This window comes from Podarcis muralis, chromosome 12, assembly GCF_964188315.1.
Source record: "Podarcis muralis chromosome 12, rPodMur119.hap1.1, whole genome shotgun sequence".
Taxonomy (NCBI): Eukaryota; Metazoa; Chordata; class Lepidosauria; order Squamata; family Lacertidae; genus Podarcis; species Podarcis muralis.
In genome coordinates, this window is record NC_135666.1 from 24153428 (window position 1) to 25153624 (window position 1000197).

Consider the following 1000197-nt stretch of genomic DNA (forward strand, 5'->3'; position numbering starts at 1 on the left):
TGCTCCTTCCATGCGTAAGACTGATAGCGCGCATGCGCGTGCACACATGCATACACTTAAAACTCTGTAGATAGGGAACAAGAAGAATACCTGGAATTAGATCTTTACATTCTTATTTCCTAAGTAAAGTTTCTCCCTGTGTGTAACAAATTGGTCTCTGATAACATCTAGACAATCTGAACAGTTTTTTTAAAAAACAATCGGAGACCAATTTGTTAAAATCCAGACAATCTGAAGGCAGTTCTATTGAAGCAATTAAGAGCCTTTAGCCTTGGTAGTATTGGGGGTATACCATAATTATATTTACTTCACCAGTGCCACAAATCTCTGGAGTCAACAGGAAGATTCCCTGCTCCCTTCAGCCAAGTACCTGATTGCAGTCTCTTTACTTCCTCCCATGGAAGTGAACGGGTACCAGGAATTTTGCTTGTGATCTATAATCGAATGGCTGTTGCCATTCCCAGCCCTTCTGCTTCCATGTGATTCAAGGAGCCCTCAATGATACTAGTCCATCTACCGGGGGCGGGGGAGTGCAATAGCTCAGTGGCAGAGCATCTGAAGGTCCAAGATTCAATCCCTGACATCTCCAGGTAGGGCTCTCTCTGAAACCCCAGAGAGCCTATCCAAGTCATTGTAGACAATACTGAGCTTGGTATAAGGAAGCTTCTTCCTATATTCCTATGCCACACTTCAGTGGTTCTTCAGCTGCTTGGGATGGTGCAGCAAAACTGCTTCTCACCCATAAACCTAAGCATCTCTGTACAAATATCACCTTTACTGATTGAAATAAACTGCTCGTGTTCCACCCCCCAAAAGAAACCATGCACTAGCCACCGACATATTGAAAGAGATTGAATGAATTCCTTCTCTTCATTTAGTCTTCGGGCTCTCTCTCGAGAGGATGTTTGGTGTTCTGGAAGCCCTTGTTTTGTATTTGAATTTAGTTTTAGACAACGTGTCTCTTCCACCATCTGTCTCAATAATGAGCTCTGACTGCCAGTGTAGTTACTTTTCTCTGCCCATTTGGGATGGCCCATCAAAAATCAGTGCCGCTGATGACTCATCTGTCTGCTAGCTCTGCTATCGCAAATGGAACTGACACCCCTTGTTACAAACACAAACACAGCTTAAAGCAGGCGCGTCAACTTCGCTTCCGAAGACATTTGCTCCCCCAACAAGGATTTAGAGTTGCCTTTGAAGTCACACACCAATAATGTGATAGTCTCCCCAATAACACAAGAGATAAGGCCATGGCAGCCCTGTTCTCCCAGCTCAGATCAGAGCAAGGATCTGTCCAATCAGGGCTACAGGAATCCTGGGCTCCTGTCATTATCACCCCTAAGAGGAGTGTTTCTTTCAAGATTCATAGTCCTCCCTGTTTTTCTTTCCCAACCAACACTCAGCATTCTATGCTTCCTGAGCATTCTCAGTCCTCGTAAGATGTTTGCTGTTGCTGTGTGTGACCCCATTAAATGCTAAATTGGCATGTACTTTGCAAACTTGAGTTTTCCCCAAAACATGCTGCCACATTGTCTTCTTGTTTCCCATTGGCCTCATTTTGAGCTCCAATCCTATCTGCGTTCACCACCTGAATTTGCTCTTAACAGAGAATGATGAAAATGAATGATCTTAGATAGCGCAGCTCATTTTATTATTCAGCATTATTGATGCACGTGCCCGCTAGAGATGTCAGATAATTCAGATGAAAACAGGAACAGGAGCAGAAATTGCCAATATTTGTTTATTCATTCCACGTCCAGAACGGGAATCAAACCAGCAAATACAATTGGCATTCACTGTTGTTGTGGTGGTTGTTGTTGCTGCTGTCTGCCCACAAACAACACATAATTAATTCTGTCCCTCTTCTCCCCACATCCACATTGCATTTTTTTTTGCATTGAAATGAATAGGGTTGAATAACATGACAATGTACCCTATGTAAATAATTATTTACATTATGTAAGTTACATAATTTCAACACAGCAAAGAGTAGGACAAATGTGGTTTTTGGCAAAAGAGGAACGACGGCAGAATGAAAACATTGCTGCATGGGGAAAAAATATAGGACAAAAGTGAAAACAATGCCTTCTAACATCCCTAGTGTCCATGCCAGGATGTGTCCTGGCATCCGTTTTCAGGATTTGCCCAAAGCTACTGTCCTTGCTATCTCCACGTTACGAGGCAGAGGGACTTCTCGGTAGTAGCGCCCGCCCTGTGGAACGCCCTCCCATCAGATGTCAAGGAATTAAACACCTGACTTTTAGAAGACATCTGAAGGCAGCCCTGTTTAGGGAGGTTTTTAATATTTGATGTTTTATTGTGCTTTTAATTCTGCTGGAAAACCCAGCCAGATGGGCAGGGTATAAAGAATAAATTTATTTATTTATTTATTTATATTATTACGGGTGTGGTATTTTTGACCACTCTTATGGGTTTTGTTCTAGAGAAGTCACTACCACTAGTTTGTCTAATAAACTTTTAAGAACTGGTGTTTGTTACTTTGTTTTGTGGCAATGAATAATATGCTGTGTGGTATTGAGCTTTTGTCCATCTGGAATGCATTTGAAGGGTTGAGTCAGTGGTGGGTCTTGGGGCCTCAAATTTCAGCGGCGCCCTGTGTGATGCCAGAAGTTGGCTACTGTCACACTTTATTCTAAATCATAGCTGTGGTGCCCCCGGTGGCACCCCTGAGGCTATCCACCCAGGGCAACCCAACCCAACCAGTTGTGCACCCCTAAATCTGCCTCTAGTGGGGTGCATACCTTCCAAGTGCCCCGGAAAAAAATGGGACACATTTTTCCCTCAAGACATCTTGGTGCCCATTTTGGGTGCTGTGATCTTGTGCACTCTCACCCTGGAAAAGTGCTAGACCAGGTTTCCTCAACCTTGGTCCTCCAGATGTTTTTGGCCTAAAACTCCCATGATCCCTAGCTAGCAGGACCAGTGGTCAGGGATGATGGGAATTGTAGTCTCAAAACATCTGGAGGGCTGAGTTGGAGGATGCCTGTGCTAGACGCTAGTCTAGAAGGATGAATGGGGCTGGCCCACAAGTAACCTTATATATTCAGTAAGGAAATGGACTGTGTGAAAACTCAGTAGAATTTCTTCCATTTAATAGGGCAGGTGTGGCTAACCCTTTCCAGCCCAAGAGTCGCATTACTGATAAGCCAGCCATCTGAAGGGCACACATTCTTCAGCCCCCGACTGGCAGGTGAGGTCATGTTGTTGGTGCCACCACTAGAGGCTGCCCAGTTGGGCATGTGTGTGTGTGGGGGGGTGACCTACGACAGGGCCTGTTCAGTGGTGACTCCCTGGTTGTGGAATTCTTTCCCTAGTGAGGTGCATCTGTCTCCATCCTTAAGTTTCAGGAGGAATTTGAAAACATTCTTGTCTACCTAGGTATTTCATGGTATTTCCTGTTCAACCCCAAGATTACTGGATATAGTGCTATTTTTCTAGAAAAAGAGGTGCCAGAACTCAGCAGGAACGCTTCCCTTGTTCTGTTATAATGGCAATGGCCATGGAGAGGTGCCAGAACTCACCTGAGATGCTGGAACTGTGTTCTGGTGAATTCCCTCGGGGGGGGGGGACCCTGTCTGGATGGAGTATTGTTGTAAACTGTACCTGCTTTTAGTTTTTAACTGTTTCTAAATGGTTTTTGTTTTAAATTGTAGATTTGTTTGCAGCCCGGGGCTCCTTGGGAAGGAAGGGCAGGGTGTAAATTCTTTAAATAATATCAGTGGTGGCTTTGGCACATATACCTATGTGTCCCCCCCCCCCCCAACAGCACACACATATACCAAGGACTCAGTGCTGGATCCAAATAATAGGGTGAATGAGAGTGATTCTACACCTCCCCAAGTCAAACTGTGATGCCAACAAAGTCAGATCAGGAACCCACAAAGCTAGGGCTGCCATAAATCTGGAATACGGCAGTCGGAAACAGTATCCGGATGGAAATTGCTGAAATGTCCATGTTGGAAGTGTAGATTTTGGTGAATTTCCTTAAAAATAGCTTTAAAACTTCACTTTTTGTGAGTTTGCCCCCCCCCCCAAAAAAACCATCAACAACTTTGTTAAAGAAAGCTTTTGTGTCCAGATTTTCAAATTTTGAAATATGGCAACCCTACACAAAGCCTCATGTTGCTCTGCCATTTTGTTTTCTGTGCTCTCTACAATTGCTGTGCCTCTTTCTTTCTCAATGTTAGGTTAATGGGTTCTGCATGATGTGAGGCTAGCCAACAGCTCCTGTGGAGCACTGAAGAACTCTGGATTATTTCCTTTTAAGCATTTCGTTAAAGCAGAACAGTGAAGACTTTTTAAGAGTTAAAAAACCTTCTTTAACTTTTAAAGAAGTCATCCACTGCTCTGCTTGGAGGGGTAAAAAAAATAATCATCTGATACTCCTTCAGCACACTAGAGACATTATTAAAGGTAGACCTGCCTTTTAATGCTTACTGGAGGACATCTCCTCAAAACGCAAACAAGCCTCATGAAAGCTGAACTGGATGGGGTAAAGCTGCTGATTTTTAAATATATATTTTAAATCAGCAGGCAAGAATATACAACACTCAGCCGCCTCTGAATAGATTCTGGAATTCTAGTTGGCCTAATAAAAAAGGTATTGCCCTTATATGGATTATGCAGGAAAATGAATCCCCTTTACTTCCCTCATTAAAAACCAACAAACCTGGACCTCCAATTTGGCAGGCCTCTGCGGTGGATTTTGTGCCTGTGAATTTCATTTGCTTCTGCCAAAATGGAAAAAGGTTATACCCACTTTTAGTTACCCAGTAAGAGTGAATGGGAAGCACAGAGCCCCATTTTATATAAAGTAGCTTATGCATAATAATAATAATAATAATAATAATAATAATGTCACGGCTAAAAATTGGCCGCTGTTTCTTTAATGCTAAAAGAACTAAGTCAGCATGAGTCAGCGGCCTACAATGACTCATGCAACCTTTCACCAAATTGTACCTGTATATATAGAGTGGTCAATGTTAGTGTTGGGTGTGGGTTGGTTGGATGGTAGAAAGTTGGTTGCGTTTGGTGTGTGTAAAAGCCGTTGGTTGTGGTTGAAGAAGACTTTTTAAGAATAAAAGCAGCAATACTCTGCAAGAATACTCTTTCTCAGACTCTTTTGTGCCAACTAAGGTCTGAGGACTAGGCAAAGGAGTAAAAAGGAGGTCAGAACCTTTTTTTACTTCCAAACACTGACAAATAATAATAATTTTTATTTATACCCCGCCCATCTGGCTAGGTTTCCCCAGCCACTCTGGGTTGCTTCCAACAAAAGATTAAAAATATATTAAAACAGGCACCCCCAAACTTGGCCCTCCAGATGTTTTGGGACTACAACTCCCATCATCCCTGACCATTGGTCCTGTTGGTTAGAGATGATGGGAGTTGTAGTCCCAAAACATCTGGAGGGCCGAGTTTGGGGGGGTGCCTGCATTAAAACATCACTCATTAAAAACTTCCCTAAACAGGACTGCCTTCAGATGTCTTCTAAAAGTCAGGTAGTTGTTTGTTTCCTTGACATCTGATGGGAGGGTGTTCCACGGGGCGGGCACCACCACCGAGAAGGCCCTCTGCCTGGTTCCCTGAAACTTCGCTTCTCTCAGGGAGGGAACCACCAGAAGGACCTTGGAGCTGGACCTCAGTGTCCGGGTTGAACGATGGGGGAAGAGACGCTCCTTCAGGTATACCGAGTCGAGGCCATTTGGGCTTTAAATCATATCAGGGGGTGTTATATACAAAAAGCAGGTACAAAGTATATCTTGGGGGACACACACATATACCACATACAGACTACATGCAGTTGCCACATGTCATGCGACACTCATGCTCCTCCCCCTCCCCGCCCTGTGATTGGAGACAGGGGGATCCCATCTTTTGCTCTTCACAGATCATTCTGTGGTTACCAGTGAGAATGAGATGTACCAATAGCCTGATGTTCTTCAGCATGATCAAACCTGTGGGCTGCAAGTTCGTAACTTTTGTATTAAGGCTATTGATCACTTGTAAAACTGCACAGCATTACACAGCTGATTTCATTGGCTGGTTTTATTCTTGCCATGTTTTCATGTCAAGAATGTCCCTCCATCCCTCCCTGTCAAGGGTTTAATTCGTAATCACGCCACGAACAATTATCCCATGGAAAAACGGCATGTCATCTTGTTACATAAGATGATTCCTATCTACGCCACTGACAAAGCTGCATTCACATTTTATCTGCTGACGTACTGAGGTTTTTTGGTATTTTTTTGCTTCATCTGGATTTTAATGTGCCTTATTACATCCACCAATCTGCTGAGCATTTTAAAAGACCACTTGGCTAATGTCAGAAACACTATAGTCATCATCCTAAAAGCACCAGTCTGCTAAGCATCTAAGGATACTGCAATCCCAAATAAATATTTTGGTACAAATTAATCTTTTCATGTAAACCTTTCACTAAAGAGCAGCTGGTCCCTACACAGTTGCCAAAGGAATGTAACATGCTCTTTCTGCACAGCAGACCTCACCGCTGTTACGATTGTGCAAGCAGAAATTTTATTTACTGAAATATTTCTTAACCGCCCATCATCAGATGATCCCAGGACAGAATGCAAAACAATGACTAAAACTGTTCATACAACATGCGAATGCAATCATTAAAAAAACAAAAAACCCCAACAATATACAAGAGACTGCAAGAGAAAAGACAGGTTAAAAACAAAGCTGAAATGTAGAGAAAATGGCATCTAAAACAGGTGTGGGTAACTCTGAGCAGTCTTTTCCACTGTCAAACAGCTCACACCATCAGAAAGTTATTCCTAACCTTCAGTCTAGCTCCTTTTTATTCTCATTTGAATCCGTTGGTTTGGATTTGACCCTCCCCAGCAACAGCAAGCCAATTTGTTATACCATCTCTCTGACAGCCTTTTAAATATTTGAAGACGGCTCTCTCACATTTCCTCATAATGACCTCTTCTCCAGGCTAAGCATACCCAATTAAACATACACAAACACACACCGAACAACCAAGCCACTAGGCCTTAACAGTATGTGCAACATCATTGCTGGATCAGAATGATCACCATTAAAAACTAAAGAGAACGCTTACGAAACATTTAATTCTGGATTTGTCTCCCTGTCCAAATTTGTGCTTCCAATTATAGCAGCAGGATTCTTTGCCAACACTGACACTTAACCACAGACGTTGGAGTAAAGAATCATATTTGTATCATTTTCAATCCAATCAGATTAAAAACATGGGAAGTATACCGTATTTTTCGCACCATAGGACGCACTTTTTCCCTCCCAAAAAGCAAGGGAAAATGTGTGTGCGTCCTATGGAGCGAATGCAGGCTTTCGCTGAAGCCTGGAGAGTGAGAGGGGTCGGTGCGCACCGACCCCTCTCGCTCTCCAGGCTTCAGGAAGCTATCCGCTAGCCGTGGGAGACCCAGCTCTCCCACGGCTAGCGGACCGCTGCGCTAATCCAGAAGCTTGGGGCGTGCGGAGCACAGCGCGCCCCAAGCTTCTGGGTGCCGGCAAGGTCTCGCTAGCCCTGGGAGAGCCCCGCGACGTTGCGTGGCTCTCCCAGGGCTAGCGAAGCGCCGCGCTAATCCCGAAGCTTGGGGTGCGTGGAGCTCAGCGCGCCCCAAGCTTCTGGGTGCCGGCAAGGTCTCGCTAGCCCTGGGAGAGCCCCGCGACGTTGCGTGGCTCTCCCAGGGCTAGCGAAGCGCCGCGCTAATCCCGAAGCTTGGGGTGCGTGGAGCTCAGCGCGCCCCAAGCTTCTGGGTGCCGGCAAGGTCTCGCTAGCCCTGGGAGAGCCCCGCGACGTTGCGTGGCTCTCCCAGGGCTAGCGAAGCGCCGCGCTAATCCCGAAGCTTGGGGTGCGTGGAGCTCAGCGCGCCCCAAGCTTCTGGGTGCCGGCAAGGTCTCGCTAGCCCTGGGAGAGCCCCGCGACGTTGCGTGGCTCTCCCAGGGCTAGCGAAGCGCCGCGCTAATCCCGAAGCTTGGGGCTTCGGGATTAGCGCTCCGCTCAGCCTGCTTCCCGGAGCGCCAGGCGCCCTGAAAGCAGAGCTCCAGGCGCTTCGGGAACACATCCGCAGCATGGGGAGCCTTGCAGGAATTCCCCACAGGGCTCCCCACGCTGCGGATAGCAGCCTGCTGCCTGGCGGGTGGGGCGCCCTGAAGCAGAGCGCCCCTCGCGCCAGGCAGACATCCGCAGAGTGGGGAACCTTGCAGGAGTTCCCGACAAGGCTCCCCACGCTGCGGATAGCAGCCTGCTGCCTGGCGGGTGGGGCGCCCTGAAGCAGAGCGCCCCTCGCGCCAGGCAGACATCCGCAGAGTGGGGAGGCTTGCAGGAGTTCCCGACAAGGCTCCCCACGCTGCGGATAGCAGCCTGCTGCCTGGCGGGTGGGGCGCCCTGAAGCAGAGCGCCCCTCGCGCCAGGCAGACACCCGCAGAGTGGGGAGGCTTGCAGGAGTTCCCGACAAGGCTCCCCACGCTGCGGATAGCAGCCTGCTGCCTTGCGGGTGGGGCGCCCTGAAGCAGAGCACCCCTCGCGCCAGGCAGACATCCGCAGAGTGGGGAACCTTGCAGGAGTTCCCGACAAGGCTCCCCACGCTGCGGATAGCAGCCTGCTGCCTGGCGGGTGGGGCGCCCTGAAGCAGAGCGCCCCTCGCGCCAGGCAGACATCCGCAGAGTGGGGAGGCTTGCAGGAGTTCCCGACAAGGCTCCCCACGCTGCGGATAGCAGCCTGCTGCCTGGCGGGTGGGGCGCCCTGAAGCAGAGCGCCCCTCGCGCCAGGCATACATCCGCAGAGTCGGGAACCTTGCAGGAGTTCCCCACAGGGCTCCCCACGCTGCGGATAGCAGCCTGCTGCCTGGCGGGTTGGTCGCCCTGAAGCAGAGCTCCCCGCCCGCCAGACAGACATCGGCCAGCCCCACAAGCTTGGGGGACAGCAGGGAGGCGCAGCGCCACTATCCCGCTGTTCCTCGACCTGGTTCGGTTTCCCTGACCTGCTTTTGGGGGGGAAATAAAGGGGAAAATTTTTTCCTTTATTCCCCCCCCAAAAAACTAGGTGCGTCCTATGGTCCGGTGCGTCCAATCGTGCGAAAAATACGGTAGATGACCACAGTTAACTTCATTCCATTCTTGCTTCACAGGAAAAGGCAGAATTTGCCATAGTGAATCAAAGGAGGCATGAATGGCATTTCCCTATAGATATCAGTACTACATGGTGACATGAATATGCCTATTGACCAAAGGAAATGGATCCAGTGTCCTGAACCCTAGGCCTACCTGGTGGCAAGCCAGTATGTCAAGTCCCCAGTCCAGGGTCAATCCACATGTCAAAGGGAAGAAGAGTCCCACAGAAATCCTGGAGCACCCAAGCTGAGGTCCATCTACATGGGCGGTTGGGCAGAAACAGCACCTCAGCTCTGCTGCCCTTTAGTACTTTGCATGCTGGTTGCAGACCTGGGCTTGATGAGGCAGGTGAGCCTCACCTGTTTCAAGCCAACTCCAGGTGAGGAATCATACGCCTCCTCCCGGAGCTAGTGAGCCCCACCTGGGCAGCTAGGGAACTGGGCTGTGGGCGCTTGCCTGCCTCAGCCTCCTGGAGTTCCCCTTCCGCTGCTCCCTGGAGACAGGGGCCCCTCTGGGTCCTGCTGTTCTGGTTCCTGTGCATTAACCCCCATCCCCTTGTCATCCTCCATCACCCTGTGAGTACTTCCAACACCAACCTCTCCTTCCCCATCCCCAGCTTGCCCCAGTGTGTCCCAGTCCTGGCTACACTCTTTGCTGGCATCCTCTTCCTCTTCCCTGTTGTCCTGCCAGTTCATGACACCCATGTATTTTCTACAATGCAATGGAATTAATGAATTGCCCCAATACTCACATACTGGTTATTACCATAAAACCTAGACACTGGTGCTTTTTTTTGGGGGGGGGGGGAGTAATAACCAAAGATTGAACCTGATAACATCATTATTTTTATTTCATTTAAATTGCTGTATATATCTTTTGTATTATTTCAAATTTTTGTTTTTCTAACAAGCAGATAAGCGTATCTAGGCTGCCTGTCCCGTCCCACTGTCTGCTGCCAAATGACACAGGCATTTCCCCGTTCACGTCAGTAGCATACAACATTGTAAAATTATCTACATGTGGTTTATTCAGTTATGGCCCAAAGGCACAAACCCACTGAGTTCTCCTCTGAACGTCCCACAGAGAGGAATAGAAGCGTTTGAAAGCAACACAAGATAGCCCATGCCCAAGATGTTCACTCTCATGTGACTCTTTCTTACCACCAGAGGTCCTTAAACTAGACGAATTAAGAGCAGTGTCGTGGAACGCATCTGTTGAGAAGGATTAACACTGTGCCGCAATGGCCATAACGGGGCTCTGGAGTGACATGAATTTAGTAAGTGGTACAAGTATCAAGCTTGGCACCATGAGCAAAATATGCTGTGCATCCATTCATGCGTCAAACTAACAGGAAGCGAACATTCAGTAATTGTTACATTAGGCCCATTTTTATTGGTGATTCATAATTTGCTGTCTGGTATTTGTGATCCGTAAGAATGAGCATTTTCCAGGATTCTACATGTGGTGCCTGCCACCTGAATTAACAGCCTGTGGCAATCAAAGATGCCCAGAAGCAAAATCAGAATCCTTTGGGCAGCTGCAATGACTCCATGGCCTTTGCAGGCTCCACAAGATAAGATAGGGTGGCTGAAGAATGTCAGTTTCATTTGCTACACCATTAATTAGCAGTACAACTGCTGAGTTTCTGGGACTAAAGACAAAATGCATCTCCCCATATCTTATTAGTACATTTGTTATTACAGAACATTACCAGCTATTGAAAACAGGAGGCTGTGTGATTGCATAATTTGAAATATTATTTACTCCTCACATTGCTGCATTCGACAAGAGGGTGTTTCCCTGACTTCCTTTATCACTATTCTCTTATACCACTGATGGAAGGTATTCAGTGGGTGTAAGAGAGGGAACCTTTGGCCCTCCTGATGTTATTGGATTCCAGCTCCTATTCTCGTTTATCTTCATCCAAGCTGATGGGAGTTCAACAGCATCTGGACCATGCGTCTCCATGCCATGGCAAAAGCATGGCGGGTTCTTGTCCATGAGATGTTGCTTGCAGGTGACGCAGCCTTGACAGCACTCTCTGAGGAAGCTCTACAGATTCATCAATCATTTTGCACAAGCCTGTAGGGACTTCACACTCACCATCAGCCTGACAAAGACCAACATCTTCGGTCAGAATGTCACCAGCACTCCACGCATCAGCATTAGTGATCACACGCTTGAGGTGGTAGATGACTTTGTCTACCTGGGTTCCATCATAACCAGCAACCTCTCCATAAACAATGAGCTGGACAAGCAAATTGGCACCAATGGCTTGCACCTCCAAAAGGATATGGGAGAATGTGATGCTAATGGCCGATACCAAGATGGAAGTCTACCAGATGCCCTTGAACTCTGATAACTGACTGGATGAGAGCCAACAAACTGAAGCTCAGTCCAGATAAGACTGAGGCACTGTTACCGGGTAGTTCCCTAGACCAGGTAGATGGGAGGTTGCCTGCTCTTGATGGGGTTACATTCCTTCTGAAAGAGTGGGTACGTAGCTTGAGGATGCTTCTGGATCCACCGCTGCTGCTTGAGGCTCACATGGCCTCAGTGGCGGAGAGTGCCTTTCATTAGCTGTGGCAGGTTTATCTGGACAGGGACAGCCTAACTGCTGTTGTCTATGCTCTGGTAACCTCTAGGTTAGATTACTGCAATGCATTATACATGGGGCTGCCTCTGAAGACAGTTCGGAAACTTCAGCTGGTGCAGAATTCAGTGGCCAGGTTGCTCACCAGGGCAAGACAGTTTGAGCATATAACACCAATCTTGGCCCGACTGCACTGGCTGCCAGTCAGTTTCTGGGCTCAATTTAAAGTGCTGGTTTTGACCTATAAACCCTTAAATGCCTCAGGATTGCAATACCTCAAGGACTGCCTCCCACCATATGAACCTACCTGGACCCTGTGTTCATCATCTGAGGCCCATCTTCATGTGCCAATTCCACAAGAGATCCAGGGAGTGGCAACATAAGAACGGGCCTTTTCTGCAGTGGTGGCTCCGTTTGTGGAATGCTCTCCCTAGAGAGGCTTGCCTGGCACTTTCATTATTCATCTTTAGGCGCCAGGTGAAAACATCCTTCAACCAGACCTTAGGCTGTTCCACATCCAATACCTTTTTAAGTGTGTTGTGGGAGGGGTGTGCTATTGGTTTCTTCTTGTTCTTCTTCTTCTTATTATTATTATGTATTTTGTTTTTTTTTTAATCTTGTATTTTTATGTTGTGAAGAGCCCTGAGATCTACAGGTGAAGGGTGGCATACAAATTTAATAAAATAATAATAATGCTAATAATGCCTCTAGTTTGTTTAATTGGAGGATACCGAGAGGTGTGTTTACATTTCTTGCTCCGTGCTCCTTTGCCCCATGCCCTATCACTGGCCCCTGGAAGGTTGCTCAGAAGGGAATGTGGCCCTTGGACTGGAAAAGTTTCCTCACCAGTAATCTACTTGGCCCTCAGGTGAATAAACTTCTTGTTTCCTTCTCTACAATACAGCTGTCCACCCAGACCTGTCACTGGAAGAATGGGAGGCCCCTGCACAGAACGAGTTCTGGTTTGTTACCAGGAAATGGAAAAGTCCAGGAATGGAAAATGACTGGCTTTTTAACAGTTTTGTAGTTAAACCACTGCTTTCAGAAATGTCCCATCTTCTTCTGGATGACTAGTGGACACACAGCAAAATGAATCCAACAGAGGAAATAATGAATACAGAAAATACAGTATTGTATTATTTACTGAAGGAAATAACAAGTAAAAATCATGGAGGTTTTGTTTCCCCCCCTTTAAAAAAACCAGAACCATACAAGTATTGATGTGAAAATGTAAAGAACCGTGTTATAAAGGTGCAACCTGAAAAGGTATCTGAACAACCTGAAACTACTATGATTCAAGTGCTGCTGTTCATATGGAAGGTGAAATTAATGAATGGGTTTCACAATGCAATAATGTCCATACAAAATCTGAATAGACATTTTAGTAGCTCAATATATATTGCCCCCTTTCCATCCAAAGGAATATTTCACTGGGAGTTTTCTTTAAAAAAATATTATCTTTCCCAGTCAGGGAAGGAAAGGGTTTTGTTGTTTAAGAAACCGTGGCTTCCAGAGGCAGGCAAAGTTATAGCACTGCAGATAAATGAACCACTTTCCCTATACAACATAAAATCTTATTTTAATATTAAGGATTATTTTACAACTCAGTGGAAATATGCAGCAATGCAATATATTTCCATCGTCCGGATGGCAAAAAAGCACTCTTAACAGTCACAAGAGCCTGCCTTGTGTTAGCTATAAAAAAAATAGATTTATATATATATATATGTATTTATATATATATATGCATGTATGTATGTATGCAGCTACTATGTGCATTAAACAATACTTCTACATGAATCTGCAGGGATTGCAACACATTTAATGTTTGTCTTGGGGAGGGGTGCGGTGGAACCAACAGCACTGTTCTCAAGTGACCTGTGACAGAATGGCAAGAGTTTAAAATGGTAATAATTTCCTTTTGTGTTTCAAGGCTGTTTTCCCCCTGGCATCAGCCAGACACATCTACCATTTCTGTTTCAATCCACATTTCAGGAGCATAAGCAATATCCCTGAAACTATCAGCTAAATACTAGGCGTGGTCACTCCTAAGCGACTTACTCCCAAGCAAGCGTACCTGGCAGTGCTGACTCCGTCTCACTTTTGTGAAGATCAAAACTGAATATTAGTCCAATTTCTCTGTATATTCCAGCAGGACAGCCCAATTTCACCATAGTGAAAAACCTTATCGCCTTTTTTTTTTTTTAGAAAAAACCCCTGACAACTCTCTAATGCTTTGTCAACTATAGAAATATAGTTGTGATCAAAACAATAATAATCACAGTTCATGGGATATAAACCTACAGAATAGAAGAAGGATTCTTGTTGTTTTCAGATGTATATCATGTTTCTGCACTTGGGTGGAGTTTTCTTATTTTATTTTTAGAAATGAAAATTGCATTACTCATGAACTGTAGAAAACTGCTTAGCTATGTTATCTGCATCAGATTGATCTCACCAGCAGCCTTGTCAAACGAGAAGCATTGCCTCTGGGGCTGAAAGGATAACCCACCGGTAACAGCTGGAATAAAAACACCGTCACTGCACTGGATCCAGAAGGGAAGCACTGTTCTGAACTAAAGCTTTATATCCCGAATCACTCTACATCTCCGATACCTAGAGAGCATGGCAATTGTGTTCATCATTCTCCTACTGTAGGTGTTTCTGAGGGGTGCTACTGAAACATGGCTTGGTGATTTGCTGTGAGGGGGGCAAAAAAAATCTTTGAAAGGGTAATTGGGTATCCTAGACACTTTTCCTTAGAGAAAGTTTATCCAGAACTCCATTCTGTCTCTTTCGGGTTTACAGCAGCTTAGATTTCCATTTCTTTCATCAGAGGCAGCGTAAATGTCTCACACCTGTAGGCCAGTACTGGTGATCTGCCTTAGAAATCCTAGCACTGCTCTGACACAATGAAGCCTTCCTTTTCGCCAACCGGTTCCACTTCAGCATAGGCAGGGTGTCCAGAGCCTCTTCGAAATTTCATTGCAGGCCATCTGCTGGGGCGACGCTAGAAGAGTGGACACACAAACAAAGGCAGTCAGATTCTAGCAGAAGCTGTCCCTAGCTCTACATCAGTGGTGGCCAAATTTGGGTCTCCAACTGTTTTGGGACTACAATTCCCATCATCCCTGACCACTGGTCCTGTTAGCTAGGGATGATGGGAGTTGTAGTTCAAAAACAGCTGGAGACCTATGTTTGGCCAACACTGCTCTACATTAATCTATGTAAAAATGTAGGGTCAGTTCCAGAACTAGGCCACATTCACACCACACATTTAAATCACCACCATACAGTTGTATGTGAAGGGTGCTGAGAGTTATTTGGTGACCCCCTATTCCCCTCACGGAGCTACAATTTTCAAGTGGTTTAATCCTCTTCCACCAGGGAACTGCGGAAATTGTAGTTCTGTGAGGGGAATAAGTGTCTCCAAACAACTCTCTGCATCCTTAAACTACTGTTTGTTGGGATATTAATCAATGGGACTTCAGTTAGTCATTATGACAATAGTTCTATGTAACTTGCCTGATGACACACTAATGGATTCTAGAATTTCAGCAAAGCTGTCTAGGAATGTTCATGTTCTTTGTGTAAACAACCATTTCTGATGTTGTATATCAGAAATAAAAATAATCAGTTTATGTAAGATGGGATGCAGCTGTCATACAAGAAGTGAAAAATCCTGCAAGTTACTTTAAAAACTTGAAAACTGTCCAAAGAACATCTTTCCACTCCTTTTCATGTGTGAGATATTATGTTTTTTTAAAAAGTTTTGCTTCTGAAGTTTCTCATTAATAATAACATAGGCAAACAGTCAGGGTTGTCTAATTGTACCTGTCAAGCCATGAAACTTTGATAAGAGCTATTATTAGTTCACTTGACTGAGCTACCGATCCAAACTCAAATATTTCAGCTATTAATTGATAATACAAATAAAAGTTAATTGTCCTGGCGGGATTTGCAGTTCTTCACACTCCTGCAGTCCAGGAGAAGCCAAATTAATCTCTCATCATTTTTAGACTTAGCAGTAGCTAGTAAACTAAGAAAAGGTAAAGGATGGGGAAGAAGTATATATTACAGACCTACTTCACGAACACTGATTAAATTTTATATACTGCATACGAGTGGAACTTTTTTAAAAATTAAAAAATGTATCTACAGAAGATGTCTCTAGGACTGGAGCTCCAACTATGGGCAGTGGATAGGATTTTAGCTCCATTCCTCTCCCCCCCACAAGAACAAGGCAATTATGCAATCTGCTGGAGTACCAGGGTAACTGAGGAACTCCCTTTGCTCTGGAAACTAAGTGATGTAATCACTAGGTTATGAAGTCTGTGACAGTTTAGTATAGAAGCAGTTAGGAAAATGAGGGAAATAATGAAGCACAGGCTGGGTACTTTCTTCTTTTTCTTCAATGAGGGTCTTACTTCACACTAGCTGTTCAAATGGTAGCATTTCAGTTAGCTAAAGATTAATTTGTTAAAGCTCAATGTGTTTTACACTTTTTCTTTTAATTCTCCCTGGGCCTATGATTAAAGGGGCAGCCACGATGAACTGCTGAAATGGCCATGGGACAATTATGACAAAACATTATCTACTTTCTTCACACATATCTTTGTCAAACTACATGTGCTTTTTGTGGTTCTCCTTATGATCTCTGTCCTGCATTGCAATGGTGGAATCTAGGATTTTGAAATTGGTACCAAAGATGACAGATGTAATCAGGAACCAAACAAACCAAAAGTTTAAAACTGAGTGCGAGTGTTACCGAGTATACTTAGAAAAACATTGTTCCCAAACAAAATCCTTAATATGCTTTGATTAATTTTCACAAATTAGATAACAGACAGATAATGTACGCCATGTAAGATCAGTGAACTAAAAGTTGAGAAAGGACACAGTTAAAAAGAAAAAGAAGAAGTAAGGACCCACAGTGAGGTGGAGGGAAGTCATCTCTAAAGACTTAAGATAAAGTGTGATTTGATGTTGAGTTATTCTGGTTTTTCTTTGTGTACCTTATTATATTTTGAAGAATGAATGGAATAACTGTACTAATAATCAAACTCAATAAAGAATATTGGGAGGGGGAGAATCTTAAAAAAACAAAACAAAGCTTGCTGAACTGAACTAAACTGAATTTTCCAACTAGATCAGCTTATTGCTTAAGTGTCCAGATGTCCTTAAAACAGAAATGAGCTACTTGTTATTTGCCTTTTGAAAAACAAACCAGCCGGCTTCTCTCTTTGCCATGCACTCAAATGAATACTATAAGCACAACAGCAAACACACCACCAACTGGGCAGAGAACACCAATCGAATTAAGAAGCTCTCCTGGATAGCCTTCTAACATCTAACAAAGATATCCAGTCTATTCAGGTGTTAGCCTCACTGAGTACTTGGGGGACTTGTGCAATGAGACTCTCGGGTAAGTGAACATAGGACTGCAGCCACAGAATGCACATGGCAAGCATGGCTGCAGAACACTCTTGTCTTCCAAACAATGAAAACAGCCAGTTAAGGTATTTATTTACGGTGAAAGTGTTACTAAAAACAATGGGAGGGGGAGTGTTATGTGATTTTGTATGCGTGCACAGCAACCCACTGGGACTGTAAAAAAAGAAAGTAAGTTCTGGATGCTGTGAGCAAGTAAGTAGTGGGAGAGATCTGTTATGCACATGCCACAGGGAGATAAAGATTTGGGGATAAGTGATGAAGGAGAAGATTGGTGATAGAATAACTGAACAGATGTGCTCACTGGGGTTTAATGATTTCCACATATTGCGCAAGCAAAGGAATATGGGTATATTGGCATTTAATGACTATTTCCCCCATGGCTCCTGATGAAACTGAGAAGCATATTGTTATGCCTTATAAGGAGCTATATAATTTTTTATGTACACCAATAATGCTGTACATTTTACCTACTACAAGAATTCAGTTACAGCAATTACGAGCGCTGTGTATGCTCTGATTCAATGTTAGTTTGCTGAGATTCTAAATAATCTCTTTATATGCATTTCCTTCCATGAGTTTATTCCACAATAAGCTCATAATGTCTGCGGTGGAGATCATTTCAGAAACATGTTGTTTTGTCCACCAATGCACACAGAAAGGGTGCCTGGAACTATTCTGCATGCTGAGAGGCTTGCCAAACCAGAAACATAACAGTTTATCAAGGGGGTGTGTGTGTCTCCATTACATTAAACATCTTTTTTTTTGTTATTTGCTGCATGCAGAGAAATGTAAATTATGAGGGGCCTTCGCTAGATTACTTGCAATTTTACTACCAATTTACTAAACAAATTCTTGTGATAACTTGCTACATTACAATATTTATTAAAGGGAAAATGATAGTATTAGGGCTAATCAAGCAAACAAACAAACAAGTTTCATTTTCATTTTTGGGAACTACTGAGTCTTCTCTCTCCACCTCCATCAACAACCCCACAGTTCTGTCACTGTTGCTGGTCATGGAGCCACTCCCCCCTTTAAAGGAAGAGGGCTCTACAGACTGGTGAAAGAGCTGTGCAGATTCCAACGAGACACGTCTACTCAAAAGTAGTATCATTTGAGTCTAGGGTTGTAGATTAATGCTCATATTGAAATCATTTGGCATTTGATTTGTTGATTCATCCATCCATCTATCCGCCTAGCAACGATGTTGGCATTCCCATGGTGAAATTGCCTTGATGACGATCAGCATGCAGAATGGTCCAGTAGCTGTGGAGGTGGATTGTGTTGCTTATGTGAATTATTTCTACCTTCAGTTGAACCCAGTGAGGCACAACCACTTTACCCACACGAGTAGAGTACAATAACACTGAGAGCAGTGCTGTGTGGTACGAGAATCTTCACTCCAATTCAGCAGCTTGTCCAGATGAAAAGGCTTTTCTCTTCATACCTGTCCCTTGCATGCAGCTGTGCGGTGGATGCATAACTTCTGCTTGCATAGGCAAGCATTAAATGAGTGACGAACATACTGATTGGTTAATCCACTGAATTGCATATCCGCACAAGTGGCCATCTGCTTAGCCTTAGACACTCGCATGCGCATTCAAACAGCAAAGGAATGAAATAGATAAATTATCCCTTCTATACCTAGATGTGCTTCCACATACATTGGATGGTGCCTCTGCAAAAGACAATGGTCTGAAGACCCAGGACACAGCCCTATTGCTGAAGCTAAGCAGGCTGGACTCTGTGAGTTGCCTGCAAGAAACTCTGCTAGGAAGCCACACATAAGCTGCTCTAACCTCTCGGAAAGAAGAGCAAGGTATGAAAAATAAAGAAATGCAATTCCTACAGAAACCAGCAGTCACATGCATCACGTTGTTGCCCACAGCCGTGTCTGGAACGAGGCTACTGTCTACTTTGCTATAGGAACAGTGATAGTTCGGTGTTTTCTTTTCGTAAGACACAGAAAATATGCAATAAAGGCACACTGAGTTAAGAGGAATTATTTCCACCATTATTGATGGCATGTGTTATACTGATATTAACTAGTGTATCATGATGGCACAGTCACATTAATATGGTCAACTATTGCAAAGATGATTCAGAGACAGGGTTGGAGACAGACTACTTGACCTCAGAAATTTATTCAGCAGGCAAGTCAGATCTGTCACTTAACATGTCGTTTTGGGGAAAAGGTCATGCTCAAGTTCGCTGCACTTAAACTGGCTTGAGATACACTCCCTGCCTGTTATCATACTGCCCAGCTAAAGGCCAAGCATTGTAAATCAAAGAAGAACAATAGCAACACGACAGGAAAAGACAAAAGCCAGCGCTTATCAGGACTCTGAGAACACTTCAGAGTTTCAGCTTACAGGAAGCAGCCCAGCCTCTGACCAGGTTATAGGTGGAAGATTTGGTGATCTAGTATGACAAACACATCTCACCTCAATAAAGAAGAGACTGGCTGCTGACGTCGGATGGTGGTACATATAAACTGTCACAAGTATTGCCGCTGCAACAATCAGGACCAGTATGAAAATCCCAACAATTAAACCTGCGTGAAGAGTCCCGCTTTTTCTCTCTGCTGCGCTGTCATCTGTTGAGGCTGTAAAAAAGAAGAAAGAACACCATGAAACTCCAACCCAAATGGATTAAGCTTGGCAAGATTTCATTTTGTTTCCCTCTTTCCCATACACACAACAAGGTTTTAGCCTAGGAAACTGAGACGCCTCTTTTCCTGTGAGATACATACTCATATATTGCCAATGAAAATGGACAATTTCCAAATGCTCTCTTTACATCTAGCTCAATAAACAACATTAATATAGTTTAGGGAAAGAAGTTGAGTAAGGCGGGAGGCAGGAATGGGGCATGATCAAGATGTAGAGCTTGGGGACATCCAAGGAAGCTAGATATGGAAAGAGTAGGGCAGACAAATGAAAGCACTTATTGACACAGTGGTCCTGCAAGAGATAGTGATGGTCACCAACTTGGATAGCTTTAAAAGAGAATTCATGGAGAATAAGCCAAATTCAATGGCTACTAGCCAGATGGCTATGTTGTATTTTCACTGCTGGAGGCAGTGTGCCTCTGAATGCCAGTTGCTGGGAATCTGGTCCTGCCTTTGGTCCTGCTAGTGGGCATCCCATAGGCTTCTGGTTGGCCCCTGTATGAAGAGGATGCTGAACCAAAGGGGCCTTTGGCCTGGTCCAGCAAGGCTTTCCTTCTTTGTACACGAAATGTAGGCATCCCAGTGTTTCCAAATTAAACCAGATAATGAATCTACATTGTGTTTTCCCACTAATGTATGCCCCGCTGCCTACAGACATACATTAATTGAATACTGCAGGTCATCATTACATCTTGCAAGCTTCCAAGTTACGAGCTATCGCAAATCTTTCTGAGGAAGAGTCAATAAAATTGGGCAAGTGCAGAGCATCATCTCCCAAACTTCTGTGCTACAGAGGAGCAGATGGGCATTAAATGGTCCTCAAATATTTTGATCGGAACAGTGCCTAAGTACCATATAAAAATGCTGCCGAAAGCCATCCCGTTGCTAAACTTTTATGGCAACACGTTCCATGTTGTAATACGTTGACAGTTGAGAAAGGGACAAATCAGAGCAAGTACCATCAACAGCAAAACAGTCTTCCAAAAGCTAGCCAACCAGAACTCTGTTTAAAACTGATGCCATGAAGTTTAGTACATTTAGCTAGTTTCTTGGCGTCTGGCTGCCAGTGGCAAAGAACAATTGTGGTTTTGGATGCTCTGCACATCTAATGGGATACTGAAAGCTTAATACTGGGTAGAATAGCCTGTTTTGCCATAAATAAAACACTGCATGGGCATTTGACCAACAAAGCCAGATAAATAAGAGTCATCAAAAGAGGTCTGGAGTTCTGAATGAATATTATTCAAACCCAGGAGCGCAATCCTATGGTTCCTGGAAGGGGCTATATTGGCCACTACTCAGCTGGGAGCTGTATGCAATTGTGGCTCCCTGGTGAGAATACATGAACGGTGCATGGGTTTTCAAGCTTATGTCTATTGCATTCAGAGCATGCCCTTAAAACATTTTTAAACATTGCACTGGCACCAGGAACAGCTGGCAGGGAAGGGTGGTGGCATGCACCTGGCTTAATGGCATTGATGATGTTGCAGATTATTGAGAAGAAAGCAGGAAGCGAGGTTGGTGCTGCACCAATGGAACAAATCTGGTTCACCCATCAGGGTGTTCTTCTCCCACCTGGTAAACTACAGTGACGTTGCTGCCCAGAGGCCCCATGCACAACAATGCTACTCCATGCTGGCTGCTCTTGACTGACACCTGCTTTCCAGAGTCTTGCTTGGGGCCATGGCTTTATTTGAGAATAGGCTACACAGCAGGCATGCCACAGCAGTACTGTGTGAAAGCACTCTCTTCTAATCCAAATCAGACAGACCACAGACCCCTGGATCCTAAAACTTGGGAGATGGGCACTGCCCAAGTGGAATTTGTCAGCAGAATTGCCTTTGGTTTTTCCAACTGGAGGACTGAATTTTTTCACTTTCTCTTCCCAAATGAAGTTCTCAAAACAAGTGTCCCATTTCCTTGTTTTAGAAGGGCAACTGCCAACAAAGCATGGTGGGCTCCTGTATTTGATTTCTGCTGTTTGAAGTTTTAGGATCTGTTGAACCAATCATTTCATTGGCATGCTGTCTTTCAAAGGTCAAAACCATGCTCAAGGCAGCTTACAACATACAAAAAAAATTACATACCTACAAGCATAACAAAAGTAGTCATAAATAATAAGCTAAACATCAAAAAGTACACAACCAAACTGAACGATTTCCACACAAATCACTAGATACAAAATAAAGATACATAATAATAATAATAATAATAATAATAATAAACAATACCCTAGCCCCTGCCTCCCTGCACCTGCTTACTGCTATTCTCTTATATGATTCTATAACTGATGGATAAGTTGATTTATTTAATTGGGTTGTTGCTGTTGTTGTTATTATGTTGTTTTATAGTATGTTGGGAAATGCTCTGGGATTCTTTTGCAAGAAAATGGTCTCTAAAAGTTTTGTTATTAATAATTTTTGCTGCTTTTGTGCTGCCTGGAGTAACATCCATTGACAGGTCACCACCAGAAATGAGGGGCCTGAGGCAGCAACACTAGCCTGTCACCATAAAGATCTTAATAATGTGGCATGGAAGCAGTCCATTTGTGGTGTATTTCTGATTCCCACCAATAAGGAGCTACTAAATAGGCCCTAACAAGGAGACTGACACATTTTCGAAGAGTTCACAATTTGCAGTCCAAATCTTCCTGTGGCACTGGTATGTGTGAGTTAAACTTCTTCACAGTAGATACAAGCAAAGCTCTATTAAAAAGAGATTCAGGCCACAGACATCTTAGATAATGCCGGATTTCAACAAAACCACAAGCTAAGAGAGTAAGAACCATAAAAACTAATCCTATCCATTTGATATTCATACAGTGTTTAGCATCCAGGTTTGAAAATGAGAATTCTGTCACTTCCAGACAATACAAATGCCAACATCTTGTCAGTATTTCTGCCAGCCTCTGCTTATGAAGCGCTCCCTGTATATTGGACAAAGGGATCAGCATGCCAAATGCAAAAGGAACGTGAGGTACGTGTATGTGTGATTTTTAAGTGTCAAATGGTATACAAACAAATGATCTGCATAACTGAAGTCCCATAAATTGATAACCTCAAGGTTAAAATGTAAAAGGGAAATCATTTTTACTCTGTTTGCACAGACAATGAAAAAGGTTGTCAACTTTGAAAAAATTTTCGCTGGCAGAGATGGCACCAGACAGTTTCCTTACAAAGTAGTAGAAAAGAAGGGAAGGAAGAAGCAACCTCAGAACCTTTTGCGGGTGAAAATAATGTATTACATTATCTGATGTTGCCAGGACAATGGAACCCTGTTTGGCTTCTTGAGGCTCCACTCCTCACCATCTCTGCAAAGTTCATTTGACCACAAGAGAGTGCACTTAAGTCTCTGACTGCTTTTGATGAAAGCGCTGATGCTGATGCTGTGCTGTTTTTGCTGTAATTATTTGTATTATTTTAATAGATTTCTCTCTCTCTCTCTCTCATTCCACGTTCATTTTTTTAAAAAAAAAATATTTTTCTTCTATGTTTTTAGCTGTTCTTATTTTTATTTGTAAGCTACCTTGAGTCCATGTCAGGGAAATAGATGGGGTATTAATAAATACGTAATAACAATAACAACACAAGGTTGGTATACATTATTGGCAACATCTGATACAAAACAACATGCTCAGGAATTCAATAAACAGGTAAGTTGCCTTTTTATTACATACACAGGGAAAGGAAGGTCTGGACAACTTTCCAGATTCAGCTACTAGCAACTGCAGTTGAAGGATCTCAGGTAGCAAGAAAATGAAATAATTCTACCTGAAGACCAAAGTAAACAGGATGCTAAAGCTAAAGGAGCCAGTGTAGCTATGAGACTCCAGAGAAGAATTATAAAATCTTTTTCTTTGTACTATTTCGCAATCTAAATTGTCCGCCCACTGGAAGCTGCTATTTCTATGTAACTGTATTTCCCCCACTAAGGATGAAATTACAATTTGGAGGAGAGGGTTAGATCAGAAAAACAGCATTGGGATAAAAAGTCCACACCCACCCACCAGATCCCTCAGTGATGCAATCAGGATCTATTTCCACCCCCTTCTGCTTTTAACTTTAAAAAGACAAACAAGCAGGGTATCCAGTAATGGATTTCCCTTCTGCCTGTAACGTGGGGCTGAAAATTTCCTAGTGCTTTATTTTTCCAAGGAAGATTTTCCATTTCAAAAGTTGATTAGTGACAATGAATGGATGCCCATTGCAAACACATTATTATGCAAGGTTGGCAGTTTCAAAGTTTTGACATTTGTTTATACTCCATACAAGTAAAATAAACATGCTAAATTAGATCACTCTCCAGGGCACCACATTTTTTTATGATGCAAACTGGGGGGTTTTCTTATGTAAATAACCCAAATTTGCATGGGAAAATTATAATTCAAAATTCTCTAGAAAAACCACTTCACTGCTTTTGTCAATCCCCTGCTGTCTTACTTTAGATGGCAGAAAACACCAACAGGCTCCACAGTTATAACCCAAATTGCATCCTGTGGACATTCTGAAATCAGTTGTAGAATGAATGAAATGAATCCACTATCATTCTGAGTCTCTCTCTCTTCTCCATTATAAGACCCCAGCCCCCCAAAATGCAGTAGTAATGTTGCATGGATATCACTGAGCATTAGTCTACAAGGCAAGATCAGAAAGCAACAAAGTACTATCCAAAGAATTCTCCTTCTATGAACCAAATGAAAATTAAATTGCAATCCTCAGATCTTTTACCCTAGAAAAATTGTCTCTGGAATCACAATAATTGCTGCAGAACTATGTTATTTGCAGACCACATCTCAATTTCTTTTGGGATTACAAATTCTAAAAGAGTAAACTGATCAAGGAGACATCTTTTATTTGACCTGCATATGCAGGCTTTTGAATGCAACAGAGATCTTCTGCTGGCGTTCTGCATATTCTCAATCCTGGAGGCTGTTCTGATGCAAAAACAAGTTTAAATTCAATGGCAGTCATTTTCCACCTTGCCATTTATATAACTGCTTTTCAAAGCAAAATAAGATTTTGGCATCCAGCATGGAGAAAGAAAAGTTACATTCCCATCACTTAAGGAAACAAACCATAGTGATTTGAATAATCTCTTTGCTTAATTTCTGCACTATTCTGAACACTTTCAGCAGCAAAGGCTGCAGTCAAAAACGGTGTTTAGTGAAGCGTGTGTGCGGGGGGGGGGGGGAGCTCGGAAAAATCTGGAGCAAATCCAGGCATTTTATACCAACACACTTTTGAGCAAACTCCAAAACCCCATGAAACAAGCTGAAGTGAAAGCAATTTATCAGAGTGACTAGATTAAATTTCCTCAAAGTAACGATTATTAATCTGGGAGGCTGCTTTCCCAGGATGAATGACTTCAGCACTTTTCTCTTCCGGCAGAGAATTTAAACAAGCCCTTTGTTAAGAGAGAAAGAAGAGTAAACACCCAGCTCATCATTCCTTGAAACAAATAGCACCACTTCCCCAAGAACCTCACCATGAAAAAGCACTGAAACCTAGCCATATCAAAACAGAAAATGCTGGAGAATAAACAAAGCAATTTTACAGCGCGCGCGCGCACACACACACACACGTATGTATACATATAGATATTTACTTACAAGTTTATATTATTTTTAGCAGTTACCAAGACTGCTGATAGCACTAGCAGTGAAAAATGGTTGAGATGAGCCAAAAAGTGATGGATGTTCATTCAACAGTCATGCAATGTACTGGAGAGCCAGTATGGTATAGTGGTTAGGTTCCTGGACCAGGATGTGGGAGGGCCTAGTTCAAATCCCCACTCCGCCATGAGGCTCCCTGAGCCAATCTCCATCTCTTGGTCTAGCCTACCTTGCAGAATTGTGAGGGTAGCGTGAGGAGGAGGAGAACCTTGAGCTCATTGAAGGAAAGGTGGCACCCAAATGTAATAATACGTAAAAACATTTACCACTCCACCTTTCAGGAGGGTTGGGGCTGGATTTTGAACCATTCAATTATCTATCGAGGGCTCTCCTCTTCCTTTTCCTCTTGTGCTTGGCTTTAATTGTCTCTTGGTTCAGAAGTGCATGCAAATGGGTTGCTTGTGCACAGACCTGATTACAATGGAAGGTTTTGGTAATTCTCCTACAGATGCAGCTGATTACGGAGTCTGATTTCAAAAGGGTATATAGCATTTTCAGAAGAAATAATCTTGTTGCTCATATGAATATAGGTCCAGTAATTAACACTTCTTTGAGATAAAGGAATCTGGTGCCAGAAAAGAGTTTTGGAATACAGAAGCGGGTGCAGTTAAGAATCAGCAATCAGTAGACTGATGAAATGAACAAAAGGAGGAAAAGCAGGGATCTGGGATGATGCCAGAAGGAAGGGTGAACAACATGAGAAGATAGCAATGAGACCAGGAAGCAGTAGTGGGCAATGTGGTGGAGCAGAGTTACTAAACCAACATTCTGGAATTACTGACACTACTTTTCTGACAATAATTTTCAAGGCTTTACATTTTCAGGCGGAGCAAGGGGTGGACCAATCTGTCAGTTTTGGTTTCTCCTTCTTCCAAGCTTAAATTCAGTTAAATTCAGTTCACCAGATTTCCACTTTTTTTGCAATTAAAAATAAGTCCTCACAAAAATTCAACAGCATTTTAAAAGTGCACCTCTTCTAAAATACACATTTTTGTATGCAGTTTTGCCTAACATACACATTTCCGAAAGTGATGTATCCTAATGTTGTTTTCACATATACGTGCATCTTAATACACATTGTCCCCATATATGTGCAATTTTGTTCCACATATTTTTGGGGCTGCAGAACTGCATTGCAAAATTCAGAGAAGTGTGAATTTCAGAGGATAGCTTGTTTCTCAGTTCACGTATTGCTTCTGGAAGTGCAAACTAAATAGATTTGCATTAAAAGACAAACTGAATTTCTCCCTCACCCCTTCTTAGGGCAGACCCAGACAGAACTGCTTTGCTGCCTCTACCAATCAACATTTACAATATTCCAAAAAAGCTGAGCTGGAGGACATATAGCGAGACAGACTGTACCTTAAAAAGACAACACACATCTGGATAAACTGTATTTCGAAAGGAGAAGCCAATAAAAGCAATGGGGAATTTACAACGAGAAACCATTCAGCGTTCCCATGGGGGTTTAATGCTTTTAATTACAGGTGATTTCCCCATAAATATAAAATAAAATAAAAAGGTCAGAATAGTTTGACCTAAGCCGGCAGTAAGATTTAAAATGTAATTAAGTCACCATGTGATAAATTATGGCCTTAAGTGTTACAGTGTGAAAGGAATGGCAGGATTATTAAGAATCCTTTGGTTGTTTCTAATCAAGTATTGACTGTGGCGCCCCAACGGAGCCCAAGTAACGACACAGCCTCATTGATCAGATATAACTGGCTTCTCCAATTCGATAAGAGTTTAATAGAGGATCTTATTTTGGGAAAGCTGATGGCTTTTTATTTGTCTGGCTTGGGATTGTCTGCCTGAAAGGCTAACAAAGCTCAGCTAGAGAAGTTTTATCAGCCTAATCTGAGAGCTAGGATAAAAAGCAGCGCATAATTGAGGATGTACCATGAGCAGAGCCCCCAATTTAAAAGGTAGCAGTTAGCATTTAGTTCTTCCTCCCCATTTTGTTTGTTTGTTTCAAGCAGTACTGGGAAGAAAGCAACAGCATAAGCAAAGCTCTCTACATAACTACCGCTTTTACAAGACTGAAGTGCCCCACAGACATTCAGAGAAAACTCAGGTCGTAAACAAGCTGAGTAAAGACTGACCGGGTCGGGAGGGAATCAAGCGCTTCTAAGCTGAGTTGCATGATTACAATAATCACGAGAAGTCAGCCATCCACAGACTTGAAATTCCATGCTGCATAATGTAGAGTTTTACAGGTCGTCACTGGAGGCAAGCAAACCAGCCCCTTTGCCCACACGCTTCTAGCAAAAGCTAAGGCCATGGAAATACTCAGAAATCTGATCTCATATATCATCACTATATGTACTTGGTTTGCTTTTGCTTTGATTTCTTCCTTTGGGGAAAAGGAAGTCCATAACAGGAAAAGATCTATTGCTGTTTTCTGTTAACACAACAACAACAACACATGACTGATTTCCAGTATTATAAATTGCATGCAGCAACTCTTCTTTAGACCCGGAAAGCCACAATCAGAACATACTGAGTGTTGAACACTCTGACCTTTGCTGTGAAATGTGCTAGAATGAAGCGCAGATGAGAAGCAATTAAGGGCTGATTTGCTCTGTCTTCAGAAAAGGGAAAGGGAGGGGGGGGAGAAAGCTTCCGAAGCATGGTTACTAGCAGAACATAAACAACGGGACTTAAAAAATAAACAATGAAATGAAAAGGAAATGAAAGAATGAGTTGGGCGGGGGGGGGGATTACTGACTCCTAAAGCATCCTTGACATTCTGAAACACAGAATTAATTGTGGTTGACTGATGAAGAGCTACAGTCCATCAATAGGGATGGGAGGGTTGTTGCTGGCTGATCAATGTTATTATTCTGTCCCAAATTTCCTCTATAGTGTCAGGAGTTGAGCAATGTAGTCCTCTTTGCCTGCCTAAGCTGACAGGTCCTGGACACAGAAGTAGTTTGCAAGTGAAATGTGTTTTGCACTAGGAACATCAGAGGCACATGCTTGAACAGAAAGATGAGAATAGAAGCCGTATCAACCTCTGTGACCATATGAACACAGGGAATGAGCACTTAACTTTTGGGAGTGTGCAAGGATGTGAAATGCATTAACAAGATACCTTGGGTGGGAAGGAGATTCTTAAGAGACAGTGCTCTTTTAAGGAACCAGACAGAAGAAAGGGTAACTGTGGTAGACAGAATTCTGGAACCTTTATGAGTTCATCAGATGTGATCTTAGGCCAGGGATGAGACCATCCAGATGTTGATAGACTCTTAAATCCCACCACCCCTGATCACTGGCTATGCGGCCTGGGGTTAATGGTAGTCCCCATCCCTGGCCTCAACAAAAACTAAGTCATGGAGGCATGACTGACAAAATTTTCTCTATTAGAATGTATTTTCCTACATCTACCTTTGTTTTCCTAGTTAGGCAAAGCAGGGCATATACTCCATAAATCAATAAACCAGTGTCAAGTATGTTTGACTAATTGGGGAAATGAATTATGCATTTAATAATGTCAATAACGTAATAACGTACTGTGTACTCTCCTAGAATGTCTTCCATAGTATTGTGGTACCAAATAATAATAATAATAATAATAATAATAATAATAAGGCAAGTGAATTTTCCTGTGGGTTCAGGACAAGGTTTCTCTGAGACAGATTAATGTGGTTCCATGGAATGTAGCTGACATTATTTGAACACAAAGATTAGCTGCTCTTACCTCCATTATCTTTTAGGTGTAGCGCTATCTTGGTATCATCTAGAAAAAGAAAATCAAAGCTATTAGAGCACAGAACTTTGCATAAAGATCTGATATAATGCTTTACTTGTGATTCTTATTATTTCCAGTTTACCTTTGGTATTCTATTTGGCCCCACATTCACAATAGGCTGTGCACATCAGTAATTTCAGAGCATTTCTGTACTACAAATATACAGTAATTTGGCATTCTCCAGTTTTTTGAAGCAACTAAAGATTCTTGACATCAAGAGGAGCTGGTGTTGTGCTCTCCAGTTTCAAATTCCCCAAATGAGGGGTGCTAAGAACTTGTAACACGACTTGGGAATTCAAAAGTTATTTTGATTAATTTAATGTAATTTAGTTTTGCCTGGTAAGTAAACTGTGTGCAGAACTGCATGGAAATCATTAAAAATTATTGCCAAGGGCCTGCAGTTGTTGTTATTTTAACATTACCTGTCATTTTCAGATGGTAAAAGTAAAATTATTTTGTTTTTCCAAAAGTAGTTCATGTGCTTCTTCATCAAAAATATACTTACAAAGCTAAATGTTGTCCAATCACAAAAAATAATAGCAGTTTCCAATTCTTCACAGCAAAAAACGGTATTTTTAAGGTCTCTCACTGAAGAAATGTGCAAAAATTAACTTTCACCCTGACCCCCTAAAATGACATGCCCTGCGTGATGCCAGAATGTTAATGTTACCTTTGTACAGTAGGGTGCTTTTCTTCCACACTCACACAACTCCTCTCTAGCCTCTGTTCAGGCAAGCATGAGGGTTGATCAGAGTTTGAGGACAAAACTCCTCATGGCAGGTGCAGGGTGTGGCTCATGAAGAATTCCATGGATCAGAGACAGAGGCCAGGAGGTCTGCATTCAGCCACTGGCCCTCCCTTGGTTTGTAGTATCTTTGGATCAGAATCATTACGCGAGGATTGCTTTCCCCCAATGTGCTGATGTCATGTGAGGTTTTCGCCCTAGGAAGCTTAGTACAACAGATAACCCCTTCCAGTTTAAGTTACCTTCTGTGGGTAGGCTAGTTGGCAGATGGGATGTCGTGGCTCCTTTGGTAGTGGTTAAAACTCTGAATCTCATTGTTGTCTGCTGGATAGCAGTAGTGGTATGAGGAGGCATTTGCGTCGTGTCTACATTCTTCTCACAAATCTTATCTTTAGACTACAGAGCGGGGAGGGGGGGAGGGGGGAACACAAACAAGAAAGGAGAAAATTGGTTCTCAATGAAGGCCATTTGTCTCTGATCTACAGACATCTAAAGCAAGCACAAAATGTCAGACCGGAGTGAGTGAAAATGGAAACCTTAAATCAAGACTTAAAAAAAATAAAATAAAGACAGAATACTCTCTGCCTTGATTAAAAAAAAAAAAAAAAGGAGAGAGGCCATGCGGAAATCTATAAGATGGGTGAGGATGAATTGCAGTGACCAGGTTGGAGGAGGGAAGGATCTCTGGGCATGCTCAGATTCTCTGCTATGCTGGGAATGCTGATTTGTCATGGAAGGGCCACATACATTAGTGGCTCTTGCACTACACAATTCCCTTCATCCCTGAACATTGTTGGCTGGGGTTGATAGTAGGGTCCCATGCTGACTACCCCTATTTGTCATCATTACTTCACATGCTCTTGTTACGGAAAAGATGTGCACACATCTTTAAAGTTGTTAAATGTATCCTTTTGACTTGACAGCTCAGGGAAGTTACCTAGCTTTAAAAATCATATAAAATCAACTCCTTTGCTAGTTTCCTTCATTCCACCGCCAATTTGCTTCATCGGTCCCCGCCATAATCCCTCAAGCGGGAGGTCACGTACTCACAGGAAGGTACTCATAGGTGTCAATCACTGGGCAAAGGCACTCCTCCGGACTTGCCCAGGTGGCAGACTATGCAAACCAAAGCTCTATTGTCCCTTTGTAGTAGGTGCTTAGAATGTACTTTCCAATACATATCCTGTATCCACCTGTTGCCCCAACACATTCCTCCTATGTTAATCATGTATAACCCTCCCTTTTTCTAATGTAGCAATGATGTAGTGATGATGCTTAATGAACTGTATGCTGGGATAAGATAGAAACTTTTAAAATCCTTGTCACCCCATCCTCGGGGTTCAAAATTCCTCTTTGAACCTGTCGCACAATAAACTTTGGTCTATAGCTATTTGCTCTGGTTGGTGACTAGACCTCTTCCTTTATTCCGCAGGTGCCTGCGGGCTCTGCCCGATGAGCTGGGTGACTGAGCAGCCTCGCACATAGATTTTTCCGTAACACTCTAAAGTTGAAACCTAGGCCTTCCAAACATAATCCAGGGCTAGTCCATCAGTATCTACAAAACAATTGGCAGGCTAGTATTTTGGTACTAAGCCACTCATTTTGCTACTGTCCAGCATTTATAACACATCTCATATTTTCCAATACCATGAATAACTAATAAAAGGAAACATTGCTAAATCTTAAAAAACAACAACACCTACTTATCATATTTAAATGTCATTAACAGCTATTCTAGCATGCGTTCCAAAATGACAAGGTCATTATGCATGGACCATACTCTGGGATTCAGCATCCATGCCCAAAAGATGCTGTTAGGGAATGTGACGGAGGGGCACACTTGTAACCAGCATCAGGTGCTCATGTCAATAGTAATGGAGCAGATGTCCAGATGTCAACCTTGATTATCTCCAGGGGAAGCTGATCCCCCAAATTCTCCTTTCAACATTGGTTAGCAGGGGAAAGCTGTATCTCTGGATCAGGACCATAATCTCAGGTTTGTTTGTTTATGTATTTATTGCCCCAGCTGTTCACAAAAAATATCTATTAAATATGGGATGTCAAAACATTACCTCTTCAGGGCATCCACCATCTACCCAGTCTTGCCGATGACGATCAAATCCACTGGAACATCTTTAAACGATGGTAAGGGATTAAAGCAATCCGGATGCAAATGAAAAATAGATTGGTTGGATAAAGAGGGAAGGGGGGAGAGGGAGGGGGAAAGTAAGTCCTTTACTGTTAAACCTTTATGATCAACAGAGTATTCACTTCATTTAGGATGATATTCCAAGTCAAAATGATTAATTCTCCCTATAAGGAACTAATTTTCACGATTAGACAATTTGACATGTCAGTGTCTTTTTGCTATGGATAGTTAATTGTTTCATTTTACTATGCAGCAGGAGATTAAGGTTTGATCTCAAGCCTGTGGATTTAAGCCAATTTAATTTATTCTGTCCAGCATTTTCCCTTCATTTTGTATAAAGCCATACTACAAAGAACACACTGTACCAAGCAATACGGCTCTGTTTCATCATACTAGGCGATCAGAGATATCAAGGAATCCATAAATGTCTGATCAGTGCATGCCAGGTTTTAGGCAAGAACCCATCCAAAACAGTCTCAAAAGCAACTTTTGAAGAAATTCTTTCCTTGAACTTTTCATTTTTTTATTGCAAAGACGTGGGATGGCCATAAACTTTTACCCTAATTAACTGAAAATTAATGAGGTTGACACCAAATTATAGTGTATGATATACAAGGAGTGCATTTTCAAAGCAGCTGGTAGAATTATGCTTTAATTATTCCCAGGGAGCATCCAACAGCGGAAGAATTGTCATTAATTGTTTTAAGGTGGCTTGAGATCTTGAATAGGAAAAAAGTGCTGCAACTATGTAACTTATTAAACAAGAAAGTGTGGAGTAATCAAGCTCAACTTACACATGAGATGTTGCTCAACTATAGAAATCAACCCAGCGCTATATTGACAGAAATTATTCAACGCTTGCAATTTTTTTAAAAATAACAAAAGCAAAACACATTCATTTATTTTGTTTCATCAACCATGGCTTGTTATAAGCCACAAAAACTGGCTCACACCTTAACACTCAGCTGAGAGTCTTTGATGAATATGAAACTAAACTAGGCAGAAGTCCTGCACTAGGGGCGGGGGAAAGGAAGGGAGAAGCAGTGCGCGGAGATGTGTACACACGGTGTTAGACCACGGTTTAGCATGCAATCTTATCCACACTTACCAGGAAGTTAAGTCCCATTGCACAAATCAAGGCAGCTTTCTGCACTACTGAAGCAGGAAATCTCTGTCTATTAACTGCCTGCCTACACTGCATGAGAGGAACTGAAATAATTCCTGACCAAAACATGTGGAACAAGCAAGTTATCTGGATTACTCTGCCCTAAGGAACTTGAAAGACCTAAGGGCACTGCTTATTTGACGTTTTCTGCTGAGGCACTGGTGAACCTAAAAAGCCTTACTGAAAAGCTGCATTATCAGAAGTGATAGTTTTGGCTCCAAGTGAAGCTATCTGCAAAATGTTTCCAAGGCATATGTCAGAGAACCATCCGTCACAGAGCATATAATCATTGTTGCATCCCCAAATTACGACTCTGTAAGCTATCATTACAATGTATTTCCTGCTTAGAACACAACATTTAATAAGCCTTTCATTTACTGGCACAGCGATAATTCCCCATTGCCATGAAAACACCATGGTAGATTTGATTAGTTATGCCATTTGTACCATCTGTCAACACAGCCGTTTTATAACAACTTCATTCTCAAAGGATGACCCAAGTCTGCTCCTGGAGAAGCAATTAACAGACCACATTTGAGGACAGGGGAACAAGGGCTTTATTTGAAGGGGAGGGGGGGGAAACCTGAGGATTCTCTGCTTCTCTTGTTTACATGGAACACAGAAATGTGATGTTAGGAGTTGCAGTGGGACGTTAAGAGATGTTTACAGACATAATGGTGATGGTTTGATTTGGCTAGTGGCTCTTGATAGGGAAGCACAGGGAACAGAGCAGATTTATTCCAGGGTAGTGAATGTAAGAGACAGAAAGAATCAGTAAACATCTTGAGGTCTCCTGGGGGGGGGGGTCATTTGTCCCTATTTTTGGCACAGAAAAATAAGGCTGAGTGTTTATTTACTATGCTACCTGAAATAAAAATATTCTCCTTTTATAATGGTGAGAAGAGGGAAGTCAAAAACTACCAGCATCTTTAGAAGTTTCTGCATAATGGGATGGATTCAGCATGTTTCATCTGAGAATGTTTCCTGCCCACCAAAGAGCTGTCAAGGGCAAAGGGGCGCTGCCAGGAAACATGTGGCAACCCTCATTTAGACAACACAGCCAGAAACAACTTACAAAAGGGGTCAGTAGTGGGGCAGGAGACCCACGGCTTGGACCCCCAGGGCCATCTCTTTATAATAGCCATGGTCTGTCAGCAACAGAGAAACGAAGAGATTCTAAGCAGAACTGTTGACTTTAGACTAGGAGAGAGACTAAAGGCTGTTAAGTGGCATGTACTGTCTCAGAATTTGTTAGTTTGCAACAATATGTGAACAGACTTCTGGGTACGCTGAGGCCTGTACATATTTTTGTGGTTGGAAAAGTGGGTGAAGGATTAAGTGTATTGAGGAGGGACGTATTTTTTGAACATCGTTCTAATCAAATGCTCAGCTGAGTCCACAATGAATCTTGTTCCACAGGAAGAGAAGAGGTATTTTTAAAGTCTGGGAACTGTTCTCAATGGTATGCATGTCTGCTCAGAAGCTGATCCCATTGATTTCAAGGTAATCCCAGGTAAATGAGCTGAAATGATAATACTAGCAAAATCGAACTGATGATTTATCAGAAGGAGGGTAACGGGTATCAAATAAAATATAATTTCTAAAAATGCTAGTGTTCAGCATTGTAAACGCTAAGACACTAAAAAGTAGACAGCATCACTCTGTCCTGTAGGCCAGATTAAAAAGGTGTGTCTTCACACCCCACCTAAAATTCAGTAAGGAGTGAGTCAACCTTACCTCTAGGGGGACAGAGTTGTGCTGAAAGGGCTCTACAACTGAGAAGGCCCTTCTCCACACCACCTCCCTATATGGTATTATTGGCAGTGGGATTGCAAGGAAGGTCTCCTCAGAAGATCTTCAGGCACAGGTCAGCAGATAATGGGAGAGGTTCTTCTTCAAGTACATGGAGCCCAAATAATTCAGGGCTTTTTAACTGGACAAGAAAATTTTGAATTGTGCCTGGTAGCATATAGGCAGTGAACAGTGTGCAATATTGGTCTTATATGGTCCCAAATAAAACAACCACTCACACCCCTGGTGGCTGTGCTCCACGCTAGGTGTAGCTTCCAGACAGTCTTTACAGATTTCCTCATGTACAGCACATTATAATAATCTGAACAGGAGGTTACCAGGGCATGGTACTTGTTGCTAAACTATTCCAGTAATGGCTGTAGCTGGCACATTCCTTGCTACTGAGGTCACCTGAGTATATAGTGCAGAATCAGGAAGTATCACCAAGCGACAAATCTGTTCCTTCAGGTGAGGGCAAACCCATCTAGCACAGACCATAGTTCCAAATCCTCAACAGGGATCTGTCTACCATCTGAGCCTCTATCTTGCTGGAATTCAGTTTCTGTTTATTTACCCTGATCCAGCCCATTACTGCCTCCAGACACCAATCCGGCACTTGCACACCTTCACCTGGAGAAACAAGAGCTTGGTGTCATCTGCATATTGCTTCCATGCCATTTACCAACAGCGGTGTCTAATTCAATGTGAATATGAGTTACTGCCCTCAACAAGCCTTGCAAATCTGAAATCAATGGAACCAATTCATCAGGATTTAACCCAACATCTATTAATTTTCATGGGAACTAAGTGGATCCAGAAAAAATTGTCTGTTGCTAATTTTGTTTAAAGGATATTATTAGTGAGTGTTCACATTCTATGACGACCTCAAGCCTGACTCTGACCATCAATCATTTATATCCCATCTTTCAGGATATAAATCCATCTAATCCTCATTCATAAGAATACACACTATATTGATGGGCTGGCTACGTTTGTAGTTGCCACCAGATTTAGGGTTGGAACAGACGAATTCTTCTAGATAAGGCCAAAGGTCTGTCTAGGCTAGCATCTTGTTTCCCAGATATGAGTACAAGAGACTTCTCTTGTTGTTGTTCTCCAGTGGCTGGTATTCAGAAGCATGGTGCCCCTGGTCTTGGAGGACACATATAGCCATCACAACAAGTTCTGAGCTTTGGAAGTTCTCAGAGATCATGAGACTAGGGAAGATCCTCCCACTCACCTCTTACTTGGGGCTGGGACAGGCACCATAAATGTGCTCACCAGAATAAAAAAAAAGCCCATGCTTGCCGCTGGCAAGAGCATTAGCAGATCCATATTGAATGGCTGCCCTCCTATTCCAGATGTGCAAAGCCTAGACAAATCGGAAAGGCCGATTGACATAGGCAGATGAACGCAGTAAAACTCTTAGACTGATTTAATCAACACAGACAAGAAACAAGCTAAGGAAAGCCTTGAAGGTTCTATGACAGATGGTGTTTGTTCATTGAGCTTGGATGGTGTGGGCTCTAAGTTTAAGGCACACTGGAGTTTTTTCCTTCCCCTCTGGGTTACATTTGTCTTTAGATGAATGCAAAGTCAAATTAAAGTGAACACACAGCAAAAACAGTCAAATGCTGATTACTGATGAATTATAGAAGAGTAGGGGCTCATCAGTTTTCTCATTAGGAATACCCATTAGCACTCATTACACCTAGAGGTGGGAAGCAAATGGTTTAATTACTGCTATTATATAATGCGTGCATTGGAGGAGTCAGCAACAAAAAATATCTAGGGTGGCTTTTCATGTAACCTTTCGTAGTTCATGTTGTTACGGGAATCTAAAATGCACCCATTTTAGCACTGGAGGAGAATTTCGTTTGCTCTGTGTTATTAAGTGAAGCAACCTAATTCTACCCTTGTTCCAAATGGTTTGGAACAAGATTATCCTTCGGATGATGCACTTCTCTGAATTTTGTGATACTGTTCTCTGCTTAAAGGTGAATGTGTAAACGGATGTGTATTTTATGATAAAACGTGTTTAGAAATGCACGTATTATGATAAAATACAGACTGATCTGTCCACCATTAGCCTGCATGTAAATGTTTCCCCATTTCATTTAAAAATATGTAGGAGAGGGAGCATGTTTGCATATTTCATTGGCAAGTTGCCTGCTTAGTGCACCTATCCACCTTGCATGACAGATCCGTAGCAGTTGTTGTTAAATTTATTACCCGCCCTTCAGCAGCATGTCCCCGGACAGGTTGCAACAATTTAAAATTCAATATTAAAAACAGTTAAGACAAATCACAGTCACAGGAATATAGCACATGTGCCTTTAGCTATCTCTGTCCAAGTACAAATCAGCATGGGAGAAACTCTGGAAAACAAAAACGCAGAAGCACCATGGGAATGACCAGATGCAACTGGACCAGTCTCCCTCAGAGGAAGTCATGTGCTATTACAATCAGGGAGGCCGCGCATAGCTAGTTTCCCACACAGTGTTTATGCTGGTCTCCAGGCTGCATCCAACTTGGGAAGCACTTCCACATGGAGACACATAAATATATTCAGTCATAGACAGAAAGGTTTATGAATGCATGAAACATGTACCTCCAAATACTAAAATATATAGAAGATAGCTGGGAAATTACCTGCTTTCAGAGTGTTTGCTACAACTTTGCATTGGGCCATAAGGACCTTATGAGACCTAAACCAGGCTTGGCTAACCCTGGTTCAAGCCAAGGGATGCATGGGTCCATGATCAGCAGTTGAGGGGCTGCATGTCAAAGTTGGTGTGCCTGATGTATAAAATTGTGTGTGGCCATTTAAAAAGGGGGAAATTTTGCTGTGGTGGGGGCCACAATAATCTTTCGGAACCACACCAGAAAACCTATAAGTGTGATCACTCTCCCCCCTTTTTAATGGCTTTTTTTGTGGGGGAAGAGGAACTTTTTGGTATCACAGTTTCAAATTGTGGTATCATGGGAAAAGTCAGTGAAAATAAATGAATTTAAAATTAAGGAAGAAGACCTGAGCTAAAAGTGCAGCCCCGCTTCAAAGATATTTGGTATCGTCCAAATGCAAGCAATCCATAAATACAGCTGATGCCAATCATATGAGCCTACTATATTGTTCAGGGTATATTGAAAGCTTGCACTCTCTCATATCAACAGTTCTGTGCACAGCATAATCTGTATGTGTAGCCATAAACACCCACTCTAAAGAAGGCAGGGAAAAATCTCACAAATAATCAGAAAAGCTTCCATATCACAGGAAGGTTTATTATGCTCCTATGAAATATGCCTGATGGATCTCTCTGATTCAGATCCAGATTAGCTCCACTGTCCTACACAATTGTCATAATATCAATACTGCATTTTCAAATAAGTATCTACCTAAGTATCTACCTGTGACCCTACAGTTTTATGCCCCAGTAAACTTCAATATAATAACTTTACAAAGCATCACCTGTGCTACTGCCATTTACATTCAAGTCCATGTTAGCTTAGTGTCTGTTTATAAACTTAAACTTAATTTCTTTCTTGGGCAATTACCTTTATTTTCGAGAGAACTAATTATTTCATTAGTATGAGCAAGCAGGGGACACGTTGCTTGCCCTTTAATCAAGCCTGCCCATAAACACTTTTGCTGTTATGGATGCTCAGCAATGGTATATCAGTTAGTACTTCTGTATACATGCTTGGCTAAACCTAAGAAAATTAGGGCAGCAAATTAGGGCAACCAATCACATCAACGACAAGTGTTTGATGAGACATCTAGAGTCAAAGCAAAACCCTTCCAAATTGTATGTAGACAGCTACAACGAAGACCAAAATGGGAAAATAGTAGTGGCAGAGAACCATTAGCAACTTCAGATCCTCACATATAGCAATATAGGCTCCCCCCCCCCCCCATGATAAGATCCTATGTGTAGTTTTATAACAGGGATAAGGAACCTCTGGCCGTCCAGATGTTGCTGGACTCCACCTCCCTGCCCATTGGCTGTTCCTGACCATTAATGATGCTGGCTGGGGTGATGGAGTCCAATAATGTCTGGAGGGCCACAGCTTTCACATTCCTGTGTTAGAAAATCAGGCAATCAGTTTACTAAAGGTCATTACAATTATCGTGACAAAACACGCAGACATCCAGTCAATAAAAGCTTTTATACAACTAAGGATAAGAGGTGCCTCTCACGAGGAAGCTCATTTTCCTCTGCAAAAGCACATTTCAGGTTTTGTGCCACTACAGCAAAACTGGATACTTCACATGTTAAGTGTTTGTCCTTATTGCACAGTGGGAATTTTATTTTCATCATAAATTATGGGCTTTTGTTCCTGATTTTTTTTTTTAAAAAAAGGTCAAATGGGAGTTTTAATTTTTATTCTTTTGCCCTTTCCTTAGCTGTAAGGAACTTGAAGAAAATATTCATAGGAAAAGAGCAGGTCATATATATGGGACAATGCAAAAGATAATGCCTAAATCTTCCACAGTTTGCAGTCCAAACAGAGGTGCAATTTGGGGGTGGGTGAAGAAGAAGGTGTAGATGAAACCATGCAACATAAATTGATTGCAAACAGAAACAATTGCAGACCTGGAAACATCTTTGTTCTATTGGTAAATAAATGGCACAGGATGAAATTTTCAAAGCCATAAAGGCTCTTTGCAGTAAGTCATGGAAGGTAATGTCAAGGAAACAACTTTTCAAAATGTGTCTCTCTTTAAGATGTTGAAAACAAGCCCAATGTCTGGATGGGTTCTACATCCTGTTCAATATAATAATCACTTAATTTATTTTTAATAGTTTGCTGCACACATATTAGATACACCTTTTTAAAAAAAGGTTTTGCAGATCCAGTTCCAAAAGCTGTAGTTTATGGTTCAATGAAGACCATTGGCTATTTCTGTCACTGCATTTTGGCTGTTCCAAGTAGCATTTCTTGAGTAATCTGCTAATGTCCATCTATTCTCATTTAACCTGTTATATGATAGTAGGTAAGTATATATGCATTGCAGTTGACATTAACCTGAACCCTACTCTAACCTGAGTTGCTAGAATACCTGCTCTGATAACTGCCTCCTCTGGCATCTTGGGAGAAAGAAAAATGCTACTTGCCTGTAATTTTTTTAAAAAAATTAAAATCCAATTCTCAGAGATGGCAGGGTAAGGTGGTTGCTCCACTCTACTTTGTGAAGTAGAGCTAAACTCTTAGAGCTAGTCTAGATGCGCAAAGAAATGCATGTGTGGAGGTGTCATGCCAGTGCAGATTACGGGACTGGAGCATTACCACACACTGCTTGTGGTCACATTTCTAGCTGTGTTTGTTGAAGAAGAAGAAGAAGAGTTTGGATTTGATATCCCGCCTTTCACTCCCTTTAAGGAGTCTCAAAGTGGCTAACATTCTCCTTTCCCTTCCTCCTTCACAACAAACACTCTGTGAGGTGAGTGGGGCTGAGAGACTTCAAAGAAGTGTGACTGGCCCAAGGTCACCCAGCAGCTGCATGTGGAGGAGCGGAGACGCGAACCCGGTTCCCCAGATTACGAGTCTACCGCTCTTAACCACTACACCACACTGACAACCACATTGTTGCCTTATTACAATCTCATCTCATGCTGCTTAACTGCAATACCCCACTGTTACACCTCTCTTAGACTCCTGATCTTCCCAGAATGAACTCAGGCCCTGGTCTAAACTCGGATGAGCAGGTATGCTGGTTTTTATTTTATTCTAATACAATGTACCATCACAAATTGCCGCCAAACTCCCCCCACCCCATGCTGGTTTGATGCTAAACACTAATTTGTGATGTTGGAAAGGGATCTTTGGTTTTCAAATAAATGTTCTATTTTGATGCAAAAGGTACCATTTTTCCACAACAGGAGCTAAAACTCCAAGACCATGTTATTTGATGGAAATTGCAGTTTCTAAAAGCAGTAATACTGTGAATGAGGAAATGGACAAATGCAATGAAACAGCAGTAATCAATTTAGAGGCATTTCCGTTCTTACCCATAGAGATTTGTGAGTAGGCCACCCCCACCCTGGCACACTTTTCTTTATTGGAAGCAACGGGACAATGACATACTTTACCAAAGGCAATCATTTACAACACACAGCATGCTCTAAAAACACAGGAGATAATTTTGTGGGGTTTTAGCTGTTTTTAAAAAGCAAAACTTCTCCCCCACCCGCTGCCACCACCATGAAACACAGAGACACATACACCCCAACATCTCTGCCAGTTCTTCCCTTTATCAGTCAATGTGGCAGTAGGAAAAGCATGGGGGCTAGTGAATTCTTTCTAGCTAGTTTTCAGCTCAAATCAGAAATGATAATCACCAAACCATTGCATAATGCATTGTGGGGATGTGGGGGAAGAGGTTGGGATCTAGAATTTTAGGGGTCTACTTGTGAGGGCCTCCAGCCATTCGCTCTACAAGTGATCAACAGCTCCAGAGATAGCCAGGTGGGGAGATAAGAATCTGGCCTGCTGGGCCAAAAAGGTTCCTCACCCCTCCTCTAGAGGAAGCATCCTGAGAGGTCATGGGAACTCAGGATCCAAGCTGTTGACCCTCCCGAGGGAAACCTGGATCCTTCCCCAAATGCTCACAGATTATTTCAGACATCTGCAGTCTTGGGCACTGGAGGGAGAAGCTATATTGGGAACTGTGCTGGAAAGGACAGAACTGTGTGCCTGAGTGCATATGGACCGGAAGCTACAACATTAACCAAGATGGCTACATCTTACAAAATCTTAGCACTTTTTGAACTTCCTTTGCTGATCAACCCAAATCATGCGCACTCAGATTCTGGTAACAAGGATTAGGCTTGTAAGGAAGCTTTTGTTACACACAATGCAAATGGTTTGGTTTATGGGGAAATATGCACCGAGTGCTTCCAGGCAAAGGATAAATTTGGTAACAGGCCATTGGGATATCAAAAAACAGCTCGTTGGCAACTGTGCTTTTGTTTGATTTAGTGGATTTTCTTCATGAAGCATGAATAGGGATTACATTGGAATATGCCCTGGCATTTTGATGTCAATGAAGTTCTGAGAATGCTGCAAAATCGGGGGGGGGGGGGGAAAGAGACACCGCTGCATGCATCAGGAGCACCCACTATAACACAGTCAGGACATGGGGTAAGTTAGATTTCAAAAGTGGTGGGAGAAGCCTAATACAATACTGCTGCTTTTGTTACATGCAGGTCTGTTTGGCTCTGGGTCATAATCTTCTTCTATGAAGATATTTTATTTAGGTATAATATGTATAATATATGTCAAATATTGTTGCCAAAACTAATTGACAAATTAATTAACCAATCTCAAAGGGGAAAACTGAATGATACAACTCAACCCAAGAAGGGACACTCAGAATTCCAAAGAACATATGCAACCTTTTAATGTCAGTGACCCTTTGTCTGTTCTCTCCCAGACCCTCATTAGATCTCTGCAAGCCCCAGAAAAGCTAAAAGTCTTATTTTCTTTGTACATTTTCCTTTCACTAACGACAAGAATTTCTGAATCTAATTTCTTGGGCTAAAAGCACAACAAAACCTAAAGCAAAAACGAAGCACTAATACAGCCAGGCTTGCATAACAGGAGTTTCTGTTGAATTCATTCAAGCTAACCAAGGTCAGCAACTGGGGAACGTTTTAAAAGCTAAGACTGTGTAGAATGATTGTGCTCTTTATATTCCAGCTATTTTGTGACTTACAAATTGTCCCTACTGCTGCCATACTGGATGAAACAGTGAAACATTCAATGTCAGTCTTTCCCGATGACCCAAATGAGTGTACAATTTGTATACCTGACTACAGAAATAGTTGTAGCGTACACATGTGCAGTTACTCACTTGTAACACTCACAAATTTACAGTCTGTGTACCCAACACCTGAGCTGTAGAAACTACCAAGTGTAGATTCTTTTACACAAACACTTGTACCCATATCTGTAAAACAAATGAGCAAGTCTATTGTTAGCAGTATACAGTGGACCCTCTGGATATGAACTTAATTCATTCCGGGGGTCCATCCGCAACCTGAAAAGTCTGTATCTGGAGGTGCCGCTTCTGCACATGCACATGGCGCGATAGAGTGCTTCTGCGCATGTGCGCGCGGCGAAACCCGGAAGTATACACTTCCAGGTTTGCCGCATTCACATCCCAAAGTTTACGTATCCGGAGGGATACATAAGTAGAGATACAACTGTACTAGTGTTTGATTCTGCAGCAGTGGGACAATATATTGGTCCCACATGATGCATTTGTTTGAGGAGGGGAGTCAGTGATAGCCTTTCTTCAAAGGTTTCACCCAGTGGTAAATTTTGAAGTGCAGGAGCTCTTCATGACAATCACCACAGCCTTCCCCCAAGGATAGACTCTCAAAGAGAGTCTAAATATGTAGGCAACAGTGTTGAGCCATTATTTAACACAGATATGCATATACACATGAACCCACCCAAGAGCAGCAGTTCATAGCGTACTGCTCAGTTTATTAGGATAAGCATGAATGAATACAATCCTGTGCATAGTGTCCTGGGAGTAAGCTCCCTTGAAAAAAGAAGATGGAAATGAGATAGAGGCACAACATGGTGCAGATAATGTCGAGTAGGGGGCAGGAACTAGAGTTGTGGTGCTTCTCACCAGCATACATCTGTCAGTCACAGACCTGAAGGAACTGCATTTCACACAGCAGTTACTATCAGAAAAAGCACACTAAGCAGGAATGCACCCCCCCCCCACAACAAAATATGTAGGCAGATCAGCAAAGAGAGAGGACCTAGCTAAAGGAGAGATTTTCAATTTCTTGCAACAACTATGCAACAATCTAACTCAAGCAAAAGTGTGGCCCATCTGGAAATGCCCTGAATATTAAGAAAAGTCCAAGGACCTTTAAGGCTGTTCCAGTCTATTTTCTCTTTTGACATAGCAACACATTCCCAGTCTTCTAAACCATGGTTTAGAAGCCTATGGTAAAGGGTATATTGCCCTGGAGGTCAATTCTTACTGAACGAACCTTTCTCCCCAAGCGTGGAGTACGCTGGCTGGTCCTACAGGGATTCTGAGGAAGGAACCTTATTACTTTATATATCGCAAATTGAAAGGTCAAAACCATCACTTCAGTTGTCAGTAGGAAATAAATCAGCCCAATTAAAAGAATCCCTATGCATTATATAGGGCAAGAGAAAAATGGATTCATTATCAGTGCCATTGTATATCAAAGGCCAGAATTAACTAGCTTTTCTTACCTTTGGAGTTTATTGCACCAGCTGCAGTTGAAGCCAATCTGAGCCATGACACATGGCCCACAGCTGTTAAACTGGAGGCAGGCTGCAACAAGAAAAGACCCAGGCAGATAAAAACTTCACCCTGCAAATATTTCCTACCACCAATAGTTTTCTAAGGACTAAAATAATGTATTCTCCTTAAAATAATTGGTGAATAAGTGAGTTCCAACCATCTGTCATTAGAAACAGGCTACTATGACACACTATGGAAATAGGCACCACCTATGAAATATTGATCTTTGAGATTCAATTTTAATCCTGTCTGTAACTATACTACCATTTCTGCAAATCTTCATTTCTTGCCCAGCTCCTAAATTCGCCTTTTGCCATGAAAGCATTCAATTATTTCTTTATGTCTCTTTCCTTTTGAGGTCTTACATTTCGCGGCGTATAGCTAATGTTTTTGTCATATAGACGTAATAAGCTGGGGTAGGAAACTGTGTAAGAGCTGTAATTGGATTAAGAGGGGGGTGGGAGCCGACTCCAGTTTCTACTGATGGTTTGTCTAGCAATTTACATTCCAAGCTTTCTTTAAAGTGTGTGTGTGGATGAGATACAAAATAAGTGCTTAACACTACTTCCTTTGCAGGGCTTATTATGCACCCATGATCACTTGGTGATCAATATACAATGGCCAGATATTGGATGTTGGGATATACTGGTATTATGTAGAGAGTAACCAGTTAGGTATGTCTGCCATTTAAATGTAGTTCTTCACATTTTATTTTGTTCTGGTGTGTGCCCTGATGTCTCTCTCATGTATTTATAGTTTCCTTATTTAAAGTAAATATACAATAAACAAAGGAATTAATATTGAAAAGTACAAATGCAACAAAACAACAACACTGCAGTGTGTGGATGAACAGGAAGAAAATCATGGCTGCTTCATCTTCTGCCACTCCTGCTGTGTTGTGCTACTGGGAGCTAAGCCACAGTTTGGCTTACTTTTTGGCTTACCACTCACTCATGGTTTGTTTGGGGAGACAAACCATGAGCTGGGATGCAGATGTAACAGTAAGCCAAACCATGACTTAGCTCCCAGCACAGCAGGAGTGATGGAGAATCAACGAGGTTTAGCTTCTAGTAGCATGGCAGCAACAGGAGCAGAGAAGCAGCAATTTCCCCTGTGTGCGTCAACGTGCTGTACATTCAGCTTTAAGCCATAGTTAACTATCATTTAAAGTGACATGTGAACCAGGCCATCGTAGGCTAAGAGGGAAGATGTCTCTAAAGAATTTTAAAACTAATAGACTGTCTTTAAGAATGACATATATCATGTGCTTCTTGGTCTGTACTTACTGGGTAGAGGAATCATCTCAACAGCTGACAGATTGGTAACCTTTGACATTTGAAGCTCCACTCTGTGGTACTCATATATCGTTCTTCTACGGACATCTACCAGGAAGGAAACAACTTTAAATTCAGAAGTTGAACATGTCTGTTGCTGACTGCACTGCGGGAAGCAAGCTCAGCCAGTTTAAATGGCTTGGAGGTGGACCTGAGGGAAGACAGGCTTGACCCAGGTCCGTCCCCAAAATTCTGCCCAGCAACCTGGCCGTGATTGGCCGATTCAAACTCAAAGTGACAAGGTGTCCTGACACTCCTTACAGCTGGCTGAGCTGGATGACGTTGCCAGCCAGCTGTGCAGGAAGTTTTTGCCCTGCTCCAGCTTGCCTGCGGGCGTGCTGGGTCACAACCGCTGCTTGCCACCAAAAATGGTAAGCAGTCTTTTCTGTCATGGTGCCCAGAATACGGCAGGTCTTATCCAGCTGGCTCTGGATGATTTTTGAGGATTGCTGGATGATTTTTTTGCAGGGCAGTCAAGACTCAATTGTTTTCACAGGGATTTTGTTGCTGAGTATAATATGATTTATTTCAATGCTCCTGGTGCATTTCTTTTGTTTGTGTGCTGCTATTTCATTCAGTTATTTCAGACATGTCGTTTGTAAGCCAACTTGTAAGCCTATTTGATTACTGCTGACAAGCGGGATAAAAAAAAATCCTCAAAATAATTAGGTATCATTGGTACAATATAATAGCAGTTTATCACTCAGTTTTGTTTACAACGTCCTCCTTTGTAATGCAAAACTTTCTCTGAAACTTGGGAGAGTTCACCGAAAAGTTTAAATGGAGGCCAGAAAAAAAAATCACGCATCAACATGTTTTCATTGTATCATCCCGCATTATCTCAGAAGTAATTTTGGACAGGATTATAGTTTCCGCTGGTATAGAACTGAAGCCAGAACTTCTCCTCAAGGCAGAATGTTAATTGCCAAGCCATGAATTGATTGCTTTGAAAGGCTTCTGCAAATATTATTTATGAGCAAAAAGATGATAAAAAATCAGCATCTAATTCTAGCTTTCCTATTCATTATTTTATTATTATAATCATGTTCAGGCCTGTATTACCTTCATGACTACAAGACAAGCTTGCATTTTCATGCTATAACACTGAGAAACTATGATGACCTTTTACTCTGGACTTCCGAGTTCTTACAAACTTCTACTGAATGCAATTAAATTCATATTCATGGGGGTGGGGGAGAGAAGGCACAATTTATAGGCAGGCCAGGAAACAAATTGCCTATGACTAGACGAATGGGGGATTATATTGCAGGAGGTAGGGGAAGGGTAATTAATGGTGGGGCATCCGCACCACACTGAGCATCAACCAGAATTGGAGAAGAGAGCAGAATCAGAGCAGATATGGATTATTAGATCTCACAGAGAAGCCCAGCATGAAGAAGCAACACCTAGTTGGATAATGAACCGGAAAGAGAGAATCAACCAATCTGCAGGATCAAGAAATCCAGATCAACATCATTGACCCCTTTCTCACTGAGGGAAACAAAGGGATCAAAACAAAGACCCACCCTCCTGGAAAAGGATTTTGATCAAAGGACAGTGCTTCACTCATATCCCAAAAGGAGCTGGTAAGCAGAATCCTTATAATCCTGAAAAGGATTAATCCATCTCCCAAAGAGGAAGGCTTCTTCTTCCTCCGGCTTCTCCACATTTTCTTTTCACTTTCCCAATATCTTGGCATGAGCAGCTGAAAAACAGGGAATGTAAGGAGTACAGGTAGCTGCCTCAGACAGAAGGCAGGCCCACACCCTACATGTAAAGCATACCCAACACACATTTAAAGCACTCGACTTTCCGCCAAAGAATTCTGGGAACTGTAGTTTGTTTAATGGGACTGGGAGGTTGGTAAGGGGAAAACTATAGTTCCCAGTATTCTCTGTGTGGGGTAGAAATGTGATTTAAATGTATGGTATGTGTCAGGGAACTGCCATCGGAGCCAAGAGTGGAGGTAAGGCTCCCCAACGATGCAGGAGAAGGGACCAGCAGGGAAAGAGAGAACACTTCCTTTGGGGAAGGAAATCGGCGTGACACCAGGAAGAAAGGGGAGCAGGGAAGGACTTCGGAGAGATGGCTCCAAGACTCTTCCACAGAGACCAGCGGGGAGAGCCCAGGACCTCCGCTGGCCACGCCCACTCTGCACAGAAGACTTCCACGCAGGGAGGCTAGGAGGAGACTTGGCGTCAAAGAGCTTCTATGTTGGAAGAAGTTCAGGAAACGCCCACTGACGGATTCTGCCAGTGACTGACACAGCCACGGAGAAAGGGCTGTCCAGCCAGGGAAAGGTTTAGCCAGACAACGTTGCCTAGAGCAGCAACCCCCTTACGCACAAGCAACCCCCAATTCCCTTTACAGTATGTAAAGTCCATTAAGTTGAAGAAGAAGAAGAAGAAGAAGAGTTTGGATTTGATATCCCGCCTTTCACTCTCTTTAAGGAGTCTCAAAGCAACTAACATTCTCCTTTCCCTTCCTCCCCCACAACAAACACTCTGTGAGGTGAGTGAGGCTGAGAGACTTCAAAGAAGTGTGACTAGCCCAAGGTCACCCAGCAGCTGCATGGGGAGGAGTGGAGACGCAAACCTGGTTCCCCAGATTACGAGACTACCGCTCTTAACCACTACACAACACTGGCTCTCCAGTTCAGTATTTCCTGCACTGACCAGCAGTAGCTGTCCAGGGTTTCAGGCAGGGGTCTCTCCTGGAGAGTCAACCTGGGACCTTCTGCATATAAAGCGGGACTGTACCACTGGGCCAGGTGATTAGGGGGTCCTTGACATGTTACCATTTGGGACCTTCTTTTTTTAGAACTATGAAAGAGGAGCCTTCCCATCCCATTTGCCCCACCTTGAGGTCTCATACTTCCACCTTACTTCCACTGCGGTACTGAAACCCAGACAGACAGAAACCATTTGCAGGAAAAACATTCCCCACACAGCATTTAAAGGGCTGCATTCCCCTCTCAGCTTAGTCTAGCTCACAGGGTTGTTGCAATGATAAAAATGAGGTTAGTGGCAAAGCCATGTCCATTGCTCCGAGTTTCTCAGAGGACAACAATGAAAATCAATCAGCAGATATGATTCCTCGCTTACCTGCAAGCAAGATGGAGCAGTGAGTGGCATTCTACTAATCTGTCATGTCAATGAAAGGATTGCCGTTAGCGTAGCGGGATTCCCCACCCCCCACTCTCTTTGTCTTGTGCCCTCCCCAAATCTGCTCTGGAGGGCTGGGGGAACCTCTAGAACAGACTTAAGGGTCAATAGGGGGAGGAGAAATGAAGTATTCCGGTCACACAAGTGGCAATCCTTCCGTTGATGGGACCCTGCCTTAGCGTGGCTACAACCCAGTGAGTTCAACAAAGCAGTCAGTACTGCCTGTTTAGCAGCAGTAATTTCTGTTATATACTGGCAAGGCTCCCTATACCCAGAGCACAGTGGAGGGTGCTTTTGTTCTTATCTTGTTTCATAGGCACATACTGGCAGGATGTGGCACAGAAACAAATCCACAAATTATTCTACTTAACTTCTTATCATGGCTGAGCACCATCATTGCCAATTAAATCAGCGTGTTATTTAGTTTAGGGCCAATTCTTTCAAACCCTCTTGATGAAAGGCCTCTACCCCCCCCCCCCCCCGCTTCTCTCTCTTTCCCTCAGATGTGAACGTAACATCCTATTAAGTGAATAAATTACTGCCACCCAGCCAGTCTGAATGAATTACTAGGAAGATTCTGGGCTAGATATCTATCCTGGAAGGTCTGATACCTGTCTGGCACTCCAAATGCACTGGGATAGAACATGTGTGCCGAGGCTAAGCTAATTTGGGCTGGATCTGAGAACCTTTGTTGCCAAGCGGGGAAGATTTATTCCCCCACAGTGACTTGCCCGTATGATGCACCTGCCAACACAGAGCATTGCAGGGATGTGTTTGAAATGAACTCCTGCCAGCGCCAGCGGCTTTAATTTGTTTCCCCCAAAGAAGTCGGGTCTTTCAGTCCAAAAAAGCAAGCCAATGAATACCTAAATAAAAATGATGGTATTGGCACTTCAGCTGAACCTTTCAGTGTTCCGTCATTAGCAAAGGTTAACTCAGGGCACACTGGCTTGGCATAAGCTTGCAAATTCTGAATGTGCTCCTCAGGAACAGTATGAGAAAGGGATTGTAGGAAGCTATTAGGCCTTTGTGACAACACCTCTCATCAGAAGGGAAAAGAAAGAAAAATGCCCACAGCTGAACTGCTAAGGTGACTGGCTCTAATAGTGTAAGGCTGAAATCCTATGCCAATTTATCTGAGAAGAAGCCCCACTGAAATTAATGGGACTTACTTCCGAGTAGACATATACAGGAATTTGGGAAGAGTGAATGTGTCCATTTCAGCTTCTCCTTTTTCTAATCTTAAATTCACTTTCTATATTTCTGTATCAGTTTGCATTTTAAAAAGGCCTCATGGATATTGACCAGCATTTTACTGCGACTTTCTCCTAATACACAGTTTTGCATTCAGTTTTGCCAAATACACACATTTCCACCCCAAAGCACTTTTTTCTGATATAATGCATTTTCGCTTGTTAGTTTCACCAATAACCATCAATAACCTCTTCACAGATAACTCAGAATCATACGCACAGAGAACTCAGAAACATAGGTCGGTGCCCTTAAGAAACTACAACCCCCCGAATTCTTTGGAGGAAGAATCTTGTTTGAAGTGGTATCATAGCATTTTAAATGTGTGGCATGACTGTGGCTCAAGAGCAGGCGTCAGCACTGCTGGGCCCCGCTGAGGCTCTGAGACCCAAACAGAGTATTCAAGGAAGCCAGGTACTAAAAATGAGCCTGACTAGAACCATCTTTTGTATTCTAAACCAAATCCCCATGACCCCTCATCAAACACAATATTAAAAGCTGCTTTTTAATGGATGAACACTTGAGGAGGAGGAGATGTGACTTGAGGCCGAGCATTACAAATATGCCACAATAAATCTTACAGTGTAGTGATTACTGTGAGCATCCTACTGGAACCAGGGACTGGCATATCATCTCAGAGGCCAGGATCCAGGAGACACAGATGTAATGGGAAAAGGGGATTCCTGGAGCAAGCACATCACTGCAAACTCATATTTCCTACTGACCTGTCAAAGCAGATCCACGTCCTTTAACCTTCTTTCTCCCTCACTTTGCCTCTCTGTCACTTGCCCAATACTGCTACTGTCAGAGCTGCCCCAGGTCCCAGCTCACAGAGGACCAACGCCAGTCCATTGCTATATTAAATAGTCTTTATTGAAGTTCAGTTTCTCTTTTACAGCCACGGCGCGCAGCTCTACGTCTTAAACCCTAGACCGCCGAAGCTCCGTCTGAGTCTCCTCCCCCCAGACATCAGTTTAAGACCCTAGCCTTGCTCCACCTCTTCCTCTGCTCTTTCCTCCTCTGGGTCCGCCTGTCCGCCGGGGTTTTCCCCTTTCTAGACTCTTCTGACGCTGAGTCCCCTGAGTCTTCCCCCTCCCTCCGGCGGGCTTTAGGACCTGGTTCCCAATCCGGGCTTCCTGCTGTCCCGCGCGCCTGTACATTTGAACTTGGCGCGCGCGTCCAGCCTGCCACCTTCCTTCTGACCGTTATACTGCTCCTGTCGCTGCTCCCCTCTTCGGGTATGCTAGCTGGGCCTGACTCCTCCTCCCTGCTTGCTGGAGGAGACGCTGACTCTGACCTATGGGACTCTTCCCCCCACTACGCTCTGGTGGGGAAGCTGGCCCTGATTTCCAGCTACTGCTCTGGGAGTCTCCGCTGGCCCCCTGCTTCTGGTGTGTCCCCCCCGGGACCCCCCTTGCCCTGGCCATCGGCGCCCCCTTCTGGGAATCTTCTGATTCACTGGAAAGGCTCATGGAATCTCTCGGGTCACTGTCATTCTGCCCTCCGCTGCCCTCAGATTCCTCCCCCTCGCTCTCCATTTCCTCTCTCCCCTGTGCCTCTGCTCCTGAGCCCCTGACATCCACCTTCCCCTTCTCTGCCTGGAGAAGCCAAACAAAGGTAATGCACAGCTAGGTGCTGGGCTAGACGGTGCTTGCGTCTGAGGATCTTGACTGAGTTGGCACCCTGCAACTTTCTCCAGTCAGTGAATGAAGAAGAAGAAACCATAGAGGGAGGATCAGGAAGCTAGAGAGTCAGGAAGAACAAGACTGAAGGCCTTGAACCTGCACTACAGCCACTGCTTTCAACGCCTGGCACCTAAATTGAGAAGGCAAATGTCACAGCACAGATGAGGAATGTGCTACCAAGCCCTCTTTCTTATATCTATATATAGGTTAACTGAAGGAAGTTCATGGAAGGAAAGTGTGATCTCCCTTCCTATTCCCCACATCCCCATAAACCCTGGCTGGAAGGTTGGGGACCCACCTGAACAATGTGGAATGGGCTACAGGAAGAGGGAAGAGCTTCCCCCAATCTGACCTGCATTAAGGAAGTTCAGAGCTTCTTCAATGTTGGATGGGTTGCAGGAGAAGTAGAGAACTTCTCCCAGTTGGTCTTGGTTTTTAAGGTAAGTTGAACTTCACAGAAAGCCTTTCTGGAGATTCAGCAGTCCTTCTGAACAACATGGGACAGGAAACAGGGAAGTTGCTTAACTTAAGGAAGTTCATAGGAAGAAAGCTTCCTGCTGCCTCCTTACCCCCAGCAGCTTCTGTGCCACCTCATTCAACATTTTTCATTAAATGCCACACCCTTCAGAGGTTTTTGGAGGGGGTGGGTTACAGGTAGTTGAAGAGGGTTGAACAAGATTGGAGACTTTAGTTACTTAATCTATTTTAGGCTCCAATCCTTAAGATCTGTTCCTCCAGAACCACCCACTGGACCTCCTTCCCTGTACTCCTCTTTGAGTTTTCCAAAGCTCTGCTCAATTATATTAGTGTGTGTTCACAGTGTATCTGTTTTCTTCACTCAGAGCCCAGGGGGATGCACTGGGTCTGTTTTTTGTTATATGGCTATATCATACATTTAAAGATTTCTGAGTGACACTCATCACTGAATGTCTTATGTTGAGTTTTGTAGAAGAAACCAATGACTGCACTGAATCCAAAGTCATTGATTTCTGTGAGTTATTATCAAAGAGATTAAAAGTTTGTTATATTCCTATCTATCTCAATTTTAAGAGGATAACTATACGAGTGAATGATTTATTTCTAAGACAATCATTTGAATTGATTCTTTCTTACAACCAAGGCGATAAACTGTCTCAATGTTTAGCCATCTATGGAAAAATCCTGTAGGCTAGATCAATATTTATACTGTCTATGCTCAAGATCACTTAACACAGATTAATTACCCCTTAGCACACCTTCACTGCCCCTTTGTTCACACAATCTGGACTATTAAAGGCAGGAGAAGGGCTAAATCCCTCCCCCCTCGAATGCATTCAGTGAAATCTAACAGGTGTGGATCCATGGTCCTAACTTAACTTTAGTCAGTGGCAGTGCTCCTGCAGAAAACGACTGTCTTGACAGTGAAGATTTTCTTTAGAGATTACTATCAGGCAACTTCCTGCAGGTTAATTTATATGCCAGTGTGAATATGCCCTGTGTGCCAAGGATCTCTGTTATAAAAATTCCCCATCTATCATAGCCCACATGAGTTTTTGACAGAGTGCAACAAATAAAAAATTAAGGACACTTAAAGGCCAATGGTTTAATCCCCAATGCCGAAAACAGTGGTGGCACCTGTGGCCACATTGCCCAGAGTGAGTCCCACCCTACCCCACCCCTGCCCAGTGTTAGTGGTCACTGAGTTATGGTAAAATTTTCGTGCCATGTGGCTTGATATTAGATAAATTCTATCCATGTCTATTCAGAAATATCCAAATAAGCCCAATGGGACTTAGTCCCAGGCAAGTGTGTATGGAATTGCAGCTTTATTCTCCTTGTGATGGTTGTCATCGCTCAATGAGTTACCACAGGGCAAATTGTCTTTTATCTACTCTATATCTGGGCTTCAGGCCAATTATTATTAATCGGGACTGTGCAGAATTATGTACTGGTCCAAAAATTCTTTTGCTAATTTATGAATTTGTGTACATCTGTTGTGCAACTGTTTCCATCCATCCATCCATCCAATTCTATACTATATCTGCAATAGAATCATAGCAATCTGTATGCCAATACATGTTTTGCTATGCCTCATCCCAATAATTATTTTCATTAAAGATACGAGAGTTGTGTGAATGGTCTTGGGATTTCTCCCCATGGCATTTGGCTCACAAAAAGTTGCCCCAGAGGGAAGGGTTGGACTTCTAGAATAAAGTGGGTAGGGAGAAAAGGATGGGGAAACTGGCAGAAAATGGGTATGGCAGTTGCAGGAGGTGGGGACTGGGAGAAATGGCCCTTTCCTGCATCACTGCATAATGTATGCCTCCCAGTGGAAGAATCCTCAGTTTGTTAATTTAATTATTTCATTAAAACCATACACCACTCGAATGTAAAAAAACCTCAAAGTGGTATACAAAAGATAAAACCATAAAACCAAGAAAAAAGTACAACTCTACTTTAAAAGTAGGGTAGGGCCTCTCCTGCCAATTTTAGGGCACAGGCATGCTAATAAAGAGAGAGACCCATTCTCTGTGGTGATGCCCTATCCGTAGAATGCCCTCCCTTGGAATCACATATGGTGCGTATGCTTTTTTATCATCCTGTCACCATTTGTTTGTTTGGGCATCTGTAGGCTCCTAGTGTTTACATGAAGAAGTAAGGTTTTATGGCTTTTATATACATTGAAATGTTAAAGTTTCTCCTGCGTTTTTATCTATTCCTTTTTATCTGATTGTAAAGAGCTTGCGATTTTATTTCTTGCCCAGCCTGGGATTCAGCCCTTTATGTATTTAGGTGTAAGGAGATATAGAACAATGCTTATATATCTCTACGCCTCCTGCAAGAAACAAATAGTCCAACAGAACCATCTAACAGGCTAAGGAAAACTTTCTCACATCTCCCTTATGCAATAATTGACTGGGTTGATTTATGGCCCGTTTAGCATCTTTGAAAAGACAAGAATGCAAGAACATGCACACTTAAGGAAAAGCTGACATAGGCTCTCTTTGGCCCAACTTGATTTATTTTGTCAGGAGAGTGGTATATTGCCTGCAGTTTCAAAAATATGTATCTGCTTTGCAACGACAGCGACGAATGAGCCTTTTCTTGAATATTACATACCAAAGGAGCCAAAAGAAACAATTTTTTTTAATAGGAAGTGGGATCCCCACCCATAGCTGTCAACTTACAGATTTGAAAATAAGGGACCAGCAGCCTCGAAAATAAGGGATCAGCAACCAAAATAAGGGATTTTCCCGGCACAGGTATGTTCAACTTCTGAGCCCCTCAGAGCCAAAGGCAGAAAGCCCAGCCAGCAGCCAGACGAAGCCTCAAGCGGTGGTTCCCACAGTGCAGCAACCCGGCAAAGGGGATACAGCAAGGAAAACCACCGTCACCTCTCCGCTGGGAAGCGCTGAGCAAAGGCGAGTCCCCAGCAACGTGGCTGATTTGATCGGCACAAGGCATGCAAGCTCCACCCCCCAGTCGTTCTTAGACTCCTTATTGGGTGAGCAATGTGGCCAAGCAACACAGTTGGAGCCTCCCTCCTCCCAGGCCGGCAGGGAGGGAAAGGAGCTGCTTCCTTTGAAACCCGGGAAATTTAAGGGACATCATCAATAAGGGACAGCAGCGGGACATGGCGCTAGGATAAGGGACTGTCCCGCCAAATAAGGGACGCTTGACAGCTATGTCCCCACCCTTTACAAAGAAGAATTCTCAAATAGCTGCCAGTACTTTTGTTTCCAAATCCTGAAGCTGTGGGGCTGCTGGCTGCCCAGCCTCCTGTGCCTCTGTTCAAGGTCCCTCTGCAACACGTAAGACCTTCTAGAAACAGCTTTCTAGAAAGGGATATCATTCCTTAGGCAAAGCATACCCTCCTACACCATGTTGACACATCAGGGCCACGATAGTGCTAAGCATGGAAGTGCCATGACAGTGTTGATTCTAATGGTCTGTGCTGTGATACGCAGCAAGGACACTGGAAAGGGATGGTCTGTAATCATTAGTCTGCCAACAAAAGGAAGAGTGAATACTAATTTCGACCTTGAAAGCTAAACCGGAGAGCCAAAGCAAAGAAGATGGTGCCCAAAGTATTATTAACACACGGTGAGACGTTTTCCTTGGTTTTTAATGAAGGTATCCTATATTTGCTCTAAACTGTGCTGTCTTAATGAAAGGGAAATCTGTACTGCTGAACAGTTACAATTATGTGAGCAGCTGGGATTAGTTAATTTCAACAAATTTACGTGACCAGCCGGGTATAGGCTCCTTAATCTCCCTTCAAAGAATGAAGAAACTGCCCATGGGAAAGACAGTGAAAACAATGTATGGAATTTTCTTCAAAGCAAATCTATTCCAGTGGTAGCCAGCACAGTGCCATCTAGATGTTGCAGCCCCATCAGCCTCAGCTAGTATGAAGGATGATGGTAACTGTAGTCCGACAACATCAGGAGGGAACCACGCTTGCTACTGCACGCTGTTCTGATAAATGTTGTTTAATTTATTTCGGCCAGCTTAGAAAGGCATCTTATGTCCAATTTCTTTGCATCTTCCAAAGCAAAATAAGAAACAACAACAAAACCACAACCATACAATTACTATTCAGGAAATCATGAAGGAGTATCCCATGGAATACAGAATTATACCATCTCCCCCTTTGGGCTTTATTGGTTCAAGACAAACAATGAAGCAATGAACAACTGTGGGAGTTGTAAACCAAAATGAAATTATATTTAAATTAACAAACAGAGACTTCATAAGCATTTTGTTTTCTGTTTAGTTAAAACATATTTTAGATCTCTTTAAATTTGTTTTCCACTCAATCATCCCCTCCCCTTTAAACACACACACAGGCTTACGTTACATTCATTAGCATGCATTAAAAAAAACATACTGGGAATTTGCTGGATCCTGTGGACAACCACAAAGGCATCTGACAGGCCCACCTTCACAGGGTGGTTGGTTGAACTGATCTGTGTCACTGAGACAGGAATCTGCAAGACAAAAATAGACAAATGCCATATGCATACCTATATATAAAATGCTCTCTTCTACCTGTACCCTACAATTTAATTGATAGAATCAAATGCTAAACAGAGTCAGAGCAATGCATCTGAACCCCCACCAATAGGCAGTTGCCCAGTGATGCCAACCTGTAATGGCATTTCTACTCACCAGCACAACCTAGAATTGTCTTCACATTATCTAGATTCTCTGTACAGCACCTTTAGGCCTTTTATTTTTCCTTTTAATGAAAGGGACAGCTGGATGGGAGCTGACGAAAATAATACTGAAGTGTACTATGAGATTTGGCTCTGGTTTAGTACTTCAGTTTTGATGGACTTGTTAATCAATCCCTCATAAGTACTTTAGCAATCACAATTTCTAGCCTACCTTTCAGTAATCAACGAGGAGAAAGTAAATTTACTTTGCGCCAGCCAATTATAGGCTTCATTGTCAATTCACTGCAGGGAAGAAACTCGCAAAACCTTGAAGTACAATGAATATTTTTTCCTCAAACAGTTTAGCTTGCTTATTGTGTAAACAGGCTCCTCTTAATGCTGTTTTGCTAACACCTAATACAATTCTGCACACAGAGCCACACAGAAACTATATTACATTGGGAAATGAAATCCGTTTCTATTACTGAATATTTCATAGAAACTCTGTTAACTTTTGTAAGCACTAAAAGTGATAACCCATTTTGGCTAAGAGAGGGAAGTGGACTAATATAGTGAATCTAAGAATAGTTTTGTTTTAAAGAGCTGTGATGTCTATTGCAGAAAGCAATCATTTAATCTTTGCATAAGCGGGAACAAAATAATGCTTGTAAGTAGTGCTAATGTTCAGTGCTGCAAGTCTTCCACACATAATAAACCACCACTGAAATATCTCTACATTATTTGGTGTAATTTTTTCTGAATTTTCCTAAGGCGACAACTCTTGCCTGCTCATTTAGGCAGTAATGAGCCTCCAGTCATATAATCACCAAGGAGCCATTACAGAAGTTGTAACATTTGCTGCCTTTGCAGAATGTATTGTGGGTGAGGAAGGAAACAGAAAATAGTTCTGGGATAGAATGTGAAGAGTTTCTTTGGCTACATGAACAAAGGTATGTGATGCTGGAAAGGAGCCAGAAGTGGCTGGATCCCATGATGATTTATCTTCTAAGAGACAGTAGTGACATTCAAGCATCACAACATGCTTTCATGAATTTTGGGCTCATGTGCTTCCCCTTCTTCCTCCCTTCTTTGCACAAAATGGGACCAGATTTAAACCTTCTGGTCACAGTTTGTAACAAAACAGTTTCTTGTTTCATCTGGATATGCAAAACTTTGCTAGTTAACAAACTAGGATATGGTTTGAACCTGGTTTGTTTGTTTATTTATTTATCATTACATTTATATCCCACCTTTCTTCCAAGAAGTTCAAGGTGGTTTTCCCACTCCCCATTTATTCTCACAACAACCCTGTGAGGTAGGTTAGGCTGAGAGGCACTGATCGGCCCAATATCATACTTGATTAATGAAAACATTCTATGCAAATGCTTTTGACTGTGGTTTGCCTTGTGCATCGTCCAGGAATTTCACCTCCAGCAGCACAATAGTTAATCATGGTTAACAATATTTCATACAGGCCACTGTTTCCATTTAATCCAAGAACAAGAAACAGTTGTTTGTAGAAACCATAGTGAAATCAGGATCAAACCAACTATGGTTTGTTACAAACTTTGGTTGGCCTGCAACGGCCTGCCCTCATTTAACTGCTCATTTTTGTTCCCCAAAATAGACACAGTGCTCATGTCTGCCTCCTGACAAACTTTACTGTGAACCATAGGTGTTGGAGAGGAAGAAAGATCAAAGCGCCCAGTCCACATCATTAGCTCATGCTGCTGTTTTGGCAAGGGCTGCCTACTGAGAAGAGCGATTGACAGTAGGAAAGTCCCATGAGTAAAGCAGGAGTGAGGAAAATACAAAGGGTGTCAAGAATGACTCAGAGGCTACTGCCAGAGGACAGCTGAGTGCTGGGACCCAGAAGGCAGGAGCTGAGTTGAGGAATCAGAACTGGAGGGACTAAACCAGGTGTCACTGCTAAGGCCCACACAAAGCCAAGCCAGAGCCAAAAACACCTTGCTGCCCAGACATAGTCCCAGACAGACAAGGAACTCCTTCTGGTCTAGGACAGCTTAATGACAAGCCTTGGTGGGCAGGGTCAATTCACAGCCTGAGACCATTTCACAAGCAACATGTTCTTCACTAGCTAGAGAGTATCAGCAAGATATTTCCAAGCTGCAGTTTTGATAACCCACCACATGGGGCAGAAGCATCCAGAACTAAAGTTTGAGAACAACAGCTCTAGAAGGTCCTGACATTGTGCCTTGTATTTTTAAGGGTGAATCAGTGCTTAATTTTCCTTTTAAAAAACTGGATCTACTATTTATGTTGATGCCGTGAACAGTTGACAAGAAAATCATTACGGTGTGACGAAAAGGCTAGGGCAGCATCTGATGACAGGCAATGGACAAGTTGACAGGAGAAATGATTTGTTTTCATGTTAATATTTATTGGTTGAAACAAAAACTTCCTACTACACATGAGAGTCATAGAAACCATACCCAGGAGAATGTTTTTTTCAGTGCCAGCTGAGACATTACTAGAGTTGGCTGGCAGGTGCAAGTCAGTAGCAGCTGATGGGGCAACCCAGAGCTGGTCTCCCATCACTGCAGCTCACCTGGGCTGGCCTGGGGTGGGGCGGTGGCAGGGTCAGGGCTGCCCAGATACAAATGTGGTGCCAGCCTGGCTTTTCCAACTGGTGCATCCATACAATCCTGACTTGGCCACCGCCCTGGCCCATCCTGGTAAGCTGCCACAGCGCTGGTGTCTGGAGGGCAGCTCTGTCCAACCACATCAGATTTTAAAAAAAATATTTATTAAATTTGTATACCGCCCTTCATCCAAAGATCACAGGGCAACATGAAAATACAAAATGAAGACACAAAATACACAATAAACAAAAGCAAAGCAAACCAGTAACTCCCCCTTCCACAAGAGGACCTGTATGGGCAATCTATCCAGAATATATTTGTATTTTAAGGAGTTTAGTGATCAAACTTGGTCATCTCTTCCTGCTTCTGTTTAATTCCCCTCTATATCTCTTGTTAAAGTTATTTGATGGTTGAGAGCAGCCTTTAATGTATATAACCTGGTGGAAGGAAGAAGTGAAAGTGATGGGTAACCTTCTGACCTTCTTTGATGGTAGACATTGTTTGGAGGAATGTGTGGTATTGGAAGAGGGGGCTAGCTAATTAATAATCTGCACTAGTTAGTCTGGCAAGGCATGTAGGCTAACAAGTTAGCTATCTTTAAATCGGATGGTTTTTGGGCATAGTTCTGAGATGCATGGACTGATCGAAGGGCTGTGCAAACGAAGGCTACTGAGATGTCACTTCGCCACTTCTTGAGAAATTCCCAGTGGCATATTGAAGTGCTTGCTTGGTAATGTATATAATGCTTGCTGTTTAGAATAAAATCTTTAACCTTTCACTCACTTGTGCTTGTATTGCTTCTGAATCTCATTAAAAATACCACCTTGCATTGGGCAAGACAGGACCTCACCTCTTATTTCCATGGGTGCTAAGCTTGTAAGCCAGTATGGTATAATGGTTAAGAGTGGTGGACTCGTAATCTGGTGAACCGGGTTCGATTCCCTGCTCCTCAGCCTCACTCACCTCACAGAGTTTGTTGTGGGGGAGGAAGGGAAAGGGGAATGTTAGCCGCTCTGAGACTCCTTCGGGTAGTGATAAAGCGGGATATCAAATCCAAACTCTTCCAAGAGGCTTGAACCCTCCAAACCAAACCCAAATCGTATGGCAGAGCACACAGAGCTATTACTGTATTGGCCCGAATATAAGTTGCACCTGAATATAAGCCGCACCTTTAGAATATAAGCCGCTCCCTTCCTTGCTGCTCCTGGCTACATACTTGGGGGGGGGGGAAGAGCCACGCTGTGTTGCCGGCGGCCTTTCCCTTTCCTTGCTCTCTCCCTTCCCAGCCTTGGGGAAGAGGACGGGGGACTATGCGCAGGCCGGGCGCTGCTTTGCCGCACTCCTGGCGCTGTTTGCCCTGCACTCCTGGCTGCATACCGTAAGGTCGCGTATATAAGCCGCACTTTAACTTTTCACGGTTGGAATTTGAGAAAAAAGAGAGGCTTATATTCAGGCCAATACGGTATATTTAACTAAAAAGACAGCCAAACTGTCACATTAAAGGGCCTAGGGATGTAAGCAGTGAAACATCAGGGCAAGTTAGTACACAATATTTATTCCATAAAATGGGATTGCCGGTTTCCCTCATGCTGTATCTTAGAAGAAGCTGCAGTAATCTTCTCTGATGCTATATTGAACACAAAGAAACTCCCTTGTGAGCAGAGTACTATTTACACCCATTAGATTGCTCTAACACCATCCAAACTCTCCTCTAAGCTTTCCATCATGAAATCAGCCTGGTGCCTTAATGTGATGTCAAGTCGCCCGGTGCCTGGGCAGAGGCTGCACAGATACCCAGAAACCCCTTTGCAGCTCCAGGAAAGGGTTGGTGTGGGAGGACGGGGTGCAACTGCATTCAAAAAGGAGGATTTGGGACCCCCAAATCCTGAATTCAACTAGCTCAGTAATGTTTATTTGCTCTAAATAAAAAAAAAATCACTGCAAGTAATCTTAAACAAATGGCATTATATCTGTACTCTATATTCAGTTAACAGTCAAAGTAATTTTCTGCACACTCTTTGTTCCTTTTTCTTTCTTGTGGGGAGAATAATTCCTCACTAAAACCTCTAACCACTGTGCCATACCTCCCAATGCTTTCAGCTGTAGCTTCTTCATTTCCTGGATTAGTTCTGGAGGCAGATTTGGTCTGTGTAAAAATGTTACTGGGAGGCAAGTGAGGCACCGTGTAGTTTTGCCTAGTCCTCCCACTCTCCTGGGATTACCCTGATTGTTCCCCACAGGAATCTCTTAGATGGGCAAAGAGCATCTGTCAGGGGCTCAGGAGCAGAGGCACAGGAGAGGGAGGAAATAGAGACTGAGGGGGAGGAATCTGAAGGAAATGTTAGTGATGACAGCCGTCCGAGGTCTCTGAGTCTTTCCAGCGACTCGGAGGATTCACAGAAAGGGGCTCCCATGGTCAGAGCAAGGGGGGTGCCTAGGGGGACACCCCAGGAAGAAGGGGCAAGAGGGGACTCAGAGAGCAGCAGTTGGAAATCAAGACCAGCTTCTCCACCAGAGCGCAGTGGAGAAGTCCCAGGCATCGGGATCAGGCGGCGCACCGCCAGCGGGAGGACATGAGTCAGGATTGGCCACACCTCCATCGGAGAGCGAGGAAACGGTCAAAAGGAAGGTCGGAGACTGGGCGCGCGCGCCAAGTTCAAATGTACAAGAGGGCGGCGCAGTGGGCAGCCCGGATAGGGAGCCAGGTCCTAAAGCCCGCCGAAAGGAGGGAGGAGACTCAGGGGGGTCAGCGTCAGCGTCAGAAGAGTCCAGGACGGAAGGGACCCCGGGGGGTAGAAGGACCCAGAGGAGAAAGGAGAGACGGAAGAGGTGGAGTAAGGTTAGAGTCTTAAACTGGTGTACAGGGGGCGGAGACTAAGATGGAGCTTCGCCGGTCTAGCCTCTAAGACGTAGAGCTGGGGCGCTCCGGTTTGGAAATGGAAACTGTACTTCAATAAAGACTTTTGTACATTACTGCCGGCTAGCGTTGGTCCTCTGTGAGCTGGGACCTGGAGCCAGCTCTGACAGCATCCTTTGAACAGTAGCATCTAGTCTTGGCAGAGAAAAAAGTCTTCTGCGTTAAGATGGCAGAGCACTGGGGCTGTCGCTTTTTAAATATTTCAGCTGCTTGAACGGAGCAGGATTTTAAATTTAGTAAATCATTTCTGTGCTTGAACTCACCTCTTTATAGCCAAATATGATACGTCCATCGTTGAGAAGTGTTGCTTGAAATGTGAAACTGCCCAGATTGTAATTATCCTGTAGATGTACGTGATCCCACTGGACAACCAATGCAGTACCTGTCAAGTCCAAAGTCGCGAAGAGGAGAGGAAAATGTCGTCGTAAATTATAGGGTAGCCATTCAGCAGCATTTGATACCATACAAAATGTAACTTTATAGCAATATTATCACTACTCCTACTATTGCTAAATAGGCCTTACAGTAGATAGAGCTTTATCTATTGTTCAGACATGCTTAGCCTACAGAAGAGAAGATAACTGGACTGAGGAGTGTTCAAATACACCTCCAAACATCAGCCACCGCCTCAGCGGAAAACAGAAGGGAAGGTGGCTGCAGAATCCCAGCCTCCAATGAAATGTGAACATGCTAAAAGGGGGTGTTTTAAATGTCAGAGAGCCCAAGACACTGCAAACAGGAACTGAGCAGCAAGAAAAAACAATATTTTTCACAAGGTGTGGATTATTGAGGGGGTATTCACCAACATGTTTCATGAACACTCCAAGAGGTACTCAAGCACCCATGGGTGACATGCTTGTCACTCCAACTCTATGAATTTGTCCAATCTACCCCTTATCTTGCAACAGCAAATTACAGAGTTGAATTAATACTGAAACTTTGTGAAGAGGAATTATATTTCCTTTAGATCTGTGACTAATGTTGTAGGGTTTGGAGTGGTGGTAACAATGATCCTCAAATGAACTATTATACCATCGGGATAATAAATGCCAGGTGCAGAACTGCCTCCATCCACAGCTGTGCCACCTGCCTGAATCTGAGGAGAGGTGATGGGCCAGCCAAAGCCTTCCTCCACTGGGATCAACTGCCATTTTGGCTTCACCTCTCCTTATTTTTCTCATCCCTCCTTGTTTCTTCTTCCTCTTGTATCATAGTTTGTAAGACATTGTTTTCCACTGCAAACCTCCCTGAGAGCTTTGGCAGAAAGGTGATACATGAATGAATGAAGATTCACACAAGTGGTACCTAAGAACATGATATATTTATTATGGGCTGCCTGGGCTAGTACCTATACATTGATGCTAGCCTACCAAAAAATTCAAGCTAGTTCTTAGGAAAAAAAATTCAGACTTGGAAGCCACAACAGGTCAGGGCTGAGTGCAACAATGATGCTACATATATATATATATTTAAACTCTCTGTGTGCAATTGTTTAAAATCTTGTTTCCTCTAAATCAAAACTGCTCACTTTCTTTCATCATAGGTTTTTCATTGTGTTATTTAGTTCATAACTCACTGCCTATAAAACTTAAGGATGTTTACCAAAATGCTGACACAGAAATGTTAATATTTAAAGCATTCCATTTTCACTCCGTCCATTTATTATGCATAAGATTATCTTTTCTTATCTACTGCAAGCTTTCAGAGTGGAAGGGTATTAAATAATATACATCATTGGTGGTAAACATTAACTACACCGGCTAAATAGGATCACCATGAATTTATGGATGATGCCCATATTAATAATGGTGTTGAGCATCTTAGTTGCACGTGTCCCACTATTCTTTACGCACATTGTTTTGTTGAATCCCCATGGACCAAACTGTAAGTCTGCACTCCTTCTGACCTACCAAGATGGATGCAGCCTGTTGTTAAGATTTAGACACTGCCCTTCATCTCAGGGTTGTTCACAAGATAAAAATACAAACTAAAACACAAACAAATAGTTAAAACAAAAACAAAGGCCTGGTTGAAGAGGAACCTTTTCACCTGGAGCCTAAAAATAATGAAGGCACCAGCTGAACCTCCCTAGGGAGAGCATTCCACAAACAGGTAGCTACTGCCGAAAAGGTCTGTTCTCATGCTGCTACCCTCTGGACCTCTCATGAAGGAAGCACACAAAGAAGGGCCTCAGGTGATGACTGCAGAATCCAGGTTGGTTTATATGGGGAGAGGCGTTCCTTGAGCTACTGTGGTCCTGAGCCGTTTCAGGCTTTATAGGTCAAATCCAGCACTTTGAATTGGGTTTGTAGCTAATTGTCAGTCAGTGTAGTCGGGCCAGGATCAAAGTAATATGCTCAAACCATCTTGCCGTGCTGAGCAAAGCCCTGGCATTGTGGCTTACCATGTGCTGGAAAGCCCCAGTTTTTGCAGCCTTGAATATAAAATTCCTGTTGTGTCTTTTTATTGGATCAGCAGCTTGAAAATGTATTCCTAAGTAACTAGTATGCCCTACAAAAGTGGGGCAAATCCTTTTTTAAAAAATATAAACAAGGGTGACAATGGGCAGTCTTGTCTTGTTCCTCTAGTTATTTTGCAATTCTCAGTCAACACATCATTTACTATCAATTTTGCTGACTGTTCGGTATATATTGCCTTGACTCCTCTTATAAAAGTGTCTCCACAGCTCATGTACTCTAAAACTTTAAACATAAAATCCCAGGAGACATTATCAAATGCTTTCTCTGCATCTAAAAACATTAAGGCTGCTTATGTTTCATTCCTCACTTTTAAATATTCTATTATATAAATTATATTCCTAATAATGTCCTTCATTTGTTGCCTTGGCAAGAATCTGGCCTGATCATGATGGATTACCTCTTTTAATACAGTAAAAGCGGGGCAAATCCTGATATCGTCCTGAATACAAAAGGCATTGAGTTGTATTCAATCAACTCTCACTCAGAGTAGACCACTTGAAATTACTGGACCTAAGTTAGTCATGGCCATTAAATGTAAGAAAAGCCTGCCGGGTCAGGCCAGTAGCCCATGTAGTCCAACATCTTGTTCTCACAGTAGCCACCCTGATACCTGTGAGAAACCTGCAAGCAGAACTGAAGCACAAGAGTACTCTGCCTTCCTGTGGTTTCCAGCAACTGGTATTCAGGAGCATTACTGCCTGACTGGAGGCAGAAGATAGCCACCCAACCCTCTTTTAAAGCCAACCAAGTTGGTGCCTCCTGTGGTAGTGAGTTCCATAGTTAAATGATGCGCTGCATGAATAAGTATTTTCTTTTATCTGTACCCAAACTTCCAACATTCAGCATTGCTGGATGTCGACATGTTCTAGTGTTACGAAAGAGGGAGAAAAACTTCTTTCTATTCACTTTCTTTGTGTCATGCGGAATTTTATAATCTTCTATCATCTCACCTCTTACTCACCTTTTCTCTAAACTAAAATATTCCCAAGGTCTTTAATTTCAACAGGTCTACTCTGAGTAAAGAATAGCTAAATGCAACTCCTCTTTAGTAAATATATGAGTTTATTTCAGGCATTTGCTTACAAAAAATGCCTTTTGGACTCTGAACTGACTCATTCCCTCACAGCATATGCTTTGATTCACATCTCAACAAGTTTTCCTTGTCAGAGTGACCTAACCACAACTCAAAATGGGTCAGTGTGAGTCAAGCTCAATGCACCATGGAGAGTATCTTAAAGCATCACGATAATAGTTTAACAACAACACGCTGTAATTTATTCTTGTTTCTTACTAGCACTTTGGCGGAAATAAAAAAAGCAAGTCATTTAAGGGGGGAAATTGAAGCATGTTCATTATGTTATCTTCAAATGGAACTTTTACAATCTCGCTGCATAAATTATTTCACTGCATAGCGCATCACTGGATGGTGTGAAACAGACAGACATGTTTGCAATTTACTTTCTGAATATTGATCGGGTTGCTTCTATTTTATTTAAAAGCAATTCTTCCATACAAATATTCATTTTGTCTCGCAAATATTTGGTTATTATGCATATGCAATATGTGCATATATAGGTCCACAAAATTATATAGCCTATTTGGTGATTTGACAAGAGATAGATATATATTCATTTCCTGGTAACAAAACCTGAGAGTACATTCCTTGACATGATGTTGCCACTAGAGACTCAGGAGGCCTCACTGTCGAAGATTGCCTATTTCCAGCTCCAGTTGGTTCACTGACTATGGCTGTTGTTGGACCAAGATAAGCAGGTATCAGCAATTCATGCTCTGATGACTTTGCACTCAGATTACATGGGGGTTCCCATGAAAACTATCTGGAAGCTACAGCAAGCTTAGAATGCTATTGGCATGTCATTAGCTGGGGCAGCAAGATGGGAGAATATAACAGCAATCCTAAAAGCACTGCATTGGCTTGCTAAGAATTACAGAGACCTAGGGTCATAACTTATAAAAGCTGAAATGACTCAGGCCCCAAGTGCCTCCTCCAATAGCCAACTCGATCCAGTGTTCCCCATGAAGATTCATTGTGGGGGATTTGGTAGAGATGGGCATTTTGGGTAGTGGGGCTTCAACTTTTGAGTGATTCAGGCAATATTTTCACCAGCCTCTTAAGTATGTGTTCCACCACTGTGCTGCCTCTTGGCTCCTCTTTTCCTGGTATGCTGTGATTCAATCTTCCTGAGCTAATTAACCTAGTTTCGCCATTATGCCCAACCTGGGAAACTCCAGTTATCAGGATCGGAACTAGCCAGGATCTTAATCCATGGCTAGAAGGTGGTTTAAAGGGCTTGAGAAGGTAGTTGGGAAAGGGCAGAGCAAGGCTGGCCCCCACAGTTAGAAAGATCATCAACATCCCAGATTAATAAGCCAATATACAGGTATCCATGCCAAGTACAGCATTCTATCACATAAAATTCTGTACTAGGTATTTGACCTTCGGGAGCTGTAGGTAAAGTAAGGCTTATTAGATTATTAAATAGGAGCACTTTGCACACCATCTTGATGAGGGTTATTAACTTCAGGCATGATGGTTTCACCTCTGGGTGAAAAATGACTCTAAGAATCCAAAATGGTTCCTATTTAATGTACTGATGGTACCAGAGGGAGCATATACTTTTGGAAGACTAGAGGGTTGTCGTTTTCAGCTGATGAAGTTAATTGAGATTCATGACTAAAGTAAGATTTAGGACCTTAGCATCTTGGGTGGATTATAATATTGGATAATGTTTGCCAACACAATCTACCAATAACATTTTAAACCATGGTATTTGACTCAGATGGATGGCTAGCCAGATGAATCAAACTTCTGAGAGCTAAATATTACAAACCATCTTCAGTGTTTATTTTCCTACAAAGGACAAAAAAAGAAGAGCTAAAGGATAATCTGGCAGAAGGATTAATACTTACCATTATCAAAGTATCTGACAGTCGAGTTTCTTGACACACTAGGGTCAAAGTTGGCCATCAAAGGTGCAATGTATTGCGTAGCTGTTAGCATTCGATGCACAACTTCCCCTGTATATATAAAACCTATAATAAAGAAACAAAAGAGCAGAATCATGTCAGCCACAGCTGAAAAGTTAATACATGCCAGAGTTAATTAGGTGCTGCCAGAGCTTCAAAGAGTTACTGAAGGAAAATTAATCTCATCACCAGGTTTTAATAATGAATCAAAGAACGGCAAAAGAATACAGAAAAAAACACCATAAAGGCCAAGAGAAGAATAGATTCCCATGAGGAACAAAAGTCAGGGGCCATATTGATAGGGAAATAATTCAGGCCAGTGTTCATCAGCTGGGATCTTCAGGCCACTTTTGAGAGGTGGGGAGAACATAAAGCCTGTTGCTAACATTATGTGGAAGACAAAGAGTCTTTCTGGTTTATAGTTCTGTCACTTTCACTGCAATTCCATGTATGCTTGCTCACTCACTCTGTTCCATGGAGCTAATTTAACTCTGTAAAGTGCACAGTATTTATTTGCGAGTGTGTTTGCTAATTATTACATTGTCAAGCTCATAAAGCATTTGCCCTCTTCTGCTTTAAATTCTAGCTCACAGTCATATCTTGAATTGTGCAGAGATACAGAATTTCTCTTAAGAGCTTTTGTGTACTTGAGCAAGCCCCTTGTGTTGCAGTTCCTAAGCACCCAATAACCAGCTGGCTGAAATGCTGTGCAAGAGCTTTTCACAAGTGGGTGGAACAACTCACCTATCAGCTGTTTGATATCATAATGATGCCACTTGATTGACAGGTGGCTTGTCCCATCCACCTGTTCAAGTTGGTGGGCACAAAGTATACATACTGCTATCAACACCTGTTGTCAGATTGCACTTGCTGTTTCATTGAAAGCAGGGATGGGGAATGTGTAGCCCTCGCTCCCCGATGCTGTTGGACTACAGCTCCCATCGTCACTGACCACTGGCCATGCTGGCTGGAAGTGATGGGAGTTGGAGCTCATCAACAACTAGGGAAGATCAGTCCCCCTGCCTCGGTCTAAAACAGCACAGCCGCATCTGACCAATGCTGCAGCTAGATTCACTAGGTAATACATTTTCTGCTCTCTCAGTAAATGTTGCACTGTGGATTGCTGCCACCCCTGCTCCAAAGTTACAGGAAGAAATAAAAAGAAAGGGAAAGTAACAAGATGGATAACTGCAAGCCAGGAAGCATTTCTGGGATCAAACGTCAACTCTAGTCATGCTTCAGTACAACTTGGAAAGAAACACAGGGTAAGTTCAAAGCATCCCACAGATTCAAAACTTGAATGGACTCCCGCTGAACAGGATATTTTATCATTTTCACTAATACCCTGAGTAAATCGCAAATGTAAACCAAGCATATTTTTGAATAGGCTTGCACAGACATTTGGCAAGAGCTGGCTTATACTGTCTATGACCCAGTTTTCTGATGGTTACATTTGCTCTCTGTTGATTCATTGTGGCCCAGCAAGAATGTTCCAAACCTACAGTTTCCTGAACTACTTAATCTTTCCTTTGTGGGAGGGGTTTGGCATTTCCGGAAAGACTCTACAGCTTGAAACATAAGACACTGTCTTCTCAACTGCCTGAGTAAATTAATCAAGTTACAGCATGGAAAGTTATTAAGGAGGGGATTTAAAATTGTATCGTATACCTTTACAGAAAGCCTTTAGACCAGGAAAGAAAAATTTATGAAAAGCACGGACTGATTAGGGATGACTTGCTGATACAAGTGCATTTGTCCCCCCCCCCCCCTGTTTTATCATGTGTTTGCTGCCCTGGGGTCATTTGAGAGGAAGAGTATAATGTAATAAATTATATTCAATAAATAATGATGATGATGATTCTAACAGTAATAAATAACCAGTACTACTGCTTTTATTTTTGTTATGTAGCATGATATAAAGTACTGTCCCTCATTCTGCAACACAATAAAACAGAACAAAATGCACACACCCAATGATATCGGATTCTACAGTAATTCTTACATTTGATGATTCGGATCCAAATAACACATGAGTTGTTCTGCTTGCCCAAGACAGATCCAAGTGTCTCAGCAGCCCACCACAATACATGTCAAATAAAACATGAAGTCATAGGGAAGGGCCATCGTTCAGTGGTAGAGTACAGTGGTACCTCGGGTTAAGTACTTAATTCGTTCCAGAGGTCCGTTCTTAACCTGAAACTGTTCTTAACCTGAAGCACCACTTTAGCTAATGGGGCCTTCTGCTGCCGCCGCGCTGCCGGAGCACGATTTCTGTTCTCATCCTGAAGCAAAGTTCTTAACCCAAGGTACTATTTCTGGGTTAGAGAAGTCTGTAACCTGAAGTGTATGTAACCCGAGGTACCACTGTAGATGCTTTGCATGTAAAAAGTTCCATCTCCAGTAAACCCAGAGAGTGCTGGTAAGGACTACTGGCTGCAGCCCTGGAAAGCTGCTTCCCATCCATGTTGACAATACTGAGCCAGATGGACTAATGGTGTGGCCTGGTGTAAGGCATCTTCTCATGGTCCTAACTTCTTTTGAAACTGAGGGGAGGCAGTTTGTGATAATGGCATGGAAGTCAATCGTGGTGGTGGTGGTGGGCATTTAGAAATCTTACTTGGTGTACCCAAGCTGCTCGGTGTACCTGGTCTCTGTATCCCAGCCAAATCATTAGCAACCTCAGTTTTGGGGGCCTGCTCGTTCCTTCACACACTTGTCCTCTCCCCACTTGTATGCATTTGATGAAGTGGACTCTAATCAATGAAAGCTTATGCTGTAAAAAAAATCCCCAAACTGTTATCCATCTCCCCGGATTCCCTGCATTGTTTTTATTTTGTCAGTTTCTGAAAAGCAATATCCTTGCACCTCTGGGCTAGTGTGCTGAAGCATGAGTGCATTGCTTGAAGAACCTTTCTTCTCTCTTGTGAGTCTGCCTGTCTAGTAAGGTTGGCTGTTGCGGCCCTCTGACATGTGCCATTGCCTTCTGAGGCAGAGTTGGTGGCTTTTCCTCTGGTGGCGCCTTGCCTTCCTGCTCTAGGAAATTTAAGTTCTCTTCCCCCTTTTACTTGTGTTCCAATGGCAACTCAAAAAATCCTTTTCTGAACAAGCATTTGATTCTGTCACTGCTTAATGTACCAATTTCAAAAGCTGCTCCTTGCTTTGCTGCTTAGTTTTGTTAATTTGTGTTTTGACAAATGGAATAATGCCATGTTTATATAGTTGCTTTCTTTTGAGTGAAGAGAAAAGCAGGGTGTTGTTACTTTTTTTTTTTAAAAAAAGAAGTAGTTGTGAGGTCTCCTTGTTCTGCTCAAAGTTGATTAGGTTGCCTAGGAATCGCTGGATTGAAAAAAATGACCTTATTTAAAATGTATAGGAGTTTTTGCATTGACTTAATACTGTGAAAGCCTAAGTTGGTAAGGCTCCACAGCCTCAGAGTCATATTTCAAGCCTACCTAGGGAAATCAGCTGTTTGTCAAAAAAAGAGTAATTTACTTAATATAATTTAGATAGTGCTTGGTAGAACCATATGTTAAAAGCTCTGGCTAACACAAAGGTCGGTGCTTAATTAGCTGGAAAAGCAATTGTCTGTCAGTGATGACAGCACAATGAAAGGTTTTGTATGACAGAGTCTTCATCTGGGCAAAGCTTGCATGGCTCTTTGAGCATGGAAGCCGATTTGATGTTATCGGACAGGTTGCAGCAGCATATAGAGTAGGCCGATAAGTGCACAGAGTGCCTTTTAAGAGATTCGAGGTCACTTCCTCCTCTCGTCCTAGGGCATTTGGAGACGACAACAATATTGCTTAGAAAATCACTAAATCTTACAGCCTTCCTCTCAGCTTTCCTCTGAAAATGCATCAGTCAGCAAAAACAGGATATAAGAGATGCACTCAAACCTTCCAGTCTCTTCAAATTTTATCATCTTTCCAGTTATTACTTAAGCCAAGAAAGTGTGAAGGCCCTTTGGGAGGAAAGGAGGGATATAAATTTTAACAAACAAACAAATAAATAAATAAATAAGCAAGGACATTTCTATCCAAAATTAATCGCACCAGGACACAAAGTGGCTGAAATATTCTGACCTGGCCTATTAATTAGATAATTCTAAATTACAGCCAGTGGAATATCTTACTAGTTTTATCAGATACCAGACCTACAACATGTTTGGAGCTGAGGTCCACAAGAACCTTCTCCTGCTTTCAGATAGGCTGGCTGAATGCAGAAAATTCACAGTTGCTCAGCACAGCAAACTACAATCTCCTCCAACTGCTAACACGCTGAAGCTGAGCAAGCTGTTTGCTTGAATCAAGCTGTTTGCCAAAGACAGACCTCTACCATATTAGGAAGTGCATCAGAGGTCCTACTGCCCCTCATACCTCCACAACTATTTGAGCACAAAACTCCAGTTCTCAAAAGCGTGCACTGCCTTGAACTCTACCAGGCCAGCCAGATGCAAGGTTCTTGTCTGATTTTTATAAGGCCATTAACAACCAGAATACCTCAATCTAGGATTTGTCCTAGATCATGGTCTGTGAGGGCCAGCAGTCTGGAAATAACTAGATACCACTGATGCTGACATTTCTACTGTAAAGAACACAGGTAGCCAAGCAAGGGAGCAGTCAAACCCATAAGCAGGTACAGGATAACCTGAGACTACTGCAGTCTGAGATCAGCTCTGCCTGTACCTGATGGACAAACATCTCAGACTGAGGAGCCAAGCCAGAGGTTTATAAAACCCTCAAGCCCGCCACCCCCACACCCAATTCTTGCAAAACTGGCATTTCCACTACCACTTTCTGGCTAATGCTTGTATAAGCATTAGGGATAAAAAGGGGGAAAAGTAAATTCAATGAAGTTTAAAAGTTGGTAAATATAACCCAACTTGTTACATTTAAGGCTTGACCTTTTTCGGGGAGAAGAAGCAGTAAATGGGGCCTACTAAAATGACAAGATTGCACACTTCTGTTGCGGTATACAACCTATGTAATTTTGTTTTGGCTCCTCCATGCTCAGATAACCAGCAGAATGTGTGTCACCACACAAAAGGGATGAGTTATAACAGAGGATGTTCTCTAAAGGACCAACACATAAATGGATTGAAAAGAAAGAAAAACGGGGGGAATTTTATGTAGGCGTTTCCTACACTATTTTTCCATAATAGAGAGGAGCTGCCTTGAAAGCAGAGCAGTGGGGTGTAAATTTTAAAATCTTTCTCCTCTTTATTGGTGAAACGGCACATTCAGGGTATGCTATTGCTATTGCCAACATGCTGTTCGGCTGCACCAAAGGACAAATACACAGGAATCATACAATAGTTAGAATCACAGAACTGTTGTCAGGGACTGGGCAGACGAGGAATGGTGGAGACCGCCTCCCCAGCCTGACCCTTCCAGGGAAGAGGAAACAGTTCAGAATTACAACAGGGGTTTGAGGGAGGCCATAGCTCAGAGGCATATGAGGGGAAAGGTTGGGAAATAATGGGAGAGGAGGAGCAGGCAGAGCCAGAGCAGCAGCTGACTGACACATTGTCACTAGAAAGAATTCCAGACCCACCATCTCCCAGAACCCAGCAAGCCTTAAAAGTAGGAGAGCAAAGAGCTCGAAGACAGAGGGCATTAAGCAGCACCTGTAGAGGAGGTGACAATGACGACGAATGAGGAAGTGGGAGAGAAGTGGGGTGGAGATTCACTCAGGACAACAGCATTATCCAAGAGGCTGTGTTCCAAAGCCTCTCTCTGTAAATACTGAATAAAAAGCGGATGGTAAGAAACGTTTCCTTGTCTTTGTACGTTCCTGGGCAACTGGCCGTGGGAGTTGCTTGCAGCTGCCTGACAATTGTAGAGTTGGATGGGACCACAACAGTTACCTAGTTAAGTGGTTTTCAACCAGTGTGTCATGGCATCCTGGGGTGCCTTGAATTATGGTCAGGGGTAACACTGGCCTCTGCCCCTCTTTCCTTCCCTCCCTCCTCTGATGCCCTCTTGTGTCTCTGCCTCCCAAAGGCTTGCACAGCTGTTTATTGCAGCAGCCCTAGCTATAAGCTCCACAGGCAAATGGTGCCTCTGGGAGGCATCTCTCTTTGGGGTGGAGTGGGGGGCAGCTCAGAGACCAGGGATGGCAGCAGCAGGACTCCCAAGGAGAGGGGAGGGCAGAGGAGGCTGAGGGAACACTCCACAAGGGAGAGTGTTTGGAAAAGGGTGAGAGGCTGCCAGCTCTGCAGGCAAGGGGTGACCCAACTGGGCTTCTGAGCCCTACAGGGGTGCCACAGAAAGAATGTAGTTGGTCAAGGGCGCCATGGACTCAAAAAGGTTGAAAACCTCTGATCTAGTCCAAAATCCCTGCAATGCATGAATCCTTTGCCCAACATGAGGCTCAAACCCATGACCCTGAGATTTAAGAGTCTCGTGCTCTGCTGACTGAGCTATCCCAGGAGTATCAAACTTATGAGGAAGGACCATAACTCAGTGCTGGAGTATCTGCTTTGCATGCAGAAGTTCACAGGTTCAGTCCTCGGCATCTCCAGGTGGGGCTGGGAATGTCACCCTGGACAGCTGCCGTCATTCAATACAGCTAATACTGAGCTCAACAGACCAATGGTCTGGCTACATACAAGGCAGCTTCCTGTTTCCCATAGTTGCTAGACTGCTTTCCAAGGATGGGTGCTCACCTACAGCAGCAGATGAAGGAACTGTTTAGTCTCAACAACTACTGTTAACATCACAATTATATTATGTTGATCTTTTCTAATGGAATATACTGTTTTGCGCTCAACCATTTCTAAGTGGTAAGAAGTTCTGTACACCACCTTCTGGAATGCATTGAATTGAAGCAGTTTTGAAGATTTGCTATGTCCTTCTGAGTTGTTTATTTACCAACCCTCAGATTTAGCAGGGATTGCATGTGCAGCAGAAGCAAACATATAGGGCAGGAGGCACTCATCTTAAAGCAACGTAAGTTTAGCTTAAACCAGCTCTCAGCACAGTAAATTTCATTTTGCTTTTTGCAAAGAATTACAGCCAGTCAGTTAAACCAGCTACTGATACTGCTGATCCAGAACAAACTCACTGTTTGGTGGAAATCAACTGAAAAACTCTACCAGAAACCAAGAAACCAAGTTGTGCCCCAGGTGACTTGCTGCTGATTTCAGTGAACTTCTCATTTCACAAAACTGTGAAGATTACTTTCTATGCCATGTTTTTAAACCAAGTATATGATTACAGTTTTCCCTGATACTGAGAGGACGTTTTCTTGATGACTAATGGCATGAAATCAGCCACCTGTTCACTTCTGTAGGATTTATTTCTAAGGAGGTAGCTTAAAGCTGCCTTGTGATGTGTGAATAAGCACGAAACAGATTTGTATACAATTTCATTTTTGATCTCGTATGTTTTTTATACTTATCAGCCAAATTGGGTAAATACACTTCTCCTGGCATAAACCCACATTACTTCTTCATTCAAGTTATACAGCATCCTGATATTGCATCAATGGCATCATGCAATTCTAGTTGAAATGCTACACATTACGTACAGTAATACTGTATTAATGTATAGCATGCAAATTATATGTTCAATAGTATTTTGAGCAATGCTGATAATATTTCACATTTAGGGATACAGCCAGTTATAAAAATTGAAGCTAAAATGTCAAATGCGCACTTCATAACAAAACCAAAGCTTAAATACATAAACATTAATAAGATGAATACAATTCAAAATGGATTTTGAAAGACTCATTGTAATGTTTTTAAAAGGAAGATGCAGATGAAATATATTTAAAATGGTATCATTAAAATTACAGTTCAGTAGACATTTATGACCAAATAATGGTACAGCTTGAATTTCAGCTTGCTTATTTTATGTCTAAACCTGACTGGACTCCACACAGTGTAGCAAAGGAGGAGGGAATGCATACAAAGTCTGGGTATCGAGATAACATATATATTTGGTTTTAAACCACAATGCTCAATCTCCTGTGAAACTTCTGCGGTTAAGAGCAGACAGGCACAGTAACACAAGTTTAACTACTTAGATTAAACTTCCAGTCTAGAGATTTCAAGGTATAAAAAAAACCACCACAAACTTTTAAATCTGAAAATTAACTACTATGTTGATAAATGGGAGCCTTAAAATAATCTGCACCATTTATGTCACATTGCAAGACTGTAGTTTTCCCTGTTATATTCATTGTCAGACATTCACCCAGTCATTCTAGAGAACAATGGTGTTTTTGTGGACAGAACTCTCTTTAAAAGGTTAGAACTCAATAGCAGCCTTACTCATATGGGTGGTTTGCCAGCTTGAGCCCGCGCTGATGAATTTGCTGCAAGTTCAGCGCAAGACCATGTTACATTAGTAGGGTGCCTCATTCGGTCTTATTCTCCCTAAATCACATTGCCTTTCCCCTTCAATAATTCCTTCTCCATCCATCCAGTAGCACTAGACACAGTGAACCTGCTGAGAATGTGGCTTTTTTTTTTGTCCTGGAGTAGGAATCACAGAAGAACTCAGCCAAGACTTTTAAGTGTAATAGGGAAATGAGCAAAAGGGAGCACCAGGGGAATAACATTCACTGGGAATCACAATGCACACATTAAGCAAAGGCAAGAAACGTTTTACCAGTGCTTAGTTTGAAGGATTCCCTATCAAGAACAGAAAACAAATATTTAGACAGAATGTTATTCTCACATCCTTTACTCTAGTTGATCAAAATCAAGATTTTGTAATGTTAGAAGCAAACAATGTAATTATTACTTTTATATAGTTGGTGTATTTATTATTTCGTTGTTGCTTCAGCAAGGAATTTGGACTTCACTCCTACGGAAGGACTGCGATTTTGTGCTCGACAATGTAGCCCTGGAAGAGTGCCATCGCCATTATAATTACACTAAGATTAGTGAGTTGGGGAAACAAAAAGACAGAAATGATTCCACATCCCTAAGACAATATAAGAGTGTTTAAGTAAGAGAATAATGAGCTTGGGCCTTGCACTCTAATAATGAGCTTGGGACTTGCACTCAAGATTGGGGAAGGAGTGAAGCAAAGTCTCCCACGCTCTCTTATATTGCTTTATTTCTGGACAGGCTAGAGATTCCTTTTGCTTTCTTTCAGCTGACTAGCACTCCATTTATAAACCTTTGTGCCTGGCCAGCAATGCCCACAGAACATCCTTGCAACGCCAGCATACAGTCACCACTTGTGATGAGGCAACCCTTAAGCACTGAGTCTTTGCATTGCGCTATAATGTTGGAGTCTATTTTTTCCCCCCATTCTCTTTTGAGAAGGATGCCTTTGACAAAAAAGCACACGCAGGCCACATATATATGAAGGCTCAGTATGCCAGCCAGCCAACTACCAGCCTATTTGTTATTTATTTATTTATTTATTTGCACACTTCCATGGAACATATCAAGCTGCATTGCAGCCAGGGTGGATTTGATTTAAATCAAATCAGGTAAGACTTGATATAAACCTTTTTTTTTTTTTTACAGAAAGGCGTTCTTGCTGGTATAATCTTGCTGGTATATATTTACAACCAGATGAAGGTTTCATTTTTAGAATAATAAATTTTCAGAGTAGTTTTTACAGTTATATCAAAAATTACTGATTTGGTTATACTATTAGAAATACATAGACAGATAATTATGAAATTATTGTGAGGTTTAATAAGTTAACTGATTATATTTGGACAACTTTTCTGCTGTACTTTATTGGAAGGAGAAAAATAACCATTTCCTTAATAACAATTTAAACTATTTATTTAACTAAAACAATACCATCATAGCAGATGTATCCATGTTTGTTAACTGATGTGGTTAAACATTTTTTTAAATAAAAAAACAACTTAGACTGATTTTCAGCACACATGAAAAACTTAAAAATAAATCCTTATTTCCTGGTGGACTTTGGACTATAATGTAACTTAAACAGAAAACTATCTTTAGAAAGCATTTTCTCCAAAAAGCATTTTATTTTAAAAATCCAATTTAAATAAAAAAAAATCGATTTCAATAAAAAAATCTGATTTAAATGGGGAAAAACTGATTTTTTAATATTTTTTTTAAAACACATTGATTTTTATCTACCCTGTTTGCAGTATATAACATACAATAAAATGGTCTATAAATATCTAAAGAACATAATTAAAGACATTGATAAAACGTCAGTAAATACTGGTTGGCTCAAGGGGGGAGGGGAATCATACTGTGAAGGCCTGTCTAAACAGTGCAGGTCTCAGAAGATGTCTGAAAGGGGGCAGGAACAGCTCCTGCCACACTAAACCAAACCACAGGAGGCTGGCGAACCACCAGAAGTGCCCCATCAGAAGATCTCAGTAACTGAGGTGGAGGGAGCATAAGGGATCAGATAGCCTAGAAGGGCTTTGGGGCCCAACTCATTTAGGGTTTGGTCATTAAGCCAAGAACCCTGTACCTTGCTCAGTAGCAAATCAATCAACTGATCAATTGTCAACCTATTATTTGATTGTTGTCAAGTATCATCAGATATTCCAACGATGCCACTGTGTAGGAGAACAGAACAGTGTGTGTTACATTGTCCTGCCCCTTTAGTTCGTTTGTTGCTCTCAGGTATAGTGGAGGATGGTGTTCTTCTACCATTAGTGAAGTAAAATTAAAGTTTCCGGGTACATAATAAGGACAAGGCACCGTCCTCCCTTTGCCTCAGGCAGCTAAATGTCCACTTCTCGTCTATGCATCTTGTCTATGAAAGCGGATGCCACAATAAATGTGTTAGTCAGTAAGATGCCACAAGATACTTTCTTGTTTTCTTCTTTAATGTAGAATTAATTGAGCTCACTAGCTGTTTAAAACACTTAAAAAAGAAAGGGGAAACCCATTTATTCTTATTAAATAAAATGATAAGCAGAAAGTGCAATATGTAAAGTCATTTTCATCTCTCCATTATGGGAATAAATAAATCTTTTCTTTTCTCCATATAGCAGCAAAGGCAGTAACAAGTGCCAAGGGTATGTGGTTAGCAATGACAAGTTGGCTTGTAAGTTAAATGTCAGGATTCAGTATTTGAACCAGTTGGTGTCTCAAATCCTTCACAGTTGTCACAAGGTCCCTGTGCTATTTGATAATTTAGGCAACCTTACATGCAGCCTCCCTTTTCTGGCATTTATCTGACGGGGTCAGTTTGCAGTTTGTGAATCCCCTGACGCTTTTAACATTACTACTTGTTAGCCCTGCTAGACAGACAACTTGGTTGAATAAATATCAGTCAAATCCCCTGTGGGGTTAGAAGCAAGTAGGAAGACCGGATTTGTATGTCTACAACCCAGTATGGTAGGAGTGTATAGAAGAACAAATTGTTTAATAAGCATTCAAGGCATTTACCGTGATTGTTTATCACATACATGTTCAGTGTACTGCTTTATGCAACCTGAAGCCAGATGGCAGGACAGATGGCAAACACGTGTTAATCCATCTACAACCATGCTCAGAATGCAACTAAAAGCACACTTTGTGTACTGTCATCCACACACTAACACTAACCCGGGAGCAAGCTCCATTGAGTAAGCATGCAGGATTTCACATGTAACTGTGCAACGACCAGAAGGAACACTGGAAAGAGATTGCATTTAGTTCTACAGATGAAACTTCAACTAGTAGCAAAAGCAGAAATTGACTGGGGAAAGCCTTCCACGAGAGACAGAGGAACAAGTTCCAGCAATGCTTCATGGCCTTCAAGTACCACGTGACTCTCCTTATTCCCGTGCCAAATGTGGGCAATGTAATCATATGGTAAGTTACAAGCAGTGGCAAAGCATCCGTGTTACCTTCCAAGGGAGTACTGTGAAATTAGAGGGTGCGTGCAGGGCTGTTTCCACTTCCCCAGTCAGAGTGCAGGTTACAATGTACTTATGGCTAGACTTAACACAGGGTAATTGTGGCATGTAGTTATGGCACATTTGCCGCAAAACCCCATTTGCTTTCCATGCAAAGAAAACATTTGTTTCGTGAAGAATCCAAGAGCCTTCTTAGGCTTGGGAACTCACATCGTAAGAGCTGATCAGTTAACCACAGTTAAAAGATCAACAGCAGGCTAGGTGATCATACACCCATTCATGAAGGGTAAGGCCCACAATGGTCAGGATAGCTACAAATTAATTCACGTATCAGAGAGTGTGTGCTCTTAATGTATTTCTGGGAAAGGCAAGTGGGAGAAGGCCATTGCACTCCTGTCCTGCTTCCTGGTTGACCATAGTAGGATTAAAATGTTGTAGTAGATGGGCCTTTCCTATGATTCTGCAGAGCTCTTCTTAATATTCAGATGCAGAAATCCTTCCTTCCCAACCAGGATTTTTTCAACAAATTTTGGAGTTAACAATAATCTTGTGGAAAGTCTGGTTAAACCTAAACTTTTTAAAAGAAGCAGAAGCAGAATGAATTCACTATGGAAAGGGAATGTTTCATTCCACTGCTGCTTCCAGGAACTTAACCACAATTAAGAAACATGTGCACTCTTCCACCAGAAGGCATTCCGGATGCCATACCTTTGGCATGCTCATCCCTCCTCACTTGTTCCCCAGACTCCTATGACCTCATGGTGACTCAGCAACAGAGGAGCTCATTGCTTCAACACATAACAACCAACTCAAATTCATTGCCCTAGTGAAGTTAAGTGGAGTATACTGGCAGAGAAGTCTAAGCTGAGCTGGGAAGGGAAGGGAAGCTGAGCATGGCTAAGGGCTGCACACGGACCGGCCTTCCCTCTTTTCACCTACTAAGCTTTTCACTCCAAATAAAGGCAGGAACAACTTTGCATTTATTCTGTTGCTATGGCCATATATATTCCACACCTTATCGAAGCCTTATGGGTACATGGACTGGAAAATACTGTGAGTCTTGGAAGAGCTGCTTTCTTGACTTCCAAGGCTATTTTCTACCTGGCCTGGGAGGGCTGAACAGACTCTTGGGATGGGGTATTGTTTAGGGAATTTTTTGGTTGTTTTTTTTTTTTTTTGCTCTTTTTCATATTAATTTTTTGCAACTTTATTTTCGGTTTGGTTGTGTAGTTTTGATGTTTTATTTATTGCTTAGGACTACTTTTGTTATGTGGTGGTGCAGCAATTAAACTGCTAGCACAGTTGCAAAGCTAAGCCGGGTCTGGTATGGATTCAAATAGCTGTCACCCTTCCCTTTTTTGTGTGGGAAATTCCCTTATTCCAGCGCCATTTCCTGCTGCTTCCAGCTGCTATCCCAGATTGTTAGACATCCCGTAGACTGTCCCCGGGACAGGTGAGGCTGCTGATCCCTTATTTTCAAATCTGAAAGTTGACAGCTATGATCCAAGATCTTGGACACCAAATTCTAAGCTGGGACAACCATTAGGATTAACATTTAACTACACTTGCCTAAAATGCATTACACTGTGGAAATCTATTGCAGAAGTATGAGGGGCGGGGATTCCTATTTTAAAGTGATCTGGAGGCAATTTATATCCTGGACCATAACTACATCAACTCTGCTTACATGGGTTACATGCCCAGTTGCAATCAATGGCAGTCAAAGATAAACAAGGCCAATGCAGCAAGGTGTCTTATGGTACCTTAAAGACAAACACATTTATTAAGGCATAAGCTTTTATTGAGTAGAGTCCATCAGGTGCATGAAATGAAATATGTACTTGGGAGGTATATATACACATTGAGGGTGGGAGGAATTGTAGGGAGTAAGGTAATGTAAATGCAAACAATACAGACAGTGGCAATTCTATTCAAGTAAAAGAGTTCTCCTTTTGCATACACTCTGTGTCCCTTGTGATGCTTTGAAACCAGAGATCCCAAAATGAAGAGGGTAGAGGGGGCTAATGTCACCCTAAGATTGAAGCGGGGGGAGAGACTGACTTCCATTGGGATGATAATCAGACAAACTGACAGTGGAACGGTTTCCCTCGGAAGGTTCTAGACTCTCCTTCCTTGGAGGTTTTTAAGCAGAGGTTGGATGGCCACCTGTCAAAGTATGCTTTAGCTGAGGTTCCTGCAATGCAGGGGGCTGGACTTGATGTCCCTTGGGGTCCCCTCCAACCCTATGATTCTAACCCACTTGCTGTTACAATTAAGGCTAATTGATAGAGGTGAGGGAGAGATGCAGCTCTGTGACGCAGCAATTGAATGCAGTTACTTGACTTGGGAGCAGAGCTTATCGGTGGAGGAAGGAGCCAAGCTGAGCTGAGAGCTAAGGAGAGAGGCAGACAAAGTTGAGGTTGAGAGTGAAGAGGATGAGCCCTTGACAATGAGTTTCTAGTTCTTCTGCCTGTTCTATGATACTCATGGATGGTGTCTTCAGTACAGCCGAGATCCTTTTTCAATTTAATATTTAACATTGGACATTTCTGAGCCCCATTCGCACCTCAAGACACTTCTGGAGTGCCTGTATGCAACATACATGACTATGTATCTTAGTAAAGGTAAAGGGACCCCTGAACGTTCAGTCCAGTTGCAGACGACTCTGGGGTTGCGGCGCTCATCTGGTTTCATTGGCCGAGGGAGCCGGCGTACAGCTTCTGGGTCATGTGGCCAGCATGACTAAGCTGCTTCTGGTGAACCAGAGCAGTGCACGGAAACGTCGTTTACCTTCCCGCCGGAGCGGTACCTATTTATCTACTTGCACTTTGACGTGCTTTCAAACTTCTAGGTTGGCAGGAGTAGGCACCGAGCAACGGGAGCTCAATCCGCATGGATTCGAACCGCCGACCTTCCGATCGGCAAGCCCTAGGCTCTATGGTTTAGATCACAGCGCAACCCACGTCCCTGTATGCAACATACATGACAATGTGTCTTAGAGACATGTAAATCAGCATGTAGAAACAGCTGCCCTGCTATAAAAAGATCCTTTGGATTTAACTGGTCTTTGAGAGGGAAAACTCTTCTGTCAGAAGATTAAAAAATGTGTCTGACACAGCTTTACCTGCAATTTTGTACAAACTGCAGAGTAGTCAAGTTCTTTTTTTATGTGGCACTATTTCCCTTTCCAAAGCATTCCTAGAAAATTAAACCCATGAAGCATGCAAAACTGAGAGAGAGAGAGAGAGAGAGAGAGAGAGAGAGAGAGAGAGAGAGAGAGAGAGAAAATGTGCCATTTCAAGTACAGGAGCCCTCAGTATGAAAAGCTGCTACCTTAGAACTATTATGATACTGCTTCCCTCCCAGTAAAAAAGAAAAGCTACACACACTATGTTTTTCTAAACCTCCGTATACAGAAAATGTTATTCTGGTGGCTGCTGTTTGTACAAGAGGCCTCCCAGCCATCACCCCCCCCCCCTTATCTACAATTTTTGTGTCAGGAAATATAAATTGTCAGAGGTCCCTTATATTTTAAAACCACTTTCGCCTTTCCTATTCTATTCTCATTTCTCACTCTGGAGCCTGACCGTTCCATGTTGCTTTCTATCTTTGAAAATAATTCTATCAAAATTAGCAAATGGCCTACAAAACAAAATTACACAGTTGCCAATAGTGACAGACACTACAACTCATGCCGCCCCCTCCCCAAACTTTTCAATGGCTTATTTTTTCTCAAAGCAACTTAGCAGAGATGAAGCATTTCTGATGGCTTAAGATGCATCTTCCCTAGGTCTCCTCCTTATCTATTTTCACAGAGTGGAAAAGGAGGAGAAAAAAGCTTTCTTGCTTGGAATTACAGAGTCCATAACATAATCTTCTGTGCACTGTACTTAAATGAAAATCAATAAAAGTTCAGGCCATAACTCTCCATTCTCGTTTTGTAAAGTCAGCCACCAAAAGCCTTCAACATTCAGCCTGTTTGTCAGTGTGTGGCTGACCCACAGTGTGACTGACATTGGAGATGTGTCTTTTTTAAAAAACATGACGACACCTAGCTAAGTGAACAGAGAAAAAGACAGTGCGGGCTGGGAAATGAGAGAAGGGACACACGAGAGCATAAACAGAATGGTATCATTCAGAAGATATGTGGTGTTTGCTCTTCCCTCACAAAACGATCAAGGAGAAAAATGTTTAGTCCACCACACTGCCTCTCTTTAATGCTCACTATTAGTGCTGAGAAACTGCTTACTGCTCACAGCACACCAGCAACAGATTTCTCTCAATAAGAGATTTTTCTTCTCGCTATTTATGTTTATTGCTCTTTTTTTAGTTGCTCCTTGCTTCTTCTTCCCCCGCCCCCCCTTAAAGCCTCCTTCATTCAGCCTTTTGAAATTGGGATTGCTCTGTGTATCAAAAGATTGCTCTATCAGGGCTGACATTTTGTAGCTCCTGAGGCAGAACAGCAAGTGGATCTCCTCTCGCCAACTTTGAAGGCACACACTACCCAAGACTCGCCAAGTTACTTGGGCACCTGAGGCAGATAACCCCACAAGTGCCGCTTCCTTGGGAGTTAAAATGCATCAATATAAAAGAAAAAGAAAACAGTATGATGCCCAGAATCGGCTGCTTTACTATGCCTTTCGGTAGGGCTGGCTGTGCGCTTTATAAAAAAGGTAAAGGGACCCCTGACTATTAGGTCCAGTCATGGCCGACTCTGGGGTTGCAGGGCTCATCTCGCTTTATTGGCCGAGGGGGCCGGCGTACAGCTTCCGGGTCATGTGGCCAGCATGACTAAGCCGCTTCTGGCGAACCAGAGCAGGGCACGGAAACGGCGTTTACCTTTCCGCCGGAGCGGTACCTATTTATCTACTTGCACTTTGACATGCTTTCGAACTGCTAGGTTGGCAGGAGCAGGGACCGAGCAACGGGAGCTCACCCCGTCACGGGGATTCGAACCGCTGACCTTCTGATCGGCAAGTCCTAGGCTCAGTGGTTTAACCCACAGCGCCACCCGCATCCCTTGCATGCGCTTTATACACCAGCCCAAAACATTTGCACCATTACATATCTTCAGTGCCACAGCTACTCGATGCACCCATTTGGGTGTTCAAAGATTCATGTCCCCCTTTTTTCAATGGGGAACACAAATCAATGTACACACTAAGATTTGCTTACTTTAATGAACACAGAAAGCTTTTCAGGGATGAGTGCCCACCTCAGAATCTATTCACTGATCTGCCACGGTGCACCATGCCACTTAGCATCATGCTATTATGTTATTTTGAAAATTTCTAAACTGAGACTTCATCCAAAGCATCAGTTCTGAGGAGGTGTGCATAAAAATCTAATATCAATACAATATCAAATACCATTCTAAAATATAGATGCACTTTTACTCTCGCAAGACTGAATGTATTGCCCTCGGCTGTACTTGAGGGACGATTCCAACAGATTCCACATGAAAAACACATGTCCCTGTGGAGATGGCAGTCCCAAAATGGTGGCACATGCCCTTCTGGCTTGCACTCTTTTTTTTTTTTGTCCATTCTGGGTCGCCCAACCACTGCCATAGTGTCCTTTCTCTTGGCAGATCAAGATGAGCAGGTGACAGCAAAGGATGCAAGGTTTTTAGCTGGGGCAATCAGAGTAAGATCCACCATTTGACTATTGATTCAAAACCCCAAAATGTATTTTATATAATTGACTTTTTATTTCTATTATATGTATATTGTATTGTCGTTTTATTGATATGGCCGATGGCTGATGCAAATAAAGATTCATTCAAATACAAAAAAGCCCCTCAATGTATAATATAGTAATAATATTTGAGAAGTAATAAACCAAAACTATTCAATCAAGTAAGACAGTTTAATAGTTGTGTGTGTTTTTTTTAAAAAAACAAAACTGGAAACATGAAAAAGAAACACTTTAACCTGCTACTGAAAATAATACAGCCTTACTTCCTTTGAGAGGTTATTTCAAAGCTGTGGCACCACCACTAAAAAGGTCTTCTGCTTTGTGGATGCATAATGCTCCTCTCCTACAGAGAGAACTTGGAAAAAGGCCTCATCTGAAGACCTTCATGTATGGACAAGTTACTTTTTTTCTTTTAGTAAGTTAATGCATTTTTACACTACTCCTTATCCAGCAAAGTCCCCTGCAGGCCAGCTCACACAAGATTAATAAGAATAATAGCTTAGATGAGAACAGTAGAAAGTGCATGCCATCTTGAAATGGCCTGTTTAATGGGGTAGTGATAATGACAGATTGCTTCACCTTTCTGCTTCTTCCTCTTCAGCTCACTTCTAATGGCTTCAGGGAGGAGAGGAAAGGAGCAGCCCAGTCCAAGCTGAAGAACCAGCAACTGGCTGACATGGTGATCCTGTCAGCTGGCAATTGTGGCTTCTTCTCTCCTACTCTAATCTGTTAACTGATTCTAACCCAGGCTTCCTCAAACTCGCCCCTCCAGATGTTTTAAGACTACAATTCCCATAATCCCTGACCACTGGTCCTGCTAGCTAGGGATCATGGGAGCTGTAGGCCAAAAACATCTGGAGGGCCGAGTTTGAGGAAGCCTGTTCTAACCTGTCTCCCTTTCAACCCATTAACTCAATATTTGGCCTGGTTTAAGGGGTGGGTCATGGTGACATTTACAGTCCTAAGCATCTATGGCAGGCATGGCCAAACTTGGCCCTCCAGCTGTTTTGGGACTACAACTCCCATCATCCCTAGCTAACAGGACCAGTGGTCAGGGATGATGGGAATTGTAGTCCCAAAACAGCTGGAGGGCCAAGTTTGGCCATGCCTGATATGGGAGCATCTGCTCCCCTCTCTTTAACAACTGCTGTAAACCTGAAGGCCCTTGAATTAGGGTTGCTTGGTCCAAACAAATAAGGTATTTGATATCTGTTGAGAACCTGTTGCATTCTTGGAATTCAGAAGCAAATATTTAATCTCAACTATGTAGAAACTTACTGGGTTTATTTATTTATCAACAAGTTCGTTGATTTGAGGGGGGTGATGGTTGAGCAGCAAAGCACATGATTTGTATGCAGAAGATTCCAGGTTCATTCCTCAGCATCTCCACACAAAAAGGTTCAGGTGGCAGGTGATGGAAAAACCCTCTGCCTTAGACTCTTGAGGGCCACTGTATATCAGAGTAGACAATACTTGGTAAGATGGATAATTCTGCCTGGTATAAAGCTAAGGATAGCCCAAGTTGCCTGACAGTATTGGGGGGCATATATGGTGGAAATGAATGTTCAGGTTTCATTTTAAAATCAAGCCTCTAGCTCTTTTGTCTGTAGAGATAGAAAGGAAAGTGTGTCGGGGGTATTGTAGTACCTCAATTGCTCACTCGGAATGAAATGGCAAGCTACCTACATTTATAAGTCCTGGCTGTTCTGCAATGATTTCCCAAACCCTTAAGCCCTCTCACCACAACATTTCAGGCCACCAGTGAAAGCATTCTATTTTCTGTATGGAAAAATGTTTGGACACAAGAGACTTCACTTTTTTAGATGATAATGTTAAGGAGACGGTTTTCAAGGTTATTAGGGCTCAACTAGACGTGACATAGAAGGGAGAGTCTATGTGGGCTTATATTTTTATTTCAAAGCAGCTGCGTGGGTTGCTAATTTTATGGAGGAAGCCGCTCTGGGAAGTGGTGAAGGAATTGTTTAGCCCTCTTGTGCCTTGTCTCCAATTTAAATTACTTTACTAAGGCTTCAATTAGGTCTACAAGGGGCAAAACTTGCAGATGCTGTACCTGTCCTTAGTGGACAGTACTTAAACCCAGAAAAAAAAAATTAATAAGCAGGGATGGAAGGGAATTTTGTTCAGGCTGCATTTTTAAGGGAAATGATCTAATTTGCATTTTATAAATGAATACATGGATTGGAACATAATTATCCTTTGAATTTCACACACTCTGAATATTGAGATAGGGCTGGAGAGAAAAGTACCATAATACATCACAAAATTATAGGATAAAATACATTTAGAAATGTGTGCATTGAGTTAAAATATGTTATTTAATTACATGTTTTGTAATAAACTACACATTTAATTATGAATTTTGGTACAGATTCAACTCACTCATTGATATGAAAAAGGATGGGTTTTTATGAATGGACACATGCAGAACTGACACACAGACAATAAATAGATTGATTCATTGATCCCATTCATAAATCAGAGTATCTTCTGGGAGGCCAGTGGTAAGAAGGGTACTTTTCACATATCTGCTGGAGATGATCAATGATTCAAGCCTGAATTCAAAACAAGTATATGAAAACTAAAGCGAAAAACAAAACTAGATGTCAGATTGGAAAATCTTTTTTTAAAACCTGCACATACATACATACATGTGTGTGTATCCATATCTCTGATGTAATTCTTTCAATGAATCAATGGTTATGAGCATTAGTTCCACAATATGAGCATGCACTCACAAGAAATCAATCAACAATGAGCCAATGCTAATCCTGAAGATTTCCTACTAATATGGAAGCCTTTTCTAGTTTACCCAGAAGTGAATAAGATCTTAAACCTCAGGTGTCTGTATTTACTTTTGTTGTTGTTCTACAGTATGCCGGTAATCCAATTCTACAGTATACCGGTAACTCCAACTGCCCCAATTCCACCGGGACTGCCATGGAAGCAATCATGGTTTCTCACTATGTCCCACAAATCCTGGTTTTTGCAAGCAGGGCAGAGGGGAATGTGACTGGTGCTGTGGCACCGAGCGCAGGGTTTCTGGGGCAGTTCAGCAGGTGCCACCACTATTATGAAGGCAAGAAGCAGAGGCGTGCACCAGATTTGGGCATCGCCAGGCACAACTGAAATTTCAGGCACCAAGGTCCGCTACTGATTGGGAAAGGGAGTGAGACTGGTCCCTCCTTCTCTTGCCTCTTACGAGCCCCAGCTCCTCTCCCTGTACCACTTCTCTCTTGGCTGCAATGCACCTCCTTAGGAGTAAATACCATTAAACTCAGTGCGACTTTCTGCTGAGTAAATGGGTATATTCTCAGGATTCTAATAGGGCTTTAAAAAACAACAACAAACCAAGCATCATCAACATCAGCAATTATTACTTCTACCACATCAACTTTGTTGGACTGGTCATGTGTGCTGACGCCTGATGATCGTCTTCCAAAGCAACTGCTCTATTCCAAACTTAAAAATGGAAAGTGTAATGCTGGTGGTCAACAAAAGAGGTTTAAAGACTCTCTCAAGGCAAATCTTAAAAAAATGTACAAACACTGACAACTGAGAAACACTGGCCTGCAAGCACTCCAGTTGGAGAACAGCCTTTACCAAAGGTGTCATGGACTTTGATGATGCTCGAACTCAGGACGCAAGGGAGAAACATGCTAAGAGGAAGACACACTTGACAAATCCACACCGTGATCAACTCCCGCCCGGAAACCACTGTGGAAGGATGTGTAGATCCAGAATTGGCCTCCACACTTACTTACGGACTCATTGTTAAAACCGTGTTTATGGAAGACAATCTTACTCGGCTATGAGTGATCACCAAAGAGAAGAAGAGAAGAGAAGACTTCTACTACTACCAGCAAATAACAACAAAATGGTTACATTGCAGAATTTTCCTACTCCACTACTTCCTAAAAATGTACAGGATAAATGCTGCAGAATTAACTGTAAGTGACACTGGGGTGCCTGCTGATTTGGAAATGGTATTCACAGCAAAGCCCATTTTAATTAATGCTCCAAATTCTTCCCAGATGTTTCAACAAAGGTTCTGACAGGTCCTTGACCATAAAACAGCTTGAATCCCAATGACATTCAAAATTAGGGAATTGGAGTTGCAGCATCCAGACTAGCACTGAGTGATAGAATAGAATCATAGAATAGAATCACAGAGTTGGAAGGGACCCCAAGGGTCATCTAATCAAACCCCCTGCAGTGCAGGAAGTTTTTGCCCAAAGTGGGGGTCAAACCCACAACCTTCAAATTAAGAGGCTCATGTTCTACCACTTAGTTTAGGCATACTGTTTGTTTATGTCATATACTGATATTTTTCTATCTAAAAATAATAATACAGTGGTACCTCGGTTTAAGAACAGTCCTGTTTACAAACTATTCAGTTTACGAACTCTGTAAAACCAGAAGTAGTATTCCGGTTTGCGAACATTACCTCAGTCTATGAACGGTGGAAGGGCACTGGCGGCGGGAGGTCTCATTGGGGAAAGCGTGCCTCAGTTTAAGAACGGATTCGGTTTAAGAACGGACTTCAGGAACAGATTAAGTTCGTAAACCAAGGTACCACTGTATCTGTTTAGGAAGTTACACATTTTTACACTCAAGACCTATGTCTCCCCATATAAACCAACCTGGACTCGGCATTCATCCTCTGAGGCCCTTCTTCACGTGTCTCCTGCCTGTAAGGTCCGGAGGGTGGCAACACGAGAACAGGCCTTTTCTGCAGTGGCTCCACGTTTGTGGAATGCTCTCCCCAGGGAGGTTCATCCAATCACCTTCCTTATCTATTCTTAAGCGCCAGGCAAGCATGTTCCTCTTCAACCAGGCCTTTGGCTGATTAATATTCTACAGCTTTTTTAATGTTTTTTTTTCCTGGGGGGGTTGTTTTATTTGTTTCTGTTTTAACATTTGTCAGGGGCTCAGGAGTAGAGGCGCAGGGGAGAGAGGAAATGGAGAGCGAAGGGGAAGAATCTGAGGGCAGCGGAGGGCAGAATGACAGTGACCCGAGAGATTCCATGAGCCTCTCCAGTGAATCAGAAGATTCCCAGGAGGGAGCGCCGATGGCCAGGGCAAGGGGGGTCCCAGGGGGGACACACCAGAAGCAGGGGGGCAGCGGAGACTCCCAGAGCAGTAGCTGGAAATCAGGGCCAGCTTCCCCACCGGAGCGTAGTGGGGGGGAAGAGTCTCATAGGTCAGAGTCAGCGTCTCCTCCAGCAAGCAGCGACAGGAGCAGTATAATGGTCAGAATGAAGGTGGCAGGCTGGGCGCGCGCGCCAAGTTCAAATGTACAGGCGCGCGGGACAGCAGAAAGCCCGGATTGGGAACCAGGTCTTAAAGCCCGCCGGAGGGAGGGGGAAGACTCGGGGGAGTCAGCGTCAGAAGAGTCCAGAAAGGGGAAAACCCCGGCGGACAGGTGGACCCAGAGGAAAAGGGAGCAGAGGAAGAGGTGGAGCAAGGCTAGGGTCTTAAACTGGTGTCTGGGGGGAGGAGACTCAGACGGAGCTTCGACGGTCTAGGGTTTAAGACGTAGAGCTGCGCGCCGCGGCTGTCAAACCAATAATGAACTTCAATAAAGACTTCTGTATATAAAAAGGAACTGGTGTTGGTCCTTTGTGAGCTGGGACCTGAGGCAGCCCTGACAACATTTTATTTGTGTTTTTATCTTGTGAACCAGCACTCCGTGATCTTTTGATGAAGGGCGGTATATAAATTTAATACATAAATAAAAATAAATATCTGATGCTGCTGCCACAGCTACAATCAAATGATATAACTAGAGTAAAGGTAAAGGACCCCTGGACAATTAAGTCCAGTCAAAGGTGACTATGGGGTGCTGCGCTCATCTCGCTTTCAGGCTGAGGAAGCTTGCCTGGTCATGTGGCCAGCATGACTAAACCACTTCTGGGGCAACGTGACACCATGATGGAAACCAGAGTGCACGGAAACACCACTTACCTTCCCGCCGCAGTGGTACCTATTTATCTACTTGCACTGGTATGCTTTAGAACTGCTAGGTTGACAGAAGCTGGGACAGAGCAACAGGAGCTCACTCCGTCGCAGGGATTTGAACTGCTGACCTTACAACCAGCAAGCCCAAGAGGCTCAGTGGTTTAGACCACAGCGCCACTCGTGTCCCAGTACTCTTTTAAGATCTTACAGTGATTAGGGGTGGAAACCGCTAATGCAATGCCACAGCCCCAAACCCTACGCACATTAAATGAATGCATCAAACACATATAAAAGGGCCAACTTTATCTCTTTGCATTCTAAAGATAAAATGAATTCCGTAGAGGGGGGCTGGGATTAGTTCCCTTCTAAAATAATTTGTGAATGTTATGTAAATAAATAAATACACAAATACGTTCTCTTCTAAAAAGGTCTCCTCTCTTTTCTTCTCTCTCTCTCCTCTCGCTCATTCAGTGTTTGCTGGCTTTCACTAGGCATTTAAATAAGTTCCTCTTCTAATTAAGCTTCTCCTGTGGCTTTAGTTTGTTTAAAACTGAACTTCACACAGTGTGACATGTTATTTTCTCAGTCATGCCCACAAGTTAATTAGGGAATGTGTGTGCTATTCTGATATTACCTTCTCTGTTATTTTAATTTAATGTTCAGAAACCTCTGCTGTTTCTACACAAGTGGGCACTCGTATCTCAGCAAACAAGACCCCAGATGTGAACATTTCTGGAAAAACAACGACAACAACAACAACAAATTAACAAACCTGAAGCTGCCCAGCTTTATTCAGAACAAGGTACAAAGCAGGCTTTTTCAATAAAGCAGTGTGTTTTTCTTCAAAAAGAAATCCAGCAAATATCCACAGAAAAGAGATACTGCGTGGCTTTGAGCTACAGAGTCAGTTTTTCTGCAACCAAACAGTCGTCCAGGTCCAGGCTCCATCTTTTCTCCCTCCTCTTTTTTAGAGAACGAAGCAAAGCCTCTGAGTCAGTGAAAAAAGCCTACCGTATATCCATTTACAGGACTTATTTGTAAGCAACGCAAAGCCAAATCTTGGCCAAGCAAGAATATGCAATCCGGTGGGTCAACCAGAGTGAAAATTGCAGCCACTTCACTCCTCCCCAGTCCTGCTGTGGCTATGCTACCTGGAGTTAAGCCATGGTTTGGCTTAGTAATGAAGGCAAATGCAGGTTTCATTGCCACCACCACTAAAATTGGTGCAGTCTTCTGGGGCCTAGATCAGGCCCCTGAACTGGGAGTTAGCCACTTTTGGTGTAGACAGTACTGAACCACATGGATGAATGATATCACTCAGTATTAGGCAGCTATGTTTAATATACTCCACTGCCCAACATCCCCACACTGAAGATTGTGTTCTGATGGTTACCTTTCTGAGCTAACGGGGACAACTGTCTGACTCAATATAAGGTAGTTAGGTCTGTTCTCGCCAATGAACTATGGTCTCACATAGTGGGACTTACTGTGCATGAATGTGTGGGTCAGCCCACTCCCCCAGGTGCTAACACAAATAATGGGCCAAGCCATCCCCTGCATCCTTTCGGCTGATGCTGAGCATGTGCTGGCTGGGGACCAGTGTTAGAAACTTGGATACATAAGCTAGGTGCCAAATGGTTTCTTAACCCAGGGTTATAATCGCCAAAAGGGAATGTTGGGTTGCCATTTTGGGGCCAGATGGCTCGAAAGTCGTATTTTTCAATTTGACTTTTGGGTTCCTGAATTTCATTCCAATAGTGCAGATAAAATATCATGGATAGAATTCTAGAGGATGTGTTGCTAGTGTGTGAAAACAGCCAAGATCCCCAGACATGCACCTCCATGCACTGGTAAGATTTAGACCTGCTTAAGTCTGGCAAGATTTCTTAATCAGGTGCCAACAGTCTATGCCCTAGGACTGCTGCATGCATTAAAAAAGGGAGAATAGAAGCGGAAAGAAACTTCCCTTCCCCAACATCTCTATAATGGGGGAAGCAATAGGGGAAAGTGCATAGGTGTGGAAACATGGAAGGATTTGCCTTGTGGGACACTGTATGGCAGGGAAAGGGAACTTGTGGCTCTCTGAATGTTACTGGACTCCAGCTTCCACCAACCTCAGCCAGCACGGCTAATGGGAGAATGATGGGATTTGTAGTCTAACATCCTCTAGAGGGCCAGTTTCCCTACTGTAGTGGTTAGCAGTTATAAACTTAGTTGTGCCACATTCATATATATTTTTTTGTGCTATGAAAGCAGTTAATAGGAATTTTGCACATTCTGCAATTCCACAACTATGCATATGGCTCCTGGGTGCAAAACCAAACATCCTGAGAAACTCAGCTTTCTTCCTCTTTCTTCCCCCAGATGTGTGTCCCACTGTGCTCAATGAGGGCTACCTTCCAGCATTTTTATTTTTAAAAAATAGGACTGCAGCCTCGGAAGTATGTGGGGAAACACCTGGTGGCATCTGAAAAGCTGGAGTGTTTTAGCAAACTTCCCAAGGGGGCTGCATAATACTAGTGCACAGCTCTTGTCCAGGGCTGGCAGGACCAGAATTATGCAAATGCCAGCAAATCAGTGCAAAACTGTTTAATTACAGCAAATGCTGGCTGAGAACTGTAGATGCTTATGCAGAAGAAATTCTTATTGCCTGTTCAGTGGACCAGACACAGGTGCATAGGATTCCAGGTTTAGGCAAGCTGCAAACTTCAGCCTTTTTTGCAATGGAATTTGGGTTACATTGGTACAAAGTTTTCATAGTCTATGAGCACAGAATATACACAGGTTATCATCAGCACTTCTGCAGGGCGCAGCAATTTCAGCTAAATTGTACAGCTGGGGAAACCAGAGCATGAAGAAGTGTATAGAGACATGCTGGAGGTTTCCGTTTGTATTATTTATAAAGTTAGTTCAGTGGGCTGCTGCATTACACAAAGTATCTGCAGAACGCTGATAACGGTTATGCTGGGAGGGGTGTTTGTTTTCTTTAAAAATCTGCTTTAATCTTTACCTGCCGGGCAAGACACTGTTTTGATCAGACTGGGTCTCGTTTGTCAATTTTCAGCTGCGTTACTATGGAAACTTCACAAAACATATGGAGTGTAGGCGATGCTACAGATCCATCACATTTGGGTAATGGACTGGGGGAGGGCAGTGCCAAAACCTCTTTTGTATCTATTGCCCACCGAAACTAAAGACATTCCTCAAGGGCTTTAAAAGGTTAAGGGGTTTTCCACGGATCTTTCGTAGCCAGTATAATGAGAACCTCCCGCTCAGTATCTCCTTAAGAATCTCTCTGCTCACTTCCCAACAAGGGGACTATCTTTTATTTGGTTCCTCGTGGCTTTATTATCGAGAAGCTACTCGTCTAGAGCCTGCTTATATGTCTTCCCACAAAACAGGGATTTAGGCTGGTGCTTCCAGTTCAGCCCTTAAACTTGAGTAGGAGACACACGAATGACTTCATGAACTATCTTTTGGATTTTTCAGAACTGATGACCGGGATAGGCTCCAATGCTTTTTAAAGCTGTAGTCAGCATACAATTATTTATAGTAACTGGAATGGAAACCCCTTTCTGAATTTCAGTAAAGCATGATGTCTTGAAATCCACGAATTATAAGAGGCGTTCCTGCAAAAAAATGTGGCAGCACAGAATGCTGTTGTTCATTATGGCAGCCACCCGGTTTGATTTCCACTCCCTGTATTTCCATTCACAGTCAGTATTCCATGCCCACTGGCACATTCTTCATTTTGAGTCCCTCCCCTTTCATGGCTTTTCTTTTTTTAAAAAAGTCTGGTATTTCTGCATACTTTCAGTTACCCCCCCCCCAAGAAAAAAACCCCCACCATTGCTGATACATCCCTTCTTATGTGTGAACAGTGCTGTTTTGGCTACATAAGCCATGGCACTCACAGCCTGACCAACAGAGCCAAAGAGAACATTTTCAAAGAACGCTTGGCTGCAGCTCTACTATGGAAATATCCAGCTTGGTTTTGAGAAGTCCACAGTTCAAACTGCACCACAGTCTCGCTAAGGCAAGCCATCTCCATCTCAATATGGAGTTAAGTCTATCCTCCCAGAGGTGATGTCAGAATAATTTGGATAGTGCATGTAAAGAGATTTCAAACTAATAATAATAATAGCTCTAGCTTTTGGTTGTTTTTAATTACAAGTCACCTTGAGTTTCCTGGATGACAGGTGGGATATAAATGTAAAAAAAAATCAAATAAATAAACAATTTTATAAACAAACAAACAAGCTATGAGCAGGAATCACCAAAAGAAGCTATTTGGCAAAGATTGAAGCTATAATAAAAGAAACAAGGGAGAAGGGGAAAAGGATACAGTACCCCCCCCTTAAAGTCACGAGCTACATTTTGCATCAGGATATTGGCAGTCCGTCCCACCAACCTCTTTTTCCTAACCTAATAATGCTGCAGATGTGTTTGTTGAGAAAACAGCAATAATGTAGGCATCTAAATATAATCCTTGGAGGCGGCTGCAGGGGTGTGTGGCGATAAATCTGCTTTTGCTGAAAGGCCAGCCTTCATTCTGTTTCTAAAGTAGGTAATAAGTGAAGAGAGTTTTCTCTTAAGTGCAAATGACCTTTAAGATCTAAGATGACTGCAAAATGGTTAATAATGAAATAGAAAGTGGGAAAGCCCTCTATTCTTCCTGACAGTTCATTTCAGGCTTGCAAATGTTTGTTGATTATGTCCAGCCAGCTTAGTGCTTTCCCCCCATAAGAGGTACTCTCAGCCCATATGACAGAAAAATGCCACCCACAGTTTGCCCATATCATAACACTTCTTTCCTTTAGCAGGCAGGCAGGAGAATACATTAGGCAAGGTGTTTCAAAACAATTTGCGGGATCTAATCAAAGAGTTACGACTACAACACTGAAGTGATTAATCAGATGACTAAAACATTTTGATCAACTCTAAAGGTGCCCTCAATTAATCTGGCATTTGAATAATAATGATAATATAAACTGCAACTTGCAAGATCCATATTGTTGTAATAATTTCGTCCTGTGAGAGAGAAAATAGGACAAGCGTCTTCTAAGATCATCCCTGTTGTGATATATACATGCAAACGGTAAAATGAAAGATTAGTCTCATTTGTTTTGTTTTTTCCTCTCATATGTAAACATAAGAAGAGTGATTCAATTAATTTTTAGAGGTAGCCCTAAAAAGGTTCAGGACCATAATAGCTCAAGGACTGTCTCCCTCCATATGAACCTACCAAGACACTGGTATCATTCTCTGAGGGCCTTCTTCGTGTGCCTCTTCCATGTGAGGTCCAGAGGGTGGCAACATGAGAACAGGCCTTTTCTGCAATGGCTCCCTGTTTGTGGAATGCCCTCCTCAGGGAGGTTTGTCTGGTGCCTTCATAATATATCTTTAGGTGGCAGGAGAAAACTTTTCTTTAAGCAGGCCCTTGGCTGAATGGCATCTAACACCCTTTAAAATGTGTTGTGGGAAGGGGGATTACTGGGTTGCCTTTGTTTTTGTTTTTATTGTGGATGTTGTGTCTTTCAGGTTGCAATTTTATGTTGTGAACCACTCTGAGATCTGCAGGTATAGAAATAATAAGAATAAAAATAAAAATAAGTGAAAACCTCACATCTTCAGATAAAGAATTGCCCTGTACACATTTTAAACCAGACTTCCCCAACCTGGTACCCTTCAGATGGTTTGAACTATATACCCTTCAGCCCCAACCAGCATGCGGCTGATGAGAGTTTTAGGCCGAAACATCCGGAGGGTATCAGTTTGGGGAAGGATCCCATCGTTCCTGACCATTTACCATAATGTCTAGGGCTGATGGGTACTGGAGTCCTACAACTACTGGAGAACCACAGGTCCCTGTCATAAGACAATATTCAGACACCTGCCTCCAAGTCCAAAACAATTGCTTAGGTTCACTAGCCTCTTACATTTGAAAAGTGCTATTCCTGTTTAATGCAAGATTAGATTTGATGGTCCAATTTAGCTTTAAAAAGTGTTATTGAAAGGGGGGCACGTGAACATGCTATACACTGCCCTATATTCTTGCTGCTTTTCATTATCTTTGCCGCCACTCTGACAACCCAATCCCACACCTGACTTCTAAGCCCATTGCCAATGCTATATTCTTCTCTCCTAAATGAAAACATCTGAAATGTTCTGTCAGGAAGACTTTCTATAATCAGAGAGCTGGAAGGCCTCTCGTGGTTTCCTAGGTACCAGAATTAGCATACACAGGAATTCCCCCATGACAGATATCCACCTCTAGAAGAACAGGATTTGATTAATTATACTAATAATGGCAGTGCAAACTGATTTACCTCACAGACATGAATCAAGTAACCTTGGTAAAACATGGATTGAGGGAAAGGATATGCTAATTGCTCAAGCCAACCCATGTGAGTTTCTCTCTCTTTTTTCCTCTCTCTCTCAAATTAATTGAGGGTCAAAAATCATCATTCAAGACTGCTTGGTAGTGAAATGCAAATGTTGTATGGATGGTAAAAACAAAATAAAAAAAATTTGGATTTCTTGATCTGTTATAGATATGATGGAGCTCTTTGCTTGCAATTTAGCACTGCAATATTTAAGGAGAATGCATCGTTTGAGCCCCTTAAAGAAGAAGCAACAAACTCTTTGTTGACATGATAAAAATTGGAAGTCCTCAAAAAACAAGCAATGACTTGGTTCACACTGTCACACACAACCACTGACCAAACCATTGTGATGCCTCAGGTTTGCATGTTCCTTCTTTTACCCCCTGGCATGCCACATCATTTTGGGTCATTTTTATGAGTAAAGTGACTAAATCATCATCATCATCATTCCTCTGGCACTCTTATTGATTCACTAAAACAGGGGTGCCCAAACTTTTTTCAAAGAGGGCCAGATTTAATGAAGGGAACATGCGTGAGGGCTGACCAAAGTTGCTGAGCTTTTTTTGGGATTTTACCCCAGGACATTTACTGCCACGCGGGCCAGATTAATTCAACCGGTGGGCCAGATTAGGCCCCTGAAACGGACTTTGGACATGCCTGCACTAAAAGCAGAGTTTTCCTTTATGTGTGTGTTTCACAAAACATAAGCCATAGTCACTTGTTCTCTCCCCCACTCCCCCAAAATGAATACCATTGCCTAAAGGGAGAGCAGGGGAAAAGAGGTGAGAGCACATCATTTCCACCTTTTCCCATATCCCCACAGCCTCCCACATGACTGAGACTGAATGTCTGCAGTGGAGAATCTGCTCTCTGTGGGTAGGCTCCCCACACAATTAAGAACCCTGATCTTCCAGCAGAGCAGGCACCCTGCTGCAGACATTTGACCTCCAACATGAGGGGTTTGCAGGAAGAGCAATGGGGACATGCAGTCCTTCTTCCTGTTCTGCATACAAATAGGGAACAGCGTGGTCTAAACCACTGAGCCTCTTGGGCTTGCCGATCAGAAGGTCAGCGGTTCGAATCCACAGGGAGGTGTGAGCTCCCGTTGCTCTGTCCCAGCTTCTGCCAACCTAACAGTTCGAAAGCACACCAGTGCAAGTAGATAAATAGGTACTGCTGCAGTGGGAAGGTAAATGGTGTTTTCATGCGCTCTGGCACTCGTCACGGTGTTCCGTTGCGCCATAAGCGGTTTAGTCATGCTGGCCACATGACCCAGAAAGCTGTCTGTGGAAAAACACTGGCTCACTCAGACTGAGGTGAGATGAGCGCTACACCCCATAGTTGTCTTTGACTGGACTTAACCATCCAGGGGTCCTTTACCTTTACCTTTGCATACAATAGCAATTGCATTGAGGGGTGTGTGTTTGTTAGTTAATAGAGCTATGGTTTGCCTCCAGAGCACAACTGGAAATTAAGAGAGATTCCAATGCTGGTTTAGAGGTGAACCATCATTTACTCAATTCTGAGGTAACAACAAACTATGGTTTGCACAAGTGAGAAAGTGCAAGAAGTAATCTGCATGCACACATGCTGGGGATTGCATAGGATGCCCTCAGAACATTGAGAAAGGTTGAGAAAAGTTTCTTCTTTTTTCTTGGACAAACAGTAGAAGAATACTGGATATTTCTTTATCTATATTTGGTCAGTGATGCCTACCTATCTCATCATCTCGAGAGTTTGCGTGTCTGGTTGAGCGAAGGAGTGCCAGACACTTTTATCTCTATCATTCCTAAGTATCTATGCCATCCTTTTTTTGCCCATACATCAACCTCTTCCCTCCATTACTAACCTTGCCATGAATTAAAAGCACACAACCCCAGCATTATCCCCTCCTAGGTCTGTTGTTAGCCATTCCCTTCCTTTTACAGAAACACCTCTTTTCCCTCTCTACTCCTCCATTTTAAAAGAGCCAAATGACAAAGCTCAGATTTGAAATCCTCTCCCCTCCCCTATTCCTTTTGAAAGATGGTCATACATAATGGCACCCCACGTATCTTTCCGTACAGGTGGGTGTCCTGCTTTGGTAACAAGGAGTTGTTTGCGCAACTTTTATTTTTATGGTAGAACACCAATTCTCATTGCAGAAGCGGAAGAAAAGCCGTTGTAGAGGCCTGCACAAAACACAGTCTTCTATGGGGCAAACTAGACATGGTTCAAAGCAAATCACATGCTGTTGTGTCATTCAAAGAACGTTACTAGCAAGTGCAAGTGAGGACAGGTTTTTGCAGGGACTGCGGGTGTAACAGCTTTCTCCTCTGCAGCCCTTAAATGCCATAGGAAAGTCGCTCCCTTTGGCATCAATGATAACCTCCCTCCTATTTCTAAGACCTAGGAGGATTTTCTTTAGTTGCAGCAGGGGAGCAAATGGGTAATCTTCTCCCTCATGCATAGAACCCAATGAAAATTGTAATCCTGCACCTACAATTAATAGTTTCTTTTAAAAAATAAATAAATGCGAGTTCTATGCTTAGTTCCATGTCTACTTTAACCCTATTAAGCCATTTCAGAACTGAAACACTTGCCAATTGATCAACCATTCACAGCAAACTCTTAGCCAATTAGCAGTGCAACTGATGCATTTCTAAGTGGCTTGATGGATTGTTGTTCATATGTAAAAGTGAATGAAGTGGTCAAAGTTTTCCTATAATTAAATCTATTCACTTTAATATATTTATAGACCACCTTTTAGGGTTAAACCTCTCAAGGCAGTTTTCAACATGTTAACAATCATCTATATCCAGTAGTTGCAAATCATGAAATGATGAAAAATGAAGTGTGTGATATGACCACACGGCCTTTATAGGTCAGCAACTCCCTTTGCCTCTCCCCCACCATGCATCTAATAGTGAGGGGCCAGGAAAGGTGTAGAGGGAAGACATTTATTTAAAATGTTAATAAAATTTTCTGATCCATGGTAAGCACTATTTATACCAGTTTGCTGACACAGAGGACAGGGTGAATTTGAATGAACTGGTGATCTGGCCTACCCTATTTTGGATATTTCAAGCTCTACCATAATTCTTTCTCTCTCTCTCTCCCTCCCTCCCTCCCTCCCTCCCTCCCTTTCAAGAAACCTGATTTAAAACATCTGAAACTCTTGTCCGATTATTCTAAAGTGAAATGGGTAGAAAGCCACTTACCCCCAGTTGCCACAGTAATTTCACGTAGGAAATGGCCATAAAATGGAAAATCGAACGATAGATTCACTCTCTGCAAGGAACAACACCAGAAAAGAAAATCAATAATGTAAGGAATAGTAGAGACCCCATTCACTTTAAACCCATTCACTGCTGCTTTTGTCTTAAGGTTTTTTGTTTGTTTTTTAACAGTAGCCTTATGCCATCCTCAATTTGGAATCAAAAGTGGAAACAATTCTGCATACCAGATAAAACTTGGAAACTTATATAGGGAGCATGTAGGGAACCCTAATTGCCAAGAGTTCTAAATCATGCATATAGAACACCTCCCACATCAGAAGCCCTGATCAACACAGAGGAGCAGGAGAAGCCGAATGGCTTTAGGGGTTGGGCTAAATGCTGAGCCCCTTTCACCACATTTTGGACCATGTACCATGCCTTGTCAGTAAATCCCACCAACACACATAGGAAGGAGTTGGCTGCAATCGACACTGTCATTACATAGCCTGTGTGCTGCCACCAGCATGGCTGCTGAATTGTGCAGAGGGAAGCAGTGAAGAGGCTGCCTAGAAGAAGCATCAGCTGTGGAAGAGCTCACAGCTTTATGGAAGGAAAGCACCAGGGGGCAGAAGCAGCAGGGGGCAGCTCTTCAGAAGCCGAGCTTTGTACACACTTCTGGTGCCAGTGTCCTATGCCAAGCACAAAGGCACACTTTGCAGCCATGCTCTCTCTTTCTGCTGGTATGGTATATTCTTCTTGGGAAAGAGCACAAGGGGGCCATTCTCTTCAACTGTAGCACAGAAGCAGCAGCCTTTTGCCACTATATTGCCAGGCTTCATAATTTGCTATTAATATATCCCAAACTGGCCTAGATTCTAACTGGGAGAAGAACTCAGAAGCTTTTCCCTTCCTATGAGTCTCCAACTCATGCTCAACTGCACTGCTTACCTTGTTGCCACTGCTGCAACACTGGCGGCAGGAGAAGGAAGGAAGGAAGGAAGGAAGGAAGGAAGGAAGGAAGGAAGGAAGGAAGGAAGGTTCTCCCATTGGTGCTGCTATGATAGCAAGTCAGGTGCCAGAAGCACTGGGAAATATAGTTTATCATGGAAAGCCTTTCTCTTGGGCCTCCTATGACAGCAAATTAGTTGTACTGGTAAATATACTTTTCTCATGGCTCCCAATAGATGGTTGAAGACTCACGGGTGGTGAGCAAAAGATGTAGAAGGAGGAGTTCAGCAGCTCCTGAGTCAGCCTTTCTCAACCTGTGGGTCCCCAGATGTTGTTGAACTACAACTTTAATCACCCCTAGCTAGCAAGGCCAGAGCTCAGGGATGATGGGAGTTGTAGTCCAACAACATCTGCGGACCCACAGGTTGAGAACCGCTGTCCTGAGTGCTGCGGGTGAGAGATTTCATTATACTTCAATTGGCTAAATTTGACTTCATTAGACTTGTGGTGGGGGCAACAGTCTAGGTTAGCTCACCATGCACATTGGTGGCATTAAAGTTAAAAATGAAATTAAAAAAACTGGCAGCACCTGTCAAATATCTGGGAAGTGATGTTGTTGTTTTGCAAATTTCAAATAAAAATAATCTTCCTTTCACATTGGAATAGCACTAAAAGGGGTAACAGGACAGAGTGGAAGGGCTGTAGCTGAGTGGCAGAGAATGCACCCAGTTCCCGGTTCAATCCCTGGCATCTCCAGGTAGGGTTGGGAGATCCTGGGTCTGAAATCCTGGACAGCTGTCGCAAGTAAATATAGACAACACAGTGTAGGGATCAATGGACCAATGACTCAGTATAAGACAGTTCCTCTGCTTCTTCCAAATAACGTTGCACATTCCATTCACTCCAAGCAATTGGCCATGTTTAAAAATCTTTCAAAAATTTTTTATTGTAACTAAGCTTATGTCTGTCTCATTTTAACTTTCATATTACCTCAGATTTAATTGGTTTTCCCCATCTCTCCAGAAAGGATTAGTTTCTCCATCTATCAGGTATTTTTAATGACTTATTTGGTATGAAATTAATCACTGAATATTTACAGCAGCTTCAAATTAGATTTCTTCTTCTTTTTCATTAGAAGCCAGAATTTGAAAGGGTTTATTTACACATATCTTGTTTAGAACTGGAAGATCTAATTCCATTTTATAAACAGATCATCCCAAGGAGGGGGTTGCAGGAGGAACTTCCAAGATACAAGATTTATACTAATTGAAATATATTCTCCAATCTGGTTATTTTATATCTTTTCACTGCTTATCAGTATTTAACAAGTAACATGGAATATTGCCATTGGAAAAGCCAATTTGGGGGCTTATCTGGTCCCAGAGCAGTCTCGGTAGGATTAAAGCAAAATAAAAAGTGATGTAAATCATGTCAAGATTGGTGGCAAAGTGGGCAGAAAAAAGGAAAATAAGACATGAATCCATGTTACTGGCAGTACAGCAGTTCCCTTTACACCTTTAGCAAGCAATTCTGCTGGTCTGTAGGTATTCTGACCATATTTAATGTACAATCCTATGGAGTTTTGGGGGGGTCCTCTGGTGGAGAAACCAAACAAAAGGTGGATTCCTTCCTTCCTTCCTTCCTTCCTTCCTTCCTTCCTTCCTTCCTTCCTTCCTTCCTTCCTTCCCTCCCAGTGTTGTGTGTTCCAGTTAGAGTGTCAGACTAGGACCTGGGAGACCAGAGTTTTAGTCCCACTCCACCATGAAACTCACTAGGTGACCTTGGACCACCTTGGACCTTGGACCACTCAGCCAAACCTACCTCACATGGCAGGGAGAAGAGAAAGAATTATGTATGAAACCTTGAGCTCCTTGGAGTATAGGTGGGATGTAAACTGAACAAACAATTTCCCTCCGACTGGTCCCAATAAATATGCCAGCTCCAGGGCTGCTGTAGTTTCCCTCTTTCTGTTCCTGAAGCACACACTCCTTTTCTCTTACTGCTCTCATTGCTGAAGGTGGATCAGCAATGGCGGCAGCCCTTCCTACCATGGTGTTGGGAAGGTTTCCAACTACTGACCTCCACCTCTGAATGCGGGCCACTTTTTCTGACCATGGAGAGGGCACCCAACAGGCTACAATCCATTCTCCCCATCATAGAGTTGCTCCCTTAGATTTTGCTTTAGTCATTTCCTTTTCCTACTAATCACAGCTGGCGCAGTGCGGCAAAGTTCCCAATACTGCCATTGCTACAGTTTACCTGTATGGGTCTGGGGCAGGGAGGCAGGAAGGGCAGTGAGACCAGCACTGTATGGGCACAGCAGTGCAGGTGCCAGACTGACTCTGCCAGTGTGTCTACACAGTCCTAACCTTGCTGCCACCCAGCTCCTTGCTGGTAATCTGTGGCGATGCTAGTGTCAAACAGCAGCTGTGTGGCATTGCCACACAACACCAGCCACTACCACTGGTGTGCAAAATCCAGATCCATGATCTGCTTCCCTCCCAGCTTGATTGCTGCCAATGTTTCCTACAATACAGCCCGAAAATAGTTTGAGAGGGAATAATACTCAAAGTGAGCTCTTACTAGAAAAAGTAATGGCCACGACTCCTCACACTTTTCACATAGCAGTTGGGGGGAAAGACTACATGGGCTTATATGCACTGCAATTCTAAGCATGTTTACTCTGAAGTAAGCCTTGCCAAGTTAAATTGAGTTGACTTTGCCAGATCCAACTCAGGATCACAGCCTCAATTGGCGTGGAACATGGTTCCTTGAAAACCACTCTTCACATATTCAGGTTTAATTTGATAGCCTCAGTTGCGGGGGGTGGGGGTGGGGAATGGCCAAAATTCAAAATGTTGGGGAAAGCTCAACTGCTCTTTTTAAAGTTCAGTTATAAAAAGTCTCCATGGACACCCTCAGATCTCTTTCCTTACTTACCAGCAAAAATAAAGCCAAGATTTTCACTTCAATGCTCTTCACTTCATCTTTCTGTTTTTTCCTTCCTTATTATAGTCCACTTATTCTGTTCTGCTATGAAGTCCCAGAACACACACTCCTGATACCTCTTAGATCTTTCAGCTGCCCTTCAAAGTTTACTTCTTCTGCAAGGCCTTCTTTAAACTCTACATTTCTTTACTTCTGCTCTCTGACTTACAAGGACCTGTGTGTTCCAGTATGTCCTACAGAGATATATGAGTACTGTAACTATTTTCAAAAGGAGAGTAGGGGATTGTTCTTTCACCCCAGCATGCCTCGCTACAACCTGGTGCCTTTTTTTTTTTTTTTTTTTTTGCCACAGGCACAATTTAAACCAGTTATGAGTGCAATCCTATGCTTATTTACTTGAAGTATGTATGTCCTTCTGTTTTCTCAAAGCAATGTGCATAGGATTGTAGTCTATGTCTACAAAACACATTTCCCTTCTTTCTTAAGACTGTTATAAGCTGCAGATGCAACCTATATCGTCATGTCCACCAACATCATGCCTTCATTTGGACATAACGTGATAATAAGCCACAGTTACTGAAAAAAATACTCACCCTCCCCTTTCTCTGGCTCAACCACAGAGAGATTGGAAGCAACAACTTCTTCATTTCAGCAAGATGTAGTTTATCACCTCCTTGGAACTGCAGTTAGTTTAAACTACAGTTTATTGAAACAGTAAACCACAGTTCAAACTAAAAACACTTCAGTCCAATTCAGATATAATGGCAAACTATTATTAGCTTATAGCAGATGCTTCCAATCAGCGGCGGAGCATATGGCCACGCTGCCAAGGGCGGGCGCACACCCGGGGGTGGCGTGGCGCAGAAGGTGCCCTCCCAGGTGCGGGATAGCCGCTCAGGTGCCACAGGAGTGGCGCACGCTCCCTGCAGCCAGGGGCGGAGTGAGCCATCCATGGCGGACATTTGGCGTGCCGCCCGCCCGCAACTCCCAAGCCTCCCCCAAGCTGTCAAAACAAAGGAGGAAAGGGCTCCCCCTTCCTACGCCCCTGCTTCCAATCTCTTTCTGCCAGCTGTGCCAGAATAGAGGGGGTGTGCTGTAGCCCAAGGCCCAAGCAGGCTCATTTAATAACTTTGAACTGTGGTTTGGTGTTATGTTTGAACTGGGTCTCTCCCCCCGACAACTCCAGCTTTTGTTGCTGATTAGTTTAAGAATCCAGCATGAATAAGGGTTCTGGTAAGACTGAAAACTTGCTCAGCCCTTTGTGCCATTTCAGTTGGTCCTAATATAGGCATTGTGCTACAGTACCTGTGCTTTTGTATATTTATATGCCTCCTGCGTATTTTCACAAGGGCACAAACTAATCCAAATACTTTGGTAACCGCAACTATTCTTTGAGATTAGATCCTCTTACGGCAACTCCCTCTCTTCCCCTTCCCTGTCCAACCTTGAACAAAAAAGCAGACTCTTTATTAGCAGAAAGAGGGACAGTTCTTGCTTTGCTCTCCTAAGCATCACACACATAGATCACGTTTTGCCTATAAAGCCTTGTTGTCTTGTGCTTTTTAATTCTGCCTCAAGTGTACTGAATCATAAAGGTCTCTGTATCTCACTAACTGAACTTGTTCCAATAAAATAGATAATCCTACAGTACCTTCATTGCACCTCTCATCCTCTGAGGCAGCCAAGGTGGCAAAACAAACAAACGAAACCAGAATACAAAATAACAAAGTTTCCCATGGGAAAATATATTTAAAAATCCCGAATTCAGCAAGAATGGAACATTTATAGATAGCTTATTGCAAATGTGTTTTTAAAAAGTGGAATTTGCAGGGAATTTTTTCTGGTCATCATTTCAGAAAACAATATTCTAACTCATTAATATCCTAGATTCAGTTTGGTTTAGGAGATTAAGCATCATTCACATTTTCCTATATTAATTCAGCCTTCTCAATTTAGAAAGCATCTGATGAATGAGCGTTTAACAAATTTAGACCCCCTTTTCCTTGTAAACTATAAGGAATAAGCCTTAAGAAGCCGTTTTTATTTTTATCACTTAATCTTTGCATGATGCAAAAATTGTCATTTACTGGCTAATGATGGAGATTCATCTCTTTACAAGGGCAGAGAAGACATTTCAGGCAAGCTCTGAACAAGACAGCCCTTAGATTTTTTAACACTCTAACAGTTTTATGATTCCTCCCCCCCCCCAACTTTCTCCAAATTTATTATCTTGGGAAGTTGGAAGAAAGCATAAAAAAGTGAAGTGGTGTCAAGTCCAACTAGAAGCCACATTTCTCTTCTTGCACCTGCAGGTACAAGATTAAAATCTTGATTTAACCATAATCAGTATACTGAAATTTCTTCTTTTTCTTTTTAGTTTGAATGGAAGGATTTCCTAAGCGGCATGCTTGTACGCTGAGTGGATTGCCAAGGTGACATTAAGCGCATATCTGATTGCACAGCCTCTTAGTGGGAAAGAGTCACATTAATTGTGTGAAGAAGCTTGGATCCAGCATCCGTTTGGAGAGTTTGGCATTATAAAACTATTACTCAAAGAATGCATAGCTACAAGACCATTCATGCAAAGGTGCTGAGATGCAAATAGGGGATCGAATTGTACACATCAAGTGGATAACAACTGGGTGTGATAGATTACTAACCAATCTCTTGGTAATTCATACCATGAAAATATTGAAAAGGGGAGGGAGGTGACTCTTGTGTTGCCTTTTGCTTGCAAGGTTCTCAAATGGCAGAATTGTGTCAGATGTTCTCCTGAGTTTGAATTCCTGCTTAGGCAACCGTCTCTTAAAGTTCTCACCAAGAATTTTTAAAGCAACACATGTGGCTGTGAGCTTGATGACACACACACACACACACACACAGCTTCTTCATGAGTATATACTGGTTTCTTCAGAAGCTACAAGTCAACACCACAATGGCCGTGTTCTACCTCCACTGTCTAAGGCAGTATGCCTCTGAAAACCAGTTGCTGGAAATCACATGTGGAGAGAACACTGTTACATTCAGGTCCTGCTGGTGAGAATAGGAAACTCGGCTCAATGGGTCATTGGCTTGATCCGGCAGGGCCTTATGTTCTTAGTAGAGGACAGGTACCAAGTCCCTGCCCCATCTGTTTCCATAGCCCCCCATATCTGCTGGCCTTTGCCTCTATTTCCAAAGGGACACATGAAGATCACGCCAAAGGTCTATGTAGCCCAGCATCTTGCTCATCTCAGAGGCCAATCACATGCCTATGGGAAGCATACAACCAGGACAGGAGAGCAACAGCTCCCTCCCATTGCCGTTCCCCTTCTCTTGTCAATGTTCATGCTCCAGGCCCCATTTCAAAAGATGCTGCATATGCAATTAATCTAAAATAAGTCACCATATGAAAGCAAATTGGATATTAGCAGGGCCAGTGTTCTCCCCCCTTTCCCCTTTGGATGGAGACTTACAGGGCTACTCGTGTGAGCAAAAACACTACTAACCAAAGCGGTCATCAGTTCCAATTCCCAGCAACTTAATTGGACAGCTACAACAATCAATGGCCTTTTAATTTACAGCTAAAGAGTTAATATAATTACTAACGTTTCTCATTAAAATGAGGAAAACAAACACATTTATACCATTCGCACGCAACGCTAAGCCAAGCCATGGCTTAGTGCCAACAAGCAAACATGCAGGCTGATGTAAAGAAGATCACGAGTGCCCAAATCCTCTGATCGTGAGTCAGAACAGCACCTCTGCATTCATACAAGCTTTTGGCTGCATCAGCAAACTCCAATATAATATACGCCATAATTTATGTCCCTATAATCTCTCACTTCAACAGAACGAATTCTCTATGCATATGTATTATATACCGATGAGTCACAACAGCACTCTCAGATTGTGCCTGTTAATTCACAAGTTCTTGTCGTACTCCCTCATCCTCATCACATTGGTTTCTTATTTTTAGGCTGCTCTAGCTCATGTTTAGCTTTACAGTCCTCACAAAGGCCTTCAAAATGCAAATCATTGGAACAATCCTTGCAACTTAATTGTTCCCACAACTCATCTGAATTCAGTATTATTTAACTTTGGGTCAAGTATGCTGGGCTGCATGGTTTTGGCTTGGAAAAGAGAGGCAGGCCTGCAAAAATGGTTGCAATTCCTTTGACGAAAACGTCATTGCTTTCTCATCTTGCTCTTCATCTCTTTCCCAATTCGCTTTCCAAGAGTGCTCAAGAAAAGATGTGTTGGCAGAATAGCCATACCATTAAGCATCCTTATTTGTAGCAGAGCTTGCTTTTTATTAAACACCCAACCATGTCTAGAAATCTCATATAACTGATACTGTGCTGTATTAGGTCCATTCTTAACTCAGGAAACTGCCAGACTCCAGCATTTCCACTTTGCTCCATCCATTTATTAGCTATTCTTTTCAGTTTGGCTGGGAAAAGAGAGCTTCTATAAATTATGTTGTGTCAGTCTAAATCTGGAGGGTTTATTACCTCCCTCTCCTCTTGAATCCTACAGAGATTCTCTTCCATCTACTGCTCTTCTCTCAGCCTGTCACCTGGTTGGTGAGTTTATTGGTCCTGGGAAATGATATGACACAACCCAATGGAGAGCAGAATTCTTCTAACTCCCTTATTTCTTTTCCACTCGTCCTCTCAACTGCAAATACTTTCTTCTGCATTTTTAAGACTTCACAAACTATCCCTTAAAGCTATTTACTTTGACTCCTCCCCCCCCCCCCCCCGGTGTCAGAATTCCATCCGATTGGTCTTCAGACCAATAGAGCAAAAATCCATTCCATCACACGACAATGGAGTTGTCATTTTTGCTACGGAATTTACATCCCCTTTAAGGTCAGTACTGATTCTTTTCTTCCAGGAGCTTCCAGTGCTCAGGTCAGCTGTGGGAATACCATTTTGGAAGTCTTACAGCATCCAATTATACTTGTAAGGTAGCGGCTTAGTTTAGCATTCTCGCTACAAGGAGTGCGTGATCAGAATTAACCAACACAGATCTTTGATGTGGAAATGGAATTATACCTGCCACCTCTGTTATCATTTGACAAGAATCAACAGCTGAAAAACAACAATATTTTGACAAGGATCTAATAGTTCTCAGAAACTCAGGTACCACGGCTCCTCATACAAATCTAAAGGGTAAATACAGGGCTGCTACATTTTAGTTCTAAATATGGCAGTTAAGCTAGTCAATTTGTAAGATAATTCGCCTGTCAAGTGAACTCGATGGCAAAACAGCCACTGACTTGAATGACACCAAGATTACATATATTTTCCCTCCCAAGGCATTTTATAATACTGCTGCAGGTCTGTTGAGAGATTTAATGCTCATTGACACTGGAGTAAGGTTTTCTGAGGGAAATATAATCCTACAGGCACATATGCCGGGCATTTTAAAGTAATGTGGGGAAACCCACAAAAAACACACACCATAGAACCAGTTACAGATCTGAGCTATTGGTTCAGAGGTGAACACCCTGGACTAACAATTATTCTACACACATTATAGTGTGTTGATGCCCGAGGTAAAACAAAAAACAATAACCAACCACCAAGTGGGGATATATCTTTTTTAAAAAAGGAGGCCATTTCAACTTTAGAAATCCCACAAGCGTTAAAAGCAAAAAGCTTAATAATCATTAAATCCTTTGCAAGCCACCAAATCTATTTTGCCTGTAAACTAGCCTTCTTCCCTGGCACAATATCACAACTGTTATGGTTACGATTATGATTTCGCATATTGAAAAATAATTCCCAGCCTCTCAATCCATTCTGGTAAAGCAATGGTCTAGCAATGCTGTCACCTCTAATGTAATATAGGGACCTAAGAAGAGTTTGCTAGATGAGGCCAATTGCCCATCCCGTCCAGTTTCCCTTTTTCACAGCTGCCACAGATGCCAATGGGAGGCCTGCAGACAGGGCCTGAGCACAACAACATTCTCCTCCTGTGGTTTCCAGTAACTGTATTCAGAAGCAGACTGCCTCTGACAGTGGAGGGAGAGGACACAGCCAGCCATTGCAGGTTTGAGTCTTCCCATTTCTTTCAATGGCCTGCTGTGTATCACAGAGGGAGCCAAGATGTCAACAACAACATAAGATTAAATAGCAATGCATATCAAATGCCTTACTGCAGCTTGCCGGTGTGTGTTGGAGAGGATCCCATGAATTTTCACTTTATCTTTCTCCATTTTGTCAATGTTCACCCACAGATCTCGGCTGGTAGAATCAAATGGGCCATATGTCCTTGAAGTATAATAATTGTGATCCATATCCTCCTGGAAGAAGAAGAAAAAAAAAGCCAAACGCAGATTTAAAACGATTCAATTTCCAGAGGGGGTTGGGGTTTTTTTAACTGTTTATAAATGCAAGATTTATTCATTTCCTGCAGAAACCGGTAAAGTTTTATTTCCTTGTCCCATAAATTAGGGTGACTGAAGAAAAAAGAGGGGGGGAAACCAGCACATTTTATTATGTGAATACTAAAACAGGAAAGCAGAGCATCAACTCAGCTTGTGATAAATCTCATTTTACAAATGCAATTTTTGCATCCTAATATCTCAGACAAGCAACTGCTGCAATTGCAGAAATAATTCTGCCCTCTGATGCAGGAATGGCCAATAAACGTTTTGGCAACAGCTTCCCCATGTAGCTTCATGTGTTAGTGACCAAGCTTTTTTGTGGTGGCCCTTAAGCTCCTGTCTGACATGACATTTCCTCTCCTCCTGTAGCCTTGGAGAGGGGTGGTGCTCTGAGTGTTGGCCAGCATGTGGAGCTCCAGTCTAGGGCAGGGATGTCCAGCTCCACTGGCTCTTCAGGTGACTGACAGTTGGAGATCTGCTGGGGGGGTGTCCTGCTTCTCCTCCAGGGAGACCCCTGGTACAGCTGACCCCTAGTTTGTTCCAGATAACCATCGTTTCATAGTTTAGATGAAATTTGGAACTATGGTTAATTGAAGACTTTCAGGTTTAACTGCTACATGCCAAGAAAAGAGAAGAGACTGGAGGTGGGTGGGGGTGGGGGTCAAATGTGTAATTCATATTTCTGTTTATTAAGCCAAGATATGATTATCTGAAAACAGCCACGTACGTGTGGTACTTTCATATATTTATTCAGCACAGTAAGGTTAAGGTAAAGGGACTCCTGACCATTAGTTCTGGTCATGGACGACTCTGGGGTTGCGGCACTCATCTCGCTCTATAGGCCGAGGGAGATGGCGTTTGTCCACAGACAGCTTCTGGGTCATGTGGCCAGCACGTCTAAGCCGCTTCTGGCGAACCAGAGCAGCGCACGGAAATGCTGTTTACCTTCCCGCCGGAGCGGTACCTATTTGTCTACTTGCACTTCGTGCTTTCAAACTGCTAGGTTGGCAGGAGCTGGGACCGAGCAACGGAAGCTCACCCCGTTGCAGGGATTCGAACTGCCGACCTTCTGATCGGCAAGCCCAAGAGGCTCTGTGGTTTAACCCACAGCGCCACCCGTGTCACAGTACAGAAACAGCAAAGGTAAAGGTACCCCTGCCCGTACGGGCCACTCGTGTCTGACTCTAGGGTTGTGCGCCCATCTCACTTAAGAGGCCAGGGGCCAGCGCTGTCCGGAGACACTTCCGGGTCACGTGGCCAGCGTGACGAAGCTGCTCTGGCGAGCCTGCACCAGCGCAGCACACGGAAACACCGTTTACCTTCCCGCTAGAAAGCGGTACCTATTTATCTACTTGCACTTAAGAGTGCTTTCGAACTGCTAGGTGGGCAGGAGCTGGGACCGAAAGACGGGAGCTCACCCCGCTGCGGGGATTCGAACCGCCGACCATGCGATCGGCAAGCCCTAGGCGCTGAGGTTTTACCCACAGCGCCACCCGCGTCCCGCGTACAGAAACAGTAGTTTCTAGTAATTAATGGTTTTTAAATAAGTTTCCTCTCTTTGCATTCTCTAAATATTTTTAAAAAGCAGCTTTGTGGTTTGTTGCTAAAAGCTGAAACTGGAGGCAAATGAAAGCAAAAATGGAGATCTGGAGCCAAAAGGACAAAGCCGCTTAATCTCATCGAAATTAGTTAATCATTTCATAGATGCAAAACTGCAATGCTATGTGCAGAACAAATCACCAACATTCTCAGAACTGGTGTGATTCCTCTGACTGATACTATCACAAGCAAAAAAGATTGTTTACTAGCTCTTTTGACAGGCACCATCTAACTGATATGCCTCTGATTTTCGCATCCCATCCCATCACTCATCTCATACCTGCAAAAGGTAGAAGGTATAATCCATTTTTATCTGAGGCCAACGGAAATGACAATGGAGACTCATGCAAGTTCATGCACAGCTATGCGAATCCACAGCACTAAACTCCCCTATGTAGTATTTCATATTCGCAAACTTGATAGCTTGATAATGAGATTTTTGAAGCTTTTCAAGGACTTAACTCTAGCATACACATCTCAAGAGATGCAGATAATAAATTTTGCTTATCTTGGGGAAAACACCTGTAATTTATGAGTGACCATTATGAAACATTGGTGCCCGCTGTTTGAAAATCAATACTGCTTTACCCTTCAGAAATGTTTTTTTAAAAAATTTACACTGAAAAGTCACTTGCTTGGGCTGTGTGGGCCTCTAATGCACAACTGACACATGTTTTTCACCGTGTGCCCACTCTGAGCAGCTTCTGATCTTACACCATCCTTAGACATCAGAGGAATACACAACTTGTGGCTCATTGAGCTGAGGTCTCTTCCTTGCCTTTGCCTTTGCAATCCCACACAAGTGGGTCTCTACACCTGGATAGCAGATCGTTAGTTGAGCAGATCTGCAGAAGTTCTCTTGGTTGCCCAGGAGACAGTCATGGCCAAGAGTGCACCTCTCTTTGGATAGATCAGATTTGGCCACAGTCATACATGCCTTACCTTCATCCAGATTGGACCACTCATGTAATGCATGAGATGCCTTTAAGATTGTTCAGAAAATTCAGCTGGTGCAAAATGCAGCTGCCATAACACTGAGTGAAACCAGAAAGCCAGAACTTAAAATTCTGATACAAAACTCCTTGAATTGGTTGCTGATTCACTTCCAAATCCAACCCAAAGGTTAAATCCACTGGGCTTTTGCGAATATGTGTGCTGAAGTGCTCTTGGGTGGTGGATTTAATTTGGCAAGTCATATGTTTTAAAATGATTTTGGGTTTCTTTTTTAAAAAAAATCTTACCCACCTTGAACATGACCAGCAGGAGATACAATCCCTTTTAAAAAATAAACTTGTCACATCGTTGCTGTAAAGTCCAAAGGGAAACTTGGGCAGAAAATATGGGGAAAGTTTTGTTATGCTTGTACTTGTTTCCTTTTTGATATCTGCACATCCAGGTGACTACAGATTCTGTAACACTGCTATGTGCCAGGCAAGTGCAACTCGCCTGAATCCATACCAGGGATGTTAGCATTATTGCTCTGATAGACAACTTGTGCTCCTGCTTCTAAGCTGAAGAGCCTTGGGGCCATTATCACACTACATTCCCTGATAGTTCTGCTTAAGAAACTTATAGAAGAGCAATCAGAAGGTGTGCAATGTTATTACTTGGGAACAGTCAGAAATGTGCCTTGGGGACACATGGGTTTGGTTAATTCCACAAAGTTTATTGCACATACGTCTGAGATATGTATCCAACACAGTTCAGAAGTTACATAGACAGAACGCAGACAGCAACATGAAAAAGGCACTTAGCAAAGGCTTGCTTTGATCCCTAAACTAGTAAAAATGTTAAGAGGAAACTTGTTTTTTAAATACATTAAATGCTTTCTTGAAAAAACAGCAAAGTAATAAAAACAAGGAACATGTAAGGAATCGTGGATCTCAGGAATAGACAGCACCAGGAGACACAGGCTCATCCAGACTTCCTTTTGCACCATGTTTTGCGACACAGGTCCAGGTTTCAAAAGCTCTGTGTAAGAGCTGCTTTTTTTGTCCTGGCACTTTCCCTAGGAAAACCCATGTTTTATTGTGGAATCGGAACAAATGACAATCAGGTTTTTCGTGGATCACTGTTTGTTCCGATTCAGCAGTACAACATGAGTTTTCTCAGGGAAAACACGGGAACAAATAAAAAACTGCTCAGACATTAATAATAATAAATAATAATAATAAATTTTATTTATATCCCGCCCTCCCCAGCCGAAGCCGGGCTCAGGGCGGCTAACAACACTAAAACAGTACAACATTATAAATACATTCTAAAAATTAATTAAAATACAAATTGATGGCAACCATAGACTAAAGCTTTGTAGAGATTGCCAAAGGAGGGAGTCAGGCTGCGCCCTGACCAAAGGCCTGGTGGAACAGCTCTGTCTTACAGGCCCTGCGAAAAGATGTTAAGTCCTGCAGGGCCCTTGTCTCTTGCGACAGGGCATTCCACCAGGTTGGAGCCGCAGTCGAAAAAGCTCTGGCTCTAGTTGAGGCCAGCCTAACCTCTCTGTGGCCTGGGACCTTCAAGATGTTTTTATTTGAAGACCGTAAGTTCCTCTGTGGGGCATACCAGGAGAGGCGGTCCCGTAGGTACGAGGGTCCTAGGCCGTATAGGGCTTTAAAGGTTAAAACCAGCACCTTAAACCTGATCCTGTACTCCACCGGGAGCCAGTGCAGCTGGTATAGCACCGGATGAATGTGATCTCGCAGCGAAGACCCCGTAAGGAGTCTCACTGCGGCATTCTGCACCCGCTGGAGTTTCTGGGTCAGTCTCAAGGGCAGCCCCACGTAGAGCGAGTTACAATAATCCAGTCTGGAGGTGACCGTCGCGTGGATCACAGTGGCTAGGTCAGGGCGAGAGAGGTAAGGCGCCAACTGCTTAGCTTGGCGGAGATGGAAAAATGCCGCCTTTGTTATAGCTGCAATCTGCGCCTCCATGGAGAGGGAGGTATCGAAGATTACACCCAAACTCTTAACGGACGGTGCTGGCACTAATTGCACCCCCGCAAGAGAAGGGAGTTGCCCCCTCAATCTCATATCGTCCCGTCCCAGCCAGAGGACCTCTGTCTTCAAAGGATTTAACTTCAACCGGCTCCCACGTAACCATCCAGCCACAGCTTCCAAGCATCTGATCAGTGTGTCTGGGGCCGAGTCAGGATGGCCATCCATCAACAGATAGAGTTGGGTGTCATCAGCATACTGATGGCAGCCCAGCCCAAAACTCCGGACAAGCTGGGCAAGGGGGCGCATAAAGATGTTAAAAAGCATCGGGGAGAGAATCGCACCCTGAGGCACTCCACACACCAAGGAGTGGCGGGATGACAATTCCCCCCCAAGCGCCACCCTCTGTCCCCGACCAGAGAGAAACGAGCGCAGCCATTGAAGGGCTGTGCCCTGGATCCCCACGTCGGCAAGGCGGTGGTCCAGGAGTTCGTGATCGACCATGTCGAAGGCTGCTGACAGGTCTAGAAGAATCAGCAGCCCCGACCCGCCTCGATCCAGCTGCCTACGGAGATCATCTGTTAAGGCGACCAGAGCCGTCTCGGTCCCATGACCAGCGCGGAAGCTGGACTGGAATGGATCCAGAGCCGATGTTTCATCCAGAAACCTACCAAGCTGTTCCGCAACCGCTCTCTCAATCACCTTACCCAGGAATGGAAGATTCGAAACCGGGCGGTAATTGGATAGATCTAAGGGATCTAATGATGTTTTCTTTAAAAGCGGGCGCACCACTGCCTCCTTCAGTTCCCCTGGGAATGTCCCGGTGCCAAGGGACAATGATGATGACATTGAGCTTTAAAGAGTGGATCTGAGCCTGAAAAGTGTAGCGTAACAGGAAGTCCAGATCAGCCCATGCCAGAGAAGGTAATTTTACTTTTGGTGCTGCCATGGCAGTCCACCAGAAGAAGGAGCCATTGTCCTGCAATCCATTGGGTACCACAAATGCAGCTGGCTAGAACAAAGTTCTTCAATTTGCTGATTCAGTGGTTGCCAGGCTATGGCCTGTTCACATTTTTATAAACAAATAAATAAAAGGAGGGGTAAGTGGGATTTCATTTGGCCCTATATATCCTCAGACTTTATCCTGACTCCCGAGTCTGAGCAACTTGCCCATAGAGAGGAGGTCAAGTTGCTTCAGATTCTTGCTCATCAGCATATCTGTCTCTCCATGCTAATGTCTCTCCTGCTTTACCTTCTGGCTTGCCTACTCAATGATCACCAGGGTTGACTGTTCCTCCAAGACAAACAGCTGTGACACTGTCCCAAGCAGCTTCACAGAAGCAGAACACAAGCTGTATAACGAAACATGTTTTTTCTGAATCATTGTTTTTTAAAAAATCTGCAGTTATGGTTAAGAATCGTTAAGCGATGCAAGATCTCATCTGAGCATTGTAAAAATGACGCCAAGCATTCCTCAAACGGTGGAAGCTAAGCAAAACAAAGCCTAACTAATCTCTAAAGCAACTCAAGAAAGAAGATTCCTAAACATTAGGAAGAACTTCCTGACAGTAAGAGCTGTTCGACAGTGGAATTTGCTGCCAAGGAGTGTGGTGGAGTCTCCTTCTTTGGAGGTCTTTAAGCAGAGGCTTGACAACCATATGTCAGGAGTGCTCTGATGGTGTTTCCTGCTTGGCAGGGGGTTGGACTCGATGGCCCTTGTGGTCTATTCCAACTCTATGATTCTATGATTCATGTCCGTCTGTATATGTTATGTACTGAAGTTCTCACCCTGGGCCAGCAGGGGGATACTGTAGATAGTTTTCACTCAGGTCCAAATATGCACATAAGGAATTGAAAGTGACGTTCAGTGATTGGATAGTTACAGGAAATGGTTACTGTTGCCTTGTAGTTGAGCTCTATATAAGTAGGTTGGCTGAACCCTTCAGCTCAGTTCTGTTCTAACCTGTGAATAAACAAGAGCTGTTTGAAGAATCGCTGTGTCGTCTGATATGTTCACCCACAACTTACACCTACTTCTTCCTTTGATTGGGTTACCCACAATCCTGCTTTAATTGTGTTTTTATCTTGTATTTTATTCTGTGAACTGCCCTGAGACCTTATGATGAAGGGCAGTATATAATTTTAATTAATAAATAAAATAAATAAATCATAATTAATCATATTGAGTGCCCGTGGATTGTAGTAAAAGAAATGTACAGCTGTTACCTACCTTTTAAAAATTTATAATAAGGAACCAGAAATTATTCCATATATAAGCTTTAGAACTCACAACTACAGTGTGTAGGATGCAGACATTAAGTTAAATGCACTCTTGAAATGGGACCTCAATCCATGCTTTTCTTTTAACAACCAGCAAATCAAATATTTAATTATAGCCTCTAGCTCAACAATCTAGGTTGTGTGTATAATAGCTGATAAACAGCTACTCAAGAACAATCAGCGTCAGTTCCAATTAATATATCATTAGAGCCAAAGGAATGAGAACTGTTTAATAAATGTAATAGGAGAAGCTTCATTTCTGACACTTCCACAAGAAATAATTTCTGAACACCTAACATTTTAAGTAAGGGGGGGGGGGAACCATCTGAAGGAAAGAGGAATGAACATTGGCTCTTAAAATATTTTGTTTGTGTATCTTGATGTTTTACTTGATGCTTCCAGAACATCTTTAAGGGCAGCCCCACATACAGAGATTTACAATAATCTAGCCAGGATGTCACCAGTACATGAGTTACTGTGGTAACAATATTCTTGTCCTAGAACATCTGTAGCTGGTAAAGATACTCCTTGCCACTGAGGCCACTTGAGCCTCCAGATAGAACACTGCATTTAGGAACAACGCCATTGTCTCAAGGGGACTGCAACTCCATCTAGAACATGCCATATACCCAATTCCTGGATATGAGAACCTCTGTCTTATTGGGATTCAACATGCTGCACGGTCAGGGGAAAAAACAATGCTGTCCAGGGTTGTAAAGACTGTGAAGGGAATAATTGGGTGCACTCTTCCCCCCTTGGATCAAATCTATGCTTCCAGGTGCCATAAGAAAGCTGCAGAGATAGTGCAGGATAGTGCGCACCCCGAAAATGATCTGTTTCAGCTTCTGCCTTCTGGAAGAAGGTACAGGGTCATAAAGACTAGGACTAGCCGCCTGAAAACAGTTTCTATCCAAATGCAATTTGGGTTTTAAACGCAGTGTAAGGTAGTCTTTATGCGAGTATATTGTATTCAATTATAGGGTATCAGAGTTTTTAGGGGCTAACCAGGCTGGGAGAGCTGGGATAGCAGGCTTGTGGGTTTTTGAATGTCTGATGTAGATTTTTTCAATTTCGTTGTTCTGTATGGGACAATGACAATAAAGATTATCGTATCGTAAGCCCTCATTCAGCTCATCACTCTTATTCGCTTTACACCTTCCACCTGTTAGGTTATTGTAGAAAAGAGGAAGTCTATAGATGCATCACAGGTCCTCATCCAGAGCTCTCTCGTATCTCTGTTCAAATTACCCCAAATCCCAATCTTTCTATTCATGGGTGCTAATCTCTTGACAAGGGGAAGATGAATCAATCATACTGTAATAAATGGTCTCATTTTAATGTTTGCAGAATGTAGCATTTAATGGTAGGAGAGGTGTTGCTGCAAATTTGTACTACCATTGAAGCATGCAACTCTTAAATGGCTACTTTATATAATAAAGTTTCCATAAACCGGTTTCTATTTTGTTCGAAAACAATCTTATCATTTCCACTGGTGGGTTTTATATGTCTCAGCATGGCATTCCTATACCGTAATACAGTCTACCATGGCTAGATTTATAGACATCTTGAAGAAGCGAAGCTGACATACTGTAAAGATTTATTTCAAATTGCCCTCTGAGAGATAGATATGCAATGCTGCAGGTCTTGTAAAGCAGCTAAGTACAGGGTAAAAGGTGTTGAGCAGAATCAAATATTCAGAACTACTACAAGATAGTGCTGTGTTTGGAAGGGGTGGGAGGAAGAGACCTCCACTTTAAGTAATAAAAAAAGCTGTCAAAATAGGGTTTTTTAAATAGCCAATTGCTTTCTAGTGGACATTTGAGCTGCTGTTTGGAGAAAAATAGGATAAGTCCTCTGAGTCAAAGGAGTAGGACAGGGCTTCGCCTTCTTGCAGAGAGAAGGGAGATATTTCTGGCTTGAGGGGGAACATATTCAATAGAACAGGGTTTAATAGAACAGGGAAGTTGTTTTGGAGGGTCTCTGCTGGTGTGGTTTCTAAACTCCGTTTTGGTTCAGATAGTTGCAAGCCTGAACCCTCAGCTTATCAAGTGCGTCTTTTTACTGTTAATACTGATTATCAATCTAACCATTATCATCCACTAGCCTTCCTCTAAAGAACTGAAGTCTGTTGAGTTAAGCCTGTACTCTATGGTTGAACTGTATCCATCATTACTTCTTTGAGTTTCGCTTTGTTAGATTATTAAAATACATATGCAGGTACCCAATGAGGTCTGAGATGCTCAGTGGCCGTGAAATGCTTTCTAAGTGAGGAGGGAACTGAGGGAGGGCAGAGGCGGAACAGAGTGGCTGGAAGCCTAAAGAGGAAGCCCTTCATGCTGCAACATTTTGATGCTGATCCCACACATACAGAACATACTAGGGCAGGGAGAGGACAAAATATTCGGTCTTTACTGCAAAGGTCACAAGTAATCAAATGAATAGTGCTATACTTTGTAAGCATCCCACGAACCACCCTTTAGAAATTATTAGCCTTTTTTCTCCTTCCTTGATCACCCCAGCTACAACAGTAAAGGTAAAGGGACCCCTGACCATAAGGTCCAGTCGTGGCCGACTCTGGGGTTGCGGCGCTCATCTCGCTTTATTGGCCGAGAGAGCCGGCGTACAGCTTCCGGGTCATATGGCCAGCATGACTAAGCCACTTCTGGCAAACCAGACCAGCGCACAGAAACGCTGCTTACCTTCCCGCCAGAGCGGTACCTATTTATCTACTTGCACTTTGACGTGCTTTCAAACTGCTAGGTTGGCAGGGGCTGGGACAGAGCAACGGGAGCTCACCCCGTCACGGGGATTCGAACCGCCGACCTTCTGATCGGCAAGTCCTAGGCTCTGTGGTTTAACCCACCGCGCCACCCGCGTCCCGCTACAACAGTAGTCTTGTCTAAATACAGAATGCAGACCTGTGCTTGCTTTGCCTGCAGTGCCTGGTGTCTATGCCATAGAGGAGGGGTGGGGAACCTTTGGCCCTCCAGATGATACTGAACTACAACCCCCATCATCCCTGGCCATTGGCCATGCTTGCTGGGGCTGATAGCCGTTGCAGTTCAGCAACATCTGGAGGGCCAAAGGTTCCTCACCACTGCCATAGAGGAACCAACCACCACACAAAATGAAACCATCATGCTTATAATTGCTGGATATTATTGAATGGTCTCTTCCCAATGCAAAAAGCTGCACTGTAATGACAATCCTAACTTTTACATATGCTTCATAAACAGCTGTGCCACCAGGGTTTTCAGAGAATATGAAACACTTCTGCTTCATTTTTCATGGTGGCTTCTCTTCTATGGTACGTCTAAAATTAATTTCACACTGTTTTAAGCAAGAGTGCTGTGTGATGGTCCACAAACATAAAATGAATTCTACGTCTGATTCCTTTTTCCCAACAGTGAATGTGACGGAAATATGGTAAGAGCTGACAATATTTGCAGCTTTGTCAACAGAGTAGGACCACAGCATCGAAGCTGCACAAAGCGCCACAGAAAAGTCTCCTTAGCACGAAGAGCTCAAGATAGACTACAAACACACAGACAGAAGAGGAAAACACTAAAGACAGACAATAATAGTTTATATAAGAGGTGTATGCCAGGGATAGCCAATGTGGTCTCCTTGATATGTTGCTGGACTCAGCCTTAACCATCAGGGCCAATGGTCGGGTATGATCCAGATCAACATCTGGAGGGCACCATATTGGCTACCTTGTTATCCCTTTGTAAGGATTTGCACTATCCACCCAAAACTAAGACTGAAATTCCCACTTTCTCTGGCTTCAGTTTAGACAGCTGCAGCATGAGTTCCTGGCACAAGAGAAAGATGGATTTCAGCTAATCTTTATGCTGTACATTCTTCAGATTGTTGATTATGCCAGAAAGTTCACTTGCTGTCACTTGATCACGGAGACTCTGAATATACAGAAAATTAAGTCCCTGCTAGGATCTTGGCAGTAAGGAAATTGCAAAGATGTTCATTTGCTATGTGCTCAGGTTTAAAAGAATTGCAGTGAATTAAGCCATTACAAGCATCTTGGCAGTAAGAAAGCCGCAAAGCTGTTTGAGGAATGAAAGTGAGGTAACTTTTGAGATGCTAATAGTTTCTTTCATACAAAAGCTTTTGCCATGTGAGAAAATGTGGCTTTGCTTGGAACAGAATTTTAAAATGAGCAAAACTGGCTTACTTGAAAATTGGCATACGTGAAGATTAAGGGTGCAGTCCTATCCACACTTACCTAGGAGAAAGTCTCATGGAACTCAGCTGGGCTTACTTCTTAGTAGATTTGTAAAGCACACTTACCTGGGAGCAAGTCCCACAGAACTCAGTGGGACTTACTTCTGAATAGACATTCATAGGCTTGTATTGCAAACTCCATTTTTAAAAAATACACTTATAGCAGAACCCTAGGCATGTCTATTGACAAGTCAGTCTCACTGAATTTAGAGGTACCTACTGTCAGGCAAATGTATGTATGAATGGATACACATCCAGGAATAAAAGCTGATGGGGTAATGGGAGGAATTCCAGATGACTCTGTGGTCTTCCTTGACAGATTTAAGATGCCCAGCATATGGCAGGGTATTAGATAAGCTGCTACACCAAAGTTATTACAAAATAACTGCTTAATTGCTCTCAAATGCATCCAATTGCTTGGTAGTTCTCCAGCCAAGAAATCAGTGAAACAAAACAGAAAGTTGTTATTAACTTCCTTATTTATCGATGCATAAACTAGGATGGCTATTTCCATCTGGACTATGAACTTAATTCTTAATTCTTGATAAGCTCAAAAGTTACTTTGGATTAAGTTATCTAAACTGTATTTGAATCAGTTGCTGGAACCAGGGTTATAACAGCATGAACTATTAGACAAAATTAACTAAAGCCCAGCTTTCAGTAATACCGTACTGGCCTGGAATATAAGCCTCACTTTCCCCCCAAATTCCAACCGTGAAAAGTTAAAGTGCGGCTTATATTTGCGACCTTACGGTATGCAGCCAGGAGCATGGGGCAAACAGCACCAGAAGGGTCGCCTGCCCCGCACACAGTCCCCGTCGTCTCTCCCAAGGCTGGGAAGGGAGAGCGAGGAAGGGGAAAGGCCACCGGCAATGCAGCACGGCTCCCCCCCCCCAGGAGCAGCGAGGAAGGGAGCAGCTTATATTTTTTTTTCTCCCCCCCCCCTCAAATTTTAAAGGTGCAGCTTATATTCAGGTGCTGCTTATATTCGGGCCAATACAGCACTTTAAAGGTAAAGGTAAAGGCACCCCTGCCCGTGCGGGCCAGTCTTGCCAGACTCTAGGGTTGTGCGCCCATCTCACTCAAGAGGCCGTGGGCCAGCGCTGTCCGGAGACACTTCCGGGTCACGTGGCCAGCGTGACAAGCTGCATCTGGTGAGCCAGCGCAGCACACGGAACGCCGTTTACCTTCTCACTGGTAAGCGGTCCCTATTTATCTACTTGCACCCGAGGGTGCTTTCGAACTGCTAGGTTGGCAGGCGCTGGGACCGAGCAACGGGAGCGCAGCCCGCTGCGGGGATTCGAACCGCCGACCTTTCGATCGGCAAGTCCTAGGCGCTGAGGCTTTAACCCACAGCGCCACCCGCGTCCCATACAGCACTTTAAACCTGCTCATATGAGCACATTAAGATGCCTTGTGCTGAACTGAGTTAAGGAGAATGTGTGGCCCTCCAGGTGTTGGATTTTAAATCCCCATCGGCTGTGGGCACCATGGCCAATGGTTAGAGATGATGAATAGCCACAGTTCCCTCATGCCCAATATGGCTTCAGTGCCATCTACCCTCTCAGCCTTGCTAGATAAGATCCTTTTAACTTGACATGCCAGGGATTGATTTGTTCATAATTCCTGGGTAGTGGACGCCTAAGACTTCCTACTATTACCATAACTTTTCTATTTTAAACTACTTCGTTGTCAGCAACGTGAACAACTTACTTGGAGAGAGGCCAGGATCAGAAGAATGTCTAGAGAAAGGGGAGGCAACTTCTCAGTAACTTAAACTCCAAGTCAAAAAGTATTCAGGTAGTGTGATAACCACCAAAACTGCTTGCCTGCTATACAGTTCTATGTTGCCTCAGTAACATATGAAGTCCCAGTGATATGGGCTGACATGGATCATATCATTCTTTGCCATCCCAGTGTGGCTCCCCACCCACAACTGGCCCACTAAGGTGGACATGAGAAAAACAGTTGTATCCTGCATGATGCCAGGGCACCAGAGCCAAGTGAGCCACAGAGGAGGTTTTTCTGCAACTACCCCACCACCATCTCCATCACATATGAAGTAGGCATAAACCAAATTGCAAGAATGAATGCGACAAATCAGTGATTCTGGACCATTCACGAGGTTTCTCCCTCATAATATAGCTGATGGAAATGTTTAGGATTGGTGAGCATGTGAGACAGGGCCTTCTCAGTGGTGGCCCCACAGTTGTGGATATTTGTTCTGTTAACAACCATTTGGCTGATTCATCTGGCATTCAAGAAGGCCTTAAATATGTATTATTTTACTAAAAGAGAATTCTAGTGATTTAAGTCATTATCTCTTTGCACATCTATGTCTGTATCCATTCAGTGCTTCACACTCTGCCTGCAGTTTGTTTTTTTTAATTTCTCTTTGTACAGTATATTACTTTGAAGGGTTTGGCCCTGAAAAGCAACTAAATCATAGTGGAAATAAATAAATCAAAAGTACTAGTTTAGGGCCTCTCCAATTCACTCTCTGTTTCCCTAACCCCTGTCTGCACCCTGACCCTTTCCAGTCTCGATTCTCCATAACTGTCCCACTCCCAAGCTTCTCTAACAGATTTGAAGTGTAAGGGCAAGCTCATTGTGACTTTGTGTGCTTTGGCCTCGTGTAAAAAAAAAGTGCTGGTTTTTAACCTTGGCTTTTATCTCATTTCCTGGGGTAAGTTCAAGCATGTGGTCCTTGGGATGCTGCCAGGCAGCCAAAAGTAGATATTAAAGAAGCTCAGATTTATTTATAAAACACTCATTTTGGTTTGTCAACAAATTCTCCCTTGCAGATTATACTTCCACACAGCATTAGCGAATCACATAAGAATATCTGCCTCTCCACACCAGATAGGAAAACATTTGCCTTGCTTTACGTAGCCTGGTTAGCCATCTAAGGTATTTTACATGAAATCTTTTTCTGTGAGCTGAAGGAACCTCTGACACAGCACATGCCTTGGCCCCTGGCATTTACTTCTCTGTAACACATTGGTGATGGGTTTTTTAAAATCCTGCTACAAATAGTAGGCTGAACTGTCATTCAAATCATCCAGACTCTCACAGGGGAAACTAGCAGGTCAGGGAGAAGCTGACATTCTAGTCTTCTATGTGCAGGGGGTTAAACACACACACACACACCGTATTTTTCCATACACAAGATCTTTTTGCTTTAAAAAAATTATCAAAAATTGGGGGTTCATCTTATACACAGATGGTATAAGGGGGTTCGGGTTTCGGCTCTGGTGTGAATGGCTTGGGCTCAGGTTTGAGTATGGGCTCTGGCTCAGGCAGCCTGGGCTTTGGTGCGGGTGGCTCAGGCTCTGGCCTGATTTCTTAATTGGGGTTTAAAAAATAGGGGTTATCTTATAGAGTGTCTTATACACAAAAAAGGCAGTGTGTATTAGGCCTGGGTGATATATTGGTATATCTCCCAGGACCGGTATAAGTAGCAGATCGCAAGCAGTTAAAGGAGTCCTGATGCTCTGCATGCGAGCAGCAAGAGGATCGGGGCTGTTTCAGCTGGGGGGGGGCTTCCCTACCCCCAGCTGAGTGGTGCAAACAAGCTGCATTGACCCAGCCTGTGAGCCTGGGTGAAATGGCCTCAGCTCTCAAGGTGAGAGGTGCGGGCAGTTTCACCCGGTGTCTTGTGGGCAGAAGCCAATGCATCTTGTTTTTTTCAACATTGCAAGGTATATTGAATCAGAATACTTGATGTGCACCGTGTTCCTGGAAACTGTGTTGATCCATATGCATATCACTGTTGGTTCAAATGAGTAGTTTGAAGAGCACTTGGGGCTGACCTTCTTTAAGCACCAACCCTCTTAAGTAAGGTAGTTTCCCACCCACTTCTGCTTCATGTTATTGCTGAAAGAAGCTGCTACTAAGAAACCGAAGAACGACAATAGGATAGTCTTCACTCTTTACCATTTCTTATAGTTCAAGGAGGGGTGGGGGAGCTCAAAGCTAGGAAATACAAATATAGTACCAGGTGGCTTTGGTCAAGATGAATGAAACCATAAGGAGTGCTGCAGCGGAGATCCATTGCTCTCTTGGGAGAGGAGACAGCAGATATCTATGTGGGTCTGCTTCCCCTCCTTTCCTTCTTCCTGTTCAGTTCTGCCTTCTAAACAAGGAGCTAAGTTTAGGACCTAAGCAAAGAGCCTGTGAATACATTTACTCTAAAATATCAATCAGGGCTGGGAGTTCACTCAAAATCACTTTGTATATGGGGTGAAAATGGGGGAATCAGAGAATGATGCCGCTTCCATGCAAGAAGACACTGAGTAGCATCCTTAATGCAGTAGCCATTTCAGCTTTTAACTGTGCCTTATATAATTTGAGTGTTATATTAGATTGTCAGTCAAATGTTCGGAATGTATATGGGAAAAACTTGGATGAGGGATTGCTGAGCCCTTGCATAATAAACAAGTTTGTTTCCCTGTCTCTATCTGGTACCACACAATAACTTTTCTCAGAGTTCCAACACGCCTTTCATCCCAGGTTCACTGGGCACAAATAACAAGCCCCCTCTCCTGTATCTCCTGCCCTTTTCATTCACTGCCATCACATGCTCCTTCCCACAGCCTATATGCTTGTCTTATTGCTGTGCATGCTGCACAATGCACAACTTCATTGGGCCATACATCTCATATGAACACCCTCAGGGTGGCTTGCACAGTAAAACTAAAACAAATATACTAAACAAAAATGTAAAAACATGAATAAACTGGGAGCATTAAAAACAAGCACAGCATAACTATTAATCAGTTGAACAAAGAAGAAATTGCTTTTGCCTGGTACTGAAAATTTATCAGAGGAGGCACCAGGTAAGCTTCCTCAGGAAGAGAACTCCATAAATGGGGTGCCAACACTGAGAAGGCTCTCTCCTCAGTTGCCACCTGCCTCACTGCTGATGGGAGAAATGCCTCAGATAATGAATGGGCAGGGCGATGTGGAAGTGATGCTCTAATAGCCTGGTCCTAAGTCATTAAGGGCGCATTCCTGGCAGGCCTTTGGGACAGATGTCCAGGACACCACTCAGCAGCAAGAGTTGGAGGGCCCCTGAACACAGCAGGGTTGGCTTGCCACATTTTGAATAAATACACATTGCGCTGCATGTAAAGTGCCTAGCTGCACCACTGCAAACTCATGCAGGGCTTTAAATGCAAGAACTGCTGCAACCACAGCTACTTGTCACAAAGGCAATATAATAAATGATTTAATATTGTTTTTCTAACTCACCCTGCCCAGTCTGCCCATTATTTGACTGATCTATTGTTTTCCCAGCATCTAGAACTTCAAGAGGTTATGTTCAGGCATGAGGTAAGAGAAAATCTGTGTCTTGGTTCCTGGGCAGAAGCTCTCCGTGTTAAAGCCTGCCCCTTCTAAGACTGCAAACCATGTTATTCAGCCATATTCGTATATCACCTTCCTTGAACCTGTGTGGATAGGGATCAGTATACAAGCCCCACCCTTTCGAATCCTCATGCACGTCACCCTGCATAAAAAAGGGGGTGGATTCCCTTGCCCCATGACCAATGTCTACTCAGGTTCTGGTTGAGCAACCCTTTTCCAGAAGCAGCAGAATCAAATCCAAGAAGAGAGCAGATTTAAAAGAAACACCTTGGAGAGTAGCAGAGGTCCTGTCTCGGAAGTCTGCTCCTATCATACAGTCCCACATTAAAAACACAGTGACTTTTGCAGTCCCCATTCCATTTGGCAAGCTCTTCCACTTCAGGTGAGTTACATGTGAGAAGCACTGCCCCAGGGGCTTTATGTCCATGTGCATAGCTCAGTCTGACTTGTGGGATACCCAGACAGTAGATAACAGGGAGAGCAATGAGAGCACAGTCCCTAGCTCTGCCAACTGTGAAAAGCCACAGACACAACTGATATCTTTCCAGAGAAACAAAGGAATTCCTTAACAATTGCCTAAGTTTCAAGGATGCCTGGGGAAAATAGGTAAACACGTAGTCATTTTTCTTACTTAAGCAGTTATTCCAAAAAGATGGGAAGGCAGCAAACAGGTGGCATGTGTAGTTTACATGCTTTCAAATAGGCAAACATGTCTGCAGATGCTGGCACCATAGAACCCCTTGAATTTAGGGGTCTGGTGTAAGCTCGCAGTTGCAACTCCTGCAACACATTCAACATGCAGCTTTCATTAATCCTGCCAACATCTGCAGACCCAAAGCTGCAGAAAGTCTGATATAGACTAGGAATAGCCAATGTGGCGCTCTCCAGTTAGAGCATTTTTAGCTCCCCTGTTATTGCAGGTGTGAGGAATGTTTGCTGAACTACAATTCCCATCATCCCTGGCCCATTGTTCATGGTTGCTAGGGCAGATGGGAGTTTTCATTCAGCAACATCTGGATGACCAAAGGATTACAGAAAGGACCTGCCTGTTATCCTTTAATGTCGGGTTTTTAATTATAATCAGTCCAAACATTTTTTTTGTATACAGGATAGCAAACGAGGTGTTCAGTTCCCATCAGCCCTGATCATTGGCTATGCTGGCTGGGCTCAACAGGAATCAGGAGTCCAACAACATCTGCGCAGTACCTCATTGGCCAACCTTACTATAAATATAATAATAATCTTCAAATTTATTACCCAGCCTTCACCAGCAAGTCCTAAGAATGTAAAATTCAGAATTAAAAACAGTTAAAACAAATTACAGTCACAGGAACAGGCAGCTACAACACCTATGCTACACAATGGTAGACCTAACAACTATGCTGTCTTTGACCTAGTGCATATTCTCATGCAAAGTTGCCTGACATCCTGAATCAGACCATAGGCTACTCTGCCTGGCAGTGGTCCTTCATGGTCTTGGCAGAGGTCTTTCCCTCCCTATCACTCCTTTTGCTTAGATACGTCCCATCCCACACCAGCTTTCTTTTAACCTTACCATGGAGAAGTTTTTGCTGGAATTTCCCTGGTGGATGAAAAGCTTCAATAATTGGGAGGGAAGTCTCTCTCACACACAAATGAACTATATGCTATTCATGTAATACCAAACCAGAACCCTAGGAAGCATCCTCATCACAAGACAGCTAAATCGCCAGCAGTTACAAGGGAAAGAGGCAAACAGCTTGGGGGAGATCACTAAGCATCTGTTCTGCATCAGGGGTAAAATCTATAAACAACTCTGACAGCTTTATGATGTCCAGAGCTCCTTATCTGACATTCACTGGTGGATACGCCAGTTTAATAGGGATTTTTCTCCATATGAAGAATTGCCATCTTAGAATATAGGTTATATTTTGCGCAAAAATAAAAATAACAGAAACTCATTTTATCTGGATTTGATTTATAATCCTTCTGGATCTCATTAGCAACTCTCCTAAAGTAGTAGCAAACTCAAAGTACATGGAGCCCTCTTCGTGTTTACATTCCACAACAGAGTTGAGCTAAAACCCTTAAGCAATCTGTGCTGCCATACATTCCCTGCAGAGTCCAATGTTGTGCAGTGGACCAAGCGCAGGAGCCTTAGGGTATGTTCACATTACCACCTAACTCCATATCCAGCATACAGTCGTACCTTGGTTTTGGAACAGAATGTGTTCCAGGAGTCCATTCAACTCCCAGAACCGTTCGAAAACCAAAGCATGGCTTCAGATTGGCTGCAGGAGCATCCTGCAGCCAATTGGAAGCCACGCCGGACGTCCGGCTTCCGAAAATTGTTTGAAAACCGGAACACTCATTTCCGGGTTTCGATTGTTCTGGAGCCGATTCGTTCAGGAGCAAAAGTGCTTCCAAGGTACGACTATACTCCCATGGCCAGTTTTTGAAGCCATATTCACACAACATTAGCCACAATCCATCTCTCTCTTGTAGTTATTTGACAAAAGTTAGTTCGATGAGATGTTTCACAAGCCAGCTTCAGTTTGATTAGAAAACAGTGTTCACTTTGTACTTCAGAATGGTGTGCTCATTTGAGACTGATGACGCACATGGGCAGAGAAGCGCACATGCGCAAAGTAATGCCTTAATGAAAAGGTGTTCCAGGGTCAGGGTTGCCGTGGCAACAAAACAGGTCATGCAGATTATCTCTGCTCCGTCTCTGATGTGAACAACCCCACGTAAATGTGGCTTGAAACACAGTGGGTGGGGTGGGGGGGGGTGCCTTTGCTGCTTTTTAAAGCAGCTAATGTGAACATAGTGCTGCTGCAATGGACAGCTTTGCCCATTGTTTACTGCTAAGATCTGGCCTCCCTCTCTGACCCCCCCAGCCATCAACCTTTGCTTCACCAGTGCTACTGAGGGGAAACCTCTGTACATTACAGAAGCAAAAGGTGTGGCAAAGTGGGGTTGTTCTGTGTCTATTTAAAGAAATGTGAGGTTTATGGATGAAATGGTACTCATCAAAATAGAATGGAAATGGTTATAAATTGTTGAGACAGGCAAACACAGGAACAAAAGAAGACCATTAGTACTGTCCACTCCAGGGGTGGGGAGTCTCTGAGTCTTTAGTCTAATTAGGCCTGCCAGGCCTTAATAGTGCTCAAGAAGGTTCACTGGTTCATAGTTGGGTTTCCGGGAACAACACAAAGTACAATTTTAGATCTTTAAAGCCTGGTCTCTTTTTGTCCTAGCTCTGTTTGTTAACTGAGCAATATCATCTGCAGTAAAGGCTTTAGAGAAGTACTAGGAAATGGAATATACCTAGGATGCTCAAGACTTTAGTATGTACATCAGGCTACCTGGAAGCACCATATTGAAGAACTGGCACAATATTCTAAGAGTGAATCTCAGCTTGAAATATCTTACTCTTTTATTAGGCATTCTTCCACCTATGAAGACCACATTTTTTCCTTCTTATATCCTAATAAAGGGTTGGTTATACCCTCCCCGCAAATAATAATACCTAGTCTTAGCAATGTTAATTACAGGAAATATCTTTTCCAAGCAGGAAGCGGCATTTTTGTATTAAAAATGTTTGCAATTGACTACAATGAAAAATGTTTGCTGTCAAACTGCACCAGCAAGAGAGTAGAATAAATAAATTCTTTGAAATGAAAAACTAAGCAATCTGGCTTCAATGCCCAGTTTGTTATCGACTCATGTCAGCTACCACATTCACCAAAAAGAATTAGAAATGAAGCTTCTTATATCTTTGCACAATTTTGGTGTGTGTGCGTGCGCGCGCACACACACACACACACACACACACACCCTGCAACCTGCAGCTGGAAGGATGGAAGAAAAAGACTTCACTGTATTCTTAGAGCACATTCTCACTAGGTGCTTAGTTATTAACTTTTATTCATTTTTTTGAGCTGCCCGAGAGCTCAGCTAAGTTTAGCTCATGCACCACAGTTTTGCTGCCCTTGCTATTTTAAATAAGTTTCCAGCAGGAGAGTTGAAGAGCAAAGAACTGCGCAACTGAGTGAAATTGTTGACCTCTTTCTGGAAAGAATACAGCACTTACCTACATTACAGTATGCAAAGCTGACGAGCCACACAAACAAAAGAACTGGGAGAAGCATTTGCTGGCTTTCAGAGAGGAAATACTGCATTAGCACTTGCTAATAAGCATGCAAGCCTGATGTGTTACCAGCTTTTCAATGGGACTAAAGCTTGGCTAACAAATCTAGGTGACTGAAACAAGTAGGGGAAAATTGTTTGTTTTTTTAATTTATTTAATCAATTTTTCGATACAAACATCAACCACAAAATACACATACAACAAAACCCGTAATAACATAATTTGACAATTCAGATTTGGATACACTGATATACCTATGACTACATGTTTTTTAAAAATATTTCCCCACCTCTCTCTCCTCCCCACCACTATCCGCCTTATCGCTTAAATATTAGTTCCAGGTTTCTTCATATTTATCCATTCTTATTTTGCGTCGACATGCAATTCGTTCGTATATAGCTAATCTGTCCATATTATCAATCCATGTGCTCAATGGAATCTTTTTGCGGCTCCTCCAATTCATCAAAACAAGTTTTTTTGCTTCTAATATAGCACACTACATCCATTTTTTTGACCCCTTGAAATCTCCCACGTTTCCGGAATATAATTTGGAATTAAATTCAGTTCCCCTAAATAACAATTTCTTTTTATTACTCTTGCTATAAATATCCTCACCTCGCACCAAAATGATCTTATCATCGGACAGTTAATCAACATATGTATTAAGTTCGCATTTTTACTTCCACATCTCCAGCAATTGTCTGCACTTGTTATTTTCTTCTGGTATCGTTTTCCTGGAGTCCAGTGGACTCTGAATATTATTTTCTGTTGAAGAAGTCTGTCTTAGATCCATAGAGGCTATTTCTGTTGATTTTATACTTGACTCCCATAAATCATTTGTTATCTGTTCCGAGCAGGGGGAAATTGTAGGCCCATGTGTGCCCACAGTGGAGGGTGTATTCTGTTTCATTCTGACGCGGAATGCTTTTGTCCCTGTCAACGTAGTGTTAGGGGGTTTTGACCAGAGGTTCAGACTGTGGCTCAATGCACCAACAAATCCGCTCTTGAAAGATTGCAAGGAAGAGCACAGTTGTGATCTGAACACATGGCAAAAGCCACACACAGTTACTTCATCACGGACAGAATTCAGGGTAACCTGAGCCTAAATCTAAGTCAGGCAATTAAACTGGCCCTAACCTAGCCTTAAAAAAGGCAATGTGAAATGGAGGTGGTCCCTGAAGAATGGCAAGCAGTGTTTCAACTCTGTCCTTTTTTTGTATAAGTAAATACTAATCCAGTGCGCAAGCCTCGTGTTCTGAGACTCTGCATTGCTGAACTTGATATCCTGCAGACTGGACATAAAAGCATAGGCAGTAATTAAAGTGCCCCATGACACTTCTTAAGAGAAAAGCGGCACTAATCCTGGCTTCCAAGCCTGAGACTAATTAAGATAAATAACAGGCTTCTTTCTACATTAACACAAAAAAGAAGCTTCTGATAAATGAGATTTGGTTCTTAACCTAATACCACACAAATAAAGGCCATTTCCCTGCTGCATTCCAGGCAGAATTTAATGTCTTGGGAAATCCACAGAGAAGTTCAAAAAATTAACTTGGGCATACAACAATTAATACACAAAAAAACTATTTTAACACAGGTGTGGGTAATAGGGTGCAGATCCTCAGCTCCCTCACCTCTCGCTGACCACTTTGGCAGGTGGGCAAGGCAGCTCACCTGCCCATCACCTGACTTTCCTGTGATACCTGATGACCCAACTTCAAAGGGAAAGGATCAGGAGAGCACACTTGTTTCTTTCTTTTCTTCATCTGCAGCCCAGCTTGAATTCAAACCAGCTTGCAAAAAAAGATCCCTGGCAAAAAGGGGCTTGCAATCAGTGCCAATCAGCTGATCAGTGCTTACTGAGGACTTTGTTTTTGACAGTGCTTGGCTGCAGTCCAGAGTTTCCCAAGCGCAACTGGTCCCAATGAGGTTTGCAGTCAACGCTGATCAGTTGGTCAGCACTGACTGCAAAAGCTGCTTTCAGCGGAAGCAGCTCCACTCGGGTGCTCCAACTGGAAGCACACTTTCAGGCGCTCAAATATTCCTTTGCAGCCACTTTTTACACACACACACACACACACACACACACACTACCATAATTCTCATATATTGTATCTTTAGCAGTTGCAAACAACAAAGCAATCCAAGTAAATATATAAAATATTATTTAGCGATGCACATTCAGCAGCAATGTTATATAGGGGGCACAAGTAACAGCCATTGATTTATCTGCCCCACAGCTGATATCATATATAATGGCAGGCGTGGTGGGCAAGTGGAGGTGAGTCCAGGAAAAACTGCTTTGCAGGTTAAATAAGGATCCCTGCCAGATCCAGTTTGCCCTGCAGGCTGGAGATTCTGCATGCCAAATTTAATACACAAAGGTTTTTCTTTTAATAACCATTGCATAAAGTGTCGTGGGTGGAATCTGTAGTCTCTGCTTTCCCCTCTTGCAGCTACATCTCTGGCAAGTTATGAGAAAAAGCAAAGTGTCTCCTAGTGGATTTAAGGAACAAGCAGTCAGATCTCGCACGTGACCTTGGATAAATGGCAGTCTGTCAGTAATCTCTGAAGCAGAGTGAGAAGCAGAAGAGAAATCCTGATTATTAGTAGCAACAGTCCTTCTCATTGATCAAGGCTTTACTCAAGGCCAGCACAGGGAACCCTGCCTTCACAACTACCCCCCTGTGCCAAATTCCTTGAACGTGTATCAGAGGCTTATCAGGACTTGCAGTGGAAACACTGAATCATTCACTTCTTGGAATGCATTTGTCTGACAGAAAGTTGATAAAAGCTAGGGCTCCCATTAGATAAAGCGCTAGCTTATTGTCTTTGGAGACAAGTTTAATCAAAGTTTTAATCAGCCAGCAGTGGCCCAAATGGTAGTTGCTTAGCACTGGAAACAAGCTTTTTACACTCAGTGACTGGGTAATTACAGTAAGACAGAAACTAATCCAACATCACAGGCCCATGACCGTGACCAGTTTATGGATACATGGATGCCATTTCAAATATATTGTGAGTTTGGGGGATTCCATTGTTGAAGTAGCCAGGCCAGCTTTTTGGTAATGGCCCTAAGTATGGATCTTAAAGGAAGTTGCTTTGTGCCAGAGTGCAAATGGGTGGACTCCCTCCTCCCTCACCTCGCTGGTAGTTGAAAGGACAATAGCAAGAGCTGAGGTGTGTTAGAGAACTGGCCTAGGATCAGGCAGAAGTCAGAGAGTGAGAGCCATGCTTGACTTCTGCTGGAATCCCAGGCTGTGCGAATGGGAGAAGCAATACCTTCTGGGGTGTTGATGTTGTGAGCCCCTTCATAGTAGACTCAAATGGTATATTTGTGTAAATAAACCATCTGTCATAAAGACACCACAGTCTCCGCTGTCTCTCATACCAAGGAAACTGAATCCTGGGCAAGCTCCTAAACCCCCTGGAATCTCACTTAGAAACTGGGGTGACGTGCAACAAGGTTTAAACAACAGGTTGTCTATTTTTCAACCCCCTAGGGGTACAAATATCTTTTTGGAATGATTGCAAGCTCCCCAACTGCCTGTGCTCCCTGATCTGAAAATGCTCCAAGGGAGAAGTTATCCCAGGCCAGCTTCCTTTGAGCTTTTTTAATTGAAGCACAGGAAAGCAGGCAGCCTGGCTACTGAGTGCTTGAGATCACTGTGGTCACTGATTTTGTTTTTAAGGTAAAATCTTCCTTTTATCTTAAATCTTTCTGTGTTGACTTCTTCAAAAGTAAAAAAGAATTCACTTAAGCAGCAAGAACAATGGGCAGCTCTCAGACACACTGTAGGCAGCCTCCTCACCTTCCCATGCTTACAGGAAAGCTGAGCTGAAGCCAGCATGAGCTTTTCAGGAAATGCAAGTACACAGAAAGACTGCAAAGTGCAGACCACCAGGGAGATGGTTTTGCAGGATGAAAGGAAGTATGATACTCACAAATACCCCTTGGCCACACTGAAAGGAAACTAAGTGTGACAAAAGCAAGGCACCCCATCTCTGAGAATTTCAATGAATCTTTTTCTCCCCTTTGAATTAATTTTTGAATGCAATTTCTTTTCTCATAAATGGATGGTGAATGTGTTTTTTATTTTTAAAAAAAAACTAAGAAGAAATTTTTAGCATTGCACTCATGAGAATTCCTACCACTTCTGCCCCTACATCTTCCTCAAGATACTTAGGAAGGGGGAGAGGAGGAGGAGGAAGGCGACAGTCATGATGGATGGTTTGCAGAACTATTTCCAGTCTTCAGATTGAACATTTTAAAAGCCCCAACCATTTTTGGGTTGAGCAGGAGAGCAGTCAACCAACCTCTACCAACTGTTCATAACCTCTCAGGTTATGATGAGGAGAAGTCAAAGAATGAGGACATTTACCAAAAAAATGTCAAATTTAGTCCATTAGGCTTGGGAAATGACCAAACCACATCCCTGTTCTTATATTTACCATGGCATGGGTGTAAATGTCAAATATATGTCTTGTGACTCAATCCCTTCTGACATTTAGTGGTACATTTCAAGAATCACTAAGAGCCTTCAATAAATGGCAGGCTTTAGTTTTGTTGCCATTATTTACCAATAGTTATTCACATTTCACATTTACTGGGGCAGGCAGGGCAGGATACAAATGTAGTAAATAACATAGGCAGTAAAAATGTGAAGTGTGAAAAAGTCTTAACAGCACCAGTTTTGTGACACAGCTGTGTCTGGGACTCTGCTTATAAATACAAGGTACTTGTCCATGACCCTTTCAAAATAAGTTCATGTATTGTGCAGGGATAGAAGTGCAGTATGTCAGATTTGAAAAGGTCCCAAAAAATGGAGTTTACATTCCCTTCCGATCATACAGCACATGAAATGCATTAGCTGACAAGAGGTGCTTCTCAAACTGTTCACAACATTTAGCTAATTCTGTTTAGCCACGACAAGCACATATTTCAGACTCCATTTTCTCCATTTTCGCCCCCTTAAACTGGGCTTTCAGCCATGTCTCTGTTTATTATCTTCCTTAAAGAGTCCACATAATTCACTGATAGCAGCATCAAACCTAACACAGCAGTCTCCGGAGGTTATGATGCTTGTTATTTACCTGGCAAACTAGTTGTAGAAATATTCATCCAACTTAGAAAAACATATTTATCTTAGGAAACTCAAGCCATGCTGACCCATTTTTTGAGTTAGCGATCAACGTGGACACATCTTGCTGAAGTCATTGCAAAAACATGATTTAGACAGATCCATAGCTGTCAACTTTTCCCTTTTCTTGTGAGAAATCCTATTCGGAATAAGGGAATTTCCCTTTGAAAAAGGGAAACCTTGACAGCTATGGACAGATCCGGTTTCTGTCCAGGCTTCCTGATTCTAAAGACTCTGATAGCCTCTGAGTGCCCCGTGAAGCCATTTCATGCTCTTCAATGTCTGCATGGCAGCCATTTTATGACTGGCACCTACAGAACTCTCTCAAAATACCAAATGTGCTCACTGGCTCAGAAAGTTTGGCACCCCTTGCCTACCAGTTTGGACCACACCCTTCTCTCAGCCCCTGAAACCAAGAGAAGATCCCTAGTGAGGCCTGAAAAAGGTACAAAGAAGGGTCATCCCGGCCCATGATATGCAATTGCGTGTCAGCAAGATACCTCATATGAGCAGGCTGAAGATCTGTTGCAGAAAAATAAATATTTTAAACTGGAGGTACAAACTGCTACCTTTGCAATTCCTTTTATCAGTGGGATCTATTTAAACTTTGAATCTCTCAGAACTTTCCTTAACCTTCAAGCTAGAACCTGAAGGATTAATTTCTGCCCAGATAACCACTTCTGATTTTCCCTTATAATCCGCCCCACCCCCCTAAATAGCTGTGTGGTGCTGCAATGTGCCATGAAAGCAACAAGGCTGCTTGGTGTGAGCGAGTCAGAAGGGAAACCCACCTCCGTCATTTCACCTATAAGCTAAGTTTCGGCACTCTAACAAGCGATTCTACTGTTGCCAAGAGGAGTTGCTTCATTCTAATTCTGGCTGCAACAGGGGAAGAGCATTGACACCTATTTAGGAAGGGGGAGGAATTAAAGAAAACAACAGAGACTGGAATTCTATAAAGGGGTTCTTGTCACTTTATCATGGGGGCAGGTTTTTCCATCAAGGGCTGCATTCACTTGAAGGCAACGTTGAGGGGGGAGCAGGGACATGCCAGTAGTGTGCAGACACACACACACACACACACACACACCGGTTCATACATCCATCCGCCCTAAGCATCAGAAGTGAACAGGGGCAGTAGCACAGGTGGGTGTCCTGAAGAAGTGAGGAAGGATGCGGTTGAATAAATGGATGGACATGTGGCAAAAGGGAAACATGCATAGTTGGGGGAAGCAGCAGGCCACCAGCCACCTGGACAGTCAGGGCAATGAGCTGGATGAAAAGACTTTATGTCTGGCTCAGAGTCTGTCCTGGTTCCTCCTGAGCCTTCAGATTCAGAGCAGGAGTGCAAACCCTCCAAGCGCCCCTATTTTCCAGGGACAGTCCCAGATTTACAGAAACCATCCCGGTTTCTGATTTGATTCCGGAATGTCCCACTTTTCCTTAGGACGTCCCTATTCTCATTGGAGAAATGTTGGAGGGGACGCCTCTATTTTCATCGGAGAAGTGTTGGAGTAAAGGAAAGTTTTCCTTCTGCCCATACCTGCTGCTGTGGCAATGTTTGTAATATTCAATAAAAGAGGCTCCCAGGGTCCGCCCTGACCAGACGCCTCATGTTGCACCTGCCTCTCTCGTCTCCTGTGATTTTTCATTCCTACATTGGAGGGTCTGGGAGCAGGGAGCACCAGAGAAGAACTTGGAAAAGGAGGAGGATGTGCAGCAGAGTCTGCTTGATGAAGCCCCCTGCCCCAGATGTGCCCAGACAGGAGACTCAGGCAGCAGCAGAGCTAGTCGCTCAGGTATCTGGAGCGGCACACATGCCGTGCACCCGGGGGGCGGAGCGAGCCACCCAGGGGGCGATCAGTGCAGCAATTGGTGCCCATTGAGGCAATTGGCACCCAGCAGGGCAGTGCGGCGATCCACTCAGGGGATTTTCTCACACATACCCCCAGGGATGACACCTGGGGCAGACTGCCCCCCGCCCCCTTCCTGCGCCCCTGGACCCAGGGACTGGGCCTTCCCAGCCTGTGGAGGACAAGAAAGGCTGAGAGGCCTAATCTGCTGGGACAGAGCAGAAGAGTTCTGAGGAAGAAGAATGCCCAGCCATCTCTCCCAGGGAGAGGCAACATATCAAGAAAATAGATTCGTTTCCCTCAGAGAAGACTCTGCCTCCAGGCCCAGAATGATTGCAGAAATGGAGTTTCTCAGGAGTAGCTGGGCTTTCATATCCATTGTACACTGCTGATAAGTTTTTCTGGGTGTTTTTTTTGTTCGTGTGTGTTTTTACAATCAACTGGTATATAAATATTTTAAATAAATATTAAAACACTGCTTGATGCAAGGCATCCAAGGAGGTGTTTGCCTTACTAAAATCATAGCAGGAAATCCAGAGTTGGAGCATCCTGAACAGATGCCCAGCTTCTGCCTGAAGGTCTCCAGCAAGTGAAATAAATGAGCACACGCACACCCCAAGATAGTTTGCATCACAGTCAAACTGCTCTTACTGTCAAGAGGTTTTCCCTAATGCCCAACTGAGTGCTGCTGAGCTTACTCCTTAAAATGATCAGTGCGTCTTACTGCACAAATACTCCTTAAGGTAAAGGTAAAGGTACCCCTGCCTGTACGGGCCAGTCTTGCCAGACTCTAGGGTTGTGCGCCGGGAGCCAGCGCTGTCCGCAGACACTTCCAGGTCACGTGGCCAGCGTGACAAGCTGCGTCTGGCGAGCCAGCGCAGCACACGGAACGCCGTTTACCTTCCCGCTAGTAAGCAGTCCCTATTTATCTACTTTCACCCGGAGGTGCTTTCGAACTGCTAGGTTGGCAGGCGCTGGGACCGAACGATGGGAGCGCACCCTGCCGCGGGGATTCGAACCGCTGACCATGCGATCGGCAAGTCCTAGGCGCTGAGGTTTTACCCACAGCGCCACCCGCGTCCCCTCAAATACTCCTTAGTTAATCTCAAAAATTCCTTCATGATCAGAATATTTGTGACCATTATTACAAGCTAGTTCCTGTTAGACCTTTTGCTATCTTAATCCACTGCAAAGTTCGCTATAAAGAAAATTAGACTAGCTAACCCAGACCTCCTACCTACCAAGCTTATTTGTCAATACTAACTTAACAAATGTAATTGGGAAGTAGGGGGGGAAGAGGCTTAGAAGAAAATAAGACAGTGATATATTAGTTCATCAACTGCCTAGGAACATATGACATCACGAGGTGAACAAAAAACCTGTTGGACGGTATATATAGATGTAAATGAATTACAATCCCATAAGAATTCTGGTTTCAGATCCAAATGCCAAGCTTCTTTTTTGATTTATGAATGGTAAAAAAAATTCACTTTCCCATTTTTCTTTATTAAAAGCACCCTAAAAGAAAAGGGAAGGTGAAGGATATAACAGAAATGCATGTGATTTACATTTGATTGTGATTAACATATTAAAAAATCAACACGCTTTGAAAAAGCTTCAACTCTTCTTTTAACTCTGCGTTAGGGAGACAAAAATTGTTCTCCTCCTTCTACACACACACACACACACACACACACACACACAAACCCCTTCTTGCTGCCTGAACACAGAGGATTTGATTATGCATAGAATAAATTGTATTCCCTGTTTAATGGCAAGGTAATTTTCTGGAATAAACTCTTGAAAAGCTTGAATGAAAACAATTTAATACAGCACCTGGGACTCTTCAGCATAACAGAATAGTTTCCTAAGAAGAATATGGCAAATTTGTTTTTCTGCAGTCCCTTAGGAACAACAGGAAAAACCTTTGCTTTCAATTACCAACTGGTCTCAGCATCCACGTAGAAATTTTATTCAAAGCAGCAACATACTATGCTCTGGAGTAGATTCCATTTCCATTACATTTTAATTATTGAACAGTAAGCTACCACAAGGAAAATGATATTGTCCACAGATAATTCCAACGCTTAATCTTGGTACTGGCGGAGGGAACAACCCCCACCCCCAAAATTCTGCAATATTTGAAAGTGCACAACTTACTTGCCTATGTAACTTAGTTGCATCCTCCCCACAACTTTCCTGTGTAAGTTCAACCCCAACCTTCCCATGCTCTGCAGAGGGCTTTAAGTCATGTCTACTTGCCTTAACAGATGTCCCAAGCAAGTGTGACTTGAAGCTGCCTGAAATGGCTTGTGTGTACGTACAGTGGTACCTTGGTTCTCAAATTTAATCCGTTCTGGGAGTCCGTTTGACTCTGAAATGGTTCGAAAACCAAGCCACGGCTTTCGATTGGCTGCAGGAGCTTCCTGCACTCACTCAGAAGCTGCAGAAGCCGCATTGGATGTTCGGCATCCCAAAAAAGTTCACACTGACTTCTGGGTTTGTGGTGTTCGGGAGTCGATTTGTTCGGGAGCCAAGCCGTTTGAGTTCCAAGGTACCACTGCATATTGGATGTGCAGCGAATGGGACCTCCCAGTGTTCAATGGAAGTGTGATTAACGGCTTCCACGTGCAAATAGCTGCACATGCGCAGAAGCCATTTCATGCAGCTGCACACTTGCAGAGGTTGGGGGAGAAGCCAGAAGAAATAATCCACGCATGAAACAGCTTCTGTTCATATGCCTTAAACTTTTTGTTTTGAAAATATTAATTCACTCCTGCCCTGCTCAGCACAGCACTGAGTCCGTATCCTCCATAATCACTCCTAAATGACACCCCTGTGTTGGCAAAGTCAGCTGTTTTATCTCTCTCTTTTTTTAAAAAAAAAAGAATCCTGTAACTGAGTCATTGTTGAGTGTGAATTGAACTGTGAAGGTAATCTGAGCTGTTTGCAGTTTTGAAGAGGGCTGGAAGGGGTGGAATTAGAAGCTGCTTTCATGTGCAATTAACTCAAAAGTTTTAAAGAAAGAAGATGCCCCCCACTGATTGCTGTCTGCTGCTTCCAGAGCTTAATTTCTAAACTGTAAAGTGACATGGCTTAATTGCCTCAAAGGTGTGATCTCTAACTCAATTGTGTTCCAGGTGGGAACGGATGGGAGGAAGTGTCTGCTTCAGAGACAGACACATACACTCTTGTTTTAATGTTTCTAGCCTGGCTGTCAACTTTGAGATTACACTTAACTAATAGGGATGGTTGATTAATCTGATATTTGAGAACTCCATTATGAACCAACGGATCCTCGCATCCCAGACTAAGGCTACCCTCTGGCTTCACACTTCCTGATATATATATGTATTTTAAAATGTGTGTTTTGAGAAAGAAAAATGGTTTCAGTTTGCTATTCACACAAGTGGTTAAAAAATAAATAAACCACAAATTACAGCAGAAATAGGACAGAAAAGAATTGAACAGTGAACGCCAGTGTCCATCCCTACTTACAAGAGAAATTACATTCCAAACTCCCCAACCACAAAATTTGCAGTTCCAGAGATGCTGTAATGGCAATCCATTCTAGGTAATTACCTGGTTCATATGACATGGTAAGTGTGGGACCAGTCTGGTCTGTGGCAGAGCATCTGCTTTGCATACAGAAGTTCCCAGGTTCAATCCAGGTAGGGCTGGGAGTCTGGGACAGGAAGTCCTTTTCCTGAAACCCTGAAGAGCTACTGCTGGTCAGTGCACAATACTGAGCTAAGTAGATCAAAGCCTTGACTCAGTATATGGCAACTTCCTGTGTGTTCGACTCCCAAGAGAAGAGCATGGAGCTGCTTTGCTCTTCCCCTGTCCCTTTCATCACTACGCTATGCATTGCTGAGCTAAGTTGGCTTAGTGTGACATCTAAGCAAGCGTAGTCAGATATATCAAGAGCGTTTATTGTGGTTGTTTTTCTATATACATCATGATAACTATAGCAGTGTTATGAGCACAGTTCAAGCAGCAAATCCCTTTTCAAGAAATGAAATCCCTGCCTTTGGAATTTATACCTAGAATGTAGGTCATTTAATTCTTGCAGCAATTATAACTCAGGGCAGTGGTCTGAACATAATGGTAAACCATGGCTTAGCATCACATCAATGAGCTGCAGCTAGCATCAGGCTTGTGCATTCCCCCATATCATCTATGCCTCCGGCATGCAGCAAAGAAAATGAGCAAACCCCTCTATTTCTTGTTTTAATCTAACCAGAGTTTCCCCACTACACCCAAAACTTGGAGGGGGGGGGGACTTTGGTTAGTTTAAGTTCTAGTTGGTGAACACTTCAGGATCTTACTAGAGATTGATCCTGTCTTGTTTAAATTATATAGAGTTTTTATCTAACTGGGATTCCCAGGGAAATCTGGTTAAGGACATAATATTCTGGTCTCCTCTCACATGTGCTAGTGGGAGAGAGAGAAGGAGGAGTATGCAGTCCCAGGGCTCCCTGCACTCTTCCACAGAAAGCTAAACAATGCTTTAGCATAACATCAGTATTGGCCTGGCATGAGAGCCCAGTGAGCTGGCCCTAATTTCTGGTAAACCATAGTGTGCCATTACATCCAGACAAACTATGGTTGCCTTCAAACCAAGCTGATTTAGAAACAAATGATAGATTTCACAAGCCATTATTTGCTCAGTTTGCATGTATAACCAAACGACAGTTCGCAATGAAATGGGCTGTCAGAGGGGGAATTGGAGCATGCAGAGGAAGGAGGGACGCCATTTTTTTAAAAAAACCTGTAACCTAAGGAAATGGGTGAGGAGATACTAACAATGTAAATCTAGCTACATTTTGGCGCTATATCAAAGTACATTGCATTATACTGGAGGAAAATGTCTGATTTTTTTTAAAATGGAATCTCACTTCGTAGGAATATCATTCAATATAAATAAGAGACTATAATCCAAAACATAAACAGCAAAATGTGAAAAAGAAGAGCAACTAAGATCAATGCCACTGTGTGGGGCTTTTGATGAGCATAAAGCATTGGGAGAAATGATGGTTATTCAGAAGAGGCACAAAGACACAGCTACCTCTACTGTGGTTATCCATTAAGGACCTCCTCGTATATCAAGAGTGGACTACTATGGTTGTTACAATAAGGATTTAGAATAGAAGCCACCCAGACATGGAGGCATTAGCAAGTTTCTTTATCGTGCAGCAAAGCCTTTAAGAAAAAAGCAATAGTGGGAAGGAAACTGGATCTAACACAAAAAGTTTTGGGCACAAAGCTTGTTAATGTGTGTATGTGTGTGTGTGTAGCATCGTTACACAGCAGGGAACCTTTTTCAGCCCAGGGCCACATCTCCTTCTGAGGGCCACATGCCAGTGTTGGGCAGAGCCAGAGGCAAAGGTGGACAGTGCAAATAATGTAAACATTACAACCTCTGACAGTAGGCCAGTTTCTACAAACTCACACACTCCTCTCTATGTGTTCAAGGGCGCATTCCACTCTGGTGAGAAGTGTGGCCTGGAGAGACACATTCAGCCCCTGAGCCTGAGGAGCCCCTGCTCCCTAGCCCCCAACAATCCCTATATGGTGAAAAGTTTTCATATCCCCTCCTCACCATGCAGGTATCTTAAGGCAACAGAACGAAGATCAATAGCTCCCTACCTCAATCTGGGTAGTGTTGTCGTGTGTGTCATCAAGCAGCAGATCTGTGAAGCCCCCAGGTTCTGAGGAGTCCTGCCCCACACTGGCTCTGTTTGTGTCAACTGACTTGAGGAACTCTGAATGCCGTTTCCATCTGTGGCTGTATCTGTAGGAATCCACGCGAATGTTCTCCTCCACTCGAGGAAAGCTTGGAACCATTTCATAAAATGCACCTATTGACAAAGAGATTTTTGTTGGGGGAAAGAGTTAAAGCGAGATAGAAAAAATAATAATACAGCAACATTCTTTTGATATGTATTATTTACAAGTGGATCTTGCAACAAAATGTTTTGGGGGTTTTTTGCATTTCTGAAAACTTTGGGGCCTCACTGAGACAACTGATACCTCACTCTTGTTCCATTTTATTAAAATATATATCAAATGCATTTTATTAACAACACTTTTCAGACAGAAACCTCAATGCTTCTTTATATGACAAGCTGCAGAAATATGGCATGTTAACTAGACAATCTTCTTACTATTGTATAGTTTGGGGAAAAACAGGAGAAAGTAAAGCAATACTTCTTTAGTTTTCAAGCAGTGAGAGATTTCTGATATGTCCAACTTTGCCTTCTTGCTTACAAACATGCACAGTATGTTTTATTTTGAAGTTACCTATCTATAGCTCTGAAAGCTATTCTGCTGCTACAGTTGACGTTAATCTGCTAGTACAAACCTTAATAAGAACTGTTCTTTGGGCCAATTCATAACTGAACACTGCCTTTCGGAGGTCAGTTTTCTGAATACATTCATTATAGGCAGCAGCAGTTTAATTAAAAAAAAATCAGTGATAACCTTGATCAGATGAGTGCATATGCCTTTCCAAATCTTTTTCCTAATAGCATGACTCTATGATAAATTCACATTAGGGGAGGAATGATTTGAAGGTATGGGCATTAAAAAAAAAAAAGATTTTTACTTATAATAGCTAAAATGTCTTTAGATGCATATAAACACAACACTTATTTAGTTCATGATGCTGGTGGCATTTTAGAATCATGCATTAAAATTTTCAAGATTCTTGAACAGGGATCACCAGATAAGATACTTTCTAAGTTTTCTTCTAGCTCCTTGAAAACCTTTTCATAGTCTATGTGGAACTGTGCCCACGCTGTTTCTGGTCTCAAGTTCACCTTCAACCACTTACACATTTTTAAACGCCCCCATCATTCCCTGTGTTTTCTGCTAATGTAGCCCAGATGGTACCATCAATTTGCACAACCAGCAGACTTGGTGGTGGGCAGGGTGCAGTGGGGGGGGGGGGAATGGCAAAGCTTGAAACATTTTTAAAAAATTTAAGTGCAGCTTAGCCTGGGAATTCTATGAGCATCCACATCTCTCTGGTCCTGCAGCAAAAACTGCACCTTAAAACTTTACTGAACAGGTAGCTGGTTTGGAATTATCACCATCAATTTATTTATTGCCTTTTACACAATCATCTCAAGGCGATGTACAGTAAAAACAGGAAATAGTAGTTAAAAAAACCCCAGCAGATGGATAGATATGGGGAAGTTTTTTATGTTTGATGTTTTTATGTGCTTAATGTTTTTGATTTGTTGGAAGCTGCCCAGAGTGTCTGGGGCAATCCAGTTAGATGGACGGCATATAAATAATAATGATCATGATAATGATAATATACAGTTATACCTCTTCTTGAGAACGCTTCATGTTGCGCTTTTTCGGGTTAAGAACCCGGCCAACCTGGAAGTGTTTACTTCTGGGTTTTGCCACGCACGCACACACACACACAGAGAAACATTCTGCGTGGTTCACACATGCGCAGAAGCGTTCTGCACGGTTTGCGCATGGGCAGAAGCACTCTATCGTGCTTTGCACATTCACAGAAGCACCACTCTGGTTATGGACTTTTTGGGGTGCGAATGGCACCCCGGAACGGATCGTGTCCGCAACCAGAGGTACCACTGTATATCTAAAACAAAACAAAAACAGGACAAAATAGATACTTGTCACTGAGGGACTTGCAAAATGAATGTGCAAGGCAATGCACAGTTCAGCCAAGGGCCCATGTGAATCACAATGATGATTTCTATCTGCACTGGCCCCCTTAGAATGAGGTTTGTGGCTTAACATGGAGAAAGCAATGTGCAGTGGTACCTCGGGTTACAAACACTTCGGGTTACAGACTCCAAGAACTTTACCTCAGGGTGAGAACAGAAATCGTGTGGCGATGGCGCAACAGAAGCGAGAGGCCCCATTAGCTAAAGTGGTACCTCAGGTTAAGAACGGTTTCAGGTTAAGAACGGACCTCTGGAACGAATTAAGTACCTAACCTGAGGTACCACTGTACAGATAAGCCTGCTGCACATAATAATATTCAAGTTGGATGCATAGTGATTTGGATCTACCCTGTAGAAACAACTGTATCTGCTTTTGTTTGCAGGCGTCCCAAACAATAATGGCAGTTTGTGGGAAAATGGATACAGCCATGTAAATAAAGGAAAATATTTTGCACATCCTAGCTTCCCCCTGCTACAGTATTAACTTTCTCTGTTTCTTCAGAGCAATAGCTGAATGCAGCTAATGACCTCTGCGGATAGAAAGACATTAGACTCACAGGAAATTTTATAAGGGACTTGGACTGTTATCACCGAAGATCTCAGAGTTTGCACTCAATTAGCACTGCAATGTCATTCAATTCAGCTGGAAAACAGCCAGATATTGTAAGGGCATCTGACAAATAGTTCCATCATAAGAGAAGGTAGGACTGATTAGCAGCAGCTTGCTTTGCAATTTATGTGGACAGAGGCAGTGCTGCAATAACACTCCGTATTTCGTGATTGAGAAGCACAGTGCCCGATGCACAAGGCTTTTGTTGTTTATAATCCCTTCACTCACTGCCACACAAGACGAAACCTTGCATGAAGCTCTCCCCCAGCAAAGATCTCACAGCACTGTTTTGGAAGGAGCGAGATTAGCAGCAAGGGGGTTTATAATGAACACATAATTAAGCCTGCGTTTTGCTCTAATGATTTTAGCAGTTGTCCTTGAGGTTTGCATAAAATTAGACGCTAAAGTGATTAGGCTGGCAATTTTATTCCCCGCTTATGTTGAATTTAAATTTAAGATCGGAGCCCTACCTCGGAGGAAAGCGGCATGAAGGGAAGGGGAACTGGCAGTCTTGACAAGCTCTTACTACGCTGAGATCAGTCAGAATTAATGAATGGTTTGTTGGCTGCATTCAGGGCCACTTGTGGCTGCTGTTGATCAATCCAGCCCTCTCCAGTCAGTGCAATCAATGAGAGAAGCACTACACCAGAAATGTGTGTGTCTTATAATTCACTCAACTCAGGCAGGTCTCAAAAGAATACTTGAGCAGAGAGGGTGGGAAGAAACCGCAATTAAAAAAAAGAAAAAAGAATAGCTACCAGCTAGGCCTTGTTCTGCTACAGAGGCATTTGTGCTAAGTTGCTTCCTGAGAAACCAAAAAACAAAATAGAAAACATGCTCAACTGTGAAAGTAGAAGAAAGAAGCAGATTCTATTTTAACCAATTAAGCTGAAAACAGATTCTTAATTTGTTTTTCAGGGCTATCCATCCCACAGCCTGCACCTAATACCGCATACAGCTTAAATTTGGAATCAAATAGAATTAAGCCCTTAAAACCATTTCAGGGGTCATGTGTGTGGAGAAAACAGGCTTTCTCATGCATACTCTTAACTGAATGTGCTCACTGTCTATGCAAATGGAGCTGCGCATGTTAGAAAAACCAGCAGTGGAACTTTTGAGGGGAATAGAGCTGGGGAAAAGCTGTACTGCATTCTCACTAGAAAGCATATTGTCTCAAGGGCTGCTTTCCTAGCATATCTCTCCGCATGGTCAGTCCCAGTAACTGTGAACAGCCAAATGTCTGTGGACTGATGTTTTCAATGGGAATTGAAATGGTTGCCTCAAGCAGTCTTGTGGTGGAAAGGAACTCCACGTAGGAAACACTGTGAAAACCATGTCTCAGAACCATATGCTAACAGCTTATTCCTTTTACAGATAGGTAACCGTGTTGGTCTGCCATAGTCAAAACAAAAAAAATTCCTTCCAGTAGCACCTTAAAGACCAACTAAGTTAGTTCTTGGTATGAGCTTTCGTGTGCATGCACACTTCTTCAGATACACAGATACAGCTTATTCCTTTGCACATCTACGCATTGAACCAATCACCACCTAACACAGTCTACAGTTTGCATGCTGCTACTATCAGAAGTACTTTCCTGGTCAGTAATGTCACATTCATGTACCCCCCTTTTCTTTTTTAAAAAACAAATCATTATTATTACTAAGTTTTTACATCAAGTTTAAGGCACATAAAAGTAAAATGAATAGAACAATAACAGTAACAAACAAAACAAGTGTGGGACAATAAAAATTTTAAATCAATGCCAAGCAGGTTCCGTATCTATGTCAAATGTAGTCCATAATATTCCACAAGCCACCTCTTTCAAGTGACATTTCCCCTAAATGAATATAGAAGCCAGGCACAGGGAGGAAAGTGTTCTATATCCAAATCTATAAAGTTGATTAATGCTGAGTTGGGCCATTGTTCCACCCAACCTATCTAGTCCAGCAGTCCATGCCCACAGTGGCCAACCACTTGCCTATGACAGGGGTAGCCAACATGGCGCCCTTCAGGTGTTGGGCTTCAACTCTCACCCTGCCTGTCCTTTGGCCATGCTGTCTGGGGCTGATGGGAACCGGAGTGCAACATGGGAAGCCCACAAGCAGGATTGTATGTTTCCCACTCATGCTCCCCAGGAGCTGGGATTCAAATCCACAATGTCTCTGATATGGCAGACATTATCTATTTATTTATACCCTGCCTTTCCCCCAACACTGGGACTCTATGCAGCTCACAGAAATAAAAAAAATAAAAATACAGATAAAGCACACATAGCTAAGAACATACGAAGGGTTATCGTTAAAAAGTAGTTAAGTTTTTGGGATTGAAACAATGCAAAGATGTATCCGCTAAAATGCAGATGATAATTAATTAATCCTAGACCCATAGAATTGTAGAGTTGGAGGGGTTATCTAGTCCAACCCCTGTGATGCAGGTGTGGGTCTCGAACCCAGAACCCTAAGAGTCTTGTGCTCTGAGCTATCCCACAGGTTAATAATAATGATTAATAGGTAGTACATAACCATCTCCTTTTTTAAAAAGCTCATCACTGCAACTTGTGGTGGCAAATCTCATCATTTACATCTGTATGTTGCATGAGGAAGGACTTCATTTTATCTGTCAGAATCTCTCACCAGGGTTCTTGTATTATGAGGGAGAAGCTTCTCCTTGTCTACTTTCTCCACACCTTCCATGATTATACACACCCATGCCACATCCCTCACATTACTTACTTGCCTTTTCCCTAAGCTCAGAAGTCCCAAGCTTTGTGACTCTCTGTTTTTAGGAGAGTCCAGCCTGGTACTACAACCTAGTCTGATTGATAATAGCTTTCCAGAGTCTCAGACTTTCCTGTCACCTCTGGCCTGAGCCTTTCTAGCCATTGGAGATTCTGGGGATTGAACGTCCTTTTGCATGCAAAACATTTGTTCTGCCACTGAACTCTGACCACAGAATTACAATGTGCAAGGAATAAATCACACGCTTATTGCAAGCTACAACATGCATGCAACTCCCATGGACTGTGCATGGTGCGCTGAGGGCCTGCATCAACTAGTGGCCACTAGGTGTCAGCAAACTTTTTCAGCAGGGGGCCGGTCCACTGTCCCTCAGACCTTGTCGGGGGCCGGACTATATTTTTTTTTGGGGGGGATGAACAAATTCCTACGCCCCACAAATAACCCAGAGATGCATTTTAAATAAAAGGGCACATTCTACTCATGTAAAAACACACTGATTCCCAGACCGTCCGCAGGCCAGATTTAGAAGGCGATTGGGGTGGATCGGGCCCCCGGGCCTTAGTTTGCCTACCCATGGGTTAGGAGGACAGCCTGAAGGAACGACTGGTGGATGTCACTGTGATATACTGAAAAAATAAAAACACAAATACAAGCATTTAGCTGTCAGAAGAAAAAATATCAGCAGACTGTTTGCTTAATTCCTAGAAGTGTAAACTGCCTATTTGCTCTTGGGCAGCTATTCTTGTTTTTAAATGGGCTGCCCTTTGCAACTAGTGCTTGGAGACACATTGGAAGAGTGTAATAAAACTGGTAATGTACAGAAACCTACCATATAGCTTCAAGGGATAGCACAGATTTTTAACTTTGCAAAGTGTTTTCTTAAACAAAAGAAAATGCTCATGGCAAAAAGAAATCCTGAATAAACTGGACAACTGGCAGGCCTTTTCCTTATGGGCTATTAAGCTCCTCTTGTGGAAAAAAATAAACAAAATAAGCTGTGCTTTAGAAAAGAGACAGACTCAAGGATACACAGGCAATGACAATAGATGCGTGATCACCGACACATGGGTCCTTTAGGATCTGAAAGGTCAAATGGGGGCAGAAGTGGGGGAGCGAAACAGAAGCAGGGCATCCACCAATGTATGCAGAGGCCGTGAAGGGAACCCATGTAAATAATTTTAATGGAATCTTAAGAGGTGGATCCAGACATAATGCCATTTCATGAACTAGCCCTGTGCTGGAGCACTGCCTCCTCCCCTTCGCTCCTCCCTTTTCACTCTCTAATAATAGCCACCCAGAGTGGCTGGGGAAACCCAGCCATATGGGCGGGGTATAAAGAATAAATTATTATGATTATATTATAACTTCCCCCCTCACTTCTGATCAAGGCTGCAATCTTAACCATAATCGCTCAGAATGAAGACCTATTTAATTTACTAGGGCTTACTCCTAGGCTGGGCTGGATGAATCCCAAGCCAGAATTAAGATCGCAGGAATAAATATCAACAACCTCAGATATGCAGATGACACAATCTTGATGGCAGAAAGTGAGGAGGAATTAAAGAACCTTTGAATGAGGGTGAAAGACAAGAGCGCAAAATATGGTCTGAAGCTCAACATCAAAAAAACGAAGATCATCGCCACTGGGCCCATCACCTCCTGGCAAATAGAAGGGGAAGAAATGGAGACAGTGAGAGATTTTACTTTCTTGGGTTCCATGATCACTGCAGATGGTGACAGCAGTCACGAAATTAAAAGACGCCTGCTCCTTGGGAGAAAGGCGATGGCAAACCTAGACAGCATCTTAAAAAGCAGAGACATCACCTTACCAACAAAGGTCTGTATAGTTAAAGCCATGGTCTTCCCAGTAGTGATGTATGGAAGTGAGAGTTGGACCATAAAGAAGGCTGATCGCCGAAGAATTGATGCTTTTGAATTATGGTGCTGGAGGAGACTCTTGAGAGTCCCATGGACTGCAAGAAGATCAAACCTATGCATTCTTAAGGAAATCAGCCCTGAGTGCTCACTGGAAGGACAGATCGTGAAGCTGAGGCTCCAATACTTTGGCCACCTCATGAGAAGAGAAGACTCCCTGGAAAAAACCCTGATGTTGGGACAGATGGAGGGCACAAGGAGAAGGGGACGACAGAGGACGAGATGGTGGACAGTGTTCTCGAAGCTACAAACATGAGCCTGACCAAACTGCGGGAGGCAGTGGAAGACAGGAGTGCCTGGCGTGCTCTGGTCCATGGGGTCACGAAGAGTTGGACACGACTAAACGACTAAACAACAACAAACAACAACACTCCAAGGTTAGGACTGCAGCTTTAGTGGCAAACCATATAAATCAGAATACAGCAAGCTATGGTTTGTGCAAACCATAGGTTGCAAGATCTGGATGTAACAGCAAATTATAGCTGGCAGCTAAAGCAGAAATGAGAGAGGAAAAGAAATCAGATGTGCAAAAGGAGGAATGGGTGTACAAGTTCAGGGATCCGTTCATATAGCAGCAAGCCAGTGTTTGCTGTTATGTCTGAAATGGCCCACAGGTGCACATTAACACACACACACGCAAATAATGTGTGTGTGTCTCTACAAACAAATTAAGCTAACATCTTATTAGTGATAATAATTCGCATATGTTTCCTAATTTTGAATTATTTATTATTCCACTTCTACTAATCACAGGTAGACTTCTTTCTTTAGAAATCCTCATTGCTACCCTTCTGAGATATCACAAGACACTGCCCAAAATCTTCCCATCTTATCTTAAAATACAGGGGAAGATCGTCATAATGCTTAATAATAATAATAATAATAATAATAATAATAATAATAATAATTTATTTATTTATTTATTTATTTATTTATTTATACCCCGCCCATCTGGCCGGGTTTCCCCAGCCATTCTGGGCAGCTCCCAACAGATTATTAAAAACATGATAAAACATCAAACATTAAAAACTTCCTTAAACAGGGCTGTCTTCAGATGTCTTCTAAAAGTCAGATAGTTGCTTATTTCCTTGACATCTGATGGGAGGGCCTTCCACTACTGAGAAGGCCCTCTGCCTGGTTACCTGTAACCTCAGTTCTTGCAGTGAGGGAACTGCCAGAAAGCCCACGGCACTGGACCTCAGTGTCTGGGATGAATGATGGGGGTGGAGACGCTCCTTCAGGTATACTGGGCTGAGGCCATTTAGGGCTTTAAAGGTCAGCCCCAACACTTTGAATTGTGCTGGGAAACATACTGGGAGCCAATGTAGGTTTTTCAGGACTGGTGTTATATGGTGTCGGCGGCGACTCCCAGTCACCAGTCTAGCTACTGCATTCTGGATTAGTTGTAGTTTCCAGTTCACCTTCAAAGGTAGTCCCATCTAGAGTACATTGCAGTAGTCCAAGTGGGAGATAACTAGAGCATGCACCACTCTGGCGAGACAGTCCGCGGGCAGATAGGGTCTCAGCCTGTGTACCAGATGGAGCTGGTAGACAGCTGCCCTGGACACAGAATTGACCTGCGCCTCCATGGACAGCTGTGAGTCCCAGGGTATGCATCTGGTCCTTCGAGGGCACAACTACCCCATTCAGGACCAGGGAGTCCTCCACACCCGCCTGCCCCCCTAAAACAGTACTTCTGTCTTGTCAGGATTCAGCCTTAATCTGTTAGCCGCCATCCATCCTCCAACCGCCTCCAGAAACTCACACAGGACTTAAGGGTCTACCCATTATCAAGTGGATGGAACAGGATATGTAGAGAGGGAGCCACAATGACTAGTGTCCCACATCAGTCTCCTTTGGGAAGGACTGTCAATCTGTATGACACACTTCTAGTCGCTCCTGAGCTTAATCCTATGAATGTTTACACAGAAGTTAAGTTCTACAGAGTCCAATGGAACTGCAAACTTTGTCAAGTACGAATCATTCACTCCTACTAATAATATGCCTACCAATAAAGCACTGGAACTCTATCCTATCGCTCAGTGTTTTCACATTGATCATGTGAGTCACAGCCTTTTAAAAAACATTGTTTCTAATAACCTTCTTTGCAACTGTTAAAACAAAATTGCTTCATCCACATTTATCACAGTGGCAGTTTACATTTTAGAAAATAAGAGATAACTAACAGCCAGCCAGCTGACTGCTCAAATAATATCAACTGACTGCTTCCCGAACCTTAGTTTTTAGAATCATTTACCATTTAAGAGAAAGTGGAACCATCTAATCCTCCATTTAAATGCAAATTCTCATTCTGCTCTTGAGGGGTTTCCAGAGAATGCTAACTCCACCTTATTTAAACACATTGGACATACACTTAGAGGGATTTTTTCCAGTCAATTACTGGATTATAAATACTTCCGCAAGATCAAGCACCAATGTTTAAGAGAGCCTCATCTATAATACAGGCGTGTTGGTTCTTCCCCTGCTTGGAAACCAGCCTACTCGAGGTTTCTCAAGGTTGTCACAAAACCATGCCACCCAGCAAGAGAGGGAACTTTACTTTTTGGCTTGGTCTTAGAACAGTAGCAGCCTTTTATACGCAAGAGCACTTCACTTTGCTAAGTGAAGTGACAGATGTCTAACTTTAAATTCCTGCTGCCGTTAATTAAGACATTTTACATAGGTGCTATAATTAAAAGCAAGGGAATGACACTGATTATTTCCCCACAACTAGGCAGGAATGTCTTGAAAGATAAGGCAAAGATTCATTTTCATAATGGAACAGGTCTTCGTATTATCATGCATTTTTCTCCCATTGTCATTATACCAGAAATTCTTTTTCTGCTTCTTTATGTGATAATGATGTGCGGTTGTAGCCAACTAAGTTCTGCTCAGAGGAGACGCATTGAAATTAATGGACTAAGTCAATCATGTCTATCCTTTCACAGAATCACAGAATTGTAGAGTTGGTAGCAACCACAAGTAGTCCAACCCCCTGCAATGCAAAAATCTTTTTGTTCAACATGGGGCTTTAACCCACAATCCTGAGATTAAGAGTCTCATGCTGTACCAACTGAGCTAGTAACACTAATGGATACAGCACATGGTCACCATAATATGGTCCATCAAGCCAAACATATCCAAATTAGCTGTCTCCTGTGGCCTTCCTTCCTTTGTTGTTGCTCCGACACCATTAAGAGCAGGAAGCTTTCAGTATCATGGTAGGTTGCCAGAGCGTGCTGGTGGTTCATGTTAGGCATGGCAAATCATTGGGGGGGGGGGGGTCAAACCTACATGGTGATTCCAGATATTGACCTTGGGATATTCTGAATGCAAATTGTGTTCTCTCCCACGGCACTATAGCTCCTTCCTTCTTGATGCACATTGTCCAAATATAAACGGTGGCCCAGTTTTATATTATTAACAACCATCTGCATGGTTCACAAGAATCTGGTAGCAATCTCCTCTATCAGAAGATGGCTGCTTATTATTTTTCATTTGATTTTTGTCCCATAGTCTGGAATCAAAGGAGAAAGAACAGTAGGAAACATAAACAGTGGTTGTCTGGAATTAAAAACTATGAATGCTATGTTAGCTGTACTAAGAGTAGACTGATTGATATCAGTGGCCTTGGGTCCACTGACCAACATTAGATATCACCCTAAATAGGGTATCCTTAAACAGTGACATGGAAAGGAAACTTTGGGGTTTCCTTCTTATTTGTCACAGTCAAAGTGAATTAGCCATTATTGTGCATCATGCATAGTAATTTGGGAGGGAAAACATATCGGAGGGGAAGTGGCCCATCTTATTGGAAGGGGGATAAAATTAGCCTGTTGGGGTTTGTTTTACCCCTAATTCTTTCCACCAAAGTTTGCATTTCTAACAAGCATATAGCAACGTTGACCCAACAGATAATTTCCATCCCTGCCAAAACAAGAACATGGCCAACAGACATCTTTCATCATCCCCTCCAGCTTCAGTTAAGGTAAAACATCAGCCAGCTATAAAGACCAAGAAATGTTTAAACAGCCTGGCAGTCTTTTGCCTAACAGAGTCCTTTTTTTGCCAAGGCTTCAACCCACAGACTGGCTGACAGCCCATCTTCAACCACAGAAGCCACCCTCAGGTTTGGAAAGAAACCCTTTACATCTTGTGGTAAAGAATGGATTCTGGAATAATCTGATTTGTCGAGTGCTGTGGAAATACACTGAGCCTTATTACATTCTACCTACTGCAGAACGGAGAACTTTAGAAATCACACTTAATTCAGGCCTGTAAACAAGACAGCCGCCTAATTGATTGTGGTGAGAGATAATGGCCTCCAGGCAACCCTGCAGATAAGCATTTGTGAATCAAAAAGAGGGCTGGCTCTTTTAGGGTTTTTATTTCCAGTCATCATTGTTCTGCCCATCACCAACATGGGTTAGAGTAGGTAAGAAAGCTAGTTAAAAGACTAACTTCTGTGACCTTATTTGCAAGGCTGCACTTAATTGGTAAGTCAAAATCGATTTTAGAAGGATGAGTGCAATCTTCTGACTTAAATTCATGGGTCACAAACTTGAGGGCCATTATTTGTTTTAAACTAGGACTGTCACCTGACTAAATAAATGCTAATCACAAATCCTATCAGTTTGAGACTGGTCCTAACTGGGGCCAGAGGCCAGAGGGTGACAGATTCTTCACTGCCCTTGGTGGTAGTGGGGGGCAGGCGTTATATTTTTGGGCATGCTAACTCAAAGCAGATTGTTCTCTTTAGGAAATGCATATCCTCCAACACGTTGAGTCCCAAAACTGGGACACACGTCTTCCCACCCACATGAGATCATGGACACGTGAGACCATGTGCCCCACAAGACACAGGCTCTCACAGCACCCAAAAATGTGCATTTTGGAGTGCTGTGTGAGATTGTACGCCTGAAGGAACACTTTTTTGCAGGGCAAGATCCTGGTGTGAGTACAAGGTCATGGCGACCAAAATGGCCGCCACGCTCCCACAGGGCAGGGGGAAATGGGATGTCCCAGTTTTTCTGAGACACTTGGAGGGTAAGCAAATGGGATGGGATTTGGTTCCACCACAAGCCTTATTCTGCCCTCATAATGCCCAGTTTGGGGGCTACTAACAGCAGCAGTGCCATCCACAGGGACAGCAGAGGAATCCATGGCAGCAGAGCACCTCCATTTGTGGACAATAGTGGAGAACTACCTCTGCTGCATCCTAACCCAACAGCAAGGATAGGAGATCATAGTTGCTTGTCAATTAATTGATTGATTCACTAGTTTTTAGATGATGTATGTATGCGCATAATTTTAGTAAAGGTAAAGGGACCCCTGACCATTAGGTCCAGTTGTGGCCGAATCTGGTATTGCGGCACTCATCTCGCTTTATTGGCCGAGGGAGCCGGCGTACAGCTTCCGGGTCATGTGGCCAGCATGACTAAGCCGCTTCTGGCGAACCAGAGCAGCGCATGGAAACGCCGTTTACCTTCCCGCCAGAGCGGTACCTATTTATCTACTTGCACTTTGACGTGCTTTCAAACTGCTAGGTTGGCAGGGACTGAGCAACGGGAGCTCACCCCATCACGCAGATTCGAACTGCCGACCTTCTGATCGGCAAGTCCTAGGTTCTGTGGCTACAGTCTAAAACCTGTGAGATAAAAGGCAAATCCTTGTTTTAAGATGGTTCTTACAATCTACAGTTTTTATAAAAATGAAGGGGTGGGGTGGAGATTTTGCTGCCCAATACGTTACGGTCAAACAGAAACATATTTAACCAATTGTAACAAATTAATTGGTTAATGGATGTTGCCCTGCTTAAAATATTTACATTCCACTTTCCTGAGGCTCAAGGCAGTTGATGTAAGACACAATAAAGTGGTTGCAGACCTTTCAAAAGGGCATGTGGAGGATCTGGTGTTGATAAGATGATTCCCATGTTCTATGGAACAGCATTCCTGATGAACAACGACAGGCTGCCGCTATCTGCACTTTCCAGGGGGGAAATGAATACACTTTTGTTCCAACAGGCTTTTCAAGCTGGGGACGCGGGTGGCGCTGTGGGTAAAAGCCTCAGCGCCTAGGGCTTGCTGATCGAAAGGTCGGCGGTTCGAATCCCCACGGCGGGGTGTGCTCCCGCTGCTCGGTCCCAGCGCCTGCCAACCTAGCAGTTCGAAAGCACCCCCGGGTGCAAGTAGATAAATAGGGACCGCTTACCAGCAGGAAGGTAAACGGCGTTTCCGTGTGCTGCGCTGGCTCGCCAGATGCAGCTTGTCATGCTGGCCACGTGACCCGGAAGTGTCTCCGGACAGCGCTGGCCCCCGGCCTCTTGAGTGAGATGGGCGCACAACCCTAGAGTCTGTCAAGACTGGCCTGTACGGGCAGGGGTACTTTTACCTTTACCTTTTACTATGAGTGTCCACTGTTAGGGTTTTAGTCTTGTTTGAAATGTATCTGCTATGTGTGTGTGTTGTTTAAACTGCTTTGAATTACATGTAAATTGCCTTGAGATGCTGGTTTAGAAGGTGATTAATAAATCAAAGATTACAATGATAATAATTACTATTATTCCAGCACCTCAGAGAAATGGCAAAAGAGCATTGTTCATCTCACACAATGGGTAGATCAGAAAAATGATGGCAGCACAAGCATTGAAACAGTGCCATGGACTGGTTGGACGCAGGGGAGTGGTGGAAGGAACCAACTGGGGAACCCCCAAGGGAAGAATGTCAGAGCCAGGGGGTTGGTGGTGGGACGACCACCAGCACCCAGAAAAATGCAGGCGGGGAGCCCAATTGCTACAGAGCTGGCTGAATATATTGTTACTTCCCTAGGGTACCTTCTGAACCGGCTTGAAGACAGCTGTAAGAAAATAACATTACAGCCCTCAATCTTTGAGGTTACAGAAGCGGGCAGAAGTACTGTCAGACCTGTCTGTTCCAAAAAGGGTTGGGACTTATACCACAACTTTAGCTGATGAAAAGAGACTTCTGGCTACTAAGGCTATCTGGTTCCAAGTTCCAAATCTGATCCAACGGAATAAGTACAACACCCACACCAAAGCAAGCAGAACTACCCTCAGGAGTAATAATATTTCCCACTAGAACCTCCTCTTGCCAACTTTAAACAATCCCTGTTCTAGGCAGCACATACAGCTTGGGCTACTAAGCAATGAACTTGAAGAAACACCATAAAATACATGATCTTCCAGACAGGTGGGAATATCTGTCTAAAACAGAATCTTGAAAAAATAGCACACTTCCACAATGCTTTTTATTTATTTTTTTGACATCCAGTCTGCTGCTCCTAGAAACCTTACAACATGGATCATCAACCGGGTGCCCATGGGCACCATGGCACCCACAAAAGCCTTCTTCAGTGCCCCCAGGATGCACCATAACTCCCAGATTCTAAGCGTTCATTAAAAAAAAATAATTGCATTTTTAGAACCTGAGACATGAGGCAAATCGTACAGGCACCATTCTTCCCAGTTTTGGGATGATAAATTAGCCTGCTCTTGCTCTTTTAGTGTTTCACCTGGGCAGGACCCCCGTCCCCCAAAAATGCCCTCCCTAGGAAAATTCCTACATGTTTGTGAGAGAGGGAGAGATGTACACATGTAGTCAGTGTGAAAGGGGGGAGTGAGTGTACATATGTATGTGTGGTCTGTGAGAGGTAGGTAAGAAATAGCAGCAGCAGCAGCAGCATCCTTCTAGTGCCCTCTGGCCTACTTGACTATGCCACTGCATTTTTCTTTTGCTCTGTCAGCCCTTAGACCCAGGAGCAGAGTGAGCTCTGCTGACAAAAATGTCTCTTGCCTGCTCTTTGGTAGACTCACGCCATACTTTTAAACTGACATACAGAAGCTCGGTACAGCAAAACCTGATAACTTCCGCAACGGAGCTGCATGGAACTGTGTCAAGCTGATGACAGTAATAGACGAAGGGAATAAATCTCCCTTCAGCTGCCAGTTTTATTAAATTCAGGATAATTTTGCTCCAGGCTCTACTGCCTTCTTTCTCTGAATCTGCACATAACAGCTCCTCCAAGGTTTTCCTGCTTAAGACAGTGCATGGCTTCAGAAACCACCGACCACTTCCAAGGACACGAACGCTGCCAACAACATTGGGTTTGACCAGAGTGCTAATGCCCACTCACTCCCTTTCCATCGGTGGTCAACCAAAGGATCGCCACTTCCTCCCACTCGGAAATTAGCAGCACAGAAACAACACTGTCACAATTCCATCCCCGCCAGGGTATACTCCAAGGGCAGGCTTCCATATGCAATCTGCTTTCTTATTACATGCTGCTTAAGCAATATCCCAGAGCTATTTTAAACATCTGTTTAGTTACTTTTCATTCCATGTACAGATAAACCCTTCTTCCCATTTAATCCTGTGGAGAGAGAAAATCTTAGAGAGAAAGAATATTTCATAAGAAAATGGGCATGGACTGAGAGAAAATACAAGTCTAAATTGTTTCTGTTTGCATAAAGCAAAGGTCAGAAGGAACATCCTGATATATAAGGCACTTTGGCTGTCTTCCTTCAACTGGTAAAGACATTTTTATTCTAGCATTTTTATTCCATTTTGCCTCCTAGGTATCTGGTGTAAAAGGTCATGTTTTATCTGTCTTCGCTGTATCTTCAGTATGTTATTATTATATTTCAAATACTTTTATTGTCTTTTATGACATTATGGTATTGTGATTTTAAACTGTTGGAAGATGCCCTAAATAGTGCATAGTACTAAAAATGGTAATAACTGTGATCCTTAGCAACTGTGAGGATGGCTGAGAATACTCAATATTTAAGCAAAAACAACAAATAGTGTTTTGGTACCTTGAAGACGTTAGAAATCTGATACATTTCATGAGATACACTGAAAGGGATGTTCACACATCAAATTCAATGAGTATACAATCTGTGTACACAAACAGTTGTGGTGTACATTTGTATGTACTGTACATTAACATGTAATGCTCAACAAATGTATAATCTGAATGCACAAGAAATGAGATGAGCAAAACTGTATGCTAAGTTGTACATGTGTAGAGACAATTTGCAAATGTGCTTAGTGTAATGTGCAAATAACTCAGCCCCATTCCTATGACTCATAAGTTTCAAACTCTTTTCAATTTTAAATTGTTGTGGCCCACCCTAGGATGGTGAAGGGAGAATAATAAATTCAGACAGACAAAACAACTTCATTTTCATCAGTGTTACTAATGCTAAGCATCAGTATATCTGATTGGGAGACCTGAGCTTGTATAGTATTTTTCTTTAATGATTGTAATGTGAGATTGTCAATGGAATTTTTTTTATCAATTCCAATGTCAAACATAAAGAGTTGGTGTTCTTTCATATGACAGCAGCAAGACAAATAGTTGCTTCCAAACTGAAAAAAACCCACCCCCTCCCATCACAGAAACATGGAGCCAGTATGTGTGGGATATAGCACTTCTGGAACACTTAACTCACCATTGGAGGGCAATTAGATGAATAACAAAGAAAGATGGGTGTGACTCCATATGGTCTTGATTTATATCGTTTATTAACAATAGTACAGCAGTCTCAGCCACAGTAGCTACCATGAAAAAAATATTTTGAAGTTTAGATTGAAGTATTCCCTGTGAATGTGAGCTAAATTTGTAATGCAAAATATTTTCCAAGTTTGTTTTGATGCCATGTGGCTGACTATATAGAAAACTTCACACGTATTTTTCGTGGAAGACAACACTTTGTGTTTGGTAACTGTTTTTAATATTTTCAATAACATTTAAGGGGGGAAACAGAGGTGGTAATAACTAAGTATTTGTTTATGAAGAAGTCCTGTGGTCTGGATCTAACCATCTTTCTGTGGTGTCATGTCAGTCAGCGAGCTGGGGTCTCACAGGATAGGTGTTGGGTCTGGACCAGCATGCTTTCGAAATGAGAGGAAGAACTCATATGCAGAAGTAGAACTAGAAGCTACTAGAACAGCTCTGCTGCCTATCAGGCAAAAACATCTCTTCCTATTGTTATGAACAAATCTTTTGGCAGTATCTTTAGCTGTAGGCATGACTGCATGAGCCCCTCCACCCATACTTGGATGACTCACTGGCTAGCTAAAAAAAAACATTTTATTTACTTACTAAGTTAGAAAACAAAATGTTTTAAACTAACATGGACAATACACTAGAGAGTTCCTTCAGAACTTCCTCTCCAGAGTTGTTTTTAGATTGTGCTCTAAAAATAATTAACCAAATGCCAAATGAATGGCAATATGTTCATGAGACACAGAAAACACACAGAGAGATTATTTGTAAAACACTATAAACCACTCCTGGGAGGGCAGCAGGAAAAAACAGTCAACAGCCTTCCAAGGTTAAGCACAGCCTGCTCCCCGTCAATCAATGCCGTGGACAGCGGACTTTGCAGCAAATATTGCAGAATGATCAGAGATGGAAATAAACCAGGCTCATCTTATCTGCAGAAAAGACCACAGCAAGGGTTGTTTACTGGTTAGTCTGTACTACTTGCATGCTGTGGCATTCATTTTCAAGACAGTACAGTGGTGCCTCGCAAGACGAAATTAATTCGTTCCGCAAGTCTCTTCGTCTTGCGGTTTTTTCGTCTTGCGATGCACGGTTTCCCATAGGAATGCATTGAAAATCAATTAATGCGTTCCTAGGGAAACCGCCTTCAGACCAGGTCCGGGGACAGTCTGTCCCCGGACCTCTTCTGAAGGCTGGGGGGGGGGGGGACAAGGGCTTTTCTTCCCACCCCCAGCATTTTAAAAAACCCTGGGACAGCGGAGGACTTCTCCGCTGTCCGGGCGATCTTAAAATGCTGGCGGGCGGCATTTTAAAATCGCCCCGGGAGAGCGGAGGACTTCTCCGCTGTCCGGGGCGATTTAAAAGCCCCTGGGAAGGCAGGCAGGGGGGACAAAGACTTTTGCCCCCTGCCTGCCTTCAGAAGGTGTTCCCGCCCCCCGCCCCGCTTCGGAACAGCGTTCCGAAGTGGGGCGGCTGGGGCAGGTCTTCCCGCCCCCCCTCCCCGCTTCGGAACAGCGTTCCGAAGTGGGGCGGCTGGGGCAGGTGTCCCCGCCCCCCCTCCCCGCTTCGGAACAGCGTTCCGAAGTGGGGCGGCTGGGGCAGGTCTTCCCGCCCCCCCTCCCCGCTTCGGAACAGCGTTCCGAAGTGGGGCGGCTGGGGCAGGTGTCCCCGCCCCCCCTCCCCGCTTCGGAACAGCGTTCCGAAGTGGGGCGGCTGGGGCAGGTCTTCCCGCCCCCCCTCCCCGCTTCGGAACAGCGTTCCGAAGTGGGGCGGCTGGGGCAGGTCTTCCCGCCCCCCCTCCCCGCTTCGGAACAGCGTTCCGAAGTGGGGCGGCTGGGGCAGGTGTCCCCGCCCCCCCTCCCCGCTTCGGAACAGCGTTCCGAAGTGGGGCGGCTGGGGCAGGTGTCCCCGCCCCCCCTCCCCGCTTCGGAACAGCGTTCCGAAGTGGGGCGGCTGGGGCAGGTGTCCCCGCCCCCCCTCCCCGCTTCGGAACAGCGTTCCGAAGTGGGGCGGCTGGGGCAGGTCTTCCTGCCCCCCCTCCCCGCTTCAGAACAGCGTTCCGAAGTGGGGCGGCTGGGGCAGGTGTCCCCGCCCCCCTCCCCACTTCGGAACAGCGTTTTAAAATGCTGGGGGTCGGGAGCGAAGCGCTGCCGACCCCCAGCATTTTTAAATCTCCCCGGGACACGAACGCTTCGCTCCCGACCCCCAGCATTTTAAAACCTCCCCTGGACAGGGGGAGATTTTAAAATGCTGGGGGTCGGCAGCGAACGCTCCCGACCCCCAGCATTTTAAAACCTCCCCTGGACACGGGGAGATTTTAAAATGCTGGGGGTCGGCAGCGCTTCCCTCCCGACCCCCAGCATTTTAAAATCTCCCCGGGACAGCAGAGACTGCTCTGCTGTCCCGGGGAGATTTTAAAACGCTGGGGGTCGGCAGCGAACGCTTCGCTCCCGCCCGCCAGCATTTTAAGATCGCCGGGGCAGGCGGGGGGAAGGCAGGCGGGGGGGAGCAAAGACTTTTGCCCCCCGCCGGCCTTCAGAAGAGGTCCTCTTCTGAAGGCCGGCTGTGGGCGAAAGTCTTTGCTCCCGACCGCCAGCTTTTCCCTATGGGCTTTCGTCTTGCGATGCAAGCCCATAGGGAAATTCGTCTTGCGAAGCGCCTCCAAAACAGAAAACCCTTTCGTCTTGCGGGTTTTCCGTCTTGCGAGGCATTCGTCTTGCGGGGTACCACTGTACAGTGGTACCTCGGGTTACATACACTTCAGGTTACAGACTCTGCCAACCCAGAAATAGTACCTCGGGTTAAGAACTTTCCTTCAGGATGAGAACAGAAATCATGCTCTGGCGGCGCAGCAGCAGCAGGAGGCCCCATTTGCTAAAGTGGTGCTTCAGGTTAAGAACAGTTTCAGGTTAAGGACGGCCCTCCAGAACGAATTAAGTACTTAACCCGAGGTACCACTGTAAAGCAAGTGTATTTGATGTTCTTGAGCGAACGTGTTGCACAACAGGTCAGAAGAAAATAGTAAAAACTCTGGAAAGAATTACAGTCCACCAGCCTACAGAAGCAAGGCTGAGGCCCACAGAACCATGCAACTAATTCTACATGGCCAAGGGTGACTCAGGCAGGCATTTTTAAAGACGTAGCCCAGCATGCCACATGCTCAACCACTTTTGAAAGTCACACTTGGGAAACAGATTGTGATACAGCCTGGGAGTCTGTTGTTCAACAGCAGGGAGGGGAGTCAATAATTCCATGGGGTGTGCCTATGTTATCTTTGGAGCCCTACTCAAAGTGATAAAATGATAATGAAAAGTGCTTTGTTCAGACAAAAAATGATCACAAAACTGGATCATGGATCTCGCTAAAACATAGAAAAGGACAAATCAGAGTTTAAAAATGATAAGTTATTTTTGTCCTGTCTAATAAAATCCTAATTAAATACAGCCCTGTCATCTCCTTTAGATACTGAATCTGTAGTTGGTAATGAAGCTAATTTGTGCTTGGCCAAGACTCTTACAGTAACTGATTACATACAGATGCCAGTTCTCCAAGAGGAAATTTTGCAACCACCTGTTTTCAATTTCAGGACTGGCAGTCTTGCACTTATTGGCATAGTGTGCGGGTGTGCCATCTGTTTGGCACAGCTTCCATGTTCAACCAACCAATCCATACTCAAAGAAACACAAACATCTACAGCACTTCCAGTACCAATGCATGCAGAAAGAGCCGTCTCTGAACACCTTCTCTCATATATTTCTCCACAGAAAAAAGAACCAGGTTTGGAATAGGTAACCTCAGAACAGAGCCAACGTGTGTGCTAAATTGCATACTGTGGGTCAAAACCCCAATTTCTGCTACGTTTGAATGGACATCTGCTATCCCTGAGTGTCTCTGAAAACTGCGGCAGTTGTTGGTTTACAGTCAAGCAGTGCATAAATTGCATGAAATAAAGTAACTTCAGGACAAGTTTTTCCTCTTTAGCTTGACCAACTTCCCCCACTCAACGAAGGGGAACATTCTCCATAACTCAATTCCTTTCAAGGAGTGCAATCCAGGGCTGGCTCACTTATGATGCAAGGTGAGGAGACTGCCTCAGGTGGCAGGATCAATAGAGGCAGCATATCCCACCTCCAAGGAACTCATCGGCTGCTGCTGCAGTCATGGCACGCTCCTTGGAGGACAGATCTGCCACCTCCTTGGCAGCCATTGCCTAATCGCACCTCTACAGTGGCTTATTGGGAAAAGGATGTGCTTCTGGTCTCCTATCCCTGGGGAGGAAATGGCGGAGGCTTCCCTCTGGTCTCCTGGGGTCTGCACCCACCCAGTGTGATTTAGAGTGCTCCCCACCCCATGACAGCCTTTGATTCCCACTTCAGCCACTGGATAAGGTTGATTTAAACCCCACTCGATTCTGACCAAACAAAACCTCCTCGAGCACAATGTACATCAGGAGGCTTAGTTTGGTCAGAATCGAGTATACATTTCTAGAGTTAATGCTAAATACATTACTTCAGGTAAATGAGCCACCATAGCTGATAGAGGGCTGTGAAAATCTGTGTCCCAGGCTTTTTAGACTAATCTACTATCTGAAAGCAAAGGGGCATATTGGTTACCAGGTGCGAATTTCCCCCACTATATAGCCAAATGACACCGAGAGCAGGCATCCCTAAACTCGGTCCTCCAGATGTTTTGGGACTACAATTCCCATCATCCCTGACCACTGGTCCTGTTAGCTAGGGATGATGGGAGTTGTAGTCCCAAAACATCTGGAGGGCCAAGTTTGGGGGTGCCTGACCTAGAGGGCCACAGGTTTCCCATCCCTTTTTTGAACAAAGGAGGAGATCCAGTGAATATCTACACTAAAAATATTTAATATTCTTTATGCTTACCAGTCCAAGACAGACGTATGATTAAAATGTTACTTCAGTCCACAGAAAATAATACTTGGAATATAATTTCAGTGTATTTGTTGAGGTCTCAAATGTACTGCCAGATTTATTTCAGCCAGAAGAGAGTGTGCATCTTAATTTTGAAACTAATTCTGACTCTGTCAATCAACAACATTATTACATAGCATCCATCAAACACAGCAGTCAACTGTGGGAAAAATGATAATTAGATTATCAAGCAAATAGGATCTATCCCCTTGGGGGCTTGCTATACATTAAAATGACATCACCTTTGGTCCAGAATTGTGCTATATTGAAGGGAACTAACTTACCATTATGTACTATTAAACTGAAATCAAATTTCATGGACTATGGCACATACTAAATTGGGTACCTACTTAACCTTAGGCATGTGTTTTAATGTATTGCCTCTAATGAGTTGTAAATATGTGTTTAATATACTCTTCTGGAAAGGTACAGAATGAATTACATGCTTAGGTTCCACACTATGAAAGAAGCACTATTCCAAACAAAGGCCAACTTAATACTAAGGTAGAAACCATGGACAATGGGGGTCAGATGTTGCATTTAATTGATTCACTACAATTCTAAGAGCTCCCTGTAAAGAGAGATTGATTAGTTAAACCACTCCAGAAGCTGTAGATCTGGGAGGGGAATAGGCGTTTCCTAAAAACTCTCAGCACCCTTAACAACCTACAGACCCCAGGATTATTTGGGAGAAGATGTAACTGTTTAAAGTTGTTTTACAGCAGTTTAAATATATGGTGTGAATGTGGCCTAAGAATACAGACTAATCCAAAAATGCAGAATGCAATAAAATTACTCTGGCATATGCAGCATATACTAATTTGCATTTGTAGACAGATAAATGATAGATGATAGATAGATGATAGATAGATAGATAGATAGATAGATAGATAGATAGATAGATGATAGATAGATAGATAGATAGATGATAGATAGATGATAGATAGATAGATGATAGATAGATAGATATAGATAGATAGATAGATGATAGATAGATAGATAGATAGATAGATGATAGATAGATAGATAGATGATAGATAGATAGATGACAGATAGATGATAGATAGATAGATAGACAGATGATAGATATAGATGCTAGATAGCCACAGATAAAACACGTGAGCCAATAGCCTTTCTTTTGATTAAAAAAACCAAAACCGAGTAATGTTAGAAAGTTAATCAAATGATAGATCTTATTCTAATTGTCCCTGCTAAATATTTTGCAGTTTTTGCTGTCACCTGCCATATATATCTGTCTGTGTATATGAATGATGGCAAGCCCCAAAATGCATGAGCTCACAATCTATAAAATGGTATTCAGCCACCCACTGAATATTTTTTCCCCTCACACTTCATGAATTCAGGAAAATTACCGTATCTGTCTGGAAGGGAATGTGGTCAGGCTTGAGAGTGGTTTTATTTATCTGGTATATTTATATATACCACCAACGTAAGAAAAGAATATACTGGCAATGAACAGCATAAAATCATCAATAACAATACATTCATAAAACAAGCACTGTCCTGACCAAAAGCAAGTAATTTGCTAAACCCTTAGCAGCTAATCTAAACCTACAAACACTATTAATAAACAAAAGATGGAGGCTGCTGGCTTCCAATCAGTGAATTAACATTTTTATTGGAAGTGCAGATGACAGACCCACACTATTATGAATCCACTGCAATCATCACTGAGAAAGAAATGTTCATTCACCACAACAGAGTGGATGGACAAGAAATAATTAGCATAATGTATGTGCTCTATGAAAACAACAACAACAACTTGTGGGTGTTACAAACTGCAGCTCCTTCAGGGAAGGGTTCTTCCTTTTCAGAGCATTCTGGGGGCATATTTCTTGAAAACCACTTAGAGGCGTTACTACAGGCAAGGACATTAAAAGACAAGGCTTGTCAGTGTTTTCTGTAAATCACATGACAATCTGTTCCATTTCTTATTCCCTTTCTCGTTCTTTTTCTTTCCCGAAAACTAGCTGTACAAAATTCCAATGGTTTGACTTGTAGGGAAAAGTCAAAAGGTCATACAGCATGCTCTAGTTTTCTACTCCAGGATGCTAGAACTAACATAAACAACATTTTCAAAGAAAATCTCTGTTTCCCACCCACAAGTGTAATTTTGAACAAGAACAGCAATAAAGGACTTTTTGAAGACTAAACTTTTGACCAAAACTGAGTCGGGGGGATGGGGGGTGACTGGCAAATAAAGTCTTTCCAGTTGTCTTCTTCATGGGCAAACCAAAAGCCTGACTTTATGTCAATTAAACTATCAACTATGGGAAGCCATCTGGCAGGAACCAAAGTTGCACTGACTTCAAAAGACTATGAAACCATTCTTAGCAGTTAACAAATCCTGAATTGGAGGTCTCAGAATGTGAACTCCACATACCCTGCAAGGACTTTTGAACTGACGCCACAAGGGCATCAATAGTGACAAGCGACAATGCAACACCAAATACTTTATAATTATTCAGTCCTTGATTTCAGATCGGCTACAGCAGGGCAACTTCTAAAATACAGCCACAGGCTTACCTGTGGTATATCTCTCTCTCCCTCCCACTAGAAATCTAGAGAGTCTGTGAAAAGAATAGGGTGGAGAGGATATGACTCTCCAAAATTATGAGAAGTAACATATCAGCAGTCCACAGGGAGTAATTATATTAACATCTGTCAGCAGAACCTGGGTGGTGCTTGGCTTTAAGTCAAGGGTTACCTCCCTTCTAGATAGGCTTTGTTCTCTCTAAGCTATCAGCAGGTCTATTCACTCACATGGGAATATGATAGTTCAAAACTTTAATATTTAGATTCGATGGAATGGTGATGAATAATATCCAATGTAATCTCCCTTCTGTGTGATTCCTACTTTTTGCTCAGATCTTCACACACACACACACACACACACACACACACACAGAGAGAGAGAGAGAGAGAGAGAGAGAGAGAGAGAGAGAGAGAGACCGGTGCTCTCGTGTCCAGGCATCTCAGAGTTCCCAATCCCAGCTGGCTTGAGGTCATTGCCTGTCAGCTGATTGCCACTGACTTCAAGCACTGCTTTTGGCAAGCACAGCAGGTCCAAGACATTTTGGCCCCTGAGGCAAACGACAAAATGGCATCCTCCCACCAGGGAAGAAGGGGCAAGTGAAAATCTACACCCAGAACAAGGTAGGGAATCAAATCAACCTTACCCAACAGTTGAAGTGGGAATCAAAGGCCATTGCTGGCGGGAGGGCTACAGTGCCCAGGTCAACCCAGTGGGCAGCCCCTGCCATTTCCTCCCTTGAGCTCAGAGGAGACCAGCAGCACCTCCTATTCACCAAGAGGCCACTGTAGAGGTGGCACTGGGGGTGGGGGGAGAGGGTGCTGAGGATGAAGCAGATCCAGCCTCCAAGGAGAGCGCCGCAGCTACTGCTGCCACCGCGACAGCTGCAGCAGGCGATTCATTCCTTGGAGGCCAGGTCTGCAGCTCCTGTGGATCCTGCCACCCGAAGTGGTCGCCTCATCTTGCCTCATGGGTGGGCCAGCCCTGTTGGCAGAGGTTGGCAATGCTGCAGCCTATTCTATTTTATTATTATTAAACTTTATTTGACAAACATTTAATTACACAACAAACCACATCACTCCATAGTATACTACAGAACACAACTATACATTGTATACATCACCATTAACTAATTTACAGAACGAAAAGAAAAGGAATAAAGGGGGGAAATGAAAAAAGAAAAGATTAAAAAGAAATAAAATTGACTTCCAATTAAACCCATTGTACTGTTGCTTATTTTGATTATTTTACACACAGCGTCATACTCTTGTTTTGTTTTCCTAGTTGTTATCCAGAACGCTTAATTGTTTATCACCTACTTCTTACGAGAATCAGTCGAGATCTGCCAGGAGATTTTTGTTATTACAATAATTTTTCAAATATTCTTTACATATTTTCCATTCTTTATGTACCTTCTGAGTCGGGTTTCCTCTAATTCTCTCTGTCATCCTATCCAACTGTGAATACTCTATCATTTGGACCTGCCATTCGGTTATTGTAGGAATCTTTTTCACTTTTCCAATTCCTTGCTACCAGAATCCTGGTTGCAGTTGTTGAGTACATGAAAAGTGGTCTGACTTTTTTATTTTATTTCTGATGACATTATCCCTAAAAGGTTTAATGCTGCAGCCTATTCTAGTGGACCTGCTGTCACTGCTGACAGCAAGCCTCCCTTGCCAAGAAACAAACAGGGATGCACTTGAAGGTTCCCAATTGTCTGTTGGAAGCTGTAGCTCCACCTGCCCCAAAATAACATGTGACATTAGGTGTGGAGCAGGTAGGCATGATTTGGGGGAAGCAGCCTTGCCGGCCAAACTGGGATCTGCCCTTGGGTCAGAGGTAGCTCAGTCCTGGATATAGCAATTGTGAATAATAGCTTTGATTGCTGGACCAGGCTCAGTGATGAACTAAGGGAAGGAGGAGTCCCTTCAAGAGGATCCTCTTTCCCCTCCCTTTCCTGATCCAGATTCACTTCTGCTGGCCTAAGGCAATCTACAGAAGTAGATCTACAGAAAGTCAAAAGGAAGACACTCCCTCCACACACACACACACACACACACACACACACACACAATAAAAAAAATCATTTATTAGTAATACTCTTATTTAAAAATGTTTCCATCTAATTTTATTCAGTCTGGACTTGTCATCGTGTCTTCCAGTCACTTTGCCCGTGATAGCTTGAGTCAGGCGTCAAACACTAATTGACCGTGCATTTCAGCAGCCAAAAAGAAAAGGGAGTATCAATCTTCACTTTCTTTGCAGTGCTAAATGAAATCTGAATACAACTGGCAAGCCTTTGATGAACATCGCTTTATACCAGAACATTCACTGTCACATTTCAAAGAAGTGGGGAGAGAGAGAGAGAGAAGATAATGGCTTCATTTCCCTTTATTCTACATCAAAAAGCAAAAGACTACAAGAAACACACTTCTCTGTGTTCTTATTAATACACTGGACGTGAATTCCAGAGAGAGAGAGGGAGATGCATTTAGGAAAGGCAATAAGATAGCAATGGAAATCCATCTTATGTTCTAGGACAGACTTTCCCAGCCTTGTGCCTTCCAACTCACATCAGCCCCAGCCAACATGGGCAATGGTTGGGATGACTGGAGCTATAGACCAAAACATCTGGAGAGCACCCTGTTGGTTAAGGTTGATCTAGGGCAGGGGTCTGCAACCTTTAAGACAAAAAGAGGCACTTGGACCCGTTTCCGAAGGGAAAAAAACTGGGAGCCGCAAAACCGGGAAGATGACGTCAGGACGGTGCGTGACTAACGCACGCACCGCCCCCATGGCACATCACAGCCAGTACAGCGCCCGCCACAGTGGGGAGTGTCGGGGCGCACAATGCGCCTCCTCCCCTCGCTAGTATCCTCCCTGGAGCCGCGGCAAAGGTGTAAAAGAGCCACATGCGGCTCCGGAGCCGCGGGTTGCTGACCCCTGATCTAGGGGATGAGCATAATATTAGGAAGAGTGTGCTTGCACTATTCCTGCTCAGCGATATGGAATAATCTAGAGGGCCACATTCAGACGGAAAGGATAATTCAACCATAAACATCATTACTGTCAACAATTTGGTTCTGTCTATCAGCAAGGCTAACAGCTGGTGTGTCATTCCTAATTGCCAACATTCCTAATTGACATGGCAAAACACAACCGCTCGTTTAAAAAATTAAATCCAATCAACAGCCACACAATACTGATGAGAATGACACTGGATAGCTACAATTCTGGACAAGAATGGAAATGTGTCCCTGATAGGTATCTAGCTGCTCTGTCTGCAGCAACAAAGCTTCACAGCAAAAGTTCTTCAAAACTTAAAACCTTTTCAAAGGAACTCAAAGCATCTTAGACTGGTATAGCCAAACAGATAAGGAGTGAATTTGTTATACATTCCACTGTATGCACAGTAGCAAGGAAAATCAGCAACACAGTCGGTCCTTAGACTAGACTTGTAGTTTTCCAGGGAGCCCTGGGATTCGTTAATGAGGTCACCAATGGCAAACAAGCTCTTACAGATCTTGTTTACCACCCCTGATCATCCCCAATAAAATGCATAGCCAATGTGGTAGCCTCCAGTTGGACTACAATTGCCAGTCAGCACATCCAAGGGATGATGGGAATGGCAATCCAAATAATCACATTTGGTTCCCCTGCCCTACAATTTGCAATGGAAAGAAAGTGTAAATCTAGGTCACACTCTCAGTTCAGGTGGTGAAATCCAACAGGAGCAACTAACTCCCCCTGGGTCAACTTGGACTCCCTGTAAAAGATCCTAACGTCTCTGGCATACACAGGGTTTCCATTGCAGCTGAATTTTTGCAGAAAGACTTCCTATAATACTTTCTTAGGCTATAAAAATCAACTGCTGTGTCAAAAGTATTCATTACCTCAACACCGATGGGTGGGAAGAGTCTTCTGGGAGCATCAGCTAATGGAGCAGACATTGAGAAACTAAAATATTTTGATCCTAAATTGTTATTTTGTCATGTAGCTAAAAGTAAACAATCTGAAAAAAATATCATTACAACTGGAGAGGGCAGGGAACAAGCTGCTCTTAACAATCTATAATTTTAGTGTGAGGATGTGGGATCCAGAATACATATTCTGAAGTCAATCGTTTTTCTTCTTCTTTTAATTGTTTCCCAAGGTCTATTCACAAAGCATTACGAAAGTATGAAAAGATTGGCTGCCAACCTGAAACATGTTAATTGTGTGCATTTGCACACAGGATTGGGCCACATAAAATAATGAAAAGTGACTTTTATCACTGGAATGCAATTTAAACTTGCCATGTCATTTAATGTACCAACTAAGAAGCTATTATGAGATAATTCGGAAATGGTTACAAAGTTAAGCATCAGATCGGATGGAAGTACCTTCCACAAAAACACAGAACACCAAATACAACATACTGGAGAGATCACATGTTATAAACATAACAAGATCAATGTTAGTAACTGAGATTACTAAGTCAAGCTAACAACTGCAATTACTGATAAATCAGCATAAATATATATCTCATTTTATACCATCTATTTTGCTAATCTGCAGAAACAACAAAAAAATTCCCAACTACATTGTATGGAAGATGCAGGAGCCAAAAATTCAAATGTCCTGTGTTCAGAGTGTTGGTGTTTTGCTTTTATTAAGAAGGGAAAGGTATCTAATAATGCAGTCCTAAACAAATTTTCTCACAAGTTAGTCCCCTTGAGTTCAGTGAGATTTATTCTTAGGTATTGCAAGGATTGCTGCTTAAAAGACTATAATTAAACTATGGCACATTGGGAAATCTATTCTAGATCAAACAAAGTGACTTATTGGAATATATCAAGCATGTAATTTTGTGATCTGTCCCATACGAGAACTGACACTGTCACAAACTGTTCACTGCCTGTTTGCAGCTACTTCTTTCACTGACTTTCTTCCAGTCTAATTTAGCAAAGTAAAAAGCATAAAAACAACAAAACCCAGCACTCCTTTCAAAGGCAAAGGTACCTCACATCGGCATTCATTAATTTATTAGAACGAGGGAGATGTTTCTTGCTTTCTCCATTCAAACAGTTTTGTCCATCCGAACATTTCATTTTTGTGTGATTTCATAATCAAAGGACTGCTGAAATCTGAAGCAAGGGCTTTTCTATGTAGGTCAGACCCTTATATTGGGTATATTTGTTTTTTCAAAAAACAAAAGCCAAATAGAAGCAGCCATAGGAAATGTAAGCTTGCCAGGAAAATGCAAGCAAGCTTTAATTTATTTATTTTTCCAAACGAACTATAATGACAACAACTGAAACCTTTGCTTAGATTACACTATAAGTCTCTTCACTTTCTTACCAAATTGATTGTAACGGTGGCCTTTGACTTGCCTGCTCAGAACCGCCACCCAAATATTGAGTGTGGCTGGACAGTTTTGAAGGCAAGAAAATGGGGAGAGTCCAGCAAGTTGCAAGTAGAAAACACAAAGGCTCAGTTCCAAAAATAAAAGCACCTCAAATTGGGTGATGTATTATAAAAGCCTCTCCCTTCCACAGGAATACAAATTACCTTTAGTACTGCTTTCTCCTCCAAATGAACCAGTCATCAAATAATTTCATTCCCTGGAGAGACTGTTTGATAGAGTTAAATACATATGAAAGAGTAAAGCATTACTGTAGTTCAAGATGTCTCTGTCAGCTGAAATCCCTTGGGGGCGGGGAGCAGGGAAATATGGTCCATTTCAGCTAAGGAGAAATAGGGAATGAAGAGCATATAAATTACATGCAAAGCAGAATAGACTTGAGCTCTGATAGATCCTGAGTACTAAATTCAAGCTGTTAAGATCAGAGCCCCAGAATAAGGTTGCACATTCTCAGATTTGCTTGACTTCGTGAGTTAAACTAGGGTTCTTCAAGGTACTGTGATTTCATAAATTGTGTCCTCCCTAAAAGAGGGAGGTGTTGCGGTGAGACCTGGAGACCGACCTCCTGTGTTGTGGGTGGGTAAGATTGGACAGCCACAACACCCGATTGGTAGGTCCCTCGATGTTGGGTTTACTCTGACCCAAAGCTTCCTCTTTCGGCTCATGCATTCGGAACACCCGCCCACCTCTCCCTACTTTTAGGGCTTTGCGCTTGACCTTGCTATGCCGTCGTGTGTTGTCTGTCGTTGGGACAGGGGCACGGCAGGAATTTCCCCCACTTGGCTGATTGGCTGTTGCCATTTGGGTTTCGCCTGCCGCGTAGCAAATTGTCACAACTTGTAAGGTTGCGGATAGGCTCTGGTTCAGGTGATAGGGATGGGAGAATGGTCTTGCCATCCCTATGTGAAGGGTATTCCATTAAAGGAATCCAAGGACTCAACTGGTTTGGGTCAACCCCCGAGAGGGGGTTGTGCCCATGCCTAAGTCCAGGGGGTGAACATAGTCTGTTCCCAGCTTTTCGCCTACCCAGGTGTTCACCCTTGGCGGACCTATGCTGGTGCCCTGGGTCAGCGCTGCCTGCAAGGGTGCAGGGAGCTAGTCGAACCAGAGCCTATGCAACCACTCACTTTCTGTAAGCAATAAACCTGTGGCCTAAATTCTGCCAAAAACCAAACTAAACTTTGAGTCAAGTGTGTCTTTATTTAGGGGGGAGGTATCTGGGTCTGAACACGCAAATGATCTTGGCCAGTTGTGAAGTGTGTCTACTCCCCCAAATACACACAAGAACACATAAAAAAGATTTCTACAAAAAGATGCACAGTTTTCACATTACTGCTTTAAACATAAGAGAACCACAGTGTAACTTTTAGGGAACTGAATTGCAACGCTGATATGCAACCTACATTATCAGGAGATACAGGGCAGTCTAAAGGAAGTATTTCTTCGCACACTACATAGTTAAAACTATTGAATTCACTAAATTCAAGATGCAGTGTTAGGCACCAGCTTTAAAAGGGGATTAGACAAATTCATGGAGGCTAAGGATATCAGTGGCTAATAGACATCAAAGCTCTATTACCTTGCCATAAACCATGCTCCTGCTAAAATTCCCCTTCTACACAACTAAGAAATGTACAAGAGTCCTGTCCTCTTTTTAACCTGACCACCTTACATGTTATTGCTCTCTCACACACATACAATAACCCAAATTTGAAGTAAATGAATAAAAATCACCTTCTGATTAATAAAACACAATCCTTTTGCTTTCAGACATCCCCACAGTAATTAATCCTGCCAGCTGCATGGGTACATTTTTCTTAAGAACCATGCACAAGTCTTTGGGTAATAGTAATAAATAAGTTTGCTGACTGAGACTTCAAAGCATCAAGTGACTTCGGTAATTTTGTCTTAGTTATTTGGAGACTTCTGCAGATGTTCCCCCAGCTGTGTCATAAAATAACCACAGGGGTGAGTGTAAGCAATAAATAAGCCTGCTTCACAAAATGGAAGGTAATTTTTAAAATTAACTTATCTTACTACCCACAGATGGTTCCATCTCACTCCTCAGAATCAGCTCCGACCCTCAACTTTTTTCATACTCCCCTTTGGGGAGTACACTGTCTGCTCCATTCACCATGGTCTTGCAGATGTGTGGTGAAAAGACCTCCTTTTAAGACCCATTTCATATAAGATGTTTTCTAAACATCTACACTTAACTGAGCACAAAACAAACAAATATGGGTGCTCCCCATCCCAGTTTTGGGGGGTTCACGAGTATATATTACAGCTTCAAGACACAAAATATGATTTATGCTAATAGGCAAATGTGTTTCAGCAATGAGCGGTTTCATTTAATTTCTTTTTAAGCATTTATACTCTGTCTACCAACCAAAGCTCTTGATGCAGCTTACATACAATAAATCAGGCATAGGCAAACTTGGCCCTCCAGATGTTTTGGGACTACAACTCCCATCATCCCTGACCACTGGTCCTGTTAGCTAGGGATGATGGGAGTTATAGTCCCAACATCTGGAGGGCCGAGTTTGCCTATGCCTGTACAATATATTTGAAAAAGAATAAAACAGGCAATAGGACAATCGTTAACAGCGTGGGGCAAAATTTATATATGAAATTTCTTCCCCTAGTTCTCCAATGTTTCAACAAGTGCCGTTCTACAGCTGACTCTCCTGGCCAGGAAATGTGAAGCAATTGGATATTAGGTGGCTGGTGCAGCTGTCTCTCACAGCCTCAGGCGATACTGATACTTGCTGATGCTGCCATTGCTGTCATTGTCTGGCAAATATTGAGGCCCACTTTTCACAAATAGCTGATTGGGTGGTAAAGCTGCTATCCTCTATAACCATCTACAGTGGTACCCCGCAAGACGAATGCCTCGCAAGACGGAAAACCCGCAAGACGAAAGGGTTTTCTGTTTCGGAGGCGCTTCGCAAGACGAATTTCCCTATGGGCTTGCTTCGCAAGACGAAAGCCCATAGGGAAATCTCCGGGGACCTGTTTTAAATTGCTGGCGGTCGGGAGCAAAGACTTTCACCCACAGCCGGCCTTCAGAAGAGGTCCTGGACCTCTTCTGAAGGCCGGCGGGGGGCAAAAGTCTTTGCTCCCCCCCGCCTGCCTTCCCGGGACAGCGGAGACTTCTCCGCTGCCCCGGGCGATCTTAAAATGCTGGCGGGCGGGAGCGAAGCGTTCGCTGCCGACCCCCAGCATTTTAAAATCTCCCCGGGACAGCAGAGAAGTCCCGCCCCGCTCGGGATGGCGGCGCAGAGCTGTCTGCCGTGCCGGGATCAGCGCAGCTCTGCGCGGCCATCGGGAGCCGGGGGCGAAGCCCGCCCCGCTACAGATGGCCGCGCAAAGCTGCCTGCAATCCCGGGACTGCAGGCAGATCTGCGCCACCATCCCGAGCGGGGCGCTAAGTCCCGCCCCGCTCTGGATGCCAGCGCAGAGCTGTCTGCCGTCCCGGGACTGCAGGCAGATCTGCGCCACCATCCCGAGCGGGGCGCTAAGTCCCGCCCCGCTCCGGATGGCGGCGCAGAGCTGTCTGCTGTCCCGGGATCAGCGCAGCTCTGCGCGGCCATCGGGAGCCGGGGCAGGACTTAGCGCCCCGCTCAGGATGGTGGCGCAGATCTGCCTGCAGTCCCGGGACTGCAGGCAGCTTTGCGCGGCCATCTGTAGCGGGGTGGGCTTCGCCCCCGGCTCCCGATGGCCGCGCAGAGCTGCGCTGATCCCGGCACGGCAGACAGCTCTGCGCCGCCATCCCGAGCGGGGCGGGACTTCTCTGCTGTCCCAGAGCTGTCTGCCGTCCCGGGACTGCAGGCAGATCTGCGCCACCATCCCGAGCGGGGCGCTAAGTCCCGCCCCGCTCGGGATGGCGGCGCAGAGCTGTCTGCCATCCCGGGATCAGCGCAGCTCTGCGCGGCCATCGGGAGCCGGGGGCGAAGCCCGCCCCGCTACAGATGGCCGCGCAAAGCTGCCTGCAGTCCCGGGACTGCAGGCAGATCTGTGCCGCCATCCCGAGCGGGGCGCTAAGTCCCGCCCCGCTCTGGATGCCAGCGCAGAGCTGTCTGCCGTCCCGGGACTGCAGGCAGATCTGTGCCGCCATCCCGAGCGGGGCGCTAAGTCCCGCCCCGCTCTGGATGCCGGCGCAGAGCTGTCTGCCGTCCCGGGACTGCAGGCAGATATGTGCCGCCATCCCGAGCGGGGCGCTAAGTCCCGCCCCGCTCTGGATGCCGGCGCAGAGCTGTCTGCCATCCCGGGACTGCAGGCAGATGTGTGCCGCCATCCCGAGCGGGGCGCTAAGTCCCGCCCCGCTCTGGATGCCGGCGCAGAGCTGTCTGCCGTCCCGGGATCAGCGAAGCGTTCACTGCTGACCCCCAGCATTTTAAAATCTCCCCGTGTCCCGGTGAGATTTTAAAATGCTGGGGGTCGGCAGCGAAGCCCTTGTTCCCCCCCAGCCCCCCCCAGCCTTCAGAAGCCCTTGTCCCCCCCCCCCAGCCTTCAGAAGAGGTCGGGGGACAGACTGTCCCTGGACCTGGTCTGAAGGCGGTTTCCCTAGGAACGCATTAATTGATTTTCAATGCATTCCTATGGGAAACCGTGCTTCGCAAGACGAAAAACTCGCAAGAAGAAAAAACTTGCGGAACGAATTAATTTCGTCTTGCGAGGCACCACTGTAATGGGATTTTCTTCCAAGCAGACATGAACAGGATTGTACTGCCGATCTGTTTCTTGACCAAACTGTAAGTGGGTTCTTTGATCACAGGGGTAGGCAACCTAAGGCCCGTGGGCTGGATGCGGCCCAATCACCTTCTCAATCCGGCTCACGGACAGTCCGGGAATCAGCGTGGTGTTTTTACATGAGTAGAATGTGTGCTTTTATTTAAAATGCATCTCTGGGTTATTTGTGGGGCATAGGAATTCATTTATTCCCCCCCCCAAAAAAAAATATAGTCCGGCCCACCACATGGTCTGAGGGACGGTGGACTGGCCCACGGCTGAAAAAGGTTGCTGACCCCTGTTTATCAACTTTGCTCAATCCATGGCCCTCCTGATGGTGGGCTGCAAACTCCCATCATCTCTGACTGCTAGATGGGGCTGCTGGGAAATTGAATCTAAATCATCTGGAGGGTGTCAGAATGGGGAAGGCTGGCCTTATAGTATGATTGAATGTTCACTCTCCCAAAAAGGTACTTCACACTGAAAATAAGCATGCTCTGGAGAAGGCTGGGTCAAAGCACTTTGCCCTGGCATTTGGTTGTCTACCCTTTAAAAATAAACTCCAGTCTAATGAGCCAGAGTATCAGCAGGACTACAGCAAATATTTTCACTGTGTATAGGAAAACACACACCATTCATTCTCATTTATGCCCAGCAGCACGTTGTGCTGATGCTCAAATTCCTCTGACAGAGCTCCAGAGCGTGACCGTGTGTGCATCTGCTTAATTCTTCAAACACAGACATTTCCCCTCTTGTACTAACAAAAAAGGCAGGCGGACATTACTACTTGTCAACATAATAGCGGACCAGGTATATTCAGTATCTTAAACAATTTTAAGTATCCTATGGGAACAATCCTAGCCCTCCGATGTCAATGCTGGGGTGAAGTTTAGGATGACGTGTAGGCCCCTCTCCATTGGTGGAGAGTAGTGCCCCTGGTGTGTGACAGAGGCCACTCAAGCAGGCAGGGGAACTATCATCAGTGCTCATCCCACCCGCCAAAACTGGCACAGGGCTCTGAAACAGCACTTTCTGAAACAGGTGCAGTGGGAGATGTGAGGCTGAGTAGACAGTGGCATGGCATGGAACGTGAAACTAGAACCAGGATTGTTGTTGGCGTCCATCTGTCTCAAGTGTATCAAACTCCTGCATTAGCAGCACCAAAGTGACTTTCGCAGAGTGCAAGCCTGGGCAGCGTGTATAGAGGTCCTGGGCTGCCCAGATGACAATACTGATGTGCTCTCGCTGATGTGGTCCAAAGGAAAGGAAAGCAATACATTTGGCACCAGCTTAGCTGCAGGAGCTGAAGCACAAGTAAAATCTGCAGCAGTGAGTTGTTGCATGGTCACTTTTAGACAATGAGTTACTGTTAATCTACTGCCGTTCCTGGGATTGACTGAACAGGTGATGAGCTGGCCAGAGGTCTGCTGAATTCTATGGTGGCCCATTGCCAGGTGAGGGGTGCAGGTTGCTTTGCCAGCCTGGAGCTGGTGCAGCAACAAGGAAGGAATAAAACAGCGCGCCCATACACACACTTTCCGTCTTGTCTGGCAGGAGCCAGTAGGGCTTCAGGTACAGTGGTGCTCCACGGCTCCCACCAGCCCAGGCAGGGTTAGTATTGCTGTGTGTTGCTGCTATCCTCTACACCAGTGTTTTTCAACCTAGTGTGCCACGAGATGTTGCCTGGTGTGCCGTGGGAAAAATTGAAAAATTCGAAAGATTTAAAAATAAAGTATTTTATAATTTTTCATATTTTTGTTTACTTACTATTTCATAATAAAGTAATTATAAAATACTTTCTTTGTGTTTATTTGATTCCTATTCAAGAGAATTACTTTATATATAGTCAATATAGGCACAGAGTTAAATTTTTTAACATTTTCTAATGGTGGTGTGCCGCGTGATTTTTTTCATGAAACAAGTGTGCCTTTGCCCAAAAAAGGTTGAAAAACACTGCTCTACACACAACTTACTTATAAGTAGACGTGCAGAGCAGTGAACCATTAAAGTAGCTGCAAGTCCCAACACTGAACCCTGGGGACACATCAAGATTTGATTAACTTACTCAGTATAAGGCAGCTTCCTGTGAATAAGCAAGACTGTTGGGCCATCTAGCTCACTGTTGTCTACACTGACTGGAAGCCACTCTCTGGGGTTTCAGGCGGGAGTATTACCCAGTTCTACTTGGAGGTCCCAGGGACTGAGCCTGGACCTCCTGCATGCAAAGCCAATGGCGCTGAGCCGTTATCCCAAAACCCAGGGCAAAAATCACCATGCAACTGAAAGTTCACTCAGCCTTCGCAGATGGATTTGTGCCTGCTTTTTTGTCTGCCAAGATCAGTTTTTAGAATCCAGTTTGCAAGCAATAAAATCAATGAAAGTGAAATTCCAAGCAAATTGCTTTGCAATTGGCAGGAGAGTTTACATAGTCTTCCATCCTCTGCAAAGGAAATCCCATGTGACTCAGGATGATTTAATATAAACAGGGAATGGCTTTGATACATATGCTGCCATCCCTCATATTTTCAAAAATGTTTTAAAACAAACAACATTTGGAAGAAAGCATGCCCTAATGTATGATCCTTGTCTGGGCACAAAGAGATACAGGCTATCAGCTCTATATGCTTTCTGATTCCCTACTGCTTTGCTGTAGAGTACATTTTTACTTTTCACATTTGCACATTTACAAAATTTAATCTACAAAGCATAATCGGGAAGGCTTCCAAGACATCTCAGCCCAAAATCTGATTTTGCTTATCTCATTTTCTGTATGTTTGTATTTATTTATTTTCTATTAAATTAAACAATTCCAGCATGTGGCTTATCTGATTAGTTCTTTAAATGGTACAGGTCCTTATATTGGCTTATGTCTTCTTCTTTTTAATGTTAAGAAAGATTTAACACCTGGAAAACTTATTTGGCCAACCACCTTTTCTTCATATGGAGCAGATGGAGGAGGCAAAGGCATTCACTCACCTCAGCCTGAAGTAAAGCGGAAGGTAAAAATTCCACATGGAAATCCAGTTTATGTAGTTCTCACCCCCCACCTTCCCAATTTCCATTTATTTCTTTAAAACATTTATATCCCACTCTTAAGTACTATACGACACCATGAGTGCATTCTGATGTGGGGTTATTGTGTTGGTTTCCCTGGTTATAATGCTAGTGTTTCTATGGCAGATTCTAATGCTCCTTTTACACTGCATTATCTGTTGTGCTATGGCACCATTGTACCTCTATGTCATGCTAAATTTAATTCACACCAGTGGCTGTGGTGTAACACAGCAGCAGACATCATTGCACATGTTGTGCTGTCCGAATGCAACCTAAATACATCACAGCAGATTAAGACAGCAATAAATTATGTAAAGGCCTGCGTAAATAAATGGGTCTTTAAGTGGTGCCTGAAACTCACAATGGTCCACTCCAGGCTTATTTGGAATGGGAGGAAATTCCACAAAAGGGAGGCTTATACTTCCATTTTTCTGGGGCAATGTTGCAGAAAGAGACAGGAAATAAAGAGGCCGGCATCCTTCCTCTTGTGTAAAGACTCACAAGATGTCCATCTTCCACAACTAATTGCTGTAGCAGATTTAGTCTCCCTACTCACCCCTCTCTAATCACCATCTTCTCAGGAAGACCACTTAGGCATCAACAAAGGAAAAAATGTATCAGCAAAGAGAGGACAACTGGAGATACATATTAGCACAGAATTTGCATATGCTAATTTCTATGTATAAATACAAATCTGGAAATAATTACTATATTTTAAATAGAAATATACCTGTGACAAGGGGCCCATCTGTACTATACTACAAGCAGTTCCATACCACTTTAAATGGCCACGGCTTCCCCAGAGAACCTGGGGAACTGTGGTTTGTTAAAAGTGCTGACAGAACCACAGTTCCAGAGTGGATTAACAATCAATCCCACTTCCCAGGAATTTCAAGCAGGCAAGAAATTCTGGTTTTCCATGCCATGATATTCTAAGACACATAATGAAAAAGAAACAAAAACAGTCAAGGAACAGAAAACACGCTGAAGAAATTATGCATAATTGGCAGGGCTTTTTTTTCCCATTCGGAACTCACTGGAACTCAGTCCCTGCACCTCTCAGATGGGCGCCATTGCCATTCTATGGGAACAAGGGAAGCGTTCATGGTGAGCTCTGGCACCTCTTTTTCTAGAAAAAGTGTACAGTGGTACCTCGGGTTGAGTACTTAATTCATTCTGGAGGTCCGTACTTAACTGTTCTTAACCTGAAGCACCACTTTAGCTAATGGGGCCTCCTGCTGGAGCACGATTTCTGTTCTTATCCTGAAGCAAAGTTCTTAACCTGAAGCACTAGCTCTAGGTTAGCGGAGTGTGTAACCTGAAGCGTATGCAACCTGAAGCGTATGTAAACCGAGGTACCACTGTAATAGTAATAGTAATGGCACCAAAGGAAGGAACGACAAACTACTGTCACCCCAATCCTTACCCACTGCTTCAGAATGGTTATCTAAATTCTGGCACTCTTAAGTAGACATTCTGAGGTTTAGGGCTGAGGTGCCAGAGAGTTATAGAGAGTGCTGGGACTTGTCCCTGCCCGCTCCATAGTATGGCCTGTCAGAAAAGACTAATAAAAAGAAGGGAGCATTTCACCATGACCTGTATTCAGCCATGCAGAGCAAAGGAAAGGAAGTAACTGTTCTTTGAGTGAAGAGAAAAGGGTTGGGGGTTGGGGGAAAATGCAAGCCTTGTCATCCATGGTTACTGCCTCCACATCAAGCAGTAAAAATACATCAGTTCCAACTGAAAGTATACAAGCTTAATAAATTACTGTTACTTTTTTGGGGAGGGAGAATGGTCAACAAAGGCACAAGTTGTAGGAAATGACAAACTCCAAAACAGAACACGCCAGTGTTCTCCCGTTATTTTAATATATGTATTACAATTTCTAAAAGGCTGAAATCTCAAGCATCCCTTTCATAACTTTTAAAAGAAAATGGCATGTGCTTCGGCAAGATAACATAGCCAAAAGGTGGGGGGAAATTGCAAACTTGCCTGGTTCATAACAAAAACATATTTTTATATCAGCCTGACTGCTATAGGCAATTTATATTCCTGCAGATAAGAGTCAGTCATTGTGATGTACTAGGCAACTTTTTCCATAGCAACTTTTGTCAAACTGTATATCCTGATGTACCACCTGTGGTCCTCCACTCGAAGTGTTTTGAAACGATATGAATGCAAGAGCACACAAGCTTCTAATTTTACTCAATTTATGGTCTTGGGGCTTTTTGTAAATGTATGCAGGTTCTTACGAGTTTGGGACATATAAGTACATGACTAAATAGGAAGTAGCAAACAGGTTGAAAACAGAATGCACATTTTACAGGACCCCCCCCCCCAATGTCTTGGAATAAATATAGAACACAGACCCAAGACCTTTTTCAGGTGTGCATTTTTTGAACAAACTTTCAATTTTGGAGAGGGGAGGGTTCTGATTTCTGCTGCATAAAGGTTTGGACACCCCCCCCGCGCATTCTCTCATGAGAAACCTTCGCCAGTGGTGGTAGTGAAGGAGGCAGAGTGAAAAACGGACAGATCAATGGATATTGATTCTTATCTTTGTACGATAGGCTGCACACCAGTCATGCAAAAGTCAGAGACGTCTGCACTCACCCACATCCTTCTATCCAGGCAAGCAAGGGACATTATTACAATTCAAGGACACATTCCAGTCAGGCAAAATGACCGGTGTGGGGCACAGAGTAGGGTCCTGGGTTGTGGCCTAGGGAGAGCCAGACAGGCTTGGAGAGGCAGATTTCTCTATGGGCCTGAGATTCTCAGCTCCTGCTCTAGAGAAAGCAGCGTGTAACATGCTATTGTTCATGACTAGCCTCATGTGTGGCTAATAACCACATAAAGTTGCCCCAACAGAAGGTCATCCATTGGCTTCATAAAGGTGTATCTGGAAGGTATACCTGCATCAACACTATGCATTGTTTATGGAGATGGACAGAGCGATCCTATAAATGTCTAATCACACGTCTGCATGTATAGGTTTCTCTGAATCCTGGAGCCCCGTGTGATCAAGGGAAGTCTACAGGAGTAAGCTTCCCTGCCAACTGTGTTTAGTGCCCAACACAGGGCACAGAGCCCTGGCCAGACAGACAGCACGTGTTTTACTGCACACAGTGTAGGTGGGATATTTAGAGAGAAGGGCCAAATAGGAATTTGATTAATGCTTCCATTTTTCTCTAAGCTGATTTCCCATTCAGCCAGACCCATACAAGACGTCCTATGTTTTGGGTCCAGGGAAACACTGGAGGTGTTGCAAGAGGGCTAAAGGTTAAACACATGAACACACACACACACACACACACACAGAGAGAGAGAGAGAGAGAGAGAGCAGGTTCTCCAAAAATCTTGGTTCTCTTACCCATATTTGCCACCAAACATTTAGATCAGGCTCTAATATTAAAGTTTTTATGCCTTTCAATGTTGTGGTTTTTTTAACCAAGAATAGCCACACATACCTTGACAACAAGAATATTATTCAGTAATAAAATACAACCGAAGCAAGTCCTATTACGGCATATAATGAGTACTGAGAATCCCCTCCAAACATAGCTTTTATTTTTCATAACCTTAAACCATGAATGCAATTGCTTAATTTAGTCAGTCTTTGGTAATAGCTGCTCATTAGGTCTACAGAAGCAGCATCAGAAGAAGAGGAAAAAGAATTCATCTGCCAGCACTGCTGTTAAATAGAAAATCACTTCTGCCATACCTAAAATACAATTTACTGTCAATACATTGCTGCAGACAATAAAGTGCCACGGCTAGTTGTATAGCAAATTAACAGGTAAAAGGAAAATGAGGAATATGAAAACCTCCTTCCTCGTGAAGACTAATCTGTGCAATAAAAATGCTTCGTGGTGGAGAAGGCTATCAATGACTACTAGTGCTCTACCTACACAGCTGGAGGTAGCAAGGCTCCCAAACACCAGTTACTAGGAATCATGGGAAGGGAGAGTTGCTCTTGTGCTGTTTCCCGCAGACATCTGGTTGGCCACTGTGAGTACAGGATACTGGATTAGATGGGCCATTGACCAGCAGGCTATTCTTATGTTTGTATGCTTCAGCTGACTAGAAAACCCCACTCAAGTCCCCCTAACTTTTCCAATAAACATGGGCATATAACCCTGTAGTATAAAGACAAACAAGAGCTTAATTCTCAATTGGGGTGCAGCTTCCAACCAGGAGAAGCCATGTTATTTTGCCCTTATTATTTCTGTGGATTCTAAACTGCTGGCACATTAGCAGTTTCTGCTCCTGGACCCAACAGTCTTCGGATTGAATGACACAGCAGGAGCTCACCATGGCATTTTTGCCATCTCCCTTTTACTTCCAAAATCCCTATCACGATCAAAGACCTATCCCAGCTTCTGCTTTCCTCCAGCAAGTGTATTTATCCTTGCACTTCCCATACCAGAAAGGGAAAAATAACAAATACTTCTGCACCAATTCTATTAGCTGTCTTCCCAAGCCTGATAATATATGAAAAACTAAGGGAGTTTCTCATAAGGGAGTTTATGAGAACAGTGCACCGTGTCTGAACAATGAGTTCATATTACGTTTGCCATGGAAATCCCAACAATGGCAACGTTTGGGGAAAACCAGTAAGAATCCCACCCCACAAAAACCTTTTAAGCTAATAAAACAAACCATCAATGTAAAAATTTCCACCCCCCCAAAAAAATACTTTTCTTCACCTAAGCATGAGCAAGGGATGAATTCTTACATAGTCTTACTCAATTTTGGACTATTCTTTTCTTCAAGATGACCCAATTCGCCTATTCCACTATATCAAAGAGGTTTACAACTTGGTCATAAAACCATCAAATTACCCATCAGTGGAATATTAAATAATTCCACTCTAGGTCTCAGAAGAGCCAGGCATTCTCAGCTATCCAGATGTAGCCGCTCTTATATTGCTCTTCTCTTCTCTGTGGTGCAACAGTGCTGAGGGCTGACTCCACACGTCTGCACAGGCTACCCCCAGCTTAACCATTTCAGATTCCAATATTCCCTCTGGAGGAACAACTTCAGATATATTTATGTTGCAAAACTATGAAGTTGCCAAATATTTTGAGCCCTCTACAATAAACCGAACCTGGTGCCTTTTTGATATCTTTCAAAGGATTCGGGATTGTGCAACTTTGGAGTAGCTTTCTATCACCCCTTGCATAACATGTGTGCCTTTTTAACCAGGCCTTTGGTTGATCTTATTGACATCCAACACCTCTTTTGAATGTTGCATTTTTGGGAGGGGGGGGGGTTATTGCTTTTGGTTAGATTTTATATGTTGTGGTCTTGTTGTGAACCGCCCTGAGACCTCCGGGTATAGGGTGGTGTATAAGTTGAATAATTAATAATAATAATAATAATAATAATAATAATAATAATAATACTGTATTGAAGTTTACTGTAGTGACTCCATACGTTCTAATCAGTGCCGGATTTACGTATAAGCTAAACAAGCTATAGCTCTATAGCTTAGGGCCCCACTCTCTTGGGGGCCCCAACAAAATTTAAAGGGGGAAAAAATTGGATGTACATTTCCAAAGTATAAGATAAAAAACAAATAAAATGGCTTTAGTTACCTATTCAGTCCATAAATTACCATATTGCATAACACAAAAAACAGTGACAATTTGTTGTTGACAAAGGACAGCTGGACATATAAAGGACCCCGTTACCTTCAGCAGCTTAGGGCCTTATCAAACCTAAATCCAGCCCTGGTTCTAATGCTCCCTTTTGGAAGAGGTATGGCCTGTGTTCAGATGCACAAAAGACAAAAGGCACATTCACATCTATAGTGAAAGCTGATGCAGAAGTAAGTCCCTCTGTGCTCAGAGGAGCTGACTCGCTTGTAAGTGTTTAGTTACTGTGTGCGCGCATGCAGAGTCTGGCAGAGTTCCCTTCAGATATTATTATATTTCAATTCCCATCAGCCCCAGGCAGAATGGCCAATAGTTAGAGGTGATGGGAGTTGCATTTTAGCAACAACTGGAGGGCTACAGGTTCCCCATTCCAACATTAAGAAGGTGGGGTTGAAAGTGTGGAGTTGCGGGAAGCCTCTCCAAATCTCACTACCTCTCAGCTCAAGAATTACTATTTATATGTTTAGTCAACCGTATTTTTTAACATTTAATTTATGCCTTTAGTGAAAATGCAAGAGCGTTTGGTGCAAGAAAACTCCCCAGAATCTTCTTTAAGTGGATTCCCTCAAATTAGTACAATTTGTTAATTGCTTTATTCTTTCAATAATTTATTAGCTTTCAAAACTGTTGTCACTTCCCCGGTTGGACCTGCCTGATTTGAAGTGGTTTTTACATTAGGCTGCTGATGCGGCTGGATGGTTGAGATAATTGCTGTCAGAAGTCCACATTCGTGTTTTAACAAGCATCTACATGCAAAACTGTGTGTTTAAAATCATGTTAGGCAGGCAACATTAGCACCATTAGCATTAAAGCCTGTTGTCAAGCAGTGCACTCCCTTGAAAGAACTTTGGAAACAGATCTAATAATTATTTCCCCCAAATTCACTGTGTAGCTCTACCAGTGAAAAGGCACAGTCTCTTAGCAAACTGGCTTTTCAGAAGGTGCATTAAATATATATCGTTTTCGGAAATCTTATCACACAAAGACAAAGGACATATTTTCCATCAAAAATACGCCACGAAAATATTTGTATTTAAGAACACAGGAAGATGCCCCACACCAGATCAGACTATTTGTCCAATTTATTGAAATGTTGAAAGATCCAGCCAATTCCCTCTTGCTGCCTGATAGGCTCGGAACTCTGTGCTGACATGATGTATGAGAATGCCCTTTGCGATTTTACTACAGCTGCTCATACAGCCAAGAAATGGTGTAGCAGCCGAAGGAGTGCTTTAACTCTTCAGCTGCTGGAGGATAGTTGAATAAATAGCTCTAAACAAATCCATGTAGGGTAACAAGGCAGTGATCATTCTTGATTGGATAGGACATTAAGCAGAGATTGACATTTGTGCAACTGGCAATTTAGTTTTTAAAATGTTGTCCACATATTTCCTAGCCACCACTCTTTTTGAAGCATCTCCTCTTTTACTGCGCTACCTTTTCTTTACCTAGTTTTCCCTCCCTCCCTCGTACATTTACTTTAGAAAACAGAATCAACACAAACCTTCAACAAAAAAAGATAAACAGTGATTTTTGCCAGCATACAAAACCCAGGCAGAGATTTGAGTGTACCGAGGGACAGATGATGATGGGTGCTAAGCAAACTTGCCTGGAACTGTTCAAGTGTGCTTTGTTCTGACTAAGTCCAGCAACATTTGATAGCAAGAAGCAGGCTGAATGAAATAAAAAGCCAAGGATTAAAATGGAAAGGATTATAAACTTAGAACAGAAAAAGAGACTGAGACTGCCACAGAAGTGATGTCCTGATAATGAAACTCGGAACCACGGCACTGTGCTACTTATATATCTAGTTCATCTTTACAAAAGTTATTAATATGGCTGGGATTCAAAGAGAACATTAGTATGTCTAAAGCACTTCTGAGATGAAAATTTTGCCAATTTCCCTTCCTGTCTGCTACAGCGTGTTATTCTGTGTAGCAGGTTGCAGTAGACCACTGGTCTTCAACTGGTAGGTCACGGTTTGCTCCAAGGTGGGTCACACAACAGATTTGCCAGTGAAGCTTGTCAATTCTAACATTAGAGGAATGCACAGAATTGTGCTGAAACTCAAATTTCCTAAATATTAAGGACTAGCCAACAGGATCTGCACTGCTCTTTCACCTATAGCAACATAGTACATTGTTGACACTGTTTTGTTCACCCTTTCATACTTTGGTTTCCCCCACTTTCCTAAAACTTTACAGTTGCTATCTCATTTTATTACATGAGTTCTTTCCCTGTACGTATCCCATGATGGACCACGTCTTGTTAATATTTGATGGACCACATATGTTAATGGAAACGACTTGGGTTTTTGCTAGGTCGGCAGAAAGAATTATTAACTCAAAACTCAACTCTATTCCCACCATCTAGCACATACTAAAGAACTGTAGAAGACACACAGGGCTGGCTCAAGACGTTTTGCCGCTTGCTGTCAAAAGCACGATGCCACCCAGACTCATTCCATCTACTGAAGCCAACCAGACTGGCAACTTCAGCACTGGCAGCAGGACAGCATCCTCCACAGCACCAGAAGACATTGGGCAGGACAGGCCACATGGACACAGAACTCTGTCCTCTTATGACCTTGTTGCTGCCTTCAGAATAGCACAAATCCAAGGCTAATTAGTACTGCTCATGCAGGGGGGGGGGAACAGTAAGGGAGACAGCTCTTGGATCACAAATGCATAACACACTGTATACAAGTCTCAAACGATCCCTCAGTGCAGGGGTAGCCAATGTGGTACCCTCCAGACATTGTTGGACTAAAGGCTCCCATCATTTCTCATCATTGGCCAAGCTGGCTGGGGCTGATGGGGGTTGTAGGCCAAAAATCATCTGGAGGGTGCCACATTGGCTACCTTAATTTATCAACACACATTCTCAAGTCCTTTGTTTCTAGTATTTCCCATCTGTTACTAAGCTACCTCCAGACAGTTGTGCATGCCATGTTCAATGTCTTAGCTTTTATCTACAAAGCTTGGCTGTGCATTATCTAAAAGGAAGCTTTATAGCTCCGAGGCAAGAACAGCAGTTGACAGCCTTTATGCTCCAAACAGAGCAGAACCATATAAACACTTGATGACCTCATCAGCCAAGCAATCAGAACGTTCTGAAGAGTCCGTACAAGACAGATGAACTTTCTCCTGTCTCCCTTTCACTATGAAAAAACAACAACCAAGAAACAGCTTCTGGAGAAAGAGAGGTTGAGACCAGTCATTGAAGAATCCATGTAGCTAATTAGGTTACACACATTTCTTTGGCTAGTGTAATTTTTTTTTTTAAGAAGCTTTTGTATCTATAAGGTCAAAGTCAGACATCAGGTTAACAGAATTAAAGGTAATTTTCCAATATTTTTTTTTAATAATGTGTAACTAGAGAACAGGACTCAGCACTGGTAGACAGTTGTATCAGTGTTATACTATCTGTGTGCATGTACAAACATGTACATAACTCACTCAGTAACTGCATTATCAGTGTTAGAAGCTGAGATATGAAAGCCAGGAGCTAAATGGCACCTTAAACCTAGGGTATAGGAACAACAGAGAAATGTCTAGGCACACTTTTTTATTACAAGAATACAAAGCTGAAAATGAATGAACTGCAGCTAAAATCTTATATTCATTTTTCACATGGTCTAGTCCTCATCTGAAGACTGCAAAAAACAAAGCCATGCTTCCCCTGCCCACCCCACCCCTAATATTCTTAAGAGGGTCTCTTCTCCAGTCTTCAGAGAGTGGCTGGAAGTGGGGAGGCAGGAAAAGGTCCTCCTTTCCTTCCACTCTGCAGTTTGAATCTGAAATCTTAGGCACAGTACTGCACCCAGAGCTCTGAAACTGCCCGCGCTGATGAAATTCCCTGTCACAAAATGCACCTAGAACAATAGGAGTTTTGAATGGTGTGCATCATGAATTTACAATTTGCACAGGTGAAATTATGCATGGCAGGCAAACCGTTAAATCAATTGGTCTGCCCAGTTCTGAGGGATCCTGGCCCAGTCTGTACATTTTGCAGCTCCCATGAGATCACCTGCAGGAATATTTGGGCTCAAGAATCACAGGGAGGTGCCAACAATAGGTTTTGTGATTAAAAGGGCACCCACAATCCCATGAATATGGCCACATGTGTAGTCCTATAAAAAGATACTAACGGTCTCGTGAGATCCCCACCAGGCTGTGGATCTGCTAAAGACCCATGAACTTCACAGATGGTTCTGTGTGAGCCATCAAAATAGGCCAGGGCACAAATTTCCATATACCACACACTTACTGGGTTTCTCCAACTTCCCTCCCCAGTATAGTCCCCCCAAAGGCCCTCCTGAAAGGCAGAGAATATACCAGAGACAGATTCAACATGGTGTAATGAGATGTAGCCAGAAGTGTACTCTGCCAATCCTTCCCTCCCTGAAGTTTTTTCCTAGCCATGACCCAGGACAATGTAGTGATGTAAACCTATGTGAATCAGCCTGAAGTCAGAGATAGCAGCTTCCAAATGCACTGTGGGGAGTGCATACACACTTTTAAATTAAGGGGGTAAACCTACAGAGCAGGATTTATTATTAATGCTAAGGATCTCTTGCTTCATTTTGGGAGGGGGAGGAAGTGGAAAGAGGGAGGGAGGGGTTTTACAAATGCTTGAAAAGGGAGGATTTGAGTATTCTGTCTTAAAACCCATAAATGGGAAAAATAAATACAATGAATATAGTGTAACAAACTAGACATATTAAGCTTTTGTTTGGAAAATATCTGTGGCTTCTGCCCTTTTCCCATGTCCTCATATTTGGAGTTAGGGAAGAATGTTCCCTCAGATCAGACTGGCAAACCTAGGTGGTTTGTCACACTGCCCATCACATTTTCCAATTATGTTAATACCTGTATGTAATTTAGCTGTGGCATTCCAAAGAATATAGTCTGTGTAGTCTTCAGAGCTAAGCAGCCAGAGGTATCTCTCAACTGTATTAGGTTTACAGCCTTCCTATGCTCTTCCCTGATTGCAGCCTGACAGCTTGTTTCAGCTCTCACAAACATTTAATGTTCTTTCATGTTCCTGCTGAAGTCCATGATTAAATAAGTCAAATATTGACACCAACAAAAGCAGGACCCGGCTCACACCTCCATCCCAGAATTAACCATGAACCCATTAAATAACACGTGTCTTTCAATTAAAGGCAGCACACAATTCACCCTGAGGAAAATGTCAGGTGACAGTAAAAGGCTATTTTCAAGGAGGCAGAACACTACCAGAAAATAGCTAGATTTCCAGGGGTGATATATGCAGCTATAACTTTGTGAGCCAGAATCAGTGTTGGACAAGAGTTCCTGGTTTGTAAGTTAGCAACTGCATAGAAACAATAATCCTGATCCATCTAGGGTGGCTAGTTACATGGCACCAAAACCAGGGAAATGGGCTGCACTCAAGGAAATTCTACTGGGAGTACATCCATTGAAATGAATAGACCCAAGTGAGGTATGTTCATTAATTTCATGGGTCTGCTCCGAGTTTGATGATGTTGGGAGAAACTCCATGCCTCACTAAAAAGAGAGAGAGAGAGGTATTTATAAAATTTTATAATCTAAAAGTCTAGGTATTTATAGATTTATAAATAATATATATTACCTATATGAAAAATGCAGTACAGTAGGGAAGACTGTGACCAGGCTAACCTGCATTCTTGTTCAGTTTACTTGCCAGGTTCTGACTGTTGATAGACAAATCTACGGTTGCTCTCCTATTCTTTCTTTCTTTCTTTCTTTCTTTCTTTCTTTCTTTCTTTCTTTCTTTCTTTCTTTCGGCTGCCCATCACCTCCCACAGTAAGACAGCCAGGCAGATGATGAGGCAGTTGCTGTGCCAACAGATCCAGCCCCATCAATGTAAGGTAGGAATGCTTGGACCATGTTTTGATTTTCATTCATTCGCTCCATGCTGACCCTGGGCCAGTTGTGCTCTGTTTATGAATTCTAAACTATAATTTGGGCTGAGGTTGTGTGTACAGTGATGCTCTTCCATGAAACATGCCGTCCATTCAGAAAACCAGTGAAGCTGAAGCCGTATAAACAAAAACTGAGCCACAACAGAAAAAAGATACAATAGCTGCAAATTTCCACTGGCATATTACCAGTCATCACAATAAGCCCTGCTGACGCTTTTTTTACGTATAGAAAGAGAGCTGAAAATGGAAAATGTAGCTCCATTTCCCTTTGCTCTCATGCTGGGAATATCAAGTGTGCACTGGCGACTGAAGTGAATTGATTGTTCTGGCTTATAAATGCATTTACTGCATTGGGTTTTAACAATACTAAATACTTTTGTGCGTGCCTCCCACCTCAGAAAAAAAAAATTCATAATCCTTATATATACAGAACAGCACAAGGATTAAGGATAATGTGCACTGCCTTGTGATTATTATTATTTTTAAATCACACAACCACCTGGGCATCATGCTTGTCACAGCAAAAGCTTCTACAGGCTATATAGTAAAAGTAAATCCTCCACACCAAACTCTATGAAAGCCTATCAAAAAAGCATGACTGGCGAGATATGATTGTGTTTGTCAGTCACATCAAAAGCTGGATTATTACTGCGTTTCACAGTGATGAAGGTCAGCACAAAACCCGTTAGTGGATAAAAAGAGACCCAAGTCTTCCAACACCGCAGGAGCGAACCAAGCTTCAACTACAGCATTCACTACGATGGGCAGACCAGCCAAACCTCAAGCGATGGAAACAGCAAAGGCAAGAAGACGTCTGTCATTTCAGTGACTCCATGAATGCAAGCATTATTTATTAGAACTAAGTGCAACTCGATCACAGCTGCGTTCTATACACAAAACAAACACAATGTTTCCCTCCACATTAACCACGCTTTCAAATTATATTAAACTTTGTACTAATATAACTGGAGCAGTCACTATGCCTCTAAAACATCCGTATTTACATGAATTACCATAATCAGTATTCTACTGCCTGGTCACAAGATACTACTGGATGGCACCATCAGTGCCACCAAAAGAATACAAATGTGAGCCAATGGCAACTAACTAGCTTATCTCTCTGCTTCTGTCTCTCTCTCAGAACCTACCTGTCTTGCAAGGTTGCTGCGAAGATAAAATAGGGGAGATCATGGCTGCCACACTGAGATCAGTATGAGAAAGACAAGGATAAACAAGCAGTGTCCCTCTTGTGATGCATGCCCATCCTCCTGTCTTCTTCCAACCACACTCAACCCAGAGCAGAAAGGATGGGGGTGGAGGGGGGCTTTCCAAACGTCACTTCCAACGTGGGCATGTGAGATGTGCCCTTTGTCATGGTACTGTTCCCAGACCTCATCTCTCAGCTGTGATGAGGCAAAAAATTGGGGCACATGAGATGCTATCCACTGCTGGAGAAAGGAGGAGGAGGAGAACAGGCACAGGCAAACTCGGCCCTCCAGATGTTTTGGGACTACAACTCCCATCATCTCTGACCACTGGTCCTGTTAGTTGGGGATGATGGGAGTTGTTGTCCCAAAACATCTGGAGGGCCAAGTTTGCCTATGCCTGGAGTAGAGACTATTCCATGCTATAGCTCACCATCCAGACACCACCACCAGGTGAGCGAGAAATGGAAGAACTCAACTGTTGCATTTTTCTATGTGGAAGGACTGTGGCTCGGGGCAGGGTGTCTCCTTTGAAAGCCTTGGTTTCAATCTCCAGGTAGGTTTGCGAGAGGACCCTGTCCAAACTCCTAGAGAACTGCTGCAAGTCAATGTAAACAATTCTGAGCTAGATGAAGCCATGGTCTGATGTGATGCAAGTTTACATGCACAACTGCATTGCTCTTTGTTGTAGGAAAACCTTGGATAACAAGCTGTGGATGGGCCTGAGTTAAATATGGATAATAATAAAAATTCTTCAGGAGGCAGTGGCTTTCCTTAGAATATCAGCTGACCCAGTTGCCCTCTAATGTTTGGGAAGAGGAAGTCTTGCCAAAGAGAGAGGGACTCTGCTTATTTAGTGTAGCCAGCAACAATCCCAGAGCTTGTAGCCAAAGAAGACATTTCTGTTCAGTAAGACTAGTTTCCATTTTGCTCAGTGGCTTAGTGCACTTGGCATTACACAGCTTGAGGCAATCCGAGCCAAAAGAATAAAACGCAAGAGTCACCACAGCTAACAAGCTTTACTTTCCCTCAAATGCCTCACCCAAACCAGTTGGCGGCAACTTGTTTTTTTAAAAAAATGAACTTCTCACTCGCTCTCATTTTCTTTACTCATCACAGCCAAACTTCAGTTTGGAGTCTTGCTGGGAACAGGAACATGTGCATTCGTTCTTAAGACCACCAAGACACAGGAAAAATCATGCCAGCTGATGTGTTGGCGGTTGTCACTCATTTGCAATAATCCATAAAAATGGCAGATGGAAACAAGCAGACCAATCTACTCCTGATATCCTAGAAAAGCAAGGGCCAAAAACTAAAAATCAGTTTGTATGCCAAAGTTATTTGAGGGACTGGATATAAACATAAATGACACCATGACATGCACATAATTAACTGTTCCTATACAAAGGATTTAGGCTGACTCACCAAGAATGGTTTTAATAAACGGCTACATAATTTGTTAAACCCCAGCAAAGTGTTAAAGCTGCTCTTCACGAAAACCTGGCAGTTCAATTGCTTGTTAATACGGCAAGTGCCAAGGAGTATGCTCCAGTACCCAGCAGAGATCAATAACCAGCAAATCAAGAACTCGGGCTTGAAAAATGGAAATCTACTATTCTCTGCTAAACATTGGATTGATTGGTATCATTTTCCAATACTCTATTTTTTTTAAAGCGTATTTGGCACCCACAGCATCGCAATAAACCCAATCCATCATCTGCCGCTCTTTCCTCTCCCCATTTGCAAAGCTGTTAACTTCACAAAGGTCACCAAACAATAGAGAAAACTACGAGCAGAGCCAAAACAACAAACGGTACAAAGGATCGTTTTATTTACTTGGGTGGACACATTAATGAATTTTGCTTAGTCTGGGAAAAGGCACAGTGCAGCCCTGGCAGAACTTGCCACGTACAGAGAGTGATGCAAGAGCTTTGCCAGTAGAATGTACGGTAAATGGTAATTAAGCAATTAAACATGAAAACAACGTGGGCCAGGTTGAACTAATGCTGCCTTATTCCTCTCACAACTTCTTCCGCCTCAGAAGTTGTTATACAGTGGTACCTCGGGTTACATACGCTTCAGGTTACAGGCGCCACTAACCCAGAAATAGTACCTCGGGTTAAGAACTTTGCTTCAGGATGAGAACAGAAATCATGCTCCGGCGGCGCGGCGGCACCGGGAGGCCCCATTAGCTAAAGTGGTGCTTCAGGTTAAGAACAGTTTCAGGTTAAGAACGGACCTCTGGAACGAATTAAGTACTTGACCCGAGATACCACTGCACTTCCAAAATAACACATGCCCTGTTTGGTTAGACCAGAGTCTTGCAATTGTCGGAGGGAAACTGGCCCAACTCTCTGGCCCCACACAGGGCAAGACCGCCTTTGCCCCGATCTCCCTTCCTCATCCCTCCTTAACTATACACTGACCCAATGCCCTACTATATGCTAGCCCTCTGTGTGCATCCAATTTTCCATGAGAATTGCAGACTCTTCTTCAGTGCCTGCAGCTTACTCTATCATGAAAGCATTCTCTATTAAATCCTCTACTCTCTCACTCTGCAAAACAACTGCCTAATACTTGAGTTGTTTCCTGTTGTTGGGTTTTGTTTTGTTTTTTGCTCCACACTTCAAAAGTCCTCCGTTGTACCTGCTTCTCTTCAACTCCGTTTCACCTCTGCAAGTTCACCGCTCTCCATCTTTAATTTAATTTAATTTTTTTAAGAGTGAGGGAAAGAAATTGGACAAGCAGTGTGTTACTTCCAGGCACTTGGCCCATTTTATGCCACTGTGCAGGTGAAATAATAGGAGACGGCTACGGAGGTGAATTCTCGTCTAAGGCCACAGGATTATCCATAGCTATGAAAGGTCAGCGTTATTGGTATACAAGAGTGTGTATTTCTGCATTGATTTATTTTTACAGCCTTTTCTTAAGGCTCCAAAAATTGTGGAGACCTACCAGGAGGAAATGTTTCCCAGGCTACTTCTGCAGCTACCTATCATTATGTGAACACCTACTGGACGAGATAAATGTTTAAAAGGATAAGATGATTACTAGCCTATCAACAGCTTGCAACTTCTAAAATAAATTGTCTGACCTAAGGTAGACCCAAGATAAACCCAGAAGGGTAAAATGAATGCTGGTGCTTCCTTCTTCATTATTTACTCTCTCTTTATTTGAACAATACTGCTTTTTTTTTTTTTTGAAAGCAGAGTTCAAATGTGAAAATGCAAACAAAATAAAAATAAATCTAAGACATAAATAGATACTCTTAAAAACCTGAGCCATTGATTGTACCTAACCTGACCCCTGATGCCCTCACAGGCCCCCATCTGCAGTCTGCAAAGCAATGCCATTTTACTGTGATAAATGGTCACTTCCCACAGCTAACACAAACTGCACGACAGACGGTGCTTCCCAAAGCCATCTTTTATCTCAAGTGTTTTAAAGAGAAATGTTTCTCTCTCTTTTTCTTATGTGGAGGAGAGATGGGGAGGGGGTGGGGAATCAATAACAAAAAGCCTTCCAGAAACCCCAGTAGTTTCTGTCTGGCCAGGGCAAAACAGGCAAATATGAAATAAAACATACAGCCAGAAAAAAATATCAAAAGAAAAATAACTTCCCAAGGATGGTATTCAACTAAGTTTCAGTGGACACACCGAAATTAACCAGCCTAATTTAGTACTGATCATTAATCTCAGTGGGTCTACTTTGAGATAACTTAATTGAATACCACCCCAAGTGTTTGACCACAGGGACCTATTAAGCTAACGTGTGAATGAGAGAATATTTTAAACCAGTGGTTCACAACCTATTTGAGACAAGTACAGTGGTACCTCGGGTTAAGTACTTAATTCGTTCCGGAGGTCCGTTCTTAACCTGAAACTGTTCCTAACCTGAAGCACCACTTTAGCTAATGGGGCCTCCTGCTGCCGCCACACCACTGGAGCACAATTTCTGTTCTCATCCTGAAGCAAAGTTCTTAACCCGAGGTACTATTTCTGGGTTAGCGGAGTCTGTAACCTGAAGCGTATGTAACCTGAAGCATATGTAACCCGAGGTACCACTGTATCGGATTGGAATAACTATTGACCAGTCACTCATATTCCCTTCTTAATGAAGGTGGTGGAGGGAGTCATGATGACAAAGCTGCAAGCATTCTTGGTTGAGGCAGATCCTTTCCAGTCTTGGTTCAGGCCTGCCTATGGGACTGAGCTGTCTAGTTATGCTATGGGATGCTGCAGAATACTAATTTATCCCCAACAGTACTTAATATCTGTATGAAGCTGCTGGGAATGGTCATTACGAGTTTTGAGGCAAGGTGACACCAGTATGCTGATGACACTCAAGCTCTCTTTTTCCATATCATATGAATCAGGTGAGACCGTGTGGGCACCAGACTGATTCCCAGACACAGAGTTAGGACGAATGAGGGAACGTAAGTGGACCTTGAATCTTGGCGAGATGCAAGCACTGTGGGCAAGGGGTTCCTGAGTCTGCTATTCCTCTCAGAGAGCTACAATTCCCAGACTTCCCTGGGAAGAGTGATTGATTGTTAAGGCATTTTGAAAGTTATAGCTCTGTGAGGATACTGGGGGTCTCTTAACAACTCTTAGTACTCTTAAACCACAGTTCTTAAAATTCTTTTGAGGAAGCCATGACGGTCTAAAGTGGTACCACAGTACTTTAAATGTATGGTGTGAATATAGGCAGAGTTTAAGGAGCCCCAGCAACTTCTGAAGAATATCCAGCACTAAGGCTGCGTGTTTTGCTTTTTTAAAACCTTCCAGTTTTGTTTGTACAGCTATGAGACAGCAGAAGAATGCGGCAACAAGACACTCAAGAAGTGGCCAGTAAAAATCAAGAGCTGTTTTGGATTCTCATTATCGATTAGGATTTTTAGGCCATCACTTCAATTTATGGGAGTGCTTCTGTCTATTTGACTGAAGATTGAGTATCACTTTCAGTAAAGTGTCTAGCAAACCGCTATGCCAATATAGGTAAATCAAGTGAGAGGAAATATCACACAGCCTTCAATAATTTGGAACAGAGTTATTTTGCAGCTGGGGTGAACAGCATCGTCGAGCATTTTGGCAGTATGTTCTTAATGCCTACCATTTATGATCTCAATTTAGGGCGCAAGGTAGCAATCCTTCTTTCTCACGTAATTAAACCTTGCTCGAAGAGGTATGCCTCATTTAAATCAATGAGCCAAGGACTGGGGGTGAGTGACAGAAATGCGTATGCAGGAAAAGGTCTCGGGGAGGCATGGAGATGAAAACAGAACAGATTGTTTTCCAACACATTCATTTTAGCAAATGATGATTTACAGATGGAAAGTCACACTCTTCCACACATGGTGCATGGGTGACCTACACATTTACTGAGCATATGCCTCTGACACAAGGCTGAGTTTAGAGTCAATTGTAAACAGACAATAACCTCTGATGGCTTAATTGTTCAACACAGAGCACTTTCCTTACTGGAGACAAGAAGAAACTTAAGGCTAAAAAGAGACAGAGATATCAATGTGAAGAGCCAGGAAAATGCTAAATGTTCTATAGCAGCAGAATGTAGCCTATTCAAAAGCAACAACAGATATAAATATTTATTACGGCAATAAGACAATCACTGCAGTTTCTAATTATGTGTGAGTTAAGTGTAACACTATAGTATTTAAGATTTAGCCAGGAAAATCTACTGATTCCAAAAGAGGGTCTAATAAAGCATAAGGATTAGAAGATTTAGCCTGTAATAGCAGTATTGTAAACACCTGCAATTCTGTCACAAATATGGGAGCATTAGGAGCTACCTAGAGACTGGAGAGAAATGGGACAGGAAGAGACACCACAGCTCAGTGACAGACGCTTTGCATGCAGAAGATTCAATCCATAGCAATGCATTTTGTAGATGTGCTGTGCCACTGTCTAGAGGCAGTGATGGACTGGATAAGGGCCAATAAACTACAGATGTATTCCAAAAAGACAGAGGTACCATGGATAGGCAGTTCTCAAGGTCAGAAATTTGGGATATTACCCATTTTGGATGGAGTTGCACTCACCATGAAGAAACATATACCAACCTGCCCTAGCAGGGGACCACAGGAACGCAGATAGTGCTGTGGTCTAAACCACTGAGCCTCTTGGGTTTGCCGATCAGAAGGTCAGTGGTTCGAATCCATGAGATGGTGTGAGCTCCCGTTGCTCTATCCCAGCTTCTGCCAACCTAGCAGTTCGAAAGTATACCAGTAGATAAATAGGTACTGGTGCGGGAGGAAGTAGATAAATAGGTACTGGTGCAGCAGGAAGGCAAACAGCATTTCCATGCACTCTGGCATTCGTCACGGTGTCCCATTGCTCCAGAAGTGGTTTAGTCATGCTGGCCACATGACCTGGAAAGCCGCCTGCAGACAAATGACGGCTCCCTCGGCCTGAAAAGTGAGATGAGCACTGCAACCCCATAGTCGATACTTAACTGTCCAGGGGTCATTTACCTTTTTTAACCTTAGCAGGGGACCTTCCAGATAAGCAAGGCTACTGTGGACACAGACAGCAGCAACCTCCAAGGTCACACTCCAGACAAACAGTGGCTCCAAAAAGGGCAGTCTAAATTTTGGCTCCTGATAAGCAAAAGGTTAAGATCAGGTCCATACAATGTGCTGGTAGCAAAACACTGCTCCAACAAGCTCACTCAGCCTTACTCGAGGCTTTTAAGCTAGAGCTACCAGAACCCTGATAGGGACGCGGGTGGCGCTGTGGGTAAAAGCCTCAGCGCCTAGGGCTTGCCGATCGAAAGGTCGGCGGTTCGAATCCCCGCGGCAGGGTGCGCTCCCGTTGCTCGGTCCCAGCGCCTGCCAACCTAGCAGTTCGAAAGCACCCCCGGGTGCAAGTAGATAAATAGGGACCGCTTACTAGCGGGAAGGTAAACGGCGTTTCCGTGTGCGGCTCTGGCTCGCCAGAGCAGCTTCGTCACGCTGGCCACGTGACCCGGAAGTGTCTCCGGACAGCGCTGGCCCCCGGCCTCTTGAGTGAGATGGGCGCACAACCCTAGAGTCTGTAAAGACTGGCCCGTACGGGCAGGGGTACCTTTACCTTACCAGAACCCTACCCTGAGCCCAGCTGCGGCCTCTTAAGAGGCTTCTGTGGAGAGTATTCCTCCCAAGGAAAGCCTTACTCCTGAGTAGCCCTTTACTCTTCTGCCACCAAGCACTCCTGACTATTAGGGTCTCAGTCTGCCTCTTGAGCTGCTGGTGGTTGTTCTGCGTCAGAGGCCCAGCTCCTTTTCTGCAGGAAAGGATCCTTCCCTGTCTCCTTGGAGAATCCCAGATTTTCCTCAGCTGTTGGTTTGGGATGTTTCCTGGGGAACCAGAGCATCCTAAAAAGAGAAATAATCTCACTGGGGCATCGCTACATAGCTTGGGGATAATCCACTGATCTTGGATCAGTATCTTCTCACCTCCAGATGTTTTCTCTTCTACTAATTTATCATTAAATTAATATTCCTCCCTAAGGAGTCCAGGATGGCAAACAGCGTGATAAAACAAGAAAAGAGCTCCACTTAAAAGTCTTGCTGGAAGTCAAAGGTCTTCAGTAAGTGCTGAAAAATCAACAGAACCATCACCTGTCTAATATTCATGGGGCGGGAACTCTGAAAGGTAGGTGCTATAGCACTAAAGGCCTAATACCTACATGGTGTGGAATGACCTCCTAACAAGATGGTATCAGGATCTTGCAGGGGTGAGATGATCTTTCAAATATCCTGGTTCCAAAATGTATAGGGCTTCATACACCAAAATTAGCACTTTGAACTTAGTCCAGTAGCTATTTGGCAGACAGTGCAATTCTTTCAGCAGTGGGGTAACAGGCTGACAATATCCTCCCCCACTGAGCAGTCAAATTGCCACATTTTGCACCAGCTGAAGCTTCCTTACAAAGGTGAAGGGCAGCCCTACAGACAGAACATTGTTTTGAGAGCAACTGGAACAGAATTGCAGCTGTTGACCATTTCTTTGACAATCGTCTTGCAGACCATTTGAAACCAGTTATGAAACAGATTAGAACCTCCAGTTCCATTGACAATCTATATGTTGGGGGAATGTCTATGTGTGTGGGGAGAGAACCTGTAGCCTTTAGATAGGATTACAGCTCCCACTTTTCCTGAATACTGGCCATGTTTGCTGGAGCTGATGAGAGTTGGACAACAGCACCTGGAATGAAATAGGCTCCCTAGTGTCCGTCTAAGTAAACTCTAAACAACAACCAATGGTTCTTTTCCCCTCCCCCAAACTTACAGATGTTTCCTCCCAATTAAGCAGCTGCATTACTTCATTGTCTCTCACAAAAACAACAAAAACAAATGCTTGGTCCTTTAATGCATTGAAGTCACAGTCTTACCAAATGAAGGAAAACCCACAAACTGCATGAATCATCCCATTCTCGTTGTTGGTTCTTTCTCAGATTTTGGCAACACTTGATCAAGACATTAGCGACAGCATCACATTGCTCATTCAATTAGATTCTATGTGCTGCATACAGAAGCAGAGAGGGCACATCACACCTATGCAAGGCATGCCGAGAAAGCATTTTGTTTGTCTAAACTCTTCTCCTTCAGCATATTTAAGCTGGAGAGTGAATTTTCACTGATTAGAATTAACTCTTTATCCTGCCTCCTGTCTAGAGCTCCACCCAAAAGGTTTCTTCTTGCAGATTTTCAGTGATCAACAGGCCATGCACTCTAGAAATACCAAATCAGAAAAACAATGTTTTAAGTATTAATGATAAATAAGTCAGCAGAAAAACCCAATCCTGCAAAGCTGCTACATGGGTGCATGCCAACACGAGAGATCGCATTTATTATTGCTGCTCTTGTTGTTGTTATTTTATATAACCCTTAATGCAAAAACAGGATTCTAATCTGTTTACAATGTATAGAATTTTAAAATATAAATACAGTGGAACCTCGGTTTTCGAACATAATCCATTCTGGAAGACTGTTCGACTTCCAAAATGTTCGAAAACTGAGGATCAATGGGCGGTCGGCAAAATCCATTGAAAAAAATGGAAAAACACACAGCAGAAGCAGTTCAGCTTTCAAGGCGCGTTCAAAAACAGAAGCAATTACTTCTGGGTTTTCGGCGTTCAGATTCCGAATTGTTCGTCAACGGAGGCGTTTGAGAATCGAGGTCCCACTGTATCCTGAACGGATCCATTAAAGCAACACAGTAATGATGCTCTTGTGCACTCCTGGACAGATGACTGAGCTCTCAGTTCCAATAGTGATGATCTCCTATTGGGGAAGGGGGAAAGTCTGAGCACCACCCCTCTGCTCTTTTCCCGGTACGTGATCCACGTTGGACCTCAGAGCAAAGTTCAGCTGAGAGCCTGAGATCCTTGCAGGCAGCAGTAAGAAGATCAGCTTGGACTAGAGCCATAATTGCACAAGCATAGCTGTGTTTCAATGGATATTCTAATGCATCTATATCTTATTGGACCAGTCCTGTAGAATGCTCTCCCAACAGAGATTCATCAGGTGACCACTATTTCAACCTTAGACATTTGCAGAAAACTGTACTTTGCTTCCAGGTTTATGCAGAAAACTAAGGAAAACATTTTCTGTGATATTTAGCTAGTGATCGGTTTTAATTATTGTGTAGCTTTTACTGCGTTATAATGGTTGTAAACCACTTGTAAAATGTTGTAAGATATTTGTATACATGAAATTTCATTTAAAAAATTAATGTGTCTGTGATACCTTCAATATATCCTGTCACAACTAAAGAGCTAGATTATTACTCAACACCCTCCCCCTTTCCCTCTCATCTTGACTTCATTAAATCTGGCACCTTCGTAACATATATATTTAGGTGCCAGGAGAAAACATTCCTCTATAACTATAAGGCTGTTTAACATTCTATGGCCTTTTAAATGTGTTTGTAGGAATTATTATTATTATTATTATTATTTATTATTTATACCCCGCCCATCTGGCTAGGCTTCCCCAGCCACTCTGGGCGGCTTCCCAAAAAATATTAAAATACTGTAATACATCAAAATACATGATGTATTTTGTGTTCTCATTTTGTATTTTTATGTTGTGAACTGCCCTTCGTCTTCAGATGAAGGACAGTATACAAATGAAATAAACAAATAAATAAGGTTTGTATTTGGCTTGTATAGAAAACATCATACTGTTAACATTAACCACGGTTGGTTTAGTTCGGATAACATGACAAACCGTGGTTAAAGGAGTTAAATGAAAGTGAATGCTTCCAATTCCTTTATGCCACACCAGCACAGAAAGAGGGAGTGGGAACACTGCAGCTCATTCTCATCACACTAAATTATGGTTTAGCTTGGCATCCAACCCAGGCCACTAAGTCCTAGTAAGTTTCACATCCTAACTCACAAATAGACCAATTATAAATTGGAAACTTCTGATTTACCCTGGTGTTTAAAGGGAAACATGCCAAGGCTGAAGCCTTCACCTGTTTAGGAGAGTTACTTCCTAATCTCACATGCCTGTGCCCAGAGTCTTTTCTACACTATTATACATGATCTGCACATGCCCCAAAATGCTGTTCTTTACTACTTCACATTTTACATGTAACCAGGGCCTCAAAAAAAGAAATAACACAGATTGTCCAACCTCCAACACCGAGCAATCTTGGACTGTGATCAACTCGTTTGTGCTAAAGCTGTCAGTGATTACTAAACAATTATATTAAATTAGCTTCCACAATTAGCAGTCAGTGTAAGCAAACAGAAGTGAATTTAGCATATGGCGTTCTTAGCAATTTCTGCAGAAAGCTGGGGGAGACTGATAAATATGCCACATAATAATAATCTGCATTCCGAGAGAAGCTTGGAAACCAGCAAAGTTCCACAATTAAAATAATTTTGCCTCCTCTCTATCAAAAAAAGTTGCTGTTAACAACCATTTATGCTACATTGGTTTCCTATCCTGAGGTGAAGAGAAGTCATCTTCTTGAAGATCCTTTCAACAAACACTGGGGGGTGGGGAACAGGCTTTGAAAGATGGTCTAACACACTACCAAACCAAAATGCTTATACTGTAAAGGATGCACTACTCTAATACAGTGGTACCTCGGGTTAAGTACTTAATTCGTTCCGGAGGTCCATTCTTAACCTGAAACTGTTCTTAACCTGAAGCACCATTTTAGTTAATGGGGCCTCCTGCTGCCGCCGCGCCGCCGCCACACGATTTCTGTTCTCATCCTGAAGCAATTTCTGTTCTCATCCTGAAGCAAAGTTCTTAACCCGAGGTAATATTTCTGGGTTAGCAGACTCTGTAACCTGAAGCGTATGTAACCTGAAGTACCACTGTACAACAGAAGCCCTTGCGTCAACTGAAAGTCAATTTGTAACAAGATTTGACTCTGGAGATTAAGATCTCCCAGGAGGAACAGCTTGCATTGGAGCACAGGTAGCTGCCTTATACAAAGTCGTAAAATCATAGAATTGTAGATTCTATGGGGCCATGGGTCCAGCCCCCTGCAATGCAGGAATGGGCCAATGGGTCAGACCAATGGGCCATCTAACTTGGTACTACATACACTGGCTGGCAGCAGCTATCCGGGGTTTCAAATGGGAAGTATATGATGATATACAATATCTTTATTGTCATTCTCCCATACAGAACAATGAAATTGAAAATCTACATAAAACATTAAAAAACCCTAAAAACTCTGAAACCCCATTTTAAAATACAATATACTATAGTATAGAGACTCCTTATGCTGCTTTTAGAACCAGAATTGCATTTGTGTAGAAACTGTTTCTCAGGCGGCTAGTCCTGGCCTTTATAACCCTATACCTTCTTCCAGAAGGCAGAAGCTGAAAGAGATTGTTTCCGGGGTGCGTACTATCCTGCGCTATCTCTGCAGCTTTCTTATAGCACCTGATAGCATAGATTTGATCTAAGGTGGGAAGAGTGCACCCAGTTATTCTCTCTGCAGTCTTTACACCCCTGGACAGCGTTGTTTTTTCCTTGGCCGTGCAGCTCCCAAACCACACACAGAGACCATAAGTTATCCGCAGTGCAATGGTAAAATGCCACCAACAGGTCCTTTGAGAGTGGTGAGTGTTGTTGCATTCAGGTCCTGTTTTTCAGCTTCTTCCCTCCAGCACCTGGTTGGCCACTATGAGAACAGGATGCTGGACCAGGTGGGTATTTCGCCTGACCCAGCAGAGATCTTATCTTTTTAACATGCCTTTTCCTCTTGAAATGTGGTTCCCCTGGCTGGTGCTTCTGAAGCAAGGAGCCCCTCCTGTGCGATTTAGAACTCTGATCATCTAGTAATACCCCAAAGAGGGATTGTTCAATCTTTGAAAAGTCTGTCTGTACATTCCAGCCTATTCTCATAAAAATAACAGTGATCAGCACCTTGTCAGTTTGCTTCATCAAGGACCCAACCCTTTTAAAGTTTAACCTTGTCGGAAAAGCTTGTTTTTAATGCTGCTGGGTGAGAATTAATGCCCACGTTTCAAGTGAATGACTTGAACTACATGAGTGTATATTTGCATGCTAACTCACTGAACATTTGAATTAGATGGTATTAACTCTTCATTACTGACTTGAGAACCTTTCAAATGAGAGGTAAGAACTTAATCCAAAATCAAACATGAGCTTACGCCAGAGCTGTTCCCAGGCACAGTTTGAGCTGTCTATCCTACAGTGTGCCAGGTGTGGTGATGGAGAAAAGGTGCGCCACTTAGCAATATTATCTGCCTTCTGCTGTACATAGAATCACAGAATTGTAGAGTTGGAAGGGACCCTGCGGATCATCTAGTCCAACCCCCTGCAATGAAGGAATATGCAGCTGTTCCATACGTGGATCAAACCTGCAACCTTGGCATTATTAGCACCATTCTCTAACCAACCAAGCTATTCAGTCCATGACCATGCACAAGAAAACCCAGTATTTTATTAAGGTAACTGTGTGGAAACATCCGCATGTTGTTCTCATGTCTGTCAATGTTCACAGAACCAAACACATCATTTCTTCTAGAAGTCCTCTTGTGATGTGAGTACTATTTTCCATCTGGCCTGGGAGTATGGAGCCCTGACTGATTCCAGCTAAAAAAGAAGAGGCAGCTGACTATATTCCTGGGCTGGGGTATTGCTTGGGGTGGCTTGGGGGGATATATATATATATATATATATATATATATATATATATATATATATAATTTTAGATCTTATTATGATTCATATCAACAACCTCAGATATGCAGTTGACACAAGCTTGATGGAAGAAAGTGAGGAGGAATTAAAGAACCTTCTAATGAGGGTGAAAGAGGAGAGCACAAAATATGGTCTGAAGCTCAACATCAAAAAAACTAAGATCATGGCCACTGGTCCCATCACCTCCTGGCAAATAGAATGGGAAGAAATGGAGGCAGTGAGAGATTTTACCTTCTTGGGTTCCATGATCACTGCAGATGGTGACAGCAGCCACGAAATTAAAAGATGCCTGCTTCTTGGGAGAAGGGCAATGACAAACCTAGACAGCATCTTAAAAAGCAGAGACATCACCTTGCCAACAAATGTCCGTATAGTTAAAGCTATGTTTTCCCAGTAGTGATGTATGGAAGTGAGAGCTGGACCATAAAGAAGGCTGATCGCCGAAGAATGGACGCTTTTGAATTATGGTGCTGGAGGAGACTCTTGAGAGTCCCATGGACTGCAAGAAGATCAAACCTACCCATTCTTAAGGAAATCAGCCCTGGGTGCTCACTGGAAGGACAGATCCTGAAGCTGAGGCTCCAATACTTTGGCCACCTCATGAGAAGAGAAGACTCCCTGGAAAAGACCCTGATGTTGGGAAAGATGGAGGGCACAAGGAGAAGGGGACGACAGAGGACGAGATGGTTGGACAGTGTTCTCGAAGCTACCAGCATGAGTTTGACCAAACTCCGGGAGGGAGCGGAAGACAGGAGTGCCTGGCATGCTCTGGTCCATGGGGTCACGAAGAGTCGGACACGACTTAACGACTAAACAACAACATGATTCATGTGGAAACGGTTTGATTTAGTTGTATACTTTTTGATGTTTTGTTTGTTGCTTATGACTACTTGGTTATGTTTTGAATTATGCATTTTTTCATATTGTAAGCTGCCTTGAGCATGGTTCTGAAAGGTGGAACACAAATAAAATTATGTATGTATGCGCAGTGCATTCCCTTGTATGTCTACTCTGAACTAAGTTCTATTACGTTTACTTGGTTTTATTCCCAAGTAAACATAAGCAGGATCACAGCCTGAAGTAAACCTGTTGCTTGTGCAAATCATGGGACAAAATAGTGTCTCCATCAGCATCCAAACTTTGAGTGCCTCCAGACTGTTGCTATTTTCAGGTGAGATTCAATCACATACCAGCAAATTCTGGTTGTGTAATTACAGCTGATCTAGCACTCCTGTGAAACAAACCTGCTTGCCCCCCCCCCCCTAAAAATCTGACTTTTTGCAATAAGGAAAGTGATGAAGTGATGAGGAAATGCACTGGAAAACGTGGGATAACGTTTGATTGATACTATGTTGTCTAACTTCCATGTGAACAAATCAGAGCAATTGCTCAATAAACAGCTGACATCATCTAAGTTGCCTGCAAACTTTTGGACGCACAATAAACAGGTTGTCTGCAAGCGACCTTTGCTCTATGCACTGCAGCACATGTCAGCAAGAGGTATGGCTTTATTGATGTTTCTTTCTGCTTAGACATGCAAATGCGCCTATTCCTTAGAAAAACAGTGTTCATTACAGGAAACCATCATTAAGACACCCATTCGTCAAAGAGCTGGGTGTACATCTCATGAGTAAGTGAGGTTTTGTAGTGTCTCATGATACCTTGTACAGTGGTACCTCGGGTTGCATACGCTTCAGGTTACAGACTCCGCTAACCCAGAAATAGTACCTCGGGTTAAGAACTTTGCTTCAGGGTGAGAACAGAAATCGTGCTCTGGCGGTGCAGCAGGAGGCCCCATTAGCTAAAGTGGTGCTTCAGGTTAAGAACAGTTTCAGGTTAAGAACAGACCTCCGGAACGAAATACAGTGGTACCTCGCAAGACGAAATTAATCCGTTCTGCGAGTCTCTTCGTGTTGCGGTTTTTTCGTCTTGCGAAGCACGGCTATTAGCGGCTTAGCGGCTATTAACGGCTTAGCGGCTATTAACGGCTTAGCGGCTTTAAGAAAAAGGAAACAAACTCGCAAGAACTCGCAAGATGTTTCATCTTGCGAAGCAAGCCCATAGGGAAATTCGTCTTGCGGAACGACTCAAAAAACGGAAAACCCTTTCGTCTAGCGAGTTTTTCGTCTTGCGAGGCATTCGTCTTGCGGGGCACCACTGTAAATACTTAACCCGAGGTACCACTGTATACTTAAAATTTTTGTCTCTGAAAAACAGCTAGAATTGTCCTTATATAACAGCTGTTTTGGGAAAGTCATTGCAACCATTTTGCTGAAGCAGAAATCCTTCACTAGCCCCAGTTACAGAATCCTTACATTGAAGCAGACCATTGGCCCATCTAGCTCAATACTGTCGGCACTGGCTGGCAGCTCACCAGGGTTTCAGGGAGAAGGCATTCCTAGCCCTACCATGTTTTGCCAAGGATTGCATCTGGGACCTTTTGAACATAATGCATGTGCTCTGCTGCTGAGCAACAGTCCTTCTCAGTTACTGACTTCCAAGGCAATAGTCACAAATAAATTACAGTGGTACCTCGGGTTACAAACGCTTCGGGTTACAAACTCCGCTAACCCGGAAATAGTACCCTGGGTTGAGAACTTTGCCCCAGGATGAGAATGGAAATTGCGCGCCGGCGACGCAGTGGCAGCGGAAGGCCCCATTAGCGAAAGCGTGCCTCAGGTTAAGAACGGTTTTGGGTTAAGAATGGACCTCCAGAATTAATTAAGTTCATAACTCGAGGTACCACTGTAATTAACTGAACAATTAATATATAAGGTCTGGGAAGGAGGCAGATTCTTAGCATACCTTAGGTGAAAAGGTGCCATTTTTAAAAGAGAATAGCAATGATAAAGCTTGTTTGTATTTAAAGAGAAAAAGAGGGAAAGAGAAAGAAATCTAATAAAAAGGGTTTTTAAAAAATCTCCTTGAGCTGTCAGGCTCTAAGGTTTAGCCAGTGCACACATCTTACTAACAATACCTTCCTGGCCAAGGTAGCAACAGAGCATTTTGCTGGTGCCATGCTGCTTGCACCCCGTGCCCTGGAGGACCAATTAATGGGGCTGCAATGTTCAGACCCAAGTATAGTGCCCAGCCTGATATTTCATCTCCCAAGAGCACTAAATGTCATCATCTAAGCAGACCAGCTGTCTGTATTCCAACAGCATGAAGAGGGGGAATTTTTTTATTTTTGGCAAAACTGATACCAGCCCCACAGCGCTGCAATGTCAGGTGGCAGCTGTTTCAGTGACAATTCCCCAAACTAAGGAGAGTTTTGCACTGGAATGTGTGCAGATGTTTTTGTCAGAACAGCTTCAGCACAAATATCTGCCTTGGCAAAAAACAAAAACAAACAAACAAAAATCCCCCTTTTCTTAGTAATTCTTATCTCTAGTTCCTGGGAAAAGATGTGGAAAATAATTCATTCTGTTTTTATCATGGCTAAAAACCCATTCAATAATTTTTGGTTTATTATTCAATCATCTGCCCCCCTCCCCCCCAAACCTCCATGAAATATTTTTTTGCTCCTCTTTCCCCTTTGCTGGCCTTCTAGGACCATTAGCAAGAGATAATTATATTTAAATATTTTTCATATTGTCTGACAAGGACTGGAGAGACTCAGGTCCAATTCCCTATCCAGACACAGGCTCACTGGATGATCATGGGCCTGTTACTACCTTTCAGCCTAACCTACCTTGGGGGACGCAGGTGGCGCTGTGGGTTAAACCACAGAGCCTAGGACTTGCCGATCAGAAAGTTGGCGGTTCGAATCCCCGCGACAGGGTGAGCTCCCGTTGCTCGGTCCCTGCTCCTGCCAAACTAGCAGTTCAAAAGCACGTCAAAGTGCAAGTAGATAAATAGGTACCGCTCCGACGGGAAGGTAAACGGCATTTTCGTGCGCTGCTCTGGTTCACCAGAAGCGGCTTAGTCATGCTGGCCACATGACCCGGAAGCTGTACGCAGGCTCCCTCAGCCAATAAAGCGAGATGAGCGCCGCAACCCCAGAGTCGTCCGCGACTGGACCGAATGGTCAGGGGTCCCTTTACCTTTAACTTACAGAATTGTTTTGAGAATTGAAAGGTGAGAACCACATATGAATCCTTGAGCAACTTGGAGGATTTAAACATAATAGTTAAATACAGCACAATCCTGTACATGTCCACTCAAAAGTAAGTGCCTGAGGAAGAACAGCAGATTTCCCCCCTCCTGTCCCACACACGCCAAGTCAAGGTACACAGTGTCCAAGGCTGGCCAAGTTATCTTGGCACTGAGGCAGATAATCTCGCAAGTGCTGCTTCCATGGAGTAAAGATGCAATTATTAAAACAAATGACAATTTGCTGTGCCTTCATGATATCCAGATTCAGATAATGGGAGAGCCGGCGCTGTTCCCTTATTAAAATAAGTACTGTTAGACCCTCCGTGAAACTAAGATGTCCCTTTTATTTACTGCATTCAATCCTGCTAGGATGTCAATCTCTACTGGCCTTTCATTGTGATATCAGTTAAAATAATTTCCCTTACATCTTATACTTGACATTTGTATTCCACTGAATAAAGCCATCTGTTAAATATGTGTTTTTTAAAAGCAGAATAACACATTTACACAAATAACGCCCGCAATTCCCCCCCCCCCCCCAAAAAAATCTCTAACCCTGTATTCAGGAAAAATATATTTTTTTGTTAGCCAAATTCCTTGGCCAAAGAAGAAGAAGAAGAATTGAGCAAGATAGGGAGGGTGTAGGTGGAATGCAACTACAAGTACTCTAGGATGACTATTAACTATTATTATTTTTAAATGCATACAGCTTTTCCAAAAATGAGGGAAATTCTAACAAGACAGACTGCAGCTGCATGAATGAGAGACTGAACTGTTTAAGGGCAGGGAGTCAATATGTCCTTCAGAATTAAACCAAAAAATCTATATGCACTGCAGAATTACAAACCCTTAGTGTTATAGGGAATTAAATTTCAGCACGGGGGGGGGGGGGGAGAGGGGGGAGGACAGGTGACCTAAAGAGAGATGTCACAGTCATCCATATCTGTCTCTTTGCCAGATAGCAGTCGAGGGCCAAAATAGCTAGCTATGGTATGCCACCATTCATACTAAGCACTGATTTAAATAAAATATTAATCATCTTAACGTTTTCTAGCTTGCATAATGCATTGCTTTTGGCTTGCCAGCGCTTTGCATTACCTATCCACGATGCCCATGAGAATTGGAACTATTTATTTCATTAATTACATATCCGGCCCCTGTAGGGACTACAAGAGTGGTTTAGAAGGCAATTGCACACACACACACACACACACACACACACACACACACACACTCTACTAAGGTCACAATGTGGCAGTAAGCCACGCCCGGGACTTATTTCTAGCAAAACTTCATTCAAAATCATTCATATACCGCTTAATATTTCAGAAACCTCTGAATGGCAGACAAGATTATGCTTGAAACAATGGTCAAAGCAGCTGGAGTGACATTTACAAAAATTGCAATGGAGACTGAATTCAATAACTATATCTATATCTATCTGACAAAGTGAGCTCTAATCCATGAAAGCTTATGCTATAGGAAATTCATTAGACTCTAAGATGTTGTGGGACTCTGACTCCCATCATCCCTCACCATCTGTCATGCTGTCTGGGGCCAATGGGAGGTCCAGCAACATCTGGAGGGCCACAGGTTCGCCATTCCCTGCTTCCAAGGGCCACAAGACATTTTGCACAGCTCTCCCTTGAGATGCAGCTAAATTTTTTCTCCTTTTCTTCTTGCCTCTCAGTACAGCAGTTAAAAAAAACCACAACTATTAACAGTCTATATGTGTATTCTCCTCCCTTACCTAATAAATTATGATGAGAAACAGCAACCCCAAAGTGAGGTGGCCAGCTCAGGATAGTAGTTATATAAATGGCTTTCCTGAAATGTACCCAACACCTAAATTATTCTGATTACCACTCTTTTCTAAAACTGGCTGAAATAGAGTTTTTCAGTACAGATGCCACTGTGATTTCAATTCCTGCTTTATTATGCCTTGGCTAAAGGTCACTTGCAAGGAAGTTCTACTGTTAGATCTGAAATGAAACATTCTGAACAAATATTTTAAGCTGGCAAATCTTCACCCAGCTAAATGACTGTTCAAAGGAGATTTACTAATTTTAAAAGGCATTCTTTATCACTGTGCTATTGAAAGGCACTGCCTTTTTTGCACCCAGATGTGAATTCCACTCCCCATCACCGCGCTCAACATGAAATGGCCACCCTGCTTTCAGTTCCAAGCCTTCAGTTCCAAGCTCTTCTCCTTCTGTACCTTCATGTTTGAACATTCCCCCCCCCCCCCCGCTTCTTTGTGTGCATTTTCAAAAACACACACAAAACAACACAAACTGTAACCAAAGATTGTTCTTGGTTTACCATTCGTGGTTTGTCTGGGGGAGACAAATCACAAGTCCAGGTCTGAACATAACAGTAAGCCAAACATAACATAACAGTAAGCCAAAGCATGGCTTACTTGTGAGTAGCACAGCAGCACCAGGTGAGGAGTGCAGCAGCCAGAGTCTTTGCTCCATGGAGCTGCTAATTTAATCATTGGCACGAAGCTTTTTTCGAGGAGGGCCAGATTTAATGAAGTGAAGGGCTGTGAGGGCCGACCAAAGAGCTTTTTTTAGGGCTGCAGTTGTTGGGTTTTTTTTTTGTTTGTTTGTTTGTTTTAAGGATTTTACCTCAAGAAATAAACTGCCACAGGGGCCAGATTAAACCAACTGGCGGGCCGGATTAGGCCCCTGAAACGGACTTTGAACATGGCTGCACTAAGCCATCTTTTTCGGTACATGTTCTTTATTTGAAGCAGAAAGTGGTGGCTGCTTCTCTGGGCAATTAACTTCCACCTTTTTGTTTTGGCGGCTTTTTTGCTTATAACTGTCATGGCTGGCAGCAAAGGGCAGGCTAGGCCAAGGATCCAAGACCTCAGGGCCTGGGGCTAGATCTCTGCCACCAGATTCAGAGCTTGCCTTCAGAATAAAAAAAGAAGCAATTTCCCAAGGAAAAGCAACAAAGCAAAGCATGCCCAGCAAAACTGGCCACTCCTCAGCCAATAAGTGAAGTCAGAGTTGTGATGAGTGAGTCACTTGTCTCACCAGGTGACAGGAATCCCTGAAGTCATAAACAGCTACTACAGTGGTACCTCTGGTTACGTACTTAATTCGTTCCGGAGGTCCGTTCTTAACCTGAAACTGTTCTTAACCTGAGGTTCCACTTTAGCTAATGGGGCCTCCCGCTGCCACTGCACGATTTCTGTTCTCATCCTGAAGCAAAGTTCTTAACCCAAGGTACTATTTCTGGGTTAGCGGAGTCTGTAACCTGAAGCGTATGTAACCCGAGGTACCACTGTACTTGCTATTTTCTTTCCTGACTGTTTGTATCCCCTTAGACTCTCCAGAGCAGGCTTCCTCAAACTCAGCCCTCCAGATGTTTTTGACCTACAACTCCCATGATCCCTAGCTAGCAGGACCAGTGGTCAGGGATGGTGGGAACTGTAGTCTCAAAACATCTGGAGGACCGAGTTTGAGGAAGCCTGCTCGAGCGCGAGTCCTCTCTTGTGTTCTGTTGCCCTTCATTTTTTCCGTGGAAACCAGGAGAAATCAACTGCTAGGGAGTACCTGTCTCAGAAGATATTTCTACTAACTACTAAATGCCACTACATAACATGTGGGTGGATGCTAAACACACACACACACAAATGCAAAACTCTGCAAAGATAAAGCCCAGGCAGTTGACATGCAGTACAATCACGTATTTGTTTACTCAGAATTAAGACTATGCTTAATGGGGCTTGCTCCCATGTAAGTTAAATTGGATATAGGATTGCAGTAAGACGGGCTGAAGCTGAACCTAACTGAGGAAGCAAAAAAGCATGGCAGTCCAAGCATCTAGCCCCAGCCACTGCCAACACTACCAGGTGTTGCCAGAAGCAGCATCTGTAGCCTGAGAGCCATGACCACAGACCAGCTTCTTATTCTGCCGCCTTCCAACATAGTCAGAGAACCCTTCCTGCAATCAACAACAGAGCACTGCCCCTCATGGGTGCTGCCATCTTAACATGGCAGCTGAACACAGGCCATAGGAGCAAAGGCAGCAGCTCCACCTGCTAGACCCTAGACAACAGCCCCGCCCCCCATACAACGAAGGCTGAAATGACTACAGGAAAAAATCCAGCAAGTGAAGCTCTCAGGGCCATAAACACCAGCATTGTAGGGCTGGTTAGCAAAGCAGTTTGGGGGATTGCCTGGAAAGCTGTCTTATGATGTACGTAGGACCAAGGGATGTGGAAGGTGAGCGAGCTTCTGCAGTGACCTGCAACACCTACGCCATGTTTGTCTTCGTGACTGAGAACCTGCACAACAAGACCTGCAACAAGCCCAACTGGCTGCCTTGCTGGAAGAGAAGGTATAGCAACTTGAGGCCTGCCTATCCACACTCTGTGCCATCGGGCAAGTTGAGGACATTCTCGCTTGACCAGAGTGGACAGCCCTGGAGCAGAGATGCAGGTGGGGTGCCCCTTAGCAGACAGGAAGATTGACCAATGTAGGAGACAAATCCCTCAAGGAACATGACACAAAGGAGCAGGACGGTCAGCAGCCATGCTGTGCCTCTGGAGCTGCAAAATTGATTCCATGTCCTCGCCTCAGACACTAATTCTTGGCCAGAGGAGCAAGAACAGCAGTTGCAGACCTCAGAATACACCCAGGTGGCAGTGGAAGATACAGTGCACATAACAATTCATGTCACTCCCCAGGGAAGGAAGAGATGGAGGGTGGAGGCAGCTGTTAGTGGAGGAATGACTCATGGTTTCAGTTGCCTTTATACTAATGCACAAAGTATGGGGAATAAGCAAGAAGAATTTGACCTCTTAATTCTGGATGACATATATAAGCTAATAGGCATTACTGCAACCTTGTGGTATGAGACTAATGAATGGAATCCAGAAATTGAGGGCTATAACCTATTCAAAAGGAATAGACCAAATTAGGCATTCAATCTGAACTTTTGTGGCTCTTGTCTGCATTCTCTAAAATTGCAATGCTTCTAATAAATTATTAAAATATGATCCTTCCTTCTTTCATTTTTCCACATAAAATGAGCGCAAGCGATTTCATATGCTGGCTGCTTTGGAGCAAACTGCATACTGCTTGAAAGGAAGGTTAATCATACATAGAGCATTTAATTCTTCAACAAAAGAGCAAGGTTTGCATTGTTTAAAGACATTGGTCAAATCTTTTTACTCTCGCTGGATGAAAAACAGGACACACCTCAATCGCCACTTTCATCCTCCAAATCGAGCAATATACTGCCCTACACACAGCAAGGCACTGCGGTGCTGTCTACAATCCCAGTACAATAGACTTTAGCTTTGCATTGCAGAAGCAGAAGTAATCTGATCAAAACCGCCCGCATGTCAAAGCTTTGGCATCTGGAAATGCGTGAACCGACAATGCACCATTTCAAAACGGGCACGCTGTCATATCTGCTGCTCGCTAAACTATGGGAAATGTTTGCAGAGAACAGAGGATTAGCTTTCCCTAGTAGATTCCTTCTGTTCATCCACTGTTGAGCTCAATAATGCAAGCCGGCCGTGAAATCAATAGTTTCCTGCTTGCACCTTTTCTCTCTCCCTCTTTGAAAGCAAGGCACAATGGTGTTTATTAAAGAGGCTCAAGAGCTGCCGTCAAAATAAAGCCGATAGGACTTAGAGGCCATTGATCAAAAAGGACGTCAGACGCATCAGAGGCCCTAGAACAATCTAACACCACCTCTTGTTTCAATGGAATCCCCAAACCATAGCAGGTGAGGGAGGAGGGGATTCATCAACATTCAGAGAACTGGAGAAGGAACAATAATGAGAGCTGGGCGCTGAGATCCTGGACAGGGACATTCTGTGTTCAGGTCTCACTTTGGCCATGAATCCACTCTCTCTCAGTCTCTGCTCTCCATCTGTGAAATGGTGAGAATATCAGCAGTTGTTAGAAGTACTGAGATACTATATCGAGGATGGACAAATCTGTCCACTTTAGCTTCTCTCCATTTCTCTGTTTTTCCCCTCAGTTCCCCCTGTTTCTGCAGCAATTTGCAATTTTCTTCTTAATTAAAAGAAAATCCTCATAAAAATGCAACTTTATTGTGTTTCTCCTAATATACACATTTTTGTATGCATTTCTGACTATAGGCACACTTTTGCAAGCCATTCCCACTCATATACAAAAGTATGTGTTTGTTATTTTCACTAACAGCTGCAACTTTATGCACACTTTCCGCTAATGCCTACAGTTTTGTTTTGCAAGTGGCGCAGCAATAAAACTGCTAGGACATTTGCAAAGCTAAGCAGAGTCCAGTATGGTTTCAAGTTGGATGGGAGACTGTGTGTTGAGATTTCTGCATTGCAGGGGTTTGGACTAGATGACCCTTGGGGTCCATTCCAACTCCACATCTCTATGATTCAGTTGGAAAACCGCATTACAAAATTCAGAGGAGTGCAAATTTCAGCAGATAATAGTGTTCAGTTTGCATATTGGTCCAAGAAGTGCCAATCTTATTAAAATACAAACAAAATCATCCCTTTATTGTATCCAACTTCATGTTCAATGGTCATTGAACACCCTACTGCGTAGGAATGCAGCCATACAGTTTACCTGGAAGTAAGCACCTCTTAGTTCCGAGGAGCTTACTCCAAAGTAAGTGCACACAGGATTGCAACCATGAAATCCAATCATATAAATATTTATTCATATGGTACCCATGTGTTCAATGGGGCTTCCTCTCAGGTAAACATCTGCAGGACTGCTGCCTTTCTTCCCTCATTCAATAATTCATTTTACAAGAATTTGAGGCAGCTTATTTAAGACAGAATATAAAAATCAATAATATATTATATACAACAATCAGTAAAGCATCCTAGACAGACCTGTAAAGCATGACAAGCTAATCTGTTAAGACTGAACAGCTTAAAGATTTTTCTGCTTAATGATGAGTGAAAAACCACCATTTTTACATGGTCTCATTTGCTTTTGTCAGCAGCTCCCTCCCTCCCCACCCTGTGTGGCTCATAGCAACATGTCTACTGGGTAACAGCAGACACAGGTGACGGTGGATTCATGAGTGAGATGAGAAACTACCTGGCTGCTTGCTCGAGCAGGGAGTGATGCTTGCCAGCTTACCCAACTAACACTACTTGGCCGGCTGCTGTGCAATTAACAGCAATTCCAAGTTGCTGAAATCAGCAGGTGAGACCGTTCATCGACTGGAGGTGAACATTATCGCCTAGTGCCTTCATCTCAAACTGAGGCAGAAGGCAGAAGAGCAAGAGCTTGTTTAAAAACCTGGTAACTATCTATGTAGAAAAGTGCAAGGTATAAAGCTGTAATCTCACTGGAAAAGGTTCATGTCAAGGACCATGAAAACATACTTAAGAAAAAAGATACAACACACAGAGATAATTACAGCCTTAGCGTCTTCTTCTTTTTGTGTGTGTGTGGGACATTAAGGCCCCAGGTTTCTGACAAGATGCAGCAGAAAATATAGGAGGAATAAAGGTGGACATGTTCCAAAAGCTTAAGCAGTCACTAAAGCATATACAGTGGTACCTTGTGTTAATTTACTGTCCCCCTTACGAATGCCGCTGGTTATGCGCTCCACTAACCCGAAAGTAGATGCCCCTTGTTGCAAGCGGAAGTTGTGCTCCGATGGTGTGGCAGCAGTGGGAGCTGCCATTAGAGAAAGCACACCTCATGTTACGAGTGGTTTCCTGTTACGAAAGGAGCTCCAGAATGGATTAAGTACGTAACACGAGGTACCACTGTATTCTAAAAACCAGCAAAAAGTAAATCGCAGAAGGCTGGGCAGTACTGACCCTGGAGGCCCAGACCCATGTGCCAGGCATTCATGTACCAACTAAAGCCTCTCCTGGAAAGAGATTGGCAGAGTTATTCATTCCCTGATGCTAAACTCCAGATTAGACTACTACAATGTAATATATGTGGAGCTGCCTTTGGATACTACACCCAGAAACTTCAACTAGACCAAACTACAGCTGCTACAAACTGGGACCAGTCAGTGCAAACACATCTCACTGGTTCTTAAACAGCATCACCGGTTGCCAGTCCATTTCCAAGCAAAACTGAATGTGTTGGTAATGTGACTTTGGACCTAGGTACTTGGAAGGACAATCTCCTACAAACCTGCTGCCATACTAAGATCATCTTCAAAGTCTATCTTCTAGGCATCCCCACATCTGAGGCTAGCCAGGCGGCTACAAAAGAGCCTTCTCGGCTGTGGCATCCCAACACAGGAATACCCTCTCCAGGGAGACTGTCTACCACCTGCTTTTATGAGTTTTTAGCACCATCTGATGAAACCCTTTTTATTTTCCAAGATCTTTTAAAACTCTGGCTTTACGTACTTTGTTCTGCTGCCATGATTTGTATGGGTTTTATCGTTCTGCTGCCTCTGCTGTTTTATGATCATCTGGTATCTTGGGAATTTGTTTAAACTGAAGAGTGCATATCCACTTCTAGATAAATTTCAAAAATAAATAAAAAAAGATCTACACTTCCCATCACCCCAACCTGGCACAGTGACAGAGCTACTATTTATTCCATATCTTCAGCTTGAAGGTCACTTTATTTGAAGCCTGAGCCAATCTTTTCATTGGTAGTCAGCTCGTTATTAATTTAACTATTAGCAGTTAGGGTCAATTTGCTGTTCTCTTTTCTGGCTTTATTTCAGTTTGATGCATTTTATTTCCCGCCCCCTCTCCCCAACTGCAGTTTGACTCCATTCAGATTCTACAGTGCATTTCTGGCTGCTTTTTCTTATATAGGAAAACTACATTGCCGTGCATAGTACCTACTTGATGATCAAAAGACTCAACTGAAGTCAAACTGTAACTAAGTAGTTTAGGCATAGACACTTACCAAGGAGTAAGTTGCATTGAACTCAATGGCGCTTACTTCTGAATAGGCTTGAATAACTTCCCCACAAAGTTTGTGCAAACTAATCAGGATGAATGGTAGTCAAAAGTCACCTGGAAATTACCTTTAGCTGCCCAGCATGAATTCTCTGTCTCTCTGCAGATAGGAAAGACTCAGCCATCAAAGGACATCAACCATGTTTCCTCAGCCAAGGGGAAAAGAGCAGAGCACTATGGCTTTCTAGTCCAGGATATATTTTTCCTCTCCCCACGCCAGAGAGCACAAGTGCACCAAATAAGAACGGTCCTCCAATTCATGGAAACACAGGGGCTAAGGCTATACAATGGAAATCTGCTTCCGCAATAAGAGTTCTGATTTCTCTTCTCCCTACTCCTTCCCCCTTCACACCTCCAAAATATGTTCTAGAGCAGTGTTTATCAAACTTGGGTCTCCAGCTGTTGTTGGACTACAACTCCCATCATCCTCAACCACTGGTCCTGCTAGCAAGGCATGAAGGGATTTGTGCAACAACAGCTGCAGACCCAAGTTTGAGAAACTCTGCTCTAGAAGCTCTCCCAAGTCTCTGGAGATGATTTTGTGGGGCTGCGGCAGGAAAGAAAGGAGAGATAATCCCCTTCATCTGAGCAGGTGGCCATTTGCATTTTGCTGGATTTCATCCAAGGCTTTGGAAAGGCTCCAGTAGTAGATCATGCTCCAGTTTCTCCCAGGTGAAATCCTGATCCCTGCTGCCCCAATCCAACCCAGCCAAATGGTATCAGGCAGTATGGCTGGGAAAGACCCTGGGAATTCACTGGCAGCTGGAGACAGTGGGCCAGTTGAACCAGCTACCTGACAGTGCAAAACAGCATCACATATTCATAGCTATGGCAGCTTGTAGTCTCAAGCAAAGGCACATATAGCATCGGGAGTTGTAGGCAGGCAAAGCATTTGTCACTCAGTGGCTTACCCCCTAGATGAGCAGCAAATTACACAGTTCCACCAGAGCAAGCAGCCGGAACACTTGGGGCGAAGGGGCAGCTCCCCAGCCGGTTATAAGGAGGCTAGATAAGGTCACTTTTTATTGACTAAGAGTAGAAACTACAGAGTCTGCTTTTCTGTTACATGGGTAGCCTGTAGCAGAGATAGGAACCAAAGCTACCATCTCTTTTATTTACAGCATTTACTGGCTGCCTTTCCAGAGACTGCTCAAAACCAGCTTCCCAAAGTCACTCACTGCAGAAAAGCCTCTCTTTTTCAAGGTGTCTTGTTAACAGTTGCTGAAATGTGTGTGTGTGTGACTGCATACCTGCAGAAACTGTAATGCTGAGAAATGCCATAAAGTCAAGGTATTGTAAAAGGTGAGAGTGTGGGGGAAGGATGGGGATGAAATGCTGTTACGCCACGAAGCAAATATCGCTGTGCAAGAGCCAGCAGTGCAGACATGTAAGATCACGCAGAGAGCAAGGAATAGACAAGGGCGGTGTAACCTGTCAGGATGCATTACGGGACAGGGGCGGCAGGCAAATAGAAGGTGAAAGCAAAGGCAACATGGCAAGACTCTGGGCACTGCGTAGAAATGTCCAGAGGCCTCTGCGGCATGCAAAACAAGCAAGCCATGATGATTAGAAGCAGCTCCTGAAAGAGCTGGTGGAGAGGAAGGGGTAAGCAAAGAGTGACTGAACTCATAAAGCAGCAAGCAAGCGGAAGAGGCACCCCTCTTCTGGCACATGGCTCTAGTGATACGAAGCATAATGCTCACATCACCGCCTGTTTATCTTGCTCATTCTTTTAGGAGAAGGGATGCAGTTCAGTGGTGGAGCATCCTCTTGGCATGCAAAAATACCTAAGTTCAAAAATGCCTGGCATCTCCAGACTGGGCTGGGAAAGACTCCTCGAGAGACATTGCGAGTCAGTGTGGACAATACTGAGTGAGGTGGACCGAAGGTTTGTGCTGTTGTGTTTTTGGAGCATCAGATCAAGCCAAGCAAAATCTCAGTGGGTTAGCAGAGCCCTCACAGGAGCCTAAGTAGCTCTTTGGATCCCAACCAATACAAACTGTATTGTTTTAAAGTCTTAAAAGTGTTATGTTGTGAACCACCCTGTGATCTTCAGATGAAGGGCAGTATACTAATTAAATAAGTGAGTGAGTGACTGAGTGAGTGAGTGAGTGAGTAAATAAAAGCTCGTTTACAAAAAAAATGTCCATTCTCTTCTACTAAATGCTCATTATTGCTCAGCCAATGCCTTTCAGATAGATTTTTTTTAAGCCACAGGAAAACACACTGTTCAGTGAACTTTCTACTAAATCGCCTAGTAGGTGGGCATCAAGGCTCTTACTAACATCATACATTTCTGTGGAAGGAAAAGGGAGAGAAATGCTACGTAATTCATGGGAAAGCAAAAGAACAGTCAAAGATTTGCTTTGGCAAACATAGATAAATGATCTAACAGGGTACCCACAATTGCAGACAGATGCAGGTTTACAGAGGGAGCCGTTTGCATTTCACAATCCCCAGCAGAAGAGATATATGATTTCTTGTTATATGGCACTCTAACCAGTTCCCCACTGCTGCCTCCGCTTGCAAATCTTAAGAAAACCAGAATGACATAAGATACTTTGCTGGACCTTCAGGCTAAACCACTACTTCCACAGTAGAGCTGTAAACATATAGAAAACTCCCAGAGGCCACAAAAGCCCTGACCCTAGCCCTGTTATTATGCATCATTATTCCTTCTCACTCTCAATTCCTGCTTCAATATAAAACAGGTTTTATAAGATCGTATGAGTATCCTCAGGAAATTATACCCCTTGGAAAGTCAAGATACCACTTTTCTTGCAAGCAGAAGCAGGTGCTTGGCAATTAAAAAGGACGCAAAAGACTCAAGAATTCTGAGATGACATCCCAGCTGATAATTTAAGACAATGAGTCTTTTCATTCTTCTTCCAACAAATATTACATAACAGCCAGTGATAAGAAAAAGAATACAGCGAGGAGCAAATATAAACTTTCCTTTCGATGGTCAAGTGGAAAGAGAGAAAAACTCCCAATTGCCAACTCCCAATAAATCTTCTTTACTGAGAAATGAATAATAAAGACTAATAATTATTGTTTCAATGGGCCTTTCTTGCTAGCACTGAACAAAAATTACTCAAAGAGAATAATATTGTGAAAAAAACTATTTTCTTCACATCTTATCACCCAGTTCAGACACACAAACAGAATAATCCAGACCCCCTTTTGCTCTGGGTTGTGAAAGGGAGTTCAGTTGAGGTGCCCTTCTGGACCCTGTCTGCAGAATCACAACTGCCCCACATGAAGCTCCCTGTTCCACCAAACCAATGTACAAGTGGCTGTAATGGAGCTTTCCAAGGGAGGGTCTGTGCTGGCCTGGAGTCCACTGGATCCTGGGCCAGTCTCACCACCATCACATAAGCTAGTGCAGCGATTTGCCCACCCTGGCATAACACCCCAGCCAGAACAAGCTGCAGAACTGGAAGTGAAGCAGTGTCCCCCTTCTGCTGAAGTTTGGATGGCAGCTTTACAAAAGCAGGAACAGTGGGTTTAGATCTAGAATGCCGTAAGTGGGATTCTCCTCCAAGAACAGAGTCAAATATAGGGTTAAATATTGAGCTGAGTCAAAACATAAAACTGAAGCTAGTTGTTATACCGTCTTCCTTAATTGCTATATTAATTAGCAATGCAGCATGCAGGAAGACTTGAAGATTCGAGGAAAGGGGAACATAGGAAAATGTCTTCTACGTAGTCAGATCGAAATAGTTCATCTAGCAAAGTATTGTGTAAACCGACTTGCAGCAGCCCTCCATGGCTTTAGAAAGGGAACAATTCCCATCCCTTCCTGGAGATGCTAGTGACTGAACCTGGCATAGGGGGTGTGGCATGCTGATAAAGCAAAGGTAAACATCACAGCTCTGGCATAAGAACAGAGAAAGATCCTGCTGGATCAGACAACGATCCATCTAGTCCGGGATCTGTATTCACGACAACACCAACCTAGAGGAAGCCCTAGAGGACGTCCCGTGCTGCGCGTAGGTGTCCGCAAGCCTTGCACGCCCCGGGGAACTCCTCCCGGGCGCGCACGGCTTGCGGGCGGCAGCCTGCAGCGCGGAGCACGGGGCGCCCTCCGGAGGACGTCCCGTGCTTCACGTAGGTGTCCGCAAGCCTTGCGCGCCCCGGGGAACTCCTCCCAGGCACGCACGGCTTGCGAGCGGCAGCCTGCAGCGCGGAGCACGGGGCACCCTCCGGAGGACGTCCCGTGCTTCGCGTAGGTGTCCGCAAGCCTTGCGCGCCCCGGGGAACTCCCCCCGGGCGCGCAAGGCTTGTGGGCGGCAGCCTGCAGCACGGAGCACGGGGCGCCCTTCGGAGGACGCCCCGTGCTTCGCGCAGGTGTCCGCAGCCTGCTGCCTGGCGCGTGGGGCGCCCTGAAGCAGAGCACCCCTCGCGCCGAGCAGACATCGGCCAGCCCCACAAGCTTGGGGGACAGCGGGGAGGCGCAGCGCCGCCATCCCACTATTCCCCGACCTGGTTTTGGGGGGGAAATAAAGGGAATTTTTCCCCCCTTTATTTCCCCCCCAAAAAAGTAGGTGCGTCCTATGGGACGGAGCGTCCTATGGGACGAAAAATACGGTAAGTTTCTTTTGTTTGTCTTGAATCTTCCAACATTTAGCTTCACAACGTCCACAAGTTGCACTGTTATGAGTGGGGCAGTGGCTTTGCTCTAGCCATTTTCTCCACCATGCACAATTTTACACACTTCTATCATGTGACCTCATACTCATTTCCCCCCTCTAAACTAAATACTGTTACCTTTCCTCATAGGGGAGCTACTTCATTCCTCTTCTAAACCTTTTTCAACTCAACAGTATCCTTTTAGAAGTGTGGCACCCAGAACTATTCCCAGCATTCTAAATGCAACCACACCAAAGATTTGTTTAATGGCATTATGATACCAGCAGTTTTATTTTCCTTTCCTTTCATAATGATCTCTAGCACTGTAATTTGCCCCCACACTGGTTCAACATCTTCATTAACCTATCCACTACGACCACAAGGTCTCATTCCTGATAAGTCGCCACCACTTCAGGCCCTATGAGTGTATACATGGAATTAAGTTTGCTTGGTTTTGCCCCAAGATGCATCAATTTACACTTGTTTACAATGAACTGCATTTGCTGTTTTACCATCCAGGTATGGGTGGTGCTGTGGTCTAAACCACAGAACCTAGGGCTTGCCGATCAGAAGGTCAGTAGTTCGAATCCCCACAACGGGGTGAGCTCCCATTGCTCTGTCCCAGGTCCTGCCCACCTAGCAGTTCGAAAGCACATCAAAGTGCAAGTAGATAAATAGGTACCGCTCCGGCGGGAAGGTAAACAGAGTTTCTGTGCACTGCTCTGGTTCACCAGAAGTGGCTTAGTCATGCTGGCCACATGACCCGGAAGCTGTCTGCAGATAAACGCCGGCTCCCTTGGCCTAGAGAGCGAGATGAGCACGCAACCCCAGAGTTGTCCGCGGTACCTTTACCTTTACCTAGGCCCGAGGAGTATCTAGAAAAATAGCATCTGATGCTTGTTGCCCCTGTTCAACAATACTAAGTAATACAAGACACACCTGTAATTGTTATATCTAGACCATAGTCTACCCACAAAGGATGAGTCAGGCCTTTATAAAGCCATGCTGATTTACACCAATGAACAACCTGTGCCCCTGACTTTGCTACTGCCTTCACAGGCAAAGCAATCTTAGAAGTTGAAAAGCAAATTACAACTTGCAGAATTAGAGGCAATATCCTGAAAATTGAGCTCCCATAAATTAGGGCCTTAGCTTGAAAGGAAGAAACAAGCTACAATAATAATTATTCAGAGGAAGAATATTCAAATTAGTCTTCTTGCTGCTCAGCTGAGGCGTGTGACAACAGTGCCTTTACACTTTATTTATTGAATGTGTCCCATTGTGAACAACTAAAGAAGAATAAGTATTGTAAAAAAAAAAAAAGGCAGAATAAATTTTAGCATTATATTGCATAAATGTAATGGCACTACTTATTAGAAGTGTGTTCCATGAACTTTTTAAACACAGCCATTACTGGAGACTGTAGCATAGCCTTGTGCTTTCAAATTAATCATGTTTAAGTTTCCTGTGGAGTGGAGGGCTATGAATACAAATGGAGTAAACCCTTAATAAAATTACCAAGGAGCAGCCGTGCTAAGTCTTGTGCAGCAAAAACAACCAATAGTCTCGTGGCAACTTAAAGAGCAGAACAGATTTATTGGGACAGAGAAGCTTTCTGTGGACTTTGTCAGATACACAAAAGTGGGGCTCATGTGGCGATGAATCTGCTAGTCTCGTAAGCTGGCACAAGTCTCAGGGTTGTATTTAGTACTAAAAGTCATTTTTGCTGGAGCCTTTTGTCTTTGATAACAGTATGTCGGGGTTGGAGAACCAGCAGCCCTCTAGATGTTGCTGGACTGCAGCTCTTATCACCCCTGGTTACTGGCCATGCCATCTGGGGCTGAGAGTCCAACAACATCTGGAGGACCACACTTTCCCCACCCATGGGTTATGTCAGAGGCTTCATCTCAAATGATGCTCTTGAGAGCATGGTAAACCTCCTTACACCAAGACAGACCAATGGCCCATTGAGAAGGAGTCTGGGAAAGTCGTAAGGTACAAAGAAGGAGGAAATGGAAGAAGCAGTAAATTACTAGGGACTGCACGGTGATCAGGCTTGTTAGGCACTGGAGATAGTTAGGCTGTTAACTAGCTGGATATGTTTGCAAAACCAGAATAGGGCCAAACCCCCAGCCCAGTTTTATTTGTCTGGAATGAATATAGAGATTTTCCCCACCCTGCTAATAATCATCTTTTATGATAAAGACTTCAAAGTGACTAGAAGAGTCATGATTTTATAGCTGGCAAGATCATTTATTTTATAGAATTTTAAAAATGATGAACAACCTAATATATTTAATTAGGTAAGAGATAAGATAGGCATAACCACCTCTCTCTTTTCCCAATAGCTGCAAATAAGAAAGCTGATAACTGAAATTCAAGGATCTCATAGTATTAATAATACGTTGTTAACGTAATCTGAATAATATGTTGTGAACACGAAGTATTACAAGGGCCTGCTATTTAAAATGTATGTAATCTTGATGAAAATGGAGACAAGAGACATCAGATCTAGGCTATTATGAGAAGGGTTCGGAACTTGAATTATTGCAAGAGCATGCTGTCCAAAATGTATGTAATCTTGATGGAAATGACATCAACTCTAAGCAATTATGAAAAGGGGATCTGAAAAGAACTGCCGTCTTAAAGAAAAGGAAAAGTGCAGGAATACATCTACGGCTGGTCCTAATTATTTCATTCAGACATCGCCATGAATCATAGTTTATTGTGTTGGGAACAAATGGCATAAAGTCTCAGGCTCACACACTTCCCCCTCCCCTGTCCTCGAGAAGGAGATCAGAAACTGTCATTTCTGATTTTTTGAAACTAACTAGAGATTGTCATTTCATCCAAACCCAGCAAACTGTGGTTAATCTTAAAAAGGGGTTGTTTGAAACAAGTTACTTCAAAGTATGCAATATACATATTTTTTGTTTCTACAAACTACAGTTAAGATTAACCAATGAATGCAGGGTTTGGACAAGTGAACTGCGGCATGATGAAGCTATTATATTTTTCTTATAAGTCAGATACTATACAACAATAGAAAGGTGAGAAAATATTGGGGAAGGGTTCCAGGAAATAACAGGTAATGAAACACCGGAAGACCTGAATGCTTTTTTTTCTTCCCACCTGACCTGGGAGCGTGGGGCCCGGACTGACTCCAACTACAAAAGCTGAGTCTGCTGAATAGAATCTTAGACTGGGGTATTGCTTAGGGATTTTTGTTGGGGTGGTTGTTGTTGTTCTTGATATTGATTTTTAGTATCTTTATTTTAGATCTTATTATGATTTGTGTATAAATTTTTAATTTGGTTGTGTACTTTTGGATGTTTTATTTATTGTTTATAACTACTTTTGTTATATTTGTAGTTATGTATTTTTAATGTTGTAAGCTGCATTCAGCACAGCTTTAACTGTGGAAAGGTGGCATACAAATAAAATGCATGCATGAATATATGTATTATGTAATAAAAAAGGATTTAAACCTGAAGAATTTATCAATAATTATTATAACAAATTTAATATAATCCTGGTTATTATTCAGCTGGTCTTCTTATTCTCAAATGTGATTAAATCCGAATAACTTTGTTTTTGTATTTCCCCCCTCCCTTTTGATGGATAGGTCTTATTTTTCTTTCTTGAAAAAATCAGTACGATACTACAACTGATACATTGACAATGAACAGATTATCGTATCTGCTTAATAAGACAAGGCACATATTAGTCTTTAGTCCATGTTAACACACCTTTTGCTTCTAACTTTGCACAAGCTATGATTAAACCAGAAAGACTAATTAGTTAAGAGTTTCATATTTCAGCCAAACCAGGAAACTATGGTTATCAGCTTCGGAACAAGGCAGGATATTAAACCAACTTCAAACCATGGTTTAATATCCTGGGCTTGTTCTGAAGCTGGTAACCATAGTTACCCCAGTTGGATGAAATATGGATGGCTTATTATCGAGAATCATGCAGCTCACGCAAAGGGAGGAGAAAGAGGACTGCATCCAGGTGGAAAAAACTTAGGCCACATCCGCACTACACATTTAAACAGTGCTATTTTTCTAGAAAAATAAGTACTGGAACTCCCCAGGAACGCCTCACTTGTTCTGTCATAATGGCAATGGCACTCACCTGGGAAAAAAGCCCCTGAACTTAGAGCATCATTATACCACGTTACCAGTCATGGTTTCCCGCCAAAAGGCCTAGGAACTGTCATTTGTTCACAGTGCTGAAATATGTTAAGAGACCCCATATTCCCCGCATAAAGTGACAGTTTTCTGAGTGGTTTAACAATCAATCCTTCCCAGGGAACTCTGGGAAATGCAGCTTCGTGAGGGGAAATGTAGCTTCGTGAGGGGAATAACTGATCACCCTTAAAAACAGCAGCACCCACAATAATTTGAGGAATATTGACTGTTAAAGTGCCTTAAATGTACGGTGCAAATGTTGTCTTATTCATCTCTCAGCTTGTTCAGTCAATCCACAATCCCCTGAACACAGCCACTGTATGTCTGAGTCTGAGCTAGTAATATATTGCCCTGGTCAGGCTACATACTACAGTAAGTCGGATGCTGGGCTTCCAGTCCATAAATTTTTGAACCGCAAACAAACTATTAATCTATTATGTTTATGGCAGCTGCAATCTGGCAGCCTGCTCTCTTAATTTAGTTCCCTAATGGATCCCACATTAACTAAGTAGCAAACTTGAATAAGAAATGTGTCAGGGAGCCAGGCTTTGCCGCTTAGAAAGAGACAAGCTCTTCACTCCCATCATCTTGTGACAAACTTATGTGTATGAAACAGCAACATTTCAAAGGGAAAATAAAATAAAAACCAACAAGCGTTTTGAAAAGCTCTTCACAAGCAGTCATGTTGCCTTCAGCAGTATTAAAGGTGCTTTGTGATGCAGGGATGCTTTAACATCAATCTGACAAAGGGATATTATTAATGGCTTCCAAAAAAAAGCCCTTATGAAAACAGTTCTCTTCTAAGCAGGCCCATCCAGAGCTTGCCTGAGACCTGGAGTGGAAGTCTTGTTAAAATAAAGTTATAAACTCTTGGCAAGACAGTGTAAGTCCAGCAGGCTCCCGGCTTACCCTCCGAGGACTGGGACAAGTGTACCTGACTGCCCCCGTCCCAGGCCTGCTTCTAAGTTGTTTTTTGTCAGAAAATCTTTATTAATTTTTCACATAAACAAATAAACATGAATTACATAACATACAAAACAAAAAACACTACAAATGAATAAAAACAATAAAGTAAGAAAAGATAAAGAAACAAACATAAACAATTACTATATATTACATTTACATGTCAAATTAAAATATATAACTTCCAATAATTCTCATATTCTTTGCACAGATTCATATTTTTTTGTTTTGTGTATGTGTGTGTATATATATATATATAATCCAATATAATATTTTATGTATTTCTTGCTTACCAGTATCACTCTATTTCTGCAAGTATCTTATTGTTCGTACAGTACAATTTTAGATATTCTTTGAATATTTTCCATTCCCTATATACCTTCTGGTTTGACACTCCTCTAATTTTCCCAGTCAGAAAAAGGTCTGCTTCTAGGTTACTGCTGTCTTTCATTTAAAAGCATAAGAGCCAAAGGCCTATCTAGTTTAGCATCCTGTTCTCACAGTAGCCAATCAGACGCCTGGGAAATGCCTCAAGCAGACCTAGAGTGCAAACAGCAGTTTCCCCACTTGTGATGCCAAGCATCCTGCCGTGACAGTGGAGGTAGCCATAGCTAAGCAAGGGATGGGCAGCAATACATAAAGGTAAAGGGACCCCTGACCATTAGGTCCAGTCATGGACGACTCTGGGGTTGCGGCGCTCATCTCGCTTTATTGGACGAGGGAGCCGGCGTACAGCTTCCGAGTCATGTGGCCAGCAGGACTAAGCCGCTTCCGGTGAACCAGAGCAGTGCACAGAAACGCCGTTTACCTTCCCGCCAGAGCGGTACCCATTTATCTACTTGCACTTTGACGTGCTTTCGAACTGCTAGGTAGGCAGGAGCAGGGACCGAGCAACGGGAGCTCACCCCGTTGCAGGGATTCGAACCACCAACCTTCTGATTCGGCAAGCCCTAGGCTCTGTGGTTTGATCCACATCAATAGCGCTATCCTCAAAGAGGTTCCAGCCTAATAAGTATCAACAAATATTTGATTCAAGCATGAAACACACACACACTTATTTCAACTGCTAACACCTTGACCCTGTCAAGAAACAGGCCCAGTTTAATTTGAAACTCCTGCATGTTAACAGACGCCACAAATATCTGCCTAATCACCATTTCCCGACTGAAGTATGGCAGAATTGAATAGAGTTCTACATGTCAACTTGTCCACTCGAGATCTGCATGACTGATAGCCTCATAAATAAATTGTAAAGCTTCAACTGTAAATTTTACAAGAGAGTTACAAACAAACAAAATTTATTATTTTTTACAGGAGAGAATAAAATAAAGGTGGCAGCAGAATACTATCGATCTGAGAAATCGGTGAACTGAATCCTGTACTGCGCGGTGATGAATTATAAGTAAAGGATATATATAAGCAGTAATTAGCAAGTGTTTCCTGGCAATGGGCTACCTGGAAACAAAGGAACAGATGTCTGGGCAACTACATACCTATATAGGATTTCATTAGCATCCAAGCTGCCATACTGAATACCAAATGGAGGAAACCTATGTGTTCAGATTTAAGTTGCATATAAACTGAATGAGCAGCAGTACAAATAGAATGGCAAAGTTGTGTGAACATTCCTGTCAGATTATTGTCATCTAGGCTGCCCTCAAAAACAGTGATTGCTCAACCCAAACCAAAATATTCATTTTTCACTGATAATTGGCTCTCTAGGCATAAAATGATGTTCAGATTCCTAAGCACCAACACACTAGAAATGCTTTCAGGTTAAAAAATTGCTACTCGCAAACTTAAAAGATTGCTTTCAAAAAGTGGGATTACTGTAGCAGAAATGTGTTGGTGTTTCTCATGTGTATGTGTATTGAGCACACATAAAGATATAAAATATAAGCTCTGTATCAGCAGCAGCTTAAATTAAACCATAGCAACCATATTTCGTTTACAAAAAATAATGTATCACCTCAAAAGGCAACACAACAAAACTGAGGGGGTCTTACTATATACGAGAAAGGACTAACTGACATAGCATGGATCAGATCTGGGTTCTGGAGAATTTTTATTGGCCTCTAGCAGGTCTATTCAAATTTTAATGCAGGTAAAAAGATGTGTCCAGTTTTTTTCATAAGTAAAAGGAGAGAGAAATTAAAGTTGTTAGAAGCAGGCATTTCCACACTATAATGTTACACCTCTTTTGAATTGTGTATGCAAGACATACAAACAAAATATGTAGCACAGGCTGCATTCTGTTGATCACTCTGTTCTCCAGACAGAGCAGAGAACTCTAGGACCAGAGACACATCTTACCAAATAAACTCAGCTCATCACAAGTGTAACCATTCAGTATTCAGGGTTTCACAGCTGTAGAGCATATATATTCAGATACAGTAACTCCACATACACATAATGCTAAATCATTCTTTAGGACAAGCCTATACAAACCTTAAGGCTCATGAGCTTCCAGAAGCTTTTGCTTCCATTCTGACTAACCACAGCTAAGCATGTCTGGCCAAACTGTGATAAGTCTTAACTATGGTTTACTCTAGAACAAGGCAACTTCAAAAACTGGTTTATGAAGCTAGCTTGTTTTAGACTTAACACTAAACTAGTTAAGCAAAAACAGAAGTGGAAATTTTCAGTCTCTTCAAAGCTGCGCTGGAGAAGATGAGGAAATACATGAGCCCAGGGCTCACGCACAGCATCATCCTTGTAACACTAAACCATGGTTTTGTGTCATGTGTGAATGCAGCCACTGTGTCTCTGAGCTCTATAGCTGGGAAATCCTAAATACTGAATGGCAGCAGCTTTATTAAGGAGCACAGATATCCATGATGGGCTGAGTGTATTTGGCAAGATACACTTCTGCCCCAACCTCCAGTTCACTTGCCTGGAGTAGAATGACTCAGAAAATGCAGAAGCTGGCCACATCCCTGCTTCATATTATAAACTGCACATATTTTTACAGCATACACCTTCCCAAAATAAGGTCCAATCCCTACAGTTCTAATGTTAAAATAAAATTGTTTCATGTAAACATTGGATTCCTATGGTTTGGTACAATCCTATATTGTTTCCTGGGAATAAACCCAACTGAGACTTATTTTTGAGTAGGCACGTCTGGGATTGTGCCATTAAATCTTTTCTTTCTTTGACTTCTGTTCATCAGTTTCAAAACAGCAAACATCATCCTAAGCTCCAATGACATGAGTCTACACAGCCAAGCAAGGAATGCGTTCAGTGGAATTATTCAAGTCTGTCTAGCAGTTATCTCATGGCAGAATTATTCTGCTCACTGTCAAAACAGCCATTCTTGGAACCATTCTGATTTTAGTGCCTATAAATTATAGCACAATCCTAGCATACATTATTGAGACAAAACAATTGGCTACCTTCCTCTTTTTTTGGAACGAAACACACACAGTAGCTTATCTAGGGTGACAAGAGCAGTGTCCTAACAGCAGGCGCAAGGTCTGGAATACAAGAATGACTGCCACTGATTGAGGTAGTTAAAATCAATATAATTGCATGAATCTCACACATTCAAAGAGAAGTTTCACATTTATTTAGTTGTTGTTGTTGTTGTTGTTTTAAAAAAGATTAATGACATACAGGCAACCCCCATTTTAGATGTGACCAATATGTGAGCGATCTCTCTCTCTCTCTCTCTCTCTCTCTCTCTCTCACACACACACACACACACACACATTCTCGAACCTGTAAGTGACCCAGAAACTTTATAAAAGATGTCCCTAAAAGGGTGGAATAGGGGCAGGGTGAAGCAGAACAGAACAGAGCTGAGCAGAGCAGAGTGTTTCCATTTATGCAGGGGTTACGTTCCAAGTCACTGTGCGTTTAAGGGAATGTTTCTGTTTGAGGACCTTTTCTCATTTAATTTAGTATTTGTTTTGTGGCAGGGCAAAGGGGGAAAGAGAGACAGTGCACATATTTAATGCAAGATGAAGGGAAATGTTGTTGCTATTATTTCCTGGATGCTTGTTTGTGAGCTTGTCAGTGAATTTCTAAAATGAACTTTTTGGGGCTCTATGCCTACCTGGACTGACTCCATATCCTTCCCCAAACCTGGAAGATATCCTTCCTGAACTCATCAATAAGAGGCTGATTGTGATTCCCCTGGTATGGTGTGCTCTGCGCAGAAACAGAGGCTATTACTTCACATTTTCAAAACAGAGTGATGCTGATGTGCCCTGGATCAAATGAAATAATCATTTTTGTCTGTTGGTTGGAATACTTTGCTCCTATAATTTAGAGGGGGAAAGTGTTTTGGACAACGAAGTGAGAGAAAACTGCACAGGACTGGAAGCAAATATTTGTCACATTTTAAAAGTTTCCGTGTGGTGGGGTTTGTTTGTTTTTTTGACAGTGGACGCGAAGGTGTAATCAGCACTAGAATTCAAAAACAGGTGTCGTGTGGTATGGCTTAATTGCTAAACAAGAGGTACAGAGTCAATCTTGTCTGAAAGTCACGGTTAGGCCCTCTTACATGAGACCTTTTCCCCTGTCCATAGATGTATAGAAAATAATTGGCTTTCTTTGGTGAAGAAACAGTAGCGCTCTGCACATGCATAATGACACCCCTTCCTAAATAAGTTATGTACAGATCTTATTGTGATGAAAGCAGCGAGGAAAAAAGTTGCAGCCCTACCAAGTCAAAATGTTACCAGGCACCACGGACTGTGACTTTTCTTATTTAATTACAATTGTAAATCTGTAGCTCTAATATATAAAAACCTCAGTGTGGTGGTGGTGGGGTCACGATATATGGTTCACACCCTGGCACATGTGTGATTTGTTAAGGCACTGCACACACATGGAAGCTAGAGCATTCTTAAAAGCTCTCTTTCTGGAAAAACTTCAGCATTTTTCCTAAGTCCTCAGAACAACTGGGAGTCTTAATTGCTGGCTTCGCTTCCAAACAAACATTCACTTCATCCAGTTTAACTTGCTCAGTGTTTAGTCTCACTGGTGCAAAGCAGGTAAAGCGAAACCTTTTGGTGGCCCAACTTCTGCCTCTCAGTTCCGGCAGCTGCCATGGCAAAAGCATCCATGATAAACCTTAACATGGAAAATCTTATGAACTGGTTAGCTTGGGAAAGCAGGCTAATAATGTTCAAGTGCACAGAGGGGATCGCAAAGTGGCTTTGAGACTACTTATGCCTCCTGAAACTGCAGCAAAGGCAGCAGTTCTGCCCTCTAGTGGGTAAATGTTAGCAAGATGAATTTATTCACAGAGATTTCGCAATCAGATCCTGCTAACAGTTCACAGCTTGATCTACAAGGAAGATTCATTTTGTGTTACAAACACAACACAGAAAGGCTAATAACAGCTAAGGCTGAAGAACAATTTTTTTTGTCTCTCTGAAGAAGAAAAACTACAGAAAACCATGGCACAGTTATATAAGGAACAAACTACAGTATATGATATATACTAATGCATATAAAAATGCCCCGATAATTTGTTTTTTGGGGGGTTAAAAAGGTGGTTTGAGAGGAGTGGGATTTAAAGCAGAGAGCAGAGGTGAAAGAGGGTGCTTAACCATTGTCCCTCAATGTTAGCACATTTGCAAAGCTGAGCAGGGTTCGGTATGGTTTCAAATTGAAAGGGGGACCGTGTGTCGAGATTCCTGCATTGCAGGGGGTTGGACTAGATAATTCTTGGGGTCCCTTCCAACGCTACAATTCTCTGATTCTATTCAAAATCTCTAGCAGCAATGATCATGTAACACAAATCCATAGTTTCGTGCTACATGGACAAGCTACAGCAACCCCAGCCAAAGTGTTGGGCTCACACACTTCCCTTCCTGTTTCAAAGAATGATGACTTGTTTCACATGAACAAAGAATCCTGGATGACCAGGGGTTATGAAGCTGACTTCTTTAACTTACCGGAATTCATTGCAAGCCAAGACTTCTGGATCATACAACACTTAAAATTCGCATTCCTAATCTCCACCGGAGAAGCAGCACACCATCTTGACTCATTGCTTGGGTTCCTTGTGCGTTGCCCACACAGCGTTCAACCTCACTTTAGTGTTATGTGGAAATGCAGCCACGCACAAATTAAGGAAATGGCAGGGTCATGATGCTGCTCTGATGTCACAAAACCTTCACAGACTCTCTGACATTTCAGGCATACAATTTTGTGATATCAGAGCAACGTACCCCATGGTTTTGGGGAGCGTTAATCTCAACCAACCGAAGCCAGAGTCCTGGCCCTTTTCAGGATTTTACCAGAGTGCCTGACAGCATCCAGTCAGGTTGCATTCTATCATCATGACCCTACCCCCAATTTCTTTCATTTGTTCCTGGCACAATTACAAAGCTTCTGTTTTCCAAACCAAATTTGAATGCAGCAGGCTGTTGACGCCTTCTTCACAACTCTACAGCCACGTGAAAGCATCCCAAATAATATCCAAAATGGCATGGGGGAAGGGTCCAAAAACAGGATATAGATTTGAGAGATTAGTCTGTGCCCCCCCCCCCCGAGTTAGGTACACTCAAATCCATTCATTTTAATGGGCTTAAGCACTCCTAATGCTAGGCTGGATTGTGGCCAATGTATACATTTCAAACTAAAAGTAAATTAATGGGGAACTGAATATTGAACATATGAACGTGCCTTATGCCAAGTCAAGTCATTGGCCTGTCTGACCTAGTACTGCCTACTTCAGGAGTATGTTGGACTACAAGTCCCATCATCCCTGATGATGCTGGACATGCTGGCTAGGGTTGATGGGAGCCGGAGTCCAACAGCACCTGGAGGGCACGGTGTTGGCTACCCCTGCCAGAATTTCTCAAAAGCAACGTGGTACTCTCCAGTTGTTGTGGGACCAACTCCCATCAATCCCAAGCAACAGGGTCAAAGATCAGAATTGTAGTCCAGCAACATCTGAAATATATCACATTGGTTACAGCTGATCTAAAGCCACAGACAGATCTTTCTTCCTGGCTCTGCATCCTGTATCAGCAACTGAACCTTGGACCACTTGCATGTAAAGCATGTACCTTACCACTCTGGCTTTCCCCCATTCATTCCTTGAGAATGAATGCGTGGAGTAGTGGTTAAGAGCGGTAGTCTCGTAATCTGGTGAACCGGGTTCGCGTCTCCGCTCCTCCACATGCAGCTGCTGGGTGACCTTGGGCCAGTCACACTTCTTTGAAGTCTCTCAGCCCCACTCACCTCACAGAGTGTTTGTTGTGGGGGAGGAAGGGAAAGGAGAATGTTAGCCGCTTTGAGACTCCTGAAGGGGAGTGAAAGGCGGGATATCAAATCCAAACTCTTCTTCTCCTTGGTGAACATGCAGGTATAAATATGCATGCCACCCTTAAGATTACAATTTTTCTGGGTGGAAAAACCCATGTGCTTCTGTGGAAGGCAGAACCCACTATTTGTAAAGCCTTGCTCCTGGCACATCGCCCTGCTGTTCAGGTGTTATTGAATCACAATGTTACGTTGTGCAGTGATATGCTGCCTGGCACAACATTTAGAGTCTCAGAGCTACAGGGGTCTAGAGAGACAATCCTGCGCCGCTGGAGAAAATGCAAGATTTGACATTGATTTCTGTGGGAATAGGGGCTCCATCTTGATAGGCAATCAAGAAGCAGTCTAAACCTTTGCTGCTTAAATATTTTTTACTTAACCTATTAAGGCCCACAGTATGAAGAAATCAATAGCGCTTAAATGAATAAATATCAGTGGTATTAGTAAGTCAGTCTGTGCCGCTATGGTGGTAGATATTATTAAACTTATTACATTTACAATTATAAGAGCTAAATGACCATATCTGATGCAGAATAACTGTGTTCTCTTAAACTGATTGATTGGTTATTATCACTGATCAGCCATCATAGGAAAAGTTTTATTATCAAGTGCTGAAGCTGGGATGGGAAACCTGTGATTCTCCATATGTTGTTGGGACTCCAGTTCCCACCATCCCTGACCATTAGCCATGCTGGTTGGGGCTGGTGGGAGCTGGAGTCCAATAACATCTGTACCGTCATAGATGCCGCCACAGATGCCCCATTAAGTGCTAAAGCTCATCACTTAACGATCACCACCACTTCCGTTCATCATAGCACTTCTATCTTTTCTCCTTAGCCTCACCTAGTATAGTAAGCACTCAGTATATTGACTTGTCATTTAACAATTCCCAAGTTTACCTGTCAACCCCCTTCTCCCTCTCCCAGGCCTTCTATTGTATCTTTGGGGCGCCAGATCTGGCACAGGGCCACCAAGGTTTTTCAGGCTCATTAGTCTGCTTTTTACAGGTGTCAATTATTCCATAACATCTGCTCACCTAGCAAATGGGAGTTCATGCCTGGTTATATCTTATGTATCGTTAGTTCAAAGAGCTTAGTCTGATGTTAATTTGTTAAAAGGCCAGTAACAGGAAAGACTGTGATGAAGGAATCTGACACAGGGAGACACAAGTGTTGATTCCTTATAATTGATTTGGCTGCATTCTCTGTGGCCTTCCAGCCAAGGACTCTGATATTAAAGGCAGCTGCCATACTTGTCAGACTATGTCCATCTAGCCTAGTGATTACTCTGACTGGCAGCTGTTCTTCAAACTGCTCTCCAACAGAGAAAGGTTTTCTGATGTGAACTCAGTGTGGCGTTAGAGGGGAAAGAGATTACAGTGAAAGACACACAGACGATGCCACGGGTGGCAAGACACTGGTCAGAGGAAAGATGGCTTTAAATCCCAGGAAATGGATCTACCAGGTGGCCTTGCCCAGCTCACGAACCTCCAGCCTCCGTAACCTCCATACTGGAAATATCAATGGCAACCATCCTTAATAGGCATTCATGTGTTTTTAAATTTTCATTTATGAATCGCTTCCCATAAAGCATCAATAGTCAAACATAAATATGATTTCTAAGCCCATACAAATAAAGAGTGAGATGCAAATCTCCACTTCAAAGACTTCTTGGAAGAGGAAGGTCTTCAACAGCAGGGAGTAGCTATGGTTAGGTCCTGCCACACTAAAATTCCCATTCCAACATGATGTTTAACAGACTTCCTGGAGAGATGGCATCTGCAGGAGACCCTGCCCGATGCAATGACTCACTGAATATATAAGGGGTGAGATGATCTTTTAGGTATGTGGTCCTGAGCTGTACAAAGCTATGTACACCAGCACTAGCACCTTGAACATACCCAGGTAGCTAATTGGCAGCCAGTGCAAGTGTTTCAGAAGCAGCCAGCGCTACATGATGGCGGTATTCTGCCCCAGTGAGAACCCCAGCCGCTGCATTTTGCACAGGCATCAACTCCCAATCAACTTCAGGGGCATCCCCACATGGAGCACATGGCAGTAATCTGACCTGGAAGTTACCGGCACATGAAGAACAGGGGTCAGGCTGTCTCAGTCCAGACTGCAGATGAAATTCTAAATTGTCACCAGTGGCCAGGCATCTTATTCCATTGCTCAGATCCTCTCACTCATTTATTACTCTCTCTGTAAGTTCATGAGGCTCCCTGGCAATCCCCATTCAGATATTGCCCTGGCTGAGACCAGCTTAGCTTTAACAATGTGACAGCATTATCATGTGCCCACAGACCATCCTCTGGCCCCCTAGCAAACTGTCTTTGGGCAAATATTAGCTTGCAGAAGGCAAACACTCTGAAGGAGCAAAGAGGGATTCTTCTTTAAGACAATCTGATGGCAAGCAGATATTCAGAAGCACTTTAAAATTATGTAAGCCCTAATACGCTTTAATCACTGCTTTGTACTCACAATCAAGATTGAGTCCCCTCAGCCCCACTTATGGCTGCTGCGCTATGCAACTCTTAAACAGCGGTAATAATTGTGTACAATCGAGATATGGTGGTTATTTCAGATTAGCCTTAGGTAAATGGGTAGGATATGTGCACTCTCACAGTTTGGCCCGATTTTAAGGTTCAGTATGCACTCTGTGTAGGTTAGGATAAGCACAGTGTAACAATTCTGCATAATGATTCTTAAGGTAAAACAACCTGAGCACCTAGCTGTCGATGTTAACAGATGCCACATAAAAAGGCCACATAATTATAGCAGCAACAACATCCGCCATACCATCAGGAGCTCATTCACTTGGACACCCTCCAATATTCCACACAACATCACTCATCAACAGCGACAGCCTTCTGGTGTCTACACAGGATGAACAGAACAGCCTCTAAAGATAAATGGACCCAGATTTGAAATCCGAAGCAGCAATGTTGAGAAAACTCATCATTCTTCATCCACCAAAAAAATCCTTCCAGTTGGAGATGCCAGTGCAATATGGTGGGAAAAGACCTTATTGGAAAATTTGATTCTATTCTCATTCAGGTCTTGACCAAAACCCAGGCTTGCTATGAATAGTCACTATTCTGATATGCCACAGGCATTCTGGACTTTTTGGATTTCATGTCCTTTTGCTTCTGCGGTGCTTTTTCTCTCTGTATACTAGTGCATGTGTGCGCACACTCATAGGTGCAACCTGCCAAACACATCTAACAGTGAGTGCAACTCCACAAAAACTAATGCCACCATAAATTCTTAGCTTTCAATATGCCACAATGCCCTTTGCTGCTCCCCACCCCCGGTGACAGACTAATGCTACAAACCTACAAACACTTCAGAATAAGTCCCACTGAACTCAGTGAGATTTGCTGCTGAGTAAACATGCACTGGATTTGTGGAAAATACTGGGGGGGGGGCATTATCCCATAGAATGCACACCACCTCCCCTAACTGCGTGAACAAACCTTAATAGCACAAAGCCTTTGATCTAGCCCTCTCCCCCCCCCCCATTTCCCTACCAGCTTAACAGCAGGAAATGAAAGGACAGGAAACAATATTGCTATATCTGAGAAGAATGTGAAACCTGTGTCCACTCTTTAAGGAAAAGCAACACCATCACCATTACATATTCACACCAGCCAATAATTTTTTTGTTTGCACCCTTGTAAGAACAGGAAACAGTACGGAAGGAATAGATGCTAGCTGCTGCTTTGAGCGCAAACCATCTTCTCACATAAAGGGCAGAAAAGAACAGATTAGCACTTAAATAAAAGTGTGGGGCTTAATAGAGGGAGAAACAGAGGCTCTGGAATCCACTCTCCCCCACCATCCAATGCACAGATAAAAGAAGGCAAAGGAAGCCTACTGGGGCCTCTGTTTTTATCACACGTATGGAGATGGGAGAGTCCCAGTGAAATGGTAAAGCTGCTTTGTAGGTGCACAAATGTTAACACTTCACATTCTACATTCTTGATGCAAGGATATATATTTTTCTGGCAAGGTTTCCATGTGCCTGTAGTAGTTGTATGGCAAGGAGAAGATAGAATGAGGTGGGCAAAACTTCATCAACTGAACTTCTACTTTCATAAGTAGATTGGAGGCACACAGAATTCAGCAACCCCACGCAAAAGGAGAGATCGGATTGCCCATTCTGGATAGGCAGGCTGGTTTACAGGTGAAGATGCCAAGGCACTTGGTGCTGGACCAGGAAGCAAAGTTCTGCAGCCAGGACAGGTTACCTGCTCCCACGGAAACAGGTGGAATCCACTCAATCCACAAGGAAGAAGATTCTGTACTCCTCTTTGGAGTCTGTTGAGATTTTCCTCTACCTCACTGCAAAGTCTGCCAGCAGCTGACCCTGAGCTATGTACCTAAGAACTCCTCAACCAGACAGGAATTCAACAGGTGTCTATTTCTCACCACATTCCAGAACGGTGGCAGAAGTTGCACCAGCCCTGACATTTTTAGCGGGCATGGCAAACAGCCCTTTAATAAGAGTTTGGAGGAACCAGATTAATCTGACACATCATTAAAATCACAGAGAAGGTGCCCTGAAGATCTTACCATCCCACACCTCTCATCTAAGGGAAGGATTCTTGACACACAAACCCACGACGTCTGCCCTCCACATTACACCCTTGGGGGACAAAACTAAATTCCATCACTCAGGCAAGCATGTGCCAGGAGGAGGAGCAAGCAAGGTACGCTGTGCAAACAGTGGCAAGTGCAGTGAAATGATCCAACTGAATCAAAACACACCGTGCCAGCCTACATGGCTGGAAAGGGCTATGACAGAATCATAGAATCATCAAGTTGAAAGGGACCACAAGGGTCATCTAATCCAACGTGGGGCTCAAACCAACAACCCTGAGATTAAGAATCTGGTGATCTGCCAACTGATGATAATGGATGTCAATTAGTCAGACTCTCAGCCATGCCTGGAACATCATTCCAGAAGCCATGGGGGGGGGGGCGGATTTTGGCCCTACAGGTGGAAACTGGTTGCAGTCCCCCAAGCCAAGAAAAAGAAACTCTGCACATGCTTCAAAGCCTCCTCCTAGCATAAAACTAAATCTCAGGGCTCAGAGAAATGGGTCCTCTCCTCAGTAAGGCGGGATCCACTCACGCCAAAGATATTTAACCCTACTTTGTCCAGGCAAATCTAGATTTATCACTTCGCCTGGATGAGGAAGAGCCAGCCCCCCCCCCCAGTGTTGCAAAGCGCAAGGCGGTGGTCGCCCGTGCAAAACTTCAAGCGCGACGGTGAACTTTGCCACTTTGCTTAACTCTGCCCACCAGCGCGCGCGCGCGCGCAGACACACGCGCCCCCAGCCCGTCCAGGCCAGCCTCCTCTCCTCTCCCTTCCTTACCGTGACTCTGCTTCGACTTCAGGGCGCCGATGAGCTGCAGCCGGTCCGCCAAGCACTGCAAAAGTAGCAGCACTCCCGCCGCCGCCGCCACCTGGGCTCCCGCCAGCTTCGCCATAGCGCCTCGCGGGCTGCGCGCTCGCCGGTCCGCCTCCCGCTGGACTCTCGGTGCGCCGCTTCGGAACGAAAAAGGCAGCAGCAGCAGCAGCGCTTAGGAGGAAAGATTCGCGCGCCTCCCTCCCCCTTCCTTCCCTTTAAATCCGGGGTGGAGGAAAGTCACTTTTTATTCCGATCCGATTTCATTGAGCCGGGCAGGAGAGGCGCCGACGGATCCCAGTCCCGACTGTCGCCGCCGCCGCCGCCTTTTTGTTTTTCCAGCCTGCGAAGCCAAAAGGCGATCTTAGTCCAACGGCATAATAACGAGGAAAGAAGGGCGTAAAAAGGGCGTGAGTGCGTTTCCCCGCGGGCGGGAGTGTGAACAAGCGAAACCGAAATCAGAGCCGACCACTAAGTACCAAAGTCGCCCAAAAGCGCGGGGGGGGGAGAGGGGGGAGTGCTTTAGCGTGCGTGTGTGTGATCCCCACCGAGTAACTCTCCCTTTCTTTGCTAAGCCTGAGCCGATCTCCAAGGGAGGAGGGGCGGCCGGCTTCAGAGCCGACGGCGATCCTTTCCCCAAACAAAACAAAACAAGAGCCCTTTCCCTGGGAGTGTCCTCGCCACACACGCGTCCTCCTCGCAGACCCTGCCCCCTTCCTCGCAAACTCCTCCAAGCCGTGACTTCCCGCCGAGCGATCCAGAGGAGAAATCCAGGGGGCAGAGTCTTAAAAGGATTTCGGAGACAAAACGAGCCCTGCGCGAGGACGGGATGGAGCGGGGACGAGGGTGGCTCTCCGAGGAGCCCGAAGGAGGCCGGGTCCAGCCCCCCCCCCCCCCCCGCAATTGCCTTAAGGCGATTGCTTGAGATTAGGCTGGAGTCTTTTTCTTTTTTAAGAAAAAAGAGAGGAGGCTCGCCGGCTGTCCAATTAAAAACAAAGCCAACGGGTAAGGGCGGGCGAGGGGCTGGAGGGAAGCGCCTCCGAAGCCACGCCGAGGTGGTCTCTCGAGGGAGAGGGCGAAGCAACGCCCGGGCAGATGCTGGATGCGAAATAGTTTGGCTGCTTGGGAGGCGGGAGCGGCGCGCTGGCTCGCTCGCTTCCCTTTGGCCAGGCAGCCGGTGCCTCGCAATGGGGCAATGGGGCTCGCCTCGCTCAGCCGCAGCCGCCCCGCTCGCCCTCCTCCCCCCACCTTCCTCTGCCGGAAGCCAGCTGCCCCGGCCGATGCTCTTCCCCGGAGGAAGACGAGAGACCAGCAGGAGCCGGGAAAGGAGAGAGAGAGAGAGCTCGCCGCCGCCGCGCCTCCTGCTGCTGCCTGGCGCTCCTCCTCGCAGCCGGCAGCGCTGCCTGGGCGCCTCCGCGCGACTCTGCCTCGCTGGGTTGGGTCTCCCAGCAGAGACGGGTCACACGCGCCCCTCCCTCCCTCAGCCTGCGCGGAGGGAGAGCCAGAGAGAGGCATCGCTCCTGCGCGGCGGGAGAGGGAGCAGCCGGAGGGATCCCCCAAACGAGCGCATGGGACCGGAGGGGAAATCCTCTCCGAGGAGGATTGGGCGCAGCCGAGAGAAGCCTTTCGAGGAGCTGCCGTGTCCCCTGGAAACCCCCGTCCCAGCTCTGCCTGCCTGCCGTGGGGCTCGTATCGCCCTTTAAAGCGCGCGGGAAACTAGAAATGTGGGGACTTGGGGTTTTCCTCAGGCTGAATTCCGAGCCTTTTCACAATCTGGTGGCGGGAGAGAGGGGAATCAGCTGCGAGGGAGGAAATAAAAGGAGCTGCTCGCCTTTCCTATGGCCAGGCTACACAGCTGCTGTTTGCAGCCCAGTCTGAACGCCTCCTCGCCAACCCCGTCGATGGTTTCTTAGGCACCCCCCTCCCTCCAAACCTGCTTCGCCCTGGGACGTGCCTATAACTATAACTCGTGGTTCTGATGTCCCAACGCTCCCACGGGGCACATTTCATTCAGGCGGAGGAGGGGGTCGTTGGCTAACGGCCAACAGGCAGAAAGGACTGTCCAACAATGCGATTATCCACACACACGCATCTGATCCATGGATTAACATCAAAATCCTTGCATTAAAGCTCACTCCTAAGGAACCAGTGGGTCATTAGGCTTTCAGATGCACTTTGAACAAAGAGATGTTCAAAGGGAAAGCTGCTTTTAATAACGCTGCTTTTGCAGGTACTATTGGTCTGGGTCTCATCCAGCATCTTTTCAGTACACTCAGTTAGGATTCAGCAGTCCAGTTGTACACTCTTGGGTATTCAGCATTAGCTTAAGGCGTGCAATAATCACATGCCCACTTTTGCAGCATCTTCATAGCATCCCAAGTCGCTCTTCGAATGCTCTCTTTATCATACCGTCCAAGTGTTTACTTGTGTAACACGCCCTACCATATCTTGCAGAGAAGCACTTCAGAGAGGGCCAAATCGTCGTCATTAGACTTAGTTGATGATATCTTAATTGACCCTCATGGCTCACTCCTGAGGTTGAGCTGCAACATGGAAGCCATAGGAAATGTTTCAATGTGGTTATTCAACCAGTGGCGGACTTTGGGCTTCACAGGCACCCTGTGTGACGCTAACATTCAGGCCACCCTCCCCACCTCTCGCACTCCATTTGGGCAGTCCCTCCAGGGTACTACTCAGTGAATCCACACAGGTCACACTACCGTAAAACTGCCTGTATATTCAACCACACCACAGTAACTATAGACGAGAATGAAGAGACCCTCACCGGTTAACCATCTAATGTAATGATGACACCACGTGACTGACAGGACAGGTCCTGCCCACCTATCAAAGTTGACCCCTGTGGGTAGGAGGAGAGGTCTGATTCAGCAGTTTGTTCCCAGCAAGAAACTATAAGCAGAGAGTTCAGCTGCACATTCTGCAAGGATTTGTTCCATGCTGGCAAAACAGCACCCATAGGATCTGCTCATCGGCAGATGAGCAGAGGGTACAGTCTTGTTCTCTGCAGCACCCAGCAGGGTTGAAACCTGACACACACACCCATCAAGTGATGGGCTGGTCTTCAGAAGATTGACAGGTGGTCCAATGTGGACCCTCTGGTGGTGCAAGATTGGCCTGTGGGCCAGAGGTTCCCCGCTCCTGCACTAGACGTGGAATAGATGTATTGCACATCTGTATTCCTGCCTGTGTTGTCAGGGGGATCCAACAGTGAGCATCTCTTGCACGCAACAGCTGCTGCATGGCATCTCTGCTATACAGCGCTATACACGGCTCCCATGTGTTAGCTGTAATGTAAAAATCAGCCATCAGTTCACTGTTGCATACCAATACTATGGCATTCTATTCACTTGTATGCTTTTGAGAATATCATCCTTAGTAATTAACAAGACCATTCACCTTTCAAATTGTAATTATATAAATAGGGCTGCAGTGCTTCAAACGTAACAGCTAAATACAGTCATACATTAGCCCAGAAGGATAAGCAGCAAATCAGATTTTATCTAAGCAAGATGTTTAAAGTTGCATCAATCTTATAATTAATTGTTTTACCCTTTCATGCTTTGGCATTCTGGCGCACTGAAGCAGAACTCTTAGCCTCTGTTGTCCCTTGATCTCTCTGGTTATTCGCTGTGAAACACGATGGATTTTTGTTTACAGGTTTGGATTTTTATCCGAAAGGATTTAAATTGATTTAAATTGGCAGAGTGGGGAGAACAAACTAAAAAAAAAAAAAAAAGTAATATAACCACAGTACGCCTCTGATATGCCAGACGCAAATGTGCACACAGAGATGTGGCTCCATGAATTAAAACAATCAAGGCAGCTTGCAACAACAAGAAATACACAATATAAAACTGTAAGAGCCCTGGCATTCAATGCCCCCAAGTAAGAAACGTGTGCACAGATATGCATACTGACCATACCATCTGAGTTATCGGTGAGAAACGTGGGGACAGCATCTGTCTGAAGGGATCCTATATGAGAATAGATACATGCATGGGGGGCTCCCTCCAGGGTGATGGAAACTGAATTAGAGGTTCTGAACCCATGGAAGAAATCCTAAATGTTGAGGGAGTGGCGAGGCATTCTATTCAATTCACATTTAATGGTGAAGCTACCTAATATGTACTCTCCAAAACAATGCAAGAACCAAAGCGTAGTCATCCCATTGAAATTTGCACTTCTCCAACTTTTTTGCACTTCTCCAACTTTTGTGCAATGCAGTTCTCCAAGCAAGTAATGTGTAGAAAAATACATACACTGGGGTAAAGTGTGCATAAAAAATGCATTCTATTAGTGAAAATAATGTACCAAAATGCATTATATAACTGGGAAACTGCTTCACAAAAATGTGTATACTGAGCAAAATTGCATGCAAACATGTATACTGTATTAGGAGAAATTTGCACCAAAATGCTAATGAATTTTTATGAGGACTTTTAAAAAAATTAAATTTTTTGAACTGAATTTAAGGCCTCAGAGGATGGTCTCAGGGTCTGGGTAGGTTCATATGGAGAAAGGCAGTCCTTGAGGTATTGCTGTCATGAGCCATTTAGGGCTTTATAGATAAAAAAACAGCACTTTGAATTGGGCCCAGAAAATAATTGGCAGCCAGTGCAGTGCAGGGTCGGTGTAATATGCTCAAACCATCTTGTCTCTGTGTGCAACCAGGTTACTGAATTCTGCACCAGCTGAAGTTAAGGTAAGCAGTTCTGCCCCACCAACTGCTACTGAATATTCCCTTTTGTATGTTCAATACAGAGGTACCTCAGGTTAAGAACTTAATTCGTTCTGGAGGTCCGTTCTTAACCTGAAACCGTTCTTAACCTGAGGTACCACTTTAGCTAATGGGGCCTCCCGCTGCCGCCGCACCCCCATTTCTGTTCTCATCCTGAAGCAAAGTTCTTAACCCGAGGTACTATTTCTGGGTTAGCGGAGTCTGTAACCTGAAGCGACTGTAACCCGAGGTACCACTGTACCCACAGGTACTGTGGGTGCTTAACACCTGAATAGGGCTAAGTTAAACAAAGACCAAGAGACAGCCGATAAAAGCCCAAGGAGTGTAGAAAACATATTCCAAGCTGCAAAAACAAATCAAAACACTAATAAACGTCATATGTAGCAGGAAGGTTTGATTATGTTTTTGGCAAATGTTGGGGTTCTGCTAAGGTTCCAGCAGAATGAACTTCACAAATTCTTTGCAACATGCTCATCTTCCACGCCCTCCCTTTCTTCTTTCCACTAATGCTTCAGACAATTACCTGCTTACTATTACAAAGCCAACAACCCAGGAGTCCATTTAACATCTTTTCATTTTTAGATGTTGTACGTATGACTTTGAAAATAGTGACTCGTATCACTATTAAACAATCCACTACCGTTTATTGAGATGTGCGTGCTTTCTCTTGTTACAATACATAAAGCAGAGCATGCAGTGTTAATTTTGCCATTGGAGAGAGAAGAAATTGTCAAGTGTCCTGGGATCCCCCAAAGTCTTTCAGCTTCTTCTCTTGCTAGTAGATCCGGAGAAAGATGGCAGCTGTTATGCTTCTTGAAGCCTGTTTGGTCTGTTAATGCAACATTAGCAGATTTATCTTTTTGAAAGTGAAATTCTTAAAGTGGGAAGTAATTGGTTTGATACGTTTAAAGAACACCTGCTGGGATAATTACCCATCTATCTCACACTGAGGATGAGAAGATGAATGAAATAAGAATTGCAAAAGCTTTATTGGCGCAATGCAAGATCAAGGATATTTGATGTTAAGGAATGAGTTCAATGTCTGTTTCAGAAATTAAGAGCCACCTTCCGAAGTTGCCAAAGGGTTTCCATTCATACAGTGGTACCTCGGGTTACGAACTTAATTCGTTCCAGAGGTCCATTCTTAACCTGAAACTGTTCTTAACCTGAGGTACCACTTTAGCTAATGGGGCCTCCTGCTGCCACGCAAATTCTGTTTTCATCCTGAAGCAAAGTTCTTAACCTGAGGTACTACTTCCAGGTTAGCAGAGTCTGTAACCCAAAGTGTTTGTAACCCGAGGTGTTTGTAACCCAAGGTACTACTTTATTTACCACCAGAGATTCAACTGCACATGTTGTCAGTCTTCCATGGGACACAGGATTAGGAAGGACTGAAGCGCTTTGGCCTTCCCATGCATTCTTATTCTATGAAAAATGAATGTGGACATGGACATGGGTGGCACTGTGGTCTAAACCACTGAACCTCTCGGGCTTTCTGATCAGAAGGTCGGCAGTTCGAATCTGCACGATGGGGTGAGCTCCCATTGCTCTGTCCCAGCTCCTGCCAACCTAGCAGTTCAAAAGCATGCCAATGGAAGTAGATAAATAGGTACCGCCGCGGTGGGAAGGTAAACAGCATTTCCATGTGCTGTGGTTTCAGTCACAGTGTTCCGTTGTGCAGAAGCATTTTAGTCATGCTGGCCACGTGACCCGGAAAGCTGTCTGTGGACAAACACCATTTCCCTCAGGCTGAAGCGAAATGAGCGCCGCAACCTGATAGTCACCTTTGATTGGACTTAACTGTCCAGATGTACTTTACCTTTACCTACCTATTCTGTGAAAGGAATTCAAAAAGTTAAGACAGCCTCACCCTTCCAGGTCCAGTCGGAGCAACACACTGCCCAAATTGACAGCGCATAACAAACAAGAAGTTGCATTAAATAGACTAGAGGAGGAAAACCACAGACCCTCCAGGCCTTTCTATCAGGCCTCAGATATTGTTTGGCTTGCCTGGAATGTGTCCTTGAACACTGATAGTATAGGATGGCTCTGAAAAATTTCAAGAGGCCAACGTACAAACAAACAAACAAACAAACAAACAAACAAGGCAATGCACACCCCATGGTACGTTGGGAAGTGACTGGAAAGAAGAAAGGATACTATAGATAACAGCAAATGTGGAGAGAAAGGAATAAAATAGGACATGGGGTGATAAAAGAGGGTATACAAGTACCAGGGTTAAGGGGCAGAGGTTATAAAAGGTCCGGCTTCCTTCTAAAGGCCTTAAAAGTCTCAGGCAATACAGTAACTTCCACAGCTGTTTATGATATCCGTCTTCAGGACCATAACACTGGTCAAGTTCCAAGCAGACAGAGACTGCTTAGGCCTGTAATTTTATGGTCGGCTTTAGGGAGCATTAAGATTACTTTGGTTTAATGTTCTGACATCTTCTATGAGTGTAACTCTCAATTCCTGGGTTAAAACTCCCATTGAGGTATTATTATTTCCTTGCATTTAGTATATATATTTGTTTAAGAGCTGTAAGCTACATAACTCTATAGTTTGGTCCTGAAACTTACATTAAACAGCTGATGCATGCATTTGCTTTCCAAAATATGCATCAGGGCCAATACACACCCAACCCACATGTGTGTGTGATTACTTTATGCATGCTTTTTTTAAAAAAAAAAACAAAAGTAAGAACTTCAACGACACAAAAAAGTAATGCGGCAATTGCCCCTCAAATATGGACCCAGGTTCAAATTCCTTCTTCTGTTGCCTTGCTGGGTGGACTTGGGTATGCTCTTGTGTCTCAGCCTCAGTTTGCCACCTATAAAATGGACCTAGTGTCACAAACATAGTACGATGGCAAAAAAAACCCACCCCAAGATCAAATAAAATAACTCCTTAGTGAACAAAACTGTAATTGCCAGTTGTTTTCATAAATATTTGAATAAAACACTCTTATGATTGGTGTTTTGAAGAATGTGCTTGCTATGTTCCTCCTCTGCATTTCCCCAAATATAACAAACAGCATCCAGGCTACGTTAAGTCGAATACCCTAGGGATAAATTCCTACCAATTAAGAACTGGGCTCAAATTCTTCCAACATTGCTCTCGCCCTTCATTGCTTCTTGCTTTCCCTGTTAACACCATCAATCACTAGGGGGGAGGAGCGGAGAAATCCTTGCCTCAGGTTCTTGCACTGCGCACTGCTAACTTCACTGTCTCTCCATGTGTCCAGCGGAATTTCTATTTGCTGTGTCATCTTGCATCTGGAAGCTATCCCCTCTTTTACTGTCATTCCACCTTTATTTCTTCCCACCACAATAAACTACCATAGATTATAGCTTTGCAAACTGTTTTTGACGTATAAACATCCATTACTGGGGTGAGTTGTTCCCCCAGCATTCAACTATTCTCACAGCAGCAGCAGCAGCAGTAGCAGAGGCAGCCACCAGTAGTTCATGGGTCAAAACCAGCAGCAGTCACTGTGTGAGGAGGACTGAGTGGGAAGAGAAATTCCTGTCCATACTTTTAAGCCAGGGGTAGGGAAACTATGTGGCCCTCTAGAACTCTCTATCTCTCTGGCCCTTGGAGCTCTCACCAGACCACACCCCATACCAGCCATACTTCGTGCCCTCTTGAAGTGTTTTTCTCTGGCTGGAATGTGCCCTCATTCTCTGATATTGCCTCTTGGTTGCCTGGATGGAAGATAGAGAGGGGTGTGAATGTATGGAGAAATCAGAGGCAAAAAAAATAATAAAAAAAATCAAATCACATTAGTTGCTTTGTTCACTTTTATTGCTGGCATTATGTCCCCCACAGAAGGTTGTGCAGAAGGGAAATGCAACCCTTGGTCTGAAAAAGGTCCTCCACCTCTGCTTTAAGGAGTGAGGGTGGGGGAGCAGCATGCAAGTCCGCAGTGGGCATTGGAAAATGCAAGCACACAACTGGATCAATCCTCCCAGGACACATGCATACTGCTGCCATCAGCAGCAATGACTGTTCCATCTCACCTACAGGCTTGCACATTGCTGGCTGCAGCGGCAGAGGAAGCAGCTCAAGTGCCTGGGGTGCACCATGGGGCCTCCGGAGTCTGCCTGCCTCCTCCCACTCAGCCGCCCTACAGCTGGGGGGGGCAGGGTGAGGCAGCGGGTGGACCATTTGGACAGCATGGAGCCTGCACACATTCAAGCCACCACGTCTCTCCCAGGAGAAATGCGTGGCTCAGGCGCACTGCAGGCCCTGCGGTGAGTGCTGCCTGGCATTTTGTTACCCCCCTCAGTGGTGACACCCAGGACAGACCGCACCTACCGCGCCCCTTCCTCCGCCCCTGGTTGCTGTGACTCCCCCTGCCTCCAGGTATGGGCAGGAATTCTGCTCCCCTTCTGATGACCACGAAGCAGCTGCTGGCAGCTTTGCCTAGCAAACCACTTCACCAGCCACTGTTGGGCAGCTGCTCTTTCTGCATGCGGGAAAAGGGAATGCTCTGGCATGATTTTGTATGACTCAGAACACTTTGCATTGCCTGAAGAGATCATTCCTCTGCCCCCTTAACAGTTGCTTAGAAGGAGGGCAACCTCTGAAAGGTACAAGCCGTGGTAGCCATGAGAAGTGAGTTAGTTTGCAGGACTCTTTCCATTTCCACACATTTTTGTTTTGTTTAGCATGAACTCTTGGGGGGTTTCAGCTTCAAGTGGGCAAACTGGCCTTGATGCCAATTCTCAACCTTCCCCAGACCCCACACCCCGGTACCGGTGTTGTAGTAGGCCAGCTGCTGGTTACAATCTGCTTCATTGCAGCACTGGTTCAGAGCTGGCTGCAGAGGCTGACAAGGTCAGGCACTTTATCAACAGTGCCACCACCGTCACATTAGCTAGAACATCTCAAGAAGGTCAGAGGCAATGTGAATGAATGTTTGATATACAACACTCTCTTCTCCTGCTGGTCAAGAGAACTCCCTGACGCTGTTTTCCCCAGGTTTCTCCAAAACCCTAGTGTTTGCATTGAATACATCTGCCATAAAATGTAGGCAACTCCTAATTCCAAGAGACACCTATTTCATTTTGGCTTTCTGGTGGTCCTTACCTACCTTATATTATTGGTCCAGCTTAGTAGGCTCCATCCTGACTTGTAGCAGCTAGTGGCTTTTTACCCAGAAATACCAGGATTCAAACCCAAACATGTGCCCATGAGATGGCCAAATCAGTTCTTCATTTTTCTAATCCTAAATTCAGTTTGCTACGGTTCTGCGTATTTTTTTATTGTTTAAAAAAGAAATTCTCATTAAAAATGGTCAAGTATTTGTATGTGCTTCTGACTCAGATACACATTTTTGCAAGCAATTTCCCACTAATATAATCAATCCTTATGTGTTATTTTCACTAATAGATGCAGTCTATGCACACTTTCCATCAACGTACACATTTTTGGTTGAAGAACTACACTAAAAAATTCAGTGAAGTGTGAACTTTGAAGGAAAGCTATGCTTTGGTTTGCATATTGTTTCAGCAAGTGTGGATTTGGTAGGCTGGTATTACAATGTGAACTGGACTGGATTTTTCTCCCATTTCTAGTTGTCACTAAGCTTGTCCCAGTTTTTTTACTGAGACTTATGTGGGGTGCCCCGACAAAAACTCAATTGCTGGCATTATCTGATTGCAGCCCCGAGTTCCCAGAAAACAGAGAACCATCTGACAAATCTGAGAGGTGCATTCATTTTTCCAGGTGAGAGACTAGTGACTTGCCTCTTGCTTGAAACCATGTATGTCTGCTGCAGCTCATTACAAGAAATGCCAGTCACAAAGCAGATAGAAGTGCCAGCATTTTCATCTGCAGTCGGATTCCTGGGTTTCAATGAACCCAGAATGGCAGCTGCTTTCTCACTACTCAAGGTCTGTGCCCTTGTGGAAATAACTACAATTCAGATGGTGTCCTTTCTGCAGGAAAGTGCAGTTTGGGAAACCTGGGGCACAGAGGAATGTGGATTCTGATGGTGGATTTGGTTTGCTTGTGGTAGCTCCAAGGAAGGGTGCTGCCAGACAAGGACTTAATTTGCAAGGTTGTTACAAATGGTTCACAGGTTTGGGCTTGGTTTTTTTCTTTTCTTTTTTAACTTACTGGATTTTTTCTGGAAAGGGTAGATGTGGATCAATAGGGGCAGTGGTATATGGACTGGCATTTTGATGCAAACACTTTCATGTGGATGCACAAGGAGGACCAATCCCATAATAAGCACTTGTATGGAAGCACCCAAAAAGATTCCACCACATGAGGAATGGACATATACATCAGGTCTTAATATGTGTTTGGTAAGTTAATTTTGAAACGGAATTAGTTCCAGTTCACATTCTCCAAAAAGTAACTAATTCAATTCCCAATTCATTCACGTGGTCCTCGGCATTCCTTCCCCTCACACCCTTCAGAATTTTACAAGCTTCTCTGCTAAAGTATAAATTATACTTAAGACAACTAAGAAAACACCAACATACTTTATCAATCAAAGAGCTCAGATTTCAGGCCAATTCATGAGTGGTGATGTATATAGAACCACAGAATCACAGAGTCGGAAGGGGCCACAACGGCCATCTATTCCAACCCCCTACAATGCAGGAATGATTTGCCCAACATGGAGATAAAACTCACAACTCTGGGATCAAGAGTCCTATGCATCTACATATATAAATGTGCACTATCTTCTCCAAGAGGAGTTACTCAAATCAGCTTATAAAATATTAAAATAAACACAACAACAACAACAAATCTTAATTAAACTAAAAGCAGCATCAAGAAACAACATCATAAAGGACAAAAAAGCAACAATTTGTAGGTAAATTACATTAAGCAACAATGGAATCCAAAGCTTGTTTTAGAAGAAATCATGTCAGATGTTGATGGAATACGAAAAAGGAGGGAGGGGACCTAACTCCTTGGGGAAGCGAGTCCCATAGATTAGGCATCACCATACAGAAAACCCTCTTGGGGTATTACAACAAGTTGTGCCTCAAGAGGCAATGGGACACGTCAGAAGGGCACAGCAGCTGATCTTTAAAGGATGAGCAGATGTTCATAGGAGGAGACAATCCTTCAAGTGGCTCACTGTACAGATATACAGATAACTTCCATACAGGAAAGCCATGTGTATCCTCATTCACACTAAAACAATTCTACAGGGCTCACATGAACCTCATGATGTGGATATGGAAAGGCATTCACAGCTGCATAGCAGGCAGAAAGCTGTTGAGGTCTGAAGATCTTGTTGGACGGAGAAGGGTCATTGCTCAATGGCAGAGAATACACTCCACAGGTTCAATCTCTGGCATCACTGAGTAGGACTGACTCCCTAGCCTGAAACCCTAGAGAGTTGCTGCCAGTCAGTGGATAAAATGAGGAGTTACTGGGCCATCCTCAGCACAGGAAATTGGTGTAAATCATGCCAGCTTAAATTGCGGGCATAAAGTATGCTGGATGCTGAGCTGCTGGGCCAAACGGATCTCAGCTCAGGACTGATTCCTTAGACCAGTGGTGGCGAACCTTGGCACTCTAGATGTTTTGGAACTACAATTCCCATCATCCCTAGCTAACAGGACCAATGGTCAGGGATGATGGGAGTTGTAGCCCCAAAACATCTGGAGGGCCAAATTTGGCCATGCCTGCCTTGACTTAGTATGACACACCCACCTGTGTGTCTATGTGAAAACTGCATGCCCTCCAGATGTTTTGGACTAAAATCCCCATTATCCCTGGCAACTGAGCCATGGTGGCCAGGGGTGATAGAAGTTGAAGAGCATCAGGAGTGGGGACAGTGTTAAGGAAAGCTGGGCTGAGGCATTTCAAGTAAATATTACCATGTTAAAAACAGGGAGTGCCCAAATCTAACTGCAATTCTAATATTTTACAGAGTGAAGTCTTCCATCTTTAATTCATCTTTCAGCTCTAGCTATTATTCAGGCAATAAGAAAACTAGGATAAAACATTTCAAAAGATACACATAATGTTTCAGGCTCAATAAATCCTTGTTATCTCTTGGTCTTAGAGGGGGAATATCTAAAATTGTAAACGCATTTACTCTACTGCATAGCACAAAATGGGAGGAATTATTAATGGCTAATTTTATCCATTCCTGGGTTGTTTCTTTTTACACGTAATGATGAAATTAAAATGATGTATCTTAAAGATACTTGTACAATCAAAAGAATAAGAAAAACCTGATTATGTAGGAGAAATTGTATCCTGTTTATAGACTGTTTCCTTTTTCTTCTGTTTTGCCTTAGCCACCTTTTTTTGCTTGTGAAGAATGGAACTTTGAAGAGCACAAGGCTTATTTTCACAGCCCACAGTATATAACTATGTCAAACACACTTCAAAAACAGTTGCAATCTTCTAGTCATTAAAGTGAATTGTTAATGGGTTTTACCAACTTGATAGCTAAATAAGGCTCCTAAAATGTTTCCCAGCAAAATCTCTTCTGAAGTTTTGTGAGCCTTGGATAAAGCTGCTTTATTATTATTTTTCTTGGAGGACATGAAGTTCTGCTTCTCAGTTATCATATTTATGCAATTCGGAGCAAGAAAGAACTAATTTATTTTAAGTGCAAAACCCCGTCAGCTACAGTCTCTTGCTATGACAGTGGATTTTTGTTCCTTGTTTGGGCTCTGAATTGGGCTATAGCTCAGCTATAGTAAATTGCAGGAGAAACTGCAACAGAATGTTGCAGGGGATTCTTCCCAGTCTGTAACAGGAACATTCCTCCTCAGGGCTGCAACCAGCATGGAACAGGAGCTTTTGAGAAGTGTATTAAATAAAGCAGTTTTCAAAGAGTCATAATAAAACTTTGTTGAAGAAGTATTGTGGGGTATATGACCTCAAACTGGAATTTTAAAAATGGCGTGTTGAAAATCAAATTTAGCTTTGTCAAGGAAAAGAGAGCTTTTATCTCATGAAACAGAGAGGTCCAGATCAGAAATATAGAAAACCTGATAGAGTGAGGATCTTTAAGTTTTAAAATGCTAAGATGTTTTTGTTTCCACTGTGCATAAGCAGGGGGAGGTAAAAGGTAGAAGCAAGCACACATTGCTTACAAATGCTAATTTCCTTAAGGCAACCATTCCGGTTAATGTTGCAAACTACCCAGGTTCAACTTGCAGCCATTGATGTTTGAAAGCAGGCTTCCTTGCTTGGCCTGATTTATTTCTAGTCTACCTCTCTGCTAAAGACCTGATCAGCAACTAGTGGCTAATTTTACACCTCGGACAGTTTTACGGGGTCCTGCCCTTTAGATGGTAGCAAGTATGGCTTCAAAATGTGGAAAGCCAGCTCTGCTCCATATGGTGGCCACCTTCTCCTTCTGCTGCCCCAGAGGGACCCTGAAATTCTGTCTCAAAATCCTCCCCCGACAACATCACTGCCAGTTGTGCTATTTAGCTTATCTGTCCAGAGTTGCTTTTGTCAGGTCTGTGCTAATTTTTGCCTGAGCTACAGCCATTAAAACAGGGGCATGATATGGGCTGGTTGCGATTGCGGCTGATACTCATTTGGAATTGTGGGGCAGAAGGCAGAGAAGCCAACAGTAGGTGGAGCCAGAGCCAAGGCCAGGCAGAGCCAACTCCCTCGAGTTTTTGCCCTCTTCTTCCCTGCTGAATTCTATAATGGAAACACTGAGACAGAGGAGGAGGCAGCTGACAGCGAGGGTCACCCTCTGGCATTAGTAAGAAGGGAGACAGTTGGGGGCCAGTTGGATGAGCTTCCATTGGCTGTTCATGCAATATAGTCAAGGAAGGGGAAGTTTTTCAGCCTCTCTTTAGTACAGGCACGTCCAACAGGTAGGTCGTGATCTACCAGTAGATCACTGGATGTCTGTGGTGGATCACTGGTAGATCATTGGCTCCCCCCAAAGAAGCTGAACTGTGGCTCCCCTAAAAAAAAGCTCAACGTTTTACTTCCTCCCTGAAAAAACTCAACAATTTTGACCCGAACCCCCAAAAAGGGGGTAGATCACTTCCAGTTTTTAACTCTGTGAGTAGATCGCAGTCTCTTGGGAGTTGGCCACCCCTGGTTTAGGACATTTCAGCCTCTCTTCTTTCATAATCAAAGATAAATAGGTGCTGTAGATGTGCACCATAAAGCTGGCCATTGAATGTATAATTATACATTCTGTTTGACGACAGGGTCTATCTATTTCTCTTATTTTTTCTAAGCACCACTGCTTTCCCATCAAAGAGTGGCACAATGTACCAATAAAGTGTTTCTAACGATGCCGGCTGCACCTTAATCTGCAGGGTGCTTTCTCTTTTTAAACTGCCTCTCTATCAACTTTCTATAACCATAGATTATAGAGAGGGATAAAAACACATGTTCTACATAAGGCGCCGTGCATACAAAGTAATAAATACTGTATATGTGAATTGCAGGTTCTTTGCCATTTGTGCTCCGAAGGAATGGGAAGTATAATAGAAACAAAATTCAGCCACGGACTAGCGGATGTGCAGTAGAGAGACTCCATTATCTGAACTGCATTATCTGAAAAACAGGCACAAAACCCTCTGGGCTCCTTTCTCTGCAGAGATGAGCCTCCATTACATTCAGCAACGGTATATATTACCACCAGACGGATGGTTACAGCATCTTTCAGTTACTTCTGCACCATCCCTAGTCATCTCAGGTTGTTTTCCCTTCCTCATCCATGAAAGCCCTGACCAAATAAAAAAAGATTTCACAGTGCTTTGAAAGCAGGTTGCACATGTGAAGGATGCAACAGGAAGCTTTGGGCTTCCATCCCTCCTTCATCATATGCAGATGAACTGAACTTTAGTCCAAACTGAGGATCACACAATCAAGCTACTCTTTCTCCTTAAAATAATAGGTTGCATGATGAGTGGGTCCCAGTGGTGACTGGTACCCATTGATAGGGCAGAAAGCAGGGAGACCAACAGTAGGTGGCGCCAACATCTGGAAAAAACATGTTTGTTACAGATTTTCATAATAGAACACTGCCTGGAGAATGTGCATTTTGCCCACAGAATGTACAAAATGCAGTTGAGATATGTGCTGTCCCTGAGGCCTGTTGAAGATTATGCATATTGACAAAGGAAGGTACAATATTTGGTTGAAATATGCTGAGTCCTCAAAGCTTTCTGGGGATTATACACAATGGCAGGAGGACGTACAAAATTTAGTTGATATATGGACATTTCCCAAAAACCTGCTGGAGATGATGCATATTGACCAGGCAATGTGCACAATTCCCTCTTCATGGCTGAGTTATGTGCACATTCTCCATGAGGCACAATAGCAGGTTGTTTTGCAAACTAACTGCTCAGCTGACATTCCCTCTAACATAAATGCAAGGTGAATACTGGGGCCTGTGCACATGGGCGTATTCATGCTGTTTCCATAGTAAGTAAGCAAATTTTTATTTATACCCAGCCCTCCCTGGCCAAGACTGGGCTCAGGGCGGCTAACATCAAATATCAAATACATTAAAACACAATCAAACAATTGGTTAAAATACAATTTAAAAAATAGAATCAGGATAAAATTAAATGACTGCCCACAAATTACAACCATAGGGGTCGGGAACCTCAAGTATTCATCAGGGCCAGCTATCCATGTTGGTCCCACATGAGCTGATAAAAGGGCAAAAGAGTAGTCTCTTTTGAACATTAGGCCTGGGTGATGTATCAATCCATTGTCCAGGGCTGATGTGAGGGCCAGAGTGCAATGGCGCCTTCACCCGGTGGTATATTATAGGTGGGGCTTGCCTGCTGGTGCCTTACCTTCCATCTCTGGCTGCTTTCTTTCTCCCTGCGCTGGGCACTGGCGGCAGTTCCACCCTGGCACCTTGCGTGGTGGGGGCTGATGCTCCTTGTTCCTCCCTCTGTGCAGCAGGGACTGATGGTGGAGGGAGCTGCTGCAGGTTCATCCCGGTGCCCCACAGGGCCGGGGCCGATGCTCCTTCCTTTTCAACATTGTGATGTATCACTATAGCATGATGTTTAGCTGATGATACATCGTAATGTTGAAAAGCTGATATTGCCAAGTCTTATTCAACATATGCCCCTCAGGCAAGCCCAGCGGACATAGTGAGGGGGCAGTATTCTCCACAATTACAGTGGTACCTCGGGTTAAGTACTTAATTCGTTCCGGAGGTCTGTTCTTAACCTGAGGTACCACTTTAGCTAATGGGGCCTCCTGCTGCCACCGCGCCGCTGGAGCATGATTTCTGTTCTCATCCTGAAGCAAAGTTCTTAACCCAAGGTACTATTTCTGAAGCGTATGTAACCCGAGGTACCACTGTATTCCTCCCAAACCTGTTGCCATACCAAAATTGGAAGAGCATGAATTAAAGGAGAGGAAGTAAGAGTGAATATATGCCAACTATTAATTAGGAGTAACAAGAAACACCATAAAGGAAAAGCAATAAAGAAATAAATAATAAATATGCACTTCCCATTGTTCATTAAATAAAGCAACAGTAGAAGTCGATAGAATCAGTGGCAAACACACATGTCCTAGGCAAATGGAACAGGAACATGAGTGAGATTGGTGAAACCAACGAGTATGAGGAGAGATAACCAGGACCAAAGCCACAAAGGCATTTAAAAATGAATCAAAGAAGTTTTATGTTCAATCCAATAAGAAAGAGGGAGCTAATGCAAAGCTGCAGATAAAGGAAAAGAGCAACCAAACTGAAAAGAAAGGAAACTTCAATGAGCAGAAGAAATCACAACAGGTATTAAAGGCTGCAGAGAAGAGGGAAACCATGTTAATGAACATTACAATAACAGGAGGTCCATGGGCCTCTGTCATGAACTGGCAGGATGACGGGGAGGAAGAAGAGGAGAAAGTAGATCCTGATGAGGGTTGTAGCTGGGCCTGGGACACACCGGGGCAAGCAGGGGATGGGGAAGGAAGTACTCACAGGGTGACAGAGGATGGCGAGGGGATGGGGGTCAGTGAACAGGAAGCAGAGTCAGAGGGGCCCCTGTCCCCACAAACATGGCAGGCTCTGAGGCGTGGGGAGCAGCAGGATGGCTGAGGCAGGCTGTGGCAGGCAATGGCCCACAGCCCAGCTCCTTAGTTGGCCAGGTGAGGCACACTAGCTCTGGGAGGAGGTGTGTGATTCCTCAGCTGGAGTCGGCTTGAAACAAGTGAGGGTCACATGCCTTGTCAAGCCCAGATGCTGCAATCAGCATGCAAAGTACAAATGGGAAGCAGAGCCGAGATGCTGTGTCTGTTCAGCTGCCCATGTGGATGGACATTGACTTGGGTGCTCCTGGACCTCTATGGGACTGTGCTTTGGGTTTGACTCTGGACTAGGTTTGTTATATTTTGCAGAGCAAAAAAGGGGACACTATGACAGCCATTCAAAGCAAGTAAATGGAATTTGTCTCAAATTTTACCCCTGAAAAAGAGGACGTGACCTGGGGGGGAAAAGGCACATGGGAACCCTACTCTGGACTGTATCCTGACTGCTAGATTTCAGACTTGGCTACTTGGATTGACCCTGGACTGTGTTTCCTGACCTTTGAACTTTAGCCTTTGCTTGCATGGATTGACACCCCCCCCCCGACTTTGAACTTTGAACTTGGTAGGCTGAGTAGGCCAGGGGCTCAGTACAGCCTCTGGACAACTGGAGCCTAGTTTAAACTGACCCAAGCATTGCTGAATGCCTAGATCAGGGTAAATATATATTTAGGTCCAAACTGTTCAGTTACGAAGCTTGGATCTGAGGAGCAACTGATATCATCACCACACTGACAAATAATTTGTTTCTACTGTAGCAAGGCTCTTCTCGTAAATTGATTCAAATATGGTTTATATTTCAGTAAAATGTAAACAGTTGTCATCTGTTGGTTGTTGTTTTTTTTAAAAAATACCATTTCCTCACCGTTAAAATATTCAGTCCCAAAGCATTTAGAAACTTACACCATATTCCAAAGAAAAGGTTAGGAGGAAGACAGCACGTCCCAAATGAGATTATACTGTTCTTCTTTTCTCAAAATCTGACTTCATTAGTTCAACTGCCGCTAGAAAGATTTAACTTGTATGAAATATTTTTATATGCCACATCTCTTAAGGACTTTGTAACTTAGAGACATTTCTTTAAAAAAGAGAGAGAGTTTATGGACTGATTTTCATAAATTAGCAATAAATTTATTTATTTAAAAGAATTGTAGTTTAAATACAGCCGCCAGGGCTGCAACACATTTTCTTCACACAGACCAACAAAATTTCTTTTTATGGACATTGAAGAATACAAAATTTATCCTATGTAGGAATGGGATCTACAACCAGAGGGTAGATCTACCACCTCAAGATGGACTTTGCTTTTTGAGGGTTATAACCAACTATATGCATATCCCTATAAAGACTTATGGATCTGGCTTCTTCATTAGTCTGAGCAACCAAGAGACTTGCTCTCGCGGCCTGCCTTTTCCTCTCCCGTCCAGGAACGAGGCCCTGCTGTATTTTCTTTCTGAGCACCCTGAAAGAGACATTTTCCTCATTGCACTGAATTTTCTTTGTCCCTCTCAGAATGTGTGGATCCTGTCATCTGTGTGTGAGTTAACAGCCAGATAGCTTACCTGATTCATGTACAGAAATTGTTTTCATGTTATCATACATCTTGGCCATTAGCAGTTCAGAAAGCCGGAGCTGAAATTGAATTATGCTGCCATTTGACAAGTTCAAAACAAAAATGTCAGGCAAGGGGCAAATATTAAGCTCATGTGTGTTTCATATGCAAGTGAGCTGCAGCCTTTTGTTCTTTCTGAGAGATGAGGAAATGTGTGCCTGGAATATGTAGATTTTTTTGTGGATTTGCATTCCCTACCCCCTTTCTCCTCTGTTATAACTGTTTTTTTCCTGGCAGCCCAAAGAGAAAAACGTTGCTTTTTCGGAAGGCCGGAAGGCCTTGAGTCTAGTGAGAGACTTGCTCAATTTGCTTGACATCTTTTCATTAATTACAACAGAAATTCGATCAGGGCCTAAGTGGCCACCTAAATGGCTTTATAATGCATTGGGACATGGGGAAAAAGTGAAAATGGTTGTAGAAACTATATCTCCTAATTTTCCTAAACTGTTATATATGTCCATTTGCTAACTTAGGCTGCCTAATCATTTCCTCCTTGCACAGAAGACTTGAGACAGCAGAAACAGATAGTTCATCATCAGAATGGACCACACAGCTTTCAAAATACACTGAGGGTAGCAACACCAGTGTTGGCTGTTCATCATCATCATCATCATTTGTACAGCACTTTCAAAATATTTCACATTCATTATGTATCTGGTTCCAATCCATCGGAATCCTGGAAGCCATGACTCAGGTTTGGGGCAAGTTCTCTTTGGTGAGAGAACAGCAGTGATTGGAGAAGGTAATAAACAAGAACTGAAACATACACACAAATGTCCATAGGGCAGATGAAGAAGTAATGCACTGAGGTATAAAAATAAAATGTGATCAGTACAACTGAAACAGTAGTAGCACCAAAAGAGGGAGAGGAGGAAGCACAGTAAAAACACATACCCCCAAACACCAAATACACAATAGGAAAGGCACAAGACCAAGACAAGGAAGGTAACTCAAGAGAGAATGAGACAGAACTGCAGGTAGGATTGGACTGAGGCAAAGGATGGGTCCTTCGCTGGAGAAGAGGCAAAAGGCTTCAGTGGACTCTGTTGTTCCATCCAGTAGGAGGCATCATTCCTATGATTAATGTCACCCAGCAATCTCAGGTAAAGCATATTTTTCAAATTTATTATGTGCTAACGTCAATAGATCTAGAGCACTCAGTGTCTCAAATCTTGCTCTAACTTTTGCTGGGAAGGGGAAATCAGTATGCAGTTCATGGTTTTGATACACAAGCCGATAACAACAAATCTTGTGGCAGCATTGCATTTTTTCTTTTCAATTCTTTGGCATATGCCTCAAAAGGAAACACAAGGCAGGATGCAGACAATGGCAAGTACAGTGCTGCTCGGACAATGAAGTATTTCCACCTTCCTAGTGTACCCCACTGTATCTTCTCTAGATCAGGAGACCTTTCATGATGGCATAGGATGCAACACGGGGGCTGCCACTGCATATACAAGGTGGGTGGTGGAAATCAGAGGCCTCCTCTTGCGCAAGCTAAACTGCCTTTCACTCGCAGAAAGAGCTCTCTGGATCACAGCCATTGTGGTGGCTAACTTCAAATGAAGAGACTCCTCAATAACCAGTGTCTCCTTGGCCTTCTAGAAATACTGCAATGGCTGTTTACCTAATTGAGGTTTCATGTACATGAGCAGTGAACACCAAGGTAAGATTTCGTCTGAAAATCCATTTGGATGGGCACTCTGCTTGTTGGAAGCTGGTCATGCACAGGATGACGCTGGCAATGCCTCTGAGAAGAGAGTGTTCACACTGGAACAGAGAAGCTTGCTGGCACCCTTCTTGGTTTGAAGGCAGAGGAGAGACTGACTTTCTTAAATAACAGTGGTCCATTTCTAAGGAGATTGCTTCCATTGGACTGTCAAGGATGAGGCAGTTGTCATTCTGGAAATATAAATGCATCTTTTGTTCTTTGTGCAATAAGTGTATTGAACAATGATTGCAGGATGGGAGAGATGAAAGCAGTAAAGCACCTATTATATTTCTTTCTTTCTTAAAAAGATGCTATCTAAATGCAAAAACTGAAGATGATTTCAGGTAAAAGTCCCACCTTGCTGCAGGGCTAGTCCAGAAGAATGACAGATCTCATTTCCTGTGACAGGAAACAGCTATAAAAATAGCACTTTCAAAAAAAAAAAAAATCCATTCAATTTCTGTATTCAGTTGAATAGTTATATATAGGAATCTATTTTTTAAGTTGTGTATCTGTGTGGTGCACAGCATCCAGCAGTAACATTGCTTAATTGGGTTGAGTAATACAACTATTATTATTATTATTATTATTATTATTATTATTATTATTATTATTATTTCCACAATTCAACCTTTGCTCACATTGTGGGGAATTTGCCCAAAGAGTAAAGACAGCTGCCAAATAACCGAGGGTGATTTAAACCAGGGATGGCTAACCTGTTGTCTTTCAGATGTTGTTGAACAAGAACTCCCAAAATTCCTGTCCATTGGAAATGCTTGTTGGGTCTGATGGACACTGGAGTCTGACTTAAACATCCAGAGGGCCACAGGTTATCTACCCTTGATTTAAATATGTCTAGAATTCCAAGCTTATTCTTGGAATTCTTACTTATTCATTTATAACCTACCTCCCCTCACCCAACATAGAACTCAAGGTGGTGTATGCAATGTTCTCCTTCCGCTTTTTATTCTCACAACCACCCTGTAGATCTTGGGAAAGTTGATTGGCCACTATCTTCGTAAGCAATCAAATCACACTGATCATATGCTCTGCAGAGCTTCCAGCTTCAGTTCACCATTATCCCTTGCATTGCAACAACTAAAACAGGGGATGAGATTGCATGGAGGTTGTGGCTGTGTTTGATTCGCTAATGGGCCATGGGTCTGACAAAGTGAAACAAAATATGTGAGTTTTCTTTCAAGTAAACCCGTTGCATTTACAGTTTACACACAGGAAAAGTACCTCAATCTAAGAATGAGTCGGTTATAATCTCTTGGATTTCACTGAAGGTTGAGACAAATGCAACCTTTCAAGTTCTAGAATTTAACATTATGAACAAGTTTGAGTCACTGTTTTTCAATAAAAGCAGAGAGAGAAAAGGCATGCCAAGAAAAGCCCAAATCCTGCTTTTGATTAAGTGAAACTTTTATTTATTAATCAACTGGAATTTGAACTGTTCAACCATGTAGTCAGTTGAAAACTAAAGTTACCAAGAGTGTTCCTTGCCAACATAAATATCACGTACGGCTATGCTTTCCCATGTGGGTGGATGCTATTTTGAATGAAGTGTTATTTGGAGAAGGTAATTATTCTAATATGAAAAATCATTCCATTTTCATTCAAGTGACTAATGCTATGCCATCATTCAATTTGATTTTAGAAACAGAAAAACATCATGGCAAATGAATCTGCATAAAGTTTCTGTCTTGTTTTATACCCACTTCCAGAGACATCTCATAGCGTCTGCTCTTTTCCTGTCGTGCCATATAGAGGGTTGGCAAAGGAAGCGGCCATGATGTCATTACTGCGAAACAGCTGAAAGAAGGGAGGAATAAGAAGTTTTTTCAAAACAAAGTGTCAAATTGCAATAAAGTATAACCACAGCAAATGAGATTTCTAAATAAAATGAAAACTAATTTCAGAAGAGAAGTTCATATAAGTTACTGCCAAGAATGGGCAAATATGTTGATTTCAGTTTCTCATTTCTCCACATTTGCGCATCAGCTTGTAATTGGCTCCCAGTACGTTTCCGAGCACAATTCAAAGTGTTGGTGCTGACCTGAAGGAGCGTCTCCACCCCCATCGTTCTGCCTGATTATTATTATCATCAGGAGGGATGGGAGGTCAGGACTCTGCAGGGAAGTTGATGGGACTCATAGATGCCAACTCCCTGGGGCCCTGGGTGCCCGAGCACCCACAAAATTCCCCATGAAGGGGTTAAAGGTAAAGGTAAAGGTACCCCTGCCCGTTCGGGCCAGTCTTGCCAGACTCTGGGGTTGTGCGCCCATCTCACTCAAGAGGCCGGGGGCCAGCGCTGTCCGGAGACACTTCCGGGTCACGTGGCCAGCGTGACATCGCTGCTCTGGCGAGCCAGAGCCGCACACGGAAACGCCGTTTACCTTCCCGCCAGTAAGCGGTCCCTATTTATCTACTTGCAGCCGGGGGTGCTTTCGAACTGCTAGGTTGGCAGGCGCTGGGACTGAGCAACGGGAGCGCACCCCGCCGCGGGGATTCGAACCGCCGACCTTTCGATCGGCAAGCCCTAGGCGCTGAGGCTTTTACCCACAGCGCCACCCGCGTCCCCCATGAAGGGGTTGGGTACCCACAAATTTCAGTGCTAGGGCTGTACACGCTGCACGACACCCACGGCCCTGGGCACCCATGATCCCAGGGCCAAGTTGGCACTCCTGATGGGACTACTATATTGACTCTGCTAGTGCATTTATGCAGCCCCAGCCTCATTGACACCTCCCTCTCCCAGTAAATGGCAGTGATAGCATTTCAAGGAGGCTATGCTTGTGGCTCTTGGTCACCAGGGAAACTGCCACCAGGAATTGCCTCAAGAATCTTTCCCCTGCTACCCAGAGCCTCTATATCTTTTTCATTACCCTGTTGTGTAAGCCACCAATTTGCATGTAGGAAGTACACATGCGAAGGATTATCCAATTCATTTTAACACCAAGGCTACTCCACACAGGCAATGAGAAGCATGTACAAGAGTGAACTGAATACAGAGCTGGGTTGCAAACCTGGAAGCACAGACTGATTATGATATGATAATGTTTCATTTCAGTCTTTTATATAGTTACAAAACTTGACATTCTTGCTAATTAGGGCAACCAAGCAGAAGGTCCCAGGATCAATCCACATTCAGGTAGGCTTGGGAAAGAAGTGTCTGAAACCCTGGAAAGCACTGCTAGACAGTGTTGACAATACTGAGCTTCCCATGTTCCTAAATGCAAAAGAGGACAAGTCTCCCCCATCCAAAATAGGTATGTAGAAGAGGGATCTTTTTCCAGCAGGTGTAGTTTATGGAACTGAAATTCTCTCTTCTACACTACTGTTAAAGGTGCAGAAGCCCTCTCCTGTTTTGCACCCTATAGCTGATGTGGCTGATGGGACATGGTTCTGTATCATATTTTCTAAATCTTTAATAAGATTATTGATAGATTTTATTTTATTTTATTTGGTACTTAAATGGATGTGGAAGAAAAGCCACACTGTGCATATTTACTCTGCGTACAAGAAGATGAATGTCAACCTCCAGGCAATGCACTCTTGTGTTTTAGTCATTGCAGACTGTTTCTAAAGCAACTGCCTTGCTGATAAGCGTAAGGTTGCCTGCCGCACAGCTTTGAGAGGAGTAATGGAGGATTGCATAGCTGAACTGAGCATCCTGTGGTGAAGCTTCTGGGCTTGGGCTGCCAGGCTCCATGTGGGGAAACTCGAGGATTATGGAAAAAGAAGAATGCAGCCATCACTCGATTTCTGGAAGATTTTGGAATTTATTTGTGATCGTACCAAATGCTTGCTATATTTGATAAGAAACACATGATATCATCCTTTTAAAAAGACACAAGGTCAGATCCAGGCTACGTTTGTTGCATGTTTCAGTGAGTTTCAATGGGAACTATGTACAACTATCACTTTCAACCGGTTGTTGCAAAATGTGGTGGTATCAACTCTGCTACTGAAGACTGAAGAATGAGGCAAATATAAAAGTCCATACCCAGATACTCATGATGCAGAACTGTGCTTTGCAAATCAGCCTGGTCAGGCTAGCTAAGTGCAGAGCCATTCATGCACAATGGCGACCCAAGGGCTGAGCCATAGGGGGCCATTGGCAATGCAAGAGAACTGTCCTTCCCCACGCCTGGCTCTGAGGAGTAGACAGAGACAGGAGAATTGGCAGGTTGCCAGGGTGACGTGTGTGTGTGTGTGTGTGTGTGTGTGATGTCACCAAAAAATGTCATTTTTGAAATCTAAAGATGTCCTGGGCACAAGAAGGAGAAAGTAGGCAGAACTCTATGCAGTGCAGACTGAGAGGCAGAACTGATTGCTGCTTTGGATGCCAAGCTAGCTGAAGCTACAAGAGGGGCAAGATATAATGTTCTGCACCCCCTATACTGAACACTTTAGGTTTAAATATTTGTAAAATAAACCATATTTCTTAAGTCACGACAGTCTCTGTCCCATCTTGACTCCCAATGGAAACATGACTCTGGGTAAGTGCCTGGAACCTCATGGAATCTTGCTCCCGCTTGGGAGGGATTGGGAATGGCACGCACCCTTCGTAACACTGTTCTACATTAATAAACTTTTTCTTTTGCATGAGCAGCTTAGACATATGCAGGTACTCAATGCAAGAAGCGCACCAAGGTGAACAAAGTTTGACCGGGTCAGAACCTCTAGAACCCATATTTAAATCCATTGAAAATGGATTCCTGCTCCATCCTTACATATGAACCACTTTCTTAGCACAGTAGCTGATGAAACCAAACTACTGTATTAGTATTCTTGTAACAATTAGCAAATGTACGCAAGGCTTTTATACGCAGCCCTGAGCAGTTTCAGAAGGATGAACTCCTCATCTACCGGTCGTGGATTGGAATCATTTTAACAATTCATTCTAGGGCACATAATTCTTTCAGAAAGCATTTTTAAAAGAACACTATTCACACCTACCTCCTGCTGTGCCTGCCACGGAGAAACACTGATCTGAACTCCCAGTGAGGCAGCATACTCTGTAGACTACAAAAGAGACAGGCATTAGCTTCGGGCCAACCTTTTTCAACAGTGAACAAAACAACAGTAATAGTGCCAACTCTATCAGTCCTAAAGCTTGCAGCTTTAAAAAAAAGAAAATAAAATACTCATATCATAAGCTGCCTAGGGAACCTGGTGTTATTTTTAGGAGAGTGCTAGCAAAGCCTCTTGGACTGCTGCGTGGGTCTGGTAAACTTTCTGAATGCACATATTGCTAAAAGCAGAAGAGCCAATGGCAATACATTGACATACCAGTAATTGGTCTTCTGCTCATTAGGACAGAAAATGGAAGGGAGATTTTAGTGTCCCAATCCTAAAACAAGCTGCAGTAGCAGGTAAGAAGTGAAGTTCCCCAAGGATCTCCATTGGCACCAGGAATTCTTAACTTGTCCATAAGTGACCTGAAGTTAGTGGTGGCCATGTTTGCAGATGACAACAAATAACGCAGGGGCAAACAAAAAAGGACTGCAAAGAGCTGGCAACTGTGGTTCAGTGTAGGTAAGTGTAACGTAATGGACATTGGGTCAAATAACCTTGACGCCACAAATATGCTGATGGGCTCTAAGCTAGTGTCCAACAGCTGTGGAAGCAAAGTGAATTCCATGCTGGGGTCATTAAGAAAGGGACAGAAAATTACGTAAAAAATAAGACTATTGTGATGCCTTTATGAAAATCTATGGTGTGACCACACTTGCAATATTGTTTACAGTTCAGGCCACCAAACCTTGAAAGGATGCTGCCACGGAGCTGGCAAGAAGGAAAACTAAAATAACTGAAGGGTCTCAGCAGCTCAAATACAAGTAAATAATGTTTAGTTTTTTTTAGGCATAGAGGGTAAGTGGAAACATGATAGAGGCTTATACAATTATGTCTGGTGTGAAGAGGTTTTGTCTTTCTCTCATAATACTGGGAGTTGGGGTCATACAATGAAGCTGAATTTTAGAAGATTCAAGACATAAAAGTTGTACTTCACACAGCACACAGTTAAAGTAGGGAACCTGCTTCATAGAATCGTAGAGTTGGAATGGATCTCAAAGGCCATCTAGTTCAACCCCCTGCAATGCAGGAATCTGACAGGTGGCCACCCAACCTCTGCTTTAAAACCTCCAAGGAAGGAGAGTCCATAGAATGTGGTGGTGGCCACCAACTTAAGTGGCGTTAAAAGGAGATTAGGCAAATTAAATGGCTCCTAGTCATGATGGCTATATGCCACCTCCAGGATTAAAGGCAGGATGCCTGACTATCAGTTGCTGGAGGAGCAACAGCAGGAAATGGCTATTGTCCTCATGTCCTGGTTGAGGGTTTCCATTAGGTACCTACTTAGCCAAAGCAGAGACATCACCTTGCGAACAAAGGTCTGTATAGTTAAAGCTATGGTTTTCCCAGTAGTGATGTATGGAAGTGAAAGCTGGACCATAAAGAAGGCTGATCACCAAAGAATTGATGCTTTTGAATTATGGTGCTGGAGGAGACTCTTGAGAGTCCCATGGACTGCAAGAAGATCAAGCCTATCCATTCTGAAGGAAATCAGCCCTGAGTGCTCACTGGAAGGACAGATTGTGAAGCTGAGGCTCCAATACTTTGGCCACCTCATGAGAAGAGAAGACTCCCTGGAAAAGACCCTGATGTTGGGAAAGATGGAGGGCACAACGAGAAGGGGACGACAGAGGATGAGATGGTTGGACAGTGTTCTTGAAGCTACCAGCATGAGTTTGATAAAACTGTGGGAGGTAGTGGAAGACAGGGGTGCCTGGCGTGCTCTGGTCCATGGGGTCACGAAGAGTTGGACACGACTAAATGACTAAACAACAACCACCTACTTAGCCACTGTGGGAAACAGGATCCTGGACTATATAGGTGTTTTTGATCTGCAGGGCTCCTCTTATGCTCTTAGAACAGGGTGCTTATAATGGGGCATTTTAACAGCTATGGCAATGCTATGTCACAAAACATGCTTCCGGGCTGGCTATGCTCTGCTATTGGACAATCATTACAGGCAGTTACCATGTCAAAAATCCTTAGAGTCACAATGTCTGATTTGTCAATTGCTCATTAGAAATGCAGTTACATTTTTAATTCAGTGATCAGGTTCCTTACAATACATGCACCACAGATGCAGAGAAAGAGAAAGAGAGGGAGAGATGCTCTTTGAGTCCCATTAAACAAGGGCATAATTTTGAAGAAGCTAAGCATACTTAGATACTAATGAAACAAATGGTTCAGGCAGCCCAACCTATGCATGTTCACTTAGAAGTTCCACTTTGCACAATGAGACTTATTTTCCAAAAAAAGGTGCACAGAATTGAACTCCCAGTTCAGTTCTTAAATCACACTAATTTTAATGAAACTTCTTCTAGATCGGCCTGAGTAACTTTCAAATATTTAAGGAAAACGAAAGGAATTCAATCAGAGCACCTTAGGCTATCTTAATTTGCACTGAAAAGATAGCTTCTGACAACTTCAACAAAAATGCATTAAAAAAAAATGCATTTAAAAAAGAAAAAAAGAAAAGATAGCTTCTGATTCTGACATCATCATGCTTCTATTTTTCAACCTGCCACTAAATGTATCCTGCCTGGATCTGTTTGAACAAACATAAGAGCGCAGAGATGAAATTGGAAGGACTGCAATGAGTGTATTTCTAACATAGACACAGACCTCTTACAAGTGAATGACAAAATTGCAACTGCATCAATCTAATCTAAAATCAGATGTGAGGAGGCTTTTACTGAAAGTAAGTGACACATCATGGTTAATTTTACTTAAGAGATGAGCAAAATCTTATCACATATTCATGAAAAGATAAAGGAAGTTTTGTTTGTCACTGCAATCCTGCACTGCAGTGCTGATCAGAGCATGGCAGAGAAGATGCAATAAACTTAATTTGCTTCTTGATTCCAAATAGTTCTAGATAAAGTCCATTTCATTAGTTTTTAATAAATAGGGTTAATAATTATCACAAGTGGTTGCAAAGTAATTGTAAATGCAGTCAGAGGAACATCATAGAGATTTAACGCAGAGCAAAGTTTCTGGCCCATAGTGTTGTTTGGTGTTTGCCTCTATTTTTAGGAAGCACAAAGGCGATATGCACCAAATAGGTTCCTAATTCCATTTGTAGGGTTTTTATAACAACAATAAGCTCTTTGCCACTAGCAAATGCGATTCGGGAAGCTCAAGCCAAAGAGTAAATTTTCTGCTACATTTGGTTTGCTCTCAGTACAATTTTGCTGCTGTACATATTTTGACACCTCGGTGACAGGATTAAAAAGAAGGCTGCACACAGCATTTCATGTTTCCGGAATTTCAGAGGAGTTGCACGAGTATCACAGGTGGAGTGAAGGAAATACTAGTCTTTTATGGATGCAACCCATCAAGCACTACAGTTATACAATTGCCATATTTTGCAAATCAATGCATCCAAAAATGCCATACCAGGTGAGATTATTTTATCCAGTGTTGTCTGCTCTGCTTTACAGTAGTTCCACAAGATTTCACTCCAAGGACTTTACTTACCATCTACTTTGTTTAACTGAAGACGCCAAAGATTGAAACTGCAAAGCATGTGTGATACCACTGCTACCCCCAGCTTCAGAGAGAATATGAACAGAAACTCACGCTGGCGTCTCCTGGATTTACCAGCCTTCGGCAAAAATAATAACTGTGGCAGCAGAGATATTCCTAGCACTGAATTGCCTTCAGAGTAGAGTTTACCAGTGTGCTGAGAATAACGTTGCAACAGGAATCTGTTCACAACTGCCAGTAAGAAATGTCATAGTTTTGAAACGCTTGTATTCTCCATTTAAATACCTTCACTGAGGGATCCTCTCATTTCATTTGATGGACAATATACTGGGAAAACAATTGTAGGTTTATTCTATCCATTTCCACATGTGTAGGAAAGGCTGCTTCACCCACCTTTACACTCCGTGCCTCATAAAGTGGGTTGTCAAATGCAGTTTTGAGGATCTCTTCCTGTTTCCTATAAAAAGACACAGTGTCAAAGGCTACTGCATGTTGAGACTACTTTAGGTTACGAAGATGACAGGAGTCAAAGGGGAAACAAGGACCAAAATAAATTCAGATAAAATGGTACCCTAGTAATTAGAATTATGCCATGGGAAATACAATAAAAATAGCTTCTTTTCCATCAAAGTGCTAAATTAAATGGACTTTCCAATCTTAGATCCTCCCCTGGAGGGGCAAAGAAGATTTTCATTGCATTCTAAATACCATTTGATGCGATTTGTGACCAAAAGGGTCACAATTTGAATATCATCATCATCATCTGAGCAAAACAATTTAATCCAAAACCTGTAATTCCCAAAGAAACATTCCAATGGAACAGAAAAATATCCCAGCTGCCCACAAAGGTCTTTCAAGTTGTTCATCTGAATCAAATCCGAGGTATCGTTTTTAACTGCAAACCTTCTGCAAAAAAAAACACCTGAGCCTGGTATTGGACCCTCTAAAGTTTCCCATATAAAAGAAAGCTCTATTTCTGCCACAGCTGCCAAAGTAATGATTAATTCTTGAAAGATTACAGTATATTCTTTTACATAACTACACAAGAAAATCAATGGATAAAAAGGGTATAGCTATTCCAGAAATATCCCAAATAATGTGGGAAATTCCCCCTCAGCCTTTTGTTTTTTTCATGTCTCTCCCCCTGCACCCTGCCAATATTATGGAGATCTGCATTTAGCCTTATATGTCTCCAACAAAAATAACTTAGGCTAATATGAATTTTGTGTTGTTTTGCCAGACTTATATATCATTTTAAAATGTTTCTCACAGATTAGTAGCAATGGTCAGAATTCATTCCTTAATATTCTCTTACATTTTTGCTGTTATAGCAAAGTCTTTGCTCTGTTTTCCAGCACAGAAATCCTTCCCCAATAAATACGTTATAGAGCTGACCTAAGAGTGTGTGGTCTACTCATTGCAAGAGGGGCAGAGAGAGGGTGGGCAAGAGCTTCAAAGCAGACTAAAGAGGATTTGCAAAAAGGGTTTAATAACCTATATTCCACACTATATTGCTGCTTAATTCTGAGAGTGTTTTTAACTCTGCTTGGAACGCTCTCCTGCTTGAAAGTGTGCAAACACCTATGTTCTAATTCTAGGCATCCAGATGATTCTTTTGTTCATTACCCACATGTGGATCAAATCTATTTTCCCCTCCACAATATCTACATTAGAAAAAATGATGCATGGGGAAAGGAATAGTCACCTGTCTTTTAGCTCCATGGTCCTGATGAAATTCACCAACACCCTTCCCTGGTGCTGCTGGTTTTTAAAGAATTGTAAAGAGGTGGCAGATTGCTGATGTCTTTTATGGCCTGGCCTTCAGGGCCAGCTGCTCGTTATCAGAATCTTTAAAACAAAGCAGCTTCTTACTACTGAAACGAGTGTAATTTAGAACACCCTCCACCCCAATCCACACTTCTTCTTTTTTAAAAAAGAAATCAGCTATGTTAGCAGTAACAAGCTCCCTAGTTGGAAAAGTAATAATCCATGTGTTGCTAGAAACCATCAATTGTGTGCAGAAATGGCTTGCTTGCCTTAACATTGTGGTTCGGACAAACAGCGGTTGAGTCAAAGTCACTTCAGTTAATTACATGGCTAGGACTCTAAAACCACATACCCCAACATTGTCCCACTGACCTTAAGGAGCCTTTTATTTGCAAAGCCATTTCAGCTGCCTTTGCCATTAAGTGCATTGATTTAAGTATTTTACCTGGACAGCCAAGTCTTAGGCTGCAACCCAGTGCACATGTACTGGGGAGTAAAATCCATGGGACACAGAGTAACCTCCATCCCAGTCAACTATATAGGATTGTGTTCCTAGACTATCATTATGCAGAGGCTTCACATACTATAGGCAACTCCCTGTTTGTGCAGGGGCTGCATTCTGGGTCATTGTATGCTTCAGTGGTCAGGCATAAGCCCGTTCGGCCCCTGTTCCACCCCTGTTCCTCCCGCTTCCATAGCTGAAATGACATGCACAGAATGATCACCATCTGTATTAGTACATTTGGGGTAAGTGGGTATGTATATGCATGTATGTATGTATGTACGTACGTATGCAATGCTTTTTTTCTAAAAAAAATGTTTAGGGGTACTCTCATTTTCCTACTCATATTGAAATACTGCCCCTCAATGAGGGGCAGTTTAGGGATATGTGTAGCCCTGTGTCTCCCCTAGAAAAAAGTACTGTATGTATGTATCTGTCTATCAATCCATCCAAGTTTGCCTCCAATCTACTGAAGTTGACTAGAGACACATACCCTTCTCAACCACTACATCCTAGACCCATTCCCACCCCCACCACCACTGAAGATTTCTGTCAGCAATTTTACTTGCTTTTTTTTTAAAAGAAAAAAACAAGGCTCTTCTAAAAAGTCCCAAAGAGTAATTTGAGCTAATCTCATTCTTATAATGTTTACTTGTTGTCTGACATAATACAGACATTCCCCTTATTGGAAATGATAGCTCATGGTTAAAGTAATCAGCAATCTAGCCTTCGCAAGGTCTCACAATTATGAAGCTGTGTTGCCACTTTACAGCAAGAAGGAGAAAGCCAACCCACGGCCTGCAACGTGTCCAAAGTAATCAGAAAATAGGCCAGAATATTATACTCATTCATATTATCGTACTTTGTCTATGAAAGGAAAACAGAAAATAGTTCCAACTTAGCAAGGCTAGAGAGAAAAAGCAGGGATCAATTTGAAGTTTGGGGAGAAAATGCCGGTGGCCTGGATTTCTGGAGAAAACAAATGTTTAGTGAAAGAGTTCAGTCAGTTTTTAAAAATAGTAACCAAAAATACTGTTGAGAGGAAAACTTAAATCATATTGGATTGCCAATGTAGAACACATGGAGAACTGGTTTTTTTGTGTCTCCCCCCAAACTTATAATATATAGAGTTACAAATAATTATTATGCAACATGCATTTCACAGCAGATATCTCATCCTTACCAACCAAAGTTGGAGACAGGCAATACAGATTACAAAAAAATTAATCAAGGCTTAAAGAAATCCTAGAATAGCAATAAGCATTTGGGTGCCCACTTATTGCTATTATTTTCTTTTACAATATCTCCACTCTTTCTTTTGACCCAAGTCCTCAATGCAACTTGAGCCACAGCTCTGTGGAAGCCACTGTTCCAAATGACAATCCCATATGACTGGGGGGCTGTGTCTGATTGGGCAATCACTTAAGCCAGGACTGATTGAAAGGATCTTTCCCATTGAAACAACAGTCATCAATAGAGTAGCATAATTCAGCTGCCGTCTTCAGCCAGATTGCATAGCTTCATTTAAAGAGAACCCTGGAGAGTTTTCTGCAAGATGTGTTGCTATTTACACAAGGAGGGACAAAATCCACACTATCCCAAGGCCTGTCACATTTCTATGCCCCTGTTTTCCATGTGCAAAATTCTGTTTCTCATTAATGCTTTGACCTGAGTGGTATGGACTGATGTCTCAAGTTATCCCTAACATTTTGCATTGTCCCAACCATCCCCTTGCTGCCTCAGAGCATAGTTTCAGGTGACCACATTCAAATTCAAGAAAAGGAAGAGTCATAGCTCCTGATAAAGCACAAATGTTGCATAGAATTTTTTAATTTTGGGTATTTTAACTTTTGTATGTTTCAAAGTATGGTTGTGATTTTTTTAATTGATTTTACTGTTTTTTTGTAAGCTGATCCAAGTTCTGCTGATCCATTTTCCATTTGAATCTGGGACTATGCTTCCCAAAGACCCTAATTTTGGTCTTGGAGTAATTCACAATGAGCTCTTCCCACCTGCAATACCTGCTGAAAGCTGTACGCAGATTGTTAAGACCTAATCGGGAGAGTAATAGGAGCAACACATCGGCATACAGCAGGCAAGATATCTTCCTATTACTAACTGATGGGGAGGGGGATTGCACCTGTTAGCTGTGGCACCATATCATTTATATAAAAGTTAAAAAGTGTGGGAGCCAATATGCAGCCTCTTGATGTCCTGAATGCTTCCAAGAGACCTCCCTTTAAGCCCACTCTGACTCGTGTTTCAATACCACGATACAGTTCAAGAATTAATAATAATGGTCGTGGGTCTATATTAGCATTTGAGAATTTCTCCCACAGTCTGTTACGATTGATTGAGTTGAAAGCAGCAGATAGGTCAATGAAGGGAGCAAACAGGTTACATTTGCTTTGATTGATATATTTGTTAATAATATGAGACAGTGTAAAGCACTGGTCAGTAGTGCTATATAGTGTGGACATTATGGAACTGGATGGTCCAATGGCCTGGCTCAGCATAAGGCAGATTCCTGTGTTCCTAACCTAGTGTACAATTCCTTTGTGCACAAGGATTCAGCCCCTCCATTGATGTGAATCAGGATCCTACATCTTGCTGCACACAGATCTCTGCACCAGGTTGCTCATGTAGGAGGACAAAGTAGGAGAAAGCTTGCTGTCATCTGAGATATGGAGAAGCCAGCCCCTACTCCATCTCACCTTCACTTGAGATGTCACCTAATAAGCAAGAAAAACCCTTTGAAGTGTGGGGGGGGGGATGCCAACCAACCTATGAAATAAACTGACCCCTCAGATACAAACTTTCAAAGGTGCACAAAAGGTTCCATAAATATAACTAACATGCTCTTTTATCAGTGCAAAGTTCTGCTGTGCACAATTTGAGCTGGGTAAAAAGGAATCTTATTTATTCCATTTATTCCATTCAGCTGATGAAACATGGGTCAAGATAGACTCCAGTCAAGTCAAGTGGCGCTTTTGTTGATTGGCTCAGAAATCCTGTACCTTTATATTTCTTGCTTGATTAGGCTCTTAATACATAGCCAGGTCCACCTCCTTCTACACTTCACTTCTTCCTCAGGCACTTTCTGCCCTTTTACATCATTTTCTACTGGGGGTCTCCGTATTGCTCATTATTGCCACTCCCAACTCCATCTCAAAGGACAAATGGTTTTGTTGTTTGCTTCTGAATAGCAAAAGAACATTCTATGCCGTTTCTTTGCATTCTGTCACACACATAGTCACAAACATATAATATGTGTCAAGGCATGTCCTTTGGGGAAAAGACTAAGGGGACTATGAATTAAAGCTCTCTTAGCTAGATGGTGAAGCAGATTTCTAGCTGACAATAAATGATTTTGAAGAAACTATAAATAGATAAAAGTGATTATTCAGAGAAGAGGATAATATGTGCTTTCTCCTTCCTACCTGGAAGTAAGATATTGTTACTCATTTATAACCTGCTATGCTCTTCATAGCTTCGAATTCAATTTGGATAAAAAGAGTAAATCAGGGATGCACTGCAATCTGTTTAAAACTAAGTGGGAGTCAAAATATGTGAATACAGATGGAACCACAACACATGGGAATTGAAGCTTTGGGCGTGTATTTTTTCTTACATATGATATAATTAACTTTATAATGATTTCCAACATACTCTGGAGCCTTTTCCTTCTAAAGAAGACACAAAGATGGAAGGAATGGTGTCAGAAAGCAAGCCAGCACTGTAATTGACAGGCCCATCTGCCAACAGAGTAAAGCCTGGGGTACCCAGCACAAAATCTGATGGGCCTACTTGTCTGAAATTTGGCAAGCTTCATTCTCTCAGAAGAGGCTAGCGTACCTGCAAATTTAATCCAGTTGTGTTTAAAAACTGTAAAAGGTAGAGGCACATTGTAATTTCCCCATTTAAATCAATGGCCTGCTCCTGTTATGGCTTAAGTTCTCCAGATCAGAGTGATTTATCCAGCAGAAGAACAATGTGCATTTAGAGAGATGGTTCATTAGATTCATAGCCATTGGCTTCAATGATTGATGCAGCTAAGTTGGATAAAATATCTTTGTTTTTTGGCATCTTTAGTTTAGGGGAAGGCCTTTGGCTCAGTTAACTGGCATCATGCCTTGCATGCAAAAGGTGTCAGGTTGACTCCCCAGTGTCACCATGTAGGGCTGGGAAAGACTATTTCCTGAAACCCTGGTCAGTGTTGACAGTATTGAGTTAGACGGATTGAGTTGGTGTAAGGCAACTTTGCATGATCTGGACGAAGTTGGTGGCACTTACCGTAATTCCCATTGAAATAATTGATAAAACTTAGTCACGACTTAGCTTAAATCTCACTGATTTTAATACAAAAGAAGCGCAGCTAGCTTAGCCTTGATCCACCCCACTGCATTTAATTCAAGCTTGAAATAAAATGAAAAGAGGATGGACACAAATATTTTCCTCCTACACACCAGTCAGCTGAAAGACATTAAAGTCCTTTACCCTCATTCAGTCAAATGAGGACAGCCGCCAATGAAAGAGGTAAACAGCTGCTGACTGCTTGCTATTTTCTAGTCCTTTGCTCCAAAACGAAATCTCTAGAGTTTAGACATCATTAATATGCAAAGCCTTGATATTCTAACCAGTTAGGAATTTCTGAACAAAAAGTTTGTTCACTGTGTTAACCAGAAGCAACAGGGTTACTCCTATATCTGCTTTTCATTGAGACAAAGACATGTCCTTCTGCCAAGCCACAGGGTTGGCTGTTGTTGAGTTACATCCAGGAAGAGTTCCAGTCCTGCAAACGACTTTTCCAGATGACTGACTGAAAACTTGGCATTTCACAAAAAAAGAAGCTAACGTGAAGCTTTCTTGGAAGCTACACTCTTACCAGGTGTAATGAAGAATATTTAGCACTGCAAGTGTCAAACCTGTATGAAATGGTAGTTCAACATAAAACAACAGTTCAGCCTCTTTGCCAACCACTATAGCCTGATTCTTTCAAAAACATACTTTAGGGTCATATAAGCCTGTAGGTCAGGGGTAAAGAACCTGTGGAACCCCGGATGCAGCTGGACTACAACACCCATGATTCCCGACCATTGGCCATGCTGGCTGGGGCTGACAGGAGTTGCAGTCCAGCAAAAGCTGGAAGGTCACAAGTTTCCCACCCCTGCTGTAAGTTTATCTCACTTCCAGGGCTTTCTTCAGCTAGAACTTGCCTGAACTCAGTTCCAGCACCTCTCAGGTAGGCACCATTGCCATTATAAGCAAGCAAGGGAGGTGTTCCTGGTGAGTTCTGGCACCTCTTTTTCTAGAAAAATAGCACTGCTCACTTCTGAATAGGGCATTCACATTAGCAATACATTTGAAGGGTCAGTCGCAACTGCTGAATCTATAACAGACTACAATAAGGTCTTCCTTTTACTGTGTACCTGTATCCAGAGGTTATCCTATGTTCTGCGGCACTTCTTAAGCCTTCCACCTGGTCTGTCCTAACCACCAACGTCAACCCACAGCACCCTTCAAGACAGCTGTCCACCACCCAGCCCAGCACAATCCCTTCTGTATTGCATATTGCATGAATTTATCTCCATACAATTTGCTTTTCATTATATAACTTTCACTTTTCTCATATGTTGCTCCATTAATCACTTTTTCTTCAAGGGGTGCAATAACTATAGACTAGACTTTCACAAAGCTTTATCTTAATTGACTTTTTCACCAGTAAAATACATGAAGTGGAATTAGAATATGGACACACAACACTTTTACATGAATTTGTCCTCTGGCACGAAGCCTTGAAGCTGAATTTCCTAGGTCAGATGTTCCTCCCGGGTAAATGACAGTGCTATGTTCACCAGCCAGTTGCCTCAAGCCATCAGAGCACTATCATGTGCATAGATTTATTTGGGTTTCTGTCAGTTATAAATTTTGCCTAGCTGGATGTTCTGAGGCACAGAAGAAACTTCAAAGGAAATAATTTCTGAAATTATCAATACAGCTGGTCCTACACACTTGGAATTTATATTTTGACATCATGGAGGTCAAGAGTCCTTTGCAAGTTTAATTTTATATAGCAAGTAACCTCCTTGGTGATGATGACACTCCATATCCTTGTCTGATACACACCCTCTGATACACACTTCTCTCACCAACATCAACTCACAGAAGCACTATTCCATAGCTCCCATTGCTCCCCAGCCCCCCACCATAAATGGGGGGGGGGGAGAATTCAGAATAAGCTAAAGGAAGAAATATCCTGGCATTCCCCCCTGCAATATAATCCCATATTTCCAAAAGGCATTGCTGCACAATAAATGCACCTGTACTTCTTCTCATTTATCAAGCACTGATAAAAACATGCTCAAGTTGTCACAGTAGCACATATTTCTATACCTCTTGAAGCTCAATGTTTTATTTATTTATTTATTTATTTATTTATTTATTTATTATTTTCACACTTATATCACACCTTTCTTCCAAGGAGCTCCAAGTTGTGCATACAACTCTCCCTCTTCCCATTTTATCCCCACAACAACTCTGAGGTAAATTAGGCTGAAAGACTGAGGCACATTTTTGACTGATTATGCAGAAAGGATATAACCTAAGGTAGGCGTATAGAGGGGGAAATTTCAAAAAGGAAACTAAAACAGAGTAGGACAGAACAGATGACCTGCAATGACCATACCTTCCCCAAGCAGGTGTGAATACATAAAACTGCCTCATGTCGAAACAGATCATGTTGGTCCAGTATTGTGTACTCTGAGTGGGAGTTGTTCGCCAGTGTCTTAGTCTTTCCCAGCTGGGCCACCTAAGATCTTTTCAACTAGCGATACAGAAGATTGAACCTCGAAACATATGCACGTGCCCAGCTTTGAAACACTCTCCGATTACTAGCATAAGCAAAGCTGACTGCGAGATCCATCTGGCATGCAGACTGCTCACAGACTCAATTCAGCACACACAGGCATGGCTTGAGAGTAAAGCAGAGCAAATTTCAGGCAGTGCTCTGGGAATATATAGAAGTCCGAAGTTGCTCCAGCAAGGAACAAGCTGAAACTGAGTCCTTCTGCAGCAGAAGGACTAATTGCTAGCAGTCCAATTGCCAGCAGCATCTGTGCTGCAAGATGCTGCTTTATTGAAAGGGGCCAGCCCTTCCCAGCCCTTCTCCAGTTATCTCCTACTCCTGTAGAGGAGCCTCAGGTCTTCCTGAGCCTTCTGCAGTGGAGTCCTCTTGAGTTAGAGGAAGGCAATGCCATAACCTTGGGGGGTGGGTACAGCCATGCAGTTTCATCTGGTAACAGTGGTTCTGGAGCTGGCCCTGTGTGCCCTTCTGTTTGCCTCCATCACCCCATGATGGTCCCTGGTCCCTGACACCATGGAAGCTAGTGTTCATTTGCTGCTTGATTTGCCTTTGGAAAGGTTTTGCAAAATGCCACAACTATCCATTGAAACTGCCCCTAAAATCAATCGTGCTGAATTTCTACGAGCATGGGGCTTCAATGTGTCTTTAAAACCACTCGTGCTCAAGCAATCAAGTTTCAACTTATTCCCCTTTGACCCTTCTATCCACTTGAAGTTGTCTAGGGTTGAAAAACTTTTGTAGTATTCTTGTTGGTGCACAGCCCTGAGGCAAGATTAAAAAGCTGAACTAAGAAAATGGGCTGCTATTCCCTCTGCTTTGTTCCACACCGGGGCCTGATTTTCTTTGTACACAATGAAAGACTTCACTTACGTTCTTGGCAATTTCCTCTTTGAAAGGATGCATGAAACAGCGACTGCAATTTCAATCAACAGGAAAGCTAATCCAATCCCTAGCCCAGTCCAAGTATCTGCAGAGACAAGCAAGGGAATGAGATAAATAAGCAAAGAAACGTATCCACAAAATTGCCTGAAGATATTTTATTGATTTGACTGGACTCACCATTTTGCAGGGAACCAGAAGATGGAGTCGGAGGAGACTTAGCCTTCATGTGGCAACGGTTTCCCTTCCACTCCTTTTCACACCTGGTGATGGCAGGTGGGGAGGATTGTGGTCAGACATGAAAAAATTAATATTAAATCTGCACCATAACATATAATGTGGCACAAACAGAGCCTAGTACAGTGGTGCCTCGCAAGACGAAAATAATCCATTCCGCGAGTCTCTTCGTCTAGCGGTTTTTTCGTCTTGCGAAGCAACCCTATTAGCGGCTTAGCGGATTAGCGCTATTAGCGGCTTAGCGGCTATTAAAGGCTTAGCGGCTAAAAGGCTATTAGCGGCTTAGCGGCTTAGGAAAAGGGGGGGGAGCGGAAAAAATTGCAAGACTCGCAAGACGTTTTTGTCTTGCGAAGCAAGCCCATAGGGAAATTCGTCTTGCGAAGCAGCTCAAAAACGGAAAACCCTTTCGTCTAGCGGGTTTTTCGTCTTGCAAGGCATTCGTCTTGTGGGGCACCACTGTACTTAAAACATGAGGAATAAGTTCAATAATGCAACTGAATTGAGCAATACATAATCTCAATGTCCATGTAAATGTGTGAATAAGAATTGCTTGGAATCTAGCTCAGAATTAACATGTACATCTTAAATGTCCAGAACAAACTGGAAGGACAGGAAAGCAGAACACGATAGCATTCATCACCATAGCCAGTTCCATGGACCTATTTTGAGCTAATGGAGAAAATATTTTGTTTACTAATTAAAAGAACAAATCTTGTTTCTCTTTTTGTTTTACTTCCCCTTCCAGGAAACATTAGGCTTTTAATTTTTTTTGCCAAATTGCCACTCCAAAATTAGGCAGCAAATTATACCAATTTAAACACCCCACAGTTTATACCTAAGTATTTGCATCTTCCCTTACTGCTGTGCTGACAGTGTCCTGGCAACCTGTGCTAATACAAACACCCTGTGTTGTGATTTCACACTACAGTGGTACCTCTACTTATGAACTGAATTCGTTCTGGAGGTCCGTTCTTAACCTGAAACTGTTCTTAACTAGAGGCGTGCTTTTGCTAATGGGGCCTCTTGCTGCTGCTGCGCCGCCGGCACACGATTTCCGTTCTCATCCTGGGGCAAAGTTCTCAACTCGAGGTAACTCTTCCAGGTTAGCGGAGTTTGTAACCTGAAGCGTTTGTAACCTGAGGTGTTTGTAACTCGAGGTACCACAGTATTAGTAAAGAGGCTCTAGTCCTACAGATGCTTTTCAGTCTTGACTGAAAAGTAACCAACCACCATATTGCAACCCCCAAAGTCTCTTATTTAGGGCATTTCTGGTTGTAATGCTCACTTTTCTCTAAATCCACTGCCTTTTTAAAGCTAGGTAAGATGGAGATGCTCTTAACTGTTTACTCCTTTGACCAAAGATATGGTACTCTGCTCGTTTTGGATGGGGTTGCATGTCCCAAAGTACTTAGCTCGAGGGTGCTTTTAGACCTGGCCCTTATCTTGGATGCATGTGACATAGGAAAGCCTTTTACTGACTGAAGCTGGTGCTTCAATTATGGCCCCCTTTGGACAGAAACAGCTTGGTCACAGGAGTCCATGCCCTACTAAACTCCAGTTCACACTACTGCAATATTTTGCATGTGGAGCTGCCTTTGAAGACTACTCAGAAACTTTGGTTAGTGTAGAATGTGGACCAAGCTTTCCTGTCTGGTACTAGCATCAGGGAATATATCTTTCCAATATTGAAAGAATTTCATGGGCTTCCTATTTGTTTCCAGGCATAATTCAAATCACTGATACCAACCTCATAGCCTTTTGTACAGTAGCCTGGGGTTTGCGTATCAGAAAAAATGCCAAATGATGTTGCCTGGGTATTAAGGTCTTCAGAAATAAACTTCGTGATGACCAAGTGGTAAGAGGACAACAGATCTTTTAAAATAAAAAAAATGGAAGACAATTCCACTATTATGTATCTAGTCTTAAAGGAAAGAGTGAGTTTCTTTGAATGTGGAAAAAATGTTGATGCACAGATTAAAGATGGAGCAAGCAGAAGACAAAAAGCTGCAGTTCTGGAAAGCTGGAAACTGGCAAGGGAAGCAATGAAATTAGATCTCAGGAGATTGGGTGGAACAGTGATGAAATCAGGGAAAGAATCAGAGCAAGAGAGGCAAGAGAGGGGGGGGAGATGTAGAGGGGAAAACAACAATGAAAAAATGAGAAAAACAGATCTGTGATTTTTTTTTTAGCCCTGTGATTACTCTTCTAGATAACCATTTCAAATAGGCAGCAAACCTGCAATTGTCAGCCTTGTATTTGCAAAATAACAAAGCAGCAACTTGATATATGAGCTGTTGCACAATATTCGGGGCTGCATGACCCCACTGTCTGTGCTTTTAGATGATAGGCATGAGGGCCCAGTTAAGCCAAATACAAATAATATTGTTTTACACTCCATACTTTGCAAGCAGTGAAAAATTTCAGAGGCACTACACATGTTCCACTTCACTTGGAGGAGAGCTCACTGGAGACTTAGGACTCCATTGCTGTATTTGGCCAATTTACAGGTAGTGCATCAGTGGAAGCAAGCAGTAAATATACAGGTTCTCATCAGACCTCCATAGAAAGGCACCTTGCACCCCTAAGAAGCTAATTCTCATCTCTCTCTCTGTCCCTCTTTGTTTCAAAATGCTGCATTTGATCCTTCACCCACCCACCCCAGCCTCTCATCATCTTCCAAGTCCTGGCAGTCTTCACAAAAATTTGTCAGCATTTTAGTGTCAATTTCTTCTAATATACCCATGACTGGCTGCAAAACAATTGCACTGCAAAATTCAGAGAGGCGTGAATTTGAAAGGATGGCTGTGTTTGGGTCCACCTCTTGTTTTGGGATGGGTGAATTAAGTAAGTTCACTTTTAAATGTGAGCGGAATAATATTTCTTCCCCTTCTCTGTGCTCACCTGAATTCTTTGAGCTGTGAGAAGTTCCAGGTGTACCTTCTCAGGTTTGGTTTTCTTTGGAAGGAGGTAACTGGAGATTTTTGGTTTCTTTACAACAAATAAATAGGTTGAGCATAGGAAGAGGTGAGTCTTGAAGGCTCCAACAGATTGCCAAATCCACCACTCCCACATCAAAACTCTAGGGTGACAAGTCGGTTGCAAGGAGATTACAGATCCCCAAGAAACTCAGCTTTGTTCTTAGTCTGCCTCAAAAATGCCATATTCTCCATTTGGTTCTTCTAACATTCAGACCCAGCTTGCCCCTTCCTGCAGGTCCTTGGTGGGGGTGTGGTAAGGAGGAAAGGCATGTCTCTTCCAAAACAATCTCTGTCTACATCCTATCCTAGTAATTCAGGAAGATATACCGTAGCAAATAGTTCCCATGGCAACAAATAATTCCCCAACAAATAGTGTCTGGCCACACTTGTCCAACCAACTTGACCACTTCAGCAGTCTACCTCTTGTCTAAATCACCCACTCTTACAATCATAGAAGCACATTATTTGGAAAACATCCTGAAGGTCATCCAGCCCAATCCCAAGCTTGCAACACAAAATTTTACCTATGAATTCTTATGCCTCAATACAACGGGCCCCGGTTGAAACCTACACTTGCCATGAATTCACTAAGTTAGCATTATACAAGTCACTCTCTCTAAGCCTCATTTGCACATCTGCAATTTGGGGATAACAACGATGACCTATCTTACAAGGTTAGCCTCTCTTATCACAGTGCTTTTTATCTTTTTGATGCCACAGACTAAGACAGCTACTCTCCTTGGGAGCATTTGTATGCAGAAACAGTACTCAAGCAATGGATGGTACATGCAGCCCTCAGCAGTTTGGTCAACAACAACAACTACTGCTCTTCTCTTGCCATACTTGGGCTACACTGAACACCTCTTTAAAATCAGGAAGGAAAATGAGTTGTTTTCTTTCACCCAAGTTACTGCTATTGGGCTCAGTGTCTTGAGTAGCAGCCTGATGGTACACAAATAATCTTGTGGAATAAAGATCTTCCAGGGAAGTGATCAAATATGTACCCTCTGTGGGAATTTGTTCATTCTACACTAGCAAGGAAAGGAAAGGTTCCTTAATAAGCCTCCTTGCCAGAGTCCAATTTATTTTGAAGACAGGCAATTGTCAGAAGTTACCAAGGAAATCCCCTAGGCCACAAAGCTCTAAAATTTCCACATTAAATACAAGCAATTAATTTGCCTGGACTAATTGCTTCATGACTAACTAGCGGCAGCACATTTTTGTAACTGTGCTTTATCATAAAAATGCCATCCATTTGCAATCTGAAGCCCAAAGATAACCATTTCTATACACAAAATATTTCAATATCCCGACAAGGAACATCCTTTTCCTGACAACATATGGCAGATGAGAGATAAACCAGCCAACAGGGTTCCTCCATTATCGTACATATCCTTATATCCAACTGCCAAAACGTTTTCTCCAATCTGCTTGGGAGGCACAGTCACACTGTAGGAAGAATGGTTGACTCATCCTGTTTGGACTCAACCCACAGGGCTGGATTTATAATGGTGCAATTTGGCAGAATGTTGGAAAGTGGGAGCAGGTTTCATTTTTTTCTTCACTAAGCAATCAGTAATCCCTGGGGTCCTAAAGAGTTATGGACCCCACTCCATGCACTTTTCTGACTGTATGTTTTTCAATACCATTTTACTTGAAAAGCTAAAATAGTAAAAATATTATTTTTAAAAAATCATTTAATAATGAAAGCAGTCCACAATGACCCACCCCCAGTGGCTACAGGCCAAGGGAGTAAACTCAGTTGAACACAAGGGGGATTAATATATCTAAAGCACACAATAATCAGGCCAGATTAAGATTGGTTGAAACCTTGGGTCTGCACTCATCTGAGTGGTGAGGAGAGAAAAATATGGCTATTTATAGTATCAAGATACACCACTCTGGTTAACAGAACCAAAATTTTACACCTAGGATACAAGCAGTAAATTTTCTTTTGCAGCCATTTTGTGTCTCCTATACTTTCACAACAGGTATGTAATGTAGGCTGGCTGAGTGTTGGTGACTGGCCTGATGAGAAAAATAATTCCTGTTACTTCTCAAGAAGCTACCATGGGGGAAGGGAAGGGGGAAGGAGAAGAAAAGATCCCATTGGATTATTTTTAGCTCAACACCCTCCCTTCAACAGAGAGAAGAAGAAAAAGGACTGTAAAAGCTATTGTTGCCTTCACTACCTTGACCCTTTATTGGATTTTGTGTATTTTGGGCAGACCACACCTGGAATTCTATGGTCCAGTTCTGGACAACACAATTTAAGATGGATATAGACAGGCTGAAACATGTGCAGAGCAGGGCAACTAAAATGATGAAGGGTCTGGAAACCAAGCCTTATGAGAAACGGTTGAGGGAGTTGTGTATGTTTAGCCTGGTAAAGAGGAGGCTGGCAGGATATATGATAGTCAACTTCAAATATCTCAAGGGCTATAACATGGATGATGGAGCAATCTTGTTTTCTCCTGCTCCAGAAGGTAGGGCCTGAACTGGATTCAAGTTATAACAAACGAGATTCCGCCTAACACCAGGAATAACCTTCTGACAGTAAGAGCCGTTCGACAGTGGAGTGGACTCCCTCGGAGATGGTGGACTCTCCTTCCTTGGAGACTGTTAAGCCGAGGTTGGATGGCCACATTTGTCATGGATGCTTTAATTGAGAATCCTGCATTGCAGGGGGTTGGACTAAATGACCCTAGGGATACCTTCCAACTCTACTGTTTTATGATCTCTGTTGGCTTCCTTCTGCACATTGCATTTGGCAGGAAGGTGTGTGGAGTATGACTGCTAGAATTAGAGTGATTTTGTTCATATGTACAGTGGCTGCTTAGCATAAAATTAGCAGACATAGAATGCATGTTAACTAAGTTCATGTTGGGCAGCAGCTGTGGATATAAGATGAATCCTTCCTGCTCAAGAGAGTCTACACCACACAAGTTCATGTGAAGCCAAAACTGTTCAGTCCAGGAGGAGGGTAGCTAGTAGGTTGTAGGGCGGTAGGGATGAGTCTAGGGCAGGGTGCTCTTGAGAGCTCCTGGGCCTTGGCCAGGGCCCAAACTGGCTGCTCGCTAGTGCCAACCCTTGGTGCACAGTCCGTAAACTCTCTGCATGCATCATTTGTACCTCCCTGAAATTTGTCTATGATGGAAGGACCTGCTGTGCCAGACAAGTTTAAACAATTTTGCATTTGAATATTATTTTACTTACGTATCATTTTAAATATTGTGCATGCTGGCCACCCAAAATGTGATAGGGCACAAATAAAATGCTGCTTTAAAGTATAGAAGTGAGAAAGCACCATGCCTTGTCAAATAATTTTTGAAACTTGAATTTCAAGCTGTTCATTTCATTCTTGGCCCTAGGATGGTTTCCATGAATTATTTTCTTCATCACATAAGTTGGGAAACTCCTGATCTCCCCTCAAAGTGTCATGTATTCTTAGGTTCCTAAAGTTTCAGTAAGTTCTTTAAAATTGCAGCTTTTGTTTAAGAAGCAGAAACACAAATGGAACAAAGATGTGCATGTATCTACAATAACCAGGGTTAATAAAGCACCCCTTTAAAGGTAATGCCTTTTTAAAGGAACTTTAAAAATTAACACCAGTGATTACATTTAAATCAAGCAAGTCCTTTAATTAACACTGGAAGGGCTTTCAAACAATCATTTGACTGTTCAAGACTGCTTCTTAAAAGTCTAGAGGGACTGCTTAGTTTGAAGAATAAGCATGAACCTCTGAATCTGTATTAGAAATCTATAATTGCCTCAGTCTGGCCTGTTATCATCATAGTCTGGAACTTTTTAGATGCACTTAGGTTGCTATCTTATATAATGCCTGCCTAATTTCCAGGGACATTTAGAGAAGCCATCCCGGTTTCTGATTTGATCCAAGAATGTCCCACTTTTCCTTAGGATGCCCCTATTTTCATTGGAGAAATCTTAGAGGGTATGGAGTTATTCAAACCCTGAGCTGTCTGAAGGCAATCCTGTATAGGGAAGTTTTTTAAAAAATAGTTTAATATTTTATATATGTTTGAAGCTGCACAGAGTGGCTGGGGCAACCCAGTAAGATGTGTGGGGTATAAATAGTAAAATTATCATTCTGGAACAGGACGTCCCTATTTTCATCGGAGAAATGTTGGAGGGTATGTTTCTGTATACATGCTTTAACTATTCCAAAAACGGTATATATATTTTTAACAGACTACTGTACATACATACATACATACATGCATGCATAATTTTACTTGTATGCAGTCTTTGCACCATTAAAACCCTGCTCAAGGCAACATACAACATGAAAAAAACCTACATAATTACAAACACAACAAAAGTACCCATGAACAGTAAAACATCAAAAAAATTGAACCAAATTGAAACAATTCCCACATAAATCATAACATCTAAAATAAAGATACAAAAATTAATATCAATAGCACGAACGCACACAAATTCATGTTATGTATATCTGAAAAAAATAAGTTAGTAAGCAAATGGAAGGTGGCTTTTGCGTTCATTTGGAAAAAATAAAAACAAACTTAGCCACCCATCTGCCTACTAGACCCTGATCAGCAGAGCCTGAGTTCACTGATTTTACCTGCATAATATAATAACACAGGTTTTTTTCTTCAGCTGATCCTGTTCCTAAACCCCAGTTCTCATTAGTGATTTCAGTTATAAGATGTCACAATTATTTATGCTGTTTACAGTTCTCTCCCTGCCCCTCAAAGCCCAGTGCTCTGCAAAAGCCTCTCTGAATATATGTCTGTAATGCAGGATAATACTTCATGCATCTGATAAAGTGAATTCTAATCAATGGAAGTTTTTGTCATAATAAAGGTGTTAGTTAAAGGTGCCACAAGACAGGCTGTCGTTTTTGCTGCAAGAGACCAACACAGTTACCACTATGGAAGCCATTGTTTATTTTTGTAATCTGCTTCTCTCCCCCACCACTGCACCCCCAATGTTCAAATTAATTGAAATCAGTTGAGCTATAAGCAGGAGTTGCCCTAATAAAGTTGCCTTCCAAACAGTCATGGCTCTATTACCTGCTAAATAATCATACAGCAGATAGGATATTGCAATATTCAGAGACTTTTGTCACATCTGCACTATAATGTGCTAGAAAGCAGAACATGACCATTCATCCCAGTCAAAGGATGCTAAGTATCAGCTTCCCACTGTTGTTTACCTTCTGGATATCTTCCCCATGAATGAATCTGCAGGGCCCCGATAACATTAATCAGTCTGTTATTTTATAGGTTCAAACAATGATGGTATTTCATTGTATGCATTATGTCACACATGTCCTAAAAACAATTCTGTGATATAATTCTGCGCTTCTTTCTCTTATCCGCCCCCACCCTCCAAATCTCAGTGTGGTATTCTTATCAGCTGAAATGGCCTGTTTCAATTGGAGCTTGCCAGAATAGGACATTACTTCTGCCAGGTGGATTGCACTACATATTGGAGAGAATAAATCATTTTGTCATTCCCAAGCAAACGTAAATTCATCTACTCCCACAGAAGACAACATCAAACAATAATGTCTGAGGCTGATTTGTTTTTTGTTTTTTACATTGGACCAAATAGATAAAGGGGGAACGCTGTATGTTCCCCTCATGAGAGGCTTCTTCTTTTAGAAATCACATTTTACAAAATGATGCAAAGGAAGGAAAGACACCTTTTCTGGTTTCCTCCTCTACATAAAAACAAATCCTGTGCAGCATAATCCCATCCATGTTTACTTGCAAATCCTACTTAATCCAATGGGGTTTACTCCCCAATCAACCAAGTGTGTATTGTGTAGCATTATGATAAATGATTGGGTTTCTTTCCAAACCTTTTCCTTACTTCTTTCTATTATAGGAAAACAGTGCTGTTTCACGATAATGAAAGGAAACCAGTAATTTAACATCCCCTTTCCCTTGGGTAGCAGGAAAGCAGTAAAATGGGTTGAACCTACATACATAAAGCCTGGTGAGGAAAGACAATTGGCCAGAGCCTCTGAACTGCTGACCGCCTCTGCCTCCTCTTTCCTCAAGATGAGTTACTTGTCCCTTTAGGTGGGGAAACTGCAGGACTGGAGTAAGGAAGGCCCTGCTAACTTTGTCTCAATTCTGTTAATAAGCACTGGAACCGATGAGCTTGCGTTTTGAAGCACTCCAAACCAAATGGCCCACCGCTAAAATAAATTATATGCAACATAACCCCATGCATGCAAGTGCCCCCAACCACCTAGTGTTGAATTGTGTTGCATGATTGGATTTGCAATGACAAGCTGACTAGAGATACAAATACTCCAGCTTTTGACCTAAGAAACCACAACATTCTGTAAATACCAGAGCAGCCGTGGTGGAGTAAAACTCTACAATGAGAAGCAAAGAGGATTAGGAAAAAAGAGAGGCTTCAGCCAAGTCCTACCAGGACAAATATATTGTCAGCTGTTGGCTATTTGTTATGGCCACTTTTGTGTGGAAGTATAATTATTTAAAGATCTGTTTGTTTTTATAAACTGGTGTTTAGAACACTCATATCTATCATAACTCACACCAACCAAGTCTTACATAGGGGAAAACAAAGTTGGGGGTATAAGCTGAAACTGTTTAAGGCCAAGGCCAACAACATTTGAGTCGCTGGGCATCAACAGGAAGGGAAATGATGAAAGCCAGTGGAGCAGGTCCAGTTTCAAGCAGAAGAGGGCAATGTTGCTGTGCTGCATATGTATATTACATGTATACCACATCCAGTAGAATTAACACATTTCACCTCTTTTGAGTGAGTATGCAGACTGCAAATCTAATTGTAGCTGGGGGGGGAGAGAATGCTTCTATTTCTGCATTTTTCAATCTAGGATGGGTAAGAAATATCCATGTTGGGGGGTAGGGAGTCATTATTTTGCTCACCTGATATTAGGTAAGGCAGATGAAAGTGCAATTACAGAAAGAACAGTAAGCTGTGATATATATATATATATATATATAGAGAGAGAGAGAGAGAGAGAGAGTGTTTCAAATACCTGAAATAAATCAGTTTATTCTGGCCTGAATATGAAATTACTAGATATCTATACATGATGTTTGAACTGATCTTCCCCCCCTTTCTACATGAAAAATTGGTCTGAATATTAAATAACAGGATTATTTATACAATGTTTGAACTGCTCTCTTTAAACATTTGACTAGAATAAGGGAAACTCACTCTACTTCTTGTCAAACCTTCATAGCAACCTGGACTTCAATGAAGCTGAAATTAGGGCTGAACCAAAAAATACTTGCTTCACACCCACATCACACATTTAAACCACACCTACACAATTTTAACAGTCATAGCTCCTCTAAACAAATACTCGGAACTGCAATTTGTTAAGGGTCGCCTATCCGTTCCCAGAACCTTTACCAAATTACAATTCCCAGGATTCTTTGGGGTAAGCCCTTATCATTAAAGTGGTATAGGAAAGCTTTTGGCTGGATATTACCTTGAACTCTGCAAGTAACAAATTATGCCATCTTTGAGGATGGCTGGTGCTGCAAACAGTTCTTAAACCACCTATTTCCTTGACAGCTTTAGAAATATTCCTATCACAAATGACCACTTGAGCTTCTCATGTATTTAAGTAGGCTTTGCCTAGCATCTGGTTTTCGTTTTCTTTCAAAGTATAGAAGAATGGAGATGTCAGTCATTAAAAGCAAGAGTTTCAGGTATACCAAGGCTTTGAAATGGTTCTTTAATTGCCATAGCTATTACATCTTTATGGTAAATAAAGTTTCTGTTTTACTGCTTCATCCATAGCCCTTTAAATGAGGCTCTTCCTACTTTGACAATATGCCTTCCATAAAAATGGTTTGCTGTGTTCTCTCTACTTGAAACAAATTTTGTGCCCTTGACACTTCTAGGCCAGTGATCTTCAATGGGTTGGTTGGGACACAGAAGTGTTGCTACCACCACCATTTTGTTTTGTTGGAAGGACAGTCTCCATCAGTTTATTGCTGGGCTACATCTCCTTATGTATGAGATTCTGAATATGGGTTCTATGTTGCTGGTTGGACTTTCAGGTAGATCCCATCTCTTGGCCTGCTGAAGATCACTGTTCTTGACATATGGATTTCTTCCATAATGGAATAAATTCAAGTCAAAATAGCGAAAATAGTTTGAATGGGTTTTGAAGTTTGTAGGGGGGAAAGAAAGCATAGCTACTATTCTGTACCCAGAGAACTTATCCTAATATAACCCTATACTATGAGAATATAAACAAGCAGGGTGAGGGTTATAAGGCTTCCTTATTCTAATGCTATATTTAATTCCCCCAACGAACAGTACATTATTATCACTCTTCCAACGAACTATCCACCTTGCTTTCATCACTTGTAACCACTCTTTAGACAATTTACTGCCCGACTGTATAAAATGAAATCCAGTATCTCATAAAACAAGATATACGTCAGCACCTGAACAAGATGTAGAACTCTTAATAAGTAGAGCTCCTTCTACATCCTGCCTTACGTGCACAAACTGCAGCTTTTTTCAATTTCTACATAGCAAAGTGAATAAAGAGGCAAAAGCACAACTGATTTATGTTTGTTTTAATCTAATGTTAAGGTATGCATCATCTATATTATTATTATTATTATTATTATTATTATTATTATTATTATACCCCACCCATCTGGCTGAGTTTCCCCAGCCATTCTGGGCGGCTCCCAATCAAGTGTTAAAAACAGTACAGTGTTAAATATTAAAAACTTCCCTGAACAGGGCTGCCTTCAGATGTCTTTTAAAGATAGGATAGCTGCTTATTTCCTTCACATCTGAAGGAAGGGTGTTCCACATGATGGGCGCCACTACCGAGAAGGCCCTCTGTCTGGTTCCCTGTAACCTCACTTCTCGCAATGGGAAACCTGTGGTGTGTAGGCCTAATCTGATCCACAAGGCCTTGCCATTTGGTCTGTAGTTTGGTCCATAGTTTATTCCTTAAAAACAACATCATCAACAACAATAACCCAACGGGATGGAAAGGGCCATGTCTTTTACGGTGGAAGTGTATATCCATGGATGTGGAAACAGTTGTTAGCTAAATTTCTCATCAACTACCTAGATCATTTACATCAGAGATGGAACTTCTCTCACCTTTGGTCTAAAGCACCACCTGCCTTTGTCAAGAAGCCAGGTTTAACAGGCCTCAAAATTCTGTAAGAATCATGAGGGAGCCCCTCAGTCCCCTTTCTACATTTGTCTTGAGTGTCCACTTTTACTCTTTTGGGAGCGATGTATTTCCTTTGTTTAGCATAGCGTTAAGTGGCCCACATGGGACATGGGTGGCACTGTGGTCTAAACCACTGAGCCTCTTGGGCTTGCTGATCAGAAGGCTGGCAGTTCAAATCCGCGCATCGGGGTGAGCTCCTGTTGTTCTGTTCCAGCTCCTGCCAACCTAGCAGTTCGAAAGCATGCCAGTTCAAGTAGATAAATAGGTATCGCTGTGGTGGGAAGGTAAACAGTGTTTCCATGTGCTCTGGCTTCTGTCATGGTGTTCCACTGTGCCAGAAGCAGTTTAGTCATACTGGCCACATGACCCAGAAAGCTGTCTGTGGACAAATGTTGGCTCCCTCAGCTTGAAGCGAGACGAGCGCTGCACCCAATAGTCACCTTTGACTAGACTTAATCATCCTATGTGGCCCAGGACTTCCACGTGGGAAAGATTTAGCCCAGGACAACAGAACCAAAGGAACAGTGGTCTAATTGGCAGTCAGGCCAGATTGTTTTGTTTTTCCTTCATTTCTGTTACCTAGAGCTAATACAACAAGCAGCACAGGTTCTTTACATCATGTACTGCTTTACATTTAAAGGAGAACTTTGAGTCAAAAGAACAGAGAGAGCTCTGCTGATTAAAGTCCAGAGCTTTCCAATAGCTCCCTCTGGGCATAAAATGAGTGAGTGGTTTGAAGCTTCGGGTATGCAAGCCTAATAACACATTTCAAATATATTGCCAAATACATTCAGAAGGGTTTACAATCAGTAACAGCCAGATAAATCCCATTTTGGAAAAGTAGCACAGGGAAAAAACCCAAAGAACAAAGCAAGCATCCTTCACTCACTATTAGTTATGTTAACTGTAGGGATGGATAAACCTGGCAATTTTGGTTCTCCCCAATTTCTCATTTCTCTTAAATTCAGTTCTCCAGCAATTTCTGTAGCAATTTGTGAATCTTTTAAATGAAAAAATCCTCATGAAAATTCTTCATCATTTTACTGCAATTTTCTCCATGTGTGTGTGTACAGTTTTAACCAATAAGCATTTCTCTGGTACAGCTGGTTTAAAAAGGCAAGTGGTAGACCAGTTTGAAGCCAGGCAGGGTAAGGTTGCACTCAGGCCCACCTGGAATGACCCATCCCTAAGCTTGCCCATGTTTTGGCCTTTTAAATTTAAAAATGACCACTTTGAATTTTGTGTGCTTTCCATCACCCCACATAGTCGGTGGAGGAGACATGTCATCCATCTTGCAATGGCCAACCAGGTGCCTAAGTCCACAAATGAGATATGAGCATGAGAGCACTCTCCCACTCATGATTCTTAGCAACAGCAAAGGATTCATCCCCTGCCATTGGCCATGGCCATGCCACAACCACCGCTGCCCATGGGAACTGTAAGAGGGGGTTTTGTGGCACATAATATCCCCTAATAAAATGCATTTTGGTGTGCCAGTCTTGCTAAGATGTGCGTTTTTATGCAAACTTTCTACTAATACATGCATTTGCTTGGTTGGAGAACTGCATCACAACATTTGGAGAAGTGCAAATTTCAATGGATTAGTGTGTCTTAGTTCATATATTAGTTTGAGAAGTGTCAATTAGGTAGATTCTTGTTTAAATACAAACAACACCACATTTCTCAGCTGGCTGGGAACTCTCTCCAGTATCAGAGACAGTCTGCTCTGAACACCTGTTGCTAAGAATCATGAGTGGGAGAGTGCTCTAATGCTCATATCTCATTTGTGGACTTAGGCACCTGGTTGGCCACTACGAGAACAGAATACTGGACATGCCTTTGGTATATGATCCAGCAGGGCTCTTCTTACAACTACCACTCACGGAGGAGGAGGAAGATGCAAATGTTTCAAGCAGTGTGGTCTACTGCAAAAAAGGGCTTTCCCTTTTGAACATAATTATTTTTGCTCAGCAGTGAAACTGCATCAGCTCCTGCTTCTATTTGCTAGTGTGCCTTTTTGTTAATGCGCCTGCTGCAACTAAGCTGCTATCCAGGAGGTTTCAATCAAAAAAGCCCCATTGCTGTTTCTCTGGTCACCCACACAGCAAAAAGGAAGTTGAACTGTTTGATGACATGGCTCTTATGGTTTGGGCTTCAGCCTTCTTTCAGGAGTCGGCTGCCAAAAGCTTGGCTTGCCCAGACAATGCATTGTAGGCAGTGACTTCACTGGAATTGAAGTGCTTAGGAACCAGGAACTAATCCATGGAGGCCACAGGTATGTCATATATCTTGTGATTAGGAGAGCATAACTTGCACTCCCATTTAAAGTTAGAGCAGATGTGCTTACTTTTAGGTGGGTTTTTTTGGCAGAAGCAAGCAGCTCCCCAGCTCTTAAAACTATGGCTTAACTAAACACACAAAACTTAAGCGTACATTGTATTTTCTTGTGACATTTCCTAGTCAGCAGCCCTCAAAGTAAACGTAGATGGAATAGGGCAGTTTTTAATCCAACAACCTTTACTCTAGCCTTTCCTTTATATGAATAGCTTATGGCTGTAGTTTGTTGTGGGTGGGGGTGGGGTGGGGGTGAGAGACAGACAGACAGACAGAGCTTAGACCAGTGAGAGGTGTTTTTTAAACAACCACTTTCCCTTCTTGCCAACTGAACAATCTGAAGAGAAATGGAAGATACATTCTAAAAGCATTAACTGTGTGGTGCGTGTTAGTACAATATGGATTACGTTTAGGCAAGCTGCAATGTCAGCTATTTACATTCCATGACCATTGGTGAGACATAAAGAATTTGTACTATGTTGTGCGCAGTTCACAAACCACTAATGTTAAAGCCAAAATGCCAGTGGTTCTGGATTGCATGATTCCTGAAACAATGTCACAAATGGATTTCTTACACTGGTCCTATGGCCTAGTGGGCATAGGAAGATGTCTTTTTCATAAAGGGCCAAACGATGCACAAGCCTGCCAGCCACCCACACCCAAAAAACCAGCCCCAGGAAGCTGCAAATTTAAATGGAGGAATGATAAGCAGGGGACATTCCTATCTTCTTGTCCTCGGGCCACTTTTCTACTCAAAACCATGTTCCTAGCTGCTTCTCCTCTGGAAGAAAACCAGTTTAGGGATTCCAACAAAGCAAACTCAGTGGGTAACAAATGTGTGGAAAGACTACTGAGATTGCAGAGGCTAGCCTTGACCTATAGATGCTGATGCACATGATAGCTGTACCTTCCCAGTCAATGCGTAATTGGTGTCAGCCTGAAGAGAGGGAACATGAGTACGTATGTGTGCATGTATGACTCCTTTCAATCAGGATTTCTGTCCCCATGGATGGAGCCCAATGCACTTACATAAAGGCCTCTACTGCTCATCACACACTCTACTGGTGTGTGTGGCTAGCACACTGTTGATGTCTAGGGGTTAGAGATAGCCCATGGATTCATGATGTTACAGAATGCCTAAATATGGGTATCACCAATGGGGGAAAGGGTTAAGCAGCTTCTCCTCCCTCTGCCTCTACACCATTCTTACATTCAGATTTGAAGTCACATTAGATTTCTTTTGACTTTTTTTAGACTTTTAAAAAATGGGGTGGAGGAACAACACAGGGAACTACACTTTAATGTCTGCTTTACCACACAAGATCTCCACTATATGGTCATATACAATATCTAATAAGGTAGAGAGTGTGCTTGCCTCTCTTGAATGATGAATGAACACAACTGTGGCCCATAGCAGCCAACCACTAGGAATGACCACAACCAGGACAGTAAGAAGTACTCTGTAACATTCAGTGACATAATACTTCTTAGCCATTAGACTGCTGATGGTCATCCTGATTGGAGCAAGGGCTGTGGCTTGGAAGCAGAACACATGCTTTGCATGCAGAAGGGCCCAGAGTCATTCTCCAGCATCTCAAGGTAGGACTGGGGGAAACCCATCTGAAATCTTGGAGAGCTACTGCAAGTCAGGGTAGTCAGTGCTGAGCTAGATGAACCAGTCCTAGGACTCAGCTACATTGGCAAAGAAAAAGCGCTTTATATGTGTTGTATATGCATTATAATACTGTGGCACCAGATGGTGCTTTCCCGTTTTTCCCAACCCGATTTCTCATACAAAGTTTACAATGTGTTTAACTGAAACGCTTCTTTGATGGGTCTAGACCCAGCCCCGATCTGACTTGAAATAAGGCAGCTTCCTGCATTCCTGTATGATTACTAGCCATTGACGGACTCCATGGATTTGTGCAATCGCCAATGGTTCCTAGTAATATCTGTGCCCACCCAAGTTTCCAACTTCAAATAGGTGTATTAAACTGATTCACATTTTTAAAAGTTGATAATTAAGAAAGAAATATAGTAACGGCAATACAGATGTATATCCACAATGTCTGAACAGATTTTAACTAGAGATATAAGGTAAAGGTAAAGGTACCCCTGCCCGTACGGGCCAGTCTTGACAGACTCTGGGGTTGTGCGCCCATCTCACTCAAGAGTCCGGGGGCCAGCGCTGTCCGGAGACACTTCTGGGTCACGTGGCCAGCGTGACAAGCTGCATCTGGCGAGCCAGAGCCGCACACGGAAACGCTGTTTACCTTCCCGCTAGTAAGCGGTCCCTATTTATCTACTTGCACCCGGAGGTGCTTTCGAACTGCTAGATTGGCAGGCGCTGGGACCGAGCAACGGGAGCGCACCCCGCCGCGGGGATTCGAACCGCCGACCTTTCGATCGGCAAGCCCTAGGCGCTGAGGCTTTTACCCACAGCGCCACCCGCGTCCCCCTTAACTAGAGATACTTTCACTCAAAAGTGCTTTAGAAATTCAGTAATGTGTCAGGTTAATGACCCAGCATTTAAATACTTTTAATGGAAAGATTATCAACAGCCATTGCAGTATATGATTTTTCTTGTCAGGGATGATTATCATCCCTTTAGTATTGCCTGACATTTGCACCTCTTGCTATATTATAAGTTGCCAGCAGAGAACTAGAGCAGCAAGGCAAATTATAACACTATGTTCAACAAGGAACTTTCTGTGATCCTGTGTATGCATCCTGATATTTACATTGCTTACTATGAATCTTGTTTGAATTTTGCAATTCGGCACATTTTTCAAACTTTATCTTGAAGGGGTGTCTAAGGATGGATGCTTGCCAAGATTATGCAGTCTGTCTCGGGCTGGGAGGAGGTGAACATTACAAAATAATTTTAACAGCAATTCGGTTTGGGTAATTACTAAAAACAAAGTTAGAATTCCACTGCTGCTTTGGTTTGACAATAAGAACAAGTTAGCAGTGAACAAATGTAGTGATCAGCCACTCGGTGCATAATTTCTCTGCTGTTACACAGCAAATATATATTTACATTTGTAACAAAAATCCCTAGCAGCAAAATGTGATCTGTAGACTATTTTGTGTATACATTTCTCTCAGCCTAGGGTATAAATAACAAACAAACAAACATGGAACAAATATGAGTGATGAATTCATATATAAGAAAACTCTGTGTGGGAAGAATACATAGATAGCAACAACTTTTCTAGAAGAAATGTAGACTGGTAGCCAATTAGCACAATGGCAAACATAAAACAAAAACAACAACAACTAAGTAATGGGAAAAGGTGTGTGTGAAAAATTAAAATTCAAGGAGCAGTGCCAGTCTGTCAACACTATAATCTGGCAGGGAAAGTTCAAGAAGTTTTACTTAATTTGCTAGATTTTGCATGTGTTAGGCAGTTCCTTGGCCACCTAGCAACGGCATAAAGAGTTTATTTCTCAGATATCTGAGCTCATGCTGGTTGAGCAGGAAGAATAGTAAAAAAAGGATCAGAGGAGCACAAGGAAGCCTGCAGCTCTTGAACCAACAGGGAGTCTAATAGGGGCAGACAGGCTGGTCAGAGGTCAGGACACTGGGCCCTAAAGCACAGAGCAGATGATAATACATTTTTCTCTCCGTGCAAATCCTTGCTCTCCCCCCCCCCCCCAACAGCAAGTGACTTTCTCAAAGATATGGCTGCAGCCAATCAAACTGAGCACCAAGGAAAGCTTTAGTACTGTAGTACTGTATTTTGTATTAATGGCATAAAGGACAAACATTTGGGGATTTGCTTGTTTTCCATAAAGTTACTCAACTCACAGACTTGCATTTGTTCTATGTGAAAACCCAGCTAAGTAGTTTGGGCTCAACAACCCTAAACTTCACTTAAAAACAAATAAATATGAGATTTTCTAGAATCTGTACAGGTATAGATTTGGTGGAAATCACGTTTTGGAATATTACACAGCCATATCAGAAAGCTAAATACTCTGGAGTCCACAGAAAGCCTTTAATGCTGTCTATCAAATATAATCACTACAACAAACCTCCAACCACTAGGAATAATCAAGATAAGGTAAGCAAGCTTAAGTCCCATGAAACCTAGTAGGTTCTGAAGCACATTAAACAGCATGAGAGCCATTGATTACAATGAGATTAGAGTGTACCCAACTTTTCCTAGGTAGCACTCAGTGGGCAAATTTCACTGATCTGCACCATATGTGCGACCTCCACAGATTTTGTTTCATATGGAGGTTGCATCAATGAAAATGAGTCATTTCTTCTTCTTCTTCTTCTTCTTCTTCTTCTTCTTCTTCTTCTTCTTCTCTCTCTCTCTCTCTCTCTCTCTCTCTCTCTTTCTGTGTGTGTGTGTGTGTGTGTGTGTGTGTTTAATATTCTCCATCAATTAATAAGAAATGGTATTCAAAAATTACAAAAGGGGAGAGAAAATTTCATTGAAATTCTCATAGCACACTCAGAGTTTTGGGTGTGCTTACCTTACTTTGAGGTGGCTGTGGATTCTTGGAAACACCCCTTCTTTAATTCTATAAATCACCTTCTGTAAGTCTCTATCCTTCCTAGCTCCCCATGCTTCTAGAGAACCCAAGGGCACTTCAGTGGGACTTGTAAGCGCAAGAAGCTGGGGAGATTGTCTACCATGCTCCCAACAGCTGTTCATTGTTATTTCTTAAAAGTAAAGTCTTTTTACATTCAAAGAAATTAATAATAATAATAAATAATAATTTTTTATTTATATCCCGCCCTCCTCAGCCGAAGCCGGGCTCAGGGCGGCTAACAACAATAAAATAATACAACATTCTAAAATCATTTCATTATAAAATTAATTCAAATCAAATTGATGGCAACCATTGGGCTAGAGTTCTGTGAAGATTGCCAGAGGACGGAGTCAGGCTGTGCCCTGGCCAAAGGCCTGGTGGAACAGCTCTGTCTTGCAGGCCTTGCAGAAAGATGTCAAGTCCCGCAGAATGAACACAGGAATGTGTGTTTTTTTAAGGTAAAAAAGGAAGAATTTCCCCTAAAAACACAATCAGTGAGTGCATTGATCTCAGGTGCTCAGTAGCCAGCCTTAGTGGGTTCTCATGCTTCAGTTAAAGCCTAGGGGATAAGTTGTGGGGTAACTCCACCTATGAGGCTTTTGGTTCAGGAAGTGTGAGGAAGGAGGCAGAGCACTCGAGAAATAGTTAATGGAAAGAGGGGGGAAAACCACACCATTCATGGCCACCTTGCAATGAGAAGGTAAGCTCAACCCTGAACTCAGCAGCGGACAGCCCGGTGGTTCTGCACTTGACCTTTTTTGGCTGAGCTGCTGTAGCGTACTGGCATGGCTGTATTAGCATCCATTAAAATCAACAAGAACCATCCAGGTATTACAGAAGATTTCATTGTTCATGGGCTTATTTTGATAATATTCAACAGTTCCTGTGTTCCTATTGGCACACATGTTGGATAGAAAACTGGCTGAAAAACAAACATTAGGTCAAAACATAAGGAAAACCTCTTTAAAATTAATATTCTCTGCAACTGATCTCTTGTGTGATTGCCATTTTTAATATTAGTCCCAAATGCATAAACAAACCTGTTTGGGATTTTTTTCTCTCTCTTGCATGCAAAATGAAAAATATCTTTGACTTTTTTACCCCCATTGCATGATTCCGAGTATTTTTAAAAAACCTACTTCCACCATCTCCTGTAATTGCACAAAAGAAATAATACTGAATAATCAATCAGCCTTCTCCTTTACAAGGAGAGTTACCCTTCTCCTCCCACAAAACAGCCTCTTCCACATCTTCTGTAATTTTTCTTTCAAAGAAAACAATTTTTCCTAGAACGTCGGTTAAGCTTTGCAATAAAGCCAATACTCCTAAGAGCAATCTGTGCCCTGTGAAGATCTATTTTCTTCCTAAGCCTCATTGACCCAAACCTTAATTGTATTGAGAGAGGATGTAAATCATCATGGGAGAAGAACTTTTGCAAGATCTAATGACCACTTTGGATGCAAAGGTCCTCATCCTGGTTCTTCCCACTGTTTGCAGTCATCTTCCTTCTTTCAGGAGAAGCATCCTGCCTTATAAACAGGCCTGTGTTTTTGCCTCATTGGATACAACTTAAAATTGTGGGAATCCAAGCGAAAATGCTGGGCATTTATCAGACAACCCACAGTATGCTTTCAGCATCCCAAGTACTGATGCAGCCTACCCCAGAGTCCTGTAAAGGGATTTGCAAACCTCAGCCCTGCAAGATGAATTCTCCCTCAGTCATCTTCCAAGGCTTTCGAATCACTCTCACTTTCCCTGTTCTCTAATGATTTCCTTTCCTTGTCGAACAGGCTTGCACTACTTTTGCATTAAGAATTCAATTATTTGGATCAGATGCTAAAAATATCTCCGGCTCTGATACCGCATAATCCGACAGGGCTGATAAAATACAAGCAAGAGCGCCTAAGGAAATATTTAGAACGTGCTGCTATGGTTACTCTCCGAGCAGGGGTGAACGCCTCTCCCAGCTTCAAAAATCCTTTAAGAAAAGATGCATATCGCTTTCATCAGTGGCTGGGCTTGACTTTGAAACTACTTCAGAAAAAAAGTTTTGTACTTCTTTGTAGAGAGGAAATGACCCAGCTATCAACCGTGCTGGAAGGTGGTAACTATCTGGGTCACAGTGCTGGCTCTGGGATGACTGATAGGCTAAATCTGGTCACTGGCCTTCCAGAAAAAATGCCACCCCGAAGAGAGCGGTCATCTGAGAGATCTTCAAAGCAATAACAGTCCCGCTCCTACGGCACTATTCAACACAAAGCTATTTCCGCTTTTCTAAAGTTACAGAAAAACATGACCTTGAATTGTTGTTGGCTCAGAAAAAGATGGAGTTTAGGAAGAAAATGGAGTTGGATTATTTTGAATGAATTGTTACACTCTTTACCTTAGGACACTAGATGTTGAGAAACATATTTCGCATTTGCAAACAGCCTCTAAGACCTAGGAATGGGATGAGCTAGGAATGGGAACATAAATAAATACGATAGGAGGATGAAGCAACCCAATTCGAAACTTCAAAGCTCTAATGGCAGGAGTATTCATGAGAAGGATCACGTTTTAGAAACCGTTATTGACTTTTTCCACTACCAATTAAATTTTCTTTAAAAATCCACTCAAATAAGCAGATTTGAGTAAATACGTTCAAAGCTCAAAATTTACTCAAGAAATGTAGCCTGCTTTTCTGTTAGTCATAGGTCTGAGAGAAGACTGCTGCCTTCTCAAAGTTTAATCATTATTTGCATTCATTCAATGAACCTGTGCATTTCTAAAAATTGTGATTATATGGAATGACTGCTAAAAATGTATTTCACGGGTAGTTGCTGCTTAGTATTCACCCTACTTTAGTGTCCCATAAAATAAATGGCACTGATATTTAACATCAGGGGTGTCTCATCCCACCTGTTAAAAGTTATTGCACATATCTACAACTGAGTGCGATTTTATTGTATCACAGTCTAATGCCCTGATACTGAAGACATTATTAGAAGTACATCCTACTGATTTCACTGGGATTAACAAATTGACCAAGGTGACAGGTACATAGTTCTGCAAGGACCGCTTCTCACATTATTTAATTCCTAGGGGTGTATAATCTGTGTTGGGTATTTGTCTGTGCAGGGTCGTTTGTGAAAGTATCTATTTTTCTCAGTCCATCCATCCCACTTCTATCCTCCAAACTCCAAAGGCCTCAAAGTGTAAAAGGAAATTTTGTTTCCCCACCCACAATGACCCTGTGAAGTAGGTTAGACTGAGGTCCTTATGTCCCTTGGGTACCCCCCTCCCATTTCCAGGAGTGGTGAGGCAACATGCTCCCCAGCATGGCCCAATGGCCCATGGAGTATTGGGGGGAAATCACTCTGCATCAGCAACAACAAAGGTAATTTAATTGAAACAAATGCTCAACTGATTTTTTTCCAATAACCTAAAAGCTGTAGGGAGACATTCTTTTAAAAGATTTAAAAATACAGGGAAATTATTTATTAAAACAAGATTAAAGGAAAATATTGAGTATGAACAGTTTAAATTTTTCCTTATAATTTACTTATATATAGGTAAGACCCCTGGACGGTTAAGTCCAGTCAAAGGTGACTATGGGGTCGCTTTCAGGTTGAGGGAGCTGGCATTTGTCCACATACAGCTTTCCAGGTGATGTGGCCAGCATACGAAAACGCTTCTGGCGCAACGGAACACCGTGACGGAAGCCAGAGCACACGGAAACGCCGTTTACCTTCCTGCCACAGTAGTACCTACACAGGCGGCAACTATTTTAGGCATGTCGAACTGACGTGCAACCGCCGACACGCGTGTCCTTTTGGACCTGGAAAAGGGAGGAATGAGGGCGGAACATGGCAAAATTGTGGCAGGGGTGTAACACAGCATAACAGGGCACAGCAGGCTTATGCATGATCCACAGATGTGTTTGGGGGCCAGGAATGGAACCCCTGTGCAAAATAGTTGCTGTCTGTACCAGACACTTTTTGATGTAAATACGGTTATAATATTAAGTGCGGTATTATGATTTCAGGTGAGACACAACAGTAGAAACTGATGAATACCTAAGTAGTAAACAAACATCTTGCATCCATGTAGAGTTTCTGAATGTAAAAAGCAATAAGAAAGAATAAATTATAGATCTGCTTCTGCACAAAATATCTGGCACTGAAGTTAGAAACACATTTCCCATCAATATTTGTGCTGGCTTTCTCCTCATGTATTCTTGTGAATTGACATTTTAACCTCATTCAAGTTTGTAATCAAGCCAAGAAAATTCAACTTTGAATGGCATTCATGCTGGCCTAATTTTGGAAGTGGTAGCAGGAGAAAAGGAAAAGTATTACGGATCCTCACATGGTTGCCTTCATAAAACGTTTATAATTATGCACCACCCTCAAAAAGTCACACATAAGTACTGGCTGCCTTTCCAGATCTTCCATCTGCTCTTAATTCCCTAACTTGAAACTCAAACAGGGTGGACTCATTAAATCAAGGCAATTTGAATTTCTGATGAGTAACATGAAGACAAAGTACCATTTTAATCCTTCAGTTAAACCATTTCCCATTTGTTCTTCAAATATTTTCTAAACAAAAGTTCCTACCATTTAAACATGTGGCAGTAATATTAATTAGAACTTTTTTCTACACAGCAGATCACTGAAAATATTTGCTCACATACATTTTGTACTATAGTATACTATCTGTTTAGAACAAGGATGTGGGCCCTTCAGACTACAACTCCCATCATCCCTGAGGCTTGTGAGAGTTAGAGTTCAACAACATATGGAGGCAAAGGTGACATTTCATTTCTCTCATCTCTGCCATATCTGACTTGCACTTGCACCAACACTGTTGCCTTGTGTCAAATCTCTGCACCAGTGCAGCATTTTGCTGTACCAGTTCCACACTTTGACATGTAACATAGTACTAGTATAATGATCCTGCACTTGATCATTTCTGCTTCTTGATTTGAATGGCAAACAGTAGGTCCCAAGAGATCACCTCTTCCCATATCAGCCTGCCCACTTGTTAAAATCAGGGCGAGAATGCTCTGTCCTATGACTCATCCAAGGCCAAAAACATGGCTGGGAAAAGGGATCAGGCTTTTTGCTACTTGTCTACGAAAATAAGAAGTTCCTGCTGGATCAGGCTGAATGTCCCTCCTAGTCCAGCATCTTGTTCTCATGGTGACCAAGTAGACATCTATGGGAAGCCTGAAAGCAGGACCGGAGCACAAGAGCATTTCCCCCTCTTATGGTTCCCAACAGTGCAGCAATAAAACTGCAAGCACATTTGCAAAGATAAGCAGGTTCCAGTATGGTTTCAAATTGGGTGGGAGACTACATGTTGGGTCCCTTCCAATACTACAATTCTATGATTCTATGAACTGGAATTCAGAGGCATACTGCCTCCTAAAGAAAGGGGGGCTTTTCTCTATCCATTAGGTCTAGTCATGACTGACTCTGGGGTTGCAGCGCTCATCTTGCTTTATTGGCCGAGGAAACTGGCGTACAGCTTCCAGGTCATGTGGCCAGCATGACTAAGCCGCTTCTGGCGAACCAGAGCAGCGCACGGAAACGCCATTTACCTTCCCGCCGGAGCGGTACCTATTTATCTACTTGCACTTTGACGTGCTTTTGAACTGCTAGGTTGGAAGGAGCAGGGACTGAGCAATGGGAGCTCACCCCGTCGCAGGGATTCGAACCGCCGACCTTCTGATCAGGAAGTCCTAGGCTCTGTGGTTTAACCCACAGCGCCACCCGCGTCCTTTGTCCATACCCAGGCATAATTTTATATACCTCTAATATGTCTCCTTCTACTTGCCTGTTCTCTGAACTAAGAAGCCCCCAAAGTTGCAGCCTTTCTGTATAGGGCATTGCTCCATCCCCTTGATTATTTTGCCTGCCCTTTCTGACCGTTTTCCAGCTCTGCAGAATCCTTTTTGAGGTGAAGCAACAGGAAATGCCAACAGTATTCCACATGCAGTCACACCATAGATTTGTAAAATGGCATTATGATATTGACAGCTTTATTTTCAGTTCCTTTCTTAATGATCCCTAGCATGGAATCCATCTTTTTCACAGCTGCAGAACACTGGGTCTATTCTCTCTGAAAGAAGTAAAATAAATCCCTTAGGGCCTGGAGGTTTTTTTTTTGAGCCCTGGACAAGGAAACTACTGACCCCAGAAGTGTTGTGCCTCCTTTGGCACCACTCCTGCCTGCCTCTTACTTTCCCCCCAAACATACTGTACCATAACATCCTTTTCATAACTGCCTAGGACTAAGGCAGTATGACAGCATGAATATTGTTCTGAAGGAAGGAAAACAGAGCCTTGGAACATTGGACATAATTTCATCAGCAAGGAGAGGGATGGCTGGCCAATCCCATCGACCTTGAAATAAATGTACTGAAAAAGAAAACAGAAGCAAAACTTACTGGCAGATGGGAACAGGTTCCTTACTGCATGTTCCTCCATTTTTGCAATATGCCTCGGGACAATCTGGAGGGTGAGAAAATAAGTTACAAAAATTATTTAAGTATGACAAGAGTTATTGACATATGTAAACGTTGGACATATTCATTAGACAATATACAATTGGAAGATTTGCCATCTAAAGGATAATATTCCATAACTGCCTGAGGTAAGTTTATATTTTATACTTTAAAAAAAATCCACACACACCCCAAATCCACAACCACACCCTGTTTTGCCTATGCAACTTAGCTTATATATTTCAATACATACATACAGTAGTACTAAATGTGCTGTATTGTCAAAGTCAAGCCCCATTTATTTCAATGGGACAATTAAACACATGCCTTTCTTCATTTATAAAGGGAATGGTCCAGCTGACTTCAACAGTACTAAATGGCTGGATCACACCTAATATTTCTATGTTACCATAAGAAGCTTTAGACACAGAACTCTACTATGCAATGTAGAAGGTGATATTGACTGGTTTACTGAGGCAAATCCTACTTTTCTATCAGTGCTAGCTCTGGGTTTTTTTGAGAGGTACTTGAGCAAAAGTCCCTCAGTGGAACTCCCCCCACCCCCTTGCCCTTCCCGCAAGTGCTTATTTCTGCCTCTGGACCCAATACACACAATGGCCCATGAAGAAATGGGAAGCGAGTGAGCCAGCAGTGGCAAGTGGCAGTTTCTCCTGCTCACTACCATGGTTTGCTGCTGCTCTCTTTCTGCGCCAGTGAGAAATGACGAATAGGTGGCACTGGCAAGAGGAACAGCAACAAGGCCAAGCAGGTGCAGCATAGGCCTTGCCAGGTGCCCAGTGATGCTGACCTCTGATGCTGACCCTGTTTTCTATTTTAAGTTTCAAATATCTATGCCCATTTAACATTACTCATTAGGGTTGTCAGCTTGCAAACCAAAGACTCTCCCATACTTTGACTCTAGCACTGAACTGGTAGATTAAAGAAGCTACAGGCTTTAAAAAAATATCCCTCTTTCTTTGATCACTCCTCCTTCCTTGTTTTTCTTGTACCTACTATGTAGCTTGCTACAGCAAACAAAGGAGATGGAGAGAAGAAAGGCACTGGAAAACATGGGAGAGAGAAGCCATAGCTGCTTTGTGGTACAGGGGAGTTTATGAGTTGCAACCTGGCAACTCTAATCTCAGACAATTTCACTGCCTTTAATGTGTTTTGTTTTGGTACAGCATGTATTTTCTCTCCCAAATATGTCTAAACACAGTTACACACTCAAAATGCACATAAGCGTTCTCCAAGATAAATTCAAAAACATTTCATTGCAGTGAACCCTTCATGATTTTCCACATCAGTGACTCTGAGGTGGTGGACTCCACCATGCATGGGAACGCAGCCCGCTTCATCAACCACTCATGTGAGTGGTTTTCTGTAGGCTAAAGAAAAATCCTGTTTATTGTGAATGAAATTTTGACTAAAAAATTGGCAGACTACCTGAACAGCTAGACTCATCAGGAGCAAAATCAATGCAATCTACAATGCCATCACATCGCCGAGAAAATGGAATACAGCTATTAGTCGATGGACACAACAAGGACCCATTGAAGCAATCTTTAATAGCTAAATGAAAGGAGAAACAAACAAGATGGTTAGAGAGCCTTGTTATTTAGTGATACAACATGGCAACAAGACAAATAGCTGGTTATTCACTTTAACCTTACAGAAATGTTATAGGGTCTGTTCTGGTTCCTAGTCATCTTTGTGGCAGCCCCTTTAAATCCAAATTGTTAGTTTTAATCTATAAAGTTCTAAACTGCTTGGTTCTGAGTATGTGCAGGAGTTTAATTTCATTCCTATGCTCCATTGTGTTCTCTAATTTCCCCGTGGAGATCCAGGCATGCTCTGTCTATGGAATATTTCTGACGACAACTGAAAATGTACCTGTTTAGCCAGGCACTTCCCTGTCTTTAATACTGGTTCTCAGCATTCCCAGTTTACTGTGATTGATTTTTGAATTTTGTTTTATTGAGCTGGTGATATTGTGTTATTTTATTTATATATGAAACACCTTGGGTTTCCTCCCCCCCCCATGGAAAGTATATAAATTATCAGTATGTGTGGGTGTGTTTGTGTATTATTACAAGAATAATAGATAAATAATACATTTGACAGTGCATGTGACATATGCGCAGCACTCTCAAAATATGTGTCATGTGACTGTGTGTACAAGAATTCTCAACAGATGCTCCAGAAGAGTTTATCTTTCCAGTGGAGATGCTTCAAATACTATCCCTTAAGGCCATTCTGTACAATGAATGTACACAGTTTGACCGCTCAGCAGTTGATGACTCAGTGGACTGTCTGAACTGACTCCATTGAAAAGTATGACATGGTTTGAAACATCTCTGCATATTGTATGCCATATGTGGTGGATCCCCATTTGCAGAATGCTCTCCCCAGGGAGGCTGGCTGGTGCCAGCATTATATATCTTTAGTTGCCAGGCAAAAACTTTCCTCCATACCTAGGCCATTGGCCTTTAACTATCTTTGGCCTTTTAGAAGTGGGGGAGATGTTTTTAATGTATTTCTTTTCCCCCTTGGTTTTTTATTTTTAAAAAATGTTTGGCTCTTTGGGTTGCCTTATATAATAATATAATATATATATATATATTTATATTATTTATTATTTATACCCCGCCCATCTGGCTGAGTTTCCCCAGCTACTCTGGGCAGCTCCCAATCAAGTGTTAAAAACAGTACAGCATTAGATATTAAAAACTTCCCTGAACAGGGCTGCCTTCAGATGTCTTTTAAAGATAGGAGAGCTGCTTATTTCCTTCACATCTGAAGGGAGGGTGTTCCACAGGGCGGGCGCCACTACCAAGAAGGCCCTCTGTCTGGTTCCCTGTAACCTCACTTCTTGCAATGAGGGAACCGCCAGAAGGCCCTCGGCGCTGGATCTCAGTGTCCGGGCTTATCTTGGGCAAGACAAAGTGACTAACAAAATTAATAAACTAAATTAAATTTAAAATGTGATGGTTGTTTCACATATGCAAATTGTTGCTTGATGTTTCATAAATATGCATTTGTACACCCTGTGAGGTAGGTTTGGCTGAGAGGCAATGACTGGCTCAAAGTCACCCAGTGACCTTCATGGCCAAGTAGGGGTTCAGACCCTGGTCTCCCAGGCCCTAGTCCAACACTCTAACCACTATAACACACTGGTGCTCTCTCTCTCCCCCCCCCCCCATGGCTGTAGCTTGCGGTTCTATGGTACTTGGTAGTCCCTGAAACCTCGATGGTGACTGGCAAGAGATCTGTCTGTTTTATTTTGTATGTACTGTATGCTTTGCTTTTTCAATATACAAAATTAATCACACTGTTCAAAAAAGGAACAAGAATATAACTTGCATTTCAGGACCAGAGATGTGTATGCTGTATGCCAGAGATGACTTTTATTTAACTTAATATTGAAACTATGCAGCTAGATGAAAATAATTACACATGGTCTCCATGCAAGTATTTATCCTAGCACCAATAAATCACCAAATATTCTAAAATGTTCTATTTTGTGCTGCAAAAATTAAAACACAATGTGCTTGCAAGCATAAAAATATCAAATCTATCCTGTTTTTTCTAAAGCTGTATACTGCCATGCTGCAGCATTCCACTATAATCTCTAAGATCATCTAACGTCAAAGAACTCTAAAGGGATAATCTTGGAGGAAATGTTTAAGCCTCCAACTAATTCATGATGGGATCACTGATCAACAGGATGTGACCCGAATGCCTGTGCTTAGTCTTCCAGAAACTAACAGCGTTCTGTCATTAGAGCTACTATAACTAATGAAATGTTCTGTAGTATTGTCTGAGATTATTATTTTTCAGTAGCATTGTTTAAGAGACTATGGACAGATTTCTTCTCACCTCAATGGCATTGTTGGTTGACTAATTTCACATTCAGGAGAATTGGTCTCAGAATGGGATAATGATTTTTTAAAAACCAAGGAAATGACAAATGTATGCACAGCTACAAAGGTCTGATATCATTTATCCATTCAAAGCCAGGACATTACTAACAAATTCTGAAAGTAGCTGCATCAGCAAATAACAATGGCGTATGCTCACTTCAGCAACAATACAATCTCTTTAATCGTATTATTACATACGAATGCAACAACATTACTACAGGCAAGTACCGGGCAACTATGAACGGCTGGGTGGTTGAGGGCAACTGTGTTAATTCAAGAATCAGTAGCAATAACTACAGTGAAATCACTGTAAATTCATCAAATGACACCGAGAGCCACTTTAGAGACAGGAATCTCAAGGCATTTCATGTGATTCAAATTTTGAACACAGAGCAGAAAAAAACTATTCAAAATAGCAGATAGTATGTCCCATTTGCCAGATCTAGCAATCTGAATTTACAGCAGATAATTACTGAACATGAACTTTGTGACTACATAATCTTTGAACCTTCTGACCACAACTTGTATCACCCCATAATGTCACATCTCAGAGTTTCAGACAGATCCCACACAGAGGTAAATCAAATATCCCTTAGCTTGACTGAACTCAGCATTTTAGCAGTATACGATAGGATTTAATGAATTAATTATTTTGACTTTGATTAGTTTGGAGAGTTCACCTTTGAGTAGGATTAGTTCAATTAGCTCAATTTATGAGGACTACTTGATTTTTAGTTAGTTTTTTTCAGTTAGTTTGGTTAATATGAACTGATCAGATTCATTAGTGCTGTGGTACGATTTCAGAAGTATTCAAAAATCATTTTGCAGCAAGAAAAAACAGTGGTGCAAACCCACTGTGGGACACATTTTTGCCAATGATTTTGATTGCCTTAATTGGTGAACTTCCAGAGGGGAATTATGGAATTATTAACTGAGAGTATGTGACAGTTTTAATTGTTCATAATTGTTCTTAAATATTTTTATTGTATTTTTATTGTTGTTTACATTTATGATTCCCCCTTTTCACTTTGTGTAATCTCCATAAAGAATCCTTTATTTAGCCGTGATTAAGATCTTTAATCCATATTGATTCTGCATATGAGACAATTTTTAGAATAATACTATAGCATTTAAAATATTAAACATTATGCTTCTTTAAAAGTAAGTATGCTCCTAAAAGAATCAGTTCCTCATCCATGATCACTAAACACTATCCAAACAAGCAAAACATTCTTGTAGTGTGTGTGTAAAATGGAAGTATGGTGAGAATGAAAAGCATAATGCACACAACAGAAAAATGAAAATTATTTCAGCATTTAATTATAAGAATAAAGATCAAATAGTATCACAATTACAAGCAATATATTTCAGCAACCAAATACAGTGGTACCTCAGGTTAAGTACTTAATTCGTTCCGGAAGTCCATACTTAACCTGAAACTGTTCTTAACCTGAAGCACCACTTTAGCTAATGGGGCCTCCTGCTGCCGCCGCGCCACCGGAGCACGATTTCTGTTCTCATCCTGAAGCAAAGTTCTTAACCTGAAGCACTATTTCTGGGTTAGCGGAGTCTTTAACCTGAAGCGTATGTAACTTGAAGCCTTGAAGCATATGTAACCCGAGGTACCACTGTACAGGAATATTTTAAAATTCCACCTAAATGTTAATAACAAAGGGGACAAACTCTGAAGGGATGGCAAGGGAAAGTTTGGGGTTTGGCTCTTTCCAAGCACTAATGCAACACAGAAGGGTTGTAAGAAGTCAAACTAAACACGGTCATTTTGATAAGTTATGGTCTCCGTATATCAACTATGTAAATAGAAATGATGTTAATGTAAGACATCCAGCCACTCATGCTTAAGGAGAGATTATGTAACAGATAGCTGAAGCCTTCACAATGCACTTAATAATTTAGTTATTTTACTATGTCCCCGCTCAACTTTTCTTTTCACGTGCAATTGATATAGACATGTAACACTCTACATGTTTTGTTGGACTTGATTGATGTTACTTTACTACAAATTAATAAAACATTATACTAAAAAAATAACGAGGGGAGAAGATGCACCTCACCAGGAGGTGCATTCTGTAAATGGGGGACCAGTACTGAGAAGGCCCTGACATCAGCTAGGCAGCACTCAGCGATGGAACCAACACCCTTCTAAGGACACCAAACATTTATGTAGGGGTAGGATAGGTTTCTGAAATAATCAGATGGCCCCAGTAACCACAAAGACAATCCTGTAGGGAACTGTGTACAGTTTTACCCTAAGTATTTACAGGAATGCTCAAACCTAGAAGGAGACTTTGGCTATTTTCGTTGTTTTTATGGATACTCAAGGAAAGTTTGTCACAGACAGATCCAAATCGCTACAAGTTTCTCAGCAATCTATCACCTGATACAGTTATTCTGTGTGCAGAAACATCCTCCTTTATGTCAACTGTTGAGTCCGCCATATGTGACTATTCAGAACGAGGGACTGCTCAGGAATGAGGTCTGAGCAGCTTTTATTCTCTGCATATAGTTAAGATATTGGCAAGGACTTAACTGTAACTCTAGAATTCTCTGGCTGTTTTAATGTTTATACTTAAGTTGCATTTCTTGCTTTGCAGTTAATGAATATTGCATGCAGTCCAGGTTCTCTGATACTTAAAAGTGACTTTTGTGAGGGACAATTAACACCATCCTATTAATATTTCATGATGCTAATATGACATTTATGTTGGATCCTGAATGCTAATGAAGTTTTTGTGGGTGCAACTATACTTGTTTCCACCACAGGGGATGGAGGTAGGGGAAAACAGACTCAGCCCTTTAAAAATAAAATAAAATTCATTAACACTTTGTCTGTCTTTCAAGGTTTATAGGGATACAACCCAGATCCTATTAAGGGGAGGAAAATAATTTTTCAGTCATTGCTGTCAGCAGTGAAGCCACACTCTACTTGGGCAAATGAGCAATGTATACCTACCTACCATTAATTCAATTTTTATTCCTTCTCTGTTTTAAATCACGCAGTTTTAAAAAATAAAATAAATACGTGAGATTCTTTGTAAGAATTTGGGATGGTGGAAGGACTGGCTAAGTACAACATTTGTAAGCATAAGCAGTAATTTCATGCTTCTGGAAGACAGAGCAGGAAATAAAATCCACCATATTAATCGCTATAATGCAACATTAACATATATACCCTACTATCAAGCTCTGCTGTCAGCACTGCTGGAATCCTCCTGTCTACACAAATCTTTAAATCACACATGGCAAGAATTTTGTGGTGGCAGTAGTAGTGGAGATGAGGGTTTACAAAGATCTGAGTGAAAGATTTTCTGATTGCCTCCCTTTTCATTCTGGATTTAAGTTTTATCTCTGCAAAACATATTCAACTGCACCACCCCAGTCTAGTGCCTGGTCTGGGAAAGGAATTTTCACTCAATAAAAACTGGGGCTCAAAACTCAGAAAAGGATCTAGGTGGCTTGCGGTACAGATCAGGAATTTATAACAGGAAGGGAAACAATATGCATTAAATGATAGGAGCCACATGGCTTGCTAGTTCAGGATAGATAACGTAAAACACACACATGTAGCAGTGTTATATGTCTGCCAGCCATCATGACAGTCGCAAACATTTAATACAAATGTGTAGCACATTAATACTAAAAAGAAATAGAACATGGTATATTGCTTTTCAGTAGATTACAGCATACTATTTTTATATTTTTAATAGGACTTTTCCCCAGGTAAGTGTGCACAGGATTGCTGCCTAACAGTGTAATCTCTATATAAATTTACACACAATTAAGTCCCATTGAATTTAACAAGACTTACTCCTAGAAAACTGAGTTTAGAATTGTAACCCAGATCTATTAATATGATGAGATTTTCTTATTTGTGCTCTCTTGCAGAAGCATGAGCAGAAATAAGTTCTATCTGTAAGTGCTATCTCATTCGCTTCCATGAGAGGCAGCACAAAGGGATTCAGAAAAATAGCTGCTCCCTCCCCTGAAGTAAATGAGCAAGTCCGCTCATACAAGTAGATTTATGCACCCATTTGTATATATACAGAACTCTGGAGTGAGGTCATCTTTTCTTTTCTTTGCTCGTCATTTTTGAACCACCAAAATTGCCATACATGCAAATGGGCTTACCTCCAGTGCCAGTATTCCAAATATACTGTATAAACAGTATTTTAAATTAAATTAACTCTTTTGAGTGGCTCCCAGTGGGCATACATGCGCCTCTACTAGGTCTTGCCAGTAACTGAGTTGCATACCTTATTTTGGTTTTTTATCTCTTATAAAATTATCTTAACTATTTTGAAACTTCCATCAGTCCAAGAATGCACACGCGTGCACACAAAGATGTCTTTATCACAGGTATTCAACCCAAGTGGTTTAAACTCAAGGAAAAAAATTGTTATATGGGAGGGTATCATGGAGCCATGCCTTTAATTTTTCATCCCCTAAAAGTCAATTCCACTTCTTAATAACATCAGAGGGCAGGGAAATGTAGACTCTTTATATGCACAAGATTGATCTGTTATTATATGGATGCTGCAAATGTTTAGAATATGTAGTAGCTGGATCCATTCCTATTCTGCTGTATCAAGTAGAGACTATGACCAAATCAGACCTTTAAGCATCAGTTTCCTAGCCCTGATAATTCAATAAAAATTGAGGCAAATTATAAATTATAATTTGCCTCAAATGTGATAAGATTGCTGTAGGGTGCACTGGGAATTTCTAAAGACCCCTGGGACTTATCTTTGTTATTCGTCCATGTGACATATCATTCAAAATCATGTTATACTAGTTGGCAGGGTCCCATGGACTGCAAGAAGATCAAACCTATCCATTCTTAAGGAAATCAGCCCTGAGCACTCACTGGAAGGACAGATCCTGAAGCTGAGGCTCCAATACTTTGGCCACCTCATGAGAAGAGAAGACTCCCTGGAAAAGACCTTGATGCTGGGAAACATTGAGGGCACAAGGAGAAGGAAACGACAGAGGATGGGATGGTTGGACAGTGTTCTTGAAGCTACTAGGAACATGAGTTTGACCAAGCTGCAGGAGGCAGTGGAAGACAGGAGTGCCTGGCGTGCTTTGGTCCATGGGGTCACGAAGAGTCAGACACGACTAAACAACAACAGTGGGCAGGGGGTCAAGTAAAAATAAATAAATCAAACATTACCCATAGAATCATAATATTTTACATTGATTTCGGGTTGTAGTTTTTGTATACAATGAACTTACGACAATTGGCTTCATCTTCATTGAACCTACAGTCGGCCACACCATCACATCTCAGGAGTGATGGGATACACAACTGGTTAGCACACTGGAATTCCGCTTCCTTGCAATGTCTTGGGGAACCTGTGGTAGGTTGCTCAGTAGGGCAGGCCATTTCATCAGTCCCATCAGTGCAGTCTTCCACTCCATTGCACTTTGCAGAAAGAGGCACACACTGCTTTACGTAGCTGCATGTGAATCTCTCACTGCCACACGTTTGAGGTTGTGGTACAATTGGTCCTAGGGGGAAAGGATATGGAATGTAATTTCAATTATCACATGACCTGCTTGAATTACAGGGCCAGGGAGCCTCCTTACCTTTTCAGGGAGCCTTTTTACCCTATCAGCTACTGTTTTCAGAAATCTGCAGAGTGAACTTAGGCTCCACACTTACATGGGAGTAAGTTATTTCTCACTGAGTAGGCATGCTTTGAATTAGTTTCAGCTTTTTAACCACTTCTTTCTGGAATAATGCCTCTGACATAGGAGATATTGAGTAAAAGGTAAGATTGCTGCAACTTGCTACACAAGCCTATGCATTTATATTTACAAGAAATTCCCACTGAATTCAATAGGGCATACTCCCAAGTAAGTATTTTTTTTTTTGGCGTTGTAACCTTAATTTCCTTTATAATCACAGGCAGTCAAACCTTTTTTCTTTTTTGTACTTATGAAAAAGAGTCATCCTCTTTACCATGAATAATGAGAGTGTTTAAATCCTTGGCAGAATTAGGGCCTAAGTATTTATGCCATTCTGACAACTTGCTCTTTGGAAGAAGAATTTAACGGAGGTCAGGATACATAAGGACCAAGGCTATGATTCAAGCAAGCTTATTTAGAAGGAGGTTTGAGAAAGAAATCAATTGGAGTACATCAAAATAAATGTGTTTAGGATTGAGAGGCCAATATAGTTAAGAATGAAAAGTGGTAGTCCTGAGATTCAGTGAAGAAATATCTGAAGGTTGATCAAATTCTTATCTCCATAAATCCAGTCCAAAGCTATACAATAAAGACTTGTGGGGTTTTTTTAACTGTTTGCACGTTTCTTTAACATTAATGATCCAGTATTTCTTCTAGCACCAAACTTTGGATGGAATTAGTTAGATCTTACTGTTGACATAGCTAACACAGATATATGCTATGGTATTCTTTGGTTCCTGGAGCAGAAAGGCAGTAATAAACATTTATATATAGTCTAAATGAAATGTTTCAATTTAGAAAAAATCGGAAGTATAACACACTGCTGTTTATTATGTGAGATAAATGAGGTTCTCCCCCTTCAGGATATTTTTAAGTATCAACATCTCAGGTAATAAACATACCCATTCACCCCTTCTTTGTAATTGCACTATCCTAAAATAGTATTAAGTAGAGCATGCTACTGCCAATTTGCCATTCAAAGTGGACAATGATGCAACTTCTTGTGTGAGTGATGGTGCCCCATTAAAAGAGCTACAATACTATTTATTATATTTTCATGCCCTTTACTCAAGCACCTCAGCTCAATGTACCGAGTTCTTGCCCATCCCATTTTATTCTCACAACAAACTCGCGATGCTGGCCAAGCTGAGAGAGCCAAGATCGCTCAGAGAGTTTCATGGCTGATGAGGATTTGAACCTTGGTTTCCTATCTGACACTCTTAGCATTTATACCACATAAAATCTAAAACCCAAGGGCTCATTTTCTGTGACACACTAGTTCCATAGAGGAGTGATCATTGTAACCAAAACACAGAGGACACAATCCAGGGAAAGTTTAGCATGCTGATGATGCACTGTGAACTAAGCACGGGAAGTTCCAAAATCCCATTAATTTCAGTGGGACTTTGGCATAGTTAACTTTCTCCAGTGTGCACCGTGTATATACCAACAAAGCAAAATTATATTTAAAAACCACAAATTTCTGCTTTGACGAGAACCAACAAACTCTGATGACTGTATCCATATTTACCGAAACAATGTGAATTTCTAATGAATTTAAGAGAAAAATGCTGCTCTTAAGGCCTTTGTCAAGAAAACATGTTAGGGGTGTGCATTGGCTCTGCGTGGGCCAACTAATGAGGTGAACTGGGATGGTGAACTGGGATTTTTTGCTGCCTTCCTGAAGGGCAATGTCAGGGTGCTCACAAAACCTTGTGTTGTTCTGTTGCTTTGTTTCTGGACTTTTTTTATATTGTATAGTTCTGTGTTTTACTATATATTTTTATCTTTCTCTAGCTTTTCTGTGGGCTTTGCTTTTTTTGTTAAAGAATAGCAGTGGAGGATTTTTAAAGAAACGACAACCCCAAAAGCTTCATTTCAGCTTTTTATAAAAAAAACACACAAACAAACATTGCTCTACTTTAACAATAAATAAACAAACTGCTAATCAGAACTCTACAGGCAGCATTCCAGACAGTCTTATGTTGTAAGATGTACTAGAGATGAAAAGCATCATGAAGAGAAGGCCACACAGAGGATACATAAACAGAAATAATTCTAACACAAATGGTTTATGGAGGGGAAACCAGGAGGTTGCACTTTGTAATGCAGAACTAAAACTACAATGCTTGAGAGCTGACTCAGAAAATTCCTAGTATGGCAAACCAGACAGGCCAACATTTATTCATTTAATTTCATAAAATTTATGCACTGCTTGATGTAAACAAAAAACTCAAAGCGGTTTACAAAAAGATAAAACAATTAAATCACAAAAAATACATTACAGGAAGCCTTCTGGATTGCACAAAAAACAGGTGGAATGGGAAAGCTGGAGTGATGGTTCAAACTTTTAAAACATATACAAGCAAGAATACACATCACTTGGCCACTTCTTAATTGTTTTAAGGTGAGAAAGAACAAGACTCCCACCCATCCCCTGTGCTCTCCCCTACTCATGAAGGATTATGGAGGGAAATGAATCATTTCTCCCACTAAAAGCTTCTGGACCTATTTCTCTGCAATTTGGCAGGTCTAATACAGTCTTAATGAGCTTCCATGTAATAAATAATATATTTTTTATTTATACCCCGCCCAACTATTCCATCCATTTTGGTCAAGGAAAACATTATAGCTGTTTTTGGATTCCCCATTATGGTGAATGGGGGCCACAGAGTTTTAGATTACACAGAGTAGCCTGGAACCCAAACCACAAAATGAAGTGATGAGACCACAAAATAACACACAAACAGATCTGAATCTTAAAGTGTTTAAAGCTACAGATACAACACAAATCTTGTGGCTGTGTCCAATGCTAATATACTAATATATGCTATTATACGCCAATGGTTTCTGTGATCCCCAAAGAAGAGCACAGGCTCCTAACACATCAGAGACTAAAATATTTTCATACAGCTTTGTACCATTATAGTAGTTTGTTGCTACTACTAGTAGGGGAGTACGGGAGGTGGGGGAGTACAGGGAGAACGGGAAGCTTTTTTGTGTGTTATTGTTTTCCTCTCTCTTAGCAAAGAATTATGGATGGTTTGGAAGTTACAGTACTAAATGCATCATTTCACTTGGGCAGTTAGAACTGCCAGCAATTGCTGATCACAGTAAGCCTAACTCCTTGGTAGGCAGTTGGCAGGTCCTCCAGATGATTTGTGCCCTCACTAGTAGCCAAAGCAATGAAGTCATGAACTAGGCTGGCACGCCACTGAACTCTGATCTGACTCTCGGGGCCTTAGCAACACTTGGAAATTACATCCTGTTAGACACAACCTTTCAGGTTAAGAACAGCTGACTGACTGATGGCTAAACAAGACATCTCTGTCTGCAGAGAGTACTTCCCAGTGGCTCCTCAATAGTGTCTTCTAGCAGTAGGGGTGGTTTCTAGGCATGATGCAAAAAAATATAATCCCCTCTTAAATTATGAAAATCCTGTGCATGATTATGTAGTAGTAAGTCCCACTGGGTTTAGGATTGCAGCTTTAGGATTGAATAAGTGGTTTGTTTTCAGATGCCCTTTTCTTCTAGCTGTCCTAAAGACATTTGATTTCAATATTAAATAATAAACATTGATAAAGTGCTTTCAAGTGTTGAAAAAGTTTGATATCAGCATAGGGACAAATTTCCTTGGTCAGGATTTAAATTATTTCCCACATATATCAGAAAAGGGGGAAGAGTAAGATGTACATTAAGTCAATATAATAATTACTAGACCTAGGGTGCAGTCCTAATGCCAAATCTGCTGGCGTGAGTGAAGACCTGGTACATCATTAGCTGAGCCGGGAGGTTTCCAGCTCAACAGGGCTACACTAACTTAAGTTCTCAGCCAGAAAAACACCGGTGTATTTCCTCCAAGTCAGCTCAGCCAGGACCCATGTGGATCTTAAACCAGTGCAAGCCTTGGAAAAGCAGTGTGGTGTGGGTGTGGCAGAAGGGAAGGGGACTTAGACTACAGTACATCCAAACCCATTCAGCAAGATCATGTGACCTGGGAACCAGACAAAAAGGGTGGTGTAACTCAAACACTATTTTAAAGTTTGCTTTCCCTCTCCCAGGCTTATACCTGCTCAACCAGCAGCAGCCCTACTTCTGAACAGAGTGTGGATCTGGCATATTTTGCCCCCACTTAATTTATGATGGCTTAATTCATGCCACCTTCTTGTGCTTACGATTGCCCTCTCATCCTCTTGAACAAACAGGGAAGGCACTTTTGAGGCAGCATTTAGCACTACTTGAGCACAATGGAAGAAAGTAGAGAGTGTGTGACAATGCAGGAGTACAAATGGATAAGCAATGACTAACAAAGCAAAAGCAAATCCAGTTTTTTTTAAAAAAAAAACATTTGGAGAAATCAAACAGGGAGGTATTTTCTTATTGACTGCAAGCTAATCTGTTCAATAGGATTTACATCCATATGTGTGCTTAGGATTTCATCCCATAAAAGGGAATTTAGACACACTATTTATTCTTAAGAGCTTTTTTCTGATCAAGAGAAATCTGCAGATCCAGAACTGCAATTAACAGCAAAATCCTGTGAAATAAATAGTGAATTTTCAATTATTCACCAGACCCTGAATTTCTATCCCTGTTTAGACTGTAGATACTCAAATTAAACAGATACAAAAAGAACAGTGCTCTTCTGCAATGCTGAATAAATCAAAATTATACCAGTTAAGGCTCCCAGCATAAGAAGACTCCCAGCTGTATTGAAACCCCAAAGCAACGGTCAAAGTGTTAGCATTCCATGTGTACCTTCATTTGCAGGAAAGAACTGATCTCTACAAGGACAAGTATCATACTTGACTGATCATTGCAATGTTCACAAAGTCAAACTTTCAATGTTTATGGGCTTCCTGACAGGGTTGTGAATTATCATGAGTGTTCACCAAAGCATTAAACAGGCTACTGATGCCTATAATTCAGGGAGCGAGTGCCCAAGGTCTTGCTTTTGGTCTATAAAGGAATAGGTAATCTAGTTCTAATCTACCCCAGAGGCCATCTGCTCGGGAAACATTAGAGTTTGATGGGACAGCATAGGCTTCCTGACTCACAGACAAATTCAAAGTGTCCTTCTTGCTCATGTTTCTGAAATCCCCCTCTAGATTGCATTTATGAAACAAAGCTGCTGTTGTAACAAATTGCAACACACCTCAGCAAACAAACTCTAACAGTGCTTGAGAGCATTTGAGGTAGAATGGGGCTGCAGATGTCCATACCTGAATCTAGACGTAGAAGCTGTTACTGTGGCCAATGCAATCTTCCCTTCATTTTGTAGACTTAAAGAAGAGATCAGGGAATGGAGCAGTCAAAAAAGGAAAGCAAGTAAACTGGCTACCCAGTTTTGATAGTCCAATTGTGAAAAGCAGAATTGTGAAAGCAGAATCTCAGCTCCCATTCAAGTCCCTCTGAATTTCCCTTTTGCTTTCATTCTGTTGCAGTGCAAGAAGAACATGAACTCAATTCCAGGGCCAGTCAGAACTTGACATCTTGGGCCAGCTGCCAGGATCCCAACACCCTGGCAGGGCTCCCTGATGATGCTTGCCTTGGGCACTCCTTTAAAAGTAAAACAAAAAACATTTCAATTTAGGCAATGGGACAAGCCTAAATGGGACACAGGTGGCGCTGTGGGTTAAACCACAGAGCCTAGGGCTTGCCGATCAGAAGGTCGGCGGTTCAAATCCCTGTGACGGGGTGAGCTCCTGTTGCTCGGTCCCTGCCCCTGCCAACCTAGCAGTTTGAAAGCACGTCAAAGTGCATGTAGATAAATAGGTACCGCTCCGGCGGGAAGGTAAACAGCGTTTCCGTGTGCTGCTCTAGTTCACCAGAAGCGGCTTAGTCATGCTGGCCACATGACCTGGAAGCTGTACGCCGGCTCCCTTGGCCAATAAAGCGAGATGAGCGCCGCAACCCCAGAGTCGGTCATGACTGGACCTAATGGTCAGGGGTCCCTTTACCTTTACTTTTAAAAGCCTAAATGTCATTTTAAATTCCTACAGTGGCCTAGAGTGGCATATATGCCCACTAGACCACTTTGATTGGCCACTTTGAACTGGCATTACTACAGGTGCCATATAATACCTGTTCTGTATTTGTAAGAACTTGATTGCTTAGCATGACATCGCTTACATTTTGGAACTCCCTGCCTATTGAGATCAAGCAGGTGCCTTCATTCTCCTCTTTTCAGCTCCTGAGAAAAATCTTATTTTTTCTAAGCATCTAACCAGATGCATACAAAGTTGAGGTGGTTTTAATCTGTTTAGTACTTAGTTAAAATACTAAATGTACATTTTAAAGTATGGCTGTGATTTCCCTCCCCCCTTCATTTTACTCCTTTATCTAGTCAGTGGAGGAACAGGCCTGCTGGAGAGCACTTTGTCTAGAACACCCTAAACACAAAGCTGGCCATGGCTAAATTTACACAGATATAGTTCTAGCCCACTCTTCATTTTCCAAATCATCTCCAAAATCAAGTTTTATTTTATTTCACTATTGAGTGCATTAGGTTTGTATGATTTGCCCAGAGGATTTTATTCCCCCTCTGATGTTACATATTGCAATTCAGCATTGCAGTAGCTCCAGGGACTAGGACTGAAGCTAGGCAGTCAAGGACTGAAATAAGAACTGCAGTCTGAGCTGTTACTATTGTGCAGTCATGTTTTGTCTCCAACCATCAAAGGAAATAGAAGCCCAGAGGACTATTCCCAGGTATGTGAATTGAACACTGCAATCCGTTGTTCTACTTCTTCCTGTTATTGTTAGCTTTGTTGTGTTGGAGTAGTAGGAAAGATCAAGGATCAAGCAAGCCTTTCAAATACAATTGACCTCTATTGCTACCTAATATGTCTGAAATAAACCCCACCTATGAGCCACTATAGCAAACTACAGGAGCTCAAGAGGTTCAAAAAGCCCACTTTGAACAGTGTCTCTACCCTCCAAATACATAACAGGCAGCTGAGCACTCCAAGATTCCAGAAAGTACAATGTAAGAAAAGCAATGACAAACCTAGACAGCGTCTTAAAAAGTAGAGACATCATCTTGCCAACAAAGGTCCGTATAGTAAAAGCTATGGTTTTCCCAGTAGTGATGCATGGAAGTGAAAGCTGGACCATAAAGAAGGCTGATCACTGAAGAATTGATGCTTTTGAATTATGGCGCTGGAGGAGACTCTTGAGAGTCCCATGGATTGCAAGAAGATCAAACCTCTCCATTCTTAAGGAAATCAGCCCTGAGTGCTCACTGGAAGGACAGATCCTGAAGCTGAGGCTCCAATACTTTGGCCACCTCATGAGAAGAGAAGACTCCCTGGAAAAGACCCTGATGTTGGGAAAGATGGAGGGCACAAGGAGAAGGGGACGACAGAGGACTAGATGGTTGGACAGTGTTCTCGAAGCTATCAGCATGAGTTTGACCAAACTGAGGGAGGCAGTGGAAGACAGAAGTGCCTGGTGTGCTCTGGTCCATGGGGTCATGAAGAGTCGGACATGACTAAACGACTAAACGACAACAACAGCAAAGAAAACATATAGAAACCACACTATGAAATGCTCCCTATTATGAACAGTAACTAAATACATTAAGGCTGAACATGACTCAGCACCACAATTTCAAATATACAGCACCCCAGTAGGTCAGTAACGGCAAAACTCATGTTGAAGAGAACAATATTCAGAAGCATCAGCAGATGACAACACCCAGTTTTACAATGAATAAAATATTGAAGTTACTCTGGAATTTTACTAGAAGGACACAAGATCATACTTTCTCACGAACATTAAAAAAAATGGGGGGGGGGGCAGCATTCTAGCAAAATTCCCCAGTCTAATGAGGTCTTGCTGTTTAAGAAAAAAAATAAAACCTCTGGTGAACTTAAGAAGTTGATAATGCTTTATTGCTTAGAGCTACCAACCAGCTAAATTGTGATTGCTTCCATTTAGAACATGTTGCCCTGGGAAACCTAAAGTAATTAAAGTGAGGCTGGAGAAGTAATAATGCAGAAAGAAAGACAAAAAGTCTGCAGCAACAAAGCAATCCTTTAAGGGAAGAGAACATTACAAGCAAAGTGAGACAGCAAGTTCTCATATTATTCCTTTATCTTGAGTTGAAAAAAATGTGGAACAAAGCTAAGTGCTGTGTGCAAAACACACACACAAATCCATTTTTAAAATGCAAAGCTTTTATACAAATATATGAAGAAAAATATGGGGAAAGGGGAGAAGAAAGTGTGCTTTACCTAAAAGGCAAAAAGTTAAGGAGCTGTTGCTTTTCATCAGAGAGAGACAGTCCATCCCCTCTAATTGAGCAGAATTGGCTGTAGAGTGTTCCTGCCTATTTTTTTTAAAAAATGAATGTAATTCCATAATAAGCCTTGATTAACTGGGAATGCTCTATGCCTGTTTCCCATCTGTACGTTTTCATGAGATCACAGTGCAAACTAAAGCTGGGCCAAGAATCTCTACCTCACTTCACTTTTGTGGGACCTTTTCTCCCACGTGAAAGTAGAAGAGGGATATTTGGAGGCACTGTGGGTGGGTGTGGAGAGAAGATTAAGAATGTCTAAGGGGTGGTCAGTGGAGGCACCTATTATTTTCCTCAAAAAACTGAGCCACTGGGAGCGACACATCGTATCTTTCCCGGGGCATTCTCTCCTAGGAATACAGCTGAACAGTCAAGCTGCTTGAAGAAGTGCTGGGCTCTTTTTTCAAAAAAGAAAAAAAAGAAAAAGGGAACAGAAGAGAAGAGAAGAGAAAGGGAGGGAGGGAACATCTTGTATTTTAGGCAAGACCTAAAATAAGGTTACCAGATGTCCCCATTTCCCAGGGACAGTCCCCAGATTTACAAATCAGTCTCCTAACAAAATCAGTTGAGGTTGAAAAGTGTGTCCGGATTCATTGGAAAAAACCTGGTAACCTTAACCTAAAAGTATTTAAATTCACTCACCTCCAAAAAGTAATCTTCATTGGGCATTTTTATCCAGTTCAACATAGTAGGGCAGCTTAGTTAGTTACAGCAATAACATTAACAAGTAAATATCAGAGTCAAGGTCATAGCACAAAGGATCTACAGACACTGGTGTTCTATATTATCATTATTAATTTCATTATTTAAATATAATGTCACCTTTATATTTACATTTACAAATATTATTTACAAATATTATTTATTTGCGTAGCCGAAACCATTACAAAACAAATATTTATGTTTGCTATTACTAGCACAGGCAGAGTTTCTCAGACTTGTATTCTGATGATGCTGGTGTTTTCACATTGGAAGTTGTGAGCAGTGATCCAAACCAAGAAACAGCTGCAATGCCATATCCATAATTCAAAGGTCTTCTAACATAATACACCATTGTGTTGGTGATTTACTGATCTCTCACTGTGGCGCCATACCACTGATGTCAACTAGAGTGAATGTCAACCAAACCAGCATCAGTTGGTTTTTGCTGCCAGACTAACAAGGACAAAATAGTGCAATTTTTGAAGCAGTTTGAGCAAAGGTTATGCACACAGTAAACCTTGGATTTATAAGACCTATCATCATCTAAAATATATATACCTGATTCATTAACAACCCTTCTGAGGCATAAAGTCCCTGACTGGGTTGAGTTTAAAAAGTTTATTCTTAAATAACTCCCCTTGAAATCATTGCATTTTAACAGTTCCCAACTTTGGCTGGAAACATGTATTTTCAGTTTCATATCCATGGAAGTGATTGTTAATAACCAAGGTCACAAGGTTATGGTTGAAAATAGCAATACAAAGTCAATTGTGATGCATGTGAACTATGCCGCAGAAATTAAAACAATTCTTTGTTTTTTTCGCAAGTGCAAAAGTTGTGCTGCACCACAAATATTTCAAGTTAATATCAGTATGAGGCTTCTTTCCCACAAGATATGTTTTTATCATCACAGACAAAAGAGGCATTGTTTTAAACATGGGGTTAAACAACTCACTGGAGAGAGAGAGGCGTTTTGCAATTGGAGGTCATAATTAGAGCAGAGCAACTAGTGGTATATTATTCATGAGCATATTTTCCAGCACTGCTATCATTTTTCACTTAGCCATAAGTGCCACAGTTGCCATCTGCTTATTGCCAATCACACACAAAATAGTCTTCTTAAACATGGAGAGTTAAACAAATGACTATTTGCACACAGCTGCCTCATTTACATTCAAATAAAGGCATTTACCTGGGTGATCATATCCCTACAAAAAAGAATGAATTTTCTATAGTGTGAACTACCTTCAAGAGGCCGAACTAGACATAATAATAGCAGTTCAGGCTCTTCAAATGCAGATCTGCCCTCATCAGATATAAATCCAGAGGACAAAGACACTCCAGGATAAGGAGCAACATGACAGGTGATACGCAAATTCTCGTTGGTTAGCATAAAAAATGGTAACACCACAGAGCTGTAATGCTGATAGGTAGATACTCAGACCATGGAAATACAAGTGGTAGAGAGGGCTCTGTGTGATGTCATTTCCCCTCCTCTCCTGGACAGAAAGAAGCAAATAGTACTTCCTGTTCCTCTCTCTCTTCCTGTGACCAGCCATGAGAACAGGCATACCCTGTCCTTGCTCCAGCTCAGGCAGATGCCTGAAGCTGGTTATACTGTCAATTTACATATTTTGCCTGCTTAGTTTTTACTGCTGTCAAACAAAAGCAAGATTATAAGTAAATTATATTTTTATATTTGTTACCTGATTCTTTGGTAAGCATGGTAAGAAAGGGAGAGCCAGCTTATTTCACACCTGATCTTGCTCAAAACTAGGCTTTGCAACCTACTTCCCAGGCTTTCAAATTTTGCGCCCAAGGGTAAAATCGTAAAATTCTGTTTAACCCACACATGCAGGTGCCTGGAAGGATAAATTGCAATTAATATATTCTCTCCTACCCATCAAAGCCTATCTCAGATGATGAACCTCTGCTTGTCCGTGGTTTACATTCCTGCAATCTCTTCCCCTTTCTCTCAGGGCTCAACCAGACTTCCGCTTGTCCTGCCGTCTTCCCCTGGGGAAACCCAGGTTTTATTGCTGAATTGGAGCAAATGTCAATTGGGTTTTCAGCGGATTGATGTTTGCTCTGATTCAGTGCTAAAGAGCAGCTTTTCCCAGGGAGAGGTAGGGCAAACAGAAAACTGCTCAGACCTGTGCCTAGAAAGCAGGACAAGTGGAAAAGTGCTTGGTCGTAATGCAGCTGAGCCCAGGATGTGGGTGTGTGTGTGTGGGGGGGATACATAGGGAGAAGTACTAAGGGGAAGTAAGTGGCAGGTGGCCCTGTCACTGTTTCATATGGCTTGGTCCTCAGAGATGCCTCACACATGTTTTTTTTCTGAAAGAGAATTACTCATGTTAGAAACACACATCAAATGCAATGACCACTTGAGTATCTTGGGGAGTCCAATCGTATTGTGTACAATAACATACTTGTTCCCAAAGTATTTATATCAAAGAGGGGACCTATTATAAATGTATTAATAAACAGATAATGAGTTAGGTACATGTGTCCAGTGACTTATCTGTAGAATTACATACCTCCTGATGCACATTCTGGTGTGAAAGTAATGTCATCGAGAGCAAATTCGATGGGCTCATTGGCTCCTACTTCTGCTTCAAATGCCACTTTGAAAGGACTATTGCTGGAAAGGACCACATTTGCATATGTCCATGTACTTTTTGTATTTCCAGTTGCTGCCCACATCAATATATCCATTCCAAATTCTTCAATGGCATACACCTATTGATAGCCAAATACAGAAAACACACCAATTTAGTAAGTACAGAAGTGTCATAATGCATGCCCAAGAAAGAAGGAATCACATATTCATGATAGCAATGAGAATATATTATATGGAGAGTGGAGGATAAAGCAGGAGGTATTTGAACAGGGAGAGAGAAATAGCTTGATTGATGGAGGGAGAAGCAGGTAGCAAAAGTGGGGCATTTCTAGCAACTGGATTTTAAATACTCTCCCATGTAGTGTTATGCCAGGGATGTTTTTAGGGTGTGTGGGGAGTTGCCAGCTGTTGGTCAAGAAGGTCTAGGAGTTTAAATAAAAAAAAAAGACCTATTGAAGTCTCTGGTACTTTCATCTCCAAAGGTTTGGGACCCTTATTTAGAAATGCATTGAAAATGTTGCTTTTATTTCTTCTAAAACTCACAGATACACGTTCAAAAAAATGGGTAAATATCTCCTAATACATATTTGCACATACAATATAATATAATTGATGGCTCAATACCAAGCTCCTTAAGATAGCGATGATAGATTTTATAAACATAGAAGCATTTATCAGTAAGCCAAAATAAACCATCTTCTCAGCCATCCTTTTGAGGTTTTATCCTTTCTTCCTCCCCTTAGAACTGCTATAGGATCTGATTGGCAGAAGTAAACTTGAATTTGCTAAGCAGCATTTCACAGAACAGCGTGGTATCACGTCCAAATCATGGGAAATAGTATAAAAATTTGCTGATCCACTCTGTGTTTTCCTTCCTCAAAAGTGAGATGGAGTAATAAAAAAATTAGTCATTTTTAATGAAATTGGCCTGTCCTCTGCTGTAATTTATTACACCCCAGTTCACAGCAATTTATGTAATATGAACTGCCTAACAAGCTGGAAAACTGAAATATTGGACATATATTATCACAAGGGGAATTAATTTTTGCTTTAACTTCCAGTATTATGGCAGTATGTTCAAGCAGCACTGCAGTGAAGGGATGCTGAACAGGGAAACTGCAATTATTCTCCTCAACTTGTTCTAGCTAGGTAGTAAAGTAACATGGGGTGCCAAGATCTGATACTGAGAATGTTAAGAAATAAATAGAGTACTGTACTGATTGGTTCATCTGACAGCCTCGCTCTTTCAATCTCAGTACAAATATGTAACAGAGGGGGGGAAATATCATTCCCTTTTTTGCATTGGAAGAAGTAGATTTTGTGAGTCTTGCTGGGGGGAAAAATACCTTTATATTCTTCTCTTCCTCAAAGGTTTTTATTGTGCAATCCTCTGCTTATCTACTGAAAGCTTCATTGGGATTTGCTCCCAGACAAGTCTGTATAGGGTTGCAGGCTCAGGGTGATACATAAAGCTCTCCTCCACTTTATCCCCACAGCAACTCTGTGAACCAGGATAGTCACCACTTATGCATGACCACTTATGTACGACTGTGTAGATGCACAGCATCAGAAAATATTTCAATTCTAACCTGAAATGGTGGGAGAGAGCTGGAAATTCCTTGTGGCTCACAAGGAGACCTTCCCCAGAGCCCAAAGTCCAGACAAAAAGAACCCAAGGGCTCCAAAATGGTGCACAGGAGCTCTCGCTGGCATTGTGCTACCTCACTCAACAGCTGTTGGGCGGGAGGCTGTATGTACTGCAGTGGGCTCCCCACTTACACGCATTTCGCTTATGTGTACAAGGGCCTGGAATGTAACTGTATGAGTCTGGCACTGGCTGTCATGACAGAAACGTATGTGTGGAAGAGGCTTCCACCAGCATGAATTTATTCTTTAAATTTGGGGAATATTAAATTTATTTCTGATGCCGTGGGCATTTATTTGACTTGCCTTAAAACTCTTTCTATTTAAAAATGTACAAGACTTTTCATTTGATCCTCACCACTTATTGTTTTAGGGCTTCTCGGATGTTTTGACTTTTCCCTGAAAAACAAGCACTTTGCTTTCTAGCTGCCTTACTGATATCTCTTAATTCCAAGACACTGTTGTGAGGTTGCTTCCTGCCTACGCACCAATTAATGTCTGCAATGCCTAAATAATAGGGTATCCCTGTGAAACACCTGGCACTCGCTTTAGGGAAGAGATCCAATAGAGATGCAATAGAAGAAGTGCTGTGCTTCTTCAACAGAACAGCAGACAGCATTACACCATGTACCTTTATACTTGTCCCTTAAGGAAAATGAATTTTGTGTTGCCAGAAATATACATTGAATGTTCCTAGGTTTTCATCTCCACTCTCCAAGTTTTGTATCTGTTGGTGCATTGATTGGTTGCTACTGTATTTCAGAGGCATTCATCCAGTGCTGCCTCTGATACATGATTTTACAACACCAGTATGTTTACACCAGAGAAAACAACCACTGGAAATAATTATTAAAGGTTTTTTAAAAAACAAACCCGACAAATCTGTTTATTATCATCTGCAAAAACAATGAGTCTTGTGATACTTAAAACACTAACTTTTTTTTTTTGGTAGACTTATACCATACCATAATAAATATGTTAGTTTTTAAAGCACCACAAGACTCTTTGAGATTTTTACTGCAACAGATGAACACAGCTGCCACTCTGGAAATTATGTAACAGGAACCTGATGCAAAGGATTTTAAAATAATAACTATTAAAAACTATATTACAAAGTCACAAAAAATGCATTTAAAAATCCTGGATTAATTTCATATACTGCCAAGTAACTGTGTATAATGTGAAAGTCCACAAAATTCAACACAGGAAAAACTCATTAATGGCTGATGTATGGTCCCTGGACTGGTTTGCACAAAATTCAGGAGCAACATAAAAGTGACCTTCAGCAGTCAATGCTCTGCATGTATTATTAAATAAGTAGAATAACTACTGCAAAAGCAATCCAGTAGTTTCTGGACGCTGGTAACAATATGAGGTTCTTCAAGTATCATATACCTAAGATCTGTAGCTTCAAGGACAAGGCTTCCATTAGAAGCAATCTTCTGAGTACACAGAACCTCACCATCATTACTAGAAAATCTTTCTAGTTCCAAACATGGAACACCAATACACAGCTGCTTCAAAGAAAAGCACAAGCCACAGAGAGCCATGGGAGTCACAATGGAGATGAAAACAGTCAAGGCTGCTTTGCTCCAGGTTTCTCCAGCAGCGAAGAACATGCAACTCAAATCACACAGCCAATGTTCAGCACACACACACACACCTTAGTAAAAAAATGAGTAGTGCAGGAATGAATGCAGTTCATTTACTGATAGTGGAGAAGTGTGATTCAGTTTGCATTTAAAGGTGAACCTATCTAACTTGCACTTTTTGAAATAATAACAGAACCGAAACAAAAGCCATCCTTTGAAATTTGCACTTCTCCAAATATTGCAGTGCAGTTTCCCAGCAGAGTAAGATGTACAAAAATTCAAATAATAAAATATAAGTTCATAAAAAGGGATATATTAGTGAAAATAACATACACTATTAGGGAAACCTGCTTTGCAAAAATGCTAATTTTTTCCAGTCTTAATGAGTGTATTAGGAGAAATCTGCAGTAGAATGCTGATGACTTTTCATGAGGATAAAAAAAAAAAAAGACCACCAACTGATATTGAAAAGTGGAGAACTGAATTTAAGACTGAAAAAATGAGAAATTGAGAGAAACTGAAATGGAAAGATATGTCCACCCTCAATTACATTACATTTCCATTGCATTCCACATGCAATATCTAGCAAAACAGATTGGTGTGAAAATAAGTTGATAAGTTGTTCTTGTATAAGAACATTATCTTGAGATTGTGTACAGTGACTGGGAGGGACTGCATGCACAGCTCTTCTGAAATGAGAATATTGTAGCGCTGCCAATGTTGACTTTGTTTTTTCAAGCAGGTTGGACTATAGCGTGGGAAATAATGGAACTGGCAACCAAGAAAAGGATGAATAATACAACTATAATCTACTAGATATTAAATTCCTTGTTTTGCTTACCTTTAACAATCCAATTTCAGGAGAATTAACTGGCCAAAACCAGAAGCGCAATGTGCATCTCCCCAGACTGGCTGGGAAGTACTGGGTGGTAACTATTCTTGTTCTGTCCCCTTTTTGTTGAGTAGATGAATTGACATACAAAAAAGTGTGCCCATTACCTTCAAGAAGACAAAAGAAATCCTGTTAGTATTAACAATGTTTAAAACAAAAGGAAACATTTTTCTCTTAGGGTGTCAGTTTCAAGACGTTATCCTGTTAAACTCTTAAGCGTGTTATTATATTCACAATCAGACTTTCAATGTATGCTTGTAGCTGAATGAGTGGGGATTTTTGATCCATCTGCTTGATAATGCAGATCCAAGGAATAGCAGTAGTTTTGGATTAATTTGAAATACAATTGTGACATTACGTACTACCAGAGTGACTAGGGAATGTTATCTTTATGAATCTAGCAGCAGAGGCTTAGTGCATATTCATACAACTATCTATGGGAAAAGCTGATTTCTAAATAAATAAGTAGATGAAGGACATTTTGCTGCCTGACTGGAAGGACAAGATGGTGCCCTCCCCCAATTCAACATAGAGAAGCACACCAGACAAGCAGTTGAATCTTCACTGGTGATGGAACAGCATCTTCCACCACACCTGAGGGCAGCAGGCTAGCTTAGGAGAGTAGGGCAGGCCTCATGGCACACACAACAGACAGGAATGGCTGGGAGAAGCAGCTGGAGGCTGTTACCATTGGTTTCCCCACATCCCAGCATCCAAGGCTGGCCGGGGGGGGGGGGAATGACAACAGGAACAACCACCCATGGCAAACACTTTGGGGGACACACCTCTACTCAATTGGTGAGGCTCTTTACTTCTCTACCTCCTTTCTTCCTACAGCAAAGGAGAAAGGGAGAGTGGGATGCAGATAGCCTTACCACTGAAGTAAATTTAAAAAATGGAAGTGGCACAGGAGGAGAGGCTAACACCACTATCACCATGAAGAGGAGCAGTGGCAGTAGTGGCAGGAGGAAATTAAGGAAAGGGGGGTGCCCCCCCCCACAGTGTGATTTACTCCTGAACCCCTCTAAGGATGACCCAGCCACCATCTTTTACCTGGGTGACCATGACCCTTTCCCTAATTGTGGCACTGCCCTTAGGAATGCAAAAAAAGGGGAGGTGAGGGGAAGTTCTGGGAAGAAGTTACTGAAAATCTGGAATGTAATGAATGAATTATTATTTTTTCTTTTTGTTTTTTGTATCTCTTTTTTGAAACTTTAATAAATATTAATTTATTTATTTTTTTAAAAAAGGAATACAAAATCCGGAATTGTGCTAGTAGATTCAGAGGACCATTTCATCACTGAAGATATGTCTAATCAATTGTGGCAAAAAAATATTATCAGGGACTGCGGTAGGAAAGATCACTAGATTATTGTGCCAATCATTTCTGAGACAAGGGAGTTGCGGTAAACACTGTGGTTTCCTTATGGGTCTAGAAAGCAACAAGGAAATGACAGGAATGGCGCTTAAAATGTTTATCTTTTCTAAAGACAAATCAAATGTTCCAGAAGGCTGTGAGGTTTTTTGGGACTGCTGTTTAATTATATAATTGTTTGGTACAGGATTCAGTTAGGTTTGGCAGTGGCAGTGTGACCAGTTTCTGTGAAAAGAAAACCACTGCTGTTAGACCTGCTTGGATTGTCAATTATATAGCATAATGAATGAAAGGATATATAATGAATAGTTAATAATTTTACTTATACAAATTATAACACTGACAGAAACACTCCACGGCCTTTTCCTCTCTACTTTAATAGTTAAATATTTTCCCTCTGTTTTCTAATAAAAAGGGGGGAAATACAGAGCCAAATAATGCTTCCAAAAGTTTCTGTTTGTTAGTTACTTATGTACAACTGCAAAACATGGTCAATACTAAGGACGTTCGATACAGAGACATATAGATCGTCTCCACAATGGCATTTTTTAATTCTTCAAAATATTGTTAGGTTTATTAAGCCCCTCTTGTTTCTTTCAAATTCCTCATCCTTATCTTTAATTAGAACAATATGTTTGCATCCGGTACTCAGTCTGTATGAAGTCATGCTGATGGCACTCCTCTGCCGGAAAAGAAATGCAAACAAACCTATTAAGACTTTGAGATTAGTTCAAAAGAAAGAGCTACCTAAGGAAGTTCTAACAAGTGCACTTCATTAGAAGCTAAAGCATCCTTAGACTATCTCTCTCACACTTCTGTGTGGGATAATAGAAACCATCATCTTTGCAAACCCAGGCACAGCGGGCCACCGGGGAGGTGGTTGGAGGTGTAGAAGCAGCAAAAATGACATGGCACCAGCTTGGGATTGAAATGGCTACAACTTTTATTGATTCCAGATTCCAGCTTTGGCATAGGCGATGGGTATGTATCCTGAATCAGCCAACCTGGTTTCTGGCTGATAACTTCATCAGGGTTGATATTGGGGCTAAGGATGCTCCAATAGGGTTATGCTCACTTCTCACTGCCTATCCTGGGCTATGAGTAGATACCCTAAAAAGATACCACTGGACAACTGTCACAAAGAAGGGTGAAGAACACTTTGAACTTCCTGAAGCAGGTTATCTAATGGTTTTTCAGTCCCTTATTCCAGGTTAAAGGTAAAGGTAAAGGTACCCCTGCCCGTACGGGCCAGTCTTGCCAGACTCTAGGGTTGTGCGCTCATCTCACTCTAGAGGCCGGGAGCCAGCGCTGTCTGCAGACACTTCCGGGTCACGTGGCCAGCGTGACATCGCTGCTCTGGCGAGCCAGAGCCGCACACGGAAACACCGTTTACCTTCCCACTGGTAAGCGGTCCCTATTTATCTACTTGCACCCGGGGGTGCTTTCGAACTGCTAGGTTGGCAGGCGCTGGGACCGAGCAATGGGAGTGCACCCCGCCGCGGGGATTCGAACCGCCAACCATGCGATTGGCAAGTCCTAGGCGCTGAGGCTTTTACCCACAGCACCACCCGCGTCCCTTATTATTATTATTATTCCAGGTTGAGGAAAGTTTTTTCAGTCATAGCACCAAACTGCTTTTTGGGCAACTTTCTGCGGACCACATTCCAGTGGTGGGCAAGGTCAGAAGCAAAGGGGGTGAGTGTAAATTTTCCCTTTGTACAGTAGGTTAGTTTCTTCATACTCAGTCCTCTATTCAGGTAAGTTCAGAGTTCAAGGAAGGCAGAAGCACTCAAGAAGGGTACAAAGCAAGGCTGGTGAAGGGTGTGGTCTGAAGATAGTTCTGAAGGTAGGATAAGAGAGGCCAGAAAGGATGGATTTGGCCCCTGAGCCTAAGCTTCCCCATCTCTATCTTATTTAAAGAATTCCAGCATACAACTGTCTAGGAACAAAACACCACTGGCTATGCAGTATCAGTGACCCCCATATTGTCCCATGGGGCAAGTAGCTGTCTTGGACAGAGTGTAGGAGAGAAACTGGGAAACTGGCATGGGGGAGGGGGATTATTAAAGCTTCCTCCCTGTACTGAAATGCCAGTCTAATCACTTTTCCTGGCTAATAAAAAATATTATTATTTTTTAATTTAAAAGAAAACCCTCACAAGATCCTGATTGCAAGTTTCCCACATGATGTGTCATTTGACTTTTTGTCTTCATTTGTCAGGTATCTTTACTAAGTACATAAACATCACCTTCCTGGAGCAAATCAACGGCACGTTTAATCCAGATCTGACAGTTTTAGTGGGTTTATGTGAAGGGGCTTAACAAGAGGCCATTTGGCTACACCTTCTAGTCTAGTCAATAGAAAGGTCTGAAATGGTTTTTGGAAGCTCAAGCAAGAGTGCTGTGTGGGGCTGCTTGAAAACCTTGAGTAAATGGGATGCCCCACCCTGCCTTGCAATGTTGAGGGAACTGGAGCAGGGCCTCAGAGTTCAAGCAAAGCAGAAACACTCAAGGAGGACCCAAAATTTAGCCTAAAAATTTGCAATGGATAAGGAGTCTATAACTGAAGCTCTGTTGGTCTATAGAAAAAAAGGCAAAACATTCTTTATAACATATATGATTAGTAATGTAGGTACAGTGGTACCTCGGGTTAAGTATTTAATTCGTTCCTGAAACTGTATTTAACCTGAAGCACCACTTTAGCTAATGGGGCCTCCAGCTGCTGCCGTGCAGCCAGAGCACAATTTCTCTTCTCATCCTGAAGCAAAGTTCTTAACCCAAGGTAATATTTCTGGGTTAGCGGAGTCTGTAACCTAAAGCGAATGTAACCTGAAGCGTATGTAACCCGAGGTACCACTGTATACAGCAAGGTTGGACTTCCCTTACATGCAAAGACGAGAACAACAGTAGGTCCAACGGTCAAGACGACAGTTTCTGCACATGTTCTAGAGCAAAGTGAGAGGCAGATGGGGCTCACCAACCTGGGAAGATAGCCCATCTAGGAGAAAGAAAACTGTGACCTAAACCTCAGCAGCCTTGCAGGATATCTTTGGGAGAGAAAAAGGCTAAGAAGTATACCCTACACAAATCTGGAGTGGAGTCCTTAAGATGATTGGATGGTGCCTTGTGCGCCTCCTTCCAGCAACTCCTGCAGCCAAGCTGGTGTCAAACATATTGCTGTGCTTTCCTGTGTACCACATCAGTGAGGCCGAGAGGGAGGTCCTGTTGTCTGGGCAGCCCAGGGCCTCCATACACACTTCCCAGGCTTGTGCCCTAGGGAGGTTACTTCCGTGCTGCTTATGCAGCAGTTTGACCATCCCCAGAGACGAACTCCATTGTCTCTCAAGACAGACGGATGCAAACAACAACAAATACTTCTAGTATCGCCACAATTGTCCCTACAGCTAGAACTTTTTGTCATCCACAGTAAACTCAAAAATAATAGCTCTATTCAGGCAAGAGTATAGTACACAGAAAATGTGAAGGGCGGTTCAGTGGCAGTCCTTACCTCCTTGGTTCATTCAGCAAACCATCTTTCTCTAGAGCTTATGTGCATTTGGCTCTGTACCTGACTTGAAGACACAGAGGTTGGGGAGACCTGCTACTGTAATCCTGTTCTGCCTTTCTAGGTATTTGGTGAGCCTTGTCACTATCTTTCTATGGAGAGAGTTTCACACATTCAGCTGAGAGCCATGTTGTATGTAATCAAGAGATGATCAAATGATGCATGTGTGAATCAGCTGGACTCAGCTGAATTCTTTTTCAATGACAGCTCTAGCCATCAAAGCAAAATACTTCCTTCATCATGCTTGTGTGATGACCCATGGAAGTATTTAGAAAATCCATTAGACAACTTGCACAAATAAGCCTACTATAACAGAAGATTGGATGCGCCAGTTGCCACAGTAGTCAACAATTGTTACACTATTTGTTACTCTTAATTCTTCATCAAAATAGGCCTAGAAGGGGGAAAGTTTACAAGCGCCACTTTAATTAACAGGTTTTTTTATTTTAAAAAATGCAGGCAAATGTACAGAAGGCATATTTAATCTACCAGAACAGTCTTTTCTCCCAAGGATTTCTGATTAATTAGTATCTTTATGTATTATTTAGCAGCCCATTCTTGAGAGATGAATAAATAAATGCACCCAACCATAGCAGAGCATCGGGAATGCTATCACCAGGGCTGCATTGAAAAGAACAACCTATAAAATTATACTGTCTGTTGTGAACTAAAGCAATGATGAAAATAGCTGATAACTGGCCACGTCAGGCTGTCTTATTTTATTCCCGTTCAGGCAGCACTGTCAGGCAAAATCCAATGCACTCTGTTTTGCCCATCTCTCCTCTGTCTTCTGTGGTGTCTTATTTATGCTTGCATTGTCACCAAAGAAAACAAAACATCCATTGGCATTTTCCAATTAGTTCCCGGTAGCATTTGCTCACCGTACTTTGCCTCCTTGCACAGCACACAAAATTGATTTCGTGTCCACCACTGACCTGGCTCATTCAGCAAATGGCTTGAGGATATCTGTTTCAGGAATAACAGCTTTCAATCATTTCCCCAAAACAGCGTATTACCTGGTGTGTGATCCTTGAGTGGACCTCCTGGTTCTATGACAGCTTTGCTGTGAACGTCCCAGTCAAATTCATCTTCAGGATCTTGTGTATATCCACACACAGCAGTCCAGTCATGGCCTTGTGTTTCAAAGTTACAGCTTCCTGGGACGGTGGTATATTGGCCTGGCAACACAAAGAAAACCACATTTATTTATTAACCTTGAAGCTTCCATTCGAGCCAAGGATGGTGCTTTGATAGCCCAACAATCATTGGGTCCTGTGCCTGCATGGTTTAAATCCACACCATTGGGGGGAGGGGTGGGGAAAATGGGTAACCTGGTGCATTGTTACAAGTGGACAGTCCCATCTACCTGTCAAACTGGTCAGATCCAGTTCTCCATCCTTGATTTATTTATTTACTTGTAATAATACAAGTCTGTTCACAAAGTGGTTTACAACCATTTGAAGATACAAAGGACTGCCTCTCCCCATATGAACCAATCTGGACCCTGCAATAATAATCTGAGGCCCTTCTTCATGTGCCTCCTTTGCGAGAGGTTTGGAGGGCAGCAACATAAGAACAGGCCTTTTCTGTAGTGGCTTCCCACTTGTGGAATGCTCTCTCCAGGGAAGCTCATCTGGTACCTTTATTACATATCTTTAGATGCCAGGCAAAAACATTCCTCTTCTCCCAGGTCTTTGGCTAATGAAATCTATGGCCTTTTAAACTGTGTGTTATTGCTTTTGTTTGTTCCTATGTTGTGTATTATTATTTTTTTATATTGAAAATTACCTTGTGATAATTAGATGAAGGGCGGTATAGAAAATCAATCAATCGATTAATTAAATAAATAAAAATGATAGCAATCCATACAAACTAAAATAATTCAACTAAAATAGTAAAAATAACATTTGAAACTTTATGAAAAGCCAAAGAAAGAAGTCACCACGAGTCTCCAGAAGCTCAGCCGAATGCAAGAGTCTTACCTGCTTACAAAAGGAGACTAGAGAGAGACACATCAGTTCAGATGGAGGTCAAAAATGATGATTACATTTTCCAAAATAATGATAGTACAACTTTGTTAGCTGGTGCAACTTTCATCGGCAGAAATCCAAATTTACATATGTTAAGATGATAAATGACCTCCCAGCAAAGAAGTATTGCTGCTTTGGGGGGAAACACTCAGGTTTTCCAGATGGTGAGAGAGATATATAAGCAGGTCTTTGCATAGGCAAAGCAGAAATATGTGCCAGCTTAAATAGTAAGAAGAAAACTAATGTTTGGACCTTCACCCAAAAAGACAGACTTGAGAGAAACCAAATATTTCACACATGTGACTTTGGATTCTCTTGGGCATTTCCCTAGCCTGGCTGTGACCTAGTAACAAGGCCATAATCATTGTGGGTGGCTTTGGCTGCAATCCTAAACACACAGGGAGTAAGCACCATTAAACTTCTGAGTAGAGGACTGCACTGTTATTGGGTGCCATGGAGGGAAGTTAACATACGAAAGGACCTGTAGCAGAAGCCAGATTTGGATCAGGTGCATCTGCACTGTTGGAAGTGTAAGATTCCTTATACACCCGTGAGAATTCAAACCAGTTGGCTTCTCATTCACTTCTTGTTGTTTTGACATAAATGTGAATCTTTCTTCCTGCTATCTTGATCCTTCTTCACTGGCTGACTTATTTAGTTCAATTTTCAAATGTTCTTTCTTTTCTCTGAATCCATTTATTCTTGCATCAGCTGTTGGAAACTAGATTCCATTTCATTGGATGCATCCTATGCTGGCAGGCATTTGTACATGCAGGGTCTGTTTTTGTGTCTCTGATATGGGGGCTGTTGCTGCTGGTGAGTAGATGTTGACAGCGATGCATTTGCTGCAAAACTCCCCCAGTTTTATGTATTTTTTAAAAAAAACAAAACAAAACAAAAACCACATGGATAGGAGGTCCTGTCTGTAGGGTTCCCAGAGGCACCACTCTGGCCCTTGGCTTAATTCCACAAGAGTCTTAGTGTAATTTGGCACTTCAAACACTGTGGACCTGCTCTTGCTCTTAGGGCTGTCCCTCTGGGAATGGATTGCTGGGCAAGTGAGAACAAGGGAAAGGTAGAGAAGGAATGAGGCAGCCGAGAGAGGGAAAGAACTAGGCAACCCTGCCGGGCCTCAGACTCTGCTCACCATCAGCTATAGCCCCCAAGTGATATTTCCTGTGGGTCAAAGGAAAAAGAAGTAAAACAAAAATAATGAATATATAGCTTGATAAAACAGAGCTACTTGCAGGACAACACACTCTCTTGTCTATTAAGGAGCAAGTGCTCGCATATATCAGGCATCGGACTAAATGATTTCTCTATTTAGACACTGGAAATGGATTTTGGGAAAATGTTGTGTGATGCATGAAAGCACCTTAGATCAAAATGTGGGAAGCAGTGCTAAAGGCTCAGATGTTTTCTGTGTATTTTGTCCATTCTTGTAACTGAAAAAGTTTAAAGAGCTAACTTGAATTTGAAAAGACTTTAATTTAAATTGATTTCCCCCCTCTTTGGTATCTGAAAAACTCTCGATTTCCCCACTTTTTATTATGTGACTATAAATGAATCTGGTCTTCAATTACAAACCACCTTGCCTGAGCAAAAGAAATCAATCTAAATAGGTGGGATTACTTTTGGTATCTTCGACAACCAACAATGCAATAGAATACTCCAGCACTCTTGTAGAAAGGAAACAACAGAGATTTATTCAGCATGCCAGATCAATGCAAAACCATAAAGCATAGTAATTGCAGTAGTACTTGTTAAATGTATTCCTAACCGAATGAACAGGGCAGTATTACTCTTGGCTAAATGGGATTGTTGACTCTGCTCAGACCTGAATGCAGGAGATGCCAGGTGAACGCTATTGACATAGCTTGTTACCATGCCACCCAGGTAGTCACAAGGGTGCTACTTCAGCCCTGAGAGGCACAGTTCTTCTATAAGTGTCAGAAAATCAAGAGCCACAATTTGGAGCTACTGGGAGCAAGCAGAGATTAAAGTGCCCTTCACATACAATGCCAGCAGTGTCAGAGCTACTTCCATATCGTGAGGTCCCATACTGCAGGAGACGACATGTGACTAATACAGACTGGCCTTTTCTTTCCAACCCAACTGGCACCCCAGGCATAGGGAAAGGTTCACATGAGTTACCTCTACTCGGCACCAGGGGGCAGAACTGGGAGCTTCTGGCAGCAGAGCCCAGGCGTTTTATTCACTGCACCATCAGGGCAGTTATCAAGCAGTGGGAGTTATTGCAATCATTTATGCTGTGCTGCAGTGCCACCAAACAAGACCACATGAACCAACAGGGCCTTTTAGGAATATCAAAAAAGCAACAAACAAAACGGGTCCTGTAAAGCATGTCTACTATGTCAGTATCTAGGTCTTTGCTGGGGGCCAGATATGGGATTGCTTCTTCCTTTGAATCAGTGTCAGACTCACTGTCAGGGTCTATGACAAATCCAAGTTCCAGCGCTCTTTATCAGATGCACTGAGCACCTCCCGTGCTGTGCATCTGATGAAGTAAGCTCTTGCCTCCCAAAGCTCACGGCATGATAAATGTGTCTCCCACGTGTCACAAAACTCTGCAAATTCTGCTGCAACAGACTAATGCGGCTACTCTTTTATAATCTCTGTCTACCGCGGAAATGGATGAGACTTTGAAATGCTTTAAATGTTGTGCCTTGCCATTTCATCACTACTAAAAAGATCACCTGGCTACAATAATTCAATCACAATATCTTGCCAGTGTAATTCAGCTTGCATTGTTTACAATAAATACTTAAGAGCAGTATGTGCTGGGTCGATGAAGTCAGCTGCCTGTTTGCACCTTCTTGACATCCTTTTCTTTTTGATGTAAACCAAATCTATTTACAGGTGACGGGGAAAGGACTGTTCCATTTGTCTCTAAAATTGCTTTCATTTCAATATGCCAAGCCATTTGACTAGATGGTTCATCAGCACCGAGGCCTGCTATTAATAAAACCCATGCATAATTGAATGCAGTTCAGCAAAATTGAAAGTGCTTTCAAGGTGCGCATGCAGTTTCCCTACATCACTACCACTGCTGATGTTTAAGGGGCATAACAACTGTGGGAGACTGTCTGACTGGAAGGCAGAAAAAAATGTTTTGAAGTTCAAATGGTTAAAAGGGAAACACTGGGGGCTTCCAGACAGCAGTTTATTGTGGAATCCTCGTTGCTCATGCAATGTAAGTTTTCTGCACCATCCACACCAGGCCATCATCATCTAAGTATCAACCCATTGTTTTTCTTAATTTAATCTGGATTTATCAGTTCTATGGAAAATTGATAATAAAATATGCAGTTATTTCTGATGCAGGAGCTCCTTAACATGTAACCATTTCAGTGGTTAACCTCTATTTCTGTTTCCTCTTCACCTGAGCACATCCCAACCATTTTGTTTATGGCAGGCCACTGAGACCAAACTGAAATGGACTGGTGCATTTAAGACAGGTTTACATAGCAAAATAATGATACAGCCACTCTTGGTCAGTTTATTCAGAGGTTAAAGTGAAAGGGGAATATAATTTATATCTCTATCTATCTATCTATCTATCTAACAAAAGGCTGGAGTGCTAGACATCAATTCTATGCGTGGCTAGGGATGACCATGGTAATCACCAAGGTTAAACCAAAAGAAATAAGTAACAAAACTATAAACCACAGATACAGCATATTATCTTATTTAATTCTACTTTATAAATACCTACTCAGGAATTGGAATCAAGCATGAAAGACCAACTAATTGTTCCCAAAGCCAACAATCACGACTTCTTGTTCACATGATATATCAGCCAAACCAACAAGGCATAACCTCCTACCAATATAATGAACCACACCAAACCATTTTTTAAAAAATCTCATTCTCTACCTCTAAATCATGTATTTCTTTTTAAAACCACAGAATAATTTGGAAATGGGGTGCAGCAGAATTCTGGACATCTACATGCCAAATGATACATACAGTAGATTCATCCATTTCTAGCTCATTCTTTTTTGACCTCTTACCATTAGCACTGCAAGAATAGCTGCTGTGAGATCAGAATATACAAAACTCTGTGAAGATTTACACCCACTGTCATGCTAGACAGCAGAAATGCATTCACTGAGTAGGAGAGGGGTACATGATTTACCAACCTGGAGAAACGGAAGGTACAAAAGGCCAAGTGAACCAGTCCAATTATATACAAGCTTACCCAGAAGTAAGAAATGTGTGTGTTTTTTTTAAAGAAATGAATTGGCAAAGTTTTTAAAATATTAGCATTATATGGCATATTTTTCTTCTGCATCAGAGTTTGTTTAATATGGGTCACTTACTGAAATTTGGGGTGGGCAGCGGTTGTGGTCAGGCATGGCACCCAAGGGTGGAAAAGTCCTTTCGCCCTTGCAGCCGGATGCTGGGATCCTCCTCAGCCAGGTGTGGGGGATGATGGCATAGCCCATCAGAATTCTGAATATTTTAGCCAATCAGAGCCTGGGGGGGGCAGGGCTTGGGTGGCAGACCAGAGTGAACAAGTGTTCACTCCGGTCCAGTGCTGGAGGATAAAAGCCGGCAGTGCTTGTGCCGTTTTGTGTAGCAGATAAAGCATTGAGTGGAATCTTTAGTTTATTTTTGGGTGCGAGGTGACATGGTGCACCACCCCGACCCCAAGCACGTGCAACTTCTCAAGATACAACCCCTGAAGGTGTCTCTGTGGAGGTTCTGTCCTGAAGCCAAGTGGGGAGCAGATGAGCTATGGAACTTCCAAGTGCGGTCTGGGGAGGGCCACTTTAGTTGACTTTCCTAGGCTTATTCCTAGGAAAGTGGTCATAGGATTGCAGCTTCTTTGGTGTAGCAAATGTATCCAGATATAAAGGGGGGGGAAGTCAAGGGGAGCCAGCTCAGAAGCAACATGTTCATAACAATCCTGTCCTGAGTAGCTATTTTATAGCACTTAAGCTTTAAAAAAACCAGCTTACATTAATGCAGAGAGATAGAAGTACTTACTGCAATCAGCTTCATCAGACAGGTCTTTGCAGTCAGCCTTGTAGTCACAAACAAGGTGAGATTCAATGCACTTCTTGTTCCAACATACGAAGTCGGTAACAGTAGGGCACACCCCAGAATCCTCTCCAACTGGAACCAACAGGACAGCTAAATCAATACTTTAATTAAATCAAAGAATGCCCTTTTTGATGTGTTTACCCATTGTGCACCATCACTTTAGTGATTTTCTGCTTCCAACAGATGTTATTCAATCCCGCTCACTTTTAATGATGGCTTGTACCTGCCTAGACTGCTCTATCGCCCATATTCAGAGCTTAATGGATGAGAAGCTTTAAGCAGACTGAAATTCAATTCAGCATGAGGACAACGCTTCATTTGCCTTGTTTGGTCTCCAGATGCATGGGGGGTATGATAACATTCATTGCCAGTAAAGACAAAAATACATAGAACAAAGACAGCAATGACGAGAAGCCCAATATGCATGCACAAACTCGGACATAGAGTTCCTCCTGTTTCCCAAAGGAAACCATTGCATCATGAGTTTTCAAGATTACGGAGTTCTCAGTGCCATTTGCAATGCAGAACAGAGGACTCCTACAGTTTGAGTAAGTCAGGAAATCTCTCTTTTGCCAGCTCCAGCTCCTGTATAGTTGAGGAAAGGTGGGGGCAGGGGCAAAGTAAAGCTTAGGACACACACAAACACCCAGCAAGGTAGTCTCCTGGTTGCTCAAACTAGCAAGCAAATATAAACAGTGAAAATAATTGAGCAGAAGGTTAAATGCAAGTACAGTACTGCATTTCAGTTAATCTGTTGAACAAACCCTACTTTTTATATTACAGTTATGCTATATCTTGAAAGCAAAACTTAAAATAAAACATGCTTGATAATAAAAAAGGATGATGATGATATGCTGACTGGGGTGTACAATAAATTTTAAACCCAATGCACACTGAAATGCTGTAATACTGAATACTGAAGGCAAGAAAAAAATGGCCTATCATAAAATCTGACTCAGATATACATATCTCAATATATTCATTTGTTTAGCGTGAAGGTCTGAAGGGATTTCAAAGTGTGCTTGGTTTAACACACTCAGAAAACGTCGCAGGATCAGCCAGAATTTCCAATCCTGGGGAATTTTCCAAGCATGTTCAACCTACTGCACTTAGAAGCTTCGGCAAACTGCTGTGCTATACATGTAAAAGTCTAAGAGGAGCCCACGTACCCAGAGAAGTTGGTGGCTGAACTTGCATGTGCACCCCTGCTCCCATGCATGTTCAGGCAGATGCCCAAATGAGGCTATAATATACCTGCAGACAAGTTTAAAAGACTCACTTTGAAATCAACTGATAGCTCAAGATTACACCCGACGACCTCCTCCCTCTCCAGCCCAAAAGCCATGATGGAGGATAATATTGAAGGAGCACGTACAGTTAGTCACAAAGGCCAGCCGGGGCGGGGGGCATGGAAGGACATAATAAAGACACCTAAAGCCAACTTGGAGTGCGCTGCTAGGAAAAAGTACAGCCGACATTTATCCTCCTCCTTTCCTGGCCATAATAGGCCATTTCACATTTGAATTTTGCAGGTGACTCCTGACAACTCCTGTGGTCAACAGAGGAGCTGACATCATCCACTGGCTGTGCGGGAAGCCAAAAGACAGCCCCTCCCCCTGATTCCAGGTGACCACACTGGGCCACAATCACCACTCCTGGTGAATCAGGTATGCGGTTCTTCTGACAAACGTCAGCGAACCAAGGCATCCCACAAGCATATTGACTGAGCGACAGAACGCACACCACACCTATCAAAGCGCACAACATGAGGCTACATCACCCTGTTCATAAAACTTAAGCGTTCACAAGAGAGAACTTGGTGCTGGGTAAACGGATGAAAGAGCAATGTGTATCCAAAATGAGCCAGCAAAGTGGCTTTATTGCTAACAATTGTATTAAGATATTCTGCTTCTGGGCTGAAAATACAAACATACCAGGAACGCCAACTGTACTACTACAACTGGAGATGTAAGGACAAGGCAACACACAAATATAAGCAACAGAGGAGAAGATGGTACCACAAGTGTAGGATCCTGAAACACACTTGAATCCCAACCTCAGCACTCCAAGATGGGCAATGAATTCAAATGCACAGAGGACATCTTCCTCTTCTTTCAATGTGGAGAAATTAATCTTTGGCTTTACTTGTGGACTGGTGGACACTAGTCATGATGACAATATGAAATATCCAAGTTTAGGGGTTACTTACATGAATACAAAAGCAACAGCAGGCAAGAGCAATTGCCTTCATGCTTCCCAGAGCTATTCCCCTAATATACACATGTGTTGGTTAGAGAACTGCATTACAAAATTCAGAGAAGTTTAGTTGTATTTCCGTTTGTGCGACTGTTTCTTTAAATGTGAATTTGCGATTTAAACCAAGCTTCTCCCCCGTCCCTACTAAATGCAAGGTATCCCTTTACCAGTTTTTCAGCTCTTGGCTGAATGTTGACATTTCATTAAGGAAGAAAGAAAATGGTTTTCACTCAGAATAGTGTTTGTCATAATTAGGAGCATTTTTTCATTTTAAATTCAGGATACTTTCACAAAAACAAGATAAACTGAACAAACTAAAAAGGATGCCAGAGAAAAAAATAAAATAAAATTTGTTTCCCCAAATATAATTCAACTAGTTTGCTCTGAACCAGCCAAGAGTAACATGTTGGAGAAACAGAAAGCGCAATGACGAAGAAATCTAATGAAGCAGTATAGCACTTGCATGCATTCCCCGTTTTCGCCTGCTGTGCTTCTCAAGTGTCCTTGCAAGGTAAACTATGGGGAGCTGTTGAACTACAGAGGAACGCCAAGGCACTGAAAGAGCTGCACAAGCTGTGGACGGCCAAACCCTTAGTTTGACCCCATAATTGTTTGACTCATATTGCAACCTACATATATTTATTTGGAGAGAGAGCTACGTTCCCTGCTTACTCTGCTTACCAGCTCCCCTCACATTCCCTAGACTTTCCCCTTCCCACCCCATGCAACTACCAATCCCCCTTTCACCTCCTCAAGCCTATTTTTTAATCCACTTCTCTCTTCTGTTATACTGCACTGCTTTCACCTTCACTCCTATGCCCGTGTCCCTCCTTCCTTTTGTGGAACCCACTCACAGAGTGTTTGTTGTGGGGGAGGAAGGGAAAGGAGAATGTTAGCCACTTTGAGACTCCTTAAAGGGAGTGAAAGGCGGGATATCAAATCCAAACTCCTCCTCCTCCTCCTCCTCCTCCTCCTCCTCCTCCTCCTCTTCTTCTTCTTCTTCTTCTTCTTCTTCTTCTTCTTCTTCTTCCACACATTTCAACTAACCCCATTCACCTTTAGTTGAATTATGGTGCCACCTTCCCCTCCTATTATGCAGCTCTGTTTTCATCTTTACCTCCATTTCCAGGCCGACTCTTCCAACCATTTTTGCAACCCCCTTTTGCAACCCGATTTTCGCCTTTATCCCTTCTCCTTCATTTTATTATCTCCGCCTTGTGCACAGACCACTCCCATTTCTGTGGCTCCTCCTCTCTTCTGTTCTGCAGTCCCCTTCGCACACACAAACCCATGATGATATCTGTTACTGTATCTTTAAGCTAAATAGACTCTAACGAGCAAGAGTGTCATTAGCGTGTTCAGTTAGAGAAGGTTAAGTTCAGCTGATGGCTGTATATGGGTGTTTGCTTCTTGAGGAAATATCCATTCTAAATTACTACATGGAAGGCAGCAGAGGAATAGAAGAGGATGTTTGAGTACAGCAAGAAGGACATGGATAGCTTCTCCTTCATTTCTCCCAGCATTCCCTTCTTGCTCCCCCCCCCCCCCAGTACTGCAAATAATTACTCTTAGTTTTAAAAAGTTATCCTTGGAATAATTGTGTGGCCTTTCTTGAAATTGCTATTTTCCCCCCTTGGTAAATGATAAATTATGATTTAATTCTATTCAATGCTTTTCTATAAAAGTTTTTTTGGGGGGTGGAAAAGAAACTATAATTATGCCTCAAATACAAAAAGAACAGTTGGGATCCTCTTGTGAGAAGCTTTGTGGGGAAATTATATATGCAAAACTTGCAAAAATATACTCCTGCCTGATGATCAATATAAAAAGCTGTAATATCAATGTCCTTCACTGCTATTGCGATGCATTTCATTTTCCTTACTGTTTGTTGTACCGATTCCTGAGATAATCTTAAGTGCTTTGAATGCATAGAGAGCAGCAGCAATGTATAAATGTATACATGCTAAGTGCTGGGTGAAATTGGTAGCTGAATAGCTTTAGTAGGTTAAAATCTATTAGAATTTTTTTAATGGGCATATGGTATTTTATATGACGTTTATAAAACAAACCACGTCTGTACAATCCTGGCCTGGGCTTTCTCCTTTCTCTGTTAATATGTGCTGCTCTCTCTTTTTTCTTGTCTTAGTAATTATGTCAGCCCCCTGCTGGGCCTTCTGCATTTATAATATACTATTGATGAGCAAGCCCTGAATAGTTTGTAACAGTCTGAAAAAATTTCACCCACAGCAAATGATCAATGACACTGGGGACAGATACCAAATGTAATCATGTTAGCACAAAGCATCACTCACAGTGGGAAGAATTGAAGTAGCCAACAGGAAAAAAAAAAATGCCAGCCATGCACAGGTGCTGTGATTCAGTGCATATGATAAAAATCAAAACTTATGAATCTTGGACCATGTCTGTGGCACACTCTCAAGAAGGATTATTATTATGATTAAATAGCTAGTCATGCAAATATTTTACCAGCTTTTAAATTATTGTGGTAGACATCAAAGTTAAAATTGGGAAGAGTTCTAAAAATACTTAACATATAAGTGCTGTCATGCTATGTTTTTAAGAGCGCCATTGACACACTACTTTCAAAATAGAGAACTTTTGAGTGTGGATGTGAATCAGGAGGTGAATAAAGTGTTGCATTGAAACAAAAAAAAATTGTAAAGGCAGGTATCTCTCTCCCTCTCCCTCTTTTTCTCTTGATGCTATATTGTTTCTTTGAAGGTTATATTGTTTCTTTGAAGGTTATATTGTTTCTATGAATGTTGCTCCTGTGAATCCAAATGAAAACAAGGACGATCACTTTTAAGTATAAAAAGAAATTAAAGGGAGGAAAACAAACAGAAAAAGAAGGCTTTAATATTTTGTTTGTTGATTTGGGTTTCTTTTTATCCTGCATTTCTTTGAATTAGATGTACTGTGGACAATAGTTAATTAGCTGTAGCTCTTCCTATCTTAAGGAATAATGAGCAACTGTGTTCTGAAGATGCACAGCCTGTATTAAATGAAGGAGGAGGCAAAGAAGAGGAGGTGTGAATGTTAAATCACTAATAAAAAGGATGACTGATGAATGAACTCTTTCTCTGAGAGGAGAACTTCTTAAAGGGAAAATGCCACATGCAGGAGACTATTCCACCAACAATTCCCTTCTTTAAAAGCCGTAAAGCGTTTAGTAACCAAACTGCCTTTGAATTCAGACGGTAACCTTTTATCTAAAGGGATCTTACAGAAGAAAACATCCTTTGTGGGTTGTGCCCTCAGTGATTCCCCTTTCCACTTTTCTATAAAGGCAACTGCCATAGTTTAAAAACTGTTCAGGAACAGAAAGTGAAGAACTTGGAACTAAGGTCTTGGATCCATGGGATGAACAAAATGTATATTTATTTATTTAGGTACAAGTTCAGAAAGATTTCTTGGAAGTAGAATTCTACCAAAGAGCAATAAAGCTTAGCAGGATTCCTCAAAATACATTTGATAAGCACTTTCATTTTCAGGTATTTTTGTATCAGGGTGTTTTGCCAGTTGATTAGATATAGGAACAGCACCATACTGTCAGTAACATGTGTGGCTATGGACAGCTGTTTCTGGGGAAAAGTTGATAAAGCATTTCCTCAGGCAGTAGCGAGAAGTCGTATCAAATAAGGTGTGCTATCAGTTCAAAAATCTGTGGGGATTTTTACTCAGCCAGGGCTAATCAGAAGATTTGTGTTGATTCTGACATAAAACAAGCTTAACAAATTATATTGACTCTTAGAGAATTCTGCCTGTAGGCAGTGAAGCCTTGGCAGGAGGATCCACACACAATTGGAAAGATTTGTTGGTGAAGACATTGAGATACAGATAATCCCAGCTGCGACCATAGATTTGTCATAAAGTCATAATATCTGAATCTGGCTTTCTACATTTCTGCGAATTTCTGTTTCTTGCTGTAGAGTGAATCACACCCCAAGAATGTGGTAGCAGACACTTGAGACAAAAAGGACTAATGTTTGGGCATCCATGTGTGAGAATAATGCAGAGGAGATAGAACAGGAGGGGGCAAAGCGGTGCCCGCCATAGGTTTTGGACTACATTCCAATGGGCAGCAATGAGAGGAATTGTAGTCCACCGCACCTGGAGGGCACCATGTTAGCTATTCCTGGGATAGAAGGTAAGGACACTGTCATAACCACCAAACAGAAAAATATAGCTGTGATTTTATTTTTTAATAAGCTGTAAATTTATTATTTAATATACTGAAGGCCTATGCTTCTTGAAACTGCTCGAGTTGATGAGTTGAACAAAGACAATGAACTTGGCTTAGTGTTACGTGTCAACCTGACCATTATTGCATTGCTTTAAAAAAACCAAAACATTTCTATGCATTTATTTTTTCAGCACATACCATTTTAAGTAAGAAGTCCTTACCTGTGCTGCAGTTCTCATAGACAATGTCATCTATTGCTGCTCCTCCTCCAAGATCCTTGATCCGAATGCCTTCAAACAGAACTTCAAAATTTCTCAGCTTCCCCAGATGTATTTCTGCTTTCTTCCAAAGGCCACCATAGTCTCCAGAATCACTCCAAACCTTTGAAAGACCACTCCCAGTCTTCAAAGAAAAGAATAAAGCTTGAGTGAATGCAAAACTCAGAATGCTAAATTTGCCTCTGCCGTGAGTATGAAATGTGGGTAAGAGAAAGTGAAAGTTACAAGAAACTGTTAGTTTAAGCAGGGCTAGTCATCATCTGCAAGGTACCGCCACAAACATCCCTGACCACTGGCCATAGTGGCTGGAAGTGTTTGGAGTTGCAGCCCAACAACAACTGGAGGGTGCCATGTTGGCAACCCCTGACTTACAGCAGAGAATAAAGACTGAAAGGGAATGTGCAAGTGAGTCATGCAACCACTGTCCTTGGTTCATGAAAAGAGAAAACTTAAACATCTATGGGTAAATGTGCAAAGGGTCACATTGCACAAGATTCCTGATGCATGGGAAATGATGTAACTCACTCAGGCATCCTCTACTTTCACTGTTGCATTACATACAACACAACTTTTATAATCAAGTCAAACTTTCAGGAAGGGGTTATGTTGGTCTTGAAGGAAGACTGGAAATCTTTACCTGTGCAGGTGAGAGTCAGGGTAATGACTGAGAGAGGAGACCCAGGTCAGAGCTGGGAGTAAAGGCTGCCACAAGTGAGAGGTGTTCCTACCATTCAATACATGTAAGCTAATTATAGTAAGCTTCTGTGAAATGTCCTTAGGGAACAATGACTTTCTCCCAAGATTTGTACACTACCATTTTGCTTCTGTTTTGGACATTATTCTCTCTGATCTGTACTTTTAAGCTGTTACATTAGGTTAGCATATTTGTATTGTTTTATATGTTGTTTTAGATCATGTATGGATTTATTTACATGCTGATTATTTTGTTCTTGCTTTTTGAATTGAGATATTATTGTTGTTTGTTTGATACATTGTGAGCCACTTGGGCAAATTTTTGTGGGAAAGTGCATATAAATAAACAGATGGTGACGATAAATCTGATTCTTCAATGAACAGACAGTTAAGTACAAATTGTCACGTACAGGACCTATTTTCAAAAGTGTTACATCATTCTTGATGCCTTTCCCAGCTGCTACTTTTTCAGGCTTCAAATCATCCAAGCAGCTAAAATGAGCAAATTTTCTTATTACATGGCAAAGCTACGGCTGGGTTACACAACACCCGCAATTTAAGGTGCCACAAAAGTAAAATATATTATGCAGCGCCTGGAGGCAATCTTTTTTTGGTCTGAAAATACACTACTGATTTTGTTAACATTTTCTGTATTGTGTACATAGGAGATTCACACAAATAGGCAATCCTCACAAAGCCTCCAACTTTGGGGTAAGGTGCTCTGACAGCATGCAACCCAAGGGCTAGATTATATTTTACTACAACTATAGGACTACAAGGGAACAACCCCATATTAAGGCAAGAATCCAGAATCACATACTACTTAAAAATACAACTTAACAAGTAATAGATAAGGGCACCTGACCAGATAGATCAGTTAGTTAACGGTGTCAAAGACACCAGAAGACAAAAAGGGACTTATGAATGAATGTGAAATTTACAGACATTGGAAATAGACTGATGGATCCATCCCTACCTGGCACCGGTGACCACAAACTCAGTAGCTAAGATGCATCATTTTAGAATAAATATTTAACATGGTTATACTCAGCATAATATATTTATAGTTATAATATCCAGCAAAAAAGCTAACACTATGTAGTTCAAATATGCAACCAGCAGACTACTCCTATGCACATGCTCAAGTCAACATTAGTTCAACGGCACATGAATGAACAGAATAATTTAACTGATTCCACTATATGTGTGGATAGAGATATATAAAACACTTCTACTAGTGCAGTCAATTCCAGGGAGTGAACACAGATTTTTCTGAATACATAGCCTTTGCTCTAGGTCTCTCTTATGTGCAGTTGATTTGGCAGCTATGGGATGATTAACAGCAAACTAAAACAAACAAGGCCCCAATTAGTACTTAGCTATAGAAACAATACGAATGCCAATGAAAATCAATGTTGGCTTACACAACAAATTTGCCTACAATGACTTCTGAACCTTCCTCACTTGGAATGCTAAAAATCCATTCATTATTCATGTCAAGGCCACATTTGGCCTACAACCAGTATCATTAAAGTGGATTGAAGCATTTAACTGAATGAGAATTACATCTTCTTGGACTGCAGTCATACATATACTTGACTGGAATAAGTCCCATTGAATTCAGTGGGACTTACCTTTGAGTAGACATGGCGGATAGGCTTGAACAGTGGCACACACTCCACAGCATGCATAATTGTCAGCTTGAGGTGCAGCAACCTCAGCTGGTAGAAAGTAAAATGGGTAGAAAGTACTCCATGCACAGAGGCTACTCATAAGGCAGCACTTGTTGCTTGCAATACAGTGCCTGCTACTTACTTACTTCTCTCTACACTCTAGTACCTAAACATGTCCTGTGTGTTTATCAATATATTCCTAAAAATTTGAAGAAGAAAACCTCTTTTCTCCTGAATGGTGAGTGCAAATGTACTCCCAGCTGCAGTATGGCCATCTTTGAGTTGGAGATTCATTCCCAGTGTCTGCAGTCATGGGATTGCTGTCTATCACATGACAGTGTATGTTTTCATTCCACAGTGTGGGACGTGTTCCATGAAGTGGGACTGTTGTCCTTTGTTCTTTCTCTCTTTGCTGTCTGATGAGAAAGAGGAAGGAGCTAAAGCAGAATGCTCCGAGTGTATTATATGTAAATAAACTTAGATTAGCCAAAATGCTGTGCTACTGGGTTCTGTTATACAAACTGCGAATACTTTGCAGATCCCTAAGTGTGCTGATGTCTCCAAGGCATCAGTCGCTGTGATGTTCGGGTTGGAGAAAGCTTTTGAACGATCGACCAGGAGGGAGACAACATGCCAGTCGGGCATGTGTCTCTGCCAGGGTCCTACATGAGAGTAGAACACTCCTAACACTTTCTCCTTTTTGCCTCCTCTTCCTCTTCTGTTCTTCCTCCTCCATAAAGCCCATTGAGTGCACTTTTCTCTTTTGCCACCCCACCACCATGATTCTAGAGTAGTCAGTGGGGTGGTTTACTAAAAAAAGCTAAACAATTTTATGGGTTTCAGGAATTTTACTTTTTGAAATATGGCAACCCTAGATATAGAGACAACTTAGACAAATTTGTCAGTGAAGTATGTGAGAATAACAAACTCCAAGGGACAAATTTGGATAGTTCTGCATCATGGAAGTGTGTGGGGGCATATATATATGTGAATACAAAGATTCAAAGCACTTAATTGCATCTATTCTTTTAGTTGTCTTTACACATACATGCAGTTTGCCCTTGAAATCTCTTTTCTGTGGGAAAACATTACAAAACATTATTAATAGGAAGAGTCTGATTAATTAATAAAAGAGCTAGCCATTGATTGGGGAATTAAGCAGAAGCTTTAACTGAAGTGGAAATTAATAATGGAAAATTATAATGCAAAATTGATCCATTTAAGTATTTACTGATAATAAAGTGAATTAGACATTTCTAGTATTGAAGCAGTAAGGCCCATAATCCTTTAGACACGTTTACAGATATGCTTTATCTGTTGCATAGGGAATAGCACCACTGAAATGAGTTCAGATACCAAAGGCCATTTGGATCAGATACGTAAATGGCTATTTTGCAAATCTTGTAAACATTTCTGGATCTGGAACTGCTGGAAGAGCCCATTACTATTACGCTGCTTAGCTTCTTCTGTTTCAAAATTTATAAATACTTAATAAAACATCAAATGCATGAAAATATTCAAGTATAAATAGGACAACATTCTTAAATTCTGTTTGAAAGGTTCGAAACCATATTTTTCAATATAACATATTATGGAGTTTGCTTGGAGAAGAAAAACAGATTCTACTTTCACCACAAGATCATTGTTGTCAGTTCTTTGGGGACTGCGAGTGCTTGAGCTATATGCATGCCATTGCTGTGTGCAAGGACACTATTTTAAAACACTGTGAGCACTGTGCACGTTGACAGTACCAATCACCAGCTGAAGGGAAGCCTTACTGAGAAGTTCAACTGGAACTTACCATATGGTCTGAGACTGTATGTGTGATCTGACTTTGCTCTGAGCCGTGAGTGTATCACTGTGGTGGACAGGGAAAGCCTACTGTGTGAATCACCTTAAATTAATTCCAGAATCCAGTGCCATATCTAAACACAATTAACCCCTTAATTCAGCGAATAATTCCCCATTGGGTATGATTGTGAGATGGAAAGCACACCCCTCCTTAATTAATTGGGCTACCCACATGGTCAATTCCATTTTAGGACAATCCCAGGAAGCTGATACACACAACTCTTTTCTAAACTGCACTGTCTCCATGATGGATCTCAAGACAGCAGGCTTCTTTCTTTCTGTAACAGATAGGTAGCCGTGTTGGTCTGCCATAGTCAAAACAAAAAAATTCCTTCCAGTAGCACCTTAAAGACCAACTAAGTTTCCTGTAAGACCTATTGCAGTCGTTAAGAGTCGTCAACAGGCTCATCACAGCTATCTGCCAATCACCCATTCCCACCACCCTTCTGAGTAATACCCCTCCCCACCTTCTCACTATATAGAAGGATCTGGCAACTTCTGTTTCAGTGTATCTGAAGAAGTGTGCATGCACACGAAAGCTGATACCAAGAACTAACTTAGTTGGTCTTTAAGGTGCTACTGGAAGGAATTTTTTTGTTTTTCTTTCTGTAGTTAGGCTTTAGACCCCTCCCTTACTTCCACCCTTGCCTCCAAGCCAGTGGCGTAGCGTGGGCTGTCAGCACCCGGGGCAAGGCAAGTAATTTGCGCCCCCTAACCCATGGATTTGCGCCCCCTAACCTGTGGATTTGCGCCCCCTAACCCATGGATTTGCCCTAACCCCAGATGTTGCGCCCGGTGCGGCCGGCCCCCCCTGCACCCCCCACACTATGCCACTGCTCCAAGCTATGTTTATTATTTCATCTGAGGGTTAGTCAAAATCCTAGGCAGAGAGATACCAGCCAGCATCTTTCTAAATAGTTTTTTCCCTGTTTTTGAATTAACTTAGTACTAGTGGTGCCTTTGCTACGCCAATATTCAGTGCCCCCCTGCCTCATGCTCCATTCTACATCAGAGTTATGGTACCCCTAGTGGTGTCCCTGAGGCTCCATGCCCAGTGTGACTGAACCCGTTATGCTCCCCTAAATCTGCCTGTTACTAGGGCTCAAGGAACAGAAATATCAAATCAGAATTAGCTATATTATTACCCATTCCATCACTGCCTGAGCCTATTATTCCTCTCTAGTTAGCTTCTTTGACCCTTATGCTTTTTATTTATTATTACATTTACTTATTTAATATATTTATTGAAGTATTTATATACTGCCCGCTCATAAAATGTCAGGACAGCATACAGCAACATAAAATCTGTAAAAGTAGTGAAGAACAATTGTTAACATGACTGGCTACAATCAGTAAGACAACCGACTATATACCACCTTTCTTTCAGGGAGGTTGAATCACCCAACTGACCAATGTAGAGAAGACTAGGGTGGAATCTACACACATATAAAAAACGTTCTGCATTTTTAAAAAGACATTGAATTTTCCATAAGGCTCACCATCGCCATCTAGTGTCACATTGTATATTGCACTCAAAACATACTTAATATGTTTTATTTGCAGCTGTATTGCTGAGTGCCAAGTTACTGTGGTATAGTGGTTAGAGTGGTGATTATGACCAGGGAGATGCAGGTTTTAATCCCCACTCTGCCATGATAGTCACAGAGTAACCTACCTCACAGGGTTATTATGAGGATAAAATAAGGAGGGTTTTTATAAGCTACCCTGTGATCCTTGGAGGCAAGTTTAATGAAGATATTTTTAATTCTGAGACAGTTTTCCAATAGTACTTCACTATTGTTTGTCCAGGTAACAGGATTTGTAATTTGTTAACATTTCTACTCCATTTGTGTTCCTGTCAACAGACTAAGTTCTCTCTGAAGTTTTTTTTTTTTTAACCCTGTTAGATTTGCTGACATCAAATCCCTGTTGTAGAAAACTGAGCTGGGAAATGATAGTGTAGCTGTTACCAACGTTTTGGAGAAATGTGTATTACTTTTGATGGAAGCTGAAATTAAAACAAACATTTCAGTAGCAATTCAATTGTAGCAAAAACCTATGGACTGTATTTTATAACCCTTTTCTTTCTTTACAATAAAAAATCAATAACCTGAAGACAGACTGGACAGATTAACATACACTTTCTTTGATTCCCTATCATTAGAGCAAGGAAATGTTTGTCTACAGCAACTGACATACTGGAAGAAAAAACAGTGGAAAAAAGCATCTCTCCATCTCACTCTTTTCTCTCCACAAACAAGTTAAAAAACATAGGCGCACTGTTTGCCTTTTGTCAGTCATCTGGACTCCCATAAATTATTTATTGTGATTTCCAAATCCACTTTATATTTCTTTCCAGGAATAAAGAGGTCACGCTGGTTTATGTAGTGAAATTTCTTCATCCTTTGCAATTCTTTGTTTATGCTTCCACCCCTCAAATCCCCAAAGAATGCAGAGAATAAAACAAAAGCGACACTTTGCCTCTGACCACTCTACTAAATCTCACCTAGTTGTGACCTTTACACATTATTGTCCGTTGGAGGCTCTCCAACACTGTAAATAATTCCCAGCTTCAAACTGTTCACATCCTCTCACACATAGCTCAAGCTGTCCGAGGAACGAGAGATGCCACAATCGAACATATAATCAGTGTTATTTAACTCCCCCCGCCCAGTGCCCATACATCTGCCAACAGAGGAAGTGAGCTTGGCAGAGGGGAGTCAAGGCGTGATAGGACTCGTAGTCCCTGCTCACCCTGCCTTGGTGACTGGACCAGCAGGTGCAGCAGAAGCAGCAACCCATTGGAAGACAGCACAGTGGTAGGGTTGGGAAGGGAAGGAAAAGGGGTCATCGTTCTGCCACCACTCCAGGGTTTCGGGTACATGGACTTCAGATGGATGCCTTCAACTCAAGAGGCCAGTGCTTAGCCTCTTCCAACCCCTCAACATGCATGTTGCATGCATATCATGAAGAGGCAGACGGTTGGGTTGGAGTCTGAGTGCAGAGTCCATCTCCATGCTTGGCCTCCTCCACCCATTCATGATTGGAGGAGCTCAGCCCTGCACCAACAGACATTGGGGGGGCACCTATGGTAGCTTGTCTTGGGTTAGGGGAGAGGAAAGTCATTCTGGAACAGGCCATGAAGTGGTCTTTGCCTGCCTGCCTCTCTCTCCTGAAATCTTGATCTTCCAGTTCTAAGTTCTCAGTGCTAGCATTTCTAGTCATTGTAGCTGCAAACCCAAAGTCAAAGAGAAGTACCCCAAAGAACAGGTGGTTGTTATAAAGGTATAGTGCTTCTGTGATGAATTTGGGACATCCATTGATGTCCCACCAATGCTGCTACAGTGGTACCTCTAGATACGAACAGAATCCATTCTGGAGCCCTGTTCGCATCTAAAAGCAAATGCAACTAGCAACGGCATGTCTGCGCACACATGCGTCGCTTTTCGCCGCTTCTGTGCATGCGCGTGACGTCATTTTAAGCGTCTGCGCATGCGCAAGTGGCAAAACCCGGAAGTAACGTGCTCCGTTACTTCCAGGTTGCTGCGGAGCGCAACTCAAAAGCGCTCAACCCGAAGCGCATTCAACCCGAGGTATGACTGTATTTGGATGCTTGTACATTTGAGGGAAACATGCTAGCATTTTGTGACTAGTAGGAGACAAACTAAGAATCAGAACAACTAAGGCTGCCTTGTGAGCTTCTGGTGTATTAGTGTGCCAGTCACTCACAAAGGCACCTTTGCCTCTGGAGAAAGCCAGCATCTGGAAATACCCTATTTATTATAGCAAAGGATGGCCATCAGTTACCAATTTTCAGCTTAACTTGTGGTCTTCAGGGACTCAAGCGAGAGAGGGACTTAGTACTTCGCATTTTAAATTGCATTATTTAATGCACATCATCTGTCAATATAAATTATATCCCAAACAGGAATAAAATACTCCCTCTTGTGGTGTGAGATGAAATATTCCACTAATTTGAGAGCATAATCATTTTCACATGGGAAAGGTATACTACTAATTTCAATCCATCCTTTTGCTGGATTGCTGCAATCTTAGACATAAGGGCCTGGGCAATGAGACTTACCTAGGAATAAGTCCCATTGAATGTTCACCTAAATCTCTATCTGTATGTGTGTGCCTGTAGCAAGTTATACACACACAGAATCATCACGCATGACAATCTGCATTAAGAATTCCTGAAGTTGCTGCAGGGAAGTGTCCTCTGTGAACACCTTTTGTCATATGGGCAGGCCCTTCAGTTTCACTTGTGAAGTAAAAAAGGTAAAGGTACCCCTGCCCGTACGGGCCAGTCTTGACAGACTCTAGGGTTGTGTGCCCATCTCACTCAAGAGGCCGGGGGCCAGCGCTGTCCGGAGACACTTCCGGGTCACGTGGCCAGCGTAACATCGCTGCTCTGGCGAGCCAGAGCCGCACACGGAAACGCCGTTTACCTTCCCGCTAGTAAGCGGTCCCTATTTATCTACTTGCACCTGAGGGTGCTTTCGAACTGCTAGGTTGGCAGGCGCTGGGACCGAGCAACGGGAGCGCACCCCGCCACAGGGATTCGAACTGCCGACCTTTCGATCAGCAAGCCCTAGGCGCTGAGGCTTTTACCCACAGCGCCACCCGCGTCCCTCACTTGTGAAGTACACAGTGAGAAAAGAGTCACGGCTCCAATATAGAGCTAGAAATGTTCAACCATGAGTAAATTCAACTGAGTTCAACATGGCTTACTCCCAGGTACCTGTAGACGAGGTTGCAGTTTTTTTGGGTTTTTAAATAAAATATTTCTGTCCAGCAATTCATTTAAAAAAACAACAACAGAGCAGTATACAATGTACATAAAACCATAAGATAAAAAATAAATCAAAAAGTTAAAATCAGAAATCAATTAACTGTGATGGAAAGATATAGCCTTAATTGCCTGCATAAGGATGGTGGACTAGAAATGCTCTTGGCATTGAAACAGAAGGTGGAGAAGATGTGGGAGGAAGGAGGATTCTTAACCCTTTCCTTGCACACTGTTTCTCCCCTGCACAATCCCACCCCACCCCGTCCCTTCAGCAAAGCAAGGCTCTGAGGAAAGGCAAGCTGGAGAAGAACTAAAGATCACTTCATAGTCAAGCTCAACATTACAACATTCATACTCCAAAACAAGGAATACTTTGCTGTTTGTGTTCACTTGCCAAGGACCCAGTTTCAAGTTGCGGGATATCTGATAAGCATTGGGTGAGAGAGGAGAAACCAAATTTGTTATTCTGCTGTCAAACTACAGGTTTAGGTGGTTTGATTTATTGAACGGTCACTTTTCTTTTTACGAAGGGGCTGCTAATTAGAGAACGCCATCACCACAAGTCTTTCTTTGTGAAATCTGAACATGACAAGGATACCAAACATCACTGCTTTCCTTAGATTATTTGTGCATACTAGATTATACATAGTGCTGCTTTCTCCCAAAATAGAATACCCTGTCAGAGCTAAGATGAGTTATTGCCAATAATTCTGTTATAAAGTGCCAGCGAACTCTCTATATTGACTTGTTATCAGCCTAGTGAATGACAATGTGCCAAGGGATGCGCATCCTCATTCATAACTCAAAGGAAGGTTAACTCTTCTGACCTTCCCGTCTTTTTTCATTTTTATTCTTGTCAAGAGCAGCCCAAAGAGGATCATTTGATTTCCTTTAAAAATCATTCTTCTTGCTGAAACCATCTGGGATTTTTAAAAATCCCTTTTGGGATTCTTTTGCAAGTGCAAAAGAAGAAAATCCAGGTAGTCCACACCTGCTTCTAACTAGTTAATGCTAACAAGGAAACGTCTAGCCATCCTGAGCTGCCCCAAAGTCTGTTGTTCACTTAAAACCCTCATCTCTGACCCCCACCTCTGGAACCTGCTCCAAGAAGCTGTATGTGGATCGTCTGCTTTTCCTTGGGCAAACCAACCAGATGGGCAGGGTATAAATAATAAAATTATTAGTAGTATTATTTATTCCAACTTTTATTGAGATTCCAGTAAAAGCCCCTTAAACCTCCTTCCCAAGTGACCCCTCTCTCTCTCTCTCTCTCTCTCTCTCTCTCTCTCTCTCTGCCTCCATTGTCTCTGCCAAAACCAAAATATAGCTCTTTGGAGCAGAGATTGGTATTTTGTTTAAGTTCCAGAGTACATGCACACTGATGAAACTGTACAGATAGCAGTAATAACACAGCCATAGTAGGCAACCTTCTGTAGACAAATTGAGGGCAAATGACATGTAATACTAAATCATCAGTCTATTAATTGCCTTCTCTATACCCTCTCAATATGATTTCCACATAAGGTAATTAAATGTTAAGAACAGTGAATACATCTGAAACACAACTAAATCCTAACAGAGTAGACACTTGTGCTAATTGGAAACACCTGTTGGAACAAAAAATATCTTCAACTGTTTCGGGGAAAGGATCATCTTGGCTGTGAGTCCTGGAAGACCTGCTCACTGCCTTACTGGCTTTTCCCACCCGGACTGGGAAGGCGAGGCCCTGACTGACCCTAGTTGCAAAAATTGGATGGGGGACCATGTGTTGAGAGCCCAGCATTGAGGCGAATTGGACTGGATGACCCTTGTAGTCCCTTCCAACTCTACAATTCTATGATATTCAATTGTATGATATTTAAAGGGCTGTCACATGGAAGATGTAGCAAGCTTGTTTTCTCCAGCTCCAGAGGCTAGGACCTGAACCAATGGCTTCAATTTACAAGAAAGGAGATTCTGCCTAAACATCATGAATAACCGCAAGAGCTGTTCAATAGTGGAATGAACTCCCTTGGAAATAGTGGACTCTCCTTCCTTGGAGGTTTTTAAGCAGACATTGGATGGTCATCTGTCATGGATGCTTTAGTTGAGATTCCTGCATTGCAGGGAGTTGGACTAGATGACCCTTGGGGCCCTTCCAACTACAATTTTATGATAAGTATTTATGGAATGAAAAGTTATGAGAGTCAAAGAAGATGTTACAGGAGATACACTGATAAGAAATGAATCAGTATGATCATCCTAAAACTTTTGTAGGCACAAATAGTACTGAAAGTGTGATTGCCTATGAATGCTCTGATAGCATCATGAACTCAGATCACTATGGATGCACAGTAAACTGGACATGTGGAGGGGTCCTAGCACAGTCACCAGAAAGGAGGAAAGCAAACCAAAACAAAAGCGTGAAACATTTTTGTATGTTATTTTCCCTAATATAAGCACTTTTATACACTTTGCTTTGCTGGAGAACTACATTGCAAAATTCAGAAAACTGAATTTCAAAGTATGATTGTGTTTTGGTGCACATATTGTTCTGGAAAATGTGAATTTTGTAGGCTCTCCCTCAAAGGCAAAGTGAATAGAATTTCCTCCCCATCCCTACTTGTCCCCCAGGTCTTCCTTCTGGGCTCCTGGCTCACCTTAGACTGTCGCTCGTGATCCTGCCTCAGCTCTTCTAGTATCAACCTATCTTATAAACTCATTGTAAAGATTATAGACTAAGAACGTGAAGTGTTTTTCATCTTTGTAAGTGCTATATAAATGCTACTGTAGAATATCTCCCTACAAGGATTTATCAGAGTGACTAGCATTTCTCAATAACTTGAAAGAATGCAATCTTTCCATTGACTTTATTTCTGAGAATAATCTCATATTGGTGCCATTTCTAAAGAAGCATTTCAATTTTGAGCAGCAGCGTGGTATTCTCACCTCAAATATTGTCAAAGTTCAGATCTAGCAATTACTTATATATTTATGCAGGCCTCTGTATTTTTAAAAAGTTAAGGGTCTATGTGCAGTCCCCTTTTAGCAGCCTTGAGCAACCATTTATACAAATGAGCAGAATAAATTTGCAGCACATTTTAGAAGATATTAAAGCCTTTGACTCCCACGGCAGAAGCCTCATTAATCTAACCTTCTGTCCAACGCTACAGGAGTCTGAATGCGGTGTTGCTCTGGCTAGGGTTCCAGACAAGGAAGGAAGGGATTTAAAAACTCACATGGACCCTCCTCCATCCCAGGGTATGAAAGGTTGTCATCTGGATATCCTCTAGGCTTATACCAAGAGACCTTGTGGAAAGTCCAAACAATCAACTACAATACATTTATAGTCCTAACCCTGACCTTGAACATTAATTAGGACACTAACTCAGAAGAGACGCCTGCCTTCATTTGGGTGGGGTAACTTCAGTTTTGCAACTCTTTTTAGTTAACCACACACAGAGACTGCAATCTGCATGCAGTTCTACCAACTTTGGATCAATAGTCATCTGAGACCACACCCACCCACAAAAAAACCCCTCACTTAGATCCATATCAGTAGTTTTGCAGTGGCGGGGACAATATTTTGGAGCATGTGTTCATATAATCACATGACTACTTCACCTTAAAATATTGCATAGGAACCTGGAATGTAAGAACCATGAACCTGGGTAAGTTGGATGTGGTCAAAAAGGAGATGGCAAGAATAAATATTGACATCCTGGGTATCAGTGAACTAAAATGGACGGGAATGGGCGAATTCAGTTCGGATGACTATCATATCTACTACTGTGGGCAAGAAACCCGTAAAAGAAATGGAGTGGCCCTCATAGTCAACAAAAGAGTGGCAAAAGCTGTACTGGGATGCAATCTCAAAAATGATAGAATGATCTCGATACGAATCCAAGGCAGACCTTTTAACATCACAGTAATCCAAGTTGTGGCGGGTGGCGCTGTGGGTAAAACCTCAGCGCCTAGGACTTGCCGATCGTCAGGTTGGTGGTTCGAATCCCCACGGTGGGGTGCGCTCCCGTTGCTCAGTCCCAGCACCTACCAACCTAGCAGTTTGAAAGCACCCCCGGGTGCAAGTAGATAAATAGGGACCGCTTACTAGCGGGAAGGTAAACGGCGTTACCGTGTGCTGCGCTGGCTCGCCAGATGCAGCTTGTCATGCTGGCCACGTGACCCGGAAGTGTCTTTGGACAGTGCTGGCCCCCGGCCTCTTAAGCAAGATGGGCGCGCAACCCCAGAGTCGGACACGACTGGCCCGTACGGACAGGGGTACCTTTACCTTTAATCAGTGGCGTAGCGTGAGTTGTCAGCACCCGGGGCAAGGCAAGTAATTTGCACCCCCTAACCCATGGATTTGCGCCCCCTAACCTGTGGATTTGCCCCCCCTAACCCATGGATTTGCCCTAACCCCAGATGTTGCGGCCGGTGCGGCCGGCACCCCCTGCACCCCCCACGCTACGCCACTGCCTTTAATCCAAGTTTATGCACCAACTGCTGGTGCTGAAGAAACTGAAAGTGACCAATTCTATGAACACTTACAAGACCTTATAGAAGTGACACTAAAGAAGGATGTTCTTCTCATTATAGGGGATTGGAATGCTAAAGTAAGGAATCAAGAGATAAAAGGAACAACTGGCAAGTTTGGCCTTGGAGATCAAAACGAATCAGGGCAAAGGCTAATAGAGTTCTGTCAAGAGAACAAGCTGGTCATCACAAACACACTTTTCCAACAACACAAGAGATGACTCTACACATGGACATCACCAGAGGGGCAGCATCGAAATCAGATTGATTATATTCTCTGCAGCCAAAGATGGAGAAGCTCTATACAGTCAGCAAAAACAAGACCTGGAGCTGACTGTGGCTCAGATCATCAGCTTCTTATAGCAAAATTCAAGCTTAAACTGAAGAAAGTAGGAAAAACCACTGGGCCGGAAAGATACAATCCAAACCAAATCCCTTATGAATACACAGTGGAAGTGATGAACAGGTTTAAGGATTTAGATTTGCTGGACAGAGTGCCTGAAGAACTATGGGTGGAGGCTCGCAACATTATACAGGAGGCAGCAACGAAAACCATCCCGATGAAAAGGAAATGCAAGAAAGCAAAGTGGCTGTCCAACGAGGCCTTACAAATAGCGGGGGAGACAAGGCAAGCAAAATGTGAGGGAGATAGTGAAAGATACAGGAAACTGAATGCAGATTTCCAAAAAATAGCAAGGAGAGACAAGAAGGCCTTCTTAAACGAGCAATGCAAAGAAATAGAGGAAAACAACAGAATGGGAAGAACCAGAGATCTGTTCAAGAAAATTGGAGATATGAAAGGAACATTTTGTACAATGATTACCATAATAAAGGACAAAAGTGGTAAGGACCTAACAGAAGCAGAAGACATCAAGAAGAGGTGGCAAGAATATACAGAGGAATTATATCAGAAAGATATGGATGACTCATACACCCCAGGTAGTGTGGTTGCTGACCTTGAGCCAGACATCCTGGAGAGTGAAGTCAAATGGGCCTTAGAAAGCACTGCAAATAGCAAGGCCAGTGGAAGTGATGGTATTCCAGCCGAACTATTTAAAAATTTAAAAGATGATGCTGTTAAGGTGCTACACTCAATATGCCAGCAAATTTGGAAAACTCAGCACTGGCCAGAGGATTGGAGAAGATCAGTCTACATCCCAATTCCAAAGAAGGGCAGTGCCAAAGAATGCTCCAACTACCGCACAATTGCACTCATTTCACACGCTAGCAAGGTTATGCTTAAAATTCTACAAGGAAGGCTCAAGCAGTATGTGGACCGAGAACTCCCAGAAGTGCAAGCTGGATTTAGAAGAGGCAGAGGAACCAGAGACCAAATTGCAAACTTGCGCTGGATTATGGAGAAAGCTAGAGAGTTCCAGAAAGACATCTACTTCTGCTTCATTGACTATGCAAAAGCCTTTGACTGTGTCGACCACAGCAAACTATGGCAAGTTCTTAAAGAAATGGGAGTGCCTGATCACCTCATCTGTCTCCTGAGAAATCTCTATGTGGGACAAGAAGCTACAGTTAGAACTGGATATGGAACAACTGATTGGTTCAAAATTGGGAAAGGAGTACGACAAGGCTGTATATTATCTCCCTGCTTATTTAACTTATATGCGGAATTCATCATGCGAAAGGCTGGGCTGGATGAATCCCTAGCCGGAATTAAGATTGCCGGAAGAAATATCAACAACCTCAGATATGCAGATGACACAACCTTGATGGCAGAAAGTCAGGAGGAATTGAAGAACCTTTTATTGAGGGTGAAAGAGGAGAGTGCAAAATACGGTCTGAAGCTCAATATCAAAAAAACAAAGATCATGGCCACTGATCCCATCACCTCCTGGCAAATAGAAGGAGAAGAAATGAAGGCAGTGAGAGATTTTACTTTCTTGGGCTCCATGATCACTGCAGATGGTGACAGCAGCCACAAAATTAAAAGTCGCCTGCTTCTTAGGAGAAAAGCAATGACAAACCTAGACAGCATCTTAAAAAGTAGAGACATCACCTTGCCAACAAAGGTCCGTATAGTAAAAGCTATGGTTTTCCCAGTAGTGATGTATGGAAGTGAAAGCTGGACCGTAAAGAAGGCTGCTCGCCGAAGAATTGATGCTTTTGAATTATGGTGCTGGAGGAGACTCTTGAGAGTCCCATGGACTGCAAGAAGATCAAACCTATCCATTCTTAAGGAAATCAGCCCTGAGTGCTGACTGGAAGGACAGATTGTGAAGCTGAGGCTCCAATACTTTGGCCACCTCATGAGAAGAGAAGACTCCCTGGAAAAGACCCTGATGTTGGGAAAGATGGAGGGCACAAGGAGAAGGGGACGACAGAGGACGAGATGGTTGGATAGTGTTCTCAAAGCCACCAGCATGAGTTTGACCAAACTGCGGGAGGCAGTGGAAGACAGGAGTGCCTGGCGTGCTCTGGTCCATGGGGTCACGAAGAGTCGGACACGACTAAACAACAACAACTTCACCTTAGCGCTAATGGAGGAAGCAGCAAAATCTAATTCATCTGGCCAACTCCTCCCCATCTTAAAATTATTATGTGAACTGAATATGGTCTCATTGCTACTTTTGAAAACACAGTGATATTTTTTCAACAGTTATACTTGCTAATTCCTTTGTATGGATGCAGAAAATTGCACTTTCATTCCAGAGGTGTCATGGGACATAAATAAAACATAGCATTAATGTGACCATGTTTATTTAGGACACATGTTCCCTTGTGTAGCCTGAGCATAATACAGTACATGGATTTCAGCAGCAATGTTTTCATCTAGATATGTTAGGTATTTTATTATTAATGTAGACATTATTTTTCTCATAAAAGCATAAGTTTTGGGATTTTGTTTTTTCCTCTGACAACAATTCTAGAACTAGTTCCTCTGACAGTTCTGGAGCACAAACACCATGACAAATTGCAATTTATTAGTAATTTCAGCAACATAAAATGTTGCTGAGAAAGGTAATCTGTCTGACTGAGAAAGTGCCAATTTTCTTTTGTTGCAAAACAGCTCTCTTTGCAGCCTCAAAGTAATTAGATACACCTCACACAGGCAACAATAGCATCCAAGAGCAGCATTTACACTGCAAGTATATCAAATGGGTTCTGCATTAAAGTGGCAAATGAAGCATTTTATGCAGAATATTGAAAAGAGAAGGATGTGGTGCCTTTTCAGGTAATGAAATACTAAAGGAGAACCCCAAATTCACAGGTTGACAAGCCAGAGGTTTCAAGAGAGTTGCACTTCAACTTTTACTTTCTCAAAATGCTGCCTGGCACTAAGGGTGTCTGGCTGATTTCATGAGTGGAAGGTCTGAGTTCCAATTCCACTGCAATGAAACTGAGTTTTTTTGAGACCCAGAGTTTTCTGTGAAAAAGGTCCCTGTTTTTAGGCTTTGCATCTCCAGTTGAAGGTTTTTCAGGTTGCAGGAAAGCTTTGGAGAGCCATTACTAGTCAGAATAGATGATACTGGGGTTGACAGACCTTTCTTCACACAAGACTGCTTCCTAGGTTCACTTCTTTGTATTTACTTCCTACCGAACCTTCCAGTTGTGGGATGGGCTGACTTTTTTTTAGGGGCTGGCTACAATCATTCTGTAGTTTAGACCTTATTAAAGCCCAGGCATGCCAGCTTGCCACCGTGACTGAGGGGAGACGGTGCTGCACAACGTGCTCTCATTACGCATGCACACCATGTGATGCTGCAAAATGCAGCCACTGTTTCAAAATGCAGTCAGTTTCAGCCCCACACACCATAGCCCACATTTCTAGTCTGCAAAAACACAGAGATTTTCAGAAGCTTTCCATCCAAACATTCCCACTGGAATTTTATACCAGCTTTTCATTAACAGTTTTACATCTGCAGGTATAGTCCCCCCGCATTACCCATATTTACAAATGTTTATATTGCTATGCTCCTTTTAGGCGTTTTGAAAGATCTATCCTTCCATGACTCTTTCAAAGTTAGCATACGAGGTGCCAATATTTCTGCATCATAGTTTCAGAGATTCTGTAATTTACAAGGGAAAATATATATATATTTAAAAAAACCTTCCCGCCCCCACAAAAAGTCTTCTTGGCAATCTGCCCCTAGTATGTCAATGGCAAAATACTATAGAAATAAATAAATAAATTGCGGCAGGGATATCTCTGGAATTCAGCCAAAACTCATGGGCAAATTGGTTTGTAATAGCAGTATGTCCTAAGGTACAACAGATGGAACTCCAAATGGGGCATCTGGTAGGTAGGAAGGCAGGCTCCTTTTCTAGTTTCTTGGTTGCATTGCTTTGCTTTGCTTTGCTTAGCTAAGAGACAAGAGATGCTGTCATTCTCATCAAAAGAAAAGCTGCCTGCTTTTCAGAGTGATGTGCAACCTGTGGCCTTCCAGATGCTGTTGCATACCAGCTTCCATCAGCCCCAGCTAGCATTGCCAATGGTCAGGGATGATCAGATTTGTTACCTAAGAATATTTGATGAGACGCAGGTGAGCCACCACTGACCTATAGGAATGAATACTGCCTGTATCCCTTTTGCTTCTTGGCACAAATTTATGCATCATAAAGGAGGGGGAGGAACAGCTCAGTAGGAGTGCAAATGTAAATTTGCCTTGAAATGAATTGGCATTGGTTCACACATCGTAAACCTCATTACTGTACTAAATGGGCTTGCAATGTTTTGCACGTGTACAATTTCATTTACTGCTGACATCTTAGCCTTATATCCCACTCTCAAAGAAGTTAACAGAAAACAGCTCAGCACAAAATATCACAATATTTAAAACAGCAACATATATCAAAATAATATAAAACAAGTCAAAGCTACATCCATGTCAAAACAGTAAAACACTAAATCCATTAGGGCTAACTGAGTAACAAGGGTCCTGCTTCTGGCCTTGATGGGAGATGCTTCTCCATGGGAAGAACCTATGAAACTAAGGATTATGTCATCCATGTGCTCTAAATTTCTGCACCCTCAAATGCATGGTAAATGAGACAAATGATTACTGTATGGAACACTCTTTCTCTCCGAAATAAAGTTTTTTCTGCCCTCAGTAAAAAGAATCCTAAAAGTTTTTATTATATATACAGAAATATACTGACTGTTTTCCACAGGCTAGTGATAGCATAATTCTAGAATATTTTTGTGACCCTCAAAGACACCCCTAATTTGTTTTTTGTTTTTAAGTTGTGTGGTTTCTTAAAATTATAAAATCCTGACCGCTCCCATGGGTCCTCTGCTGTGGTGCCATTTTTTAAAAAGCTGACTGTTCCTATAGTCCCCTCACCATGATCCCAAATGGTTTATTTGTGGCACCCCTACAACATCCCCTGCAAACTTGTCCTTTGATTTTATTTTACTTTTAAACCTAAACTTACGGGAATAATGAATGATGAAAACAGTTTTAAATAGTGTAGAATAAGGTTTCTGAAGGTGGTGTTGAGAATTGCAGTTCTCTCTACCACCACAGTTGCAGTTCAGCCATACCAGTTTGACATGAGGCCCCCAGAGGGTTGACCCATGTGTCAGTGTAGACCTTTGCCTATAAAAAGCCAGCTACTCCTGCTCGAAATGTTCCTCTCCCTGATCCTTTTCTGCTGGCCAGAAAATGACTGCAGCAGCCAAAATAAACAGTCCTATCCCCCAGCTTGAAGCTGCTTTTGTTGTCTCTAAAAGACCTTACAATGTGTGTCCCTACAATGCTGCTTGGCATTTGCAAGGCAGAGGAACACAGATTTTCTAGACCAATATATGAAGCCACGAGTAGTCAGAACAGCTTGTCTTTCATTCATATATCTATATATCCTGCCTTTTTCTTTTGAATGCATATATGTACACACACACAGAGAGAGAGAAAGCAGTCATGAAAATCTCCCCTGTAACCTCCAGATAAACCTCTCAGTAGCAGATTGAGAAGCAGCATAGATCCAAGGTGTCTCTCCACTACCGTGTCCCTGCAACCAAACATTGACATTCATGAACCAATTGATTGCCCAGGAGCCAAGGCGCTGTTCTGTAAATACATCCCCATTTTAAAATTTCAAGTCAATTTCAGCAAGCAAAAGTAAGGAATTAAAGCAATCAATTTCTTAGTGCGTGCTAAAAAGCACAATGCCATCTTTGAATGGTTAGTCTGATGAATGCCGACCAAGCAGGCGCAAAATTGGCACATATGCTTGCAATATATCTTGATTTTAATTATCAGCAGAGAAAGAATTTCAGGGCAAGGGAGCTCAAATGGCAACGGAACTGAGTTTTGTGAAGTGAGAAAAGCATGTGTTTCAACAGCACTGTTTGTACGCAAAGGGTCCCAAGTTCAGTCCCAGGCATCTTCCGTTAAAAGATCTCAGGTGGAAAAGGCTTGAGGGTCTGATTCAGAATATAGCAGCTTAATTTGTTTAATTGACTAGAAATTACTTAGAGACCAAACCCCAGGATTTTTTTGTTTTTTTGTTTATCTTCAACTGGTGCTGGTCTTCAACTGGTTGTTCAGGACCCTCTGCCAGTTTGCAGCCTGATCTAAGAGCATCAATACCACCCAAAATTGACAATGGCAGGGCTAGGAGTTGCAGGTGGTATCAAGAGGCAGGGCACAGCGAAACAGGACACACCATCCCTGACTGGTGCCCATCACCACATCTTATGGAAAAGAATTCCAGAGTTCAAATCTATACTTTGTACTACTTTTGTGAAGTAGTCCTTTCTGTTGTTTGTCCCAAGTCTCCTGTCAATCAGATTCATTAGACAATCCTCGGTTGTAATGTCAGGAGAAAAAATGTCTCCTCCACCCCACTTTCTCTACATCATATTCAAATTTATACACCTCTATCATATCTCCTCTTACTCGCCTTTGTTCCAAATTAAACAGAGATTACACACAGATGGCCAGGAATTGTTGCTGGCATCCACCTGTCTCAAGAGACAATGGTGTGTGCTTCCAGGGGTGAAGTCAAACTGCTGGAGAATCACAGTGTCTGCTGTGGTTGCAGAGACCGGTAACTCATAACTGCCTCCTCCCACATTGTTCTTGTTGTGTTGGCGGCACTGAAGTGTTCTCTCTGGGGCACAACTCTTGGCAGTGTGCATGGAGGTCCTGGGCTGCCCAGACAACAAGACCTCACTGATGTGGTCCAAAGAAAAGCAGAGCAATACATTTGGCACCAACATGGCTGCTACAGGAGTGCTGGAAGGAGGCATACAAGACACCATCCAACCACCTTAGAGACTCTGCTCCGGATTTGTGTAGTGTTTCTCTTTAGTCTTTTCTTCTCCTGAAGATGTCCCGCAAGGCAATGGGTACAGACTTTTTCTTGGAGTTTATTCCTGAAGCCTTTCTTACTAATTAGTATAGCCACAAGGCCACAGAGGTTTAGGGTTAGCGTTTTCCTTCTCCTAAGTGGGCTACCTTCCCAGCTTGACGAGCCCCATCTGCCCCTTGCTCAAGATTAGGGATGATATAATACACAGTTCCCAGTCGGTTAGTAGTCTGGGATCCAATCAGAGCATGAACGATTGCTAAAACATTCAGGGAAATGGGAAATGGGGGTTAACATTGTACTACATCTAGAATCAAAGGATTTGGGATCTACACAGTTAAGTGGGTACTGGTACATAACGAGTGCTGTTTTGAGGTAATAAACTCTCACACATCTGTAATGTAAGCTTAGTCAAATTCAGACTGTCAAGAATATAACACTGCCAAAGAGAAACATTTCAAATATGACAAACTGCATAGTATGTTGAACTGCAAGGCCTTCCCTGTTCACTGATCAATGAAATGAGTTTGCTAGCACAAGAGACTCCTATCTGAACATGGATACTTCTTGGTTAAATTAAGAACCCCTATTTGGGAATAACACCTTCTCTCTCTCTCTCTCTCTTCCCTAGACAAAACTAATATAAGTGAGAAAAGTGAAGAAAGTAATTGGTGTCGGTCAGGTAGTGGTGCCAGGGAACAGTTCAGGTGAAGAGCCAATAAAAGCTAAAAATAAGCCACGGGTTTTCACTTGACAGATGGTAGGGCAGTTTTATCTTTGCCCTGGCTCAGTAGCACAGGTAATATTTTAGCTGGTGAGATGGCAAAATGTACAAAATACAAGCCCAAACAAATAGCTTAAAAGCTGCATGATGCTTCAATTTTGTTCCCAGATGCATCGATTCCAGCATGATATAGGCTATGCCTTGGAGTCACAGCATGAGTTACCATCATTAAGACAAATGATCCCACCTTGATTGAGGGGAGCCAATGAGTGTTAGGCCAGAATTTGGCATGGTATACACTGGCCTTGACTGGATCTCCAAATAAACACTGCTGGTTTGCTATGTGGCACATGGACTGCTACATACCATGTGGAGTTGCTCAGGTACAATGTGACTTGTACTGAATGAACACCCTCAAGATGTGGGGGAAGAAGAAATAGGGCCAATGACGTATGAATGCAAAACTGCAATTCTGTATGAATGCAAAGAAAAGGAAAGATTGTACCACTATGGCCACAAAATTCATCTTCCTCAAACTACCTTATATCATATTAAGATCAAGTTTCTAAATCCCTGACTGACTAAAGTATGCTTGAAAATGTGTGCATAATGTTTGCTGACATCTCAGAAATCAGAGAGGTGGCTGCATAAGAGTTCGGTGGTTGGAGACAGGATTTCAGTGTCCATTAGCAAAATAAATAAAGCTGGCAAGTAGTTAGAAGGACCAAAGAGAGAGTTGAGGACAATAAGCAGGTGGCAGGCAGAAGCCTGAGAGGGAGAGACATGGTTGATTTCTGCTTGAATCCAAGTATGTGACTATGGGAAAAGCAAGACCTTCTGGGGTGTTAATGCTGTGAACCCTTTTATCAAAGGCTCAGGTTGTATATATGTAAATAAACCATATATCCTAAAAACACCACTGTCTCTACTGTACCTCATCCTAAGGAAACCAAACCCTGAGTAAAATCTTGCACTGCTCAGAGACTGGGGTGGTGTGCAACAATATTTTACTGAATAATTCATCTTTATGTGAGACAGAATAAATATGGACTCTCAGAATCTCGGCTTTTGATTTTTAGTCTGACATACATACAGCCCTAAATATGGTTTTAGATACCAGGAAGATATTAGTTAAGCCTTACCGCTCATAAATTTGTTTTCCTAACCTGCAGGAAGCTGGCAGCTGCAATGGGCTGATGCTTCTAATTAAAGAATCTTTCATTGGCTTACATTTAGATGATTGTTAAATAATGCAGTTTACATGAAAGCCTTATTTGACCTTTTTATACAATTAATTAGGAAACTAGTGTCTTCTACTATTTTCAGTAAAGTAAATTACTTTGGATCATCACCACAATTAAATGTAAGATCTCTTCTCCTTCAGTGGCTACCTTAGCTTTTATGCTAGACACGAGAAATTAAAAACCAACCATTTTAGCAAAGAACTGGATTATTTCTGTTGAAGCAGCTTTCAATTTCACTGAGATAATTTAAAACATATTGGCTTGCATCCAAACTGCTATTTTAGGCAGACCCAAGGGCTTCTGCATGTCCTGTCAGATTTTTGACTGTTTCTTCTCTTTGAACAGCAGATTTCCATGGCGTATCACAAAGGATATTTGAAGCTCTTGTCAGTTTCAAAAGCGGTTTGCCAAGCACCATGAGGGAGCTGCTGGAGAAACACAAGTCCAAAGCTCTCTTGGGCATGCATGTGGAACTAGTTGCACAGTTCTATGAGCTACTGTGCTTGATGTTCTAAGCCTGCTAGATTAACCAAAGCCATTGCTATGTAGTGGAACACTTCCAAGGCTCTGCAGAAACACACACAGCCCACGTCTCTAAACTATAGAATCGTTAAAGGACACAACTATCCTACTGGGCATCTATTAAATTTTAATTGCTAAGGGCTTGTGGATGCAAATTTGCTCATTTTGAATGGTAAAATGGGAATTAGAAGGAGAGATGCTTTGCTACCAAGTCTAGCCCTCTCCCAATCAGTGGCCTCCTGGCTGTGTGCTTACACTATGAGAGATGCTCTGGGTCTCCAATGGAAATGTTGAATTGTGGGTGGCTTTCCAGAGCCAACTGTTGCCGCCAAGTATATTTGCAGCTGGGGAAACAGGCAGATGGGAGGGGCACAATAGGAGTTGGTGATGGGTGAAAAGCAAGTGTCAATGCCAATGCTACTCTGCCTGTAATCTTTTGCCAGGTCTAGCTAGGCTCAAGAGGAAAACATCAAAGTATCTGCAGCCCTCATCATTCCAACCAGCAAAAGAGGAGTCATCTGCATTGTACCTTTCAGTAATCTTGGTTTATCCTTGGAAAAGAAGGTCATAAGTCCTTCTTTTATGGTGCTGTGGATTTCAGAAGCAGGAACCTGGCAGCTAAACACCAGCATTTTTGCACAGGAGAGTGTCTCTGCAGTATGTAAACTGATGCAAATAATTAAAAATTGAGACTTCTCCCACAAAGGCATTTCATACTTAATATCCAGCCATTATGGAGATGTGACCCTGTAGCCATTTCCTGTCTGCTTCCAGCAATTGTATGCTGAAAACAAGCTTTGGACACTTAAATCTGCTACCTGTTGAAATGACTAGGAAAGAGGAACAGTCTAGTGCAGCCATCTCCTACTTTTAAAGTGGATCCAGATCAAGAACAGGGAACCTTTCCTTTTCAAACATTTGCAGCAGGCTACTATACAGCAGGAAAAGGGTGGGGGGCTATAGTGAATGTGAATCTTAAATCTGCCAATCTTTTCAAAGGAAAAATTGGCCGATATTGAAAATAATCCCCAAAATCCAACTGCAGTTCTTACTACTCTTTTACCTGAATTTTGAGCCAGTCTATGGAAATCATACTTTTTACATTCTAAAAATATTCTTACTCAGCCATTTTTTTAGCACTGTCAGAAAACTCAAAAACACATTAGTGACCCTTAATCAAAGCAATTCAGTTTTGTGTGCACTGGAAAGGTTTATTATTCCAGGTCAGCAAAGCTTTGACTGAGTTTTAAATTGGGCAGTTTAAGAGTAGCATAAGATTCTCTTATGATAATTTACCTGCAATAAGACTAGAATTTCCATTTCTCATTCGTAGAAAATGCAACGCAGCCGATGATAAAATCCTTTGCCCATACTTTAAAGCAGTGTTTCCCAACCTTTTTTGGGCAAAGGCACACTTGTTTCATGATAAAAATCTCGAGGCACACCACCATTACAGCCCCGTGACGTCAGCGCGCAGCGTCACGCCGGGAGGGACGCACGAAAGTGTAAGTTTCAATTTTTTCCCCTCCCCCTTGCCTTCCTTCTGTGCCAACCGCCAAAAAGCCAAGAAAAAAGCCAAGACTTTAGGGCAGCAGGTCGACACAGAAGAAGCTCCTACCTAAGGACAGGTGCGACGGCCGTGTCCTCTTCTGCCACACTTGGCAGCCCTGCCTCACGGTCGTGACTCCCACCCTGATTTCTCCCCGCAGGTCGAGCGGCACAGGCAGCCCAATGTCTCCAGCCCAGACACAAGCCCCGCTTCCCCACTCTAGATCCTGAATGCGACCAAGTGCTCTGGACTCCCGAGCAGGGTGGGAAAGAGGACTCGCATCTGGTAGCCTCCGGGCTCCTCGCCTGCTCAAGGGATGGCATTGCAGGCAAGCTGCCGGCCGTCGCCATCGCCGCCCCCTCATGCGAGTGGACCTGCCCGGAGTGGTGGGCCGGGGGAGGCTCGCTCTCTGTGGGGATGTGGCCCGCATGTGCGGCCCCGCTTCCTCCTGCCCAGGGCTGAGCTCCTTACCCGCGATCTCGGTCTCGCGCACGCGGATCCCACTTATTCTGAAGCTCGCGCCACTAGCCGGGGCTCTCACACCGTGCCAGGGCGAGGCGGCGCGGCCCACTGACGTCATCGCGGCTCGCCGCCGCCCTCGACTTCCCTGTTCCCTCCCCTCCCTCGGGTTGCCGTGGTTACCGAGGACTGCAAGCTGCTCGGGCGAGCGTGGGGCATTAAGTGGGAGAAGGAAAATTAAAATTAAAACTCGTCTGAAGGCCGCCTCTCCGGATATCTTTCGAATTTTTTAATTTTTCCCGCGGCACACCAGGCAACGTCTCGCGGCACACTAGTTAGTTATTATTACTGATTTTCCATTATGACTGATATCTATTTACCTTTTGTTTCAATTAACATTTTGGATTATTTTGCTACCACTGCCTACAAGGAGTTGAAACAGATAGCCAATCAGATTCAAGCCTCAGGGAGGTCCCATCAAAGTTGGAAACTCAGTTCAGTACAGTGCATCAAATCCTTGGTCCAAAGTCAGCTACTGACACAGATTATTACCAGCATGCATGTTATAGGGGGGACGCGGGTGGCGCTGTGGGTAAAAGCCTCAGCGCCTAGGGCTTGCCGATTGAAAGGTCAGCGGTTCGAATCCCTGCGGCGGGGTGCGCTCCCGCTGCTCGGTCCCAGCGCCTGCCAACCTAGCAGTTCGAAAGCACCCCCGGGTGCAAGTAGATAAATAGGGACCGCTTACTGGCGGGAAGGTAAACGGCGTTTCCGTGTGCTGTGCTGGCTCGCCAGATGCAGCTTTGTCACGCTGGCCACGTGACCCGGAAGTGTCTCCGGACAGCACTGGCCCCCGGCCTCTTGAGTGAGATGGGGGCACAACCCTAGAGTCTGTCAAGACTGGCCCGTACGGGCAGGGGTACCTTTACCTTTACCTTTATGTTATAGGGAGGTGAAAAGCTGTGATTTCCATAACTCCAGAGAAAGCCCAATGTATGGTCTGAAAATGCAGCATAAACGAGATATAAAGTGAGGGTGGACATGTTATGTTCTGTGTCCCACCATTGATTCCTTCATGAGTTAGAGGGTGAAGTTCTGAAGTAGGGAGCCTCTTGTGTTGATGGAGGCTCGCCACAAGATTCAGGACCTGGATCTTGCAGGATTCTATTTCTTGCAGAAAGTCTCGACGAGTACTGGAGGCTCCCCCTGCAGAAATTTGCCCTCCAGCTTGTGGACAGGGAGGGAGGTGGAAACTGGGGGTGAGGGGAAGGGAAAATTAGCAGGCTTGGCCCTGCTCTCCCTTAGCACATGTTGCTTTTACACACTAGAATGCCTGAAGAGGATTTATGCTGTTTATAGTATTTTTACTTTCAGAAAGGAAGAATGTGGCTCCACAACTGTGTCTCCTGGTCACACCATACAACGTCACTATCCCCCCCATATCTCTCTCTCTCTCTCTCTCTCTCACACACACACACACACACACGGCTCAGGGGGGACCCCCCCAAAAAAAACCCTTGTAAAAAGCCTCTTTTTCTGAATCTAATTTCTCTGAATCATCAGTTCCGAGCACCTGGCATGCAGAATGATAGTGAGTGACATCAGAGAGGTAAGGAAGGATAGAGATGTCCCTCCATTCCACTGATGCCATCAGAGCATCAATAAAGGTAGGCAGTAGGAGATAACTTGAAGGCAGGGTGAGTGAGTGGGTGGGTGGGTGTAAGACAGGGCTGAAATTTCTCTCCAACTAAGTCTGAAATCTGAATCAAATATGAACTTTGAGAGTATGTAATGCTTGTTCTGCACCAAGGCAAATACTGCAAGACAGCCCACTGTGATATATATCTTGGTGGCGTCTCATCCTGAACATTCAGTGTCAGAACTGACCCCCTATTCTAGATTTTGCTCTAATGTTTCAGAAGACTGTGTATTTTCAACACCTGGATCTTGACCAATAAACAGGCTATTTATATATTACCTATTTTGGTTCCCGTCCCTTCCTTATGCTAGTTGAAAAAGGCAACAGCTGTGATGGCTGATGACACCTGGTAAGAAGCTACAGTGTCCAGGTGACAGATTCAGTATTACATTAATCCATTAACAGCTTTGTGGATTGTAGGAAATGTCTCCAGCTGGCATTATGCCTGGTTGCTCCACTAGCTGTAGGTCAGGCTATGGGGCTGCCCTTATATAGGCTAACTTTAGCTGGCTGATATGTCTTGCTCTCCAAAATGCCATTAAGATTTTGCTCATTTATGTTTAGATGCAATTAATTGACTGTGACAGGCAACAGCAGTGAAAATCCCTACTGTTTTCATGTTACCATTATGGGATAGCTACCTGAATGTATAAATATCCAAAAACTATGTCAATGATTATACAAATAAAGTAATTTTAGTGGTTGAGTAGCATATTGAGATTACAAAATACATGATTTCACTAAATTCAGAATGTAGTTTTGCTAGTAAAGGTAAAGGGAAGGGAATGCTACAAATTAATAAGCCTGGGATAAGAATAAAGGTCAATGTTAAAACAATGGCACTTGTGTTTTCCCACTTCACACCCTTTGCAGCCAGTTTGGGTCTAGTTTTATTATGGACCAAAGCTCTTAATCTGAAGCACGAAGAATCAGATCATTTTTCTGTACACGTGGAAGCTGTAGCAAAATGTATTAAAAGCAGGGAATGAGGTTTTGAACTCTATGCATTGGATTTTATGTGGGCTTGTCTTTTTGAATTATGCCTACATGTGGGCATCTGAGGGACTGGAGATAAAAGAGGTGCACTGTGAGTGAGAAGGGAAGGTGCACTCTCCCTACGCCATCCAGTATAATCCAGTCTTCCCTCTTGGGTTTACCCATTGTCAGGGAACTGCCATCGGAAGGACAGGAGGTGAAAGGGCTCGCTGAGGTTGAGAGAGACTCAGCAGCTGAAGAGGGAACCAGCAGGGGGAGAGAGGGAGCTCCGAGGGAAAGTGAGTCGGAGGGATGGCTCAGAGACACTTCCAGCGAAAACAGTGGGGAGGTTTCAAGACCTCCTATAGGGACACCCATTCCTCGCCGGAAACTGTCGCGCCGAGAGTCCAGAAGACGTGTTTCCGTTAAGGAGCTTTTATGCTGGAAGAGATTCCGTAAGCGCCCACTTTCGGATTCTGCTAGCGACTAACGGAGCCATGCTTGAGGGGCTCCGTCGTAGGCAGAGGTTTGCGGACTTGGCCAAACTCTGAGGGACTAGGATTTTACGCACAAGCTGCTCATCATCCCATCACAGCCATGTTGTTTTTTTATGCCTTGGCAAATATAAATAGGGATATTCTATGCAGTATCTTTTAGAATGTTTATGTAGGCCAGAGAGAAAGTATAGTAAAATACTATAAACTTCACACAAAAGCAGTATATTCTTGAACCCAAATGAAAGCACCAATGAAGTGGTATGTCAATCAAAATGGGGTCAAACATAGGGTAGCTGACAGTTGGAGACTTAAAGGAAACATCCCTTTGTGGCTTATTTCTGAACACAACTCCCCAATCTACTGTTGAAGCTATTTCTGAACACAACTCAACAACCTACTGTTGAAAATAGTAATTAAATTTGTATATATTTCATCGACTTAATGAGCGCCAGATGTTTGATCAAGGGAGCTGAGCGGAAGATAAAGATCTTTACAAAAACAAAAAATTGCGCATTTATTTTTCTCTAAGCAGCAATGGGATTATATAAATATAGTCATTTAAAATCTGTTGTTCTTTATATGAAATAAAAACATGATATAGACACGGTTGCCAAGTATATGACACTGCAAATGGCAAGGAGGAATGGAATGAGATGTTGAGTGACAGGGGATCTTGCCACTTGACTCCATTTTTATAAGTTCTAGTCCCCTTTCAACTGGAAATGCAGTTTGCACTCCATTTCTGTAATTTCCCACAACCCTGCTAGTTCCATTCTCACCTTCCCTAAACCTGAAAAGCCTTACTTTGGGGACTGAAGACAGAGCTAACATGAGGGGGCAGGCTGGCAATGTTCAGACAGGAAAGGTCCCACAATGCCTCTGTTTAGCTAAAAATACTGCACAAAGCAAACACGGTTGGGGGGTTTGTAGTTTTCTAACTATAAGTTCGATGATCCCCAGCAGGAAAGAAGCCACACCACATATCATTTACAACTAAGAAAAAGTCTTGCAGGTCTTTCTTATATACAAATGCGGCTTCAGCTGTCTGTTGCTCCTTTCTTTTAAGACAGATTTTTCCCGCCCTAAGACTGCACCAGGGAATGACATCATGGTGTAGCAGGCCGGCCCGCCCATGAGGCAGACTGAAGCAGTTGCCTTCAGTGCTGCAATCCCATGAGCAGCGAACCCTTCCCACTGCCAGGGTTGTGTGGCTGCTGCCACAGCCTCTGGAAAAATCTTTAAAAGCTTACGTGAGGCTTTGGTGGCAGCAGTAGCACCTTCCCATTTCACCTCAGGTGGCAGAACAGGATGGGCTACCCCCTGTGATGCAGCATAACTCCCATGAGGCAGTGGCGTAGCGTGGGGGGTGCAGGGGGGGCCGGCCGCACCGGGCGCAACATCTGGGGTTAGGGCAAATCCACAGGTTGGGGGGCGCAAATCCACGGGTTAGGGGGCGCAAATTACTTGCCTTGCCCCGGGTGCTGACAACCCACGCTACGCCACTGCCATGAGGCACTCTGTCCTTAATTTGAGGGGGACACTGGCAGGTTGCTGAGGGCAGCCTAGCCGACGCTTAAAACACCTGTGAATCTTTTCTTCTTTTAAGAAACAAACCCAAATCCTTGGCCACCTCGGTCCAAATGCTCTGAGATTTTCGCCCCTTCTCCCACAAGAGCTGAAAAAAGTTTGGACCAAATGTCTCAGCATAGCACTCCATTTAATAGTATAGGCAGCTTCCTCCAGGGCATATAGCAAAAGCTTTATCTTCATGGCAATAGCTGCTTCTTATAAACATTAATTTCCCAAAGTCCAACACCTTCATGCATCGCTAGACATTTATATCACACTGAGCTTATTAAGTACAAAGTAAGTAGTTTACTGTTATTCATGTCTAAAGTAGTTAAGTAAAAAGAGTGGTTCCACATAAAGTTTTAATTCTGAATATCTTCTGAGCAAATTTATTCATTTTGATTTTTCTGCACATGGCCATCACTGCCACAGCACACTAATTTTGAAAACACATCAATAATCGGAACAGACATTTATCACCTAGCTATTTGATTTATGGACTTGAGAGCTTTTGGGAACAGTATACACTTCTCATAATGATCCATTAAATTGAGCAGCTAGCTGAAGATTGGTCAGTGATTGTTAGACATTTGTGCTAATTTGGGCGGCGGCGGCAGCAGGGGGGGTATACTTCCTTTGTTTTGATATTTCTGATAGCTTATCACCAGGGGACTAAATATTGAAATTTCCATTTATCTTCAGGCATCTGAATTACTTTCAGCATAACTGGGCAAGGTTGACAATAATTTATTGCAGTTAATTTTCAAGCATAAAAAAATATCAGAATACATTTTGGTGAAGATAGCAAGGTTCGGAATTTCACAAACGGCAGGAGATTGTTCCACGTTAAACATGTAGTATATCCAAAGCCTGGAGTGAGGCAGGTTGTGTCAATGGGACTCCAATCATGTAACTAATAAAATGACCATTGGGAAACTTTACAGTGAGCATTCTGGAAAATAACGATCCCACACTGGGATGTAAGATTACTAATAGTGTGTTTATTTATACTAGACTAACAGTCTTGGAGCCTAAGTAAAATTAACTTAAGGAAGCCATGGATGAATGCAAAGGGGCTTCTGAGGCAGAGGGGGTGGGAAACGATCCTTCCATAAATGTTCATAACTTATCTTAAGTTCTGTTCCCAATTCTGGGAACCCCCACCTCCAGCATCCTATTCCACATTTTTGGAGGGTGGGGAGGGCAGTCAGGTAATAGAAAAGGGTATACTTTCTTTCTGAAAACTTCAGCTAACTTATCTTAGGATGGAAGTCATGGTTTGATTTGCCTTATAAATGCACCATTTCCTACCATATACACACTTTCCATCTGTTGCCATTGTGTGGTGTGCCTTTGAAGCACTTGCAAAGCTCTGGCAGTGCAGCTTTCCCTGGAGTGTCCCATTCAGACTATTCTGTATTTGCATCATAACAGAACCTGTGCACAAACAATAGTGGCTAAGGATAATAGTCAAGCAGCTAACCATGCCATTGGTTTTAATGTTTGTTTGATTGCTTTTAGAAAGTCAGGTGACACCTTTCCACCTGTCCTGCCAAGAATCACGATTGAATAATGCTTTCATCCATGTGGAGTAGCGAAGGTAAAATGTCATTTTTAAAGACAAGAGTGGCAGAGTGCTGGGGGAGAAGGAAATGCAGAAATAAAATGACACAGGTGTCTCTTTTATGTTTTCATTCTATTTATGTTGGCTGCTGAACATTTTCTGATGACAGATGCCACCATTTCAGAACTGCACGGTTACATATTGCTCTCAATCGACAGGGGACCATATACAAAGCTAACATTTTGCTAACATGAAAAGTATCAAAAAAAGTGACAGTTGTCTGTTGTTTGAAGGGAAACTGTTGCATGGCGAAAGTAAAGAGAAAAGGATGCAGAGGAAAAGCTCTCTTAATGAACAATTTCTTCATAATGAACAGAAGATAGAGGTTATGTAAAAGGGTATTTCCTCTTTTGCATTTGCATTTCATTTTCCTCTGCCTCACTTTATGGTAGGATGATGCCATTTTAAAAAATTGAATTTTTCGGTTTTCAAATTCCAAAAATGAGGGGTGCTAAAAAGTTTTAACATGACTCGAGAATTTAAAATCTATTTGGATTAAGTTAATATAATTCAGTTTTGCTTTGTAAGTAAAATGTGTGTACATTTGCATAGAAATCACCAAAAAGATTGCCAAGTACTTGCACTTACATTCAATATTATTATTTAGCATTACTGACATTTTCAGAAGGTAAAATTAAAATTATTTGGTTTTCCGAAAGCAGTTTATGTGCTTCTTCATCAAACGCAGACTTGAGAAGCTAAATGTTGTCCAATCACAAAAACAACAGCAGATTTGAATTCCTCAAACCCAAAAACCTATTTTTAAGACGTCTCACTGAAGAAATTTGCAAAAATTTAGTTTCACTCCCTAAAATGACATGCCATGATGTTAAAGGGTGCTTTCAAAGCAGCCGGGTGCAATGCAAGTTAAAAGTAAACCATGACACAATGTGGAATTAAAATGCTGCCAGACATTCATTGAGAAGAAGTAAGCTATGCAGTCACAATTCTGCATACTCTGTGCTAAATTATAACCATAATTCTTCTTCATCAAGGTAAACAAAATCCTGTGCTAAGAAACTATGACTTTTCTTGGGTGCATACTGTTTTGCAAATTCACTCAAGGAATGAACAGATTTTCTCCATTTCATTCCTTTCTCATTCTGTTAATTTGATCTGCCCTATATGCCACCTCTTTTAAATAAGGGTTTCTAAAATCAGTTCCAGACTCAGAGCATGCACACTTTGTGGCAACATGCAGTTGCTTCAATTCACTCCTATCTTTTCCCCACCCCCTCTATTTTACCAACAAATGTTCATGTGTGTTTTTTTGCAAACTAAACAATAGGCTTTGGTGACTAGTAGACCCTCTGTTAAGAAGCTTTTGTGCCACTTTGACAAAGAGAGTGGAAGTATCAATTATTTGACAGACGATGGGGAAGTGAAACTATTACCTTAATGAGAACCTGGATGCGTCCTGTTGCTTTTGAAGACATGTAGTACCAGAAACTCAGCATGCAAGTGGTGCTAGACTCTGCCCATCTGGAGCTCTTGAGAAGTGCTTTTTCACCTCTTACTCCTAGTGACATCGCTTCAAGGTAGAGGAATTGTCCTGGAATCAGAAATGATGCAGGATGTGAAAACGGCAACAATAATAAAACAGCCGGGGCGGGGGGGGGGGCGGGGAAAGAGAAATGGAAAAGTACCACTACAGAGCTTGTTGTACTAAGCAAAAGCTCTCTTAGCCACCTCTTATCACACAGAATATTTTTGGATGCATAATGGGAAACAGGGCAGCCACATGAAGAGGTCTGTGGAATGGTTAGAAAACAAGTTTGTTTACCTTTAAGTGTTGTTTTTTAAGTAGGCATCTATGCAGTCACATAGCAGATGCTGTATTGTGTTCCACCCATGCCCAAATGTAGGTGTAAGAACCACCTCCAGCACTGAACAGCTTCCATTATAGCCTCTTTATTGCTGAAAACCTTTATATGAAACTCTTACACCTGGCACGTATTTGGTAGTAGACATTCCAATAGGGACAACTTGGCTGCAATCCCAATAATTTATTCTTTGCCCAGACCAGCTTGACTTGGTTTCCCTAACCTTCTGCGTTCACAGGACAGCTTAAGATCCAAGATAATTTACTTCTACAGAAGCTCAGGCTTCAGTAATACAGTTTTGGATACAGCTTGTAGGCTTTGCAGACACAGATATACAAGTGGAAAGTATTTCTATTGCTCCAGCAATTCCAAGGCATAACAGACAGACTCACTGACTAACTAACGAGCTGATATGCCTTAATCACTTATATAGACAGCACTGGGCTGTTGTCATAGCAACTGGTTTGGCTGATTCCGCATCTGATGGCTTTTCTCCTACATGGGGTGATTTGTGACCATGGAAGGAAATTAAACCCTTCCTCCATGCCTAGTTCCTCTAACATAATCACTCTTCTGATCCCTATTCCAACTGTAATCAAGCATTTGTACATGTACAAATGTATACTCTTCCCATGACCGCGTGGGTACCCCAGCTTTCTTTGCTTTTCATTTGCTGAATTCTAGATTGCGACATCCTTGGGAAAGAGATCTGTCCCTCTTTTCTTTGTAAAGCTTTGTGCATGCTGATGGTGGCATACAATTCAACATATATTTTTGTATGGGCATAAAAGCTCATAATGGAGAAGATCCCTCATACCCCCCACAATGTGAATCTCACTTTGACATTCATTGGTTGTTTTAAGTCTGCAACAATATTGTTGGGAAATGAATGCTGCCATGCCAGCTCCAGGGGGAAAATCTAATCATCATTAAACACTGCAAAGAAAAGGTCACTTCTGACACTATAGGCATATTGTGTATTATCACAGCCATGGAAATAATGATGCTGAGGAACTGAGGGTTCAAACAAATAGCATGAAATATGACTTTCCAGTGTATGATGAAAAGAAAATCATTTGCAAAAATGTTTCAGGTGCCAGCCGAAACATTTATTACAAACAGAGTTCCTTTATGGAGCAAGAGGTACAATTATATTGATGTTTCTTTGCTTGGCCACAGGAAAGTACATAATATGAAAAAGGCATAGTAAATACTAGGTTAGGCAACCCTTTCAGCAATAAAGACTCTGGAGGTGATTTTTGCCCACATATGATCAAATCACTCTTCTAAACATGAAGGCTAGAAACTTAACATAAAAATGGAAAGCTGGAATTGTTAGAAGCAGATAAGCCACACAGAACAATGCTAGAAGCCGCTTGTCTCCTATGGACATTCCCAGCTCTTCTGTTTGCATCTCTTTCCTTTTGGATTACATATACATGCTATGGTTTCAGCACCTGGGCCTTTGCTTCTGCTGCTAGCTCACCCCTTAATTTTTTATGGAGTGATTACCCAGCTTCAGCTGGCAACCTAGATTGCTCACAGGGGTGTTGTGACAAAGGCTTGAATGTTTAGTCTTGACCCTGCAGAATTATTCACTCAGTGAAATGTCTGATTGGTGACTGGCTCAGCTTGTAACCTGGTACCGTGTGATACGGCTTCTCTTTCCCACCTGAGAAACAAGCGTGCAACTTCCCTGCACTCTGAGAAAGCAACAATTAAGAAGAGGCTGCTTTGCAAAACAGTGTTACAACTGCATTACAGAACAGTTTCCAGCATTAGGGATTTAACCAATTTAGATATTCATAACAGGACTCTAATTAGATTTAGAACTTGCCCTGTGTTGCATGGGATGGGATGATAAGGTTTGTGAATGCAGATAAATTCCCTGTGCTGAAGTGGCAACGTACCTTTCCCATTTCCAAGTGTGTGGTCTTTTGGAGGCCTGAGGCTTTGAGGTGAGCTGGTTCCTATAACCCAGTCGAAGTTATCCGCTAGGGAATTCTGCCAACCACATAAGCCATTTTCAAAAGTGCAGGAGGTCCCACATTCTCTCTCATCAGTATTATCTCCACAGTCATCCTCAAAATTGCAGCTTTGTTCTGGTCTATAACACTTGCCATTGAGACATTCCAAATAACCATGTGAGCAAGAGCCTGGAAAAAATATACACACAAACAGAAAGAGAAGAGAGAAGGATTTTGATGACAATGTATTCCATTGTTTCTAGCCAGACTTAATTGCTGGCGTTTTCTTTTACTGCAGAGTGAGGCGTTGAACCACATCAGTGATTTACAAAGTGCATGACAGGAAGTTCTGGATTACTCAATGAAGTGATTGGTAATAGTAGTCAAGCTTTTTTGAATTACGGCTTACTACCACCAACTGATTCAACCTTCCTCTACAACTCTCGCAGGGAGAGTTAAATAAATGTGCTCTATGGGTGTGATCAGTTCACACATAAACCTGAGGTTCAAAATGCTGACTAAAATCCAGAATGGACTGAATGGTCCGCTGTATACAGGAGTTCATTGACAGCTATGTAGATGCTATTTAGCATGAAGTTTGAAAACCATTATCACATTTGAAATATTTTGAACGCCATTTTTAGCAGAAATGAATTAAGGTAAGAGGAGGGAGGCGGAACAATCATACTTTAACTCTTTCTGAAATCGTTTAGCTGGAAGATAGTCCTTTTGGAGTATCTGGAGCTCAGACTAAGCTACACACACACACACACAAAGTATGCCTTGCCAAAGAAATCTCCATGAAAATGGAAGTGAATGGCACGTGGGGGGGGGGGCAATACAGGAATAACTTTACACATTAATAGGCATACTGAGCAAAATGAAACTACATAAACTATTTTTGCATGTGCTTGCACTCTCTGGTGGAGTTCTAAACCTACCAATCAAGAAGAAAAGCCTTTTAAAACCACATGCACTGAATTCAAGCAAACATGTGAGGACTGGGATGCTGCTGTTTTGTTTCATTTTTAAAAGGAAAATGAAAGAAACTAACTGTCACAGAGATACGCACACCAGGTAATAAGGAGAGCCAACCAAGGGGATGATAAGGAAAGCCAAAACAATTTCTTTTAAAGATAGTACAAAATAATTTTAATAACTAGTTTTAAAAATTGCACTCTACCCTGCAACACACTGGCCCCAAACTAGACAGAACTAGTTCCAGTTACAGATAGGTAGCCGTGTTGGTCTGCCATAGTCAAAACAAAAAAAATTCCTTCCAGTAGCACCTTAAAGACCAACTAAGTTAGTTCTTGGTATGAGCTTTCGTGTGCATGAAGAAGTGTGCATGCACACGAAAGCTCATACCAAGAACTAACTTAGTTGGTCTTTAAGGTGCTACTGGAAGGAATTTTTTTTTTTGTTTAGACAGAACTAGGCAATTAAGAGAACAATCCTGTACCCACTTTTTTGAGAATAAGCTCTGCTGAGTTCAGAAGGACTGACGTCTTGGTAGATATATACAGAATGTTGTTTTCAGTGTTTCCGCACTAATAAGAACTGAATGGGCATAATCCAAAGAAAGCTGAGTTCTTTTAAACCCTATTGATGCCATAGAACCATAGGGTTAGAAGGGTCCCTGAGGGTCATCTAGTTCAAACCCCTGGAATGCAGGAATCTCAACATGTGGTTCCCCCATCCAGTTTGAAACCATACTGGACCCTGCTTAGCTTTGCAAATGTGCTAGCAGTTTTATTGCTGCACCACCAGGAGGGTGCAGTTGGAACAATTTCCATTGAAATACATGGTTTGTACAACATAATCCTATGAATGTTTACTTGGAGGTATTATCCCACTGTATCCAAGAGGACTCATTCCTGAGAAAGTGTGTTTAGGGTGCAGCCTTGCAGTGCAATTCTACAGCATTGCTTGCTTCAAAATATTCACAGTATTATCTGTTGATAAAACAGAAGTCATAAAAGTGGTCTGGCTATTTAATGGACAGGAGAGACTCCTTGAAAGGGGTCAATATGTTTTTCCACAGCAATGATCACAGAAGCTGTTAGCAAGTGGACTTTTTGTTCTTACAGCGCAGGCACATTGACCATAATAGACTCCAAGGAGATGTTAGTGTTTCTAAGATAAAATCCATGAACTGAGGAGGATTTACAACAAATAATGATAATGACTACACAGAAACTTTTAGAATCGATGTAGTAAAAAAAACAACACACAAAACTTTTTGAAAAAGAGAATGTTTTATATCATGGTGCTGGACAGAATTTGCTTGGCCACATGGTATTCATGTCTTGGCAACATCCATAGTAGACTACTGCAATGGGCTATACTTGCGGATGCCTTGGAATAATACTTGGAAGCAAAGTAAGAGCCAGACTTCAGACTTCACCATATGGCACTGATGGAATCCCCAAAACATATTCCTTACATCCCCAATGCAACCACACAGATTTTATCTTCTTCTGTTGCTACTGCCACAGTAACAACAGCACTCCCCACCAGGCCTCCTACTGCCAAATCTTAGGAAGATGGTGACCAGAGACAGAGTCTTTTCTGACATGGTGACCAAGCTTTGGGACTCTGTATCCCCAATTATTCACCCAGTGCCTACTTCAAGCGCCATGTTAAAAAAGAGTTTGCATGCACTGCAAGGTCTTCAAAAGGCACAGTGATTTTGTTGCTTTATGGTCACTAGTTTTACTGTTTGACTCCTTCTGCTGTTGTGTTATTCAGTTTCTATTGTTTATTGGTTGCAATGTTTTAATTGCAGCTTTAATATTATTGCAAGTCACTGTGTTGCCCAGCAGTAATTGATGTAAGATATTAAGCATCACAGTGATTTCTTAAATTACAGTAATGCTACTCAGTGTTTGCACACTGCTCGATTTCTGAAACATAACAGGAATAAAGGAAGAAGTATATTTCATGTGCACACATCTACATGTGGGGATCACAAACTTCCTACCAATGAGGGGAATTTGCAGTGGTAAATTCTTATTTTTTTTTATAGTAATGGAGGCAGACCAAACTGCTAGATTTTGTATCTCCAAAGATTGGGCGTCAACCACTATACAGGCAACTCCCCACTTATGCGGGGGTTACGTTCCAGGGCCATGACACCTAAGTGAAATGCGCATAAGTGGGGATACCCTTACATAAGTGGGGAGTCCTCATGGGTCATAAGGAGACCCTCCTCAAAGCCTGAAGAGGATGTCCTCTTCGGGCTCTGGGAAGCATCTCCTTGTGAGCCAGAGGGGCAGCAGAACTTTGTTGAGGCTGCTCATCCTCCCTGTCTAACAGCCGACATGTAGGGGAGCGCAGCAGCAGTTGCTACCCTACACATCAGCTGAGCAGCCTCACCAAAGTCCCTCTGGTCTGGGTTCCACATCCGTGTACCCTGCTCCCAACCTCCATGCATTTAAGGTTCCTGTTTGCAGAGAGACTAGCCAGATACACCTAGGTCCAATACATGTGGTTCAGAACCCTGAAAAATAAGCTCATGCATACAATAGCCTGTACCGAAAACAGGACTCTTGAAAAGATGGAGGTCAAAGGGGGGGGGGGGACTTGTTCTGTTCTCACTGCACTTTTGTTTGTGTCCAGATTAATGACTGAAGAGGGCTACAGCCATCTCAAGCAATGCAGGAAAAGTCTTCTCTCTCCTGAAAATGATACACAAAAGCCAACACTTTTGTGAATGAACACACAGACGTAAAACAAAATGAAGAGAGTGGCAAACAAAGACCAAAACCATAAATTTTAAAATATATATTTCAGGTCATTTTTATACTATGTTCTTCTTTCTTTACAAGATGAATCACTTTACTTCCCATTCAACAAATGAAAGATAGGTCATAAGCTGTCTATGGCAAAAGGTGATTGCTTGTGCGGTAATAATAGCTACTGCAGTCACGTGTAAGCATTCCCTGTGAGTGGCGGAGCTTCATGCTCCAGCACCAGGGGGTGGAGAGCAGGTGGGGGCGTGGCTGGTGTGCGCCCCGGAGGCGTGGCGTGCCACCCGCAGGGGCATGGCACGCATCCTGGGGGCATGGCACCCAGCATGGGCGGCGGGCAAGCGCGATTGAACCCCACCGAGATCGTGCTGCTGGGGGCAGTGCGCTCCCCCTGCCCCCCTCTTCCTCCACCAGTGCCCTGTGAAACTGGCTATTAGTAACAGCTAATAATAGCTTCATTGTTGAAAGGTAGCAGAAGTCATTAATAGCCATTCCCAACTGTAAAAAAATGTTTCTAAGACACATGATGGCCCACATGATGCAAGAATTGTTGGAGCAGAATAGACCATGCCAGCCACACAGGCAGAACCAACCTTCTCCTGCCTTTTGGAGGTAGGAAGAAAGTTATATTACCAGCCTATTCCTTCAGTAATTTTACTTTACCTACCAAACCACTCAAGCTACAAGAGTAAACCTTGGGATTAATCCAGATTTAAGAATTACTAAATGGGTGTAATCTGTTTTCACCATCTGAGATAAAATTCTAATCAGTGGTTTGGAGAACAAAAATTTGGGGTTGTATTCTGCTGTACTTGAATTGGTGGGTTGAAACCAAACACCGGATTGTGGACTAGTCTAAAATGACTCATGAAAAGGAGCAGCATTGTAAAATCAGTTTCACTTAGTAGGAAAGCAGGGTTCTTTGAAACTATTCAACACTGGGACAGAAGATTCATTGAAAATGGCATGAGCACAAACAGAGTCTGTCCCTGTATTGCAGCATATGGTTGTAAACACGACTATCAGAATTTCAAATAAGGCATTTTGCTAATGGTGTCCACAGCAGGACTTGCAGATCATTTCTGTCTTGTAGAATGAAATTTACTGCTAACATTTGCACAGCAACATTTCGACTTCTATAGCAGGCAGTCTTTTTCTCCCTTTGACAAAACATGTATATTATAGTTAGTATGTATTGAGAGGCTTCAAGATAACTATACCAAGCCAAATGGGATGAATAGCATTATAAACCCCCAGTTTACACTGATATTTATGAAGTGGAAACAATAACAAGGTCACTGATAGAGGTTATCAGGAGAAGTGGAAGTATAAAGTACAAATATTTAAGCTTGCACAGAAGAGTCATGTTTTTCAGAAGGTGAAAGGTCTTCTCATGTAAACTCTGACAGATCTGGATATTGTAAGTTATTGTTAAAGAGATTGGGGGCAGGTGGACAAAAATGCTTTTGAAGAGTTTTCTACTCTCGCATTAAATTCTATTCATCCCACAATCTTTATTCCTAGAAGTGAACTGGGTCATATATTCTGTCTTGCAGCTCCGTTGTGAACAGACACAGCATGCTAAAGTATGTTCTCTTAGCAATACATGCCTGTTTGTTCAGAGAATACACCTAAAAAGTTCTGCTTCCCCTCATTATTTCTCACCAAGAATCTGACCCAGCATCCATGAGTTTTGTTGCAGTTGTCAATAAGCTAGCATTCGTTGAGAATCTAGCCTGGGTCTAATTCTATTATTCTGATTCATCTTCCCTCTCCCTATATTACAAAATAAACACATAGGTAAAATAAAATCACTTGATCCAGTGTCCATGTCTGTTTTATAACAGTGTAAACAAAATAGTTGTGTGACTATCCAAGCACGGTTTTTATCTGCTGTTATTGCTGTTGGTTTGCTTTAGTGTATTGTATTTTAACTTTTGCCAGCAGGGCCAATTTGCTAGTTGGCCAATTGGCATGGAGATGGCAAAGGGCTGCAGTTGGGAAGAGGTGGCATAATAGGGTATTTGAAAACACACCACATCCTTCGGAAGGTATGGCTGCCAATTCTGCTAGAGGAGAATCCCTAAGACACAGAGAAAGCAGCAAACTAAGCCAACCTGTGTGAAGAAGGTGATAAAGATTTGCGTCAAACAATCTTCCAAGAGAGAATCCATGGACATGAGAGAACAGAGATGGAGTTGCTACTGAAGGCAGAAGGTAACAGGAAGCTTGGAGGTTGTTGTGTCAGCTGACCAACGTATTTCAGGAAGCTTGGGAGCAGGGATGGGACCACTGCTGGGATCTGATGATGTTAGCCTGGCTGTTATTATTTTTATGGTGTGCTTTTTTAATAAAAAAAATTACTGTTCTGTCAGTTGTAGATTTTTCTAATGTCTAATTTACATGTGACTTGAGGGATGTGATTTTGATGGTGCTGTTTGGTGCTGTTTTGCTAATAATTTTCTGACTGTGAGCCAGTTTGGGAGGGCATTTAGTTCTGAAAAACAGCATCTAAGCTGAAAAATAGATAGATGATAGATAGATGATAGATAGATGATAGATAGATAGAGATAGATAGATATAGATTTCCCTCAGTAGGACTGCATCCTGCCTTACTTGATCTCTGCCTGAACTAACCCTCCTCTGACTAGAAATCAGTCTAGATGAGACCATTGCCTGGGACAGAACACTTAACAATTTTTTTAAAAAAGACAATAGTGTAAAATTAACAAGAAATCCATATTTTTTAAAAAAAAAATACAAAAAAACTATGGTGAGAAATAAATTTACTAAGAAGGACCAGACATGCACACCAGGATATAGAACCAGGCGCTGAAGAACGCAAGGAGCTCCAGAGACATTCAAAATAATATTTTCTTTGCCAAGTGCCTAAAACGACCATGGAAGATGCAAGAGGAACCTTTTTTGGGAGGAAGTTTTATAAGTTGGGTGCCACTACTGAGATGGCCCTAGCTCAAGCCTCTATGTACTGTAACTATGACGGCACAAGCATTTGGAGCAGAGCCTCTGAAGAGGGTCTTAGTGTGTTCGGGAGGTTCAGGATAGGATAGGTTTATATAATTGTTTTCTCATGATCTTTTCTTCTCCCTCTACTGCTTATACGGCTTCCTTCCTTGCTGTAAACACCTTGCAGGACATACTTGCTTATAGTTCTCTATACATCTTTTTCAGTTCATAAGATACCATGTACACAGATGGTGTCTTAATTGTAGAATCATAGAACCACAGAGTTGGAAGGGACCACGAGGGTCATCTAGTCCAACCCCCTGCAATGCTGGAATATTCCACCCAATGTGAAGCTTGAACCCACAGCCATGAAATTAAGAGTCTCGTGCTGTGCTGACTGAGCTGTCTATGTTCTAGTAGTACTAATAGGAGTAGTATTCAAAGTCATAAGTAATAGGAGTTAAGTATTCAAAGTCATAAGTATCCTCTACATAGATTTTGGGGAGTTAATCGTTTTCAAAAATAATGGAGGGTAGCACCAGTTTCCAAAACCAACAAACAATTATGCTATTTGTGTTTACATTACATATAATACATTAAATATTTAATTATATACAATACTCTAAAATTAATTATGCTTGGCTTTTTTGAGCATAATGTAATAGTTGTAACTCTTAATCAGAAGAAAGATCCTGTAGGAGACATGAGATGAAAATTGTCTTAAACAAAAAGGTGCGCTATACTTGAAATGTCCGAGGCATGATTAAGTTTTTGAAGTGCTTCAGTAAACAGATGGAGGGTGTTTCAGCTTGGGGGTCATCTCAATTTATTGAACTTAATTATTCACAACCTTGTCATTATACTGTTCAAATAAAGAACTCAGTCAATGCTGAATGGCTGGCAAACTTTATTTCTGGGAGCTAGAAAAAAACCTGAGCGCTATTTTTTTTTAAGCTGAGTTTTGTTGTCAGTGCAGTTTCCTATACTATAACATGCTGTGCTCAGCATAATAAAGATCAAAGAGATATGAGTCTTTAGTGCAGCTAATCCCATTGTCTCTGGATCTCCACAATTCCAGCAAAAAGTTCCATTAAAAGCACTGACCTTGAAACTTTTGAGTACCAAATCGTGGCAGGTGAACAAGAACGGGACAAAAGAAGTGATTAATGAGCTTCCTGCACAATTGTGTTAATCTGAAAGTGTTTAGAGAATATATATATATTCATACACACACTCACATATGACTAAAACCTTGGATATTCTATAAAAGGAAATGGGTCCCACATGAATGTTTGTAAGGCTTTAACATCCCTGGCATGATGATAAGAAATGAAAAGCTTTCACTGTCCGAAAGAATTGATTTAGAATTTCCAACCATCCCAAGAGTCTCCCAACTGCTTACAAACTGCCAGGTGAACGTGTCCAAGAAGCTTTTGTTTTATTTTTAAAATAAAGCACAGAACTTTGGTTCAGAGTCTCCAAAGCAGCAAGGGCGCTTTAAAAAAAATATGTCTACAACAAGAATAATAAATTTTCTTAATTCCCAGTGTAGTTTAACACCATATCGGTATCATATGCTAAACAAAAGGCCAATGGAGATGGAACATAATACACCTCCCTGTCAAGCACACCCATATCTCCAGGCTTCAGTAATTCCCTGTAATAATAAATGCCTTGTCAAAGGGGGCAGTAAATTGCAAGAAATATGTCTGACAATCACCATCAATTTTATTGCTTTCAGGCTCCAATTCTAAAGCACACTCACTTAAATACTAGGTTGTGCTGGAAGGGAAATAATGTTTCTCTTCAGGATCAGGGAACGTTCCGGATAAGTATGGGGATGTGGTCTAGGGTTCAATGGGAAAGGGAATCAGGTAGGAGCACCTAATGCAAGTGGCGCTCAACAACGCCCCGGGTGTCCTGGTTTTTATTTTTTTGAAACATGGCAACCCTAACAGTAGCGAAGAGGGGATGGGAAAGTCTCCTTGTGCAAACCTCTTTCTGCTCACAGTTCTTCGAAACTATGGCGGTATCTTTAGCTACTTTGATATGCATTTTAAACCATAAATGCAACATCGTTAAAAATAGACTTTTGCACTTAAAATTGTAAACAAGACTTTTAGAACATGCCCCCAAGAGCAACCTTATGCATTGATATGGGTATATATAACTAAGATTGTTCTGTTTCCTGAAGCACAGACTCATCAGTACTAAAGTAAAGAGTTCCATCAAGAGAAGTCAATAAATTAAAGGCTTTGACATCAACTATGGGCTGCAACAACCCAGAACAAATTGGAGTAACTGGATACAATCCTCTCCTGCACAAAACCACAACAAGCTCCTTATTTTAAGTGATCTCTTATTTTAGAGGATCTCATTTTAAAAGGTGTCCTGCATCTCAGCTCCATTTGCACACGGCAGATTTTGAATTACTTTGTCAATTACTAGGGCAAGGTCCTCATTTAACACATTTCAGAAAAGTCTGAAGTAATCCAGCGATCTTCAGAGATCCATTGCTACACAGGGGAAATGTTTGTGCAACCTGCAAGCATTTATATGTGATGGGGAAGTTCAAAAAGATTCTCCCTCTTTAAAGCGACGCCATATATTTATGCTTTTTCAATGACCACATCCCATCAATGTGCTGATTACTATATTGCCGAAATATAAAAGTGAAGTGGGGAGAGAGATCTTTCTTGACATTCTCAAGTAATTACCTGTTGGGGGTGATGCTGTAGGTTCGTCGGGCAAGAACCCTGATGATCGCAAGCATTCCCTTGTAAACACGATGTCATCAAGGGCTATATATCTGTAGCCTTTTCCAACACGCCCTTCAAAGGTGATCTGGAAGTCCTCATAGGCTTCTAATAGCAGCACTTTTCTTTTCCAGAAATTCCCCTGATCTCCAGAGAGGCTGAATAATACTTGGGGGGGATTTGATGCTGTCACCTGGTAGACAGTTAGTGATCCAGTGTTAGCTCCATACATGTGGTAGTAGAATATGACCTGAAATGAAGAGAAGGAGTAAATATGGAGCAGTGACTTTAAATAATACTCCCTTCATAGTGAAAACATGTTTTATGGTTCCATGAGAAAAGAATCCAACAGACTATCTGTCAGTGTGCAGTGGATTTGCAATATTTATCCATTTAAATATCTATAGTCCATTAATGATTTTACAGTAAAGACCAGCTTTTAAGGGGAAGGTGGTGGGACAGGGGAGCAGGAAGCAGTTGCACTTCTTAATAGAGATACTGAATTCTTGGAGACTGGTTCAGTATCACCCATGAAGTCTCATTTTAGATCCTTTCGTTGTTTTGAGTTAACTTTGTTGTTTTTGATTGTTTCTTGTTGCTTTAATGTGCTTCTAAACTGCCTTGAGAGTTCCACAGTAGGGCACCTTAGAAATCTAATAAATAAATAACTTCCTTTGAAAAATAAATGTTTATTTCCCACTACCAAATGTTTGGGGGTGGAATCCAACTGACATTTTAACCGCAATAATCTTTTTTATTCAAATATTTGTTTATCCTTGCTTAATTTCAATAGTTTATCAGAGGCACACAAATTATTCTGTACATTTTTTATCATAAGACATTTTCTACACCCAGCAGCCAAGATCCAAACACTAATGTCACTTAAGCAATGTATTTCATTCAGAACAAATGAAAGTTTTCAACAGAACCTATTTCCCTTTTTGGAGGTTCTACACTGAAAGCAACATAATACTGCTTTACAATAGCATTTGGTTAATTAAAGGAACAAGGTGATACCTATAAAACAAAATATTTTCTCTAAGGGACGCTTAAGTGATGTTTTATTCTTGCAATTAGTAATTAACTTCTATTGTTCCTGCTAGACATGCCTTCACATACCTTGCAATTTTTGCTCTTTCTGCTTACAGTCACACTAGTAATTCTGGCTTCTTGCCCTGGCAACTGAGGGCAGGAGTTTTTTATAAAGATGTAATGACCAGATGGTTCTTGCAAGGTATGATCAGCTACTGGCCCAGTGCCTGCTCTTGGGATTCCTCCAATTCTGAGATTCCAGTCAAAGTCGTCATTCTGATCTTGTTCCCAATCACAGAGATCAAACTCAAAATCACAGCGCCCAATGGACATACCTAACAAAACAAAACAAACCCAACAAAATTCAAAGTGTCTAAAATCGAAAAAGAATGCAAAATGCTGAAATTAGCACCATAATAACAAACATATTCTGCCTTTATCCTCAAAATGGAGGGAGTCTCATTTAACTAATGAACGGCTTTTTAACAGGTGGCTGATGTACCATCATGCAAAGGCTGATGGTGATAATGACATTATTTTAAAAGGAATTTAGATTAGCAAACAGCCTTTTCTTTAATTCAGGCTTATTTTACCCAATAGGTATCTAATTGCAACTTACAAATGAATGCTTATAAGATGCAATATGGGTAAACCAAAAATATCCGGTACCTTAGATATTTATTTCATAATATTTTGAGAAAAACAGAAAGCTTTAAATTTTTAATTGTTAAACCTATTGTTTTAAGTTTCTAAGTTTTAAGATTCAAAGATCGCAACAAACCAATTCTTCTAGACAAGCAAAAGAGAACAAACTTTTTATATATTTTAGTAACATACAGAATTATACTAGCTATAGGAATTAGACCATCAGAGAACAAGGTCAACTATTAAAAGAAACAGCAGGATGCAGCTTATTTCATATTGAAATTACCTGTGAAATTACTTATATTTGGACTTAACGTTACTTCAGTATAAAAAGAGATAATTAAAAAAGAGCAAAAAACAACTTGACTAGATATGTTCTTTCATATTCAAAGAGAAGGTACAATTTGAAAGTCCAGGCACAATGATGCTGCAGGCGGTGGGAAGTTGAAATAAGCACAGAACAACCATTTGGGATTAAACAGGCCACAAGTTTATTTATTAGAGATGTCATCAGGGTTTGGCGTAGGCATTGGGTGTGTATCCTGTATCAACCAGCCTGTCTGCTGTCATGGACTGGCTGGATGCAGAGCAAACCCCCAGGGGTAGAAGGCTCAGAAGCAGGGGATTTGGGGTGGGATGGTGATGCATGTTCAGAGAGAGAAGAGGGGGCAGACTGGAAGGAGGAAGTGTCAGAAGCTGCAGAAGTAACAGGGCTTAGTGAGCAGGAAGAGGCTGTGGCAGAGGGCAGTCTAGACTCAGAGGCAGGAGAGGAAGGATGGCAGAAGAGAGATATGAGGCAGGCTGCTGAAGAATCCAGAGAGTCTCCCCCTCCTGCTGTGACCAGATTCCTTCTGCCCTGGTCTCCCAGAACACAGAGAGAAATGAAGGGCAGAACGACTGGCTGCAACCATGGGAGAGCTCCAGCAGCTGGTGCAGCCAGTGGAGGAGGAAGTGATGTCATCCCATGCTAAAGCCAGAAAACAACCAGGCACCCCTGCAGCTGCACTGGACTGCCCTCTCTGGTTGACGGTAAGTGGTACTTCCATCTTACAACCAGGGAAATCTAAACTTATGCTGAAGTATTCTTTTAGCTAGCTAAATTAATGAGAAAGGGCTTTGGAGAATTGCAGAAGGCAGATTAAAGTTTCACAATGTATGTTTCCCCCAATATTTTTGTGTAAAAGAAAGTTGTATGGTCTTTTTAAAAAGAGGCACTAGAGCTACTTTAAAATGGATACCCCTCCCCCAAACAGTATTGAGGTTTCATTGGGAAACAAGGATGGATTGCCTCACACATACGTGCTTGTCACTTGATAACTGCTGCATCAAGTGAGAACCTCTATAATGGAACGAGCCATCATCAACTAAAAGAGGACAGCTGCACAAGAGGCAGAGAATCCTAGAACAGTCATTGGAAGGGACCCTAAGGATCATGTAGTCCAACTCCCTGCAATGCAGCAATCTCAACTAAAGCATCCATGACAAATGACCATCCAACCTCACGTATACATGGGTGCTTCTCAACACATTTTAAGGAACCTAAACGAACTTACTGCAGCTCACCTAAGCAGACTAAGAAAAGGTTTTTCACTTTCTTACCATTTAAAGATCCTCTACTCTAATCCTCAAACCTCCCATTTTATTTCATGGACTGCAACCTGAAATTGATGATACTAGAAATAAAGCTGGTATATCATATGTTGAGAAACTAAGGTGCAGTGGTTAGATTAGGACCAGGGAGTCTAACTCCACAAGCTCACCGGCTGTTCTCTGGTACATCCATAACTCTCAGCCTAACCTACTGTATGTCTTAGGGAAGTTGTAAGAATAAAATGGGTATGAAAGAGGCTTGTACGTTGTCCTAAGCTCCTTGGAAGGGTGGGATAAAATGGAATAGGTAATAATAAAGCCTGGTGCATGTTTGCATTCACAACCACAATAAATACATCTCACCAAGACTGGCCTTCCTCTGTCTTGGGCTCAAGCTCCAAAACAAGAAAAGTTTCCAAAACAAATACCAAGTATTATGCCAACACTTCCATCAGAAAAACTTCTTACTGCTGGTCCTCCTGGGCCCTGCTGATTTAAAGAATCAGGGCTTGATGCAAACATCAAAGAGTGAACCACCACATAGCCACTGCAGCTCCCAAATGCAATGATTATGTCAGCTTTAAGAGACTGATACTGAACTTCAAACAAAAAACTAAACAAAACTCAATCCAAACATTAGACGTTCATCACAGCTGGTCCACTTTCAGCATTGTCAACACACGGTTTCATAAATCTCAAGTGTGATTTGTTGTCAAGAGACAGTACAGACTACATTCTCATTTTAATTTTTTTAAAAAAAAATTCAAGAAATGCATTCTCTTTGTCATGCACTTCCCTGGAGGGTGAAATCAACGTGTAAGCAGGTCCATCCCAAGCAGTGCTTTGTGACAGTAGATTATCACAGCTAAGACGGCATCATCATTTGGCACACTTTGAACAATGACATTCCTCTTGGAAATGAAGTGAGCATAGCTACCTGATTATCTTATGTCAAAAAAGACCTGACTTCAACAATAGATTATATTCTAAATTTAATTACATTTTTATCTGCTGAGGAATTGTTCCACTGTGTCCATTTTTTTTCTTAGACATTCTTATTATCATCAAGATAAATTAATGAGGCATGTAGGGGGAGATTGGATCTAATGTTAGGTTAGGAATAACAGCAAAATAGTCACTGGAATGGGACAAATCCCCTTGAAAAATACAAAAATTTATTGCAAAGACTTAAGATAGGACCAAGTTGGTCTCCTTCTGAAAGACAGGTGGTAAAACCACCCGGTACACCTTAGTATCCTAGCCAGTGGCAGAGGTCAAAATTTCCCTTCTTTTGCCTCTGCAATTCCAGGATAACAGAATTTTATTTAAGCACAGGCTTTACTCAAGCTTACCCATAATGTAACTAAGGACAGTAGCATGTAATTTTGCCGTGTTGCAACGTGGAGTTTTCCCTTTTTTTGTTGCCTGTACTTAAAATTTTCAAATTAGCATTCCTTGTTAAAATTAAATAAGATATTTGGATGCATAAAATGCAGTGTTCAACATGAAACCTTTCTGTTATATTGGGAAATATTTATAAGATTCATTCCCAAATCTTTAAAAATGTTTTGGCATCGTTTTGCTTTGTTTTCTCGCAAATTTGAGAGCACCAAATCGCAATTTGCTGGGTACCTATGCAATTGCCCAGGCAGGCGCATTATGAGACCCATGAGAGTAGCAAAATGACCAGACTGTACAATGGTGATGGGATAAAATCAGGCCAAATTGACAGCAGCAGGCAGGGCAAGGGTTGGCATGGCATTGGTTCCCCTGATCAGTTCATCATTCCACAAGCCCCATGTTGATGGAATGGATCCACTGGGTTTGGATCGCCCCAACCCTATATGATGGGAGTCAGCCAGTGTTGAACCTTGCTGTGGTACAAGCCAAGCAAGCAAGGTCTCACTGGGGGACCAGGGTGCAGATTCCAACCAGGCACGTACCGAATTTACGCCTGGGTTTGTTGTGGTCAATCCTCCCCTCAGGCCTCTTATGGAGTCCCCTCTATACAGTGGTACCTCGGGTTAAGAACTTAATTCATTCCGGAGGTCCGTTCTTAACCTGAAACTGTACTTAACCTGAAGCACCACTTTAGCTAATGGGGCCTCCCGCTGCTGCCACGCCATGGGAGCACAATTTCTGTTCTCATCCTGAAGCAAAGTTCTTAACCCAAGGTACTATTTCTGGGTTAGCAGAGTCTGTAACCTAAAGCGTATGTTACCCGAGGTACCACTGTACTATGTTGATCCTGACCAATGCCATTTCCGCCCTCATACAAACAATGTTCTTCTGCCTAACAAAGGAAAGCCATAATTTCACTGAGGGAAAGGTGATAAAACCCCACCCAAGTGCCAATCAGGTTGAGAGAGAAAAAAAATTCTTTCCTGCCGTGTCAACCAACGACCTAAAATTGCTCAGTGAATGCGAGGGTGGGCATGCGGAAACCTCTCAAACAAAATGGCTGTGATATCCAGGGGAAGCAGCCTTATATAGGCTTTCCCCTCCCCTCTTCAACAAGGGCTCATTGGAAAGCTTTTTCCCATGAGCCCATCACACAGAGAAGATACTGGGCAAAGCCTTGCCGGGCAAAGGTGTCCTGTGGTTACTGGGAACAGAACGGGGCTTGGTGGACAGTGTGCATCTTCTGTATCCCCTTTTGGTCTGGAGAGAGCACACTGTTTTTGTGGGATTTGCCCTGTCATCTGTGACCACTGTTGCTTGATCATCCTTTCATATGCTGAAAGCGGATGAATGTCCTAGGGATATTAACTACTTTCTCTCTTTTTTTTGAAATTTTATCTTTTAAAAGTTGTTTTAAAAATACATGAATCAAAGCCCTTTGCTCATTTAAATCTTGGCCACTGGAGTGAACATGTAGCAATGTACAATTTAATTTCCGTTTTAACTAGCTGGAAGCAGCTTATGGTCAAGTTTAAGATGCAATAAATAGTTTATTAGCTTGCTTCTGCTCAGAATAAATTTCTATGAATATATAACCTCATTTTCACTTTTTTTGTATTTTAAAATATGGTTACCTGGTTCAAGACTTAGATTGCAGCAGCATCAACATGACATCAATTTGCTGAAAGAAAGTTACTGACGAAAATACGAAATGATTTCCAACAGCAAGTTTGGGATTTGTCTGTCTCTGTGGACCGCAAGGTGAGCAGCAGCAGGAAAGTCAAAGGGCATATGTTGGAGATTGTGGTAGGAATGACCTGCGTACACAGGTAGAGACATCCACACACCCTCACTTGCACATGACCTAACGAATCCAGTGGGCACACTGTTAACATACACCCACTCTTTCTCCGCCCAGGAAAGCAACAGGGAAGCATTTGCTGATGCTGAAGCAACATAACAGCACTAGATGACAGAGTGCTGGGGCAACAACATCTAGTTCCACATAGTTCTCTGAGGACCCTGTTTGATGCTGCCAAAACTCACCCCTCTCAGTGTCCGTGTAACAAATGAGAATCAGATGTGTTTTCATTACACTGGAACCCAATTCTCTAGAAAAGTATGTGTAGGGCTGGTTCCACATTTTATTTTGCAACTGTAGTAAAACCAAAATGCTATTGTAATAGCCCAGTGCCCCCCTGTGTCTTATCGCAAGCTGAGTAGCATCATACCAGTACACTAAATAACAAGTCGTTTTTTCTCATTTTACATTAATTAAGATAACAATCACATCATTGCCTGAAGCACATTATTTTATTTGGTTAATACAACTTCCAGGTGCCCTGGACACTATCACTAATATCGAATGGAATCACATGCACCCACATGTTCATACAAACAGCTGAGAGTTGCCAACCTCCTGGGTGCCTAAATCCCAAGGTTTAGGCAGCTGCCTCCTGCCAAAACATTTACTTGGGTGACGCAGGAGTCCTCGGGATTTTGGCACCCAGAAGGTTGGCAAACTCTTCGGTGGGGACATCTGTTTGTATGAACATGTGGGTGTATGTGAGGCAGACTCCAGTATAACAAGCATTTCAAAATCATTAATTTTGCTTTTCATTTACATTTCGGAACCACTAATGAACTGGCAGCAGTGCTACTATATAAATAATTCACTAGAGACTTGATAGCTTCTGCTCATTAAAGCAAGGAACAGCCGTACTCACTGCAAATGCTTTGATTCTCATCTGAGTTATCTGCACAGTCATTCACAAAATCGCAAAGGTTATCCTTTGGGAGGCAGTATTTGTTGGCACAGGTAAATTCATCAGAAGTACAGTGTCTGTCTGGGATCAGTAAGGGGGAACACTCCTGAAATGAAATATCATCCACTGCCACATCTCCCACATAACTGATGCCCCTTTTCGCCCTGAAGATAACCTGTGAAGTGGAGAAAGTAGAAATATAAATAGCCACATTCTGATACAAGCATGCACCTCTAGTAATGTTCCGATCCATATGATAGTGGTGAGCATCAGTAGCATCAGTGGGGTGAAGCTTCTCTCCCGACACCAGTATTACTAATGCTTACCAGTATGGAGATATGGAGTGGAAGAGCGGTGGAGAGTTCAGGGCTGGACAGGTACAGTAGTGGGATTGCTGCTGACAAGCCATTGGTCCTGCCGGGGCACCCACATGGCCCCGACTTGACCACTCCAAACCATCCAGGTAAGCAGCAACAATGCTGGAGCAGGAGGGCAGCTCCATCTATCACAAGTGCCACTACTGGTAAGAATGCTACATGAGAAACACAAAGGAGATAGCTGGTAGGGAGTGAACAATTCCAAAGTTAACATTGTTCATATTTTACTGCCAGAAAGGGAACAGGGAAGATTGGTACGATGCAGAATCACCATTACTTTCTAATACAAAACAAGCAAACATATACAGACAAATAGAAATACAATTGGGACTAAAAAAAATTAAAGAGTCTTGAAAATCTGTTGCCAAATTATTCTATTTTCCAAAGACTGTGATGCTGCCAACTGCGGTAAGGTTTTGACATCATAAAGCAGGGATTGGGACTCTGTGACCCTGAATATATTGTAGAACTACAATGTCCATCATCCATGACCACTGGTCATGCTGGCTGGGGTTGATCGTATCCGACAACATTGGGAGGGTCACTGGTTCCTTATTTCGGCCATAAAGCAACAATAAAGCAGTCAGTTCAAGTAACAGATTCTCTAAGAAACATCCTGCCTTCAATTTCTGCTTCTATGTGCCATTAATGAATGAACTTCATTCTACAGCAGAGGCATCATTTTGATTTTGATTGCTTCAAAATGCAATGATGTCTTAAGGCTGACATTACGAGCGCAGAACAACAGAAACATTAAATAGCTTGAAATAGTAAGGGAAGAAGGCAAACAAAATTGCACATACAGTACCTGAAAATAAGATTGAACACCTAAATGCACTTCAGCTCTGTTCCACTGAGGACCCTGGGGGCCACTCTGTGACCAAAGTTCAAAAGACATGTTTCCCTCTTTTCTGAGCACCTAAAAATTGAACAACATCTACAGTGAAATGAGCAACTCATGTTTTGCAAATCGTAAGACAAACAGTCTTTTAACAGCTTCAGTTTAGCTACATGTTTCATTTTTACATGAAAATAAATAGTTATAATAACTATCCTACAAATCTCTGAACATGCAGTATGTTTATGGTGAATGACTTTTTTTTTAAACAGAATCTAGGATAGCAGCCTCTTAACTCACACCAGCCTTTGATTTATTTACACATTCAAAGCATTAACCTGCAGTCAGATGTAGTGCTAGCAGGGAATGGCTTCCTTCTAGTAAGATCTGCAGAATGTGTCTGAATAATACCAGAACCACATGAGCAAGGCCAATGTTTCTGACCCAGTCATTGAACTCCTGGTCAGAATTGGTCTTTTGCATGTGGATCCAGTATTCACAACAGCAAGAAATTTGGCGATGGATCCTTTTCTGCAACTGAGCACTCCTCCTGTGGGGACATGACATGGGACACCAGAGACCATCCCCATGCTTCCCCTTGCACAATGTTAGTGGGGCAAGGAAGGGCAAGGAGGGAATAATGCCTGAAAAGGACTGGAGATTAGCACATAAGGGAGAGGATAAGAGCCCCAGAATAACAACTTTTAAATTTTGATTGTGTAAACAAGGCTTGATCATTTCCACTTCAACTGGTTTGAATAGCAAGTGATGACACTTGCCTTTGGTATGCCGAAGAAATAAGAAAAGCAATCCTAATACCAAGAACAGTTAAAATTGCTATTACCCCATGATTGTATTCAGTTTCAAAACTCATTTTAGTTTCGCAGTACATTAAACATCCAGTTGTTTGCATAAAAAAACTTTTGCAATCAAGTTCCAGAGCTCTTGTTTAGTTTGAACTTCAGAAGGTGCATGAGGTGTCCTCCTCGCTTCCTGCCTCAGTAAATATTCATTGAATTGTGACGGGTTGTTCCCAGGAGTCAACTGCCCTAAACATGCTTCACTGAAGCTAAAGTGTCTTAACTGAGTCAAACTGACAACATCAGGAGATGGAAGTATGGTGATGTATGTCAAGTTGTGATTCTAGACAGCAGTGACAGAACTGTACATCATCAGCTCCCCAAAACGCTTTTCCTCTCCAGGATTTATCACCAGGTATAATGATCTGCAGTTTTAGCTCCAGGACTATCTAGAGAGGCTTTTCATTTTAATAGGAGAAAAATCATCTCCCAGCTGCACATAACATGGCAAAATGAAATAACCATTCCCTTTAAATGGAACAGTTTTCATTGACAGAGAAGTCTCACATATCAACATTATTTCTTTTATTTAATTAGAACATTTGTACCCCACTCTTCAGCCAAAAAAGGCTCCCAGAGCAGCTTACGTATGATCAATTGAAACAGTCCCTCTTGCAGGCTTACAATTCCCCCCCCCCCCATCATCAATGACACAACAGGGGAAAGGGACAAGGAAGCAAAACGGGGTGGGGGGGGGGAGCAAACAGTTCTTAAACAATGACTAGCTGCCATAGAGACAGTTCAGGGGGTGATAACAGAATAAATGATATGAGAAGGGAGCTGAAGCCCAAGATAGGAAGAAAGGTGGTAAGGAAACACCTAGCTTTTTAAAATGAATTCAGCTCTCCGGGGGCTGAGGAGTTGCACCCGAGGGTACTAAAGGAGCTTGTGGGTGTAATCTCAGAGCTATGTATGCTACCTTGAGCTCCCTGAAGGGAAAGTGGGATATAAATGTAATAATCATTGTAATCATCATCATCATGCAGGTTGTGAATATTCTTCTTCTTCCTTTTTTTAGTCTATAAACTGTCTTTTTAGTACCTTCAGTGAACCCACTGTTGCCCCATTCATGTAGTTCCAAAACACCAGCTTGCACTTCGGTCCAGTCTGGGAAATTACTGGAGTGGTAATGTCAGCAGTATGTCCAAATTGTCCATTGGAACTGTCTGCATAGAGATACCAGCCTTCCTTAGTTGCCCTGAAAAGAGAGAAATTCACAAATCAAATGAATTCCGTATTTTTCGCCCCATAAGACGCACCTGACCATAAGACGCACCTAGTTTTTAAAGGAGGAAAACAAGGAAAAAATTATTCTGAACAAAACAGTGGATGTATGATTTTTGTGGTTCATGCTGTGGCCACAGACATGATATGTGATTTGACGGTGAGTTTGGGGGTAGACCAAGGCAAAAATCCTGAGAATCCATGTGGATCCGTTTTTTTGATGTGTCTAGATCCAGCCTGAGTGTTGTCTGTATGAACTGGCAGTGGCTCTCCAGGGTTTCAGGCAAGGGGTCTCATCTCAGGAGATGCCATGGATTGAACTGGAACCTTCTGTATACAAAACAGATTCTCTGTCACTGAGCTATGGCCCTTTCCCTAACATGGGTCCTGCTTAAGGAGCTGGTGTGGTTAATTGCCTGCCTAAGGCAGCACCTCTCCTCTGCCATTCCAATGAAAGTTCTATCCAGAGCCTGAAGTGCCTCTGTGTTGCCTCGAGATGCTGCCTGCTGTGTCTGCACAGGCTCTCCATTCAGTTCAGCAAAAAACACATTGAATGCAAAACACGTTTCACTCCACAACCATGAGGATTCCGAATGTTTTTAATTATAATTATTATTAACCAAAGATTCCATGCCACACCTCAGCTGAGGGCCAGACGTCACAAGATGCTTAACATGTTATTGGGAAGATCATCAGGTCCTTAAAAAGAAAAATAGCAGGGAGGGAGGTGCATATTTTCAACAGGACTGTAAAATATGAAAATTTTAAGGTGCCATTACGACAGAAGAAAAGCAATGCAAAACAATGGCTACATTCTCCACAGATGTAACTCAGATTATTCTGTAAGATATGCAATTTTTAATGGCAAAGATGACTGTGGCAGTGTAATCCTAGGCAAATTTACTCAGAGGTAAGCAACACTTACCCACGTGGGTGGCACTGTGGGTTAAACCACAGAGCCTAGGACTTGCCGATAAGAAGGTCAGAGGTTCAAATCCCCGCGAAAGGGTGAGCTCCCGTTGCTTGGTCCCTGCTCCTGCCAATCTAGCAGTTCGAAAGCATGTCAAAGTCAAGTAGATAAATAGGTACTGATCCAGCGGGAAGGTAAACGGCATTTCTGTGCACTGCTCTGGTACGCCAGAAGCGGCTTAGTCATGCTGGCTGTATACCGGCTCCCTCGGCCAATAAAGCGAGATGAGCGCCGCAACCCCAGAGTCGGCCACGACTGGACCTAATGGTCAGGGGTCCCTTTACCTTTAAGTAACACTACATTCAACATAGTTCACACCCAGGGTAAGTGTGTAGAGGATGATTTGCAACCTTAATACTTAGGTATATTTAGTCTATAAGAAATTAAGCCTGATGCAACTATAATACTACTGCAATCAATGCTTTGGGAGAAATGGGCTATGGTGAAGGGTAGAAGTGGATGCCATGCTCAGGAGCAGTTGGCCAGAGGTAAATCAGAATGAATACTTTTCCACCCTGGTCCACCACCCAGACTCCACCCCTCAGCTTGCCCCTGATAGGCCAGCCACCATGGTAAAGTCATTCTGCCCTCTGGGGGTTTGAGGGGCTACTGCGCCAGGTCTCAATCACCGCCCACCTCCAGACCAGGTAAGCAGCCATTCCTAATCTTTCTCAGTGCTCCAGAAGCTTTGCTACCTACAGGGCTGGCTCTGCAATGTGCCCTCTCCCACCAATATTCTCTAGGATCTTCCTTTTGCATGTGGAAACAGGAAGAAGCGGGGAGTGAAGACAATGACTCACTATGCTGACCACAATATGGAGAAAACATTCTTTTCCTTGAGAAAGCAGACGTCAACTGCTGCAAAAAAAGGCAGCAGCAATACAACAATGTGTTAATGGCACAAGGTTCATTCATAGCTTGCATTTAGAAGGACCGATTATTTTTAATCAGGCTTTTGAGTCCTATAAATTTTGCCTTAAGTAAGGTTCTGTGTTGCTGTTGCTTATTTATATAACTTTACTGTTTTTAGTGTATGCCACTCTAATCTCCTTGGGCAGGAAGAGTGGGATACAAATGATTAAAATAAACAAACACAGTGGTCCAAATGTATAGGCAGGCATGGCCAAACTTGGCCCTCCAGATGTTTTGGGACTACAACTCCCATCATCCCTAGCTAATGGGACCAGTGGTCAGAGGTAGTGGGAACTGTAGTCCCAAAACATCTGGAGGGCCAAGTTTGGCCATGCCTGGATAGGGTATGGGTGTGCCCAGAGTTCAGCATTTCAAACTTTCAGCTAAGTTTGCTAGGATACCAAAAGGGATGCCAAAAGGGTGATAATAATAATAATAATAATAATAACAATAATAATAATAATAATTACTATTAGCAATTGGACAGGGATCACCATACCCCCACCAAAAAAAAAGCCCCTTGATGTTACATCTTGATGTAACATTGTTCCGGGGGAATTCTGGGACAGTAATTCTAGCAGGTAGCTATTGATCACCTTAAGGGGCTCTAGTGTTACACTGGAAAAGTGGGAAATGTTTTAAAAGAATCTGCTGCTCAGTTACCAATGGTAAGCATGCACAAACCCACACTCAACACAGCTCAAAAAATTCCTTCTGAAAAATAATTAAATGTCCCCCTCATTTTTTTGCTACTTATAAAGTGGGTACCGATTTTGGGTGAAATTTCACAAAGTAATAATCTAAAATGAAATGAAGGCAACTCTTAAGTCAGTCTTAGTGGTAAAGAGATCCCCAACAATTATTTCCATTGGTCTGCTTATCAGTACACCAAGAATCATTTTATCCAATCCAGTGAGCATATTTCTCTAGTTTATGTGGCTATGTGCATAATACATGCATGTGCATGAATGTATTGCACACGGTCCTGTCCAAATGCTATGGTCATCGTAGACTTTTCTCTCAGTTCCGTCTTCCTAAACAGGTGGTAACCAGAGAAAGGACCTTCTCAATTATAGCTTCCAATTTGGAATGCCCTTCCCATTTGGTTTAGTGCCAAATTTGATTTATGGGGCTGAGGGGGAATGATGCCAGGCAGAAACATTTTCATTTGACAAGACTTCTAGTATACCCCCTGATTTTAATCTGCTAATATCTTACTGGTTTCCCCCCTGTTTATATTGTGTTTTTATGTGCTGCACTGTTACTTTGTTGCTGTGTTATTACAATGCTATTTACCTATTGTTAGTGTTAACCTGATATTATTGCTACCCTAAGAAATTCATTTAACTGAAGAATGGCATATATGTGTGTTAAATAAATAAATAGATCTGTATGTAAATATTTCCAAGTACCAATCAATAATGTTTAACTTCAAATATTTTTGCAGGTTATGAGGGTACAAAATGTAGGTTTGCATGCTCACCAGCAGAGAAAAAAAGATACATTTTACCCATCTGTGTCTTCTGTTGTTGTCTTTATTTTATTTTTAAATGATGCTTGCTGCTGTTTTGCCCTTGGGAAAATTCCTCCTGAATTGCTAAGTGGGCGTTAAGCACATTCTCTCTTTTCTCATGACAGTAATGCTTACGAGAGAAGACGCAGAGATACAATACTGTGAGATTTCTTTACCCTGTCTCCTGAGTTCTCTCATAGAGTATTTTAATGCGCTTCAATGATCCTATGAAAGAATGCTGTAAACTGTACAATTTTGACCTTGCTTTGTTGCAACCATTTGATTCAGTGTTTATCCCCATAATTCTTTCCTTACTTGGGCAAAGAAGGGAGCTCAACATTCTGAACATCTGAAGTTTTCAAAGTCTATATTATAAGTACATTTGCTTTGTCATGTAATTCAGTATTTTTCAACCAGACTATTAAGAAACAGTTTTTAAGAAGGTAAAAGCCATTTCGGAAGGTTATAATTTCTATGAAAGTTCAGCTCTCAGCACAGTTTACCAATTCTGTTCAGTACTTCCGTGTGCAGCAGTTGAGAAGTAAGTAAATGCAGATGTAGATTCCTATTACAGTTCAAATATTCAGAAAAACCAATATAATCTGTCAAGTATGAATTGTTTTTAAAAGGCAAGTTATTCTGTTACAGGCTATACATATAAAACCCAACTCTGAAGCATACTTTGCGGCAATGGTTTCATTGAAGTGCCTGGAGGATTTTCCACATTACCAGTTTATTGCACAATAAACACGCTTTCCCTTCTCATTTGCTGAGCACAGTCACCACGTGGCTTCTCTCAAAATTATTAGGAAAGCAGATTTCATTGTGCACCATAGCCACATCATTTCTGGCCTTGGAGAAAAAATGGAATTCTCTCTCCAGATAGTACATGAATGTTGTTGAAATGCAGTTGTACACCTTTAAGAACATCATTGGCAAGGACAAGGAGGAGTGATTTCACATGTGCAAGCTGGGCTTCCTCAAAGTCAACTACAAAAGAAGAAAAGGGTCCTGTGCTATTACAAAAGTATCTGGGTTGTTATCCAAATGTCAACTTGTATCTGGTCCTATGTGAAGGCCAGGGCTAGCATGGGTGTCTAAGCTGAAACCTTGTGTTGTCTTTTTGATGATTAAATATAGTCACTAGGGCATACAACAAAATTCCATTGTGCCATGCTACTTTTAAAGTCAGACATGCTGTTTTCCCATTCCATTCTTCTGCTTCTCCTCTCAAGCTTCCCATTTTTTAGTTTCTCAGGTTCAGAGTTTCTAGCTTCCTGTTTTCCACAGTGGTCACTAACTTATTCTAATAGCAGAAGAATAATATTTATTTATTAAATTTGTATATCGCCCTTCATCCATAGATCTCAGGTCGGTGCGCAACATAAAAGTACAATATAAAAAACACAAACTACGTAACAAAAATAAGAACAAAAAAACCCCAAGAATCTCCCACTCCCACAACACGTTTAAAAGGGTATGGTATGTTAGTCAGCCCAAGGCCTGGTTGAAGAAGAAAGAATGCATTGTTCTTTTACTTGTTTTTACCTTCAGCTAATTTGAGAGCACAGGCTTGGTTTGGTATGTGCTGGATTTGTTTTCCCTGCATCTTACATACAGTGTTTTTTTTGGCAACCTTGTGTTCTGATTCCGAAGCCTCTGGGTGCAATGCAATAGCTGCTTCATGCTATTTACTACAGTGTGGGATACCTTCTAGCTCTCTATATAGCCTGGGAATGGGATATTTAAACAATCACCTTGTCTTATTTGAACCAAGCCAAGAACTGATATCTACCGGGTACATATATTTATAAATGCATACATGTCTTTATACTGCATTTATGTTTTAACTGCATTGTAAGTTGTTTGGAGACCTTTGGGTGGCAAGCAACTAACAAGTCTACTAAATAAATAAACAACAAGCACAATATTGGACATCCTATACCATGTCCCAGTGCTGTAAGAAGTGTGGTCGCTGGCACAGTGATTTCCTGCCGTGCTGCTGAGGGTGTACAATGCTTGACCAAAGACCCATGAGCATTCTAACAAGCTGTTCGGGTTTCTATCCTCACCTGTGAATTTTTGGTGTTACCATATTATTTTTGCTGTTCTTTGCAATCTTATGGTTTCGGGAATGTTTTAAGATTGTCCCTGTTTTGTTCCCTCCCCCCCCCCGCCCCCGCTGCAAGCCATTTTGAGGAGTCTTCTACAGAAAAGTGTTTTTGTTTCCAAGAATTGTGAACCAAACAAACTAGCCATAACCCTGCACTCAGGGAGTGGCTGCAATTGCATATCATGCTAAACCATCAGCAATAGAATATCGATAAAGAGCAATGTGCTAGTCTAGTGCATACGCCTGCATCATTTTGCTTCTCTCTTCGTCAAGCTGGTTAACCATGGCATGCAAGCCAGCTCATTGTTTTCCAAACAAACCTTTATGCTAAGCAAAGGTTTGATCTTGCCATAATTATTGTGGTTTGTTTGGAAGAAACCATAAGTGTGGGTATGCACACCATGTTAAGCCAAGACTTGCACTTCGTCACTCCCAGCTTGGAAAAGTGAGAGGCGCAGTGGGAGCAATTCAGTGCTGTGCACAGAAGTTTTGTAAACGGACGTGGAAATGAGGTGACCTGAATTTATGATTCGAGAGACAGAAAATCCAGATTTGACTGATTCGTCCATCCCTATCCAGCACACTACTCATTCCTGGTGATGATAATCCATATTTTATAGCTTACTGCATGGGTAGGCAAACTAAGGCCCGGGGGCCGGATCTGGCCCAATCGCCTTCTAAATCGGGCCCACAAACGGTCCAGGAATCAGTGTGTTTTTACATGAGTAGAATGTGTCCTTTTGTTTAAAATGCATCTCTGGGTTATTTGTGGGGCCTGCCTGGTGTTTTTACATCAGTAGAATGTGTGCTTTTATTTAAAACACATCTATGGGTTATTTGTGGGGCATAGGAATTCATTCATTATTATTTTTTCAAAATATAGTCCGGCCCCCCACAAGCTCTGAGGGACAGTGGACCGGCCCCCTGCTGAAAAAGTTTGCTGACCCCTGGCTTACTGTGACATACACCCTTGGCCAGTGAGACCTGCCCAAAGGCACTATTGAACTTCACGGTTGAGAAGAGATTTGAATGCTCTTTCCCACAATGCAGCTGCTGTTGAAGAGTTGAGTTTGAAGTACATGACTTGATTGAAAGACAAAAATGAGTAGGGATGCAGAAACGGAGCGATTCACTTTCACCACTTTTGTGCATTATGCAACAACAGGGTTTTTTTTTTTTTTTTGCAGAAGATAACACTGATTGAAAGAATGCTAAGTAGGCAATGTAAATTAATGTCATATGTTCCATTACATGTTGAATAGAATATAGTCTGAAGTGACTATATTTAATGGAGCTTGAAGTATACATACCATTATATAGCAGAGATGTATGCACACATATGGGGAGAGACATCACTAACTATTGAAAAATGATTATGTGGAGGGTAAAGAACACTACATAAGAGCCATTTTCACTGCACAGATTCAAGTACTGCATTATAAAGAATACTCTCCAGCACTGTTTATGATCTCTGTTTCTTAAAGTGTCATTTGAATGCACTTCCATTAATTTCACACTATCTCAATGAGACATCTATCTAAAAATATACACTGTCAGCACATTCCGCCCCAAAGCAGCCAACATAAACACATTGCAGTGAAAAATATTTATCCTTTCATTCCACCCACTCACCCATACTGAAAAGCTAAATTGCAAACACAAATGCACTCTCAATGGTATATAATGCTGCTTTTAAATTTTAAGTATGCCTGGATTCATAATTTTCAGTCTACGATTTAAAGAGTTTCTACAGATTTTCTTTTTTTAGACCCTTATTGTTGTGTCCCACAAATCAACCTTATTTCTTTGGGAACTTCCACCATGAAGACATCGTCAAACAGCCTGCAAGTTATTGTGCATTTGGCATGAGACTGGCAAAAGATATGAGCTTTCTTCCAACCCTGTCCCTCCCCAAAAGGCATTCAGAGCACCAGTAGCAGATTTATAGGTATACACAGAATTAGAGCCCCTGTGGTTGAGGGGCACCAAATAACTGAGAGAATCTGTTTGAGATATGACTACAATGAACTACCAAATTCTAGTATTTCTAGTTTGTTGTGTTGTTTTCACTTATCATTTCTCCTGCTCCTCAATTAAAACCATTAGAGGCTGATCCAATAGGATCATCGTTGAACAGTGGTGGCAGACTTTGATTTCTTACTTTTTAAAAAAACAAACAAACCAAGTCTCTAACCTTTTTAGAAAGAAAGTTATGAAGCATAATGTGCAGATATCTAGCTAAGCAATTTGTGTTAAATGAACCAGCCTGGCTGCTCCTACCTTTCAGTGTTGTTAGCCAATGAGTGAAGTCAGAACTGGATTTATGCCAGATGTGGCCCTAAACTCTGAGGTTTTTTAATGAAGTCTCTACCCTTCTAGAAATAGAATTGTGCGGGCAACCTTCTAAGCAAGGAGAGTCCACTGACACAAACAGAGGGGCAAGTATGATGCCTCTGGTTCTGCAACACGGAGTACTTGCTGAAGTTCAGTTCCAATTGGCTATGACGTTAACTCCTCCCCTTCTTTCTGAAGCAAAGACGTTGCCTGGGCAGCTGTTGTGGGACAAAGATGGGAGAGCATAGGAGAGATAGGATGAGCTAGGTAAGGGGAGAGAGACTGTGTTGGCCAGCAGGTACAGTAATGGTTTTTCTCACCTGTCCAGCCCTAGGAGCCTTCATAAGAGAGCTGTTTCCAGAGGAAGAACTGTGAGGGAAGAGAGACTCTGTTTGCCATCAGAGGGCGGTTGGTTTCACCTGTGTAACCCTACTTGCTGCCCAAAGAACTTCCAGAATGGCATTGCTGCCATAGTCATTATAGAGTGAGATAGAGTGAGATATTATGAGTTATGGGGGTGTGGAGCGGGTGTGTATGATCTTAACAACAATTAGTTTATTTTTTGGTTGCTATTTTGTTAATATTGTTTTGTAGATTATAAATGCTGTTAATCACATAATGTGCTTTTTGCCTTAACTGCGGTGTTTAGCTTATTTTTTTAGTTGTTGCTTTGTTTACAATGTTTTTTAGATTGTAATTCTTCCACTGGTGACTTGTTAATTATTTCATATGATTTATGCTGTAGTTGTGATGTTTTATTGTGTTCTATAATGTTCTTGTTATGTATTGTTTGTGAGCCGCTTTGGGATTGATTTGAAAGAAAGGCAGCATAGAAATATAACAAATCAAATCAAAAGGAAATATGCTACTACCCCTTTGGGTTTTTGGAGGATGTTGGGGTTCGGGAAGGGCTGAGACTATTCCATCTCCTTTGCTTTGGCTGCCTATGGAAGGACTTTTTGAAAAAGGGCAGGGTGGGGGGAGAGGCTTTTTGAAAAGCACGCAGACAAGATATGCTGGGGCCTATTTGCCTCCTCTTTGTGTTGCTGCCTGAAGAGGGTTTCACTCACCCTCAGTAAACCCCTCTCCCACAGCGTTTGCCTGCGGAGGCCAGCTGTTCTGCCGGAGGAAAAGCAAAGTCCTCAGTGCAGGCCTGGTTCCTGGGAACCTGTGGTGGAATACAGTCCAGCCCAGGCAGGCCTTTCAGAGCTGCAGTGCCTCCTCCTCCTTTGCTGGTTTTCACAGGGATATTTACACAGGTCGGCCGGCTTTTCCAAAAATCCTGCCCTGACGTCTCTTGTGCTTTCACAGCCATGGGTGGCCTCAGCGCTCCACAGACCAGACGGAGAAGGTGCCTCCCAGTGGTTTCCTCTTTTTTTTGGGGGGGGGTGTGGCAGTTCATATCAGTAGCAGCGGAGGGGAGAGTGGTCGGCTCCCCCTTGCCCCAAACGTTTAAAGGGCCTCACAGAAGCCATAAAAAGGTGGATGCAGCATGAGTCTCGAGAGTTGGGGGGTTCAAGTCCCAGAGTCCGTGACATGGGAATGTGTGCTGATACCACAGTTAAGAAGAGCTGGGGAGAGGGGCCCGGGGCCCTGCGACTAGGGCAAGGGCGGCCCGTTGACGCCAGGGTGGTAGAAGGCACACTTGTTCTCGTACCTGCAGCTGCCTTTCATCGTGAAGTGACGGCAAACGGGGCGCTCCGACCTGTCATTAGGGGGGCCGCTGTTCCGCCTGCCGCCTCGTCCACGGAAAGGGGGCTCTCCGCCTCTGCCACCTCGCCCACGGTGAAAAGGGCCGGGGCCGGGGCCCGGACCAGGGCTGCCGCCTCTCATGCCTCCGTGGGGCCCACCTCGCATGCCACCGTCGGGAGGGTCCCAGTAGCCATCATTACACTGGGGAGGGGGTGGGCCCATCATTCGAGGCCCGCTGGGCACGCCAGGGCCGGGAGGCATGTTAGGACCAACTGGGCCCCCGTGGGGTCCAGGCATAGGTCCTGGAACTACAGGAGGGAAGAGCTGCATGTTTTTGGGCCCCGGGGGAAATCCGTTGGGGACTGGACCGGGCCCTGTTCCAAGCAGTCCGTGAGGAACTCCTGAAGGACCCGGTCCAGGCTGACCCTGCAAGTTGCCCAGCAGGTGCTTGATTTTGTCGGAGTAATCTGGCTGCTTCAGCAGTTCTTCTGTTTTGTGATTGTTGGAGCCACCCATGATGGAGGTGAGGATCTCTTGCACGTTGATGGAGGAGTTGGGGTTGGGGCCCTGCGGGTTCTTGCCTGCCCCCATGCTGCCCATGAGGTTGGCCAGGACCGGGGGCAGCTTCGAGCCCCCAGCTCCGTCCGGAGACTGCGAGGCGGTGGTTGGGTCGAGTCTTTCCTCGTAGGTAGTCTCATCCATGGAGCATTCCTCATCCAGAGGAATGAGCTTGGGCGGCACTGGCTCATAGGACTCTGGGTCAGGCTCATGAGGACTGTCGGGAACACTCTCTTTGGAGAGAAAGATTTCCTGCAAAATGCCTTTCTCGCGCTCAGCCTGGGTGAACTTTTCCTGGCTCCCGCTTCCTGGCTGAACCAGTGGAGAAGGCAAGTCAATAGGCTTCGGGTAGACCCAGGGGATCTTCTCCTCCATGGCATCGTGACTGAGCCGACGTGCTGTCTCAAAGGCCTCACGATCCTTCAGCATCTCTCGCTTGGCAGCTTCGCCAAAGTCTTTGATTTTGTTCACATTGACTCGCTCTGTCTCATCCAATTCGAAATAGAAATATTCCCGCAGCTTGCTTTCCTCAGGCCAGCTCACAGTCTTCTTCTTCTTGCCCTTCTTTGTCAGCTGGGTTGAGTCAACCGGGCTATCGGCTGGTTTGGAATCCAGCAATCCGCCCTGCTCAGAGGAGTTTGTCTCCATTGGCTCAGGAACCTCCACAGCTGGTACAGGGGTGCCAGGTCTATCCACATCCATTGGCTCTGATGCAGGGGTAAGCTCTGGTGAAGCTGGCTTGGTGGCACTCATTTCTTGCACTGGCTTCCCTTCAAAGGGGCTTGACTTTGCTGCAGTTGGAGACAAAACTTTCTTTTTCTTCTTGATCTTGATCCCTGGGACAGGGGCAGAGTTTAGGGCATCCAAAAAGCCCAAGCCTTCCATAGGTTGTGCGGGGATGATCTTGACTTTAATCTCTTTGGTAGTGTTAGGGGTGGTATTGAGGGGCTTGTATTTCTTCTCAGCAGGTGGGTTTTCTGCAATGGGAGTAGATGTGTTCTGTCTCTTCAGTGGTATTGGCTTTAAGTTGTATTTGTCCGAGGTTACTGCAGCACTGACAGTTTTCTTTACAGGAAGGAGGGATGGAGTCTCCATTTCCAGCCCAGTGGAACGGAACTTAGCATGGCTGGGTGCTGTAGTGCGGAGAGATTTTGGCTTTTCTTTCTTCTTCTCAGGGGTCTCTTCAGGCTTGGTTTCTGATTTGGCCTCCTGAGGCTTCTCCTGAACGGGTGCTTTGCCTTTATTCTCCTCCTTCCGCTTTTTCTTCTCTCGCTCTGTAGGCTGGGAGCTACTCTGGGAGCGGATGACACCCATCCAGTCGCTGACCAGTATTGAAGCCAGTCTGCGGAGCTCTTCATCCTCACTTGTCTTGCTGAGCTGCTTGACCAGCTTGGCAGTATTGTTTTGTTTCAGATGATCTACAGTAAGGGGTAAGTGTTGCAAGGTGAGCAGGATCTGCTGCAGGAGGGGCACGTTATTCGCTGCTTTTGAGCTGGTCAGCCATGTGTTGAGAAGCTTGTAGCCACCAACCTTGATGAATTTTGAGAGTATGTCTTGTGTTCTGGTCTGCAACAAGATGTTCAGATAGATGCAGCGACTGACCATCTTCTGGGCATCTTTCATTAAGTTGAAAATTTTAGTGATTCCTTCGTGTGTTTTGACTTCTCCATCTTTGCCAAGGAAACAGTCCAGTCCTTTCAGGAGTTCCTTTGGGTCTATCGGTCTGGAACCCATGGTTGGAAATTTATCCAATTAATTTTCTCGTCGACAGCGCCTCAAGATTTAGCTTTTTTTTTGGATTAAGCTGTGTTTTTAAAGAAAAAATAATATTTTTTAAAGAAAAAATAATATTTGGTTTTCATTTTTAAAAAATATAGCAACTTTTTGGACGGTCAATAAATAACAAAAAGTTGCCTATTAAAAAAATCAGGGAAAGTTGTTGCTAAATATTAATTTTGTTTATGTTTTTTAGTGGCGGTTCTCCTTCAAGGTCACAAAGAATTTTATCAGCTTCCCAATACAGACGATCTGAAATGTAGCTGGCTTTTTTTGTGTCGTCTCAGAGGCTCAAGATTGTGGGGGTATTTTTCTCTTTGTTTCGCGGAGCAAGTTCGACGGTGGTGTCTCAAGCCAAACCAAACCTTTTAACAGACCCCTCTCCCACATGTAGCTTCATCCACAGAGCCAGTGCAGGCTGATGGTTCTTCTCTTTCAGTTCCCTGACTCAACTGAGAGATGGGTGTTAATTCAGTGCCATCATTGCTTGAAAGTCACATCAACTACTGTGTCAGTCTCCACTAGTCCAAACGGAAGACTACAAAAATAGGAAGGCAAACTTTCCAATATCCCTCACACAAGAAACCCCTTGTTTCTGGCTTAGTGCTGGAGTACAGAATCAACTCCACAGAAATCAGAGCCCTTAGAGAATCAGATAATTACCATTTAATCCACAGTAACATAATTAACTGCAAAATGAATTTCTTGTCGGAAGAAAATTACTCAGGTTAATCTATGAATGCAATCACACACTATATGCACTATAGGTAAAAGGTACCCAGGCTTTTCAGCAGATGAGCAAAGAGGAATTTAGTTCATTCTGAGAAATCCTTGGTGTTTTGCAGTTAATGGCCAAAAAGTGATATGGAGTGCTGTGGAAGACTCGCACACATAACCAGAGATGTGCTTTGTCATTGAACTTCCATTCCCCAAAGGGCAAGCCACTGTTAAGTATAAAGGCAACATATCTCTTTGGTAGTGGTAGGGCTGCCATATATTCTTTTCTTGTCTTTTTTTGAGTTTTTCACTTTGAAATATAGCAACCCTAGGTAGTGGAAACTATTTTGCAGTTACACATACCAAAAAAAAACCAACAACCCAGGACAAAGCTCCAGCTGTGAGACTGTTTCCACTTTTTGAGTGTGGGTCACATCTGAATAGATGTTATTTGTTTTAGACGGATTTAAACTGGTTGTTGGTGGTGGTGGTAGTAGTAGTGTGTATTGGTATAAATTTTTAAGTTCTTCTTGCTACCCCTAAGATCTTTTGTGACTACAGTGACCTAAAAATGTGAGTAAATATAAATAAATAAATAACCTAATATAAATGTCCGTATAGTTAAAGCCATGGTTTTCCTAGTAGTGATGTGTGGAAGTGAGAGCTGGACCATAAAGAAGGCTGATCGCCGAAGAATTGATGCTTTTGAATTATGGTGCTGGAGGAGACTCTTGAGAGTCCCATGGACTGCAAGAAGATCAAACACATCCATTCTTAAGGAAATCAGCCCTGAGTGCTCACTGGAAGGACAGATCGTGAAGCTGAGGCTGCAGTACTTTGGCCACCTCATGAGAAGAGAAGACTCCCTGGAGAAGACACTGATGCTGGGAAAGATGGAGGGCACAAGGAGAAGGGGGCGACAGAGGCCGAGATGGTTGGATAGTGTTTTCGAGGTTACCGGCATGAGTTTGACCAAACTGCGGGAGGTAGTGGAGGACAGAGGTGCCTGGCGTGCTCTGGTCCATGGGGTCACGAAGAGTCGGACACGACTAAACGACTAAACAACAACAACAATATAAATGTACTTTTTACCAACAAAGGATATTGGGACAAGCCTGATGGCAGCCAAACTAAACATATTATAGTCACATAAATAAGCCAAGACTGGATGGTAATCAATGTGATTCCTGTTTCTTTCACAATGCCTTTGATTTTACTTATTTTAACTCACTTCTCTTCCTTTGAAAATTCAAAAAGCTCTCAGGTTTCCCACTACCTGATTAAAAACAGCATGGTTAATAATTCACAAACCAAAGGGCACCAGAGATGAAGAATTCCATATTTAACACAACAATTGCTGAATACTAGCTAAAAATCTACTGTTCTTCTTTGTTGTTGTTATTTTGTTGTGCTTTAAGTTTGGCTGCTTCTGACAAAGAGCTGAAATTAATTCACAATTCTTCTGTGGCTCATCCAAAACAGAGCACATCTCATTAACATTCCATCATAAATCCTCTGAGCTTGAAAGGAAAAGGAAACAATGGGATAAAATCTCACTCTCAAGTAATAAAGATGGAAGCAGACATTCCAGCACAGCATCTAATCACAGTTGGCATGATTTATTTACAGTTTTGCAACTCTTCTGTGGTTTGGCACAATATGAAATTGAGGTTTCACTTGGCAAATGCTTTAACAGTTCCAGTTTTTCCCACTTGGTCAGGGTATAAGATTATATGACTGCTTGCTGCTTTCGACTGTCATGTCAAATCAGATCCAGACCCAACAGAGAGCAGCTATTACCCCAATGACATTCAGCCAATAACTTAACAGAGTCTATCTGAGAAAACAGTGGGTGTCACTAGGGAAACAGCACCATAGGATGCCTGTTCCAATATAAGCCATATAAGAATTCTTAGAATCATTTCCACTAGCAGTTATGCACTTGATACAGCCTTATGTGAATAGCCCATCCACACAAATAGATCCTAAATGATCCAATGAGCCACAGTTTGGCTTACAGACAATTGCAGGACCTCATATTTATATACAAGCAAACACAGCTTGCAACAAAACACACACATTAAATCTTTTTATTGTTCAGCATATCATGCACAAATCCAAATAATCTTTTTACTAGGAAATGATGGTCTGCATAACGAACCCACCAGAAATCAATTGCCACTCCCCCCCCCCCCTTGAGTCCAAGGCAATTCCAGTGTTTGTTATGTGAAGACCTGGGAGAGTATGTGAGACATTGCCTGCCGCAGGTGCTGTATGAAGTCTGGGCTCAAAGTGTTTATCCTCAAATTGCGTCAGATTCAAGTCAGTAGGTGTGGTAATGGAATCAAGTGCACTATCCTGCTGGCAAAATGGGACCCCGCCCCCCACATGGCTCCTTACACCCCCCATTATTAGCTCAGTGAGTTCTGGAGCACCACTAGAACACCATGCTGGGGGAGGAAAAGGGAGATTGTTCCATTGGCCAAGCTTGCACTGATGAAATAATTGGAAAAGCATGATGCTGAATTCCTCCCATTGCCTGTTCTCAAACCTTCCTTAGTTGTAAAACCTAAGCATGCATCCCTTCTTGCACATGAATCCCCACCACCACTGTAAACCTGAGTTAAGCAATACATATGACTGATATTGAACCCAGGGCCTCAAAGGGAGTGTTCTTGGATTTTGACTGCCAGAAATAATCACAAACTCAAGTAGAACAGGTGGGGGAGGCACACATACCTGAGAACAGAGGACAGGGCACAGTGTGGACAATCCTTCAGCTCAATCCCAAAACCTTGATTAGGGCCATAGATCCATGGTAGAGCATTTGCTCTGCATGCAAATGGTCCCAAATTCAATCCCTGGCATATCTAGGTAGGGCTGGAGAAGCCTTCTGTCTGAACTCTGGAGAGCCACTGCTATACAATGTGCACCAACAGTCTGACTCAAAATACAATGTTCCATTGTTATAATGCACATATGTACCAGACTTTGGAGACTCTAGATATAATTTATATAATTTAAACACAAACACACACACACACACACACACACACACACACACTAAGAAATCCAGTGTAAAGATAGCGGAAGAGCTGTAACTAAGTGGTAGAAGACATGCTTTGTATGCAGAAGGTCCAGGTTCAATCTCCAGCATTTCTGGATATGTCTGGAGAATCCCATGCCTGAAACCCTGGAAAAACTCCGTCAAGTAAATTGTGTCTTCTGTTTCCAATTGTTCAGAACTATTTTAAGCAGACCAAAGCAGCAGCAGCACACTCACTGTTAAAATCTATCACAACTGGCTAAATCCACACAGCCCGAAAGAAATACATATAATTCTGAGTGGTTTGACCATTGCACTCACGTAGTATGATCAGTCAACGGTCTATGGCCCTCTCCACCTGGGTGGATGCTGGCTCCTTTTCCAAGGCCCCACTGGAATATATTAACAGTATGGGTTGAAGCTCTTGTTGCCACTTGAGCAGCAGGCTGATACCATTCACAGAAGTTTCCACTGTCAAAGTCACAAGCATCTGAGGCTATTGAAACAAGAAAGAAAAGAACATTGGAATTATATTGAACAATATAGACATGAAATGTCATTTAGCTAGTTTCTTTACAAGGCACTAGTAGTTGCTGTGTGAACGCTCTCACTGGTACTCTGTGTCAGAGAAATGCAAACTTTCTTATTGCAAGCAATAAGAGCCTGCCCAAAATGTTCTTCCCCCATGATGGTTTTTAGCCTTTTTATGATATACTGTATTGAAAGGTGTGTTCTAAACTGAAGGGTGGGATATTAAAATTTCCAAACCAACCAAACAACCAACAAAATGGTTCTGGCTGGCTACTGCTCTAACTATGATCAGCACAATTGTTAAAGCATGATTTTGTATTTGTGTCTCTTCCAAGAGAGCAGATTTAACATACTATTTTCCTGAATGTTTCTTTTATAGCTCTGCTTAAAAGCAACCCCTCCCCTCATTTCAAAAAGTTAGCTTTTGTAGTATTAAACAAAATATTGTTCTCCTTCTGAACAGTAGTAATAAGTGAAGGGGTTTTGTTCTTATAATAATTGTTCCTAAATTTAGGCTGTCAATGGTACTGGTGACATGACAGCCTGTTATGTTCCTAGGTATGACAACTGATGTGAAGGCTTTTGCCTTTTATAAATAAAGAATTCATTTATTCAATAAAACCACAAAGCTATTTTGAAGTCTGTGGCATCCCTGTCAAGTTTGAAAAGCCACTGTCTCCAGAATATTTATTTAACAAGAATGAAACAGAATATATATATTAAATTCATTAACTGTTATGGAACCATTAAGACCTACCATGTGTTATGCAGAGCAATTTTTTTAGGTTGAGCTTTTTTGTTATGAGCTATTAAATTGGCTCTATCAAGTACTATGAAATCAACAATGATTATACAGTGCTCCTGTAGGCTTATTTTGCATAAGAAACCAAGCTAGATAACTTAATGGCACATATTTTCAACTCATTGCTTCAAATTTCCATAGCCTTTTGCATGCAGATGAGTGCAAAGGTGCTTTGTAGTCATTGGTCAGTTTAGTAAACCAAACAATTATATGTAACTTTAAAAATGAGAAATGGGCAGAACAATGCATGCTGGAGACATTTCTTCTAAATTACTGCCATTTCAAATCCCAGCATCATACGAAAGAGCACACAACAGTTTCTTTGAGCGAAACACCTAAACTGAATTACTTTGAGAATGGGGAAGATACCAAAAAAAATTGAGATATGCACATAGAATAGCAATCTAATATGAACATGGAATAGCAACATGAAATAATCAGGTCAACTTAATGCATCAGTATTCATTAATAATTCTTATGCTCACCACAAGATGACTCATCAGATCTGTCAGAACAATCAGGACGGAAATCACACTTCTGGGTGATATTGATGCATTGGCCAGTGGCTCTGCAGATGAATTCTTTTTCTGTACAGTTGTTCATAGGAAGTGTCACGGGAATGGATGTCCCTGAAGGAGTTGTTGAATCAACTGGCAAATTCCCTTAAGAAGCAAATGGTTACAGTTATCTCTTATGAGTTTTGCAAATACCCTATTTTTTCATATATGAGGAATGGCCCTTAGCATGGAAAGCAAGCCCAATGAGAAGAGGTTTAACCTGGAGAAAAGAAGACTAAGCGGGTGACATTCAAATAGCTGGGCAGGTGTAGGTGTTTGCTCTTTGCAAGATCTAATGCACTTAAGTTATAGGAGGATAGGGTTTTTTTTGTTGAACAGTAAGCGATACTCCTTGACTCTAAGAGCCATTCAACAGTGGAACCAATTACCTGGAAAGGCGGTGGGTTCTCCCTCATATAGAGGGATAATCTAGCTCTGGAATTCTTGCCTTGAGAAGGGATTGGACTAGGTGGTCTACAAAGCTCTCTCTAACTCAACGATTCTATGACTTCTTCCAAAATAGCTATTCATTTTCCTGCATTCTGCATTTCTGGGATTGGGAACTTCATTTGCATGTGAACTATAAGTCACAATTTGGCCACACTAAAAGTTTTAAGTTTAGATTTCTCCTTACCGTTGTAAAGTGTGCAGTTCATAAAAGATAGGTCATCAATTCCAATGTCTCCAGTGAAGCCATCCCCCACAGTACCTTCCACCAAGATCTAAGAAAAAGCAATAATTAAAAAGCCATCTGTCACCGCCACTGAGAGGATTTCCACTTCTAATTACATGTTTAATATCCATTTATACCCCTCCCCTCAAAAGAGTACGATTTTGACTTTTTATGAAGCGCTTATAGCCTTTCTTGAGGATAAACTGTGTTTATGAGAGAAACTAATCATGATTAACTCTCCCTGGTGCGCCTTTTAATCACAAGGAACACTTAAAGCATTAGGGTGGTTGGCTACACAGCCATGTGTAAGCCCATTAAAATATCACTGTAATATAGAATTATGGCAAGATTCTATAGTTAGAGCCTCATCATTGTTAGCACATTCAGTAGTAATCATTACATAATTAATCATGGTTAATGATTTCAGTCATCATGTGTCTGAAGCATAATATTAGGGGAATACCATTAAAATGAACCAAAATGGAGATGCTATTATATTATTTGATGAACAGTAAAGAAATAGCATTTCAAGAAATGGTATTAGACTTTCTATATGGAGGTTCCCTTTAGATGTCACCCCAGCCACATGTGAGGCCTTATCCTGGAAGCACATGTATATGACTCAACTACATGGGCAGGAATGAATCACAAGAACTTCACATCATGCTGAAAATATGAAGGAGCTGCTCAGAGTGAAGGAGCTCCCAAATGACTAAAGAAGATCTAATAGATATCTGACTATAATCAATATCCGTGGTATTATGGTTTTTATCTTATGCTAAATAAAGTGGTGCAACCTAAATTAAACTCCAGTTCAAATACAATGGGTTGGACTCAACATAACACTAAGTTGCTGGTTTGGTCAGCAAAGATTTCTACTTGTGCAATGTAACATTCTCTCCATCTCCTTACCCCATGCACCCCATAAATCTGTTCTGGGGTTTCCCCTAGCCCTATGGAGAATATTTGAGGCCAGTGTGGGGCATGTGGGGGGAGAAGACATAAAGCCCAGTTGCACTGGCAGTAATGCTTCTGCCAGTGCTTTTATTTAGTTAAATAGTTATATTTCATTATGTCCAGAGTTTAAAGGATTTGCCTTGACAGAAAGACACCCAGGTAGCTCCCCAATTAAGCTGCCCCTGAAGTCTGGAGAAGCTTCGAAAGTGGCATGCCATATGAGATGTAAGGCACTGTCACTGGGAAGGAATACAAACAAAGACACTTTTTTCTCGTGAGTTCTTTTAGATCTTGTCCACAGTATTTTAGATTGGAGAGCTCATATTCTGTCTTAGTCTTGGACACTGTTAAATGCATTTGGGCATTCTTTATCAGCACAAAAGATGGAGAGCCTGATTATCTGGTCTGATTCCAAAATCTATTATTGGAAACAGTTAAAATGAAGGATTTATGCCAAGGGCCCTTCAACCTGGAGAGAACTAACCAGGGTAGAATTGTGAGAACACAGTCAAATAAGGAACATGAGGACACATTCCCAACATATGTGCCTGTGTGCGCTTTTCTTGCTTCCTTCCTACAGTTTCTTCCTTCCTACACACCCTAAGAAGTTTTAATATCAAGGCCTAACTGGATGAGATGACATTAAAATCCCCCGTCTCTTTAAATTTTATAAATTTCCAGTTTTGGAAAACGACAGATTAGCCTTTCCCAGTCTGGGTAGTACCATCCATGTAGATAGCATAATTTCCAACATCAGCTATGCAATACAGGCAGTAGATCAAAACTGCACATTCAGATGTCATGTGGTTTGGGGAAATGATTGAACGCCTATAAAACCCTTGCATGCACATGCCCTACAATAATGCTCTCGTCAATCATAAAAAGCAGACACATGAATCCCACAGTCTGGATAAACAGAAAGATACATCTTAGTTTCAATATTAGATTTCCATGCGCCATAAGCTACAGGTGATAATTTAGACAATACATCCATATTTTTCAAAACTAAAGAGAGAGTGACAGGAAAAAAATAAGCTGGAAAAGTGCAACTTAAATTGTAATGCAACTGATATTTTCAAAAACAAATGTTCCTCATCAGACATTTACATAAGATGATGTTCTTTTCAGTTCTGTATCATTGGCATTTAGGTGAGGGAATGAAGGAGGGGGGATGTGGTAAACAGATTCAGGTCAAATGTGGGAATGTATGTTTAGACATTATGTATTGCTACATCCTTTCTCCTACAGCTAATTAGTTCTTGTAAATATTTTCACTTTTGGAAAACTAGCAATGAATAACAAATAGGAAGGATTCTTGCAAGATACAAAAAGAATGAGTGTCTGTTTTTACACGCCAGGAGCTTCCCTTTGATAGGTAGGCAAACTCCAGTTAGCTACAATTCAGTGCAGATAAAGTAAATTTGCCAATAGAAGTGTGGATGTGGGAGAATAATAACGTAAAAGGAATTCATCCTAAGAGACTGTCAAAGGAAGAAAAATACCAAGACTGCATTACAATAAACATATAGTCAAAATTATTTGTGTACAATGCCACATTATTTCCAAAATTAGTCTGAATATTCAATTTGGGGTTTTCCTTTATTTAATATGTTACGGATAAATAATAGCCTTGCTTTGGGTAATGGGATATTGATTATAAAGTATAACACATTCTTTCAGGTTGGTCTTGGAAGCAGTGTACACATGATGTGTACACAATCCATATCTATCCTGTGTCTGTCCTAGCTGTGTTTTATGTTCAGTACTGTGTACACAGATCTGTATCTCTTATTAAATAGAGGAGCAGGCGGTAGCATGAACTGCTGGAGCTAGGTCTTCATTCAGGAAAGGGTACACTTGGCAAACCAAATAGAGGTGGCAAAAGACATTCTTGACTACCACTGTCACCTGCACATTTGTAACTGAGGCAAAATCAAGAGTACCTACCCCCAAACAAAAAAAACCTCTTTTAGAACAGGTTGAATACTTCTTCCAGACCCATCAGTACCACCAACCAATAGTAACTGTTTTGTCTGGATGTTATTTTTAAAATTAGAACTACTTACTATACATTCTGGACCTGCCATCATCTGACACAGTTGCCATCTTCTCCTGCCCATTTTCCACCCTTAACTGCATTCACAGACTTCAAATGAACTGTCATTAATTGAGAACATTAATTGATAAAATCCTGATAGTATGGTTTCTGCTGTTTCCAAACTGGGAGCTCTTAGATCCAAACAAGAAGTTACTTTAAGTGCATAGCAAGTTACTATGTGCTTCTCTTTTCCATATTTACTTACTGGTGCTGAGGTGGCCAGTTTTAACTGGGACTGCAGGACGAGGCAATGGGATGATTAACCTTTTCCTTCCCAGCTGTGATCCCAATCACACCCACACCCACCCCTGAGGCTTAGGGAGGGGCAAAGACCCACCACACCTGTAATCAAACACGTAAAAATATAGCACAACACAACTGACCCTTAGATATATCCAAGATAATTCTTACAAGTTGGCCTAAGCAATCTTGATTTCTGCTCTTCGTGATACATGGCAAAGAGGTTTTTCACAAAACTCCAAAGAAAAATTAAATGTTCTGCCATAGCTACCAATGTAAAGGTGCAAATAGTATCAGTTTCTTATCTACTTTTTTTTGTAGTGAAGAAAGATTTGTCAGAATTCGGTTCCAAAATGCAAGCCATTTTAAAAAGCATCTGCCAGCTGAGTATGTGCAAACCTCAGATTCCATTATATATACTGTACCATCCTCCAGGGAACTCATTTACCATGAAGCTAATTTCACATCTCATTTATTATCTGAATGAGGATAAATAGTTCCCGGTTTCTTTTAGCTCTAAGAACTTTGCAGATCCAGCTTGAATGAAACTTACAAGGCTCATACGTAGTTGGTCAAATATTACATAAGAAATAATTCTCTGTAAATGAGAATTATACATTATATTTAACTTACTGTATATTAAAGAGAAATACTGATTATTTTTAGAACAAATTGAACTTTCTGTTATCTAAAACTGCTGCAGTAAGGACAAAGCTGATGCTATGGAAATTCATAGGTTAATATGTCTCTTGGCAGATATGAAAGCAATTCCTTCCAACAGTAGTACGACCCATTCTTCCCAATTCCTCCATGAGTTCTGTGGTTATTCAGAATGTATAGTTATTTAATCTACCTTCTGAGATTTTGAGAAGTGAACTTTGTGTTTTATAGCTGCTGGATTTTTCTTTTACTTTTTTCACAGCTCGTTTTATTTTGCGGTTTTATGGTATTTTAATATATATGTGTGTGTTTACATTTCTTATTGTTTTAATTTGGGTGTATGTGTGCCATCTTCTATTTCTATTCTACTTTCAAAAGCAGAGTAGATTGTTTGTTTGGCCACAGAATGTGCACAGAATATTGGAAACATGAAATAATGAACAAGTGTGGGTCTTGATGTTGCAAGATAGACTAACAGGCAGCATGTGCTAACAGCTTCCATCTTATCAGCCTGAGGCCTAAAAGGAAGGGGGAAATTGTGTTGGGCGGTTAATTAATTCAGACCCCAATTTTCCCCAGATCCTGGAGTTGTAAGCCACTTTAAAGGACCACGGAGGGAAAGCCCATGTCCCTTTGCCTCTAGAGTGGCTACTGATTCATCACTTTAAAAAAAGGCAATGCATCACCAAAAAAAAAGGAAAAGGAAAAAAGAAGACATAGTTTTGTGTCATATCTGCATATGCTAATTTATTTATAGAGAAGCAAATCTAGAAATAATGACTATAATTTACATAGAAATATAATCCATTTTAGCAGCGTTTGGAAGACTGAGACTAGGTGAACTTTGTGCCTGCATAGTGTGCTGTCCAGGTACCAACGGTTGATGGACAACTTCAAGGCCCCTACTATCCCTTCCTATTTTTAAATAAGACTTGGGTCACACAGTCTTTCAAATAGAGGTCTGCCCTCTGTAAAGTAGGACACATCACTCCCCTAAGCTCCTCTGTCTCCTCTTCCCCTCTTTGTTGCAATTTAGTTGTTGTGCATTAGGAGCACAGACCAAGCTGATCTGGTGGTGGAAAGATGCCATGCAAGTCATCCCACTCCTGTTCCTGTCCTATCCTTGCCCCACCTCTGCCTTTTTCTCTATTTCTCTATGCTGTCACCATGATGCATCCTGTTGTGACTGAATGTGTTATACGCTCTAGGCAATTCAGTCTTTTCCAGATCTATGTGTTTACAGCAAAATGTAAACCAAGTTTTCTTGGATACTTTTTTCTACAGAACTGTGTAAGAGGAAAGACAAAGTAAAATATCTTTGTCTATAACACACTCATTTTCCTCCCTAAAGTTTAACGAATCAGCTATTTATGATTAATCATATAAGGCATCCTATAGCTAAAACTATTTTGAGAAACAAATGCTTAACTGGTTATACCGTAAATCATTAAATTGATCTAAGTAGCCAAGGCACAGAAAACTTTTCAGAGATAGGCCTTCATTCCTTTAAACAACACAGAAGAAACCATGAGATGAAAAATGAGATAAGATATAAGCAAATATGATAAATGCAAAGCAATTAATTTTAATCCAGTGTTTCAAAATTAAGAAAATTGACTTTAAAGTCAATGTCATTTTTCATCACGTTGTTGCTAATACCAAAAATTGGGTCTATTTTTCATTTTAACACAGTGGGAGTTGAATCAAAAAGTCTTCGTATTGGAACTAATTAGAAACTTATTGCTTCCTCCTCTTCTGTTTCCCCGCCCCATCTTTTCAGAAGCGACTAAATGCTTTTTTTCTGAACCCATTTTTTATGTTCCTAAAAAACTAAGTGATGTACAATGGACCCTTTCCACAGGTTCACAAGTCAAAAGTATTATGAAATGAAAGTTTGTTCAAAAAAGGATGTGAAGGCCTAGGATTTCACAGAAGATGGGCATCTGGTAGACAAGGATCTGACTGTAAGGGAGTTCACTTGCTCGCAAGCACTGTTTATGTAGACTGTGTGGCAAAACCTATTCAGCAACACCAAATGTTCCTTTGGTAAAGCCTTGCCCTGGACAATTCAGAAAAATTAAGTCTTGCTTACACCCGAAGATCAGGGGGACTGGCTATCCCTCTGTACTAAAAGTGTCAAGAGCTTGCTGTGAGCCACTGTTGTTTGCTAATTATCCCATTGTGATTGGAGACCCATGGACAGTTTTATGGTACTACAAACTTACAGTATGGGCAAATTTATTGTTCTGGGACCACATGAGCCATGTACTTACTTCTAGTTGTACTGTCAAATAAAACTGAGCTGTATCTCTTCCATTTTGTAGTCTGGATTTCTGTTCCAGTGTACATGGCTTCTTTGATGCAGACAACTTTCCTATTTCTGAGACTGCAATATTCCCCAAGAATAAGTCCCTTAGACCTCAGCTGGATTACATCTGAGTATACATGTATAGCATGTTGTGAATTTCATGTTAGACTTAAACAACATGAAAGTAAAGCAGTCTGACAGCAAATTATTTTGGCACAAAGTAATATTTTCTGTTAGTTTATGCTAGGGACTAGTGCAAACATCAAGTTTCTTCCAGCTCAGACTTTGGTAACTTGCCTATGGATAGCGATGTGACCAACAAAAACTGTATCTGCAGGACGTCAAGAGGAATCTAATATTTGAGAGTGTATGAATAAATATTTGGTTATTTAAATAGGTTGCTCTTTCAAGTACCGAATAATTCTTCACTCTCTAATGTTATGTAAATCATTGTTGCAGTTTTTCATGCAAAATTGCACACTAAATTCCCATTCTCAGCATTTTAGCAAATTCAGTCTAGGATATGTGGATAATGAGAATCACAAAAAGCAGCAGGGGTAATCAACTTATACGATGTAGCTATGTATGAACAGAACTTTGTAAGAGTCGTTAATAAAGACCTGCAGCAGTTATTATGGAATAATAAGATATTAGAGGCATTTTTAGTGGTTTCTTATAATTTGGCAGCGCCACATGGGGGCAATTAACACAGTTTCCAACCACACAGAATGGATAAAATCCAGCACATCTTAGGAGCAAATGTTAGGTGATAAACAAGCAAACTACTTGATGCCCTAAACTAACATTATGGGTACCTGATTACAGAGGCCTTTAGATTTCTATAGCTATTATTAAAGGCATAAGAAAGACTTTTTTGTATACCATTTTGTCACTGCTAGCCATTTATGTTTAATATATTTGATCAGTCTGAAACAACAGAGGAAACTCAAACAACTATATGGGGGGGGGGGGAGGAGTATAGAGTAGCACTGTACTCTGTGAATGAAACTTGCATCAGGAATTGATTTCCCACTGAAGAGAAAATCAAAGACTGAATGACACAGATCCAAAATTCCCTTCCATGGATGGAATGAGTTCACATTTATGAAACAGAACTTTTCCACCTATAACCTTCCACTGCAGCCTCCTGAATTCCACACCATATTGTGGCCTTCCCTCATTTTATGATCTTTTAGATGTGGCAGCCATTTTGTGCTATGCTACACCCCACACACAGCTATTTTATGACTGATGCCCACAACACTTCCACAGAATTCAAAATGTGCCCACTGGCCCCTAAAGGTTAGTGATCCCTTTACAATATATTTTGGTGTTAAATAGCCACAAAAGATATGCCCAGTTAATGTCTGGTCAGAAATTGGTTCAAAGGAAATGTGATCTAACAGTCAAACTTCCATTTGGAAAGGAAAGGAAAGGAAAAATCTTCATAAACGTTTCATGTCACTCTAAGCAAGCATACCTGAAATGGCTCTGAACTCTCAACGTAGAGCACTTCCTTTACCCATCTGTCGCCTTGATCGCCAAATGTTTGCCACAGCAGCTGCCCCCTTGTATTGCTCACAGTTCTCTGGGAAACTGCCAGCCTGTAAATGTGCTTTCCAAACATATGATAATGGAAGCGAAAAATGCAGCTTTTCTTTCCATGTGCAAAGGTAGAGTTAAAGACTGGGCTTAGCAAAGCGGCTTGGTTTTGGAACATCTGTGGCTCTGAAGACTCAATGTAAAGATAATGCCCTTTGGCTGTGCCCAAAGTGTGGTCCTTCATTGGCCCGGTGTTAAAAGTGGAGGTTGGCCCTTGGTTTCTGGTCCAGTCGAAGTCATCATCCACATCTTGTTCCCAGTTGCAGAGGCCAAGTTCAAAGTCGCACTGCAGCTCAGTTGCTGAAACCAGTGAATGTATATGTCTTTGATTTTTAAATGCCAGAGAGATGCCACATTCCCCTCCCCCCCCCCGGAACACCACAGGTCAATACTATATGTGGGGCATTCCGCACAGAAGAAACTGGTGGCTGCCAGTTGTCAGCTGCTGAGAGGAGCTCTACTCGCACACATGACAGCAGAGCTTCAAAAACAGAACTTTGTTGTTTTTAAAAGGGCTGCTGCCACTCTTGCTAACAGTAAACCTCCCCCCCCCCACTCTGTACCTTGTACAGATCCCATTTCCCAGAACTAGCCACCTGTGAATGCAGGCAGAAAATTTGGTGAGGCCACTTTCGCTCAAGCAATACTGTCATATGTATCTATTTTCGGACACTTTCAATGACGAACGATAACTAACTTACATTGGTTAGCGTAAACTAATGGGATGTGTTAAATTGTTAGGCTTCTCATGCAGAAAATTCAACTGATTTCCTACTTATTCTTAGCACTGTGCTAAGAGTGAGGCACCATTTAAAAGTTTGTAGGAAATCAGCAAATGTTAAGCCAAAGTGAGCAAAGGACTGCATTTTCTAAAATTCAGTTTCCACAGGCCTTGGTTTCTTTACGGGTGCAATCCTTCCCTCTTCTAAGTACTCAGTGTGCTAGGTCTACTGAAGTGAACAGAACTGTGATATCGCCTGAGACGCAAGCACAAGATTTACTCAGTGCTTGAAGTTGACCATTGCAATTTAAGGGGAAATGTTTCAATGTCTTACCGCATTTGTCTTCATCAGACCCATCTCCACAGTCATCAACAAGATCACACAATAACAAACTGTTGATGCAAGCCTTTGAGTCTTGGCACCAGAAATGATCAGGGCCTTCGCAGTTTAATGCTGGAGGTGGCATTGCACAGTTCTCAAATGTTATATCATCAATTGCTGAGACACCATCATAAAATCCAAGGCTGACTTTATCTAGAGATAATTGAAATGGGTGTGGAAGGCGGCCAAGTTGAATGAAACCCTTTAGCCACTGATCTCCTTGATTGTAATATATCCTCCAAAGGGCTGTAGGATCTTTTTGTCCATCAACAAGCAATTGCATTTCTGCTGCTCCAACTGATAGTCCATAGTTGTAATACCTGAGAAGGGAGTCTAAAAGTTAGGGATCAACACCAACAATACACTGAACAAATGCACACAGAGAGACCAAATTTGCTCTCAAACACCTTTTTTTGCAGTGTACCTATGCTTTGCTTGAGACACCAGGTTGTTACTTGAATTGGCGCAGTTTAATCATGTGAGAAGGATAGACTGTCTTTCCTGACAATTATTGTTGGCCTTTTTTTGACCCTTCCAATACTAATACTGCATATAAAGAGATTTACATACAAAAAACAAATGCAGTATCTGTATAATTCATTAATACTAAGCAGAATTATAGCTGAAATGAGTCTAACCAATTGGTGCTATTTAAAGCGCGTAAGATCAGGAACACTGGCTTATCTACTCTTAATCAGGCTTCAGATTTTTAATCATTTAAACACTTTGAATTTAAGAGAAGTTTGGATTTTTGAAGGGAATTTAAAATGTCATGGGCTCACACAGACAGAAATGGCTAAGGTATTTTCAAGGATACAGAAACTCAAAAACTACAATCAAGGAGTTCATGTTTCTTTGTTAACCACCCTGGTATGATCCTCTTTCTATTTCCTTTAAGAAGGACTGCTGGAAAGCTGAAGCCAGAAAGAACAAAACAGAAAAATTAGCCCCAAGAACGTTAAACAATCCAGTCAGAAAGAACTAGGAAATGATTTCTGACTGAAGTCCAAAATAAAATTAGAATTCACAAAATAATAGAGATGCTGTTGTTTAAATAGCACAAAATATTAATTAAATGATTTTAATTCAATTGAGTCTAGGGGCGGATCTACACTCATGATTTTTAACATTAAGTGTTAAGGAATGGTTTTGATAACCATATGGCCACATAACGTCCTACTTTTAACATTCATAATGCCTTATTAAAATGTGACACCAGAGGGCGCTGTAGAGCAACCAACAACTAGTAGTAGGAAGACAGTGTTTTGATAGAGGTAAGAAAAGGTTTACTTTAGAAGTATGCCCTGTAACATTTTCGAACAATATATCTAATATTGTTCTAATAACATTAAACAGGTCAGTGTAGATCCAGCCTAGAATTTAGTACACTACCACATGAAATACTTTGAATAGTTTGAAATCAATGATTATATCAGAGCAGTGGTGCAAGACTTAGTGCTATATCAATGTAATATGGTAACCATTGTAATAAACCAGGAGTTACCCTAGTAGAAATGGGCCATAATCAGAATATACCAAGTAGTCAGACGTAGAAGCTGTAAATGTGTTCAAAGGGTTTAACATTTTTCTTGGGTAGTGAATTTATCCAAATCTACCTTCAAAACAAATACTAAAAATGCATTCCACCTATTGCAGAACAAAGCACATACAATGACAAACACTGTCCTCTTTTTCATTTCAAAGGCAGCCGTGTCTTCCTCTAAACACAAAAATCAAACTTCATTCATACCAGAAGGTCATTGTGCAACCTGATCCAGCCTGGCTGAATTTGGGGCTTCGTAGCTGTGCAGTCTGTGAGAAACTGCTGCTGTTTCTTAGAATGAACATAAAGTGGCCTGTTAAGAAGAGCAAAATGAAATTATTTTCCCACTAAGTACATATAATAATCAATAATAATAATTTTATTATTTATACCCCGCCCATCTGACTGGGTTTTCACAGCAACTCTGGATGGCTTACCACATATCTAAAAAGATAATAAAAGAAAAAAAGCCACACAAATCTGTACTACATCCCTTGAAAAGTGTTCTGACATAAAATTGCACCTATGGATGGTTTTCCTACTTAGATTGATTGAGATCATGCCTGGCATGACTATGTAGCAACCTTAGCCACATGTCCTGTATTTACTTTTAAAATAATGCTTTTTTTCCTGGTTTGCCAATAAGTGCCAGGTGGCTGGGTCTAGGAGTCACCACCATTTTCATTCCTACAATGCCCCCAATATTGTGGGAAATTAAAATGGTGGTGGCTCCAAGACTTTGTCATCCCCTGATCATTAGAGTGCATTATGCTGCTGCCCACCATAACCACCAGGAAAACATCCCAGAGAAACGCCCTGATATAGGATAGAAACCACCAAAGAATATTGTGCTGTTGTTCCACTCACACCTGAAGCTGCCCATGGGTAAGACCTTACCGGCAGGTTGGTTATAGGTGTGGTCCCGTGCTGGAGCTTGCTTCTGGAAAGCAGGGGGTAGACCGCTTCTGGAGCTCCTTACCCAATCAAATGCATCACCCCTGGCTGTTTCCATCCAGCCACAGCTGTCTGTTTCAAAGTCACATTTAGGAGCTGTAATATATATATTTATTTTAGTCTGCATCAATTTATCTGACAGGTTAGCAACCAGTGTATACAGAAGGACAAGATGCAGTTGGAAGGGGAGGTGAATTGGAAGGTGCCTAATTAGAAAGTGCTGCAGCCCTGCAACCACCACACTACTTCCTATGCTGTTCTGGAGGGTTCCTCAACCTTCCAAGGCAGTTATTTGGAGGTGCAAGGGATTGCACAGGGAAGGGAGACCCAAGAGCACCTGGTTCTATGAACAAAACAGAATTTGCACAACTTGTACACTTAAAAACAAATTGGTGGGCCAAGGGATCAAATAAAGTCCATGCATGATCTGGAGTAGGCTTCCTCAATCTTGGCCCTCCAGATGTTTTGAGACTACAATTCCCATCATCTCTGACCACTGGTCCTGCTAGCTAGGGATCATGGGAGTTGTAGGCCAAAAACATCTGGAGGGCCGAGGTTGAGGAAGCCTGATCTAGAGTATTATTTAGCTTTGAATAGGTGTGTTCACAAGCTCCAGCTTTGCTCCTGTTTCCACATGCCAGACATGTGTGAATCATCCTTATCAAATCAGTTAGAACTCTATACAGCCCTGCTGTGAGTGTCTGTATTAAGAGAGAGAGAAGACTGTTTTAAGAAAGCAAAGCTGAAAGCAAAGCTGAATTCCTCCTTTGAAAAGTGAAGCTCTAGATATCACTTTCTGAGGTTCTGTTATTCTAACGAGTCATTTTCAATTTTAGTTTTAACCTGAGAAGTAGCCACAACTGTACACAAAGACATCAATAAAGACGCTGGGTGAAAGTGCTTCACCTTCTGTGTGGTTTGTCTTAATTAACTGATCCTCCTAATGAAATAGCCATAAGGCTATTGACATGCACATTTAAAGATCTTTAAGCATGAATTACAGATCAATGTGTTTTCACTTACAGCACAGGGCTTCGTCACTGCCATCTGGGCAATCAGGAGTGAAATCACAAAACTTGTCAGAAGTAATACAGTCTCCATTCTTACATGCCAACAATCCAGGTGGACAATAAAGAGATGAAGAATCAGAGGTTTCCAAGATGGTTGCCCCTTAAAAAAACAACAACACAGTTGCTTATTCTTGCCAGGAAAAAAACCAGCAGATAAAACTTTAAGTATTATCTACAGAACACATTTGCCATATTTTTGGCTCAGGGGTAGAGCACATACTTTGTATGCAAAAAATTCCAAGACTGAAATCCTAGTATTTCCAGATAAATGGGTCAGGTAGCAGGAGATAGAAAAGCTCTCTGCTTGAGACCCTGGAGATCAGCTCCCAGTCAGAGAAAACAGTACTAGACTAGATGTTAGTCCTGCTCAGAGTAAGTGGGCATGACTTTCTTAATCACATTAATTCCCGTAGGTTTACACTGAATAAAACATAGTTGAATTTCACCCAATGAGTAAACTTTTGTTGGCTATAACCCCCAATCCTTTCCTGCCTAGCTACACTTTTTCTTTCCCTTCAGCTAATGTATTCAATATATTCTTCAGTCTGCAGAAGTAGTGGGGTTTTAATTCAATGTTTGTTGCTGTATGATCAGGAGAAAGGCTTGCAAAATTGTCCTGATCTTGTGGGCCATCGATGGTCAATGGCTTTAGAAATCCATAGCTTAGATTCTGCAGGTTCCATGACAGTCAGAAGATTCTGTACCACATGCCAAATTCTGCACATACTGAATCACATAATAATGTGAGTCCTGCATTGGACTACATCTGATAAGACTTCTGTCAATTATTCTCCTGCATGAGGTGAGAACTGAGATAATCCCTACTCGATATTCCTTCACTGTTTTGAATACTGCTAGCTATTCACACAGGGCCCTTATGTCTAATTGGGGAATACTCATGTACAAACCCATGCACACAGGCTCAAACTGTGATGTCCAAGATGTCCAATATACAGTCTAGAGATTAAATATGTGATTTGAGTCTTTATGTACAGAACTGTATGTGCATATTGTTCAGTTTCTGTTAATTGGTTCTCATGGGAAACTTGCAGATTCTAGCTTCGCACAATTAACTCAAGGCAGTGTCAATTTACTCTTGGCAGAAAGCCCAGGTCTGCTTGACCTAGAAACTACTTACTCTGATTGGTTAACGACCAGCACTCAACTCTGTTATCTAGGGATTGCTAGCAGTGTGATGTGAGGTGTTGTTAGGAGTAGAAGTGCTGTGTATGGTTAAGAGAGAGAGAGAGAGGATTTATTTTGCTTTTATTTGTATGCAGAAACTCTGCTGGTTTTATTTTTTCCCTCTTTTAATAAATCCTGTAAATAGTTATTCTGAGTCTAGCTGACTAGTCATTACCGCCGTAACTAGCTTCCTCGCTGTGCAGGAAAACTCTGCTACGTTTGGGCTAAAGCCAATAGGGCTATGCCTGACACTTCAAAGTTCCATGACATATGCACCAACTGGGCATGATTGTAAGGCAGCATGGAGGCAAGCAAAGCTTGCCCCACCCTTCTTGAGGAGTTGGAACTTATTACCTCTCGGCAGAAAAGTATCCGGGACTGCTGTGTTATGGTCCTTTTAGAGACGTGGCTGGATCCCTCCTTTCCACAGGGACTTCTGCAGCTAGAAGGACGCTCAGTAATTAGAGCGGATAGAACCGCCGAATCCGGGAAGAGCAGAGGAGGAGGAATTTGCGTTTATATAAATAACAACTGGAGCTCGGACATTAAACAAATGGACACGCATTGCTCTCCTGACTTGGAGTACCTAGTGGTGAAGTGCCGCCCTTTTTATTTGCCACGTGAGTTTAATGTTGTTATAATAACAGCGGTGTATATACCTCCCGATGCAAACACTACTACAGCTATGGGCCACCTGCTAACTGCTATTAGCAGACAGCAGCGGGCCCACCCGGAGGGAGCATTTGTGGTTGCTGGTGATTTTAACCGAGCCGATTTAAGGACTGTGCTCCCTAAGTTCCACCAGTATGTTGATTGTCCCACTAGGGGGGGAAATACCCTGGACCGAGTATATAGTAACATCATGCATGGATACAAGACCAAGCCCTTGCCCAGTTTGGGGCAGTCAGACCACATATCTTTACTTATGATACCATCATATAGACCTCTCGTACGCAGAATTAGACCATCAACTAGAGAGATACGAGTGTGGCCAGTAGGTGCATCTGAGCAACTTCAAGATTGCTTTCGGAGCACCGAGTGGTCGCTTTTTGTGGAGAATAATGTGGACACATACGCTTCAACAGTACTGTTCTACGTTAAAAGCTGCATTGATGTTGTCACTACCACCAAACAAATACGGGTGTTCCCTAACAACAAGCCCTGGCTAAACAGGGATGTGTATCTTCTGTTAAAGGCAAGAAATGCTGCTTTTCACTCTGGTGATGCGCAACAGTATAGAGAAGCCAGAGCCAAATTGAAAAAGGGCATTAGGAACGCCAAAGCTATGTACTGCCGGAGGATCGAAAAACATTTTGAGAGCTCCGACCCTCGTCGAGTATGGCAAGGCCTGCGACAAATTACAAGGCAAAATATTAAAAACGAACTGGCTAGCAGCAGTGCGCACCTGGCTGATCAACTGAATCAATTTTTTAGTCGCTTTGAGGAGGGAACTGGAACTACCGTCACTACAGCATTGGCTACCAGCACATCATCAGAAACTACTACTGATAGACAACCATTTTTATTGCAGACCTGTGACGTACAACGTGCCTTTCGGAGCATTAACATTAGGAAGGCAGCTGGACCGGATGGAATCATGGGACGGGTTATTAGGGACTGCGCTGCAGAATTAGCTGGTGTATTTACGGACATTTTTAACCTATCCCTGTTGCAGGGTTCTGTCCCTACCTGCCTGAAGACATCGATTATAGTGCCAGTCCCCAAGCAGTCAGTGGTGGTATCTCTCAATGACTATAGACCAATAGCCCTAACATCTGTCATTATGAAATGTTTTGAGAGATTGGTGCTAGATCATATTAAGGCTGGTCTTCCATCCACTCTAGACCCGTTCCAGTTTGCATACAGAAGAAACAGATCTACTGATGATGCTATTTCCATCGCTGTCCATACTGTACTGAGTCATCTAGAACGACAGGGAACCTACGCAAGGCTGTTGTTTGTGGACTACAGTTCTGACTTCAATACAATTCTGCCAGACAGGTTATTTCTTAAAATGACCAATTTGGGTATACATCAGAAGATCTGTCTGTGGGTAAGGAATTTCCTGACTGATAGGCCGCAGACAGTGAGAATGGGACCTTACTATTCTTCTACTCTAGTATTAAGCACAGGAGCCCCTCAGGGATGTGTGCTAAGTCCCTTTCTCTATTCCCTGTACACATTTGATTGCACCCCACTGTATAAGTCCAACACAATCATCAAATTTGCGGATGATACAACAGTGGTGGGGCTCATTAGTGAGAACGATGAGACTGCTTATAGGAAAGAAGTACAGGGGTTAATTCAATGGTGTAAAGAAAACAATCTTATGCTTAACACCAAAAAAACCAAAGAACTCATAATTGACTTTAGGAGAAAGAAAAGTGTATTTTTACCATTGCACATAAATGGCGAGGAGGTGGAGAGGGTTGGTAGTTTTAAATACCTGGGCATTTATATCTCTGAGGACCTCTCATGGACTGCAAATATTAATATGGTTGTGAGGAAGGTGCAGGGGAGGTTGTATTTCCTGAGAATGCTCAGGGGACTGAATCTATCTCAGCACCTACTTCTGTCCTATTATCACAGTACCATCGAGAGTGTCTTAACCTATAGTATATTATCGTGGTATGGGAGCAGCTCTGAAACGGATAAAAAAGCTTTACAGAGAATAATTAAAATTGCCCAGAATGTTATTGGGCTCCAACTACCAACCCTGGATGAGATCTTCACGTCTCGCACTTTGAAGAAGTCACACAATATCCTGAGAGATCCCACCCATCCTGCTCACAACTTCTTTGAACTGTTGCCTTCGGGCAGAAGATATAGGACAATGAAAACACGAACCACACGCCTTCTGAATAGTTTCTATCCAAGAGCTCTGATTGCACTAAATAATGATCTCAGGGCCAGTTGCAAGAAATAGCAAGCAGGGAGTAGGAAGGAATGAGATAGGTTTTAGGTTATGTTATGCCTTTAATAGGTTATGTTATATTCTGGATTATGTTATGTTTTTATAGATTATGTCTGAATAGGATGAGAGTGTTGGAGATACGTGCAAATGTGTATGTGAACCCGGTCTTTGGGTGGGTGTTTGATTTTCGTTGTTGTGTATACTGTGTATATACGGACAATGACAATAAATTTATCTATCTATCTATCTATCTATCTTAGGGTATAATTGAGTATCTGTCATTGGCCATTGAATAGATGTAAACTCTGACATGCATGATTCTAAGACATCCTCAAAACATAGGTACTGATACAAAAACCTATACTTGGGAATCAGCTACACAGCTGTGTTTTAAGCACATTATACAAATGTGACACTAGATGGTGATTGTGAACAAATTCAATATATATTTTTAAACTTTAAAAAAAAAACATTTTCATAGCATTTTTAATGTGTGTCTAGATTCCACCCCAGAATGCACACAAAAATCAATCATATGGAACCAAACAAAAACCAAATCACAAAACCTCATAAACTTGTAATAAGCCTGCTGATTCCAGCTAAGACGGCAGCCCTTTATCAACTCAACTGGGAGTAAGTGCCATTGAACTTCACTCCATGGAACTTACTTCTGAGTAGACATGTATAGAATGACGCTGTAACTATACCATGCCTAAGTAATATATTTTTGTGGAAGTATAAACAAAGGGAGAACAATTAAATAGGTCAGCAAACCAATTTGAAAATGCTGCTCTGTACTTACCTTTTTGTTCAGTACTTGAAAATGATTTATAATTAGTCCTACAGGCCTTTGTTATACTGATGTCATCAACAGCAACAAAGGCTTTTGTTGACTGAACAGTGGCTTGTAGAATTATCTGCAATACCAATAAAATAACCTTATTAAATACTACTTATACACGTATGCTCTGTGTTTAAAAATTAAATACACTTGAAGTTAAATTCCATTTGCAAATAGCCTGGGATTTTTTCAAAAGAATATGCAACTATTTTAGCAAACAATACCATAGCTATGTCAATTCCTCAAGTCTCGTTAATAATCACACTTAGTATTGAACTACGGTATGTAATCTAAAAAATATTATCTCACTCCAAAGTCAAAACATAAGCCTCATTCATCAATCAATCAATCAATCAATCAATTCTTTATTGCAGCCCAAAGACCCAACAGAGTTCAATGCATACAATATACATTCATAGCATATAAAATACATTAAAAGCACACAAACTGCTTGGGCAGATCATAAGACTATGACTTTTCAGACTTTTGTCTAATACAAATTGATCTCTGATCTTGGCCACCTCAGACAGAAACTTGGCAACAGTCAAAGTCACACTAGGAATCCTATCATCCAGTAGGAACTTGGAATAGAAATGGCATAGAATTTCCCTGTAGATTTGCCAATAGTGGGTTACTCATATGTTGTCGGGTCTGCTTATAGTCTTCAGGACAGGAGAATGTGCTTCGTGCCTTCTACTTCCTGATTACTACAGGGAGAAAATCTTGCAAAGTAAGGAACAGCGGTAAATTTACCTCGGAGCATTTCCGAGGGGAACACATTAAATCTGGACATAGTAAAAAGTCTACGATAATTGACAACTGTTAAATTCTTTAAATATTCAGCTGTGAAAAACAACCCAACATACTGTATACTCATGGCATTCGGTGAGCAGGATGAGTATGAACAGGCCTGCAAATCACAGAAGGCAATATTCCACAATCTTTGTTTTACTGAATTAAGAGCAGTGTAATACCCCATGGGACACGGGTGGCGCTGTGGGTAAAACCTCAGCGCCTAGGACTTGCCGATCGCATGGTCGGCGGTTCGAATCCCCGCGGCGGGGTGCGCTCCCGTTGCTCGGTCCCAGCGCCTGCCAACCTAGCAGTTCGAAAGCACCCCCGGGTGCAAGTAGATAAATAGGGACCGCTTACCAGCGGGAAGGTAAACGGCATTCCGTGTGCTGCGCTGGCTTGCCAGATGCAGCTTGTCACGCTGGCCACGTGACCCGGAAGTTTCTGCGGACAGCGCTGGCTCCCGGCCTATAGAGTGAGATGAGCGCACAACCCTAGAGTCTGGCAAGACTGGCCCGTACGGGCAGGGGTACCTTTACCTTTTTAATACCCCATTATGTAAGAGAAGGTCTGAGGACAAACCAATTGAAGCATCTTTTGGGGCAATAAGTTTGGACCAACAACTGAAGTACTCATCCTGAGATAAATGTAGGAGTGACCCTGTGCCCAGTTTGAAAACACTGGCATTAAGCCAGTCAGAATTCTATTCAGTATTCCAAGATCAAGAGCACTGCTTGAAAGAATATCATGCACATACAATATACACAAATATCATGGCTTAGGAGATTGGGGGATATGGATCAGACTAGTTTAGAAGCCCATCATAACTATGCTAGTCATATATCATCCTCAGCAAGGGAATGCAGGTCACACAGAGAGAAACACGTCTAAGGTTTGCATTACTCTCTACTTCCACACCTCTGAACAGTAAAAACTCAAGAGGAAAAGAAAGGCAACTGAAAAATAGGGTAAAGAAGTGCATAATCCAAGTGGAAAGGGGGTCAATTTCACAACGCACAAACATCCACCATCCAAACATCTCAAGGGCTAAGGAAGGGACCATAAAAAGTCATTACATCCAATACCCAATTCATACAACAGGGCCTCAGCAACCATGTTAGCGGGACATAGGCTGCCTGAGTTACACGGCTTTCTAGATGAGCAGAAGTTGTTGTTTGCAATTCAGTTTGATTCTCCCATTAATTCATTTTTGCCATCCCCACCGAAGCCAACAAGGCATTTTCACAATGAGAAATAATATCTGTTGTGATATTTTGTGTAAACACATAATGGCTGACAGCTAACAAATAGAGCCACATTTTATTGCGGGGGTCACTGGAGGGCTATGCGTTGCCCTGTTGAGAAATAGCTGTTTGCTTAAGGGCCTCATAGAAGTGAAATATGACTGAAGCACAATGCTTAAAACAGAAGCCTCTCTTGCGCTATAAATATTTACGGTGTCCAAGATGAAGCGAAGTGGGCTTGTGCAGTAAGGGTGCTTTTTATGGTACATTAGCTCAACAGCAGACTCCACATTAGAATCACAGAGAGTTGGGGTGGAAGGGAGGAATGACAGTGACGTGTTCTGAGGAATTCATATGTCATTTTAAGAACTTGGCTAGAGAAACATTGCCCATCAGTGACAATACCATAATTGTCACTGGTGGGGAAGCTGCCAAGTTATTAACACACATGTATGGCAACTTAGGGCACTGTCAACAGGGTATAACATCCCCAGATAGGAGTGGGAAGGCCTGCATTGTCGCCTGCTCTCCTATGCTGCTCAACTCTCTGCTCCTCAGACTAGGAAAAAACTAACCTACACAAAGGAATGCAGCTAAGGAGTGGCTGAGTGGGGAAAGCCTTTGAGTCAGAAGCCATAGCCAAGTACAATTCAATAAATCTTGGCTTCAACAACTTCCTATTGGTAAGGCTCTGGTAACCTAAGCAACAGAGCTGCCATTTATGCCCACCTTTGCACACTGTTAGGGAAAGGGAGGAAGGTGCAAGATGACAGAGGAAAACTGAAGGTAGGGAAGATACGCTGCAGAGGAGGCCAACCAGGAAAGAAAGCATCCAGAATTCACCAGGCATTCTTAAGATTATTATTTTTTAAAGTCCAATTCAGCCCAGCCTGAGCTGAGATGTAGGGAGCTTGCCTATTCCTACTTATGTTGTTAGTTTAGACATAACATCATATTTGCCAGGTACTGGTATATTGCAGGGACGAAAAAAATGGTGACAACACTGTAAGTGGAACACCATAAATGAAGTTACTAAAAAGGCTGTGCATGATTAATGAGCCTGAAAGGATCAGTTTCACATAGACTATGATGGAGAACCCATGGTCCTCCTGTTGGACTCCAGGTCCCATTAGTGACAACAAGTATGGCTAAGGATGATTGGGGGTGTAGTTCAGCAACATCAGGAGGATCCTACTCCGGCTATGAACCTGATCTGACTCCTAAAACAATTTTATCTAGCCTGGCACCCCTACCAAGTCTCACTCATACCAAAAATAAAATATTTTTCAAACCTTGTAAGAAAATATATTCTACATCATCTTTTTAAATTTTATATAACTGAATATCAACATCATTGGAAAGCTCTTCCTCCTACTTTCCTACAGAGTCTGACTAGCTGTGAAGGGATTTAGCTTCTGGATGTGTGTATAGAAATCATAATGGCTCCTGAGAAACTGGCAAGCCCTTCTCTAAATGCTACTTACAACTATCTACTAGAATAAACATGATCTCTAGAAATGTGAAATTCTAAATTTTCTGAAATTGTTTCTAAACCAATCTTAGATACATACTATACCATACTATCTAGGAGCATTCTCCTTTATTTTTCCTTTCAGCTGAAGTAATGTATTGGGTTGAATCCATACCAAGTTAGTTGAATTTAAGTCCCACTTAAATCAATGGAACAAATTAGTTTTAATTTCAAATTATCTCCATAGGAACTAGGACAACCGGCTTAATCTGGATCCAGCCAACTACATTGTTATTGTTAAAGTTTTAAAGTTATTTTGCAATGAAGAATACCAGCAGCAAATAACCACTTGCGTACACTTGTACCGTGGTGCAGGTAAGGGGCTTACCTGAAAAGGTCCTACAATTTCATCGCCAGTGATATTTCTTAAAAGGACATTTGCTTTTGTCCACTGCATTGTGCTCTTGAAAGGCTTTGAGTTATGTAGGCTTTGCAAATCCCCATCAACAGGAGTTCGAAGAAAGACACTCAGCTGGGAATCCTGGGACAACTGATACCAAAATCTCATCTGTTGGAAGGATTTTTAAAATGAAATTATGAACCCCTTCAATAGATCACAGAACAATCAACTATGAATGAACAGTATCTTTCCACGTACCCTTTAATCACAAATCTAATGTAACTGACCTGCAAGCATCCTCCAGTATCCCCCAAAAAACGACTGGGCTTTTAATTTGTTATTGTCAAACACTTAGAAACTTTGAGGTTGCAGCACAGAAGAAGAACCTTTCTTTGGCCTTTTCTCAGAGTCAAGAGCTGGCAGAGAAGCTGCCAGTGCCTCTTGCAGTGGGGGAAATATGGGGAAGGGGCCAGTAGCAATGCTGCTACTGCTGCAAAGAGGAAGATGGGGAACACAAGGGGCTCTCCAGTGGGTGAGTTCCAGTGTCAGCAGGGGCACTGGCAGGGACATTGACAGTGGGGTGAGGGCATTTGTTATACCATGCCAAAGACCCCCTGAAATTTGGTGTTGACCCTGCCCAAGGGCGTCTTGCAGGCTGCTATTGGGGTGGATTGGGCTAGGACTGGGCTTGGCCCTCCAGGTGTTGTTGGTGTATAAGTTCCTATCCCCAACCACTGATGATGCAGGCTGGGGATAAAGGGACTTGTAATCTATCATCATCTGGAGGGGGCTACATGTTTTCCAACCCTGGGCTAAAAGCAACATATGGTCTAAAGTTAGTTGGCTAAACAGGAAGACAAAAACTGCTTATGCAAAGGACGGCAAGGAAATATCACAAAGTTACCTGGCAATACAGAGCATTGCTGGGGAGTTTTGTAAAGACTGGGCTGCTGAGGTGAGAAATTATAGGCTTAGTGTTTGCCTCTGGTGAGCCAGTCACATAAATAAAGGTTCCTGAAATATAAAATAGGGAGGTTGTTAGGAACATTCATTGCCTGAAAACATAAATGACATGAGCATGCCTTTAATGCACTTCTTGGGGACATTCTTCTTCAAGCCTTGTTGATAAGGTCTTATTCAGACCTAAAAATAAATTATGTCCTGTGCATACAAGCCTAGGTGTCTTTCTGGCTCGTGCACTTCATCCTCCCCTCTCCTCTGGCATGGAAGATCAGAAGTTTTTGCTTCCATTTTTAATGAACAACAGTTAAGTATTACGTCTGAATGCGGACAAACTGGTTACTCTTATCTAGGTATTGGCGAAACTGCCACATCAGTTTGCATTTTGCTTTAAGAACCTGTGAAAATTCATCAGCATTTCTGTGTGAATTTCTCCAAATACATGCACTTTTGTATAGAATTTTGCCTAATGCACACACACGCAAAGCAATTTCCACCAGTATAATGCTTTTATGTATATCATTTTCACCATTCTGTGCTTTTTTACACACACTTTAATATACATATTTTTATTTACATCGCTTGGCTAGAGAACTGCAAGTGGAAAATTGGAAGAAGTGCAAATTTAACAGGAGAACCCTTTTTTGCTTCAGATAACATTTCACAAAGTGCCAACTGAATTGAATCCCCCCTCCCCCCCGTTTCTGATCTTAACTATAGTTTACTGAAACAGGCCAACTTCAAACTATAGTTTATGAAGCTTCCTTGTTTTAATAAATCGTAATTATGATTAGCCACAGTTTAGAGGTAAAAACAATGCTAAATGTGGTTAGATTAAATTGGAAGCTGAAATTTCAGATCTCTTCCTCACGGCCACACCAGGAGTGGGGAGGGACAGCACACAAACTCAAGGCTCATGTATGAAACAACAGAACACTGCATTCAGTTTCTGCTTGCAGGTTTCCCATAGACATCTAGTTGACCACTGTAAGAGCAGAATGTTGAACTAAATGGGTCTTTGGTCTGATCCAGCAGGGTTCTTCTTAGGTTCTTAAGTTCTTCTTGTTTATTATTATATTTGTACCCAGTCATAGTAAGTTTTGTAAATTCTCAGCAAACTTCAGAAGCTGACTCTTAGACTATTAATCCTCTCATCCTTTCCAGTACCACTGTTCCTATCAGACTTTTACCCACCCCCTCCACCACCATCCTGTATGGCTGCTTTTTAACTTTAAATAAAAGGCATGAGAGCTAATCATGGATCCCCTGATATCTCATCTAGTTTGGCCCTTAGATTTTAAACCAACGAAAGAGACATTGCATGCTGAGTCATGGAGTGATTAATTGCTTTGCCCGAAGTACTCTTCTTCCACTGGCACTACTCAAAGAGATCGCTCTGGCGTTTATTGCTCAAACGCTGATTGATGCTGAAGGGGCCTCTGCTCCCTTTTCACCCATCTCCCACTATTAGCACAAGGCTTGTTTTCAGAGCTAGAAAACAGCAGAGTACATAAGGTCTCATCTGGGAAGACAAAAGTATGTTTCCATTGCCCTATACAGTGTTGCAAACTATGTTTGGAATTAATGTAGTGCACAGACGATCAATTAAATTGAGCAAACAAAGCAAATTCTGCATTACAACTAGTGCATATATACCGCTAATGAAGCTCTAGTCCTGAACAAGCAACAATAGCTTGATAACTCTGAAAGTTATCAGGAGGAAGAGATGAAACTCATTGTAATGAAAATGCCTTTCCCCCTCATTTACAACTGTTTCTCTTGGTCCCATGTGGTGCTGAAATTGACTAGACCATAGCACATTATTTTGGTTTAATTATTTCACTTGGAAGAGAACTGCAAATTTAAAGCTACATGAGACCAGTCCTACTTGGTCTTGAATGTGTTTGAGAGATTTAATGCATGCCATTAATAGAAAAATGTCTTTAAAAAGAATAATTTAAAGTTATTGAAATCGTGTGGAACCGTTGCCCAAAAATGGGCACCCGTGTTCTGCTTTTCTTCCTTATTGAAGCACTACATGATAATTTGCACGGATAAAGGATTTGTATGCCATGTATGCACCAAGGCGTTTCCATCTGCAGCAGCACAACTGGATGCCTTCATCTGCTCCACCTGCAACAAAACATGTATCTCCTGTATCAGTCTTTGCAACCACAGTAAGCACTGCAACCTTCCAAGAGTTTGACTTCAGCCCCAACGGCACACTCCTCCATTGTCTCCTGAGACAGACGGACGCCAGCGGCAATGCACTGAATTACCCATATACATTGAATTAACTGTATGTGCAGCTAATTATACATGCATGCCATTTCTATGTGTGTATGTCTGACGGGGTGCCTGAGCACACCCACCTCCTTCCCAAAGCTGGAAAAGCGCTAACTAGGCTTTGGGAAGGAATTCTAGGAACCTGTGAGAGCCCTGCACACCTCCTTCCCAAAGCCCAGCGTTTCGTTTACCCGGCTTAGGGAAGAACCACCCTGCTCTAACTAATTGTAGTTTCCCATTTCATTCCAACCAGGTAACTAGTTATCAGCTTCAGAAGAAGCCAGAAGATTAAACCATGGTTTAAAGTTGGTTGGATATTGTGGCTCTAGAAGCTCCTGGTTCAAATTAAACAGAGAACTATGATTAATTAGGGGCTTCCTGGTTTGATTGTGCATGTTGCAAAGGAAGGAGTGAAGAGGCTGCATGCATGGGCAAAAAGCTTATTCATATCTCAGATTATTATATTGAGGTATAATCATTTCAACTTGGACATTATCTGTTCTCAGCCACATTGAATCATCTATTATGTATGTTATTCAGTTTCTCTCATCAACCTGCCAGCACAGGCTAGTACTTTTAAAGCATGTTAGCAGTCTTACAGATCATGGAAGCCCAAAGCATGAGCTGGATTTTTTCTCAAGAAGCCCACAGGCTTGACATTGTTATTTGTGCTAGTGGGAGGAGGGAAGCTTAATTAAAGATCTAATCAGGACTGTCAAACTATCAGCCTGTGGATTTGAGCGACTACAGATATGCACTATGTAGGAGATAACATCTTTGAGAGTTTTTAGAACGGAGCATTTTAGATGACAATGGTACTGTTCTACTAAAAAAAAAAAAAAAAAAAAACCAGCTGGCAAGCTTCCACAGAAATCTACATCTTACCTATTAATGGTATACCAAAATGACCAATATTATGGAATGCCAGAGTCCTTTCCAGTGCTATGGTTCTGTGATTAAAGGTAAAGGTACCCCTGCCCGTACGGGCCAGTCTTGACAGACTCTGGGGTTGTGCGCCCATCTCACTTAAGAGGCCGGGGGCCAGCGCTGTCCGGGGACACTTCCGGGTCACATGGCCAGTGTGACAAAGCTGCATCTGGCAAGCCAGAGCCGCACACGGAAACGCCGTTTACCTTCCCGCTAGTAAGCGGTCCCTATTTATCTACTTGCACCCGGGGGTGCTTTCGAACTGCTAGGTTGGCAGGCGCTGGGACCGAACAACGGGAGCGCACCCCGCCGCGGGGATTCGAACCGCCGACCTTTCGATCGGCAAGCCCTAGGCGCTGAGGCTTTTACCCACAGCGCTACCCGCGTCCGGTTCTGTGATTAGGTGGACCTAAATCTCATTGATTCAGGAGCATTTAGGATTGACTGCTATCATTCTACACGACCCAAATAGCTGTCTGTCTTTACCCAGTGAAAGAAGAACTAACCTTAGAGCTGGTAGTAATTTGCACATTGGGCAGTGCCTAATGGCAAATCAGTCAGTGACAGCAACAGTAGGGACGAGTGAATGTGTCTTATTTCTGGTTCACATTACTTTCACAGGATTTTACCTATAATTCTGTCCTGTTTGATTCCTGTATTAATCTGAATTTTTAAAACATCCTCTCAAACTGCATATTTAAATGTGCATTTTTTACCAATATATGCATTTAAAAGCATACTGTTTACGTTGAAGCCACTGGAAATACAAAGTAATTTGGTCCCCAGACTGCATATTTGAAAGTTAATACATATATACATACAATGTGTTTGAAAGCTCAGAAAAATGCTGTAGCATGACTCACCCTTATTGCTGCTAGTTGTATGATCTGTTCCAGGAAGGAGGGAATCCCCAGAAGTTTGTGCTTTCATTATCTTCCACTGTACATCCTTTGTGTTCAGTGTCTTCCATTCGCAAAGGTCAGACTCAAAGTCACAGAGAGTGTAATTTGCTATTGAAAAAACAAACACAAATAGAGTCAAGGGGGTGGGTGGGAAACTGATACAAAAATGTCACTGCATTATTATCTAAATTAATCTGTCTTAATAAAGCAACCATTGGGGTTTCACATTCAAATCCAAAAAGTTTATTTAAAACGGAAACTATGTGAAGACTTTAAGACATCTATTGCCAACTGCAGCAATAAATTTAACACAAAAGTCTTTATTCAATATGAAGATCTTAAACTGAAGATTAAAAGTAGGGGATAAGTTTCCTAATGAATAACTCAGTTGGCACATATACACAAAAAAGCCCTTATGAGTGCTGTAAAACCATACTTTTTTCAATATAAAAACAACCAGGAATGACACCTGAAAAGCAGTTATAATTGCAATCAGGCTATCTGTATAGTAAGGGATTAGCCCAACAGTGGTTCTAAAGCACTGAAATGTTCTTGCATTCAATTTACTAGTTTAGGCTTGTTTCTAATATTCCTTTCTATAGCGTAAATGCTTTCACTCGTCCTTTTGGTACTGTACCATCTTTGGAACAGGTGATTTAACTTACCACAAGCTGCTGGATCTTCATCACTTCCATCCAAACAGTCCAGCTGGTAATCACAGGCCAAACTACTGTCAATCCATTGGCCACTGGCACAAGCAAATCGTTCAGAAGAACAAACCTCTGGCAAGTCTGATGTTGCGTTTCCCACAAAATGAAAGTGATGCAGGCAGATGGTGCTCATGTTGCTTTCGACTGTTCCTTCTAAAAGAAGCTGCAAGAATGGTTACTATTTTATATTTACCAAATTATTTCAATGGAAAGAGGAACAAATGGAGACTGAGGTGTTAACATGGTTAATGTATTTGCTCAGTGTTTCATGCAACCTCTTTTAACATTTGTCCTGATTAAAGTAGGACATGAGCCACAGATAAAGTCATTACTCATGTACCATATTGAATGCACTTTCTATGCACACAGGCCCAATTTTGTGCAACATGAGCATGCTAGCAGCACATCCACACACAAGCCATTAAAGGATAGTGTGCTAACATTACATAATAATGCTAAAAGTGTATGTACATGATATGGGACATGTGTGGTATATGCCATAGCTTGCATACTGTATGAAACAAGCCTATGCTTCAGTTAACCAACTGGATTGGGTATAAATTTTTTCTATGTGAAATCTAAGCCGCCTTCATGCAAGAATTACATGAAGGAGCTATGGGGCTGAATGACTGCTCCTGTGGTCTGTTGGCTTCCCCTTGCCACATGTCTAATGTATATGTATTAGGCATGAATATTTGTGTGCCTTCCACATGAGCTGGAATCCCAATCCTGGAAAATTCTAGTTCTCATTGAAAGCCTAACACCTAAAGGTCTATCCATATAGGGTTTTCCCTGTGGATATGCTTGCCTATTGCCCGGATGTCAGATACTGAGCCAGAAGAAGCTGAATGAGCTGAGGGCCAGGGGAAGCCCTGAAGCACCTTTCTGCAGATGATGCCCATTCATGTGTATAATGCACATAGGGGCTCCAATCAATGCTCAGTTAAAAGTTGTTAAGATTGTTGGCTGCTTATGAGGAACAAATCCACATGAAGTCACTGGGACTAACTTCCAGGTAAACACGCATATATTGATTTGGTTGCACTTTCGTAAAGGCCAAACAGGCTCATGTAACTCCATTTTCTAACATAATGTCCACTTGTGTAATATACACAAGCGGATCAATTCAAGAGCCCTTTAAAATGATGAACTGTTGAAATATATTCAATATTACAGCAAACTGAATGACAGCTGGTGCAAAAAGAAAGGACAAGTTAACACACACCAAAGCCATTAGCAGGGATGGAGAGGTAAGTACTCAGATTTCCTATCTTTACAAATCTCCTTCTTTGGAAAGCTCACAAGAGATCAGTATATAATCCATTTTGCTTCCCCGCTACAATTCAGTCAGAGCCTTCCTATAGGCCTTTAACCCCTACAGACGTGAAATAAGGTACTTTACCTTCCTAAATCTTAGTTATAATTGTGTCAACAGGGCCAGAGTAAGTCACAGTACACTGAGGTGAATTGCAGAGCAGATCCCAGCTCAAGTACTATCCAAATACATTGTTACCTTGGGTTACAGACGCTTTGGGTTACAAACACTTCAAGTTACAGACTCTGCTAACCCGGAAGTAGTACCTCAGGTTAAGAACTTTACTTCAGGATGAGAACAGAAATCGTGCGGCGGCAGCGGGAGGCCCCATTAGCTAAAGTGGTACCTCAGGTTAAGAACAGTTTCAGGTTAAGAACGGATCTCCGGAATGAATTAAGTTCTTAACCAGAGGTACCACTGTAGGTAAGCATTGTTGGTTGCCCTTTTCAGCCAATGCTGCTTCCTGATTTTATTTTTAATGGCTCACAACTGAAATTGTTGGTTTTGAGGACTGCCCCATTGCACTTCCCAGTACAATGAAGTCAGCACTGATGCGTACTGGCATGCCTTCACCAGTCAGCTTTGACATCCCTCATCACTTGCAAGGCTTTGGTTCAACCCACAGAAGATAGGCTGGGCATGAACAACAGATTAGGAGTAGAAGGATCTGTCCATTTCAGTTCTCTCAGTTTCTCATTTTTCCAACCTTATAGTTGGTTTTTCACATATTGCAACAATTTGTGATTATAAGCAAAATCCTCATGAAAATCCACTTGCATTTTAGTGTGAATTTCTCCTAATAAACACATTTTATATGTAGTACTAATATACACATTTCTGTAAGCAATTTCCCCATATATAATGCATTTTTGGATGTTATTTTCACCAACACCTTCATTTGTATGCACACTTTCCCTAATTTATGCATTTTTTAAAAAAATGCTGCTTGGTTGGCAATCTGTATTACCACATTCAGAAAAGTGCAAATTTTGAAGGATGGATGTGTTTCTATTTGCACATTGTTTAAAAAACTGTGAATTTGATAGATTTGGCTTTTAATGTGTACTGAATCAAATTTCTCCTCTGTCCCTACATTGAGAGACCAATAGGGAAATGATATTGCAAACCAAAGTTGTACATTCTCCTGCTACCTTAGAATATTTAAAGTAGCTGATAGAGTCTCTGAGTTGCAGTCTGGCAACTCTTATGGGGAGAGAGGAGGAAAACACTTTAAAAAAGAAAAGAAAAGAAAAGAAAAGAAAAGAAAAGAAAAAGGAATCAAGCATGGTATTTGACAGGGTCAGATATTTCATTGCTTTTATTCTCTGCTCTATATCCACAATGTATAGACTAGTCTATCTCCTAAGCAGTTCAGTTAACGCTCAATCAATTTCAGAATATATATATGTATGTATGTATGCGCAAAAAACCATATTGTTTGTAAATAATTCTCCTTTTAGGATTCAAATAAGGCATGAATTTCACAACTGGATGAAAAGTAGGAAGGAACATTGTACTGTACAATATACTCAGTAAAAAGTACTATTAAAAATAAGTTGGAAGGAAGTGAGGAATTACAAACAAAGTAATCCATTTTTGTTATGCTGGAAATTGATTTGACGCAGGAAATTGCCAGGAGGTAATTTTCCTGCAGCATGTTTTAAAGTGCCAGGTGTGCCCATAGTTTCTGAAATTCCATTCTGCCCTTTTAATGGAAAGCTTAATCCTGCAACAGCACTGGCTCACTCACCTAGCAGCAACTGGCTGGCTGAATTTAAAGGTGAAATAAATTGGAGCTGCTGCTGGCAGGTCCACTTCTTGTTACACTCCAGATGATTTCTATACTTGGTAGGCTTTGGGAGGGAGAGCCAGACCAGCGTGGTGGTTAGAGGGTTAAAGCAGGACAGAGAGAACAGGATTCAAATCCCCACTGAGCATGAAATTCACTGAGTGGTTTTGGCGCCAGTCACTATTTCTTGGCCAAACCTGCCTCACGGGGTGCCGAGAGGAAATAAAGGGAGATAATCATCTATGTCATATACACCAGAGCTCACTGGAGAAAAGATGGAATAAAACATATTTAAGAAGTACACAAGACTCAAGAGTTTTAAGTTAGATATGGTAACAGGCTTACTGCAACACAAAGTTATTTTCTTGCAGGGCAGCAGGTTTGCTCCTGGCATGTTAAGAAGGTCCTCAGTGCCCGATGGGCAGAATTTGTCTCAGGCTTCTCTGTGAGGTGTGGCCAGTGATATGGACTGGATTGTCAGGTCCTATGCATGTTCTGCTCCCTCCCTCTTCCCTGAAACCTGCAGCCTAGTCATCAAATACTTGGCGGAAACTTGAGAGTCAGTGGTACAGGCAGATCATTTTAGAATGTGGACTTAGTGGTTGCAATGGGCCCCCCTCTGGACAGACTTGTGTATTACTGCAGTTGTGTGGTACACCACAATAAACGTTTTTCTTCTCCCCCCCCCCTCCTGCCATTCGATGCTTAACAACTACTTCTAGATTCCTGATATGCAAAAAACCAAGAGGTTTACCATCCCTTATTTTATTTTATTTTTTAGAAATACACTGAGCATATTTAGTTTCTTAGTTCAAACTTGCTTACATCATAGTATCAGCAGGACTACAGGGGGGAAATGGGGTTTGCTTCTGCTGCCCTGATGCTAAACATATTGACTTGGGAATAAGCACTGTTTTGCTGTATAAAAGGATAATATCTTGGCAGGTAAACAATTATTATTAATTAATTAATTAATTAAATGTAAAAATGTAAAGGGACCCCTGACCATTAGGTCCATTCGTGGTCGACTCTGGGGTTGTGGCGCTCATCTCACTTTATTGGCCGAGGGAGCCAGCGTACAGCTTCCAGGTCATGTGGCCAGCATGACTAAGCCGCTTCTGGCGAACCAGAGCAGCGCACGGAAATGCCGTCTACCTTCCCGCCAGAGCGGTACCTATTTATCTACTTGTACTTTGACGTGCTTTCAAACTGCTAGGTTGGCAGGGGCAGGGACCGAGCAACGAGAGCTCACCCCGTCACAGGGATTCGAACCGCCAACCTTCTGATCGGCAAGTCCTAGGCTCTGTGGTTTAACCCACAGTGCCACCCACGTCCCAATTAAATGTATTATTATAATAAATTATAGTACTTATAATTAACATTTATTGAAAATAATGGATACCTGTCCATGTACAGCCACCCCAGCTATAAAACAGGGGAATCTGTTTGTTTGTTTCTAAAAAGAAGAAGATAAGATGGCAGGGAGACCAGTGCATGTCCATGCCAGCCTGAGTGCTGATGTGGGGGTCTCTTGGCTGTTTCTTCCACAATCGGACACTCTCTTTGTACTCATTTGGGGCTCCCTTGGGCTGGGAGGCTCTGGACTTTGATGCCAAGGTCCAGCCCTAGCTGCACCACTGCTTGAGATGCTTGAAAAGGAAGTTGTAGACCAAAGACCTTTGCCTGCAGGGTGCTTTCTGTTCTCTTACATGAAATACATTCTTCCAGCTGCAAGCATGCATTAGTTCATAGAAGAAAAATCCTAGAACATGGAATTCTCCATATATTCAGCAGCTCCTCTAATTCACTGGGATCAACTTTCAAAGTGGGGATGCTTAAATGTTTTTCTCTTACCTTGGTTTTTTTAAGATCTGTTGGTATCTGTATTTCTGCTTTCACCCACTCATTGTTAGTTGTTGCACTGGCTCTCCACAGCACCACTTGTTCATCCTGACAGGTATAAGACACATATATGTTCATAAATTTACATACATATTTATAAATGTGCATCCATTTTATCTATGGCTTCTGTCAAACCACTTAAGTTCAGCCTTCCCCCAGTCTGATGCCCTCTAGATGTGTTGAACTCCAACCCCCATCAAACCTGACCATAGTCATGCTGGATGGAGCTGGTGGATGTTTTGTCCAAAACATCAGCAAGGCAGCAGTTTGGGAAAGGCTGGCTTAGCCAAACTTTCTGAACCATAATCAGCCTGTCACTGCTGCCTGGAGAAACACGGCTTTCTGTACTTCGTTGCTGTGTTTACTGCTCTGATTGCATGGACTCCAGGGAAGACAAGGCATTTGCAGTAATTAGGCACAATAATTGAGCAATTATCAGGAGATATCTATGTAAATGTAAAATAAACTGCAATGGAAAGTTACAAGGCAGACAAAAAGACAAATGTGTGGTGGTTTCCCCGCATGAGACAAAAGGTTAATGGGAATCTACTCTGCCAATGCTCATGAAACTTTGTTTAGAAAACAGCACAATCTTATGAATTTCTACTCAGAAGTATGCCCCATTGAATTCAATGTGACTTACTTCCAGGAGATGAAGTACCTCTTTTCCTGTGCCTTACACCGAATCGTGTGCCCCAAACACAAGCCCTAAGCTTTTCTTTTGTATAGGTCAAAAAGAAGCTAAGACCATGGAAGCCAAAATAGCCAGAGCAGTTCTAGCTGTGCCTCCTTCCAGGCCAGGGTGAAGAAATATGGATCTTATAAGAACTGATTTCACTACGGGGTTGCATGAGAGACAAGAGGCTAAGAAGCTGCATAGATCATGGAAAGAAATATCTAAACCTGAGAGTTTCTTGGCAGGACCAGGATATGCCATAGGTTATACAGTGGTACCTCGCAAGACGAATGCCTCGCAAGACAAAAAACTCGCTAGACGAAAGGGTTTTTTGTTTTTTGAGCTGCTTCGCAAGACAATTTTCCCTATGGGCTTGCTTCGCAAGATGGAAACGTCTTGCAAGTTTGTTTCCTTTTTCTTAACACTGTTAATACAGTTGCGACTTGACTTCGAGGAGCAACTCATAGAACGCGGTGTGGTAGCCTTTTTTGAGGTTTTTAAAGACTTTGGTGATTTTTGAAGCTTTTCCAAAACTTTCCCAACACCGTGCTTCGCAAGACGAAAAAAATCACAAGACGACAAAACTCGCGGAACGAATTAATTTCGTCTTGCGAGGCACCACTGTATATAATTCTACAGGGTCTCCTGAGTTGGTGCCTTAAGTTGGAACATAAAGTACAAGAAAAAAAGGAGGCACTGGGCAAGGTTCCTATGATATCAGCTCTGGCCTATCCAGAGGGCTCAGATTCCCTGTCAATCACAAGATGGTGGTGTACACACCAATTCTCTTCTACAATGGAAATGTTCTCTGGGGCCTAATGATATTGCCCATTATGCTAAGGCACACTGGGCTAGGTCTTAGTCTCAGGACTCCGAAGCTCTTGGGTCAAAGTTTCTAACAGTTCAAAAAGCAGAAGTCTTATTATATACTTGGTGGCATTGCTGCCAGTATGGAATGGAAAAGAACAAGTTCTCTTTGTGCCCTGTCAGCTACTTCAATTTGTCACTGTTCTCTTAAGTTTCATTTGCAGGTTGAAAAATCAGCCCTGCCACAGTTTTCAAGGATTTGCTGCTCTTAAGGCAGCAAAGGATGGTGCTAGTTTGTGTAGTATATAGACTAATTCCTTAGGAATGTGACTTCACAGTTCACATAAACTCTAGAAAAAAATTAATTGGATGGAATGAAGCTATTCAGTAGTCAGAAAGGGTCAAGCTCAACCCCATTCAAGAGGTGAAAACTCCCCCTCTTTGTTATAATACCTCCAGGTCAGAAAGCCTAATTTTGTCTCCGTTCCCATCACAAAGGCTTGGAAAACACTTTCCACTCCTTCTAGGAAGAAAAAGTAAGTAATTTGGTAATAGATCATCTAAGTGTCACTGTGTTCTGAGCACTGCCCTACAGTTCATCAGCTCCATTGGTTTCCATCCTCAAAAAAATGTTCCTGGTACCTTTGTGGCTCAATTTTTGGCTGCTTTTTTGAAGGTTCATTTGTCATCAAGAACTCTGTGCCATAGGTTGTGGGGTTACATTAATTCCCCTAACCTCAAGATTTTGATCTTAAAACAGCAACAGCAACCTTGAATGCGGGGCAGCAAGAAACAGGGTGGATAGCGGATAAATGCTAATAGCAACTCTAGCTGAACCCACAAAGCAATTGTATTTTGACTGGGAAAAGGGCATAATGACTGAATCATAAAAAGTGTAAATAGGCTGCTGCAAAGAAAGGCCTGAGATCTGATAATGTATGCTGTCAAAATTATATTTGAGTATGTATATCAATGCCTATTTTCAGTTAATTGATTTAATCTCTGTGCAAAGTCTTTTAATCTCTTCCCTACTTTATTTACAAAAATTGTGCCTAATTGACCTATGATTTTGGTTAAGTACTTGGAGAAGAAGAAGAAATAATTTTAATAGAATTCTTTTGAGGCCACAGGATACATTGAACATATGTGACTTGCTGGCATAAAGAACTTAATTTGTTTTTGCTTTGTTTGTTTGTCCGTGGAAATGAAACTCCTAACTCGACTTGCAAACCCTTTCTTCCAGCTAAAGAAGAAGAAGAAAAAACCATGGTGCTTTTTTGCCTTTGAACATACAGGCATAATTTAGCTGGTGAGCTTTTTCCCTATCATTTACTCTTTTTCTACCACCTTTTCTCCATGCCATAGAATTCACAGATTTCTTTTGACTCTGTGAGCCAATTTACATGTTACAGCCCCACATGTAAGTTGCTGGGAAGGAAATCTATATGGTGGGTCTTCTGCAAGGGGAAAGTAACATCACCTGCGACATGGATTTTCTACATCACATGGTGAGCCTTCATACTAGTGCCACATATTTATTAGAACACAAAAAAAAGTGCCCCGTATCAAGTCAGATCAACATTCCATCTACTTCTGTATTGTCTACATTGAGTGCCAGCAGCTCTCTATGATTTCAGACAGGAACCTTTTCCAGTCCTGCCTGGAAGTGCAAGGTGTCAGGGAGAGGCAAACGGGAAAAGATGAAAGGATTGAACTAAAGATCTTTTACAGGTAAATCAGATATTTACCAAGGGGTTTCAGCCTCTCCCAAGTTTTCCTGAATTCTACATTTCCCCCCCCCGGCATGGGATTGAAATGTCCATCTCCTGTTTTCTGGGTCAGTGCTCTGTCCCTGTGAATCATTCTTCACAGTAGCTGACAATGATGTGCAGGTACTCTATACAATGTGAAAGATCTATATAGTAAATGGCATGGTGTGCTATCAGCTCCTTTGTGAAGCTACTACAAAAGCAATGCAGGAAGGTGGTAGACAAATGTATTCTTCATTGCCTCTCTTTCGATTCTTCTGGAGAAGGACAAGATCTATGTCCTGACAACAAATATCCTTTCCCATGCGGATGAAATTGATGAAATATGCAGAAATGGCTAAATTAACTAGTAGAATAAGCGGTTAGGAAGAAAGAGTTTTTAAGGAAGATTAGAAAAGATTTGCAGAATATTAAAAAAAAAACTATTGTAAACAAATTAAGGCGTTAGCAGGATTAGAGTAAATTTAGCAGTATAAAATTGAGACAAAACTGAAAAAGGAAAGAATACAGATTGATTAGATTATGCAGTGGAAAAGGGTAACTAAAACGAACTATTAAAGGGGAAGGGGAAGGAAGTTGATATTAAATATATGATATATGCTTTGGTGAATGTAAAGGTCTGTAAAATTAAGAAATTGTATTTTTAAAAAACTCCCAATACCCTTTCCCTACTACTAGTGGTATTGTTGTTTTTTCCATTTCGAAAAGAATCTATGAAATCATTAAGAGAAACACAACATTGAAGCCTGCAAAAACAATTAATCCTGTTTTTTTAAAGTGTTTGTTTCTGCAGACAAGTTCCATTCTTCCAGCTTTTCTGCTGGAGCTTAGTATATTATACCTTCCTACTGAAAATGCACAAAGAACTTCTTTAAAACAATGTGCTACTATTCAATGGTTTCTATAAAAGCTTCGTTCCTGTTCCTGGGTAACTGGATGAAAAAGGAAGGGAGATTAGGCATGCGCTGCAAGAGAAAGTCTGTTTTTCTGTCTGAAACTGAATTATATCCACAATTTTTTACTTACCGCATCAGTATAAAGGACTGCTTTGAGAACGCTGTTATCCACCATGGTGTAATGAAACCAAATATGGCAGTTTTCACCAAAGCAATGACACATTGTGCCATTCAGAGTTGGGCTTTCATATGATATGTTGACCCATTTGTAGTGGCCTGAAAAAGAATCTCTCCATTAGTTCTTCTAAAAATAAATGATTGGTTCCTTTAATATTGATGATGATAACAATGATAACAATTTATAGTAACCTTATTTCTAACCTACCTTATATCAGATGATCTCAGAAATGGCTTACAATCCATAAAATGACAACACAAAACCACAAAAATCAGTACTCATTAATAATTTTAGCCAACATAAAATCCATTGCTCAGCAGTAAGAATCAATATAGTTAGCTCAAATGCAACTGCAGTTCATGCTGCCAAAATGCTTGGTGCCAAAATGAAGCCAATGAGGACTGGTCCTCAAGGGGAGACCATTTCACAGCCAGGGTGCTACAGCAGAAAAGGCCTTCCCTAGCATCTCCACATGTATGCCCTGCTACAGGTGGAACACAGATTAGAGGGCCCCCCCAAGAGATTTTAATGCCCAGGTACGAGTATGTGAGGAATGGCACTACCTCAAGTATTGAGGTCTCAAGCCATTTAGGGCTTTAAACACCAGCAGCAACTTTGAAATCAGACCAGAAAAATCCTGGCAGCCATGGTCCAAAGATGGCTAAAGTGTGACTTTCCAGATGTTGCTGGTGTAGACAGTACAACCAATGATCAAGGATAATTGGAATTGCCATTCAGCAACCACGGGAGGGCCACATATTAGTCACCACCGCCATAGACTTAATGCTATACAGGCATCGCGTCTGCTCAGTGGCCAGTGTGTTGTCTCCATTGTAGCTTTCATCTGAAGAAGTCCTCAGGTCCTTCCACCCTCCTAATATGGAGCAATCTGCTTCCATTCTCTATGAGTTTCCACATATGATTTATACTGGAAATATAAACAAATATTTTCAAAATAAAATGTTTTCAGCTTTTAAAAAGCTGTTTTTCTGAAGAAAGTACCAAAGAAGGTGAGATCTAATCAGTGTAACACCCCTGCAGTAGTTTCATAGCAAGGCATATTGTGCAACCAAGTAGCAGAAGCACACGGGTTTACAGCTAAAGCTGTAATTTCAGATCTTTTTGACCTTTTGCTCCCGATAACAGCATTTCTATGGAGGCCTAAGAGAATGACTTGTGTCCTTCATATTCTCCTTTAACTATCTGAAATAAAAAGAGCAGACATCTGTTCTTTTAAAAATATGTGATCACTTCTTATTCTTGAATCATTGGACTATCCGGCTATTTTCAGAAGCTGATAGTTAAAATCTTCTAACACTTCACCCTTCGGCTTCTGTGAATATCATTATGGATGGGAAATATAGAGCTTGTTCTCAGAACAATTTCTATCAAACAGAAAAGATGGCCCTGTAGCCAAATGGGGCAATGGCAAATTCTAAAATGAGGTCAGGCATTTCTCTTTTTCCTGCTGATCTGCTGTGCATCGAGTCATTTAATTTGACCTTGGCACTAAAGTACACCGGACGGCGATGCTAATTTGAGTTGATTGGCAAGGCAGGAAAATTTTAAGGCAGTAGTATCCCTGGCTTTCTGGCATTTTTGATCATGTGGCTCGCTGACCTCTTCTTCACTTAACCCTGGTTCAAACAGAAGTTCAGGGCTCTTCTTATCTACAGGACAATCAGTGTCAGGATGGGAACATTTTCACAGCATCCTGCTACTGGAGATTCATAGTTTGTTGATATGAATTTTGAGATAGTTTCTCATTATTAGGGCTTAAGCTCCAGGAGTGGTTGTTCTTGTGTAAACCACAGGCCCTCTGTGCTGCATATTTCTCTTTTTCCTTCATGACAATTTAGGGTGGCCATTCATGCAGTACCAGCCCCCCGAAAAAAGAGGCCACAGGTTTGCATATGCTAAATTGTACAAACCGCTCTTCAAATAGTGGGCTGTCCTCTGTAAAGTAGGGCACAAGGCTACCCTATGCCTACTGCATAGGTTGTAGAACCAGGGCTACTAGCAGCACACCAACATGTGATTCAGAACACTGTACAAAAGAAAATATTGGGTGGCTACAACTGACCATGTCCTATATTAGCATTCAACATATTGTTGCACATCACCCCAATCTCTGAGAAGTGCAATATTCCAGGGATTTCAGGTGCTTACCCAGGGTCCATGTTTCCTTTTGGAAATGAGCCACAGTGAAGACTGTGGTGTCTTTATGATATTTGATTTATTTGCACAAATATACAACCTGAGCCTACGATGGAGGGGTTCCTAGCATCAACACCCCAAGAGAGTGTTGCTTCTGCCATAGGCATGACCTTGGATCCAAACAGACATAAAACATCACACTCTGCTGCTTTATTTCTCAGTCACATAACTCCTAACTCTCTAAGCTCCAGCTTTATCTGTTGAGGAAGAGGGGCCCGACTCATTTGCTGTCTCACACCAAGCCCCTTTCATCCTCTGTTTTCTTAATGGCTCATCTCCCAGACTATCACCTCACTTAGGAAACTTAGTCTGGCTTAATCAGCTTTTGACACTTGCGGATTCCAGGGGATTAGAAGTGTCTAGTACACAACTTACTACACATGGGTCTGATTAAATTCTAACACTTACCGACTCCAGGAATTTAGAAATGTCTAGCAACTATGAACTCATAACAGTATTGTCCATGTAGGTATATGGGAATCTGCTTATTTTTACTATCTGGCAATATAGCAAGGGTACTTTTACCATATACCTGCTACCAAATGAAAATGGGGAAAGCAGGGGTGCAGTAAAATTATTCTCACCATGCAGACTGGCTTCTAGATATTAACTTCCCATTGTGTGATTGCAGCACATTGCAATATGAGACCTCAGGCTAAATGATTACGATTGCCATCCATGCTGGTGTATAACATTGCTGTCATTAATATTCCCATGGTAGAAACAAAAGATATGATCACGTGAACAGATCAGCTGATCCGTTGCATTTAAAATGAGAGTTCTTTAAAGAATGAGAGTTAGAATGAGAGGTCTTTAAAGGCTGAACTACATGTTAGGTTATTTTGGGGGGGGGGCAGAGCAGGTAGTATACTTAAATGGCCATTTGTATTGGAAGGAAAGGCAGTTGCTATGCTCCGATGCACCATGTTCTCCCAATCTGGGTTAGGGCTCTACACCAATTCCCTGCCAACACCTCCCCCCCCCCCTTCCCAGCTGCTATTTTCCCTTAAAGCTCCTATATGTAGTTTGACCATTATGCAAAGAAAGAATTTTCTTAGGTACTGTAAATAACTTACATGGCACTGCTCTTGTTCGCCAGAAGCAGCTTAGTCATGCTGGCCACATGACCCGGAAGCTGTCTGCGGACAAACGCTGGCTCCCTCGGCCAGTAAAGCGAGATGAGCGCTGCAACCCCAGAGTCATCCGCGACTGGTCAGGGGTCCCTTTAACTTTTTACTCTGATCTTAACACCAACTTCAGTGGATATAAACAGATAAATGCATTGTCTAGTAAAGACTACGCACAGCAACAAATTAACAAAGTAATTCTTTGTATGTGTATTCAGAAGTCAGTCTTATTGAGTTCAGGATACCTTAATCCGAGGTAAATGTGCACAAGACTGCAGCCTAAGACAAAATAGTGGTTCCTGAATAAACACAAATATTCAATGATAGTAGTAAGTTCCTCTGCACTCAGGGAATAGGTTGACTAATATGGCATGGGTATTAATAGGGATTCTCCCCCCCCCCCCATTTCAATTTCCTTTTTTAGCAACTTGAGATCAAACAGCTCAAAGACTGTATGTAGGAGAAAAGATTAGATTTTATTCAAGCAGGTTTTTTAATCTCACTCATTTGTATGCATCTGTGTATCAAAAGCCCTTGTTAGAGAGTTATGCTTTGAGACGGCTATATCCTTGAAGCTCACTAGGCACAGGACCTTGCATCTCATTTTGGAGCTGTCAGTAAACTTTCCCTTGACAATAATTACCACTTTAAAAAGACTAAGTTTACAGGTCAGTCTTTGATGAATGAATGCTATGATAACCCAGCATGCATGTCCAAAGGGTAACATTCTAGGCAAGATAACATGAGCCAGATTTTGTAGGTGAACTCACAACAGAGCACTTAACATGTTGCAGCACTCAGGCGGCCACTGAGAAATGCTTCCACATGGTGAGGGGTCCCTGCAGTGGGTGAACGTAAGGGGCTCGGAACATAGATTTGCACTTGGGAATTCCCTAGGCTTATGGAAATACCTTTTGCCCAAAAATGATTTTCACGTGAGTGCTTCTCAGAACTTTCCATGCGAAGAGATTCATTATTAGATGTACTGGATTAGGGAATCTGTTCATTTAAAAGGAGGCAGAGAGAGAATATTCTCAAATCCTGCAAACCAGGGTTTATGCTAACCTCCATTGAATATAAAACAATATTTGTATTGGCTAGTAAAGACTGGCTGATTATCCCACTCTTTGTCTTTGGAAGCATTATGAGGGACTGTGAGAAACATCATATAAAAAGACTAAGGTGAAACTATGAAACTCCCTTGTTATTTTTGTTTAAGTAATCTTGTTATATTTATAGTATTGAAATGTAGTTTTTTTGGGATGTTATTATATTTTTGTTTCTCTAAGTTATTATGAAATTGTTTCCGTAGTGTTTCTTTGGAACACATCCCTGTTTTGCTGCAAGCTGCTTTGAGCAGTGTGTGTGTGTGTGTGTGTGTGTGTGTGTGTGTGGTGTGTACAAAAGTGCCATACAATTAAATTGAAGGAAGAAAGATGAATGAATGATTAGACTGCTGGAGTGAGACAGAGCAGACCCAGGTTCAAAGCTCACCTCCTTTCAACATAATCTATCTCACAGGGAGTCGTACACTGCCCTAAACTCACTTAGATGAAAGGTGGGATCAAAATGTAATAAATAATCAATGAAACAGCTCCCAGAAACATTTGTCATTAATTTTATGTAATCTGCATTAATTGGGTATTTTTTGACATTATTGTCAAATCCTGGCACCCAATGAAATGTGTGCATGTTTAAGGGGCCTTGTTTAATGTAGGATAAGTCAAGCCAGTGTAAACAGGAACTGAGCAGGAACAGCAAGAATGCACTGCAGATATTTGAGAGGATATTTATTTACTGAGACAATTCATGAGTGCCATAAGAAGCACTGGTGGGTGTTACTGCACTTGCAGGTGTCAGGTTAGCAACCCCTGGCATAGACTGTGGGATAGGCTGGCAGAGATGGGGACAGTGGGCATTGTTTAGCTCTTTCCCTTCGTATGATTAAAATCACATAGAGGGAGATGTGTGAACAGGGCTATGGACAAATTTTAATATCAGCGTCCTGTACAGCCATGTGAAAATGCTGCATAGACTTCCACTGGTAAATAGAAATACATTTATTCATTTGTTACACTTTCAGATTTTAAAGCAACGCCCTAAAGTGGCTTGTGTTTGATACAGTTTTGCTCTAAGGTTGTACATTCAGATGCAAGGAATTAAACATTTCTAATTTTCATACCAACTCATGTTACATGTTCTCAACTATCAATGAGCAGTGAGTTTAATCTAATCACTTATGGAGAAGGCAGAAAAAACAATGTATATATTTCACCAATTTAGATTTGGGGAATGCAGTCTAATCTGCAACGGTCGAATAATCTTAAATAGCTGGGCTTTGTTTTTTGTTTATGTTTTTACAGTGCAAAGGGAAGAAAATATTTGCTAAATACAACACTAAACCAGAAGATACTCTCTGCTGGGTGATTAAGATTTTTACTACATAATTCTATATGTTGCTAAAATGATGTGCTTATTCTGAAACTCTATAATTGTCCACTATATTTGCAAACAGCTAATAGGAAAGAAAAATCCAGTAAAGATACCAATTATAACAGCAGGAAAACAACAATACCGAAAATGCTATAAACAAACAGGTAATAGATCTTTTAACGTTAGGACAATTAAACAAGCGGCCGGCATTCTGTTCTTTAGTCCAAGGACTCCTTTGATGCAAAGCTCATCCATTTCAATAAAGTTCCAACTAGCGCAAGTGCCATAAAACTCAAGAGTTTAATAACACAGAAAATAGAAATCACACAGCTAGAAAAATATCAGTCAAGGTCAGGAAGAGAAGTTTATTATATGTATGAGTACATTAAAAGACCCGCAAATATTCTATAATCAATTTTGTTTCATGAATACTGTTGTCCAGTTGCCATCGTGATTTAATTTTATGCTCACTATCTATGTGGGAGGGGGCTTGAACAAAATTAGAAAAGAAAACATTTTCTTTGCAAATCTCAACCTCAGCAAGCCGCCTTTGAGAGGGGTATGTGACATTGAGAGGATTTTGTTTTGTTTTTTTGTGCTTGAGCTATAAAGCTGATCTCTGCTATCCATTTATCCTCGGAATAAATAGAAGGAAAAGAAACGCTTGGTGTCTGAGCCTATCATGAGTGAGACTGAACCACCTGAAACCTTGGGGTGCATTCCAGAAATTATGATGTTTCTATGCATCTTATACTTTTCTGACCTTAAAGTGCTTCAGCAGTTATTTTAAGATGAAACACTGAACTATATATGAACATATAAAGCTGCCCTACACTAAATGTGACAGTTGAATCTGAATGGCTCAGCATTGCCTGCTCTGACTGACGGCAACAGAGAAACCACAGATAAGAGTATAGGATCTTCTCTGTGCAAAGAATATGTTCTAGCGCTCTGCTGTGATGCTTCAAACTTAGTTCTGTTTATTTTAATAATGGTACCTGTCAGGGGACTGCCATCGGAATGGGGGAGGGAGGCAGCGGAATACCGAGAGCCTCCAAACCTTCTGAGAAGCAGCTCCTCGTCCAGCAGTGGAGAAAGCCACACTTCCAGTGGAGCGGGGGGGGGGGGGGATAACCGAGTGAAGGGAAGGCTTGAAGAGGCCTCTGAGAACAAAAGCGCCTCACCTAGCCCAGTCGGTCAGGAGGCAAATACGCCGCTTCCGTCGCCCTGCTTGTGCAGAGGTTTGAAACATAAAGAGGGGAGGTGGAGATTTGGGGTGTCCAAGTTTTTATGCTGGGAGAGAAACCGGAAAGGGGCACTCCCGGAATCTGCAAGTGACTGAGACAGACATGAACTTTGGGTTTCTGCACTGTACATAGTTTGCACCAAGAAAACCTGTAAAAGACAGGTCGGAGTCCTGCCTGGTTACTCACAAGCAACCACCACCAGTGCCTGACAGTACAGAAGCTACTTTCTAGATAAGGATGCAAAAACATATTAGCTCCTAAAAATATAGAGATCATGGACACAAGTGAAGGAAGCAAAATAACATGAGGCTAATTCACTTCTCTCTCCACGTTTAGGCCCTCCCTTCCTCAACAAGCCTTCAGCAACACTACACTATGAACCTAAGGAGGAAGGGAGAAAGATCCCACGCAAAGGATTTGGTCTTGGGCCAAGACAATTCCCTACAATGGATCTGCAGGCAACATGTATGGAAAGCAAACTCACTCACATATCCTTTTCACAGCCAAGGCTGGGCAGTCACTGCTGCAGCTCTTCTAAAGAGCAGAAAGTCTCCCTAGATTCCTCTCCAGCTGGAAAGAGTAACAGAAGTTGCAACCTAGGAATGGGATAAGAATTTAAGGAAGGGGTACTCAACTATGTGAGAATCCCTGCTCAGAATTCATACCACCTGCCCTCCATCACCTGCTGCCAAGATTAACTGGAGGGCAGGGTAAAGGTAAAGTACCTTTCAAAAACAACAAAAGGAAGTATAATAAAAATTAATTACAATTGACCAATGAGCAAACAAAAAGTGGAAACTGAACAAGGGGGAGCCTTGGCTATCATACCTCATACTCTGAATATGTTCCTTTCATTGAAATTTCTTATCTTTATCTGCAATTTTTCATTCAATAGTCATGAAGGTTCTTCTTTATATATAAAAAATGATTACCACAGGTTTCACATCAGCTGACAAATGCATATTTAATTCATTTTTATTACCAATGGTGTCATTGCTTCTATCTTTCAGAAGAACAGATTTTAAGCCATGATCATCTAATTCTTTCACAGGAACCCAGGAATCATGTTCTGCAGATGCATCAGAATTCCAGTCACACACGTGAATCTTAAAACTGCAGTTCTGTTGAACTGAATGAAAGAACAATGTGTTACTCTCCTTTAAGCTAATTGAATCTCACATTACTTTCATTATTGGGAGATTCATTGTTCCTTCAATTCCTCATATTCCCTTTCTTTGGGCTCCCACATAAAGAAAATATTCAGGGTGCCCCCTGAATCTGTCAATATGTTGCGGGAGGGATTCAAGCACATACCAGAATTTTGGAATTGCACAATTAAAGTCTGTTGCCCCAGCACAAATGCACTTCTAAAAAAAATGAGCTTTTACATTTTGGAAAGGTAGGACAAAATGCATTGCAATGTGTGGGACGAGCAAATCATTAGTGGGAGGAAAAGCAAACACCCCACAAGCAAATCAAGGTGAAAGCTTGTTGTTATATAATTGCCTCTTAAAATAATCAGAATAAATGCTCAATAAAGACTGGTTGTAGTCTATCTGCCATATAAGCTCTTTGGCAAAAAAATTAAAAAAAAATTGAAAGGGGCAGGGTTCTGGCAAAAATGGCTTTGGTAATCCCATCCGCCACTGAATGCAATGGTTTTGACTATACACGATTTTGGCTTTAGGCGTGAACCTTGGAACAGAACCCTTGTGTAAGTTTATAGGTGCTGTTTACAGAGGTGGTCCCTATCAGTTCAGCAGCATATGACCATGCAATAAAAATAATGTAGACTGAGCATTATATTGAAGAGATAGTTTTATAAATTAATTATAATAAAGCTATATTCAATAAATCTTACAGCAGAATCCTCCATGTGTGCAATTGAAAGGGATGCTGGAAGGATTACTGAAGTGCTCTTGATCTGGAACTTGGGTCTTGACTTCACAAGCATGGACTCTCTCCTTACACAGTGAAGTATCTGCTAAGAGCAAGATCAAAACTTTAAGAATAAAAGTTGAGATTCCTACATACAAAATCATTATGATGGCTACATTGAATTGAAGCTTGGTCACTCAAAATCTCTCTTTCGATTTTTCAACTCCGCAAGTAAGAACAGTTAAGATCCAACCCATCAGGTAAATCAGTTTTTCACAAGGCACAGCCGTGGAACAATGGAAAAAGCTCTTGGGCTCAGGGGGAAAGCGTGGATGAGACCTTTGAATATAACTAAGTAGCACTGCTTCTTAACAACATCAAATAATATTCTGGATATGTTTAAATCATGCACTTGAGAAATAGACATACAGAGATCTATAAACATGAATGTTCAGGGGGGGGACGGACTGCAGCAACAAGGGAAGAACCCAGCTCTTTAGAGCTATTAGAAGCAGCACTACTTGACAGGGAGGAATTGAAGAAACTTGTTTTCACCCTTTCTGAAAAGAACGTAGTGTGAAAAATAATATTAATTTATTGAATTTCTTTTGAATGGAAATAAAGCTACATGGAAAGGGCTAATAATCACCTTCACTTACACCATTCCTCCACTCAACACTGCAACCTCCCATGACCGGCTTTTTATTTTTAAAAAGCCAAGACTTTGGTACAGTATTCGCATTTGGATGTAATGCGTAGCGTAACTTGCCCCTGTGGAGCCCAGAGGCATTTCAGGGGAAATGAAAATGGCAGGTGTAGCTGGAGCTTCACTGCACAGAACACAACTGCCATACAAAGATTTTAAAAGGGTAAAGGGGGGGGGTTGCAGCTGTGGGCATTAGACTCAGTATTCCCACATTAATTGTTGAAACTGGGACTATTTGTTGTCCTCACCATTTCTTGCTGTCTTGGGCAGACATTTGGACACCCACTGCCAGACTGCTGAGCCTGAGACCAATGCCCTGAAGTTTGACTTGAATGGTACCACTATCTAATGCATTAAACATGTTTTAAAAACCTTCTGTATACAAGATTGCCTTCAGACAGCTTGGGGACCGGATAACTCCATACCATCCAACATTTCTCCAATAAAATAGGGACATTCTACCATACCCTCCAACATTTCACCGATGAAAATAGGGACATCCTACAGGAAAAGGGACATTCCAGGACCAAATCAAAAACCGGGACAGCTTCTCTAAAACAGGGATGTCCCTGGAAAATAGGGACACTTGGAGGGTTTGCTAATGGCTGCTTTGCATCAGCAGAATGGACCTTACACACTTTTACTGGGCAGGGCATCAACTTTTTTTCTGAACTCCTTACCCACCACAGTCCCCCATGCCACACAGCAAGCAACATTTAAGAATTGGAGGACCCTAGAGAACAACATGGGATACCACAGTAAAGCCCACAGTAAACAGTGGCACTTGGCAAAAATTGGGTTGTCCCATTGTCCTCATCCCCCCCCCCCCATCTTATTGAAGCAGAAGCACTAATGCAAGGCCACCATGGATATAACCTGAGAAGGATAGCATTTCCCTCCCCCCCCCCCAGCTTCACAAGCTTCTTGACAATGAATACTGTGCATTGCTCTACTATAAATTAATTTTGACAACTGGTGAAGCCAGAAAAAAAGAAGAAAAGAGAAATGATCAATAAATCATTTGAAATGAGAATTGCTTCAGAAATAAATCAGGGTTAGTAATGGGATGTTTATAATAGATCTATAACAATATTCCAAACTTATTTGAGCCGTTTTCTTGTAATCCTTACAGTTGCAAACATTGTCCCCTCTGGGCTACATGGCTAAGCACGGAGTAGCCAATCTAGTCGTATTACTTTTTTTCTCTTCTCCAAGGCATTCTACTTTAATTTTACTGATATGAAAGAATCAATGTGTCATTTGCCATCTCTAAGTACACACAGAAAAGATGAGCTCGTTGTGCATGCTAACTGCTTTGAACAACAATCTATATCACAGAGGAATGAAGCATAGAGAGGCCTGTCTCGTGGAAAGTCAATAAGGACCACACTTTATTATTTTAATTAATTAATTACATTTATATACCACCCTTCATCTAAAGATCACAGAATGTAAGTGACAGGGATGCCTGTACAATAAATAAACCCCTCCCAATCTCATGTCAATTAATTGTAACTTTAAAAAAACAACACCAGAGCTAGGCCAAAACCACAGGACAAGAGAACATATTAATAGAGAATAATATAGGCCTTGGGCTGAAACTTGTCATGCAGCAACAGAAGCTAAGAATTAAACTGAAAGAAGCAACAAGGAAGATTGTTGAAGACTGCAGGTGGGTGGGAGATACACTGGAGAGGCTTAAACCTAGGCATATGGGAAATTGCCGAAGCATTGTGATAGGAAGGAGCCAGATGCAACACCAATTATCTGGAGAGAAGCAAATTAGGGTGAGCAGGCCTAGAACAGAATCTCAAGGGTTCTTGAAAAAGAACAGTACCTGGAGTGGGAAATCGCTAATTTAAAGAGTGAACAGCATTTCCACAGAAGCCATATCTTGCAGATGTGACACATCACAGCAATTTCACATATCTGATTTCTTATTATTCAGCTCATATATACTTGTTTCCATCATTCTTTAACAAGAGACAACTTGCATATGTGAATCAGTCATTATAAATTAGTAGCATAAAATATTGCTCTATGTCAATCATAGAATCTTAGAACTGGAAGGGACCCAAGGGTCCTCTAATCCAACCCCCTGCAATGCAGGAACCTCAGCTAAAGCATCGATGACAGATGGCCATCCAACCTTTCCCCAAAAAGAGCCTCCAAGGAAGGATAGTCCACCACCTCTCAAGGGAATCTACCTTTTCAAAGAGAAAGCCAACACTTGGGCCTAAGTCATCAAATATTATGAACATATATACATGAATGAGTCTTGGGCAGATGCTTTATACCGAGTCAAACCATTGGTCCATCCAACTTACATTGTGCACATTTGATTGATTAGGTAAAGGTAAAGGTACCCCTGCCCGTACGGGCCAGTCTTGACAGACTCTAGGGTTGTGCGCTCATCTCACTCTAGAGGCCGGGAGCCAGCGCTGTCAGCAGACACTTCCGGGTCACGTGGCCAGTGTGACGAAGCTGCTCCGGCGAACCGGCACCAGAGCAGCACACGGAAACACTGTTTACCTTCCCGCTATTAAGCGGTACCTATTTATCTACTTGTACTTAAGTGTGCTTTCCAACTGCTAGGTGGGCAGGAGCTGGGACCGAACGACAGGAGCTCACCCCGCCGCGGGGATTCGAACCGCCGACCATGCGATCGGCAAGTCCTAGGCGCTGAGGTTTTACCCACAGCGCCACCCACGTCCCTTTGATTGATTAGGGTTGCCATATTTCAAAAGGTAAAAACCAGGACATCCCGAAAGCTGTTGAGCATTTTTTAAAAAACAAAAACACACACCACCCCACTGGCAATTTTGGAAATTCCCCCCCGGACATCTATTCTGCCTTTGAAATCCTCGTAATATCTGGGAAAATCTGGACATAAGGCTGTCCTAGATTGGTGGTATCTCTCCAAGGTTCAGATAAGAGCCTTTCCCAACCCCACCTGCAGATGTCAGAGGTTGAGTCTGGGGCCTTCTTAGAATCATAGAATCATAGAATCATAGAATCATAGAGTTGGAAGAGACCACAAGGGCCATCGAGTCCAACCCCCTGCCAAGCAGGAAACACCATCAGAGCACTCCTGACATATGGTTGTCAAGCCTCTGCTTAAAGACCTCCAAAGAAGGAGACTCCACCACACTCCTTGGCAGCAAATTCCACTGTCGAACAGCTCTTACTGTCAGGAAGTTCTTCCTAATGTTTAGGTGGAATCTTCTTTCTTGTAGTTTGGATCCATTGCTCCGTGTCCGCTTCTCTGGAGCAGCAGAAAACAGCCTTTCTCCCTCCTCTATGTGACATCCTTTTATATATTTGAACATGGCTATCATATCACCCCTTAACCTCCTCTTCTCCAGGCTAAACATGCCCAGCTCCCTTAGCCGTTCCTCATAAGGCATCATTTCCAGGCCTTTGACCATTTTGGTTGCCCTCCTCTGGACACGTTCCAGTTTGTCAGTGTCCTTCTTGAACTGTGGTGCCCAGAACTGGACACAGTACTCCAGGTGAGGTCTGACCAGAGCAGAATACAGTGGCACTATTACTTCCCTTGATCTAGATGCTATACTCCTATTGATGAGGCCCAGAATTGCATTGGCTTTTTTAGCTGCCGCGTCACACTGTTGGCTCATGTCAAGTTTGTGGTCAACCAAGACTCCTAGATCCTTTTCACATGTACTGCTCTCAAGCCAGGTGTCACCCATCTTGTATTTGTGCCTCTCATTTTTTTTGCCCAAGTGCAATACTTTACATTTCTCCCTGTTAAAATTCATCTTGTTTGTTTTGGCCCAGTTCTCTAATCTGTCAAGGTCGTTTTGAAGTGTGATCCTGTCCTCTGGGGTGTTAGCCACCCCTCCCAGTTTGGTGTCATCTGCAAATTTGATCAGGATGCCCTTGAGTCCATCATCCAAGTCGTTGATAAAGATGTTGAATAAGACCGGGCCCAAGACAGAACCCTGTGGCACCCCACTAGTCACTCTTCTCCAGGATGAAGAGGAACCATTGATGAGCACCCTTTGGGTTCGGTCAGTCAGCCAGTTACAAATCCACTGAGTGGTAGCATAGTCAAGACCGCATTTTGCCAGCTTCTTTACAAGAATATCATGGGGCACCTTGTCAAATGCCTTGCTGAAATCAAGGTAGACTACATCCACTGCGTTCCCTTCATCTACCAGGCTTGTAATTCTGTCAAAAAACGAGATCAGGTTAGTCTGACATGACTTATTTTTCAGAAATCCATGCTGACTATTGGTGATCACAGCATTCCTTTCTAGGTGCTCACAGACTGTTTGCTTAATGATCTGCTCCAGAATCTTCCCTGGTATTGATGTCAGACTGACTGGGCGGTAATTATTTGGGTCCTCTCTTTTCCCCTTTTTGAAAATAGGGACAACATTTGCCCTCCTCCAGTCTGCCGGGACTTCGCCTGTTCTCCAGGAATTCTCAAAGATGACTGCCAGTGGTTCTGAAATCACATCTGCCAGTTCTTTTAATACTCTTGGATGCAGTTCATCTGGCCCTGGAGACTTGAATACATCTAGACTAGCCAAGTATTCTTGTACTATCTCCTTAGTTATTCTGGGCTGTGTTTCCTCTGCTGAATCATTTGCTCCAAATTCTTCAGGTCGGGCATTGTTTTCTTTATCGGAGAAGACTGAGGCAAAGAAGGCATTGAGGAGTTCAGCCCTTTCTGTGTCCCCTGTTTGCATTTCACCATCTTCTCCTCTGAGTGACCCCACAGTTTCTTTGTTCTTCCTTTTGCTACGAACATACCCATAAAAGCCTTTTTTGTTGCTTTTAACCTCTCTAGCAAGCCTGAGTTCATTTTGTGCTTTAGCTTTTCTGACTTTGTGTCTACACGTGCTGGCTATTTGTTTGAATTCCTCTTTGGTGGTTTCCCCCCTTTTCCATTTTTTGTACACATCCTTTTTTAATCTTAACTCAGTTAAAAGTTCTTTAGATAGCCACCCTGGCTTCTTTAGGCACCTTCCATGTTTCCGTCTCATTGGTATTGCCTGAAGTTGTGCTTTTACTATCTCCCTCTTAACAAACTCCCAGCCATCTTGAACTCCCTTTCCTTTTAGTATTACTGTCCATGGGATCTCACCCAGCACTTCCCTAAGCTTTATGAAGTCGGCTTTCTTAAAGTCGAGAAATTGAGTCCTAGTATGCTTGGCTGCTCCTTTCCGCTGTATAGTAAACTTCAGAAGAGCATGATCACTCGCGCCTAATGATCCTTCCACTTCTACCCCACTAACCAGGTCATCAACATTGGTTAGGACCAGATCTAAAATGGCTGTTCCTCTTGTTGCTTCTCCCACTTTCTGGACAATGAAGTTGTCTGCAAGGGCAGTGAGGAATCTGTTTGACCTTATGCTCTTGGCTGAGTTTGACATCCAACAAATATCCGGGTAATTGAAGTCCCCCATTACTACTATCTCCCTTCCTTTTGCATGCTTGGCCATCTGTTCCAGGAAGGCATCATCTATGTCCTCCGTTTGGCTTGGGGATCTATAGTAAACTCCCACAATGAGGTCACTGTTATTCTTCTCTCCCTTAATTTTGACCCAAATGCTCTCACTTTGGCTTTGAGGTTCTAAATCTTGGATCTCTTCACAGGTATACACATCCCTGACATATAACGCCACTCCTCCTCCTTTCTTGTCTGGTCTGTTTCTTTGAAATAGATTGTATCCCTCCATTATTACATTCCAATCGTGGGATTTATCCCACCAGGTTTCAGTGATTCCTATTATGTCATATTTAGTTTGCTGTACCAGGAGCTCGAGCTCATCTTGTTTATTTCCCATGCTTTGCGCATTAGTGTACAGACATTGAAGTCCATTAATCATTCCCCCGTGTCTCTTATTTAAGGATTTTCTCCTCCCACCACTAGGTCTGCATGCTCTTTGCTCCATTCGGTCTGTGACATTTGGATGATCATCTTCATCAATTGATAGACTCCTACCTTCAGGAGCACTGTCTCCCTCCCCCACATTAGTCAGTTTAAAGCCCTCCTGATGAGGTTTCTGAGATTTTTTGCAAAAACATTCCTCCCAACCGTTGTGAGGTGCAGCCCATCGCTTGCCAGAAGTCCATCTTCAAGAAACTGCATTCCGTGATCTAAGAATCCAAACCGTTCCTGTTTGCACCATTTGCGAAGCCAGTTGTTCACTTCCACTATTTTTCCCTCTCTCCCTGGGCCACGTCGTTCAACTGGGAGGACAGATGAGATGACAATTTGTGCATTTAATTGCTTCAATTTCCTGCCCAGAGCCTCGTAATCTCTTTTGATCTTCTGGAGGCTATTGCTTGCAGTGTCATTGGTTCCCACATGAACCAAGAGGTAGGGGTATTTGTCAGTGGGTTTTATGATTCCTTGCAGTCGTTCAGTTACATCTTGGATCTTAGCCCCGGGGAGACAGCACACTTCCCGAGACATCTTGTCAGGCCCACAGATCACTGCTTCTGTTCCCCTCAGTAGGGAATCCCCTATCACCACTACACGCCTCCTCTTAGGTCTGGTCGGGGTTCTTCTGTGAGCTGTCGGTTCCAAGGTCGCCTGGACATTCCCAGAGGACTGCCTTTGCTCCTCGTCTTCATATACCTGATCGACTGTAATGAGGGAGAGATCCTCAAATGGAGTCTGCTCTTCGTCTTCCATGCTAGGGGAAAGGACCTCAAAGCGATTGCGTATTTCTAAACAATCAGAGCGAACCCTGGGCCTCCTACTTCTTTGAGTCACGTTTCTCCATATATCTGGCTCCTGTGTTGGTGAACTAGCCACCTTCTCAGGGGAGTCCCCTGTCTCTTCCTTGGTGGAGACGGTGTGCTCTGTTGCTTCCAAGAAGAGTTCCAGCTCTCTAATTCTTTGGAGCGTAGCTACACGTTCCTCCAGTTGCTGGACTTTGTCTTTTAAGAGGGCAATCAACATGCAATTGCTGCAGGTAAAGCTGCATCTTAGGCTGAATTTGTACAGTGTTGAAGGATGCCAGCCATTTTTCATAATGTGGTCGCTTTGTTGAACTTCTATATGCAGAGCATACAGTCTACCTCTGAGCTACAGAGAAAAAATGTTGATTCACGATAAATCTGAAAAACTGAAAACTAAAAAAGAAGGAAAAATCTACTTTGTGTTCTACAGTGCCTAGACAAGAGCTGAAACGAGTATTTTTAATTATTCAAAAACTAATCTTTTTCCAATTGTATTAACATTTCTAATATGATATTTCAAATTCATTCATTTCACATGAAAAGCCAAGTGGTTTATATTTGCTAGTGTCTCTTTAATATTTTGGTATCATAAAGCATCTTAAGCTATCAGCACTTACATATTATCAGGAATTATATACCATGTAACTTTCAAAGTCACCGAATACTAAATACTATTGTATGGCGGCATACAATAGAGTAAGCCCCATTTAACTAAGTAGAGTTTCTTCCAAGTAGACAGGTATGTGGTATATGTTAGTTCAATACTGTGAATTACTAAACACCATTACGCAGCAGCTATTAATCATAGCTAAATCATTGAAGCTAAGCTATCAAATACTGTCAAAAGGCATAGAAGAACTATAAAATATCATCAATTATCAACTGTCAGATAAGGAAATTTAATACTACAAATATTCAGCAAATATTTGGAAAAGATATGACACAAAACATTCACAGATAATTTTCAGGAAAAACTTGGGATGCAAATTCATTATAGTTTGCCTATGTGAACTCAAAATGGGTTGTGATAGGGACCAAGAGCTTACATATCAGGAGTCATTATCAAACAGACATTTTCCTATGCATATCAAGCAAGATTGGGGAAATGTTTAAATTCTCAAGATAACCTAGAACAGCAAGGCAGAGAAAGAGAAATATCTGTTCTAAGAGCAGAGGTTCTGTTTAAAGTCCAAATCTGCTATTACTTCATAGGGATAGAATTAAATATCTACTTCAGCTCTTTTGTACTTTTTTATATCCTTTCTTTTTATAACAGATTGGTCTCTTTAAAAAACATTTGAAACAAGATAGTAGGTTTTCTAAAAGAATATTGGCAATAGAGTGGGTTGACAGCTTTTTGAACCCCTGCGGTGCCATGAAATTACAAGCTGCACACCTGCCAAAATTCCTTCTTCTATACAACTACTGAAGATACAGACATAGACTCTTGCCCTTTGTTACATCTATTCACTCTAGCAATTGCATCCATTCAACCTAGCGGCATCTAGCCTGAAACTCAGTTTCTGAGGACCACTTGACACTTGACTTTTCATACTCAGGCATGATTATCCACACACAAAACACATGAGTGGCATTCCAAGGGAGCATTCATGTACTGTTAGGGGGGGGGGGCGGGAACAGACTGCACTTCACTACTCAAAAAGGATGAGCAGACTTATAACACATGAATGCGACCCTCTCAACAAACACAGCAGTTGTATATTGTGTACTGAAGGACCCATATCAGGCTATGAATATTGGGCATGAATATTAGGCAGAAGATAGAAAATGTAATTGTGGGGGGGGAAAGAACCCATTGGAGGTCATTTTTGCTGGTAGTGAGGAATGCTCCCTGTTATTAGACAGCAACAGCATCGATGTGATCTCCATCATTGGACCAGCAGAACACAGCTGATTTCCCATGGTAAGCATAACGTCATTGGGAGTGGTTGTCTCTATTGTGTTATGCCATGCTCCCCATAGTAGTCATTGTGTGGTCTGCCACACCCCTTCCAAGGCAGCTGTTTTGAGACTGGCATCCCTAGCGCTCTCGTCCAAAAGGTTGGAGACCCTTGATGTTAGCCTGTTGCATCAAAAACAACTAAGAATCTTGTGACACCTTAAAGTATAACAGATTTATTGCAGCATAAGCTGCATCTGATGAAGTGATCCCCAAAAGCTTATCTTACAACAAATCTCTTTAGTGTTTAAGGTGCTACAAGCCTGGCTCTAAATCCACAGCAGAGAAAGTGTACTTAGATTCAGATGCTTGGTTTTGAAATATGTATAACTAAACTACAGGGGTGGAGTCTAATATGTTCAAAACTCTTCAGAGGCACTGTTTGGCAGCTAGCAGACATTTGATAAAGGAATGTATGACATGCTTGGTACAAAATACATACCGTATATTGCTTATACAAATACAAATGCAGGACAGGTCAAACAAAAACATGCAAACATAAAATATATATACTATATCAGCAGTGCTTTTTTCTGGAAGGATGCAGGAGTACGCATACCCCTAAACATTTTGTGAATCTTTGTACTTTTGTCCATTTACTGTATTTATTTCCCCCGATTTGAACTATAAAATGGTGATTTTATTGAGTCAAAATGAGAGTACCCCTAAACATTTTTTTAGAAAAAAAGCACTGTGTATAAGGATTATACATAAAAATAAAAAATACATAAACAACTGCTACTACTATTTATTTTTGTTTCATAAATATGCATGTCTAGAGCACACTCATAAAATAATATAATCAATAAAAAGCAAGTACAACAAACTCTTAAAGCAGAACACACACAAACCTAAAAAGTATAATGCCCAGTTCCACAGGTATAACGTATGCGCTTTATGTATTATTTTCTTATTTTGTTATGTGAAATAAATCTCACACTACTGCCAAATTCCTAGGGCATTTGAGTTATGTTTGCTCTACAATGCAACAATATTGCTCAGAATCCTAAAAGGTGTAAGAAACTACATGTGTAGTGAAGAAGCGAGTTTTTCCTTCAGTCTCAGGAGACTCTGGTTGTTTTGGACTCCTGTGCTCACAACTGTTTGCTGGAGCTAAATTTATCTGAGACATAAACACTACATTCTAGAATATAACATGAATCACCTCACTAAAATAAACTGATGGGCCCCCAGTGCTGCATTGTAAGAGACAATTTGAGGTCATCTTTGAACTCTGCAACTCCAAGAGCTTAAATGTGCTTGGCAAATCTCCCAGTACCTTTTGTAGGTTTTAGTTGCTGCCTTGCACTCCACATTATTGCCAGTAAACCCAAATTATTGTAATGCAGACAGTTATTTGGGGTCACATATTTAGGGCAACAAAGCTCTGGCCCTGTGCCCCTGACATTTTTCTTTTACTGCAGGCTCCAGAAGGTCAGTATCAATGGAGCAGAGGTGCAAGGCAGATGTTTTATAAGGCTGACTGCAAAGGTTGGCATTGTTAGGCATCTGCCAAGGCCCAAATAAACAGGGGGCCCACTCCCAATCACCTCCTGAACCTACTCCTCCACTCACTGCTTGTACATCTCTCCTCTCTGGGAGAAATGAACAAGTTTTTGAGAGCAGCAGCTTCCACTCACCTTCCACTCTTACTCCCAGTGTAGACTGGGCTCAGGGCACAAGGCAAGCAAATGGGCAATAGCATCAATGATTAGGAGGAAGTGGGCTGCTAGGGGTAGGGAGGGGAGGACTCAAGAGCATCTTGTCCACAAGATCCCCCAAACCTGGACCCAACACCAGAAACAAGAAAAATATCACAAAAATAACAGATTTGCCTGGCACAAATCTAGGAGACCAGAAGGTATTCTAGAAAGAAGCACCAGCTTGTGGTCTGGCCATGCACATGTATAGTCCCAAATACATTAAAACTCATCTGTCACTGCCACCTTTTGTCAACATCAAGACTATGTGCTTTTAATTTTTGAAGTTCCTAGTGTACAAAATCACAAGATTGATTACTTGTTTGCATGTGGCAGGCATTACTCACTGAACTAGCTTGTTTTGCCAGCAAGCCAGCATCCAGGTACAATGACACATGAACAGTCAGATTCTCCCCATGGCATCTGTTGCATACTAAAGGTTCACCACAAGCTAAGATCAGCTATGCAAGTAAATTCAAAACAGATGCCTGAAATCCCTGGTTTATTAGTATCTACGCTTAGAATGTCAACAAGGCATTCTTGCTTTGTGGCTTTTTTCTTTTCCTAATTAAGCATCAGAGAAATAATTTAGTACAGCTACAAGAATGCATCCTTACCAAAAGCTAGCAGACATCCTTCAGTGACTGAAACATCATCAATAGCAATGGTTTCTCCTGGTGCCCAAGGTTCAAATATTTGTCCTTTGATGGAAACCTGCATAACCAGAATATTAGGGAGACATGGTTATTCAGTAGTAATACTGTCTATTACAATACTGAAGTACAGTGGTACCTCAGGTTACATACGCTTCAGGTTACATATGCTTCAGGTTACAGACTCCGCTAACCCAGAAATAGTGCTTCAAGTTAAGAACTTTGCTTCAGGATGAGAACAGAAATCAGGCTCCGGTAGCGCGGCAGCAGCAGGAGGCCCCATTAGCTAAAGTGATCTTCAGGTTAAGAACAGTTTCAGGTTAAGTACGGACCTCCGGAATGAATTAAGTACTTAACCTGAGGTACCACTGTATCTAAAATTATCTGCAAGGAAGCTTATAAGGGAGCTTGGAAGAAGCTGTAGCTCTCTCTTTGTTCCTTTCTAGTTTACCAGAAGGTCTTACGGCCTAACATAGATGTGTTCTTTAAACATGTCCTCTGTGCCCACTCCTTTTTGGCATCGGTGTTAGAAGCTAGGACAGGGAAACAGACACCAAAAATCCCCTCCATTAAGCCACTGTGTCATAGTGCTTAGAGTAGCATTCCCTACTACTTTGTGCCATCAATTCACATCATCCCTGGCCTTTGGGTGGTGTTGGTTGATGTCCAGATCTTCTGGAGGGAAGCAGGTGGGAAAGGCTAGTTTTAAGTGTCAAAGTTGGAGCAGGGAAACCCAGGCTCAAATTCCTGGTCAAGATTATTCTCCTACAGCCTAACTTAATTCACAGCGTTGTTCTGGGGAGAAAAATGGGTGGCTGAGGAACCTCGTATGCCACACTGAATGCCTTAGAGGAAAAGCAGAACATGAATATAACTACATCCCTGTGCACCCATTACTTCTATGCAGCACATAACATAACTGAGTACTGACCAGAAAGGATCTAAGCTACTAGGCCTACTAGAGATAGGAAAGATGTTGTTTTTTGAGTTTCCAGAGATTTTAAAAACTCTTTTCTGAACAGACGTTAGATAAAGGGCTGGTCCCTAAATGGAAGTTTCATTAATCTTGTTTGCTATAGGCTTGAAAACTGTAGTAATACAGTTCTGAGCACTGGTATAATTATAACCTATGCATATTAGCAAGTCTTCACTGCTCCTGTTTTATTGTGATTTTATACTTTTAGCTACCTTGTAAATCAACATGACTAAGAAGCTTGATATGAATAATGTGTTGGATCCAGCCTATTGGTTGCACTATTAGCCTATTAGTTTGCCAAAAGTCCTACTGATTTTAATGGGAACTAAGTGCAACTAAGCAAGCCATTATAAAGAAATAAATACATGTAGCAAAGCACAAGCCTAGACTTATAACTTCTTCAGGCATCAGGAAGGAAATGAAAAGGGATGCAGTAATACTATAGTGCCAGGATCCAATCCTGTGGGCTGTTAATTATCCAAAAACTTAAACAACAGTACAATTTTGTGCTAGTCAGAGGTCTGTCAGAGAGAAATTTCCTCTTGCATTTAGAGACAAGCAAGGCAGCATTGTACAGGATGGCTAATGGAGAGCAAGAATAAGTTTTCATTGGAATAACTAGAGATCTGACTGCAACTAGGTATCTACTCTATCTTGGCAGGGTATATTCTACATTTACTTTCAGGAATAATGCATAATATGGAATCCCGAAGGACATAATATTTATAATCCAAGAAGCTTGAATGTAAAGGGTTAGTATTTCAGTCTTCCATGATTTTATTTATTGCCCTACTGAATAATGACATACATATCAGAATAATCAATTTTCTTAATAGGTTGACTTCTGAGAACCAGAGAGTACCCAGAAGAATATACTTTTTACTTTTTTAGTTGGTATAACAGTATTTATTTTTACAGCAACCTAATTTACTATTAAATTAATGCTTTTTCTTCATAAACCAATATATGTATCTTCCTAAATTGTTTTAATAGGTTTAAAGAAGGCTGCTGCTTTTCTGAGAAAGTGGAAAGCATTAAACATATGTAGAGTCACTATTGTTGTCTAATCAGCACAATGAACTTGCACTTTGAAAACCTATATTGAAATCCCTGTCCAACTGACTGACATGGATCTTGGGCAAATCACTAAGAACCTCATTTTCTTTCAGTGCCAGGAAGGAAGACGAATAGGGTGCCCTAGGTGAGCTGCCCTACATGAAGCCCTAGGTGAGCTGCCCTACATGGCTCATAGGATATGTTAGGCTTGGAGGGGGATAAGTTGCACAAGTCTGGTTCAACATTCAAAGCAAAACGCTACTGAAAAGTAAGTGTAAGTGCATGGCTACTGTAAGTGGGTTTCATTATTATGTCCTCCCACTTCATATACTAGCATGTGACTATCCAGCTAATTTCAGTTTGAGTTACATGCATAATTACAAAATGAATGCTTCCATTAAATCATTGAGATAAGGTCAAGTAATACCAGCCATGAATTTTTCATCAGAATTCCACCTTATTATTCACTTGAATTAAATTTCTAGTGCAAGTTCTTCTCTTTAAGTTGACATTTCACTCATCCCAGTATTGGAATATGCCCAAGCAGCTTGCATACCTCGACATTCAGAGTACTGTTGATTGTGATCACAGCTCTTTGCCACTGATTTTTAATTCCTCCTCTTTCTTGCCATATGGTCCCCGAGGCTCTATCAGAATTGGTTTGGAGTCCCACTGTGAGGGTTCCATTTATTTGACCAATCCAATAGTAAAACGAAATCTAAGAAGGAAAAAAGGAACGGTCCAAGTGTGTCGGCAAACTGCAGTGACAGCAGGCAATATGAAGAGGAGATTGTTCAGTTACCTGGCAGGTGAGCTGGTTGCTAGCCACAAAGACCACTCTGCTCCTCAGAATGGCCGGAAATGGGATGTGTTCAGAGGACAGTGTAAGGAAATGGGCTATTGATAGGAAGAAAAAAAATAAGAAGTTGGTTTCCTGGACTTTGTAGAATTCTGGAAAACTCAGTATGAAAAAAAGAAAAGAAAATAGATAATGGATTAGGCAACTGGCCTGTAGCCAGTGCTGAGCACTGTGGGTTAGGACAACTGGGAGTCACACATCAGATGTTAAAGTGAAACAATCTACTTTATATTCCATGAACAGATCGATCAGGGCTGATATATTTCTTACAAGCTGAGAGTTCTTGGTACAAACTGAGCAGCAACTCAATGTCACATTTTCTCATACCCCTGCTTTCATGTGCTGCTGCTGCTTTTAGATTATATTAAGACAATTAAAAAGATGTTGCAAGGTGCATTGCAGTAAATCAGATTCCTCCTACAAACTTTGGGGTTCAAAAGCTTTGATGACTCCTCAGAAAGTACCTTTCTTACCTTCTTCCACTCCACCAGTTTTGCCCCCTTCTGTGCCAAACCCTAACTATATACAGCTTCTCCCTCTCTGTCCATCAAGCCACCACCCTCTCCTTTGAACACTCACAAGCCTGATTAGTGCCAGGTGAGTAAGGAACATGGGAACAAGGCCATCAAATCTATCTGCTCAGATATTCCACTGCTGACTGGGTCCTTATGTTGTGGATGACCTAGTAGAACTGAAACCAGCTGTGACCAATTTGAAATACCTGGCCAGTGGACTTTAATTTAAGGAGTGCTACTACTGCACCCACTCTCTTTATAGTTGTTTAATTTTTCAAGTTTACTTTCTCCATTTCCTTTACCTAAATCAAAGGCTGCATAGACACCACACATTTAAAGCACATAACTCCCCCCAAAGAATCCTGGGAACTGTAGTTTGTTAAGGGTGTCAAGAATTCTACTTCTGTGAGGGGTAAACTACAGCTCACAGGATTCTCGTGGGGAAGTCATATGCTTTATGATATGCACAGATCCTATTTGCTGTATGGTTGTATAGATGTGCAGTAGTTGTTTTGATAGGCACATGGGCATTGGTGTTTATAGCTCAGGGCAAGAGCACTGATGAGATAAAGTTGCTCGCAGCCTTTCAGAGTCTTATCAGAACAAGGCTGCCCTCCACAGGCATGCAACAGTGAATGTGCTAACCCAGTTGGAATAGATTATTTTAATTTGAATTCCAAGGCTATACACATGATTGTTTTTGTCATACAAAGTGACTGACTGGGGTTTTGTACTGAGGGATATGGATGGCTGTGTTACTGACTGAATAGCATGGTGTTTTTTAATAGGTTTTTATTTTATTATTAATATGCTGCATTGTATTTGTATTTTGTATATTTCTTTGAGATTCTTTTGAAAATAAAATGATTACTTGTGGCTAAGTGAGCCCATTGAAGCTGTTGGTCGATTTCTGGGGTAGGGCAGGTGCTGCTATGGCTGCTGTGGAGGGGTGATTCTCTCAAGAGATCTCAGAGGGCCTACATCCCACAGCCCTGCAAGATCTCAAAGAGGGACAGAATGCCAGTCTCCTTTTAAAGGACTGGCCACCATCCCATCCAGGTTTCTTCCTTCCTCAACCAATAGGGCAAATTTCTCAGCCCTCGCTTCCTCAGTTTTATACCCTCCCAACATTTTTTCGATGAAAATAGGGACGTCCCATTCCATAATGATAATTTTACTATTTATTAAATAGTGGGTAGACATAGCAGACGACACAGAGATTTCTCCAAGTAGTTCTTTATAAGTAAGCTGGAACTGAACTGAACAGCAAACAGCTCAGCCGGCCTGCTTTTATAGGCAGCCGCCTGTCAACATTGTAACAACAACCACCCAGGGTTTCCCGCCTAAATTAACTGATGTGGACCTGAGTGAAAACTATATACATGATACCCATGGTGGTCAGGGTGATAACTTCAATACATAACACTATTTATACCCAGCCATGCCAGACAGCTTCCAACATATATAAAAACATTAAACATTAAATGGCTCGGATGTCCAACATTTCTGCAATGAAAATTGGGACATCCCCCCATACCCTCCAACATTTCTTCAATGAAAATAAGGAAAAGTGAGACATCTCGGGATCAAATCAGAAACCAGGATGGCTTCTCTAAATCAGGGACGTCCCTGGAAAATAGGGACACTTGGAGGGTCTGCCCTCTCTTATCCTCCATCTGGGCAAGAGGTGTTACCAGACTTCAAGAGCAGGCAAAAGCACTCAAGCAGTTTACAAGCTAGGCCTGGTGAGAGACTGTGTGATTGTAGAGGAGGAGGAGCAGCCATGGGAGAGTCCCAAGGGCCACAGAGAGGCCAGGAAGGCTGCATTTTGTGGCCAGGCCTCAAGTTCCCAACCCTGGCCTAACCCTTACACAGAGACCAGGCTGCAATGCCTTTGGGGCAGGGCCTGGATTTTTGCCATGTACTCCTAGAGGTGCCTTGCCTTGGCACTCCTAAAGTGACCCCAAATTCCTTAACAGCAACCCCTTGTTGTGGGGTTGGGTTCAAATGGGACCTGGGTTCAAATTGTAGTGAGGTGGATGAGGGGAAGGAATGACAGCCCCCCCCCATAACAGTGTGTGGTATCTCTAGTGTATCAGCTTCTGTTGTCACCCTGAAAGGAAACAGCAAATAATAGGCAACTTAACAGAATTGGATGGGGGGGATAGTGAGGGAGCAAGAGGCAGGCATACAATTTGAACCACACCAGGAGTTTGGATGAAGGCCAAATAACCAAGTTAGACCCAGGTGAGCAGTCTGAATCTCTCAAACTTGGAATCCAGGTGTAGGCCTCAAGCTCTGCTCTTAGTGGGAGCTTTGGCTGAATCGGTGTTGTTATGCGAAGGCAGAGGCTGCTCTCTCCTCCACAGCCTTCTCTCAATGGTTCCTTCTATCTCCCTGCTGCTTTGTCAATGTTTTAAACTCTCCCTTCCCATTCTTCCTCTCTCCTCAGAAGCTCCTCCACCTCTCGCTCGATCCCCTCAGAGTCTCCTCAGCCAGAACCCTTGTGGCATATCCTAAGGGTCAAAAAAGTGCTGTGTTCAAGGCACCCTTTTGTAACTCTGCATCTCGCTGCCTAAAATCATTCCTGGGGCTGTCTTTGCTTTCTGCTCCTTCCTTTTTATCTAACTTCAGACCTTGGCCTGGACCCTGAACTTCAGGAATATGTTATCTTTGATTGGGTGAGTCACTCTTTTCTCATTTTGATTTCCTGACTTTGACCCCTGGCCTGCTCAGACACAAATCCACAACTTGACATTTACCAATTCCACCTAGGCTTGCAAGCAGTTACGTACTATTCTTGACCCAGCAAGACATATCACTGCAAACCCAGGAAAGTGGCAGGACATATCTTTTCAGAGAGTCACCCAGGGCAGGAACTATGACTGCCATGCATTACATCCAGCTTGAATAAAAAAAGAATTTCCTGAAAGTGCAGCTGAAAATTGACTGGTATTAAGTCAGAGGCTGTGACCGTATTTGAGTCTAATTCCCATTTGTAATGGGGCTACCAATCTCTTACTTTTGATGACCATTTAAATTCAATAAAATGGCCAAGACTACTTTAGGTCAGAAACCAATTTTATGCCTCCTAGTACACTTTCCAAGTCTTAAAATTACCAACTCAAGAAATGTTTAAAAGATGATGTCTTAAAAAAAAAAAGCAGAGTACTATAAAAGGATTTCTTCGTGTACAATGTAATACTGAAGATCCTTGTTTCTAGTGTTACCAGAGGTTCAAAGTATATCTAGAGGGACCATCAAAAATCTTCTTATGATGGTTAATTATCACTTGATAATATCTTTGGTCTCAACATAATTATATGCAAGAGAATTCTTCCCTTTTTGTCTCCATTGTTGTCCCTTATCATTTGACTTATCCCCCCCCCCCCCGAATACTCTGTGGCAACCATACTAAAACAAACTATAGGGTTCATGTTCCTGAAGGCAGAAAAGGGCCAGAAGCCAAACAGTATCACTGAATATATAAAATGTTTAGGTTTTCAAAGAAGACAGTTTTAATCCTCACAGAAAATAATAATTTGCTGTGTTAATTTGCTGAATAAAAAATGATAATGTGTCTTGTGGACTCCAGACCAAGAAAAGTATTACTTCAACAGATGCATGAAATGTTATCTTTAGTTGATACGTAGATAAATGTGTACACATATACATAAACTCTCAGGTGTAGAGCTATGCTGATAGGAATTGGAGTCTAACATCCAGCATGATGATAGATTTGTTTATTATTTGCAAGAGAGTAAGTTGCCCTTACCTGTGTTGTTCCCATTGTGGTCAGAATGAGGAGAGCCTATGATGTTCCTTCCGTTTCTCCTTATCCAGTCAACAGGTGATTTCTCATTGTTCATATTGCACAGATCACTTTCAAAATCACATTTTCCATAATAGGAACCTAATATTAAAAGGGTTATTTGCATACTTTGCATTCCATAATGAACACCTGCATTATACAAAATGCCATAATATATAACATGTACTTATTAACGTTTTTCATGAATAAAAAGCATGCCAATTCTGTTCTATTGCTTTCAAGTATAAAAGATCACAGGTCTATTTCATACATGTTAAAAACTCTGATATTACACTGCCATCTCTATCAGGCGGTTAGACATGGAAAGGAAGTTTACTCCACATAAAACAAATCTGGAATGACTGATCATCTCTCTGAATCTACCAGCATTTGAGCAAAAGCAAATGGTACTGCTAAGTTGTGGGCGAACATATCAGATGACACAGCGATTCTTCCAAAGCAGCTCTTTATTTGTAAGCTGGAACAGAACTGAGGAGCTCAGTCAGCCTGCTTATATAGAGCTCCAGAACAATTGTAACTGTTGCAACTTTCTAAAACTATCCAATCACAGAACGTCACTTTTCGATCCTTCATTTGCGTACAAACTATCCAATCACTGAACGTCACTTTCGATCCTTCATTTGCATAACTATGTACAGTATCCCCCTGCTGGCCCAGGGTGAGAACATCAGTACATAACAGGTACTATTTCAGATTTGCATTGAAACATACAGAGTCCAATTCTGATTATGAACATACCTTTAAGCATATGACCAAGCTGGATAACTGACTAGCAAATCAAGGAGAATTATTTTAGCCCAGCACTCCATTTGCAGGGAGTTTTCAAACAAGAGATTACCCCATTTACAGGAAGAATACCCCAGGAAGATCTCTGCAACCTGTTTTCCCCCCTGCACATCTTAATCATTGTACATGATAAAAGAAGACTAAATGGGAATAAAAGAAGATGGATGCAGCAGAACATCCTCCCCCTTGTAATAAAAATAATCTGTCTTTCTGTGCTTTTTCATCTATTCTGTATAAATGTTTAGAAAATTGAAGAGGCTAGCAAAAGTAGATATTCATAAAAAATAATTCTCGCAAATATTGCTAACATAACCAAGGCAGCATTTAGCACTAATGATTCAATATTGTACATGTCAGCAGCATTGCCCTTTCCTTTAGAGCAATGAAGATTAATCATTGAAAACAAGCATTTGGCTCAAACATTTGTAACTTCATCAACATAATGCTTTGCTAGATTGCATTTTCAGCAATATGTTCATAACATCTTCAAAAAAAATTATAATCATTGGTGGTGGAGAGGGAGATCTCTTAGGCTTGATCCTGCACATTTCTCAGGTGGGCAGTTGCAAAATATTAATGGAGAGGGAAGGCATTTTTAAAAAACCACACCAGCCTTAAAACAACTCTTACATCAGCATGCAAGATTGAAATGGTGCAGTGATGAAAGTCTAAAGGGCAAAACTGACAATGAACGGAACAGCATAATGTTAGGTGTATAGAATAATGTCATTTTACTTAAGCAATCAGCACTTTTTCCTTGCAATTTGAAACTTCCATAAAACCATTTATGCAGCTTGCCTATACCTGCTTAGTTGGGAGGAAATTCCAAAGGAAGCTTACATTTGAGTACACATGTGCAGGATCACACTGCCAAAAAGTGGCTTGTGCACTAAATATTTTCTGTTGAGTTTTCCTCAGTTTCCTAAACTATTTAAAGACATCAAAATATGATGCTCTTTTAATACTAAAATGTTTGCTGATTTATAATTCTATTTTATTGTATAGTTTTCACAATATAATACCTTAAAGGTTATCTAATTTATTTAGGGGTGACTCCAGAAAAGCTAATTTCAGAGAGCAGAGTAGTGTTTAAAACCAATGTTTGTGGAATAAGAATTTAATTTACACTATATACCCCTCAGAATCATCACTGCATATAATCAGCTTGGAGATAAACCTGTTGGATAAAACTGAAACATACAAGACGGAGCAAAATGGGTGAGTTGTTTTACACATGCTTCCCTACACTGTCTGAGATTTACACATCTTTTCATTGTTTCACAGTATCTCACATTTCTGTCTAAACATAAACTACTGCTTAGCCATGCCCATTTAATTTTCCAGGCCACAGAAGACACTTTAAAAAGTATCTAGTAGTATATGTTTGGGGGCTGGATGGAATGTATATACTTTAAGGAGAAACTGTTTCTCATTTTACCCCTTAGGTGAATAATTTTAAGTTATCTTGAACCTGGCTCAATATGCAATCACTCTGCCAGCCATTTGTCTTCCTCTTCTTACACAACTGCAAAGCAGAAGCAGCTTAGATATGAAAGTCAGTTCAAAGAGCTAATGAAAATGTAAACACTTGATGCCCATATTGAAAACTGATTCATGAAGATCTGAGCACAGTAAAATATATGGCTGACTCTCAGCTAGCATGTCCTACTCAAATGTAAGGTTTTTACCTCCCATAATATTGAAGTTAATAGCTTATTGAAATGCAGGCCACATTTCTTTAAAAGGACTTATAGCTATGTGTAAACCTTCCAAGATTAAAAGAGCCACACAGTCTATGAATTCTAGGTAGACTTCTTGGAAGGGGACAGGGCATGGAGAAGAAGCTACAGCTCATACCTTGAGCCCTTTATTATTATGAAAATGCAAACATACAATGGGGGGTGGGAATCATCATGACATGAAAATTATCATTAAATCAATCTATGTGGCAATATAATTCAAAATTTCTAGTAGCAACAATGCAGGCCAGATTTATATTAAAGAAAGCAATATATACATATTATTATTATTATTATTATTATTATTATTATTATTATTTATTATTTGTACCCCGCCCATCTGGTTGATTATATGAATATAATCTTGGTATTTCATATTCCAGTAATGTATAAACAAACTCTGCTTTTCAATAAACCGGTCTGCTTAGTGTCCATTTTTAAATCTCTTATAATGGCACAGTCCAAACTCACTGATAGTTGTCAAAGATTTCCAAGATGGCTGCAGTAAGTAAACTGGCTGTTAACCTTTAAATCTTAGAAGACATACATGTAACTTTTTGTCATTAAAACAGATGTTGTCTGCATTTGATGAATGATAGGCAAAAAATCATACTACAGTGGTGCCCCGCAAGACGAATGCCTTGCAAGACGAAAAACACGCTAGACGAAAGGGTTTTCCGTTTTTTGAGTCGTTCCGCAAGACGAATTTCCCTATGGGCTTGCTTCGCAAGTTCTTGCGAGTTCTTGCGAGTTTGTTTCCTTTTTCTTAAAGCCGCTAAGCCACTAAGCCGTTAATAGCCGCTAAGCCGCTAATAGTCGCTAAGCCGCTAATAGCCGTGCTTCGCAAGACGAAAAAACCGCAAGACGAAGAGACTCGCGGAACGGATTAATTTCGTCTTGCGAGGCACCACTGTAGTTAGAAGGAACTGGTGCATTGTGGCATGTGCAGTACATTTCTAAGCATGATTGCACAAGAATAAGGTACACTGTTTTAATTAGCATCTTATGCAGTTTGTGGGGGTGGGTAAAAATATTCCCAAATATTAGATGAATCCTTGGGGGCAGACAAATTCTAAGAATTTGCTGGGGGGGGGTGTCTATTTAAATTTGGCCAAGGGTCTTTCCTTATTTCCTTTTTTTGAATACTAAAAAGCACTTGGCATTCCTGGAACACAGCATTCTTAGGAGTGAAAGATGGTCTCACCCACCTCAGATTTAAGGTTAGGCCTCAACCCTGAACATTCAGAAAGTTAGATCACCAATCCTTTAATGTTGCCATATACCCCCAATCTACTTTCATGGAGGACATGATCTTGCAAAATGATCTTGCAAAAGTGAGGAGAGATATTCAGCCAAGTTTAGACGCTTATTTTAGAATGCTTTAACTGCCAAGCCTATTACAGCTTTTATGCTGTTATTTTATTCAATGTAGTAGATTTGTGTGTTTTTTTAATTGTTGCAGCCTGTCCTGAATGATGCAAAAGCAGTAGGAGGGCAGGTGGGGTATTGGTTTTCTAAATGATACTTAATGATACTTAAATAAAATGGGGACAATAACCCTGCAAATATAAATATGCACATAGAACAGTAATCAAGAGAAATATAAAATCACAAAATACCCAACCTTATCACAATCCCACCCACCACCCACCCCGCACAACCCCACCCCCAACTGTCTTCAAATGACTTCTTCCTTGGGGCAAATGTTCCATGATACTAAGGTCTTACTAAAGGCTTACCAAGTTACTTTAATTATCAATCTCTGGGTCTTTGATCTCTGACCATTTTCAAAATATGAACTTGATTTCTACAGCAATGTTTTACAAAACTTGTTTTAAAGCTGATCTGAGATAGGAACTAATTGCATCCAACTAATATTGGATTCTAGGACAACAGTGAGAAACTCTTGAATTGTATTGTAATCTATTTAACACCATAAAAAGGAAATGCACTAAGATTAGTGACATCTACTTACATTGTTCTGCATCACTACAATCCTTGCATTGGTAGGTGAAATCACACAACTCCACTGATGGAACCACAGAGCCATCACAACATTGAAAAATGTCTCCTTTAGAAAGCCAAAATGCTGCCAGATTGATACACAGCAAGGCACAAAAGTTGCTGGCTGTGTACATTGAAAACGTTTCTGTAGATACCTTGTCCTTGATGGAATTATTGCAGCAATTACCCTGCAAAATGTGTATACAAAAATGCCATTTCAAAATACAAACTGATTCAAACTTTGCAGGTCTAGAAGAAGTTTTCCTTCTAGTACGGCATGGCTTATGTAATGCGTTCAGTTTTCATATTCATACAGGTATAAACTTGGAAAATATTTAACCAGATTGCTCCACATTTTATGACAAGCTGAAGTAGTTTGTGGCTTTACAGTGCAACTCAGTTGCCTGGTGCTACAAAGAACATCAGATAAATTGAATTAACAGTGGCACACAGTATGCAAGACAGTACTAAAGGCCATTTCTCCTTATTAATAAAATCAAATGGCAGCAGCGATAAACTGATTAAAAAGTATGACACACACATTTTTAAATTAAGTTATCAGGTTTTTAGTAACCTCTCAAACTTAATCAAATTTCTTACAATATCATAATTCATTGGACCCAGGATTGACATATTGGATTGGCCCAAGTCCACATTCTTGCAGGGTAGGGGCATTGCTGGCTCCTGGAATTCCCCAACTTTTCTGTTCTTCCTCCTGGCTATTCACCTGCTTCAAGGAGGAACATGTCACGATTTACCAGAAAACAAACATCAGCCCTGATGAGAGACCCACTGATGACAGAAAGAAGGGAAGCACGGAACTGTGGTAGCCCCCAGAGATCATGGGGACTGTTGAGACTTAATGTCCCTTGAGGCAAGAGCAGAGAGTGTGTCACCCTGCCCAATGGGGCTTCAGTACTGGGAATTTGCATTGCCTCTTGTTGGGACCCCCATCTAAGTTCTGAACCTCACCATCCCCTCTGGAACCTCAGAAACGGTGACAACAATGGGTGCAGGCAGAAGTTGGTGTCCAACAATGAAATGCCCAGCTGGCAGCTCAGTTCTATGTGGAGGGAGGAAACAAGCCCCACATCTGGTCCAGATGCTGGACCTGAGCAGCTTGAGCTTGGTCTTTCTGGCGAGTAAATGGCAGCAGCCTTCCTAAAATGGCTGCCAGTTCCAATAGTTCCATGAAAAAAGGAAACCTACATTGTATCTATAACATAAAAGGATATGAAAAGACAAGGTGCTTATAATTTGGGGGACTTAAGAACGCCTTTTATTTTTTATTTTTTTAAGGAAAAGTCAACGCCAACTTGTTCCTGGAGGTTTCAGTGTTTTACAGAAAGGTTGTAGCCAGACATCACCTAGTCTAACCACCAGTTCCTAACTACACCGAGGAATTAATATACCTTTATTTCTAGTTAGTGCTATATTTTGGGCCAAAATGGACGAGAAATGGGCCACAGTGCTGGCAGTGGTGAGGTTTTTGGCCCACACCAGATGGCGTAGAACATTTTGTCCATGGGAAAACTCCTGCCCCAATCTTGGATCTCACACTGGTCTGAATGTTATGAATTTGACCTCTAATTTGTGAACATGGGGAGGGGCATGGGTAGGAAAGAGAGTTCTGCACTTTCTATCTCACTTTATTAAAAGTAATAAACCTGCCTTGCTTGGGAGGGGGTCAAATTCTTGTCAGATTAGTCCTAATGTTGAAGTTACCCAGTCTCTTTTCCCAAGCAAGACATTTTACAACCAATGCGGCTGCTGTGATGTACATTCCTTTTCTGCAAACATCATTCCTGGGTGGTACATCACTATCAAAGCAGGACCTAGATAGGGAAACACCAATCAAGAACTCCCTGGAGGGCAAGATCAGCCAGCAATATGACTCCTCTGGACAGGTAAATTGGTGCAATGAGGATTTGCATTGATAATGTGGAAACCCTTGCCTTGAGAACATAAATGCAGTCATAAAATCCTGGATAGTGCCTGAAGGTAGGCAGTTAGACCAATGGAAATCCATACAATTGCAAGGATAGAAATGTAGTCCCAGCAGCAGAGATACATCATTATACAAAAGTTTGAAAATTGCCCAAAGGGCAGATTCCACATGATACTCTGCTCTGCTGCAAGCCTGGGATGTCAATATCCCTCTGTAATTATATATCATATGTTACCTCTTAACATCCTACCTTCCGGCAGCAGCATGAGACTGTAGAATGTATTTTTGTAAGCACTTGGGTAATTCAATATTAGAGATTGAATAATATTAGTGTAATTTAATATTCACATATGGCACCCTTATGCACGAACCTTTAATAGCTAAATCCTCATAAAATATGAACATTCAAGTAAGCCTCCAGGATTAAAATTCCACCTCACTCCGTCTTTCTGCTTCTCTGCTCCGTGGTTCTTAGAAAAAGAACAAAAAAACTTGACATAAACTCCTTTCCCCTATGCATTAGCTTCATACCTGACACCTACTGTAAAAAAAGACTTTAAAAGTATTTCAAGCTTTTTAAAAATACAGTTTCAAATCCCAGGTGCTTTTTGTGGACTATTCTCACAAAAGGATTTCTAGACCGGGAATTATCTCAATGATTAACTTCTGACATTATATCAGGGATAGGAACCTGTGGCTTTCCAGATGTTGGTGGACTCCAGTTCCTATCATCCCTGACCCTTCCTCATGCTGGCTGAGGATAATGGGAGATGGAGTCCAATAATATCAGGAGGGCCATAGGTTCCCCACCCTGGAATATATACTTTGAAATTTATCTATTCTGACCAAAGAGAACAGCCACCCAAACTTTTGCATATTTTGGCAGTGATTCTCACGTACCTGGGAATAAGCCCCACTTAGCACCATGGGACTTATTTCTGTGCAGACATGTACAGAATTGCACTGCTGTTCCCAAGTTATTCCCAAGTAAGTGTCCACTAGAAGGGATGAGACCATGTTTTTTTAAAAAAACAACAACCTAGAGGTGTCACATTTTAGTGCTAAGCACATGTTATGCATGCAGAAGATCAGCCCTTGGCATCTTCACTTATAAAAGGGATCAGGTCGGTTATGGCACAGATCTTCATCTGAGACCTTGGAGAGCCACTGCCAGTTAAAGCAGCCAGTACTGGGCTAGATGCAATACTACCGGTGCTGCAGTCCAAATCTTTATTTCAAACAAAAGCGGAGACTGAGCTTTTTGCAAGAGTCTACTCAGGTGGCGCTACAGAGCCTAGGACTTGCCGATCAGAAGGTCGGAGGTTCGAATCCCTGCGACGGGGTGCGCTCCTGTTGCCTGGTCCCTGCTCCTGCCAATCTAGCAGTTTGAAAGCACATCAAAGTGCAAGTAGATAAATAGGTACCGCTCCGGCGGGAAGGTAAACGTCGTTTCCGTGCGCTGCTCTGGTTTGCCAGAAGTGGCTTAGTCATGCTGGCCACGTGACCCGGAAGCTGTACGCCGGCTCCCTCAGCCAATAAAGCGAGATGAGCGCCACAACCCCAGAGTTGGCCACGACTGGACCTAATGGTCAGGGGTCCCTTTTCCTTTACCTTTACTCGCGTGTACAAAAGAAGACTTGGCCAACACTTTAAAATTAAAATGTTATAAAAACAACAATATAAATCAATCAACCATCAGAAAAGTGGGGGAGGAAAACCAGATGAGGCAAATCAGATAGCAAAGGGGCCCAACATGCATGGAAATCAGCTGTGTGCCACATGTCAACCACCCTGAGATATTTGGACGAAGGGCAGTATATAAATTTAATTAACAACAACAACATGTGGCCCATGGGCATAGGCTCCCCATATGTGATCTAGATATGATTGGGGAATGGAATAAGGAAAAGTTTAAAATCAATAATGCTAGTTTTATCTGACAAAATGTATATGTTTCTGGCAGTATTGTTTGTCTCATGCCTAGTGAGGTAGCAGTCACCTTACCCAAGGAGAAAAGTTGTTGTGCTTGTAAGGACTGGAATTGTATTAAATTTAATAGGTCCTGAATGCCAAAACGTAACGCTCTAGCCTGTGTGCAGCACCTACGCTGTGCTAAGGAATCTGGAAGTGCCCGGCAGCACTGTACATATTTCCTTTAATATATAATCCCATTTGGCACTCCACTTAATTTTCAAAATTTATAAACATCGTGAACTGTAGAACATGCATTTGTCTAAGTGTATTTACAGAAAAACTGTTTCATTGCATAACAAGTGGAGGGGGGTGGAAGCACCCAAAACAAATCCTATTTTCAAAAGAATTCCAAAACAGTTTGCACTCACAACTACAGAACTGTGCAACTTGAGAAGGAGGAGAAGGTGGTACTGCAAATGCATTATATGCATATGGTAATCTGATTTCTTAAGATTAGGGGTGCTAACCTGAAAAACATTAACAGTCATTACACAGCAGGGGCCATGGACCAACTTAATGAGTGCCGTGACAACAAACTTGTTTATACTTCCCAGCAAAAGAACAGCTAGCTTCCAAATCTGTCACAGCAAAAAACATCAGTCTTCAGGAGGCAAGTATGGCTTTCAGCTTGTGTGAACATATGAACCTTTCTTATAGTTAGTCAGACTATTGGTCCATTTAGTCCCAGTACAGTGCACTTGGACTAGATCTTCAAGTCATGGGAAGGAGCTAGATCTATTACTTGAGATCCTTTTAGCTGAAGAATGCAGGGAGTCTTGTGTATGCAGTGCAGGTGCACTCCTACTGATGTATACCCTCTTCCCACCAATCGCCTCTACTAAATTGCTGCCCCCTGATGAGCTGAATCGATATTCTACACACCAATGCTTTTCAAATTGTTTACTAGGAACCCTGCAGTTCCTCGGCTTATCAGGGATTCCTCAGTGGAAAAGTCAGCAATTCCCAGAAAAATGGCTTGCTCACTGCTACCATTGTTTGTCCTTCCCTCCAATATGCAGTCATAGGAGAACGGTAATGAACTCTCAGTTTGCACAAAGTGAGACCAAAGAGACCATGTAAGAGCATTTACATGCGGGTGCCTCTCTCATTATTTAATCTTCATCAACAACAACAACAACAACAATAATAGTTACTTATTACTTATACCCCACCCATCTGACTAGGTTGCCCCAGCCACTCTGTGTGGCTTCCAGCATAATTAAAAAGGTACCCCTGCCCGTACGGGCCAGTCGTGACCGACTCTAGGGTTGTGCGCTCATCTCACTCAAGAGGCTGGGAGCCGGCGCCGTCCGAGGACACTTCCGGGTCATGTGGCCAGCGTGACGAAGCTGCACTGGTGAGCCTGCACCCGTGCCGCACACGGAAACGCCGTTTCCAGCATAATTAAAGCACAGCAAAATCTAAAACATTAAAAACTTCCCAAAACAGGGCTTCCTTCAGTTGTCTTTGTAAAGTTGTGTAGTTGTTTTATCTGTTTGACGTCTGATGGGAGGGGGTTCCACAGGGCAGGCGCCACTACTGAGAAGACCCTCCGCCTGGTTCTCTGTGACTTCACTTCTTGAAGTGAGGGAACCACCTTGGCAACCTCTCTCTGCCCAGGCCCAATGATTCCTCTTAGATGGACCATCAACACCTTTTGTCTTGTTAATGACTTTTCTCTTCAGTAGCCTGGCCAGGCTGGTTTGCATAAGCCAGTCCAGGGATTCCTTGTTTGGTTCTGCAGCTTGTATTTCTCTCTTCATATCCCAAATAATCAAAAATGTACCATTTTTTTAATTTTTTGGGTTTAGGAGGGTTCCAATCCCCAACCCATAGTATTTTCACCACCTTTCTGAAACTTTACGGCTGAGCTTGCCTATCAGTAAGGATGCCCCGACCCAGGAAGCATGTCATATTGTCATAGTGAGCCTGCAAATAACAAGGGTGCAGTACCCTTGGAAGGCTGCAATTCAGCTGGGTCTTAAGAAAACATGTGGGAGTTGTAGCCATGCAGTAGGGGTGATGATGTCAGTACATTAATCTTCCCATCAGGTTTCTCATTTTGGAAGAAAATTGTTCCTTTATAAATGTTTGCAATAGAATGAATACAGTTTTCAAATGCATTATTCATTTACCGTCAAGTTTTTAAGTATCCCACCAAGAAAATATTAAGGTTTAAATTTTTAAACTGCAATTCCGAAATACGGTTGTTTTGCAATGCAACTTATGATATATATCCTTCAATGCTGTTATTGACTGGAGTGATGAAAAGAAATGCCAAATCCTTTGCAGATACACCAATAAAGGGCTGTAAAACTTTCATTTTAACTCCCCCCCCCCCATAAAAATAGTTTGCAAATCACTTTCAGTATTAGAACTCCTTAAAGTATTAAGAGATTTGGGCCATGAAAACAGCTTTAATTGCTTGTATCCATGTGAAAACAAGGCAATTAAAGTCTATTATGTAAATACGATACTGTTTTAAAATGCTGATGACAAAATCACAATTAAGTAGGATGGGGAATTAGAGCATCTTGTTTTGATTACACAAGCCATGAGCTTTAATTTTGACACTCTGACAGGCATATAATGTAAACATTATATTTTAGTTTTCACTGATCAGCTACCTAGATCCATTGTAGACACTGAGGGTAGCTTCAATCTAACCACACAGTTCTGCTTGCTGATCTAATGGCGGCGATTACCTCTCCGTGAAATTCATATACAACATCACACTCACTATATGCATAGGAGGTTCATATTGGTATAATGATGCTCCACTGGGGCACTGTAGATACATGGAATGGCGTTAATGACTGATGACTGTCCATTTCCAAATGAGATCAAAGTAATGGAGCTGAACACTAGCTCTACTCATACAGTTGTTCTCACCTCCATAAGCAATTATGATTGTGCAAGCAGGAGAGAAGGGATGAATCTTAGCCCATCCCTGTCACCATTCCTGCAGCTCACTATATGCTGGAGGCTGAACTTCTGCAGCAGGGAGATTTCCAGGAGAGCCGTGATCTCTAAGCTCTATGTGGGTCCTACACTACCTCTACTGGTCTAGGCTCTACTGGCCTCTGAATACCAGTTGCCAGGAATCACATGTGTGCTGTTGCACTGAGGTCCTGCTTTCAGGCTTCCCATGGGCATCTGGATGGCTACTGTGAGATCAGGATGCTGGGCTATACAGGCCATTGACCTAATCCAGCAGGCTTTTCCTATGTTCTTAAATTCTCAAGAAGAAAAGACTTCCCATTACAAATCTGAGGAGCTGCAGGAATGGCAATAGGTATGGGATGTTAGCATCCAAAATGTGTATGTAAAGAGTTGTAGAACTCTGAGATGCCCTAAGCCTGAGGCAGTTATGGCTTTTGGTATAGCGGTGACAGCTAGTAGTACATACAGTTTAACCATTAGAGCAGCAGTTTTGTTGCGTTGTGCTGCTGTCTGCCTCAGAGTTAGTTAGTCTATCACCTACCCACATTGTATATTTAATCTGCAACTGCTAGTACAGTAAGTAAAAGTTCTGTGTTATTTAAACTTTAGAAGAAAGGGTCTTGGGTAGTTTATATGGGGGGTGGGGTGGGCAACAGAACTAATTAAAGGTACAAACAACCCAGGGCTGTCTTTCACATGCTCTGCAAATGGAAACTAAAATTTAATTCCCACCGTAGGGACATGGCAGGGGGGCAAGTGATCTTTGCTGTCCCCTTCATGCAATGGGAATTACAAGAGGATCAGAGGCATGAAAGAGTAACTGGATAGGGCTGCTATCAACTGTTGATGCTTGTTTTTGCAATCAGGGGTGGCCAACAAAATACTGTATCCCAGACTTAAATGTTTTTCCCTACATCTGCCTTTCACGCCTGCACAGGTGAAAACAATTATTTGCACCAGCAGTTAGCTCCAGCTTATTCATCATTTTTGTAGGTTTTTTGGAAGGCAAACATTTTTGTGTGATGGTTTATTTAGATACTGCTGCTTTAGTCTTATTTGTGTGTTAGTGGTGTGATCTGTAATTCACTTTTTAAAAAAAAGGTTTTATGATTCTTTTATTTTTATTAGTGTGCAGCCTAATGTGGGAAATAAATGTGCGGTGTATTGGTCAGAGTGTAGGACTAGCACCTGGGAGACCAGGGTTCAAATCTGTACCCAATCAGGGAGTTCACTGGGTGACCTTGGGCCAGTGACTGGCTCTCAGCCTAACCTACCTCTCAGGGTTGTTGTGGGGATTAAATGGGGTGGGGGGAGAATCATGTAGGCCACCTGGAGCTCCTTGGAGGAGAATGCTATAAACAAACAGAAAAACTCATCATTACCACCATGAATTGTCTAATGCAGGCATAGGTAAACTCAGCCCTCCAGATGTTTTGGGACTACAACTCCCATCATCCCTAGCTAACAGGGCCAGTGGTCAGGGATGATGGGAGCTGTAGTCCCAAAACATCTGGAGGGCTGAGTTTGCCTATGCCTGATAGAATGGTTGTGAGGACAAATGGGATGGGATTAGAGTATCTTGGAAGAAGACTGAATAATTATATTTATAATACCCTGGATTCAGCCAATTTTGTAATCATATTTAATCTCAACAACAAGCAAGAATTTATTGAGAGGATTTATTATCAGAATGGCATGTTCTATTGCATTCATTTGGAACTTGATGCATTTTCGTCCATTGTTAGTAATTATCTAGTTGGTACCATAGTATTTCTCATTGGCTTAACGTTAAATTGTTGGAACTTGGATCAGTCAGGGCGACCACTTGCGCTCTAGACCCTTGCCCCCTTGCCACAAGCTTTATCCAAACAAGCTGGGTATCTACTGGATTCAATCTAACTTGCTCATCCTGGTGGATCTTGCGTTTGGATTGTTCCCTAAGTCAACCACCAATTTCTAAGCCATCAGCACCCATGTGTTAACAGTTAAATCTACGATAGCAAAATGCATCCTAATTGATTTGATGCCCATTAAAATTTTATTTCATAAAATAAAGCACCAGAAAATATAATAAATAAATGATCAGTCATCCATCAAGGACAAGAAAAAAATTCACATGTAACATGAATTATTTAAAACTGAAATCATTCTTCTCATACTATGGAAATATCTTAATACCAATTAGTAGAGAGGGGGTAAAGTGGTGTTTCAGGAACACATAGAAATTTCATTTCAGTGGTTTTTCTCTATGTAATAAAAATGTTAAAATATCATCATTCAGCCCCCATTGGATTTATAGTGCCTCATCGTCATAATCCTGCATTTCCTTTTCTTGCTTTTATTTGTAAATTTTCAGTTATACACTCATATCATTTTCCATTCTTATACAGTGGAACCTTGGGTTATATACACTTCAGGTTACACACTCCGCTAAATAGTGCTTCAGGTTAAGAACTTTGCTTCAGGATAAGAACAGAAATTGGGCTCCGGCGGCGTGGCAGCAGCAGGAGGCCCCATTAGCTAAAGTGGTGCGTCAGGTTAAGAACAGTTTCAGGTTAAGAACGGACCTCCCGAATGAATTAAGTACTTAACCCGAGGTACCACTGTACAGTAGTTCTTTTGGACTTCCCACCCAGCATTCCATGACAGTTTTTTGTACATCTTAATTAGCTGCATGTACAAAAATACCTTCACCTTATTTTCCACCTTCCTACATCCTATGTATTGTGAACTGCTGGTGAAGAGGTAACCCCTACCTGGAATTTATATTTAAGATCATTTTTTTAAAAAAAATATTCCCCTAAATACTCCCACTCACTCTTCGTCTATTTATTATCTATATTTCTTATTTTAGATGTCATACTTGCAAGCTTAACATATTTGATTAGTTTATTTAACTATTGTTCTCTCCCTGGAATCTCTCTTTGTTTCCAGTATCTTGCGTATACTATCCTTGCAGCTGTTGTTGCATACAAGAATAAATTATGGGCTTTTTTTGGGTAACTCATTTCCAATTATGCCAAGAAGGAATGATTCTGGTATCTTGGGAAATGTAAATTAAAATATTTTTTCCAACATGTTATACACCATTTCCCAAAAATCCTTTGCCCGATTACATTTCCACCATAAATGTACCCTCAGCTTCTAGACATTTCCAACAGATTTTTGAGTCTTTTCTATACATTTCGGCCAATTTAACCGGTGTCAAATAACATCAGTATTGCATTTTTAGCATATTTTCTCTTATTTGATACCAAGCAGAGAAGTTCATTGCTTGGTTCCATGGTATGGGAGTGAAGAAGAATGGACACTGAGAAGGGGAAACATTATTTAAAACAAAGGCAAAAAATTGAGTAAAGTGGAGATGGAGAAAACCGAAAAGAAAAATGTGCTTTTAAACAATGGCAGAGGTCCGAGTAAAGTGCCTTCATACTATGCAATATTTGAGAACTCTGAATGCTTTATCCCTCTTGAATGTGGTGGATGAGGAATGGAAGGAGGAGAATTCCTGAGTATAATCAGAAAGACATGAAGACTCTGAAGTGGAAAAAGTGGCTGTTTTAAACAATGGCGGAGACTTGAGTTACTGAGAGGGGGAAAGTCACCATTTTAAACAACAGCAGAAGTTTGAATAAAGTAGAGCTGAAGGAATACTAAGACGATAACAGTGGTGATTCTAAACAATGGCAAAGGTTTGAATAGAGTGAGCAGGAGAGAGGGTGGGGAGTGGGTGTTTAAAACAAGGTTTAAGTAGAGTGAGAATGGAGTTTGGAAAGGGTCTGTCGTTTAGCTTTTTGACGTAGGTTTCTCTGTTGTATTCATCTCTGCTATTTCTCTTTATTAAAACTGGATTGTTTGTTTTCTTAAATAAACAAGCCCTCAGTGTCTCTCCAGTAAGTACATGGAGCTTCTCCATGCCATTTCTCGCACACCATCCCCATGTCCACCATTTCTGTTAGTAGCCATGGGGATAGAATGTTTGAATATCACCTGTACACATATAAGTTAAGACATGGAGGTGAAAACTGTGTGGTTGATTTACTGTAATGTAGCTGCAATGCCAACGGAATACTGCTTGAAATCTATATCATGATGGGAAATTCAAGCTGCCCAAATTGTGTTTTTTTGGACAGGATATAAATGATTCACAAAAATTAGTAAACTTTCACAACAAGAAACACAAGAAGCTATTTAAATATTTTGAAAAGTTGGGTCCAGTTGGAAGGAACACTGGGAAAAGAAGTGAAAAGATATCTATCTGTGTGATATGAGGGCATGAGGACTAAGAGTGTTCCTAATGGGGTTGCCTGCAATGCAACAGCTACACCTAGCAGAGATACTAGAATCTACATACAACACAAGCAGTATACAGGCTTTCATGGGATGAAGCAATCTCTCGAGAAATTAAAAATCAAAGTATTGCCATCAGCCATTCATTTTGGTCTATCAGCATCCCAGCAAGACCCAATACCAAGTGAAAAATGAATTAACCAGAACGGGGAAAATGGCCGTTGACTACTAGACAGATGAGCCCACTGATTGGTGTGTAGAAATGATTGTTGTACTCAAACCCCAATCCTTATTTAATGCTCTTAAGCATTAAAAACATTTGTATAGAAAGACATAGGTTTTTAGCAAGCAATCAAACCTTAGCTTAATTATCTGGAGTCAAAACATTTTTTAAGCTCGATATTACAACAGCTGGCTGTGGGGCAAATCCTGCTTGCAAAAATAAAACAAATAGAAATATAGGCCACTGACCACTTTCCTCACTCACCTTTGAATTTACCATTTCAGATGTCTCCCTTTTAGCCTACCTGGGTACTTCAAAAAGAGAATTTATCAGATTGTGTCAGGGTCCATTGGCTTCCTTTGGTTTTATTCATGGCAAAAATATAACATAACGTGATAAGGGATTACATGCATTTTGAAGACATTTAAGACAGCCTTGTGCAAACCTCATGTGGTTTCCCAAACGGTTTTTCTATCTTATATAGAAAGCAGCAGATTTCCAGAGAAGCCCAAATCTAAGGCTGATTCCCCTTCCAAGGAGTAATTTGGTCTCTGAAACCTACGTCAGCATGACCTTTACATTGTTTTGTTCATTGTTTATCAAGAAAGTTGGCACAGAGAAAGGGAAATATTGAATGATCAGAGCTCTGGTCATTCCTGCTTCTCAGAGAACTAGAGAAAGAGAGACCTAGAAAGTGGAAGTGGAAGTTAAAGAAAGGAAGAGCTCCCTGTGTGCAGATTCTGAGAAGTTTGCTTTATAATGGATTTCTTTAATTGCATAGCATCATCAGCGTTCATAGCTCAAGTTGTGGCCATTTTAAATCCCAGATGGGTGTCATTTTCGTACACACACACACACACACACACCCTTTAGTATTAGGCACACTGGTGCGGGGACGCTGTAGCTGGGCACACAATGGGTTTATTTAATTGCATAGCACCATTAGTGTTCCTAGCTGTTTGCAGAGTACCAGAGGAGAGATCCCTGCACCAAAGAGCTTAACAGTTAAAATGTGATATTGGGGGAAGTACATATGAAAGTGAGGGAAACTGAGGCTGGGTAAACAGAGAAAGACCATATGGTTACTTCTGTTGCAAGTACTTAGCACACTTCAAGACTGTCCAGACTATTTTGCAGTTGGGATTCAGTTATATAACAGCACATTCAATTAAAGTGGATTTGGAGCTTGTGAGCAACAAACCCCACTGCCAAAACAGGCTTATAGCAGTAAGGAATGTAATAGGGAAAGACACTAGAAAGTGTGAAATAACAATTGCTTGGTGTAACAACTAATAATTTCCCCACAAACTTTGTAAGAACAAATCAAATGCTCAATAAACAGGTTGTCCAGCAGCGACCCTGTACTTAGTTATCACCTAAGGCTGCACTCCAAATACTGCTTAACTGGACGTAAGCCCCACTGAATTCAATATAGACATGACTTCAGTTGCAGTAGGGTATGGAGACTACTGGCTGAACCGAAGTCATGATGAAAAGATGGCTTTTGAGGAGGGATCATTTTAAGGAAGAGTGATAGTATTGCACAGCTCTTCTGGTCTCAAGCAAATGGGACATGTTTCTACTTTAAAATAGTTGCAGTCTATTTCCTTCTTTTCTGCTGAAAAGGGTTTGAAAGTCCCTGTGGCCTAATTTCTTAAGCAGCTGGCTGCTTGAGCAAAATATGATAGTTTAAAAGCCCTACTCCAGCTGTTAAAGAAGCCCCAGTAGCCAATAATCCTCTTCATATTTTATGCTGATTTTTAAAATCAACTATTGCATAATGTTCCCTGTGCAAAGCAGTGGTTTTATTTTTGTCTTGCTTCCTTTAGGCTAATTTGATTTCCATCTCACTTATCCATTCTCCCTGCCCCTGCGGTTCAATTAGTGTAATATAAGTTGGAAAGGTACTTCAAAGATCATGAATGGCCAAGCACAAGCCCCAATGAGGTGAATGTTAGTTGAGTTATAAACTGATTGTATGTATTTGTCATGGCCTTTGGCTAGTACAATAAATTAATTGATTGATTGATTGATTGATTGAATGATACAGTTTTAAATAAATAAATAAATAAATAAAGGCATTGCTGGAGGGGAGGTATTTGCCTGGCACCAAAATGACAACAAAGTAGGCACTAGTTGAGCCTCTTTGGGAAGGACATATGATAACCAGGGTGCCACTACTGAAAAGGCCCTTTCACCCTTAACTACCTACTGCACTTCACCTGGCAGGGGCACTCAGAGAAGGGGGTCTGAAGATCTCAAGACCCTTTAGGTATCCTGATCCCAAGTTGTAAATGACATTCAATTAGAGCTAAAATAGACGTCAGTGGAGACGATTATATGTTTGTATGCAAAACATATGATCTTCCACTCAGATACGGCTATTTGGACTCCGTTATATATCTGGTCTCGAAAACACCCCCAGGTGCAAGTAGATAAATAGGGACCGCTTTATAGCGGGAAGGTAAACGGCGTTCCGTGTGCTGCGCTGGCTCGCCAGATGCAGCTTTGTCACGCTGGCCACGTGACCTGGAAGTGTCTCTGGACAGCGCTGGCCCCTGGCCTCTTAAGTGAGATGGGCGCACAACCCCAGAGTCTGGCAAGACTGGCTCGTACGGGCAGGGGTACCTTTACCTTTACCTTATATATCTGGTCAGCATTTTATGTAACTGTATTTTGACAACTACATATATGCAGACATGCAAGTCTCCTTCTTGATGCTTCCACTTTGTACACATAGTACACTTTAGTTTTGACAAGTCTTTGAGGTTAATTTATTTATGTATTCACAAATGTTTGTCTTTATATGGTTCGATGCATCCCAATTTTGAAGCTTCACTTTTGATGATATAACATTCTAGAAGAGCTGCATAGCACTATGTGAAGCACTGAAAGAAGATATAAAAAACAAGGCAAAGATCAAGGAGAAATGACTTTCTAAAAAGAGCTCAAATCTGAAAAGGAAACAGAATGACTGTGATACTCAAAAGCAAGAACAGCTGCAATTAAATCATGCAGTCCACATCTGTAAGAAGAAGAAAGTGTTCAATTCTTGGATCAAAAAGCCAGAACAGTGGTCCTGAAAGAGAAATTACATCTTACCACACATTAAAAATTGTGTTTTATTTGGAGATTTTTCCCACGTGTCTCCACATTGCCACTAGTGTACATTTTCAGCAGGAAAAAGTAGCACCGCAAGATGCTGTTCTCCTGAGACTGTACTTCAGAATACAAGAGGGAGATGATTTGTTTCCATATACAAAAAATAATAATCCAAACCATACGTGCACGGAAAATTAGCATATCAGGAAAAAGTCTGTTTGAAGTCTTCTAACACTGTGACTTTCCATGGGGCAAGAGGGTTTTGCTGAGGATAAAATATCCCGTCATGTTGTTAACTACCTCAGCTCTGAAGTGGCACAGTTCTCAATGCGTATTTTAATTTAATTTAATTTGACTGACAGATTGGCCCCACATTCATAAGTCAAATATACTTTTATTCACAACTCTAATATTAAATGCATCAATATCTCAAAATCTAGAAGTGTAAAGTGGCTTAAGGTGTGATATGGATTTGTGCGCCACTTGTTGACATTTTTCACGTTTGATTTGCTTGCTAATATTCCATCTTTCCTGTTCTCAGTCTCATCCCTCAGTTCTTCTTTTATTAGCTCACTGCTGACTTAACGCCTTTCTCAACTGATCTTATGCTTAATGAAAGTTTATGAATCCATGACTGCATCACAGCAGAGGTCAAAATCACACAATTCCACGGTCATATAACTATCTAAAACTTAGCAAGGTAATCAGTACAGGTATCACTTCCAGAAGTGAAATCTGCAACCAGGGAGGTCACATCATAGATAGTCAGAAAAAGAAGAAAGGGTTTTCAATCTAGTTCTGGCTCATATGAAGGGGAGTGGGTTTAACTAGTAAAGATAATTAAATGGTCAGTCTGTGAGCACTTGGAAAAGGATATTGTGATTACTAAGACCAGCTTGAGTTTCTCAAAAACAATCCATGCTGAATGAATCTCTCTCTCTCGACCATGTTTCAAGCTTGGTAGATTGGGAGAATGCTGTGGATGTGCTGTATATTGAGTTCAGTAAGAATTTTAACAAAGTCCCCCATCATATTCTTATGGAGAAGCTGGTAAAATGTGGGCTAGATGAGGTAACTGTTAAGTGGATATTGACAAGCTGGATTGTGTACAGAGGAGGGTGACTAAGAAGATCAAGGGTCTGGAAACCAATATTTATGTGGAACAGTCAAGGGAGTTGGGTATGTTTAGGGCTCCAGGCTTGGAGTGTCTTATTTCTTGAACTGGAATGGCTCTCATTAGTGAGTAGATCTGACTCCACTCCAGTGGGAAACATATTGCCCTATTCCAGTGGTGGTGAACCTGTGGCATTCCTGGTGTTTTTGAGTCCCAGTCAGCGTAACCAACAGTAAGGGTTGACATGAGCTCCTCCACTGCTGCACTCTTTACACATGACAGACAGATCTTGGATGACATATTGATTGGGATTCATAGGCATGTCAGTGGGATTTTTTACTTTCTTTTTTAAAGAGCAGATTCCCATGCCATCTACCAGGGGTAATCAACATGGTGTTATCCAGATGCTATTGTACTACATTGCCATCAAACCCAGCCAGAAAGACCAATGATCAAGAATAATGGGAATGGTAGTCTGACAACATCTGAAGGGCGTGTCTTATTTCTAGAAGTCCCCTCAGGTGGTTTGACATGTGGCACCGTGGGCTCCTGTTTAAGAAATGCCAACCCTTCAGTATGTGGAACAAGTAATGTTTTTTACATCCCAACCATTGGGAAAAATTCAACATTCAGAACAGGGATGGCTAACCTGTGGTTCTCTAGATTACAGCTCCCATAATCACTGGCCATGTTGATGAGAACTGAAGTCCAACGGGAACTGCAGGGCCACAGGTTCCCAATCCTTGATGTAAAATGTGTCCATAGGTTGTTAGAGGTTGCTATTTGAAAGTTTCAACTATTAATGTCACAGAGTACTCGTGGAGAGAATTAGACAAGGCATGTTGATATCAATATGAAAGGCATTTTTTTGTACAAGCAAATCTTTTCCATTTGCAAGAACTTTCCAACCTCTTTCTGTGCAACCATGTAATGAGGGCAAGTTTCATTTCCACCACTCTGCAGAACTAAATGTCTTAAGAATGAAGTAGAATTAAGACAGGAATATCATTATGACAATAAATGTTAAGCTTTAAACCAGAAAAGCCTCCCCCCCCCCCCAACGACACTACATAAAATATGAATGAATGTGACTTAAATTGGAAAATCATTCACTGTATAATACAAGTACCAAATAGGTTTATATGTGGGAGGTAAATGAGTTGTAAATGAAAGAGCAAGTGCATTGGGAATAAGGCAATGCTTTTCATGTTCCATGTTCCAAAAGTCCGAGAAGATCTTTCTTGAACTGTTCTTGTCCTTCACATGAGGAGGAAATATGCTGACTTTACAGAGCACAATCCTGCATGTTTACTTAGAAGTAAGTTCCACTGTATTTAGGTTCGGGTGTGTGTGTGTTATTTCCAAGTACGGTACATCTACATAGGATTGCAGTCTTAACCGAAGGGCAGGCATGCAGTTCTTATTATAGATTTCCAAGGGAGAAGATAGCATATGTGTATATATTATTTAATGCTAACATGGTATAAATGAAGGTATGAAGGGTCATATGCTCCACACAGTAGCTTCCCTGGAGTAGGGATGATGGGAAACCTCCAGTCCTATAGATGCTGTTGGACTACAACTCCTTCATAGGGCCATGCTGGCTGGGACTCATGGGAGGTGTAGTTCAACAGCATCTAGATGACTGGAGGTTCCCCACCCCTGCCCTTGAGTCATCTCCTTTTTATCTCAACAAAAATGTCAGTTTCATCTGAATTTATTGCCATGTCTACTTTGATATGCAACACTGCACAGTATGGAACTTCTTTGCAAGCTCTATAACACCCAACATACATTTATGGAAGCAACAATAACACCAGAAATGGGTGCACAGTGTAGGCTGTTGCAAAAAACATGCAGTAACAGGCACTAGTGAATTAATTTTTTTGCTGTATTGAAGGCATTGAGTTCCTTGCAACTAGGATGATCCTTGGAGATAATTCAGTGATTTGTGTAGCATGAGTAAGGGTAGCCACCACAAGGGGCTTCATAAGGTCTTATGTTTGCTACCCATGGCATTATGTTATTATATAAATACTGCTCAGTAGGGTTTCTTTTTGCTTTTTTAAGCCTCCAAGGTACCAAATGACTTCAAGATGCTAAATGTCTTATTGCCTCTTGAAAAATGAATGAATAAATCAACAAGAAAAATAGTTTCAAAGAGTCCTTTGGCTCTGAAGATAGTTTTAGTTCTATGTATAAAGTTAATATTTCATGGTACTCAGCAGTGATGTTGAAGTAAAACACATTTATACTTTGGGGAGATCCCTAGCTGATCAGTCACTTGCAGACGAGCCATAAAGCAAGGTCCGTGGATGCCAACGGCAAGCCTGACATTGAGGCAAGATGCTTCTAGAATGGATGGGCATTAAACTTTCATTTAAAAACACCACCACACATATACATACTCAGTTGAGGCATATGGTTCTAAATAGACCCAGCAACAGCAGCTGGCCAGGTTGGGCACTGGCTCAGGGCCTTAGAGGTCCAGAGGAAGATGTGAACCAGCCATGCAGTCACTTCCCGCCCTCCTTGCTGAGGCCTCAGACAGCTGTTTTAGTGGTGAATGAGTGGCAGTGACTGTTTCGAATGGGAGCCAAACTTGGTTCCCATTCACAGTGGCCATCTCTCCCTTTCCAACTTAATTTATCCAAAATGCAATGCCCAGGTCTATAGATCTGTTAAATCTTTTCATAGACCTACAGGCCTAGATGTTGCATTTTGGATTTACCCGAAATTGGTGTGTGCATTTAGGATAAATTAAAGTAGCATTTGGTCACTACAGATGGGAACAGAGTTTGACCCTCATTTAAAAATGGCCCCAGCACTGACCCACTGCTTAAAAAAGCTGCCCAGGGGTTCAGCAAAGCTTGGTGAGTGGTGTTGCTGTAGCCTTGGCAGCAACAGCAGTGGCAGAAGAAGAAAAATACCATGCATTGGGGGCATATGTTGGGGATGCCACCATTGGCAGTACCCTGAAGTCTGACCCCATCCCTGATTTTAAGCCATCGCTAGCCCATGCTCTGAATAATTTGTCTGGAGATCTGATAGGCCTGTCTCTGGGCTGGTTCATCATACCTCTGACTACTGGGTGCTCCGAATACGGGAAGCAATTCTTAACTTCCTACATGTTTAATATTTGTGTAAATCCCACTCAATGCATGGGAATGGAGAGGATGTTCAGAACTGAGCTGCAGCTAGACTGTTTTCTTTGACTGCCTCTGCCCACCCCGTTTCTCCTTCTGATGTCTGCTGTATTTCTTCCTTTGCCCATTTGAATAAATCCATCTCAGAGGTCTCATGCCTTTGCTTTGATGCACCTGTCAACACTGTTTTCTTCCCGAGGGTGTCATAATGCAAATCAGACGGCATTACAGCGTGACTAATGCATGGGTGCATTCCTGAGTGTGCTGCACTCCATTTCTTCCATCACTGCTTATTAGGTGAGCGCTGATAATGTTTTCAGCCTGACACACTTAATGATAAATGGAGCTTTTATTACCATCAGTGGAGGCATGCTTATTTTCAAGGTGCTTCACCTTCATAAATTAATAAGCTTCACTGCAGTTATTATAATAAAAGCGGTGGATATTTCTTTAGCATTTCCTGAATAAAATACACATCTATCTACATGTTCCAAAATACCTCCTCCTCCTCCAGTCCCCATGTTGTTGATTTTCGGAGTCCAGTTCAAAGTTCTGATGTTGAATGTACATCCTTCCATGGCTCAATGCTTGAAGGATTTCTACTGCCCAGACCCTGAGATTCCACAAAGGGAGGGAGAAGATTTCCTATATGGTGTTCTCTGCTGGCACAACCCCATATGTGGACTTCAAAAGGCACCTTAATTAAGAGTACTACAAGGCATGGAACAGGAAACCCATGAATCTCCAAATGGAGAAAGCTCACTGCTTATAAAGTTCACTATGAAGAAAGAGTAAAAAAGGACACAGGATTAGCCTCCTGGTGTCATGCCCCAGCTAATGATGTTATACTTACAAACAACTCAGCGGAAGCCACTGACAGAATACTGTACTAGTGTTTCAACCTACTGTTCACAAAGTTGTTTCTTGCAAGGGCAATAGCAGGAGCAGAAGTTATGGTGATTCCACAGCGCATCCTAGCAAACTTTTCAAAACAAAAATTACAGTAACAGGAAAACAGAAGCAAACCTTTGGGTGGATTTTCTTATGGTAAGTTATCAGAATGACAGTTTGGACTATGTTTACTCCTTATAAAGTCAGCCAGCCAGCCATAAGCTACAACAGAAACAATTAAGAATAATTACAAAAAAAATTATTTACAATAACGTGCAATCTTCTTTATTTACCACATTATGAGCAAGTAATAAACTGTTTCGGGCTTTTGCAGGTGCCAAAGCAAATCTTACAAGAAGCCAAGAGGAAGTCAGTTCCGTGCAACTCAGACCAACTGGCTTTCCCCTCAAGAGGTGAGTCTAAACATTTAGTTCTGATCACAGAGAAGACTGGGCAATGTAATTATTAATGTGGTACATCCTCCACAGAGCCACTGCCACAAGAACAGAATCCCAAATCCTAGGATATTACTGTTCTAGCAGATCTATAGGGCTGAGGTGCCAGTTATAATGAATATAGAATTATACTAATAGATGTAAACAAATGAGATAAATAGAGCTTTGGGACGATGAAGCAGTGTCTCCTGTGTCCTACAGGCTGCATTGCCAAAATGGCTGTTTCTATTATCTGCTCTGTCTCCTGCAGATAAATTAGAAGCAAGCAATAATCCACAAATCAATAATATACTAGGCTAGACTGCACTATCTTCAGAAGAAGAGAAGTGCCATGATCATTTTTTCCGACCACAGGATAACCCCCAAAATGATACCGAAAAGGTATGATCATGAAAACTTATAGAGGGGAGAGTTTTTCGAAAGAGCTGCTCATTTATCTTTTGGAAAGGTCTTTAATTCTGATTTTTCATTAGACTGATGCAGTATTTTTCTTTTCTTTTCTTAAAATGGGAGGGGGGAGAGAGAAGGAGAAGTTACAGAATACTCTAGATTTTGGGCTCTTAGCCCTTTGCTTAACAATATTTCAAAGCTTTACAGATCAATTGTATGTGCACAATGCAGAGTTGATAAAGAGAGCATTAATTGTTGCACACTGAACAGGTGAATATGAGCACAACAATGGCAAACCAAGAGGGTGGTAGAATTAAGCAGACATTTTTAAAAGCACCGAGTCTCTTTCAATGCAAACATTTTTGCTTAAAGAATATTTACAACATTGTTATTTTCCCTTCATGAGCAAAGAATTCAAGCATGAATTATGGCCAACTTTGAAGGGCAACTTTGTATCCCATCTTCCAAGTGCTGGTACAAAAAGTCAGACTCACAAGCAAAAGGAAGACTCTAAATGCCACCATAAAAAACCCAAATAGATTTTCAACAGCAAGTCAAACTGAGATAGTGGAAGTAATTAAGAGTGTCTGCAGAGTAAGCAATTTGCCTGGGAGGAAATAACATCCGCTACATATTATTTGCATACAATATGGGGAAGATGCTAATTTCTTTGTAAGCAGTCATGTTTTCAGCTTTGGTATACTGTCAGACACTAAATGATATAGATGTATATGAATGCTGACTCAGCAGATATTAAAGTATTCATTTACTAAAGTAAGGTAGAAGTTGGGATAAAGGTGGGTTGTAGTCCTTCTTTTATTATTTTCCTGCTGAATTAAAGCCACCCCATGAGTCCATGACAGAGAAGGCGACTCAGATTCAGATCTTTCATACTGAAGCCCAGCAGTCATTCTTTTCTGAATCACATTGGTTCTCATTGCTACTTCATGGCTACCAAGTACATTGCATACATCCCAATTTTCCCAAGAGACTAATTCCAGGGGTAGCATTTTACAGTCAAGGGGAGCAAACCAACATCTAGGCTCACAAACAAACAACCTACTCTTGATGCACCCCAAAGCTCATTCTTGCCAGCAAGCTGCAAAACTTGTACTTGATATTTTCCTCTTCACTGGTTGCATTTATAAGTTCCGAACTGTTTCTCTCCAGCCCACAAACACACATTTGCAAGTACTGTAAGTGGGGTGTGCCCAGTAGCTAGCAGCTGCTAGCCATCAAAACCCATCCATGCTCATTCAGGCAACCATCTAGCCATCAATGCAAGTGGAAAGAATATCGTCAGACATAAGCCATGCAAAAACTTAGCAAAAATGTCATTTTGCCTATCCAAACAGGATGCCTACAATAATATTTTCAGGCCCACATTTGCTTTCTCATTGTGCTGTGAGTCCCAAAATGAAACTATACATATTTAAATGACCTAGCAATCCATAATACAACATAGTCTTCTCAATTAATAATGTCACAGACTCTTGAGCTCAGCAGCAACTTCACAAAGCACTTCTCTGCCATGCACAAATAGACACACACACGAGAGAGAGAGAGAGAGAGAGAGAGAGACACAAAAGGAGGGTAGCAAGGGCTTTTTACTTAAAAGTACACTGAAGCTTGAATTTTGTGCATTGAATTTGAGAAGCCTTGTCAAAACTGAGATTGGATTCCCTCGTTGTAGACACCCTTTGTCTAGAATCAAACGAGATAATAAACTAAGATAGATGAAATATATTGTCTGCATAAAGAGCCTTCATCTTTAAATAAAAGAACCATAATTTTCTCAACACCTAGCTAAATGATGCATTAAACTATTTAAAAATATACACATTTAGTAATATTAATACCACAAGTTAAATTATAGCTGTATTTATGCTTGGTGATACCCATGAAACATATTTAAGCCTAAATTACTACCTGCATTTCCTTTGCTGAGTACTGTATTCTTTTTTAAAAAAAACAACAACCCGCAAACACCCATATTATCAGTACTCTCATGCATACATGCATTATTTTATTTATATTTTATTTTATTTATATTTCACTGTTCAAACCATGCTCAAGGCAGCGTACAGCATGAAAATATGATACATAACTACCACATAACACAAGTAGTCATGTTGTTGTTGTTTAGTCGTGTCCGACTCTTCATGACCCCATGGACCAGAGCAAGCCAGGCATTTCTGTCCTCCACTGCCTCCCGCAGTTTGATCAAAGTCATGCTGGTAGCTTCAAGAACACCATCCAACCATCTCGTCCTCTGTCGTCCCCTTCTCCTTGTGCCCTCCATCTTTCCCAACATCAGGGTCTTTTCCAGGGAGTCTTCTCTTCTCATGAGGTGGCCAAAGTATTGGAGCCTCAGCTTCACGATCTGTCCTTCCAGTGAGCACTCAGGGCTGATTTCCTTAAGAATGGAGAAGTTTGATCTTCTTGCAGTCCATGGGACTCTCAAGAGTCTCCTCCAGCACCATAATTCAAAAGCATCAATTCTAGTAGTCATAAATAATAATAAAACACTAAAAAAATACACAGCGAAACTGAACAGTTTTCATCTAAATCACAAAAAGATCTAAAATAAGGATACAGAAAACCAACAACAACAAACCCTCACCAAACACACCAACACAAAAAGTGGGAGTCAGTCAGAGCCCAGCCCCACCAGCCCAGGTGGAAAAAGGCCTGCAAAACAGGGAGCAGGACTGACAGCCAATATGTCTCTTTTATCTAATAGACTGCTAAGTTTGAGGCACTAAATATGCTTTATATTGAGCACATACTTGATGGATGGGATGATTGAATACCTCAGAAAAAAAACCATGACTTTAATCAAATTCTGTCAATTTTCTTACATTTTTCTTAACAGATCTGTGACCACATAATAAAATTTGAACTTGTTTGATTTGATACTAAAGCTGTATACACACCCTTGTTTATTCTGCATCCAGTCCACACCCACTGCTGGATTGGGAAGTGATGTACACACACCTTTAGCATTCTGAAGAAGTGTGCATGCACACGAAAGCTCATACCAAGAACTAACTTAGTTGGTCTTTAAAGTGCTACTGGAAGGATTTTTTTTTGTTTTGACTATGGCAGACCAACACGGCTACCTATCTGTAACTGTATCTATTCTGTCCTTTTTAAATTTTATTTTAAATACAACTTTTTCAGATGTTTCCCCACAAACCAACTTTGATCCAAATTTTTTTTGGGGGGGGGGGCGGGGGGAGAGAGCAACCTAACTGCATTTTTATCCAGTAGAGTTATTCTTCTGATCCTGAAGTTGTTCTGGATTTCTCTCCAAAACCATGAGCCCAGTTGATTTGCTGGGTACTGATACCTGCCGACTGCTGTTGTTTTAGTGACCTTGCCTGAAAAAGCCATTCCCTTACTGTTATTCCTAGCAGAATATTATTATGTGTAAGGTAATTCCTCGCACATAAGAGTGTGGCTAACTAAGTTCTACACTGAGTAGAGCCACTGAAGTGAACAGACCTAAGTTAGTCATGTCCATTAGTTTTAATTGGTCTACTCAGAGTATGACAAATGTTGAAACTATAAAACAATCTATTATTTTCCTCTGCCTTTCAGCTTTCTGATGGTATTTCTCATGACATGCACCATGCTGGTGAAACAGCTAAACTGGTAGAGGACAGATGTTCCAGATCCCACCCTGGCAAACATCTGGCTCATTATAGAGATCTCTCTCTATAATATTTGTTGTTGTTTAGTCATGTCCGACTCTTCGTGACCCCATGGACCAGAGCACGCCAGGAACTTCTGTCTTCCACTGCCTCCGCAGTGTGTTTGGTCAAACCTCTAGAATATATATAATTCAATTGAGTTAACCCACTACAACAGAACAAGGCTGTGCAGACAACATAACAGATTCAAAGTCATGATGTATTAGTTTTGGAAGGGTTTCAGACTGGTGTTTTGGATTTTTTTTTTTTAGACCATTCTTTTGTCTACAAAATGTTTGCTGCTCGTAAAGCATCATTTCCCCTTCCCTGCCTCCTCATACAAGAACTAAGTGGATTAATGAGTGTTTTCCCTTTATTTACCAGACAAAAATCCATGTTCTTTAATAACGGAATGTAAGGAAGATTTATGGACTACTCTGAGCTTCCTTTTGAGCAGCCAGTTCAACAATGACTCATTCATGAAGAATCTTCTTTCACAGACTGGAGTGTGCTATGCTGTGCATCTATGTAGAGGTAAATCCAAAACAGAATTTCACATTTTCATTGTCATAGCAAATGAACCCAAGAAAAATATATGTTGATTGTAAAATAAAATGCCCCACCTTTCATGGAGAAAGAGAGCATAGTGGTTAGAGTGTTGGGCTATGACCCAAGAGACCAGGGTTCAAATCCTCACTTGGCCACGAAGCTCACCGCGTGACCTTGCACCAGTCACATACTCTCAGCCCAACCTACCTCACAGGGTTGTTGAAAGGATAAAATGGGGAGAATGATGTAAGCCTCCTTGAGCTCCATGGAGGAAAGGTGAGATACAAATATGATGATGAAGAAGCAGAAGAAGATAGTTCTGTTTACAGTTTATGGGGGACATTCTGACAAGTTTTTTTGGGTGGGAAGAATTAAAAAGGGAGAGCTGCTATTGTTGCTGCTGTTGCAGTTGTTGTTGTTGTTAAAATGGAATTTGGCTGCCACCACAAGTTTTGCTTGGCCACCATTTCCCCCCAGACAATACCTCTGGAACAGCACATAGCATCATTCAAAATGAGGGACTCTTTGATCCACTGATAGGAGGATTGTCACAGCAACCAAGTACTTTTAAGCAAGCAAACAAGGGTTGGGGTATAAGGATATTTGTTATACTTACCCGTTGCATTTTTAGCTGTACATAATAGGTGTGTGCTTCAGAATTTAATGTGCAGAGAAGGTGTTAATATTACTAATTAAAATCTAGTAGATCGGGGCACAGCAAAAAGTCTTTAATCACACACTAACTGGGCTGGGGAAGCAGAGAGAGTGTAGGCAACATCTATTAAAATATAAACTTTGTGCTCATGAAGCAACTGATTGCGAGAGCAATGGCTAGAAGACATGCAAAAAACTTTTATTTTTTCAAAACAAAAAATGGGGTGTTTTTCAGACTTTTCCACCATTCAAAATCACAACTGGACGACTATGTTGTGTTATGTACATCCAGTGCTTTTTTTCTAAAAAAAAAATAATGTTTAGGGGTACTCTCATTTTCCTACTCATATTGAAATACTGCCCCTCAATGAGGCCAAACTTAGATTCACAAAATGTTTAGGGGTATACGTACCCCTGTGTCCCCCCAGAGAAAAAGCACTGTGTACATCTTCAGTGTTCGGGCATTGATCCCACTGAGGGACCAGAGCTTATTTTCTGGTTCTGTACTGAGACCATAACAACTTAAGCAGGAAAAGGTGCAGTACTTGCTTTCTGTATCTGGAGTGAGGGTATCTGTGTGCTAGGTTCAACAACATCAGAGCATTTTCCAGCTATTAACACACACTGATGGTGCCTTCTCTGCATACATAATATGGTCATGATCAGTGACCAACATCCTAATTCACGATTCACACTGTGAGTGTGTCTGTGGGTGTTTTTACAACTAATGTTTGCTGCTGATTCAACTTGTAGAAGTACACAAATGTGTTACTATGTTAGCCCTGTTGCAGACGTCAACCAACACAAGAGTGAGTGCCACAAAATCACCCTCCCCATTGAGTAATTGGGTAGGCAAATCGATCAAAAATCTTCTGATCAACTTAAAAGGTGTCTCCATTTAAATTAGGCAACTATTTTTTACTTTTGATGTAAGAACTGATAAAAGCTATAGGTGGCAGATTATTGGAAGGAAAACACTTTTCTCTCAGTCAGGAGGGAACCTCTTTTTTTTAAGATAATGCCTGCTGCAGCACAGGCAGGCATCAGCTAAAAAGGCCAAATAACACTTTTTTTCTTCAAAACTATTGTTTTATTCACATACAGGTGTATGCAGATTTAATCAGTTAATGAAATCCATTTACTGTAATTTGCTGGATTGGTTGACAACCCTAATGATAACAAAATCAAACCCTGATAATGCATCGTTAGGGATTTGTGTACATATCCCAATTATTGTTCCACAAATACCTGCCAATCAATTTCAATAAGAATGTAGATTTTAAAATAGCACCTCAGTCCCTGATGTGTGGGACAAGACTTTTGAGCCCAAGTGCAAATCTGCTCTAATTTAATTCCTATCAAGATAGCAAAAGTATACAATAACAAAAATGTCAAATCTGATTATCCGATTTCTTTCTCTTTCCATTGGAGCTCTAGCATGGATCAATTCTAAAACAGTTAAAAAGGATTCCATGGAAGCTTAATATTTTCTTCTGTAAAATCAATGGCAGGTCATAACCTAAGCATACTATTTTGGCTGAGATCTGCAACCCATTCAAATTGCATTTCTTGTGTCAAATGAAATGGGGCTCTTTTGAAGTTAACTTTTTGTAAGTACACTTTGTACTTACAGCAAGAATTACAAAAACAAACTCCTATTATGACAGCAATGTGTACTCTAGTATACAATAAAATCAATCCATTTATACGCTACACTGATTGTATTATTGACACCAAATTATTCATGGTGGAAAAATAAAAGGATGAGGTGTCATGAGGAGCTCCAGACACGGTGAGTGGGCTTTAAAATTGGAAATGCATTTCAATGTAAACATGTAAAATGATGTACACGTGGGCAAAAAAATTTCCAGCTTAACATAATACACAAATGGGGTTTGCACTAATTAGGGGGGAAAAAATTGGGATATTGGTGGATAGCTTGATTGAAATGTTGACTGCCATCTAAGGAGATCTGCCTAATGATAGGGCTGGAACTGCTGATAAAGAGGATTGATTTAGCAATCAGTATACAATGTTCACCAATTTGAGACATGAGTAGGTGTCGTAATTCATCAGTACAGTGGTATCTCGGGTTACATACGCTTCAGGTTACAGACTCCGCTAACCCAGAAATAGTACCTCAGGTTAAGAACTTTGCTTCAGGATGAGAATAGAAATCGTGGCCCTGCGGCGCAGCAGCAGCAGGAGGCCCCATTAGCTAAAGCGGTGCTTCAGGTTAAGAACAGTTTCAGGTTAAGAATGGACCTCTGGAACGAATTAAATACTTAACCCGAGGTACCACTGTATCTCCATTGTTTTAAATAATTAGCAATGATCTACCATAAGGGGGGATCAGTGGCCAACTTCTGTACCTTCAGATGTCACCTGGTTATGCCGACAATGTATTTTGCCACACAAACTGACCTGCTCATTAATAATCAGGCTTCGTATGAGAATAAATTAGGTGCCATATCCAGCAGTAAATAAGTGAGAGGTTGTACCACTGAGATGAACTGCATATGGATGTTTCATGCCCATTCACGTTTTTTGTGGAGCGCCTTGCAATCCCTTTTTGTTTTAACTACCCTGAATAATTGGGTGTCACCAGCAAACTTGGGCACTTCACTGGCTCACCCCTAACTCCGGGTCATTTATGAACAAGTTAAAACCTTAATTATCAAGCTGTAACCCAACTGAATTGCCCCATAACTCTCACTAATAGGATGGAAATATTTGGACTATCATTTGTTGGGTGTGGATTACTGCCAAAGCTATCATCCAGTAGGTATTTCTTGCCAGTGCGAGTCATCTGCTCTGTGCTAAATTAAACATGTATTACTGCTTGAATTGATTCAGTGTGAATTGGCAGGGCTAGCTCTGCACTCTGACATTAAATATTGGTCCTGGGATTTAATGTACAATGCACAGAGGAGGCATGACATTTAGCAAGTGATAGATACTCACTCCTCCCCATTTTTGCTTATGTTGCACTGGCAGCAGGACCGATTTATATTAACTAAAGCTGACTAACTACTGAAGAGAAAGTATCTTGGGAACATTCATATCATAAATGAAGTTGTTTCAGCCATTCCTGACCCAATGCTAATCACACATGTTGTTGTTTAGTCGTGTCCGGCTCTTCGTGACCCCATGGACCAGAGCACGCCAGGCACTTCTGTCTTCTACTGCCTCCCACAGTTTGATCAAACTCATGCTGGTAGCTTCGAGAACACTGTCCAACCATCTTGTCCTCTGTCATCCCCTTCTCCTTGTGCCCTCCATCTTTCCCAACACCCACACATACTCAACAACTAAAACCATTACTCCACACTGGAGGGTGGATTTTCATTTTGCATGCAAAACTCCCTGTAAGAAATGCATATGCTGTTTAATACTCGTTTGAGATTTAGGAATCTCTAGAAAATCCAATGGCTCGTGAATAAAAAAATCACATGGCAAAGCTAATAGGAAAACAGGACATCTCTTAGGGAAAGGGATAACTTCACTCCTATAGCTTCACTCCTATTGCATCCAATGTCAGGAGGGGGTGGGTTAGATTTGTCACCCAACCATTTGTCTCAAACGTTATTCTCAAACCCACTGCTTACTATCTCTGCCACATAACTCCCAACTGCAATTCTAAAATCCTAACCTAAAACACTGGCATTGTCTTTTCAAACTAACTCTCAGTTGAGGGAGGGAAGGAGTAAGCCCACTCATTTGCAAATGAAAGTTGCCCTTGATCCTAAACATTCATTATCCCCAGACTATCAGCTCATGTAAGAGGCTAGTCCTGGCTTAATTAGCTTTTGATGCTTGTTGATTCCAGAGGGCTTGAGGCATCTAGTACACAGTTCAAATACACACATGTCTAGCAACCAGTTTTAATTAGAATTTAATTTAATTCTAACACTAGCTGGATCTGGAATTTAGGGTGTCTTGCACCCGCAAACAGTATTTTAATGCTTGTGTAATTGGATTTTATACTTGTAAACTGCTTAGAAGGCTATTTAATAATGCTGCTGCTGCTGCTGCTGCTGTTAGTGGTGGTAGAAGCTCTGTTGGCATATTCTTCACCAGAAACTGCAAAGCTAAATACTAACTTGGATGGCAAATAGTTTAAATAAGGACTTGGGTTTGCTTTGCAGTAATATTTCCAATGTTCTTGTTCTTTAGCACAGAAATATTAAACATTAAGGTGTTTGCATTTACCTTCATAGCTGTAACACTCTTCTCTTTTTTAGACAACTCAACCTTTTTCCTTTTTAATAATAAAAATAATAATTCTTTCTCAATGTGACAAACATTTAGCTACCCAGAAATACACATACCATACTTTTCCGTCTATAAGACGCCCCCTTGTATAAGACACTCCCTCTTTGGGGGGACTCCATTTTAAGAAAATGAGGGGAGATGGCCCAAAGTTGTTGAGTCTCCCCCCAACGCAGCTGTGGTCAGGAAACACTCCCAGATTGTTTCCCATGCACAGTGGCATGGGGGAAGTTGCGCTCCCGCCAGTCATCCGGTTTGCAGCAGCGCAACCTCCCCTTATGCCACCGCACACGGGAAATGATCCAGGGAGTGCTTCCCACATACAGCGGCATCGGTGGAAGTTGCGCTCCTGCCAGCCATCTGGTTAGCGGGAGCGCAACCTCCTCTGATGCCACCACATGCGGGAAATGACCCAGGGAGTGCCAGCCGCATCAGGGGAAGTTGCACTCCTGCCAACAAGCTGACTGGCAGAGTGCAGCTTCTCCCCCACCCCCCATGCAGCTGCGGGCAAGAAACACCCCCCAGATCACTCCCTGCTCACTGTGGCATCAGGGGAAATTGCGCTCCCACCAACCGATGCCACTATCCGTGTATTGGACGACCCCAGTTTTTTGACATGATTTTTTAGTCAAAAAACCTCGTCTAATGCACAGAAAAATACAGTATTTCCAGTCACCTCAAAGCAAAACTGGTTCAGAGGGAAGGGATTGAATCAATCTCTTATTTCTCTGGTGGTAAGGAATAATATTTCTCCTTTGCCTCCTTTGCCTCCTATAGAGACTTGCTCTCTGTGGTGTTTTCATAAAAACCCTAACAATTCTCTGTGTTGCTGTAACACAAGTGCAGGTCCCTGGATTCTTAAAAACTAAAAATTTTAAGCTTTCTGCTACCCTGCAGGTAGCTACCCTAGAAAGAAGTGAATTTATTCTTCTCACTGGTCTCCTAAAACTTTTGCCCTTTCTCTAAGCATTCTCAGAAGGCAGGAACCGTTTTTCAAAAAGAGTCACGCAAACAAGCAGAAGGGCATGGCCGTGGATATTGCATCTATATTAGAAAACTGCTCTGCTGTAATGAAATCAGGAAAATTAAATGGAAGGGTGGATCAAAATCATTATAATCTATGCTAGCCTAATCATGTCAAAAATAAAAATAAAATGATATCTGTTTATCTGTTACCTCAGTCAAAATTCCTATTTTGGAAGCCAGCAAAGTAAAGAGCAGGGATAGGGAAACTCTGGACTTCCAGATGTTGTTGGTCTACAACTCCTATCATCCCTGACTATTGGCCATGATATCTTGGGCTGATGGGATTTGTAGTCCAATAATCAGGGATTACATAGGACCAGGGAGACTCTGGTTCAAATTCCTGCCCAGCCTCTCTCCGCCCAACCTATCTCACAGTGTTGTGAGGATAAAGTGTGGAGAGGGGAACCATGAGCTCTGTGTTGCTCTAAGCTCCTCAAAGGATGGGTAGAATTTTTATCCTACAAAGAATTTGTAGGATAAAAAAGAATAGAACAAAACATTTTGTCATAGGAATATAGTAGTTTGACTCACAAATTACATTTTTATATGTAAGCCTATATTTTAAATTAACTGCTACACATGTGAAGTGTGAATGTGACAAATATGTGGTACACTTATCAAGGAGCTATCATTGGCCAACAGCATAAAAATTTTACCTATTACCGCTGCACAAATGACTGATGGGTGAATCTGTCAACATTGTTTTTTCTCAGTTTCTCCTTTTTCCAATCAGATTTGGTTCGCCCCATTGCTATATATGTCTGCATTTTCGTTAATATCCATTAAAAGTCTGCATGAAAATTCATGTTTTGGGGGGTCCATTTCTCTCAGTATTTGCATTTTGTATGAAATTTTCCCTCGAATATATGAATTTCTCAAGCCATTTCCCCCTAACGGAACACATTTTTTGTATGTACCTTTCTCTAGTATAGATCTCTTTGTATACACTTTTGCAATAATATATTTTTACACATGTTCCTTGATTGAAGGACTGCATTGCAAAGTTTGGAGAAACAAGAATTTCAAAGGAGAGCTGTGTTTAGATTTGTGTATTGGTTTGGGACCTGTACATTTGGGAGGTTCGCATTAAAATGCAGCTGCTGAGTATTAAGACATCGTCCACAATCTGATACTAAACCAGAGATGGAAAAAAGGAAACCCATTTGAAATATTCCTAAAACAACTGGAAATCACAGAATAAGCGTGTTGGGTGTACAGAAAGCATAGCTAAATTATTTTGAGTAAATTACAGGCTGTGAGGTATTTGCTTTGCTTTCCTCTGAATGCTGGTGCTGAAGGGTTGAATTCAAATGAAAACTGTAAATACAGCAACCTGAACAGTAACAGGATAACAGCTTTCTTTGCCAGAAATTTGTAGGAGGAAGTGTTTGCAGGGATACCTGATGTGTTTGTGCCATCACAGGCTTTGTGTCACCCTGTGTACAAAATGAGAGGGTGTCCCAGAATCCGCTCTACTGTTTTAGAGGATTCTGGGGGCACTTTAAGAGCTTGCAAGAAGCAGCAAAAGAGTATGGGCTTAAGACGGTGCATTTGGTACCCACAGAGAAATCTCCTAATGGGCTACTCTTGGTGACTTGATTGGGTCCATGAATATAGCCCATAGAATGTGGACTGCCATGAAACACAACTCAAAATGGGAGACTCTTGTCAACCATTTGTACAGCAGTTTCTGAACTTCCTGTGCTACAAGAGCCCTGTGTGACCTTTGGGCATGGTCACAAAAAACTAATTTGTAAAATAACAACAACCACAGCAGCAACAACAAGAAGATGAGGATGTTGAGTAGTGTCCCAAATAAGATAATCTCTCTACATTTTGTACTGTCGCTGGAGAACTGCCAAATCTGCCAGCCCTACTTGGTAACTGGTTATATAGTGCATTTTTGTATTCTTAAATCATGTGCCTGAACAAAAGAGAAGAGTGTTACATCCTCCCTTGAATTAGAAAATGCTATTTATAGAGGATTTCTGGAAGTTTTACTGCATGGCTCATTACTCAGGTGTCTTTGTAACAGGTCAGCAAAAACGTACATCTTGCACACACAAAATGCAGTCCTGCAGAAACTAACAAGATAGTGAGATACCATATTATAGGCATTTGGGGGCCATAAGAGGGAGGGAAGAGGATAGTCTGAGAGAAAGCTTTGACTGTCTTTGGAAATGATGATACTTCATAAGCCAATAATCTATTTCCAGACCATCATCACACTTACGGTTTTGTGTGGGTGGGTGGGGGATTGCACAAAACATGTTTAGGAGTTTGATTCCTAGTCTGAAATGCATCTTCCAAGTCCAAGAAGACTTCAGCATTCTTAAAAAGCAGATTCTAGGCAGCTATTGCACGCAAGAAGGTTTCTGTCAGAAAATGGAATTCTTACTCAAATGAGAACTAAACGCAACCTAGCTCAGGCAAAAATGTGAACAGATTTTTTGTGGGGAGGAGGATAAGACGCCCTTCACTAAAAACATTAGGACTAACAAATAAATACAACAAATAAATAAATACAGCAATAATATAAATAAATAATAAACAATAAATAAATAATATAAATAAATAAATACAACAAATAAATACACACATATTGCTTTTAAAGTATTAAAATACATTTAAAAATCAGATAAGGGGGATAAGGAAATTGCAGGAAAGCTTTGCAAAAAATAAATCCTTGCATCTGTGCTCGCAGCAGAAGATGTAGGGAAGCTACAAGGACTCCCACAACTGAAGCCATTTTACAGTGTGTGGAAAGTAGACAGAGAAGTCCCCCCACCCCATAACACTAGGATTTGGAGTCATCTGATGAAACTGAATGGAGGAAGATTCAGGAGAGACACACAGCGCGTATTTGAGCTAGTAATTTGCTGCCATAAAGGCCCTGCTGGATCAGATCAAAGACTCATTTAGTACAGCATCCTGTCCTCACAGTGGCTAGCTTGATGGTTATGGAAAGTCTGCAAGGCAGACTGAGTGAAATAGCGCTCTCCCCACTTGCGATGTGGTGAAGACTGCCAATTTAGATGGCCTTGGGATGACCCAGACGGCATCCTGTTATGTTCTTAGGAAACTTTACTATATAGCCTTATGTTGGCTAAACAGCTTTCATTAGAAAAAGTTTACTCCTTTCAGTAGGCTGGTGAAATTAGTTAATTGGCCCTTTGCTACAAACTTTGTAGTGACTGGAATTTTTGAGTCAGGCAAAGCTATGGTTTAAGAGAAAGCGAAGCAACCTTGGCAACAATAAAGCTTTCTATTCAAAGCAGATAAGGTAATGGCCAGATGGGGGAAAAGAGAGGTGCAATAAAACTAAGAGGGTTAACTTCTGAATATTCATTGTTCTTCCCAACCAAATGAAATATCGCACAATGCACAGATTTGTAGACTCGCCTGGTGTTAAGACAAGAATGTTAAAACAGCTTTCAATCTTCTCCTGAGGTAACAGCACATGTGAGAGGGGAAATCGTTATTTCCATGGACTTTTTGATTCAGCATGCATGTATATATTTAATTTCAGAGATGATATCATAACTCCATTTTCCAGTCATCTCATGATAAAGTGGATAATATAGCACACTGAAGTCTTTATTCTCCCTCCAGAAAAGTGTTATTAAAGTTGAAGGACACATTCCAGAAAAGTAAATAAAAGCCCTAAAGCAGGGCTTCCCAAACATGGTTCACCAGCTGTTGTTGAACTACAGCTCCCTTCATCCCTGACCACCGGTCCTGTTAGCTAGGAATAATGGAACTTATACTCCACAAACAGCTGGAGACACAGGTTTGGGAAATCCCACCCTAAAGGATGGTTTGAAGTAGGGAAGTGGGAGGGGGTGTCCTGAGGAGAGAGCTGAGGGCTAGATGGAAAGGGCTGGAAGGCTATATTCAGCCCCCAGGTCTAAGGTCCCTCATCTGAGAGAAATCATATCTCAAATCTGCAATAGTTAATCATTGAGAAAACCCAGCATCTTGCACTACTAGTGCTTGATCTGAGCTAGTGCTGTTTAATGTTTAAAGCCCAACAGTGAACTGCAAATGGTGTTTAATGAATTTTTAAAATTAGTTTTGATCATCTGCAAAGGCCATTAGTGCAGGCTGGTGCAGATGCTAAACTCAGGGAAGACTGGACTATGGGAGACCAGACCTCAGCTATCATCGGTCTCTAAGCCACAGCTCAGTTTTGCACTTAAAATTGAGGAGTGCAGATTTGCTTCCCAAAGTGGGCACAGAAGATGCCAGGATTTGGAGCCACCAACTCCTTAAATAGAAAAACTGACCTAGTATTGGTCCCGAAAATGAAATTTTCAGGTGTCTGAATGCAAAGAGAATGCAAAGTAGATCTGCATTCTTGGTTATAAAAGATGTCAGTTGTCAAATGTTATAGGAAAGAAATAAAGAGCACTACAACCCCTACATAAGATGTTTACAACTTTACTCAGTTTTTGGATATATTATTTTCTAGGCTTCTTCCATTATCATGTTCCTCTGACTCAGCATTTTAAAGAGATTGGAATGTAATGAACTTTTGATGAACTAAGATATGGGTGGTTACCTCTAATGAATCATTGAGACAGAAGTTCCTTTCAATGAGAAGCTATTTGTACTAGAAAAAATGAATCAAGTTAAAGTTTTAATTGTTATTTCTCTCTTCCTTTTTCTCAAAAAAAGAAAAAGAAGTATAAACCAATCAAGACAGAACTTAGAAAAAGAAAGTTTGACTTAGACTTTGCTAGTAATACTGTAAAAACATCCAGAATGTAAACACCATAGGATGGATCCAGACTGAATTAAGTACTGTTGAAATCCATTGAATCAGTTAGGTGTGGCTTAAATCTTACTGGCTTATTTGGGAAATGAATCCTGCCTACTTAATCTGGACCCAGCCTAAGTATTATTATTTTTCAGATGTGCAATTTGTCATGAAATTGAACTGAAACACCTGCAATGCTATTCTATAAAAAGAGGTGCCAGAACTTACCATGAACGGCTCCCTTGTAATGGCAATGGTGCTGGAACTGAGTTCCAATGAGTTCTGAATGAGAAAAAGCCCTGCACCTAAGTAAATTCAACTGAGATGAACACTACACCATTCACGATCATCACCACCCCCACCCACCTTGTCTTGAGATTACTGGACCAATGTGAAAAGCCACAGAGAAGCTGTTTCTACACCAATTGGAGTTTAATCCCTGGTCACAATCTGCTATTCTAGTACAGACTCTTCCCTACTCAGAAAGTATATCAAATGCATCCATGGACACATTTCTAATGGAGGGAATCCAGAAAATTGCAGGCAGAGTTATGCCCATGCGATGGTTCTTTTTCACCTTCTCCATTCCACTGCGTCCCAGTACATCTCCTAAAAAGCCATTCTCAAGGGTCAAGGGATCCCCTACAGCAGTGTTCTTCAATCGTGGGTCCCCAGATGTTGTTGGGCTACCATTTCCACCATCCATGGCCATTGGCTAAATTGGAGTTGTCGTTCCACAAAATCTGGGGACCCAAGGCTGAAGACAACAGATGGAAGGAAGCAGAATAGGAAGCTTCAGCTGGAGAGGGAATGCGGAGGCCCCACATGTACAAAAATGAAGGGCCTTCTCTGAGCCCTGCCCAATGTCAGGAATTAGCAATCCCATTTATTGACCGATTTAAGCCCTATTTGAGTGTTGTCCAACCCCTTGTTGAACATGGGCGCAAGAAGCAGGGCTATATTGAATGGCTCTGTCCTGGACGTTGCACATGGTGTCTTGGTGTCTGCTTATACAGCCGTCATCCCTCAAGGGGGCCTCATGTTCATGCTGTATGTGTAGACATCAGGGAGTAGCGCACAACAGCAGGGTTGAAGCTACTCGGCTCCTCACTCCTTTGTTGTTTAGTCGTACCTTCTGCGCATCTACCGCCTCAGCAATCTTGTCATATTTGTGTTCCTTGTTGTTTTACATTCTTGGAGGCTCAGCTCTTTCTTTCAGAGTCCAGGTGTTCGGAAGTGTGCCATAGGACTAACAATCACTTTCTTTGTTATATTTATTGCAAAAGAAAAAGATGTCGGTGTTTGATTAGTGAACCTCTGGAAGATTATTACTGGATTTATTTTACCTCTGGGGAAATACTGGTGTGTTCATTTTCCACCGTGTTCATTCTTCACGACATCTTTTGTGTGTTTTTTTAAAAAAAATATGCAGCTAACCACAAGCTAGGCATTTTTTGAACTTGAGCAAAGGAAAAATGAGTGCCTCCCAGCTGCTCTAACTGTAAACGTAACAAAAATAATTAAAGGTAATTAAGTGTCATGTGTGTGCAGAGATTGAGAGGGTAGCTAGCAAGCAACTAAAGCGATTTTGCAAGTAGACAGATCTTATCTATCAATGCTCATGGCTAAAGGGAGAAGAGAGGAAAAGAAAGGAGAAATTATGTGCCTTTCGCTATTGAGGTACAGAAGTGGCTGACATGCACACATAGTAGCCCTTTTTGTTTTCAGCAGGAGGCAAGCATGGAATGATTACTTTTTCCCCAGTTCACATTAAGTGTGGTTCAGGCTGGAGGAACCTGGATTCAAGCCACGTCTTTCAGTATGTGGCTTTGATTACATCAAACTTTTGCACTTGTTTTTCAAAAGGTTGCACAGATATGATAATAATAATCTATCTCTTGGGGGTTTTTTGTTTGTTTGTTTTAAAATGTAGCCTGCCTTACCACTGTCCAAGGCACCTTTCATAAGAATTAAAATCACAGTATTAAATGCAATAAAAACAATACTGAAATTAAAACTAAAATGGCCTCCACATTCAGGACTATCAGGACATAGCTGGCCTCCCATGGTATGTTTGTCAGGGGAAGGCAGGACTGCCTCTCTCCTTTTGACAGCCATTTTGTGTTATGGCATGCACCTCCATAGCAGCAGCTATTTTGTGACTGGCAGCACTCTCTCAAAATTGTAAAATGTGCCTGCTGATCTGAAAAGGTTGGCGACTCCTGGTGTAGGGTGTGGCATGAACAAACATTTCACCTACCATCTCAGAGAACAAGGCTTTCAACCAATTCCTTTGTGAGAAAAGAAACCTTTGCTTTCCCTCAGTTCTTAAGCTCTTGAGGAAGGGGGGACTGGCACAAAATGCTTGCTGCTGATAATTGTGTGCAGAAAGAAGGCCTCATGACCCAGCGAACATAAGGCAACTGGCCCTCTGCCCTTTTGTTATTTAAAGCTATATTCTAGTGGAGGAAAAACCAGGCTGATAGAAATCAAATTCATTAAGATTCTGTGTCACTGAAATCTTGTCTAGTGATGGCTTTAAATTCTTTTCAGTTTTATCCCCTAAAGACCATTTGGAATGTGACCCTGGCGGCCCACACTTGTCTCCTTCAATCAGGCCCACCTTTCTTGTTATCTGCCACCTGTAGGGGTCTGGCTAAAGTCAAAGTCATTATTTCTGGATCTGAACGTCCTCATGTGGAAAAGACGGGGTGGGGGTGGGGGAGAGACAGAGAGAGAGAGACTTCTCTTGCTATTACATGAAGTCGAGCAATACAGGGGATGGGGCATGTTTGTATATCTTTAAAGAGATTGTATTGCAGATATATAAATATAAACATAATTTGGGGGTTCTGTTAGTTTAAAAAAAAATAGAGGACAAAAGCTTGAGTACAGAGGAGCATATTTATTATATCCAATTCTTTTTAAGGAGGTTGCCGGCTAATAGTATCTCCTCCTTGCCCTCACATCAGCCTCATCGCAACCCTAAAGTTGGACTGAAGCCCAGGTGAAGGAAAGGCCATATCTCAGTGATAGCGTATCGGCTTTGTCACCCAGTGCTGACAATACTGAGCTACCTATATGGAATTAATGGTCTGATTCAGTATAAGGCAGCTTCCTGTTTCCATTTAAACCACCCCATTATGGAGACCATGAGGATTTTAAACTTAATTTACCATCTGGCTGTTCACTGTGAGAACAAGATCCTGGACTAAATGGGCCACTGGACTCAACCCATGTTCTTATGAGTTAAGAAGGAACTTATTTCAAAGGTTCTAACACCACACTTAATGCTGAGGTTGAGAAGATAGGTGATAGGCAGACAACCCAAGAGATTTTTTGGTTCCAGCATTCAAAATAGAAACTATGCAAGCTAATATAACTGTCTGGAGTGTAACTGCATCCTATTGAAGTATGGGATGGAGCCTGTGGAGATCATGCGAATAAGGGCTATGAACTCTGCTCAGGTTGGGTTCCTTCCACACACACTGCAACAGTCGCAAGGCTCAAGTGCGTCTCTGCATGTTTATTCTGCATAGGGTAGGTTGGGATGGGGAATCAGTGGCCCTCTGGAAGTTGCTAGACTACAATTCCCATCAGCCCTAACCATTGATGATGCTGGCTGGGACTGATGGGAGCTGGAATCCAACAACATCTGGAGGGTCACAGTTTCCACATCCCTTGGACAGATAAAGGAAAAGATTGTGCACAAAGATTTTGTTGTTGTTAAGAGATGTCTATTCCCCTCACAAAGCTATGATTCCCAGAGTGTTTTTAATAAATCCCTTTTCCCATAGAACTCAGGTATTTTACTGCTTTAAATGCATAGTGCAGATTGGGCTACAACCAATAACTCATACAGTGTGGTATATGAAATAAGGATTTTATTTAAAAACGTACCTGTTTATTTTTTAATCATTTCCCCCCTGCAACATATAAAGAAACTCCCAAATGAAATTTATCTGCTTCCATTTTAGTTAATACTTAAAGCACTTTGGCAAAATAATTTATCTATTAATAATCACTGATACTTGAATATAAGATTGGCATTGATCCGGATCCTGCTTTTAAGGACATTTACCTTAGCAAAAGGCATTACTACTGCAGTGAGTCCCAACAGCATGCAATGATTCCCTATCAGGAGACATTAAATCATAAATTAATATGGGTCATCTGCAAATCCATCTGCTGCTGAGGAACTAAAGAGAGGCGTTTGCAAAAGGCTTTAGATTTAACTGTGTAGAATTTCTAAAGATTTACAAAGGCAGAAATGGCAATTTAGTACTTTGCTAGAAGAATGACCTTTTTTGGTGCGGGTCTCTGAGACTTTTTAAATCAATATTATCACTAATCCCAGAAGCAGCACAATATTTTGTTTCTACCTTTTCCAGTTTGAGTAGCATGGAATTCCAACCACAAATAAATGGCATTTAAGTTTTAAAAATAATATTGTAAAACAAAATGAAACAAAATGTTTAAAGCTCAGTACTCCTTTTTCTTATTTCTTAATTCAGATCTCCACAAAAGTCAGGCATGGAACTGCAAAATTTGAAAGGTACAAAAAAAATGCCTCAAGGCTTCCAACTGACAAGCAGCCCATTTTTAAAATTATTTTGTTATCTTCATACCTTTATAGCCTACCTTTCCCCAACTGTAGAACGACATCATGCATTTGTTCTTACAAGGTGACTTGCTGGATACCAAAAAAAAAAATCCATATAATATCAACTTTAGATTAGCCTTTGTGATTTGAAATCATTTTTATGGTTATATAAATAGGCTAGAGAACACAGTTTTCACTTTTATCTGTGCATCTAATTGGTAAAAAAATAAAGGACATGTTTTTAAAATTATGTTTTCCTATCACAATACCAACTTCTTCTGGCTTGCAAGAATTAAACAGATAAATTTCATTATTCAACGCACACTAGCAAGCAGAGTTTTGTGGGGGAATGTATGGGGGATCTCAAGGGACATGCTAATTCAGTGGTCCAGGTAATTACTGACAGGGAATGCTATAGTAAAAACATCAGAGTGGTTTACAACAAACCCTGAACCCTTCTTTTTTATTATTTCGGGATACAGATGATAGCATAAATAATTTCCCTGCATGCTATAGGGACAATGGGGGGGGGGGGAATTTACCTCTGAGGATATCTGTAATATCCATGGGTATATAAATCCTAGGAAATTTAAGGGGTGGTTCACAAGCCATTTATATTGATATAGTTTTAAAGAAATCAATAGGCTCTAGGTAGCAAAACAGGCCTAACTGCTATTTTAGTAGAATACTAAATGTCTGCATCATTCTTCGACACAGTACATGCCAGATTCACTGGAACCAATATGGTGTCATGGCTCTACTATTATTTCCATTCAGTTATGAAATCCAGTGAGTGGCCTTGGGCAAGTTGCAGTTGCTCAATCTAGCCTCCTTCACAGAGTTCAGATAGGAAGGGTGGGGTGCATAGAAGAGAAGTAATATTTCCTTCCCAAATGTCGGTTTTATGACTTGGTGCTCAAGTGTCAGCTGGGCATAAAATATTAAAACAGATACTCTTGGGGGAAGCAAGCTTGTAGTTAGTGGTGTCTAAGGTAGAACTGTAGCTGTTTCTGAAATACATGTCCATCACTTGTTGACTGATGGAACCTTATATAAATACTCATGACGTACAAGCCCAGAAGCATCATGGGAACCTCTTTGGAGTATGCCCAGCCCAGCCCAGATGTGCACATGGAGTGTGAGTCATGTCTAAGGACCACATGCATGTCAAGGGCCCACATATGTCAGCAACACAGCAAGCATCATAGAAATGGAACTTTAGCATCAAATTGTGGTACCCAGAACTGGACACAGTACTCTGGATGTGGTCTGACCAAGGCAGAATAGAGTCAGACTATTACTTCCCTTGACACTATACTTCTCTTGATGCAGCCTAGAATAGCATTAGCTTTGTTTTGCTGCTGCATCACACTCATGTTAAGCTTGTGGTCTACTAAGACCCCTAGATCCTTTTGTACTACTGGCAAGCCTGGTGGCCCCCATCTTGTATATGCGTAGCTGGTTTTTCCTACCTAAGTGTAGAACCTTACACTTCGTCCCTATTGAAATTCATATTGTTAGATTGGGCCAAGTTCTCTAATTTGTTAAGGTCACCTTGAATCCAAATTCTGTCTTCTAAGGTATTATCTACCCCCTCCCAGTTTGGTGTCATCTGCAAATTTGATGAGCCTCCCGTCTGTTCCTTCATCCAAGCCATCTTTAAAGACACTTAAATATCCTTTTCACATGTACTACTGGCAATCCAGGTGTTGTTTGCTTGCATGTTGCTTTTCTACAAGTTTGTGTTCAAAACAGCTCACAACATATCAATTAACAATAGGTACGCCAATCCAAAACAACAACAATAGAAACAATTGCAAATAACCATTGTCTCCATAAGTAAGCACATCATTAATATATAAATCAACACAACTTTGTAGGGGGAGGGGAATGCAAATTACCCAGTCCAACATCTTAAAACTATAATACAAGGCCCAATAGGTTTGAGTCTTCATCCTATAATGTTTTAGTCCTGAAATTTGTGAAAGTGGTTCAGCAAGCTTTTAGGACTTCGCTGATGATTCACATACTAGAATGAGCACAATTTAAGTAATTGCAATGAAATCAATTACCTATTCGTTAAATACTGAAATTATATTTGTTTGCTCTCTCCGGTTTTCCTGAAGATCCTTAAACAACTCTGTCTTGGAAACATAAACTGTAATTTGGCCTCCAGAGGAAAAAAGTGGGGGAGGCTAATCCCTCAGCACAATGTAAAATGCTTAAGCAGATGTTTATGAAAATCTGTGTCCTTGGGCCATGTATAGATTTGCTATGCTACAGTTGTCATCATAAGCTACTAAAAAATTTGCAAAGCTGCATTAAAGATTACCAAAGTTAAAATCCTAGAATTAGAGAACTAGATGACCCTAAAGTCCCATTGTGTCTAAACCTTTCCTGCATGGCAGCACCACCCAACTGGCAGGAGCACTGTTTACAGTAGGTGGTATGTGGGAGGCAGTGTGTCGCCTCCAGAATTTCAAACCACAGATCACCTATTATTTTGGACTAGTTCATTAACTCTACAGTCTACATATTCCCCCAAGAAGCCCTGTGTATTAGCAAAACGATTGACCAAATCAGCCAAAATGATTTACCTCTTTGTGGTCATTCTCTAGTTGAGATTCCATTATAAACAGAGAACCAATGCCATGGGCTCACTTTTTTAAAAACATATGTGCAAAAACAACAAGGAGTCTTGTGACACTTTAAAAATTAAAAATGTGTTGTGATGTAAGCTTTTGTGGACTACAGGTCACTTCACACATACATGATTTTGCTTGTGTGTGCATTGTGTGTGTGGTGAATTATAAACAGTGAGGTCAGAAAGATATGACATGTACAGGTGGTGATAAATCACCTTACTAACGGTGGCCATTCACAAAAAAACTAGGTGCTAACACACATCCTGGCACTGGTAAGCCAACATGATAAAAATCAGTTGTGCCAACTGAGTCCACAAGTGGTAGCACTGAACCTCTTGATGTATCCAGTGGTTTTATGTTGTACCCTCCTCTGAAGTTCCTTTGATTAAGGATGGCCAATTACAAAGTGTCCTGGGAGGCTGAAGTATTCCCCACGGGCCACGTCCAACGACAGATTCGTTTCCATTATTCTTTTCCATAGAGACTGGCCTCTTTGCACCATGTAGAATGCAGAAGGGCAGTGATGGTGGATGATCGCTTATGTCCCTTTGGAAGATGAGCTGGTAAATGAACCACTGGTGGGGTGGATGACATTACCGGGTCCTGTAATACTGCTGTGGATGGAGTTGGTGGCATCAGTCTGCCCCAGGGTCTGCTCCCTGTGTAGATATCCCTGTCATTGTTGCTGAGTAGCTGTTTTAAGCAGTGGTGGCTGGTGCCCATTGGGAATGATGGGGTGGAAGGCAGGAAACCTAACAGTAGGTGGAGCTGGAGCCAATGAGAGGAAGAGTTTGGAAATTCTAGCTTTGTCCCCATTCTACAAGTGCAATACTGAGGAGGAAGAGGAGGAAGCTGACTGGTTATATAAGAAAGAAGGCAGGCAGGTGTAGGTTGACTAAGGACAGGTGGAGGTTGTTGGAGCAGCCCCAATGTACCAACCTCCACTGGTTTTAGGTTGTGTGAAGCTCTTTGTAAGCAACTACAGGCCTTGCTTGGAAGAGGGAAATGTAATTGTCTGGGATGGGCTGTAGAAAACTGAACATATAGTGATTTAGGGAATATAGTGTTTAGGGAAGTTTTTAATGTTTGATTTTTTTGTGTTTTTAATATTCTGTTGGGAGCCACCCAGAGTGGCTGGGGAGGCCCGGCCAGATGGGCAGGTTATAAGGAAATAAGTAAGTAAGTAAGTAAGTAAGTAAGTAAGTAATAAATAAACAAATAATCTAATTTTGACTTGTAATTGACAACAAGTAGTGTTCTGTCATTTTTCTCTCCTCTAATAGATTGTTTGTGAGAAGTAGACTGTAGACCACAAAAGCATACGTCATAATAAATTTGTTTGTCTTTCAGGTGCCACCAGTCACTTTTGCTGCAAGACGCTATGTCGCTACCCCTTTTGGAAATGGTTACATATCTGTGCAGGTAAAATTATGTGGTCTGGATGCTTAAGTACATTGTAGAGTCCATTTAACTTTCTGAGTGTTACACTTCCGCAAATGTACTGCAGTTTTCATTACATCTGACTTGATTGGCAGGGTTTAGATAATTTGTTTTCTAATTAACATGGCTTTCTGCTTCATTCTGATTAGCTTCTAGCAGGTAGGTTCAGAGAACGCAGTTGGCGGCGACAGTGTTTTGCTCTCCATAGTAACTAACTTCCTGAGAGATGCTTAATTGCCTGATTGTCTGTTTCGGAAATGCTGCTGTTTTGGATGCTACCCTTGCATTCACTTAAACAGAAGAGCTCCTCTTAACCAGTTATACAGTGGTACCTCGGGTTACATAGGCTTCAGGTTACATACGCTTCAGGTTACAGACTTCGTTAACCCAGAAATAGTACCTCGGGTTAAGAACTTTGCTTCAGGATAAGAACAGAAATCGTGCTCCGGTGGCGCGGCGGCAGCAGGAGGCCCCATTAGCTAAAGTGGTGCTTCAGGTTAAGAACAGTTTCAGGTTAAGAATGGACCTCTGGAAAGAATTGAGTACTTAACCCGAGGTACCACTGTATAGAGAAGCAAAGGATAGTATAGCATGGGGTCTAAACTGCTGGTTGTTGGGCATGGTAGGTTGGTTTTATTTGTACTTATTTTATTTGTACTGTTTTTGCTGTTGTAAGCATTAGGACCTCAGTAAGAAATCTAATAAACAATAACAGCTGCTTTTGACCCTCTGTGTGCATGTAAGGATGCTGCTTACCAGAGCCGGTCCACCCACAAGGAAGGTTGGGGAACAGGATCCAGAGCGGCAGCAGATTCTGATGCAGATCTTTATTTTCTCCCCTTGTTCCTGTTGTAGATCTTCACTCACCCCTTATTCCCTGGTTCAGGGGGGTGTTTTTGCGGTTCACTTCAGGTGCCAAAATGTCTCAGGCCACCCCTGCTACTACTATAGAATAGAAAGTGGAAGAGATGAACTGAACAAACTGTTGCACAGCACCTTGATCTCTGAGCAATGTGAGATTCCAGGCATTCTAGGCTCTTACCCAGGGTTCATGTTTCCTTTGGAATGAGGCACAATGGAGACTGTGGTGTCTTTATGATTTATAGTTTATTTATATGTACAACCTGTGCCGGGACGCGGGTGGCGCTGTGGGTTAAACCACAGAGCCTAGGACTTGCCGATCAGAAGGTCTGCGGTTCGAATCCCCACGACGGGGTGAGTTCCCGTTGCTCGGTCCCTGCTCCTGCCAAGCTAGCAGTTCAAAAGCACATCAAAGTGCAAGTAGATAAATAGGTACCGCTCCAGCGGGAAGGTAAACGGCGTTTCCGTGCACTGCTCTGGTTCTCCAGAAGCGGCTTACTCATGCTGGCCACATGACCCGGAAGCTGTACGCTGGCTCCCTTGGCCAATAAAGCGAGATGAGTGCCGCAACCCCAGAGTCGGTCACGACTGGACCTAATGGTCAGGGGTCCCTTTACCTTTACAACCTGTGCCTATGATGGAGGGGCTCACAGCATTAGCACGAAAAGGTTCTTGCTTCTGCAGCTATCTGCAGCCTTGGATTCAAGCGGAAACCAGGCATGACTCTCTCTCTCTCTGGCTTCCCAGCCTGCAGCTTTGCTTCCAGCTTCCAGCTCACATAGCTCAACTCTTAACTTTGCCTTTGTCTTTCTAACTACCAGTGAGTTGAGGGGGGGGGGGCATTTGTCTTCGTGGCATAGTTGTGTTTGATTTTCACTGTTGAAAGTAATAGTTTTCTGCATATCATTGGACAAACAGCACATTAAAAGGATCTGGAACACACATGCATAGAAACATACAAATCCTTCTTCAATTAAAGCTGCAATCTACCCCTCGGTGAGCTTCACACTCTGCTTCAAGAATTAAATTATGTTCTTCAATTAGCTGTATCTTTCTTTCTGCAGTTCTAGTTTCCACTCCATCAAAGAGCTAGTTTACTAAATCAATTTTAGACTCCATTAATTCCAACTTTCCTTTTTAGCACTCTTCTAGAGCTCGATCTTCTTGTAGTAGTATTCTACTGTCAAACACAACTTAGTCTTTTTTTAAAAAAGTTTTACCAAATTTTAGCCTGCAGGCAGAAGTGTCCTAACGGATGCCTTACTTCATTTCATCTGGTCACCTGTATTAGTAGAAACTTGCTACACCATCCTGATGTATATCAAAATATGTTGTTACAAAAGTATGTTTTTCATCATATCAAAGACGGCATGAGAAAAGGGGTGAGGAAATTAAGTAATGTACCTAAGGCAGCTGTCAAGAATGGAGCTGGCAAGCTGGGTTGTAGATGAACTGATGAGAACTGGCTCAAAGTCTTTGTAAAAGCCATCAATAAGGATAGGATTCTAACCTATGAATCCAAGTGACAGACAGACATAGAAGATATCCTGTTATTGCTACAGCCCAGTTAGTACGCAAGAACATTTGCTGATCTCTTAAAATGGACCACACATAAATATACATAATTGGATTTCACTACACTTATTGACAAAACATATGAAGAGACTCAGTTGAAAAGCACTGTGAGTTCCAGAATACAAATGTTAATTCTCTGGCTTTTTATCTGTGATTCATCTGTAATTCACACAAACCCTGTTCTAGTCATTTAGCCTCCTCGCTTGATGCAGAACCCTGCAGATTATCACTCTCCAACTTGTGGAGGGCAATGCAGACAGTGGTGGAGAGTGGGTGGAGCTTGCTCACTCTTTGCCACTCTTCCTGCTCATGTGTTTAGCTATCCCAGAAGACAAATGACTGAATAGGGCTATAGACAAGGCATCATTGGAAGCTGCAGTCATAAAGTGAGGAACACTAGGCCCAGGATACCTGACGAACTGCCTTGTCCAATATCACCCTGCTTAATGACTCACATATTAATCTAAGGCCCCACTCCATGCCTTTCTGCTCCCTTAAAGTGGAGCAGATTGCCAAGCAGAAACTATGAGGTCCTTCTCAGCAATTGTGCCCAGGCTTCTGAATTCTCTGCTGTGGGAAGCCCAGGGCTGTTTTCCTGCAGATGAAAGTTTCTGCATTTGAATAGTGTGTAAATATTTTGTAGCATTAGGTAGAGGTATGCATCATATTCAGAAAAATCCTGAACCCATACACGCACAAAACTCATCTTCTGCTCCTAACACCTCCCTATTGTGTACTTAACATGGGATTTAATGTCAAGCTACATAATTTGTATTGTATGGGTTATTACCAGTACTAAAATAAAAGTACATTCCCCAGTTTCTTCTGCACATAGAAAATTGGGTTTGTTTTTGCCTCTAGTCTTCTCTAACTTAATGCTGCAGAGCTAAAGAAGACATGCTGAATAAGAGCGTAACATTTTTATAGCCACTTTAAAGGGCGGGGGGGGGGGATCAGCTTTATGGAACACTTCGCTTTACAAATGCATTTGTGTTTTCAGTGTGCCATGGATGATGGTCATCTGTTACTTCCTAATCAGCATTTTATTACTGGCCCAGAGAGGGTTTTGTTGGGTGGGTGGGTGGGAGGGAACCAATATGCTTTCAAAGCTCTGGGAAGACTAGATATTACCTGAAAATAGCATCTGCCAATATTTACATGTTTGATTTGAAGGTATGAGAATGTTTCTGATGTCTGATATGTGACCACAGAGCAAGAGGTAAAATGAAGTCACCAAATCCTGCTATCACAGTGGCCTGCCAGATGTCTATGGGAAGCCCACAAGCAGGAATTCGGTGCAACAGAATTCTCCCCACTGAGCCAAGTGGTGCTCAGAGACATACTGCCTCCAACCGTGGAGGTACAATATAAGCAGCAGCCAAGTAGGATGGTGAGAAATAAGCTTTGTGCTATAGAATTGTCCACCCCCACCATCTATATGCATCTACTATAAAATGCTGTTTAGCCTAAACAAACATGATGCTTCAACCAAGTTAATTAAGAATCAAGTATTTTACAGAGTGAAGGGCGCACAAACGAAGGCTAGTATTGACCTCTGTCAATATCATTCTAGATTAGAATAATGCCATCTGCCTTTATTTGCAGTTCCCAAGATTAGTCTCTAAGCAACCAACTCACTCCCTAAGCATGCAGGGGGTAATAAAAATGTCAGTGTGGTTTCCTCCATTCCTTGAACAACACTTATCACCATTACAATGGAGACAAAGACAATGTCTAGACTCAATGGACTAGTCATTGACACTGACTTGGGTTGATCTATAGACCATTTAAAGCCTACTGGTGATGTGGTTCAGATTTTAACTGCATATATTTTATGCTAACCTAAAATGTGAGATTCCCTGAAAGGCTCCAAATGTTTTTTCTCTAAAAAATTGTTCACTTTCTTTCCCGTTAATAAAACAAAAGAACCCCAAGATGCTCTTTATTCCTCATACATCAAATCTTATCTAAAAGGAAAACATTTTGTCAGAGATATTGCTTAAGGCAATACAATATATTTTTGACTGTCAAAAGAAAATCACTTTGATTAAAGTGTGCCCTTTTTTTCAGCCATTTTAATATTGCTGCTTTGCTGAGTGAATGCAGTGATACAGATCAACGCTTTCCCTTGAAATCAGAATTATTTCAGTTGCTGGTTGAGTGGGCCCCTATGCTTAGCTTCCACTTGATTAAAATGACTATCAGAGTGGATTTGCACCCTGCACCCCCCACAAAAATGAGGTTAATGTGTTTTGAAGCCTTAGAAGGATGAAGTCTTTTGTGTCAGGAGACATAATGGAGTATTATGGTAGCAGTCATTCCACACAATTGAAATAGTTTATTTCATATTCAGTACCATTCACCATGGCATTTTGCTAGCAATATCAAGGGGAAATGCTTCTCTTTTCATGATTTTCCAGATCTGTTATATTAGTCAGTAGCAAATGGTAGTCAATAGCCATTTCCTGGGTTTCTACCACTCTCTTCATCAGTACAAAGGTGAGTGGAGTATACCTGGCTCTTGGTTGGTGTAGCAGCTCTCTTTCCTCTTTGGGTGGACGTGATCTTCTCCATAATTCAGTTTCAATTGGCTATGCCTGGGATGGGGAACTTTTGGCCCTCCAGATGTTACTAAGCTACAACTTCCATCAGCACCAGCAAGCATGGCCAATGGCCAGGGATGGTGACTATGCTTCAGCCACATCTGGAGAGTAAAAGGATCCCCACCCCACGATGACTGGGGCTGATGGGAGCTAGATGAAGTTTCCTGGACTCAGCTTGGAATTATGACCGACATAGGCAGATGCTAACATACACACGCTTGCAATTCCTACCCCACAATCAGATCCAACTCCTTTACTACTGCTACCACATGGGCCACTGCTCTGGCAACAACTGCTACTCCAGCAATAGTCTAGAAGCTCTCTCCATATCCCCCATGCCAGTGCCTAGAACAAATGCTGCCACTGCAGCAAGTCAACAGTCATGGAGTTCAGGCTTGAGTAACGGAGGGCAAAGTCATAAAACCCTCAGGGAAAATAAATGATCTCAAGAATATGTATTGTTGAATGCCATCACAATCTCCAAGCGGTGCGAGATTCCGGGCTTTCAGATGTGTACCCAGGGTTTGTGTTTCCTTTGTGATATATGGTTTATTTACACATATATACAACCTGAACCTGTGATGGAGGGGTTCACAGCCAAGTGGGCCTTGCTTCCTCCAAAGCCTTGGATACAAACAGAAATCAAGCATCACTCTGGCTTCCCAGTCTGTTGCTTCCAGCTTCTAGTTCACATGACTCACTCTCCACTCTCCACTCTGCCTTTGTCTTTTTAACTACCTGTGAATTGAGGGAGGAGCCCCCACCCATTTGCCATCGTGCACTGAGCCCCTTCCTTTGTTTCCCTTAATGGCTTGTCACCCAGAAAGCTAGCTTGGCAATTCCAATGATTAGAGGAAGGCCCAAGCATTCAGCCTAACCTCCCCGCCCTTAACAGCATTATTAGAACAACTGCACATGTGAACCATGTGTGTATATATGTACATAGAATACAAAATGCAAATATTCAAAGCCAGTAAGTCATTTTTGTTGTTGTTATATTTGAGGACTTTTTTTTGGTTTTGTTTAACACTAGTTTGATATGTTCTCTCCAATTCAAAAATCCCCCTTTAAACTTTTAATAAATCTTCCCAAACCTTCAAACAGCAGGAGACTGAGAGATTTGTTTCCTGCTGCAATAAAATGTAGCTGCCAATTGCACAATGCATATAAATCCATAATAAATAACTTACTGGCAGCCTTGGCTCATTTACATATTCACTAGCATCTACAAGTCGTTCTTAAGGGTATAGAAGTACATATAAAATCCCCAGCAAGCCTTGTGTTCTTGATCTTATCACAGGGAAGTATGTCAACAAGCCCTAGAGCAGTTTTAGTGGGTGGAAAGCAGTTTTTAAAATGTTGCTTTGCTAGGAGCAGGTTCTACTGGAGAAAAATGTTATATGGAAGCTGGCAGGATATACCTAAGGGAACAGCAAGCAGACTAGGTAGACATTCTATTTTCCTTAGGCAGACTGTCCTGGAGAATATGCATGATCCTTGCAAGGCCTTTTTAAAATCTTAAATCAACTTGGAGGCAGGGCAGGATGGGGGTGTTCACACAAGCATTGCATTACTCATGAACCAAAAATACAGCCGCAGGCAAGATTTCAGCTTCTAGTAGTAAAAGTAAGCACTTAAGTCTCAGCAAGAAAAGCTGACAGAATGTTTGGCAGCGAACACGGAAGACTCTAGTCCTCACCAGCAGGGAGGAATTGAACATTGAAGTGGAAGCAGCTGGGAACCTTGGGAGGAAGTGATCATGTCCTCTTGGGTTTCCCGATACAGAGGCGAGGGAAAACTGAGTGTCCTTAGACATGCACTCTGGACTTTTAAGTTCTTTCCAGAGGTTCTATCATGTCTTTAATCCAGATGTGTTGGGCTATTTTGGAGCATTATTCTAACCCAGTGAAATCCATGAATATATTGTTACACACCACCCCAATCTCCACAAAGGGTGTGAGATTCCAGGGGTCCCAGGTGCTCACCCAGGATTGTGTTTCCATTGGGAGGATTGAGGCACAGTGGAGGCTACTGTCTTTAAGGAATATTATTAACCCATATTTACACCTGGAGGAGGTGCAGAACATTATATCCCAAGAGCATCTTTCATAGATTCAGCAAGCTTGTGTCTGAAACAGCAGTCAGACATGGTTCCCGGTCTCTTAGTGCAGCCTCCTTCTGCCAGCGCCTCATGGAGGTCTGGCCTGTGTTCTTCTCGCTCTTCCCAGCACACCCTTAATGACACTCCGTTGTTTCTTAATGGCTCTGCACTTAACTAGCCAGCTGGTTTGCATAGGCTAGCCCAAGAATCCCTGTGCAGCTTGTATTTTCCCGTCAATATCCCAAATATTATCTAGATTCTGACATTCATTTATTTCTTGGGTTTTAGGGGAGCATCCCCCCCACATTCATATATTCTTAATCCTTGACTAAGGTCCTCTTTTCACCATTTCAAAAACAAACATTTAGTGATAAATGTATAATGCCACACATTATAAAATAAACACAGTCTCTCCTTGCTGATCTATCTGTACAACGTCTCATCATGAAGTTTATTTGGGCTGCATTTGCACAATGGAATGAAGCACATGTTTCTCATTTGGTCCCCCAGAGAACTACCCTTTGATCTCTTTTGTCTCACCTGCCTTGATTCATTTTATGTCAAATGCTGCTTGACAGCACATGGCCTGACCAATTGGAATTTGTACACTGATGCTTCATTTGTCTCACTCTTTCATTTCATGGTTTCATCTAGTTCATGTGGCCAGTAAATGCTCTTAGGAACTACATTTGTAAAGCTAAAAAAAGGCTTCCTAGTAATCTGTTGCAAATTTGCAGTGATATTTCTGTGGCGGGCAGTATGAATTCATAGCATCATCACCATTTCATATATGGCCTCATCCTGTACAATTTCCTCTAATGCTGTCACTGCTATGGCCTTTTTTACCCAACTAGGCATTTCTCTCACCTCTTACTTCCTGCAGTTGTCCACAGTTCAGTCAGCTTTCCCTTATCTTTTCCTTTTAATTTTCCAGACAAATAAACAGACCAGTAGGTCTTCCTCATAACTTTGCATCAGGATGGCCAGATGCAAAAATAAACAGGATTCCTGCACCTTTAATAGCTATAAAGAGGAAGGAATGTCATCTACACCTGCTGAACTTTCCTGTCCTACACAACTATTAAAAAGACACAGGACCCTTGTCGTAATTTGCACCTGGCCAACTTACTCTAATAATCACCAGCATAATGAGCAGGACAGAACATACATGTTTGCTTGTAGAAGAATGTGATGGGACAGGATGAGACAACCCAATCTTTATTATACACTTCCTCATTCAATGAAGACAGACACAGAACTATTACACTTATTAACTGTGCCTGTTTGTACAGATAGGTTGTGTTTGTTTATTTATAGCATGCTAAGGATCTGCACACGACACACATCAAAGTGTCTCTTCTGTTAAAAGTAACAGCAATGACCTGTATTTATTTACACAAAAATAAGTACTGCTGTGCTCAGTGATGCTTCCCCAAGGAAATTGTACATATGATTGCAGCTTGTTCTATACATATTCTGAATAGTTTACTTTGAGTTGTCAATAAATTCCATAGAGTTCAGCAAGATGTACCACCTTGTAAGTGTTGGCAGGATTACAGCCTTACTCAGATCGAACAGATTCTGACAACAGGAATTAAGGAGTTGAACCTGCCGGAATCCAATACTGCCTAATATGCAAGACCAGACCAGCTGCATATTAAATATAAACAGAGGAGGCCTTCATCTCCATGATCATTGCCTTTTTCAAAATGGTAAATGGATCATATTCTATTCACTGATTTCCAGAAGCTTTATGGTTTTGATGCTACCATTAGAGCATGAGAGTATTGGGTATCAAACTACATCAAATTCTAGGCTGAATACTCCCACCTGCTGGTTCAGCTCAATCTCCACAATGCTTTTTAGCACTTTTAGGTATGAATTCATTAAGCATGCTGGATCTTTTTTTTAAACACAGGTTCAGGTTTTAAAAAATTTAAAGACTTCCCCACATTATTTATTTCAGTTGCAGTCTTTTATGAAACTTATACCCTATATCAGTAAAAAAGAAGCACAATGCAGCAAAATACATGTTAACTATTACAAGTAAATTCTGGCACAGCTCTACTGTGTTGGACAGAGTCCAAATTTAGAGTCAGAGCAAATGTATTCTTTGATGAGGCTTGATTTAGTGAAATGGCTGCAGTTTATTTTGAGAGTGAACGTAATCTAGAAACATTAAAAACGAAAAGTTGAAAACACTCTGCTGCAGATGGGCCTGCCACCACTTCTCCGAAGATGCTGAGGGTGTGTAGGATGGCACTAAAGTCTGGAGGATCTGTAAAATCTTGGACTTCATTTCATTGATATTTTCATTGAAGGAAGATTCAATCTGGCATGGCCTGGATTCAGCCATAAGAACAAAAGGCAATATACCTTTTTACCATTTTGTCCAGGAAATTTTACTGTTCTTAGTGAGATAAGCCATTTAAAAAATCAAAGTGACTTATGACACACCATCTTATGAAACCATCTGAAGAAATATAGTTGTTTCTCATGGGTGCCATTAATGTTCTTCCTCAAAAACGATAGTTTTGCAAGCTGCATTAATTTTTTATCAATTTAAAGCAGAGGTACTAATGGGGAATTTCATAGAGTAAGGCTGTTTCTCTTTCCTCCTGTGCTTTTTTCCTACAAACACAACTTGAGAGATAACAGCTTTGCTTACTCCTTATTTGGATTGATTGAACCTTTCTAGTGAGTTCTTACCAACCCCCAGTAAAAAGAAAGCTGTTGCTTGGGATTAATGTTTTTAATAAAACAACCCCCTCAAACATCTAATTGCAATGATTCAAAGTGAAAGTCACTAACAAATCATTTACACACACATTTATCTATAATGTCTACTGGGTTCTGTGTAGCTGTAAATAGATATGGTCATTATGTTCCATGAGTGTTCCTACAAAAGAGGGTGGGTGTTCCTTAAAATCAACTGCATCACAAAAGAACACAGAATGAAAGCAGTTTTTAAACAAGTTCCTCTCCTGCATGCAAAAAGGATGCCGCAACATCCTTATAACAACATTTATATAACGCAGTAACATTAGCCACAATCCAAAGATGCGCAAAACTACAGTTTATTATGCTTGGCGAGACCTTAGGCTTATTGTTTTCAAACCACAACATGCCACAAAGCAATCTAAGACTTCTTACTCTTTTGGGCATTTGGGGTCAGCCATTCAAAAGGAGAAAAGCCAACAATTTAACTAAAATAGCCTAAGCCTCATGTGTGACTGCAGCTATGTCTTTGGATCTTCGCCATGGCAGCTGTGAATTCCATCACAAAGTACCATAACATATCTTGACTGCATTATGCTGGTTGTGGTATAGCCTCTCTGTTAGCCATGAAAACATCCTTGAGAATCAGGATTTTGTTCATATGCAGAAGGTGTTTAAGGTTGCTGAATGAAGAACACCTAATAGGAAGTCAGGGTCAGTGAGTTAAAACAACTAGTTCAGAATCCAGTCACACAAATCTCTTGTTTAATAAATTTTATCCATATTATTGTCTTAAATCACGGCCCTTGTCATTCATTTGCTTAGAGTAAATAAAGTGTTTTACTGCACTTGCAAAAAAACCACACAAAAAAGAAACACCAACCATTAATATTTATTGGTGTTTAGCAATCATGCCACAACGTATATAAAATTTATTTTGAAAATGCTTTCTAAGCATTTCAGGTTTTGTCGCATATTCTTCTGGAGAGGTGTAGTAATGCCTGCCATTAAGTCGGTTGTTAATTATGTTGTTTTCTTTGCCAAACCTCTCTTCCCCCTTCTGCTCATGAGATTATGGATAGGAGCTAAATACTTTATTATGAACATATATTACCTCACGAGCTCTTTTAGATTTATTGCCATAATTGCAATCCCTAAGGATATGTTAATCTGCAATAAAGTTTACCTCGTTTATCCTTCCAACACATTCTTGTAGTGGTAGGTAATTTTTCCATTTTCTATATAGGATATGAATAGTTAGTTGCCCAGAGCCAAAGAGCTGAAGCCCAACCAACAGGTAATACCACCTCACCTTATTTGGCTTGCATAGCCTGAAGCAGCTCCCATATACCAAATAGTTCATTCACCACAGGCAGCAGAAGGTCCTCTCCCTCTTCCCGTCAGCTTCCTTATTAGTCCCAACTCTTTCCATAGCTCTTCAAGAGACACTTTGTCCTTGTGATCTGCAGCCCAATGAAACCTACCTTCAGGATGTATAATTAGAATGGACTAGTATTTGAAAATATAAGACATGGAGAAGATGCGGTCCATTTTGACGGATGGGCAGGGCCATGGCTTGGAAGTGAGAGCTGGGCCATACAGAAGGCTGATCGCCGAAGAATTGATGCTTTTGAATTATGGTGCTGTAGGAGACTCTTGAGAGTCCCATGGACTGCAAGAAGATCAAACCTATCCATTCTTAAGGAAATCAGCCCTGAGTGCTCACTGGAAGGACAGATCCTGAAGCTGAGGCTCCAGTACTTTGGCCGTCTCATGAGAAGAGAAGACTCCCTGGAAAACACCCTGATGTTGGGAAAGATTGAGGGCACAAGGAAAAGGGGACGACAGAGGACGAGATGGTTGGACAGTGTTCTCAAAGCTACAAACATGAGTCTGACCAAACTGCGGGAGGCAGTGGAAGACAGGAGTGCCTGGCGTGCTCTGGTCCATGGGGTCACGAAGAGTCAGACACAACTAAACAACAAAAAGACACGGAGAAGATGCTGTCCATTTTGACGGATGGGCAGGGCCATGGCTTGGGTGTTGGAAGCACAGTTTTATGATGGTTTTTCTCCTATCCACATGACTGGTACCGGAGACTCACACCTACATCTTCGTAGCTTAGTTGCCAAGTGACTCGAGACACTATTTTGTCCACAGTGCTATTTAACATCTACATAAAACCATTGGGCACAATCATCAGGAGGTGTGGGACACAGTGTCATCAGTATACTATTGACTCCCAGCTCTACTCTTCTATTAAATCTAAGTCAGGAGAGGCTATGCTGCACCACTGCACTTTATGGAGTAGATATGGGTCAACAAACTGAAGCAGAATCCTGCTAGGACACTGTGGGCAAGTGGTTCCCAGGTTCAAGAATTGGGGGATCTGCCTGTTCTAGATTGTGTTGAACTCCCTCTGAAAAAACAGATAAGCAGTTTAGGGGGGGTTCTTGGAGCCATCTTTGTCCATGTAGACTCAGGTGGCCTCTGTGGTAAAAGACACCTATCAACATCTATGGCTGGTGCATCCATTGCACCCCTTACTGGGCAGAGATAATTTGACCACTGTGGCACACACATGGGTACCTTCACCTCATGTGTGTTTGTTTTTGGCATGTCATTCCATGATGGAAAAAACGGTTGGATAAAAATGAATTAAATAAGAAATAAACAAACTTGAGTGAACCTAAACTAGTTCCTGGGATCCCATCTGTTTTTTCAGAAATTCCTCTCCCTCTTCTCTGGAAAAACAACAGATGGGATCCCAGGAGCTATTTTAGGTGTACGCAAGTTTATTTATTTCTTATTTAATTCATTTTTATCCCACCATTTTTTCCATCATGGAACAACATCTTACCAGGTTTTGGTATCATGAGTTAACAGGGCTTAGATTGGTGGGGGCAATATGATTAGTTTTCTAATTAGAGGAAATCTTATTACTGTTCTCGTTCCAAATATGTAAGTAGTTTTCAGCAGGGAACAAATCTGTATGTCTTTTATGAATGCATAACTCATTTTTTTTATTTCAAACACCACTTAGACACTTTTATGAGTCCAATGCCATTAAAACAGCTCAGATTCCCTCATTTATCTCTGCATTTATATATTTATTTTTTAAAAAAGTTTGCCTTTGCGAACTGAAAATGAAAAATCCTCCCTTAGCATTTCTAATCATATGAAGAAAGAGCTTATCAGATTCAATAACAGAATAGTTCCATTGCTTTTCTGCAGAAAAAAAACACAAACAAGCCATTTAATTATCAAATTAGTGAGAAGCTTGTTGAGTAATAATGGATAAAATGTTAGAACATAAAATAGCTAGAGAAAGTTATAAATGCTAGCAGTTTTGTCTGTTTTGTAAATGGATATACGGACCTTATTTTAGAGATGTGTTGCACTAAAAATTAATGAGATTTACACAGTAAAGAAAAACCTCCATTTTATGTAAGTTTGAGTCATACTATATATTCTTACAGTGGTAAGTGGTATGACCGCAGTATATCTGTGCTCATATTGTATCACAGAAATAGCATATGCAAGTAAACTAAACCACCTACAACAAGAATCCATCTCTCATATGAATCTACCTGAGTGTTAAGACTGGCATGAGAATCCCTGATTCATGTCCCATCACAATTGGATATATGGTGAGAGGGCAGGTAAAAACAGGGGAGCAGCATTGTTTAGATGATTCATTTATGGCCCCTCCCTTCAGATCTGCATAGAGTCCCATACAATAGGGCAGGAGGAATCCCTATTACAATTAAACACAAAGTATTGTTGTATCACATCACTTGACGCCTGCACTGATTCCTGACGTGCTAGGAGAGTATTGTTAAGATACAATGCAGGAGATTCCTGCTTAGCGCCCAGAATCCGAAGGTTAATTATTATCTATCTTCCTGGGGCATACACCCCCCCCCTCCAAGCTGCCATGGAGAGAAGAGTCTATTAAGACATAATTGAGGGACCATATTGAGAGGAACAGAAAATGAAACCTAGGTCTGCAGAATGTATCTCCTGCCATGTGTCCATGGGAGACTAAAAGACTTGCACATTTGCACACCCTGAACAGAGAAGTTGGGTTTCCCCAACCCTTCTTGCCCAAACCCTCACAATGTGACATATCAGGATCACCACCAATCAAGACTTCACCCTCCTTCAATTTCTCTGAAAGAAAAAGCCATACACAGTAAAAAAAAACCTCCATTGGTGGGAGTTTGGACCTAAGATAGAAGCAATAGTTAAGGATTTTGGTCCCTATTTTCCCTTCAAGAATATATAATCCCCCTCAGGATTTTTCTTGACCCTGAACAGGAAAGGTACTGTACATCAATAATTGCAGCCACATCAATAATTACACTTCTTGAGGAGCTGAGAAATCCTCCCTAAAGTATCTGTGAGCCAGCAAGTGTGTCGGCCTATCATGGTGCGTTTCCTGCAGGCAGATTATATTTGGGCAGAACTTCTGAAGTTAATCAAAAACTCTGTGTCTCTTTATAGGATCACATAGCCCTGCCCCGCCCCAATACCATGAAATAAAATAAAGGAAATAAAAGTATCCTCCCTCCCCAAAAAATTCTTCAATTAATATTTTAGTGATACTATTCTGATATGTGAGTTTCTCTGCCAGAATTTTTTTTTTTTGCTAAATCATATCTTACCATGAGTTCACTGTGCAGTTTTAAGGCAGATTTTCAGGGAAATGCTTCTTTGAGCTTGGTAACCACAAAAAAGAAAGTCAGAATGTCTTCATGCATTCATCTTAAGGTTGTTGGAAATTCACCGAAGTGAAAGCCCACTAGAGTGGCACCATTCACCTCCTGTTGACTAGGTGCCCGCTATGTGGCCAACAAAGTGAATGCTACTGTTTTAGCCTCTCAAAACATAAATACAATCCTTATATGCGACTGCCTTCATATCTCTGATAATTCTTTGATCGGTTCTTCTTTCTTGCTTTAAGGGACAACATCTTACCCTGAGGAAAGCTAACTGATCTGCCAACTCTTCCATTTAGTAATTAAATTCAGAATGTTTGTTTGAAAAGGAAGAATGAGCCAAGTGGTTTTGTGGCTGATAATATACAGGAGAGAGAAAGGCAGATGGCATGATGAGCCAATGATGGGGAAACATGGGAGGTGAGAGAAAACTGCAGTCATTGGAGAGATGAAGGCTGACATGTCCATTACCAAAGTCTGGGCTAGTTTTGACAGTATGAAGATTTAGTATGACAAATGAAGGGGTGGGGGTGGGGGTAGAAAAATGGACCTGACTTTAAAATGCAGCTATCTGAGGGAAAGAATATAAACCTTTAAAAATTGCTATAAGTAACACAAGGAAGTCACTAAGCTAAATGCTGCAGGACCAGCATACAACAGGGATGTGGAATCTGTTGTCTTCCAGATGTTATCAGATTCCAGCTCCCATCAGTCCCAGCCAGCGCAGCTTGAGATGGAGTCCAACATTCACTCCTCACGCCTGCTTTAATTTGTAGATACTGATGGTGTCTGAAGCACCTGTTTACACTGGACTGAACCCTAATAGTCTAATCCTAACCATGTCTATAGGGACGCAGGTGGCGCTGTGGGTTAAACCACAGAGCCTAGGACTTGCCAATCAGAAGGTCAGCGGTTCGAATCCCCAAGACGGGGTGAGCTCTCATTGCTCGGTCCCTGCTCCCGCCAACCTAGCATTTTGAAAGCACGTCAAAGTGCAAGTAGATAAATAGGTACCCACTCCGGTGGGAAGGTAAACGGCGTTTCCGTGCGCTGCTCTGGTTCGCCAGAAGTGGCTTAGTTATGCTGGTCACATGACCCGGAAGCTGTACGCTGGCTCCCTCAGCCAGTAAAGTGAGATGAGTGCCGCAACCCCAGAGTCAGCCACAACTGGACCTAATGGTCAGGGGTCCCTTTACCTTTACCTTTTAACCTTTTAACCATGTCTACTCATAAGTAAGTCCTATTGATATTAATAGGGCTTTGTCCCAGTTAAGAGTAATCCTATATGTATTTACTTGGTAGTCTAATGGACTCATTGAGACTTACTTATGAGTAGACATGGTTAGGATTGAGCTGTTAGCTGAGATCTAGCCTGTTATTCAGGTTGGGATAGCAGCTCTTTAGACTAGCTTCAGACACTATTTCAGGGGTAGATAAGATGATGATGTAAGCTGCATGACCCTCTGCAACATCAAGAGTTCTTGGGTCCTCTTTTCTAAGATATGTGGGCTTGTAAATGAAATCAGGACTCTAGATCCTGACATAATGGGCTGATCAAATATTTAAGGAACTTAGCAATATTTCTTAAGGTAGTGACTACAAGCTTCAGAAAAGGCTGGTCTTCACAATCAAGCACCGTTTAGCTCTATTTTATATGCCTAAATAAGCATGAAATCTCATCCTCTTGTGCCCTACATGATTGAACTGTGAAGTCTTCCTGTCAGGATCTAGAGTCCTGATTTCATTTAAAAACGTTTACGTTTTTAAATGAAATCAGGACTCTAGATCCTGACAGGAAGACTTCACAGTTCAATCATGTAGGGCACAAGAGGATGAGATTTCATGCTTATTTAGGCATATAAAATAGAGCTAAACGGTGCTTGATTGTGAAGACCAGCCTTTTCTGAAGCTTGTAGTCACTACCTTAAGAAATATTGCTAAGTTCCTTAAATATTTGATCAGCCCATTATACCTTGGGGGCGGGGACCCCACATTACAACTGAGACAGATAATGGCAATATGTTTTGGTTTAATTATCACAGAGCACAGAAGTCTCTTTAAGAAATGTCAGTGACCCTAAAGAAATGATATCAATTCAACACGTAGGATGATATCCAGCAGTGTTTCTCTGCGGGGAGCTATCAGAAAGGAAAGAGCTAATGTGCCTATATCACTTGCCCAGTGTGAGCCATTTGCACATATACGGTAACTCTTTGGAATACAGGCAGTAGGACCATACAGGTCCTATGAAAGTCATTTAAATGAAAACCCTTGTTTGCTGTGTGATTCACCATGGACACCAAGACATCCCTCCACACCTTACAATTTCTCCCATATGTGCATACAAATGCTTTGTTTTGATTTGTAGCCTAAAGAAGATATCATAAATGACAAACTGGAACCGTGTGTATATATTTTATAGATTAGGAATGTCAGATTTAATAGTGGGATTTGATGTACACATTCCTGAGGCTCTGTTCGACAGTAATGCAATTAAACATTGCAACAAAGTAGTAAAGTTTTATAGGCAGTAGCAAATAAATTTCCTTTTTAAAGGCCAGAGGCATTGCAGGGAGAAATTCAGTTCTGAAAAACAAGTTTGGCTTACCTGATGGTTAGGAATTTGGCAATATTATTTTCTTTAGGAAGAGAATGCTCACTTTTGAGCAGAACTTCAGAACAGGGTGGGAAAACAGAGATTAAATTAGAGCAGGGGTTCATCCCTGACCACTGGTCCTGCTAGCTAGGGATTGTGGGAGTTGCAGTCCAAAAACAGCTGGAGACCCAAGTTTGGGAAATCCTGAATTAAGAGTATTGTAGTGGTTTGTTAGGGACGCGGGTGGCGCTGTGGGTAAAAGCCTCAGCGCCTAGGGCTTGCCGATCGAAAGGTCGGTGCTTCGAATCCCCGCGGCGGGGTGCGCTCCCGTTGCTCAGTCCCAGCGCCTGCCAACCTAGCAGTTCGAAAGCACCCCCGGGTGCAAGTAGATAAATAGGGACCGCTTACTGGCGGGAAGGTAAACGGCGTTTCCGTGTGCTGCGCTGGCTCGCCAGATGCAGCTTTGTCACGCTGGCCATGTGACCCGGAAGTGTCTCCGGACAGCGCTGGCCCCCGGTCTCTTAAGTGAGATGGGCGCACAACCCTAGAGTCTATCAAGACTGGCCCGTACGGGCAGGGGTACCTTTACCTTTAGTGGTTTGTTAATATTAGGAATATTTCTAAATCACAATGAACATCACAATAGTACCACAGTGGGAAGAGCACAGAGAGAAGAAATACCTTGGTGCATCTGCAGCAGCACAACTGGACGCCTTCATCTGCTCCAGCTGGAACAAAACATGTCTCTGTCTCATATCGGTCTCTACAGCCACAGCAGGCACTGCAACTGTCCAACAGTTTGACTTTACCCCCAAAGGCGCACTCCTCCATTGTCTCCTGAAACAGATGGATGCCAACAGCGATACTGTATACAGCAACAAAATAAAACAAGTAAGAACTCATCCTTCTAGGAAAGCCTGTAAAAACAAATAAGTTTTTAGCATCTGATTAAATGCACACAGCGTTGCAGCCTATCAATAAGTTTTGACAGGTAGTGCGTTCCAAAGGGCAGGTGTTACTATCCTGAAGGATCTAGTCCAAGCTACCATGGAGCAAACCTCCAGCACACGTGGCCCCCTCTAGAAGGTCCCTTCTAGGTGTTCACAGTTATCGGCAGGTATATAGGGAATATCCTCCTCCCAAGTTGTCTTGCTAACTGTAAAACCTTAAATTTGGTCTCGAAGCATATTGGCAGCTCATTCATCTTTTTTCAGCCATAATTTACAATTGTTGATGGTTCCAGGCTTGTTCACCTGTATTCTCCTTTTGTGCGTAAGTCAGAGGGAGAGCTGCCTTATACAGAACCTGGTCTATGTAACTCAGAGCAGGATTTCAGACAAGGGCCTCTCCCAGTTCTACCAGGAGATGCCAGGACCTGAACCTGGAACCTTCTGCATGCAAAGCAGATGATCTGTTGCTGAGCTGCAGCCCCTCCCCAGCACTCAGTCAGTTTCATAGACTTCTGTCTCCATCGCCTTAGTAATTCCTCCATGTTTCAACATGTCCATTATAGAAGTGACAGTCCTGTGACAGCTCTGACCGCTCTCAATTAAAAACGACATTGATGGAGTTCTTCTATAACTGAATGTGTCTTTCTTATTATATCAATGTATATTTTCATAAAGCGTGTTAAAAAGTGACATAGTCATTGATGGAGGCAGCAGGGAAAAGCCAGTCCACAAAGATTTCTCTCACCAGAGCAACTGTGTGTCATGTTTTCTGAATGCTGAAATACATAACAGTGCTATTTTGGCAAACAGTATTATTTTAGCAAATAATAAATACAAAGCTATAGTATTAATAATATGACTTAGTGTTACCTGAATTCTACCTGAAATATTGCCTGCCCCTGTTTGGACCTTCATTTGTCTAAATTCCCTGAATTTTACTGGTTTTATAGTATTCTTTGTTTTAATGGTGATCTTTATTTTTAAGTTGCAGACTGCTTAGATTTATTTAAAAAGATATCTAATAGTAATTGGCTTATAAACACTTTAATTAGACAATCCATCAAAACTTAGAAACAAGGTAAAATACCAAAAATATTAATATCATTAGCATTTTCACATCCATGTGTTAAGTCAAACTGTAGCCCTCCAGATGTTGTTGTTTATTAATGTAAGTGCTGTGTAATGCCAAATTAGGCTACAAAGTAGTTTACAAGTAGTGCTTCTTCAGCATTGTTGGTGGACTACAACTATCATCTTCCATGGCCATTGGCCATGGTGATTGGAGGGCCACAGCAACCTCTGGAGAACCACATGTTTCCCACCTGCAGTTTAAGTCACATGGTGCCTACTATAAAGCCCCATTTCTTCTACTTCACAAGGGCTAATATCTAATTGCTAATTCTTTTACTATCAAGACTGTCTTTTCATAATCATTGTTGTTGTTGTTTAGTCGTTTAATCGTGTCCGACTCTTTGTGACCCCAAGGACCAGAGCATGCCAGGCACTTCTGTCTTCCACTGCCTCCCACAGTTTGGTCAAACTCATGCTGGTAGTTTCAAGAAGACTATCCAACCATCTCGTCCTCTGTCGCCCCCTTCTCCTTGTGCCCTCCATCTTTCCCAACATCAGGGTCTTTTCCAGGGAGTCTTCTCTTCTCATGAGGTGGCCAAAGTATTGGAGCCTCAGCTTCAGGATCTGTCCTTCCAGTGAGCACTCAGGGCTGATTTCCTTAAGAATGGATAGGTTTGATCTTCTTACAGTCCACGGGACTCTCAAGAGTCTCCTCCAACATCATAGAATATAGAGCCTATTTTCTGTCATCACAAAAACAGGACAGTTGTTCCACCTGCTTTTCACTGGAAGGCCCATGTTCTGTTCTAATCCTTTAGGATTCCCCCCTAAAAAGGACTATATTGGGGCGTGCTACCCTTAAACAGGGTTGGGATCCCTAGTAATGAAAAAGTTTGTTTCAGAGTATTGTGTACCTGGCCTGATGCCCCTGACCTATAGGAAGAGGACTTTAACTGTTGGACACTTCTCTGAAATGTAAGTAAACTTCAGGAGTACCTGAATATTGACTACCTTCTTCTACATCCGTCCATCTTTTAGTTAGAGGCAGCAGAAACATGAATTATTAAATATTAACTTCCTCATAAAGGAACAGAATAAAAATTAAAAGCCAATTCATTGCCAGTAAAAAAAAAAAGTGACTATCGTTTATTAGTAGAAGTTTCGTGGTAGAGGGTATTTTATTAATTTTATTAATTGACTCAGAGCTGGAAAGGCTATTGCAGCCTGGGGAAGATTGCATGTATAATTGCAGTAATAATTAGTTTCAAAGACTTTCGCTACTGAGCTGTACAGTAAGTTGAGTTGTTTAATAGTCTGATGGCAAATATACATAACAACAATGATCTTCCAACTCAGATGTTCATAGTACTTGGAACTGTGAAAAATATCCCTGAACAAGAAGAAAAATCCACATTCTTCATTCAAAGTATGCCAACATTTTGAGCCAATGAAAACTAATAAATTATGTGATCTGAATTAGACATATTATTGAGCATATTTTTGTTTTGATTTATTTGCATAATTGATTCTGCTTCCATGAAGAAGGGTATAACATATTCCACAGAAGATCAACAGCAACATCTAAAGCCTCTGAGATTCTGGATGCCTGCTGACCACCACCTGAATAAACCAATAGCCTTGGTTTTATCTCCAATCCCCCTTTCCAATTTAATTCCTTCCCCTCTCTCCCTACCCCTCTCCCCCCTTCTCTCTCACACAGTAGTCTAACTGGTCTGAACTTTTATGATGGAAGTTCAAAACCATTAAGAAGTTAGGCTCATCATTTAAATACATACTGTACTAGGTACCTGAACTACCTGGACCAGGGATGCCACTGATTCACAAAACACTTTTACTGGTATCAGATTCCCATAAATGTGTAGGGCATCACAGCACCTTTGTCTCCTTCAGAACCATACAATTAAGGTGACCACATATGTTCTGCAAGAGGCTAGTATTCTCAGGCCATCTTTTCTGCAAAGAACTCTGCACATTCTCTAAAACCCAAGACTCTACAGAAGTAGCTAAATTGTTGCTAGGAGAGTTAGATTGACTCTTTGATTTGATTTTATATTCTGTTTGTGTGATCTGTTTCCTCCTTTCCCCCCAATAAATGTCATATATACTGAAATTTCACTGTTCTGAAAAGTGTTTCCCCTGGAATTTCTCCTTAAAATCTTCCCTAGATGCTAAGCTGCATAGTTCTTAAACTACTACTTGTGTTCTAATGGAATTTCACAAGTTTTGTTTAAAGCCTGAATTCTCAGGCTTTGGGAAAGTAAATCTACAGCACCTTTGCTTTTCCCCCAGAAGTACGGTAGGCTGGATGGAGGGATCCTTGGCAGTTTGGCTTAGAAACCCCTCCCCCAACAACTGGAGTGCTTTTGTCATGCTAAACTTAATCTGCCTGGTGACACTTTATCTTGATAGTGGGGACAAAAAGGCAAGTCCACCAGGAGAAAACAATTCCCACCACCACCCCAGCAAGCGACCAGAAACAAAGAGTAAAAAGCAGAGCAAAGCACCAAATAAGCAATTGTAGCTGGCTAGAAGCTTAGTCACTGATGCATTGTAAGTAAATGTTTCTGAACTCATCTCTGCATCCACAAGACTACAAGCCTGGATAGTAGAAAACCCTGTATCCAATACAAATACCACATTTGCAATTGTCAAAGTTTATGGAAGACTCCTCGTGTTTAATAATTTAATTCAATCCTCTCAGTAATGCAGAGATCCAAGGCAAGAGAGGGTTTTTTAAAAATTACTATTTGAAACAAAAAAAACCTACCTGTTTTAAAAGCTGTTTTTAATAGGTAAAGGTAAAGGTACCCCTGCCCGTACGGGCCAGTCTTGACAGACTCTGGGGTTGTGCGCCCATCTCACTCAAGAGGCCGGGGGCCAGCGCTGTCCGGAGACACTTCCGGGTCACGTGGCCAGCGTGACGAAGCTGCATCTGGCGAGCCAGAGCAGCACACGGAACGCCGTTTACCTTCCCGCTGGTAAGCGGTCCCTATTTATCTACTTGCACCCAGGGGTGCTTTTGAACTGCTAGGTTGGCAGGCACTGGGACCGAGCAGCGGGAGCGCACCCCGCCGTGGGGATTCAAACCGCCGACCTTTCGATCGGCAAGTCCTAGGCGCTGAGGCTTTTACCCACAGCGCCACCCGCGTCCCAATACTGTTTTTAATACTGTACCTGATAAACCCAAATCCTAAGGTTTCCAACACTGACTGAATGCAATATTATTTGCATAATTATCTAAGTGTTTAAAAAACCTTGGTAAGCATCCTTCCCCCTGTTTTTGCAAAAAGAGTGAAGCAGAAAATTTGCAGCCTTGTTGCCTGGGTAGTTCAGTAACCGCTGATGAGCACAGCCATTAAAAAGTAAATAAAATAAAAAGATTCCAACACTATTGCAAATCAGTTCTTGGTTCTTTTATTCCTCAAGAGGCAGCTGAGCTGCTTATTCCAACTAAACAACAAAAGAAATGGAGGTATTGCATATTCTCTTGCTGCAAACAACTTACTTAACAGCCCAGGGGGAGAGAAAGGAAATATCCTTTTATAGCTCTGTTCCACTGATAACTGTTTCCCTTCCTTTTGACAGCAACAACCGTTCCTTAGAACGTTACAGAACTAAGGATAAAATCTCAAATGAGACATGGCACAAAATAGCAGGTTACCCCACATCTCAACTTTGTTTTATAGGTGAGCTGCGCTGCAGTGAGCACAGGTTTCTAGCACAGGGATGGGGGATCTATGGCTCAAATGTTGTTGTACCTCAGCTCCCAGCATCCCTGGCCACTGGCCATGCTGGCTGGGACTGATGGGAATTGGAGTCCAACAACATCAGGGCTAAATGGAGGGGCCATGGCTCAGTGGCAGACCATCTCCTTTGCATTCAGAAGGTCCCAGTTTCAGCCCCTGGCATCTCTAGGTAAGGCTGGAAGAGAATCTCTGTCTGAAACTATGGAGAGCTGCTTTGTAGACAATATGAGATGAAAGGACCAGTGGGTATGACTCAGGGAAAGGCAGCTTTGTATTGCTACAGTTTCAACTTTAGGTAAAGGTAAAGGGACCCCTGACCATTAAGTCCAGTCGCGGACAACTCTGGGGTTGGGTCACTCATCTCACTTTACTGGCTGAGGGAGACAACGTTTGTCCGCAGACAGCTTCTGGGTCATGTGGCCAGCATGACTAAGCTGCTTCTGGTGAACCAGAGCAGCACACGGAAATGCCGTTTACCTTCCCGCTGGAACGGTACCTATTTATCTACTTGCACATGCTTTCGAACTGCTAGGTTGGCAGGAGCAGGGACCGAGCAATGGGAGCTCACCCCATTGCAGGGATTTGAACCGCCAACCTTCTGATCGACAAGCCCCACCTTTAACATGGCACAAAATGGGCTTCATCCAGAAAAAAAACATGTCATGCTTAAATCTCATTGGAATGTGTGAGACCCATTACCAGGTAGTCATGATGGTTGATTGATGGGTTCATTTCAAGGACGTAATCATGACAACCTTTTGCTAGATTTGAATTGATAATCCCAATGGCAGCCACCTCCACCTATGTACCTGCTCTCTTTCTAGAGTTCTCAGATCCCCACCTGCTGAATTCATCAGCAAGGGGTCCACTAGTGTTCATCAGAACATTTGTATCCTTCACCACCGCCCCAGAGCATAGACTAATAATGCTATTCATCACTACGATGGGGGAAATCAGTGAAAATCAGGTGCCTTGCCTCGCACAAGTGGAAACACTTTCTACTAGTGCAAATCATTAATGGATACAACCCAAAAACATTTTGCTTTTTGCTTAAACCCCCGCCCCCTACTTTATCTGCATTGTTACCTTAAGGATTCTGAAACGCACCTTAACAGGCATTATGCAAACTTCAAAATAAATGTACTTTATGAAGCTGCTTGAGTAATTCCACCTTGCTGTTTCTTGTCTTTTTAGAGTGTTCATTTCCCTGCTGGCCTCCATAATTATTACAAGCTTTTCTTATTTTAATTCCCCTTGTCTTACTGCTAGAGGCCTTTGTCACCTGCTAGAAGGAGCGAGGAGGGTCAGCTGAGAGTTCATTCAGTTATCACGTCTGTTTCATTATGCTTCTTTAGTCTGAAAGCATCCAGGAGTTCTGTCTGTATATTTGTTATAATTATCGTCCTGACAACATCTTCTTGGTGCAAGGGCTAAGGCAGCCTCTTCACAAAATGTCTCCAAGGCAGCTTTGCCTCACAGGAAGCCCTCGCTAATTAAAAAGTGACAGTCTTCTCCATCTCCCTGAAAGTAGCTTGTGTCTCATCCCCCGCTTCCATTCTCTTCTTTTAGCTCGTTCCAGATAATTGAAAAATTAATTGAACTTATTAAAAAATAAAACATCTGGGTTACGGGTCAGGAATTGCAGCAGCCTTTGTAAGTGATCATTACAGCACTCAACGGCACTTAAAAATAGTAACATCTACTTCTCTTAGATCATTAGGCCCCTTTAGTGGTTAGGAGAAATCTTTGAGTATACAATAAATTGTGGCCCAGCAAACCTGTTGAAACCATTGAATGATTTGCAGGGTTGCACCAAGGACACCATGGCTGGAGGGAGAGGGCAACCCTCCCACGAGATCTCAGGGCCTCTTCATCTTTCAAAGCCTAGTGAGATCTTGGGGATGGACAGGCCGGTGGACACGCCACCATTTTAAGAGGACATGTCACCATTCCACCTTGGCTTCAGGATATAGATAATAAGGGGTACCTCCCCTTGAGGGGTCCTGAAGGATAAACAGCTCTCGGCCCTAGTTCAGGGGGACTGTGCTTGCCAGTCACCATCTCAAGTCATCAGTGGTCTCAGTTGCAGTGGTCTTGCACCACAGTGGGTCCTCAGTGCTGGTTAACTCCCCATACAATGCCCCAGTAGGTGTGTGAAGATGAAGGTCAGACTTCAAGGCTGCAATTAATCACATGGGCCTACATAGCAATAAAAGCTTGTTACATTTGTTTATTTTGAAGTATGTAAAAAGGGTAATTTGAAAAACCTTCCGAGTTTTGCTTGCTATTTTGAGTTGAAAGTTACTCACAGTAACACTCACCAGTGGGGATGCAGGCAGGTGATAACTGACCTTGTCAGTTGGAAATAACTTTGTCTCTTTCTTGGAACGTTTAACTTGCAGATACAGTCAATTACCTTATGGTAATGGTTGCTTCAAGGATTTTATTGCTTGGCTCCCTTGGAACGAAACACATATATTAGCCTAATTTAGGAGTGCTTTGTCTGAAGTTCCTGTGCTCTCTGTGTGCAGAATTATTGCAGCCTTAACTTTTTATTCAGACTGCAAATTCACTACAATTCCTTTTTTAAAAAAGAAAGAAAGAATGGAAACTGAGTGGATTTCTTCACTGAAACAAGAACTGCTGCACTTATCGCATCACTCTGAAATAGTGTTCATTCTTTCTGAAAGTGAAGGCTACTCATCAACAAAATCAAGACAGAGAAGGTTACTTGGAAACATTAACTGTAGGTATCCTACAGTAGACCTCTAATGTCTTCACTTACGGCTATTAGAAACCATTCATATTTCAGATTTTGTAGCTTTAGGGAACACTTCTAGGGAACACCAACAAGCCTGACAGTCATGAAACTCCTGCTTATGCAGGGTGTGGGATGTTGACTGGGCCTGTTGGGCCTCAGTGTGAGGATGAACTTTAGGCTCTATCCCCAACATCTCCAGGGATTGGGAAAGACTCTTATCTGAAACACTGGAGGGAGACTGCCAGTCAGTGTCAGTAATACTGAGCTAGATGGACCAACAGTCTGACTTAGTTAGTATAAGGCAGTTTCCTATGTTGCTGCTTTCCCTGTTCCTGGAGGGGAAGACCAGCAATAGGATGCAAATTGTATTTCAAGAAAACATATATGCCATTGCCAACCATCTCACTGGTAATAAGCTTCTGAGGAAAATGTTTCTGGGCTTTCCAGAACCCAGTTTGAAACCAGTATCCTAGAAGAAATCTGACTCATGTTGAGGGAAGAAAATGGTGAGGTAAAAGTAGAAATATTACAACAACATGTCCTATTGTCCTTAATAATGGAATATATATGGGTGCCAGATATTCAACTGGTATTTCTCTGCTGGCGGAAGGCATCAGGCAGCAAAATGAGAAGGGAGGCAATTTTCTGAGATTGTCTTTCCTTCTCGCAGTCCCCCAGCATCCAAATCTTCTCCAGAGTGCTGGGGGGTCCTCTAAAGCAGAGGGTATCTGGGGTGGGGGTGGGCAGGAGTCACCAAAAATGGCCTTTCTTCCTGTTCAACTGATGGACACCTTCCATCAGTTAAGGGACACCAGATGGATACACCCACAATGACCAAGGCCTGGTCCTACATGCAGCAGAATGAGGTGGGAAAACAGTGGTGGAATTCTGAAATGAGAGAATAGGATGCACCACTTCGGACTGCAGTTGTGGGGGAGAAATTACTTTTTAAACACTCCTCTAGGGTTCTGTAAATATCACTTTACTTCAGCTCCCATCATCCCCAATCTGCATGACTAATGGTCAGGGAGGATGGAGGTTGTAGTCTGACAATCTCTGGAAGGCACCAGGTTAGGGAAGGTTGCACTGAAACGTGGACATGCGCCATAGTTCCTGTTTACATGGTTGAGGCAGACCAGGGTCAAACTAAACAGGTTTGCCTCTGTCGTAGTAACATTGGCTCTTAATTTTACAGCCATTGGGAAGTATGCTGATCACTATGAATTACAGAGTTTACAAAATAATGAGTCTAGAGAACACTGACAGTAAACTCAAAGGATTTATTTTCTTACTGGGAGGGGCAGAGGAATCTACATTTAGGATAATCATTATGATAAGTGCAACATTTTTGGAGGCTTTGCAAAAATCAATGGCTACTGTTCACTTTATCTGACTGGATGAAATGGTCACAGCAGCAATTGAATTAGAAGGAAAGCAATTATTAAGGATCAGAGTACATATAATTTGTATCAGTACAAGATGCTTCTTTACCTGAAGTCCAAGGAAAGGAAGCAAAAAACAAAAAGGAATGGGAGGAATTACTGCAGAAGAGAGAGAGAAAACATTTGGTGAAGTATGTGGAACATCAGTGAATACGTGGAACTCCAAGCCAAGGTTGCGCTCGGTTATGGTGCAATCCTCTGCATGTTTACCCAGAAGTAAATCCTACTGTGTTCAATAGGGCTTACTCCCATGCAAGGGCATAGGACTAAAGCCTTGCAGAGCACTCCTTGGCATATTTATGCAGTAGTAAGCTCTACTGCAGGCATAGGCAAACTCGGCCCTCCAGGTGTTTTGAGACTACAATTCCCATCATCGCTGGTCAATGGTCATGCTAGCTAGGGATGGTGGGAATTGTATTCCCAAAATATCTGGAGGGCCGAGTTTGCCTATGCCTGCTCTAGTGGGGCTTACTGATTTTAACCAGGCAGCCCTCATTTCTGTTAGAGGGCATCATTGAAGCAATAAATTATGATGGCTTACTGTTTCATACATTCCATCCCTATTCTGCATTTGCCTGAAGAAACCACAAGAACTGAATATATAACAACTGTGTGTTTTCCCCCTAATAAAAAGAGCACATGCTGCATCTTGCTGGAAAAATGAAAATAAAAGAAACCACTGGGTTGGATCTAACTTGATTTCAATGCACCTACTCCAGGTATGACTAAGTCTGGACACAGCCCCAAAGCTGTATCTTGATTCTTTTTCAAAATGTAAATTGAAGTCTTGCTTCAAATTTTAAAATGTGCTGGAAAATTTGAGGAAATATAGTTAACTAACAAATATATCCTGTGCTCTCTTCTTCTTTTTTTAGTAAAAAAAAATTGAGGTGCCAGTAATCATACCTTGCTACAAGTGTTGTGAGTGCCAGCACAAAATGGCTGCCATGGGCAGACAAAAACAGAAGAAGATGTGGTGGAATTTTGCGCCAGTGAGTCCCATCCCATTCAGGGTCAACTTGTTTTTAATACAGAATTTTAAATTGTAACCCAGCCAGGGACCTGCTGGTGAAGGGTGGATACTATTACAACTACAGTACTAATATTATTTCATTATCACATGCATTTATTTGTCCTAATCGACAGAGCTATTTCAACAACATTTCACTGAAAAGGGTGCATTTGAGTAACTGACACAAAACATGTCAAAGGTTTCCCACTGAATCTATGCAAGTTTCCACTGGAACCAGTGGAATGTAGATGCCTGCTCTTCATCCATATCACAGGTCCGCATTGTCCCTTTTCCTAACATTAGTCTTGCAATGACTGAAGAGTGGCAATTTCCCTGTGGAAAAAATGTTATGATAGAATTTTATTCTGAGGTGTTCCCTTAAGAGAAGCCACAGTAAGAGAAAAATGGCAAAGAGAAGTGGCAATTTAGAAGCAACTTCCAGTAGGACCACAACATGTCTAGGACTAAAACATTTTTATCGTACTTTTATTGTACTTTTGGGGTTGAGTGTTTGGAGGAGGTGTGTGGGTGTGTGGAAGCAATTCCCTGCTAAGAGGCAGAAAAAGCTTGTGTTGAAAAAGAGATTTAAAAATACTTCAATAGAGAATTGCTTTCACTCCATTAAAAGAAAGAAAGAATTATGGATGTTTATTTACATTTATATTGTGTTTTCCTTGCATATTGTTCGTTTTCTTGCTTTGCAGATAATGAACAATTCTATACATATGTTTTCTAGCTGAGAACAGACTACCCTCCGTGATTAGAACTGTCACTGTCATTTGTAAAGCTAAAAAAGAAAGTTATTCACTGAAATCCCCAAACTATAGACAACCCCTCCAAGCCTTTTAACAGCCTGGGACCAGTTTACTTGAGAGATTGCCCCTGCCTATTCACAGTCCTTGCCACATTAAACACCTGCTGAAAACTTTGTTTCATTAAGTCTTCCTAGTTATATAATTTAGTAATGTACATTTGCTTTCAGAAGTTTTAGCTGGTTTTATATTATGCTTTACTGATAATTATTTTATGTACACTCTTTTTTTTAAAGGTGTTGCTGACTTTTATCTTTTTTGACAATTTTATTATGTGCACCACTTAGAGATTTTTCTGCATACGTGATCTGTATATATTTTCTAAGTAAATACTTTGCTCTCACACTTAGAAGCAATGGCTCTTGATTACATTTTTCTCCTCTTGTCCTGGGCTTTCAATCCCTGATCAGTTCTTCTGCCTGTAAAGCATAGGGTAATTGATTTAATTTGGAAGAACCATGAGGATTTTAGAGTGGGGGTGAAGCCATGTGTACTCTGTAAAGAAAAAAGGAGACAGGGTGAGGGAGGAACAGGATCAGGGAGGAGATACAAAGACAAATAGAAAGTCAGGCTGGGTAGAAGTCACATATGGATGGCAAGCGATGAAAAGGCAAAGAGAAAAAGCACCAACTCACCCAAATTTCACCATCCTCCAGTTTGTCCAGATGTTGCCACACTCCAGCATTAGCCTTACTGCAGAGCCTGGTTAAGACACTCCAGAACAGCCTCCATGGTACATTTCCATGAATGCATCCAAGGATATAGAGTACGGATAGGGAACTTGTGACCCTCCAGCTGCTGTTGTACTCCACTGCCCATTGGCTGTAGCCACCATGGTCGATGGGCCGGGATGATGGGAGTTGTAGTCCAACAGGATCTAGAGGGTCACAGGTCACAAGATCTAGAGGGTCCCCATCTCTGGTGTAGAGGAAGTAATGCTTGGCTCAGCATGACACACTGACAGTCACCACTTCCTGTCCACAATCCGTATGAATGTTATGGATTGAAAAGAAAGGGACATCATGTCCCAAGTGAATCCCTGGGAAGTGGTGGCTAAAAATACATAACAATGGGTCAAGGGGGTGGCTACTTTCATGTAGATTTCTCTATGGGAAAGCTCCACGTGGAGAGTTTTAAAATCATAGAAGAAGAGGAGTTTGGATTTGATATCCCGCTTTATCACTACCCGAAAGAGTCTCAAAGCGGCTAACATTCTCCTTTCCCTTCCTCCCCCACAACAAACACTCTGTGAGGTGAGTGGGCTGAGAGACTTCAGAGAAGTATGACTAGCCCAAGGTCACACAGCAGCTGCATGTGGAGGAGTGGAGACGTTAACCCTGTTCACCAGATTACAAGTCTACCACTCTTAACCACTACACCACACTGGCAAATGGAAAAGAAGAAGGAGGAGGTGCCTTATACCAGGTCAGTTTATTGTCAACTCTGCCTGGCTGCTGCTTGCCAACATCTCAGACAGAATATTTCCCCCATCACCTGGAAACGTTGGCCCCAGAACTACACAGTACCTTCCCAAGTGTCACATAGTCTCTCTTTTCTGGCCCACATAGATGAGGCTGCTCATGGCTGGTTTGTATTGCATATGAAGGCACCATCATGCATTGGTTTGGAGAAGATTGCATGCTGCTGCAAACCACCCTAAACAGTAGTAGCATGGGCATCTAAATGTGATGAAGCCAGAATGTCATCAGATAATGATGGGCCGAGAACCAATTCTTGCAAAAGAGTTGTGGTAAGTTGTCTTCCCACGTGCCATTTTATAAATAAGCTCTATGAGAGCCGCTGTAATGTTCTCCTGTATTCTGCATCAGGCTAGTTCCTGGGACTTGTTTACATCCTGCATCACACTTGTGAGCTATTGTGTCCCCTATTCATCCAAAGGGATAGCTTGCATTTTCTTCCCCAGCTCCCTGCTTCTTTCTCATGCCTACATACACAGAGAATAAAAACTGCTTTGAGAGAAAATGTCATACAACTGCAGTGTATGAAAGGTCATTACATGAATTACAAATCAGCTTATGCTGAATTTTCCACTTTTAAGTGCTGGCAAGGAAGTTCATCTTCTTTCCTTTTCTTTCTTTGCACTCTATTACGGTGCTTTTTTGCCATTCTGCAAAGAATGGGCAGCAGATTCCTTCTTAGACTCATATGTATGAGTACATTTTTGTGCTTCTTATGAAACCAGCACAAAGTGGTATAGGGACATATTTCATATTTCAATTTCTGTTTCTAATTTTTCCAATTTGAAGGTCAGTTCTCCACATTTCCACACCAGCTTGCAATTTCTTTTTTAAAAGTCCTCATGAAAATTCACCAGCATTTTAGTGCGCTTTTCTCCTAATAAACACATTTCTGCATGCAATTTTGCCTAGCTTGCACATTTTGGCATATTTCCCCTAAAAGCATTTTTTGTACATTTATTTTCATTAATCTGTGAATTGTGATGCAAAGTTTTATCTTGGTATTTGCATGTTTGAACACATTACTTAGCTTGAGAATTGGGGAAAATTTGAATTTTGAAGGATGGCTACATCTCAGTTTGTATACTGCTTTAGAAAGTGCCAAATTGGTTTTGCCTTTAAATGTAAACTGAATTGAGCTGGTGATATGTGGTAACTCACAGGACAGAAGGAAACTTTCCATTCCTACAAATAAGTCCAGTTAAACCCCTGAGCCCAGAGATCTGGGTCCACCTGCAGACCAAAGTGAACAAATGCTCACAGCTTAGTTATACAGATTTTTTTCTTCCAGAAGTGAGCTCAAAAGGATTTACTCCCTGGTAAGTGCGCTGTGGGTTAAACCACAGAGCCTAGGACTTGCCAATCAGAAGGTTGGCGGTTTGAATCCCCGTGACGGGGTGAGCTCCCGTTGTTTGGTCCCTGCTCCTGCCAACCTAGCAGTTCAAAAGCACGTCAGAGTGCAAGTAGATAAATAGGTACCACTCCAGCGGGAAGGTAAACGGTGTTTCCGTGCGCTGCTCTGGTTCGCCAGAAGCGGCTTAGTCATGCTGGCCACATGACCCGGAAGCTGTACGCCGGCTCCCTCGGCCAATAAAGCGAGATGAGTGCCGCAACCCCAGAGTCGGTCACGACTGGACCTAATGGTCAGGGGTCCCCTTACCTTTACTAAGTGTGCATAAGGTTGCAGCTTGGCTTAACTGTAGAAATGGATGTGGAGGGGGAAAGAAACTTAGTCAATACAGAAAGCTTCCTTTTGTCATATTTGTACCTCCCTTTCAAGGCAATAGAAAATCCCTCTTTTGGATAAATCACTGAATGCCACCTACTGAATTTGCTGAGTATTCTGCAGTTGTAAACACTATTGACAAATACTGAATTGCTTAATGATAAATTAGCAGTGTTTGGCACCTGCAGAATGGTAATGTATAGCACTAATGCAATGTCTAGACAGCTAAAGGAAAATGTGTTCTACAAATTGCAACAGAAATTATGGAGATAATTAACCTATGTTTAGTTCCACCACACATCAAGAATGATGCTGTTCTAGGCATTCTTTTCTTAGCATTTGGTAAGAAATGTCAGCCTTTTGCCTCTCTTTTCAAGTGATGTGTTTCATACATTTCTCTAGCATTCAAACCACACAGGTGTGTGAAGTCACTGGTCTTGTGACAAGTAATACATAAGACATCTTATACCTACTCTGGGAGCCTTTGGATCACTGCCACCCTGGTCAAGTCCCCAGTACCCCTAAGCCAAAGTATGTGTAGTTGAAATAGACACATATTCTCCCATCCCAGGAAGAGGACATGAATGGTTGGGTAGGATACTGAACAAGAGAGCTCCACGTTACAACATTTTGTTGACGACCTTACTTGTTCTCATGAACTGTCTATTTGAAGCATCTGCACTGAGGTGTATGTTTGTGTCTGCGCTTGCTGTGCTCCACCACAGATCCTGTAGCTGGCCCGTCCCCACCTCAACTTGCCCCAGTTGTTGCTCAGCTTGCCTCTGGTACTATGGCAGCATTGTCTGCCACTGTCTCAGACTGCACCCTCACTGTTTTCGGCCAGCAGAAGTTGGGCTTCCTGGATAGCCCCATCTGTCTGTCTGTCTGTTTATGCATCCAATGCTGTTAGCTGCACAGGGCAAGGAGCAGAAATTGCCCCACATCTGGCAGATCCTAGGCAGTACAAACAGGATCAAAAAGCTTTGTTAACAGTGTGTGTGCATGGTGTCATCTTCAGCTACTCTCTGTTTCGGGGGTTTCCAGGCTGTGGTCTGTGGACCATCGGTGGTCTGCAGCATGTCTGTGGATTTGTGGTTAAGGATGGGAGATGGCAAGTCCATCACATTAAATATTTACATTAATATGTTATTGTATTTCAATCACTTCTTTTCTTTCTTATATTGTATTTGGTTGTGTTGCATTTTATTCTATTCTGTAGAATTATTATAATACAATAACATACAACATAAGAAATAAAAATTAAAAAGAAAAGAAAAAATGAAAAATCTAGCGTACTGCTTTACAATTGCTACAACATGGCAAAAATATATTTTAAAAAATCATTAAGTGGTCCACTAAGACCCAGAGCAATTTTCAAGTGGTACATAGGAGAGCGGAGAGTTAGGAACCTAAAACACATTCACCAAATTGTGAGCACACATCTGGCAATCAACTGCAACAAGTAGGCAGGTCTTGCTTGTATGTCATGTGTGCACACAAGCCATTTCAAAAAGCGAGCTATACATTATGTTACATCCAGAGCATTAATTAGTGGGTACTCCTATCTAGTCTTCTCCTCCCTTTAAATTACAGTCTTGCCCACTGACATTTTCTTAATTTAAGGTGAATGACTCCCACCCTGCACCTCTGACCGCCTTTAAATTAGTGCTGTATAATTCCAACATTTCATAGCTAAGTCCTTTAGTGCCACCTCGAGGTCACAGCTGAAGTAGCAGGAAATAAGGCAATTTAAGCCCAAGGTGCAGCATTCAAACTCCATAGAAGCTACTGAACTGGATAGAATCCTCAGCATACCTCTGGGGTATAAAACAAGGAGTGGTGATCCTGAGACATATTAATATCATGGGATTAGGGACCTGTAAGAAACCTGAAGATCATCTCACTCATGTTCCTGCCGCAAAGCAAGAACCTGCTAGCTTGCTCAGAGCGACATTTAACATTAAACTGATAAGAGAACAGGAATGCAGGCACCTGCTTTATGCGATGTTAAGACTATGTGTCTAATTCTGACAGTTAGCAGCTCTTTAGGGCCTTGGATAAAGGTCTCTCGCATCACCTGCTACCTGATCCTTACACCTGGAGATGCTGGGGATTGAACTTTAGGGCTCCTGTATTGAAAAGCATAAAGGGACGCGGGTGGCCCTGTGGTCTAAACCACTGAGCCTAGGGCTTGCCAATCGGAAGGTCGGCAGTTCGAATCCCCACGACGGGGTGAGCTCCCGTTGCTCTGTCCCAGCTCCTTCCAACCTAGCAGTTCAAAAGCGCGTCAAAGTGCAAGTAGATAAATAGGTACCGCTCCAGCGGGAAGGTAAATGGCGTTTCCGTGTGCTGCTCTGGTTTCACCAGAAGCAGCTTAGTCATGCTGGCCACATGACCCGGAAAAACTGCCTGCGGACAAACGTCAGCTCCCTCGGCCAGTAAAGTGAGATGAGCACCACAACCCAGAGTCGTTCGTGACTGGACTTCACTGTCAGGAGTCCTTTACCTCAGTGGCGTAGCGTGGGTTGTCAGCACCCGGGGCAAGGCAAGTAATTTGCGCCCCCTAACCCGTGGATTTGCGCCCCCTAACCTGTGGATTTGCCCTAACCCCAGATGTTGCACCCGGTGCGGCCGGCCCCCCCTGCACCCCCCACGCTGCGCCACTGCTTTACCTTTACCTTTTTTTTCAAAAGCATGGGTGCTTGAGCTATAGGGCCTCTCTGCATACATCATGTTTCCTGATTCTCCATGTTGATTCACTGTCCAAAATACCCCTTTCTCATCTCTCCGCCTGCTCTTAAGTTCAGCCATGAGTGTTTCTGACTGCTGAAGAGAAGGGCTCTTACATTAGAAGCCAGAAACAATGGAGGTGACATAAGCATTCTTCCAAGTGGTCTGTTGTTTGCCCTCGTAGGTCATTGCTGATCATTGGGAGGGCCAATTCTCTTGCTCCATCCCCAGTTGTGCTGTGCATGGCACTGGCAGACCTTTCCAAGTAGACTGATTTGTCTACTTGGCCTTTTGCATCTAACCTGGTGGAGATGGAAAGGGGGGAAATAGGAACTTTGTGTATGTGTGCAGGCAGGATGAGCTAAGCAAGCAGTGGCAGGAGCTTGCCAGGAGGAGAAGATGGTGGCGGCAGGAGGAGTAGTTGTATCAACAGCTAGAGGAACAGCATCTGTGGTACAGCATGCAAATTAGTAGCGCCCACTCTCAGTCTCTCTAGCTGGGCTTGGCGGTGTAGGCACCAAATCACTTTCTTCTTCTTCTTTTTCAGCGATCACTCATAGCCAAGTAAGATTGTCTTCCATGAACAGAGTCTTATCAGTGAGTCCGTAAGTGACTGTGGAGGCCAATTCTGGATCCACTTGTCCTTCCACAGTAGGGACATAGGTTTCCAGGTGGGAGTTGATCATGGTGAGAGTTTGGAAGGCATGCCTTTGGTAAAAGCTGTTCTCCAACTGGAACGCTCACAGGCCAGTGTTTTCCAGTTGTTGGTGTTTATACTACTTTTTTAAGATTTGCCTTGAGAGTGTCTTGCCAACTCACTTCCATTAACCTCATGGGGAAAGGTTGCTTGAATATGTAGAATTGTCTCTGAGACAGCACATTGTCCCACGGAACACAGCACAGGCAGTCATTTTGCTACCAGTGTAAAGACTAAGGCTGTGAAAGCACAAACATTTACCTGAGGGTGTCACTGAACGAAGTATGACTTCCTTATAAAGACGTACCTGAGATTGCAGTTGGTTAACTAGCACTTGCAGTAACTGGCAAATTCATGCTGCCTTGCTGGAATTGAAGACTTTATACTAATTTTTTTAGTGTCAGATAAAGCTACTCTAAACCTTGTTGTTGTTTAGTCGTTTAGTCGTGTCCGACTCTTCGTGACCCCATGGACCAGAGCACGCCAGGCACCTCTGTCCTCCACTACCTCCCGCAGTTTGGTCAAACTCATGCTGGTAACCTCAAAAACACTATCCAACCATCTCGTCCTTTGTTGCCCCCTTCTCCTTGTGCCCTCCATCTTTCCCAGCATCAGGGTCTTCTCCAGGGAGTCTTCTCTTCTCATGAGGTGGCCAAAGTACTGGAGCCTCAGCTTCACAATCTGTCCTTCCAGTGAGCACTCAGGGCTGATTTCCTTAAGAATGGATGCGTTTGATCTTCTTGCAGTCCATGGGACTCTCAAGAGTCTTCTCCAGCACCATAATTCAAAAGCATCAATTCTTCGGCGATCAGCCTTCTTTATGGTCCAGCTCTCACTTCCTTAAACTTTACAAAATAAATTGAAGCAGAAGTGAGTGCTAGAGGGTCCTTCATCCACCCTGCAGGGAAAGGATCAGTTTAGGTCCCACATGTTCAGTTTTCTGGACTACTCAGAGATGTGTACGTCACATTTTGGATATAGCACCTCTCCAGCTTTACCTTTTAGCTCTTGAAAACACCTTCTGACATACGCAGTGTAAAATAAAACCATAACACTCTTTCAAAAGAAAAGACGAAAAATATCCTTTTTCAAACACATTCTTAGGTCAAGTTCTGATGTGCTCCAGAATTTTACCAAGTGATCCACGAAAAAGTGGTATGCAGAAGAGCATTAGTGGTAAAGCATCTGTTTGCATACAGAAGGTTTCAGGGAATGCCCCTCATCTGAATCCCTGGAGAGCCATTACCCACCAGTGTAGACAATAATGAGTTAGGTGGGCCAATGGTCTAAGTCACATCGTCCAGCTTACAAGCTAAGCATCATTTCTACAAAAGCTTGTATTCTAAAGAGAAGCTTTGCTAATTAAGCACTGTAGGCTAATTCTTTATCACACAAGGGCATTCTTGCTGGACTAGCCAGACAATCTAAATCCCTCATGGGATGGCGAAGAGTAAGGATTAGTATGCTATTTCTACCCACCACTGCAGGTACCCTTCACAAGTTGGAGGCATAATCATGGGGATGGGAATCACAGGGACCCTACCAGAATAGAGCAGGTTTCTATGGAATCCACTCCCACAAGAGGTAAGGACGATCACCAAACTTGGATAGTCTTTAAAAGATCACATATTCCCATATGAGAACACCATTGCATTCATGTCCTGCTTGCAGGCTTCACATAGCCAGTGTGCAAACAGGATACTAGACTAAGATGGGCCTTTGGCCTGATCCAGCAAGGTGTTTATGTTCTTAGAAGTTATCCCTCCAATTCATGGAGGGCAGCTGCACTGGGGTGCAGCTAGAGCACTCATCTCCACTCTCCCTCATCATGTTTTTCCCCTTAATGCTGGTTCTGTGTTCTTTTTTCAATTCAAATGGTGCAACTAATTTTTTGCCGTTGAAATATTCAAATTGCAACACACCAAAGTTAAAAATAGATGCACTGGTTCCAGTCCAAAGAGCCAGTTTACATGCATGTAAAATTACTGTACATATGCCCCCTAGCAGAGCTCTTTTACTGGCAAATCAGCCCCCATTTCCCTTCTTGCCCTTTTAAGAGTAAATATTGCACTCACTGCTAGCAGCATTTGTAAGTGTAAAAAACATAAGTCTTGCTTTACACAGCCAAGCACTTTAATTCACCCCAACAAAATAATTACAATGCAATACCATGCTGATCATTTGTTATAAAAAAGTGTACAAGATTGATAAACCACACTTCCATGTGAGTGATCAAATGACAAAACATTATCTTGGACAAAAAGGGCTATGTTTTTCAAACCCTGTGGCATCATAAGTACAGATTAAACACTGAATGCTTCCTTGCCTAATGGTAAATTCACAGTTCCTGTGCAGCTCTTGAGCAAAGCCAAGATGAAGAAGGCAGGGCAAATTGGAAAAATCATGGTATTCTCAACAGACAGTAGCAGTAAAGAAAAACCTCTTCCAATTTAGCACAAACATCCCTGAAGAATTTTTTTAATGACCAGGGACTAAGATCAGAAATAGACTTCATTTGAAATGTATTTGTTAAGATGCTAAGAAAAAAGTTCTAAATATATTTCAATAGATATGAAAACGTAGACTGGGAGGAACCATAGCTGAACAGAATACATGCTTTACATGCAGAAGGTCCTAAATTCAGCCCAAGGCATCTCCAGCTTAAAGAAGGAATAGGTTGCAGGTGATGAGAAAGACCCATGCCCGAGTCAACAATACTGGGCTACAGGAACAAGGAGCTTCACACATATAAGGCAGCTTAATCTTATCCCAACAAAGGTCTTCGGTTTGATGCTTAGCTTATACCTCTAACTCTTGCCACGTGTGGCCTTTAGCAAATATAACATTGCACATCTAATTTTACAGGAACATGTGCCTATATTCGACAGTGCAAGTCAAAGGAGTTGACACCATTAAGAGAAAAAAGCCCAGATCTCACTGCATGTTTTTTTTTGACAAGCCCAGTGATGAAAGCTACTGTACCGTTGCTTGGCATGCTATGGGCTGAACAGAAAGAAGGCAAAATGACATGAGGGTTCATCCCTTACACATTGCAACAACAGAGGCAAATAACAATTGCTTTCAAACTGAATTGCTGAGGGAGATGACAATTCCAAAGTGTGAGGGGATCTTTTCTTACAGAACACCATTTGCCCGGGGGCGGGGGTTGGGGGTTGGAGAGAAAAAATTGTGTGCACTAAAGTATGTCACCTTCACAGGGAGAAAATGAACCCAATGGAAATTCAGTTCAGCCCCAGTTGCAATACAGTATTTCTACCCCAATCCACACACAGGTTAAGCCACAAAGAGCAGCTGTTCTGCAGCCTCTGAAGTTGTCTGGCATTTCAGGGAAACACTGAATACAAGAGCTTTCACGTAATGCTAAGTGTCAGATCACATACATTACCAGCATTGCCTTAAGACAGAAAACAACCGAGAGGGGAATCAATTGACATTATAGAAGGCAGACAAAATGGTATTTAAAAACACCACAGAAAACAGTTACTGAAAAATTTACAGTGATTTCTTGGTGTGGGGACGACGACAAAGCAAACCACTTTAATGCATTAGATAATGCTTTTTGCAGAAAAGCTAGTTCAATTTGTGCCAACAGAGTAGTTATTTTCAAGCCTACATTTTGCTCTAATTCTCTCCAACGGAGATGTAGCTAGGCCTCATATTTCAAGGTGTGTGCATACTTTACAGACCTAATTCAAATAAATGATTTATGTGCCACAATCATCCAGAATCCGATTGTAGAACTTCACTGACAAGTGGAATACCCAGAAAAATTTGGCTTTTCCAAAGGATTGCACTTGCTTGGAAGGAGCAGGTCCACAGTCGGGGGGTGGGGGGTGGGGTGGGTGTTCCTGGATTCAGACCCATTACTGGAGGCCTCAGGGGCAAGGGCTCGCCATCTACAGTCCCCTTTTCACAGAAATGACTTGGCCACTGCACTCCATGTTCTAGTGACTTACAGACTGGATCCTTGCAATGGCCTCTATGTGCAGCTGCCCTTGAAAACAACTGGTCCAAAATGCAGCAGCCAGATTAATGGCTGAGGTTTCATTTAGATTTCACACAACACCTTAAAAACAGCTGTGTTGGTTTGCCAGTTTGTTTCCAGGTCCAATTCAAGGTGCTCATGTTAAGTGTTTAAAGCCCTGAACAACTCAGTCCCAGATATCTGAAAAACCACCTCCTCCTCTACAGATCCTCTTGTATGTTAAGATTGGCAGAGGCGTACTTAAACCACCCTAAGATATTCAGGGGTGCAGTGGCCTACGGGAGCACATCCACTGTGGCAGACCCCAAGTTGTGGAATTCCCTCCTTCCTTCACTATACATTTTTGGGGCAGAAGACATAACTCTTTATCTGCCTTTGACACCCTGAGATGTATACTTCGTAGGACCCATCCTATTTTTGTGATTGTGAGCCATTTTAATGCTTTATTTAAAACTGTTGCAATGCTCCTTGGCACCTTAAGGATGAAGGTTGGGTAATACAGAAAATAAATACAACTGCTGAATGTTTGGCTTTCACGTACTGTTATGAGACAATATTGTTAGAGAAGAGATACCTCCACTTATTTGAACACTTTCCCCTATTTAAACTTGCATTGCTAAAACACAATGCACTCAATTTGTCCTCCTTGCCAACATGCAGCATATTCACTGATTTACCAAAAATAAAAACAAAAAAATTCAGGTAAACCGAATATATAAAACACTTAGCAGTCAATTTAAGTTTTTTTCTTTTTAAAAAAGGTATATGTTCACCAAGTCATAAAATGCAATACATAAACAAAAAGGCAACAACAGCAAATAAATAACTTTCAATGTTAGAGAACTCCTGTAGTGTGCATCAATATTTGAACTCCGATCACCTGGAATCACGTTGTCTTTAGTACCCATAACCTTGGGATTCTTAAAGCTAATTGTTGCAGCATAGAAACAGGAAAGGAAGGAGACCGACCTATGTTAGAGGCGATTACTGTAAGCAGCAAGAATAAGGAGCATTTCCAATGGCAAATTGTTACAAGGCAGTCATTTAGCTTATATAGGAGAGCTTTCATATAGTCCCACTTGTTCATCCATTCAAGATTAGTGCATTTTAAAAATGTTAAAAAATACTTTTGAGTTTAAGTTCAGCTGCACTTGATTCAAGTGTTGCTTGTGGAGGTTTCAGAAGTTTTAAGTTAAGTTTGTTGCTGCCTCAGCAGCCAAGTGTACCGCAAAGGAGTTTGTCCATAGGTAAGTGTCACTTTGACTCCAGAAAAGAAGTTATCTTACTCCAATTCGGGAAGTCATCCATTCCAGGCCTTGGCACAATCTGAAAAAGGGGAAGAAAACCCAAGTCTTAATAATAAACATACAGGGTGCAAAATCACTATGCTAAGTGTCACCAATTGTACAGATTTTGCTTTTCTCTACTTAATGTTACCAAAGTATTAAAACCATCTTACAAAACGTGTGTTTTTTTAAATAAAATATTTTGAATCAAATAAATGTGAGTGTGCTGCTGGAAAAAACCACACACTTCTATTATTACGACAAATTGTGTGTTCAAATGCACATTGGTAATTGAAGGTCTTTCTGAAAGCTATCTGGGAATACTTTGAGGGATTGAAGTTTATGGCACAGCAAGCAGGTGATACTGCTTGGGAATTGTAGTAGGGAATCCATCCCAATATTGGATTTAATCCAAAGGGGTGGTTGCACAAGTGGAAGACACTTCTATTTGTGATACCCAGTGCCAGTAAATAAGGGTGTACGCCAGGGTTGTATTTTAGCGCCTCTTCTTTTTAATTTATTTATCAGTGATATGAGGAACCCATTAGCCGACTCACAAAAATTTATCCACTCCCCTCGTATAGCAGATTACCGCTGTCCTTTACTTCTCTACGCAGATGATGCGGTACTACTCTTTTACTCCAGAGTGGGTTTAAGGAGGGCACTAAAGATTTTTGCGACATATTGCCATTCTAATCATCTGACTATCAACCATTCCAAGTCCAAAGTACTGATATTTTCAAGGAGTCGAAAACTTTATTCATGGAAACTGGAGGGCACGAAAATCGAACAAGTACATAAATTTAAATATTTAGGAATTTATTTTCAATATAACTTAGGGTGGAAAGCGCACGTTGAATATCTTCCAAACAAGACAAAAGCCCTATCACACTCCCTCCTCTGTTTTTTCTACTCTGAGGGGGCCTTATTCATCCCTGCGGCCTTGAAAGTGTATAGCATCAAAGTGATGGCCACAATGGCCTATGCTGCACCTTTATGGGCTGCCTTTGCAAATCTCTCACCTTTAGAGTCACTTCAAAGCCAATTCTTACGCCGACTTCTAAAATTACCAACATGCGTAAGTAATGCGGCTATCCGCTTAGAAATGAAGATCCCCTCAGTGGAGTTAGTTATATGGAGGAGAGTTTTGATTTATTGGATATCCCTATGGCATAAACTCCCGAACCACTATCTCATTCAATGCATGTGGCGAGATGACTTCACCAATTTGTGGTCAGGAAAAATCCATGCCAAATTGCTGTCCTATGAGATCTCGCCCACTGAATTGCTCAAACTGGATCTAAATGTGGCAAAAAGGTGTATAAATCAAAGGCTGGATGATGTGGAGCTATACCAAAATTTCGTAGCTGGTGGTGGAGTCTGCTCGCCGTTAAATTTCAGCATAACCCCTATCTACTGCGCTCCGTCCTACTTAACATCGCTTACGGCCGCGTCTCACCGATATGCCTTCATTAGAGCTAGGTTTAATGTCTTTCCAACAAACGTGCTGAGACATAGATTCACTAAGGGCCAAGTCCCTTCAATGTGTGCGTGTGAAATGAAAACATCTGAATCTCTACATCATGTTATGTTTATCTGCCCTTTGTACAGTTCAGCCCGTGCTAGTATACTAAACTCCATAATCCAGCCTATGTCTGACAAATCAGTAGACCCACAGCTGGCCTGGGTTCTTCAAGATGTGGATCCTTATATTACCCTACAGGTTGCTCAATTCCTAACAGCCGTCCTCTCGTACAAGAGACGGAATGGAATGTTAGCTGATTATTGATAGTTATAAGAATTTTCTATAATTACATCAGATATTGATTTTAGTGTAGTGCCTAAAATTCTTTTAATCTTAATCTTAAACTTTTCTTATGAATGGCTAATATCTGTCCTTCTGAGTTGAGAACTGTGTTATACTACTTGTGGCTTGTACGAGTCCGCTGTTTTATTTTATTTTATTTGTTTTGTTGTGTTTCATGATGGGCGTAAAGCTGAATAAACATTTTGATTTAATTCTATTTGTGATGGGGTGGGAGCTGTGTGTCTGATTTTTCGAGATCAGGAGGAGGGGCACATGAGCCTGAGGTTTTGCTTGGGCTCATTCTAGCTTTCACACGTTTGGAGTGCAGCACATTGGTTATTCCTGTGCTAACCCATGGCTTCCTGTCGAGCATGAATACTTTCCGACAAGTTGCCAGTTTCTGTACACAAGCATTTATTTAACACTATGACTACTTACCCTTCTCCCGTTAGTGCACAACAGGACTGAATGTGCCATGGGTGATCCTTTATGGAACTAAGGGTGAGGTACTTGGAAATTTCAGCTGCCGACATACAGCCTTTCATATCTTGCTTATTTGCAAAGATGAGAACTGCAGCTTTCCGCAAATCCTGTAAATGACGTGTATTTAGAAAATGTATGTTTCCATGGCCCTAACAGCTACATAATCCTTGATTTTTTTAAAAAAAGAAAGCAAAAATAGATATTTTCCACTATATGTTCCACTATATTTAAGGTTGCTTTTGTTGCAATTCTGCCAACTCCATAAGCATAGGTTGTAGATTTGTCCCTGCTACACTTCTCCTTCCAAAGCATCAACTCTTATCACCAGTCTCAACACATTCAGTTAAAGCCAACCAAATCAGAATTCATTACGATGTATATGGAGACAAGTACTAGACTTTTTTAAAAAAAACCAATTAGGATGCAATCCCGTACCCAATTTCCTGGGTAGAAGTCTCACTGAACACAAAAGCCTAGTAAACATGCATAGGATTGTGGAGATTAGCTAATGCTCTTCATTTCTGTGGCTATTTTTTAAAAAGAATAGCTTGGATCCAAATATGCTGTTTCGAAGCAAAAGGCACTAGACTTACATAAGGGAACCACCCCCACCCCGCCTTCTTCTTTTCCAACCCTCTCTCCCCTATCTACTGCAGCCACCTGCATCTCTTGAAAAACTGCTCCTGAGGGGCAAGAAATCTTTCACACTGTATGGGATGTAGCAAAACTTGGGGCTCTGCCCATTTCAACTTGTGTAATATTTTGGGCAATGCTTCGTGTCCCAACTATTGTCTTCTTAGAATACACAGAGAATATAGAATATTGTACCTCATGTGCCAACATTCTGTATAGTTCTTCTTTTATGATAGATAGTCTCTCTCGGTCAATGCTGTCCACTACAAGGATAATAAACTGTGGAAAGAAAGAGGAGAAGGTGGGCAAAAAGCTAAAAGTAGCCACCATGTGTTCAACTTGCGCACTGGGAAATAAATGTTGTGATTCAAACCTGGAGATGGTGAGAGAGAGCTAGAGAGTCCTCGTGTTTTGCTAGGAGACCCTCCCTAGAGCCTGAAGACGGATTTTTCTTTTAGATTATGAAGGAGCAGGGCTCAAAAGAGGCATGCAGGGGCCTCTGCTGTTGCTGCGCTACCACGCTCATCACCTAAGAGGCAGGGAAGACGCTTTGCAGCAGGTCTCGCTTGCACGACTTTTCCAGCCTCTCTGCGGTCACAGAGCTTGTGGATATTTTTCTGTGTGTGGGGGGGGGGGGACATATTCTGTTTCCAAAGTGGATAGCAAAAAAGGTTTCTGTAAAAGCTGACAGGCTCCAGCGCTGAACCCAAAATGGCATGCAGGAGCCCTCTCTGCTGCTGCGCCACCCCGCTCAACAACTGATGGGCAGGAAGCCGTTCCCTGCAGTGGGCTCAGCTGTGCGGCTTCTCTGCCTTTCCTGGTGAGACTGAGGGCGAGGAGGGGGGGAGGAAAGGAAAGGAGTATCTGCTGCCCCTTAGATAGCTCTTGCTTGGCTCCTACCCTTCCAAACAAAAGGGGGAGGGGAAACACAGCCACTCAAAAAAAACCTTTCAAGCTCCCTACTTACACATATTTTGCTAATGGGGGAAGGGGCCTGAAACACAACCCCTGTGTAAGTGGGAAGGCCCCTGTACACAGTATTCTTTAATTTCCTACTGCTATCTGAGGCAGTACAGGGCAGGGAAAGTGAGCTCAATAAAACAAGATGACAATAGCAACAAGAGCTGTGTCTGGACCCTTGTTGCTTCCACACACACTAGAAAGAGCCAGGAATGCTTCCCAGTTCAACCCCGTCATTCATATTTGCCAGAGATCAACATCAAGAGCTCATTCTTATGGTTGGCCAAGGAAGGGATGAGCACTTCCTATGGTCTGAAAAGCCTTTCAGAGGCTTAATACAAAAAAACTTTTCTACTGCTTTCTCCTCAGCTACTTCCCTTCCTCTCTCTCGGATCTTGCCTTAAGCCTCGTGGGCCAAGGTGGATGGAACCCTCAGGAAATTGTCACACACATTTGCCAGCACAGTCCTGTGTCTTTTGGGTTGCCTAAATTAAGAACAGCATCAACATACCTCTGTATTTGAATAATAGGTATTCCAGGACGATCTTAAAGACTCTTGTCCTCCAATATCCCACATGAGGAAATGGGTGTTTTTAACTACTATTTCTTCAACATTGCTTCCTATAGTGGGAGAAGTGTGAACCACCTCATTCATTAGGCTAAAGGGGATGAAAAAAGTTGTATGTTTATCAAGGTCATCCATACAGAAATATGCCATCATAGAACAATTCCTGTCTTTGGATTAAAAGAAGATTGTACAGAAAATAGCTCAATCAGAATTTATCTGAAAATGCTCAATTTTATTTTTACTTAAATTTAAGCTCTTGAGAAAAAGGTTTTAGGTTTTCGTGAAATTCTTCCATATGATCACAGGTGTGTGCTTGTAACTGTTTAAGAAAATTCCGATGATCTGGAAGGCAGGTAGTGAGCTCACAGCTGCCTCTCATCATGAATAGGTATATCTGTGATCAAAGAGAGCTGCCAGCTAACTGTGTTAACAACCTTACCTTTTATTAAGATGGTTGTATATCCTTGGGCACAACCATGTAGAGGAAGTTAACTGTTCCTTCAGTAAGATGGTAAGCAATTATATACTGCATTCTATAATGCACCCTTAGAGTCAGGGTGGATTTAATTTAAATCAAATCGATTTAAATCATGATTTAAATCATTTTTATTTTTTTACAGAAAGACTCATTCTTGCTGGTATAATCTTAATATTTACAACAAGATAAGGGTTTCGTTTTTGGAATAATAAATTTTCAGAGTAGTTTTTACAGTTATATCAAAAAATACTGATTTATACTATTAGAAATACATAGACCAATAATTATTGTGAGGTTTAATAAGTTAACTGTTTATATTTGGACAACTATTCTCCTGTACTTTATTGGAAGGAGAAAAATAATCATTTCCTTAATAACAATTTATTTAACTAAAACAATGACATTATAGCATATGTATCCATGTTTTTTAACTGATGTGGTTAAACTTTTTTTAAAAAAAACTTAGGCTGAGTTTTAGCACACATGAAAAACTTAAACAAATCTTTATTTCCTGATGAATAGCCTTGGGCTATAATGTAACTTAAATAGAAAGATTTTTCCTCCAAAAGCAATTTTTTAAAATTAAATCCATTTTTTTTTAAAATGATTTAAATAAAAAAAATCATTGATTTTTATCCACCCTGCTTAGAGTTACATAATGCAAAACATTCTATATGTAACAAGATTAGCAAAGCTATTTGATAACTAGCAAGATTCTACCAAAATGGTTTCCCCCCTTTTCAGAGCTTATCTGTATCTTCCTGTAAGCAGTATCAGCCAGCTACCTGTTTGCCAGTTTTATAGCCACAGCTTCTGACAGTTATAATAGCTATTGCACTATAGTGAAGTAATACTTTCAAGCAACATTGTATTGCCAACATTATACTGTAACCCAAGTAGGTGATAGGTCAGCCATAATATTTTATCCTTCCACCAATGGTAATAGCTGGGCTGACTGATGGCTGTATAAACTCTCTGCATTTATGAATGAGTCATAATTAGAGAGTCTGACATACTGGAAGATCATAGGAAAGCTTCCATGTATCTGCTCAAGCCTGGAAAAAAATCAAGCTTCAAAGACAACAGGATTCCTAGACTTTTGAAGCTGGATAATTTCAAATATTTTGACAGACAGGCTGTCCCAAGTTATTTTTATGCTTAAAAACCCTGCTCCAAGTGTTGGCTGAATTGTGAACAGTATCATATCTGAAGGAATGAATGTTATCTTGTTAAAATACTTACAACTGGTATAGAATGGTGGTCTTTCCAGCATTGTCAAGGCCCACAATTATTACTTTGTGTTCTACAATACATAATAGTGAACAGTTGTAAGCTGCTGTAAACTTGAGGTTATCACATACTATAGATGATATGAAAGTGTAATACAATGATGCTTCTAGATTTTTCTTGGTGTAGTAGTTCATATGCCCATCTGGATAGCTATCAATAAGAATTTCCCATATACAACTAGGTAAGACAACCTCTACCCATATTTTCAAGAACTCAATCCCATCCACCCAAGTCTTTTCTGGCTCACCATAGATTAATTTTGCTGTGTTTTGCGATTAGATCTGAGCCCCCGCCCCATCCTTGTTACTCCAAACATGATGAGCACCTCCCTCCCCACAAAGACTGGAAGATGTATCTAGGATAGAAAACAACAGTGATCTTTTGACAGCCAATGATGCCTCTATGGCTGTTTTCCAAAGTCAACAGGTGTCATTGAAAAGCAAGTATGAATTACTTAGAAGCCCATGAGCTCATTACCAACCAAGACAAAGTTGGCAAATAAAGAGTGAAGACTAGCTCCTTGGAAGTCTACCTTTCCAAGCCTCAGCAGCCCATGATAAAGGTAAGATTGAGAGCTATCAAGCTCAGTGGTCTTCCCTCTTTCCCCAATGCAATTCTTGCAAAGATGTATCATTGCTAAGACAACCTACCACTGTCGCTCTCCACACCATTTCCGCTATTCTTACCAGTCTTTCAATGAAGCCATTACAGAATAAACTACTGCCAAGCAGGTATTGTTTTTGGCAGTAGTTTGAGAGTGGTGCGGACATTAGGTCTGCATATGGAAGCCGAGTGTTTCTACAGGGTGGCAAATCCAAGCAGCGTGTCTTAAGTGAGAAAACACCTCATGAAGTTCATCACACCCTGGTGGCCAACCACTAGGGCAAGAGGTTTTGCACACATCCATGGGATGAGCAAGTCTTGCATGATAGCTGTTGCATCAATCTCGTTACATGAAACCACTGTTAGTTTCTTTAGCTCAGAGGTCCAATATCAGCACCATGTAATTAAAACAATGTATGTTTGTGTGAATTCTTTGTGCAGTACCTTCAAGTTAGTGGAGTTATTGATTATGCCTCATAAAATGTTAACAGGTATTCCATTAAGAAAGGAATGCACTAAGGCAGCTTTGCATGGCACCCCCCACACCTTAGGAATGACATCAGAATGGCTTCTTCATGTATATATCTGGCATGCTATTTTAGCTTAAAGAATGCAAGGCAGATGCTGCATTGCTGGAGTTTTTAAAATTAAAACAGATTGCTGTTGTATAAAAATAGTAACCACCATGCCTTGGAGAACACAGATGCATTTATTTTGCGGGCAAAGCTTTTAAAATAAGATTAGACAAAAACATATATGTCTTGCAAATTTGAACAGAGAAAAGGAAAAACGATCAGCTGGCAATATGACTGTTCTCTGCAAATGCATTCAACAGGGTGTTTTCTCAAGAAACACAAAAGAAAAATGAAAGAAGGTGGTTCGCAAGTTGTTACAGACACTGCAACATTTTAACACAAATTTATTACTTCCTGCACAGATTTCACCAACAGCCAAGGCTGAGGAACTCATGGAATTTCTTTACATTTTGGGGAAAACTCAAACTCCAACTTTTTGCCACATTCCTGTTCACAGGTTCTGTATACTACCAGTTGAATTTGGTTGAAATGTGCTGGCACTTAGCATCTTACAATCTACAGGCTAATTGACTTCCTGGCCTCCCCATTATTCACCCTTGTTATTCATCATACCTATTTCTCCAGCTCACCTTCCCGCTGACTCAAAACCAGTCCTTGTTGCCCTGTTTATATTAAAACACCTTTGCTCAAACAGACAGGACGCTCCTACTCACAGCAAGTGGCCTCCTCTCCCCTAATTTCCCAACTTTACTGTATTAACTTTTCACAGTCCCTTCCTTTCTCAGCCCACCATTCCCCCCATATTACTGTATTTACCCTATTGTTACTCCGCCCTGTCAAAATAAATAAAAACGGTCCCCTCTCCCAACGCCACTCTTGCCTTTTTCGTACACCTCCGTAACATAGGAGATCCAAGACTGGGGGGGGGGGGGACACCCAAGTTCAAGTCCCCGCAGAAAAAGACCCCGAGTGGCCAGTCATACACTTCTTCCTTCTCGGCCTCAGCTACCTCCAAGGGCTCCTGTGAGCATACGGCGGGTGGGTAGGGGAAGAGAACCATGGACGATGCCCCCTCCTTCCTTGGGAGAAAGGGCTCAATAAATACCCCGCTTCCCACCCAATGCAAAGCCCTAATTGTTACAGACACAAGTGAGATATCTCCCCAGGTCTCTTCAGGATCACGACCCTCTCCCTTCCTCTGCGGTATTGCTGCCCTCCCTCAACCAATCTCCCCGACCCCCCTCCCCCGTTAAAGGGCAGCCCGGGAAACACCCCCCCCCCCGCCCCGAGACGAAACCCTCCGGGCAAAAATGCCACACGGAGCAGCAAAAGCAGCAGCCCCGGTAGCGGCGGCGCAGGTGCCCCTCCAGCCCCAGCCCCGCTCTACTCACCCTGGTTACAGAAAAGGCTCCACAGCTTGGCAAATATCAAGCCCATCCCGACTTGGCCAGCAGAAACCGCCGACCGCCTCCTCCTCCTCTTCCGCTGCTTCTGCTGCTGACGAGCGTCTTCCCTCCTTTCCGTCGGTTCTTTCTTCTCGTGGCCAACGCGGCGGATAAAGTGGGAGGGGCTTAAGCCCCGCCCCGCCCCCTCCTCCTCCTATTCTCGACCACGGCAGCGACGCGAGAGCCCTTCCGCAAGGCGCGCTGACGTCACCGCGTCCGCAGGAAAGACGCACGTTCTACGACTGCCGCTGACGAAAGGCCGAAACTGGGATTAGGGTGGCGGTTTCCCTCTCACGCGCACCCTCCCTTGACCTACAGAGTGTGGGGCGGGGTGTTCAGAGCACGGAATGGGCGGGCGTGACTTAGTCGTGGTCATTGATTTCAAAAGGTCCTGCTCAAAAAACGGTGAAAGCTGATACGCCCGCCCGGACATTACGTGCGAAACCTCATTTCCTCTTTTCTTTCGAGCGGCGCCATATGAGGGGCGCGAGAGCCGAGCCTTTTCTGTTGGCATTGGTTCAACCAGGCGCCGGAAGTGACTAGTATCGTTGCGGTCTTGCGCCGCTTCCCTTTGGACGAGGAAGGGGCAGGGCGGGGCCGCGAGAGTGACGTCATCCTCCGCTCCGGACGTGAGGGAGGCGTTGTTTTCCCACGCCCGTGGTGAATAGTTTTCCTCTTTCAGAAGGTTCCTGACAGGGACAGCCGGTTTTTTCCACACGGAGTTAGATTTTTATATATGGACTGATACGAATATCGCGCCCCGTGGCTTAAAGTCGATTTTCACTTCTGACTTCCGTTGCGGAAGATACTCGCATGGAGAATAGTGGCGGTCAAAGGCTATTTTCATTATTATTTTTTAAAGTTCGGACTGTAATCTACCGAGTCTCCACGAGGGCTCAGTTGTGCAAGTAAACTCCCCTGCTCACGCCACGCCCAACTCAGCACTTTGAAGTCAGCATATTTGATTATGTAGAAAAGGTGTAGGTAGCCATGTAGAAGCTCCTGAAGCCACAGTAGTAATAAGGTTTAATAGAGTCTGCTAGGTCCTAATAATTGGCATCCTGCGGAGGAAGACATTTGAGCTTTTATAGTGTAATTTGCTCCTAAAGTACACATGTAGACAATAATCAATCTGCAATTAGAGAATTATGGGATAACCAGTCTCATATAACTAACATGGTTAAGTTTAATTAATGCATGAAGGGGTTAATGCCATAGAGTAAGCTGCCCTGCCAAGTTTAGCTAGGTCACTCCCTCTCACCATGGGTGGGAGGTAATTAATGCCTTTGTTTGCCTTCTGTCTACCAGAGAAACTTAGTGTGTGAAGAGGCTAAGGTAGTTGCTACATCTTAGCTGCATGGCTCATACAAACCATTGTTGTGTTCCTGTACCAATAATTTAGGAAAATTCACCACTGTAACTGAGGCAAGTTGTACTGCCTGTGTTTTCTGACTGATGTATGGAAATCACATGAACCTGACCTTTGGAGAGTTTGTAAGTAAACCATTCCTAAATGTGTAGATTTTTCTATGCTGAGGGAAAAGGGAAACGTTGGAAGGAACTCACAAGGGCATATTTTAAATGGGTTTATTTCAACGCTTTACTTTGCTGCATGCTTTTGTGATTTTAAATCTCGTCAAAGAGCGCTTGGCCTCAAACTTGGATCTTAGCATTCAGGAAGTATCTTTTTAACCTATTTTTCCTTGCCAACCATTTAAGAATGACCCCAGAAAGCTTATAGTAGAAGGGAAATGTGATTATTTCTCTCTTCACCAAGTATTAACAGAATCAGGATGATTACAGAGGCATCAACAAGTGTAATAACTATATAGATTTATCAATATTGTTGACAGCACAAGTTTATGCATGTTTATTTGCAAGTAAATCCCACTGTGTTCAGTGGGTTTTACTCCCAAGTAAATGTGCATGGGATTGTGGCATAGGGCCATTACCCTGGGATTCATCTTCTCTGGCGATCACTCGTAGCTGCGTTAGATTGTCTTCCATGAACACGGTCTTAACACTCACCCTGTAAGTGATTGTGGAGGCCAATTCTGGATCCACATGTACTTCCACAGTTGGGACATAGGTTTCTTGGGAGTTGATCACGGTGACGGTTTGCCAAACATGCCTTCCTCTTAACATGTTTCTCTCTTTCATCCTGAGTTTGAGCATCTTCAAAGCTCATGACACATTTGGTAAAGGCTGTTCTCCAATTGGAGCGCTCGCAGGCCAGTGATTCCCAATTGTCGGTGTTTATAAAACATTTTTAAAGATTTGCCTCGAGAGAGTCTTTAAACCTCTTTTGTTGACCACCAGCATTACGCTTTCAATTTTTAAGTTCAGAATAGAGTAGTTGCTTTGGAAAACGATAATCAGGCATCCAAACATGACCAGTCCCACAAAGTTGATGTTGCAGAAGCATTGCTTTGACACTGGTGTTCTTTGCTTCTTCCAGTACACTGGCATTAGTTCGACTGTCTTCCGAAGCGATATGTAACATTTTCTGAGGACACTGTTGATGGAATCTTTTGAGGCGTTGGAGATGGCATTTATACGTGGTTCATGTTTCACAAGCATACAGTAAGGTGTAGCACAGTGGCTTTGTAAACAAGCATTTTGCTTTCCCTGTGAATGTGCCGGTCCTGAAACACACTGCAGAAAGCTGCACTTGCAGAGCTCAGGCGAGGCTGGATTTCGGCATCATTCGGCCCTTGTGGAAAGATAACTGCCCAGGTAGGAGAAGTGATTGACTCTTTCCAACATTACACAATTGAGTTGGATTTGTGGCGCTGCAGAGGGGGTTTTTATGCTTGTTGGTGCAGTACTTTGGTTTTTTTGATGTTGAGCGATAGGCCAAACCTTTCGTAAGCTTCTGCGAAGATATTTAGGATGGCTTGGAGGTCATCCTCTCAGTGTGCACACATGTTGTCCTCTGCATATTGAATCTCTTATGTTAGAAGTTATGGTAGCTTTACTCTTTGCTTTCAGCCTACTCAGATTAAAGAGCTTTCCATCGGTTAGATTTGATTTCTACTGCAGTGGAGAGTTTCCTTTCAACAAAGTGTAGGATCATGGTGATGAAAATAAGAGTTGGGGCAATAACACAATCCTGTTTAACGCCTGATCCCACTGAATGAATCACTTTGAGAGCCATCGTTATTTGCGATTGTTGCTGTCATTTTATCATGGAGGAGCTGAAGGATGTTCACAATTTAGCTGGGCAGCTGATTTTCAAGAGGGCAGTCCACAGGGCATTGCGATTTACCGCGTCAAAGGCCTTTGTCATGTTAATAAATGCCATATACAGAAAAATAAAGTGAGATGAGCCCCGCAACCCTAGAATTGGTCACGACTGGACGTAATGGTCAGGGGTCCCTTTACCTTTTTACCTTTAGTAGCTATTATGAGCTTCTTGGTTATTTTGGTTTTTGAATGTTTTGCTGTTTGCTGTAAAATATTTTGAATCCATGTATATTCATTAGGTCTGGAGAGAAGGCAGAAATATGCTGCAACTATGTTGATAATACATGCTCAGCCCAGGTGGAGTGAGTGGAGCTGGAAAACAGTGAGTGGAGCTGGAAAACACACTATCAAAAAACCCCCATAAAAATGGCACAGATCCACATTTCCTGCGAAATCTGTAGCCCTCCAGATGTTGACTATAACTCTTCTAAGCTTTGACCCTTGACAAAAATGGTTGTTGATGATATAAGTCGACTACAACCTCTCCGGAGCCACCGGCAGGCTTTCCACCCCACCTAACAATGCAGTTTCCTGGATAGGTCACTGGCAGGGGGCACACAGCCCTCCTGTGACAAAGGCTCAAGTACCATCCTGGGAGGAAATGATAAGCAGCGGGGGTGGTGGGTGGGGCGCACGACGTGTTGCAGCACATTTCTGCATTCAATAGGGCTCTGAGCATACGCAGAGTGCATGCCCCTGACAGCAAAATAACCACTGGCCTCCCTTCTAGATAGAGATCTTCACATGAGCATTTCAAACCGGACATGAATTCTAATCCGCTGCTATTTTGTGCCTCGAGAGGCGTCTCTGTGTGGTCGGCTTGTTGGCCGGTCTTCGATGCGATTCGTACACCCGCAAATTGTGAGCTGGGGTGGGGAGTTGAAATGAAAAGCACCCCTCTTTTGCGGGCACTGAAGGTTTTATTATTTTTGCGGGGGGGGGGACTCCCAACCCCGCAATAGTTACAAGTCTTTGGCTACTGCCTCCCTCGTTCCCCTCTTCGCCTGGTAACCACATCCTCCCCCGTGGGCGCCCACGTTCTGGAGCGAAAGCTTCATTACCCTGAACGGAGCTTACTCCCGAGGAACCCGAAAGAACTTCAGTTTCGTGCTCTGGGGAGGGGGGCCCTCCCCAAGTAGAAGGAGGGAGGGAGGCGGGGCTGGGCTAGGACGGGGCGGCATTTCCTATCGCCTCCCCGGATGAGGGCAGGAGGGAGGCCGAAGGCAGGGACTGGGCGCGGCATTGCTCGGGCGCTGGGGTAGGCAAAGGGGCGCGGGAGGACGACAGCAATGAGGGCCCCCGGGGTGGCGGACCCCGGTGCCTCAGCCCCAGCCCGGGGAGAAGAGGGGAAGCCACGTCCCGGTGTTCAATCCCCGCCGGGGTCGCTCTCGGCGCCCGGCAGCAGGTGGCGCCCCATCCGAGGCAGCCGCGACGGAGGCGGGCTCTGCTTTTCGGTTCCTGAGGGGAAAAGGGAGCCCTTTGCAAATGGCCTCCCTCGAGGACACACGCACACCCCTTTTAAAACGGGTGGAAAGAGGTGTGAGGCGAAGTGGACACGGGACCGAATTTAACATGTACTCCAAAGCCCCCCCTCCCCGTTTCAAATCGGATTATAATGTCGCCACGCCTGTTTTGCACCGACTAGAGGCGAATTAGGGGCTCAAATTTGCGTGAAGCAAATCGAGCAGCGGCATTTCCCAGTAAAGTGCAGGGTGTCTAGGCGTTTTGGGTAATGTCATGTGAACACAGGTGAAAAATCCAGCAATTTAAATCCAGCGAGTGCGCTACAGTAAATGGAAATGTGGACACAGCCGAAAAAGTTCGCGATTAGTAACTGCTCACTCCTGGACGAGTCTGGCCCCCCGAGTATTTCCATGCCAATCCAAGAGGGAAAAAGATGGATGCAATGATAAGATTATTGGCAGGCCATTTTTAAAAACGGGCTTGGAATCTTGGCCTTGTTCCTCATGCTTCCTTCATACTAACTGTTGTACAGGACCGTTTAGCTTATTTAGTGCCACTCATTCTCATAGAATATTAAATTATTGCTTCAATTATCATTACATTACATAATTTATGATACAACCAGATGCAACATATAGCAGACAAAATGCAGCTTATTACTGCTATAAACCATCGTTCACTTTGGGAATGGCACTGTTTGGCTGAATGTTAAAGTTGGTGAATTGACGATGTCTACTTATGTCTTGCCTTAATTTTTTTTCATATTCTATGACAATGTAGGAGAAAAAGATTATAAATGAAGCTCTTTAATCTGAATTTGTTTGGTTTTGAATTGTTCGTGTGAAAATGATTTTCTTTCTCCAGATGTGTTCCAAAAAGAATAGGAGACAGTAAAGACTATGTCTGTTTTCCCCAAAATCTCATTGAGGGCAAAGGTTGAAGAGTACCTGAGGGCTACGTTTAAAAACGATGAGGTAAATACTGTAAAGCGAGTCCAAGGAAGGAGATGTTTGGAAGAGGTACACAAGTGTGTGTGTGTGATGGCTGCTGTCAGGAATACTTTTAGTTCCAGCTAAGGTAGCTGCTCAGATGAGACCTGTCATTTACAGTGGTACCTCGGGTTAAGTACTTAATTCATTCCGGAGGTCCGTACTTAACCTGAAACTGTTCTTAACCTGAAGCACCACTTTAGCTAATGGGGCCTCCTGCTGCCGCTGCGCTGCCGGAACACGATTTCTGTTCTCATCCTGAAGCAAAGTTCTTAACCTGAAGCACTATTTCTGGGTTAGCGGAGTCTGTAACCTGAAGCATATGTAACCCGAGGTACCACTGTATTTATTTTTTAAAATTTAATGAGGCACACTTTCTCTCTTATTTTGGTATGTCCGAGTTAAAAGATTTGGGGTGGATTTCTGACCCCCGCCACTGTTTGACGGAGCTTAACGGAGCCACTGATGGAGCCCTGTTGCACACGCCAGCTAGAATGCAATGTGGGTGGAGGCAGCACGTGGATTACCGTGATGACAGTTGGGCTGGTTTGGGATCCAGTGGATCCTAGGTCAGCTCAGGCCCTCCCTGGAATTCCCCTTTGAGGACTGTCCACCAGCAGAGATTCTGTTGGTGGCACTTACATTTTCCTTCACATTTGGTTGACAGAAGAGAGAGCTCCATGCCACTCTGCGGGCAGAGACTGGCAGGGCTCAGTGGGGGTATACTTCTGCTGAATCCGCCCTCCCAGTCCAGCACAAAGGGAAGTTTGGTTAATCTTTTTGGCAAAAAAATATATTCACAATAAATGCTTTTTAAAATCATTCATCCCATCCACAGAAGATCGTGGTGGGTAACAATTTTAACAAAATCGATTTTTTGAACAAAACAGAAGATAAATCATGCTTGCTTATTCCCATTAAATTCTTCCCCATTTAGGCTGTTGCTCATCAGTTGGTTAATAATGTGTACTTTAATTTATAGCAAATCCTACATGGATTTACTTTTATCTTAGTACACATGTTTAGGATTGCCATTTTACCCTAATGCAGCCTGTAAGAGGTATCATGCTTAATTTTTGTTACGCAGTACGTGAACAAGTCAAGTGTCCTCCTAGGCTTGCCTACCCTTTCCTCTTCCAACATGACGGAGGGGAGGAGTTTGGAGGCTTCTGTTTTTGGTTAACCACGGATTGTCATGTCATCCTTACATACCAACAAATTGTGATTAACCCTAATTCTGGTTGGTTCTAAACAAGCAAACTTCAAACCATGGTTTCTGAAGCTTGCTTAGTTAAACCAACTGTATTTAATGTTAACCACAGTAACCATAGTTAAAAGTGGAAATTTCTGAACTTCTACCACTTTGAGAGGGTAAGGGGGGCAGAGTGTATACACCTGGGAAGAGGCTAGACTTACACCTATCTAAACCATAGTTTAGTGTGATTCTATCCAATCGTGATATACCGTGGCTTAACTGGCTTGTGCCTTGAGTTTGAATCAACAATTCTGTACTCCTGGGATTATAGTATAAGCCACTATTTTTGCTGATCTAATGTATTTCCTTCTCTTTTTTAAGCTGCTAACTGCTTTGGGTGCAGTGGAAGCCGAACGGAAATATGAATCTCTGTTAAATAATTTATCCCATCCACCAGCTTTCACAACTGTTCGAGTGAACACCCACCTGGCATCTGTGGACGATGTAAGAGGTCTGCTTTCTGAAGAGATCCACAAGGTCTGTGTAGTGTCTTCTTACTACTTGTCTTGCCATCAGTTAATTCACTAAAAGTGGTGCAACTTAGATTCTGTGTAGCAGGACATTATGAAATGCTGCAATATTTTTTCCTGCCTAGGAAGATCCAAGTGCCCCCTGTCCTCCTGCAAATAAGTAGCTTGATTGTTTGGAATTTAGAGGCAGCTTATGCATGGCAAGAGCAGGGTTACATTAGTATGGAGCCCATGCTAAAGCTTTTCTTGCCATGCCAGCTTTTAATGAGCAGGGAGTTTTTCATGCAGGGAAGCAGCAAATTAAGGGGGGGGGAAATGCAAACATGATTTCCTTCACGTTCAGTCTGCGGGTTTTTCTTTTTCTCTGTTTGATTTGGATCTGTGCCAGTTTCTAAGTGCACCCATGAACGAAGAAGCAAGGCAGCACGCTTTTTCTGTAGTCACTAATAATAATAGAAATGGATGGGTTGGTCATACCTGTATAAGGAAGAGTAACTAAAAACGATAACTCTGTATTTTTAAATTCTGAAATAAAGTCCATCACTGCTGTAACTATCTTGATTCATTAGCACTATGGCTATATTAGAGAGTCCATAATGTATTGTGACCTTAAACATTTCTGTCTAATGGAAATATTAGTGTTTTTTTTTTTAAAAAAAAACCTGTTTTAAATTGTTTAACTTGCCCTGAAACAACATGATGAAGGATGTTAAGAAACCTAGTAAGTAAATAATGACAAATAAATAATGTCAATGAATAAAATGGCTATAAAACACTCAGATCCTTTTCATTAACCAAAACTAAGAAATATACTTTTTTCTTCTTCCATATGTAGCAGTACACAAGTCTTCCTGTTCCAGTTCTTCGGCATCCAAAACTTCCTGACATCTTACTTATTCCTGTTATTGGGCCCAGGTCTGTGTATTTTAGAATTTTAATTTTAATGGAGTTTATCTGTATTTCATCTTCTGACGGCTCATAGACTGATTTGGAGCATGGAAACATGTGTGCTAGAGCAAATATTTAGAACTGGCATATTGGTCATTGTAAAATTGATAATGTTTTGCAGCAGAAGCCTAACCATGGGCTCATCCACATTTATCTTTTGCCCCTCCTTCTCTAGGCACAGGTCCATGCTTTAAAACTTCTACATCCAAGCACTGCCGCTTTCCCCAGGAAAACCCACTCCATAACACTGAATCAGAACAAGCAGTGATTTGGGTTCTCCATGTATTGCCGTTTGCTCTGATTCAGTGGGTTGGGTTTTTTTGGTTTTTTGTTATAGTGCTTGGACACGGAGCTTTGAAGCATGGACCTGTGCCGCAAAAGGAAGTCTCAATGAGCCCCATGTCTGCTCAGAGGTAAATCACATCAAATTCATTGGTGTGTCTTCCTGAAAAGTGGAGTTACGATTTCAGCCTTCCTTGCAATGCAATCCAGCTTGGCCAACTAACTCTACGGCTGCAGCAGGTACTAAGGTAAAGGTAAAGGGACCCCTGACCATTAGGTCCAGTCGTGACCAGCTCTGGGGTTGCAGCGCTCATCTCGCTTTATTGGCCGAGGGAGCCGGCGTACAGCTTCCGGGTCATGTGGCCGCTGACCTTCTGATTGGCAAGTCCTAGGCTCTGTGGTTTAACCCACAGCGCCACCCGCGTCCCTGCAGCAAATACTGCAGCTCGCCAAAAAGGTGGACAGTAGTAGTATTAGAAAGGCAGCTGAGAACAGCAGATGTGAATTATAATTGTGCTGATTGGTTTTTCTTAACTCTCTCCTTCCCCTGCCCCCAGCAGAAAGGATGTACAAAAGTTGACAAATGAAGTTATTGTTGGTGCACAGTGTGGGAATGCGGTGCTTCGAGGAGCACACGTCTATACTCCAGGAATCATATCTGCTTCAAAATGTATGTAACACCCCCCTCCACGCTTCCTTATCTTGTAAGACTGATGGAAAATAATACTTTGTAGTTGATAGCAGCTACCCTTTTTAAGTGTTAATCTCTCTTCAAATATCCAATACTAGATTGTTTAGAACTGTAGGTTGTGAATGTAAGATTGAATGCAAGTTGCAGCCATTGTCTTATTTCCCTACCATCCTTTGTTCTGAAATTCTGTAAAAAGGATTCTGTAAAAGAGTAGGTGCTACTACTAAATTGGCAGATTTGCACTATAAGAGAGTCATGTTCCAGTTGAGGAAGTTTATAAGTTATGTAATCAGTATTTAAAGAAGTTGTTAAGAAATGCATTTCCTAACAAACTTGATTATCCTGTCCTATGGTTTTGGTAAGAAAGGACAAAATCAGGAAACCAGACATTTACCACTGCATCTATTTCATTCCCTGCCTCAGACTCTGTGGTCCCTAAGCTTTAGTAACTTGAGTATTAACTATTCTTCCTTGTAGATTAGATGCTTTAAAAAGTTACAGAAGAAGTTGCCAAGTATGCATGCGGAATAGCCATTACTGAAGTTGTTCCAGAGCTACTCTTGACCTGAACAGATTCTTGTAAATAGTCGGGGCTCAAGTATGTGGCCTACTTGAAGTCCCGAGTGAGTTCTTGTGCCAAATAAAATATTATTTGAAATGTTCTCCCTTTCTTTCCTTAGTCATGAAAGCTGGAGATACTGTTTCAGTATACTCTGATATTGAAGAGAAGTGTAAAAGAGGGGCCAAAGAATTTCTCGGAAGCAAAGTTTTCATCGGAAATGGGATTTCTGAACTGAGCCGAAATGAAATCTTTAATTCTACTGGCCCACTGAAGTAAGTCAGAAATTGTAATAAAGTTTGAGAATAATATGTATGTGTTATACTTTCTGGATGTCCCATGATCATATTATAAAGTACCATAGAATGGGTAAAAAGATTGAGGCCTGTGCACTCCACACTGGAAACTGCATGGGGTTGAGTATCATCTCCCAGGCACCACCTTCTAGGGCAGTGGTTCTCAAAGTATTTTTCTCTGGGCCACACTTTCAGAATAAAAATTTGCTCATGCCACTGAATTTTTTATTGATAAGAAATACATTGGGAATCAAGAAGAAACAAGTCCTAGTAGTGGTCAATTTCTAACATAGAACACAGCTACTGCTCAGTTGGTAGAGGCTGAGACACTTAATCTCAGAGTCATGGATTGGAGCCCCAGCTTGGGCAGAAAGCGTCCTGCATTGCAGGGGGTTGGACTAGTGACCTTTGTGGTCCCTTCCAACTCTAAAGGTAAAGGAAAAGGTACCCCTGCCCGTATGGGCCAGTCTTGACAGACTCTAGGGTTGTGCGCCCATCTCACTCAAGAGGCCGGGGGCCAGCGCTGTCCGGAGACACTTCCGGGTCACATGGCCAGCGTGACATTGCTGCTCTGGCGAGCCAGAGCCGCACACGGAAACGCCGTTTACCTTCCCGCTAGAAAGCGGTCCCTATTTATCTACTTGCACCCGGGGGTGCTTTCGAACTGCTAGGTTGGCAGGCGCTGGGACCGAGCAACAGGAGCGCACCCCGCCGCGGGGATTTGAACCGCGACCTTTCGATCGGCAAGCCCTAGGCGCTGAGGCTTTTACCCACAGCGCCACCCGCGTCCCTTCCAACTCTACAATTCTCTTTAACATCCACATGAAGCCGCTGAGTGGTGCCATCTTCCAAATTTGTGTCTTTGTAAGTCAGGGTGTATAACTGCAATAATTTGAGACCACCTTTACATTTTTATCCTAAGAACTGAACCACCACATTAGCTTTGAAATCTGATGACAACTAGTCCACATACAAGAGAGGCAACTAAACATTAAACCAAGATTACAGAGAGAGAAAGTTAGAAGTTTATGCTGAGTTTATAGTACAGTGGTACCTCGGGTTACAGATGCTTCAGGTTACGTGTTTTCTGGTTGCGCACTGTGCCGAACCCGGAAGTACCAGAACGGGTTACTTCCGGGTTTCAGCGCTCACGCAGAAGCGCTAAATCGTGCTTTGCGCATGCACAGACGTGGCGCTGGGGTTTGCAAATGTGCCTCCCAAGGTTCCACTGTATATCTTGCAAATTTTCAATTTTCCCTTCTTTCTTGTGTTTATGAAAGTCAGATCAGAATCTGTTTAATTACTGGTCAATATTATATTGAAGTGTCAGATCTTTTATTAAAAGATTATTAGTATAATACAGTTTTAGAAATTCAGATCAGGATTTTTTTTTCTTCTTACCGGTGTGCATTGTGCCTTTCAGAGGGATGGGAATAAAAATGACAGAACCAATTTACCTTAGTCCTTCATTTGACAAAATGTTATCGAGTTATCTGTTTTTACAGGTAAGTCATATTAAAAATAACTATAGCTTTCTGAATTCTGAGGTCACAACCCTTTCTGTTGCATTCTAAGCCCCATTGAACACAGTTGGACTTCACATCTAAGCAAATAAGCTATTTGGGGGGAAATTAAATTAAAATAGTGATTTTCCCTATGTGTTTATGCTCTGTAAGTATTTTATATCTGACAAGCTAGGCGTGGACTGTTTTCACTGTGCTGTGAAGTGAAATGTTACCTAATTCTGTTTTTTGATTGCCTTTGGCAAGATATCAATAAATGACATGGACAGCTTCATCTGTAGTTCAATTTAGATGTAATAGGGCGATAGTGGACTTCAGTGGGTCTGAACAAGAGGTGATTCAAAACTTCTTTTGAGAAGTGCTTTGGCTTTGAAATGGCTTAGAGAGAACAAAAGATTTACAAAAATCGTATTTCCCCCACATTTTATGCCACTAGCGCATGCTCATATGATCCAGGTGGTGGTGATTGTGCTGACGGCCAATGGGTCCTAATAGCATTGTGTTGACAGTCCCAGATCCTGCTAGGTGCAGTTTTCTTCCATGCTTCCTCTCAGCAAATACCAAAGTGGGGGGGGGGGGCGGTCAGGAAGCATTGGTTCCTGCTCCCACCCTTTCTGTTTTAGCCTCACTTTTGCATCTGCTAGGGAAGAATTTGAATTTGCATTGAAGAAAAATGGTGCCTGTCCGCAATGTGGAGCATGATTGATGCCTCTGGTAAGTCGTCCCCCACCTCCCATTTCACAGGTTGTGAACATAGTGACAAAGTTTGGAGGGGATTTCATTTCAACATAAGCCTTGAATCCGGTCGCTGAGCTGACACACAACTCTGCAGATCTGTGTTGTTTCATCTTGTTGATCTAAAGTGGTCAGTGCATCCAAAGCAGAAGTCTTTATTTATATATTGTTTCCTATAAGGAAAGCTCTGCAATAAGAAACCTTGGTTTGATTTTGTTACGTTTCCCAAGAAAGGCCTCTGTGTGTGTGTATAGGTTCCACCAAGTTGAATTTGCATTTTGCTTTGTTTGAAGACAAATTTAACGTGTCATGAAACAAGAAATTACCTTCTGTTTTATCTGTCATTGCACTTTGTGGCTGCAGATTTCCACCACCCACATTTCCAGTATTATTTCAACTATGGAACACAAACAAGTGTTCTACTCCTCCTTCAAAACATTTGTTGACTTTTCTCCCATATTGGAAGCAAAAGCATGTTAGTTTGCTCTGCTGCAGCTTTGCACTAGGTCTTAACTAGAAGATTTAAGGGACACATGTATGCTCATCACTTGTAGCATTCGGTGAGAAGTTGAATGTATATGAATAAGTGATCACAGATGACCATCTCAGACAGAGTTTTATACCTCCTGGTCAAATCATACACAATACACATAATTTGGCTGAAAGTGTCATCAAAACATGTCATACCAGCCCCCTGTGTATCCTATTTTCCATGCTTCACCAATTGATTTATAATGCAAGAACACTTCAGCATATACATGTAAGCTCATGTAGCTGAGAAACAGATACTGCCTGATTACTGAGCGTGTGGAAAAAATATATTGATGAACACTGTGTTGTTAATGTTGTGTACCATTAAGCCAATATTATTGATTAATGTTTTCACCATGTATGTTATTAGGTAATATGTGTTTTTGCCCGTAGGCACCAGCAGTTTCTTCTGTATATATGTTTTAATGGAAAATTAATGCAATTATTTGTGTTTATATATGTGACTTAGCTGTGTATATATAACAGCCAGTCTTTAAATATGTAATATGTAATCTATTGGCTGTGCAATCCTGTGCATTTCTACTTGGAAGTATAACTTGCGTGGGCTTACTCCCAGGTAAACGCATATTGTCTTGATGTTTTTGAAGGGATGACACAAGTAGGTTGTGTGTGGAAAGAAGCGATTTGCAGTAAAGTGAAGTGCATTTAAAAAGTACATGGTCCGAATCTGTAGGACAATTTGGGAAACAAATGTAAATGCACAATTAGTGTAAAATTAGACACGTTATGTTATCTTATACATTTGGTGATTTGGTGACTTACTTTGCCCTTGCCCCAGAGGAAATGCTGTTCCAAGCAGGTAGCGTAAGTTTTGTGCTATAGGCTACTTTGCTGCAGCCTGTACTGGGGTTGAAGCCCCATCTTGTGTGTCCTCACTTCTATGCCATGGGAAGTGAAACCTTCAAGCATCTTGTCACATGCTTGGGGGACTGGGCTGCTGGAAGTGTAGAGTCTTACACTGCAGTTCAGCTGTGCACTGTGCTGCTCCTATGGACTCTTTAGATCCAGGCATTCATAGGCACTAAGCGCTGTTATTGATTGGTTGGTTGGTTGGTTGGTAGCTGCATGCATGGGTCACTTTCCTGTACAAGGGCTCTAAATCTTGCGCTTTGCACATGTTCAGTAGGGTGGGCAGAAGTGTATCCCATTAAGCAGAAACCTTTTAAGTTCTGTTTTTGACATTTATCTAGGAGATACAATGAAGTAGTGAGACATAATACATATTTTTAAATAAATCTTAACACAGTGCAAGTTTACAAGTTTGCTAGAGTTTTCCCCAAACACAAGAATCAAAACACTTTGTTTTGGAATTGAAGATTTTTAAATACGTTCCACAAGCCTCCCTGGGTCATTCCACGCCAAATCACCTGGTGCCATGTGCTCTCACGTCTCAGATTCTGTTCAAAAAATTTTCATGTGAAGATAACCATCAGATAACCTCAAATTAATTTAAATCAAATCAAAACAAAACAAAACAGCATCATTGACCATATAACATGTATGGGAAACAAAATAGCTTTGCACAAGTGTTTTACACAATAAAATGAACACCGTTCCAAGACATATTTTGTTTTTATTAAATAATTAATAAAACTTAATTTTTAAAATATGTTATAACCACAAATACACCCTTCTTATTTTTAAAACATAGCCATGGTTAGCCCATTCTACAAAAAAAGTAAGATGCATGTTTTAGTTGTGGTTTGCACACTATGGCTTATCAAACCTACCAAGGTAGAAAATGACTAACATTCACTTTGGTCAGTGTCCCTTTTCTGTGGCACTTAATACCATTTTTATACCTTATTTTGAAAGAGACCAAAGTTAGCTTGATTTTGATACCAAAATAAGCCCAATTGGTTGAAAAATAAGCGGAACAGGAGGTTTTTTTCTAAACTGACACAGAAATTGCATTAGCCTAAATCATGCAAAAAACGAAACTTTTCTCCTGTGCCCAATTTTGGACCATAAAATCTTTAAAAATTAATTTGAGGTTATCTTGTAAGTATGTGCACAGAAAATATTTTGAACACAATCTGAGATGTAAGAGCACGGTCGAGTATTAAAATCAGGTGATTTAGCATCGAATGACCCCCCTAGTAAGTGTTTAGGATTGCTGCCTCAATCAGTTTGGTTGATTATAATGTATTGGCTTCTAAGAAATACCATTTTCTGTCAAAATAGGTATTCCTTTCTCATGTCTATAGTTGCTACAATCAATCATGCTGTGAATGTTTTGAACACTGCTTACAGAATTAGAACACACACATGTACAGTTTTGCCTTTTATTTGAAGAAACAAACAATAGAATTAGTTTTAAGTAAGATATTCCTGTGTTGGTCATCATTGAAGCAAACCTAGTTTTTTTCTCTTCCATTACTAGAATTTGCCCTCTTCAGTTGTGAGTTATGTTTTAAATCCTCAGCCAGGACAGAGAATTTTGGACATGTGTGCTGCTCCCGGGGGGAAAACAACCCATCTTGCAACATTAATGTGTGATGAGGTAAGTGAAGTCACTGAGCATTTTCTGTCTCAGTGAGGAAAGTTTGACCTGTGCTTCATTAGCATGGCTTGTTTCACTCGTTTGCTGAGATCCACAGATAACTCAAAGTAGCACACCATTAATATTTGAACACACTGCTGATTTACTGGCTGATTTTTGCAGCATAGCAGAATTGCTGAACCAAAGATAAATCTTTCTGGGTTACCTATCACAACATATTTCGAACAAATAGATTTCATTTCGGTGGACATGTGATAGATTGGGGGGGAAAGTAGAAAAGTCTTGCGAGAAATAATACAATACAAATTAATTTGGGCTATTTTTAGTGCAGAAGCTTGGTTTTTAAAATCCATTTAAACTTCAGTACTTTTCATTGTGTAAAAACAAAGTGATTCAAATGAAAGTACTGAGTAACCAATCCGTCAACATGACATTATGGCCCACCATTTTCAATAAGATCAAATAATGAGTTAATCATGAGTGCTTTACGATCTGCTATATTCTGTGACTTGAGTTATTAAATTGCATGGAGTAGTTTAACAGCTTGTGCCTTTTGGAAATTGGCAGGAGCTAATCTAAAGGGACAATTTCTGCTTGTAAAGAGAAGGAAGGGACTTTAGATCTCTTAGAGGCACCCATCTTTCCTAACTTTGGGAGCACAAAACCTCTTTCCTTCATTCTCTTTCAATTTCCCCCATCTCCAGTCATCTCTCTCTGCCTCTGACAGTTGGGCCACCCCTTTTCACACTTTCTCATTGGTATTCAGGATTTATTTGTTTCATTTTAAAGAAATGTATACGCTGCTCTTTAGCCATACGCTCTCAGGGCAGCTGAGAGGACTGAGCAACTTCTCAGAAGACTATATTGTTTCTCTGAGCAGAATTGACCTATCTAGCCTTATTGACAAAGGTCATCACCTCTATCTGGAAATTACACACATCCCTAGAGACTAAGGAGGAGGTGGGGCTCCTGTAGTTGCATCATTTACTGCATAATGCTGGGCGAGCATTCTCTTCAATATCCAGGATTTACACTTTTCCACAAAATAGAACATACTTTGGAGATACACAGACAGCACAGCTGGAGTTGGCCCATGCTGAGGAGACTCCTGTATTCCTTTTTTTGTGCCCAGGGAACCTGGGGCAGCATCTTACTTTATCAGTCAGCAGATGAAGAGCAGCTCTTTTTGTGTGCCCAATCAAAGTGAAATGCCCCGATATGTCAGAGAGTCTTTTGCCCAGACATAGGGAAGGTATCCCAATAGTCCACAGCTCCGTTTCCATTTTACATCTGCAGATGTGGCAGTGGATGTACGAGACCAGGTATGTCCAACTTCCAAGAGACTGCAATCTACTCCCGCTATAAAAAAACTGGAAGTAATCTCCCCATTGGATTGACCAGAGGCTTCATCAAAGTTGTTGAGCTTTTTTGGGGGGGAGGATTGACCAGAGTTGTTGAGGTTTTTGGGGCAAGGATGGGCCACAGTTGTTGAGGTTTTTTCTTGGGGGGCGGATCAGGATCCCACAAACGATCATGATCAACCAAGGAAACCCAGAGATCAGCCGGTACATCACAGGACATGCCTGTACTAGACTGATGTCTCGCCTTTGTAGTGGATTGGTTGACAGCCAGCAAATTGCAGCTTAATCCAGACAAAACTAAGCTGCTGTCAGTGGGTGGTTCCCTGAACCGGATGGGTGGGACACGGCCTGTTATGCATTCTCTAAGATTGCTACATCCTGGCACACTCACTATGGGCCTCCTCATCAAACCATGAAATAAAATAGATGTGCTAGCTTGAGGTGCAAGGAAACAGGGTTCAAGGAGAGGAGCTGTCCCTAGTGCAGCAGTCAAAAAGCTTGCTTTCTGCCTTTTTACAATTTGTGCTCTGACATTTGGCTTCTCATGGGGTCCCAAAGAAGCCTTCTTGACATAGTTGTATCATGCTCACTGAAGTGTTCAGCTTTTCGGTATTCAATAAATTAAGAATCTGAGCAGGAAATATGGAAGTCCATATTGCATTTTTGACGAATTTTGCACAGCTGCATGTTAAATTAGTGTATTTTTCCATCCATTCAGCTTTAGTAGTCTACTAAAATGCTTATATTTTGGCTGGAGGAAACATAGGGCAAAGAGTACTAAGTACATAGAAAATTTACGAGACATTTTATCTTGCAAGAAACCGTTGAGTAAGTTTTAGTATGTATGAAACAAAAAGTACTCCTTTGAGAAATTTGGAATAAGGTAGTATGCATTTAGATGAATCATATTTCAACTGAAAAAGGGATTGTATATAAAATGTCAAGTAGGTTGGGAAGTTCAAGTGGGCTGTAGCATGATGTGCTTCCAGTTGTGACCTGTGCATTCTTTAGCAGGGAAACTTTGTTACGGCCAGCCATGTGTTGTGTACAGAAGAGCCATGCAATTTGTGATATGCAACAGCCTCCTTGACATAATCATATTTTGCTTACTGAACTGTTCAGTTTTTCTTTATGGAGAAATTGCTGGCATGAGGTACAGCCTGGAAGTTTTAAAGAAACAACCATTTTCGTACTGGAAAGTGTTTATGTGTGGTGTTGTTTGTTTCCATCAACTTGATTTAGTTTTAATGAACACATGTTTGCTAAGTCAGCATGTCCCATAAACATTTTAGTTAGCAGTTTGTACTATTTAAAAGATACCTTAAGAGGCTGTTATAAAAAAACAAAACAAAAGCAACAACCGCAAGATTTAAGCAATTGGAAGGGGCTGGAGCTGACTACATTATATGTTCTCCTGGAATATGCCATTCCCGTACAAAGAAGTCATTATGTGTAATGTGCAGATTGAATGGTAACTGCTTGGTCAAGCAGAGCAGTGGTTAAAGAAAGAATGAGAAACCTGTGGCCCTCTAGATGTTGTTGCTGGACTACACCATCTCCCATGGCAGTGGGGGCTGATAGGAGTTGGCAGGGCAACAGCTGACTGCTTCAGGTGGAATTGGCATTACTGCAGGTGCCACATAATACCCATTGCGCTTTTGTAAGAACCCTTTGGAACTCCCTGCCTATTGATATCAAGCAGGCACTTTCACTGTACAGTGGTACCTCAGGTTAAGTACTTAATTCGTTCCAGAGGTCTGTTCTTAACCTGAAACTGTTCTTAACCTGAAGCACCACTTTAGCTAATGGGGCCTCCTGCTGCCGCCGCACCGCCAGAGCACGATTTCTGTTCTCAACCTGAAACAAAGTTCTTAACCCGAGGTACTATTTCTGGGTTAGCGGAGTCTGTAACCTGAAGCGTATGTAACCTGAAGTGTATGTAACCCAAGGTACCATTGTTCTCTTTTCAGTGCCTGCTAAAAACATTCCTCTGTAGACAAGCCCACTCAGATGCTTAGAAAGTTGAGGTGATTTTAATCTGTTTTAAAGTATTTTAACTTTTGTATATTTTAAAGTATAGTCGTGAAGTTTTTCCTCAGTGTTACTGTTTTAACTTTTTGTAAACTGCTTTGAGAGTTTTTCATTTCCATTTTTCCATTTATTTATTTTTTTACAATTGAGTGGTATATAGGAGTTTATGAAACAAATAAGTAATAAATTCCTACCCTTTTGATTTCCAACATGTTTTTCAGGGAGAAGTAATTGCCCTGGACAAGACTGCAGAAAAAGTGAAAAAGATAAAGCAAAATGCTGCGTTACTGAAGTTGAATTGCATTAAAGCATTTTGTTATGATGGTACTAAGGCACTTGCCATTGGCAAAGGAGAGGACAGGCAAGGTAATATTATTTTTCTTTTCGGTGTTCTTGTTGTAGCTGTGTTTTCTGAGGAGGATCAGGATTTTTATCGTAATCCTTAAGATCCTGTTGTGACTAGGACTACTATTGCTTTAGTGTAATTTGGATGTTGGTTAATATCGACTTGCCATTTTATCCAGATCCTTTAAACCTCAAAAACCCTATATAACTTATAAATGGCTGGTAATTTGGGGCATCTTTCATAAGTGCAAGTGAGGTAGCAGTTGGCAGGTCAGGTTTCTTTTTGGTGGGTCTTCACACACAAATTCAGTCTTCACTCAACACCAGCAATACAAATTCGAGGAAACTGTCATGTGCAGCAACAAAATGTGACTCAGATCTTTCAGTCAGAAAGTAGGAGGGAAAGGACATTTTGCTTTCTATATCCAAACATAATGGTGATTTATCAGCAGTTATAAAGACTTTGAAACCAAGGCCAGCATGACTGTATTTGCAGTTTATACCAATTTAGCTGTGTTAAGCTGACGTCAAGCTCATGCTATTTAAATAAATTATTTTGTGACATTTCCCCAAACAATAGCAAAGTTAAGTATGCAACATAAATTAGCTATAGTTTTTTAACTGACCATGTTCCTCTTTGCAGAGGGACCTCCATTTTTACCAGAATCATTTGACAGAATACTTCTCGATGCTCCATGTAGTGGCATGGGGCAGAGGCCAAATATGGTGTATTCCTGGTCTTTAAAGGAAGTGACTTCTTACCAGCCCTTGCAGCGCAAGCTCTTCAGAGTGGTATGTATTTTGCCATAAAAACTACCAAAGAATAAGTAACCTGACCCTTGGGTCATCACTTCAAACACATTCTTGCGTTTAAGCAATGCTTCATTGAGAATTCTTACATGCATTACAGGCTCCTCATTAGGGCTGGCGATATCTGGTTTCAGCATCACAATATATCACTAGCTAAATATGATGATATCTCAATATATCACGATATATATCTGCAGCGGTAGAGGGCCTTGCTGGGCCTCCCCGCAGTGGCAGAGCGTGCGCCGTGTTTCCTCACAACAGCCGAGGGCCTTGAGGAGGCTCCCTGTGGTGGTGGAGGGACTTAAAATCTAAGGAAGAAGTAGATTTAATAAAAATATTAAATAAACTTCCATATAATATATATATAACAACTTTCATATAATATATTTAACATATTTTCAACTAATTTAAGAGTTGTTCAAGTGATTAACTAGTCAAGTTGTATCTGCTTCCCCACTCAGAGGTTTGAGTGGAATCTATGCATGCATAAGCCCCACTGAGTTCAACTAAACTTACTTCTACTTTCCTGTGAGTAAGCTTAATTGAGTTCAGTAGGGCTTGCTTGTGAGTAGAACTGCAGTTGCTTGCACTGCTTATTGAAAAACACCCTCCCCATCATTCTCACACAGTACCCAACCTTCCATTTCAGCATAAGGAAGCCAGCTAAATCTTCTTCCCTCCATCCCCCCCTCCACAGAAGGCCCCCCACCAAAAGCCCTCATCCCACAATCTCTCCCTTTTTTAATATGGAGGAAAGCTATTTAGGGGGAACCACCAACACAAACACCACCAGAAAATAAAATAAAAATCTCCTCTTTTTTTCACCAGTAGGGGTGAGTGTGAGGGAAGAAAGAAGTGTTTTCCAGTTCTTTGTTTACTTTGGGGCTGGATCTTTGGTTGTCTAGCCATGGGGGGTTTCTCCTGGATTTTAAGGAGGCTCTGCATAATTAGCTGAGCTCTAAGTGGAAAGATACCTGTGAAGCTTTATGGTTAGGAGGAAGGAGGGAGAGAGCAAACAAAGCAAGAGACAAGGTGCCTGTAAAGTATGTGTTCATCTGAGCTACCTCCTGGGAAGCTGTCAAGTCTCCACCTTTTGTTCATTGGTATATTTCCTTGTTGAGACACTTTCCAAGACGTTATTTCAATACAGGTATTCAACAATACGGCGATTTGTTGCACAGGCCTACTCCTCATTCGAAGCACCTCAAAAGCTTCCTCTGCTTTGTCCTTATATACTGAATTAAAAGGAAAGCTTTCATCAGTTGCATAGTCTTAGTCTGCAATCCTGGCTTCCCTTCATCAAGTTTCTCCAAGGAACTCCAGCTTACTAGCCAGCCCCAGCCCCTTCCAAGTACTTAAATCTTGTGTTGAAACCCACTCTGTGGATTTTGTAGTTTTAAATAACAGCTTCTTAATGTATCTTTTAAATTCAATCCAGTTCCTTGGAGGTGGGGAATGGGAGTGATTCATAGTTCTGTAGGGTTCTACAATAAATTATTGGGGTTGCCTGCGTATCTGCGAGCTATGATCCCTCTGCAAAAAAAAAAAAAAGAAAAAAGAAAAAGAAAAGGAATTGACCCATTAGCTCACAGCCTTGTCTTATTAGTACAAGGGAGGCAAGGGAAGTGCACACGGTTACACTGTAGAAGTTGGCACTTGGTCATCCTTTCTTGAGCACACCCAGTTCATGGCACATGCAAAAGTTCAGCTGGTTGGGGTTGCGCTGAGCTCCATTGTTCTCGAACCAATAGCAACATTGGAATAGATGTGTAACAGGGCTAAATCAAGCTCCCTATCTAAAACACATTGTTGTTATCCTGGCGGCAGAGTCTATGGTGATGTGGAGGCAAACCATACAGAAAGGCCAATCAACTCTGAAGCTGGAAGACAATATCTTTTGAACATAAATAGATCTAGTTAAATTTAGCACAGGCATTCTCCTTTGTTGGTAAAGATTCAGTTGATAAGAGATGTCTTTTCTAACCCTTTCTCTTTTAAAACAAAAGGGGTAGTGCATAATTTGTTCAGTATAGTCAGAGATGTTTGAGGATCACTGAGGGGTAGTTTACTTATCTGTTTGGCTTGTTAGTCTGCCCCATCTGTAGGGCTTGGGCATGATATTACTTAAACGTGCATAGAATAGTCCCCCACCCTCAAACATCAAACAGAATGACACCCTTGATAAAATTTCAAATTCACTGAAAGTGTAACCCTGGCTACCAAAATCCATCTCGGATGCTAAGCTCTTGTATTGACAGAAGTAAGGAGGATTCATTTCTGTTGAATTGACAAAGTTAGCGAATCTAGTGGGAAGATGGCTTTGTGCCCTATTTGCCTTGTCCCAAGACATCTTTAATATCACTGCTGTGCTCAGATGGAGGTTGGGAACATCAACAATCATGATTTATTCAGCTGTGTTCCCTTGTGTATTGGAATCTGCTGAGCCAAAAAGAAGGGAACTTTCAGTCGTGTCCTAGAACCCTTCAAATGTTTGTTTAAACAAGGCCAGCTTTTGTATATGCATTCCACTTTTCCTAAAGGAGAGACTAGTTTGGAAGTGTTTGTTTACCTTTTGATAATATTGTGTCTAAAAGATATTGTGTCTTTGTGAGACGTAAATCATCAAAAGTGTAAGATCTTAATTGTTAGATTTTTATCAACCATGTGTACTGGCCACATAGATTGACCCTTGCTTGTTAACTTGCCACTCTAGGCTAGTTGCCTATAATATTTGACTGCAGGATACAGGGGAGGCAGTGCAGTGGAGGACACTACACACTGGTACACACACAAGGCTCACAACACAAAGGCAGCTTGAAACAACATCATGAGAAGTTGTCCTTGGTCCTTTCAAAATGAATATGGACTGTGTAATTCTGCATTCTAAAAGTAAGTTTGCTTGAGAAATGATGGTATCCTAAAAATGAGAGTATTGTTTCCTTAGGCAGTGCAGCTGCTGAAGCCAGGGGGCACCCTGGTATACAGTACCTGCACAATTACGCTTTCTGAAAATGAGGAGCAAGTTGCCTGGGCACTGGAGACCTTCCCATGCCTTCAGCTTCAGTCACAGGTAAGAACATTATATTATTATTTTTTTAAAATGGCATCTTTCTCACTCATTACATGCTTGCTGACAGTTAAAAACAACAGCCCTGTCTTCTACTTGCTGCCACTCTGAGCTCTGCTCAGTTTCCTATGCTTATTCTGCTGTGGCTACTTCGGCTGCACATAGACTGAAATTGGAATGATAGAGAAGATTAGCATGGCCCCTGCAAAACGATGACCCAGAAATTAACGAAGCATTCCATATTCTGAAACACCTCAATGCGCCCAAATACACACACTCCACCCAGAACATGCAGAGCAGCCTCAGCGGGTGGGGGGGAGCCCCAAAGCTTTGGCATTCTTGTACTCAGGATAGCTCAGTCGGTAGAGAACACGCGACTCAGGGTCGTGGCTTCGAGCATCACATTGGGCAAAAGATTCCTGCATTGCAGGGGGTTGGACTAGATGACCCTCGTGGTCTCTTCCAACTCTGCAATTCTATGATTCTTTTATGCATTTAAGTTTCCCCACCCTCCCTGACACGAACACAAAACCAGCCATTGCTTCCCAAAGCTTCCAGTTCATCAGACAGGGAAGCAGAGACTTGATTGGAGACCTCTCCCCAAACCTTAGCCTTCCATGCCATCTTAAGAATGGTCATTGCCTGTCTCCATTTCTGTCCCAGTACTCTTACTAAAAGTGATTTCTAAGATCCCGCCAACAGTTAAGAGAAGGTCTTTTCCCAGTGAGGTAACTTCCCTGATCGTAGCGCAAGCTGCACCTCAAGTGCTTTACACCTGCTGGTACAGAATCAGACTCCTATGAGCTGGCAGAGGTTGCCAGGAAGGCCAGAACCCGCAGCACCATGTGGCCTGATCAACATTTTTCTGTCTCTGAGCTTTTGTTTTCCCCCTACAAAGGGCACAGGGAGGAGGAGCAGATGGACACAGAATACGCCTGCATTGACTTATCTGAGTCTGGGCACTCTGCTGATCCTGCAGGGAGAGAGGGCTGGGGAAACATCTGTGTGGATGAGCTTCTATGACTCTGTTGCCCTTCCCTGTGCAGGGCTCAGCAGGCTGTGCCAGTGCTTTATGAGTTGGCAGCTGTTTGGGAATCATTAACTAATGTAAATGTTAGTATCTAATACGTTTTGTAATACATGCCTACCAAAACACTGCATCAGATATGACACAAAACTCTGAAAAGTTGTGTATTCAGAAGGCATCAGATAATTGTGTGACTTCGAGTTTAATTAGTTGCACTTCGCTTCTCCCAGACCTTCACTAACAGTGGCTAAAGGGATTAGGTTTTAATCTTGCAGGATTAAATGGCTGAGACAGCCTCTAATTTGATAGTGGGTTTTGTGTATTTTTTGTAATCATGCTTGTCTTATTGCATGTCTACAGAAAATGCTGATGCACTGTTATGGCTATTTGTTACAATTGAAATTCCAGGGCATAAAGTATTAAAGTGATTCAATGCCATCCTTAGATGTAAAGACCAGAAGAAGCACTTGATGAACTGAACTGTTTGGTATGAGGCTTTCTTTGGTTAAACCTTTAACAGCATTAAGTGTCTTACTACATTTCTCTGAGGAAGGAGACGTGTAAAAGAAGCACACATAAATCAGGGTTTCCATTTACAAGGTCCCTAAATCTGTTATATATATATGATCTGCCTGATTATGCAAAAATCTGCTATTTTTGTGTGTATCTCATTGGCACCATGTGCTGGAGCCAGAAAAAGACTCTCATAGGCTGCCCCCCCATTCATTCCTTTTAATTACTGTATTTTACAAAGAAGCATCCTTCCTTGAACAGAAAGCTAAAGGGGGAGCTCTCTCTCTCTATTACCCAGGGACTTGGACTCCTCCCAGCAATAGGCAGTGGCAGGGAAAGATCACAGGCCTTTGGTCTGTTGGAGCTTGATGCTAGAGCCCCGAGGTCCTGCTGCTGACCATTCTCCAAGATCTTCCATCCTTCCTGGCCACCCTGCAAGGTTTTTGGGGTGTACAAGTATATGCAACAGTGACTATTAAGTGAAGCTCCACCCACTGTTACAGTGCAATCCTATACAGGTCTATTCAGAAGTGAGGCCCACTGAATTCAGTGAGACTTATTCCCATGTAAGTATGCATACGATTGCAGCTTGAGTCTCAACACGTTCTTGTCAGTAGTATCAGGATTTACTTGCCCTCGGGTCCTGGGAAAGCCCACCCCTGTTGGGTAGCAAAATAGTGTGATTATCTCAATATTTTCAGTACTGTAACACCTGTGCATCCATGTTCAGCCTTCCATCACTGATTTGCTGACACAACATGGCAACTCAAGCATAAATTAGATTGCATATGATGTTCATTTTTTAAAAAGTGGTGTTTCGTTAGTGTAAATTTCATCAGTGTTAACTGATAATGAGCAAATTATTTTCGGTGTTACTCTGCTGCCTCCTTAGTCTGAGCCTTTCTACAAATATATTTCCTTCCAGAGGAATGTAGCAAGGCAAGCTCCAGGACAGTTTAGATTGCAGTAAAAGTACTCCAAGGATGTGCCTACGGTGGTAGATTTAGAGGCACTGACCCTTGTGAATACTGGCTTTCATTTTCGGGTAAATAAATAATGAACTGCAGAGCAATTAAGCCCATTTGTTTTATTTTCCTCTCTAAAAGGAGCCCCATATTGGAGGAGAAGGCATGATGGGAGCTGGGCTGTCACCTGAGCAGTTGAAAAAGCTGCAGAGGTTTGATCCATCTGAAGCAGTTTTGCAGGGAATGGATTTTAATTCACTGCAAGAATTCAGATACGAAGATTTGATAAGCATGGCAAATAAGGACTGCATAGGATTTTTTATTGCAAAATTTATAAAAGTACCGTGAAAATCATGGCTTTAGAAGTCGACATAAAAAGCACCCTTTCTGTTAACATTTGGAGCATTCTGAACTGTACCTTCATGCTGCTGCAATGTTGCCAAGCCAACGGACTGACGACACAGTTGCCATAGCAGCAGCAAAATCTGCCAGCTGTTTCCTTTGGGAGAGATCCACAGGTTGGAGAAACAAGTCTGAGGGAAGGGGCAGCTTCAATTTGTAAAGCTCCATTTGGTTTTATATTAGCAGTAGGTCACTGATTCTAGAAACATGCTTGTTTTTCAGTTTGTCTAAAAGATTTATTTATTTTTTTAGAAAAAAGCTGCAATTAATGTACAGTAGAAAATCTGCTTTCAAAGTATTTTATCAGTAATTAAATACACTGTCACATGTTGTAAAACCTTATCCGAACTCTCAAATTGCTGTTTTTGAAAAACAATTTTATATTATTAAATGGCATTTCTTACAAAACAATATTAATCTTTTAAGTGATATTGTACATCTTGGTGCTTTAAATTATTAATCCATGTCTTCTAAGCAGATATCTTTCAAGGCCTAATCTTATTTTCCTTGTATCTTGACTTTCTAGCAGCATTCTAACATTCTGTTTCCGGCGAATGCAGATTTGTGAACTCCAAGATCAGCTGTCCCATATTTTATTCTGAGACTGATGTAAAGGAATACTATTAAGCTAACAGACCAAAAATTCCTTCAAGCGTCACCATCATCTTTGGCCCTAGAAGGAGTGGCAACTCAGAATCTTATCATTCACATTGCTTTTTATATTGTCTCATTTTTATTTTAAATAGCTTTTGCATCCTAGAAATGCTTCTATTGTAATATGTTTGTGATTTATAGATTTGCGTATTCCACTGCATTTCAGGAACCAACAAGTGGATACTCAATTCCAGCAGTAATTATTATTATTTTTTAATTATATACCACTTACTAGAACAAATGCCACCAAGCAGTTTAGAATGATGTAATATATATGGAATGGGGAATGTTGAGTGGTTAATGTGCATAACTGGCCAGTGTACAGATGCACCAGGCATCAGGGAGAATGTGCACATAATTCATCCATGAAGAGGGAATAGTGCACATTTTACAGGCAATATGCATAATCTCCAGAGGAACTTGGGAAATGCATATATATCTACAGAATCCTGTACATCCTCTGGTCATTATGTATAATCTCCAAGATCATTGGGAGGGGGGATATATCTGACCTTTGTTTTGTACGTTCTGCAGGCAGCAAGCACATTCTCTGGTCAGTATGCATAGTCCTATCTCTTGTTTGCAAGAGTGTAATCCGTCTCCTCTGCCCTTCTGTTGGTCCACTGACTAATCATGGCCCACAACAGATCTTCCTATTGATCAGCTGGTTAGCAGCAGGAAGAAGGGATCCATCTTTAATAATAATAATAATAATAATAATAATAATAATAATAAAATTTTATTTATATCCCGCCCTCCCCAGCCGAAGCTGGGCTCAGGGCGGCTAACAACAATAAAACAGTACAAAAGTACAACACAAACAACACTCTAAAATCATTCATTATAAAATTAATTCAAATCAAGCCACTGGCAACCATTGGGCCAGAGCTCCGCGAAGATTGCCGAGGGAGGGAGTCAGGCTGTGCCCTGGCCAAAGGCCTGGTGGAACAGCTCTGTCTTGCAGGCCCTGCGGAAAGATGTCAAGTCCCGCAGGGCCCTAGTCTCTTGTGACAGAGTGTTCCACCAAATCGGAGCCACAGCCGAAAAAGCCCTGGCTCTAGTTGAGACCAGCCTAACCTCTCTGTGGCCTGGGACCTTCAAGATGTTTTTATTTGAAGACCGTAAGTTTCTCTGTCGGACATACCAGAAGAGGCGGTCCCATAGGTACGAGGGTCCTAGGCCGTATAGGGCTTTAAAGGTTAAAACCAGCACCTTAAACCTGATGCTGTACTCCACCGGGAGCCAGTGCAATAACTTCTTTTGCATTCCAGCCCTTTACACCACTCTCAGCTGTTCCCCAGTCAGCTTAGCAGCACAACAGGGATAGTAGGGGAAGCTTTAAACCTTCCCACCACATTCCCCAATTATGATGGAAATTGCCCCCTGCCCAATCCTACTATTAAGCTTAGGAAAAAACAGCTTTGGGGCAGTCATCATAGGAATCACAGGATGTCATGGGCCAGGAGTCAGCTTCACCTGCTGAACAGCAGAAGGGGAAGAAGGCAGAGTGGCTCCACCTGCAGCTGATCAGGAGGAGAAGGCCCTGATGAGAACCAGCTGGCTTTCAGCCTTCTTAAGCAGAGTTTCCAGCAGCAGTCAGATGCTGGTAACGTTTGTAGTTCCTGGGCCTAACTTGCTGCTCCCTGCTCGTCTTGATCCTTGGCCACCTGCTCATCAGATTCTTTGACCTCTGGACTGTCTGACCACGTGGATTGCTGTTTGCCCGACCCTAGGACTGGACCTGACTTTGGATGCCGACTCTGACTCCAGGCAAGTACACCTCAGAGACCCTTTGGGTTGGCTGGTTTCCCACTGCGCTGAGCTCTGCATGATTTTGCTCAGCAACAAGACTATGACACGGGAGGGAAGTTTCAGCTTGCTGAGGAAAATCACCATCAAGTAGAAAGCTTGACTGAATCAATTTGGTGCTAGTTTTCTATACCATAAACAAGTTTCACTGAAAGCAATGGAATGAAACTTAGTAATTGAGTTTTGTACTGCAGCATGGGACTGAAATATCTAGATCTTCCCCCGCTTTATGTACACATAAAAAAGTAGCCTGGAACATTGTGTCCTGACATGTAGATACAGGAAGTCTTGTGTATTTGAGAGGGGAGATTCAAATGTGATCATACACATCCTGTCTGAAATGGGAAGGCTCAGCAACAGATAAATCGGGTGGAACTGTGTAAGGAAATAAACAACTATCTGCCTTTTAGAAGACATCTGAAGGCAGCCCTGTTTAGGGAAGTTTTAAATGTTTGATGTTTTATCGCTTTATTATTATTAATATTCTATTGGGAGCCACCCAGAGTGGCTGGGGAAACCCAGCCAGATGGGCGGGGTATAAATAATTGTTGTTGTTGTCATCTTGAATTTAAGTTCTATTTATTAATCTTAATTGGGCTTGGGCACAATTGGCTTTTGCTGCACAAAGCTGTAAGTTTTTCTGCTAGAAGTTCTAACTAAATTTATTTCTGAAGTTAATGTGAACTTGAGTCGTTGACTTGAGTGTAGAGGAGGTTACAACTCCCACAAACGACTCTTGAGGGCTGATGTAGTCATTGTGTGAGAGACGGCAAGAGGTTTGCTGTTTGCCTGAGCATCAGAGGCTGCTGCATTTCTATAGCGTGTGCACACATACACACAGTTGCATTCACTTGAATCCATAGGATTTCTTACAAGTATTAAAACATAGCAGTGTGGTTCACATATTCTTGTATCAAAAACATTTGGTTTAAGAGAACAAGGAAGGTACATATTTATGGACCAAAAGTACTTGCAAGTTTAAGTGTCTGCCTTAAGTTGCATGCTAGGTAAACGTTTTCCAGTGTAGCTGGCTTTACAACATAGCCTCCATCTGTCCACCCTTGCCTTTAGTTTTTCAGATCTGATACAGGTTGGAGTCATCACTGAAATTCAGGACAGTAGGAGTGCAGTGATTGCCTTCCTCCACACTGAGGACCCACTTACCATGTGTTTTCATTTGCATTAATGGCCTACTTTACTGTCAACAGGGCTGTATGTAGATGGGAGGGTGAAACAAGGTTGACAGATGCTATTAAGAGAAGGCATGAGTGGAGGCAGCCTGGCATTGAATTAAAGCATCTGTTTCACCATGAGTGAAATGTAAGTCAGCAAGAAAAAGGAGGCAATGACTAGGTCCTGCATTTATGACTAAATGTTAATAGGCCTAGCCTGTGCAACACATATATTACAGTAATGCTGGCTTGTTTTACTTTTGCTTAAACAGTTGCACTCTACTCCTTAACATAAGCTTTGCAAGAAGCTACTAGCTATTGTTTGAAAAAATCAGGGAGCCCAGTGTTTCCTGCAGAGGGCGAGAATTGGGAGTGGAAATCCCGAGGGGAAAATGTGAGTTTGTGGAGGTTAATATATAGAGTCTACTATGTAACATGACATGCTTGTTACTTATATGGCACAAAATGTGCAAGAATCTGTCGTGGCAAGAATGAATTTGTAAGTGCATTAACTCAATCAAGTAGAAGGGGTTTTTTAAATCCTAAAATTCCTTCCTCTTTATTCATTGAGATTTGTCTTTTTAAAGGAAATTTATTGAATTATATGAGCCCGAGGGTAGGAATTTAACTTGACTGTGACTCTGTGGTAACTAGCATACATACTGCAGTTTAATTCTGCATGCCTAGCAAGCCCTTTTAGTGTCTGGAAAGCCATTACATTACCAGTTTTGTTTCCAAACTTTTAGTGGAGACGAAACAATAAAAACAATATAAATTTCCCTTATAAATGTTTACCCATTCTTCATAATCTTGACTTAAGATCAAAAACCTTCTTAAATGTACTGTTGCATCTTCATTATTGCCAGTCAACATATTATTATTATTATTATCATCATCATTAAATTTGTATACCGTCCTTCATCTGAAGACCACAGAGTGGTTTACAAACATAAAAATACCAAATGAGAACACACACACACACACACACACAAAAGCAACCCCCCAAAAAACCCCCACTTAAAATGCCATGGAGTGCTAATCAGCCAAAGGCCTGGTCACAGAGAAACGTTTTCACCTGGCACCTAACGGTATGCAATGAAGGTGCCAGGCGAGACTCTCTGGGGGAAGCATTCCACTAAGTGCCTGTGCCAAGTGCCCCTTACCATACTTACCCCTACCCTGAATGACTATAATTGGGGAGCTTCTGCTCTTTCCAGCTCTCTTCCCAAGTACATCCCACAACTTTCAGTTCAAAAACAAATAAACAACCCTCCCCAAGGTTATAAAAACACACAAGTTAAAAAGCTTTTTAGTATTCAGCACAAATCCTGATTATTAGGGCAAAGGGCATTTGCCATTTTACAATGCTGTAAATAAAGCAAAGTTGTATATGCATAGCACTTTCTTCATCTGAATGTTTTAGCATTGATTTGATTATTTAAAAACCCTGTTGTATTCTGGCTGAATGTCAGGTTCTTAGTGAGCAGCTTCGTAACAGAAAAATGACCCATCACTTTGCAAGAAGTACAAGGCCAGCCTACCTCTTCTCTTAAGAGTAATTGAGGAAAACACATTATGGATAGGGTTATTAAGTACCAAATAGTAATCATTAAAAGATTATGAGCTATAGTACTCAGCCTTGACACCAATAGATTTGTTAGAATTTATCAGTTTGCTAATAGTGCATACTATGAAGAAATGAATAAACATTGGATTGAATCTAAACCAATTTAGTTGTACTTAAATTCCATTTAAATCAATGAGACAAGCTAGTTGTCACCTTTAAGACCTATTGATTTCAATGGAAACTAACATAGCAATCTTATATATTTCTATTCAAAAGTGTCATTGAGTTCAGTTGAATTGCGTCCATATAAGTGAATAGAATGGCAGTCCAAATGAACTATCTGAATCAAACCCATTGAGTTTCCAGTTCCAACTGGACAATTACAAAGTTCATAGCTTTATATGGAAGCTTGTTGCAGATGCTGAAGAATTTGAAATCCTGCCAAAGTGTTGCAAAGATTAACTTTAAGTAGAACAATAAAGAATAGGCTTTAAAAGCCAGATTCAAAGTATTAAGAGTAATGACTATAGCCAGGGGAGTGGGGGGTAGGGCTTTAGAATATTGGGAATTTGAGCAGAAATACAATAAATAGTGAGAAGCCCCCCACCAAGGAATCATGGGTGGAGAGGTGGGAATACTCTCCCTAATTAGAAAGTGTCTACAGAGCTCTGGGATAAATAGCTTCCTGTTCACCTAACCCTGGACATTGGCAGTCTAGCATTATATTGTAATTACCCCATAGCACTGTAGTAGGTTTGCGTGTGTGTGTGTGTGTGTGTGTGTGTGAGAGAGAGAGAGAGAGAGAGAGAGAGAGAGAGAGAGTTGCCGATGCCCTGAGTTCCTTCTAATTCTTCGAGTCCTGTTAAAGTCTCATAGTGCAGCAGTTACCAATTAGCTAAGTACTGCAGCTTCCGTTTTTCAAAAGCCAAGCCATGTACCCCATATTATTGACAATTTTTATTTCTCTTTGGTAGTTTTTGTTATTTGAATGGTGCCACAGACCCCCCTGGGTGGGTTACGCTGACCCCCCCCGATTGGGAACCACTGTCCACAAGGATGATGTGAATGTCTTTCCCACTGGGAATTCTGGAACTTGTTCCAGTCCCCAGCACATAAATTGTGTGTGTGGAGCACCTGTTTCTATTACCGCCTTCCCTTTTCCGACTGTATTAACTCGCTCTCATTACAAGTATACTAGCTGTACAGGGCAAACCTGAAATTCAGTTTGGAGTCTTGCTTGCTTCTGTCAGGAAGTTACAATAGCCTTTTAGGAACTTGCTAGAGGCTAAAATCCAGAGGCAAGTGTCGGAAGGCCATGTTAACCAGGATACAGAGATTGTCAAATATAGGAAAGTGGAGAAGCTACAAAAATTTATTTTCCAACAAAATAACTCTCCACAAGCAGTGTAAACTTTTCTTACTAAAACAAATACTCTAAAACACAAAAAGATTTTACATTTCCAGTGAAACACTCAGTCACATTTGCCTGTGTTTTTTACTTTCCTGGATCCTCAACGAAGAGCCAGCAGATTGATGCTTTCCCAATTACCTGTAGACATAAACTTCCTCATGTTGCTTGCCTGCAATTTGCACCTTTAGAGTTGCAGACAGAAGGAAAACCCTTACTCATTTTTGGAATAATTACATTCTCGGGACCAACTGATGTGCTATGATTCAGCCCCAATTGCCATATTTAGCTGCTCAAATGAGTTCTCTGCTGCCATGGCCAGTGTGGTGCTTGAAATCTAAGCCTGGAAGATCACACAGTCCTTCGATAAGAGGGCGTATTGAAAGTGTGGGAATCCCTTTTCATGAAAGTACAATTATGGTTTTCCTGACATTGTACTGTGTGTGTGTGTACAAATCGTAATACCTGAGCAGCTAAAGGTGGAAATTATGGTTGATTCATAACATATGGGTTGCCTATAGAGTCTTCTGTGTACCCTTTACAACCACTCCTGTCATAAATTGTTTTACACACAAACGCACACTTGCACCATGTCAAATGTGGCCTATCAAGTTGACAAGAAAAAACGTTATCTGTGTGCTCACTGCAATTAGTGTGTCCTGTTTAGAGCATTTATAGTGTCACATTATTTTTGCTGTAGATTTAAAAATGCAAAAATGATTTTAAGTTTGCAAGGACAATCCAACCTTTTATCCTAATGTATTCCTATTTACACTAAATATAAGCTTTCTGCTACTGAAGAAAGTGTGTCTAGAGTGAACCTTGTTAACAAATTTCCTGAATGAGGCTAGTTCCAGTTGCCAGTAATTCAAAAGCAAATCTGCTGACTTGGCATTAGGACTTTAAACAGTGTGGTCAATCTTATATAAGAAGGTGTTTGCAGAAATAACATTTATAAACTGTCTATACAGTACACAGTACCAGTACATAGAAAAGAGATTTTGACTTTATGATCCCCTGTGTGTAAGGCAAAACTGAATTCTGTCTCCAAATGTAGTCCACTAGAAGTACAATCAACAGAAAGTGGCTCTCAAATCAATGGCAAAATAGGTGCCTAACGATTAAAAAAAATCAAAATGGATGAGAGCTTCAGTTTTGGATGTGCTGATTTTGGCTTGCTGAAAAACATGGGAAGTTAATAAACACCAATTGTATTTTGTCTGAAAACACTAACAACACCTTGATGACAACAGATATTGTTCAAGTGGCAGCTACCAAAAACGGCTTTGGGGGGAGAAAAGCTTGGTACAACACCAGGGACTTCGCAGTTGTACTATGCCAATGTGTTATAGCACTAATCAAAATGAATATTCTATTTCATGCTATTGCTGTGATAGCAACAGCAATTTTTTTAAAAGCAGCATACAGGTTACCACATGTTCTGCAATGAAAACCCAGATTTGTTCTTTTTTAAAAAGGGGGTGGGGTGGGGCTTTGTCATACACAACTTCAAAAGAAACACAAAACTGCCAAACGTTATTGGTGACTGTACACCTCTCGCTTCCATTCTGCTGTATCATTGCGTTTTTTAGATATCACTTCCCCATCCTTGTCACAATACTGGTCCCTTGATTTATGACGGCTACGCTGCTTGTTGCCTTCGTTATGGTCCTGCTCTCGGTCCTTTTCCTTTGAGCGAAGCCTTGATTCTCGGTGCCTGTGATCACTGCTCCCATGGGACTCATCCCTGTGACTGTGATCTCGATGAGAATCATAGTGTTCATGAGAATAATCCTCCTTTGGCTCTACGTATGCTGAATCTCTGCTGTCTTGTGTTTCCGAGTCAAAAGTTTCTTGTCTAGGCAGGCCACGACTAGTTCCACTACGGTGGTTATGGCCTGAAGTGGAAGAGCGGTGTTGAGATTTCCTGGTGGGTTCGGCCCGTGCTGCTTCTTCAGCTTGGGAACCAGTTCGTTCAGGGGCTGATTGTTCATTCCTCTGATCTCCTTGAGAGCCCTGATTAATACAACAGAGTTGTAATTTCACACTGACAAATATTGAGCAGAAAACGCCTTATAAACCAGTAATGTCATGATCCTTAAACTGTTAAGCAGACATTTTTCACAATGCTATTCCACAGTAAGCTGTCTGAAGTCAACCTATGACTAACAGCTATGGTCAAATCTAGGAATACAAGAATTGGAACTTTTACTGGAGATACTGCTTTATAATACAAGTGAACCTTCATGCCACAAAGAAAACAAAATTTCACTTTGGCCCTGAGCTCTGGTGATTATATCAACTTTCAGAACATTTTTATTAGCCCCACCTCCCAGCACAGACACACCACACGGAAAATAAAGAGCAGAGGTGGGTGAATCAGGCATGAGATAAACCTGAACGATTTTTGAAAGCAAATATCAGCGCAAAAAAGATCAATAGCAAACCACAGAATGTAGGTGAATCAAGAGTTTTCATTTTAAAAACAGGATACTGTCCTTAAAATAAAAATTATTCAGAGGTTCAAGCTTGATAGCACTTGTATTATAACATCAATAATATCACTGCTGTGCTGTTTTTTAAGGCAGTTAAGCTTTTAAGTCCTACACAAGCATACTAGGGAGTAAGCCCCACTGAATTCAGCAGAACTTACTTCTGAGTAAACATGTTTGGATTGTGTTGTAAGTGCATTCTAGTTGTGGCAAGATGTCTTTTTAAACTGCCAATTTATTTTTGCAGAAGGGTTGAACTTTGCCACAAAAAACAAAAACAGAGTGAAATTATTGTTTAATTTCCTATCACATTACTGAAAACGGAAGTGAAAATTACCAAGCATAATCAAACCTAATCTTCATCAGCACAATGTTTTGAAATCACTGAAAAATGAACGGTTTTGATTAATCATCTTAACTTGCATCATTTTTTTACAATTTTCACAAAATCACTTAAAAGCAAATTCAAAAGATTTAGCTACTCCTAATGAAATGCTCATACTTAAGATATTATCCTAAATATTACAATTTCATTTTTTATTACAAAACTAGAGTTAAGGCAAGAGCAGAACTCTTTTGCTGTTTTCTACAGTCATAACTCCTAGAAAAAGTACTTCTACTTAACCTTATATAGACTACTTTTGGTCATTAATTCAATAAAGCCAGAACTGGGGGCTTTGCTTTAGGCTGGAATCTGGCTGTTGTAAATTGCACAACCTGTCTCCATTTTCAGATATTTTACTTATTTTAGGCTGAAATGGAACAGCTCATCTTTCACCTGCATCGGATCTGAAAGCTCAGAGAACACCTGCGATCTTTTAATACTGGGAATTAGATCCATTTTTGTAACACAAACAGCCACCACAGTGCATGTGCACAGCAGGGACTCTTAGAGGAAAGCCTTAAAACCAAATGGCACCCAAAAAGTACCTTTACCTGCAAATTAACATTTGGGCCTGGGTTGATAGGAAGAGTGGCGGTTGCCAGTGTGCGAGTGAGAAGCTCATTAGGAGGGTGGCTGCTAGCAGGGTGTGTGGCCTTCCAATAAGCTTCCAAATAGTCAGCCAGGTGCTCGCAAGCATCTTCAAGCTGATTCTCGTCCAGAATCACATCAAACATTTCCTGGAAATGAGATTAATTCAGTCAAAACAATGCAAAAAAAATTAAAAAATTAAAATCATCTAACGCCATAACCAAAGAACTATGGAAAACCATGTTCATAATATTCAAATCATTAAACTCATGTGACACTTAAAATCAGCCAAAGCTTTGCCATACAACACAGAAATTTACTACCCTGGGGTGTGGGGAATCACTATTTCCACCATTCTGGTTAAGATTTTGTTTTGATTTGGCAACTGAAAGTACAAGTGAGAGGTTTTGGCAAGAAGGGAAAACCCATTATTACAACAGAAAGCTAAAAGACCAGGTTATAGCACCCAGCATACAATATCCAATACTTGGGTACATAGAGGAAGAGACCATTGATGTAGGAGTTATTTATAGTGGCCTTTTGACCTGGATAAGGAACTGTGCTACATAGTGCTGCTGCATGCACTATTCATCCCCTCAAATCCACCTGGCTTGGCTATGTTGATGGATCTGTCTTCCAAAATCAGTAATTGCACCAATTGGGAGGATCCTTTCCCACTATTTGATTAACATGGTTATTGCTTTTAGAACAGGTTTTGCATGTGTGTAGATAGCTGAACTGTGGAATAATTAATTACAGAGATTTGTGAACTTGTGGCTAGAACTTGCTGCAAAAATGAACACACAGATTTAATTTCAGGTCATTTTCAATCAGTAGAGAAAGGAACGAGTTCCAGTTCCACAGCTCTACCCATATACGTTAAGAATAACTCACTGGAGGGCACTGAGCCAGTTTATCAGCTGCTACCATTTGAACATTAAGGTGCTTTGCCTGAGATTTGCCTCGGGATTTTATCAACCTTTGTAAAACCTGTGGGAAAAGAAGACCACAGTTAAAATATGAAAGAATGAAAATATAATGGAATCAATTTTGAACCATGTAAGAAACAGATTGCATGCATAGATACTGCAATGAGAGAAGTATTTTAAAGCAGGGGCACAGAAAACACTGATCAACTGTAGGGTGAGTCACAGTGGACCAGCAAGCAGCCACACTGCCCCTTTAAATTCTTTAAAATTTGTTTCTTTTGTGCATTCAGGGCCAGCGATTTCACCCCTCTTGAACTCTTATCGCTTGATATTGTGAAGCCAGATCCCATACAAAAGATGTCAATTGTATAATGTATCTTCCCCTTCCTTTGGGCTTAGTGAGAAATACGGCGGCAAACTGTACTTATGTACTGTTCATTAAATATATTTTACCACACAGTACTTCAAAGATGTAATTCATCAATATTTCCAGGCAACGCGAGTATCTCCACACCGCAGCATGGGACTGGAAGCAAAGGTTAGGCCAAACGTTGAACTACCAGTGGAAAATATTTACCTTTGGAGAAGTAATCTTTACATAGACTATAATGGGAGCCAGAGAGGTTTTACCAAGTTGAGCTGGATGATTAATAGTATCGGCATCAAGTACTACCAGCTGTAACGTCCTTGCTAATTCAAATATTCGTTCAATTTCACTCTGAACTTCAGCTGTAGAAAAGCAAAGAGACACTTGTTTATGGATGTGTTCGTTTTCCACACCCACTTTTTATATAGAACATAATGATTCTGTTTGGTAAAAGGTTGGAGAAGCCTAAATTGCCAACAGGTTATGGCCATTTCAATACCAGTCAGGAGTTCTGGGTATACGCATTAGAGAATGTTTCAGAATTTTCATCTCCTGCCCAATATCTTTGGATACTGGCCTTTCTTCACATTTTCATGCAGGTGGGTAGCCCGATCCAGTGCCGTTCCTGGCACCACTGAGGGCCCAAGAATAATCAAACTGAATGCTTTGCCACTCATATTGCATACTCTAAGGGCCATTGCTGCTGCCCTAAGACTACTGCGTGTCAAAGTAAAGAGAAATAAAACCACACCTTTCACTATCCCACATTGTAGCTGCCAGTAAACCATCTTCAACTGATAGTAATCAAAGTAATGGGTGACCAAATCCTACTCTCTCTGTTTCTATCAATATTTGTCGTCTTGCGCTTCTGTACTGGATTACTTCAACTTTTTAAAAAATTATTTTAATAGGCACTTCTCTTATCTGTCTTTGGCATGTCAATGAAATATACCTGCTAGCTGCCTTGGGAATATCAGTGATTTATATAGTTGTGATTTAAAAAAATAATAATGAAATGTATTTGCAGTGCTTTCAGCCCTTCCTCAACTGTGTCACTAGTTTTTGTAACATGAACAAAAGAGTCACAAGGTCTCAAGTGCAAAGGTTAAAAAAATGTCCAGAGATCTGCTGGAAATCAGAAATAAATGATCAAGAAGGGTTGAATAATTCACTAGAAAGCTGTCTCATATGTAACACTGGACCTTATGGAGCAAAAGCAGTCTCAAAAAGCAGTTCTTTAAAAGTGATTCCATACAAATTTGTGTGTGTGACTAAAGGTTATTGTGCCTGAAGCCTTTTCAAAGCAGTGTCAAGCGCTGTCAGTTGCTACTTTTTTCTGGAAGAGGGTAAGTATGGGATGGGAGGAAAAGGAGGCCTCCATCCTTGGCCTCAGTCAAAGCATAGCATTCTCAGTGGCGACTGAGCCAGGATACACAAAATGGCAACATTCCAGAGGTTGCCTTATATTTAAAACATTTTTACCCAGTTTTATTTCACATTAAAAGCTGCTCCCTCTTTCATGATGCAAGTCTATTTAAGAGCCAGGAAAGGTCTCCAGATTGCAACTGGGCAGTTGCTATGCTGGCAAGTATGTTTTAGCAGCAAGGTGTTAACATTTATTAAAACTTCAAGCGAGGATTAGCTCTTGGAACTTTCAGCAGGGTTACAGTCTTATAATTTGTAATTACAGTGGCATTTTTTGTGATATTTAGGAAGACAAAGAATCTCACATGTGGTGGATTGATATTTAATTTTCTGAAGACGCTGGTAAATTGCTACTCGTTTTAATGGCAAACAACCACACAGTTCAGCAAAAGTTGAATTATGATTTCAATGGGAACGTTAAGTACAAATGCTAACTGAAACCAAAGATATTAATATGGCTTAATTTGGCTAGATTGTGGCCTAAATTTGCAAAGGTGTATTTGGAAATATATATATGTTTGACCTTTTCATGTTGCATTTCACAAACTGAGCAGGAACAAATATAGAAAAACACATTAATTTAAGAAATATCAAAATATAACATGGGAAATATCTATCCATCTAGGCTAGGAACAGATTTTTAAGTTCTGAACAAAGGTGGTCCACACTAAATGCCTTAGCCCCAATCCCATCTAGATGCTGGTGGATCCACACCAGCATATTTAACTGGGCTTATATCAGAACTTTGCCTCTAGATATAAGCCACATTTCCTATGAATGAATCTCTCCCTCTCTCTCTCTCTCTCTCTCTCTCTCTCTCTCTCTCTCTCTCACACACACACACACACACACACACACACACACACTTACTTTATATATATAATATATAATATCAAATCTAATCTGACACAACTTCTGGATACTAGATCCTCTGTACACTTCTACATTTCTATTCTTTATTAACTTCACCAGATTTCACTTCAAACAACTAATGAGATTCAAATATGAGAAGCTGCCAGTCAATGAAATGAATGTCTTCCTAAAGAAGGAAGCTGTTCAAAAGAGAAAAACCACTGCCTAATCAATAAAAAAGAATTGTACACCAATACTGAACTGTCTTGAGGACAAATTAATTCAGTAAAATAACCCTGCTACTTATCATGATAATGTGTTACATGATAAAATACTTGACACAAAAATTGCTCCCATGTAAGAAATTTGTGTGAAGCAGAATTTTCTCCTTAACAGCTGAAGCCAAAATGTTCCCACCCCATCAGCAACCTGGTCCTGTGCTTCGGCTATAAGACTGTGGATACATTTTGATAATTTTAGTGAGGTCAAACAGGCGTGCAGTGTGAGGGAAACTTGCTCTTGGAATTTTGAATGCATTGGCTCATGGCATTTTATTGCATTTTGAAATGCAAAGAAAATGCGGTAAACAGTTTACTACAAAAATGGTATATTTAAAAAGCAATGGAAACTTTAGTTCCTTATAGTGATAGATTGTAATGCTATTAAGGGCTACCACCGTACAACGGATGTGGTTTTCATGCGTACAGTATCTTTTGCTAGAAACAAGGGATGTTGGATGAATACACATCAACTACACATTAGTTAAAATACAGTAATTTTTCAAACATTTGGAGGTTGGCTTTTCTAACACAACCGGCATGGCATGTATAGCAACAAAACAAGTAAACAAAGCTTCTAAGACAAGAATTTCAAAGCAAAGTTCCTCTAATATACATGCAAGAATGTGTGCATATATTACACAAAGGAGAACTGTTTCTACAAACAGCTATGTACAACTCTTTTCGTACTTGCACATTTACTATCTTAGACTAGTGCAGTACAGATTCCGAGTACACAATTTAGATATCCAATCTTGGTTTTTCTGAGTATTTTCCTGCCAACTGTGACTTGATTTCTGACATTTCAAATCATTGATACCCTCTAGAATAGAGAATTCCATACAGACTACACCAATAACTTGTTTTTACTGTTACAAAACCAGCTATCAGAAAGAGATAGTGGTTTTGTGATGTGCAATACGTCATGAACACAAAGACAAAAGCAAAAATAATTAGCAACCATATATACATACCCAAAACATCTGGAAAGGGAGGGCATTAATGAAGCAAAGAATGGAAAAACCCAAGAGAATCAGGTTCTTGTCCAAAGCATACAGAATGAGATAAGGTTACAACAAGAACAGCTAGAAATGTAACATACATGGGAACAAACAAGAAAAAGGGGGTTGGAGTCTTGAAACTGACTAAATGAAGCAAAAGCCAACTTATACAGATGTCATGTACACACAGACACATATATGGCTACTGGATTTTAACCATGTGTTCTGAGAAAAGCTTCCTTTCTCACACAAATGTAGATTCAAATAACTTTTCAACAGCTATTTGTTCTTGAAACACAACAAACATGCTATGCCCAGAAGTATTTATAAGAGGAAATGCTTGAATTGCTAATGACTTGACATGAACTTGGAATAGTTCTTTTTCAGCTGTGAGACTGTCCATGGTCCCAGTGTATGGTTTGAGGAAACATGATGCAAATACCTCCTGCAGCTAAGCACCACGTGTAGGTCTGATCAGTGCTTGGACAGGGGATTATGGAAACCCCATAAACACTGAATTGAGTTCTGTGACTGAAGAAAGGTGGAATATAAACTATTAACTAATAGGACTAATAAGAGAATTAGTGATTGCCTACACATTTAAGAATTAAGTGTTCAAAAGGACTAAGAAAACAGCCACAACAGAGTAAGAAGAGAGCGACATGGGGGAAACAAATACCACAGTTACATGGTGCCAAGAAGAGAAAAAAAGATAAATACTGACAAGGAAGATTACACATACCATGCTAAGCATATGGTCAGCTTTTGTTTGCTTGCTTGTCTTTGCTCTGCCCCCTGTTGTTGTTTTTGGGACATTGGTGGTGCAAAAGGGCTTAGTCCCCATGAGTTGGTGCCCCTGCTCTCATATCTTACAAGAAAGATGCCTGAACTTATTCTAAAGGTTTGTGAGATGCACATATGAAGCAAACCAGTACATAAGAATTTATATTAGATGGATATTTGACCAACTTTTGTAATACCATGGGCATTTTTTTTACTAAGCTACAGAAGGAATCTAAGAATGGTTTTGAAAAACCTGCTACTTTGAAACAGGCACATAATTTCAGCTGCACAATTACCCAAGAAGTACGTGTGTTACCTCAGTAAGATCTATGGATGTACCAAAATTGACTTCCACAGAGAGGCAGTGCCTAAACCTGACACTGTATGTGGAGTTATAGTGAATAATCCCCTTTTTATAAAATGAAGAGTTTTCAAGTTTTGGATTATTATAGTTAGCGATGACTTTTAATACTATCATTCCATTCACTTACCTAAACTTGACCTTGTATTGGACCGTTCTATTATCGCATGCTTGCTGGGATTGTTTAATACTGAGCGTTTGGCAAGCGAGATGTCTGCTGTGACCCGTGTGATTGATATACTGAACAAAACAAGAAAAAAAGAGTAGTGTTGTAATTCATTGTAGAGAAATCTAGGATACTTTTCGCACACCAAGTTAGGGCCTCTCCTTTTGGTTTGTTGTTACCCCTTCTGAGCCAAAAGGGGTTTTCACACAGCACTTAAAATCTTGAGGTTTCAGGCTTTATTCTTGCTTATCTGCTCCCAAGCAGTACAGTACAGTAGTTAACTTCGTGTGTGTGTGTGTGTGTGTTAATTTTGATTGTCAACTGCCTAGGCAAGGAACTTTTTTTAAAAATAAAATAAAGCAAGCATCAAATACAACTTAGATGCTGTAACTGCAGAAACAGTAACAGTGGTACAATCTCTGTACAGGAAATTTGCCTTAGAATTGTGTTTAAAACAGTTATACAACATAGCTTTATCAAACAAGTTGCCTTTCACAATGGGAATTATATTTTCTAGAAAAACACATGCAGCCAGAATGAACAACTAACTATAAAACAAGGGATCTGCCATTACCCTAGAGAAGATGTGGGAAGCCTTTGGCCCTCCAGAAGTTCCTGAACTACAACTTCCATCAGCACTAGCAAGCATGGCCAATGTCCAGGGATGATGGGGGTAGGAGTTCAGCAACATCTGGAGAGCCGAAAAGTCCCCACACTTGGAGGGGGGCATTTAAAGGAGTGGTTGGGAAACTGCCAGAAATGTACAGAAGATAGTTTAACAGAGACTTGAGACTCCTGCACAGTTTACCACTTGAAAGTGGAATCCAGGTCATAGCAAATAGTGATCATCATCTTTATCACTACACAACACATGCTTAAAACTAGCTGACTAGAAACAAAATAATTGCTAACAAGACTATATTACAATTATGAGGCTAGTTGATTTTAAAAAAACACCCCAGGGGTTGTGTACATTTGTGTTGCTGACATAGTAACATCTGATCCATCAGTATAACAGTGACTGAGGTGATCATTTGCAGTTCCCACTACCCTCTGCCCATTCCTGTATCCCTAATCTGCTTTTATTTATATGTTTATATATTTAGTTATGCATCCAGGTACCACTTTGCTTTTCTTGTTTCTGAATTGTTGGTTGCTAAAAACAGCTGATATACACTAAGACGTCAATCCTACCCAGAACTCCTGGGTAAGTAGGAATAGGACTGCAGCCATAATCTGCTACCTTCAATGTTTTTGAAAAAAGGTAAAGTGCAACATTAATTTCAAAACTAATCAAATAATATCAGTTTCTGAAGATTTGTAATTCATGTCAAATAACAAACAGAATTCTACACAGGAAAAATATATTACACATGAGGTTCATTGGTGACAATATTTTGCTATATTGCTTGGATAAAGCTTAGAAAGTATGCTTGTAACATTTGCAGACAACAGGAAAGGAGACAAACTTGTTCACACTTGAGAAGCAAGTTGGATATAGCATAAGGGGACGGATGAAAACAAAACAAAATCCATCTATGCATATTCAAGCCCTTAAGGCTTACATGGATGAACTTCAAGGAGAGGTCTTTCAGCTGTGATCTCTGGTAGCTTATTTCAAGAAGGATGTCAACAAACATGAGAAAACCCAAATAAGAGTAAAAGCAATTAAAAGAAAAATAAATCTGAATTCCATTCAGCTTTAGATATATGGCTTAGAAGTGGGGATGGGATTCAGTCTTAACTAATCCAACTTAGTCTAGATTCTTAAATACTTACCGCCCTTCGAATCTATGTTTTAAAAAATCAAATAATGCTTTTTGCATCATGTCTGTCACCTGAAAGTAAAGAAGAAACAAACCAATTTAATGTGAGATTGGAGAATTAATACTTTTACTCTTAAATGAACAAAATGTTGCCAACAACAGGTGTGGGGGAATCTAATAAAATTTCACACACTTCGGCAGCATCAAGGTAGGCAATACCTTTTAAAATCATTGAACTCGTTCTCATCCTCTCATATTTACACACAGGGGGGGAAAAGATACCTAATTAAATTAAATTTCTTACCTCATATCCCTTTAAGGAAGGCCCCACTAAGACTACTGGTCGCATAGAAGGCACTACATCATACGGAGGGATGTGTTCTGTCTGATAAAGAGAAAAAGCACTAAACTTCTAATTCCCACATAAAGGTTAATTCTAATATACTATTATTATTTTTATCTAGCTGAGGTTCCAGTGGTGTCACTGGGGGAAATCTGAGGTGCATTTCCCCCCCAGGGCTCTCCCAGCAACAACTTCAAAAGTATCAAAAGATTATTCATATTTGGGAGAATGTTTTAAAAATGCTTCCATCCAACCTTATTTGCATAGCCAGTTTAAATTATATTCACTCCATGTAACTGAAAGATAACCATCACTCTTAAAGAGTGGCAAATGGACTATAGCTATAGAACTCTATTGCCATCAACTTCTGGTAACTGAAGACTACTGTATAGTCAAAGCTGTTAGACAATTTAATAATAGAATTGAGGCTGTAGAGACAAGAGGCAAACAAAAGGTAAGAATCACCAGTCTTCACCCCTCAATATAAATATGGTTCATTAAACCATGATGATACCAATTTGAAATCTTTTTGATTGGACTTTTAAACTTATACTTTTATTTTCAAATCAACTGGCATATGAATTCACAAATACAATTATCTTAGCAACTGCTGAATGCTATATTAGCAGAATTCTAAACAGCAATCCTCTCTCAAAGACTCCTGCTAATGGTAATGCATGTTTTGTAAATTACTTGCTTGATTTATCATGCAAAAGTTATGAATGGATAATTGACCATTCAATGTGTAAAATGTGTCATACAATTATATGCAAATATGGTCAAAAGAGTTTTTAATATATAAAAAATACATTACCAAAACCACCAAAAGTGGCTTATTTAAAACATTGTTTCAGTTTTGCTTGTTTGCAGTGGGCAAAATGTTTCAAATTCAAAACCACCAACCTGGAAAAAGCTTAAAAGTAGGTATGCCAGATCTATTTTTCAAGGGCCTACATAGTATAAATACATCAGTCAACATCACAGAATGTTGTCATTGTTCATTATTTCAGTATTCAACATGTCCCAAGTGTAAGAATAAAAGCAATAAGGTAGAATACAAACATAAGAAAACAAAGACAAACATTAATACAGCAACAGCACAAAATGCCACACAAGCAGCAGTCTAAAACATGGAACACAGTTGTGTCAGTGTTTGTTTCTGCTTACATGTAAATTTGACACATAATTGTTAAAGTAAGAAGAATGAATAACAGTGCCCAAGGCATCAAAAGCATGTGAATTTAATTTTTGCATGCCAGATCCACTACCTGCTTAGAAGCGAAGCCTGTTGACTCTGCTGTGTAATTATGAATATATACTTTTGGAATTATTCTTGCTATAAAGATAAATAACCTGGTGCATGCATTACTGTATCAGCCCTCATGAATAATGTTACAACCCTATTATATTTGCCAAATCAATATCCCACTATATTGTATCTCTATGTTTTATGGTGGCTATCCAAAAACCAGCCTCACTCTAATAACCCTTGAAAATTAGGGTAGGTACAGATATTACCTTATTTGATGGAATACTGGTACTTATTAAAATCAGCTGTATGCTAGCCTTTAGCTTTCCCCAGCTCTAATTAAATATGCTGTCAGTGGCAATATGTTATGGGACTGAAATGTGCAACAAGAGACTTTCACCTCCATGTTACTGTTTCAAATTCATTCCAGATAGCTAGGGAGGGATATTTTTTTCATCTGATGGCTGTGCTTTGACTGTTACAGTGAGTTAATTAGAGTGTCTATCCAGACTGTGGTGAGCAAATGTCAACACATGACATGAATTTCTCCTGCACATGGCAATTTTGTTGAGATTTTGAGAAATCTGCTTTTTAAAAGTGAAAGGACTAAAAAAGAATTATTAGGTGTGGCTCTTAGAAATAGCCTTTCATTACTAAGGAAGATTTAGGCTCAGTAAAAAGATGAAAGTGAATCATATGTAACAGAAAATACACATGGGATCACAGAGGTGATGAATTAAAAAAAATATGGGATTTATATCTTGCCTTTCTGGGGAGAAAAAGTAAAACACCCAATGTGCCCAACGTTTTTATGTACTAGTACTCCGTAAAGCAGTGGACAATGTATCTTTCATATCAACTGACATATGTAGATAAGCAAGGGAATTTTTTAATTCAAGAAGAACTGAACAGTTCTGAAGACGACTGGACTGTTGTGAAGGTAGTGAATTTGTTGTTTCATTGAGCATGCCATAGACCACACTAGCAAAACATTGGTCTCTAGAAGAACATGTAGATCATGTATATATAATGCTAGGTGTGAATCTAAATTTTTTTTAAAAAATTGAGATTGCTTTAGTTAAAATAAACAAATAAATATTAATAGCTAGGCTTTGCTTTCCACTTGCTCATAATTGGCTGCTAAATAACAAATTCTAGTCAGGTCTTTGGGAGCATCTTGTAGTTCCCAGACAAGGGATGAAAAGAGTATGACAATACACCACATTTGTCAGCCTCCCTATTGAGTACCTTTTGACTATTGAAGGGAGTCCCCAGTCCTGTTATCTAACAGGCAAGATGCTATAGTCTGACTGCTGGAGGAGAAGGCAAGAACAATGGGAAAGAATTTATATATGACAATAGGAAAAACTCACAGTAGACCGCCAAAACAAGCCTGCAGTTTTCCACTGGTCTTGCTCATCTGCAGATTTTGCACCTAGTGGATTAGAAGTTTAAATACTGACTAAATTAAAAATTGCAAGTTCTTTTTAAAGAACAAGATGAGTATCTGTTTAGATTTAACAAAAATGAATTATAGTTATAAGACTGAATTACAAGTAAAAAATCTGGAAAAATGACAAAGAATAAGCATGCACTAGATCGGTGCATTATCTGGTCTTGTCAATTTTTGTTTACTTCTGTGGATGTTTAAAGAAATTCCCCTGGCAGCCTATTATTCCATCAAAAAGGAAAAGTACCATAAGCAACATTTGACTAAGTCACTCACAGGGCCTGGTCTGCCTGTTTCTACTGTACTGGAACAGCTAGCAGTCTGATAAGTTTCTTCCTTTGTACTGAAATGATTGCACTACATAAACTGTAGGTGATGCTAATGATGCCAGTGGCAGAATAAATACAACTCGTGTCAAGTAAACTTACCGATTTCTGCTTCTGCTTAGCTACAGCAGCATGGAAAAGAAACAAAGAATAACAAAAGCATGCATGTTATTGGCTTGTCAAAGGACGCAGACAGTCAACAGGACTCAAAATGTGACGCAGTGCAGGTGAGCAGGTGTACAGATGGCAGCTTGGAAGTAGGCGTTACCTTCTTAAAGAAGGGCATTCTTTTCTCTTTGGAGTGGGGTGATGTGACACTGTTTGCACTGGGTTTGGGGGAGCGATGGTTTGCTGGAATATCAATTTCTTCTGCATCTAAACCAGTGGCATCTATGTCTATAGCTATATATAGATAAACAATGTACAATTATCAGATGGCAGGGAGAGGAGAAAAGGGTTAAAAAGAAATAGTAAGCAACAGTATCCCAGGTCAGACGTCTGTCAGAAATATCTAACAGAATAAAAACAAAAGGGGGAATTTTAAAATGTACAATATTCAGGGATTAAATATAGGCATACAGATACAATTATATACAATTATAAATTGTATTTAATTTTTGTTCAATTTTAAGTTTTTCCAGCTTTACCAATACAAATGTATCCTTCATTATACTGGAATTTACACTTTCAAGAATGACTGAACCAACTTTGAATCCATACCCAAGCTCTCAAAACTAGTGACCTAGGTTGGGCCCTAGGCAAATCCCAAATCCAAGTGGCATAGATTACTTAACCTCAAAAAAGAATGCATATCACACATATTTGTGGCCTGTAGTATCTCCCCCCCCCCAAGTGACTAAAACCTACAAATGGGTCATGGAATTCAAATGAGTGGGTCATATTGCCAGTGGTGGTTAAGGGCAATTAACCACAGGGGGGTCTGACTTCTTGTTGGGATTGGAACCTGTTGATTCCTCTCATGAAAAGTTGTTAATCCCTATAATGATTTGACAGATCAACATTCACCTCTTGTGAAAACTTTTAATGTATCACATACAGAAAATTTTAAATGCTATAAAAAAATAAGTGTTTGATTATGTGAAACAGGCAAAAAACCAAACCTGTTTTATATAGCTGAAGTTTTAAAAGTCTTTTAAATGAAAGTTATCTATAGTCATCTAGGAAATGCTATAGCTGTTGAGGGCTCCAGCTGAATTGGCACCAACTGCCTTTGTTTAAGTAAAAACTGAACAATAAACTGAGGATACATTCCTATTATATAAAGCCTTACATCTTAAGGCAAAAGGAAGGAGGAGGAGGGAAAGACTATTATAGGACACTATGGAGCACACAAATGTCTTATTGAAAGGGCTTTCTAACAATTATATTGATTGGAAAAATTAACAAAGATAGATGACCAATTACCATTAAAGAGATGCAAATTCAATTGGAAAATGTTCAAGTATTATGTCTATTAGGCTACCAATTTAGGTCCATTTTAACAAGTTCCCAGATTAAACATGAAGCCACAAGACAATTAATGGCATATGAAAAAATAATAGTGGAAGGAAAAATAATAGCAAAACTGTTAATACCATCTTTGTATAAATCTATCATGGAGGTTAAATTTTGTTTCAGCAAAATTTCAGAAGGTGGTGAGAACTGAATTGGGATTTAGAAACTAAAGAAGATGCACAGAACAGGCTGTGGCCAAAAGTGCCATACAAATCCATACTGGCAACAACCAGAGAAAAAACCCTTAAAATTGTGCATGGCTGGTACTTAACCCGTAGCCATCTAGCATATATAAAACAGTGGGAGAACAGTTCTCCCACGTGTTGGAGAAGATGTCCCACTATAGGCACGTATCAGCACATGTGGAGGGAGTATGCAAAAACAGAAAAGTTTGAGGAAAGTAAATGTACAGAAATATATTTGATTACGAGGCAGAGAGTCCCCATGAACCTACGACTGGCTCTACTTAACTTTTATAGTCATGATATGTTGCAAATTTGAAACAAAGAACTCATAACACCTATTAACTGCTGCAAGAAAAACTACTGCCAGGACATAGAAATAATTACAGTTATTAACTACGCACCAATCTAACAAACAGCATTATTGGAAAAACTGATGCACCCACAAAAATAAAAGTAGCAAGAAGCCAAAAGAAACATGACACTTTTTATGCAATCTGGTGTGACTTTAGTGATCACACAAATAATGAGGCATATGGTAGAATAGTACCCACAGTTTGCAGCAGTCTTGCGCTCATGAAGTGCATATTTTAATTACCCTCTTCTCCCTTCCCTTCCTCCAAATTCTAATTGTTATTGATACAAAATACTTTTTATTTATGGTCACCAATCCAAGTAATACACATTATTATATATCATTTTATATCTGCAATAATTGTAATAATTTTGGTATACTGTATACACTTCGAAACAACTTTGTTAATATATTCAGAAATTTTAAAAGAAGGGTCTTTACAACAGGGAGCTGGGTTGTATGATGAACATGAAAGCAGTACAAACATCTCCCTGTCTTAACTCCCAAAGGAACATATATGTGTAGCAAAAATATGCAACAAATATGCAATATATTTAAGTTCTCTACGCTTAAACTTCTATGATGCTTCTCATTGTGGATTACCTAATGCATCGCTGGTGTTTCATTACTACTAATACTATTACTATTAGTAACATTGGCAACAGAACTCAGCAATTGCTTAGCCATTATTTAAGTGATGATTTGATACCAGGATTGTACATTAAAGGGAAGTGAAAGGCTGTAAACATGTTTCTAGTTTACATGCTCAATCAATTTTGTAAAAATAAAATCTGGATATATTGTTATTATCAATTTAAAAAGTCATGTAATTTAAAAAGTATTCCTCTAAGAGATTTTATAGATCTCAACAAAAATGTTTAATCTTTCTTCCTCTATTATTTATTAATTACATTTATATATCACTCTTCATACAAAGATCACAGGGTGCTTCACAAAATAAAAATACAAAATGAGAACACAAATCACATACTAAAACAAACAAACCCCCAAACCAATAACCCCAAAGAAGTTTAACCTGGGTGGGAGATGGCAGCAGCAGCAGCTGAACTTAAACTATGGCAAAGGACGTTGATGGGCCCTTCCCTTTTTGGAGTTAGGGAAGCTTCCTACCAAGGAGATATCAAGACTTAAGAAGAATGACCAACTAGTGTGGTTTGCGGGGCCTGGCCATGATGAGTGATTATGGTGAAGGCACTCAGTAGATGCTTGGAGACAGCCTGGAAGTGTTGATACTGTGACTGAAACAACACACCCAGTCACTTTGGAATGTCACCAACAAAGGTGCCCACCCCACCGAAAGGCCATCGCTGGAGGAACTGGATCCATACACTCTCTAGCCAAGCCAAAGCTATGGCCTGGCAGTTTCCAGGCCCACCCAGCCAATGACTGCTGGAGGGCCCCTACCTCTTGGCCCTAGGCTCTGCAGCATTCCTCCTGGTGCCCCATCAAACAGAAAGCACCAAGCTCACTGCTCATATGGCAAAGAGATTATCATTCAAGACAACCAAGGAAAGCTTTAGAAGCAAGGTATCAAAAGCAATCTTTTTAATATTTCAAAACATGTTTTACCACATAAACAGTCTAGAGGCTAACAAAATGTGATGCTGCCAATCCTCTTTCCATGATCTTAGAGATGATCTAAAAATATTTGTTTAATAATCTAAGAAGAGTCCTGCTGGATCAGACTAGCAGCCTCAATGGGAAGTTCACAAGTAGGACAATAACCCGGTCCTTGATGTTGTTTCTGGTGACTGTTATTCAGAGGCATGCTGCCTCTTACCTTAGAGATAACATACAGCTATCCTTCAAGCAGCCACTGATAGCCTTATCCATGAATTTCTCTAATTCCCCTTTAAATTGCTCTAAGTTGGTGGCCATCACCACATCTTTTGGTAGCAAATTCCACTGTTTAACTGTGTAGGAACATAATGCTCTATGTAAGAACATTAACCCCCTTCCCCCCAAAGGCCAACATGACTGCTGCTGGCATGGTTCCAGTAAACCATGTAAAGCCATAGCCTCAGCTATAGGCCTCTACCCATTTTACTTGCCTGGCAAAACTGCTGGTAGATGTACGGCATATTCCACATAACTGGACTAAGAGACTATCGCCTTCACAACTTACATTATCACTCTAACATAAATACATGAACTACCCAGAGTGATGCTCTTTAAGTTCTGCTCTACTCCTCATTACCAATTTTTACATGAATGAGTCTTACTAAAATCATCTGTACCCTGAACCTGTTAATTAAAAAATGAAAAAGGGTTGATTTCTCACTTCTACCGAAAAGTGTAATGTGCAGGAAGACAATAATTATATTAATTATTATTTATAATGTGAAAAGAGCAATGGCCCACTTACCAGATGATGGAGGTGTAGACTTTCTGGAACTAGGTACTACGTCACCCAAACTGGATGATGAATTTCCTCCTGATTTACTAGAGTAAAGTAAATAAACATTCACTTTTCTAATATAATGCTCACAAGGTATAAATGTGATGATGTTCAGTGAAAACTGTAAGATTAGTGGAATTGTTAGGAATTTCCACAGTGACCAAAGCTTGGTCCTGAAGGCCAAATGACATGATGCCTTTAATCTGTCTCTACAAAACAGAGATGATGATGATGATGATTTATTTCCCAGCCACTCTGGGCACCTCTCAACAGATATTAATAATGATAATAATAAAAAGCAATTAAACATTAAACTCTTCCCTAAAATGACTACTTCAATATTAAAGGGCCTGATATACCCTGGTAAGGGTCTACAGAAACAATATTTTTTTGACTGCATAGAGTTTGAAGATCATATTAAAATATTGTTGGTGGCTCTGAGTTGTCATGGCAAAAAACTGACAGATTAAATAAATAAATAAAACCCACAAAAAACATGGGTGGTGATGGTAGCTTCAATTAAAAAACCCCACACATCTGTAGTCAACCATCAGTCATCAAGGAATTAATATATATATATATATAGTCAACAATTTCTAGGAGGAAAAGACTACAGTGATTTAAAAGTTCTCTTTTCACCACTTCTGGCTATTATTGTGAAATGACAACAATAAAAATACCAACTTTCACAAATATAACTAAAGTGAAAATTTTATTCTCTCTCTGAAAGAAGTAAAATAGCAGTTAGCAGCTTATGACAATATTGAGGAAGAGAACCATGCTCAGGGAGTCTTAGTTCTACACATGTGGAGCCAATTCAGACAAGACTTGACTCCAAGGATTGTAGCTGCAGAGTGATGCAGAGAGGCCTTGGTTTTGTGCAGGGAGACTGAATTAGCAAGTTCCTGTATTTCTTTAATCTCCTTGCACAAAACTAAGGCCTCTCATCTATCCTTTACGAGAGACAGAAGGAGCATGTAAACTGCAAGCATGTTCATAGCCTTTCCCTTCAAAGTTCAATCCTGGCATTAAAGCTTCACTTAAGGAATGGCTCTGGTAAATAAGAGTGGAGAACGAGAACAACAGGATTTTTACACCTCACCACCACCAAGGAAGAAAAATATATCCAGGCTTTTTAATTTTAACAACTTTCCATAGATTAAATCACAGTCTCTGTGTAATTGTTATTGATTACCTGGAGTAAAATTTCCCTTGTTTAGCCTTTTGTTCATGCTGCAGCCTCATATTTTCTAATTTGACTGGACTTGGTATGAATCCTATTTCACAGCCTTCTTTTACCAATCGTCCTATCCACCAGTCGTTGTTAAATTTCTAGAGAAAAGAATAGATTAAATGAATTTAAATGTCAGAAGTTTTCCTTTTCGCTAATGCCAAAGAATTCTCCCCTCATCCTAACATATCACATTTACCATGCTGGTAACTGACCATGCTAGTAATTGCATATAATGTATCTACATAGTGTTTTTAAGCCTAGGAAGTAGATGTCTAAATAAAATATCATCAAGCATGTGTGAATGTAGATGGAGAGTCTGAGGGTTGTTAGATTTATCAGAATTTAGCCCTTAACCAAAATGAGTATGAATGTGGATGAAAGGATACAGAACGGAAAGATGTATATCTGAAATAAAGAAGTAAAAGCTTGAAGCTAGAATTAGCAGGCTGTAATCCAAAGAGTCATGTTGTACCTTAAAATTCCCGTCATGCAGTAGAAGACAAAACAGTCAAGACTGGTTTATTCATCTACTCTCTCGGCCAACTACTAATTGCTTTAATAAAAGGATTCTAAATCCGCTACACAGCAGGTGTGGAGTGAGAAGAGGGACCGACAACAGGATTAAGGAAGGAATGGGCAGGAAAAGTAGTATCTGACTCATTCCTGACGTATCAGGAAATTTAGAAAAGTATTTCACCCTGACAATGCTATTTCAAGCTAACACAGAATGACTTTTAGGTGTTGGAGAAAGCATGGGCTCTATCCAACCAAAATTAAGTGCTTTTGAGTTTCATTAACTTTGATGGGAGAAAATCACGCATGTGCAATGGGACTAGAGTACTTAAGTTTGGCTGCACGATAAGGACTGCACTACAAGTTTTGAACGATTAACCATCATGTCACCATCCACAAAGCAATCCATGTTTACTTAGTCCTGAAATATTTGGTCAGATGACATGCATTAACTACACATGAGGTGAAGCACCCATGTGTTAGAAAGCACATTATACTGAATTTCCATAAAGCAAGAGTAAATAATTTAAAAGAGAAAATGGGTGGTCTCTTCTCTAATTCATGGAAACAAGAGAAATGGAAAATAAGAGGACAAGAAATCCAGCAATAGATATCTCGGAAGACCATCGCTCAAGTGCTATAAACAAGCAAGCTGTACCTCCTCAGCAGTAACTCGCTTTTATTTTCGAAAAGGTAACCAATTTATACGAGCTGCCATTCAGATTTTTTCAAGCTGAAGTGTTGACCCAGCTACATTTTGGGATCCCAGTATGGATACAATCAAGTATGAGACAATGTGTGCAGAATTAAGCAGACACATGACAGAATACTGGGTGTGGATTAGCACTATAAAATATGGGCTGCATTGCCATTTTTGTTCCCAACCTTCAAATCTGTTTTCCAATTTACTTAAGGACTCCTATAAATCCAGATGGCTCCAACCCATACACAGTGAAATTAGATCTATTGGTATTGTCTTGGAATTATTGTATAATTCTAGTGAGCAATATATTTATCACAATATCCAAATTAGATTAGATTAATTATTATTAGATTAATATTGGGGGGGGGGGACATTGAGTCAGCTGTAAATAAAATCTGCTCCCCCAAGTTCTATGGTTTAAATACAACCAATAACAGGATTACTTATATCTCAAAGTTAATAATTCCAGCCCAACATAGGGCATTTACGTTAGCCTGACAATGTTTCTCCCTGAGCTTTTGTTAAAGGCAGGTATTTAAATATCCCTTGAAATGATAGACATTGTGGATGTTATTTGAATGTGCTGGACACTGTAGAACATACTCTTTTCTACCGTCCAGTGTACAACCAGTTACGTAAACGTGTGTTATCCCCCTTTTTGGGTAGTTTAACATCAGGGCACAATGAAAATATCAGATTCTACCTGTCTGATATTAACCTAGCGGTAATATTCTATCAATTGTATCTCTTAGAGTGGTGAATGGCAGCGGGAAGACACTCTATATCTTATATGGCTGCTTCTTTGTATATATTTTAATTCTTTTGTATATGAATACTTTAAAATGGTCTGTATCTATAATACCTAATAAAGGTTTGGAGAAATAAAAAGAACGGTTGGAAATAGTGCCACATTTTCTCAGGATCATGCTTTCCTTAATATGACTCCAATATAATACAGTGTATCTTTTTGTTTGTTTCATATGAATTACATAGAAATATATAGACTGGTTGGGTGGCATCTGTGTGTTTCAGGAGACAATGGAAGAGTGTGCCTTTGGGGGTGAAGTAATATATAGGGTTGTATAAGTAATTAATAGACTGAAAATAGTAATGTCCATATTTTCAATGCATCGTATCTGAGTAGGATTAACAAAGAATATAATGCACAAAAAGCAATAACAACAATAAAGAGGGGGAAAATATCAAAGCAAGAAATGAAAAGAAAAGAGAGGAAAATATATGAAGAGAGAGGAAGGAGTGGCAGTATTTCAACAACAGCATTATAACTGCAGATAATTGTCCTTCAGAAGGGATACAACCATTTGTGATTTATTCATGGTTCAGAAAAGACTGGTGTGCATACCAGACACAATTTGCATTCAAAAAGGAAGGAAGGAAGGAAGGAGTTACTCCTTATTTGCTATCAGACTAGGTTAAGGGAAAATGCCAATTTGTTATACTTGTTCTTCATTACACAGCCAAATACAAATACTCTTTCCAAATACTCTTTCTTTTGCTAACATTTTAATTTTTTTCAAACCACAAAATACTCTTTAATAGAATATTACATATCTGCTTTAAATGGCTATTACTGTCCTGAGTAAAAATCTGGCTAGTCTAAAAGAGTATCCAGATGTGTTACTATCTACAAGTTAGCCATTTCAATCACTTTATGCAGACATTATCTCTTATTTGCTGCTATCACGGTAAACTGCATGGACGCCAAAGGTATATTGACTTAGAAGTCTACTATAAGTGTCACAGAAACATTTATGTAGCACTTTAGCTTACAGTCTGAAAAAGAAAAAACGAGACAAAAGCAATTCACTGAATCTTCTGATTACTAAGGGCAAAGGCATTGCAGCATTTAAACTGACCCAGTTTGTACAAACCATGGCTTAGTGTGAATGAGCAAATGTGTGGTTTTCTGGAGAGAATATCATGTCTACTCTGCTCCTCCTCTCTTCCTGCTGCTACTATGGAGTTGGTTAGCATTATGTCCAAACCTAGGCTTATGTTTTATCTCCAGACAAACAATGAACTGTAGCAAAAAACAAAACAAAACCCTTGGCTACAGTTCATGGTTTGTCTGGAGTAAAACAAACCACAAATCCAGGTTTGGACATAATGCTATGCCAAACCATGGCTTAGCTCATGGCTGTACGGCAGCAGCAGGAGCAGAGATGAGGCAAAGCGGTTGCAATCTGGGAACCCAAATGTTTGTTCATGATGTATAAACATTACTTTTAAATGAAAATGAGAAAGGAAGAGTGGCACACAGTTTCTATCATATGTAAAGTCTTGCTGGATTCCATCCAGTGTAAATAAAGCAGCATACTTTATATTACTGCAATCACAGCTATAATTGCAATATAAGCTGTCTTACTTCTTTAACATGAAGAAAATCTTTCGCTTCAAATGAGATGGCCATGCCTGGGACTGGTACATCATCCTCGTGGGCTGCACTGTAGCTAACATTTGTCCGGACTGCAAATGCAACAGGTTTTGTCTGTAGAGCAAAATGAGAGAAAGAGGGTTGATATTTTCCCCGGCATTAAAATGTGCTTGTCTTCAATGAAAACACTGAAAAGTCTGGGGAGTATTTCATAAGAGGCAATCAAAGTGATGATATTATGCTGAGGATAGATGGCAGTTTTCCAAATAACTTAGAAGTGGGAGACCTGTAACAAATTTGATTATTCCAGAGGCACTTCACAAGGTCAGGGAGAAGACTCATTGCCTGTTGACAAGTTTCCCAGACTTGCCCACTGACAACGCTCCCAGCAAGTATAGTTAACAGTTACCTAGACATTAGAAAGTAAAGCAGCTTTGGTATCTCATCTGTGGTACCAGACAAGTCTCTTTTGTAACCTAATTATGAAGCTTATAAAGAACAAATGCAAGGAGTCTATTTCCACCAATTTTGAAAGTATGTTCATTTATATCCACCCTTACCCATTAAGTGACAGCATCTTTATGTGGTGATTGCCTACTGAAAACATCTATACATATTATTGGGAGAAATGGCTTCTCTGCAACAGGATTGTGGGGGGGGGGGGGGGATCAGTGATGGGGCTCTAAAACAAAAGGTTGCAATGTGGAGTTGTTCAGGATTCTAACTACCGGTACTTCCCATGGTTTTCTTCCCCTTACACCACCAGTCAGCGAGCATTCCAAGATTACTGGGGATGCTCACTGGACTGTTTTCTTGGGGGAGGGGATTACACCTCAATTTGGGGTTGCCTTGTCATTTTTTTATTTTTTTACTAAAGATGTTTTGCACTCCTGCAAACCTCAAAGTTACCCCAAGTCGCCTAATACCTTCTCTCTTATAAATAGGTGCTGCTGTTTTGGCCAGAAGACTTGAATCAGAAATAGAGGAGAAACTATGCAAAGTCAGGTACAAGTATGAATACATATGTATAAGGATACAATATATGAATTAGATGTGATTTCAATTCAGTGAACATTAAAGGTAAAGGTAAAGGTACCCCTGCCCGTATGGGCCAGTCTTGACAGACTCTAGGGTTGTGCGCTCATCTCACTCTATAGGCCGGGAGCCAGCGCTGTCCGCAGACACTTCCGGGTCACGTAGCCAGCGTGACAAGCTGCATCTGGCGAGCCAGCGCAGCACACGGAACGCCGTTTACCTTCCCGCTAGTAAGCGGTCCCTATTTATCTACTTGCACCCGGGGGTGCTTTCAAACTGCTAGGTTGGCAGGCGCTGGGACCGAACAACGGGAACGCACCCCGCCGCGGGGATTCAAACCACCGACCATGCGATCGGCAAGTCCTAGGCGCTGAGGTTTTACCCACAGCGCCATCCGCGTCCCTTTCAGTGAACATTATAGTATAGTGAATGTGATTCTCCCCTCTATCTTGCAAACAAGCAGATTCTGCAGTGAAGTTAACTTAGCAACTGGCAACAGGTAATATCACATGCTTAGAATATATAACTAATACGATTATAAAACTATTCATGTTTGTGGCCTTCATGGTAGAAATATATTATTTTACATTAGGAGTAGAGAACATTTTTTTCTGTTAAGGAGCACAGTCACCTGGGGTAATCCATTGAGGGCTACATGCAGATGATGAGCAAAAGTAAAAAATGTGCAGATTACCACCTTTCTGCCACTTCTTTAACAACCCTCTCCCTCCACAACAGACTGCCAGGGGACAAATGACTTTTGCCATAGGTCTAAACTGATATTTTACTAAAACTGGTATTTATTTATTTTTTAAAAAAGGAAAGAGGCTATTGTGAGTACTTGAGTCTAAAGCCATTTAGGGCTTTAAATGCTGGTACTAACACACTGAACATGTTATCTAAACTGGAGCATTTGAAGGCAAGCATCATAGTTCAGTGAGAACAGGTTCAGAAGCAAAAGTAGGCAGAGGAACAATAAATTTTATCTTTGTACAGGAGGCTACTTCCAACACACACACACTTCTCTCTCCATTATCCAGACAAGCAAGAGACACTATCAATGTTCAAGCACACATTCCAGACAGGCAAAAAACACTTGGGCTGCAAAGCAGAGCCAGTGAGGACTGTTGCCAAGGGAGAGGGTGTATGGCTCGGGGGCAGTTCTGAGGGCCAAATAAAAGAGGACTGCTGGACCACATCTGGCTCCTGGGCCTGGTTCCCACCTGTGATCTAAACATCAGATTCACAAATAGGATGCAATTTTTGCAGCTTGTATAAAGTACATCCACAAAGTTTAGGCAGATTCATCCAGAAGAAATTCTGGCATGGTTTGAACTGAACAACCTGGGCAAAATTTCATACCAGTGACTAACTGTGGTTTGGCATCCACACAATATATCTCCATTGGCAACTGTACCTCCAGTATAGCTTATGAAATGGGTGTAAATTTCAGCAGATGGCAATCTTAGTTAAGCTGACATCTCACAGAAGAAAGGGAAACAGCTTAAGAGAAAGTTATGATCAGGTGAAAGCACAAAGAATGAGATAAATTCTGGGTCTATATGAATTTAAGGGGGGGGACAGCTTTTCAAAGACAATCAAAAGATATCTATTATAGAATAGTGGAATCAAAAAATGTGATTGCCATCTATTCCAATCCCCTGCTCAGGGTCAGTGTTATCAGCTCAACAACCTGGCAGGGCCTACCACTAATACCTGCCTGCCCCTTTTAAACTCTGCCACAGTGCTCTAAACACTAGGCAGCTGGGTCTAGCTGCCATTCTCAGTTTTCACAATGACCCATCACAGCATCATTCTATGGCATTGCAGAAAATTAAAGTGGCAGTCCCACAGTCACCTGATGCTGCTTGGGAGAATTACCGCTGCCCACCAACACTGCCAGGGTAGTGTGCTAGCACTTACCAATTGGAGACCACTAAAGGACACTTTGCTCAGGGCCCCCTCAACTTGTAGTCAGCCTTTAGAAATTTAGTCAGATAAAAAACACTATACTAATGCTACCAAAGGGAAGTCCCAAGAGTTAGCTGTTTTGCATTAGTATTCCTTTAAAAATTATGTTTGGTTTGAGAAGTCTCATTTCTAAAGTTCCAGAATAATAATAAGCTAATTTTCTTAATTCACACATCTTCACAACAATTCTGTTAATATTGCCAATTTTATTCCCTCTTACTATGTGCGTCATTCACTCATATTCAAGGTGAGACTGCCCTATCTAACACAGCAAGGAAAATATTGTGATATGTATAATCAGCTCTCTAAAAATGCTGCATGCTTCTAGAAATTATCTGATAGTTCCCTTGGTATTTGTGCAATAGCAGCTAGGGACTTTCAGTGTTTCATATCAAAGAGCAGATATGAAAAAGAACAGGAAAAAAAGGATGTAGAGTTTTTCAAAAGAAACAGTCTCCAGAGAGCCTTTCGAAAAAGGGTGTTAACCTAAATATAGGCGCCACTGTAGATGTGTTGTTTCCACAGCTCTGCTTATAAATAATGTATATGAATAAAGCTGGAAAAGTGACTCAACATGTAAAAAAGTCAAGCTTCTTATCTTAGATCCTAAGAAGAGGTATTCAGAAACCAGCATTTTTGCACAGCAGCACACAACTAGATGTTTTGCACACGTATGAACAACTGATTAATGATTGAAAGGTAGATGGCAGAAGCAGTGTGTCTGATGATCATGGCAATTGAGCATGCCTTCAAAATGCTTTGTGTTTTATTGAAAGAGTTTCAAAGTCCATATTTTAAGAAAAACAGATATATTTATGTGGTAACAGTATCAGAGTACTATGCAAACATTCTGTAAGCTTAAGTCTCAAGCACACTTACAAGCTAGTAAACACCACTAAACCTAAATGCAGTCTGGATTTACAGCTCTAATCCTTCCCTGAATTGTGGGGTGGGGTGGACAGGTGAAGATTGTCTACCCCTAGAGACTATTGGGTTCTGGTGGGTTTCTGAATGCCCTAGGGCAGAGGATTTCAACCTGGGTACTTTGGCACCCTTGGGTGACTTAACAATTGGTATGGGGTGCTCCTCCTGCTGCTGCTTTCTGCCTTCCAATCATGTCCCAGATGGCTTCTCTCCCTCCGCTCACTCTCAAGTAGAGTTGGCTTTGAGGCACCTTACATGCACGAGGGATTTGGTTATGGAGCAGCCTATGCAAAGTGGGAAGTTTGCCTTATTTATTGTGGGGTAAGGGATGGAGACTGAGATCTCTTCAGTGGGGGGGGGGGGACTGCTCTGGTGCCTGCCTTCTACTCACAAGTAAATACTATCAAGTACATGAAACACCTGGATGGCTAAATCCAAGCACGTACATGGGGGGGGGGGGGTGTGGACAAGGGAAGAATGCCATTTGTGGAAGAGTTTTTATCCCTGCTCTGGAAAAGGGATTTTTTTCATTCCTTCTGCTTGCATGTAAATCCCATGTCTGTTCTTCAGGAAGCTCAAGGTGGTGTATGTGGTTCTTCTCCCCACACACCCCTTCTAGCTGCACAACCCTGAGAGGTAGGTCAGGCTGACAGGCAGTGATGGCCCCCCAAGGTTACACCCTGTGAAATTACAGCTGAGTGGAGGATTTGAAGCCCTGAAGGTGCCCCAGGCCCCCTGGTAGGTTTGATCATTATTCCTTCAGTTTTTCTAGCTCTTTAAAATGGGGCAACCAGATCTCTTTGCTTGATTGCAAAGCCACACATTTAGACAGAGACGGAGGTATCTGCAAGACATTTAATTTGCTCCAGAGCCTAGGCTTGGGTAATGTTTGAGGAAACCCCAAAGCCACAAAGTTTGGTCCTTTCCAGGGTTGTCTCAGGCCAGAAATAAAAGTCCCCCCAACCTGGCTCCAACTTATTTGATGCCATTATTTGCATGCTGCCCAACAAAAGATTAAAGGATTAAAGATAAGATATAAAACTGCGAAATCAAAGCAGCTGTCAACACTGATGGCATTCTCCTATGACTACCAGTAATTATGGCTAACTGATTTCTGTTTTGGCCTAACATTGCCTGCTCTTTTATTCCTTCTGCTTCAGATTTTCTTGCACCCAGGTCCCATGCTTAAATTTGCAATGCGGCAATATGGAAAGATGATTTAGATTGGCAAGCACCAGTAAAAATGGGGAACAGCTCAACTGTTCACTGGAGCAGGGTATTACCAATATGTTACCCTGCTGTTGAAAGAATTGCACTGGTTTATCACTAGTTGTTTGCCACTCTGGGCTTCTTGGGAAGGAAAGGAAAATAAAGGTAAGCCTCCTTCATGTGTTAATCACACAAAGGGAATCCATATGTAGAAAGGTAAAGCAGGATTGCACCGCTGACCCTGTTCCTGTGGTCATGAGACCTTTCTTGCTGTAACCCACCTGCCCCAGTTCCATTCATTGATATTGAGCAGGGGAAGTTTACATGCATAGATTATGTAGACTTCCATGGGAGATGGAAACCCGCATGACAAGGGTCCCAGTTCCTGTGGAAGCTTACACATGCAGAGGTCTCTATGGATAGGTTTCTCCTTTTCAGATACCATGCTCAATGTATGCATGAGCCACATGAAGAAGCCACGTGACCTCAGGAAAAGGCCCAGCCATGTGGCCCCACTGCCCCGTTCTACATGTGGACCCCCTTCATGAGATTAATATGTGAAGAGGCTGCAGCGAGTCCCACTTCTGAGTCAACACATATGGGACTGCATTGCCAAGGATTTAGAGTTATGAATGTTAGTCAATCAGGGGGAAAGGGGAATCATATTTAGAAACTAAAGCAGAAAATGTAGAAACTATTGTGTGCAGGTTTATATTCTTTGCAGGGAGTACAGCAGCCCATACTGAGGTAATTTCAGAAGTACATTTACCAATGCAATTTGGCACAATATTATTTAGGCATTAAGGTATAATTAATGGGTGAACTTCTTTTTTTAAAGCACTTGGTTAATTATAATTTTGCCCACTAAGTCACCACCAATGCTGAATTAAGGCCGCAAACCAAAACACAGTTACTTGGGATTAAATATCCCATCCTGAGTACATACATGGGAGTAACTCCTTTGGAACTCTGTAGGACTTATGTTCAGAGTAAATATGCACACCATTAATCTAATGGAATTTAATTATGAATAAACATGGATAGAACTGGACTTTAATTGGACTATAAATTGCTAAGATGCTAATTTAGCTCCAAAAGTTCTAATCCACCAGCACCCAATTGCAAAAGATTTATCAGTTCTCCTACGTTTCATACTTACAGAACTGCATGCAGTGTTATCTGTAGCCAGTTATCAAAACTCAGGAACTCAATACATTATTGTCCATGAGAACAATGCATTTATGGAAACCAGAGGTTTATTTTTCTGACCGATTCAAACAGCCCACAGAATTCCATGTTGATACTAGATTCAGAAACTAAAAATAAACTAAAACTACTTCAAATGGTCTAAGAGCATTCCTGTTGAGAGATAAGAACATGGAAGAGCCCTGCTAGATCAGTCCAGCATCCTGGCCTTTACTGGCCAGCCAGATACTTCTGTGCTTTCTTACAAAAGCTGTATGACAGCAACAGCTGGCCCCCACTGTCTGACACTCAACAATTGGTGTTTAAGAAGTTGCCTTTGAATGTGGAGCAGTCATTTAACTACTGTGGCTAATATCTATTAATCAATTTTTACTATCATTTCCTTTCCTCTTTCCAGCTCTATGATGTACTTTTTGAGACAGTGTGGCCAGAAGTGCACAGAGTATTCCAAATTGTGTTTACCTTAGAGTTACATAAAGTATTATATTACTGAAGGTTTTATTTGTAAGAGCTCGTTTCAAGGTTGAGGACCAAAATACTACCTCTCATGGACTTATTAGGTAGCAGCAGCAGGAGAGCCTGATGTAATATTATTCTGGGGCACTGGGGGAATTAAAAAAGAGATTTGCAGATATGGAGGCCCAGGGCAAGTGTCAACCCAGTGGGCTCTGCTGGAGCACTGGGGACCCAGTAACTGTCTAGGATGTCAGGCGGTGCCACCACACCTGATTTTTAATCCTTCCTTAGCAATCTTCATTGCTAAATTTGCCTCTCCTTATACAATTCTATCTGATTTATACAATGCATAAGTCAAACAGAATTGTGTTAGCAGAACTACAGGATCTATGTTAAAACTGAACATGTAAGAGACTATTCAGGAGCCCTACTAGGGATGGATGTTGTAGCTCAGTAGCAGAACATCTGCTTTGCATGTGGAAGATTCCAGGTTCAATCCCCAGCATCTCCAGGTGGGGTTGAGACTCCTGCATGAACCCTGGAGAGCAGCTGCTAGTCACTGAGCTAGTCAATGACCTGACTTGTTATAAGGCAACTTCCTATGCCCCTTTGCATGTATTCATATTCATCAAATGTTAAACCAGAGATTTAACATTTTATTCAATAGTTAAGAAACATGTTCTGTGAGCTCACTGCCAAATGTTTTGAAATTCATATTTATTGAATTCTTGTGAAAGTAAATTAGCATTGGGGGTTTTCTTCAGCTTGCCTATGGTATCATGATTATTCTAAGTGGTGGTGCTTTAATAAAACTGCTGATGAGCCATGATGATGAATTAATGAGTTTTATAAAAAGACGTTTGAGATCTTTATAGCTGTCAGTTCCAAATGTAAAAAACAAACAAACAAGGGACACTGTGGAGCTGTGGTGCATTCAGGACCAACCTGACTTCACAAGTAACCCAAACACTTGGAACAGCAACATTTTAAGGTGTGCCAATGAACAAAGAAAGGATGGTTTATTCTCCCAATGTGCCTTCACATCTTTCAGGCAGAATGATACACACATGCTTAAAGTAATGGAAGCTCCTGAAATCGTTAGGAAAAGAAACAAATATAGGTCAGGACTGCACTGACAGAGAGGCTCTTCAAACTATATTATCTATTATTCTATTTTGCTGGAAACAGACTGAAATCTGTTGCTCATGCAGAGACTTTACACTCAACACTATCAAATCAAATATCTGAACTACTGGTAAATCTTTTTTTCTAGACAACAGATTCTCTTGGAATACAAATGCAGCTAGTTTCTGCAGTCACTTTATCTGTCTTTCTCTTTGCCTGCAAGACAATGCAACACAACATACTACATAATAAGGTATTATGTACAGTCTATTGTTTGTTTAGTGAGCCCCTTCACTCCTTTCCTTTCCCACAAACCATGATTCAACCAATACATCTCTAATTAACCATGTTTTTTCTTTTATCCAAACTGGGAAACTATGGCCACATGGATCAAAATTAATCACAATCTTAAGCCATGGTTTGAAGTCAGTTTAATACCCTAGCAAGTTGTCAGCCAATGTGGTTTGGACAAACTATAGTTAACTAGAGGCTTACTGGTTTGAGCATGGCTTCTGCAAAGGGATGAGCAAAGGGGCTTCATGTGCAGACAAATTGCTTATACATATGACTGTATGAACCAGGCATTTGAGTTGCAAAAAAGGGCTTTCCCCACATGTTCGCTCTAAGTGTGCCAGAATGTATTTTACTGGTGAGAGCAATCTTCCATCTCCCAAGTATTATAAAATACCCCTCAAAATCATAATATGCGGGTATCATTGTTCATTCATACTGTTGTTAGTGTTGTAGACACTATATATACAGAATATATATTTCCTTGAACAAGTATTTTACTGACCTCAGTGTTTAACTGAAACTCTCCAGCATCACTGTTATCATGTAACATGAAAAACGTTGAGCATACCAATTATCATTATAAAGAAAGAGAAATAATTACATTTCTAAAAGCTATGTTTTCACATATGCCAGCACACATTTTTAGAACGAATTCATCCTTTGTAATCTCTCCACTTGTTATCATGGTGCTTGTTAAAATTTCTGTACTGTATAATTTGTTAAATAAGTACTGTATAAACATGTAAGAGTTTAAATGTCACATTGTTATGAGGCTTATGAATTCTTATGCACATGCAGCATTCTTTTTAAACTGCAAGCAGTATTTGAGATAAGGACAGCACATATAATAGTTTTAGAATTAAATGGGAAGGTCTTGTTGGAACACTGCACTAGAATTGCTAATAAGGCTAGTTAATTAAAGTAGCTTCAATATAAATTGCTAGCATTATTTGCTTTCAGGGTTGTTGTTTTTCCTTTTAAACCAGTGTCACTTGTAAGCAGGAAATAAGGAGAATTCTGCTTCATGAAAGTTATTGACTGTAAGAAGAGCCCTTCTGGATCAGATCAAAGGCCCATCCAGTCCAGCATCCTGTTTGCACAGTGACCAGACGCTAATGGGAAGCCCATAAGCAGGACATGAGCACAGTAGTAGTCTTCCCACTTGGTTCCCCAGCAATTCAGAGACACTGGTATGCTTCTGACACTGGAGGTAGCACACAGCCATCATGACTTCTAGCCATGGATAGTCCTCCATGAATTTGTCTACCATCTTTTTAATGCCAACCAAGTTGGTGACCATCACTATATTCTGTAGCATCACTGTATCCCATATGTGCTGTGCGCAAAAGCACTTCCTTTTGCCATCAGTCTTCCAAAATCCAGCTTATTTGGATGACTCTGGTCCCATGTACTAGACAAGAAGAAAAACGTCTCTCTACCCACTTTCTCCAATACATGCATAATTTTATATGCCTTAATCGTGTCCTCACTTTTTTCCAAATTAAAAAGGCCCAAATGTTCTAACATTTCCTCATGACATTAGCTCTAGCCGGCTGACCTTTCCAGTTCTACAACGCCATTTTTAGAGGTGGCAACTGGAACTGTACACAGTATCCAAGTATGGTCATACCATAGAATGTGCCAGGCCCTTATAGCAGTCGTTCAGTTGTTCAGCAGAGTGGGGGAAGTCCCTTTTGAGAAAACCAGGGTTGTTTGTGGCTTTTGGTTTAAGCGTTGTACCACCTTTCCAGAGAAAATGACATGGAAGTAATGGGTCTCAAAGTCATGACTAAACTTTCGTGGAACCCAAGTTAAACCAACAAACTCATTTTCTTTTATATGACAGCTAAAATTACTCCTTACATCCTGCCAACATTCTTCAAACTTTTCGGTGAGGAAAAATACAACTAATGAAGCTAACAACAATTTCCCCAAACCTTTCTTGTTTATATTTTTGCTTTCTGCACTCCCTGTTGTGGATAACAAGAAATATGGTAAGTGTTTTGGAGTAAGAGACAGCTTCATCCTGAAATTTCCTATCAAAACAGGAAACCACCCACAGGGTTTGCACACTGTGTATATGTATAACCTAAACCAAGCCCAGTCAGATATGTGGAGTAGGCTGAAGCAACTTGTTGTTTGAGATATCTAGTCATGCCTAACTCTGTCCCAAAATAAAACTCCCATATGACTGTGTAGGTAAATATTTGATGAACAGACCAACTAGAGCGTTCTTTTGAACAGATGGCCTTAGTAGGGGTGAACAGTATACTCAGCCAATTTTTATACTTACCAGGCTCTCCTAATGCTCCAACCAGTAAGAAACACTACTCTGAGTAAAAATTATATAATTTCAAATAGTTAAAGGGCCAGACCACCTTGAAATTCCCAACTGAGCATATGAACTCAACAAAATCTAAGAGAAGATATTTTAAGGTTATTAAATATTGAAGCAGTAGAAAGTATTTTTGGAACAGAGTGATTCTCTAAGGTACATTCAAGTTAAATTATTAAACTGAGCAAAAGTGTAAAAGTTATCTACTTCTGATATTTTACATTTTACAAATGGTATTAATATAGTAAAAGTCATGATAAAGATTATGTAATTAAATTTAAAAGTCATTAAATTTATAGGTCACGGTTCAGACTAGGTAAGGCACAATAATTTTGATGAGAGTTAAGCATCTGGTTAAATTCATTCTACTGGAATTAACGACCCTTAAAAATGCCTGAATAGCATTGACAGAGAACCATCCTTATTCCTTTACTTCTGAACATTTAAAATATATTTAGAAAATGCACAAAGTATTCAAATTTCCCACTAACAGAAAATACAGAATATGTGGCTGTGTGCACTAATTCATATTTTGTCCTCTTAATTTTTATCTCTAATTTTAACCACATCAAAAATAGATGGGAAAATTTTGGGCTTCTGAATATGTAACATTGCAATTATTCTCTAAGGTGCCACAGTATATTTTATCTTATTGGTCATGAAAATGAGCAAGATCCACATCTACTAGATGAACACCATAATCTAATGTGTCTGCTCAGTCCATCTCAACATGTGACAATGAAAACTTATCCTTCAAAATTCTGCAGTATGCTTGACACTTAATTTTTTTACATAACCCATGGTCCTTAAAATATGATGTAGATTCACTGAAAGAGCACAAAGTACCTTTGAAAACTAACGCCACATTTTAAACCATAGTGAACCAGTAAGATGAAATATGCTGGTAGCCCTTGGGAAAATTTGCACTTCTAAGGGGCTTTGGGGGCTACTCAGCACACCAGGAACTGGAGCTTTGTTGTTGTTGTTGTTTAGTCAAGAAGGGAGAAAAGGATCTCCTTCACTTCTGTCCCTGAAGCTGTTATGCCACTGCTTACCCAGCTGATAAGTGGGACTTCAAAAGGGAAGTGGGTTAGGGCAAAATATTTAGGAGGGGAAAAGAATCAGTGAGTGGGAGAGGACATGGGCCTAGGTTGAAAGAAGGCAAAGAATTGTCCCTTTCCAGTAAAGCAGCTAGTTCAGGATTCTCTTCCATGTCCAATGGTAAAGGCAGCATGACTTCTTCATTGTTAAGAAAATCTATTTCGATATTAACTGTTTTGTCTATTCAGTTTTACAGTGAACTACTTTTCCACTCACCCCCCCCCCCACATTCTAAGGATAAATCAACAATGAATCAGCTAGTCTTTAATGTATTATAGCACTTTGGGGAGGGGGTCTATTTTCCTACAGAGACTGGAAACACTAATGATTAAACACAATAACAACAGGTAAGACTAATCACTGCTATTCTGTAAAGGCCTCACAGTGGCAGATTGGTGAATGACTAACACTTGAGTTTAGAAATATGACTGTTAACTTATAATCTCTCACAAGTATAGTGTGTATAGTTTTGGTAGGCAGGTGGCAAGAGGTCCAATTATGTTCATTTTTAAGCTTCAAAAATGAAGTCACCTGATCTCTCGATCTCTCTCTGGCAATTCACAATAGTGAAGGTATTAAAATACTTTGCATCATTGCTTGCCTAATTTGCTGTTCTAAGTATCACTGCAAGTAATTATTTGACAACATAAGACATTCTCCAAAAGGTTTGATTTCTTCCACAGCTAATTGTAATATGTTAATTTTAAAGCCATTGCATTACATATTAACCATAATGACCCTATCTCCAAATGCACCTAGGAAAGATTGAATCCTTGGAAAGTCACTGAAAGTATAAAGCAGACTTCTCCAACCTCATGTCCCCTAGATACCATATTTTTCTGTGTAGGCAAAAAGTGGGGGTCGTCCTATACACGGATAGTGAATTTAGAGGGGGAACAGGCATGGGGGTGATTGGCAGTGGCTGTGGCAAGCGATTGGTGGGGGGTGGGGACCTCCCAAACAACTCAAGGGCAATCTCTGCAAAAAAAAGCTCCCCCCACAAAGCTCAGCAACTCAAGAAATATTGATTTCTTAAATTGGGGTTCAAAAAATGGGGGTTGTCATACATAGGGGCATCTTATACACTGAAAAATGTGGTATTTTTGACAACATGTTTCATCATAACTGACCATGCTGTCTGACCATGCTGCAGTTCCAAACATCTGGGACTCTATCCAATGTTCTCTGTGTGCTAGTGCAAAGGCTGTTGTGCAAACAGACAGGTGAGTTTAAATGCTGCGCAAAAGAGAAATCCAATGCAACAGTTGCACTAGTGTAAGCTTGCTGTACAACAGATTGTACAGAAATCTTTTGTACAACAAAGTTACAAGCAAACTGCTTAAATATTATTGTACAACAATGTTCTTTAGTACAAAACACTGCACCAGTGAAACAAGTATACTATTAAGTAATTTTTAACTTAGTGTTACATTGGATAACACTACTTCCAGAGGACACCTGGTAGAGGAAATATAATACTGAATTAGAAGGACCACATTTTTAATTATTTACCATATTCCAGATGCAGAGGAAAGCATCTGTTCGGTAAAAGGAGGGTTTTTGGCAGGTGCAACTTGCTACTAGAGATGGGCAAGCACTGGCTTGTTTGGCCCATAAATCAACTGGGCTACTTGAAAAACCATGTAGCCTATTTCCACCTTTTCTCATGAAACAGGGTATCTCCCAGGCTCAAACAGCAGTCAGGTCTGTGCATTCCAGGGACAGTCCACATGATCAGGCTGCAAAGAATTCCTTGAAAAGGCAGGCCAGCCCCATGCAGCCCAAGATCCTGTGTGCTTGCAAGCTTCACAATCTCTAGCTGCAAATGATGGAGGTCCGTGCCAGTCCCAATTTGACTAGAAGCAAGCTTAAAATGATTTGCCCACAATGAATTCAAGCCATTTTAATTGTTCAAGCAGCAATGCTTACATTTGATGAACTCCACTTTGAATATCTACGCCATCCCTAGTTCCCACACAAGCAAAACTTGCTTAAATGTCCTCTTATATAACTATTAAGAACTCAGAAGTTATCTCCTCTTTTGCAACAGGTTACTCTGCGAATGAAAGAAAATGGACTACAAATGTTTCTTATTACAATGCTATATAGAGTATTACCTAATAATAAAACATTGTTTCTTCACACATGTTTTCAGATGAATTTGTTTGTCTCTGGGGTCACCAACATGAAACTCTCTGTGTAATGTAAGACGTTGTTGCTTTTTATCATTATGTTTACATACTTCACTCTTGGATTTATGCATTACATATTAGTTTAGATCAGGACAAGATGTGTTAAGTCTTCTCCACCTTTTATGGTGGTTGTCCTTCAAAGGTTTTGGTAGGTTTAAAGAGTATAGAAGAGAGCTACCGTAAGTTTGCCAACCTTTTATTATTGGGCAGCACTACCCTTCTTTTGTAGATTTGGCCTGTTCTAGCGTAATCTAGGTATTCATTTATTAGCTTAGGCATAGGCAAACTCGGCCCTCCAGATGTTTTTGAGACTACAACTCCCATCATCCCTAGCTAACAGGACCAGTGGTCAGGGATGATGGGAGTTGTAGTACCAAAACAGCTGGAGGGCTGAGTTTACCTATGCCTGTATTAGCTGCATGCAAGGCTTTTTTTCCCAGCCAGAACTTGCCGGATATCTCAGATGGGCACCATTGCCATTCAAAGAGAACAAGGGAAGTGTTCATAGTGAGTTCCAGCACCTTTTTTTCTAGGGGAAAAAAAACACTGGCTATATGGGAATAAATTTGTAGTTTTTAGCATTAAAAGGGGAATGGTTTACTTAAAAACTCTTTTTAAGATAACCACATGTTGGCAGCATTTCCACAGTCGCATAGGAGTTGAAAAGATTTTACAATTCAGGAAAACTTGTTAACTAACCTTGAAACAAGAGAAGCAATGCAAACTTTAAGAGCCAAGAACACTTTCCAAAACAAGAACAGTTTCCTATTTACATGTATTTATGTACACCACTGCTTATCATTTGGGGGAGGTTTGTCCTTAAAGTTAGAAAGTAAAATGGACACCACTGATTATGTATTCACAAACTTTTTTATGTGCTCTTAGGTTTCCATCAACGTATTGTGCATTATGCATGTATGCCAACATTTTCTACATTTTTATGACAAAAAGAAGTGTCATCACATTAATCAGGATCACTATTTTCATCCACAATATTAAAAATAAATAACTGCTTTTAAATATCTTAAAATGGCAAGGAATTGTTAAATATGAGTATTGGACAATATACATTTTCCTGTCTTGTTTGTCATTTAGTGTTCAGTTAACATTCTTATTAATGCAAAAAATGATGTTAAACATTAACATCTTTGCAGTACTGAAACACCAGCTTAACACTGCCAGTGCCCTCCCACGTCCACTGTTTACAAGTTGTCTCACAGTCAGAGACAATGTCAGACCTGGAGATTATTCCTGAGCCTACCGAAGTGAGAACACCGTTTTGATGCATGGAAATACAGTTTTAAAAAGTCAAGGTCTGCTGGCAGTTTCTCTGTGAACTCCTACGGCAGCTTTGCTAGAGGTCATGAATATTACATAAGGGCTGTCCATGCATTCAAGTCAGCATTGCTAAGCCAAATTCCCATAGCAACACTCACATAGATTTACTCATCAGTAAGAGATGCATCAGCTTAGCATTAGTGAGTGCACTAATGCTATTCCTATTTCTCTGTAAATTCTTATCTGTTTTCTTTGAAAGTTTAATTTCACTGATAGTAAAATACATACTCTTTCCTAGAGCAGTTGATTTGTATCATAAAAATGCAGTCTGTAAGAGTAGGAAGAAACCGTCACATATATTCACAGCTATCAAACTCTGACAACCCAGACCCATTAGTTACTTCTCAGGGTGGCCATCATGGGAAAATACAAAAGTTACTGATCTAAATTTTGCAACCCTTTAGCAGCTTTCTGTCTCCATAGTTCAGAATTAAAGCAGGGCAGCTGGGAGAGAACACAACAGTATTCCTTCAGGGCGGAGCACATCAGATTCAGCAGGAAACCTAAAAAGACAGAGCTCAAAGGCTCTTAAATGGACCATCTAAAAAAGTGCACCTCAAAGGCCAGTACCACAAATTTGTCTTATTGCAAAGGGCTTGAAGCCTCCAAGCAATTGGCTATGACTATGAACAACAGCCCATTATTTAAGAATGTCATAGCATAAGCATTCCTCCCCCCCAAGAAATCAAGTGTAACATCCTCAAAAAGCTACCACTGATCTAGCATACCTTAGTTATGAAAAAAGGATCAGGCAACCTTTCCAAAGATTGGACCAAATCTTTAAAATTAGGTAAATGCTTGTTCCTGGAATCAATGCACATTCATCCATATACTAAGAGTGAAAACACACAACTTAAAATCCTCAGAATAACGTTGCAAAGCCTTTCCCTAAAGAAGAGACTTTAATGCTGAAGACCTTGATGATGCTTTAACATGACCTTTTAAATTGTTTATTTGGAAGAAGGTTTTAAACACAGGGTGGATTTTGTTGAACTTAGTTGCAAGCGGCAATACAATTTCTGAATTAGGTGGGAGATACATTTTAAAATAAATATATACACATATAATCAGACAATGAGAAAAATAGGATGAACAAGTATATGGAATATTAGAAAGATTTTTTTTTAAAGAACAGTGTGAGGCAAAGAGACTAGAGAATATAGATGTGAAAGACTACATTCTAAAGAAACTAAAGATATAGATAATTAAAATTACATTAAAATTATTGTACTAAGACATATATGGAAGGCAACAAGTGAAGTCAAAGGAGCAACAGCAGCATAAAAAGAGTGATGCAAGAGTTGCTTTTAAACAACATCCTTTTACCAACAATATTATCACACACATCTTTGGCCCCATATACTCACAATTCAAAATCACCAAAGAAAAATAGTAGTATTCATACGCAGGGAGAGAATCTGGGATTCCATGTTCTATATAAGATTCTGGAATATGTCTATATATTTACTGAAAAACAACTTTTCACTAGTTTGTTTTTCATATGCAAAATCCAAGTGCTTCGTTTTCCTATAAAACTGACTACAGTAGTCAGAACATACTAGGGGCAAATGAGCATTGTACTGTGCCTTTATCATGCATAGGAAAAGATGTCAATGATGATTTAGTAAGACAACAGGTTCTACTAGAAACAACATTTCCATTAATCTAGAGAGTGAAACAGCATCTTACCTTTGCCTTTTCCAGCTGCGTCTGGGCCTGTCGCTCTGCCTCTCTCCGCACTGCCTCTCTGTCTTCCTCAAGAGATACATCTGAATCAGATGGACGGCTAGTGTAGGAGTCCGCCGAACCCTGGACAAAAGGAATATATTACAAATGAAGAAAACTGTGTTGTGTTCTTTAAAAATATATACTAGTTCAGAATTCTTATTTGCAGCACTTTGATATAAATCCTCGTTTAACAAATTCTAAAAAGCTGTGATTCCCAATAGCATCAATGAGAAAAAGAATTACTATGTAAATTGCTTTAACCCTGAGGCTATTCTGAAAACCAGCATTCTTTCTCCAGCTCTATACTTGCTGTTTCTCCTTCATTCTAATCTGCATATGCCTTTTGCTATGCAGAGCTAGTTTCCGTGAAGTAACCGTAATGGTGCAGTGCAGAGCTGAAGGACGTGCAGCTGTTTCAAGGATAGCTTTAGATAAGCAAGCCACAAATAAGGCCATTTGAGTCTCACTAAAAGCAGCATTCAGATAAAAAATACGAAGTTGCTAAGAGAAATCCTTACACCTGAGAAGCACCTCAGTGCCTGCTTTAAACTATTAATTTTATCTTCATTGCAGAGCACCTCCTCACCTGACACTATCTTTCCCCATCAGAAAAAATAACACGGCACAAATCTCAGCCCTTCAGCAAAAACAAAGAAATGACCACAAATCAAATTGCAGCTGGCAGAACATGTCTGGAGTCAAGCACATGTCCAACCCCTGGTCACAATGCTAGAATAACTATGTAAACAACTTACATCTCAGATTTTCCTCCTTGTTGCAAGCAAAAGAATGGAAACTGCTAATTCAAACAGAATGAAAGCCTTCCCCCATCCCACCTGCAATGCAAAATATGCCAGCGAATTGAAATTTAGAGCTTACACAGATATCAGAATTCTTCAGCCGTCCTCCTTTGGCTCTTTTCAGAAGCCTGATCCAGGTGGCCTTCATTAGCCAGACAGCTTAGTTATTGTCCGCAGCTGCAGAGCCCAGCACTGATTCTCATAAAACATGTGCACACTGAACACCGCAGAATCACTGTTCTTTTCCTATCCATGCTCTGCTGCAAGCTCTTTCCTCAGTTTTGCAAGTCCTCAATGTCTCTGTTCTAGTGTAAGTAAATTTTTAATTTTCCCATGGCACCAAAAAGCAAAGATGTTTAATTAATTCAGTGGGGGGAATTTCCAGACCAAATATAATGTAAGAGATGCTACACTGATGCAATCCTCAGTACATAAAAAAAAAAAAAACCTGCCTTTGCTGCTGTTATTTGTTAACTGCCTTTGTTGCCTATTTTTTTAACTGTTTAGAATACAGTGCTTATAAAAGAATCTTTACAAATCCTGTGCAAAATGTAACATTTGCAAGTGCAAAGTTCATTTCATCTCTTCAGAGCTCGGTGTGTGGTGGGGGTGGGGCTAGAAGCGTTTCACATCACTGGGCATGCTCCATATGCACAGCCTTTTACGCAGATGCTCACATCACACTGTGTTGCTAGTCTATGTCAAATTACCACTTTACTTCTCAAGGGTAAACAGCTGGAAAACGGCAAGGTCTCTTGAAAGCAGAAATAGCTGCTATTGTGCTCTATTTTTTTTTTTTTGTAATATCTGTCATAAAATGTATTTCTTTCACTCAATCTCTAGGCTATGTCACATACTGCTCATTCCTGAGTTTTTAATGAGTTAGCATCATATTGCATAGACAAACACCACTTATTTTGCCAGATTAAGATTTGGATTCCCCCCCCCCCCCAATAGAGTACAGTATTGTGTTGATAATAGTAATTCGTGTGTTATCACGTACTGCCTTATGTTGAAGGATTAAAATGTATTTAATATTGTGCTGTCATGTGAGGAAGAGAGAGGAAGAATCCCCTATTACATATTCTCCATCCAACACCGTGGCCACTGTAATGGACAGAACATGGGGCATAGACCTGAACAAGGGATGGGGATCAGGCTTTTTGACCCATGATACCCTGAACCAACAATGGGTTTCAGGCCCTTGGAAGGCAAAAATGAACACTGCTAACACCTTTTTCCACTATAGCCTCCAGGTTTTTTAAGATGGTGAGCAAGTCATTTTCAGGGAGACCCCTTAACCTTGAAGATGTGAAACATGTAATTTTGCCTTTCTTCCTCTGACTTCCTTGGGCATTCTATGAATAGTGAGAATGGCGTTAGTGTTGGACCAGCAGACCCTTTGCTATCTTCATGCTTATGACAAATTCCTAACCAGTCCACTCTTTGGAGCTGTCCCTGCCCACCTCCAAACACCTGCTAGAAGCTGTGAGCAGAGGAAAAAGGAAATGCTCTGTAATAACCTTCACCCCTACTCCCCTTCTTCAACTCTGCTTCTGAATTTTTCACTATTGGGGGTGATAGCTATGTGTCTGTTACCATATTTCCCCGATTCTTCCCCTTTCAAATAAATTGCAGCCATGCATGTACATCATCATCATCATCATCATCATTATTATTATTATTATTATTATTATTATTATTATTATTATTATTATATTAAATTTATATACCACCCTTCACCTGAAGATCTCAGGGATATTCACAAGATAAAAGCACAAAATATTTAAAACAAAAACAAAACAAGCAATAACCTCCTGCCCTGTCCCCCTTCCACAATCACATTGAAAAGGCTGCAGAATATTAATCAGCTAAAGATCTGGTTGAAGAGAAACATTATTGCCTGGTGCCTAAAGATGTATACTGAAGGCACCAGATAAACTTTCCTGGGCAAAGCATTCCACAAATGGGGAGCCTCTACAGAAAAGATCCATTCTCATGTTGCCCCCCCTCTGGACCTCTTGTGGAGGAGGCACACAAAGAAGGGCCTCAGGTGAAGATAGCAGAGTCCGGGTTGCTTTATATGGGTAGAGGCTGTGCATGTGAAAGGTAAACAGGCTGTATTGGTAAATATTGGTGTGGAGAACAAACTTGTCGCCTAATGGTCTCTCACCATTAACAATCAAGCTTACCATTGCTTGTTTAATTTAGAAAATTCTCACTCGTCCAGTACATTTGCATTGCTGTTTTAATGGTTGTAAGCCACTATGAGCAATCTCATAACAAAACAATATATCATAATGATGAACAATCCAACTAATCAAACAAATTGAACTAGATACAAAATTTATTTCCAAGTGAACTCAATTGAAGTAATCATCAAAAGAATTAAAAAAACAATTGTCACTAATGCAATGTGTTCCTCCACGTAGATTCAGCATTATCAGTTACAAACGTCAAAGATTCCTGTGAGTAAAGCTATATACAATTAATTTGATTCTATATTATTTATATGCATTTATTTAAGCCAGAAAACATGAGCAGCAAATGCTTCTTGGAGCAACACACAGCCCCAAAAGGTCTGCTCCCCACAAAATGACCTAAATTAGAAAAAGCAAACCAGAACAGCCCCCCACTCAGAATTAGGCAACCCACATCCATAGAATTTATCCCACTAAAGCATCAGAAATAATCCTTAATAACAAACTAAGGAAGCCAAATGTAATCAGCAATGAGGCACAAATCCTGCTAATGGTCTATAACTAAGAGCAGGCTTCCTCAACCTCGGCCCTCCAGATGTTTTTGTCCTACAACTCCCATGATCTCTAGCTAGCAGGATCAGTGGTCAGGGATGATGGGAATTGTAGTCTCAAAACATCTGGAGGGCTGAGTTGGAGGAAGCCTTGCTAAGAGGTTGTTGACATTAAGAAATGATCATGGGAAGACTTGCAAAAGGCTTTGAGACAGTCCCCTCCCCCACTACATTTCAGCCTCTGAAGGCACAAACAGGAGGGAGGGTTGAAAAAAACTCTTTAAAGCATCTGCCCCCTTCTCCTTCAAACCCTGGAGCAAGTTATCCCACCACCTGCTGTCCACTCATTAAAATGAGGGGGGAGGCTTAGTGCAATACCACTGATTCTACTTACAGATAACAATTTGCATTGAAACTATAAATTAAAAAATGGGAAATATTCAAAGTTTAAATTTTTATAAGCAATATAAAAGAAAATTGTAATATCAAACTATACACTTCCTAGTCTATACATTGAATGGCAAATAATTCCAAAGCTAACTAATGGCACACTGCCATTTAAGAATTAAAATGCAGGGATTCATATCCAAAACGTACTTGGTTGCAAACAACAGTATACAAACAATTCATCATGGGAAGTGAAACCTCTCAGGGCTTTTATTCATTTCTCAGTAAGAAGATTCTATAATTGCAGGTTCCAATGTCCCAGTAATTACACTAGTCATTACCCCTAGGTAACCTCAGTTTTCTCCTTCCCTAGAAACAGCTGATTATAACATTTTATCTGTTGAAGGTTTCTTTAAACAAATCTAGTATGTCACAATCCCTATTTACAGTTTCTATGTGCCCTTTCCCCCCTGATTACAGAATTTGGGAGTCTTGTGGGAAATCATCTAAATTTGAAGGGCTCGCAATCTAACTACTGAATTTAGGAATTATAAAGCTTTATATATTTCCCAGTATTTAGTCTACATACCAGGCACCTCTGCATCATCTCCCCATACTACTAGAACTTAACAGCGCTAACACAATCTAAAGCAGATCAGCATTCATCAAATGTGTAATACTTCTCAGCAGGAATGTAAACACAATGGATGTTTGCTGAGTTTTTCCTACTAAGGTAACTAGTTCTAAGATAACATGGAGACAGTTGGCAATGTCTTCTTTTCTACATGCCAGATGCTGATATAAACCTCCTTGGGTTAAGAATGGAAGAGCATTTTTCACAAAGTCAATGCAGCAGTGAAATTGAGGGCCCATGAAGACAAAGTACCTTATACATGTTAGGCTGTCAAAATGCATCTGGGTTACAGCCAACGTTTTGGATGCGTCTCAAAACAAAAGCAGTCCAAATGTTAAAACCAGAGACAAATATTAGTCCATATGCTCACCTTTTAACATATAAACTAGCCTAGGGGAATGGATGAGTGGTGAATGCTTTTAGCACTTGCATAACAATGGTTCATTGAACAGCATAAACATACCAACTTAGGCACTGATGTGTGAGAAGGTAGTCTATGTTTTTAAAATACAGAGTAAATTGGGTGATCTCAAGAATGTACAAAGGGTGCTTTTAAAGTTCTCCAAAATCAACCCTATTATACTCACAGCAATGTGCTTTGGTCCCCCATCTTTTAATTCATTTTAATTAAATGAATTAATTAATCATTCTAATTTTGGTTCCTCTGTTTCATTTTTGTTGGGTTGGTGTTGGGTAAATGATTAGTTGGGGTTGGCGGTTACCGTATTTTTCGCACCATAGGACGCACTTTTTCCCTCCTAAAAAGCAAGGGAAAATGTGTGTGCGTCCTATGGAGCGAATGCAGGCTTTCGCTGAAGCCTGGAGAGTGAGAGGGGTCGGTGCGCACCGACCCCTCTCGCTCTCCAGGCTTCAGGAAGCTATCCGCTAGCCGTGGGAGACCCAGCTCTCCCACGGCTAGCGAAGCGCTGCATTAATCCCGAAGCTTGGGGCGCGCGGAGCTCAGCGCGCCCCAAGCTTCTGGGTGCCGGCAAGGTCTCGCTAGCCCTGGGAGAGCCCCGCGACGATGCGGGGCTCTCCCAGGGCTAGCGAAGCGCCGCGCTAATCCCGAAGCTTGGGGCGTGCGGAGCTCAGCGCGCCCCAAGCTTCTGGGTGCCGGCAAGGTCTCGCTAGCCCTGGGAGAGCCCCGCGACGTTGCGGGGCTCTCCCAGGGCTAGCGAAGCGCCGCGCTAATCCCGAAGCTTGGGGCGTGTGGAGCTCAGCGCGCCCCAAGCTTCTGGGTGCCGGCAAGGTCTCGCTAGCCCTGGGAGAGCCCCGCGACGTTGCGGGGCTCTCCCAGGGCTAGCGAAGCGCCGCGCTAATCCCGAAGCTTGGGGCGCGCGGAGCTCAGCGCGCCCCAAGCTTCTGGGTGCCGGCAAGGTCTCGCTAGCCCTGGGAGAGCCCCGCGACGTTGCGGGGCTCTCCCAGGGCTAGCGAAGCGCCGCGCTAATCCCGAAGCTTGGGGCGCGCGGAGCTCAGCGCACCCCAAGCTTCTGGGTGCCGGCAAGGTCTCGCTAGCCCTGGGAGAGCCCCGCGACGTCGCGGGGCTCTCCCAGGGCTAGCGAAGCGCCGCGCTAATCCCGAAGCTTGGGGCTTCGGGATTAGCGCTCCGCTAGCCGTGTCTAGGCTGCGGATAGCAGCCTGCTTCCCGGAGCGCCGGGCGCCCTGAAAGCAGAGCTCCAGGCGCTTCGGGAACACATCCGCAGCGTGGGGAGCCTTGCAGGAATTCCCCACAGGGCTCCCCACGCTGCGGATAGCAGCCTGCTGCCTGGCGGGTGGGGCGCCCTGAAGCAGAGCACCCCTCGCGCCAGGCATACATCCGCAGAGTGGGGAGCCTTGCAGGAATTCCCCACAGGGCTCCCCACGCTGCGGATAGCAGCCTGCTGCCTGGCGGGTGGGGCGCCCTGAAGCAGAGCGCCCCTCGCGCCAGGCATACATCCGCAGAGTGGGGAGGCTTGCAGGAGTTCCCCACAGGGCTCCCCACGCTGCGGATAGCAGCCTGCTGCCTGGCGGGTGGGGCGCCCTGAAGCAGAGCTCCCCGCCCGCCGGACAGACATCGGCCAGCCCCACAAGCTTGGGGACAGCAGGGAGGCGCAGTGCCACTATCCCGCTGTTCCTCGACCTGGTTCAGTTTCCCTGACCTGCTTTTGGGGGGGAAATAAAGGGGAAATTTTTTTCCTTTATTTCCCCCCCAAAAAACTAGGTGCGTCCTATGGTCCGGTGCGTCCAATCGTGCGAAAAATACGGTATTTTAATTTGGGTATAACTGTAAACCTCTTCTTCTTCTTCTTCCTCCTCTTCGTTTGTTGCTTGTATAGGATATCTTGGTTTTTTAATGTTTGACGTTTTGTTGTGTTTTATATGTTGTAAGCCACCCAGAGTTGCTGGAGAAACCCAGCCAGATGGTTGGGATATAAAATAATATTATGATTATGATTCTGAAGTCATTCTCAGATCTTTTGCAGTTCAACTAACCCCATGTTTCCTGGGGCTTCGCATAGATACAACTGACTAGGGATGCCCTCTAAATAAGAGTTACAATATTATTTCACTAATGCTATAGTAACTATTTCTAATAATGATGTCCTGGAGTTTGACATCTGGACAGTGAGTAAAAGATATTACCCATACCATCCATTTAGAAGTAACTTTTTACAATCCTAGACAAAATACCTGTGAGGTTTTAATTAGACCTGTGAATTAGAGAGAGACTGGCTAAAGGGAAGATAGAGCGCAGGCAAGGAAGCACTTGGTATTAGCCAGGTCTTTCCAAGATTTCAGACTTGTATTTCTCCACGGTCTTTCCAAGTTTTCACCAGCTTTGTATTGGGGATGATTCAAGAATTCTACAAAAAATCTCAGAAGTCCCGGAGGGGGAGTACATAATGCCTTTTCATGGAAAAGCAATTCCTTTCATCTTTTCATTATGCATTCTTACCCACTAGTACACTAGCTACTGACGTAGGGCAGAAAAGAAGGGGGGAATTAAGGCTTTAAATATATATCACATATTTTAAAATTTAAATAGATTTTAATTTATTTTAGTACATTTACCTTTAAAATGACTTAAAATATTTGAATGCAACAATAAACCTACACATGCAATACAATCCTATGTTTGTTTATCCTGAAATAAATTCAACTGAGTTTAATAAGGATTACTGCCAAACAGGGGTGCATAGGAACATAGCCTCATCTCTTAAAATTAAATCCATGATCTCTTCTCAGAGACATTACCATAGCTTTGGTACTATGAAGGAAAACATGACAGGGCCATCTCATTATGCCCTATTCCCTCCAGCTGACTCCTCACTCCTCCCAGGCCCATAATACAAGTCCAAGAAAACATAAAGATGTGAAGATGGTGATCCTTGTCCTTGTCCTACCCCCTCAATGCTCCCCCAAGGGGGGGGGGAGCTTTGCCCGCCCCTACTGGTCTCAGCTAGCACAAGTTGACAATCATCAGAGGTCAGGCTCTCTCTTGGAAAAGAATGTCAGCTTCTGCAGGTAAAAAACATAGCAATACAGTGGAACCTCTGTTTTTGAGTTTCTTGGAAGTCGAACGTTTTGGAAGCCGAACACCAAAAACCTGGAAGTAATTGCTTCCATTTTCAAATGTGCCTGGGAAGTTGAATGGCTTCCAAGGCACATTTCTCAATTTTCACCACAGACTTTCCCGACCACCCATTGAGCCTTGGTTGTTGAACGTTTCGGAAGTCGACTGGTCTTCCAGAACAGATTACATTTGACAACCGAGGTTCCACTGTAACATGGAGTAGGTACCAAGATGGAGCAAACAGCTCACCTGTTCTGTATAATGTTCTGCCTGCCACCCCAGAGACTATAAATCTTCTCTAAATAAATACTATATTCTACTGTTTTCATGGTTCATATTAGTATGCAGACTCTGTAGAAGGGTTTGGCGATACACAAGAAAGTCAGGAGTTGAGCCTCTCATTGTGCTCGATCCCCTTACCCAGTGTTCAGTGAACAATGTTATCATCCAAAGTAAGATCAGTTAATGAATGAATTAACTGGACCTTACTTTTGAATAAGCATGTTCAGGAATGGGCAATGTATGATAGTTCATGAATCCACTACTGGTACAATTTTACCTTTGAATGCTATGCACGTATACTCACAGAACTACATCCTGGAGCAGGGAATTAAAAGTTGTAGCCTTGGGTATACACCAAGATGAACAATAGAAACTCATTCTAAACTCTGAAGCACCAACATTGAAGATTTCTGCCTCAGGTAATAGGTGAATTGTACAATTAGAATAAAAGCTACATTTCAGATGAGACGGCTCATTTATTAGCCTGAAGGAACAATTTTAAATTGTACAAAAATGTAGGTCAACTGGATTAATTTGTAAAGATCAGTAATGCTGAATACAAGCACTTTTTTTTGCTCCTATGACTAAACAAAATATTTTGTTTGTTTTGCTGTACATTATAAAACTACTGGCAGAAATCATGCTGACAGAGGGACATCGCTATCACGTCTTGCCACGCTACACACAACCTACCAGCAATGTAAACCATGGTGACACAGGCAGGAAAACACCAGCATCCAGAAGCCTCAGGCATCCTTGCACAAATAAGTTCAATTACTCTCATACTACAGTTGTTGTAAACAGTCATGGGCTGCATGTGGGTCAACAAATTGAGGTTGAATCCTGAAAAGGCATAGGTGCTATGGGTTCCAAGTTCCCAACTCCAGGTGGGAAGACAGCTTGTTTTAGACAGGGTTGCTGTCTACTGGAACTGGAAGGAACAGGTTTGTAACCTAGGAGTACTCCTGGAGCCAACATTGTGACTTGAGGCCCAGGTAGCCCTTGTTGACCAGGACTGCCTATTTCCAGCTATGGCTGGTTGGTCAGCTATAGCCTCTTGGTGAGGTGACTTGGCCATGGTATTCCATTCTCTGGAAAGTTCCAGATTTGATTATTGCTGTGTGCTATAAGTGGGAATGGCCTTGATGATGACTGGTCCAAAATGAAGCAGCCACCTTACTAGCTGGGACTGCCTTTAGAAACCAAATAACCCCTGTTCTAAAATAGCTGCACTGGGTGCCAGTTCATTTCTCATGCAGTTCAAGGTGCAAAACATGGTGGTGTTTAGAGCCATAAATGATTTAGGCCTCAAATATCTGAAAGACCTTCTCTCTTTCTCTACAGACCCTCCCAGGTGTTAAGATCAGCAGATGTGGTCCTCTTGGTATTTCCTCTGCCCTCAGAAGGTTGGGGTAGGGGTGTCCTGAGAAAGGGCATTCTCTGCAGGAGCCGCTAAGTTGTGGAATTCCTCCTGCACAGAGGTGTGTCTGGCTTCTTCACCAAACAGCTTTCAACTAATGCTGAAAGCCCACGGCTTTGGACTGGCTTTTGCTACATGAGATCCATGTTTCCAGGGCCTTTCCTATTCCAGTGATTGCAATCTGTTTAACCATTAAAAAATTAAATTGTTGTAACCTGCCCTGGTAGCTGCCAGTAAAGGACTGGTAATGCATTTAATTGGGGAGGGGGGAAAGGAACATTGCAATGTAGCCTAAACATGTTGTAAAAGAAAAAAAACCAAATTAAATTGAACCTGTCCTGTATTTACTAGCATGAAACTATGAGCTCATTAAGGTTAAGCAATTCTAAGTCCCACTGAATATACTTCACTCTACCACTGAAATAAATTGAACTTAGAAATGCTTAATTAGGACTGAATCACAAAGAACATACTTGAAGACATGATACTAATTATAGTTTCTGGATTAATAACTGCTCTGGAATCTTCTAAATTAAGAGTGGCATATAAATGAGCTTACCACAGAAATATATAACAAACGATAAAGTATTTCTCTCACTTCAGCTACCACATTACCAGCACAGTAGGCGTTCAGGATAACCATAACAACAACAAAACAGCAATACAATTAGAAAGAGGAGGTGAAAGGCGACAATTTATAGATACTGCAAACATGGTTTTTGTTTCGTCAAGAGTATTTCAACAATGAATTATCTGTTTTCTAATTAGGACGGTGTCTTACCTCTTTAATATATATATAGTATGTGGGCCTCTATCCCAGGCACCCCCAAACTTGGCCCTCCAGATGTTTTGGGACTACAACTCCCATCATCCCTGACCACTGGTCCTGTTAGCTTTAGAAAGGAACTATCACCTTCAGGATCATAGAATCAAAGCAAAAGGAAATATTTCCACTAATAAGTTAGGCATTTGCACTATTTGAAGTACTGTAGTGAGCGGTCAAGATATTTTCATATTTGTTTCATATCTTGATATAGCCATTGCTTCTTTAATTTCTTCTTCTTCTTCCACATTTCATCTGTGATCTCAAGGCATAAAAAGGCAGTCCTTAAGGTATTGCGGTCCTGAGCCATTTAAGGATTATAGGTCGAAACCAGCACTTTGAATTGGGCACTGAAACTAATTGTCAGCCAGTGCAGTTGGTCAGGATGGTGTAATATGCTCAAACTGTCTTGCCTCAGTAAGCAACCTGGCCACCAAATTCTGCACCAGCTGAAGTTTCCAAACCATTTACAGAGGCAGCACCATGTATAACATATTGAAATAATCTAACCTAGAGGTATCCTGAGCATTGACAACAGTAGTTAGGCTATTCCAGTTCAGATAGGGGCACAGCTGGGCCACTAGCCAAAGCTGATGAAAGGCACTCCTTGCCACTGAGCTCACTTAAGCCTCAAGTGACAACAAAAGGATCCAGACGTAGCCCACAGCTGCCTATCTGCTCCTTCAGAAGGAGTTAAACCCCATCAAGAGCAGACAACCTCTCTGCAGGCAGCCAGGCAGTCTAGGGAACTGGCCAACAGTACCTCAGCCTTATCTGGATTGAGCTTCAGTTTGTTGGCTCTCATCCAGTACACAGTATGAGGCAGCCATCTATGTTCATTCATTGCAGACAACTTCTATTTCTCAGACATGGGAACCATTACCAACAGAGATCTGTCTTGATGGGATTCAAGTTCAGTTTATTTGCCCTTATCCAGCCTACCATGACATCAAGGAGCTAGTCCAAGGCCTGCTTGCCCCTTGCCCCAAATCACCTAATGACCACAAAGCTACTAATGACCACAATGCTACAGCAATTTTTTTTCTATTTCTATTATTATTTTAATAATAAACTGCTGTTTTTATTGTTGTACTATATTTGCAAGGAGTAGGTTGAATTTATATCACTGTGTTTCTAGTCTACACTACTGAGACTCAGAATTAATATTTTCCTGTAATTGTAATTAACAGCACGTTTTGAATCTAAGTGAAAACCCCTAATTTCTCTGTCACACTTCCGGCTGTACTTTGTTGTGCAGTGACTCAGAAATAATTGCTTGTGTGGGATAAGAATATGAAAATATTTTCTTCAATTGGGACCTCATGGGTTCTTAAACACATTCAACTTTATATCCCAACACCAAACAAAAAATCTGTAAGCCTAGGTGGGGGAGGGGGGTCCAAAATGGGAGGGGGAACATAAAAAGGGGAGGGAATTGAAATTTGGGAGGAAATTGAAAAATCTGAATGATGATCACAGTATTTTTACATATAAGAAGTTGTGTTTAAAATAATTTTATTAAAGCCAATTCATTCTACTGCAAAACTCTTATACTTAAGAAGCAAAGCAAATATTACACGTGGATGTTACTGTTTAAAAATATTTATATCCCACCTTCACATTACATACTTTAGGCAAGCAATAACAGTTAACTACTTTTTTCAAGGTTATTGGGATCCTTATTTATCTACTTGCACCCGGGGGTGCTTTCGAACTGCTAGGTTGGCAGACGCTGGGACCGAGCGACAGGAGCGCACCCCGCCGCGGGGATTCGAACCGCGACCTTTCAATCGGCAAGTCCTAGGCGCTGAGGCTTTTACCCACAGCGCCACCCGCGTCCCATAATATAATAATATATTGCTTCAAAAGATAAGAAAGGAGATTCCAATTAAACATCAGGAAGAACTTTCTGATGGTAAGAGCTCTTTGACAGTGGAAAGGTCTTCCTGAGAAGGTAGTGGACTCTCCTTCCTTGAAGATTTTTAAGCAGAGGTTGGATGGCCATCTGTCATGGATGCTTTAGTTGAGATTCCTGAATTGCAGAGAGTTAGACTAGATGATCCTCGATGTTACCTTCAAACTCTACAATTCTATGATTCTATACTAGAGAAGTAATTTACTTCAAAACATAATGCAAGGAAATTACTTTCAAATGTTGCAAAGCACAGAACGCAGAATACATGTTTCAGGTATTTGGTGCAGAATTGCACTTTGAGAGACTCCAAAGCATATTTCTCCTCCAGCATGGGGGCAAAGTCTTGTCTTTATTTTATTTATTTAACAATATATATATATATATATATGCAGGTTTTGGTGTCCTCGGGTGTCTTCCCGTGTAAAAGATGGGGTGTCTAGGCGACGTTTCGACGAGGTCTCACTCGTCATCTTCAGGCTGGTGTTTTCGGCTTCTTGTTACTGGAACAGAGCTCTGTTCCAGTAACAAGAAGCCGAAAACACCAGCCTGAAGATGACGAGTGAGACCTCGTCGAAACGTCGCCTAGACACCCCATCTTTTACACGGGAAGACACCCGAGGACACCAAAACCTGCATTCCTGTACCCGTGAAAATCTACGAAAGCATATATATATATATATATATATATATATATATATATATATATATATTGCTTGATTGTAGTAAAATCTCTATGCAATTGACAATATATGTTAAAATAAAAAGTTTAAAACTATTTAAAACATTTAAAGTTCACTGATATTAACAGTAAAAAAATTAAAACACCAACGTTTCTGGATATTTTAAGGAGGTGCGGAAAAGAGTACATGCAAAGGCACTTGCCTGATGTCAATAGACAGGGAATTCCAAAGTGTAGGTGGTACCACACTAAAATACCAATTTCTTGTAGCTGTATAACAAGTACAATGTGGCATGTGTAACAATGCTAGTTCTGCAGACTAAAGTGGTAGAGTGGACACACTTGTGATCCCGCAAGTAAACAGGTTACAAGCTACTAAAGGTTTTATACACCAATAGTAAGACCTTGAACTTGTCCTGGTAACAAATCGGCAACCAGTGCAAAACTCTGAGTGCAGGTATTATAATCTGACAGGGTATCACTCCTGTCAACAACTGTGCTGCAGCATTTGTACAACACTCAGTTGTCTCAAACTCCTCCATCTACTGCAGTAAAAAAAACAAACTGATGACTGTTTGTATGGGTCTATTTTTAATCAAGGAACAAACTAGCATGTGAAGCTCAAACTAAAAGAAAGGAATCAGAAGCTGTAACATTAATTCTGATTCAAGAAATAAAATTAAGATATATTAGATATATTATTTACCATGTTGGAAAGGGATCTCGTATTAATATATAAGATTCTAGGATGGCTAATTTTGTCTACTTTTATTATACTTGGTATGTATAATGATACTGTACTACTGATAGGTTCAACAGCACAGCCAAATTTACTAGGGCATTTATTTTATAATTTGTCCCTGAAAATATGAGTTATGCTTCTACATAATAATGTTGCAGCTGAAAGCATGGATAAGAAACTCTTCCTCTTGTTTATTATGACATTGTTTTTATTTATTTTATTTTTCCTTGTTTTCACAACTGGGAAAAGCTACTGCATATTTAGATACCTAAGGGTATAACAGATTGCACCTTCATCTCTAATAGAACAAAATGCTGTAGTCCTGAAAGGCAGTTTAAAAACATTCAAAATAAAATAAAGTGGCTATATTTGCAATTACTGTTGGGGGTTAGAAAGCATATCTACTTCTAAATTTTATAACTATACAAAAGATTATAAACTAAGTTTGGGTTAGACACAAAAAGTGAATATTGCCTGTATTTCAGTTTTTCACAAATACCCATTTCCCCATTCCCTCAAAAAGTGGGGTGATGGCATATTTCCCCTTATGGTTCAAAAATAATCAGAAATTTTACATGTCTACCCAACCCGCTTACATACAATATGTCTACAGCTTACCCCTTCAAAATCTTCATTGTCGTAAAGGTACATATCTTTGTCGAAGTTTATACTTCTTCACTGTGTTCATATAGTCTTGAAGTTCCTTAGTTTTCTCTTAAAAGTTCACTATCTTAGTGATATACTTTCTACAGCTGGGATAGGGAGCTTCAGTACTTGTTTCCCACGGTTGAAATGGTCTTTAAATATTGTTCTCTGATACAAAAACAAAACCTCTTGCTGTAGGCAGTTAAGGAAATTATGATTTGGCAAGCTGCACCAGTAAAAATATTCCACAAGCAAGAAAAGACAGCCACAAAGATGTGTTATCTTAATCCACTTCTATAAGTAGAAGTGTACAGTTGAAAGGCATAGGTCAGTTATTCAAAAGTCCCATGCTAATTGCATGTAGCTGGCCCTGCAATGATTGGCTCTAAGTATAGGGCTGTACTTGAAAAACAGCAAGAATCCTGTTCACTTAGTAGGAATAGCCAAGGGCTGTTGCAGTTCATCTCACTACAGTATGTGCACACTTTTCTTTCTATATAATCACTTGTGTACAAGATAGTATTAATGATCCAGGAAATGGGTATTTTGAGATCTCATCTGGTGACATGGCTGGCACTTTAAGAAGATTTAGCTCTCCAAAAGGGGGCAGATCCTTAGAGAGGCGAATTAGAGGCAGTCTCAAAAAGCAATTCACTTACAACCTTTGTCAGAACAAGCTGCTCATTAGGAGATATGGGGGAAATAATCAGAGCATCCCGTTTTCTAATCAAACACTATTCTGTTGCCTGAACTTTTTTCAGTTCTTATTTCCATTCCATCAGGGTATAAATACTGAAACTGTAAGAATCAAGTTAAACAACCTATGGCCTTTTAAATATGCCGTGTGTGTGTGTGTGTGTGTGTGTGTGTGTGTGTGTGTTATTGTGATGATAATATTTACAGGCAGCCTCCTATTTATGCGTGTTCAATATGCACATGACCGTGTATATGCACATTGCGCCGAACCTGGAAGTGAATTTTAAAATTGCTAAAACAGCCCCAGAAGATGTGTGAAGCAGTTAGAAAAGGCATGAAAACAGCACCCAGCAATCCCATAGGCCTTTGTAATTGCAATCCCAAGAGCCCTTGCACTGAGACCTGTGCAGAGTTGGAGTTTGAGGAAGGAGGTTGGGAGGGGGTGATTGTGGTGGAGTTTGGAGGGGGATTTTTAGCTGTTCTTTGAGATGGCACCTAAACACACAGCACCATTATCTTCCTCGAGTGATGGCAAACCCAAGAGGCAGCGGGTGGTGCCCAAGGCTGAGGAGAAATTGGAAGTGATGGACTGCATGAGCATGTGCTGTGGCATGCAAGTTTGGCAGGAATGAGTCCAACATATGTGCCATTAATATAAGGGAGAAGAAACTCCAGGTTTCAGGGGCAGCAAGTCCCAGTACACCTACAACTGCCAAGGTCCCTAGTCACATGTGGGATGAGGCATGAACCACCAGTGTATCCCATCAATGGCAGCACCTTGTGCAAGAAGGTTCTCATGCTGTATGCACACTTCAAGTAGCCTGCAAAGGAGTTCTGAGCCAGCTCCAGTTGGCAGACCTGCTTCAAACAATGCTTCTATTTGAAGTACATCAGCACCTGTGTTGAAGCCGCACCCGCAGATCAGGAGGCTGCCCAAGCATGCCCTGACCAGCTGAGGAGACACCAAGCATACCCTGACCAGCTGAAGAGACAAAAGCACCAGCTGCCCATCACCATGTTCCTTGGCAAGACACCATTACCCATACCAAGTGCATATGTCCCACAGTAAAGCATTTCGGGGTACTGGTCTACCCTGCTTGTCACTGTTTGCAAATCGTCCTCCAGTGATGAGGAAGACTATGGGGAAGAAGGCAGTAACTCACTGACAGGGTGAGGAAAAGAAAAAAGCACAAGAACGGTCCCAGACTTGCTTGGTAAGAAAGTAAGGAACTCACTGTATCTCCCTTAAATTAAAGGTAGTAGATCTGGGGTTCTGGTGGAACCCTATAGTGCTGCTAATTCTCCCTTAATTTCTTTTTGGACTATGAAGCACAACCCTCATCAGCTGTCCTCTCTCTCCTCAGTCCACACCACTCACTTGCCCTATTTAATACTCAAGTGTTTTGCCTGACTGGAATGTGTCTCTGAACTCTGATAATGGCTGTTGGTTGCCTGTATGAAGGACACTGAGGGATGTGTGAATGTGTGCAGAAAGTAACCTTCTGTACAAAGGTGAAATGCACATTTGTTGCTTTGTCTACTGCTGTCTCTGCTCCCACCCACTATTGGCATGTGGCCCCTGAGGTTCAAAAAAAGTTCCCCACTCCTGACATAACACAGCCTCCCTTGGCTTGTTAAAATTCCCAATGAATTTTATTCTCTTTCCATTACCACACTTTCTCCCCATAAGATCAGTAATACATTAGTAAACCTATGAATTTGTCTCAAAAACCTGACAGGTTGACTTTTTGTTAATATCATATAGTAATTGAATTATCAGGAAGTCTTGGTATTGGAATCTTAGCCAAAAGCTACAAAAAACACCAGTTACACAACTAGACACACTATAAATAAGTTTGCATAAGTTTGCAATGCAATGCCTTTGGGAAAAGCAACAGGAAGACACCACAGCTTTAGTTGGCAATATTAATAGAATAAACATATTCCTCTTAACAAACCTGATGCATTCATTTTCTCTCTCTCTCTCAACAAGCTTTTTATTTGGATCACTTTAACAAAGTGCATGGATTATATATAACCAGATTTAATACTGGGAAGCATAATTCAGTAAAAGAATGTCAGTAGTGTAACTTAACATGGGATTTATTTTATATACATATTTTTTTCTCACCTCTTTTTACCTGATGAAACAATATTCTGCCCAATTTAGTATTTACTGAAGTGTTGCTACTGCGGCTTCTGCATAAGCTCTATTGAAATAAACAGGCTTTGCAGCATCAGTGCCATTTTACATTTATCTGGGAGAAGTGACACATCTCTAGGCTTTCCTGTTGAATACGTTGCTGTCGTTTATCCATGATACTTTGAACAGCATTTCTCTTTATCACTGGGAAGTTCAACTCCAGAAATAGATGCTATCCATCTTATCAGTCCGCCAGACATAAGCCCCTGTTTTTTTCAATCCTTCTCTGGACTGCTTCCCTTCCTGTGCAGTATTAACTTTTGTTTTGAGCACTGCTACATTACTTATGCCTTTCCTAGTGACTAAAATACCCAATCGCAAAAGTGAAATCAAAATCTGACTCAAAATATACTTTGCAGGAATTCATTTCTCATTTTTATCATTTCTGTATCAGTGCCTACTGAGTATGGCATGTTGATGCAACTGTGCAAGAATAGTTTCCTTCATAAACTATTCCTCCTTTTATTACATTATGCATTTTTAATCACTCAAAGCAGCACCACATAGCATGGCAAGAGGGAAAACTCTGGGGTCAATTGCAGTCAGCGTCCTTTGAAATATATATGGTTGGACAGTGTTCTCGAAGCTACCAACATGAGTTTGACCAAACTGTGGGAGGCAGTGGAAGACAGGAGTGCCTGGCGTGCTCTGGTCCATGGGGTCATAAAGAGCCGGACATGACTAAACGACTAAACAACAGCAACAACAACAACAACAATATATATATGTAATTAAAATATTTCTAACCTGTCCACTAACAATTTATTTCAGGGAAGGATATAACCAATAAAACCACAGTTCATGATATAAAACCATAATCATATTCAGCATAAAATTAAGGCAACAGTAAAATGAACATGAGCAGATCACAGGCTAAGCACCAATCAAAAGGAACCAAATGACTGAGTACAGTGGTGCCTCGCAAGACGAAATTAATTCGTTCCGCAAGTTTTTTCTTCTTGCGAGTTTTTCGTCTTGCGATGCACGGTTTCCCATAGGAATGCATTGAAAATCAATTAATGCGTTCCTATGGAAACCGACTTCAGACCAGGTCCGGGGACAATCTGTCCCCCGACCTCTTCTGAAGGCTGGGGGGGGGCGAAAGTCTTTGCTCCCCCCCCCCACGGCAGCATTTTAAAATCGCCCCGGACAGCGGAGGACTTCTCCGCTGTCCGGGGCGATTTAAAAGCCCTCCCGGGAAGGCAGCCAGGGGGGACAAAGATTTTCGCCCCCCGCCAGCCTTCAGAAGAGGTCCAGAACCTCTTCTGAAGGCTGGCGGGGGGCGAAAATCTTTGTCCCCCCTGCCTGCCTGCCTTTAAAAGCCCTCCCGGGAGAGCGGAGAAACGCAGCGCGTTTCTCCGCTCCCCCGGGAGGGCTTTTAAAGGCAGGCAGGCAGGCAGGCAGGCAGGCAGGCAGGCAGGCAGGCAGGCAGGCAGGGGGGACAAAGATTTTCGCCCCCCGCCAGCCTTCAGAAGGCTGGGGGGGCGAAAGTCTTTGCTCCCCCCCCCCACGGCAGCATTTTAAAATCGCCCCGGACAGCGGAGGACTTCTCCGCTGTCCGGGGCGATTTAAAAGCCCTCCCGGGAAGGCAGCCAGGGGGGACAAAGATTTTCGCCCCCCGCCAGCCTTCCCCTCTTTTGAAGCAAGGGGCGGAGGGGAGAAGATCGCTTCTCCCCGTTGCCACCCCTTGCTTCAAAAGGGGTCCGGGGAGAGAGAGGAGAAGGCGCGCGCCTTTCCCTCTGTCCCCTCTTTTGAAGCAAGGGGCGGCAACGGGGAGAAGATCGCTTCTCCCCGTTGCCACCCCTTGCTTCAAAAGGGGTCCGGGGAGAGAGGAGAAGGCGCGCGCCTTTCCCTCTGTCCCCTCTTTTGAAGCAAGGGGCGGCAACGGGGAGAAGATCGCTTCTCCCCGTTGCCACCCCTTGCTTCAAAAGGGGTCCGGGGAGAGAGAGGAAGGCGCGCGCCTTTCCCTCTGTCCCCTCTTTTGAAGCAAGGGGCGGCAACGGGGAGAAGATCGCTTCTCCCCTTTGCCGCCCCTTGCTTCAAAAGGGGTCCGGGGGGAGAGAGAGGAAGGCGCGCGCCTTTCCCTCTGTCCCCTCTTTTGAAGCAAGGGGTGGCAACGGGGAGAAGATCGCTTCTCCGCGTTGCCGCCCCTTGCTTCAAAAGAGGTCCGGGGAGAAAGGGGAAGATGGCAGCATTTTGAAAAAACCTCGGGACAGCGGGGGACTTCTCTGCTGTCCAGGGCGAATTTAAAATGCTGGCGGGCGGCAGCGAAACCTTCGCTGCCGCCCGCCAGCATTTTAAAAAACCTCGGGACAAAGGAGAAGTCCCCCGCTGTCCCTGGGTTTTTTTAAATGCTGCTGGGCGGCAGCGCTGCCGCCCGGCAGCATTTTAAAATCGCCCCGGACAGCGGAGAAGTCCTCCGCTGTCCCGGGGTTTTTAAAAAAACCTCTCCGCCCCCCGCCAGGCTTCAGAGCAGCCTTCCGAAGCCTGGCGGCGGGAGGAGGTCCAAGGACAGTGGGCAAGACGCCCTGTCCCGGAGATTTCCCTATGGGCTTTCGTCTTGCGAAGGAAGCCCATAGGGAAATTCGTTTTGCGAAGCGTCTCCAAAACGGAAAAACCTTTCGTCTAGCGGGTTTTCCGTCTTGCGGGGTACCACTGTAATTTATTGTGTCTATGTCACTATTGCAGAACTTTCATTCCTTGTCTTTTAATTGCTTTCTCTAGAAATACGTAAATCTTTGAGAAAAAATGAATATATTGCTTTTCTAGCCTGCCTTTATTTCAGGATGAAATTCAGCATAATATACTTAGGTTTTCCAGGTGATATTCTATGCAGTCACTGATCAGACCTAGAACTGCAAAGTTTCAGTAATTCCATTGCATAATGCGCCTTCAGACCATGCTCTTTACATATATTGCACTTTCCCACATCGAAGAAACCAGCCATTTGGTGGAAAACGCTGTAGCTTACATCCACCATCAGGAAGTTGCAATAAAAGGAGCTCTGCTGGGCTTCAGGCAGTTAAACTGGTTTCACTACTGAGCTATGATCACCTTCCCAAAGGAAACTCTGATGGCCCATAGACCTCACATATGAAGAAGACCAGTGCTTTTTTTTCCTAAAAAAAAAGTTTAGGGGTGCTCTCATTTTGGGATGCAGGTGGCCCTGTGGGTTAAACCATAGAGCCTAGGACTTGCGGATCAGAAGGCTGGTGGTTCGAATCCCCGCCACGGGGTGAGCTCCCGTTGCTCGGTCCCTGCTCCTGCCAATCTAGCAGTTTGAAAGCTCGTCAAAGTGCAAGTAGATAAATAGGTACCGCTCCGGTGGGAAGGTAAACGGCATTTCCGTGTGCTGCTCTGGTTCACCAGAAGCGGCTTAGTCATGCTGGCCACATGACCCGGAAGCTGTACACTGGCTCCCTTGGCCAATAAAGCGAGATGAGCGCCGCAACCCCAGAGCCGGTCATGACTGGACCTAATGGTAAGGGGTTCCTTTACCTTTACCTTACTCTCATTTTGACTCAATAAAATCACTATTTTATAGTTCAAATAGGGAAAAATAAATACAGTAAATGGACAAAAGTACAAAGATTCACAAAATGTTTAGAAGTATGTGTCCCGCTGAGTCCCCCCAGAAAAAAAGCACTGAAGACGACTCACCACATGAAGGAGAACAAACTGTTATGGCTCTATTTGCTACCACTCCAAAAGAAAAGTATGGGCAAACAGATTAACCTGTTTCAACTACTTAATAGTATTTGCAGTTTTGTAAACTGCTGGTCATTCATCTTTCACACTGATAGTAGGAGAGCTGAAATTATTTATTTCTACAGTAATTGTGTTAGTTACTAAGGTTGCAATCCTATACACTTTTATATGAGTAGACATGCATAAGAATGCATTGTAAAATACTTCAGTTTGTTATATTCTCTGTCACTTTCCTGTATGTACGTATTTGTCATGGTATTGCTTAACATCTGCTGACATCAGAAATAAAGTTCATAGCTGAATAAAGTGCACCATTCACCTTGTAATTTATACAAGATGGGTTGTAAGAAGGCCAATAGAAATATTTATCACAGGAAAAAACACACTGGAAAAGGAATATATTAGTAAAGAGGTCACAATAAACTATCACATGACAGTTATAATAAAAATGTAATTCCTTAAGAGGTCTTGCTAAAATACTGATTTGATTCAGTTTCTGCTGCTCTTTCAAAGAAACTCTTCAACATCACTTAACAGAGTGTCCTTTACTCTCTTTAGGGGGAACATCTATTTTAGTAAAAGAGATTGGGCTTTGTTAGGATGAAACAACTTTTAATTTAAGCACAGAAGCGCTTTTGAGCAATCATAAATCAAGAATAGGGATACTAATAGCATACTTGGCCAGTGATTCGGTGATGTAATTTCTGATAAGACAGAAACAATATGTGTTTTATTTAAAAAGCTGTGGCTAAAAATATTCATATCTACAAATATATAATGGCCACATTTCTTTCCTCCTTCTTAGAGAGAAAAATGGGGAAAAGACAAATAGTAAAAAAATTCAATGACTGAAAATAAGGCATTTCCTTCCATAGTTAAATGTTACATAGTTATATGCAAAAGAGCAAAACAAATCAAGGATATAATATCAGTTTCTCAAATCACTTGTTCCATTTTATTTTAATAAATACTTTCTTCATGTTATCCCTGAGACTGATTTTAGGAATCCTGTCGCAATGTCTGTAATAGCAACTTCAAAAGTTCAAAGGCCATCACCCAATTCAGATGCAGCACTCTCCATCTCCTTATGCATACTCCCAAAATCCAGAAGAATGTGGAAAAATTCACACAAGTCACTAAGAAGCAATGTCTTTAGATATAAAGGTAAACTATGGTTTTGTGTTACATGAATTAGCCAAAGGATTGTGAGCCAAAGGCTTGTGAGTCAAAGGCCAAACCAGGTCAAAAACCATAGATTTTGCTTAACTTTTAAAAAAATCAGTTCTGTGTGCTATTTGTTTGCCTATGTTTTGAGATTACTTCAGACAGTTCTCTTAACTCTCCGTTTGTTTGTTTGTTTGTTTGTTTGTTTGTCCTCCACCCACCTAAGGTTGCAATCACTTAAGTGCAAGTTGTAGGCTTACTGTAGTTATAAGCAAAGTGCATAGCATCAAAAATTACATTCCATTTTAGCTGCAGATATTGAGTTATTCATATTCATACCACATTCAATGTTGATGGCAAGGTGTAATGAGAATTATGAACCGATCTTAGTATGTAGTTTTGAATATTAACCACATACACACACAAATCACTAGCCTTTTTTTTACAGCATATATATTATCCAAACTGTATCCTGAAAAAACAAAAATGTTACACATGCTCAAAAAGCTATAGCAAAAGGACATCTTTCCTCTAGTCCTGCCTTATTTAATGAAGAGAAACTATTTAAGTTCAATTCAGACACGTTCTATCTACTTTTCCTTCATACAGGTGCGTTATTCTTAGCTATACTCCCAAATTTAGAGTCTAGTTGAGCGAAAAGAGATGCAAATAAGAGGAAGAGTTTAGTACCACCTAACAGTGCTCCACTTCACTTTAGACATGATTGAGGAAAATATACAATTGGAGACAGGAGTATGATGACATCATGTGCAGTTTAAGTATGATATAGCTATACATTACAAAAGAACATAGAAAAGTGGCTGCTATTATGCATAGCTGAAATTGTTGCACTGCTAAATGATGTGATTCTTCTGCCTGGCCCACATCACTGATGGCAGCTGATGCTGGTGTGAAAGCGGTGCCCGCCTGATGCAGGAATAATATGATGACAAGCACTACATAATTATGGAGTCAGCATGGAAAAGTAATCACGTCAAAGCTGTTTTCAGTCTGTCTATAACAGGTGGTCACGCCAACTGCAGCACAAAGAACAGCAGGCTAGCTCAGCTGAGCTGTTTACCGAGCGGGAACCAACTGTGAAGTGCAAGGTTTAACGGGGCAAGGGGAGGCCCTTCACACAGCGGTTATCAAGCCTCTTGTGCAGTGCTCCTTCTATTAAACGTATGTTTTAGCAAGCCTTTGAAATGATATAGGTCTTGGGGTGAGAGCAGAGGGGCTTGAGGTGAGCTGTAGGGAAAGGGTGATAGGTGGCAGGGTGGGTGAGGTGGAAAGGGGGCGACTGATTTAAAACACAGGAAAAAAGGCTGTTTTGCTCAAAATGACTAGAAAAGGGTTACTCTAGGATTATTTTTTCTCATTTTATGTCATAAAATGAGTGAAATGACCATGTGAATATTTATATCTATATCTAGACTCCATTTACAATCCTGCTTACAATGGCAAAACAATAAACCTCAAGAAAGCTGTTTTAGAATAAACTGGTAAGAACTATTTAAGAGGCTTGCAAGTCATAGTAGAGGGAGAATGAAGCAGTAAAATGTTCAATCTGTCTGAAGTATACTTTGCTGTTTTGCATGGTGTTGTAAAGAAACTGCTGTTATAATATAATAATAATAATAATAATAATAATAATAATAATAATAATAATAATTAATAATAATAATTTATTATTTGTACCCTGCCCATCTGGCTGGGTTTCCCCAGCCACTCTGGGCGGCTTCCACAAAGACCAGAAATAAACTAATATGTCATACATTAAAAACTTCCCTGAACAGGGCTGCCTTAAGATGTCTTCTGAATGTCAGGTAGTTGTTTATCTCTTTGACATCTGACGGGAGGGCATTCCACAGGGTGGGCACCACTACCAAGATTTTAAAGGTAAAGGTAAAGGTACCCCTGCCCGTACGGGCCAGTCTTGCCAGACTCTAGGGTTGTACGCTCATCTCACTCTATAGGCCGGGAGCCAGTGCTGTCCGCAGACACTTCCGGGTCACGTGGCCAGCGTGACATCGCTGCTCTGGCGAGCCAGAGCCGCACACGGAAACACCGTTTACCTTCCCGCTAGTAAGCGGTCCCTATTTATCTACTTGCACCCGGGGGTGCTTTCGAACTGCTAGGTTGGCAGGCGCTGGGACCGAACGACAGGAGCGCACCCCGCCGCAGGGATTCGAACCGCCGACCTTTCGATCGGCAAGTCCTAGGTGCTGAGGCTTTAACCCACAGCGCCACCTGCGTCCCACCAAGATTTTACTTCTATACTATCAGTTATGCTCAATTTATAAAAGCAGCAATTGCTCTGATTGGCCACAAATAAACTACAACACAACATCTGTCACAAACCAATTAATTCAGATAGTATGGTGAGTATATTTTGTGATTTTATACAATATTAAATTATTCCCCCCCTTCTTACTAGAAATGACACTCATTATTGGTGAGGATGTATTAACTACTCACCTGTTCTTAACCTACTCTTACTTTGAGCACCCCTTTTTCATTTTAAAAATTCTGTTTTTAAAAAGATGTGGGAGTATACAACACCAGAACTAGTTTCCACCGAAGACAACAAAGGGCCCATGACCCAAGAGACCTCATTATATAAAACTTCATCATGTTTTTAATCTCACATGATTCTGAATCTATACTGCAAGATTTTTAATTGGCTGTTGCATGCTGCCAGATAGAGCTTGTATGCTTCGACACAAAATAAGAAACACATTACCGCACACCATCAGCATCACGTGCCCCTGCTGTGAAAAACTTATGATATATTTACAAGAAGAAGAGGAGGAGTTTGGATTTGATATCCCGCTTTATCACTACCCGAAGGAGTCTCAAAGCAGCTAACATTCTCCTTCCTCCTTCCTCCTCCACAACAAACAGTCTGTGAGGTGAGTGGGGCTGAGAGACTTCAAGAAGTGTGACTAGCCCAAGGTCACCCAGCAGCTGCATGTGGAGGAGCGGAGACGCGAACCCGGTTCACCAGATTACGAGACTACCGCTCTTAACCACTACACCACACTAGCTCTCCATGAAATATAGTCATGGACTGGCTGGACAAAGAGGAATGGTGGGAGGAACCATCTAGGGAACCACCAAGGGAACAATGCTCAGAACCTGGGGAGTGGTGTAGTGGGACAATGATGAGCGGTCAGAAGAAGACCAGGAAGATGAGGTGTTGGAAGATGAAAGGTAACAGGGCTTAGTGAGCTGGGAGAGTCTATGGCAGAAAGAAGTCAAGAATCAGGGACGGAATATGAAGCAGGCGAGTGGGAGGAAGGAGGACAAGAGGCAGAGATGTGTCAGGTTGGTGAAGAGTCGCGGGTGTCTGCCCCTCTTGCTGTGACAAGTTCCCCTTCCCCTCTGTCTCCTTAGAACCAGAAGAGGGCTGAAAGAGGCAGAGCAGCAACACGCTTCATGTAGGCGTAGCCTCTGATTGCTTGAAAAAGTCTTAAAGAAGAGGGAATTTAGTCAGCTGTGAGGAGGCAGGGACTTTCAGTCTCAGCAACTGATTTCATAAAGTAATACCCACAGGGCATGAGCTGCTGACACTCAGCAAAGTCAGTGAAGACCATGCTTTTGTTAATAAAGAGTTAACTCCAGCTGAAACAGTGTAATTAACTGGCCGGCATGTTCTGTGACAACTATAAAAAACAAACAATTCAAGCCGAAATCAGTCTGTACCAGCTTTGCACTGCTCAGGAACTTTTAGAAACAATTTTTAGTGTGTGATTTTTAAGTGGATAGTGTAATTTGTGAGTTTGGATCAGTTAAGTGAAAAATTGGGTGAAGTCATGTCAAGATCACATTTTGGTCTGCCATGCTGTTTCAGAGTAGTACCTGGCATCTAAACATTGACAAAGACTACCACCCTCACATAAAGCACCTCATGCCTATTTGATATCTTGAGAAGTGACTGAACCTGTGAGAGAAATGAGGCAAAGTCCTGTTTCACTCTTCCATCTTGACTCAAAATGGTGCCTGGCTTCCAAACAACCATGAAGACCACCGCTCCCACCTCAGGAACCCTCATGTTGAGTTTGGCAATGATATCTCAGAAGGTGGCCATACATATGCCAAAAAAATGGGTGAAGTCACACCAAAGTCATTGATTCAAAATGTGACTAACATTGCAACACTAATGAAAACCATTGCCCTGACCTCAAGAAGCCTTGAGCCAAATTTTGCAATGGTATCTCGAGAGGTGGGTGAACTTATAAAGAACAGACAGACCACTTTCCAAAATCCACAGAATATGTGTATTTTGATTAAGACAATAGATTTATGCATCATTAGCTATGTGTTGTAATTATTGCATTGATTGTTTATACAGTAAAGTGAAATGCAACTTTATTTCTTCACAGACTTCTGGGTACATTCTCACTGTATTATTCTGGATTTTTTTAGAAGAAGAAGAAGAGGAGTTTGGATTTGATATCCCGCCTTTCACTCCCTTTAAGGAGTCTCAAAGCGGCTAACATTCTCCTTTCCCTTCCTCCCCCACAACAAACACTCTGTGGGGTAAGTGGGGCTGAGAGACTTCAGAGAAGTGTGACTGGCCCAAGGTCACCCAGCAGCTGCATGTGGAGGAGCGGAGACGCGAACCCGGATTACCCAGATTACGTGACTACCGCTCTTAACCACTACACCACACTGGCTCTCAGCTTGTATTTCCCTCATTTTCTTTCTGCTCATCCATCACTTCTAGGACATCCTTGTATTTAATTTTAGATACCCTTAAAAAGTTTTTTTTTAGCATACTCTTAACATTGCCATTATAAGAATGAGTTTGCAGTGATGGCCTATGGTTACAAATGCATTCACTTTGCCCTACTCTGCGGCCTAAGACAGGTTATTGCCTTTGAGTCAGTGCCAGAAGAGCCTTAAGTGGAAAGACACTTTGGCCACATTTGCACATTATGCTAAAATGTGAGGCTTCAAGCTTGCACTCACCCTCCCGCTCCCATACAGCTAGAGGAGGACTGACAGCTTTTTAAGGAAAAATGAAAAAAGTCAGATTGCCACGTGATCTGAACCAGGGATTGTGGTTTATAACAAACTCTGTTTAGTTTAACAAGCTAGCTTCAGAAATCAGGGTTTGAAGTTGTTTACTCTCAGTACTGATCAGAGTTTGTTCTAAGCCATAATCCCTGGTCTAGATGACAGGACCAGCTCAAATTCAGGGAAAGCTCAGGGAAGGAGTATAGAAGTTGCCATAATAGAAGGTGATTAATCTTCTGGATTAATCCTGTTTGGATTTTCCTGCCCCTCTATGAAGGTCACGAGAGAAGCATGTAAAATAATTAATATAAATGTTATTAATAGAATCCCTGCTTCCAATTTGTTTCAGACTACTTTTCTCTTCAGTGCTTCTGTTCACTCTTGTATTTTGGTAGGCCTGACTATACTGTGATTCCTGGAGTTCTACTATTCCTTATTTCTTTAGAAACTATTATTTGGACCTTACTCTTGTAAGTTTTAAGCACAACCTATAAAGAGTTTGCCACCAAGCAGCTAGCCTTCTCCTGGATCTTTTACAAGAAGGGGCAAATTGTTGCAAAGGGTAAAACCTGAAACAAAGTCACAACACAAGAAAGCAAAATCAGCTTGTAAATAGTATATTACTAAATATAATACAAAGTGTTGATGTGTTTCATTTTATCAACTTGTACTAGTGGCCTTGTACAGGTATCCAAATTAGATAAAAAAATTTCTTCAGGAGGAAATGCTATGAAAGGTTCTAAGCATGGGCATGAGTTTGAAACAGAGAAAATATTTATAGTTTCTAAATGAAATGTCTATTCTACATAAATGCAACAGTATTACAAATGGAGGTGCTCTACCTCCACCCTAGAACCAACTGTGGCTATTATGCAGGAATCCACAAAGAAAAAGCACAGGCCACGATATACCAGGAAATTATATTTGTTCAGTATCAGTTTAAACCAATACAGAGTTAATCTATCCATTAAGTAATCATGTATTTTGTCGAGGGGGGAAGCATTAGATATAAATTGATCTATCAGAAATATGAATATCTATTGCATTATTAGAGTTGTATTTGTTACATTTGTATTTTTATATTTGTATTTGTTACATTTGTTACTGGATCAGTAAAAACTATTTGAATTACATAAATTGTGAATCCCTTCATTGAAAGATAAAGTCCCCGTCTCCTGCCCCCCCCTTTATTTACATGACCTTTGCTTGTCTACTTTCAGGTCTAGACTATATAATTGCTTTGGTCAAAATATCCACTTTAAAAGCACAGTCTTTATTTAGACAGTAAGCTGCTCGAGGGAAAGGCTTTTCTTATTTGCCTGCATGATGATGACATTTATAGCTTAGAAGAGCAATATCAATATTATATAATAATGTAGATGGTAAGAGCAGATGACAGTCTATTTGTAAGAATGCAATGATGTATAACCATTATTACATATTGAAAATACAGTTCTAGTCAGTTTATTTTGAACTTGTACGATTGTGAGTAGTTCTACTGTCAGGCGATAGACAAACCAACCCCCACGGCAGGTTACCAGGAATGGACAAGACAAGGAAAAGTCCTTACCATCTGCTTTTATTCAATATTCACAGAGAGGCTTGGGAATGTAGCCTCTCTGAATAATGATGTTGTCACGAGTAAATCTCCACCCCACTTCCTCATTCGTCAACAGCACCACCACCCCCTTTATGGTTGCTACTTAGGGCCATCTGTCACTGAGCTCTTATCTCTCCCACTTTCAAGGCCTGCCAGGTTCTGGGAGAAAGTGGGTCTGGAATGCATTCTAGTGATAACATGTCAGCCAGCTGCTGCTCCGGCTCTGCCTCCTCCTCCTCTCCCATTATTTCCCAACTTTCCCCCTCATATTCCTCTGAGCTGTGACCTCCCTCAAACCCCTGTTGTAATTATGAACTGTCTTCTTCTCTGGAAGGGTCAGGCTGGGGAGGCGGTCTCCACCATTCCTCCACTGCCCAGTCCCTAACATCTACATTTAAAATAAAATTGTTCGTATATCAAACATTTTGGTATATGTTAGATTTCACTTAACTGTTTGTGTTCTGGGATTTATTTTTATAGATGTATGTAAATTTTCATACAATCAAAATGACCAAGAGGCTACAGCAACTGCTCTATGGGAAAAGGTCACAACATCTGGGACTTTTTCATTTAGAGAAAAGACAATAAGGGTGTATAAAAATAAGAGGTATTTAAACCTATTCATAGTATGCAGAAAGTGGTTAGAGAAATTGTTTTCGGATAGGCAGAACACTGTTTCCAATGAAGAGGACATCCACTGTAGCTGAATATTGAAAGGACAGACAAAAGAAAATACTTGACATAAACTATGGAACTTGCTCCCAAAGAAGGCAGTGATGCTACCAACTTGGATAATTTTACAAGCGGACAGCACAAATTCATGGATATAAGCTTATCAATGGCTACTGGCCTCAATGGCTATGTTCTAAATCTACTGTTGAATTCCAGTTGCAGGGAATCAAAGGCATGGGAAGCACAGTTGCACCTAGATCTTGCTTTCAGGCTTCCCACAGGCAACTGCTTGAGAATAGAATGAGGGGCCAGATGAGTCTTTGCCTGAATCAGCAGGGCTCTTCTGATGTTCAACATGTGAGCATCCCAGGAAACATAGTCCTCACTCCAACTCAGTTATGCTTCCCATCAGTGATATCACCATAAATGAGGCTGGATGAAACACACACACACCTGCATTGTTTCATAAGATAAATTAGCAACTTATGAATGGACAAAATAGCAGTCAAACTGAAAAGGTTGTGACTTTTTCCAATCTTGCTTGCCAATCCAACATTACTGATCATAACACTTGCTACAAAATTTCTGGTTTTGTAGTATCACTCAAGGAAGGGGTTGGAGGAAAATATGGCAACAAAGCAGCAACAGCCCATGGAAAGAATGAATGTGAGCAGCTACAAACAATGCTGTAAAGGCAGTAGAAATGGCTTGGTGGCCATTCTGGTCATGTTCACAGGTCCCAACTTGATTAAAGTATTGGGGGGGGGGGAGTAAGCCCCACCCTGCATAATCAATCACAAGATGTGGTGCATGCACACCATTTGAATGGCAATGCCCATCAACTTTGGGGGGCCTGGTCCCCTAACATATTTTAGGGGGGGTGGCAGAGGGACCTCAGCCCCCTGGAGTTGGCTCCTATGATCCTGTTGAAAGAATGTGTTAAACTCTAGTGAACTTTCAGCAGAGTCCTAATTAGCACTGCATTTTTTTAGAGAGAGAGGCTGTTAGGATTTAAGCACAAGTTAAGTAAACATGACAACTACCCTGCAAGAGACAAAAAGGAAGGGAAGGGAGACAGGCTTGTGAGTTTGCTCCTGTTTCAGCTGGATTTCTTTTGTGTGGGGGATGTTTGTTTGCTTAAGATATAAAGTTATTAATGGCTCTATTAGATTTATGAATGTTATGAAGTACTATGGTGACTGGTTGAAAAACAAGTAACAAATTAATTAATTAAATAAAAGCATATATCATTTTGTAAGGAAAGTAACAGAAAGGTATTGGGAAATAGTTCTGTGGTCCTAGACTGTAATCCACAATGACGTAATCCTGGGTTTTGGTCCCTGCTGCATCTCTGTTCACTTCTGTACTGGGAGAAATCTTGATTAGACAGGTTGCACTTTCCTACTTGTTCTTCATGACAGAGAAACAATTTGCTTCATTGGGCTTATGAGCTTTTACAAATGATCTTGGAAAGACTCACTTTGCCAGACATTTCAATGCTGGCAATCAATTTGCAGCAGTATTGTTTTCAGAATATGATAATCAACATGAAGTGTGTCAATAAGTCCTTTGTATAGACCTACTGAGCTACTGTCACACAGTGAAAACATTCACCCCAATTAGCAATTTCATATTTCACTTACTCTGCATTTTCAAAATAACTTAGCACCTTTTACATAAATGACTGAATCTGAGATCTCGCCACTGCCAACACTAGTCAACAATTATTCTGCTTTCTTTAAGAATGCAGAGGTGACATTTTTAACACTTTGATTAGAACTTTGTCCCCCCCCCCCTTCTATTTCACCTTAAGCATAGGTTGAGCTTATTATTGGGTTTTATGATGCTCAGCATCTTAGGCCATGTCCAAGGATATGATGCTCAGTATCTAAGGCCATGTCCACAATGGGAGCATTGCTGTGGTAGTATTTCCTTTAAATCGCTATATCCACACATAAGTGAATATTACATTATGCAACATATGAATGTATGGAGTAAGAGGTGCAGGAGAAATGGGTGGTGGTTTTTAGGTCAGGTGGGTTGTTCCAGAGCACACTTCTCGCACCCTCCCTCCCCCATAAATGAATGCACAGAATATTTGGGAGTTGTTTCACCGTAGCATTTGCCAATGGGCTATCTCCTTTTAAAAAATGTTTAATGTGCTCTGACTATATTTCTGTGACTGTCCAAGTTTCTCTTTGAAGCAATTTAATCTTTCCAGGCACGTTGCTTTCCCTTTGCCATGGATTGTTAAACTATTTCTCACTTTTAACATGAATGGGTTGTTCACCACCTGTTTGCCCCTAAGTCTACCTTATGCTCCACTGTTCACCTCCAGCTAAAAGCATTCTAGAAACCCTCCTCTAAACCAACAGTGAAGCCTGTGCATTCCTCTCCTGTGACACCACCACTATAATGTCTCACTACTTTCCTTTCCCTACCTTGGCAGCACCCTCTTGCCTATTCTTTGCCAACCACTATATTTGGGGGGTTTAGGTTGTCCTCCAGGTCACTCTTATATATGACAATCAATTACCTAGGGGTAAGCCTTAATGAAATAATTTGGACTTGCTTCTGAATACACATGTATAGGATTTGGCTATCAGATTTGAAGTACTTCTTTGAAGGAAGAGAATGAAAGAGGCAACGTGATAATAGACATTTAGAATGTTATTTCTTTAAAGAGGAAAGAGATCAAAATGAGTTCTGCAGTATTTGTAAGCATTTCCTTTATAGGCTCTGCAATTTTTATGATTCACTCTAAAGGTGCAACTATAATGTGATAATTGACTTTGGTTTGGGTGGCATCCTATTTAAAAGAGTAGTGTGGATCAATGTTTTTGCAATATGGTAGCACTTGATCCCTGATTTTTACAGTAAAGTGTGTGAGAGCACAGATGTAATCTGTAAGCTGATGGGGTTTTTTGGGGGGGGGGTCCTCTTTTGTAAAAAAATATCATGCTAATTCAAGAGGACTGAAAAGTATCATTGAATGGTTGATCATCTGGTCTGAACAGTGGAGGTCAGGAAATGGAAAACAATTCCCCCCCCCCAAGACCCCTCCTGCCCTGCCTCCTTGCCAAAAGAGGAGGTGATGGTGGGGCAGAAAGATGCCAGACCAGTACAGCAGGCTAAGGCTACTCCCTCAATCAAAATTTGCATAGCACATTGTTTGACAGTGCCATCAAAAGTAGCAAAGTGACAGTTCAATAAAAAATAATAATCGCAAAATATATTTTGAAAAAATTGCCCGAAGAGCAGAAATTAGCAGAGAACAATGGGCTGATGATGGCATAATGTTGTTCACAAGTGAGATATTGCAATAACAGTAAAGAAAATATGGCATGAATGGACCCTAAATCCTGTCTGACTAGAAACTGTGAAATACAGTGTTAGAAATCCAAAGAGGAAAAACATAACAGCCCCAACTGGGAAGGTTTCAAAAGCTAAAATATAGTTACTTCATAAATTACAATGACATATTCATATGCCATATTTGAATAATTTCTTAAGGAATAATAAGTAATACCAGGTTTTGCTAGTCATTAAATTTATTCTTAAAGAAACTGAAAAGTGACACTGTTACTTAATTATTTCAGTGGTGTAAGTGCAATTTCATTTACACAATGAAGTAACCTAGGATTTTTCTGCAGGGGATGTTTCATCTGCATGCACTTGGCTTCAATCTGTGATGACCATACATGCATTTGCAGTACAGAAGAATAGAAATTTTAGATTACAGTTTAGTGTAACTCAATGCCTGGATATTCTTTCATCAACAAAAATGTATTTATTTTTATTTCTTTAAAAATAAAAGTTTTTTAAAAGTTTTTTAAAAAATTTCTACTCATGTCTTTTTTAAAAAAAGTTCCTATTTATGTCTTGTTACATTTTTGCAAGACCAGCTAGTTCAGTTCTCCATTTGTCTAAACAGGCTCTGTCCATTTGGCACTTCAGAACTGAATCAATTTGTACATTAGAAAAGGCTAGTATGTTTTGCATTTTGCATAATATTCTTCACTATTTATTTTTGTTTTGAGATACTAAGTAGAAAAGCACTGATTTGTTACTATATCCCAAGGGTATGGTATGTAGAAAATCAAACAGAAGTTTCATGCTTGAAGTATGGCTTGTTTCCATACTAAAATAGGCATGTGGCACAGCAGATATAAATAGATTTCCGTTTACTATTAGTGGATTATAATTTAGGACTTCAAGATGGAACTGTGTGAACCAAGCCTTACAATACAAGAATAAAATAAATATATTTGCACTTGATGACAGAAGACTGTTCAACAACAGCAGTCAGAGGCATAGTTATATCAGACAGAATTATCAAGTAAGATATTTGATGCTGGTCTTTTATTATAAAATAACTCTTTCACATAGTTTTAAAACTATATACTGTATGTATGGGACGCGGGTGGCGCTGTGGGTAAAAGCCTCAGCGCCTAGGGCTTGCCGATCGAAATGTCGGCGGTTCGAATCCCCACGGCGGGGTGCGCTCCCGTTGCTCGGTCCCAGCGCCTGCCAACCTAGCAGTTCGAAAGCACCCCCGGGTGCAAGTAGATAAATAGGGACCGCTTACTAGCGGGAAGGTAAACGGCGTTTCCGTGTGCGGCTCTGGCTCGCCAGAGCAGCAATGTCACGCTGGCCACGTGACCCGGAAGTGTCTCCAGACAGCGCTGGCCCCCGGCCTCTTGAGTGAGATGGGCGCACAACCCTAGAGTCTGTCAAGACTGGCCCGTACGGGCAGGGGTACCTTTACCTTTTACTGTATGTATAATTTCACTGTGTTTGAGATGATGAAGATTCTGACATAATTATGTTGTTGAGGTGTGTAATGTTGTTTATGAGCATTCCAACCACCCAGGGAACAAAGCTGCCATAATGTCTATAGTTCTCTGAAGAAATGGAAAGCTGTCCACTTGTTCCTAATGACAGGAATAGCTTTGTGCATCACTCTTGCATCAATCTATGCTTAAGGCCAGCTTCTACAGACCTATTAAAAACTTTTCTATTCTGCCAGGCCTATGCAGGCAGTTAAGAACATATGCTTCCACAATGGTCAATTGATGTCTGCTTTTAAGTTTTTATTGTTGTTTTTTTATTATGTGGTATAATGTTTTCTTGCTGTAAACTGCATATATGAGAGACACAGCAGTATACTAATATTTTTATAACTAAAATAATTTAAGGCACCACAATCACCAACACATTAGCACTCATTAAGATTAAATATCTTCATCCAAATTATGCACCAAGAACCACTTTGCACCTCCACACTTTTGTACTCATTGCATAGCAAATGACAATGGCTAAAGTCACCCTGATCTGGACTAGGGGCCCTGAACTGGCAATATGTCTTTTTAAAAAATGCACTTAATGTCATAGATATGAAGCAAAAGTATCATCTATTTTGGTCCCTAACCGATACAATAAAGTTTCCGCACACTATTAAACTTGCAGAACTGCCCCATAATATTGCAGCTAATGTGAAAGCCCTTGCTGGAAAGGAAGATAACTCTATCACTGCATTCGCATGACACACTACCATGGTTTAATAGAGGATTTGGGAACCTCTCCCCAATAACTAGCAGGCTAAACCTGTCAATCATTTGACATCATAATGATGTCAGATGATGCTTTGCCTTGAATCCCCAGTTGGAGGGACTTCAAAGTGCTATCAAACATCTGCAAAACTTTAGCAATACAAAGACATGTCTGTGAAAGTTTTGGGCTTGAACATTCCCCACTTAATTTGAGTGTGAGTGCAACCTGTGTGTACCTTGGAACCTGTGAAATGATAACTTTTTCTATATTTGTCAATTATATTCTGTTTTAATTCCTAGCTATGCTTTGTATATGTATTTTCTGCCTGGCTAGATTGTGTGATTTTATTTAGCAAATAGGTTTTACTTAGCAAATAGAATTGTTCAAGTTAAGAAAATTATGGAACAAATAATTAATATAGGTTAATAAATACACATGAGGATGTTGTTGCTTTTTCCTCTGGGTATTTCAGTTAACAGATTTGGCTTTTATACACAGCATTTATCCACTCTCTCTAATATGAATTTGGCTGGTGTGTGCTGGCAGGACTGCAGCCAAAAGCAGAAAAATCCAGAAAGCCCTCCCTCGCCAAATACAACCTAAGGAGGAACTCCCTCCTAAACTGAGATCTGAGCATGCTATGTGGCCACAGTATACAGAACATGTGATCGGGGAAAGTATGAAGTGGCTGGCTGGAACCCTGAGCTAGAGTGCTCCATAATACAGCACACTATTGCAAGTCCAATTTGTGTGGTTCTAGTGACAAACTTTTGCCTTGAATTTTTTTAAAAAAATATTATCCCACCTTTCTCCCAATGCAGGACTACGGCAGTTCACAGCATAAACGAAAACAAATACAACAACAAAAAAACCACACAATGAATTTATTAAATAACCCTCTTAAAAACAGCACTGAAAACACTTAAAACCAAGAAAGAAAGAAGCTAGATTCAAATTCTACAATATATTAGTCTGAGCCTCAGTACAAACAACTAAATACATCTGTGCTGCAATATTGGTTTGGATTTGACAATAGTCATAGTATGAGTTCATCACTGAAATCAAAGAAACTTAAGCTATGTTGCATAGAGATCAACTATTCTAAATATGATTAAATATGGATCCAATAAATTCACTTGTAAATACCTGCAGTATCTGTCCCACTGATTATGCAGGATAGTATGCGATATAAAAGCAAACTATAACTTAACCGTTTAAGCAAACCTTGACATCTATATATTTTATATAAATAACATGACTGCACTCTAGCCTTAATTCTGTACACAGACTTTTTCCATATATTGAGTAACCTTCTCAAACAATGTAATGCAATGGAAGAAAGTCCTGGCTGAGAGTCTAATCCTCCAAATGCAATATCCATTAAAATAAAGAAACAAACCATAGAGGCAAACTGCTAACTGAGCAGAAGCTATAACATCATATTTCTATGGTTTCAGATTACTTTTGTTCTTACCAAAATTTAATAATGTTTGCATATGTGTATGTTTATATAGAATTACGTTTTGCTAATTCTTAATTATTTTAATTCCCCACCCTCCATAACAGAGGACTGTTATTTCCACTGTCTGGTGCTCGAAACACAGTAGTGACATAATGAAGGGGTGGGGTGTGAATGGGAAAGATATGCATGTCATAAGGAACAGAGATCAACAGTTACATAAACGGATTAATGTCCCTTTCAGGGACTATAGAACTCATGCTCCAGTCCCTCTATTTCATCTCACCTCCATGCAATGAACAACCACACACTTTCTCTTTCCCATACTTAGCTAATTTGTAATTTAGTTACCAATTCAGCACTTAACATTATGGAATGCTTGTAGAAACGTTAACAGGAGGTATGGTACATAAACACGCAGACTTATAAATGCACATCAAATATGCCAGCCACTGTAACCCTATCCTCGGATTTTGGTCCCAGCTAACTGTCATTATTGTACACTTCAGTAAAATGATTGTATATAGAGTCCAAGCGTAAATATTTAGTGTTGGTAGTTACTATTTTTAGAACTTCTAATCCATGCTTCTCCTGTGCCATCTGCCATATGTTGCCAAAATAATGATGCTGGGAGAGGTACTGTCTAAATAGTATAAATGTTATTTAACAATAAAAAATATTATCTGCTTTTTGAAGAACTTGAAACTTCCATTAATTTCCCTTACCACTCTTCATTTTTGTTCAGCAGCTATACAATCAAGGTGAAGGAATGCTGAATTAATTATATATCCTTGCTTACAAGCCATGTCCCTTGGCTGACAGGGAATAAGGGGATGTTGATTAGCTGACTGTTCAGTGGCCTTCAGGTTCCAGCAATCAATATGGTTCCTGTTCTGCTTTCTGGAACCAGGAAGCCACTGCAAGCCTGACCTACTTAAGATCCTCTCAGGTCCTTGAAAAAGGTCTGGAAGTGTGACATTTCCAGGTAAGAGCAACAACACTATCCTAGCCTGAAGTGAATGCAGGTAAGGATTCAGGCCAATGAATGTCCCATTTTGAAGATAAACAACTTTTTCCCTCATATGCTGCAACCTCCGCTATAGATATGTACTTTGCAAGACTGTAGCACAGTGGGAGGAAGATCTGCACATGTACAGATCCCTGCTGTAGAATGTTACTGTTAGCAGCAGATTCCATCACTATCAGCGCTCTCTCACATGTGCAGAACCTTCTCATCTTGTACTACACATGTCATTCTTTTAATAAAATAAATACCTAGATATAACAGCAATATGCAGTAACTGATGCGGCACTATTCTCTCAGTGAGAATATTCTTTCTAAGCAGTGCATGTTATACAGTACTGAGGAAGAACAATCAAAGGGCCAAGAGGCAACTGCTGATTTTATGTCTAAATAAATTCATTTAAGCAGTGACCAGAGGTACTTCAAAGGTAAGAAAATAGGTACTAGACACTAAAAAGAAAAGGATAGACATAGCCACTGCCCTACTACACTACATACTGTGAAGATACGACAGATACTAGGCCAGGGTTGCTGGATTACTAACAGAGTAAATGCCATACGAAAGGGAATATATGCATTAGCTCTGAAACAACTGCAAATAAAAATATGTATTGCATATTATGTGATATGGCATAGTCTTTGTGAAATACCACAAAGTGTTTTATTTTATTTTTGACAGCAGGCTGTGTGTGGACACGATTATATAATAATGTGAGACTGAGTTTAAAATAGGTCATCATTACTTACTCTAGAATTGGGTCCCAAAATAGCTAACGAAAACAACATGCTACACAGATATCTTTATTTACTACAATTCTTAATTAGCAATATGCAATTAGAAGAACATTTTTGGTAACCTACTTGTACTTACCCAGGACACATTTTTACCCTTGGGTGTCTTTAGCATGGCAACATGCAGTGCTGAGATGGCCAACAACAGTCCCACCAGCATGTGAAATCTGATGGAGGGGTAATCCAAGTCTCTCTGTTACCCAAATGTATAAAGTCCCTTAGCCAAGACGATACAGGCACAGCGAGTATCATGCAAGGAAACAATTAAAAAAGCCATTTTTCTTCTTAGTGTTTCATCCAGCCAGAAATAAAGAAAAAATGAGAAATGCTCACAGAAAGGAAAAAATCTGTACTTTCGGTATATACAAAAAGTTGACGGAATGGTCAAAAAATCTAAATCAAAAGCACGCAATATTGAAGTGCAGTTGTCCTCCTTTAGCTCTAAAAGTGCTTCACCCGATTAATAAAAGCTTTGAGCCTAGAGCTTACCCGAGAATTAAGAAATAAATACTGAGACTGAGATCAAGTAGCCTTCAGAAGACCTTGAAGAGTTTGGTTTCCGGTAGCATTGATTAAGATTTGCTATGCTTGAATATTTCTGAACTCCAGGAATCCACTGACATATAAAAAGAATTAAGATCTCAGTTTCCATAAATAATGTATAGAAGCAGGTACACTGTATATACCTGTTGCTACCTTCTGCGCATTCTCCCTACCCAGCGGCTGCTGCTGCTGATTCACAGCCTCATAGTGCACCTGTTGTTGATGTGAAAAGACTGGTAACCTAACAACCAATCAGCATTTGTTTAAAGAGAAGCCCTAGAAGGGAGAACAAAAACTGAAAGATCAGACTCCCTGCTTCTTTCCTTTTGTATCTCTGTCCTTCTGTCCCTTTACTTTTACCTCTTGTCAATCTAGATTACCAAAGCCGATCCAGGCTAAATTTTGCAACTATCAGTAGTGATTAGCGTGAGCTGATTGAAATCGGATTATACAAGAAGACCTCTGCCTTCTCACTCAGCAAACAGGCCAGTACCATTTGAAAACCATTTATGCTTCACCTCACAACATTACTGCATTTGGAACAATCCATTTTCAGAGTAATGGGCAAGCTAGATTTGTGGTTTCTTTTAAAGAGAAAGACAAAAATACATCTGAATTGTCTTCTAGTTGGAACACTTCAGCAAAGCTTCTGAAGATTTACAAGGAAGCATTGAAAATCAAAACACACTGCAGAATTTTAATGTTTCGCATTTTGTCACTGATATTCTAAGGGCTTTAAGTACATGATTTAAAGCATTATCTCCCTGAGAGATTGAAGTGATTATTTACTAGTTTGTAAATGATTAGGACTATATGCTTTAATATGTATTCTTTGAAAAATTTTACTCATTAGTTAAAGGTTCTGAAGGTTATATTACTAAGCCAGATAAAATACACATTAATAACAATTTGAGTAACTTTGGATAAAACAGTTCTAATGTTGCAAAATTGTGAAAGTAATTCTAGTTTCTCATTTACTTCAATGGGAAGCAAGTAAACATGACTATAGGATGTAATGAAACAATGTGTGTGATATAATATACTGTATATGTCATTTACCACAGCTGCATTTTTAATTGTGCACTTTTAATTGTATAATTTGTAAGCAGACCTACAGGGGGTTATTTCTAGGACGTTGCCCTAAATTGTCACCTGTACAATTTCCCCAAATTTCAGCTTGGGTATGATTTTCCTTCTGGAAACAAAAAAACCATGTGTGACAAAGTATCCCAGGAATGCATTGGATTTTGCCATTAGGGTATGTTTATTACCCCAGCCAATGGTTTTATGAGTCAATAGTACCCCACACTCATTCAAACCCTTTTGCAAATCTGAATTTTTGCCGAGTGTCACAAAAACTTCACTGTGGCCCATCAAAACCATGGTTTGTTTGCGTGTTGTTTTTTGCTTTTTGCATTGTAGCTATTTCCACACTGAGCAGTACTTGTTATTTCTGCTTTGGGGATCATTTTGACCCCAGTTGGAACCACATATGTTTCCATATGATACACCCCCATTTCAGAAGGTAGCAAGACTTAATGACAATTCTCGATCTCTGTTTACAGGAAGGTAACTACAAAATTGTTGTTGATGTTTGCTCTCAGGCATCTTTATAACCTTTAAAACCTAGGCCAGAGAGCAGCTAAGAAACCAATGCCACACCTTAATGGTTCTGGACAAATATTACATTAGATAGCTAATTTTCTGATTAACTGGTTAAAAAAAAAGTTACGTAAAAAGTGACTGGCTTGCAAAAAAAAAATACTTCCTAACCACTACATGCATGTGTCAGGATCATAAAAACCTGCAGATTTCACTCGGTGCAGAGAAAATGCAATATATAAAATAAGATCATTGTTCGAAAACAAAGACGACACAGGTGTGCAAAAGAGTCCTAGTAATCTGAATAACAAGCCAAGGTGATTGCTTGGGAGGGGTCTGAGGTACCTATGAGGCAAGGTGGGCTTTTACAATATGAGCACGTCAAAGCTGAGACCCTTGAAGCACTTCACGTGATTCAGCAATTCAGACATTCTAAAAAGTTGAGGGCAAGTATCTGTGAAAAACTATGTGTCTACATTTTACTGTCAATATCCTAATGTGGTGGGTGGAAGGTGAAGAAAAAGCTTTGCAAAACCCAAACTTTAGTATCTAGGTTAAGTGAAACCACTGACTTGGGTTCCACAACATAAGGTGTTATTGAAGAAAATATATATTTATATATGTAATAAAATATACACAAAGGAATTCCGGGAGTGGGGAGGAAGACTGACAGCTCCAGCTTGTAATCAAAGGGAATGATTTTACCAGCACTGTCCAGTTCCAGGGCTTTGGGGGAGGAAGAAGAGGCAGCTTTGCAAGAGCAAATCTAAGTTTAAGGAAGATGCCAGCATGGAGAGGGAATAGGGTCAGCAGGAGACCTGTGCTGTGACTGACAGCTCAAACTTGTGCTCAGCAGAAGAGTTCCTGGGCCAATTTGTATGTGATTTGGCAAGTCTGCAGTTGTCAGAGCAACTGACCACAAGACACTAAGCAGGGTTAAGTGAATATTTTTCTTAGCTACTCCATAAGTAAGCCCTTACAAGAAAACCACTGCAGTTATCCTTCTGAAAATGTTTTGTACAGCTGATGCCCTCAGATGGGGGAACCTTGCTTGCAAATTTCATTGAATGTCATCCTAAATAAGGTAGGAAATTTTATTCCTATTATTTTTATTAACAATTTAGTGGTTTTAGCACAAAAGTTTCTAGACCCGTTTTGCCTATAATTTGGAAGGCTTTATTCACTCTGTAGGGGTATATATGCCTGCAGATTTCATCCACTTCTGTCAAAAGTGAGGAAAGTTATAGCCCCTTTTGATGTCCCAAGACTGAAGGGGAGGATGACAAAGCAGACTTGGATGGACAAATTGAATTGGGCATCCCACAAAGCACCCTGGACTGAGGCAATCTATTTTACAAAACTGGTTCCAAACTGAGTCATGTGCTCATATTGTTAAAGAAAATACTGTTATTAAAAACGAGTGCAGGCAGCCTTTCTATTTAAGATTTTCGCTGTCCCACGCTGCGTACCTTATGCAGACCTGTGTTTAGAGGGAGGCCAACATAAGCTAGAGACAGTTGCCTGGACGAGTTTTCTTTTATGCTGGCTAAACAATTGCTTTTCAGCAGACAAAGATACTTTACTTAGCGAAGTTCTGTCAGACTCCTTCCCCTCCCCAGGGCTACAACTGTTTTGCACAAAGATATGCCAACTCGGTCTTTCAGAGGATCTCCTGGGTGCTGTGGCTTTCCCAATTGCCAAGGCCATGTTAAAAACTAGGCTGTGGGACATAGATCGCCAGGAACTAATCTCAGCTGTGGAAAAAACATGTTCCCCTCTTTATTTTCGACTCTCTTGGGCACAGCAATTTAACCTTGATTATTTACTATTTTTGTTTAACCCACAAGAAAGAAGGGCTTTTTCGCTGGCTAGGTTCAATTCTAACCCTTCTAAAGTTCTTTGGGGTAGGTTTGCGGATATGGCAAAAGGAGATAGGATCTGCCCATGCAATGCCCCCCTGGTGGAAAGTCTAGCTCACATGGTCGTTAAATGTAAAATGTATGATGATCTCCGCCAACAATTTCTAGACCACCTATGTATCCCAACATGGAAACCAGAGACAGAGGTTGTACGCTTCTTATTACAGGGGAGAGACCAGGAGCTCACCAAGACAGTAGCTAAGTTCCTCTGTTTGATTTTTTTGTTGCCAAAGTACGCTACAGGATCCTGCCCTTGCTGGAGACCCACAGAGATGAAATAGATTGCTTGCCTCTTCTTCCCTTTGACAAGTTACTGTACTGTTGAAATGGTGACGAGATCGCACTGGCCTATTTATTCTGTATGTTTGTATGTGATGCCAATAAAGGTTTGATGATGATTAAAAATCCTCCAATGAATAGACCACTGGGATCTGGATGAGAAATGTTCTAGTCAGAATTATAAGACATCCACTGTAAATCCCTTGAGTACTCATCCACAAATGTACTGCCTGCTCTCCTTGGAGTGTTATTTACCCACATTGAAACAAACAAACAAACAAACAAACAAACAAACCAGAAATTCTCTCACACTTCCTTCCTCATAATCCAGAAGTGTCAGCACTTTTTGTTTTCAGAAAAGATTAAGACACTTTTAAGTCCTGTACTAAAAAAATGAAGGACAGTAATTCTTATTTCTTCAATTCATAATGATGCAGCAATCTCATAAAACAGGTTATTCTTCATTAGAAGATTAAAGATGTTTCCCATCAGGGAGCCATATGGCCCCCGGGGGACGGGTCTAGGATATTCCAAAGGGGGCACAGGTAAAAATCGTGTAAATGGTGGGGGGGGGGGGGCACAGCATGAGGCTAGGGTCCACAGAGGGAAGTGAGAAGTGAAGGGGGTAAATCATTTTTTTTAAAAAAATCCTGATTGGCCGGCTATCCACTTCGTCAATCACAAGCGGGTAAGGGGGTGGCCCACCAGCGCCTAGCGCTCCTTTTTGCCACGTATGTTTTCTTGGAGCAGTCCTGGTTTGTTTCCGGCGGAAGAGGGCAATTGCTCCTGTTTTGACCAGTAGAGCCCACAATCCAGAACCCCCAGGTCAGGTAAGTTCAGTAATGGGGTCGCAGTGGGTAGTGCTGTGCGAGCCAGAGCTGCTTGTTGCTGCCGCCACTGCTGGGCCCAGTGGCAGCCTGGGCCTGACTTTGCAAGGTGCAGGGTGCAATACACCCCAGCACCTAGTGGATCAGGGCCTTTGGATATTGCAGTGTCGGCCCGGCTCTGCTAGGCGCAGGGTGAAATCTAACCCAGCGCCTAGCCGAGCAGGGTTTTCTGGTGCTGCTGGTGAGTAAATAACTGTCTACTCAGAAGAAAGCCACATTGAGTTCAGTGGGCCTTACTCCAGGAAAGGGGGGCTCCTCTGGATGACAATATCTTTTCGCACCAGGTCAATGAGGACCACTTGCTTTTTAAAATTCTCCCATATATACAAAACTTCCTGTGCACCTTTTGCTGGTGCAGATGGAACTTGCATCATGGAAAGATGTTGAATTTAACCCAGAATCTTTTGATGGGGGAAATTCTCTCAGGATTTGAGTTTATGTGATAATGTGATAACCAAGCAAAGAAGGAACAGGCCTACACAACTTCTGAACCACAAAACTGAATACAGATACTAGATCATTACTCATATAAGAAAATCCACCAGGGCAGGCCAGAATACATGATTGTATTCTGCCTCATGATTGCATTTTATGACTTATCATTCACACATTTGCTCAGTGTGCTATTATGAAAAGTTTGGACTATATTTATATTATCCAGATACATTCATTGTGGGTTCCTTGTCCAATGTGGAATTCTCAATGTGGAATTTTGAACAGCTTTCATACTCTTCTACTGGTAAAAATCAATACCAGTTTTCTTAGTGCTGCTTAAATTATACAGTTTCATCAATATGAAAAAAGTATTAAATTAAGATAATGGTTTTGTTTGAAAAGTGCCCTAGAGTCTCTTTATAATATCCAAATGAACTCAATATTTGTTAGCTTTCGCTTCCAGCAGTTAAATTTTCTGCATGTTTACCCATAAGTAAAAAGGTAAAGGTAAAGGGACCCCTGACCATTAGGTCCAGTCGTGGCTGACTCTGGGGTTGCGGCGCTCATCTCGCTGTATTGGCCGAGGGAGCCGGCGTACAGCTTCCGGGTCATGTGGCCAGCATGACTAAGCCGCTTCTGGCAAACCAGAACAGCACACAGAAACACCGTTTACCTTCCCGCCAGAGCAGTACCTATTTATCTACTTGCACTTTTGACGTGCTTTCGAACTGCTAGGTTGTCAGGAGCAGGGACCGAGCAACGGGAGCTCACCCCGTCGTGGGGATTCGAACTGCCGACCTTCTGATCGGCAAGTCCTAGGCTCTGTGGTTTAACCCACAGTGCCACCCGCGTCCCTACTTATAAGTAAGCGCCACTAAATCCAATAGGATTCTGAGTAAACATGCTCAGAATTGCAGCCTTGCTTTTTAGGGTGGGGGTGGGGAGGAATCCTTAGTATTGAGGTGTTATATTTCTCATCCCTATTTGTATTCATATTGTCCAGTGGGCAGTGGGCTTTTAAAGAGTCTATGGATTGTGACAATAAGTTTATATTTGCTTTCTCTTCTAGTTTTTGATTACGCACAAATGTCCTTTAATTGCAACCTTATACATTAACAATCAGAACACAAATCAATTACCAAGCTTTGAACAATGATACTGGACTATTATGGGACATAAAAACATAGGCAGAAGTAACTTGCATACAGGAAAGCTGTGCGTTCGACTCTACAATTCAGTTTAGCTGGGTTTACATAAGGAATTCAACTCATCAAATTCACAGAAGTAAAAAAGAACAGTACAAAATACACAGAAAGAATATAATCACCAAAGTAGTATTTTGGCAAGCACAACATCTTAATGTAATAGTACAAGGAGTGCCATATACGCAGATGATCAAGGCACAATGGAGCACTGTTTTAACACTGAGTCAGAAGAAAGAATTGTGTATCATCAATTTCATAGTTGCCAGTACCCTTGAGTTTCCTTGAATATCTCCAGTCCAAAATTGGATTAAGGCTGATACGACTCACCTTCATTCAATATATAACCCAGTATCTTTTTCAAGCCTCCAAAAAAGCAGACATTAAACTTGATCTTGGTTTCTAAATAATGTTATAGTAGTTTATAAAATATGATAGAAAGGGGCAATTCCTATGAGGATTCCGTCTCACTTTCTGTCCACCAGGTACTCTGTCAAGTGTATATACTTGGTGATGCGTGTCTGGGGCAAGATAAAGATATATTGCATACCATTTACTCCCCAGAATGGTGATCCTGAGAGACTCTCAACATCTGTACCAATGTCCCCTTGTCTGATGCATCTCAGGACATATAGCACCAGGAAAGAATCCTAACTTTTCTACCACTTTTGCATCAGCCAGCAGTTGTTTGCAGTATTGAGGGGCCTTTTACAGCTGAGTCCAGAGAGAGAGAGAGAGAGAGAGAGAGAGAGAGAGAGAGAGAGAGAGGAGTATTCAGAAACTTGTTACAATCAATTTCTGAAACACTACAACTTGGGAGCTTCTATCATGTACCCTCAACTCAGGTTTCTGTGAATACCCTTCAGGTTTTTAGCCTGGTGGTGGGAACAGAATATTTGAAGAAGCAAGGGGACCACATACACACTCAACTCTTGCCATCCTGGCTGCTTAAAAAGGTCAGGTCAGGGTTATCTAGCTGGACAATAGAATATTAATGCCTCTTTGAAAGCAGGTCTTGTTCTAAAGGAAACCTTAGTGTAATCTTTTCTTTAAAAGTTAGCTACACAACCATCTGATTTAAATAATCGCCGCCTCATTTCTAACATTCCATTCCTAGGACACTGACTTGTTATGGCAATCTAGTTAGAAATTTTCTTGGATGAAACTAATCGTTGATCTCTTTCAGACTGGTTTTCAACATGTCTCTGGAACAGAAACTGTTTGCTGACCTCTGGAGGTCAGGAGACACATAGGGGGATGGACTGCAAGAAGATCAAACCTATCCATTCTTAAGGAAATCAGCCCTGAGTGCTCACTGGAAGAACAGATCCTGAAGCTGAGCTTCCAATACTTTGGCCACCTTATGAGAAGAGAAGACTCCTTGGAAAAAACCCTGATGTTGGGAAAGATGGAGGGCACAAGGAGAAGGGGACGACAGAGGACGAGATGGTTGGATAGTGTTCTCGAAGCTACCAGCATGAGTTTGACCAAACTGTGGGAGGCAGTGGAAGACAGGAGTGCCTGGCGTGCTCTGGTCCATGGGGTCACAAAGAGTCGGACACAATTAAACAACAATAAAGTTAGAAGAGAACCTGAGGTTCAGTCCAACCCACTGCAATGTAGGAATCTCAAGAAAAGCATCCATGACAGATGGCAATCCAATTTCTGCTTTAAAACCTCCAAGGAAGAAGAGTCCACCATCTTTTGAGGATGTGCATTCCACTGTCAAACATCTCTTCCTGTCAAAAAGTTTTTCATGATGCTTAGTCAGAATCTCCTCTCTCGTAACTTGAAGCCATTGGTTAAGGTCCTACCCTCCGAAGCAGGAGAAAACAAGCTTATTCCATCTTCCATGTGACAACACTTTAGATATTTGAAGATGGCTTTCATATCTCCTCTCAATCTTCTTCTTTCCAGGAGGAACCCAGTACTCCAGGTGCGGTCTGTTCCAAGGTAGAATAGAGGGGTACTTTGACTAGACTGTTGATGTAGCCTAGAGCAGCATTAGCTTTTTTTGCTGCTTCATCACACTGTTGACTCATGTTAAGCTTGTGGTGTACTAAACCCCTTCTTTTTTCCCCTTTTTGAAGATGCGGATAACATTTGCCCACCTCCATTCTGCAGGGACCTCACCTGTTCTCCAAGAATTCTCAATAATTAGATAGACACTCTGAGATTACATCTACAAGCTCAGAAGGCCCTGGAGATCTGAATTCATTTAAAGTAGATAAGTGTTCCCTTACCACCTCTTCTCCAATCTTGGGCTGTGGCTCCCTCCTTGCATTGTTTATTCTATTATTACCAGGTTAGGCACTGTTTTCCTTTTCAATGATGACAGAGACAAAATAGGTGTTGAGCAGTTCTGCTTTCTCTCTGGTACCCAGTAGCTTTTCTCCATCTTCCCTACACAAAGGACCAGCTACTTGCATATTCTTTCTCTTGCTTCAAACATAACCAAAGATACCTTCTTCATTACACGCAACTGCCCGCTTATGTGGGGAGCACCCTCTAAACAAATGTTGCAATCTGAAAGGCTTCTGGCAGCACACTAGGGGAAAAACAGTTCCTTTAAGTACTTAAGCAACAATCAGCCTAGTTTAGAGGGGTCTTGGCAGAATATGGGGAAGCCAGCACCCACCCACATATCCCAAAATTCCTAGACACTCCAGACCAGAGGATATGACCTTGCCCAACAACTCTGGCACCAAAACACCCCTCCTTGGGAGCCTTCATCCTCTCTATTGTAAGAGCAAGCAGCTCCAGGACAGGGCAACACTGCTTTAAAAACAGAAATCTTGAGAAGGGAAAGAATCAGCAGGAGGTAATAATACTAATACCAATACTAATTTATTACTTGTACCCTGCCCATCTGACTGGGCTGCCACAGCCATTCTAAGTGGCTTCCAACAGAATACAAAAACAAACAAACAAACAAACAAACAAACAAAACCCCACAATGAAACACCAGGCATTAAAAGTTTCCCTATACAGGGCTGCCTTCAGATGTCTATGGAAAGTTCTACAATTCTTTATCTCTTTGACATCAAGGTCATTCCACAGGGTTGATGCCACTACCAAGAAGACCCTCAGCCTGGTTCCCTGTAACCTTACTTCTTGCAATGAGGGAACCACCAGAAGGTCCTTGGAACTGGACCTCAGTGTCTGGGCTGAATCAGGTAAGCTAATTTTTATAAGGCATCAGTAGGCATCAACATGCTGATTAGGCAATGTCTGACTCAGAGGAACCTGACCTAAAGGAATGTTCCAGGGTTTATCTTGTCAGCACCTCACCTCTGGATGTCCTGTCTCAGATTATGTAAGGCTGGACTTACTGACTCACCTTAACTGATCATGGTCTCATCATTCAAAATATGAGTGCTCAGGAGTCTACTTGTTCCCTAGGATCCCAACCCAAAGAAAGTTGTGACAGTTTCTCATTCACCAAATATATGGCAGGCCTACAGAGAATATACAAGCTGGCTAGTACATTCTTTTTCTAGTATTCATTTTTTGGGGGGGAGGTAATGGAGTAAGATTTATGAAATGAATTCAAAACATATGAAAAATTATCTTGACTTAGGCACCAATTATGATGAATATACAATTGAGAAACATGAAACTCAGATTTAGGTAGGAACTTCAGAAATGAAAGCTTCATAGTGCTTGATGGGATGACTCTTTGCAAGTGCTTAGGATAAATTCCAAGACTGCAACCCAGATAGTTATCAGTGCCCATAAGGACTGCTGTCTCAACTCATCCTTAGACTTTCCCATTGCCAACATCAAGTCTGATCCTTTTGGCTCTGAAACAGTGTGTGGAATGCAACTTATGGTGAAATTCTGAAATCTGTTTCCTATGAGATAAGCATCTCAGTTTCAGCCAGCTGCCTGAATATTGACCTATGTCTTGCTTGATAGATCCCCAGAAACAGCTTCCATGAGAAACTAATAATTATGTGTTCAACATTAAATGCTACAAAGCTAAAACTTAATTAGTAGAACACATAGTTATTAAAGCAATGAATTTCTTATTCTCAAGTATGCCTGTGTTGTTTTAGATTGTTCATAAATATATGTGGGCCTCCCATTTGCTACTAATAAATAAAAGTTGATGCCACAATATTTGCCTTGTATACATCAAAATTATTGACTTATTTTTACCCAGTAGTATGACTCTTGTGTTCCAACTGTATCATATATTTTCTGTTGCTTACTCATATTCTAAAGAAGACAGAGTGCCAACATTATAGGATTGCAGTGTGTGCTATTCCATTAGTAAAGCAATTCATTATGTCAACTGTTGCATCACCAAGAAGATGAGAAGTGAAAATGAAATTAAAAGAAGCTACAGAAAACCCTTCTTAGCTATCTTGGGTTTTGTTTGCCATACAATGTTAAATCAAAATAGGAAAAAAACACACACATCCACTGTATGTCACAGAGAAACACACTGCATCACAAAAATACATCCCCCTCCCCAACCATTATAGGCCAATTGCTACTTTAAGCAATTCAACTCTATAAGCTTGGCCACATCGTATAAGCCTTCTGCTCCTGTAACATCTGCACAGTAAACCAGAAAAGAACTGCTAAAGCATAATGCATCACTTAGGAGACTTATTACATCAGCTAAGTGCATCTTCAGCACATTTCAATTAACATTCAGTCCTTCTATTTCTTCTAATATATCAGTTTTATTGCTAAATTTCACAGCAAGAGCTAACATTCAAACAGCTTTTTTGCAATACAGGTATGGAAAAACCATCAGGACTTATATACTATGCTCTAGAAAACACCAGAAACTGATTAACATTTATGCCATACTTTTGCCACCATGCTGATGTTTACACTGAGGTAAAATGAAAAAAAGGAAGAATTTCCCACACTAAGCAGCTGGTGGTAGCTGCTATACATGTCTATAGTTGACACTTAGGCTTGTAAATAAATTTAATATATTTGTTACATACTTGGACAAAATACACCCCTAACTGCCATACAAATGTATTTTTTTAAAGTCTATCATTTTTGTCAATAGAATATCTCAGAAAGGTCAGTTATTTGCTACAAGTTGCTTCCAGTATTTTTTCCGTGTTGCTCCTTATGAATTACTGCTTTGTTTTCTTTCTTTCATTCCTTTTTTTAAAATACCTGTTAGAACTGTTCTTAAGCTCTGTGCAAGAAAGCCATTGCTCATTAGTCTTTCATCCAACAAACATCTCATAAAGCATCTGCATAAAGCAAACTGCACTATCAAATATACTATGTTCACCTCCACAATCATCACCATTCTAAAACAATCAGAAACTTACATACGAAACCCGTACTCGACGCCGGTGTGCCAACCCACAGCACTGCATGAAGAGGACAGCAGAAAACACTCAGTATATGGTCTCACCAAGCTTCAGACTGTCTTGTCATTTCCTCTGAGACACTGTCCATTCCTCTTTACTCTCCAGCCCCAGAAAAAGAGAATAGGTAGAAAAATCATTCAGCCAAGCAATGTTGTTAAAAGTGCCCTTGCGACTGATGAAATTGTGTGTGTGTGTGTTTCCTTTAAGTAAATCAATCCCTTCTGTTTCAGCTGAATATATAATTACCAAATGTCTGTGTTCTCATCCCTATGCTACTATAATGCATCTCTACTGAGATGAATTATTTCCTACTTGAAGATTTTATATTACCTGTTCTGATCTTAAAAAATAATCTCAAATAGAAGAATCTTATTTCTGTGACCAGTGAAATACCCTTTTTGTGTTTGATTTCTTCGTGCTGCTGTGGCTGCTGCTGCTGCTGTTATTACAGGCTTCTTCCCAATACACAAACTAGCAAGAGCATCCTTGATTCAATGCTTCCTCTGGTCCACAATGGACATATCTGATCTGTTGTTTATTCCCCACCTCCAAGCTTGAAAAATGACTGAGTCTAGACTTTAATTCTCTCTGGGTTCTTTGGACTACAGAACCACTGCACAAATTGTCAGAAGCTTTGTCTTGCAGTACGTGTTTCACATGAATTTCAAGCAGAGATTTTTTTTACTGGCTACAATACCTGACTGGCTTAGAAGCTGCAGTTGCACAGTGTTTTCTTCCTGTTGACACTGACATAAGATTTTACAATAACAGTAAAAGGTAAGCACAAATTTAGTTTTGATGCACCTTTAAAACAACCAAGAACAGTACTGGAGATAAGTATTTTTCTCTGGTGGTAACCTTTTGCAATGTTTAAAATTATTTATTTATTTTTATTGCTGTGAGTTGCATCACTGTGAATGATTATTAGCCAGCACCTTTGACAAAGCAATGCTAAGCTTCATCAGAGAATGAGGATGGTCCCTTTTATGAGAAAGTTGTATTTGGGGAGGTAGATGCCATGCAAAGGGGGTCACAGCTCTGAATTTACAGAGGCAGAGAAGGGTGAGAAGTATAGCTGAAGTTAGCTAAATGGGGATACGTACTTGGGGGAGGGGGGGAAGCAGAAGTATTTATAAGGATCCACTGTCTGCTTATAGGAGTGCATTCACGTCCATTATGATATATACATACAAAAAATGAGGGAGGGTGCAGCAGCTGCCTCGAGTGGTGGAAGCCCTTGAGGTGGTGACCCCATGGGCACCCTACCTGCCCCTGGCATCAACTTCCAATGAGATCTTGTGGAGCATGCAAGATTTTGCTGGATATTAGTACCGCTTCTTGGCCAGTGCCAAAGGCAGCACTTCCTGTTTCACCTTAAGCAGCAGCACAACCATGAACAGAAGACTCACAGGATAATCTTTGTAAGGAAATGGAGGCTTTACAGCAAGGTTTTAGGAGGACCTTATAAAGCAATCCTGAAGCAGAGCTTGGAAGCTGTTCCGGAAAAAACAAGAGGCATGTTTGCTATATGGTATAAAGATGTACATAAGCCTAGCTGCCAAGCACCCACTGAATAATTACTGGTTATTGAGAAGTTGCATGAGAACAATGAGGAGTTGACAGAATCAAGAGACTCTGTCCATTCAGGCTAGCAGTAAGGGGAAGGAGAAGGAAAAGCAACAGGAAAAGTTGAAGCAAGAGACGATCAGAGCTGGGGAACCTGTGGCCCTCTAAATACTGCTGTGCTACAACTCCTATCATATAACCACTGGCATTGTTGGATGATGGGTGTTGTCCTGTATAACGGAAGTGTAGATCCAACAATATCTGGTGAGCCGCATGTTCTCCAGACCTGGCCTATAGTAATGGAAGGAGGAGGTTTATTTACCACAATTGTATACCCTGAAAACCTCAAGTTCCACCACTGAGAATAATACAGAAACTGTGAATTATGGGTGCAAAACAGACTGGGAAATCAGTTTGATATCACAGCCTGTGTAAATGACAGGGGTGATGACAGAAAGGACACTGACAACTGGCTTGAGGAGATCAGCTCTGTTGGTCAGGCAGAATATGTTGGGCGTGGCTAACCTATGGATCTCCAGGTGTTGTTGTACTCTCAACTCTGACCAGTCCAAGCTTGCATGGATAATTGTCAGGGATGGTGAGAGTTGTAGACAACCTACAGCTGGAGGCACACAGGTCATCCACCCCTGTCTTAGATAAAGCATTGTGATGGGCTTTAAATCTACAGATTGGACAAAGACCTGAGTTAGACTGGTCCAAGAACATGTTCAGAAGCAGCAAAATGAAGAAAGAAGGGATCTTTCCACAATGTCCCACAGAGAAGACAATTCAATGGGAACTCATTTTCTCCCTGGAAATTTGCCTTGAAAGAAACACTATATTCACTGAATTCTACTCAGCACCAACACACAGAAATGGAAGTGAAATGTGCACCTGTGATGAAGATGTTTTGGAACTGGGTGTTTTGATAGCACCCCTGTGCAGAGGCATACTTAGGCGCCCTTGGCAAGCAGCTGTATCAGCACTTCAGAAGCCAGGAGAGACCATGGACCAGAAACTCAATAGGTTTGCTTTTCATTGCCTTTCGTGCTCTGCCAGTGACTTCCTCCTGGGTTGGGTTGGGTTGGGTTGGGTTGGGTCAGGTCTGCTCTGCCTTTCCTCCTCCTCCATCATTCCGTTGGTCTATCTGTTTGCCTTGCTGCCTCCCTTCCTCCCTCTGTTTGCTGTTTTCCCTTCTGTCTCCTTCCTCCCCTTTACCTCCTCCTGCAACTCTCATCTACTCTCTCCATTTTTCTTCCATCTGAGCCCTGCTTTGCACTCACCTGACTGTGGAGGAGCCCCCACAGGGCTGTTGTGATGGCCTATGCCAGTGACTGGATTCCTTCACTGAGAAGCCCATGTCCTACCCAGCCACCCAGAGCAGTGGGTGTGCAGTGTACAAGGGCAGGTGGACAGGCAGGCTCCTAGCCACTCCAAGTCCTCCTGGGCCTGGGCCCTTGGTCAGGGCCAACCTGGCAACTCCTAGGTATACCCCTGTCCCTGTAGAAGGAGATTGGGGTGCCTTACAATTTTGGGCTGCCAAGTTTTTGTTCCTTGAATTACTCTGAGACTGATAAGAAATAAACTGGGACTGTGAAGAGACTGTTATCATCATGTGTAGAGAAGTGTATGTTTGGGTATAGGACAAGGGGTAAAGAATCAAACATTGTGCTTTTCTTACTAATACTGAAAATCTTCACTGGAGACCATTTTTGGCTTGGGCAAACATTTGTTGGTGATGGCGAAAACCCTTTTTAAAATGTGCATACCTACCTAACCATGAGCCTGAGCTTTTAATTTTTAACATGTCCAACTGTTCTTTAAGCTATCTCAGCATGGCATTCAAGCTTTTTCTGACAGGAGGAACAATGTATGTTTACAAGTTTCAAAGTGTAGCAAGAGCTCTTGACAAAAGAAAGTTACTGTTTCTTAATAACTGTTGGTCCCTTGAAAGGACAATGCATTGGCAGAGGTGGCCAGGAAGGGGTTGTTTTCAGAAGTACCTCGCAAGGATGTGCATATGAGAAAGAAACAGCACTTTTGAAATGTCAAATGGTTAGAAGCAGAGAGGGGGGGAGATTTTCTACATGAAGTTAGCCTTGGAGGGATTGATTAAGCAGCTCTCTCAGGATCCACTTCCTACTTGTAGGAGTGTACTTGCCTTCACTATGCTTTAATTTAAAATACATATATAGAAGCAAATAAAAGTGACAAAGCATCACAGAATCCCCTAAAAAGTTACTCAAAATGTCAGTAGCTAACTCCAAATATAAAGTATTACAAAAGTGAGCTATGTGAGCTGGCTCATTCTCATCCCAGGACTGTTGCTAGCCAGACACTGAATCAGCTGATCAAATGACTGTCTGGAACTGATGAAATGTATTCACAAAGCTTAATGCCAGCACGCTAAGGACACCACAGTTTTGAATGCCTAGTTATCTTCTCTAATGGTCTTCTGTATTGTGAATGAGAAGAGCAGTGTACTAATAATGGAGGAACTCAAACAGAAAGAAGATGGCCTCTAAGTACTTGGGTTCATTTCCTGCAAATGTTTAATTCATTCATCTCCCCCCTGCCCACTTGGTCGGGCTCCAGGAAGTTCAGACACAGCATAAAGTTTTTTGAGAATCTGCACTGCTTATACTGCAGGAAATTACAATATGTTCAGTGTTTTATTAAGCCCCACTTTTCTCACAGAGACTTAAAGTGGCTTACAGATAAAATGTGTCTGCCATAAATAAACACTTTGAAAACTTGCTGATAGTGTATCAAACTCATTTCCCTTTTTACATCTTTGGTTCTTCACAGATGCTATTACCTGTTCTTTTGGCTACTGTCTGAGAACCTTTAGAAAAGCTCCTGTAGGCAGCATAGAGTAGAGTTAGTACATATCTTTAATCTTAAACGAGCCAACACTTTTGGCATAAGGCTTTTCACTGAGCAACTGGGAGTGGGAAGGGTGGAAGAAAGAGAGAGAAAAAAACATTCATTCATTCAATATACCACCCTTCATCTAATGATCACAAGGTGGTTTCCAGCATAAAAACTAGTGATGTGAGGTGAGAATATTCTCCGGAGAATATTCTTGATAATGAGAATATTCTTAAGAATATTCTCTGCTAGAAAAATCTGTGGAGAATATTCTCCACAAATTGTAAACTCTAATGTAAGAATCAGTTTTAAAACCCACATTTAAAAAATCTACTAAATAATAAGTCAAGCTGTGATATTGCCAGTGTAAGTAATGAATAATCTCAAAATATCAGCAAGTGCACCAAATGATACACAATATATTTTGGCAGAGCTGGCAGCATATCATGCTAAGGAAAAATTTTTTTAGCAAGTCATATGTATTGAAGTCAGCTGAAAAAGTGAATGCAGTGGTTTGGTGGAAGGAAACATGCTTTGGTTCAAAGCATAGCAGAGTGGCTGTGGACATTTAAAATATGCCACCAACAACAGCTGCAACAGAACGTAGCTTCAGTACTTATGGACTTACTCATTCAGCAAAAATGAATAGGCTTACTGTAGACAGAGCAGGAAAGCTTACCTATGTAGCTCATAACTTAAAACGCCTAGAAGAGAAGAAAACACAGCTTCTAACAAGCTCATTGAATTTTACACAACCATCAACTTCGTTCTATGATCTCACAGATGATCAGTGTGGAACTGAAAGCTCTGTTACCAGTGGAGACAAAGATGGTGACTTATCCTCTTATGATATTTGAGGAGTCAATATAAATTTATAAACATTTGAGACTTGTTACTTAAAGCCTATTTTTTAAAAATAAATTTCTTTCTTGTGACAATTTATCAGTTATAATATAAATATGTTGTGCATTGCCTTACTTGTCTAAGCAGATAGTAATTTGCATTTCTGATGTTATGTATATTACTGATTATTTGTGTTTTATTTTCTGGAAATAATAGCATTTATTTTAAACTTTATATTGATTTTATTAGTGTTGCACTGAAAATACTATACCATGTAGATATACTTATTAAAGAACGTACTCATGTAGCAGATTTTCAATGCATTAAAATGAATATTCTATTTTAAATGAAAATTCTCTAATATTCTCATTAATTCTCATTAATCAAGAATATTCGCGAATAGTCTCCAAAAGATTATTCTCAAGAATTTAACATCACTATTAAAAACGCAAAAAATACATAGTATAACAGCAAACAAAACAATATGCCCCCCCTCCAATTTGAAAGGCCGTAGATTGTTTAACGGTGGCAATATATAGAGGGGAAAAATAAAAGATCCCATCCTTTCACTTCCTTCTTTATACATTACTAAGCCTTGAAAGAAGAGCAGAGGATTTGTAGTGAAGTTAATGGAAAGCTGGAATTCAGAAGTTTAATCTGAATATAAATCAAGACTTTCAGCAATTTTCAAATGGTTCACTGGGGGTTTTTTTAGGGGGGGGGGAGTTGTTTGGGAACCATTGCCCTATATTACAAGGTAGCATAATTTCAAGTGAAGCATTATGGGGAACATAGTAGTTCACTGGACCACCAATACTGCACCATCTCTTTCAACAGACAGTGCTAAGATAAAAATAGTATTTGCTTCTTAAAAAGCATACACTACCTATTACTGTAAAAGTTAATATGGAATATTTATATATTAAGATCCATACACTAAAAGAGAAAAGTATACAGTAGCACTCTCACAGTTTGCTCATGGGCCATGAGATGGAAATTATTATGTTTTGGCCACTAGATGGCAAAGCTGACCACAGAACTGACACACCTCTACATCTTATTTCTGAAAAGTTTGTTATTGTGCACACACACAAAGAAACAAATATTCTAGGCTTCCCTGCTGACTGAAATCCTCCTCAACTATTCAAATCACTTGGTGAAATCTAAAAGAAGTCTCTTACTTATAAACCTAATAAAATATCACCAATATCATTTCATCTCAAGAACCACAAAGTTAACTTTAAAATCCACAGTTGGGTAATATCATTTTTAGAACCAACTCAAAAGTCACAAAAGGCGTGTCAAGCTTTTGAGTTCTCCAGAAGTCTTCATCTTCTGTTTTGATTTTTCACCACCGTCTGCCTTGTGTAATTCTTGCCTCCAGAAGTCTTCATCTTCTGGAGGCAAGAATTACACAAGGCAGACGGTGGTGAAAAATCAAAACACAAAAAGAAAAGAATCACCTGGATCTGGTAGCCAAGAGTTCTGTTTGTAGGCTCTGTTTCAATAAACTGATCATCTAGAGCACGGGTGTCAAACACAAGGCCCGCGGGCCGAATCCGGCCCACCAGACCTCATCATGTGGCCCGTGTAGCTGCCGCCAGCCTTCACCTTTTATTCTCGCTTTTTTTTTTTTGACACAAGAAAGCCGCCTCTTCAGCGCATGCGCGGCAGCCTACAAGCCAGAGAACGTCTGCCCTCTAGCGGCGCCGGCCGTTCTACACAGGAAACCTCCACTTTACATGCATTCAGGAAACTTCCACTTGTTTTTATATTGAGCGCATATTGAGTCCTATAGATACAACCGGCCCTTTGAGGGTGACCAACCTGCTGATGCGGCCCCCGGTGAATTTGAGTTTGACACCCCTGATCTAGAGGAACCATGAACAACTAGAAAATACCTGGAGGGATGATAACTATTTCCCCTAATCTCAGATAATGTTATCTAGGGGACTGTGTGTGAAGATACTATTATTATTCAGCCCAGTATACCTGAAGGAGTGTCTCTACGTCCATCGCTCAGCCAGTACACTGAGTTCCTCCTCTGAGGATCTTCTGCTGGTACCTTCACTGCGAGAAGCGGTTACAGGGAACCAGGCAGAGGGCCTTTTTGGTAGTGGTGCCCTCCCTGTGGAATGCTCTCCCTTCAGATGTCAAGGAGATAAATAATTGCACAACTTTTATAAGACATCTGAAGGCAGCCCTGTATCGGGAGGTTTTTAATGTTTGATGTTTTTATGTTTATGTTTTATGTGCTGTAAGCTGCTCAGAGTGGCTGGGGAAATCCAGCCAGATGGATGGGGTATAAATAATTAAAAAAATTTATTATGAAGAGAAACTTCAGTATGGAGACAAAAAGCAGGGAGAGCTAGGTTTGGACTCTGTGAGCACCTTAGGATGTCACCTGTCTTCTTATAAATCTGATGTGGGAGCAGTGGGCTTTGGCTGTTTGGTGGAGTGCTTTAAAAGCTGTTCCTTCATTTGTGACCTGTTTCCAAAGGAAACCAAATCTCAGTAAGTTTTGCCCCTCAGAGAAGTGGGATGAATATAACACCCTGTGAATCTGTTAAAGAAGTGTGAAAAGTTCACAATAAAAGGAGGAAGCTGAAGAATAAGTATTTCTGATCCTTTACGAAACTGGCATGTAAACATGAAATTTATTTAGTTAATTATCTTTATTCAACTTCTTGCCATGAGATGGCAGCAGACTTCAGCTGTAATTATTACATGCTGCAGACTTAAAATGAACCCTTGGAAAGCCCTTCTGGGTCTATTATCTTGAAAGTTGTGAGGGCTGGGAAATTTCCTTTTTAGGTCAGCATCTTCCTCCATACACTCCCTGTTTCCTTAGAATGATAAATAATTTTGGTGGGATAAAGAAATGACCACACACAAATGTTAAGCAGGACAGAGGGCATTGACTGCTAAAACCTTTTTAATGATAAATAGAAAATTAGCATTAGTCAGAGACAGGCAGAATTCCAAATGAAATTACTCTAAACCAAACTTTTACTAATTTTTCCCAGACCAGCAATCTTTAGTTCATTGGGCTAACTAGGATGTCATTTTATACTGTACTATTATTAGTTATCTCGAAATCAATATTCTCTATTACACTAGCTACCGTAAGTGGCACTTTTCACATAACAGCCCTCAGCACGCCATAGCAACAGGAAGAGTCTGAAGTAAAATGGCCTGGTTTCTATAGTAACTGTCTTTCCGACCATCTGTAATCAAATGGGATCATAGGCAGGGAAACTAAAATGAGCAATTCTGCACATTTTAAAACTATTTGTATATAAAAACTTCTCAAAGTTTTGTAGCTTTGCTCCAGCATTATTACTTATTTCTTAACATAATTAAGTACTATCACATATTAAACAATAATAAATGAAGCAATGCAAATGCACTCTCTGTCACAAGTAAGTGACAGAAGCCGTGGCTGCTGAGAGAAAAGGGAAGCTGGTTAAGGAAGGGTGGAGAATACGTTCCCCTTAATAGCAAAAAACATACTAGTCAAAGAACACGTTCACAGGACATGCAAGTGAAGCTGAATTTCCTGCCACAATCAATCTCTCCTGGTTTTTACCCTACTGCTGTTTTCTGCACGCTTCATTTCTGATGACAGATTTGTGCGCATTTATTCGTTTTCTGTGATGTAATAAACTACACTGAACTCCTGTCATGTGATAACATATATCAAAACTGAAAAAGATCAGATGAGTGAGGTAAGGTGTTTAGGCGCTGAAATAGTGTTGCAATAATATCTTTAAACATTTTACCTATGAAGCTGTTTACTGCTTGTGACCCAATATCCCCAAGGTTCGAATTCAGATCTTGTCAGGGGACTGCAATCGGAACAGGGGAGGGAGGGAGGGAGGGGGGCCATTGGGATACAGGGAGCCTCTGAAAATCCTGAGGAACAGTTCCTCTTCCAGCGGTGCGGAAGGCCACACCACCAGTGGAGGAGAGGGGAAAGGGCTCAAGGATGCTGCTGAGAGCCCTAGCACCTCACCTTGCCAGGCTGGCCAGGAGGGACAGACGCCTCTTCCGTCGCCCAGCTTGCACAGAGGGGTAAAACGCAAGGGAGGTGGAGGCTTGGGTTGCTGAAGTTCTTATGTTGGGGGAGAAGCCAGAACGGGCCACTCCCGGATTCTGCAAGTGACTAAGACGGACATGGACTTTGTAGTTCTGCACTGTAAATAGTTTGCACAATAAAACTTGTAAAAGACAGGTTGGAGTCCTGCCTGGTTACTCACGAGCAACGACCAGCAGCATCTGACAGATCTGATAGGTTATTAGGATGTTTCCCACATGCCTTTCTCTGGATGTACCCACTTTTGCAGGTTAGACTGATGGCAAGTAGAGAAAAGGCCTTTCTGTGGTGGCATCTCAGCCTGTTGAGATTCATTTGCCATCAAATGAATTTTGGTGCCATATCAAACCAGTCCGTGCTTTTAATTTAAACTTACACAATTTTTTTATTGTTACTGAATGTTAATGTCATGCCAAATTCAATACACATTTAAGCAGCAAGAAAAGCCAACAGCTACATTTGACTTCAAAAGACAAAACTTTCAAAACATGAGATTAGTGAAATGGAAGTGAAAAGGCAGAAGGGTCACATTTCTGCAAAAGTACTTAGGAATTGTTCAGAACCACAATAATAGAAACTCAACTAGAACGTACAGTATACCATAGGTCAGGAAAAGGATCACCAAGGCCAAGAGGATGCCAACATTGTTAATAAGCAGAGTAAATGAAGCTGTTAAGAGGCAGTAAGTCTTCCTTTAGAAAATGGAAGTATTGTCCTTACAGTATAGCAAAAAGGAACACAAAATGGAAGATGGAAGTTCTAGATTTTACTGAGAAATTCACCAGGTTAAGATGACATCACTGAAGAGTTTTTCAAGAACGTAAATCTCAAATTGCTGATCTCCCAACAAAAATATGTAACTTGCCCCTAAGATCAGTCCCTGTATAGTCACAGATTTACTACCTATTTTATAGGCTGGCTGTTCCTCCGGTCACACTTGGTGCTGCACCTGACAACATAGTGGGCACAATTTGAGGGAGGTTCCCACATACCCTTATTGTAATAATTAACAATAATGTTTGGCAGTCATTTATATCCACCCATACGATTCGTATTCCTTAGAATTCACACACTCAAGAAAACTGGTTTTTTAACTCAAGGGATATAACAGGCAGTTTGCTAAGTGGCATGGGAGTTTTCTGTTCAAAGGTCCCAAATGTAACTTATCATCTGTAATAAGATAAACAAAGACTGTACTGATCTTTTGTGCCTTTGTTTTTCTCTTTTTCTTTCCCAAGGGCAATTTTGTAGTGGCATAACAGAACTGTAAGCAACTGCTGTTCTAGGAAAATAGTTGAAGATAGAAATCTACACCACTCAGTGGAATATAAATGTTTCAGTACTTACTTATGCAAACAGTATCTATTCAGTAATGTTTGAGGCAGTAGTAGTCTCAAACAGATCACAGTCACTCTACAGCTTACTAAATTTTGACCTAATGGAAGACGGTGTTTACTTTAAAATTACCCAAATAAGCTGAATACAGCACTCTTATTTTCAAGTACAACATAAAACTCCTCAAAGTTTATATTCTTTATGTTGCCACCCCATAGCAAATACTCTGCAGTCTCTTTTATATTTAGAATTTGTCAATCTGAACTTCCCTGCTGACTCACAACTCATAGATTGGTCTCTCATAATCAAGGATTATTCCTAACCATTAGCAACAAAGCACTAAAAAATATGAGAATGCTTCCTTAGCAGACAATACAAAATATACATTCTATTTTAACAACTGATGGTACAACCCATACAAATCTGATGGCAGGAGAGAAGGCTCATCACGTACTTTTCTAGAAGCTCTGACAAGAGGGAGAAGTGTAGGTACGCCATTGGCCAGTGTTTATGGCAACCAGTCTTTCCCTTTACAGATTAGGAGGACACTGAGCCATGCTGCTTGCAGACCACACTGGGAGACACCACTCTATTGCCCTCATGACAGAATAATAGCCCTTCAAACAGAACATGCATGATATACGTTGAGTAGAGACTTGGAGCACTAGATGTCCATATTGGGGGATGTGAAGTCCTTGCCTTACTTTTGGACTTCCCATTGATAAAAGGATGCTGAACTGGGTGGGCCACATTTTAACTTTCCATGAAAAGAAGTTGCAGAGGGCTGCCAACTCCATCAGTGAAACATCACTACAGAATGAGGTATAGCTTAATTTGATTGGGCTGGGGAAAAGAAAACCTGAGGGATCCAGTCATGGATATGTTGAATAACATGCAGTTTGGTCCTAACATCATTAATGTTAGTTTAATACCTGTTTTTATTTAAAATTATTTTTCTACCGAATGACTTGATAGCAATAATTAAAAAATTGAAATAATATTTCAGATATAAAAATAGTGCCATCCAAACCTACTGATTTGTCCATGGCAGAACATTTTAACAGAACCAATGACTTTTAGGGCAATCTGATAGAATCCCAACAGAAGATAGCACAAGCATCCACCCAAGCTTCAGATTGGAACATTTTCCCGCTTTCTGTCATCAAACAGAGTCTGTTCTATATCAGATGAAATGTTCGTAACCAAAACATTATCTTAAAAGTTCAAGAACTACCATACAAATGTGCTATCCTATCATGCAAGTGCTTAGATTTAATTATGTGCTGTATGTTTATGTCTTCATATTCCTAAAAAGGCAGAAGCATTTTAAAACGAAGGAATGAACTTTCTGCCCTGTTAATGATAGCATTCTGTTGCTTTTATGGATGGTTCTTTAATGTCTTTCAACAGAAAAAGAAAAAAGGAACACCATTAATTCAAAACTGCAATAGAAATGTATTTAAAAGCCATTACAACTATTGTCTGTTTTTAAATTGATTTTGCTATATATAAAAAAGGAGAATACTAATGGAATATGCTTTTCTCAAGAGGAACCACTAAAGTATTTTCATCTCAACTTAAAATGTACTAATATAAATTAAAGGAAAACAGAGAGATCTGTAAGAAATATTCTCAGTCTCACAAAACCAAGGTCTCTTGAAAGGGAGCCTGGCTCATTTAGAATCAGTTGCATAATGAGCACCAGCATTTATAACCCTCCCTCAAATTATAAATAATTTACCATCCAATAAATGAAAATTACAAGAGTTTTCAGTCAGAATCTGTATCTTTTTAAAAAATAAATAAACGAACCATCTACCTTACTGTTCCTTGAATACTCATATGATTCTGCTACATATTATACTTTTCATGAAGCTTTTGCCCGGACAACATATCCCTTTTCCCCAATCTATGTAATTCAAGTGTAGTTCTCCTCCCAAAAGTTCAAAGTATGGCAACCTAGTCATAAAAAATCTATTAAAATAATAAAGCAATGCATAAATATTACATTTCAGTTACCTTCTCTTTTTCAGGTTTGGGATCTAGAGTTTCCTTTGCATTCTCACTTTCATTTTTATTTGATGGTTCTTCTTTGCTTTCTTGTTCATCTTTATTTTGCAGTTCCTCAGTATTTGGAACCGTATCTGCATTTTGTTTTTCATCTGTATTCTGTATATCAGTATGTATTTCCCTATCTGTATTTTCTGCTTCATTTGAATTCCATAGTTCTTCAGCATTGGAGGTTTCTTCAACAAAGTCTTCTGCCATTCTGAACGCATAAAACCGTGCAGACAACTTTCCTCACAAACATTTAAGTGTGAGTGTCCAAGTATTAAGTTTGTGTCGAGGTGATAGGATCAAAGCGAGCTAGAAAACAGACACCTGAACCTAGTACTGACACCTATGTGAAACGAAAGCCTTTTGTTGTATTCCTCTTTTTATATTAAGTTCTAATACTCCACTAAGGAGAACATTAAAATACAAGGAGAACTGAGAAAGACCTAAATCATATTAGGTGGATAAGAAAATGAAAGATCAAAACCATTAAAAAAATCAAGGGTAAGTGTATGTGTATGTGTAATTCTATTACTTAGTCTATCATTGTTATGGAACCCAAACTGTCACTGAAATCTGACAAGAGAGTAACAATGCAGCAAAAGTAAACTAGTTCTACAACAACTTTCCCCACGGTCCTCTAGTTGTTCTCAGTGAAGGCTGACATGGATACTTGATCATTAGTCTTGTAATTAGAGTAGTTTCAGTCAGCAGGAATCAACCAATGCAAAGGGTGTGCTTGGGCATTCACCAACAAGTGGCAAGTTGTATCTGTGCCCAACATGGCTGATGAACCTTCTAAAATATAAAAGATAATTCAATGGATCATCTGTCTGTGACATTCAAAGTATTTCAGAAAATGAATGAAGCCCCATGAGATTAGAAATACAATCCATGTATCACTTGAATTAAAAGCAGAACTCCATATATTGCAAATAACTAAAGGATTTTGTGCCAGTTGCAGCAGTGAAACCTCTAATTGAGCTAATGTGAGCTGCCAGCTGCTAATTCCTCCCCAAATCACTTCTTTGTTTAGCCTGGCTCGATTCTTCCATCACCACAAACCCCCCTTCTTCAACGCCACCAACAGTTATGCTGATGGGTGCTGAAAATGATAGTAAATGTAGTGATGGTTTTGCCAAGGTACAAGTAGGCCACGTTTCTCCTCATCAGGGGTTGCTTTCCTATCTTCAGACATTTTTTGCAATATGATTCATTTCCCCTTGACTAAACAGCAAGAGAGGCAATAATTTGTCAAAGAGTACATGAGCTTGTCTCAGACACATTAGCCTATTATCTTGCTGAAGCTAAGCAGGTATAGGCCTGACCAGTGCTTGGGTAGGTGACCACCTGGGAACTATGTGTTCACTTTCTTAATGGAAGAAAGATGGGATATAAATGGAAGAAAATAAAATAATGAAGAAAATAAAACTTCATTGTCTGGCAATGTCTGGAAGATGTTAGCACTTTCTGTGCATTTTTTTTACTGCCAAGAGAACAGCCTGACCTCAGTATTACTTTCTTAATTGCTTTCCTGCTGAGATGAAAATGGAAATGGTCAGTGGAGATAACAACAAATTATCCTACTCCTTGGATTTAAAAATTGTCAGAATAGCTGTGCAGGGAAATTAAAACTTTTTGGAATGCGGATTAGTGAACTGGAGAAGAATAGGTGGAAAGGGAATAAACTGGATGAACATTTTCATATAATTTTTACAATAATATGGCCTTTGTGTACGATTTCTAAATGCAAAAAGGATTTTTATAGGTAATTTAACATATGTTTTGCAAAGCAAGTTGAAAATCTGCTGGTATTTGCCAGTTTCTAAGTCCTGTTTTAGAAGAGAAAGCTAGTCATTAAATTCGAAACCTGAATTTAATGATATCCTTAAATTTGGCCTTACAACCCAGTCCCCTAGGTTAGTACTCTGTATGACATTTCTAGGTCAGGGTAGATATATTTAAAGAACCAACATTATAACTACACAAAATTTAAACACTATAGCTGATGAAAAGTTAAATCAGTAGGGAGAAAAAAATGTAATATTTGTGTATGATGATATCATTTCTTTCTTGAAGAAAGTCTTGTGAAGAATAGTTCAATTTGTCACATGACTTTCAATTATTTTTTCATATCCAGTGAGCTGAGGGGGGAAACAGAGGGAAAGGATAATGCTTAGATCACTGTGAAGACAGCACCCTTGTTGACAAGTGAAATAAAAGATATCCTGTGCTCCAAATCTTGTTGGCATCAATCTGTCTCAAGAGACAATGGAGGAGTGCACACTTGAGAGTGAGATCACACTGTTAGAAGGATATAGCGCCTGCTGTGGCTGTAGAGACATGTAGGAGAGAGATGCTTTATTGCAGCTAGGGTAGATGAAGGCATCCAGTTGTGCTACTGCAGATGCACCATGGATTTTCTTCTTTCTGTGCTCCTCCCAGAAGCCATTCCTTCTCTGGTCACTGCTATGGATCGAGCATGTCCTTGGGGATCCTGACATCTTCCATTCTGTGGACATGACCAAGCCAGTGTAGACATTGCTAAGACAGGAATGCAAACATGCTGGGAATGTCTCATTGATCAGTTCCTCTGTTGGTTAGGACCAGGTTGAATATAGATGATCACCTTGTTGCTTCTTCTGAGAAATGAAATAGTCAGTGAGGCAACAGAGGAATTTGTTGGACCTTACATTCTTGGCAGAGTTTGAGTTCCTACAGATATCAGAAAAATTGAAGTCTCCCATGACTACTAGCTCTCTCCTTTTTGAATGTTTGGTAATCTGCTGTAGGAATATATCACTCAAGTTTTCTGTCTGACTTGGAGGTCTATAGCAAACCCACTCCTACAATACTACTTTCCCACTCCTACAATTTTTACCTGTACATATGTTCCCTGTCTGTCCTCCATGCTTCAGGACATGTATCTCTTCACAAGTGTACACATCCTTTACACATAATGCTACTTCTCCTCACTGTTTGGTCTATTCCTTTTGAACAGGTTATACCCCTCAATTCCTACTTTCCAGTCATGAGTCTCATCCCATCAGGTTTCAGTAATGCATATTAGCTCATATTTGCCATTCTGCATTTGGAGCTCAAATTCGTCTTGCTTGTTCTCCATACTCTGAGCATTAGAATAGAAAAAAACTAAAACCACAATCCAGCTGCTTCCTTCTTGTAGTATCCTATCCTTTAGCAGGTTTCTTGAGCAACAACTCAGTTTCCTGTGCATCAATGAAGCGATTATTCCCAGTACCAAGTGTTCCCCTGTCATCTATAATACTGTCTCCCTCCTCCTCAGGATTTAGTTTAAACTTCTTCTGATCAGGTTTGCAAGACTCTTAGCAAACACATTCTTGCCAACTGCTGCGAAGTGCAACCCATCTCTTGCTGGAAGTCCTTCCTCAAAGAAGCAGATGCTATGCTCCAAGAAGGCAAACCTTTCCTGATGAAAACACCTGAACAGCCAGTGGCTTACTACCAGTATTTTCCTCTCTTCCTGGGCTACAGTCTTCAACAGAAAGCAATAATTTTAAAAAACCCTGGGCCACAAGGCCCTTCAGCTTCTTACCCACAAACTCATAGTCTCTTGCTATACGTCAAAGGCTGTATGTTCAATTTCCAAATGCATCCAATTTCCAAATGTTTTTGAAAAAGTTGCTCCCTATTAATATTGAACCCTCTCCTGACTGTATTGTTGATGATGTGTTCAGGGTATCCTTTATTTTGAAATTGTTTAGCTAATATTCTGGAGTCTCTTAAAAATTCCCCAGGTTGAGTTCCGTTTGAGTCTAATCATTCAACTGAAAGGGAGACTGTTTCTTAAGCGTCATAGATGAAATGAGTCATATCTTAAAAGGGAATTTTTATCTGTAAATTTAGTAAAAAATGTTACACTCAATTGCCCATTGGAGCTCCTATATACGGTCTTGTCTAAAAAGGAGATGGCCTGTCTGTTACGTTGCAAACTAAACTTAATCGTGGGATGAACTGAATTAAGCCAATTGTCCAGGGCATCCAAATGTGGTTCATTGGAAAAGATCATAAATATGTCATCTGTACATTTATATAACTCAATGCCATGGAAATAAGGGTTAGTGTTGGGATCCAAGATCCATTGTTTTTCAAACTGATACATTAATAAATTTGCCGCACTAGAGGCAAATGGTGAGCCGACTGAAATACCTCTAATTTGGCAATAAAAATCATGGCCAAATCTGAAATAATTCTTTTCAAAAATCAAGTAAATTAATTCCATCAGGAAGACGGTGGGGGGGGGGGGGTCCAAAGGCTTCCGAGCATTTAGAGTATCCTCCAGAAGTAACCTTGCTTCATCCAAGGGAATAGATGTGTACAAAGACTGTGCATCTAAAATGACTAGAATGTTTGATTCAATAACTGTATGTTCTTCTATAATTTGAAAGAAATGTGCCGTATCCTTAATATATGTATCTGACTTACTAACCTGAGGCTGTAAAAAATGGTCAACAAATTTCGATAGAGGTACCAGGACTGAACCTGTGCTGGAACAAATTGGATGACCAGGAGGTGGTCTCTCAGGTTTGTGTACCTTTAGTAAAAGGTAAGAAAATAGTACACGGAATGAGATTGTATTAAAAATTGTCCTACCTTATCCGATAGGTAACCCAGTTCCATAGCCTCCTGGATAATAGTCCTTACAAAATTCTGAATATGTGCTGTGGGGTCTGAATCTGAACCTATTTTTCTGTAGCTTGTGTCATCTGCAAGTTTTCTCCTATTAACTATTATATAATCATTTCTTTCCATTATTATGTATATGCAGTCAACAAATGCATGTTTTGGGAACCTGTTGCTAATGAGGCCTCTCTGATGAGTGAGTCACAAAGGAAAGGATGTGCACATTTTGTCACTCATGGTATTGGACATGAAAGATACAAGTAATTTCCTCCTTGGGAATGATATCCAAGTACACAATTCATCATGTGTAAAGCAGTGCTAAAGGCAGAAAAGACCTCTACAGAAAATCACATGGATAATAAATTCACTTTGCCATTATTTATAACCCTGTTTGTGACTGAACACAGTGTAATAGGCATCCTGCCAGTATTTAAACACTGTGGGGCTACACTGAAAATATTGGTCTAAGCAGCCCATCTAGCCTGTAGTCTTTATCACAGCTTAATATTTACAAAAGTGATTTTTAAATAAGGTTGCTTCTTTTTAATAAACATCAGGCTTTAAAATAAGATCTGAATACAAGGCTCACAAAGATAACTTTTTATAGAAAGTACCAATAGCATACAGAATTGCTTTATAACAGTTATGTGCCTTTCATCAAAGTGAATTTGCTTGCACAATTTAGTTTACTTGATCTGTACTTTTATAAGTCTTTTTAATAATTATATAGCTGAGATCTACTTGAAACGCTTAAAATGAAATTATAGTCAGACAAAAAAATCACTTGCAAGTAAACTATTTTGAAATTTTGCAAACTTAAGAACTACATTCCATATCTAATCTCATTACCCAAACAGTTGAAAGTTAAAGTTATGGACTTCTCTAAATCATCATCATCATCATCATCATCATTACTAGTCAAACCCCTACAGAAAAATAAATTGAATCTAATTAATTAAATAAAATAGAGTACAAAAAAATATTCATGCCTTCAGATAAGTAACTCAATACAGGAGTTCTTCCTTCAAATACCCATACATCATCATGTTAAAGAAAACTGTTACTGCTGTTTAATCCATACTGAAAATATAGTTTATTTTCCATTCAAAAAAGCTACATAACTGAGCCAAATAAGTTAAAAAGCAGTATTTTGTGTAGGTGTGTATAGAATGTGCTCTGTTGTAATATCAATTATATTATCTATTATACATTATCGAAGTCTCAAGATGATGCTATTAAGAGCTGGATCCACTACACTCCTTCAGCATAAAGCACCAGTCCACTCTGATATTGTTGATCAAACTGTTCCTTGAAATCATTATAAATATCTTAGTATAATTCCTTTGCAATTATTTCAGACAAGGTGGATTTGGGGCGAGACCCAAAGTAATAACATGTAATCTGGTCCTGCACATATATTTTCTTAAACAAATAGCCAGCACAGAATGGGGGAGGGGAGGCTTTAATGTTTTACCCCCTGCTGCAGCCCCAATGCAAAATTGTCAAGGCCTGTGCCTACTATCCACAATGGGCAGAACACTCCCACTGGTGCTACTGGGAGTTTTCTTCCCATTACAGATAGCAGGCATCTATTTGTTAATAACCAGGCACGCAAAGAAGATTAACATCCTATCTAGTTTGGCCCCCAAATATAAAATATTTAATTTGAAATGTTCAAGGATACAGAAGTATCGTCAAATTACTTTTTATATATTGCATTTATGTTCAGAAGGTACAGTTATCTCCCATCCAAGGACTGATGACATCCACACCTGCTTTGTTTCAGTATTACTGAAACCACTGGAGCCTGAAATCCACTAAGTCTTGATGACTGCAAGAGCTGCTCTTTCAGCTCCATTCTAACTCATTAAATGGGAGAACCACAAAAATCCCACACTAACATTGAGAAGAAACACTATTGGGTAATGTGAAAAATTAAGTTGAGTACAGGCAGTCCCCCCCCCTTTCCATGCGTTCAATATGTGCACAACTGTGCATACGCGCATACTGCTGAACCTGGAAGCGGCCATGAAACATTATAAAGACATCACTGAAATGGCTCTAAAAGGGCAGAGCAGGGGCGGGGAGGGGAAGGAACGGGGTGTTTGCAGACTTTTTCAATGGGTTTCAATTACAGTATACATGATTTCATGATTTCACCAGCATTGCGGTACCTCGGAATGTAACCCCCGTGTAAACGGGGGGGGGGGGGCGAGCACTGCCTATGCTATTGTATCCAACAGGAATTAAATGCATATTTAAGTCAGGAATCTACATATTCAATCTACAAGCCAGGAATCTACCTATTCAATTATAGTGCTTTGCCTTGGTCTTCAACACTCCTAAGGAACAGAAAACCACAACTTGTAGTAAGATCTACTGTGAATATATATGGCTTTTAAGCTTCACAGGATGCATCAACATTAAATTATATATTCTAAATTTACCACCATATCACTTTTGGTTTTGATTATGGATCAACACAACACAATAATACACCATTGGGGAAAGTGGAGGAAATAACATACCTGCCGTACAAAACTATTAGAGGTAGTGTCAGAAGATGTACTCCCATCTGAACCTTTGAATCGGTGTTTTCTTCTTGCACCTTTGCTGTAAGACTGTTAAAAAGAAAAGTTATTACTTTATGCATACATGTCTATATATCAAGCAGACACAAATACTCAGCATATTATTAAATTTGTTATATTAGCAAATGCCAGCTTTAGAATTAGCCAGGCACCAGAATCTACATATTATAGCACAAAGTGAACAAACCCCTTACACAAGTGTTTGCCCAACTGTACTGAATGAACAGCACAGGAATCACAAGACAGAGAAACCAGTTCCTGGGAAACTTCAGTCTCCCAGGACATTCTATACATACAAGATCTCAAAGTAGCTGTCTTATTACAAAAGAATTTCAGAAATAGACTGGAAAGAGAAGTTGCTGAATTGCAACTTATTACCAAACTTAAAACCATGGAGACCTGGTCTGAATAGAGACATTGGATTCTTATCTCATTATACATGATAAAGCTATTTTTAGCCATCTCACCCCTTGCTTTTTCCTGTAAGACCAATTGCAGTTGTTAACAGTCATCAACAGGTTTACCAGACCTATCAGCCAACCATCCATTCCCACCACCCTTCTGAGTAATACCCCTCCCCACCCTCTCACTATATATATAAGGGTCTGGTGACTTCTGTTTCAGTGTATCCGAAGAAGTGTGCATGCACACAAAAGCTCATACCAATAACTAACTTAGTTGGTCTCTAAGGTGCTACTGGAAGGAATTTTATTTTATTTATTTCATCTTGTTTCGACTACGGCAGACCAACATGGCTTAAGATTATACATTGGAATAGTTCTTAAGATTATACATTGGAATAGATATCAGCTTCTGGCATTAGAGAGAAAACTCCCTGCTGCATGCAGGCAGTAGTGTTGTAGCACTTATAATATATAATATCAACATTAAAGGGGAAAAAATCAAAGCAATAGGTAAACATCACAGAAAATGGTGCTTTACGGCAGTGCTTCAGCCATGATGATCTCCTGGTTCCCTCTTGGTCAATTCTTCTACATACTACATTAATACACACATAGTAAAACTGACTTACCAAACATACTGAAAACGATTTTTAAAAAGTTAAAGGAGAAGAATTGTTCTTCTCCACAAGTGTAAAAGAGTAATAAGGCAAGTAGTTATACAATAATATCCTCCTTGGAATATTAGGAGGTTACTAGTCCAAAACAGTTTAGCTTGGTTAATATTCAAATACAACTTTTCACAGCTATTGTTTAAAGCAGTATCCCTTCAATTAAATGTCATAAAAGGAGTCAAGGGGTCCACTGTTTCATGACCTAGCTGTGAAAATCTAGCAATACATAGCTTAACTTTATGGGGCAATGAATGTGACTGTATAAAAATATGAAAGCTACACAAGAGGGACTGGAAATAAAAACATAAGGAAGTTAGCTACTCAGATAAGGCACTGACAAGACTTCAGGGGAAAAACAGGACTCCAAAGGTATGCATATTTCTCAACAAGTAGGAATTAAAAAGCTATGACAAAATGTAAACGTTCAAGAGGTTACTCAAACCAGAGACCGTCGTATTTAGAAATCTAATTTTAGCAATGTTAAGATGTACTTATAAGGGGGAAATTAGAAGACTATGATTATTTAAGAAAAGAAAAGAAAATAGCTCCAAATTAGAAACACACGAGACCATCAGGAGTAGCAAGCTTAAGGAAAAAACACAAAGTAACTGCTAAAGTACCAGGAGCTGTATAAAAATAAATAAATAAGAAAATAGCTAATTAAAGAGGAGACACTAGTAATTTATTTCAATTAAGCTCTGCCATGAATTTCTACCCTCCCTGAGGGGTGGGGGAAGAGTTCTTTATTGTTATGAATATATGTTACTGATTATCAGAGATTACACTGTCAGAGGTAATGGTGCCAGAATAAAAAGAACAAGGATGAACAAAAGGTGTAAATCCAAAAGGAGGGCAGGGATAAGCTTGAACTGGCAGAGCAACATTAGAAGTGTGCAATATGGAGTTATAATAGCCATATTATATCCATTATATTACAAACCAATAAATCAGAGTTTTCCAAACTGTGTGCCACGACGCTTTAGTGTGTCAGCTGCAGTGTGTAGGTGTGTCGTGTGAACACCCCCTGTGCTCCTCCCAGAGCTGGAAAAGGGTTAGTTTAACCTCCAGTTTGCTAGTAAAACTGAATTACTGTGTTGCAAAATGATGCATGTCTAAAAAGTGTGTCACCAACGGGAAATGTTGGAAAGTTCTGCCATAAAATACATGTTTTCCAACCAGGGAAATTAAGTCAAATTAAAAATAAAAGATATTCAATGCCAATTTATAAAATAAGCACAATCAAGTGATAAAGGTTTCCTAGCCTATGCTGCTTCAAGCTGCAGATAGGGGTTGTATGTTGGGATACATCCTGACAAACATGCTTTTCCTTTTTTTACTGTCATGCTTGTTTATATGCAGAAGGGTCTGTTCCCTAGCAGGGGCATTTAAAAATACAGCCCACTTACTCAAAGCAGCCAAATGCACAGAAAGCTTGTGTATCCTAAAGAACCCTTGGGATAATGTTATGGATAATGGGTTTTTTGTTATTGTTATTCCCAATGTTTGAAAATGATGGCAAACATGCTGAAAGAGCAAAAGCAACAACAACAAAATTAAAATCCATTTGTACTAACTCCATTTACAAAGGCTGTCCAGAGTGTAATGATGCCTCCCCCCCAATTTTGACAAAACAGGGTCAAATTAAGAATATAGCAATACATGCATCCTATCTTCCTTCTCGTAACTCCTGCAGCCAAGCTGGAGCTCTGCTTTCCTTGGACCACATCAATGAGGCCTCGAGAGACATCTTGTCATCTGGGAAGCCCAGGATTTCTGTACACACTGCCCCGGGCTTACACCCCAGAAAAGTCAATTTGGTGCTGCTGACACTGCAAAAAACAATGTGGGAGGCAGGAATTACGATTTACCAATCTCCATAGCCACAGCAGGCACTGTGATTCTCCAGCAGTTTGTGTTCAGCCCTGGAGGCACACTCCATTGCCTCTTGAGACAGACGAATGCCAACAATCTTCTAAATGCAGTTTGGTCCTGTTCATTAGATGCTAGTTAAATAATGTTTACTAAAATATTGTGTTTAGTGAAAACTAGGGCCAAAACCATTTATGGATTTGGGGAACATATGTAGCTCAGTGTAAGAACATATGATTTGCATACAACAGGTCCCTTGAATACCTCACATCTCAGGATAGGACTGGGAAGGACTGCTGCTTTAAACCCAGTCAGTGTCAACAATACTGAGCTAGATGGGACTAATAGCCTGACTCCTATAACTTCCTATGTCCCTACGTAATTGATTAATTCTAATTAAACAGGCAACATGGGTTTTTTTTAAAGATGTTAATTATTTTTATATAAAACTTATGCTTTTATTTAAAAGCATTCTATGCTGCCTTATATTTTCAGAAGACAATCCAAAGCAAGTATTAAATATACAGCAACTAAATAACAAAAAAGCAGAATAAAAAACAAAAACCTTAAGGAAATCTGCCAAACAGTAACTGAAAAATCCAGATAAACCAACAAACAGAAGAATCAAAAAGCAACAACAGTGACAAACATCAGTTCAGTACACTTGCATTTTAAAATACTTAAGATTTACTTACTGCCTTTAACTGGATATTAAGTGGTAGGAAGTGTAGTTCATGTATTTATAAACATATGATTCCATGTCATAAAATATTAGGTTGGTGTACAATGTTAAAGCATAAAATATAAAATATATCAGTATCACATGGTGCTAAGTACACTCTGACTGGAAGGTAGAACTTCCTATTCTGCAACATCTGAAGGTTTCAAACACTTTTCAGGCATGATCCTATGTGGGGCACATTATAATAGTAAGGCTTGCAGATAACAAAAGCATGGTTTATAGATAGCAATTCCCTTCTCTCCAAATAAGCTATATCCAGTTAATTAAATAGAGGATAAAAGTATCAGTGGCAACAAGTAATGATGGCTGTGTTACCTCCAATATCAAAGGCAGTGTGACTGGGGATCAAGAGCAGGAAACAGCTCTTGCCTTGCCTGTGGGCTCCCATAAGCATCAGGTTGGCTACTCTAAGAACAGAGTGCTTGACTAGAAAGGCCAGCAGGGCTGCTCTTATGGTCTTCAGGCTCCTGACATTCCAGAGGAGGGAATGTGGTGAAATTCCTGAATTAAAAAGATACTGCTGGACTTTGCCTCTGGAGTAGTTGACACTGAGCAAGTGCACAGCTCTCTAGCACCCAAACCAACTGTTACTTGTTCTCTGCCCAGAGACACTGCTTTCAGGCTGGCAACCTTTCCTGTTAAAGACGCTTTCTCAGTTGAGCTGTGTAAGCTGCAAGTGCTGCAGGTCAGAGACAAGTCAATAATGATTCTGCAAGATCTTTGTTCTGACATACTGAGGATTACAACATATATACAGGCAGCAGCAGACATCATAGTGTGGGTGTGCCATACACCTGAACTCCATCCTGCTGAGCTGCTGCAGCATACCAGGACAAAGAGAGAGTGGCATATTGGTGGCAAGGCTGGCGTGGTATAAACACATTGGCAGGAGCATCAGATTGGCTCCCTTGGCATGATTGCACCATACCAGCCTCACAACTCCTTCGCCTCTTCCTCACTCCATCCCGATATGCTGCAGCCACTCTGCCGGATGGAGTAGAGGTGAGTGATGCAGTCCCACCAAGCTGTCCATTGCTGTATGCAGGGATCCCACTTTAAATCTCTGGTGTAGCAGGAGTATGGCATCACCAATTCAACTTCTTCCCAGAGAGAAGCCCACCAGGTCATACTAATTCCATAGGAAGAATGGAATAAGACGAGAAAAAGCAAAGTGAGCAGAAGGACCCAGATCCTGCATTAGCTCCAAGAAGAGATAACAAATTGGCCATCTATCTGTCTATCTATCGAATGTAATTTCCATCAATAGCAACAGTAGTTAATCCTATGGGTGCTTCTGCAAATGATGGACCTGCCTGTGATGTATGACAATAACAAAGATGTTCAATGTCAAGTTTGTTGCATCCTGAATTTGAGAAATGCATGTTGTACTTTATCTCACAGCTAATGAGCTTATTATGGTTAGAGACAACAGGGAAACGCATTGGAGATACATGACCCCATCTCACCATGACTCCCACTGGTTCAAGTGACCCTTCAAGCCAAAATCTTTGTATGCAAAGTTATGCAGGCCAGGCATTCCCAGTTGGAGGTTTATGAACTCTAACTGCATTTTCATCTTATTCATTTGTTCTTCACTTTTAATTTTTCTACTATTTTCAAAATGGATTTATTTAGAGACTACTTTGAGTATGATTGCAAAAAGCTGTTTTTCCAAAAATAAAAATAAAATAAATTGATAAATGAATAAATAAAAGGCACAGGCAATGCTTTGTCACTCAATTAAAATTAAAAGTTTAATTAACAGAGTAATATATCAGATTTTTTAAAAAAAAAACACCTGCCATTAAATTTTTAATTGCCAGTGAATTGCATGTTTATTCAAACAGTATTGGCTTGTCTTATTTTAAAAGGTTATTAGGATCATTTGTTTTTGTCTAAACAGAGAAACACTATTGTTTCATATGACCAAAATCAGTTAATTCCCAACCCACCTGTTTCATTGTTAAAAGCTGTAATACTAGTGTATGTAAAAAGTCAACAATTATGACTGCAACAAGTCCATAAAAGGGAAAATGCAGTGAAAAGGAAATATATTTTTCAACTGTAGATGTTTCATTTATTCATCATTAATGTCCCCCCAAAGAAGGTCTATGATGCAGAATTTATCACATCGACACCAGCATAACAGCAGCATGAAATAAAGCAATTGTAGTGGTCCATGTTTTTGATGTCAGATCTTTAATACTAAGACAAAAGGTCAGGGTCACTTTACACTACAAAGAACCAGTCATTGCAACCCTGAGGAACAGCAAACAAATCAGAGCATGGGAAATGTATCTTGAGAAAAAGATACATTTTGGGGCATAATTATGATCACCATGTAATGTACTTGTACAGGTAGTGGGGATATTAGCTGATGAAATCTATAAAGGTTTGTCTGATTTTGAGCTAAAGTAATGAATGGAGTTAGACAAGCTTGGTAGATACGCCAGTGATCTTTTAATATTTATTAGCAATACGAATAGAGCCCTTCCAGAGTACTTCTTTTTAGCTGAATATTCCAATCAAGTATTCCAATCAAATTTATCATTGTTTTTGTTCCTTCACCAACATTAAAATAATTAATTAGGTTTAAAACACCATGCACAATAAGATGTTGCCATATCCCTGATGAGTTTAAAACATTCAGCAGCAATTTGTGCAGTTAACTAACTCAAAAATGGAATTGAAGTGTGAACTACGGTAAGGAACACATTTCATATACATGCTCACACATATATCTATAAAATAGTTCCCTTGTCAGTAACAATGAAAACCAGAGAAAGAAATAACGGTTTAAAAACCAAAAGTAACATGTAGAAAATTGTTGCTGAAACAACTGATATGCTAAGGAAAGAAATCATGGCAATATAGTCCTACACATGTACTTTTCATATAATGAAAAGTATTAGTCTGCCTTTAAGCAGAGCTATTAAACATCATGTCTTTCTTACATTAACACACCCCATGATACAGAGTATTTAAAAAAACAAAAAACAAAAACCCAACAACATACAGAAGTACTTGTTCTATACTGTCATTACATGAGTTAGAATTTTTGCCCCGCTCTTAAACTTACACATGCACATTTTTTCTTTCCACTCTGGTCCTCTAACACCTTTATTGTGAGTATACAACAAATCATATTATGTGTTTGATTAAAACAGATGCAACAAGAACCTGCCTCAATAACTCCTCATTGGCCAGATCTCTCCATGTGCCCATAAGGGGAAAACATGAATTTTCCTGACGAGAGTTCCCCCTCTCCCACCAACTTTCCAAAGTTGAGCCATTCATATTGCTCTGATTTCCCTACAACAAATACTTGCTTCTAACTCTGAACAAAGGAAAGGCAAGATATTTGGTAGGTCTATAGGCACCTATTACAGACCATTTAAGGTAAAACATAACCACCGCTGCCCTGGTTCACACAACACTTGCTTTTTCTACGTTTGATCACTGCAGGCTAACTGATGAGTGGCAGTAAAGCATGAGCAGGTTCCACTAAAGTACACTGTGTGGTGAGTGGGATGGGGGGCAGTCGACCAACGAATTATGGGTCTGTTGTTTGTGATGGTACCGTGATCAGGTGATGAACACTCACGTGTGGAGACAAAAGCACCCTGTTGCAGTCATAATTAAGGGCACAAATAGCCAGCAATCCCACCCACATTTGAGCGCATGCTTATAGGTAAAGCTTTTCATTCACACCGGTGCATGCTAATAAAGAACCAAGAACGAAACTGTTCCAGATTGAAATCCTGAAGTTACACTAGGACATAAATCTTATAAAAACAGAGAGGGGCTTACTTCTGAGTTGCAAACCCTAAATACATTGGCATGTGACAAAATCCGTCTGGACACATAAAGCCTACTTCTGAGTAAACCCACTCACTCACAGGGCTGGAACATTAGCTTGCAATTCTGTGCTCACAGATCCTGGAGCAAGTCCTACTGAACTCGGTGGGAAGTAAATCTGAGTCGACACGCCTTTAGGGGCAGAATTTCACCCTATGCCCAAGCTGAGATTGCTCAATAGCGGAGTCTCCTCGCCTTTCCCTTTGAACCGCAGCTTTACCTTGTAAAGTAAAAAAGATGGAAGCCAGCAGGATTCTTGTTGGGGGGGGGGGGGCGGCGGCAGGGGATTTTACTGCCAAGTGAAGCCTCGAAAACTCTGGCTCCCAAGAGCCACAATCTGGAAGCGGAGTCACCATTAAGGTTCCCCTTGAGGGGGCGGGGGTCGCACGGAAAGAAAGCCGCCCCCTAATTTTTAAGCGAGCAGCCCCTCCCTCTCTGTCACCCTCCACCCCTCAATAACTGTACCTGCACAGCCGGGACTGGAGCCGGGGGGTTGTCCAGCAACTCCATCTGCATCTCCTGCGCCGCCGTTGCTGGAGTGGGAGGCGATTTGGACATGCCACTTTGGACCATTGGAGAAAGCGGGTGGGGAGGGTGGATGGGGGGGGGGACAACTCGCCAACACTTCCAACAACAAAGCGCCTCAGCGAAGCCGTCGCCAAGTAGTCGCCGCCTCTCTCTCTCTCTCTCTTTTTGAATCGGCGGCGGTTGGTGCACGAGGATGGCTCTTGCTTCTTCTCCCTCAGGGATGGGCCATTTTGAAACGGTTCAAGTGCCTTTCCTTGCTCGCCCGCCCGCCTGGCTTGCTTGCTTAGGTCGGTTGCTTGACTGAGGGAGATGGTGAGAAACAAAACGAAAAGACTCTGGGCTCCTGCCGCAGCTGCTCGCCTCGCCCAGCCCTCAAGTACCAGCTCGGCTCCTCGGTGCCTCGTAGAGCCCAGAGCGCAGCAACCGCTACTACAGCCGAGCAAAAGGGGGAGGAGACGGGGAGGAGGAGGAGGAGGCGCCTGAGGGAAGATGAAATCTCGACCACCCTCTCGTTCTTCCCCCCGCCCCGAGAAAGGTGGGCGGTGGGAAAAGCGCGGGAAAAGCTGAGGGAGGGGGGTGTGGAATGGCCGCCGCGCGGTCGTCGAGTGGCGGCCCCGTCGTTTCTCCTCAGGAAAGTCGCCGGCCCCTGAATTTTATCCTCCTGCTCGGAAGGCCAAGACAAGCCGTCGTCGAACAAACTGTTTTTCTTTTTTTAAAACACAAGGCACACACTCCAAAGCGAGCGAAGAGTAATATTGGCTCGCTGGTTACAAGCTGCACGTAAAACAAAGCAAAAAAAAAAAAAAAAGAGGGAAAGTGCTTAACATTGCCGCTTTGCTGAAGGAAGGGCAGCCAAGGAGCCAGCCAGTATCTGGTGCTGGTAAAGAAAAGATATCAAACAAGCACCCTCTCCACCTTTCATTTTTTCCTCCCTCAGGTGCAAGTACTAAGTGCCACTGGTTTGGATCTCTCACCTGTGGAAAACTGTAGGCTCTCACTTGCCCTCTCTCTGGGCATTGCCAGAGGAGCCAGCTCCTAGGGGCTGAGGTCCCTTTGCTCTCCCCCCCCCCCATTAAAATATTTGAGGGGGCTGGCCCCACAAAGTTGATGGGTATTGCCTTTCAAATGTTGTGAGCGCGCTGTGTCATGGGATTGATTATACCAGGTGGGACTTACCTACGTCCCCACCCCCCAATTATTTTATTCAAGTTGGCAACCCTGGGCGTTGCAGCAGGAAGGATCAAACCCAACAAGGCCTTCCAGATCTCGAGTGCGAGTGAACAAAAAAAGAGACTGGGCTAATCTTCGGAACGGCAGCTGTACCTTCCTTGCCCTCTCTCACTAAGCAGCGTGGAGGACAGGAGAGAATTTGGTCTTCCTGGGCCAATTCCCCACCACTGTGCCCCCCCCCCAAAGGAGAGGGCATGTGAGCAAGCGAGAATATGAGGTGATGGCCAACTCTCTCTATTTCGTCCTGGCCATAGAGAGAAGGTGAGTGAGCAGAGAGCTTCCTTTTGTTTCTGCTTTCTGCCTGGGCCCAAAGTGGGTCAGAAGTGAGAGGCGGTCTTTTGCTGAGAGGCGCTTCTCGCAACCACCCCTGGAAGCAGCAAATGCAAGATACAGAGGTACCTCGGGTTACATACACTTCAGGTTACAGACTCCGCTAAACCAGAAATATTACCTCGGGTTAAGAACTTTGCTTCAGGATGAGAACAGAAATTGTGCAGCGGTGGCGCAGCGGCAGCAGGAGGCCCCATTAGCTAAAGTGGTGCTTCGGGTTAAGAACAGTTTCAGGTTATGAACAGAGCTCCAGAACGAATTAAGTTCTTAACCCGAGGTACCACTGTACTGGAGGGAGGTGGTGATTTTCACCAGGACTGCAGTATGTGGGGAAAGGGAGATTTAACCCTTCCCTCTCAGCCACTATCCTGATGTAAATCTACACACACACACCCAACACCAGCACTACCCGCATGCTGCAATTAGCATTAGGAAATCCTACCGCATAAGCAAACACCTTTCTTGAAAAAAGCCCAAGCAAACAGTTAAAATTCCTGAGTCAGGCATGCTGAGAATCAAGCCAAACATAATGTGCAATTCTTTTAAAGCATGTTTCTTGCTGCCACTTCTATTTTGGAGGGAAAGCAGCAGTTCAGCATTTACTGGTGAGGATAAATTGTCAAATGGTAGGGAAATATGCTGAGTTAGACCTTTGGTCCATCTATCCCTGTACTACAATATTTGGTGTCCTTCCAGATGTTGTTGGACTATAGTTCCCATCACTTCTAGCCACTGGCCATGCTAGCTTGCACTGATAGGAGTCCAACAGCATCTGGAGGGCCACTGTTTCCCCATCCTAACCTTGTTGTTTACCCCAATTGGCTACAATTCTCCAGGGCCTAAGACCAGGACCTTTTCATCCCTATAGTCAGAGATCCTTTAATGTGGTGGAACTAGAGATTGAACCTCATCCTGCATACAAGGTGCACCTTCTACAGTGCTATAGACTGGACTTACTGTTGCACTTTAGAAAGTCTTCTTAAAATCATTGGCACAGATAACTCAACCTTTAGTATATTTTAACAATATATTTGTTCATAAGGATCTCTCTCCCCCTGTGTTTATTATTATTCCCCTTGTGCAGTATTTTCCCTTTTGCAATTTAAATTGTGGCACTGTTGACTATTTTTATCATAACATGTTGGCTGCTTTTGGATGTGGATTTGTTTTTGCCTGCTTTTTAGTGAATGAATGTGACAGCAGCTATAAAGTAGAGAGATTCTTTCACTGACATATGAGATAGAAGTGCTTAAATGCAGAATCAGTGGGTGTGAAATCCGGCCACACTGTCTGCTCAAGTACCATATTTTTCTGTCTATAAGATGCCCCCATGTATAAAACTCAGATTTAAGAAAATGGCATTGGCACTATCTGTGTATAAGACGCCCCCTAATTTTTGACATAATTTATTAGGGGAAAAACCTAGTCCTATACATGGAAAAATACAGTAGGTTTTTTAAAAAAACACCACACACACCTCACAGTAATAGGCTTTTGGTACATTAAACATACTGTTGTGTGAAGTAACTGTATAAGGAAAGAGTCAGAAGGGAGGAATGCAAAGTAGCTCTACCAAGATGGATTTTGTCATCACTCGTCATTCACAAACCCATATGTCTGTTTATCTCCCAAGTCAAACAAAGAATCTAACAAAATGCAGCTAGTCTCTTTTCAAAGTACGGTATATCCAAGGAGAGGTCTAAGAATTTCACAGTCTATCATGTGGTTAGCAAGTTAAAATTATGTTTCTTTGCTGTTAGTGTAACCAAGCTTTTAATTAAACAGACACAAATCTTCAGAGTTACAATGAAGTCCCACTGATAAAATGTACCACTGTTAATGGAAGTCTTACTAGTTTCTTTGAAATTCCTTGGACTTTTTTGTCTGAACAAAAACCTAAAAATTTGCCGTATTGTTTTTTGTTTCTTTCACCAACTCTAGTGGCAAGTTATGCAGCTGTGCATGCAAACCTGCACACAAACCCTATTTTTAATCTTATTTTAATCATATTGTTACAGAACGGGGGTGGGTCCCCTAAACACTAAAATTGATAAATACTAAGATTTGTGATATGAAGGGAGAATATAAGCTGCAAAGGAATTCCTGGGTAGCCTGTCCAAACTAGGGGCCTGAAGAGAGCCATTGTGGGTCATTAACAAGACAATGTAACTTCTTATCCCATGTGTGACCAGAGACTGGAGATTTGGAAGGTTGGCAAAGGGGCAAGGGGCTTCTGGGAAGAAGGAGGAAGTGAGGCTGAGATCCATCTTTGTGGAGAAGAGAGGAGGTTGCCTGCAATGCTTTGGGCCATGCTATAAGATTTGGACTCTCTCCACGCAGACTGTGAATCCTATTTCTTAAAGCATGACAGTCTCTGCCGTGTCTTCTATTCTCCAAAGGGAGAATGACCCTTTGCTTGGTGGCCTTTGCTTGGTGGAGAGAGAGGCAGGCACTGGGCTTGTGTAACAATATTAAAATTATTTAAGTTTCCCCCAGAATTCTTCAGGCACAGCTAATGGCAGAGACGACAGGTGCTATGGAAAGCAGGATATGGATATGCCAATAGATGCTGATGCATGGAAGGTTATATGCAGAAAATGAGCTTTTCATTCAGTAGCTACTAGCTAAGGGCCAATTCCTTTTTAAAAGTCACTCTCCCTGCAAGCTCTTAGCTGTATGTTTAGTGCAATGAGTCCTCAATGTTGTAGAGAGTGCAAGGAGATTGGATCTTTCTTTACATGTGGCACTGTGGAAAAATATTATGATTTTGGATAGATATCTTTAAGGTGGTTGGTGAGATCATGGGACAAAGCCATTCAGTGTGGTCCTAAACTGGCCTTATTACCTTTATTTCAAAAGGGAAACAAAAACAAACAAATCCCTGTAGTCATTGACTTCTTTTGGTGGCAGCTAGACTCATGCAAGGATCCCAGTTAGGATCCCAGTCACACTACTTACTTTTTAAAGCTGTTCGTTTGTGAATGGCATCTTTGTCTAGCTTGGCCAGACTGGAAGCAGCTCTCCAAATTTCTAGACACGAGTGTTTCTGCACACTATCCAGAGATAGCAGAGATTGAACGTGGAGCATATGGTTCTTTGCTAAACATACTATACATGTTTAAGTGTACACTTGAAATGCCTTCCCTAATAATATAATGTGGTCCTGAGAATACTAAGGAGGATAATGCTTAAATGAGCTTTATTGGAATGGAAGAGATGCAGGTTACAACACACAGGAAATGAGTTCGGGCTAATAGGTAGGATTTATGCTTATAATAATAGCTGAGTGGTGCCCAGTTTGGTAGCAAGAGGAAGGGAAGAGGGGCATTTGTTGTTGCTTTGGATGTGCTCTTTTATAAATGCAAAATAAACCTGTTAGTGCTGCTGTGTATTCTCATAATCTGAATGCCTTGTTCTTCCTTCTCAGGTCTCCTTTGAAGTTTATCAAACTGACTCATTTGTCACAAGCAGAACCTACAATTAGCATGTTTCTGCAAACTGAATAGTGGCATGGAAAATTGCACACTGTCCTCATGGTGAACAAGTCAGATGACCATTTTGCTATGAAGAGGGAGCCATACAGGTAGGAAATGTTAGATTTCTGTCATGATAAATGGAATTGTTAGCACTATAGTGGGAGGAGGGTAGGTTTTCATCAAAACAAATTGCACATATGACTGGGGGCAGGGGAAAGCCTTCTAAAGCACACAAAGAAAACAAGTGATGACTGAAAATACATAAGGCATTTCTGACATGTTTTCTCTCAATTATATGCTTGGCTGAAGAAAGGATAAAGGAATTATTCACAGTTAACTTAACCTGAATTATATGTGAAGAAATTGAAAATTTTAACTGATCCTTTCCTTCCCATTCCTGATCATCTCCAGCTTCACCTTGGTCTTTTTCCCACCTAAAATTTACCCACATGCTCCTTTCTGATCACTGTCCCGCTTCTCTAGAATGGGGATCTGGAAGGGGTATATCGGGAGAAGAGGCATTGCACACACACTTCCTATAGCTATAGATAGGTGACTGTGAAGTTCAGTTTTTCTCCATTACTCATTTTTCTAATCTAAAGTTCAGTTCTCCGCATTTGTACATCATTTTGGATTTTTTTTTTTTTATAAATAAAAAAGGCCCTCATGAAAATCCATCAGCATCTTAGTGAGAATATCACTTACTGTATACATTTGTATACAATTTTGCCTAATATACTCATTTTCCAAAACCAATTTCCCCTTAATACATTTTTATGTTATTTGCACAAATATATGCATTTTAATGGACATTTACCCCACTATATTTGTACAGATCACTTCACCGTATTGCAGAATTCAGAAGAGTGTGAATTTCAAACTATAGTTGTGTTTCAGTTCTTGTATTGTTTTGGAGAGTGTGAATTATACAGGTTCACCTTTAATTGTAAACTTCCGCTTCCGTATCTATAGCACAATACTTCTGTTTCAGGTCTAAGTGTGGGAGAGGCAAAGTCCTGTTCAGGAGGAGCTTATCTCTGAAACATGAAATAATCATTTGGCATGGATATATTCATTTTCATTATCTGATATCTTTGTCATAATGCACATAATCAGTGCTTTTTTCTGGGGGGACGCAGAACCCCTAAACATTTTGTGAATCTAAGTTTGGCCTCGTTGAGGGGCAGTATTTCAGTATGAGTGGGAAAATGAGAGTACCCCTAAACATTTTTTAGAAAATAAAAGCACTGCACATACAGTAATAGTTTAAAACATATAACATTGTACTGTATTATGTTCCTGGAGACCATGTACCTAATTAGAGAACCCTAGCTAAATTATAATAGCATAAAATATTTTTATTTATAAGCTGAATAGATAGAAAAGTATAACTCAGCTTTTGTTTATGGTGCTTAGACATTGTGAACCTGAATGTTGTGGCTATCTTAGATTGGGCAGGTAGCATCAAAAGAACCTTTTAAAAAAAATTGTTTCATGATTTATTACCTAGAGACTTGAATGTGTAATAGGGTCAGGAAGAGAGAGATTCAAATAATGACAACCAGAAAACTTCATTGTGAGATGCAAAGTTAAAACTTGGGGCTTATCTGAAGCTAATAGAGAGCAGAAGCACCATGGCAACAGGGACAAAGTAACACTCTCAGTAACACTCTCAGTATAGAGCTTTTATTCCCCACAGGGTGTAAGACATTGCTTGCCTATTCACAACATGTAGGAAGGAAGGAAGATCTTTCCTTTGTTTTTACTTTATGCATTTTACAGCATTCCAAAATCTACTTTATGCCATATGAAATAATGTTAATGTAAACAAGTAAACAGTGAAAAGTGATCATAATATCTAATCTGTGGAATCAAATAGGGAATAACATTGAGATAATTATCAACTGCCAACTGTGTATAAATAGCTGTTAGTTACAGAGAAAGAACAAACTGAATCTAGAATAAGCGGTTTGAAGTATATTCCCTCAAATTTTAAGAAACCTGTTTTTAACAGTTTTCCTCATACAGTATCTACCTAAAAAATTTCTTTCTCTTAAAATTTTTACATAAACAGAAATAAAAGAACACTAAATGTTTGTTCTTTTATATAGTAAAGAAAGAACTTTTCTTTATAGAGTGGCTGGGGCAAAGGAAGATTACAAATAACAAATTATCATTATCATTATCATAAATATAGGCAGTTACTAGCAGCAAGATTATAGAAGACAATAATCAGTTCTTACTATTATCTAAAATAGCGTAAGTATTAAGTTTTCTATTATATATACAGTAAACAGTATTTTACTTTTTGATGTATTGTAATCAAATCAAACTTTTAATGCACTAGCCAATGACCATGACAACATATACAATAAAAATATACGCCCATCTAACACTGATGTCCCGTTAGGTAGGGACAGTGCTGCTCTGAGAAATTTATTCTGCACCATTTCTAGTCCTTTACTGGCTTTCATATTGATATCCAAAACGTCTGCACCATAAAGCATCTGGGGGACCAATTTACCAGTAAAAAAATTAAGAGCAGGTACAAACAGCTTTCCACATACCATGCAATAAAACTTCATTAGTGTCTCACAAGCTTTCTGCACCTTAGGTTTGCAGCCTCAATATGCCCCTTCCACTACAGTGTCTCAGCGAAAAGGACTCAAAGTATATAAAGGAACGCATTTGCTCTAGATTCTGCTGCTCCATTTTCTATTTGATTCTGGGACTATGCTTTCCAAGAACCATAATTTTGATCTTGGAGTAATTCACGGAAAGCACATCCTGCTAGCAATACATACTGAAGGCTGCCAGTAGATTATTGACACCAAAGTAGGAAGGTGATAGCAGTACCATGTCATGAGGTTATCCATCTGTTCCTGATTGTTTAGACAAGGGAGTGCACCTGTGTTAAATACAACGCCTTTCATTTTTCATTTATGTAAAAATGAAAAAGTACAGGGGGCAATATGTAGCCTTGTTTCACACCTTTAGATGATTTGAGGACATCTGACAAGTACCCCCTTAGTCCCACACCCACCCTTGTTTCAGTACCACAATACAGTTCACAGATTAATAAAAGTAATCTAAGATCTATGTTGACATTCGAAAGTTTCTCCCCCAGTCTAATAAATACCTTGATGAATGCATTATGTGTGTTAGATCAAAGAGTATCTTTCCAATAGCAAAATGCCTCTTCCAAATGCTATATCCCTTCTGTCTTGGGAAACAGTGGAGGAGTGCGCCTTTGGGGGTTAAGTCGAGCTGTTGGAAGGCTACAGCACCTGCTGTGGCTGTAGAGACTGATACAGGAGAGACACCTGTTTTGTTGCAGCTGGGGCAGATGAAGGCATCTAGTTGTGTTGCTGCAGATGTTTCTTCTCTTTGCACTCCTCCCCACGCTCATTCCTTCTCTGGTCACTGCTATGGATGTATGACCTGACTGCCTGTCTCCAGGTACTGCAAGGGATTCCTACAGGGCGGGGTTGATGTTGCCCGCCTTCATATCACCTTTGCAGACATCTGTAATGCAGAGTTGGTCTGTCAATGGGCCTAGTACCTGAAGTCAACTCTGCTTGGGGATCCTGCCATCTTCTGTTCTGTGGACATGACCAAGCTAGTGTAGATGTCACTGACACAGGAGTGCGAACATGCTGGGAATGTGGGCTTGGGAGAGCACATCTTTGTTTTAGACTCTGTCCTGCTATGTGATGCTGTCAAGGCTGTGTCATCTGCAAACAACATATCCTGAATAAGGACCCACCACAGTTTTGTCTTAGTGCAGAGATGTGCCAGGTTGAACAAATACCTTTGTTCCTTGAATGGAAGTACACACCAGTAAGCAGTGACAAACATGTAGAACTACTTTTAGGACTGTTTCATGTGTCACAAAATTGCTGACCATGTGAGAATCTACATTTGAAGTGTGTGGATCCGGTGTAATGATCCTACACATAATCTCACCAGCAGAAACATTTTTCCTTGTACCAGTGGCGTAGTGTGGGTTGTCAGCACCCGGGGCAAGGCAAGTAATTTGCGCCCCCTAACCCATGGATTTGCGCCCCCTAACCTGTGGATTTGCCCTAACCCCAGATGTTGCGCCCGGTGCGGCTGGCCCCCCCTGCACCCCCCACGCTACGCCACTGCCTTGTACAATTTTGCTTCAAAACTTTTTTTATGTTACAATTCAATGGCATGTGGTGATAGTCAAATTCAGCTGGACTTAACCATCCAGGGGTTCTTTACCTTTACCTTTTATAGCCCCTTCATACAGCACTTCTCATCTCTGTTTTATTGCATCCTAAGTAAGCCAAATGGGACGCGGGTGGCGCTGTGGGTAAAAGCCTCAGCGCCTAGGGCTTGCCGATCGAAAGGTCGGCGGTTCGAATCCCCGCGGCGGGGTGTCTCCCGTCGTTCGGTCCCAGCGCCTGCCAACGTAGCAGTTCGAAAGCACCCCCAGGTGCAAGTAGATAAATAGGGACCGCTTACAAGCGGGAAGGTAAACGGCGTTTCCGTGTGTGGCTCTGGCTCGCCAGAGCAGCGATGTCACGCTGGCCACATGACCCAGAAGTGTCTCCGGACAGCGCTGGCCCCCGGCCTCTTGAGTGAGATGGGCGCACAACCCTAGAGTCTGGCAAGACTGGCCCGTACGGGCAGGGGTACCTTTACCTTTAAGTAAGCCAAATGGTAACTTCTGATAGCTTCCATTTGTGAGACTGAAATTAAATGGAAGCTTTAAGCCTCACACAATTGCTCTGCAAGCAAGAATGAAAAGAAAGTTCGCTCATAGGTTTGTTGAGGGCTGTTAGTGCCTTACTGTCCCTTCAGGTAGTGATTACAAGACTGATTTGTAGAGATGGTTGCTAGTTCACAGAGATAATAAACATCGAATCTACACCATCTATGCAAATATAGGCAAATAATTGTATTTGCAGAACCAAGGATCATCCTAATGTTATCCTGTGCATAAATCACATCACGGGTTCATGTTAAGAGCATTTCTGCTGTAGCAACTGTCCAATTTAATAGAAGTTTAAGAGTTTTTTTGTATTGTGTTGCTGTGGCCACATCCATAAAGATTGTGCTCCAAATTCTCCAAGATATTATCACTGCTGGAGTCCCTGTTCCAACAGTGATACTAACTGAAGGGACTGTTCTCTTGATGCAGTGAGGGAGTCTCACATACAGCTTCTATCAACACTAATCCCTATCCATTGAGAGCAAAAGAAGATTAGACTCCTGTGGTGATTCTTTCCAACTGAAATTCAGATTGTGAGGGAATCTGTAGTGTAATCAAGAGAAGCCATATAGAGTCCTCATTTTTCTTGTACAGCTTGCAAATGAATTACTGACAGAGGGAAAGGACTTGTGCTGAAACCAAACCAATTCATTTAAGGAGCAGCATGCTGCTCCCTGAAACAGTCTAGCGTATTGTGTGAAGTGTCAAAGGGCCAACTAAAGCATGTACATTCAAAGCAAGGACAATGGGCCTGAAAGGGGTGATGATGATAAGCTTCTTGGAACATCTGGTAATTAATCTTAGTTTTGGAAGCTTTGTAGAGTATTGGCTAATGTAATTGCTATTCACTTTCACTGCAGGAAAATGTAAAACAGCAGACAGCCAAAAGACTTGTCATTATAGTTCCCCAGATTTCTTATACAGTACTAGCAGAGAGAGAGAGAGAGAGAGAGAGAGAGAGAGAAGGAAAGAAAGAAAGAAAGAAAGAAAGAAAGAAAGAAAGAAAGAAAGAAAGCAAAAAGAGTGCAAAACCAACGTTTTCACATAAGATAAGGGGGCAAAGTGATGCAAAGGCACACGGTAAAAAAAAAAAAAATCTATGCAAAGATGTTTGCTTCTCTTTCAAATCAGAGGTGATAGAACCATGTTTCCTAATACCACAAAAATGTACCTTATTCACTTCTGGCAGGCTACTGGTACAACTTTTGTCTGGTGATTGAGAATCCCATATGTGGATAACTGGAATTTGTGCTTTGAGTTGTTCACAAACTGCTTATAAGGCCATGGCAATCAAATCACAACAGTTAGCAATATGGACACTATTTAAGCAAGGAATATAAAAAAGTATTGAGGTAGTTAGCCATCCAGACACTTTCTCATCTCCGTATAAAACTAAAAATATGGATCTAAAGCAGAGATTCTCAGCTTTGCAACTTGTTCTTGATTATCAAAATTCTTCTCTTCTATTTCCCTTCCGAATCTGCCTCCTTAGGTTATCAGTCGAGGAAGGCTTCTTGCCTTGTGTTTTTCCAATGGTATAATCACATTAGCACTTATGCCTCATCCAGTGCACTCCTGCTGCTAATTTTTGAAGCCGCAATATGTTGATCCATATTAATCCTGTAGTTCCTTGACAAATACTGTTGCTTGCTACATTCCCCCCAACCAGCTTTAGTTTGATTAGAAAATAGGGCCTGTTCACATGACCACTTGTTCCACATTCTAACAGCCATTGTGCAAGTGCAGGTCACCACGGAGGCACAGATGAGAGCTTAATGAATAGGAGTTCCTGTTGGATTTTCTCTCTGTGTGTGAGAGAATCATTTGTTCCAGAAACAGAGAAGAACAGAGAATAAGTTTCAAGAAGAAGCAGAAGGCTGAGATTGTTTTGTCTATGCAAGGACATTTTCTGTGGGAATTGTTCTTTGGACATGCGTAGTGTGACAGGAAATACTGATAACAAGAGTTCTGTGTAACTTCTTGTAAGTTTCTTGCTTGCATCTTACAGTGAGAGAAGTAGAGAGAGAGTCTTGGACTCTTGTTGGACTCTAAGCTTGCCTTGACCATGGCAGTGGTGAATGTCTGTATATATTTGCTACCAACATGCTTTTATGCCTGTCAAGTAAACCTCTACACTTGACTGAATCTTTATGGCATCCATGAGTATCTATTGCCTACTGTGTGTTCCTTCAACCCCAAAGATGCTTCCAAGAAAGGAGCTGCATTGCGATGTAACTCTGCTGAGTATGGATACTGGCACACACATGCAGTGAAATTGATGCCAGATCTCATCCTTCTAAATCATCCATCAGAGGTTTATGAATTGATCCAACAGTTCCCTGTGTGTATTGAGACATTCCCATCCCCTGCCTACTGTGGACAACTCCATGCAAATGCAGTTTGAAATGACACTAAGCACAGCAAAATTTCCTCCTGAGGCATTATCACAAATGGGTTTTGCATAGAAAAGTAGTTGAATGTTCCACAACAAGTTCTGGAAATATCTCAGGTATTGTGAACATGGCCAGATAGGTTTGTCAAGAGAGAAAGATCAGATGTTTCCAATTTTATTATTCAAGGGCTCTTGGCAGCTTTTGAACAATCAGCCTGAAACGTCGTTATTAAAACTGCAATAAAATGGTTCTGGTTTATTACAACTGTCTGCATTTGTTTGATCTGCTGTTCTTCATGAATACAGTTTAACATGCACACAGCACTATGAAATAACCCTTTCAGCTTAAGAATGCATGAAGAAGAAAATGAGATTGGTTTAGCATGGATATGTGTGTAGTTCAAATGCAGCATATGCTAAAAAGCTTCATATTTTCATTATACTGAGGGATTCAAAATTGTCTTTTTAGGCATCCAGTTTGGAATCATTAAGTTCTATTATCCCAGACCAGTTGGGTAGCCATATGCATCTCTTGGCATGGGGAAAAAGATGTTTGACTGGTTTCCCTATATTATATTGAAATAAAATAAAATGGAGAAGGAATAATAAAATATTTGATAGGGCATTTACACCAGGATAAATTATATTAAAAGTATATTCAATTTGCTCTCTTAACCCTAGGTCATTAGTCATACATATCATTTATACTCTGAGAATCTATTTTACTTCATCACTCAACACCATGGTTTGTTGGAAAACGTCTTAATGGAAAACAGCTAGTCAAGTAAATCCTATCCCTTCCAAGAGAAAGAGAGGTCTTTTTTCACATTCTCTTCCATTAAATTTGCATTAAAGTGACTAGAAGCTGGAGGCACCACTACGAACAGACCTTGCAAGCCCAGCCCACAAAGAGGAATGCCCATTTACTTGCCTAGTCTTGGGACTCCAGTCATTTGCCACACTAAGTGCTGTGCCCACCCCATCCTTCAAAAAGAAGGTTCTGGAAACATGCCACTTGTTAGGTCAATGTCTTAGCTTGCGTTTAGCTTCTTGTATACCTGCTGTATCCTGTAGCAGTACCTTGCTTATGTATCATTCTTATTTAAGCATTTAAGTTTTTTGATAGTCATCAAACTGGCAGTTCAAGTACTTCAATGAGGGCTGGCACAGTTGTGCACCCAGTTATATCATTGGTGTCTGATTTGACTCATGATTGGGCTTAGAATAAACTACTAAACTACTATAAACTACTGGATGGTAAAGATCGAACCTGGGAGCATTCATGTTCTGTTACTGAGCTACTGCTTTCCCACCATACTGGAAGATACTTTATTCTGCCAAATTGGTTACAAATTAAAAAGAGGGAACTGTGATTTTCATCACTAATTTGATACTAGTCATAGCTTATTTTGAAGAGTCATGGGAACTGTGATTTGCTGAATAAAAGTAATGACCAATTTCACAGTGCAATTCATTTTCATATTTATTTATTTTAACATTTATATTGCACCTTTCTGCTAAGGAGCTTAAGTTGCCATACATTGGTCTTCCATACGTGGTAAGCCTAAAACTATACACACCAATCATATACACACTTCCTTGGGAATGTTCCAAGGAACTCATTTGTGCTTAGTAGCCTTAGTAGAAATCTGCAGGATTGTACTGTGCAGTTAGCAGACTTCTTCAGGCACTAACAATGACGGCTAAATTGCCACATGAAGGGAGGCTGCATGATGGGAACAAGCTCACTAGCTCCAGTCCTCTGTTACCATGCTTGCCACTTGTCATGCGTTGGAATAATAATAATAATAATAATAATAATAATAATAATAATAATAATAATAAAATAATTTATTATATGTACCCCACCCATCTGACTAGGTTGTCCTGGCCACTCTGGGCAGCATTTAACATATATTTATACATAATAAAACATTAAATATTAAAAAGCTTCCCTGTACAAGGCTGCTTTCAGATGTCTTCTAAAGGTCATATATTTACTCATCTCCTTGACATCTCATTCCTTCTCTCCTATCATAAGATCAATGTGATCTTGATTTCTGCACCAAAAGCAATCAAACAATGCTTGCAATCCAAAGATCCATTATTGCCATCAGCCTACAAGTCATGCCCATGTACAATGTGAGAAGGTTAGAAAGAATATAGTTAGAAGCAAGAGGGAGAACCAACCTAATAGTAATCCAAGGTTCTGTAGCAGAAACATCAACCAGGGCCTCTGTGTCTGGATGTGAGTCATTTCAGGAAGCTAAAAAAAGAATGAGGCAGCAGTAAGAGAGCCAAATATATTAATATCTGGGACTGTGGGTGGGGCAGGCTGAGTCTTATGGGAAACATGACAAACTTCATTAGTAAAGACTTTTAAACCCAAGGTTTCTAAATATAAGATTCAAATCTGTAGTAAGCTTGGAACATATTTTCTACTTCATCAAATGAGAAATACAGTTCCGAGATTTCAGCTCTTACACCATCACTATAAAGAATTACTGGAAGTTTACATGCATAGAGTTTTGAAAGGAATCCTTCCAAGAAAAGAATGTTTGATGAACGCTTTCCTTATAGCAGAAAGTCCTATTTTGGTTGGAAGTGGGTTTGTTACACAAGAGCTGCAAATCAACTTTAAAACCTACATTCGCTGTTACATAATTGAATCCTACCCGAAATTAGCAGTAGTCCAGAAGCATCCAGAGACTTGATCCAGTAGTACAGCGCCATATTTATGAGCTAAGCTATCCAACTGTTGGACGCTGACAGAAAGTCAGTGTGGTGTAGTAATTAATGCAAGGATCTTTTGATATTGAAAGGCCAATGTAAAGTCTTATGAAATCAGTTAGAGCACTTAAGAAGTTCATTAAAATGGCAATCTTTGAAGAAAGACCTGTACTTAACAGTACTGCAAAATCTCCTAAGGAGAGGAAGAGAGACATAAAATATTAATTAGCCCATAAAAGGCTTGTACTGTTTCACAGTAGTGGCTACAATTAAGATGGACCTTTCTGTGCAAAATGTTACACCATTTCAATATGTGACATTGAAATCACCTTTCCCTTATATTCTTTATTTAAATGCCTGAACATTTTTTAATGCGAGAATTGGGGGGAAGCAAGTGTACGTTCTGGCAAAAGAAGGTTTTATATTTGCATAACAGCGCAAACCTAAATGCACTTACTAAGGCAGTGTTTCCCAACCTTTTTTGGGCAAAGGCACACTTGTTTCATGAAAAAAATCTCGAGGCACACCACCATTACAGCCCCGTGACGTCAGCGCGCAGCGTCACGCCGGGAGGGACGCACGAAAGTGTAAGATTCAATTTTTTCCCCTCCCCCTTGCCTTCCTTCTGTGCCAACCGCCAAAAAGCCAAGAATCGCGGGACCGCCGGCGGAGGGGGGGAGGGCGAGCGGAGGCAGCGGCGAGCCCCGTTCCTCCCCATCCACCCCATTCCGTGCAAGGAGCGCGAACAGGTGTGAGAAGGGGGTCAAACCTGCGGGTCGGCGCCGGGGAACCTCCAAGCTTTGGGGGTGGGGGGGAGGAGGCAGCAAAGCGAGGCAGGAAGGAGAGCGCGGCTTGGCGAAGTACTCGGCGGCGAAGGCCAGCAGGTCCGGCAGCCGGTGCCGCAGCACCTCCACCGTGTAGCCCTGCAGCAGCTCAGTCAGACCCGGCGGGATCTCGATGCTCATCTTGTAGCCGAGGCGCGCGGGAGACTCAACGGACGGGCCCGGGAGAAAGAGAGAGAGAGACACGACGGAGAGAGAGCGGGAGTCCCTGCTCGCCGTCGCCACCGCTACAACTACTGTGGTGGTTGGTCGTGGTCGCCGCCGCCGCCGCCCACCTCTATCTATCTCTCCCCCTCAGCTTTCTACGTGGGCCTCGAGCCGGAGGTGGGGGGTGGCCGCCGCCGCTTTCTCCGCCTCCACGTCCTGCCTCCTCCTCCTCGAGCCCTCCATCAGCCCTGAGGGAACCGCCGCGCTCGCGCCGCCGTTCTCTGACACGCGAGAAAGAGAAAGGAACGGAGCGGCGGGGTAGTCGGGGGAAGGAGGGGCCGGAATGGAAGCGCGAGGCGAGCTGCGCATGCCCAGCAGGAAGCGGTGGAGAACGCCACAGAGAGAGAGAGAGAAGCAAGGGAGGGCGGGGAGTGGGCGGGAACACGCTTCATGCGTCACAATAACGGACAAGAGGCGCTCGAGGGATAGATTAGGACCTAATTTGACTTTTACAAAAAAAAAATAATCTTTCGAATTTTCCCCACGGCACACCAGGCAACATCTCGCGGCACACTAGTGTGCCGCGGAACAGTGGTTGGGAAACACTGCACTAAGGAGTATGTCCTCTTGTTACTTCTGAGTAAACGTGCATGTAATGTACTGTAATTTGTTCTTAAAGGGTAAAGGTAAAGGGACCCTTGACTGTTAGGTCCAGTCACGGATGACTCTGGGGTTGGGGCGCTCATTTCACTTTACTGGCCGAGGGAGCCGGCGTTTGTCCACAGACAGCTTCTGGGTCATTTGGCTAGCATGACAAAGCCGCTTCTGGCAAACCAGAGCAGCGCACGGAAACACCGTTTACTTTCCCGTCGGAGCGGTACCTATTTATCTACTTGCACTTTGACGTGCTTTCAAACTGCTAGGTTGGCAGGAGCAGGGACTGAGCAACGGGAGCTCACCCCATCACGAGGATTTGAACCGCCGACCTTCTGATCGGCAAGCCCTAGGCTCTGTGGTTTAGACCGCAGCACCACCCACATCCCAATTTGTTCTTAAATAACTACATAGGGATCTCAGTTCCTAGCATTCCAGCCTGGCTCGCTGACAAAAGTTAATGTGCGTGCTTTCCCTCTGAATTCCCAATCTTTCTCACTTGGAAATGGGATGCAGAATTATATTCCTACACCCCGCATGATCTACAGGTCCTTGTTAAGAAGTGATTCATGTTGGGAATTAGAAGCTTAGGACCCAGTTCTGATCTTGCACATTGGTTTTTAAAGGTCATCTGAAAGATCACCTATAGCAGGCATGGGGAACTGGATCTTGCCAGTGGGGCAAATCTTATCTCCCTCACTTTCTGGGGTTCAACATCGATTAGTTGGATCTATCAATCACACAAGTAACAAGTCTCTAACTCACCAGGGGTTTTAGACCCACCCATTGGCTACCCTCACCTGGTTCAGAACCTACCCCCCCCTAGCTTTCTGGTAGTTCTTCACGCTTGGTAACATTGGCAGGCTTCCTAGATTTCTTTGCCAGCTTACAGACTAAACCTAGATGTCAACTTGTATATCCATTTAAAAATCATGAAAAGCACCTTAGAGCATAGAACAAGAGTACCACGAAAATAAAAGATTCTCTTTACCACTTTAAGTTTGAAAATGGTTATGCACATTAGCTAGGTCAAAGTCTTGAGATAGATGTATATGTATATGTATATGTATATGTATATGTATATGTATATGTATATGTATATGTATATGTATATGTATATGTAATGGCTGTAGTAAAAGACAGAACTAAATGGCCTTAACATTTTGTACTTTGGCATGCAGGGGTGATGGGGCTGCTGAGCACCATAGTAAGCCCAGACTAGATGGAAAATAATTTGTTTTCCATGACTTTACTGTATTTGCTAAAGATAGACCATGGAGAAACAGGCAGAAATCACTGTTACCATTGACCAGTACTGCAATATTAAGCAAAAGCCATTCAGCTGATGGTACTCTATTCCATGTACAGTGGTACCTCTGGTTAAGTACTTAATTCGTTCCGGAGGTCCATTCTTAACCTGAAACTGTTCTTAACCTGGAGCACCACTTTAGCTAATGGGGCCTCCTGCTGCCGCTGCGCCATCGGAGCATGATTTCTGTTCTCATCCTGAAGCAAAGTTCTTAACCTGAAGCACTATTTCTGGGTTAGCAGAGTCTGTAACCTGAAGTGTATGTAACCTGAAGCGTATGTAATCCGAGGTACCACTGTACATACTTACTATGGGTAGCTGCTTATAATAGAAAATAGTAAAATAAGTGATTATGGAAGTAATCTGTATATAGATGGCTACTGCTTGTAGTCAGTTTCTTAAGCTGGAAAAAGTGACAGTATGCTAAGTCTGCTTAATACATGTCCCAAATTAAAATGGGGAATCAAGTGGTTGTTGCCTTACATGGAAACCAAATACACAATAATAAGAACAAAGTAAGGACACTGGAGAAGAAGAGGTAGCAAAGAGACTGGGAAGAAAAAGATATATAAGGATAGAACACTGAGCTTTTTTAAAGCTGATTTATATGTATAGTTGCAAATTTAGATCTAAATTTAAAACTTAAAAATAGCCATTGCTTGGAAGCACCCTTAGAAGTTGTAGCTATGTATGCTCTGTCAACCTTAAACTGGGCCATAGCATTGTTCTTCAGCTATTAGAAATGCAGAAGTTGGAAGCCTTTCCTGTCAAAACTGCAAAAAAAGCAAAAAAATCACATATCTATTTCTTTGATGCAGAGAGAGATGATGAGATAAAGGAGGACACTTTCTTAGAATTATCCCCAATGCAGGCACAATTAGATTGAAGCAAATTACTGTTCTGTTACCTAATATATGTTTTATGTTATTAGAGTATGATGATTGAACAGCACAGAAACAGCCAAAGATGGATTAAGATAATATCATGGAAACTAGCCCTGAAGAAAAGACAGCATTATGCCATCCCTGAAATGGATAGCAAGTCCTATATGCCAGGGGACTGCTAAGGATCATACCAGAGCATTTAGGGGTCATGTTTTGAAATTTCCTAGATTAAAGGAAACTGAAGTGTATCATTACGAGATGCAGTTATATACCTATTTGTTTCCATCTGGGCTAAATGAAGTTAGACATAGGGATGGGTGAATCTGTCAATTTCAGTTTCTTATTTTTCCAGTCTTAATTTCTCCAAATTTCCACATCAGTTTATGATTTTTAAAAATATATCCTTTTGAAAATTCATCAGGTTCTTTGTGTAAATTTCTCCCAATGTACACATTGTTACAATGTAGTTTTCCCTAATATAATTCATTTTTGTATATTATATTCAGTAATATGTGTACATTTTGGTACACATTACTTGGCTGAAGAACTGAATTGCAACATTCAGAGAATTACTAAAGGATGGTTCTGTTTTGGTTCACATAGTGTTTTTGAAAGTATGAATTAGATCCCTTTAAGTGGGAACTGAATCAAATTTCTCTTCCATCTCTAGTTACACATTAATTCAACCTGCTCCATTAGTTCAAAGACTTTCAGAGGAGCTCAGAATTTTAAAATGACTCTAAGAACAAAACATAAAGCACAATAAATAGGTAAAAGAAGTTGCAGTGGTACAATCAATAGAAATACATACACCTCTATGGATAAAAATACTGAAATATGACGTGTATTTGGCTCCTTCTGCAAGGTTTAAGGTATTACATGACAGAGATATGTTGTGTGTGTGGCGGGGGGGGGGTTCTCTTAACCCAAATGTTAAGCATCCCACATTAAGATTGCAATCCGATCCATGCATACATTTGTGCTGTAAGATGGCAATCCTGAATCGCTAGGATTCATTTTTACCTCTGAGTAAAAATATAGCTTTGATTCCTGGATCAAAATTTTGTAATGAAAATTGAGAGTTGTGAAATTAAATTATTTTTTCTTTTTAAATGGTCAAAATTTAACTCCTTAAGGTTCCAAAAAAAAAGCTTATGGCATCAAGACATTGCAGGGTGGGATGAAAAACGGCAGTTGGTTTTTTTAAGTGGCAAAAACATTGGTGGGCAGATATGCTCTGTAAGCCGTGGTTAGCCACCCCTAATACCCATAATTTAAGGGAAAATGTCATTTTATAGCCATGATGGGTAGCATAGAATGTGATTATGTAGTATGGAAAGAGAACTGAACCCCTGGATTGTTAAATCCAGTCAAAGGCGACTATGGGGTTGGGGTCTCATCTTGCTTTCAGGCCGAGGGAGCTGACGTTTGTCCACAGACAGCTTTCCTGGTCATATGGCCAGCATGACTAAACCGCTTCTAGTGCAGCAGAACACCGTGATAGAAACCAGAGCAAACGGAAACGCTGTTTACCTTCCCACCGCATTGGTACCTATTTATCTACTTGCACTGGTGTGCTTTCAAACTGCTAACCCCAGAACCCCAAACCACATAAATCACTGGCCCCCTCTCCTGAATCAGCCTCCAGTTCCCCTGCCTTCGTCACACTCTCGTCAGAGCCCTGCCAGTCCCTGCCAGCAATAGTTTGGTTGATCATGGGCTTGTCCACATGGTTACATGTGTATTTGAAACTGCTTGTGTCTCCATCTAATTAGCAGCATTCATATCAGGCTGGTGGGTGGGCAGGTGGGTATCCAAGGCTTGCGAAGGAACAGCAGCCCAGGCCAGGCAGTTGGGTAGCCCAGGCTACCAAGTGGAGGTTTTACCATATCTAAGGGGAGGGGAGAGGTGGTAGTTTTGGCAAGGTTTAAAGGAAGGAAGGTAGCTTTGAAGAAGGAGTACAGGGATGGGGATGTCTTTGTCAAGGAGTAAGGAGATTGGGGATGCCCGTGGCAAGGTATGAAGGAAGGCGTGGGTGGCTTTGGTGAGAAGGTTAAGTGGAGTTGACAAATAAAGCAAGCAGGGATGCAGCCCCTAGTTCTTGATAAAGTTTTACACATATTAATATATTAATGGAAGTTTATTTTACTAAATTTGTTTGAAATCATTAGGGTTGCAATCGTGTACACAAAAGCTTGGGATTAAGCCCCACTGAAGTCAGAAGGACTTACTTCCATGTAGACCAGGCTTCCTCAACCTCAGCCCTCCAGATGTTTTGAGACTACAGTTCCCATCATCCCTGACCACTGGTTCTGCTAGCTAGGGATCATGAGAGTTGTAGGCCAAAAACATCTGGAGGGCCGAGGTTGAGGAAGCCTGATGCAGATATACATATACTAATTGCACTGTAGGGCAATTTGGTTTGTGATTTTTGTCCTTTTTTTTTAAAAAAAATGCTTTTTATTAATTTTTCCACACAAAAAAAGAGAGAGAAAAAGATAAATATAAAAAGATAGATATAACATTCTTTTACAATCATCATTTTGAATCCACTTATTTACATTGCGCATATTCACGCCCCGACCTTCCTTTCCTGCTTCGGTTTTCTTAATACATATCTTCTCTTGCAAGTTCTTATTCCCCTTCTATACACATCACAGGATTCATGTTAACCCTGTTACAGTTTTTAATCTTCTACAGTTAACTTTTATGTACGCAACAAATTTACCCCATTCTTCTTAAAACTTTGTCCCTTTTTGAACTTGGATTTTATAGGTCATTTTAGCCAATTCTATATATAATTTGTGATCATTGTCCTGATGGCGTGCTTTAGAAGATTTGGCAGAGAGAAATCATTTTTCTTTGTACATTTTCCTTTTGGTGTATTTCCAATTGTTGAAGATAAAACTATGTTCTAGTTCATCATCAACAATCCATTTAATACATGGGGCAGGTTTTATCTCTTGCTCCTCCTTGCCTCTAAGGAATATACTTGCATTGTTACATTGCAGAATTCTTGGAGGCACTCGCTAATTACAGGAAATGTTTTAATGTCAACATATTCTGATTCTATATTTAAAAAATTAAGGGCAATGTTTAAAAATAACTTAAGGGAATTGCAATCCTTAAACATCCTGGATGAGTTAGGTAATAAATGTTAAGTATGGGTTGTAGGGACTGATGTACCTACACTTTGTCTTAACTTGTGGTGATGTTACCAGCAATACATAGAGATAGAATTGCTATTTCAAATGCTTAATGACAAGTAATACTCTTATAATCCAGAGAACTAGGAATGAATTTGTATCAGTGTGGTTCAATGAACTCTTGTTGAACTGGTAGTGGAAGATGTGTCCTACAATGCAGCAGCAGAAAGGCTTTCCACCCATGCTGATTTATGTGAAGAGTTCCTCCACATGGGGAGGGACTCTGGCTCAATTAATGGTGGAGTTAGGACTATTCCACATTTCTGTATAGTTCTTTTCACATCCATTTATTTCATATATTTGTATACTGCTTAATACTTAAAATCATCTCTAAATAGTTTAGAAAACAAAAAATACAACATAACAATGAAACTGAGAAATAAAAATACAATATTAAACAAAAGTGTGATACAATGTAATAAAGCAATAACATCCCAAAACCAAAAACCTACCAGCATATTTTGAAACATCTTTAAAGTCAGGGGCCCCCTCTCTCTTGAGTCTCCCTCTTACCTGACTTACAAAGTACTCAAATTCTGCCTTGCATCTAGACAAGTCATAAAATACTGAAGTTTAGTGCATGTGTAGAATGTTTTTATTTGGGGAAGGAATCAGCAGTTTTAATGCGCAAGAACTGAAACTTAAGGAAATACAAATATTACCTGTGGAATAAGATGTAGTAGGACATCTCCAGAAAGAATTCCTACAGCTAACCCCACAAATAGCTGTAAAATGAGGGTGTAACATTCTTGACAGGAATTAAATAGAATGAGAGTTGTGCCAAACATAGATCCAATTGTCATAAGTAAAATTGCAAGAGTGCTATAGCCATATTCTATAGAAGAAAAGATGAAAGCAATGCTAAAAATAATTCTTGCATTTTCTGTTGTTAAATTAACTTGAAAGCTCAGATTTTGAAATCCAATTGTCAAATAAAAAGGGGCAAAGAAGCACTTTATAAAGTGAAAGCAAGTTCCATGAATTTCAACAGCATTTCCATTAAATAGGATTTTTGCCTGACCCAGGGTACAAACCATAGGTCAGAGCTCATATATGGTGGAAGGATTAGGCAAAACTGTGATGTAAGGCAGATGAAACAAAGCACAGCATAGCACAGCACAGCAAAGCAAAGCAAAGCACAGCAAAGCAAAGCAAAGCAGAGAGGCTGAACAAATGAGCAGGTCATCTTGTAGTAGGCAAAGTAAAATTGGGAAAACAGGATCAAGTGAATCTGAAGGTTATATGTTAGCTATGCCTAATGTAAGATAATACACTAAACCATTGGAGGCAAATGTAATGCTTGAATATATGTGCGTCTTACAAGTAGAGAAAAGGTGATAGAACCAGTACTTTTGTTATCTTGATGCTCATTCAAAACATTAAAAAATAGTATATGCAATCATTGTTCTGTTAAATAGTGAGAAATGAGACAAGGTGGAGAATGGATTAAAAGTCATATCACTTTTTTATTCCTGAAAAATAACGTATTGTATCAAAATAAATAAATAAAAATTTAAAAATTGTCCAGTAGCACCTTAGAGACCAACTAAGTTTGTTCTGGGTATAAGTTTTCATGTGCATGCACACTTCTTCAGATACCTGACTTTTCATGCAAACTTAGTTGGTCTCTAATGGCTTTTATTTTATCAACTATTTTCTTGAAAATTGATGGTCTAATTGTATGGCATTTTATCTGAAGGAAGAAAATTTTGTTTCTTAAATTAATTAGCAGTAGCAAAAACTGCTACCATCTGTTACTAGTGACAAATAATGTTTTTTATGTAAGTGTGAAAAAAGAAGATAAAATTTAGTAACAGCATGAAATATATCACTCTTAGCAATTACTTTCTCAAAGGAAGATGCTCATGTCATTAATGAGGCAATTAAGAGAAACAAGAATAAAGTGTGTTTAGAAAAAATGGCTCTCTCTAAAGATGCTTTCAGAATTACTAGTCAAGCTAGAAACCATGTAAATCTTGTTTTTTGTCTTGTTCCTGCCAATTTAATCCTATAGATAAGCCAGTTTGATTTCACCCTGACTACAGTTTACCTGATTTGAGGGTATGATTCTATGAGGGTTAAACTATAGTACAGAGAGGAGGCTCTCCAGATAATAGGCTCCAATTCTCATCAGCCCCAGCCAAAGATATCAAAGCAAAGATATATTTGGAAATCTACCTGTTATATGGAGTTCATTAATACTGTTTGAAGAATGGAAAATACATTGCATAAAGAATTATGGTGAAGGTAAACGTGTTTTAGTCAGGCAGATTCCATGCAGGGCCAACCTGAGAATGGCAGCACCCTGCTGGGGAATGGTACTTTCATCAGCACCACTAATGTTCAGAAAAGCAGCTTTCCTTTCCAGAACACTTATGTGTACACACTGAAAACAGAAGAAAATTGGATGAATATTTTTAATGTATTATTTATCAAGAGATTCCTTTACCACCATTCACCAAAATGGTCATAGGATGTTAAAAAGAAGAAGTAAATATACAAACATACGGTAACATTTAATTAACTTAATCACACTGTAGTACAAATAATGATATTCAAAAGACACATGAAAGCATTTTCATAGATGGGGCTTAAAGTTGTCTCCTGACTGAGAGTATTTTGCAAGAAGCATTCAAGTTGAACAATTAAAATGGATTAAAGTGCTGTGCTGCCCTAGCACAACAAATCCAGTTGTGTTTTAAAAAAAAACCAAAAAAAAAAAAACCCAGACTTATTGCTGTTAGCAAAATGACAAGGAAATGCACTTAGAAGTGTGGGGTGAATGAATGATTAGTGGAAAGGTATATAAACACCATTCAAGGAAATCAGGATGAATGCTTAATAAAGACCAGATAGTCTAATTTCTACGTAAGCTTTGTGCAAGAAAACCAAAATGAATGCGCAATAAATGGGTCATCTGTAGGAGTATCAGTCTACAATGCAAAAGTACAAACTATGTGTGTTAGAAGTAGTGATGAACACAGAGTTTAGAATTCAGAAGTACAGGAGTACAAATTCTTGCAGGTACAAATGAGTGTGGCCTCTCTACTGATGCAACTACGGTATCTGTTACCCTTTCAGGATGGGTACAATGAGAAAGCTTGCTAGCTACTGCAACATCTATTAAATAGTATCATTGTGGGCACCCAGACATTGGGGAAACTACATTTTTCTGGTGTTGGGGGGAGAATGAGGCTTGTGGCTGTTGTTCAACAGCAACATATATTAATTCTAACAGCCAGTTTAATAATCCTGCTTCTTGTTTTGTGATGATCACATGCAGTCTAAAGGAACCTGCAAATTGGCCTTTAAATTGAATGTTTAATCAAGGAGAATGGGATGTTCTCCATTATATAAAAGAAAGCTATTTTACTCACTTTAGATACTGAGCAATTCACAAACCTTTTAGCAGTCAGATATAAAACAGATTAACTAGCAGAGAGTTGATCCATAGAACTCCAGCCTCAGGAAAAGATATTTTGAATACATTTCCAACTACAGTATTGCTGTGGCGATTTTGCCCCATCCTGACAGACATAAAATGGATGAGGTTCTTCTGGAAAATAATGCAAGGTTTGGCCAGCATTCTAAATTTCCAGTTCATGCCCACTTTTGCCACTGCTTTTCATCTACAGTACATACAGTTGAAAAGCTCATTGATAAAGCTGATAAGCAAATTTCATTTTCTATGAACTTCATTGCTTTGTGTTGATTTCATGTTTCACCATATCCTTGAAGTTTGGGCAGCACTGCCCATCAAATGTGTTTAGTGATTTTAATTAATAAAAAGTGATGGTGTAAAAAAAAAAAAAAAAAGGTAATACCCTTTGTAGCTGCCATTGTACTTTAGGCATGAGTGCGTACCAGCTAGCTACAGTACAAGAATCTGCTCATCATTTTACCTGTGCATTCCTTCAATTTACTTTTACCTGGTATTCAGATATTTTTAAATGTTTCCTTATTGATTCCACTACATCTTCAGTTTCATTCCAAGAGAAAAGTCTCTATTGCTTCTTCAATTAACCATACTAGTTAGGTAAAATTTATAATCCTGGTTCCTCTGACTAAACATTGATGGACAGATATCTCTTTGATGAGTAATGTAATAAAGAAGAAATTTTCTGGAAGACTTCTTCACTAAAATAGACTTCTAAATCTCCTCCTGCAACTAATATCAAAGTGTCTGGTTCAAGGCACTATGAATAAGAAAAAAAAACCCACATAAAATTTAAAACACGGCTCAGCAGCAAATCTCAATTAATATTAGAAAGGGTACACATTACTGCCTCAGGTCTTGAATGTTACCCGCAAGTTTGGCTGCAAAACAAGCAGGCGAGTCTGGATGAGCCAACAGAGGTATACTCCAAAAGAAAGACTCCAAGTTTTCTAATTTGTTAGCACACTCTTCATCAGTGGTTGGTGTCCATTGGGACTTATAAGAGCTGAGGGCAAGGAGACCAACAGTAGGTGGAGCCAAAGTCAATGACTACCAGTAATTCTAGTTTTGTCACCATCATGCTCCCTGCTGAGTTCTACAGGGGCAAAGCTGAGGCTGAGGAAGATGGCAGCAGCTAATCATAAATAAGAAGGCAGGTTGGCTGAGAGCAGAACTACGTTGCTGGAGCAGGTTGTAGGGCTGCCATATGTCCAGATTTTTCCAGACATTATGGGGATTTCAAAGGTGAAATTAATTTCTGGGGAGGAATTTCTTAGACATGTCAACATCTTTTTAGGTGTCCTGATTTTTACTTTTTGAAATATGGCAATCCTATCCATTTGCCCTTATGGATCAGCCTCCATTGCTCTTCATCAGTACCCTTTGCTGTGCCTAAAAAGAAAAACTCTTTAAAAGAAGTTGCCTTTTATCAAGTCCTTCTAACTCAGTATTGCCCACTCTGGCTGAAAGTAGCTCTTCACGGACTCAGGTACCATTTTCTCACACTGCCTTCTCCTTGATCTTTAAATGAAAAACAAACACATAAAATTGGAACCAGGGACTTACCACATGCAAAGTATGTGCAAATGCAATTATGATTCATCGCTTCTTCATTTTCTCCCTTCTCAGAAGGGAACAATTGGTTATTACCTCTGATGAAGAATATACCATACTCAAAATGCATTTAGCAGTTTGGAGAGGTTCTGTAAACAGAAGCAATTTGTTCAAGCACCTCTTAAAGTTTATCTCTGTTTGTTGGGCTGAAAACTGGTGCTGACCTCCTTCCTTTCCTCTCCTTAGACTTCACCCCAGTTACTCTTGTACCTGCTTTTTTCACCACAGCTACAACTTCCTGGCTACTACCATTTTAGGAGCCATGGTGTTAGGTTATGATGCAGGGTTCTGGAAGTGGCATGAGTAGTGAGGTAGAAAAACTGTGTGATGAGTTCTTTCTTTATTGTTGCATTTTGGGAGTTAATATCTAATGCTTAAGCAGCAGAAGAATAATTTGCTGAAAACTATCTGGTAAACTTCATAGCTGTGTTGGAATTTGAACCTGTGTTTCCCACCTGCTCCTGAGCCACATCCAGTGGTGCCAACTTGAATAAAATAGGGGGGTAAGCCCCACCCTACATAATCAATCACATGATGCGGTGCATGCACACTATTTGAATGGCAATACCCATCAACTTTGGGGGCCCCCAGGCCCCTCAAATATTTTATTGGGAGATCAAAGACCCCTTGGCCCCTAGGAGTTGGCTTTTATGGCCACACCCATTACCATGTCTAAATGCTCTAGACTAGCAGTGGGGAACCTTAGTTCTGGGGACCAAATGCAGCCCTTCAGAACTCTGTATCTGGCCCTTGGGACTCTCCTTAGATCACATATTTAATACCCCCTTGCTCTAAACACTGTCCTACATTGGTTTTTAAAAAGTCTAAGAACAGGTGTTATACCCTCCAAAATCTGACAGACAAATAGGACATGCTTGTAATAGACAGTATACTCTAAGGGCCCAACTAGATGAGATCCTATTCATCCAATTACCATTTATGTGAATGACATTCTAAAAGACTGTTAATCTGAATCACTGGCACATTACCAACATTTTGAACTTAAGGCTTGCAGGAAATGGCAAATGGATCTAAGATCATTTTGGTTATATATTTAGCTCTGCAAAATAAAATAGCTTAGGAAGTTCCAGAGAACCATTTTAGTGTTTGTGAATCCCTTTCTAGTGTCTATGTACCGGTAAGTGTTACAGTTGAAGCAGAAACAACTAAATGGTAAGAAATAAATGTACACATGTACCTGAAGAATATAGTACATCTGTTGAAAACAACATATAAAATGAATAAATATATAAATAGCAACACAATCCTTCTTTGCTGAGATGAGAAGTGAATTACATGAAAATGCTGTGCTTACTAAGTACTCCATACAATTTTCCATTCACCACTTGACTCACTGACCAGATTACAGGCCTCTTGCATCCCCCCAATCCTTTGTGGACATAAAGTTCTCTCCAGTATTTACTTGATAATTTCTCCTCTTTGGTTCTGGTGGTGTTCACTATAGTTGTTAACTGACATGATACCTAAATCAACTTTCAGATACCTGTGGTGAGAGGCAATGCTGCCATCTTCCTTCACTTCTTTATCAGACTGCATTCCTGCAGTATTTGGTCCAAATATAAAAGTCAAAGATGCTATCCAAAGAATGAGACAGGTAGTCAGGAAACACATTTCCTCCCCGTAGTCTGTGTTTGCATTGGTGGTGTTGAATTCTGGTTTGCAGTTCGCAGCTCTAAACTTGAAACCTGCAGAATTTATACAATAAAGGGGGGAACCCTCAATTAGAGTGGCTGCAATATGTTTGGAAGGATTTATATGCTTGGCTAAGCTGATTTGCAGCGACAAGCTGTTTCTGAACAATGTGGGGGTCTGCAGGGAAGCAGCAGGAAGCTAAGTCGACTGTGGGTAGAATGGTTCAGTAGCATTACACAGTAAAAGGGTGACTCAAATGGATCATTCCTCTCCCCCATCCCCAACAACAACAATAATAAAATCCTTGTAGTAAATTGCTCCATTCTTCATTAACCAATTTGATAATGGTAGGCTTCTGTGATAAGTTTATGAAAAGGTTTTATGTTTCCCTTTCATTGCATAATGCCAGGAGGACTAGGAAAATTCAACGAAGGTTGCATATTAGTATAAGAGCTCTGCAAGTGTACATACATACCAGTTTCCAGTCACTTCCAGTCACAACAAAGAGCTTGAACCTATGAGCCTCTGAACTAATAGAAAACAGCAGGTTCTATTTTACCTGTGTTGAAGCATCTCTGCTTTGGTCTACATTTATGGGAGAATGAGGTGGTATTCTGCACTACACAGCTTCAAATTGTAGGTGTGCATTCTGGATTTGAATGTTTCTAAATGAGAGAAGGTGAAGAACACAATTCCAGCACTTTGTTGTGCTGGTTTTCTATTCACAAAGGCATAGGGCTGTATTAAAAATGTGATCACCCACCCACAGACTGAGTGGTACAGTCCAGAACACCACCTCATCATAACTTCTCAGTCACTGCAGTTCTAGTGCTCTGCCCTTCCCACAAACACGCATAATACTGCAACATCCAGTTTCTTTATGTATTACATTTATGTCTCACCTTTCCTTCAAGGAGCTCAAGGCAGCATACATGAAATTGCATCCCAGTTTATCTTCACAACTATCCTTAGCTTAGGCTGTGAGAAAGTTATATGCCCTAGATCATCCAATGAGCTTCATGACTGAGTGGGGATTTGAATTTGATTCTCCTTGTCATACACACTGTCAGGGGATGGACTGAAGTGGAATGGTGCGAACCGTGCCCCCCATTCCAGCACCTTCCCGAGAAGAGGAGGATAGTATCGATTTAGAACAGTGGTTTGCAGAAGGTTCAGAGGCTACAAAGGGGAGAAGCTGGGAAATATTGGGGAGTAGCAGGAAGAAGAAGCACCAGGGGAGAGACAGCTAACAGACTCAGTGTCTCTTGAAAGCATTCCTGAACCCCACTCTCCCGGAACAAGGTGTGCCTTGAGTGTGGTAGAACAGAAAACACAAAGGCAGAAAGCACAGGTCAGTCAGCGCAGGGGTGACGTAGAATAGGGGAAACTGATGTGGTGGAACTTTACTTGGAGCAATGCCATTTACTAAGAGAGACCGCATTCCTTAGTCTCTCTCTTTGAATATTGAATAAACTACCTGGTAAGAACTCTTTTTGTTTTTCCACTTCTTGGCATCCCACTGTAAAAGGGATAGGATTCCCTGAAGCCTTGACACTAACCACTACAACACACACTGGATTCACATTGATTATCTTTATTGGCCTCAGAACCAAAGACAAAGTGAAGACAGTTGTCATGTTGTTTTCATCAAAATAGAACCTGTACAAACAGTTGTACAACACTTATTTAAGATAGTATGTCATTGCACGTTTGTAGAATGTCATTGCCTCCTCATTTTTAAAAAAATCAGTTAGTCTCTACACATCTATAGACAGAAGACAAGTTTCCATGTAAGAGGACCAACAAGTATGATTTTCAGACGAGGTCGACTCCACACTTCTTATTTAGCAGTTAAGCCATAGAGCATGACATCATTTTTAAAATTCATTTATTGTTTGTACCTACATACCCACTGCCAAAAACAGACACAAATACTTTTAAAATGTGAGGAAACACCTGCTTCTAGTTGCATGCAGTTTTCCTCCCTGCAGAAAAAACACCACACCAGTGAACTTTTCATTATCCAAAACCATTCTTTCTCTAAATTTAAAGAACAAAGAATTCTGTGGCACCTAACAGACTAAGAAATTTATTAAGACGTAAGCTTTTAAGGGCCACAATCCATTTCATCAAATGCCTGAAATGTAATCCTGAATTAGCAAGCTTGCATGCACATGGTGGTGGTAGTGAAGAATGTAAAACAGTGAGATTAGAGGGAAATGAAATGTAAAGAGAGAAAAAAAGCAAACATCACATTTTGCTTAAAGTTATTAATGTTCTCATCATGAACCTGAAAAGAACCTTGCAAATATGTAATTTTATCAAAACATGCTTAGAAATGTATGAAGATTCGCTTGTGCCCATGCCAGGAAGCTCCTATAGACATACAATTTATTCTATATCTAATTCCAGATACTGCAAAGGACATCTGTGGTGCCAGTGTGGTGTAGTGGTTAAGAGCGGTAGTCTCGTAATCTGGGGAACTGGGTTCGCTTCTCTGCTCCTCCACATGCAGCTGCTGGGTGACCTTGGGCTAGTCACACTTCTTTGAAGTCTCTCAGCCCCACTCACCTCACAGAGTGTTTGTTGTGGGGGAGGAAGGGAAAGGAGAATGTTAGCCGCTTTGAGACTCCTTAAAGGGAGTGAAAGGTGGGATATCAAATCCAAACTCCACTCCACATCGCTTTTTTCTGGGAGGACGTAGGGGGAAGTATACCCCTAAACATTTTGTGAATCTAAGTTTGGCCTCATTGAGGGGCAGTATTTAAGTATGAGTAGGAAAATGACAGTACCCCTAAACATTTTTTTAGGGGGGAAACATCGCTCATAAGGACATCGCTCATAAAATGTCCTTCATCTCAATACAATATACCTTCTGTATCAAAAGACAAACTTTTGCTTTGAAATAGGAAGTTTGACCTACTGTAGCCAATAATAACAACAACAACAACAACAACAACAATTTATTATTTATACCCTGCCCATGTGGCTGGGTTTCCCCAGCCACTCTAGGTGGCTTCCAACAAAAAATTAAAATACAGTGGTCTGTTAAACATTAAAAGTGTCCCTAAACAAACACAGCAATGTATGCATGCATCCCTTTACTGGAAGCATCCTCCATACAGCATTCATGCCTGTTATACACAACATCAGACCTGATTTACTGTAAAAGAATGTAGGTTTCATTGCGAAATAAAGCAGTGCTAAGAAGCTATAAAAGTAGAAGCAGCTAATAATGCCTGCCAAAACAGTGCCTGGCGTACAGTCAGATGGGAAATTAACAACTGTGTGGATGTTGAAGAAGGGCTTTTGATGATTAAAAATAGTTTTAGTTTTAGGGTGGCACCGGGAAAGGATTTAAAACTGAAAAAATGTTAGAAGGAAATCCCCATCTTGAATTTTCTCCTCTTACCTTTGCTCTGGGGGATAAAAGGGAGGACTGTGTATCTTTAGCTTTGTGGCCTTTTGAATCCCTCAAAGTATTAAGCTGCTGGGAAGCCCAGTGTTTTTTAAATTCCTTGGCTCTGCTCTGCAAGCCAGAGAGGATTAGTTTATTCCTGCTTTGAAAAGTTTCTGGTTGCTATGGAGAGAGTTGTACTTAAGGTAACAAGGGAGGTGTATAGACATTTTGTACAAGTTCTTCCTGGCAGGTTTCAGAAAGTACATTGTAAAATATAGCTAACTATTTTAAGTGTATATCTTATGCAACTATATCCTAGTTAGATACATATCTGAAGAACAATTTATCCATTAAAAATTATAAAGTAATCAAGAAGCACTTCTATCTTTTAAATGATATTTTCCTGCAAAAGAAAAAAAAAGTATTGAAAATGTAAATGCTTTCTATTTCATTCACAGAATATCTAGATTCCAGGCCCTCCTCCACTCCTTAAAGTAAGAATAACTTAAGAAAGAAACCTCTATATCCATTTTTATTATTTGGGCTCCTTCCAGGCAACCCATTTACCGGTAACAAACATTCATCCTGATTTGTTTGCAGGGAGAGTAGATGACATTGGCTATTTATCAAACATTCGTTCTGATTTGCTTGCAGGGAGGTTAGATGATGTTGGGTCAATGCCAATGTTATCCCACTCTTCCCAGTACATTCCCCACAAAAAATTCTTTCTTGCAAAAAGTCTCCCATCTTTTTGGGGAAGTGGGTTGTTCTGTAATACATTCAAATCAATATCTCCTGCCTGAGTGGTTCTGTGTTCTCTTTATACTTTCTGTTATCCTGACTGTGTGTTTTGCTTTTGTAACTGGATGCAGTCTTATGAGCTGAAGTTTTTGAATCTTACTGGGGATCCAGAAAGATCCTGTACACTTTTGAACCTCAGTAAACTATTACTGAAGAATTCTACTGCCTGAGTGTATATATTTTATTTTGAACTTTGCACGGGAGTTGAACCCCACACATCTGCTACTCTGCTACCTTCTGCCCATGTTCTGGAGTTGCTGTATTTAGGCATGGAGACAGGGGGGTGCTGGATTCTAAATGGAAGCATTGCAGACAAGGGCATGCTCTGTGGCTCACTTGGATTCTTATTCTCTGCTCACTGCTGGAGATAGAGCCAAGTAATGACTAACTTGTATATTTAAAAAAAAAAAGGGGGGGGTAACAACCATTCGTGTTTCTATGTCCCAGCAGCCCTTGATACAGTCTGAAATCTATTTTGCACCCTAGCACAATATACTGTAATTTAATTCAGTCTACATAAAACTTCCCATGTTCCACCTCAAGATAGTTAGATTATGTAGAATTCCAGGCATTTCCATAATCTCCCTTCTCCCCTCCATTAATGTTATGGTTTTGCTTTACATGTAACATGACTTTGTGATATATTAGTCAGCCCTAATAAAGGCTGCTGGATTCCCCCCCCCCCCCACACACATTGGACCAATCACATGGTTGCCTGAAATTTTTCTAAGCATGACTGCATAGTTTAGTCAAGACAGCCAGTGCTATGTAATGCATAAGAATTCCCTAAATGCAAATATAATCAGAGGGATGCACTCCATTAAAGTCATGCATACGATTGTTAGCCAGCATTTGGATCGCTGAATCCACAGGTAAGGGCATCTATCTCTCATTAGCTCACAACAAGGATTACTTTTGCCAGGGAATGGATGGTGGGAGTGCAACCCTATTGATTTTCCTGGACATTTCAGCAGCTTTTAATACCAACTGTCAAGTTCTTCTGGATCAGCTGTCTGAATTGGGACTGAGGCGGGGGAGCACAGTGTTATGGTGGCTCTAGTCCTTCCTGGAGAATCATTTTCAGAAGGTGCCATTGGCGGATTTCTGTTCCATGTCTATGGACTGCCTCAGGGTTCTATTCTGCCTCCTATTCTTCTGGAGATCTGAAGTATCAGCAGTGTGAAGATGACACATATCTCTACCTCTGTCTATGTCTGCTGGTCCCAGAGAGGCTGCTGAACTTCTGAATTGATGTCTGGAGGTTGTACTGGGTAAACAACCTGAAACGTAATTCCACACATCATATTTTGACTCCATTCCCCCCTTGAATTTTAAAGGTGTGGCTTATTTGCAGGTGCGGCTTATAGTCGGGCTAATACAGTAAACACCATGAGTTAGATTTAGATTTGCTGTGATTCAGTTGATGCTCTCACTGGAGCAAGAGTGAAGGTGATCTTCACAAATACTTCCTTAGCTCTACATGGGAAAACAGGAATTGGAGGAACTCAGGTGAAGTTTGAAGTCTAAGTGGAAGCATAAACAATGTTGCTTCTTCCACCATTCCACACACTGTTGGCAGAACATTGCTATGAACAAGGGCCCCAGATTTCTGTATTGCACAGTTATTTCCATCACTGTCAGCAGCTGAACAACATGGGGTTGTTAATAAGCTTTATCATACTCACTTCTTGGCTAATAGCAGAAACAACTCTATATGTGCCAGCAGTTCAGCATAAGAGTTTAGTTTTATTTACACAGCAGTGTGGGATATTATATTTTAATGATGCCCTCTTGGTAATGTGCAGCTTTCTGATAGAGGACCACAATTTACTGAGCAACAGCCACTACTGAACCGGTGAACTACTTATCTTGACGAACTTAGTAAATGAGCTTTGAGCTACCTTAATAAGCACAGCAATTGTGAGGAATAAAGGATGAAACCTGCACACTTCAGATTTCCCCTATGCTATCAGTGTGCCGTGTGCATATATTCTGTAATTAGATCCATGGGGTGCATTTTTTATGAAAGAATCTTACTCTCTGCACAAAATGAAGTGGTGGAGGAGTACACGTGGCAAGTCTGCCAATGCAGAAATGATGACATAAATAATACCCACATTTCAGAGTAATAAGAGAAGTACCATGCGCCAGTGTAAATGTGTAGAACTAGATCAGACAATACTTCTCCCCTAACCTAAGCCATCAGGTGGTCTTCTCATGGAGACATATTGAATTTGGTGGATTCCTGAGTGTTCTGGGGAATTTTGCAGGATATAGTCAGATTTTTTTAAAAAATAAAAAAATATTTCCACTGTTGTGCTGTAGAGATCCTGGCAGCTAACAGCATCCATATCAAAAGTTCCTTTTGGTGAAATATCGTCATAGAATCTGTCCACATATTTAGTAGGATAACTGAGGAGAAATGTGAATGTGTGTTTTAATAATTTCCGATATTTCTTGATGAATTTGATTCCAGAATAAACCATTTTCACCTGAGAGAGAGGGAAAGTCCCCATCACCTTTCCCAGCAGTTTGTTGCTGTGTTGTAATAATATTTGAATGGGTGTGTGATGCTACCAGTGTAGAATTTTTAAGGAACACGTTGCAGATACTGATTTGTATGGTTTAATTTTTATTTATTTATTTAGTTAGATTTGTATATCACCTTTCATCCAAAGATCACAGAGGGGTTCACAACTTAAAAATACAAAATGAGAGCACAAAATAGTTAATATAACAAAAACAGACAAACCCCCACAACACATTTAAAAGACCCTAGAATGTTAATCAGTCAAAGTCCGGGTTGAAGCAAAATGTTTTTGCCCAATGCCTAAAGATATGTAATGAAGTGTAGTTGGGCCAGGATTAGTGTAATATGCTCAAACCATCTTGCCTTGGTGAACAGCCTGGCTGCCGAATTCTGTACCAGCTGAAGTTTCCAAACTCTCTTCAGAAGCAACCCCACATATAACATGTGGCAATAATCTAACATAGAGGTTACCAGAGCATAGCCAACAGAATTTAGGCTAACCTGTCAAGATAGGAGAATAGCTGGGCCACTGAGGTCGCCACTGCAATTTTCAATGGAAACAACAACAAAACCCCGATTTTAAAAACACACAACTTTAAAAGCAGTTAAAAGCAATTTAAAATATTTTAGACGATCGGGGCAATAATAATACCAACAAAACCTGCTAAACGATACCCTAACCCAAAGACATGCCCTCTAACAAGACACTCTATAGGCAGAAACAGTCTTAGGTAAGAAAATGCATTTACACCTAGGTGCTATGTATGCAGTTACTCTTTCTTACTTAGCACCTGGGCTGCACATATGGAAGCCTATTTTCATACTGATGATTGGCACTTCTGGAGGAGAAGTGCAAGGGTGGACACAAAGAAACATTTCACTATCATATTTAAGAAAACAAATAAAACCATGCCATTTTAAGCCATAAGCAGAAATGCCACCAAACAAGCAAAGGCTAGACATACAATGCAATCAGAAATAGAATCTACGGATACAAAATTAGGTACTGAATCAGAACCTGGGCTGCACATATTGAATCCTTTAAAAAGAACAAAAAGCATATTGATTATTATCTTTTCTGGAAGAGTGGAAGAGGGTGAGATACACCCCTTGCTCTTTCTACAACACCGCACAAGTGGGGTTTTTTTTCATGCATGGCAAAAATATTGTGCAGTACCTTGGTTGCCAAAGGATAACGACGACACAATCCTTAATTTTTCAAGTCAAGTAATATTTAATTTGAACATATTTTGTGAATATGTTTTCACTAAATAATAATTATGCATTCAGAGAATTCCACATAATAAGCATGATCATAGAAAGTACCCTTGCATATTAAGGCTTGGGACAAACCATTCCCAACAATGGTTACTTCTTGGAAATGAATGAATAAACAGTGCAATCCTATACCTGTCAATTCAGAAGTAACTCCTATTGAGCTCTCTGGGACTTACTCACAGGTAAGTGCATATAGCATTACATTCCTTTGTCCTCCACGTGCACTTCTGACTCATTATTCTGAATAAGAATCCTATTGTCATGATACAAAGCGTTGTCAAAGCTACCAGTAGTTTGTTGTTGTCGAAATCTTCTTCTGTAGACAATATAAAGTGCAGTGCCTGCACCAATGAGGATGAGGATGAAGAACACTGGGAAAACCACCTTTATAACTCGGCCACGTTCTGATGCAGAACTATCTTCTTGCTCTGCCAATGGGGGAAAATGTAATATATATATATAATATAATAGACAACACTGAATACTATATACTATGGCAAACCAGTGACAACCCCCTTGTAAGAACAGGAGGGATGTCTGGGTGGTATTTTCTGCACATAAGCATAGTGTGCTGAAAACTTACCAGCCAATGAAATGGTCACCTGACTGCAAGGAGGGAAGGGGACGCAGAAGCAAAAAAGATGCACTGAAGTAGCTCAGATTCCTCTTAAAATAGGAGTACACCCCTTTTTTAAAAAAAGAAAATAGCTTTGGCAGGCTGTGAAGGAATCCAGCCCAAAAGAAGCTGGATGTTGCAATGCAACTGAAAAAAACCCCAAAATGTCAAGGCAATAGTATACCTTCCCCCAGTTGTCTTTGCACCACATCTTAAATAGGATACTATTATTCTGTGCATCTGTAGATTAAAGACGATTTGCCTTTTGCGCTTCCATCTTATACGTGAAACACTATAGAATACTCCATTACAACGAGATCTCTCACCCACTCCTCAACTGTCCTGCTTCATAGTAGCAGTTTTTCAGAAGAAAGGAGAGTTGCCATCATTTTCCCCCAGTAGGGAAATGTATTAGTGCCTACATAAACTGAAGAGCTTATGCTAGAAGAAGGTTCAGTTGTTGATTTTTGCCTGCCTGGGTGTGGTAGGAACATGGGGAAAATTTGATTTCACATATAAAGGTGAACCTACCAAATACACTTTCTAGAACAACACACAAACTGAAACACAGCTATCCTTTGGAATTCACATCTATCTGAATATTGTGATGCAGTTCTCTAATCAAACAACGTTTACATAAATGCATATAGCAGAGCAGAGGCAGTTTGAGAGTACTTAGAAATACATATTATGCACATGGCTTAGAAATTCTGAATATTAAACAGTATATAGAAACAAAAAAAAAAATCCTTCCAGTAGCACCTTAGAGACCAACTAAGTTTGCTATTGGTATGAACTTTCGTGTGCATGCACACTTCTTCATTATATAGTATATAGTATGCAGTACACAGTATATAGATATCTGAAAAAATAAACAAAGGAATACTGAAGCCATTACTTCACTGGGGGTTGGGGATCCCTCAAAGCAAAATGACCACCTTAGAATAGTGGAACAACTCAGAAGTGTTGTGCACAAGAGGAAGGAGCAGACCACTATGGCGAAAGATGCTGAGTTGAGGGTTTGTTATGGTCCCAGTTATTGCATCAACCCCATGCCTAGAAATTTGAGTCAGAAGTTCTTTTTGGAGAATGTTTGGCTCAATGTTCTGGATAGCACAGATGCTTGTAATTTTACCTGAGGTTTTTTTTAAAAAACCCAGTCTTACCTGCAGTTTTTGTAGGTGACTTAGTTGTCTCTTCAATAACTGTAAAACAAAAGAAATGTTTAAGGTGTGTGTGATTGTTGTGTGTATCTATTTATCATCAATCTATCTACAGTAATAGCAAACTACAGAAGCAAATGTTTTCAACATAGTAGGGAAGACAGGTATGCAAGACAGTATTATTAACCTTTTTTTTTTTAGTTCAGAGCTTTGATTAGCAATAAAGTAAGCCAGACTAATGTGGAAGAGTAAAAGGAAAGTTAGTCTGCTTGCCAGCAAATTCAGCCAGCATTATCTATTTAAAAAAATGTAGGAATGGTCAATTGAACATTCAAATATTGTCGTATAATGGATTCTACCACGAGTAGCTTTTAAAAATTGAAATGAATGTTAAGTTCTCACAAGTTAGAAAAGGGTTTAAAATGTGAATGGTTCACTGAACGATTCTTCTCTTTAGCTTTTGTTCTGGAATACCAGGATCAGGTTACAGAAATAACTTTCAAAAAATAAATGTGAGCTTTTAAAATCAGTTGTGTTAAGTAAGCAGCAAGCCATTTCAAGCATCATTTGACAAGGAACAAATAGGTGGTCAGGTGACATTATCAAATTGACTGGAGTACCTAGAAACAAACTACAGTGGTACCTCGGGTTACATACGCTTCAGGTTACATACACTTCAGGTTACAGACTCCGCTAACCCATAAATAGTACCTCGGGTTAAGAACTTTGCTTCAGGATGAGAACAGAAATTGTGCTCCAGTGACATGGCGGCAGCAGCAGGCCCCATTAGGTAAAGTGGTGCTTCAGGTTAAGAACAGTTTCAGGTTAAGAACGGACCTCCGGAACAAATTAAGTTCTTAACTCGAGGTACCACTGTACATGGAATGGATTTAATGGGGAATGTGGGGGGTAGGGAGAGGGAGTTTATTGAAAGGATTGCATTCAAGTAGATTGGGCCCTTGGACCTCCTAATTATTCCTCTGCTTGGTATACTTATATCCTGCACTTCATCCTAAGAGATTAGGGCAGTTTACATATGGCTTGGGGTAGTATCATATCCAGGTAACTTTCAGACCTGCTTAGCTTTAGTATAACTGCTTCTTATGCTTTCAAATTGGTCCCTCTCCATTTCTCCCTCAGCTGATTTCATTGTTCTTGTTAAGAAAAGTATTGCAGTAAAAGTAATTTATTTGGAAACAAGTCCTGCTGGTTTCATTGGCATGGAATTCTGAATAAGTGTGGCACACTTGTAACTCTCTGCCAAGAACTGATCCCCTGTAGACTGAAATATATCACCTTTTGGAACGAATGTCTCAATAAGCTAACCTTCTGCTTTTCCATCCAATGTAATCAATTGCTACCTACAAGTCTTATCTGAGTTTTTGTTACAACCAAGCAATATATAAATCTTGTGAAATAAATACGCAATTATTATCCATTTACCACATTTGTATTTCAACTTTTCCAGAAATAGCTTAGTGTGCTGCACATTTTTTACCCTTCTATTTAATACTCAGAGGAGAAACTAGAGCAAAACTGATTCTTGATGGGACATTCCTAGGTAAACAAGGACTCTGCCAGTTCCTTTGTCTCTAGCCTAGTGTAAACATTGAATTCTGGAGATATGGCAAGGTCTGGGAGTTTAGGATGGGGACTGCCAGTCTATCTGCCATGTATGCATTGGGCTGTGCACATATCTCTCAGTAGGTCTGCACTCCTGATTCTCAAGATCCTTCCTTGGAGGTAATGGACAAAAAAGAAAAGGGGACTACTAAAGTCACCAAATCTATTTCTTTAAGTAAAATTGCCCTGGAGAGTATTAAGTCACTCTTTTGCAACTGAAGAGTACAGATGACTGGAGAGGGTCTTATCACTTGGAGATTGGTGTGAGTGTAATAATATTACAGGGAAAGAATAAAAATGCACCTCAGATAGGACATTTGCTTCCAGATGTGCTTCTTTCAATTAGAAAATATGTTACTGTTTAAAAATGGGGACCAAGTTTTGAATTTGAAATGTTCGGTCTGTTCACTCAATCCCTATGCTTAGCAAGATCAGGCATGGTGACCTGAGCCTTAAAACTATTAAAGTGGAATCTATTAAATGGCTTTTCCTTTTGAATAAAAGGAACGATTTATTAAAATGCTGAATATACCCATTCTGAGGACTGTAAATAATAGTGGGGACCTTTGCTATTATATATTTATCAACTGTTAATAACATTATTAAATATAGAAGTAGAGAAAATGATTATTCTCTAGCTTTGGTTCTATCTTTTAACATTTGTTGTTAGAGAGTCGATGACTGGAAGCTCCAGTAAAGTCTGCCAGAAGTTGGAAAGAGAATGGGAAGTAACAAAGAGTATGGAGGACACACATAAAAAAGAGGACCAATTTGATGGAATGTGCAAGAAAAAGAAAGGCAGTTGGGAAAGATTGCACCCCCCAAAAAAAAAACCTCACTGAGAAGTTGCTAGTAAGGATAGAACAAGGCAGAATATTACAGTGGTGCCCCGCAAGACTTATGCCTCGCAAGACGGAAAACCCGCTAGACGAAAAGGTTTTCCGTTTTGGAGGTGCTTCGCAAAACCAATTTCCTATGGGCTTGCTTCGCAAGACAAAAATGTCTTGTGAGTTCCTGCAAGGTTTTTTTCCTCCCCCCCCCCTTTTCCCCAAGCCGCTAAGCCACTTATCAGCTGATCCGCTAAGCCGCTTAACAGCTGATCCGCTAAGCTGCTTATCAGCTGATCTGCTAAGCCCGCTAAGCCGCTAATAGCGCTAATCCGCTTAGCCGCTAATGGGCTTGCTTCGCAAGACGAAAAAACCGCAAGACGAAGAGACTCGCGGAACGGATTCTTTTCGTCTTGCGAGGCACCACTATATAAACATGCAGAGACAGGAAACAGTCCCTCTCTGGGCAGTAGTCTCACAGAAACACCTTTGTTACACAACTTTAAGAGGAGGGCAGATAAAGAGATGACACGGATAAACTTATAGTAATATGAATCTAGCCAGAAAACAATTACACATGACTGTCCTAAGACATTCACTGTAGTTCTATACAACTCACCTCAACAATTAAATACTGTTTTGAATAAGAATTATTGCTAATAAATAAGGAAATGTCTTACTTTTGTGTCTTTTACAAATAAATCCATTAGATCTACTGCAGTGTTCCTTGTACCACTCCCCATTATCTGCCTTCATGTAAGCGCAGATGCCACTATAGTAAGAGGAATAATCTTCAGGCTCGAATGTGGGCTCATTTGCTTTCCAGTTGACAAAATCTACTTCAGTCTTATCTTCCCATAACCATTCTCCTAATTATTAAAATCAATAGATGTTGTAATGACTAAAAAGGGAAGGAGCAGCACAAAGATTGCAAGGTGTTCTATATGGAAACACAATTTAAAAACACACTCACCATTTTTAGTTTGGAAAATATGCAAGCAACCAGCCATATTGTATCAGAACACTGAATACACTAACAGTATGGGGAGGGTGTCTGATTTCTGGCTACAGTGCCCCCTCCCCCCGCATTCCCCCAGACCATACTGAGCTCTATTTTGGACAGCTGCCTGGCTCTCAGGAGCAGCTTTTTTTTTATAGACAACATAGAAGTGTCATGGGAACAGGGACTGCTCACACTGCTCGGGATCAAAACCAGATTAGATGTAGTATTTCTTTTTAAAATGACTAGTAGATACATCTCTTTTTCTCCTTTCTCTAAACTAGGAATTACAGGCAGGTCCCCGTTTACATGGGAGTTACATTCCAAGGCATCACATGTGTTGGTGAAATCGTGTATAATTGAAACCCATTGAAAAAAGCCTGCAAAAACCCCATCCCAACCCCGTTCTGCCCTTTTAGTGATATTTCAGTGCTGTCTTTATGACGTTTCCAGATCACTTCTGCATTTGGTGTAATGCGCGTATACATGGTCACACACATACTGAATGTGCATAAATCGGGGGGGGGGGGGCGCTGTCTGTACATATTTTTCATACCTAAAAACTCTCTTTCTAGATCAGTACCCAAAACTCCCACAACTATTTTGGAAAAATGGTTGGCTCTGTTTTTCATAAAGTGAACTTTAACATATAGATGCCATTTCCTAATGTAGACTGTTATTCTTCTAATCTGAAGCTATAGCTTCAAGCACACTTACCTCAAGCTCACTGGGAACAACAGACTTACTTTTTTAGTTTGCTAGGCTAAATACAAATATTCTGGTTTCCAACATCCCTTTTGGGGCAAGGCTCTGGAGCATATGGTGGCATCTCAGCTCCATTGGTTTCTGGAGGAGACGAATTATCTTAATCTGTTTTCAGGTCTGACTATGGGACAGAGATGGCTTTGGTAGCCTTGGTGGATGACTTATGACAGGAACTGGGGAGTGTTTCCCTGTTGGTTCTGTAGGATCTCTCAGTGGCTTACAATACCATTGACCATGGTATCCTTCTGGGCCACCTTGCTGGGACTTGGAGGCACTGTTTTACAGTGGCTCTGTTCCTTCCTGGAGGACTCCTGGGGGGTACTGGGGGATTCCTGCTTGATGCCTTGGCCACTGGCCTACAGGGTCTCTCATGGTTCTGTTCTGTTGCCTATGCTATTTAACATTTACATGAAACCACTGGGAGAGGTTGTCCAGAGTTTTGAGTTTGCTGATGACACCCAGCTCTATTTCTCCTTTCCACCTAAATCCAAGGAAACTGTCTCATTTCTAAACTGGTGTCTATCTTCAGTAATTCCAGCAAGGCTGTTTGCCAAACTGTGTTATAACATTAGTCTATTTCTAGCAAATTTTAAGTTTTCCAATTACTACCTATGGCTGTACGTGCTGTCATTAGAAAATGTGTTACAAATTCTATGCTTTTTAACTGTTCAATTTATTCCATATATTAGCTATTGCAAAATAAAAAAATAAAAAATGGAAAACTCTGAGATGCAATTAAAGAAATTCCCTGGACAACATTTTCCTAAAACAACTTCACCTTTGAACATTCCCACCACATATGCCTTTACATTCTTATGCTGGTGTGACCCCTCAAGCACATGGAAGAACTGTTGGGCTTGATGTACGAAGGTTTTCTGGGAGTTAGGTATCATCTGAGCTCTTTCACTTCCAAAAATGTTTATAGTTTTAACCAGTTTTTACCTTCTTGTATTGCATTTCTTGTAAACCACATAGAGAATATTGTAAATAAATTGTTTTAATAAATAACTATATTAGAAATAAGTATTATAAATGTTATTATAGTATAAACATTGACTGTAAAACAGTTACCTTCAATATTTCTAATTAATCCTATCCAATAATTCCAACGTGTGTTTTGCTGTGTGTGCTCCACTAAAAATTTCAGTTCAGCTAAATCTTCTATAGAAGCCAAGGTGCTACCTAGGAAACATCAGATGAGTTAAATTCTTAATTCATTAAGAATTTGTCATACCACCTTTAATTTATTTAAATAATTATAATTTTCATACTACATACTTTTATCATTGTAAATTACTCTGGGACCTTAGGGGCAGGTAAGACGAAACAGAAGCAACAACGTATTTAATAGATACACACTGGCAAAACTGCCCATTGGTTTCAAATTGCAAGGAAGGAGATTCCAACTAAACATCAGGAAGAACTTTCTGACAGTAAAAATTGTTCAACAGTGGAAAAGACTCCCATGAGAGGTGGTGGACTCCCCTTACTTGGAAGTTTCTAAGCAGAAGTTAGATGCCCATCTGTTATGTATGATCATAAGTCAATTTAGAAGGAAAGCACTGCTGCTGGCACACACAAATTTTGTTTCCCCACAGTGCTTCTCTGGCCCCAGTGGAGCAACATTCTATCTGGGCTCAAAAGTATTATGGAGGAAATAAAATGGAAAGTTAATAAATGTGTGTGTTCATATGGCATGTGGCTTTTTAACACCCCACCAATAAACTTTTATTCAGTAAGATTCATACATAAATCTCTTGGTTGGACAAATGAGGATGATAAGTAGAAGAACAGCACAACCCACCTCACACAGAAGCACCCAACAATAGAAAGATTTATTATTAGGGATCAGCACAGTCAGGCATTTTTCTGATGACCTGAGCACTCTGAAGGACAAACCACATGTTCTTCCAATCTTCCCTCAACTTGGCCTCTTCCCAAAGTAAGTGTGGGCAGCATTGTCAGCCAGAAACCCCACTTGCTGTGCCTTGCCATTCTACAGTACCTCCAAGGACTACAGGCTCAATTCCAGGCTTCCTTCCTTCCTGCTTTATCATCATAGCAACCTAGTGAGACATAGTAAGCTAAAAGGTGGAGGATTGGCCCAAGGCATCCAGTGAGGTTTGTGGGTGAGCAAGAAATTGAACCTCTGTCTCTCTGGTCAAAGTCCAAGGCTAAAATCCTGTACCCACTTACTTAGCTATAGGCCCCACTGAACTTGATGGGACATATTTCTTGATAGACATGCATAGGATAGGACTTCCCTGCAACACCATCCACTTACCACATTGGTTATACATACTAACTAGGAGTTTCCTAACATGGAAAATTTATGTCATGATCTAATTCAAAACGATACCCACCTAACTGAGAACATTTGAAGTGTGCTTCCGGGCGATCAAACCAACCAGTGAAGAATTTATAGCAATGTGCCCGAAAAGGAATCCAAGATATCTGGTTCTGTTTTGATTCAGGGCATTTTCCTGGTGCCTCTGGAGGTTCAGTTGGGATTTTGCCTATTATGAAACAAGTATTTTATTTTATTTATTTTAAATAAATATATTAGAAACCTATAAATACTAAGGATGTGCAAACAAATCCCAAATCATGAGATGAAGCAGAATATCAAGGTGGCATCTTGGGCTAGTGAAATGAGATGTCTGCAGCTTTGCACATGTCAAAGCAGGGCCCTCAGAAGAGCTTCATGGTGCCAATCCAGGCATTAAAAAACTGTTGCAGATAAGTGTCCAGAACATAAACATGAAATGATGGGGGGAAGGAGAGCAAATATGAGACTGGGAGAGGCAAGGAGGGAAAGCTGTGCTGCGATTGACAGGTTAAGCATATAATCAGAGTCAATAATTTTACACAGAAAGTGAATAATTTAATTCTTTTCCTCTGCAGAATCAATTTTAAAGGTGCCTAGCAAAATAACTCCCCGACTGATAGCAGGTTTCTTACCTACAAACTATCATGTCTGTATTTTTCAGATCAATTTGTTGACAAAATGCTAGGGGATATTTTTTACCCATCCAAAAACTGTTACAGCTGCGCCAGGAGTGCCAACTTGAAAAAAATATTGGGGGGGGGGGGAGCTAAGCCCTGCCCCACATAATCAATGACACTCATGCCATTTGAATGGCAATGCCAATCAACTTGGGGGGCAGTACCCTCAAATATTTTATTGGAAAATATTTAAATTTATCTCATTTGAGTCATGGCCAAAACCATTGTCAGTTCATGGCATCCTTGGGCACAGTGGCAGGGCCCACCAGTAAAACGTGCTTTGCCTTCCTACCCCCACCCCCTGCACATAATAATAATAATAAATTTTATTTATATCCCGCCCTCCCCAGCTGAAGCCGGGCTCAGGGCAGCTAACAACAATAAAATAATTGTTGTTGTTTAGTTGTTTAGTCGTGTCCGACTCTTCGTGACCCCATGGACCAGAGCACGCCAGGCACTCCTGTCTTCCACTGCCTCTCACAGTTTGGTCAGACTCATGTCTGACCAATAAAATAATACAACATTCTAAAATAATTTCATTATAAAATTAATTCAAATCAATTTGATGGCAACCAATGGGCTAGAGTTCTGTGAAAATTGCCAAAGGAGGGAATCAGGCTGTGCCCTGGCCAAAGGCCTGGTGGAACAGCTCTGTCTTGCAGGCCCTGCGGAAAGATGTCAAGTCCCGCAGGGCCCTAGTCTCTTGTGACAGAGCGTTCCACCAGATCGGAGCCACAGCCAAAAAAGCCCTGGCTCTAGTTGAGGCCAGCCTAACCTCTCTGTGGCCTGGGACCTTCAAGATGTTTTTGTTTGAAGACCGTAAGTTCCTCTGTAGGACATACCAGGAGAGGACATGGGCTTCCGGCAGATGCTACATTAGGAGCATTATGAGAAATTGTAAGGAAGACTGGGGGATGCTTGGTGCTCATCAGAGCATTCTTGCCACCACCTGATAAGCCCAGCAGGACGAGACCCCAGCATAGGGTGCTGTGCCCATCAGCTGGTGCTTTGGCATAAATCTCAAATTTAGAGCTGGCATTGTTCCCAACTATTTGTAATATTACAAGTCATTGCTCTCTGAGAAATCAATGCCCTGAATGGACATAAAATGGCCAGCAAAAGAAAGAAAGAAAAAAGAATCCTCTTAATGAAACGTGAGCTATTTTAAATCCTATTGACTTCAATGGTAGGTTAACAGTGCAACCCTATGAGAGTTTACTCAAAGTAATGTTCACAGAGTTGCATGGAGCTTACTCCTGTGTTAATATATATAGGTTGCTGCCTTAAAAACACTTGCCTAAGTCTCTTCAATTGAAATCAATGGGTACTAAATGTGGTTACCAAATCCTAGATTACTTATTGTAACTCCATCATATTTTTGTTTGCCTGATAGTTATGGCCTGATGGTTCGAACTGTAACAGTTCTTTCCATATGAAAGAGGCAGAAGTTTCAAGAGCACATTTCTCAGCTCTATCTTCAAATGGAGTAGGCAAAGTCCCATATTAAAAAAGATACATTCCTTTGCTTACCGTGATGCCGCTCACAGACAGTGAAGAATGTTTCATTGCAATTTCCTGTTTTCCAGTGACCATCAGGGTGTAAGTAGACACATGCTATTTTCTGCTTTGGCTCTTCAGGGCCCCAATCAGTATATACTAGTCTCTGGTTGCTTATCCACTTGTAACGCTCACCAGTCTAAAATTCAAATGCACATGGGAACATCACATGCTGGCTTAGAAAAAAACTTTGACATTTGCATCCCATAACATCAACTCCACATTATTTACTTTTTCTCCTTTTCATTTTATTTACACACACTCTCACACACCATCATCTTTCAGGGGGTTAACTTAAAGTACTACTATATGGGTGACACCAGAGATAATACCTATACTATTTAACATCTAGTTGAAATAGGCGAGGTGTTATCCAGGAATATGGAGCATGATGTCATCAGAATGCTGACTGCACACAGCTCTGTTTCTCCTTTCCATATGAATCAGGAGAGGCTAGGAAGGTGTTGACCTGGTGTCTAGAAGCAGTAATGGGTAGGGGTCAATAGAAGGGCTGAATCCTGATAAGTTGTAGGTGTTGTAGGTGGACAGTTCCTATGTCAAAGAATTTGGTTGACAACCTTCTCTGGGAGGAGGTTCCTTGTGGAGGAACAGATTCACAGTTTGGGAGTACTGCTGGATTCCAACTTATCACTGGAGTCTCAAATGGCTTCTGTGGCTAGGACTGCTTATGTCCAGGTTGAGCTAAGTTGCTAGCTGCAGCCGTTCCTGGACCACAGTAGTAGGGTCTCAGTTGTCCATGCTCAGGTGATCTCCCACATGGACTTCTTTAATGTGCCTGCTCTTGAATATGACCTAGAGGCCACAGCTAGTGCAGAATGTGGTAGATTGGTGGCAGCATGATGGGATGATATGTCACCACACATCATCACTCTGCACTGGCTGCCAGTAACCTACCTGGCAGAGTTTGTCGTGCACCCAGACCAAGCAGAATCACCCTCCCATCACATTAGCCACATCTCTTCCTTTAGAAGAAGAAAAACCCCATCCACTTAGCAGCTCCTTGTTGCCTGCTACGTGTGCAGCCAAACCAAGCAGCTTCAGGTGCATGAGAAAGCTCTCTGCGGAGCTTGTCGTGCACCCAGACCAAGCAGAATCACCTCCCATCACATCAGCCAATGTGCATACATATGTATGTGGTCCTGCTTACTGTTGGATTCTTATGACTGGGTTTCAGCCTGAAATGGGAACACTGGAGCTGCCTTAAAGCATTTTTGCAAAAGTGCTGTTTGAAGCAGTTTGAACTTTTCTTTAAAGTGAGTGGGTGGGCAGTGGCCATGGTAGCAAGTTGGGTGGCATAGAGGACTCTCCTCCACCAAACTACCCCTACGTGCTCATAGGTAACCCACAGGTTAGATCCAAAGCTGTTTGTGGGAAGTAATGCTGAGGGTATTTTCAATGAAGTCAGCTATTAAAAGTTCTGTTCTTTCTAACTATGCCCTCAATACAAGCCCTTAATGTGGATAAGCAGGTTTATGTTCATGTATATAATATGTTCTTACCATATTGCTGTTTAAGCCAATCCACACGGGCTCCTTGTATTTTAACACATGTAGCAATAAGAACGATTGGATGTATGGATTCACAATGCTGGCAAGCTCTGACTGTATAGAATGACATTTTTTGCTGGCCGCTTCCCATGTCATTTTGGGGCCAATGAGAGAGTAACTGCTGTTCCCAAAAACAGTATAGCCAGAGGCTGAAATTGTCATTTCAGGGTGTGATAATGCAGGGTCTATAGGAAAGTAATAAAGAGAAAAGGCAGAGATCAGTTTAGACTGTACACCATCCTAAAATTTGATTTCACTTGATACTGAAATTTCAGAATGCCATTATCTCCTAAGTTTTAACATCTCAAAGTACTAAAAATCTGAAGTGAAACATTTAAAAACCTTGAGAATCAACATTTAAAAGTTAACAATTACAGGAAAGTTCTAGTTAGAGATGATATGGATGAGGCCTCAGAATACATTTTCTTTACAGTTACAAAAAAGTCGAATTCTTAACATGTAATCAACAGGCCCTTTTGAAACATAACTTCATTTCTTTCCAGAGAAGTCAAGAGATTTCAATTAATTCCCTATCTGCCATTCTTCTCAGATGATAAAACTTTAGTTCAGTCATTCAGTGTGGACTTTCTTCTTATATTCAAATGAATTTGCATAGGTCATAGGAGAAGCCTATCACTTTGAACAGGGCTAGATACTACAACATTAAACTGAAAAATCCTGTGCCAGCATCCTCCTCCTGCCTGTCCTAGAGATGATGTGTAAAAAATGAGGCATATAATTGTGGCAACTCTTTGGCATTAGAGTTCACCTCTTTGCATCTATAAAAACAGGTTCTCGTGACTGCTGCTCCCCTAACCCCTGCCAGCTGATTTATACTGGCGAGTGTGGAATCTCTTATGCATTAAGAGCTTTCAATGTTGTTTTCTTTTTGACCAATATGGCATGGAAAACTGGCTTTGGATTCCATCAGGCAATCTGAATTAAAAAAAAAAATTCTGCTACTTCTCTTTGAAAAACATACCGGAGTTTCTTTGGCAAATGTAGGATTTTTTAGCAGAACATGGTCCATCCTTCCAGTTTCCTGCCAGCTTTTCAGGCTCCTTCATCATAAAAACACAGTTTTCCTAAGGAATAAAAATATAACAAAGGTACAAGTAACACAAGAGCAACCTATAACATGTAGGGTTTGATTATTTTGTAACAAATTATGCTTTTCTACTACTTAAACTAGATGAAAATATTAATCTATACTTTTTTGAGCCAAGTTTGTAGATTATTATTTCTCACTTCTTATAATGTCCTGTTGAACCCAGCCCAGAAACAAGCTCCACCACTTAATGACTCCACAATCACCTCTGTGATTCCAGGATCAGTGATGGTGTGAAGTTCACACCAAAACCTGACTAAACAGATAGTGCAAGTTTGACAGCAACAGGTATCCTATCTCTGAACCCTACTTCTGAGAAGGAATCTGTAACTGATGCATGCTGATGTTTTCAGGAAGTGGGGCAGGGTAGCAGGGCCAGCTATAAAACTGCTTAGGTGATACCTAGCTGTTGCTGGTGCAACTCCTTTTCAGACTGGCTCCTTGACTTGAGACACCTATGCTTCTTACCTGAATGAACAACTCTCCTTGTTTTCTCATCAGCTCTGCTCTACTAGCAACTCCTCTGACTCACCAGGAAACAGGGAGTCTTTCAGTTTCAGTGTTGGCAGGAATAGTACACAATGAGTACCCCAACCAGTAAGATACATTTCCACACAAGCGGTGTATTCAGTTAGTGCTAAGGTGAATGTTCCATCAGCACAAGTATTTCTTCTTGTGCAATAGAACCTTCTACCTGTCTCCTTCCTCCATGTGCTTCCTACATCAGTTTATGGGGCTCCCCAGTGCTCTGGAGTAGATTTGGGGATGGCATAGTGAGATGAGATGGGGGAAATCCTCCGTTTTTTGCTAGAGCTGATCCTTGCCAGCCAAAATGTAGTTGAATATTGCGCTATGATGATGAATCAGAGATAATGTGAATTATATGTCTAAGAGTAAGGTGCCTAGAAGGGCACTGCCTGAAAACTGGTCTATAAAAAGAGTAGTAGTAATTGTAGAGTTTTTAAGTAGTGGTAGGGAACTGGATCTGGTCAGCAGACATTTTGAAGCCCTGACAATCAGCTGATGATTACAACTTCAAAGTGCTGCTTGGGACTCTTTGCAAGCCCTTAGCATATAAAATAAGAACTATTCATTCTCTGTGTACAACATGTACATTTATAACCAATTCTGAGAAAAGTCTATGGCTGGCGCTAAAAATGAGCAAACTAGGAGCCAGATGAAGATTTGATGGGAGAGTGGTACAAAAAATGGGTTTTCTGAATAAGTAGTCTCACTGCAGGATGCAGTACAGAAGACTATTTTTTATCTTGGGGGTGGGGGAACCTTTGCAGGCAGTACTTACACTCCAAAAACGTGGAAAACCTTTGGCCCAGTTTAAATAGTGGACTCCACTTCCATCTGTCCAGAGAAATGTGTGCTCCGAATGAATATCATTCAGTCCAATCCAAGCATCAGTTGAAGCACTTTTTAAATGTACCGTGAGGAATGCTGAATAAAAACAAAAGCCACGTTTCACCGTAAAAGATTCGACAAACACATCCCCTTAACCTGTAAGTGAACCACGATTCCAAGTTGTTCACATCTATTCTGGCCATGTAATTAAAGCATTTTATGACCAAGTATATTGCTGAGAGGTGTATGGGGTGTTACGGGGTGGATAGTACCTCTGGTGGGGGGCATGTCGTGCTCCATCTGGGATAGTTTGTCCCACCTTTGGTCCCCACCCTGCCCTCAGCTCTCACCTGTGGCTCCTAGAAGCTTTCAGCATGCAACAGCAGCCACACCCTGGCAATGGCCAGCTGAGGGTAACCGATGGATCTCAAACCCTCAATGAATTAGGCCATTGGTTGTCAACCTGTGTGCCATGGCATGCTGGGGAGACTTGAGGATCATCCAAGGGAGCTGCAGGGGGCCCATCCTTTAATTAACTTGCAGCCCTTTATCTTCCTGCATCTCTCTCTCTCTCCTCTGTGGCCATCCTTCCTTGAGTCCTCCTCCTCCTGGATGCCTCCCAGTCATTTCCCAGATTCCTAGTTTCTGTGCCCTCCTGCCCCCCCCCCCCCCGGTTCTCCATTTCTGGCGTGCCAATTTGGTGCAAGGAGGAAATTCCCTGGTGGCTGCCTTTGTCTATTGTTAACATGCAGGCAACTGGGGGATTTATACTACAGTGACGTTGGAGGGGAAGGTTTTACTCAGGAATAAATCTGCACTTTGGAGACCCTGTCCAAGTGCATGAAGGGGCTGCCAATGTAGGAGGAGGGATGGCGGTTAAGATCTCTCCAACAAGGGAGGCAAGGAGGCAGTGAAAAGTAGCTTGCATGCCTGTGTCATCAGGCAGTGTAGGCAGCAGCCTATAGGCCCCACACCTTTTAGGGGCCCTATGACAACGAATCAAAATAATATTGATTTGACCTTGAAAGAAAATTACAATCAAGCTTTCTTAGTTTAATGTTATCCCACTATATCACGCACATGAGGTTTTGAGATTTTGACTGCCTAGGGGCCTCCACTGGGTTTAATCTGGGACTGTGTGCCATTTGCAAAAACGGGGTTGTTTCCATCCAAGCTCGCAAGTAAATCCCAACAGAGTTCAATGGGGCTTCCTCCCAAGTAAAATGTTCATGAATTGGGGACCCGAATGGCTAAAGTCATATGTGTATGTAAGGAAGGAGGGAACTCTGTGCATTGCAGCAACACTGCCCTGGTTTCCAGCTCCTCCAAGTCACAAGCAGTTAGTCAAGTTACCTGAGAGGCAAGGGCAGGAGCCCACATTGTAGCAGTTCCTCTGGCATGAGGAGAAGTTGAGGAGGAGGTCTTGGACTTCTAAAACTTTAAGTCCATAAGAGCAATATGTTTTAAAAGAACTGACCTTGAAAAGCTTTGCTTGTTATAGAAGCCAAGTTTCCTCCTTGTTTTTTACAAGCAGTTCGTGCATCAGACCAATTTTTTCTGTCTTCTTCATTAAACCCAAACAGTTGGAAGCACTGGGGGAAAGAATACAAACTCAAAACTCTCATCAATCATGATATGGTTAATGAAATCAACAATCATGAAATGGTACTGGAGTAGCAGACATGGATTATTTAATGACTTCAGAGAGGAATCAGAAATCTGAGATTTGTTGACTAGGGTTATCATAGAGTGGAGGATGAGGCAGAGGTGCCTACCTGCTGCAGGTTGGGGGAGAGACTCCCTGGCAACTACAGCTATATCTGCTGATAGCTCTACAAGTGTAGATTTACCACTGATAGGAGTTTACAAAGGAGTGATTGAATAACATATTCTTTTACTTTTTAATTGTATGCATTTTTGTAATATACAGCCCACTCGCAACTTGCGCTGGGGTTACGTTCTGAGGTTTTTGCAAACCCCAGAATTGTGTATAGTCAGAATATTTTGGAACAGCCCACACGCCTTTTGGAAGCTTTGCACTGAATGGGCCTTGCCCCCTTTGCAGGGCAGAGAGCTTTTAAGCTTTCCACCTTGTGTGCATTTAATTTCTCTGATCGCAGCTGACCAGCCACCAAATGTGTGAGGCTGCCATCATGCAAGTTGACTGTAATATTCATTGTAAGCTCTGTAAAGAGCCCTTGCATAGAACTGTGGACACAGAGAGCAATCTCTGCATTGTCATAAGCTCATTGTATGCACTATAATAACTGAGAAGGGACAATATACCGGTTATATTTGCAGTCACTTTCTTAGTTACCTTGTTATTAAAAAAAAGCCAGCCATCAGCACAGCCCCCAACAGGTACAGGCATTGTGGGAGCAACAGTTGAACGGACAGAACTGTTATGCCTTTCACAGATGAATTTATTAGCAGTACCACAATTTGTATCATACCATAAACCTGAAAGAGGAATTATGTCTTGATCAGTAAGATTAAATCACTCCCAAGTGAAAAAGCACACAGAGACCTTCAAGTATATATTGCAAATGAAAGATTGGTAACAACAAAGAGCAGCCACCACTTTTCTGAAAATAGAGCTTGTGAGAGACACCATACTGTTCCTACATTCTGTGGTATATGTCAATCATTCCAATCTGCGGTCTGCAAGCACATGATACAGAAGCCATGCTGAAATTAAACCTATGTGGGTTAAGCCTCAAAGAGAGCCTGTCCATGAACTCTGTGTTGTTTTAAGTTCCATATTGGATGAAAGGGGGATTATGTATACAGGAAGTCCTTGTTTTACACAGGGGTTACATTCCGGACCCCTGCAGGTGTTTGTGGAATGTGCATAAGCCTGCTCTGTCCCATTCCCCCTCTTTTCATGACATCTTTAGGACATTTTGGGGCTACTTCTGGGTGCAGTGCTGTGCATGCGTGCATAATTGCACGTCATTCAGACACGCCTAAAACGGTTGTCGCCTGTAAATGTAATACGCAATTATCAGTGCTTTTTTCCTGGCACTCAATGGTACTCAATGGTACGCAGTACTGGCACCCCCCCCCCCAATCTAGCGTGGCCTCCAGCCATGAGGCCCAGTCAGCATCTCTCTTACACAGCATTTTCCTTTCTGTCTCAAAAAACCTTGTGCTTCTTGCTGCTGCTGGTCTCTAGCCTTGGAGTCCATGGGACTGCAATCTCATAGTCTAGTCGGGAGGGTTGTGGGCATTTCCTGGGACTCTTTGCCACTGAGGTGGTAGCAAAAGCAGCTGCTCAGGGCCGAGGCTGGTGTGAAAGGAACGATGAGGATGCCGAGCAGCCATGGCAACTGTCACTAATGCAGGAGGGCAAAGCTTGGGAGCGGAGGAGGCCCAAAGCCTGCAGGGCCAGTGAGTGGGTGCATCGCTGTGTCATACAGTGGCTGAAGCATCCCATTCCCTCTTATGTAATGGCGATGACTGTCCCCAGCTAGGAGCTCCCACTGCTCCACCTACCCTGAGGCTATTTCCTCCCTTTGTGAGTCATCCCTGTCTTCTGTGCTTTGGCTCTGTCTCCGCATTAGGTGACAGGAGAGAGGGAGAGAGAGGGAGGCTTCAGGTGTGTTAGTAACACTGAGAGGTTTCTTTATCCTTCAGCATAATCTCTTTCAGCTCTCTGGCCCAAGAAGGGTACTTCATGGTGAGTACCAGCACCTTTTTTTCTAGAAAAAAGGCACTGGCAGTTATCCAGAATATAAACTGCTTAAGTCCCAGAGTTAGTAAAGTAGCATATATAAAAGTCCATGTGGAAGTTCCAAAAATCTCTCTTACTGTATAAACTTGTCCACATGATAAATATATAGTGTCTTTTAAAATATTTTAATATCCTGTCATATTCAAAAGAAGACAATTAAAGAGCTGTAAAACAATTGATTTCCACTCCCATTTAATGTATATTTATGGATGGATGGAATAGTCATTGTAACTACAGATTCAATGTGTGATAGGTATTCATTGTCAAGTCTGCAGATTCTTATGACCCCCCCCCCCCAATGATAAACTTTTATTCTACTTGCCTGTGATAGCCTTCATAGCAACACATGTTTCATCATCATTTCCAGAGTCGGGTTCACCGGGTGCCCAGGACACATATGTCACTGGAGTTTGATCCAACCAGCTATAGAAAATAGTAAGAGAAAACGGGAAAGAATAATGTAATTTGCCCTTCATTTACATTGCATACTTTTACAAAAGAAATATTGGGGGGCAGGGTTGTGGGGAGTTAGCAAAGGGAACACCAGGCTGATAAACTATTTAGCAAAACTGAGCATTTAACAATATTAATTTACAATGATAAAGAATATTATTTACACTGTTATTTCATTCTTATCACCAGGCTTTGCATCTCTTGGTGGCACTGTATATATCTAGCATTTACTTTTTCTCTTTTTACCTTTAGAGGGACTTTCTTTAAAATGCAGGGTCTCATGATTAGCAGCCATAGCAATTTCTAAGGCTAAATATGGAAACACAAGAACCTGCTCACTGAGCTCCTTTGTCTTCTTGTCTTCTTAAGAGTGGCCATGTGCCCCATTTTAAAGTGAACAGTCCTTTATCTGACAGGCTTTTAGGGGACAATCTTTTATTTGAAGATCTGTCCACTATAAAGCTGGTTTAAAAAACTATAGGTCTCCTGGTCATTCTCTTACCTCGGCATGGTGAGATGTATTGAATATATATTGAATTTATAGCAATTATTTATAAATTCATACATACAATTATAAAACATCCCAAACAGGACTTATGCAAATCAGTGCCTTCTTTTGTTCCCTACCCCTGCTTTTTGGTAATGCAGTTCCTCTTTTCTTTATGATGTCTAAGTGGCCTCTCTATGTCTTTCCAGAATTGCACCTTTCTGACCCACTCAGCCATGGCCTGGCCCTATAAAAATAAAAATAAAATGCCTATGACTGGCAGATAGAAGTAAGGGGCCTGTCAGTTACTGGGGCCGTTTATTTTAATTAGAGGAAAATGATATGCCTGTATTTTATAGGTAGCATGTAATATTCATATTTGAAAAATGATTAAATTGGTTCTTCTTTTACATAAAAGCCTCCTTTTGTGGATGTAATCTTCAAGTCTGAGGGGAGGCAGTAGTGAGGAAGATCTGAAAAAAGCTTGTTGGTGGGGGAGCAAGGGGCAGCTTGCCTTTGCACTGCTTCTTTGCCAACTCAAATGGAATAAGGGGGGAGTATACCAAGTGTGGGGAAGTATGACAACAATCAGCTCTCAGCTCTCTCTAAGCGGCAAGGTGAAGCCATTCGCCTCAGGTGGCAGATCTGACCCATGTCCCACTCCCATCATTATGCAGCTGCCAGCCCCACTGGGGCTTCACCTGTGCCACTGCCACCACGCTGCTCACGCTGCTGCCACTGCACCCTCTCTGCCGCTGTTGCATTATAATGCAGATGCAGACAAGGGTGCAGCTGCTGTGTCAGGACTGGCAGCAGCAGGGGCACCACAGCAGGGACAGGGAGGGTGTGGGAAGGGAGCTTAGATCTGTAGGGGGTGCTATCGTGGGGGTGGTGTTGGGGTGTTTTGCCTACAATGACATAATATCTTGGGCTGGGCCTGGTTCTCAGTCTCTTGCACTGGAGTCATAAAAGGCCATCAGTATCAGAGGGAGGATGTCATGGGAGAGGGAGAGTATCAGTGCTGCAATGTTCAGAGCATGGCTGGGAGCAGAGCAGAAGGGAGCAATTAACTAGGAACACGCCACATCCAAGCTACATACAATAGCCATAGAAGTCAGGCAGATAGAGTGGTGCCCTCTTCCTCAACACATGAAGAAAGAGGGTGGTGCCCCCAAAAGCTTTGGAGGAAACGGCATAATAAGTGAAGTTCCATGCAAATGAAAGAGACAAGGGTGTGATGCCAGCCTGGTGAATTGTAACATTGTAGTTTTAGATTGTTGTAACCTATCCTGAGACCTTATGGTTAAGGATGGGTAAAACACGTTAATAATAATAACAAGGCCAACAAGAACTAGAATGCATAATTCTGGGTCTGATAGAGCCAGGGGCAAGTCAGAGTAGAACAGCGGAAGGAATAGAGGGAAATACAACTTGCAAAGCTAAGAAAGGTACGTCAAGTGATTAGAATGGCTACTGAGATCTTTGAGCAAAGGGCCCACCAGTTAAGAATTAGCCTGTGGCTCTGTAGACCCTTTGTAAAGTCTACTTTAACAGAGCTAAAATAGTCAAACAGCTAAATTGGCTGAACTACAATATCCAAATCCCTGTTGGGCTCTCACTGACATAGCAGAAGGAAAGGTGGTATAGGACTTTTATTCTCTATCCTTTTCCGGTTACTCCCCAAACTATTTCACTTTTATTGGAGACATAAGTTTTACCACCTTGTGGGGGCATGCTGGGGGCTAAGTGCTGGGTCCTTAGGATCAAAGCCTTCCCCTGGTATGTCCCTTGCATGTATGCATTCATTCCAACACTGGGCTTTGATGTCAACAGAGCAAGGGCTGTGAAAGTTTCTGAGGTAGCACAGAGGAGGTAACTGACAGTCAATTTTCCTCTCTAAGGTCAGTCTTCCCTATCCACCATCCCTAGACACCATTACAGGAACCATAGGACTGCAGAGTCAATCTATATATCTGGGAGATTAATTGAATCAGTTTAGAGAAAAATGGTGAATATAACATCCTTCTATCCAGATTATTTAACATTAACCTAGATATTATCTAAGAAACTTAGTATGATTTACATTTTTTAAAAAAGTTGTTGACTTACCCAAACTCTCCATCAAGACCCACAGTTAAACCAATGTAAAGGTCACCAGAGTGAGTTCCATAATAGTTGTTCTATAACATACAAAGGAAAAATGGGGAGTAAATGTAACAATAAAGTTATCAGATATATTTACAAACCAGCCAATACAAAAAGAGACTTGTAATTATAAACATAACATGTTTGTACTTTATTAAAACATAAATAAAGCTTTCAGTTAAAAGAAATTAAAGCCTGTCAGCTAAAATTAGAGAAAACAAGGAAGTTATTTATTATGGATTAATAAACTGATGTACCCGTAATAAGACCACTGGTACTTAACGAGAAAAGGATTTTTGGGTCAATGTAAGAATGGGCATTTAGCTCCCTCTAGCAGTCACAGGCAAACTGCAAACTGGAAAAAAATATTCAAATTCCTCCCTCAGTTTGTGAGAGGCAATAGACAACTTGGGAGGAAGATTTCTTAAGTGCTGAACTAGGAACTGAGAAATCAAGGTCCAAATCTCCACAGCCATGAAGTTACCTGGGTGACCTTGGGACAGTCACTGCCCAAGTTGTTGTGGGGATTAAATGTAGAAACCAAGAGTCCACCTTTAGCTCCTTGGAAAAAACCCCAGAGGAAAAGTAGTCTGACTTTGTTTTCTTTTGTTTGGTTGCTTCCTTTAATAAAGAAGGGAGAGGGAGAAAACTGATCTGCCTTTCCTCTGCTGTGGGAGAGGGACAATGAGGGGAGGGGGGAAAGAGTGGTGCTTCAACTGGCTCCGGAGTCCCTCATAAAAACCAGACAGAAGCCAAGCTGTCATAGAGAGATAAAACATAACAGAAGAGTGTAGTGGGGCTGTTGCAGGTTGCAAGTTGGGGGAATGTATGTGAGGGAATATATGTACGTATATATAAAATAAAAAAACTTTAACAACAAGGGAAAGCAACACACTACAATAACACAAACAAGGAGATACAGAAATAATACAAGCCTATAGTGAAGATGTAGAGAGTCAAGAACAGACTGCTTTCCTGAGGCAAAATTGAAGAAAAAAATCAATCTGGATTGTGCTCTAACCTATCTTGTATATACATTTTTTTTGTCTGATGGCGAAGAGTCTCTCTGTTTTCTTTTGCTGTCATGTGTCTGGCTTCTCTTTCCCTTCTTTGGCTTGTCTCAATATAAAACTGGCTTTCAACGAGGGAACAGTTTGGATTACGGTACTTCTTTCCAGCTTGCAATTTTGACTGCAACTGCTAGAGGGACCTAAATACCCATCCTTGACATCAGCTCAAGAGCCCCAAGAGAACAGATGGTTTACTGAAGATTTTTAATTATCTGTAGTATAAATTACAATGCAGCCTATGCCACCTGCTTTCATGTCATAATGCTGCCCATTTCACTTCACTCTTCCACTTAGTGAGTTGCACTTCTTTGTCTTCTAAATGAAGAGATGGGGAAGGAAAATTAGACAAGCAATGAAAAAGAACTAGAAGAGAGAAAGGATAAGATGGATCTATAAAGAGGGTATCATAATGGATCTAGACAGAGCTTTTTTTCAGCTGGAACTCACCGGAACTCAGTTCCAGCACCTCTCAGGTGAGCACCATTGCCATTATAAGAGAACAAGGGAGGAATTCATGGTGAGTTCCATTCCTGTTTTTCTAGAAAAATAGTGCTGGATGTAGAGAAAAGCAGGAAGGGAGGTTGGGGAGGTGAAGGCAGAGGGTGAAACCCTGAGTGATAAGCCCACTATGCTTTCGTTATAGGCCCCTGATAATCTGTAGAGAAGCTCCTCTTCCCAAACATTTTGTTTGTGTATTTCCATCATGTTTCTTTGAAAATTGTATATTGCTGGATAGAATATTGAACTTTCCTGGCATGAAAATTAAATGCTTAGGCACAAAAATACATTTTGACCTATTGCTCTGCATCAGGCCTAGGTCTGTGATGATGATTTGGGTGAATGGATCATATCCCCCCCCCCCCCCCAATTCTCACTTCTTTGTCAGTGTCTTACACTTCAATTGAAGTACATGACCACATGTATAAGATTAAGGTTCTGGTGACCCTATCCAGAAGAAAACGTTTAGCAGGCATCAAAATAGCCACAACCCATCATTCATCTGGTTCTTTTTTTTTTTTAAACCAAGCTGTACTTCATTAGGAAAACATATGTTCCAAATATTTCTTACGTATTTCCACAAAAACTTTCTTTCAGTTTCACTTTCAATGACAGTAAGATCTCCACCATGCTTCTTGCATAATGCTCGTGCTCTTTCTGCAGATGTACTTGTATTACTGACATAGTACTCATGTTCCTCATACAAAATCCAGCCATTATCAATTATTTTGAATGAATAGTCTGCAAAAGAAGACATATTTTTATTTATTTTATTTAAAGTAGTTCTTAAATACCCTTCACCGAATGATTCCAGAGAGTTATACAGAAATATGCATAATGGTAATTCATGTAATCAGTGCTATAACTAAGAAACTTTATTGATATTAATGGGGATCTCCCCTCCTCTACATTAGACAATCACGCACATCAGTTCAGTTTGAAACACACAATCAAACCCCCCCCCCCCAATGCATTTCTTATTGCTGGTTCACACTGTAAAATTAATTTAAAAACAAAGCAGTTTAGTTACCATGATACTATATTTTATATATAAAATGAGCACCTATTTATTTATTTTATTTTTATTTATTGAATTTATTTACCTCCCCAAACCCGCAGGTCTCAGGGCAGTTCACAAAATAAGATCAGACTATAAAACCACAAAACATATTATCAAAATAAAAATAACAACCCAATAACACACACCCCCAAACACATTTTAGAAGGGCATAGGATGTCAATCAAATCAACCAAAGGCCTGGTTAAAAATGAATGTTTTTGCCTGGTGCCTAAAGATGTATAATGAAGGAGCCAGACAAACTTCCCTGGGGAGAGCATTCCACAGACAGGGAGCCACTGCAGAGAAGGCCTGTTCTTGTGTTGCCACCCTCTGGACCTCTCGAGGAGGCACACAAAGAAGGACCTCACAAGATGATCTCAGGGCTCGAGTAGGTTCATATGGAAAGAGGCAGTCCTTGAGGTATTGTGGTCCTGAACCATTTAAGCCTTTGTAGGTCAAAACCAGCACTTTGAATTGGGCCCAGTAACAAATTGGTAGCCCATGCTTTGCCGGGCAAGGTGCTTGAGAGTTTGGTGGTAATTAATCTGCAGTCTTGAAGGAACTAGTTAACTTGACCTATTTCTGTCTGGATTCAGGTCTAGATCTGGAATAGCCATAGTTTCCCTGACAGCCCCCTGACAGATAACCTTATTTGGGAGAGGGACAGAGAGAGTGTAACTCCATTAGTCTTGCACTGAAGGTGCAACAAACCTTCAGGCAAGCAGCCAGCTTTTTTGAAGATCTGAGCTAGAGAGTCTCTTGAGGCTCCCCAAAAGTCTGCTGGAGTGTGCTGGCAAGTGGCTAATCGGCATACCTCAAGCTATCAAAGTCACAGTGGAGGAATGGTGAGAAGAAAGGGGTGGAATGATCCTACATTCCAAAACCGCAATGTTTCTACTCTAGACAATTTGGGTGACAAAGGGAAATGAACTAAGCAGATTATGGGGGAGGAGAAGCAGAAAGGGAAGTTATAAGGATATAAGGTACAGTGGTACCTCTGGTTACGTACTTAATTCGTTCTGGAGGTCTGTACTTAACCTGAAACTGTTCTTAACCTGAAGCACCACTTTAGCTAATGGGGCCTCCTGCTGCCGCTGCGTCGCTGGAGCACGATTTCTGTTCTTAACCTGAAGCACTATTTCTGGGTTAGCGGAGTCTGTAACCTGAAGCGTATGTAACCTGAAGTGTATGTAAGCCGAGGTACCACTGTACAGCAGTCAAGGAAACCTGATGCTTAGGAGCACAGGAAGCTACTTTATACCTCCAGCTAGCTCAGTTTTGTCAACAGTGGCTAGCAGTGGTTCTCCAGACTTTGTAAGGAATCTTTTCCAATCCAACCGGCAGATGCTGGTGGTTACTTCAACACTCAAAGGATGTGCTTTACTGATGAGCTAAAGGCATCCCTTCTAGAGGTGAATCTTAACAAGTTCAACAAGCCCATACTAAGGAGAATCTACTGACAGAACATTCAATGACTGAAGAAAACTGCTGGGACAATCCTGCCCCCACCTTCCCCAACACTACTTAGGACCTACTTGTCCCAAGAGAAGGCAGAAATTTGGGTGCCCAGACTATGGAGCACACTTATCTTTCGCTCCTGAGAGAATCATCCTTGGCCTGAGAGAGCTGTTAAGGCAGACCCCCCCCCCCCACCTTCTATGGTGCAGCTTTAAAAAGACCAATGTGACCTGAGGGAAGGCAGAATCACCCAACATACCAAAATCATTGCTTGGTTCAGGTTTCAACAGTACACCTGAAAAAACAAAGACAAATTAATTATAATGGATTATAGTATCATTTGTATTATGTTATTTCATATAGCAAGCAGGAGTTCATAAAAATGAACATAAAGTTTTATTTATAGCATACCACATTTCTACATCTTTGTGGAAACACAGGTAAAACCTAATGTGAAAGAACAATCAATAGCTCTGTACTCACAATAGCCTCAATGGCCTAATTTCTTGTTCTTATTGAAATGGAATAGAGGCGACTCAGAACTTATGCTGGGGTTATGTTCCGGGGATAGCACCTAGAGCCCAAACCATGTATGGTCGAAACATATTGGGTTCAATGGCAGGGGCAAGACGGGGCTTGCCAAAGTATTTTTTTCTAGCCATCCACCCCCTTTTGCAAAGCAGATAGATTAAATGTGGATAATTTGTGAGTGACCTGTGCTTCACATCTCAGACTGTCATAATCTGAACTCTGCAACATTCATAGCAAAGGTTGAATGCATTTCTCGTTATTTTCCCCTCCTCTCAAAAAGGCATGCATCTTAAAAAGCCAGGCTTCAGCAGTGCAGCAAATGAAGGCCTTGTTGGCTTTGTTTAATGGACCGGTAGTAAATGAAAAGGAATCTTACCTCTTTTAATTTGGCAAACCCAACTGAGAAAACTGTCACAGTGGAAAGGGATCCAACGATTCCAATTCTGTCCTATTCCTCCACATTTTGCATCTGGTTCATAGAAAAACCAAGGGCTCCTCATTTCAAAGTTTAGCTACAGTAGAAACAAACTTTTCTTATTCTTATTCTTTTTAAAATTCGTCTGTGGCAACATACCAAAAAGGAGACAGACTTACAATAGCAGTCTTAGAATGATTTGTACCCATGTGAACATCTACATATATAGAAAGAAATGGGTTGCCATTTCCTTATTAATACTGTGTGGGCACAGGCTAACATTACTCTTATACCTAAAGAGGGACAAGAGTTGACCTTAATAAAAAATTATTGACCAATCTCATTACTGAATAATGACTATAAATCATTTCAAATGATTTTGTTAGGAAATTAAAAAAAAATTCTATAAAACTTAATATACACCATGACCAAAGCAGATTTTTACCTATCAGACAATTAAGAGACAATGTCAGAAATGTGTTTGAGTATTTGAGCTGTCATAATGAGAAGCAAGCTGCACTGATTTTTCTGCATGCAGAATTTTTACGTGAAAGAGTAACTGAACTTGAGGATTTGAAGATGGAAAAAATATTGTTTTTAGAGAAGATAGAATGGTTAGATTTTAAGGAATGAATACTATATTTAGCTGCAAGATAGAGATCCAGAAGTCCTTTTATTCTTTTTTATCTTTCTCTAAACATTTCTCTCTCTTTCTCCTCTCTTGCTTTCTCTTTCTTTAGGTTTTCCCTTTTTTGTCTTTTCTTCATTCTGCCTATGTTCTTTTTTAGATTAAGTGGCTGTTTTATATCAGTAAATTATAAAACGATACTTTGTAATGGGCATGTATTTTTGTATATCAATAAGTAATTTCAAGCAAATAATATGTTTAAAGACTTCATTGCTGGATATTTCAGTTACTAAAGGTTTTAAAACGCTGCTATGTGATCTGTCCAATGTAAATATGAGAACAAGAGGGTGTGTACGCCAAGCTTAAATACATTTTTTGTAAAACTAATAATAACTTTGCTATCAATACATCAGCATTACCCTTTTACTTACATTAGATCCATCACTCCAAGTAAATCCTTTATCAGGATCCACATTATTCAAACCAATCCAATAATTGTCATTGGAACGCCTAAAATATATAAAAAATAGTGATACAGAGTCTAGAAAAATTCAACAAAGGAATGGATTTCATAAATCTGATACTCTGGTTTCTCTTCAGATCGTATAAATCTTTTGCCTAAGGATTTCAAACATCTGAGTTTTTAAATTTGCATTCACTACTTTGATATTCTCTAGAAAAATATTATACATGTGTATCATCAGTTCATTCATTTAAAGCTTGTTACATAATCAAATTTCTGGAACAGGTGTGCCATTCTGAGCAGGAAGGATTAAAAACAAACAAACTCACATCTCTTCTAGAATCTTCTGTTCTTCTTCACTGTGAATAGAAATGAGTTCTCCTCCAACTGCTCTACAAAACTCTCGTGCTTCAAACCAAGATTTCTTATTACTTTTGTTTTTCGTATAGGCCTAATGCATAAAACATAATTAAACACTGATAATAAGCACCAGCTTTTAATACATAACACCCCCTCCCTCTAAATATTGCTAATTTCCTTCTTTGTTTGCACCCAGGATTCATAGCCTGATAACCTTTTGAATTCAGACTCCAATTTCATATTCTGCATCAGATTCTACTACTTTTGCTCTTGACCACTAACCAGTACCAGGCCAGTACCCTATTCTGTCTTTATTACATACCAACAATTTATTCATGTTATAGAAAAGAAAGGAGCTTTAAAGTGTGAGCTTCATTCATTCTGCTACAACTAGAGATATGTGACAAGGGCTGTCCCATAACATTTTGGCACCTAAGGCAACCATGAAATAGTATCCCTCTCCCCACCAGGGATACTGCCACCTGAGGTGGTTGCCTCACTTTGCCTCATGGGTGGGCCAGTCCTGTGTGTGAATCATCCCTAGGATAAATCTGGTGAGCATTCCTTATGAAATTCCTACTTGCTCTTTCTTTCTTTTCTTGAAGACAAATAACATATTTCTATGCTAGTTGTAATATAAAATGTGGGACTATCAAATAATCTCATTCAGAGTATGGTTTGCATGAGTTCCCATTTCACAAATAAGGAAAGCAGCTAAGGACAAGGCAGACATAGCATAATTGAATGTATTTACACCAGAAGAGTTCGACCTTTTGGAGTCCACAGCTCCCTTGACCAACAACATTGTTTCTGTGGCACCTCTGTGGGGCTTAGAAACACAGTTGTGTCACCCCTTGCCTACAGCACTGGCATCCTCTCAACCTTTTTCGGACACCCTTCCTTGTGGAGTGTTCCTTCAGCCTCCTCTCCCCTCTCCTTGGAAGTCCTCTGGGAACCTGCTGCCGCCGCCCCTGGTCTCTGAACTACCCCACCCCAAAGAGAGGTGCCTCCTTACACTGCACCAAGGGGCCTGGCCTTAGCGACCTGGCGGAGACTGGCCAAAGGTGAATGTCAGGCCAGCACCTTACCTTACTTATGCACACTTGTTAGAAAATAATGCTAGGTGGCTTTACTGCCATACCTTAGAAGAGCATCTACAGTATGTTGGGCTGCCATACGTCTCGGGGGAATTTCCAAAAGGTGGCACTTTGTTCTGGATCTTGAAATATGGCAACCCTAGCAGTATGATCAACACCAGTTTGCTGAACCTTTTTTAAAGATTCTGTCACTGTCAGGATACAAAAGATCTGGATAGCTATGCAGCCTTCATTGAGAATTAGTTGCACTGTTTTTGTTGTAAGCCTCATTTAATTATTATTATTATTATTATTATTATTATTATTATTATTATTATTATTGTAACTGAATATTTCAAACTCATTTCAAAAAGTAAATTTGAAGGATCCACTCCCAATCCCAATTCACAAGGAAAATTATCTTAAAATTATCTGAAAGATGTGTAGAATTTTTTCTCCAGTTCCTCAGGCTGTAGTGTCACAAATTTTAAGATTCAACAGAATATACAACAAACATTTTTGGTTGGTTTGAATTTGGTTGGTTTGTGCTCTACTTAACAGGTGACAAAAGTTGCAAAACACCATCAAAAATATTCCTTCTGGATAATGACTCCATAAATATAATCCAGAATTATCTAATTAAGCCAGCACAGCTGCAAATCTCTGGGCCCTGGGTACCCTTTCCTCTCCCTCCCTTAAGCCCAGAGCTGTTTTACTGGGCTACTGTCAATGTGGAATTATCTTTCACAGGCCAGTTTGAAACTGATCTTATTGAACAATTTTAGGTTAATGTTGAAAAATAGGAGACAAGAATTATGAATGGTCACACAAAATATGAGAGCCGCAACAAAAAGGATCAGTAAAACAGAAATAAATATGCAGCTACAATATGTTAAACCACCAACAGAAAAATTCTGAGCCCAGAATTGAATGAGATTCACAGCATTTCCACACAAAAATCTAAGCTTTCTTCATATCAGTAGTAGAATAAATAGGGCAGCCAAGGAAGGGGGAGTCATTTTGTTGCTAAACAGTGGGGAGGCAGAAATCCATTCTGATCTACAGCAGAAATCTATTCTGATCTACAGCAAACCAGCTAAAGATCAATTTTGAAGTTGACATTTCAAATAAACTAAAGTTCAAAACATGGAAGTAAACTACACAATAAAATGAATCACAATTTAAAAAATCCATTGAACATTTATATTTAAACTAAAACCACACTCTCAGATGGCTTGCATGTCTACCTTTGCCTTGCTATTTAAGCAAACAAGAACTTAGACACAAGAAACGCTATACCTACCTTAAAGCACACATTTCTAGTACTGCTTGGACGCCATCCTACTGGGCACGGCTGCAGAGGAGTTGGTTTGGGTGCAGGAGTTGTTGTCACACCTTCAACCCATTGTTTGCAGATGAAGGTTGCCTTCTCCTCACAGTTCACAACATCCCACAATCCAGCTGCAGTCCCAGTTCTCATGGCAACACAGCCAGAATGTTGCCCTTTTGGAGATACAATCGCCAGTCCAATTGAGTATCTGTTCATATGTGTAAAACTACTAATAATAATGACAATGTAGAAGCCCCTTGTGAAATATTACTCCAGTTAGGCTTCAGGAAGTACCTACCAGGCATTTCTGAATTCCAGTGGGTGAACAGAGCACTGTCTCCCCTGGTCCAGATAAATGTCCCTGGTTGCTGTATATCTGAAAGACCGATCCAGAGATATTTTTCAGAATGAAGCCCAACTAAGCTAGTCAGGTAGGCTTGTTCATACCTGCAAAGAAAAATAAGTAATAAGTGCATTAAAAGTGAGTGCTTCTTTTTTAAAAAAGAAGAAGTTAATTTTCAGGACATACTGGAGTTGATGTGCATTTATTATTATTATTATTATTATTATTATTATTATTATTATTATTCCCAGGGCATAGTTAAGGTGGTATCACTCTGTATATCAGAGAAGACATAGAAGCCAACACGCTGGAAAACCATGAAGGGTTAGACTCCACCACAGAGTCGTTTTGTAGGTAACAATACTAAGCCTGATGAGTAATTTAGTACAGGGGATATGCTATTGTCCTCCTGCTAAAAGTGCTCAGGGAGATCTTCAGATGGAGACTGAGATCAAGGAGGCATTCAAAAGAGGGAATGCTAGATAAATAGGTGGCTTCAACACTCTCACATAGATTGGCTGCATGTGTGTTCTAATCACAACAAAGAGGTAAATGTTCTTGATATCCTCAATGACTGTGACCAAGGGCAGCTGGTCACAGAACCAACCAGGGGGTCTCAGCCCTGACTTAGGCTGCTTACACACCATATATAGAAAGCAATGCTCTTAATAAAACTGAGAAGTATAGTTTACCCTTCACAGAACTACAATTCCAAGCACGCTTAATAAACTACAGTTCCCAGGATTCTTGGGAGTGGGGGGAGATGTACTTGAAATGTATGGTGTGTAGATAGCTTTAATCTTAGGTGGTGGCCAGAACCTGCTGCAAGATGTAAACACTGTTGAACCAACTGGGGAAAGTGACCACAATGCTATCAAAAGTAAAAGGTTAAAACAACAACACACACCTATGCCTTCAGGTCAATTTTTACTAAGGAATATTGTGTCTACCAGCATAATCTACAGGTCTGTCACAAGTCTGAAAAAAAGAATTACAAGTGCATCCAGAGTAGGTAACTGAGGCACATGATTCTCTGTTCAGACTACACACATATAAAACAGCAAAATACATATATACAGGAAATCATCAATGGGCTTAGAAGATATTCTAGAAAACATGCACCCATTTGAGATAGAAAAATCATTCAAGCTAAGTGTCTTGTAGTCACAAGGACAACCAGTAAATCCCTGATGAGCAATTTGAGATTCATGCAATGCTTCTGCTGTCTCAAGGAAATCAGTAAGGCCACAGATTGCAAATCTAATAGGAAGTTCACAATAAATGCTGAGCAGATCATTCAAGAAAGTAACCTTAGTCACAGACTGTGATTCAACTCTTAATATGTATTATGTGGCCAAAGAATTAGGCCTCTAACAATTGTAACCATTGTACTTTTCACCCACATAACACTCATAAGCTTGTATCCAATGTTCATTCTATTTAGTGTAGACACATAAAAAATAATGAACATGGCTGACTTAGGTCCATTAATGTCAACAGGTCTAGTCTGAGTGAAATTTAGATGGACACAACCAAGAGTAAGAAAGCTGTGCATAAATTTTAAAAATAAAACTAATTGAGCAGATAGTCAGAACAAAATCATCTTTCTTCTTTCATGGCCAGGAAGTTGAGAAAGTGGAGTGAAGAATGCCCTCTGAATATCAAGACCAATTATTTTTCAGTTGGAATATTGAGATATATAGCTATTTTGTAGTTTATCAATATTTAAAATGCTCATTTCTTCATTCTTGATCTAAGGAAATTCTTTTTCATACCTGTTCTCCACAGAAGTTAAAGATCCCTTATTTGTTTCACAGAACATCTTTGCTTCTGAAAATGTTAGAGATGTTTGTCCAATTAAATAACAATAGGTACCGTGCCTTTTCCAGCCCTGTTGATATAAAAGAACCAACAACCACATTACTACAATATTAGGTTGGAGACAATGAGGTTTTTCAAATGGCACTGCTGAATAGGTACTAAAATGGGAATCTCTGTCCATCATGAGGCGCCACAGAAGTTGCACAGAAATGTCCTATAAGTTGCCTGGGTCAGTGATGTCACCCTCTGAAATGATGCATGAGTCTTTATCCCAGCATAATAATTAATGCTTATTATTATTTATTAGATTTATATACTGCCCTTCATCATAAGATCTCAGGGCAGTTCACAGTACTTTGACCATTTGACAATTCCTTTTCGAGCCCAGACTATCAATATAACGATCTAAAGCAGATTATGGGGAATAGTCTGGTCTAAAGCAGATGAGTCTGATTTCTTCTGGTTCTGGAGTAGAACATACAAGACTGTCTTAAACAGAGCCAGAATGTAATCTCCTTCAGTATTGTCTACTCGGAATAGCAGCAGGTCTTCAGTGTTGCTGCCCAACTTTCATTTTCACTGGAAATGTCAGGGATTGAATCTGAGGCCTTCAGCATATGTTTACCACTGAGTTGCATCACCAGCAATTTTGCCCATCTCTATTATATTTTGCTCTTTGGAAAAACACAGTTGTGTGAAATAAAAAAACAACAACACAGAGCAATCCTGCTAGCTAAGGAATAAAGTTGAATCTAACCATTGAAATGCATAAATTGCTGAATGGATGATGAAGACCTTCTAATGTATACTTGTACTTAAATGTTCCATGTATTCAATGCAGAATTCCCAAATTCCAAAATCTGAATCCAATAAAGGAATTACATTGCCCCTGTGAGCACATACCTCCACATCAGATCTCTATCACATTTATTAGCTATAATACAGAACTAGATTCCAAGGGAAACTGATTAAAGTGACTCATCTAGCCCAGCATCCTGTTCTCACAGTAGTCAACCAGATGCCTCTAGGAAACCTGAAAATGAGAACTGAGTACAAGAGTACTCTTCCCTCCGGCAGTTCCCAGCAACTAGAATTCAGGAATTCCCGTAATTTTATCTATTAATTTTCCCTCTGCTGTGTGCCCCCTACAGGAGTCCCTCATTGATGGATCTGAGCAAGCCATCATGTCCACACTCTTATGGTCACAAGTTGCTGCTGAGAAATTTCAACTATTAATTAGCTTTAAAACCCTGGTAGAGAACATAAATGATAGACATATATGTGCATTTAACTTTTTAAACCACTTCAGACTTACTCTCTGGCAATTTGGATCAGCAGTTTCAGGTTCTTCAGGAAGAGCTCCTGAAGGTTTTCTTTTACAGATGTAACCAAGTTCCACTTCACAGAAATAATCTGCCCAGTATCCACCCTGGATGAAGAAACAAATATTGGTGAAAGATGATTCACTATCTTTACACTTTCTCATTTTCTTGATGTTTGGTGTCTTCCTTGATATCTACAACCAAAACTAATGAACTATTCTACTGAGAAATACTGTGCTTGTTAATGATAAACAAAACAGGGTTTCAGGTTGCAAGAAATGGTAGCATTCAAACATAAGTGGTCATCTTAATTCAAGAACTTAAGGCTGAGCTGGTCCAGTTCCCACTTGATGTAAGATTTTAAAATAGAGAAGTTTAGGATTGAATTATTTTGTTTTTTAAAAAGCATTATTTAAAATTCTGCAGTTTTTGTATAGTATGTAAATTATTTTAGTTTGCAAAATTTGTTCTGCATTATGGTTTTACTTTGCATAATTTATTTTGGTTTTTCTACAACTATGATAAAGAGCATTCACTATCAAAGAACTGAAGCATCACTATGTGTCCATACACTTATTTCTCAACAGGAGTGAATGGTGTGCTGGGTAGTTTTGCAGAAACTTACCTGGCACTATAAATTTAAAGGGGTATCATAAGCAGCATTGGGACGCGGGTGGCACTGTGGATTAAACCACAGAGCCTAGGACTTGCCGATCAGAAGGTTGGTGGTTCAAAACCCCATGACGGGGTGAGCTCCCGTTGCTTGGTCCCTGCTCCTGCCAACCTAGCAGTTCAAAAGCACGTCAAAGTGCAAGTAGATAAATAGGTACCGCTCTGGCGGGAAGGTAAACGGTGTTTCAGTGCGCTTCTCTGGTTCGCCAGAAGCAGCTTAGTCATGCTGGCCACATGACATGGCTCCCTTGGCCAATAAAGCGAAATGAGCGCCGCAACCCCAGAGTCAGCCACGACTGGACTTAATGGTCAGGGGTCCCTTTACCTTTACCTAAGCAGCATTAAACAGTCATGGCTTTATCTAAAGAACCCTGGGAACTGTAGCTTGCTAAGAGTGCTGTGAATTGTTAGGAGACCTAACAGAGCTTCAATTCCCAGAATTGCCTGGGAATTGATTTTTCAACTATTCTGAAAATTGAGGGTTTGGCATTCAGTTTGCCAGACTGACTCTCAATATTTCACCCAAAAAGTCAGTTCAAGACCAATATATCTCTACTAGAAGTTCCATATTTTTACCTCCCCATTCATGATGACACATTCATTTTGGATATCATTTATTTGTGTGGGTTTTCCTTTTTGCCACTTGGTGAATGTCACTTTAGTACCATCGCTCCATTCATAATACATCTGAGTCTTCTGGTCATTCAGTCCTATCCATAGAAGATCTGTTGGCTCTAAGAACATAAAGGCACCTAATTAATTTGCTCTCATGCTTTAGGTACAAAGAGTCCAGGTATTGAACAAGATCCTATCACAAACAGTTCTATGGTACATAGATGTGGAAATAGGATAAAATTCACAACTGTAACCCAAATAGACATGTCAATGTGCAGCTAGCTAAACAGCTTAATGTCAGTCTTCAAATGCAGCACTACAACTGAGGATAATCTAAATGGCCAACCTGGTGTTCTCCAAATGTTTTAAACTATACTTTTCACCATCCCTGACAATTGATTATATTGGCTGGGGTTGATGCAGCTGAACCAGGTTGTTGAAGGTGATAATAGTCCATGTCATCTCGTGTTTGACCTGTTTATCTCCATGGTATTTTTCAACATGACAGAGACCTCAGTAACATTCCATCTTTGCATGTGTAACAAAAAAGCAACACAAAATACCCTCTCTCTTAATCTCACATATATATCAGATACCAGGAGAACCAAATTTCCTAGATGTACTTACGGTAGCCAAGCTGAGATATGACAAAGCTGTATTCTTCAATGTGGTGTATACTTATTAAATCTCCACCTTCCTTCCGACAGGATGATAAGGCACTCTTCCATGTCTTGGGGTTTCTGCTAAGGTGGTAACAGTGACCTGCATATGCAACCCAGCCATCTGGACAGCTAATTGACTGAAATCCATCTAAAAAGAAAACAGTTCTTTGTAAGATAGCATGACTAGATGGAGTTTTCAAAAAATAATACTTTATGTGCCATTATGATGTCATTGACTCAATACAGAATTTAGTAAATGCAAATCTGGCAATTGATATTAGCCAAAGAGGGTACCCCATCCTCTCATATGATTATATTATTGTCAATAAGTTAACAAACAGTTCTTGTAGTCATATACTGTACATTTTTTGACCTGAGTGAATGTGGGTTTGGTGCACAATGGCAGCCACAAATGGAAACGCTGCTCATCTCCCTTGTTGAAGGCAACCTGCTCAATGCCCCCCACCAGTCCTTAAAAATTATCTATTCTCAGTGACAGAATTTGGGATAGAGAGAAGCCTGAACTGTGAACATACTTTAGAGCGCCCCTTTACTGGGGCCACCAGATTTATATTTGCCAACTCCTGGGAGTCCCTCACCCTTGGACAGGGTTGAATGACCCTAGCTTTGAGACAGGTCACAAGGAAGCCACTAGCATCAGCTGCACTTCCAAGTCCTGTTCAGTGGCACTCAAGGAGGGGGGCATCAATACCACAGGTGGCCAAAGCTCCTGGGGAGGTGGCTTCCAGGAAGACTACCCTCATTCTCTAACTAGTTCAAAATTCAGCTGAGGCAACATAATGTTGGTGAGAAATTGGAGCCCTGTCAACAGGAGCTGAGGCAGGACTGAAACTGCAGAGACTGTCTCCTTTGCGGTGAGGCAGGTTCCATGAATTTACCTAGTGGAGTGAATAGTACCCATCTGAAAAGACCCTCCTCCCAGGGCGGGGGAAGAGAAAATGAAACTAAATTTGAATATGTCTTTTTCCAGTTGTGCATGTGTCAAGGTGGGAGTTGGAAGCAGGTCATCAATAACTCACAAGACATAAGTGAAGTTAACTCTTCAAAGAAACAAAACAGCTCAAGCCTAGTGAGCACAGCAACTCTTCCAGTAGGTCTTGCCCCAGTGAGGCAGTTGCAAGAACTGAAGGTCCCCACCTTCTCACAGCCCCCTAAGTCTCCTCCTTCCCAAGCAACCTGAGACTTCTTTGCCTTGTCTGTCTCTGCTCCATCCTCTTCATACACACCACCCTCTGCTCTGCCTGTTTCATTTCTCTGCAAGTTCTGGGAGACAGGAGGGAGGGGAGCTGGTCACAGCAGGAGGGGAAGAATCCCTGGCTTCTTCAGCAGCCTGTCTGATCTGTGCCTCTTGCTCCCCCCTCCTCTCCAGTCTCTGATTCATCCTCTGATTTTGCCCTGCTCTCTGCCATAGCCTCTTCCTGCTCACTAAACCTGTCATCGCCATCCCAGCTCCAATCTTCTGGCTCTGAGCCTTCTTCCCTTGGGGGTTCTCTTGGGGCTTCCCCAGTTGGTGCCTCCCACCATTCCTCTGCATCCAGCCAGTTCATGACAGCATGATATTGAGCAGGCAGAAGCATGATAACAACATATCTGAAAACCTAACACTTTTTATAGCATAGCATCAGCTTGAGAGCATATTTTTCTTTGTGGTTCTTTGCAACCTATGTCTGTTCCTTGATTGGCTGAAAATATCTATTTATTTATCAAAATAAATAAACTCACTGTATGACACTGATAATTTTATTTTGGTGATTGATGTATGCTGTCTACAATCCTCTGTCGGCTTGAGAGTAAGTTGCATCAAGCTCTTCCCATAACTGAACAGGGAAACAAGCCACAGGGTGGTTGACTTAGTATTACAACCAATCTGTAATTGCCGGTTTCTTTAGTTTTATTTTGCAGGCTTGAGACAGCACTGTTAAACAAAGATCTGATCATGTATGACTTATGTATTATTACTAACACGGTCCTATGCATTTAAGTGCAAAGCAAGTGAGCCCTACTAAGTGAGACTGCAAAATAAAACTTTGAAAAAGCACAGGACTAGTGGTCACCTGGGACTGTGGCGCTGTGGGTAAAAGCCTCAGCGCCTAGGGCTTGTCGATCGAAAGGTCGGCGGTTCGAATCCCCGCGGTGGGGTGCGCTCCCGTTGCTCGGTCCCAGCGCCTGCCAACCTAGCAGTTCGAAAGCACCCCCGGGTGCAAGTAGATAAATAGGGACCGCTTACTAGCGGGAAGGTAAACGGCGTTTCCGTGTGCGGCTCTGGCTTGCCAGAGCAGCAATGTCACGCTGGCCCAGAAGTGTCTCCGGACAGCGCTGGCCCCCCGGCCTCTTGAGTGAGATGGGCGCACAACCCTAGAGTCTGACAAGACTGGCCCGAAAGGGCAGGGGTACCTTTACCTTTTTAGTGGTCACCTACATGGCCTCCTAGGCACACCACCAGTTCTAGGTCCCACCAGCCTTCACTGGGCTTGTCTGAACAAAACAGTTTTTAGCAGGTGCCCAAAAAAGTACAGTGAAGATGCCTGTCTAATGTGAAAGTGTGTGCTCTCCTACACTAAGGGGCTGATTTCTTACAAATACAGGTATTATGTGGCATCTTTAACAGTGCCAGTTGCACAGATTGGAGCAGTCAAGCGATCTCACAGGTAAACTGACCCCAAACCGTTCTATATTAGTAAAGGTAAAAAAAGGTAAAGGACCCCTGGACGGTTAAGTCCAGTCAAAGGCGACTATGGGGTTGCGGCGCTCATCTCACTTTCAGGCCAAGGAAGTCTGCGTTTGTCCACAGACAGCTTTCCGGGTCATGTGGCCAACTGTTTAGTAACACCTTTGGTAACACCTTAACCAGAAGCACCACAGTTCACATAAAAATGTATTAAAACAAATATTGCAAACTTATGTATAGGGGAAATACCCCCCCACCCCCCACCCCCAAAATTGAACACCTGTTCTGAGATATTTCTTCCTTACATTTAAATCCCACCTTTATTTCATGGAATTCTAGAAAATCTACTACCCAGGTACTGACCAGACCTGGACCAGCCTAGTAAAGTTTCTGAAGCACATGCATTTAGACCATGCCTGCAGTCTTTATTGATTGATAACCTATTATTAGCTACTGCCATCTCAGTCCAATAAAATGTTTCCCATTACACATGCCACTACAAACAGCAAAACTGCATTACTGTATAAATATGGACAATGTCACCCTCCATAAATCATGATATAATGATATATAGGGAAGCTTCATTCCCAGTTTATAGTCCTACCTGAAGGAATAACAGAAGCATCTAATGAAGAGTTTGCCTTTTTGCAAATGTATCCAAGTTTCTCTTGACACTTATTATTCTCCCATTTGCCAACCTTAGACAGCATTGATCCACATATTTTTTCTGTTTCTGGAGTTGGGCTGCCTTTAAGAAAGAGTGAGACAGGGGATCATTGCCTGTGTTAACCTATGTTAACATTGCAACATTATTTTAATAGTACTAAGCCATTTCCATAAAACACTTTTTAATATATAGTCAGCAATGATGAAGTTTAAATTCACCAGCATAAAATAATAATAAATTAGCCGTATCTCAGTAACTGCCCTCATCTGTCCTGTCCCACCACTATCAACAACTTATGGAAAAGCCTCTTTAAAAGTGTGAGAAAAGAGGGTCTGCCTAATTTCTACAGGAATTGAATTCCAAAATTGTGGAGCCACCACCGAAAAAAGCCCTATTACACATGTACTTCAATCTACTGCCATCCATGACTTGTTTGTGGATGGAGGAATTGACCTGGCATGTGTAACAGAAACTTGATTAGATGTGGCAGATGGGCCTGTTTTTGCCCCTGCTTGTCTGCCAGGTTTTTCTAACAGCAACCCAGGTCATTGGGGGGGGGTGTTTGCAGTGATTTTTAGGAAGTCACTGGCTTGCACCAGGTGTCCTACTGGGGAGACCCAGTTTTCTGAGTGCATGCTCTGGGAGCTGGGCAATAGGATTCCTATTGGTGTACCAACCTCCCTGCTGCACCAAGAATTCCCTGCCCAAGCTGCTTCAGGTCATGGTGGATGTTCTCCTTGGAGATACCTCGTCTGGTTGTCCTAGGGGATTTTAACATCCATGCCTTTTACAGAGCTCTTTGAAAATCAAATTGAGTTATTTGTTGGATTGCTGAATTATGTTATGCTGAATTCTTGTAACAATTGATTTGCATTTTCATCGCTCTGTTGTCAGCCACTTTGAGCATGTTTATAGGGAATGCAGCATACAAATTTAAATAATAAATCAAAAGGTTCCTATTAAAAAGGAGTTAACTGAGTGGAGAGAAAATGGCAGATGTTCTCAGAATGATGATCCAAGCAGCTATAGCAAAGCATTAAGAAAAATAGCAATACATTATATTTGGTTTATCATTAAACCTGTTTAAACTGACGTATTTTATGTAGTATAAACTCTGGATCTTCTAATCTACTGTAAATCCCTTCGCAATTAGCATATGTGATTGAATTTTTGGCACCTTGTTGGCACGTAGATATTCACTCACCTGGAGCCCAATTTAAATATCTTAAAGGATAGTTGCCCATCCACTGCCATCCACTCTCATCATCTAAACTGTTCAGCCCAATCCACAGGTCAGTAGGCATACAACTTGTTAATCCTATTTAAGGAAAAGAAAATCAATTAGATTGCATTATAAAGCTAGGAAGTTTATATTTATGAAGCTAGGGTCATGGGAGCAAAAACCAAACATGCTCATCCCAACATTACTAGAGTACTCAGCTTTTTCTACTGGTAGGGCTGCGTATCAATCAGAAATTCTTCAACTGAAGCCTTTCACTCAGCTTATAGATGCAATGCTTCATCAGCTTCAGCCAATGAATTTCTGCTTCTCTTACAGTTGTTAAAGACACAGAGGACCTGCAAAAGATTGGTAACCTGAGATGCAATGAATATTTCATCCTGAAATGGTCTGAAAATGACTGAATCTAAATTAATTCTTTGGGTGATGGGAGGGTACATCTAATATTATCATTTTGAAAATGCTATTTCTAGTTGAGACAATATTAATTAACAGAATATCCTATAAACTGATCACTTCTTTAAATATGCCTTGTTATGTCCTACCTGTCACATACACTTGTTCCTGTAAATCAGTGATGCTCAGTAATTCTGCATTCTGTTGCTGACAACTTTTTCTTGCTTGGTACCATGTTAGAGCTGAGTCAGAATTGATCTGATAGAAGTCCCCGGTCCAGTGGTTTCTGGTCCAGAAAAATTCATCATGGTCACCTGTAATCATTGTTAACGAGTGTCAAATCATCAAATCACCAATGGTGAAGAAAATTTAGAAGCTGGATATGCTCGAGTCTTTAATAATCTGGGAACCACTTTCCCAAAGAATACACAAAGCAGAATGGTGAAACACAGAAGTTTATGTGATCAAAAGACAGTATTGCTGGCAGTCCACCATTAACTGATGGCTTCCCCAGTCCCATCTTCAGTGTTAATGCATAAGGTGTGGATATCTGCAGGGGGGAAATCTACACATAAATAACTCACTATGTACCCCAGGACTTGGAACCCCATGTGCAATCAGGACTTCCAAGTTCCCGGAAAGTTTCTGTGAGTTGACTTTCTCCCTGTAAACATCCACACCTAATGCACTGAATTGCATTAACCTGTGTGACTGGTACAAACCCAGGGTACCACCCCCCCCCCCTTCACAGCTGCCTTGCTTTCTGCTCCCATCCATGTCAGTGAATCACTTTCAAAATACAAGTCTACCCTGCGGGGATGCTGGAAGTGTCATTGCACAATCACACATATACATAACAGAGGCATATATTTAATTATTACCCACTCCAAATTGTACATGCATTTCCTCCATGGACTATTTGACCTAAAGTGGAAACAGCTCACTAATAAAAACAACAGCACACCATTTCTATCACCCTTTCTCTGTCCTGTAAAAGGTAAAGGTAAAGGGACCCCTAACCATTAGGTCCAGTCGTGGATGACTCTGGGGTTGCAGCGCTCATCTTACTTTATTGGCCGAGGGAGCCGGCATACAGCTCCCGGGTCATGTGGCCAGCATGACTAAGCCTCTTCTGGAGAACCAGAGCAGCGCACAGAAACACCGTTTACCTTCCTGCCAGAGCAGTACCTATTTATCTACTTGCACTTTTGACGTGCTTTCAAACCGCTAGGTTGGCAGGAGCAGGGACCGAGCAACGGGAGCTCACCCCGTCACAGGGATTCGAACCGCCGACCTTCTGATCGGCAAGCCCTATGCTCTGTGGTTTAGACCACAGCGCCACCCACGTCCTTCTCTGTCTTGTACTTGCAAGCAAAAATCACTCAATAATTCCAGCAAAACAATGCAAACAAGGTCAATGCACGGATTAACTGCAAGCCATTCCTTACCCTTCCAAAGGCTCAAACTTCAATATATAAGTGCATCCTGAAAATTTCAAGTATGTAATTGAAAAAATGCACAGGAGCAGAAGACTTTTATGACATTTCCCTCTCTGCTTTGATCTTCTTACCACAGGGGAAAGACTTGCAATTGTAAGCTTTGTACAACATCAAACCCCAGCCTCCGTCAACTGCTCCCAGTTGAACAGCTGATGGTTGTAATGAGACCAAAATCCCAGACAAAATTTGTCTGCATCCTGTATCTAGCAGCTCCCTATCTCTCTCTGCTCTAGACCTTGATTTTGGCTCAAACTGAGCTACTTCCTTATACCTCTCCCTTTCAGCTGTAAGCCTGATCCTGTAGGGGGCCCTGACATCATTAACAATTCCTTTTGTTCTTATTCACAGGGTAACCTGCTCCCTTTTCTGCTTTAGTTGCACAATCTGTAAAGCAGAGGCAATAACAAAAGCTTCCCTTTTTGTATGGGAAACTTTCCTCTAAGCAGCAAATATATGGTGGACTAGTATGGGCTTTAAAAAAAACATTGCTAAGTGCTTACCTTTTATTGGACAATATCCAGTTAAAGAGTCTCTATCCACATCTGCAGTTGTTCCACACCAAAGTTGTCCATGTTCATCACCATCTCTTATGCATTGAGCATACAATTTATCCTGATACTTGAATGGAAATACACAGGGGGCTCCTTGGGCATTGCCCCTTAAGGTATACAGAGCTAAAAGAAAAATGGATAGATGTTATGCTGAAATAATTTTGAACATTTAAAGAAAAGAAGAAGTTGGTATTCATTTCAGAAGCCGTTTCCTCCTAATAGAAAGGGTGTGGATGTGGGTGTAAGAGAGAGAGAGAGATTTTTCATGGCCGTGCATGGAATTAAAGAGGCCTTTTCCATTTATTGAGGTCCTGGTGGAAACTGGACTCCCATGCCTGCTGTCAAGTTTGGGTTGTTTCCTGAAATAATTTGAAATTATGTGATTATTATTATGCCTGTTTTGGCCTCCAGAGGCAAGGGATTCACCATGCTTGAAGCAGGACACAACAAGCTATGTCTAAAGAAGTGATCATATAGAAAAAGGGAGAACTTCTCTGAATTTTACCTTCATAGTGCTTAGAACACAAATTTTCTTTCATTCCATAGATCTTCCAGGTACTCTTGCTGGTGGCTACTTTAGACAGCATAAGACGACTTTTTTGGCCACCCTCGGGATTTAAAAACAAATCTTCATGATCAAGAACAAGGAGGTTGTCATTTCTGCATTCCCATTTCTGAAGTTCAGTGGTCTCATTACAGGGGGAGAGCATGACTCGGGCCTGGTCTGACTTGGAAGGCACTGTCAGGCATAACTTCACTGCCATGTTCAAAATCCTGTCATTGGAAATCCACTTAAAATGTTGCCCCTCATTGTCTTTATCACAGTAGTCCAGAATGGGGGAATGAGATTTCTGAGCCTGAATACAAAGCTTGAGGTTTTCATTATATATCAGAAAGCTGTTACTCTCTGTAAAATTAAGAGGCAAAATAGCAGGAACATTGTGGGGAAAGTTTCACATAACTTCAAATATCATCCTAATCATTTTAATTTATTACCTGCCCTGCACTTGGAAGTCTTATGGCAACCATTGACAGAATAATACCAGGATTCATAATATGAAGCAATAACATGGAAAGACGAGAGAGAGAAATGCCTCTTGTGTTAATTCTGTAGTTAATTTTCACTATCCACTGCTCTGTCTTATTGATTCGTGGGCAATAACTTTCTACGTTCATATAGCTAAGACACCAATTTTGATGTCTTTTTGCAGATTAGTTTGCAGCTTATTTTACTGTGAATAATACGTGAATTAACTTAGTGTTCTCAGCATCTATGTTTAAGGAATGCTGCGCTTTTTAAAAGGTGGTTGGTTAAAAAAAATCTGTATTAATTTATTTTTTAAAGAAGACATCAGAGCCACTAGGAATATTTTTATTTTACATTTCTTTTGTATTATAGTTATAAGTATTGTATTATAGTTAATATTAGTTTTAATATTTTGAGGACCAAACTAAACATGGCATATGAGAGGTTGTACTGGATCTTCCCATTGTCTTTTTGTTTTTCTAAAAGCATTGGGGAGAGGGGAGAACTGAGGGGTGTGGGCTAAACCTTTCCTCCAAATCAATTCCTTGATGCTAATTGCTTTCCCCATTGGTTTTATTTGTAAAGGGAATAATATGCAGGCACTTGTTATTAAGCTAGGAACTCATCTCAAGGTAAGATGATGATGATGATGATGATGATGATGACGACGACAATATTCTAAAAACAAGTCAATATGTACACATAAAGCATGAGAAGTGCAATATCCTTGAGTCATTTAAACCGGTATGAACAGTCGGGATAGAAATAGACAGATACAAATAACATAGCTATTTAAGCTAACAGCCTATAATCTATATTATAAAACTCCAGCCACTTCAATAAGTTGTTTCCCTTGTATTCAAGTACAGTTAGGCATCAGGAAGGGAGCGTGTGTTTGTGCTCTGTGCCTGCATGTGGGCCTCCCACAGGCACCAGGTTGGCTACAGTGAGAACAGAATGCTGGACTAGATGGGCCATTGGCCTCATCCACCAGGCTGTTTTTTACATTCTTATAACAATGTGGTTGTTTTCTTTTGTGAGGAATAAATGCTATTCAGATTTGCTAAAGCACAGGGGGCTGTGACCAGCGGTGTCCTTCTCTCGGAAGGAAGGTTCTTTCATCCTGCAGTATTTTCCATTAGCAAAAAGCGGGACATTAGCAAGGAAACACAACTTTTCGTCAATTCCCTCTTACTCCTGCAGACCTTACATATTCTCCCAATCTTCTCCAGAGCTGTAGAGGAAATATCATCATTTGGGGGGAGTGGGAAATGGCAAACATTGCCCCTTTCCTGCTCTGTTCATGGTAGCCTCCACTGGATCAAAGAGTTGGTGCAGAGGGCATCACTGAGTACAATGCAGATACTTTTTAGTGATGGAAAAAGAAATGTTGAATATTTTTCTTGTTGAAAAGTTATTGTTTACACATTTATTATATTTACAGCTTATTTTTATATTGTGAAGAAAATAAGTAGCAGCATATGACTGCTGCATAGGAAAAAAGCAAATTCTTTCTTGCAACCATGTAGTAAATTGCATTTAAAATTATGTTAGCCATTCTTCTACTAAAATTTAAACCTGATTTCAATGTTAAAAGCAAATTAATTGTTTAATTAACACTCATTGCATCTAACACTTAATGGATTTCCCTTTAACAGTATCTTCCAGAAGATTATTTAAAGGTAAATCTACAGTATGAAAGATGCCCTTCCACTTACTGTTAATATCATAATGGGAATGGAAGTGATGAAGAGCTTACCTGATACCTGCAAAGCTGGCTGAACGAGGATCAAGATATTTAGGAGCAAAAAGGCAGGCATTGGACACAACCAAACCTTCCACATAGCTCCCCTGAAAATAAGACAAAGTCGGGGATTGCTGCTTTTCAGTTACTTCTTCATCATGAGTCATACAGAATGAAGTTTTCAGTCATATATATATACACACAGTACTACACACACAGCATAGCTTCATGGGAAATACCTATTCCAGAATAATAGCTTGGGCCATATTGATTCTTTCCCACCACTTAGCCTTGTAAAATCCACCAGTTTAAAATGCAAGATAATAATGCTCAGGGCTTAAAAAAAAAAAAAAAAGGGAGGGAAGAGGGGATAGGTGATACAAATTGTTAACCAGTGTTTTTCTTTCTGGGAATACTCAAGAGTACATGGTACTCGCACCTTTCCCCCCCACATGTTAAAAGTGTGGCACTTGGTGTAACAACTTCTTGGTGGTGTCCTTTTATTTAAAATGCATCTCTGGGTTATTTGTGGGGCCTGCCTGGTGTTTTTTACATGAGTAGAATGTGTGCTTTAAAAAAAAAAAGGGTTGTGGGGCATAGGAATTCATTCATTCCCCCCCAAAAAAATATAGGTTTGAGGGACAGTGGACCGGCCCCCTGCTGAAAAAGTTTGCTGACCCCTGGTGTAGAGCAACAAATATTAATTTTCACACACACACACACACGCCCCGACATGCAGTTTTCTCATATTCTCCCCCCAGGCATTCAAGAAGCATTATTAGTCTTCAAGGGCACATTTTAGGCAGGCAAAAACATCCAAAGAAGGTGTCTTGGGAGGGTCCCAAAAGCCAGATATAGGTGCTTGGAGGGCCACATTCAGTCCCTGGGGCTAAAGCTTGCTCTCTCTACCTGCCTGCCCAAAGAAAGAAGCAAGTCAAGCAGGAGTGCAAGCTAGGATTCACTTCTCTTAGCATTGGCTTGGAGAATAAACATAAAGAGATAACAACACAAACCATTTTCATAGAGGCCATGTTGGAGCTGAGCTTGATGTTTCAGTGCATGGTAAGCTTATCAGCCTCATCATTTACTATTATTATATTTGTATCCCACCTTTTTCCCTTACAGGGACTCAAGGTGGTTTATAGATTAAATCTGGTTTATTAAATGTTCAGAGCTTTACAAAACTGACCACATTATTAAAGGGATAGGGAACCTGTGGCTCTGCAGATGTTATTGGGCTTTAGCTCGAATCATCCTTGACTGCTGCCATACTGGATGGGACTCATGAGAGTTGGAGTCCAACCACGTCTGAAGATGCACAAGTTCCCCATCCCCCATTGTACAACTCCGTGTTGGGTCTTTTTCATGACTTTACCTGCCCATTCAAGCAAACACTACTAATGCAGATCACAGGCAGAGCAAACGGCTGATGGTCCACATTGTGAGGTATACTAGACCTATTGCAGATAGTAATATTGTGCAACTTAAAGCAATAGGATGAATAAAATCTGACTCTTCTTGGAATAAAAATTGTCCAGACCAAAATATGGTTCCAAAGCTTTACTAACAGAACTTTCTTTGAATCGTCTTAATAATGATGCATCCAAATAGTTGTATAAAATCCTATGCTTCTTCAAGCACAGGAACATCTTCTTAGAAATATAATATTACTCCAAACAGGCCTGAAATCAAAGGTATATTGCTCCACACACAGGCTCCATTAGCCTGCATCCAGCCTGAGGCTTTATTTTCCAGGACAGACTTATTTGCATACCTTTATTTTGCTGTGGCTTGAGAACAAAGAACTCCCTCCAAATGGAGATTTGCAACTGAGTAACACTCCCATGTAATCTAAAGTTAAACACCATGTGAGAGGGCAGCAGACATACCATCAACAGTTAATTATCAGCCTCTTAGGTACCCGGAGAGCTTTTCTTAGTTGCACTAGAATTTTCCATGCCCCCTTAGCAATACACATATGGAGTCATTTTCCATTTCAAAGTACAATTAAACAATTATACTTAAAAAGGCCAACATTCTTTAACCTCGAGCCTCCAGGTGTTATTAGAATCACCAGGTGTTATTAGACTACCTCTCCCTTCATCCCTGATTATGCTGACTGAGGATCATGGGAGTTATAGACCAACAACGTCTGGGGACCCAAGGTTGAAGACAATAAATTTGGGATTTACAACTGGAATGGGAAAAAAATCACTATAGTAGTTATGATTTTTGTGCAGGCCCTAAGCGCTAAACCTTTTCTTGGCTCCTATAGTTAGGAACGGTTCTTCAAACTAGTATGCACTTTTGAAATCTATGTAGGATGACTAACTTTTACTATTCATTATTGACTGGCTTTTCTGTCTAGCTTTAAGTTCCATTTAAGTCAAATGGACACTGTTTTCAAGAAATGTATTTTGCAACAGTATATTAAGAAACCAGTTTTCAAGTCTTTGAGTGCAGTAAGCTATCATCAGCTAATAAACCATATGTTGTCTGCAACTGAGCCTAAAGTTCAGTAAGTCCAAAAGTAAAAGGTAAAGGTAAAGGTAAAGGGACCCCTGACCATTAGGTCCAGTCGTGACCGACTCTGGAGTTGCGGCACTCATCTCGCTTTATTGGCCAAGGGAGTCGGTGTACAGCTTCCGGGTCACGTGGCCAGCATGACTAAGCTGCTTCTGGCGAATCAGAGCAGTGCATGGAAATGCCATTCACCTTCCTGCTGGAACGGTACCTATTTATCTACTTGCACTTTGACGTGCTTTCAAACTGCTAGGTTGGCAGGAGCAGGGACCGAGTAACGGGAGCTCACCCCGTCGCGGGGATTCGAACTGCTGACCTTCTGATCGGCAAGTCCTAGGCTCTGTGGTTAAACCCACAGCACCACCCGCATCCTTAAAAGTGGAAGTAATTGCATGTAAATCACTTTAGGTAAAACGTGATAAGGCACAACAAGAAAATAAGAAGGGATGAAAATGTTACTATTAAATGTATACAGGCTGCAAGCTTAAGCACCCTTCCTTGGTAGTAAACCCTTTTGAGCACAATTGGATTTTCTTTGTAGCAAATTTGTTTAGGATTGGGCTGCCAGAATAAACTTCATTTTTTAAAAAGGTGAATAAATATAATATTCAACAGTTTCAAGCCATTCAACAGCTATTCAGATTATGTGAATGTGGGGCCTCATTCACAAGGACTGTTTTACCTAAATCACTTCTTATTTATTTTCTTTATTCTTACATTTATATCTTACATTTATATATTATTCTTGCATTTATATCTTCCATATATATATATATATATATATATATATATATATATATATATATATACATTTGTCACCCTCAAGGTGACATACATTGTTCTCCTCTTCCCCATTTTATCCTCACAACAGTCTTGTGAGGTAGGATAGGTTGAGAGACTGTGACTGGCCCAAGGCCACCTAGTGAATTTCATGACTGAGCTGGGATTTGAACTCTGGTTGCCCCTTATTTGAGCTTCAGAAATAAAGAGCAGTAATTTCCAAAATGGAGGCCATGGCCACATCCAAAGGGTACCATGCCCAACTGCTCATTCATGGAGGGGGAGCACAGAGATTGCCTTAAAATGCTTGCAAAAGCACCCTTTGAAACAACTCCTCCTCCTTTAAACCAGTGGGCAGGGGGATGGACTCCCCTCCCCTTTGCTGCCCTCTCACTTGCTCTGAAGTCTAAAAGAGAAGGGGAGCCCTCCTCCCACTCCCTTTGTTGCCCAGCTCAGACATTGCATATTGGGTAATGGTGTGGATGCGTGTATATCACATGACTTGGAATAAGTTTATGGGTTTCAGCAGCAGCATCTGGGCCTGCCCAACCACCTTGTCTGTCTGTGCACCTCCAGCACAAGGTCCAGAAGATCAAAGAAGCACAAACTGCCCAGCTGCCCAAGCTCCTGGTAGGCACGTACATGAAACAATTTCAGTAACGACAATAAACTAATAATCACCATCATCACCATCATCTATCAAATAAGTTTTGAAGAGAAATATAAAATGGATGTGCCATTTATGATGGCATTAAAATGTGTTAATGGGGTATTCATCTGACATCTTCCTCCTAAGGAGGCCAGAGGAACAGAAGTGTAGCGTAATTTTTCCTTGGCTGCTGATCAGCGAAGTTTATTTGTCTAATTTATAGGCTGGATCTATACTGACCTTTTAAACATTATTAGAACGACATTAGATATATCATTCTAAAACATCACAGGACGTACTGATAAATTTAAAATGTTTCTACCTTGTTTTGTTGGTAACAACAGTTTCCCTATTGCTGCTTCATGGTTGCTCTGCAACCATGGTTCCTCTGCAACATTTTAATAACGCATTATTAACATTCTAAGCTAAATGTAATGTGTCCATTATGTTGTGTAAATAATTCCTTAACCCTTCCTTAATGTTGTAAACCAGGAGGGAAGATCCACCCATAGCCTGTTTGGAATCTGGTCCTTCCCAGCACCTTATACCAATTTTTCTGGGAGTAATTCTACAATCCTAATCCTGATTCAATAGGATTTACGTTTGAGTAGACATGGTTAAGATTGTGTGGTAAACTAGTAGGATTTACTTTTGAGTGGATATAGAATTGTGTTGTTAATATTTGGCAGGGAATGAATACTGTTTTTTTAAGTAATAATAATAAAATATTATGCGGTGTCCAACTGGTTTTGACCACAAACTATTATATGTGATTTGGCAGAATTTTGGTTAGCAAATTTTGGAATTCAAATGATCAACTTTTGTTGGTACCACTCAAAACTGAATTAGGAATCTTTCTTTTCTGTATAAACATCTACCTTCCCCCTACTAATAGTTTGTCACAGACCACCAAGATTTGGTCAGAGCTAGCATCCATACTGGAGCATACGAATTCTCCAGAGTATTTATACTTTTTTGTGTGGAAATTTTAATGCCCAAACTGGAGCAACTGCAAAGGGTATCTTACTGCCTTTAGGCTTAGACATGGAAGATATCTGCCTAACTTCACATTGTTCTTTGGACAAGAAATATAATGCACAGGGCCTGAAAGTTTTGGAATTTCTATTCCAACACAACACAACACAACACAACACAACACAACACAACACAACACAACAACAACACCACAACACAACACAACACAACAACACAACACAACACAACAACACAACACAACAGCATAACACAACACAACAGTCAGGAGACAGTGAACATCCACAGCAGTGACCAGAGGAAGAAAGACTGCTAGGGGGAACACAGAGAGAAAAAACACCATGGTATACCTTTAGAAGCAAAACCAGATACCATCATCTGCTCTCCTGCAATAAAATATGTCTCTCCTGTATCGGTCTCTACAGCCATAGCAGGCACTGTAATGGTTTGAAGTTACCTCCAAAGGCACACTCTTCCATTGTCTCCCAAGACAGATAGATGCCAACAACAAGAACAATTTATAAATTCTAAAGGTCAATATACAAACATGGTGGAAGTGCTATTGACTACATTATAGTCTCTCCTTCAGTCTTGCCTTCTGTGAACACTTTTGAAGTGTTAGAATGAACAGAAATGGTTTGGTTTCTTTTGAGTGACAATAACAGCTTCATAACACAGAGAATGGCCCTCTATATAATGGCTGTAAAAAATAATAATCAGGAGATCAGAATTAGATAAAATTGTGATAAATTGTTGTGATTTAATCTGAAATCAAGCTGGATTTGAGTTTGTGTGTGTCTTTGGAACTTTTCCCTCTTACCTCATGAATGTTCGCAAATTGGATTTTTAAAAGGCAAAATAAAATTAGAATTGGAGGTGTTAGATGCATAAGGGAAACTTTTTTAATGCTCAGGAATTTGGCAAAAGTCTTTGCAGATTTTTACATTATGAATGGATGTTTTGCATTATTTTATTAATACTATTGCTTAATACAAGTTTGTCATGGCCTTTGGCTAGAACAGTAAATTTATGAACTGAACTATTCAAGTGACTTCTTCATTCCCATGGCTGGAGTGACTGACCAGGATATTACAAGATAATTCAGAAGAATTAATTCAGGAAAAGAGGAAATGCTATATTTGAACATCTCAGCAGTGAGTTCATTGGTGTGTCATAAGCTTCCTCTTTCTCTGCAATTGGGCGGGAGCCCCTCCAAATGCATTATATGTGTGTATAAGTGGGGTGAGTGGGTTGTGTATGTATGCTTTGGCCCTGACACCTTTAGACACTGATTGTTGTTCTAGAAACTCAGACCTTGAGCAAACATGGCTCTCAGGTAAAAATATTTCCTCACCTATGAGGTATAAGACTGTGCTGCATCTCTGTAAAAGACCCACATAGAGTGCATTGCAGGTTATCAATATATTATCAATAAACAGGTTATCAGTTTCAGGTTATCAATATGTAGGATACTTTGACTATTCCTTATTCCCTGGTCTTGAATGGGGTAACTGTGCCCCTGAAGGACCAGGTGCGCAGCCTGGGAGTCATTTTGGACTCACAGCTGTCCATGGAGGCGCAGGTTAACTCCGTGTCCAGGGCAGCTGTCTACCAGCTCCACCTGCTATGTAGGCTAAGACCCTACCTGCCCACAAACTGTCTCGCCAGAGTGGTGCATGCTCTAGTTATCTCACGCTTGGACTACTGCAACGCGCTCTATGTGGGGCTACCTTTGAAGGTGACCCGGAAACTGCAATTAATCCAGAATGCGGCAGCTAGACTGGTGACTGGGAGTGGCCGCCGGGACCACATAACACTGGTTCTGAGAGATCTGCATTGGCTCCCAGTACGTTTCCGAGCACGATTGAAAGTGTTGGTGCTGACTTTTAAAGCCCTAAACAGCCTCGGTCCTGTATACCTGAAGGAGCGTCTCCACCCCCATCGTTCAGCCCGGACACAGAGATCCAGTGCCGAGGGCCTTCTGGCGGTTCCCTCATTGTGAGAAGTGCGGCTACAGGGAACCAGACAGAGGGCCTTCTCGGTAGTGGCGCCCGCCCTGTGGAACGCCCTCCCATCAGATGTCAAAGAGATAAACAATTACCTGACATCTTAAGGCAGCCCTGTTCAGGGAAGTTTTTAATATGTAACGCTGTACTGTTTTAAACACTTGATTGGGAGCCGCCCAGAGTGGCTGGGGAAACTCAGCCAGATGGGCGGGTATAAATAATAAATTATTATTATTATTCCATATTCTGGAAAGAAGGCATAAGAGTTAATAAAGTATGTGTGTCTGTGGATGATAATATTTTCCTATGGGCCTGGAAGTGTATGGGGAGCCTTGTTAACTGTTTTGCGTGGTACCTTTTAAGAATAACCAATTCAGGTTGCAATCCGGTATACACGATTTGTTTAATTCAGTCGGGTTTACTTCTGAGTAAAGTATAGTTATTGTTGTATAAGCCCACACAAGTCCATATAATGTTTAGTAGCCTTTTTAAAGGCAAGTGCTGTACTAAATAGGCCTATTTGGATACGAAACTACATATACAAAATTAGGTATTGAATTAGCAGAGCTGCACATATGGAATTCCTATTTTTTTTTAAAAAAAAATGATGATTGGCTTCCCTGGAAGAGTGGAGGAGGGCTAGATGTACCCCATACTATTCCTATAAAACCAGACAAATGGGATTTTAGCTTTATGCATGGACACTGTGCTGATTTAGGGCAAAAATATTGTGCAGTACCTTGGTTGCCAGAGGATATCAATGACATGGTCCTTAGTTTTTCAAGTCAAGTCACCTTTAATTTATTATTTTTTTATTTCATAAAATGTATACACCTCTTGATTTTTTAAAAACCACAAAGTAGTTTACAAAATGGTAAAACAATAAAATCAAGGAGAAATTCCAACCATATTTAAAAACATACAAAAGTTAAAATACTAAAACAGATTAAAATTACCTTAATTTGCATTTATTCTATTTAGAATATGTTTTTTTCCGTAAATAATAATTATGCATTCAGAGCATGCCACACAATGAATGTGGTGATAGAAAGGACCTCTGCATATGCATATGGTTACTTCTTGGAAATGAATTAATAATGCAATCCTACCCCTGTCAATTCAGAAGTAATTCCTACTGAGCTCAATGAGACTTACTCCCACATTACAGCCTATCTCCCTCTTTATCATCCACAAGCATTTCTGAATCATTGTGAAGAACGATCTCACTGTCACGATACAGAGAGTTTCCAAAGCTGCCAGTGGTTTGTTGTTTTCTACTTCTTCTTTTGTAGAAAATATAGAGTGCAGTACCCAAGCCAATGAGGATGAAGATAACCGGTAGAAGTACCTTTGCAACTCTGCCATGTGCTGATGCAGGAATATCTTCTTGTTCTGTGAATGGGGAAAGATGTATAAATCACACACACAAACTCACAAATAGAGAAACACACACACAAATAGACCCCCTTGTATGAAAAGGAGGGATAGTTGGGTGGTGTTTGCAGCTCATAAGCATAGTGTGCCAAGAACTTACAGACCATTGAAATGGCCACATGACTGGAGGGCATGGAGAGGGGATACAGAAGCAGAAGAGATGCATCACTCCTGTTGCATGTCTGTGTTTAAGTCCTTTCACCACCACACCACCCACCATGTTCCTTTTGCAAAATCCCTCCAACTTTGCTGCATTTGCTCCTTTGTTAAAAGGAATATGGGATTTGTGTGTGGTTCAAACTGGGGCGTGTCCAGAGGAGGGCAACCAAAATGGTCAAAGGCCTGGAAACGATGCCTTATGAGGAACGGCTAAGGGAGCTGGGCATGTTTAGCCTGGAGAAGAGGAGGTTAAGGGGTGATATGATAGCCATGTTCAAATATATAAAAGGATGTCACATAGAGGAGGGAGGAAGGTTGTTTTCTGCTGCTCCAGAGAAGCGGACACGGAGCAATGGATCCAAACTACAAGAAAGAAGATTCCACCTAAACATTAGGAAGAACTTCCTGACAGTAAGAGCTGTTCGACAGTGGAATTTGCTGCCAAGGAGTGTGGTGGAGTCTCCTTCTTTGGAGGTCTTTAAGCAGAGGCTTGACAACCATATGTCAGGAGTGCTCTGATGGTGTTTCCTGCTTGGCAGGGGGTTGGACTCGATGGCCCTTGTGGTCTCTTCCAACTCTATGATTCTATGATTCTATGATTCTATGATTCTATGAGATGGGGAGTCAGAAACACCTTGTCCCTTCTTAAAGAAAAGGGCTTTGGCAGGCTGTGAAGGAATCCAACACAGCTGAAAAAATACTACAAAATGCCAAGGCAATGGTGTACCACCCCCCAGTTATTTTTGTACTACATCTTAAACAGAATACTATTCTGTTCTTTCATGTTCCATCTGAAACACTGTGGAATATTCCATTACCCAACCCCCAATTCTCCGCTTCATAGTGGCAGTTCTGTACCAGAAAGGAGAGTCGTCACCCTTTTCCCCCAGTAGAGAGCTATAATGCCTCCACCTTTTCCCAGAAATTTCTCTCTTCAGCTTTGAACCAGAAGTTCTTTTCTCAGAATGTTTGGTGCAAGGCTCTGGATAGCAAGAATGCTTATAATTTTTCCTGAATTCTTTTCACAAAACAGCCTTACCTGTCTTTTTTGTAGGTGCTTTAGTTGTCTCTTCAATAACTGTAAAACAAAAGATATGCTTATGGTCTCAGAATAGTAAGAAAGTTAGGTATGCAAATCATTATTTTTTAATAAAAAAAATTAGCATAGATTAGCAACTGAGTGAACCAGACTGAGGAGTGAAAAGAAACTTAAGCAGCATCCCAGCAAGCACATCCAGGTGCCATTCCCTACAAAAATGTAGGATTGTTTCAACTGACATTTCATAGCTTGTCATAAGAAGATAAGAAGAGTCTGCTGGATCAGGCCGATGGCCCATCTAGTCCAGCATCCTCTTCTCCCAGTGGCCAAAGAGATGCCTGTGGGAAACCAGCAAGCAGGATTTGAGCACAAAAGCACTCTCCCCTCCTGTGGTTTCCAGCAACTGATATTCAGAAGCATTGGTGCCTCCAACTGCAGTGGCAGAGCATAGCCACGGTGGCTAAAGAATACAGCGAAAATACAGCTGAAGATTAGAAAAAATGTTGGCGTGCCCTCCCCCTACTCTGGCTGGTACTGGTGTTATCTTTGATGGAGAACAAACAATAGGCAGTCATGATTTGGCAACTGGAGCTGGAAAGAAGCCTGATTCACTCTCTGTGATGAATTAAAGCTAAGGGGTTGGAGACACCTCTCCCCTCCAAAACCTAACAGGAAAAAAGATCTGTTGGAGTTTTAATGCTGTGTGCACTTTCATCTTACGCCTCCAGTGATTTTCCTCCCAATAAAACAAAAATCAAAGGTATGTGATCGGACCTCTGGAATCCCTTAGTGCCTGAAAAATGTGGTGTGTGTGACAATATTATAAGAAGCACATTTATCCTTTTATTTTTCAAGCTTTGGGCCCTGACACATCACACCATGAAAATAACATGATTATGCACTTTAGACACGGCATTTGCTTTTGGATGTGCTTCTTTCAATAAACATACCAATAAATATATGTTACTATTTAAAAATGGGAGCCAAGTTTTAAATTTGAAGTGTTTAAATTTGAAGTGTTTAGTGTAGTCACTTAATCCCTTTGCTTAGCAAGATCAGCAATGATGAGCTGAGTTTTAAATATGTCAATGTGGAGACTACTAAATGCTCTTCTCTTTTGAGGAAAATTTATGATATTTACCACACAGCAATCCTGGGGACTGAGAATGATTGTGGTAACCTACATTGAATCATTCCTATACCATTAGATATTGATAAAATGTTAATAACCTTATTAGTTATAAAAGACAGAATATTCTATAGTTAGTAGCAAATAATTAATAGACTTCAGCTTTGGTTCTACCTTCTCTCCTGCCATTTATTATTAGGGAGTATTTAGTTGGTTGGAAGTATCAGTAAAGCCTGTCAAAAGTTGAAAAAAGAATAGGAAGTGACAAGGAGTAGGAAATACAAAATGCAGAGTATCAATTTGATGAAATGTGGCTTATGCTAGAAAAAGGATGACTGACAGTCTAGAAAGATTACCTAGTAAGAATAGGACTAGGTGGAATATTGTTAAAATGCCAAGAGAGAGAAAAGTCCCTTTCTGTAGTAACATGGAAGCCCCTTCCTTGGAGAGCTTTAGGAAGAAGGCAAATAAAGAGTCAAGGATAAACTTCTAGTAGCATAATCTAGTCAGAGAGCAATTAGAGCAGTGTCCTAAGACACTAACTTTAGACAAGTGACTCAGTGTTCAACTGTATCAGAATTATTGTGAAATTCAGCTGAATAGCCATTTAAGACTTACTTTTGCGTCTTTTACATATAAATCCCTTAGAGTATCCGCAGTGCTCCCTGGACCACTTCCCATTGTGGCTGTTCATGAGAATGCAATTCTTATCGCTATCACTGAAAATAGCTTGAGGATCAGGTGTGGACTCTTCATCTTTCCAGTTGACAAAATCCAGTGCAGTGTTATCTTGCCATATCCATTCTCCTAATTATAAAAGTAAAATAAATCCCATAAAGACCATTGAGGAAAAGAGTAGTGCTGCTGCACGATCCTGGATTTGCATGAAGTCAGACTGGGAAAGAGTGGGAGGAAGGAAAGTGGCGGTTTACAACAGCAGCATTTTGAGTAAAGCAGGAATGGGGAAAGGTTTGGGGGAGAAAGGGAAATGGCAGTTGTAAATCATAGGGATGCCATATTTCCAAAAGTAAAAACCAGGCCACCCTGGTTTGAGCACAGTTTTCTGAATGACTTGCCTAAAATCCAGTACAAAGCGCTGCCTTTCAGAAATTCCCAGTAATGTCTGGGAAAATCTGGACATATGGCAGCCCTACCATAGCAGAGGTTTGAGTAAAGCAATGGTGCTTTAAAACAACAGCAAGGTTTGTGTAAAACAGGGGTGAGGTGGAGGAACAGAGAGGAAATGGCAGGTTTATACCACGGCCAAGGTTTCAGTAAAGTGGGTAAGGGGGAAGCTAGGGAGGAAGATGGGGAAGATCTAGGACAGTGTTCCCCAAACCTGGGACTTCAATTGTTTTTGAACCACTATTCCCATCATCCCTAACCACTGGTCCTGCTAGCTAGCTAGGGATGATGGGAGTTGTAGTCCCAAAACAGCTGGAGACCCAAATTTGGGAAACACTTGTCTAGAGGGTTAATGTGGGGGAAATGGCTGGGGTGGGTGGGTGTTGATGAGTGGAGCAAGCAGGGGCACAGCCCCATGTATTATACAGTGGTACCCCGCAAGACGAATGCCTCGCAAGACGGAAAACCCGCAAGACGAAAGGGTTTTCTGTTTTGGAGGCGCTTCGCAAGACGAATTTCCCTATGGGCTTGCTTCGCAAGACGAAAGCCCATAGGGAAATCTCCGGGGACCTGTTTTAAATTGCTGGCGGTCGGGAGCAAAGACTTTCGCCCACAGCCGGCCTTCAGAAGAGGTCCTGGACCTCTTCTGAAGGCTGGCGGGGGGCAAAAGTCTTTGCTCCCCCCCGCCTGCCTTCCCGGGACAGCGGAGACTTCTCCGCTGCCCCGGGCGATCTTAAAATGCTGGCGGGCGGGAGCGAACGCTTCGCTCCCGACCCCCAGCATTTTAAAATCTTTGGGCGAGTGTCTGCAAGCCTCGCGCGCCGGGCAGGAGGTCCCGCCGGGTGCGCGAGGCTTGGGGCGGCAGCCTGTCACCCGAAGCACGGGGAGCCCTCCGGAGGGCTTCCCCTGCTTTGGGCGAGTGTCTGCAAGCCTCGCGCGCCCGGCAGGAGGTCCCGCCGGGTGGCAGCCTGTCACCCGAAGCACGGGGAGCCCTCCGGAGGGCTTCCCCTGCTTCGGGCGAGTGTCTGCAAGCCTCGCGCACCCGGCAGGAGGTCCCGCCGGGTGCGCGAGGCTTGGGGCGGCAGCCTGTCACCCGAAGCACGGGGAGCCCTTCGGAGAGCTCCCCTTGCTTTGGGCGAGTGCCTGCAAGCCTCGCGCGCCCGGCAGGAGGTCCCGCCGGGTGCGCGAGGCTTGGGGCGGCAGCCTGTCACCCGAAGCACGGGGAGCCCTTCGGAGAGCTCCCCTTGCTTTGGGCGAGTGCCTGCAAGCCTCGCGCGCCCGGCAGGAGGTCCCGCCGGGTGCGCGAGGCTTGGGGCGGCAGCCTGTCACCCGAAGCACGGGGAGCCCTTCGGAGAGCTCCCCTTGCTTTGGACGAGTGCCTGCAAGCCTCGCGCGCCCGGCAGGAGGTCCCGCCGGGTGCGCGAGGCTTGGGGCGGCAGCCTGTCACCCGAAGCACGGGGAGCCCTTCGGAGGGCTTCCCCTGCTTCGGGCGAGTGTCTGCAAGCCTCGCGCGCCGGGCAGGAGGTCCCGCCGGGTGCGCGAGGCTTGGGGCGGCAGCCTGTCACCCGAAGCACGGGGAGCCCTTCGGAGAGCTCCCCTTGCTTTGGGCGAGTGCCTGCAAGCCTCGCGCGCCCGGCAGGAGGTCCCGCCGGGTGCGCGAGGCTTGGGGCGGCAGCCTGTCACCCGAAGCACGGGGAGCCCTCCGGAGGGCTTCCCCTGCTTCGGGCGAGTGTCTGCAAGCCTCGCGCACCCGGCAGGAGGTCCCACCGGGTGCGCGAGGCTTGGGGCGGCAGCCTGTCGCCCGAAGCACGGGGAGCCCTTCGGAGAGCTCCCCTTGCTTTGGGCGAGAAGTCTCTGCTGCCCCGGGCGATCTTAAAATGTTGGCGGGCGGGAGCGAAGCGTTCGCTCCCGCCCCCCAGCATTTTAAAATCTCCCCGGGACAGCAGAGACTTCGCTCCCGCCCGCCAGCATTTTAAAATCGCCCCGGGACAGCAGGGGCTTTTAAAATGCTGGCGGTCGGCAGCAAAGCCCTCCTGTCCCCGGAGCTTGCGGGGCGGGAGGTGGGAAGAAGGGCTTTTTTTCCCACCGCCAGCCTTCAGAACAGCCTTCTGAAGGCTGGCAGTGGGAAGAAAAGCCCTTGTCCCCCCCCCCCCCCAGCCTTCAGAAGAGGTCGGGGAACAGACTGTCCCCGGACCTGGTCTGAAGGCGGTTTCCCTAGGAACGCATTAATTGATTTTCAATGCATTCCTATGGGAAACCGTGCATCGCAAGACGAAAAACTCGCAAGAAGAAAAAACTTGCGGAACGAATTAATTTCGTCTTGCGAGGCACCACTGTAAATAAATATTGAATGTTAAACCATTACCATCTATGTTTCTGAACAATCCTATCCAATAGTCAGAATGTTGGGATTGCTGAGTATGCTCCATCAAAAAGTTCAATTCAGCTGAATCTTCTATAGAAATCAAGGTGCTACCTAGGAAACATCATACAAGTAAAGTAAACTCATTTAAAAATTGCATTCCTGTTTTAAATTTTATTTATTCATTTTCATTTATTTAAAATATTCCCATTTTAATATATTTTTTAAAAAATATAACTGTAACCCACCTTGGGACCTTATGGTGATGGGTAGGTAACAAATCACCATCATTTATGTATTAGATATGCACTGGTAGAGCTAACATGAGGTTTGATGGGACTCTTGACAGCCCTAGCAAATGGTCCTTGGCAATAATGAAGTTGTCAGGAGTGTTGATGAAAACGCCTGCCCCCAGGATGCAGGAATGGTGAGCTGGGTGGCAAAGTCCCTTTCTTAGTGAAGCCCTTTTTCCAGGCAGCAAGGACTCTGGTCACCTCATCACCCCTCTGTTTATCTCACACCCTTGGCCAATCTCTCTTCCTCTCACTTTACCTACAGGCAGGCATGTGCACTGCCAGCAGCAAAAATCAGCTTAGCAAGAAAGCACTGCTGCTGCCACACACCATTTTTGTTCCCCCACAGTGCTTCTCTGGCCCCAGTGGGGCAACCTTCTGTATGGGCTCAGAGGTACGGTGGAGGAAATAAAATGGCGAGCCACAGCAAGTGGAGTTTCTGGCTACACTGACTATCCTGCATGCTTCAGGTGAGGACACATGGAGGGGAGCTGTCCTTCAAAGTGCTTGGATCATCAGCCAGTGCCTGAGTGTGCTGATGCCTGATACCAGGCCTGCATATCAGGTTTTCTAAATATCCTTTTAATAATAAATCTTTCTGTTGCTGGATTCAGAGAGTAAGAAAGAAGCTGTTGTTTGCGGTGAGATCTCATGGGAGCCTCCCAGAGCCAGCATGAGAATTCTCTGCCTTGCATAACGGGCAAGACAGTCTCGGTGTGCTGGCTCTGGACAGGTAGGGGTGGTTGTGTGGGTGGTGGTTCCAGGGTTGTTCTGGCTTTACATGCAATCCCTAGAAACCAACCCCCCTATAAGTCATCTGTACCTCCAATGAGTTCAGAGAGATATGCCAGGTTTATTCCCTTCCTGATTTATCATCACAGCAATCCTGGTGGATAAGTTTAAACTGAAAGGTGGGGATTGGCCCAAGAGTACCCGGTAAGCTTTGTAAGTGAGCAGGAATTTGAACCCCTCTCTCTCTGGTCAAAGTCCAAGGCTGAAAGCCTGTACCCACTTACTTAGCTATAGGCCCCATTGAACTCGATGGGACATACTTCTGAATACATGCTAGGATATGTATAGGACTGCACTGCAACACTAACCAGTGTACAATACTGGCTTTGGACACTAACTAGGAATCTTCTAGCATGGAAAAATCACATTGTGATTTGAATCAAAATGACACCCACCTAACTGAGTACATTTGAAGGATGCATCCGGCCATCCATTTGAAGGCTGGTTGATTTGATAGCAATGAGCCCGAAAAGGAATCCAAGATCTCTGGTCCTCTTTTGAGTCAGGGCATTTCCCTGGGACTTGTGGAGCCTCAGTTGGGAGTTTACCTATTATGAAACAAATATTTTATTTTTTGAACAGGTATCTTAGAAACCCTTAAGTACCAGAGATATGCATAAGATTTGAACAAATCCAAAATCTTGAGGTGCACATGAGTATCTTGGAGGAATCCTGGAAATGTAGAAGGTGAAATGGGAGGTGAAACTCTGCAAATTTGCACATGTCAAAGAAGTCTCCCTAAAATAATAGGTTTATAGTTTCTGAGTACTCCTGGATGCTTACTCACAGTAATGTCAAATGAGGCTTACTCCTAGGTAAATGTGTAAAGAATTGCTGTCTTAAAACACATGCCTGAGTGTATTCAGTTGCTAAACATGGTTACCTAATAATGGATTGTTTACTGCAACCTCTATTCTATTTTTGCTTGCCTATTTATTATATCCTGATGGTTTGAAAAGTAACGTTTTATTCATTCCCTACGAAAGAGGCAGAAATGTCAATAGTACATTTCTCAGCTTATAGTACAATAGTACATTTCTTTGCTTACCATAGTAGTGCTCACAGAAAGAGAGGTATGCTTCATTGCAAGTTCCGGTTTTCCAGTGACCATCAATGTCTAAATAGACACAGGCTTTTTTCTGCTTTGGCTCCCCAGGGGCCCAGTTAGTATATACCAGTCTCCAGTTGCTTATCCACTTATATTGCTCATCAGTCTGAAATCCAAATTCACAGTGAAATAACACATGCTGGCCCAGAGAAAGCTTTTAAGTTCATTTTCCATGACATGAACTCCACAACACTTACTTTTCTTTCCCTTTCATTTTATTTATACACACATTTCATCATCCTTTAGGGGATGAAGTCTGGGTAGTAGTACTATACTTATGATGTCTGAAGTCATGAGTATGAAACAATTCTGAGCTATCAAAGGCAGGGGCAAAACTAGGCTTTGTTTCATCCAGGTTGGCACCCCCTGCACACGTGTTTGTGCATGCACAAACACACACACACACACACACACACACACACACACACACAGACATAGGCTGGGAGCCTGAATGGTGCCCCTCTAGAGGCTCCACCCTGTGCAAAAAACCTGACTAACCCCTCTGTAGCTATGGCTCTATCCAGGGATTTGAAGCACAATGTTTTCAGTATGCTGGTGGCATGAAGCTCTAGCTCTTCATTCCATCTGAATCATGAGAATCTGTGAAGGTTAGGAGCCTGGACAGGAGCCTGGAAGCAGTAATAGGCTATGCGGGGGCCAACGAACTGAGGCTGAATCCTGATAAGATGAAGGTGCTGTGAAGGGGTGGTTCCTATGTCTGGGAATTAGGTGGATAACCTGTCCTGGAAGGGGTTGCAATCGCCCTGCAGGAACAGGGTCATAGTTTGGGAGTGCTCCATGATTCCTAACTATTGCTGGCCTCTCAATTGGCTTCTCTGACTAGGAAAGCTTATGTCCACTTTATATCTGCCAATCAGGTCCATTCCTGGACCTCCCACCTGGACTACTCTAATGTGCTGTATCTGTGGCTATCCTTGAAGATGGCCCAGAGACTGAAGCTACTGCAGAATGTGGCTGCTAGATTGGTAAGTGGGGCAGCCTGATGGGACAATGTGTGGGTCACTCATCCAGAAATCACTGCATTGGCTGTCATTGACTTATGGGGCTTGATTCAAGGTATTAGCATACCAAATCCTGAACATCTTGGGATCCAAGTACCCAAGCATCTTCCTGAATATCTAACATCAATATACAATCAAGATAACATTTTATAAAAGAATGGAAATAGTTGATTGAATATTTACAGATAAATTGTAAACAGATAAGAACATTGGTAGGATTGTTATAATAACCTGCAGTTTTATGAGTATATATTAAGATATTAAAAATAAATTTAAGGAACCACAGAGAGAAGGAAAAGGATGTCAAGTTTTGAATATATATATAAGAATCCTGGTTTGTGTTGATCCAGTATGGTACTTAGTTTACTGTATTCATTGTAGACAATGCAAGTCATCTATGGAACCTGTTGCCCCACCCCTCCTAAAGCAACATAGAAGTGATTGATTTCTCTTTCTGAGGGTGAAAAAGGAGTCGAGACTAAAGACTACTAAAGATCTTGCTGCCTGGGGGTGTGCTGCTGCACTGAGTGCAGAAGCCCCTTTACAGACTGGAAATTGTTATATTTCTGTTAAGATTTTGTGTACAGATAAAATAAAGGCACTGGAAATAGCTCATAGGTAACCCACAGACGATATCCAAAACTTTTGTAATGCTTACCAAGGATATTCGTAATAAAGTCAGGTAATAAAAGTCTTTTCTATGTCCTTCTGAACACATGTTCTTGATGTGGATATGTAGTACAGTATTATGTTAATGTATATCATATGTATTTACCATATTGCTATTTAGGCCAATCCATGCAGGTTCTCCATATTTTAACACCCACAGCCATAGGAATGATTCAATGTAGGGATCCAAAATGCTGGCAAGCTCTGACTGTTCAGATTTACACTTTTTCCTGGCCTCTTCCCATGTCATTTTGGGGCTGCTGAGAGAGTAACTTCTATTCCCAAAAGGGGCATAACCAGAGGCTGGAATTGTTGTTTCAGAGTGTGATAATGCAGGATCTATAGGCAAGTAATCAAGAGAAAAGACAGAGATCAGTTTAGACTACACACACCTGACACTAAATTTCTGAATACTATTATTCCCTAAACATTTTAAATCTTGAAAATCGACATTTTAAATGCCAGCTATAACACTTAGTCAAGTTTTCTTCAAAAACATATATGGATGAGGCCACAGAATACATTTAATTTACTATCACAAAAGCAGCAAACAAAATACCTAAAATGTAGTCAACATGACCATTAACAACACACCTCCATTTCTTTCCAGAGAGGTCAAGAATCTGTTCTGTAATTAGCTTCCTATCCACCATCATTCTCAGATGACAAAACCTCAGTTCAGTCATTAAAGCTGGCAATCAGCTTTTTTTTTTTTTTTTTTTACCAGAACAGAAAACTGGAGTTAGACTCTATAATGCAATCTGCATTAAACACTGTTTTCTGTTCCTTCTCTTCTAAAAAACATACCACTGTTTCTTTGGCAGATGTAGCTTTTCTTAGCAGAACATGGCCCATCTCTCCAATATCCTGCCAGCTTTTCAGGCTCCTTCATCATAAAAATGCAGTCCTCCTAAGAAATAAAAGTATAACAAAGGGACAAGTAACACAGTAGCTATTTATACAATGTAGGGGCCAATCCGTTTGTACTTGAAACTTTCCTTTTATACTCTTGACCCAAAACTCCCTGGAACTCTCAGGTGGGTGCCATTGCCATTATAAGAGAACAAGGGAAGTGTTCATGGTGAGTTCCGGCACCTCTTTTTCTAGAAAAATAGCACTTCTCTTGACAAATACCAGGCTCCACAATCACCCAATCATAGATAGTGGCAAGAATAAATCCAGACTACAAGTGCAGTGTGCATCTGTCAGCGCAAGGCTTCCTATCTCTGGATCCTATTCAGGAGTAGGAATCAGTAGCTGATACGTGCTCTAGATCAGGGATTAGCTGATGCTTCCTGGAAGTGGGGTAGGATAGCAGACCAGTTATAAAACTGGTTAGGTGTTGCCTAACTGTTACTTTACATGCTAGCTGCTTAGCTTGAGACAGCTGGCTCTAAAAATAAACAAAGGAGACACCAGCCAGAGATTGAATGGGGAATTGGTACCGAAATGGGGTGCTAACACTGAAGGTACTCTGAACATGTAGTTATACTGCAGGAATGGAATATAGAAGATATTTCTTGTTTCTGGGGTAAAAATGATGAAAGCCTTTGCAGGCAGGACTTACACCATAACCTGGAAAACCTTTGGCCCAGTTGGTGTAGTGGACTCCACTTCCATCTGTCCATACAAACATGCGCTCAATATTAATATCATTCAGTCCAATCCAAGGATCAGTTGCAGCACTTTTTAAGTGCACCGTGAGGAATGCTAAATAAAAACAATGAGACTTTTTTCAAAAAGGATTTGGCAAATGTACGCCCTTCACCTATAAGTGTTTGATATAGTGCATCATAATGTAGTTTGGGTTCATGTTGTATCATCATCATCATCATCATCATCAAAACACATTTGATTAATGCAAGAATTGCCAGTGTGCTGGCCTTCAGATGCTGTTGGACTAAATCTTCCGCCATTCCTGTGTATGCAGCCCCTGTGGAGGTAAGGCTCCGCCTGTGTTGAGGCACACCTCACACCCAGTATGCCACAGCATGCCAAGGAGCTTCCTGCACCCACACTCCCTGGACTTTCGCCTCTTGGCCAGAAGACAGGGTTCCCCCTGACCTTTTGGAGCTATGCTGGTAATGTTCCGCTTATGCTGAAATACACCTCGCACCTGGCATGCCACAGTGTGCCAAGGAGCCTTGCACCCACGCTCCATGAACTTGTGGCCTCTTGGCAAGTAGACAGGATTTTCCCCCTGACCTTTTGTCCTTTCATATGATCTGTTTACTAGACAGAATGCTTGGCTAAAACATAACAAGGAACACAGACGCAATCCACTTTCACAATGCCTACGGGAAACACCTGCTGACACGTGTATTAGCTAATGCTTAGAATGTGCTTAGATGGAATATGTTAAAGTTCAGAGTGGTTTCACTACCTCTTTTTCCAACTGTATTTTATCCAATAAAAAGAGGCTCTGCAAGGCTTGTTTTTCAGCTTGCTTCTGCACAGCTCACTTGCATGCAACCTTCTGTCGTCCTCATTATTCCTGCAGCCCCTAACGGATGGCCCCTCAAGCAAATACAGCTCTCAACAGGTAAAAAGTTTTCCCACCCCAGCTATTGAGCTTGCCTATTAAATCTCTTTTAACCGCTATTAAAATAGCAGTCACTCTTTCTCAAGTTCCCCAAGTATTATCCAACTGCAGCCACCAAATGCATTATACAGAATAACTACGGGGTCATTTTATTCTTCTTGCACTTGTCTTGTGGGAATCTTTGCAGAGTAGATTCTTCCTATGCTACTTGGGGAATCATAAAATCATAGAATTGTAGAGTTGGAAGGGACCTCCAACCTCCTGCAATGCAGGAATCTTTTGCCCAATGTGAGACTTTTGAACCCACAAACCTGAGATTAAGAATCTCATGATCTACCAACTGAGCTGTCCCTGAGGTCTACGGCCATGTGGAAGGAGCTGGTAATATTCACTGCTGCATCACTGCCCTGGTTTCCAGCTCCCCTGTGTGGCCTGAAGTTCCTTAAGCCACCTGAGTAGTACGGCGCCACAAAGGAGCCATTTCTAACACTTCTTCTGGCACAAACGTAACTTGAGTTGAGGCTCTTGGACTTTTAACATGTCAAGTCTATATGAACAATCTGTTTTAAAAAGAACTGACTGCACCTTGTGTAGCTTTGTTTCGTATAGTTGCCAGATTTCCTCCTAGATTCTTGCAAGTGGTTCGTGCATAGGACCAATTTTTCCTCTCTTCATTAAGACCAAATAGCTGGAAGCACTGTAGGGGGAAATAACAACTCTCCAAAATTCCATACATGATGTAATGGTTAATGAAAGTAGCAATCATGAAACGGTATTGAGCAAATAAAGGTAAAGGTACCCCTGCCCGTTCGGGCCAGTCTTGCCAGACTCTAGGGTTGTGCGCTCATCTCACTCTATAGGCTGTGAGCCAGCGCTGTCCGCAGACACTTCCAGGTCATGTGGCCAACGTGACAAGCTGCATCTGGCGAGCCAGCGCAGCACACGGAACGCCGTTTACCTTCCCGCTGGTAAGCGGTCCCTATTTATCTACTTGCACCCGGAGGTGCTTTCGAACTGCTAGGTTGGCAGGCGCTGGGACCGAACAACGGGAGTGCACCCCGCTGCGGGGATTCGAACCGCCGACCATGCGATCAGCAAGTCCTAGGCGCTGAGGTTTTACCCACAGCACCACCCGCATAGAGCAGTCCTACCCCATAGGATTTGCTGGTTAGAAGGGGATTAGGATGGGATGGAAAATGGGGCAGAGGAAGGAACTGGGGAGAACATCCACCCTGGTAGCTACAGTTGTTAATTTGAGCTTTTAAAATATCCCCCTTTAATCAAAAATTTAAACTATTCAGATACAGATTTTTTTAAAAAAACTTTTTTTGGTATTTACTATTCTAACACAATAGTCCTTTTCAGTTCTTAGTGGGGAAGAAGGATGTGACAACATAATGACAAGCTGCGCCTCCTGGTCTACATGCCTCTTTATTTTAAGCTCTATACAGAACACCTGAGTAAGACATGAAGGGCAACCTCTGCATGTTCAGCAGCTCTGGGGAAAGTATTCACTGTATGCTATCCGAAAAGGACTAGTATGCCAAGCAATTTGTAATGACTACACTAGTTACCTTTTTATCAAAGAAAAGCCATCCTTCAGCACAGCCTCCAAGAGGTACAGGCAACGTGGGAGCAACAGATGAACGGACAGAACTGTTATGCCTTTCACATACAAATCTGTCCTCAGCACCACAATTGATATCATTCCATAAACCTAAACAGAAAAGTTATTAAATCACTTGCAAACTGAAAAGGGCAAGCAGTCCTTCAGGTATACAGTACAAATGAAGGCTTGAGAATAACAAAGAGCAGCGGCAGCAACTTATTCCATATTGGAAGAAAATGGGACAATCAGTGGCGGAGAGCAGGCGGGGGTGGGGCACCCAGCGCAGTTGGGGGGGCAGCCGTGATGGCACCCTGCCGAAATTGCGCTGCCGGGGGTGGAGTGCTCCCCCCGCACTCCTCTTCCTCCACCAGTGGGGACAATGTGTAGATGGAATAAGCAAGCAGTTGTTCACAATACAAACTGCTTAAAAGTCCCAAAGTTATTAAAATAGCATTGAAACAGTGTAGTATTTCCCCAAATCTCTCTTGCCCTATAAAGTTGCTCATGTGATAAATATACAGCATCCTTTAACTTTTAATACCATGTCATATTTTTTTAAAAGGCAATTCAAGAGCTGTAAAATAATGAATTTCCCCTCCCAAACAATGTATATTTATGGATGGAATAGTCATTGCAACTATAGATTCAGGTTTTATCCACACTTGCCTTTCCTCCCTGCTTCCAGGCACAGTCTGCACTTTAAAGCTCCATGTCTGAGTGCTCTTTCTTTCTTTCTTTCTTTCTTTCTTTTGCACTCTTTAAATCTCAATCAGAGCAAACAGCAATCTGCGGAAAACCCAAATTGCTGTTTGTTGCGCTTCAGTTTTAAAAAGTTGGTTTTTGCAGTGAAAGCTCTGGGACATGGAGCTTTAAAGAGAGGACCTGTACCTGGAAAGAGGGGGGCAACAGGTAAGTCCAGATAAGCCTGTGTTGTACTTGTTCTTTATTAATCCCTTTCCCCGTCCTCAAACACACAGTTTCTCAAGATTTTTGTTTTATTGGTAGTATTTTATTCTACTTACCTGTGCTGTAATACATGACCACACAGTTTTCGTCATCATTTGCAAAGTTGGGTTCATTAGGTGCCCAGGCTGCATAGGTCACTGGAGTTCCATCCAACCAGCTAGAAAAAATGATACGACAGTATTGGACAGAACAATGTAATTGTCCTTTATTTACATTGCATATTTCCACAATGGTTTTTGCTGTTTGTGGGCTTTTTTAGTCAAGGGAACAGCAGGTCCAGAAAACATTTCACTGTTGAACCTTGCAGGGCAGCATTAAGTTGGCAGCATTAAGAATATCCAGCAAAATTACGGAAGTAATGTAATCAGAATGACTAGGAAAACAATCCTAATCTTGAAAGACTGAGATGCTGTTAAAGAGGAGCAAATTGCCAGTTATTTTCTTTAATAATAATTTTGTATCACCATGCCAGGAAGCATTTGGAATTTCTGCCTGAGGCAAGGAAACATCTTCTTTAAGATAATGCATGAAGACTTCGCTTCAAATAATGTTAATAGATAGAATTATGAACAGCTCATTTATTAGGGTTAACAAAATTGGTGATGAGGCTTTAGCCCTGGCCCAGCCCTATCCTCAAAAATGAATTAGTAGTAGTAATGATGATGATGATGATGATGATGTGCCCAATGGCTGACAGGTAGTGAAGTATGGGTTCTTACAGTTACTGGGGCAGTTCATTTTAATTAGAAGAAAATGAAATTCTTGTATTTTATAGGTGGAATGTAACATTCATAGTTGAGAAATGATCAAATTGGTTCTTAATTTACACACATTTTTTTTTTAAAAAAAACCTCATTTACAACTGCAACCTTAATGTCCTGATTGGGGAGGGGGGCAGTAGTGAAGGAGAACAGCAGATGGCTCATGCAAGGGAAGAGGAGCAAGGTTGGGCATGCCTTCACATTGCTCCTTTGCTGGCCTGAATGGAAGAAAGGCCAGGTATGTCAGGTGTGGGGACAACCATCAGCTGGAAAGCACTCTTAGTCTCTTCTAGTGGCATCCCAAAGGGCCGTAGGTGGGAGATGGGGAATGTCATTGCTCCAACATTCAGAGCATGGCTGGGAGGAAAGCAGAAGACAGACATAACTGGAGACACACCACACCCAAGATACATAAAACAACTGTAGGAGTCAGGCAGATAGGAGGGTGGTACCCTCTTCCTCAGTGCATAAAAAGAAAGTTCACAGGGGGAGAGCAGCCCGGGACCTAATACAGCCTAGAGAGACAAGGAAGTGGTGACAGCCTAGTAAATGGTATTCTCCACAGTTTGGGGGTACATTGTGGGACTAGGAAGGTGTTGGATCCATAGGATCCAAGCCTTCTCCATGTTCATTTTCCACTCATGCCAAAATTGGGGCTTTCATGTTATTAGGCTGTGAGATTTTATGAGGTGGTGAGGAGAAGGTAACTGACATTAAAGCTTCCTCTTCGTGGTCATGGAGGGAAATCTGAAGTTTCATGTAGCTTCCATTACAGGGAATGTACCTCTGTATTTGGAAGAGTCCTAAATTTCCTTTAGAGATCAACTGTGGAGGGGGGGAATCTTATAGCTTAGATTAATTAATATTAGCCTAGTTACTTAGGAGGAACTTAGATTTACAATTTTGTTAAAAATCTGATTTCCACTTTTAATTTTTCTTCTTCTTTACTTACCCGAACTTTCTATCAAGACCCAATATTAAACCAATGTGAATGTTCTTGTAACTTCCATAAAGCTTGTTCTACAACATACAAAGGAAAAATTAGAAGTAAATGAAACAATATAGTATTCAGATGCAGAGCAATGTAGGTTATTCCACAGGAAGTGCAGAATTCATAAATCAGGCAATACAGAAAGGTTTGTAATGATGAGCACAGCATCTGTGCTTTTTACAAACTTCATTAAAGGTTGCCAGTTAAGATAAATTAAAACATGCCAGCTAAAATTAAACTAATCATGGAAGAAAATTTTGCATCATGTTGTAATATACTAATGTAGGGCTTCACTGATTTAAGCTGGTTTATTGAAGATTTTTGGTTCTATGTAAGAATTACAGTGCAACTCAAACAATCAGCTTTCATGCCAGAATTCTACCCACTATTTCCCAGCTCACTCTTCCACTTAGTGAATTGCACTTTTTTGTTTTTTAACTGAGGAGAGGGAGGGGGGAAATTAAACAATGAATGTAAGAACCCTGAATGTCTGGAATCCTGATTACACAGAGACATTTTTCAGCACTCTTCTGTGCTCATGAGTAAAGCATGAATCTGTGATGATCAGTGGAGTGAGTGGATCATACATTCTTTTTTAAACTTGGAAAGCCTCACTTACCTGTTAGTGCCGGATGCTACAGGGAAAGTATATGGCCACAGAAAGTCAAAGTCCTTTAGGTTGCAATTTTCTACACACTTACTTGGAAGTAAAACCCATGAGGCTTACATCTCAGCAGACCCAGCTATATTTGATTAGGAAATCATATGTTCCAATTATTTCTTACATATTTCCACAAAAACTTTTGTTCGCTTTCTCTTTCAATGACTGCAAGATCTCCGCCATGCTTCTTGCAGTATGCTCGAGCTCTTTCTGCAGATGCTGTTTCATTACTGAAATAGTACTCATTGCCCTCATACAAGATCCAGCCATTTTCAATTCTTTTGAATGAATATTCTGTAACAGAAGAAGGATTAATTTCATTTAAAATATTTCTTAACTATTCTGCATAAAAAGATTTCACAGTGGTATTCAGACATGTGAATAGCTTTAAATCACCCAGCCAACAATTCTCCAGTCTTTCAGGAAGGAATCTTTCAATCCCTACCTGAAGATGCTAAGGGCAGAACCTGTGGCTTTCTGCATGCAAAGGATCCAGTTGAATGTAGCCAATTTGAGGAGCGAGAAAGCCCAAGCCAGAGAATATCTACCATGGGATCCTCATGACAGAACTGTCAGTGGCCAAAGAGAATCACTGGGGCTGCCTCTTCCCCACTTTCCATTAGATTACAAAAGACCTCTTTGTTCTGAGGGAAAGCAGAAACTGGGAAGCTGAGGCCAGGGAGCAAACATATCTTTGGCTCTTGACAGACCCCCCAGTAGCCTGAAAGACCTGTTAAGGCAGCTCTACCCCTGCTTTCCATGGTGCTGCTTAAGATAGACCTGTGTGAGCTGAGGAAAAGTGAAATCACCCAACATACCGAAATGATTGCTTGGCTCCGGTTTTAGTGACACACCTGAAAAACCAAACACATATTTATTATATCATAGTGAAATTTATTGTATTACGTTATTTCATACAAACAGGAGTTTGTAAAAATGAAAGTGTTATTTGTACATTTCCATGGCAAAATTAACAACCTAATGCAGAGGAACTATCAGCAAATACCGATATTCACCATGGTGTACATGGCTCAGGTTCCTTGTTCTAATTGAAATGGAGTACTTTACATCTCAGTATGAAAGCCAAGGATATTAACCCTGCAACAATCATTATGAAGGCTAAATGTGTTTCATATTCCTCATTTTTAACCTCTTCTCAAAAGGCAAAAGGTTAATAATCATGTTTTTTAAAAATCAGGTTTCAGCAGTGCAGCAGATGAAGGCCCTGTTGGCTTTGTTTAATGAACCTGTTGTAAATGAAGAGGAATCTTACCTCTCTTTATTTGGCAAATCCAATTCAGAAAATGCTCACACCAGGAAGGTTTCCACCACGAATAAAACGAAGCCACTCCTCTGCATCCCATGTCTTTATCTCTTAAAACTTGATAGAGAAAGCTTCTCTCTTTGTAGTTTAGCTACAGTAGAAATAAAGTTTTCTTACTCATTTTCTTTCTAAGAATCATCAAGGTAATAAATAGAAAAGGAGAGACTTAAAGCGGCAGTTTTTGAATGACTTGTACATTAAGGTTACCAGATGTCCCCATTTACCAGGGACAGTCCCTGGATTTACAAATTAGTCCCCATACAAAATCCATTGAAGTTGAAAAGCATCCCCAGATTCATTGGGGGGGGGGGACTGGTAACCTTATTGTTCACACATGTGCATGTATATACATAGAGAGAGGTGGGCTGTCATTTTCACATTTATAGTGTGTGTGTGTGTGTGTGTGTGTGTGTGTGTGTGTGTGTGTGTGTAAGCTTCTGCAAGCTATTCAGATGCCTGGCCATGTCATCTGGGCTAGAGGGGAGCAGTTGTATCACCTGGTCAGCCCACAGCATCATGGTAATGGAAATGCATAGATTTAAGGAGATGGTAAAAAGCAAATGCATATTTTTCTGGCTATCTTATCACTCTACTTTTTTTTTTAAGATGAAATAATTTGCATCTGGGTTGTTGTTGTTTTTACTTTAAATTGTTCTAATTATTTTAATTGAAATGATTGTTTTCCCAAACCATGGGTTTGCCTCAGGTAGTGCAGCACCAGCAGAACCAGGGAAGGAATGCAGCAGCCACAACCTCTGTTTGCCCTAAGCCATAGCTTGGCTTTGCGTTATATGCAAAGTGGATACTTAGTCTGTGTTCTCATGTTTTTGCATTTAAAAAAATTTTAATTAAATGTTCCTTACACACACACACACACACACACACACACATCCAACTGAGCAAGCAATAACTTCAAGCAACTGTGCAGTAATTGCCATAAATGTTGGGTCCAAAAATTAGATTGCCCATCACATTTATAAATACTTTAATGCGGGACACTTCAATAACTAAACTTTTAAAGTATTGCTATGGACTCGATCAAAGTTCACTATGAGAACAAGAGAACAAGAGGCTTGAATACTAAGATTATACTAAGATGAATTTGCAAATAATTTTACCAACAATCATTTACTTTTAATAATTTTACCAACAATCATTTCATCATTTACTTACAGGAGTTCCATCACTCCAAGTAAATCCTTTATCGGGCTCCAACTCACTTAAACCAATCCAATAATAGTCTGCAGAAGACCTAAAATATATAAAAAATATTGTAAGCAGAGAGTTGATTTCAAGAGTTTTAAAATTTACAATGTAATGGCTACTCTGAGGATCACCTTAGATGAGCCATTTGGAGCAGGAACTCTGTGTGTGTGTGTGTGTGTGTGTGTGTGTGTGTGTGTGTGTGTTCAGATGACATGTGGTCATTTCTTACGCATGCTTGCATTACATGCTAAGTCATTGGATATTTACAGGTGACTGTATTATAAACTAGGACATGGGTAGGCAAACCAAGGCCCGGGGCCCGGATCTGGCCCAATTGCCTTCTAAATCTGGCCTGCGGATGGTCCTGGAATCAGTGTGTTTTACATGAGTAGAATGTGTCCTTTTATTTAAAATGCATCTCTGGGTTATTTGTGGGGCCTGCCTGGTGTTTTTATATGAGTAGAATGTGTGCTTTTATTTAAAGTGCACCTCTGAGTTATTTGTTTGGCATAGGAATTTGTTCATCTTTTTTTTCAAAATATAGTCCGGCCCCCCCACAAGGTCTGAGGGACAGTGGACCAGCCCCCTGCTGAAAAAGTTTGCTGACCCCTGAACTAGGAGTTCCCAATGCACATTTAGAAATCTTATAAAAGTATCATGAGCACCACACCAAAATGGGGCCATAATAAGTGGTGATGGATAAATAAGTTTCTGAAGAAACTGTGTATGAGGCAGAGGTTTGATCTGAACCCAAACAATCAAAACCCATATCTGACCCCACATATCATAACAAAACACCTATTTCACAGAAGTCAAACTGGTGATTCTTAGAGAGAAGTAACCTATCAGTCAATCCATAGAGGGCAAGCCTAAGACATACTGCTGCCTGATGCGTTCCTGCCCTGGTCCCAGGAAACATCTCCAAATGTGTGTGCGTACATTCTGCCCTAGGATCATCATTCAAACTTTCATAAACATGGACTCCTTTTCTCCCCCAGGATTGTCATGCAGACATGGACCCCACACAAATCTCATCAATTTTCTCACACACTCAAATAGTCAGCCAGAGTAGTGTGCACAATGGTTGCAAGTTCTGTGAAATTCCATGTTGTTAAAGGTAATAATGACACAAGATTAAAACACAGTTATGTAACTAAGATACTTTTGTTATATGTGTGTTTGTGGCACAACACTTCCTTCTATTTTGAAAGAAATGTGGTGTCAATTAAAGCCCATACACCATTCGTATAGTTGTATGCACTTTACTCTGTATGGAATGGACCCTTTATTCTTTGCAACTGTATTGTTTTACTTAAAACATCTCTCTCTCTCTCTCTCTCTCTCTCTCTCTCTCTCTCGCAAATGGTTTCATACTTAATGATATCACTCAAATGTTTTATATTTTGGGTTTTCTTGGGGAACATTTCACCACCAAAGCAAACTGACATGGTACTTAATAGATAAATAAATGATGGCACATCCATTAACACTTATCTCAGGGATAGTGATCCAAACTCTCGATGTTGGAGTACAGTTCCCATCATCCATGAGTAGTGACCAGATTGATTGGGATGGGACTGATGGAAGTTGGAGTACAACAACCTCTGGAGGACAAGTTATGCTTGACTTAACCCTTTCCCTGCTAACTGCTTCTATGTTGCAATACATCACCAAGTGATGTATTTTTTACTTTTAGTTCCGTTTAACAGGGTTATTACTCTAATATTTTATGTGCTTTTTATTTATTTTTTTTAAAGTGGCTCTCCATACTCACCAAGTATATAAAAAACAATTAAATTTCCACTTTTGCTATGCATGCAAGCAAAATATACCTTTAAAAAGTCACAATTTAAAGTGCTAATAACCAAGGTTGAACTGATCTGCTGCAACCCCAAAACCAGCTGGACTGTACATAGGTAGCAAAATTGTGATACATGTTGCAATTTGGGGTGGGAGAGTTGTGTTGCTTCTGGGTTCAAGCAGCTGGGAGTTACCTCTTTTATTTCCCAGAAATTCCCTGCTCCTCAGAAAAGAGAAAACTATGTGATAATGTAGTGTAATTTTGAGGAGGGCGTCTAGAAAACAAAAATGGCCATTGCCAGCTGTTGTCATTGCAATGTGTTTGCAAAAGATGGTGGGATAAAGGAAAACTGGGAGATGCCAGTCTCAGCTCCTCCTTTCAGGAAAGCGCAGCAAGCAAGAAAGAGGGATGACACTGTTGCTGTGACCTCCACTTCTGCCAGTTTGGATTAATTCCTCTGTTTGCAATAAATGACATTTTCTAGTGATGCCTCAGGTACCGTGTGGTTTGTGCCATGGCTGAAGTGTGTGATGCAGCAGGATTCAGAGTGTTAACTTTAAAAGAGAAATAGGTTTTGGTATGTGTATTGGTTTGGGAAGTGTGAACTGGAAAGCTGACATTAAAATGCTATTAAACCAGAAGAGTTTTTGATTCTTCTGAGACAATGAGGATTAACATTATATGAAACTCACAACTCTGATAGCATTTTCTGTTCTTCTTCACTATGAACAGAAACGAGGTCTCCTCCAATTGCTCTACAGAAATCTCGTGCTTCAAGCCAAGATTTCTTGCTCTCTTTCTCTTTTTTATAGGCCTAAAGGCATAAAAATATAGTTAAACATAAGTAATAATAATCTATTTTAAATCTATAACATTCCCTCTCCCTGAATATTGGTAATTCCCTTCTTTATTTCCTAACCAAGGTTCATATCCTGATACTCTTTTCTACTGGTTCTCTAACTTCATATTATACATCTGATTTGACTACTTTTGCTTCTGAGCAATAACCAGTTCCAGCACCCATGTTTTTATCCCAACACAGCTGTAAACATTTTATATTGTCCACCCTATTGCGTGGACAGGCGGAGTCCCCAGATCCCGAGCGGTCCCCCCCGTCATGTGGAATAACGACTCAAGACAGCGTGCTATGTGATTAAATTGGCCACAACTTTATTAAATTTCAAATGTGGGTAGACCTTGGCTCAGGCATTGGGCGTTCTCCCTCCCCAGTCCCCAGCCTGGGACCTAGGGAGCATCAGGGTTATCCAGTGTGTGTGTGTGGGGGGATGGGCCCGCTCTGAAGAACATATGTTCAAGCAGAGATAGCCGCCACCGTTACGCCGCCGCCGCAGGGGAGAGCAATGACAACCTTTCGGCTTACGGTCAAAGCCTCCCTTCAGAAACCCCTTTAACGGGGAACCCTGGTATCGCCGCCGCAAAGAGGAAGATGGACTAAAGGATTCCGCCCAAGGCCTGATACCGCCAAAGTTGTGACGTTTTGCTACGGGAAAGGCGAAACCTGCCAATGCAGGGAAATTCCTTTCCGGCCCTTTAACAGTGACCTTAACGTAGCAGCGCCCGCATACCTGTGAAGAAAAGTTAACCTGCAAAACCTGTGAAGGAAAGTTAACCTGCAAAATAAGACATTAACTGAGGTTGAGTAGGGTGGGAGAAGCTCTGGAGCCAAGTGAGGATTCCCAGGTAAGATCCTCCCTCTATTGTGTGGGCAGGTAATCCCTCCCCTACCTGGCCTGGTCTCCTTGGCAACGCTTCCCCCAGGTGGGATTGGACAACTGACTGAGGTAGGCGGAGACCTCCAGGTATCCCACCTGAGGGAAGGCAAAGCCAAGCCTATGCTGATGGAGCCGCTCCAGATCCAGGGGCTGCGCGCGTCCACGCAAAGGGCGCCCCCCGTTTTAAGCGGGGAGCGGTCATTCCTGTCACTGTAATCCATTTTTACTTATTTAAACTTTAAATTGTTGCAACCCACCCTGGGACCTGTTGGTGAAGAGTGGATAGCTGTAGTAGTAATACCAATTCAGTTGAAAGGTTTTTCTTGCCCTTTTCTTTGACAAATCACAAATTACTTCCCCCAAGTCAATTTCTTTGGCAAGGTCACATTTGATAGGAAAAAGTATGATGAGCGCCAGCTTCCGGAATATTTTTTTGCTTCTGTCACTGGCAGGGTGCAAAAAATCTGGATCGCTATTAAAATTAGATGCATTGTGTTTTATTTTTTGCTGTAAATCTCATTTAATAAGATAAGTGCGGATATTTAAAACTCTTTCTAAGAAGTAAATTGAAGGATTTTTCCTCCCAGAACCAATGTTGCACAAGGTGAACTATCTGAAAGACCTGGTGGATACTTGTGAGGCAGCCATTTAGAATCTTATTTCAGTTCCTTAGGCTCCAGAGTCACATATTTTAGGACTCAGCCAAATATGAAATTAATATTCTTGGTTGTTTTGAACCTGTGTTTGAATTCATAGATGACAAAGATACATAGAAAACATTCCCTCTGGACACACTCTCTGTAAATATCATTAACATGATCTATAGTTGAGAGGCAAAAATCCATTCTGATTTACTTCTAGCCTCCCAATGAGGTACATTCTGCCCACTCCTCCACTAAAATATAAAAAGTCTGTACTTCAAATAAACTACAGTTCAAAATATTAAAGTAAATCTCCACAATAAAGAGAGTCACAAAAAACCTGCATTGAACATTGATTTTAAAACTAATAGAGAAGAGCCGCTTCTGACTTGCCTTTCTATTTAAGCCGACAAGAACTGGTATGCCTACCTTGAAGCACACATTTCTAGTACTGCTTGAACGCCATCCTTCTGGGCATGGAGGTGGAAGACTTGGTGTGGGGGCAGGAGTTGTTGTTACACCTTCTGCCCATTGTTTGCAGATGAAGGCTGCCTTCTCTTCACAGCTCACAACATCCCACAATCCAGCTGCAGTCCCAGTTCTCATGGCAACACAGCCAAGATGTTGCCCTTTTGGAGACACAAGACAAGAGCCACGTCAATTGAATTTCTGTTCATATGTGTAAAACTACTACTACTACTACTAACAACAACAACAACAATGTAGAAGCCCTTTGTGAAATATCATTCCAATTAGGCTTCAGGAAGTACTTAACACACAGCTGTCCAATGCAGGTTAATTCTGCGTCCAGGGCAGCAGTCTACCATCTCCACCTGTTATGCCGGCTGACACCCTATCTGCCTTCACTCTGTCTCACCATATAACACTGGTCCCAAAGGATCTGCATTGGCTCCCAATACATTTCCAAGCACAATTCAAAGTGTTGGCGCTGACCTTTAAAGCCCTAAACGGCTTCAGCCCTGTATACCTGAAGGAGTGTCTCTACTCCCATTGTTCAGCCTGGACACTGAGATCACCTCTGAGGTCCTTCTGGTAGATCCCCCACTGCAAGAATTGAAGTTACAGGGAACCAGGCAGAAGATATTCTCACTAGTGGAACACACTCCCATCAGATGTTAAGGAAATAAATAACTATATGACTTTTAGAAGGCAGCCCTGTACAGGGAAGTTTTTAACAGTTCATGTTTTATTGTGTTTTTGATATTTGGTTGGGAGCTGCCTTTTGTTGGGAGTGGCTGGGGCAACACAGTCAGATAGGTGGCTTATTATTATTATTATTATTATTATTATTACTACTACTACCAGGCATTGCTGAATTCCAGTGGGTAAACAGAACACCATCTCCATTGGTCCAGTTAAATGTCCCTGGTTGCTGTACACCTGAAAGGCCAATCCAGAAATATTTTTCAGAACGAAGCCCAACTAGACTAGTCAGGTAGGCCTGTTCATATCTGTGGAGAAAAATGAGTAATAAATGCATTAAAAGTGGGTGCTTCTTTTTTTTAAGAAAAAGTTAATTTTCAGGACATACTGGAGTTGGCCACTCTGTACATCAAAGCAGAAGTGAGTTCAACAGCTATAAATCCAAAGTGTCAGACTCCACTACAGAATCATTGTGGTTGGTGATACCTGTAATTTATATGAGAAATATGCTTTTGTGCTGCTGATCAAAATGCTGAAGGAGATCTTCAGATGCAGAAGGAGATCAGAAGGAGATCACATGCAGAAGCTATATACTTAGTTAACTTCAGCTACCTTCGCATAAATTGGGTGCATGTGTGTTCAAATCGCAACATAGAGGTAAATGTTCTAAATGCCTTATGTGGCTGTGCTGCCTGACACAGAGAGGCTGTGTAAAGCATACACAACTCAAGAATGCTGGGAACAGTGGTTTACCCCTTACAGAACTATAATTCAAAGTACCCTTAATAAACTACAGTTCTCATGATTCTTTTTTCTGGGGTGTGTGCGTCAAATGTATGGTGTATAGACAGCTTTAGTCTTATGTGGTGCCCAATGAGTGTCATTGAACCAGTTGGGTATATAGACCATAGTATTTTCAAAGTAAAAGGTAAAAGCACACACATACCCTAAGCTTTCAGGTCCACTGTCACTAAGCAATACATCTACATATTGCATGTATCAGCACAATCCATACCAATTATTTCTCTGCTTGTAAACTTAGAATATTCAGAAATAAACCAATTTTGCATTTCATCAATATTAAAAACACTTCTATTGTTCCTTTCTTCTGGAAGGAAAATCTTTTTAATACCTGTTTTCCACAGAAGTCAGAGATCCCTTATTTGTTTCGCAGAATTTCTTTGCTTCTGAAAATGTTACAGATGTTTGTCCAATTAAATAACAATAGACACCGTGCCTTTTCCAACCCTGTCAATATAAAAGAAACAACAACCACTTATTATTGCAGTATTAGGTTGGAGACACCAAGGTTTTTTTATAATTTTATTTTCTCATTTTACAAATATTATAACAAAGATAAATTTACATAAGCAATTTAAAAAACCAAATCTTAATAGCATCCCCCTCCCCACTTTCTGTGGTTACTTATATTAAATAATTTACCACTACATATCCAATTCAAATCTATTTACTGGTTATCCTTTATATTCTATTTAGGTTATTCTCACTGCACGTTTTTATGTCAGTTCTGCTAATTATTTAAGATGAGGGTTTCTTTTATATACCACCCGTCCTTTGTGAACACAGAACCCTTCTTCCAATGACTAGCTAGTTCCAGCTGCTCTGCAGTCAGCAACATTGCTAGCAATTCTCCATTTAACAGCAGCAGCAATAACAACAACAACAATGTGGAATATTGAATTTATTTTATTATTATGTTTATTACCACTTCCAATCAATAAGAGTGTTAGAATCAGATCTAAGTATTGGATTTTTTTTATTTTTTTTTTGTAATTTTGCCTAATTAGAAAAATACCCCCTTCCAATTTTTTTGAGCTATAGGGCAAAGCCACAACATGAAGCATGAAGTACCTATCCTCTTTCACTGCATCTCCTCCAGCATAGTGGTGAAGTTCCTTTTATAACATACGATAGTTTAACAGGTGTCCAGTGCCTTCCGAATATTATCTTTAAAGTAACTTACTGAAAACACACTGGAATTGAGAGACTGAGTTTATTTTAGTGACACTGCTGAAAGTTTATTAAAACAGGAATCTTCGTCCAGCTTGAAGTACCACAGAAATTGCATAGAGATCTTTTATCTAGGCTAATGTTGTCATTCTCTAAAGTGGTGCAAGAGCCTTTACGTCTGCATAGAAATTAATACATTGGCCATTTCATACAGTCATAGAATTGTAGAGTTGGAAAGGGACCATGAGGGTCATCTAGACCAGCTCCCTCAATGCAGGAATATTTTGCCCAACGTGGTGCGTGAACCCATGACCCTGAGATTAAGAGTCTAATGCTCTACCAACTGAGCTGAGCCCAGGCAATTGATACAAGAGTCTAGAGCTGATTTTAGGGAAACATCTGGTAGAAATCCAGATGATGAGTGTGACTTTTGCAAACTGTTTCTGGAGCTGAACATATAAAGCTGTCTGCAACAGTCAGATAGTTGGTTCATCTCCTTCAGTATGGCAGAAGGTTTCCAGGAGTGCTGTACAAAATCCTCTTGAAATGTCTGAGGCCTGCAGCATGTGTTCTGCCCATGAGTTGCATCACTAGCAGTTGTGCCCATCGCTATTTTGAAAATTGCAGTTGGGTGAAACCAAAAATTTAAAATAGAACAATAACTAGAGATTGAAATAAAACTGAAATATTTAAAAAATATGAAGCAGTGAATCGATGTTAAGGACCTTCAATGCACCCATAACATCTCCAAGACATACACACAATCTTCACATGCCCCATATCTTTCTCTGAACCAGGAAATGCTTCATGCTGTCAAATGCATGGAGACCATTATCTGAATCAAATGAAGGAATTGCACTGCCCCTATAAGCAAATACTCCCATAAGCACCTCCACCATATTTTGATTACTAGCTATGATCCATAAGAAGTGATTCCAAGTGATTACTGTTCACACTTGATGCCTTGGAGACTAAGACAGTTATATGGGAATATTTCCTGTTGTTGGCAGTGGAAGCAGGGTATACCGCATATATGTAGTGGATCTGTTCTCAAGTTTAAAATTTAAAATTATTTTAAAAATAGAAGAAATAGTTGTAGCTGTTTTAGATTCTTGGGGGTTTTTTAAATGTAAGATCAGCAAAAAAAGGGCTCTTCCCTACTAATAGGCACAAGGGTGTAATTACCCTATGGGGGGGGGGAGCAGTAACTCTATTGATTAGAAACTCTCTATTGAAACTTTATCCAAATTGATATTGTCTTTCAATCTTTGATAAAGCAGCCTTCCTGCGGTCAGCAGTAATAAAGAAAAGAAGCAAAAAAAGCTGGAGAGGCTTGAGTAGCCATAGGAAGGGTACGAAATTGGAGGGGAGGGGGAAGATAAATTTTACATCTTCCCTCAAGGCTAGAGGTACCTCTGCATTAATGGACAGCTTTAAGAAGAGAAATAGTTGGTGTCTATGCATATTTCACTTTTTAAATCACTACACAGTTTACTTTAGACTTACTTTCTGGCAATTTGGATCAGCAACTTCAGGTTCTCCAGGAAGAGATGCCAAAGGTTGTCTTTTACAGATGTAACCAAGTTCCACTTCACAGAAATAATCTGCCCAGTACCCATTCTAGAGATGGGAATGTGAAGGAATACAAATATTAGTGAAGAGGGGTCCACTGGCTTTCTCGTTTTCTTCCTGCTTGATGTCTTTGTGTCAATGCAAAGCTTTCCATTTTTGCATGAGTTGGACAGCTTCACAAAATTCCTATTACATTTGAACTTCACTGAAATCTTCAGCTGAAACTAATGAAGTATTCAGCTTGAGGATCTGATACTTCTGATGATGATGATGATGATTAGGACATTGAGTTGGCATGATGGCAGAGAGAGCAGTGCAGGAAGGAGGAAGCAGTGGCCAGCCAGCTGGCCTGGTAATCTGTTTCCAGTGCTGCCATTGTAAACCAGCCTGTGATCCTCAGATGAAGGACAGTGTAGAAATTTAAGAAGAATTGGTCCCACTTGGCTGGAGAAAACTCAAGGGATTAGTGAAGGTAAGTGTGTGTTGAGGAAGTTGGTGAGGTGTGGGCATTTGGGGGCAAGGTCTAGGAGATCATGGGGCTGGCAAGTGAAGCCAAACAGAGCTTCAATTCCTAGGGCAGCCTGGAAAGAGGGAATGATTGTTAAACCATTCTGGGAATTTTAGCTCTCAATGTGCCAGATTGGCCCTCAATCCATTTATTCAGTCTTTTGTGTAATAGGCTGAATAAATGTATTGAGGACCAAAGGAAATACATCTCTCTTATAGGATTCATATTTTTACCTCCCCACTCATGATGACACATTCGTTTTGCACATCATTTATTTGTTGTGGTTTTCCTTTCTGCCACTTGGTGAATGTCACGGTAGAACCATCACTCCATTCATAATACATCTGAATCTTCTGGTCATTCAGTCCTATCCATAGAAGATCTGTTGGTTCTAAGAACATAAAGCCGTCTTATTTATTTGCCCCCAGTCCAGAGTGCCTAGGATCCTACTGCACACAGCTCTATGGTGCATAGATTTGGAAATGGGAGACCATTTTGAACTGTAGCTCAGTTTGACATGTGCAGCTAGTTACATAAAGATTAATGGAATGCTGAACTACAAATGAGTAGCTTCTAATTGACCAGCATTCGCCAAGCTGCTGCTCTGCAAATATTTTGAGCTGTAACTGTAATCATCCCTGACCATTGGTGATATTGACTGAGGTTGATGGAAGTGCACTAGGTTGTGGAAGGCTATAATAGTCAGTGTCATCTCTCATATTTGACTTGTTTGTGCACCTTAATCACTTCAACAGACTATTGCTCTGTGGTGCTTTTCAATAGGGGAGGGCCTTAGTAACATTGTATAATTGTATGTGGTTAGGGGGAAAACCCTGCCCTCTCTCTTTTACACACACCAAATACCAGGAAAACAGAATTTTCTGGATGTACTCACTGTAGCCTAGCTGAGAAATGACAAAGCTGTATTCTTCAATGTTGTGTATACTTATTAAATCTCCACCTTCCTTTCGACAGGACCATAACGCATTCTTCCATGTCTTAAGGTCTCTGTTAAGGCGGTAACAGTGACCTGCATATGCAGCCCAGCCATCTGGACATTTAATTGGTTTAAAGCCATCTAAAAATAAAACAAATATATCTAAGATTGCATGACTGGATGAGCTTTAAAAATTCTGATCTGCCATTATGTTGTCATTGACTCACTTGTGTGCCAGGACCCTGCGACTCCACAGTTCCCCTAAGGGGGTGAATAACCAGACAAGACAACAGTATATAGGTTTTATCAGTTAAAATAGGCCACAACTTTATTTGTTACAGATGTGAACAATTTGGCACAGGCATTGGGTGAAGTGAGACTACAGCACTCCAGCCTGTCTGCTGGGAGTGCATCTAAGGCTAAACCACCACTAGGGGGGCCCTATGACCTACATCAAATAGGGGTAGCCCCCCAGGAGTCCTTGTTGGAGGATTGCTATGGCCCTGTCCCCATCTGGGCACCAGACAGAAGCTGCTTCTCCTGGATCCCTTTAACAGGATAGCTTCCACCAAGGAGGGGGAGATAGAGTCTATAACCTCCTCTCCAGCCAAGACCAAGGTTTACCCGATGCCTCACAAAGCTGTGAAAGCCTGCCCACAGCCTTTAGACCTTTACTGGTCTTTACTGATAGACAAAATACTCTCAGCCATCTCTGTCCAATCAAACATTTCCCATTGCATATGCCCCTACAAACAGCAAAACCTGTATTACTGTTAGAAATGTAATTTTGGACTCTGGCGCCCTCTATACATAATGATGATACAATTATATAGATATAGGTAAACTTCATTCCCAGTTTATCATCCTACCTGAAGGAATAACAGAAGCATCTAATGAAGAGTTTGCTTTTTTGCAAATGTATGCAAGTTTCTCTTGACACTTATCATTCCCCCACTTGCCATTCTTAGACTGCATTGATCCACAGATTTTTTCTGTTTCTGGGGATGGGCTCCCTTTAAGAAAGAGACAAGTGATCATTGAGTCCTGTGTTAACACTGCAACACTGCAGTTTGAGTTGATCTTTCACAAAGCAGCCTACAATATTTTAAATTAGCACAAAACCATTTAATATATATATGGCCAGAAATGATAAAGTTGAAACTAACCAGCATAGAACAATAATAAATGAGCCACTTTCCAGTAAATTAACCTCATCCATCCATTGCCCCTTCATCAAGAGCTTTTGAAAAGGCTTCTTTAAAAGTTTGAGTCTGCCGAATCTCTACTGGAATTGCATCCCATAATTGTGGAGCCACCATTTTATCACCATATCTTCAGTCTAATCACCTTTACTGGTGAACAATGAAGCAAACCATCTGAGCTGAAAAATGAGTCCAAATGTGTACCCGCTGTGCAAATTGGAAGTGGGTGGGTGTGCATAATCTGTGATCTACCTGATAACTGGAAATCTCTGTTCGGGTTTAGGTACCTTTTCACTGGATTGTGACTACTGAATTACACCACAATTCCATATTCTATGCAGGAGGAGGGCACTTACATTACTTTAAGAATTATGGCACGAACTGATGTTCTGTTAAGTGTCATTTCCCCTACCACTTCAACACTGTGATGGGAGAATGTGCACTAAAAGATTGCTGTCTCCTACAGAGCTCTTAAAAAACAGAAGAAGCTGAATGGACAGAAAGTGCCAGATCTTCTCAGAATCATGGTACAAGAACTTTAGGGAAAGTTAAACTATTTGGTTTAATCATTACAAGAAGGCTACAAAGAATTGTTTTTAAATGCCGCATGATTATTCAAAACTAATTCCTTTATATAGTATATTCTGGATAGTCTAACCTCCTGTAAATCCCTTCAAATTTTTGGCACTTGTGCCTGAATATTAGGCAGCAATGTTGTTCAGTATTGATCTGATTTGGCAGATAGTTGTTCACTCACCTGGAGCCCAGTTTAAATATCTGAAAGGGTGGTTGCCAATCCACTGCCATCCACTGTCAAGATCCAAGCTGTTCAGACCAATCCAGTAGTAAGTAGGTATACCATTTATTAATCCTATTCATGGAAAATAAAATCAATTAAACTGTATTATATAGCTAGGATATGTATATTGATGTCAGATCCCCCCCCATAAAGCTGGGTACCAAATAGAAATTAATCAGAAAAAACTTTTCATCTGGTATGCCGATACAATGCTTCAACCAGCATCAGTTTCAACCAATGAATTTCTGCTTTTCATACAGTTTTTGAAGACACATGGGTCATGTCTAAAAGTATTGGGAAAGTGAGAGACAATGTAAGATTATGGCTTTTTGTTCACAACAACAACGTCAGAATTGTATTCCACTGATTAAAAGAGAACATAACACGGTGCATACAACACCAAAATAAATAAATGTAGAGTTTCAAAAGTATTTTACTATATATTCTCCAAGTATATTTTACATTTTTTTTCAACCAAAAGGCACTTTAAAACACCCAAAGAACAATATACCAACAATAGGAAGGTGATTATTTGCACAAAAAAGTCATCTGTGTAAGGCAGCAAATGTACTTTAAGGCTGTGTGTGTACACATCCTAAGATATTCTAGGAGTGGAAAGGCACTTTCCATAATTTTCATGAAATTTATGTTTAGAGCTAAGACAGTATTGACTAATTAGCAAAATATCGCAAGACACTGATCGCCTCTTCAGGTATGCCTTGTTATGTCCTACCTGTCAGGTATGCTTGTTCATGTAAATTGGTGATGCTCAATAATTCTGCATTCTGTTGCTGGCAACTTTTTCTTGCTTGGTACCATGTTAGAGCTGACTGGGAATTGATCTGATAGAGATCCCCTGTCCAATGGTTTCTGGTCCAGAAGAATTCATTATGGTCATCTGTAAGCATTGTTAACTTGAGTGTCAAATCTTCAAATCACCCATAATTAAGCTAATTCTACAGCTGAGATATATTTGATTCTTTAATGATCTAGATTCTTTGAATTTTCCAAAGAATACTCAAAGCATATTCACATATTAGGTGTGGTTATCTACACATACCTAGATATCTAACCATTTGTGCTTCCCCAGGACCTGGAAACCCTGTGTGCAATCAGGACTTCAGGTTCCAGGATAGTTTTGATGAGTTGGCTTTCTCCCTGTAAACATCCATACCTAACATACCTAATGAATATACCTGCACCTGTATGGCCGGCACCAGTCCAGAGCTCTTCCCACCTCACTGCTGTTTTGCTTCACCCCATCTCCATTGACACTGCTGCTGGGAGGACACCATGGCCTCCGCCCCACTCACTGCATGAGCCACCACTGGACAGATCTCAAACTGGGAGGGACTCAGGCACAAACACTTAGTTTAACCCACCATCACATAGAGAGACCTATTCCCCATAGAAAGGGAGGCATCTGTTAAAATTTTAGTAGCTCCACTCAAATTGTACCTTCAGGTTCCCTCTCTGTTTTAGTCTTTTTGCCTCTGGAAAACTGCATGCTTTGTTCAACATCAAAACCCAGTTGCCTCTCAGTTGCTCCCCACTGAACAGCTGATGGTTGTGAGGACCAAGGAGTCAGGTGAAATCTGGCTGCAGGCCAGAAGGACCCATGTCTGCTCTATGCTTTGATTTTGGCCTGAACTGGACTACATCCTTATCTCTGTTCCTTTTAGATGAAGAACTGGAGGCTTGATCCTGTAGGGGTCCTGATGTTAATGATAATTCATTTTGTTCTGACTTGCAAAGGAAAAGTTCTTTCCACATTTTCTTTTCTTAAATTGCACAATCTGTAAAGATGAGGCAACAATAACAGCTTCCCTTTTCTTTTGTATGTTAAACATCTAAGCAGCAAATACGCAATAACATAGTAAAGGTCAAACAAAACATTGTTAAGTGCTTACCTTTTACTGGACAATATCCACTTAAAGAGTCTCTATTCACATCTGCTGTTGTTCCACACCAAAGTTGTCCATTTTCATCGTCATCTCTTATGCACTTTGCATACCATTTATTCTTATACTTGAATGGAAACACACAGGGGGCTCCAAAGGCATTGCCTTCTATGGTATACAGAGCTAAAGGAACATTGGACAGATCATGTTAGGCTGGAATAATTTTGAACACTATTGAGAGGCAAACACAAATAAAGCCGAAATAATGAAGACAAAGCCCTCTATAGGACTCTATGTAAACTCAGATATGCACTGTTTGTGTGTACAGGCTTCCATGTTCACCTCAGTGGAATTTTGAGCATCCATCCGTTTGCATGTACGCAGAATAAATGCATGCAATTCCTCCATTATGTGGAATGAATTGTCAGCATCTGGTGTCTCCAGACAGGGTGTAGAGGAAGGGTACTAAGTTCCCAAAGGTGCCACCACTCAGGTGCCCATGCTGGTTGGTCCAGCTTCTACCTAGCCAAAGCTTGAACCCTCCTGACTGCCCAGCCATCACTTGTGGACATCAACCAGTCAGACCAACAGTCAGCAGCAATCAAGTATTGGGCTCTGTGTGTGAAATCCATAAAAACAACAATATTATAAAACAGTAATATGTATGTTTATATCAGATATATGAAGGTATGTTTAACATCTAAAAGCTATTGTTTGTATGAAGGGGGTATTTTTTAGCTGCTTAATTTTTCAATTTGATCTTTAATTCCCTGACTATATATATAGTTGGTGCTTAAGTTGAGCCACTTTCTTTAGTACTCTGCCTTTAGATCCTATTTTGTCCTTCTGATATAGCTGGAGTCTGGACTGATGGTTATGTGATTTGCATCATACCTATTTTGGGTCCCAGATGTAGGGGATTCAACATGCTGGAATCAGATACACCAACTGAATATCTAAAGAAAGAGGATTAACTCTCTCATTTTACCTTCATAGCCCTTGGAACACAAGCCGTCTTTCGTTCCATAGATCTTCCAGGTACTCTTGCTGGTGGCTACTTTAGAAAGTATAAGACGACTTTTTTGGCCACCTTCGGGATTTAAAAACAAATCCCCCTGTTTGAGTGCGAGGAGGCTCTCATTTCTGCATTCCCATTTCTGAAGTTCAGTCGTCTCATTACAGGGGGAGAGGGTGAGTGCAACCAGGTTTGACTTGGAAGGCACTGCCAGGCATAATTTCACTGCCATGTTCAAAATCTGGTCGTCGGAAACCCACTTGAAATGTTGCCACTCATTATCCTCATCGCAGTTGACCAGGATGATGGAACGAGATTTCTGAGGTTGTATACAAAGCTTGAGGTTTTCATTTTGTATCAGAAAGCTGTCACTTTCTGCAAAATCAAGAGAGGAAAAATTATAGGAACATGGTGACAAAATTCCACATAGCTTCCAACATGGCAACCACTGGCAGGATGATAACACCAAGAGGCAATAAGATTGAAAGAGCAAACAGAGGAACGCCTCTCATGTTGATTCTGCATTTTACAGTGCTGTGTCTTATTTATCAGAGGTCCATAACTTGCTCAATTCCTAGCCAGGACACCGACTTTGACGTCCTTCTTCCAAATCCTGTTTGCAGTTTATTTTATTCTGAATAAGTTTTTAATCATTTGATTAGTCTCAAAATACTGCATTTTTAAACAAAAAACCCATACATTTATAAATAAAGCTTTTTAAATGAATTTTTAAAAAAATATTTCACTCCTTTTGAGTGCCAAACTAGACATGATGCAAGACATCTGAGATTGAATCTTCCTAATTGTTATTTTTAAAATTTATTTATTGCTAAAATAATGGGCTGGGGGCAATTTGGACTGGAGAACAGAGGTGAGCAGGTTCACCTAGCCTTCCACATCAGTGCACTGAAGCTATTTGTCCCCCTGCCACCCACCCCTATCCTGCACTGTACAGGGAATAATATGATGGCACCAGCATTCTGTGAAAAAATTTCCTCTGCCCCATGGCTAAAAACAGCTTTGGTGGAGGATTTGGACAAATGTGTAGCAGGAAAAAGGTTTAGCTCCTCTTGCCTACCCAAACCATTGATCTCATCCAAATATTCCCCACTTGTCTGCTTTTATTAACACCAAGACATCTTCTATGGCCCACAATATGTGGTGACCAACTGATTTCCTATTTATTTATGTAATTAAAACCATTTGCTATACTGCCCATCAGTAGGAATTAGTCTGATGGTGATTTCTTTTTTTAAAAAAAATACACATAAGACATGAGAAATACAGTATCCTAAACGTAGTATCAACAGTCATAAAAAACACCAGGACAAATTCTTACCCAATAGATACAGTAAAAACAGTCATGTAGGCTAACAGCCTGCATGATTATAACACTCCAACCATACCAATAAATAACCTGAGAAATATCACATTATATTCAAGAACAGTAAGGATATGATGCTTTCCTTTCACGAGGAAGAGGTGTAATTTAGATTTGCTAAAGCGCAAGGAATGCACTCAGTGGGATTCTTCACTCTGAAGGAAGGCTCTTTGATCTTGCAGTTTTCTGTTAGCAAAACAGGGAGGAAGGCAATATTTTGGCAATTCCTCATTCCTCCTGCACACCATATATTTCCTCCCAATTTGCTCCAGAGACTTGGGAGACACCTTGGCACAGCTTGGGAAGCACGTGAGGAAGGAGGAATGGCAAATATTGTCTCCTGACAAAAGGCTCCACTGGATCAAAGAGCTCTGTTAGTGCAAAGGACACCAATGGAAACAACAAAAGGTGCCTTTTTTGTTGTGTACATAAATATGTCAGATATTCTTCTTGTTTAATATTTTAAAAATGTTATTGTTGATGCATTTCTTATATTTACAGTTCATTTTTATATAGTGAAAAAGAAAGTACAGTAATAGGATGCAGCGGAGTGTTGCATGAAGAAAGAACAAATTCTTTCTTGCAACAGTAAAAACATATGATGTAAATTACATTCAAAATGATGTTGGCTGTGATGTTATTGTAATTTAAACCTGATTTTATTGCTATAAGCAGATTCAATGTTTAATTACTTCTCATTGTATCTCCTGTTGCATGGATTTAACTTTAATGACGCAACATTAACTTCCAGAAGATGATTCAAATGTAAACAGCTAAATTTATTGAAGGTGCACCTTTACTTACTAAAGTAACAATAGTGGAGCTTACCTGGTACTTGAAAAGTCACTTGAATGAGGACCAAGAGATTTAGGAGCAAAAAGGAAGGCATCGGTCACAACCAAACCTACCACACAGATCCCATGGAAAGAAGACAAATCAGAGTCTGCTGCTTTTCAGTTACTTCTTCATAAATGAGCCAGGCAGAATGAAAATTTCACTTCTGTGTTTGACATGTTATAATGTAAACAAAGCCAAATTTTGCAATGCTGCAATTTTTTGTCTTTGGCAAATGCAGCGGTGGACTCAATCTGAATACAGTATACCAGGGCCAGAAGATCCTCTTGGCACCCTTTAATTTTTTGGTCATTGAAAGGGGTCCTTTGACTTTTAAAGGTTGGGAGCCACTGATATAAAGGAAATCTTTCTTGGCTACAGGGAGAAGTCAGCAGGCATCTTCAAGAACTGTAGAATATGTGGAGGGTAGCAGGCTATATAACCCATACATGTACGGGACTCTTACTTCATAACTGGTGACACTTTTTTCTAATGAGAATAGGCAAATAAATATGTTGCACTTCGCATTTAATGTCTTGGTGTAGGTGTGCAATGGTGTTCTTGTTTTCCTTTCACTCAACAGCACATTAGCACCTGCCATGATATAGATATGCTGGAATATATTATCCTTTCTGGGGCAACAGAAGCTAACTGCATTTTATTCCTGTAGTCATGAAAGTACTACAGTTCAAATGAGTTTAAAATGCAGAACGGCATGTGTTCATAGTATTTCTTTTTTTGTAAAATTATGTTTGGCAAATGTGTCTTTTGTTTTGTTTTGTTTTGCTATAACAAATCAGGAATATGGAACCAGCTGTAAATAATGGAATAGCCGGGAGTGTGGGGGAGAGATGCTGATTCTGTGCTACAGAACTGAAGTAACGCAAATTGCAATCTAAAAGGAGGACCCCTTAAGACCATTAAGTCCAGGGTCTAAACTCAATTAGCTGCACTACTGGTCTTTATCATTCCACATTCAGAAGCAGACTGGAGTGGCAGTTGACTCTTCCTTCAACAGTGGCAATGGGCTGGCATCCTGGACTTCACCTTATGCAGCAGGTTAGTTTAGCAGAGTGGGCCAATCTTCCAGTTGGGAAGATGGTGGTCAGGGGGCTTAATAATAGTAATAATACCTTTATTGTACCAACCTGTGTACAATTAAATTAAATTAAGAGGAATAGGCAGAGGAATATATTGGGAAAAATTGCACACAAACATGTTTTTGCTCAGAAAACTTCACACTAAAATGATGTTGAATTTTCAGGACCCCATGAATGCAAATGGGTAGGGAAATATTGAGAAAGGAATTTAAGATGGAAAAATGACAAGCCATAGCCCTCCAACATCTGCCACCTAAGGTGATCACCTGACTTTGCCCAATGGTAGGGCTGGTTTGCTCCCAAGGTCTCCTTCTCATTACAGAACTTTGGCAGAGCAGAACTGTATGTAAAGGTCCTCTTCCCAAAGGACAAGGACTTGATTAGACCTGGCCCTATCTCATCCAGATTGTGTTCTCAAAATGGTGAAACCCTATGGGAAGCTCACAAAAAGTGCAACAGCATTCTCCCACTTGCTGGCCCCAGGAGCTGGCATTCTGAGGTCTTCTGCCTCTGATACTGGAAGCAATATAACCATCAGGACTAGAAGCTATGGACAGCCTTCTCCTCCATTGATATCTCCACCTCCACCCCTGTAGGAACTAATTTGCTATGCTCTGTGTTCCCCTGCATCATTATGCTGAGTGTTTTTTCTTGTCCTCGCCAGCAGCAGCCAATGCCTATTTCTGGAGCAGGGGCAGGAAATAACGCCGGGGCACGAGCTATAAAGAACAACATGTGCGGAGGAGGTGGGGAGGATCATGGGGCTGCTCTTGTGTCTTGTGCAGTCCAAGTAATGCCTAGCCCCTCGCCCCCTGCCCCAAAGGAGAACTGAAAAAATGTGACTCAAGCAGAAAGAGAAGTGAAAGCGTGCTGTCATGTTCAGAAGTTTCCTGGAAAAAAATGGAAAAATTGTTCAAGTCTCTTTTTCATTGCAGACATTGTTACTGTCTGGTCCGGATCCTACTAGATCATTCAGAAGAATTAATTCAGAAAAAAAGGAAATGCTATATGAACATCTCATCAGGGATTTCCAGATATGTGAAACCCCTCTGAACACATTATTTGTGTGTCTAAGTGAGGTCTCCATACACGGACATGAGTTTGTTGTGTATGGATGCTTTGCCCCTGTCCTTTCTGGACATTTATCCCATTGATTGCAACTTTGTCCTGTCACCTATTGTGCCAAAATTATGTAACTTACATTAATTATGCAAGTTCTGGTGGCATTATGTAATTCCACCCCGTTCATTTAATGCAAAGGAAACACAATGCAAATGGATGTAATCAGTTATCCGTCCTTTGCGGATTGTACACAACAGCAGTAGGGAATACTGATCATATTGGCTGGATTGATTTCTATTCCGGGCGTGGGATAAGTAAGGCAACCTCAGCAATTTCTGTTCCTGTTTCTGGTTTGCTTGTAATTCTCTTAGCATCCCCTACTGAGTGAAATCTTAATTAAGCTGCTTATGTATGTTTTTGTTGTTCTTATTCATTTTTCAATTTCATTTCATTTTTATTTTTGTTTTAAAACTATTGTGTTAGTACTTGGTTATTTTTTTAACCCTGGGCTCCTTTCGGAGGAAAGGTGGGACAAAAATTAATACAAAATAATCTCCAGAGCAATACAGCCCTTTACTCCCAGATAAATAAGGGGTGAGGTGCAAAGGCAAGGGAGAACTGTCCAGCAAAGGGAATGGGTGAGTCACGGTGAGGCAGTGGCCTCAGGTGGCTGGCTGGAGAACAGTCAGGAGGTAGAAGATCTGGGTCCCAAGGAGTGTGCTGCTTGCCTCCTAAGCTTGTTGCCCTCCTCCTCCCTGGCTGGCTACTGCCTGCTGCTGCTCCTCCTCAGCTGCCTGCTCCTCTTCCTTCTCCTGAGCTGCGACCTGCTCCTCTTGGGCTTCCTTTTCTCTCCCTGGCCACCTTCAATAGTGGCAGGCAGTGGCTTCGGTGGCAGCGGGGAGGCAGCTTTGGCAGGGAGGGGGGCAGCACCAGCTTTGCCTCAAGCAGCAAAATGTCCCCAACCAGCCCTGTGTATGAGTGAGTGTGAAATGGAGGAGGAACAAGCAGATAACCACGTGGTAAACGGGAAAGGTATGAGAATAGGATACTGACTGTCACTGGAATAAGAGAAAGGGGCACTACCTGTGGTGAATTAATGGAGGAGAGGTTACAGCTGAATAAGAGGGGATAGCCAGCATTATCAAGGATCCAGGAAATAGAGAAGAGAGGAAATAGGGTTGTAAAGTCTGGGGCAGCAAACCAGTGGTAGCCTAAGTGGCAGAAGGATAAATAAGGAAACCTGCCTGGCGTGCTCTGGTCCATAGGGTCACAAAGAGTCGGACACGACTAAACGACTACAACAACAACAACAACAAGTTTATTGAATTTGTGAGGTCCATGCCTTTACACAAAATACCATAAAACATTATTAAAAGATAAACAATAAAATTATAAAAGTAAGCTAAAATTCATGCCATGCTATCCCAGCAAGGAAACTACCCAAAAAACCCCACCATTCAGGAAAGAAGATACAGCAACAGGTTAAGAGAGCAATGGAAGGGACCTCACCGTTTCATCCAGGACTAAACGACTAAACAACAAGAAGAAAGTACCTAGGGATGAGATGAACCCTAACCTTGAAAGGGGAAGAGCTCAGCAGGTGGCTCTGAACATAAGCGACTGACTGGGGCTCTGAAGTAAGATAGGAATCTTCACACTTGGTTTTTCAAGTCAAGTAATTTTTAATTTGAAAATATTTCATATAACATTTGTTTTCACTAAGTAATAATCATGTTTATACTGTGGCATCATGATTCTCGTCACAGGAAGTACCACTACTTATTGCAGCTTGGAACAATTAATTTCCAGCAATGGTCCTGGTGAGCTCAATGTGACTTACTCCCAGGGAAATGCATATAGAGTTACACATTTGTTAATCTCCCTCTTTTTCATCCTCACCCATTTCTGAATCTTTATTTGGAAGAATGACTACTTTGTCGTGATACATAGGGTTGTCAATGCTACCAGTGATTTCTTGTCGTCTGCCTCTTCTTTTGTAGAAAACATAGGCTGCTACACCCACACCAATGAGGAGGAGGAAGATAATCGGGAGAACCGCCTTCAGAACTCTGCCCTGTGTTGATGCCAGACTGTCTTCTTGCTCTACTAATGGGGAAAAAAAGGTACATCATACACACAGAGAGAGCAGTAACTACTTTATACTATAACCAATGGCTATCTCATTGTATGACTAAGAAAGACATCTGGGTGGTGTTTAGGGATAAGGGATAAATTAATGTCAAATCCACCAAATTCACACTTTCTAAAACAATATGAAAACTGAAAAACAGCCATCTTTTAAAAATTTCAGCTGCCTGAAATTTGTAATCCAGTTATCCTGTGAAGTAATATGTTCAAAAATGCATATACTGGAGTAAGGAGTACAGATATTATGTAGTTAAAATAACATACAAAAATGCATTGTATTTAGGGAAACTGTTTTGTAAAAATGTTTATATTGGGGAAAATTGCACACAAACATGTTTTTGCTCAGAAAACCCCCCACATAAAATGATGTTGAATTTTCAGAACCCCGTGAATGCAAATGGGTGGGGGAATGATGAGAAATGAATTTAAGATGGAAAAATGAGAAGCTGAAAGAAACCCAACCCAACAGAGTCACACATCCCTGGTGTTAGTGTGCTGCACCTAAGCATAGTCTGCTGTGAGCTTACAAACCAAGGAAATGGCCATCTGACGGGGGGAGGGGCAGGGAGGGAAGGAGATGCAAAAGCTGAACTGATGTGGAATCAGAACCTGTGTGTGTATGAGAGCTGCTCTGATTCTCCTTGAAGTAGAAAAAGAAAGGCGCTTTTTAAAAAAGAGTTTTGGCAGGTTCTGAAGGAATCCAACCCAAAAGACATTGGATAGTTCAGTGCAGCTGAACGATTCCCAAATGTCAAGGCAATTTGCACTACAACTTTAACAGGATACCATTGTTTTATGGGTATGCAGATGAGAGAGGAACTTACCCTCTCCCCCCGCCCCACTTTTCACATGCAACACTATTGAACTTTCCATTAAATCAAGATCTCTCTGCCCTCCTCCACCTCTCCTGCTTCCTAGTATCTGTTCTTCACCAGAAACGAGTTGCCATCCTTTCTTCCCCAGTAGAGCCAGCAGAACCAGTTTGTGCCCACATATCTGGTAGGAATCACCCTGAGAGAAAGTTCTGCTGTTGGTTTTTGCCTGCCATCCTGCTACGAAAGACATGACTGCTACCGGGGTGGGGATGGGAGTGGCAGCCCTCCAAGCAAAATGACATAACAGTAGTGAAACAGCTCAGAATCATTGTGATCAGCATGCCCACCATTCTGAGTAATGACTTGATCTTGATCAGAGAGGTTGTTGCGGCCTCAGTTGCACCATTTATGAGACTTCCATGATTTAGAATAAGGTTACCATTCTCATTACAAATGGGGAGCAAAGAGTGAGAGCTGAGCTGTAGTAGGGAAAATGACCTGATGTCTGCAAGGTCTTTGCAGTGTCCACCTGAATGTCAGCCTGCATTCCTTCCTCTGGCCCCATTAATCTGGATTTACTCTTTTTGATAGAAAATCTTACAAATTGTCTAAGGGAAAAACCCACCTGCTGTTGCCAATGGTAAATGCTTAACACTTTAACTTAGTTATTTTAATAAGAGTCTTACCAGGCATTTTTGAAGGAGTTGTCATCTCTTCAATAACTATAAAACAAAAGATATGCTTACTGTGTAAATTATAGATATCACAGCAAAATACAAAACCAAAAGTCAGGCATGATTCTTTACTAGTGCTTATTACCAATGCTGATGTTTCAATACAAAACTTGACTATTTAAAAATGTTAAACAAGCATTGAATCTGAAATGTTTAGTGCATTCACCAAATCCCTGTGATAGCAGCATCAAGTATAGTGACCTTAACTTTAAACCTGTCAGTGTGGAAACTATTAAATTATATTCCCTCTTGAAGAAAAGGACTGATTTATAAAAAACATTATGAATTATAAAAACTCCACAGTTCTAGGGACTGTAAATGATAAAGGGGGAGAACATTTATTATTAGGTATTTATCAAATGTTAATAATCTTATTATATTTAAAAGACAGGCTATCATATTATTAGCAGCAAAAAATAAATACGCTTCAGCTTTGGTTCTGTCATCACTTCTGCCATTTATTATTAGGGTGTCAACAATTGGAAGCATCAGTAAGGTCTGCCAGAAGCTGGACAGGCAGTAGGAAGTGACAAAGAGCGGTAAAGACAAAAAGCAGCGCCTCCATTTGATGAAAAGCGGCTTATGCAACATAAAGGATGGTAGACAGTATATCTATGGAGAGATTGCCACAAAGAATGCTGAGAACTTGCTAGTAAGGATAGCTCGGGGGGGGGGGGGGGATGTTGTTAAAATGCCAAGATAGGAAAAAGTCCTAAGCAGTAGCTCTACTCATAATTAAACTACTATATTGAATCAGAATTATAGGTAAATTAAATCTAATAACCATTTAAGACTTACTTTTGTTTATTTTACATATATATCCCTTTTCATAGTGGCACACTTCCCTGAACCACTTCCCATTTTGTTTGTTCATGAAAACACATTCCTCATAATAAAAATAGTATGACCCAGGATCAGGTGTGGGCTTTTCATTGTCCCAATTGACAAAATCCAGTGCAGTGTTATCTTGCCATATCCATTCTCCTATTTATTAAAATAAATAAATTACATAATGAAATGGAAAACAGTAGAATAATAAGTGTAAGACAATATTAACAAAAACAATAATGTTAGTAGTAGTAGTAGTAGTTTGTACCCCTCCTATCTAACTGGGTTCCCCCAGTCACTCTGGGCGGCTTGTAACAAATTATAAAAGCCCAGTGAGACGTCAAACATTAAAAACCATCCCTATACAGGGCTGCCTTCAGATATGAAAATATGTTTTAAAACTAAACTGACTGCTTTTCCTCTCAAACGTTTGCAGTTTTGAAAATGTGCAAGCTACCACCATTATCATATCAGAACACTGAATGCACTAATGATCTCAGTGATTTTGGGCAGCATTAACCCACCCCCAATACAACGGTGTAGCTATCAGCTTGGGTGCCTGGTGCGGCGCACGCGTCCTGCAGCCTTGGGTGGGGTGAGCTGCCATGGGGGCGGGGCAAGCCAAGGCAGGGCAGCTGCGTGGAGCCTCTCTGCAGCCTCTCCCTCAGCTTTAGGGTGGCAGAGGCAGTGGGGAGACGCAAGCCCTGCACTGATCAAAAAAGCAGTGCGGAGCTTGCAGGCAATCCACCTGCCACCTCCCCCTCAGGAGATACACATGGCTCAGGCACGTTGCAGGCCCTGCGGTGTGCCGCCCAGTGCCCCCACCTCACCTAGCTACCAGTGGCATAGGAAGGGGTGTGTAGTGGGTGCAGAAGTTGTTCTTCTTCTTTTTTTAAGTCTTGTGAGCCCAATTCTTTAAAATTTATTTTAAAAACACATATTTTTGCCATTTTGTCACCCCTCCTCAGTGATGACACCCAGGGCGGACCGTACCTGCCGTACCCTCCTTCCTATGCCACTGCCCCAATGCCCCCAGAGACTTACCATCATTGTGCTCCCCAACATTTGCCTTTTGCTGCTGTCACCCTCCTCTGGAGGAGAGCTTTTGGAACCAGCTATATGCCATCTACCCTTCTGCTCTGAACTGTATTTAAGCCTCATTGGAGTGAAGCAAGACCAGCAAAAGAACCTTTATTGTTGTTTTGCTTTGTGTGTTGGTCCTTAAGCCTTTTGTAATATTGAATTTATTATATGTTTGCCAAATTGTTCCTTTTTTGTTTTTTTGAATTTACTGACATGTTCTGCATTTTGTATATTCGAATTTCCAATGCTTTGCATTTCAATATTTTGAATGTTTGCTGTAAGCTGCTTTGGACACAGCTCATTGTGGGAAAGCGCCATATAAGTGGTCCCCATACTACCAAGTTCAAGATTCTTATGTTGATACACAAAACCCTAAACAACTTGGGTCCAGGGTACCTTAAGGTCTGAGGCCTCATATCTCAGTTCAAAGGACTTCAGCAGAGATATGGGACAATAATTCCTGTTTGATTTAGTTCAGCATGTCTTCTGAGAGATTACAGAGTCTATATCAAGTCTTAGAAGGAGCACTTAAAGGAGCTGGGTGAAGGAATGATCGCCGGGTGTGGAGCACACTTCCATCCTCAGACAAACCACAGCTGTCTAAACATCATGCCCTCTATCTAACCTTTTACTTTCTTAGTAGTCTGCCGTGCCCTGTCTGTGACCTTTGTCTCCTTCGTCATACATTGTTCAAGGGGAAAGTGACGCGGTGGAAACAGGTGCCAAAATAACTTTGTACTACCCCTCAATCTTGGGATTGGAAGATGTGTAAAGGTCACAGTCCAAAATGTATCTGACTGGTTTTGCATATTGTGCTAATAAAAAGAGCCTCGGCAGAGCTAGCTAGCAGCTTGCTTATGCACAGCTCACCTGTATTACCAACTCCTGCCTCGTGTCCTTCACTTCAGCTGGGTATGTTTATATTCCCAATATGCCCAAAGGGACATCTGGGGCAGATAGCAGAGCAATAATCAAACTAAAAGGGATGTGATTAGGGCCAGGGCTTAAAGATTTGAAAGGAGGTTTGCTTCCTTTATTATCATTTACTATCTAGTTGAAATTCTTGTTGATTGCTATCATTTAGATGCTCAAAGAACTTGACCAAGCAGACCTTTTTTGGCATCTTTTTTGGGTAAATTGATTTTTTGCCACATTTTATGTAGCTGCCCCCTTTCACATATAACCCTTTTATTATTCCCAGTGGAGTTTGGTTGGATGCAGGTATTTGAATTTCCAGACAGCTCTCTTCCATGGCTTGTGATAGGAGATGATTAAAGAACGGGGGGGGGGGGGAGCAAATCATTTCACTTTTCAGGGGGCAATAAGATAGTGCACATGCCATGAAAGAACTCACAGAAAATTGGTGAATTTCCTGAATGCATGCCAAGCAGACTCATAAATACAAGGTGATGTGAATTTGCTAGTACCATTTGCTTGCGCTAACAGTTATTCCTGCTGAGCTCTTTTACTTCCAAAAACCAAAGCAAACATGAAATGCCATATGTTTGAACATATTTTTGCATTAATAATATATTATACATTAAATATTGAATGTTAAACAGTCACCATCATTATTTTTGAACATTCCAATCCAATACTCATCACGAGATAATAGTTGAGTGTGATCCATCAAAAAATGCAGTTCAGCTAAATCTACTATCGAAGTCAAGGTGGCACCTAAGATACAGAAGAGGAGTAAAGTTAGCTCATTAAAAAGTTGTCTTCCCCTTGAAAAATATGAGACTGCCTAACAGAGTATGACCAATGATTCACTGTGCAGTACTGGCAACAATATAAGGTTCTAGATACCTTAGAGAAAGTGTATATCTTTTTCTTTCAAATGATTGTAATCGCTATCCTATTGCATAATGTTGTAGTAGAAAAGAATCATTGTAACCTAGCTGTTTTCCCCAATAATAATAGTTAAGAAAAACTTTTAAGGACACTGTATTTCACTGTGTAATGGTCACATTTTTGGTGCCGCTTTTTCCATTCCAAAAGGGTATGTGTGCAACTATTACACAGGGAAATACAAAAGTGTGACCATTATGCGAAGGAAAAAATGGGGACAACAGCAGGTGGATCTGAGGAGCTGGGCCGATGGCATGGGGAGGGCAAGCACGAGCTGGAGACAAAATAACTGTTGTTATTGGGACCATGGGGAGAGAGAGAAAGACACTAGCATACCTTTCTGTAAAAAGCGAAGCCCCTCCTTGTGCATATAATAAATAATAGTAGTAATAATAATACCCTGCCCATCTGGCAGGGCCTCCCCAGCCACTCTGGGCATATGTTCCATTGCCCAGCCTACTGATGTGCAGCAGCATTGCTCACCTATCAGAATCTCTATGGTGAACAATAGTCACCGCTCTATGCTTTGAATTGCAAGAGCGGAACAGCCATTCAAATTTAGACAGGAAGTTCCAGTAAGGAACGCCATGGGAACAGCATATGAGTGGTGACAGCAGTGCCTGTGGCCAGGCCTGCCGGTGCCCGCCGTATCTCCCCTCAGCCCACATGTCCCAGCCATCCCCAGCATCGGTTCCCATTGAAACAGTGATAAAAAAGCAGCAGGAGGAAAGTGGGAAGAAACATTCCCACTCGCTCCACTCCTGCTAGGAGCTCATGGCCAAGCTGGTGAGGTATGAGGGGAACAGGGGTGGCGGCAGCTGGAGGAGGAAAAGAAGAGGCCTCAGGCCTAGAGGAGCCTCAGAAGTAGTTACCCAGCGATTATTATGCAAGGAATGCTCTGGGACCATTTTTGGGGTCCAAAAAAGGGGATGCGACTATTATGCGGTGGTGACTATTATGTGGTGAAATGTGATAATACTATCAAACATTTCTCTCATCTTATCTCACTATACATGATAAAGCTATTTTAGCCATCTCACCCTTTGCTTTTTCCTCTAAGACTAATTGCAGTTGTTAACAGTCGTCAACAGGTTTACCAGACCTATCAGCCAACCACCCATTCCCACCACCCTTCTGAGTCATACCCCTCCCCGCCCTCTCACTATATATAAGGGTCTGGTGACTTCTGTTTCAGTGTATCTGAAGAAGTGCATGCACACAAAAGCTCATACCAATAACAAACTTAGTTGGTCTCTAAGGTGCTACTGGAAGGATTTTTATTTTATTTAAAATAAATGTCATTTTTGCAAGTTAGATGGTTCACAAATCCTGAACTCCAATACTTAAAACATATTTCACTCTGTATTTCTAACTGCACATAAAAGGAAAATAGCCACACAGTTCTTTAGTGTCAGCCCATTAACTGTATATGTTTGGTAATTTATTACATTTATTACATTTTCATCATACATTACCTCCAATGAGAGTTTACGATGAGACGCTGGGCTCATCATGTTTCCCAATTTATCCTTGCAACTGAGATATACTAAGCTGAATGGCCCATGGTAATCTAGTGAGCTTTCTGGGTGAGCAGGAATTTGAGCTTCTGCCTCTCTTGTCAAAGTCCAGGGCTAAAATCCCATATCTACATAGGCATCTATAAGTGCCATTGAACTCAATGGGACTTACTTCTGGAGAGAAGTATAGGAGAGAACTGCAGTGCAGGTAATCACCATACCACACTGGCTTTCCGTACTAACTAGAATGGAAAATTCATGTTGTGATCTAATTCAAAATGATACCCACCTAACTGAGCACATTTGAAGGAAGCTGTTGGCCATGTATACCAACCAGAGTAGAATTGATAGCAATGAGCCCGAAAAGGTACCCAAGCTTTCCCATCTTCTTTTGATGCAGGGCATCTTCCTGGGAGCTGCGGCTCCTCAGTTGGGATTGTACCTATTATGGAGAACATATTTTTCTTTCAAAAAAGAGAACAGGCATCTTAGAAATCTATAAACACTAGCAATGTGCATAAGGTTCAGAGAAATCATGAATCATGAAGCAAAGCACGATATCTCAGAGAGAACTTAGGCTCATAAATGTGAAATGGGATCTGTATGAATTTGCACATGTCAAAGCAGAGAACCCCCACTGTGCAATCCAGACATTTAAATGAACTGCTACAGACAGGTGCCTACTACAGTGGTACCTCAGGTAAGTACTTAATTCGTTCCAGAGGTCCATTCTTAACCTGAAACTGTTCTTAACCTGAAGCACCACTTTAGCTAATGGGGCCTCCTGCTGCTGCTGCGCCACCAGAGCACGATTCTTGTTCTCATCCTGAAGCAAAGTTCTTAACCTGAGGTACTATTTCTGGGTTAGCGGAGTCTGTAACCTGAAGCGTATGTAACCCAAGGTACCACTGTAATGCCTTTAGCGCAGAGGTTTTCTACCTTTTTGAGTCCAAGTCTCCACTGACCAACTACATTCTGTGGCAGCCCTGTGGGGGCTCAGGATCCCAGTTATGTCACCCCTTGCCTGCAGAGCTGGCAGCCTCTCACCCTTTTTCGAACACCCTTGCGCAGTGTTCCCTCAGCCTCCTCTCCTCTCCCCTCTCTCCTTGGGAGTCCTCTGGGCAGCAGCTGCCAACATCCCTGTTCTCTGAGCCATCACCACGCCCTGCCCCCAAGAGAGGTGCCTCCTCACACCTCCACAGGGGCCTGGGAAGTGGGTGCCCCCAGGCTTAGTGGCCCAGTGGAGACTGGCCAAAGTTTAACGTGAGGCCAGCACCTTACCTTGGGAAGCAGCAGTGGCAGCACCGGGCCCTCAGCTCCCAGGCAGGCCTTGCACACTGCATGCATAAGAAAGGCCAGCGCAACGCCTGCCCGCCCAGCCTCACACTTGCCTGTCCATTCCCAACAGCAAGGGCTGGCACCTGCTGGACTGGCTGGCTGGGCTCCCTCACCCAATTGCTTGTTTACTCCGAGGCCGCCTCAGTTCCTGGCAACCCTCACCCCCTGGCCAGCCCCAGAGGCACGATTCGCTTGGGGAGCTTGTAGCCAGGGCTGCTGCAGCAAACAACTGCACAAGCCTTTGGGAGGCAGAGACTTGAAAGGGCATCAGAAGAGGGAGGGAAGAAAAGAGGGACATTGACCAGTGATGCCTGCAACACCCCTGACCATCATCCAAGGCACCCCAGGGTGCCACAACGCAATGGTTGAAAGCCACTGCTTTAGTGTACCAGGATGCCAGAGTCAGATGATGTCAGAAGGGAGAGCAAACACCAGAGTGAAGTGGCGACTAGGAGAGAGAGCTCTGTTGTGATTGACAAGTCAAGCTCTTTAATCAGAGAAGATGGTTTTACATGGAAAGCCAATCCTTTAGTTTTTCCAACCCTAAAAATCTAAATATTTATTTTTATTTGTTTAATCAAAAACATATAATTCTGTAACATCTAGGAAGTAAAGAAACAAAGAAGAAAGTACAAGAGAATTTTAAATTGAACACACACACACACCAAAGGGACAAATTTAGATTGTTGCATTCACAATTCCTGTCAAGAATTAAAAAAAAAAAGTATTGAAGGGTAGTAACATGTCATTTTTAGACATTTGCAAAAAAGACGCGTATTTCTACCTATGGTGGGAGTGTAATCCTCTGGCAGCTTTTTGGAAGACAGTGTTTCCAGAAATTAATTTAATAACATAGCAAGACTGATAGCAATTCCCTCACTGGCATTCCTGGAGATGGGCCAAATGAAGATGGGTTGAATAAAGAATTGATTCTGTATTTCTTGTTAGCTGCCAGGATGGTTATTGTTAAAAAAAAGAGAGAAAATATTTAGAAGGTTAAAAAATCAGCTTTAAAAGTACCTAGAAAACAGCCCCTGGACTGATAGCAGGTTTCTTACCCAGAGACTTCCATGTTTCCCATATTCAGGCCAATTTGTCCACAAAACACTAGGGGAGATTAACCATTTCTTTTTTTATCCACCCGAACTGTAACAGCTGCCACTATCCTTCTGCAGTTATTGTTCTGCAATGTGACAGGATTCCTACCCTCAGGGTGGGTGAACTTACCAACAAATTTATGTCCCAAATAAACATAAAACAGTTGTAGGCATTTTCTCTCTCTCCCCTCATCCCATTTTTAAAAGCAAACTTTAATCAAGGTATTTAGCGCAAAAACCCCTGGACCAATTGGTTTGTAATTTGGCAGACTTTATCCATGCTCTTACCATGCTGGCAAATGTCGGCCGCTACTGTCATTTTTAAAATTCAGAATAGTGAACAGAAGTGAAGGTAGGGGGAAGAGAACTCCACCCCTCAAGCTGAATTGGACAGTCAGGGAATTGGCCTGAGCAGAATCAGGTGATTTTATAAAGCAACACCTAGAATCTGAAATACACACCCACATGGTGTGTGTGGGTGTGGAGAAATAATGAGACACTTAGCCGCAATCTGGATGAAGATGGTTACTGTGGTCAGAATTGTATATTCTGAAAGTAGAATAAATTTGTTTAACAAGGCTCAGTTCACCATTTGATCAGTCTGCACGGTTTAGTAGAACACAATTTTGTTGTATCCTTAGTGGCAAGCCATATCCTTAAGCATGTGGTTAGACAATCTGCATCAGTATCAATCTCATTCAATGGGATTGAATAAGCATCAATGGAAATTATTTATAAGTATTGTTGTTGTTATATTTTTCTACCCTTCCTCTCACAAGAGGGTAGGGCAGCTAATTACAAAGGTACAACAGTAAAAAAACTCAAGGAGAAAGACCATTCGGGAAGGGGGATTTCAAAGCAGGAAAAAGATCCCCTACTTCGTTACCCCTCCTTCCTTTGGAAGCTAGTTGTAGCCTCCGTTCTATTTTTGTTTGTTTATTATTCTAACCTGGTGGATTAAATAGTAACCTTTTACTCATTTATTCCTTACAAAATAGTCAAAAGTGCCAAGAGCACATATCTCAGTACTGTGCTCAAACGGAGACTTTATTGGAGTTAGAAAGTAATGTTCCACATGAAAACAGATACTTCCTTTGCTTACCAGTATACTGCTCACAGGCAGAAAAGTAGGTTTCATTGCAAGCTCCTGTTTTCCAATGACCCTCAAGGTCCATGAAGACACAGGCTGTTTTCTGCGTTGGTTCTTCAGGTGCCCAATTAGTATATGCCAATCTCCGGTTGTTTGTCCATGTGTAGTGCCCACCAGTCTAAAATCCAAATGCACATGGAACAATACATGCTGGTTTAGAAAAATCTTTGTTTCCCACAACATGAATTCTGCATCATTTATTTTCCCCTTTCATTTCACTTGCACATACACTCAATAGAATCAGAGAATTGCATAGAGTTGGAAGAGGCCCAACAGCTCAGCTAGCCCAACCCCTGCAATGCAGAAATCACAGCTGATTTCTCCTACCCTCCAGAGCAAGAAAACAAGCTTGCCCCACCCTTTCCGTGTGACAGCCCTTTGGATATCTGAAGCTGGCTATCATATCACCTCTCAGTCTTCTCTCCTCCAGGCTAAACATACCCAACTCTCTAAATTGTTTCTCATAAGATATGGTTCCAGGCCCTTGATCCTCTTGGTCACCCTCCTCTGTACATGTTCCAGCTTGTCAATATCCTTCTTAAACTGTGGTGTTATTCCATCACTGGTATCCCACCTGGACTGATTGCCACAGCACACAAGAGCCCTAAACTTGGCTTGGTTGGCCAAGTTCTTACCATATTGCTGTTTAGACCAATCCACACAGGCTCTCCATATTTCAACACCCACAGCCATAGGAATGATTGAATGTAGGGATTCCAAATGCTGGCAAGCTCTGAGTGTTCTGAATTACATTTTTCCCTGGCCTCTTCCCAAGTCATTTTGGGAGCAATGAAAGAGTAGCTGCTATTCCCAAAAGGGATATGGCGAAAGGCTGGAGCCATTGTTTCGGGCTGTGATAACGCAGGATCTATAGGAAAGCAATCAAGAGAAAAGACAAAGTCCAGATTAGACTTTATATGTTACAAATATTTTATTTCACTGGATACTGAAATTTTGTAATATTGTTATCACATACATCTTAATATCTCAAAGTTACTAAAAATTGGCAATGAAGCATTTAAAAACCTTGAAAATCAACATTTTAAATGTCAACAAAAACATTCTAGTTCTAGTTCAAGATGACACAGATAAGGCATCAAAATATATTTCCTTTATAGTCTCAATAGAAGCAAACCAAATTCCCAACATGTAGTCATAGAATCATAGAATCATAGAGTTGGAAGAGACCACAAGGGCCATCGAGTCCAACCCCCTGCCAAGCAGGAAACACCATCAGAGCACTCCTGACATATGGTTGTCAAGCCTCTGCTTAAAGACCTCCAAAGAAGGAGACTCCACCACACTCCTTGGCAGCAAATTCCACTGTCGAACAGCTCTTACTGTCAGGAAGTTCTTCCTAATGTTTAGGTGGAATCTTCTTTCTTGTAGTTTGGATCCATTGCTCCGTGTCCGCTTCTCTGGAGCAGCAGAAAACAACCTTTCTCCCTCCTCTATGTGACATCCTTTTATATATTTGAACATGGCTATCATATCACCCCTTAACCTCCTCTTCTCCAGGCTAAACATGCCCAGCTCCCTTAGCCGTTCCTCATAAGGCATCGTTTCCAGGCCTTTGATCATTTTGGTTGCCCTCCTCTGGACACGTTCCAGTTTGTCAGTGTCCTTCTTGAATTGTGGTGCCCAGAATTGTGGTCCCCAGCCAAAGCCGGGCTCAGGGCGGCTAACAACAATAAAATAGTGCAACATTCTAAAAACATTTCATTATAAAAATTAATTAAAATCAAATTGATGGCAACCATTAAGCTAAAGTTCTGTGAAGATTGCCAAAGGAGGGAGTCAGGCTGCGCCTTGACCAAAGGCCTGGTGGAATAGCTCTGTCTTGCAGGCCCTGCGGAAAGATGTCAAGTCCCGCAGGGCCTAGTTTCTTGTGACAGAGCGTTCCACCAGATTGGAGCCGCAGCCGAAAAAGCCCTGGCTCTAGTTGAGGCCAGCCTAACCTCTCTGTGGCCTGGGACCTTCAAGATGTTTTTATTTGAAGACCGTAAGTTTCTCTGTGGGACATACCAGGAGAGGCGGTCCCGTAGGTACGAGGGTCCTAGGCCGTATAGGGCTTTAAAGTTTAAAACCAGCACCTTAAACCTGATCCTGTACTCCACCGGGAGCCAGTGCAGCTGGTATAGCACCGGGTGACTTTTCTGTTAATTTTCTTCTAAAAACATACCAGTGTTTCTTTGGCAGATTTTCCACTTACCTTAAGTCCCCTGGGAGTGATGGTTTGTGGCCTGGCACGACCACAGCTGAGCTGGGCACCATCTTCCTGTCCCACACACCCGTTGGGGGACAAAATCCTCCTCCTGTGGTCATGCGAGTTGGCGGGAGCCTGTCTGTTTAATGGGACTATGACAGGCAGGCTAGTGGGTATGGCCATGTCGTTCATAAAGGGGCGCCACGATTGTGGTTCCTGGCTTGTATGCCACTAGATCCCGCACCCTTATTCCCTATGTATCAGCCTCCGGTCCTGCCTGGAGGTAAGTGGGCAGGCCATGCTCAAGATCCAGCTATGGAGATTCTCCATCATTCTATTTGGTGCTACGTAGGAATTTTTATTGCTGATGAACTGGGCCTGTCTAGAGGTTTCTGCCTACCTCGTGGCAGTGGTCACCAACTGTCACAACTTTATGGTGGGTAAAGCATTGGGTTGGATCCTTAGCCTGGAGGGGACAGTGTTGGGGATCCCACACCCTCCTGCTAAAAAGATTTGGTACCCCAATAAAGGAGGGGATAGTAGCCAGATGGGGGCTAATGGGCCATGACACCTGTCCCGAGCTGATGGATCACTCTGTTGGGCAGGCACCCCTAAACTCGGCCCTCCAGATGTTTTGGGACTACAACTCCCATCATCCCTAGCTAGCAGGACCAGTGGTCAGGGATAATGGGAATTATAGTCCCAAAACATCTGGAGGGCCGAGTTTGGGGGTGCCTGTCATAGGGTGAACCTTAATCCAAGTTCGACCAAGCCAAAAAGAAAAAATCAGCAGTCTGACTAGTTGATTTAGGATACATACCCAATGCCTACACCAAAAATTGCTTACACCTGTAATCAATAATCAACTTGCAAACATCCGTAATCAATAAAGTTAAAATGTACCAGTGTTTCTTTGGCAGATGTAGCTTTTCTTGTCAGAACATGGTCCATTTCTCCACCTTCCTGCCATCACTAGAGGCTCATGCATAATAAAAACACAGTCTCCCTAAGGAATAAAAACACTTACATTGTGTAGGGGGCAATCCTTTTGTCATAGATTTTTCTTAAGAGCCCTCCTTTTGTACTTCTCAAACTAGATGAAAACAGTATCCTATCTTTTTAGAAATAAGTTTGCAGATGGATAGTTCTCATCACTGATAGCTCTCATCACTCATCACTACTCATCACTGTCTTGCCCAACCCAGCCAAGAAACAGCCTCCACCACTGAATTAAATATCTAAGGAGGGGCTGGCCCCATTGTATCCTGGGATCAAAGGGAGTTAGTGGAGTCCAACAAACACCCTGAGATTGCTGCAACTAAGGATGCCTGTGAATTCACGATACCTGATGAAAGCTAATGGATCATACAACTCAACACAATCCAGACTACACAGTTGCTTGTGTGATTCCAGGATCAGATGGTGCCAAGTCCACATCAAACCCTAGGCTAAAGGTGCACTGCATGTCTGGCAACACAAGGCTGAGGCATCTGATGAAGATCTGCATTTTTAAATGAGCTTTAAAAATATATATTTGTAAATGTTTGTATCTCTCAAAGCTAGGTGCTGGCAGATGCTTTCCTAAACAGGGCCCCTCTGATTTATTTATAGAAGGAGCCAAAATTCTCAAAGTTGTAAAAAAGGGAATTACAGGCTGGGAGCAAAAGGTTACTAGGTTACTGACCCTACAGAATATAATCAAGCTGCAAAGACACAATTAAGAAGTTTTATTGTTTAACAGAAGACTCGAGCCACATCTTCATAAGGTTAAAAAAGGGCAAGAGCTATTGAGAACAGCAGCTGACTGGGAAAACCGAAGAGGCTTCTCTGTGAAGTTGATTCTGGTACTGTTTTTATTAAATTCCTTCTCTTTGAAAAGGCCTTTTCCTTCTAGAAATCTATATATGTTGTGTATGAAATATATTGGCTTAAATGTAATTATGCAAAAGATTTAGAAAGTAAGAAATGTTAGATTCTTATGTTAGATTCTTATTTCATAGAATCATAGAATCATAGAATCATGGAGTTGGAAGAGATCACAAGGGCCATTGAGTCCAACCCCCTGCCGGGCAGGAAACACCATCAGATCACTCCTGACATATGGTTGTCGGGCCTCTGCTTAAAGACCTCCAAAGAAGGAGATCTTTCATTGATGATGCGTGAGAATGTGAACCTAAGAACTCTGACCTCTGTTTAAAATAAAAATTTAAAACCACTAGCCATCTGTTCTGGAGGGCAATAGGGCAAGGAGGGCAAGAGGTGAGCTGGTAATTAAGGTGCCTTGTTGAGGCAAATGTAAGATATATGACTACTTGTTTGCCATTTATAGATAGAAGGAAATATAGCTCTTTGTCTCCCATAAAAGGCAATAGGAAATGGGTGTCTCTTTTGTGATTGGTTCTAGCAAACAGCCAATAGGAATTTCAACCAGGCTGATTGGACAGAGGCAGCCAAAGGAGGAGCAAGGGGGCTGGGCTGAGGGAATATAAATGCTGGCCATCAGGGCTGGAGGGCAGAGCATTGGTATCCATATACCACTGTGTCTCTCATTTATTTGTCTGACAAATAAATTATTATTTTAATTTCTCTATTGCTGCATTGAATATTTCATTCCAGCTAAGCGTTAACCACAAGCAGGGTGCTACAAGGCCTCGCATCTCTGCACCCTACTCAGGGGTAAGGCATGTTTTAATGATGCATGCTCTGGATGAGGTCCCTGTTGAAGTTTACAGGAAGTAGGGTAGTCAGCAGGGCCGGCTATAAAACTGCTCACCTGATGCCTAACTCTTCCTGATACAATACTGTTTCCAACAAGAAGCTTGGCTTGAAACACTCTTCCTGCAGGACAATTCAAGTCTTGGCAGAAATAGTACATTACCACTGAGTACCCAGTGTGATAAATTTCCGCACAAGCTCCTCCACAAGAGGGAGTCCATGTATCAGAGTGAGGATTCAGGACACTTCCTGAAAACTAGTCTTGGGAAAAAATAAAATGGCAGCCAGGCTTAAATGTAGAGTTTAAATGTAGCAGGGTGGGGGGAGCTGGTTAATCACCTGATGCCACAATGGCATCAGGGGTCAAGGTACTTGAAAGTCAGCTGATTGCCAGGATTTCAACATGTAGTGCTTCAGAAGTCCATCCTCCTTTCTTCCTGCTCTAATGACACCAGGTGATTGGCATGTGGGCGTAGCCTTGGCAGAAGATTGACCACAGCTTTTTAAGGAAAGGGTTGTCAGGTGTGAGCATCAAAGGGGAGCAGTAACTCTACCTAGACAGTGGGTGGTATTCTAATAACTCGTCCCACCAGCACACTGACAGGACAATATTTTAAATGCTACAATAGAAGCCATCTCAGATTCTTGCAACTTTCTCAGCATGTTTCTGAATCCTTGTAAGACCTAATATAAGTGATTGCTATTTGAGAAAGATGTGGCAGCACCTACCGGTCTGAAGATCAAGGAAAGTGTGTATGGAAATGGGTGAGATGCCCTTCAGAATGTCTGAATTCCCCAACTCAGTAGGAAATGTACAATTGAAACAAATGGCAATGCTTCAGTGGGTTTTGGGGAGGAAGGTGTTAACTCTAACTAGGAAACTAAGCATTGACAGATTATCTTCAAATCTTTCATCCACTGGCAGAATGCAAACAGAATAAAAATGTCCAGAGAGAGTTGAGGGAAAGTTTCCAACCCTCCAGACCGAATTTAATTGACACAATTAAAGCAACATGCCTTATTTGGCATATAAGTTGTTTCACACCAACTTCTATAGAGGCTCTTCAGAATCTGTTTACAACTCTACTGCCTACTTTTGATAAAAATGTAAAGGTACCCCTGACCAATAGGTCCAGTTGCGGACGACTCTGGGGTTGTGGAGCTCATCTTGATATACTGGCCGAGGGAGCTGAGGGAGTCATGTGCCCAGCATGACTTAGTCGCTTCTGGCGATCCAGAGCAGGGTACGGAAACGCCGTTTACCTTCCTGCCGAGGCAGTACCTATTTATCTACTTGCCCTTCAACGTGCTTTTGAACTGCTAGGTTGGCAGGAGCAGGGACCGAGCAACGGGAGCTCACCCCGTTGCGGGGATTCGAACCAACAACCTTCTGATCGGCAAGCCCAAGAGGCTCAGTGGTTTAGACCACAGTGCCACCTGCATCCCTGCCTATTTTTGATACTTCAGCACTAAAAGATAAACTAAGTAGATGCCCCTCAAAGTAGGTGGGGGGCAGAAGAGAGATATATATAAATGGGGTTGCTAATGCTGAGAAGGTGTTCCAGGAATAGAATATAGGATACATTTCTCATCTTGGGGGAGGGGGAGAGATGAAAGCCTTTGCAGGCAGGACTTACATTGTAATTGGGAAAATTTCGGGCCCAGTTTGTAAAGTAGACTCCACTTCCACTTGTCCATACAAAACTGTAACTAGAAGTACAATCATTCAGTCCAATCCAAGGGTCAGTTGCAGCACTATGTAATTGCACCATAAGGAATGCTAAAAAACAAAAAAACAAAAAATGACTAAAACATAAAAATTTCACCATGGTGGATTTCACCACCATGACCAATAAGTAATCAATACCATGAACTGATATATTTTGTATACAAAAAACCTATAAAGTTTGATTAATTCAGGAGTTTCCACCACAGTGCCCCTCAGGTATTATTGACTGCATCTGCCACCATTCCTGTCCATTTGCTATGTTTGCTGGAGCTAACAGGAGTTTTAGTCCATCAGATTCCAGACACCTTAAGGTAACAAAAAGGAGCAACTAATCCAGCACAAGCCCTTCTGCACCTGGAAAATGCAACAATAGGCCAAAATTACTACAAAAAGCTTTCATCTTAGGAAGGGTCTAGAGCTGAATTGGAAGATCATAGAAGAAGAACAGATCCTTAAGCTGAGGCTCCAATACTTTGGCCACCTCATGAGAAGAGAAGACTCCCTGGAAAAGACCCTGATGTTGGGAAAGATGGAGGGCACAAGGAGAAGGGGAAGACAGAGGACTAGATGGTTGGACAGTGTTCTTGAAGCTACCAGCATGAGTTTGACCAAACTGCGGGAGGCAGTGGAAGACAGGAGTGCCTGGCGTGCTCTGGTCCATGGGGTCACGAAGAGTCGGACACGACTAAACGACTAAACAACAGAAGAAGCAAGGCCAGGATTTTACCAGAAGTTTATGGATGTTTATTGTTTGTTTGCAGATAGTTGCCTTGTTGATATTATCTTGTGTCTATTGCAGTGGTCATTGCATTATCACCCTATTCATTGTTTTATTGTTGCACTTTCCTGGTTAGCAGCTCCTCCATGTGCCCTGCAGTTTCTCAAGTTACCAGAGTGGCAAGGAGCCACCTGTAACAGTTTGTCTGGCATGAAAGTAACTTGAACCCAGGCTCCTGAACTTGCAAAACATTAAGCCTATAAGAACAACATGTTTTAAAGGCAATGACTGCACCTTGTGTTTCTTTGTTTGGTATGCTAGCCAGATTTCCTCCGGATTCTTTGCAATCAAGTCGTGCTTCGTGCCAGTTTTTCCTCTCTTCTTCATTCAAACCTAATAGTTTGAAGCACTGTGAAGAAAAATAAAGAGCTGTGATATCCACTTTCTTTTAGAAATAAATGTCAGAAAACTAATGATTGAAAACTGCATTTTATTGCTTTTAATTTGATGCTTTGGATGATGTCATTGCCTTTTAAATGTTTTGGTATTGTTTTTTCTACAGCCAGCTCTGCTATGCAACAAGATGAGATTGCCTGCGTCAGATGAAAGAACGCCTACACTTTTCAAATTGTAGGAGCAGTATAGGAGGGAAGCATTTGAGCTTCTCTTTGACCTGTTTCCCCCCTAAGAGTGTCATTTAATAAAAATTAACATAACCAAATTCTGAAAATTTAGTTTGAATACCATTTAACTGCTCTTTTGGGTAGCTGATACATAACCAAACTTTAAAAATACCACCTCTTATTTTAAAATCTGGCATTTTTTTTTTTTTTGCAGCACAGCAGTCCTTTTCAGTCCTTATAGACATGGGGCAGCGGAAGCGGGGTGGCGGGGAGAGATGTGTAATCATGATGGGAGGTTTAATCCCTGAGCTACGTGCACATTCATTTTAACCTCTATAAAGAGCCTTTGCATAGAACTGTGGAAATGGAGAGCAATCACTGCATATTCAAAAGCCCTGGGAAAATATTCACTGTATGTGCTATAATAACTGAAAAGGGGTAATATACCAGTATATTGGAAATCACTTAGTTACCTTTTTATCAAAGAAAAGCCAGCCATCTGCACAGCCTCCAACAGGTGCAGGCGTTGTGGGAGCAGCAGCTGAACGGACAGAACTCTTATCCCTTTCGCAGATGAATCTGTTCTCAGCACCACAGTTTATGTCATTCCATAAGCCTGAATAGAGAAGTTTTGTGTTGATCAGTAAGATTAAATCACTCCCAAATGAAAAATAATCAGCAGCCGTTCAAGGATGCATTACAAATAAAGGCTTGACAGCAAGTACTACTACTGTACTGGAAATAGAGCTTGCAGGTCAACACACTGCCCTTGATTGTTGTGGTATATATACCAATTATGCCAGTACACAATCTGAAGAAGAAGAAGAAGAAGAGTTTGGATTTGATATCCCGCTTTATCACTACCCGAAGGAGTCTCAAAGCGGCTAACATTCTCCTTTCCCTTCCTCCCCCACAACAAACACTCTGTGAGGTGAGTGGGGCTGAGAGACTTCAGAGAAGTGTGACTAGCCCAAGGTCACCCAGCAGCTGCACGTGGAGGAGCGGGGAAGCAAACCCGGTTCACCAGATTACAAGACTACCGCTCTTAACCACTACACCACACTGGCTCTTCACTGTGAAGGCACATGGTACAATAACTTTTCTGAACTTAAGCTGGTCTCAGTCTGATCAATGTGCTTCAAATGGAGGCTGTCCATGAACTGTATGTTGCATAAGTTCCATGTTGGAAGACAGTGGGGCTTATGGAGAAATGTTAACAATAAAAAAAAAATACTGTAAGCAGTTTTTCACAATTTGAACTACTTACAGTTCCAATGTTATTAAAAATAAGCAATCTTTAATGTACCGTATTTTTCGCCCTATAGGATGCACTTTTCCCGCTCCAAAAATGAAGGGGAAATGTGTGTCCTATGGGGCGAATGCAGGCTTTCGCTGAAGCCTGGAGAGTGAGAGGCGTCGGTGCACACCGACCCCTCTCGCTCTCCACGCTTCAGGAAGCTATCCGCAAGCCTTGCGTGCCCGGTGGGAGGTCCCGCCGGGCGCGCAAGGCTTGTGGACAGCACCCTGCAGCCCGAAGCACGGGGCGGCCTCCGGAGGATGCCCCGTGCTTTGGGCAGGTGTCCGCAAGCCTTGCGCGCCCGGCAGGAGGTCCCGCGGGCTCGCAAGGCTTGCAGGCAGCAGCCTGGAGCCCGAAGCAGGTGTCCGCAAGCCTTGCGCACACGGCGGGAGTTGCCGCCGGGCTCGCAAGGCTTGCGGATAGCAGCCTGTTCTGGGGGCTGGGGTCGGGGGGAAGCTCCGGCTTCCCCTGCCCCTGCCCCAGCCCCAGCCCCGCGGCTGGGGGGGGGAATAATTTTTTTCATTCATTTTTCCCCAAAAAAAGGAGGTGCGCCCTATGGGCCAGTGCACCCTATAGGGCGAAAAATACGGTATATGTCTGTATAGCATCTCCCCAAATCTCTTTTGTTGTATACACTTGCTTATGTGATACAAATATAATGCCCATCCACATGGTAGTTTAGTGTGGATTTGCAGCTGCCTTGATTTTTTGGGCGTCACCCACTTGGCGTCTTCCCCATTCAACTGGCAGCCTGTTTCTCCATACTCCACATTGGATCACCTGCGTGTAGCCAGAGGGTGCGGGGTGGGTGGGGCAGCACACAATATTGTGCAACTATCTGTTTTATGTTTGTTTTTGGAACAAGTTCTGTTAGTAAAGATTTTGAATCATATTTTTGGATTGGACTCTTTTTTTTATTTCAAGAAGAGCCAGTTTATATTCACCCTCTTGCTTCAAAATGAGCAATATTAATAACTGCAATATGTTGTGTTCAAAGCAAGGTAATGGCCTTCAGTGTATATTCAGACCGAATAGTTATCATGACTAAAGGTTCAGTGTGTAGTAGTTAACTATATATAAATTAATTTTTGCGCCACTATCAGGCACACACATTCTCAGATTTTTTTAAAAGAATGATAATATTTTCTACTTGCCTGTTCCATAATACATGACGACACAATTTTCATCCTCGTTTGAAAAGTTGGGTTCATTGGGTGCCCAGGCTTCATAGGTAACTGGAGTTCCATTCAACCAGCTAGAGGAAATGATATGACAGTATTGGACAGAACAAAGTCATAGCTTTTTCATTTATACTGCATATTTTTACAACGGTTTTCAGGTTTTTTTGGAGCTCCGTGGCCAAAGAACACCAAGTTAATAAAACAGTTTTGCTGTTGACCTTAGTGTTCTATCAGCACTGTCAGATTTTCTTTTTGAGGACACAACATTAAATATATCCAGCAGTATTGCTGAAATAATGGAGCCAAAATGGCTCTGAAAACAATCATTATCATTAAAGATTGAGATGCTATTAAAGCAGAGCAAATTGCCCATTGCTTTCCTTAATATCATTTTTTTATCACCACAAGGTTATTTGGATTTTATGCCTGAGGCAAGAAAACTTTTTCTTTAAGATAATGCATAAACTAATATTAATAGATAACATTATCTCAATTATGAAGCTTAACAAAATTTGTGATTACGCTATCCACTTCTTCTCAGTGATTATGAACCATAAACTGTCCATAGAAGAAAAGGCAATAGGGCGCACTGATTCAAATCAGGGCAATTTAAATCTGCATTTAAAAAAACACCCAAGCATTAAATCAAGTGCCTGACTGATATGTCATCAGGGGTGTCAACTTGAATAAGACACTGGGGGAGGCAGGTAAGCCCTGCCTCATATAATACATTACATGATGTATTATATGAGGCAGGGGCAGCAGTGAGGGAGAAGTGAAGGTGGCTTGTGGCGGTGGTGGTGTGGTGGGGAGAAGTAAGGTCGGTCATGCCTTCTTTTTGCTCCTTAGTTGGCTGGAATGGAGAAAAGGATGGATGTTCCAGGTGTGGGAGAAAGTGACAACTATCAGCCAGGATTTGTTCTCAGTCTCTTCCAGCGGCATCATAAAGGGCTGCCATTGGGAGAGGGAGACTGTCTTTGCTTCAGTATTCAGGGTGTGGCTGGGAGCAGAGCAAAATACGAGCAAGAACTAAGGACACATCACATCCAAGCTATATACAACATCTAGGATTCAGGCAGATAGGGCAGTGCCCTCTTCCTCAACGGATAAAGAAGGCATTTATTTATTTTACATGTATACAGCACACCACCTTTTCCTCTGTGGAGCTCAAGATGGTGTACATAGTTCTCCCTTATCTGTTTTATCATGACAACAACCTAGTGAGATGCATTGGGCTGAGAAATAGTGACTGGCCCACTGAGCTTCTTGGCTGAGAGGAGATTCAGCTCTGGCCTCCAAGCCCATAGTCCAGTCATAGGCAAACTCCGGCCCTCCAGATGTTTGGGACTACAATTTCCATCATCCCTGACCACTGGTCCTGTTAGCTAGGGATGATGGGAATTGTAGTCCCAAACATCTGGTGGCTGGAGTTTGCCTATGCCTCCCATAGTCCAACACTCCAACCATTGCACCATACCAGTTACAAGGAGAAAGGAGTGCTGTGCCCTCAGAAGGCTTGGAGGAAATAGATGACCCTCGGGGTTCCTTTCCAACTCTAAAATTCTACAATTCCATGATTCTAGAGCGCAGTAAGTTTGTCATTGGGAAGGTGGTGCCTGCAGTCTTAATAAAGTTGGGGGAGACAAAGGAGTTGTGGCAGCATAGTAAATTTTAAGAATGTATTTTTACATTGTTGTAACCTACCTGGGGACCTTATGGTGGAGGTATGCGATAAGTAAGTAAGTAAACCATAGAAGGTATATTTTGAGATCTGTTAGACCCAGTGTTGAGTCAGAGCAGAGAGGGGGGAAGGGTTAAAAAAGGTAAAGGACCCCTGGATGGTAAGTCTAGTCAAAGGTGACTATGGGTGTGGCACTCATCTTGCTTTTCAGGCGAAGGGAGCTGGTGTTTGTCCACAGACAGCTTTCTGGGTCATGTGGCCAGCATGACTAAACCACTTCTGGTGTAATGGAACACAGTGATGAGTGGAAAGAGTGCACAGAAACACTGTTTACCTTCTCACCACAGCGGTACCTATTTATCTACTTACACTGGCATGCTTTCGAACAGCTAGGTTGGCCGAAGTTGGGACAGAGCAATGAGAACTCAACACTATCACGTGGATTTGAACCGCCGACCTTCCACTCGGCAAGTCCAAGAGGCTCAGTGGTTTAGACCAGTGTTTCCCAACCTTGGGCCTCCAGCTGTTTTTGAACTACAATTCCCATCATCCCTGACCACTGGTCTTGCTAGCTACGGATGATGGGAGTTGTAGTCCAAAAACAGCTGGAGGCCCAAGGTTGGGAAACACTGGTTTAGACCACAGTGCTACCCGCGTCCCTTCTAGGCAAAGGAAGGTTATCCAGTGATGAAAATGACAACTGCTATTTTGGGCACAAGAACTAAAAATCTGATTTCCACTTTTTGTTGGTTTGTTTGTTTACTTGTGTTTACTTACCGGTAACTTTTTTCAAAATCCACAGTTAAACCAATATAATGGTTATAATGACTGCGATAAAGCTGATTCTACAACAAACAAAGAAAAATGGGAAGTAAATGCAACAATAAAGCAATCACATATTCTCCAGGGCAAGATAATTCAGCTGTCCCATAGGAAGTGCAGAATCAGGCAAGACAGAAAGAGGTTTGTAATTACGAACATAGCATGTCCATGCTGTTTAAAAATAAAATTAAAGCTTTTCAATTAAAACAAATTAAAACCTGTTAGTTACAATGAGGGTAAGCACAGAAGAAAGTTTTTTTAAAAAATGTTTCCATTTTAGCTGGTTATTTGAAGATTTCTATTTTCTATATAACTCAGTAACATTGCACCCCACTCCACCAGCTTCCAGGCCATAATATAGCACGGTGTTTACCTAATCTGTTGTTCATTTAGTGAATTTGTCATTCTTAGTGAAGACAAAGAAGAGGAAAAGTAACAAATGACATAAAAGGAGAAAATAAAGAGGAAAGCAATAATAATAATAATAATAATAATAATAATAATAATCATAATAGTTTTTAAATTTATATTCCACCCATCTTGCTGGGTTTCCCTAGCCACTCTGGGCAGCTTATAACATATATAAAATCACAAAAAGCATAAAACATTGGAAAAGAAAATATCCTATATGAGCAACAAACAAACCAATAAATTAATAAAAACCAACAGCAGCAGCAATAATAAGCAATTTACAGTTATACCCAAATTAAAATAACCACCAACCAACTAAACATTTAACCAACTAGAAGAGGGAAGGGATAAGAAGGGGCTAGAAAGAAGTTTTCATAATGGGTGAAGAGAACGGTAGAAAGGGTGGTTGGGCAGGTGAAGACAGAAGGTGAAACTCTGAGTGATAAGCCCACCATACTTTCAAGAGAGGCCCCATAGAATCTATTGAGAAGTTTCTGCTCTTCCCAAACATTTGATGGCATATTACCAGAACCATCAAGTTTCTTAGAAAACGATTTCTGCATGGCATTTTTAACTCTGGTGGAATTAAAATTACATGCTTAGTCACAAAAATAAATACTGAAACAACTATTTTTAGGTTTTGAAAGAACCCGGTGTGCTGGAAAGTAGTTCAATATAGCCCCAGAAAATGCCAGCTCCAACAGGAATGGAAAATATAACTTCTTGTGAGACCTAACAAGAGGAGCATAATCAGAAACTGTTTGATGGGCACTGTACCTCACTTCCTGTTAAATTTCTTCCCATGTGGTTGGACGGATTGAGATAATTGCGAGCACAAGCAATGCCTGGAAAGTCTAGTACTAGATTTGGCATTTATCACACAACCTGGTCAGCCCATTCAGGAATCCTATTTCCATACCTGTGTGGACCCCTGATCACATGGAAACTATTATCAGCATATTGCTGTGGCTGTGAATCATGCCTGAATTGTAACAATTATTTGGGGGGGTGGGGTGATGGTGAGAGGAATATATGTAGATTTCTATTTGGCAAGTCTCACTTCCCCATCAGTGCCTTGTTTTACAATGGAAGCATATGACCACAAAGGCTCAAATTAGGTCTTTTAGGCTATAATCTTCTACAGACTTATTTGAAAGTAAGACCCATTGAAGTCAAGAGACTTACTTCTCCGCAGACATGCATAGGATTGCACTAATTATCTCTGCAAGCTTCGGTGACACCATGCAGAAGAAAATGTTCGTCAGGCAACAAAATGGCTATTATCAAACAATGTATCTGGCTCTTTTTAAAACCCAGCTATATTTGATTAAGAAAGCATATGTTCCATATATTTCTTACGTATTTCCACAAAAACTGTCTTTCACTTTCACTTTCAATGACCACAAGATCTGCATGTTGCTTCTTGCAGAATTCCCATGCTCTTTCTGCAGATGAACTCGCATTGCTGAAATAGTACTCGCTCTCATTATACAAAATCCAGCCATTTTCAATTCTTGTAAATTCATATTCTGCAAAAGAAAGCATATTTTTATTTATTTGATTTCAAATATTTCTCAGCTACCCTTCATCAAAAGATTTTGAAGAGGTATATAAACATGTGAATAACATTAATTCACAGAACAAGCGATCCAGCTAAGCAACTTCAGTGATCTTAATGAGGACCCTCCTACTTTAGACAGATACATTATTTCAGTTTTGAAACTTACAAGGACTCCCCACCACCACCACCACCACACTCCCCTTTTCTACTCCATGCTTTATTCCTGTTCACATTCAACTAAAAACAAAACAGTTTGGTTACTCCGATAAAATATTTCAAAAGTAAAATATGAAAAGAGCACCTAGAACCATGGACATATATTTCCCAAGGGAAAAAAAAGTTGGTTCAGTGGTGATGATAACAGCATTATTTGGGGGGGGGGGACATGAGCTAAAATGCAAGTATGCAAGACACTGCGTTTTTAAAGGTACTGTCTTATGATTTCACATAAGGTAGCTGGTAAAGCACCAGTGGTCCTTTGAGGGGCAAGGTGCATGAGAGGTTTAGTAGTAGTTTGGATGCTTTTGGAGAGAACTGATTTTCTTGGCCTTTTCAGTCTGGGTTTTGGACCAGATATGAAACAGAATCAGCCTTCATCCCCATGATGGGCGATCTTTTTGTGGAGAAGGGCAGTGGGGTTGTAACATCATCACTCTTGAACTTATTTCAGTGGGGCTTAATTCTGGGTCGACATACTTAGTACAGTCGTACCTTGGTTGCAGAACGGAATGTGTTCCGAGAGTCCATTCGGCTTCTGGAACCATTCGAAAACCAAGGCGTGGCTTACGATTGGCTGCAGGAGCTTCCTTCAGCCAATTGGAAGCTGGGGAAGCCACACCAGACATTTGACTTCCAAAAATCATTGGAAAACCAGAACACTCACTTCCGTATTGCGATTGTTCGCGAGCCAAAACGTTCAGCGACTAAGCCTTTCAAATTCCAAGGTATCACTGTACTGAGATGACATCTCTCTTGCTCTCACTCACACTCAGTAGTTGCCTAGTACAACTAAACTTCAGGCAAGCAGGTGGTTTTTCTGAAGCTGGAGAACCACATTCTGCCAGTGTGTGTGCTAATTTGTGTGTATCAAGCTGTTAAATTGTGCACTGGTAGTGCAGCCTGGAAAAAAAGTGGAGGGACAATCCTACACTCCAAAGCGGTACAATCTTCTTAGCCTAGCCATTGAAAATGCAAAAATAATAAAGGGGCGGGGGAGGAGAAGTTATAAGAATATGATGTACAGCAGTTAGGGAGGTCTGACACTCAGGAACATAGGGGGTGCCTAAGCCAAACCACTGGTCCTCCTAACTGAGTACTGTCAATACCGCCAGGCTGTAATCTCCAGGGTTTCAGTCAGGGATGTCTCCCAGTCCTACCTGGAGATATGGAGGACCTGGCACCTCCCTCATGCAAATCAGATGCTCTATAACTAAGATACAGTCCCTCCCCAATTATATGTAATCCAAGCAAGCAAGCCCAGGTTAGGAAGCAGCTGCCGCTGGCTCCTGACAGAATTTCCAATGGATGAAAAGAAACTGATGGGGTGGCTCCTCCTCTCTCACTTTCCCTGGGGCTACTTAAACTTGTGTGACCTGAGGGAAGGCAGAGTTGAACAAGCCCAAGCCAGCGAGCACTTGCATCTTTGGCAGAACCATCAATGGCCCAAGAGAGCTGATAAGGCAGCCCCAGCCCCACTTTCCATGGTGCTGCTTAAAAGAGGCATGCATGACCCAAGGAAAGGTGGAATCACCCAACATACCAAAACCAACGACTGGATCTTTTTTCACTGTTACACCTGAAAAACAAAACACATTAATTATAATGGACCCTAGCGTAATTTCTATTTTCTTACATCGTTTCATATTGCAAACAGGAGTACATAAAAATTAAAGTGTCATTTATAGCATATGACATTTCTGTAATTCTGACAGAATAATGCGACAGAACAATCAGTGGCTTCTGTATTCACAAAGAGTTTGATGCACTAGATCCCTCGTTCTCATCAAAATGGAACACAGGGGGATCCCCACTTACACTGGGGTTTTGTTCCCGGCTACCGTGTGCGTCGCTGGGATGAACATGAGTGGGGATTTCCCTGTTCTGCCCACACCTTGTACTGCTCCTGCCCCTTTTGGTGCCAAAAAGGGCACACATGTCAGCGGGAGCATGCATGCTCATCATGTGCAAGTGGGGAGACACCTGTACTTCATATCTCATAATATGAAAGCCAAGGATCTGAACTCTGCAACATTCTTAATGACAGCTAAATGTATTTCACATTATTATTATTTCCTCCTCTGAAAAGTTAGGCATGTAATAAACATGTTAAAATGCCAGGTTTCAGCAGAGCAGCAAAAAGCCTGTTCACTTTGCTTAATGAACTAGTGTTAGATTAAAAGGGTACCTTACCTCTCTTTATTTGGCAAACCCAATTCTTAAAAAGTTCACACCAGTCATAACTCGGCCACAGACTATAGACATACATGGCTCTGCATCCCGTGTCTTCATAGTAACGATCACCACCATAAAAATGCATTTCAAAGTCTACCTACAGTGGGAATAAAGATTTCTTACTCTTTCTAAAAAAAAAAAAAAAAAGCTTTAGCGGTAATATACAGAAAAGGAGACAGACTTATGTTGCAGTCTTTGAAAGATTTGTACACATGTGTGCATGTGCATATGTAGAGAGAGAGATGGGCTGTCATTTGTTTATTAATATTGTGTTGATCCTATAGGTTATTATAAAGAATCAGTTCTGTTCACTGTAAGTTATCTAGATGACTGGCCCTGTGGCCCATGCCTTTGGCTTTCTAACTACAAGCGAGTTGAGGGAGGGGCCCCCACCCATTTTTCCTCTAATGCCAAACCACTTCCTTTGTTACTGGGATGGCCAGTTACCTTACCAAGAAGCTAGCCTGGCTGTTCCAGGAATCTGAATCATTGCTTATATTTTAACACTTGTTGGTTCCAGGAGTGCAGCCTACCTGCCCACATACTCAAAACAACATAAACCAGGCAGTCAACGTGTTCTCTCCTGCTCCAGTATCCTTGTTTTTGAAATAAAAAAATGTTCATTGAAACATATAAAAACAAATCTAATCCAAGCAGCAACTCTTCAGCACTGGTGGAAGAAGAGGGGGCGGTGGGAGCGCATTACCCCCAGCAGCGCGATCCTGGTGGGGTGCCTACCTGACCCGCGCTGGGTGCTGCACCCCGCGGGCGGCGCGCCACGGCCCCAGGATGCATGCCACGCTCCTCTGGGCAGTGCACAATGTTCCCGGGACGTGTGCCATGCCCCCAGGATGTCAGCCAGCCACGCCCCCGTCTGCTCTCCACCCCCCATTGCTGGAGCATGAAGCTCCGCCACTGCTTTGTAGTAACTGTCGTAAGTGTTGAATCTAAAAATGAGATTACAAGCAAATCATGTTTATAAAAACTGAAATTTCCAGTGACTTAAAATCGAAAACACTGCTATGGGATCTGTCAAAGTTCAGTTCGAGAATAAGAGGTAATTTACTTACAGGAGATCCATCACTCCAAGTATATCCTTTATTGGGTGCCAACTCACTGAAACCAGTCCAATAATCATCATAATTTTTCCTAATTCTAAAATATATAACAATAAATATACAGAGATCAGAAAATTGCAAACAGAGTATGGCGGTAGATACAGTTGGTGTTTTAAACTTCATGGTACAGACCACTCCCCATTTACACAAGGGATACATTCCAAGGCACCATACCTTTAAGTAAAACCATGTTATTGAACACCATTGAAAAAGCCTGTAAACACCCTCCAAAACCTCTGGGAACCTTTTTTTTTATATAAAAACAGCAGACCACTGAACTCTGCCACAATTGCTCCCTCCAAACCTCCATTCTCAAACTCCAACTCTCCACTGGCCTCAAAGGTCAATGCAAAGGCTGCTGGGATTGCCCTTGGAAAAGCTAATGAGATTGCTATGTGCTGTTTTTGTGCCATTTTTGCACTCTTTGGGGCTGTTTTTGTGCTTTGTCGTGCCACTTACGGGTTTGCAGCAACGCGTGTCAATGGGAAGTTGTCTGTATTGTGACTAGCTTGATATTCTTTAGAAAAATAGCATAAATGAATCTATCACCAGTTCATACATTTAATTTTTGGTACAGTATCAGATTTCTGGAGCGGGTGTGCTGTTTGGAGCAGGAACTGTGTGTGTCTAATTTCTGCTCACATGGTCAATTCTTAAGCACACCTGGATTTCAAACTAAGTTATTGGTTCTGTATAGGTGACCACATTATAATCCAGGTGTCCCCAGTCTTCTGCAGCCCATGAGTTCATTTATACATTTGATAAAACTTTCTCCTTTTGCTTCCCAGAAGCCCCCCTCAGAACAAAGCTAACTATGTGACAATGTAGTGCCTTCTAGGAAAATCGGTAGCTCCCAGCTGCTGGTCACTGGGATGAATGTTCAAGAAGTGGTGGGATAAGATGAAATATGGGAGGAGCCAGCATCAGCTCTTACTTTTAGTAAAGCTTGGCAAAGTGGAGACTCAAAGCAGTGGCATAGCGTTAGTTGTTGGCGCCCGGGGCAGGCAAGCCACTGATGATGCCGGAGCGCCCCCACCCCAGACAAGCAGGGCCATGCTGCTTTTCCACCCACATAACCATCACCCTACAAGTGAGCCTCGCTCTTACTGGACATGCACACAACCCTATGCACATGGTTCATTTATGGAAACAGGAGGTGCTCTTGGAAAGTGTGGGGCAGTAGGAAAAGTTACCACCTCAACATATAGCAAGTTGTGTTTCCTTTACAATCGTATCTTGGTTTTTCAAACAGCTTACCGTATTTTTCGCCCTATAGGACGCACCGTCCCATAAGGCGCACCTAGTTTTTTTGGGGGGAAATAAAGGGGGGAAAGTATTCTCCCCCCCCCCCCGGCGTGGGGCTGGGGTGGGGGAAGCCCGAGCTTCCCTAGCCCCCAGAACAGGCAACTCTCCGCAAGCCGTGGGAGCCCAGCCCCGGGCTCCTGTGCCTTGTGGAGAGGTGCGCAAAGTCTGGGCGCGCTGAACTCAGCGCACCCAGCCTTCGGCATGCAGGCAACTCTCTGCAAGCAGCGAGAGCCCAGCGCCAGGCTCCCCACCTTGCGGAGAGCTGCGCAAAGCCTGTGCACGCTGATTTCAGTGCGCCCAGCCTTCGGCATGCAGGCAACTCTCCACAAGCAGCAGGAGCCCGGCGCGGGCTCCCACGGCTTGCGGAGATCTGCGCGAAGCCTGGAGAGCGAGAGGGGTCGGTGCGCACCGACCCCTCTCGTTCTCCAGGCTTCAGCGAAAGCCTGCATTCGCCCCATAGGACGCACACACATTTCCCCTTCATTTTTGGAGGGGGAAAAGTGCGTCCTATGGGGTGAAAAATACGGTAGTTCTCGAATGTTTTGGCTCCCAAATGCCACAAACCCGGAAGTGACTGTTCCGGTTTGCAAACTATTTTAGGAAGCCAAACTTCCGACGGGGCTTCCGCAGCTTCTGACTGGCTGTAGGAGCTTCCTGCAGCCAATCAGAAGCCGCACTTTGGTTTCTGAACGTTGTGGAAGTTGAACGGACTTCCGGAATGGATTCTGTTCGACTTCCAAGGTACAACTGCATTGTAAGATAGTTACACACAAACTGCAGCTACAGAACTTGTGCAAAGAGAGAGGGGCGTGAGGGAAGTGAGTGAGAGGCCGGCCATTTTAGTACATGCATTTCAGAGGAGAGAGGTGTTTGGGTTCACACCTTGGTTCAGGAAGTGTCAATTGGGAGGTTCACAAGAAAAAAATGCAAATGTCTTCCCCAACCCTTTTTGATACTGAGACAAAGTGAAGGAAATACCATTTAATGAAACTCACAATTCCGTTATAACATTTCTTTCGTTTTCACTGTGAATAGAAGCTAGGTCTCCTCCAATTGCTCTACAAAAATCTTGCGCTTCGAACCAAGATTTCCTGTTCTTTGTTTCTTTGTAATAGGCCTAAATGCATATAAATACAATTGCATATTGGTAATAACAAATCTTGCAAAATTCATTCACAGTGAGATCTTGTGTGGTTTGCATGAACACCTATTTGGCATTTAACAATGGTGGCTAATGACCAAAGCAGACATGGCATAATTGTACATGTTTTTAAAATGTACGGAAATAGCTTTGTGCAGGAGGCTCCCACTGATGCCAGTTTGAACTTTCCTCCCAACATTTTGTCCCTCCCACCAGCTGCCCTTCCTCCTGCCTTTGCACAAGGAACTCCCAGACTGGTGGTTCTTGAGAGAGCAGGTAACACAGGGAAGCACAAATCTCTCTGTGTTTCCATCTGAAAGTCCTGGATAAACTGCACAAGCACAGTCTCTCTTCTACAGAAGGTCAGAAGGTTGCTTCTTCTGCTCTAATGCCAGTTCTGTAAGTCCATTTTGATCTACTGCAAACCTACCAGAGATCTACCTTCCACCCTCCCCATCTATAAAACTTTTAATAAGCAATTGAATATTGACAGTTCAAATAAATCATGGAACCAAACCCCACTATAAAAAGAGTAACGATAAAAAAACCTGCACTGAGCAGTAACACTGAAATTAAAACGGACATACAGTACTGAAATATGTATCCATCCTTGTTTTGAAACAAGCAAGAACTGGCACTGAAATTGACTCAAGAAATGGTATAAAGGTAAAGGTAAAGGTACCCCTGACCGTTAGGTCCAGTCGCAGACGACTCTGGGGTTGCGGCGCTCATCTCGCTCTATAGGCCGAGGGAGCCGGCGTTTGTCTGCAGACAGCTTCTGGGTCATGTGGCGAATCAGAGCAGCACACAGAAACGTCGTTTACCTTCCCGCCAGAGTGGTACCTATTTATTTACTTGCACTTTAGCGTGCTTTCGAACTGCCAGGTGGGTAGAATCTGGGGCCGAACAATGGGAGCTCACCCCATCACGGGAATTCGAACCACCGACCTTCTGATTGGCAAGCCCTAGGCTCTGTGGTTTAGACCATAGCGCCACCTGCATCCTCAAGAAATGGTATACCTACCTTAAAACACACATGTCTAGTACTGCTTGGATGCCATTCATTTGGACATGCAGGCAGAGGAGTTGGTTTGGGAGCAGGAGTTGTTGTCAAACCTTCTGCCCATCGTTTGCAGATGAAGGCTGCCTTCTCCTCACAGTTCACAACATCCCACAATCCAGCTGCAGTCCCAGTTCTCATGGCAACACAGCCGGGTTGTCGCCCTTTTGGAAGTACAAGAAAAGTTCAGCTGAGCCTTGTTCTTCACAGATATTCAAAACAATTGGAGAAAGCCTTTGTGAAATACCATTCCTGATGGACTTCAGGCAATACCTACCAGGCATTCCTGAGTTCCAGTGGGTGAACAGAACACCGTCTCCATTTGTCCAGTTGAATATCCCTGGTTGCTCTACATCTGAAAGGCCGATCCAGAAATATTTTTCAGAACGAAGTCCAACTAGACTAGTCAGGAAGGCCTGTTCATATCTGTGGAGAAGAATATGTAATCAATTCTTTTGAATTATTTTTAATTTCCTATATATTAAAACTAAATTGATGGACTACCACAGGACAGTTCTCTTCCTGTTGAAGTACAGAGCCTAGCAGGACAACGGAGAGGTCACAGTGGAGAAAGGGAAGTGTTTAAACCAATAGACCCACGATCACTAAGCAATATGCCTGCATTTTGCATCTATCTATACAATTCAGTCTACAGCAATTTTACAAGTGAAAAACAAAAAATACAAGTGCATCCAGAGCAAATAACTGAAGCAGAAGAATCTCAGCCCAGGCTGCACATTAGGCGACATGTGTAACATACATACAGGATAGGATTAAGGATTTTAGAAGGAATTCTAGAAAACATCCACTCACTTGAGAGAGAAAAACAATGGATTTGAAAGTCTCCCCACCACCCAGGGACAATATAGGCAGCAACCATTATAGGCACAGCCAATATGTGTGCGACTGTGCATGCATGCATCACGTTGAACCTGGAAGTGACCCAAACCCCATACAAAAATGGGCAGAACAGGGTGGGGGCAGAGGAGAATGAGGTGTTTGCAGGCTTTTTCAGTGGTGTTTCAAATATATGTAATTTCACTTAGACACACAGTGCCCCGTGTAAACTGGGAGTTGCATGTAATGAAATCAGTGACAAGGAGTGCAAGGTCCATGCAGTGCAGAAGTTTCAGGAAAGTGAGGCAAGCCACAGATTGCAAATCAAGTAGGAAATTGACAAGAAACATAGAGCAGCTAATTCAAGAAAGTAGCTTAGTCACAGGCTACAGGTCAAATCTTAATATTCATTATGTGACAAAGAAATATAGCAATTACACATTTCACTCACATAAAACACATATGGTTGTTAGTCCTGTTCACAATAGAGTAGACCCATTGAAATTAATGAGCACGTATAATTTATGTCCATCAGCAAGTTTAATGTGAGCAAACCTTAGCTGGAAACAACCCATAGTCACAAGAAAAGTAATCATTGCTCTTTCATGTCCAGCAAAGGGAAGAAGAAAGGAATATAGTATATGCCCTCCAAACAGCAAGACCATTTAGTTTTGATACCTGTTTTCCACAGAAGTCAAAGATCCGTGATTTGCTGCACATGATGTCTTTGCTTCTGAAAATGTTGCAGATGTTTGTTCAATTAAGTAACAGTAGAAACCATGCCTTCTCCAGCCCTGTTGACATAGAAGAACCAACAACCATATGTTACCACAATATTACCAGGATGGAGACATTGCGTTTATTTTAATGGTGCTGCTGAACATTTACTGAGATGAGAATCACATCCACCACTAGACATCATAGAACTTATACAGAGTTCTCCTATATGTTGCCAGGGACAATGATGTCATCACCCCTAACAGTGCACGAACTCGCAGTGCTTCTTTTTTATTGGATAGGACAATGAATCAGAGACCTTCAGCATTGTTGCCAGTAATTTGCTACCCCAACCAATGTGACAATCTTTATTATTTTTTGCCCTTTTGGAAATGGCAGTAGTGTGAAACCAAAAAGTGAAAACAGAACAATCCTGATATATAACTAAGGGATAAAGTAGAAACTTTACATTTAAATACCTTAACAATGAAAGACTGATAAAGAGCCTTGAATGTACACATAGAGGCTCCAAGGCATATGCATAAGCTTCCCTTGTCCAATACTTTTCTCTGACTTAGGAAATGCTCCATGTATTCAATAGAGGATCTTCAAATGCACGCAGGGCGCTATCTGAATCGCAAAACGTTTTGTGTGGAATTCACTAGGGACAAATGTAAGGTTCTGCACTTAGGCAGAAAGAACCAGCTGCACCAATATAAGACAGGGGACACCTGGATTGTCAGTAGTACATGTGAAAAGCATCTAGGGGTCTTAGTAGACTACAAGCTTAACATGAGTCAACAATGTGATACAGCAAAAAGAAAGAAAGAAAGAAAGAAAGAAAGAAAGAAAGAAAGAAAGAAAGAAAGAAAGAAAAGAAAAGAAATAAGCTAATGCTATTCTAGGTTGCATCAACAGAGGTATAGTGTCCAGATAAAAGGAAGTTACAGCACTGCTCTATTCTGCCTTGGTCAGACCACACCTGGAATCCTGTGTCCAATTCTGGGCACCACAATTTGAGAAGCATATTGGCCAGCTGGAATGTGTGCAGAGGAGGGTGACCAAGATGATCAAGGGTCTGGAAACCAAGCCTTATGAAGAATGGTTGAGGGAGCTGGGTATTTTTAGCCAGGGAAAGAGGAGATACGATATCAAATACCTCTCTGCAAGGTATCTGTGCTGGTCTCCAAGGTATCAAATGCTAAGCTTAATCAAATTTACTTGGAACCAAGGAAGCTTCACATCTGGATTATAGCCAGTAACCACACTTCAAATTGAGCCCTCATGTGCTTATGGAAGTGTGTGTTCTTTGGGGTTGTCATAGAATCATAGAATTGTACAGTTGGAAGGGACCCAAAGGGTCATTTAGCCAACTCCCTGCAATGCAGGAATCTCAATTAAAGCATCCATGACAGATGGCCATCCAACCTCTGCTTAAAAACCTTCAATGAAGGATAGTCCACCATCTCCCAAGGGAGCCCATGGTCTAACAGCTCTTACTGTCAGACATTATTCTTGATCTCCATTCTTATAATCAGAATACAGGTCCTGCCCTCCAGAGCAGGAGAAAACAAGCTTGCCCATCTTCCATGTGACAGCCCTTTAGATATTTGAGGTATTTGATATCGCATCTCCTCTTTTCCTGGTTGACTTTATACTTACTTTTTGGCAATTTGGATCAGCAATTTCAGGTTCTTCAGAAATAATTGCCAAAGGTGCTCTTTTACAGATGTAACCAAGTTCCTCTTCACAAAAATTATCTGCCCAGTATCCATTCTGTAGATGGAAAGGGAAAGAAATGCGTATCTCAATGGAGGGTAGACTATCTTTACACTTTCTCATTTTCTTGATGCAAAGTTTCTATTGTTGCACAAGGGGGACAGCTGTACAAAATGCCCATTACATATGCACTGCTCTGAATTCTACAGCCTCTTCAATAATGCATTTCTATACTGAGAAAAAAGAATAAGTTGTGAGACTGTGAGTGGTGGTGCAGATAACGAGCTAAAATGGCACTCTACCCCCGGCCTAAACCAATAATACCAAGAAAAAAGGATTAGAGAGAGATTTATTTCAAGCCTGTTAACAATAAACAAAGTCAGGTTTCAGCCTGCAAAAAATTGGTAGCATTTGAAAATATATTTCTATCCCAATTGGAGAACTCAAGGTGAGGTGGCCTAATTCCCACCTTTGTAGACGTTTCAAATATAAAATTCAGATTTCTATTATCTTGTCTTTAAAAATGCATTGTTTAGGTTTGTTTGCAGATCATGCATATTATTTTACTTTGCAAAATGTATTCTTTGATTTATTTTTACTAATTGTGTAATTTATTTTAATTTTTCTAATTATGGGAAGGTACTCTTAGTGATGCCCAGAAGCATCACCACCAGAGTGATGGCACAATCATATCTGCTAGAAGCTTCCTCTTTAAAAAAGAAAAAGAAAGAAGGCGAGATTCTCAAGAAGATCATTTTTCATGTAGTGGTATGGAAACAATGCTAATTATGACTAACAATGGATGGGATGCAAATCACTGTCTCCTTACACCCCTAGTTCTCCTAGAATTGCAATGTATACAATTAGCTTTCAACAAGAGCAGCTGGCATGGTGGGGAGGGTCTTGTGGAGTCACTCAGCTTACACCAGTTATGCTGCTTACCTGGACAGTACAAGGACAGTGTAGGAAAGTTTGGTGTGCACTAGTACAGCTGTGGGAGTGTCAGATTAGCTGTCAGTATATTTGTTTGGTCTTTCACACAAAGACGAATCCAAGGGAAATACATCTCTATTAGCGTTCCTTATTTTTACCTCCCCATTCATGAATACGCAGTCGTTTTGCACATCATTTATGTGTGTGGGTTTTCCTTTCTGCCACTTGGTGAGTCTCACTGTCGATCCATCACTCCATTCAAAATACATCTGAGTCTTCCGGTCATTCAGTCCTATCCATAGACTATCCTCCGGCTCTAAGAACACAAATTCATCACATTATTTACTCCCTGACTTTAGTTACAAAGAACTCGGGCGTGGAACAGGATCCTGTGCTACACTGCTCTGTGGGGTACAAATGGGGAATTAGCACCCAATTGGACACGTTAATGTCCCCTCAGTGGAGGGGAACCGTTTTCAGCCAAAGATCCAGAATATCTTGCGAGGAGCATTGCCAGTTGTGGGTTGGGCCAAAAACATGAGTGGGTGGAGCAATGCTACATTTCAGTCACACATAACTTATGGGCTTTTGCACACCCATGTGCAGTGAGCCCCCCTGTGGAAGGTAGCGGCAAGTGATGGCAGGAGGAACAAAGATGCCACAACAACTTTGGGGGATTAAAAATTAGCCAGAATTTTATTGATTACAGATGTAGTTAGGCTTAGGCACTGGCTGTGTATTGGCTAGGAGAAGGCTGAAGTTAGTGCAAGGTCATGCCTGAGGTTAAGGGCCACCTCAAGATGTGGGTCAACTAAGGTGGCCTGCCCTGGGCTGCAATTGGAAGTTATATGGCCCAGCTGCTCCCCACTTGGCTTCAGGAAAGAACTTAAATTCTGACCACTTTTCCAGGATACCCTGAGATATCGCACCTGCTTGTGGTCGGGGTAGTCCACCATGCCAGCCCGCACCCGAAGACAGACTAAAGATTCTACCCAATACCTTATTTGCTGAAAGTTGTGATGATTACTATTAGGAAGACAGAAACCCCAAACAGGCCAAATTTGTTTGCAGGCAAATTCCTTCCCAGTCCCTAATACAGTGACCATTTTGAACAACAAAACATAAGAAGAGCCTGCTGGATCAGGCCATTGATCCATCTAGTCCAGCATCCTGTTTTCACAGTGGCCAACAAGATGCCTCTGGGAAACCAGCAAGCAGGATTTGAGCACAAGAGCAAACTCTCCCCTCCTGTGGCTTCCAGCAACTGGTATTCAGAAGCATTGCTGCCTCCAACTGTGGAGGCAGAGAATAGCCATCATGGCTCATAGCCATCAATAGTCCTCTTTCCCACTAATTTGTTTAATCCTCTTTTAAAACCATCCAAGTTTGTGGCCATCACTGCCTCCTTTGGGAGCGAGTTCCATAAATAACTCTGAGCTGCCTGAAGAAGTCCTTTCTTCTATCTGTCCTGAATCTTCAAAAACTCTCTTCCCCTTTATCTCACACATATCTTGGATACCAGGAGAACGGAACTTTCTGGATATACTTACGGTAGCCTAGCTGAGAAATGATGAAGCTGTGTTCTTCAATGTTGTGTATACTTATTAAGTCTCCACCTTCCTTTCGACAGGATGATAGTGCCTGCGGCCACGTCTTGAGGTGTCTGTAAAGGCGGTAACAGTGGCCTTCATATGCAGCCCAGCCATCTGAACATTTAATAGGCTTTGACCTACCTAAAAAGAGAAAAATCATGTTTAAGATAGCATGACTGGATGGATTTCCTTAAAAAAACAATAACTGCATGCTCAGGTGCACTGAGCTCACTGCCTGGTGCCTTGCATTCATGATTATTATTTTAAAAAAACAACAACCAGGGCTATGTCCTTGGATCAAAACAGGCCACAACTTTATTGATTACAGGTGTAAATGAATTTGGCTCAGGCATTGGGTGATTCCCTTTTCAGTCAGCCCGTCTGCTGACTGCTGGTGATGGGGTCGATTCTGAGATAGGAATGCCCTATGACTTACACCAAATAGGAGCACCCCATCAGAATCGCTACCTAGGGGAGTGCTATGGTCCTTAAACCCCATCTGGGCTTATGAGCACCTCTCTTAGGATACCTTTAACAGGGTACCCCAATTTCCTGGAAGGCAAACCCAAAGAACAGCACCCCTTTTGATTAATTACTATGGATCCTACCCAATGCCTTAACTGCTACATCTTCTGACGATCATTGGGAAGCTCCAAAAGCCTGACATTGGCAGCATTTGAAGGTATCACCTCTCAGACTTCTCTTCTCTGGGCTAAACACACCCAACTTCCTCAACTGTTCCTCATAAAGTGTGGTTTACAGACACTTGATCATATTGATTGCCATCCTCTGCACATGTTTCAGCATATCAGTATGCTTAAATTGTGGCGCCCAGAACTGGACACAGTATTCCATTCCAGTTGTGGTCTGACCAAGGCAGAATAGAGTGACCCAATTACTTCCATTGGTCTGGACACCATACATCTGCTGGTACAGCCTAGAATTGCATTAACTTTTTTTTGCTGTTGCCTCATACTGTTGACTCATGTTAAGCTTGTTGTCTATTAAGACCCCTAGATCCTATTCACATGCACTGCTGTCAAGCCAGGTTCTATTTGTGAATCTGGTTATTCTTGGCTAAGTGTCCCTGTTGAAATTCATTTTGTTAGTTTTGGTCCAGTTCTCCAATCTGTTAAGGTCCTTTTGTATTCTGATTTTAACTTTTGCAGTATCATCTACCCCTCACAGTTTGATTTCATCTGCAAATTTGATAAACATCCCCTCAATTCCTTCATCCAAGCCCAAGGCAGAACTCTGTGGCACCACACTTGTTGAAGGCAACCTGCTCTCTCTCACACATATACACACGGTCCTTGGAAATTATGTATTGTCAATTAATCCAATGACAGAATTTGGGACTGAGACAAACGTCATGTATGATGCAGAAGGGGACTTCACACAGCCCCTTTACTGGGGGTCTACCAGACTTAACCCTAGCAACTCATGGGGCTCCCTCATCCCAGGAAAGTTGTTGAACAGATCCTAGGTTTGTACCAGGTCATGAGGAAGCACTATCATTAGCTGTACTTCAAAGTCCTGCTCAGTGTTGAAAATAGCTGCAACCGCAGAGGGTGCACCACAAGTGGCCAAAGCTTCTGAGGAAGAGGCTTCTGGTAAGACCCTCCCCCCTTCTGCAACCACTTCAAAACCCAGTTGAGGTAACAAAATGGTGGTGAGCCAAGTCTACAAGATCTGAGGTGGGACAGGGAAGTGGGGTCTCTCTCCCCCTGTGAGGCATGTTTTATGAATTTGCACAGCTCAGCCAAGTGTAGTGAGTGGGAGTGGCAGGCCATCTGAGGAGTCCACCCTTTACTGCAGGAAATTGTGAAATTAAATCTGAAGACATCCTTCCACTTGCACAAGATCTTGAGCAAGCAGGAGCACAAGGAAAAGTCATAGAACATATAAACTTTTATAGCATGGCATAAACTTGCAATCATATATTCTCAGCAGTCCTAGCAGATAGTTTCCTCAGAGGCAGGCTTTGGAAATATGGCACCCTGAGCGAGGACAAAAACATTATTTATTTATTTATTTATTTATTTATTTATTTATTTAGTTAGTTAGTTAGTTAGTTAGTTCCCCCTTGGCTCAGTGCCCTGTGCGGAGAAATTGCCCACACCACCCTAATTCTGGTTCTGCTTTCCTCCTCCTCACGGTTCTTTGCATACAACTCACACCTTTTCAATGACTTGACTGATAATAATTATAAACCACATTCATAAGGATCACAAAGGTTTACACAAAAATGTAATAATCACAAAGTTAGGTGTAGGGGGAAGACTGTTTGAGCTTTGTACAGGAGTTCCAATATATTTCTTTCTTTTCTATAATTCCAATTTTTCCCCCCACGATTGAATTCTAGATTATATCCATCCCATGGAAATCTACTCATGCACTGACCATATGTGGTCCAGGTTCCTGTAACATATGCCTTTTTAGACCACGCCTTACATCTTTAAAAAGGTAAAGGTACCCCTGCCCGTACGGGCCAGTCTTGCCAGACTCTAGGGTTGTGCGCTCATCTCACTCTATAGGCCGGGAGCCAGTGCTGTCCGGAGACACTTCCGGGTCACGTGGCCAGCGTGACATCGCTGCTCTGGCAAGCCAGGGCAGCACACGGAACACCGTTTACCTTCCCGCTAGAAAGCGGTCCCTATTTATCTACTTGCACCCGAAGGTGCTTTCGAACTGCTAGGTTGGCAGGCGCTGGGACCGAACGACAGGAGCGCACCCCGCCACAGGGATTCGAACCGCCGACCTTTCGATCGGCAAGTCCTAGGTGCTGAGGCTTTAACCCACAGCGCCACCTGCGTCCTCTTACATCTTTACCGATATATAACTTATTCTTAGCTACTGATAAAATATCCTCCAGCATCTGAGTCTAATAAAATGCTTCACATTACATACAGATAACAAAACCTCCATTACTAGAGAAAAGTTTTAAGAAATATTGGACACTGACACACTCCATAAGTTATGATACAACAATATAAAGGTAAACTTCATTCCCAGTGCAGCATCCTACCTGAAGAAATAACAGAAGTATCTAATGAAGAATTTTCTCTCTTGCAAATGTACCCAATGTTATCTTGACACTTTTTATTCTGCCATTTGCCATTTTCAGACTGCATTGATCCACAGATCTTTTCTGTTTCTGGAGATGGGCTACCTTTAAGAAAGAGCGAGAAAAACTGTAATTATTTTTTTGCTTTGTACTAACATAGCAACACTGTAATTATTATATATTTCAAGATGTTGCTTACAAGATTTTAAATACCAATACACTTTACTGATTTATTAAAGCATGTATATACAGCCCTTTTATGGAATGGGTAAGGCTTGTGTTGTTATTGTTGACATCTGTCTGTCTTGAGAGACAATAAAGTGCGGGTCGGAGTGAAACAATACAAACTTAAAGCGTTCGCAGATGACCTAGTTTTGACATTACAGGAGCCAGAATCTAGTACGAAAAGAGTACTACAACTGATCCAGGATTTTGGTCGAGTGGCGGGATTTAAGCTAAATAAACAAAAAACTAAGGTTTTGGGGAAAAACCTGACAGATACTGAGTCGGAACGGTTTCAGAGAGAGACAGAATTAACTGTGGTTAAGAAAGTGAAATACCTAGGGGTAAACATAACAGCAAAAAATCTGAGTCTATTCAAAGATAACTATGAAAAATGTTGGTTGGAAATCAAGAGAGATTTGGATAGTTGGTCAAAATTAAAACTTTCACTGTTAGGCCGAATAGCTGCCATTAAGATGAATGTATTGCCAAAAATGTTATTTTTGTTTCAGACTTTGCAGATTGTAGACAAAATGGAGTGCTTCAGGAAGTGGCAGAAAGATATTTCTAAATTTGTCTGGCAGGGCAAAAAGCCCAGAATTAAGTTTAAGATACTAACGGATGCGAAAGAAAGAGGGGGCTTTGCCCTGCCAGACTTAAAGTTGTACTACGAAGCCGCAGCTTTCTGCTGGCTAAAAGACTGGCTACTTCTTGAGGACACGGACGTATTGGATTTGGAAGGTTTTAACAATACATTTGGGTGGCATGCATACTTATGGTATGATAAGGCTAAGGCGAATAAGGCCTTTAAGAACCATATTGTCAGGAAAGCAGTATTTAATGTCTGGACAAGATACAAAGACTTACTGGAGAATAAAACTCCGAGGTGGCTGTCACCCCTGGAGGCTAAGGCCCGAAAAAGAGCCAATATGGAGGCCAACTGGCCAAAGTATTGGGAAATATTAGAAAGAAATGGAGACAATTGGAAATTGCAGAGTTTAGAGAAAATGAAAGATAAAGTGCGAGACTGGTTACACTATGCTCAGATTAAAGAAGTGTTTAAGAATGATAAAAAGTTAGGATTCCAGGTGGAGAAATCGAAGTTAGAAACAGAACTGTTAGAACCTAAGACTAAAGTACTTTCAAAAATGTATAATTTGCTGCTGAAATGGAACACACAAGACGAAATGGTTAAACCGGCAATGATAAAGTGGGCACAGGATATTGGACATAATATTATGTTTGAGGATTGGGAAAGGTTGTGGACCACCGGGCTGAACTTCACTGCATGTAATGCTCTGAAGGAAAACGTAATGAAAATGATATATAGATGGTACATGACCCCAGTTAAATTGGCTAAAATATACCGTTCGTCTGATAATAAATGTTGGAAATGTAAGGAAAATGAAGGAACATTCTTTCACCTCTGGTGGACTTGCCCTAGAGTGAGGACCTTCTGGGAGATGATATATAACGAGTTAAAAAAGGTGTTTAAGTATACCTTTACCAAGAAACCAGAGGCCTTCCTCCTGGGCATTGTCGGCCAGAATGTGTTAAAGAAGGATAGAATATTTTTCATGTATGCAACAACGGCAGCAAGAATATTGATCGCCAAGAATTGGAAGACTCAAGATCTACCCACACTGGAAGAATGGCAGATGCAGCTGATGGAATATATGCAACTAGCTGAGATGACCGGCAGAATCCGAGACCTGGGAGAAGAAAGAGTCGAGGAAGACTGGAAGAAGTTTAAGATCTATCTACAAAAGTACTGTAATTTGGTTGAATGTTGATAGGGATGCCAGAGCAGAAATAATTGTCTATCACCAAACTAGATTTAAACCTAATATTTTAATGACTGAACTTAAGATTATGAACAAGATGATAATTTGCTTGGATATAATTTTATAACGATGTAAGTGAGGGCGGGAGGTGTGAGGGAGTCCAAAGTATTATTGAAAAGATGCTAAATAACCAATGTTCCTTTATTAAATATGCATTGTATTGGAAAATCTTAATAAAAACATTTATAAAAAAAAAGAGAGACAATAAAGTGCGCCTCTGGGGATGAACTCAAACAGCTGCAGTAACAGCACCAAAATTACCTCCTCGTGGTGCAAGCCTGGACAGTGTGTCTGGAAGTCCTGGGCTACCCAGATGACAAGACCCCACTCTTGGCCTTACTGGTGTGGTTCAAAAGAAAGCAGAGAAATACGTGTGACACTAGTTTGGCTGCAGGAGTTCCTGGAAGGGGGTGTATAAGGTGCCACCAGTGACGCAGCAAGCTGATCAGCTGCCTGTGGGACAGGGCGAGCTGGAGCAGGACGCTCTACGGGGCCTCCGAGAAGTCTGCCTGCCTCCTCCCACTCAGCCGACCTACAGCTGAGGGGGAGGCAGCGGGCGGACCATTTGGGGCAGCGCAGAGCCTGCGGGCGCCCAAGCCACCGTGTCACTCCCAGGAGAGACACGTGGCTCGGGTGCGCTACAGGCCCTGCTGTGAGTGCCGCACAGCATTTTGTCACCCCCCTCAGTGGTGACACCCAGGGCAAACTGGCCCCCCTGCCCCCCACTTCCTCCACCCCTGGGTGCCATCCCACTATCTTAGGGACTCCAGATTTGTGTCGGGTTTACTTCCTTAGCCTTTTCTTCTCCCAAATATGTTGTTTGATTGACATTGAAATGGAAAATAACTCTGTATGTGTTTAAATGTGTGTTTCTTCTTCTGCTGGTACCTAAGACACTCTTATGTCTTAAATGGATATATAGTACATTGAATGATGCCTATTGGAGCCCTAAAGCAGAAAATGCTGGGATGTGTAACATATTTTGGATATGCCCTAAAATCAGAAAATTCTGGGAAGATAGAATAACTGAAATTGAAGTAATAATTGGCTAAGTTTTGGAGCCTCTAATATTGTTATTTGGTATGTTAAAGTTATTGTACCAAAAGGGGAGAGGTAATTAATGCAACAATGCTGACTGCTGCCTTGAAGCATTTACCATATTTATTTTGATTATTCATTCTGTGTTTTTATATTGTGATTTTATCCTGTGAACCCTTCTGAGACCTGAAGGTATAGGGCAGTATACATTTTTAACAACAACAACAACAACAACAACAACAACAACAACAACAACACATGTGACTGAATACTAAATTTATTTATTTAGTATTTTATTTAGTATAAAAATATTTATTTAGTTGTTGGCATGCCAATGTTTACTCACCTGGAGCCCAGTTTAAATATCTAAAAGGACGATCGCCAATCCACTGCCACCCACTCTCAACATCGAAAGAGTTCATTCCAATCCAGTAGTCATTTTTCTTATCATTTATTAATCCTGTTCAAGGAAAAGAATATCAGTCATACTGAATCACTGCCACAGGCACATGATGTCTGCAGCTGCTGTAGGGAGGGCTGACAGAGTGGACACAGGATACTGGTATTGGGTTGAATTAGGCCACAGCACGGCCGGAGGTGGGGAGGGGTACCAGGTGGCCATCCCCTCCCCTGGCTGGGCAGGATGGCAGCCTCCTGGGCCCAGCTGCAGTCACACTGTGTGGCAAACATCCTCCTCCGGAGCCCCAGGTAAGCAGATATTATGTAGCATGAGGTTTATAGTTAGGAAGCTGGAGGCAGGGGCCAATGAGAAAATGAAAGAAATACAGTGGAACCTTGGAAGCCGAACACCTTGCAACTCGAACGTTCCTGTCCCAAACGATCGAAAACCGGAAGTGATTGTTCTGGTTTTTGAACGATTTTCGGAAGCCGAACTTCCAGCATGGCTTCAGTGGCTTCTGAGTGACTTCAGGAAGCTCCTGCAGCCAATTGGAAGCTGTGCCTTGGTTCTCAAACTTGAATAGACTCCTGGAACGCATTCCGTTCAAGAACCAAAGTACGACCGTACTCATTTTTTATGCTTCTAGGGCAGAAATTAGATGAAACATTCTGTCTAGTATGCAGGTACAATGCTTCATCATCTTCAACCGACACAACCTTACATGTAGTTCCTCATACAGTTGTTAAAGACACAGAAGAACTACCAGATCCTTTGGTAACCTGAGATGCAACGGATAACCTGTATGGGGATTGTTCGAAACTCCTCTAGGGGTGAAGTTACTTCTTATATAATGTTTATGAAGTTGCTGTCTATAGTTGAGACGGTATTGACTAATTAGCAGAATATCACAGGACACCGATTGCTTCTTCAGGTCAGCCTTGTTATGTCCTACCTGTCAGGTATGCTTGTTCTTGTAAATCGGTGATGCTCAATAATTCTGCATTCTGTTGCTGGCAACTTTTGCTTGCTTGGTACCATGTTAGAGCTGAGTAGGAATTGATCTGATACAGATCCCCTGTCCAATGGTTTCTGGTCCAGAAAAATTCATCATCTGTAAGCATTGTTAACATTAACATCAAATTATAAAATTACAAATGGTGAAGCTAAATCTACAAGTGAGATACATTTGATGACTTAACATACCACTTATCAAAAGAATACCTCAAACGTTATGGAGAAACAGAAGCTTATGTGATACTTGGGCAGCATCACTGGACCTCACTCCATAATCAGAGGGCTTCTCAAGCCCCATATTCATGCATTCAGTGTGGATATCTGCAAGGGAGAAACATGGATACCTGCCCCCAGGTCCTGGAACTGCAATCAGGCCATCACAGCATACAAATTTAATAAATAAAAACAAGAATAAATAATGTGTGGCCTGTACTACCCCAGCAGTGGTGTTCCTTGGGGTCTCAAATTTCAATGGCATCCTAGGCAATGCCAAAATTCTACCTCACCTCCTCCTTTCACGATCCATTCTAAATAATCATGTGGCATCCCTGGCAGAGCTCCTGAGGGTGTGCACCCAGTGTGACTGAACCTGTAGAGCTTCCCTAAATTCACCTTTGACCCCAGAGCTCCCCTCACCTCACTTCTGCTTTGTCACACCCCACTCCATAAAAACACAAATAATGACTGGACATACTCCAGAATGGGAGCCCAAAGCCCAGAGCCAAGCACAAACATTCACCTTTAACATACCATTACACACATTCCCCAAATATGGAGGAACATATTTAATTTTAGGAGCTCCACTCATTCAAATTCCTTCTCTGCTTTGGGCTTCTTACCACAAGTAAAGAACCTGCATGCTTTGTACAATATCTGAACCCCATTCCCTCTCAGCTACTCCCCACTGAACAGCTGGTAGTTGGTAGGAGACCAGGGGACCAGATGAAATCTAGCTGCACCCTGAATTTAGCACCCTACTTCGGCTGTAGACCTTGATTTTGAAGTGAACTACATGCTTATCCCTCTCACTTTCTAATGAAGAAGTACAGGCTTCATACTGTAGGAGGCCCTGACATTATTGGTATCCATTTTGTTCTGATCCACAGGGGAAAGTCCTGTCGCCCCACATTTTCTGCTTAAATTACACAATCTATAAAACAGAGAAAATAATAGCTGCTTCCCTTTTCTCTTTGTAGGAGAAGCATCTCTCTAAACAACGCATTTATGATGATAAACTAAAAGCCGCCTATCTTATACCATCCACTGAAATATATTTTTTTTTATAAAAGTGCAGATAAATGAATTTGTAATGGGTTTAACTTTACTGGACAATATCCACAGTGTCTTTATTCACATCTGCCCATTTGACATACTTCTTCTCAAAATTAAAGCTAGGAGTCTGGCTTCCCTGTCTCCCCCAAATCTGACCCCTTCGACCCATGTGTCAAAACCCTTGCAGTAATCCCAGCAAAACAATGCAAATAAAGTCAATGCGCTGGTAAACTGCAAGTCCCACTTCAGAGCTATGCAAATAGATAAACTTCTGTATGCAACTGCATCCTTAAAATTGCCAGTATATGAGTGAAAAAATCCATAGATGCATGTTTACAAGGAACAGAAGTCTGCCAATACATTTTGCCCTCTGCTTTGTTCTTGCAGCAGGGAAAAGACGTGCAGTTACACACTTTACACCAGAACTTTCCAAACTGTATGTCACAACACATTAGTGTGTCAGTAGGTGTATCATGTAAATGCTCCTGGGGCTGGAAATGGCTTACTGCATTTATGCGACTCTAATGCGCCACCAGGCTGTTAAGGTGCTACACTCAATATGCCAGCAAATTTGGAAAACTCAGCAGTGGCCAGAAGATTGGAGAAGATCAGTCTACATCCCAATCCCAAAGAAGGGCAGTGCCAAAGAATGCTCCAACTACCGCACAATTGCACTCATTTCACACGCTAGCAAAGTTATGCTTAAAATTCTACAAGGAAGGCTCAAGCAGTATGTGGATCGAGAACTCCCAGAAGTGCAAGCTGGATTTAGAAGAGGCAGAGGAACCAGAGACCAAATTGCAAACATGCGCTGGATTATGGAGAAAGCTAGAGAGTTCCAGAAAGACATCTACTTCTGCTTCATTGACTATGCAAAAGCCTTTGACTGTGTCGACCACAGCAAACTATGGCAAGTTCTTAAAGAAATGGGAGTGCCTGATCACCTCATCTGTCTCCTGAGAAATCTCTATGTGGGACAAGAAGCTACAGTTAGAACTGGATATGGAACAACTGATTGGTTCAAAATTGGGAAAGGAGTACGACAAGGCTGTATTTTGTCTCCCTGCTTATTTAATTTATATGCAGAATACATCATGCGAAAGGCTGGGCTGGATGAATCCCAAGCTGGAATTAAGATTGCCGGAAGAAATATCAACAACCTCAGATATGCAGATGACACAACCTTGATGGCAGAAAGTGAGGAGGAATTAAAGAACCTTTTAATGAGGGTGAAAGAGGAGAGCGCAAAATATGGTCTGAAGCTCAACATCAAAAAAACGAAGATCATGGCCACTGGTCCCATCACCTCCTGGCAAATAGAAGGGGAAGAAATGGAGGCAGTGAGAGATTTTACTTTCTTGGGCTCCATGATCACTGCAGATGGTGACAGCAGCCACGAAATTAAAAGACGCCTGCTTCTTGGGAGAAGGGCAATGACAGGCCTAGACAGCATCTTGAGAAGTAGAGATGTCACTTTGCCAACAAAGGTCCGTATAGTTAAAGCCATGGTCTTCCCAGTAGTGATGTATGGAAGTGAGAGCTGGACCATCAAGAAGGCTGATCGCCGAAGAATTGATGCTTTTGAATTATGGTGCTGGAGAAGACTCTTGAGAGTCCCATGGACGGCAAGAAGATCAAATGCATCCATTCTTAAGGAAATCAGACCTGAGTGCTCACTGGAAGGACAGATCGTGAAGCTGAGGCTCCAGTACTTTGGCCACCTCATGAGAAGAGAAGACTCCCTGGAGAAGACACTGATGCTGGGAAAGATGGAGGGCACAAGGAGAAGGGGGCGACAGAGGACAAGATGGTTGGATAGTGTTTTCGAGGTTACCAGCATGAGTTTGACCAAACTGCGGGAGGTAGTGGAGGACAGAGGTGCCTGGCGTGCTCTGGTCCATGGGGTCACGAAGAGTCGGACACGACTAAACGACTAAACAACAACAACAAATGCGCCACCAAATCTAATGCACGCCTCAATTTTCAAAACCTTGAAACCAAAAAAGTACTTGCTAGCGAATGTAAATGCACCATTAAATCTAATGCACACCCTATTTTTTGCAACATAATTTGGCCAAAAAAGATGCACATTCCATTTGAGTAAATACGGTAGTTTAACTTCTGGTTTGCTAGTAAAACTAAATTACTGTGCCATGAAATGATGCATGTCTAAAAAGTGTGTCACCAACATTAGAAGTTTGGAAAGCTCTGCTTTACACCATACCAAACCCCTTCCCCCCTCAGCTGCTCCCCACTGAAGGTTGGGAGGGGACCAGATGAAATCTGTCTTCATCCTGCATCCAGCAGCTCCTGTTACGAGGGAGCCGGCACACAGCTCATGGAGATAACTGCTGAGTAAATCCATATATGCAGAGACAGTGGCTTTTCAGTCCTTTTATTAGTATCAAACAGAATGCACGGAGGCTGTGGAATGTACTCCCTTAAGCTTCTGCTGTTGCCCAGGTTGCCCGCCCCTCTCCCTTGGCACTGATTTCCTACATCCGAGACTCCTCCTGGCTGGCATGGGAATCTTTCTGTCTCTGTTTGGCTTTCTGCTCTGAGACACAAAGGGAGCATCTTGTTCTAGGATAAGAAGGGAGCTCTACCAGGCTTTCAAGTGCCATGATGTCATTTGTCTGCTGTACTGTTTCTATCACACCTGACTCCTCTCTCTGTTCAGGACTAGGGCACCTGCTAGCTTGCTCCTGTTCCTCACCCTCCATTATGTTCCAACTCTTTGCTTCCTCTTCTGGGGTGTGTCCTGTCTCAAACCACCATGACCTGGGTCCATACGATCTTCATCTGCCTCCTGCCTGGAAGCCTGCTGGGGCAGAGGTCTCTCCCACTCCTCCTCATCTGGTTAGTCCCTGACAGCTCCCCACCTTTGGTCTAGACTTCAGTTCAGGCCTGAACTGAGCTGCATCCTTATAACCACCGCTTTCCAATGAAAAACGGCAGGCCTGATCCTGTAGGGTAGCCTGACATTACTGACAATTCATTTTGTTCTGACTCACAGGAGAGAGGTCCCCACCCTCCATTTTCTTCTTAAATTGCACAATCTGTACAACAGAGGCAACAGAGACAGCTTCTCTTTTCTCTTTGTAGGTGAACCATTCCTCTAAGCATCAAATATAGGATGGCAAAGTAAAGGTTTAAACAAAACTTTTTTAATTGTTTACCTGCTAGATAATTTATTATGGTCAGAAACCAGCTTATAAAACATACTTGGGGGTACAATCCCAGAAGGAAAACAAACATTTAAAACAATTTACAACAATAAATTTAAAATTTATAAATGCAATAAGTGTATAGACACTTAAAACTTTAAGATAAGCTACCACAGAGAGATGAATTTGTTTACCTTTTATTGGACAATATCCAGTTAAAGAGTCTCTATCCACATCTTCAGTTGTTCCACACCAAAGTTGTCCATGATTATCATCTCTTATGCACTGAGCATACCATTTGTTCCGAAACTTGAATGGAAACCTACATGGGGCTCCCAAGGCATTGCCTTCTATAGTATACAGAGCTAAAGGCAAATTGAACAGACTGTGTTATGCCGGACTGATTTCAAACAGTTATGAGAGTTAGCTAAAGCAGAAGAAATGAATACAAAACTCTCAATATAGAGCTCCATATATATATATATATATATATATATATATATATATATATATATGCAGGTTTTGGTGTCCTCGGGTGTCTTCCCGTGTAAAAGTTGGGGTGTCTAGGCGACGTTTCGACGAGGTCTCACTCGTCATCTTCAGGCTGGTGCTTTCGGCTTCTTGTTACTGGAACAGAGCAGGATCTCAGTGTTTGAGTTCCTATAAATACTGTTGAGGAGGTGTGGCCTCTAATGTTCTTGGGCAGAGAGGAAGTTCCCAGGCTAGTGTGCCTTTTCTTCTTTTGTTTCTTAATTACTTGAGGGATATCTTGAGTGATTTCTTGAGTTGTATCCTGAGTACCACTTAGGTGGGTCATTAGGTGTGGATTAGTTGCTAAAGCCTTTGTGTCTTGACCTCTTGAACTTTGTGAAGAGTTTTTCTGGGAAGATGGTTGTACTGCATTTTGTTGTGCTCTGGCTTGGCTTCGTGTATAGGGGCGAGCTGTGGTTTTGTGGTCTGTGCCAGCCAGATCTGTGTAGGGATTGCAGGGGGGTGCAGCATCCGGAGGTGCCACCATGGTTTGGCTACTGGATGGTATCTGTAATTCATCTGTGGAGAGGGTCTGGGTTTGGGTCTGGTGTGGTTGATTGGTGATGGCGTTCTGTGTGCCTCTGGCTCTGGTGTCAGTTTTTGTGGGGAGGGCTAATTTCCAGATGTCTGGCAAGCGGGATGTGTCGTCACGCTTGTTCATGTTGTGAGGGTGTTTCTCTATCTCGATGGCTTCCATGATTATTCTCTTGTGGTGATGTTCCATGTTAAAGAGCAATTTGGAATCTGCAAAATTAATTTCGTGTCCTGTTTCTTTCATGTGTTGGAAAAGAGAGGAAGTTTTTTCTTCTTTTTTGACGGCATTCTTGTGTTCTGCGATACGTGCATTTATTCGTCTGTTAGTTTGTCCAATGTACGTGGCTGGGCAGACTTTGCAGTTCAAGTTCAAGAGGTCAAGACACAAAGGCTTTAGCAACTAATCCACACCTAATGACCCACCTAAGTGGTACTCAGGATACAACTCAAGAAATCACTCAAGATATCCCTCAAGTAATTAAGAAACAAAAGAAGAAAAGGCACACTAGCCTGGGAACTTCCTCTCTGCCCAAGAACATTAGAGGCCACACCTCCTCAACAGTATTTATAGGAACTCAAACACTGAGATCCTGCTCTGTTCCAGTAACAAGAAGCCGAAAGCACCAGCCTGAAGATGACGAGTGAGACCTCGTCGAAACGTCGCCTAGACACCCCAACTTTTACACGGGAAGACACCCGAGGACACCAAAACCTGCATTCCTGTACCCGTGAAAATCTACGAAAGCATATATATATATATATATATATGCAGATGCACACATACACTTTTTTTCCAGTGTTCACATCCCTCAAGTTTTGAACATCCATTCTATTGCATCAATGCATACATGAAAACTTCCCTTTAATTGAAGTAAATAATCAGTCCTTGGTGTGTCCAGGGTGGGTTGGAAAAGACTCCTGGTTGAAACCACTGCCAGTCAGTGCTGACAATAAGAGGTAGACGAGCCAGCATTCTGTCTTCAGACAAGGCATCTTGCTATCTTTCCAAGTCCTTCTGAAGTAGGCTGCATGGTATGCACACTCAAACACTAGTGCCCATAATGGAATGCCTATTCCAGAGTCGGGTGGCCAAATAAACAGAAAAGTACAGCCCATCCAGTTTGGGTAGACCTGAGCCCTTGTTGCAACACAAAAGAGGTGAAAGCATTGCCTTCTAAGGCAAACAGAGCTAATGGGAAATGGAGAACATACTGTTCAGGGATAGTTCTATCCTGGAATGGATTTTCAGTTTCATTTGCAACTGAAAAACTTCACTTGAACATTTTGCTATGGCAGAGGGCACATGTGTGTTTTGTGACAGGAGTGAAGCAGCACCTGGAAGTGGTGAATGTTTCAGTGCAGCATCTTCAGTGAGAGAAAGGGAAATCACACGTTCCCAGCACCCTTAACAAACCAGTTTGCAGGATTCCTTGCAGAGATGTGCTTTGAATATATGGTTTGCACATAAGCCTTAATGTTTGCTCTGCAGTTTCTCTCAGCTGCTAGAGTTCAACATTTTTAGCTTTTGCCCTGTTCTTGTGATATAGCTGGAGTTTGGACTGATTTGTACCAGGGGGTATACAGTGGTGCCTCGCAAGACGAAATTAATTCGTTCCGCAAGTCTCTTCGTCTTGCGGTTTTTTCGTCTTGCGATGCACGGTTTCCCATAGGAATGCATTGAAAATCAATTAATGCGTTCCTAGGGAAACCGCCTTCAGACCAGGTCCGGGGACAGTCTGTCCCGCGACCTCTTCTGAAGGCTGCAGGGGGGAACAAGGGCTTTTCTTCCCACCCCCAGCATTTTAAAAAACCCTGGGACAGCGGAGGACTTCTCCGCTGTCCGGGGCGATTTAAAAGCCCCTGGGAAGGCAGGCAGGGGGGACAAAGACTTTCGCCCCCTGCCCGCCTTCAGAAGGTGTTCCCGCCCCCCGCCCCGCTTCGGAACAGCGTTCCGAAGTGGGGCGGCTGGGGCAGGTCTTCCCGCCCCCCCTCCCCGCTTCGGAACAGCGTTCCGAAGTGGGGCGGCTGGGGCAGGTGTCCCCGCCCCCCCTCCCCGCTTCGGAACAGCGTTCCGAAGTGGGGCGGCTGGGGCAGGTCTTCCCGCCCCCCTCCCCGCTTCGGAACAGCGGGCTAAGCGGGACCTCCCGCCGGGCATGCGAGGCTTGCCGACATCTGCCTGAAGCAGGGGGCGGGCTCCGCAGCTCACCCCCTGCTTCGGGATGCAGGCTGCTGCCCCAAGCCTTGCGCGCAAGGCTTGCCGGCATCTCCCCCAAGCAGGGGGCGGGCTCCGCAGCTCACCCCCTGCTTCGGGATGCAGGCTGCCGCCCCAAGCCTTGCGCGCAAGGCTTGCCGACATCTGCCTGAAGCAGGGGGCGGGCTCCGCAGCTCACCCCCTGCTTCGGGATGCAGGCTGCTGCCCCAAGCCTTGCGCGCAAGGCTTGCTGGCATCTCCCCCAAGCAGGGGGCGGGCTCCGCAGCTCACCCCCTGCTTCGGGATGCAGGCTGCTGCCCCAAGCCTTGCGCGCAAGGCTTGCCGGCATCTCCCCCAAGCAGGGGGCGGGCTCCGCAGCTCACCCCCTGCTTCGGGATGCAGGCTGCTGCCCCAAGCCTTGCGCGCAAGGCTTGCCGGCATCTCCCCCAAGCAGGGGGCGGGCTCCGCAGCTCACCCCCTGCTTCGGGATGCAGGCTGCTGCCCCAAGCCTTGCGCGCAAGGCTTGCCGGCATCTCCCCCAAGCAGGGGGCGGGCTCCGCAGCTCACCCCCTGCTTCGGGATGCAGGCTGCCGCCCCAAGCCTTGCGCGCAAGGCTTGCCGGCATCTCCCCCAAGCAGGGGGCGGGCTCCGCAGCTCACCCCCTGCTTCGGGATGCAGGCTGCTGCCCCAAGCCTTGCGCGCAAGGCTTGCCGGCATCTCCCCCAAGCAGGGGGCGGGCTCCGCAGCTCACCCCCTGCTTCGGGATGCAGGCTGCCGCCCCAAGCCTTGCGCTCAAGGCTTGGGGCAGCAGCCTGCATCCCGAAGCAGGGGGTGAGCTGCGGAGCCCGCCCCCTGCTTCAGGCAGATGTCGGCAAGCCTTGTTCAGGCAGATGCCTTGTTCAGGCAGATGTCGGCAAGGTGTTCCCGCCCCCCCCCCTTCGGAACAGCGTTTTAAAATGCTGGGGGTCGGGAGCGAAGCGCTGCCGACCCCCAGCATTTTAAAATCTTCCCGGGACACGGGGAGATTTTAAAATGCTGGGGGTCGGCAGCGCTTCGCTCCCGACCCCCAGCATTTTAAAACCTTCCCGGGACATGGGGAGATTTTAAAATGCTGGGGGTCGGCAGCGCTTCGTTCCCGACCCCCAGCATTTTAAAATCTTCCCGGGACACGGGGAGATTTTAAAATGCTGGGGGTCGGCAGCGCTTCGCTCCCGACCCCCAGCATTTTAAAACCTTCCCGGGACACGGGGAGATTTTAAAATGCTGGGGGTCGGCAGCGAACGCTTCGCTCCCGCCCGCCAGCATTTTAAGATCGCCCGGGGCAGGCGGGGGGAAGGCAGGCGGGGGGGAGCAAAGACTTTTGCCCCCCGCCGGCCTTCAGAAGAGGTCCTCTTCTGAAGGCCGGCTGTGGGCAAAAGTCTTTGCTCCCGACCGCCAGCATTTCCCTATGGGCTTTCGTCTTGCGATGCAAGCCCATAGGGAAATTCGTCTTGCGAAGTGCCTCCAAAACAGAAAACCCTTTCGTCTTGCGGGTTTTCCGTCTTGCGAGGCATTCGTCTTGCGGGGTACCACTGTATATGAGGAACACATCCACACTTGAATTGAACAATGTAATTGTTTATGTCCTGCTCATTTACTACTGGACTCCACCCCTTGCTAATAAGACTGAACCCTGGAGCATGTTCTCTGCCCCTTTACTGCTGGCTTCTGATAGCAGGCTCCACCATTGTCACTCCTGATATTTCCCCTTGATATTTCCCCTAGTTAGCTTTTACCCCTTGACTAGGGATGGAATAATTTGTCAGTTTTGTTTCTCTCAGTTTCTTTTTTCCCCTCAAATGTAAATTCAGTTCTCCACATTTCTGCAGGAATTTGCACTTTAAAAAATCCTCGTGATTTATTCAGCATTTTAGTGTGAATATCTCATATGGAGCACATTTTATATGCAGATTTGACTAATGTGTATATTTCTGCAAGCAACTTTCCCCAAAATATTTTTTTGCAAATATGTTTATTTTTTGTGCACACTTTCCCCTAATAGGTACCTTTTTGTAAGCAATGCTTGGTTGCAGAACTACATTGCAAAATTCAGGCAACTGTGAATTTTGAAGGGAAAGTCTGTTTTAGTTCTCCTAACGTTTTCAAAAGTGCAAATGTGATAAATTCAGCTTTAAATGCAAACTGAATAGAATTTAATCCCCACCCTTGAACTACCAGGTCTACAGCTGAGACTTGGACTGGTAGCAGCATTTTGTCTTTCAAGTGTTGGAGTCTCCCAGAACAACAACAACATCCAGTTCTATTGTGACATGAAAGTAACGGGAGTTTTCATAGTAGTTGGATTTGACTGGAATTACATTATCACTACTTTGTTAAAGAAAAAAGTAATGTGCTGAGTGCTCGTTACAAAAAGGGTCCCTTCCTGGGACTAATGTGTGCGTGTGGATGTGTGTTAGGGAGATAGAGGACAGACCGTCAGAGAGATGGAGAGGCCAGGCGACATATTAGTCTTTACCATAGCAGAAGCCAGAGGTGGATTTAGGGCTGTGCGAGCAGGGCACAAACACTGGGCACAGAGCTGAGAGGGTGCTGTCTCAGAGCCCAGTAAGCAAGATACTGGGCTTTGGGAATGAGGCGCAAGGCCCTGACAGGGTCCTAGAGTCTTTCTGTCTCCTTACCGAAGCCCAGTTAGCACTTTCCCATCTTTGGGAAGGTGATAGGTTGCCTATAGGCCCCTGCCCAAGCCCTCATGCCTCCTTCCCAAAGCCAAGATTCTCCTTACCTCTCTTTGAGAAGGCAGCATGAGGGCAGGGTGGGGGTGCCAAATTTTGACCTCGCACGAAGTGCCACATTACCCAAGTCTGTCACTGTAGAAGCAGACTGTTTTAAACAGCCTCTGCTGCCCCTTTATTGTGGTCCTGATGACTGCTATCAAGTTTGGTTTCTCTACTGATATATTTTGAAGTTACATGATTACCATCATGTCTATTTCACCCCCGATGCAGGGAATTCATCATGCTTGAAGCAAATACACAAGCTGGTCATTAAGAAAAAAAGAGAACAGATTATCTGAACTTTACCTTCATAGTGTTTAGAACACAATTTGTCTTCAGTTCCATAGATCTTCCAGGTATTCTCGCTGGTGGCTTTATTAGACAGCATAACACGATATTTTCGACCACCCTCAGGAGTTACAAACAAATCTTGGTGTTCAAGTCCAAGGAACTTTGTATCATTTGTGCATTCCCATTTCTGAAGTTCAATGGTTTCATTACAGGAGGAGAGTGTGACCCGGGCCTGGTCTGATTTGGAAGGCACTGCCAGGCATAACTTTGTCGCCATGTTCAAAATATGGCCGTCGGAAACCCACCTAAAATTTTGCCGCTCATTACTCTTATCACAGTAGTCCAGGATGATGGAACGAGTGTTCCAAGACTGTATACAAAGCTTGAGGTTTTCATTATATATCAGAAAGCTGTTACTCTCTGTAAAATTAAGAGAGGAAAAATAATAGGAAGGAACTTTGTGAGAAAGTTGTACATGGCTCTTGTAGTGGATCCCACTTCTAGCACCAATTATGTGGTGGATCCCACTGCTGTACACCAATTGCGGTAGCTCCTACCTATGGACACACACTATAATCACAACAGCAGGTTAACTTTGGGTTCTTGTGTGAGGGAAAACTTTGATACGTGGAGACCCAGGCAGAAGTTGAACAGATAAGATTTATTTTATAGAACAAAGTTAATAAAACAAAGGATGTGTCAGGAGATAATGTACTTTCAAGAAGCAGTTAACTTATTTAATATTTACACTAAGTCTAATGGATTCCATTATAGGCCTCCAATCAAGGTAGTAAACACACAGCTTCTTTTAAGCTTCAGTTGCTTATGTTCAGTTATCGTGCTTCCATTAGATGTTACAGGTTTCTAGACAAGTTGGTAAATGCTTTGCTTATTTTCAGTTATGTTACTTCAGTTCCTGAAACATAATTACTTCAGTGTTACATACACAGCTTCCTCCACAGCTTAATTCTTTGGTTCCTAACCAAGGTGGTACTTTTTGTCAGTTACCCTACCTTTTTACAATCACACTCCTGAGGTATTTCAAGTAACAGACCCAAGGGATCACCGCACCCCTCTTAACTCGTTTGGGAGTCTTCTCTTTCTAGAGGAGCTCTCCCCTCCTGACTGGAATGAGACCTAAGTAAACTGTAACCTCACAATTTCTACTTCTCCTGGGTCAAACTCAGCCTCCCATTTAACTCCTGGCTGAATACTCTCCCTAGGCACTGCACACAGTCTTCTAATCTAAGCTAAGAGTCTCCTTTCTCTAGCTATAGATATTTTCCTCAGAGTGGACACAAACAGACCAGAAACAACTCTCCCTTTTGCTTTCTCTTAAACTTCCTCAGAAATGGCTCCTTTTATTCTCCCTCCCAAAATACTGTTCCACCTACCTCTGGCCAGCTGTCTTGACATTTTTATAGCCAGCTAAGGCTTGTGAGCTTCTACTTTAACAGTTCTTTGTTTATTGTTTTTAACAAAGCTTCATAATTTCTTTGATTTAATTGTTTGAGATCAACTGTTAAGATTATCCTGAGGTATTTTAATTATCTTTATCTTTGACATTTCTGTCAGCCACTTTTGAAGTGTCACCATCAAATTAATTGGTAGTATTTTTTTATTTTGCATAATTAATTTGCAATCCTGCAGTTTGATGGAAGATTTCTAAGTGTTCTTTCAAAGACTGAAGCACAACAATTGAATCTTGCACCATTATCAATGTATCATCAGCAAACACTGTCATTTAATGAAGATGTTGAGTATTTTTCATGAATAATATTGTTAACATGTTATTGTTTAAGAATTTCTTATATTTAGCATTTTTTTCTGTATTGTGCAAAAATAAGCAACAGGGATATGACTGACCTCTGTATAGGTAAAAAGCAAAATATTTCTTGAAGCAATAGAACACAATTTAAAAACATGTTTTCAAAATTGTGTTAGCAGTTAATTTATTGTAACCCACACCTGTTTTCTTTGTTGTGAGCAACTTAAATATTAAATTACGGTAGTTATCATTCAATCTAACATGTCATGGATTTAACTTCCAAGCTGTACAACTTTAACTTCCAGAAGATTATTTAAATTTAACCAAATAAAAGTACCTGAAATATGCACCTCAACTTATTGCTAAGGTAACAATGGTGATGGAAGTGAAGAAGAGCTTACCTGATACCTGAAAAGCCGGCTGGATGAGGAGCAAGAGATTTAGCAGCCAAAGGGAAGACATTGGCCACAACCAAACTTGCCACACCGCTCCCGTGGAAATAAAAGAAATCAGAGTTTGCTGCTTTTTAAGAACTCCTTCATAAATGAGTCAGGCAGAATGATATTTTCACTTCTGTCTTTGGCATTATGAAACACTTGTAGCACACTCACAGATTTTTTGCTAAACTTTTAATCAGCTTCCTTCAGAGAAAGAAAACTATTTCTGCTGAAAATCTTTGGGTTATTTAGATTTATTTCCCATCACATAGGCTGGTTCAACTCACCAAGCCAACATACAGTACACAGTGCTACGGAAGGAAGTAACTACTGTAAAAGAATCTCATTGATAACTATGCTACTGCTAAGCCATGACTTGAAGATTAAGTCCCAGATCAAACCGATAAGGAATCTCTGTGGCTAAAGTCAGTGAGATGAGCTGCTCAGAACAAAGAGCTGATTGGAACTGTGTCCTAATAGTGGGGCCACAGACAGCATGGAGGCTGAGTGTGTTAAGACTCAAACTGCATCATTGGCCCACAAAGTTTACTCTGCAAGGTTTGCTGAGGGATTTAAGGAGAGTGAAAACTCATGTTTGAAACTCCTGCCCTTTTCTTGGCACCCTATAGATACCTGAAGAGTGTGCAGATACAGTCTGTGACTAAGAGCCATCTATGTATAGTGGTACCTCTGGTTAAGTACTTAATTCGTTCCGGAGGTCCATTCTTAACCTGAAACTGTTCTTAACCTGAAGCACCACTTTAGCTAATGGGGCCTCCTCCTCCTCCCGCTCCACCAGAGCCCGACTTCTGTTCTTATCCTGAAGCAAAGTTCTTAACCTGAAGCACTATTTCTGGGTTAGCGGAGTCTGTAACCTGAAGCGTATGTAACCTGAGGTACCACTGTAGCTCCTTCTTGTAATAACCTAGGTCCAGTGGTGTAGCGTGGGGAGGGCAGAGAGGCGTTGGGGGTTTTTTTAGGGGCACAACCAGGCACTCCCATGACTGGCTCCCTCACTGAGGCCAGAGTCGCAGTGAGGGAAGCTGTGCCCGGGTCGGGCCTTTGGAGCCTGGCTCCAATGAGCAAAGGAACTGCAGAGGCAGCTTCCTTGCATGATGGCCCAACTGTGGCAGCTGGCCACAGCTCCACTCCCAGGCTCCAATGCGAGAGTGCACCCCTGCACCACTTTCCAAGGCTGGGGTAGGACAGTCAGAGCCCAGCTGTACAGGGCTACCAGGGCAGCATGTGTGCGCCCTTGAAGCAATGCACTTGCCCCAGGCAACAGTACCATATGCTCTACCACTGTCTAGTTCTTTCAGAATGCACTGGATGATATTCCAAGCCACCAACCCTTAAGAGAGCTGGAACACGAACACACACACACACACACACACACACACACAAAATTTATAGTCTCTGCAGGCTTTAGTCTTTTCTGAAATCTTGAAAGTTTCAGAGCTGATTTTCAGAAGGGTGAATTTAGTGGATGAAGTCAGTCCCAGCAATAATCACTGCAGGTTCTGGGGAGCATGAAAGCAAAAGTATATACAACCCACCCACACGACTTACCAGGCAAAGGACAAGAATAATTGGTATGTAACCTGCTGCTGCGTATCACTTAAACAAGGATATGTGGGAAATTCAGCCTCATGTAAACAGCACGCGTAGCATGAGGGAGTTAAAACCATAGAGAAAGCTATTTTTGCTAGACTTGACTGGGTCATACCCCCTCACCTTGGGATGAAGGAGGTGAAGTTTCTTTGTTCGCCCCTCTTCCATTATGTGAATCTGGCCAGGGAGGACACCTGGGCTTGTCACTCAGAGCCCACAACATGTGTTTAGAAACCATGTTATCAAATTTTGCAACTAAGTTTTTCTGCCTGTGTTTTTCTTTCTAGTTTTCTATGGAAAACTACATGAATCTGATCTTTGGAAACTTTGTAAGTAAAAAAATCTTTTTTAACTTACCAAACTGTGTGGCTTTTTCTATGCTAACAGGAAACAAAGGGAAGCTTTGTAAGTGAGTTAAAGTGGGATATTTTAAAGGTCTAACAGTCTACATTCCCATGCTTTACTTTGCTGCATGTTTCATTATTTTAAATCTCTGCCGGGCTTACTGACTGGAGAGGGCTCGCCCAGCGTCTGGATCTAGGCATCCAGGAAATTATTATTTTATAATAACCAAATACCAATAGGTTACACATGCTCCATGGGAGAGCTGAAGCAGGGAGTGGGCACCATTATGGGCAACTAGGTTATATTACCTTAGAAAAGTTAGGGATGATGTCTGTTGTGTCCTTTCTGTAGGCCTTGTGTCCTTGGAAACAGGTCAAGTTTAATGTTGCTCAGATTTATTTATTTTTGTCTAATTATGGTGTTCTTTTTTATTTTTGTCTAATTATGGTGTTCTTTTTTAAGCAATTATTTTTCTGGCACCTATTTGAAGATCACAGTGAAAGCTGAGATGGAAGGACAGACACAGACTGAGGCAGCAAAACCCAGCTTAAGAGAGAGAATGGTATTTGCGTGCACGTGACTGTGCTCATGTGTTTCCTGGTCTTCTTAAAACTTTGTGGCAGTGATACTGGTTCATGTTAAAGAATCGTAAGTTATTTGGCTCCATCACTGCCGTTGCAGGGAGTTCCTTCAGTGAGCCAGTGTGGTGTAGTGGTTAAGAGCGGTGGACTCATAATCTGGTGAACCGGGTTTGATTCCCCGCTCCTCCACATGCAGCTGCTGGGTGACCTTGGGCCAGTCACACTTCTTTGAAGTCTCTCAGCCCCACTCACCTCACAGAGTGTTTGTTGTGGGGGAGGAAGGGAAAGGAGAATGTTAGCCACTTTGAGACTCCTTCGGGTAGTGATAAAGCGGGATATCAAATCCAAACTCTTCTTCTTCTTCTTCTTCTTCTTCAGAAACTGTTAATACATACCTTTGCCATGCAAAAGAACACCAAGAATCGATACTGAACTCATTACACTTTCATTGTGAAAGATGCACTGAGTGCTTCGTCACATACTACCTTCTTTCGACATTTGGTTTCATGTTTGCTGATATGCTGACAATATATTTGTTCCAATGTTCACTTCCTCTTCTGGTGAAATACTGTGGAAGGAGAGGCAGCCCTTGGCTAATTAAGCAATTTATGGCTTTTTAAACTGTGGGAGAAGCGCAGGGCTGCCCTGCCAGGGGCATATGATGGGGTGGGGGCGGCTCACCCCAGGTGCCACCCTGTGGAGGGGGGACAAGATGGCCCACTGCCTCCCCCCCAGCTGTAAAGCGGCCAAGGGCACTTGCAGCGTCCGTAAGGGTCTTCATTTTAAAAAAAATGGGTCTTCATTTTAAAAAATAAAATAAAATTAAAAATGCTTTATGCATCTGCATGTAATCTTGCCCCTTTTTATTTTTTCTTTTTCTTTTTGGTATGTGGTTTTCTTTTGGTAAATCTACCAAAGAATAAAATAAAATAAAATCAGGACTAAGGAGTTTTCTCAGGAGGGTGGAGGGTGTGTGTGCAGTGTCCTGTTGGTGTAATGGTGGTGGAACTCACCCTTCTTCTGATCGGAAGCAAAAAAAGGGGAGGTTGTGGAGATAAATGTCCTTATTTTTATCTGGGGGATGTTGGAGGGTATGGAACTTGTATGTGAGCGGTAGTTAGCCCCTTATTTGCTAGTAGGCACGCGTAGGACATATATTTCAAGAAATATATGTCATTGTTTTCAAGAATTATATTTCACAACAGGCTGTTAGGAAATCCTTTTCCAAGTAAGTTGTAACTGAAAAACAAAACTATATATCCTGTGCAGCTGAGGCCAAACTTCAGCGAACCCCAAAGTGGAAGTATTTGTCTATAAATCACTTCACTTAAAATGCCAGATTTGTTACAGGTACGTAAGCAAAGAGAATGAAGAGCTGGAAATTTCACTATTAAATTTATGTCAGGCTGCAAGCTTAAGAATTCTTCCATGAATATAAATCCAGTGCCATTTTTCTAGAAAAAGAGGTGCCAGAACTCACCACGAGCGCCTCCCTTGCTCTCTTAGAATGGCAATGGTGCCCACCTGAGAGGTGCCAGAACTGAGTTCCAGAAAGTTCCGGCTGAAAAAGCAGCAGCAGCACTGGATAAATCCCTTTTAATTCAATGGGATTTTCTTCTAAATGAATATTGATCTATTAGAATCAAATATATATAGTTTCCCCCTTATAAGTTAAATGGCAAATGAGCAATGTAAAAATTCAAGAGTTTCAGTCAGCAGGTGTTCAGATTATCTGCCAGCTGTGTGTGAAAGCTGGGCCGCATTCATAGATACTGAAAATCACTCGCTAGGTATTTATTTTATTTATCTTTATGTTTATATCCCACCTTTTCTCCATGGACCTCGAGGAGACATACTTGGTTCTTTTCTTTTCCTGTAGCACCCTGCTTGTGGTTAACGCTTAGCTGGAATGAAATATTCAACGCAGCAATAGAGAAATTAAAATAATAATTTATTTGTCAGACAAATAAATGAGAGGCACAGTGGTATATGGTTACCAAGCTCTGGCCTGCCCTCCTGCCATTATGGCCAGCACTTATATTTCCTTAATCCAGCCCCCTTTGCTCCTCCTGTGGCTGCCTCTGTCCAGTCAGCCTGGTTGGATTTCCTATTGGCTGATTGCTATAACTAATCACAAAAAGATACACCCATATCCTCCTGTCCTTATAAGGGAGACAAAGAGCTATATATTGTTACATCTATAAATGACAAATAAGTAATAATATATCTTACATGGAATCTTAATTACCAGCTCACCTCTTGCCCTCTTTGCCCTATTGCCTTCTAAAACAAATGGTTAATCTTAAATTTTTATCTTGAACAGATGTCAGAGACCTTGGGTTCATATTCTCATGCATCATCAATGAAATATCTCCTTTTGGAGGTCTTTAAACAAAGGCCTGACAACCATTTGTCATGAGCGCTCGCTGGCGTCTTCCTGTCCTGCAGGGGAGCTGGGCTCGCTTTGCCCCTCTGGTCTCACAGCAATATGACTCTATGAAATAAGAATTTAGCATTTCTTAAATCCTTTGCATAATTACATCTATGCCAATATACTTAATACACAACACAGGCAGCCCCTTGAACTCAGTAAAAAAACAGCTTCAAAAAGAAGCCTCTCCAGTCTACACCCCCCCTTCAGCCAGTTGTTTTCTCTTCCTTTCTCTTTTCTTGGCCTTTTGTCCTGTGGCTCAAGTTTAACGGTTTTATTTTACTATTTACCAATTCTTAATTATGTTTGGTCTATGTAACCTTGCTCTTGACCTGTAATTCCCTTTTTTACGACTTTGAGAATTGTTTTCTGCTATAAATCAAGGGGGGCCCCTTGTCCAGGAGGATAACATCTTGCCAAAGTACTTAGGCAGCTGGTCTTCTGCCTGGCATGAAACATTTGTGAATTTAGGAATCTGATCAAAATATAAGCCAATATTAAAAATACAGTCTATATTCAGATGCCACATTCCGTTTATCATCATAGCAACATTTTGAGATATCTTAGGCTACAGGGGTGGGAAAGCCTAATGGGGCTAATCGTAGGTGTGGGAAGGCCCGGTGAGGCCCGCCACAGTGAGGTCAGGCCCCTGAGGGTGGGTGGGTGGGCTTAGTTCCATCCCAGTTTTGCAGGGGGTAGTCTGAGATCCCCTCAGCCATAGGGAGTTGGTGCCTATGGGTGTTGTGGTCAGATGAGGACTGCCTTCTTAAACCTTCCCTAATCCAGGTAAGTGCTTTACAAAATTGCATGTTTTTTAAAAATCCCCAAATTGCAGGAAGTGACGCTGGAGCCCACCAGAAGAGATTTTCCTTTCTGATTTTCTAAGTCCCACTAGTCCCTTTCAGCCTGAAGGTTCTTTGCTTAGGCAGGAATAACCAGCTGCACCAATATAAGACACTTTGTTTACCAGCAATATATTTTAACAGGATCTAGGAGTCTTAGTAGACCACAATATGAGTCAACAATGTGATGCTGCAGCAAAAGAAGCTAATGCTATTCTAGGCTGCATCAACAGAAGTCTACTCTCTAGATCAAGTACCACTCTACTCTGCCTTGGTCAGACCACACCTGGAATACTGTGTCCAGTTCTGGGCGCCAAAATTTAAGGGGGACATTGACAAGCTGGAACGTGTGCAGAGGAGGGCAACCAAGATGATCAAAGGTCTGGAAAACAAGCCTTATGAGGAGTGCTTGAATGAGCTGGGTATGTTTAGCCTGGAAATGAGGAGACTAAGAGGAGATATGACAGCCATCTTTGAATATTTGAAGGGCTGTCACATGGAAGATGGAACAAGCTTGTTTTCTCCCGCTCTGGAGGGCAGGACACAAAACATTGGCTTCAAGTTACATGAAAGGAGGTTCTGACGAAACATCAGGAAGAACTTTTCTGACAGCAAGAGCCCTTCAACAGTGCAACAGACTCCCTCGGGAGGTTTTGCACTCTCCTTCCTTGGAAGTTTGTAACTGGAGGTTGGATGGCCATCTGTCATGGATGCTTTAGTTGAGATTCCTGCATTGCAGTGGGTTGGACTAGATGATCCTTGGGGTCACTTCCAAATTTACAATTCTAAGATTTTATGAAAGGTCCTTACAACATAATGCAATTTAGTCCCATATGATTAAGCAATTATAAATAAATGAGTCTCCCCCCCCCTGAAAATAATACACTCAGATAAACTGGTTTGTGCAGATCTTTTTGGGTAACAACGGTCTACATCCAACTAAATTCTACTGAGGGAAGACACTTTGAAATTAATGTTTGGATTTTTAATTCATTTCAGTGAGTCTACTCCGAGGTAACCGTGTGTGAGAGAGATAAAGAAAGAGGGAGAGAGGGAGAGTGATATGTAAATTTACATAGGAGGGCAAACGAGGGATGAGAGCAAATGTAAAAAAGAATGGGACAGCGGCAAATTCCTACATTGCAGAGGGTTGGACTAGATCAGGGGTCTGCAACCCGCGGCTCCGGAGCCGCATGTGGCTCTTTTACACCTTTGCCGCGGCTCCGGGGCGGATACTAGCGAGGGGAGGAGGCGCATTGTGCGCCCCAACACTCCCCACTGTGGCGGGCGCTGTACTGGCTGTGACGTCGCATGGGGGTGGTGCGTGCGTTAGTCACGCACCGTCCCGACGTCACCTTCCTGCCCGCCCGCTACATTGTAAGGGGCATGTACGCTGGTCACTGCATTGAAAGGGGGCATGTACGCTGGTCACTGTTTTGAAGGGGAGTGAAGAACACACACACACAAAAAGGTAACTTGTTAATTTAACGTTTATTTCTATGAGGAGGAGTAATTCTGAGGGGTCAAACAAAGAAAATTTTTTTTAAAAAAGTGACAAAAAAGTTATTTTTATAATGACGAGTTTTGCGGCTCCCAGTTTTTTTTTCTTCGGAAACGGGTCCAAGTGGCTCTTTTTGTCTTAAAGGTTGCAGACCCCTGGACTAGATGATACTCAACAGGGTCCCTTCCAACTCTACAATACTATAATTCTAGGGGAAAGGAGCCAAAAGGGCAAAACCGCTTCCCAAAGGTGTTTTTTCAGGTGAGAAAGGATTTAAAGTGAGGCAGGAAACAGTTAAGTGGGGATATGTGGAAAGGTGGGAGGGGGCACAGAGAGAGGGGGGGAGAGAGAAGGAGGAAAGAGTCGCTCTGTTAATTTGTTTGCAACTTCAAAAACACAGGCCATTACTCAGGAAAAGAAACCCATGAATACCTGAGTGTAGGTGCTTAAAAGACACAGAGTGCGTGGCAGTGAAGGGAGAAGTGGCTTCGCGCAGCTCCCAAGTGCTGGTGGGATGGCTCACTTTCCCCTCTCACCTGCCTCTGCCTCCTGGCGGTGGCTTTAAGGGCAGTGGCTAGGCCTGAGTGGGTTCAGGGGGCAGCGGCACAGGCACACGTTCCCCCACTGGTGGAGAGGGAGGGGGGAAAGCCCTGTGGCACTGCCAGTGCAATTCTGGCATGCTTCCTCTGACCTTAGGGGCAGAACATAGCTATGCTGACTCCTTATCCATACGCTCTCCCCTACACAGCGAGTTCAGCCATGTTTCATTTGTTGGCTGAACACCCCCCTCAGTGATGAAACCCGGGGCGGTCCGCACCCACCACCCATCCCCTTCCTACACCACTGCACACAGAGGTACAAACAGACCTAGCTTTATAGGGAACTACAGGCACACAGTTAGGTGCTGTGCATGCAGTCACACTCTCTGCAACAACACCTAGGCTCCTTTTTTTAATCTTGAAAACTGTCTCTTCTGGAGGAGATTCACCCTTCTGCTCTTCCTCCTCCTCCTCCTCACAACAAGTGGGATTTTAGCTTTCCTGAAAAGGCCTTTGTGCATAAATGGCCCACTGAATTGGGGCAAGAATATATTGCAGCACCTTGGTTGCCAGAGGATAACATTGACATGACCCTTAGGTTTTTTTTGAATTGCATAATCTTTAATCAGAATATAATCAGTACAACTTATGATTTTACTCATACTAGATAATATGTATTCAGAGCATTCTACATCATGAGTCTCATTGTAGAAAGTACCTCTGTATACTGCTGCTTAAGACGAGTAACTTCCAGCCATGGTTACTTCTTGGAAATGAATGAATGAATGGTGCAATCCTACACCTGTCAATTCAGAAGTAAGTCTGAATGGGGGTTCAATGGGCTTACTTCCAGGTAAATGTATACAGATAGCATTAGTGCCTACATTTGTTAATTTCCCTCTTCATCCACCACATGTGATTCTGAGCCATTTTTTCCTGAAGAATTATCACACGGTCACAAAAGAAAGGATTGTCAAAGCCTGCTGTGGTTTATAGTTGCCTGCTTCTTCTTCTTCTGTAGAAAATACAGGCTGCGATGCCTGCACCGATGAGGATGAAGATGACTGGGAGAACAACTTTCAAATATTTGCCGTGTGCAAATGCAGAGACATCTTCTTCTTGCACTGCCAATGAGAGAAAAGGTGTAGATATATACATACAAAACCAAGACATTAAATACTTTACACTATGATAAGAAGGATGTCTGGGTGGTGTTTACTGCACCTAAGCACAGCGTGTTGTGAACTTGCAAACCATGAACATCGCCCCTTATTTGTAGGGAGGAAATGGGATGCAGAAGATATGTGGAGTCACAACCTGAGCATGTATAGAAGCAGCTTTTATTCTACTCAAAGTAGAAACAGATTGACCCTCTTAAAAGAAAGGGCTATGAAGGAATGTAACCCCAAAGCTGTGGGACACTGCTGAACAATTTCCATGTGTCCAAGCAATAGTGTATCTTCCCCCAGTAGTTTCAGCACTGTGGCTAAAAATGACAGCATTATTCTGTGCATGTGCCCGTGAAAGGGGAACCTAACTTCAGGTGTTCCGCCTCCCCACTTTTCACACGCAATACTATGGAATTTTCCAATAAATCAAAATCTCTCTCTCCCACTCTCCAACTCTTTCACTTCAAAGGAAAAGTTCTTTACCAGAAAGCAGAGCTGTCATTATTCCTCCCCACCCCCAGTAGCCTGCACAAACCTCCTGAGAGGAGGTTCAGCTGCTGATTACAGCCTGCCATTTTGCTACCAAAGACATGAATACAACCGGGGGAGGCAAGCCCACCAAGCCAAATGGCCACCAGTTGTTTGATGGTATTGGACAACACAGTCTTGTTGTGCTCAGGAGGGAGGAGTTGTTCACCATGCAGAGTGATGCCTTGATTAGAGAATTTGTTGTGGGCTGGATTAGCCTATGGATGGGGTCATCCATGCTGCACCAACCCTTCTAGTGTAGAGCAGTAGTTCATTCATTGTGGAATTTGATATTTGATGAGCACTTTCAGTGCTGTTTTTGTTCTATGGGCTTGGACTTTCTAGTCATTGCTTTCTGTTCTAAAGCGATTTCTTCCTGCCATGTTACTTGCTGAAATTCAGGGGCATGACAATGTTTTTTTTATTTCAGCTGGCATTTCAAGGTAGGGTGCTGTTGTTTATAATAATGGAATTTAACTGTCTCTCCCCCCACCCCTGCTATGTTTTGTTTAGAATAGAAATTTTATGTACAGCATTTAATATACAGAATTTCTAAGCGGCATATAAATGTATGAAATTTATATATTTTTTTTAAAAAATACTGACATTAGTAATACCAGTGAGGGGGTAGTGCCAGCTATCCAAGCAGAATGACCATGTGTCATTAATAGTCTTACCTGTACTGTTTGTAGGTGCTTTAGTTGTTTCGTCATTAACTGCAAAATAAAAGACATGCTTAAGGTGTAACCATATACATTGTGCAAACCACAGAACTTCCTGCTCAGCCCAGTAGGAAGATAGTTATGCAAGGGAATGTTGCTGCTGTTCTGATCAGCAGGAAAGTGAACCAGTGGGAGTTTTGAGTGGAAGGAAACCTAAGCAACCTCTCTGCCAGCAGGTCTGGCCCCCACCCCCACTCCCCAGCGCAAGAATCCAGGTTTGGGCATTTGATTCACCAAAAGATGATTTGGCCCATTGGTCCTTCAAATGTTGTCAAACACTTAATGGTAAAGTATACTGTATTAAAAAAGGTAAAGGACCCCTGACAGTTAAGTCCAGTCGCAAACAACTCTGGGGTTGTGGCGCTCATCTCACTTTACTGGCCGTATTAGTGCAACTTTATTTGAACAACAGCAAAAAAGCTGATTTTCAAATATTTGATTGCAATTTCCACTTGGATATTAGGCAAGTTCTATCAAAATTGTAGGGAAAACTTTATATTTTTCAGGCTTTGGGCCTTGACATATCACAACATGAAAATAACTTAGCAATGTATGCTAGACAGGGCTCTTCCTAACTTTGAAGTTTCAATCCAATACATTACTATTTAAAAATGAGAACCATTTGAAATGTTTATTGCATTCATGGCTTAAACAAGCCATCTTTGTGTTTCTCTACAAACGATTTAGAAACTCTCATCACTTTGGAACCTAAGTCTTACTGCCTGTCTTTTCTTACTGCTGTATGGAAAAGCACATGAATCTGGCCTTTGAAGTGTTTGTTAGTAAACCATTTTTAACCAGCCAAATGTGTGGTTTCTTTCTGTGCTAAGGGAAGTGGGGAACTTTGGGAGCAACCTAAAAGAGGATATTTTAAAGGTATAACAACCTACATTTCAATGCATCTTTTGTGATTTTAAATCTCTGCTCTGGTGAGAGACACCAAAGCGTACTTACCTCAAACCTGGATCTTAAGCATCCAGGGAACTCTCTTTCTCTTATGCCTAGTGTTTTTTCCTTTAACCAAAATACAAAATACCAGCAGTTTGTGCTGGAAAGGAATGACTGACAGTTTGGAAAGAATGCTAAGAACTTGCTAGTAAGCATAGCAGGGGGTGGAAGGTTGTTAAACTGCTGAGGTAGGGAAAAGTCTGTTTTGTAGAATCACAGAAACGCCTTCCTTCGAGAGCTTTGTGAAGAAGGAAGGAGATAAAGAGATAAGGCTAAATTTCTAGTACTGTACAATGAATCAAGCAAGAGAGCAGTTGGCCAAGATCGCCTTAAGACACTAACTGCAGTTCTATATAACTCAATATTCCTCTATTGTATTATATCAGAATTATGGCTAAAATTTAGTTTAATAATAATTTATGACTTACTTTTGGGCGTTTTACATATAAATGACATAAGACCGCGGCAGTCCGTAACCAACCATTTCCCATCATTGCTGTTCATGGCAATGCATTTCTGATCCCGAAAAGCCTGAGGATTGAATGCAGGTTCTTCGCCTCTCCAATTAACAAAACCCACTTGAGTTTTATCTTTCCACATCCATTCTCCTAATTATAAAAATATATAAATAGCATTATGACGGAAAGGAGAAGAGTAGCACCATGACTGTAAAACATACTATATGGAAACGTGTTTTAAAATTACAGCGATCCTTTTTCCTCTTCACCTTTTTCAGTTTGGAGAATATGCAAGCTACTGCCATTATCGTATCAGAACACTGAATACACTAACAATAAGGGGAGAGTGCCTCTGATTTCTGACAGCACTCCCCCCCCCCCCATATTTAGTACTATTTTGGATGGTTCTCTGCAGTGTTCTTTTCGGTTTTAAAAAAGGAGGGTCTGGTGCCATAGGTGCCAGCAGAAAATGGCTGCCAATGATAGCAAAAAAATGATATAAGTGACAACACTCCATACCGTCAGGATCATCACAAGAAAGTACTGGTTGTCTGGCTCACATGTGCAGACAACATAGAGGTGCCATGGTAAGTGGGAACATTGACACTGCTCCAGATCAAAGCCATTTTTTGAATTATTGTTTACTAGTAGAACGTGACCAGTGTTGCCAAGCAATTCAAAGAAACCTATAAATCACGGATTTTAAATAGACAGGGCAATTTGTTTTGTTATTAGGGCAGTGCAAATGTAAAAACAGTGATCCAACATTCCCACCTGACCTGGATATATTGGGGGATTGGGCTAATGTTAAATTAGGGTTTTTGAAAAGCCTCTCCTCCTTACAGAGGAGAGTTGTGAGTGGGAGCCGTTTCCCACGTTGGCAGGGGGCGTTCCGGCCCCTGCCCAGCTGTCCCGGCTGCTGCGCCCCCAGGGAGCCAACCAATCAGGTGAAGGCTTGGGGGCGGGGTTTAGCCACTCAAATGCGGCCGCGGCAGTGCTTCCCTTTCATTGCGCTGCTGGTTTTTGAAAACCTTTATGGTCAGGAGGTGGGCAGGGAAAAGAGGTGCTACATCACATTTCCTCCTCCCAGTTATTTCATGTTACATTAAAAAGTTGGAAAAAATGTGAGTATTGAAGACAGCAGGGAAGGGAATGCCAGTGTTTTCTATAGGGCTTGAGATGGAGGTTAGCTGTAAATTTCCACTGCAACAGTGTGGCGATCTAATTCTTTACAGTTTATCACATGCAGTCATGAGACTGGGGTGGGGTTACAGGAAGTTTGCATATGTTAATTGAGTAGCATCCTCCATTTTAACACCACATAGTCCTTTGTTCTCAACTGCTGAGAAGAACCAATGTGAAATGGGGGTGAAAAAGGGAGCTATGATTTTTAGGCTCAAATCCATTTCAATCGGGGTTTAGGTCTGGTTTTGGCACAGAAACTGCTTTGGTCTCCCTGTATGATGACTTTTGTCATGAGAGAGAGAGGGGAAACATGCCCTTGTTAATTCTCCTTGGCCTCTCAGCAGCTTTCGATATCATGGCCATTCTATCCTTCTGGAGTGGCTGTACAAATTAGGGGTGCATGGCACTGTGTTGAGGTGGTACTGGTTCTACTTGGATGGCCACTCCCAGAGGGTGATGCTTGGCGAGTGCTTTTTAGCCCCATGGAGATAGTGACATTTCGGACCACCATTTTGATTCAAAATAGTGTCTGGCATTCCAACATCAATGAAAACTGTCACCCCGAACCTCAGGAATCCTCATGCCAAGTTTGGCAATGATATCTTGAGAGATGCCTGAACCTACGGAGGACAAAAGGACAAGCCACTTCCCAAAATATGTAGTAATTATAAATTTTATTTTACCAATATGCCTAGTGGGACATCTGGGATGGAACTGCAAGTAATGGCAGAGCCATAAATCAAGTTGAAAGAGATGTGGTTAGGGGCAGTTTGTGTTTGTATAACATAGGGAAGGGATCACTATGTGTAAATCTGTGTATGTATTTCACGGCTTTTGTTGATACTCTTTTTTTTTGTAAATATTGAATAAAAATTTAATTGTGAAAAAGAGATGTGGTTAGGGGCAGGGCTTGATTACTTGAAAGCATAGTCAGGGGTCAGCAAACTTTTTCCGCAAGGCACCGGTCCACTGTCCCTCAAACCTTGTGGGGGGCCGGACTATGTTTTGAAAAAAACCAACCCCTTCCCACAACTCTCCCCTCCCTTCTTCACAGCACCGGATGAGCCCCAGTGGTTGCTTACCTGTGCCTTGCGAGCGGCAGGGGCTGGTGGTGGTGGGGTGATGAGCGGCACGAAAGGGCTGACTCCAGAGAGGGGCTGCTTAAAATGGCGCTCAGCTGGCTCAGCCCAGCCCCCTTCCTCCTCCAGGCAGGGCAGGGAGAAGCCAGGAGGAGGGAGGGAGGAGGCGCTGCCACGGTATGTGTGAGGGGGGTGGGGAATGGGGCAGCCCAAACAATCAGAATCCCCACGCCGATTCACGCGACAATTCCCGGACCGTCTGTGGGCTGGATCCAGAAGGCAATTGGGCTAGCCCCGCCCCCTGGGCCTTAGTTTGCCGACCCATGGCATAGATGTTTCCTATACTACTGTTTACCATCTAGTTGATGAATTCTCAGATAATGGGTGAGCGTTTTCCTTTTTCCTGAATGCTTGCCAAGAAGATGCAAGCACCATTCGCTTACAACCCAACAGCTTTTGCTGCTGAGCTCTTTTACGTCCAAACTGTCGCGTATTCCACGCGGCGTTTTCAGCGAAGCACTAAGAGTTCCAGGTTTTTCAGTGCAGTCCTTTTAATGTGAGCTATATACAGGCATTTACAAAAGAAACAGTCTATACAGAGTACTTACAAACGAATACTCTCCACCACAGCACCACCACACTACAGCACAACCACCACACCCACTGTTAAACAGGCTTTCCTTTTAAAACAGGTGATAGCCAATCACACTAATCACACTCCTGCTGAGTCACTCTGACCCAGCAGAGTATTGCATCATCCTGTCGAAGCCTGCAGACTTATCCAGTATCCTGCAAATCCCAACACTCCTCCTTAAGTCAAAGGCTTGAGACCTAATAATTCTCTTAAGTCTCGAAATTTAGGAGCATCCAAACATTTTGTATACAAATCTGCCACATTACATTTTGTGTTACAGTGCTGTACCTTTAACACATTTCTTTCCAAAGCATTTTTCACATTTCCGTATCTTATAGCAATATGTTTACTCTTGCTTTTAAAGTTCTGTTGGTTGGCAAGCTGTTGTGCAGCCATGTTGTCACTTAGCACAGTGATTGGCATTTCAGAAGGTATTCCAAGCTCTTTTGTTAGGCAAGCAAACCATTCTATTTGTGATACACATTCGCTTATGGCTGAGTACTCTGCTTCACAAGTACTTGTGGCAACAAATGTTTGTTTCTGGGATTTCCACTGAACCAGGGCATTTCCAATATATATGGCATAGCCAGTGGTAGACTTTCCATTTTCTCTGTCCCCCCAGCTGGCATCAGCGTATGCATACACTTGCTGATCATATCCTGTATCCAGCACCAGTTTGTAATCTTTTGTGCCTTTCAGATACCTTAGGATTCTTTTAAGTGCTACCCAATCTCTCTGAGCCGGGTCTGCACTTCTTTGGCTTAACATGTGCACTGCCAATGTTATGTCGGGTCTTGTCCAACAACTTAAATATAACAGAGAACCCAACAGAGAATGAAACGCCGTTGCATTCTCACATTTTTGCCCTTCTGGTTCATTTTTGTACTGGGTAGTTATGGGAGTGTCAACCTCATTTGCCCTCTCCATTCCATATGTCTTCAGTAACTTTTCAATTTTTTCCTTCTGACTCAGAGAGTAGACGCCCTCTTCATTTCTCTGAACCTCTACTCCTAAGTAATTCTGAATCTCTCCCAAATACTTCAGTTTGTATTTGTTACCTAGGCTGTTTATAAACCAAGACACTTGCTTTTGTGCAGTTGTTATTAGACAGATATCATCAACATACAAAAGTAAATAACAAACACTTCCTTGCACCATTGCTGAATATAAACAGGAATCAGCCAGGCTTTGTTTGAATCCCATCTTTTTCAAAGTAGTGTCTATGCATTCATGCCATAGACGTGCACTTTGGTGTAAACCGTATAGTGCCCTTTGCAGTTTTAACACCATGCTGTCTTTTTCCAGCTCATAACCTGGTATTTGCTGTAAATACACCTCGGCGTCAATAGGAGCATTTAAATATGCTGAGGCAACATCAAAATGATTAACTTTTAACCCTCTCAGACTTGCCATTGCTAAAACTGATTTTACTGTTTCAGCCTTTGCTGTTGGGGCAAACACTTCATCATAATGTATCATTTTCCTTTGTGTAAAGCCCCTTGCAACCAACCTGGCTTTCCTCTGACAACTACCATCAGCCAGCTTTTTCACTTTAAAAACCCACTTACAGCTTATGGGCTTTTTACCTTCAGGCAATTCTGTAGGTACAAAGACATTGTTGTTTAGCAGAGAGTTATACTCTGCCTGCATTGCCTTTAACCACGCCTCTTTCTCTAGAGTAGGTAACTCTTGCACTTCTTCAAAGTTTTCTGGCTCAGTTACACAAACCTGGTTTATGGTGGCTGGGAACCCATAACGGTCTGGAGGTTGACCTTTATTACTTCTTGCAGACCTCCTTGGTTCATTAATCTCACCCCCTGGGCTACCTTCAGGACTGCTTTTGGGGTGGATTGACTCTGGAGATTTACCTCCTCCTGTCCCTGTTGCACTTTCTTCTCTCCCCTGCTCCATGCTAGCAGCTGGAGAAAAATGCTCAGTCTTTACCTCCTCCCTTTCAGTTTCTCTGGGAGAGCTGCCAATTCTTAGCTTTGTTTCAACTGCCTTATCAGGTATGCTCGGCAGTAAAACTTTTTCTGGCAGCAGGTTTGCATGTATCTTGGGCCAATTTCTTTGCTCATTAAAGCTGGCTGATCGACTATAACTCAAAAGATTTTTATCATCTTCAAACCTATAGGCTTTCGTACCACTTTCATACCCAAGAAACAGCAACTGCTGTGCCCTTTTCCCACCTTTTCTTCGGTTCTTTACAGATATGTCAACCCATGCCTTCGTCCCAAAGATTCTTAAATGTTGCAAACTGGGACTTTTGTTATAGAGAATTTTATAGGGTATGTCATCTAGTACCCTTGACCACAAGCGATTCCCAATATAATTCGCGGTCTTAATACTCTCAGCCCAGTACTTAATTGGAAGATTTGCATCTGCTAACAATGCTTTCATTTGTGTCTGCAAGACACCTCCCCTACGCTCTGCTACTCCATTCTCCTGAGGCGTCGCCACATTGGTAAGCCTATGTTTAATCCCTTGGGAACGCAACCAGTTTCTTAGGGAGCTTGCCATAAACTCTCCTCCCCTGTCTGTCTGAATAGAACACACCTTTTCGCCAAGTTGCCTTTCTACTCTTCTTACCCAGAACTTCAAAGTTTGGGCAACGTCAGACTTTTGCTTCAATGGATAGACCCAGCCAAATCTAGAATAGTCATCCACTAGGATCAAACAGTACTTGTTGTGGGAGACACTTGGTGGAAAAGGACCAGTTACATCAGCATGAATCAACTCCAGTGGTTTTTTGGTTTCTCTCTGGCTTGCTCTTGCTACTGGGCAAGCCCTGCTTTTAACCTCCTTGCAGATATTGCAGTCTAAGTAATTATCACAACTTTTAATGTTTTTCCTCCCCCCACACAACTCCAATGTTTTGTTCAGCACCTTATAGCTTGCATGAGCCAGACGCCTGTGCAGGAGATGAATACACATATCATGGGTTGGGACATTTTGCACATTCGCAACCTTAGACTCACACTGCAGTACATACATATTAGCTCTAAGGTTAGCATTTGCCAACACTGTCCCATTTTGCTTTATCTGGCACTGATTTCCCACAAAGTTTACTTCAAAGCCTGCTTTTGCCAAGTCAGGAATGCTCAGGAGATTGTTTTGCAAACTAGGCACACACAACACATTCCTGAATGTGTGTCCCAGCTGTGGGAACACAACCTCCCCCTCACAAACCACATTAGCTTTCTGGCCCGTAGCAAGACTTACATGTTTTTTGTTTGAAGCCCTAGCATCAGTTAGCAGTCCTTTTCTTTTACAAAAGGTTTGAGAAGCTCCACTGTCCAGAACCCACAGCTCTTCATTTTCTTGACCATCTGCAGACACCCAAGCGGTAGACTCCCTCTGCTCCCTCTTGTGCTTCTGCTGTTTTTGTTGTTTTCTTGGGCAGTCCCGCAGCAGATGTCCACTGGACTTGCAGCAAAAACACCTTTTTACTTTGTTGACCACCAGCTGGTCCGCAGCAGCTCCTCCTGGCTGTTTCTCCGGCTCCCGACACCTCTGCTCTTCCCGGCTGTTGTTCCCTCTGGGATGCTCCAACAGCTGGGCTGAGGTCATCTTTCGCTCTGCACGCCTGTCCTCCTCTGCATACAACCGTCCGGTAACGTATTCCAGAGTCAGCTTATCAGTCTCTACCGACTCGAGGGAGTTGACCAGCATATCATAGCTGTCATCAAGGGAACTCAGGACTATAAAGACTTTGTCCTCTTCCCCCACAGGCCTCCCTCTTAAGGCTAGCTCCTGGAAACAGCCTGTTAGGAATTTTAGGTGGTTTACCAGGGAGTCCCCCGGTTTCTTCCGACACCGGTACAGTCTCCTGTTCAGTGTTATCAGTGAGCCAGCTGTCTCTCGCACATGGACAGCCTTGAGCGCATTCCACGCCTCACTTGCCATCACCTTATCAGCTATGTAGACTAGCTGGCTGTCGTCCACTCCAAGGATGATCGTAGCCAAAGCTTTCTCATCCTTTTCATCCTCCTCAGAGGGCTGCGGTGGATCTTCCACCACTTTCCACAGGCCCTCACGCTTGAGGAAGTGTTGCATGCGGACCGACCAGATGCTGTAGTTCGTGGCTGTCAGCTTCTCCAGCAACACGCCAGTTCTGGACTGCTCCATCCCTGCAGCTCACCTCCAGCACCCACGGCTAGATAACTGCCACCTGTACTCTTGCGCAGCGGAAGCGTGCTGGGCCCATAACCCTGTCGCGTATTCCACGCGGCGTTTTCAGCGAAGCACTAAGAGTTCCAGGTTTTTCAGTGCAGTCCTTTTAATGTGAGCTATATACAGGCATTTACAAAAGAAACAGTCTATACAGAGTACTTACAAACGAATACTCTCCACCACAGCACCACCACACTACAGCACAACCACCACACCCACTGTTAAACAGGCTTTCCTTTTAAAACAGGTGATAGCCAATCACACTAATCACACTCCTGCTGAGTCACTCTGACCCAGCAGAGTATTGCATCATCCTGTCGAAGCCTGCAGACTTATCCAGTATCCTGCAAATCCCAACAAATCCCCCCTCCAAATGAAATGTGTGTCATATTTGAGGACACTTTTGAATAAATACAGATAATACATTTATTATGTATATAAATATTGAGTGTTAAACAATTACCATCTATATTTTTGAACAATCCAATCCAAAATTTTTCCTTGTTGAATTGCCGAGTGTACTCCAACAAAAAATCCAGTTCAGCTAAATCTTCTATTGAAGCCAAGGTGCCACCTAGGAAATATACCACAGGAGTAAAGTAAACTCATTAAAAAGTTATCTTCTCCTTGAAAAAGAGTGCCTAACAAGATAAGACCAAGGAATCACTATCCAGCACTGGCAGCAATATGAAGTTCTGAATACTTTAGAGAAAATATATACACCTTTCTTTCAAATGCTTGTGGCTGCTATTCTATTGCATAATTTCTATTGGAGAAGGATCATTGTAACCTACCCATTTGTAGAAAATAATAATTAACAGTTAAAGAAAATCACTTAATCAAACATTCAATAGAAATGTCATTTTTACAAATCAGGTGGTTCACAAAAATCCTGAGCTCCAGTACTGAAAACGTTTTTCACTCTGTATTTCTAATTACACATAAAAGGAGGAAAAATCACCTCAGTTCTCTGGAAGAGAAAGTTGATACCCTTTCAAAGTATTTATATTAATGGGGTGCCTGGGTGACTTTGAAGTCATGTTTGCTGAGTAGGAGGAACTCGGATTAACCCATTCTTATATCAAATAGAATTTGTTGCGATTTGGTCGATCAGTTTGAAACAGGATACAAGTTTTCTTCAGAGAAATATAGCAGCAGCAGCAGAAATAGTAGTATATTCAGCAATATGAACTGGTGGAGATGGCTGGCCGGCTGGCTGGCTGGATGCAGCTGGCAGATGATTGGCTGAGGTTCCATTTAGAACTGACACAGCCTAATTTAAAACATCTGTACAGGTAGCCCTTTCATTTCTAGACGCATTTCAAGGTGATCCCATTTGTGTTAAAAGCCCTAAATAGTACAGGCCTCAAGTATCAAAAACTGATCTCTTCAGTATAAATACTCTCAGATTGCCCTCTTGGTAATTCCACTGGCCTTGGAAGTGCAAGGAATGGCAGCCCAACAGAGAACAGGCCTATGGCCCTAAGTTGTGGAATTCTCTTTCCACAGAGATATGTCCTCTTGCACCTTCATGTTATCACTTCTGCCATATGATGGTGCCCCTCTTCCCCCTGACTTTTCACACCTGATATATGTAAATCTTGTGGGAATGTTCAGGGAGGCAGGAGAGGATATACTGCTAAATAATATCCTTCCTAACTTGCGTTAGCAAGTCCCTTTACTTAGCAGAGTGCATTCCCCTTTTTAAACACACAGCAGTTAGCTTTGTTGCAAGCTTGTTTAAGCTTATTAATATAGATTCCTGGTAATCTCCTTTTGTCCCTCTTAAAAATAATAGACATGACAATCTTATTTAAAGTCAGTAAAAAGAAGTTTACTCACAGTATCATTCAGTTCACAATTGGATCCCTGAAGGCAGACTTAGGTTACAAAATATGTACACATTGAATCTATCCCGTAGGGAGAGAGTTCCTTTGTCCCTTTTTGGCTGAAAGCCAACAGGGCATCTCTAGCTGAAGAGATGTTGCTTCTTTGATGAATGGAGTCAGAGAGAGAAAAGCCAAAGTGGAAGTGTGCTCCCTGCCTCGCCTTTTTTGTTACTAGGGCAGGTAAGGCAACACCCACCTCTAGTCACATGCAGAGGAAGTTTGTCCCCTTGTATGCCCACTCTAGGAATGTTGTACTTGACAGCTATGTGTTTTACATCCCACAAATCTCAGGGCCGGTTTTAACTTTGTATTGTTGTAACCTGACCTGGGAACTTATGCTGAAGGACAGGTAAGACCTCCAACATATGAGAACAAGAATTGAATGGTGCCACACTGGCAGAACAATGCCAGGTTTGACAGGGCCCTCTGCAGCTCTTGCCAGTCTGTTCTTGGCAACAGTGATGTCCCCTGGCAGGCATGGTGAAGTGGCAAAGTCCCTGTCCAGGGCAGTGAAGGCACAGATGATGAAGACTCCTTCCCAGGTAGGGCCAAGTCTGCTTGCTTGAGCTCTCCTCTGCTTTTCTTTTGCCCCTGGCCCATCTTTCCTTCATTGTGTGCCACCAGTGGCAAAAAGCCAGTGTAGCAGTAAAGGACTATTTAAATTCTCCCATGGGGCTTCTGTGGCCCCAGGGAAGGAACATTCTATCTGGGCCCAGAGGCATTATGGAGGAATCAAAAGGTGAGCCACGGCAACAGGGTTTTTTGGCTGCACCAACAATGCTTTGGGATTGGGCAAGGAGAGGAAGACTGGCTGGTGTTCAGGGAACTCAGGCCATCAGCGAATGGTTGTTGGTGCTGATCCCTGATACCAGGTCTGTAACCCATTATTCTCAGTATTATTTTGATAATAAAACTTTTTATTATTGGATTGTGCCAGAAAGAAAGAATTTCCTGCATGCCATGGGCTGTACCATTTTTCTTCCTACCATTCTCATTTGTAAAACAATTCCTTTTTCAAAATGACACTCACCAAAATAAGAACATCTGAAGGCCGCTTGCCACCAATGTTCCCAAGCAGGGTAGAATTTATAGCAATGAGCCCGAAAAGGAACCCAAGTTCTCCCGTCTTTTTCTGGTGGAGGAGGGCATTTTCCTGGCAGCTGTGGTGCCTCCGTTGGGAATGCACCTGTTATAAAATAAAGTAAAGTAGTTTTCTTTTTTAAAAAACAAAGGCATCTTAGAAACCTAGAAATACAAGGGGAGTGCTTAAGGTTTAGACAGGTCCTGAGTCATGAGGCAAAGCATGATACCCCTTTGGCTTATAAAAGGGGATATTGGATCTCTACAAGTTCGCACACTGTGCCATGGTGGACCCCACTGTGCCACGGCAAGCCAAACATTTAAAGAAACTGCTGCAGACAGGTGCCTGTTGAAAGCAAAATTACCTTTAGCATACTAGATGATGGGAGAAGGGAGAGCAAACACCAGAGAGATGTGGAGACAAGGAGAGGGAGCTCTGCTGTGATTGACAGGTCAAGCTTTTAATCAGAGGGAATGATTTTACATAGAAAGCCAACCCCAAAATCTAAATACTTATTTTTATTTCTTTAATCAAAAACGTATGCTTCCATAACATATAAGAACTAAAGAAACAAAGAAGAAAATACAATGGAAGAGAATTTAAAACTAAATTAGGTTGTTGCAGCCACAATCAATCAATCAATCAATCAAATGCATAGGAAGGTAGTAACATGTTGTTTTTGTTTGTAAGTATCAGGATGTTGTCCTTGGGTGTTTTATGCTATTCTCACTTGAAGCTGAACGATTCCTAAGAATTCCGAGTTCTGATGTATTTCACTGGAGGCATTTCAACAATAAGTCATCAAAGATAGATAGATAGATAGATGATAGATAGATAGATAGATAGATAGAGTTGGAAATTAATCTTTCAACCCCAGTTTGTCTTGCACTATGAAAGAATATGGAGCAAGCTGCCTGTGAAAACAATTTCAGCAAGGGTGGAAGAATCCTTTCTTAAAATAATTTTGAGGTGTCATTACACCACCAGTGATCTCATCACATATAAACTCCCAATCTCTTCCCAAAGTGCTGGAGCTGCAAAAACAGCAACATAAAGGCACATATTTCCACCTATGGTGGGAGTGGTAGATGGTGTTCCTATAAAAGGAACTGAACAATATCTATATAGATAGCAACACACTGGGCGAAAGTGATTTCTGTGTTCAGAACTGTATACTCCAAAATCAGAATAAACTGTTTTATCAAGATGCTATCAGATCAGTGTCTAGAGTACAGTTCTCAGCTCTGTGTTGAAATGGAGACCTTATTGGAATTAGAGTGCTGTGCCCCACATTAAAAGAGAGATATTTCTTTGCTTACCGTGATGCTGCTCACAGATAAATAAGTATGTTTCATTGCAAGTTCCTGTTTTCCAATGACCCTCAAGGTCCATGAAGACACAGGCTATTTTGTGCTTTGGCTCCTCAGGTGCCCAGTTAGTATACATCAGTCTCCGGTTGTTTATCCATGTGTAGTGCTCACCATTCTAGTGCACATTGGAACAACACATGCTGGTTGTAGTTTATTTCCCATAACATGAGCTCCACATCATCTCCACACACCCCTTTCATTTTATTTACAGAAACACAATCAGGTGATGAATTCTGGGTACTGCTATAGCTATGACAACTGAAGGCATCCCTGTGCTGTTTAATATCTATTGAAAAAACCCTTGGGAGATGTCATCTGGAGATCTGAAGCATGGTGTCATGGGTATGCTGATGACACATAACTCTATCCGCTCCATCTGAATCTGGAGAAGCCAGGAAGGTTTTGGACAGGGGTCTGGAAGCAATCAAAGGCTAGATGGGCGCTAGTCATCCAGTTACATCTGTTCCTGAACTGAGATAGTTGGGCCTTAGTTGTCCATGCTCTGGTGTCTCTCACCTGAGCTACTCCAAAGTGCTTTATGTGGGTCTTGCCTTGAAGATGACCTAGAGGCTACAACTACTGCAGAATACAGCTGCTGGATTGGTAAGTGGGACAGCCCAATGTGACCCTGTGTCACCAATTATTGAGAAATTGCTTAGACTAGCTCATGCTCTGACTCTTCTTGACAGAATGAGGCCTCTTTGGGTTAGTGAACGTATATAATTGACTGAGAAATGGCAAGTATTCCTGTTCTGTCCCAACTGGGCATTGTGTTACATATATTGCTCCCTAATCACTGTGTTTAGACTGCTGGCAACTGATCAAGTCTTGTTATCTGATGCCTTGCATTGATTAGTTCTACTATATCCAGCTGTGAGGTGCCTTGAGTCCCTATCAGGGAAAAGGGTAGGATATTATTATTATTATTATTATTATTATTATTATTATTATTATTTCTGAAAACACTGCATTGGCTGCTAGTGACCTACCAGGCCCTATTATTATTTAAAAATTGTACACCGCCATATACCTGCAGGTCTCCAGGTCTTAGTACTAGCACACAAAGCCCTACATGGCTTGCAACCCTGGGCTCCATTGGAAAGAAGAACTAGATTTAAATTTATGCTGATGATAATAATGATGATTAATGATGCAGGGAGGATGTGCAGGGAGGATGAAGGGGTGGGTGGATAAAGGGAGGGCGGTTGGTCGGATGTGGGGAGAGAGTGGTTGCCAAAAGGGTAGGTGGGGTTGGCAAGTGCAGTGAGCAGTGAGCAGGGGCAGCCCCTAGTTTTGAATAAAGTCAGCTAACGAAAGCCCTGTGATTTCTAACTATGTCCTTCTGAATACAAACCCTTGGAGTGGAAAAGTAGTATTATGTTAACGCACATTGCGCGTTCTTACCGTGTTGCTAGTTAGACCAATCCACACAGGCTCCTCATATTTCAACACCTTTAGCCATAGGAATGATTCAATGTAGGGATTCCAAGTGCTGGCAAGCTCTGACTGTTCAGAATTGCATTTTTTCCTGGCCTCTTCCCATGTCATTTTGTTGCCAATGAAAAAGTAACTGCTATTCCCAAAATGGAAATAGCCTGAGGCTGGAATTGTTGTTTCAAAGTATGGTAATGCGGGATCTATGGCAAAAACAAAAAGCCAGAGATTGTTTTAGACTGCATATATTCCTAAAATTTGATTTCATTTCATACTGAAATATCTGAACATTATTCTCTCCCAAGATTTAACATCTGAAAGTACTAACAATTTGCAGAGAAACATTAAAACCAACATGTTAGTCAAACTCTGTTCTTTACAGCCACAAAAGAAGCATATCAAATTCCTAAGAAGCAGCCAGCAGACCTATTTGAAACACATTCATTTCTTTTCAGAGAAGTCAAGTGACTATTCTTCAATTAGTTTCCTAGCCACCATCATTCGTGGATGATAAAAATTTCTGTTACTGTTCTGGTAATTTCTGTCCAAAAACAGACCTCGGAGGGTGGCTGTACTCATGGGGGTCTATTTTTCTTATTAAAATGAAAGTGCATTGTTCAGGGGGCAGGCTGTCACTTGCAACATGGCTAGATATTATGACACTAAAAAAAGAACTAAAAGAATCAATATGGCTAACTTAACCCAACAACACACCCCTCTCTCTCACACAAATCCCACTGCAGCCAACCAAAGACAACCAGCCACACCCTAGGTCACCTTAACCTCTCTCACTACCAAGGAAACATAACAAGCGAATCGAAAGACAACCTACCCAAGTGACGCTACACAAAACCCCCATGTGCATGTGCTTTTGTAAACAATGAAAATCTTTAATAAAAATTGTTTTAAAAAGAAATAGAACTAAACTTTTTTTCCAGCAGCCTCCTTCTGTCCTATTTTGGGGGTGGTATAGTGAAAAGTCAAGTCCCATATCAGGAAGTGTACAACTGAGGTTCTTTGACACCAGGGTTCATCTCTGTATATCTATAAAATATTGTTGTCACGATTGCATTCTTTTCTTTATACAGTCAAATACAAAATCTCTAATACTGGAAATCTAATTTTGTTTTTGGACAAAATGATATGGCACAGAAAACAGGCTTTGGACTCTAGAAAGCAATCAGAACTGCAAATTATTTTTTGTTTTTTTCTCTTCTAAAAACGTACCAGAGTTTCTTTGGCAGATGTAGCTTTTCCTGGCCGAACATGGTCCATTTCTCCACTTTCCTCCTGAATTTCCAGTCCCCTTAATAATAAAAACACAGTCTTCCTAAGGAAATAAAACATAAAAATCAAATAAGACAAGTGCCATCAATTTGCGCAGGAGGCAATTCTTTTATCCTAGATCAGACATAGGCAAACTCGGTCCTCCAGATGTTTTGGGACTACAGCTCCCATCATCCCTAGCTAACGACCAGTGGTCAGGGATTGTGGGAACTGCAGTCCCAAACATCTGGAGGACTGAGCTTGCCTATGCCTGTTCTAGATTGTACTTAAAAGCCCTCTTTTTTGTACTTCTCAAATTCAATGAAAGCAGTACCGTATCCTTTTAGAATCAAGTTTGAAGAGGACTATTTGTCGCTTCTCACCACTGTCCTACCCAATCCAGCCAAGAAACAGCCTCCACCATTGAATTACATCTCTAAAGAGGTGCTGGCCCCATCCTGGGATGAAGAGGAATTAGTGGAGCCTGACATATAACGTGAGATTGCCACCACTCAGGGTACCGGTAAAATCAGAGTACCTGCTAAAATCTATCAGGTCGCACAGCCTAGCACCTGACTCCACAATTACCTGTGTGATTCCAAGATCAGATGGTGCAAAGTCCACACCAAAGCCCCAACTAAAGGTGTAGTGTTTCTCTGGCAACACAAAACGTCCTGTCTCTGGAACCTACTCAAGAGTAGGCATCAGTAACTGATGCATGCTCTGGATCAAGGGCCACCTGATGTTTCCAGGAAGTAGATTAGGTAGCAGAGCCAGCTATAAAACTGTTCACATGATGCCCAACTCTTCCTGGTACAACACTTTCCCAAACTAGCTGCTTGGCTTGAGATGCCTGTTCTTGCTAACTAGCTGCACAGCTCCCTTTGCTGTTTCTGCACTTCTGCCCTGCTTTTCAGTACTGGAAGGCATAGTACATTACCACTAAGTACCCCTCCCCACAATGACATCAGCTGATAAGGTCACTTGACAATCCGCTGGTTGACAGCACTTCAAAAGTCCAGCCAGATAAGAGGGCTTGGCAGGCCTACTTAGGCTTGCAGAAAGACCTTCCCCACAGCTGTTCTAAAGAAAGGTGTGAGCATCAAACTGGAGTAATAACAGTGGGTGGTCTCCTAATAACTCATCCTATCAATACAAGGATTTCTGCTTGCACAATGGGATTTCCCCCTTCCCTTGGATACACCTCATGGCCTACCCAAATCTGCTTCAGAGGGTTGGGGGAACCCCTAGAATATACGGTATTTAGAGGGTGCAGAAGGTGAGGAGATGGGGTGGGAGAGATTGGTCTTTGCATGCAACTAAGTCCTAGTAAGCCGAGATAGAAAAAGTCATTGCTGGACAGAGGCAGTGCCTGATTTACTGGCCAGTGGATCAAGGAAGATGTGTAACATAATGGGTGAGATGCCTTTCGGAATTTTCTTAATTCCCAAGCACACAAGGGGATGTACAATTGAAGTGAATGGCACTGCTGCTGTGGGAAGGAAAGAATTCAGTCTAACTAGGAAATGGAGCATTGGCAGATTATACTTAAGTCCTTAACTCGTTGGCAAAATTCAGACAGAATAAAAGCAGCAGAGTTGAGAGAAAAATTGCAACGCTGAAGAATATAACTGGCTTTAAGTCAAAATTGTCAGAGGCTCCTCAGAACATGCTGCCGACCTTGGATGCTTCCTATATATTTTATCAATTATGTAATGTATCTATTTGTAAAATTTCTATTCCACACTTCTTCTGGAGTATTTTCGGAGTGGCTCACAACAATTTAAACTACAGTAAACTGAACAATAAAGAGTAAAATGAGGATTAACAATCATAATACCAATCCATGTATTAAATATCAAAACATGGCCAGCTAACCTTGCAAGATTGGCATGGGAAGACTGGTACATTAATGGAGTGATAATGCTGTGAAGGCACTCTGAATATATATAATTTTACTGCAGGAATGGAAAATAGGGAACATTTCTTGTATCTGAAAAAAATAAAGATGAAAGCCTTTGCAGGCAGGACTTACATAATTTGGAAAACCACTGGCCCAGTTTGTATAGTAGACCCCACTTCCATCTGTCCATAGAAAACTCTCTTCACTAATAATATCGTTCAGTCCAATCCATGGATTAATTGAGGCACTTTCTAAGTGCACCATGAAAAATGCTGAATAAAAACAAGGACATATTTCATCATAAAGAATTTGGTAAATACTCTCCCTCACCTATAAGTAATCAATATAGGATACCATGAACTGATCTAGTTATATTTTATGTTCATTGTTTTGTTTTGTTTTTTAAAATTGTGTCATGCAGAAGTTGCCACTATGGTCCACTTCAGATCTTACTATACTGCATCTTTTTAAAAAACAAAAACATTTTAAACTTGTTTTTCTTACAGAGAAAAACTATATCTCCCATCATTCCTGAACATTCTCTTCGTGCAACAAAATATTGCAGATGCAACATTGGCTATTCCTGCTTTAAAAAGGACCACATAATCCAGCTCATTACATTTTTGCCTGGAAAAAACACAAACAGGCCATGATTACAATAAACATCCCTTGTTTTCACTCTGCTTAGGAAGGGCTCCTTTCTCCTGGGCCTTGTTCAGAAAGTGGTGGTGGAGGATGAGTGTTCAGACCTCTGGGCTCGGGAAACCCAGCCAGATGGGCAGGGTAGAAACAACAAATTATTATTATTGAGTCAACATTAAGTCTATGTGAGCAACATGTTCTAAAAGAACCGACTGTACCTTGTGTAGCTTTGTTTGGTATAGTTGCCAGATTTCCTCCTAGATTTCTGCAAGCAGTTCGTGCATCGGACCAGTTTTTCCTTTCTTCTTCATTCAAGCCAAAAAACTGGAAGCACTGCGGGGGGAGTAAAACTCCAAAATTCCATCAATTATGAAATGGTTAGTGAACTCAACCATCATGAGATGGTACTGGGTTGCAGACATGGATATTTTAACTTGGCTTTAGAGAGAAATCCCAACCCTCAGATTCGCGGACTTGACAGAGATTCAGATTGTGTGGAGGATGTGGTGTAGTTAATTTCTTCATATAGAAGCCAGGAACTAATAAAAAGTTAACCAATGCAGTGGAAAATAGAGGTGGGGGGAATTTACCCAGTTCCTGCTCTGGCCCTCCACAAGCCTGCAGAGGTTTGTAAATGGTAGATCATACACTACTTTACCTTCCTTCTCCAACCCAGTCACTGCTCACTGGCTCCTCTTCAGGCAGAAAATAGCTCTGCCCCCCCCCCCCCCCGGGAGATTGCCATTTAATAAACAATAACATAACTAAATGCTGAAAATTTAGTCTGAAGGCAAATTCACTGCTCTTTTGGGTAGCTGACCCATAATCAAGCCTTTAAGATACCACTTTAAAAAAAAAAATTTCATTGTTCCTGACACTTCTATTTTGCAACGCAATAGACTTTCTAGTATGTACAAAGATACATGGGGTGGTAGCATGGAGAGATGCGGTATCATGATGCCTTAACACCTGAGCTAGGTGCACATTCATTTTGAACCTCTATACAGAGCCCTTGCATAGAAGTGTGGACATGGAGAGCAATCTCTTCATATTCACAAGCTCTGGGAAAACATTGTATGTGCTATAATAACTGAAAAGGGGCAATATACCAGTATATTTGCAATCACTTTCTTAGTTACCTTTTTATCAAAGAAAAGCCAGCCATCTGCACAGCCCCCAACAGGTGCAGGCGTTGTGGGAGCAGGAGTTGAACGGACAGAACTGTTATGCCTTTCACAGATGAATCTGTTCTTAGTACCACAGTTTATGTCGTACCATAAGCCTGAATAAAGAAGTTAGGTGTTCATCAGTAAGATGAAATCACTCCCAAATGAAGAATGACCATTTTTTACCTGTACAGGGGATTGTCGTACACATAATAAGATGAAAGTGGAAGTCAAGCTTCACTTAGTGGTTGCTGGCAAAATCGCTACTCCTGCTGCAAACTAAAAACACGCACAAAAAACCCTCCCTCCTAGTAGAGATCTCATATGTCCTCTTTTTCCAGGACAAGTACTCCTTTTCATGGGTTTGTAAAATGGTGATCCACAGTTAAAAGTAGAAGTTAGCAAATATGTCCTCTTCTTCGCTCTTTAAAATATAAGACTCTAAGAGACTGAAAAAGGCACAAAGATAGCACAGCCAGAACAACAAACACTCTGTCAAACAATAAACAACAAGTAAAAACTAGAAAAGAGGTCAGGCATACTAGAAAAAAAATCCTCCACAAGCTGAGGCAGCCCAAGACCTACACTGTGGGACCTGAGTTCATCTTATTACATGCACAGAAATTCCCTTTACAGGTAAGAAATCGTTCTCTGCCCCCTCTATGCATGTAGAGATGGCCTCAGCACTATGCTGTAAGTGATTGTTCCAATCTAATTTACCCAAGCTGCAAGGTCCACAAACACTGATATCAAGGGAATGCTAGTCTCTTTCAGAAAGATAAACAGGAGGAGAGAAGGAGGGAAGAAGAAGAAGAGTTTGGATTTGATATCCTGCCTTTCACTCCCTTTAAGGAGTCTCAAAGCGGCTAACATTCTCCTTTCCCTTTCTCCCCCACAACAAACACTCTGTGAGGTGAGTGGGGCTGAGAGACTTCAAAGAAGTGTGACTGGCCCAAGGTCACCCAGCAGCTGCATGTGGAGGAGCGGAGACGCGAACCGCGTTCACCAGATTACGAGATTACCGCTCTTAACCACTACACCACACTGGCTCCTGGCAGTGTAAAGGTGGCAAACCTTAGGGAGAAAGGGAGAAATAATTCAGACTGTTACACTGTCCTTGTGGAACACATGAAGGTTTTTGAGCTCTGAGATCCATTGAGCAAAGGTGAATGCCACTAGGAAGAGCACTCTTGAGAGTAGATGAAAAGAAGCAGACTTCCATGAGGGAAATCTATGCTGAGTGGACTTCAGGATGGCCCCACTATGGAACTGTCTGAGGAAAGGATGAGATCCCACTGGCTTGTTCAGATCCTTAGAAACAATGGCAGCATAGATGCCTGGTGGTTATGCATGTTGGGCCGCAGCCTCAAAATAAGACCTTCTTGCAAGTAGGGCAGCAGGGATGAAATACCAGCCTTTTAAGGGACAGTGTGGTGTTTCCAACCCCAGTCAGAAAAGACTTGCCATGTCCTCAGAATACTTTGGTTGTAGAAGGTAACCTAGAAGCAAACATAATCTCAACTGCTGATGAGCCAGTCCCAGTTTGACAAGCTGCCTTTGTTTCATTGCCAAAAATCTTAATTTCACATGGGATTTGAACTGGTAGTGACTGATGAGGAACAAGACCACGGGTCCTAATGGATTGCTTGAAGAAGATGTCAGCCAAGTGTTCAGCAGCTGGGCGGAAGGCAAACTCGCTGCTAGGGATCATTAGGAAAGGAATTGAAAATAACACTGTGATTGTGATGCCATTCTACGTACAGCTTTGTGGAGCAACTGCATTTAGAATACTGTGTATTGCTGTCATCACTTTACTTCAAAAAGGATATTGTAGAGTTGGAAAAGGCTCAGAAAAGGGCAACCAAAATAATAAAGTGGATGAAGCAACTTCCCTAAGAGGAAAGATTACAATATTTGGTGGGAGGTATTCAAAGAAAAAGCAAGCAAGAGGTGACACAATACAAGTGCATTATATTATGCATGGCAGGAAGAAAGTCCACAGAGAAAAGTCCTGTCCCTCCCATAGTACTAGAGCTCATAGACACGCAATGAAACCAAAAGCTGGAATAATCAGGAGAGACAAAGCAATGTACTTCTTCACACAGTGCATGGAATTTGCTCCAGTACGAGGCAGTGATGACTACAAACTTAACAAATGAATGGAGGACAAGGCTGTCACTGTTTACTTAACCCCCAGTGACCTTGTTCTACATCCACAGTCAGAGGCAATATGCTTCTGAATACCAATTTCTGGATACTGCAGGAAGGGAGCCTGCTATTGTGCTCAGGTCCTGCCTACAGGCTTTCTATGGGCATCTGGTTGGCCACAGTGCTAACAGGATGCTAGATTATATGGGTCACTGGTCTAATGCAGTAGGCAAGAAGAAGAAGAAGAGGAGGAGGAGGAGAGTTTGGACTCGATATTCCGCCTTTCACTCCCCTTAAGGAGTCTCAAAGCGGCCAACAATCTCCTTTCCCTTCCTCCCCCACAGCAAAAGTCCAAGGTCACCCAGCAGCTGCATGTAGAGGAGTGGGGAATTGAATCCGGTTCACCAGATTACAAGTCCACCATTCTTAACCACCACACCATGCTGGCAAGTGTTACGTTGTTCTGTGTGTGAACTGAGGCGAGCAAATGCATTAATGAAAGTAGTGATCCACATATGTTTTAGTGCCCTAGTGTGGACACACCCAAAATGTCCTCTGAAACATTTTAATATTATGAGATATTCAAAGGAAGACAATTAGAAATGCAAAATAATATTATTCCATCCACCCACATCTTCAGTGGGCCAGAATAGTTATTGTGATGTGACATGGGTTCCGTTTGTGGTAGTTTATTTTAATTAATCAGTTGCCCCGCTATTGATTGTATATGCACCCCCTTTTAAAAATTGTAATCTTTTATTCTACTTGCCTGATTCACGATGCATGTAGACACAGGTTTCTTCATCATTTGAAAAGTTGGGTTCATTGGGTGCCCACATTGCAAAGGTTACTGGAGTTCCATCCAACCAGCTAGAGAAAACAATATGAAATCATTGAACAGAACAGCATAATTTCTCTTTCATTTACACTGCATACTTTGACAATGGTTTTCAGTTTTTGTGGGTGTTTGTTTGTTTGTTTGTTTTAGCCAATGGAACATCAGCTTAAGAAAAGATTTAGATGTTGAATTGAATTTTGTATCTGGCAGCATTGCCAGAATTTTTTTATTGGCAGCATCCAAAATACTGCTAACAAAAAATGCCTAATCATTATCTGTAAAGATTGAGTTGCTATTACAGGGGAGCAGATTGCCAGTTATTTTGTGTAATATTATATTTTAATCACCATGCGGTGAGAAACATTGGTGGTCCAAGGTCACATACTGAGTTTCATGGCTGAGTGAGAATTGAAGCTCTGGCCTCAAACTCATAGTTCAACAGTTTAGCCATTAGACTACACTGGCCACAGGGAAAAAGGAGGGCTGTGCTCCCCAAACCTTGGAGCAAACAGAGCACAGTAAGTTTGTAAAGAGGGAAGCAGCACCCTCAGAGCTAATATAGCTGTGAGAGACAAGGCAGTTGTGGCAGCCTAGTAAATCTTAAGACTGCATTTGTACATTGCAAGTTGTCCTGAGACCTTCTGGTGAAAGGCAGGTAAGAAATGCATATTTGTTGTTGTTGTTAATTGGAAAGTCAGAGCAGTGATGAAAAGTGCTACTGAGCTGTCAGGGAACTGCCATCAGTGCCGGAGGGAGAGAGCAAGCTCCAGAGGGATCTCAGAGAGCGTCCCGGGATTGGGAGAGGCAGCCCATCTTCTGGGGAAGGGAATCAGCGTAGCTCCAGTGGAGAAGGGTGGCAGATGGGGGAATCAGCGAGGCAGTCACATGACTCCTTGCCGGGGACCAGCGGGGGGAGGAAGGGTCCTCTGCTGTCTACGCCCTCCTTACGCAGAAGGCTTCCGCGCAGGGAGAGTAGTAGGAGACTGGGCGTCAAAGAGCTTCTTTGCTGGAAGAAGTTTAAGAAACGCCCACTGACGGATTCTGCCAGCGATTGAGACAGCCACGGGTGAGTGGCTGTCCGGACAGGAAAGGTTCACTCAGGCAACCCAGCCAGGTGTTGGCACTGACTTACGCACGAGCAAGCCCTAGAACCATTACATGAGCTCTTTGAGAAAAGGCCCCATCCACCAGGTAAACTCTAAAGCAAGAGGTAGCCTGGGGCTCTACGGACACACTGCAACTGTACTTTATGTTATGTACTGAAGTTCTCACCCTGGGCCAGCAGGGGGATACTGTAGATAGTTATGCAAATGAAGGATCGAAAAGTGACGTTCAGTGATTGGATAGTTTTAGAAAATGGCAACAGTTACATTGTTCTGGAGCTCTATATAAGCAGGCTGACTGAGCTCCTCAGTTAGTTCTGTTCCAGCTTACAAATAAAGAGCTGCTTTGGAAGAATCGCTGTGTCGTCTGATATGTTCGCCCACAACTTAACACTTTAACTGAACTAAAATGATGAAAATGGCTGAACTGCAGTATCCCAAGCATTGCTGGGCTCACTGTAGCAGACAGGGGCGCTGATTTGGGCCCCAGATTATGGGTGCCAAGCGGCGTGCGACGTATTGTGACATCGTGTTGTGCTGTGACATCATGAAGTCACATTGTGTGTGCCGCAACAGCTCCTAGGGACTCCAGAAGTTTTGTCCGAGGCCCAAGAAGGCCTTGGATGCCACCCCCAAGGCTATACAAGGCATCAACCATGATTTCTGGTGCTTTTTGAACCATTTTCAGGAACCATTTTTTCTGGTTCCTTAGGTACCAAAGGCCCCTTATAGTTGGCGCCCGTGGTGGCAGAGCAGAATTAAAGGTGGGGCAGGATTTGTGCACTCCCCCATCATTTTCTATCCCCCTTGCCATTAAATTATTTCCACATGCTGACAAACACAAGCTTGGAGATTAAGAAGATTTTGGATCTTTTGGATCCAAGACTTCTCCTGGTCAGTCACTGCCATGCTCACTTTCCAGTCATTGGAGATTGATTTCAACAAGGCAATGGCCATGGAAGTTCCTTAGGCGGCATGGAGAATGTAATTGACATCCAGCTGTCTCCGCCAAGCTCAGACCTTCCTCTCCACTCTCAGGAAAGGAAATCTGATGTTCTCATAGGAAACCATCAAAAGAACCACAGGATTGCAGAGTCAATCAGAAAAGTAACTGATGAATGGTGGGCAGGTGTAACATCCTTATATACAGAAGACTTAAATTTTAATGCTAACCTAGTTATGATCTAAAATAAAGTTAGTATTTACAATTGTTAAAAATCTGATTTCCACTTCTTCTTTTGTTCACTTACCTGAACTTTCTATCGAGTCCCAGAATTAAACCAATATAATAAGCAATTTCATAATAAGCAGATCCATAATACTTGCTCTAAAACATACAAAGGAAAAATGGGAGTAAATTCAACGTAAATGCAACAATAAAATAATCAGGTATTCTCCAGAGCAATATAATTCAGTTATTCCATAGGAAGCTTGTAATGATGAACATGTGTTTGTTTAAAAACACAATTAAAGCTTTACAATTAAAACAAATTAAAACATGTCAATTAAAATGAGGGTAAACATGAAAGAAAGTTTTTTATTATGTTATACTTTAACTGATGTAATTAGCTGGCTTTCTGAATGTTTTTATTTCTATACTGTATAAAATCAGTTACAGTGTATCCCACTAATAATCTTCCATGCCCATTGTTTCCCAGGCCAGTTGTCCACTTAGAAGAGCATTCTGTTCTCTGAAACATTATTTTATCTATTATCAGCACCATCAAGTTCCTTAGAAAATTATTTCTGGGTGGGATGTTTAACTTTGGGGCCATTAAAATTACATGCTTCGCCAAAAAAAAATTCACATCGAAGCAAATATTCCTAGATTTTAAAAGAATACAAATGTGCTAGAAAGTAGTACAATATAGCCACAGAATATGCCCGTCCCAACAGGAATGGGCAATAGAAATTCTGCTGAGATCCAACAAGAGGATGATAATCACAAACTGTACCCCACTGCATCTTAATTTCCTTATTAACAGATAGCCCTAAGTGTCAGCACCAGCAATGCCTTGAGAGTCTAATACTCGCAGGCCTGGCTATTTGCATGCTTGCTATCCGAAAATTCACTTATCTGCACTTAAATAATTATGCCCAGACCTTGCTATACTCTGGGGCAGAAATCAGAGAGGGGTGAGGGGAAGCGAGATCATACAATTCAGAGAGCAGGAGAGGTTGGACAAATAAGTTTTTTTACTTTGTCTCTCTTTTGGTGATTGGAGAGGGGGTGGGGAAGAGATCAAACAAATCCTACATTTGCAATGTTCCCATAGGAATGGATGGAATTCGTGGGCTCATTGTGCAAACTCTCGCCTACCAAAGGATTTCCACAGAACACATTGCGTTCAGTAAGTAGGAACTCCATGTGTTACACCACACAATCCCACCAGTCCATTCAGGAATCACATTCCTACATCCATGCCTGCGTAGAACCCTGATTACATGGAAAGTGTTTTCAGCACAATGCTTTGGATATGTGATGATTATTGGGGGGGAGTGAAACACACACACACACACACACACACACACACACAGAGAGAGAGAGAGAGAGAGAGAGAGAGAGAGAGAGAGAGAGAGAGAGAGAGAGAGAGAGAGTATATATTTGCAAGCCTCATTTCCTTGGCTTATGCTATGATAGTAGTATATGACCACAAAGGTTGCAATATTTTACACACTTACTTGGAAATGAGACCCATTAAAGACAATGAGACTTACTTTTCAGTAGACATGCATGGAATTGCACTGCTAAACTCTCCAAGCTTTTGGTGCCACCATCCAGAGGAAAATGATTAGCAGACATAAAAATGGCCTTGATCAAATAATTTATGTGCCCTTTTTTTTAAAACCAAGCTATACTTGATTGGAAAGCATATGCCCCATATTTTTCTTACATATCTCCACACAAATTGCCATTCACTGCGACTTTCAATGACAGTAAGATCTCCTCCATGTTTCTTGCAGAATTCCCGTCCTCTTTCGAGAGATGTCTGTTCATTACTGAAATAGTACTCATTGCCCTTGTACTCAATCCAGCCATCTTCAATTCTTCTGAACAAATATTCTACAAAAAGAAGCAATTTTACTATTTTAATAATGAATATTAAATTTAATATTAAATATCAAAATATTTCTTAGCCATCCTTTATGGTATACAAGAGTGTGAATAACGTTAATTCACACAACCAGCGGTGCAGCTAAGCAACTTCAATGATCTCGCCCACTTTAGACTGTCAGATATATGATTTCAATTTTGAAGCACACAATGAACAACTTCTCCCTCTCCATTCCCCTGTCACACCATGGTACATTTAAAACTATTACAGTTTGATTACCCTGATAATTTATTTTCAAATTAAATTATAAAACAAGCACCTAGGACTGTGGAAATATATCTTCCATGGAAAAAAAAAGCTGGTCGGTTCAGTAATGACAACCATGGAATTATTTGCTGAAAGGCAAGTATGCAAAACTGAAGAAAAGACACTGCATATGTTTTTAAAGGTACTATCTTATGACTTCACATTTTCTAGCAGGGCCTGGGACCTCTTGCATACAAAGCAGTTGTACCACTGAGCTTCCCCAGTTGTATGCAATCCATTTTGGAGGAATGAGCAAGCCCAGGCCAGAAAGCAGCTACCATTGGCTCCTGGTAGGTGTTAGTTTCTGTTTCCTCACTGAGCAGCTGCTTGCAGTCACAGGACTGTTTACATTCCACAGAGTCCAGATACTGTTGGATTCTCACGGGAAAGGGAGACGGGATGTGACGTTACTGGTTTCCTGTTTCCTTTGTTCTGTTGTTTCCTTTGTTCAGTTGCTCTCTGCTTCTCATAGAGAGAACATGTATATTTCTTTGCTCTCTGCATAGCTTAGTAATAAAGCATAGCAATGTAGCCCATATTATCTCATCCTTCCGCTGTGGCGTTGTTTTAATGCTCTGCTGGGTGGGCTCAAAAGAAGATGAGGCTTATCAGCTCGGACGACCGGAGCTGAAATCCAAATAGTAGGACCCTCAGTGGCCGAAGAGAACCTCTGGGGAAGCCCCTTCCCCATTTTTTTTACTTAAGACCTGTTTGTTCTGAGGGAAGGCAGAAACTGGGATGCCCAAGCCAGGAAGCACACACATCTTTGGCTTGTGACAGAACCATCAGTAGCCTGAAAGAGCTGTTCCCAAGTGAATTTTTATTGTTTTCCTTACATATTCTTTTCCAACAAATTGTAATAGCACCATACATTCCCTTTGACTCTGCCGAGTCACGACGCCCCTCCCTCCCCACAACTGGTATATTTATCCTCTTTCCATCACACACATCATTCTCAAATTAGTACTATTATACATTGGAGGTATTATATCAATCCTGCTAGTGTCTTGACCTCTTTACAATTCTTCTTTAAATATTCAATAAATTTACTCCAGTTATTTTGGTATCTTTGATCTCCCTGGTCCGGGATCCTCCCTGTCAGTTTGGCAAGTTCTGCATATTCTGTCAACTTCGCCTGCCACTCCTGTATAGTTGGTATATCTTGTACTTTCCATCTTTGGGCCAGAAGGGTCCTCGCGGCAGCTGTAGCATACATGAACAAATTTTGATCTTCTATTTTAATTGCTGTTCCTATTAAGCCTAATAGACATGCTTCCGGTCTTTTGGGGAAAGTATATCTAAATATTTTTTTGAGTTCATTATAAATTGCTTCCCAATTTTTTTTTTACCTTATCACAGGTCCACCACATATGGAAATAGTCCCCATCTGCCTTTTTACATTTCCAACACTTTCTTTCTTTTTTCCTATACATTTTAGCTAATTTTACTGGCGTCAAATGCCATCTATACATCATTTTTAGCAAGTTTTCCGCCCGAAAGAGCTGTTAAGGCAGCTCCACCTCCACTTTTATAGTGCTGCTTAAGAGAGACACACGTGACCTAAGCAAAGGTGGAATCACTCAACATACCAATATCACTGCGTGGTTCCGGTTTTAACTGTGCACCTGAAAACCAAACACATATTGCTGTTACATTACATTGCATACCAGATCGAAGGGCAGTACAGAAAATAAATAAGTACTTTCTAAATATTTCTCAAAAGTGATAATGTGTATATATGACTGTACATATGATACCATGAACCCAATACTATTTTTCTAGAAAAGGAGGTGCTGGAACTCACCATGAAAATCTCCCTTCTTCTCTTATATAATGACAATGGCACCTACCTGAGAGGTGCTGGAACTGAGTTCTAGTGAGTCCCGGCTGAAAAAAACCCCTGCATACAGAGGCGTAGCAAGGTCAGGTGGCACCCGGTGGTGGAATTTTTTTTTGTCACCCCCTCCCCAAGTTGGGAGACGAGTCGAGGGAAGGGGGGAGCTGCGCTGACAAGCTGCCGGGGCTGTCGCTCGCTGTAGGCTTGGGAGTCACGGGCGGGGGCGTGTGCCGGATGTCACCCCCCTTCAAGGATGACACCCGTCCTCTCCCCTGCCTGCCTGCCTGCCTCCTCCAGCCAGGATCATGGGCGCAACCCCCCATGTGACTCCCAAGCCTACAGCGAGCCGGGGGAAGGGGGGAATTGCGACGCTTTGCAGACGCTTTGCTGTTGCTTTCGCCTGCTTTGCTGCCGCTTTACCGCTCACTGTAGGCTTGGGAGTTGGGGCAGGGGGGCGCTGAAAGTCACCCCCCTCAGGATGACACCCAGGGCGGCACGCACCCCCACACCCCCTTCCTACGCCCCTGCCTGCATGTACTTACCTGAAGAGTAGATTTTCTTGTCCAGTATAGCATCACTGGGTTGGGCTTACTTGTACCTCTAGTGGACAAAGGCAGGAGTAGCCTTTTACAGGAAACAGGCTGGCCCCTCTTCATTTAGTTTGCTCCTGGCTCTTCAGTTTTACGTATTCACCAAGCATGAACAGTCCAGAACTGGAGGCCATAATAGTATTAACCTATTTCCTATGAGAAACCATTAACTGAAAGCCAACAGAGGTGCAAACAGAGATGGGAAAAGGTGTTGTAGGTCATGCAAGGGTGTGGCCCCAGTGATCCTTTACACTGGACAAGTAAATCTACCTTTCAGGTAGGTACAATGCTGTTATTTTGCTTGCTGGTGTAGCATCCCTGGGTTGGGCCTACTATTCTATAATTCTGTGAACTAGGGTGATTCTGTGAACTAGGGCAACAAGTGATTCGTGTAGGACAGCCTGCTGTAAGACCTTCGGGCGGAATGCTGCTCCAGAGCATGCAAAGGCTCCATCTTATAGTGCCTGGGGAATGTGCTTGGGGATGTCCAGGTTGCTGCTCTGCATATTTCTAGCAAGGATGCATTCATCGAAAAAGCAGCTGAACAGTAGAAAGAGTGAAATCACAGAAGAAGACTGCTAAGCCAAGATGAAGGAATAAGAGGATTCAAAAGAGAATATGACTGCATCATCGAGGCAGGCGCAAAAAAAACTATTTCCCATAGAAGCTACTTCTGCCTTTCCCCCCTAAAGGCGCAAGTAAAGTCAACGCCCAGATGCTACAATGGCAAGCGAAATCATCTGTGGTTAAGATAAAACCAGGATGAACAGACTTAAACCATGGAACAACGAATTCAATCAGATCATCCTCCAGCAATCCCTCATGAAAAAGGCACACAGGAAGTCCCTAATTTCCTGCCCCTTTATGTTTATCAAGTATTTCAGCTTTCTCATTCTGCTAAAACTTTTACAGTTATACCTTGTGTTGCATTCTGCTCTTGTTACGGAATTTCAGCTTACGAACGCGGCAAACCCGGAAGTGTTTGCTTCCGGGTTTGCCACCCACCCGCCCATGCGCAGAAGTGCTCGCTCACGCCACGCTCATGCGCAGAAGAGGTGCTCTAGTTGTGGACTTTTCAGGGTGCAAACTGCACCACGAAACAGATTAAGTCCACAACTAGAGGTACCACTGTATCTTCCTTTCATGAGCAGTGCCTGCTGTTGCTGCTGAAGTTCTTGTATCTGTGAGAGGGCCCAGTCTAATGTTACCATCTTTAAGCTTGAGTCTCCATAGGAACTATTAGATCTTTCCACCATTCTTATTTGTAGTTTCAGTTGCTGTACTACAAATGTATCTCAGATGTTGCTTTCTCCTTTCCTAGGAGTGTTTGGGACATCTTGTGTTGAAGGTGCTATGTTAGATGCAGCCTGATTTTCTTGACAGCTTGAAGGGGAAACATGGTCTTTGGGCTGAAAATAGGGCGGTCAGATCTCTCATTTTCACCTGTATATGAATTCTCCCTTTCCTAGCTCATGGAGGCAGGATTAGTGTTGCAGAACCTCAAAAGTAGGAGGCGATTCAGGTGCCTTTACAGAACTCTCTCTCTAGTTGGCCATTTCCTCAGGTGCTGTGGCCACACCCCAATATTTTTACATTTCTGAGGCACAAATAATAATATAATGTGAAGCAGCCTTCAGTGGCTTCCTGTATTAAGTCCAATGGCCCATCTAGTACAGCTTCCTGTTCTCACAGTGGCCACCTAGACGCCTGTAGGAAACCAGCAAGCTGAATCGGAGCACAAGAATGCTCTCTCCCTCTGTAGCAATTGGTATTCAGAAATATTGCTGCCATCACTACCTCTAGTGGGACAAGTTCCATGGTTTAACTATGCATTGTGTCAATGAGTACTTCTGAATTCACAATGGCCTCCATGCACTAGATTCCTGCTTCTCATTGAAATGGAACATACTATACCTCAGTGTGTACCATAATAAAAAGGCCCTTTCACTTTGCTTAATGAACTAGTTGTAAATCAAAAGTAATCTTACCTCTCTTTATTTGGCAAATCCAGCACAACATATTCTCACACGAGGAAAATCCCAGCCCCATAAAACCTGCATACGCTGCTACACATCTTTCGTCTCTGACATGATGTGAAGAATACCTATACGGTTCATAGTCTACCTGCAGTAGGAATAAATATTCTTTTTCTTTATAAAAATCTTCAGAAATCTACAGAAAAGGATACAGACTTACAGTAGCATTCTTTATACACCTGTGCTCATGTATGTATGTATGTATGTATGTATGTATGTATAGAGAGAAAGATGAGCTGTCATTTCCCTGTTAATACAATCTGGGTGCGAAAGGCTATTATAAAGAAACAGTTCCTGTCATTGCAAGTTTTCCCAACGACTGAACATGTTTTACCTCCGCCTACCAATTCACCACACTCCCACTGTGGGCCAGAGCAGGGCAGACATATCAGCTGATTCGCCCACAGTATCATACTGAAACTGTCATTCATTCATTCATTAATTTAATTTAATCCTTTTACATTGTTTTGTATGTTTTGCGTGTTGAGGTCCCCAAGACACCCCTACCCCAATAACTCACATAACACACAGAATTTTTGTTTAAGGTTTTTTGGCATAATTTTGGCCACAACTTTATTAACATACATGGATGTGAGTGGTTGCTTAGGCATTGGTTAGGACTATCTGTCCCCCCGCCTTGGGGACAGAACTGACTTCTGGATTCCAGCGAAAGTCAGTGAGGGGAAACAATATTGGGGAGAACTGGAGCTGTGACACAGGCCCTCAGCTTCTCCCCACATGCTCCCAGGGGCTTACGCGGCCCAAACCCAATTCCAGGGGTTTGGACAAAAGGATGGCAAGCCCCTGAATTCCTTTAACGGAATTCCCTTGCAGCAGCAGCATTGGAGGGGCAGGCCCAGCCATTCCTTACTCCTCCTTCAACCAATTTTAACCAATGCCTAACCGCAACCTCAAAGTTGTGACGATTTGCTACGCAGTAGGCAAAAACAAAATGGCACCAGCCAATCAGCCAAATGGACAAAATTTCTACCAGGCCCCTGCCCCAACAGCAGGCGACCCCATGACAGGCATAGCAAGGTCAACGCATAAGACCCAAATCAAGGGAGGGAGGGCGGGTGATCCGGTGCACACAGCAAAAGAGAAAGCAGATTGCTGTGTGCACTGCTTAAAAAACCTCTGTTCCCACCCCCAAATTGGCAACATCAAAATTACCCCAGCAACTCAGGCTACCAATCCCTGCTAGGGCCAAGCATCCCAAACATGCCTAGCAACAAGGGGTGTCTTGTCTGGCCCCCACCGCAACACATGCTCTCTTTTAATGAGAACATGCATTGTGGTTTTTTATGTATTGTGATTTGCTGCTCTTTTTATCGATTATGGAGGAGGAGGAGGAGGAGTTTGGATTTGATATCCCGCCTTTCACTCCCCTTCAGGAGTCTCAAAGTGGCTAACATTCTCCTTTCCCTTCTTCCCCCACAACAAACACTCTGTGAGGTGAGTGGGGCTGAGAGACTTCACAGAAGTGTGACTGGCCCAAAGTCACCCAGCAGCTGCAATTCTTTATTGTAATTGATAAGTGTAAACTGTTTAAATATTACTTGCTGATGTTAAATTTTAGTGTTTCATTCATTCATAGACTTTATTGCACTAGCCAAAGGCCATGGCATCATTCACAAGAAGAACATAAAAAAATCAACAATAACCATAAAACATCAGGCATAACAAATATGATAAATCGCAATCACGTCTCCTAAAAAGTGTTTGCTGCATGTAATAGACTAGCTGGGGATTCTCAGGTAGAATGTGCCAACTTAAATGTCCAAATCACCTTTGCAATTGACTGCAATTTTGTCTAGTTCTTTCCTCCTAATCTTCTTAGCTGCCAGTGTGTATAGTTTATAAGTTACAAAATCATCAGCATCACTCAGCAGCCATTTCACCCTTTCCACCCTGTTCGAGTGTGTTCCATTCGTAAGCAGGGGTTTTATAAACCAGTCTCTTGGGTCTGTATATAGCGGGCATTGGAGTAAATAATGGTACAGGTCCTGTACATAAGGTTGCCCACACAGATAAAGTCTCTCGTTGCACTGTACTTTGCCGTACCGTCCATCCAACACCGCCAAGGGCATTGATTGAAATCATAATTCTGTAGAAGCGATTCTTAGTATGGCAAGTGGGAGCTTTGTCAGATAACTAGCTTGAGTGTGCTCCATTTTGATAAGTGGGAACCATGGTGAACTTTGGGTAGAGGCAATCATGGTTAAATCCCTTTCTGCATCGGACCTATAGAGGCGATCTCTTAAGTGCCTCTTGTCCAACTTCATGACCGCCTGAAGATCTTGGGACAAGAGGGGTTGGATGCCAGCCTTCCAGCATTTGGTCTGTTCCCATTCTGTGAGAGACATAGCGGGGGAATCTCTTCTCCGGGAGGGATTGAAGTCTTTTTACATAGTTTAGACACAGATAGTCAATTCTTGCCTGTATTGTTATCGCGTCCATTTCAACATGAAGGAGAACAGCTGGAGTCCAATTTTAGTGCTTGCTATTGGATTCTAATGGATTATTGCATATTGCTTTATTTGATATACATTGTTTATTTTAAAGTTCTTGTGAATTTTTATACAGGATCTGATTGTTACTATTAATGTTTGATGTTTTATTATTATTTGTGTGTGTGTTGTAAGCTGTCAAGAGTGGCTGGGGCAACCCAGCCAGATGGGCAGGGTATAAATATTATAATAATAGTAAAATTTATTACATTTTTGTATGGCCCTTCATCCGAGGATCACAGGGTGGTTTACAATATAAAAACACAAAAATACACAACATAGTAACAAACAAAATTCATAACCAGTTTTGAAAGCCATAGATTGTTTAATTAGCCAAAGGCATGGGAGAAGAAATATATTTTTGCCTGGCGCCTCAAGATATGTAATGAAGGTGCCAAACAAACCTCCCTGGGGAGAGCATTCCACAAGCAGGGTGCCACTGCAGAAAAGGCCCTTTGTCATGTTGCCACCCTCCAAACCTCTCATGGAGGAGGCGCATGAAGAAGAGCCTCAGATGATGAAAAATATTTTAACTGTAATGGCCACTTTACCAAATCATGGCTTTGCTTTGGATAGTACAGGACCAGCAGGACCAGGGAAGGAGGGCAGCAGCCACAATCTTTGTTTTCCCATTTGCACTAAACCATAGTTCATTTTTGAATTACATGTAGGTGTTTGTGCTCCTATTGGTGCATTGTTTAATGCTCTGTTTGTTACATAATAATAATAATAATAATAATAATAATAATAATAATAATAATAATACATAAGAGCACTATTTTAAAAACAAAAGAAAAACAAATCTAATCCAACTGGATAAGCAGCAATTTCATCAACTCTGCAGGAACTGCCATAGGTGCTGGGGCCAAAAATTAGATTGCATACAAACCTATGCTTAAAGGCTCGGATGCTGGAAATTTACCGGTAAGTGACTAAACATTTAAAACAATGCTATGGGATCTGACCAGAAAGCAAAAGAGCTTCAAGATTCATATTCAAAATGGTTTTGTAAAAATGATATTAATTTTCCTGTCAATACATTAGCATACTTACAGGAAATCCATCACTCCAAGTAAATCCTTTATCAGGCTCCAACTTAATTAAACCAACCCAACAGTGACGTCGAAACCTAAAATATATATAAGATAATTTTAGAGTGCAGAAAATTTTAGAGTGCTCTAGTTATTTCCCGCTTGGACTACTGCAATGCACTCTACGTGGGGCTACCTTTGAAGGTGACCCAGAAACCGCAATTAATCCAGAATGCGGCAGCCAGACTGTTGACTGGGAGTGGCTGCCGGGACCACATAACTCCGGTCCTGAGAGATCTGCATTGGCTCCCAGTACGTTTCTGAGCACAATTCGAAGTGTTGGTGCTGACCTTTAAAGCCCTAAATGGCCTCAGTCCTGTATACCTGAAGGTGCATCTTCACCCCCATGATTCAGCCCGGACACTGAGGTCCAGCGCCGAGGGCCTTCTGGCGGTTCCCTCGCTGCAAGAAGTCAAGTTACAGGGAACCAGGCAGAGGGCCTTCTCGGTAGTGGCGCCCACCCTCTGGAACACCCTCCCTTCAGATGTGAAGGAAATAAGCAGCTATCCTATCTTTAAAAGACATCTGAAGGCAGCCCTATTTAGGGAAGTTTTTAATATTTAATGCTGTACTGTTTTTAACATTTGATTGGGAGCCACCCAGAGTGGCTGGGGAAACTCAGCCAGATGGGCAGGGTATAAATAATAAATTAAATTATTATTATTATTTATTCTAAATCTTTCCAGGTGACTACATTATAAACCCTGACCCCTACCTCCTTTTTGGTTGGTTGATGGGCACATTTGAACCTTAAAAATATATATATATATACCATCCTATTATCAGCACTATACCGAAATGTCTGACATGGGGGCATGGATAGTCACAATGGACAAACAAGTTCCCAAAGACACTGAGTTAAAAAGCAGAAGTTGGGTCTGAGCCCAAAACACCTCAGTACATATTTCAGTCTACCTAGTGCACATATTTCACAGAAGTCAACTGGTGATTCTCAGAGATGCGTAGCATGAGGTAGATTCTTTCCCCTCTTTTTGATAAAGGGCCACCTGTTTTTTTCAGTACAGTTAGTGTATGTAACAGAGAGGAAGGACATTTTAGTGTGTGAATTTCAAATGAGACGGGTGTTTGGGAGATTCACATGGAAATGCAAGCCGAATACAATGTCTTCCCCATCCATAACCAGAACAGTTTTTGATTCTGAGACAATGTGAAGAAATAAACATTTCATGAAACTCACTGATGGTACAAACCCGACCTTTCTTCGCTGTTAGCAGAAGCTAGGTCTCCTCCAATTGCTCTACAAAAATCTTGTGCTTCAAACCAAGTTAGCATGTTACTTGTATAGGCCTAAATGGATATAAATACAATTGCATATTGGTAAGAATCTTGCAAATTCCATTCACAGTGAGATCTGCGTGGTTTGCACGAACCCCTCTTTGACATGTAACAATGGTAGCTAAGGGCCAAAGCAGACATGGCATAAAAGCATGTGATTAATCTGCACAATTTTTTAAAAAATAAATAAATAGATTTGGGTGGGAAACTCCCACCGATGCTCATTAGAACTTTCCTCCTATGTTTTGTCCTTTCCACCAGCTGTCTCTTCTACCTGCCTTTGCACAAGGAAGTCCAGGACTGGGAGTACCTGAAACAGCTGGTCAGATTAGGAAGCACAAATCTTATCTTTCCATCTGCAAGTCCTATTTTAACTGCACAAGCACAGTCTTTTTCTCTTCTGTAGAACCAGCAACTCACTGGTTACAAAGTTCCCTGTAGAGGAGGAAGCTTTTTAATGTGTAAAGATCAACATATCTAAAATGTTGAAAGCTGCCCAGAGTTGCACCGCCTAGTCAGATGGGTGGGCTACAAACAATAAAACAATGACAACAACGAATGTTACTTCTTCTGCTTGAGCACCATTTCTGATAGTCTCAAGCAAATCTCACAAGATTTGGACCCTAGATACAATATAAATATCTTCAAGCATAATTAAGCCTCATTTCCACCCTCTTGGTGATAGAGTTGCAGGTAGACTGGACTCCCTGGATCTTCAGACTCTAGTAAAGGCACCTACTGTGTTACTATCAATGTGGGGGTATATTTCAGGGGGGCAGTTTGGTATCTGGTCTTACTGAACAACTTTGATCAATGTTGACAAAATGGGAGTTCAGGAAATGTCCCCTCCCATCCCTACCTGGAGATAGGGGTGGACTCTGGACTTTCAAATTTCAGTGGCACCCTCTGCAAGGACACAATTCAGTGCCCCCCCGACTCTTGCTTTCTGTTCTGCACATGCACTAAAAAAAGAGAAAAGCTAAAGGACCCTTGGATGGTAATGTCCAGTCAAAGGCGACTATGGGGATGCGGTGCTCATCTCACTTTCAAGCTGAGGGAGCAGGCATTTGTCCACAGACAGCTTTCCGGGTCATGTGGCCAGCATGACTAAACCGCCTCTGGTGCAATGAAACACTGTGATGGAAACCAGAGCCCGCAGAAACACCATTTACCTTCCTTCTGTAGTGGTACCTATTTATCTACTTGCACTGGCGTGCTTTCAAACTGCTAGGTTGGCAGGAGCTGGGACACAGCAAAGGGAGCTCACTCTGTCATGGGGATTTGAACCACCGACCTTCTGATCGGCAAGCCCAAGAGACTCAGTGGTTTAGAGCACAGCGCCACCTGTGTGTACTACATCATAATTGAAACACCCTGCAGTGGCACCCCTACTTTGGCTTGGTGCCCTGTGTGGAGGAACATTTAAAAGGCAATTGCATATTGACACTTCAAATAAACCACAGTACAAAACACTGAACTAAAACCCACTTTAAAAAGAATAACAACAAAATCCTGCACCAAGCAGTTAAATTGAAAACTAAAAATCACATCCTCAAAAATCTCAAAAGGTTCACTTAGACAAAAGTAATTTCTCTCTTTGCTTTGATATTGAAACAAACAAGAACTTGGATTCAAGAAGCAGTATACCCACTTTAAAGCATACACTTCTGTAAGGGCTTTGAAGCCATCCTTCTGGGCAGGGGGGTGGGGGAATTGTTGATGGGGCAGGAGTTGTTGTCATAGTTTCTGCCCATTGTTTGCAGATGAAGGCTGCCTTCTCCTTGCAGTTCACAACATCCCACAGTCCAGCTGCAGTGCCAGTTCTCATGGCTACACAGCCAGATTGTTGCCCTTTTGGAGACACAAGACAAGAGCCACGTCAATTGAGCTTTTCTTCATAGGCATTCAAAACAACTAGAGAAAGGTTTTGTAAAATATGATTCTGTTGGATAGTCCACCTCATATAACCTGCTTAAGACTAAATAATGGATGAGGGGGTTAAGACCAAAGAGTAAGCTGTCCTGCCAGGCTTAGCTCACCTTGGAGGGACTAGGTCAGGGATAGTCAACTGTTAAGGTGTGGGTGAACATATCAGACGACACAGCGATTCTTCAAACAGCTCTTGTTTATTCACAGGCCCAGAACAGAACTGAACTGAAGGGTTCAGCCAGCCTGCTTATATAGAGCTCCACTACAATGCAACGGACTTGCCGATCATCAGGTCGGCGGTTCGAATCCCCGCGGCGGGGTGCGCTCCCGTTACCCGGTCCCAGCGCCTGCCAACCTAGCAGTTCGAAAGCACCCCCAAGTGCAAGTAGATAAATAGGGACCGCTTTCTAGCGGGAAGGTAAACGGCGTTTCCGTGTGCTGCGCTGGCTCGCCAGATGCAGCTTGTCACGCTGGCCATGTGACCCGGAAGTGTCTCCGGACAGCGCTGGCCCCCGGCCTCTTAAGTGAGATGGGCGCACAACCCTAGAGTCGGACACGACTGGCCCGTACGGGCAGGGGTACCTTTACCTTTTACAATGCAACAGGAACAACTTTCTATAACTATCCAATCACTGAACGTCACTTTCAGTTCCTTATTTGCATATGTAGACCTGAGTGAAAACTATCTACAGTATCCCCCTGCTGGCCCAGGGTGAGAACTTCAGTACCTAACATCAACCTGGTCCCTAACACCCACTAGTGGGCATTTCAGGATTCCAGGTGGGTGGTAGAGGGTTCCACGCCCCATGTTACTGCAGCACTGGTGGGCGGTAAGGAAATTTGAAAAATGCATTAGTGGGCGGTAGGTATAAAAAGCTTGACTACCACTGGACTAGGTAATCAAGCATTTGTTTTCCTTCAGTCTATCTGAGAAGCTCAGTGTGTGAGGAGGGCTAAGCTGGTTGCTCCAAGTTCAGACCACATAACTCTAACAAGCCTCTCTTGAGCTCCTGTTCCAATAACATAGGCACTTGCAACACTTTGGAACTAAGCCAAGTTTTGCTGCCTGTGCAAGCTTTTCTGGATGCTGCATGGAAAAGCACATTTCAATGAGTTACGTAGCTGAATCTATACAGTGGTACCTCAGAAGTCGAAAGGTTCTATTGCCTAAAGTTTAGGCTCCTGAACGACGAAAACCCTGAAGTAAGTGTTCCGGGTTTTGAGCGCTCCTCAGAAGCCAAACGTCCAATGTGGCTTCCACTGTCTGCAAGTACCAATCAGAAGCTGCACCTTGGAAGTCGAACAAAGTCAAACGTCCTTACAGAACAGATTACGTTCGACTTCTGAGGTACCACTGTATGTATATTAAATCCTTGCTGTGGTTCTCTCACCAAAGAGTACTTGGACCCAACTTGCATCATGGCATCCAGGAATTTTCCTTCTTATACAGCGGTACCTCATTTTTTGAACCTCTCTGTTGACAAACGTTTCGGTTTTCAAACGCCGTAAACCCAGAAGTAAATGCTTCCGTTTTCGAACACGCCTTGGAAGTCAAGCAGCTTCCGCTGAGTTATTTTTCTCGATTTTCTCTATTAAAATTGGCAGACTGCCCTTTGCGCCTTGGTTTTCGAACGTTTTGGAACTCGAACGGTCTTCCAGAACCCGTTACGTTTGAAAACTGAGGTACGACTGTATATCTATTTTTCCCCTTGCCATCAAAACATTCCTGATAGACTTCAGGCAGTACCTACCAGGCATTCCTGAATTCCAGTCGGTGAACAGAACATTGTCTCTATTGATCCATTTGAATGTCCCTCGTTGCTGTACATCTGAAAGGCCAATCCAGAAATATTTTTCAGAACGAAGCCCAACTAGACTAGTCAGGTAGGCCTGTTCATATCTGTAGGGAAGAAGAAGAGAAGAATAGTAGTTTGGATTTGATACCCCGCTTTATCACTACCCTAAGGAGTCTCAAAGCGGCTAACAATCTCCTTTTCCCTTCCTCCCCCACAACAAATACTCTGTGAGGTGAGTGAGGCTGAGAGACTTCAGAGAAGTGTGACTAGCCCAAGGTCACCCAGCAGCTGAGGAGCGGGGATGCGAACCCGGTTCACCAGATTACGAGTCCACTGCTCTTAACCACTACACCACACTGGAACGATGTGTAATTGATGCATTCAAATAATTATTAATTTCCTACATTTTAAAACAGGCTAGCTCTCATCCAGTCAAAATGCACATTTTGGAATGACAAGAGATAGCTCACAGTGAAAAAATGGAAAATCTTAAGCCCACAGGTCCACTATCACAAAGCAATACATCTGCATGTTGCATTTATCAGCACAATTCAGACTACAACTCTTTCACAAGTACAAAACAAAAACTACAATGGCATCCCGAGAAAGAAACTGTGAAACAGAAGAATCTCAGCCCAGACTGCACATTAGGCCACAAGTGGCCACATACAGCATAGCATTAAGGATCTTAGAAGGAATTCTAGAAAACATTCACTCACTTTAGACAGAAAAAACACAGACTGAGACAATGATTACATGCAAGACCCATGTAGTGCAGATGTTTCAGGAAAGTGAGGCAAGCCACAGATTGCAAATCAGATAGGAAATTCACAAGAAATGAGAGGAGCCGCTCATTCAAGAAAGTAGCTTAGTCGCATGCTGCAGGTCAAATCTTAATATTTGTTATGTGGCCAAAGAATTTAGCATCTTAAAATAAAGGCATTGCACCTTTCATTCACAGAAACAGAAAAAAGTTGTTAGTCCTATTCAGAGTAAAGTAGACCCACTGAAATTAATGAGCATGGATAACATATGTCAATTAATTTCAGAAGGTTTACTCTGAGTAAACCTTAGTTGGAAACAGCCCATAGTCACAGGAAAGTCAATTTTTTTTCTCTTTCATGCCCAACAAGGGGGAGAATAGACTAAAATATGCCCTATGAACAACAAACCCATGAGCTCCCTTTTACCTGTTCTCCACAGAAGCCAATGATCCCTTATTTGTTTCACAGAATGTATTTGCTTCTGAAAACGTTGCAGATGTTTGGCTAATTAAGTAACAATAGGAACCATGCCTTTTCCAGCCCTGTTCATATAGAAGAACCAACAACCACATGTTACTACAGTATTACAAGTTTGGAGACGTGTTTTTGGTAGTAATGTTGCTGAAACTTTACTGAAACAGAAATCCCCATCCAGCGCTAGGTACCATAGAAATTGTACTCTTGAAAGCAGAATGTGTCAGAATTCAGTTATAAAATAAGATTTCCCTGGATTCCTAGATCGAGATTTTGGGGCATAATAGAAACAGAGGTTTAAAAAAAGAAAACATGCAGCAAAGTAATGTGTGGAAATGCAGCCTATTAGACCTTTAAAATATCCCCCTTTAAAATCGTTTGCAAAGCTTCCCTTTCTTTCCCATTTAGCATAGAAAAGACCATACTGTTAGGTTAGTTTATCATTGTTATTGGTGCATTTAACTGATCTTTCTGTTCTTTCGGAATTTTTGGTAAATTATTCTGCCTTAAATAGTCCTGCATTTTTTCTAAATCCTCTTTTCCAGCTTTATATAAGTCTCTATAAAATTTTAAGAATTTTTTTCTAATTTCTTTTGGGTTATCTATTAATTTCTCCTCTACTTTTATCTTATTGATTATATTTTGGTCTTGTTTTTTTCCAATTGCCATGCCAAAAGCTTTCCTGGTTTATTTGCAAATTCAATTTTTCTTTGTTTTATATATTTTATTTTCCATTCTACTACTTAATTAATTAATGTTGAAAATTGGGTTCACAGCATCTTAATATTTTGTTTTATCAATGTATTTCCAGGTTTCTTAGTTAACTCTTTTTCATTTTTAATGAGTTCATCAAGTATCTTTTTCTTCTCCCTTAACTTTCTCTGAAACGTATTGTGTTGTATAAAGAAACCTTTCATTACTGCTTTACTAGTCTCCCACACCATATTTATATCAGTTTCCTTATTCAAATTTAATTCAAAATAACCTTTTATAGTTTTTGGGGCTTTTTGTAGAATAATTTGATTATCTAATAGGCCTTCATTCCCATCTAAATGTTGAATTCCCTTCACTTCTACATTTCCATCTAAATGTTGAATTCCCTTTACTTCTCAAATCCAATAATATTGCATTATGATCTGAGAGAGTCCTTGGCAATATCTCCACGTTCCCCCCTCTTATTGTCAGTTCACTGGAGTCTATTCTTCTGGCAGATTGATTTGGCTCAGAGAAAAAAGTGTGCTGTCTTTCTAATCGATAGTTGAATCTCCAAATGTCTATTAGGTTCAAGCTTTCCATCAACTTAAAAAAAGCCATTGGGAGTTTCCCTTCTTTTGAGTATTCCTTTTCCTTATTGTTCTGCCCATTTCAAGGGAAACCACCCCATTCATATCCCCCATTACTATTATTTTCTGATCCATATAATCAAATAATTTTTCCTCCAAAGATTTGTAAAATTCCAATTTCCTCTCATTTGGGGCATATATCCCCACATTTATTTATTTATTTTGCCTTGCGACTTTAACTGTACAGCTATTACTCTTCCCTCCTCTTCCATGAAGATCTGCTGTGGGTCATATTTGTTTTTTATATACAATACTCTTTTCTTAATTTTGTCCGATGTTAAAAATTCTCTTCCTAATCTTTTATTTATCAACCTTCTTTCATTTGTTAAACTACTGTACAGTTTACTTTAAACTTACTTTCTTGCAATTTGGATCAACATTTTCAGGTTCTTCAGGAAGAAATCCCAACGGTTCTCTTTTACAGATGAAGCCAAATTCCTCTTCACAGAAATAATCTGCCCAATATCCACTCTGGAAATGGAAAAATAAAGAAATAAACATTTCAGTGAAGAAGTATACACTTCCTCATTTTCTTGATGCTTGATGTCTTTTGTGAATATTGCATTATCTTGTCCTTAAAAAGCATTGACTAGTTGTACTATATCTAGCTGTGAGGTGCCTTGAGCCCCTATCAGGGAAAAGGGTAGGATATAATATTAATATTAATATTAATAATAAATTCTGAAAACATTGCATTGGAGCGTAACCACCAATGAGTGGAAGTTTATCCAGCCACATGTTTGGCTTCTGATGTTTCAACAAGCAATTCCCACCTAAGTACTGGCACAATCATATCTGTGAAACGCTTCCTCTTTTAAAAACAAAAATCAAAAGAATAAAGGTGACATTCTCAAGAAGATGGTTCTACATGTAGCAGAAGAGAAACAGCACTGATTGTGACTAACATGAGATGGAATGGAAATTGCTGCCTCCTTGTAACATACAATTAGCTCTCAACAAGAGCAGTTGTTATGGGGAAGGGTGTCATGTGGAGATGCCCTCCTGACACCAGCACTGCCGCTTACTGGGACAGTAGGACAGACTGGGGTTGTGAAGGTGCACCAGGCGCACCACTATACACACAGGTCCTGCTACCAGAACGCTTGTTATCCACAAATTTTGTTAGCAGAAATGAAGAATTAGTACCCAGACCTCGCTATGCCCACCGCAGATTCAGAAATCCAAGCAGCCAAAATCTTCTCCCTCCTTACTTGTTTGTGCATTTGTGGTCGGTGACAACCTTTTTTGGGCAAAAACCATGCAGGGAGGGAGAGAGATCGGACAAATCAGGGAGCAGGAGATAGCAGACAAATCAGTCCCCCCCCCCCCTTTGCATCTCTTTTCCTGGTTGGCTGCAGCCATTTCAGGAAGAAACCATGGAGGGAGGGAGGAGAGTGATTGGACAGATTAAAAATATTTCCATAAGAAATGATGCAAATTGTCAACTTGTTATGTGAATGCTCGCCTAACAAATTCCTGGGAACACATTGTGTTCGGAAAGCAGGACCTGGATGTATTTGATCTTTCACACAAAACTGAATCCAAGGAAATACATCTTTGTTGGTGGTTCCGTGTTTTTTACCTCCCCATTCATAATGACACAGGCACTTTGCTCATCATTTATGTGTGCGGGTTTTCCTTTCTGCCACTTGGTGAGTCTCACTGTAGAACCATCACTCCATTCATAATACTTCGGAATCTTCTGGTCATTCAGTCCTATCCAGAGAAGATCTGTTGACTCTAAAAAACAAATGCATCTTGTTTAGTTGCTCACAGACTTTAATTGCAATAAACCCAGGTGTTTCACAGGGTCCTATTATTATTAAATTTGTATACCACTAGGGATAAAGAAAGCTGATCGCCAAAGAATTGATGCTTTTGAATTATGGTGCTGGAGGAGACTCTTGAGAGTCCCATGGACTGCAAGAAGATCAAACCTATCCATTCTGAAGGAAATCAGTCCTGAGTGCTCACTGGAAGGACAGATCCTGAAGCTGAGGCTCCAATACTTTGGCTACCTCATGAGAAGAGAAGACTCCCTGAAAAAGACCCTGATGTTGGGAAAGATGGAGGGCACAAGGAGAAGGGGACGACAGAGGACGAGATGGTTGGATAGTGTTCTCGAAGCTACCAGCATGAGTTTGACCAAACTACGGGAGGCAGTGGAAGACAGGAGTGCCTGGCGTGCTCTGGTCCATGGGGTCACGAAGAGTCAGACACGACTAAACAACTAAACAACAACAACAACAAGGAATGATGGAAGTTGTAGTCCAGAACCAGAAACAGCTGGAGACCTAGGTTTGGTGAAGTTTGGTGAAGTCTGTAATAGTGTCATATCTCACATTCGGGTCTCATGTTCAATACAGCAGACTGGTGCTTTTTCTCTCCAGGGTGGGAGACTCAGTAACATTCCCTTCTTGCATGTGGTAACAAAAACACAAAACAAAAAACTCTCTCTCTTAATCTCACATATATAGCAGTACCAGAAGAACCAAACTTTCTAGATGTACTTACGGTAGCCAAGCTGAGATATGACAAAGCTGTATTCTTCAATGCTGTGAATACTTATTAAATCTCCATCTTCTTCTCTGCAGGACCATAATGCATTCTTCCATGTCTTAAGGTCTCTTTTAAGGCGGTAACAGTGACCTGCAAATGCAGCCCAGCCATCTGGACATTTAATTGGTTTCAAGCCATCTAAAAAGAGATCAAATTTAAGATAGCATGACTGGAGGATTTTTTTAAGAAGAAAGTGTGTTATGCTATTAGAATGTCATAGTCTCAATTCCTTAATTTATGTATATAAAAAATATCAGAGGCAAATCTGATAATCAATATTAATAAGACAGAGTAGCCAGTTCTTTACCATGAGGATATTATTGTCAGTAGGATTACCAACAATATTGTATTCAGATACATTTATTTCACTTATGGGAATGTGGGATTTGCTGTGTAATGGCAACAACAGATGGGAGTGCTACCTGTTAAGTTTAATAATACAGTTGATAACTTATTCTTAGCTAATGACAATATATCCTCTGGCATCTCAGTCCAATTGTCAGAGACTGGGCAGAGGAGGAATGGTGGAGACCGCCTCCCCAGCCTGACCCTTCTAGAGAAGACGACAGTTCAGAATTACAACAGGGGTTTGAGGGAGGCCGCAGCTCAGAGGCAGATGAGGGGGAAAGTTGGGAAATAATGGGAGAGAAGGAGGAGGCAGAGCCGGAGCAGCAGCTGGCTGATACGTTGTCACTAGAAAGCATTCCAGACCCACCATCTACCAGAACCCAGTGAACCTTAAACGCAGGAGAGCAAAGGGCTCGAAGACAAATGGCCCTAAGCAGCTACCGTAGGGATGGTGGTGCTGTTGACGAATGAGGATGTGGGAGTGAGGGGGTGTCGAGATTTACTTGGGACAACGTCATTATTCCAAGAGGCTGCATTCCCAAGCCTCTCTCTGTGAATATTGAATGAAAAAGAAGATGGTAAGGACTTTTTCTTGTCTTATCCGTTCCTGGCAACCTGCCATGGGGGTTGCTTCCTCTGCTGCCTGACATCAGTAAAGTGTTCTATATTGCATATACTGCTACAAACAGCAAAACCTTCACTGCTAGAGATAAGATTTTAAAAAATGTAATATTGCCATTGGCAAACTCCACAACTTATGACATAATGAAAGATATGTGACCTTCATTCCCAGGTTAGCATCCTACCTGAAGGAATAAAAGAAACATCTAATGAAGAGTTTTCTTTCTTGCAAATGTATCCAAGTTTCTGGTGGCACTTATCATTCTCCCAATTGCCATTATTGGACAGCATTGATCCACATAATTTTTCTGTTTCTGGGGATGGGCTCCCTTTAAGAAAGAGTGAGAGAAACAATCATTATCTGTGCCCTGTGTTAACATAGCAACACTGTATTTATCATTCATTTGGAGGCTCTGCATTTTTAGGAGCTCTGCTAAAAAGTAGCTCGTAATGTTTTAAATATAAATGCACGTTATTTGTTTTCCTGTTTGCAGAAGTATTTATATCTCAAGAGAAAATAGTATTCTTGGAATATCTATACAAGAAACTACAGGGACAAAACACTAAAACACGGGAGAAATAATATATATTACGATTCAGATAGAATATATATATTACGATTCACTCACCTGGAGCCCAGTTTAAATATCTGAAAGGACGATCACCAATCCACTGCCATCCACTCTCGGCATCAAAGCTGATCAGACCAATCCAGTAGGCAGCAGTCATACTATTTATTAATCCTATTCAATGAAAAGAAAATCAGTTGTCTGGTATTATGTTGCTATGGGATCCGTAGTTATGAAGCTGGGTGGGAAGGAAGCAAAATTAAACAACAACAAAAGTCGCTTCTAGGGTGGCAGCTTTTATTCCAGTATAGCTAAATATTAAGCAGAAATTAATATGATGAAACATTTCATCTAGTATACAGATGCTATATTTTATTAGATTTAATAAATTAATTTCTGCCTCTACTGTTGTCAAAGACACAGAGGACCTGCTAGGAGATCTGGTAACCATGAATGCAAAGAATAATCTGCAGTGGGATCATTTGAAACGGATGGCATTCAAATTAATTCTGCTGGGAGTAAGGGTACTTATTATATTATGTTTATGAAATTGCTCCCTATAGTTGAGACAGTATTGATTATGTAGCAAAATATTATTAGAACTGATCACTTCTTTAGGTGTGCTTTATTATGTTCTACCTGTCAGGTACGCTTGTTCATGTAAACTGGTGATGCTCAGTAATTCTGCATTCTGTTGCCGGCAACTTTTTCTTGCTTGGTACCATGTTAGAGCTGAGCGGGAATTGATCTGGTAGAGATTCCCTGTCCAATGGTTTTTGGTCCAGAAGAATTCATCATCTGTAAGCATTGTTAACACTAGCGTCAAATTATAAAATCACAAATGGCAAAGCTAAATCTGCAAGTGAGATAAATCTGATTAATCAAGATACCACTTTTCCAGAGGATACCCAAATCATATAGAGCAGCACCCTGGGCCTCCCTCCATAATAATGTGGCTTCCGAAGCCCCATTTGCAATATTCAAGCATTAGGTGGGGATATCTTCAGGCGCAGCAACTTAACCACATTGATTTCTATTTACGCTTCCTGGAACCCTGTGTGCAAAGAGGACTTCAGGTTTCAGGTTAGTTTACATGAGTTGGCTTTATCCCTGTAGACATTCACACCTAATGCCAGTGTGGGGTAGTGGTTAAGAGCAATAGACTCATAATCTGGGGAACCAGGTTCGCGTCTCTGCTCCTCCACATGCAGCTGCTGGGTGACCTTGGGCTAGTCACACTTCTCTGAAGTCTCTCAGCCCCACTCACCTCACAGAGTGTTTGTTGTGAGGGAGGAAGAGAAAGGAGAATGTTAGCCGCTTTGAGACTCCCTAGGGTAGTGATAAAGCGGGATATCAAATCCAAACTCTTCTAATGCATGGATGTATATACAACTCTACCCCACCCACTGCATGAGTCACCACTGGCCAGATCCCAAAACAGGAAGGACCAGACATAGGTATAATCACTCATCTTTAACACACCATCACACACAGAGACCATTGTTCCACACAGAAACAAAGGCATATATTTAATTTTAGTAGCTCCACTCAGATTGTACCTTCTGGTTCCCTCTCTGCTTTGGTCTTCTTACCTAAGAGAAAGGATCTGCAGCTGCATGGTTCTTACAACATCAAAACTCTTTCAGCTGTTCCCCACTGAACAGCTGAGGGTTGGGAGAAGACCAAGGGACAAATAGAATCTGGCTGCCCCATTTCTGCTCTAGACCTTGATTTTGTCTTGAACTGAACTACATCATCATCTCAATCTCTTTCAAGTTAAGAAGGGCAGACCTAATCCTGTATGGAGCTCTGGCATTCTTGATATTTATTTTACTCTCACTCTTAGGGGAAAAGTCCCCCCCACCCTCATCTTCTGCTTATGTTGCACAATCAGTAAAACAGAGGCAATAATGGCTATTTCCCTTTTTCTGTGTAGGAGGAACATTCCTCTAAGCAGCTCATACATGATGGCAAAGTAAGGGCCTGGCTTATTCTTATATGTTGTACTCCCCGCGATTTTTTTTTTTTTAAATTAAGACTGTATATTATAAATAAACAAACTTGGTTTTACCTTTTACTGGACAATTTCCGCTTAAAGAGTCTTTAGTCACCTCTCTCCAACTGGCTTCCATCTTTTAAAAATTAAAGCTAAGAGTCTAGGGCCCCAGCTGACTCCCCAAAATCTGACCTCTTCTCTGTTGGCAGCTGTGCAGTAATCCCATGAAAACAATACAAAGAAGGTCAATGTGCAGGTAAACTACAAGCCCTGCCTTACACCTCTTCAATGTGTCAAATGTCAAGGTGTAAGTGCATCCTGAAAATTGCAGGTATGCAACTGAAAAAAAATGCAAAAGCCTATTTGCAAGGGACAGAAGTCTGGCAAGACATTTCTCCCTCTGCTTTGATCTTCTTGCAGCAGGGGAAAGACCTGCAATTGCACACTTTGGAGAATATCAAAATCCTTTTCCATCTAAGCTGCTCCCCACTGAACAGCTGATTGGCTCAAAGGAGATGAGAGGGCCAGAGGAAAACTGGCTGTACCCTACATACAGCGGTTTGCCACCTCTACTGTGGACCTTGCTTTTGGCTTGATGTCTGTTCCTTTCAGTTGAAGAAGTGTGAGCCTGATCCTGTAAGGGGATCCTGACATTACTGACAATTCATTTTGTTCTGATTCACAGGAGAAAGATCCCTCTTCCCATTTTCTTCTTAAGTTGCACAACCTGTAGAACAGATGCAATAACGGCTAGTTCCCTTTTCTCTTTGTTAGGAGGGACATTCCTCTAAGCAACAAATGCACAATGGCAAAGGCTCAAACAAACCCTTTTTATTTACCTTTCATTGGACAATATCCGGTTAAAGAGTCTCCATCCACATCTGCAGTTGTTCCGCACCAAAGTCGCCCATGTTCATCATCGTCTCTTATGCACTGAGCATACAATTTATTCCGATACTTGAATGGAAACATACAGGGGGCTCCAAAAGAATTGCCTTCTAAGGTATACAGAGCTAAAAGAAAATTGAATAGATGCAATGATGAAATAATTTGTTATGAGATAAGAACAGAAGTAGATAAGCAGAAGAGATGAAGACAAAGTCCTCAATACAGAATGCCAGATATACTCAGATGCATATGTTGACTTTCTGTGTGGACAGGCTTCCCCGTTGACATTAACTAGGTTTTGAACATTCATTCTGTTGTATGAATGTACATGTGCAACTTCCCTTTATGTCATAACCATGACAGAAACAAACAGGGCTAAACAGCTGCTCTCCCTTTGCTCTGGTCCTGATGAAAACTGGACTCCCATGACTGCTACAAGATGGGTTTTCTTTGGATATGTTTTGAAGTTATGTGGTTAGCACCATGTCTATGTCAGCCTTGACCATCTGATCATCTAGAGAAAGAGGAATTTGAATTTTACCTTCATAGGGCTTAGAGCACAGGCTGTCTTTTGTTCCATAGATCTTCCAGGTACTCTTGCTGGTGGCTACTTTAGAAAGTATAAGACGACTTTTTTGGCCACCTTCGGGATTTAAAAACAAATCCCCCTGTTTGAGTGCAAGGAGGCTGTCATTTCTGCATTCCCATTTCTGAAGTTCACTCGTCTCATTACAGGGGGAGAGGGTGAGTGCAACCAGGTTTGACTTGGAAGGCACTGCCAGGCATAACTTCACTGCCATGTTCAAAATCTGGTCGTCGGAAACCCACTTGAAATGTTGCCCCTCATTATCCTCTTCACAGTTGTCCATGATGATGGAACCAGATTTCTGAGATTGTATACAGAGCTTGAGGTTTTCATTTTGTATCAGAAAGCTGTCACTATCTGCAAAATCAAGAGAGGAAGAATAGGAAACTAGGGAGGAAGTTCCACATACTTTCCAATATGGCAACCACTGGTAGAATGGTAATACTAGGATTCAGAATAAGAGGCAGTAATATTGAAAGAGAAAAGGGAGAAATGCCTTTCATGTTGATACTGTACTTTATTTTCATGATCCAGCACAGTGCCTTTTTTTCCAGTGGTCAATAACCTATTCCATTTATAAGTCACTAATTTTGATTCTTTGTGGCAGATATAGTTTGCAGCTTATTTTATTCTAAATACTATGCTCTTCTTGTTGGCAAGGGACGCGGGTGGCGCTGTGGGTTAAACTACAGAGCCTAGGACTTGCCGATCAGAAGGTTCGAATCCCCGCGACGGGGTGAGCTCCCATTGCTTGGTCCCAGCTCCTGCCAACCTAGCAGTTCGAAAGCACGTCAAAGTGCAAGTAGATAAATAGGTACCGCTCTAGCGGGAAGGTAAACGGTGTTTCTGTGCGCTGCTCTGGTTTGCCAGAAGCAGCTTAGTCATGCTGGCCACATGACCCGGAAGCTGTATGCTGGCTTCCTCAGCCAATAAAGCGAGATGAGCACTGCAACCCCAGAGTCGGCCACGACTGGACCTAATGGTCAGGGGTCCCTTTACCTTTACCTATTGTTGTTGGTATCTATTTTTAAGCAACATTTCATTTTCATGGTGAGGTTTTGTTTTGTTTTTTAAAATCTTTATAAATAAAACTTCTAAAAACCCTCAACCATGCCAACAGAAATATTTTTATGTTATATTTCTTTAATATGTTTGAAGGACAAAGTAGGCATGTGTGAGATCTGAAATTGGCTCCCTTAACATCTTTCTATTTTGTTAAAACCACAGTGCTGGGGCCCACCTGGTGTGCAGATAGGGAAGAGTGAGTTGATCCTTTCCCTCTCTGATGCCAATTCCATCCGAAACCCCAACAATTTAACTATGCAGGAAAAAACATATGACCCTTGTATTGTGCCATATATTTTCATTTACCCACTGGCTAAAAGCAGCTTTGGTGGAGTATTTGGGCTGTGACAAATGTTTCGGGTCATCTGCTTTTAATAAAAGAAAACATATGGTGAACAACTGATATATTATTGCTTTAGTTAATTAAAAGAATTTCTGTACCACCTTTTCGCTAGAAAATAATCTAGAGGGGAATTACAAATAAAAACAACAACAACAGCAACCCTAAAAGCAATATAATACAAAAACATAAAGCATGACTAATCCTTGATTCATTAAAACTGTTATCAACAGTAAGGAGTATGCACTGAGCAATTGGTTATCTAACATATCTATAAAATAAAACTACATAGGTTAATAGACCATCGTCTACATGATTAAAGAACTCCAGCCACTTCAAAAAATGATTCTTCTATTGAAGTATAGCTAACAATATGGTGATTTCCCTTCCTGAGAAAGAGGCTCCAAAGGGCTGTAACCAGTGTTGTCCTTCACACTGAAGGAAAGCTCATTGATCCAGTGGAGCCCTCCATTAGCCGAATGGGGAGGACCCCAACACTCTTGGGGGATCTTTGGCACATGGGGGTGGGAGGGAGATACAAGGGGAGTGAGAAATGGCAAACATTGTCAGTTTCCCTATTTCATTGATGGAAGGTTCCACTAGATCAAATAGCTTTGTGTCAGTGGATACCCTTGATATATAAACCAGATGCTTTTTTATGATGTAAATGCAGGTGTTGGATATATTGCTTGTGTAATATTGTTAGATCAAAAAAATATTTATCTTATATTTACAATTTATTTCTGTATCGTGCAAAAATAAGTAACAGGGAAAAGATTAACTTCTATACAGGGAAAGAAGTAAATTCTTTATTTCAACAATAGAACACAAATAAATAAATTGTATTCAAAACTATGTTAGCCATTGATTTATTGTAATAACTTCCACACCTTTTTTATGGTTATAAACAATAAAAATGTTAAACCAATTAACCTTGAATCTAACATTTCATGTATTTAACTTCCTAGCTGTACAACATTAACTTTCTGAAGATGATTTAAATTTCACCAGATAAAATTATGTGAAAGATGCAGCTCCACTTATTGCTAAGGTAACAATGGTGATGGAAGTGAAAAAGAGCTTACCTGATACCTGAAAAGCCGGCTGGATGAGAAGCAAGAGATTTAGGAGCCAAAGGGAAGACATTGGCCACAACCAAACCTACCACACCACTCCCATGGAAATAAGACAAATCAGAGTTTGCTGCTTTTCAAGAACTTCATAAATGAGTCAGGCAGAATGAAATTTTCACTTCTGTGTTTGACATGAAATTCACTGTAGTAGTACAAACGGATTGCAATGTGTGTGTGCTGACACAGACACACACACTCACAGATTTTTGCTAACCCATCAGCTTTCACAGAAAAGATCTATTTTTCCATATCATCTGTGGGATATTTAGATTCAATTCTCATCACTTAGGCTGGTACTTAGGCTCTCTCTTACACACACACACACACACACACACACACACACACACACACACACACACTTTTGCTAACCAGCTTCCATGGAAAAGATCTATTTCTGCAGAAAACCCATGAGTTATTTAGTTATTTTGGCTGGTACAACTCCACAAGGTAACAAAACAAGGTAACAGTACATAGTGCTAAGGAAGGATGTACATAGGAGATCCTCATTGATAACTATGCTGCTTTTAAGCCATGGCCGTGCTCTGAGAGAGCCGCTAGCTGGAGGTCTGATTCTGGCCTCAGGAAATGAAGATCAAAAGGACCAGAGGCAGATCAAAAGGCTATCAATCGTCACTAGCCATAATGGCTATGCTCTGCCTCCACAGTTGGAGGCAATAATGTTCTGAACACTGTTAAGTATAATTGTTCGATTGATGCTGAAATGGAGAATGTCTGTGTGTATTGCTGAAAAGGTTTAACATGGGGAAATTCCACTAGAGTATTCTAAGTGCTCTCTGAGCTCCTAAATGAGTTGGATCCTTGATTGAGAGGGAGCAACTGTGTGGCTACAGTGAAGACCATACAGTGATTGTAGACAATGTTCATGTGTTTACTGAAGTCCTTTCAATTTTGTGTCAGTGATGTAAATCAGCTTATACAGTGGTACCTCTGGTTACGTACTTAATTCGTTCTGGAGGTCCGTTGTTAACCTGAAACTGTTCTTAACCTGAAGCATCGCTTTAGCTAATGGGGCCTCCCGCTGCTGCCGTGCAATTTCTGTTCTCATCCTGAAGCAAAGTTCTTAACCTGAGGTACTATTTCTGGGTTAGCGGAGTCTGTAACCTGAAGTGTATGTAACCTGAAGCATATGTAACCCAAGGTACCACTGTATATGGAAAATCCTTGCATTTGCAATTTAGATAAAAACACTGTTAATGGTTCATATTAAATAATTATATTGTTCCAGTGCTCACTTCCTCCTGTAGAGGAAACACCGTGGAAGGAGACTGTCAGGGAGTGGACTGAGGAGGAATAGTGGGAGCCCCCTACTTTTCTGAACCTTTCCAAGGGCAGAAGGACAGTATTGATTTAGAACAGTGGTTTGTAGAAGGGCATAGTCCAGAGTGGAAAAGCTGGGAAATATTGGGTGAGGAGCAGCTAGAAGAGAAAACACCAGGAGAGAGAGACAGCTGGTAGATTCAGTGTCCTTGGAAAGCATTCCTGACTCCTCCTTTGCCTAAGACTAGATGGTCTCTGAGAATGATAGAACAGAAAGCGCGACGGCAACAAGATCAGATTACCCAACATAGGAATGACGTAGATTAATGGGGACAGAAGGAAAACCTTTACTGGGAACAATGCATTTTTTTAGCATGCTATGCCTTCCTTTGTATCTTGCTGTGATTATTAAAGAACTTATCTGGTAAGAACGCTCCTTTCTTTTGATCTGCTTAATTACTGCCACCGGGGGAGGGATCTGATTCCAAGAAGCCTGCCAGAGAAGTAATCTAGTCTTGATCCATAACAGGAGTGGGGAACATTTTTCAGACTGAGAGCCATATTCTGTTCTAGGAGACTTCCAAAGGACCACATACCAGTGGGTGGAGCAGCAAATGTTAATTTCACACTTCAATGATACATTCTAGACAGGCAAAATACTCAAGGGGGAGGGGGTACAAAACAGGGCCAGTGGCTGGGAAGTGTGTGTGGCTGGGGGAAAGATCCAAGTGTCACTTAGGGGTTCTGGAGGACCACAGTCCCTAGGCTTGAGGTTCCCCATCCCTATAGTCTTGGTTGTCAGATGTAAGCCAAGCAAGTTGAAGTGTTGGCTGGGAATAACGTCTCTTGTCATGGACTTCCATCATAAGCAGATAGCCAACAACAGCCCTTTGAGGCCCAGAAGTTTCCTCATGACTGGGAAGAGGAGAGAAACACCACCCTCTTTTGTCTTTAGTTTTTCCCCCCCTCTCTGTTGCTATGGACAAGGGTTGTGTGCTGGGCCTGGGGGGTAACCTGAGTAAAGCGGTCCTGGTCCGGTCCTGAATCCAAGGGTTCCGTGAGGAGTGAGTCCGACAGGGCCGAGGCAGGACACGAGGCAGGAAACCAGGCAAGGCCAGGCACAGGATGACAGACAGGTTCTGGCAAACAGCAACGTTGCTCGCGCAACCTGGGGCAGGGTCCAGCAGCCTTTTATCTCTGTCAGGGTAACAGCTGGTCCTGATCACCTCCCTGTCTCGCCCGAAGGCAAGCACTCCTCCTGTGAGTACTCAGGCCTCTCCTTCTCCCAGACCTCTCAGTCTCTGCAGCTCGGGAGATGTTGGCAGGTTACTAGACCCAGAGGCTGCCTCAGCCTCTCCTGACCCAACTGGTAGTGGGGCAGCTGTGATTGCCCAGCTGAAGGCAACAAGGTAATCCCCGCATCTGGAGCCAGGGCAGGCTCAGGCCCCTGACTCGGCCCAGCTGGTGCTTGTTGCAGGGGAAGCTGTGCAGACTGGGGCTCTTCAGAATCAGGCCCCAGACTAGGTGCAGCTGCTGCCTGAGGCAAAGGATCCGGTGCGGACTGAGACTCCTCTGGCTCCGAGCCCAAACCCGAGTCCCAGGCCATCACAGGTTGGATGGTTCTTGCTGTGGATGCTTGTTGTTAAGTTGCTCAAAAGTCACAGAGTGAGAATCTGTTGGCACAGTGTGTAAGAGAGACAATGTATGTGAGACCCCATTTTATTCCTATGGTCATTAACTCATGATATTGTTGTGATTTAAGTGAGTTTAAAAGGCTAAACTGCACATTCTCACCATATTATTTCCCTCCCCCCCACCAGGGTTTACGAAATGCTTTGTAGTAGTAGTAGTAGTAGTAGTAGTAGTAGTAGTAGCAGCATTAGTAGTTTTGCTATAAGATGTCAGGAATGTAGAAGCAACTGTAAAGAATGGAATGGTGGGAGAAAGGTTTATTCTGTGCTTCACAACGGAAGTAATCCAAATAACCATCTGAATGGAGGATCCTGGAAAATCATTAAGTTCAGTGTCTAAAACGACCAAGCTCTTGCCCCACTGCCTCTCTGTATTCCACATACAGAGGCCAACTGGAATGGCAGTCGAATCTTCCTTCAACACTGGCAATGAAACAGCAGCTTGCACTGTGCCTGACACAACAGGCTAGTTTAGTGAGGCCAGGACAGGCCATGTAGCAGACACAGCTCTGTCTTCCACTAAGGGACAATGGTCATGGGGCTTAGGATGCAGAGGCAGAAGTTTGATGCTACTGCCCCTGAACAACTGTCACCTTAGCTTAATGGTGGAGCTGGCTCTGATCCCAGTGTCTACTTCACATTACAGGAAATACAGACATTGGAGGGTGGTGAACAACTGTGTAGCAAATTCCCCTTCCTATGAAAAGAGCCCTGCTTGGTTAGACCAAGGGCCTATTTAGTCCTATTTGTATAGTGGCCAACTAGATCCTGTGAGAAGCCTACAAGGGGGATGCAATTGCAGTGGTCCTCAGCAGCTCTTAATCAGACACATACACTTTCTGATACTACAGGTAATATCATCATCATGGCTTCTCATTGACCACCTTCTCCTCCATCGATAGCACCCTCTGTAGCATCTGATTCAGCACACTTTGTGTTCTCTTGGCATCATGAAGCAGTATGGTTTTTTTGTTTTGTTTGTTTTTCGTCTTCACCAGCAACAACCAATGTGCATTTCTAGAGAAGGAAATAACACCAGGAAGCAAATAAAGAGCAACATGTTCAAAGGAGATTGGGGGACATGGGGCAGCTGTTCTGTTTGGTAAGCACTGCCTAGTTCCTTCCTCAATCACATCTGGAAAATGTGGATCAACCGCAAAGTATAATGAGTTCAAAAGAATTGAGAAGTGAAAGTCATCTGTGATGTTATGAAGTTTCCTGAATATTTTGAAAAAGTGGTCAAATGATTTTTTTTTTATTCAGATTGCTGAGTTGGTGCCTGGTTAGCCCATTACCAGATAATTCAGAAGAATTTATAAAAGAAAAGGAAATGTTTGTTTGCAGCCC

At 41.8% G+C, this 1000197-nt stretch overlaps 12 protein-coding genes, 2 long non-coding RNA genes and 1 other non-coding gene across 50 annotated transcripts; 4 read left to right on the forward strand and 11 right to left on the reverse strand.

Annotated features, from left to right (window-relative positions):
* Window positions 1-12861: 12861 nt before the first annotated feature.
* PLXDC2 (plexin domain containing 2) lies at window positions 12862-243688 on the reverse strand. 2 transcript variants are annotated; one of them, XM_028751377.2, is made up of 15 exons: window positions 243554-243676; window positions 174447-174622; window positions 144535-144746; window positions 111105-111251; window positions 101066-101135; window positions 67939-68061; window positions 62791-62909; window positions 56740-56839; window positions 45722-45817; window positions 44384-44465; window positions 32102-32162; window positions 30272-30425; window positions 29234-29272; window positions 19636-19796; window positions 12862-14747 (listed from the first exon to the last, which is right to left on the reverse strand). In XM_028751377.2, exons 2-15 carry the CDS (start codon window positions 174481-174483, stop codon window positions 14631-14633), a joined length of 1518 nt encoding a protein of 505 aa, XP_028607210.1. In that variant the 5' UTR covers window positions 174484-174622; window positions 243554-243676; the 3' UTR covers window positions 12862-14630. The 2 variants fall into 2 exon arrangements, with proteins under 2 accessions (XP_028607210.1, XP_028607209.2); XM_028751376.2 differs by lacking the exon at window positions 174447-174622 and having other exon boundaries at window positions 243554-243688.
* Window positions 243689-263115: 19427 nt separating this feature from the next.
* MALRD1 (MAM and LDL receptor class A domain containing 1) lies at window positions 263116-496205 on the reverse strand. 6 transcript variants are annotated; one of them, XM_028750688.2, is made up of 43 exons: window positions 495944-496205; window positions 491387-491524; window positions 487040-487134; window positions 486794-486955; window positions 484170-484266; window positions 472450-472572; window positions 471571-471717; window positions 463517-463662; window positions 459191-459286; window positions 454188-454395; window positions 453484-453630; window positions 449352-449461; window positions 448436-448615; window positions 444502-444616; window positions 439554-439700; window positions 438474-438626; window positions 437784-437889; window positions 435986-436353; window positions 434809-435230; window positions 427027-427114; window positions 426321-426497; window positions 424824-424998; window positions 408689-408845; window positions 406758-406868; window positions 405534-405747; window positions 399259-399506; window positions 398101-398389; window positions 388608-388853; window positions 386269-386426; window positions 353169-353349; window positions 346431-346559; window positions 340404-340565; window positions 334398-334555; window positions 330238-330439; window positions 318238-318513; window positions 310511-310636; window positions 309008-309071; window positions 283453-283535; window positions 283264-283360; window positions 273656-273719; window positions 269660-269725; window positions 266416-266509; window positions 263116-264885 (listed from the first exon to the last, which is right to left on the reverse strand). In XM_028750688.2, the coding sequence occupies exons 1-42, from the start codon at window positions 496104-496106 to the stop codon at window positions 266429-266431; spliced, it is 6675 nt and encodes a 2224-aa protein (XP_028606521.2). In that variant the 5' UTR covers window positions 496107-496205; the 3' UTR covers window positions 263116-264885; window positions 266416-266428. The 6 variants fall into 6 exon arrangements, with proteins under 6 accessions (XP_028606521.2, XP_028606522.2, XP_028606520.2 ...); XM_028750689.2 differs by lacking the exon at window positions 263116-264885 and having other exon boundaries at window positions 266102-266509; window positions 472450-472569; XM_028750687.2 differs by lacking the exon at window positions 263116-264885 and having other exon boundaries at window positions 266102-266509.
* On the reverse strand, window positions 417811-420792 carry LOC144329310 (serine/threonine-protein phosphatase 1 regulatory subunit 10-like). Its single transcript, XM_077936865.1, has one exon. The coding sequence runs from the start codon at window positions 420695-420697 to the stop codon at window positions 418313-418315; it is 2385 nt and encodes a 794-aa protein (XP_077792991.1). The 5' UTR covers window positions 420698-420792; the 3' UTR covers window positions 417811-418312.
* LOC114607470 (uncharacterized) lies at window positions 489821-541325 on the forward strand. Its single transcript, XR_003709150.2, has 5 exons — window positions 489821-490292; window positions 493372-493447; window positions 515938-516016; window positions 520528-520677; window positions 540002-541325. It is a non-coding gene; the product is annotated as an uncharacterized LOC114607470 (long non-coding RNA).
* Window positions 541326-577827: 36502 nt separating this feature from the next.
* ARL5B (ARF like GTPase 5B) lies at window positions 577828-589926 on the reverse strand. Its single transcript, XM_028749856.2, has 6 exons — window positions 589754-589926; window positions 587176-587236; window positions 585399-585546; window positions 584123-584206; window positions 583250-583401; window positions 577828-581044 (listed from the first exon to the last, which is right to left on the reverse strand). Exons 1-6 carry the CDS (start codon window positions 589797-589799, stop codon window positions 580996-580998), a joined length of 540 nt encoding a protein of 179 aa, XP_028605689.2. The 5' UTR covers window positions 589800-589926; the 3' UTR covers window positions 577828-580995.
* Window positions 589927-590150: 224 nt separating this feature from the next.
* On the forward strand, window positions 590151-620449 carry NSUN6 (NOP2/Sun RNA methyltransferase 6). 21 transcript variants are annotated; one of them, XM_077936875.1, is made up of 15 exons: window positions 590151-590467; window positions 591210-591301; window positions 592266-592543; window positions 595382-595491; window positions 597083-597238; window positions 598067-598146; window positions 599019-599131; window positions 599833-599986; window positions 601431-601512; window positions 605201-605320; window positions 608934-609078; window positions 609701-609849; window positions 612812-612937; window positions 614993-615040; window positions 615581-620449. In XM_077936875.1, the coding sequence occupies exons 4-15, from the start codon at window positions 595417-595419 to the stop codon at window positions 615785-615787; spliced, it is 1455 nt and encodes a 484-aa protein (XP_077793001.1). In that variant the 5' UTR covers window positions 590151-590467; window positions 591210-591301; window positions 592266-592543; window positions 595382-595416; the 3' UTR covers window positions 615788-620449. The 21 variants fall into 21 exon arrangements, with proteins under 21 accessions (XP_077793001.1, XP_077793004.1, XP_077793008.1 ...); XM_077936871.1 differs by lacking the exon at window positions 590151-590467 and adding an exon at window positions 590478-590785; XM_077936872.1 differs by lacking the exon at window positions 590151-590467 and adding an exon at window positions 590478-590758.
* On the forward strand, window positions 613077-613181 carry LOC114607943 (U6 spliceosomal RNA). Its single transcript, XR_003709263.2, has one exon. It is a non-coding gene; the product is annotated as a U6 spliceosomal RNA (small nuclear RNA).
* A 1948-nt stretch (window positions 620450-622397) lies between the features above and the next one.
* CACNB2 (calcium voltage-gated channel auxiliary subunit beta 2) lies at window positions 622398-742791 on the reverse strand. Of its 10 annotated transcripts, none has more exons than XM_028750009.2 (14): window positions 742214-742791; window positions 734142-734234; window positions 663404-663523; window positions 646520-646642; window positions 642879-643015; window positions 641651-641727; window positions 636810-636871; window positions 634149-634229; window positions 633858-633916; window positions 632043-632152; window positions 627423-627574; window positions 626811-626906; window positions 625880-626065; window positions 622398-624467 (listed from the first exon to the last, which is right to left on the reverse strand). In XM_028750009.2, exons 1-14 carry the CDS (start codon window positions 742319-742321, stop codon window positions 623988-623990), a joined length of 1884 nt encoding a protein of 627 aa, XP_028605842.2. In that variant the 5' UTR covers window positions 742322-742791; the 3' UTR covers window positions 622398-623987. The 10 variants fall into 10 exon arrangements, with proteins under 10 accessions (XP_028605842.2, XP_028605843.2, XP_028605838.2 ...); XM_028750010.2 differs by lacking the exon at window positions 636810-636871 and adding an exon at window positions 637315-637334 and having other exon boundaries at window positions 742214-742790; XM_028750005.2 differs by lacking the exon at window positions 636810-636871 and adding an exon at window positions 637481-637614 and having other exon boundaries at window positions 742214-742790.
* LOC144329312 (uncharacterized) lies at window positions 634225-636490 on the forward strand. Its single transcript, XR_013394797.1, has 2 exons — window positions 634225-636279; window positions 636377-636490. It is a non-coding gene; the product is annotated as an uncharacterized LOC144329312 (long non-coding RNA).
* Window positions 742792-756570: 13779 nt separating the features above from the next.
* LOC114607714 (zinc transporter ZIP12) lies at window positions 756571-765065 on the reverse strand. The gene is given in 4 exon segments (XM_077916328.1): window positions 756571-756758; window positions 757216-757368; window positions 757633-757651; window positions 764880-765065. Coding segments are annotated over 4 exon segments (501 nt in total). The 5' UTR covers window positions 765021-765065.
* Window positions 765066-766903: 1838 nt separating this feature from the next.
* SLC39A12 (solute carrier family 39 member 12) lies at window positions 766904-775229 on the reverse strand. Its single transcript, XM_077936866.1, is given in 5 exon segments — window positions 766904-768217; window positions 768220-768332; window positions 768334-768413; window positions 770627-770973; window positions 774333-775229. Coding segments are annotated over 4 exon segments (552 nt in total). The 5' UTR covers window positions 770900-770973; window positions 774333-775229; the 3' UTR covers window positions 766904-768131.
* A 2544-nt stretch (window positions 775230-777773) lies between these two features.
* Window positions 777774-824546, reverse strand: LOC114607715 (macrophage mannose receptor 1-like). Its single transcript, XM_077936867.1, has 31 exons — window positions 824486-824546; window positions 822205-822606; window positions 821649-821822; window positions 819799-819963; window positions 819218-819331; window positions 817951-818094; window positions 814623-814805; window positions 813957-814114; window positions 812702-812815; window positions 811341-811456; window positions 809521-809669; window positions 809196-809395; window positions 806786-806907; window positions 806425-806503; window positions 805327-805462; window positions 804679-804714; window positions 802473-802642; window positions 800298-800368; window positions 797571-797671; window positions 795833-795975; window positions 794993-795107; window positions 793477-793611; window positions 792407-792414; window positions 792037-792139; window positions 791007-791239; window positions 789460-789625; window positions 787287-787439; window positions 785995-786105; window positions 783839-784027; window positions 780712-780750; window positions 777774-779357 (listed from the first exon to the last, which is right to left on the reverse strand). The coding sequence occupies exons 1-31, from the start codon at window positions 824544-824546 to the stop codon at window positions 779128-779130; spliced, it is 4320 nt and encodes a 1439-aa protein (XP_077792993.1). The 3' UTR covers window positions 777774-779127.
* A 7670-nt stretch (window positions 824547-832216) lies between these two features.
* Window positions 832217-870225, reverse strand: LOC114607132 (macrophage mannose receptor 1-like). The gene is made up of 30 exons (XM_028750003.2): window positions 870067-870225; window positions 867831-868232; window positions 866852-867025; window positions 865675-865839; window positions 864900-865013; window positions 863810-863953; window positions 862899-863081; window positions 862237-862394; window positions 861430-861543; window positions 859085-859200; window positions 858112-858260; window positions 857218-857417; window positions 855107-855228; window positions 852581-852659; window positions 851357-851498; window positions 850902-850937; window positions 850208-850377; window positions 849384-849451; window positions 847727-847827; window positions 846670-846812; window positions 845681-845792; window positions 844121-844263; window positions 843361-843463; window positions 842660-842892; window positions 840803-840968; window positions 840150-840302; window positions 838673-838783; window positions 835801-835989; window positions 834054-834092; window positions 832217-832813 (listed from the first exon to the last, which is right to left on the reverse strand). Exons 1-30 carry the CDS (start codon window positions 870125-870127, stop codon window positions 832584-832586), a joined length of 4320 nt encoding a protein of 1439 aa, XP_028605836.2. The 5' UTR covers window positions 870128-870225; the 3' UTR covers window positions 832217-832583.
* A 3512-nt stretch (window positions 870226-873737) lies between these two features.
* Window positions 873738-933248, reverse strand: LOC114607716 (macrophage mannose receptor 1-like). The gene is made up of 30 exons (XM_028751140.2): window positions 933127-933248; window positions 930973-931377; window positions 924831-925001; window positions 920136-920294; window positions 919130-919243; window positions 915641-915784; window positions 912571-912753; window positions 911179-911336; window positions 910031-910144; window positions 908330-908445; window positions 907092-907240; window positions 906779-906978; window positions 905609-905730; window positions 903261-903345; window positions 902149-902287; window positions 901499-901534; window positions 899538-899707; window positions 897723-897790; window positions 895238-895338; window positions 893260-893402; window positions 892458-892572; window positions 891354-891496; window positions 887905-888007; window positions 885431-885663; window positions 884748-884913; window positions 881500-881652; window positions 879409-879519; window positions 876730-876915; window positions 875884-875919; window positions 873738-874337 (listed from the first exon to the last, which is right to left on the reverse strand). Exons 1-30 carry the CDS (start codon window positions 933185-933187, stop codon window positions 874108-874110), a joined length of 4314 nt encoding a protein of 1437 aa, XP_028606973.2. The 5' UTR covers window positions 933188-933248; the 3' UTR covers window positions 873738-874107.
* Window positions 933249-940282: 7034 nt separating this feature from the next.
* On the reverse strand, window positions 940283-995989 carry LOC114607780 (macrophage mannose receptor 1-like). Its single transcript, XM_077936891.1, has 30 exons — window positions 995834-995989; window positions 993299-993700; window positions 992709-992882; window positions 990513-990671; window positions 989934-990047; window positions 989490-989633; window positions 988291-988473; window positions 987359-987516; window positions 986134-986247; window positions 984386-984501; window positions 983151-983299; window positions 981122-981321; window positions 979373-979482; window positions 978137-978212; window positions 974526-974661; window positions 971700-971735; window positions 969643-969812; window positions 967999-968075; window positions 965577-965677; window positions 962633-962775; window positions 961712-961826; window positions 960984-961123; window positions 958910-959012; window positions 957653-957885; window positions 956198-956363; window positions 954828-954983; window positions 952372-952482; window positions 944808-944987; window positions 943387-943425; window positions 940283-942136 (listed from the first exon to the last, which is right to left on the reverse strand). Exons 1-30 carry the CDS (start codon window positions 995892-995894, stop codon window positions 942003-942005), a joined length of 4200 nt encoding a protein of 1399 aa, XP_077793017.1. The 5' UTR covers window positions 995895-995989; the 3' UTR covers window positions 940283-942002.
* Window positions 995990-1000197: the final 4208 nt, after the last annotated feature.

What these genes read in the sequence shown, in the direction of transcription:
- PLXDC2 (XM_028751376.2), bottom strand. Translation starts at nt 243,668, where the DNA reads ATGGCGAAGCTGGCGGGAGCCCAGGTGGCGGCGGCGGCGGGAGTGCTG. An exon ending in GAAGTCGAAGCAGAGTCACG is followed by an intron (nt 144,747 to 243,553) that starts GTAAGGAAGGGA and finishes CTTTGTCAATAG; the next exon opens with GTGCATTTTATGAAATGGTT. An exon ending in ATGGTGGATGCCCTGAAGAG is followed by an intron (nt 30,426 to 32,101) that starts GTAATGTTTTGA and finishes CCCGCTCTGTAG; the next exon opens with TCTAAAGATAAGATTTGTGA.
- LOC144329310 (XM_077936865.1), bottom strand. Translation starts at nt 420,697, where the DNA reads ATGGGTTCCAGACCGATAGACCCAAAGGAACTCCTGAAAGGACTGGAC.
- MALRD1 (XM_028750688.2), bottom strand. Translation starts at nt 496,106, where the DNA reads ATGTACACAGCCAGCAACTTTTGTGCCTTGCTGTGTATCAATCTGGCA. An exon ending in CACACATGGAGGATTCTGCT is followed by an intron (nt 471,718 to 472,449) that starts GTAAGATTTATT and finishes TCTTTCATTCAG; the next exon opens with TTCAACAGAACTGCAGTTTT. An exon ending in TAGAAGCAATGACACCATTG is followed by an intron (nt 463,663 to 471,570) that starts GTAATAAAAATG and finishes ATTCTTTTTCAG; the next exon opens with GCCACTACAAATGGGTCAAC.
- ARL5B (XM_028749856.2), bottom strand. Translation starts at nt 589,799, where the DNA reads ATGGGCTTGATATTTGCCAAGCTGTGGAGCCTTTTCTGTAACCAGG. An exon ending in ACCACCATTCTATACCAGTT is followed by an intron (nt 585,547 to 587,175) that starts GTAAGTATTTTA and finishes CATCCCCTTTAG; the next exon opens with CCTAATGAATGAGGTGGTTC. An exon ending in ACAGAATGTTGGCACATGAG is followed by an intron (nt 583,402 to 584,122) that starts GTACAATATTCT and finishes CGTCATTTACAG; the next exon opens with GATTTGCGGAAAGCTGCAGT.
- NSUN6 (XM_077936875.1), top strand. Translation starts at nt 595,417, where the DNA reads ATGTCTGTTTTCCCCAAAATCTCATTGAGGGCAAAGGTTGAAGAGTAC. An exon ending in AGCGCAAGCTCTTCAGAGTG is followed by an intron (nt 609,850 to 612,811) that starts GTATGTATTTTG and finishes TTGTTTCCTTAG; the next exon opens with GCAGTGCAGCTGCTGAAGCC. An exon ending in GCCTTCAGCTTCAGTCACAG is followed by an intron (nt 612,938 to 614,992) that starts GTAAGAACATTA and finishes AATCCTATACAG; the next exon opens with GTCTATTCAGAAGTGAGGCC.
- CACNB2 (XM_028750004.2), bottom strand. Translation starts at nt 727,164, where the DNA reads ATGGCAGAAGACTTTGTTGAAGAAACCTCCAATGCTGAAGAACTATGG. An exon ending in CCAAACCTGAAAAAGAGAAG is followed by an intron (nt 663,524 to 726,915) that starts GTAACTGAAATG and finishes CCTTTTGTCCAG; the next exon opens with GGTTCGGCGGACTCCTACAC. An exon ending in CAATACAAGGTCAAGTTTAG is followed by an intron (nt 627,575 to 632,042) that starts GTAAGTGAATGG and finishes GCTTTTCTACAG; the next exon opens with CTGAAGTTCAGAGTGAAATT.
- LOC114607715 (XM_077936867.1), bottom strand. Translation starts at nt 824,546, where the DNA reads ATGCCTGCCTTTTTGCTCCTAAATATCTTGATCCTCGTTCAGCCAGCT. An exon ending in TGTCTGTGAGCGGCATCACG is followed by an intron (nt 787,440 to 789,459) that starts GTAAGCAAAGGA and finishes GTTTCATAATAG; the next exon opens with GCAAAATCCCAACTGAACCT. An exon ending in CTTCAAATGTTCTCAGTTAG is followed by an intron (nt 786,106 to 787,286) that starts GTGGGTATCGTT and finishes GATGTTTCCTAG; the next exon opens with GTAGCACCTTGGCTTCTATA.
- LOC114607132 (XM_028750003.2), bottom strand. Translation starts at nt 870,127, where the DNA reads ATGCCTTCCTTTTTGCTCCTAAATCTCTTGGTCCTCATTCAAGTGACT. An exon ending in CTGACTTCTGTGGAAAACAG is followed by an intron (nt 858,261 to 859,084) that starts GTATTAAAAAGA and finishes TTTTCTCCACAG; the next exon opens with ATATGAACAGGCCTACCTGA. An exon ending in CAGAAAATGCTATCAGAGTT is followed by an intron (nt 852,660 to 855,106) that starts GTGAGTTTCATA and finishes TATATATTTTAG; the next exon opens with GTCTTCTGCAGACTATTATT.
- LOC114607716 (XM_028751140.2), bottom strand. Translation starts at nt 933,187, where the DNA reads ATGTCTTCCCTTTGGCTGCTAAATCTCTTGCTCCTCATCCAGCCGGCT. An exon ending in TGGATATTGTCCAATAAAAG is followed by an intron (nt 920,295 to 924,830) that starts GTAAACAAATTC and finishes CAATGCTTACAG; the next exon opens with ATGATGAATTTTTCTGGACC. An exon ending in GATTTTGAAAAAAGTTACCG is followed by an intron (nt 895,339 to 897,722) that starts GTAAGTAAACAC and finishes CATTTCCTCTAG; the next exon opens with CTGGTTGAATGGAACTCCAG.
- LOC114607780 (XM_077936891.1), bottom strand. Translation starts at nt 995,894, where the DNA reads ATGTCTTCCCTTTGGCTCCTAAATCTCTTGCTTCTCATCCAGCCGGCT. An exon ending in GCCGGCTTTTCAGGTATCAG is followed by an intron (nt 993,701 to 995,833) that starts GTAAGCTCTTTT and finishes TTGATTTTGCAG; the next exon opens with ATAGTGACAGCTTTCTGATA. An exon ending in CTACATGCATCGTGAATCAG is followed by an intron (nt 962,776 to 965,576) that starts GCAAGTAGAATA and finishes TTCTTTATTCAG; the next exon opens with GCTTATGGTACGACATAAAC.